Here is a 960,927-nt window from a genome sequence, read left to right as displayed (position 1 = left end):
ATTGGAAGGGACCTTGAGAGGTCATCAAGTCTAGTCCCCGGCCCACAGGACAGGACCAAGCACCATCTAGATCATCCCTGATAGATGACTATCCAAACTGCTCTTAAATATCTCCAGTGATAGAGATGCCACAACCTCCCTAGGTAATTTATTCCAGTGTTTAACCACCTTGACAGGTGGAAAATGTTTCCTAATGTCCAACCAGAACCTCCCGTGCTGCAATTTAAGCCCATTGCTTCTTGTCCTACCATGAGAAGCCAAGGAAAACAATTTTTCCCCTCCTCCTTGTAACACCCCTTTTAGATACTTGAAGGGTTGATACTTGCCATGCTGTATACCTTGTCTATATTCTCATTGTCCTAAGAGAAACTTTCAGAACGAGCCGCCTTCCAAATACCACCAGCTGAAGGCAAGATTAATTCCTGAGGAAGGGTGACACCATAACTACCCAAAAATATCTGATACAGACCCTTGTAACTTCATGACTGACAATTAGTTTCCATGTTTACAACAAGATGCCATTTCCCCCTGTTATTTACCTTTTCTATACAAGCTCAAGAAGACAGCTATAGAAACTAATAATAAATTTAAATCTAATACTGTAAAAGGAAATATTTTCCCATGCCTTCTGCCTGCAAAACTCACTGCCACAAGATATCACTGGAAAAGCTCAGCAGGGTTTTAAAAGGGTTCATACAGCTAATGAAAACATCCACAGGAGATATAAACATGTGAGACTGTATGAAATGCTTTAGTAAAGTCTAGGTATACCATATCCACTGCTTCTCCCTTATCCACAAGCTTTGTTACCCTATCAAAGAAAGCTATCAGATTGGTTTGACATGATTTGTTCTTTACAAATCCATGCTGGCTGTTACCTATCACCTTATTTTCTCCCAGATGTTTGCAGATTAATTCCTTAATTACTTGCTCTATTATCTTTCCTGGCACACAAGTTAAATTGACTGGTCTATAGTTTCCTGGGTTGTTCTTATTTCCCTTTTTTATAGATGGGCCCTATATTTGCCCTTTTCCAGTCTTCTGTAATCTCTACCGACTTCCATGACTTTTCAAAGATGATAGCTAAAGGCTCAGATACCTCCTCCATCAGATCCTTGAGTATTCTAGGATGCATTTCATCAGGCCCTGGTGACTTGAAGACATCCAACTTTTCTAAGTAATTTTAAGTTGTTCTTTTTTTAATTTTAACATCTAAACCTACCCCATTGCCACTTGCATTCATTATGTTAGGCATCCTGTCACCATCCATCTTCTTGTTGAAAACCAAAATAAAGAAGTAGTTAAGCACTGCTGCCATTTCTAGGTTTCCTGTTTTGTATTAATAAACTATATTTGTAAACCTACAAGAGGTCCTATCATGTGAGTGTTGCAACTGTGAACCTCAGGGTTCCCAGCTACAGAATAATTTAAATACTGAGCTTGATCGTGGGACAAGAACCCGTGAACCCACAAAGCAGTAACTGGGAATTCATAAGTAATGTATATAACTAATACACAATCTGAAGATCAGGCAGCACACTAGTTCAACCAGGAATTATTTGGGGGTAGTTCTCTGGTGTCTGTGAAAAAGAGATCAGACCAGATGATCATAGATCTTTCTGGCCTTGGAATCTATCGGCCATTTGAGCTGGGACTCCACTTCTCACAGATGTTCCACAAGCTCGATCAAAGGTAATGAACTAAAAATGGCACTGCCCAGGCTACCTTGGCCTCGTGACTCACTGCAGTGGGCAGCTAGTTAACCCTCCCAGCTCACATGTTAACTTGCCCTATGAACTGTTTCACGTGGGGACAGGGACAAGGAAAGCCAAGCCACAAGCACCACAAACCAACTCAAGATCCATTTCCAGAGAAGCTGCCATGTAGCTTAGAACCAAAATTAACATTCCATTGCAAATAACACAGGTAGCACTGGCAGCAGTGCCTAGCATTAAGTTTGCCCGAGACATTCCATTATATCATTGTTGTCAGGGGCTTTCAGCTTTGCCAAACTTGACAAAACTGTGATGTGATTGTGTGGTTAAAGCCTGTGCTGTTGTGCACGTGCACAAGGGGGTATGGGCCACCTTAATTCTGGCATTTCTAACTTTTGAATGTTGGACTGCCACCTTAGAGTCCTTTTAATGACTCTTTTTTTTTTTGCATATTATGCATATGTAAAATCTAGGATAAATAAATGTTCGTGGTCAGAGAGAAAAGATTGAAAATGTGACTCAAGGGCACTCTAGTGGCTCAAAAAGCAGAAAACAAGGGTAAAGAAACCAAAATGTATCCTTTTAAAAAAATCTCAAGCTTCGTAAGCCCCCCTTATGCTGCAGGGAAGTGGTGGGGGGGCTGAGTCGTGATCTCTGATCCCTTGGGATGGCATACTGCATGGGACACTGTGAAGGAAAGCCATGAAAGTCAAACTGACCTGATGATTTCCACTGTTCCAACCAGATGAGAGGGGGGAAATAGCTACCCTGTTAAAGTAATATTGATTTTAAAACCCTGTCAGTCTGAGTCATTTAATTTGTTACTAAGGCATGCAAAGGGGTTTTTTAATTCATTTTCTACATATGATTTTTAACCAGAGAGTTTCCCTCAGAATTTCTCTCAATGTTTTTCAGTTTCAAATTCAGGTTCAGATGAGATGAAATGTGATGCTGAAAACAGACTTTTGAAAATATCCCAGGCTTGGTTCTTTTCCCAGTGATGCCCCAGAGGATGGGAGAAGCGAGGAGGAGCATGGGTTTGGGTGCGTGTGCTCAAACATGGTGAAGACGGAGAAAAATGGAAAACTCGACAGCATGGTTAGGTGGGATTTTTCTACCTAAAGACAACATTTTGCAAGCTGATGTCTCTTCGTTCTCATGCCGATGCACATGGACAGTATCCTGCTGGGCCACACACAGCTGCAAAAGTAAAGTGATGCTGTTTCTTGTAGAGCACCAAAGCCACGGGGATCTGGCTTGTCTGATTTGTTTTGATTTCTAATGACAAGAGAAAGGTAAAGGGAAGCAACTTCACAGCAGTTCTGCCGAAATGGAGCCATGGAAGGCACAGAGTGGAACAGCTTTCTCCCAGCATCCCTGTATCAAGCCCCCAGCAACAGTCCTTGGATCCAAATCCCTCCGTGACTGAAGGAGGTGCCAGACTGTGAGGGACTCCAAGAAGATCTCACCAAACTGAGTGATTGGGCAACAAAATGGCAAATGAAATGTAATGTGGATAAGTGTAAAGTAATGCACATCGGCAAAAATAACCCCAACTATACGTACAGTATGATGGGGGCTAATTTGGCTACGACAAATCAGGAAAGAGATCTTGGAGTTATCGTGGACAGTTCTCTGAAAACTTCCTCACAGTGTGCAGCGGCGGTCAAAAAGGCAAATAGGATGCTAGGAATTATTAGGAAAGGGATAGAAAATAAGACCCAGAATATCTTACTGCCCCTGTATAAAACTATGGTACATCCACATCTTGAATACTGTGTACAGATGTGGTCTCCTCACCTCAAAAAAGATATTTTGGCCTTGGAAAGGGTTCAGAAAAGGGCAACTAAAATGATTAGGGGTTTGGAACGGGTCCCATATGAGGAGAGGCTAAAGAGACTGGGACTTTTCAGTTTAGAAAAGAGGAGACTGAGGGGGGATATGATAGAGGTCTATAAAATCATGAGTGGTGTGGAGAGGGCTGATAAAGAAAAGTTATTTATTAGTTCCCATAATAGAAGAACTAGAGGACACCAAATGAAATTAATGGGTAGCAGGTTTAAAACTAATAAAAGGAAGTTCTTCTTCACACAGCGTGTTGTCAACCTGTGGAACTCCTTGCCAGAGGAGGCGGTGAAGGCTAGGACTATAATAGAGTTTAAAGAGAAGCTGGATAAATTCATGGAGGTTAGGTCCATAAAAGGCTATTAGCCAGGGGATAAAATGGTGTCCTTGGCCTCTGTTTGTCAGAGGGTGGAGAGGGATGGCAGGAGACAAATCGCTTGATCATTGTCTTCGGTCCACCCTCTCTGGGGCACCTGGTGCTGGCCACTGTCAGCAGACAGGATACTGGGCTAGATGGACCTTTGGTCTGACCCAGTACGGCCGTTCTTATGTTCTTATGTTCAGAGGGTGCTCTATGGGACTTGCTGCGGAGCCAGAATAGTGTAGCTATCAAGCTAGCTATCCCACGTTTGCACAGAGCAGTAGGTGCCCTGCATAGCTCCACAGGGCTGGGGGTGGGCAGTCACTGGAACTGTTCAGGCACCTTCTGGTTGGAAGCTACACTTGCTACTCACCCCTCTCAGCAGGGAGAGGGCAGGACAGTTGCCATATATTCAGCCCGGAGAGGCTTTAGCAGGAGGTTGGATGTGGAAGGAGGGGTTCTGTGGAAGGGGAGGGATGGACCTGAAGGACAGCTGAAACTCCCCCCAGGACCAAGGGTTGACACAAAGCTTTTTGCATTATTTAATTTCTACCTCTCTTAGGGCTCGGGGCACAGGGAGAAGGATTGCAAGGAAAGGTAGAGTATCCAAGGGGGGTCATGGAACAGGTAAGAAGTTGAAAGCACAGGGTGGGTCCAGGCCGAATTTGATTACTTGGAATTACACATAGAGCATGTCTTCACTACCAAGGAGATTGACGCTTCACAGGTCCATCTTCCAGTGTTTGATTTAGTGGGTCTAGCACCTCTGTTGACCATGGTACTCCTCGCTGTCATGAGGAGTAAGGAAGTCGGTGGAGTGTTTCTCCCATTGACCTCCCACCGTGGGGACAGCTCTGAAACTTGGCTTAAGGTATGTCAACTCTAGTTACGTCATTTATGTAGTTGGAATTGCGGACCTTAAGCCACCTTTCGACTGTAGCATAGACCTGCCTTTAAAACCCTGCATAGAGGATGAGAACCTGTAACACTGACAGGTGGAATCAAACCTGGGTCCTCTGAAGTTAGTGCATGAGCTTCTACCGCATGAGCTAAAAGCCAGCTACGTGTTAGCTAAGGGTGTAGAGCAGACTCATTATTCTCTCTGTAAGTGGTCTCAGTGCCACTAGATGGGACAGGAGAGCACCCCCAGACGATATGCGGGTTACACACACACATGGATTAGAATAGCAGTCCGTCTGCAGCCTAAGCATAATGGCAGGGAGCAAATCGTCTGCCCCAAGAAACCCCTGAGGATAGGCCGGCATAGAATCTTTTCCTAATACAAAATCTGCTCTCTGCACAGACAATGGGAGGTGAGTTTACCACCTTGAGGGAGCAGTTGCTAGGATATTCAGAAGGACTGCTGGAGCAAAGGCCAGAAAATTAAAAATCCCTTCAGTGGTTTTCACTTTGGGGAAAATATATATTTATACATAATGTGATGGAGAGGAGTTAGGGAAAGTTTTGGGTCACAAAAACATTGCAGAGCTTTGCAAGGTGTGCCCAAAAGCAGTTAGGGTAGATTCTGCTTCAGAGAGATCAATCACAGAAAGAAGCAACCTACATATAAAATGATAGCTAAAGATGGCTAGAAAAATTTTCAACAGAACAATTTTCAGTTGAAAATGCAGTTCAACTGAAATCTAAACATTTTGCAGAAATATGTCAATTTTGACAAAAAAAATTATGGAGAAAAAATATCAAAGTGATTCGTTTTTATGTTCTCATTTTCTTTTGATAATATTAAAATGTTTAATTTCAATAATGGAAAAAATCTTTCATTTTGACACATTGATATGATAATTTAATACAACATTCAAGTTAATACTTCATCATTAATATTGTCTCATAATATAAAAGTCTAAATAAAATCTTTCAATGTTACTGAACCAAAAATGATTCGATGGTTTCAAAATGAAATTTTTCAGAATTTTCATTCTTTGGGAAGTTTCAAAATTTCTGCTTTTTTGTTCCAATTGGGAACTTTTTTGTTTGTTTTGTTTTGAAATTTCAGAAGTTCCCAGAGAACAGAAAGTCCAGTCAGTTCTATTCATCAGTGCATGTTTGGCTGCTGGAATTTTCAAAACATTTACCAGATAAACACACTATGATTTGCAGCAACTCCTATAAAACATGCTGCAATAATAGTTCCAAGATGTATATCTTACTGTAGAGCTAGCATTGTGTGGGGGAGTGCTTAACCATCCTGATAATTAGGAAGTTTTTCCTAATGTCCAATCTAAATCACCCTTGTTGCAATTTAAGTCCATTGCTTCTTGGCCTGTCCTCAGAGGCTAACAAAAACAATTATTCTCTCTCCTTCCTTTTATGCATTTGAAAACTGTTATGTCCCTCTCAATTCTTCTTCTTCAGACTACACAAACTCATTTTTAAAATCTTCCTTCATTGATCATGTTTTCTCAACCTTGTATTATTTTGTTGTTCTTTTCTGGACCTTCTGCGATTTCTCCACGTTTTTCCTGAAATGTGGGAGCCAGAACTGGACACAGTACTCCAACTGCAGCCTAATCAGTGCAGAGTAGAGCAGAAGAATGACTTCTTGTATCTTGCTTACAACACTCCTGCTAAGATATCCCAGGATGATGTTTGCTCTTTTTGCAGCAGTGTTAAACTGCTGATTCCTATTTAGCTTGTGGTCCCCTATGATCCCTAGATCCCTTTCCACAGTGCTCCTTACTAGACAGTCCCTTCCCAGTCTGTATGTGTGAAATGGATTTTCCTTCCTAAGTGGAACACTTTGCATTTGTCCATATTGAAGTTTATCCTATTTACCTCATTCCATTTTTTCAGTCATTTTTAATTGTAACCCTCTCCTCCAAAGCACTTGCAACCCCTCTGAGCTTGGTATCCTCTGCAGACTTTATAAGTGTAATTGCTATGCCATTATCTAAATAATTGATGAAGGCATTGAATAGGACCAGACCCAGGGCTATGCGGCCATTTTGTGAGAGGAAGATAGGTGTGAGCAAGAAATGTACATCATATCAATGGAACAGCTGGAAATTCCAGTGCAGACAGATCTTCTGTTTCTTGAACTTCCGCTGGGGATGATTTTCAAGGAGGAAAACACATATAAACTATGAGAACAGAGGACATATCTCTACTCACTTGAAAGACAAAGGAACCCTCTTTGGACTGGGAAGTGATCCTAACAGGAAGGGTCAGTCAGTAGGTGTGACACAACATGTGGTGAGAGAGACCCAGAGCTGAGGACAGAGGGGAGGGACTAACTCCAGGGCCCCAGAAGGGAGGCGGTCTCAACAGGAAGTGGTAGGGTGAGGCTAGCCTCCTGCTTCAGCACCAACAGGCGCACATGCCTGGGACTCCAGTGGCAATTTAATGGACTTGGATGTTTGGCTGCTGCTGAGGTAGTGGCTGTGGCCAGGAGCCCTGCGTACTTTCAAATCACCGGGCTGCTGCCCATTTTGCCTGCTTTCCCACCCACCCCCTCATCAATGGCCCTGTTGAGATTCCTTGCTTTGAATTCCCTAAAGCTTGTTAAGTTAGGAAGCAGTTGCATTTTTTACCTTTTATTTCTTTATAATCAATTCTGGCTTTTAAGTTTGCAGATGATACCAAGCTGGGTGGGGTTGCGACTTCTTTGGAGGATAGGGACATAATTCAAAATGACCTTAGCAAGTTAGAGAAATGGTCAGAGGTAAACAGGATGAGGTTTAATAAAGAGAAATGCAAAGTGCTCCACTTAGGAAGGAACAATCAGTTCCATACATACAAGATGGGAAGCGACAGGCATTCCCCTATATGCCACTCAGCCCCACTTGCACTTGTGGGTGAAATGCTGGATTTAATGAAGTGAGTGGGAGTTTTGCTTTTTTCTTCAATGGGAAGAGAGAGCAAACAATGAGTGTTCCTGAAAACCGCCCCTTCTTCAAGTGACTGCACAAGTCTATGCCACTGTAGGGGTGTGTGTATGTGCCTCATACAGCCCTGTTTAGAAGTCCCAGCCTACAGCATCTCTAGGTGAAAGGAAAGGCAGAGGCAACTGCATAGAAAGGGGGCTTTACAAAAGTATATCAAGGGAAGACAAGCATTAGGGGGATTGGCTAGGACCTGACAGCATAGCTCAGCCCTACATCCTCTGGACTGACAGACCGTGGAAGGTTCTTCTCCCGCTACCGATGGCCACAAGCATCTCTGGCAACACATGCCATAGGAGCTTCCTTAGCTGCTCTTCTCCAGCAGAGGTTTCTCCCACACAGGAGAAAGCCTCCACTGATTGTATGGCCACTTTTCATCCTCCAGAGCAGCAGACATCACTAGGAGGAGAACACATGAATCCTTTCTCCTAATCTCATGCTGGTACTGATAGACCAAACGTCTTCCCTTCTCCCCAATGCTACAGGTGTCTGCTGAGCACAAACCCTCGCTCCTCAAACAGCAGAAAGCACAGCACTGAAATATGTACAGTTTTCATTACTTGTAGTTACCAATGTGGATGCTGCAAATGAAGGGCTCCTTTTCAGATGCCTTGCTTGGGCCCACAGGCATTGTATCTACACAGAGGAGCAGCCTGTTCCATTCTACAAGCCAGAGAGTCTATAGAAAGTTGACTTTTGCATGAGCTATTGAGGTACTTAATTTTTAAGTGTGTACACTTGCCTAATGGTGGCTAACCTCTAATGGACCGAAAAATACGTAAACCTGACATATCCAATAAAATCAGGGTAATTACACCTTCTGTACCAGGCCTTTGAGAACATGAACAATGTGCATTCAGGAAGAATAATGCTTCATTGAAACTGCAGGGGACATAATGGGACTTAGTATTCATGGGGTTATAACAAAATATTGTTTACAGATCTCCACTGATTGTGAAATTATCTATACCAAAGGAACTGGAGAAATTGTATGCACTCTAAACCAAAGACTAAAGGAGCATAAAACATGCACTATTGCAGTTACAAGGCACATAAAATCTTATTGTATCTGTGATAAATATTTGTGCTCGAGCAATTTTACAAACCACTTTCTGTGGGAAATGGTTAAGGAAGAGAAGGGTGCCTTATTTATCAGTTTTAAAGTGTAGCAACTCCCAGGACCAGTGACAAGCAGGACATAATGTAGCTGCTCTCCAAAATATTTAATTAATGATTTAATTTGGCATTCAAAAAGCTCTTTATTTCTTGTTAAGCTGTTATCAGTAGATAGATGCATCGTCTCATGGGCTGCATAAATGAAGTCGGAAGAGAACCCTAAAGGGATGCGGTTAAGATTAAAATAATATATTAAAAGAAAATTCCCCCATGAAGAATGGAGGTTGGAGAGCCCACAGCTCAGAGTCTGATGGAGAAGCTAAGACAGCATTAAGCTACATTGAAATGGTTTGAATGCTCTCTGTGGAACTTGGAGGGGCTATGGTCAGGAATTAGGCCTTCCAATGGGAGTTAGGCAATGAATCTGCTTTGAAAATCCCACAGGCATTTACCTGCCTCTTCAGGTGCATGAATACTTTTGAATATCTTACCCCATGTCACCAACCAGGAGGTGGGCAATCAAGGCCTAGAGGTCAGACCAGAAGTCAGGAGCCAAAGTCAAGGATCAGAGCTAGAAGGGGGTAGCAACACTGGAGCAAACTGGGACAGGGCGGAAGCAGGACTGGAAAGGTGCTGTGAACAAGGCTAGAGCAGGACCGGAGCACCTGGCAAGGAGCAATCACAGCTGCAGACAGAAGCACTGAGCCACTAGGAACCAGGTGTTGCTATCAGGCCTAAGAGCAGGCTTGCTGACTTCCTTAAGAATCGGTGGAACGGTCAGTCGGGTGGCCCTGGTGTGGCTAAGATATGCCCGTCGGCTGCCCCGAGACTGAGCAAGCACAGCTACAAGACCTCATTCCTGAGACCCCACACGCACCATGCTGCCCCGGTCATCAGCCTCTCCTCCTTGGCCTGGCCTCCACAGAGGGAGGGCTGCTTACAAGAGAGCTGCATTTCTCAGAACTCACGGCTGTTGTTCACTCTTTGCTCTGTGTGTGTGCATGTGCATGCTCTACACAGACAGCTGAGCTCCAGCGAGCTGCCCAGTGACCACAGACTCGGTTCCGAGCAAAGGCACTTGGTCAGGTCAATGAGGCACGGTCCTACTGCCCCTGGCTCAGTGGTTCCAGCTACATGAACACATGCATGTACATAGCTACAGACTATCCCAGTGGATGGAGGGACTTCCCATCATCCCCAGGTCAGCCAAACACACTCCCTCTGAGACTTCATTTTACATCTTGATAAAACAAGTTAGTACTGCCTCTCCGACAGAGTTATTATTGCCCCCGATGCAAGTGGCTATCCATTAGCTTGAATTGGTTAGTTCAATCAAAACATCCCTAACCATCACACTGCCATGCTGGCCTTAGCTTTAGGAGGGGCCAGGCTGTTCTCCTTGTCTTTGGGGGGAGGTGTTTGTACCATACTTGGTTTGGAGGGTGTTGGTCCCATCCTGCCAGAATGTGTTTGCCAGAGTCTCCCGTGCCAAGCCTCTCGTAGGAATGTGTGTGTTTGCCATAGCAGCCCTGTTCTCACCGCCTTCTGTGATCTCACAGCCAGGCTCTTGCTGAATGCTAGTACGACTTGATTACTACTTTAGTTCAGGCCTCAGATCAGGCCTTTGAGATCAGGGCTTATGTCTCAGAGTCTCTTCCTACTTCAGCAGCCACCTTGTTCCCTTAACCCCCATGAGATGAATAGGAATAAATTGTCCTTGTTTAAGCGAATAGAACAAAAAGAGCTGCAGGCTGCCATGTCACTGACTGGGATAGGTAAAGTTAAAGGACAGACTGAAGGGGGTGTGGAAAACTGACCTGGATTCTGGTTGTCTCTATAAGTTTGTTGCTGAAGCTGCTTTACTGAGAAGCAGAATAATAAATGACGATTGGCTGCCTGTATGAGGTGCATGCCACCCCATGGAAAGATTGATTGCAGGCATATCATCCAGAGAAGGGAAGCTCTCATGAGAGATGGGTGCAAGCACATTTATTCTTAAGGTAAAACATTGCAGAGAAACCATATTAAAACAAGGACCTAGACACACAAGATAATGAGCTTACCAGAGACCATTCCTGACACCAACAAGAGCTCTGGTAAGTGACAAGTCCTTCAAACTCCACCAAGGAGTTTTCCCCTAGCCACAAATCCATACCAGCTCTTGATCAGAACAAGCACTCCAAATCCAAAAGATACTTTATTCCATGGGGACCTCTGATCTTAGACCCTGGAGGAGAGATAAACAGCAGGCAATTGTCCTGCAGGCACAGCTTCAAAGAACTAGATTATTGCAAAACCATAAGTGAGAGATAGCTGTGGTGTGCAAATTTCCATTCACCTCTACCTTTATATTGCCCCAAAAATCTACTTCACGTATTGTCCTTGAAGCTCTCTCTGCCACATTGCCCAGTGGCATTCTTTGATTGTCCGGGCCCACAATAATACATATACTTTGCATTTAATACACTAGAGTCCAAAGATACATACAAATATTAAATTAAGCTTTATTTAGGGTATTGCAGGAAATTATCATATCTGTCACAACGGGTGTTGTGGATGGAGACCCCAGCTCTATTAATTATTATTATTATTATGTATTATTTTTTATTTACATCACAGCACTGCTTAACCGCACAAGCTGACATCAGGACCCCACTTTTCAGGGCTCTGCATCAATGTAATGAGAGACTGGCCTGGCCCTGCAGAGCTAACAATCTAAAGAGACAGAATCAAAGGAGAAGGTGACTCCCCAAGGTCATCAGCAGAGCCAGGCGTAGACCCCATCTCTCTCCAATTCCAATGCAGAGCAATTGGCCCCACAGTCTCTTGGCAATGGCTACGGAGCTCTCCATCAGGCTGAGGTTTATAGTTGTCCAGACCTGCTGAGATTTTTGTCATACAGTTTTGCAGTTTCATTTTGGGCAATTTCCCAGGCACGGTATTTTTACACGGAGATCAGCATTGCACAGCAACCGCAAGATACAAAGCAGGCCAAGTTTAGATAAAGTACACCCTCATTTGCAAACACAGAAGGGGCCACTAAAGCAGAGACAGCAGTCACAATCAATTCCAGACTGAGATCTCAAGCCAATTCAAAGCAATATGGACTCCCCCAGAGCTGCACTCAAGCACATGAACTGCCGGGCTCTGTAAAACAGAACATTAAATAATAAACTCAAGCAGGAGCAGGGGCAGTAGCAGAGCTGGGCCAACCTCCCTGCCTGGTTCTCCACTGCAACCCCATCTCACCGCTGTGACTGTGTAGCCAAGACATTCAGCTATACACTCCATCAGACAGTGCATGGAACATAGGCACCAAATATGTATTAGTAGGCAAAGATCCCTCTCTGTCCATACAGCCTTTTGCATTAGTGGTTTCCATGCTGTCTCCTTCATCTCAAACTGTAATAACCTCCTCCCCCGTGCCTGGCCTCCCCATCTCAAGTACAACGGGAGGATTTTTTTAATAACCAGCCCACATGCGAGACCTCCTCGTAAAGCATCTCATTGCAACAAGAAGGCAGGAAAGCCTCCTCCTGCTGGCCATAGGACATCACAATGAGGCAGGCACCCAAATCACAATGGATTTTGCAGCCTCACCCGCCTGGTGATGAGGTTGAAATCAGAGGGGTTGTTCAGTCACCCGTACAGACAGGTGATGTTGCAAAGTACTTAGTGGGGTGTGAATGGCTTGACGTTGATTGCTTCTCCCCTTTGGCAGCTGCCGTCAGAGTTCCACTGAAGTTCTCGCAGAAGTCAAAGCTGCTGCCACTACAGCAGGAATCTTGAGGCAAGGCTGCAGAACTATACTGTCTGTATCTCCCCCGAGCCTCACCTGCACCCTCACTCCTCCAGCACAGTGAATCTGGCCCATCGTCTGAAAACCCTCTACAAGAGTCCTCTGAAAGAACGTGGAGTCAGTAATGTCTGACAGGCGTGGAAGAAGCACCAGGAGGAATGGAGAGATGCCAAGTCAGAGTTACAGAAGGCCATTAACAATGAGCTGAAGTGATGTATCCAAGATTAGCCCTTTGGAAATTCCTTGTATTCCTTGTGAGAGCAGCGTTGTAGGGAACAAAGAAATCCTGCCCCTCCATTAGCCACAGCTTCTTTGGTTTTCTCAGGACAGCCCAAACATTAGGGCTCAGATCTGTGTTTCTCAGAGCCCAGTATAGAAGGTGCTGACTTCCCTCTATTCCCAGTTATGTCCAAGTGTCAGCCCTGGGCAGTATGCCAAATTCCAGCATTAGCTCCACTTTTTGGCTAATCTTCATATCAAAAAGGTTTCCCAAGCTGTCAAAATTATTAAAACCTCCTAAATGAAAGCAATCACCAACTAGAAGATCAATTTAATTATCCCGGCTTTGGCCACAAGCCTTTTGCTCTGGTTTCCTGCTATAATTCACCCATCAAAGTGGCACTTCTCGTGGCTATCAATTCGCTGCAGAGGAGTTCTGCTCTGGGAGCCAATACTGTGTTTTCCCCCAACACAAGCTAGTACATTGAACATTCCTACCGATTTTATCAGGATGATAAACACAAAGGACCAAATTCCAGAGTGCAACTGATCTTCATAGAGATAGCAGAGGCCAACAGCTGCTTGAATTTTTACTAGCTGCACTGCAGACAAGGATGGGAGTACAGCATCCCTGCCAGACCTCTGCTAGTAATGCCCCTTTACCCCAGCAGCCAGGAGAGAGAATTGTATCAGAGTCTCTGAAGGCTCTTAAAAATCTGCATTACCTTTGGCCTGTCCACACCGCACTGACAAAAATGGCATAACTGGAGTTTCAGTTGAGCCCAGGACAATTAGGTCCATTATTGTGTTGTTCCATTCCAGCAAGAAGTACACTGTGTATTCTGGGCAATGTTATGTAGGCAATAACCTGAGAGATCTTGTGTTAAAAGTTCTTCAGGTTTCTGTCACAGCACATCCAAAGTAGCAACCAATTTTGATCTTGAGCTATAATTTCCACTGTAATGTATCTGAGTCCCAGATGGTTCAAAACGATTTCAAGATATTCAGAAAATGTACTGAAATAATCAGTGGAAACATTGTGCTTGGTACACAGGTGAAAATGTTTAAAATGCTCAGAAATGTATTTTGTTTTGAATTAGGCATGAAATTGTTTATAAAGCCCAGAAATGTGGTTTGTTGACTATGTATAATACACTAAAATCTTTCCTCATTGATCATGCAAAACAGACAATGAATGACAATCAGCCATATCTCTATTTAGGTACAATTATTCAGGCAAAATATTACTCCATCTCCTTATTTATCTGTCATCAGCAATGCTTACGGTTCAGTATAACTATTAATGTGCTCCTTTTTAACTCCAGGCAAAGTATTTGGATGAATAAAATGCATGATACTTTAAATTAATTTTGTTCTAAATATTCATAAAAGCATGTGTTTTCATGGAAAATGGCATCTTTTCCTCAGTGGCAGCATTGCAGAAAAATAGCGCAATTTACATTTCATAGGGAGGTTCTGATGTCTCAAATGATCAGAAATGGAATATGAAATCAGAAGATGGCAGGGCAGGAACACCATAAAGAGTGCTTGTACCTAGCACCACCACATTTTTGTAGCAACAACACTTAGTGTGTATGCTTTTATGAATATTTAGAACAAACATTGCAATGAACATTGTCCACCTCGTACATCTTCAGGAAGTGACTTCATCGTTTTCTCTGAGACTTTTTTTAATAGAAACTTTTCAGCATCCAGTGCATAAGTATTGGATAGATGATCAGTCTAGTCACTTGCACCACAGAAAGAGACGATCGTAAAGCTAGGAGGCTTTGGATTTGGTGAGTTAGCATGTGTATCCCTGCAAAAACCAATACAGTCATGCACAAGGAGATGGTGATGACCAGGAAATCCCTTGTGAACCATCTTAGATTCAGCTTTGCATTGTCATAAGCCTCTAACTTCTGTCAATAAGGAGTCCTTTCAACCATTTACACGTCAGGTTGGATAAATACTGTGAATATGCTTAGGCATGGTTGGACTTGCATGGTGATCAATAAAACGGTGCTGAGTCACGTCAATGGCACCCATCAAAAGAATTGTGACTCCTGGTTCCATGCCACCTGCTGTAGGCATCTTCTAGACTTTCAGTACATTAAGGGCAGGAAGACACTTTGCTCAGCCCTTGATATCACAGAGGAAACAAAACTGTACAATCTACCACTTCCACACCTTTACCCCCTGCAAGAAAGAGACTTCTGTCAAAATCTGACCTCAGTGTTCTTGCGCCTAGATTAATCTTTCCTGCCTTGTGCAGAATATGCAAGGAAAGGGTGCAATATATCACCATAGACCATAAATACAAGAAAGATCAGCTAGTCCAAGCAGGAGTCGTAGACACAAGGCCATTAAAAAAGAGCTACAGAGTTGAAAGAGGACCAGAGAATTGTCAATCAAATTTAAGGATAACATGGCGTCAACTGAAGTGTGTTAGAGAGACTACACAAGATTTTTGGCAATGCCAGCAGATAAGAATAAGCCTAGCCACACTGAGCAGATGTACAGCAAAGCCTAAATATTTTTCTGTGTCACTGTGGCAAGGAAGCCGCTCCCCGCTGGGATGGGGAAGCCGATCCCCGCACTCCACAGACTGATCTACCAGTCCATTCATCAACAACAGTAAATACACCATCTCCAGCTGTGCGGTCAACTAGGATTCCACACAATGTTGCACTAATCCCCAACAGTATGTCTAGACTACATGGCTCCATCGATAGAGCCATGTAGATGAGTTTACTAGACATAGGAAAATGAAGCGGCGATTTAAATAATCACCACTTCATTTACATCAAAATGGCCACCACGCTGTGCCGATCAGCTGTTTGACTGCACAGCGGGGCAGTCTGGATGCTCCACGGTTGACAAGGGAAGCCTTTGTCAACCACTCCGGTAAACCTCATTTCACGAGGCATACCAGAGTGGTCGACAAAGGCTTCCCTTGTCGACCACAGCATGTCCAGACTGCCCCGCTGTGCTGCCAAACAGCTGATCGGCACAGCGTGGTGGTCATTTTAATGTAAACGAAGTGGCCATTATTTAAATCGCCGCTTTATTTTCCTGTCTAGTAAACTCATCTACATGGCTTCGTCGATGGAGCCATGTAGTCTAGATATACTCCAAGAGTACTTTGGATGATCATTCAGGAATATGCAGTCTTCAGCCACCAACATCGGTTTGTTTAACCGGTGACGAGGCAAAGTTCATTGTGCCACTGACATTTGACACTTACTGGCTATGTTGATCAAATAATACATTTCAAGCTGCACATCAGACCGAGGGGGTTCCTGTCTTGCGGCTGGGTTTCCTACCCAGATTTGTGTCAGAGTCAGAAGTGCAAGAACATTGACAAAAAAGCCGCTGATCCCATCACTTACAATGACAACACGTTTGACAAAAGTGACTTTGATGGGTAGGATGCCAGGATTGTCAAACTGGGAAGTAAAAATGTATTCTCCTCCAGGAGTAAGCACACCGGTGCCACCAGCAATATACATAATTCAAAGCCAACTGTGGATTTGACTACGAAAATACAATTTTATTTATCTCAATGATTAAATCAATTCATACCAATCCCAAAAACCTGTCACTTAGAAATATTTGAGACATAAATGTCGTATACAAGGGGATTCCGGTAAACAGGCTTGTGTTTTACTTTTTTCAGTGCTGTTGCTGAGGAAAATATGCTGGTTGTCAAGGAAAATAGTAGGCATTTACATAGAAAAATGCATCTGATATATGAAATGTATCATTTCATGCTGGTAGGTTGGCGTGCAAACACTTCTCTAAAGGATAAATTGTAACTTGGTCCAGCCTATGGTGAAAGGCAAGTATTGCTAAGAAAAACAAATTAGGAAGATGGGGAGATACTCTGAAAAATACTTACTATCTAAAGACAGACATAGTCATTGATTGCTCATTATCTGTTAGAATGATGATTGTGGATTATGTTGAGGTTTAAAATGCCCCATATGTTATGCATTTTTAGTCCTTTAGTACATTTTGTTGTCCATAAATACTTAAAAAAAATCTCACCCAAACTGGCTATTTGCAATTTTTGTCTTGTGTAAGACTTCTAAGTTTCTCAGTCTACACACTCTTGCTCTTAACATACTCCCTTACACATGCTAATCATTTTCAGCCAATCTGGTGCTTTAGAGGACAAGAAATTACAGACAAGAACCCTTCATCAGCATGGTGTCAAAATTGGTCATTTCGGATGTGCCGTGACCAAAAACTGCAGGGTTTCCTGTGGAAAACTTTGAACACAAGGTTACTGGTGATCTAAATCTGTAGAAAGCATGTAATGCCCCCATTGTTACCACGCTTCCCCATATGTGAACCAGAGAAAGGTGCTCAAAACTCACCCTGCCTCTATTTCTCACGTTATACCTCAGGTATAGAGGGAAGAAGGGCCGTGAAGAATCCCCTCTGCCAAACATGTTGGCAGCTGCATTTTAGAGTTCCTTGATGAGAAAAGGACCGTAACTCCCCCAGGCTCAGTGATCTGTCCAGAAGCAGCATTTTGGGCCAAAGGAGCTGGGCCTTGAGAGATCTGCTGTTCCAATGCCAATGTAAGAGCCCCGGGTCTCCACTAAGCTCTACTGCCCCGGCCCTTGCCCTCTCTACAGATGTAGAATTCTGTGACTCCTTCATGCTGCACTGAAGGAATAAGTTAAAAATGCATTAAAAAATTAAATATTCACTCTGTAAAGGTGATCACTGATTTCCCAATCCGAGCCCACCCATCCCCAGTTCTAACTGATACTCATTCATAACCAGTTCCATGCTATAAGATCTTGCAATTAGAAGGGAAAGTTTCTTACTTGCTCATTTTCTTTTCTGGCACATATTGTGATCCGCCCCTTTTTATTCTTGCAATCATGTGTCTCAATTTCTCTTCAAAGACATTCGCTGACCAAATGCTTTAATGGTTTGGTGTATTATTCTTTAGCACTGTGAGTCATTAGCCATGTCTGATGAGATTCATCTGGAGGAGAAAGAGAACACAGCTCTGACTGCCTCCATAGGCGCTGGAGAGTACACAAAGTAACTCTCACATAAGGACAGCCAGATATGGGGCCAAACCCTCAGCTGGTGCAAGCCAGCATCATTCCAGCTATAGAGCTGGGCCATAGTGTACAAGGAAAAAATGAATGCGTAGACAAAAGTGTTGTCTTTCACTGTGTGTGTGTTATGCCAGGGTGTGACGTCAGAATGTTCTGAAACCAGAGCCATAACGTGGTTACCGGCCAGCCTCTCCAAGGCAACAGAAAGAAACATTCTAGGCACTTTTCCCTCCAGGTAGCTAATGATCACCTACTCAGTTTTGTTGGGCAGTGAGGGAAAGGAGTCCCTGATTCATGAGCAAATAGCCCATGGCTGAGAAGATCCCCAGAACATCCTCTCTGACTTGATGTCACCCACTGTGGTAGGAGAATACAAAGAGGAATCAAGAGTTTTGCTACAGGAGACACCCCTTTGCTAACAGTGGGGAAGGGACTTATTCCCATAGATGGCAGTCAGGTCTCACCTTACTTTTGCAAACCTCTGCCTGTCTTCAGTCTTCTTTCCCAAGCTCGGTGTCGTATGTGAGCACCATACACCAAAAGACCAAGAACTCTCATCAGAGAACTGCCTGACCTTTCCCCGGTACCCCAACCTCAGGAACCAAAGACTCTCACCAGCCACATTCCAGCATCCTCCCTGTCGATATCAACACCAAAGTTGGAGAAATGGACTTGGTCCACCCGGTACAAAACTGGAGACTAAATTTACACTAGTGGCCTGTGTTATGGCATTTGGCTTCTAAGGGAGGTGAATAAGCTGTCCATCCCCCAGTTCACCCACTCCCTCGGAGGAACATCAGAGCCCAGTGATCTCAAAGCAGCCTTCCAAATCCTGCAAGGAACAAATATCTGGCCAAACAAGAGCCATCTCTGGGAAACTATTTTAGCCTAGATATTTTGCAGGTCTATATTCAGTACATTCATCAGAATGTACTTTAAAACCCTGAGGCCCTGAAGAGCTAAATCCCCTCTAAGCTACATGGCTGTAGCCCATTATGTGCTGCACAGGTGCTCAGGGCTGCAGCGGAGATACATTCCTCTCCTCCAACCCTAGACCTGCCGCAAGAGGCACCTCAGCTCCAACCCAGCCCTGGCCCAAACCTGCCATGGCCATGGGAGGGGCACCTCTCCCACAGCCCCAACCCAGCTCCAGGACTGGCCTCTGGGCATTCTGCTTGTGAGTTACAGAGTACAAGGTCACTAGGGACTCATTAGATTATCTAATGTCTGTCCTCCTGGCCACCACCCACACACTAAATCCAGCAGCTACAGCTAGAGCCAAGTAGGACAGCCCTCAGGAGACTAGACTATTGCGTGCCGTGGGCAGAGCAACAGAGGAACCAAGTCCCCCAGGTGCCCTGATTAACTGAGATGCACCCAGATAATCCTAACAAGTGACCTGCATCCACATACCACAGGGGAAGGTAAACCTTCCCCTCCCCAAGGCACTACCAATCTGTCTGGGGAAAAAATGCATTCCAAACCCCACACTGGTGAGTCCCGGAGCATGTACCAGCCAGCCCCACAGCTGAGAGAGGATACTGAGTGCCACCTTAGCTCAGCAGCCTCTCCAGCCAGCATCCCAGCCATCACCAAGCCTTGGGCATCATGATTGCTGAGTTTCTCACAAGCTGTGAGCTCATGTCTCCTTGCAGACTGATTTGTTCCTAGCCAATCTGAGGTTACTGCAGAGTTGCATTAGAATATTTGCAGTAACCGGTATTCTTTGCATAGACCACATTTCAGAATTTTTAATCAGATCACTTGCAAGTGGATTGAAGTTTGCATAAAAAGCCCCGTCCTTTTGTATATATGCATCTTTGAACCCATAAAGGGGTTGAGCCTTGTCAAGGCAGATCTAAATTCTTCCTTTCGCATTTAACACTTTGTGGGCCACATTTACATTCTCCGTACCTGCAGTAAGAAGGGTCTGAGTGCCTCATAGCTGTAAATAACCTCATCCTTTTGCCTTAAGTAAAAGATCTCTAACTTGCTAATCACTTTCTATTAGTTATCTGTTAGCACTGAGATTAAATTACAGGCATGCAGCCCACCTAAAGGACACTTCCAAAAGACAGGCGCACACAAGCAGTTTGGCCACAGGGCTAAAAGGAGCAGTTATAGACTTCTAGGCAGTTTACAGACGCAGCAAGGTAAATTCAATTACTAACCCTCTCACCCACTGCATTTCTAGAACAGTGACTTAAATTGACAAACAAGGAAAATCACAGGTAAAGCTGGAAATCTGGATGGATGTTCCACCTCACTGCAGATCATACCGGTTGGCTGGTTGGTTTCTATTTTTGTGATGCGCATTATAAATCTACAAGTGAATGCTGAATATTTATTTATTATGTATTTATTTCTATTGCTACATAATCATAAAGAGCCCTTCTCAGTGCCTACAGGCAGTCTTGACAGATATTAAAATACAACCCTTATTAAAAATGAATCTAGTGATTTCACTTCAGTGCTCACTGCCAGAAATAACAAACCAAGACAGATAAACAAGGAAATGCCTCATTTCATTGAGCAATAGCCCTCACCATCCCCCTTACTCTTGCAAGGCTCAGGGGAATAGACAGTGCTTTGCGTCATACTCTCCAAGTATGTTATGGAGCCCAGGAAAGGAATACGTTCCAAAACTCCTTGCGGACAATACCCTGCCTCCCAGTTTAGCCAAGAGGGACCCAGCTTTGGTGCTTCTACAGGGTGCAATGAGGAGAAGAGATACTGCGTCAAGTGAACAGCCTCTCACCCCCCTGGATACTTGTATGTCAAAATCCAAGCCTCTTTCTCCACTTAGAAACGAATAGGCAGCCAGCGCACACCCCAGACCTCTTGTGCCATGCTGCAGGTGCTATTCCCCACTTTGCAAGCCAGCAACTGCTTTCTACTCCAACCTTGTTCCCTGGGTGGCCTTAAGGCACAGCCACAGTTAAAAGATAGTGTCCCTTCCAAGCTAGATTTCTGTAAAGACATGGATAGTCCTCACCTGAAAGAAATGCTCCCTGTCTCCTGGCCAGAACACAGGAGGGAGAAAAGGTGGGGCAAGTACTGTCCTCGTGTTGTCTTTGTACAGCACCTAATACAAAGGCCTATGAATCTGTGATTAGGACTCTTAAGTACTATGGTAATACACATTCATGAGAAGACTTATTATTTATTATTTGTGTTACAGTAACAACAGCAGTTCCCGGTCAGAAGTAGGTGCCCTCATGCTGGGGGGGCTATACGTCGTCCCAGAGCTTGCAGTACAAATAGAATCTATTCGTCGCCTGGATGTTGGACCCAAGATGTAAATGCACTCTCTGACTTCAAATGGACACAGCAACTCGTTGCCTTGTCAGCCAGCCTTGTCTGAGAAAGCCAACACTGTCTCTCCAATGTCCTTTCCAAAGGATTTTAACACGGTTCGAAAAGATTTAGATAAATCAAGGAAGTTAGGTCTATCAATGGCTATTAGCCAGGGTGGGTAGGAATGTGTCCCTAGCCTCTGTTTGTCAGAGGCTGGAAATGGATGACAAGAGAGGAATCATGTGATGATTCCCAGCTCTGCTTTCACCCTCTGGGGTACCTGGCATTGGCCACTGTTGGCAGACAGGATTCTGGGCTAGAAGGCCCTTTGGTCTGAGCTAGTAGGGCCGTTCTTATGAACTCACAGAGGAAAAGGATAAAGGAAAAAACGCCATATCACAGATGGGTGAACACTTTTCACAAAGCCATCACTCTATGCCTGACCTCTCTGTTCTCACCCTCAAAGGAACATTGTACACCACTTTCCAAAGCTGAGACTGAGAACTTAAACTCAAAACTTTACTACACACACAAAAATACAATCTCATATAAATAATGGATTTATGGCTTATTACAACAAGCTGTAGCCTACTAACCCGCCTTTATATCCTATGACTACAGGTATGTTAACTGGCCACTTTGTTTCGAATGGTCCCTTAGAATGTGTGCTAACTGCTTATGTTAACCTATCTGTTCCTATCTATGACACTTTGGGTACCTTTCCAGACCTGGAAGAGCTCTATTCAGCAAAAAATGTCTCTCTCACCAACAGAAGTTGGTCCAATAAAAGATGTTACCCCGTCCACCTTATTTCTTCATGTATCCTGGGACCAACATGGCTACAATGCTGCACACAACATCCTGCCTAAGGCCTGGTCCATGGGAGACGGTTAGGTCCATGTAAGTCAGTTTACATTGACCTAAACATGTCTGTGTCCAACTGACCTAATCATGTCTGCGTACCCCTACAAAAGGAGCTGTGAAAATGAAAAAAAGGTGCCTCCCAGCTGGGCTGCTACTGGATCTTTTCCTTTTGCCAGGCTACCACCAAGGTCCTGGCTTGTGCTGCTGCCTGGGCTCCCTGCTTCCCAGGAAAGTGAGCCTATTCACCCATGTCTCAGGTCCATGCTCCTCATCTAGAGCCCGTCTACCTCCCCGAATCTCTACTCCCCACTGCCAGCGGGGAGCACAGTAGCATAACGGACTCCAAGCACCAGGAACCCAGCTGCCATTCCCTAGTGGGAGCCTTGCACCAGCAGACTAGACTGCAAGTGTGGAGCTTGCTCCGCTCTCCCAGCTCAGAGTGTGTGTATGTGTGTGGGGGGGGGGAGAAGTCCTGTAGGGCAGCCAGGAGGGTGGGGGGAAGCTGCCCTGGGCTTCTTGCCTCCAGAAGGAAGCGCCACACACTGCCTTTTTCAGACAGTGGTAGTGCTTCAGGTGAGGATGCACACCCCCAACAGGAGGGCAGCAGGGACATCCGCCACCAGGATAATTGTAACTGCCTTGTCTTATTCCCAGCCCTGTTGTGTTCCCCCAAAGCCCAGCCTCTCCAGGATACAGGGTTAATTGCCTGTACAGTCAGATTGGCTCTCAGCCTGCATATGCCTAGATCGGATGCTGGAGGAAGCTGGAATAACAAAAGCTGGACTCCCATATGCCAGCAATGACTAATTCCCTTCAGTTATTGACTTTATAGCACATTTTAATGTGGCTAAATATAAAAAATATTACAAAGTCATTAACTGGGGAAAACAGCCCTTTACTTAAATTGCACCCTTTGAATAAACATCTGAGTCAAAATGCTAGTTCAGCTTTTTTCCCCGCCACACAAAACATATGGCGCCAACGTAGGCTGAATACATTGGTTGCAGAATTTTCTGTCCATCTTCAGAGGGATGCAACCAGCCTTTTCCAAGGTGAGAAAAGTGTTTCTTTTAGCCCCTTCAGTAACTAAGAGCATGGAGGTTACCCATCTCCCAGGCAGCTTTACAGAGATGTTTATTGTGGGAGTCACTTCTGCAATGAGCAGAAGGCCTTTGCAAAGGTGCAATGGGCCAAACAATTCAGCACCCACCATGGGACAGCTCCCACCGTAGCTAATGATAGAAAGTCACCTTGATTCCAGGGGAAGCAGGACTGCTGCCAAAGAGTTAAGCAGGGAGTGAGCTGAGCCCTTCCTCTCCAAAGACGAGCACGCTACAACTGACCTCCTGACTGAAGTAAATCAGCATAGCTCTATCGTCTGTAGCTGCCAATCGGAGCCAAGGCCAAGTGGAGCATGGCCCATCTGTTAATAGTGCAGTACATGCTCCTCTGCCCGGCATTCTCCCTTCCCATGCTGAAGTCTAGAGCCACGACTTGTGGTTCAACACTCTACACACCAAGGGCACCGCTGCATGTACCCTCCCCTTCTCTGCCCACCTGCCCAGGGCTGGGAGCAATCTCCCAAGTAACGAGGAAAACAAGGTGGGTGGAAAGGCTTGGTAACAAGTCCATCAATGGGTCTGTGACAGAAGGCTGGAGAAAAAAGGCTTTGGCCATGTGAACATAAGAGAACATGCCACGGCAGGGCCATACCGATGCAGCTGTGCCCCGGACAGATTGCATGCATGGCTGCTCTTTGCTGGCAGGAGAGGGGGCTTCCATCAACGCTATCAAGCCAGCTCAGCCAGTGGCAGTAGCCCTGGTGGCAAGAACTTTCCCCCACCATTGGGCTGTGCGCACTGCCTCTTCTGCAGTCAAAACTTACATTGCTCAGGGCCTAGGCACTGACTCCACAGGTACTCCAGGGCTGCATCACCTAGGGGGCACCCGCCAGCAACCAAGCTCCCCCCTGCCTCTGCCTTCCACATCTGCACCTCTCATGCTCCAGCAGCTCCACTGACCAACTCCTCCCCCATCCTCCCAGCTCTTCCAGAGCACTGGGAAAAGCTAATGTGTGGCATTCAGGAAGCTGCAGGAGGCACTCAAGGGAGGAGCCGGGGAAGAGGCAAGGCAGGGGAAGCAGAGGTAGGATTGGGGGGAGAGATGTAATGGTGGTGAGGCCTGCAGCAGAGAGGGTCCAGCACACCCTGACTGGAGGGGAAGTCAGAGCCTACAGCTCAGGAAGGGTTTTCCACACTCCTGAGTGACGTACCATTAGCTAACACAAGCGGTAGTATAGACATGGCCTTTGTGATAGGCCAGTGGGGGAATCACTCTCCCTCCTCATATTCCAGCTCCTTTCTAGCACTCCCTTGCCTTCTGGTCCCACACACCTTTGAGTGCGTGATTCCTATGCCCATGGTCTCCTAAAGCTCCCTCTTCAGAGAGGCACAAATGAGATGAAGTCATGTAACACAAGTGCCTTGGCTGTGGTGCTCGTTCTCACAAGGCTTCCTGTGGCCACCTTTCTGTTCAGTTAGCACACCTCTGCTCAGTGGCTTCGGTGACTGAGACAAGCCCCCAGAACGCAGGTACTCTGACAGTGCTGCACAACTGAACAAGAGCCACGGCAGTGCAGTGCACAGCCCAGAGAAGCTTTTATTCAGCCACCTGCCCTGCCCAGCCCAAACACTCAACACTAAGGAAACCAGTGCCCTAGATTTATCACATGCTACTCCTAGCTCTTCTTGGCACGTTTGTTCCAGTGCCCGGCATTGAGTCATCACAAGAACAGAGAGCACCCTTCCACAACACTTCTGACATGATTGGTGTACTGCCATGAATGTAACACACAAGCTGTTTTATGTGCAACAGTTACATCCTGGTACTTGACTATTACACCAGGGACTCTCATGATGCCTTTGGAAATCCTGTTCCCCTGGCTAAGGAACATCAGATATTTTCAGGAGATGACAGCTGTAGTGTAGACAAGACAGCAGAATGTTTGTGCTGTAGAACTGACACACCAGGAAGCACTAACAGGAGCCCTTGTATTGAGCGTTCCACCTTCATGGGTGGGATCAAAAAGCCAGAGTGGGAATACGGCAGGAAGAGATGTCAGAGGCAATTCCTTTCCAAACAAATGAGGGATGGCTGAAATTCATTAGCCATCAGATGCCTTAAGTGGTTTTCATCAGTAAACCCCAAGCAGAACACATCTGATCATTACCAAGTTGCCTCAGTGTCTCTTTCTTTAACAGCTTGGAAAAACACAGAGGAGGAGAAAGAAGGGATTTCTATCCATTTTACCAAGAGTAAAAGGAAGAGACAGTCAGATTCACCAGTTTCTCAGAGGAGATCCATAATGAGCACACTGGAAAGACAAAAGCTGCCACAAAGTCTCTAGTAACAGACATAGGGCATGCTTAATCAAAGCTGACACAATAGCAAGGCTTTTCAAGGCACTACCTGCATTAAAAGATAAGTATTCAGACGTTGTCACATTCTGCAAATATCGTCTGGTGCCACCAGGTACAGAAGAAAAAAAATCCCCCATCAGCAAAATGTGATTTTGATGTTGCTGTGCATGATGTCCAACAACCCTGTCTCTGCATTCTACTGCTGGCGGTCTCCAGGGAAAGGAAGTTATCCAATACCTGAGTTCCAACCTACAGCCTGTCCAGGGCCGGGCCATGGTTCCCAGTCCTGGCCTCTCCTCGGGGAAGGGGGCCGCTCCTGCATGGGTGCCGGGCTGTGCTTTCCGGCCCCCAGATAGGTCCTGCAGGCCTGAGGAAGTACGGGCCAGTGGATGCGGGGCTCCCCGGCACTGTTTGGAGCAGGTAGCCATTTACCCAGTCCAGTGGCCAGCGACATGCAGAACCCCATACCCAGCTGGCCAGTCTCCTGCTGGGGCAGCTGCTCCTAGTGGTCACACTGCAGTATAGCTGTGCCCTGTGCTCACTGCCCCTAGTGGTCACTCTGCAGTATAACATCCTTCCCAACTGCCTCATCCCTTTCCATGTTCTGTAAAACATTCCCATTCCAGGCACTTCACATTTTCCTGGCACAACCAAACCCTGCCCTTGCTTTAAGTTGGCATAAGAGGAAGCTGCAAACCAAGTCTTACCATTTAGGAGGAGTTCTTGAACAAACGAACTTGCAGACAGACAGATGCACGAACTCTCTAAAACAGAGAGAGAGAGATGACATTGAAAGAAGAGATTGTCATTCCCACAGGTTTGACTTTTGCCATCCAAAGAGAATCGGATGGTAGTGGTTTGTGAGAAGCACCTGATGATCTTTATATTCCATCTCCCTTTCCCCATGAAGCAGTACTTTCAGAAGCCTACTGTTTATTGCTCAAAACAAGATTAGCAATTGTAGAATGTAATTCATGTACTTCATAAACATTTGCATTTTCTAATTATTTCCACAAAAGGCTGAAATGTTGGATTCACACACTTGCTGGGGAGTATTCAGCAGCCTTTAAATTAGCCTCATTGCTGTTATTCAGATGTTAGATTTCCTACATTGTCTCTCATTGAATAGAAAGAAGGTACTTGTGTGGCCCAAACCATGCTCTGAGTTTCTTTCCTGCTCATGGATTTGGAGAACTGATCACTTCTTTGCATGCAGCAGGATCACCCTAAATAAATTAGGAAGAAGCTCACATATACTTTAAAAAATATAATTTAAAAAATATTCTTTGTCTCTTCCATATTTCCTGTATCTATTAAAAAATGTGACATGAGCTTGAAACCTTTAAGAAAAAAACATCAATTCACTTGACGTTGTTTATAAAATGCCGAAGAACTGTAAAGTATTGTCTCAGACTCTCTGTGTGCCATCTTCCCACTAGGGAGCTGTTTACAATTCCCTGATTCTCAGCACAGGCCTGTCGTGGCCCTCGTCTCTCTGCAATTACAATCATTACAAATACAAATTTGCAAATGAAACAAAAAAATAAAAAAAAGCGATTATGGTTTAAAAAATAATATTCTAAAGTATAAAGAAAATGATGTTTGCCTGTATACATAACACATGCTATTAGTCTATGGGAGCTTTAAACCGCAATAATAAGATGAGATTTCTTGACTCAGATCCACACAATAGCTGTGCGCACGGCACGTCCTGTGTTTTGCTCAGTTGGTTTAGTCTATCTGCCTTATATATGTATGCCCTGTAGTCAAGGGCCATGTGGCTGCTAATCCTTCACAGCCCGGGCATATTGCTGATCTCTTCAGGGTCTGCAGAAAGAATGTGCAGAAGCGTGCATGCTGATTACGTCAGAGGACTGATGACATTGTCTTGATGTTCTTCCCACTGACACAAGAGTGCTCAGGAGGTCATCTCGTGTCACGAGCCTGCCCAAAGCATGTTGAGTGAGGGACATTTTTTACCCAAGCCTTACAAAACCCACAGAAGCCAGAGCCTATGGTCAGCGGCAGCCTACCATTGTCTGCTCTTCCCTCTGCAGTCTGGCGCCCCGCTTTCCAAAATGGAGATGGGCCATTGGACTCTGCAGACATGCCCACGGTCTTAGCAAGAAGAGCTGCTCCCCACAGCTGCAGGCTGAGGAAAAGCATTGCCAGGCCTGTGTGGAAGGAGAGGCTCCACCTTGAAGTGGTGATGGCTGTTATGCCAGGAGGGGCCTGTGGGCAGGTTTCGCCGCACTGTCTTGAAAGCCAGGAAATCGCCTCAGCCTGCCTATTTCCAAAGCCCATTACTTAGGGTGTATTTTCACTGGTGATTCACATCAGAGGAGCATACAACTGGATGGAACCTCCTGAGTCACTAGTCCCGCTGTCTGCTGTCTCAAGCAACTCAGTCAGGCAATCCTGGTCATAAACTCACCAAGCCCCATGTTAACACTAGGTCTGTTGGTTGTCCCCTCTCTTCCTAGAGGAAGGCTCTCCCAGAAACTCACCCCTCTGATGATGTAGAAGACTGGTCTCACCAGCTGGGTATCTATAGCACAGGAAACCCAGGCTCCTCCCTGGACTTTTCCTACCTTGGCCTTTCTTCAGGCCCTTTCCGGCAGCCCCTCCATGGGGTCTCTGCACGTGTGCCTGGCTCCAGGCCTTTCCCCCACACTCAGGCAGAGAAGGGCTGCAGAGTCCTTCTCCTCTCTCCCTGCAGCCCCCACTGTCTTCTAGGCTTCTGCCCTTTATGCTCCCAGGCCGAGGTGCCTCATCTTCCCTTGGGAAAGGCCCATTCTCCCAGTGCAGCCAGGTGGATTCATTGTTCCCTTTTTCCAGGTAACTCTCCCAGGACCTGTGCAGAGGTCATACCCCATCCCAGGTCATTAGAACCTTTCCTCCAGTTCCAGCCTAAACTCATGCCTGTCCCGTTTATACCCATCTGTTCTTGTGCCAGCACCGCTATCCTCCAAGAGATGTGTATAATCCCAGAGGGAGGCCTGACTCTCCTCTCTGTCTAAGAACGCATGCTTGGCCTTCTTTATTCGTGGTGGCATGAACATATCAACATGTAATTGCAGGTTATGCTAAAAAAGAGTGATTTAATATGCTGCTTCTTACCTTTGCTTCTCCAGTGCGCCTTTCAATGAGAGGATGAACTACCATCCATGGTTGGTCCTTCCACTTGCTTCTAGGCATTTTTCCTTACTCCTTTTCCCACAGCTTGTTAAAGCCGTGAACTGTCAGACCCAATTATTCACAATGCGTCTTAATAGGCTTTGTAGTTTTTCTTAAAAGAGAAAAGAAACAACAATACTAAATTGCCACTGGGGTTAATTGTCCTTCCTTGAAAATTGGTTTTGTGGGATTCATCTCTCCCCAGGAGACTTGAGGCACTCCTGGAGATGCTGAATAATTGACGAATGTTTTATCTTGGGACGGCCCTAAAATGAAATAAAATAATTTAATAATTCCTGCACAAAAACAAACTTCAGTCCCCTCCTTTGATCTGAGAGGTGCATGTGTCCCTTTAAGAGCTATTTTGCTATCCTTCACTATCACATTGCCATTTGTGTTTGTGCTGAGGATGAGAAGTGGTCTCTCCCGGGCTCATGGAGTAAGCAGGGATGGATAAACCTTTGGCTGAGAAGCCTCCAACAAAGGTCCTGGGTGATACAGAAAACGGCGCTGCTATTTCCTCTTTAAAGGTATGTCCACATGCACATCACTTGCCATGGCATGCAGAGTACATAGACTTCAGGACCCCCGGCACAGCTGTAAAAAGGAGTATGGACAGCAATGCACTTGGAAAATGAGGAGCACTGAAATAAAGATCGATGATAGTTGCTTCCATGCCCCCCTTCAATGCAACACAAAATAGGGAACATGCCTTTAATGCCTCCATGTGGGAACTGGTCTGTGCTATTGCTGGTCTGTGCTATTGCTAAGCAGTAAGCAAAAGCAGCATTCTGAAAGTGTGCCTTTATTCATCAGAATGCAGTGCACTGAAATGCAATGAAGCTCCCCCACCGCATGGTAAGGGAAGTACCAGCAATGGGGCACAACTCATTGTTGTAAGCCCAGGCATCACCATCACAGTTCGGAGGGGGCATGGAGTGCATGGGAGAGTTTGGACTCCCTGAGAAGGAGAAAGAAGGTGAGGGGGTTTCTGGTTGTGGAATTTTTACTTTGCCGCAGGTGCTGGGAGTGGTGACCCATGTTCGCTCGCTGTGCTGCTTCACCAAGCTCTTTCGGATCTCAGTCCGTGTCTCCGTGACCCTGATCATGCGTTGTGTGGTCTGCCTAGTGGAGGCCTGGTTGTCCTTAAGGGTCCTCAGTTCCTTTTCCCAGTGCTGTTCCCCACGTCGGTACTCACTTGATGACTAATTTAGCACCTCGCAAACCAAATCCTCCCTGTTTCTGCAAGGGCCACTTCCTGGAGGTCAGACTCAGCAACAAAACGCCGTGAGGTGTCCACACTGCACGTTTGTTCACAACACAGGGAGGGCAAAAGACAAAATTCCCTAGTGGAGCTGGAAGTTTTTTGTCAATGAAAACAGCCATTTCTCATGACAAAAGTCGTGTTGCAGCGTGCATGCTCACACTTTTGTCGCCAAATGGCACGTTTCCGCAACAAAACTTGCCAGTGTTGGCAAGCCCTAAGATTCTACGGGATGAATGCACAGCATGGTACTAGGTACCACTGTGCTGATAGTCAAGCCCAGTTAGTACCGAGATCCTGACTCCTGGAGGGTAGGAATGATATGGTAATTTGAGTTGAGCTTTTTAAACAAGACTGAGGTAGGGTTGATTAACCTTACTTTAAAGGAAATCTTTTGTCACTAAAATATGGCTTTTCGAACAAAAATATACCTTTTTAATCTTTGAAATATTTGACACAACAAAACCAAAAAATGTTTGGTACCATGCTGGGGGCATGGCCATGTTATTCTGCTATCAGTTTTGCTTTGGAATTGAATTTTTTTTTAAATCCCTCATTTTTCGACCATCTCTCAATCCTGCAACTGGATCTTTTAACCCAGGCCAGCAGGGCTCTTCTAGGACATGGGAAGTCAAAGGCAGTTTGGGCTCACGGTGTCTATAGCCAGCAAGTCTGACAAGATTAAGGTCTGTCTAAGCAGCAAGATGACTACTATCATAGTGAGGAACGGAAGCATAGGTGCAGGAATGAGGGCTGCGGTAGCACCCCCAGATTTGAAGGAGTTTACAGTGTGGTTCAATGGCTCTCAGCACCCTCCCTCTACAAAATGTTCCAGCCTCCCTGAACTGAAGTCCTAGTTTCCGAAATGGCATGGCTGACTTTTTAAGCTATTAGCCACGTGCTTCTGTATAAGGGCACCACAACACTTGTTCTTACCATTTTAAGCAGATGCTACAAAGATGACATTTATATTATCGGCATAAAAATGTCTCATTCTAAAAGTATTAGATTCCGAGAACAGGAATAATCCACTGTTTTCTTGTGTTATAGTTCTCAGTGGAGTAAGAGAAATGCTTATTTTTCATATCTACCAATTTATACTTTATAGTAATTTCATCAGGCTGTATTCATCATGCTTTCCATTAAAAGCATTTGCGGAAAATCATGCCGGTCTAGACGTAACTGTTGGCTGTGTCTAGACTGGCCACTTTTTCCGGAAAAGCAGCCGCTTTTGCGGAAAAACTTGCCAGCTGTCTACACTGGCCACTTGAATTTCCGCAAGAACACTAATGATCTCATGTAAGATTCATAGAATCATAGAATAATAGGACTGGAAGGGACCTCGAGAGGTCATCCAGCCCCCCGCCCTCAAGGCAGGATCAAGCTCCGTCTACACCATCCCTGACAGATGTCTATCTAACCTGTTCTTAAATATCTCCAGAGAGGGAGATTCCACCACCTCCCTTGGCAATTTATTCCAATATTTGACCACCCTGACAGTTAGGATTTTTTCCTAATGTCCAACCTCCCCTGCTGCACTTTAAGCCCATTACTCCTTGTCCTGTCCTCAGAAACCAAGAGGAACAAATTTTCGCCTTCCTCCTTGACACCCTTTTAGATATTTGAAAACCGCTATCATGTCCCCCCTTAATCTTCTTTTTTCCAAACTAAACAAGCCCAGTTCATGAAGATTGTCAGTGTTCTTGCGGAAATACTATGCTGCTCTCATTCAGGCAAAAGCCCTCTTGCGCAAATGACTTGCTCAAGAGGGCCAGTGTAGGCAGCACAGTACTGTTTTGCGCAAAAAAGCCCCGATGGCTAAAATGGCGATCGGGGCTTTTTAGCGCAAATGCGCGTCTAGATTGGCACGGACGCTTTTCTGCAAAAAGTGCTTTTGCGGAAAAGCATCCGTGCCAATCTAGACGCTCTGTTCCGAAAATGCTTTTAACGGAAAACTTTTCCGTTAAAAGCATCTCTGGAAAATCATGCCAGTCTAGACGTAGCCACTATGTTTAATGCTCTGGCCATGCTGCGTGCTTGCCAAGGGAAAGTGAAAAGAGGTGCAGGTAACTGTTATGATTCAGAACTGTGAGGGCACACTCAGCACTGATTCTGCATTGCTTGTTTTGCTTCTACAGGTGTGCCCTTGAGGGCTAGCTCCTACCCACTGGCTCAGTACCTCCAGTACATAAGGAGGGACCTGTTTCGGGAAGTGCTGTAAATCATGAGATCACTGTGCTATAGTGAGCACAGAGCAAGGAGTGAGAGAGAAACGAGAAACTACAAACAGAAAGCCAGGACAGGAGACAGGCTCGGGCGTGGATAATAAAACTCAGGGAGGACCAGAGACTGGGCTGCAGTTGGAACACCACTTTTACAGTTGTATGTACCAGAAATGCTTTCATCTTAGCAGTCAGGCAACAGAAACAGCACCATGTGATTCAACTAACCAATTAAAATCAAGCCAGTGGATTATCCTGAACATGCCCATGTCTGCATGCTGTCCATTTGGCGCCAAAGAGAGGGCATGTGGCAGGGTGTTTGCAGGCTCAGCCCCACCATAATTTAAACAGCAAGTATGAAACACTCAAAATCGCGTGATCAAGCTATAGAACTTTAAAAGCCATCAGCGATTTCATCAGAGACATGCTCATGATGAATACAGTTGAGAAAAAATCATCCTTGTAGATCTTGCACAAGTATAAAGAAACTAAATACATCTATTAATTTATTGGTTGTGAATGATTTGCTTTGTTCTAGCGATTATTTTCACTATATAATCTCTTATTCTCTTTCCTCTTATCTTTCATTTAATGTTACTTGGTGTCTCTCATTTGTGCGCCTTTCTCACTGCTTTATGTTCATGATAAATCAATACAAATATTCAGACGTTTAAACACCTCATTAAAATCTGGTAGTAGGTGTCTCTACCCAGGCTCAAAAGCACCAATCTTTTCACTAGATCACAATAGGAAAGCTTCATCCGGCTTCTAACTGTTGTTAACTCGTTGTTGGGCACTGTCAGAGGTCGGGAAGAAGAAGTGGGTCTCCTAACAATGTAAATGGGCACCTATGTGCTGGAATATGTTCTCATGCTCATGGCAGCAGACACCTGTTATTGGCACAATTTAGAAACACTAACAAGTGGAGGGAAAAAAACCCCACCAAATCCCAAGCCCCCGTGCTCCTACTGTGGTTTCAGACCAGTCCTAAAGCACCGCAGAGCACAGACATCTCAAAAAGAGCCAGAGGATCCAAATGGTAGTAAAGCCCTTGCAGAAGCATTTCATAAGGATAATCAATTCAGGAAGCCTATGCTTTCAGCATTGAAAACAAAATGAAATTGCAAAGCCACAAAGCAAGCTAGGGAGAAACAGAAGGAGGGAGGCTCTGGAAAAGGAAATGGCAAGCAATGGAATCCAGGTTCAATTTGTGGTGGGCTATGTGGGTATGAACGCCTTGTTTCGGGCAAAGAGAGTAACGGAAATGGAGGAAGAGCCAAGCAATCTACAAACAGATTTCCCCATGCCCGGCCTTGGGGGTGAGCACGGGGCCAGATTGTTCCACTGCCCGCCATGCCCAGCTCTGCTCGTTCTACCGCACTGCTTTCCCCGAGTGGGTAGGGGAGAGGAACAGCAAGACATGAGAACAGGGCTCAGAAGAAGAGCACGCTGCCCCCTGCCCGTTCCTTGACATCCTGATTTGCTGCCAGAAGCTGCAGTCACTTTTCTACACAGTCCCTCAGGGCTTGGGCTAGTATCCAGGGGGTGTCCTTTCCTGGATGCAGGGATCCAGTGGGCTAATCTATATACATATTTTAGAAACAAAATGTCTGTCTGTCTCTGTGCAAGAACTCCTCCTGAACAGCAAGAGCTTAGGGCCACCAAATTTGGTAGGCAGCTTCCTCTTATCCTATGTTAGAGCAAGGTTGGGGTTTGGTTGTGCTGGGAACATGGGAAGTGGCAGGAATGGGGCTCCCCCCCCCAGACATGGGAAGGGAGGAGCAGAGAGAGGAGGGCCGCGATCCTCACACTCACCACTGGCGGCAGTGAGCAGGGACGGGATACTGGGGACAACCACACCATTATGAAACTGACTGGCTAGGCTATCTATTGGTAAGGTTCCCCTTCCTCCCCTCTACCCCCCCAGCAGCTACAGGGCCTGGGCATTACCTCCTCCACCCTGCTACCAGGTCTGGGGGGGATTTCCCCCACCCCACCTATGGGGATTTACACACTACCCCTCCTCCACTGTTCCATTCAGGCTTGTGGAGATTCCCCTGCCCTGCTGTGAGGCTTCTACGGGGCCTAATGATTTCCCCCTCCTCCCCCGCCACTTCACCCGGAGTGTGGGGATTCCCTCCCTCCCCTTCCAAGCCTCCTCATGAGGCCTGAGAAGTCTCTCCCCTTCCCCCCCCCACGCCGATTCACCTGGGGATCCCCCCCCCCCCCCCCACAGCTCCTCAGGGGACCCGGCCATGCCTTCCTTCCCCCCACCTCACGCCGCTCCTCCGTGTAGTTCCTAACAAAACTCAAGCAGCCATGTCTTGAGTTACACACACAAGCAACACCAAGTAAATCTGCTAATAATGCTCTCTTATGGCACATGCGCACACACACACACACACACACACACACATCTCCCTCGTGGGGATAACATGGCCCCAGCTTGCTGAGCGCAGTAGATTTTTAAAGCCCAGTTCTCACATTTGACAGAGACCCTTTAAGAAGGCAAGAAGACAGGTCACTGAAAATATTCCCTTCTTCCTCCCTGCATTATAAATGTTTTTGTGACTGAACTGAAAGATTAGCTATCTGCACACAGGTTTGCGATGCATTGTGTCATCGACACAGTGAATCCTTCGTTTCCCTCTCTTCCACTTCTGTCAAGCTCTATCAAATGCCCGCGAGCCATTACTATAATAGCGTGATGACAGTTTAATTAGATCAAGACTTTGCAAGAGGAAGAGCACTGGAAGCAGAGACAGTTATAGATTACTGGCTGCACCTTCCCTACCAACCCCTTTTCCAGCCCACCTAGATCAAGCGCGACCTCAGGAATACCAGGAGAGAGGCATTCTTTCCCCCTCACCCACTTGAGGGCTATCGGTTAATCTGAATGACAGGAGATACAGTGTCAGCCATTCCTGCTCTCCCCACTTCTGACAACCAGAATACTGCCTTTTGCATTCCACAAAGGCATTCTCCGTATGAGCGGTTATGAAGGATAATGCAGCAGAGACACCTAGGGTATGTCTAAACTACATGGCTCCGTGGATGGAGCCATGTAGATTAGTTTACTCGACAAAGGGAAATGAAGCAGCGATTTAAATAATCACCATCTAAATCAAAATGGCCGCCACGCTGTGCCGATCAGCTGTTTAGACTGCCGCGCTGTGCCGACAAACAGCTGATCAGCACAACACGGCTGCCATTTTGATTTAAATGAAGTGGCGATTATTTAAATCGCCACTTCATTTCCCTTTGTCGTCCTGCCTCATCTACATGGCTCCATCCACGGAGCCATGTAGTCTAGACACACCCCTAGGGTGAAATGCTGGCCCCAGGGGAGTCAATGCAAAAATTCTAGTTACTTCAGAGGGATTGGGATTCCAGCCCTGTGCTGTGTTCTCTCCCTCTCTCTCTGCATGTGGGTTACACTGACAGCATCAGAGAGCTGACACACGGTTACCAGTGGAGATAGGCCTAAGATTTAGTAGAGGCGGAAACACTATCTCCTCCTCTGGCTATTCTGCAACATGGGATTAGATATTCTCTAAGCACATCAGCCAGGCTGGGCCCCAAACAAAAGCCGAGTGGTGGGACAAATGCCTCATTTGAAACTCCTGCTGTGGCTTAGGGGCTCAGCTCCTGAGTGGTGTCAGACCTGAGAGGGCTGTGTGTGTGCCCAGTCACGGCCATTAAGTCTCTGAGGCACATCGGTGCTAAGCTAGGGGGAGGAGGGCATAGTGAACCCCAGCAGTGCCTAAATGTTGGACTTAAGAGCCTAGCTTACGGCACTTAGGAAAACCTCACCCATGGAGGGAGTAGTATGCTGGAGTTAGCAGCAAAGAACTGAGCTTGGGAATTTTACCCAGTCATCCATAGATCTCAGTGCCAAAAAACAAACAGCCAGAAAGAAATGTTACCTTTCGTACTAGTTTCTGTGCAGCAGCCCTTTATTCAGTCAGTTGAGAAACCCAGAGCTAACCCATTTTGCAGCTCATGTGCCAGTATCTTATTGCCGAGGGCCATTGCCGAGAGCCATTCTACAGTCTAACAGGGTCATTATCTAACTGCTTCTTATGTGAATATTTCTCCAGCATTGCTCCTTCCCACCCGTGATTGTTTGGTGTCCTTAATGCCATACATTTTCTGCAGCGTTCCCCAGTTCCTGTACATCCCATGTCTGCTGACTCACAGGGCGCCACATTGGCAGGGCTCAGTGGCTGCGTCTACACTGGCCCCTTTTCCGAAAGGGGCATGCTAATTTAAATATCCTACTTCAAAGTAGGAATAAGAGATCCTCCGGAAAAGGGCTTTTTTCCGGAGGATCGGGGCCAGTGTAGACGCTCTTTTCCGGCTTTTCTAAAAGCCGGAAAAAAGCGGCGGACATTTTTATTTAAATGCCGCGGGGGATATTTAAATCCCCCGCGGATTTCCCTATTACGACCTGTCAAATTAGCATGCCCCTTTCGGAAAAGGGGCCAGTGTAGACGTAGCCAGTGTGTTTACATGCAGGGCTGTGAGTCAGGAGTTCCAGAAGAGACTAGCCTAGCCTCACGGATCCCAAAGAGCCTTACATCCATGAAGGAGTTATGCCTCCCCAGGTTCCCAGGCAGCTAGCAGGTATTACTATCTCATTTTATCACCCCCAGGACAGGAAAGCAACGGGGCCATCGGGCGGGAACTAGAGATACAGGGAGTGCTGAAGCACCCCCAAGCTTCTGGCCTGGTGCTTGGCATCCCATCCCAGCTGCCGCCTTGCAAGCTGGGGGGACTCTGCTGCTAGCTCCGTGCCTGGGGTCACAGCTACTGGCCTCATGTGCTAGGGCTTTGCTCTCAGCCTCAGCTGTGGTGGGTGGGAGGTGAGCAGAGGAAAGGGAGGAAAGTGCAAATAAAGAGCTTAAGTGCAGGTAGGCTAAGTGACTTACCTAAGGTCATGCCTTGAAGTCTTTGGCGGAGCAAGGAATTCAATGCTGGTTCCCCAAATCCTAGGCCAATAGCCTCACCACTGGGCCATCCTTTCCCTGTTCTCTGAGCAGCTCTACTCGATATTTTTCTGGATCACATCATGGACACAGCTGAGGGCCCGAGATACCTGTGTGTCCACAAGCCGGATATAAGCCTTGTTAGTGATAAAGCCCTCCAGTGGCCTGAGGCAGCACTCCCCGTGGGAGCAGCGAGAGGCAGGGAGCGTGCCCCTTTCACTGCTTGCCAGCACAGTTTCCATTAATGGCAGAATTTAGTTGGCCCCCCAGGCACTGACATCAAAAGGGTGTGGTTGTTACCCGAGGGGGCCTAGCAGAGGTCCCTCGGCACGCAGGGATGGGGGAAGCGGATCCAGAACCGTCTCCATGGCAGACAATGGTCCCAGTTAGGTCACTGGGTAGGGCAGCATTGAAGAGACCAGGCACGTGAATGTCCCCAGTCATGTCCTCCGAGGGCCCGTCACCTCTGCTGCCTTCAGTGTGTGTGTGTGGGGGGGGGGTGCAGTGGTTTGCCCCACTGCTGCGGTTGCCTTATCTCCTTGTGCCTCGGGGCATTGGGTGTCACTCCCTCAAACAGGCCCTTCTAGGGGCCACAGCGGGCACCCCGCCCCCCCCCCCCACGGGCTCTTGCGCGCAGCCCAGGGGAGGGGCAGCGGAGAAGCCATCTGGCTTGCTGAGGAAAGAGCAAAGATTCCCCCCCCCCACACACACACACTGTTGCTAGGATACCCACCGCTGGGAGGGGCCCCCTAGTAACCACGAGGGAGGAGGGATTATAAGGCCTCTCCTCCCCGGGAGACGGTTGCTAGGGAACCATCTGCAGTGTTCTCCTGACCCGGCCTGCTGTAGTCCCAGGTCAGCCAAACCAACGCACACCCCCCTCTCCATCACACAGCTCCCCCGTCCAGCCTTTGTCCCCTCCTGTGACGGGCTGTACCAACCCCTCACGGGGGTGGCGAGGGCTCACCTAGCTGAGGAGGCCCCGCCCCCACAGCCCGCTATAAAAGCCCATGGAGCGGCTCAGTCTGGGCTGGAGGGCCTGCAGAGGAACTGCCCGTGGACCACGCTACGGTGGCCAGCCAGAGGGAGGCTGCAAGGGGGCCCCCCAGTGCGAAGGGAAGCGCTGGAGAGAACTAGCTGGAAGAGACTGATAGGAAGTAGCCCAGGGCGGGGAATTGTACCCCTAGCGCTCAGCGTGGTGTGTGGGATTCTCTGCTGAGTGATTGCTGCTGACAGGGCTCTGGGCTGGGACCCAGTGGAGAAGGCGGGCCCGGGTCTCCCCTATGCCGTCCTCTCCAACCCCATGAGGGGACCTTTACCCATCGTTACTGACTCTGGCTGCTAGGCCACACTGCCCTGGGAGAGAGGGGCATGGTTGCAGACTCTGGCTGCTAGGCCATACTGCCTGGAGAGAAAGAAGTGTGGTTATAGACCCTTGCCACTAGGCCTTGCTGTCCTGAGATAGAAGGACGTAGTTGCAGACTCTGGCCACTAGATGACACTGCACAGGGAGAGAAGGGCATGGTTACAAACTCTGGCTGCTAGGCCTCGCTACCCCAAGGAAAGAGGAGCATGGTTACAGACTATGGTGCTAGACCACACTGCCCTGGGAGAGAGAGGGCATGATTACAGACTCTGGCCACTAGGCCATGCTGCCTTGACAGAGAGAAGTATAGATACGGACTCTGGCTGCTAGGCCACACTGCCCCAAGAGAGATGGGCATTAGCATTAGCATGGACTGATAGTCCAGGTGGTTGGAAAAGACCGTGGGTGGAACCACCACACCCAGGTTTTAATGCCATTTGAGAGGTGCAGAGGCACACTGCCTTCCCCCCTGTGGGAGAGGGGAAAAACAGGACATCCCACGCCACCTCTCACTGCATCAATTATCACACAAACACCAAACCCACTAGTGTCCCAAGACCTAGACAAACCAAGGCCTCCACGCAGACAGCCCTGTGCTTCTGAACTGTCTCCTGAAAGGCACGCCGACGGCAATACAACTGCTGCAGGAGCCATGCTCCCATGAACCCACCTCAGGAATGGAAGACACCAAGTCGTGTCCACGCTGCACACGGTAATGTTATCACTGTTTGCCCCACTGTATGATGTAGCCCTAGGGGAGTTTATGTGGGGCTAGGTGAAAGGGGACAAACCCAGAGTCATGCCCCCCTTCTTCTATGATGAACCTATCCTGCCCTAGAATCCCTGCCTCTCAAAGTGAAAGGGACAATCCAGCTGCCGATGTTCCACACCAAAGCTAACATGGCCTCACTGTACAGATGTTTGTTCAGCTACAATTCAATGTCTGCTTCGGTGGGTACTATCTGAGCAGCTGGATGATTTAACATTGCTATGGGAATCTCAGCATTCAGTTTGTGACTTACATGCATTTAAATTCTGAGCCTCACTACAACATTAATGTTTTTCATTCATTCATCCTGCTAAGCTGAACAGGCAGGCCAGTGTCTAAACTCTTAGAAGTTTCGCTTAAACATCAAGAAAAGCCAACAGGTTGCCTGCCTTTGAAAGCACAGGTTTAAATCTTAAAATGAGTAGCAGTAAACCACTGAAAAACTGTGCATCTTTTTATCCCTCATCATATATTGCGCTGCTATTATCCAGAGGCTATGACAAAAATAGCCAATTAAATGTTTAAAATTCACATTGGAGCACAAGTGTGCACAAGAATTAGTACTAGAGGCATCAGGAACATCCCAGATGTTCAAGTGAAATAATTTTTACTTTTTTTTCTTTTAAATATCAAGGGAAAATACTGTTAGGAATTGAAATATTATTGATATAACATGAGAATTCAAATGATTCTAGACGTGAAGAATGATTCTGATGCCCTTAATTGAGCTGAATGGCACCTTACCTCCACAACAGTCTTACTGATTTCAACAGGTCTACTCAGTCCTGCTGATGGCGGAGGGAGTGGGGGGGGGAGGGGGGGCGGGGTAGGGCAGGTGATACAAAAGGCTCCAGATCACAGCTGCTACTGCAGCTGTGGCAGCAGCTGAAGTCCTGAGCTCTTTACATCGCTGCCGGAGCCCCAAGTGGCACATTCTGGACAGTGTTAAGGGCTGGATGTGGAGGAGCGGGAATGACGTGGTCCAGGTGGTGCTGAGGGCTGGCTGACGCAGCCCCACCCCATCCAGGAGCAATTCTGTCAGTCCCCCTGGGTCTATTCACATGCTTAAAGGTTAAGCATGTGCTTAAGTGTTGATCTGCAGCTTGCATTGTCAACCCTACAGTGTTTAGTTATGCAACACTTACTATATGGTGAGTCATCACAGTAGCTTCAGTGCAATTGCTTGTGTCAGTGAGGCTATGTCTAGACTTCTGAGTTATATCAGAAAAAGATATGCAAATCATGAACTGCAATTTGCGTATCTTTTTCCACTTTTTTTTAAAAGAGGTTTTTCCAAATTTGGCCCATCTACCCAGTACCAAATTGCAGAAAATCCTCCTCTTGTGGAACATCGCTTATTCCTCATACAATGAGGAATACAGGGATGCTGAAAGAACGTGTCCACTTTTTCGAAAACTGTTCCGAAAAAGTGGACACATTCCTTGGATGCGGCATTGCTTTTCCGAGATATCTCAGTATCCTGGAAAAGCTCTGCAGTGTAGACATAGCCTAAGAGGCCACCAACATCAGTAATAACTGCACAATCAGGATCAAAGGAAAAAATACTAACAGTAGAATCCTTTCGTTTTAGCATATAGCAGTAGCTGCTGCTAGCCAGAAAATTGCTAAGCAAAAATTTTTAAATGAAAAATAGACATTTTTTAAGTCCATAAAATAGGGCTGAGTGACATTTTTTCCTGAACTATTTTTAGGATTTCTGCAAATAAAAATAATATTGTTGAATTGCTGGTTTTGTGAAATGCCTAGTTTTCATAAAACTTTTTGGTAACTGTTTTCAAGAGTATTTTGTCCATAACATTGTTTTTTCAATCAAAAACAAAATCCAAATACCTAGAGTTATGTGTATTTCACACACACACACACAAAATCACATTTTTGAAATTTTCATGAAATTTGTTTTGTTTTTACTTTTAAGGCTTTTCATTTGTTATTGAAATAGTTATCAAACCAAGAGAGACATTTTTTTAATTTACCAAAACACAGCTTGGGTAAATTAAAATTCGATTGTTTTAAATCATTTGATTTTAAAATTTACCTTATTCGGGCAGTGGGGAGGGAAAGAAAATTAGGTCTATTCTTTATTAAAACAACCTCAAAGATTCAAAATTGGTCATGGAACTAGTTTTGCATATGACTAGTTTTAATGATAAGCTATTTTAATACATGCAAGCAAAAATGAGTTACTTTTTTACATAATTATTCTTCTTGAAACTTCTAAAACTTCCTGAGCAAAGGGAATGACACAGAGGTATAAAATGAAGATGAAAGATGTACCAGAATGGAATTTCAAACCTGATAGCCTGAGGGTTAAACATGGACCGTTGAAAAAGAATGCAATTAAACTTTAAAACAAGAATGTACAGAATTGCCCAACTGTAATAAATTCATTATGTAGGAATAAATAAAAACAGCAATCGATAAGAAATACATGTGCTTCTTAACTACATATTGCTCATCACATTAATTGAAGTTGATTGTGTTAGTTAGAGTTTAACAATAGTCCTCCCATTTGGACATTTTTCTAACAACTTGAGGAACATCCACACGGCAATTGAGTTCTTCCGCAAGAAAATCAAAAGAACAGAGGGTTTTTTCTGGCATTGGTAATCCTCATTCTACAAGGAAGAAGCCTTTTTGCGAAAGCTCTTTTGCAAAAAGGCATGTGGACGGGGAAGAGGGAGTTCTTTCGGAAGAAGAGGAAAGAGGAAAAGCACAGGTGCCCTGATGGCTACTCCATCCATAGTAATCACAGCTTACATGCGCGAGAGCGTCCTTTCAGTCTGGATGCTCTCCTTCAAAAAAGCAGATCACTTTTTCTATGCACTTTTGCAGTGTGGATGCTTTCTTTCAGAAGAAGTTTTTGCAGAAGATCTCTTCTGAAAAAAGCTTCTTCCGAAAGAAGCCTGTAGTGTAGATGTAGCCTGAGTCTGCAGGCTGGGGCCAACAATAGTTGGAGTTCTGAATCTCTAGGCAGGACAGAACAATGGTCAGCCTGTAGCCCCCGGACAGGCTGGGTAAACAAATAGCTTACGGCTCCGAAGCCTCTTGCCTGGGGCAGGTAGAAATAATTGACCACAAGATCTGTTAAGGGACAAAGGCATCCAGCCAGGTTTATTGTTGATGAATCATGGTCTATGGGATACCAGTACTTTACCTTCAACTCTAGCGGCATTCATTAACTCCCCAAATTAAGAAAATAAAATGTTAATAGCTCTTCAGAAAGCTACTCTGTGCTATCCAGTGCTCTTTAGAAATAAGAAGTGTTCAAAGCAAACCCTTAAAGGGACACAGCAGGCTTTTCCAAAGTAGCTATAGGACTTAGGATCAAACTGGACCTGGAAATCCTTGGGGTTTGTGCTCCTTAATCACCTACATGCATCTGAAAATTCTGCTCAGCATGTTCATTCAGAACATCAGTGTCTCAGAAAGGTCTTCATCTACTAATATTAACACTCTTTTAAGAGAGCCAACTCTAAAAGGGAAGAGCAAGCAAACCTTGTCAGTTTCCCCAGGAGCAAACACACTTTGTGCATCTGAGTGTCACCATAGATACCGCTAGCTGGGGGACACTGGAATATCTGGTCCTAATCCCAGGTAGGGCCCTACCAAATGTGTCACGGACCATGACATCAGCTCTTCCCCATGAAATCTGATCTTCCCGTTTCTGCTGGAAGTGCCCCAGCCAGCTGCAGGATGGGGAGGACAGGACATGTGATCTGCTGCAGGCCTGCCAAGGGAGGGATCAGACAACCAGAGAGGTCTTTCCCATCATGAGACTCATACAGACCATATCCCTGAGGAGGCAGGACAAGGCAGCGGGTTAGAATGACCCTCACAATGGGGTGGCAGCAGAGAGGTAGTACAGGACCCATCCACTAGATCAGCAAAGCAGTGGAGGATATTGTTGCATCTATACAACATTAAGAATACAAGGAAACAACAGGCAGACAGCTGAGTTTCAAATAGCTATTTTTTTCTAACTATATAGAAACAAACAAGGCCTGGCTACTAGAGGTGGTTGGAAAAATGTCAAGATATTGTGATAAACAATACCTTTTACATTAAAATCCAAGCATGCCAATTTCAATCAGCTTTTGTTTTGAAAAACTCCAAAATGAAGCAGCTTTATACTGTCAAAATGTTCCATATTGTCAATTTTGTTCTTTTTAAAATGACTGTTCAAATGGATTGGTTTTTTTAATTTTTTTTTGAAGAATTTCAGTGTGGGGAAAGTCTGCTCAATTTACTTTTATTCTTGTTTGGAGTTTAAAAAAAAAAAAGCAACCTTGAAATGGCAGAATTTCTCACAAAACAGAAAATCTGGTTCCACTCCAACTCTAATAGATAACAGAGTAACCACTTGGCTCAATCAGCTTCAGGTGAAATTGTAGTTGCTGATCTACATCAGTCATATGAAAGAAGAAGTTGGGAGGGCCCCAATGTATGGGGTGGGGAGCAGATTCTATAGTGAGGTCCAGGCAGCATCTGTGGTAGAAGACAGGTGGGCTATTAGGGGGCTATCAAACTATTTTCATAGAATCATAGAACACTAGGACTGGAAGGGACCTCGAGAGGTCATCAAGTCCAGTCCCCTGCCCTCATGGCAGGACCAAGCAACTTCTAGCTCATCTCTGAGAGATGTCTGTGTAACTTGCTCTTAAATATCTCCAGAGATGGGGATTCCACAACCTCCCTGGGCAATTTATTCCAGTGTTTAACCACCGTGGCAGTTAAGAAGTTTTTCCTAATGTCCAACCTAAACCTCCCTTGCTGCAGTTTAAGCCCATTGCTTCTGGTCCTATCAACAGAGGCCAAGAAGAACAATTTTTCTCTCTGTAACACCCTTTTAGATATTTGAAAACTGCTATTATGTCCCCTCTCAGTCTTCTCTTTTCCAGTCTAAGCAAACCCAGTTCTTTCAGTCTTCCCTCACAGGTCATGTTTTCTAGACCTTCAATCATTTTTATTGCTCTTCTCTGTACCCTGTCCAATTTCCTCACATCTTTCGTGAAATGTGGTGCCCAGAACTGGACACAATACTCCAGTTGAGGCCTAGTCAGTGCAGAGTAGATCCAAAGAATGACTTCTCGTGTCTTGCTCACAACACTCACTAATCCATCCCAGAATCATGTTTGCTTTTTTTGCAGCAGTGTCACACTGACTCATATTTAGCTTGTGGTCCACTATGACCCCTAGATCCCTTTTTACAGTACTTCTTCCCAGACAGTCCCTTTCCATTCTGTATTTTAAGAGATGCTACCCAATACACGACAAAAATAAATAGCAGAGGTGCTTCAAAGATTCTTCTACTGAAGGAACAGCACTTAGACATGATTTGTATAGGAACTGCAGAGCTAGCAGGGTGCCTACTTCTGGGAAAGTCCATTTATTGTAAGTTGGGGAAGGAATAGTTCTCAGCAGAGAGGATTTCATCAGTACCACTCCCTCAGGGTTAAGAGAGACTCTGCAGAAAGGCTGGAGGTTCTAATTCTTGCAAATATTCAAAAATACTTTGTATACTTTTCTCTCTTTTTCCTCCAGTGTGGCCCCCTCTAGCTATTCCCCCTGAATCCAAGGAAGCCGCTAATTATTACAATATTTAAAGATTATTAATTCAAGCTAACTTACATCCTAACTCCAGGGCCCCGCTAGCCAGCCTGATATTCTTTAATGCAGCTAATGTGCTGCACACATTGAAATGTCTCCCTTGTTACTTGCCTGTGTATTTAAGCAAATAAGATAGCATAGGAAAATAATGTCTGTGAATGTCTTATGCAGAGCAGAAATGCAAAAAGGCTTCTTTCTTCTGCTGCTTTTGTTTCTCACTAGACATGCAACAAAGCCTTTTGTTTGCTTTCCATCTCCTCCTCTTAGCATGAGACAGGACGAGCCCTGGAACTGGTAGGATTCAAAACCCCATTGACTTCCCTTACTCTTCTCATTCCCACAGAGTACCAGAGTCGACAAGAGTGACCAGCAATAGATTTAGCTGGTCTTTACTAGGCCCACTAAATCAACCCCTAGAAGCTCGATGGCTGGATTGCCAAACTTCTGATCAGTGTAGACCTGCCCTCTTACTCCAGAATAAGGCAAATAGGGAAGATCCTATTTGGATACAGAATGGCTAACCTAGTGAGGAGGGCTTTAAACTAGGTTTGAAAGGGACAGGTGAGCAAAACCCACAGGTAAGTGGAGAACATGGAGACCTGGGAGATGGGTCAGAAATGGGAGGGAGCGTGGGCTACAATGGCAAAGAGAAAGGAGAGTCAGGGCAAAACTGGGAGGCAAGGTCAAATCAGGATCTTAGATGGTAGAAGTATGGGAAATAAGCAGGAAGAACTGGAAGTGCTAATAAATAAGTACAATTATGACATTGTTGGCGTCACAGAAACTTGGTGGGATAATACACATGATTGTAATGTTTGTATGGAAGGGTACAGCTTGCTCAGGAAGGATAGACTGGGAAAAAGGGGAGGAGGTATTGCCTTATACATTAAAAATGAACACACTTGGAGTGAGGTGGAGATGGACATAGGAGACAGAAGTGTTGAGAGTCTCTGGGTTAGGGTAAAAGGGATTAAAAACAAAGGTGATGTCATGCTAGGAGTCTACTAGAGGCCACCTAGCCAGGTGGAAGAAGTGGATGAGGCTTTTTTTAAACAACTAACAAAATCATCCAAAGTCCAAGATTTGGTGGTGATGGGGGACTTCAACTATCCAGACATATGTTGGGAAAATAACACTGCAGGGCACAGACTATCCAATAAGTTCTTGGACTGCATTGGAGACAACTTTTTATTTCAGAAGGTTGAAAAAGCTATCGGGGGGAAGCTGTTCTAGATTTGATCCTAACAAATAGGGAGGAACTGGTTGAGAATTTGAAAGTGGAAGGCAGCTTGGGTGAAAGTGATCATGAAATCATAGAGTTCACAATTCTAAGGAAGGGTAGAAGGGAGAACACGAAAATAGAGACAATGGATTTCAGGAAGGTGGATTTTGGTAAGCTCAGAGAGCTGCTAGGTAAGGTCCCATGGGAATTGAGACTGAGGGGAAAAACAACTGAAGAGAGTTGGCAATTTTTCAAAGGGACATTGTTAAGGACCCAAAAGCAAGCTATTCCGATGTGTCAGAAAGATAGAAAATATGGCAAAAGACCGCCTTGGGTTAACCACAAGATCTTGAATGATCTAAAAATTTAAAAAAGGAGCCATATAAAAAATGGAAAGTAGGACAAATTACAAAGGATGAATATAGGCAAATAGCACACGAATGCAGGGGCAAGATTAGAAAGGCAAAGGCACAGAATGAGCTCAAACTAGCTATAGGAATAAAGGGAAATAAGAAGTCTTTTTATAAATACATTAGAGGCAAGAGGCAGACCAAGGAGAGGGTAGGCCCACTGGTCAGTGAGGAGGGAGAAACAGTTACAGGAAACGGCAAAGATGCTCAATGACTTCTTTGTTTCGGTCTTCACCGAGAAATCTGTAGGAATGCCTAACATAGTGAATGCCAGTGGGAACGGGGTAGTTTTAGAAGGTAAAATAAAAAAAGAACAAGTCAAAAATCACCTATAAAAGTTAGATGCCTGCAAGTTACCAGGGCCTGATGAAATGCATCCTAGAATACTCAAGGAGCTGATAGAGGAGGTATCTGAGCCTGTAGCTATCATCTTTGGAAAATCATGGGAGACAGGAGAGATTCCAGAGGACTGAAAAAAGGCAAATATAGTGCCCATCTATAAAAAGGGAAACAAGAACAACCCAGGAAACTACAGACCAGTTAGTTTAACTTCTGTGCCAGGGAAGATAACGGAGCAAGTAATTAAAGAAATCATCTGTAAACACTTGGAAAGTGGCAAGATGATAGGGAACAGCCAGCATGGATTTGTAAAGAACAAATCCTGTCAAACCAATCTGATAGCTTTCTTTGATAGGATAATGAGCCTTGTGGATAAGGGAGAAGCGGTGGATGTGGTATACCTAGACTTTAATAAGGCGTTTGATATGGTCTCGCATGATATTCTTATCAATAAACTAGGTAAATACAACTTAGATGGGGCTACTATAAGGTGACTGCATAACTGGCTGGATAACTGTACTCAGAGAGTAGTTATTAATGGTTCACAATCCTGCTGGAAAGGCATAACTAGTGGGGTTCCGCAGGGGTCTGTTTTGGGACTGGCTCTGTTCAATATCTTCATCAACAATTTAGATATTGGTATAGAAAGTATGCTTATTACGTTTGCAGATGATACCAAGCTGGGAGGGGTTGCAACTGCTCTAGAGAATAGGGTCATAATTCAAAATGACCTTGACAATTGCAGAAATGGTCTGAGGTAAACAGGATGAAGTTTAATAAAGACAAAAGCAAAGTGTTCCACTTAGGAAGGAACAATCTGTTTCATACATACAGAATGGGAAGCGACTGTCTGGGAAGGAGCATGGCAGAAAGGGATCTAAGGGTTATAGTGGACCACAAGTTGAATATGAGTCAGCAGTGTGATGTCATTGCAAAGAAAGCAAACATGATTCTGGGATGCATTAATAGGTGTGTTGTGAGCAAGACACAAGAAGTCATTCTTCTGCTCTACTCTGCGCTGGTTAGGCCTCAATTGGAGTATTGTGTTCAGTTCTGGGCACCGCATTTCAAGAAAGATGTGGAGAAATTGGAGATGGTCCAAAGAAGAACAACGAGAATGATTAAAGGTCTAGAGAACATGACCTATGAGGGAAGGCTGAAAGAATTGGGTTTGTTTAGTTTAGAAAAGAAGATTGAGGGGGGACATGAGAGCTGTTTTCAGATATCTAAAAGGGTGTCATAAGGAGGAGGGAGAAAACTTGTTCATCTTGGCCTCTGTGGGTAAGAACAAGAAGCAATGGGCTTAAATTGCAGCCAGGGAGGTTTAGGTTGGACATTAGGAAAAAGTTCCTACCTGTCAGGGTGGTCAAACACTGGAATAAATTGCCCAGGGAGGTTGTGGAATCTCTATCTGTGGAGATATTTAAGAGTAGGTTAGATAAATGTCTATCAGGGATGGTCTAGACAGTATTTGGTCCTGCCATGAGGGCAGGGGACTGGACTCGATAACCTCTCGAGGTCCCTTCCAGTCCTAGTATTCTATGATTCTAAAATCACTGTCCACACAGGGAGTTAGGTGAGAATAGTTAATGGGCTTCACATTCTGCCCTATTTTATTCTGGATTAACTGTCACGAATACACAAACCCTAAGAATCTGATCCTCTGAGTTAGTCGGAGCTTTCACATGGAGGCTTGGGTAATAGGAGAGCATATAAGTACATAACCCCAAAAGCAGATCCTGAAATCTGGAGGCATGCTGTGTGGAGATGTGACCTAAACTTAAGATTCACCAGTGTTTGTGTCAGTTATGAGTGGTCCACTACCAACATGCCAATGGACTGGTGATAGCAATATTGCCTGTCTCGGTTGGGGGAATGCTAAGCATGCCTATACTACTATAACTGTGTCTCCATGAGAGGGCTTGCTGATATAACTATCTTATAAGACCCTCCTAGCTCTGACACTGGCTAAGGAACAATCCCCCTGGAGTTCCTTGCTTCCCCATTCTCTGATGCAGCGGGCTTCCCGCTAGCTAGAGTGTTATATGGGACAACTGCTTTTTCCTCTTCCTTAGCCCATCTGCTTATGGCAGTGGGGCATCTAGTGAGGAGCTCCCGGTCCCCCAGCACCCAGATCCAAGAAATGGCAGCTCCTAAACAACGGGGACAAGCCAGAAACCAGCCACCATCTTGCTCACGGCAAGAAACCTGTGTTAATCATTTGCTGCCTATCCCGACCTCAAATGGAGTCCCAGCAGGGTCGGCTGTAGGGCTTGGTTGAGCCACTTCCAACATCTCTGCAAACATTTTCCTTTGCCAGTGCCCCAGCAGGCCACTGACTTCTATTTGCATTTCTGTACAAATACTTCCTGTTGAGAACAATGTCAGAAATCATTGCCTAGTGAGCCTGAGCGCCCGTAGCCTTTCCTTGAAAGAGAACCAACGCTGACCTCGTGAAACATTGTGCAGGAAACATTCTGCAGCTCTGTGCTTGTCTTTTGTTTCCTCCCTGAGTGAGCTGGTGTCTCAGTGTAACTGACTCTGTAGGGTGACCTCCAGTGCCCAAATTGTCCAAAATGGAACTTCCTCGCTTTAATGCCGCACTGGGAACGCTGTAATACGCTGAGTGGAAAGTAGTAGAGAATCTCTTAGACAGCCACTGGTTCCAGCAACAGGCAATAAACCCCTCACAATCATTTGAATGAAAATGATATCAGGAAAGCACCTTGCTCACACAGTACCCAGGCATTCATGTGGCCATGCGGATCCCAGACAATCATGCATCTTTTTGCAAAGGTCATTCTCTTCACCTTCCATTGACATGCAGCTGCTGCTGGGGTGACACAGAGCAACTCCATAACAGCACACAGCAACACTATGCACAGGGCCATAAGGAGCCCCTTTGTCAGACTAAAAATAGAGGGGGAATCTAGACACTTGAAACATAAAGAAATTGGAACTTAAGCCTGATGTAAACATGATCTTTGTAGCAGTGCAACTATTTTGGTCAGGGAGTTGGGAATTAAAGGCAAGAATAAGTCCTTAAGGAAAGATGGCACCCAACTCAGTGATGTTAGGTGTCAAATTCCCTTCAATGCCTGAAAATCCCAGCATAAAAATAGCCAACCCATGGAGGAGAGGATGAAAGGCTATAGTGCAAGGGGCATGCCCATTTGTGCCTCATTTTAATCCTGTCCAGACCTTTACATATTCTCCCTGGCTGTGCCTAGACTGCATCCCTTTGCCAACAGAGGGATGCAAATCAAGAACTTTGGAAGTGCAAATGAGCCCTCATTTTTTGAGGAGAACAGGATCTGCCAAAAGAGCCTCCGCTGTTGGCAGAAACGCAGCAGAGCCACAGCTACACTTTACTTTCACTTTCGACACTGAGCCTGATCGGCACAGCGTCGGAACATGAGTATGCAAATGAAGCCCGGGATATTTAAATCCCGGGCTCATTTGCACTTCTGAAGTGCTTGATTTGCATCCCTCTGTCGGCAGAGGGATGTAGTCTAGACGTAGCCCCCTTGTCATTAACCTTCTAGAACTATATTCCTGTCTTCCTTTTCTGACCCATGTACCCCTGCTTTAGCTCCTATTCAGAGTCAGTTTTTGAAGTACACATTCTCCATTGCTACCCTCTCTCCATTCATAGCTCACAGCAGTTTTCAGAATGATAAACCAGCTAATGTCCTAGAATCGTAGGTCTGGAAGGGTCCTTGGGAGGTTATCTAGTCCAGTCCCTTGCAAACAGGGTCTAATTTGCATATGAAGGTCAATTCTTATGTGATCTCTGCCTTCAAGTGTCAGCAATGCACCTCTGCCATGGATAGTGACCAAACTGGACAGGCTGTAAGGCTATGTCTACACTAGCAGGCTATTTCAAAAGAAGTAATTTAGAAATAAGACCCAAAATAACCATTTTGAAAAAAGCTATTCCTCTTCACAAGCAGGAATTATTATTTTGAAATAACAAGCACTTTATTTTGAAAGCATAGGCATTCCCTAGGACAAAGGATAAATGGACACAAATCAGACATCAGGAATGGTAATACACAGAAACCCGTGTAGGAATATTTTACATTGCCTGGGCACCCATTAATGGATTTAAAAGTAGCCATTTCTTCTTCAAAGGAATTTCACAAGCCAATTGCAGAGAGAGAGAGAGAAATTGACCTTCATATGCAAATTTGACACAGTTTCTCTGGGCTTGAACAAGACATTAAGTGGATGTTGCATTATAAAGCCAGCTTTCTGTGCATTTAATACCTCATTTACATCAAAAGCTAAGTATAGGACATTTCCAGCTCACTCAATTAGCCTCATTAGTACCAGTACTACTATTGACAGGTAATGTTTTTTCTTCCCTTCCTTTTCTGTTATAAATTCTGTTTTCCTATTATTTCCAGTCCTGCTTCCAGATCATCTGAGGAAGTGGGTTTTGCCCATAAAAGCTCATGATACTATCTATATATTTTTGTTAGTTTATAAGGTGCCACAGGACTTCTCCTTACTTTTAAAGTTACAGACTAACACAGCTACCCCCATGACAAACATGAAAAGAATTCTTGAACATTGAGAGAGAAATATGTGAGCTCTATGCCACATGGTTTATACAAAAAAAAATCTTAATTCTCTTTTTTTAAACAGAATTACAATAACCAGTGGGGGAAAATGTAGGTGTAATATATACACACATTTTACTATAACAGTAGCTCTTTTGTCTTATTATATCTCTTTAAGAAAAAGGGGAAACTAACCCATAAAGTACAACGTAAATATGAGCAGTGTAAAACCTGCAGGAAGGTGGGTGAAATCATGCACTCGTGCAAATGTAAATCCAGCTAAATGGTCATGCCAAAGTGATCATGTGGCCATTTTTAAACTTCTTTGAGTTCCCTCTTTCTGATTTGAAAATTTCACTCCTCCTATCAGCAAGTAGAAACAATGCCATGTAACTGGCCACTTAAATAACATACCAGAAATAATAGGCAGAGAATGATCATAGACATAATCAAAGCCAGCAATTTGCCAGTAACCCTTATGCTTACACAGTATTCTTTGATTTTACTGGTTTGTTGGTTTTAATTTTTTTAAAAGACTTTGTAATTAATTAATGAAAAGAATGAATTTGGCCCATTTTTATAAGTTAGTCACCAGCTCTACCCAAGTGGATTAAAAACTGATTAAAAAGCCAGATAAAGGGGTAATGCTGAACAACAATACGTAAAATTGAAAAGAGTTACTTGATGACATAACAGACATTAGTACAATTTCCAAACTTAACATCCTCATTAGTGATCTGGAATATTCAGAAAATGAATGAAACTTGCAGATGATTCTAAATGAGGAGGACTTGTGAACAGCCACCACAAAGAATGCAGAATAATACAAAGGAAATGAATCACATGGACAGAAAATAACAGTGATACTGAACTTGATAAAACCAAAGTTGATATAGTATGGAAGAACTATTATATTTAACAAAGGAGAAATATAAGAAGCGATAATGTGGAAAAGGCCACAAGTTGAGAATGGACAGAAAATTAGACAATGTTGGCTGATCCTCAGTTCCAGTGTGATAAGGTAGCGCCAAAAAAAAAAAAAAAAAAAAGCCAGTTTAGTTTTCATACACAGATGAACCACATCACAATGCAGGGAAGTGAAAGTTTTTCCAGATTTGACTACAGTAAATGTTAATGTACTTTAGGATGCCTAACCCAAATAAAGGTGCATAAATTATAATGTGCACACCTTTTAATCCCACATAAATCCATGAAATTACTTTTTTTAATACCTCAGGAACAGAGCTAATACCAAAGGATTCCTTACACCTTTTGAAAACTATGTTTATTCTAAGTCAAATTTAGAGATTGATTCACTTATCTTTATTTACCAGATTGCATGTTGACACCTGCATACAGAGAAATTTTGCTGCTGAGAGCTCCAATATTACTTTGGCAGTTTTCACCAGGTAACGTTCACATCTTTTGGTGGTTTACTTAACTAACACGATCAGTACATGTACCTTGTTTTATCTGTCTTTTTTAATTGCAGCCATAGAACTAACTGAGTCTGCAGGTTGTTCTCCTTTTTCAATAAGTCTTATTGGCATCATCACATTTGACTATACCAGAGAGACAATGAGAATTTGTCTTTTTTTGCTGGATGAATAACCAGAATTTCAGACATGTTTATCTGGAATTCTTCCAGATATCATAGGCCTTAGAAGGTATTGAGAAATCTTTCACTGAGCCAGCTGTCTGAGTTCTCTGCATGAGCTTCGGTGGCATTTACGGCAAACATCTTTTAACTAACTTTAGGTCTAGGAGCTATTTAGTCATAACACAGGTGATACATCAATATTTACTATTTGTGAAGGCCTTGATTCAGGAAAACATCCCTCATCAGGAGAGCACTTAATCAGGTGTCTTTCTGCACTCCTGAATAGCAATGGGCTTAAGTATTTTCTGAATTGGGACCAAAGTGAGTATGAAATACTGTTTGTTTGTTTGTTTGTTTGTTTGTTTAAATTCATGTTGTTATTTACCCTTTTACTGTTTATCTCTCTCAAATTTAAATTTGGTCAATTGCAAAGACACACACACACAATAAAAAGGGGGTGAAAACACCTGATAAAAAAGAATTGAAATGAAAAACACAAAATATTATCATTTTAGTTGATGGAAATGTTTTAATCAGCTCAAAATAAATTGAAAAAACAAAACAGAGCCATTTTGCATCAATCTGAAATGTTTCCGTCAATTCCATACAATTTTTTTTTAAGTTTTGGATTTGACAAAACAAATTGCTTTGTGGTTCAAATCCAGACAGGTTTTTTATAACTGAATGTTCCATTATTTATTCAGTTCTACTTGGCACCATTCAGGATCAAGCCCCATGTCTGCGGCCACTTTCATCACATCCTCCTGATGATAATTAGCACAGACCTGTGAGTTAATGGTGAATGGGACTTCAGGGCCCTCTCCCTCCACTAGGGTATTCTGGATACCCCCACTGTTAGTTATTCCTTAAAACTATCATTAAACTTTGGACTTCATTGGGTGTTTGCTTGAGCTGAAACCTTTCACAAGAACCGCTATCAGATTTTCAGCCCTGGAGATTGCAAGGAATTGTTATCTGCGATTATTATTAATGCATAGTTATACACATTATATAAATGCTAAGTATTACTATATATGCCCTAAATGTTAAAGCACTGAGTAGTGTCTAACTAAATTCCAGGTACAGTTTGGGCAGCAGCAGTGTAAGCATCTGTCTTACCTTCTACCCCCCACCTTCTCTCAACAGTATTCTGGCAGGACGATCTCCAGGGCTACGTCTACACTGAAAGGTTTTTGCGCAAAACCCTATGGAGCGTCCATACCTGAAATGCGCTTTTGCACAAGTAAATCAACAATAAAACAGCAGAACAGAGGGTTTTTGCTGGTGCAGGTAAACCTCCTTTTACCAGGCATAACTCTTTCTTGCGCTATAGCTGTTGCACAAAAAGGCAAGTGTGGACACTCCACAGGGGTTTCTTATGCTAATAGAACCTATCCAAAAAAACACAGGTGCTCTGATGGCCATTCTGCAAATGCCATCAGAGCTTTCTTGCACAAGAGCATCCATGCAGTGTGGATACTGTCTTGCACCAAAGCTCATCGCAGAAGCGATGCGCTTTGAGGTGTGGATGCGCTTTTGCGCAAGTAGTTTTTGCACAAGAACTCCTCCACAAAAAACTTCTTGTGCAAAAACTCTGCAGTGTAGACATAGCTTAGATCTGAGAAGACAATTCAGTTTCCATGGTCATTTAATCCAAGACCAGGTGCTCTCTGCTAACCTACCAGTAAAGGTAGCCATTGTGCTTGTAACATTATGAGGTGAGCGTCTGTTCACTTCAAATTAGACTGAGAGCTTTCTTCCTACCTGCATGGATATTTTGTTCTATGCCAAATATAAGAAATAAACACGTTCTGCTTTTGGACTGAGAAAGAGCCACATGGTCTAGGTGGCTGTGGATACTCCAAGACATGACAAGATAAGACAACACCCTACTGGTGTTGATCCATTGACCTTACTTGCAACAACTGCCACATGCATGTCAATGTCAGTGGAAAGGCAACAAACATCTGGTGGTACAAGGTCTTTGAAATCTCTTAACAAAAGACGTCCACTCTTTTGGAAAAAGGCAAAAACCCACCCTTGGGTGGCTAAGAGATTAAGGCCATTACTGGGTCACCAGTTCTGTGACAGAGGCTGGGAATGGGCAACAGGGGAGGGATCAGCTGAGGATTCCCTGTTCTGTTCATTCCCTCTGGGGCACCTGGCATTGGCCACAGTCACAAAACACAATCCCAGGCTACCTGGACCTTTGGTCTGACCCAGTGTGGCCATTCTTATGTTCCTATATGTGCTTAGTGCTAGTACAATCCCAACAAAAGTATTTTCTAATAGACAAAAGAGCCAATGGGCTTATTGCAACTTGCAACACCAGTGTGAATGGCTATATGCAGCACAGCCGACAACGCAGGAGAAGGTGGCCATAAAAAGAACATGTTGGAATTCAGTCATATTTACAGTCCTGGAATAGAAACATTACAGCGATCAGTGGAATGATGCTGCCATCCAATTGTCCATAAATCTCAGCTGCATCACACATACATGTGGCACCCAGAGGCGCATATGCATCCTCACAGATACACATGCACATTTCTCTATTTTTTCTCAGAAGGCTGGTCCACAGCACTAGGAAGCCTTACACAGAAGAGTAGGGCATGATGTAAAGGAAGCTTATGGGGGGTGGCTGGCAAGATACTTGGACGAGTGATTCAAAAGGTAGAATTTGTGCCAATCGCAGCATATTTGACAAAGTTTGCCTGCCAACTCAGTGGTATCCAGCTCCTTTCAAATGTCATTAGTAAATATGTAGCGCTGTGTGGTAAACATTGTAGGTAAATGGCCATACTGCACTTCATGCACAACTTGCTGTAGAACTGTGGCATGCTTTGAAGTCAAATGGTACATTTAAAATCACAAATGGCCACATTCTCATCTGGTATGATCCAGCATATCCCAGCTGATGTCAGTAGAGCTATGCCAATATACACCAGCTGGAGATCTGGCCCATCGATTGTTTCTGGGGGGAAATGTTGGCTGTCTACCAGTTTTCCCATTTTTTTCCCCATCCATGTGTGGAATAAATTTTGTTGTGTGTGCTGAGGCATGTGTAGATGTGCACCACCGATAGCAACACATGCTGCCAGCTATGGGAGCAGTGAATGCTCTGCCAATCATCTGGGTGGCACTGGAATCTCTTCTGGGCGATTGCCCAAGTTCACAGCTTACAAGGAACGCTGCTGCCTACCTGTCTCTGAACCCTAAGCTGGCTTTCAATGGAATTTTGGCTTCAAAAATCCCATAGGGGCTTCTGAAAATCTTTCCCAGACATAGATCAACATCAGTAGCTCATTTGGCTGTCAGTCGGGGATAAGCTAGTATTCTAAGTGGTTAATATGTGACCTTTTCTTTGTGTTGATTGGTAATATCTTATATATCGTCCTGTTTTCATTTATGTAACATTTTAACTGCATCCCGCCTATTTTTCTTCACCTTACAGAATAGTATTACTATTGTATGCTGGAGATCTCCTCTTAACCCCCCTTTCTTCTGAGTACAAAACTGTGTTAACCTATAGCCTTCTTTATAAACATTTAACAGTATCCCACATTCCAGCTGCCATCTTCACACATTTGTCAGCTTGTCAGTAGCCTTGTGATATGGCATCCAGCATTTTCCACACTCCTAGGTGTGATGGCTGCTGGAGTCCTTTGTATATTTCTATAATCTCTTCTGATTTGTTCTGTGCCTCTGATACATCTTAGGGTTTTGTTCACTTTTCTTATTGCTGCCAGCCCCAGAGCTGACTGTTTTAAGATTACATCTCCCATCAATCTCAGATCCTTTTCCCAAGAACCTTTCAGAGGGGGCTTGAAAAGATTTACAAAACGAATGTGAGATAAGAGTGTGCAGGACCATTTTACAGAAAGGGGTACACTATTCCCTGGAGGAAGGATGTAATATGAGGGGCACAAGGAAAACAAAAGCTAATATATTTTAAATAATATCACTGATTTCTAAAATAAAGCCCTGGAGGTAAAAAGAGCCCACAACGGGTTGAGAAGATAGACTACCTGTCTGTATACAACAATCCATTGTTTAAAGCCTGGTTTTCAGCATTATCCCTTTGGCTATGTTTTGACCCAGTCTTATTTGATTTATGTTTCTTCAAGTTAAATTGCAAGCACCACTTATCTGGCTGAGATCTCCCTTTATCTGTGTTTCTTTGAATGGCGCCTCCTCATTGGGTCCAAACAAATCTATTCAATTTTGTTATTTGCAAACCTGTATGCCTTACAGCATGTTCTTTACTGGAGGTGAATGTGTGCAATCTACAAAGGACGGGGCAAAAGCAGAATGTCATAGAGATTGGTGTTATTGGTTTATTCTTTACATCCATCCATCCATCCATCCATCCCAATTCACTCATATAGCATTTAGTCCTTAAAATGAATTAAATCACTTTAACATTACTATGTGACCTTCAGAAAGGAAGTTAATTTCCTATTAAGTTTAGAATTTCACTGTTAATACTGAGCATACTAAATTCGTATCATCATGGTTAAAATCCTTAGGGAGTATAGTTTATAACATTGCCTTCTTTCCCATAATAGTTTGTGGCTCTTGTTTCACAAATGGCTTCAAACCTCCTAATGGTCTCAATGTAAGACTACCACACTCCCTAATTTTCTGGTCTTACTGCTGCTGGCAGGGAGATAGGTAAGATAAGTGGTTACAGCTGATGCTAGGATTATGCTCGCTACAGATACTGCAAAAGCAATGTGTCCACGTTCCCTAAAGGGTACTGCAATATTTCTCCCATGAGCTCAGCTTTCACTCCAGCTGAACAGGCAATCTGAACTGGAACCTGTGTCCAGCATCAGCATAATGCATATTCTATATTAATTCTGCAACATGTGCCTGGGAGATTTCCTCTCTTCTTCAGCTGATATTTTGGAGTTTATCATGGTGTATAACGGTTCCAGCCCACTGAAAGTGGCTATTCTTTGCTGGGATGGTTCACTCGGCCATAGGCAGCTTGAAGGCCAAGGCCTATACGCTGATTTTATGTGTATTGGGAATGTGGAGCAGCTCCTCATATATTCATAGGGCTGCCCAGTCCATGCTCTCCATGCATATTTCTGTTGTTGCCCCTTCTGATCGCAGCAGCTGGGCAATAGACAGATCCTCCCAGGGTTGTTCCTGCTGTTAGGAGGAGAAAGTGATGCTATCAAGTCAGGTGTATTCATTGGTACAGCCTGTCTACTTCTTAAAATGCACAGGCCATCTTGATCGAGAGATGCGCAGTCGTGAGTTGGGCTCCAAAATCATGAGTTTACTTAAACAAAATTACAGTGTGAGGTTTTTTTTTATTTTTTTTTTGGTCTTTGGCCGCCCCCTGCCCAATGTCTGTCTGTGGGTGGCAGTATTACCAGCTCTCCTTTACTGGCTCAGGGGATTTTGGCCTCCACTTTAGAATCTCACCCTCCACATCTACCCAACAATTAATTTGGCCCCCACACCTTAACTCCTATCCAACTCCCCTGTCTAACCTCTGCTTCTCCTAGGGCTCTTCGCCACCCCCCCCCCCCCGGCAGGCCTGGGGGTGATTATAGTAGGGAGCGGATTCTCCCTAAACAGTCACCACCTTGTTTTTATAAAAAGAGATCCAACCGTGAGACTTGACAGATAAATCCATGATTTGGTTCATAGCAGGACACCCTTTCTAATCCTTTTCGAGATGTGCAGCAAAGAGTCAGTCTCTTTCATCCCACATGCTCTGCAGAGGGGAACAACACGGACGCTTGTTTATTCCATACAGTCAACAATGACTTGGCATCTCATGGATGGCCAATACTGGAAGGGAATAGGTTGCAATGAATGAAAGTTATGAATGATTGTTGACTCTAATTACTGTGGGTAGGGAGACAACAGACAGACCATGAGCTAACTGCTCCAGCTAATTCTAAAGTGGGGCCGTTGTGAGATCAGTGGTAATTTAACCAGCCACCTTGCGTCCCCAGCTGACACTTCTACTGGTTGTAATGGCTCAAGAGCTCTGACTGTTCAATTGCTTGGTCCTGCTGACCCTGTTTTTCAAGCATGGTCGTCCGTGCCTGAAAGGCTCCCTGGGATGCTGCTGACTAAGTTCCACTGTGCACTGATGCCACACAACCTCCCGCTGAGGCAGGAGTGCACTTGGAAGACCTTAACTACAGAGACACTGGACTTGGGGGCTGGGCTCTCCCTGCCCCTCACCCCATATGACATGAGCCCCTTTGAACAAATACTGTAAGTCAGTTGCAGAATGAAGGGGCAGTACTATTTGTCCACTCTGTGCTGATCTAGCAATGAAAGGCAGGTTACTGGCTCGTGCTCTGGCTGAATCTGTCTGAAAAATCCCAAGATTGAACGTCTATAAACTGTATTCCGATACTTAGAAATAGTGCATGGTAGTGTCTTCTTTGGGTTTCTTTATAGTACATTTTTTTAAACCTAAGGAAATTCTCAGACTAACCCTCCACCCCACCTCACTCTCCACTTCTCTTAATGTGGAGTTATAGTGAGGCTATGTATTACTGGTTGAACCTCTCTAGTCTAGCACCCTCAGGACCTGACTGGTGCTAAATCAGAGAATTTGCCAAACCACGAAAGGTCAATATTGTTTAACAGCATTACCTACACTGCTCCTGCTTACTGGGTCCTTAGGAGACAACTGGGGGTAAATCAGAGCTAAATAACAGCACAGAACACTGGGGCTATGTCTACACTGGCGGGTTCTTGCGCAAGTACAGCCGTTCTTGCGTAAGAACCCGCAGCGTGTCCACACTGCCCACCCACTCTTGCGCAAGAAGATTTACAGTACAGCGTGGTAAGAGAGGGCTTCTTGAGCAAGAGCTATGCTCTTTTTTTTACAAGTGTAAACCTTCTTGCGCAACACCTCTTGCGCAAGAGGGCAGTGTGGACGTGCGGCAGGCGTTTCTTGCGCAAGAAAGCCCTATGGCTAAAATGGCCATCAGAGCTTTCTTGTGCAAGAAAGCGTCCACACTGCCATGGATGCTCTTGCACAAAAGCACCTCGCACATGGCAGTGTGGACATGTTCTTGTGCAAGACTTCTTGCACAAGAACCCTTGCGCAAGACTTCTTGCACAAGAACCCTTGCGCAAGATGTTCTTGTGCAAGAACCTGCCAGTGTAGACATAGCCTGAGAGCCAGGACTGGTGGCTGTAAATAAACTTTATAGGACTGCGGGAAACTTGGCCACACCCATGAGAAATGGACATCCAGATAATTAAAATCATACTGAATGATGGATGGTGCCAGACCAAAGAGTGCTAGACTAGAGAGATTCAACCTTTAATTATATACAGGTAAAAATAATTAAAGGGATGTCCTTGTTATCCTCAAAACAAGTAACATCGAATAGCTCCTCAAACTGATTGCAAGGGGAGTTAGGTATCTAAAACCACTTTTCAGGATTGGAGCCTATTAAACCCAAATTCAGAGTAGCTATTTTAGTCTGTAACATTAAAAATAACAAGTATCCTTTCTGTTTGTCTTAGTCTGTAAGGTGCCAAAGGACTACGCATTTTTAAAAAAATTCAGAGTTAGGATTACACTTGAAGGAAATCCAAACCAGGCGTACACAGAGAAGATACCCAAACAGACCTACCTGTGGTCTGTAGTGGTGCTGTGATAAGGGAAAAAAAGAGAAAAATCTAACATCTTTTAAAAATAGCTTAGTCTGAACTGGGAGGACAAAGAGTGTGCCTGAATCATAATGGCATCATCTCAGCGGGGTTGCCGTGTTAGTCTGCCTCTGGAAAAACAACAGGGAGTCCTGGGACACCTTAAAGGCTAACAGATTTATTGGAGCATCAGTTTTTGTGGGTAACAAATGCTTCCCATGCATCTGACAAAGTGGGTTTTACCCTCTAAAGCTGATGCCCCCAAAAAACTGTCAGCCTTTAAGGTGCCACAGGACCCTTCCTTATTTTTGAATAATTGTATACCGTAAAATCTCGGGTATAATGCGCACCTATGTATAATGCGCACCGGCCTTTTAAACGTCAGAATTCTGGAATAAACTAAACTCTTATCTATAATGCACACCCCCATTATACTCACGATTTTACGATATATATATATAGGAAGAAAGGGGCTCGTGCCTGCCACAGGCCCCTCTGCCCAACTGAGCTCATGCCTGCTGTGGGGCCCCTTGCCCAGCTGCTCACGCCGAGACCAGGCAGGCAGCGAGCCAGGGCGATGCAGCCTAGCAGCACCACTGGCTCCTTGCTTCACCTGCCACGGGGTCACCTGCCCAGCTGAGCTCGCTCACACCTGCCGCAGGGGCCCCTGCCCAGCTGAGCTAACGTCACACTGAGCTCGCACCGGCCGCAGAGGCTCCCGAGTGCAGTCTGAAGGAGCATCAGGCAGGCAGCGAACCAGGGCACTGCAGCCTGGCGGCGCAGCTGGCTCCTTGCCTTGTCCGGGAGCCTGGCGGGGCTGCGGCCCTGCGCCGCGCTGCAGTGGGAAAGTTTCTGTGCCGAGGGGAGGGGGAGATTAAAACTTTAAAAAAATAGCTCTTATGCATAATGCGCACCCCAGCTTTGACCCTAAAAAACCGGGGGGGAAAGTGCGCATTATACTCGAGATTTTACGGTAGTTATTGTGCAGCATCATTAGAGGGCAGCTGAAAATGGATTGAAATTTTGTAGACATTAGAGAGTTACTATGTATTAGCTAGTATTTCTTTCATTTAAGTGCTTACCACATGCACGGCTCTGTACAAGCCACGCACATCAAAGCAGGAGTTTCAAAAGTGCTAAGGGTCAACCTAATTCTGCTCCCATTGAAGTCCATTGTAGACCTCCCCGCCCCCCACATGCAGGGGGAGTGATGGGGAGCTCTTTTTTAAAATGCCACCAAAAATATTCCCTGCCCTGAAGAGCTTACAAGAGCAATGGGCAAGCCAGGCTAGTGAGTGGTCTCCATCTCAGTGGGCCGCGTATTGCCAGCGGTGGGCAACCAGTGGCCCACTGGGGTTCTATCTGTGGCCTGCGCACTCCCTGTCTTTTGCCTTCCCCTGCACCTCTTGTGTACAGAGCCCTGCCCTCGCCTCCCAGCACTTCCGGAGCACCGTGAACCAGTTGTTCAAACTCAGGGAGGAGCAGGGACGGAGCATGGATCAGGTGATTCGTGGTGCTCCAAAAGTGCTGGGAGGGAGGGTGAGGAGTAGGAAGTGTGGGGCCTGGGAGCCCTAGTGCACAGGAGACAGGTGAGAAAAGGGGGGCAGAAAGGGGGTGCGCAGACCACAGGTCTGCAGGTGGCCCACCACTGGCTTACAATGTGAAGCAGTGACGGAAGGGGACAGAGTGAACTAGACGAGTCAGAGCAGATGGCTGAATCCGAATCGTATTGTTTGTCCCCAGTGAACTGGGGAAAGACGGGCAATGTGTCTGGTGTGGGCTAGTTTTGTGGGTGTCCAGGGAAAATCAGTCTTTAACAAAGACAGTAAAATAGGAAGGGGGTGAAGAGCTGGGATGAGCGCCTCACCCTCCCCTTTGGCCCATGCACAGTGAATCAAGTGGCACAAAGGGGCTCCAGAAATGAACAGATACAGCTGTGGGAGAATTGCCCCCACGCAGGGCTGAGGGAGACAGCTCCACGGACTGCCACTGAGGGCTGTGCATAGGAGATGAGCAGAGGGGCCGGAAAGGGCGTGCAAGGAGTGCAGTTGCCACATGCGGGGCTTGAGACGTCAGGTCGTGCTGCAGCTGCTGTCATGTGGACAGGCCCCCAGGACGGGCTAAATTATGGCTGGGCAGGCCTGGATCAGGAGGAGAGTGCCAAAGGGACTTGCAGACACAGGACAGACTCTCCGCGCGGTGTACTGGGACTGACTGATGGCTCCGTGCATAGAGGCAGCAGGTGAGAAGACACACGGGCCTTGATTCAGCAAAGCACTTCATGTTTTAAACCCATCTTTAAGTCCCACTTAAGGAAATAGGACCTAGGCCTGCATTTAGAGCTAAAATTGTGCTTAGTGCTCTCTTGAATAAGGATGGATTTAGTCATAGTTATAGGCTTCAAGGACAAAAGAGACCATTGTGATTATCTTGTCTGATGACTAACTAGCTGGCAGTGGCCAGAGAGGTCCTCCAAAATAATTCCTAGAGCGGAGCTTTTAGAAACATCAGCTCATCTTGGTTTTAAAATTGCCAGTGACGGAGAATCCACTATAAACTTTGATAGGCTCTTCCAATGGTTACTCTGACTGTTAAAAACGAAGGTCTAATTTCCAGCCTGGATCTGTCTAGCTTCAACTTCCAGCCATTGGATCATTACCTCTGCTCGATTGAAGAGTCCATTATTAAATATTCACTCCCCTTGTGGGTACTTAGGCTGTAAACCCACCCGCCTTAACTTTCCCTTTGTTTGGCTAAATAGACTGAGCTTCTTGAGTCAGTCACTCTTAGGCGTGTTTTTAATCCTTTGTGCATGTTTTCTGCATCCTCTCCAGTTCATCAATATCCTTCTGGAATTGTGGGCACCAGAACAGGACACAAGATTCTAGCAGCGGGCACACTAGTGCAAAGATTCCTTGCTTTATGCAACCAAGGAGTGTACTCACCCTTTTCACCACAACGCTGCACCGTGCTCTACTGACTACCCACCCCAAGCTCCCGACTTAAAGGTAAGAGTGTGCTGAAGTGCTCTGATGAATCTGGCCACAGACAAGAGTGGGAGAAAGCAACAAAGATGATGCCAAAGCTGAAATGATGAAAGGGCTTTGGATCAGGCCCCCAAACTCAACAAGAGTCTTTTCATGTGCTTCGGATTGGGCTCTGGTATAATGAAGCTAATATGGAGACAAGTGATGGGAAACGTGAGCCAGATAGGCTTGGGTCAAGTTGTGCAGGATCTGGAAGGAAATGTATATTACATATTTCTAAAATCTTTTGACAGAATTGACATTTTTATAGATTATTTTTATAAAGAAAAATAGAGGCAATTATGAAGTAATGAAAACTTTGTGAAAAATAGCGCTTCATAAAGAGTAGGGCAGGCTATACTTGGCAAATGCAAAACTATGCAAATCAGCTGATCCAGATGACATGTGGCACGGTGTTAGGGAAACTGGTTGCCAGTCCTTATGGCCACAAATATGTCTAAACCATCGTAACAATTTCAGGAAGTACCAGCAATCTGGATATTAGTAAAGTATGTGATAGCCTCTTAGGGAATGAACCCCGACTCTTACAATTCGCTCAGGTTGACTTGGATATGAGAACTGTCATGTGGATCAGGAACAGGTCTCTATCCATGTGACTGCATAAATAGCTAAGGATATCTTCTTGTGGAATACTGCAGTGGTGTGCATCTTATTTAAGATCTCCATTAATTATCTTGAAAGAATGGGTAAAAGGAACATTAATCACATTTGTAGGGGATACTAAAATGGGTGGGTGTTGCAAGCACTCAGATGGAGAGAGAAATAACACACACACACACACACACACACAAAACCCTAGTAAAATTAGAAATATGGGCAGAAAAGAGCAAAATCAGATTCAAATAAAGCATTTGGGGAACACAATCAGAAGCCCCAATTTACTGTGGGAAAGAGTTCTGGCAAGCAATCCTGCTGAAAAAGCACTTGGACTGACACGCCTATATAGTTTGTTCAGCAAAGTACTGAAATTTTTAAACTAATGGCCCAAGATTCATGCGCCTGTGTAAGCAAAAACATCTGGATGCTAGGATAATGGGTGTGGTAAAAGAATGTGAATAAATTATCAGATTAGAGATCTGTTTTGGTGTCCGGCCATTTTTACAACACATCATGGGACCATCACCTCATTTAGCACCAAAGAACGGTATCCCTTTATATGGCTCAAGTACAGCCACTGCTGAGAAATTGCATTCATTTGTGGGCTGCTCGTTACCCACTTCAGTAAGATGTTGACAAATGGGAATGAGTCCTGAGAAAAGCGACAAAAATCATCAGGGGTCTGAAGAGGAAAAACTTGAAAGAGTGAAGTCAAACTTGTCTAAGCAATAACGACATGGGGGAAGGATAATCCTTTCTAATATTTAAAAGAAGGATAATTATTTAGTGTAAAACCTGCAGATAGAGCCCCAGTTCATCAAAGTGCTTCAGCACAGTGCTTAGTTTTAAGCACCTAGTTCCATCTATCAGTGTTGAGCAAAATACTCCAGACTGTAATTTCAGTGGGACGTATGCACATATGCTTAAAGCCAAGCACGTGCTGAGGTCTGAGCATTACCACAAGCAAGGAGATGAACGGAAGAAAATGTAAACATAGGCTCAACAGCAGGAAAATTGTCCTGACAATCTGATGTTAGGCCGTGGCAAAAAGGGGATTCGTAAAAGCCTCCTCCCTTGGTATGTTTTGAGTATACTGGACAAAGCACTGGAAAAATATTTCCTAGGGAATAACCTTGCACTGGCACCTGAGAATGAGTCTAATTCTTACAGTGCTAGGGAGTTAACTCTGACTGACACTTGTAATTAAACTGAAGTTAGGCTTATAGCTAATGACTTTTTGAAATTATCCCTTAGCCCCCCCTCAATCTATCCCTTCTTTTTAAATTTTTCATTATACACAATGCTAAAAAAAAAAAGTCACACTTTTTGCTATTCCTAGTCTGTCTTTTTCCGCTTGCTGGCTATATATTGATTTGTGTGTCTTCCCCCTCCCTTGAATTTAAATGGAGCTCAAAGTCACATGGCAAAAGCAATTTCAGCTTGTTTAGCGCCATTTTATCACCACAGCATCTGCTGTGAAGCATTATCAGGGAGGTGATCCTAGGTCTAAGAATCAGGTGTTCATGCTTGCAAGCAGGGAGTAAGATACCGTGTTTCTGAGGGCTCCACAAAGAATAGTGGTTGGAAGGGAAGGATTTCTTGACAAGGAAGTGATAGAGTTATTTTAATTGAGTCTGGAGAACTTTTCCAATCATATTAGCATATTTTGGGAAGCCATTTTGAGACCTAAAACTCAGTGGTCTTTACATTCTTTTTTCCCTTCCAATACAAACATTCATAGGATGCTGGGAACCATTAGTTTGAATCCTTTTAGTTAACTTTGCAGTGTAATGTAAATGCTGCAATGTTCCTTAATATTGCAGTTTCCTTTTTGAATCCAACTCTGCTATCAGGCTAGATCTTTTATAACTCTTAATCTAGTTTTGCTTCCCTACTACGATGTATGTCGTTCCTTATGTTTTGCTCTGGAAGGTGCTAGAATATTGACACTGATAATATTACCAAGAAAACAAAGCATTAACTTGTTCTTTCTTGTGTGTTCCCATCTCTTTCCTCCACCCTAAGAATACCTTGAGGAGCCTGATTTACCAAAGTAACTAAAATGAACCTTAAGTACAAGAAAACCTCTGTACTTGGGATAACAGACAGGCTTGTGCTTTAACTTGAAGCAAAAGCTTAAGTGCTGGCCTGAGAAGCAATGGAGTTAAGTGTATGCTTAAGTGCTTTCCTGAACCAGGGTACGTCTAGACTGCAGCATTTTTCCGGGATGGAAAAGCTCTGCCGTGTCCAAGGAATGCATCTGCTTTTGCAAAAAAAAATGTGGAAAAGCAGACGCATTTTTTTCGGCATCCCTGTACACCTTATTCTACGAGGAAGGAGGGATGTTCCAAAAGAGGCTTTTTTCCCAACATTTTGCCCAATTGAGCCAATTGTTGGAAAAGCCTCTTTTGGAAGAAAAGCGGAAAAAGATACGCAGATTGACTCCTGTAACACCCATGTTTCCCTGCCCAGCCTTCTGGCCTGCAAGCAGCACCAGGAAACCCCACTCTTGAAGTGATAGCTTGCACTCTTAACACAGTCCTCACTATACCACACTCACTATACCCAAATAGGTAGGGGCACTGCAGGTGCTATGCAGCTAATATTCATGATTTGGCTCTCGAGAGGGGAATCTGCTGACTATAAGGAATGCTTGCTCTGCAGTCCGTGAAGTCACTGGGGATCTTGGGTGAGGAAAGACTGCAAAGATGTAGACCTGGGGGCTCTTTGGAATCAAGCTTTCTACTATTTAAAACCACCTTGGAAGCATTTGCCTTCTGTCCTTGTCTGCCTTTATATATTTCTTCTGCCTTTTTCTATGAAAAGCATTTCAGTTTTACATCAGCCGCCTAAAACAAACAAACAAACCCTCAAGAAAAGTATGAATATTTCTAGCAAGCACTTTCCAGCCCAAAGGCCCTTTGCAGACATCTAAAATGTAATAAAGTATAAAATAACAATCACAAGGTGATACTATCATCACTTACAGCTGCGTACTTATAATTACTAGAAGGGCAGGGCACACAGGGACCCAGACCATCAGCCTGGAGAGGAGACAGCTGTGGTTTTGTCCTTTTCCCAACTTGAAGCTAGTTATTGCTGGGGGGTGCAGGGCAGGTAGCTGAATGGGGAGTAAGGCTCGTCTGAGGCTTCTTTGCATGGAGGCATTCAGTCGATGCTCCTCTAATCCACACCCCCTTCTCGCCTGCACTGCCAGTGTGCTGTTGAAACTGCTTCCTCTCTTGCAAGGACTGCAGGGGGAGCTCCTGGAAGGCAGATCTTGGAAGGGACAGATGCCAGGGATGGGATGGAGAAGCAGAAAGCGTGGGCGTGGAAGAGGGACGTATATTGGGAGGATGAAACTTGATGAGGGGGTGTGGAGTAAGAGACTGGGGGAAGGGATGGGAAATGGGATTAGGCAGGGCCTGAAAAGGATGTCAGTGGACCCTGAAGCTGATGGGGAGTGCAGGTGACGATGACCCAGGGAGGAGCCCATGTGATAAGGTGGAGAGGAGGGGGACTCTGGCAAAGAGGGTGTTTGGGTGTAAAGCCGTAGGGAGGCAGCTAGGCAGGAAGAGGAGAGCAATTGGGATGAAGAGGCAATGGGAAGGGACAAAGCTGGAGGAGGTAGGAGATGTTACTGGAGATTTTGTTGTTGTTTTAATATCAGTGAATAGCTGTGTGTAGGTGAGTTATGCAGAGAGTTAACAGAAAGTGCATCAATTTATGGGGGTATAAAGATATGCTACATTGTTAATGAATTTGTCACATCAGCGAAGTTACTGTTGTTGCACAGTGCAAACAGCTCCCGGATTACAAAGCTCTTAAAATCCTGTGAGCCGTGGGAATGGTTTGAAAGTGATTTCTTGCTGGGTGTCCTGCTGCCATCCAATATCTTTCCACTATTGCTAACCCTCAAATTCAAAACCCCGGGGTGTCAAACCCTGAAAAGTCACGAGACTGGCCCCCAGGACAGGAGGCTGGATAATGCCCCTTCAGTCATACAGTGGGGTTTTTTGTCTGTCTTGCTTTGGGAGCTGCCCTTGTCCACCCCAATAGGTGTGTTTGTGTGTATATGTATGAGAGAGTTTCCAGTGCTCTGATGTGCACAGAGTGGTGTTGGCCCCCACTACTGGCTGTCTGATGGTAGGGCATTCCCAGTGCCTCCCTCAACACCTTATGGTGGCCTGGTGCCATCCCCACATCCATCCACCCCCTAACCCCGCTCCCCAAGTCCCGCTCAGTGCTGTCCTCTTCCATTCCTCCAGCAGATGCAGAACTTCTTCATCCTCCTCTCCCAACCCAGTTCCAGCATTGCAGGAACGTAAGAACGGCCACACTGGGTCAGACCAAAGGCCCATCTACCCCAGTGTCCTGTCTGCCGACAGTGGCCAATGCCAGGTGCCCCAGAGTGGATGAACAGAACAGGGAATCATCCAGTGATCCATCCGGTCACCTAGTCCAGCTTCAGGAAGTCAGAGGTTTAGGGACACGCAGAATATGGGGTTGCCTCCCTGCGCATCCTGGCTAATTCTCATCAATGAACCTATCCTCCATGAACTTATTTAATTCTTTTTGGAACCTCATTGTAGTTTTGGCCTTTGCATCCCCTGGCAACAAGATCTTCTGGCTGGCTGGATGTGGCGTAAAGAAGCGCTTTATCATTTGATTGGGTAGCCGGTGGTTGGTTATGTGAAAGAGTAAATAACACTTCCTTATTTACTTTCTGCACATCATGCATGATTGTATAGATCTCTATCTCGGTTGTCTCTTTTCCCAGCTGAAAAGTCCCAGTCTTTTCAATCTCTCCTCTGTTCCACACTCCTAATCGTTTGTGTTGCTCTTTGCTGTACGGGGTGACCATATGTCCCATTCTGGCTGGGACAGTCCCTTTGGAAAGCTCTGTCCTAGCTGTCCCGACTTTTGCCAAAACAAAAAGTGAGCATTTGTCCTGTTTATTTTTGCCAACTTGGTCAGTTGGCAAAAGCAAACAGAACAACTAAAGTGAGGAGAAACATGGGGGTGGAGGGAGTGAGTGGGGATGCCATGCCAAGGCAGGGGGAGAGGCAGGGATAATGTGAGGGGCAATGGCAGTCCCAGCCTTGGATGAGGGGGAGGCAGGTAGAGCTTAGGCAAGCAGCTCAGGGTCTGCATGGGCTAGCCCACAAAGGTGTGTCATTTTCCCTTTGGGAAATATGGTCATCCTATGGTTACCTTTGCCAACTCCAACGCATCTTTATGGAGGTGGAGTGGCCAGAACTACATGAGGCAAATGAGCCATGGATTTATCCAGTGACATTATGATGTTTTCCATCTTCTCCTTTCCTACTGGTTCGTAGCTATTTTGATTGCTGCTGCACATTGAGCAGATGTTGTCAGAAAACAATTAAGAAGATCTCCTTCTTGAACGGTAACTGCTTTTTCAGACCTGCTTGTTGTGGATGCATCTCGGGGATTAGGGTCTCTGAAATGCATCACTTTTGCATTTATCAATCCTGACTTTCACCTGCTAGTTGGTTGCCCAATCACCCAGTTTTGTGCGATCCTTTTGCAACTCTTCACGGTAAGCAAATTTGCATGGGGAAGTGATAGCAGAGAACTGACTGACTCATGGTATAATCTGATGGGCTCTTCCTGCTCCGTCGCTTTGTTTTCCTGCAGGAGCCCAAGCTTTTTGAGACAGGGGAGAGCTTTGCCTGTCATCTGCATCAACCCAGATTGGCTGCTATTCCTTAGGAGGCATGGCAGTGGGAGGCAGCCAATGAGAGGGATGTTTTGCTGTTTAGCATGACGGAACATCCTGCCATAGTGGCAGATTCTAAGACTGGCTCCCTCAGGGGCTAAGATCTGGTTACTTGCAGGCAGTGTAATCACCCTCCTGTAAAAGGAGTTGGCTGGATGGGAGGGAAAGTCCAAGGAGAATCAGGGGGCGTGTCTCATTCTCAGAGGGGGGCATGTCTCAGAGAGAATGGAGGGGAGAGCTCTGGTGGAGATATGAACATAACATCAGAATGGTCGCACTGGGTCAGACCAAGGTCCATCTAGCCCAGTACCCTGTCTGCGGACAGTGGCCAATGCCAGGTTCCCCAGAGCTAGAGAACTGAACAGGGAACCATCAAGTCATCCCTCCCCTGTCACCCATTTCCCAGCTTCTGGCAAACAGAGGCCAGGACATCATTGCTACCCAATGGCTAGTAGCCACTGATGGACCTATCCTCCATGAATTTATCCAGCTCTTTTTTGAACCCTGTTGAATTTCTGGCCTTCAGAACATCCTCTGGCAAGGAGTTCCACAGGTTGATTGTGCATTGCATGAAGAAAAACTTCCTTTTGTTTGTTTTAAATCTGCTGCCTATTCATTTCATTGGGTGAAACCTAATTCTTGTGTAACAGGAACATGTAAATATGTTTTTCTTATTCATTTTGTCCACACCTGTCATGAGATGGTAAGCCCTGGGAAACGGGGGGGGGGGGGGGGGGGGGAGAGACTGGATGGAGGCCCGGTGAACGGAGCTGTGGCCAAGGACTAGGAGGTTTTGGACAACGCAGCCAGGAGAAGGGGATGGAGAGGGTTGGGGGCAGGTGCAGAGCATGGGCATGGGGTGCAGATTGCGGGGGAGGAAACGTGGGGGGGGGGCAGCGCTGAAGTGCAGGAGTACGTGGGGGGAGAGGGAGGAAGCCGGGCAGCGCTGCTCCTGGGGAGGGGGACATTGTGGGGCGCTGAGGGGGTCCCTTCCCCTCACTTCAACACTAATCCATATCCAGTGAGACTCGCATTAGAGCCCCCCCCGAGCAGGCTGCAGCGCTGCAGGCAGGGCCAGGCACAGGCACCTGCCGGCCGCCCCGTGCCTCAGTTTCCCCCCGCTCGCCTGGCGGGGGCAGGCCCGGGCAGGTGCCGCCCCGCCCCGCTCAGTGCGCCAGCCGCGCGGTAGGTGGAGCCCGCGTCCGCGCAGCCCGCGAGCGGCGGTGGCGGCGGCGGCGGCGGTGCGGGGCTGCGGAGCCGGCGGGGCGTGCGGCGCGGGGGCTCCCGGCTGGAAGCAGCGGCCGCGGCCATGAGGAGGCTGCCGCCCGCCGGCCGCCGCTGCCCGGCGCGCTAAGCCGAGCCCGGGGTGGGGGCGCGGGCCGGGCATGGCTCTGCCGCAGCCCTGAGCAGCAGCCGCCACTCGGGGGGCTCCCCGCCCAGCCGGCCCAGCCCCGCTGCGCTCCGCGCCCATGGCCGCTGGCTGGCGCAGGCGGCTGCAGGTTGCCGAGGACGGGCGCGGGCGAGCAGGCACGGTAAGCGGCGGGGGGCCCCGCTTCCTCCCCTCCCCGGCCGGGCTGCAGCAGGGGGGCGCATCCCCGGCTCGCTCGGCTGCTCGCGGCCGGAGCGAGCCCCCCAAATCCGCGCCGCGGCCCCGGGATGGGGGCTGGCGGGGCTGGCGCTCCCTCGCAGCCGGAATGTCGCCACTAGCAACGGTGCAGCCCGGCGCGGCTGTGCGCTGCACCCCGCCCCCGGAGCGGCACCGGGCGGGCTGGCTGGCTGGCTGGGTGGGGGGCTTTGCCGGGGCGCTAGCTCTGCACCGAACCGCTCGCGACTCGGCTTGGCGGGCGCCCCCAGCCTCCGCTAGTTCAACCCATTTGGAAACGGCCGGAAAAAAGGCATCGCCGCGCGCGTGTCGCCGGGCAATGGTAGCGACAGCCCCGGCAGCCCCTGGCCCTTGTCTCCGCGGTCCCCGTCCCTGGGCTCCGTAGGAGGAGGCAGAATCCCTGCGCTCCCGCTTCGGATTCCATGCAGCCGGCTGCTCGGGAATGGTGGGCATGGCTGGGGACAAGGGAAGAGGGGAAAATGCCTTCTGCGGCGGAGAGGCAGCCTGCTAGTTCGCATTGCTCTCGGGCTTGGACTGATTGCTCCAAAGCATTAGATCAAGATTTTCACAACCAAGCCACGGAGAGGGAGGAAAATCATCCTTCAGCCAAGTCTTTTGAAGGCTTCTCCATTATCGTTCCAAAATGCTGCCTAGCAGGACTGCTTAGCCAGTGCTAGCTGTTAGAGATTGAGACCTCCTGTGTGTGTTGTGGAGCCAATATAGCCTCATTTCCGGGGCTTGGGGTACGCGAATGTTTCTGCTATTCATTTTGGAAATAAAAAATACTTCTTGAGTTGTATGGGCTAGATAAAGTGTACAAGTTAAAGGGACCGTTGGGCAGAAAAGAAATCGTACCCTGTCCTTATTTAACAGCAAGACAAGAGGAAAAGCCGTGTAGCTGTACTAATGTTTGAAGGTTAGTGCTCTATTAAGACTTGTTTTTCTTAAGGTAGCAAAATTCACCTCAAATTTCAGGAGCCACCACCTTCATCGTGGTGATCCAGCTCCCTTTGTTGTGATTCAAACTGCTGCTCTTTTGGTGTTTGCTACAAGCCTTCTTTGGTTATTTAGCTGAAAGCACTAATGGTAACTGCATTGTCTCCTGTTACTACACCAAACCAAAACAACAACAAAATGAGCAGAGATGCAAATCCTTTGCCTATCCATTTCCAAATGGTCTGAGGTTCTTACAAGGAAAATACTGACGTTCGGCTCATTTAGATGAAGTAATATGTAGTCTATCTTGAGGGATGCATGGGGGAATTGGAAACCTTTAATATTAGCTTTAAAAAAAGTGTGTTTAATTGCAATGCAAGTTAGCCAGAGAAAAAACAGTGAGCTGTAATTTTTGAATGTACAAGCAATTTAATACTCTTGAGCAAGTGTAAGATTGCAAAGTCTTCCTTTGGCTGGCTTGCTCCCTCAGGCAGGAGTTGGTTGTTGAAGGAACATGGAATGATTTGTTTCTCAGTCTAGACAATTTATCCCACATGTCTCCAGCGCTGTACATTTAAAGTTGTGGCATGACCTGTGTCCTTTGTTTCCTAGCAGCATGTGTGTCATAGTATTCATACATTCCACAGGTTGTGATGTCATCAGGGTTGTGTCCATCTCTATTCTAGAGTGGAGCAGAAGGTGATGCTGTAGGAGTGTTGGACTTTTATTTCCCCACTGCTCTTGTTAATTAAATTATACAGCACACATCCTGTTGCTTCCCTGAGATACAGTGGGTTGTGTTGTCTGCAGGCGATAAAAGAAGTGATTGCTTTGTTAGGTGCATGTTAAATACCAGCAGGTTTTTGTTGAAGAGGTAAGACCACCCATTGAATCTACTGACTGGACAGTGGTACATTTTGCATCTGTTACAACATAGTAAATTACAAAGCTATGTTCCTCAAGGCATTTCACAGTCTTGCTAGAGAAACCAGATTACCCTTCCCATGAAACAAAAATTGTAAGATCTTAAAAATTGTTAATTGTTAGCCTGTTAAATGTAATGGTGTTTTTTGGGGGGGGGTTGGGAAGTGTGTGTTGTTTTATGTGATTTTTTTTTTATTTATAAAGGTGTGGCATGTGCACCTCCTTAGCCAGCACTGTTGATTTATGAAACATAATTTCTAGTGATTTGAGAGGGTTGAAGAACATTAACGTAGATTTGTTTCCATTGTTTCCTGATTTCTTGAGGATTTATGGGCTTGGATGCCCTATAGAACAAGAGTAAAGCATCAAGAATGGCAAAATGTATTAGTATTTGGTGTTTCTGTAGCACTGTAAGCATGCATGACCTAAGCAATTGGTCACTGTGTCCAACCCAGAACGTTTTCCCGGCCTTCTGGATTTTTCACCTTGGGAGCACGACTAGGTATGGTACCAATAAAAACAACTGTGAGAGACAGAGAAGAGTGTGGTTATTGGAAGAGGGAGTGCTCTCTAAAGACTAGCACTGGGGTCATTTAGCAACTTGTGAGCTAAGTGAATATGGGAGGGTTGGTGTGCATTTACTAGTGGATTATTTTACACTGCACTTGAAATAAGGTGCAAAGACAAGTGAAGGAGGTGTGAAGGAGAGCCGGAAAGGGCTATAGAAAGCATCAGAATATGTAAATTAGCATGGCATTTTGACTGTAAATGTTAGCTGGACTGCAGCCTGCCCCTTTAAGTTTCCCATGGGTGCTGGCTCAGGTTTTCCCAAGAGAAATCCAAAGTTGCATGGTAGATGTGAATGTGTCTGTCCTTCTAGGGTGATTCTGGTGAGAGAACTCATTTTCTTGGCATGTCTCAATCTAGGCAAAATCCAGAAATGAAACTCATCAGCTTAATATGAGCTATGCTTAGGTCATGCTGGGTGTTGGGCCTCATAATCTTGATAGATTAATGGGGCAAGTTCTCAGGCTGTTAGATAGCATAGAAGTGGACACAGAGACCTGCCGCTCGTTTGCAGTAGTCATCGGTTGGGCTGCTTGCTGTAGTGGGATTAAAAGGCATTTACTACACATGCAAGAATTCATTGACCTCACTCCAGTTCCTTCAGCTTCTAGCTGGTCTGTGCTGATGTCCTTTCCCTCCCATAGCTGCCCAGTTGTGATAGTAAGAATACTGAAAATGCAGCCTAACCATACCTAGACATAGTAGTTTAAGTATTTATAGCATGATGAACCATGTCATGGCTCCGTTTGGAGCCATTTACTTTCCTATGGGATACTTATAGAACATTGGAACAAATAATTGATCATTCTTAAGTATGACCGAGCCAGCTGGTGATGCAAAGTTTTCACATCAGCTGTTGGGCAAGATTTTTCAAACTGTTGCATCCCCTAAGTCCTTATGTAGACACCTAGGCAAGTTTTCTAGTCTTCACAAGTGCTGAGCAACCGGCAGTAACCACCGAGTTGATAAGATCTCCAGTGCTGCTGTGGGCTCAGTAGATATGACAATCAAGCCACCTACTTTAGGTGCCAAACCAGAGATATAGGAGCCTTATCTTAGGCGCCCACTTTGAAACTCTTGGCTATTGATTTATAGAGAGCCTGGCTCTTGCTCCAATCTTTGATGTGATTCCTCACATCCTAACACGGTCTTTTTATTGCCCGTACTGTGGCTCTGAGTTAGTTGTAGTTAGAGTAATGCACAAGATACGCATTTAAAAACACTTGTTATTTGTCATATTCCAGTGTGTTGGCCACAGTGTGTTGAAGTTGGTTTGTGCAAGGACAACTTGGGTCTTTGGTTTGGTTGTCCCTAATGAATACTGGCTTTTAGCTACAAATTCTTCACATGTCACCAATAAACAATTTCATTCCAGACTAGGCTTTTTTGTAGCATGTGCATGTCGATGTGTTTTTCTTCCCCTAACACCACCAGTGGCAAAACTTCCATTGACTTTAATGGGAGAAGGCTAGACTCTGTAATTAAGTTTCTGTCAGTCTGGAGCCAATGGGGTGAGGTGAGGCAGAAAAGAAATGTGATAAATTGATGGGCCCATTGGACCGGTCGTGAGTTCTTCAGTTCAGTGGTGTATATGAGGCGCTTGAAGCATGAAGGTTCAGCTTCAGGGCATACGTGTCGATTAATCGGTGCACCAAAGGTTTGTTTATGGCAGGTATTGTCTGGCAGTCAGTAAAAAGTCAAATTTCTCGTCTCTGAACTACTTTTTTGATTGTCCAACTGAACGTGCTCCGTTCATTTCCTCTAGCTGTGATTAGGATGACTTGGTGTATATAGACTGCAACAAAACACATTTGTAAACGTCTTTGTTGTGGACTGTGGTATGGTACAAATGAATACGGTACAATATTGCAAGTCTGCCACCAGTTAATCACAATTTCATTACCATATTTTTTCATGTATACCTCAAACAATTGGCATACCCTTCTCAGGGAACACTAGTGAGTTCAGCAAGACTTGGATTGCAACTTGGAGGTTGGAAGGTGGAACATGTGTAAAAATGTATATATATAAAAATGTGCATGAATATATATTTGACCATATAAGCCAATAGATCATTTTGTTGAGCTGTTGGAAAATATTGTGAGTTGTGCCACATCATCTGTACTTAAACACTTCAGTACAGAAATGCACAACATCTGAGAGTGGAGTCTGTAGAATATATTGTGTGCCATTGAAATAAATTCAGCTAGAAAACCTAACACAGATCAGGTCTTCAATTTCTGGGGTTTTGGAACCACTTAGAATGAACAGGCAAGAAAGAGAAAAGAATAACTGTTGATCAAAATTGAAAAGGACTGGCACTCAAAAGAGACTTAGCTAGAGTACTATTTCAGATGTATTTCTATATATTTTCAGCATCACTGTTCTAGGAGTTTTGATGTAATATCTTTGTAAGAAGCAGTATTTCAGTCCTAATGAACCAGTGTAAATAACTGAGAACTTGTAGTCTGCTATATGTATTTGAAAACAATATTTTATTTTTGAGACTAGTGAGAACTTAGAAATGAAAATCAATATAGATTCCTTTCATGACCCATGAAATCCAAACTTGCTTGGAGGAGAGTAAAGAAGTATTTAGAAGCTGACACATTCTGATCATATTAAAATATGCGTATGATTTAAATGACTACTTGTCATTAAGTTTACGTAGCATCTGCTACGTTATAGCATAACATTGTCAATTTTATGAAATGATATCTTTCGTTTGGTAAATAATACAGTCAACATTTCAGCATTCAAGCAGAAGGAATTCTACTAATTATAAATTGGATACTTCAAATCTAACTCCAGCAAAACTTTGACTTCAGTGGAGACAAGGCTGGGTCCTTGGTTTAATTTTTCACGCTATTTTTGCTTTGAGAAGATTAAGCCAGATCCCCAACTGGATAAATTGGTATATACTGATTACACCATCTGAGAATCTGACTCATTGTGTCTGACTTCAGCTATGGGAATTGAATGTTTTCGAAACTGAAGTCAAACATTAAGACTTAAATACAGTAACCTGATTCTATAGAAGAATCTCCAAGATTGAGACTTTATGACCATGCAGAGTTACACTGAAGTCACTGGGACATCAGTGTATGGGCATAAGGGTTTTTGGGTGATTCCTGCCTTACAAAGTATACATGGAAGTGGTTCTGTTGTAAATAGGTCCCTCATAAGGAGTTGAAATGTTTGATTCTGTTGCCCCAAAGTTGATTTCTCCTGTTCTGAAAAATGACCTAAAGGAGGTCTCCCAGAAAGTACTGTAAATCTCCCAGAAAGTACTTATGTTTTAATTATGATATATACATACCACAGAGCATGTTTTTAAAAAAGTATCAGTCTTCTTCCTAATGACCCTTTAACCCATACCCCCCCAAACAACCACGTAGCTAGTAAGACGTAAATCTGTTGTTTGGCCTTTGGAAGAGGACTCTCTTCAAAATGAAAGCCATCAGAAAGTTTGGCTAATCCGGTGACTTCTGTTAGACATGAGGTAACCTAATTTTTCATTCTAACAATTGAAAATGGAAACACAATGCTGTTAGTTGAGAAGCTCTAGCTAGATCCAGTCCTGCTTTCTGTTTTAAAATGCTTTGACTGCTTCATGGACACTTTTGGAATTCTGCGGAGAGAGAAAATGTGGTTTGGCATTTTATTTTTCCCTTTGTTCCTTCCCTTATGTGTTAAAGATGCAGGTATGAAGTAAAGAAAAATCTTTGGACAAAATGCTCCCACATGGCTGCCTAAACTTAAGCACTAACTACCAAATATAGGCGCCTACAGAAAAGTGGCCCAACTTTTCGAAGCAACTGGCGAGCCACAGTTTTAGTTGAAGTCTGTATGGGCCCTTCTTTATGTACCCCGGCAGCCTCATCCCAGTCCGAAATGATTGGAGCCAAACCGTCTTCCATTGTGGTCAATGGGAATGTTTCAGTTAGCTGCAGCTGGAAGGGGATTGGAACTGTCATCTCATCGTGAATGTACATTTCAGAACTGCTATTGATGACATCCAAGGATGGACTTCAATGGAGGGATGCACTGCAAAGAGCCATTAATCTCTTGGAACATTTTGGAAAACAAAAAAAGACCATTAAAATGGACGACATTTTGCCAGCAGCAGGATTTTTGTGTATGTACCAATCATGTTTTGTTTTCAAGTTTATCACCAGCTTTTTAAGCTTTATATTGTTGGAGTTAACTGGAAATGGACAAAACCACACCATTTAAGGGATTCCTTCAGTGGATGGCACTCATACCCCCCCAAAAGTTTTCTTATGTTGTTGTAAGACAAGATGAGACTGTGAATCTCAGATGCCCAAGCTGATTTAAATTAGAATGGTGCTGGAGGAGTTCAGAATTAAACTTGTGCTGCTCTGGAAATAAGCAAATAGCTCATTTTGTGCGGAGAAATGAATAACATATTTTGAAAAGCTGGGAGTAAGACATTTATATCGACATACGCATGGCCCTGCTTTCCACTGGAACGAGGGAAAGGCTGTACGTTGAAGGACATAACACATGCAGCTTTGGAGCAGTTGACCTTTCTGAATGTACCATTTTTGTTGTGTTAGCGTACGCCACGAGGAAAGGGAAACATTAAGTACGACCGACACCCCCGTTCTGTTTGATCGGCTTGTGTTGCTGTTTACAAGACCTGCAGAGGCAGTGTATGTTGCTATTCAGTGCAACTCCAGAAACTGAGCATTAGCTTAAGCCTGTGAGAATAGGGGAGGGACCAGAGCCCAGTTTTTGATGATCTGCATGGGTGAGTATCCTGAATACTAAAATGCATTCCATTGACAACTGACCCCGCAAGGAGATTTTTTTTTTTCAATGGCTTCCTTCCCCCCCCCCCACCTTTCTTCCCAAGAAACTATTCCAAAAGCTTGGGGGGAGGGGTGGAGAGGCCTCCTAGCCATCTTTGTGAGTTGATTTCACTGCTGAGTAGAACTGAAGAAGGTTTCAAAGATTGCATTTACTTCTTAGCTTTCACAGCATTTTTTGCCAGTATTTGGATTGCAGGCTGATGTTTTGTCATTTCAAAATCATGCAAATTCCTGTCAATTACTTCAGGGAGGGTGGCGCTCTCTCTCTCTCTTTTTTTTTTTTTTTTTTTAATTTAGACTTAAATAATATGCTACTTGTATCAAAAATGGCTGCTATGTAAATTAACCCCCTTGGGTGTTGCTATTTATTTATTCAGTTAGGGTATGTCTACACTGCAGAGTGTTTTTGGAAAAACATCCATTTTTTTGAAAAAAACCCTTCACTTTATGTTCACACTGCAATCTCATTCTTTTGAAAAAAAAATTGAAAGAACGGAGGGGTTTTTCCAACATTGGTAAACCTCTTTCAGAAAAAGGCTTCTTCCTTGTAGAAAGAGCTCTTTTGGAAAAAGGCATGTGTGGACAGGAAAGAGGAAGTTTTTTCGGAAGAAGAGGAAAGACAGTGTTGTCGTGTCTTTGATGGAGCATTAGAAATGGACTTGCTCATAGATAGCTTATTTGTAGACAAGCGCTGTGTGGAAGAGGCCTTCTTTGTGGAACAGCGTTTATTTTGGAGTCTTGGCCTTCCCATGCACACAACTAAGGTGGTATTCCAGCAGTCCTAATTCGCCAAGAAATGCAGGTGGACAGCCCCTGGCCGTCAAGGGCTTGATCCTGCTGTTTGTTCTTCAGTGTTAAAACCTGCTCCCCTTAAGATGAATAGAGCTCCTTGCTCCATGAGCAGTTCCATTGATCTCAGAGGCTACGTCTACATGACAAGTTTTCTTGGCAAAAAATATGCAAATGAGGGACTGATTTGCATGACTCACAATCTCATTTGCATGTTTTCTGTCAATCCGTTTTTGCGCTGGGTTTTTGCACAAAAACAAGCAATGTGGACATTTTCTTTTGGCACAAAACCCCCTTTTTCCGCAAGATCCTTATGCCCCAAAAAAGGAGGTATACCGATCTTGCGGAAAAAGGGATTTTTGTGCAAAAGGCAGACGTCCACACTGCTTGTTTTTGCGCAAAAACCCCTAGCACAAAAATGGATCTGCAGAAAATATGCAAATGAGATCACAACTCATGCAAATGAGGCCCTCATTTGCATATTTTTCCAAGAAAACTCGTCGTGTAGACGTTGCCAGAGGGCGTACCCTTGAGAAGTAAGATAATGCTTGGTGTGAGACAGGATCTGGCCCTCCATTTTTACTCAGGCCTTATTAGGCTTGGCCCTAATGCCTTCTTCAGACGCTTCCCTGAGTCAGACGGGAGGGGAAAGCCTGGGTCTCCATTGAGTGCCCTGTTGCGATGGAGAATGTGGAACAGGGCTTCTGTAGCAGACTGGGAATGGTCTTGAGTATAGTGTTAAAGGGAGGGGATCCCTGTTGCAGGGGAGATAGTACAGTCTAGCTCTGTATTGTCCTTCCATCCTGAGCTTTCGAATGAGGGGCAAACTTGTCTCACCCAGTAAACCCGGCCCTGTGGGGCCTTCCATAGACCATCATTTGGAGAAATCTGCATGGGGGGTAGAGCTGTGGGTGTGGAGAATCCCACAGCTCTTGGGACTGCAGAGTACAGATCTCCAGGGTTGCCCCAAGTTCGTGTAGTTTTGAGGCAAAGCTGAGCTGTGTCTGTCTCTGTAGCATTGTTGGAAATGTGAAAAATTCGATCGTAGATCTAGTCTGAATATCACACCAACTTCTGTCGGTAACTGCTTTGTCTCCATCATGCCTCATGGTGGACGTCTGGCCAGCCGGTGCAGATCAGACAGTCCAGATTGCTTGGGCTGATTCCTACTGTGCTTAGGGGCTCCTCTTGCTGTGGTCAAAATAAGTGGCAAAGCTCCCATTGTGTGATCTGGTCACGATGCCTTACTCAGCCAAACTCCAGCTTACTGCAGTAGCTCCTTAACCAGTCATGAGTGAGCGATGGAGGCACGAAAGCTCTTTTGTGTCACTTACCTAGGGGGTTATAACATCTATGAAGACCTTGGTGGGAGTGGTTCCTTATGATCTGCTAAGGATATTCATTCTCTCACCCGTCTACATACAGTGTTGTCAATGAATAATATCACATGGCCTAAGAGTCTCGGTCGTGGGCTAGGAACCTATTGTATTGTGCCTGCATGTCTGTCCTACTCGGGGAGAAAGTATGCAGCTGTTTGATTTCAAATGAAGAGGACTGCCATGGTATGGGGCAAAACTATGATTAAGGGGCTTGAGTAGGCAGGTCCAGAGAGTAGCCAGCACTTACTAGAAACCCTAATTAGTAGAAATCCCATGTACGCTTGACCTTGGCTATTGAGTCAACCCTCAAAGAAGAAAGAACACTAAAAATTAGTATGCCGTCAACGCTGCACTTTTATTATTTGACGTTATTAAGCAAACTTGGTGTGTATTTCTTTTTTGAAGCGTTTGATTAAATGTGTGATCTTATCTTGCTGAAATAGCCCGCTGGGTTGCAGACAGTGGTGTTCAGAAATGAAATTTGTTTAGAGCCTCTGAACAGACATTTATTCAATGAGACCTTTCTTGAATAATAGATGACAGTGAGATAGCTGTGCAATGGTGGGTTTTTTCCCTGTGTAGAGGGGTGGTGTGTGAGAGAGAGTGAACAGATCACACAAGTGCACAAGAGAGAATGGGCTGCATACAGGGGAATACTTCGTAGCAGAAACGTGAAACCTTGCAGTGGTGGTTGGTTGTCTCTTAGGACCTGCTCCTGCAAGATGACATGTGTGCTTACCTTGCAGTGTACGTAGTGCTGTGTATGGATATCTGTAGGTGGATCTAAAAAAAACTATTGGTTTAATGAACATTGATAGCCTGGGGCGAGATTCAGCCACTATTGCTCACAGGAAGGATGTAAACGCTGCCCAGAAGAGCTACATGGTTCAATGATTTGTTTAACTGGTTACCCGCTGGCCACAAGCAGTCGGGGGCTGCTCCGGTTAACTGGTTAGCCGATAAGCTTTAACCATTGGAATTGCCAGACGGGGTCAGACCCAAAGGTGCATGTAGCCTAGTGTCCTGTCTCCCGACAGTGGCCAACACCAGATGCCCCAGAGGGAATGAACAGAACAGGGAATCATCAAGTGATCCCTCTCCTGTCACCCATTTCCAGCCTCTGACACGCACAGGCTAGGGACTCCATGCCCGCCCATCCCGGCTAATAAGCAATGAAGGACCTAACCTCCATGAATTCATCTAATTCTTTTTTGAACCCTGTTAAAGTCCTGGTCTTCACAACATCTTCTGGCAGGGAGTTCCACAGGTTGACTGTGCTGTGTGAAGAAAAAAACTCTTTTTGTTTGTTTTAAGCCTGCTACTTATTAATTTCATTTGGTGACCCCCTGGCTCTTATGTTATGGGAACAAGTAAATAACGTATTAACTTTCTCCATACCTGTTATGATTTTATTCCTAGTTCACACCCAGTAATACTTCATGTGTGGTTCTGATGGGTCTACTCATAGAGTATTAGTACAGGTGACGGAATCTGGCCCTAAGTATTTACATGCTACGTTAGATCTAATGGTGCTTAAATATGGACTCTAGAGAAATGTTCTTTTTTCAGCTTCTCCATGATAGTGTAGAGTCCAATAATACACAATCACAGGGCTTCTTTATGAAATCATGTTGCCATGGCATTCTCAACGGGGTATGTACTCATTCCTATGAAGTGGTCCATGGTATGTTCTGTGATGTATGCCATGTACGCACCCCCCCAATACAGTGTCCCATGTAACTACTAGGTTTGCAGAGCGTGGAGTGCTTAGGGTTTCCAGTGCTGATACATGGCTATGTGCCTTCCAAAGAACATGGAAGGAAAGTGAGCGGGGCTGAGAGTGACCATTAAACACCTGCTGAGCTCTGGAGGTGAGAAATGAGACTTTTCGAGCCACTTACGCTTTCCCTGTAAAAAGGACGTTTTTGAAAGAGAGTTTGCTCATGAGGAAGGAATCTTGGGAGCACCACTGCTGTAAAACTGTGTCCTGTTCCCCCGGCTTCCCCCTGCACGGAGCAGCTGTCTGTGCTTTTCCTTCAGGGCAGAGTGGTGATTAAGTGGTTTTTCCTGCTAGAGAGAAAACCAAAAGGCACTTTGTGTATGAGTCAGTCGAGGGTGTGAGTTCCCTGCCTTAACGATAGGCCAAGGTGTGGGCTTTCCAATCCACTAGCATCGGCTGCTCCAGCTGCTGGCATCCTGCACTCTCCGGTTCGTTTGTCTGTTTCCTGTAAAGCTATATTAAGTTGGGTGGCCCAGACCCACGGAGTTACGCAGGCGTCACTGCAGCCCTTAAAACGCCTGCTCAGCTGCCACCTCACCTGAGGGACACCGAAACCACTCACTGCTGATCCATGTCCTATAAATAATGGCCTGGCGATGGAAGTGAGTGTGGGGGGGTGGGAGGGCGGGGGAGTAGCTCCTGAGTTCACCAGGTGGTCGCCTTTACCACCAGATGATCCAGCTGTTCTTTTCTTACCAGTTATTCACTCTGAAATGGAGCGGGAGAGGCTGGGGCAGCCCCACACTGACTAGCCCGTAGCCCTGGGGTGAGAGTGCTCTCCTGAGGGGGCGGGAGACCCTGTTCAAACCCTTTCTGCTGCTTTGGCTGGGCGGGAGCATTGCCTTCTCCAGCGGCTGGGCTGAAGGTGGGCTGCTCCTCCTGCCGTTGGGTGTGGAGTGAGGCAGGCACCTCTCCCATTCACACAAGGAGCAGCCTCATTAGGTGCCCAAACTGCCTGATGCCAGCAGAGATGATTCCGGGCTGTGCCTCACCAGTGGAGACGGGTGCGTCTTACAGCTCAGCTTGAGGCACTTGTCCCCGAAGGAGCTTAGCAGATGGGATTTGGGGTGTCTCATTCTAAGGCACCCGGCTTACCCCGTGCATTGGATCGGGAGCCCAGGTGCCTATCTCGGACGTGGGGCACGACATTATTCCTGTCGCCTTGTAAAGTTGTGTGAGCATCACAGCACCTAAGTCCCTGGGTGGATCTGGGCCTTTGTCACTTCCAGTCACAAAGACATTTCTTCTTTTCTCCATATAACTCATCTCCAGGGGCGTGCTATATTTTCCTGGGGACTCGGCAGTAAGATTTGTGAGTCTGGGAACCTTGTGACTTTTGGCCTACCTGGGAGATGATTTCTCAGTCAGCCTCCTGGGAGAGTGAGTGGTGGTATCTCCGAGTGTATGGGACAGCGAGTCCTCTGCTCGTAGGGGACATAGAGGAACCCTTCCCCAAGCCTGGTTTTGAGGTGCCCACAAATCCACAGCTTGATATCCTCGGAGCCGTTCCTCCTCTCTAGGGAGCGTGGGAGTTAGAGATGGGGAGCCCCAGGGCATACCCTCGACATGTATGACCTCCAGTGGCTCATTGTACTGACGTTACTAACAAGGGCCTGCCAGAAACCACCCTGGATGGTGGTGGTAGGGGCAGGCCGGTGTTGACACCTGGGTGGAGCTGTGCCATGCCAATGGAGCTCAGGAAAGGAGCCCTGCCTTGTTACGCTGCAGGAACGTGATCACAGATACAGCCCTTCCTGGGGCACTGCTGTCTCTCCCTGTCACAGGTGCTGACACCATGGGTGCTCAGCACCCACCAGTGGGTCCCACCCATCAGCTGTGTAAGGGGCAAGGGAAAGGAATCTTTCCTCCTTGTCATTCACCTGTGTCAGGGGTAGGCCCTAAGGAGAAACCCTGCCTCTGGACACAGCCCTGCAAAGCCACGGATATCTGACTTACGTCTACAGCTCATTTTTATGCGTACAGGTATCCACGCAGCTACATATTCTGTGTCGAGAGCCCTGCACACGTATGTAAATCCACTTTATATCTGCAGGGCTCTGCAGAGCATTTTTGCTGCTGCAGATCCCCGTATTGTATCTAGGCAGGGCTCTGCCTATGGCTGAATTTTTACCTTAGAACCATTCTGTTAGCTTCACAGGAGATGTTTATGGTTCGGTTCCCTTCTGTCCTATTGAAATTGGAAGTCAGCAGATAAAATGAAGTGGGAAACATGGCTGCACTAAACCCTATTTGCCATTTAATTTTCTCTAGAAATACATGGCTTAATTAGGTTCTCCGATGGCCACCTTATAGGAAAATAGCTAAGCTGAGCTTCTGTACAAATTCTGGTAATGGGTTGCTGAAATTTTAATGCTCATTTGAAATAAAATGCACATCTTCATTTCTCCTCTTTAGGTGAGACGCTGGAGACCAGCAACGTTAAAAAGAAGTATTCACCTTTCCTGTTGTAGCTACTAACAGGGCTGTGGCATTACACGGGTCGCTGCCGAAAAAGGCAAAGGTGGCTTTAAACAGAGGAGTGAATTTCCTCTGGCCTCCAGTGAAGTTTAAAGGGAGTTAGGCTTTAATTAAAAAGAGGGAGTGCGGCAGTGTGGCGATTGGGTTTCGTGCCGTTAGTAGAAGTATGTGAGCATGGGCAAGTCCTGGCTAGCAGCCGGAGACTGCGGCTCCATCTGCAGCTGCCCCTTCCCCTTCTCCAGGGCTGTCATGGCCTGAGGCAGAAGAATTGCTTCCCCTGGCTGCTCCCTGCTCTGTCTTCCTTAGAGAGGCAGATACCTCGCCAGCCTCTCTTACCTTCCTTGTGGGGGCGGGCTGGGGGAGGGGTGGCTGCTTCTCCTTCCGGGCAGGGCCGGGGGAGCAGACAAGGGCACCCGGATTTAAGACAGGGACTGTGGTTGTGGTGGAACTGGGAGGCCCCCCACGCAGGGACACCACGGTTATGCAATGAGAAGAAAATGAACCGGGAGGGACGGTTTTTGACATCCGTCCTGGGAGCTGCCCCCTTTCCCCTATGTGGATCCATTGGCTTCACGGGGGTGTGAGTATTCTCCCGCTCTAGCCCTTAGTGAGTGCTCGCAGAGCAGAATAGTTGCACAAGGCCAGGTTCTGCCCCCTTCCCTGAGGCTGCGGTGCACGTGAGGACGACTCCTACTGATTCTCCTGAGGCTGCTCCCAGAGGAAGCTGCCTCCGCATAAGGGCAGCGAAATCCGGCCCAAGTTTGTGGACTGTCATTTGCTTTGGAAGGCTGCGGAGGGGAGTCCCTTCTGTGACAAGCTGACAGCAGAAGTGATGCTTCTGCAGCTGTGTGTGCAGGAGGCCCCTGGGCTGCGGTGTGCTAACAAAGCACGTTAAGGATCAGGTAATTGACTCGTCGGATAGTCGATGCATTTTTGCATCGACTGTTCGATTAGTCGATAGGGCGTTGCCACTTGGAAATGCTGCCAGGAGCCTGACGTCGGGCTCCCTGAGGAGTCCGGGGTCAGCAGGAGTCCTCCGCTGACCCGGGGCTCCACGCGGCATTTCAAAGCGGCAGTGCCGCGCCGAGTCCAGGCTCAGCCACTTGGAAATGCTGTGAGGAGCCAGAGGCCGGGCTTCCCGTGGCGTTCAAAGCGGCAGCACTGCCCGGAGCATTGCCCCAGGCTCGGTGTGGCACTGCCGCTTTGAAGTACCCCCTGCTTCTCCCCCCTCTTGCTGCCTCTGTCAGATAGAGGCAGCAAGGGGGGGTGGAGCAACTAGTCGACTAGTCCTTCACATCCCTAGTGCTAGCGGTCCCTGAATGGTCTGCCAGTCCATTTTCACAGGTGTGGGCCAAAACCCAAGAAAGCCCCAAACTACTGAATAATTGGTGACAGCCTGTTTGAACAAATGCCCATGGGCTGGATCTTGGGCCAAGGAGCCATCGGTGGCAGTGCCTTTTTAAAGGGTTTGCTTCGTCAGCCAGCTCCAACGCAAGGCAAGCGCGTGGCCATAAAATCCGGTGCAGAATGCAGCCGCACGCTGGCAGGTGGCGTATTTTGTGGCGAGCTTGTTTACGCCATGCTGTGTGATTGGCTTGTGGGGCTCTGAGTGGAGAGCGGAGGGTTGGCATTGATGTAGAAAGCCCGAATGCCCAAATCCCCAACGGTCATTGGGCTCCTTATAGCCTGTGAAATCAATGAAACCTAGTAGCCTGAATACCTTTGGGCTGAATGGCTCAACAGCCTGCCTGCCTGAGAGATGCTGCCTCTCTCCTGGTGCTATAGTGAGTGCCTGGGCAGGTCTTGACACGCATCCTCCCTGCTTGGCAAAGGCTGCCGTCGGGAACTTCTTTGTGGGAGCCTTCCCCCCCCCCCCCCCCCATGCGCTCCATTTCCTCCTCCCCTGGCCATCTTGTGCACAGTAGCTCGGGCCTGTGGCCTTTCTGTGGGGGCTCTGCAAAGCTCTCCTCCTGGAAGAACTGTGGAAGGAGCGAGCGCTGCAGAGAGAGCGAGGTGCAGGCAGGATGTGGAACGGGTTGCTCTTTATTCCCAGTGTTGTGGCTCCAGTCCAGTTGCCCCTGGACAGAACATGAGAGATGAAGTCAGAGCAAGCCGGGGATGGATTCAGCTTGGCCATGTGTTTTGTGAGGGAGCTGCTTGATTTATGCCCATATTGGTTACACTGAATTATTGCTGCTGAAGTTGAGTGTGGCTGCCTTGGGTGCAAATTAGACACCTGTTGTCATTTATTAAATATGTCCTCAATAGGCTCCTATCTATGCTTGGCAGGAGAGGCTGTCTGGTCTCTGCTTAATCAAGTACTTCGAAGGCATCTATCACCTTGGTATTTATGGCCCCAGTCCTGAGTGTTTCTCACTTTGTCTTGGGATGGAATGGGAGCAGTTAAAAATGTACGTGGTCCAAGGCAGAGCTGCTGCCATATTGTGCCCTGTACCCTCCTCGCCAGTGTCCTGTTAGTGATTGGCGAGGGAAGATCCCCTTGGTCTCAGGATCTTCATGTCCTTCTGGCCAGTGTTCCCCTGTCAGTAAAACAGGCTGGGATGTCCCAAGGGGCTTGGCCTCTCTCCAAACTGCTCTGTCGGCTTACAGTCCCTGCACCCCGTTCTCCAGTGCATTTCCCCAAGGGCAGGTGATCTAGACAGACTGATCCTCCTGTCACCTGGTGAAATTATTTAAAGTAAGGAAGAGGAAATGTTTCCTCAATGGAGCCCCATAGAATAACAATCAGCATGAGTCCTGCATTGTGTAACATAGACCAGTGCTCTCTGTAGTCAGCCTTCAGCAGCTGGAGAGGCACTCCATCATCTGATGGAGATGCTGGGAGCCATACATTAATCACATCACGATGTCCTAATGTTTCGTGGCATTATTTGCATTGTGCTCTTCAGCAATATGCGGCGATGTTGCATAGTAGCAACAAGACATCAGCATGGATTGATGCAAACAGAGAAATGAATTCCCTTGCACTTCTCTACATTTTTTGCAAGGATGGGAAGAAGGGAGCCCTTGGGTTTGTTTTTAACCTATTCCCCTGAATATACATCGGTTTCACATGAATTTTGGAATAAGTCATCATTAGGAAATGGATCTGGTTATCTTTTCTATTGCTAGGGCTGTTTGCTTGGTGCTTTTAGCTCTGGTATTATGGAGACAGATTTCTTTTGCTAATTAAGATGAAACCTGCTTTCCCTTCTAAACCTGATTGTGGCTACATCTCTAAAATCCTCTAAAAGGTCCTTTTCCACTTCATATTTTGCATGTTTGGTCTCTAGCCAGCAGAATATTTTTTTGCCAAAATTGTGCAGTGATACAGATGAGTCATGTTTGATGGAGTTTGGACTTGGGAAAATAGGTCTTAATTGAGTTTAGAAAATTCTAGTCCCCCTACGCACATCTTATCTCAAAACTGGGTTTGCCTAGAAACTTCAAATAAAGTTGATCTAGCACATTCAATTTTGAGATGACTGGGCATAGTTGAGTAATAATTCATCAGTGCATCCGGAATGTTAGAATAGTCTGGAATGCAAGGCTTGTGTGCTTTCACTTTTCAGAATGTGTACTTCAGCCGTTTTCCTAAGAAAGAGACAACTTTCAGATATAAATGTGGGATATTTGCAGCATGATGAAGTCAGCAAAGTTAAACTGGAAATAAGCATAGTTTTTTGAAAGAGGGTAATTAACCATTGAAACTGATTACCAAGGGAAACTGTAAATACTCTATCTGTTGTAACCTTTAAACCAACAATTTGAAAACCAATGGGCTTAATTAAGTAGTTGAGTTTGATACAAGTATCACAGGGTGAAATTTGTGTCCAGTGCTGGATTTGAAATTTGGTGATCATAATGGTCCCTTGTGGCCTTACAAATCTCTGACTTTGTAAAGAAAATTGAAACAAAACCCTAGAGACAGCTGATCCTAATCCCTTGTCATTATTTGTGCTCTTGCTAGTGAACAGTGCAAGTTCTGTGTCTAGTCAGTGGAACTTTTACATGAATGTGGTTCTGCCGTGTTCGCATTCCTGTTTTGCTTGTCTTTTATGAATGATCCCATTTTTATGATGTGAATTGTTTATGGAAAGCAAATGTCAACATTGCACTGTGAGTATGTGTGTGGGAATTGTTTGCCTGTTTGTTTGCTTAGAGACCAAAAATGGGATCATGGGAGTTCCCAGTTGAAGAGCAAGCACATTCTCAGGGAAAAGACTTTAAAACATTGGCAGAAGGATCTGTTGAGTGGTAGTGGATTGCAGATCCCGATCTGCTTCCTGATCATCCGTGAACTTTAAAAGAGGCAAACGTATGCCGATGAGTTATGAATTCGTAACTAATAATTCATCTCAACAAGCAGCGAGAGTGCCTTGCTCAGGAGCCTGTTTCTGGCCCACTGTGCCCTCCCAAAAGGGACTGTATTATAAGGAGAATATATACAGGTAACTGATCCAGCACAAGTTTCCCTTAGTCCTTTCCAGGGAAATGAAGTTCCAATGAGTTGAATATCTTGAGAAATCGTTTCTGATCTCTAAGGAGTTAATTAAAATTCCAAATGGCATTGGGTATACAAGAGCCATTTGATCACAACGGTTCAATAGGCCCAATCTGCATACAACAGATTATGAAACTAATCTACGTACATTGTCTGGATGCTAACCAGGGTGGATAAAAATTGGATTTATAAAAATAAAAAGCATTGGGTTTTTATCAGATTTCTTAAAAATTAAATCAGGTTACTTAAATTTGAAATTCAATGCAAGTTGTTTTTTTTAATTAAGCTTATTAAAATTAAATTGGAAATTGACACCCTACGTTAAGGCCTAAACTTAATATAAAATAAATGAAAAACGAAAGACAGTATTAAGCAGTGAATATTTGCTGTCAAATTTTAAAGGAAGTTAATTCACTGAACTGGGGGAAATAACTTGTAACCAGATTGTTGGCCTTTTAGAAGAGCTCTTGACAGCGGTAGCCTCCTGTAAGCAGAGAGAAAGTATTTTCTGTGTTTCAAATTAGTCCAGTTCAATAAGTAGTTTATTAAAATGAATAAACCAAGTAGGAGATGAAAGCAGGAAAGTTGGTTTTCTTCTGTCACGTCATGAGTACAGGCAGTCCCTGAGTTACGCGGATCCGACTTATGTTGAATCCGCAGTTACAAACGGGGATTTTCTTGCCCCGGACGACAGGAGCGGCGGGACGCCCGGTCCCGCCGCCCGCGTCCTCTGAGGCGAGAAAAGCTGCTCTGCTTCTCCCTGGTCTGCTGGGCTTCCAGATCAGAGCCGCGGTCCCGCCCGGGTCCTCCGCGGCTTTGCTCAACGTCTCCCTTGGCGCTACTGGACCGCTCCTTGGCGCTACTGGACCAACCCGGCAGCACCCCAGCTGCTCTGCCCCAGGAGTCCTGATTCAGCCGCTGCTGATCAGTTTCAGCAGCGGCTGAATCAGGACACCTGGGGCAGAGCAGCTTGGGTGCTGCTGGGTTGGTCCAGTAGCGCCGCTGCTCCTTGGCGCTAATGGACCAACCCAGAAGCACCCCAGCTGCCCTGACCCAGGCGTCCCCAAGTCAGCCGCTGCTGAAACTGACCAGGGGCTGACTACAGGAAGCCCCTGCCCCGGGCTTCCTGGAATCAGCCGCTGATCAGTTTCAGCAGCAGCTGACTTGGGGATGCCTGGGGTTCTTAAGTTGAATCTGTATGTAAGTCGGAACTGGCGTCCAGATTCAGCTGCTGTTGAAACTGATCACTTTCAACAGCGGCTGAATCTGGACGCCAGTTCCGACTTACATACAGATTCAACTTAAGAACAAACCTACAGTCCCTATCTTGTACGTAACCCGGGGACTGCCTGTAAACACTAGGTGTGAAGATATCAGATCTTCTAGTTCTAAAATGTTGAAGATATGGTGACCAGAAACAACCAGTTTAATTCACTACCCACAACACATTAAGGGTATGTCTACACTAGCCCCCTAGTTCGAACCAGGGAGGCTAATGTAGGCATTCCAAGTTTCAAATGAAGCCCGGGATTTAAATATCCCGGGCTTCATTTGCATCTTCCCGGGCGCCGCCATTTTTAAAGCCCCCTTAGTCCGAACTCTGTGCCCGTGGCTACATGCGGCACGGAGTAGGTAGTTCAATCCTGGGCTTCATTTGCAATTTCGAATGCCTACATTAGCCTCCCCAGTTCGAACTAGGTGGCTAGTATAGACATACCCCGAGTGTTCAAAAATCATTAGGATTTAAAACCAAAATATGGATTGATAAACTTGTGTCCAGCGCATCTAAGGTAGTTTTATTTAATTAAAAATACAGTTTGTGTGAATTTTAATTGAATTTTAATTTCCATGCAAATAGAGCTTGACACACATCACCAGTAAAAAAAATTAATCATCTTGTAAATAATAAGCTCATCCTCTTGCTATTTGCTAACATAATACAAATGTAAAAACTAAGAATCTGAATAAATGCTAAGCTATGTAATTGCTTACATAAATATGTATAGCTATAGTGTGTCCTCCTGGGTAGTACAAAGCAACACCAAATTTAGTGTATAGGCTGTATTTAGTTGCAAATCAACATGTTTTAAGGGCTGCCAACTAATGAGAATCAACTTCTCTTTAGGAAAATAGATAAAAAGTACAAATGCAAAACACAATTAAAATTGATTATTTAAATCAAGGTTTTCTGCTTGCTGATTTAAATTGCTTTGATTGAAATCAACCCACCTCGACAATAACCTTTTGTTCTTTTGTGAATTGTACTTGCTTTTGGGAAGGCTTGTGCATGAAACCAATTATTTAATTACAGTTCTCTTCTCCACCTAAGAGGTGGGTATATAAATGGCTTCCCCAGTCATATGTTGTGCACAGTGGGCCAATGGCTGCAGATTTCTGAAAGACCTTAGAAGATTTCCTGGATCTAAAAATTTCTTACTCATTGGACAAGACAGGAAGAAGGAAGGGAAGTTGGGAGGAGGATGTTAATGCATGGGACAGAGTGATGTTATTTGGGTGCCTTATCCGTGTATTTCTGTATTTCCAAGTGCTGCTTGGGTTTCTTTTACATTTATCCTGGGCTCTGAATTTCCTGGCTGTCCAAAGGTTGCTTTTATGCAGAGGTCTTGAAAATTCGTTTGTTTTTTGCTTACCCCTTAAATGACTGAACAAGTTCTTTGTTTGAAACGATCAAGGAACTTGGGAAGCTTTTCCGGAAGCAGTGGTCTCTGTATTTTGCCTGGTATGCAGGCTGAGGAATTGGAGTGCCGATTGGTAAGAGCATCTTCTGCTCTCACTACACCCTATCAAACTCAAGCACTAACTGCAGTGCCAGTGAAACTCCTGGAGCCCCGAAGTGCCATGTCTAGGGCCATGAAGAGCCGCCTCCAGATAATGAGCCATGGGATAAGAGTCATGGGTGTAGACTGACGCACTGCAGTACACAGAACTGGTTAACACACACTGATTTTTAAAAGGCTTTTGTGGCAATGCTGTAATTTTGATGCTCAGGATTGTACCCTTCAGCCTTGTATATGTATGCCGCAGGTATTTACTTACTCATGTATTTCTGTTGTACTACCGCATCTTCTGTGGTTGGATTTTTAAAAGCAAAAGAAATAGAAAACTGATCTCAAGGGCCTAGAAATGAATTTCCAATCTTAAATTTAATGCATGGCAAACTTGTACCAAATGCCACAGTGTTGAGCCCATCAATGGCTGAAAGTTTATTCAAATCCATTGAAATAATGTAGGGTCCTTATGGGCCCTTGGTAAAAGCTTCTTATTACTCCCAAGGGCAGGTGGCGGATGGCGAATTGGCAGAAGGCGCACACCTTGAATTCTGTCCTTTATAAACAAATTCCTCTCTGCTCTGCATATCATGAAGACATAGCTTGTGACATTCCATTGTGTGCGTTTTGTTTTTGTGTTTTGCTGCTGTCGCCTTCTCTTGGTTGCAATAATCTTTCCACACAGGGCTGCGGTACCGCCAGTCAGGGAGACAGGCAATGGAATGGAACGCAATTCTAAAGAGGTGTCAGAAAGGCAAAGTGCTACTTGACACCTCATGGGAGGTAGATCTGCGCTCCTGTATGCATTGACTTCAGTGGGGGTGATCATTGTTGGTGTAACACTAGTTCTAGCTGAGGTCAGGCTTCCCGTTGTGCTCCAACTGTGCTGACACACAGTGGGGATGTGTACGCTGCAGCCTGGAGGCCTTGTAACATCTTTTGCTTTATAAAGGTTGTAAACATAGGGCAGAACCAGGGATGTAAAATCCCATTTAATTGGTTCACCAGCTAAACATGACGTTTCACCGTGGTGTTTGGCCGGTTAGCCGATTAAAGGGGCAGCAGGGGGCCGCTCCAGTCTGGCCAGAGATTCCCCTGCCTGTGACATGCCTGGTCTGCTGCAGACGCGCTGCTCGGGGTAGCTGGACCTGTGGGGCTGGAGCAGTCTCCTGCCCGTGGCCGATGGGGAGCTGCTCCAGCCCCCACCAGTCAACCTTTCACGTCACTAGGCAGAACTAGGTCTTGGGGATGGGTGAGCGAGGCGAGGGAAGAGGCAGGTGAACAACAGTGGTTCCTTGAGTCAGGCAGCCTGTAGGAATGATTGATAGGTTCTCATGTTAGAAAGGACCTTTGTGAGCATCTAGCCCAAGGATTCTCAAACTTCCTTGTGCTGTGACCCCATTTTGACCAACACAATTATTATACAACCCCAGGAGAGGGACCCTCAGCTCCTTGGCCCGGGAAGAGGAGAAAAGCATGAGGGCCGCCCCATTTGTGGGCCGGGACCAAAACTGAAGATCCAGAGCTTCAGCCCCAGGAGACTGGGGCTCGGGCTTTCCAGCAAATCGAAGGCAGCTCAGGCAACCCCATTGATGTTGACTTGTGACCCACTTGGGGATCCCGACCTTCACGTTGAGAACCACTGATCTAGTCTGACCTCCTGTCTAACGCAGCCCAGAGAACATGCCCAAAATAATTCCTAGAGCATCTCTAACAAAGCATCCCAACTCCACTTAGAAATTATCCGCGATGGAATCTCTCTCATGATTGCTGGTAAATTGTTTCAGGTGTTAAAAAAGACAAGATAACATTTTCCGCCTTTACTTTGTGTAGGGTCATTTTGAAACTCATTCAGAACTACAGAAATCTGAGAATTAGCATGAGGGAAAACTGTACTTTCCAGTTCTTAGGGTCCTTCATATACCCAAATCACATCAGAAGCCTATGAGTTTTGCATCTGTGATGTGCTAAACGTACCGCCCCAGTTTCTGACTATTTAAGGCTAGTTTTCTGCCTGGCTTTATTTTTTAAGCAGGTGACTAAATTCTCACACTGCTGTTTCTGTGGAATTAGCCGTAGTAGTATGCTTATATGGGAGAAGTTATTTGGACTAGCATAAAAATACTTGTTGCATCAGAATAAGCAAACAGAGGAAGATATTCTGCTCCTTATATTTGACTTGTGAGATACTGGTGCTTCTAAGGTGCTTGCTTAATGTGATGATAGTATTTGTGGACTCTCTGGTAAATGTGGCTTTCAATTAAGAGCTAGTGACCTCAGTATTTTAAACTACAGTATGTAAAGCAGAAAAGGTTGTAAGTCACCTTCTCCTGCTGAAAAGCTGCATTTCTTTTTAGGCTTTGCCAAGAAAAGAAAATCATATGCAAACTGACCATATATTTTATGTAGTACTATTGTTTGGGTATTTTGCTTTCATGTAACTTATACAAGCTTCTTTTCTGTAAATGTGACTTTGTCTTTTTGGCTGGCGAAAAAGAAACTAAGCAGCAGCAGTTAGATACAGCATATTAGATCATTATGATGGAGTGTTTAAAACTTCTTTTTGTTCCAGATAATTTTTCACTGAAAATGTCACTGAGTTTTCACTTAATTGTAGATTGAAAATTCAGTTTTTCATTTTACTTGTCATTGTAAATGTACGCTCAGAACAAATCATATGTAACCAATGTAGTTTTCTAAGAAAAAATAGTGGGTTTTTTTTTTAGCTCTGTTGTTGAAAATAGTGCAAACATGTTGCAATATTCTATTATTACTGAGTAGGTCTTTGGCATCCTCAGTTTGCCAACCGCGTTTCAAAATAATATATTTTGCTCATATGCCCCAGCATATAATTACACAATGTATACATTCCATTACAATTCTTTATATGGTTCTTATCAACATGGGTTAAATGTGATATCCTGACGCTTAGGTGTTTTGGTTATAATGTTGTGGCTATTACAACAAAGTTGTCATTAACCCCAGTCCTTCATGGCCACACACAATGCTATGCACAGATCCGTCCGCTTGGATTAAACAAAAACCCATAGAGAAAAGTGTGCAATTTGAATAAAGTTTACTTATATTTGCATAATTATGCATCATGTAGGCCCTGATTTAGGAAGGCACTTACGCATGAGTTTACTGTCCATTCTTTTTTAGTACAGAATCTATACACAGCCAAGTTCCATGTCATTTAAATGTGTACATTTAAGTTTCAGTCTTTATTATGTCTTCTGTAGAATATGGTTTGTTACTTTTTCACATTTTTAAGATTTTGAAAGAACAAAATCAATATAATGTAAACATTTTCTTGTAATAAAGAAATACTTGCAATTGGATGTTCAAGATAAATCAGGATCTATGGTAACAGTGTCTTCAATATTTTCATCTAAAATAACTAATTAGTTGAATTTGGAGCAGCACGTCCACACCCACATTTTAAGTTAATTTGAATAGTGTCAGCAAAAAGCTGATCTGTTTTACAGTTGTAATGTAGGGAGCATTTTCTGCCCAGATTCTAAACCTCAATCTTCATTTTTGTGTATTTGCTACTCTCTTTGTGAGGAACTTAAATATTAATTATTTTAATGTGTGCTTGCGTTCCCTCTCGTTTTGCAGCAGCTGTTAACACAAACTGTTCCTAGAACTATGGTGATTTCTGTGAGGTTGAGTTTTAAAGGGTTTTTTATGTTAATTTCAAGCTCCATTAGAAAAATGGGGATTTGGGGAATGCTTGATGTACATATGTAAAAGGACAACAGTTGCAAGGAAAAAAAATTGAAAATAAGTTTCTGAGCAATGCGAAGTTAAAAGCAACACGTAATAATTTGGGTTTTTTTAATCAGAATGCTTACTGAGTGTAGATTCCTTTCTGTTGGTTAATGACACTCCACTGCTCCTTAGATTTCACTGCTCCTTAGGTATGTATGTGAAAAGTGGAGAGACAAGTGACAACAGTAACTTTGAGCTGTCCGTGTAAAAGACAGTCGAGGCGGCAAGTAGAACATGCAGCGCCTCTGGAGGAAATTCTAAAGAAAGCAGAATGATGTTACTGGGGAACAGGGTAGCAGTTAACCACGCTGTCATGTTTCACTTGAGAGTGAGGTTTGCCCATCTGAGTGATAAATTCAATAAAGTGCATCCCCATAAATCAGTGGTCTCCAACCTTTTTACACCCAAGATCACTTTTTAAGTCTCAGAACAGGCAAAGATCTACTGCCCCGCCCCTTCCTTGAAGCCCTGCCTACATTACATGAGGAAATCTAATGTAAATGTACTGCACAGGTGCGCAGTTCAGAGAGGGCTCAAGAGCTACTCTTAGAGCCCCTGAGATCTACCAGTAGATCGCGATCTACTGGTTGGTGACCACGGCCATAGATAGTATTTTCCATGTCTCTCTCCCATCAGACTGCCCTTAACATTGATGAGACCTGTTCCTTGGAGATAAGTCAAGACCAGGAATCTTGACCAACCTTTATTTGGCGTTCAGACACTCTTTGTTTCAGTTCCTTTCACCTCTGTCTCAGGAGGCTAGCAGACTCGCTGTAGTATAAAAGCGGTAGGTGGGGTGCCTGTGACATAGCCGTTTACCATTAAGCTTTCTGATACCATGTTTTTCCTGATTACTTGACATTTTTGACAGAGCTAGAGTGCAAGACCTGTGAGTCCATTTCAGTCCAATCTCAGCTGACAGAAGTCTTTATGGCATTGCAGCTTTGATGAGTCACTTGTAAGTGGCTAAGACTATGTCTACACTAGCAAGGTTTGGCAGTGAAAATGGTGTCAATAGGCAGGAGTTGCCAGAATTGGAAACCCGTCAAATTGACTTCTTTGGGACCCACTGTTGACAATTCATAGTCACATATTCAGCTCCCTTGTCGGCAGAAAGAGCAAAACATGCCCACAGAAGAAAACAAATGGCTGACAGACTTTTTTCACATTCCCATCATGCCTAGCACTGCGTTGCACATTCCCATAGTGCTTAGTGTATGAAGGTGATGCAAGGCACTGTGAGATGTCTGTCAGCCATTTGTTTTCTTCTGAGATACTCAGAATGTTCTTGAGGCAACGATTATCCAAGGAACATGTCCTATAGCTTTGAAGAGGGAGACTAGTGGTGGGGCAGAGTTGTGGAGCATGGGAAATAGCCCATTTACATGGCAACTTCTGAAAGTTGTTTAGCAACTGTCCTTCATGAAGGATCTTTCTTAAAATGTAGGACCCTTCTCAGCAGGCTGAATGAATTAGCTTTGCACAGTGTGTGTATTTTTTAGACTTCTGGAAGGCAAGGGATGCATGCTTCTGGATTGTTTGTTTGTTTTGTGGCCCTTTTAGATGTTGGAGACAAAGTATGCGTCTCAGTATTCATAAGGGGTAACATTTGTCATGCAGCTTTCTGCATTAGTCGTCACTAGGGGAAAACCGATTTCTTCAGAGGATAACTTTTTTTTCCTGGTAGGTTTTTTCTGAAAGTAGCTTTTTTTTTTCATGTGAGATGTTTGGTACATCTGATCTGTAGGTGTTTATGTTGTTAGCATAATTTGAAAGACTGTTTGTCATTTTAGCTCTATTCCTGATGTTGCAGCTTGCATTCTTTGTACATAATAAAATAAGCATGTGTTGACATTTAGTGAATGACATTTAGTTATCATCTTCATGTAATCACCCTTGTATGTTTAAAAGAAAACCTGAGGTTAATAAGCTGTAATTGTTACATTCAATCAACATTAATGGTGTTTGAAAGCCAGAAGTATAAAATGCAGTAGGATTTGTTCTTTACATTGGTCACTGGGCACTGTATAATCCCTACTTATAAGTTGAGACAGCTCAGCACCGCACAGGAAGTGCTTGGCACATTGCAACAAGAGGTCTAAACACAGCAGGAAGAACTGGTGAATGTAAGATGTTGAGCAAAGTAGGAGGTAAATACAGTCAGCAATTAACCATCTCTCTTTGCTTGCAGTTAGTAAAGAAAGATAGCCTGGCTTTGCTTTAAGGTTGCTTAAACTCAAACATAATTTCCTGAAGGTATTTCTCCTGTTTTGAAACTATCCGATCTAACATAAAAGTTAAAGATTAGTACGTTCTGTTTCCGGATGAAACAGATGCCAAGTACTTGAATTGTTCTGTCCTAATCAGTTGCACACATACAAAATGGGAAGTGACCATCTAGGAAGGAGTCCTGCAGAAAGGGATCTGGGGATCATCGTGGACCACAAGCTGAATGAGTCAACTGCATAGCACATTTGCAAAAAAACCAAACATCTTTCTGGAATTTATTAGCAGAAGTATTGTAAGCAAGACATAAGAAGTAATTCTTCCAGTCTTCTCCTTGCCAGAATTCCCTCTAAGATGTTCCAATTGTGAGCAGAGTGAGTTTTGTCTTGTGCACAGATTATAGAGGTCACTTGGGGTTGTTTGGATGTGCGCCACCCTGATAGCCATCAGTTGCTAACAAAGATGTTTTATATATTTTGTAAATTGTTTTTATTGCGTCCAGAAGCAAGAAGTAAATATAGCAATGCCTAGCTCTTGTACTGTGCTTTTCCTCAGTAGATCACACAATGCTTTACAAAGGAGAGCACAGTCATCACTGTTTTATAGATGTGCAAACCGAGGTATAAACCAGTGACTCGTCTAAGGTCAGTGACACATCCAGGAATAGAACCCAGCTCTCCTAAGTCACAATCCTATGCACTAGCTATTGGGCCGCAATGTTATAGATGGATGGGTTATGGTCAAAATTTTCGAGGTCAGGTAACAATAAATTATCCCATAAACAGAAATGTTCAGAACCTGTATCCCCCACAGATTTCAGTTCCTGTATTTCTTAGTGTCTCACTTTCCCTGTCTGATACATGCCAAATTCCTGTGACAAAAGAGCAGATTGATTTGAAATATGCATAAAGCGTTATCTGCTTTCACTAGGGTTTCCAGCTCTTTTTCCTGGGTGTGGTGGGTGGTTTCAAAAAACACAGATGCCAATTAATTAATCCTGTGTGCCTCCCAATTCTGCTCTACATCAATTTATTCTATACTTCCCACGCCAGCCCCTGCATTTTCCTCTTGCAGCATTTTTTAACTTACCACTCCCCCCATTCATGACTGTTAGCATTGCTGCACTCCTGTGCTGTTCAACTAGCATCAAGAGTAACCATTCATACTTGCATCTGCAACTTGGCCAACTGCACATGCGAATGCCATTTCCAAGTACCCAAATGTTAGAGAAGAAAAAGTCAGTTACCTGTTTGCACACCCAGCTCTCACATAGGCCGCATGGCTTCCGCCATAGCTGGAATCAGGGCCACGATTCCAGTCATAGAGAAGCCTTCAAGGTTGCTGCATTTAACCTGTCCAGCACTTTGCAAGGATCAAGTTTTTCTTCACACAGTGCACAATTGGCCTGTGGAACTCCTCGCCAGAGGAGGTTGTGAAGACCACGACTTTAACAAGGTTCAAGAAAGAACTAAATCAAGTCATGGAGGTTAGGTCCATCGATGGCTGTTAGCCAGGATGGGCAGGACTGGTGTCCCTAGCCTCTGTCAGATGCTGGGCATGGGTGTCGGGAGAAGGATTTCTTGAGGATCCTCTGTTGTGTTCACTCCCTTTGGGGCACCTGGCATTGGCCACTCTTGTCAGACAGGACACTGGGCTGATGGATGTTTGGTCTGACCCAATCTGGCCGTTGTTATGAGCTAGATAATATGTAGTCCTGCTCTGAGTGAAGAGAACTGGACTAGGTAACCTCTTGAGGTCACTCTCTGTCCTACAGTTGGACGATTTGATGGGCTATAAAGTGAGATGTTTGGAATCTCTTGCACTGCACTGATCTTTGATACTTGAGTTGTGGCGATTTTTACGTAGTCTCTGTTGAGGCTACCTACTGGTGTCCTGGGGTGACACAATTGTTTCTGGGTGAACAGGGGATTCTGGGTCTGCTTTTTCTAAGGGGGTCCATTGCCTATTTGGATTTTCATTCCAAAATCTCAGTAGAGGAGACATCTGAGGTAACATATGAGCACTGATCAGTGCTCATGTGAGTCTGAATAAGTCCAAAAAGGCGTTAATCTCCTGTTTATAGCTCAGCTTGATATTTTTTGTTCCAACAGAAATGTCACTAACATATTTAATCAAATTTAATTTGCTCCTATTATTGTTGGGAAAAGTATAGCTAATGCAGCAAGTTATTGATGAAAACTAATCCGAGATTAGTTTTTTACAAACTAAGGTCAAAACGATACATGCAAACATAGCTTCCAATATCTTCCCCAGAGCCATAGCCTATTTATGCCTCCTGGAGACCTAACCTTCTCTGATAGATTTTGTATCTTTCACAGAGTGTCAGTTATATAAACTCTTCAGAATTTCTACTTTGAAAAGTGATAGACCACAGTGCATCTACAGCTGCTAATCCAATGAAACTAGTGATGGATGAGTCATGCTGATACAAGATCTAACAAAGTTACCAGTATAACTTCACAATCACAAGCACAGAATCAAAGCCTGTTTTAAATAGACTATCAGGAAAAATGTCAGAGGCTTCCAGCTGCAAACCTCTCTCCCGCCCGCACCCCCCCCCCCAAAAAAAGAAGAAAAATCCTTAAATTATTGATTTTAAGTTTTTTTAATGCATGCAGTGTTCATAGTTTACTCGGGAACTGATGTTGTGATGAGACAAGGAAGTAATGGTCACAACTTAGTATTCTTTGTATTACTTTGGATCATAGAAAGCGTGTATGATGACAGCCGCTTTAAAAGAGTGTCCAGGTATATCCCTATAGAGTTTAGGGAGATATATGGTAGATGAAGGTAAGAAATACACCACATGTGAAAAGAACCTTTTAATATTATCAGGGAGAAAAATGCAGTATGCCTGGATTGTGAGTTCCTTAGAAATACCAAGATAAACTAGCACGCCCAAGGCAAGTTGCTGTTTGTTGCATTTTGTAGTAAAGCAACATGCGGAAGACATTTTAAACTAGCTCAGTGCTAAATAATTTAGGGACCTTGTTTTATTACTGTCCTAACATGAATTTTAAATGTTGCTATTTTCATTGTGGGTTCCTTATTCTTCTGGAGGAGAAGGGAGGGGAGAGAATGGGACTTTGATACGTGACTCCTTCCAGCATCCCATATTCCGTCAGTAGCTGTCCTTCTTGGGATCGTCTCCTCTCCAACCATCCTTGTGCTGCCTCCTAGCCCGTCTGCATTTTGCATTCAAGGCCTTTCATCCAAATCCTCCAAAGGGTTTGGGCTTTAGCCTCAAGGATCAAGGCTGCCGGTAGCGTAGAAACAGTGACCTCGGCAACTGCATCTTCTCCTCAGCCTGCCAAGACAGCTTGGCTCCTCAAGGGCAGTGCACATCACAGTCCCAGGGCCAAGTGCAGGAGAACTGGAAACAAATTGTGTGGAGAGGTGTGACAGTGACACTGGCAGCATGCTGCGGGAACTCCGTCTGTAACCAGGCATTCCCGCCATAGCTAAAGTAATGATGGAGAGCAGGGGAGAGCCACAGAGAGAGATGTGCCTGCAGAACTCTGTCCTCCTTGGGCAGGTACAGTAGATGGCGGAAGTCTGTACGTCTCGCACTGATCCATTTGAAACACCCACTTCTACAGTATCGCAATGTGCCGGGAAACCCAAAGCAGTGTGGAAATGACCAATTGGCTTAGCCTGCATGGGCTTCATTCACCCACCCTGCAGGTGCAGGGGTTGCCAGTTGCAGTCCTGCTGGTCCTGGTTGCTGCTATTGTATCCAACACCAGGCTGTGGTGTGTGTATGCGGTGTCCACATGTGCTGAGCTGTGTGTGTGTGTGGAGGGACCAGCGCAAGGTGTTTAATGCCTCTCTGCCTCTAGGGTTTGTCGCCTCGCACAATGGAGCTTCTGTGGGTCAGGCCGTGTAGGGCTAGTGCAGGAGAAGTTGAGGCATCAAGGGGTTAAGGGACTTGCCGAGGGAGGTCTGTGGCCTCACAGATTGTGGCCCGGGGAGTGGGAATCATTATTTAAAATGTGTACAGTTATCATGGTGACCGATCTGGTGGTATTCCTTGAGCCCAAAGGGGCAGGAGGGGGATTGGAGGGTTGGAGATGCCAGCAGGAGCAGTGTGTCCAGAGCAGAACAGCAGGGAGCTCAGGCAAGAGGTGACAGGGCCCAACAGCAGGAAATGAGGTGCTAAGACAAGGAACCAGGAAGGGATGACGGTGCTGCTGTGGAGGGGACAGGATGCTGGAGGTGGGAGGGCAAAGGGATGAAGATGGATTCCTGGTGTCCCAAAAATCTCAATGGTACGCTCTTCCCCCTGCTCACCCACTTCCCCGGGCGAATCTGGAAAGGGGATGTTGCGTAGCTGTGGAGGCACCCGGGAGACAGTCTTGCATTTAAGAAGTGGCCACTCTCCGGAAGAGCTCGAGCAGCCCTGCTCCGTCGAACAGTTTTCTCCTCCTCAGCAACTTTCTTTAAATCATCCTTCACGTTCTCCGCCAGCGCGCTCGTCTCTGTGCAGCACTTCTGAGGCGCCGCGTACTGCGCGCAGCTAGGTGAGAGAATGTAAACCGAGTTGTTAGTTACCACGCAGGCTCTGTGCTCTGCACACAGTTGGGCCCGTGCTTTCCTTTTTAGCAGGTGAACAGTCTTTGACTTAATTGAGGTTACTTAGGAGCACAAAATTAAGCACTTTCCCAAGGCACTTGCAGGGTTGGGTCCTGGTTTTGGAATACCCTGATGTATTTTAGCTTTAGTTTCTTTTTGCATATCAATAGTGTTGCCATTCCAAACATAGAGGGAGGGTAAAGAAGAAACAACTTTTTCTTTTCACCCCACTGAATGCAGATTGTTGAGGACAGACAAAATAATGCACCAGTGAAAAATATTTTGTTTTTCTGAAATGATCACTTATTTGCAATAACGTCCAAATGCTGACACTTGTTCTTAAGCACCCTCAGTTTTGTGCTTTGGTATTAATTGAGCCAAAGGCTAAAATTCTTACTACTTCAGTGGATTCAGTTTGGGTTTTGAATTTTGAAAACTGATTAATGTTTTCATTTGAAAAGTGGTACTGACTTCAGTGGAAGATTAAATCTTCTAATTAGCACATGTCAGGATTAGCATTAGGGTTGAGTAGTAATTAGCATTTGTACACATAGCAAAAGATCCCAGCTAAGCTTGGCAGCAAGTAGAGTAAAATAATAGGTGGTGCTCGAACTTGGCTCTTCCCAGTTGTGTGTCTGTAAATTTTGGGAGAAAAGCACAGGGCATACATGTTCTGGTGGACCAAACATGAACTCTAGTGGATTAATTTCCAAAAGGAAAATTACATACATATTATTGGCATGTGTCAAGCATGTTGATTAATCACGTTCCTGGGCTTGGTGGAAATTAATATTGCCAATTGTCACAAAGGGACACGTTTCGGTTTAACCCATTTCACTGGCAATAGATTCTAGGCTAGATCTGTTCGGAGCTGTGCACAGATTGATGTTTGTGAAGGTTTTTGAAATAGGTGCAACTCTAGGCTGTGGCTATCCTTTTTGAATTGACCAAAATCCTTTTTCAAAGTTCTTTTCATCAAAAGCATGTCTTACACTGCACACTTCTCATCTTTGCAGTGAACGTTCATTGCATGGATGCAATTGAGTCTCCAAAACACTTCATTATGTACTGGCATCTAGGATCCAGTTGAGTACGATATTCCCCCACCCCAAAAAAAACGTTGTAACACACCTACGCACACTTTCAAGCTCAATGCATAACTTACAAATGATCTCCAGTTGTAGGTAACGGAGAATAATACCCAAACTCTTGTATAGTATTTTTCATGAGTAAGTGTCTAAGCACTTGGCAATTTGTAATGTATTTATGCTCACAACAGCCCTGTGTGATACAGGTTGAAGCTCTGTAGTTCAGCACCCTCGGGACTTGACCGGTGCCCACCTAGAGAATTTGCCAAACCGCGGGAGGTCAATATTGGCTAGCAGCATGACCAACACTTCCACTGATTGCTGGGCTCTTACAAGGCATTTGGGGTAAATTAGAGCTAAACAATAGTGCAGAACCCTGAGAGCCAGGACTGGTGGCTGGAAACAAACTTTATGGGACCTGAGGAAACTTGGCCGCACCCATGAAAAATGGACAGCTGGCTAACTACAATCATTATCTCCCCCCTCTCTCCCTTTACACAGTTTTTTCTCAGCTGATGATGCCAGTTAGTTCTACTCAAGCAAGTAAGAAAAAGCAAGACGTTTGGAATAGGACTGAACACTTATCCATTCTTCTGAGATCCTCTGAGAGTTTTAAAGGGATTCCAGTGTCGAACGTAATGGAATCTGTATGTGAATGGAAAACAGACTTTTCCTTCAATGGTGGTGATAAAACCAGCTTAATTCAGAGTAGATGGAAAGTTAAACATCAATGCGTATGGTTAGAAGTAAGAGCTGTTTGTCATTAAGACAGGGGGTGGGGGAAGTATATCAAATAGCATTTTATCCATGTAATGAGGGCAGTGGTGACTTTAGGGAACATTTGTCTGGCAAGTTTAATCCACTTCAAAGCATCGAAGTTTAAAATGTTGGGGGGAGGAGCGAAGTACTGTAACTCGAGGGTTTTTTTTTTAAAACTGTGTGTGTGTGTGTGTGTGTGTGTGTGTGTGTGTGTGTGTGTTTGGAAGAGTTCTAGTTTCAGATCTGCCACTGGTTTGAGGGGTGACCTGAAGCAAGTCACATTGCTGCTCTGTGCCTCAGTTTCCCCACTTGCAAAATGGGGCTAGTGCTACTGGCTGCCTTAGTAAAGTGCTTTGTGATCTGCTGATGAAAAACACTATGGAAGACCTAGGGATTATTGTAGTTCTGAACTAGAACACTTGAGCAATTCATTCCCCTTCAATTTTGCCTCCTGCTCATCCCTAAAAGTAGCAACACTCCATGTTGTTGTGAAGCCAGCAACTTTTTTTGAATGAAACCAATAGCAAGAACGGGAGCAGAGTGGACCTGGTTTACAAATGCTTTCTTGTGTGCTTATTTGCAAGGAAACTGGCCTGTGGCTTCAGATAAGCAATAAAAAACCCAGCCCTTTAGTTGAGCTGCTAGCACGGTCTGAAAGTGAGGTCCAGGCCCTGACAACTCTGACTCTGTTCCCTGCTCTCTGTAGACGTGGAGGTTATAAGCAAAGCTTCACATCTCTCTGCCACAGTTCACTGGCCTGGAGAATGGGATGCATCAAAACACATAAGCACACGCTTCACTTGAAATATGTGCGCGGTGGCCGGTGTGCATGAAGCGACGCCTATTACTGGATGGGGGCCATTGATATTTACCAACCTGGCCCGTGTGTGCGTGTGTCTTTACTACACACGTTTCCACTTTTATTTTAGTGCCCTAATGCCTGGCCCAAAGCCCACTGAAGTTAATGGGCGTCTTTCCATTGACTCTTGCATGCCTTGCCCAGTTTTTAGTTCATGTCTGTAAACCCTTCCCGTCACTGCCCCACTTTAATAACACGCTGTTTGCTCTGTGGGATCAAAGGTCAGTCAAAGTCACCTTTCTGGAATTCAACCCAGGGGAAGTGGGGGTGGACTGCACTTTAAAGCCTGCATAACATGAGCTCTTTGTAGATCAGTGATTTTTTTTTTTTGCATTGGGCATACATTTTTCATGAATAGCACTGCCAGTAATGCAGAATATGCATAGAAATTCCCAGTGCACGAGTTATTACTGCCTCAAGGCTATGTATATAGTTTGTCCAAAATTGTTTAGGAAGGTTTTCCTATCTGTTGTGTAAATAGTATAATGTACATATGATTTTTGCCTTCCGAGGAGAACGTTTGCTGTCTTAGCCACTTAGAAATATATATGCATTGAAGAAATGTTTACAGCGAGAGGTGTCTGTCAACTGGCCTGTTCAGAACAGGTGAATTTCAAGATATGCCAAGTTAAAAGTAGTATAAATTGTCTGACATAGAAGGGAAAGAAAATGAATCTATTTTTACATTGTTTAATTTCTCCAACAAGACCCATTTTAAAATATACTTTTGACTCCCCTATTTGGCAGGTTTTGAAAGGTGGGGAAAAAAAAGATTTCAAAGGCCAAATCCTTTCAAGTTGTTGACCTTTCAAGAAAAGAGCAAGTTCCATTTTATAGTAGTGTAAACCCTAAGAGATCATTCAGTAAGGTAACATTAAAAGCTGTCATCTATCTGACTTGTTCAAATGAAGACATAGTATATCTTACCTCCCAGCTGAACAAATAAAACCTATAGTAAAGTTTCATACTGTGATCATAACATAATTGAAATGATATTATTTCAACGTGCAATTCAATAAAAGTAACCACAGTAGAGGAGTTATCGATTTAAATTCAGTTAAAGCAGTTCAGATATTCAGTTCAGAATATTCTGATGAATATCGGCTCTGGTAATATGATTTTCTGCATTCAAGAGCAGAAATGATCAGTCCTGAAATATCTGATACAACCTTGGTGAAAGGCTTGCTTTTGTACACATGTCCTGGTTGGACTAAACTTATAACCTGTGGGAGCATTCTCTCCTACGGTACCCCTGTTTCAGTTGAATACTTGTCATTGCATGTTAACAATTGACAACTTAATTACACTCGGCCAGATTCCACAAATACTTCTTGTTTGCCCCAGTTGCTTGTGGTAGGCATGATATTTCATCATGTAAACATGAATCAAAGGGAAGATTCTCTGGTAATTAATTGGGTATTTCCAAGTATCATTAGTAGACTATCTGCACTGACATCTAAGGACAATATATGCGGTCAGCATGCAAGTGAAAAAAATCTTGCATGGTGTTTTGTGAATTGTGAAATACAGGCAGTCCCCGGGTTACGTACAAGATAGGGACTGTAGGTTTGTTCTTAAGTTGAATTTGTATGTAAGTCGGAACTGGTACATATTGTAGGGGAAACTCTAGCCGAACATTTCTCCAGAGCTCAGTTTTATTCTCCCACACCTCACTTCCCTCAGTCCTTTATTCTCAAGCTGAGGTGTCTGCTGAGAGAAGCTGCTCTGCGTCTCCCTGGTCTACTGGGAGGAAGAGGGGGGCGCTAGCTTCGCGTCTCCCTGGTTTGCTGGGGGGAAGTAGCTAGTGCGGGGTTGCCTCACCCCGTTTGTAAGTAGGGATGTAAGTCGGATCCATGTAACCCGGGGACTGCCTGTAATGTCCTTTAAAAATGCTAATTTGTAGTACAACTGGATAGGCTTACACAGTTGCACTAACTTTCCAGCCTAGTTCCTAAAGGTCATTTAAGCTCTGGGAAGTTATGGAATAGAACGTTTCAGATGGGGAGAGAGGAAAAATACATATGCTGCCTGTCTTTATATAGTCTCTATTATCTCTTACTCTGGGACCACTTTCACGGACCCTCTCTTCCCCCACACACCCTTCTATCTAGGAAGGAGTACTGCAGAAAGGGATCTAAGGGTCATAGTGGGTCACAAGCTAAATAGGAGTCAACAGTGTGATGCTCTTGCAAGAAAAGCAAACATGATTCTGGGATGCAGTATCAGGAGTGTTGAGTAAGACACAAGAAATCATTCTTCTGCTATACTCTGTGCTGATTAGGCCTCTGTTGGAGTATTGTGTCCAGTTCTGGGCACCACATTTCAAGAAAGTTGTGGAGAAACTGGAGAAGGTTCCAAGAAGAGCAACAAAAATAATTAAAGGTCTAGAGAACATGACCGATGAGGGAAGACTGAAAGAATTGGGCTTGTTTAGTTTGGAAAAGAGAAGACTGAGAGGGGACATGATAGTGGTTTTCAGGTATCAAAAAGGGTGTTACAAGGAGGAGGGGCAAAACTGTTCTCCTTGGCCTTTGAGGATAGGACAGGAAACTATGGGCTTAAACTGCAGCAAGGAAGGTTCAGGTTGGACATCAGGAAAAACTTCCTACTGTCTGGGTGGTTAAACACTGGAATAAATTGCCTAGGGCGGTTGTGGAATCTCCATCTCTGGAGATATTTAAGAGCAGGTTAGACAGACATCTATCAGGGATGGTCTTGATGGTGCTTGGTCCTGCCATGAGGGCAGGAGACTGAACTCAATGACCTCTCAAGGACCCTCCCAGTTGTTGTATTCTATGATTCTGGAACTTAAATAGAAGAGGTTTTTATGTGTTTTGGGGTGTTTTTTTTTTTGCATATCAAAATCCAGTTTTTGCTGGAATCCAGTGTAACTTTTGGGAGATGGAACACTCTTGTTAGTGATGTAGGCAAACATTCCTAATAAAACAAATTACAGAAAAAATGGGAAAGGAAAAAAAGAGAAGAAAATATTGATGATGTTGACATGTTCCCACAGTATTTTGAGATGTTGGTTTTTTGGGGTAGCATGGGGTGGTGAGTGTGCTTCGACGCACTCGATCACACAGACAAATCTTGGGCCTGTTCTTCTCCTTGCCGGAGAGTCATGGCTCCAGAGAGATCCTCTCCCTTCCTTCATTGATGTGAACCCATTTTTCTGCCATGCAAGCAGTGCACGGAGGGTGTGTTTCTTGCATCTGCTGTCCTCCCCATACCTCCATGAAGCTGCAGTGGCTATGCTGCCTTTCAAGCCTTGCCCTCTTAAGCCTAGGGGTGCAGTTTTTGCCCGTCAGGCCATTTTTCTATAGAGGTCTAGATTTCAAAGCCAGGGCTCCTCTCTGCGTTCCTGGTGCGGTGCTTAATTTGCAGTGTTCCATGTAACTATGGTTATTTTCAATTAGATGGGTGAAGTCATAATGGCTGTTTATCTAATGCTCTCCTCAAAGTGCTGGAGCTCAGGTTGGGTTTTTGAAAGCACTCAGCATTGTACGACTTTGGCTCCCACGGACATCACTGGCAGAGTGAGACCACTCTGAGTGCTTAAAAACTCTCACCCTTGATTTCCGTAGCTTTTCCCAATGCGCAATATAAAACGTGCAGATTTTTTTTATTCCCTATTTTAGCAGATCTATTGTATACACTCCAGCCCCTTTTCCTTTTGTATAACTTGATTGCAACCGGCATTTTGCTGAGCCATGGTCCTGGGGATAAACGAGCTGCATTAAACATACAAAGCTGGTTTTAAATCTTGGACTTGGTCTATTAAGTTTTACTTCTTCCCAATGAACCTGTATGCCAAGATTTGTTTCAGAACATAAGGAATATGGCAGCGTTGAAATAGTTAATAACCAACAGCATGTGGACAAAATCTTTAATGAATTTAAAATTAGATTCTTTGCGTTTTTCTGAAATGCCTTTTATATTCTCAGAGACACAAGCCAATTTTTCTTTCAGCAGCACATCTAATCAATTTCAAAGTGAGGGAAAAAAATAAAGCCAGAGCCAGCGGTAAAAATTATTCCTCCTTGAAATGTTCTGAGCCCTGGAATTTATTTTATCATTCCAGCTAAGGAGGACTGTGCCATAAAAAGCAGAGCATGACGAGTGGCTAACTTTGCTTTAGGAGGCAGACTCTTCCTCACTTTCCTTTATCTGTCAATGCTTAAGCAGCACTGGTTGAAACTCTGTAATCCGGAGTTCCCTGGTCCAGCATCCTCGGGTGACCCCGTGAGAATCACTGGAGATTGAGCAGTTCATAAAATGGAATATCGGAGAGAAACAGCCAGTAGGCACATCAGTGGTGACGTGGAGCACTCAGCCACTTGCTTCTTGTCCTTCAAACCCTTGCAGAAGGATTTCAGGGGCAAGGGAGGCATTTGACCGTCAAGAGTTGTCAACCTTTTCTACGCTTACATCACTTCTCTTACAGGATGATACTTTGCCTGGGGAAAATGGCTCATAGCATTGGCCATTTGTAAAACTGGTGTCGAGACTGGCTATGCTGGAACTTGTTTGCTCCCTGTGTGGCAACTTGCTTTATAAAAGACCCTGTTCTGCATCCTTAACCAGGGGACATTGCTATTCACTTCAACAGAAGATGGAGAGTTGAGCCCAGGTTTGGACTTTGGATTCCAACATGCGGCTTGAGTTGTAGGTCTCAGAGTTCCGAGGACATTCTCATTGAAGAGGTGGGTGGAAAAGAAAGAGTCGAGGTTCTAAGCTTCTCACTAGGTTCATGAGATCAGCAGGGGGCTTCTGCGTAGCTCTCCGCCCTCGGCATGCTGCTGGAGAAAGAACATTTCTTTAATCAGATCCGGCATTTCCCGGAAACATTGGGCAGCTCAGTAATCCTGAGGCATGGTCAGTGTGTGGCTGTTAGTCATGTGTGTAAATGCATCATAGTCGACCTCCTCTCCCAATGTGGCTGAGGAATCATACGAGACATGCACAAAATATGGATTATTCCACCTCCTGCCCCGCACAATTGAGTTGAATTAAACCGGTTTTCAGTGGAGAACCCAGACACTTCTTAGTGAGGGATGTGTCTAGATCAGATTTCAGCTCTCCATGGCTAGTCTTTGCCACACAAGCCTAGCTTGTCACATGCAAAAAGTCACAAGCATATTTTGTGTAATGGCAGAAGTGGGTCCTCCCCTTGAGTGCTGGAACTAGGGCCATGGGGGAAAAGGGGGAAGAGCTGCAGCACCCCCTGACTTGAAGTGATTTCCTTTATATGTGGGGTTTATGGTTTGGTCCAAGGGCTCTCAGCACTCCACCCCCATAACAACTGTTCCAGCACCCCCAATCCTCCCCCTTCGCATACTCTTCCTAGTGCTAGTGACTTTACAGTGTTGGCCAACACACTGCTAAAAAGTGACTCTTGGGAAGGAGGCCAGCCTAGAGAATTTCACCCTGAGAAGTCGACATTCTGCCGAGTTAGTCGTGACTGAAAATGGGTGCAGAGCAGAGAGGCCTACGCAAACCATCCCCCGCTTCCAAGAGAAGTGCAAACCTGAGCCGAGCTGTTAATTACATTTCTGACGAGGCTGTTTTGAAACAGAAATGATTTCACATTCTGCCACTGGAAGCCTAGGGCTGTCATCACCAATTCATATTTGCTCCGTATAGGTCCTAATTCTCTGTGTTAAAGTTAGAGAACGGCCCTGGGAGATGATGACGATGGTGCGCGCTGCAGGGACACCACTGACATTAGTGGGAGCGATGCTAGTTTACATCGTCGGGGGATCTGGCAGGAAATGTCAGTTGGTTGTAAATGAGAGAATGTGTGACTCTCTGATCAGTTCACGAGAACACAAGATCTGTGTGTTACTTTAAAGAACGCCAGTCAAGGAGCTTTTGACATCTGGTGTAAAGGGGTTAAGTTGTTTTCTCTAAGGAGCAAAGGTGGCTTCTGTGCCAAGGGACCTTATGAAATACAGTAGCAGAAATACACTGTACAGAATGGGTGATGTGCTAGGAGAAACTACGGGTTAAAACTACCTCAACAGATGGAAGGGGAGGCTGTGACGGGTTCCCTGCCTGCCTGGCTCCTGTTCAGATGTTCCTACCAGAGACCACTGAACCCTGGAGCTCATACAAATACTTCAGGACAAGGGGCTAGATCTTCAGCAGCTCCATTCAGAGCTCTGCAATTCTGCACCTCGCAAGGACAGGGCCCAGTAGTTTTGCAATGGAAATACACTTGACCCTCCTTGATCCAGCAACCTGGGAAACAGGGTATGCCAGGATCAGGATGATTCTGTATGTTGTTTCAGAAATGGGTCGTAAATGTTTCCAGTGAAAATACTGGTTGGCGTTGCCTATTTCCTAGCTTGTGGTGTGAAGAAACTGGGCTTGTTTGAAAGGGAGGAGAAATAGATTCCTTCCCCTCTCTCCTCTATCATCACATGCCCTCCTAAGACCCAGACGAACTTTTGCAGGAGCTGTTTGTGGAACTCCTGGTAGTGGGTCACTTTGCAGAGTCCTACAAAGTGAATTCACTACAAAGTTACAGCTGATTGTCACACAGATTCAGTGCTAGAGATTGGCCGAGTTTCCTGGAGCATGAGTTACTTGCTGTCATGCTGCTCAAAGTTTTAGAAGGACTTGTACTTTTATTATTAGGTTGAGCTTTTAATAGGCTGTGTTGATTTGATCACGTCTGCTGGACCTTGACAGGAACCCAAGTTGCGGAATAAGCAAGATGACAGGACAGTCTGTCTTGAAGAGCTCCCCTAGAGTTTCCTCGTGCAGTCTTGCCGTAGGGTGGCCTGTGAAGGTGGCAGAAAACTGAGTCTCATTAATAAAAATGCAAGCTGGCGCTTTTGTAATCGCTCCCGTTTTCGGCTTTGGTTCATATCACACAGTACCATGCCCATCAGAGAACAAGCTGTTCGCAGTCGGCATGGTTCTGAGGGGTCTGTGGCAAACCCCCATGCTCAAGGGCCTGCTGATTGGCCAAGGGAATTGGGATGTTTTTTTGGTTGGAGATGGACAGGTCCCACAGTTGGCCCAATCATTTCATGCTGGTCAACAGGGCTGGATTAGGTCCCTCCTCCTTTATTGTTATAAGCAACCGGGTATTGGAAAATATTGGAAAACCAGCTTCCCTAGAGGTTGGCTTCTTCCATGTCTAGCAAGGCTGGAGGCAGGGAGCAGGGAAAGATGCAAAGCAGACCAGGTGCTGTGTCTTTAGGAGGATGAGGGGTGGAACTGGATCAAGGTGCAGTGGTGGTGGTGGCTGGGCGGGGCAGAGAGAGGGAATGGACCTTTTGTAGACCCAGGCAGGGAGCAGAAAGAAGTCCTGGGCAGAGTCGATGATCCGAGTGAGGAATGATTTATTTGGGACCGTGATCAAAGTGTGTGTGAGGGGGAGCAGGAGAATTAATTTATTGGCTGGGAGCGCAGGAAGGGCTGGAATTGGATCTTAAAGGGGTAGACGTGAAACTGTGCTAATACAAATTTGCAAAGGATGGATGCATGCAGGACTGGGAGTTAGATCTTTTTGCCTGGAGTAAAGGCTAATGCTTGAGAATGTGTCCAGGTAGATTTTCAAGCCCAGAGTATTGTATCTAAGGATAATTCAGAATGTCAGGGTATATTCCTACCCTGAGCCTCTTGCTGCAGTAAGTTCAGGGTAACTGCTTTGGTATTTAGCCCCGGAGCCTTTTGTAACCTGTTGCTCTGTGAAGGAGAAACCATCCAAATAGAGAGTTTCCTGCCCGGGAAGGAAACACCACACTTTTTTTGTCTTGTTTAGTCTACCTCGACTACAGAGCTCATCCGTTCGCACCACGTATGACTTTTTAACAGCTTGGTATTTCTTTTTTCCCGGGTAGCGCCAAACTATTACTGATAATGCTGTACAAAATTAACTGACACACAGTGTTAAAGCATGTCACTGAGATGCCTTAAAATAGACCCCAGCAGAAAGCGCTGGAATTTCTCGGCAGAAAAGCTCGGCAAATTTCCTGTGCCGGTCCTCAGCGGCACTTTGATTTGCCATTGACGTGCATTCAGGTTTGCCGTGTTCTCGCGCAAAACGCCTGCCGTGCATGGGGAAGGAAAAACATCCTTGGTGGCATGTTCATAGCTGCCAATGTGGTGTCCTCCCCTGTGCACATGATTGGGGTCAGAGACTCTGCACCTCACCTCCCTCAGGTGCCAGTTCCCTCCCAGCTCCTTCACCCCTCCTTTGCCTCTCCCCCTGGTCAGAATTCACTCCTCCACCCCACCTTCTCCTGCCCTGGTTCACCACCCCTCCTTCACCTAAACTCCCTCTCCAACCTCACTCCGTCTCCTGCACCTCTCTCCGACCCGGAGTGCTCTTCTGCACCCAATCTCTGTCCCAGACCCTGTACCCTCTCCAGAGAAAAGGGCAGCCCTTGACCACTTGCCAAAGCCTTGGAGTGTCCCCCACCTCAAAAATTATTGCCCACCCCTGCGTTAGAGGGTGCGCATGCACACACACCAGTTTTAGTAACAGACTTTCTGGGCAGTCCTTGCTGTTTTCAGTCCCAGTGGCTGTGCCCATCAGTTATCAGGACATCATGTATTTTTATTTCTGCTGCCTGTGGTCTTTTAAAGAAAAGCAGGTAATTTGGGGTTGAAGTCAGATCGAAATATTCTCTGGTAACATGAGGCTCATTTTGGAGAGTTGGGTGTTAATGTTCATCCTTCACGGCACAAGAAAGTTGCATTGGTTTCACACAAATAGAGTTTTTTTTAAGTAGTTTAGCTAACCACTGTCACCCCGCATGTGGGCACTTGTATTCTGGGTAAATACTGGGTTGTTTTGATTTAGCTTAAAGCTCTTCCTACACCACTGAAGCAAAACCCAGATAAGCCATCCTTAAACCAAAGGAAGTGTCTGCACAGAGTTTGTTTTTGTTTGCTAAATTGGTTTAAAATCACAGGGTTGTCTAGACCAGTGAAACTTTTTCATGTCAACAAGGTCTTAGGCACCTGTGTGCACTTAGGCAGTTTCAACTGATGATCTAGAGCAGTGTTTCTCAACCCTTTTTTTTTATAAATTCCCCTTCCCTCGCCCCTCCAAAAAAAGTACCTTCAGTACCGCCAGTTTTCAGACACATGATTTATTTTCTGACCATTGCAACGCATTTGTTTAAACAACTTAATCATAGCTGGGCGGGCAATGAAATGTTTGGGTGTAAAAAGTATAAAAATAATTAAGTACTGTAACATTTAAAAGAAAAATTCAGTTTTCTTCGGGTTTCTGTTGTGTTGACATACCCCCCAGACTTCTCTCGTGTACCCCTTAGGGTACACTGATGTAGATGCCTGGCTTTATGCAGCCAAGTTCAAAAACTGGGTTCTAGGCTAATGATATTGAGTAAATGTAGGGGTGGACAGACCCGTCTTCCATTTTTATGAGCATGTTGGGCCATGTTTGAAAGTTACAATGTGTGTTGTAGTGACTTCAGGCCCAAGCAAGCGAGTATCTTCTGGATGGGAACACTTGCCATGTGGATTGAGTCTAATTTTTTTTAAGTGACGTCTACCACGTTTAAAAGAAAATTGCTGCCTGGAACGTTGAAAGGGCCTCTTGCCCAGAGAGTAGAACAAAGCAAGTGTCAGGCCTACCACAGTGACCCTTTTCAAGCTCTGCGTTCTATTTCAACATTGTGAAGTCCTTTTCTCTGACGGCAGATAAATGGCCTTCCAAACGAGCAGTCCTAAGATGGAGAAAGAGACCAGAGCTTCAGATGGCTGAGATCACATCACAAGTAGAAGAGCATCTGTGTTGCCCTGATGCTATGGGTATTCTGCTCCTTCTGCTCCCATTGGAACAGTTTTCCCCATTTGCCAAAAGGGGGGCTTGGGAATAGGATTCTCCAAGAGGGCGAGATCTCTTGAAGATTTTGGAGAGGTAGCCGTGTTAGTCTGAGTCAGCAAAAGCAAAGAGAAGTCCTGTGGCACCTTAAAGCCTATCAGATGTATTAGGGCATAAGCTTTCAAGAGCCTCCTTAGGCTACCAAAACTGGGTGGAAAATGACACACTCTTCATGGCAGGATATACTGTAAAGAGCTGAGACCTGCTTTTAAAGCAGTGTCTGTTCCCCGGGGGGTGGGGAGAGGAGAGGTTGATGGGACGTGCGTTTCCCGTGCTGAGGACCCAGGGAGTAAAGGCAGGATTCCCTTTTTGTGAAAAGTCGACAGAGGTGTCGACAAAACTCGTTGCTTCATGTTGAGGTTACTTACTGCTGCCACCCAGCGGTGGTTGTGTCTTCGCTGCGAGGAGAGGTATGCTTCTGCGCACATCGCCTGCTCGGTAACCGAGACTTGGGCCTCATCTGCCTGCCATTCTACAATGCCATGAAATCAAGTCTCTTGTGTCTCACCTTCGTGCCTGGCAAGGACAGGGCCTCAGCTGAAAGAGCAAACTCTTGTGTCACTGGATTTCTAAGACGCTGCCCAGCTTTTGCATGTTAAGGCACAGATGACCTCTGCTTTTCAAGGCGGGTGCTATGACATGGGCACAAAGCGGTGGCACCCAGAATTGGCCTGCCAGTGTGGAAGTGTGGGGAAGAGCTTCAGTGACCCCACCTAAATCGGGGGGACTTTCTCCATTGGCAGTGAATGTTTGGGGTACGGAGAGGGGCAGTGTGATGGGATGGTTCCTTCTTTAAGGGACAAGTTAAAAGCTTGAAGAGGCTCAGGAGTGCATGGCAGTAAAGTCTCCCTTAACTAACCAGTCTGGGACATGCCTGTTGGGAACATGCCATATTTTGGGATGGAGGGTGGTAGGTACAGCAGCAGGGCATGGCTGTTCTACACGGCATCGTTCCCCAGGGAGGGCGTGGTGGAATTTTCCATAGGCATTGATGCTGAAGCTGCCATCGTTAACTTATGGAACAGCCTGCTGCATACGTGCTACCCTCACAAGGGGCTTGCGTCGCACCAGAGTGGGTGAAAGCCCCGCTCTGAACAAATGCCGCCATGCAGGGAGCAGGCTGACACGCAGACACCTTCCATTCACCCACTGGGAAATTCCAGTGGTTCTTGCAGCGTTTGTGCGACCGGAGGGCTGTCCCCCCTGGGGCATGAGAAGGCCGAGGCTGCTTGTGACATGGTGCCTTAGCGGCTTCACCATTGCCCGAGTCATGGGGTTTTCCTGCTCCAGGGGCTGAGGTGTAAAAATCCAACAGCTTGCATCATCAGGACCTTCCTGTGTAGTAAGGAAAGACTTCCACGTGTGTAGGGACCCCAAGAGAGATGTGGCGGGCAGCATACCTGCTCCGTTTTCTTGGCGAGAGTGGCCAGGCTCCATGTCACCCCTTGTCAATTGCATCCTTCTGCAGAGGTGGTGAATGGCCTCTAAATGCCTGCAGTGCTAATGAATAATGAATCCCAGGCCTCGCTTTGCACAGAGCGGGGGTGTGTGTTAATAGGAGGAGTTAATGCTTTTGTACAGGCTGAGCAGGCGATGGTAAATGTATTTCTGCGAGAGTCTGGCGTGCCGCTAGCATCTAATGAAAGTTGTCGTTAAATGGGGCGAGAGTACAACGCGGTGTGCTGGTGTCAGTTCCAGCTGTGGCTGCTCTAACAATGGCCAGTCAGTTTCTAAAATAAAACCGGCCAGGGGTGGGGGTGGCAGTGAACAGGAAGTGGTGGACTCCCAAGGTGTTAAGAGTGAAGTGGTACATGCTAAATTATGAATGGACAGCAAAGCTATTGTACTTGCAAACAGGCTTGGTGTTTCTTTATTTATAACCAAATTAGAGCAGCGTTGCTCAGTATTACTTGCTTGGTTTTCATCTCTGTGAAAAACCAAACCCAGTGGATTAGGCTCGATGATGGTTTCTTGGGCGGGGGGTACAGTGAGGAGTGGGGGCATGAAGAGAGAAGCCGGCGAGTGTTGCAGAGTACTGCCGCAGAAGCAGTCGGAGCTGGTTGCTACCTCTGAATTTATTCTGTGTAGTGACAAGTCCTGCCCTGGAGAGTTGTTAATGGCTGCAGACTCCGATTTCATTCGGTTAAGCTGGTAACCTTTTTAAAGAACTGCTTGGGACAGTGCCAGTAATTCTAGTCGACTGGGTTTGAGAGGAGCGAGGGAGCAATTGCTGTCGCCCGGAGGACCTGCCGGCTTGCTTTGGATTCGCGTTTTCTTTCCCTCCAGCTAGACTTCTGCTTCTCCTCTCCCTTGTGCCTGTGGGGAGGCAGCGAGGTCCCTCAGCCACGGCAGAATGTGCTGTCTGGACGCGACTACAGCTCTGCATTCTGCTTGGCCCCAGGGTGAATGGCTGCCCAGGGCCCGACCCTTACCTGTTCCCAATAAGGGCTGAGTGGGACTGTAGAGGGGTGGCTCCAGGAGCTGCCTCAGAGGCTGGTTTCCTCCTGGGCCACTGGAGCATGAATGACGGGGTGGAGAGGTGTGATGCCCTTTAAGGGTCTTCAGCGTGCACTTCCCACTATGGCCATCCGACTCAGCAGGCTGTGGGAGGGCGGAGCCAAAGCCTTAAGACTTTGGCTCCTCCCCCTCCCCCTCCTTATGAAGGAGCTGATGGACTAGAATCTGGAGCCCCGTCCACGTGGCCATTGGACACGCAGGCTGGGAGGACTCTGTGGAGCTGGACACCATCGTGAGTACAGCTCAGTGGGGCCGGAGTGATGACCCACGCCACCCCCTGGACTGGCTCGTGTTGGTGCCTGAACCAGGAAGCAATCCTGCAGAGCCGTGGGAGCGGCAATGTGAACTGCTTCCTTCTATTGCAAGCACGGCCGTTTTGTGCACCTCAGACTCCAGTCTCGGGCCTTGGTTCGGGCCCAACTCGGCTACTTGCCTTGTGTCTGGAAATACCGACCCAGTAGGCCCCTGACTCCGCTGTGTGTCTCCAGACAGCAACTCGGTAACTGGCTGGTGCACACGGGCCACTCCACTTGGCCACAGTGCCCTCTCTGTCCTCGAATTCCCAGGGGTGCAAAGCGCATAGCCATTGCCAGGCGTGGGCCGGGGGGGGGCAGCTTCTCATGGGAGTGGCACTTTTGCTGTGGTCGCAGTGGTGCCAACACCAAGCCTTCCAAAGTCATGAGTCTGGCCCCCTAAAGTTGTCAGATTGGGTTGAGGTGCGTAGGGAACCCTATTCTCCTAAGTGTGTGCACAGCATCCGTCTTCTACACGGATTTGCAATTGTAGATGTACCTTCTATTTGTAATTCACTCAGAGATGGTGAGGAAAATGTGAGCCCCCCTTAACTCAGAGTCCATCTGTTGGGTTGGTCAAGAGAGTCTTTTTCAACAGTGGGTGTCGTACAAACTGAGGGCCAAGATGGGCCCCGTGACTTGTGCTACACCCAGTGAGGGAGCATGAGGCAAGACACAACAAGCAGAGCCTTCAAGGGTCTCACGCCAGGATTGAGGCCAGATCCTCAAAGACAAGTAGGCTCGAAGTTGGGTACCTGCCTCCCTTTGGAGCCCTGGGCCCGAGAACGGGGGTGGTCAATATTCACACATGCGGCACATCCTCCTGCAAAGCTGGCAGCAAACCAGGCTCAGTTGGGAGAGCGGAATAGAGAGAAAGCTAGTGGAGCACGGGGTGCTCGCTGGGAAACCATTGGCAATGAACACTTGGCAGGTTAAAGGCGCCAGAGGTTACTGTTGCCAGAGGTTCCAGCTGTGGTGTGCTGGCAAGCTAGACAGCCGGTTTATGTGAGCAGATACCCTCTAGCTCCTGACAGTTGATCAGGAAAGGCCATTTGCTGCCCAAGGAGCTGTTGAGGGGCTTTTTTCCTGGCTTCGACACCTTCCACGTGCTGGTGTCTGTCTGTGGAGGGGTGGGCGGGGGGGGGGGGGGGAGGTGTCTGTCTCATGGTGTCTGTCTCAGGGTTCCTCTACCCTGCTGCTCCTTGTATGGTCAAGGGTGGGTGGACGGGTTTTCTCCAGTGGTTGTCCTCCCTCCTGACACGTATACTTGTGCATGGACCTTGGCTTGATGCATTTCAAGGGGCCCTCCTGGTTTCTGGTCATGCCGCTCATGCCATCTCACTCCTTCTAGAGGAGGCTTCTCCACCCCATTGGTACGTGCGGTAATTGCAGAACTAGGGAGCTAACTAGTGTTACGGGAAGCAGAGTCCCATCTGGCTCCAAAGGCGAATGGTAACATCTCTCATGGGCAACGGGGCCTTTCGCATCACTGACCAGAGTATCCGATGGCCCTTTGGACACCTCAGCGCTGCAGAGGAAACGACTCTGCTAGATTGACTGCAAGTGCAATCCACCCTGGGACCTCTGGAACTTAGTGCATGAGTCTTCGGCGCATGAGCGAAAAGGCAGCTGGCTCTCTGCTGAGGCTGTAGAGGAGGCTCATTCTCCTCTCTGGGCGTGGTCAGTGCCGCTAACTGGGACAGTGCACCGCCACCACTAGGAGTGTGGGTTTCACACACGTCCCGCTAAACAATTCCTTTACAAAATGCCCCCTCCTAAAGCGAATGAGGTTCAGAGGCCTTGGTTCTAAACCCATTAAAGTCATCAGGAAACTCTCTCCTGACTTCCATTAGCTTTGAATAAGTCTCTTAGTGTTTTGTTGAAATTGTGTTATGACACCACGTTCTATGTAAATATTGGGTTTAAAACCATTGGCTGCAGGTTGAGGCTTTGGGGCAGAGTCTTTTCTTCTGCAGCTTTTATCACTGACCACATGGCTGTGAAGCACTGACATTCCTCTCTGGTAGCTTTTTATACCTGCTTCTCACAGGTGTGTTATCTACCCGGTAACTGAGACTCCGCCCTCTAAGCCCTCAGTTTCTGTGCGAGCTGAAAAATGCTATACAGTGGGATCTGTGTTGTTGTTTGCTTAGGATTTATATAAAAGTAAGAGACACAGTGACACTAAATGCTAGGCGCCTGCGACACAAGTTACAAGCATAATAAAAATTAAAGAGCAGTTTGGTTCCCTGCCTTCTGACAACCAGCAGAGCTTGGCTTTATCAAAGGCAATGCTAATCCTTAAAGATAGGATTGTGAATGGCGCTCATTATAGTTATTGACTTAGCAACCCTTCCATGCACCAGTATACCACAAGCATCTCTTTCACCTACAGTATGATTATTCATTTGTACTGCCCATCCTTCCCAGAGCTTCCAGCCTGAATCGGGGCTCTCTGCTGATACCGAGTGAAAGCTTACACACATCTACTGTGTAGCCACATGGTTTTTATCCCGTGTGCCTGGGATGGAGTGCGTGAGGGATGCTACAAGCTACAAATAAAGCTTCACCCTGTACTCCTGATACAAGTCACATTTCCTCTGAATTTCCATTGTAGGTCTTGTAATGTTTGGTGCTTTTCTTAAAGCCCCAGTTTCTGGATTCATGTGTATTGCAGGAGAATCTCCGCTTTCGTTTCACATGTACGTTTTTTTAGCTCTCGTAGTTGCAGAGAACAGTTTGAAAATGAGAACCACATGGACTCTGACATCAATAAATGGATCCCCCAAGTTGTTGATTTAAAAAAACACCTTGCGACTTTAAAGCCACAAGACTTGTTGGGGGCATGACTCATGAGTCTGAGTATATCAGGGCTGGTAATACAGAATTCCCTATGAGCTGCTTCCAGTGACGAGTGCAGGGACAGACTGCAATGTTAGTTTTTCTTTCATCTTCATTTTTGCTCTCTTCCTATGGCCACCGACAATGAACTGTACAAGAAGGGTAATTGTGGAAGTGGTCGCATTGTACTTCTGAATACTTTCTTAGGGTCTGGACAGCGGCGGGGGCTTTCGCTTCTCACGAGTGCCCCTTGGCTGGGCACATGTCCTTGCATTCTGTCTTTGTGGTGGCTCTTCAGGGACTCAGCCCTCGGAGCAAGCCACACGCAGTCTGTAAAGCAAACCCCTTCTGGGGTACAAGTCCAGTGGGGCCTCTCTTAGTGCCCTCTACTGTCTTTCAGTGTATCCCCCCGCTGGAATAGCGCGGTGCCCAAAGGCTCTCTCTGGAAGCAATGTCTTTGACACCTTAGGGCCTTTCTGGCCACAGCTTTACTGCTGAGTCGCTACAGTTCACTTCTCCTTCTGGGGTGCCTCAAAGTCCGGGCCTCTTCTCCTCCAGTGGCTAAATGGGGAGAGGTGGGTACCCAGGCCTGCCCTCTCCAGGTCCTAGTCAAGGGACACTGTTGATAGCAGCTATCTATAAATAATTAAGTTGCTGCTATAATTCCCCGGGGCACTTCCCCATGGCTCCAGCACATTCATAGACTCATAGACTCATAGACTTTAAGGTCAGAAGGGACCATTATGATCATCTAGTCTGACCCCCTGCACAGTGCAGGCCACAGAATCTCGCCCACCCCTCTTAGAATAATCCTCTCACCTATGTCTCAGATATTGAAGCCTTCAAATACTTTGAAGGCCCCAACATGCAGAGAGTCCTTCAGCTGTGATCTGTGCCCAATGCTACAGAGGAAGGCGAAAAACCTCCAGGGCCTCTGCCAATCTACCCTGGAGGAAAATTCCTTCCTGACCCCAAATATGGCGATCAGCTAAACCCTGAGCATGGGGGCAAGACTCACCAGCCAGACACCCAGAAAGTTCCCTATAGCAACTCCTATCATCCCTCCATTGACCTATTTCCAACTGGTAATGAATGGTCAATTAGTTACCAAGATCATGTTATTTCATCCAACCATCCCCTTATCATAGAATCAGAACTGGAAGAGACCTCAGAAGGTCGTCAAGTCCAGCCCTCCGCTCTAGGCAGGACCAATCCCATCTAAATCAACCCGGCCAGGGCTTTGTCAAGCCGAGACTTAAACACCTCTAGGGATGGAGACTCCACTACTTCCCTAGGTAACCCATTCCAATGCTTCACTACCCTCCTAGTAAAATAGTTTTTCCTAATATCCAATCTGGACCTCTCCCACCACAACTTGAGACCATTGCTCCTTGTTCTGCCATCTGTCACTACTGAGAACAGCCTCTCTCCATCCTCTTTGGAACCTCCCTTCAGGAAGTTGAAGGCTGCTATCAAGTCCCCCCTCACTCTTCGCTTCTGCAGACTAAACAGACCCAAGTCCCTCAGCCTCTCCTCGTAGGTCATATGCTCCAGACCCCTAATCATTTTGGTTGCCCTCCGCTGGACCCTCTCCAATGCGTCCGCATCCTTTTTGTAGTGGGGGGCCCAGAACTGGACACAGTACTCCAGATGTGGCCTCACCAAAGCCGAATAAAGGGGAATAATGACATCTCTGGATCTGCTGGCAATGCTCCTCTTAATGCAGCCTAATATGCCATTAGCCTTCTTGGCTACAAGGGCACACTGTTCACTCATATCCAGCTTCTCATCCACTGTAACCCCCAGGTCCTTTTCTGCAGAACTACTACTTAACAGGTTGGTCCCCATTCTTTACATGTCCCTCAAGGCCTTGTTCTGGTTAAGTCCCAGCAGCCAGCCCGGAGCACCATTTACTCGACTCCAGCTCTAGCAGGAACTGTACTTGCTCTGGCCTTGCAGCTGCTCTTATACTGAACTGCTGGCTCCTGATTGGCTGCATCCCACACAGCCACTCTAGGCAGCTCGGAGGGCCTCTCTACTGCTCTTCTCTGGGCCAGCATGTGGCAGGACCACAAGGCCTCTAGCAGGAGGTTTCAGGGCCTAGTCCACCTCATCAGTGGAACTTCGTCTGTTGGGCAAAATGGGAGTTCAAATTAAATGCTCCAGTTTGTGAACTATCTGCAACTCCAGCGATGATAAATTGCTACATAGGTTGGATACTGTGGGCTTTTGAACAAGGAAATACAGCTAAGCTCAGAGCAGAGGCAGTTTCCAGTAAATGGAGGAAAGTGACAGTGAATAAGAAGTCATGAGAAACTACTTTCGCTCTCAGATATTTGGCCTTTCTCACTTTGTTACAAAAGATAAATGAGATTTATTTATTTTTTTATATTTATTATCTCTTAAAGCGTCCCTCCCCTAATGGATTCTCTGGTGCTGTATTCCTGATATTTACAATACGGTTGTGAGGCCAGCACAGACACAATGGACCTACAGAAGTGGGCAAGGCAGAGGAGGTAGGTGGTGGGGCAGGGACATTTTTAAGAGTGGGCCTGCTGAAATCCAGCCCCCTTACCACTGCCCATTGTACCCCACCAGTTTAGGTTGGGAGAAAAGCTCCAGCTGGCAGCAGAGCCCCCTGGTATGTGGGGCTGGCAGCTGATGCAGTGCGTAGTTCCCGTGCCTAAGGTGGTAGGAGTCCAAAATGGAGAGCTGGAGACAAAGGGACAGTCAATGAGATATAGACTCCCGTGGCTCCCTTCCCTGCCAAAATGGGGGTGGAGGGGAGTTATACAGGGGATAGCTAAGGCATGCTATAGCTGTGTCTTGCTGTAAAAACCTAGTGGAGGCAATGAACCTGCAGTTTTTATTGCCAAGTAGCTCAGCTAAGTCATCTCCCCTCTCTCCCCCACCAGGGTGACCTCTCTTAGCTACATCACAGCAAGAACTACAAGGTCTTGTCTGCACTAGGGTTTTGACAGCAAGCTACGGATAGCGTGCGTTACACAACTGTTGGCCTGATGGCGGTGGAAGTCCAACTGGCCATTAGTCTTCCTCCTGCTTTCAGCAAATCTATGACTTCAGCAAGAGGATGATTCTGATCTGCTTGCAAGACAATTTTGGTGGCACGGGTGAATATGGCTCCTTGCTTTAACAAGAACAACAATTCGAGGTGATAAAAGTGTGGAGAAAATAATGAATTGAGTAATTTTTTATTAGAATTTACACTTCCTGCCATGCCCACATCACATGTAGGCAAATACATTTTTGTAGTCCTTTTTTAATATTCTCTTCTGTAAAGCCACAGATTAGGTGTGAGCTGATGGCTGACATTTCAGCTCTGTTTCCATATTCTATTTTTTAATCAGGAGATAGTGCTCGACTTTCAATAAACACAGATGAGTCAATGCAGCTGACTCCAATAAGTAATAATGATTGTGGGTTTCATTCTTTTCAGTGTAATTAATAGCATCGCATACAAAGGACCTTTGTGAGGTAACTTTTCTGAACCTCACAATGGTGCACTTTTTTATATACAGTGATAGGTAGAATATAGCTCACTACAGCCAGGATCTTGCACAATCAACTTTAGCCATGTTTACATTGTCAGGAATCTTACCTTTTCCTGGACAGACTCTGGGTGAGTCCTGGTCTTGTTGGAGTCATTTGGAGTGTTGCCATTGACTCCCATGGAGCCAAAATTTCACCCTCTTCAGTTCTACAGTGATTTCTGTCTTTTTCCCAAAAAGTAAGATTGTTAGGCAAGGCAAAGCAAAGCTTCAAAAGGTGGTTGATATCTCCGAATACATTGGGCATGTCTAAACTACATTCTTCTTTTGAAAGAGGGATGTAAATTAGACATATCAAAATTGCAAATGAAGCCAGGATTTGAATTTCCCATGCTTCATTTGCATAATGGTAGCCATGTGTTTTCAAAAACGGGTTTTCGAAAGTGAAACCGCTGTCTAGATGCGGTTCTTTCGAAAGAAAACCCCTTTTTCGAAAGATACTGAAATGTAAACCTCATTTTTTTTTTTAGTACAGGAGCTAGACGGTGGTTTCATTTTTGAAATACTCATTTTCAAAAGAACGCATGGCTGCCATTATGCGAATGAAGCATGGGAAATTTAAATCCCAGCTTCATTTGCCATTTTGAAGTGTCTAATTTACATCCTTCTTTTGAAAGCGTAGTATAGTCTAGACATAATGTAAGACATAACTTATTCCTGTTTTTCCTACTCTATTTCCCTGCTAGTTTGTAACCCACCTTTTAACAGGCTGCAAAATATGCAGGCCAATTGCAGAAATGTGTTTTTAGTTTCATTTTATAGTATTTCTTCAACACAGTGGCAAAAGAAACATCCCACGTAGCCGATTACAAATACGCAGTGCAAACAAACATGCAAAGCAGTATATAAACAATGCTTTTATAAATTGAGAGCTGTGAGGTCCGCAGCTATAAATAGCCTGGGTAGAAGGAATTGAGATTACATATACACCATCTACATAACCTATATGCTAGATATTGTATGTCACCGTATCATGTTCATGCAACTGCTGACTGCAGTATTTCTCTGGTCTTAATTATATACTTGGGAATTTTCAGACCACAGCATGGTAAGCATTCTATTAAAGTAGGAAACTTGGGAATGATATTAACTATGATCAGGAAAGCTAATTATTAGAACTTAAGTAAAAATAAGTGGTTGCTTAGCTCACCCTCTGAAAATCCATCAACCCTTTGTTTCATTCCCAAGCTACCATTTCTATAGGCAAAAATATGTATGGCTCAGCAGAATAGAAATGGCTATTTAATCCCTTCTAAATTACTTGAAGTTGATCTGGAGAAGCAATTCACATACGGGGGAAAGTAAGACTTTGAAGACTAGTTCTACAAAGTATGGACCTGCTATTGGACGCTGGACTCATTCTCCACTCCGTCCCTCTCCACCCACAGTTCAGAGGCTGGAATTGGCTACCAGTGGTGATGGTGCCCTTGTGGGGAAATCCCAAACCCCAGCTGGGTAGCTCTTACCGCCATGGGTGACTTGTCAAATGCTGCAAACACAGAGGTGCATCGGAGCCGCGCAGAGCAAGCGTGCGATGAGCTGCAGCCTTCGCCAGCCTCTGCTGCGCTGGAGCAGTACTTGGGAGTTGGACCACTGCAGCACCACCAGTGCTTTTAGTGGATAGTCCTGTGACTTCAGCTGCTGGCTGGAACGTTTCATCGCTCTGCTAGGGTTCATGCATAGCTCTGTGGACCTGTGCAGTGTGCTGAGTCACTGCCCTGAAAGCCTGATACCCCCCGAATATACCCATTGTTAACCCTGTCCGGGAATAGACTCTTCCATTGTTTTAGCCCAGCAAGGTGCAAACCACCTGCATGTTGGAAATCCCGGGCACGTTGCCTGCTGCTGGGATGCAGAAGTTGTAGGGCCGTCAATGCCCATACAGACGTTGCCCTGAAAGATACCGTTTTTGAAGTCAGGCTTGTGTTTCTTAGGTTACATTTGGAACTGTGTGGCTGCATTGGCTCCCAAGGCCTTCTCTCCCCCTCCACCCTCATCCGGTTTCATATAAAACAATAATCTCTCTGTCTGCAGGAAATAGAAGCCACATGAATGAAGCTATGCTTCCCTTCTCGGATCAGATGTAATTAAGTTTTGGGTTTTTCCCCGTGCTGCCTTATGAACATCCAGGTGCAGGCTGGGAGTCAGGTACAGCTTATACGCTGCTTTCAGCACCAGGAGGTTTTACTGACAGGTAGACTGCTGGCCGTGTTCTCTAGCATACTTTCCTGCAGTAGTCATGGGAGCTTTCATGCCGAGAGACGCCACCTTGGTGTAACTTGTCTGAAGAGCAGAGGCTTTGCTGGCTTACTCCTCCCTGAAGTGTGCTCATAGTCCGTGGGGACAGCCAGGTCAGGCGTTCGGGGGAGGCCCAGCAATCAACAACTGGGCCAAAGGCAACAGTTGCTGCCATCTGAGCCATCCTGCCACCTGTCCCGCTGGGGTCGGTCATTGATCAAGAGGTGGCATTTGCAGGCCCAATGTGACATCTGGTGCCTTAGGTGTGTGTCTGTACTGGACAAAGAAGCTGTATCCCATCCTGTGCAGAGAGTAACTATTCAGTCTAAATGTCTTGTTCCTTCGGGGGAAACGGATCTTTATTGATACTCTGGTGCACATGCTTAATGCCATCGATCTATTGCTCAGACTCCACTGGCTTCCTCTGACAGTCAGCCCTGCCCTATGTCTGTGGTTTGTGTTTTGAGTCCAGGGCTGCATCCATGAGCCTGTTTGTTTTCAAACAAAATCTAAGGGGCGGGGGGGACTGCCTAATGCAGTGCTCTTCCGTCCCAATGGTTCTTCTGGTTTGCCAAACTAGTAGTTGGTAACTAACTCTGATTTTAGAGAGGATGAATGTCTTGCATGTTGTTGTGTTGGGCTGTTCTTCAGTATTGTGCAAATTACCTTTTAGCATGGTGATATAGTATCAGTCCTGGGCAGGTGATAGTCTTCTTAATTGGAATAGGGTTACTTTTTTTGCCAAGTTCTTCCTCAATTTATAGCTTGAATGTAACCTTTATTTTGTGTGTGTGTTTCCTTAAATCGTACAAAAGTACAAAACAGCGTGTGTGTGCATGCACGGGGGGGGCCTCCAGCCCTGTCCAGTCTTTTCATAATGTCATCAAGCAATAACGTGTTTATTTTTTCGAGTATGTTGATCATTTGAAACACTGTATCTAGAAGCATGGCTGGATTTCTCTTTCCTGCAATCAGCAGCCATGCTACAGACCACCTTTCTCCTCCCTGGGTCTGAGGCTAAACCAATATTAATAGGTTTAAAGATTATTTCAGAGTTAATAAGGAAAATGTTCAGTTGTTCATATCGCCCCGGACAGTTTATGCAAATATTGCCTTTATTGTAACATCTTGCACACTTCAGATACTAGATGTCCTTTGATAATTTTACAAGCTGTGTTTTGCCTAATTATTTGGTTCCTAATTAATTCAGGTTCCATTTCACATCGGGACAATATTGTGTGCAGTTTGAGCTGGTGTGCCAGAGATTCTGAGGAAGGGATATCCATTAGCCATGGATTCCTAGGCTTGTAGGGGCTAGCAGGCTGCTTGTGGCCATAGATTTCTCTCACACCAATTAACATAGCTCAGCAGGTAGAAGGCCAATAGAAAGACTCCAAAACATCTGTGATTTTTTTAAACAAGACTTATTTTCGGGGCACAGCTGATTCCTGAAGGTCATGCAGGACTTCTGTGGTGGAACAGAGACCTGGTCCTGGTTTGCTGAGCCCCATAAGTGTGGCCCATTCTTCTGTGGGTCCTAAACAGCTTGTGCTATAGCAGCCCATGGCCTCTTCTGCGTAGCTATGGTGATTGCTGTTCATGCAAGTTACACCCACTTGTTGTATCTTGTCCTAACACTAGATTGTAAGCTCCTGGGGTAGGGGGACCAATCCCGTTGAAGGCCATGGTGCTTGCTGTTGGGTGTTACTGGCTGCAAATCTCTGCAGGGTGAGCGGTGACATTGGGATATTGCTTATTAACAGCAGAGGTGCTATGCGGAGTGGGGCGTGAGAGTGCCACTGGAATTGTGGTCCTAGTAACAGCAGGGTTTTTATTAACTGTACCCCGTAGAGATGTTAGCATGTAGCCATTCCCACGATGAACCGACAGGCCTGGGCTCATGGATTAATCCTAACAGTTACATTGCCCCCCCCCCCCCCTGCTTCTGATACAGAGGCAGCAAGAGAGGGGAAGCAGGAGCCGGTGCCCATGGATAGCCAGCGTCCCACAGAGGCAGCAGTGGGGGGGGGGGGGGCAGGTGGGAGCTGGTGTTTGGGGGGACAGAGAGGTAGCAGTGCAGGGAAGGGGGAAGGCAGGCAGGAGCCGATACACATGGGAAGTGGCTTTTAAGCCAGCTCTTTGCGCATACTGGCTTCCTTGGAGCCACCTATTCCCTCATACTGCTGCCTCTGTATCAGAAGCGGCGGGGGTAGGAGTGGCGGGGGGCAGGTGTGATCTGGTGCTCACAGGAAGCTGGCTTTCCAGCTGGCTCCCAACAAGCACTGACTCCCTCTGCATGTAAACATGTAACTGCTGAAAAATCCAGCGGTTACACATTTAACCTCCCTAGTATCCCGCTGACTTAGCCGAACAGCCTTTTGCAAGAAGGTCCCAGGAGCTCTTTTGAAACCCCTGCGTGGGTGCCGGGCAGGAATCTGCACATTGCCAAACATCTGTGTATAAAAGTGGCTTTTCTAGTGGCTGCTCCAGCTTCCAGGAGTGTCAGTGCCTGGCGAAGGTGAGCCCTTCCAAAGCCCCTTCCTAGAATCACTGTCTGCATGTCTTTATGAGCGGGAGCAGAGCCAGCTCTGAAAATCAGTTCTGCCTTTTGTTAGAATCAAAGCACCTCTCTCCTCATTTTCTCTTCAACCATGTCATCCCAAAGAGGCCCTTGATGTCAAGCAGGTAATTCAGTATTACTGGAGCAGGACCGAGCGTTTCAGGAAATTAGATGGCTTATTTTTACTGTGCAGAAATCATACAAGGGAACTTAAAGCAACTGTTTCCAGGTTGGGGGAACCTATCGCTGATGGAACCATGTACATTGTAATAGGACTCTCTGGGAATCAACGTGACCCCTGGGATAGCGAGAGCCCAAAGCGGTGCTACGTGACTTTTGGACATATGGGACATGTTACTGCAAAATGTGGACAAATTGGAAAAAGTCCAGAGAAGAGCAGGAAATAAGAGCAAAGGTCTAGAAAACATGAGCTATGAGGGACTATTGAAAGAACTGGGTTTGTTTAGTCTGGAAAAGAGAAGTCTGAGATGGGGACAAAACAGCTTTCAAGTACGTAAAAGGGTGCTTCAAGGAGGAAGGAGAAAACTTGTTCTTAAGCTCCGAGGCTAGGACAAGAAGCAACGGGCATAAATTGCAGCAAGGGAGGTTTAGGTTGGCCATTAGGAAAAACTTCCTACCTGTCAGGGTGCTGAAACGCTGGAATAAATTGCCGAGGAGGTTTGTGGAATCTCCATCACTGGAGATTTGTCAGAGCAGGTAAGACACACACTTATCAGGGATGGTCTTGATGGTGCTTGGTCCTGGCCAGAGTGCAGCAGACTGGGCCAGATGACCTTTTGAAGTCCCCTTTCAGTCCTTTGATTCGATGTATTGATGCTGTTGCCAGTTTTTGCATTCTACATGGGATATTTAATAACTTCTCATATGGGTTTGCTCAATTTTTTAAATTTCTCTTCCTTGTGTGGGAGTGTATCATTATTTATTAATTGTATTTTGGGATCCCATGGCAGTCCGTTATGGACCTGACTGCCAGGGTGCAAGGCGCTGTACAAACACAGAACTGAAAGATAGCCCCTGCTCCAGTGAGACTTTTGCATTTGGTGGGTGCTTCTTGGCAGCTAAGAAAGGGGGCTTGTTTTCCCAGACTGGGCGTGGAGGTTCTCTATATTCAGAGCTTTTGACAGGACTAGTTGTGTTTTCCCGTTTTTGTTTTTTCTCTCTCGAGCTCCTGCAGGGCTGGATTGAGTGTTTTAAAACTGGAGAAGTCCGTGTGTTGAGGCTGGAAGATTCATATGGCATGGCAGCAAATAAAGCTTTTGCTCTCGGCTTGTGGGTGTGCTGAGCTTGAAGTGCGCCGCTCAAATTGCTGGGTATCAAAGCCATTGTGTGTGAATGTTATTTTACAAGTAGGGAAAATTGTCCTGATCACTTACCAGCCTTGTTATGTTTCTTCAATCTTGAGTAGTTCGTATCTTTTTTAAAAGGCCCAAATGACTCCAAATCACTGGATTTGCAGTAGCGAATGTCTGCTGTGAAGTAATTTTGCAATCGTTTTGTTAACGGAGATGGCTGCATGCATGTTCCGGCTGTCTCCTCAGACTTTCCCGAAAAGAGATGATCTACCTCATGAGTTGGTCAAAGTGAGTGCATTTTAATCCAGGTGAAGAAACTAGTCACTATATCTTTGGGGTGCAGTGCATTCCTCGTGGCTTCGACAGAGCATACCGCTAACAGCAGGATTGCTTGATGATCTGTGCTGACTAAATTCACGTGGGCTGGTCAGATTTTTCTCTTTGAATAGTTTTGCTGGATGTGACTGTTTTTCCATTCTGGGCCCTGGGGAAGGTTCCATTCTCTGTGCTCGGTCCTTTCGCTAGAGATGCAAGGCAGATGTGGGCAGAGACAGCCACACATCAACCGTCTGCCCTGACTACAGTTTCTTCCCTATGGGCCGCATTCTTACCTCCATTACACACGCTCTATCCCCAGTGGTTCGGGAGTGTTCAAGGTCAGAATTTTGCTCACCAAACCAATGCCCACATGCCCTAAGAATCAGTGGGTGCCCTGCAACAGATCCCTTTTAATAGACCTGGTTTGGGGAGGGGGATTAGAAAATCACTGGAGCCTACTCCATGCTATGGAGGTTCAGAGGAATGCTTTCTGCAGGAGCCTGCCCAGCTCTCAATTTAGAATGAGGCATGCTGTTTTTCTCGCACCTAAATGTTGCATGTGAGACTGTAACTTGTTACCCATCAGTTCACGTGTTGCCTGCCCTACAGGCAAAGAAGCATTGCTTTTTTGCAAACCAGCTGTGGTTTATGTAAAACAGAGGTGAAATTAAAGCAGTAGTTCTAGCCAATACATTCTCCTTTCCAAGAAAAAACGATTTTCAACTGATATTTCTGAGTTGTTTAAGCAACAGTAATATATGGGTGAATGAATGAACGAAGTTAGGATTTTTGCAGAAGCTGATATTTGCGCGTTGTTAACTTGGGAGAAAGCATAGCAGGCACTTAGGCCCTGTCTATACTTACGCAGTGATCACCACTCTGGAGATCAATTTCCTGGGGTTTGATGTAGGGGGTCTAGTAAGGACCTGTTAAATCTAACACTGATGGTGTCCCCATTTGCCTTGGGTACTCCATGAGGTCGCAAAGTGTAAGAGAAGATGACAGGAGAGTTTCTCCTCTTGACCTCCCGCAGCGAGGACGCTGGAGAAATTCGACTGCAGCACTTCTTGTAGCTGGAGTTGCATCTCTTAAATTGAATTTCTCGCTGAGTGTAGAGCTGGCTGTAGATTGTATCGGTAAGAAGGAATGGCTAGAACATGAATAAGAAAGATGTGAACGTGTTACAGCCTTAAAAGGCACTGAGCAAAGTTGTAGTGCAAGATACTCAACAAGGCTTAAAAATCTTGACCAAACTTGAAGAGCTGTTTGGTGTTTCCATTTAGGAACTGGTTAAAGCTGAAGAGAGATTAGAAAAGTCTACCCTTGATAGAAGGTCAGTGGAACTACAAAGAATAGCAGCTCCTCATCTAAAAGTAAAACGTGAGTGGAAAGTAAAAAATGTTAGTAAAGCAACAACATTTGATCTTCAGCAACAGGGGTTGAGTGGTAAATATTTTACAAGAGAAAATCTTTCTCCCTCTTCATTTTAACAGGGCAAAATGTGCTCAATTTCTGTCTCCATTCTAAATCTGCCAAAGGGATTACTCTGTTTGATGCATGCAGAACGTAGATAAGTTTGCATTAAGCTACTAAGGCCTGGTCCAAACTAAATATTAGGTCAGCCCAATTGCATTGCTCAGGGCTGTGAAGAATTTTGCACCTAAGTCAACCTTATCCTCGTGAGTGATGTTGTAAGGGTGAAGTAACAATTTTTCCATCAACTTAGTTATTACCTCTTAGAGAGTTGAGTTTATGGGAGGGGGAGAGACTCGGGATTGTCAAATTTGGTTGGATGTTTTCCAGGAGGTTTCATCAGGGCTTTAATTTTCTGGAGACTCCAGGATGACCCTGAAGGATTGGCCATCTCCCTGCCCCTATCTGCTGTTGATGTAGGAAGCTTCTAAACTATAGCTTTATAATGGTACAATTGTGATGGAGAGTTGAGAGCCTCTAATAAGTGTAGATATGGCCTTAAATACACCAAAAAATAAGCTGCGGCTACAAGCAAAGGCCAGGTCTACACTATGCAAGAAGGTCGTCCTAAGATATGCAACTCCAGCTACGCGCATCTGGAGTTGACAGACCTTAAGTTGAAATTTCACAGGTCCCCACTGCCGGAGGTTGACAGGAGAAACTCTTCTGTCGACTTCCCTTACTCCTCATGACTCAGTAGCTGGAACCTTCGAAGATCGATCTCTGGAGAGTCAATCTGGGGGTAAATGTAGACCTGGCCAAAGTGGCGTTTTCAGAGCAAATTAGATTTTTGGGCTGTGGGTCAAATCCGTCTGACCTGTGACGACTGTACTACTGTATGCTGTGTTCTAAAAGCAGCGATTTTCAACCTTGTGTTGCATAGCTTATTTTAAAAATGATTGATTAGTCAACATTAAAGGAACTAATGAGAAACACAGGGTAAGTGCTTAGCCTGTATTTCCAGTAGAGCTTTTTGGAATAAAATGGTGTTTGTTGTAAAATGCCCTCCTTTACAAAATCAAAACATTTCCATAAAACTTGCTGACATTGCAAACTAAAATTAGTTTTATGCGCAGACTGTAGTGCCTATTTTTATTATTTTTCAATTTTTGTCTGAAAATGTTAAACATTTTCATTTACTGAAAACACAGCTTTCAATAAATGAAAAATTATGATGCTGTTATTAATAATGCCAGTAAAATATTAAAACTCCCCAAATTGGGGGGAAAAGATACAACTGTGAACACTTCAAAATGAAAATAATTTTGAAAATTTTCTCAAAAATGTTTTCATTTTCAGACAAGCACTTTTTTTCTGGAGACCTCTGAACTGTTAGGGAGAACTCATCAAATGCCCTGCAGACCCTTGGTTTTCATTTCAAATGTTTTTTTGCAAAGAGAAATAAAAGGATGTTGACCTGAGAAGGAATGCTTCCATGTGTGCTAAATCTGGACTACTACAAGTTTGGTATTGGAAAGAGCAATAATACATTCAAACACACATGTCCCACTCAGAATCTAGAAACAGGCAAGATATTTGCAGTTGTAGCATTTTCTACTGCCATTATAAAATACTGAGTGTTTATTCTTCAGGGATCAATTTTGAGTCTCTTTAAGAACAACCACTAAACTGGGTTTTGGGGAATTAAAAAGCTTTTGTGTAATTTGTTAGCTGCTGAACTATTAACTTATTAATGTGTAATACAGTCATAAGCCAGGATTGTCAAAGAAACTAAGATAGCTAACCAAAACAAACTTGGGGTAGCAGTGGTGAAGGGGGGTAATAGAGCTGATTGTGTTTCAAGGCAGAGAAGAGAACCTGTCCCTCACCTCTTAATCTCCCTGCCCTCCACAAAAAGATGTTTAGTTCAGCTTGTACTGAAATTGATTTTTGTTTCACACTGAGGTGATAATGCTTGTTCAACCCACTATAAAACTTTTTTGAATCATTTCCCCTAAAACAGTATTTTTCCTTTTTGTTTCCTTTGAGGTTAGTTGGGGGTCTCTTCCAACATTTTAATTTTTAAGCTAACTTTTTTTGGGAAACACATCATGTTAAAACAGAGCCAAAATGTTTGGTTTCAAAAGAATAAACCTTTGAAAATGGTTCAAGTGAAATAGTCAATTAGAACTGTCCAAAATGAACCATTCTGACTATTTTTTAGATGTTTTTTCTCTGTTTTTCAACTGAAATAATTTGCTCAATTTTGATATGAGCTATTTACTAATCACTGAAAAAAATATACCCAGCTCTACATATTAATTTCCACAGCGCTTGGAACCCCAACCCTAAAGCATCTATTGCACAAACTGCAGGTGGAAAGTAGCTTAACTGTGACACTCTGGTCCAGCTGGACCACGAATGTTCCAGGACGAGAATGTCCCAGTGGAGGGCTAGTGCCTGGGAGCCCTGCAAGCTGGCAGGGCAACAGGACTTCCTGGCAGGGCAGTGGGAGCCCCATGAGTGGCTACAGGAGCCCGGCACGGAGGCTGCGAGGCCTCCTGGAGCAGCAGTGGGAGCCTGGTGAGCAGAGGCAGCGTGACTGCCCAGCATGACAGCAAGAGCCCGGTGTGCAGAGGTGGTGGGGCTGCCCGGTAGGGCAGTGGGGATAGCGAGAACGGGGAGCCAGCTGGGAGGGCAGTGGTCGGGCCAGGGCTGGAAGGGGCTGGTGGCAAGGGAGCCAGAAATGACCACCACTGGTCTGGCAAAATTCCTCGTCTGGGGACCGGTTAGGTCCAGGTGGTGCTGGACCAGGGAGGTCCAACCTGTAAGGGCTTACAGATACTTTGATCAAGGATATTGTAGTCTAAAATGTTAGTACCCATCCCTGTCTCTCTTTTTTAACTTGTAATATAATCTTAAAGTTGAAACCCCCTTTAGCAAGAGAACGTAGACTTTGTTTCATTCATGGTAATGAAGCAGGATGTTTCAGCAGAACTCTTTTCCCAACTGCTCTCTCTTAACTCGGTGTCTTGCCTCTGAGTGGGAAACCGCCAAGAACCTGTAAGCAAAACCTGAGACAGAAAACAATAAATTAGATATTTGATATGACAGTCATAATGAGCTGCTTTCATTATTATGACAATCCTTATTTCATTTGTCATCCTGTTGTTTTCAGTGTGGTTATGACAATCAGTGTCCCAAAGGAAATTGGTTCTAGAGACATGGAAGAATGTTCCCAGCACTATTAAGTGAAAGGTGGTAAAGTATCAATATTTGCAGGTGGGAGAAGGGCATTTTGCAAACCACTTCAGAGATTTAGGCACCCAAGTGCACACCTCCTTCAGAGCTTTGAAGGAATTTAGGCGCACAAACCCCATTGATGTCAGTGGGCGTTAGATCCACAGAAGTCTTTAGGTACCTGGGCTGTACGAGTCTAAAGGCTTCACTATGCGTTAGTCCATAATGGAGACCTATATGTTCCAGTGCTCACTAGAATGTGTTTCACACTAACTGGGCACTGTGCACGTTAATGTAATACTCTTGGAAATGGACTCTATGAACCTTCTCTAGGGAACGGCTAGTGAATGCCCGGAGGATATCCATGGGGGCCATTCAGTGCGTAACACTGTGTGTGTTAAAATTTCCACCCCTTTTGTGTAGATTAATGTACATCGTAGATAATCCTGAAGGCTCATTGGGAGTCTGTTTAGTTTAGGCTCAAAAGTCACTACAATGGTTGTGAAAAAAAGTTATGCTAATCCCACTGAAAGGAATGGGGAGTTTTGCATCTACCACTAAAGGGTTGTGAGCTTATTTCAGTGACTGAAACCAGACTGACTTCTCTGTGGCCAAAGATCATTCTTCACCACATCAGCCCATTGTCTTTCACTCCAAGTGGAACCTGCCCAGTATGTGTTTGTGAGCATTAGAATCTACTTTAAAATGTTGACATGACAATAAGGAAATTGTAGAGATTTAGGAAAAGAGAATCATTTTTTCCTCTTAATGTTGACTGCATTATCACTTCTTAGGCAAACTGGGAAATCAATTTGTATGTTTTTGCAAAATAAACTTGAGGGCAAATGGGTCTCAGATTGAGCTGCTCTTAGGGAAATACTGAAGGGAAATTGAGCTGCACAGAGGGAAAAATGTGAACTTGCGTCTGTCCGCACTGAGCTTGTGCAAGTGAGCCCATGGAGCGTCTAGAGGGCTTTCGCAACTTGTCTGCTGCAAAGGCTAATTCTGCAATTACAACATGCAGCTGATCTTGCTAGACCTGTGAGGCTATGATGGGGTCTGTAGAAACCCCCATGTGTGTTAAGAAATGTCTGGCTTCTGAAGAGTTGGGAATTTAATGCAGACTTTCTCTTGATTTTTTTTTGTTTTTGTTTTTGTTTTGGTTAACTTTTCCAACCAGGCTGGTTCTCAAGAACCAGGTAGTGGGATAAAATGAAACAGAAGACTCTAGAGAAAAGGTGAATCAATTTCCTCCATGAATCACATCTATAGGACACAATCAAGTGAGATGCAAACTTTAGGTTTTATCAAGAGCTCATCACTAAACACAATGGGGTAAGATTGTCAAAGCACTCCCTTCTCAGAGGTTCTGTTTTACAGGAGCTGAGCGGTTTTGAAAGTCTAGCCCTGATGGTGAGCAGCTTTTGAAAATACAAATGAAGCATTAGCTGTCTGTGTGTGAGAAGGGAACAGTTCTCAACTTTCTGCTCTCACTTTCAACTCTAATCATCTTAGGCCCAGTTTCAACCAGCCACTAAAGCCCATGGCTCGCTTTAAAGTCAGGTTAAACACCTTTCAGAATCGGATCTCTTAATGATAACATTAAGAGTTAGGACTATTCATATGCAAATATTTTATAGCATTTCACTGAAGACAGGCATACCAGTGAGATTCAGCCCCTGGGTTTACTCTTTGTGCGCAAAAATGCATCTTTGCAACTTCCTGATGCTTTGCATTTAAAAAAAAAGTTACATAGTAAATTCCAGAGGTTCTTTGATTATTAGGATAATTAAGGCACTTGCTAATGTCCTTAAGTTTAGAGTAAAGAAAAAAAAAAGGTGTTTTCTGTGTGTTGCTGTTGGCCAGAAAGTTTAGGGCCACCATTAGTTCTTTATCCATCAAATTTAACCCTGCCTCTATAAAATTGTTTCATTTTAATCATCTCTCTCCTGCTGCTGAATGACACTTTTATGGCAAGTGTTAATCATAACATAGAAGGACAGGACCACAGAGAATAGATAATATAACCCCATTTCCCATTCACCAATACAGCTTACCAAAATTTTAAGGTCTCTGTTGCTCCTACCTCAGACTTTTTCAAAGAGTTACTTCTGTAAAGTTTCTAAGTACTTTCTTTTAAAATATTATAGAGCCCGACAAATCCATGGGAGTGTGTGCAGATATCCATAGCTCATTTTTGCAAATGTAGATACAAATTTTGTATCTAGAACCCTGTAGATACCTTTGTTTTATATCCATGGGTATCCATGCTTGTGGATGTCCGTGCGTCATTTTAACAGACGTGGATACAAATTTTATATCCGTGCATTGCTCTGTTTAGAAAGAAAGAAACTTTCTAAAGTGGGACAAAATGGCAAGGGAGTCTGTGGACCAGGATGCTTACTGGTTCCAGTTAACCAGTAATGGGTGGGGGCAGGAGCAGGGGCTGCTCGTTTCCTATGCCCCTGCATGTGTATTTCCCTGAATAAGTGATGTGTTGCTGCTCTTCCATTCTCTAGGCTCTGAGTGGTGGCTGTTTGGTCCTAGCCCACTGGTTTCTGTTCAGAGTTTAGGTTCTTTGCCTCTTTGCTAGCACTTTATTCGTTATGGGTACTGTCGTCCTCTCTTATTACCTAGTTAGCTGCTTTAAATAAACGTTCCATGAGCAATTTTCATGGCACTTTTCTCTTCCAAACTCTCTCTCCCATTCGATTTGATTGCAGAGAATTCACGAGTGACATTACAAGTGTATTTCAGAGCTGCACAAGGCCATTGACTTGAACAGCACTGTATCTGTATTGTGGAATGCTAAATGACATCCTGGGTTCTGAAAACGGGGCGGATAGCTACTCACACAGGAGCTGATGCTTGGCTGTAATACATCTTCAAAACTGGCTCCATTTCACGTTACCCTGGATGGCACGTTCATGGATCGTTCTTCTCTCAATAGGACCAGAGTGAACTTTTTTCAGTGCGTGGTGCGTTGAATTCAGGTAAACAAGGGTACAAAACAAGGATCTCATGTAACGATGTGTGGGACGGTTGGCTTATTTTAATGCAGAATTTTGAGTTGTTAAGCTATAAATGTCTCATGGGTTCTAGTGCTTTAGTGCAACACACCACAATTACATTTTCACAACCTTATGATTTAAAAATCTCTCTCTACAGTCTAGTTCCTTCCTGAATAGAATTCTGCTTAAAAATCAGACGTTCATGGTTTGACAATCTGTAGCTCACTTTTGTGCTGCAATTTTTGGGATAATTGTTTTGCTAAACATGCACACAAAGCCCTTTTAAGTACCTTGGGTAAAATCCTGCCTCTGCGGACCTTAATGTGAAGACTTCCACTGACATCAGCAAGGCCAGGCTTTCGCCCCTGGCATGTAACTAATTTTGAAATGGGCACAGTGCTTTCCGGACTCTTGGGGACCCTGCTCCCCCACACGCTGTGAAATACCTCTCTGCAATGTGGAGGTTTTACCAAGGAGCTGGGTCGTTGCAGAAGTGACTCACATTCTGATGAGATTTTCATTAAATCTCGATTTCTTTTAAATCCGTTAACTGGCTCAAAGTTAGGGTTGCGCGGACGAGTTCTGATTCAATCAGAACTGCCCGGAACTGTTAAAATTTCTGAAGGGCTAGAGGCTTTGCTAAGCTATTAAAACAAAATTCCTTTCCTTGGCCACTCTGCAGTGTCCAGAGTTAGCCAGGAGCCAAAGCGAAGCACTAAGATAATGTCAAGGAAGCTGTTGCCAGGATATTCCTCCCAATCCAGCAGATACACACAAGTAGCCTTACACAAGCCTCTGCACTGAAGTCAATGAACTACTCACGTGCTGGCGTGTTTGGTTTGTGTATGCAGAGTGAGGGACCTTTCACAGGTGCTGCATTGGAGCAAGCGAGTCTGTGGAAATCTCTCTTCCCTCTCCTTCGTCCCTTGCTGTGCTCTCCCATTCCCAGTCTCTGCTGTTCTCTCCCCTTGGCTACACCTGTCTTGGTCATGTTCTCCTCTCGTTACCCCTCTCTCTGCTGGTGATGGGGAGATGACGGCTGCAGGGAAGATGGCTCCACTGAGTAATGGCTGCCAGCAGGGAGCACATTTTCAAGGAGGGGAAAGTCGTTATGCTCCCTCCCGAGCCCAAGTGTTCCTCTATCACCAGGAGTTGAAGGCAGGGAGGGGAGAATACGGCAGCTGAGCGGGCAGCCCTGGAGAGCTAAGAGTGTAAGGCGCACTCTCAACACTGGGTCTCTTCCTCCAGCTCCACCTGTCGTGGATTCATACGCCAAGCCTCCTCCCGTCTCCAAACAGCGCTCGTCCAAGAGCTGAGTAGGCACTGGAGCAAACTGCCCCACTCAGTCGGGATCCAGCTGACCTGCCCCGCGAGCAGGAGTCTCCCACTCAGGGTGGCCTCAGAACAGTGGGGAATGGCACACAAGCATGTGCTTCCTGCTGCTGTAGGCTGAGCAGAAAGCCTTGCCTCCCACATCTCCCCCGGCGACCGCAGTCCCTGACTCGCCATCCAGTGTGGAGTATTGTGAATTGCTGTGGCCCACTGGCCAGGCAGCCAGTTGGAGTTGTCTCCCAGCACTTGGGCGAGTTCTTCAAAAGAGCTACAAGGAGCTCTTGTAGTTCCAGGGAGGAGGTAGACACATAACAGCTCTGTCAGCACAGCATCCTCTGTGTTTCAGTGGGGAGCTTGTCACCGCTCTCCCCTTCGGCGCTTTCTGCTTCTCCTGGAGAACCTGCGAGATGTAAAATCGCAACCAGCTATTGGCCAGCCCCTTAGCTGGTGGCGGTTGAAAAGAAACGATTCCCGGAGAACAAATGGAACATGGTCTTAGAGAGAAAGTGTCTTCTCTGGAGAGATGAAGATGGAGACTTCGAAATGGATGCTAGGCTGTAGCCAACACTATTACTCAGTAGCAACAAAACGTCCATTAAAGAGTCTTGCAAGAGGTCTTTCTTCTGACCTTGGTGTAAAAAAGGAAAGGAGGAAAATGACTTGCGCCAGAAGGCGTAGTATTTAATTGGGATGTTAAATGTCACTCACAAGTAACTCTATCCAGATGTATCGCATGAAAACTTCGCAGGGGCCAATGTTCCCTCTAATCTTTTTCATCCATGTGCAGAATGAATTTTTCTCTGGGTACCAAGGCACGTGGAAAGGTGCATCACTAGTCCAAACAAAGACCTAGCTGTAGGCACTTTGCTAATCAGCTGGGTGGCATTTGAATCTCTCCCGAATGGCTGCACAAGAGCACAGCTTACAGGGAACACTAGCTCAGACTATTATTAGCAGAGCTTTCTTGGGAAACTAGCTAGGTCATTAACAGGTGTAGGGAAGAGGCCAGGAACTGTAAGTATTCTGTTGATCCCTCTAGACCTTCCCCCTTTGATTTCCTCTCTAGGACTGTAATTCCCCAGGGGGACGTTTGACGAGAACATTTTTTCAGGATCTGTACAGTTACATTTTAGCCCCAGTTACATTTGCTGACCTTGTCCGGTGTTGGCGGCTGCTTATGTCAGATTCCACCTACAGCGGGATCTCTCCCCGTCAGTTGGCTGTGCTGTGAGAATTGTTTGGAGATCTTTTAGCTGATGTATTAGCCATGAACAGCTTAGCTGAGGGAATTTTTCATGTACAGCAAAGTTGTCAGCAAAATTGCAAGACAAACTACCATCCGCTATCTCACTTATCTACTCTGGGTTGCTTAATTTCGGTTTTACTTTCCTAAGCTAACTACATCGCAGTCTGCATATAGCTGCATTGTATAATTCTGTAACCATGTTCTCCAGCGTAATTATTATTGCGTTAGCTGATTCCGAAATGTCATTATCTGCCTGTAGCACTATATTGGGTGCACATGCATAGACAAGAAGAGTGATGCTACTTCCCTGCTATGGTCTCCCTGGGGTAGATCACTTCGTCTCTCTGTCCCGTGGTTCACGATCTGTAAAAATGAAGCCAATAGCACTGCCCCAGCTCATAGGGGTGTAGTGCGGATAAATGTCATATATCTATATTGTCAGGGGCTCAAATAAAATGGCAGTGGGGCTGGAAAAATACCATTGGTAGGTAAAAGTAGCACCTCTTCAGTTAGGGATGGATTTCAGCTTCTGCTTTATAGTAATGACTTTTATTGCTGATAATATACTTTAAATGCCTGATGTATTTATGATGTGTGATCTCTGCCAAGAAGAAACTAAGAAGAGAAAAGGTGAGAACAAAAATCTAATGCAAGGGTGATAAGTCCCATAGAAATGCCCATAACTAAATATTTATCCTGATGAAGGATTCTGGATACTTCAATTTTCTGAGTAACTTGAAGTACTTGAAAGGGGCCTGGTTTTTAGAGAATGCTGATACTCACATGCCAAAAAGCAGCCATCTTTGAAAAGTGTCCACTGGGCACGCAAGAATGAAGGCATTCAAGAACATAACGTGTCCATTTCTTGTAGAAGTCAAACAGCATTTGATAATAAAACACAGCCAACTTGGTCACTTTTAGCTAATGACTCAATTTGAACCAAAGTGCTATAATAATTCATGATGACAAATAATTGTATAAACCATTGAGTTATTTGACCATTAAGAGGGTTAGCCTCAATGCAAAACATATGAAAATACTACACTGTATTTTATGGTTCAGATTAATAAGCAATACTTACACAGTAAGCAGTCTTTTATAGATTACTCAAACACAAGCTCGATGATGCATTGTACACAAGTTTTAGAAAACTGTACACCTAAGCAAAGATTTACTGTATCAGCATATGAGTGAGGGGAGCTGTGCAGAGTGCAAACCAAGTAGGAAGGTGGAATTGAAAAGGCGGCATGGGCAAATATCGGATCGTGTCCATATGGAGAGTGGTTGGGGAATGAGGGGGGCCATGATTTCCTCATGCCACTAGGACAAGGTAATGGCCACCAGGAAAGTTGTTTGGCAGGCCAGATGCACTCACTGGGTAGTGCAGGAATCACTGATGGCAGATCCCTGCATTTCAGACTGAAGAGCTAAAGTCTTCCCATCTGCAGAAACGAATAGCTAGAAATGTCCTCAGCCAGGTAGCAAAACGTTTCAGTGCAGGCTTATGTGCACCCCTAATCAGGGAAGGGCGTGGGCATGTACGTACTTTTTAGGAATGATGCTGGTCCAGTGATGAGGGTGCTCAAGTGACAGGTGGGAAATGCCTGCTCAGCTTCCTTTTCCTCACTGGATGTGTGTAGGGGGGGCTTAGCCTGGGTCTGCCTTATCCTGGTGAACTTCCTGAAAGGTTACAAGGTGGCCAAGGGAGTTGAGAGGCGGAGGTTGCCCCTTTTGTGTGGAGTCAGGTGTCCCGTGCTCCCGGCTTGATAGCAATGGTGGAAGCACCTGGCTCCTGAGTAGAGTAAATGGGAAGCCGAGATAAGCACCTCCCTCCAGCCTGGCCTGAAATGGTCACTTTCCAGATGAGGTGGGGCTTAGCACCCCCACCCCTCACTAGCACCTGCTGTTGGTTACCTTCCGGGCTCTCCACCTGGCATAGTGACCTTGTGGAGTCTGCTCACAGACACCTGTCTCTTCCCATGCACTGTGTAGGGAGGACAGTGCTTACCCCGCTCTGGGCATTGTATTGCCGAATCCCTCTGGGGGGCTGGAGTCTTCCCCTCAGGGCACCTTAACTACCGCTGCAGTTACTCTTCACCGAGTCACACCTCCAGCTTCTCAGAGCCTCGTGCTGCTTCAGGCTGCTAGAGCTTTGAATGTAGCTGCAAATTCGAATGAAAAAAGTTTCAAGCTGTTGGCTTGAACCATTGTTAACTATAATGTATGGACTCGTTCTGTCTCAAGCATGGCTTGTTTCTTTCTCTGGCTCTGAATGAGATCTGTGAATGAAACCCAAAGCGGAGAAACAGTGGTTTCGTAGTTGTGAAGCTATGATGCTTTACGTTCAGCAAATGCGCCCTTCACTGAGACATCCTTAATAAACGAAGAGTTTTAATAAACGAAGAGTTTTTAAGAAAACTGGACCAAAGAATGGTCAACCTCCGACATTACCATATCAGCTGCCCCAGACTACTGAGACACATTCCTTTTAAGGCTATTGGATTTTCTAAAGTCTTCTGACCTTCCCTACACAAGTTTGTCTTTAACTTCTACCTCTGGTTTTGAGCTATGCAAGTGGAAAGTTTGGGGCAGATCATGTACCCAAAACCTGCGTGCTTTTCCTAAGTGAGCAACTCCAACATTAGTGAACCAACCACCTCCCAACAGGCGAAATGCATCACAGTTCCTATGAAAGGTAGAACTTTGTTTCCCCTAGTCGCCTGGCTGCTTAGAATGACGTTGATTTGATCCCTTTTGCATAGGATGTCACTTCGACATAGGGGTTCGTGAATAAGTGTGTTTGAACAGGTGGATCTAGCAGACCGCTCTGCAGGAGATGAGCTCCCTCTCCAGTGTAGGGATATAAGCATTTAACCAATAGGCTGATGCGTATTGGTTTCAGTTAGTGGTTAAACTCTTGCAGAGCCCACAGGGCCGGGTGCTGGTTGGCCTGGCAGCTGCTAGGAGGCTGCAGCATGGGGCGAGCAGCACCAGGAACCCAGGCCTCCAGGTCCTGTAGGATTTCTCTGGGGTGGGCTCCCCAGTGGCCTTTTCCACCTCCCCAGACATCGTAGGGGCCTCTGCTGTCTAGGTAGTGATTTGGGTCCCACGGTGGCCCTGAAGGCAGGTGAGGTGGGAGCAGGCAGTAGGTTCACCTGACTTGATGTCATGTTTCATCGTGTTTTGAGACCTCTCCTTCTTGCTTCCTTCAGAAGTCACTTCCTGTCAGCCTGCGATGAGCTCTAAATGCCTACTGAGCTGTTAAGCTGTGTCCTACAAGTTATGCTATGCCACTTACCGCAACTAGCCACTAGCACTTAGAGACACACGTACTTATTTGATCCCCATCACCACAGTACCTGGGCCCCTGAGCCTGGAGTGCATTTCTCCTTGAAGCACCCTGTGAGGTTGGCCAATGCTATTATCCCTCTTGTGCAAGTGAGGAAATTGAGGCACAAGTGACTTCCCTTCGGCAGAGCAGGGACCTGAAGCCAAGTCTCTCCAGTCAGAAGCTGCTGCCCTTACCCCCCCCCCCCCTTCTGCCCTGCCTTCTTTCTAGCCTATGCTGGTGTTTGGAACGCAAAGGGGGTGCAGAAATTGTTTTATGCCTGTGCTCACGCTGAAGCCCAATTGGGGTTTGTGTGAAATATAATCTCTGGGTGTTCTGCAAATAATAAAGTCAAGCTGCCGTTCCGTTACAACAGACATCTCTGTTTCCCCCAGTGCCTGCTCCCAGAGAGCACTGTCTGTGCAGGGTGTATGCAGATCAAAGTGCCCCTCGTCCAGCGGGATCCTGACCAATAGAATTGACAGCTTTTGTATATGAAAAAATAGGCTGAGCAGGAAGCAGCTGTTGCAGCGTATTAGGAGTAAATACGAATTGACATGGTAGACAGGAAATGCTGTGAATCAGCAGTTCTGTGCCATTGTGTCTTGGGGCTGCTTAAAGGTCGTTTAGAGGGCATAGGGACATGCTGGTTGGGCCTTTTGTGTGGGTCTGCACATGAATGACCACTGAGGTCAAAGGCAGCTGAAAAAGCATCAGGCTGGATTCTGTTCTCAGAGCCACCTGGGTAAATGCAGAACGACTCGACTAACGTCAATAGAACTGCCCTGGGTAACCCAATAGCTCTCTCTCCTCCCCTCCCCTCCCCCAGGGAATGATGGCTGGATTCACTCCGGCTGGCATTTCCATTGCCCGTCTCTGAACCCAGAGTGACCATGTGGAGGGATTTGTCCTGGATGGACTGCGGGCCCGGCTGGGAGGGAGGCCTTATGTGACAATAGGGCTTCCAACTTTCTCCACTCACCCAAAACCCAACACCGTGCCCTGCCCCTCTGAATCCCCGCCCCTGCTTACTCCACCCACGCAGCCCCACCCAGTCTCACTTGCTCGGTTTCGCTGGGTTGGTTGGGGGAGGGAGGCCAGAATGAGGAGGGGGCCCTCATGAACTTCAATCCCCTGCGGCTGCTGCCACCCTGTGCTGCTGCCTTTGTATCAGAGCTAGCAGTGTGGGATGACGGGCAGCTGGCCCGCCAGGGGAGCTGGTTTTCATGCTGGCTCCCCTCACGGACCAGCTCCTGCTTGGCACCCTGCACTGCTGCCCCACCTCCGGGGACTATAGACTAGTCGAGTAACTGGTCAGAATCCAGTAGGTGAATCGATGGTCCAGCGGAGTGATAGTTCACATCCCTAGCTTGGTCTTGCTGCGAAGGCAGGGGATTGAAGTGGATGACCTCTCGAGATCCCTTCCGGTTCTGAGTCTGTGTTTCTGCTTTCCAGTTTTACACCCGAAATACAACCAAATATAGCAAGAATCACGCTGCCCCAATACATGTAAACACCTTTGGGTTTCATGCAAATATATGAGCTCTTCTTCAGCTCTGGGAGGCTGCATGTGAGTGGTAGTAGCAAAGCTTAGCAGTGTGGTGGAACGCAATGATGACAAACCAGAAGCAGATCGCTGCTAGCTGGGAGGCACAGGAAATGAAACAGGCAGAACGACCCCTGTGCAGAGGAACAGGTCTTCCAGGTTGATGGAATGTCAGGAGAGAGGAACAAAAGCAAATGCTTTACTTGTGCTGAGTAAATACCCTGCAAAGGTAGGAGTAAAGGGAGTCTTTCAGATGCCTTTCAGCATAGCTGCTGATTCAATACACACGAGGAATGGAAATCAACAGCTAGACCACAGACACTGCCAGGCCTTCTATTTTGAAAAATAAACTACCTTTGCTGTAGCTGAAAGGATAAAATGGGGTTGACAGTGGGGATAATAGGTCTTGGGCTGGAATTAAGAGTTTTCTTTTAAACGGTAAACTAAGATTACGGCATGTCAAAACACAAAAGTGCTGCGCAAAAGTAAATAACAGAAGGCTTTCCTTTGAAACCGTAGGGCTGGTGAACTACGACTTTGGTGTTTCCTTAGTTTAATATCAGGATCAGGCATGATACCCTGTGACTACAGCTGAGGCTGGGAAAGTACGCCTTCAACCAGACATGCCATCCAGCAGGATTGAGAACAGGTGTCAAACTGCAGTTCTAAGTCCTTACAACTGGAAAGTGAGGTTTTTCTAAATTGTCCACACTTTTGTGTTGCATGCTTTTCACTCCATGTTCTGTATGGCAATTTGATACCCAACTTCTGAACCCTTTGTCTCAGTGTTGTTCAGACTTGTGATTTTTGTCTTTAGTGGCATCATTTGTTAGCATTTTTCTTAAAGTCCCAGCCACTGGAGTCATGGTCTTGCAATGAGAAATATCCGCTTTCATTTAAAAACAACAACCAAAAGAATAAGTTTCTTGTCCTCATAATTTCAGAGAAACACTTTGTAAATGTGAATTGAGTGTAACCTAAGTCTCAAAAGCTGGGAGATGGATTAAAAAAAATCCAATCCAGAACACACATCCCCTTCTGCACACAACCCCCGAGCCAAGAGCTCTTGTACCCAACACTCTGCCCCAGTCCACAGCCTCCTCCCACACTTTGAACCCCAGCCCCACTCCTGCCACCTAAGAAAATTCAGTCCTCTCAGGAGCAGAAAAAATTGGGGGGGACCGCTGACGGGGGGTGCTTTGTCTTGTGGCATAGACACGCTGTATGAGTCTGTGAGCTCATGGAAAAACTATAATCATGTTTGGGTTCCTCCCCACCCCCTTTTTAATTGGCTTGTTCTGATTTGCAATGTCCATTTTTGGTTTTGGCTGGTATTTAATTTCTCATGCTTGGCAGCCTTCACCATGAGAAGCCTTTCCCATCTCTTGTGCTCCAGCATGTCTTGGTTTACTGCTCACACGCCAGTCTCCAATTGGAGTTCGTTTACTGGGGTTGCTGTCGCCATTGCTGCATGTGTCTTCTGCAGGTTCCAACTCCTGCTGAGTGAATGTGTATTCCTGGCAACCGCCTCCCAGAAACAAAAGTGCTTGTTGTTTGTCATGGTCAAAGGCAGGCTCCTTGGGGCAGGAGCCGTCTATTTGGTGTGTGTACGTCGCCTAGTGCAGTGGGCAGTGGTCCTTGACTTGGGCTGCTAGATGCTATCGCAATAAAAACAATACATGTTAATAACATGTTCAAAGTATGTTTAATGTTAAATCTCAGTTTTAAAGGTGAGAGAGAACTGCATTTTAATAATGTTCCAGAAGAATCAAAGCAACTCTATGTCCTTACCTGTGGGAAGATGTTTAAATGTTCACTCGTGTGTGTGTGTGTGGGTTCTGTAATTTTTTTTTCCATGAGGGGCCAAATTCACCCTTGAATGTAAGCGGGCATGACACCTCTGGTAGTCAATGGGAATTGTGCCCTCTTTTACACCATGGCTGAATTTTATCAGACACACCTCTGGACCTTGAGGATTACTTACATGGGAAATCCTGTAAGAGGCTCAGAATTGGAATAAAAGCAACAGAAGCCCAGTAATTCTGCTTACAATATGCTAACCAGAATACATTCCCAGCCCTTTCTGCTGAGGGACACAGTTTGCTTGCTGTATTATGCCCGGAGAGATAACCCTTCATTCCTCTGCTATCCTGGTTTTGAATCATTTTGTTAAACAAAGGGCTTTGAGTCTTCCTTTGTTGCTGAGAACAAATGGGGAGATTTTCGGAACTGTAGCCACTTTTGTTGTTCACAAATTCCAGAGCCTTTCAAAAATCATCATCATTCACATTCTGGGCTCCACCACACAATCCGTCATTATGTCAGCAGCTGCCCAGGGAGTCTCACTTCGGCTCATTCAGCCAAAGAAGTATCAGGGAAACGGCTTTGGCACGTAAAAATAATTAATAAATAATAAAATACGGCCTGTACAAACACAGAGCCCCGTTGCTGCCTTTTGCTTTTTTGAGAGGTCTTTGCCCAAAACGTCAGTGTTATCCTCGCTTGGTTTGATGCGCACGTTAAGGTCATTCTGTGCAATTCAGGAAATGAGCTCGGTTGGCCTGAACCATGTGTCAGCCATGCAAAAGCTTCTAACACGTCTAACGTGTCCCCAGGAGTTGGAGTCCGACCCAGTTTCGCGGTGTATTGGAAAGGTGTTTTACACCTGCCTAACTTCATGGAAGTTCTTATGTGTTTTAGATTGCCCTCGTGTTAGACTGTGCACGCTGCATTGTGCATTTACTGCTATGTTAGTGTATGTTTGGGGCATGTATTTAAAGCAGCCCATCAAGTAATACGATGAGGCTTGATTTATCCCCAAGGGTTATAAACGGGTAAAAAGTGGCTTTGCATGATGTGTGGGTTTTTTACATTTCTTAAGCATGTGCAGGAAGGAGAACAGCACTAACACGCACAACGTCATGCTGCTATGGTGCATCCCTGCTCCTCCTCCTCCATCATGAGAGGAATGGACATTTCAAAGTGAAGCAGGATTATTCTGCCCAGCTCCTCAGCGAACAGTTTGTAGAGGCCTCCTAGAGGCCAGATGTACGTAAATGTGCAACAGAAGCTGAGTCCAAGTTATGGCTGCAGTTCTATGCCTGGTTCTTGAGTAATCACAACTACATTGATCCAGATGTCTTGCTCTCCAAAAGTCTTAAGTGATAGCCAGTGTCAGATCAGGCCTGTGCCAGCACGTCATTCATGAAAATAAAACTGGCATTTAAACACAGATGCAAATGCACAAGGTAAAGCTGCAGCTGAGGGGAGCTGATTTTTACACTGGCTCCCCTTGCCGACCAGCAGCCTATGCTGCTGCCTGTGATACAGAGGCAGCAGCGCGGAGTGGCAGGGGACTCCTCGGGGGTGGGGCCACAGTGCACTGGCTGCCAGCCCCGCCCACTGGGACTATAGAATAGTCGAAACGATAAGAATTCATGAGGTTACCCCACTATTCAGATAACTGATATTTAACACCCCTACTGTGCACACTGTTGCCATCTTCTGCTGACTATTTTACTTTCTTAGCAAAGTGTGTGTGACTAACTCATATCTGTGTAAAGAGAGTAGGAGAAGAGAGACTTCTGTGTGTGTGTTTGGCGGGGCGAGGGGGGGGGGGGAATCTGCATTGGTTGTGTGAGACTGCATTTGTCCATTCAAAGGAAGTGATTTTGATGAGACGCACAGAAGAAAACTATCATTTTGTGTGTGTTGGTCGTGTGTGCGTCCGTTAGCGAACAGACGACCCACAGGCCTGTATTAGAGAATTGCTTACAGTTGTCAATGCTGTAAGTATGCAGGTAATCGCTATGATTTTAAAAGGTCTTTTTGTTTCTCCTTCGTTTCTTGAGACAGCAGGGGAGAGTCTTCCATTCTAGAGGGCGAAGCTGTTACCATCTGCACTCTGTATTTTAGTACAAGAGCAAGCCAGTTCTGAACAGTTTTGATCAGACTCCTCTGTTTAAACCTGGGCATGCACGTCCTATGGCGCTTTCTAATCAAACCCACTCTTCATCTCATTAGCACTTCCAGTAAACTTACTGGGGGGAAAAAGAAAATGTGACTTGATTATGTTTTTGGTGAGGTTATTTGTTTGATTAAGGCGCAGCGAGCATGCACCTAACAATGCCACCATTTTATTTACACATTGGACAGTGTAGCAACCACAGCTGTAAACAGCTGCTTGCTACAGTCTGTCCTGCTCCCTGCGGGCAGGAGCTCTGCTTTCCAAAATACAGGGTGACCTTTGGGCTTTGCAGCCACACCTGCATCATTACATCCTAATCACACAGTGGCTGCTGCTGTGAATTTTTACTGTCAGACGTGAGAACTTCGCTTTTTTCCAGCTTGCGTCTGGCAGTGAGAACACATTTCTCTTAAATCGCACTGAAAAAGTGATTTGCTCCCCGACTGCACCCTTTTGTGTGTGCGCATTCAGGCGTCTACATGTGAGATTGTAAATTGTTTGTAGAGGTGCCCCATCTTTCTTTGTTCTGCTTAGACAGCCAGTTATCCACTGGGGTCCTTGCACTGAGGGGAGAGCCTACTGCAACAGATATAACACAGGTTGAACCTCTCTAGTCCAGCACCCTCGGAACCTGACTGGTGCCGAACCAGAGGTTTTGCCAGACCACAGGAGGTCAATATTGTCTAGCAGCATTACCAGCACAGAACTCTGAGAGCCAGGACTGGTGTCTGTAAGCAAACTTTATGGGACCGTGGGAAACTTGGCCACACTCATGATGAGTGAACATCTGGCTAGCTACAATCATGCTGAGCCCAGATGTTGCCAGACCAGAGAGTGCCGGACAAGAGAGGTTCAGCCTGTAGTTGTCTTTCCACATGCCAGGGATGTGGCACACAGCATGAATCTAAGGCCCTGATCTTATAAGGCTCATGTATGGCTTTAACAGGACAGTTGCTGTGCATAAAGTTGCACATATATCTAAGCATAGTGCTAACTTTGGGCCAGAATGCCGTAAATAATCAAGACCCATATTTTGGACCAAACTAATAGTGTGTTTACCAGTGTGTTTATAAGCCGGTTACACAGTGCACATTTTCCGGGTTCCTTATCTGTATAAACGACATGTTGTATAGGTCAGTACATTCCTACCTCTGCCTGAGATGTAAGGAAGAGGCCGTGCATACGTAATCTGAAATATCACAGAGAATGAAGAAGATGGAGGCAGAATGGGAGCTATGCTGAGAGTACAGAGCTCGGCTGTCAGACACCCTTATCTGTGAATGCATTGCAAGGCTAGGTACCTGAGGATGAAATGGTTGTTCTTGGCAGGGAAAAATGGTCTAACCCATGAGGCAGAGGAATGATTTTTCTCTAAGTGCAGACATATGTGCTGACCCATTATAATTCTGTAATTTTGGATGGCTGTGTTCATTGAGGCTGTTGTGGAGCACAGTTGGTAGGTAAATCATTTCCCAGTGATCCTGAGCAGTGGGGAGAAGAAAAAGGAAAGGGGAAGAATTTCCCATCACAGAAGGCTTTATTCCCTCCCACCGATTATTAGTGACCTATCTCCCCAGGGAAACACTGATTCAGTCAGCAGCAGGAATTGAACATGGCGCTTCTGGATCTTAATGCAGGTACCTCCAAAACAAGAGCATAAAGACCTAGCTCGTTAACCAACATGTAGCTGGCTCATCAATATCTTGCTGGCCTAGCAATTACCAGGAGCGGATGGAGTGGCATGGTGTACACTAGTTATCTCACTTTTCTGTGCCTGCCCGGAATCCCACTCCCCATGTGTTTTCCCCCATTGCCTGAAAAACGTCGGGCTGTGGTATAAGGCTCATCTTTTCCACTGCATATTTGAAAATGAAGAAGGGAAAACTGTGCGTGAGAGAAGGTTTTTGGAAAGGAGGGCCGATGATGAGTTCTACATTGAATGGTATTGTTGCATTTTAATTTCACAGGAGTGTTCTTGAGTTATGTCAAGGGCTCCTTGGCTGTATGGCTAGTTGGTCTTTCTTGGAATTTGTATAAATCTGAATACGTCCTCTCCTCTTCCCTCCTGTCCAGAAAGTGACCTCAAGAAAAGAGACGGGGGCAGGGCAGAAACGTCTTATTTGTGCTGTTTGAAAAGTACCAAATCTTTTTCTCAATCATTTTTTCAATTTTTTTGATGGAAAAACTGATTTTTTTTCCTTTTTAGGTTAAAACAATTGAAAACTGGACAAAAAATGTTTAATGGAAAGTAAAACTGTTCATGGGCAGGGGACTCATTTGGTCAAAAAATCTTTGTGTGTGGGGGTCAGACTATAGTCTGGCATAGGCACAGTTGCAAACCTGTGGGTATGGAAGGCCAGCGTGTTACTGTCGCCCGACATTAGGTAATGCCCCCTCCACCTGTTGGGAGTTACTTTCCCACTGGCCTGCACTCCTCCCGAGCCCATGGAGTTCTCCCACAATGTCTTTGGAGACATCCGCCGGAAGCTAGTCCTTCCATGCCCACCAGGTAATGGCTGTTATCTTTATGGGAAGCCCAACTCCTGCCCAGCCTGAGTAGCACTGTGGCTTTTGGGGGTGATAATATTATTCACTTTTCCTAAAGAAACCCCACACATAAATGATGGACAGCTCATGTCACTGAACACTGCACAGTTAACAGGGTAGCTGACAAAATTACGTAATTATGCAGCTTGTCAACTTGTTGACGTTACAAGACTAGATAATACAAAATTCGGAAATAGTACGCAGTCATGACAGGTTGGGGGGTAACCAGAAAAGAAATTACATACCTAAGTAGGCAAAAAAGGGCAGGGTGGAGAGGAGAGAGACTGAAGCGGTGAGAGAGAATGGAAATCTGACATGATCTAAGCTGTCTTTCAACATCTGACGAAGTGGGTCTTTGCCCACGAAAGCTTATGCTCCTGCACTTCAGTTAGTCTATAAGGTGCCACAGGACTCCTCGCCACTTTCAACATTTTTGTATTCAAATATATCAAAAAACAGAGTCCAATTTTTTCGCTTTGCTAGCATTGCTCTCTCGTCACTGAGCTGCGTTCTTTCTTTTGCTGCTAACTCACATGCAAACACCTCTCTCTTCTGGGCAGAAGGCTCTTCCTTTTTGAAAGGTCATGCGCGTGTTGATCATTGCTACTGTCGAGAGACAAAGTCTTTGTGGTGGAGATAAACCCACTGTAGAAAGTAGCTAACCTATGGTGTAATTTTCAGCTGATGTTTGGTTGCTGAAGCTAAGCCCCCTTTTCGCTCTTGTGTCCTCAGCCTCGTCCCGTAGCTGCATGATTGGGGGACAATCCCAGAGCATAGACACCAGGTTTCCTTTGACTTTGTTTCAGCTCCTACAAGTATCAGGACAAAGCCCTTGCCTTGCACAACCTCTGTGGTGGCCAGCACATTTCGATTACAATCTCTGGCAGTGTCCTGCGTAGCGTGAGCTCCCCAGAGAAGCGTTTTCATGTAGTCTGTGGATTAGCTAAACACTGATGGTTTAGAAGAAGGGGGTGGGAGAGGAGCCGACCAGAGTGGTCAAGGTTCTGATTCCCATCTCCCACCCACAGATTCTGGGGAGGGGAACTTGCTTGGCTTCCTATCAAGATGCTTTTCCTGGGCCCTGCTCTGCTTTCCGTGTTTCATAGTTGACTCTAGGGTTTAAGTCTCTGATTCATATCAAGTTCCCTTTAGCCTGCTCTGCACCTAGGGAGGAAAACCCTTCTCCTTACGCTTTCCAGTGAGTGTGCAAACAGGTCCACAGATCTCCCCTGCTCTGGTGACTTGGCTGCTGTAGGTGGGAGGTTCTCTGCAATTTTACCCCGCTTCCAGCCTGTAGAGGGTTTTTCCTGGGAATGGCACCAGCCGGATCTGCATCCTCTGCATCTCCTCTTAAGCACTAGCAGACTGAAACTGAGCCTTGTGAGGAGCATGGGGTACTCGCCTTCTGCTCCCCTCGCTAGCTGCTTGGCCGAGTTGTGTGCTCCAGTGGAGGTGAGGAGAACTGTCTACTGCCGAGTGGGAAATGCAGGACTGTATCCCTTCCCATTTTCATTGCTGCATTTGCAAGTACAGGGCCTGAAAACTTGAGGCCTGTTTCCCTTCTCATGTGCAGCAGGTTCAGGCTTGTTGCTCAGTTGACCTCTCCCTTGAGAATTCTGGCTCTCTGCAATTTTGTGATGGGTGTCAGTTGACAGCGGACCTCACCTTGGGACTCTGCACTGTAATTTATTCCTCCTGGGACCCCCCAATAGCTGTCTTTGAGTTGGGGAACTGAAGTTCTGTCTGTGGGCCAGATCCTGCAGTCCTGACTCCAGTGCGAGTGTCACCTGGAGGATTTAGCCAGAGATTGATACCTGGCAGAGGCTCAGTTAATTAACCCCAGAGCATGGCGCGTCCATGTTGCTCTCCGGTCTCTGTAAGTAAAGATGCCTCCCATTCGACACCAATACTTATCTCTTCCCCCACTGCTGCAAACCGACCTTTTTATTGCTGTGATTTACTGACAAAAAATGTCATATCCTGAAACCGTGATGAGGGAATTCTTTGTAACAGATCTGAACCTTATAAGGCAGAAAGCTGCCCTTGGTTTTTGTCTATTAGCTTGAGTCCCTGTCTCCCATTTGGAAGGCAGGTGTTGCACTGTTAGGCGTGGAGGATTGAAATCTCTGGCAATGCTATTGGCAGATGATGTGAAGCTTTATAGGCATCAGATGTGCGTGTATCAGAAGAATTAGAACAGGCCTATAGAGCTGGGTTGCAATAGCTTTTCCATGCAGCAACAGGCGGTTAACTAGCTTTATGAATGGCTTTAAAAGCATGTATCTTAAAGTATTAGAAACCCTACTTGGTCCTTTGAAACGTACTGTGAGTAGAGCAAACCAACTAGCATATCTGCTGTTATTACAATGAACAGGCCACGGGAATGCATAAAATATACTTTAAAAAGGTATTAAAGTATTGAACTCTGTGTGGGTACCACGCTCTAATGAACGAAACATTGGCAATTGGCTACATTACAGCACATTGGAAGCCGCTGTACATATGGCTGAATTTTGCGTAGGAGTTGTTTGTAATGTGTATCATATTTTTCAAGGGTGAGAGCATCTTTTCCTGACTAAGGGAGCAGCTGCAAATGCTGTGCACAGATGTGGGGAAAAAACCCCACTCCAGGTAAATGAGAGATGCAGGGTTGTTTGCTGAACAGCTGCTGTGAATTGTAGAATATTTGTGCAGGGTCCTCCCTGCTTTATTTTGTAGAAAATCTGGTGGTGAAGGTTGTTTCCCCAGTCGGAAGAGTGTCGTCTTTTAAGTGATTGTTTCCTTGTTGATTGCTGGGATTTTGGGGGGTTGTGATGTGCAGTGATGTGTATTTTATTTTAATCCTATAGAGGGGTAGCTCCAGGGAAATGCTTCTGGCCCTTTGTGAAGTATTTGCTCTGACGGGCCTAGGTACCGTGCAGTCCCGTTGTTTGTTGTTGTTGCTAATTCTGATGGAGTGATTAATGCCACCCACACCCAACAGTGCAGGTTGTGCTGCAGGAAAAATAATCACTATCTGAGGTAATGATGTAAGCCAGCACTTCACCTGCCACCGGAGGGTGCTTTAAGAGAAGCCATTAAATGCTCCAGGAGCATTTCCAGCCATGGACGGTTCAGCGGGTTTTGTGCATTTGTCTCCTCCCAGAATTAAATCTTTTTCAGTTCTAAGTAATTTTTGGGAGGGTGGGGAAAATGTTTTGGTCAAGGTTCGCAAAGGAGGGTTTTGCTCACCTCGCGTGGGATGGGCGTTTTTGCATCGGGATGCGTGGCCTTTCTCTCTCGCTCTCTAGATGTCTACATGCCAAATTCTCCGGTGCGTCGCTGCTGCTAGGAGAGTAGAGCGCGTTAGCGTGGGGCCCCGGGCAAGCTGGTGGATGAATCAAGTCACGTGGTGAGAAGCAGGGATGCCTCTTCTCACTTCTCTGTCACTGGGTACTAGTGCTCGGGGCCTCGTCAAAGAAAGCAGAGCCCCAGGCCTCAGCCACAATGAATTAAAGTGGAAGGCAGGACTGGGTATGCTTTCTTTGGCAGTACCAAAGGGGACGTTGTGTTCGCTGTCAGTCATAATTTGCTCTTTTAACAGGCTATTTTTGTACTTCTGTATCTGGAAAGGTGGATGCAGCATAGCAGGAAGGCGGACCTTGATTAGTTGCCCTTTCCACTTGGCTTCAGAGTTGCCCTTTTTCTGTGACTCTTAAAGCATCCTAAAAGTGTAAGTTATTCCAGGAACAAAGTGAAAGTGTGTGGCCTGCAAACCATGCCAGGGTTGTGATACCATATCGTCTCTTTGCACCTCCCCCAACCCCAGCTGACCTTTGCTGTGCAACGTACTGGATGTTTCTGTTACTTTCCTTCTTGAATTAAACATCTTCCTGTTGAAGCTTTGCCAGGCATTTCTGGTCATTCTTTTCGTCAGTTTCTGGATCTCTTCTAGTTCTGAGGAAGCTTTTTTTCAGACAGTACTAGCAGAACTGAAGACTGTTCTCTGCACTGTCCTTATCTTTAATTGCTCCTTTAGGAAACTGGTAGTCAGTTGATCCCCAATTCTCTCTGATTCCTTGCTTTGGATACACTGTTTTGTGGCGCATATTTTTATGCCTTCAGCTGTTGGTTCTGCAGGTTCACTCTTACCTCCTAATTATCTTACATGTTCTCTGCCGTAGTTTATGGTCCTTTCTGCTGTCTTCATTTGAGATGCATTCCATTGGCTGCCTATCTGTTAACTTCTTAACTGATAAAAGAACAACTTGACTCCCCTTGCCTTCCTGATTGTGTTTTTAGAACAGAGTATCTTCTGAGAGTCAGTTGTGCCTTAAGGAGCCTCGTGCTTGTGTAACCCACACACCTGCTGGCTGCAGTTCACTGTCCCACTTACTGGCACTTAAACCACTTACAGATAGAGAATGAGTTTGCTCTACAGCCTTGGATACCTCTCAGCTGACTTTTAGCTCAAGCGGTACAGGGTCATGCACTAAGCTACAGCGGTCGGTCCCAGGTTCAGTTCCACCTGTCGGCGCTACACTGGGTCTGTGGACTCCAGCTTCCTCCATTTTTTACTTCCACATTGTTTGGAACTTGAGTGTAACTGTTTTTGGTAACTTTCCTCCCTCAAAGGTATTGCAGATAAAGATAATGTGGTCACTGATTAGAAGTGTCTCAATTATAGTTACTTTGGGTTACACGGAGAATAGCCTCGTGTATGTATAATGGAGCTAGCTCATAACAAAAAACAATCCTTTAAGCTATCAGTAAATGTCTTTAAATCACATTTCAGGATAGCATTTAGATACAGGTATTTTAAATGATACACTATTCTTGGTTTTCACCATTTCTGTTTTTCCACATTGTGCATTTTACTCTCTTTCCTGTTTAGAGGGCAAACAGGTAGAGAAGGTAGAAATTTTGCAAAGGGGTGTTTTCATTGGAAAATGGACTGATTTTGAAATAAAAAGTTTTGTAAGAAATCCTCAGCATTACAGGTATTTTTTTCATTAGGCACAAACAGTTTAAAAAATTGTACAATATTAAATTGATGGGGTACAGAAAATGTTTAGTTAGTAACAGTTTTGCTAAGTTACAAGTTTGACCTCTTTGATTAAAAAAATAAAATAAAATCTTGTAAGTATCATGGGAAATTGCTAGTCTACTTCATACTGTGGTGTAAACAAAGCAGCTTTGATTGTGTAGGAGACTTTTCCCCTCCCATTTTCCAGCCAACCCTAATTATGTCTTCTCTTACAACTTGGGTTGCGTGTTCATACAGAGTGTGTGGTTCTCTCCATTTGGTAAATCTCTGTTGTTCAAGTATGTAGAATCCTTTTAGATGGTGCGCTCCTGTCTCATACCTGCAACCTGTCCTGTCCATCCTGTAAGTGTAATAGCTCTGGATTTTGGCCTGTAGTTCTCTTGTGATTCCATTATCTTTCAGAAGTACCTGTCACGTCTAGGCCCTCTTCCACTGCCTGCCATTCAAGTCCAACTCCCTGTGTTTTTAAGCTTCTCACAACTGGTCTTTGATCATTTGCAGGTTTTATTTTTGGCTCGGTGCCTACTTTTATTGAACTTTTTTGTCTGGCACCCTGCTGTTTGTAGAATGCAAACCTCCGTTCAGCCGAGGGATGTAAAATCCCATTTAATCAGTTAAACAATATGTTTAACCGATTAACCCCTTCAGTAGCGGTGGGGAGGGGCACTGCAGGTTGTCTGGGTTAGAGCGGTCCCCCCCACCTGCTGCGGCCAGGCTGAAGTGCCCCTGCGCATGGTGCACCGGGCTGGGCAGTTAACTACTTAGCCACTCCTATCCCTAGTTGAACCAGCTGCTGCTATCCCTAGCAGATGGCCTTCTCTGAACTGAGAGCTCCTCAAATCTCTTGATTTTTCCTGTTCCTTAGTTCAAATAAACCCCTAAACCGTCTCACTGTTCTCTTCCAGCATTCCGCTTCCACTTTGGTTACAATGGATTTTATCCCTTCTCTAGAGGCTCTTCCTTCCCTGAAAAGTTGTTCATCTGCTTGTCCTGGATTGTGCCTCTCCAGTACTCTCCCTGCCTGGTCCCACACGTACAAGTGGTAGCAGAATCATATCTTAGAAATAGATAAATGTACTGTTTCGCCTTTTTCTTTTTCCTTTAAAGGATTTGGGGGGGGGGGGCATTTTTAGCAGCTCCAAAGGGGCTTAACTTTAGTCTTGCAACCTAGGATTTAACTCACTTCTCTTCACTGCAGATTTGATTGGCAACACTTTGGCTAATCAGGGTTCATCTGCATTAATTACCACCATAATGTACTAAAGTAGGGAGTGAACATGAGCAACCACCCAGGCTCTTACAGTTACTCAGAGAGCTTCTTTTCACTTAGGTTTTTCAGTGGTGCATCGGGGCTGAAACCGTGTGGTGGTGTCGAGCCAGGTGGTGGCTGTCTGCTAAACGTGCCCCATGAACAAAATGGGACGTGCAGGATGGAGGAAGTAACGTGCCAGAGCCACAGCTTCTGTGTTCTTTGACTTTTGAATACTGAAAATGGCAGGTTGGGGTTTTCTAAAGCCCTGGCTGTTGGCCTAACTATGCTCCCATTGAAGTCGGTGGGGAAAATCACTACTGAAGTCAGTGCCAAAACTTCCTTGGACTTCAGAGGAGCCAGAATTTCATCCAGTGATGGGAGTTCTGCTGGTGGCTGTAGCGGGGCAGAATCAGGCCAGCAGTAGCTGTTGTTGCTAATCTGACCCCTGTCCTATAGTATTAACATAAGTCTTTTGTGTTTGATACTGCAGGGGTCATTTCCTTTGAAAGTAAGTGTATTAGGTAGATAATTATTTCTTGGGCTTGTTCGGTGTTTTGTAAACAGTTGATGCAGCACTGTTCTCATAGAACTCTTGCATTTGTGAGTCGGTATCCGGGTGAGAGAGTCCTTGTTTTACCTATGCTGTTTATGGCATGAAAGAGGATACACAGGCTATTTGCATCCAAATATCTGAAACGACTTTTAACTATTTGGTTAAACCACAAAGAAGTCAGTCATAGCACACTAAGATTTTAATAATTTAAACTACCCTTCCACTTAGGGGGAAAGACCTATTAACAATATATATTGAAAGAGAATGAACTTTTGTGTAGGGCAACATTTCAAAACATAGCTACTCTTCACCGATTTTTCTTACAATCTTTGGGCTTCACTAGGATCAGATTTCCTTCATGTAGCTATCTTTTTTCCTGTGGTTTCAATAGAAGTGCAGTTTTTCTGATCTGAGTGACATGCAAATGTTTGTGTATGAATAAATTCATCTTTTTAAGACTTCCCTTTGGGACTCTTAACTATGCTTAGTCTGTTTATCCACTCAAATCGGCTGTTACAGTGTTTTAAAACTTCAAATCATAACAGCGTCTAAATTTCACCATGAAATAAAATATAAGTGAGGACACATGTGAGTAATCAAAACAAGTTATTTAAAATAAGTACTTGCGTTGCAGACACATCTTTGGCAGAGAAGTATTGACAAGCTTTGTTTGGTAAAATCTTCGGCCATCCTTTTCAAATGGGGGTACCTAAATCTGCATTTAAGCATATAACTCATTTGCCCTGGCTTTCAGAGGCGTCCTGCAAGCTGAAAATCAAATCAGATTATTTAGGTACTGAAATGTGGCTTTAGATACATGACCGGAGACAGTCAGATTTGATCATTTTGGCATAATGCATGTAGTGGTGTGGTTGGAACTTGGGAGCTGTTTGTGAGTCTGCTAGAATGTTATATCCAACGTTATCTGAGGTCCTCCGCATGATTGGGAAATGTGTGAACTCATGCCACTGCCTACCGAATCCTTTCTTTCCATCAAAGGAAGAAGGCACCAAAAATAAATCTCTTTCCTGAGTCGCTCGTCCTTGCCTGTCCGTTTCACCTGTAGGTGCAGTTGGTGGGGCTGCAGAAATGAGAATTCTCACCTCTTAATTTAATTCCTCAATTTTGCAAAACCAGCTCAGGATGACCCTTCCTGAAGCTGAGACAGTTCAGTAAAGTTAGGAGGTCTGGCCAAGACTTGTGAGGGACGAGTGATTTTGGGTGCCTGCCCAACTGGAAATACCTTTTAAGAGAGACCTGATCCTCTCAGGGTGTATGTTCAGATCCCCCTGGCCATGAAGTCCCGGTGCAGAGAGTCATGAGTTACACAACAAAATCCATGAAAATATTTTGAAAATCTTTCCCCTACTTCCTAATTCTTCTTCTGCCTTGATTCCCCTCTAGTTATGGGGCTTAAATAAGCAGGTGTTCGTTAGAAGAACTGTATGTGACTGTATATGGCAATACTGTGGTGGCCATAGGAAACATACGGGAATGTGTTGTCGGGCTTTGCGAGTGGAGGAGCTAGAAACAAAGACTGTTGCTATCATCTGAGAGAGGAGAAGCAGCTCATCTGTTCTGCTTTGATGTGCAGGAAGCTCACAATAGGCATTTAATACTTTCAGTGCTAAACGGGGGTTTTGTGCTTCTCAAGCCTCAGGCTAGTTTTAAAATTAAAATTATTTCTACTTCTGAGCTGCTCTGAAGTTAGTTAATTCATTGGGTGTACCTTTCCCATCTGCATGTGTTAGCACCGTAATAAAAAGGAACCCTCTGATCCTGTTGAATGCAAGCACACAATGATGCTGTCTGGTAGCCAGCATTTTGTGGTGACTTTTACTTGTTTTCGTCAGTGCATTGAAAGTTTACAGGCTCTGCCACCCACCAGTAATTTCTGTCAATTGGTTCTTACTGCAGGAACCACCCTTGTTTTAAACCCAGATGAATTTTAGCCTTACTGAGTCTGGTTAATATCTCACTTGAGTGTTTGCAGGTGTGTGTATAGGGGGGCTTGAGAAATGTCAGCAAACATTGTTTAGACTGAAGAATTCATCCTCCCGTTCTAAGATCTCAGGGCCACTTTTACCTCCATGGTTTTATTTTGTGACTTGGTTGGTCCCTGTATTTGCTTTTTAGCAGGTTGAAAGAAAAGCAGCAGCATACAAATGGCATGTGGTGACAACTTGCATTTTTAAATGCAGTTAGCAGTTCTCATGCTTGCTGTCAGGTTTGTGCAGGGTCATTTTGCCAAGTTGAGTTTCCTGGGATACAAACCTTCGCTGCTTTCCTTTTACCTTCCAACTGACTTCCCTGTGATTTTTTTTAAATGTTTGGGGGTGCAGAAAATCAGAGGGGAGCACAGTTGCGTTTGGAAGATGAGGTTATACGTCATAAATGTGATTTGGGAAAACCATTGTATGCCCCTGCAGTATTTTTCTTTATTGTATTGAACCCCCACACATCTTTGTTGAACATGTTATTCTGGTTCTTAAATTGGGCCAGTCAGAAGTCCCCATTGGAAGGGCTGCTGCTAACTGCTTAGCTGAGCCAGGCTGTCCTGAGTAGTTACTGTAAAGCAAATACTGAAGTTGCTCTCAAACTTAGCAGGTTCTGAGAGGCAGGATAGTGACTTAGAAACCGAAATGAGGGGCTTCTTGGGTAAAATGGGATAAGTCACCAAGTTTTTCTGTGCGTCAGTTGCCCATATTTTTAAAATGAGGACATCCTCATCTCTCTGCTTCGCAGGGATGTTCTCAGGATTAAAGATGGTGAAGTGCTTGAACGCCAGCATAGTACAAGGCCATTTACGTCCCAGAGACAGAGCCAGTGCTTTCTGTGGGTAAGAACTTCTGCCGCACACTTGGTTGACGAGCTTATTTCGATGTGCTTCGTCAGCAGTCGAGAGGGTCAGGAAGGCTCATGGGAATTCAGTTGGCCTCTCTTTATTTTTTTTCTTTTAATGATCAGGATTTGTACAGAGCTGGTTCTAGGGATGGGCAGGCAGGGTGGTTGCTCTGGGCATGAACTTCCAGCGGGAGCCACACTGGCTCCGCTGATTGGCTTGGTCAGGGTTCTTCTTTTTGGTGCTTGGCCACTCCAGGGAGCACTGCAAACTCTGTCTGTGTTGCTGGCAAAATGCCCGGGGAGAGCCCTGGATTTCTCCGTTAAAATAAATTGGCTCTCTTGTGGCGTTCTCTCCCTGAGCATCAGGGAGACTGCCAAGGCAGCTAAAATCCAAAGGGCGTTTCTAGCTATGGGAACCAGTGTCAGAGTGCAGGGTGTGCACTGGATCTCCTTGCAAGTCAGCCCGAGAAGGAGGTTTTCTCCCTGTAAGACACGTTAGAAATGTCTCTGTTACATTGGTCAGAATGAGTGATGCTTAAAACAAGTGGCTGGATGACACCTGGAAGCCAGAAGTAACGTCTGGGGGAGCCAACTCCCAGGCTTAGGGACAGCTTGGGAACCATCCGGAACGGTTGATGTGGAAGTGCTGGCAGAATGCCAGGCCTGTGGGTGGGGTGTCAGAATTGTGGAGTGAACCGGGGGGAGATGAAACCCAGAGCGCGGAGGGCGGGTCTGGAAGGCCCGTCTCTCAGCAAGGCTTTAGCGAGCACCTCAGCTTGTGTGCCGGGGCGGAGCACGGCTGCGGTGTGCGAGAGGAAACTGCGTGAAGAGTACTTGGTGAGTGGGTTCGCATCCCTGCAGGAGGCCTGGGTGCCAGGCGGCTTTGCCAGTTGGAGGCTTAAACCAAGCGTGCGCCTGCAGGAGTGGTACGAAGCAGAGTCCCTGCGAGCCCCACCTGCGACTAAACCGCCGTTGTCCCATGGGCTTCAGTGGAGGGCGCTGACGGGCAGCCGCCGGGTGGCTGGCTGGCTCCCTGGACCACCGGGGGGCTGTGGTTGCACTTGGAAATAAAACAGTAAAGGGTGCACTTCATGTACCTGTAGTGGTGCCGACACCTGCCTGCCTTAGTGCATTAGCTGGCTGCTGAAAGCCTGGCCGGTGGCAGGCTCTGGGGTCATTTTGTGTGGAGCTGGCTGCCCTATGCCTGGTGAGATGGGCCGGCCCACTGCCCTGGGGCACAGGGAGCAGCCTTTGGCCTGGCATCTGACTCAAGGATCGGGTGTCCCCCCTGTGCCCGCACTGCCCTTCACTTGCTTGGGGGCAGAATCCGGCTCTGCCCTTGCCCCATTGCGGAGGCCGGGGGCACTTGCACGGTGGCATAGAAGACAGCCCAGCTCTCAGGACCGTGTTGTTCTGCATGTGGCAGGGTAGCGCCTGGCCGGATCTGACAGTGGGTGAGGCTGTGGCCTCTCCAGGTCCCTTCCAGGTGTAGCGTTCTGTGCTTCTAGGCCTGCTCCATCCCTAGCCTCCTCTAACCAGTTCCCATTCCTCATCTCTGCTGAGGCCCTGGAGGTTTCTCGCCTTCCTCTGGAGCATGGGGCACGGATCACTGCTGGAGGATTCTCTGCATCGTGGGTCTTCAAACCATCATTTGAGGACATCAATATCTGAGATCTAGGTGAGAGGGTTATTCTAGGAGGGGGTGGGTGAGATTCTGTGGCCTGCACTGTGCAGGGGGTTGGACTAAGGTCAGAAGGGACCATTATGATCATCTAAAGTCTATGAGTCTCACTCAGTGCTGGGCAGTTCCACCCAGCAAGGGGGACTGCCCGACACCTGTTCCCAAGCCCGAAGCTGGGCAAGTGGCCGATGCCCTTCGAGGCAGCATGCTGGCTCTGATCCCACCACCTCTGCTGGCCCAGGCTGGTGGTGGAAGTGCTTTTGCTCGAGAGATGCTGCCTCATCTACTTCCCCACTGGCACTGACATTCAGTGACAGCCCCTCTCAAGAAAGCTGCAGGCCACTGGCTCACAAGTCCGGCCACTGCGCTAAGAGCCTCTCTGGTAACATAGTGCCAGCAGTTAGAACTAGTTCCACGCTTGGTGCAGGCATCGTAGGGAGTCTCTGAGCAAGAGGCCCCCAATACAGTATATACGGTAATATTTAGCCCCATTGGGGATGAGATGAGAATTGGAATAACTTTGCTCGTATTTCCCTGCTTTTAGAGGGTTCACTTAGTCCCTGGGCTTACATTTTCAGCACAGTGTGTGTTGCTATTGAGCCATGCAACTCTTCTTGGGCTTAATGGGAATTTCTTGGCTAGCTCCCCACACCCTGTGTTGAAAACGGATCCCCCTCCCGCATCCAGAGTTTTTAGACGATGCGAGACACTAAACCAGAACTTGCATGGCCTTGGCACAAAACCACGGGGAGACACATTTGAAAATGCGTACTCGGCAACCAGAGAAAGTAGCAGCTCTGTAGGTCTCCAAATGAGTGCTTTGCCATGCAAGAGCTGTAGTTTGTGTGGCGGCTCTTACTCCGTATCGGGGGAAAGAGCTGATTGGTTCACGTTGCTGTCCCTCTGCTTTCCTCTATGTGCTCAATAGACACTGCTCTGGTGGTAACAGGGTCCTGTGCACATGTTAAAACTGGGTTGTGTAGTTCACACAGTGCTTGGAGCGTGTCAGTGCAAAAACTTTGGCTTTTGGATGGGTGACTCCAAATCTGCACCAGCTTCCCAAACTTGGTGCTCAACTCTCCCGTAGCTCTCAGCCGAACAGAGGACATCCGAAGAGGGCCATCTATGAGTAGCAGGACATGAGCACCTGGTCTCCACACACGGCACCCCTCGTCCTGTAGTGCAATGTGCTGATCAACACCTCCCTCCTGGGCAGATCGAGGGGCGTTGGCAGTCGTGTGGAGGGTCACCGCTGGTCCAAGTGGCTGGGTTTCTGATCGGAATTGTGCTAGACCGGAGAGAAGCAGGCCAGGCAGAGAGGCAGTTCCGCCTGTGACTCTTTTATCCACCGTCCTAGAACCCACCTTGCCATGGTGTCCAGGGGGGACAAGGGAGCATGTCCTTGTTCTCAAGTCATGTTCTCTTCCCTCCGCTTCTCCTGCAGGCAGGGGTGCTTCTAGCAGAGGGCAGCACGCAGGACTGGAGCCAAGAGCCTTCTATTAGGTGCCCTGGTCTGGCAACCGGATGTAGCGATTTGTCTTTTGTTTACCTGATCATTGTTTTCAGAAACGCCAGAGTCTGACCCTACCCAAAACAGGTTTTATTCCAGGGGGTCCCGCCTTCATTGTACCATGACCCCCATTCTGACAACAAAATTATGACTCCACCCCAAGACGGGTGACTGAAGACTGAGCCCTCCAAGGGGGGCTTTGGTTCTGGGCGGGGGCTGGAACCTGAGTTGCGCCACTCAGGGCTGAAGCCCTTGGACTTCTGCCTCAGACCCCAGCAAGTCCACGTCGTCCCTGGAGACTCCATTGGAATGGGATCGTGACTCACTTTGGGTCCCGACCCGCAGTCCGAGAACTGCTCTTTTACTCCGTTATCATAACGCTGTTTCCTCCAAAGCCCCCGAATGGCTAGAAGTAAATAAACCTCTAGTGGCTGGTCAACAAAGAACATGCCATCGCTTGTCATTTTCCTTTTACAAAGGTCGCCCCAACGTGGGCTCTTATTGTGTTGAGAGTTGGAAGCTGTGAAGTTCTTGGGATGAGGGGGCAGGAAGGGGCGAGAAATCTTATGTATAAAGAGCAATAATAATTACTTTAATCAGCGAATATTTGTTCTTGCAAGATGGGAGCACGGAATCAGCAATTTCTGCAAACTCTCTCTTTAATAGCAAGCTCTTGCCCTGAAACACATAGTGAGAGCAGGGAAATCGAACGTCAGTTTGATAGCTGGCATGATACAGCAAAAATGGTGAGTTAGTACATGCTTTAACAGGCTGGGGATATTTTCATTATAGAACCCAACTTTAAAAAATGTGTTCTGGGATTAAGAAAAAATAGTGGCCTCTTTCTGAGCAGGCTTTTATTTGACATGGTTGGGTAGGCTATTGACTCCTGCGCCCACCTCGGCCTCGCTGTGTACAAGATGTTCTCCACAGTACCTCAAGCTGAAAATTGATCGCCAGTCAATACTGTGCAGTGATTTGACCTGCTCCATCATTAGTCCCTCTGTGAATGAAACTCATCAGGGAGGCCTGATTGTGGCCTCTGCTAAGGTTGGCCTGGTTCATAGGGCTGTCGGGCTCTGAAATTTGGACACTTGGACGTTTGACATCAGGAATTATCGGTGCTAGCACAAGGGGCTAAGTGGAGCTGAGATGGAGGGCTGGTGCTTTTTTTCCCCCCCATCTCCGTGACTGGATAGATCAGAAGGCGCATGTGTTAGCTCTCTCCTGTGCCCTGAGCATTTGAGTCACACTGCTCTAGGAGGTTTCAGAGAGGGAGCCGTGTTAGGCTGGTTCAGCAAAAACAGCAAGGAGTCTGGTGGCACCTAAAAGACTAACACATTCGTTAGGGCCTAAGAAGGGAGTTGTAGGTCACAAAAGTTTATGCCCTAATAAATGTTTTGTGCTTAAGGTGCCACTGGTCTCCTCCTTGTTACTGCTCTAGTACACATGCTCTTTTCTCCGGTCTTGGTTCAAGTGAATTGCAGCACGCACTGGAGGGTTTCTATATGCATGTTTTATTTTATTTTTTAAGAAAGTCCATTTCAGATGTTGCTAAGTCCACAGAGGAGTGTTAGCTCTTTAGGGCAAGGCTGTTCCTTTAAGGCCATATTTAGATGCAGAAGTTGTACCTTTTTAATCTAAAATCACTTTCAGAACCAATAGAGTTAAACCGGCTTGAACCCTCTTTTGTATTGGTATCAAACTTGGTCAACCATGTTTGCTCCCATCTGGACATTAATGCTCTGTATCACAACTGCTCTGTATCCGGTTCCTTGGACTCTCCCTTTGGGAAATGGGAGCTAAAGCCAAGGCATCACCTATGCCTTACCCCTACTTATGGCTCGGAGAAGGTAGGGGTGCGTGCATGTGTGCATGTGTGTTTCTCTCTCTGTTCCCACGTGGAACTGTTACATTGATCCCTAATGACTGGCCTTTAATAAATATATATTAGCCCTCAGCTGCCACCATGGCAGCAGGGATGATTAGCAACAGTTTTCAGTCTTTGGACAGTGCAAAACACAAGCGAAATCCCTCCATTCCCCAAAACCAAGAGCCCAAGAGCATCTGATCCCCATATAAAGTGCACAGCCCAGGGAGAGGGGCAGGTCCTGTGTTATGGAATGGATGTACGTTTTACGGTATGGATGTGAGTAGTTAACCTGGGAACTGGTTACCCAGTTACCTTACCCGGTGATGCTTACCAGAAACGAGTTAACCAGCAGTGAGGAGCAGTCCCCTGCCTGTGGCGCACAATGGACGGGGGGCTGTTCCAGCCCAGTGGAGCCGCTACACCGTGGGCCATGCCCGGAGCTAGCCTTGCAGGCTTTAAAATTCAGAAGTAGTGTGGTGATGTGGGTGTCTCGAGGAGCAGCAGGGGTGCTGTGAGCCGTGATGTGGTGGACATAGAATTTATGGCCTTATGGAAGATGCCAGGGTTGGGTGCTGGCATCTACGTATGTGTAGGCCCTAGACTAATACATGTATAGCATGAATGGGGGAGCTCTTTAATCGGTGTGATGAATATTCTGATGGCCAAAGATGTGAAATGACAGGATTTATTCCCTCCACTGCGACGCTAGGAAACTAGCCGCATCTTTGCAGCCTTGGTTAAAAAATCCATTTGGCTGAACAAAATACCCTAAAATATTGCCCGGCAAACTTGACACATGGCTATACAAATGCCAGTTGGACGTCACGTTTGAGGTAAATGATGCTCAGAACAACTGTAGAACTTAGCTAACTGTTATGGAAACTTCCAGAGAAAATGCAAGGAGTAACCTCTTCCCAGTGCTCGGTTCCATTGACGTGTAATTTGCTACGTGGGTGCAGAAATGTGGTCCTGTTAAGTGAATGTGAACACCCCCCTCACAGTAGCTGAGCATGTAAGAAGAGGTGCACTAGGGGTTTGTCCCCTTATGCATACAAGCCTTCCAAGTCGGTTCTGTGAGAGAGCCTGTTTCCAGTTGATTTTACCAGGCTGTTGACTTTTGCATCCTTTTGCCACCTTATATATCCTGCCGTGTTGGCACAGGGATCCACACCGACTTACCTGAATTTGGTTGGTGGTGAAAACATTAAGCTAGGTACAGGATATTTCTTTCTAGAAGGGTACATAAAATGTCTTTACACGAAAACCTTTGGTTTAATATCACTCATTTTGGATTCAGAGCAGAAGGGCGGTCTTATGGCTAAGTTGGGATAGAGGAAATGGGTTTTCATTTCTTGGCTCTGTTAAAGGTTTTGTTCATGAACTTGGGCGAGTCAGGCCCACGTTTTCAGAGATGACTATTGACATTGGGTGTTTCCGTTTATGGGTGCCCATTGGAAGCTTCTCCGCAGGCCTTGTTTTTGAGGGGGTTGCTTTTCAACACCTTCCAAAAATGAGGCCACTTCTAGACGTGTCTCATTGGACAAGCAGAGATAAAATCTTTAGTCCCTTTGGAAAATATAGGCCAGAAATTCATTGTCTCGTATCCCCATCTTCTAAAACAGTGGTAATGATAATGCCTTGAACGATCTAACTGTAACGTCTTGGTGCCTAAAAAGCTACGATATTAATAGCAAACGTGGGTCTCAAGCACTCCTGGGTTAGTGCAGCAATTAATAGGTGGTATGTAGAGTGGTCAGACAACCAGCCTTTCACAGTTTTCTTTTAGTGCCAGTTCTGGGTATCCCAATCTGCATAATCTTATTACCTGCTGAAGCTGTTCATATTTTCATTTAATCAATTTAGTGGTGCAGCAGAATTCCGGTGAGGCAGGCTGAAGAGAATAAACCTGACATACAAAAGCCTTTGAGGTGTTCAAGGTGCAATACTAGAATCAAGAATTGCTGCTGAAATTTTTGTGAAGTTGTTCCCATCATTGCTTGAGGGACTGAATCAAAACCTTGAGTGCTTATTCTCAGATCTGTATTTAGTCTTACTGGAGCTCAGCCTTAATTATGTTTTCTGACTTTGTTTTGTTCTTACAGGTGTGTACTTAAAAACCCACATCCAGACTTACAAAATATATTAGCTAAGTGACTTTAGACCCATTTTAAAGCAAATGGATCAATTCAGAACATTCTTTTTTGAAGAAGAATCTTTATTAGTCAACAGAATGGGCTAGAATTATTCCCCAACAATGATCACTTTAAAAGTTAGAAGTGCATTCAGCAGAATGTTTTTTCATGGGCTAAATACACATCTATGGTAAAATAGTGTGACAATGAAGTGTGTGTGTGGTCTAGACTCACTGGGGATTCTCATTGTGCTGTAAAATTTAGCACACTAGTATTTGTGGACTGTGCTCTTCAACCACTATTATTTCACTTGACAAGTCCAGTGGAAGGGCAGGAACACTGAGCCGCATCCTTAGCAAACCTTCTTTTTAGCACATAATGGTGAAATTCTTCCACGCCGAACAGTGGAAGAAGACATATTGCAGTTGTAGCAGGCAATTGAAAAGTTTCTGTGCCATCCCCTTGGTTTTACTACCCTAAAAAGGGGAGCTTGGATCCTGCAATTTAAGTGAATGAAGAGCCCCTAACTTCAGGTTTGGGATCAAGGTCTCCTTTCCTGCATGAATAGGAATGGGATTCTTTTCTTCTGGCTGCATTTGACTTTCACTTACAACTCTTTCTGGCCTATATTAAGTCCCCGGTACCTTTTGCTTACATCTGAAAGGGATTGTCCTGAGTTTGTGTTGTAATACATACACAGTAGGCTTCAAAGCTGAGCAGGGGCTGACATCGGTCCTTTCTGTTCCCATATTTGAGCCCTATTTAACTCCTTGAACTTCTCAGAAATGAATGGCAGACCTCATTTTCTAAGAGGTTAATTTCTTTGTGGTGTTGGGCGAAACTGGCTGAAAGGACCCATTAGATAGCTAGTGCCGGTTGAGCACAGGCATTTGATCCCGGGCGCTTGCTTGACTTGTGCTTTTAGGCTCATATGGAAGAATCTGAAAAATAGTGTTTTTAAAGCACAACAGCCCCTTTTAGTTTTCTGAGGAGCTATTCCCACTCCTCTTTCATCTGGAATTAGGCAGAGCTTTGTCACTACTGGTTAAGTTTATTCCAGTAATGAAGACTCACATGAATTTTTAAAATGGTTCCACTTCATGCTTTATTTATTTCCCAGGCTGGTTACTCAGGATGAAGGTATCATTCAGCAAAGATTTTATGTTCCACCATTTCCTTATAAATCTCCATGCCAAAATGTCAAAGGATGTACATTTTAGACTGGTATGTCCCTTCCCTTTTTGGCTGCAGGGAACAGTTGCAAACTATATAAGGGACAGAAGCAGAGATGGCTTATAAGACAACTTGACTGATGAAGAAGGCAACCAATGGACGTCTTTCTATTTCATGCTGTACTGATTGAATTTAGCCTCCAAATTTAGCCTAGTAACTCTTCAGGGCACAATTGGATTTTCTGCAGTGTGTGATTGTTAGACTATTTACTGGCTTTCACAGAGAAAACCTTGAAATATCCATTTTTAAAAATGTTCCCCAAGAGTCTGATTCATTTTGTATCCTTATAGCAATCCCCAAACCTCTCTTGCACGCAGACAATTTTTCCCATTAGAACTGGACTTTGCTGATAGATCTAGGGATTTCTTTTGGTGTTTCTGTGCAGAGCAATCTATCCAGGAGATAGCATCTTACTAAAAGAGAGGAAGAATAGTCCATGGTTAGGTGACTAGCTTGGGACTCTAGGAACTAGAGTTGTGTTCCCTGTTTGGCTGTGTGCTTCCTGTCAGACCTGCAGCCAGTTGCTTTGGCCTAGGTGCACAAAGCTATTTAGGCTCATTGACTCCAAATGACGGGATCTGAATTCAGTGGGCATTAGGACCTACACAGTGTTGGGGATGTGGGCCACAGCATCTTTGCTCCCTGTTTGTGCAATGTGGTAAAAGCACTTCAGTGCCTCCGTAGGGGGTTGGGAGGAGAACATGTTAAAAGTGGCGTCGTGCTCAGGTCCTGCTGTAGACACACTTCTACAAAGCAGCCTGAAGACGCCTCTCTAGCAGCCACAGAAAGGTCAGTCACCAGGCTGGCGAGTTTCCTTCCAAGTAGAGCTGCAAACTTGGTTCCTGCAGCCACTTTGGGTTCAACTTTATCTTGCTCCATGTGCCCCCCTACCATGCCCTAGCCCATGTTATCAGCAAGTGACTGGAAAGGGAGGACAGTCCAGCCAGCTCCTCCACCACAGAGGATCCACAGCACAAATTATAAATTAAATTAAATACATTTATAAATAAATTACTGGAGATTGCCTATCTCCTAGAACTGGAAGGGACCTTGAAAGGTCATCGAGTCCAGTCCCCTGCCTTCACAGCAGGACCAAGTACCATCCCTGATGAAACACCATCCTGTTCCTCTCGAGCCACATTCAGAAGCCCAATTCAGAGTCCATTGAAGTCAGTGGCCGGCTTCTCATTGGCCTCCGTGGACTTTGGGTAAGGCCCCAAATGCACAATTGTAGCTCCGGTGCAATACTTATGTACAAACAGCCATAATGCATTGGGATTAGGGCTTCACATTTGTGAACGTCGGCCCATATTGGTGCTCATGTGGGTGAGTAAACACTAGAATGCAATGGAAGTTGTTGAGGGAAACTGAGGCATCTGTGGCAATGATCCCTGTAAGATTTCCATCTATGGGCAGAATAAATGTTTGTGCTCTGAAGCCTAGGTGAATGTGCACCACTGATGGAAACAAAAGCTTGCCGTGGGCACTCTGCTAATCAGCGGGGCAGCATTTGACTCTCTCCTGAGCAGCGGCATAATCTCACACCGCACAGAGAACACTGATCTGTGCATGCTTTGTATTGACACTGAAGTATTGTATTGACAGGGAAGATAATGGAGCAGGTAATTAAGGAAATCATATGCAAACACTTGGAAGGTAATAAAGTGATAGGGAATAGCCAGCATGGGTTTGTGAAGAACAAGTCATGCCAAACTAATCTGATAGCTTTCTTTGATAAGATAACGAGCCTTGTGGATAAGGGAGAAGCGGTGGATGTCATATACCTAGACTTTAGTAAGGCATTTGATACGGTCTCGCATGATATTCTTATTGATAAACTAGGCAAATATAACTTAGATAGGGCCACGATAAGGTGGGTGCATAATTGGCTGGATAACCGTAGTCAGAGAGTGGTTGTTAACGGTTCTAAATCCTGCTGGAAAGGGATAACAAGTGGAGTTCCTCAAGGGTCTGTTTTGGGACCCATACTGTTCAATATCTTCATCAATGATGTAGATATTGGGATAGAGAGTACGCTTATTAAGTTTGCAGATGATACCAAACTGGGTGGGGTTGCGACTTCTTTGGAGGATAGGGACATAATTCAGAATGACCTTAGCAAGTTAGAGAAATGGTTGGAGGTAAACAGGATGAGGTTTAATAGAGAGAAATGCAAAGTGCTCCACTTAGGAAGGAACAATCAGTTCCATACATACAAGATGGGAAGCGACTGTCTAGGAAGGAGCATGGCAGAAAGGGATCTAGGGGTCATAGTGGACCACAAGTTGAATATGAGTCAACAGTGTGATGCTGTTGCAAAAAAAGCAAATATGATTCTAGGTTGTATTAACAGGTGTGTTGTAAGCAAAACTCGTGAAGTCATTCTGCCGCTCTACTCTGCACTAGTTAGGCCTCAGCTGGAGTACTGTGTCCAGTTCTGGGTGCCACATTTCAAGAAAGATGTGGAGAAATTGGAAAGGGTACAGAGAAGAGCGACAAGAATGATTAAAGGTTTAGAGAACATGACCTATGAAGCCAGGCTTCATGAACTGGGCTTGTTTAGTTTGGAAAAAAGAAGATTAAGGGGGGACATGATAGCGGCTTTCAAATATCTAAAAGGGTGTCACAAGGAGGAAGGAGAAAATTTGTTCCTCTTGGTTTCTGAGGACAGGACAAGGAGTAATGGGCTTAAAGTGCAGCAGGGGAGGTTTAGATTGGACATTAGGAAAAAATTCCTAACTGTCAGGGTGGTCAAATATTGGAATAAATTGCCAAGGGAGGTGGTGGAATCTCCCTCTCTGGAGATATTTAAGAACAGGTTAGATAGACATCTGTCAGGGATGGTGTAGACGGAGCTTGATCCTGCCTTGAGGGCAGGGGGCTGGACTCGATGACCTCTCGAGGTCCCTTCCAGTCCTATGATTCTATGATTCTATGTTGGATGGTGATTTTCAAAAGGGCCCTAGAGATTTAGTGCCACAAGTTGTCTGGGTTTCACTGGGTGCTTTTGAAAACTTTCCTTCTTGAGCTATCTTAACTCTAAGTTGCCTAAGTATTGTATGGGTGTGTATGTGTATGAATCCATCTCTTATGTGCATCGACTCACATTCAGACCCCAGAGCACTTTATGGCGGAGTGACTAATTTAGTCCCAATACCCCCCCACCAAATTCTACTTTCTCCTTTGTCAGCTTTCTGTACCGTTCTGACTCACTGTGGCACTCTAATTCGCGTTCCATTTAGTACTGTTGTGTAATGTTGCTGTTCAAACTTTGATTCAGCAAAATAGTTAAACCTACCTGCCTTCAATGATCTGTTTCTGTGCCACGTTGAATTAGGGCCTGCATGCTGAGGTGGCTGCTTCTCACAGTTGGGCAAAATGCTTTTCTAATCTCTAAAGCACTGTAGGGAATCCTTGGCCAAAAGCTGCAATACAGGTATCGAGCGTCATTCCTATTATTGTTTCATTAGTCTCTGGATGTTCCTCCTACACTAGAACAGGATGGACCACGCTAATCTCAGCTCCTATCTGGTGTTCTTTTCATTAAGAGCAAGAGAGCGAGTTCGACTCTATGAAATGGTTGGTTAGCTAGGAGAGGATAAGTCGGAGTTTATATTTTCATCGCATGCTAAGCATATCCCTGCCTTAGGCGGTACAAGTCATTGCCACGCTGTCAGAGTACAGAGGTACCAAATAAAAAAAAAAGTTGCATGTTCTGGCCTTAAATACAGAGAGATGGCGAATGAATCTGGTGGAAACCTTTAGGCATTTTACACCTTTGTCAATAGTTCAGGAAAACGTAACTGAGAGAATCCCTCACTGCTGTTCCGTTAGCCATGCCCTCCACCGTACCAAATCACCGGTTGGAAAGAGGCTTTGTAGGCGTTCAACAGAACACCATCAACTTGAAAATCATTCATCTCCCTAACTTCTTTCCCCTGCTGTTACACGTAACACCTCAAGGACTGACGGAAGGAGGAAAAAGGCTGGGGTTTTTTCATTGTCTTCACAGTCTTGTGGCACTTGACAAAGACTCAGTTTCCCTGATTGGCCTTTCTAGTGTATTAGTTTCCACCTTTGTTTTTGTGTGTGTTTTTTCATACAGGAATGAAGGAGGGGGGCACTTTTAGAACTAGGAAAATGACAGTAAAATGACAAAACTGGGGGATGGAGCACCCAAAGCTATCTGTAACTCCATTTTTATTTTCTTATAAATTAGAATAGGTTTCAAGATGGCCATGCCCCTTTAAGCATACATTATGTATCCAGGTCCTAAGGAAATGGGATGCCAGGTGAACTATTTATATATGCAGCCACTACAAAATTTAAATAAACTATTTACAAGTTCCTTAACTTGTGATCACATCACAGAGCTAAGGTGCTCTGCACTTCTTTGCTCATTTCTTGCTCTCTGGTAAACAAGCCAGGCACCTTTGTGGCGCTATTTGATCTTTGTAAAATGATCTGCTGGCTTTCGTGACAGCTGCATGCTGTGTAGTCACTTAGCTGTCATTCGTGAAGATGGAACACCAGCGTCTTCCACAGTCGGCACAGGAAAAGGGAGAATGAGAAGTGGAAAATAAACACCTCAGGGTACTTTTTTCAAATTCCTTTTTCGGGGGCATGGTGTTCCCCTTTTCTCTTTTTCCTTTTTTTTCCCCCTTTCCCTTTTCCTTTTATGGCCCCGTTAAGCTAAGGATTGAGAAGCAGCCTGGTCCTTTTCCTTACGGCATACTTGGGAAGGGTGTGGCTCCAATGGCTGGTTGTCCCAGCAGATAGACTTCCTGAATTGTTCTTAGGTGGCACTGTGATGTGGGTGCCTGGGGGGGGGTCAATTGTGACCCTGCATTTCCCCCAGCCGTGTTGTGCAAGGAGGAGGAACAAGCTAATCTGGTCACTCAGGCAAAGTTCATAGTCCATAATCCCCCCAATAGAGACAGGGGGGAATTTCCTGCAGCAGTCTGAGAGGAAGGCGGCTGCAGTGGTGAGTGCAGGAGACGCCAGTTGAGCATCCTGGTTTCCCAAAGAGGAGGGTGGGGGTCGCCCTTGGCTAGGTAGGCTGCAGGTCTGAGGTAAGCCACGGTGGGATGGCTGATGTGCATGCCACTGCCAGGGTGTGTGCGCACTTATGCTGGCTTCAGCGCTGTAAAACAGCGAGAGAGAGGAACAAAGGGCCAGTGTCCCCCCTTGCAGAGTGTGGAGTTTAGCAAAGAGGTTGCCCCTGGCAGACCAGACTATCCAGTCCATTGGTCAGGGCAGGGCACCAACGAATCGCTGGTTCAGGCCTGTGTCCAGGGCCGAGCATCCAACAGCCAGTTCTGGGACCCAGGCCCTCAGTCAGGGTGGGCAGTGAAGTGTCTAGGGCTCAGGGCTGTTGCCAGAGTTGACCTGTGAACAGTTATTAGTACCAAGGCCTTGGTCAGGGGAAGGTCTGTAGCCAAGGCCTCTAGTCAGAGCTGAATCTGACATTACAAGCCCCAGGCTTTAGTCAGGATGGGCAGTAAAGGGCTGAGATGTGAGGCTGTTGGGCATCCTAGCTCCAGTGGATGTCTAACAGTCATAGCCTGCTTGGGCTAGAGATCTGGGACAGCTTGACCATTGTTAGGGTGATGGGGTAAAAGTGCATGGTCCTTCTCAATTGCACCACACCAGTTTTGTTGGAATCTGACATGGAGCAGAGGAGGTAGAACGATGTCTCCTGCATGTGGCTGTCACAAAGCGAAACTATTGTTTGCTGCACCTTGGTCATTTCCTGCCCTACTCTTCGTGGGTTCCTGGATTCATAGGGGGTCCTCTGCTTCCATTGGGTGGATATCCACTGCAGTGTCCACTGGTATTTTTCATGGTATTTAGTTATTTTAAATCATCATGGTCAATGATCAATTTGAAAGTGGCCGGAGAAGACAGGGTCTAATGGCACACATAGCCCATTTAAGAGAGATAAACGCAACAGGAACAAGTCCCTGGGACCAGATGTCATTCACCCAAGAGTTCTTAAAGAACTCAACTGTGAAGCTGAGGAACTAGTCACTGTCGTTTGTAACCTATCCTTTACATTCGTTTCTGTACCTAATGATGAGAAGATAGCTAACGAGACGCCAATAATTAAAAAGGGCTGTGGAGGTGAACCTGGCAAAGCGAAGAGTGAGGGGGAATTGATAGCAGCCTTAAACTTCCTGAAGGGATGTTCCAAAGAGGATGGAGAAAGGCTGCTCTCAGTAGTGACAGATGGCAGAACAAGGAGCAATGGTCTCAAGTTGTGGTGGGAGAAGTCCAGGTTGGATATTAAGAAAAACTATTTCCCTAGGAGGGTGGTGAAGCACTGGGCTGGGTTCCCTAGGGAGGTGGTGGAGTCTCCATCTCTAGAGGTGTTTAAGTCTCAGCTTGACAAAGCCCTGGCTGGGTTGATTAAGTTGGGATTGGTCCTGCCTAGAGCAGTGGGCTGGATTGATGACCTTCTGAGGTCTCTTCCAGTTCTCTGGTTCTATGATTCTATGATTACAGACTGGTGAGTCCAATGTCAGTACTGGACATTAGGGAAAAGTTCCTAATTGTCAGGGTGGTTAAATACTGGAACAAATTTCCCAAGGAGGTTGTGAAATCTCCATCTCTGGAGATATTTAAGAGTAGGTTAGATAAATATCTGTCAGGGATGGTCTAGACAGTATTTGGTCCTGCCATGAGAGCAGGGGACTGGACTCGATGACCTCTCAAGGTCCCTTCCAGTCCTAGTATTCTATGATTCTATGATTCTATGATTACATGAGCAGTGAGCCAGCCCTCAGTTCCTGAGGGAAGCTAGATGAGCTGCACCTGGAGGGGAGCCAGGGCTCCCAGGACTTAACGAAGGCTGCAGCTCACCTGGGCAGGAGCGGGAGGGCTTCTCTAGAGCCAGGAGGGCTGCAGGGGAAAGGGGCCACAGTCTCTCCCTGACATGAGGGAGGGCTGGTGGAAATTACAGGGCCTGGCAGGAGCCCAACGGGGGAAGCAGCCCCAGGAAGAGGAGGGGCCGGGGCAGATGGCAGTCCTTGAGGTGTCAGTCAGAGGGCAGGGGGAGGCAGTGGAACAAGGCTGTGGAGCGCAGCGTCCCTGAGGCGGGAGCCAGAGCACAGGGTGGGCCTGGATTCCCCCACCAGCCACTGGACAAGCAGCACTGCCTCCTGAAGAGGGCTGAAGGGCAGTTTCTCCAGAGACCCAGCCTGGAAGGGAGAACTGTAGCTAGCTGACCAGCGACGAAGCGGGAAAGCCGAGCCGCAGAGCCCACGACTGTCCCGAGCCCTGGAGAGTGAGCTGGAGGCACAGGCTGGGGGAAGCGGGGAGGAGTGTCTGAGGGCGGCACGCTACGCCCCAGAGGAGCCATGCGGAGGCGTGAGCCTGTAACAAGCGGGACGAGGTGGGTGTGTGCGCGGGGGTGGTTTCAAAGCAGATGTCTGCCCTGCCTAGTGGGGAAAATGCCTTTTATCCCCACCCCGCCCCTCAGGGGCCTGGGCAGCCGGGCATTGAGCTTCGGGCCACACTGGTCTAGGGGCTTCTGAGGCACAGCTCTGGCAATGCTAAGCAAGTGCAACCACTGCTAGGGATGCACCTGGTACCAGACAGCTGCCTGTGGGCACAGAGCTGACACAGGCCTCTCCTGCAAACCCCTGCAGGGACTGCCTCTGTATACATCCTCTCTGGTCTAGCAAAGGCAGGGGCTCTAGGCTGTCAGCTCACCTGGGTGGGCACCAGAGCTCTTTCCCTTTGGACTGGTGCATTTTGGGGCTATACGGTCCCCTGGCTATGCAGTGATAGCCCCCAACAAAGACAAGCCTGCTCCAGCTCTCTTCTCAGGGGCTATCCACAGTGTGACGGTGGGGAATGGATATTAGAAGTTCCCTGATGCTCAGGAAGTTGGACAGTGTTAAAATGGATCCAGAAAGCCTTATTTGAAAGACTTTTCCTCCTTGACTTTTCTGTCTTTTACTTGGTTACAGTATTGCTTTGCGAACTGCATTCAGCACATCCAGCCTGCTGGATGACTCACTCGTGGGATTTTGCATGGAGTTGACCCTTCTAAAGTCTCAGGCTTCCAGAACTCAGATACTGGTTAGGTAGCTGGCTGAACTGTTGAGGTCACAACTTGTGTTGAAACATCAGGCCTGGAGGAGAAGGTGGCGGTGGTGATAATGATAATTAATAAGAAAAAATATGCAAATGCAAATTATGTAGATTGCCATGTATGCAGCATCACAGGTAGTTCTTTCGTTATATATATATATATATATATATATATATATATATATATATATATATATATGCATTTGAAGATAAAGAGCGCTACACAGATGGGAAGTGTTACATTCCTATTTGGTAGAGCTAGTGGAAATACCTTTTGGTTGAGACGTTTTCGTTTTGGCAAAAAAGGCTTTACATTGAGAGCAAACCTTTTAAATTTTGGATGCAATTTTTACTGGGTTTTCACTTAAAAAGATCATAGAAAACTTAGGGAGGAAATTAAAAAGTGTTTGCCAGCAAGGCACAGTTGGCATTTTTGACCGGTTATGATATTTATCACAGTTGGATCACAGCTCTGTGTTGTGGGTCTTGTTGTTTCCATTAGGGATGTAATAGTGTAGTCAATTAACTGATAAGCAAAAGCTTATAGGTTAATGCTATAGACTCCATGCATCACTCTCTCCCCCCCCCCCCCAGTACATTTTTTAGCAGGCTGGCCAGCAGCCTGGCTCAGTGCTGGCTCACTCTGGGTCCGGGACCTACCCCTGCTGTAACTGTACATGTCAAGTATAGAGCCAGGTGGGCAGGCAGCCCGGCTCAGTTTCAGCTCATGCTGGATAGGGGCGCTCAGACGTTCCCCCCCCGACAGGGGCTCCTGCCATCCCACACTGCTGCTGCTTTATCAGAGCAGTAGCACAGGGCAGCAGGCAGCCAGTCGGCAAGGGGAGCTGGTTTGAAACTGGCTCCCTTCATGGGCCAGCATCTGCTTGGTGTACCCTGTGCTACTGATACTCCGATAGAGACACAGCAGTGTGGAGTGCCAGGGGGCTCCTCGGGAGGGAGACTGGAGTTCACTAGCTGCTGGCCCCGCCCTTGGGAACTCTAGAATAGTTGACTAACCAGTAAGAATTCAGGAGGTTACACGACTATTCAATTAACCGATATGTAACATCCCTAGTTTCCGCCGCTGGGGCCACCTCGCTTGTCACCCTGCCATGTGCACGTCTGCAGGACAGCTAGGGACAGTCTTCCGAGCAGGCGGGTGTCCTCTGCCTTCCTGAATGTGAGGTACTTGTGCTGGAGCTGGAGGCCTCTGATCACCCAGGAGCTGAGTGTGTTTTCTGGGTTCGGTGGGCCCCACCCACACAATAAATGCACAACTCCCGGGATGGCCGTGAGGATGCCACATGGGCTGCGGCTGGGTGTTCACTGGCTGCAGGTTGAGAATCACTGAGCTTCTCTGTTTGTTCGGGTCTTTTTCGCCCCCAGAAATCAGCGTCTTGGATAGGCATGGTGTCAATGGGATGATATGCCGAACAGGGCACTATTGCAGGGTAGACAGGCAGAATCTGGCCTTTATTGACCACTTTCCTGGTGCTTTCATGTCTGTCGGGATCTGTGTCACAGTGCCTCCATTTTCCTTTCTCCTGGAACATCTTTGGCCCTGGCGCTGCAACGCTCATGGGATTGTGCCTTGTTAGACAGGCAGCCGGCTTGCTTTCGCTGCGTATAGCCTGCTCATCTGAGCCAGGGTTGTGAGCCCAGGGCCTTTTTGAGCATCCAGTACTGAGAAGCTAAGCAGGCAGGGCTTCATTCCTCTACAGCTGTGATGCCTGCTCCTGCCCGTGTGCATGGCTTGTAGAAGCCCTGTAGGGTGTTAACGTTGTAGGGGGGGCAGGAAGAACGGTGTCAGGTGTGGTCAGGACTAGGGATGTTTTAGGCTGTTCTGCTGCTGAGTGATAACCCAGCCCTGCAGGGCATCCTAACTTATACAGGAGCCTTTCCAGCTTCTGGGGTAGCCAGGAACTGGAAGAGTGGAAATGTGGCTTGCAACAACCTGCGGCTCCCACCCCATCCCGGGCTGCAGTCACAGTGCGTTCTCTCCAGGCAATGCAGCACAGCACTGAATATCAGTTCTTAATGGCTTTCACCTTTTCCATTTCAAGCATATATTGAAACAGAGGAGATGAGTCATCTGGTCTATTTAAGAACAAACCTTCAGAGAAGAGATCTCTTAAATTGTCTTTTCCACTGGAAGTTGATAAGCTTGTTAAATATGCAAAAGCGAATGTGTATATCTGGCAAAGATGATGTGTGACCAAGCAGAGAAGACCAGTCTGAAATATAAAATATATGTAACAATGAATTTAAATACCATCCTAAATCATCGCTGTGCCGTTTTATTGGACATTGTTTCATAAACTGTGAAAGCTTTAGCTATCCTATAAATCTGTCTCTTAATAGGTAGCAGTTACATTTCTTTGTAATTTATTTCTCTGATATGGCTCAGCAAAAATGTGCCTTCCATGCAACTTCATTTCATGTTTTGTTGATTACTGCAGCTCAGTTTTTTTTTTGCCATTCCCTGCATGCTGGTTCCAGGGGAGGAATATTATCGTGGTGGTGATGGCAGAGGAGACGACCTATGGGGATGCATGGGAGGGTCCTAGCATGGTTGATTGCGGGCAGGGCAGCGGTAGACTTTTTACAGTAGACTATGGGGAGTGCTAAAGTTTTGTAATTAAAATGGGCTTCCAGGGACCTATGTGCTTTCAAAGTGGCTCCTGTACGAACACCGGTGTAACTGAGACCAGAATTTGGCTTGTGTTCCATTAACATGTGTTCTAACGGTGGAGTTGAAATGCAGTTGATGTGTTTAAACAGGAAACTTAGGGACATTAAGAGCTGGGTTTTCATTTCAATGCAGCCCAATTTTAAGCCCTCTAATGTAAATTGAATGTCCCATTTTGCTATTGAGAGTAACTATAACCAGGCCGTGTTTTTAAATGTACATAAGTAGAGAGAGATCTGACCACTCCATGCACTGTCATAACTTAGCTCAATACTACTACGTTTTTGAATGCTTAGCAAAGTCACTTGGCATGAACATGGAAAGAGAACCATAGACCTGGAAGGGACCTCAAAGTCATCAAGTGCAGTCTCTTGCCCTCATAGCAGGACCAAGGACCTCCCTGACAAGTGTCTGTCTAACCTGCTCCTCAATATTTCGAGGGATGGAGATTCCACAACCCCCCCTAGGCAATTTATTCCGGTGTTTTGCCACCCTGACAAGGAGGAAGTTTTTCCTATTATCCAACCTAAACCTCTCGTGTTGTAATTTAAGCCCTTTGCGTCTTATCCTATCCTCAGTGGTTAAAGGAGAATACTTTTTTCTTCCTCTTTGTAACAACCTTTTAGGTAATAGAAAGCTGTTATGTTCCCTCTGTCTTCTTTTTCCTAAAAGAGAAGAACTAACCAAACCCAATTCTTTCAGTTTTCCTTCATAGCTCATGGTTAGACCTTAAATCGTTTCTGTTGCTCTTCTCTGGACCTTCTCCAATTTCCCCACATGATTCCTGAAACGGTGGTGCCCAGAACTGGACACAGTACTGCAACTGAAGTCTATTCAGTACAGAGCAGAGTAGAAGAAATACTTCTCGTGTCTTGCTTATAACTCCTGTTAATATAGGCTGCGATTTACTTGAGTCCAGTTGGTCAAAGTTGAGTGGTATTGTACGTTACTAGTGTTGGACAATACTGGCAAACTTTGTACTCCAGGTGGCTTTAAAGATGCTTCACAGCTGTTTGGTCTGTAGAGGCTGGTAGCATTCTAAGGTTGGGAATGCTCTCACTGAAATCCATTGGTGTTTTACTGTTAATTGCAGTAGGGCGTACGGGCTTTGGGCATGAGAGGTTTGAGGGGTGCTTAGCTGACTCCCTGCCACTCTCAGGAACCGTCCCCCACTGCTCGCATTGGCTGTGACTCCAGGCGAGCAGTTTCCTATGCTGCCGTTCCCCCAGCCAGGGGAGGTGGGTAGCAGCAGTGCACGGAGTCGCTTCCTTCCTCTGCAAGCCAGATCTGGCCTGTGAAGCCCCCTCTGCCCCCATCAAAGCGGAAGCCGGCTCTGGCACTTCACCCTCCTGAAGGGGTGGGGGGCGAAGGGGTGGAGCAGCAATGCAAGTTCCCCGCTGCGGGGGGAGGGCACTCCCTGAGCTGCGGCCTACTTGCAAGACTGTCACGGACCATACTTTGAGAACCACTGCCTTAGACAATTCGCTGGGCCTTTCTGTGCCTCAGTTCCCCAGCGGTTAGAGGGGGGGTGTTAGCTCTGCCTCCCTCACTAGGATATTGCCAGGGTAAACTCACCAACGATTTAAAGTGCTCAGAGATTGACTGGCTACACGTATAATGGGGGAATTCTTTATAACTAAAGGCTATTTCACCCCGCCCATCCAGAGTGTGTGTAGAATGCCAATAAGTGTATAATTTAGCATTTACATTTAGAAGGGAGTGAAGAGGAGCAAAATCATTACTTGCAGCCAGCATGTATTTTTACTTGCTTAGACTTGTATTCTTACAAGTATGCCAGCCTACTAATAACATTACATAATTAAATGACTATTAGATTAAAGGCTTTGTAACAAATGCAAATCTAACTGGTTAATTCAGTTACACGTGCGCAACTAAAGGAACTAGCATTTTGTTGGAAAAATACCGTTAGTTCCCATTTTAGCAAAGTGCGTGCTTAACTTTACGCACATCACTAGTGTTACTGAAGGCGATGAGACTGTTCACATGCTCAAGGTTAAATGTGTGCTGAAGAGCTTCTCTAACGGGGACTTCGTGCTGCGTTTTAAGCCCCTGTTCAGGATGGCACTTGAGCATAAGCTTATGTCTCACTGAACTCAGTAGGTTTTAAGCACATGCTTAAAGTTAAGCATGTGTTTCAGTGCTTTCCTGAATTGCCTTAAGTGGCAAATATATCTGCAAATTCAATGGAAGATGAGTGTTAGCCATTGGCTTGAAATGAGAACCCATTGTATTTGAAATGCAAAGAGAAAAGGAAAACAGCATTTTTGTTATTTGGTCAGATGTGTCTAATGAAAACTGCAGTTCCCTACTGCAGAGCTATTCTGTCACGGATATTTAAGTGAGTTGTTATAACACTTGTCCTTTGTGAGAAAAAGTACGATAAAGATTTACAAGAGGCTTTGTTTATGCTGATGGACTGCAAGCAAGACTTTTGTTTGTTTGTTTCTTTTTTTGATTTAAACGTAGGATGAAACCAAGCAAAGAAACTTAGAGGCAGACAGACCCTTTGGTTATTTAGAAGCAATGATCTTGTCAAATACACAGAAAATGTGTAGTAGCTGGAATAGTTTATGTCCCTCTTCTGTGTACCACTAAAGGTGGCAATTAGAATATGTTGTTAATTTCTCAGGAATGAGAAATGTCCTGGCTTCTTGGTGGCTTTTTAGATTTCACAACTCTTCTATTTTACCTCTTTATTTTTTCTTCCTCCAGAAGATGCAGCAGCTTCCCTCTGATTATTGAAATATTCATTGTGTTTAGCTGTCTAAGTGCATTAATGCCACCCTGATAAGTTGTCTATTTTCCTAGTGGCTTATACCAATCACAGTAGACCAGGGTATATGGGATTCCACACGTCAATAGGATGATACAGTTCAAGGACAAAACTTTGACCCTTAGATGTCCAAATCCACACTGAGGCATATTAAATTATTATGTATAATGTGATGATGTATTTCTACTATCCTAGCACCTAGGAGACGTTGTTGACTGTATGATATGCTAATTGTGTTGAACACTGGTAGTTGCCATTGGTTTTAATGGGAATTGTGGGCATTTGGTCGCTATGAAAATCAGGCAGCTTTTATGTAGATGCTTCATTGTGAATTTAGGTGCCTACTTTGGTGAGACACCCGCATTCGAAAAGGTTGGCCAAGCGCTTTTAAGAGTGCTTGCTCCCTTGTGGCTAGAGATGCTTCATTGTGGTGCTACCAGCAGTCATGGCAGTTGCTTCAGTCATTCTCCTGTAAGTCAGCCTGTTTGCAGGCTTAAGGTGTAACACCTCATCAAGCACAAGGGCCGTGTCGCGTCCAAATGTTGTATGAGGAGCTGGAAGGGATGCAGCCTCAGATAAATCGCTGTCAGCCCTTCATGATGCTCCCTAGCTTGCAGTTGTGTTCCTGGACTTTGGATTTTCATCTCTGCTGTCACTTTTGGCACTGGAGAAAATATTTGTGTTGCAGGAGGAGAGATCAAGAAGCCTCAGCTGTTTCAAAGTTACTGAGAGGTGGGGTATATTAGAAGGAGTGCCAGCTGAGATGGATTAGCAGGCCGAGTTCAAGTGAAGAGGTCAAATATGCAAACTGAATGCGGTTTATCTTGTGGTACTGCAGTTCATCACCTAGTGGTAGAAATAAAGCAGTAACGTACACCATAATCTTAACAGTAACTGGAATAAAGGTGAAGATTAAAAAAGCATCTGATATCACATCACATCACAGAAGAGATCAGATGTGGATTGCTTTAAGTAACTTTCCTGACACCTGTACCCAGAGATGTCTTTATGTACATATAATGTAAGCCTGAGTCCTTTTATAATTCTTAGGTCAGAATAAAACCACTGCTCATTCTTCCTATGTATTAGTTTTCTGCTCCCACTAGGGAAGCTTTTCCAGTAGTTTTTACGACTAAAATGACTTGAATGGTTTTTTACACAGCTTTTAAAGCTTGTGGGCTTGCCTACTCCCCTCCTCCCCTCCCCCCCTCCGGGGAAGTGATGAGTGTTAGGAGAACACTCTGAAAGTTCCCTTACATGGTTTCTGTTCATTCCGTCAAGCCAGGGGTCTCCCACCATGGAAGAACAGCATGTCAGGGGTCCTGTGAAGACACAGGGATTTGTGCCTGCCCCCTACTCTGGAGCCCTGAGTCGCTTTCTAGCTACCATGTAAACAGGGAATGTTGACCATTGTTCTGTCACCTGGAGGTTCCAGAGTTCCCATTCTGTGCAGATGAATGGAGACATGGGTATCTTTCCCAGAGTTTTCAAATTCAGGACTATAGCATTTTTGTGGGTTATGATTGTCAGAGTATCTTCACCAAAACCACAGAAAATTTAATTGAAATTCCTCAGGCACGTGCTATGCTGTAGGGCAGGATTTCTGATGCATGTGCTGTCAGTGATCATACTTCTCCACTTGATGTTCCCTCTAATTTTTCCCATCGGTGTGCAGAATAAATTTTGTTATGCACATTGAGGCATGTGTGGATGTACACCACCCTTAGAAGCACATGTTGCTGGTTGTGAGCAGCTGTGGGCACTTTGCTAATCAGTTGGGCGGCACCTGAATCTTTCCTGGGTGGCCATGCAAGTGCTGACCTTACAGGGAACACTGCCCTCCCTCCTATCAGGATAGCATCATTTTTTAATTGCATTGCAAGGTTTGGAGTATCCCCCATTTTAAAAAAATGGTGCTGGTCATGACACACATTAAAATATGGACCTTCTGGTAGATCCAGGTCAGGCTACATTGCTTGGAGATGCAACAGCTTTTTTTCTTTTGTTAGCTGACAGTCGGATTTGGGCACATCTGTTTAGTACAAGTGATTACATCAGTTGCTTGCAAAAGAAAAATCTGTCCTTCAATAGGATATTTATGCATCCCTGGCTCAGCGCTGGCTGAGTGTGCTAATGTCACAAAAATGGAACAGGAGACGGCCACTCACGTGAAGGAAGAATTGTGACTGTGAGAACACAGGGAATTAAAGGTCAAGATAATTTTACATTTCAGTCACATTTGATGCTAATTTTTAATGATAAACTACATTTTCAGACGTCTGCTCAGAGCGCATAAATTTCAGTTAAGGATCTTGGTGTCACATTAATAATAAAAAGGTATGGCAGACTTATTCTGAGTTGTATGCCAGGTAGAGAATCGGCGCTCCATATACATCAGAAATGAGTTTTCTGTATAGTACAACCTTGTCACCCAGTGGAGACTCATTCGCCAAGTGTAGTTAGCCACTTTCCGATCTCCTCCGCTGGAGCCATTGTGGTGAAATGGACCATGGCGGCACTCTAAGTGAACACCAGTGCTTCTAGCCCTGATGAAATACCCATTGAAATCAATGGAAAGACTGTTACTGACATCAATGGGTGGACTCTGAAACAGGATTGCAAGAGAGTTACGGGGCAACACAGGAGATACATTTGGGCCCCATCTTGCTGAGCTGTCAGCCCTGAGGATGAGGTGTTGTGAACAAACCCGCTTTTCTTTCTTACTGTGATTTCACTGTACCTGGTTTGGTGAGATGTACTGGCAGCAATGCTCCCTCTAATCTTTTCTGTCCATGTGCAGAATAATTTTTTGGGTGCACCCAGGCATGTGCGGGTGTGCACTGCCAGTAGAAACAAAAAACCTAGCTGTGGGCACTCACCTAATCAAGTGGGCAGCCTTTCAGTCTCTTCCAAGTGACAACCCAGGTGCACAGCTTGGAAGGAATGCTGAGAATCAGAGAATTGTTTATTTCAAAGTTACTTTGAGACCCTGTCCCTGCCTGATCCCCTTGAGTTTGCACGTCATGATCTTTCCTTTCCCCAGCTAGGAAATATTAACTAGAAAAGGTGACCCTCCCATGTTGCACACTTCTCAATGCCTATCTGGATGCCTGTTATAACTCAAACGAGTTTATTGCCTGTGAAAGGTGCTGCGGTGGCAGTCTCTAGAGCAGTGGATTCTTTGGTCCTTACACCCGGGGGGCAGCCCTCAGGACCGTTCTACACATCGCTTCTGCTTTCGGGGCCGTGCGTGCTCGCTCTTCCGAGAAGGATGGTTGTAATATCAGTTTGTGATTTGAATTCTTGCATAACCGAATTGAGATTTTCCAAGAGACCAATCAGAGTTAGGCACTGAGGCTCATCACCTCAAAGGTATTTTGGCACCTTATTCCTAATAAAATCAATGGCAGAGAGGTGCCTAAACACTTTTAGGGGCCTGGCCTTGAAACCTTGTTGCAATTCAGCATTTGCAGTTGACATTAGTGATCTCAGCCCATCATGTGACTGAACAGCTGTCAGACTACAATTTCTGGTCATGGCTAACGAAGGTTAAATTAGAACCATCAATTAAAGACAGCTCACTTGCACGGTTCATTCTTTGTTAATACACAGTGGGGCTCAAAGATGTTGGAAAAGCTTGAGATCTAAATCAGAGAGATGTCCATGGTGTGTGAAAAGCCAAATAGCTAAATAAATACCGCATTAAAAAACAAACATACGGCAGGCATGAAGACATGGAAAGAGTAATTTTAGCTCAGGGTAACGATGCCCTGGGATGTGTGGGGTGGTAGGTGCTCTGTTTTTTTGGGGGGGGGGGAGGGGATGAGGTTGGTAGGAATTGTGAGGGTTCTAGATTTTAAACATGCTGCATGGATTTTATGACCCATTCAGACATCTATAATATAAATAGCTTTACCATCAACAAGCATAAATGTCAGGCTATTGACACGTTATAAAGGCACAAATGGAATGTAGTCTGGCATGCTGGTTCTGATGTTGAGACTTAATAGTCCATCTGTATCATTTATCCCAGTGGGAAATAACACCGGATGTTGCCTTGTAATTTTTTACTACTATATAATAAAATGTAACCATAATAAATGGTGTCTAAGCAAATAACATAGCAGATTCTGGCTTGCATCCAGCTTGTCTTCACCACTGAACTTAGTTCAAGGTTTTCCTTTAAGCAGCCCTGTATTCTCAAGGTTCTGACCAGATACGGGTTGCATTCAGGTTTCTTTTAAATGAGGTCAGTAGCAGAGAAGGAGGTTGATCCAGAGCCAAGCCTATCACTTGTGTACCTAGAGTCTCTGGAGTGAGACAGTTGTTAGATTCGTCCCTCTGTGTTTCATTTGCAAACTACAGCCAGGGTCAGTGCTTTGCATTGCTTTCATGATGCCTGTTTTAGAACATTACCTCCCGAGCCACAGGCACGTACACTGACCCTTGGATAGTCTTGTTACAAGAAATGGGTTAAGGGCTTTCTTCTGCGGGGAGAAGACATTGCATATGTCCCTCCATTGACGTGGAATGGACAATGCCATGCACATGCATACAGAGACTGGGCTTGGGTGACACCTTGGTTACATTTCACTTCTGGAATAGTGCTGTTCCAATGACGCCGCTAGGAATAGGGACTGGTTTGCTTACTGTCCAGACTTTAATAACGTATTACGTCGTCAGTTTAAAATGCCTGTCTCCTTTTTCCTTTGATACTTGCGCTGCCTCCCCTGGGCTTGGGGCAAGGTTGGACTAGTTGGGTCACCAGCCAGCAATCAGGGCTGCCCTCAGCCCTCATATCCAATCTGCCTGTGTACCTCTGTACACCTTGTTCTTCTTCCCTGTCCTGCGCTGATCTAGAGATGGCTCCCCATCTCTCATTGGGAGAATTCCTCCCCTCCCAGCCTTCACTGCACCTCCAAGTCACCCTACCTTGCTTGGGCCCACTTGGCCTTCCTTTCTACGTCGCTGAGAGAGAGCCGGTCCCAGCTTTGGTTTGCTTCTCCCTTCTGCCTCTCTCCTGCACCTGGCTGGCTTGCAGGGCTGAGGCTTTTCACGGGACCTGTTGCTCTGAGGATGTGTGGTGCTGCTGATTCTCCTGGCCGTTTGTGGCTTTTGTTTCATGGGTGAAGGACAGTGAGATGGCAGGTCACTGCTCTGGTTGGGTGGCCCCATTGCTGGAATCCTTGTCTGTCCTGGAGTCACTGGAACGGCCTGCCTTTGAGATGCAGTCACATGCTCTCAAACCTGTGGGCTTTGGTGCATTCCTTTTGCAGAGATTCAAAATGGAGGCTGCCTCTAGGGAAAGGGCTTTTTCAGACAATTACTAGCTGTCAGGCAGCGTTGTCTGAGGGGAACAGCCCAAGGACTCCCGCTGCCGAACATGAAGACAGCGACCCCTTTGAAAGCAGTGTTCTTGGGTAAGGCACAGTGCCAAAAGCAGCGGTCTCTGGGATGTTGTGTGCCATCTCTGCCCTCCGCTGTGCTCTTAAGATACCCAATAAGCCCTTGGCACCAGATGTTAGACAGTGATCAGCGCCCAGTTTGGCATCTAAGCAAATCTGGCCCTTGTTTAGGAGCCTAGATGAATGCTGAGCCCTTTCTAACATCTGGCCCTTAATATTGGAAGAACAACAAGGAGTCCTGTGGCACCTTATAGACTAACAGATGTATTGGAGCATAAGCTTTCGTGGGCAAAGACCCACTTTGTCAGATGCATGCCGTGGATCTTTGCCCACAAATGCTTATGCTCCAGTACATCTGTTAGTCTATAAAATGCCACAGGACTTCTTGTCGCTTTTGCAGATCCAGACTAACACAGCTATCCCTCTGAATATTGGAAGAGAAGATCCAAAACCCATTATTCTGTGTGTATTAGGGTATTGCACATTTGTATAAAGAGACCATTAACATTGAAATGAGAGAGGCTTTTGAGTCATCAAGTAGATGCAACAGACTGTATCATTTTCTTGATTTTCATTTTAATTAGGATTAATCAGTTTTATCTTCTACACACTTTGCCAGGAATTTACATGAAGCAGAAGAGTTTGGAGAGTGTTGTGCCAACATAATACCCAGTGCTTGAAGAAGAAGAGCTGTTAAAATATATTGCTAGGAAATCACTGTTAACTCAGCTGTCAATATTCCAGAGTTCCAAACTGTGGGTCAAATTCTCCTCTCCTATATGTATGAGCAATTCCCAGGGGCTTCTGTAGGTGTTAGTCTTGGGGGCAGTCCTGGCTCCATTGTAGTCAGTTTGTACAGCATATATTTTTCAGAGGTCACGGATTCCCTTGGAATCTCTGCTGTTTGTAGTGACGGTGTCTCTCTCATGCGGCTTGGCTTTCTTGGCTTTATCGTATACAACAAAGAGTCTTGCCCTGGAAAGAAAAACCGCCTGGGTGGACCATGGGTGTAAATCTGCCCTGCAATGTGATCTTTTAAAAAAATGTGCAATTTTCTTACACAGTAGCAATTGTGACTATTTCCTGCTACCCTGAGCTGAAGAGAATGTGGTGTACGACAGGCCCAGAGGCATCAGTGTGATGGGTTGTTTCTGAACTTGCGGGACAGTCACATTGTGAGTTTGTTAATCATTAGGCATTAGAGGAAGTGGGGAGAGAGGCAAAAACTGCAGAAGAGGAAATTGTTTGGGAACCGTACCAAGTGACCCTAGGGTTAGGGGAATGAGCTACTCCATTCTCTACCTCCAAAGTGTTGAAAGGAGAGCCAGCAAAGCCCTCTGCTTCAGGTCACTACTCTGTTATGTCTGTGCTGTATTTATGGCTAGGCTGAACCCTCATCCGGCCACTCTGGACCTGGGAAGCGAATGGGAGTTTGCCATTCATTTCATGGAGAGCAGGACTGTAAGACACCATGTTACAGAGGACAGTGTATAGCGCGATGATACGCAGCCATGGCGAGAGGCTGGAGCGTTTTTTAAATGGTAAACCACAGTAATCCATAATGGCAACTGGAGCCAGTTGCCTCTCAATCTTGACAAAGATGAATTGAGCATGGCTTTTAATATTTTACCTGCAAAAATTGTTGTGCTAAAAGCTTTATTTGTTTTGCCCACTTTTATCCATTCATTCTTCGTGAAACACCTAATGCTCTCTCTTTCAGATTAATTGTACAGAAGGAAGTTTTAATAAAATTCCAACTATGCTGTGCTTGAAAGACTTTGCTAGTAATCTGAGGAAAATATATCACATTATTTATTTCAATGTTAGAGTCTTTGTTTGGAAATCTAACTTTTTGGTAATATTACTGGTTACATTTAATATTTAAGTGTCTAAATGCTTAGCTATGAGGGACTCGAGTTTCTGACTTGCAAATGTTACTGCAGTTTTACAGGACATAATCCTATTACAATTTAAAGAGCATGAGCTAAAATGGCCCATTTACCTTGATATTTGTGCATCTTGAGTTGGACTGTTTCTTAAAAGTTGTAAACATGAGGTTGAGAAGTATGCACGAGCAATCAGCCTCTCTGTTGCAAGTGGCAATGGAAGAAGAAAGAGCTAATGAGATGGACGTATCTCTAATGCACCCAACGAGTGTGAAGCCATGCCTTTGGAAGACCAACGCAAAGGGCAGGGGTAGCGCTGTCCATGTGGAGAGAGGGAGCCATTGTTTCTTTACAGGAGCATTGCGCAAACTCATGCATAGGAAGTGTGAAAAGCAGACCTGCTGATACCAGCACAGCATCGTGTCTTAGCACATGACCGAGCTAGTATTTGTCTCTGTTCAGCCATGGCCCTATGCCTACCCTGCATAGGAACTCATGCTGGTCCCACGTACCTAGGAGCTGAGCTCTGGTGCCAGTCGAGCCTCACGTATGAGAGCTGAGCACTCTTGGCGTAACTATGCCAACCATGTTTCGTTCAGGTTGCTGCATAGAGCTAGGCACAGTATCCGTAGTTGGAACTGCACTTGGAATTTGATAAATCAAGATTGTGAGTAATTGCCTGGCATATAACTGGAGAGATAACAAGACCTAGTGGCTAGGGAACTACACAGGGAGATGCCAGACCTGAGTCTGCCACAGGCCTGCTGTGTGAACTTTAGCATGTGCCACCTCTTCTTCATGCATCTTTTGCACATCTTGTCTATTTAGATTGTTAACTCCTTGCATTTTTGCATTTTTTTCCCGAGGCCAGTAGGGCTCTGATCTCACTTGAGGCTTTTAGGGACTACTATAATGCTTGTAATTGAGTATGTGAATGGTTTAACCAGTAAGCATTACTCTTACAGGGTGATGCTTACCAGTTATGGTTAACCAGTGGGGCCCCTGCCCATCCCTGTTTAATCAGTTAACTGGTGAAATATAATGTTTAAGCGGCGAGGAGTCCTGTGGCACCTTATAGACTAACCGAAGCATTGGAGCATAAGCTTTCGTGGGCAAAGACCCACTTCGTCAGATGACGTGCACGAAAGCTTATGCTCCAATGCTTCGGTTAATCTATAAGGTGCCACAGGACTCCTCACCGCTTCTGCAGATTCAGACTAACACAGCTCCCCCTCTGATACTCGATATAATGTTTAACTGGCTTACTGACCAAACGGGATTTTACATCCCTACTAGTAATGAGGAACTGTAATGGCTGTCACTGCAGTAGTTTCTCCATAGTGGAGGACGGCAATATTTGTAGTTTGAAAAGCATGCTGCATGTTTCTGAGTGCGGTTTTAGTCAGCTGAAATCCATATGGAGATCGACAGAATTGACACAGCTAGGGCAGTGACAGTGGAAACTTCCCTGCATTACCCCATGATTGGCTTTCACCATGACCTGGATCAAGGAGTTTGTTGGTCTCCACGAGCATTCTGTTCTCTGTGCTGAGACTTTGATGCCAGCGATAGTTACCATATGTTGGGCCGATGCTAAATATCTGTAACATCTCGCTAGTAAACACTAACCTGCACACACCAAACAGCTGGCCGGAATGCACCCAGTAGCCTCATACTCCTCATTCGCTGAGTTGACTTACTAATGTACAATACTCACATCCTCAATTGTGAGAACTGATTTCTGGGTGTTTAATTTGGGGTACTTTAAAGGCCCTGATGATTGGAGATTAGTGTCTGAAGATGGCCTCACAAAACGGAGTAGTTTTTGGAAGGTTAGGCCAGTGGGTCTCCCAGAGATAGGTGTGAAGGTTCAGGACTTTTGCAGTGTTGGTTGAGTAAAATAACGTATGCTTGAATTGTTTAAATCTTGTAGGACCAATAGAGTAGATGGCATTTGCCATTGCTCCTTCCAATAGTATCATCTGCGTGGCCTTGGAAGTGAGGGAGCCGTAACAGTGGTAGATGAATTGTCGTCTTGGCACATGGCTGGGGTAGGTGGTGCCCATGCACCGTTCACGCACGTGCATCAAATAGAGGATATGGAGCTGACTGCCGTGAGGAGCATTAGCAGGAGCTGACTGTGGATGTAGCTGTACTGTCCATTTGGGGTTAGTCTCTGCAGTGGGGAGAGGCCTGTTTCAGTGGGATGGGAGGAGAGGGAGCTTCCAGTGGGAGTGAGGAATTAGCCATAACTCTTAATGTTAACGAGATGGCACTTGCTGTATTGGAACTGCATCCTAGGGAGAACAGAGGCTGGGATACCTCAGACTTTCCATGACTCAGGACGGCTGATGAGACTGAGTCCAAGCAGAATATTTTGCAGTGTCAGTCCAGCGCACACTTCCACGGCTTGGTGCCTTACATGATGAAAATAACAAAAACAATCCTCATACTCCATCTGAAATGAGTTAATTAATCAGATAATCAGTTAAATGTTAGGTTAATCTAATATTTAACTGGCTAACTGACTAGCAGGCTCTCAAGGCTCTCGAGTCTGCGGGGCTCCCGCTTTCAGCCCTGTACTCATAGAATGCTAGGACTGGAAGGGACCTCGAGAGGTCATCGAGTCCAGTCCCCTGCCCCCATCTGGGGCTGGCTCTCCCCAGGGAACCCATTAACCATTATCTAGTATGTAGCACCTGGTAAGTGTGGTGCTTACCAGGTAACTGGTTTCCTGTTCCCATCTCTAATGTGAGTACTGAGCAGAGCCCAGCTCATGGTTATGCATTTGGAATTTGCGGGGGAGAATAGCCTGTAGCCAGCACGCCAGTCTTATAAAAAAGAGGTGGGGGGGGGGGGGCAGGGAAAACATGCACTGAATGGAAAACTGACACAACAGAGCCATAAACCACTGTGTCTTGCGCTACCTGTGCAGTTTTATATCCAGGGAAACGTGAAATCCAGGGGGTTGTAAACGAAATTAAGAGCCTGTTGTTTGAATTTTATTTGAAAAATTGTTGCAAGGTAATTGGGAAGCAAACTAATATTAACTTCTTGAGACTATTATGGCAAGCCATTGTTTCTGCCCAACAGCGCTGCCGTCAGAGCAAAGTTATTCTCCAGTGGTTTGTTGAAGCATAGTGTAGTGGCTGCTGCAATATATAACTGCCGTAGTCTAAGCAAATCACACTTTTTTCTAGAAATAAAGTGTATTGGATGCTCCTCTGGAGGTGTGTGTGTGTGTGTGTGTGTGTGTGTGTGTGTGGTTTTTTTATCGTTGTTTCTGCACTCGTAAGACTATTTCCCTTCTCAAAACCATTCACTTGGAATCCAATTCCGAGACTGGAAGCAGCTAAGTCTCTGGTTCTTTCATGGGCAGGGCAACATGGCAGCTACCCCTGCCTTCTGCCGGAGCCCACCGTTCTTCCATGGCTACGTGTCTCATGTTGGCCCCTCGCTGGATGAACACAGCAAGGCCAGGCCTCGTGCAAAGTTCTGCTCTCATTGTTCCTAGTCACACAGGCTGTGGACAAATTTTTTCAAAAATGGCAGCTTGATGGTTAATGTCAAGCTGCCCTGGATGGGGAGTGAGGGCTCAGTCTGCCCGTGATGGCCTTTGGAAGGCCCCATATGGTGACAACTGACTCACCTAGGTGGTTGATTAGTAAATGATCATCTGGCCTTAATAAAGGTTCCCTAAGCTCAGCTAGCTTATGGTCCTCTGTGGACAGATAACGTGATTCAGAATCAGGCTCATTGGCCCTCGCTTCAAAGGAAAAGAGCCTCTAATTTCTGGACATGCCTCACTTCAGGAGTGAAATCTTGACTCAGGGGAGTCTGTGGGGCTAGGTTTCCACCAGAGGTTGATAGCTCTGACCCCATTGTCCTTGGACCCACTAATGGATTAGCCATCGGGCCCAGGGAAAAGCCCCGAACCAATTCCTGCTCACCAGTTCTGGGCGGGGCAGGTTGGCAGTGGCTAAAACACCCCCTGTGCCCTAGCAGCTGTGTAGGGGGAAATCCCCGTGCTCCCCAACCATGCTTCTGGGCGACGAGATGGGGGAAACGCTCCCCAGCAGCACTGGGCAGGGGAAATCCCCCATACACCCTCTAACCCTGGCAGAAGCAGGCTGGCCACAAGAGAAGCTTCCAGCATGTCTCCCTCCCCCCGATCCTGTCTCCAGGGGCAGCAGGGAAGCCACAGGGCTGGAGGAGCTATTGCTATCTGTCATGGTCTCAGGGCTGGGGCACCCTCACTCCCCACTGTGGCCTGGGGCTGTGGCGGAGAGAGAGACTTCTCTGGCCTTGGGACTGCAGTGGGGATACATAATGGGGGGGAGACCCTGGGTGGGACCAGAGCAAGGCCCCAAGAAGGGGGCAGAAAGGGGTGGGGCCATTGGTGGAGTTACACGGGAATGGGCAGAGCCACAGGTGGAAGAGGGTAGCTCCACTTGCTCAGGCCTAGGCCTCAGGAAACCCTATTCCATATCTACTTGGACCACCTCTAGTTTGCAAACCCCACTTTGTAGAACGAAATTTCTTGAGATGCATCTGCTGACTCAGACGAAATCTCCTCCCAGTGAAACAGTCCATATGATGAAAGAGTTAGAGAACTGCTGGTTTTGCGGTTTCCTTGGTAATGGCTGGACTTATTTAGTAGGGGTGTTGAATTTCAATTAGTTGATAAGGGGGAGGTGGCATGCTTGCTATCCCGGCTGCGCCTCTGCCTTTTAAACGTAGTAAGAGCCGCTCGTGGCTCCTACTAGTTTCCAAAGGCAGACCCGCAGCGGGGAACACGGGGCGAGCGGGGACTCAAGCTAGTCATTAGTTGCTTACGTCCCTGTTACTTAGCATTGAACTCCACCTTCCTGGCACTAACAGCTTTTAATTTCTTTTTGACCTGCACTACATAAATAAGTCATTGTCCCCTCCTCTGCACATTAGAGAAATGAACTATCAGTGCAAGTGGACTAGCTGTGAACTAGCGAAAGAAAACTGAGGCATAAGGACTTGTTACTGCACTTTTTGAATGAAATATTTGAGTCAAAGCGGAAGCAGGCTTGCCCCCTAGAATTATATAAACACAAAATGTTTCTGGTGTGTAACAGGTACATAGCCCTTTGTTTGCCGGCGTTCTTTTCTGGTTGTTTCTTTCTAATTGTCACTGAGAGGTGTCAGTATTTGCTTTAATTTGGAGGAGGTGTGCCCCATTTTTGGTTTTTTGTTTAAAAAAAAAAAAAAAAAAGCTATGCTCTATAAATATTCACATTGAAAATTCTTATAGTCATGAATAATCCTGATCTATATATCCCAGAAACATGTGTTCATTGCTGTAAGTTGTGAACATGTCTCAGAAAAACATTTTCATGTTTGTGTAATAAGTCCTCAGAGGTAAGTGTAAATGAGCCTAATTTTTTTTTCCTCTTTTTTTTCTTCTAGAAATGCTGAATTCAGTAATTTGTAAAACACAGCGTATGGATTTTTAGCAACCGAAGAACAAGATAAGGTAATTAGTAGATCATAGAGTCTAGTTTTGTTTGTTAGCTGCTACAAAATACTTGAAGCCCCAGTATAGATAACTGTTAAGCGTGTCACTCTGTGCAAATCTACAGCAATAACTTATAGTATTAGATGATTACATAGGCACCGTCATACTGCTTTACAGTGCTCCTTTCCGGGAGAGCAATATGGGAATAAAAGCGACAAAACCAGATGGAGATGCCATAAAAAGATGCAGACTGTCACATCACGCCTGCATGCAGGTGAAAGAGAAAAATGGGTGCTAATATGATACAGGGAGGCTGCACAATGATCTACATTTTGCTTTGCTCACCTGGTAGAGCTATTTACTATACTTGTCTAGCCCATTGGGCAAGAGGGGTGGGGCTGTGGAGATCCCTGGCATCGAACAAAATGGTGGTTATTGTGCTTGCATGAGCCGTGTTGCTTGGGGTGGCTCCCAATGGAGGGGAGTGTAAAGAGCAGAAGGGGAAGCCGTGCCCATTACTACAGCCTCTAGTTCCTTGGGCCATGCTGCTCTGCAAGGTTGGGCAGGGTTTCCTCATCTGATTGGCTTCCTCAACCTTGCCTGTGACTACTCTGCCAAGTCCAAGTCCACATCTCCACTTGCTGCACCGGAGATCAATGTTCTGGCATTTGATTTAGTGGGTCTAGTTAAGACCCACTAGATCAAATGCTCTGGGTGCTTCTGGTCGGCACTGGTACTCCTGGCAGTTGCGAGAAGTAAGGGAAGCTGATGAGAACGTTGGCTCCCATCAGCCTCCCTCTGTGAAGATGGCACCAAGCTTGGCTTAAGGGAAGATGACTCCAGCTATGTATTTTACGTAGCTGGAGTTCTGTACCTTAACCCGACCTTTGGGTCTAGTGTAGACTTGGGCCAAGACAGGCCTGGGATGCAGGAGAGGGAACTGGTGCCAGAGATTGGAAGCATGAATTCTGCGCCAGGGTGCATAGCCCGTTCTGAGAGCCTCTGTGTCTGAGGGGGACGATGCGTTCGCACATGTTGGCAATCTGATTGAGCCCAGTCTTTCACTTGGGCTGCTAAACATACTCGTCAAATGACAGTTTCCAAGTGGGGGGCAATCAGAGATGCCGCAGGGTTTTCAATGTAAGAAATACATAGGTTGTGCGTGTGAGCTGTTTTTTAATAGAAACAGGCAAACTTAATAATTAACTTGCAGGAAAATGTAACCAGAACCTAAGGAGGGAGAATTGTGTGAAGATCAGCAAAGAGTCTGCAGAAACATTGAAGATTTGTATGAGACGTTATTTCACTGCACTCATTTGAAAAGTGCAATGGAGTGATGTCTTAAATTCTCTGTCTACTTTGCTGCATCCTTAATAATTAGCACGCTGTACCGCAGTAGTGAGGAAAAAACAAAGACAGCAAAAATAAATAGCTACAGGATTACAAGGATCTCTGTTTTTTTGTATGCATTTGTAAACTTGTTGAGCAGCAGATCCGGCTCCTCTTTCATCAGGAAAGGCTGGCAGAGTCTTTGTTCACCTCAGAGGCATGATTAAGGGTGGGAATTCCTTGTTGAGGGGCCTAAAAAGCCGCCCGCCAGCCAGCCAGCAGGGCTGGAAACGGGAGTTTGAGAGGAAAGTGTATGGGAAGTTTGGAGAGGAGGGTGCGTATGTTGTGCATGGGTTGGTTTTGCTCTTAACAGGAGCTTGGGAGAAGGCTGTGACTGATACGCAGATAGTAGTGGTTGTGGGACCTGCAGAATGGAAGAAACAATGAAGATAACTGGATGTGGAAGCTGCATGATGGGCGTGACCCTGGAACAGGGACCTGAGAAGAGCTTTGTGTGTGTGAAATGCTGCCCTATGGAGCTGATGGAAGAGAAGTTAAGTTACAGGGGCTGGAGTTGCCTCTGGAGACTGTGGAGTGAGAGCTGCGAGGGGAGATGGCTGGATGGGGAACGTGGATAGTGGAAGCATGTGACTGGAAAAACCAGTCAGAGGACAAGAGTGGCCAGCGAAGGAGTAAGGGAGCTCAGGAACAGGCTTGCTGAGTTGGGAGATGAAGAAGGGGCCCAGCAGGCAGCAACAGAAGGTGCAGCATAAGGAAGAAGAGAAGAGCAGCCAGTCCTAGAAGATGGGAGAAGACCATGGGGAGAGCCAGAGTTCGGCACCCAGGAGGTTCTAGGCTCACTCTAAAAGGTTCCAAGGAAGAACAAAGAGAGCAGAGGACTTGTAGCCTGAAGGAACAGGAGGAGGATGGCCAGAGATTCACACCAAGCCCCCGAAGAGGCAAGTCTCTGTAAGGGGGGCTGCCTGCTAAGAAGAACGGAGAGGCCTAGGGCAAGAGCTGATGTGGAGAACAGAAGGCTGTGCTGTCCACTGGGAGCGGAGATAAGGGTTGTGGATGTGGGTGTGAGGGATCCTGACGGCTGTAGGAAGGAATCCATGGACTCTCCTTCCCGTAAGAACCAAAGTCAGATTCCTGCTGGAACGCATCGGGGAGACTGTGCCAGACTGGGCAAGATGTTAAGGAAATGGAGGCCTTGGTGCTCTTCAGTGAAATGTTACCTGTCCCTGGAGGAGGAGACTGGAGGCAAGAGAAGTCGGTGCTGATCAACAGGCAGCTCAGGTGGTGAAGCTGCCAGGAGGGCTTTGGCATGCTTGACCACGGGGAGGACCGCTTGTTCACGGACAGAGGACTGTTCTCCTAGATTTCTGGATGGCGGTTGATACAACTGATTACAAACTTTCAAATAGGAGTTCAGGGAAGGCAAAGGGGAAATGGAAGAGAGGACATAGCACTGGAGAAAAGAGCAGCAGAGGGTTGGAGGAAAGAATGGGCCAGCATGGATGATATTGACAACCTTGGTTCATGTGATGACGAGCCAGTTCAGTTTCAATAAAAGGAAGGGTTATCCAGTCTGCAACAAGGGTCTTTGGTTTGATACGGGCAGACTTAATGCAGGGAGTCAGGGGAGTGGATTGGCCTGAAGAACTCAAAGATCTGAAGGCAGAGGAGGCTGGGAATGACTTTGGCAGAGCTGCTGAAGCTTCCTGAAGTCAGCGTCTCAAGCAAGGGGGAAAAACTCATAGGGTAGGACGTAGAGGGGAATGGTCATTTGCCATTGAGAAGTGATTTTTTTCAGACAATGGAAATGCAGTAGATGAATGTTTCTCAAACTGGGGTTCTCGGACCCCTGTGGGTCCACTGGCCTCACTGAGGGAGTCCTCCCCATCCCTGGAACAGGAGCCAATGGGAGGAGCCAATGGGTGGTGTGAGGGCTATGTGCAGAGCCTCCCTGGCCACCCATGTGCCTGGAGCCGCAGGGTCATGGCAGGTGCCTCCTTTTTAGCTTCCAAATGTTTAGCCTCCGAGGGGTGTTGGAATGTAGCTGCATTGGTCTTTTTACAGACACGTCTCCCTCGGTAGGGTCTGCTCTTCAGATTTCAGTTGCCTTGCTAATGATGATGAGTGAAATTCTTTTAGCAAGTAATTGCATTAGGAATTATAAATGCTGTTCTAAAGCTCTATGAGAACTTCTGTCTTTGAGATCTTTGTCATGCAACTCAGCTTGCTTTTTCCTGGAATGAGACTTCTGAGCCAAGCTATCTGTGAATGGTAATTGGGGATAGTTGTCTGTTAGGATTTGAGCACTCATTGTTCTGAGCGCAGTCTGTATTATGCATGTCAAAAAGGGAGAATCAAAATCTGATTCTTCTAAAGTCAAGTAAGTCCCTGAATTTTAAAAAAGGGAACAATAGAGAGGTATTAATGGCTCCTGTAGAACTGTATTCTAGATCTCCCGCAGGTTACAATAACATGGTTTATGTTGGCAAAGAGAGAGATTATGCTGCACTATTGTATTTTACTTGGCATTTTGATTACTCGGTGCTCATTTATAGGAAAGTGAAATATTAGTCTCTCACTTAGCTGAGAAATTTAAAATAATTTCAGTGAAACCATTCATTTTTATGTATGTTGTTTTTGGAATACTTACCGTTGTTGTAAATCAGACTTTAAACTCTGTTGCTGTTACCAGTTAAATAAGAAACGAAAAATGCCCCCGAAATACAGCATGGCTAAATGCTTTCCAAGGCCTTGGAAAGAAACCGCGTGTAGGCTACTGGGATGTGATTGAATAGCCTCAAACATCTGAATTATTCCCATTGGTTTACTGCAAAGCTATAGAATCTATTGATTTATTGGGTCCTGCCGTGAGGGCAGGGGACTGGACTCGATGACCTCTTGAGGTCCCTTCCAGTCCTAGTATTCTGTGATTGAGAATATAAGCAGGAGCTGTACAGTGCTGTATGTCAGGAAGTGTATGCATGGTGCAACAAGTAGGAATTGGCATTGGTAATCATAGTTGTCTGTTTGAATATGGAATATTTATTGGCCTCTCTCATTCTCTCTGAGATGAGGTAGTAAGTAGTGAGCAGTTGAGTGTAGGGTTTCTGGGAAGTTATTTGGGTGGATGAACTATAGGCGTAGGTCAGCTGTGCATAGAATAACTAGTGAGTTCAAGGGGATTTTTGCATTTTGGGCAACGTGGCACTTGGTTATGGCAGGGCTGCTTGAAATATGGCCTGTATATTTATGCTGTGCTGGATATCACATTGAGCAGCCCCAGCTGCTGTGTCTGAATTCTTCCAGGGTAGTGCTTTCTCCAGCTGTCATGGTGGAGCATTTGGGCCAAATCCACACCCATGTATAATAGGAGTCTTGGAGCTTCATACTGTTGGCATAAAAGTCTCTGATAAGCTCAGTTCTGTTGTTAGTATCAGAAACCAGGACGGCTCAGTGACCCTGAATTCTAGAATCCAGGCTGTTTTATTCTCTGCATGACCAGGCCAAAGGAAGAGTTTCCAGGATTCAAGGGCATTAATACCACTCCCTACTCGTTTTGTATTCTGGGCCTTTTTTTAACTGGTTGGCCATGACATTAAGATTTCTAATTAATTTAGAAACCACAGGCAGTTGAAGAGAGTGAACAATGTAATAACTGGGCCATCGGGCAGAGTAAAAGCACATCAATTATTCAGGCAGTCTTTCCTGCTCATTCCTTTCCTGAAGATGCGCTTGCTGTCAGTGTGTGTCAGCCATCCCGCAAATGCCCTTCAGAATCTACGTGCATAAACACTGGCCTTTTAAAATCTGCATGAAGGTAGCATTAGCATTTGGAAGGATAGCTGCCAGGGCATTGTGGAAAATGTGAACGGTGTGACTGCTACTTCGTGTCCTACACAACATTTGAGTTTCCAATCAACACTGACTGTATGGCAGGAATAAATAACTCCTCAGAGAGGTGGGCCATGTCCTAATCATTGGAAAGTAATGACACCCTATTACTCCAAAACACTATGCATGTTTGAATGTATAGTACTCTGAAAAGATGAAGACTAATATCTTTTTTAGCAAGTGTCAGCCTCTCTTGTTTCTCTGATATTCCTGAAGTGCATGGTACATGGATTCTACCGATAGTTCCCTGGAAAAGTACCTTGCCTGAAGGAGACAAAACAATTATATTCAGCTGCCCGTTAATAAGTAGAGCAGTTTGCCCATCAGATGTTGTCATTTCTGCTTTTCCCCAGTCACTACCACCCCTTTAAGCTGAACGTGATTCAGCTTAGGAGTGTGAAGGTTTGAAAATGAAGATGTTTTTCTTCCTGTGATTTAATAGATTTTAAGGAAGAATTACGATCACTGATTTTCTCTGTCTTTGCACAAGCTAGAGATTTCTACCAGAGATTCCTTCATCTAGCTAGATAACGTCTAGCTGGGCTTTTAGAACGTTAATTTTAAAAACATGCACATTCTCGATGTAAAGAGTTTGTCTAATGGGGAATCCACCCGAGTGGTGAACTGGACCTGCAAATAAAGAGGCTCTTGCCTTTGATGTGAAGTTTTAACACGGACTGCAATGGCAGTGCGAGATTCTGTTGTGAACTACAACTGGCATTGACCTGTCTAGGCTAGCTGTCGGAGCAGCATATTGTGTTTAAAAAAATGAGGTGTTCCATGATGGCAAAAGCACCATATTGATCTTACTAATGATATAACTTGCTGGCAAAATGACCACTTTCAGCTGCAGGGTTGGATGTGCTAGTTGTAACTGCCAGTGAAAATGTAATTCTCTGACCCACATGACTGTTTAGGAATCAGTTGTTCCTATGGAAACTCTTTCAAACCTGTCTCATAGTTCACCTGAGCAAGCAGGTAAAATAGTTCGTACCTTAACAGATTTGGTTGTAACTTAACCATTTGAATTAATAGATATCCTTTCTCCATTAGCATTGCCTGTTGCTCCTGACTTTATACTAGTTGAGCCTTACACAGGCTCCATGTTCATTAAAGTAAAAGACCTTAAACTCTTTCGACAAATGCTTTGGCTAAATAGTGCCTTCAGTGTACTGAGAACAAGAATGCAATTAGCTCAAATGTTTGTTTATAAAGTTTTAATTCCTGGGGAGTGTTTTCTAAAATTGCTTGTTGGAGGAGTTTGGCTGGTGTGCTTTCTAAGGATTGTAATTTGACAGATTTTGTTACGCATGGTTGTAACCATATATAATAGATCAGTTTAACACTCCATTAGAATAAAACTAAAGCATATCAACTCCGCCGAAAGACTATGCAGCTACATGCCCCTTCACTGTTTCCAAAAGCAAATGCATTTTAATGGCTCTACTTGCCATAAAGAGACTGTATTTTGCAGATGGTGGGTGCTTTGATTTCTAAAAATCAGGCTCCTCTGAGGTATCTCTAATGAGGCTGCCAAAATGAGGCATCCAAAATCACTGGCCACTTTGGAAGTGTAGACCTTGATTCCTCCTTCTCATGGCTCAATGTTTTAAAGCCCAATATGCTGTGGTTATACGTGCCACTTACAGTAACTAGAATGGCTTCCCCACACCCCCTCCGTCTGTTGACTGAGGTCGTTTGGCAGAGCTCTGTAGAACGTCTGTTTTACTGCGGTGCGGCTGGACAATTCCACAAGCGCAGTAATGAGATTGCACTCCTGCATTACGCTGGCTGGGGTGGCAGAGTTTTCAGAGCTGGGCTGAATGTAACTCTCGGGAAATGAGATTAATAATCCATACATTTACTTCTCAGTAGTAAGTTGCTAAGTTGCAAAGTGACTGCTACTGGTGGGGAATTCCCTTTTCCAGAGCCCTGCGTCCGTGACTCTAGCTGGAATCTGGGAGCGGAGGAGCAAAGAGGTTGAAAAGGTATCTGTCCTTCTTAAAAGCAGAGTACAGAATTGGGGGGGCAGGGGTGGTAGGTCTCATTCATCACAGGGACCAGCAAGATCCAAGAATCTTATTGCTTTTCATGGTCCTGAATATTGATTTTGATTTGCCACCCTGGCCTGTGTAAAGTTTGTGGTGTGGAAAGAATAAGGCATTTTGAATGTGCATAGAGAACAATAAAATGGCACATATTAACTTACAGCGTTACTAAAATGTTCCTTTGTGCGCTAAGATGCATGGTGTCAGTATTTATTAGCTCATTTTCTTCTTACTGCATGCTAGAGCACAGATTTCTTTGCAGCTATTTTTTTGTGGCTTCCATTCAAATGAATAGTATGTTTTGGACTTACTGGGCAAGTAAGCATTTCACGGGCTTGAATGTCTGATGGCAAACATTAAACAGTTACTAGAATAATATAATTTGCTTCCTACTTACAGATTGCAGGATATAAATGGAACACTCTGTATAGTCTGTTTGGCAACAGCTTATAGACATGTTGAATGACGGAGAATGGACTTAATAAAGACCAAGCTTTTGATGAAGTTTGGGCTACAATTTATCACCCCCACAGCAGTTGCAATAACACATGGCTTTGGCTGTCTAATTCAGTGTTTCTCGGTTGGTTGCATACCAAGAACTGGTTTGCTTCCTTCCTCAACTGTGCCGGGGAGATCTCAGGGACTGCCATGTAACGTTGAAGTGCAAAGTTCATGGCATGTGGTAGGGTTGAGAATACAGTCCAATTAGAAGCCACATGTGTAGGACTACATCCAGGTGTTGGAGCTGCATCTTTGAATTACTGATGCCAGTGTGGGTTAGTTGGCAGGGCTCTCGACTGGAATGCAGGAGAGCTGGGTTCTGTTCCTGACTCTGTCACTGACGTGCTCTGTGAACCCGGTCACGCTGTTTTGCTCCTCTGTGGCAGTTTCTCCTCTTGCCTTTTGTCTGCCTTCGAGCAGGGACTGTCTCCTACAACGTGTTTCTGCAGCACCTCCCACAGACAATACCCGAGCATATCTCCTATGACGGGTGATGGTATTGTTGGGAAGATGACTCTATATGGTGTGTGACAGTCATTAGGAAAGCACCTGGCTGACAGTCACCTTGGTAGGAAGGACGTCTGGGTGAGCGGACATGTAACGTTCTCCTCTGTTGCCATCTCCCCTCCCCCCACTAAGGGATCCGTTGTGGCATTACCACAAGTGAGGGTTAGCTGGGGGGATGTATTGTGACTCGGTCTGGCTCCTGGTTCCCTGCCTTATTCCTGGAGTGAGGTGGTAGAGGGAGATTTATCTTTTCTAGCCCAGTTGACTTCCCTTGGTATGCCAGCTCAGCTGCCCGACTCTGCTGGCCTACCCCCCACCCACATGCAGATGTTAAATCTGATGCAGGTCGTCTGTGCAAGGGAGGAGGGGTGCTTTATCCCTCCAGAGTCCCATTTGTGGGCACATAACACCTTTTGCGGATAAGCCCTAAAGTCTCAGAATGTAGCTACTTGATTCAAGTCTAAATTAAAAAAAAAGTCTTAATGTTGTGTGTTATTCTGTGCAAAGGACATCGGAGAGTTTAAATCAGTGTTTCTTAAACATTTTAAGACTGAAGAACACCAAACAATATTTTTTTAATGAGGAACACCAAGGATTTTGAGCCAAAAAAAAAAAAAGGTTGGAGGGGGGAAAAGTGTTGGGGGGGGAGTTATTGATTAAAAAAAAAAAAAAAAGGTTGCCTGCCCCATGGCCATTTTGAATTCTTTTATTCTCCGTGGCACAGCACAGGTGTGCCATGGAACACAGTTTAAGAAGCAGTGGTTTAAATACTCAGTTTGGCTTAGTCATTTCTCTACAGCTCATGACTGTACTGTTCTAATTAGGCTGCGTACCCTGTGAAACACGCTGTATTGGCCTGGTGGTCTGTTTCACACCAGTTGCACGGTCCGAGGATGAAGTTGGAAGAGTTTAGTCCCATGTGGTGCCTACAGAACAGGGAGGGCCTGAGACTCCTCCCATGGAAGCCAGTAGAAAGACAGACTTGATGAAAGGCGCATGTATGCTGCACCGGCAATGAATAGCAGTGCTACAGTAACGCCCCCATGGGGACGTGAACAGAAAGGTTCCCGCTTTGCGTTAATGTCGGCCTGTTTGAAGAGAACTGCATGAATGCAACCGCTATCTTCTCTTGCGTGCCACAGTGCCCGTGCTATAGAGGTGCACGGCAGCACGGCGGGCGCTTCAGCGCTCACCCAGGCACCAGGACACACAGTGTAGGCATGGCCCAAGTTAAACCCAGGAAAACTTGGTCTGTGCAGTGGCATGCCTTACGCAGAAGCAGGATGACCCTGCAGAAGAGAGAGGATAGGCTCACCGTTGCGAATGCTGCCTGTACTTGTGGGTGCCCAGTGAAAGCCAAGCCAGAATGAAGGACCCTTCTGAACATGTAGGCTCCTCATTAACCAGCTGCATTTCTAGATCCCTGAAGAGGTCAGAGAAAAGATTCAATCTGATGATATTAATATGCAGATATTTTAAATGGAATAGCTTTGGGTACGTTACTCTTTACTATAAATATACCCCAAAGGAATAATTCTGTCTTTAAGAGGAGTTGAGTATGAGGAGGATATGAAAGTGTATAATTGATTATTAAAATTGGAGGGGAAGGAACTGACCATGTCAGATTCTCTACTCGTTACTCCAGCAGTCGGGACTAACAGGCTGTTGCTTTACATATGCTGTCAATCATTTAGTTAGACCAAGCACAGATTGAGGTTGGTTTTTTTTTTTTAAGGGTTTAAAGAGCAAATTGCAGTAGAATAAAATACAGTGAGTGATTGGAGAGGGGGTGGGGGGAGTAAACCTGAGGCAGGAAGAGTCACCGCCCTTTGCTAAGCTTCTGGCCATAATTCTAATGTTGCGCTGAGTCTCATCCCTATAGACTGTCTGAGAAGCTCCACATGGCTTGATGTCAGAGATGAGTCTCAGTGGCTTCCTCGACGGCAATGCAAAGGGATAGTATGGTGCTTACACCTCACCCAGAATTCACCCCCAAGGGGGTCAGAGTTTTATCCATCGGTAGACCTGTGGTGTTCACACTCCGCGCTGGAAGAAATCGCACACCCTATGTAGCTGAGACTGCTACATAATTACAGCAATAAGCCTAAACCCTCACCCTGTGTGTTTCTGGCCATGACGGGTTGTTGCAAACTGGAGCCACCTCAAAGGATGTTGCAGCTCAGCGCACTGTGCATCGCTGTGTGTTAGTACTTGGATGGGTCAGGGCGGTGACGTGGCGTGACCCACTGAGGTATGTCAAGAGCTAGGCCCAGGGCTTGGCCACTAAACTGGATGCTTAGTTACCTGGGCTATCACTTGGCATAACTCCACCGACTTGGATGCCTTAGTCCCACCTTTATCCTAACAGGGAGAGCCAATCAGGGCTGTTATCGAGACACAGTTTGTTAGGCAATCATTGCACTTGTTACCAAGGAATGAATGCACTAGGAAGCTACAGTGGGCTTGCAGCTTAGCATGACAATGGGCTTCCCTTTATCATAAGCATGCACAAACGCAGCCCCATGGTCTCTGACTCACCTTCTTTCTCTGCATGCCAGGCTTATCCAAGAGGGGAAAAAATAATCTAATTGGAAGGCACTTTATGCGGTAGAAGAACCTCCCTTTGGCATGTGTTCAGAGGATGAAGGTGCTTCTCCTTCTGGAAGCCAGGGCTTCCTGGTGTGAGATGTATGCAAGCTGCCTGCGTCTCTTCTCCTTCCAGGAGCAGCTGTGTTATTGTAAGCCCCCTGAGGAAGGCACGTCTGCCAGTCTCTATACTATTTAAAGAGTCACTTTGTCTCTCCTTATAACTACTGCAGCTTAGGCAAGTGAGAGACCAAGTTGCCGAGGAAACTTGCTTTCCAGCCACATATTTGCAATTTTAAGGTTTGAAAAAAAATCTGGCGGGATCATTAAGTGTATTCTTTTAAAACAATCTGCAAAAGCCCAGTCTCTTTTGCAAGTGCACATGGCTGTGTATCGCATTAGAGTGTACATGTTAAACCTCTTCCCTGGCTTTTTACGCGTACGGGTTTTAAATACACCTCCACACCCCCCAAGTGAGTCGAGTGGATGCATCCAGCTGGCAAGTGTCTTCAGAATATTTCACCCAAAATCCAATTCCAAGAGTGTTGTAGCTGGGAGCTTACATAGACTCTGCCAAAGGACAAAGGGCATTATTTCCGTCGTGTGCACTTGTGTGCTTGTGGCTGTGCATGCATACAATGAAAGAGACAGCCCATCTCTCCAAGCCCTGCAGCCTAGTTGTTGGTGCATATCTCCATGAGACTCTAACACTTAGCACTGGGTTGGCATCTCCCCTGTCCTAGCTTAGGCCAGGAGCCGCCTAGCATGCTGGCGTTTGTGAATCCCATTCGCAGGTGCCCATCTCTCCCCATCCATGGCAGAAGAGCAATGAACAGGTTTGGGAATCCCAGTAAATTCCCAGGTGCCTAACGGTTAGGCTCATTGTGCCCAAGTCTCTTTGCTCGTGTGACTAGTGTCTGAGTCCATTTATGCCAGTGTGTCAGGGCTGGCCGGATGTGGCCTTATACTATTGCAGTATTGTGGCACTACAGGACGCGTGTTGAGTGAGAGTCCAGAAGTAAACGTAGTGGTGATTGTTTCATGGATTTCTTTATCTGCATTGTGCTACAACACCAAACAACATGCCCAGCACAACCTATTGCATGTGAACGCACAGGCCTTGTGAAGGATGCCCATGGACATTGCTGCTTATTTGAGAGAGGTGTTCAGCTCCTAAACACGGAGGATGTCTACAGCATGCCAGCAGCATCCGTGATCGTATTCTTAGCGAGCCTCTGGAAGACCTGTCATCACCTGAAATAATGATTAGGTAGCTCTGAAACCTGGGTGTCATGTGCCTGAAGTTGTATCTGTCAGCGAGAGGTGGGGTGGACTCTGCTCGCCAAATGCCCCCTTTCACACTGTCTGTCAGGAAGTGATGCGGTGCGGTGCTGCTGAATCCTGAACACTAGGAATATGTTCTTGGCCCTCCTCCTGCTCCCGGTGGAGTTACTGGGAGTTTTGCAGTTGGCTCCAGCAGGAGCAAAGTTGGACCCACTGTCAGATCCTCAGCTGTGTCAGATCCATTTGGTCCCCTTCATGTGTCCCCCAGCTCTGGGGCTGCTTTGCCCCATCGTCCCTCTTGTGACAGTGGTTGGCAGTGTTCTGCCAAAGGCATGACTGTAGCACTGGGGAGATGCCTTGCTAGGGACCTAGCGAATGCCAGATAAGATCAGATCCATAGTCCGTTCTGCCCCTGTATCCTGTAATTGGAAGTGGCCAACACCGGCTGTTTCAGAGGAAGGCGTGGGCAGCCCTTCAGCACACAGCCGTGGGAATGGGATAACTTGTCCCAGGCAGGATTTGTCTTGAGCCTGAAGCACCTGGATTCATATCCCGTCCAGAACTCATGTTTGTTAATGGTCACTGGCCACGCCTCCTGTGGGACCGCAGGAGGTGCTCCCCAAGAATAGCTGTGTGTTCCTGTCACCAGGGCTGTGGGTTCTGCTGCTGTGTTTTGTTACGGCCATGCTGTCCTGGGCGGCATTTATAGACCCTGGCCAGCTTCACTGCAAAGGTTTCCTTTGCTTGGGTTGTGCAAACACAAAGCCAGCTGCTCGTGGCATTCCCCTTTCCTCATGCCGCCTTTTGGGGTTGCAAATCCTCGGTTTGGAAGACAGATGTGAGTGAAAAGACATGGCAGAGCTTTGCTTCAGAGAGCAGCGGGACTGGAAAGAGATTCCTCTCGCTGGAAATCTGCAGTGGATTGAATTCTAATCCCTGCTTTGGCCTGCAAACGCTCTTCAAGATGCTTTATAAAATTGGATTTTAATCTATCCTCTCCCACCCGCCCCCTGACCTACTCAATGGGGATTACTCTGATGTGGCAGATAAAACCAGTGTATCAACAGTTATGTTAATGCAATTTGGTTGGAGAAACACCTTAGGACTTGGGAGTTGGCTTGAAAGGGGAAGAGCAGACATTCGGCACCACAGAGGATCAAGTCCGCAGTCTGTTCAATGGATCTGAGCCTGACTGTGCAGACTCTGTTCAGATAGGTAATCCCATGCAAGCTAATGAGACTCGTTGCATGTGTCAGGTTGAGCAGTAGTTCGTCTCGAGACGTCGTAGGTGGGAAGATCCTGGCTCTGGTTCAGTGTATTGAAATGTTTTATGTACAGATTTAAAATGGCTGTCTTCTGAATTCTATTTCTAAAGTGCACAATAATGACATTATTTCGTAGGAGTTTCCATAACACTCTTTATATTGTGCTGTCCATATAAAACCCCCAAGGCTGCTGTTTTCCCCTGCTTTTCGTTTCCCACCCTTTATAAGACTTCAGCACATTTCTGAGTGCCAGAGTCTCTCTTTCTAGCCTCAAGATAGTGCCACTGCTAGCTTTTCAAAAGGGCGACGTGAGGGTCTCCTGAGACTGCTATCAGATATGCTTATATTACAATTCAGTGTCCCATCGCTCCTTGCCATCTCAGGAGTGAAAAAATAAACGTCATGGGCTTAGATCCAGCGGATTTGTGAGGCAGGGTTTGTTGAACTCTGAGTTAGCTGCATGTTTCTAATTTCTTGCTGCCTTGAAATACCCTGCCTCCCCCCACCCCGCCCTAAAGCTGCCTATAGTGTCCCTTCAGAAATTACCAAGGTTGAAAGCACCGCAACGCTTGTGAAAAAATCCACCAGAATTCAGAAAAGGAGGAAGGGCCCTTCATTTCACTCTGCCAGTGATGATTGGTTTCTATTGTCTGGTCATGATGCATTCCCACTGAATACCGAAAACTGTGCCTACATGCAGCCTCCAGCTGGCTGCGCGTTTGAATCTGAAAAGTCTCCCATAGTTCCTTGCCCCAGTAGTGATTGTGTGTTGCCTTGCGGTGCAAAAGCCAGTGGCCTGCTGGCTATGCAAATGATTCTGAGAGCTTTGTTTGTGAGCTTTATGCAGATTAACTTATTTGACAGTAAAACATTATCTGAGCTAAACATGGAAATTGTGCTTCTGGCCTGTGAAAAGTCACTTTATTTAAATAAGAAATTTGCATAATTTGTTGTTGAATGAATTACTGGAGAAGCAACTCCAGGAGTCTACATTTTGGCTCAGTGTCATCTCAAGTGTGAGCTGTTGCAGATTTTGGTCACTTCTGTCTTGGGTAGGTGGGGGCTGTGATTATCCATGCTACGCCTCATCTAGGCCAAATTGCACCTCTGACCGCATGGAGCCCACACAGCCTAGGGGGAGGTGGAGGAAGCAGCGACTGTGATGCAGCACAGCTCCCATAGATCGCTCCATTGTTGGATGCCTTGCTGAAAGTTCGGCATGTGCATAAATACCTCGCTGGATCGGGGCCAAAGAATGAACAGGGACAAGACTTGTATCTGGCACCTGCCACTGGTGAAAGACAGGGTACCGGACTAGATCTGTCATTGGTCTGACCTGCTGTTGCCACACTTATCTCTCTGGGCAGGGAGGGCAAAGGTAGAAAGTAAAGTGGTGAGAACAAGGAACAAGGAGTAGCCACAATGGGACTGAAAATAAGGGAGTGGGGTAAGAGAGATGCGGGAATCCATTCAGACTCAGACTCTCCCCTGGAGAAAGCTTAAAATCAGAAGTATGTGCACAGACCTGATTAACTGGGCGATGGAGGGGGGAGGAATCCAAGGTCTAATTTTTAAAATTATTTAATCTACTTAAGTGGCGTTAAAACATGCAATTAGTGAAGTATGCAAATGATTACGCAAGCAGAAGTTTAGCATCTAATTGTAAATTATATAGACAGCTGCAGGATATCAGTAGACATATGGCAGAAATGTAAATAGTTTGCTCACACTTTAGTGACATCCTAGGAAGCTGTATGTAAACTTTCCTAAGTGAAGATGGAAAAGATGATTTACTAGGGGAAAGGATTTCTAAGAACAGTAATCCCTAATATAATAATCTGGATTTCGTGCAGTATAAAAAATGCTTCTCTTTGCAACATTTTAAAATGTAATCATACTCCCTTTTCACAGTCAATGCGTACCAAGCAGAGAATCTGACCTGTTTAGAAGGTATTGATTATCCTATTGCTGAGACAGCTGTAGATTACACATAGCCAATTTTCCATGGGATTTGTATGCTTGCTTCAGTGTAAATGTATGACAATGGTCACGTTTAAGGTTTGCCATAAATTATGAGGAGGAGGCTAAAGTGAGAGTCACTCAACAGTGAGTGCCAAATTCCCGAGAGTAAATTCATACGCCGTTGGCCAGATCCTATATTTCATAGTTTGGCAGAACTCCCATCCAAATGAAAGGGGGAGATGACTGCAGCCCTGCTGAAGGGGTTGGTGGTGCTTACATCAAAATGTAAGGCTCTCAGGCCAGATCCTAGAACATATTTAGGAGCCCAGTGGGAGTTGGGTGCTTGAATTCCCGTGAGACCTGGGGCCTCAGTATTCATGTGGAGTGCAGTGCTATTAGTATTCTTTGTATATTACACTCAAAATGAACCCCTGTGTCAAAATGCTTGGCACTGTTTTGCTAGGGGCTGCTCTCCATGTGCTTTTTGATTCATCTAGGGCAATAAGCAATTTACCACTCTACAGCTAAGGAACAGAAGGTTTCCGTCTTACAGATTTTGAGCAGTTGCCATGCAAGAGTCAATGATAAATGGTAGGTACACTTCTTAACTTGAGTTCTGCAGCTCCTTTTGTAGTAAGTACCAACATTTTCAAGGTTCAGGAAACTCATCATTCCTGCTTTGCTGGTAAAGTTGGGTGGCTTAATTCTTGTAAATGATGAGATTTCTTATCATGTTACTTTTTTAAGGATACAGAGCTTTTTTTCCCCCCCTATACTAAAAACTGAAGAGAGGAAAATCAAAGAAATCCAGACCTCAAGTATTTGTTTTAAAAATACATTTCACTGGGGAGTTTTCCTTAATGATCTTTCAAAAAAAATTACAGATTGGAAAAATTGGGTCATTAATCACCAGTGTTATCTCTTTGTTGGTCTCGAACATTTATTTTAATGAAGACTAGCACCTGGTTCAGGCTACATAGTATTTCTGGAATTGTAAAACTTTAAGTAACCATGAATTACTTAACAAAGTATGTGCAGGATTAATATTAAAAAGAAAAAGGGAAAAACACTGCTAGCATTGTTCTTTAATAGGTGAGCTTATCTGCTATAATTGCTAAATTATGTCACTGGTATTTCCGTAGGCTAATAACTGCAAAACATGACGCACAAATCATTCCTTGAAATCAGCAGTCCTGGAAATATGGTCTGAGGTTTTATATTACAACTGAGATTGAAAGCCACAAAACTGATCTGGAACAGAAGAATTACTTGAGTAGGACCTGGGAGCCCTCTGGCCCAGGCTCAATCTATCTGTGAAACAAATCAACATACAATATGATGGGGGCTAATTTAGCTACAACTAATCAGGAGAGAGATCTTGGCGTTATCGTGGATAGTTCTCTGAAAACGTCCACACAGTGTGCAGCAGCGGTCAAAAAGGAAAATAGGATGTTGGGAATTATTACAAAAGAGAGAGAAAATAAGACGAAGAATATCTTACTGCCCCGATATAAAATTATGGTACGCCCACATCTTGAATTCTGCGTACAGATGTGGTCTCCTTACCTCAAAATAGATATTTTGGCATTAGAAAAAGTTCAGAGAAGGGCAACTAAAATGATTAGGGGTTTGGAACTGGTCCCATGTGAGGAGAGGCTAAAGAGACTGGGTCTTTTCAGTTTAGAAAAGAGGAGACTGGGGGCGGGGGGAATGATAGAGGTCTATAAAATCATGAGTGGTGTGGAGAGGGTAAATAAAGATAAGTTATTTACTTGTTCCCATAATATAAGAACTAGAGGACACCAAGTGAAATTAATGGGTAGCAGGTTTAAAACTAATAAAGGAAAGTTCTTCACATAGCGCACAGTCAACCTGTGGAACTCCTTGCCAGAGGAGGCTGTGAAGGCTAGGACTATAACAGAGTTTTAAAAAGAGCTAGATAAATTGATGGAGATTAGATCCATAAAGGGCTATTAGCCAGGGGATAGAAATGGTGTCCCTGGCCTCTGTTTGTCAAAGGCTGGAGATGGATGGCAGGAGACAAATCGCTTGATCATTGTCTTCGATCCATCCCCTCTGGGGCACCTGGTGCTGGCCACTGTGGGCAGACAGGCTTCTGGGCTAGAAGGCCCTTTGGTCTGACCCTGAACGGCCGTTCTTATGTTCAACCAACCCCTACCAGGGTAAACAGTCCAATGGGGTTTATCCCAATGCCGCTCCAGTGGTATCAATGTAGCCACCCACCTTTAGGCTTGTACTGGAAATAGTCCCAGCCATGGTATGGGGCTGTATCCCTAGGGCTTCCTTCCTAGAGATAGTGTTTTTGCCTGCTCTGGGCCTTCCTGGTCCCAGGTGGGCTGCTAACCCACCCCATTCCTTTCTAGAGAGATCACCAAAGGCTGGCCCTTTTCTTGGACTTCGCCCGTTGCCTTCGTTTGTGTAAAATCCCCCTTCCTCCCGGCTTATGCCACTTCCCTAATGGCTAAGGGAGAGAGCCAGGCCTGCTCACTACTCTGGAGTCCCAGCCCAGGGACTAGCCACGTGCTGCTGTGCCCCCTTTAATTAGTCCCTGTGCTGCTATAGCTCACTAGGCTGCTTCCCCACGGCCCCAGCACCTTCACAAATGCTTCATGCTTACCCTAGGGCCAAGTCTTTCACTCAGTCCCACCAGCCAGCCAAGAGCTGCTGCTTGGTCTCCTGGCCCCTCCCAGCAACTCCTTTTTGTTCCCCCAGACCTAGACAACAACTGAGCTGTAGGTAATCGTGCTGGTCCCTTAGCCAGCCAGGGGCATGGTTCTCACTCTTTCTCACTCTAGGCATCATCTGAGAGGCTGCAGTGCCTTGCTTTTATGTGGTCCTTCTGGACCCTGATTGGCTGCTTCTTGCAGTCCCTCTCATTGGCTGCTTCTCCCACAGCCACTCTAGGAAGCTTGGAGAACTTTTCTACTGCTCCTTTCTTGGACAGGGTGTGGTAGGCTTTCACTAAGTGTACAGGGCAAGATGGGATGAATTAACTGGGAGCATTCTTGTGTTTTTCCCCGTCCTTACTAACCAGAACTACTACTTCGAGGAGTGTCCCTGTGGGTGCTCCACCTTAGGTGTTTGGGTGCCGCTGCGCACCTAGTTGGGAACCTCCTTGTTCATCCTGATCCCTTGAAATGCCAGTTCACCCTTGTCTGATTTCCATACCCCAAGAAAAAAGTGAACTGAGTCACAAACATTTTAAATGATTTACTATCCAAAAATCATCTGGCAATACTAGATAACTTGGCAAGCTGTGATAGTTACTAGAGCAGATCCTTCTGCTACCTGTGTGATACGGGTAAGAAATGCTTTTCTGTGGGAACACTGAATAGTTTTGAGATTGCTTAGGAAAAAGATTAAAAAATATCTGCCTCTCCTTATTTGCCAGGATTTTGGCTGTCTCAGGGGACCTCCAAAGGGAAGGCTTTAGAGTCAGAGAATCGTAAAGGACTTTGTGTACGTGTGTGAAGGAAAAGTTTTCTTTGAAATGATTTTTCCTAAATAAAAACACAAATAAACCAGGAGGTATTGCAGTTACCACTCCTGCAAGAATTATCACGTCCATTTTTAGACACTATAACTAAGCTACTGAAATTACACCCCCCCCCAAAAAGCCCAACCCCTTGAACCTGTTACTTGTTCATTATCTTTGATTGCCAATGAAATACAGAGACTACATAAGATGCCAAAATATGTGCATGGCATTAGTGGGTGCTGCAAAATAAAGATATTTTACTGTTTGCTGAGAAAATTGTGATGAGCTACAGACATAGGTCAGCAGAAAGCAGAAGACGGTGGGTTTTTTTCATAGTGAATAACCCCCATGTTCCTGGCTTTTGTTCTTCTGATGTGACCGTTCCTTCCACCTAAAGTCTGTCTGCTCATTCGGAACAACGGTGCCTCTTTGTAGCATATGGCAGTAGTGTTCTTTGCCAGGGGCCGGGGAGCATCCTGCTGCTTTGTTCCCCCCTTAGCCTGTCGTGTCTTGTAATCAAAGTTCCAAGGTACGTATTTCTCAAGTGCATGTCGCATGCAGTGCGGGCTGTGCGTTTTGCCAGGAGGCCACCTTTGCAGGTGGGAGCAAATCCCTTTGGGAAATGTCAGGTTCCAGTTCAAGGTAGAAAAGTGTGGCTGTGTGAAATACTAACTTTTCCTATTGACCGTTGGGGCTTTTTGCTGGCTCGTTCTGCACGCTCTATGCCTCTGACTGCCAAGACGTTAAACTTTCCTCCAACTTCTGTCTCTGCAGACGCAGGTCATTGTTTTAGTTGCAACAGTGCTCATTGTTCACTCCCACTGGTGTGTCTGTTTGCCTAGGCAAGCCAGTGAAAGTGCTTTGTGGCAGCAGGTCTCCGTCGGACCAGTAAACTAAATAGAATTGTTTTGAAGACTCTTAAGGGCCCTTAGCAGGAGTCAGACTTATGCCACTCTGAAGACCTGATTCCTGAAATGCTGTGGAAATATGCTTTGTGAGAACACTCCTCAGGCGCCACTTGTGAGTGTCTTTGGGACGGCAAGCTAAAAGGTGGCCTGGGTAAAAGGAACTTGATGCCATCATGCTAAGAAAATGATAGTGAATGTTTTTATTCATCTTGTGCGTGATCCAGCACTGATTGGATTGGAGCCAGCATAGGTTGAGGCTCTGTTAACTATTAAAATGTACTTGTCTCCCTCCCTTCCTTCCTACCTTCCTTCCTCTGGTGGTGACCGTAGCAATGCAAAACGACCTGCCTCAGGGCTGCCCCTACCATGAGGCAAACTGAGGAGGTTGCCTCAGGTGCCAGACTGGGGGGGGCACCACTAGGACCCAGAGTGTAGAAAATTGTGTCTGCGCTGTTGGTACATATGTAGGTAGCAGAGCAGTCTCAGGAGAGGAGCAGAACAGGAAGGAGGCAGAATTGAGACCTTTCAGAGTTTTGGCCCAAGCGAGGGGGTATGGGGGCATCATGTGAACTCCCCGCCTCAGGTGCCAAAATGTTGTGGGCTGGTCCTAACCTGCCTTGACACATTTTGGGCACTCAGCTGGGGGGAGCTGTGTGGATTCAGGGCCATGTGTACGCACTTACCAGCAGCAGTCTGCACCAGCCAGGCTGGTCAATGGAAGGAAAGAAGCTACGAGCATCTCCGGGGATTGCGAAGGAGCTGCTACCATGCTCTCCCTCTCAGGTTCACAGGTGTGATTGAAAAAAGAAGGTACAGTGGCTGTTTCTGCCCACCCTTCCTGGGCAAGTGAGGTTTTGTCCTAGAGCCAGCACTGGCCTTCTGGCATTTGTGCTCTCTGGAGGGATGATTTGTGCTTTGAAGAGTCAGGCCTGATTATCGAAGTCTATAAGTCCCCAGGGACTCCCATTGGTCTGAGTGGTGGTCTCAGTGATTGTTGCTATGTGCTGAGAACTTGCCCTGTTGTGGGTCATTAAACCCCTTTGAAAATCTACCCCCAACCCAAGTAAAGCCGTGCTCTGCTCTGCTCTGCTGCAAAGAAATAGTACAGTGTCCTGAAACATACTTATTGATGGAAATGGCCAGTTCCTGCAGTATCCTGAGCAAACCTGAAAAGAATGAAGTGTAACCCACATAATGTCTGCGTGTGGTTCAGTGTCCCAGGGAGTGGCACTTACACTGCCAGAGGAGAATGAGTCTGCTCTACAGCCTTATCTGAGAGCCAGCTGGCTTTTAGCTCAAGTGGGTTGGATCTCCTGCACTAAGCTCCAGAGGTCCCAGGCTCAAACCTACCTGTCAGCACTACCTGCATGTCCTAGGAGCTCATGGTGTTATAAACACACATATTTGTGCACTGGTGTGGGGTTGAATGCGGCTTTCCTCGGGTAACGTAATGAATAATGTGAACCACACAAAGCGTGACAACCTTCACAAGTCTCTTTGAAGTCTCTTTGCTAGGCCAAGTTAAGTGGGATTCCTCGGAAATATATGCAGGGAAGGTAAGGCAGCTTGCCACCTCCAGCACTTATTTTGGGAGCTGGGCCCTGAGGAGAAACCCATTGTCCATTGATCACCTGTTGCATGAAGACCAGACCAGAGGCCCAAACTGGATAAAATCAAGTGTCATTCATGAGTGTGCTTATTTTTAGCTAACGGCTGCTATGAAGTTGTAACCATAGAAACACCCTGGGTGGGGCTTGAAAACACCTTTGTTGGAATCAGGAGGGGGAGTTCTGGTGAGCTTATTAACCTGTGTTCAGAGTCTCTTATTTCGAATATTTTCTCTGCGGTGCTTTTACCTTAAGAATAAATGCGCTTGCTCAGAAAGGTCATGATGCTGTTTATAGCTTCTGAGGAGACGGCAAAGCAGGTCTGCTAAGGCAGGCTGGTTTGTTAGGGGATTTGTAGTGAAGGCAGGGAACTGGGCAGCTTTAAAATCCCAGTGTGGAAAGTGAGATGGCAGGGGAGCTGGGAGGATGGGTGTTCTGGCTGGACCAAAAGAGGGGAAATACAGGTGCAAATGACCCTGAATTGTAACATTTGTTTACAAAAACAGCCAAAAACAAAACCTCAGTTTATTTCCAGTTTCTACTTGTTGATGGTCTTGATAACTTATCATCTAGGCCACTATCTATGAAATTTGCATATAAATTACACTGTTTACTAATGCATTTTTTTCCCCATTGTTTTGGCTGACCTTTCACTGTGTGTAGAATTTGTGAATGTTGTCATCTGAGAAAGCTCAAAAGAGCTTTTTCATACTCACAAGGAATTTTAAAATGCTTTTATCATGTCTCTGTTCAGAAAAGTTTGGCAACAGGGTAGTCTGTCATCCAATATACACTTCGCACTATGTTGGCTTGTTGTGCTTATGCATAACTTATATGCAAAACAAATTATGTTAAGGTTTTCAGCAACTTAATATAGATTGCTTACAGCTACGTCTAATTACGTAATGAACTCTTCAATGGAAAAGTTACAGCTCAGAGCTTTCAAAGTGGAGTGTTCATAAAAGATTTCTAAAAAAAATTGTTGCTGAGCCCACTTATAAAAATAAATCTTTCTCCATTTTTGGCATGAAAGAACCATTTGATCCAAACCATAAAATATATAAAACTCCTCAGAACTATTTTCATTCCTGTTTACATAACTGCTCATAGATCAAGGCAATGAAACCAATGGAAGCTTTTTCATTTTGATAAAGAATGGCAATATACATGTTAAAACCATTGTTCTCTGCACCAGGTGGTACGTGCTCACCCTAAGCTTGACTTCTGTGAATAGTCTGCTGAACTCTGGCTTACCTTTATAAACTGTGACTAGCCACTGAACTTCTGTAATGGCAAGCCAAACAGCTTCCGACTCTCCCTAATGTACAGATAGCTTCAGCTATGTTTGTGACATCGATTTCTTTTAATAGATTTTTTTGGTTTGCTTTTCCCAGGTGTTTCCTATGCTTGCTTGACCTGTTCTTTCTCTTTTGGTTCTGATATTAAAGAATGTCAGGACAGTGACAGCAGTTTTGCACCATATATACATCGATATCTGAGTGTAACAAGGTTTAATTCAGGGCGGACTTTCATTTTTTGGTCCGAATTTCCTGTCTTTCACTGCTCCAAGAATATTGTACTATTTTTTACGCCATAAAGTAACTGTTTTCCTTTTGGACATGAAGCCTTTTACAATAATTGAAAGCTCGGAATTCTTCTCTAGCATTAGCTAATGGGCTTTTGAATCAATGGCTCTATTTTCCGATATGTTTGTGAAGTTCCAGAGACAATAAAACAAACGATTAAGTCATTTTAACTCCATCTGATGTTCATAGCCAAGACTTTTCAAAACAGAAGTCTAAAATTTAAAAAAGTGTTACTTTAAAAGGACTGGGCACCCAGAAAGTCCCATTGGCGTCTGTCTGAGCTACTGGGCTTTCAGCAATTTCAGAAATCACATCACTTATGTAAAAAAACAAAAATCAGGAGTACCTAAATGACATAGGAGTCTATGGCCCTATTAGCATTTAGTAGGGATTAGACCCAGATCTTTGAAGGATTTAGGCAGTTAGCACCACCGATTTCAATAGGCGTTAGGTACCTAAGTGCCTTTTGAGGATCTGGACATGAGTCTGCTTGGTTATCTGGTTGCTTTTGAAAACTTTGCCTTAGGATTCAAACTTGAGACTTCTGTTGTTGAAGGTCTTGGCTATGGAGAATAAACCAAAAAAAGTAAGAAGTGACTTTTGTAAACTAAAGAACACAGGAGCCCAAATCCCACTGAAAGTCAATTTTGAACATATCCCGCTAGTGATTATAATGCTGTCTGGTCCTCGGAGGGGAAAATCTTAGGCCTGTTGATGCCATTGGGAGTCTTTGCCATTGACTTAAATCACCAAGGATCTGACTGAATGGGGTTAAAGGGGCCGGGTGCCCTGATACAGCTTAAGGTCACAGAGTGAATAAAACATTCTACAAAGGCAGCCTCAAAAGTCTGAGCCAAAGCCTCCTACGTGGTATGAAGTCATCCTTCCTGGCGATTCTGAACGGGTCCCACAGAAGAGACCCCGGAAAGGCCAACAGAATGCATAAGCAGGGGCAATAAGCTATGAAACGTGCGTGTAGCCAGGGAAATGTCACACTGCTCTGGGTTGCCTTCTCTCTTCCTAGGCTAATGCACTGCAGAAAAGACAAAGCAAGCTGCTGCTCTGTCCAGCAGGAACTTGCTGTTGGCAGAAAGCCACACCTTGGCATAGGTTGAAAGTGTACAGGGCCATCTGTAAACCGGGAGTGTGTACTGGCTGCACCTTTGGCTGCAAAGGACTCCGATACTGCTGATTACACACGTCCCGAGCTCCTCATCTGAATGCTGCCATATGGGGTTTTTCTTCAAGGACGTGATCTATGGCTTTGGCTATCTTTAGGGGCTGGGTGGATGGTTCTGGGCAGCATGCTTACCATAAAGGCACTAATTCTGCAAACACCTTGCACATGCACACTTCACTTGTGTGAGTAGTAAGATATCGGTAAAGTCAGACGTGAGTGTATTTGTAGCATCAGGGACGTAATTTGCACAGCCCCATTCCACAAAGAGGTTTGTAGCAATTGCTGCCCCAGTGTAATAGTTACTAGGATTGCCAGATGGTTTCAACAAAAATACCGGACACACTTGACATAACATCACAATCTATATTATATCTTATTTAGAAAATACCGGACATTTATATTTTCTTAATTTGTTTCCCGAACAGAAAGCTCAAATACCGGACTGTCCGGTTCAAAACTGGACACCTGGCAACCCTACTAGTGACACTTTCCAACACGTCGCATGTGAGACTGGGTTAGTCTCCACTGCGTAGATGTGGCCTTGAAACTGACAGGATTCTTCTGCATTGGGAGGATGATGGCTTCCAGGTTTGCTAAGGAAGTGCTTCAGAGTGTTAGGGAATCCCAGATTCAGGAGGTAATGAGCTGTGATTGGCCTAGGAGTGTTGTTCTTATATACTTCTTTAAAAAAATCTGGAGGGGAGGGTTTCATTAACTTTATTGAGCTCATTTCTTTTTTTTTTTCCTTTTGTGTTGACAGAAGTCCAGTTTTATTGTACACGATCAAAGGTAACTTGGATAAGGCTGCTGTTCCATAAGCCTATGAACTCATTCATATTAAATTTGATACCAAGTGATGTCCAAATAAGCATGTGAGAATAGGGATCACAGCTGTTTGATGTTCACATTAGCAGTGTTGCTTAAACCATATAACTGGACAAAGGGATCTTTGAATAAACGCTTGCTTGACATCAAAAGCAAAATGGTATAGTTTCTATAGGTTCCCTGCATTCTCCTCTCCCTCCCCCTCCCCTGGCAGAATTTGATGTGTCTTCATATGCAAATTGAAGAGGAGACAACAATTAGCCTGGTATTGGGAGAGGTCAAGTGTAGTCTGCATGAGAACTATTTTTGCATTGCTTTTCTCCCTTGTATTTAACGAGCATTTTCCATGCATTGTTGGCGGGGAGGGGAATAAGAGATGGTATTTTGAATGAGGAAGTCAGAGCTGGTTTGAATAACTGATTGTAAGGCTTTTCCCTACCTTCAGAACGTACTGTGTATATCGGTTAGCAGGTTTACTCTGTCTCCTTACTCCTCTTCTGACTCAGACGTTTTTGTAACTTGCCCAGAAAGGTAAGGTATTTGAGAACGTTACTACTCCTTAACATACAGAAATATGTAGTTGTTACCAGTTGTGATAAGTGTGGGGCTTACTCAGTAATTGAAAAATAATGATGGCACAGTATAATAAGAGTCCTGTAAATTAGAGGAGATACCCAAAATCAGAAGTCTTGCAGCTTCCAGATTGTTCTGCAGGGTTGCTTGTACATATGTACATAAGCAGTTCTTTTAAATTGATGGATTATTCCTCAGTTTGTTCTGGTAACATTCTTATTTTGTTTGTCCACATTGTTCAGCCATTTTATCCAATTGAAAAGTTATTACATTTTCTCTTTCTGTCACTCCACCATCTCAGGGATATGTGAATTGAGTCCTATGACAGGGTCAGGCCAGGAAGCTACTTTGTAACAGTGATCTATTTCCAGGTGTAGATAGATGTGTGTCCTTAATGCTGCTGCTGGAATCCAGCAGAAGAACTTCAAAAACACACAATTCGCCCCTATTTTACATGAAGCTAAATTGGCTGAATCCCAAGCATTTGATGTATGCCCACTGGTCCATTTATCCTCCCCTTAAAGCAGTGTATCACTATAGTTTTAATACCTGTACCTGGCTGCTTTCTCATGTCCTAGGAATTGCTTCTATGTTGAGTAACAAGGATCTGCAATGGTGGAGTCTTAACTATCCATATGCCTTGTAGGAATAGAGCATAGTTTTATTTTTTTACAGGAACTCTGTGATGGTCAATGGAATTGAACCCAAAGGGCAAGGGTTACTTTGCAGGAGTGTTGGAACTTAAAGGCTCTGGCCAGGAACATTATGACAGTTCTTTTAAGAAGCCATACTGTTGGGTAATTCAAGATGGCATTTGAACAGTCTAAGGTAAGCCACTACCAAATCAAAATGCAAAATGAGGCTTTGTTGGCTACATGGTACAATAAACATTTATCTGTCCCGTTCATTACACACATTTTCTAACTGCTCCGTGGTGACATAACATTCGCTTTTAAGCAACTATGCATTTTTTATGAGCGATCGTTATGTGCAGCTGGTAGGGCAAGCAATGCATTGGATTATTTAGTTCCAAAGTACAATTTACACATCTGCATTTGCGAGTGAGTACACATGTCTAATGCGTGCATAATATAGCGTAACGAAGTGCATTTAACTAACTTGCTGGTAACACAAGAGCTTTAAATTGGTATATTAATTAACCTATTGGGCTCTGAACTATTGTCCAGACTTGACAAATTATGGGGAAGAGCGAGCCCTCTGCTATGGACGTTTGCCCAAGGGGGATGGGGAGCAGCCCCGGGATGTGATGCTAAATCCTTCATCCATTAAACCAAAGACAAAATTCTCAGCAACTTCATCATCCACTGCCCATTAACCAATAGACTTGGGAATACGCAGCTCCTGCAGCTCTGTGCTTAGAGTGCTGCTTTGTCTGCAGGCCTGGCCAGCTGGAGCTCACTGTCAGTATGCTGTAGCAACGGCATGCGGTGGAGGGGAGCGACTGGCTTTATTTTTGGAGCTGTGCTATCTGGTGCATCCTCCAGTACGCTCACAAAATAAACTATCCTACTCTGAGCTGACCTGCTCAAACCAAAGTGAAGCTGTTTCCACTGCATTTACCCACACCTGTAGGTGGATATGGAAGGTGAGGGCAAGAATTGTGTTGGCAGTGTAACCATGTGGTGCTGCAAAACTAAAGAGCCAGGGTCACTTGGCATGTGCATACATACTTTAAAAGTGAAATTCAAGTGAAAATATGCCAGCTCTGCTATGTTGCTAGGTATTTTAAGCCTTGCATTTAAAGTACATATTTAAAAGAAAAGAACAGAACAACCTAATATATTGGCAATTTCACTGTGCTGTGAGATCTATGATCTCACAGAAGTTTCCATCCTCTCCTGAGGTTTTTATGTTGGGGGCAAGACAAAATTTGAAAGGCTTCTGCAGCCTTTATTTTAGCCAATAATGCAAGGCTCTAAGAGGATTGCCCAACGTGAAAATATTAATATTTAAAGTGTAGTGAATTTTGAGTTACATGTGAACGAAAACATCAACTTAAAAATTTCCCGCTGAAAGGTAAAAATACATTTTTCATTTCCACATACTCTAAAACTCCTGAAGAGATTTTGCTCACATTTTCCAGAACAGTTCACCTCCGGGCTAAGACTAAACATGGAAACTTTCAGCCCACAAAGGGAGTTTTTTCAGAAGGTTCTGAGCATGTGAAAACAGGCAGATATAATGAAAGCCCCAGTGGAACCTAAGCAGAGCAAGTTCTCCCAGTCTCTTGCTATAATTACTATCCTGTCTTAGCAAAATCTAATGTACAGTTTAGGATCTGGGCTGTGACTGACTGTTGAGGAATTGGAGATAGAGGCACAGATTTTCAAGAGATCAGCATGCGGCCACTTCCATTTATTTTAACCTAGGCTTCTTGGTGGTCAGCCTTTTTTGAAAATCTGGGCTGTTGCGTGCTTAAATGACAGCGGAATTCTTCTGAAAGATCTAGGTCTGCACGCAATTCTGCAAAGAGTGTTTGTGACCATGCAAAATTAATTGGCACATTCCCAAAAGTTTTTCCGGGAGAAATGCAAAAGTACTTAATGTCAAAAAATTAAGGCATGCGACCAAGGTATTCTACCACTGAAAATGGTTCGTGTCTGTTGGAAATGAAAGAGGAATGCAGAATTAGGATCAGACCCAGAAAAAGGGTTTTGGAAATCCCGCCCCTTCACCCAGACTGGGCATGCTCCAAGTGCTGGAGCAGTATAAAAGGCAGCAGAGCAGCTCAGTCTGAGCTGACCAGCAAAGGAGAAGAACTTCCTGCCAGAGCTCCTGAATTGCTGCAGCCAGCCACCTTGGTGGTGAGAATTGGAGACCTGGGAGATGGCCACAACGCAACCTCCAGGGAATTCTAGGGAGAAGCGGCTGCCGGAGAGCCGGAAGACCCAGCTATCATGTGGGACATTGATCCAAACAAAGCGGTAGGAAGTAATCCAGGAAGGATGCAGGTGCAGCCTCTCCCGCCCAAGTATCCTCGGCATGTTTTGGCTGGATTCCCTGCCAAGGAGTGGCAGACAGCGCTGCTGCTCACAGGGCCCTGGATTGGGATCCGGTGGAGCAGGGTGGGTCCAGGTCTCCCTACCAGGGTGTTAGCCCCAACTGCACTGACTCTGACTAGTGGGCCATACTGCCCTGCACTGGTGGCCATTTACTGACTCTGGCTAATAAGCCATACTACCCTGAACTGAGGGATATATACTGACTCTGGCCATTAGGCCATGCTGCCCGGCAAGCAGGACCGCTCATGGACTCAGGGTTAGCAGGAGACTGGCAAAGTTTCATGGATTATGGAGACAGCCAACTCCACACCCCGGAATGAGGTCACCCCGGTGACAGGGCGTGCATACGCTGCCCCACTGATTAACATGTCTGTATTTATGCCACGTGTGTCATTCCAGTAACAATTCAAGAGTCAATATTGTATTCAAATGTTATACCTTTGAGGATGGGAATTCCTGTTGTTTCTCTGCAGAGCGGCTCCAGCTGCGCTCAGGTGATTCTTTCACAGGAGTGGAGTGAGCGGTTCATAACCTCATGTAAACCAGCTCAACCCTGCAAATTGGGCCATCTGTGTTGGTCAGGTGTGGCAAGAGCCGATTTGCAGTAGGCTATGCAGACAAAGATGCTGTTTTGTGGTACGCGCTGTGTCCGCCGTAGGAGTGCTTTGCTACCATCGCTGTACCGGCTATGCCTTGCCTGAGTCAACACGTTTAGCCTACTTGCTGCTTTTGCATTTGCTATTCAGCAACTTCGATGTAACCTTATAGGTGATTGATCATGGACAATTTTCAGCAGGTGTTTGCTTTTGAGGTTGCCTGGGTTAGTAGCAATTGCTCAGGGCAGTGACATAGTAGATGCACAAGCACATCTGGCACAAATCAGTGATACTGGTTCCACTGATATTTGCATACATAACTTTGAATTTCCTTCTCTGTTAAGGTTTTTGCTAGTTAAACACAGTCTCGTGGATGTAGATCAAAAGCAAATGCAAACAGGTCCATGGAGATGGCGGAAGTGGATTTGTTTAACATTTCAAAGAAATGTTCATGGATAATACTTGTCCACTGTTTACCCAGTGTTAGTTGTTTACCTAATGGTCTTGAAGCCTTTATTACAGTTTTATTACTGCTTAAGGAACTTTAATAATAAATTTTCACAAATCTCTTAGAGAAAATGCTACCCAATTGCTATTCAAGTTGACCTGTTTGACCTGGGCTCATATAAAATAATCTGTCTGGTTAGCAATAATTTTAAATTCATTATTTAAGTTTTTTCTGGGGAACTGGAGGGGATGTTACATGGGGTAATAAACAGTGATGAGCTGGATTACAAATTTCATCAGAATTGCTCATATGCTTGGTAACACCTGTGTTAATCTCTAGAATAACATATTAGCTCATATCACCCGCAATTGTGCGGGTGTCGATCATACAGTTGATTCTGTTACCTTTACATTCCTTCGCCATCTTTGTAAAGGGGTTGTCTTTGGGTTGGTCTTTCTGCCACTGCTGTGTGGCCTGTAAGAGACAGTCAGTCCCACTTATTTTCCTTTTTTGACTCAGTGTCTCGGCTTCTCTTGTAGTTGGGAGAACTTTGAGTTTTCTTTGTGTCTCCTATTCTGCTCCAGGTGATATTCCTGGGCCTCATCTCTGATCAGTGCTGCTGTTGATACACCCAATGGTATTCTCCTGACAAACAAAACGGCTTAAGAAATGAGTAATCCTGTGGCACCAAAGAGACTAACAAAAATGTATGGATCGTGTGCTGTTGTGGGCAAAACTCAGTTCATCAGATCAATACAAGAGGCTTTCTCTGGGTTACATGGACTCATTTAGTTTGTTCAGAAGTAAATACTCATTTGACAAAGTGGGCTTTGCCCACAAAAGCTCGTGCCCCTTTCTATTTTTGTTAGTCTCTAGGATGCCACAGGACTCCTCATTGTTCTCAGAGTTACAGACTGACACAGCTGCCCCTCTAAAACTGTTTTAGTTACTCAGCAGAAAGTTTTCATAGTCAGCTGGCAGTTGCATAGTGCTTTCAGCCTCCAGACGCTTGGTCAGTGTTCACAATACCCATATTAGAGAGGAATAGATACTGTGGCTGAATTGCTGGGGGAAATTCCCTTTTACTAACACAGAGGTCTTCTCTCAGCGGGTGGACACCAGATTATTAATGCCTCCATCTTCAAGGCATTCTCACTCCTTACTATTTAAATGGCTTACAAAGGCCAACTCGCCCTTTCCACAATTCATACAAAGTGTTTTTTAAAATCAACTCCGCCCCCCTTACAGTTTGTACAGTATGGTTGGAAGCTCTTTGTCACTTTGTGTGCACAGCACTTACAGTAGTGAGAGCCTGCTCCGGGCTAGGACTGCTAGGTGCTGCTATAATAAAAACAGTACTAACAATGGCCATTTCCTGGGGACAGTTACAACTGATGCAGATAGCTTAAGGACATTCCTGTTTCTGATGAATACAGTAGGCATCCTCTGGGTTACATGTATTGCTTTAGTTTGTTTGGGAGTAAAGCTTGCATATTTACCAGAGCTACTCTGCATCACACGAGACATAAAGCAAGCTGCGATTTAGGACGTGCCTTGTCAAAACAGATTTCCTCTACCTGCGACACGTCCATTGGTTCCTTTTCTATTTTAAGTAAACCTGATGTTCTGTTCGTTGTAAGCAAACTTTAATTTAAAGTAGTTTCGTGGCACCATGGAGACGGACAAAGTATCATGAGCTTTTGTGGGCAAAACCCGCTCCTTCAGGTGAACTGGAGAGGAGTAGCAGAAACCCAGAATTTTCTGACAGAAAAAGAAGGGGGTGGAGGGGAGAAAAAAGATACCTGTCCATTGTAGGACTGGTGCTAAACGGTGTTAAATGCAGACATTAATTGGATGCTCCATTATAAAGCCAGCCTTCCCTCATTTAACACCTCATTTTTACATCAAAAGCTAAGTATGGGTCACTTAATTAGCCTCATTAGTACCAGTCCTACAGTTGACAGGTTTCTTCCCCCCTTTTTTCCCTTCTTTTTCTGCTATCAAATTCTGGGCTTTCGTTGTTCCTCTCCAGTTCCTCTGAAGAAGTGGATTGTGCCTACTAAAGCTCATGAGACCATCTATGTATTTTCATTGGCCTCTAAGGTGTCTCCGGACTACTCATTGATTCTAACATTCCAGACTAACACGGCTGCCCCTCTGAGACGTTTGAATTTTAAGGCACGTTATGGTGAGTTTTCTGTTTCTGAGCTAAAACGTGAGAGCAGCGCGTGAGGGGTTGCGGTGTATTAACGGCGTTGGTCAGAGCGCCTTGGCACTAATGGGAAATCTGGGCGGAGAGTGTGTCCCAATCTTCCTTAGAAGCTAGCCATGGGCTCTCATTGATTTTTGTTTTACGGCTGTCCTCAGGATGGTGATTAGTTCAGTTCATTTTCCATGTTCATTTCGGTCAGTTGAAAATGTGCAAATTAATAGGACAGACTGCAGGCAGGAATCTGAGGCAGTATATCATTGAAAGTACAGCTGTAATTCACTGCTGATTTATTAAATAAACCCCACCCCAGCACTAGAGGCTGTATTATGTGCTGTTGATTGCCAACTCCCTGCAGTATAAATGCCGTCAGACGCATAAAGTTACAAATTGCTTTCATAACTTTCACAACTAATTGGTAATCACCCTGCAGTTAATGGAACAGGGAAAACACCTCTTGCTAAATGCATTGTCTTCATTTCCTCCAGCATAATTTCCAGTATGTACTGAGCATATTCTACCTGGGCCAATAATAGCAACAGTACAAGAAGGGGCAGATGGTAAATTTCAGCCATATTCGTGCCTGTGCTTCTCTCTCTTCGAGTTCAAACATAAATACACTAGTCAGTTCTCTAATGTCCTTTGTCTGGTGTTGCTTTGTGCGTAGCTTTAGCGCTTTACTGCTGGTTAGCTTCCAGTAAACCTTCGCAGCTAAATCCAAGTGATGTTGCAGACAAGTTTGCCAGAGGCAGTCCTGCGAAAGAGGGGTCTCTGTGCATTCAGACAGATGGATTATTTTCTAAACTCTAGTTACCTGTGACTTGTAATTGAATAATGCTCTCCTAAACGTGCAAGTAACCCAAACATTCAGTGCACCTCTGTCAAACTGGTTGAGTTGGAGGATTATAGCTTGTGATATAATAATTATAAAAGGCTTTCCCACCAAACTGGAAAAGCTACTAGAATTTGCCTCGGGAAAAATTCCAGAAAAGTGTACCATCATTTAAGAATGAAATGAGAGGCCAGCCGTTGATGACGAGAATGAATCTATGGACTGGAATGAGTGACACACTTTACCTCTATCTATTGATAGATTTCATAGGCAGTAATGATCCCTAATAAGCATCTGAAGGTAATTTCAAAGAGTGGGAGAGGTTAGCGGCGGGAGCAGAACAGAGTTTGATAGTTAAGATTGCCCATATATTAGATAGCTCTGACAGAGCGTGTAATTAACTTTTTAAGGGTTGATACTGAAGAATAAATAACTAGTAATACATAAGGCTTGTTATAAATATTTCAAATAAACTCTGCTCATGAAGGATTTAAAATAGCAACCTCAGATTTTTAAAATGATCATTTTAAAAAAAAGAAGAAATGTAGGCCCAACTGGCAGCTTTAGTTTGTCAGTCTAAGGAGAAATTTTTAAAAATGATTTAACACCCGTTTAGGCACCTAAATGCATTGGCCAGATTTCCAGATGGTCGCGGCACAGAGGTTCCCATGGAGCATGTGTTTTAGGTAGCTTGTGGAACTGTGGCTTCAGCAGTTCCTATTTCCAATGGGAGCTGTTGGGTGCTGGGCCTTCTGAAAATATGGGCATTGAGATCTCCTGAAGTAATGATCCTCATGCATAATCTTAGGCAGTCAGAGTTAATATATAGTATCAGAATAATGGATAAGATTCATACACATAAACACAAAGTAACAGTAAATGTCTCTCATAAACATTGGCACTATATGTTATGTTCAGAAATTTTATTACATAGCCAATTCCAATATTTGTAGCCGGTATTTCAGCCAGCACAGGGCTTGCAGCAGCTGTCTTCTTTCAAGCCTTCATTGCGTCATTTTTTTTCTTCTACCCTGAGTGTTTCTTTGTGTTTGTGTAATTCTTCTAGTACAACAAAAGGCAAGCGAGTAGGCGGGTGTTTGGGATGTGCTGGAAAACAAGGAGCCAGATCCCTACTGAGGGTAAACTGAAGTCAGTGGAGTTGCTGTAGCAGCAGGGAATTTAGCCTTATTTTATGACTGGGGCAGTGAATTAAGATGCAAAAGGCTATAAGGCCCAGTGCACCAGTGGAAAGCGCTGCTGGGGACGAAGCGGGAGGGAGGGTAGAGTAGAGGTGGAGGAGGAAATCTGATGATCTATAGATTCTCTGTGAAGGATGTACAATCCCATTTAAAATGTTATCTGGTTAAACTAATGTACTGGTTAACCAGCCCACGGTTTTGCACCACTGACGGGGGGGTTGCTCCAGCCATGCTGGTTAACCGCTTACCCCACTAAGCATGCCGGTAGGGCAATGCTTATTGGGTAATCGGATAACCCTTTACATGCCTATTCTCTGCACTCTTTCCCATGGGACACGTACCCTCCATTGGGCTTGCTAAGGTTGAGAAGATGGCTCCGGGGTTGGCCACAGTCAGCAAATGTGTTTTTAAATACCCCGGCCTTTGTCTACACTAGATGCTGACTGGTGTTTAAAAATGTTTTAATCACATCTCGGACCAAACACAGCTCCTGGGAGAGATGTTTATTTTCTTTGTCTACACAGGGCACAAGTTGGAATAGTCTTTCAAAACAGCTTCGTTGCCTCTGAATGGCCATGTGGAAAGCAGTCTGCTCACATACCCTGCTGTGGCGGAATCTGTGAGTTGGGTAACGGAGTTTGGGTTCACCTTTCACTGCAGGACTTAAATGTAGAACCACGTGCTCCTCCTCTGTAGGAACTGAACTGAACATGTTGTCTTATGCTCAGTGGCATTGTAGCTGTGTTGGTACCGGGGTATTAGAGAGACCAGGTTGGTGAATCAACTTGTCGCTTTATCTTCAAGCTTGACTTGCTCACCAACACTAGCTGGTCCAATAAAAGAGATTCCCTCCCCTGCCTTGCCTTTTTTTAACTCCGCATTTAAATTCCTTGGGACCATGTGGAGAGATCAAGAAGCGATAACATAGTCAACATTGAGGATCGTGGTGTCCATTGAAATGCTATTGGTTCCATTGATTCTCAAAGGTGCCAAAGGACCCGTTGTTGTTTTTATAGTTTCCAGTGAGCAGTCAGAAGATGATGGCAAGAAGTTATTGTAATGATTATGATGAGAGCTGTGCTTTCAAAGACTCTTCAATTATTGCAAACTGCACTTCTGGGATATGTATGGGAAACAGTCATTTTAATTAGGAAGATATGCTTGGAAAGGAAAAGTCATTTTTTCATGGTAATTTGCTTTGTGAATGTTTTACTGACCACTGGCATTTATTTACCACACAGTCTTAGTGATAAAATAGGCATTTATAGGTCAGTTTTCAATTAGAAATCATGACTTGCAGAGCTGACGTGATTAATTGTTTTCTCTGTACTGTATAATGGCTGGAGCAGTCCTAGAGAATGGTAGCCTATGACTACTTCTCTTGGGGTCTGACTGAATCTTTAGTTTTTTTAATCACCATCATCATCATATTAAAATACCAACCGTGCTCTTCTGTAGAAAAGGAAAATTAAGAGACATGTTTTCTACAGTACTCTAGAAAATCTGAATATGTTTTAACAAATTGAGATTTAAAGACCCAAGTAATTTTATGCCTATCAAATGCCATTGAAGTTCTTTAAAAATAATAATCAATTTGGGAAAAAAATCCCATGATGTGACTCAATAATTCTGAATGGAATTTGGAAGGAGTCAATCAGCGATGACAGATGTATGATATAAGTACATGTGACACTAGACTGATTGTTAAGAGGGCATAAGGAACATCATTCCGCAAGGGAACACTGATTTACAAGAAGCTAATTTTAGAAGAGCGGTGCGGGATGAAGATTAAAAGAATCTACATTGCTAGCTTCAGTTATTGCAGTAGACATTGGTTGGGAATTTGGGGAATATATTCTTATTCTGTAGCCCAGAGATTTGTGCATGTAACTCGGATTATCTTTATTAAGTTCCTTATTGAGTTTTTTGTTCCCATCTGCCTGGAGAGTTTTTAACCCTATTAGCATTTGAAAATGCACTGCAATGTACATTTTTAACATTTTCCAAGACACTGCCTGACTTCTAATCCAGAACATTTTTACACTGTGAAAGAATGGGACTTCAACATCTGTCTGGATGTGAAATCAGAAGAGCTAGGAGCTACTGTTGTCTGGGAAAGCTGTAAAATGCCACACTGTGTGCACATATAGAAGTAGTTTTGATGCAGCGTTTCAAGAAGCTAGTGTTGTGATAAGATTCTTCTCTTTATTGAACTGTTTTGCCAGAAATACTTATGCAGAGACCATATGGGGGAGCGGATCCAGAAGAAAGTGTGTGCTATCAGGCAACCTGTATGACTAACAAATACCAGGCTCACTGACAGGGGTGGGGAGTAGCAGCCAGAGTGTCAGGCCCAGTAAATCGCCGCCGGAGTGTCGTGTGGCATGCTCCAGGCAGCGCTACGGGCTGGCTGCCCCAGCCCCGCCTTTTTTTGCCCAAGACCCCGCCCCTTCCGGGAGAATGGAAACCCTTCCTCCCGCCCCCCCCCCCCCCCCCCCGCCTGGCAAATACAAACCACATGCAGGGTAATCAGGGCTTTGGGAGTTGGTAGCATACCCACTGGGGCCCTGGTGTAGCTGTTCTTTCCTTTGAGGAAAGGGAGAGAGAAGGCCTGTTAAACCCACTCCCCTAGACTGAGTCAGGACAGAGAACAAATATTTTGTCAATCTCCCCATAGCTTATTTTCTTGTGATTAGTTGTATTCAGGGAGAGCACAGCTCTCTCGGTCATTATTGTGTGCCACCAGCACGCCTCTCACTCCACGGGCCGTGGCTTTACACGTGTGTCACTTTAGTAACACTGTTGGGGGGGGGGGGAATACGCAGAAGGAAAGCCACGGAATCTGGCAGCGCGGTACATGGGGAACAGTAAACAAAATGTCTCGCAGGCCACGTCTAGAACCTTGATGGACCGCATGTGGCCGAGGGGCCACAGGTTGCTCACCAATGATCTACAGGTTTGTCATTCTGAAAAATATTTAATGATCCCGAAAAGAACCTTTTCTCCCTAACATTTCCAAGGCCATAGCAACCACCAAAGACGAGAGGGGCTGACATTCTCCTTCCTAGGCTTTGTTCTGTAGTAGCGAATCCGGGATAATGGACACATACAGAGCAGTTTCTTTCAATCTTCTCATCATGCCAAGCTTTATTATTACTCTGAATCCCACTGGCTTTTATTAAATTGTGCTACTGTTTGAGTTCGTAATATCAGTACTTCAAGAACAGCCCTCTGAAGCCCAGTTTTTAATAGTCTATATTTTCTTACATGTTCATTGTTCAGCAAGTGATCTTGAAAATGAGCCAAACTTTCCACTGATCCAGCAAAGTTGCTAAGTTTGCTACTAAGCCTGATATTACATATATCAAATCACACAGATTTGAGCTCATTCTAGGTAATGTACAGAGGGATGAAACAAAGTGCCTATAACATCACTTTGGGATTTTCTTAACAAAATGGACTTTGCAAATGCGGCTTCCTTTCGATTTGCATTTGTAAAATAAAAGTGTTGTTCTGTACGGTCCAGTGGGAAATTTCCATAGCAGGCAGGTTCTTTCAGAAGTGTTCATCAAATATTCAGTGGGCGTGCACATGTAATTTCCAGCCGTAAGTGGATAGCACTTCTGTTCAGTTTGGTATGGAAATAAAGCGCTGTTGTTACTGGTATCTCAAAGAAATACAGTGACAGGACAATGGAAGTATTACCTGGTTTGGAACTGATGTTTAATGACGTGCAAAGTAATTGTAAATTTGGTTCCCCTCTGTCCTGGAAAGCTTGACTTGTCTCCCTGCAAATGTTTCCTAGGCAGACTTGTCTTGGCCTGTTTGTGGGTCTGTGCAGGAGAGGTGGCCTTTTTGGAACTTCCTAAGGGATCATAACACCATTAAGTGTAATGGAAACTGGGCACCTTAAACCTGCAAGTGGTCATGAAAATTTCAGCCTCTTTGTACTCTACATGTTCTTCCCGTTTTAAAGCAGACAATGTGTAAGGGTCAGATCCAGGGACTCAGTGTGCAGCTCGAAGAGCGGGCTTTTCACTGTATCTCCACAGGGAACCAGACTTCCTCTTTCACAGTGCTGTGGTGCGGCTCCAGGTGCTGCTTTGACTTGGTGTCCACGTAGCGTTGGGTCTCCAAAACATGACCCTGATATTAGGGAGTCCTGGCGATGGATCCCCTCTTCCTGTCCTCCGTGCCTCTTCCCCAGACCCACTGTCCCCCACCAAGCACTAAGAGCCATCTCTTGACGGCCTCTCAGACTCAAGTGCCATGTGTCTTCTGCCAGAAGGAGCCTAGGAGTTTCTGTACCTATAATGCCGCTTTATTGATGTTAATACGGAAACCACAACTCAACTCCAACTGCCTTCTGTGATGTGTCTTCCAGTTCTTCCTTTCAATAAAGAAACATCTCATTTACACAAGCGTTATAAATACCCCCTCCCCCCACACACACATGCGCGCGCACACACAGAGTTAGGTTATGTCTGCACTAGCCCTTCTGTCGGCCAGGAGCGGTGGGAGACCCTCTCACCAATTGTTGGGGGGTGGTTCACTAGTGTCGAAGGGAGAGAGCTCTCTCCGGCTCATGTAGAGCAGCTGGGTTTGAGTTGGCTACGGTTTGACTGGCTTTGAGGCAGGTTTTAAATTGGACCCTTGAATTTTCACCATCAGAGACAGGATACTGGCCAGACTATTTCAAGAATATTGCATCATCAGCAAGCCAAGGACAAGGGATTTCATTGCTAATTTAAGGGAAAAAAATGGCCTTTTGGAGCACATGAAGTCATCTGCTGTTTAAAATCACATGTGGCTTGTGCGCCATCCTGAATGAGGGCTGGTCACAGGAGGAAGAGAAGGACCGTTTGACAGTCCATTTCAGATTGCTTACTGAACATACCAGTTTAAAGGCCAGATCCGCAGCCCTTGCCTTGACTTCAGTGGGGTTTGGATCAGGTCCTAGGTTCTTTTCCTTGATTTCTTTGTGACTCCACACAGTTTTAATTGTGAAGCTGTTTGGGGAAAAGGGATGGTGTATTCCTTATTCATCAGGCGGATCTGGTATTTTACAGCCAGCGTGTGTGCAGTGAGTATGGTGTTCTCTGCAATGGAAGCATTGGCCTTATCACATTGATAACAGCTTAGGAATAGCAACATATTGGCACTTAGGGCAATGAAATCCAATATTGGGCTAAGGTCGTCCTTTGGAACGTAAATCCTGGCATTGGGGTTTCTAAAGTGCTTCGGGTTTTAGGGTTGGGTTGGTCTGAGCTCAGTATAGTGCACCCCCACCCCCATGTTATAACCATTATCTTGTCAAGTATATAGCGGCTTATGCAATTTTAAAGCTAATAGGCTGCTCTGTAGATACTGCAGCAATAGAGTAGATGTTTGAGTGCCTCCTAAGATAAATAAGTCATGAAGTCATGGAAAGTTGCAATTAAAGGAGCAAAATCTGTAATGTATTTGAAATATTGCACCTGGTCTCATCTGGATTTAACAGATAATCAGGGCTAGATGGTGTCCATACGTAACCAAAGGAAAAAGGAGTCTGGTACACATCTCTTTTTGAGCACTGGAGTGATATTTACAGATCTCAAATAGGATTATTGTTGATAGAGAGAGTACATTCTCCTTCAGCTCACTAGATAGACACATTGCTTTTGGATAGCAAGTCCCTGATTCAATTTCTTGCTGGAAAGGATTCCTCATAAATAAGGATAATCCTTCATTTGATGTTTACTCAGTTGGTGACCTTCTTGTATTCTGCAGAAGTCATGTAAGGCATTGCAGGTTATATTTATTTCCAGAATGCACTTTTGCATTAGCTCTTTATGATTCACGTGGAACTTTCATTCCCACACTCTATTTTCAAGGATTTATAACTTTCTCAAATGGGTAGTTTTTGGGACAAAAATGTATTGTCTCTGGTCTCAGCTGTGAATTTGTTTTCTTGAAGAGTGAGCACAAATTCTAGCCTGCCATTTGTGAGGATTGGCTAGTCCTCCAAAGAGCTTGATTCTGAGCTTATGAAGTCATTGGGAACTTTGTCACTAACATCTTTGAGATGACCACCGGACGCTGAGACTTAACTTTACGTACCTGAGTAGCCCTATTGACTTCAGCAGGATGGGTTAGGTGTTGAACGTAAGAATGTGTGGAAATGTTGTCAGGAATGGGATCCCCTTAGATATGTGGTTCAGTGCTTGTTGTTGTATGTTATTTCTCATTTCCCTTTAATTGCACCTTTTCTGGCTTAAAAAAATCAATACAAATGCAAAACAATTCAATGTTAAAGCAGAGGATTAATCACAGACAAGTCAGGAAATTTTATGATCATTGTTTCTGCAACTGCATTCTGCTGCCGTTGAATGTGCACACTATAATACGTTTTTTTAACTTGCACTTACATAACACACTCACGCACATGAGCTACAAATGTCCGAACATGGGCAGTTTAAACTGAACACAGATGTATAGAATTATGTTTGTTTAATTTGTTTGGGTGAGGCGGGGGCTGGGCTTTTGAGTGTGACTTCTCTTTGGCTTCCAGACTTACACATCACTTTAGTGTAGTCTAAGTTCCTCTCAGTCATGGCATAATGTGACTAATGGCCACCCATGCTGTTCCATCATCCCCCCTCACTGGGGAGAAATAGTGCTATGCACAGACCAGCATCACCCTCCCTTGAGCAAGTTTCACTGTGCCAGAGAACAGAGTTACCACAGAACACTAGAACTGGAAGGGACCTTGAGAGGTCATTGAGTCCAGTCCCGTGACCAAGCACCATCTAGACCATCCCTGAGTTGTCAAAACTTGATGCTCTGGTTAGTGACCTAGTACCAGGCTATTGAGGGCTTTGATGAGATGGTCCAAGAATTTGCTTCAGTCTTCTGTGAAAAGCCTTTCTAGTTGTGGACAATACGTCTGATGGGTTTCTGAGGAGATGTGCTGCAACTGCATTTGTGAGGCACAAACTGTGATTATGTTCCAGTGGGCCATATCCAGCTGCTTTGATGGACACGCAGAGGAAACATTTTAGGTAGAGATCACGACCCTTCTTCACGGAGGCATAGCTCAGCCAGATCTCTGGCTCCTATTTGCTACTTTTGTGGAGTCGAGGACTTGACACCTGAACCTTTAAGGACTCTGTTTCTGACCCAATGCTTCTTTAAAAGCCAATCAAACACAACAGTCAACTCCACTCCCATTTTGTTTGGATGGAACTAGGCTGTTCTTAGTAGTGGCAGATGACAAAACAAGGAGCAATTGTCTTAAGTTGCAGTGTGGGTGGTTAGGTTGGATATTAGGATAATGGTGTCCCCAGCTGCTACTTGTCTGGAAATGGATGACCAGGGAAGGAGCACGTGAGGATTACCTGTTGTGTTCCCTCCCTCTGGGGCATCTGGCATTGAGCACTGTTGGCAGACAGGATACTGGGTTAGACGAACCTGTAGTCTGACCCAGTATGGCCATTCTTAGGATAGGCTATTTCCCTAGGGGGGTAGTGAAGCACTGGGTTGGTTTATCTAAGGAGTGGGGTGGAATCTCCATCCCTAGAAGTGTTTAAGTCCCAGCTTGACAAAGCCCTGGCTAGGATGATTGAGTTGGGATTGGTCCTCATCAAGCAGAGAGTTGGGCCAGATAACCTCCAGAGGTCTCTTCAAACCCTAATCTTCTATGGTTCTGTGTTGAAACTGCTTTCTAAGGATTTGGGGATGCTAGTGAAATAAAGCAAGGCATGCTTTGGCATAAATCTCTTCCAAGAAAGAAGGGGTGCGTGAAGTGACTTACTGTTCTCAATTCACTTCAGATGTATAATGAAGTGGCGTGCAAGGATGAGATTCTTGCTGGAGCACTACAGTTATCCCCAGTGGAAGCAGTAACTACTTGGTCTATTTCCATGTCTGCTCCTCAACAACCTTTTTTTCAGTAGGTCAGTTCATTGTGCTGCAATCAATAGTGTGCTTGCTTTAACCAACTTCCCTAAAGATTGATGTTCGGCCGTGCTAATTGGTGGAGCTTAGAGATGAGTGACTTGGCAAAGGTGCGAAAGAATTAGAAGGGATTTCCCTTGAATCTTTATAAACAAAGAGCCCTAATATATACGAGCGTGTTTTTTGTTATTGATAATACTTACCCCTAAACTTTTATTAGAGGCAAAGCCATCTGACCTGATGTTCACAGGCCATACTTCAGAAAATTATAGCTCAGACATCTCTGTGTTAAATAGGAGACTTTTCATTCTCCTATTTAACATAATATGCATACACATTCATAAAGTGGATGTCTGTGGAGTTGCAGGTCCCTACATATTTTTTTCTCTTTGCTGTTTTTGCTTTTAATTCAAACCTTAATTTATTCTCTGAGTGTTTTTTTTTCACCCCCTCAAAAGTCTGCTAAGCAGTTAGATGGCCAGCACCACTGAAAGTCAATAGGAGATGGGTGATTTTTCTAAAAGGGCTGAGGGAACATCTGTTAAGCCTTAACTCCAAGGTACATATTGCTTGGGTGGCTGTTGTGGGTGCGATTTTATAGTTTTTTGTTTTTTTAAGGCTGGAAGGAACCATTCAGATCGATGAGTCTGAATGCCCTCATAGTACAGGTCACAGAATTTTGTGATGGAGTTTCTAGTGTCTTCACCAACATGCAGTAAATTGCAATTTCTCTCATTCTTTTCAGGAATATTTAGATCCATTTTGTGCTATGTGAAGCATGAACCTTCCTTAGGGGCATAAGCAATAAGACGAAAGGGGATGTGAAAATCAGACCTGAATGTAAAGCATCTGACAATGCAGAGAGTTGCGAGTGGAAAGTCTTTTTTTAAGAATTCCTAATTGGTTTTATGGAATAAATTAGTATGTAAACGTTTGTGGTTCTAGGCTGCTAGGGGAAGTTTCGTTAATAGGACTACGACAATGAGAATTAATTTTACTTACATATAATCAACACTGAGAGCTGACAGGCACCGAATAAGGAGTGTGAATCACCACTAGCACTTCCATTGCTGTTTTATACGGTATGGCACCTCATCTGCATTGCTGTCCTGTTCTGGTTTTTATGCATAGAATATCTGTGAATATATTTCATGAGACTTAAGCTCCTCTCACTTATCATGAATTCCTATGTAATTGTGCCCATGAGGTGGCCACGTGTAGTGATGCATTGGTACATTGAGTTATAGGTGGGCCTTCATCTGTGCCAGTAATGACCAATTAATGACCACTGAGGAAGGCTAATGAGAAGCCAGGAGTGCTAATTGCTTTCACTAGACTGACAAAGAAATACAGACAAGAGGGGTCATTATTTCTGTAAGGTTTTGTAATGGATATTTCAGATGAGTACAAAAGGGGCCGCATGGGGTGGTGGATTGTCACCACATTGTACATCCAGTCTGTGTTTTCTCTTTGTCACAACACCAAAAAGCGTATAAAAACCCAGCTCCTGATGGGAAATGGGGAGGGATTGTTAAGCCATGATTCAGCAAGGTGCACGGTTACCCTAAGGACAGTGGGTGGGAGTTTTTGAAAGTGCTTACAACTGGTCTGACTTGGCTTCCATTGAAATGGGAGCTGCTTGGTGATTAGGAAAGTCAGGACACTTTGGGAGCCTAACTATGGAGCTAGGGATCGGATTTTCCATTTTCAGAATTTTGGCCTATTGGGCTATTCATGGTTCCCTGATCTGTTAAAATACATGTCAGTTATAATTTGTATTTTGAGGGCATGATAATCCTATGACGTTGAATGATCTAAACCAGGCATAGATGCAATAAGGAAATTGCTTTGAGGATATAAACAGGCCCTGTAATAGTTAACATACAATTTCATAAACTGCTGCCTGAGAAATTAAGGAGAGCACATCCCAGTCTTTGGGGCCAACAGAGAATCCAATTCTGCCCCAGTGACATTGCTGCTGTTGCACTGAGGACAGAATTTGTATAGCCATCTTGCCGACTACTTAAATAGGTGCTTAACTGGTCTCTGCCTGTGGCCCATAATAGTCTGGTCTCCTGAGGGCTGGACTACTTGGGTTCAGTTTTGGTTCTTGGGTTTAGCCTACGGTGGTGTTGGTGGCCTGTTGAGCACAGCAGGTCAGAATGCAAAAACCAGGTGCGTCCTTTTGGCCTTAGTTTATGATGCTCTGAGGTGAGTTGTACCATTAAAGTAAACGGGTCTTTTCACACACTCTGTGGGCATGGCGCCATCACTCGGGCATGGCGTTGAAGCAAAAGAGGAAGAATGGGTGAAAAGATGTAATGTTACCCTAAATGTAGGAAGCCAGAGACCTGCTCTTGCTCCCATTGACTTCAGTGTGAACAAGCTCCAGCTTTAGTTGACACAGATTAGTGGTACTCAACCTGTATGTGGCTTTGTAGTGGGGCGGAGTGGCCGCCCACTGACCCCGAGGGGGAGGCGTCCCTCCAGAGCCTTGGCGGGCAGCTCCTGGCCTTAACGACCCACCTGGATGGAAACCAAAGGCAGGGCCAGAGATACAAAAGGCCTGCCTGAGCGGCCAGTGAAGCTCCAGCGGCTGAAGAAGCCAGAAGCCTCCTCTGCACACCCACTGGAGGAGCAGGAGCTGGAGCCAGAAGAAGCTGAGAACTGGCCTGGGCTGCTGGGCGCACAGCTCCCAGACTGCCTGGACAGACTGCTTACTGCACGTTGCGGAGCAGATCCCTGCTGACCCGGCAGCAGACTGCTCTGCTGCTACCAGGGCCCTGGGCTGGGACACAGTGTTGTGGGGGGTGACCTGCATCCCCTCCGCCACCCCATGCCCAAGTGGCAGTCTCCCCCCTTGTCTGTGCCCCAATTGCAGCCTCTATCCACTGGACTCCAGCCTGAGCAAGGGGATCCAGCTGGGCACTCACCTTAAGACTATTTGTTTGCTGGCTGCCCCGCCCTGAATCAAGGCTGGGCTTTAGAACTGTCTATTTTGCTGCCCGCGCTGAGCAAGGGCCTGGGCTCTAGACCAAAACCACCGGGAATTCCCCGAAAGTCTAAACCGGGTGTAGTGGGTGGGAGTGGCTGCCCACTGACCTGAGGGAGGTGCCCCTCCTGGAGCTCAGCTCACAGGCTTTCACAGAGTTTGTGGCTCTGACAGTGCCTCATACGCTCTGATCTGTGGGGTACACACAGAATGGTTCTGTTATGATCATACTCACCATGGTGTGGGAATTGTGTGGACTATCTCTCTCTCACAGCAGCGAGGTAAAGTTAGACGTTAAGGAGGGAATGCTCTTTCTTCATACCTGCTAATATACAGCGAGAGAAGTGGTGGGGTGAGGAGGGATACAGGGGAAGAGGGATACTCCATGTTTGCAGCAGCCAAGCTAAAGGGATGCGAAAATGAAAGAATAATGGGAGATCCCTTATAGTAGCTAGTGGAGGGCATAAAGAGGAAAGACTTTCTGCTTTTCCAGAAGTTAGGATATCAAAGGCTTAATCAGAGAAGGGAAACAACTTATTCCAAGCACATTTACAGCAGAGCTCCTTATTGGTCCACTGTTGGCCCTTTGTTACCTCTCCTCAGCTAATCAGAAGCACAGGAGGATCTTGCAGCTTCCATTGCAATACCACAGCAAATTGAAATGAGTTCACCGCTGTTGTTGTTGAGGAGACACTGTTTAAAAAAAAAAAAAAAAAAGCTGCAGAAATAAACCCATGTGGCCAAACTCCCAATGTTGCTGATGTGTTCTGTGCATAGTCCATGGAACCCAAACCCTGGTAGAGTTAATGATAGCACTTCACAGATTACCCTAGGGATTTCACAACTATAAACAGAATATTTACCTCTCAGTACAATTCTCCTTTGAACATTGCTTAGTTTTTTTTTGTATGATTGGCACCCTTGCAGATCAATGGTGAAATCTTGGCCCTGTTGTAGTCAATAGCTAACTCTCCCCCCATATTGACTTAAGTAGGGCCAAGATTTCACTCTGTACTTACACAATCGTATGACTAGTACAACTGAGTTTTCGCAAGAGCCTAGTGACAAACTCCCAGTGACTTTCAATGGGAGTTGGGTGCTAAATTGCTTTTGGTCCCTCTGGAAATGTCTGCCTATGTATTGCTGAAGATACACTCTCAAATGAGGTATAAGTGCTTGTGGCTGAAATGTACAATACCAATACACGGGACTCTTTAGAGGGGGAATTGAGCTAGAGAAACAAGGGGACTTAGACTATTGAAAGAATTTGGGCATTGGGAAACAGAAGGCCATGACACTTATCACAGCGGAGAAAACAGGTGATTCAGAGAGTCTAATTGGGAAGCATCATCTGCTGACTCCAGATGCTACTCTGACATGAGAGGTAGTAGTGGACTCAGTTTTGTTTGGAGAGAAGATATTGTTGCACTTGACTGACACACTTGTTCCAAAATTAAGAAGTGCAAGTAGCAGGAGATGACATATTAATGAATAAGGGGATGGTCAAGGCAGATTTTGCTTACCACAAACTTACACTACTGTGTTGTCCTTTTCTGAAATGGGAAGAGTTAGCCGTAGCAGTTCAAAAGTTGTGGTTGTGTTTATTTTAGCAGTTTGTAACCTGTAATCTTCATCGCCTCATCCTGCTTTCAGTTTGTCAGCATCAGGAGATCCTGGTTTTAATTGATAATTCCCCTCCTCCCCCAATATATCCCAGAAATATAATGAAACAATCATGTTTTTCCATGTTTAATATGCAACTCTGAACTTTAGCCACTGTGTGTGTACACACACACACACACACACATACCAGTTGAATACAATATTCTATTGGTGCAATAGAACTCTGTTAATCCAATCAGCATGAGACTGGGGCCAAATTGGATAATCAAAAATGTGATTAATCAAAAGAGCTTCAGGCTCAGGCTTCAGTATTTTACAAATTGTAAAAACTCAAGATTTTGGGTATAAATATAAATTTAGCATTTTTCAACGGCAAATGGATTTCCAGGGTCCCTGTTTAGTGGCAATTCCTACTGATCTAATCAAGTCTTTGAAACATTTGAGAAGTGTCTGTGGGTCTGAGCCTCCTAGGTGCTGATGACAGGAGGGTGCTGATGTGACTCAGGGTCTCTGTAAGAGTCAGGGAATCTGATCAGGATTCGTGCTAATGTAAATGAGAGCAGAACTTGGCACAGTCCCTGTATGTTCAGTGCAGTCATTTCTTGGCATCCACTGAGGTTTTCTTTAGGTTTCCAGGGTGTTTGACATTGGGAACGTGTCACACAATATCAGTAAAACTTCAGATACACACCTGCTTAGTCTGATTAACTGTACAAACTCAGGAACAGCTCCCTCACCTTGATTCTTGTGACTAGTGCCTTACTATCCAAATAGACTGGCTGATCTCCGTGGGCTCAGACAGGGGAAGGTACTAGTGAACTGAATTATGGTGGCAGAATCTGCCCCTTTGAGACATGTAGTTGAAATGCATTATGTGTAACATGATCTCCACTGAAGATCTTATTTTCAGACTAAAGAACAGCGGGAGAAATGGTCAGCTAAAAGCTCCCATCGGTTTTCTATGAAGGGACCCTGACTCTGTGCACTCTCAGGTTTAAATCTGAGTTTGGAGTAATTGCACCTGTATAAACTCATGTGGGTGTGAGCACAATAACCTAATGCAAGGTTGTTTAGTTTCAATTAGCTGCAGCTGGGTTGAGATTTCATTTAAACTAAGATTGTAGAGCCTTCACCAGTGGCAGAGCTCCAGCTGTATCACTAAGGATGGTGAGTTTGGATAAATATAAGGGGAACATATTTGGAAATGTAACAATTTCTGTTTGTCACATTCACTTTCAAATCTAAATCTTTCTTAAATGTAGCCAGGGGCAACTTCTGAGGTCTGTGAGGATACTCTTCCCACTGTTTGTATTTTTTCTTCATAATTTTGCATTCTGCAGTGTTTGGCGCTAACGATAAAGCCCTAAAAAGGAAAGTCGCTGGATGCTGAACTGCATAAACAAAGACGTTGGGTGAAATCAGAGTGCCAGTGAAGTGGATTGAAGTTTTGCTGTCTGCTTCAGTGCACCCAGGGTTTCACCTCTTCCGTTGAGCATTTCTTGATCCTTGGTCACAGAGCCATGTGACTAAGGCTAAATCCTTCACAGTCCACGCTCAGAGAAACTTTAGGAATGAGAGAGTGAAAACAAAAAGCTGGTGTTAGTCAGAGGATGCTGTTTAAGCCATCTAGGGTGCTGGCCATTCTACTGGTTGACGCATTTTAAAAGCTTGTCCAAAGGATTTATTTGATCTAGACATAGGCGTCCATTTCCTAGCTTTGTCTTTAAATGGTGAGTGGAATTGGCTGGCGTGGTCGGCGGGCACGTTCCATTGCTCTGTGGGAGACGCCAAGGTTCTGTTTCCAATGCAAATCATCCAGGGTGCCGTCTCCTCAGTTACAAGGAGAGGAGCTGCGTTTTGGCCTGTGATAGCCATTTTGGCAGCAGAGTAGTAACTCCTGGGGCAGCCCACGCGCCCAGAAAGAAGCGGCAGCCATGCTTCGTGGATGTTGGGGGGTGGTCCAGGGAACAAGATACTAGCCTAGAAATCAGGAGGAATCGGTTTCGATTCACAGCTCTGTCACTGACCTTGGGCAATTTTCTTTTCCTTCCCATGCTTTGTGTGCCTTGACTAGCTATGTGTCTGCCTGGTGCCTGGCAGCATGGGGCCTTACTCACGGTTGGATACTCCAGGCACGACTGCCAAAGAAATGAATGAGTACATCAGGCAGCAGGAATAAAGCGCAGACTCTTTAGCAACAAAAGCACAAGCCAAAGAAAATCTCTGGGTAGCTGTGACTGTTCGGATAGTTCATATCTTCTTTGTAGGCCAGCTGGTTCTTACAGCTCTCCAAGAATAACAACACACACCCAGCTCTTTTCACCCAGAAGGTATCCAGTTTCCTCACAGAGACGAGTAACTAACCGGATGGGAATACTGAGTGGTCTGACGGATGGGAATACTGAGTGGAGGAGAGATTAGTGAGACAGTGAGTGGAAGAGCTGGGGATGAAAGCATTCTCATCGCCAATCCCATGTTCTAGTCACTAGACGCTACTGTCTCCACAGACAGTTATAGATACTAGAACCTATTGCTTTGACAGGGTTTGTGTTAATGGGAGTCAGCCACGTGCACGGACTAGTACAACGGGGTGGTGATTCTAGCCTTTGTAGTATTAGCTGCTTTGCCTGGTTTTTTTTTCTGATTTTTATTAATGAAATTTTACATGTAGCTGGGACTGTACCCAGTATGAGGTAACATAGACAAGTGATTTTTTTTTTTGGCTTGCCAGACAGCAAATAAGAACACGTTGTAATAACAAAGTGAGAAATGAGAGAACTCTTGTAAATACATGATTTGAAAGCAAACGTATTTATATCTAAGCTAAAGAAGAAAACAATCATTTTCCCTCAGACCCCTTCCTGTTGCTGCTGCTGTGGAATGCTGGTCATGGACAGTTGCCTGAAAATATAGAGATTTGGGGAATGTTTAGCAGCTTCTAAGAGAGGTGCTTAAATGGTTGACGTGTCTCCCAGTAGCCTAGGCAAGATGAGCTCCAGTACCTTATAACTGTTCAAGAGGGGCAGCCATGCTAGTCTGTGACTTTAAAAACTAGGAGTTGTCCCATAGTACCTTAGAGACTAACAAAACTATCATATAGAGCGTATCATGAGCTTTGGTGGGCAAAACCCGCTTTCTCAGATGGGTGCCAACTGTTGAGTACTGACTTAGAGCTGTCGTTAGCCAGCACTCTGCAGTGCTGTCTACGTGAGATCCTTTGAGATCTTTGGTGCAACTGGAGTGTGTTTGCTGGTGACCGAAAGCCAGTTTGTGCTTCCACCACAAGCCCTGAATAAGGAGCAAAGCAGCAGTATTGCCCTGCAGGGTATGGTGACCGAGTCGCAATATGGCTGCTGGTTCCATTTGCACCAGGTGGATAGCTACATCCTCCGTATCTGCCCATCTGAGCCGATTGGCATGAATGGAGGGGAGGGCAGTTGGATGAAAGCTGCTGGACCCCGTCCTGCTTGTTGGGATGTAGGTAACATTATGCCCCGCGGCGCAGGTGTGCCATGCAGCTCGCAGTTGTGCCCCAAATATGTGGTGCATGTTCAAAATTAACGATCCCAGGTGGCCTCAGGAATGTCATTGAGCTTGGGTGGGGAACCAGAGACTGAAGGTGACGGTAGGACGGTGCAGCAGAAAATTGTGTGGCTCTTTGAAATGGTTTGTACTGCTTTGGGAGAAGCAGAGGCAAGAACCAAGAGGTTTCAGATACTTTACCTACCCAGGCCGCTTTCTTGATTACGCTGCAGTGCAAGTGCCTGTTGGCACAAGGACAAATTCCCCTGTAAATTATGCGTGATTTACATGAGAAGCTCGTTAATTCTCTCAGACCCGATTTAGGTAGCTCCATTTGCAAAGGGTGTCATTTTAAACACTGCCCAACTACATTTCCCTTTCTCTGCTGACTCGGTGACATAGCAGTGAGGCTGGTGTACTTTTTCAATAGCTATACCTTTCAGTTTGGAGGTCATGCTTGCTACACGCACTTGTATGCAGTGGTGTTGTGGCCATGTTGGTCCCAGGATAATAGACAAAATGAGGGAGGTTGTTCTCTTCAGACCTGAAGAAGAGCTTGTAAGCTTATCTCCCACCAGCGGATATTGATCCAATAAAAGATATTCCCTCTCCCCCTCAGTCTCTCTCTCAAACTGAGTCAGTTTATGTTAATTTTGACTGGCTCTGTATGTACTCACTGAGCTGCAGTGATTCATGCAGGGTTTATAGTGCACGTGTGTGAGCAGCTGTCTTATTTTCCTTGAATTCTATTCCAGGGATATGCCTGGGTCATATGAATTTTTGTGGCCCCGATGTTGCTTGTTAGCACCATCTCCGATTTTTTTCTTCTCCGACCTGACACGAACATGTCTGATGACTCAAGCCAAAGGTCACACACTGGAAAAACAAGCAAGCGATGGCCGGCAGAGAAACACCGCAAGTGCAATTTAAGCAATGAGATGTGGCTGAGATATCTGTAGTGCCTAAATGACCAATGGCAGTCCCGTTGCATTGACGTGTGTGTCTGTTTTCTGCAGGTATGTGGTCAGCTGAAATTAACACATGCTCTCTCTCATACCGTCACAACATTTGTAGATTTAGAATCACTTTGTGCAAAGGCAAAATCCCTTACTACCACCTGGGTTCATCTCCAGTGTTGTTGCTCTGTGCAGGCCAGCATCTGCTTTCACTAACACCTGTGGGAAGGTGAAGTAACAAAGAGCCTGAATACGGGGTATTTTCAAAAGCACTCAGCATGCAGTTCCTGCTGAAAATGCCATTGACTTCTATAGGATTAGAGAGAGGCCGGTGTGCAGTGCTTTTCACAACCCCACTTGTGTTTGTGCTGCATAACTAACATTTGCATGCCACAACTCCTACTTAGAATGGTTGTTGCCATCAATGGTTGTCATGCGCATTTGTCACACAAACAGGCATTGTTCTCAGGGCGTTCGCGATCCGCGTGTCCTTTCCACTTAGAGCCTCAGTCTGTTACAATGCTAATGTTGAGCTCAAAACCAGCAAGAGCAGGCCTGAAATTAGCATTGTGGGTCTATGGGTATGTAAGTTTCCGCACACTGAGAGCAGAGGGTGTTACTGAGGTGTGGGGAGCTACCGCCCCCATCCACAGCCAGAGAGGACTCTCCGGTGGCAGGTAGAACAGAAGGGTTCTTGGTTCCCAAGGCCACAGCGTAGAACAGACTTGTCAGCCCAGTGACCAGCAGCCGCCAGTACAACCCATCTTGAGGAGAAGGAGCCCAGACCCAAAGGCCCCGGCCCTCCCCTCTCTGTACCCTAAGCCCAAGAGACTCGCGTGCTCTGAACCTCCACCTGCTCTGCAGCCATTCCTGCCTCCGGCCTTTGTCCATCTTCCCGGGGAAAAGGTGTCACCCTGTTACGCTCACCTCCAAGGCTCAGGTTACAGAAAGCATGAGCCATCATGTACGGGAGGGAGACTATCAAACTGAAATTCCCACCACCATCTTGGTATTGGTGCAGTACCCAGGGAAACTGAGACATGCACACAAAGGGTTAGTGCAGGACAGTAGAAAGCATATGCAGCATAGCAAAGTGAACAGAGTGAATGCAATCCCCACTTTGTCCCGGAGGGGAATAAGGAAATGAGACCCTTCTTCTCTCCCCCCCAAAATAGCTCTTTTGCTTCTTGTCGATACTGAAGAGTATAAATTTGACTGCATGGGGTGTGTGTGTGAGAGAGCGAGAGCGAGCGAGCATAGCAGTTAAGGGGGGGAAAAAACCCTGCATGGCCAACTGGCATACAAAAGTAGTCTGCAATGGAATCTCTACCTGCCCTTGATATTTCTCCAGGACACACGATTTACAGCCCTGACAATCAAAGGAAATGCACGAGACTTCAACAAGAGTGAGTTACAACAGTCCATAATTCTCGTTTAACCAAACCGCAGCATTGAACAGCATGAGCATTTCACATATGCTGGAAGAACTATAAGCTCATTTGCAGTTTTTATTTATTGTTTTAATCCAGCATCTGGATTTAGTTGTTTTCTGACATGGAGCTGGCAGTGAAAATGAGATGATGGCATAAGTGCTCTATCCTAGATTCACATGCTGCACGGTTTCAAATTGCTAAGGATAATTATTTAAAACGGGCAGTTACTCTTAAAAATTGTAAGGCTGATTCAAGCAAGAAGAGCAGGACAAGCTGCCAGACTCACCTTTGAAGTCTCTGGCCTAAGGAAACTGTTCCTTGATGTCTCGTTACTTTGTGCCTGTTATTAGAAACAAATGTAGACCACCTGTGTGTAAATTAAGTACGGCACATACTGAAAACAACTGAGTTACAGCAGTTTGGAAGAATAGGTCCTGCATTGTTGTGAAGCTTTGTTTTCCAGGATCTCATTCTGAATCTTTCGTTTTCTAATGTAGCAGCAAAGGCCTAAGAATTATTTTTTCTGTACTGTAAATCCACTGTGATTTATAAATAGACTGAAATAGTTTTACCAGGGGAGAAAACAACACCCACTATCCCTTTCTAGCCCAAACATCTGCAGGTGGTGATCTTCATACTCCTGTAGTGAATGGGTTTGGCTGAAGAGCAAAGTGGAGGTTTCCTATGGGTGTGTCAGGGTGTTGGGAATTCATTAATCCCTACTTTATAAGTAGTCCACAACAGATCTTCTGTGACCTCTTATCTGCCCCAGAGCTGGAAGAGATGTCATGATACCCATGCATCATTAATACTGGTTTTATGGTCCATGTACTCGCAAACTCAGCTGGTCTTTTTTTCAACAGAAAATAGTTTTTTCTAAAAGAAAATTTCCATGGGAAAACGTTTTTTTTAAACCCTCAAAATAAAACATAAATACTTGTAAAACCAAACTGAACATTTTTATTTTTATAGAAAAATATTTGGGTTTGGAGTTTTAAAATATATTTTTTCATTGAGAGATTGCAAGATTTCCTTGAGAAATTTACAACTTAGAAAAAAATCCTCACAAAAATATAGACCACCTATATCTCAAACCCAGCTGGGCACTTCACTTCCATTTCCTTGGACTATCTTCTGCTTGCCTTCCACCAGAGCCCAAGGAGAGTGGAAAGGGTAGGAGAGTGGGGTTATGTGGTCGAGTAAAAACCTCACAGATTGCTATCCATAAGGTCAATATAACCAGCAATAGGGCAGTGAAATTGAGGCCTCTTGAGAGAGCCTGTGAAAGAATGAGACTGCACAGTGATTAATGATCTGGAAATGGAAGCAAAAGGTGAAGTAGCAAAGTTTACAGACGATTAGAAATTATTCAAGACCATCCAAAGCTGACTGCCAGAAGTTACAGAGGGAATCTCACAAAACTGGGTCACTGCTCAACCAAATGGCAGATGAAATTCAAGGTAGGAAAACGTAATCTCAACCACACATGCATAAGGAGGGCGTCTAAATTAGCTGTCGCCTCTCATGAAGGAGATCTTGGCATCGCTGTGGATAGTTGTCTGAAAACTCTTCAGTTTGCAGCAGTGGTCAAAAAGGCTAACGGAATATTAGGAACTCTTAGGAAATAGCAAACAAAGCAGAAAAATATAATTTCTCTCTCTCTCTCTTCCCCCCACTCCGTCCCCCCCAAGTATACCCACACCTTGAATGTTGTCCAGTTCTGGTTGTCTCGTCTCAAAAAGAATATAGTGGAACTGGAAGAAGTACAAAAATGGGCAACAGAAGTATAACTGGGTTCAAAACACAACTAGGTTTAGTTCATGGAGGATAAGCCCATTGATTTCATTGGGGTTCTTCCTGCTTGGAGCAGGGGACTATACTAGATGACTTCCTGCGGTTCTGTCCCACCCGGCTTTTAATCAAGATGGTCAGGGCTCTGTTTTACGATAGGAACTGAAGTATATTTTCTACAGAACCTCCTTTTCACACCATGGCACTCCCACACCTATAGCATGCAGTAATTTATATTTATTAGTGTGTATTGGCTCTACGCTACATTTGGCCAAGTGTTTTACAATTCTTTGATGTGCTTCCTCAGAGAACTCTGCATTCTGATCTGAGTTTTTAAAATGGTTTTGGAAACTCTCCCAAATTATTACAGGAGGGCTACCCTCTGAGAATGGATAGATACTAAGGGCAACCATGATTTTAAACACAACGTTCCCTTGAACAGGCTTAGGGCCAGATCCTCCTCCCATGCAACTCAGTGCTGCTCCATCAAAGTCAATGGAGCTAGGTCAATTTATACCAGCCGCGGATCTGTCTTGGGTGCATAAGATCATGTGAGTTACCATGGCTCCTCATAAGGTTCCTCCTTAGGATTTATGGGGCCCTATACAATACCATTAAGCTGTTGTCCTTGTGCCCAACAGCAGCCCGGGGGTGGGGAGAGGGAGAAGAGGGACATCTTTACATATATGATTTTATCATCTTTGGCAGCACAGTAATATTTTTTAAAGCAAGTTTTAAACCAGGGCCCTGTACCCTGTAGACTAACACAGTAAATTCAGAAACTAGCAGTGTATACGTGTTAATTGGCTTCATTACCACTGGAATGGCTCTTTCACAGGTTCAGTGTTCTGCTAACAGGCCTGCTAAGAGGCTGTTTCCCTTTTCAGTGAACTAGCTCATCCCCTGAGGAAGATTCACCAGGCTGCTGCAGCCACAGAACCGGGTATAGGAAGAGGTGGGTGGTGGACATTAAGACCTGTTGGTGCCCCAAATGTCCAGGTACCCAACATAGTTGAATATTCTGCATAGAGGTAAGAACAGTCCTGCTCCTCAGGGTCATGTTGCAACAAAGTATAATTTCCTAAAGAAGACAAACCCCTTATAAGTCCGCCCCTTCATTTAATATACAATCATTAGTGAATTGGGGGTAGAGAATCATTTTAATTGGGGGTAGAGATATATTTGATTCTCATTTTTCATCTGATGTCACTGTGTATGATTTCTATTAGCGTAGTCCCTGTTATGAGGCCAATAGTTAGTCCATGACCTGAAAAATATACACTCAATATAGACAAGCCGGGCAAAGAGTGGGAAAAGGCAAGGGTTATTTTCCTTAGTGTACAAATGAGCAACTGAGGCAGCCTTGAGATTTTTAGGGCCCCTATTCAGCAAAGATTTATATCCCTATAGAACTTTATACACACAGGCAGTCCCACGTGGAGGAATAAAATGGAAAACCTGTCACAGTTTGTTCTTAAGTTTATGTGTGACTTGTTCTGTGCAATAGTTGAGGCAAAGCATTTGGCAAAAGTAAAATAAATAAAACCTATAATGTGTTTCTTGAGAAATACCGTCCTGTTCTGAGACCATATTAAACAAAGGTATCTGTTAATATGAAAATACTCCCACTTGAGAGGAGGTGAGACCCTAAAACATGTCTGTCTTGTGACTGTGCAGCTGAGAGAGAGATGAGAAAAGAAACCTCCGTAGGTGTATAAATGTTGCATTCCTGCATAGTGAGTTGGGCATTTTTATTTCTTTGTTTTACTGTGTAATGTACATTGGCAATGTATGTAGGCCACTTCATCACAAGCAAATCACCGAAGATTATCTGTGGTTAATATTGTGTAAAATCAGAGGGGGAAAGGGTATGATGTGTAATATGACAAGGTATTACATTTTTAAGTCAAAGAAATGATCTGGACTGCTGTCCAGCTCTGGATTGTTTTGGCAAACAGATTTTGGCTAAGTGAGGCAAATGTTTATAACAAAAAATTAACTTTGAAGGCACTTCCTTCGTTAGTATGTTAAGAGTCAGTGTCCTGTTTTAGGCATTGATTCAAGAAAGCACTTCAGCACCTGTTTAGATTTAAGCCCATGCTTGTAAATCCCTTGGGTTTCAGAACTTTAAACACGTGCTTAAAGTTCCCTTTTTGCACTGGGCTGACCTCAAGACCCCTTGGAGATTCTGATAAAGAAATGATAGTGATTATACCCATCCCAGACTAGCCAAAAGCCTGGTGGTCAGATCAGACAAGGCATGTGAGAAACTTGGATTCAAAGTTCTGCTCTGGAATTTGGAATACGGGCATGAATTTAAGTCTTCTCCATGGTGGGTGAGTGCCCTAATTCCAGTCCATTGTCTAGTCTGGGATGACCAGAAATTGAACCTTGGATTAGCAAACCGAGTTTTGTCAAATCCAAGCTTTTCCCTTGAAAAGTTTTGGTTTGGAAGAACTGGCATTGTCCAATGAAAAGACATTTTGTTGCAAAAAAATATGTCTATCTTCCGTGCTTTCATTGAGAAGGATATTTTCTGAACCGGGGCTGTAATGCTGAAGTGCAGTCTTGGGGGGAAAAGATTAAAAGAAAAATGAAACCTTGTAGGTCTGTTTCTCACCTGTTATGCTGATTTTCTGCCAGTGTAACTCCAGTGTAGCAGAGTGACACCAGTTTAATGAAGTGGAGATCAGGCTGTTTGTCTCGATGCCATTTTTTACATTTTCTTTGCTAGCTGTTAAAAACATCACTGTGAAGTCCCTGGAATATGAGACGGTCCTTTCTCCAGCATGATGATCATTTAATGGAGTAATTGCAGCATCATGTGTCTCAAGTATCATTAGCCCAATTTACTGGAGGAGCCCTGGGCCACTGAGTTTTGTGTAGTCCACTTTTGTAACTGTGTGGTGATTTACAAGGCAGAACATCAGACGACTGCACAGCAGAGCTGGGGTTCCAGATAATGGAGGTAATAATAAATTAAGCAACTGTTTCTTATTCACTTTAAGCATCTGAACCTGTAACTACATACAGATGAGAGGAGACTCAAAGCAGTGAGACTAAGATCTTTGTGACAATGCCTGCAGTAAATTTGGATTGTAAGTTTTTAGGGCAGTAACATAGATGGGAAGCGTCCCAGTCCTGGTCTGATAAGCCGTCCCCCACCTTCTCAAGTCTCATGTCATGTTCACAAGAAGTGACTCTCTGTATTTTTTTAAGTTAATGGATTTCTCCAAGCTTGCTTCCCTTGTGAGGTTTTTCTAGTGGGTTATGTCTAATCAGAATTTGTCTTTAAAACCATAGTCCTGAAAGCCCTAGGGCTAGTCTTAACTTACATGCCATGAGTAGTCCTGTGGAAGTCAAGACTAGGCTAAAAATTATTCGGGAGAAGCATACTAGTTCCAAAAATGGCTAGACAGGTTGCATTTTGTAACTAGCTGTATTTTGTAATTAGCAAATAAGTCGAATGTCATGTCTCTGGTTAACGGGAGTTTCTTAATCGAAGTATTAAGAAAAAACAGTGAGGTACGCATCACTGGGTAAGTTTATTCACAGTTACACGGGTGCCATTTTTTCCTAATAGCCGAATACATTTTTAAATACAGCTTCCAAAAGAGGCAGTGGGGCTGGGCACTAGCTGAGATTAATCCCTACTAAATACCGTGAGATTGAGGTGGAGCAGATCTATAAACCAAGCTTGAGATGTTCATAAAAACCTATTACATAAACTGTAAAATTTGGGTGTCTCCCGGTATCGTAAAGGGCTTGTACCTGCAGAATCCCTTACTCAAAGGAGTATAAATTTGGTGCACAAACACTGCTTCTAACCTGAATGATGAAAAGCAATTTCCGACACTGTTTGGTGCAGCATATGCATGTCAGAACATTTAAAAAAAAATTAGATGATAAACAGTAAACTGGCCTCAGCCTTACATGTTGCTACGGCCCTACTTGTAATCTCTGGTCCTGTTGCGGCTTACTTCCATGTCAGAGGTCATACATTAAATTAGAATTGAAGATGTGCAATGGAGAGCACAAGTTGGCCCCAGGTGCTTTAATCGTGAAGTGCAGAGATGATAAATATTCAGACTACACTGACTAAATAAACCCTCAGCATCTTGTCTCTGTTCACTGAGGTCGGGGAAAAAAATGACGAGGATTTTGCTGAGGACAGCCTCTCCTTTGGCTTTTTTGAAGTTTTAAGAACATAAGAATGGCCAGACTGTGTCAGACCAAAGGTCCATCTAACCCAGTATCCTGTCCTGTGACAGTGGCCAATGCCAGGTGCCCCAGAGGGAATGAACAGAACAGGGAATCAAGTGATCCATCTCCTGTCGTCCATTCCTAGCCTCTGACAAACAGAGGCTAGGGACACCATTCTACCCATCCGGGCTAATAGCTATTGATAGATCGAACTTCATGTTTTTTTTCTAGTTATTTTATGAACCCTGTTAAAGTCCTGGTCTTCACAACTTCCTCTGGCAAGGAGTTCCATAGGTTGACTGTTGCGCTGGGTGAAGAAAAACCTTCTCCCTATTAATTTCATTTGGTTCCTCCCCCCCCCCCCGGTTTTATTTATATACTTTCTCCACACCCATCATGATTTTAGAGACTTCAATCATGTAGTCCCCCCCCCGTTAGTCTCCTGTCTTCTAAGATGAAAAGTCCCATTCTCACTAATCTCTCTTCATATAGCAGCTGTTTCATAACCTTAATCTTTTTGTTGCTCTTTTCTGAACTCTTTCCAATGCCAAAATAGAATTTTTTTGAGATGAGGCAACCACATCTGTACACAGTATTCAAGATGTGGGCATACCATGGTTTTATATAGAGGCAATAAGATATTCTGCATCCCCTTTTTAATGATTCCTAACATCCTGTTTGCTTTTTTGACTGCTGCTGCACATTGAGTGGGTGTTTTCAGAGATCTATCCATAATGACTTCAAGAGCACTCTTAAGTAGTTATAGCTAAATTAGTCCCTGTCATTTTATACATATAGTTGAGATTGTTTTCTAATGTGCATTACTTTGCATTGATCAGCATTAAAATTCATCTGCCATTTTGTTGCTCAGTCATCTAGTTTTGTGAGATCCTTTTGAAGCACTTTACAGTTTGCTTTGGACTTAACTATCTTTGAGCAGTTGGCTAACATCTGCAAGTTTTGCCATCTCACTGGCTACCTGTCTATCCAGATAATTTATGAATATGCAAATAGGATTGGTCCCTGTACAGACCCTTTAGGGGGTCACCACTAGTTACCTCTCTCCGTTCTGAAAACTGACCATTTATTTCTACCTTTTGTTTCCTGTCTTTTAGCCAGTTATGAGTCCATAAGTACATGAGGACTTCTCATGTTTATCTATGCATTTGACAATTCTGTTCTTTACTATAGTTTCATCCAGTTTGTGTGGTACTGGGGTTAGACTTTACCGGTCTGTAATTGTCAGGGTCACCTCTAGATCCCTGTTTGGAAAAAAAAAAAAAAAAAAAAAGGAATCACATTAGCTATCCTCCAGTCATTTGGTACAGAAGCTGATATAAAGGATAGGTTACAAACTACAGTTAGCAATTAGGCAGTTTCACATTTGAGCTTTTTCAAAATTCTTGGTTGAATGCCATGTGGTCCTGGTGACTTATTAGTGTTTAGTTGATCAGTTTGTTCCAAAACCTTCTCTAGTGATACCTTAATCTGGATCAATTCCTCAGATTTGTCACCTACAAATAATGGCTCAGATTTGGTAATATCCCTCATGTCCTCAGGCGTGAAGACCGATATAAAGAATTCATTTAAATTCTCTGCAATGATTTTATCCTCCTTCAGTGCTCCTTTAGAATCTCGATTTTTTTTAGTGGCCCCACTGGTGGGTTAGAAGGCTTTCTGCCTCCAATGTACTTAAAAAAATGCTGTTACTTTTTGAGTTTTTGGCTAACTGTTTTTCAAATTCCTTTTTAGCCTTCCTTGTAATATTTTTACAATTCATTTGGCAGACTTTATGCTCCTTTCTATTTTCCTCACTAGGATTTAATTACCACTTTTTAAACGATGACTTTTTATCTCTCACTGTTTCTTTTACTTGGTTGTTAAGCCACAATGGCGCTTTTGCTTCTCTTATTATTTTTTTTTAATTTAGGTATACATTGAAGTTGAGCCTCCGTTATGGTGCCTTTGAAAAGTTTCCATGCAGCTTGCAGGGATTTTACTGTTGGCACTCTGCCTTTTAATTTAGGTTTAACTAACCTCCTTATTTTTGTATAATTCCCCTTTTCTGAAATTAAATGCCATAGTGTTGGGCTGCTGAGCTGTTTTTCCCACCACAGGGATGTTAATTTTAATTACATTATGGTCACTATTTCCATGTGGTCCAGCTATATTCACCTCTTCGACGAGTTCTTGCACTCCACTTAGGACTAAATCAAGACTAGTCTCTCCTTTTGTGGGTTCCAGAACCAGCTGCTCCAAGAAGCAGCCATTTAAAGAGTCAAGAAACTTTTTCTCTGCACCCCGTCCTGAGGTGACATTTACCCAGTCAATACGGGGATAGTTGAAATTCCCCACTATTATTGAGTTTTGTATTTTGATGGCCTCTTTAGTCTCCCTTAGCATTTCATAGTCACTGTCGCTGTCCTGATTAGGTGGTCGATAATGGATCCCTACTACTATATTCTTATTATTGGAGCATGGAATTACTATCCATAGAGATTCTATGGAACATTTTGCTCATTTAAGATATGTACTTCATTTGATTCTACATTTTCTTTCACGTATAGTGCCACTCCCCCACCAGCATGTCCTGTTCTGTCCTTCCGATATATTTGTACCCTGGTATGACTGTGTCCTATTGATTGTCCTCATTCCACGAAGCTTCTGTGATTCCTATTATATCAGTATCCTTATTTAATACTATTTATTCTAGTGCACCCATCTTATTATTTAGACTTCTAGCATTAGTGTATAAGCACTTTAAAAACATGTCACTATTTAGCTGTCTGCCATTATCTGAAGTTTGAGTGAGACTATTTTGTTTGACTGTTTCTCATCAGATCTTATCCATATTTTATAATCTTCCATCCTTTCCTTTTTAAAATAGAGAATTTCTATTAGTAGACCACCCCCTAAGGGATGTCTCTGATCTATGTGTTCCTCTGCATCTGTCGGCTTTTCCCCAGCCCTTAGTTTAAAACTTGTTCTATGCCCTTTTTAATGTTAAGTGCCAGCAGTCTGGTTCCATTTTGGCTTAAGTGGGGCCCATCCTTCCTGTATAGGCTCCCCCTTTCCCAAGAGTTTCTTCAGTTCCTAATAAATCTAAACTTCTTCTCCCTGCAACATTGTCTCATCCATGCATTGAGACCTGGCAGTTCTGCCAGCCTACCTGGCCCTGCGTGGATTTGAGCATGAGTCTGGCCGAGGTAGTTCTGGAGAGGGCATTTTGCAACAGGGACACAAGCGAGTGTGTTCCGTCCACTACAGCAATGGTTTCTAATATTAAATAAGAGAAGCTATTAAGGGAGAGCCTCGCATGTCGTGGAAGCTAGGCACTCTTACATGAGTACATTCTCCCTGCTTAGTCTGCCTGCTGAATTCATTACACGCTCTCACAATGGATAAAGATTAGAACCTTGTTTATATTTCCAGGAACATTTTTGCTGACAGACGGAGATAAGAAGTAGGGAAAATAGTTATATTGCACTTGTTTGGTTTCTGGGCCTCAGACAGACAATGAAGGCAGTAATTTCAAAGTCATGCAGTGCAGAAAGGATGTACTGTCACTTTCAATACTATTCTGTCTAGCATTCAGGAAACATTGAGCACACAGCTTAGATAGCTCATGATAACTTATTTGTGTTTGAAAATGGCATACTGAATAGGTGTAGAAGAAAACTAGTTCTAAGGCATAGAATTTCCCTCTTCTCTAGGATGAGAGATGTGTTTATAACACGTCAGCTAGTCAGCGTTGTGATCTCAGCATAGTCAGGGAAGTGTGTATGGAAAGTGTGAACATGAACTGCTGTGTCTGCACTCATTTTACTAATCATATTATTGGAAACCCATCGTTTATCCTTGTGAAGAGAAACCTTCCTGGAGTGGGAACCCTGATAAATAAGGACAGATTCCGAGCCTGGGTCTCTGCTACAATTAGCAGTCCTTGGCATGTTTGCAAAATGTGTCGATGTAAAATGCAAACAAATCAGAACAGTAGCATCGTACATCAATGTTCCCTCTATTCTTTTACATGTGCGGGTTTTTTTTCCATCCATGTGCGGAATACATTTTTTTTACCTGCAGAATGGTATGTGTGACTGATTTACCCCTCAGTGTCTTCTAAGAGCCCAGCAAGTTGTGGCAGTGTTGGCAATGCTGCTAGACAATATCGACCTCCCATAGTCTGGCAAATTCTCTGGTTTGGCACCGATCAGGTCCCGAGGGTGCTGGACTAAAGAGGTTCAACCTGTGCAACTCCAAGACAGAGTACAGGCCAGGAATTTTGTTTATCGCCTGTGCCTTTTCCGTGACTTGTGCTACAAATACCCGACTAAATCGTAGCGCCGCTTACGACAAAGTTGATAAAATAAGAGATCTTTCCTGCTGGGTATTGTACAAAGATGTCAACCTCAATTATTTCATCTTCTGAGAAGTCCTGTGTTTGTCTCTTCCCCAAACAAGGGCCCTTTCTCTTCGACCAGCCCTGCCACTCCACTTGGCAAGATTCACATTTGGACCGTCCTTGGTAATGCTCTGGGTTTAATTTTCCAATCGAAGGTTCAAATGCTGTGGGAACCAAAGTTTGATTAAATGTCCTAATTCACGCTTCACCCTCCACTCCCCAGGAATGTCCCCAATTAGCTACTAAGGCCTGAGTGCACAGAAAGAGGGAGGGGGTGTGACCGTCACAGTGCCTGGTTTGTAGGGGCCTAGGAAATCCATGCAATTCCCAAAGCCTGCGTCCAGGCCCCAGGTTAGCCAGGCAATGAACAGTGCGAGAGATGGGCTTAAGAAGAGGGTTCACAATAGCCAGCTTGCTAGGCGGCTGCCCACCTAGGCTAGCCAATAGGAGATGCCAACTGGAGAGTTGGTGCTAACACATCTCTGTACTTGTGGGTCTCAGCTGGGAACCCTCTCCTGACTTAAGTGCCTGTGCTCTTGCAGCAGGAGGAGAAAGACTCTTGAGTGTTAACTCCGTAAACCCCAGTAGAAGAGTTGCGAGGGCAGAGACAGTATGTTGATATGCTACTAGCTGACAGGTTGGGGTGCACACCCGAGAGGTTGGGAGACCCTGGGTCCTGTTGTCAGGGCTCTGGTGTAGTGTTGTCCTGGCAACGTGGTTAAGCCTGCTTCAGGCTGCTGTTCTTGGGGTGTGGAGGCCCACGCTGCTAGGCCTCCATTCAGCTGGCCTCCCTGTTACGTTTGAATGTTCATTGGAACATTCTACCTCGAAGACGGGTTCTTCTAGACGTTTCCATGGAAGTCCTCATTCATTCTCCAGGTGCTCTAGTGTACAGCAGGATTTTTTGAAAATTAGGGGGCAGATTTTGCCAAGAATGCAACAGCTCCTACTCAGAATAAAGGGAGCTGAGGTGTTTCAGAAATCTCTCCAAGATGGTCTTTGGGTATTCACCATGAAGATTGCGACATGTTTGAGGGCAGTTTGTTCTGTTCCTGGATCCGAGGGCACCACACAAGAAATTGAGAGAGTGGATGTAGGATCACAGAAGTGTAGGACTGGAGGGATCTCAGTAGATAATCTCCTCCAGTTCCCTTCACTTAAAGGCAGGACTAACACACACATGTGAAGCCACACTCTCTAGCGAATACTTCTAAGGTGCTTGCAAGTTTCACAAGCATTGCCTACCAAGCTTACAGACTTTTATTTTTATTTATATATATATTCCTAACTGTCAGGGTGGTCAAATATTGGAATCAATTGCCAAGGGAGGTGGTGGAATCTCCCTCTCTGGAGATATTTAAGAACAGGTTGGATAGACATCTGTCAGGGATGGTGTAGACGGAGCTTGGTCCTGCCTTGAGGGCGGGGGGCTGGACTCGTTGACCTCTTGAGGTCCCTTCCAGTCCTATGATTCTGTGATTCTATGATCTATAATTTCCTGCTGCTCATATAAGGTCTGCAAAGGCTTTAAATTCTGCTCTGGTTTCTGCAAACCCCCTGCAACATTTTCAAGGCAAGGACTTCAGAGATTGTGATGGACCGATAACACCTGTGCACTTCAGAATCTCTGCAGGCATCACCTCTAGTGCAAATTAACATACTCCGTGTGCCCTTCCTTTGAGGTTTGATGGTGCTGACGAACGCCACTGCTGCAGTGATAGGTTATGTAATCTCTGTGAGTTAGTCATTCATTTCAGGGCTCATGAAATTTCAAATCCCGTTGGGCCGAGCAGAAGTACTCGTAAAGCCTGAATCTTTCCTTTCTGGGCCGGAGATTTTACAAACTTCACCAGCGAGCTGATGGCCGCTATAACTGCAAGAGGTCCTTCCAGAAAGCGTTTCCAGAGTGGACACATCTTCTGGTAAACAAATGGGCCAACATCACTTCTCACCCAGTTTTTTTTGGGACTCTATTGAGATTGGTAAGAGCCGTGGCACCACCCTCATAGCACACATGAAGTGTCGCAGGTCCATGGAGATATTTACTGTGGTTTAGAATTCTCCTCCACTTCGCATTGCTGTGCATTTTCTGTCGGCCAGTGGCATCTGTCTCCTCCACCTGAGACCAGCCCATTTCTACCTGCAGACAGAAAATGTTGAAAACATTGAATACAAGTGAAAATGCAATGCAGAGGCACAGGACTTGCCTTTCTCCTCCCAGGTTAGATAAGTGACTGGAGTGAATTGGATAAAGGTGTATCCATGCTCTTTGGCTGGTGGACAGAGTTTAAGAAGACTCAGGATTTATCCCTCAGCATTAAGTGCTTTTTAAAGTCATAGGTCCAGATCCTTATGTGGTATAAATGGGTGTAGCCATGTTGCATTCAATGGAACTAAATTGATTTATACCAACGGGGTACAGCACCCGTAATTCCGACAGCTATTGCCTGACTTCCTGCTTATTTGATTTCCCATAAACTCTCTTTGTAGGACATTGCTCAGATAATGCACCACACAGGAGAAATATTTTTCAGTTTAAATTTACTTTGAGGGAGAGATTTATTGGGCTTGGGGGGGGGGGGGGCAATGCAGCTAGGATGCTATTGTTTGAATGCTGTGATGTAGTGGTACTGGGTATTCGAGTGTGGAGTGCTTGATTTATAATGCTGAATAGCTAATGTGAATGTCATAAATTACAACATTAAGCTTGCCGCAGGTTTGATTTTCGCTGTATTTTGTGCAAGACCGTGGAAAGCGGACTAAGTAAGGGGTCTGTTTTTCTTTGTTCACCTCCCTGCTGCTTATACACAGAGCTAACCTCATTTTGCCCAATTGAAGAGGCAAAAAAGCAAACTTTTGTTTCAAAATGACTGATTTTGAGAAGAACAGACATTTTATTGGCCTGCCCAGCTCCCCAGGTATGCATGACCACTGCACTGTGGCTCCAAGTTGGAATCGTTAATCAATGCCACCGGGAGTAGAGAGATAAGGTTAGGAAGCAGTAGGAGTGAGCAGCAGGATAAATTGCCTGCTGACAAACGTGAACACAGAGAAGCTCTTGTGTTACAGCTCTGCAGGACTGGGCTCGCAGTGCCTTCACTATTCTACACTCAAGAACCGTCAGACCCGGATGTCCACAGGTACTTAAGTGCCTCCCGTCCACTGAAGCCAGTAAACATCAGGTGCATAAATACTTTGAGAATTTGGGTCTCAGCCCCCTACAATGCATTGGCCTATCTCCAGTGAGCACCATTCAAATCCTACACATGGGGAAGATGGTCGTTTGTCACTGTAGCTTCAGATCTTTCAAACTGTCTCCATCTCCTCATAGAAACACTGATGCAGAACCCCCGTGGGGAAGTGAGACTCTCTGCAGAGGTGTGCTAGGTAAAGGCATTGCTGGCTGAAGGAGCGACACACCCTGCCACAGAACCGTTTGCAGGCAGTCTTGCCTGCCCGCCTGCCAGCCATTGCTGGGGATTGCTTCTCCTTCAACTGCATTGAAAGTGTCCATACGAAATAGACAAAGGCAATCGTCTATGGGACTCCTCAGACGCCTGAAAAGTAGCATGTGCACAAATTAGTGGCGGGACAGAACGAAAGTTAAGAATGCCCAGGTGGGAGAGGAAATACCGTTTAGCTTGGACCTGGAGGCTTCCTTCAAGCAGGGGCAGGGTTTACAAGGCTCGGAAGAGTATAAAGGCAGTGGGAGTCTTTAAAGCGAGTGAGAAATAAAGGCACAGCTAGCACGGATAACGTGCTTGATCTTCCAGCCAAAAGTAGGAAGGTTGGTCTATGATCAAGCACCATAAGAGTGCTCCAGAGACTAGCGTTTATTCCTGGCTTAATCTTAATTCCCTCTCTGCAAACAGGGGGAGAACTTGCCTGCCTCTGAGCTTGGGGTGGCGATACAGTGCATTAATGATCAAGGGTAGGAAGGAAATGAGAGCCATATACTGAGAGCAAAAACTGCACTCATTGGTTGAAGGATACATGAGTAACGTGCCATAAGGATGTCACAAACCATCTACCCATCCTCCCATGGCAAAGTGTAGCAATTACAGATTTAGGGCACAGTCCATACTGGTTGGGATTACTGGAATGCTAACAATTGCTCCACTGATTTAGTTAGCTCATTTTCTCTCCTCCTAAATTTGGTCAAAGAAAGCAGCCACCCCTCTGAAAACAATCACTGAGAGAGGTTTTTGTAACACCTCATTGGCGATAATTTACTACCTCACCTGGCTTCTGAGGCAGTTGTCTCCCAGTCCAGGAAAGTGATGGCTGTTAAGTGCTGCTAGGATGCTAAGTTAATTGTCTGAAAATAAGTGCCTGAGAGTGGATCAAGTATTGTCTCACCAGGATTCAGTGCCAGAACACAACAAGGGGGAAAGAAATGCCTGGAACGTCAGAAGACAAGTGGAAGAGTAGGACGAAATATGATTCTGTGGTGCACCTCTCCCGTAACCCAGTCTGAGTATAACCAGTCAGCAACATGTCCCCCACGCCCTCCTCCTTTTTCACCCATGCAGTGTGGGACATTTGTCACGAGGTTGCTTCTCTTCATTGCAATGCAGCCGGATTTATCTATCGTTCCCTTGAACGAATCTGGAGTGAAATCTTGAATCTATTTATTGTTCCTGTTCTCAGATATGGCAGTAGCTTAAAATACTACTGTTGCTGTGGTTTCCTTTCCTGGTTTATTTGACTTATGGGGATGCTAGCCAAGTGATTCTGGGTTTCCCTTTAGCGATTCACTAGCATCCTTCGACTACTAAACAGGATGACTTTTAATTTTTAGACAGGCCTAGTTGTAGAAGCTTCATAAACTGTTGATGGAAACATTTTAATTTAAAGAAAGGGACCTTACAAACCCGAGAAAAGGAAAACCAGCTAGATCATAAGCATCTACCTACCTGCAAATATGTAATGAGAGGAGTCATATTTGAAAGCAATGCATTTTTATATCTCCTCTTTTTGCTTTCTCACATGAAAAGCAAACCTAGATGTATAGCCAGTGCTTTTTTTTGAGCTGGTACTGCCCAGTACGCAGTACTGGCACCTCCAGTCAGAGCTTACCTGGAAAGAACAGAGTGTACCGGCACATCTGTAACGAAAATGGCCGACAGTTGGATGGATCTTAGAGTACTGGCATATTTTATTTTTTTTACCAAAAAAAAAAAAAAAAAAAAAAAGCACTGCATATAGCCCTGTACTGTAATGACAGCCAGAAAGTCAGGGCTCAATTTTCAGAGAGCTCAAAACCCAACAGCTCCCAATGAAGTAGGGAAATGACATGGGCCAATTTTTCAAAGGGGCTCAGAGAAGAACGGGAGCTGCTGAGCCCATGGACCCATTTGTGGAAGGTTGCTTTGTTAGGGCTGAAATGCTAGGTGCGGTTCCTGGGAATCAGCCTGGGCCCTTTTTGTTAGTGGATTTGTTCCCTGTGTGTAAATGGACCCATTCCTGCTTGTGGCACTGACTAAATTTGTAAATTCGTACTCCTTTCTTTGGCTCTGCTATCATAATAGAAGCAAAAACAAAATACAGGACTATGTAGCACTTTAAAGACTAACAAGATGGTTTATTAGATGATAGTCCTGTATTTTGTTTCAGCTACACCAGAGTAACATGGCTACATTTCTATCACTATAATAGAAGCAATGCAGCTTCATCTATAAAGCCTTTATCACTTCTGATGTCAGCACTAGCAGTTACCTGACTTCCCTATCCCATTGGCAGGAGTGGCAGGTAGAAGTACAATCCATGTAATGATAACTTGAGAAAATTTGAAAATAAAAGGTTGAACCTCTCTTGTCCGGCACCCTCGGGACCTGACCAGAGCCGAACTAGAGAATTTGCTGAACCATGGGCCGTCAATATTGGCTAGCAGCATTGCCAACACTGTCTCTGCTTGCCAGGCTCTTTGCAGGCATTTAAGGGTGAATTAGAGCTAAAGAACAGCACAGAACCCAGAGAGCCAGGACTAGTTGCTGTAAACAAACTTCATGGGACTGCAGGAAACTCAGCCACATCCATGCTAAGTGGACATCCAGCTAACTACAATCGGGCCACAGATGTTGCCAGACCAGAGAGTGCTGGATTAGAGAGGTTCAGCCTTCATAAACATGAAAATGTGCACAGTGATTTTTATTCACTTTGGAGAATAGCCCTTTCTGATTTTCAACACTGATCACTAAGCCAGCAAAGTTGGCTACTTAGCGGTGAACATACATAGAATATGGTTGAAAATCATGACTGTTTCTTTAATAAACGCGCCCAATCTACATTTAATGTCTGATGCACAATCCTTGATTTATGGCAAACCTCCACATTTCTTTGCTATCCGCCTCTGAATGTTTCCATTGCACTCACTTAGTGCATGCCTCTCAAAGGTTCTAATAGCTGTGCATCAGCTGTTACTCATTCATCAGGCAATGGCAGGATTATAATGGATAGAAGAGACTGAACAGCCAGCACCGTACACCAAGCGTAAAAGGTATAAGGTGGTACATTTGGACTCCAGTGTTCACCAATATGCAGACAGTAAGCTTTCATTTATGCCAATGCCAGTACCCATACAATAACACTCATTTCAGAACATCCCCGAAGAAAAGTAAATCCATTTAAAATTGGTAATCATTTGACTATTGCTGGCAGCGAAGAATGAGTTTGAGGCAGCCCTGTTGTCATATCCCGTGAGGAACAGTGATGATGAAAGAAACATTGCAGCATTCTCCAGCACACATTTGATCCATCAATCATCCAGACAACGTGTGAACTCCTAAACCGCTAAAGTGTGAAATCCTCTCCTTTACTTAGACCTCTGAGTTTACTGGCTTTAAAGAAAACAAGCAAGTCAATTAAGAGCAAAACTGAAAGTGGAGGGAGGAAAAAAAACTATTAAAAAATATAAACTTGACATTTCCAGGTTTGTTTGATAAGGTAACAGACTGCTAATATTTAACCTTCAAAGCCTGGCCACTCTTCAAAGCAAGCTTATGAATAACAGAAGTCATATTAAAGCAAAGTTTCATTAGGAAACTGCTTACTCGTAATTAGTTTCAGCAGAAGAATATGCTCTTAAAGAAATTACGGTATTACTCTACTTCGGTAGTGAAACTTTTTGCTAAAGATGCTTTTCACGTAGTTACTCCATTTCGTGGTTGAATAAGTGGAAGTTATACATGCTAGGTAAAATCCAGACCAGCATTCCAGCTCTGTGTTCATTGACATCACATGAGATTTCATGGATTTAAATGTTGGGATAGAATTTGGGCTCCTCATACAATGAGCAGGTGAGGTTCCTGGGCAAGTCACGTTCTTTGGTGATGGAAATGCAGGTGTGTGTTGCCCGTTAAATGACTTGTTGGAAAACAAATGAACAGGTGCATGTGTGATGGAGCAACTTTGATTTGGAATTCATTACCTGTGCGTAATGAGCGTAACTTCCATGTTTGGGGCCAGCCTGGGGAACAGTAGGAACATCCGCTAGGAAGAGGATGAGGATGTCACGGTCATTGCACACCTAGAGTGGTGCAAGTTGCACTACTGTACTCGTACAAATTGTCTGACCAATTGCAACCCAATGCGTGATGTACAACACACTTTACTTTTCCAGAGAGTTGAACTGTTTGTTTGCTTCTCCCTTGGTCTTTCCTTTGATGATGTTTTCTTTCCTAAATTTCATTAAGAAAATGATTGCTGGCTGTTGGAAAAAGACAAGGCTATAAAGATAGGATTTCCAAAAGAGGCTAATGGATGTAGGTGCCCAAATCCTATTATACTTCAATAGGATTTAGGCAGCAAACTCCTTTGTAACTAGAGTTAGAAAGTTCTATTTAAGCAAGTTATTGTTTCTAAGCCTGTGCGTTCTAACATGTTGAGTATTTGACGTGGAGGGAGTAATTACTGTATCCCAGTTCTCTGAAATGATGGAAGAGTAGTGCATGTTTTTGTATTCTTTGGAACCAATGTAAGCGTTGGCATGCTGGAATTTGTAACAGCTGTATTTTACCAGACTTTGTATATCCTGGACGAAAAGAGTAAAGTGTGGAAAGAAAGAGGGTCGGGGTGGTATTGGAAAGCTGCATTAAAGACATACCATATCAAAAGCTCCACGTCCATTTCCAGCAGGCAAGAGCGTGCGCCTTCTTGACAGCTTCCCCTTCAAGGTCTTTAGTCCAGCTATTAATTGGCAAGCTCATTAACAGATCCACTAAGAGGAAGGGGAGCCAAATTTATATTCTGTCAGCACTTCGCAGGAGGAGCACACTAATCAAATAGCTTTTTCACTATCTCTCCCTGCTTCCTTGTGATGGCTCAGGTTTGCAGGCCTGCTATAAACCCCAATAAATATAACAGCCATTAATAACTGATTGCCCCCAAGGGATTTATGTAATCTCAGGATTAGGAATGCTAATTCCTCTCTCCAGTCATGTTTCTGGATTTATTGATTGGTGAACTGGCTATAAAACTGATTTAAGCGGATGGCCGACTGCACAACTGCTGGGTGGAATGGCTGTCGGATGCCAAAACACTGGTTGGGCAGAATAATGCGAAGTCAGTTGTTAAAACATTTGGAAGGAATCGGAAGTAGTGTCTTCAGCACAATTTCTCTAGCCACTAGGTATGTGTTTTTTATTGTGCTGCTTCTGCAGTAAAAGCTTGCTAGTAGCACATCTCTGTTCCTCTTATCTACACTTGCTGGAGACATGCACCCCATTGTACATTTTATTTTTCTTGACTATTAATCTAGTTCTACAGCATAGCCTTCCTGACAGGGCAGTTACACCACTGGGACTCTCATCCTCTCGTAGGGCTGAAAGTGGGGTTTGAGTATGCCGCAGTCAGTGAAACCAAGTGGCGCCTTTCTCCTGGAAGGGCTTGTGTTCTGCATGCAGATGGATCTTTACTATTCAGGTGGGCTGCCCTCCGGGTCAATGGGTTGGATGGGGAAAAAAGCTCATCTGGAGAGTCCTTGAAAGATGACAACCACCATCCTAGACGGCCGAAATAACAGCCTTGTTTCGCCTGCCTTCCGACCTGAAAAGGTGGAGAGGGGAAGTTAGAGCAGCTACTGCCGGGTTGCATGGAGGTTAGGAAAGGAGGGGGAGCTATTGCATTCCCCAGATGGAGACTTGTGATGGAGCTGAGAAGGATGGCACCTTTTGATGCCAGCCCCTCGCAGCCTGTGGCTTGTGGGTGGCCCAGCACCCTGGTATCCTGCAGAAGAGCTACCTGCAGAAGGCTGGCCCTAGGACAAGTGTGTCCTCTGCCCTTTGCAAAATTGTGTCTCAGTGGCTTCCCCGGGGACTGTTGGGGTCCTGCTGCCTGCCTTGTGCTACTGGACATCGTGCCTCCAATCGGTGCTGGTTAGTATCCTCCGCTTTAAGGCAACCGTGGCTGGATACAATCACATGTCCTGCAAACACTCGTGTGTTGTAAGATTCTAGGGCTGTTGCTCTGTGTGTCTCGCGGAAGCCTAGAATGTCTCTCGAGTCAGCATGGAGGAATGGGGTCGGCTATGGACATGGCTTAGAGCTCTTTTTGGTCATAAAATCATGGGTTCATGGTCTGCCACCACCCAGTTTTTAATTACACCCACCTATTGTTCAGCTCAGGAGAGCTTGTGTCTGTGCCATACCATGATTCTTGGACCACTGGGATTTCAGAGGTAATTCAACCAATCAGCATCCTCAGCTACTTGGCATGCAGCACTTCCATTGGTTGCATGAGGGAGACCATATTTATGGTGAATTGCTTGGCCCAACTGCCAGAGGTCCTGAAAACCACCCACACAACACAACCAGTGCACACAACTGCAGAACACGTAAGCGCCCCATGCAGATCGCAAACATCAGTTGCCGTCGACACAGATCAACATACACCTTCCAGGATTGTCCGTGTCATTCGGAAGCTTTCCATCTGCCCCTTGCTGCCACACAATAGAGCCTTTTGCCCACGAGGCTCAGGGCTACATGGTCTCCGGACCCTGACTGAATCCCAGAGTGTTACATAGCAGGGCACTTTATTCCCTGAAGAGAACAGAATAGAGCGTGTGGATGAGTTTCAGCTTTAAATGATTCTTTTAAGTGTTGGAGGGGCAAATCTTATTTATGCTGGGCTTAAGTTTCAGATGAACTCAGCCTCCTGTGAGAGCATTGAATGAGCTGAGGACTTCTGAAAATCTGCCCTGCCATGTCTTAGTGTGTTATAAACTCAAAGGCACATCATCAAGTATTTTCATTCCCCTGGTCAGTGTCCTGCCATCAAATATAAAGATTTGGTTGCTTTAAAACAAGAGCATCATTTCAACAGTGAGAAGAGTTGCAAATACACGTAAGGGACGTGGGAGCACGGAGTTCCTCAACTGGTAATAGGCCTTGTGCTCCTAAATCCCTTAAGCGATTTTCCCCGTGTCTCTGTGCGAAGTTCCTACCTGGCCGAGGGCTTGATCACTTGGCCAGTGTGGCGGGGTATAGAGCACTCTTTAAAGACTTCATTTCCAGCTGCAGTAGTGAAGCAACTCCTGATGTGTGGCTTATATTGTGGGTATTTTAGTATTAGCAATTTAGAATTAATGAACATGGTGGAAGTGCTGTAAATGGTGATTGATACTTTACTGCATGGTATGGCTTACTTTTTGTTACTGTCTGCTAACACAATATAACTGAAGTTACCGCCATAAGATGTAGACAGATGAAAATGTATGGGGGCTAGACTATATTTAAAGCAGTCTGTGAAGAGCACATCTAATGAGCCATCTTTTCTTCTATCTTAAAATAAATTGAATAACTGCAGAATAGAAAACATGAGCCATCAATGAGCTACAGTCAGTGTTCATAATGAGAAGTATGCACTTAATTCCCAGAGCAGATAATGCAGGTGGTAGAGTTTGTGGAGTGCCTTTGAAAGTGCTGCATGCCAGCTACATCTGAATGATATCAAAACCTAATCTCCTCTGCCACGCTGAAACTCCCATCAGCTCTGCCGGAGAAAATCCTCTCCCCGCAGCTGTCGGGGGATGGCATGCAGGACGCAGAGTCGAAATGTGTTTCCTCCTAATTCCAGAGCGGAGCTTCCCCCAAAGCTTTATTTGAGAACCAGCCATTACAGTTTAGCCCTCGTGATTTAAACACTGAGCCTCCCAGACCCGGAGCTTCCCCTTTCTACATACCGACCTGCAGAAGGCGGCATCTTGGAAAGGCTGCGGATGTCGACAAGCAACTGCATCTGCTCCCCTGGAAATTCCCCTGCCAGCGAAGCAGAACCATCAAGGGCATGCGGCTTGATGGTTCTCAGACCCAGCGGAGGGCTGTACCTCGGGCATATCAGGCTCTACGGGCCATTGGCTTGTCTACCACACGTGTGGTCTCCCTTCTGTGGAGCCTCCATGCCAGAGTCCCAGCTGTAGCTTAGTGTGGAGCATTTTCACCAGAGACAATGTTGTCCTGAAAGAGAGACCAGGCGGGTTCTTTGCATTCATTCCCCCAGGGTTGGGGGTCTGTCATACTTCATCCAAGCTCAGTGTATGCTCTGCAGCCACGGAAGGGCCGCAAAGGGCCATGTTTCTCCAGAGGATCCCGTCCTGTTTCCACAGTATTCCTTGACTTATCAGCCCCTGGTCTGGTGCTCAACTCCAAGAGTCAGGGAAGGAATAGAGGCCTTCATTGTTATTCCCTAATTAATATCTGCTGATTTCTCTGTGCATTTTGGGTTTCTTAGTAGCACCTCAGAGCTTCTGGATTTGGAACCACTAAAAATGGCTCTTCCTTTCAGGACCTCAGGCGTGGGCAGCAGAACCCCAGAGAAAGGCGTTGTCCTTGTCTGCTTTTATTGCAGCTTAGGGATGTGAGGTCTCATTTAAGTGGCTAACCAGTTAAACATATTGTGGGGTGCACAGGCCTTTGGCAGGGCCCCTCTGAGACTGGAGCAGCCCCTGCCCGCAGCAGGCGTGAAGCCCCTCCAGCCCCACCAATTAACCTTAACCTGAATGTCTCACCTATTGGGTTAAAAGCCTTTAAGGATGAGGTATATTGGTTAACCTGTTAGCTGGTTAAACCTTCACTTCCCTACTGCAGATGGAGCTGAATGCCCCCATGCGCGTACGGGCTGGACGTTGCTGAGGTCCTGAGGCCAGTCACTGCCACAGTTGGTGGGGTCCCAAGCCCAGCGTTCATGTTCCCATCTGATTTAAGGCTGAGCATTGCATGTGCGAGTCCCTGCATTGAGCTGGGCAAGCTTTGCCAGGGTCACCGACCGGTTCTGAACTTGGTCGTGAGCCGAGGGCCCTGCTCTCGGCCTGGCCGGTGCTCTCCGAGCTTCTCTAGTGCTACGGACAGTATCTCGCCCTCCGGCCTGAGAGCCAGCTCAGCAGAGGGGCCAGGTTGGGTGTGATGGGTGGCGGGGAGGGAGGAGCAATAAGTATACATTAAAAGATCCTGATTATCTGCAGATAATGAATCGTGACAGTTAAGATTATCCCATGAATCTTTGCTGCCTGACTGAATCTCACGAGCTGCCAACATTAAAATGTCTGGGGCAGGGGAGCGCAGCAGAGAGGCAAGCAGGCGTGAGCCAAGATCAAGGGCTGGGTTCCTAGCCCTGTGTGTCGGCCTGGCTCTGTGCCCCTGGGTGTTCTCCTGCGGGCCTGCAGGGGGGAAATGAGGACGTGCTCCCGGAGCGGTTTGGCGGGACAGCCCGTGGCTCCAAGCCGTCACTTCTGTAAGTGTCTCGGGGCTTGTCCCCATGAAGCGGCGGCAGGCGGGGTTGTGGCTCCGCCTCTCACAGGCATGCAGGAATGGTCCGGGGGGGCTGGGCGGTTGCTCAAACACTTTGTCAGTTTCAAAGGCCACATGAAAGCACGTTGATGGGCAGTTCATGCCTGCCAGCAGGCTGCATGCAGACAGTGTGAGGCAGAGCAGTGCGGGATAGAGCCACTCCCATGTCATGTACACGTCACATTCCTGTGCTTCTCCTGCTCGCCTGCCTCTTCTCCCTGCCCCCCGACTCCGACTTTCCTCCTCCCTCTGCTGTGGAGCGTGTCGCTCCACGCGGCACAGCTCATTGGGGATACAGTTTGAGGGGGATATGGTACGAAGTAGAGATGTATTGGATCGCGACCCTTTGGCTGGCCGCGTGCTGCAACTGAGTGCACAGTGTGTGCTGCTGGGTTCGGGCGAGGCGGCTATCAGCACACAGTGTGCCATGTATTCTCCACGGACGTAGCTTTTGACAACTCAGAGTGGCCATGATGGATGTCCCAGGCACACACCACCCACCCTTTTGTGCGGCCATGGCTCCTTGTCCACTCACTGCACTCTGATCTGTCATGCCTGCTTGGCGCGAAACCGCCGGCTGCCCTTGTGCCTCCCCAAGGGAGAAGCCATTTTGCACTGTGAGGCAGGCTGCTCCGTTCAGTCTGGATAACGGGCCGCTTGGCCAGGCTGGTGCGGCCTTCGCCTGCTGGAGCAGCCCCCATACGTGGCAGGTTAGTTGGTATTATGGCAGGGCCCCGATTCAGCAAAACGTTAGTCAGGGTGACATAAGCACCATCTTAAAATTAAGCACACACTGAAGTGCTTTCTGTATTGGGATCAAAGCCCCTCTGTAAGCAGTCCAGGGGTTTTCTTATTAAAAATAAACAGATAAGCACCACAGAGATGAACACCTGTAACTGCTACGGGAGCATGTTGGGCCAGATTCCGCAACCCCTCCTTGTCTTACGAAACACTGACTCCTTCAGCAGCCCTGTGGATTTCAATGGAAACTAATCAGTGATGGGCACCTTTCAGTCTGGCCTCGTTAGCCTGTGTGCTGCATGAAACCCTTGTAATTAAAATAAAACAATTGTTTCAAAGCTTCATTTTTTCATATTCTCTGTCTCAACAAATGTATCTTTGTGAAAGGAGGCAACGGCACCGAGTCTCTCTCTGTGCCGAAGGAGAAACAAAACAGTGGGTTTGACATCAACTTCTTTCTTTTTCGAGGCTTGGGAGATAATATAAAACATGACATTTCACATCAGGCTTTTCTAAAGGCTTCCTGATCATTGTGAAGGATCCCTTTGTTCAAAGCCGTCAGTTTCACAGCTCTTCTGCAGAAACGTTGACGGGGGAAGATCGAGAGAGACGACCCCTCTCGCCCAGTTTGGAAAAGTGCACAATGGGGTCAGTTCAGCCATGAAGGTGACATGGTGCTGGAGTTGGTCAGCAGGAGGAATGGCTTATTCTGGACTAGTCCTTGGGTTTCTTCCCGCCCCCCTCCCCGCCCCCCTATTAGAGCCAGAGATGAGCAGGTTCGTTATTGCAAAAGCTCCTGCCAAGCATTATGGTTGCGTCACTCTCAGCGGGTGTTCCTGCATGCTTACCATGCGGAGGAGTGTGGTCTTGCACCGAGGAGTTCAGAAGCTCTGAAAATCAGGCTCTCGTTAAAATGTCGTTTATGATTCAAAGTGCTTTCCTTTATTCCATATGAAATTAATGTCGGAATGTACAGATCTTGGGATTGCTGCCACACCCATCGATTGCAGTTGGATATTTTTATTCTGTGATTCAAATAGCTCTGCCTCTGTATATTATTTTGGCATAATGAAATATTTAGGTATCCTGCACAGCAGTTGGTAATTCATCCTGTGACTTCAGCTTCCTTTTATATTAGGGCCAGAACCAGCTTGCCATCAGGTGGAACTAGGGGAGGGATCTGCCAACTCTTGCCATTGTATCACAGGTATGGTGATATTTGGTGTTTTCCTTAAAGCCCCAGTTTGTGGAATGAAGCGATTGCATGATGATCTCTACTTCAAAGTAGGGATGTAAAATCCCGTCTACAATGTTACCTGGTTAAAATATGTTGAACTGGTTAATTGGCTGTCTGTGGCATGGTGGGCCCGGCTGCACAGGCTGGACACCAGTGAACCAGTTATCCTGGTAAAAGTGCCGGTAAGGCAAAGCTTACCCATCAACCGATGAACCCTTTACTTCCCTACTTAAAATATAAAATACACAAACTCACACGTTAAAGACAAACATCCCAGTATAAATATTTCTTTTTAAAATCCAGAGATTTGTGAGGCCAGACTAGTAGTTTTTGAATACTTGGGGCTGAGAATACTGAGGGAAGCTTTCAGGTTGTTCTGTGTTATATGGCGTGGGACATGGCTCAAAGACCAAGGACCGGAAGGGAATGAAGTTGGCTTAAATGCACTTTTGATCTGTATCTGGTGCAGAGTACTGAAACTGAGCATTGGATCCTTAATTATTTCAACCTTCGTGTGTGTTTGACTGGTGTGCATCTGCCACGCTGTTCTGAGACGCGGAGACCAGAGAAATGATGACGTAGGCATCCTGTGGAATAGAACACCTTTCCAAATCATCGGGGAAACTAGTTATTTGATTCATCCCTGTACGTGTTTTATCGTAATTCTGGCAAGAGAGGGGTGCTTCAGTCCATATCAATGAAATATGTTGCTGGCTTGGTGATGTTCCCTTGGAAGTTACATAACTTTTTTTTTAAATTCCCCAACAACGCTGTTTACTGTTGGTCAGTCCACCCAGGGGTTATAAGTTTCATCATTATCTGCAGGCATAGAATTTAGAACCAGCAGATCTATTCCTTGTGGGGATAAAGCTCTTGCGAGCAGCTCATTACCAACTCGTCTGTTTTGCTGTTACCAGCTCTTCACCTCTGAGAAGCGACTATTTTAAAACACTCTTGTGTCAAGAACTTGGGACTGTCCCTGTGCTTGTTTACTGGCTTGGCAGGCTTGCAGTCGGGGTAAGATGGAAAGGTGCAGGCGTTGTACAAAGTTAGCACATGTTTCAGCGGATCTGTTTCTTTCACTATTTATAGAGTTAGGTTTCCACATTAAAGGAAGATTGCCTCCTGGTATATAAACACAGTTCACCTAGGCCAGTCTTTGCCTCTTAGAGTTTCATGTTAGTGGCAGGGAAATGAGAGAGGAGTATTTACTCTCTTACTATACCTCCCTTCCACCTCTGCTACCGCGTTCTGCCTAGCCGTGGGAACCAGCAGCGGTTCTGTGCTGCAAGAAGGTTTGCGTGGCAGTGGGGTTTGACAGTTGGCCCATGATGCGGGCTCCTCTCTGCATGGCCAGTGCTGCTGTGACATTGCGAAAGAGACGCAGAGATGCGAGTGTTGGTGGAACGCTGTTGTATCAGACACCAAACAATCAGATGGCATAGGCAGGTAATCAGGGTTATATTCTGAGAGCTACACAGTCGCTCCTCCTCCTAGCCCTATACACAGTTGGCAAGTGGCACTGCCCTTCGTACTTACGCTTGCGGATGCTAAACTCTGCAGAGTAAGGCCTCTGCTGCCTTCTAGGACTTGCTCAGTTCCAGATACACTAGTGCTCCTCCTGAGTGGATAAAGACTGTCTCCTGTGAAAAAGGTTCTGGGGGGTCACATCCTCACCCTCCCAGGCTACCTGGCCTGCAGCGAGATCTCTGGCTTTCAAAACCTGAATGGATGGAAGTGTTGATAGGTGTGTTCCCAGTGGAGCAATGATGCATGATGCTCCCTTTCTGCTGAAAATGTCACCAGCAGTGGCACCTCCTCTGTCAGTGGGCCAGTAGCTAAGATCTCACAGTTGCAAAGGGCATTGAGATCTTCCCTCCAAACCCAGCCAGGAATAGCTACTGGCCATGGGGAAAAAGTATGTGAGAGCTCCTTCCAGCTCTCACTAAGTCCTCTTCTGCTCAGTTCATGAAGTGTTCACCTCCCTCAGGATCCAGGGACAGCTGGATGGCTGGTGGGCTGCAGATTAAGTGGAGCTGGGTGAGGCCAGTGCATTTCCAAGGGCTTGTTGGGCTGCATGGCCAGCTGAAAGCTGCATTCCCGCTTGGACTCTCTTTCCAGCCCTGGGCACAATTCTGAGGCTGCAGCTCCACATGCTAGTGTCTGCCTGGCTCCTGTGGAGGGAATGGGAATGCCGAGGCAAAACCAGACACGTGGCAAAAAACAGTGTGACCAAGGAACTCCTCAAGAAGCACAGCACCACCACCACTGCCCTTCGTAGCACCCACGTTTCCTCAGCACTTTGCACCCATCACCTGAATGCCATGGGGGTGGCGGGGGGGTGGGGGGGGGGGGCAGGGCGGTCCACACAGGTCAGGGGGAATGAAAAGGAAATTACAGGTGTATGAAACCCCATGGAAACATGATACCTTGTGCTGAGCCATTCTTCCTCTTTCTACAGAGCAATGCCTGACATCTGAGGGTGTGTGTATAAATCAAGGGCTACCCAGCCTGACGTCTCTAGTCACTAGGTTCCACAGGTGGCAGAATCACCATCCCTAGAGGTTTTTAAGTCCTGGCTTGACAAAGCCCTGGCTGGGATGATTGAGTTGGGGTTGGTCCTGCTTTGGGCAGGGGGCTGGACTCGATGACTCCTGAGGTCTCTTTCAACCCTATGATTCTGAAAACTAAAGGGGTAGGTTCACTTGTATCTTTGTCATTACACTTTATCCAACCATGTCCTTGTGCTAGAGCAGCCCCAGGTACTTGCTGTGTAAATGTCAACTTGTCTTCCGCTGTCCTGACATCATCTTGTTCTCTTCCTCCTGTCCTGTCTAGTTGTCTTTATTTCCGGCCAAGGACCTTTTCTCTTGTAGCTTGCATGTTTTGAGAGCTAGAATAAAGAATTATTAGCTGTGTCCCTCCTACTCAAAAAGCTGCAAAGAAAGTAAAAAATAAACATTAAATGGAACAAAAGATAATCAAATCTTGATGAACAAACCCACAAGCGGTTAGCAGAGGAACTATAATGTCTCCAGACATCTGTCCTCTCTCCTCTGCCAACTCTCCATATGGCTTATAGTTTGTCTGCTGAAAGCAAGGAGGAAATCCCCCATGGATTGTATTGCTTTGTTTGATGGGTCTATGCACTGCCTAATCATTGTCAGGATAAAACCCCGAAATAGGCCTCCTTGTGCTTAGAGTGATGGAATACTTCATCATACCAAAAGCCTCCACAGGCCAAAAGCCCAGAAGGTATCCAGTAACGCAGCAGGGTCCAAGTCTGTACAGGGGATGGAGCAGTCAGAGAACAACTTTGTTTGTAAGGAAATTTACCACCCATAGCAAAACCCAGATGGTTGAAATCAACTGGGGGTGCAGGTAACAGCCGGAAGGTAGCTTTGGTATTGCAGAGATCCATCAATGTCTTTTCCCTGTGTGTCTGGGCTTAGACAGCCTGAGTCCAAAGACTGACGTGCTATGCTGCTCCTGCAGCCTACCCAACCTACAGAGGCAGGACACACTGTGGTGCTGGTTTTGTGTTCATGCTATCAATTCTACTGCACAGAACTAGTAGCAGCAGCAAAACTAGAGCCGACTACGAAGAGACACATTTTTTAGTTAAAAGTTTCTCAAAAAAAGTGAGTGTTCTGATCAGAAGACCAAGAAGTTGGAATGTTTTCAACTAGTTCTGCTGCAAATCTTTGGTGAGCCGGTGAAAAATGGTGACTGTGTGGTTGGCTTATGCTGTCAGCGAGGTGGTGTCACAGATATGCGTGTCCTTCTGATTGTCTTGCACCGTAGTATAGCCTGTTCAGACAGAGCTTTAAAAACAGGAATTGCACAGCTGGGTCAGGCCATGTTTCCATTCGGTCCAAAAGCTTCCCTCCAAAAGTTAACCGGTTAACTGTTAACTTTAATCGTTAACCGGGATCCTGTGAGTGGCTGGGCCACCAGTTAGCCGCTTACCCAGTAAGCATCCCCCAGCAAAGATGATGCTTACCAGGTTAGTGGTTAACCCTTTACGCCCCTACCTCCAAGAGCCACCAGCAGTTCCCCCCTGCATCAGAGAAGGAAGCCCATCACTTGGCAGATGAGCTGTGCGCAGGGGACATGCCTCTCAATATCTCAGTGTGTTACACATCTCTGATGTATTTTAATATTCATTTTTATTTCACTTCTCAAATACTGTGAGGCTCTTGGTCTTGTGACACTGAGTTCTACAGTCTAACGGTGACTGGTCGGAGAAAAGCAATCCCCTTGAAGAGTTCTGAATTTAGTGACTTTAAAATTCATAGCCTGCCCCCTGGGCCTTTAGGATGATGAAGGGTTCCACTTTTCCCTTCTCTGTACCATTCACTGCTTCATACAGGTGTACGGCCCTTTTTCACATTGTTTTCAATGCCCTGTTGGTCCCATGCATCTATCTTGAGCTGTGCGCTGCAGCAGTACATGTTGCTTATTAGATAAAGGCATCTAGAACGCAGTCGTGCTATGGCGGGGATTAACTATTGACTCCCGTTTTGGGCTTAGGGGATACATAGATTCCACTCTTCCGTTTTCTAGAAGCAGTGATGGTCTAGAAAGATGTTACAAGGATGAAGGAGAAAAGTTATTCTCCTTAACCTCTGAGGATAGGACAAGAAGCAATGGGCTTCAATTGCAGCAAGTTTAGGTTGGACATTAGGAAAAACTTCCTACCTGTCAGGGTGGTTAAACACTGGATAAATTGCCTAGGGAGGTTGTGGAGTCTCCATCACTGGAGATATTTAAGAGCAGGTTGGATAGACATCTCTCAGGGATGATCTAGATGGTGCTTGTTCCTGCCTTGAGGGCAGGGGACTGGACTTGTTGACCTCTCAAGGTCCCTTCCAGTTCTAGAGGTTTATGATTCTAAGATTAATTTATATCACGCCGTCCAAAAATATAAAATTTCTTATTAAATTAGCAAACTACTATCTTATATGCCCATTAAATCGTAACTAACCAATCAGGTCATGCCACATTTGCAGCTTTAGCAATTTTTTTTAACAATTCTTACAGTAAGAAAAGGGAATATTTACATCCTGTCAAGGAAATTAAAACCATCTAGAAAACAGAAAAAAATTGAAGTAACTGTCCTTTGGCTATGCGCTAATTGTAAATTCTGAGCAAAGCTGCCATACACCAAGAAATATCTGACATTCCTTCATGTGTCATTGAGTAAGGCTGAAGCATTTATTATGGGTCGTGGTCCAAAAGATTGCTGCATTCTGTTCGTGAAGAAATGTATGTGAATCATGGGATTTTAAGCACATATCATTAGCGCAGAAAGGGGATAAAATAAATTGGGGGAGCCATTAACAACAATGATTAAAATGTGTCACAGAAGTACTGTAATGGGTACATCAACTCGGAGAGACGTGAAGTACAGTACTCCGAGCTAGTTGTACTCAGTGTTCATTTTTAAGAGTCTGACAAAGATTTATAGTTTCTTTTCTATTTAGTCCTTGTGGCACTACATCTTCCTGGATGCAGATAAAAACAGTGAGTGTTAATGGTAAGGCACTTTTTGTAAAGGATACCTTTAGCATCTGAATTTTTCTGGGGGAAAAGGTTAGCGAGTGTTAGACCAGTGTGTCTTTAAAAGTGATGCGCAATGCCTGCCAGAGTGCTGTAGGTGTCCTCTAACATTCCTAAATGCCACAATGACATTGTCTTCATTTGGTGAAAAATATCGTCCTGATTACAGACTCTTCTCAGGAGGCAGCTGTCTTTGGACTCTTCAGGAATTTAAGGGACTAACAACTCTAAGATATTAAATTTGGAGCAATGAGGCTTTGTGTACTCATGTGTTAGTCTTCCTGCACATGCAGGACTTCCTGTGCCTAAAGCCATAAGGGTGATGTCATCATCTTTTGAGGTGTTCAATATCTCTTGTAACTAGATATAAAAGAACACAGAGTGGCTGTTTCTCCTCTTACTCACTCCAGTGAAAAACAGGAGCATCTCCATTCATTTAAATGCAGAAACCAAGATGGTCTCCTGGACTAGGGACGTTTTGCTAACTGCTCCTGTGTACCTAGAATGTGTGGGCAGTGCCGATTGAACCGTAGCAGCATTTTGTTTGGCTGCTGAGGGAGCACACGGCTCTCACGGTCAATGTTGTGTGCTACCAGCACCCACCTCACTTCACCTGCCCTTGTTTTGTGTGTGTGTCGTTTTAGTAACACCGGTATGAAAAAAACAACATGGATGGAAACCGGCAGAATCTTGCAACCCTACGCCTGAGCATTGGTGAACTAAATGTCTTGAGGGCCGCACATAGAACTTGCAATGGGCCCATGGGAAGTAGGTTGTGCACCAGTGCAGCACATGAAAAGCACTGCATAGCAGTAACAGGAGTGCTAGATCAATTGCTAAGAGCCAGCTATCTGTCACAATGGACTCTGAACAAAACGTTGGTCCCACCAAATTTTTTTTCTTCTGGAAAAGAAAGAGGGAGGGAGGGAATAGGAGAAATGAAGCAAAAATTGTGTTCCAATTCTGTCTGATAGGAACTGGAAAAAAAATCATTTTAAAAAATTGAAAATTTTGAGCAATATTTTGGGGGCAATATTTGCATAGTTGAAAAAAAAAACATTGTAAAAAAACAAAAAACAAAAAAGCAAAAAGAAAGCCTTTTGCCTGTCCTTGGTGTGACACTGCTGGATCATAATGGTGGCATTGTAGGTGGTGGGGCATCGGGATATTACTCTGTACAATCAGGACACAATTACAACTCACCTTTCACCTTCTCATCCTTTCTCTTAGCCTCCTGGAACTCAGGTCTGTAGTTCAAAAGCATCTGACACTGCTGACAGCAGTCGTCAAATCCTGCAGTTCTGTGCTGGTCTTTTTGTTCAGTCTTCTCTGACCGTGGTAATTATGTAGCTAGTATTTATTATTTTAGCAACAGCTTCTAGCCTAGCTCTTTCCTTGCCACCAGCCTGGTTTCAGAGCATGCATCCACCAGAGGCCCAGGAGAGGGATAATAGGGGTTAGCATAACTTCAAACATGGCTGAGCTCAGAGGAGACGAGAAGACCAAAATGGCAGAGAAGTAAACAGGTTGACTTCTGTGGTCAACTAATGCTCATTTGTAGCTCCTTGTGTGGTTCTAAAATCTATAAACATGAGTTCTGAGGCACCTTAGAGACCAGCAGATTTATTAGGGCATAAACTTTCGTGGGTAAAAGCCACTTGATCAGATAAGTGGTTTTTACCCACAAAAGTCTCTAAGGTGCCACAGGGTTCCTTGTTTTTTTTTTGCAGCTAGACTTGCATGGCTCCCCATCTGATATTTCTAAAATATCTAATAATCTCACCTGTCAATTTCATGTAGTAAGCTAGCCATTGTGCACAGTTGCAGCTAATAGGGCCTGAATGTGTATGGTAATTTACAGATAAGGGTAATCTCCAGTAGCTTTTAGGACTAACTTATTTGGTCCTTTGGGGTTAAACACCTGTTCCAAAATAAGCTGGTGATGCAGTTTTCTGTTGGCTGGGTATTCAGGGGTTGCATTAGTAAATTGGAGAAGAATGCAGCAGAGGTCAACAATCAGACCTTACTTAATATCTGAGGAATGTATTGATGCCTTCATTTAATGATCATTTAAGACACTTTTTGCTGTTTTATTTTGTATACACACTCATGTTTTCAGGAAGAACAATTGTCTGTCAATCAAAGTACGGGTACACCGGTACACTGCTGAACATCACCTTGTGCAGTTATCTCAAGTTGTCATAATTAAGTTTTCATCCTGATAACGCTTCAGAAGAATAAATTAAATCCTTTTTTATTCTTAGCATATAGTATTTTGACACACATGACAAGCAGCAATGTTCAGGTGAGGTTTCTGTGCAGTTTCCTAAGTAATACATGATTTTAGAGGTATTAAAAGTATTTTCTATTAGTGGTGTTCATCTCAATTTCAATTTGATTTTTTTTAAGGGGGAACAAAACCTCTCTCAGAAGCTGGAGAGAATAAGGTGGAAAGGCAATACATGCTAGACATAAGAACAGGTTAGAACTGCTGAAGAATGAGTAGATTTTTATATCACAGGTCCCTTGGTTAGAGGTTTATCAATATTGGTGGTGAATAATATTGATTTTGCTTCTCTCTATTGCTATAACATAGATCTGCTTTATACCACGGAGATAGAATTCAGGTATGTGCAATCCACAGTGATTTTCAGATGGATTCCCCTTGGAATTGCCAAGACCTGTGTACAGAATTGCTGGATTTGTACAGATGAGCTCTCGCTACACTGGTCATCCTAAAAGACTTTTCGATTTTGCTTCTGATAACTAGAGAACGTGATCATGGTATTTATGATGATCCCTGTTTGTCCCTAGGCCATGTTAACATTAGTTGCAATGACAGTAGACTGTCTTTAAGGGTGACCGCTGTATTTTATAAAAACAACAGCAATTTAAATCACACCTAGGAGCTGTACCAGGATGTGGTGCATCATTGGCTTTGCGTCGCTACAGTTTTCTGAGCCTCGTCTCAAACTGACAGGCTGCTCCTGGGGCTTGAGTCCACGTTCAAAAAGCTTGCTGCTGCTCTTGTGCAATTAGGAGACACTCTTTGGCGGGGCGTTTGCCCCCTTGATTCATGCACGGTATAATCATGAATTTGAATAACCAAAAGTGAATTCCAGTTGCACTGTACGCTCAGCTGGGGGAGAGGGAGCACTGAGTATGGAAGGTAGTCATTGACAGCTGGGTCGGGGGAGAGATGGAATGACAAAACATAGCCCTGGGAGTGACTCTGACCAGAAGCAGAGCTGAACAGGCTGATCTGGAGAATGTTCCTCAACAGAAAATGAATGTTGGAAATCTTCCGTTCTTTTGTTGCTGTTGCTGTTTTGTGGCAAACGTAGATCGGCTAGAGATCTCAACCTTCCTTGAATTGAAATGGGCTTCTCCTCTTCAATTTATTTATCACGTGCTTGGGGTCTCTTCATGCATCGGCATGCGACAGAGAGAGATTGCTGTAAATGTAAGCTAAGTGGTGGGTGCAAGGGTCTTGATGTCAGATTTTGAGCCAACAGTTGGCCCTGTTACATCAGATTTTGCTCACTTCCTGGCTGGAGCCATGCTCTAAACAATGACATGATAGATCGGGCTGCACAATTTGCCAGTTGTGGTTACTTGTGAAGCCTAGTGTTCTACGCAAATCTCCCTCCTGGAGAGCGGGCAAAGGAGTGATCTTAATATTTACAGCAATTACCTTTTATTGCCTGTCCTGAATTGATTTGTGTTTCAAATGACGGGGTGAAATGTTACTTTTCTAATCGTTCCTTTTGCAGCTCCGATCCTACAGCCAGAGCTTTAGCTTCATGCCCACTCTGTTTAGGGTTTAGTTTTCAAAAGAGTGTTGCTCTAACTCTGTTCATTGATCATTGGTTGTGGTGCCTTCGACATCAGTGGGAGCAGAGGTAGGCTAGTACTGAATGCTTTTGAAATTCTCACCCGTGCGGTGTCTGAAAAATGAATTTAGTGTCCCTCCGTATAAGGGGACTTCTCTGCCTACCCACTCATCTTACAAAACAGTGTTATATGCAGACCACCATTTGGTGAGCTATCTTACAGAACACAGCAGCAGAACATCCATACATCAAACACATGATTCTACTGTAAAGGGGACACAGGTCGGGGATGTAAATAGGCAGGAAAGAACTTAACTGGTTCAACAATTTAACCGCAATCATTTAACCAGTTAACCAGCTGGAGTTTGGCCAGCCTGCCTGGCAGATGGCTTCTGCACCCTGGCTCTCTGTGGGTGGACGGGATGACTGCTCCGGCCAGCTGGCCAAGGTCCTGCTGGCTGTACTGCATTGGGTAGGTGGGTTGTCCTTGCTGCCCTGCTGGTTAACTAGTTAGCTGGTAAGCATGCTGGTAAGGCAGTGCTTGCCAGTTAACCAGTTACCCTTTAACACCCCAATACAGATGCTGATTCACTTCCCTAGAATCAAACATAGTATCCAGAAGTGACCTTCTCCCCCTCCTCCCCCCAAGCTGTGGGATATGTTATTTCTGCTTGATTATGTTACTGGATGGTGGATAAAATCAGGAACTTCGTTTTCCTTGTAAGATTAGACATAGTTTAGTAATTCCATGAATGTATTAAGGCAGAAGATAAACAAGTCCTGTTAGCGGGAGGACAAAATAGCCAAACCACCTTCTAAAGAGCCATTCTAACTTTGCACTCCATTTCATTCTCATGCACAGTGTTGTTACCAGCACCTAACTGAATGATCTCTCTCCATTAGATGCCTGCTTGGAGTTTGGCTTTTTAGATCTAGAACATTGGTTTATTTTCACAGATACTGGCATATTAATTGCCAAATGCCCCTGAAATTTTCAAACTTTTGTAAAATTCCTTCAGTTTTATACACTGCAGTTGAGTGTGTAAATGTGAGTATAGTCACTCACAGTGGCCCCCATCAGAGAATTTCGTGCCGTGCGAATTTCAGTGGGAGATCGATGGCTCAAGTCCACCAGGTCCCTTGGAAATCGGAGTTTGATTCATCCCACTGATTTCACTGGGGCAACTCATAGTGCACAAATGTGTGAGCACACTTAATTTTTTGGAGGACCACTGTACAGAATGCTCTTCAAGGAGGGAGAGAAAAGCATAGTACAATAAATGTGTTCGATAAAGATATACAGTGTTTCTGTAAATGCAACACTGGAAAAGTGTCTGCTGAAAACATTCCAACTTTGCTTAAATATAGAGAGAGCGGGAGAGAGAAACATACGCATAAAATGTGATTGTGCTCTCCGGGCAATTCAGCTTTCTTCACATACGTAGTTAGAAGAATGATCCAAAATACATATAGAAGCTTAATAAATAGAAGCTAAATAAATAAAAAATATGGAAGAAAAATATACTTGTTTTGTCTTCTGTGAAGTCTCTTTTTTAAAATGTTAGTGCAGAAATATTGCATCACCTGCTTGTAACCTTAGATATCCTCCCTTGGTAGGGACAGCCTTCAATTCCCCTTGGATCTTTTAGTGACTGATACTCTATAATGGGCCATTAAGGAATGTGTTTAATTTGAGGCTTATCCAGGCAAGCACATCTTAGATTGGCTAATTTCAAAATCGGTGTTTTTTTCCCTCTTTTGGCTGCTTAGTACCCATATTCTGGCTATGAGGCATGAAAAATAGAGAAAGTATATCACATTCCTTATTCAGCCACCCAAGACCAGTTCTCTTCTTTAAAAGTATGCTTGTCCTGATTGTCCTAGCAATTAATTTCTGCAAGAAAGCACTCAGGGAATTAATTATATTTTAGCCTTTTGCCCACCCAAACGTTTTATTGTTTAGGAAGTTAGTGTCCTTTGAAATGGACACTTGCTTGAAATGGTTAGTTGTTTTGCATTAAAAGCAAAGGTGCTTTATCTTTTAAAATCATTCACTTAAAGCCCCAGTGTATGTTTGTTAAAAATACTGCATTGTGTTTTGCAGGGGTAGGGTTTAAAGCCTAGAGCTTCTAGTGCAATTCCAGTTGGTTAATGAGTTCTGTGTCCCTAAATTCTCCTTGTACTTTCCGTTGGAAATCCTGGACTTGGCTTACTACTTTCCTTTTTTTAGTGCACTATTTCTGTTACCTGATGTCTGCCTTGTGAGACCCAGAAAAAGGTGGCTCTGTCCTTTTAGGGCAGTGGCTGCTGTGGCTGTCAAGCACTTTGTGATTGTTCCAAATGAAAGGCACTGGAGAATTGTGTGGCACAACAGCAAAGAAGGTACAGTCCGTGAGGTTACAGTCTGATTTGGAGACCAACGGATCAGGCTGGATTTGATTTAAATCCAGGTCTGAATCACTAGTCAGGAAGACTTGATTTAATCATGCTTTTCTACAGTGCATTCTTGGTGGTGGTGATGACCTTGCTACGTTTTCTTGGCGACTCAGAGATAGCTGTAGGTTTCATTTTTAGAAGGTACATGCTATACATTTTTAAACAGTGATTTATTTTTAAATCTTTTCAGATTAGTTTTACAGCGATATCAGAAAATGAACGATTGCTTGGTTATTTCATTTACCAATGGTAAGCTATTTATGAAGTCGTTGGGAGGTGAGCCATCTCCAATTCAACCAGTTAATCATTAATATTTGGAACAGTTTCTTGCCATGCTGTATTAGGAGAACATCCCCAGAAAGACATTGAAATTGTTTTACTTAACCAAAACAATAACATTGTGTTCTCAATTTGTTTTCTTCAACAGCAAACATATAATATGTTAACAAAACAAGCAGTATTGTTGTTGTTAACAAGCATGTTAGCTCTGGAGACACAAACCCACAGTTTGAAAACTACAAAACTAAGTATATTTGATGGTACCTTGTAGACTGAGCACAGAGTCCTATCAGGTAGATAGAAAAATGAACCTAAATAATCTAGACAGAAGCCTCTGGATTCCCATCAGACTGAGTCCCTAATCACGAACTACTGGAACTTGTTTATGAAACTTTTCTTAAACATGACAGGAATTAGAATTAGAATTCATAACTCCTATTTCATTATGAGATATCTGTAAGCTGTGATAGTTTTAATTAAAATACATCTTTACATACGTTTTTTTTCCCCGCAAAAAGCATTTTAACAGAAACATCTGAATTAAATTTAAAAAAAATCATTGATGTTTGTCCATCCTGCCGGAGGATTTATCCTGGATTATCCCAGGATACCTGAACAACTTGGTTGTTTGGGCAGATTCCTTAAAAGGTGGTTGTGTAGCATGAGCCAAATTCTCCAGTGGTCTCTGACCTTGAAGGAGTAAGGACTGAAGGGTCCGTCTTGCGGGCACTGCTGATGGGTTTTATGGCATCCAGGATGGCCTATGGGATTGAGCCCTGTGGTGGTAGTCCTAGCAGTGTTTTGGGTATATGACGACTGCTGGTTGCAGCTCTTGGGTCTTTGTGACAGACTGTGAGTAGCTAAGACTGACTCATCACTCTGTGCCCTTAGGAAGTGAGGGTAGATTGATGGGGCAATAGCTTAAGCACCAGCTAGAAGAGAGACAAGTGGCGGAGAAGCCTGGAGCTGGGAATGTGAGATGTCTGCTCCTTTATGTCCTGTGTCTTGATAGCAGGGAAAGCCTAGTGGAACAGCTTTATGTTGGGGTGGGGAGAAGAAACATTTCTGAAGCACCTTGTGAACAAAGCATCGGGTGTTGTCTGTGTCTGTAGTGTGCGTTACGGACTGCACTGTTTGTAAAAGAACCCTGCCCTCTCATAGTCACTTAAAATATAGCCATGGTTTCTTTCCATACTTGGAACATAAGCAGGCCAGACCTTGAAAGCAGTGGCTGAAGTTGGACTTCTCAGCCCATAGGCTGTGTCCAGACTCAGGGTTTTTTTCGGGAAAAGTAGCCTTTTCCCGAAAAAACTTCCCCTGCGTCCAGACTCAAGCCGCGTTCTTTCGAAATTATTTCGAAAGAACGCGGCTTTTCTTTCGATGGTGGTAAACCTCGTTTCACGAGGAAGAACGCCTTCTTTCGAAAGTTCTTCTTTCGAAAGAAGGCGTTCTTCAATGTAAATAGGGCTTCCTCGAAAGAGAGCATCCAGACTCGCTGGGTGCTCTCTTTCAAAAAAGCGGATTGCTCTTTCAAAGATCCGCCTGCAGTCTAGACGCGATCTTTCGAAAGAGGCTCTTTCGAAAGATGCTTTCGAAAGAGCCTCTTTCGAAAGAAGCCTGCAGTCTAGACATAGCCATATGGAGTTACTGGAATAGATGGGCGGATTTTCCAGAGGGCTGAACCCCCAGCAGCTGAACGCAATGCTCTTGAGGTGCCTGCATTTCAAGGTTAACATTAGACACCCAAGTTTGAGAATCATAGCCTCACTGGCAAGGGACTTTGGTGCCCCTTTGCAAAAGAGGGATAACGGGCTCTTCCGCCACCTTTGCCTGTCTTGTCCAATGATATTGTAAGCATTTTGGGATAGGAATCCTCTCTTGTTGTGGATACAGACAGCGCCTAGCACCACGGAGCCTTGGGGTGGGCGATGGCCTCTGGACACCTCTGGGATGCAAATAATCAATGTGCCTACACAACGAAAAAAATAATAGAGAAATATTTGTTGTTTCCAGTACCGGAGGGACCATGCTTCATGTCAGTTATAACTTGGGGAAACCCGGGTGTGTAATGTAGCAAATAGCCTGTTTGTTCGTGTCTCACTAGCTTTTGCGTTAGGGGAGCTGTGTGTGTGGTAGCCACCTTCGCCCTATTTCTTATTCCTGCTTATTTAATTGCCTGGAACTGTCCTATGCAATAGTTATGGGTCTCCATATTTGTGTGGTTTTTTTTTTTTTCCCTCTGACCCAGAAATTTCTTTCTGTATTCCCGCCCTTATTTCTTTATTTAACACTGCAGCGATGTTGCTTTATTCAGCTGCTCCTCCCAGTCTGGCTGCATTGAAACGCCGCTTTGTTTTTTCTCACTAGTTCTCTTCTTTCCCACACATGCCCTCCTCTCCGGCTGGTCCGCTGACTTTGGGTATTCAGTGTCAAGAACCGGAGACCAGGCATCTTTCTAATGCGGAGACCCTTCACCCTGGCCACTTGCATTAAGAAGGGAACGTAAATGTCTAGGTCTCCGTTTTTCCCACTCATAAATTCCTGGTTTGTAGGAACGTCCACAGAAGAGCTAATAAGATACCCTCAACTAGGCAAGGTCAGGAATGTTTTGGTTTTATTCCTATCAATGCTACTTCTTAATTTGTGTCATTTGGCTGACTAATATAACCCTCCTAATGTTTTTCAAGCCAGATACACTTAAGTAATCACTTATACTTATCTTCAGCACAGACCTCATTGATTTTATTTCTCACTGAAAACATCAGGGTGGCAAATATGGTGCTATTGGCTTGCAGTCTATTAGAAATAAAATTATATTAAATGTCTTGTGGGGTGTGAAGAGGTTAACTCAAGGAGAGTTTGCAAGAAAATCATCCTGGTGTAAAACATAAATCTGTTTTAGACTGAAACTACATGTCACCTTCCAGCCCAAAATAGCAATGGTCATTAAAACCCAATTTGCTACTAAACAGTAATAGACATTTATTACATCACAACAGATTGGAAAGACTATCAAACTTACCTTTTCCTTTAAAACTTTCTCCTTACAAATTGTTACCCACATGCAATTTGTAAGATCTCATTTACCTATAAAGTTTATGCACAGATAGTAGTGCACACACACACACATGCCCTTTTTCACAGGTTCACAATTGTTTTAGCATTGATCTGTCAGTATATTTTTAAAGTAAAACCAATTAATTGTGGGTAAACTCTTTCTTCATGATAAAGCAGCAGTATAAAGAGTGAGACAATTACATTCTCTTGGCTCAGAGAAAGCAGTATCTGAGTTATTTATTATCCCTTTGGGAAGGATCATGATTGGAGCTCAAAAATGCGTTGATGTGGCCAGGGTCCTGCATGTACACAAAAGGTCAGTGCAACCGATCAGCCTCTGTAAAACAAACTGAGAACTATTAATGAGGGGAATGAATGGAGAGGCAAGTCTGAACTGAGGTCACAGCAGGGTGAGGACATGCAGAGCTGCAGCTAACCTTCTAGTGATGGCGGATGCCGTGAGAGCTGAAGTCTCCTAATACTCCGGTCGCTGCCTGGCTGGGGCTTGAGCCATTGACCCCTGCGCGTAACAATCACACAGATGCAGTGGCTGACATGCACACTGAGGGAGGTTCACACTGCCGGCCTCCTCAGAGATTCATTGATGTGTTTGGTTTCTTGGCTGGATGTGACTAGAGTCAGCGCACTCTGTGTCTGGCCCAGGCCAGGGGGGGCGGATGGGTAAGAGCACCTGTTCTGCCCCGCCTCCCCGCATTAGACATGGAAAGGTTGATCGTAGTGTTCTCCGTGGAGCAGGTCTGCTTGGCACTTCCTCCCTTTGGGGATGAAATGCTCAGAAAGGGGGTGGGGAGGAGCCCGTGCCCCTCCTGGCACCTGGCTGGCAGACCTGGCACAACCCGTGCCATCCTGAGGAGTGGCGCAGTGTTCATATAACTCACACACCCATGAAGGGCACTTGGGCCTTTAACAGAGTGAAGGAACAAGTTTGCTCTACAGCCTTAGCTCTCAGCCAGCCGGCTTTTGGCTCAAGTGGGAGAGGCTCAGGCTCTGAGCTCCAGAAGTCCCAGGTTTGGTTCCGCCTGCCGGCATCACCCTGGGGTGAGCAGAGCTTGTGTGTGTGTCTACCCAAGCTGGGAGTTACACTTCCCTACTGCGGCATAGACAGACGCTTAGAACCAAACCAATTTCTGATGCACACAGCATTCTGGTTTTATATGAAACCACCACCCTGCTTTGAGCCACAAACCTGGATTCAGGGAATAAGTAAACTTGTAGATTGCTTAAATTCCCCTTTTGATGTTAAGAAACCCAACCCTTAAATGTAGCCTACAGGGAGAAAACCCAGTGGAGTTGGCTGGCCTGTCTTTGTGTTTGCTTGTCAAGAGCTTGCTAAATCCGAAACAAATTCACTCTGTTCACATTTGATTGTGACCTTGTGTGTTGTTTTGCTGTAAAACAATTACTAGGTCGAAAGGGTTTGTTGTTTAAAATAATGGGTTCAACAGGTGGTTTGCGGGACTGTGTTTGATGCTACAACAGTTCCAGGCTCTTTGGGCTACTCATCACAAGGGAATGTAAACAGATTTGTAGAGATATTTGAGCTTCCTTGATCACCTGGTATTTTAGATGTTTCACCATTTTTGCCTACTGCACATCTTTAAAAATATGTATTGAGAGATGCTGCACCATGCCTAGAGGAGGAGCACAGGGATGGATGTAGTGTATTTAAATAACAGACTGTATAACAAGTGAATGGCACCCAAGCTTTCTGAGCAAGTGTGCTGCTTTATTGGTGGAAGACCTGGGATATGCCAGTCAACGTTTCCTGCCTCCCATTTAGGGATGTAGGTTTGAACTGGGGCTGGAGAATTAGTTTGTCTACATCCAGCATGAGTGTGCTAGAAGCCGGGGGGTGAATGTACACCAGACCAGCCTCTCATGCAGTAGCATCCCACGTAGTTACAGCGCCAGGCCAGTAAGAGTCTGGTAGTGCACTTTGATGTTCTGCTGTTGAAATGCCAGGGCACGAACAATATGCTCCAGCCGTGCGAGTGTGCTGTGGGGGTGTCCATGTGGGACACTCTGCTTGTGGTGCACTAGTGTGCTGTGCAGGGAAGCACCCGGCTTTTTCAAACCTCGTTCCTGTTGCACCGAGGCTGGGATTCGGGGCAGTCCAGGCTCTCTTGCGGGGCTAATATGTGCAAAATGAGAGAAGCCAGCAGGCAACTGTGCTTAGAGGCCTGAGGCAGCCGAATTGGGATCCACATGAGAAAAGAGGAGCTGTCTAGCTGAGCAGGTGGAAATATTTCAATTTTTTTTTCCTGTTTGAAAAATGGAGGCAGTGCTGTGAAAAGTCTGCATTTCCTTGTTTGTGTGGTTTGGAGAGAAACCTGGCGAGAGACAATGGCAGGTCAAACTCGCCGCCAGATGTAAGTTTTCAGACCAATCTCCTGTAACAAAACCTCAGAAATTATTAAAAATTCCAGTGGAAAGAGTTTTTTTTTTTAAGAAATAACCATCTCCCTGCAATATTTACAACCTACACATTGCAGTGTGGTGTTAGTGTAGGAACCCCGGAGAGTGAAAACGACTTGAAACTGATTGGTGAGGGAAAGAGAAACACACTGTTGGAGAGGAAAGAAATGTACAAAACAGGTAGGGTGTGCGTGGGAGACCCCTACAGTAGATGTTTACAATTCTTTTGGTTTTTAACAATCTATAACAGGTAACAGCTTCAATATTGTGGGTAATTTAGGTATTTTCTAAGAGGTATATTTTCCGTTTTACTGCATTATCCATTCTATCTCTCCTCTATGCTGACTGAAATTATGAAAATATTTCCTGAAGTAGCTTCTTGTTAAATGACAGATGTTGAGAAGGGAGACCTGCATGCCTCATAGTTCTAGATAGTCCTGTAATCACTAGTATCAACGGGTTAATTACTTGCAGGCATTTTTTCTTGCAAACGGTAAATTTAATCAATATCTGCATAAAGCATTGAGGTTATTTCTTACTAAGTAAGCAACTTTTACAAAAGACAGAGATAAAAGATGCAGGGCAGTTTTCCTATTAAAGAATACAAAGCTGTGCTGCTTTGTTTGTTTAAAACTATTAGGCAGGTAGTATCTTACTATCTGGCTGGCTGACTAGCGTTAGTGCCAGTGAAGAACTTAGAAAAAAGCCCCTAACAAATCAAGTTACTGCTGAGCCCTTCCAAAGACGTTTGCTTGTGCTTAATTTGAGTGTGTTTCTCCCATAACTATGAAATGATAGCCATGCGCATCTGCAGGCATAACAACCACCTCTACATTAAACTGCACATAAAATTTCCTTTTTTAAATTTTAGTGATTGATAATAGGCCCTCATTCTTGCTCTTTGTGTGTTCTTTTACCCCGTACACACCTGACTGGTTGTGCAGCGTCGCCAAACTAGCGTGCTCGTGTTTTACACTCAGTTTGCACCAGTGTTAACCATCGCTCGTGGTCCAAGACATTGGCACATTTAGTGACTCAGTGCACTAGAGTGAACATGTATTATTTGTGCTTCTGTACTTCTGCTTTGAATTCAGCTCCTCTAGGCATTGACTGGATCTTGTCAATTTCCTTATTTTTTTCCCCTCTCTTAGACTAATGTCATTAAACTAGCACAAGGGCTGCTTTGTGTTCTGGCTGACATAAAGCACTGAAGAATGGACTTGTTAGGTGTTGCATGCGTCATTGTCTCCATAAAGTCTTTTAAAGAACAATCATCTTGACAAGTATCTTACAGTACAATTCTAATGCTTAACGTCTTCCTTTCCTCTGGGTCTCTGCTTTTCCCTCAGCTCTGTTTTGATGAGGTGTACTTTAGTAGCTGCTGGTGAGTAAATCACTTCAGCACGATCCTTGACAGCAGCTCAGGATGTGGTGCTGATGACAGTATCCCTGTAGCCAGAAAGGTCAGTGTTCAGCACAGCCACCCTGTAAATGAATGAGGCATACCTTAGCTTGAAGGTTCAAATCTAGTTCCCTGTAGGCCAAATGTAGCTTTTCCTTTGTTTGCATTGGAGGCATGGCCCTTGCTTGCCATCAGGAAATGAAATGTTCTAAGCTGGACCATTCATAGTGGCTCTCGTTGTCTTTGGCCCGATATTACCTCCAGAGAATCCAGCAGAGGGAATTTTTTAGATTGCGAGCCTCTTTCTGAGTCTTATAATGCTTTTATGGAGTGATTTCTTCTAAACACCCTCTCCTTGCCACCAAAAGCCTTGACCAGTAACAGTTTCCTTTTTCCTCGACAGATGTTCATTGTATTCAGGCTATATAATTTAACACACTCAGTCATTTTGTTCCATTTTGGAAACCAGGCTTAGCACACTCTAAGTGGGCATGCTGACTAGTGGTTAGAAGAGCAAAGCCTTGCATGATGCTGAGGTTTGATGTGAACACAGATGATCACTAGAAATGTGATCCTAAACAAGTCACTTGACTGCCTTGGGCTTCCAGTTATCCCAGCTGCAAGGTTGGGTGAAAGCTTTGAAAAACAAATGCTACCATTCAGCTGAGTGAGCAAATGGCAACTGAGGGAGGGGCATCGGTAATTGCTCAGACTGAACTGTGATACCAGAACATATTTTTTTGTCGGAAGCAGTGATCCTCGGTTATGCAGAGCATAAACCCAAACAATGCGCGGTTTGATTTAGCAAGGACTGAAGGGCAACACAAAGGGAACATTGTTATGTCCAAGGTTCAGAACTATACCCAGATAGCAGTGGCATGCAACAAGCTTTTTCATATGTTTTTGGCTCACACTGGGTTTTGTGTAAGAACCAGAATTGGCAAGAACAGCAAGCATTGCTCAGAGAAGACTAGTCTGGGCTGATTACAGATTTTGAAGAGATTTTTAATTAAACCAGTGCTGTGAAGGCTACAGAGTTTTGGGACTGGAGAACAAAGTGGTCAATATATTTTACAAGATGTACTTAAACAACAACAAATAGTATGGTAGCACTTTAAAGACTAACAAAACATGTAGATGGATTTTACAGTGGATCATATTTTTACAAATTGGTTTTAAGCAGAAATCGCCACTGAAGTCGTACCATCCATTTTAAGCTTAAACTTTCCTGTGGGTTTCATTCCATAGTGGTTGTTTTCTTCAAGGTTTGTTTCACCATGTTCTCTCTCTCTTTACGGGGACAGAATATGGTGGTTAGTTGACCTCTTTCTTGTGAGTAAGGGGTCTTTTTCCATGCAAACACAGATTGCGGTTTTCCTACACTTTCCTATGCAGGTTGAACCTCTAAAATCCAGGACTTTCTAGTCCAGCAACATCCTGCTGGACCAGATCACCCCAACAGGCCAGGTTCTGGAGTGCAGGTCGGGCTGGCTGGTGCCGGGGAAAGCAGTCCTGGCAGGGCTGGAGGAACTGGGGCTGGGAGCAGAGCCCAGTGATCAGGGATGGAACCTGGGATCAGGGCCAACAGCCGGGAGGGGAACCTTGACTTCTGCTGGTCCAGCAAACTCCATGATTTGGGATCACTCGGGTCCCAGAGATGCTGAACCTGGGAGGTCCTACCCGTATAAGAGAACAGCGCAGACCAGACTATTTCAGTAGGTCCCCAAGGGTGCATCTACATAGCAGGGTTTAACTTGAAATAAGCCACGCAAATTGAGCTATGTCACTTGTGTAATGTATTTCAAAATTGGGAGCGTCTACACAGCACTTATTTCTAAATACAGAATTCTTCCTCCGACATCCCTTACTCCTCGCACAATGAGGGTTACAGGAGTTGGGGTAAGAAGTCCTCCAGCTTCACAGTATTTCGACATTATTTCAAAATAACTGCCTGCTGTGTAGACATCCCCACAACTACTCATTTGGGGTATGGATTAAAATTGGTGGAAGGAGTTGCTGGAACTCACTGCAACAGGAGTTTGGAAGGCTCCATATCTCCTTCCCATCCCATAGCTGCTGGGTCAAATCTCGGCCTGGTTTGGCAATGGGGACCCAACGCTGATTCCAACTGCTGTGTGCTCTGGAGCAGAGAGGGCATGGTGCCTCAGATGAGCAGCTGAGTCCCAGCGCCTTGTGGCGCTACTTGGGGGATGGGGCAGGTATGTGCTGAAAGGCTCGGTCGAGCCCAGGCCCTGACTGGTGTCGCATGTGCAGTCACTTGAGAATGCATCGGTGCTTGTGTTTTGACCTGTGCGGCAGGTGTTGGAGTGGAGAAGTGGGGCCTTGTGGTTAACGATCACAGTGCAGAAGGCCCCTGTGAGTGCTGGCCACCCCCTACCTCCTCTGAAGCCCTGCTTGGAAGAGCAAGTGGGCCATAAGTCATGCCCAGGCTTGTGTGCTGCCCTCTGCAAAGGGTACGTTGTGTGTTCCCGCCACACAGCTAAGAAAGGCCTGCGAGGGGAGTGGTTCTCAACACGTTTCATTTGTGGGACCCCAAAATATCTCAAATGGAGGCGCAGACTCCTTTGGGAATCTGTTGCCTGTGTATATTTGAATTCTGTTCAGTCAGTTTTCAGGCTAAGTCTCTTGGAAACCCTTTAGATGTGGTCTGCAGGCCCAGAGGGGTCTGGGCATCACAGGCTGAAAACAACTGTGTTAAGGGAGTCCCTATTTGTATTTAAACCTGCTGTCTTGATTGCCATGCACTATTTCTGTCATCACCTGTTTTTGTCACTGACCTCCGTTTTTTTTCCCCCCCTTTTGTCTGTAGGTGTCGATTCTGGATATTGGTTGTAGGACTTTTATATTTTTATGACTATTATTTTTGGTTGGCTTTTTCCCCATTCCTTTTGGATGTGAATTGAAGATCTACCGGAGGAGCGCTGGACGAGGCAACAGGAGGACGCTTACTTCGTTTTACTTGGAAACGCTCATTGCCGCGGTACCTTCAAGTTATATTCCACAGTCATGTGGTCATCACAGCTGCTGCTCTTCACAATGCTCTTAGCACCAGCAGTGCATGGTAAGAGGGACGTGGAGGGGGCTGGCGGGGCTCTCGGGTGTTTGGCCTATACGCTCTGTGTGAGACTGTTTGCTCTAGGATCAAGGGGAGGGGGTTTCTAAGGGAAGAAGGAAGAAAAAGCCCATTGAAACTCAGTAGCGTTGGGCACCAAACTCCTTTACATCTCATTGAAAAGCCCAGCGTACACTAGTGCTAAGCAGCCCTGCAGTAAAGAAAAGCATTATGTGCTTTTAAGGCATTATGTGGCCTTAAATAAAAAGTGTTTACAAACTCACCTGCTGAGTGCTTGCGAGATCCCCTTAGAGATGTATAGAGCACTGTGTCTGCTACAGTAGAGCAAACCGTCAGCCCTGTGCTCCGGCCTAGAAGAGGTGAGGCAGACGCCGTACTGGGCCTGTGCAGAGTGGTTGGCTTTCAACCTCTGTGAACAGATATCCAGGAGATGCTGCACTGTGTAACCTTCACATATTAGGACGTCACAGTGGCCATCGTATTTTGTATTATCTTAAGCAACTAATTGTAGGCTCCTTCTCCTCATGTGGGCAGCGCTTATAGGGCAATATTTTTAACAATAGGAACCCAAAGTTAAGTTCCGAAAATAACTGGCCTGATTGCTAAGTGGCTGACTAGCTAGAGGAACCTGCTGGTGGGGTGGGGAGCAGTGTTTTTCAAAATCTGACAGCTCCATTTGGGTGCCTTAAGAGGAACTGAGCTCTTTTGAAATTCTAGCCTTAGCGTTAGGTCGTTCGGAGCACTCTTCGAAATCCAGGAAGGCGCAGGGTTTACGTTCCTGTTTTTTGGGGGAATCTTGGCGAGAATTCCCCATCCACTCTGTGCATTGGGTAGTTTCCCAAAGCAAAGACTTTAGAGTTAAACTTTTCACTGTGGAAGGAATGATCCCAACAAAAATACATGCTGCATGAACCGTACTGGCATCGCATTTAACCGCTTCATGCCCTAGAGTGCGCTCTGTTAGTTTTAAAGCAACATTCTCCACTGATTTCACAAACGTATTTTGTAAAGCAATGGTGTCAACCAATGGGGACGAGGGGGAGGCTATTCTGGAGGGAGCGTTTGGTTCTTCGCAGAGGAAGTGGAATGATAAATGTTGCCTCGCAAGTCTTAATAATTTAACAATGTGAATAGTTAAAGTAATTAACAATTGCACTGCCCCCTGGCAGTTCTGGAGTTAGTCATGAGCGCTCGCTTGCTAGTGTTGTGGAATGAAAATGCCAGAATACCAGGAGCCAAGTTGCCCCACAAACGAGCAGATGCCGAAGATGCAAACCCGAGGGCTTGGTGTTTCCCAGAGATCTGCTCCTTGGAGAGTCCTGTACTCCTGTGCAAACAGAGGGGAAAGCATGGCAGATGTCATCAGTGAGAAATGAGGCCTCCCAGGTTAGCTCTGACCCTGTGTAATCCTCTAGCCAGGGTGTGTTACACATCCTCCTGTGTGCCTGGTCCCCAGTGGTCAACAGTTGGTTACTACCACGGCTACAGCACCTGGCTTTTGGGTTCCAGTGCTCAGACCTGTGGAGATGATCTAGATGGCGGTTGGTCCTGCCGTGATGGCAGGGGACTGGACTTGATGACCTTTTGAGGTCCCTTCCAGTTCTAGTTTTCTATGGTTCTATAAGAACTCCCGTTGAAACCTTGCTGGTGGCCAAGAGAGCAACCACCCCAACAGAGCCTGGCCGCAGAGCAGTACTTGGTGTTTCTGGTAAGTGCTAGGAATGCTTTCAGCCCATCCAGTTAGCCTAACAAAGAGGGAAAGATGAACCCACGAACATGAGAGTTACCTAGAAGGTCAGACTAGATGATCTCATGGTCCCTTTGGGTCTCCAAATGGACACAGCTCAATACCCACTACCCTTTCCAGCACTGTTGGCACAAGAGAGTTGGGAGGGGGGGCAGCAGATTCAGTGGTGGAATTTCTGCTCTCCATTCTGGAGGGTTGTGTGCATGTAGCAGCTTGAATTCAGCTGCCAGTTAAATGTGAAAAATGTACCCGGTTAAGAGCTTCACATTCTTGTCTCCTTAGAGATCCCCTTGTGTGCAGAAGCTTTGCTGGGAAGTTGTTTTCTAACACAGCATCAAGCTTTGGTTTCAGTTGTTACAACTTCTGAAAGTATCTGGTGATCAGCAGAGAATTGCAGGGATGTGTAGTAACTGGTGCGGGTTTATTTGAGGGGGTTTTTTAGTCTTTGTTTTTAGGGTGCTCTGGTTGGCCCATCTTCCCTCTGAAACTTGCCAATTACAATTGAGATTCTGTGCTGGAAGCAGAAAAGTGGAAGGATCACCTTTTCCTTTTCCTTTTTTAAATCTGCACATAGCCAGCGCTCCCAGACATTTGCTTTTGTGACGGGTTTCCCACCTCGGATAACTGCAAGGTTGAGATGCTGTGTCCTGTGGTGCTTCATGCCGCATGCAGCAATGTAAGCTTTCGTGGGCAAAGACCATGGACATGCATCTGACGAAGTGGGTCTTTGCCCACGAAAGCTTATGCTCCTACACTTCAGTTAGTCTATAAGGTGCCACAGGACTCCTCGTCGCTTTTGCAGATTCAGACTAACACGGCTACCCCTCTGATACATGCAGCAATGGCGATCTTCCTGTGCACCGAGCCACATTGCAGCCCAAAGCCATTGGCTCCGCACTGCATTTCGGGGCGGGGACAACAGGGAGCTGCTACAGTTCCTCTCAGGGGCGGTATGGCCCACAAGAGCAGCTGGGCCGTCGAAAGGCGGCGAGTGGGGAAGGGTGTGTAAAACTATGGCCCTCCGACCAACACCGTTGGCCCCTCATTGCTCAGGGAGCACAAAGACCAGACTTGTGTCTGGCCTTTGAACAGGACTTCCAGGGGATCGTCGGCTGCCCTCATGTGCCCCAGTGTACACCTGATCAAGCCACCTGCCTTCTGTCCCTTTGCCTGGGCTGGAAACAACGCGTTTACCTGAGACAGAGAAGAACCTTCTTGCATGTGCCAGCCCCTCCTCTCCTACCTCCACCAAGTGACCTGCCTCCTCTCCCCTCCCCTCCCTCTGCAGATTCCTTTGTCCAAACGCAGGTGAGCAGACGCACACTCCATGAAGCCTGCTTGCTCTAATGCCGGTGTCATGGGGAAAGCACTCAGGCGCTGGGATGGGTAGCAAGCCCCTATGCTGTCCTGACGTCTTATTTAAGCACCAGTTTATCACGGAAGTTGTGTTTTGATGGGAAGCTTGGCAGAATATTGTGTAAAACCAAAATTCAGTCTTCTATGTCAGTAACCGGCAGGCCAGGAAACATGCCGTGTGTGTGTGTGTGTGTGTGTGACACAGACACACACACACACACACACACACACACACACACACCTGCAGCCCTGAGAGAGATTTTCAAGAGGCCTCTGCGTATCGAGGCCACCAGCAATCTTGGCTTTCTGTTTGAGAGACTTGGCCGGAGCTGGGGCTGAAACCCTGCACCTGTTGTTTGCCAAGCAGAACAGCCATTTGCAATCCTGTCCAGTCACACATTGCGCCCCTTCACTATTCTCTTCCCGTCTTCCCTCAGATGCTGTGCCATTGTACTGCTATTCCTGGTGTATGGCTCTGGCGGTGGTCTCTTCCTTGCAAAGGACTGGCGGTCACAAGCCATACTTCTCACTTCTTGCTGCTTTCATGAGCCAAGGTGCTCAGCCAGGCTCCATGGTGTTGTTTTGTGAGAGCCTCTCCCTTGGAAATAGGTACTCCTCAGCCACGCTGGAAGTTGCCTGGTGACAATGCCTTAGCTGAAGCAATCAGTATGATCTTCCTGGGGGGAATATAGGATGCGAGCAAGCTGGCCCTTGGTGACAGAGAGCTGCTTAATGGAAGGTGAATGTTTGCCGCCTTAGCGTTGGAAGACAGTGGAAGCACTGTCACCTTTTAAAATACATAGCGTGTTTCTTTTGTACTTCTACAAGTGTTCTGTTAGCTTGTGAACGGTGGGTAATTGCCCTTTTCTATGTTACTCTTTATACAGTCCAAATGAAATGCAAGAGACGTGTTTTATTGGTTGTGAAATAGCCAAGTTGACAACTAGGCTTCTGCCTAACTTCATTGTTTTAAAAGATTAATCATCCTTGAAATATTTATAATATTTGCTAAGCTAAGCAATAGGTATGACTGCGGTGTAGCCACCATTTTTATAGGAGGAGAGGTGAGGAAACAAAAGCTTTTCCTGGTAAAAGGGCTGACGGCAGATGTATGCCACGGTGTTTTTATTAGCGGCACAGTACTAAATTCAGGAGTATTAAATTCTCCAGCTGATGGCGGTCTGGTTCGTAAGCCGGCAGAGGATGAAATTCAACCCTGCAAAGGTCCTGTGCACCACTTAATTCTCACTTAAGCCATTAAGTGGTGCAAAGGGCAGTGTGCAGGGCCCCCTCTACACGGGTGAATTTCACACCGAGTAAATGGGGGGATTGCTGGGCTTTTTTTCTTTCCTTCTTCAGTGTTCTGCAAACGTGCTGCTCAGAATGTTCCCCCCCGCAAATGGGTGAGGGAGGCTAAAAGCCAGCAAAATATTCTTACGCTTGCAGCCCACAATGCAGGGTAGGCACACGAACATCTTTCATGAGATTCCCAGAGTGCTCACACTCAGACAACTAGCTAGCAGCTGTGAGTTGGCAAAGCATTCTGGGTATGAGCATGCAAATAAACATATCAAGGGATTGCCACCTCCGTTTGCTTTTCAAGTATACATGTTACATAGATTCAGAACACATGGGGTTTTGTTCTGGCACAAAGCATTGTCCCGCACTGATTTCGGTTAGCCCACTTGCTCTCACTGTTACAGAAGGAAAGCAGGATGCTTCGCGAATAATCTGTGTGTCACTACCCATGGTATTGGACCAGCTTGTAACTGTTTCATAGCAAGTCTGTTGTCTGAGCCTTGGCAATCAGCTAAGTGTGAGTTTACAGTGTTAATTGAGCCATGCAGCATGTGAATTACAGTGCAGTAATTCACCCCGAACGCATTTAGGCACAACGCATGAAGGCCAAATGGCCATTGTGTCCCTACGTGGGAATTATTATACCCTAGTTTGCTCCCTATCGTATATGACTATAATTCTAAAATGGCTTTGTTTTAATTTTCTTCTTGAATAAGCTACAAAGTGCCCCAAGATTTAGTATTGGAAAGTCTAATGCACTTCCAGGAGGAGACCAGCAGGAAAGAAAGGCAGGAATTTGGCTGGGTCCGAAGGTCTCCATGCTTGTACACACATTTATTCACCCTCGCCACTAAATGAGTTTTGTGATGCGGGTGCTTGTCTGCCAAAACTGCTCTGGATCAGCCGCTAATTTCACATAGGCTACCAAACCGCCATTCTGGAGGGTCATTTATTTTTAGTTGATCTGGAGACCTTAGCCCAGGGGCAGTCGTCTGAACCATTCGGTCTCTGTCTCAGCGAAGTTTGAATGATGCTAGTGACTATACTGTCTGGAGTCAATTGGCACCAGCTGCGGCTGGTAAGTTCAATCTGCCACAGTTTCTCATGTGCCATAAAACCAGACTTTGTGGCACAAAACACTGGGAGAAGATGCTGTGGAAATGCTTTAAAAGCTTAGCTCTAAAATGAGTTCTTGTCTGCAGGAAAGGGTCATCGTAACAAGAAGAATGCAGGCTTGTTGCTTGGAATTCATTCCGTGGGACAGTAAACCCTTTCTGGTGCAGGTAGCCGTGGCTTGGTAACATCACAGCTTTGCGTGCCCCTAGCCGTGTAGAGAAGTTCTTTAAAAGCCAAACACACCGAGGAGAGACCGTGTGTCTAAGGAGGTGAGCTAGAGGCCCGAAACGCCGTGGAAACACAGCACTGTAGGGTAATTCATGTGCCATTCAACAGCATCAACATTTATGCTTGTTGTGGAGTTAGCCCCTGTAGCTAACATTGCCAAAGTCTTCCTGTTACAACCCTCTTGTCTCAGGGTCTTTTTGAATAAATAAGCAAGAGGCCATTGTGTGTTTGGTATTTTATACACTCTGCCTACAGGTGGTGAGCTTTCAGGGTGCATAACTCTTTGCTTTGCTTCTTGTCTGAATTCAGCAGGCACACTGAGACTTTGATCCTCAGTTAGGTTCCTAGGCGCTACAAGAATAGAAGCAGTGAACAATAACTGCAGATATTTTCCTTTATTAAAGAGGGTATCTTGGTTAGTTCTTTTCTTTACCTCCCCTCTATGGCCACATCTGTGCTTACCCAGAAGTTCAAATTAAGATACATGATCCAGCTATGTTAACTGCATAGCTGGAGTTGACATACTTTAATTCCATTTTTTGGACTGAATTCACAGCAGGAGGTTGACAGGAGCAAATGCTCTTAGCCACTTCCCTTACTCCTCATGGATCGAGGAGTACTGGTGTCGACTGAGTGCCCTCTGCATTCCATTTACCAGGTCTTTATTAGACATGCTAAATTGAATGTAGAAGGTCAGCTGCCGCAGTGTCATTCTTCTTGCTGGTATAGACTAGGAATGTTAAAATGTGTTTAATTGTGTAACCGCTAAAAAAAATTCACAATGCCATGTGGTAAGAAGTCCTGTTGTTTCCCTGGCTGAGACGCAGTTTTGCTTTGTGAGTCAGAAGTCGGCCATTAAAATAACAAGATGGATTTATGGCCAAACCCTGTTTATCTCTGAAATAATGTTTTGCCAACTTATTTGCCCACATCGCAGTGTGTAATTAGCAGCATGTTTCATGTGAGAATGCTCTCTTAATAGCTGAAGCCCATCTTCCCTCCAAATCCAGGCCACTGAATATTAAGAACCAAGCGAAAATCTAAACCTTTATACAGGTGAGTCATCTAAAACGTGAATAATGGAAAGATTCTATTTTTAACACTTCCATTTCACTGGCACGAATTGAAATCTATCCTGTCATTGCCGTCTGGGATCTTACAGACATGTTTAATTAACAATCTTTACTCTTCGTTATCATTCTGAGGGATTCTGGGACGCAGAATTAATAATGTTTGGTTGTTTTACTTCATTTGATTGAAAAAATAAATTGGCCTGTTGGTCAGAAGCCAAATAGAGAATGAATTCATATCATCAGTAGACACCTTACAGCACGCAAGCCCTGCTGACAGAAGTGCTTGGAAACCATATATTATAACATCGGACAGCCATAATAATAAACTTAGTTGCTTGTTTCGGTGCACAGCAGAGAGTACGCTGAGCCGGCATGGCACAGATACTGCCTTAGCGAGCTGATAAATGCTCCTGGCTAAGGGAATATTCTGACAGGGGATCTTCGCTCTATAATCCTTTCTACGGATACCAGGCAAGGAATGGTCACCTTGATAGACTCCAGCTCTCCCTTGTCTTAAGGCTGGATCATTCAACAGAGCGTAGGGGAGCTGAGCACACAGCTTGTGTTGGAATTCAATAGGATTTGGGCACCAGACCAAATCAATTAGGAATTCAGCTGTCCAAAAGGTACTGTGGGTAGGATTTCCCATCAAAAGTGCCAATCCAATGGAATAAGACCTCTTATAACAAATAGAACGACGGTCACTTTTTAAGGTGCATTGCATTCACCTATATTTTGACCAATCTGCCCTGTTTGGTTGAATAAGCATGATGCCCCCATTAACGTGCAGTAGGTGCAAATTGAGCAAACATTTCATGGAGCTCTTCTTGCCTTAGTGTCTTACAATCTGTTTACATATATATGCTCACAACACGCATATGGGCCAGAGAAGTGTTGTGGTCCCCCATTGTATGGATAGGGAGCTGAGAGACAGGATAGAAGGAGTGGCATGACAGTTCTGAGGGGAGAACTGAAATGAAGTCCCGCTCCTGTCTCCCGTACTCAGAATGGTCTTTGTGTATCTAGACAGCTGGACCCAAGGTGGAGATAGAAAGCCTATTGGGAAGACCCCACGTTCTGGGGATTAATCCTGTGTGCCCCATGAGTCAAAGGAAGGAATTTGCTGACAGATTGCAAACCTTGTGGGAAAAGCTGATGCCCTATGGATCAGACCTGTTGTTAAAAGTTGGAGCATGGGGGGAAAAGGAAGGGCAGAGCGGCAAATGATCAGACCACCTGATAATGTTGTAATGATATGAAATGGTTCCTGATGAAAACAAGCTATTCAAATAAGTAGGCGAATAAGAAAAAAAATTGTTACCACTTTGCAAACTTTAAGAGATTTTTTGCCTCCTTTTTTGTGCTACAATTATTGCAGATTTATTCAGGTATATTTTATAGATAGTCATATGGCTATTTTATTCCTGGCTCTTTTTTTTAATCCTGAAGGCATCTTAGGCTGAAGGAAAAGAGCGATTTACCTGATACCCCTAATCTGGGTTATTCTTTTCATCTGCAAGCAGATAGTAATGCAATCAAAAATTAGTGTTTGCAAGTCAATTTCCAAAGAGCTACGTCCCCAAAACCCCCACCTGTAGCCCTTCAGTATGGAGCATGGGCAGCATTAACCAGGGTGGTAGGGTTGCTGTCTGGAATCCATGCTTGGCTGTCTGACCATGTGGTGGAGATAGTCTGGGCACTCTTGAGCCTGTTGCAGTGCAGGGCACGCACGGCCCATTGGGATTCTGCGTGTGGCCTGGGAGACATCTTGTTGACTGTGGGCCATGTGCAGAGTTGCCAGGTTATGCTGGTTTCCCTTCATGTAATCGTTTTCCTACCAGTCTGACCAAAGCAACACACATACAAAGCCAGGGCACGTGATGTGAGGGGCATGCTGGTTGCACACAACACTGACTGTGAGGGCCGTGCGCTCCCCAGGCACCCACTCAAAGCACTGCTACGGTTCAACCGGCACATCCTGCAACTTCTAGGGGATCCAGGGAGACCGTCTTGCTCATGACAACTTGCAGCCCCCTGAGAAGGAGAGCCACTCATGAGGCCCACCCACTAGCCTCGGTGGCCCATCGCCGGTGTAAGGAGTGGACTGGATGCCCTTTTGAGGTCCTTTATGACCCCCTCTTTCCCTGATCTTTTCTGTTTTCCTTAAGAGTTTAAAATCTCCAGGGGCTGCTTCATCATCTCACGGTCAAGCATTCTTGCATGCACTGAAACTCAGCATTGCGGGGCCAGAGGAGGTATCTTTGTTCTAATGCCATTGCCCTGTTTTTGTGCATCGAATACGTGATCGCTGGGGAGGTACTGACATGTTGCCCTTCCTCATCCTTCCTTGGCCAGTTGATAGAATGGAGCTGAGAATAACATGTAAGCAGGGTTCTGTGTTTCCATTAGTGCTCTGGGATGCCATTGGGATGAGAAATTTCAAATAGGATAATCTCCGGGGTATAAAACAGCTGCTACAATGGGATGGGCTGGGGCAGCATTCATCCAAACATGGCAGAGCTGTTTTTCTTAAATGCCTTGTTAATTGTTTAGACGCTATAGGGTGTGTGCATCTAGGAAAACGAGGCTTCTCAGTAGAAGTGGCCTGAGCGTTTTGGCTTCTCCTCCACTCCCACTTGTACCTACATATCCAGCTCCAATTAGAAATTGCGAGATTTACATTCCCCGTTAATCTGCATATCTTGGTGTGGTTTTCACATAGAGCTGCCATTATTTTCTTGCTTATTTCATTCATATATGTATATATAGTTGCTGATTAATAGTGCTTATGCCAGCATAATATTACTTGTACATGATAATATTAATTTAAAATAATAGTAACCAATCAGATAATCTGAAAATGTTTTGAAAGCTAGTTAGAGCTGGGTAGAAGCTTTGTAACAAATTACATGCTTTCTTTGGGACTTGATTTTCTCATTATAAAAATGAAAGCCCCAAAGCGGAACTATTTCAGCTATGCATTTAAATATTTTTATATGGAAATGTTTCTGTGGTGATTCATGGCACTTGCAGCTCAATTGTCACATGTCCCCAGGCTCTTGTGTGGGCTGGGTTCCCCATCCAAACCACATCTTCCCTGAGCCAGCTCCCTTTCCCAAAAGGTGAAATTGTGGTGCATTCTGGGAGATGTTGTCCTACTAGGTCTATCTATAGAGAAAATTGGACCATAAGCACCTGAACTACAGCACAAACTGAGAGAACATTTCCAAATCAAACATTAATTTTTGGCTGAAATTTTCAGTATATCAATTTCTGCTGAAAATAATTACATATTTTGGTTGACACCCTCCCATCCCATGTTTTGACCAGCACTACGAACCCTGCATTTCAACAAAAGCTTATTGACATGTGCTAGTAAGCATCCGTATACAACTGTAGTTTTAAACTATCTCCAACTCCGTGAGATGTCTTTTTTTGCATGTGTGAGCAGTGTGAATCCTATAGCACATTGTGCATAAAGAACAGCAGCATACAGGAAACAGCTTTCTCTCATCTGTGCAGAGAAAATGGCAGGTCACTTGGGTAGCCTCTGGAATGAAAACTGTCTTGGCTCAAGCAATGGGTTTGTGTGTGAGAAATCCCTTAGCTTTTCCTTACATTTTTTAACCCCTGTGCTAATGGCAATGGGAGTCAATACCGCTTGGACAGTGCAGACAGGCAAAATGCGAATAAATATTCCCATATGGCTTTCCTAAGGCACCCCTCAGTGCTGACTTGGTGTATTGTGGGTAGATGAAATGGAGAGGACAGCAGAGTGTGCGGTAGTTTAGCTCATCGTTGAAAGTGTAGCATTGTGTCTCCTCCCTAGTCTCCGGAAGCTCAGCGGATGTTTTGTGACAGCGCAATATGAGGAAAAAAAAAAGCTTGGCCATTGTGTTTTTGCAATCTTTGTGTGCTTCCCATTGGAGGAGATGGAACTCATCGTGTTGTCTTGCAGGTCTCACGCTAAGCTGATCCAGTGTCTTTTGTCAGCCAAGAAGGCTCTTGGTGGTTTTGTGGCATGAACTAAAACAGAGTAGCCGGACCTCACATTGATTTTTCTGATCTCAGTGTGCAAGATCTCGGGTGTGTATGTTCTTCCATTACATGGCATCACTCCATTCATTATTGCTTTGCTTTAGTTGGGTCAAATGTGTATTGTTTAGCAGCCGCAGACTTGTAAGTTAAAGAGTAGCTGGAAGCCAACAAGAATGGAGAGGTACAAGTCTCAAGATAAGTTTCTTCTTTGTATTCTTCTTTGTACTCAAATGTATTCAATGTGTATCACACTAGAAAGTCTGTTGTTGATGCTGTTTAAATGTATGGTTGGCTAGGAATGCAAAATTGTATAATTACCAGAAGATTTACCTGGTGTTGGTCAAGTCCTTAACCCGAATATATTCTCTTTTTCTTTGTTGAAATCATTGTTTGGGAGTGGGGCTGGGGATGAGGGCTCAGTGTGCAGGCTGCCCCAGGAAGAGAGGACTGCCCCAGCCCCCTCTCACTGCAGCAGTTTGGGTCTTGAGAAGTACCTTTCCATGGTTGCTGCAGCTGTAGCAGGCACAGCTGAAAATTGGATGCTTGTCCCCTGGTTTGGGGACAGACAGACAAAGACACACAGACAGAGAAACCCCTGCCCTCTGCTCGCTCAATGGGGTTATAGCTGTCCTGGTCCCCATTTCTGGCCCCTTGCTGCCCGCTGTGGTCATTCTACAGTGTAATTCTCTCCTACCAGACTCCCTCCCTTTCCATTTTATAAGAAGCAATCAAATTCCAGGCACATCCCGTTATCCTGGCACAATCACACCTTGACCCCAACCAATCACACCTTGACCCCAACCAATCACACCTTGACCCCAACCAATCACACCTTGACCTTGCTTTAAGTTTATGATTAGAGGAAGCTACCTATCGAATTTGGTGGTCCTGGCTTTTACCAATTAGGAGGAATTCTTGCACAAATGGACTCTCGGATGATGGAGAAAGAGACAAATGCACATTTCTAAAACACATAGTAAGAACAAACACGCATGAAGATGTAGTGGAATAAGTAGTTTAACACATATCTGGTGTCATCTCACTTGGGCAAGAAAGGGGAGATGCATACCCCTTTGAAGTGCATCAGTAATAAATGGAGGGACCAAAATGCAAAGTAAAAGTTACAGATTTTTGTCAGCATAGCTGTCTGCAGAAGTCTATCATTAATTAGAAAAAATATTCAACTACAAATTATGAAAATTAACAGGAGACTGATTTCAGTTACTCTCGTTTGCTCTCATTAACACTTTAGCATAATGCACACTTTAGTCAAATAAAAAAAATTGAACCTTTATTTGTGTCTTTTGAGAGTGCCTCAGAAAAGTGCCTTGATTTATACTCTCCTTTTTAGCCTAATTAAAACTGATGATTAAAACATGCAAATCCCATAAGATGACTGTGCTAAAGTGATTTTTTTAAATACATCAAATAATGTTAAATGTTCAGGGTTATGCAGTCTAAAGACTGGTCTCACTGTATCTCATTTCATTGTAGTCAAACGCCAGTAACGAGCGCCAACGCCTCAGCTGGTGGTGAATATTGGAGAACATGGCACAAACTTGCTAAAAAGACCCAAACAAGTATTGATGTTGAGCAAGTCATGCCCTTAGGCCTTTATCCTGCAGTAATGGGAAATTGATTGGCTTATATTTTCCCAGATGTGTCCTGTGGGGTGAAATAATTGAATAGAAATGTTGTAGTGGTATTTCTCCTGCCTCTCCCATGTCGTGCATATTCATGATTTTGCTGGGGCTGTTTTCAAATGTACCCTGGCTTATGTTGCGTTTTGCTGTAGCTGGTATTTCCACGTGCAGGCCAACTTAAGGGGTGGTACAGGGCGCAATTGCCCGGGGCTCCCGACCATTGCCTCTGCTCTTGTGATGGCAGCGTTGGCTACACCCCTGGGCTCTTTAAATCACCGCTGGAGCCCTGGGCAGCATGGTACGGGCTGCGCGGAGGGTTGGCTGTCCTCAGTCCCGCCCCTTCTGCCGAAGCCCTCCCTTGCAGGAGCATGGAGCCACCCCCTTCCGGTGCCCAGAGGCCTGGAAATTCTGTACCCCCCCATCCGTGTGTGCGCTGTTCAGTAGTGCTGTTAGGGTTTAACCGGTTAACCGATACGCTGATAATGATCGGTTCTTGCTAGTGGTTAAACTCTGCTGGGATGCACAAAGCCAGCAGCTGGGGGCTCGTGGGACCAGGAGCCAGTGGGGCTGGGGCCCTCCACCCCCTTCTGTCTGTCCCTATGTCCCCAGGGAAAACCGATGGGGTGACACGGTTCCTGGTTTTATATCACTTTTACATCCCTACAGTTCCGAGCTTCTCCCAAAGGCACTGAGCTGTTAATACCAGCACAGTCAGGGCCGGATTACGAAAGGGGCTGGAGCCTAGGGCCCCGCAGAAAGATCTCTGGCTTCCGAAAGTGCAGATCGGCGCGCAGGGCCCCCTGGGCCTGAGGCCCTGGGCTGCAGCCACTAAAGCGCCTGCGTTCTGGCGCTGCCTGGTGGGGGGAGGGATGTAACTCCGCGTGCTGCTGTCCCGCCCCCTCCCCACCCCACCAGGACGCTGAGCGCTGAACGGTTCCATCCACGCGCTTCCCTTGCCTGCAGGCTCCGCCCCTGCAGCTCCCATGCTCGGGGATCATGGCCCATGGGAGCCGTGGGGGCAGTGCCTGCAGGCAAGTTCAGGGCAGTGTGTAAAGCCTCCTGCCCCCTCTCCTGCCCCAGGTGAGCACCCCGTACCTTAACCCCCTCTTCCATCCCTGAGCCCCCTCCCATATGCTGACTCCCACCCAGATGCCACACCCCAAACTCCTGCCCTGAGCCCCCTCCGACACCCTAGCTCAAACCCTGCCCCCTACGTCCTGCCCTGAGTCCCCTCCCTCACCCTCATTCCTGCCCAGACCCTGCCCCCCACCTCCTCCCCGAGCCCTCTTCAGCACCCTAGCCCAGACCATGCCCCTGCCCCCACCACCTCTCCTGAACTTCCTCCAGCATCCTAATTCCTGCTCAGACTCTGCACCCCGCCCTCACCTCTTGCCCTGAGCCCCCTCCTGGACTCCACCCCTCTTGGCCCCAAACTGGAGCCCCCTTCTGTACCCCAAATGCCTCATCCCCATCCCTATCCCCAGAGCTCGTACTCCTAGACAGAGCCCTCAGCCTTCCTGCACCCAATCTCCTGCCTCAAGCCACAGCCCCCTCCCACGCTCTGAACCCCTCCACTTTGGGTGCCCCACAGATTCCAATAGGCCCCAGAAGAGTGTAGGCCCTGGTCCCAGTGTAGGGTCAGATGCATCCGTTGCTTTGCTGCCTCAGGAAGGCCCCATCTTGCAGGGCGCCCCCTACTGAGCTGAAATGCTGGCAGGCATGAGGGGGAGTGTGCACAGCCTGGGAGCGTGCTGCTTGTGGCTTGTGCCCCTTTTCCAGAGGACTGCATGCCGAGCTCTCCAGGGAGCTAAGAGTCCAACGGGCTGAACTTTCGGGACCTAACACTTTTTTTAATGCAGATTCAGTGACCCTGAAACATTTTGCAAATTTATGTTGGTTTTGCCAGACTGCTCTTGTCACAAAGTGAACAAAATACGGTACATTTGAAAAATGAGATGTTTGGCTTTTTAAGAGGTTTCCTTCAGTCATACAGGATGGGAAACACTCAGATCTAAACTACACACCTTCATCCCGAAATGTGTTTGAATGTTTCAGTTTGCCAGGCATTTAAAAAACACTTCTGGCTTTTGGTCAACCCGAAACAAATTGGTTTTCTAATTTTTCAGAATTGCCAGTCATTTGAAAAATCTGAGGAGCAACCAAAATGATTCGGGGGCTGGAGCACATGACTTGTGAGGAGAGGCTGAGGGATTTGGGCTTGCTTAATCAGCAGAAGAGAAGAGTGAGGGGGGATTTGGTTGCAGCCTTCAACTACCTGAAGGGGGGTTCCAAAGAGAATGGAGAGAGGCTGTTCTCAGTAGTGGCAGATGGCAGAACGAGGAGCAATGGTCTCAAGTTGCGGTGGGGAGAGGTCCAGGTTGGATATTAGGAAAAACCATTTCCGTAGGAGGGTGGGGAAGCCCTGGGCTGGGTTCCCTAGGGAGGTAGTAGAATCTCCATCCCTAGAGGTTTTTAAGTCCTGGCTTGACAAAGCCCTGGCTGGACTGATTGAGTTGGGGTTGGTTCTGCTTTGGGCAGGTGCTGGACTTGATGACTCCTGAGGTCTCTTCCAGCCGTATGCTGCTATGATTGATTTGCACAGGTCTTGTGCTAAGTCTGCATGGAGACATCGCCATGAGAAGAAGGAATGGATGCATGTTCCTCCCCACTGGTCCCATAAAGCTTGAGGCAAAAATGTATTACATCCTGCTCCTTTCCCATAACTCACTCTTTCTCTGTGGTTCAGAGCCCGTTTTCTCACAGGGGACCAGGGGCACTGGAGTTAGTCTGCTAGAGGATGGAATAGGGGGAAACTCAGAGTCAGTGCGTTCAGATAACCCAAGCACCCTGCGGGCCCCCAGGGCTTTGAGTGTCAGAGGGCTGGTTCTTGACAGAATGATTCAAGAGGAGATTCTGCACAGAGAGTAAAGCCTGCGGAGATTTCCTGCCTCATCCTCCGCTTGTGTTCCGCCTCGTGGCACCTCGCGGGAGGCGGCAAGACAGAGCCTTCAATCACACGGCGGCGCACTGCCTTGCTGAGGAATAGTACGGTATGCCCTTTAAAATGCTGTATGAGTGCTCTGCCATGGATGTGGCATCCCGCATCGCTCAGATAAAAGGGTCTGTTCGGCCGACGCCTTAATGGAGCACAAGTTGGGTTAGATTTAGTATTCTGTTTGCTGAGCCATTTGGGCAAGCCACGCAATGTGGTTTATGTTCAAAATACATCATCCAGTGAGATGCCGGGGAAGGCCTCTTCCTCTTGCCATGGGCTGTGTATCATCCAGGCTTGGTGGCTTAGATGGGAGCCAAGGCTGTGTCATTTCAAAGTGTGAAAACCATCTCAGTTTAGCATTTACAATCCAAATGAAAGCTCTGCCTTGCTCTCTGTGTTTCACTAGGGTATTTGAGGGATAAATAATGAGGCTGAAGAAGTTTCTTGAGTGGTGTAAACCAGTGGCTCCCGGTCTCTCCAGACTACTGTGTCCTGTTCAGGAATCTGATTTGTCTTGCACTCCAACCTCTCTGTCCTCTGGCCCTAGCCTGGACTTCCCTTCTGCTGCCCAAGCCCCTCATGCATGCGCCTCGGTCCAGAGCCTGAGCCCTCTCCCACCCTCTTCCACACCCCAACATGCCTGTTACAGGCTGGTGAAAATGAGTGAGTGAGCAAGGATGGGGGAGAGTGAGCGATGTAGGGATGGGGAGTGTGTAGTGAATGGGGTGGGACGTCAGAGAAGGGGCGAGGATTGGGGGAAGGAGTGGGCCAACGGTGTTCAGTTTTCTGCAGTTAGAAAGTTGGCCACCCAAGTTTCACCTGGCTTAAAAATGACGTGTTCACCAAACCCGACATAAGAACACAAAGGTGGCCTAGGTGTTCTTACCAAAAAGCGGCTTCCCGCCTCATTTTGACCTATCCAGTACATCCACTAGAGTACAGAGTCTGCATTTGCATTTCAGCGTAGAGCCGTACGAACAAATCGTCATGTCGCAGGACTGTTAGTGTGTACGGATTTCACTAGCATGTTGGATGTACCCTGCCGTAAAACCAGGCGGAAGCTAGATGAGTGGATGTCTCCTTGGTGAATATTTGCATGCCCCTAGGGCATGTGGAATCATAGTTGAGAACCATTGGTGTAAACAAAATGTTCTGTGCGGAGAGGGCATGGAACACATGCTAGGTATGCTCGTATGTCTCAGGAGCACTTTCTAGGCACAAGAGAGTGCTGCTTGTAGCTCATTGCCCACCAGGGCCCATTCGCTCGGTCTGTGCGCTCTGAGGTAGAGATCAAGTCATGGAGACAGCTCTGGGAAGTGCCCAGAAAGAGAGTGCTCAGCTGGGTTCTAGTACCTCACCCGTTGAGTGGGAGCGGAGTCCTTTCAGACCGAGCATTCAGTGATGTGGCCAATGTCCCCTCACATGCTGGTCAATCCCTGTCTTACCCTCTCCTGGGAGAGAGCAGGATTGTGTGTGTGGGGCGGTGGTCTCACATTGCCCTTTGTGCATATTAGCAGAGACAGGTTGAAGGAGGGCGTTTTTCACTTGGAGAGAACGGTGTTGAGCTTCCTCCAGAGAGAGGATTGCGAGTAGTTTTGAAGAGCTCTTTTAGAACCAATGTTTTTCTGTGTGAATCACTTCGCAGTTATCAACACTGAATTCCATCTGCCCTTGTGTTTCCCAGTCATCCAGCTTTGTGAGATTCCTTGGTAGCTCTTGGCACTTAACTATTTTGAGTAATTTTGCATCATTTGTAAACTTTGCCACTTCACTCTTTACCCCTTTTCAGGAACGTTTGAGAAGTTTAACAGCAGTGGTCCAAATACAGATCTTCCCCCCCCCCCCACTGTCTTCTAAGTGGAGTCCAGGGCAGTGATTTCATGGTGATCTAAGGATCCTTCAATTACTGGACTGCCCAACCTTTTGTTACCTTAATCACCTGCCTCCCTCTGTTCATTAACAAACTTCCTGCCCCAAAGGCAAAGCTGGGAGCAACACAAACTCTGTTGCAGTAAGAGCCGCCTCTGGAGCTAGGGCATGTGCTGTAAGCAGACCTCACGTATGAAATCCAGAGGTTCAGCTTTATGGGGGCTATTGATTGCCTGAGTCCTCCTAAAGGGCACCCTTGTGCTCAGGGGCAGCCATCTTGGTTGCTCAGTGACGTCTGCATGAAGCAGAAGCTGACAACAGAAGCTAGAAAGAATGTTCGGAGCCCCTGAGCCTTGTCCCCTCAGACACCACACCGGTAGTTTTCCCAGGCAGGACCATGAGATTGATTCTCCCTCTGAGGGGCGCTCACAGGATTTGAGTCTGTCCCTTCTGGAGGATGCCTGTCTGGCAGCCCAGGCCTGCCCTCATGTAGGTGGTACAGCTCCCCCACACTTCAAAATGTGCACCTGTGGAGAGGGAGGTGTGCCGACGCACTGGTTTTTAAAGCTTGTGATGTCACTCTTACATATCAGGGGCTAGTATTTGATGTGGCTGAATAAGAATATTGGGCAGGTAGTAAAATACTAGTGGCAAAACATTTTCACGGTGACATCAGCTGCCTCCCCCCGCCCCGTGTCCCACCTTGAAAAGTAGAGGGTTTTAATCCAGGGTGTTTAAGAAATATTCAAGAACTTACAGAAACAGATCTCAAGATACACTGAATGATTAATTTTTCTGGTTTTGAAACCAGCATCCTTGAAATGAATTTTGTGTGCACTCTGTTTTACGTCTGAAAGCAAATAATACCTCCCTCCCCACCTCCAATGTATCGACGGTGTATGTCTCCATTTGTCTGAACGACTTGCTGTGGTCAGAGAAAACCCTACTGATTCTGCATAGATTTGCACTGCTAGTTTGTAGCTTAGCTCTGCTTTCTGCATGAGGTATGCGATTGGCTCGTGGGTCTAGACTGAAACGTTCTGTGAGCTCACGTATTGAGGTGCACGTTGAACAGGGGTAAATAAGGACTGAGACAAGCTGCGCATCTGGCCCATGACTTAGCCCTCAATACTGTTGAGAATGGAGGTGAAGTCTCTTTGAAGGCTTCACACAGGGTATGATGTTTTTTCAAAGCCCTAAGAGATGTAGCTAGGTTGACCTGAATTTTAGGTGCTGACCAGGCCTTAGTCCAGGAGTGTGTTTGCACTGTACTGGTGCAGTTCCTAGATAAGGGAGCAACAAATGACATATCACCATTTTTTTACATAAAAACGGCCATACTGGGTCAGATGAAAGGCCCATCTAGCCCAGTGTCCCGTCTGCCAACAGTGACCAATCTCAGATGCCTCAGAGGGAGTGAACGGAACAGGGAATCTTCAAACGATCCCTCTCCCGGCACCCATTCCCAGCCTCTGACAAAGGTTAAATACACCATTGCTACCCATCCTGGATAATAGACATTGATGGACCTAACCTTCATGAACTTATCTAGTTCTTTCTTGAACCCTGTTAAATTCCTGGTCTTCACAGCCTCCTCTGGCAAGGAGTTCCACAGGCTGACTGTGCGCTGAGTGAAGAAAAACTTCCTTATGTTTGTTTTAAACCTGCTGCCTATTCATTTAGTTTGGTGAGCCCTAATTCTTATGAGAACAAGTAAATAACTTTTCCTTATTCACTTTTTTCACACCAGTCATGATTTTATAAACCTCTATCATATCCTGCCTTAGTCTCTTCTTTTCTAAGATGAAAAGTCCCAGTCTTTTTAATCTCTCTTCATATGGGACCCATTCCAAACCCCTCATCATTTTTGTTACCCTTTTCTGAACCGTTTCCAATGCCAATATTTTTTTTTTTAGATGAGGCGACCACATCTGTATGCAGTATTCTAGATGTGGGTGTCCCATGGATTTAGATAGAGGCAGTAAGATATTCTCTGTCTTATTCTCTATTCTTTGTTAATGACTCCTAACGTTCTATTTGTTTTTTTGACTGCCGCTGCACACTGAGTGGATGTTTTCAGAGAACTATCCACAGTGACTCCAAGATCTCTCTCTTGAGTAGTTGTAGCCATCATATTGTGTATATATAGTTGGGATTATTTTTTCTAATGTGCATTATTTTACATGTACCAACATTAAATTTCATTTGCCATTTTGTTGCCCAGTCACTCAGTTTGGTGAGATCTTTTTGAAGCTCTTCTGTCTGCTTTGGTTTTAACTATCCTGAGTAATTTAGTATCATCTGCAAATTTTGCCACCTCACTGCTTACCCCTTTCTCCAGATCGTTTATAAATAGGTTGAATAAGATTGGACAGGACAGACCCTTGGGGGAGGGACCCCACTAGTTACCTCTCTCCACTCTGAAAAATGACCATTTATTTCTACCCTTTGAGTCCTGTCTTTTAACTAGTTATTGATCCATGAGAGGACCTTCCTTCTTATCCCATGACAACTGACTTTAATGAAGAGCCTTTGGCGAGGGACCTTGCCAAAGTCTTTCTGGAAATCTAAGTACAGTATATCTACTGGATCCCCCTTGTCCACGTGTTTGTTGACCCCCTTTCCTGGGGAAGGCTAATGATTTCCATATGCATTTTTATTTTTTCTTTCCCTTTTACTGAACTTGGCAGGCAGATAGTTTAGTAGTATTGCTTCCTTACTGGAGGAAGTCTCTAGTTTAGAAAAAAAATAGGTCTGTTTTTATCTCATTCTCATAATAAAAGTTCAATTGAGTTCATAAAATAAGATTTTTATTATAATAGCCACTAAAGGTGAATTTTAAAATTTAATGATGGCGTGAGCAATATTAACTGTGTGCTTAGATCTCCTTTTTAAATGAAAAATACATCTGCTAGTGTCATTTGTGTTAATGCATTTAGTAAATAATTTGAAAAAGGAGCTTCAGGAAGGGGATGCGGAATTAATAACCGGACAGACAGAGCAGTAGAGTTTTTAATTTGCATGGTTCCAGTGAAAGGTTACAATTGCCTTTTAAATGCATGGAGTTAATGATGGAGTTGGGGTTGGTGCTGCTTTGGCCAGGAGGGTGGACTAGATGACCTCCTGAGGTCTCTGCCAGCCCTAATTTATGATTCTATGATTCTGTGAGACCCTCCAGCAAGTGTTTAATCTTCCAAGCTGTCACAGATCTGCTGTGGTGGGAGCTGCGGATGAAATGTGCTGTCCAGAAATGGCAAGTGGTTTGGGGCAGTGCCACAAATGTGCATTCAAGGCATTTCCTTCGTGTCCACTTTATTGTGGTCTAAATCTGTGTTCGTGCTTTATGCCTCGCTTTGCCTGGGCTAGTCTAGTCTTCTGTCCACCCATTACAGCGCAGACCCATCGATCGCTGCATTTTCCCCCCTTTGCTGACTTTCCTCTCTTGTTCTGCACCTTCCCAGCTCTTAGAGGGACAAGGTGGGGGAGCGAGTATCTTTTGCTGGACCCACTTCTCTTGGTAGGAGAGACAAGCTTTTGTGCTAAATAGGTCTGGGAAATCTGGTCCAACACAGCCACTTCAGTAAAATTACTACCTCGCCCAACTTGTGTCTCTAATATCCTGGGTCCAGCACAGTGACAACAGCCCAGCAAACTTGTGGGGCTGTGCCATCTCCCTGACTGATAGCTCCGTCTTTCCTCCATTCATGGCATCACACCTTTCCGCATGCTGCCTTCTGCACTTGGAGGCTCTTGCTTAAAATAATTTACTTCTCAACTCCTTGTGTTCCTTCTCCAGCCCTAGCTGTGGGCACGCAGCCTCTTACACCGGGCAGTGGCTCCCGGTTTGGGTCAGTGTCTGCTAGTAAGAGCTCCGGGCTGCGGAGACTGTGTTCTCTTCTTTGCTTGTTAAGGTGCCATGTACATTTGTGACCTTCCAGACATCCATGGTAACAACCCGGAGAGCAAACTAGCAGCCTTGATCTAGGAGGAAAATTGGTGCTTGGAGGCTTGAGAGTTCATGGCTGTTGCTTAGGAGACGTTGTCCTTTGTTACTGTTTGAACAAATCTTGTCACTTTGGGAAGGGAAATGTGAGGACCTGAAACAATTCATAAATCACTTCTCCCCACTACTCCCTGCTTCACGTGAGCTCTTCCTGTTGGCACGTAGAGACCGGCAGGACGCTGTAGTACCACATGAATGTCAAAAGCATTGAGGGAAATGACTGCAACACTAACAGAGTAGGCATTTGGGCTCCCTTTGAGAGTCTAACATTTTTCTAGGTGCGCTGAGGGGTAGCAGTGAGAAGTGTGTTGAAACGTATGGGCAGTTGGTATTAGCTGCGAGGAATGTGATCGTAAACACAGATGTTGTATCTGTAAGTCATGAAACAAGGGTGATGATGTTTTGAGTTGCAGCACACCCATCTTCAAAGGCTACACACCGGCGGTGCACATCCCGCTCTTCAGCTACTGGGAAGCTGAACGAGAGCCAGGGAATACGAGGTGATGGGAGTGCCTAGCACTTAGGAAGAGATTTTCCTCGGGATGTCTTGAAACCCGGCACAAAGGAGATCATTCTCTTCAGCCCTGTTTTACAGACGGGAGACTAAGGCATGGAGTGGGAGGTGACTTGGATAATGTCACTTTGCGCAGGGTCTCGTTGCTGCAGGGGGATCAGGTGAGCAGTGGGGGTGCTAAGGCAGCTCCCTGCCTGGCCTGGCACTGCAGACTGCGCTGCACCCCAGAAGTGGCCGGCAGCAGGCCCGGCTCCTGAGTAGTGGTGGGAGAGCGCACAGGGTTCCATGCACTGCCTCTGCCCCGAGCACTAGCTCCGCACTCCCATTGGCTGGGAACCCGCTGCTGGCTGCCTCTGGGGCAGCACGGTCTGCGGGGCCAGGAGAGCATGGAAGCTGCCTTAGCCCCCCTCCACTGCACTGCACTGCTGACTGAGTGCTGTTCAAGGTCAGCCCCTCCTGCCCCAGCCCTGCCTCCCCCCAAAGCCAGTGCCCCCTCCTATACTCCAAAGCTCCCATCCTCAGCCCCGCCCCGGAGCCACATTCCAGTCACAGTATGTTGGGTTGTGAGTATCAACAATTTTCTTTATCTGGGTCACGAGGAAAAAAAAAAAGTTTGAAAGCCCCTGACCTAGGCCTCTCCTCCAATAATTCTGTATCCCAGGGAGCTTTTGAATGAACCATGAAACCTGTTTCTTAGCATCTGTGGGTGCTTGGAACGTTACAATTAGCAAACGCAAGTGGGGTTTTTTCCTACTCTTTTCCTCTACTCACAACTCATGTAATGCATTACAATTTTGGTCCTCCCCATTTCAAACCAAGGTGGGGTCTTTCCAGTACACAGCAATCCCCGAGTGGATTGCTGCCTTGTCTTTTTTCCCCCACCATGGATAGGAGAGTCTCTAGTTCAGAGAAGTTAGCAAGCCAAGAAACCCCGCAAATTCTTGCCACCGCTGTTGGCCTTTTTCATGGTAGATTCTCAGAGTCAGAGAGAATTCATGTGGAGGTCACTAGCAGAGATGATAAACCAGGCATCCGTTACAAAAACAACTTGGTTATGATACTGGTAGTGTGAGTGACACTAACTATGCTTTCAAGATATGGCGAAAGCGATTATCACTGTGTGTGCAGGGAGTTTATCATCAGGATCGTTAATAACCTGGGACTCAGGTTTTCAAATTACAATTAGCTGCTCAACAGCTGTGACCTTCGTGAGTTGCTCATTATTGTTGATCTCACTAGTTCATTCCCTCATCATACCTCTCTTCAGAAATAGTTCCTCTGACAGCATTGACCCCAAGGGTCATGGTGGGAAATTAGTCTTAGAACAGTCATTGTTACTTCTTTTGCCTGTGAAGGGTAGCACTCTCTTGTGTTAAAAGTGAAGTAAATTTTTAATATGACCATTGTAATTCCAGCTCCCAATTAGCAGGATGGCTGTAAGATTTCACCATGTTCCTGGGAGCAGCTGATAACTGACAAAGCTTCTTAACAGTTTGCAGAATTGTTCATAATACTGAACTACAGTCTGCCTTTGGTGTTCCTCTAAAATCCCTCAACCACAACAACATAAGTCACCACAGGAGTGTCAGAAGTATAACCCCCTTCCCTTCTCATGCCATTTTGTTGGGAAAAGGCTTTTGGGCTGGAGCAGCCTCCTGCCATGGGATTCCAGTTAACCTTTCCACTGGGATTTTACATCTGTCCTGCATAGATGTGGAGATGGTGCTATTTTCAATTGTCGGTATCTTGCACTTGGTCAAACACATTGTGAAATGGCGTGGTATAAAGCCATTGGCGTAAGTTACTTTTCTATAATAAATGAGAAAAATATCTTGTCTTAATCTGGACATGGGGAAGTGTCCCTGAGAAGTGAGCAGGTTGAACATGCTTTGGTATGCTCCCCCCGCTCACAGTGCTAGTTTTAAGAATCCGTGGAACAAACGTCTGGCCAACTGGCCCAGCTGACTAGTTTGAAGCCTTTAGAGCCAGAATGCTCTTCATGGAATGCTGCTCCCATTGAAATCAACATCAAAACTTCCATGATCTTCAGTGGGGCAAAGATTTCACGTGCTGGGTGGGATTCATACAATATATATCTGATTCCTTGGATTCCAGTGAGGTTTCTCCAGGAGTCAGGTGTGTAGCGGGCTAAAGATCTATTCTCTGAACTATCACATTGTTTGATGAAAGTAGCCATTACAGAAATTCAGCCCCTGACACCAATCTCACAAGTTTCTTAAGGACATTCCAAAGGTAAGTATGCAAGATATCCCACTGAATCCAGTGACACTATCAGCGAGTGTGAAGTGAGGCACATGCGCAAGTGCCTGGAAAAAAAATGGGGCATCTCTGGGAATAGATTTGTCAAATGCAATGGCATAGCAATTAAATTCACCATAGTCACATTTTGCTTCTCCATGCCAGACTCTGTAAATGCTTGCACCATTCCATGCCTCGGTTTGCATTCATTTTCGAGTGCTCTTCTGTCCTGTGGGGTGTTTTACTTGGGTTTGTTTCTTTCCTTTGCCTAACTAACATTAGCCATAGGTATTACAGTTAATAAAGCATGTATTACTCAAATTCTTAAAATATAATGATTTAGAAATGTCCCAAAAACACTAACATCTCATTGTCATTATAGCACTCAGTATAATTTGCAGGGGAGCCGGGAGAAAGGAAGATAGAAGCAATTCATGGGGCAGTTATTATTCAGCTACACAAACAGCCTTTTAGCCGGAGAGCTACTTATATCATGCAAAGTATGTAAATACCCCTAAACAAAAAAACAGTAGTATCCTTTTGGCTTGATTGGTTTGCTGCTGAGAAGTCCCTGTCAGCCTGCAGTGGGTCTTTGCCAGGAACTTGCTTCCAATGCTGCATGGTTCATAATTGATTGTAATAATTAAAGACTTCTCTAGGCCTCTTTCTGAAATGACACTCTACCTGTATTTATAGTCCCTGATTGCTCTCATCTCCTAGCACTCACATGCGCGTTCCCACGTCGCAGTAAGAAATATAGAGTACAGGGGGCTAACACGAATTGCCGTGCTCTGTGGACAGAGGTCGTACCGTGTTCATTTTACACAGTCTATACGTTTCATTAAAACGTGGCAGTAAGTGCTTTTCCTAAGCATGGGGCAAAAAGGGAATCCATCCTGAATTATTGTGTGAATTCTGTATGAAACTTGCTGGAAGAAGCCACAAAAGCAGAGTGATTTGTATTAATAAAACCCACGCTAGCGATCACTGGGAAGTGTTTTATTATAGTCTAGAACTACTGTATCTTTGTTATGGTGATTTAAAATGGCAAGAACAAAATGAAGCCTTGAAATCAATTTGACTGTTAAAATGTAAGAGAGTCGGGCTGCGGTGCCCAGTTAATTCTTTTTACACATAGAGATAACGGTTTGACAACTGCACCTTCCAGTTGGTTATAGGATACCTCCCGTTTGATGAATAGTTGTTGTATAATTAACCCTCCAGGACACTGGCCAAGCCCCAGGAAGAGCACTAGAACCTTGCGGCTTTAAGGCTTGGGAGCTGGGTTTAGTCCACGGTGTGAATCCATGGGCAGAAGTGGTGTGTGATAGTGTAGGAAAAGTGAGTGGGGTGAGACTTGTCTAGAGTGAGTCTTGCTCCCAAAAGGCACTTGAGTGTAGGTCAGATCCCCTCCCTGATCCTGGCACGTAGGCTTCTAGCCGACCCTACTGCCAACAGTTGGCTTCCCTGCCACCTGACAGAGTGAGGAGCAGAAAGGGAGTGAGGTTAGATAGTGAACCCAGCAGGTTGTGTGAGGGCTGTAGAGTGGAAGGGTCAAGGAAGAAACCAGCTCTATGGGCACAGGTTACACACTGCGGTGCTTGACTTGAGGAAACATTCAGCGGAGGTTGGCCATGTTGTCAGATGACTAGAACTGCCACATATTCCTTTCATGCTGTGTTCATGATGACAAGGCTGAGAAGAGCATTATCAGCCCTGCTTCACAGGAGCGTTGTGAGTCTGAACCAGTCAGTCATTATGTGGCGTCCCGAGTTCCCTGGAAGGAAGACAAGAAGCACGACAAACACATTTCTCCCCAGTAATTGTGTCTGTCAGGGTATGCTCTTCACCCATTCTGCTGCGTGTGTATGTGATAGCTCCTTTCTTTACAGAAGGAGAAGGGAGTCTGATCACGTGCAACCACCCAGAATCAGGGCTGCTTTTGCTTCCTGGCTCTCTGGTCGGTGATGGTACACCTCACTGTGCAAAAGTGGTAGGGGCACCTACCAATGCTCAGCGCATCTAAGCCACTGGTTGGTGGTTGATTTGAGTCCCTAATTTTGGACATCCAAATTTGAAGAAAAAGAAACAGCGGTCAAAGTCTGTAATGTAAGCATGGTTCTCCATGTGGCTTCTCTTTTTGCCGTTACTTTGCAAGTTACTATGCTGTTACTCTTGTCGGGCTATGCCTTCGTCTTGGTCTTAGTATTTGCGGTACCGGGACCAATATTCAAGGAGTAGTTGGGAACAAAAGCAAGAGATTACCTGAGAAACAGGAGGTAGGGGTGTGTAATCACTGGCAGTTGTTCACTGGTTTTCTTTAGGGCCTGAGCTATGTTAGCGTGAGAGGCGATTGTGCTTGTATCAAAGAGGTTAGCCATTCTGGACACTGCTGAGAACTATGCTGCTGGTCTGACTCTGCTCTGATTCACTTCTGTATTTGTGTGTGCTTCCTTTCTCCCTCATCCTGTCATTGTATATGAATTGGAAGATCAATTGAGACCTCTTGGGGAAAATATAGAAAGCCAGTACCTGTGGGTCGGCTGCTTTTGCTGTGCAACGACAGCATTCACAGTCCCTCTGACAAGACAAGCTATTTCAACCTTCATTGTCTCTCTGTTACACCCATTCTGTATTGTGAATATGACGCGTGTGGTGGCAAGATTTGGCAAATTGCATTAGCTCTGAGATGTTTTCCCTGGGGTGCAGTACAGGTAGCACACTGATATGGGGCAGTGGGGAAAAGATGGGAAGTTAAAGTCATTCCCTTCTTTCTGTCCCTCATCCTAAAGGGCAAACAGACAAAAGATGGAGCTGCTAACCATTCGGGCCGTGTCTTGGGGAAAGGGAGTACAAGAGCGGCTTTCTGAGACCACGTCTATAGTTACCTTGAAGTTCAAATCAAGATACACATCTCCAGTTACATTAATTGCGTAGCTGGATTTGATGTACATTGAGTCGAACTTTAGCGCTGTTGCTGCTGCAGGAGGTTGATGGCAGAAATGCTCCCGTTGACTTCCCCACCTCCTTGTGAGGGATAGGAGTACTGGCACTGAAGGGGGTGACCTCAGTGTTCAATTAAGTAGATCTTTACTAGACCCACTAAATCAAATGCCAGAAGATCGATCTCCGGACCGTCGATTGGCAGATAAGTTTAGACGTGACCTGCATGGTCATCTGTTTGCTGTGCTTGAGGATTCTATATGTGGAATTGCAAGTTTTTCATACAGCTCAATTGGTGCTAGGTTCTCTCTGTTGTCCTGAAGTTGGGATTTATCATAAAACTAAAGGAATAAAATGCATAATCTTTCCCACTTCTCCTCATGAGTTCCCAGCAGGTGACTAACCAGCTGAGACTGACTGACTTCTCCTCAGCCGTGCCAATCACCTTTCCTGCAGCAGTGTGGTCTGTCACACATGTGCACGCTGCTCCCTCTTTACCGGCTTCACTCTCAGCTGGTGTGCTATTGCTGCAGGTTGATGAGTGTCCTGAGAAGCCCCTGACGTGCTGAAGGGAATAGGAGAGCACCCTAGAACATGCATTTCAATGGGCAACTCACTCCAAAGTGGCAGGAAATCTGGGCTGCAGACAGGCCCCAGCTCCCGCCCCCTTTAATCTGTTAACCAGTTAAACATTTTACATCCCTACTTTCCATCACTCGGGGGGCTGGGGCCCATGGGGCAGCTGTGCCCATCTCCAAAGTAAAGACTTCTCTGCCGTTGGCCACGGTGAGTGTCACTCCCCAGGAGCTCTGAGCAGGTTTCTCGTGGCTGCGGAGCCGGAGGCCAGGCAGCAGTGAACATTGTTTAAAAATCAGCTGACGTGAGAGGGGTGTAAAAGATCTGAGAAGCCGTAGTGTGGGTCAGAAAATGGGGATGTGGGGGCGAGAACTTGGCAGTGTTTCCAAAGTGGGAAGGAGGGGGCAAAAGGAATATTCACTCTAGAGTCCGTATGAAGCGGAGTCCTGTGCGGGGTCCAAAGCTATTCAACATGTGCATTAATGGCGGGGATGATAGACAGGAGCATGTGCTTGTAAATTGTTCAGATGGCAGTAAGCTGGGGTGTGTCTGTGTGTGTGCAAGAGCGCGAGCGAGCTTTGGAGGACAGGATTCGATTTCCAAGTGATTTAGATAAATTGGACAATTGGTCTGATATGAAAAATGAAAGTCAATAAAGACAAGTGCAAAGCATTGTGCTTAGGAAGGAACAATCAAATGCATAAATACAAAATGCAGACTAATAGCTAGGCAGTAGTACTGCAGGAAGCAGCTGTGGGGTATAATGGGTCTCAAATTGAGTCAGAAATGTGCTGCAGTTCTGAGAGAGGCAAATGTCATTTTGGGCTGTATTAGCAGGAGTGCCCTGGGTAAGAAATGGAAGGTATTTGTCCCACTCTAATTGGCCTCCACTGGAATGCTGGGTTCTGTTACAGGAGCCATTCTATTAGAAAGATGTGAACAAAATGGAGAGTCCAGAGGAGATCAGTAAAAATGGTATATAGAAAGCCTGCCATAGGAGAAAAGTTTGAAAGAATTGAGCGTGTTTAGTCTAGAGGAGAGAGGGCTGAGGGGGACGTGTTAACAGTCTTCAAATACGCTAAAGGCGGTTACAAAGCAAACGGTGATCAATTGTTCTCCGTGTCCACTGAAGGGAGGACAAGAAGTAATTGGCTTAGTTCACAGCCAGGGAAATTTAGGTTAGATATTAGGGAAAAAATCTAACTCTCAGGGCAGTTCTGTGCTGGAACAGCATCCCAAGGAAGGTTGTGAAATCCCCATTAATGGAGATTTTTGATGGCAGGTTAAATAATTCCGTCAGGTGATCTAGGCCAGCTTGATCTTGTCTCGAAGAAGGGAGCCGGACTAGACAGCCTGTTGAAATCCCACCCTGCCCTACAGTTCCGGGAGTCAGAGGTTTTGGTGAGGAAAAGTGCTTGGGTTTGAAACAGGTTCTTTCATTTTAGGTCAGTTTTTAAAACTTAACTTTCTTTTTACCCTGATCGAGCTCCTTTTCAGGGTTGCTAAGTGTCTGGTTTCTGACGAGAGTGCTGGGCTGCAAAGGGACCCTGGCAGTTCTGCTTATCGGATCTCGCTGAAAGTCCGGTTGGTGGTGCAGCAGGACTAAGACAGGCTGCCTGCCCGTCTCTGTTTCCTCCCGGAATTGGCCACTGTCTCCGGCTCCTAGCTACAGGGACAGCTACGCACGTGCCCTGGTTGTAACTCTGCCTACGGACGGGAAGTGCCAGCCGCTTCCACGCTGCTGGTGGGAGCCCACACCCCAATCCCCTCTTGCACCCTGAGCCCTGCCCCTTCCCTAGGTCAGAAACCCCTCCCGCACCCAACTCCCTGAACCCCAACCCGCATCTCCCTCTCCCCCCCCCCCCGGCCTGGTGAAAGTGAATGAGGGTGGGGGAGAGCAAGTGCTGGAGGGAGGGGGGATGGAGTGAGTGGGGGGAGGGCCTCAGAGGGGGCGAAGCTGGGGCAGGGCAGAGCAAGGGGATGTGATTAGAAACTTGGGACCCATACTCCTTTAGCATGCCAAGGGACATAGGAAATGGATACAATTCTCGCATTGCTGTGAGATTTGCACTGGGACATTTTTCCAAATAGAACGATTTCTGGAACGTCACAGGAGCACTTGGCGCCTCAACAGGGCCTGACTCGCCATTGCCAGGCGCCTTGTGCAGTGCTCTGCACAGTGGGTGTACAACGCGCCCATTCCCGTGAGTTGCACCCGTTTTCCCTCCTGCCAAGGACTATGTCAGTTGCATAGTCTCGCCCAGAGCTCATCCTCAGAGAGTCACATTCCGATCTCTTGCACAATGCCAAACGGAGCAGCCCATCCCTGCGGATTTACGCCGGGGCAGTCGCGTTCAGCTGCTCTAGGTATGAGGTGGTTGGGATATCACATTGCGGTGCTCGGCCTCTGGCGTAATGCCGAACTTGCCCAGGGCATGGCGATATCCCAGCAATGCACAGATCTGCTGCAGTGTCTTTATATATAATCTGTCTAATAGCATTTATCCAGAGTCACTGGAACCCTGAACACTTGCAGGATCTGCTACGCTAAGTAAACATTTTAGAGTTGATCGTGTAACAACACTGTGACCCATACATCTTTGAACAGATTTGTCCTCCTTCTGAAGTCTTCGTTCACTGCAGTGATACGTTCTGGGTTCTTTTTAGCCGTTTGTCTTTTATAGCACAGGAATCAGATCATCTTCTCCCTGCCTAGCATTACTAGAAGCAAGCTGTTTGGTTTTCTTTCTTGCGGGCAACTGCAGAAATCAATCACAGCTCCCTGATGCGCAGAGTAACAAAGGCCAGGAGGCCCTGTTCATTGATGCAAAGCAAAAGCGCCAACGTGTACACTTCGGTTTCAGAGCCACCACACCCTAGGAGAGATTTACCTTATTTATTGTGACTCCCCAGATCTGGAGCACTTGGACATTAGAGTAGAGTGAAAGAAAGGTTGTCAGGGCCGGTGGTTTAACTGTACATGCATAATGAGTTACATAATGATTTGTAAGGCAGCTGTACCCACTAGAACGTTTGCAGTGTTGTAGCTGTGTCGGTTCTAGGATATTAGACAAAGGGAGCAAGATTTTATCATTTACTGGATGTGCTGGTGAGAGAAACAAGCTTCTGAGCTACATAAAGCCCTTGGGTATTGGTAAAACTTGTCTCTTTCAGCTACACAAGTTGGTCCAGCAACAGATATAACCTCACTTTGCCTGTCTTTCCTCTAGAATGGAGAGTCTCTCATTAAAAAGCACTAACAGTGTCTAGGGTCGAACTTAAACAACAAATTTTCTAGCGGCACCTTAGAGAATAACAAAACATGTAGATGGTATGTTGAGCTTTCATGGGCACAGCCCACTTCTTCAGATGAATGGCGTTTAAGGGGTCGGTCCAGTTTTCAAATGAATAGCACAAATAGGGGTGGGGGGAGAGAAGAGGAGGAAAAAGATAAAAAAAAAGGGGGAAGGAAATTGTCTATTAGAGTGTCCATGCTAAGTGTGTAGGGTGCACATTGGTAGTAATGGGTTCTCAAGCTTGACTGCTTTTTTTTTTTTTTTTGTGACTAAAGCTGTATACTGCATCTAAGGACTGTAACAGATCTTGGTGCCAGAGGTGGTCACATGTTGTGAGAGTCAGTAACGTATTAGTAATGAAAAGAACCACATCATGCATCCATTAAGGAATCACAATGGAAACTTGGTTTAGGTTGCATGCTCTGTATATGGGTTCATGCTAATGAAAGAGGAAGTGTGTCTTTCAAGCAGCGTGTGTCTGTGGGAGTGCGTACACAACCTATATTTTCAAAAACATGTATTTTTTAACTTAGTGGTGAATTGAAATAGAAATAGAAACAACTCCTTTCAAGTCTAAATGTTAACAGAGCATGAGTCTGCTGCAAAGCCACAGATATGCACCTAGTGAAGGTGAAACTTCTCTCTGCAGACTAATCACAATGACAAGCAATCCCTATGGCAGTCCAGGGCCTAGCTGTCTGTCACTTGGCCCCATGTTCCTGGGCGTGAGCCTGGCTTTGTATTCATTCGGATGATGTAGTCTAGAGGAAATGAAGAGACAGGTCAGAAATGGCAGGAAAAGGGATTTGTAGAGGAATAGAGGACATACGTGGTGGTCTGTAAACCGTTTCCCTTTTATTTAATTTTGCACGAGACGTACATAAAAAGGTTAAGTATCCTACCACAATTCAGCGGTTAGCTAACAGACTTTGCATTCCTATTAAATAACCATATGAGAGAGCAAACCTATTGATAAAAAGCTGTGCATAAACTGGGCTTCCTTTAATCAGCTGCCCTCCATATTGGTGCCTATTGCTTAGAATTCAGCACATCTCCAGTAATAAACTGCTAGCGTATGTGATAAACAACGGGTGAGAAACCAGTTCACTTGCCAAAGCCATTTTCTCTATCACACAACTGCAAATTGAAAGTCTTCTGAATTATGCAGAGTGTTGTTCATCAGTAAAACTCAATTCTGAATCCAGAATTCTCCCTCCCTTTGCACTTAACAGTTTCTTCCCTCTTCCCAAGTTGTCTGTGTTAGGTCCACATAGATTTTTTTTTTTTTTTTTAAAAAAGCGTCTCCTGTACATCTTTGCCAACTCAGAAAAAAATACATAAAGCCTACCTAGAGACCTTCATTGCTTTGAAAGTGCTCTCTGGAGACATCTCCTGGGTACCTTTCCAGATTCTGAGAAATTGTCAATGTTCCACCGTAGAGATGTCTGAGCGTTTTAGGAAAGAGATGTCTGATTCAAGAGTCATTGCCTCATTCAGAATTGACCGTACTGCAACTTTTTCCTATTCACTCCTTCCACCACCAAGTGAGCAGAGAGCGTCAGACACTTTTTCATTGAAGTTGGGAGTGTGAAACCCTCCGCACTGCATAGTTATCTGCATCTGGGTGGCCACCTTTTCAGATACTACAGAGCACCAGGCGGGAACATATGTGCATCACAAGGACCTATCAATCTCCTGACATTTGTAGATACATGTTCACATACCTTGCTGAACTGGGACCTAAAAAGCAGAATCTAAAGTTTATGTTGGGGCTTCAATCCAAAGTCTCTCTGGTTTGTGATCTAACTATTAAGCTGGATCTGAAGTTAATGTTTTAACTAGACCCACTAAATCTAATGCCAGAAAATCGATCTCTAACGAGAAAGTATAGACGTGACTTGAATGCTGATATCTCAGCTTGTCAGCAGACTGACTGGCTAACTCAAGATGGATCCTCATATATGTAGATTTTCCCTGACGGAGTCATTTCTTTACACACCTCCATAAATCATCCATAGTTCAGGCATGGAACAGAGAACACCTCCGGTCAGTCTTGCTGGCCTTCGCTATCTCATTGTTTCCTCGTGTTCTTGTTCTTATATTGTCAGTTGCAGGCGCGTGTGCGTGTGCAATCCCAGCACAATGGGGCCCTGGCCCATGGTTGGGATTCTACTTTGATACATTAATATAAATACATGCTGGTGATTGTAGGGAGTTTTATCAAACATTATGTTCTTTTTACCGCGTTAGTCTTGTGTTGAGCAAGACACTTCCCTGATTTCCCTCCCCATCTGGCTCTTGATGTTTTTGTTGATCTTTGTATATTCTTGTAAACTGCTATGCACAGCTTTTGTCACAGAAAAAGTGAAAATATTGAAAGTTGTGATGTTTCCTGTTGATTTTAAACTCAAATTATGCCTTTTGGGGTTGCTGGGGGTTTCTATCACGATGAAGACACTATGGCTTTTCCCACTTTTTTGACATGACAGCCAGCCGTAATGACATTGCACTGAGATGGTGTCACACCTGCCCGGTACAATCTATGCTCCTGAGGTTGAAAATAACTAGCAAGAGCCAATGGAGATATGGGATTTTGGGGGTGCATCGTGACAAGACCGTGTTCCACAAATGCCATCATGTTTGCATGCGTGTTTGCAATCTGCCGCAGGTGAGCCGGTAAGGACACTAGGCAGCAGTGAAGACATGGAATTCGGAAACATTCTTACCGTGTGTGGAACTGCTCACCTGTCCCCAGTGGGATGCTACTCTGTGAAGAGTCTCTTTTCTGAAGTCCACTGGTCAGAATGATCTGCCCATGCTTTCTGCTGCCATCTAACGTCTGCTGACCATCTAACGTCTGGTTCTTCTGTGCCCATCCTGGGTCGGGTTACTGAACTGCGAACCAGGGAAAGGATTTCATCCAGACAGCAGGGTGGGAAATGCATACAAATTGAAACACGAAAAAGGGAGGGGAGGATCCAGCCATTTCCTGATAGCGAATTATGCCGCATCTTGCCCTCACAGGCTTTACCGTGTTCTACTAAGGTGGGTGATGTCTGCGAGCAGAGGACTGTCATTTCCATAAAGATCTGTCTGCTGTTTCTGTGCTGGTGGGGATTTTATTTCTAACCTAGGGCAAACGTGTGACATTGTCAGTTTAGTCCTAGGGTTCAACTCCCCCTTTTCCCCCCCAATCCGCATTAGTCCTGTTGGTGGAAATGGAGACATGTTCACTGGCCAGATTCACAAATTGTCGGTCTGTCTTTGCTCCTTCCTAGTTTAATGTTTGGGATGAAATCCCAATCCCACTGAAGTTAGTAGGAGTTTTGCCATTGGCTTTGGTTCCTCCAGGAATTTGGCTGGGGTGGATTGCCTAAGCCAGATCACAGGATGACTAGTAGAGCCTTGGCATTGTCAAGTCAATTTTGTGTAGAGACACTTTTTATTTACCTACTTCTGAGTGTCTGACAACAGAGTAGCAGATTAGGACTGTGGAGGCTAGTTAGCAAGTTCAGGCATCACCTCCCTGCATAGAGACAGAAGGATCTACTAATAAGCACCCGACTTGAGAAAATCAGGTGCCTTTAAGGGCCTCGAGTTGGCATCCCAGATCTCTGAGACCTGTTGGGCATTTAGATCTTTGTGTTTTGTCTCTGAGATCTCCTCTAAGCCAGGCGAATCTCAACCACTTTCCGGTTTCTTAATTAAAGGTTCACGCAGTTACACGTAGCAAAATGGAAAAAAAAATCTCTCTAGTTATTTATGGCAGAGACTCAGAGAAACTGTGATGTCTAAAGCACCAAAAAGAAAATCATTTGTTATTTTAATGATCTGCAGTTCAGCCATACGATTAACTGAATATGGCTGGGTTTCAACATCTGGGTAATTTTCAGTAAAATGAAATAATGACTAAATCTTGAGCTCCTGACTCCCGCGAGTGGAGTTTTTGGTTTGGGCCCCCACATACCATTAAGGGTTTTGGAAGTACAACAAGCATCTGATATGTGTGGCTGGATTCTTCTTTTTCTTCCGTCTCTGGACAATTGTTCAAGTTTCATACAGCTCTCCATTCTGGGCATTGGTAGTTTAAAATAGATTTAATGCAACAGTAAACAAGTCCATAAAGAGTACAAAGCAATCCTTATCTCCCCATTCATCACTTCTTTAATAATGCAAATATTTTTACAGGAGCTTTAAAGTTCCCCTTCAGGGGCCTCCCAAAGGACCACATATCCAGATTAAACTTTAACTTTGAAAAGAATTTAGGAATCCATTATTTGGGGTCATTTTATACTTCAGTAAACTCCAGGTGCAGTCAGCTTATCTGTTTACAGCGATTTCTATTCCTTTGTGGCTGTGTTGATTTAATTGGACCTATTACTGATTTGCACCATAATGAGGGAAGATTCTGACCTGGCTCTGCTACATTGTACTATTTCCTATACAGACTTATTCTAACACAGATCACTGTAGGATCCTAGTCTCCTCGCTCTTGCACCGTTTCTGCACTAGTATAACTCCACTGATTTCATTGGGGCTGCTCCTCACTCACACGTAAGAGGAGAATTGTATCCTTAACATCTTTCTTGCTCAGAACCTTTGAATTTGCTCTGTGCACCCACCTAGCAAGCCAGATTTCAATGTCCGTTCCAAATCCTTGTCTCCGTCGCACCAATGTGTGTAAAAAAATCTCCATCAACATTAGTGCAGTTAACTCCAGAATTACACCGGTTTAACAAAGCTCAGAATTTGGTTCATCATTGTAAAGTTGAAATAATCCTATAGCAATCTCAATTATCAAGAGAATATTATATTATTCAATATAAAATATAATTGTGGCTTCCAAATAAGTTTTTTTTCTTCTTTCAAAGCTCATTGTTTTCCTTTTAAACCATGTGTGCCAGTCTCTGTATAAATGCTTTTAGGACCATGATTACTGTGATGCTATAGAAAAGTTATCTAAGCACAAAAAACCCCAAACCAAAGCTCTAGTATTGACTCCTATGAAAAACTCCAGTAGAGACCTTTACATTGTGTGTGTGTTTTGTTACTGCGGAATTCCACTCGCTTCACCGCATGCATTTGATGCTTCAAGGTGATGCAGCCACGTCAAAGCCCTAGGCGTGTTACTTTTAGAAGAGGCAGTTGTGGGTCTATCCAGATCTTCTGGAGTTAGGGCCAAGTCAGTTCGCCATGGGCACATTACAGCTGTTCATGTTAGAGTAGTGCCTGGAAGCCCTAGCAAAGGGCAGGGCCCGTGTCTGGTAGGCCTCCTACGCACACATGCAAAGAGGCAGTCCCTGCTGCAATGAATTTACAGTCTAGAGCAGTGTTTCCCGGGGTTCCGCAAAGTGAAAATAAGGGTTCTGTGAGAAAATTCCATCACCATCACATTTTATGATTAAAAAAATTTAAGAATTTATCAATTTTATTGAAAACAATTTTCATTTGTTTGCCACGATAAGTGTCCCTGTGTAATGCCAGCTTAGCCCGAGAGTGGGGATGATGATGTCACCACCGTAAATCCCCATACTCACTCTCACGGACCATGGACTACGTGGGTGACTGAATACAAATATACTAGCGCTGCGTCAGACGAAGTCGAAGCTTCAACTATCAAATAGTTGCTTATCTGGGAGTGCACAGGCAGTGCTCTCATACTTTACTTCAGTATAGTTGCGTGATTTCTTGTATTTAAAAATTTAATCGTGACCGATATAAATTGACTGTGATAGATTAATCTGCATATCATGACCTTGTTCAGCATTTGTTTATTATTATCCTTACTTATTTGTGGTCTCCTTTTTCAGCTCCATATATAAGACTGTTATTTGGGGTTCTGCAAAATTTTGTTGAGTTTAAAAGGGTCCCGTGGCCAAATAAAATTGGGAAACACTGGTCCAGATATTTGAAGGTGGCGTCAGTGCTTTATGGACGGGGAACTGAGGCCCAGGGAGTTTGAGATGCACAGGGTCACGCAGCAAATAGTGTTGCAGCTCAGGATTACACCCAGGTCTCCTGAGTGGAAGGATCCAGGGACTAGAGCAGTCATCGAGGGGCACCAGGGTGGAGCTGCTGATGGGGAGTGTTATGCCCTGGGACCCTGTGTGAGCCCTGAGCCTGAGAGAGGAGCAGGGAGAGTTCTCGGTGAAGGAAGTGCAGCCGGGAAGGAAGTGAACCCGCCAGGTTTCATGCGTGTTGGGGAGGGGCTTGTACTGGAGCTGGCAATGCATTCCACAACTGCTCAGCTCCGGCCAGGACCCTGCTGAGCAGGGGAGCCAGGGGGCTCCCACAGCAGCGTTTGCAGGACTTTCGTATGCCCCTTCTCCATCACACGGGGCCTGCGTACCACAAACGCTCCTGCCTAGCCACGGAGGGACATTCCTTCTTTCCCACTCAGTCTGGGAGCAACGCCCCAGTGAGGGTCACTGGCAGGCTGGATTATCAAAGGAGCCTGGATGGCATTTGCTGTTAGAACTAAGGCTCTTGTAGTTGTTTCTTGGTCGGCGTGTATCAGGCAGGGCCGAGTGGCCGGTTAGGGTAGGTTTCTCAGCACTGGGGTTTAGCGTTCTTGGGGTTGGGTTAGAGTCGTCAGCCAGACTCTGAGAGGTCTTCCTGTAACTCAGCTGCTGCTTCTGGGTCCCTCTGTTAAAGATGCAGGAAAGCCAAAGTCCCCTCACACCACTGCGCCTCAGCCACGGAGAACAGAACGTGGCTGTTTGACATGAACGAGGATGCAGCCCTAGCCTGTTTCAGCCGGGCACAGACACACGAGTTGAGGTTCCCGTGATTTACATGCCAGGTAATAGCAGAGGTTGGTGATTGCACGGTTCCCAAGGCCAGGCCCTGGGACCATGGCACACACGTGCTCCTGTACAAATTTCTGCTGGGCTGAAGAGCCCATGAGCACTCGAAGATCTGTTGTTTCATGGACAGACTTTGAAACTGGTGGTGCCATTATTTATATTACTGTCGCATCTGCCAGATCTAACCAAGATCGGGGCCCCATGGTGCTAGGTGCTTTATATACTTACCGTTAGAAGAAGTTACAACTGAAGGGCCCTAATTCCGGGAAGCTCTGAGCACATTTAACTTTATTCTCCTGCTTATGTCCCACTGAAGTAATTTTCTGCACAGGGGTGGACCTAACGCATGCACTTAAGAGCTTTCCTGGGACAGGACCAAAAGACGCAAGGCAGGCAAAGGAGAGGAAAAAAGAATTATTACCATCTCCACTTCACAGAAAGGGAACTGAGGCACAGAGCAATGCAGTGACTTGTCCAAGAATGTCCAGGAAACCTGAGGTAGAATGAACCTAGATCTGCTTGCCAAATCCTGTCATTTTTTTTGTCCTACATTTTCTGCTGTTAGGTGTGTTACTTAAATCACCAGCTCTTGGAGGCAAGCGATTAGGTGACAATCTGAGTGTTGATTAAAAAAAATCTAACCTTTAAAAGCCTGAAAGCATCACCTGAGTGAAACAAAGAGGTTCAGAATTCAGATAGCTACTAAAACCTTTGTGGTTTTCTAATCTTCTGATTTTAAATCCAAACGCATTATTTTTGTGGGGACCTGACTTACTGGCAATGCTGAAGTCAAGTGCCTTTACCACAAGACCGTCCAACCTCCCGTCTATGCACTGCTTCCCAGTGGTATCCAGCCTTCATTTCTAGCCCTCCTGGCTGCTGGGGACAGCAGACTTAGGAATACATCATCCTGATCGCTATCTCATTGCAGACTCTTGCTTGAATATCTACCTGTTTCTATCAGCCGCTATCTCACAAGCTACTAGAGTTAAAGATGAATGCAGAGGGCCTGATTTACTACTCTGCTACTCTGGTTTTAGGCCAGAGCAGCTCCATCAGTGCAACCCTATCAGTGTTAAATTAGACTAACGCTGCGGTGAATCACGGCTTTTCTACAGAAATCCCACATTGCCCAGGATCCTGATAATGATATTGCTGGCAGGTATGGCAGAGGTTGACCAGTATCAGCTGCTGTCTCCAGGGTAAATCTTTATCTTTCCCCAGCCTTGTGCAAGTTGGGTTTTCCCATCTGACTCCACAACAGAAACGTAAGCAGAAAAGGCCACACAATTCGTAATTGTTGTATATATGTTCGGTCTATGTAGTGGTTAGAAAGAGAGGGAGATATTTCTGTTCTCATATTCCAGTCATGAGTTAGTTTTTCAGCCACTTTGAAGTAACATGCATTTCAGAGAGAGGAGTTTGGCAGACCAGAATTAATATGTATGAGTAATTAAAGGGGATTTGGGAAAGGGTGAATCCTTTTCAGTTAAATAAACATTTCCAGTAATAGTCTTTAAGAGAATTTTCACTTTCCACTGACATTCTTCTTGAGGACAAAGGCCAGAAGGGGGAAAGAAGCATTTAGAGGTATGTCTACATCCTGCAAATGAGGTCACTAATAATAACTTTGTTTTAAATAGTGACAAATATTCTAAACAGGGTCTCAATTTAGTAAAGCACTGAAGCCTGCACTTAACTTTAAGTATGTGCTTAAGGCCCAATGACTTCAGTGACTTAAAGTTAAGCACACACTTACACAGTCTTCTTGAATAGGATTTTTTTTTCTAACTCAAGGCCTACTATGGGAAAGTTGGGTAATGAGACATTGCAAACACAAAAATGTCTCTCTCAATTTGTAGGAGGAAAAGGATGCACTGCACTTGAATGTGGGAGTTTTAAGGCATTTAACTAGGCAGGTCCCATGTTTTTACCTGCATAGAACTACTGACAATAATTATTTTTGCACATGCATTTTTCTGCACATTGTTCCAACGTGTGCACTTAGAACGCACTCTGAAAATCTATCCTGCAGTGTTTTTCAAGGGAATTCTAATTAAAAACACGGAGCCCACAATTTCTTTAAAAGTACATCTGCTACCATCATGCTTCTGACTGTAATGAAGTTCAACAAGTCTGTAGCGACCAAGAGTGCATGTAATTTAAAGGATATTTTAGCATTTGATTAAGAGTAGCAGTAATAAGTACAAGCTGATGCCCTGCAGGCATGACAAGAGGCAATTATGTTTTGGGGTCAAAAGAGAAGGGGTTAAGGAGGAAAGCAAGAGATTTTGATGACGTGTTTCATTTTCCAACTCTAGAAATTAAGACAGAAGAAGGAATTCTGAATTGCCTAGATACAGCCTGTCATTACCTGGCACTACCTCACCCTCTGTTACTGCTTTGCCCTGTGTAATTTCAGCAGCATGAGGTTCCATCCTACATTCTCACGGATGCAGTTACAAAAGCACAATTGTCCCCGCATCTCTCTGGAGCAGTTTTGAGTAAAATGCCATACAACTGTTCTTGCTGTGCGCTACCTAAAAAGCTAGGGAACAGCTCAAACAAAGGAAGCGCAATATGGCAGCTGTAGCATTGAGACACTAGTGTCTTGATTGTTGCACCTCATAGCTTTTAGGTTAAGACTTGAAAAAAATAAGTGAGTCCCTCTGTGATGATGTACTCCATATGAAAATATGCTTTTGCTATGAATGTTGCGTGGCTGAAATAATTCAAAATAATTCATGTGGCATATCATTGGAAGGTTTCAAATCTGCTGGACTTGTTTATCCTATTAGCATGCATGTATCCTTCCTGTATTTGAAGATAGAAATATGAAATATAAACCTGTGTTACTAAGGGAGCCATGCTAAGTGAGGGTTATTAGTAGTACTCAAAGAACTTAATGGCCTAACACTCAGGACAATGATCTACAAATAGACTTGTATCTCCTGTAAGCCTGGGAGGAAGGGCTTTGGTGGGTCCTACCAAGACATGTGGCCATGTCACCTGATGCTGGAATCCATCTTGGGTGCTTTGTTTTTCCCACAAGAGCGGAGGGAAAGTTTAGACTGAACAGAAAGTATTTCTCCCTTTTGCAGAGCCTATTTAAGGGTGGGGAGTGAGGTAATTTTGGTTATTAGTTTTCCCTGGCTACCTCACTCAAGATGACTGGTGGAAACATCTCAGGCTGAAGAGGGGGAAGGACTGCACCCAGACTAAATGACTAAAAGGCATCCTGTCTGTGCAGAGGTTATTAGAATCACATCAAGGGTGAAAACGAATGTGTAACCAGTTTCCTTAGACTACGTCTGCACTACAGAGAAGATTGAAGCTGCCACAGTAGATTTTTCGGGGTTCGAAATAGTGGGTCTAGTGAAGACAAGGTAATTGGAACTGAGAGGGCGTTCCTGTCGATGCCGGTATTCCTGCTCCTATGAGGAGTCAGGGAAGTCGAAGGGAGAGTGTATTCCCCTCGACCTCCTGTTGTGTGAATGGCACCTAAGTGCAATTTAAGATACTTCCACTCCAGCTATATAATTAACGTAGCTGGAGTTGTGTATCTTAATTCAAATTTATCCCCTAGGGTAGACCTGGCCTTAGTGTATTAAGCTTAGTTTGTGTGTTCTGTTTTAGTTTGCTTAGTAACCTGCACTGTTCTGTGTGCTGTCTCTTATGGCCACTTAGATCCTACCTTTTGTACCTTTGTTTATTAAGCATGTCTTATACTTCTGTGTATTGATAAACTCAGTGGTAATTGTTACCAGGGGCATGGCAAGGCGCCTGTGCACCTCTCTTTACATGGAGAAGGAGGGTGACTTTCATGAGCATACATTGTACAGATCGCTGTGCAGTGAGAGACGGATTCATCTACGGTTCAGCTCCCAGAGTGGCTGTGTTCTTGAGTACTGAGAAGGGGTCCCACACGCCTCTTCTTTCAGTGTGTCTCTCATAGACTCATAGACTTTATGGTCAGAAGGGACGGTTATGATCATCTAGTCTGACCCCCTGCACAGTGCAGGCCACAGAATCTCACCCACCCCCTCCTGGGATAATCCTCTCACCTGTATCTCAGATATTGAAGCCCTCAAATGGTTTAAGGACCCCAAGATGCAGAGAATCCTCCAGCAGTGATCCGTGCCCCATGCTACAGAGGAAGGCGAAAAACATCCAGGGCCTCTGCCAATCTGTCTGCTGCCTTTGGGGTGTGGCCCTATCCCGGTGTCTTGTGGGAAGCAGCCTGGAGAGCTGGGCTCAACAGAACAGGACAACAGATTGTCTAGGCAGCCAGGGGAAGCAGACTCAGCAGATCAGGAAACACTCCCCAGGAGGGCCTGACCCATCACGCTGGCACTTGCATTTAGGCTCCCAAATAAGACACCTGATCTGAACACCTGAATAAGGTGCTTGATTTCAATAGGTGCGATTGAGCACTGAGCTGAGGCGAAAATCAGTGTGGCGGGAAGCACCGCGGTGTCCCTGGAAGTTCTTCCAACGTCCAGGGGTCCTATCGATTCTGCATCGGCTTCCTGCTGGGGAAGGGAATGGGGGGGCATTGTTTTAAAATTGCTTGCTCGCTGGTGCTAGCTTCTAATACCTGTATTGCTGCACGATGAAAGTGTATTTGTAAGTGATATTGAAGGAGTCTCTAATATTGATAAGCAGCTTTTTTTCAGAAAAAAAATAAGCATTTCTAAAAAACAGACTTCATGTTTGGACTTGGTCATGTGTGATTTCATAGCAGAAGTCTTTGCAATTCGAGGGGAAATCAATCAAAATTGCTTGTGAGGTTATTATGCAGGACTACAATGGGAAATAATACTATTAGATGTGCTTGAAAGGACCTCAAAATATCAAACGCTTGAAATATGTGCTGTCGCCAGCATGAAAAATGAACGTGACATGGGCTACGCTAATATTCGGAGGAGGTCTGATCTGGCAGTCTACAGTGGCTTCCATAAAACCTAGACAGCAGCCTGTGCTTATTACACAATGGTATATGGGCTACTTCTGTATTCCTTTTCTCGGTTGGAAAGAAAAGTTATCCATGGTGCCTTAGGCATTTCCTCATGCTCGACCTAGAACCTACCTGTTGTCACCAGCACATGGGGTGTATCTGTACCATGTTTGTCTTTTGGATGACCAGCCGTCATGGCCCTGGGAAGCTATTGTTCGAGTACCCTCTGTCAGAATACATGTAAAATAATGTCTGGTTGTGTTCAAGTCTGGCACAACATGCGCTAGGGCAGCGTGCGCTCTGTTTTCCCTGAACGGGAAGTAGATCGTAAACATTGCATTGGAAGCTGTATATTTTTTGGGGCTACCTGCTCAACAGATCAGTGCCATCAGATTCCATCTTCCTCGTGTATCGTGCAGTAGAGGTAAGAAACAGACAGGTAGTCTCGCACCAGATGAAAAAACATGCACGCTGCTTTTATTAATCCTCTGTACAGTCACAGTACTTGCAAAACCAAATTCTGCCTCATGACACCCAACCACTGACCCGTTGGGGTGTGTGGAGTCAACGTCACGTTAGAAAAACAGGGTGAGACGGAAATTCCTCCATTAAACATATATTCTAACAAAAGCATCTGAATCGTAATAGTGCCCTGTCTTCAGTTTACACCCATGGTGATGTGAGGAAGGTTCAACAACATATGCTTATGTTTGCCACTCACCAAATGCGTCAGGTTTCTGAATGGTTAATTTGTGTTTAAATTTGAGTAGCTTCGTTTTGAAAACCAATGTTGTTTGCCAACGTGGGTTTGTTTAAATAAATAAAGGAACCCAACATCACAGATCAAGTCTAGAAATGAAAAAGCAGAAATCTACGTTGGCAGATCTAGAATAGTGAGGTGGCTACAGGGGTGTAAAATAACCCCCCAATAACCTAGGCCATGTGTCTCAAACTGCTGTCATCCATGTATGTGCCAAAGACCACCCCAAAGTTGGACCAACAGTGGCTGAGAAGTCCCTCCTCATTGTAAATTTCCTCTTTGTTGTGTATAAAACACAGATGGGTCCTGTCTGTCCTAAGAAGAGAACATCCAGATTGCCAGAGGAGCCAGCCAACAAAGCTCCCAAACCCAGCCAAAAACAGCAGACGTTGGTTGGACTTTTCATCTTGCCACTCTCTGGCATCTAATAAGAGTTCTCTGAGGACTTGGCAATTGGAGGGGATGAAGTCAGCTCCATCTCTCAGCTCAAAGCTGTCAGTCTGCTCAACAGCTCAGTAACAGGTAGAAAAACTGCTTCTGTGAGAACTCTCTCAGCTCTTCTCCGCAAACTGGCTGCTTATGAAAGTGCAAAAAGATGTGCAAAAAAAGATACTTCCCGTCTCCACTTAGCCCAGCATCCCACAAAGCAGGGTGAATTTTCAGACTTCATACCTTTGCATTTGGCCTTGTGCAAACCCTGCCTAACACACTTTAAAACAGAGTTGCAAGTTTGGCATTCACCTGGCTTCGCAGGCACTAATATTCCAACACATTCACAGTTGAACAAACATGGTTCCCATCCCCCAGCCCTCTTATGGTTGAATCTTAATGCAAAAGCCAGGGCAATGTTTCAGTGTCAAGCTTCATGGGTTTGTGCCTATTTGTCTGTGTTTCTTCTAACTGTAATAGCAGACTGTTTATGCCACAACAGAGTTCAGTAAGCAGTTGGACTCTCCAGTGACTAGAGTTGCCAGTTTTGGTCAGATGTGTCCCCGAAGATTTCATCATATGACAGAATCTCTACTCCAAAAATAACTTTTAATTCCTGGAGGCTACAGGACAGTCATGTATGGTTGACAGCTGTGAGTAGAACGGAGCAATAGAATTCTGATCTCCAGGACAGAAGGTTGCTTCTGTAAACCTAGAAATACAGGTTGAACCTCTCTAATCCAGAACTCTCTGGTCCGGCATGACTTGGGTTAGCGGATGTCCACTTATCATGTGTGTGGCCAAGTTTCCTGAGGTTGTGTAAAGTTTGTTTACAGCCACGAGTCCTGGCTCTGTGTTTTGTGCTGTTATTTAGCTCTAATTTACCCCTCAATGTCCTCTAAGAGCCTACTAAGAAGTGGCATTGTTGGTAATGCTGCTAGACAATATTGGCAAATTCTCTGGTTTGGCACCGGTCAGATCCAGAGGGTACCCGACTAAAGAGGTTCAACCTGTACCTTTATTTTATGAGCTGCAACATGAACCAACACTAAGTGGGGGAATTACAGAAAGAGCGCACAACCCGTGTTCAGGAGTGCACAAGGATTAGTCCACAGCTGGGTTTCAACAGCAGACCTCAGATTGTAGGGTAACTCTTACTGACATCAAAATGCTGATATATTCACTGGAGCCAAAGTACAAATTAATGATAAGGCTTTGTACAATGACTGAGCACTACATAGAAATAATATCCTGGGCTGGTACATGCCAGTTGGTCATGCCGACACAGGAGTGAGGACATGGAAAAAATATATTTTCCCTTGCTAGATCGGAGAACCCTTTTCTTATTGATAAAACTGGAGAACATGGCTTTTGCTGATCATCTGGGAGAAAGTTGGATCAAGAACACAAGAGGAATTCAGTGTGACTTGAAACACAGGCTTTGTTTTATATCCTAATATAGCAGGGTCAAAGCTGAAGTATACTACCAATTGCATTCCTATACATGTCATAGCTATCCATATCTAGTCAAACTATTCATGTTTCTAGGAGCATTTGTAGGACTCGTTCAAAATTCAGGTGGGCACAAACGCAGTTCACAAGGTGGTTCTAAGGGCTGTTGGAGTGGGATTTTGAAAAGCACTGCCTGGTGGCCTAACACTGCTTCCACTGGAGCTTCAGGGAGAATTGTTGTGGTCATTAGGGAACTGTTATCATACGGTCCTAGGGCTAGAGGAGACCTCCAGAGGTCATGGAATCCAGCCCCCCCGCCCACAGCAGGACTAACCCCGCGGACACTGGCAAAGCCCCGTGTCCTCACAAAGAGGCCCTGCGAGACTGACAGAGCACCCAGAGCTGCAGCATTTAAAATCTCACTCAAAAGTTTCCCCACTTAAGCAAGAGCAGTGAAGAGATGTGGATGCTGGTAACTAAACACAGCAATACGACCGTTTGAAGTTTAAAGTTGCTGTCAATTGGGAAGGCTATTTGTGTGATAACTAAACCACCCCATGCAGGTCCACCATGGGGTATTGCGGGGCCAAGAGGGGCGGTTGTCCTAGAGCCTGGCGATTGTTCCCAGGACTCCCAGCTGCTGCCACTGCTACTGTGGATGCAGCAGTGCCCAAATTCCTGGGCCCCTTAAAGCACCACAGGAGTGCCATACAGCATGCTTGGGGTGATTGTGAGGGGTTGGGGGAAGGTGCATCGTGGTCTGGACGGCACTGAGGGCTTTGGGGGGAGGCTGGTGTGGCATGCCTCTTGCCCCCCAGGCCTGCACCTTCTGCCCGAAGCCCAGCCCCTCCTGGGACTGTGCAGCCTCCCGCCTCACCTTGCCTAGGGGCCTGGTGTGCCTGTTGTCTCTCGATGGTGTAATACCAGAGGAAATACCATACCATCTAGCTCCACTGGAGCACTTTCCTGTCAGCAGGCTTCAAAGCACTTACAAAGGAGGTCAGTATCGTGATCCCTCTTTAACAGGTGGGGAAACTGAGGTACAGAGGGATGAAAGTACTTGTCCATGATCATCCAGCCGGTAAGGGATAAGTTCAGGGGTAACACCAAGGTCTCCTTCCTGTCCATACGGCAGAGTAGTTGAAGGGAAGTGTTGCCCAGTGCCAAACTCTTAGAAAGGGTCTTAATGCACTATACCCAAACAATACAAATAACCGTGTTCCTGCTTTTACTCCTCTTCTCCATGCTAAAGATAAATGCATTTTTTGTACCCTTTCTAGCTTTCAGTCGTGCCCCAGTTCCTATGGCGGTGGTCCGGCGGGAACTGTCCTGCGAGAGCTATCCAATCGAACTTCGCTGCCCGGGAACAGATGTCATCATGATTGAAAGCGCCAACTACGGCAGGACGGATGATAAAATCTGTGACTCTGATCCTGCTCAGATGGAGAATATCCGCTGTTATCTGCCAGATGCCTATAAGATTATGACTCAAAGGTAGGGCACTGGAGCATCTTTGCTTGTTGGATGTTTGATTTAATCTAGGACGTGGCTATGCCGTCCTGTGTGTTTGCATGAGATTATACGGGTACTTGGAGCTTATGTGCGCGGGTATGGTGTAACAGTCGGGTACGGTGCAACGGTTGGAGGTTGTGAAATGCTTACATTCCATAGTATGCCGGGATAAAAGGAAGCGTGGGCTGGCTAATATTTGTGGCTGTTGATAGGTGACAATCTCTTCCTGTGCCTTGATTTTTGGGTCTAAAATGCCTGCATGTTCACGCATTTATAATGGCACACAAGTCCTTTTCTCCTGTGTGTGTTTGCTTTCTCTGGTGCTGGAGTCATACTGAAGGTTGTTAAGCTGATTTAATCAATATATCCTGTTGATTACTTGCAGTTTGCCATGCTCATTACATTGATACAGAAGCTGAAATCCCATGCTAGAGCTTTGATTGATGCTTTTATGGAAACCTTACTAAGAGAGGAGCCATGTGTACTGTCTTAGCTAAGCTTTAAGTGCCAGTCCTGAGCATGTCCGCCTACATGGAATTGATTACTGGCGTTTATTTGCAGGACCCGGGTCCAAAAACATAATCCAACATGGCTGTGGAAAGCAATTGTGAACTGCTAATTATTTCAGGGTATTTTCTGGCACTCAAAATGTGTGATTCCCATTCAGTTAGTCACATGCAGTGTATTTCCCTTAATAACTGCACACACTGAATGAGTACATGCAGTTGATTATTGATTAAGAAGTAACAGAACTAGCATTGTGTGGTATTAACAATATCCACATAGGCAAAGTATGTCACTGAAGTCATAACACCATTTATGTAGCACTTAATGCTAAAGGTAATGTTACGTTTTGGGGGAGTATCTTCTAGTTGTGTGTAACACACTTCTGCTTTTCTCTTCCAGTGAAAGAAGAAGCCATGTATATAAAAAAGTAGTTTTCATTTATATTTGACTGATTAATGTGGGTTTTTTTAGCTGTACATAAAATAGGTCAGCTTTGGGCATATACACTTTAAAATACCAACCGAACTGTCTCTCTTAACAATAGGCATCATTGTTGCATGTGGAAAGTAAGCCCTTTGGACACAGCATGTCTTCGTGTTTCAATGCAGTCTTCCAGTGCTGCTTTTTTGGGGCTGTCTGGGAGGATTTGTTCGTAGCATTTCTTTACATCAACCTGTTGATGGGATTGTGGTGGAATTAGGCTGATTTTCTTGTTGGCTTCCAGCAGATATTGTGTGTGTATCTGGAGGTGTCCATCATGTGCCAGCCTTTCCCCAAACACATCTGAAGAAGGCTTAGGGGCTGTTCAGCATGCTGCCAATCCGAAAGAACATCGTGAGACAATGATGCATCTGTGGGCCTTTGTTGCCTCCCCCAGATCCAGGTTGCTTACCAAAACCAGATTGGGCTAGTCAAAGAGTTGTGTTTATTGTCTGTCCTTCTCAGCAGGACGGGTATTGATCTGGTCGTCATGAATGGGGAAGGCAAAATGGGAAAGTCCTCAAAGTGGATACAGTGTCCCTGGGATTCATCTTCACTTTATGTTGCTTCGGATAGCTGCCACTCATCAATAGGGGAATAGGTTCTGATTTATGTTGCAACTGATCCACATATCTGTCATTTGCATGGATCAAGACCAATATGAATTGGAACACATTCCCCTATTGTACAGTAAATTATTGTATTTGTGTCCACTGGCCATGCTCAAGGCTTATTGCCTACCGAAAGTATTCTCCATGCTGATTCAGAAGGAGAGCCCAGTGTAAAATAGTTGTAGAAGTATTACAAAATCTTAAAACAGCATGGAAAACATTGATGTGTCCTGGGAAGAGGTCACCTTGCAATGCATGAGCCGTGTTAGCTGCTGTGCATGGCCATATGCTGTTGACAGCTTTCTGGGGTTTTATTCTGTTCTTGAGCAAGAAATGGTCAAGTTGGTGAAGGATGTTGGTTTTGAGGAGATGATGGAAGGGGATATACAGGAGTCTTGAGCAACTGACAAATGAGAAACTGATTGAGCTGGACCAAAATCAGATAGCTGAGGAAAGCTAAGACAGGGATGCTGATGTCAGGTAGGAAGCTAAGAGTCTGACAACAAAGACTCTCCCCCGTTTCTTTGGATTGCTGGATGAGATGATGGAAATCATCCAGAGCAAAGAGCCTTTTCGTGGACCATCTCCCAAACTCTCCAGGGTGCTTGATGCAGTGGCTCGCTACAGGGAGATTTACTTCTCGGAGATCTATGCAGGAGAGCAAACACTAATGAAATCCTCTTTTAAAGACCTCTGTGACCAAAAAGCCAGCCCAAGGAAACCCAGCTGCCGCCAATACTGTTTTATGCTATATTACTGCACTGTAGTTACTATATTAAAATGTTCTGCGTGTTGGAACAATGTTGGTAGGGTTCTGCGTGATTGTATTTCCTGTTCAGTGTGTATAATATGTACTGGATATCCTGTCCTTGTAAAAAGGCACACTGTTGAGATGAAGAAAACACTGCGATTGGTAAGCATGAATGCATCCCCCTCTCCCTTATTCCATTATTTCTTATGCGGAAAAATGAATCCGTATGTGTCATGTCAGCATCTGTCGTCATTGTCAAGAACCCAGCCGCAATGTATACAGGGCTCCCCTGTATAGGGAAACCTACTAAATAAACCATTGCTCCCCATGACACCTTGTCAGATCAATGGGGAGATTCAGCCAGACAGAGCAATGTGTGAAATGGGTTGTGAGCGATTAGATTAGTGGTAGATATTGAAAATTACGGCCACCCCATCCAAGCGAGTCCATTCCCTTCTTCTCTGTTTATTTAAATTAATTTTGTAGCTGGAAACATGGGGTTGTTTTGGAAAGGGAGAAAACCATAAATCTGGGGGCAGGTTTGTTGGATCTCTTAGGCAGTGAGAACAGAAGCAGTGCTTATTGTAAGTGTTGCACTGCAAATCTCCAAAACCTTCAGAGTATTGGTCTAACTATGGAAAGTTTGAACAGCTTGTGGGAAGTTATTCGGTAGGAAATTAAATCTCTGTGGCCTCCCCATTCCGTTTCTACACTTGCCAGCTTTTCCTTCTAGCACTGAAGCAGCAGATGCCCATAAAAGCTCAAAAAGTCCATTTTGGATTGAAGTTTGTCTGGTGTAATTAGAGAAAATTGTATTTCATAGAATGTTTGCTTTGGAGAAATGACTTTCTGAGGACTATAACAAACGATTGAATCCAAACCGTGTCCATTATAAATGGAGTGCACTGTAGCATGGGAGATTGTACTGTTCTCCCTCGAGCAACAGTGCCACAAAATTAACATATCATTCATCCCAGCGGTTGGGGAGAGTTAGGCTGAAGTGGAAAAAGCTGTGTCACATTTTCATTAAAAATAAAAAGTCTTTGACTTTATGGTGTTAACATTGCGAAGGTTTTTATGTAAAAATATAAAAAAGGCAGAAAACTCCTTGGATTCATTTCTCTCGAGTTTCCCTTTTGGTTCTTTATCCCTAGAAAGGCCCAGATCCAGCACTGCATTTTAGCATGTGCTTCATTTTAAGGCTGTGACCTGCGCCATTGAAATCAACGAGGCAGTCTGGACACTTGAAGTCATACACATACTTAAGGCAGCAATTCTGCAAAGCACTTACGCGCATGTTTAGTGATGAGCATGTTCCTAAGTGACAGGCTGAATAGGAAGGGGCTATTGAACCAGCGACAATGGAAAGAAGGCAATACCAAGGAAAGCTTTGGATCATGATGATATTAATGAGGGGTTTTCCTCCCTGTGTTTTAATGCCAAACTTGAAACAAACCGTTTTTTCTACGCTCATTGTAGCCTTTCTTGTGGACTTTAATCTTGTGTGTGTTTGGTCAGAAGGCAGGGGAGGGAGAGCAGTAAAGTTGAGCAAATACGGAGACATGTTGATTTTTTTTAAACATGAAAGGTAAGTTCAATATTGTCCTCTTTTCTCAGGACAATATTGTCCTCTTTTCTCAGAATATCAGGGCCACTGGGAGCCTTCTCCGTTCCAGCCACCATGTGCTGTGGGGGGTTGGGGCGAGTTGGATGCTAACCAGAATCGGTGTGAACAGCTGTTCGTTGGCCTACTGTAGGCAGAGCTGTGGTATGGCCGCACTGTGGTATGGACTTCATTGCAGAGTCCTATTTTCAAAGGGCCAAACTTGCCCCAGATCCTGTCGTGGGACTTCTCCACCGGGTCATGCCATCATGTGCTGATTCAGGACGTTTGCCAGCGGCAGCATTGAGGAAACGAACATAACTGGGAACGGCTAGAGGGTATTTTGTGAGTGCAGCCCTACTGAGGGACCCAGCCCCCATGGGAATGCGATGGTCATTCCGTTCTTTACAGGCACGGGCCTCCCAGAACAGCCTGCTCCACCGGAGAGTACAGACACTGTTGTGCCCATAAGAGATGCCAGCCATCTATTCTCTGCCCCTCCACCCCTGTTTGGGGTGCTCCCCAGGCAGTATTTTGGGTTGTGAAGAGCCTGCCGCCTGAGTACAGTTCTCTTTCCTCCACGGGCTGTGCCAAGCAGGATGGACAGCTGTCAGAACTATTTCTAAGGGGCTCCCCATGGGCATGGTTGGGAGCTACCAGATGTCCAGCAGGGGAATGCTTTGTTAGTGTAGCTAGGTTATTTCTGGTTTCTTGACTAACTTTGGAAGTTGGTGCTGCTGCTGTTCCCTCTTGTTCTAATGCTGGTAGTGCCCCCAAGGACAGCAGGTCAGGCCTGGAGTAAGTCAGCATGAATGGGAGTGTCTGTGTTGTCTCCTTCCGTTGACTTCCATGGCATAACATTTGGCTGCAGCATAGGGTCTGGTTCTACAATATGTCGAGTGTCCTCAACTCACCCTGTTGCCTGAAGGACTCGAGGACGCTCATTGCCACATACCAGGGGTAGATAGCAAGGAACCCGTCTGTCGCAGCCAGAAGGCAGAGGCAGAGATTTACTGCCTCGTGAACACGCAGTTGTTAATATGATTTGTTCGTTTCGGGGGGGGGGGGATCAGTCTCAAAACGATGTGGTGGTGATGATGCGGTGACAATGTGTGTGTTGTGGCACATTTTGCTTGTGAATTTCAAAATACTTTTCCAGCTCTGGGTCCAGCTCACCAAGAATCGTCGTGAATTCTCCATCGATGGCTACTTATGGAAGATCTGCTTGAATAGGAATTACTTTGGGGAAGTTTTGCATCCTGTGTTCTGACAGGTTGTCAGACCAGATAGTATAATGGTCCCTGCTGGCCTTGGAATCTGTGAAAATGATAATGAACTTAGCTTCCCTTATGACATAGAAGAGCATTGTTACCTTATCATATGGGGGAACTGATGTGCAGTGAGGTGAAGGCCTACAGTTTGTACAAATGGCTATTGCTTTGGAATGCCTCTGTTTTGTGATGCCCCGCTTGACACCTTGGAGTCCAGTGATGCGCTCTTGGTGCCACGGGAAGTGTATGAAAGGGGGCACATCTAGACTTGCTTTCACTTTTGAAAGAAGATATGCAAATTCGATGCAAATGTGAATATCTTCTTCCGATTGCTTTTTCAAAAGAGGTTCTTTCAAAAAAGAAAGTAGTCTAGACAGTTCTTTTGAGAACAAAACCCTTTTTCGAAAGAACTGTGTAAACCTCATTTTTTAAGGAAGAATGGTTCTTTTGAAAAAGGGGTTTTTCCTCGAAAGAACCATGTCTAGACTGCTTTCTTTTTCAAAAGAACCTCTTTCGAAAAAGCCAAATTTACATATCTTCTTTTGAAAGTGAAAGCAAGTCTAGATGTGCCCAGAGACAGGAATAGGACACAGATTGCCACATGCCTTGTCTGAAGTAATGGTCATGCTTCTGCTAGGATTGAATAAGAAGACTTCAGCTTAGTTGTTACACAGTTGTGTTGTGCTCTACACAATGAATGGCAGGTTTCTCAGAACACAGCTGTCCTTCTTAGAGATTGTCTTCACCTCAGACGCAGACCCTGCATACCCCATTTGATGGAGACACTCCAATCACATGTCCTGAACAGAGTTATTCATTTCCTAAAATAAACCAACAAGGAGTCCCTGTGGCACCTTAGAGACTAATGGATTTATTAGGTAAAACCCACTTTGTCTAATGAACGGGCGTGGAAGTGACAGAAGCAGGGGTCTATATAATGAAGTTGCTTGTGTTCACAAAGCTAATCAAGTCCAGGTGGAAGTGGGTCATTTATAGCATGTGGTCTCCAGACCATGAATGCAAGCAACTTCTTCGCTATATAGACCCCTGCTTCTGTCACTTCCATTTCTGTTCCCTGATGAGGTGGGTTTTACCCACGGAAGCTCATGCCTAATACATCTGTTTGTCTCTAAGGTGCCACAGGACTCTCCTTGTTTTTGCAGATACAAATTCACACAGCTCCCGCTCTAAGACTTTTCATGTTTTAAAGACTGCCAAGGTGCTCGCCGTGCATTTTTCTACAACATTCTCTTACAAGGGAGTGCAGAATTTGCTTTTGGAGAACCGAGACTTGGCAATTAAAAATGTTGTTGCTGATTTCTGTCATAGGAGTGTCATGAGATTTAATGTGCTGGTGCGTATACTGTCCTAGGTGATCTACAGACATAAGGCTGTATCGATAGGCAAACTATTATTATTGATCACTGCAGCATTTCCAGTAACTGATAGGAATTGCAGATTTTACATGGGAGAATGGAGAATATTGAGATTCACAGTGCCCTGATTCTAATCTTCGACCCTCACACAAAAGCTTAACAGAATTGTATCTAGTCTGTTTATTTGTGCCTTTCTGGAAGACCCATTAAAATGAGGCACAAAGTATTTATTTCAGGAGCCTCTAGTCATCTGTATATTGGAATTAAAAAAATTAATACATCCCTCGACAGTTCTAATAGAGCAATATGCACCAAACTTCCACATCATCCTGCCTAATCCAGCCCTCTAGCACATGAGAAACACACTGTCGGAGCAAGGAAGAGAGCAAGTGCCAAGCTGTTCCTGGTCTGTGCACCTCCGCTGTTTGCAGCTGCTATAGAAACAGATATGTAGAAGGGGTGGTTTTTAAAGTAGTGCAGTTCGGTTCCCAACCACGTGAAGCTTTACCGATGGAAAAAAATTATACACAAGTACCCAGCTTAATGAGCAGGCCAGCCACATGCTCTGTACTACCAGGCACTCCTGCCTGCCTGTAATGCGTTCCCTTCCCCTGCCCCCATGTACAACTCTTTGCCATGATCCGGTTTTAACATGCCAAAGGCACAAACCGCTGGCGCCATCCAGTCCTTGAGAGGCACAGATGGAAAAGATCCTGGCTACTGCTCTTGCTTGACCGTCTAGGAACGGACTGGTCTCAGAGAGGTCGCCGTGTTAGTCTGCCTCAGCAAAAGCACTTTAAAGACTAAAAAAAAGTTTAGGGCAGTAAGGCAAATACCAAGATGGGTAAGTGACATCACAGTAGGGATGGGAACAGGTAACAGGTTAACTGGTTATGCGGTTAGCATCACCCTTCCTGGATAATGCTTAACTTGTGCCTGGGAGGAGCATTTCCACACCGTGCTGCAGAATCAGCGGCCCAGCAGGGCCAGTGGAAATGGGAGTCCTGGAGAGGCAGCATCCTTGCTGCAGGTCACCTTCACCCAGCTGCAAAATGGGTCCCTTCTCCATCAGCATGGGGCTGTCGGAGGCAGCTGGATGTGAAGTTGGCCACCCTGCTCCTTTGTGAACCATTGACTGTGAAACTGGTGGGTCTTTACTGTGTGAATGTAATGAGCCATTGGCATGCTGGGACTTCGAGTTCCTTGGCAAGGTGCTCTGCAAATGGATGAGTCTTATACTTGAAAAGTGGTGTGTGGGAGACCAAGGGCGCACGGTGATGGGAAGATGCTCCTGTTACCGTTTTCGCCTGAGCATTTGAGACTTCTCTTGGGCATCAGCTACTAATGAGTGCCCACGAAGGCCGAGCTTGGCAGAGGGGGCAGCCTTGTTGACAGTGTAGCTCGCCTGCTGACAAAGTAGTGCTGCATTTTGTGTTATCTTGTGTGCAATAGAACGGAATGCCTGCTCCATGACGTGCAAATGAGACCTGGAAAAAGCTTAAATCTGAAGAGCTGGGAGCTCCATCCCCCATACGCAATAGGACTTACCAACCATTACCTGTTGCAGAAAATGCCCCAGTGCAGTCCATGTAACTGAGAGGTGCACCAAGTGCTAGCTTAATAAGGATGATAGGGGGTGTTTGTCCACATTGGGACATCCAGGAAAATCAATCAAAATTAAGTAACAGTACAAATTTAATGTGGGTTAGTTAAACCACATTAAACCCCCATGTGAAAAATTCTCATTCAGAATTCAAGTAGCCTTAACTGGGTTTAGTTTAATTAACTTTCCAATTGAATTAAGCTAAAAAAAGGGCACTTTAATTTTGAATAATAGCATCCGCACAGGGATTTAATGTGATTTAATTAATCCACTTCAAATCCACACCTTTTGTTAATTCAAATTAATTTTCCTGAGTGTCTCCATGTAGCCAAGCCCTGGCCAACCTTTCCCGCATGCTGACAAGTATGCTGGGCAATCCTACTGAAATGGGTGGGTGAGGTAGTATTCAACATGAGGTTTGCATTCCAGCCAGGAAGATCTTCCCCACAGTTTCTGAAATATCTGCTGTATCGTCCAGTGCATAGGCTACATTTTTCAAACAACAGAGCATGAAGTTGGGTGTTCATAGCCATATTAAGTGGGGAAGCACTGGGATGGGTTCCCTAGGGAGGGGGTGAAATCTCCATCCCTAGAGGTGTTTAAGTCCCAGCTTGACAAAGCCCTGGCTGGGATGATTGAGTTGGGGTTGGTTCTGCTTTGGGCAGGGGGCTGGACTCGATGCCTCCTGAGATCTCTGCCAGCCCTAGGATTCTGTATATGTGATCTGCTTTTTCAGAACTTCTGAGCATCCATCTTCCATTGGCTCTGCCTGCTCTTGTCCCAATCCACTCACTGAGGGGCAGCCACCATCAATGGATGCCTCACAGCGTATATCACATACATCTCTGGTGACCCAGCAGTTAAGGCTTGACTCTCCGATTGTCAGTAATACATTGATCTAAGCATCGTGTGCTAGGCACACGTGAATCATAGCTAAAAATAATAGAGTCCAGTGTGTGTATCTTTCTAAGGACGAGTACAAAATAATAGGAAGGTAAATTGGAACAGACTTGGGCTGAGGCACAAAATGATTTACACCTAGCAAGAGTATAAAAGGAAATAAGAGGTTCTATAAAAACATTGGGAGCTACAGAAAGTGCAGGTCATCTGAATCAGAAGGAAAGCTAGCCACATTGTTCTTCAGTCTCCACTAAAATCCATTCATGTTGACCAGCTACTGAGCGCTGTTGATCTTAACAACAAGGGGGAAGATATGCAAGCCGAGATAGGAAAGGGCACAGGCTAAAGAATGTTTAATTAAGTTAGATGTGTTCAGGTCAGCAAGCAGGGACCAATGGGATTCATCCTGGGCTATTTGAGGAAGTAGAATAGGGGTCCCTGGCTTCTGTTTGTCAGAGGCAGGAGAAGGATGGCAGGAGACAAATCGCTTGATCATTGTCTTTGATCCACCCTCTCTGGGGCACCTGGTGCTGGCCACTGTCGGCAGACAGGATACTGGGCTAGATGGACCTTTGGTCTGACCCAGTACGGCTGTTCTTATGTAAGTAGCTGAAGCAATCTCGGAACCATTAACCATTATTTTTGAAAACTCATGGAGGATGGGTAAAGTCAAGAGGACTGCAGAAGGGTGAGTACCTATTTTTTTTTTAAGAGGAAAGTGGAGCTGGGGAATTAAAGATGAGTTAGCTGCACTTTGGTACCTGCTGGCAAGGTATTGGAACGATTGATGAAATAATATGCTTGAAAGTGCCTAGAGGATAATAGGGCTCTAAGCAATAGCCAGCATGGATTTGTCAAGAACAAGTTATGCCAAACCAACTTAATTTTGTTGTTTGACAGGGTTACTTGGCCTTGGCAATGGGCAGGGGGAAGCAGTAGCCATAATTTATCCTGGCTTTACAAAGGCTTTTAACAGTCTCAGAATTGGTCTGAAATTTACAAGATGTAAATCAATAAAGACAGGCAGAAACTACTACATTTAGGAAGGGCGAATCAAATATACCACTATAAAATGGGGAATAAGCGGGTAGTGCCAGAAAGGATCTGGGTGTAACAGTGCATCACAAATTGAATGAGAGTCAAAAGTGTAGTCTAGGTGCTAAAAAGTGTTGTATGTCTGATTCTGGCAGTAGCGGTCCCATTCTGGTAAGCACTGTGTGACGCTTCACCTAGGCTTCTCTGTCCAGTTCTGTGTGCTGGATGGTAAGAAAGATGTGGACAAGTGGAATACCGTCCAGAAGAGGGCAGCAACAACAATAAGAAGAGAGTTAGAAAACTTGACCTATGAAGAATGGTTAAAGAAATTAGGAATTTTTAGTCTTGAGACGAGAAGACTGCGGTGGTGGTGGTGCTGTCTTCAAATAAGGGATGTTGCAAGGCAGACTGTGGTCAGTTATGTGCCATGTCTGCTGGAGGTAGGACAAGAAGTAATGAGTTTGATCTGCAGTTAGGGAGATTTAGGTTAGATATGAGGGAAAATCTTTCTAAGAAGAGTTTAAAACATTGGAATAGGCTTCCAAAGGATATTATGGAATGCACGTCACTGGAGGTTTTTAAGCATAGGCTGGACAAACAGCTGTGAGGGATGCTTTAGGAGGTGTATGTGGCCCTGTAGTCCTACATTTCTCTGTGTGTGGGAGTGTGAGCAGAGGTTGGTGTGTGGTGCGTTACCCCTCTACCTACATTGTGTGCCTTGAAATAATTACTACAGTGCCAGGAGACAGGGTGGGTGAGGCAACATCTTTTATTGGACCAACTTCTGTGGGTGAAAGGAACAAGCTTTCAAGCTACACAGAGTTCTTGCACAGGTCTGTGAAAGGTACTCTGCATTGCAGGTAAATACGAGGGGGCAGATGGTTCAGCATAAGTAGTTAACAATATTCTAACTGACAGTAGGAGTTTTGTCCCTCTCTCTCTCTCTCTCTCTCTCTCTCTCTCTCTCTCTCTCTCTCTCTTTCTGTGTACATATGAGTTTGGTTGGTTTGTGTCTGAGGTCACACAAGGATTTTTACACAGAGCATCATGTATTCAGGGTATTTCAGAGCTTTCATGCAGAGGATTTTTATGACATCATTGGGATTTTACTGTCTGTCCTTTTGTAAAGCTCCCACTACACATACCTGTATGGGGGCCAGTGAGGGGGGAGAGCGGGATGTCTATTTGTGCGGGAGAGAGAGAGAGAGAGAGATCCATAAATCCATATAATAGAGGCCCAGAAATAGATCTCTAGCTATTATGAGCATTAACACAGCTATACTCACGTGCAGCTCAACAGCCATTTCTGGCCTGGTGTTTTTGCAACCACACAGCTAGTTTTAGATGGTTTCTTTTTTCAACTTTAACATTATTGCCAATATAGCTACATGCCATGTGTTGGCAAAGCTGAAGAAGAGAAAATGCACTTTAGTATCTGTGGGTCTAGGACAGCAAATCATTTGCAAGCAATATGAATGATGTTTTATTTCAGTACCTTGGGAAAACAGGGAGGCAGAGGGAGGCCCGAAAAGATTTTTACCTTGTCAGTGACCCAGGAAAAGGTTTATCCTTGTTCTGATTTGGGAGGAGTATTTTATTCATTGGTAAGTGGTGAGATTTCTGTGCGCATGAGGTGCCTGCCAGAATCTATGATCTGCAGAGAGGCAGATTACGGGATTTATGATCAGAACCAGGCTCTGTGCATTATCCACACAATAATACATTGGGGTTAGTGATAGGCAGTGGCAGGTGTAATTCAGTTTTGGAAGCCTGCTGACATCATAAACTGGGAGACAGCCAGTGGTTTATGGGCGGCAGTAGACCCGTAGGACTGAATTATGGTTGTGGTATTCAGCCTGCGCTGGATAGTGCAATTTGTATTACACAGGATATTATACAATTTTATTTGGTGTAGACCCACTGACAAAGCAGAGAAAAGTTTATTACCCAGAGAGTGCAAGGGGTGGATTATGCTAATATAAAATGTCCAACACTGCAAATCTAACATGAAGGCAGGGCCGCCTACGGGGGGAGGTCATTTAAAGCTGTTTGGTAGCCGGAGCCCTGGGCCCTGTAAATCTATCAGAGCTCCAGGGGCTGGGGAGAAGCTTGCCCCAGTTGCCCCCACCCCCTGCCTGAAGCTCTGCCCCTTCCGGCCCTATCTTGCCCAGGGAATGGAATGTAGTTGAAATAAGTAGTGTTGACCTGGAGCTACGCTGCTGGAAAAGGAGATGCTTGGCCTCCCTCTAATGACCTGTGACAGAAGACTGAAAAAACTGGGCTTGTTCAGTTTTGGAAAAGAGAAGACTGAGGGGACATGACAGTGGTTTTCAAGTACCAGAAAGGTTTTTAAAGGAGGAGAGTGACAAATGATTATCTTTTATCTCTAATGATAGAAACACAAGCAATGAGTATAAAATTCAGCAAGGGAGGTTTAGGTTGGACATCAATGGGGAAGGGGAACCCCTTCCTGTCAGGGTGGTTAAACACTGGAATAAATTGCCTAGGGAGGATGTGGAATCTTCATCACTGGTAATTTTTAAGAGTAGGTAAGATGGACACGTGTCATGGATGGCCTTGATGGTGCTTGGTCCTGCCATGAGGGCGGGGGACTGGACTTGATGACCTCTTGAGGTCCTTTTGAGTTCTAGCGTTCTGTGTCCCCACCTACTAATTTCCTTTATAAATTACTCAATCCCAGTATCTCCTGCTGTGAGATTTCTTTGCAGACTTTCATCTTCTTAGTATTCTTCTCTGAACCGCCTCTGGTTTGAGAGTGTCTTTTAGAGATGGGTTGTTCAGAACTGTATACAGTATTCCAGATGACGCCACCTCATTTATTTATCACTCATATAACTTAGGGGATAAGTCCTTTTTGTAATCCTCATAGGACTCTCTGACTTTCATTGAGATCCAGGCTGCTAATTGCTCTAAATCCCTGTTGAAAATGAGACTTTGACTTTTCAGTCACGTAGATATTTTAGACCACATTACTTGTGATTTAATTTGGATCTTAAATAAAACATTTTGGAGCAGCCTGCCTGAGATCTAGGCTTGTACCCTGAGTTTTTAACTCGTGCTTTCAATAAGAGTGGTTTACTGCAGTTTTGAAGCAACCTTCACTCAAAGCTAATCCATGTGTATGAAATTAATAAGCATTGTAAGGAAGAAGTAGCAGCAAGAATGAAGTTGAATAGAGGAAGTGCCAGAAACCATGCCAGTCATTGGCTCCATTATCCATCAGCCTTCAGTGGGAAGAAAAAACTATGGTTGCTGAATTAATATACAAAAGGTAAATAAATATAATTAAGAAATAAAAAAAAATTCCACACTGTCAGTTGTTTTACTTACACTCCCATTCATTATCTGTTTGTGCATGTGTGCATAAACACACACAGATATATTGACTGCTGTTATTTAATTTTCATTATTCTGAAAAAGTCATACGCTGGGTCAGAATACCCTTTGCATGTCTGCTTGAATTATCAGGAGTAATTTACAAAGTGGAGCATGACCACTAAAAGGAATGAATAAATAAGTGATTTTAGGGAAAATTCCTACTAAGTCTGTTTGGAGGCTCTTCCTCATAAAAGAATTAATTCATGGTTTTAATCATGTTAGTTCTTTCAGTGTTACTTTGCATTTGAGTGTCTAAATATCTTTACTGTGCATTTCATTTCCTCGGTGTCGATATGGGAAATCCTGATTGTGTAACTTGTTTTGTCCTGAGGTTGCATCTTAATCCTTTCACCCCAGGGGAACACCCAGGGATTTAGCAAGTACTGTGAGATTTTTAAATGTGTAACATATTGATAACATGTATATGCAGTCAGGGCCCTATTTAAATTCTGAGCATGAAGGACACTTTCGTTCTTTCAGGAGAACAACTTCTCCACCAAGTTTTAATGCATAATTTCATTCAAGTGTTTCATCAAGTATAATGCAACCCTGGCATAGAAATTTGGGCTAAGAATCTATCATTTACGTTATGCTCACCAATGTTCTTAAAGTTTTATAGAAAAAAAATAGGACATATATCAGAACAGCCAAGTGTGAACTGGAACCGAAATAACTTCACATTAAATAACTTAAATCTGCACTTGGTATGATGGCAGGAGGGAGCTGCTTTAAGAAAAAGAAAATGTGTTGGCGTGTGAGCGGTTGCTTTTGACTAAAGCCGCCAACCCCTTCCTTGGAATTATGGTCATTGGCAAAAATAAGCCACCCTGAATTGATCAAGGAAATAGCTGTGAACTGCTGGTGAAGAATGAGTTAAACCATTTTCAGCCCACTCCAGAAAATGTGATCTGAAACATCCTGAAGGTTAAGTGTCAAGAATGACCTGTCTAATGCTGATGAAAATAGGTCAGCCCAAGCTAGGCAAACAGTTAAATGCTTTTTTTCAGAAATAGTTCAGGTGCAGTCTTTGATGACAAGAGTAGTCAGTGAAAAGCCGTTTTCCTAATGTGTCCTCCTGCACCTTCTGTGGTAACATTTACCGTGCAGTATTTACAGAACAATAGGAAATAAATTACAGGTTAGTTAGATGGAGAATTTGAGTTGTCTGGACAAAAGCTTTTTGCCTCCTAATTCCTATTGCATAAGCAAACTCTTCACATCGATTCTGTAAGTGAATATGTATATGTAAAATATAAGGTGTGTATATCTGTCAGAGAGAAATGCATAACAAAGAATCAAAATGCATACTCAACAGTTTTCTTAGAGAGAGAGAGAGAGACTTCTCAGATAACTCCTACTGCATGCTTAGAGAGTTTTCCACTAAGCGGAATAAATCTAAAGTCAAGAGGAAAAAGAGTGTATTAAGTAGGAAGCTACAGCTCTACATCAAAACATAGCAAGAAGATAATGAAATCACTATAATCTACTAGCTGTGCCATGAAACACAGACAAGTGTGTTTATTTTACATTATGAATATTATTCATCGCTTAATAGGTGTCCACATTTTACTATGCTGATTCTAATTTTTTTCATACTGTGAAAGGAAGAAAACACCACCACTCCAAATCATTAGAACTGTCCTGCTTCAAAAGTTACTTGTAAGCGTTTGCATTCTGCTGTTATATTTCATTTTTCATTTTTATTTGGAAATAAATAAGTGTCGTGGACACTTGAGCTCAGTACCTCCAACTCATTCTGAGTGTTCATCATCTGTTACTCGCAGTGAGATTGTATTCTAATGAGCCATGTCGATTTGCTAATGACAGCCTCTCTTTGGCCAACAGGATCAACAGAGCTCCCCCAGTGTCCCACAGGAGAATTTAGCCATTGGATTAGATCAGCCAAAATCCCTCCAGTACCCTCAGAGATTATTCTCTCCATTTGAATATCCACTCGCTGTTAAGCGGCGATGAATGCTTCAGGTTTTGCTTCAACAATGTTCTATTTCCTCTACTTTGCAGAGAACTCGCTGGCCATGCAGTAGGTATTAATCTCCAAGTCCTTCTTGGAGATTAATACCTCCAAGGCTTTGTTTACCTTCTGTGTAAATGCAAGGTACCTCGGAAGTGGCAGAGCCTTTGCCTAAGGTGGGGATAGCTTCAGCCCTGCTCAGCAGGCACACTTTAGGAATATAATTCCCAATATTTTTGCCGTTTTGCATTTATCCTCCATATAAGCAACACACAGTAATACTGATAAGCAGCATGTTGTTACCTTTCTACTGATACCGTACATGATACCTAGATATAGGCTATGGCATGGGAGAGCTGGCATAGGCTGAACTGCCTGGGCAAGCTAAAACACCGCCAGATACCGGTAAGTCACAGAATCCCAGAATCCCAGGGCTGGAAGAGGCCTCAGGAGTCATCGAATCCAGCCTCTTGCCCAAAGCAGGACCAATCCCAACTCAATCATCCCAGCCAGGGCTTTGTCCGTCCGGGACTTAAACACCACAAGGGATGGAGATTCCATCCGCTCCTTAAATCCTTCACCCTCTCACATTAAGCTGCTGTTGGGTTCATAGGGAGCTGAATGGCAGATGCCACTAGTTTCCCATGAAGAGGAGGCATGCTAATAGAATGCAGCTGGTGTAGCCATCCGCTCAGAGGAAAATGTGCCAAGTGGAAGAAGCTAGGGACCATTGATAAGAGGAAGGGAGGGGAGCAGGCGGACAACAGAAAAGCCAGCTCATGTTTTTTAGGAAGGTAAGAATCCAGACTCCAGGATGTTGGTCTCAAACCAACTAGACCTACAAACCTTCCGCAATTAACTCATTACTGCTTCCATCAGATCTTCCCTGTCTTGGACGTTCAATTCTCTCCCTCCATCTCTCAAAGCATACTGCTGGCAGGGCCTTAATGCCAGATTTGGCCATCAGACACGGACACGGAAGTGCTGCCGACTTCAAAGAGATGCCCATGTGTGTGCATCTGCTCACAACATGCAGCAGTTATTGCTTAATTAACGAATCAGAGAAATCCACTGGAAAAAGAATCTGTACCAATTATGCCGAACAGTGGCAATCTCTCTGAGGCCTTTGAGAAGCATAGGACACCCACAATAGCTGCACGAATCTCACATTATAGAGGGTGCTTTATAGTTATTGAGAATCTGGGCATCCTTTTTTTGTGTTTTTTTTTAAACGTATACTCCCGAGAAGAAAATCTCTGCCACTCAACAGCTAGAAGGATGTTCAGCTATTTGGAATTGCACAATTTTCTTGGTTCCACAGTGAGATGTGGTGGTTGCCTGGAGTTTTTCTAAAAGAAAAGGACTTGGAGATTAATACCTACTGCATGGCCAGCGAGTTTTCTGCGAAGTAAAGGAAACAGAACATTATTGAAGCAAAATCTGAAGCATTCATCGCCGCTTAACAGCGAGTGGATATTCAAATGGAGAGAATAATCTCTGAGGGTACTAGAGGGATTTTGGCTGATCTAATCCAATGGCTAAATTCTCCTGTGGGACACTGGGGGAGCTCTGTTGATCCTGTTGGCCAAAGCCAAAGAGAGGCTGTCATTAGCAAATCAACATGGCTCATTAGAATACAATCTCACTGCGAGTAAAAGACGATGAACACTCAGAATGAGTTGGAGGTACTGAGCTCAAGTGTCCACGACACTTATTTATTTCCAAATAAAAATGAAAAATGAAATATAACAGCAGTATGCAAACTCTTACAAGTAACTTTTGAAGCAGGACAGTTCTAATGATTTGGAGTGGTGGTGTTTTCTACCTTTCACAGTTTGAAAAAAAATTAGAATCAGCATAGTAAAATGTGGATACCTATTAAGCGATGAATAATATTCATAATGTAAAATAAACACACTTGTCTGTGTTTCATGGCACAGCTAGTAGATTATAGTGATTTCATTATCTTCTTGCTATGTTTTGATGTAGAGCTGTAGCTTCCTACTTAATACACTCTTTTTCCTCTTGACTTCAGATTTTCAGATTTATTCTGCTTGGTGGAAAACTCTCTAAGCATGCAGTAGGAGTTATCCGAGAAGTCTCTTTCTCTTTTTTTTTCTTTCTTTTTTTTTTTTTTAAAGAAAACTGTTGAGTATGCTTTTTGTTTCTGTGGTTCTACAGCTCCCTAGTGTAGATTCTGTGTGTGCCAACACAAGGTTTTCTGCCGGCCTAGGACACCATTTTCCTAAATACATGAGCTATATTGCCAGAAGCTTTCTGTTCGCATAGCTGTCTCACTCTGGGGTTTTTGTGAGCACAGCTGTACCACTAGAGGGTGTGAATTTTCATACAATGCATAGCTATGCCGGATGTGTGTGCAAGTCTTCAGATAGTCCATGCCTGGAAAGGTTTACACATGAATGTCCCTACTGAACTCAGAGACTATTCATGTGAAAATAGTTATTTTTGTATGAAAGCATTTGCAGTCTCTGGCCTGTTGGTTTCTAGTGTCTCATGCTGCTGATCTCATGAGACCATGAAGGGAAGAAAGAAAGAAGGAAGATAAAAGTCCATGGAAACAATGAGAGGCACTTTTAAAGTGAAACCTTAGCTTAAAAATGGTTCCTTTTCATCATGTAGTAAATTCATTAGTTCTGCACAGTGTAGAAGGAAGCTGATTTATGACTGTAACCATATTGAATTGACAAACAAAGCTTCTTGGAATGTAGTAGTCAAAATTACGGCCTCTATAAGCATCAGCAGACCAGACCACATAAAGCAATGGAATCATTTATTTGTTACAAATATTTATTCAAACATAGTTTAATAAATAAATGATTGCACTTGTGTGGGTGATTGTAACAGCTGACTGCTGATAAATAACCAGGATAAATAGTGAAGGGTGACAGATAAAATCAGCGGCACATGAAACAGATGTGGGAGCTGCCTTAATCCAATTAGATTTGTAGAAAGTCCAGCAATTCAATCCAGATTGGAAGAATGGCGAGCTAGTATTCCTCCTGTGCGCCCCATCTGTCTCTGCTGTAACACATACTTAAAGAACAGAAAGGGAAGTTGTTGAGTAGCGTTCTATAAACTGGGCTTTGATATATTCTAGTTATATAATATATATGAAACGTGCATGTTGTTGTTTAGTATTTATATTGCTGTAGCACCCAAATCAAGTAAGGCCCTTTTACACAAGGCTCTGGAGAAACACCCCAAAGAGCTTACAGTTTAATATTTGTTACAAGCTCTCCTATCACATAGTTGAGATATTGGCTTCTTAAATGGGCGTGGCTTTGGGTTAGATCCTTCTCCTAAGTAGCGTGCTGTCCAGAAAGGCCAGGAAATATGAAGACAGTGTCATTTGTTTCCTTTTTATCATGTGTTTGATAAAAAGAGGAGGGAAGGGAGATTTGATCACGGGGGTGTTAACTGAAAGTTGATTGTGTTCTCGATGGATTGTCTGCTTTAATCTCGTTACAATTTATTTTGATTTAGTTGGGGAACTAAAAGGAAAGGAGACAGTTATGAGGGGAAGAATTTCAATAGTAAGTTGTGTGCACGTACAGAATCATTGTAAAAACATTGCATTGCTTATTTTGTGCTATGTTTATAAATGCATTTCAAGATTCCTCCCTTGTGCCCGGAGAGATGGGGCACGTTTGAGCCATGAGGCTTTCCCTGTGTATCTCACTGGATCATTAACTATAGTGAACAAATGGCTTGAATTCTGTGACTTGAGTCTGTAGGTACAATAAAGTTCTTATGCATTCCTAAAGAAAGGAAAGCCAATCTTGCATGGGCATATCTCAGACTATATTAATTACACACATCTTTGAGGGGCCAACTCTGATGAATGTATGGGAGAGTTCTTTCCCTTAGTTTAAGCAGCCTCAAGAGCTTTAGCAGTATTAGCTGAGGTGTCTATAAAGGAAGATTCAAGTTGCATTATCGTGAGGGAACAAAGGATCCTTTTATTTAAAACAAAAAAACAAAAAAAAACCACCCTGATGGTGGACCAGGCATGATCAAGCCTATTATGAAGATCTACCCAACACATTGTGAGTTGAGTCTGTATTGTAAAGGGAGCCTGGGGAGAGAAGGCACTTCCGAACATTTTGCCTGCCTGACTTCTGCCGGAGTGAATTCACTATTTGTGCTGCCGCTCTGACACCCACAGTACGTGCCAACACACTGTGATGCAGCATGATTTTTAATAACTGTGGGTAGCAGCCAAGATTTTCAAAAGTGCCAAGTATCCAGTAGCTAGCTCCCTTTGATTTCCCAAGCACAGTGTTTCTCAGCCGGTGGTACGCGTACCCTTAGGGAGCAAGAGAAGTCCGGGGGGGTACATCAATACAAGTGAGATTTGGCACCAAATGTCCGGGATTTTGCCCTGCAAAGCAGATTGGGGAGTGGGCGGCAGCGCACGCCTGTTAAATTGAATGTTTGGAGCCATGTGCCCAGACGTTAACAGCTGCTCTGTGCACACGCCCCAGCCCTGGCGGGAAAAGCACACGGCTGCGGCGGCGGCAGCTCTGGTGAGGCCCAGGGCAGTTCTGAGTGGGGGGGCGGATTTGGGTGGGGAGGAAAAAAAAAAACTTCTCCGTCTGCCTCTTTTCCGGCAGCCTCCCCGGGGTGCTCCAGCGGGGAGGGAGGCTGAACCTGGAGTCGCACGTTACTCCTACCCCTGCCAGCAGCTCAGGACAACCATCCCCATCGCTCCTTCCCCGTGGCGCTGCAGAGAGGAGCGAAGAGGCAGTGAAGCGGCACAATAAGCTTTGCACCAAAGGACCCCCCCGGGCACCACGCTAGGGGGGCGCCAGGCTGAGATGGGAGCGCACAGCCCCACGTGGCGGGCCACTTGCTCCCTGCAGACAAGCTGCTGAGGCAGGGCCGGTTGGCAGGAGCGGGCACTTCAAGGGCAGGGTTACCATATGTCCAGTGCCTGGCTCTGGGGGAGGCGGAGGGCATTGGGTTAGAGTGTGGGGCCTGCGGGCGCCTGGCTCGGGGTGGGGGAAGGGTGGTTGTATTGGGTTAGAGCAGGGAGTTTAGGGGGCTTGACTCTGGGGGTACTTATAATTTTTTTTAAAGGGGTACTATATAAAATAAGGTTGAGAAACACTGCACTGACACATAGAAATGTAGAGTTTGCCATACTAGATCAAGTCACTGGTCCATGTAGGTTGGTTTTGCTCCTGAGGAAACTGTGCACCCCTGTGCATGTGCAGAATTTATATCCCCTGCAGATTTCTTTTGATTCCCCACAGAAAAACAAAACAAAATAAACTTTCTGACGGGGAAGCCACAAGAGGGCTCACGTGACCTCCCCAGCAGTATGTTTGGGGTGCCCCAAATGAGAGATGCCAATGAGAGTGAAGAAAATGTCGTATTAAGTCATTCCAAGAAAGTAAAACTAAAACACTGCAAATGAGTGTGCCCTGTTGGACTCCGTCATGTCCACCTTCTGATAGTTTCCGTGGCAATGTCCTGTGGGAGTGTGAGAGGAGAAGTCTCTGATCGGGGAGAGAACTCGCATGCTGTTCACGAGCACCTAGCAGACAGTTAATCTATAACGGGGCCTGGTGGTGAAACAACGGGTCAGCAAAGAAACCTGCTTAGGGCGGGAGCTTGTCATGAAAGGCATCTGCTGAAAACATACGTGAGTTGGTCTGACACATGCCAATGCCTTGGTCAATCAGCTTTCTTTCTCTGTAATTTAAGGTCACCAGATTTTTGACCCTACACAGGGGAAGCTTTTGAGCAGTCCAATGAGCAAAATAAGGAGTGATTTGTGAGGCAATACATGTGTGCTTTGGATTAACAAAGAACAAGAAAAGTGGCACCACAAAAATTCTGGAAGGAAATCACAAGACACTGAAATGAAACTTAAATGTCGGGTGTATGTTTGTCAATTGACTCCCCATCAGCCATGTTGATACTGGAAGATCATTTTTCACCTCCTGGCAAAGTTGTGCTAACAGTCCCCATTCATGTTACTACCCAAAACTCATTTTGGTCTGTCTTTAACAGGCCATTTTGAAATCTGCTTCCTGCTTAGAGGCAGTTGGAAGTAATTAGCAGGGGAGATATGTGTATTTTAACATTTATTTATGTAGGCGGGATGACTTGGGAACGTTACCTAGAACACCATGACCAAGGACAATGAGGCAAATGAAGTAGGACGACATCTCTTTGGAAGATAGACGAGCCACTCGAGATGTGGAAATGCTCGTGGTCTGTTTTGTGACACTTCGGCCATGAGGCTGGCATTCTGGAGGAGGTTTGGGTCTTTCTGTTGCCAGCTTTTTTGTCTAAGCCCAAGGCTTGACTTTTCTGTCTACTGCTCGGTAAAAGTTACTTTACCCTTGAAATCTGGCAAAGGCTTTGGCCAGAGAAAATCGTTTTAACCCGGTCTGAGATGCCTGCTGCACGTCACCTCTCGGGGGCTGTCGCCACCTGTGAAATTAAGGATAAGGGTGTTTCAGCAGATGGACTGTTAGGGTTGCATCACAGCACTTGACTATGCAAAGTACTTGATGGTTGCCATAGTTATGAATTGATCCTGACTGACTCACATTTCCCTTGGGAAACATCGGTGCATAGCTCTTGTACAAGCATGATCGTCGACCTCTTGGTCCATGCCTGTGCTCTTGAAATGCCCCTGGTCCGATCAGGATGGGCTGTGAGGTTCGATGTGCTTGGTGAGCCTAACATGGAGAAAGTGGACTCAGCAGACACATTTGTGAACCCCTCTGTGTTTCCTTTCCTTCACCCTGGGCTTGTCTCCTGGGCAAGGTGGGGGACTGTAAAGTGCCCTTGCTTCTCCACACTTCCAGCATGCACTCCACGAATGTGCACAGTGGCATCACACGCGGTGATAGTGCGAAGGAGCTGGGGCACACTGCTACTGCAGGCCATTTCCCCGGGCAGAGCAGCCCTAAGCCAACCAGTCAGCTGCCTCCCTCCCCCCTCACAGGGGACTCTTTCTCTCCCAGCTGCTGTCTTTGGGGAAGGGCAGTATAAGCTAGATCCTGCTCCTTCTGCCAATTTCTCCAGCTCATGTCGTGCTGTGGCTGAGAGGCTGAAGGTCTCTTCACCCTCCTTCAGCAAGTTCCCAGGGCTGACGGGAAGCACCTTGAAACCCATCCCATGGGGTTGCTGGTGAGCGAAACTCCTACGGCACGTATGGCAGGGGGGGAAGTAGCATTTCAGAAGTGCTCATGCGGTAGTAAGGAATCCTCTGGGGTTGCCTACAAATCACATTCAAACATTTCCTGGGTTTTGCTTCCTGGAGGGGACTGCACAACCTCCCTAGGCCAGCCCTTCCCGTGTTGAGCCATTTTTGGGTTAGAAAAGTGCTTACCTAATATCTAACCTAACTCCCCCTGCCACAAACTAAGCTGATGACTACTACTAGTCATTCCCTCAGCGAACCTGGAGATCCTTGGTCACCGTTGTCTTTGCAACAACCGAAAGGTCTGTCCTTCCCCCTCTCAGCCTTCTCTATGCTAACCATGCTCAATTCTTTCAACCTTTCATCATAGATCAGGTTTTCTAACCCGGTTATCATTTTTGTCCCTCTCCTGTGGACCCTCTGCAATTGGTACCCATCTTTTCTTACAGTGCAGTGTCCAAAATGGGGAACAGGACTCAGCCGAGGCCACAACAGAGCTGAGTAAATAGGACCAGTTGCATCCCGTATCCTAGAGTGGTCCTGCTAATGCATCCCGAAATGAGACTTCCTTCCCCCCTACTCCTTATTGCTGACTTGTGTTCAACCTCCCCCTCCCCGTCAGCAGTACTGCTGAGCCAGGGACTTAACGCTGGTTACACAGTGCAGCCGCAACCTGAATGGTGGCCATGGTAGGCCCAGAACTGAGACAGACGGGTATGAGCAAGATTAAGCTTATTCTGATCTATGACTTCTACCAGCACAGGGGGTTAAGGGCAGCAAGAAGAATGGTTGCCTGTCTGAGGGTGCTGAGGTGCTGGGGACGAAGGCTTGTTGGGAAGAGGAGCCGCTGAGGAAGAGGAAGGCATGTGGCATTACAGAAGGGAGGAATGTCTGTTGGAGTTAAGCCGAGAGGCACTCTCTCTTTGAGAGAGGTCACACCTGCTGAAGGATTTATACCTCAGTCAAGCTTCCCTGGCTAGGGGAGAGGATGAAAGGCTTTTGTGTTAGCAACTTTACCGTTCAAAATGAGATTGCACCCATGAGGTGAGATGTGATTTAATTCTCCCCGAGCCCCTCGATTCAGGCAGGGCTGTGACATTAGAGCTGCTTCACAAACAGTCCAATGACTTCACTCTGTATTCATTATGCCTGCCCATCCTCTTGTCACTCCTTCCATTTTCCAGTTGATAAGAGCCTTCTACCTTTCCATTTGGCCAATTAGATGCTGTAAATTCAGTGACAAGGGCAGCATTAAATTTCTAGGACGTGCCTGTGGCTCTTATCATGGCGCTGCTTCCATGTTGTTAACAGTATTTGATTCATACTGAAGGAAAATTGATGAGCTGAATCCTCCTCACATAACGGCTTCATTGTTAACATCTCTTGTTCTCCCTCACCCCTTTTTCCCCCTCCCATTCCATTTGTCAAGCACACTTTAGGCAATCAAAGACCAGAAAATCACTTTCATTCTTGAGGAGGAGATTCGGTGTCATTTTATCTTGATCCAGAACTGCTAATTCTCCGAAGAAAAGCTAATAGAGATGGGGACTTAACTGCAAGAGTTGCAGTTTCACGGTGCCTCACAAGTCACATTAATGTGGAACTGCAGAGATGATAACCCTCCATTCAAGGTTAAAGAAAACTCCCTTGCATGCTTGTGAAGCTGTCAGTACAGTTACCTTTCCCTTTGTGTTAGTGTTGAATGCCAAAAGGCCTCCCGCCAGCTCTGACATGTAGTAGGCTGGTGGAAAAGCACCTGTGAACGTGGGTAGTTTACATGCTACAGAATGTGCACGTGTGGAGGTAAAAGAAAAGAGAAATGTAATGCATCAACATGAGCTTTAAGCCAATTTCAGATTGGCGGTAGCATCAGAATGAACTAAAATGTGCTTTCTCTCACAGGGAAGGCAGAATTCCAAAAGTGTTTAATTCTTATGTATGTATTTCCATACTGTGCTTGTGGATTGGAAGGCAGGCCCAGATCCTGAAAGCTCAAGTCTAACTGACATAAATGGAAGGTAGAAGCCTAAAAACCTTTAAGGATCTGGATCACAGACCCCGTTATGAAATGATCTGTTAGTAACTCGTTCTATAGCACTGATATTAATAGTACAGATTGAACTTCTCTAGTCTGGCACCCTCCGTGGTTCGACATGATTTTAGTTAGCCGGATGTACGCTTATAGATGTGGCCAAGTTTTCTGCAGTCCCATACAGTTCGTTTACTGCTACCTGTCCTGGCTCTCAGTGCTCTGTGCTGCTATTTAACTCTAATTTACTCCTTAATGTCTTCTAAGAGCCCAATAAGCAGTGGAAGTGTTGGTACCTCTGCTAGCCAATATTGCCCTCTGATGGTCTGGCAAATTCTCTGGTTCGGCACTGGTCAGGTCACAAGGGTGCTGGGCTAGAGAGGTTCAACCTTTACTCGTTTTAACTGTCTCAGCGCAAAATGTAAAACTACTAATAATTGTCCGTTGTGCAGCCTAGATCAAAAAGAGCATTGAAACTCGTAAGGGCGCAGAAAACTTCTGAACACCTGCTTAATCTCTTTGGTGTCAATGGGACTTATGCATGTGCTTAAAGCTCAGTGAGTGTGCAAGCACTTTTCTGAATTGGGGCCCCGAGCACATGAGGAATACCACTGCTGGTAATTGGTGTGTTGACAAGCTTAAAGTTGATGGTGTTGATCCGTGCTGTGGGGAATTGGGACCACAGAGTATGTACTGAGTGCATTGCTAGCCAAATACTGTTGGACAGTTCTCTCTTCCATTTTTGACACTTACAATATAAGGGGAAGTTCTTTGAAAGTGTCACGGCATTTGGGGAGGCAAGAGAGCTCCTGGGAGCTGACCCTCTTTAGAAAATGACCATTTAGGTGCCTCAGTGGGAGCAGCCATTTTAGAAAATCTGGCCTCCCCTGAGTAGTATGTCAGAGCTAAGCCATCGTATTTTGCCCTCTCTTGACAGAAGGACAGGACACGGAGCACTGAACAGCGCCAACTGTGTCGGCTATTGAATGTTCTTCAGCATCGCCTGTAGGGTGGTGGCTGTTTAACAGTTCGAGTCTATATGTAAGAATGGGTGGGGCTATTAGTAATTATAATATTACACGGTTATGTTAATGACCCAGGGCCATTTGATGGCATTAGTGGTTTTGCAAATGGTAATTTTTGTAACTGTTTTGTGAATGGTCAAGGGTGTAGCCACTGGGCCATATGGATACCTCTTTATAGACGTACTTTATGGACATACACTTGACATTCCCAATAGACTCTCTTTGCACAGGCACATATGACTTCATGGCAACATGCCTAATACATGCATGGAACACCACTTGAATAATATTGCAGAATACATACCATGCCATGAGACATGATGGAAAGTCTAAATACCCCTGTTTCTGCTCCCGATGATCTGACAGTTTTGCTCTTGCCTACAGTGCGAGCAGGAACAGACTCCCCTGCCAATATTTAGGATAAATCTTTAGCTGGTATAAATGCTCCTAGCCCTGCTGATTTATATTAGCTGAGGATCAGTCCTTTAGAGTGTGGATATGCCCATTTTCTTGGGATTTCTTCAAGTTCCACATTGCAGCACTATCTGTCCACCTATGTATTTCTAATGTGTCAATGTAGCAGGCATAAATGCTAGTAGGAACAGTCCCATTTGTGTTCTCAGTTTCTAAGCTATCTTCAGTGGAGTTACTAAGATAAATATCAGCCCCCTGATGTACATTAAATTAAATTCTCCCATACACATAGTAATCTGTTCCACTTTTTCCTGCCCTGCCCACCATCTGCTGAGCAGCGTTAGAAAAGAAGACAGTGGAAGAAAAGGAATTCTGCTGCTCTAATTGAAATCAGCGGAGTGGGTCGATGTGTTTTACTTACTACTTAATCTGTCTCTTGTTTTTAACTGGTGTAACTGGTCAAGACTCTCTGTGGAAGGGGGTTGTCAGTAAGCCTGGCAATAGTCCGGATTGCATTTGGATTTCTTTTTCTGTAGTCCAGACCTGTCAGTCATATCCCCACAAAGCAATTGCTTACTGTCAGAAGAATGTTGTTGTTAAGTTTGTATTCCACTGGTTTTGTTTATGGTCTGCTGCGGAGACCTGTGTTGCGGCTTGGCGTTCTCATTCTCATGCGTGCATACACTTTCCGTCAAACTCCAGTAGAATCTCAAGACTAACAAATATCTCAGGAACAGAGATTTTCCTAACTCTGAACAAAACCCCACACATCTGTTCTTTTTAAGCTTTCCCCTTTTATAGTAGTTTGCATGTCACAAAGGTCTATATGTGGAATTCTGTACTGCCAGTCCCGAACGACTGGTCAGTTCACTCCACTTTTCGCAACACTGAGGTTCTAGTGTGCTTGATTCGTAATCTGGGCAGTGGTAACAAATTGAGTTTTCACATGTGACTAATGTGAGATCTTAGGGCTTTTAGGTCTTTTTTTTTTTTTTGACTGTTTGGGCTATCAGAAATGTGTTACTGCAGTCACTCTGAAATGCTAATTCTGTTCAAGTTTAAAAAACCCCTTAGAAGTTAAAATTGTCATTCAGGAGCACTTGCTCTGGCTGTCTTAGCCTGCAGAGTTGAAGATTCTGTTGAGTTTTTAATTTAGATAATCAGGATTCAGTGTTTCTGGTGTGTTGGTGTTTTCACCCTGGCTGTCTTGTGGTACTCTTAGCACATTTGTGTTCTCCATCAGGATCTTATCTTTTCTTTATGCCTTTTCTCTAATATTCTTTGTTACTGTCGAACTCTCTGCAGAATAGTCTTGGCTGCGGGCACCAATCTAGCCCCGGTGTGTGTTAGTGGAGAGGTGCTGATTTGCTTTAATCCCTTCACACAGCTAATTTATTTTTTTTCTTTACTGTCTTCAGGAGGTCAGAGCTAATTATTTCAACTGCAGCTCTGTGTGTGCATGTGTTTGTGCAAGAGAGACAAAGAACGATTAAATTGCTGCGTAAAAAGTTGTCTTTGCTCGTATTTACTGCTTGCAGTTCCACAGATCCGCGGGCTCCTTTACTTTGAAGGCTCTGTCTGGATTTATATTTGGAGCAAAGATATTTCCATGCATCCTATAGGTGCAGCGTTTTCTGTTATGCAAGTCCTGTAATCAAGCTGCTGGGTATGTTTTCTTATAAAGGAGCCACCTACTGTACTTCTCAACTGGCCTTGGCGACTTCATCTTCGCCGCAGTGTAGCTTTCACCGAGCCCTTTCCTGAAAGTTTACAGATATTACAGCTCAGGCAGGCAGCCAACACAGAGCGGATTTGTGTTGGTGGTTCTTTGTTTCGGTGCCAAAGCAGGATTAGCTCGCCCTGAAAAGAGGAAAGGGGTGAGCTAGAAACGCTTGACCTGGTCTTTACCAGCTAGTTGCTCTTTATTTTCTTTTGAGCATTCCATAAGCCTTTCTTTGCTCATATGGATGAGAATAGGTTAAACTCCGTGAAGACCTGCGAAAGCCATGCAAATCTCCTTTCCAGTTACCTTAAACCAAGCCCGTCACCTCCAGAAAAGGAAGAGGCCATGACATTTCCTCCATCGGGTTTTAAGATTGGCTTTAGAGCTTGTTTGGAGATAATTTATGGTAGGCAACATGTAGGAAGAGACAAATTACTGTCCTTCGCTAGCCCACTTTTCCAACTGCATCCTGGCGGTTTCCCGTGACTTTGCGCTGTGCTCAAAGACCTCCTTGTTTGCTTGTGACTGTGTCCGGGTGGGAGCTGTAAATTCTCCATTACATATCTGTGATTTGCTCCACCATGGCAGGAGCATGGAAAGTGGGGGCAACTCTTTGATCTCCAACATTGTGATATCAGCAGGGGAGAAAATAAAAAAGCACTTTAGATTCAAGTTGGATTAAATTAGTTGGAATGTAAATTGACAGCAATTTGGCAGTAGATGTACGGTATAAAATCACTAACCCTTTGAATCAAGCATGAGTGTTTTCCAGCGATGGAAACAAATTTGCCCTAAAGCTTTTGTCTAAGAAAACTGGTTACACTTCTGAACAGAGAACATAACATTGGAATGCCAAGCCTAAGGATTTCTGGCACCATGAATGCATAAAAAATAATCATCATAAATGATTATAAAGTGTCTTAATGCAGTTTGTGAGAAGCACTTTTTCATTTGTCACTCATGATATTTATTTTAGCTGCATGACCATTTGGTTTATTTGTTGATTTCTTCCCTAGATTGCTTGCTAAACAAGAACCACCACATTAGAGGCAGCGGTGCAGTGACAACGGTTCCCTGAGACCCGGTGTGTCCCAGGGTGCACCAGCTTCTTCCTGCAGCCCAACTTGCGGGGAGCCAGCTGCTGCTGCCTCTGATACAGTTCTCCAGAAGCAGGGCCAGCGCATGCATGTAACCATGAACGTTAACCAATAAGCCCAGGTTTTTTGGTTAACCGTTTACATGGTTCTACATTCACATCCCTGATGTACGTTTTGAATCAAGGGGCCTTTAACCTTTTGAGTCACCTGCTATGAAACTTCCTAGAGAGATGTGTCTGCAAGAATTTCCCACCTGGTAGAGATGACACACATTCTAAATTGTTTGTGTGAGGATCGTTTGAAATCGCGATTCCAACAGCAAGGATTTTTAAAGAATCTGTAAACTTGGCGCTTGTATTCTTTGATCGGAGAATTGCTAATACTCATTACTATTATAAATAGGTGATCTGGGGAGTTACAGGCCAGTTAGTTTGACCTCCAGTGTGTGCAAAGTCTTTGAACAAATTCTGAAAGAGAAAGTAGTTACAGACATAGAGTTGAAGGGTAATGGAGTAAAATACAACATGCTTTTACAAAAGGCAGATCATGCCAAACCAACTTGATTTTTTTTCTTTGAACAGATAGCTGATTTTTAGGTAAAGGAAGTACATTAGATATGATCTACCTAGATTTCACTAAGGCATTTGAGACCGTGGTACCCAGGAAATTCTTAATTACATTGAAAAAGTTGGGGATTCGTATGAAAACTGTAAGGTGGATAAGGAACTGGGTAAAGGGGAACCTATCAGGCTGCTTTTGGGGAGGAATAGTAGAGTTCCTCAGGGATTAGTTTTAGGACCAATCTTCTTTGATATTTTTATTAATGACCTTGGCACACAAAATGGGAACATGCTGATAAAATGTGCAGGTGACTCAAAGTTAGGAGTGTTGCCAATAAAGAGAAGGACCAGAAGATCTGCAACATTTTGAAAACTGGAGTAAATAGAAATAATATGAAATGTAATAGTGGAAACCATTGGCTGAGGGACTGGTAACAAGAATGTTTGATATAAGCTGTGGGTGTATCATTTGGAAGCGACAGAGGAGGAGGGAAACGGGCATGACTTGCTTTATCAAGGGATGACTCTGAGCCATCAATGTCCTGTGACTGGGAAGGAGGCGAATGCAATCCTTGGATGCCCTATGTGATGTATCTCCTGTAGAAACAGGGAAGTGTTACTGCCATTATATGTGGCGGTGGTGAGAACTGATCTGGAAGACATGTGCAGTTCCCGTCTGCTGTGTTTAAGAACGATGAACTCAAACTGCAACAAGTGTAGAGAAGGGCTGCTAGGATTATCTGAGGGATGGAAAATTTACCTTCTCAGAAGGGACTCTCAGAGCTTGGCTTGTGTAGCCTCACCAAAGGAAGTCTGATTGTTCCCTGTGAATACATCAGAGGAATAAATACCAGGGAGGGAAAGGAGTTATTTAAGGTAGGGACCAATGCAGACACTCGCACAAATGGATCCTAACTTGCTATCCACAAGTTCAGTCTTGAAATGAGGCCAAGGTTTCTAACTATCCGAGGAGCATTCTTGGGGTGTGACCATCTCCAGGAGATGCACCAGAGCTAGCTTCAACCTAGCAAGCTCACATACTGCAGCAAGGAAGCTGTGGTCCTGCAGGCTAAGCTCCTAAGTAACTACCCCGGGCTCCAGAGAATGTGCGAGTTGGCTCAGATGCCTCTGCGTTTTCTAGATTCAAGCAAGCTGGGACATGTGTGTCTGCTCAGGCTGCAGTCGCACCTTGTGATTGCGGTGTAGCCAGGCCCTTCGTCTGGACTGAGGTGTCGGAATAAATAACCTGGTTTTCCAAAGCACTGTGCACCCAGCTGCTTTCGCTGAGCCTGGAACTCTTTCAGGGCAGGGGTGTGAAGTGTTCACGTCACAGTGGAGGGCAATGGTGTAAATCAGTGCTGATGGAGTCAATATCAGTCTAAGTCAGGAATTCCTTTGGGGTCGAGGGTGCTGCAAATATAGGACCTCGCATTATACATTCAATCCCATCTTGCCCTTTCCCATACTAGGAAGCCTGATTCCTACTTGGGTACTTCCCTGGGGCGGAGAGAACTACAGCATACTGCAGAATTAAGGCTGCTCTGTCACCTCATTCCTTTCCTCTTCTGTACCCAACCCTGCCTCTAGATCGCCAGCCTCTGCTTCACTTGGCCTGTGAAGTTTCCCTGTGCATCCTTACTCCAATCCATGCATGTATGCCATTTCCAAGGATGTTTCTACTTTAAATAATGCTTACCTGAATTGTTGAACTGCAAACCATCCCTGCGTTTCCAGATAGTTTGATTTAGAGCCCAAGCATCTGTATAATTCAAATCCGTGATCGTTTGAAACAGAAATGATCCCAACTGCTCGTAATAAGTGACAGGCCCGACTTGCAGAGCATAAGACCAACCAGCTCGTGTGAATATCTGCCGATGGCTCCTTTTGCACCCATGCACATGGAAGCTGGGATGAGCCAGCTCGTTCAGCCAAGAGAACAGGAAGAGAAACATGATTCACTTCAGCTGGAACACCCTGGGCCTGCAGACACGTGGAAGGTATTTTGAGCCATTTTTGCTGGACAGGGACTGTAGTTGGCTTTTGTGAAGCTTTAAGGATGAAACTTTAGCCCCAGTGAAATCAATGGCAGCTTCACCACGGACGTTATTGGTTCCCGGATTCCACGCTCAGTGCTGAGAAGCGGCAACGCTGGTTTTCTTATGCTGTAGTTGCAGCTTTTGTAGACAAGACTCTCCACTTGCATTAAAAGCAAGTAAGTTTTTTGCCTCCGTTGCAGAACAAAGCTTGAAAACGTGATCCCTGAAAGCTCAAAAATCTGAAGGCCAATAAAAAGAACACCAAGTGTAGCATAAAAATAATTCCTATGACTGGTGGGCTGGCTTATGATTTTTTATTGCTTGGGATTGGTGCTATGACAGACAAAATTGTCAGTCACAGCAAATTTTTGATCAATCTAATTCTCTTTCTGCCTTGGCCCTGTTGGTTAGTGAACATTTGAGTGTGGACATTTTTACGCAATTGGGTGGACTATTATCAATGGACTGTAAATCAACACACTGAAAACAAAAAGCAAAATTATTCATTGAGTAATTATGAAATGCATGTGTCTTGCGCCATAGTAAATCACTGGTTAAAACAAGCACGGATGCTACACTGTGAAAACAGCTATTATAAGTAGTGCATCTTTATCCAGCTAATAATCTCACATAGCTTTGGTGGGTTTTATTGTTGTATTAGCCATGAAAATAGGGCAAAACTCAGTAGCCATAAATAAAATCTAGATTTTTCAATGAGACATCTCCACTTAGAGATGAAAGTTTTAAAAAATGAATTTGAATGCAGCCATTTATTTTGTTTTCTTACAAGGTATTATGTTAAGGTATGGGCTTGGAGGGTAAAATCCCATTGACAGTTTGTATTGACTAATTAATCATTCTTTGTCCTCCAGACATGGTTTAATAATCTCAACAAGTACAGTCCTATTTCTGTGTTCCATCATCATCTCTCTTTTGCCTTGCAACTGTATCCAGTGCTCTCAGACAGCTCCACGCTCTTACTTCCATTACACAGTACCTGAGCAAGGTGGCAAATGGTATTTTTTTCAAACTCTGTCAAAGTATTTCCTTTCAAGTATTCATTTAAAGGAACGGACTCTTCTTCTATCTGATCCCGGGGGCTGATAGATATATATTGCCTTCTAGGGCCCTTGGAAAAATGCATCAATTTTCCTCTCTGGGGAAATCTACAAAAAATAACAAAATAGCACATAATCAGTTTCATATGTAAAGATGGTGATGACATCAGTGTTGTTAAATGTGCTACTCCATATGGAAAGCAATTCTCACATATACAAGCGTTTAAACAACTTCAGATCACATGAGTTCATTATGATAAACTTGGAGTATTAAAGTCTTCTGTCTCAGGTGTTTTTAGGCTATAATTGTAACCTTTATCATAAAGCCCAGCACTAGCTTACGTTCCTGATGGTTGTAAGCCTGTCCTATCCCTCCAGCTAAGCCGGCTCAGTGTTCTTTACTAGCTGGAAAGGGAAGTCAAAGTGGAGGTGTGGTTACATTTTGGGGGGGAAGAGACAAGGAGTCCTGTATCACCTTATAGACTAGCAGATGTATTGGAGCTGTTTAGCACCCACCATCTTCCTCCCTTGCATCAGATGCACCTAACTGATGAGTGGAGTCATTCCCATAGGTAGAAGTGGCAGAATTCAATTATTTGAGAGAATTCAATGGATAATATAGAATTTTTTCAATGTTTATGTAACATTTCAGAGTTATGAAAAACTAAACGATAGGGGGTTGAGATTGAAGAGGTTGAAACTTTACAACCATTAAAATAGAAATTGTCAACAACCCATGTCTGAATAGACAAGGTAAATATCCTTACGTCATCCCCTGAGCTCTCAAATGGCATCTTTCTTTTTTTCTGACTCTCTGTAAAGGCTGATTAGTATGGATGGAAATAATCTGTTCATTGATATCTGTGTGTGCAACGAAAACTGACATTTACTGACACTCACTGACAAAAGTCGAGTCCTTTGAAGCATGAGCATTCCAGCTGAAAAGCATTATAGAATGTTATGCCGTTAGTACGATCTACTTTTTGTTGGTTTAATTTGGTGGTGTGTGAAGGGGAGGGGCTTAACTGGATTCTCGTTTGTATCATCTTGTTGGTTACTTATGAACAGTGACTCCTATTACTTGCCTCACCTCTCTGACTAGCTCCTGGAATAAATATAGGTTCTGTATTGGGGATGCAATTGATTTGTTCACATCCAAACAAACATGGCTCAAGCTGCCAGAAGTTGGATCGCTTGCATTGGACGCGTGTCCGAATTGTACCAGTGTTTTGGCAGGGTAGTCTGTAGAGACTAATTTCAAATTAGTCACATTTCAAATGCTGTCGAAACAACCTAGATTTCCCATCAATTACTATGATAAATCTTTGACAGCATCTCTGCCAATCTGTGGGTAAATGCTACCCGATTCTTCCATTTGAACAGCCAAATGGAGAAGAGCAAAATGAGAGCTGTATTAACTTCCCAGGGGGTATGGAATGTGAAGCATGTGTAATTTCCCAGTACATCTACGTTTGAGGTCTCTAAGCTTTGTTGGCATTTGCAAACTTTTACAGAATTTACAATAGAACAGCCTTTGATTGTGAAAAAAAATCCTTTAGCTGCTTTGCAATCAGTTCTTACCCTTCCAGGGGATTGTCCTAGCACTCACTTGATGGTGAAGTTTCCATAATGAATGCAGACGTAAGGGCATTTGAATTGGAGCGTTCTTACAGAAGATACATTTTTGTCACAAAAGGAAGAACCACAAACCTGGGTTTTGCAAAGTCATCGTTTACCTCTGGACACTCCTTGAATGAACACTGTTGGTTGCATCTGTGCCCAGCTTGAAGAGTGACAAGCACAACTAAACTCTTTCTTTCTTTCATTTTTTCGGTCCTGTGTGATACTGGATTTTTTTTCTTTAAATTGGTTTTGAAAATAATGAACTATTAGTGAAAATGGGCTTAAATCCTACTAGCTTAACATTTAATGGTTTTCCCTTTAAGGCCTAGTTAGCACACAGTTTTTCTACTACTTTGGTATGGCCTTGGGGTATGAACTTGGGCGGATATAGTTAAAACAGTACAAAAAGTTTGTGGGGAGATGTTTCAAGTCAGCATATGATAGTTACTGTTGAAATCCCAGCACTATTGAAGTCAATAGGAGTTTTTAATGGAGCCAGGATTTCACCCCCACATACTTAGATAGGAATCAAGGTAATAAGGGGGAAAAATGTCTGTTTACTGGGGATGTGATAAGGCAATTGCAATAGGCAAAGCATAACTCGTTAAAGGAATGGGAAAATTAATTAGGAAAAGAGAAACTGTGACTTATTGTTCCGGGTTTTGTATTTCTTTGTTCCTTAAAACTAATGTTCTTTTCAGTGGTTGCATTTAGAGTAAGCAGAAATTAGAGTGGACTCACTGTTGATTTACCACAATTGGTTCATAATGACTAGTGGAGACAATTTGTCATTTGCTTCTATTTGGATACAATAGGGTAAGAGTAAGTGAATTAATGTAAGTGCAACTGTTTTTCGATAGTTTATCTCAGGATAAAAAAAATCAGATTTCTTTTCTAAATTAGTCTGAATGGAAGGGGATTTCCCCTTGGGGTAAAAAATGTGGTGCCTAAGTCATTTTTAAAGACATGTATTTTCTATTCTTAATGAGTTCTCAGTGCTCAGTGAGAATTTGGATTCTATATCAACGGGTGCAGGTTGAACCTCTCCAGTTCAGCACTCTGGTCTATTCACATCTGTGGTCCAGCATGATTGTAGTTAGCTGGATGTCCACTTAGCATGGATGTGGCCAGTTTCCTGCAGTCCCTTAAAGTTTGTTTATAGCCCCCCCCCAGTCCTGGCTCTGTGTTCTGTGCTGTTCTTTAGCTCTAATTTACCCCTAAATGTCTTCTAACAGCCCACTAAGCAGTGGCAGTGGTGGTGATTCTGCTAGACAATATTGACCTCCCATGGTCTGACAAATTCTCTGGGTCGGTACCAGTCAGGTGCTGAGAGTGCTGGACCAGAGAGGGTCAACCTGTGCTATAAAAACCATTTGGCCTTGTCTATGCCCCATTCCCCCAAAGAAGTTTGTGAGCTAAACTGACATAATTCAAATGAAACCAGTGTCAGTACGTCTCATCTAAGAGCTTGCATTAATTTAACTAGATCCGTTTTTTAATTGCTTTAATTAAGCTGGTGGAGTCTTCTAGTATAGATAAGGCCTTACACTTTCAAAAAAGTGCCAAATGGTATGTTTACATGGTACAGTGAACAGGTGTTTCTCTTGATTTTATCCCAGATTCCCCTACTGTTCACACACACAAACCTTTGACCTGGGTTTGGATGTGCTTTAAGGCCAGGCTAATTTACATGACTTGGATAACAGATAAGAACCAAGTCTCCCCTTTTTAATTTGGCCTAGTGCACATCCACTTTGCAGTGAGGACATGGGATGGAATAACCAAGCATTCATAGTCCTCCAATGCTTTCCCGCAGTTCCTCCCAAAGGCAAGGCCAGACAATTACACAGTTGACTGGGAAAGAGCCCTGGTGCATCCCAGAACAAAGAGCCATGGAATACGCCCCTAAACACACCCAAGCAATTGCAGAGACGGGGAGGACACAGCAATGAGCTTAGGGCTTTGCAGTATTGCTGTTCACCCGTAGGCTAGTCCAAGCAGGGTACTCGGAGCTGAGTTGATTACGCAGGGAGGAACAGACTGTTAGTGACTTAGCCACATCATTCCCAAGACTTCCATTGCACTTGAGACAGTGCCACTGATTTGCTTTGACTTTAGGAGCTGGGGAGGGGGGGAAGAAAGAGACTTCTGTAAATGGGAAGGGACTATTTTACTCTATCTCCAGCCATTGAAATGGCCTTTTTCTCTTTAGCATGACTTTTTCAATAGAGACCTCCCTTTCCTCCCCTCCTGCACTCTCTATGCCATGAGAAGTTTTTACTAGGTTCACATGCCGATAGCGTTGTCACATCCGATGTGACAGTCGCATACGAGAGAGTTGCTTTGAGTCTCTCAAACAGCCCTGGATGGCAAGGGTGCTTGTCGATTCAGGATAACGCAGGGACACCGCAGTGACAGCAGACGGCTGCGTTGTGTAAGAAGGGCTGCAGTCTGCGTTACTCGTTACCCACGTTTGCGGGCTGGCCCTCGTTTTGGCAGTCGGGTTAACAAATGACACGCATGGAGCTATAGTTCTTCCAAAGTAAGTAATGTATCAAGCATCTATGCCATCCATCAAAGAGGATTGGTCACAATAAAGGGTCAGGAGATTAACTTGAATGCACACCATATGCTGAAAACTGGATCTCCGACGCTGCCACCAGTCTCAGCTATATAAGCAGATCCCTTTGGGCTCTGTCAGAGCCCGGGGGTGTGCCCATGTGGAGCCTTGGGGAAGACTGGAGCCCAATTTATCCTCGTGTCATGTAGATAGAGTGTTCTCAGAACTTCAAGAGAACATCCATCCCCAGAATAGTGATACTAGGCCATCAGTTCTCATGTCACGTGTACTGGGCAATAGAGTAAAGGGTTATATGGACATTAAAATTCACCTGGAAAGGGTTTCTATCATCCCATATGGATCTGGAGTCCGTGAGGGATTTTATGAAGGGATTTTATCGTACACCACGTAGCATCGGGGATGTTAACATGGCTGAGTCAAGGCTGGACTATTTTGTTTTGGGCTAAGCAGTGTCTGAGCGTGGCATTTGCACATTCTTCATTGGAGCTAGCTGCTTGGGGCCGCACTGGCTCTGTTTTCCAGGTTCAGAAAATGCATCTCCCATTCGTTCCGGATCCGTTTGCCCCCGTTTCTCACTCGTGAGTTATAATCTTAGCAATTTCTGTTAAAGCAGCTATTCCTTTTGTGATTTGTGCCTCCATGCATTGCAATCCAGCGATTCCACCAGTGTCGTGCCATTAGGGCTTGATTCATCTGAAAGGCTCCAGGGCTCCCTATGCTGGCTGGGACATTTCTTTGACTCAGCCCTTGCTGGACTTAATCATGATGCATGGTCCCCGTTGCAGCAGGAGAGCAAGTTACTGTCTGTCTGTCTGTTGATCTGAGGAACTGGGTCTGGCCCACGAAAGCTCATCACTTAATAAACTATCTTGTTAGTCTTTAAAGTGCTGCATAGTCTTAAAAAGAGACTTTCCTCCCTTACTAGCCTAATACAGGCAGACCTTTGGCACTCTATTTGAGAGCAGCATTAACATGTACTGAGATTTATAACTGGAAGTTTTATTCATCATCTTGATAACCAATACCCACCCTTCCATCTCTTTTGGTCAGTTCCTAAGTCACTGCTGGTCCTCCCTGTGTCTGCTGTTATCAGCCTCTCCTGTCTCTCACACATGGCCCTGTCTGCCTCCAGATTGCTCTCTCTGCCTCTTCACAACCTGAATGTGGACGCTGGCTCACTCTGTACTCATCAGCTTTCACTTCCTTAGCCCGTAACCAGGAAGCTATTTTATATTTTAACATGTGACGCTAACAGTTTGTATTATAAATCTTTAACATTTTACATCTCCGGGACTATTGTCATCAAATATTTGTCTTTCACTTGCTGTTGTCTAACCTCCCCAATAATTCTCCACAAATGAGAAAATGTAAATCAATAATAATTGGAAAAAAATTAAAATAATCATTGATATTGTCAGTCAAAATTATAAGTAAATCAAAATTGAATTCTGCATGCCTAGTTATTTTTAAGCAAAATGCATTGGAAATGTTAGTGCATTTAACAATGAAGACAGGCAGTGTGGTCTACCGAGTAGCAATGCACCCTCTCATTTTTCTTCCCATCCGTGTACAGAATAAATGTTGTTAATTGCACTGAGGCATGTGCAGATGAGCACCGCCAATAGGGATGCATGCTACTGGTTGTGGGCTCTGGTCACTTTGCTAATCAGCTGGGCAGCATTTGAAACTCTCCTGGGTGGCGACCCAAGCTCTCCGCTTACAGGAGACACTGGTGGGTAGGACGTGGGATTTGGGAGGTTTGTGCTCAAACCTCCTCTTTGCCACTAGTTTTGATGGTTGACCTTGTCTTCAAATCTCTCTGCCACAGTTTTTTCCATCTGTGAAATGGGTTTACTGATCTCCTTTGTAAAGCACTTTCAGATCAACTGAGGAAAACGCACAATGTAAGAATTAGATTTTGTTGTTCTCTCTGTGTTATGTATCTTTTTTTTAAACAAAATAACGTTTACAACATGGAAGATGTTTGAGCCTTAAAAAGAGGAACAGGACTGTTTAAAATGTATCCCAGATAAATCTCCAATAATTTATCACCAATAAATCCTGACCATGAACTAGCTCTGCACCTTTGGGTAATCCGAAGTTGTGTTTAAACCTTCTGTAGAATTCCTGCATGTTAGATATCCAAATGTTTTTTACTTCCCTTAAAATTCCTCTGGTGCCCAAGAGTGCTGTATGCTGGAGATGACTAGCATGTCCTTGAGCTGCTAATTCAGGCCTGTAGGGATCGCTCGGTTGCTCCAACAATGGCTGAGCTTTTCCTTGTTTCAGTTTTCCATTTCCCTTCTACTTTGTGGCAGAGTTCTTCATTCTTGTCCCTTGTCTCTTGTTTCTCTTTGATGTGTCTATCTGCTGCTCAAGAAATATCAATTCACATGGGCTTGCTTATCATCTTCCCTACAATACCGGTGTCTGACTTCTCTGCCTGCATGATTTGGCTTGTGACAATTGCAAGACCCTACATGTAATTGTAGCCTTTTCTGGCTTGAGCGATCTTTCATTCCCGTGGGTGTAATGTTGCATGGTGCTTTTACATCCCTGCTTCCGACAGAGGCTCCAGGGCAAACACTTGATGTGACCTCATTGTGTCTGTTCCTATGTCCCTAACTAGCGAGGCTCCTGCAGGCATATGCTCCGTTCTCCTCCCTTTTGGGGGACATCCCTGAGGGCAATATTTTTTTCTGAGGAACACGAAGCCAAAAAAAATTGGAGGCTGGGGGAAAGTTATTGACCCCTCCCCCCCCCCAAAAAAAAAGGTCGGGGAAGGGGGGAAGTTATTGAAAGAAAAAAGGTCACCTGCCCCTTTAAGGGCAGCCATTTTGAAGTCTGTTGTTCTCCGCGGCACACCTCAGATTGCCTTGCGGCACAGCGGTGTGCCGCAGAACAGTTTAAGAAACACTGCTGTAAAGGCTGCTCCTGTGGCTCCCTGTCCTGTCCTTCTGCAAGCCGTACATTGGTTAATCTTCCATCACTAATGGGTTCGGTCTGTGTCCACTGCCATCTGTGCATTCATTTCTGGGTGGTACTTTGGAGTCATGGGGGATTTGCTTCCTCCTTTCGTTTCTGCTTTCTTGGCTGAGCATGCATCCCCGCGCATTCCTTCTTGTGGCAGCTCAGTGATCTTTTACTCTGGGTGACTCATACATTTTGATGTTCTATATTTCATTGCAAATTGTTTCCTTCACAGATAGTCGACTCTTCCCCCAGCACATCATTGGATGCATGTCCTCTCCGTGCCTTGATGGATATTCATTGTTCTATACACCATTAGGCGTTCGAGCTGTCAATTTTTTTTCTTTTCTTGCTGATTCCACTTGATCACTCCAACAGTGTATCGCCCACACAATTCTTTGAGTTGTCTTGTCCTCAGTGGATTTACTGTTTGTTGGTAGTAGTATTTCCCTGTTTCTTCTTTGACGTCCTTATGTTGTAACTCTGACAGTTCTCGGGTTCCATGTCATTTGTAGGGGACGTGCTGAGCAGTATCGTGAATAGTATCTTCATTAACTTTGGTACCATCTGATGGCACCTGTGTGCCTCTCTTTACTGATGTAAATGCACATTGAAGCAAGACAACCTATGACTTCAGAGCTTCAACTGACTTTTCGGTGTGTGTTGTCAGTCTCTGTGTTGTCTTTTGTAGGTGTCCATGTAGTTTCAGATAAGCCATGTGTAACACATGATGCAAGCCCAAGGTCTCGCATACCAAAACAAAAACAAACAATGAAGAGCTTTTTGCCTCTTTACTGAGGAATTAATGCCAGTAGTCTTCCAGTATTTTTTACTTACCCAGGGCCTGTGTCCTGCTTACTTGAATCTCCTGAGGGCTGGATTAACTAATAAACTCTGCATCACGATTTATCATTATCTAATTAGTATTACCTTTTGTGGCCAATGGTTCTTCTATGAGTGTTAATTAACCCTCAAGGCCTCTCTTATTTGGAAAGAAAGGGACTGCATTGGTGAGATAAGATCTTGGGATGACTTCCCCAGCTCTGCCACAGTCTTCAGCTCTCTTCCTCCCACGAACCAGTCAGTTGTGCGAAAGTTGGCAAATCTCCCTTTGGGTGAGAACCTGAGCAAGCTGTTTCACAGTTTGTGTGTGTGTGTGGGGGGGGGAATCTGCCCACTTACCTCCCTTTCCCCCTGACATTTGATTCTGTCTTCTCCTGGAGGGGGCTCTCCTGGTTTGAGTCCAGATACAGTCCCTTGTGCTCTATTGACAGAGTATTTACTGTCCACTCTGGTGGTTTTGAGGAATGTGCCCAGGACTGCCATTCAGGAGACGATGAGTTCTCATGTTTTCATCCTGCACCAGTTGCTGCCACACTCTTTGGTTTCCAGCCTGTCATCTAAAAATAAAACTGGGGCTAACAATCCTTACCCCGTAGCTGAGCTAGGCTGTGAAATGGTCTGAGTCAGTGTCCGCACACGCAGGTATTATGAACGCTGCTCTCCTGGAGTTCTCTCCCCCAGTCTGAGCGCTACTTGCAAGGGATGTCCAAGGAGCAATGGTATTTGGAAGCTATTGGCTACACTCCTGATAACACTTGAAAAGTAAAAATAAATAAGAGGATGTTTGCTACTTATTGGGCCACTCACCCTCTTCGGGAGGATTTAACAACAGTCCTTTTTTCTCCTGACAGTCATTAGCAGAGCTGATGCGGGGCTGTTGTTATGTCCCCCAAGCAGGTATCTTGGGATGCTGTTTGGCAGCATGTTTCTCTTCAGCTGAAAGGGCTGTGCTGTTTGCCCTGTGGATCTTCCCCTACTTTGAATTGAGCCAGGAGCTAGCAACTTCGTGTTTTCCCTGGGAATTTATTTTCCTTGCTGGCGATCACACTCACTTGGCTTTAAGACACACCGGTGTTTAATAGTGAAACCAAAGTATTTAAATTTGGAGGGATGAAAATATAAACTGTTCACACGTGCTTCATTATTTAATTTCCGTACAGAATCAGGGAAGTGAACAGGTAACCTTAGTGGGTGATGCCTGCCAGGAAATGGTTAATCGGTACCCAGGAGCAGTCCCCTACCCATGGCCAGCTATGGGCAGAGGGGCTGTTCCAGCTCTGGTGGGTTCCGGGCTGGGGGCTGGCAGTCCCACTCGAGGTCGGCAGAGCCCTCCTGACCCCTCCCCCTTTATTCAGTTAACGGGGTAAAGACTATGTTTAAAACGTTAACCCATTAAACAGGATTTTACATCCCTAATAGAAGCTGATAACAGCCACCTTGGCCTCCCTTTAGAACTAGAACACGTTTACAGTCTATACATCGCATGGAAAGCATGAGGGGACACCTGAATTAATGCTCTTGGCCGTTACTAATGAAGGCCGCCTCCAGCACATACTTCCCATTGAAAACACAAGCAAGTCCCATTGCTTGGGCCGGCGGCAGTCTTAGCACGCGCCCCGGCCAGCACCTCTTCTTGGCCTGCTAGGATGGATGCTGCCTAGCACGCACGCCCTGGTCTGTTTCTCCCCATTCGTTGAATAGGGAGCCTTGGCTCCTGGCTCAGGCTTGGCGAATCTGCGATTTGCTAGGCGCTAAGACGTTCGCTTCTTTTCTGCATCCAGCTCTTGGTGCCTGACCACCTAGAGTAACATCACTGTTCTGGGGTGGTCTAGGCGTCCTTTCTCGGCACCCAGCAATCCCAGCTGGAGCTGCATGAGACCTGTCCTAAGAAACTTCCCATCGTATCAGCTGGGCTTGGTTATTTTGTCAATTCCAGAGCTCTGTGCTGCTTGTTGCTGGCATATGTAGCCTAGCAAGCATTTGTAGGATGGCTTCCATCTCTTTTGGGCCCTGACTTAGCATGGCAGGTTAACATCTGCAGCAGCAAGGATAATTCCCAAGACCAAAATTCAAAGTTATTGCTAAGATAATCTTCGTTTTTCCAGCTTTCTTACATTCCTCTCGGTCTCTGGCTGCGATTCATGTTTCCTGACATCCTGTGCCCTCTTTGTCAGAAATAACGCTTCTGGACCCACCTGTTTTGCTCCCCTACATTGGGCTTCCTTAGGTTTCTCCTGCTTTAAGAATCCCTCTGTCTTTTCTCCTTTCCTGCGCTGGGGAGTAAAACAAAGCTTCCCTTAGCTGGACAGTCAGAGCCTAAACGTGGATTAGCTTAAAGGCAACTTTTCTAAGTACAGGTTGAGCCTCTCCAGTCCGGCACCCTCTAGACCTGATGGTGCCAAAACAGAGAATTTGCCGGACCACAGAAGATCAATATTGTCTGGCAGTATTACCGACACTGCCACTGCTTGCTGGGCTCTGAGAAGACACTGAGGGGTGAATTAGAGCTAAGTATCAGCACAGAACACTGAGAGCCAGGACTGGGGGCTGTAAACAAACTTTATGGGACCATAGGAAATCTGGCCACACCCGTGCTAAGTGAACACCTGGCCAACTAAAATCAAGCTGGACCACTGATGTTGCCGGACCACAGTGTGCCGCACTAGATAGGTTCAACCTGTATCTCACTCTCAGTCAAGAATATTCTCACATGTGTTATCTGGGCATTTAAAATCTCACTCAAGTTCAGACTGTCACAGCTTGACGTTCGGCTTCGAGACACGTCTGTTTTTCCCAGTACGAACTTCACCTCCACTCGCTCTTTTCTACGAGAGTGAGCCTTAAAAAATTGCGTAATACTGGGAACTATGTTCAGGGCACTAGCAAAAGGTGACTCTTTGCACCACTCACACGTAAGCATGCTCTTCGGTAAGCTGGAGTCAAAGGATAAGAAGCAATTGTGTAGATGTGACTGTTGACCTTTGTAAAACATGGATGTGTGGACAGGCATGAATTCATATATTGTGTGTGCATACTCAGATACAAAAGAGTTAAATTCTTATGCTGCCTATAAAAATTTGCCAGGGAGGGGAAGAAAACATCAAAGAGAATGAAGTTCAATTGAAATAATCTTTCTTACTGTATGTGGTTTAAGTCCAGCTGAATCCTCTGAAAAGCCAACGCAGGGGGTGAGAGGGAGAGAGAGAAGCTCCCTTATTTAGATGAAGTCTGTACCTCTGTTTGACTTTCTGCTGCCAGAAATGGAAAGAAAGGCTTCCATAGTGTGTCCAAGTTTCTGGTGAATAGCTTCTCTGGGTGCGGAAGTGAGACCCACAGGCCCTTTCAGAGGCCTAGGACACGTAATGAGGGTTTCTCTGTTCTGCACTGCTGGAACGGGACACATCCCTCTTTCTAGGTCACTAAGTTAATCAAGTCAAGGATTTCGGCCCATTGTGCCCCCTTATCAGTCACAGCTGCATTTGCATTAGGGAGCTTTCTGTTTCTTTAAGCTTTATTCATGTACTGATTAAATCCTCTTTCATGTCTGCAAAAATAAATGCCTAATGCACTTATAGCCATCTCCCAACTCAAATAAACACACAGAGTAGAATCTATTTTGAGCTGAATTGGGGGGCAGGGCGGGCGAGGAGTGGATTTATGTGTCGATTTGTCTGAGGCTGAAGATTCTCAGTGCTTGGACATAGGAGGAGAGTAAGTTTCATCTTGAGTGTTTAACATGTTGTGATTTCAGCTAGATTGTGTGGTTGCGATGTCACACAACATGCAAGGCAGGTTGCAAGAACTGCAGGTTTGGATGTCTGCAAAAATAATTGGTTGCTTGGCTTAGTTAATGTATAACGTTTCACTGGTTTTTGCAATTAAGTGTAAAAAAAAAAAAAAAAGTCTTCGCAGCAAGGTTCTGCTTCCCTGTAGTAATGAAAGGAAAAGGTAGGTGGAAGAAAGGTCTCATAGGCTACGTCTAGACTACAAGCCTCTTTCGAAAGAGATCGTCTAGACAGCAACCAGTATTTTCAAAAAAGACAGCTGCTTTTTTTGAAAGAGCGCACCAAGGATGCTCTTTTTTGAAAAACCACAGTTTGCATTACATATAGCGCCTTTTTTACATCTGTTAGTCTGTAAGGTGCCACAGGACTTGTCGTTTTTGCAGATCCAGACTAACACGGCTACTCCTCTGATACTTTACTCCTTCCCTGGTTCTCATCTGCAACCCGGCCTTTTCCACACTCCCCCAGCTTCTGCAGGCCCTCAGCTCTCCTTTACAGGGCAAAAGGGACCCCTCTTTCCCATTGTGCATCACTGCCAAGTCTGCATCTCTCTGGGAATGGTGGGCAGTTTGTTTTGCGCCTATAGGGAAAGCACCCCCTGTTGCTGGGACCTTAGTGCGCAGTGATGTGTAAGGCCCTCCCAAATTCATATTACGAAAAACACATCATGAACCATGCCATTCGACCTCTCCTGTGAAGTCTAGCTGGTGGAGCAGGGGAGAAGACTCCGTGGCCACTGCCTCCAGAGCACAGAAGTGACCATGGTAACCCTGCAACCCCCCTACATCAGCTTTGTGACTACCCCTGCAACCCCGCTTTGGGGTGGGAACCCCCCAATTGCACCACCATGAAATTGCAGGTGGAAACATCTGAAAACGTGAAACTGGCCAGTTTGATAACCCTCAGGCTGTGAAATTAGGCAAATGGACCGTGACTTTGATCAGGCCCTGGTGATGTGGTACTGACCAATGTCACTACCAGCCCCCATAAGGCCTGCATAGAAATTGTGTTCTTGACTGACAGACAGTGGTCATACCTCCTTGGGACTGGGTGCCCAGCAATACGGCTGCAGGCTTTGAGAGAAAAAACAATAATTTGTAAAAGGCTAATCAGCTCCTTTTTAAAGCGAGTGTGAAATGATCAGAGCTGAGTGTAAGTACATATTACCAGTCCCCAAATCAGACAGGTTATCATTGTGTTTCCCTACACTTGGATCAGATTTGTACTTTCCACTTTCTCACAGCCGCCTCACCCTAATTTCAGGGTCTCCCCACCTTCCTGCCATTCCTTGGCCAAGTGTCTTCAGTTTACCTCATTTAGTCTCTGAAACATGCATATTCCCCCAGATACTTCCTCACCCCGTGAAATCTTGTAACCAGACAGGTTTGGAGGGTGGGGAGGGAAGTGTCTCATTAAGACCAAGGCAGGGAGGGGCATTGCGAGGCGAATGAACTGGGAAATGCCAAGGAAGCTAGAAACGTAGAACTGGACAAACCATACCGGGAAAGACTAGGACATTGAAACAAAAAGCCGGGGCAGGGGGAGATGATTATTAAAGCTGTGTGGGAACTGCCATTTTGTGACCTCTTCCATAGTTTTCACATTTGTTTTCATTCTCAATCAAAAGAAATCTAAATACAGCCGCTCCCCGAGTTACGACCACCTTCACTTATGACCATCCACACTTACGACCAAAGCGGTCGTAAATGCAGATCTGAGTTACGAATGGCGATCCGCGCTTACGAACAGCACAGTTGCGGTGTAACTCTATGGGATCCAAGCTACAAACACTTCGAGTTACGGACCAAGTGTTGGTCTGTAACTTGTTCGTAACTCGGGGAGTGGCTGTAATTTTGAAATTTCCTGAGCAATGGAATTTTTTTATTTTTTGGGTGATAAATAAAAAGGTGTTGACTTTAAAAACACATATTCTAATATAGTCTCAGAGGGGGAGCTGTGTTAGTCTGTAACTTTCAAAACAACAAGCCATCCTGTGGCACCTTAGAGACCAAGAAATATATTATCATCGGCTTTTGCTGATGAAGTGGGTTTTACCCATGAGCGCTCATGGTATAATGTATTTGTTAGTCTCTAAGGTGCCACAGGACTGCTTGTTATATTCTAATATATTCTGTAAGACATACTATAAATATAATATGAAATCGAATGCATTTCAAAGAGCCACTTCACCAAGAAAAATGGAAACACTGTATATCTAAATAAAAACACAAACACACACACCTACCTATAGAACGTTTCAATTTCTACAAATCAGCATTTTCTGACAGAAAAATGTTCAGTTGGAAAATTGTTGACTACCTCTAGTAAGTATGTGTATTAAACTACAAAGCTCTATTGATGGGAAACAGATGCATGCACGGATTTATGTTAACTGCCACCCAAACAAGGAGACTTGTGTTGGTTTTGAATGTCGGCCCAGCCAATAGATGATGGGTTGGATCCTCAGCTGGTGTCGCTTGTAAATCATTGGCGTTTCCATAATTTACACCATCTGAGGGTCAGACCTCAGTAAATATAGCAGATGAAATCGTCTCAAACTTCCGTAATGTATGCACTGGTGGATGACAGCTAAGCTAGTAATTTGAATTGCTTAATCATTTTTATCATTTCCCGATGTTAGCATTTGGTTTCAGGAACTGCACTGTGATTAAACTTCTTTAATTACAAATATTTATTGACATAGAGAATGCTCCTTGTACTCTCTTAAAGTGCAATATAAAATTTGCTTCCATTTTCTGGTGAGCATGATCTGCTGATTCCTTTCCCACCCAAACTATAGTTGAGCTAGTTAGCTGCCGGATAATTGAGAGGATTCAGTGCTGATCTACATGTTTTCGGTCTCAGTATTTTTTTCTCATTAAAAGTGTAGCAGATATAAGTGAAGGAGGAGGGGAAAATGGAATGTCTTGGTTGCTTCAGTAGTCAACAGGAATTTCTAAGTGGAGAAACGGTGATGAATGTTACATTAAACCCTTCAGAATGGTGCTTAACAACACTAGCAATAGAAGTTAGCCATGGGTCCAGCCTTCCCAGACAAAATATTCGGTGTCTGAATGATCAGCTTCTACTTATAGAATATAAATCTCATGGAATTAGTCGTCATTTAGGTAAAGGTCTGTACACCTTTGTGTGCACCTTTTAGACTAACCAAAATATTTAGAATCATGAGATTTCGTGGCTAGAACCCACCTCATCAGATGAATTGGAGTGGAAATAATAAACCATGATATATATAACAGCAGCAGAAGTCCCTGTCAATTGTATGACCAGTGCTAATGAGGCTAATTAAATGGGCTGGATGTGTCCCATACAGAGCTTTTGATGTGGAAATGCAAATGTGGGACACATCCAGCCCACTTAATTAGCCTCATTAACATGGGTCCTAAACTCACCATTGGGGGGACTCGCAATCTGATCCTGAAGAAGTTTATTCTAATGCTGGTCCATGCATGAAAGAGATGCTGGCAGAGCGTTCCCATTTTGCAGCAGAACTTGCCTGTTCATAAATCATCTTATGTCAGGATAGCTCGCTACTTAAATGACAGGAGTGAAACTGGGTGGAGCCCACCCTGTGGGGTTCTCTTGTTTGTTTGTTCTTTTCCCAGCATTGTTGAAAAACGGGCTTATTCTTTACTTTTACGTGGATGACAATATTTTATCATAGAATCACAGAACCCTAAGGCTGGAAGAGACCTCAGGAGTCATCGAGTCCAACCCCCTGCTAAAAGCAGGACTGATCCCAACTCAATCATCCCAGGCAGGGCTTTGTCAAGCCTGGACTCACAGACCTCTAGGGATGGAGATTCCACCCCCTCCCTAGAGAACCCATCCCAGGGCTTCACCACCCTCCCAGGGAAATTGTTTTTCCTGATATCCCACCTCGACCTCCAGGGCTGTAACTTTACCTCCTTGTTTGGAATAATAGGTGAGAGATCAGCATAATTAGCTGGAGAAAGAGAGAGACAACTAAAGGCGTGGGGCTTTGTTTAGGTGTAAGTAGAGGCTGGATTTCTCTGATCCAGCTGCAATTCTGAAAGTGGATAAAAGAGAAATATAGGGATTGGTTGGGGGGGGGGGAGATACAAATAAAAAGGATGGGGGAAGGAGTGGTGTTGAAAGCATGAAGAATTACAGCTGGCAGGCAGCTTTGTTGGCAGGGGTAAAGAACCGAAGAGCTAGGGGAGACTTGATTCATTGCCCACCTAAAGTATGTCTACACTGCAATTAAACACCTTGTCTTGGGTCCAGGCTGCAGGGCTGTACATCTGCAAGGCATACGTTTAGGCGAGTCTGGAGCCAGGGCTGGGACACTTCCCCCTCTCGGGGTCTCAGAGCCCTAAGTCCCCATGAGCCCAATTCCTGTGCCACAAGTAAGCAGCATCGTGCGATGGAGCCGAGTGCTGGAGGGGATTCTTTTCTTCCCCCAGTGACATCGAGTTGTGGCAGAACAACGGGTGCTTAGGCCCCACCCTCCCGCCCGTATCCAGGTTGCTGCGGGCTGTGCTAGTCACTGCTCTAGGGATGGGAAGGGGATTCACCAAGGCTGGCAGGGTTTTTTGTCTCCTTGCAGCACAAGCGAGGGGCTGGGTTTGGGGCAGCTGGAGGGCTGGATGTCTCTCCCTTCTCGGGGGGCCACAGTTTGGACTTCTGAGAGAGTTGGTGAGTTGTCTCAACTTTGGGCATGTGTCTGGTTCATGAGCTCGGAGATTTATGATTCCAGTCCAACAAGTAACATAGTGGGCATCTCCTTGAGCTGGAGCAACCCTCTCCTCCTCCCCGCAGAATCCCAGTTAACCGGTTAAACACACTGGTTAACTTTTAAAATGAGATTTTATATCCGTGTCATGCACTTGATGGAGGTGCAGGCTGGGATGCAAGGTCCCCTCTTGCCTCCACCCCCAAAAGGGGAAAGGGTACCGGTGGACAAGGAAGGCACGAAGAAACCCTCCTTGTGTTTTGTTTGTCTTCCCCTTCTGTAGGAACCCCAGGTTATGGCCTGTTTAAAATCCGTGTGGCCTGTTCTTGCCTTCCTCTCTGTGGTGAGCATGACAAGAAAGGTCTTGGTCTCCAACTCTTTGGGGCGCAAGAGCAGTGTTTCCCAACCTTTTTTAAATAAAGTACCCCTTTTTCAAAAAAAATAAGTATCCCCTTTAAAAAAAAATATAAGTACCCCCAGTATCTACTGTTTTCAGACACACCATTTTTTTCTACCATTGCAACACATTTTTTTAAACAACTTAATCATAGCCGGTTGGGCAGTGAAATTTTTGGGTGTAAAAAGTACAAAAATAATAAAGCGCTGTAAAACTTAAAACAGAAATTAAGTTTTCTCCCAATTTCAGTTGTGTTGACGTACCCCAGACTTCTTTCGAGTACTCTGAAGGGTACACGTACCACTGGTGTACAAACACTGCATTGGATGGTCCAGCCACGCAGAAGGGCTGGTCCCGCCGTTGAATAGCCATGGTCCGTCCCATTGAGGAGTGGCAGCTGTAGGCTCTGAAGTGCTTTCTGTCTCGTTCGGTGGGCACCGGATCGATCGTATGGAAACGGTGATTTTGTGGCTTGGAGGGAGAAGGTCTGGAGTGAGCTACAATGCCAGGACCCTAACAGCTATGCCAAGGATGGAGTGGTCTCCTGGATGGGGAGAAAGACCGTAGCTTGGCCCTTTTTCATGTTCTGACCAATCCTGTCAAAGAAACTAAAGATGTGGTTTCAAACCCATGGAGTTTGCAGAGGTTTGCAGCAACTTAACAAGCACCGCTTAATTAAATCAGTGTGCGGATGAAGCCTAAGATTTTGCCATGTTGCCTTTACTTAATAGCCATTTTCCAGGAAGGGACTCCGGAAAGTGTTTCGGGGTGGGTGCCTGCAAGCAAGCAGGATTCTGGTTAGCTCCACCCATAGTTAGCTAAGATTACGTTTACACTTACGCCATTACTGTGGTTAGACCAGACTTGAGCATTTATAAGGTGCCAGTGACCTTGGTTACATGCTAATGTGGAGTCCAACCAGTTCAGTACATTACCTTTGCATCCCTGCTGACGGACCAGTAAACAGAGTCTGTGCAGAATGTGATTTTTCTAGCTTAGGAACAGAGCTATTCAGATGAGAACTGAGCGTTTTAGTGAGAACTGTCTAAAACGTTTATATAGCCTATTTACATATGAATGCAAACATTACAGGCTTTATATTAACAGCCCTTGTTGTTGCTCATTACTATGCATAGAAAAAGACATCACAATTTCCAGTAGTGTCTACAAAATTATAAATATGTGATAGAGTAATTACTGATTTGGAAATCCAAATTATATTAAAATGATTGTAGCATCTGTGTCTCCAAAAACCCTCTCCATTTGTCAATTCCAATCCTTTATTGCTTGGGCAATAAACATGATTCTCATGTCTGTTTACATAGTTCTTGATTAATCCCCTCTTTTTAAATATTTCATGGAGGGGTGTTAGATATCGGGTAATTGAATAATTTCGTAACTATATCAAAACTTAGCGGTTACACGATTATTTGATGGTCTGGCAGCCAGTGTGCCCCCGGCACCACTCCCAGGGAGCCCCCTGCTACTCTGTGCTGCTGCCTGTCTATCAGAGGCAGCAGTGTGGGGTGGCAGGTGGGAGATGGTCTACACAGGGAGCTGGTTTAAAAACTGGCTCCCCACGCAGACCGGCTCCCGCCTGCCATCTCATGCTGCTGCCTCTGAATCAGAGGCAGCAGTATGGTGCAGCAGCAGCCCCTCTCTGCAGGGGGGTCTGAGCTCCCTGTGGACAGACACTACTCTGCAAGAGCCTCCACTGTCCCCCTCGCCTGATAGAAGCAGCAGGGTGGTGGGTAGAGCAGGCAGCTCCCACCTGCCCCCTCCCCGCCTCTGTGGGCAGCAGCAAGGGGAGACAGGCAGCTCCATGGCATGGAGAGCGGACTTAACAGCTGAATCCAGGGACTTAACCACACCAACATGTTGCAGTGTGGCAGTGTGATTCCAGGGCTACATGGACTTGTAATAGATTCTGGTGGAAAGATTGGCTGCAGCTGAGTTGAAATGTTGTTTTCCTTGACTACTTTGCACAAGCAACATTGTAATTCACTTTCTGCAAAGACTTGCATGCTTACCACTTAAGTCCTCAGGAGATGGCAGAAAGCAAACACAATGAACCACACTGTCCTAGGAAAAACAAAGCAAACATTCCAAATAGGGTTGCCAGATGGTTTAACAAAAAAACAAAAAAACCTTCCCCCTCAAAAAAGGGAAAAATTCTTGTGAGGGGAAAAAAAAAGGGAGGGGCGGAGATCAAAGTTGTTGAGCAAAAATAAAAATGGCCTCATGCGCCTCACTCTCCCGCCAGCTGCGAGGGGAAAATTGTCCAAGGGAAACAGGAAATACCGGATATTTCACATAACCAGTATTTTCTGTTTTTTTGTTTTTCTGGACAGAGGCCCTGAATAACGGACAGTCCGGGCGAAAACGGGACACCTGGCAACCCTAATTCCAAACTGTTAGTGGAATTTTCTTTTGCTTTATTCCCCCGAGGCTGCATCATCCCATTCAAGTTTACATGACTTCAAATATTGCATTTGAGACTTAAAAACAGAGATGAGTAAGCAAAAGTGCGATGATAGATTATTTCCCTCCCTCCCCCCAACTACACATAAGTATGAGAGATCATGTACCACTCAGACTTGGCATTCTCTTTCCTCTATCAGTGCAAATGCTGCTTGTGCCAAAAGTCAAAGGGGACTTTCAGACACATGTTGCTCCCAATTAACTCGTGTCCATTTTTCAGCAGTTCCCAGGAAGTTCAACGTTTTTCAGTTGTCGGGGAGATTAAACGTATTTGTACGCGGTAAATGCTCCTTGTATCATTGCTCCTGTTCCCAAACACGCTGTACTTTTCCAGCTGCTGTGCATACAGTCAGTGCCTTTCACTGTTACGCTCATACAGACGCGGCTCAGAAAGAGCGTCATGCAAAAAGATTCACAGAGAGGCTAAAAGTGTGACCAGTAAAAATATCCCCTGGCATGCAAATGGAAGGACATCTCTGTAGGTCACTTGAGCAGGTTGGCAAAATGACCATACTATTTCCAACCAAAGACTGCGGACCCAGCAGGGAGCAGCAGAAAATGCTGATGCTCTGGCTAAAATCCTGCCAGCGCATTGCCAGCCTTTCTAAATATTGTGCCATGTCTCTCAAAAGACAATGCGAGCCTTATTCCAACCGTGCTGAGTAAATCACTAGTGGTCTTTGTCGGTGGCCCCCAGCATGTGCCAGTTCCGATCTTTCATCACTCAAGCAGTAAAATGGATTCTGAGTGGTATTCAAGTGGCTCTGCAGGTGTGCTCCTCTCATGACATCACGTTTGGCTTCCAGACCTGGTCCTATGCTAATGTAGGGCTGTGCGCTCTGGCTGCCTTGTGGGGAGGGATGGAATCGGGGGGCGGGACCAGAACGGGAGCCAAGGGAGGGATTCTGGCTGGCTTAGCCACAGCTGCCTCTGGGTGGGTTTGTCAGAGTAGCAGCGAGGACCTCTACGGAAAAGGCGCCTATGCGGGATCTCGCACAGCTCCACTGGCCTTCCCAGTGGAAGTGGACACATGGCTCTGCTCTCGCACAGGCCTATGAGAAGGACAGTGTGTGAGAGTCCCATACAAGCCATGGCTGGCCATTCTTGGGGACAGAACGATGGCGGGGGGTTTGCAGGCTCATTGTATATGTTAATTGCCCTCACCTTGGACATCCAGGAAGCCTTGAATCTGAAGAAAAGAAGCCATGGAGTCAACTTTTAAGTTTCCCACAGTCCCATAAAGTTTATTTCCAGCCACCAGTCCTGGCTCCCAGTGTTCTGTGCTGTGACTTAGCTCTAATTTACCCCTCAGTGTCTTCTAAGAGCCACGCAAGCAGTGGCAGTGTTGGCAATACTGCTAGACAATATTGACCGCCCGTGGACCGGCAATTCTCTGGTTTGGCACTCGTCAGGTCCTGGGGTTGTCAGACTAGAGAGGCTCAACCTGTATTGGAACAAACGCTTTATGGAGAAAATCTGTGAAGAAATAATCAGGCCAGACACCGTTAGCTGGGTCTGCTTTGGGTATCTTTGATCAGTCCATTAAAAATTGAAAAGCTCTCAAACTGGGGAGAAAAATCACGCCCCTTTGAACTTGGTTTGAGTCTCACTGATGCAAGTCACATTTAACATGGGCACATCCCGCATGCGCTAGGAGTTTACACAAATACAGTGCCATTGGTGTAGCTACACCAGAGCACAAAAACAAAAAACCCAAATGAAACCCAATATAGACAGGTCCTCAGTAATAAACAAGAGCGAGAAGGCCAGTGGGGGCTTTGCTGAATCTTCTTGGACTTCATTTCTTGTTCCCTGGGCTTAGGCTCCACCTGTTTAATTTTAATTGTTTCGGCAGCATGGCCCTGGCTGGGCTGGTGAGAGAGTGGTATCCCTCAATCTGACGCAAGTGCACCTCTATAATTAGACCTCAGGGGATGCTCCAGAAGGAAATAGTCAGCCCTCGGCTTGCCCCAGGAGGCTGTCTGTCACCTCTGCACCGCAGCCTTCCTCTGCCGGAGGGAGCAAGGGACTGATAAATATAAAAGTAAACATGCGCACATGGAATTGGATACGGTAAAAAGCACAGTGACCACTCTCATGGGGTGGTGGCTTCCGAGGGTTGCAGTGCCATCTGAAGCAAAATATTTCACTGGAGCCAAAAACAAAGCCCTCATGTCCACGCCGCCAGGAAACGTAGCATTTAAAGGCACCGTTTCCTAACTTGGTTCTCCTGTTCCAATGCTGCAGAGCATTGGCTCCTCACGCTCTAGGACGGCCATCTTGGACTTGCTTGTCATTGGGTAGGAATCCCCAGTGTCATCACAACCTACCTGACTCCCTTCACTCCTATGTTTCTGAGCTGGTTGCCTAGCTTTGGTTTTCTGCACTATGGCCAGTGCTTGTTTTCATTCCATCTCCTCATTCGGTTCACTGGTGTTCAATACCAACAAGTGTAGCCTAACTTGGGATGCGAAAGGCTAACTGGTTAACTGGTAACTGGTGGGGACTTGAACAGCTCTCTGCCTGCCGTGGGGAGAGGACTGCTCCTGCCCGCAGGGGCCCACCGCAGACGGGCTGCTCCAGTGGGGGCTGGGAGCCGGGAGCCCCTCAGGTTGGGGCGGCTCACACAAGTGATCGCAGCACAAGCTTATACTAAGTTTCCAGCCCAGAAGTTCCCTTTAATATTTTCCTGTCCTTTCTCAGTCTTTGCTGATTGGAAGGTGGGCACACTTGACTGGTGACCAACTACGGTGTGATAACAAATGGCAACAGAGTTGACAGTAACTAATTGGAGCTGGGCTATTTTTTAAACCGTAAGTCCTCAAAGTGACACATGAATCCACAGAAATGCAGTGGAAGGACTGTCCGTCTTTCTCCCTTTTGTTGACTAACAATGCAACCGGGGGAACATTGCCTTTTTTTTATGAACAATGCTCTCAAATTCTCATGTTCACTGTTACTTTTAATTAAATTAAAGTATCGTTAAATGTCACTGATGAAAGAGGAGAAGAAACGAAAACCCAGGAGTCTTCCCTTGAGAGTGACAACAGAGGAAAATTAAGTCCTTTATTTATCCCTCGCTCCGGATGGATCAGAATCATTAACATAACTAGCCCTCTGTCTACACAAGCACCCTTAAGAAATGGATGGAAAACCAGGAATGAGCAAACTGGACATAAAAGATTTGTGTTGCCATGAAAGGGACCTGCTGAACAGGGTGCAAAGTTCACGTGTACTCCCAACAGGATGCTGCCCCATCCTCCCAGGGTGCTTGCTCAGAGTTAGATTCATGACCAGAAGACTAGGTCGGCTCCCATTGGGAAATGCTTTTGCTGTCATGGACTCAATATAAGATAGATCACCTAGTGGAGTCGTTTGGTTCTTAAATACTCAGCTGCAGAAGCTGGGTCTGCCCAGCATTGAGTGCACGAGATGTGTCTCAAGATATCGGGGGAGGGGGCGGGTGGTACAACTGCTGTTGTATCTCTCTGTGAAGCGGCCATTTTGAACTCTGTTCTGCTCACCGGTGTGCGGCGGCCCACAGTTTAAGAAACACTGCTCTAGGCCTCCTCATAGACCATTAAACCGGTCCGTTAAAAAAGACCACACCAACAGCACGCAGCAGGCAGGGTGGCTCTGTTGTGCTAGCAGTTCACATCCCCGATGGTTGGACCTCCGGAAAGCTTAGGAAGTCAGCTTTTGTGTGTTCAGAAAAATCAATAGCAAGGGAAGAAAATGCTAGAGAATTTCCTCTGCCTGTCATCACCCCCTTCCCTTTCCTCTTTTGGAGGGGGAAAAATATCTACTGAGGCATTCTTTGTTTCTGAGAGCTAAACGCAAACAGAGACATACATTTGCTTTTGTGCCACACAAAACTGGAAGCAAGTGTGGTGAGCCAAAGACTTTTCTCCTGACTTGTGCCCTCCCCCGTCCCTCCGCACCTACCTTTCTCCAATTTGCAGGTCATAATTATAACTCGCTTTTTCTCCCCTATTATGAGTGATTTTTTTTTATTTGCTTCCTGTCTCTGAGCTATGTCTGCCTCCCTCTCCTGTGATCCATCCCAAAGGGTTGATTTGGAAATTTCCCATATTGACAGGGAAGAACGCAGTCCGAGCTGAATGTATTTACTGTGACAGCTTCTTTGATAGGGCGACCAACCAGGGAGGAGGTTTTGCATTTCAGAGGGGGAAAAGGATACCTTGCAGCCTTGCCATGAAGGATAATGAATGAAGTCTGTCTCTTACTGTAAAATCATTAGGAAAGTACAACAGACCTTGAGAAACTCACTTGAATATTGATGTCTCAGCTATATTTGTTGTGCCTGGTTATGTAGGGCCTGTCTTGCCTTTGCAGAAATATGAAGTCAGTGGAAAATACATTTTAGAGTTTCAGTTTTCTTTGATTTGCAGTAATGAATGCAGGCATGCTGTCTTGGTAAGCACACACAGAAATTAAAGAGGTCTCCTGTTATATGTGTAAATAGCGGGGAGCCAAAATCAGAAGTGGAGCGGGTAGTGACACCTATCATTAGAGTCACCAAACACTTTCCAGTATAAACTGCTGTTTTCAGTCACTTTTACAACTTCTCTGGATTTTAACTGTTTGACTGAAATTCTCCATCCTACGTCTGTCTCCCAGTAAAAATTGTTGAGCTGCTCGTGAGAACAAAGTGGAGAGAAATGTATGTTTTTGTGCATGTGTTTTTTTTTTTAAACCTGTTTTTGAGGAGCTTTAAAATCTGCAGGATTTGGGATAGGAGCTTGAAATTTGGCAGGGAGTGATAGTGGGGACATGCATTTTTTTTTTGTCCGTCCCACCCAAACATTCCCCTAGTGGGTAAGTGAAATTAGAACACTCGGAAATTGCTCTGCTCAGTGCTGTTTGCTAGAGAATTGCTACTAAAACCTCTGAACTGTTACCAACTTTCATGCTGTAAATAGGCACCCTGGCTTTCACAATAAAAGCTAATCCCATTTCAAAATTATAACCCCAACGCTCTCTGTGACTGGATCCCCAGCATGCCGTGTGGGACCCCTTAATCTTTGACCTGGCCAAAACAAACCAAAAAAAGCAACATGCTAAACTTGAAAAGCCCTGACAAGCAAAACAGTAGCCAACACGATCCACCCAGTTAGCCTGAAACAAGTCACCTTTCCGGTTTTTTTTCTGCAGGTATGGGTGCTTGCTGCAGGGATTCTCTGTGGCTCAGACCTGAGGTGGAGGCACTGGGATTCTCTCCCTTCCCCCTAGTCCATCCCAGAGTGAAGGGGCTTCTAGGGGCTCCCTCCCTTCCCCCCTCTGGGGGGGGGGGAACATCAGGGATGTCTCCCAGGCAGGAAATCCCCATTTACCCAGTAGGGTGGCAGGCAAAATGGGAAGTCCCGTCCCCAGCTGGCCACTGTCTTGGTGGCCTGGTTGTCCCTAGAGGTCTCTCTGCTCTTACCGGTTGGGAGGAGTTCTTGGACAAACAGACTCAGGCAGACAGATGCACATTTCTAAAATATACAGATAGAGCAGGGGTGGCCAACCCATTTAACAGAGAGAGCCAAAACAGCGGCAGAAAAAATGTGAAGATCCGCACCAGAATTGTCCAGCAAAAAAAAAAAAAAATTTTTTTAATAGGAGGCTGCCCCTTTAAGATGGCCACCATCTTGGTCACCATTTTTAAAACCCTGCTGCTCCGACCCGCTAAGCACAGAGAAGCTGGGGGATGAGGGTCGTTAGAGGGAGGGGGGCGCAGGACCGGCTTCGTGAGCCACACTTTCGGGGGGCAAGAGCTGCATGTGCCTCACGAGCCACGTGTTTGCCATGGCTGAGCGAATATGAGTGATTCCTGTTTTGGGTGATGAACTGAAGGCCTGATTTTTAGAAGAGCTTTGAGGACACTTCTCCCTTGACAGTCAGCTTTCTCAAGTTGGGTTGCCACGTTGGCAAATGTAGACCTCTCAGTTACTTTGTACTTTCTCAGTTCTCGGTTGAAATCCAGACAACTAACTACTAGAGCCCAATGAAGGGACCCTTTGTAGTAGAATGTGGACACTAGGTTCTCACTGCTCCATGTCTCACCTTGTGTAGGCATTGGTTCCTGGGCAAAGTGCCTTTGCCCTGGTATAAATGATCACACACGGGCAAGGCGCTAGAGAGTCAGGCATCAGATTTCTTGTGGTGTCTAGATGTTCCCTGCCCTTTGAACATGTGTACATATGGAGATACTCCTGATTAACTATCTCTGAGTAACTCCACGTGGAGACACTTTTATTCCAGTGTAAGTGCGTCCCATATGGAATTACTCAGGGGTCGTTTTTCCTATTATTAGGAATAGATCCTGGTAGAGACAAGCCCTAAATCACAGCCGTGGTTAAGTTCCCAGTGAAGGGATGAGATGGACATTCTCTTGCTGAGTGAGTCTCACCTCCCCCTTTTCATTCTAGAGAGTTAAAGTGGGAGAAAAGCAATTGCCGGTAGAAATGATATTTTGAGGGGGGGAAAAAGGAAAGATAACAGCTCCCCATTAATCTCATAGCAAATGGAAATGCAGAAAACTAAAAGCACTTTAAGTACTCCTTTGATGCTCACAAGTCTTCCAACTCGGTTTATAAAATGCTTTGTCTCAGCAGTTCAGAAAATGGGTGTTGTTTATCTAGACTAGTGAAATGGTCTATCCTAGCTTCACAAATCCATGGTGATCCCCTTCCTTTCTCATTCTCGGCTCGCATGGTGTTAGAATTGTTGAAGAAGAAGAAAAAAAATCAAAGATCCCCCCCCCTCCACTGTGCAAATGTTTCTTTGGCAGACACAGGAGAGGTTATTTAGTCTGGAAGAGCTACCGTGTTTGGAAACGAATTCTGCTGACTAGTTTCCCATCTTCTTGGCCAGTGTTTTCTTGGAGAGGCTCCTTTGCGATCTGTCCTCCAGATGATAAATTGCCAAAACCCCAGACGAACCAGATAGCTAGTTGCTGTGGTGTCAGGGCCTTGTGCTCAAGTTCAGCTGGAGCAAGGAGAAGATCCCATGACCAGACATATAGTGCTGAACAGCAAGGGATCCCCGATTTTTCCCGTTCAGGGTCAGGTGGGCACTTTGGGGAAGATCATTCACACTGAGACTGGCTCTTTAAGTTTGTTTTCTAGAGCAGCTAGTCCTGGGACCCACAAGAGGAGTGGCAATGCTTGATTTATTTGTAAGTGTACCACACAACATGGTCCAAGAGATGAATATAGCTCAACAGCTTGGAAATAGCGATAGAAATGTAGCCATGTTAGTCTGGTATAGCTGAAGCAAAATACAGGATTATGTAGCACTTTAAAGACTAACAAGATGGTTTATTAAACTATCTTGTTAGTCTTTAAAGTGCTACATAGTCCTGTATTTTGTTTTAGCTTGGAAATAGTGACTGTAATGTGAAACACTCCACCGGTGTCGTCTTTAATTTCAGAAAGGGGGACTACACAAAAATGAGGAAGTTAGCTAAACAGAAATTGAAAGGTGCAGTTCCAAAAGTGCATGGAAGTTGTTTAAAGACCCCATAATAGAAGCTCTGTTTAAATGCCTATACTACATTTAGGAACGTTAAGAACTAAGTGCTGCCGTGGCTCCACAACAAAGTAAAAAAGCAGTTAGAGGTAAAAATCCTATTGGAGAAAAATAGAAAAAGAGCATAAACTCTGAGAAGCGAAGTGTAAAATATAAATAGGAAGGCCAAACAAGAATTTGAAGGTCAGCTAGCCAAAGACTCAAAAAGTAACAGTCCTCCCCCCAAAAATTAGAAGCACAAGAAGGAATAAATAATATAAGAACTAGAGGTCATAAAATGAAATTAATAGGCAGTAGATTTAAAGCAAATGGAAATATTTCTTCACACAGGACACAATCAATCTGTGGAACTCCCTGCCAGAGGATGTTGGGAAGCTCAAGATTATAACAAGGTTCAAAAAAGAACTAGATAATGTTCTGGCAGTTAGGTCCATCAATGGATGTTAGCTGGGATGGTTACCCTAGCCTGTGTTGCCAGAGGCTGGGAATAGGAGACAGGGGAGGGGTCACTTGCAGATTCCCTGCGAGCCTTATGTAGTTTCCATTATGTAGAGTTTCCAGTTTGGTACAACAGCTGTCAGTGCCCCCCTCCCCCCACTATAAATACTGGTCCACCAGCCCTGGCTGGCAGGGTTGCAAAACAAAACTGGAAAATTCAAGGTGATTCTATAGCCTTGTAGGAGTCAAAGAGAAGGCAATAAAAATAATTAATTTGGTTGGTTGGTTGGTTTTCCTTTAGTTGTTTGGTTTTTCTTTGTTTTTCCTTTCTGTATTTTTTTCTTTCTTCTTTTTTTTCCCCGTATTTCTTTCTCTCTCTTTCTTTTTCTTTCCCATGTAGTTTGGAAGCCAACCACAGGGTTCTTGTGGAGCCTGGTTCATGATGTTGAAGAATACCTTTAGGACTCATTATTGTTGTTCTGTGTAACATGGCGGGGACTGTCCGGGAAGCCATAGACACTATTGATTTATCCAACTCTCTTGCATTTTGAAAGGCACATTGAGCTCAATGAAAGGTTTTTGTTAGATGTGTAATTTTGGATTATGTTCAAAGAGGCTGCTTGGAAGGCTGCCTACACACACTGTCCTAACTCTCAGTGCATCTTGCCAAGCCACCTGTCTGACAGCAGCAAGGGTGAGGACAACAAAATTAGCCCTCCAGTTAATGCTGTTATTCTTCCATTGATATGATAAAAGTAGTCTCTTGTCTGTGACAACCATCAGCTGGCATAAATCTCAGTAGAAAACCGTCTGAACATTTTAGCCCTCTGGATTATCTGTCATCCTGCTAAATTGCCTGGTGAGTAGGGGATCAGGTTTTATTTGTCTTTTTGTAAAATTTTAAAAAAAATATTGAGCTTACGGCACTCACTAATGAATCGGTTCTAATTGATGGGCTAAAATAAAATCCTCATTAGGGCTGACAAACTGTAGCCTCGGGTAAACACACAATATTTCCAAATGAGTTCAATGCTGGTGCTTCTGCCAGAGGAGCAGTGGGGTCAGGGGTCCCATGTCATATTTGAGGAAGAAGCCTTGTACTGAAATAACTGCAGTGATCCAACCCCAAGGAATTCTGTCTCCACCATGGAAAGGGGTGAAAATAAGGAGCATATTGTTTTTTTCCTCACCTGAAAAAAACATTTCTGGGATTTTCTGTTTAGAATCACTCTTCGCTAAATGAATCTATATCCCGAACACATTAATAAAATATTCCAGGGGCTCCTTTAGAAATGCACAAATGTGCAGTGCATGCTTTGAACTTTGGATTCACTTGCACATTTTTAGTAATACTTACAGGAGCCAAGGATGTGGGTCAAATGGAGGGTATATCTCCAGATCCAATACCAAAACCATTTATACATGCTGTGACAGATAGGAGGCGTGCTCGCCAGCACCGGTGACTAAAGGGTTAAACTCAGGTATCTAGGAAGTGTTGGCAGAAAGCCAATGGGAAAGACTTTTGAAATTTATATTGACGGTTTTTCCTTTGTGTGAGTTCTAAGTCGAGGGCGGGAGGAAGCAAGGTGGAGTAATCAAACGGAATTATCATGCCTACAAGAAATATTGGGCATGGGAATAGGGATCAGTATGGATCGTGAGTAGAGAAGGGAATGTATGTTTAGTTGCGATTAGGGTATTTTTCTTAGTTTTGTGTTTGGTTAAATGTCTCTGTGTGAAATGCATGTGCCTCTCTCCCCCTGCTCACCATACCTAAGCTGTGCCAGAGATACTATTTTTCTCTGTTTTAATCTGTTCTTTTCTTAGATGCTCTGTAACACCTAGCAACCAAGTGTGCTTTATCAAGTGTACTTTTTTGTGTTGTCAATAAGTTCACCTTTTTTAAGGCGATGGTTTGATTCTTGTGTTCTGGAAGGAAACTGGAGGTCTGTGTGTGTGCCTGCCCAGTCTAAGAGGTCAGCTGTCTGAGATGCAGTTTATTTTCTGTGTTTTTTGTTTCTTTTTTCAAGCTCTCTTGAGGCAAAAGAGCTTGGGGTACCCCTGGGAAAGAAGTTCAAGTATTTCTTCCTGGTTTTCAGGTTTTATTTAATTCACTCGATGGTGGCAGCCAGTCTCCCAGGGGCGCAGTGAATTTGTGACTCCGGGGAGTTTTTGTAAGCCGAGCCTATAGAGGCAAGGTATTTGAGGTCTTTTGCCGGCCCCCACCTTCTCCACTTGCAGTGCCAGAGTGGGGAACAGTCCTGGCGCATGCAAATACCTTTACTTAGATGATTAACCCTGCTAACATCAGAGGGACTATTTCTCTGAGCATGGTGGTTCTTGCCTGGATACGTTTGTAGAATCGGCTCTTAAGCGAGAAGAAGCTTTGGGAATGTGTAATATCTGAGGAGTTGCATGTATGACAAATGTAAAAGTACTGTGCAGAGTCTATCTTTAGATAGATTACAGGATGGCTGTTTCTTTACAGTTTGTCACTCTTTCCAGTCACCTCTGAATTATACATCATTGTTCTATATGACACTATGTAAAGGGACACTGTTGATATGAAAATCATATTCTTGTTCATTTGAAATAATTCTGTGTAGTTACAGCTGCTGTTGATATACCTCCTACACTGAATGGATACACTTCAGACATATCCCTGTAAAACCACCATACAAAAAACAAACAGAAAAGTCAACGTTTTTCTTTAAAGAAAGAAAGAAATCCCAAACAACTCCAAACTATCAGTAGCTTAGATGCAACTAAAATGATAAATCATGGGTGTAACCGCCCTTGAGTGACATGAGGGCCTGTGCCCCATGTTCAGAGAGGGGTGAACGTGCCTAGACTCCAACGCTTTATGGGAAGTCAGTGAGACTGAGGTAGAGAAATGGCTTGTGACCAAGGACTTTGATGCTTAAGTGCCATGGACACTTATGAAAATTGTACCCAATAGCAAATCCATCCATGAAATTCTCGCCGTGTTTTGATTGTTGTTGTCTTTGCCTTTCAGATGCAGCAATCGCACACAGTGCGCAGTCGTCGCGGGCCCTGATGTGTTTCCAGACCCTTGCCCGGGAACCTACAAGTACCTGGAAGTGCAGTATGAATGTGTCCCTTACAGTATGTAGCTATTATTAGATTTTCACTGCTCGCTGATAGCTCATTTTGCTTGAAGATTGGGCCTTGGTCCCAGGGTGGGGCAGGGGAGATAACACTCAATAACAAAGTTGTGTTCCCCACACCAGATTCAGTTGCTAAAGGTTTGAAAATCTCACTCACTGTGATGTATGCCACTGATAAATAAAACACTGCTATTAACTGTTTCGGGGGGGAGGAGGGGAGAGCCAAGTTACTGCTGACGATACAGGTTTTGATTATAATTTGTATATCAAAGGGTTTTTTGGACCCATCTATGTTATTTTACTTAGTGCCATTTCATCGCTCCCTTTTAAATCCCGTATTACATCTCCTTGCAGGGACAAGCAAATAGGAAGCTAATTGATTAGACTATAATGTTGGTGGTAGGAATTATTAAATTGTAAGTTTCTGACCTGACGAAGGGAAGTTACAGGCAGGCCCTGAAAGACTTAGTTTTCTTTTTTCTAGGTTTAGCAAAAAAAAAAAAAAATCCTCTCTGGTTGTAGTATTGTATTTTTAACAGAGTAAAATCAGCAGTACCAGAAAGTAAAGAACTTACTTTTCATAGCAGCAAGAATGACTTTATATAAAAGAATATAGATATTTGGTCAGCAGTAGTAAAGAATCAAGTCATGCAAAACTGAAGTATTTCTGGGTTACTTACTCTAGATTTTTAAAACTGTCCAATGGTGCACCTCAGGGAACAAACAAGGCAATGTTAAAATCACCCCAGTCTTCCCTTATTAGTGTAATTGATTAGTGAGAGCCAGCCAGAAAACATTTCATTCTTCTGAAGCCTGACTGTTGACCCATAGAAGAAGAGAGCCGAGATCATAACAAACGGGCTCGTGCTTGGATTTCAAGCTGCAGGAGAAGGAATGTGTCTTGGAAGTGACACGCCTGGTCTCCTCGGGGGAAGTTCTGAGTTTCCTTGTTCATGCTTCCAGTCCCTCAGACTGTGTTGCACCTGTCACCCAGGAGCTGTCTGTCTGTCTGCCCGGGGGACTGGAAGGGCTGTGCGATGCTACGGCTATTGAGAGATGGCTGGAACTGAAAAGTGAGGGATGCCATTAAAACAAAAAACTCACTGCCCATGGCCCTGAGCAGAAGTGACTTACTCCGCCAAGAGACCATTTGTCTGTCTCAGCCGATTGGGCAGCGTTAGGACTCTGTCCATCTCTGAGTATTAAAAACAAAAGCCGTGAAGCATCTAGATGCAGCAACTGATGTCTTACATTGGCGGGGGGAAGGGAGGGGACTGTTTGGAAACCCATTGAAGACAATGGAAAGATTAACATCAATGTGCTTTGAATGTGACCCATAAAGCTTGATACAGAATCACTAGCGGGCAGGTGACCTACTAGCAGGGCAGTGTTTCATTACTTAAAAAAAAAAAAAAAAAAAAGGTGGTGGGGGAGCTTTGCTTCCCCTAAGTCATATTTCTTACGACTTGCAATTCACATGGCATGTGTTATTTCCTCCTGAGATCACTCGGGTAAAGAACTAGTCATTACCATTAGCCTTTGTTGCATAGAAAACAAAGAAGAATAGCAGTGCATTGTTAGACAAGTAATATGTGAATATTATGCCCGGAGGTGCTAATCGGTCTTCTGTGCAAGATGTAAAATAACTCTTGTCGTAGGCTGTTCAGTACCAAATGTACAGTAGGGATTGAATGGTTTTAATGATCCAAATGTGAAAAATGATGCCTTTCAAATCAGGTTAGGGTGTTGTATGGCTGTGGGTTTTTTGGAAACGCTTGCTGTAGTAACCGTGGCAGGCTGTAAGAGGCAGTTCCCACAACTTTGCCTGCTTTTGATTAGCATTATTGCAGCATTCATGCTTAACATTTGAGGCCAGCTCCTCAACTGGTTCTCCAGTCGTTGCAGAGAGCTACCCCACCGGCGACCTGGGAAGAAGCTGGCATGTTGTGAGGGTGCGCCCCTATGCCCTCCAAGGGATGGCGGATGTAGCGAACTGAGCACAGGGCATGGAAACCAGACTTCCTCGCTCTATTCTTGTCCGTGCCTGGCATTGCCAACGTGTTGCGATTCTGTAGCAATTGGCGAGCACTATGTGGTTATGCCCAACTGCATGAGACTGTGGATGCAACATACTCCCATTTTTTCCAAGGGAACATGGTCCGCACCGCAAGAGAGCATCCAAAGCAACATTACAATCCTACCCCACTCGTGTCAATGACAAAACTCCCTTTAACGGGGCCAGGACTTGTGCTTTACCCACGGTTCTGCACTGTCCCTAGGGAAGTCAATGTGAGTTTCTGAGCGTCTGGTTCCTCTGAAATAAGGATATGCATGAATATGATTACCTAGCATACAGCGATCATGGCTCATGCAGTTCACAGTACCCGTTGGCTGGCACAAGTGATAAATGAATGACTGAACAGAACTTCCCTCTTTGCATCAGGGACTTCAGACCACCTTAGTGCCAACACGCAGTGTAAAATGAAGGCTGCCATCTCTTGGCCAGGCAACCGGAGAAATTTTCTGTACCCATGGCTATGCTCCACTTTCTTCACTCAAGACCCACCTAGCCATTTCTGCTTTGGCTTCGGTCTAGTCCTGTTGTGGGCCACATGCAGCCCCTCGGGGTTATGTGTGGCCCACAAGATGTTTTCCTTACCATTGCCCATGTGCAAGGTTGCCAGATTCTGCTGGTTTTTACCCACATAGGGTTCCCCCCCAGCGGTGTTACTAAGGTGACATGCACGCAAAGCCAGGTGCAGTTGCCCAAACCCTTAAATTCTAGGTACACAAGTATAGGTAGCAACTCTGTCCTCTCACGGGAGACTGTCTTGGTTTTGACAATCTTGTAGCCCACTGAGATGAAGGCCACTCATGCAGCCCACTCTAGCCTACGTTGCCTCTCACTGGTCTAGTCAGTGATGTTTAAGGTGTCTTTTGAGTGCCTTCTACTTTAAAGGCAGCTTGCCCAGCACCACTCCATAAACCTGAATTCCTGCCCGGCTCTTTGCCGAGGTAAAACGGACTATGGATTGTAGCCAGTTTCCTGCCTCCATTACAGATTTCTGGTGCATGGTGGGGCACTTGGATTCAGACTCTTACTAATGTTGCAAACCTAGAGCCCTGCTGCCTTTTGGAGCTAAGCATCGCAATGTGGTACTCACCTATGGGAGTGCATCTGTGTTTGCAATTCAAGCATGAATGATTCATCACGTGTCCCATTAGAACGTCCTCTCAGCCCACGATGTGGGAGCTGTTGGTTTATGTTGTAAGGTTCTAAATCACCATCACAGTCTTGAGTATGCCTTCCAGCCGCCCAGCCTTTGGGAATTGTCTGGAGCGGTGATGTAGCTGGCCTTGGACACCGATGCTCAGTAGGACAGTGTTGTGGCCACTCCTGCACAGGAACAATATGGAATGTGTTAAACGCTCTGTTGGTTCCCCCCCTCCTGGCTTGCACTGTGTTGTTTTTCTCCTGTTTCTCGAAATCCCCATAACTTCCATCCGCCACAGGGAGAGGGGGGCTTGCTAGCAGCAGTGCATTGTCCACTGAAAGTGTGTAGCCTTTCACAGCTAGAGCCTGCATGGATACACAATTGGAATCCTCCTCCAGAAACGATCCGTGGATATCCACATCTGCGGAGGCTGGTACCTGCAGATATCAAGCTGGATATTGATGGATTTTCAGGATTCTAGATGGAAATTTTGTATCCACATGTGCATCCGTCTCCACAACAAGGAGCTGTGGATATCCACGGATTTGCAGGGCTCTACTTACAACACTCCCAGGCCAGGTTCTCTTTCGGAAATGTCTGTTGTATTATCTGTCCTTAGTCCTGCCTCCTGTCAACCCCACTCACACTGGGACTTCCTTGTTGTAAGAAAAAAACAGAACTGGCTTGTGAAGGGGCCTGGCTGCTTTCCTCTCCCTTCCGACAGGGCTAGTCAGTATCAACAGGTGACTGACTCTCTCTGCTTGAATACTTGCTGGTATTTTTAAACACTGACAATGGTGGGGGGTGGGGAGTCATACTTAACTGTCATTCCTTCCTCCTTTAAAGACTGGTTTTAAAAACCCACATAGATGTTGAATTCACATTTCCCCACTGTGGTATTGATGGGGAAAAAAAGGGTAATTCCTTTGCTAGAAATGCTCCTTTTATTGCTGAGAGAAGAGTGGGTTGGCTTACATATCAATAAAAGTGAAGGCTGTTAAGTGCGATGTGGGAACAGAATTCAATAAAGTTTTATTGTATCACAAGTGGACAGAAGTGCGTTTAAAAACATTAAATGAAAGCTCACAATATCTGCTGCGCTGGACCTTAGGGCCGGTGAATAGACAGGTAATTGAATAATGACAGTTTTAAGAGAATCCAAGCGCTGGAAAGCAAACTGATACTTTTATTGCTTTAGGATTGCTGTGGGGAGGGGGAGTACATAAGAGAAAATTGCAACCCGAAAACAATGTAATGAGACCCCTTCTCCAGGAATACTGTTCTTAATTATTTTTGAGTGCCATGAGATTTTTGATTCTCGTATTTTCACCTCTATTGCCTTTCCTTAGAGAGGATTCCCTTCTGCAGTTCTTAACCACTGACAGCTGGGGGAAAATGTTTTCAACCTCTCACAGCAATGCATTGCTGGATGCTTAAATGGCTCCAAGATTGATTCAACTTCTATGGCTGAGGATTATTTCCTTTCCAGGGGCCAGACCGTCCCTGCATGCCCTCCCTATGTTCCCTTAGTGTGCCTGACGGGTTAAATATGGCGGTGCACGCTCTCCTTTGGTAATGAACGCATCCCTGCTAAATCAAAGCTTCCTGGGTTCTAATTAGTCCAATGAATGAGTTTGCGTTTGTGGGCTGGGGAGCATAAATAATACTCACTGCTCATTATGATTATTTCTGATTCTGAGCAAAGAATCCTTACTTCGTATCCTGCTGCCAAACGGCCTTTCTGCCAAGGCATACAATGTCATGGGCATTACAGCCAGACAAACACATACACACACACACTCAAACTTAAAATATCCGTTTTGGACCCATTGGAATTCCCAGCTTCCCTTGTTAGATCTTTGTCTTCCTCAGAGTTGGAAACAACAGATGCATTCGTTATCCTGCTAGTCACCTTTTACTAAATTATGGTTGGAGAGGGTGCACTGTTACAAGAGTCAACAGAAACATGCCCTGAATCGAAAAAAATCTAATACTACATGGGTTTTGCAAATCAGCTGTGTCGTAGCCTGCAGGGTTAGACACCAGCATGGGCATACATAGTTTGCATGAATGAAAAACAACCTGGCGCTGGTATTCAGGAAGAATAAATATTTTTAGATGACTCGAGCAACTTAGGAGACTGACATTTAAAACAAAATATTGCTAGGCACACAGGGAAACACATTCACAAATAAGGGGAGGATATTTTTCATGGCAAGGTTTGCTTTTAAGCTTCCAAGCCCGATTGAAAAGAGCGAAGTCGCTTTAACAGTTGTTAGAGGGCATAATTTAGACTCCCACATGCAAAGGCCTGTGGAAAGCAATGGGTGTGTGAGAGTCACTCAGAAGTGAAAGGTTGCAGAAATCTGTTGCTATGGGCTGATAGTTATGCAGCCTAAACGTTAGGGCTGCTACCAGCTCCCACTGTCATTTTTATTGGGCTCCTAACAAAGTCTTAAAGCAGCTCATTTTTGGTGCTGTGTATCAACCTGTACTAAGCAGTGCCCAACCGAGGAGGCCAGTAGGGTTTTCAGAGAAGAGAGGAAGGTAAATCTGTGTTCTCTGTCTATGGTACTCGCTTGGTGCCCATTATCATAGTGTCTGAGCACCTCACAGCCATTCACGTCTTTATCCCCCGAACAGACCTCTCAGGTAGTAGGGGCTATTACCTCCCGCTCACAAATGGGGCAAAGAGGGGTGAGCTGATTTGCTGGAAGTCGTACAGAAAGTGAGTGGTAGGTGTGGAATTTGAGTCCCCTCTCCCAAATCCCGGACTAGTGCCCTAGATGCTGGAGCATCCTTCCTCCCTGCGTGTTGCCCCTAACTGCACCTCTTGGTTAGCTGCAGGAATGGCCACGCCATCTCAGGAGAGCCGCATAGGCCTCTTTACAGCAAAGACATGGCAGTATTGTCTCGGCGTGGGGACAACGGTTCTTAGGGAGCGTGTGCTAAGCACACATCGCCACCCCTCGCCACTTTCTGGTTGCAAATGGCAGAAAAGCAATATGGGGGAGACAGCTCGCATCTCCACAAGCCCGTTGGCTGATTTCCGACTGGAGAGCTTTTCTTGGTCAGTGGTGATGTATAAAGGGCAGTAAGAACACAGCTTGCCGCACATGTAGGCTACTGTGTAAGGTCCCCATTCAGCAAAGCACACAAGCCCATGCCTGTCAACCCCTGCTCAGTACCGCACTTACACACACGGCTAAAACCTGTCAACTTCAGTGGGGCTTAGCGTCTTCCCAAGTGCTCTTCGATACAGGGATGCTCCCTTGAGACGGGACCGAAAAGTAGGTTCCATGTGTCTGCAATAAAACTTTCAAACAAATTACAATATTTCTGCCAGTTGTGGGTGTAGATTTGACAATCTGTCCCTCAGGGAGAGGAGGTGATAGAAATTCTGCCCAGAAAAATATGGACAGATGATGTTGAAGTGTATGTTCACTGAATGTGTCCGAGAATGTTCAAACCGGAGATAAATAGCGTCAACATCCTAACCTCTCTTGAGGGAAAGAAAACTGCGCGGTTGGGTTGTTCTCTAACTGTAAAACTGTATTTCGGCTGGGAAGGATTACTTTTTTTTATCAGTAAATGAGAGTAAACATTGATTTAACTGAACACACAGAAATCGATAAAAAATATGTCCATTGGTGGTAATCAAAATGCACAGCTAGGTAAAGGAAGGAACAAGCTGCCTGAGAACTTACGAGAGTTTGTGTGTGTTTTTAATTGTTATGAAGGTTTCACGTTTTAGAATAGCTACCTCTACCATCATTGCATTATTATTTTCTGGCTTCCCAAAGTATCCCACAACTGTGAATGTGTAAATTTATTTAAAAAATGCTTAAAGCCCATAAGTATGCACAATTTTCAGAACTTAAATACTTCTACAACTACAAAGATTACTTGAAAATAAGCATGGATACTATATATTGAAACTTAAAACAAAAACACTCCCAGGCTTAAATATATGGCATGCTTATTGCCAGGGCTTTTAAAAACCATACACAGGGATAGTTCTTGCTGTAAATATGCAAACCATTCAGATTCTGTTGCTGCTTGGCTTGCTCTCAGGTGAGCTATTTCCAGTCAGTAAAGAACATGCTTGAGTTAGGGTTCAAAATATAGTGCCATCTATTTTCCCTGTAGACTTTGGTGAGAATGATCCTATGACAAAGCTGGGACTGTGCAGGATCAGAACCTATTTTTTTCCCCCTTTTGATACATGCTACAAGCCAATGAGTCAAGCAATCAGAGTTTAGTGTGTGTTTATTAGGCAGTATTGTCTTGTTGTGAGGAAGCGCACAATCTTTGTTTTCTTATGGACTTGATCACGAGATGATTTTGTCCAGGTTGATATTGCGCTAAGTTGAGCATGTTGTGTATAATGACTCAATAAACTTGGCTTGTGGAACTGTGTGTTCACGAGAGAAGACAGCCGGTTGTCATGATATAATGTATGGAAGGAAAAGCTCCCAGGAATTGCTTACAACACTTCATCAGACGCACACTGTTACTCATGTTAAATGGTTTTTCACAGTCACACTCAGCCCAAATGCCATCCATTACGAAGGGCTGTTGGGAGACAGATGGTCTGTATGACTGTTTTTGAAGAATGAGTGATAAGTGTAAAATGAGAAACACATGTTGTTCAGCAGCTCTAGCTACCATGTATAGGAAGGGAACCTACTCACCCCTCTGTTGGACAGCATCCTGTTTTCATAACCTCAAGATGGAGAGCATGAAATATACCGGGGTAGGAAAGGCTGGACAAACATCAGAACTGCTGTAAGAGAATGCAACTCTTGTTGAGCTCACCTGGATTGGCACCTGTTTGTGCCAGGGTTACTGTTGGCCTTTGTTGGATGAATATTAATCGGGCACATGTTTTTTACTAAGAGGCCTTACCCTGTGGAGATGGAAAAGCTTAAACAATGTGGCTCGAAAGGAATGAATAGCTTCAGTTAAGTGTTTTAACCAGCAACTGGCATACACAACATTGATGGTATCCCTTAAATAGTATTCCTTAAATGTTCTTCTAAACACGTTTCCATAGTGTTACTTTGTTATGAAATACATTAATAAGTTTATGTAACTACTCTACATGCACAGTGCTGGGGAGGAGGGCTAGTACAACCAGTACTTGGAATTAGATGTAGATATAGAATAGTGATTTTTAAAAATTTTATTTTGCTGATCTGCAGCCAGGTAATTGTCACAATCAAGCCTGATTATTTCTTGCAGGATGAGGGCCTAACAGAGTAGCAAAAGCACAGTCTTTATTAATTTTACAAATCCTACTGCATGAGCTTAACTACAGGTACAGCAATGTGAAACATTGCAACGTTAAGCTGCATGTGGTCAGAATAAATGTACCAAATATATTGTCATACTGTAGTAGCCTTTAAAAAGTAATCATGTCCATTTGCTTACTTACTGACTTGCAAAGTGAGTTTGCAATATGTAATAAGTATAAATTAGTAACATTTCTATGGCATATCCATTTGTCCTTTGGCTGACATAAAGATAGGGTTGTCAGAAACATTCACAAAAAACCAAACATGGCAGGGAAAAGATTGGTTGAGAAAAAACAGACAAACAAATGAAAAAATGTGGGGGCCTAAGGGACACCTGGCAACCCTACATAAAGACTGAACGCACGCATATACTTCATTTTGCTTTTTTGTATGCATGCTTAATAGTCAGAATACAGCAAAATATTAATTTTGCTTCTTAAAATTCAATTGCATTAGTTATTCCCTTGTTGAATTTGGTTCTTACTCAAATAGACAAACTGCTGTCCTTGAAAAGAAATTCTGGCTCAGTCTCTTTAGAACGGAGCCCTTCTTTAGTGCCTTGATAACAGTGTTATCTTATTCCATAATGCTTCACCATACAGAGTAATTTAAAACCCAGGGAAGCAGGCCAAAAGATGCAGGAAGAAAGGCCTTTACAAAAGTCTGAACTTTCCCTCTAACATTGCAGGGTTTACCCTGCTCTCTGGAACTCAGAGAGAATAACTAATTCAAAATGATTTGTGAAAATAAAGGAAGTGGTGTTTTTAGAAGAGTGCCTTACTTGGGAGAAGTGATTGTAGGGGGGGAAAGTTCATTCCTTTTCAGTTTTGCAGATAAGAGCAAAGGCGGATTGCACTGCTCTACTAGCTGGGGAAATTCACGCACCTTGTCCTTAGTCCCGTTGGAATGACTATACAACAGGGTCCTGAGGACTTGCCCTGCTACTTATTCTGGCTGGTTTCACCAGTCTGGGATGCCCCCTATGAGCCATGGTCGCTGAGCGTGGTGCAGGGGGCTCCTCCATACACTTCAAAGTGACAGCAGTCTTGGTGACAGGCACACAGCCCTGGAGGCTGGCATTATCCCTACCACTCAGCACTCCCCTGCTTCTCCCACAGTCCCCCCCACTGCACCCCAAAATCCAGCTACATAGGGATACACGTTTCCTGTGTCTGAGGTAGCATCGTTAACAATACAGTAAGCTCTCACCATTTGCGGTGAGTGCATTCCACATCCACGACGAATGGCAAAAGTCGTGAATATTTGGAGCCGCAGCTCCTGGCCCCCACTGCCTGCGACTCCTGAACTCACTGTGGACCCGGGAGCCACAGGGAGCTCTCCGGGGCTTCTGGCAGGTGTGGGGAACTCAGTGGGGGCCAGGAGCTGTGGTGAGTTCCCCATGGATCCTGCCTGCTCCCCCCACGCCAGGGCAGGAGTCCCATGAATATGCAGAACCATTCCTTGACCATGTTGACTAGTGGCCGTTGATGGACCTATCCTCCAAGAACTTCTGCCTTTTGGAACCCGTCCAAGCCTGGTGACTTTTATTACTGTTAATTAAAGTGTCAGTTTGGTCCAAAATTTCCTCCCTTGACACCTCAATCTGGGATGGCTCCTCAGATGTGTCCCCTAAAGAGAGTGGCTCAGGTGTGGGAATCTCACTCACTTCCTCTGTAGTAAACCCTGATGCCAAGAATTCATTTAGCTTCTTTGCAATGGCCTTGTCTTCCTTGAGTGCTCTGGTAGACCCTCAATTGTCCAGAGCCCCACTGGTTGTTTGGCATGTTTCCCGCTTCTGATGTAATTAAAACAATACAGTTGGTTTTTGTGGTGGTAGCTAGTTGCTATTCAAATTCATTTATTCCCCTTGCCTAATTATACTTTTACACTTGACTTGTCAGAGTTTATGTTCCTTTCTATTTTACTCATTAGGATTTCACTTCCAATTTGCAAAAACGATGCCTTTTTTGCCTCCAGCTACGTCTTTTATTCTGCTGTATATGTGTTTTTTGAAATTCTCTTACTGTCTTAACTTCTTTAGGGCATATATATTTCGACTGAGCCTCTCTGATGTTTTTAAATAGCTTCCATGCAGCTTGCCAGCATTTCACCTTTTTGACTCCTATTAGTTTCCATTAAGTTTCTTCATTCTTTGTGCACTTCTCCTTTTTGAGGTTCAGTGCTACAGGCGTGGGGTTCTTTGCTAATTTCTCCCCCAAAAGGACGCCCAGCTTGTGTTATGGTTGCTGTTACTGAGTAGTGCCGCGATAGCCTACGCTTGGATCAGATCCATTGCACCACTGAGGATTAAACCAAGAATTAGCTCTCCCCTTGTGGGTTCCAGAACCAACTGCTCCAAAAAGCAATAGTGTCTGGAAATGTTTTATCCCCCACCCACCCTGAGGTGATGCGTGTCCAGTCAATAGGAGGATAGTTGAACTCCCTTATAATTGCCGAGTTTTCTGGTTTTCTAACCTCTGTTGTCTCTGTGAACTGTCACAGTCTGTTCCTTTCTTGGTCAAATGGTCAGTAGTGTACTCCTGCTACACCGTTACTCAAGCACAGGATGTTTCTGCAGAGAGCGATGAGCGCACAGTTTGAGTCGTGTAACATTGTTACTATATTTACTCTGTTTTCTTTCCCATCTAGTGCTGCTCCTCCAACATCCCAACCTACTCTGCCATTCCCGTATATTCGGTACCCTCGTATTCCTGTGTCCCACTGAGTATCATTCTTCTGCCAAGTTTCCATGATTCCTGTTATGTCAGGATGTTAATTTAATACCAGGCACTGAAGTTTCCCCATTTTAGTACTTAGCTTGCTTGCATTTGTATCCAAACACTTCTAGCGTGCGTCACTCCGTAGTTCTGTGCGATCCTTCGGAGGATGTAATCGGATGGGCCTCTGTTGTTGGACTGTTTCTCTTCAGTTCCCATCTGTATGTTACCATCGTCTCTCTCCTGCTCTGTACTAGGGTATGGAGTGTCCCCTTTTCTGAATCCTCCCTTAGGCATGTTTCTGCCCAGGCTTTATGAGCCTCGGCACCTGTCAGCTTGCTCAGCCCTTCATTTTCATGCCAGCAGTCTGGGTCTGTGTTAGACAGAACTTAGTCGGTCTAGTATGAGCTGTCCCCCAGATCTTAATAAACCTAAATTCTTTCTCCCAATCAGGGCTGTCCTATGTGGCTCCATGCAATACTATTAATCCCATGACCTCATGCCTGACAAGAGGCGGGGGAGGGGGGCTGTTTCTTTAGAGATGTGATTTCATAATCTTCAGCAACATGCTCATGAAACAGTTTAACACAACTTTGAAACCACGAACACAGTACATTCTGTATCTGGGGTTGGCACATGCCTGTTCAATAGCCTCTTCACCACGTCCACAGGCGCAGCGGGCTTCTCACAGCTCTGTGTCACTTTTCAGTGAACTAGCTCCTCTCTGGAGGAAGCAGGGCCATAGAACAGGGATGGGAGGAGGCGGGTAGGTGGACATTAAGACCCAGTGGTGCCCCGGATTTTCAGGTGCTCTACACAGCCGCGCTGGCTGTGTGTGGGTGAGGACAGCCCTGCTCCCAATACCACCGTTTTATCAGCACAGTGAGATCGTGCAGGTCTGACTAGCCCAGCATACGGAATTGGAAGCCTTTCTGAGGACACTACCATGGCTGGCTGGGACTTTAATCTCTTACCTTGCAGCCCAATTTGGTCTCCAGGACCTCTCTTGCCTTTTCCTCTGTCATTGGCACCTACATGTCCCAAGGCCTCCGGCTCCTCCCCAGCACTACACCTCAGTCTAGCTGGCTGTCTCACGACGTCTGCATCCTTTATTCCTAGCAGGCAACTCACCGGACGGTTCTCCTAGTCCCCACAAGTCCAACTCTCGATATTTCTAATCCCACCCCCATACCGTTATCTGTCTCTGACTCCTACAAGGGTCCCTCCTGCAGAGAGCGAGATCCTCATGGCCGGCGGATACCACAACATCTTCTGAAGGGAGGGTCCTTGTTAGGGGATCCTTTCCCTCTGCTTGAGCTTGTTCTCTCTGCTGTGTCCCGGGAAGGCTCCTCTCTGTGATGGTATATCTGCTGGTGGCGGCTCCTGTTTACTCGCTCCTCTGCTTGCTAAGAGTTCTCTTTTAAAACCCCCCTTCTCCCTGCGATTTCCCTGCCCCCTTTGTCACGGGGTCCAGAGGAGCTTACAGATGAGGAACGAACCTGTACAGCAGGGCTACTCAACTTCAGAAGCCCTGGGGACCAAAATGATACTCACAGCATGTGCCGAGGGCCACAAATTATGTGTGGTTGCATATACATGCAAATAGCTTCTTTCCCACTGCCGGGCATGAATACAAGGATTAAGGCAGGACTACACAACACGCAGGCCCCATTTAAGTCAGTGCTGCTGATATTAATAAAATGCAACATTTACCCCATTTCTAGCCATGTCTCAGCACTTTTAATGAGCAATGACAGTCCAGGAATTTAACTACTAAAATGTATCTCAACAGAAGACCATTATACTGACGACTGTTTTGTTTTGGCTCCCACCTGCAGGAGCCCCGCGTAAACCTAAACTGCACCGCGGGCTGCAAGCACATGGGCCGCGGGCCACGTGTTGAGTAGCCTCGTTAGGAAGGTCTCACCCCAGTCTTGCAAGCCCCCTAGCTCAGCACATAGTCCCCAAAAGAGACCACGGTACAACCTTCGAGCAATCAGCCAGCAGAGGAGAAACAGCCTCACTGACACTCACCCCACTGCTCACCAGCTGAGCTCCCTGTTCGCTGCTCCGGGTTGCTGCTCGCTTGTTCCCCTCCCCCCGCCGTGCCTCCTCTTCAGACAATGCTTCTGCAAGCGCTTTGTTCGCTCCTGATGACGGTCTCTGCTCTTCTCACGATCACAGAGTCGGGTATCTTGTCCTGAAACCTGCAGCCCCTGTGGCCGAAACCCCATAGGCACACGCATTCTGAAATGATGTTCATGGGGAGGAGACCCGGCTGTCCAAGGCGGGCTCACTCACTGGCTGTCTACTTAAGCTTTAGGTCCAAGGGCACCGGCACAGAAGGGCCTGGGGGGCCGTGGTGCTCCCAGTTTTCACCACTGATCTCCCTGCCCTGCCAGTTCTGTTCCCTGAGGCCCTCTCCTTCTCCCCCTCCCCCATCCTGGCCGGCAGCTGGAGCCCAGCCACAGAGCCTGCCTCCACCTACCTGGGGTTGGGGAGCCCAAGAGAAGTCCCCAGCTCATGTTTCTGCTCTCCAGGCCCTTATCCAGCACAGCATCTCCAAGGCCCCATCCCACAACTGTTGCAGGGTCAGGGAGAGTCATGGAGGGACACAGACTCCTTTGGCCTGGGGGGTTGGGCTGCAAGGCGGGGACACAGGCTGGGGGCTGCTCTTCGCCTCCCCACTCCGGCTTTGTTTGGCCATTTGGAAAGATTCCACCACTCCGGTGTAGTCACACCCACCTGGTCTCTGAGCACCTGCCCGCACCGGAGTCATTCCTGTCAGAGATTGACACTAAAGCCGGATGTTCCACTTTTCTCTCTCTGTCGAGCTGTAGGAAGGGAGAGTCCACGAAGACCTCCTCTCTCTCTTTTGGCCCTTCAGTTCTTGCCCTGCTTTGCTCCTCAGCTTCGCCTCTCCTGACACACACAAGCAGATCCCACTGGTGGTGGCTTAAATATCTTGAAAAGTCTAACTCCAAATGTCGTTTTAAATCCTCCTTTCCCCAAAAGTAGCAAAGCCTCGCATGGAGAATCAGACTCTGGAAACATTGGCTTTGCCGCTGGTAGGATGCTAGCTCTCCAGTGTGTCAGTCAGCTCAGAAGTTCTTCAACTTGCTTCTTGCTACTCACCCTGCGAACAGTCCTGCAAAGCTTTGCAGGCTCCGAGATGTGGCGTTAACCTGGCTTGATGCCTGTGTGGCTTCTGGGGTATCGATCTTCTCTTTCAGTTTGGTCAGTCAATAAGGTGAAGGAGGTTAAAGTTGATCTGGTTTTCACTGGAGTTTGCCTGGAGTGAAATAGTTATCCAATTAAATTTTCCAATATTGAATGAGAACGGAGTGATAGCGTCAGCTCTTTTACAAATGGTTATTAAATTACATCCTGTAAAGGTGGCTGAAGACAATACGCAGCAATAATATGACCTAGTTATGTGTTTATTGAATTTACAAGACAATGAGGATATCCAGTTTCTTTGCCAGTTGCACGGGCAGGAAGACTTCCTCCAAATGAGAAAAATGTATCTTCTGCAGAGTGGACCAAAAGCGGAGTTTCAAACCTTCCCCACCTGAACTGGGGTCCAATGGGAGAAAGAAACCATGCTTTGTCTAAGAGTAACTGCACGTTGGTGTGTGTCACTTGATTCCATTTTCTTAAGGAGAAATGTGGTTTAATGAGGAGCCTGTTTCTATCCTGATGGGGCCTCTTGGACCTCAGTGTTGTCAGTCCCGATGGACAGCAGTGGGAGTGAGTGGAGAATGCATCCTAATGCAGTTAGGAAATCCAGGGAAGGAAAGGCAGGGAAGCATAATGGTACTTCCTCTTTATTTGTATTGTAATCACCAACCTTAACCGCATCATGCTAGCTCTGGTGCAAAGTGGTCTCTCCAATTGGGTATTCTAAGAACTCAATGGGCTAAGCAGCAGGATGGAAATCCCTTGTATTATATTCAGGGACACATTATTTCGGAAAACAAAGAAGCCAATTGGATCTTTCTTTTGGAGAGGGCTTTCTTTCAAAGGCAACAGTACTGATTTGTTTTCAATCAATACTAAAGTAGGCCCTGATGTTTCAAAGAGTGATATTTACAAGTAAATTTAAATATTGGAGGCATAATATGAACATTAATGTTTTATAATAATTTTTTATTTGAATGCCATTTTCACAGTGAGTGGGCTGAGAATGTAGCCCTGTTTATTTTAAACATGACACTGTGCTTTCTGCAGCACACTTCATTGGAGGATCCCTAATTTCTTTTGCACATGTTAATTGGTTAAGCCTAATAGCATTCCCCTGGGGGAAAGATGCATAAGCCGGATTTTACCTGTGACTGAAATGAAGACGTTGCAGACTGGCATCTATATAAGTGCGCCCAGCAAGTAGTGTAACTGTTCAGTAGTGCAATAAGGGCATGTCTCCGGAGGTCGATCATCTAGCGTTTGATTTAGTGGGTCTAGTGTAGACCCCCCACATCGAACGCTGACCATATGTTTGTGTATTTGCATATTGCATTAGCTCTGTGCTAGAACTTGCAGGGGAATCCTCAGAGGGCCACCTTACACCTGTCAACTGTAGTGGCTGCCCTAGGGAAATTCCCAGCTGGCTGCAAAAGGGCCTCTTTACACCTGTCCAGACCTTTTCCATGGCCTAAAAAGGGGTAGAGTGGGGGAAAGGACTCCTTTTCCCCCCGGTAAGTGAACCGCTCCCCCTTTCCCTTCATCTTAGTTCAGACCAAAGCTTTTCCTTTCTAGATAAGACAAATACCAACTGGTGTGAGCCTTCAGTCCTTTACACAGGCCAAACTCCCAGCATGGTCAGTAGCTAGACTATGTCTACACTCGTGGCTTCTTGTGCGAGTAATATGCAAATGAGGCTAAGCGTGGAATATTGCCGAGCCTCATTTGCATACTTAATGAGCCACCATTTTTTTCAGAAGAGGCTCTTGCTCAATGCCGTTATACCTATTACATTTTAGGAAGAACGGCATTGCGCAAGAGGGTTTTTCTTGTGCAAGAAGGGGCAGTGTAGACTCTCCTTGTGCAAGAGCCTCTTCTGAAAAAAAAGGTGGCTCATTAGTGTTGCATAAATTGCTAGTTTCGTCCCCTTGGAGGCTAGTCTGATTTACCCCAAGAAGAGAGTCACACTTTCAGGCTGGGTCCAACTCAAGTTTATTGGTTGCAACCAAGGTACGGCTAAGGAACTCAATGTTCAAAGCAGAGCCGACCCCCAACATCTCATAGGCAGGGGTTTTTATAGGGTTCACATCCTTCCTGGTTTAAGTGCCTTAACATGATAGGTTACTTCATCTTTGACATTTAGCATTCCTATAGGTCAGGTTAATTTTCCAAATGAGGTTAAATACAGTGCCTACTTGCTGACTTTGCGGTTACAGCTGTATTACATTCATTCACTTTTGCTGAACAATGGGCGAGCCATACTTCCCTTTTTCCTTTCCTGCTTGAGCCGGTCACAAGTTTAAAGGATGTGGAATCTATCCATATCTCCACTTAACAGAAGACTGGTTTCGCTTCCCCTCGTCTCCTTATTATAAGTTATTACCTGTGACAGGCCTTGACCTTTGTCATGTCTTACTCCTATACAAATAGCAAATATATCTAAGCATTAGCAATGTATGTATATTGTACGTGCCCCTCATAGGGGAATCAATGGCTCCGGGGGATTTGACTTCCCTTTTACACATCATTAGGTATGCAAATGAGGCTGGGCAATATTCCATGCTTAGCCTCATTTGCATATTACTCGCGCAAGAAGCCGCGAATGTAGACATAGCCCAGGTGTTTTCGTTACTTTCTGTAGTGTCCAGGAAAGGTCCCCATTGACTTCCATGGATTTGGAGTCAAGTTCAGTATCTGCCAGTCCAAGCCCATGATTTCCACAGATACTCTACGAATGACCTTCACAGAGCTAGATAGTTATATCTAGGATATTTAAAGAAGGCTCTGGTGAGCTACTGGTTACCACTCCTTCCTCTACTAGAGTACAGTCTGTCACAAAGGGCTATAGGCAGGCAGATTCCATTTTGATGAACCCCTGGTGTATGGCTGAATCCAGACGTTTAGAACATTTTGAGTCTGGCGTGCAGGGTAAACCAAGGCATTTGTCAAATGTGCTCATGTTTGTGAGGTTTAAGCTAAAAGGGATGATTGATGCATCTTTGTCTGATGCTGCTAATGGTGCTTTCTGTGGACACCTCGTACTATCTGCTCTGTTCCTGGCTGCTCCGGGAGTGCACGTGAAAAAACCCGTGAGCATGGCAGAAGAACTTTACAAGTGAAATTGCAGATAAAGTGTCGTCTTTCATAAAGTGAAACATCAGCGTTATTTAAAATTCTTGGATTCCTTTCCTGCTTGGCCCAAAGCACTGATCATTGACAGTGACTCTGCTAGAAGAGTGACATTTACAAATGTCATTTCTGTTTACTTGAGATGGAGTTTTACCAGCCATATTGATGTAAGGATTTAGTTGTCTTTAAGAAAATGGAATAATAATAACAATAATAGCAATATTAATCATCTATTGACTATGATTTATCTTTTATCATAAGCCTATAAACTTGTAGGCAGATTTCCAGCCTCTCCTGCAAATGCCTTTTTGAGAACTGCAGCATTAGTAAGAGAAACCAAAAGTGTCTCGTTACTGTTGTTCCCTGTTGAACTGTATATTTCACCATTGATGTGGGTTTTTTGTTGCTTTGCACAAGCTGGCAGTTACCACTGGTGGCAGGAAGATGCCCATGTAACTTGCATCCCCTCCGTGGAAAAGCTGGGATCAGCCTTTCTGGAAATTGGACTTTTGCACTAATACAGGGATGCTACTGTCAAGCTGCTGGGATGAGTTCTTGTCCCGGGTTCCACCTGCTTTTGGAGGCAGGCCCCAAGCTATGGAGCATGTGCCCGGAGCAATGCCACAGGAGTACCAGTGGGTTCCTCTGTCAGGAGGCTTAGAACCGCCAGATGCGGCCCAGAAAGTGGACAGGGTGCTACGAGGGCATGTGCGACTTGCCATTGTTTGGAGCATCTCTTGAGGCTCCCTTGCAGGTGTCTTCTATGAGAGGTGGACACAGTCAGGGTTCCAATCAGCCCTTCGTTGAGTCCCTGGTAGGACAACAGGCAGCAGCGTGTATGATGGAGGAAGAGCTGGAGTCTGTGTTTAGAGAGGTGAATCAAGCCTGATAGCCCCACATAGTTTTATACCTAAGTTAGCAGTGAGTAAGGTGGTAGGCAACACAGAGCTGGGAGAGGTCCACTTACTGGTCTAGTGTGGTCCTACCTATAGGTGGGAGCTTTCTGCCAAGATGTGCTAATCCCTAGCTTAATAAGATTAGCAGATGTTGGCTTTCAGTGGGGCATAGGGACACCATCCCATGGCTGAGGTGGGGGAAAACCCACTTCTACTCTTCTGTCTCTTCTGGGCATTCCTCCATGCAGTGAGGATTCCCAAGGGGGCTTTCCAGCCTTCCTAGGGCCTGGAGCTGATCCATAAAATCCTGGTTTGGAGCTCCATGTATCTTTCCTTGTTTAGGCCAAACAACTCCACCTCTCCCCTTTGGCGCATATCCATAGTTAGGAAGGCTGGCGTATGCTCTCTGGTGTACCATTTGACTATGGCCTCACTTTGTCAGAATTCCTTTTCTAAGAATGCATTCCAGATCACTCTTTGCATCTGAAACAGAAGGTAACAAAACGGGCAATGCTGGATTTCTTCCCAATGTGTAGAATTGCTTATGGGCCAAGGGAGTAGATTATCTACGCATTCACTTTAATTCTAAAGTGTGAGTCATGTCCATAAAGCAGCCAATTCCCCAAGATGGGAACAGCAGACAACCCTGGCACCAGCAGGCCATGCTTCCTGCAGCCCTCACTGCTGCTTGGCCAGTCTCCCTTCTCCCATCTGCAGTTGGCTCCGACTTGATGGTCTCTAATTGTTCCTATAAGATTTCAGGCTTAGGCCTGGAGGGGTTCCTCGGAGAACTATGGTCCATAGACAAGGGCCAGTTCTCAGCCATGCTCTTCCGCCATGGTAGCGGCTGCTCAGGCGGGGCCTGAAACCAAGGCTGCTGTGATAATAAGGTGCAGAGGAGAGACTTACTCTGAATCCACCTCCAAGGGTTTGGATGGTGACCGGTGACTTGACTTGTACTAGGAAGTGAATTGGATGGGCAAGCTTGTAGGTCCCCTCTTTCTTGAGCTACTCAGTCGAAGTGGTGGTCAGCCAGACTGTGCTGCACTGGGCTATTATAGCAGACTAGTCTTGCTGTGAGAAAAGCAAAACTAAGGCTGGGGGAGCCCGCCTCGGCAGGGAAAGGACGAGGTGTCTTGACGCGCTGAGGCAGAGAGGAGGAGTTTTTAACCCTGGCACCTAGCAGCAGCAAATCCCAACAGACCACGAGATCACAAACCAGTTGTCAGTAGGTGAACTTTGTAGTGGAGACCGAGATGATAACCCTGAAGTTTCTCAGAATGCTTTCCCTTGCCAGCAAGAATCACCACAGAGCACGCCCAGGGCAGCAGGCTCTCAGCCAAAGGCTGTCTTGGCCAGACACTGGAGAATTGCCAGAAGCAAGCCCGGTGGGACTCCAGGGAGATGCAATGTTACCCCACCTACGTAGCCGGGATCTCTGGAGGGAAACTACCATGAAGTGACTCCATCCACTCTCACAATGCCCAGCTGGAGAGGCCCTCCATTAGGAGCATGAACTGTCTCTAGGAAGGACGATGGCTAGTTGTTGGGCAGAGAGATGGTGAGCCTGAGTCTACAGCCTTGTCCTTAGAGAGGGGTGCGGGAGAACCAGCCTCAAATCCCTGCCCCGACCACGCTTGGTTTTTAACAAGAGTAAGGCAGTGTCCGGGGGTGAGATTGAGAGCCCTGCGCCAGCTTCCCCCAGGGTCAGTGCTTGGGGCACTGCCTTGTAACATGAGAGACCCACGTGCAGATCTCTCCCAGCTCAGGCAGGGGCGGAATTCAATAGCCCAGAGGAGCACCTTACCCACTCGAATAAACCCTCCTCTTCTGGAGCTTCTGTGAATCCTTTAGATTTGTCAAAAATGCTCGGGAGACTGATTGGTTTGTAGGTTCAACATTCTCAGACTCTTTGGGCTCCCATTTTTTGTCTCTGAAATGTGGAAGCACTTTGATGTGTTTCAACTGGAAATTGTTTGTTTCCAGGTCACTGAAGTTTAAGTGCCGTTTTTGATTCTGCCCAAATCTTTATTGTTAATGTAATTGTATTTTGCGACCAGCCAACGAATTGAAAATAGCCATGGTGGACCCCGCGTTACTCTGCCATTCCAATCCCAGGTACACGTTGGCCTCCTGCTAGAACTTGGGTTAAGTTTCAGTATCGTGGATTTCAGTTTCCTTGGCTGTAAAGTGGAGGGATTGTTTAGGCAATGTCTGGTCAGCGCAAAGTGCTACGGAGTGTTGTGACAGTGCAAAATTGTCCCTTACGAGAGTATTTTGCCAAGAGATGGGTGATAACAGGCACCAGTGATTAGATACTAGGGAAGCAGTCAGTTTCCAGTTTTTAGCACTCCTCCATTTGCCATGACAGAGGTGACCCCGCCACCTGCCCCTGAGGTTCCCAGAGGCTTAGAAACCGAGGCATCTGCTGGGGTTATGAACTGGTTAGTGCCTCAGCTCGGCAGCATGGAATCTTGCAAACCGATCAGATCTGTCTTTGCCATCGATTTCACAGCTGCCACAGGCAATGCTGCCTTTGCTGTGCAGGGGCGATAGATTTGACTCTCTATGGATGAGATGGATTTTGTGCCATGGGACTGGAGCAAGAAATGCTCAAGCCAGGGCTTGTGTGGTGCTTTTTTTCAGTTGCAGTAAGTTAGATTTTGGACCTGAGAAGAGAAGAGAAGAGAAGAGTTCTTTGTTTCCTCCATTGAATGTATTGCCCAGTGGCTCTAGAGACATAGCTAAGAGGCATGTGCCACATTTTGCATTCCAGTCCGCTGGCAGTCTGACAGCAAATGTTCCCCCAATTACACCCATGTGTTTGGTTTTGAATTTGATCTCTCTTAGGACATATATATTTTTAAATCTCTCACAAACAAACCTGTTCCCAGCCTCTTTCTGTGCCTCCCCTGACATCTTGGGGGGTGCTCATGGGATCAGTGACACGGTACAAAGCCATTCCTGTCCAGCCACGCCTCACTCACCGTACTCACCCATGGCTGCTCCATGTTGCTACGAGTTAGGGAGTTGCAGAATTTGCAGTCGTTTCTGGGCTCCATTGGCTTGCGGCCAGGGACTGAGCTCTGCACGTGTTTTTCTCAGCAGCTAGGTCACTGGTGTGCCTAGAATCATAGAATACTATGACCGGAAGGGACCTCGAGAGGTCATCGAGTCCAGTCCCCTGCCCTCATGGCTGGACCCAGTATTTTAAGTGCCTGATAGATCCCTTGCCATTGTGATGGTGAGGCGCTCTTGTGCTGCGTTGCTGGAAGTCCTTTTCCTCCTCAGAGAAGGAGAGCAGATTTGGATGCTGAAAAGAGGCGGGATTTGGGCTTTTTTTCAGTATGTCCTTGTGTGTGGCGGGGCAGAGGGAAGGTCCCTTCCACTGCTAGTACTCTGTGTCTCAGGTCCACTGTGTCCATTAGCTGGCGGGCTCAGGCCCAAATTGCCTCAGGAAAGAGAGTAACATGAATGTTAGGAATTGTGTATTGGACTGTCAGGAACTCACTCCACAGCTGACCTTACACAATTCACCGTACGATGGAGCATCCAAAGCAACAGCCGGGGCCACAGGCATTACATTGTTGAAAGGGACTCAAATGAAAAGTTCCCCCATGTCAGCTGTATCTCCTATCCATGAGCAAAACCATTTATTATTCTTTCCCTTCCTCCATTGCAGAGTTTGATTCAAGACTCGGCAGCACCAGCTGTGAGGAGTCTTTTCTTTGCGGGGAGTTCCTGCTGCTGCTGTCAAATAAGTCAGGATGCTGCCTTTCTATGCAGGTCTCCACTTCAGCTCGCTCTCCTACCTTTCTTCTTCTTGAACCATTCCCTTACCCTGGGGTGGTTTGGGCGTGTATTGGAGTTGCAGCCTGCTGGACTCCTGAGGTCTCTTCCAGCCCTATGATTCTACGATACTACTTTGTGCAAAAGGCTCAGATGCCAAAGTAGACTTGCTGGACCTAATTCTCTGCACCGTTATACTGGCAGGTGAAACGTCACTGATGCTGACAGAGCTACACCAGTGCCCACCTGGTGGCAATTGGGCCCAATGAGTTTCTAATACGAGTCTGCACGTTTTGGTAATAATGCAAAATGTGATTATTATATGGACAAGTATGAGGCTGAGAAAATTGTGTGGTTTTGGTGCTGCCTTATCTTTCAAGGGATGCATTTTCCAGTATGAACTGTGGAGTATATATTTAATGCAAGTGGTCTAGGTATTTATTGTGAATTGGCTGCACAGCAGACTGAATATTGACAGTGTGGTTAAATACAGGGAACTTGAATGCCGTCTCTTTACTCTCATGAGTAATCCTTACTCCTGAAAACAGGCCTAACAAATCACATGACAAGGGGATCTGCAGGATCATTCTCCTGCACATGGGATTTTAAGGACAGGAGTAGAAGGACAGTATATGTATTTCTCCAACATTGGTCGTGTTCAGGAACAGGTTAGACAAACACCTTCAGGGTCTACTTGGTTCTGCCTCAGTACTGGAGTCTGGACTTGATGACTTCTCAAGGTCCTTCCCACCTTGATGTTTCTGTGATTCTCCCAGTTTTTTATTCTATTGTTTGCTATTTTGTTACTCCACATAAATCATTTTCTACCACAGAGATGCGTATGGGGAAAGAGCAGGCTGGATTAGCCATAAGCATCAAATTTGACAGTTGCCCGCTGAGCCAAGTGGCTTCCAATGGCCACAAACGTGTGAATTTTGCAAACTCTGACAGTTCGTCTTCACTTCAGACTAGAAAAAATGATATATTTGTCTTCACAAATATAGCATGTGCCAGCCCTCCCCCGACCACACCCACCAGCAATACAATTTCCTCCCGTTCTCCTCGCTGTGTTTTTGTTTGACTGCTGTCAATAGTACCACCTTTTTTCCACGCAATCATACAGCTGGTTTGATTTAGGGGATACATTCAGGCATACTCGTTAAGCTTCAAAGGTAATTTAAAAACAAAAGAACCCAGGTGACGCCGAGGCCTGATCGTGAAACAATATCATACTGGAATGCCAAACATACAGGAGTATAGTTTTACAGAAGAGACAAAATAAAAACTACCCCATTCAGTGTCTCCAGGGCCCCATCTGCTCGTCTTTGGGCAGGTCTATACTTACTGGGAGATTGGCTCTGTGGTAATCGATTCCCCCGTGGGTAGACTTAGTGGGTCTAGTAAAGACTCATTAAATCAACCGCTGATCGCGCTATGTGAACTCCGGTACTCCACTGCATTGAGAAGGGTATGGGAAGTCAATGGGAGTGGAGACCTTGTAGCAACTTGACCTCTAGTATGGCGACTCCACTTGTGCTATTCTCCTAGTTGGAGTTGCATGCCTTCGGTAGATGTTGCCCCATAATGGAGACCATTCCTTTTTTAAGACACATTTCAATTTGCATAAAAAAGTGTTGGGCCATGTCTCCCTTGCTGTAGTTCCATAGAGTGCAGTGGGCCAAATCATCAGTGCCATGGAAGACAATACAGCTATGCCTATTTGCTCCTCTTAAAATATGGTCTTAAGATTCTGCACACATCCCTCTTCCTTTTGTGTTGCTGACGCAGCTGCGAGGCTGGACCAAAATAAAACCTGAAGTGAAGCTTTAATTCTTTTCCCTATTTAAATTTTGCAAGATAAATATGTTCTGCTTTGAGATCAAAGTGAGTATCACTAACCTGGACAGATTTATTGAATTACCTCATAGTGTTTACTCCATCTTCATACACTGCCTGCCTTCCTCTCCCTCCATCTCTAAAAAAGAAATGTTTTAAGCTGTTGATGAGAGGGAGAAAATGTTGCATGAGCTCTACCCCAGAGAGAAGGCACTATTCACTGGTTGGGCTGATAAAATGTATGATTGGGACAGAACTATACATCTACAGAAACTACTTTGCAAGAGCTCAGTTGCTGTGATTTCAAATACTTAGCCTATGGTAGGTTAAGCCATTGTAGAGAACAGAAGGACAGCCATTGTGGGTCAAACCATGTGGGTCCATCTAGCCCAGTGTCCTGTCTTCCAACAGAAGCCAATGCCAGATGCTTTGGGGGAGGAAGGACAGAGCAGGGAATCAAGTGATCCACTCCCAGCTGTTGCATCCCTGATCATCTTGGCCCATAGCCACTGAAGGACCTATTCCCCCCTGAACTTTCCTCATTCTGTTTTGCACCCCATTATAGTTTTGGCCTTCACAACATAACCTGTGGGACAAATTACCAGCAAGCCTGTGTTGTGTGAAGACGTACTTCCTTTTGCTTGTGTTAAACTGGCTGGTTGTTAATGTCATTGATTGATCCCTGGTTTTTGTGTTCCCTGAAGGAGTACATGACACTTCCCTATTCACTTTGACCATGCCATTCCTGGTTTTGAAGGCAGGTACACACAAAGGGCTGTCTGAATGTACGTTTTACATTTCAAATGCAATTAGTCTTTTTTCATGAATGGTGAAGATGGTAGCTCTTAATATGCACAACATAAGTCATTGCAGATCACACAATATCGCTACGTAGTAACAACATGTATACTATTTATAATTGTTGGTGTGGCAAGCAGAATATTCTTGTTTCACAGTGTATACCAGTGGAAGCTAAGGTGTTCCGCTGTGTTTCCTTAAAGTGTCAGTGCCTAGTTCACTGCAAAGAGCTTCTTCCCGTATGTCACTTGGACAAATTGTGCCAGTTCCATTTAAAAAAAAATAAACCAATGTAATGCATAATTTAATCCTCCTCTCCCCTCCATGCCACCAGATAAAGCAAAATCAAGGAGACAAATCCTGAAATTGGTTGCATTTTTAATTCAGTCGCTACACAAGCATATTCCCCTTGAAGTCAGGAAAAGGCGTGCATCGCTTTTGAGAGCATCAAGATAGTCTTTTGTGAGTAACTTTGCCCACAGTCACATGACTGGTTGTCAGGTGCACTGTATCAGCCACACTGGCCGTGGTGCACAACAGGCCACCCAAATCCCCATGAGACTCACGTGCGTGGCCACTGCAAACCCTGTTAGAACAGTGCATCATGTGCTCCCACCAGGGCCTGCCCTTAGGGAAGGCGTTAAGGTTGAGGTAGATAATGCTGACCTCAGAGAATGGAAGTAGTTACATTTTGGCTGCCCCCTGATCAGGAGTGTCAGTATGGGAGGACTTGTATCCTACACACGTGTGCCCCACTTCACAGTCAGCCCTTTGTGTAGAAGTGTGACAGAAACTGCCATGCAATTGTTCCTTTAACCATCCCCACCATTTGTATCCTTCTATAAAATATCTCTCAGACGTAACCACGTGTCTTTCTCCTGGCTGACTCAGTCATGGAGCATTGTTTGTAATGAAATTGTAATAGGTTTTGTCCTGGCCGTTCCCATCTCCTCTCTAGACCTCTTTATGTAGCTGGGAAACTGAGGCACAGAGAGGTTAAAAGACTGCCTTGGCTTAACCACGAGATCTTGCATGATCTAAAAATAAAAAAGGAGTCTCATAAAAAATGGAAAGTAGGATAAATTGCAAATGATGAATATAGGCAAATAGCACAGGAATGCAGGGGCAAGATTAGGAAGACAAAGGCACAAAATGAGCTCAAACTAGCTACCAGAATAAAGGGAAACAAGAAGACTTTTTATAAATACATTAGAAGCAAGAGGAAGACCAAGGAGAGGGTAGGCCCAGTGGTCAGTGAGGAGGGAGAAACAGTAACAGGAAACTTGGAAATGGCACAGATGCTCAATGACTTCTTTGTTTCGGTCTTCACCGAGAAGTCTGAAGGAACGCCTAACAGTGAATGCTAGTGGGAAGGGGGTAGTTTTAGAAGATAAAATAAAAAAAGAACAAGTTAAAAATCACCTAGAAAAGTTAAAAATCACCAGGGCCTGATGAAATGCATCCTAGAATACTCAAGGAGCTGATAGAGGAGGTATCTGAGCTTCTAGCTATCATCTTTGGAAAATCATGGGAGACAGGAGAGATTCCGGAGGACTGGAAAAGTGCAAATATAGTGCCCATCTATAAAAAGGGAAATAAAAACAACCCAGGAAACTACAGACCAGTTAGTTTAACTTCTGTGCCAGGGAAGATAATGGAGCCAGTAATTAAGGAAATCATCTGTAAACACTTGGAAAGTGGTAAGGTGATAGGGAACAGCCAGCATGGATTTGTAAAGAATAAATAATGTCAAACCAATCTGATAGCTTTCTTTGATAGGATAACGAGTCTTGTGGATAAGGGAGAAGCGGTGGATGTGGTATACCTAGACTTTAGTAAGGCGATTGACACGGTCTCGCATGATATTCTTATCAATAAACTAGGTAAATACAACTTAGATGGGGCTACTATAAGGTGGGTGCATAACTGGCTGGATAACCGTACTCAGAGAGTAGTTATTAATGGTTCACAATCCTGCTGGAAAGGCATAACGAGTGGGGTTCCGCAAGCGTCTGTTTTGGGACCGGCTCTGTTCAATATCTTCATCAATGATTTAGATATTGGTATAGAAAGTACGCTTATTACGTTTGCAGATGATACCAAGCTGGGAGGGGTTGCGACTAATCTAGAGGATAGGGTCATAATTCAAAATGACCTGGACAAATTGGAGAAATGGTCTGAGGAAAATAGGATGAAGTTTAATAAAGACAAATGCAAAGTGCTCCACTTAGGAAGGAACAATCTGTTTCATACATACAGAATGGGAAGCGACTGTCTGGGAAGAAAGGGATCTAGAGTTTATAGTGGACCACAAGTCAAATATGAGTCAGCATGTGATGCCGTTTCAAAGAAAGCAAACATGATTCTGGGATGCATTAACAGGTGTGTTGTGAACAAGACACGAGAAGTCATTCTTCCGCTCTACTCTGCGCTGGTTAGGCCTTAGTTGTAGTATTGTGTTCAGTTCTGGGCACCACATTTCAAGAAAGATGTGGAGAAATTGGAGAGGGTCCAGAGAAGAGCAACGAGAATGATTAAAGGTCTAGAGAACATGACCTATGAGGGAAGGCTGAAGGAATTTGGTTTGTTTAGTTTAGAAAAGAGAAGATTGAGGGGGGACATGATAGCAGTTTTCAGATATCTAAAAGGGTGTCATAAGGAGGAGGGAGAAAACTTGTTCATCTTGGCCTCTGGGGATAGAACAAGAAGCAATGGGCTTAAACTGCAGCAAGGGATGTTTAGGTTGGACATTAGCAAAAAATTCCTAACTGTCAGAGTGGTCAAACACTGAATAATAAATTGCCCAGGGAGGTTGTAGAATCTCCATCTGTGGAGATACTTAAGAGCAGGTTAGATAAATGTCTATCAGGGATGGTCTAGACAGTATTTGGTCCTGCCATGAAGGCAGGGGAGTGGACTCAATGACCTCTCGAGGTCTCTTCCAGTCCTAGTATTCTATGATTCTGTGACTTACCAGAGGTCTCTCTCAAAGTCTGTAGCAAGGCAAAGAAGTAATCCTAGGTTTCCAAGGATTTAAACCAGTGCCTTGGCCACTGGAATGCGCTTCTTCTCTGACTTAGTGACCATGAGTTTCAAATGCTAAAGCTAGCTCATGTACACTCTAAGATACAGTGACATTTCTTAAATGAATTTCTGGAACAGTTACCTTGGTACATGGTGGTTGAGGTGCACACATTTCAGTACGCCATCCCTCAGGATCTCATGTAGTGCTTACTGAATAGGGCCACGGGACAAGTTCCATCAGTGCCGCTACCTTTATGTTGCACGTTGCTTAAATATATTACTTTCCAGTTAATTATCGTAATTAAAACCGCTGAAGATCACACTTTTGCTTTGGTGGTAACTGTGCTGGTAACAGTCACCTTTTATGGCCTCCTTAGAAAATAATGTGTATCGTTACACTTTGTTAGACTGACTGTTAAATCTGGTCCCAAAAGCCCAATCCTTTGAAGAGCAATGTGTCTAATTACACCATTCCTTGCCCTTTGTTTTCTCTCCAAAATGCGTCGTGACCAAAAATCCCTCACGTCCAACTGCTGACTCTCTATTAGTCTGCGGCCCCAAATAATGAGGGGGAAGGAGAGGAGGAGAAAAGCGAAGTTTACTACAGATATTTTTTTCCTTTGGTGTTCACCTTTTGTAGAGCATGAAAAAAAATCCTTTCACTACCGTGTCATATTATGGCTGAGGCCACTGAGAAGGACACTCCATGGTACTCCCCGCTTTTTGGACTATTTTAAGGTGACATTAGACCTACTTAGAAAAGGCAGTCATAGACACTGATGTCAGCACCATGTCATGTGATCACACAAGACATATGGTAGATACTTTAACTCACCAAGACATAGGAGACTAGCCAAGGCTTCCATTATTGCAGAGCTGAACACTTTTCAAAACTCTTTTCTCTGAGGAGACTCCGATTTCACTCATATGTCTCTCAGCACAGCCATGCCTGGGCAATCATTATTAGCTTCTTTTTGGCCCCATGCAATTCTCTATTATACAGCTAGTCTTTTGCCTGGCAATATGACAAGCAGTTCATTCTTCTTCTTGATAGAAATATTATCAAAGCATATGGAGCCTGGATGTAGCAAACCCCCTCCTCCCCCCAGGCAACACTATAGACTGTTATTTGGCAGACTTTTTTTCCCTCCTTATTCTTTAGTATTAGGTACTTCCTGAGGGCTCCAGAAGTCCATTGACATCCCCAAATTCCCCCCAGGACTGGATGATGGCAAATTTGAATGAATGTCGGGATTGTATCTTGTTTGAACTTAAACAATAAGCATTTTCCATCAATCTAGTAAGGAAGATACAAGCAACTAAGCAATTTACTTGTAAGTAAGTACAGTCCTTGGGATCCTGCCATGTTGCCAGCTAGGTCCTCAATGCCATAGATGTTGGGTGTTTCTAAGTTAGGATGTATTCTGGATGTGTGGTTATTAGGATGAAAGTATTTGCTATACAGTCACAGATCATGGTCAGAACTTTGCGAACAAGTAAGAATGGTTGAGATGACAGCTTTCCACTGTGTTATATTTCAGCAGTTTTAAGGTTTAGCTTACTTTCATTTTGATGGAGGAGCCATGTTTAATCATGGTGCAGTATAATGAATCTCTACTCGTCAGCTGCCATATTGGGAACAATAGCAGTTGAGTTGCCAATAAAGTTTTGCAGAATAAATTGTGAGCATAATTCAGTTTCACACAGCATTGAACAGTCTACCCAGAGCTGCCGTACACTAACTCATCTTGCTGCTTATTTATAAGTTACAGATAAAAAGAAAAACACCATCTCATGATGAGTTGCATATAGTCGCTACAGATAAAGAAGTTTCTGCTATTTGTCTTATTATGAGTTAATAGCATTGCAGACTATTTTACATAATGAGATCATATGTGCAAATTATGCGTTTTTTTCAGTAAAAATTATTCATCTCTGATGAGCCAATCAGGGAGCACATGCAAATCTTTTTTTCTCTTTTCCCTGTGTAGCTTATCACTGATGAATAGGTTTTTAGACTCCATCTGGTGTTCAGTAAGTTCTGTTAGAGTTAGGAAGTACCTGCCTCAGTTTAGAGATTTTTGATCATAGGAAAATAATTCTGAATAATTCTAGTAGATCTCTGCTAAGTATATAACACTACTTGTTTTGTTTTGTCCACTGCGGTAGATATTGACACTTATTGCCCTTTTTAGTGAAATATCTTGCTGGGGGGGCGGGTGAAGGGTAGAATTGCCTCTTGGATAAAGTGCATATAACTTCTCATCTCAACAGACTTCAATAACTGCTTTGTGAAATGTTCACCAGGAAAGTTGCTCAAAATAATTAGGAAGAGAGGTATAAACTATTAGGAATCCACAACATGAGTTACTGGATGAATGAGTTGGGGAAATCTGAACTTAGAGTTTTCCTGCAACTTGTTTGGTGCTATTGGAGTTGGTCAACAATTTTTTAGAGGAATAGTTTATTCACCCCAAAATGCACTTTGGGGTGACTTGAAACTGTTCATGAATTTGACATACCTGGTTTCAGTTGTTCACAAAATGGCTGGAGAAGATGCTGATGGTGGGACCCCTGTTGTTCTCACACCCCAAACAAACACATGAAAAGCCCTCACAACTTGAGCTAAGTAACTAGGGCATTCCCCTGTAAGGGTGTAAAATTTGGTTCCATACATAATGGATTTTGAATTGGCCACAAAATGGTAATATCAGGATTTGCCTGGCTCTAGAGTGGCCATGTGAATGGGGTTGTATGTTCATTGACGTTGGTAGTGAAGCTTCAGCACTACCCGAGCTGGGCGTGTAACAAGGGTGGGTTTGTTTGTTTGTAACAAGGGTTTGTTTGTTTGTTTTGTTGTTGATGGTTTTGATGTAGACCTTCGGAATCATAAGCTTGAATTAACATTCAAAATAACAGGCTTTTCCCCTTTTTAAAACATGAGAGCCCATTTAAAAGCTTCTGTATGCCTACCTAGTGGCAATTCACTACATATTTAGGTATTTTAAATGGTCCTGAATGGAATGGCCGATCGCCATGGGAAATGAGTACTTATTCATGTTGAGGTATTAGCTAGAGGTGTCTGAAGCAACTCATTATGCTGGGTGCTATACATATGACAAAAAGATGGCTCCTTCTCCAGAGAACTTGTCATTAAATCAGATCTACGCTAAAAAGTTAGGTGGACCCAGATATGTTGGTCAGAAATTTAAAAAAAATCCACACTGCTGTGCCGTTCATTTAAGCTGACCAAAACGGTGTTAGATCAATGGAGCAATTCTTCCATCAGTTTAATGCAGCATGTCTAGTGGAGTCACAGGCATGAGAATAATAAGCATCTTCCTCGTGCTAGGTAACTTGTGAGGAGAATGTAACAGTTGTTATCACACAAGTGCAGTCATAAAGAATCTCTCGTGCACAGCAGATAGTGTTCACCGATGGGTATTCTAGCTCCTGATTCATTATATGTTATACTGAGTTTACTTTTGAAATTACTAATTTAAAACATATACTCTTTTGTGTGTTGTGTTTTAAAGAGCGCAGAGCGCTGTTTGTACATGAAGGAGCATGTTAATACCATGGAAGGTTTTACACATCAATCAGGTGAACCGAAAGCTAATAAAAAACACCCGTGGAAAAAGACACATTGGTTTCCACACCATCGTTAGGCACCACATTGAAGAGTTTAATTTAGAATGTAGCTGGTGAAAGCATGTCTGGATTACTGACATTTTCAGTCTGCCCACTTCGCAGGGAAATTCGTTAGGAGGTGATCATTTTGGAAGCCCGTTCTAGGAAGCCGTTGTAATACAAGGTTCTTGAGTGGCACTTTCATTCATTGATGCATGGGTATTATTTGAAAAACATAATTTAAAAACTGAGCTACCGAGATTACTCCTGCCTCAAATGAAGGATTAACGGCACTTCATTTGCCCAGAGACACAGATGACTGTCAGGCCTTTTGGCTGAATAATATATAAAGATTTGAATGAAGACCATATTGAGGGTGGAGATAGATACAGTGCTTGTTCTGTTTTCCTGGCAAGAGACACATGTCAAGTGAGATGGCCACGCAGGCCTTGCCCTGTTGCATTCTTTTAATTGAAGTTGAGGGAAGCATGCCTGTGAAAAGATCACGAGCCAGGGAGTTGAGGGCTGTGGGGAAGAAGTTTCTGGCCCTTACATCCACAGGCAGAACACAACCAGTATCTGTGTCCAAAACAAATAATATCAGCCTTCTGGGCAGACCCCCTGCCTCTTTGTGCTGTGGTGTGACGTGCACATTTGATATTCACTTGAGGATATTGCGTTGTGTATTTCCCGTACATGGGGGGTGGGAGGGACGCAGAAGGAGGCAAAATCATTTAGGAAGAGTAAGATTCATCTCCTGCCTCCCTCCTCCTCCTCTGAGATGTGGGGTTGGCTGTGCTTTCTAGCTGCTGAGTAATGGAGCAAGAGGAACACGTGGGGCCTGGAGACTTCAGGAAAATGAAAAGTCTGTGGGTCTCTGTCCTTCCCTGTGCAGCAGTTTTGGCTCTATATTCCTTCCAGCATCCTTACCCAAGCTGATTGGGTTCTGCTGGATGGACCAAGTCTACAACCTGTTAGCAGGTATAACCTTGTCGTGATGGTACAGCCTCAGTGGTGGTCAGAAGGACCATATGGCTCTATGCAGCAGCCTCGTCTGTGGCTGAGTCCAGTGTAATTTACTCAACTCCCCACAGAGAGCAAGTCATAAAGATCAACATGCTCTCCAGCACTCAGCCCTTTCTGTCCAGTGGAAGAAAGCTGCCCTTTTCCCAGGGTGCATCATGGAACATACGTTGTTGGCATTAGTTCCTGATCAGCTTATGCACTAAGAGCCATTCACGACATCGTAGTGTTTTTAGTTCTGTGTGATACTGGATCAACTGGATGGGCAAGCTTGAAAATGTTTCTCTCTCCCTAACACAAGGTTGTCCAATACAAGAGATTGTCTCCCTCTCTCTTTAATTGTTCTCACTTAGGCACGTTTTGTCTGTACCAGTTTTCCTCTATGTCAAATAACCCTAACAATGCTTCCTCTATAAACACTCTGAGGTAACTCTGACAGCCAGCTAGCATCTGGCTGTAGTAGAGATCCTGCCTGACCACCATCGATGAACTTTTGCCCACAGAAGTCATATCCCTGCCAGGGCATGTCTGCACCCCAGCCTCTAGTTCCTTTACCCGGGATGCAGTTGCTTGCATTAGAATATTTGAAAGACAAAATGTGACCTCACTGAAGATCTTGTTGCTGTTTTGGCCTCTCAAACACTCAACTTTCCCAATTTCCTTACACGATTTGTGTATTTATTTAGATTTATAACAATATATATAGGTCCCTGCCCTATGCTTATGGGCACCCCATTGATTAAAATAAACAATACAAAGACCAGTGTAAAAGGTTGCTTATATATAAATAAATATACAATACTGTCCTTCATCTCTGAGACCAGCCTCTTCCTTGAGGCTCCGTCCCCACTCCATGGGTTTGGCAGATCAAGGTTGGGAGCTGAGGATGCTCACCACCCCCTTGTTTATACCCACAGTTCAAGCACTTCATCTGATCTCAATGGTGGCTGTTCAGGATGGATAGACGGATAGAACGTAAACCAAAAATAAGGTGCAGTCCTTCACTCCCACCTCCAAATGGCCTTACAGGAAATCATAGAATAGCAAGACTAGAAGAGACCTCAGCTGGTCATCCATGTTCCTGCAGGACCAAGTATTATCTAGACAGTTCCTAACTGGTGTATGTCTAACCTGTTGTTAAATATCTCCAATGATGGTGATTCTATAGCCTCCCTAGGCAATTTATTCCAGTGCTTAACTACTCTGACGGAGGGCATTTCCTTATGTCCAACCTAATCTCCCTTGCTGCAATTTAAGCCCAATGCTTCTTGTCCTAACCTTAGAGATTAACAAGAACAATTTACCTCCTTCCTTCCTGTAATAACTTATGTACTTGAAAATGATTATCATTGTCCTCTCTGTCTTCCCTTTTTTCTAAGCAAAACCCAATATTTTCAGTCTTCCAACAGGACATGTTTTCTAGACCATTTAAATGCATAAAAAATACTTTTCCCTGTTTCATGATGGAATCACTCCAGACCAGATGATCTGTTCTTGAGGTTTTTTTCGCTATATAACATCCTTAATTGAGTTAAATAAAGGGATGGATGGATGAAAATGTTTAATTCTTCTTGGCACGGGAGGAATATAGAGCCATCCTCTCTCAATATACTATATGATTTGAAATAATTTATAAAAGCTGGAAAAGTGCTGGACACAATTTTTATTTTTAAATGTTTCCTCACTCGGTCAATTCCCCTGAAACAGTTCATCCTTGAGTTGTTTGTTCCTCTTTTAGGTGTGACCTTGTAGCAAAGTATTACTTTTCCAGTCCAAGGGCAGTTATAAAAGTGGCATGTTATTAAATACTCAAACCCACATGAGTGTAGCTGGCACTAGCTTCATTGCCGCTCTGTCCTTTTGGAGCATGTCAAACGCCGCGGCATCCTCACCCTGCTCCCCAAGACTATCCTTATCTTCAGCAGAGCTCAAATGAAGGAAGAAGAGGGTCCTAAGAACCCGGGCTAAGATTTAAATTGATGACATGGAAAAGCAAGGGACCAATCAGCTCCTCCACCTACCCTGGCTGACCAATTGGTGGATAGAGCTTCAAGAGGAGGAGGGGCTATCTATGCATCCCCTTCCCCCCGAGTATGTGCTCTTCTCTCTCTTCTCTGGGGCTGTCTGTCATTTCAAGACCCATCACATTTCCCTCCCATTCAGGCAAGTAACTGTTGTCTTGGTATTACCCTGTGCATGCTACAAAAGAAGAATCCCATGCAGGACTGCACATGTGACACTCTGGGGCTGTCCCCTAAGTGTGCTTTATGAATGGCTGAGCCACAACTAGACTTGGTTGTAATTATATATTGGGAAGAAAACAGTTAATGTTGCTTTCTGTTCAAGTGCGTTATTTGTGCTGGAGACTGTTAAGAAGCCATTTTCAGAGAGATGCCCATGGGACCATAAAAATGGTCAAACTGGGTCAGGCCGAAGGTCCATCTAGCCCAGAATCCTGTCTTCCAACAGTGGCCAATGCCAGTGCCCCCGAGGGAGTGAACAGAACAGGGAATCAAGTGATTCCCCACCCCTGTCACCCACTCCCAGCTTCTGACAAACAGAGGCCAGGGACACCATTCCTGACTAATAAGTATTGAAGGAGCTATCCTCAAGGAATTTATCTAGCTCTTTTTTTGAACACTGTTATAGTGCTGGGCTTCACAACATCCCCTGGCAAGGAGTTCCACAGGTTAGCTATGCATTGCGTGAAGAAACACTGTCCTTCTACCTGTTAATTTCATTAACCTGCTACCTGTTAATTTCATTTTGTGACCCTCTAGTTCTTCTGTTATGGCAGTGCTGTCACAGTACTTTTGTTCACAGGGACCACGGATGCCATCCTGGAATCTTTGTATTTTTTGTGGCATCTGTCCTTGTGAGCAGTGCTGCGAATTATCCTAGTGAAAAGACACATCAGAAGAAATTGGGGGTTTGGAGACAGTCTTATTTGTAACATGTCCCAGACTTGTACAGTGGTTCCTTGAATTGCTTCTATGCTAGCCTAGTGATGTATTGTAGACTACAGTATTGTAGCCACTGCAGTGGTTAATTACTTCTCTGTAATCAATACTTTCTGGCCAAATGGTTAACTTCTGTTAATGACAGTGCTGATAGCTTTGAAATGTTCATTCCATAGTGCATTCTGAGGGAAGCCGAGAAACAGTGAAAACTGCTCAGTCCAATTTCCGTTTTTCCCTGCTTGTTATATGATATACAAGCCAAGGGGCACTCAATGGGTTAAATTCCCAGGGCTTCCAAGACTCCTCAGTGCAACTTTGAAGTAATGTGAAGTTGCACCAGTGTACTCTAGAAGAGAATTTGGCCCATTGGAATTGAAGAGCAGTAAATTTAGAACTCACAGAAGGACTTACTTATTTGTCTGATCTATAGAAAACACTGGGGAGGGGGTGGTCATCTGCTGTGGCTGGTTGGATACCGTCATAACCACTAACAATGTGTCCTTCTGCAAGATAAAGGAGATGAATTCTTCACAAAGCTCAGTTGGTCATGAGTAAATTCTCTCCTTCGGCCCGCTTCCTTCCCGCGGGATTGTACAATTGTTTCCATGTGCTACAGAGGATTTTGCCATCCTTGGAAGCATAAATTCCAAGCAATACCGTAGGAGCAATCAATCTGAGCTCTGATCCAGTAGAACAACTTCTGGGTGACGAGGAGCTTTGAGACACATCACCAGTGCCTCCTCTTCCACCACACACCCGACCAACCCACACTCATTGCTCAAGAAAATAAATGATGGCCACCTCATGCCAGATGTAGTGTTGGCAGGGGCTATGCAAGTTGATTTTAATCATGACTGGCTGCATCACTGCTTTTGCAGTGCTAGTGCCACTCTTCCCTGCTGTCGAAGCAGTCATGTAGCTTAGTCTACTCAGCCCTTGACTGCCACCAGCTAGAGTCATTTCACTTTTAACCTCAGTCGGCTTTGAGCTAGAGAGGAGTCTGAACCTAGATCCCACATTTAGAGACCACTGAGCTCGGGATCTGACCCGTACAGGTGGCTCACACTTCTTTTCGCATCACGTGCTATGGACTGAAATGCCTGATGTGTAAGGATGATTGATGGACAATATCCAAAGCCTGTTCCTCAAATGTTTCTTTGAACTTGGAGGGCTGGCAGGGTCAGCCTCACTGGGGACCTGCAGCGTGGCAGTGCCTGTGGTGAATTCTTGGCAGGAAAAACAACACACATGCACCTTCCTCTGTGGTATTGTCCCTCACCCTGCTACTAGTAAATGTTTGCTTCTTCTGGAAACAAGTGATGGCCCTCAGTGCTGTTCTGTGGGTGTTACTGTCCCTCCCATCTCCAGTGGATGAGGCAAGAGTTGAGAAGAACGGAATGCGGATGGCATGTGACCCATTTCTAGCTGATGGCCCAAGATAGATGTGTTCTAATATTTCTTTTCAGTGAAACATCATGTACGCGGCTATGTAAAATAGGATTGCTGACAGTGTGCCAGGTTGCCCGGGGTGCCAACTGATGAGCTGAGATGCCACCGAATCAGCCTATTTCGCCATCCTTAATCCCTTTTACCTGGTCTTTCTGGATGCGTTTAAACTACAAAGAACTGTTGAAAGAAGCTATGCAAATTCAGCAGGACTTTGCATATCTTCTTCCAGTCGCATTTTTGAAAGAAATTCTTTGGAAAATGAAAGTAGTCTGGACGTGGTTCTTTCGGGGGTGGATGGGACCTTTTCCAAAAGAACCGCATAAACCTCATTTTTTTAGATAGAACGGTTCTTTCGAAAAAGGGTTTTTTTTTCCAAAAGAACTCTAGATATTATTTCGGGTAGAGTCCTCCACAGGCCAGTTACCTTTGCAGCCTGGGTCTAGCAGTTCTCTTCCCTCCTCCCTTGGTTCAAGTCCTTTTGTTTCTGGGTATTTTCAGATATCTCTTTGAGGTGGGGAAGCAAAGGTGAAGCAAACTGAAGACCATTATTTTCTCCTCCCCCAAATACAATTTTCATAAGGTGGGAACCCTTTGTTCGATTTCCCCACCTCCTAGTAGAACAGTTTATCAGGTGAGTACCAGGTCATCTTACTCTGTGGCAGTAAAAATGCAGGAGTCAGTGGCAGTGGTGTGTAGCCTCCCCAGGAAGACCAAGCCTATTCACAGCCCCTTCTCCTTGCTGATGGGCCATCAGCCCTGTCTGGTTTTTCCATTGTAGTCCCTGACATGCTGGCAGTGGGAATGACTCAAAGCAGCAGAGTGAAATACTGATACGCAGGTGCCTCTCTTCAGGTACAAAAAAGAATGCATGTGTATACATAGAGTAATCATATTTAAAAAAATTCACATTTCCAAATGATACTTCATATGAATTATTGTACAGGAAGCATATTTCAGTTATGGCATGTTCATATCATAAGCACAAAATGCAACATCACAAACAATAACGATAGTATTCGGGTGCAGTTTGCTTCTGATCATGAATGTGGAAATCCAAGATCAAGGCTGGTTTATCTTTACCTATGAATACACAAATCACATTGTCTACAACAGAATCATTAATGGGTCATAAGTTGCTAACTCTTCTCATATAGTTATCAGAGGTATCTCCCACTTCTAAGCACAGAGAGTAACAATTAATTTCCAGTGAGTCTGACGCTTTCAGTGGTGCTCTGCAAAATGCTGGATTTTTAATGCGGAGCCATTCGTTGTGTCTTCTCCTGACTGGACTGTGGCCTACTATGCCCTGCACAATTAGCCATGCAAAATGTCCTGGTTGCCTCTCCTCTTGTCATCAGTTTTACGATGTGTTGTCTGCTTTGTTGCTGTTGTGTTGGATGGGTTGCAGATTCTTTCTTAAATGTTGATACTGCAGCAGCTGACTTAGTGTTGGCTCTTTACTGTTTGTTGTCTTCAGTGTGCTTTCCTTCCCATGAAGAAGTGGTTTTCAACAGATACAACCATGCTAGCTGCCTTACATAGGCTACACAATTAAAGCCTGTGTTACCACACATCCATGACTAGAGATGTAAAATCCTGTTTAATCAGCTAACCACTTAATAATAAAGTTGAATCAATTAATCGATTAAGCGGGATTCCATAGGGGGGAGCTATAAGGCTGCCGCTCCTGGCCCTGCCTGCTCCACTGGGGTGCCACTCCTGGGTACTGATTAACCAGCTACCGGTAATTGCTTATTCTGTAATCGGTTAACTGGTTACCCGTTCACATTCCCTACCCATGACATAGTTCATACCGGTTGGACACTCATGAGCGGATACCGAGGGTAGACTGAAAATAGGTCAGTGCCTCCAGTACTGTAGGAACATCGCCTGTGCCCTGTGTGAGAGCTGACTGGTAAACGCCCTACCCGTGATGGGGGATTAAGAAGAGGGAAGTGGCCTGCAGCCTGTTGGTTCCGTGCAAGGCTGAGTCACTCCCCTTTGGAATGGCGCCTGCCAAGTGCAGATGCATCGTGCAGGGGAAGGCAGGGTGTGGGGCACCATCCCTTCTGCGCCCCTACGCAAGGTGAAAAGTCTAGGTCTCCTCTGCAAGGGCCTGATCAGAGCAGGTGGATGTTGCTGGGCATCTTTCCATTGACTTCAGTGCGATCAGGCCCTAAATGCTTCTTGGGCGAGGCTGGCACCACACTCTTTCCGCACTGCACACATGGGCTGGATAGGTGTGTTCTGGCAGTGAGGGGATCGGGGCTGCTAAAAAAAGGAGTCCATCTCATGGACAGCACTGTAGTGCCTGATGGACATGATCAATGTAAGTGACAGTTTATGGGCTTTGGGGGAGTGCGTTCATAGTAGGAACAGGTGAATATTTTAACAGCAAGAAATATTTTTACATTTTACAAATTAGGGACGTGAAATCCCATTTAATTAGTTAACCAGTTAAATGTAACGTTTAAAGGGGGGGTAAGTGGAAGGAGTACCCCCCGCAGCTGGGCTGAAACGCCTTCCCGTCCGCCTCTCCCTCTCCCCCCCCCCCCACCGCGTACAAGGCTGCTCTGTGGGGCTGGCTTAGTCCCTTCCCTACTCCAGCCCCCACTGGATGACTGGAACCAGGAAACCTGACCCATTCAGGGTTAGGCTGACCGGCTAACTGGTTTACCATTCCCATCCCTGTTACCAATAGTGGAGTATTTACATTCTTTCCATTGGTTGGCTGTTAAATGGGGGAGATCTTGATAATGCTAATCATTTTGTAAGTTCTGACTGCAAGATTGATTGTGTACAAGACCCAGATCTGTGCGATTTTACTTCCCGGCCCAGTAGAAATACTTCTAGATAGAGCTGTGCAGGTTCTCTTGATTTTGAAGCAGTTGGGCCATATGTATCCAGGCATTCCTTGCCCTGTAGAGGTTATTTTATCTAGACATCTGGATCAACATGATTTCAGTTAATAAAAATCTCATTTTATGCATGGTCTGAAAGCAATGGAATGATGTCTGATTGAGTTCAGTAGACTTTCGATCGTGGCCTGGTTTCTTTGACGATTGTAGTACAGCTATGTCATGTGCCTGTATTTTATCCAGTGTATGTGAGAGAAAGCAATGTTTTACATATTTATACATTTATATATAATATATATCAGTCACAAAATAGAGCAATAACTGAAGTAAATTAATAATACTTCCTTTCATTTGGAAGAGGTATAGAAAAGCACCAGGCCAATACAGTACCATTAATCTATTCTCTTTTCTCCTTTCTCTCTTTACTTCTCTCTCTCCAATAGAAGTGGAACAAAAAGGTAATTAAATACCTTTCAAATTATATATATATATTACTTATTTATAGGCTAAGTTATATAACAGTTTAACGTTTTAGCTGAAATACCTTTGTCATTAATTCTCATTTTTTTGTTAAAGTTTTAGTTTCTCTGCTGCTCAACTTCACAAGATGATACAGTTTTTTCTGCTGAAAAGACGGATACAGTTTTCTTTCTTAATTTTCTAGTCCAAAGTGTAAATTAGTTTCCTCCTCCCACATCCAACAGAATCTGAAAAACATGAGTCCCATACATCTGAATCTGAAAAACAAAGTCTCATACATTACCTATTGTAAAATGGTGCCATGGCTACATTGGCTCCAATGCAGTTCCTTCAGTTTACAGTAACTGAGAATGTGGCATCAAATTTCTTACGTCAGTTGAATTTGTGATTTTTCCTATGCTCTTCCCCCCCCCCCCCCCCAGGCCTTAATGAACTTTTTTGCTGTTGAAAATAATGGGTTGACTTCTAAGCAAGTTGTAATTCAACTGCCTTGTATACTAGTCCCACGCTAACAGAAAAGTCTAATGGGACACTTTTGCCTGGCAAGTCACGTTTTAGGTCATCTTCATACTGCAAACGTACACACAAACATTGGCTGAATTGTGATACAGGAACTCCTCACTTAACATTGTTTCATTGTCACCTATTGCTTATCGATTCGAATGCATGCTCATGTAAATTGGTGTAATGCTTCCTTATAACGTCCTTTGGCTGCCTGCTTTTGTCCACCATTGGTGGGATTTTCTGGTAAAGCAGGCAGGTCTTACGGGGTTTGAAAGCACTATGGGCTGGCAGCTCCCATCAGCTCCCCTCAATTCCCTGGGAGGGATGCAGCTGGGCAGCTGAAGTTCAGCTGCTCCTCCCCGTACTGCCCTGCTGCTCCTGCCTCTGCCTTGGAATTGCTCCCAGGAGTCTCCTGCTTAATGCTGATGTCAGGAAGTCCCTCTTCCTTCCCCTCATCCAGCCCCCCACTCCACACCCCATTTCTGCGGGGAAGTGGTTGCAGCCACTCTAGTGCATCTATTGGGTTTTTTCCTTCCCTCCTGCCTCCCTCCATGCTGCCTCTACGGTGTGAGGTTACATGAGCAATAGAGCCCCACCATTGCTACTTCATCATTTAGTAGCAAGGCATTCCCAGGAAATGGTCCACTCCTCCGCCTCAGCCAAGCTGTACGATCAGCGCTGCTGGGTACTGTGGTAAATTGTTTGAAACGTATTCCGTCCAAGAGAATTTGCTCAGATCCTTCACTCAAATCATTTTGTTTTTCTTCGTTTAAATCATTGCTCTGTGGGGAATGGGTGAGGAGGTTGGAGAGAGGGCAACCTCGTCTCTCTTTCACTGCTGCAGCGTGGGGCCAGGCGAGGCACGGCTCTTCATGGCTTCTGCAGCAGCAGCGGGTAAAGCTGGGAGACGGGTGCATGTCCCTCAGCTGGGGACAGACAGACAGACTCCCCAAATATACAGAAGTTAGTTGAACCTTTCTCTACCCTTTCCCTCAGCCGCCCCAATCGGGTTATAGCTGCCCTGGCCCACGACTGTGGCCCCTTGCTGCCCCCTGTGGTCATTCTACAGTATAACCGTCCCTACTAGCAGACCCTTCTTTCTGTTTTATGAGAAATGTGCACGTTTCAGGCACATCCCATTACCCGGACACAATCACAGCCTGACCTTGCTTTAAGTTATGCATGAAGCTGCACACCACATTTGGTGTCCTAGCTCTTACTGTTTAGGAGGAGTCCTTGAACAAACAAGGACATGGATGGACAGACAAACAGACACTCAAATGCTCTCAAATATGTAATAGATATGAATATACTGTCTTTTGTCTGCTGGAAAAAAAATTCCTGGAATCTAATCCTGCGCGCGCGCACACACACACACACACACACACACACATCCTATACATTAATTCTTACAGATAAACTGGATCCACTTAACATCATTTTGCCTAAAATAATACTTTCCAGGAACATAATCCCAATGTTAAGTGAGGAGTTACTTTATGGGATGAGTCCTCTCCTACTCACACCGAGGTCAATGACAAAGCTGCAGTTGACCTTTCTGTGAGTTAGGCCGGCCCCTTGGTATTGTTTCCAAACGCATACTTCCAGCTCAGTCTGCATCAGCATATGGATCCCCCATGCCTGCCTCAGTTGCAGAATTAGGGCCTTTGGGTACACATGAAATTTACTTTCTCTCCCTCCATCGGTTTTTGATACTGTCATATCCTTTCACACTCCTGGCACGCCAACACGTGTATTTGCAGTATATTCTTTCCTTAATACGCATGCATGCCTTTAGTGCATGAGAATTGATCTGGGTGTCCAAGGGAGAATATAAACTAGATTACACCTTTGTTTGTGTCACATGTTGCAATCATTTTATTGTTCACCATATCGTGCTCTGGGCGACACTGCATGTACCGCGCCATTGCAAATAGTTCTCCTTCAGTTGGAGATAAGATTTCAGTTTTTTTTTTAGTTGTCTTCTCCCAACCTCCATCCATGCAACATATCACTCTAAAAACCAGCTGATTCCTGTCCCATTTCCATTCTGAAGTCTGAGCAGCAAAGCATAGCTAGCCACGCCATTCCTGTGTGCTCCTCTCATATAACCGTAGAAGGTATATGTTTTTAAGTTTGAATACTACTGTGTTTAACAGGACATTTTTTAACTGATTAAAATCTAGACCTTGGGTTCCTCTCCAGCGAACTTTATTCTTTTCTTTCCTTTCTTCCTTCCTTGCTTCCTGTCTTTTCTTTCTCCTCTCAGTATTCATCCATTGTTCATTTTTAATTGTGTGGACTGCATGTTCTGTGTGTTGTGTAGTGGCTTCAAAAATCTTATTGCTAGTTATGGCCAACAGCAGGATATTTTTGTCTTCCTATTTGCTTTCAATGTTCCTTTCTGTTGCCGAGGGATTTGCCTCTGCTTTGCCATGGTACCTTTTAAATATTTCATTCCACCTGGGCTGTAAGGTTGGGATTTTTTTAAAAAATTCCATTTCCAGGGCAATCTTCAGTGGACTGTTCAAACTAAAGATGTGGAACAATCCCCCAGATATCTACCCCTTCACCTAGTAGGTATAGATGTAGTGTAGAATATAATCTGAAAATACAAACCTATATACCCGTAGGGAATACATATTCATTTCAGAGTTTACAAAGATGAATAGCCCAAGTAAGCACACCAGTAAAAAATAGTTTCCAAAGGTGGTTTAAAAAAATGAACTGATGTTGATTGAAAAGGCAGCAAAAATCAACATGGAGGAACATGTCCTCTTCTAGACACGCACACTGCCCGAGGTGCAGGAAATCTGCAGATAGACTACTTTTGTTGTGGGCTGATGCTATTCTGCTGCAGAACTGTAAACTATTAGGAGTTAATGCCAAGTCCATGGGGCGCTCATTAACTTTCTTTTTTGTGTTTAACTCTTTTCCCCTCCAACAGTTTTTCTTTGTCCTGGCCTCCTAAAAGGTGTGTACCAGAGTGAACATTTATTTGAATCAGACCATCAGTCTGGGGCCTGGTGCAAGGATCCTCTGCAGGCTTCAGACAAGATTTACTACATGCCCTGGACCCCGTACAGAACTGACACACTGACGGAGTATTCTTCCAAGGATGATTTCATAGCTGGGAGACCAACAACCACCTATAAACTTCCTCACCGGGTAGATGGCACCGGATTTGTTGTGTATGACGGGGCTTTGTTCTTCAACAAGGAGCGAACCAGGAATATAGTCAAGTTTGACCTGAGGACAAGAATCAAAAGTGGGGAGGCTATTATCGCTAATGCCAACTACCATGACACCTCTCCATATCGGTGGGGAGGCAAATCTGACATAGACCTGGCGGTGGATGAGAATGGGCTATGGGTAATCTATGCAACAGAACAAAACAATGGCAAAATTGTCATTAGCCAGTTAAACCCTTACACCTTAAGGATTGAAGGGACGTGGGATACGGCCTATGACAAAAGGTCAGCATCCAACGCTTTCATGATCTGTGGGATTTTATACGTGGTGAAGTCTGTGTACGAAGATGACGACAATGAAGCCACAGGAAATAAGATAGACTATATTTACAACACTGACCAAAGCAAGGATAGTCTGGTGGATGTTCCCTTTCCAAACTCGTACCAGTACATCGCTGCTGTGGATTATAACCCCCGGGACAACCTCCTTTACGTATGGAACAACTATCACGTGGTGAAGTATTCTTTGGATTTCGGACCACTGGACAGCAGATCAGGTAAGTTTCAGTGTTAAGGTTTGCTTTTGGCTTTCTGTTATCTAGAACACAAAGCTGGTTGGTTGGTTTTTGCAAACAGGCTGTGAAGTGCAAATATATTTCTCTTTGATCGTGTGTGTGTGCATGACTTAAGGCCCTATACTTGTCACCGTTAATGCTTAGTTGCTTCAGGGACACGCTTTACCGTTTAAAGAACATTTTCTGTTAGCTTACTTTGAATATAAATGGAAATGGGAAAGAAATTTTACTGCTAAGCCTGAGCCAACCTCCACAAGTCCACATTCTTATTCAGATCATCAGAATCACCAGCGGAAATGCCTCTTCCATTGAATTTATTCTATCAATTGAATCCCCTCAGCTTTTTAGGACAGAACATTACTTATGTGAAACATGTTGCTCTCACTGTGTAAATACCAAGGGGTGGAGTCTTAGCTGATTCCAATCAGTGTAGCTTCAATAAAGTTGATGAGATGTTGCAGAATTACACGAGGAGAGAATCTGACCCCTAATACATTCCTGCATATGCATGCGCACTCACACATTTTGTCTGTTGTCCTGTGTATTCATGATTAATTTCAGTGCAGGTAACATGATCCAGATTGTTTTTCGTGTGTTTTCCCCCCTTTGATCATTTGTGTTGCTGTTATATTAAAAATCAGTTTGAGCTGGTCATTTTTAAAAATCTTAATAGAAGGAAATTGTAATCCATTTCTAGGTAAAGACTCAACCCGAAAAGAAATCCATTTTCCAGTGGATTTCCATCAGACATCTTTACAGGAATTATATTTGCCTGATTTTTCATTAACTTAAATCAAGTGCTTCCTTGTTACATAAGGGTAAATCCAGAGTTACTCCATGATCAATGAACTTGGATCTAATTCACTAAATTGGGCAGGTGTCTTGATGATTTTCTTTTAGGGTTTGAAGTGTTTGTTTCTATACAGACGGTATGCAATAATGATATAAATTCAGTTTATCTGTGCTAGAGGCATCTGTCCTGAATGCTGAGCAGGTAAAAGGAAAGACATGGTTCATATAATTTTCAAAGTAAAATATTTATTAATGTGTTGTTTTTTTCTCCTAAAATCTCCCCACTTTGTGAAATATGATAACAAAAGAGAATAAGGGCCTATCTACATGAACATGTTAGTTGGAAGAAAGCTGGTACATGAATCAGTTTTGCACTAGACTGAGGCACACTCACTGTCTCTGTGGAGCCTGATAGCACACCTTGCACGTCAAAGCTTGGTAGACCAAAGGGCACTACAGAACTTTTAGTGCACCACACCAAGGTGCACATGTATGCTCAGGACTTGTCTCTGTAGCTTTGCAGTTCAGTACAGGCAGGTGAATAGCAGTGTGTACCAGTGCGCTATATTGCAATTCCCTGTTTATTGCAGGCCCACAATAAAAGGTTCCCAGTTCACATTAATGTAGTTCCCTTCCAAGAGATCTAAATGTACAATAAGAACTTAACAGTAGGAGAGTGTAAGATGTGCACTAGGACACGGAAGAGTTAGTGTTAGCCTGACCCATCCTTTACTCCATAGGCTGTGATTAGTGAACACAAAATCACATTTAGATAAAGAGCTTTTAAAGGAAATTGTCACTTTGAACATCTGGGAATAAGCAGAAGGGAAAATAAGTTCTGTCTGTACAGCAACATGCAGGGAAGAGAGGAGACACATGGGACAAAGGACCCCTGGTTGCCATTGTGGAAAAGAAGAGGGGAGAATTTGAGGGTATCAATCTAGGAAAGATTTCAGATGAGGAGAAAAAAATGAAAAATATTACTTCACACCACAAGTTAATGACGAACGCATACTTTTGGAGCAGTGGAGTGAAACGGAACAATATGTGAGTTGACAGTCATCCAAAAGGAGCAAAAATCAATTGCATTCTTTTCTTAGTGTAGTATATTTTATCCTATTTTTGACAAATCTTTTCAGTATACTTCAGCAGAGTCTCTGCTGTCCCTTTTCACACATTGGTCGTGGACAATAGTTGAATCTCTTACAAATAATAAATCTCACCTCAGTGAGAAATCAGGTGGTTGCAGGTTTGTCAACAAGTGATTTTTTTGTTCTTTTTTGAGTGCCAAAGTTAAAATTGAGAGCTGAGCAGTGGTTTGGGGCTTCTCCAACGGTGTGCTTAAAGTAGCCTTAATATAGAGGCTTTAGCCCTTCCCCCGCCCCAGCCAAAATAATCCTGTTCACAGTTGTTACAAAGCTTGGAATTTAACCCTCTTTGAATTACCTTTGTGAACAGGTAAAGCTGAGCACTGATGCATATCCCCACCTCCTGCCCCTCACCAGGACATATAAGTAGGTGTGTGTGTGTGTGTGTGTGTGTGTGTGTGTGTGTGTGTGTGTGTGTGACTTCCCATTTTACAGAAAACATCTCACAAGACATCATCCTGGGATGTCACCGGTCACCAGGGCTGCATGGGTCTTTCACAGTCACTGATCCTACAAATGATGCATTCTCAAATGCAGCATCACAAAGATAAATAAGTATTTTTTTTAAAGAGTAAACTTGCAAAATTCCCCATGCAGCCTCATTTGGGGGCGAGGGCATTGTTGTACCTCCCAATCCAACAGAATCACTCATTTCTGAGCTGGTAGGAGAACTGACATTTGTAAAATGACACAACGCACAATATATTTGGAAGTGGTGATGGATAAGGGAGAGAGAATCTTCACGCTGTAGACCAAGACTGTGATTGTTTCTTTCTCCCATGATTTAAGGCCCAATATACTGCACATTGACATCAATGGGAGTTTGTGACATTGACGTCTGTGGGTGTTGAATCAGTCCCTGAAAAGCATCACCTTTAACAGGGAACAGCACAATAGCTCAGGAAGTGGAGGACAATAATAGCTATAGCACTCTTCTGAGCAAAGAAGGAATATGCTCTCTTTTTAAGAAAAATACATGGATATCTTAATTTCCCACCCATTTTACAGGTGCCTGAGTTGTGCAGAGCATTTACAATTAATTGACGTCTTTAGTTCAAGAATACAATAGTTCAGTAGCCCATTCCTGTAGCGTTACAGTGTCAGATTCACAATATGTAAACAGCATGGGTTTAATTGGAAAATAAAGATTGTAAAATTGATGCGGACATCAAATTTTCTCTTAAAAATAGATCAGGAAGACGTGTAGAAACAAGGTGTTTGACAAACAGAAGTTGAGTGTAATAAGAACAGTGATTTGTGTCTCAAACTAAATAGCTAGTGGCATATTAGAAATCTAGTAAAAACAAAACTAACCACAAAAGCAGGCGGTTAAATCTTTGCTTTTTAAAGACAAGCATTCTTTCTACCTTCTCTCAAAACAATCTAGAAGAATAAGGCTTCTAATCACTTCAGTTTCTTCCCTTCGCCCCATTAATACTTCTGTGTGGATTTTAATTGAAAAGTGCATCTCCAAATGTAGCTTTTGTACACTCTGGAGAGCACTGCTGTAAAAAAAATGTTGTGTAAATGCAATTGCTGAAATTAAACAAAAGACCTTAGTTCTTTGCAGGGGATCAGAAGCTAGGGATCATGGGAAGTTACCGGCTTGGCCTCTGCAGTAGTTTAAAGAAGTAGACAAGGGGGCATGTTGAAATCTTAGATCTGTAACACAGTCAAGTGAAATCAATTGAACTGGAGACAGCTTTTTACAGAGTGAAACCGAATATTGATTTTTCTCAAAAACTGCTAATTAAATGCTGATTTTTAAGGCGTTGCCTTCTTTGTTATTTTACTGGGAGCTGGATTCAATTACTGTAAAGGAATTTGTTGAGGGAAGGTCTCCTTAGCATCCACAAAACTTGTGAAGCTGACTGTTAACCCATTTCTCCAGGAGGTGGTATTGGATAGAAGGCAGTAGTCTAGACCTCCTGCTCTTCAGTCTGTTGGGATCTTTGTCTTCACGGATGCCTGTGGGTGAATTGGTTCCGTCTTACATCTTCCGCTGGTTGGTTTTCATGCCTCTTGGCTGGAAGTAACATTGAGAAGGACTCTGTACTTCCACCAGCATTCTCCACAGCAGGTGCTCCAAGAGGTTCCAGTGCAGTAGCAGTGTGCCTCCTCTGCTGTATTGCTTATAACTCTCTGCATCTGAATCAAGTGGAGGAAGAAACAGGTGAGTTGTGCCCAAGATGTGAAAATCCTTTCCTATACCTTTTTATGATTCTAACTTTAATCCGAGCTGTTCGCTCTAATCACCCCATCCGGTGACCCTGCTGACATGTGTCATCTGAAGAAACCCACCTTGGTCTCCTGCTACACTTCTGGATTAAAAGCAGGGTGGTGTTTGGACAGTGATACCTGCTGATGGGGTGCTGCTTATCCTCCACAATAGCAGTCCTGTCCCTACCTCCCCACCTGGGGAGCGCAGAGAGGAGCAAAGGACCCCCTGCTTATTACATGGGGCCCTTTCCCCACTCTGGACCCCTTTAAGAGAGAGGTGCAGTCTGGCCTGTTAACGTTGGGGGCTGCAGATGTAAGTCAATGGTACTCAACCTGCCGGAGAGCCACAGAATTGATCTGTAAAGCCCTAACCCTTCCCAGAACAAAATGCTTGAATTATGAATAATTATCAGGATTCAAGGCCTTGCATCAGATTCCACTCTGATATTGCCATGGGAATCCAAAGCCGTCTCATTGGCTTTAGCAGAGTTATTCTGGATTTACACCAGTTTCACTGGGAGCAGCATTATTTCACCAGAGCAATCTGTTTATGAACATGTGCTCACCCTCTGGAGAGCAGTTTTCTTTTTGTATTTTTCACTGTAATTCATGCTAGGAGACACACATGCATGGCTCAGGGTCTAGTCTAAGGCTGTCCTCTTGGCACCGATGGATTTATGCCACTGGTGAAAGTGTGGAAAGTTGTTTCTCCTGTGTAGACCCTTGCAGGGAGAAATGTTAGGCTCTCAAGTGTTGAATCTGTGACAGAATCAATCACAGAAGACCACTTGGGATTGTTCTCTGGGTTGCTCGTCATGCCACTGACACCTGCCTTCTTCCTCTTTGGGGCTCCCCACCACCACGTCCTGCTGGGTCGGATCCTCTGGTTTTCCCCAGACGAGGCACAGAATTGGTGTAGCCATTTCCCTGAGGAACAATGCAGACGCTGAATCATTTCAGCAATTCTAGGTCATAGCATCAGGAAACCAACCCCCAAAGGGGATCAAAACCCAAATAAATTCGTCTTTCTCTGCATAGAAGTTTTACACAGTAAAAGCTCGTGATGATGTTTGCCTTTTTTATTCATGAAAAGAGAGAAATGCACACTGGTTATTCCATCCAGGTAACAATTATTTACACTGGACCTGCTAGAAAACAAAAATGTTTTTATTAAGTACAAACAGTAGAATTTAGGTGTTGCATGTGAAAACAGATCAAAGTAAGTTTCTAAGTTAAAATGAAAAGTAAACTCAGAGCTAATGCTAATTCACTTCAAAAAATGTGTTGCAAACCGAATCCTTTCTAGGTATAATCTTCAGGTCAGAGACTCTTTTTCGCCTGACCTGGGTACCCAGCTCTTTGTATCTTTTCAGGGTTTATTAGACCAGCTGAAGACAAAGGGCTGATAGCTTCCCATTGCTTAAATAGCCTTTCCTATGGGGTGGGAACCTTTTTTTTTTCTACATCCCCCCGCCTTACATGGAAAGCTACCAAGGTCAAAATGGAATCACATGTCTTGGCTAGTTCAATCACCTTTGAACTTATAGGACAAACCAAGCTGTTTACAAGTTGTTAAGTTGATCACCAAGTTGTTAAGGCTTCCAGGGGGCACCAGTAATGATTCTCATTAGCACATTTTAAACTATAAACAGTCTCACACTTCATATTTCTGACTTTACTTTGCACACCAAAATAGGACATACCGCTCCATCAGATTGTAACACTAAAATCAGAGGTGTTTCGTTTAAAGCATCTTTGAGTTATGCATATTTATACTCATAAGCCAAACTTAAGAAAGCATGGTGGGGGGGGGGGGGAGCGGGAAATGGTCACAGTATCTTTAAGTATTAGAGAGTAAGTTACCTGTGGCTCTGTGCAGGACAGGGTGTCCATTTAGAACAGCTACAGTCAAAGCAGGTAGATCTTTGATCCGTTTCTCAAGACGTGTACAGTTTCCAGGGCTGGCCTTACCATGAGGCAAACTGAGGCAGCTGCCTCAGGTGCCAGACTGTGGTGGCGGGGGTTGCGCCACTAGGACCCAGAGTGTAGAAAATTGTGTCTGCTGCTGGTGCAGATGTATTCTCTCTGCCCTGAAAGTTAAGCGTTACTTACAATTTTTGAACAAGAAATTTTAAGTTGTTAGTTCTCCTTTATCGGGGTAGGTAGCTGAGCACTGCCATGAGTGGAGTAGAACAGGAAGAACGGAGACCTTTCAAAGTTTTGGCCCAAGCGAGGAGTCATGTGGGTGTCATTTGAGCTCCCTCCTCAGGGGCCAAAATGTTGTGTTCCGGCCCTGCCAGTTTCTGTTTTCTAGGCAAGTGAAACAATATAGTGTGCATCTGGCCCCAGCACTCATTATGAACTCGGCGGTAAATGAGAACAAATAATTTCATACCTCCTTGCTCTCGTCTACAGTTATGTGATCCTGACGTAGCTTTGAATGGGAGCGTTCTGTGTCCATAAAGGCCCTTACCTATGGATTTGTGGCTTATACTTACTGTCAGGCAACAAGGCCAGGTCAGTGACTTAGTCTGTTACTTTCAGACTGAAAGGCAGAGATCTATACTCTGCTTTCCTCTTGAGCAGAGCAGAAAGCTAGCTGATTTCAGCTATGCCTTCACTGCAGCTAACTTGAGCTATCTTGATACACTTCACTTAACCTAGCTTGAGTGAGAACAGCCACGCTGATTGGATTTGCAGTTGCTAATGCAAGCTGTCGCCTAGACCCCCGATGGGCCAGCAGGCTGGAGTTTAAAATTCCATCCCACTCAAGCTAAATATTCTTACGTGCGTGTGGAATTTGTGGCAGGAGCAGCACTTGAGTTAACTCTGCAAAGAAGACAAGTCCTTAAGCTCCCCCTGGATACAACAGTGGTGACATTTGTTGGCCGGGGGGGGGGAAGCCTTTTGAATAAGTGCCAGTCGTCATGGGTGCACCCTCACTTGTGAGGACATTCACTCATTGGGTGTTAAAATCCTTGGCTTTCTCAAGCTCATACGGGGCTCATCTGCTCCTAGCACTTGAAGAGACAGAGAATAGAGTCAGGTTGCCAGTTCCGGTTGGATGTATTCCTGGAGATTTCAGTGCATGACATACTCTTTCGTTAAAGATTCCTCTTGAATTCCTAGAGACTCCAGGCCAATCCTGGAAGGTTGGCAGTCCTAGACTGAAAATGCTCAGTGCTGGTGGGAAATCGTATCCTGTCCTCATGGCAGTGGTCCATACTTTTGTCAGCCCACAGGCAGGCTACTGGTGAGGTGCTGTAGCCAGCCTATCTCTGACAGCCTTTTAGCAGCTTTAGCTATTATTGAATGAGGCTGCCTGGCCTTTTTAGGTGGGGCAGGCCAAGGAGAGCATGGTACAACAATGCAGTCCAATGCACACTGGATTCAGAGCCGTTCTCTGAGGCTAATTGCTGTCTGCAAACTCCAAATGGTTTAGCTCCAAGATACCTTGGAGACCAACCATGAGCCCTGATGTGGCACCTGAAACAAGCCCCTAGCTGTTCTCCTGAGGGTGAAACCTCTCAAAGCAAGATTGGCTGGTGTGTGGAATTAGTTCCTGTTGGAATTCTCGTTGGAGTCTAAGCACATCTATTTTTAGAACATGATGCAAGCTTTTCATTTTCATCCAGCCTTTTTTTAGTAACTGTGAGCAGTGGAGTTCCCTTGGCAGGCAGTTTCCTAGCTGGAAAGCCTCCACCCTGATTCTGGTCTGTTCGAGACAGCTGATTCGCTTCAACAGGATTAGCAATATATGCTTCCTGTTTCGGAGGAAATGTTTCATTCTCTTGATCTAAGTTATGTCTAGAAGCCCATCCATTACCGTGCTGTGTGCCTGACACGTGTGTGAAATTAATAAATAGCAATGCCCGTAAGCAGTGAATAAACTGGCAAGATGCAGCATTTATATCAGTCCATGTGTGTTGGAAACTTCTGTATATTGTATATTTGCACTGTGTGTTACCAGGCATGCAATAAAATGTGGTACTAAACTACTGTACGTAACTTTGACATTTAGAACCACACAGGGTGCATGTTAAATGTTACACCCTCAGGTTTGGGTTTAATAAGAGAGGGTGCTCTCTTGACACGTGCTGGCAATCATGTAATTCCATAAATCCTCCTGCTTCTTTGTTGTTGTCTTTTTAAAGCAGTTTTACAATGCAGATAAGGTGAACCCTCTGTCCTTAAAATATGCTAATTAACTGCATGTGCGTCTCGGTTAAAAGAGGTGGCAGTGTAGTGATGAATAAGAACTTTAAACACATATGACACCTCGTTAAAATGTAATTTTCACATCATAAATCTGAGCCCTTTCCTCTGACAGCTAAGTAATGTGAATTGTGGGCAGAGAATCTTGAACATTTCAAAGCCATCACGTGTGGATAGATAGCTGAGAGCATCTTTAATACTGTACATCCAGGGAGATGCATCGGGAGGTGTGGAATCGTTATTAACCCACGCATGTGCACAGGTTATGAATGGCTACTGTGTCAAGATCCCAGCATGAGAGGATGCATTTTCTGTCTCTGAAATTTCATCCTGGCTACATTTCAAAACCTACACTGAACCTTGGTGCCGGGTGAGGTACATTTTCACGTGGCTTCTGGCTCTCCATTGCAGATGAGTCTGTATTTTTTTTCCCATGGCCTTTCTTCTCCAACCATTCCTAGCTTGCCTCTCTAGCCTTTTGTCCCTGCTTACAGCAGAGGCTGTTGGCTTACGCATTTTGTGGCTGGAGTCGTTACAGGAAGCGCAGCGATTGCTGACAGTATCTACTCCTGGGGGAGTTCTGCACCACTGGCCCGTGCAGAATTGTGCAGAACTGAAGGTTGTGTGCGCAGAATTTCCTTTCCTCCACAGACAGGGGCTGCAGTGCTGCTGGCCACCACTAGGGACCGATGGACCCACCAGAGCCACGTTGCACACAGAAGACAGTGCCGGGGAGAAAGAGAGGGAGATAGGGTTCCTGGCAGCTGCAGTTCCCAGCATTCCCTGAGGGACCCAGCATTAGGCTGTTTGTCCTTTGGCCTGGGGGTAAGGGGGAAGGAGTGCTGATATTTGGGCACGGGGGACCCTGCTGCTGGGATCTGTGGGGAGGGGACACGGGCTGGGTTCTGGGGGAAGGAGGTGAAGGTATCTGGGCAGGGGGGGATGGTGGGGGCTCCGCGACTGGCCTCTAGGGGAGAGGGTTTGAGTGTATTGGCAGAGGGGCACTATAGATGGACTTGGTGTGGGGTGGGGGAGAGGGGGAGTTGTGGGTGTCTGATCCCCCAGCTGGTCTGGGGCAGTGGGAGGAGAAGAAAGGGGCAGAGAATCGGGAACTGGGTCATCATGGGCTTCTTAAACTCTCTTCCTGTTTTTGCTTGCATCTGTGTTGTTAGACATCTTGCTGACAGGTCTTTTGAAATAAATTACCAAAAGAATTGAAACCGGTGAGACGGTGCAGTGCTATTTTGACAAAAAAAAAATTGCATATGTGTCACGTGCTGGTGCCGAATGCCGCCAGGAGTTGGTTGCCATCACGTAAACTCTTGATGGATTGGCTTTAATATCCCTCCCCGTGTCCCTATAATCGGACATGACTGCTCCTTAAAGAAATCATGTCCCTTTTTGTTGTGTGTAGCCACAAGGGTACGGCCATCTGGGGAAGGCCAAGAATCCAGTTCAACCGATTCACTGTGTCTGGAGGGACACTGGCACCTTCGTGTTTAATTTGCAGGTCTAGCTTCCTATTGAAAAATATCAAGTGAAAGAGACAATGTCCAAAGACCTGTTGTTAAAGTTGTTCAGCGATATATACAAATAAATACATGTTGACCTGCCATTGTCTCCTGCTTTTGCTGATGCTTAAAAATGGTGCTTGTTAAAAATAACTTAGCACCATGTGTTCCTCTTCTTACAGTGAGTCCCCACCCCCCATTTAATATGGTTTAAATCAACAAGCAGGAAACCTTAATTTAAGTAATCACTAGTTTTCTATGTATATATTTTAGTTATTTTCCTAAAAAGGAGTTGATTCTCATTAGCTAGTAACCTTTTGAATGGTGATTTGCATCTGAATGCAGCCTTTACTTTAAATCTCTTTCTTTTGTTTCTCTAACCAGTAAGCTATTCTGTGTCTGTCCATTTACTGAAGCAATTACATAGTTTAACATACTTTTTCCTGTATTTATTTTTACACTTCCGATAGTTAGAAAGTGGTGAATGATGCATTTCTTATTCGCTAGATAACAATTAATTGTTGATTTATAATTTGTGTGAATCTGCAATTAGGTTTAAAATTGGAATTAAATTAAAATGCAGAAAAACAGATTTCAAAAAGTATTTGGTGGTATTTTTATTATTACTGCAAGCTACCTTTAGTGTGCTGAATATATCAAGAAAATAAATACATGTTTCAAAACATGTTTTGTATATAAATCTAACAAATGTATTATGCAAAAGAATTATTATCTGCAGTTAGTGAATTGAACTTATTGGCTACGTCTACACTGGCAGCTTCTTGCACAAGAACTCTTCCAGAAGAGAGCATCTACATTGGCATGTGCTTTTGCGCAAGAGCATCCATGCCAGTGTAGATGCTCTCTTGCACAAGAAAGCTCTGATTGCCATTTTAACCATAGGGCTTTCTTGCACAAGAAATTCATGTTGCCTGTCTACACTGGCCTCTTGTGCAAGAACAGTTGTGCAAAAGGGCTTATTCCTGAGCGGGAGCGTCAGAGTTCTGGCACAAGAAGCCCTGATTTCATGCATTAGAACGTCAGTTTACTTGCGCAAGAACACACGGCCAGTGTAGACAGGCAGCAAGTTTTTGCGCAAGAGCGGTTGCTTTTGCACAAGATAACGCCAGTGTAGACACAGCCATCGTGTCTGGTCGTCGTCATCCATCAAGATTTTAGAAGCATGAGATCTCATCTTCCTGCTTTTATCTACTCAATTTCTCAGCTCTGAATGGATTAATCATTGAATTGAATTAGGCCAGGTCTACACTGGACCTGGAAGATAGGGTTAAGGTATTCAACTCCAACGATGTGAAATATGTAGCTAGAGTTGGCTTACCTTAAACCTACCTTGGTGAGGTCTTCACATCAGCTTCCCTTATTCCTTGTGACTGTCAGGAGTACTGGTGCCAACCAGAGCAGCTCTCAGCATTCGATTAAGCGGGTCTTAACTAGACCTGCTAAACTGGATGCTAGAAGATCAATTTTTGGTGCAGCAAGTAAAGACGTGGCCTTAGTTAAATTGATGGAAATGAAGAAAATATTCTTTCTGCACCTGAAGAACAGCCCACTGCTTTCTTAAGACGATTTAGCACAGACTCCTGCTCCAGGGGCATAGACAGTGACTTCCATCTGTTCAGTAGTCTGACTTTTTGACACTTTTACAGCAAATGTGTCCTGCTGGTTTTTTTTTAATATTATTTAATGTACATTGTTTTGATAAATCATAGTAAGTTTTGGCATTAGTATAGATTGTCAACATTTCACATTTAGTTTTGAATGGGTTTAGCTTTAAGGAAGAAAATATGTTTTATTTAAATAAAGAAAAGTCTGATTTATTTTTAAAACAGCGTTTTTTATCCATCCTGATATTATCCTAGATTTACACCTGGATTTCCCAAGGATAAGGGATTTCAAATACTTTTGGCAGTGGCACTGTGTTCTAGTGGATAAATCCCCATGTGTTCCCAGTTCCATTACTAACTTCTTGTGCTAACTTTGTGAAGTCACTTAACTCTGTTACTCACTTACTGATCCAGAAGTTGGAGCTTGGCTAAGGTGACCAGAGAGCAGGTGTGGAAAAACTGAGATGGGAGTTGTGCGGTGAGGTAATAGGTACCTATACAGAAAAAGCCCTGAATATTGGGACTGTGCCTATCGAATTAGGACATTTTGGTCACCCTTATCTTGGCCCATTACCTCTTGGGCTGAGCTGGCATTTTGGGGAAAATTCAGGAAGTGAAGCAATACCTTGACTGGTAATGCTCTAGCTCTCAGAAACAAACATTTGAAATCCAATACTCATACCTTCAAATACAAAAATGTACAACCACACAAAGCAGCATAATTATAACTAGCAAATCACAAGCACTTCATTTGGCACATTGTGTACATGATAGGATGCAAATATATAACAGTGCTTGCAACAGTGATCTGTATGGTCATTTTAATTCGATAACTTTACAGGCGAGGACATCCACAACAGATTGAACTTCTCTCGTCTGGCACCCTTAGGACTTGACCGGTGCTAAATCGAGAATTTTCTGGACCACGGGAGGTCAATATTGTCTAGCAGCATTGCTGACGCGGCCACTGCTTCCTGAGTTGTTAGAGGACATTTAGGGGGAAATTAGAGCTAAATAATAGCACAGAATATTGAGGGTGTGTCTAGACTACAGGATTTTTTTGGAAAAAAAAAACAACTTCCCCTGCATCTAGACTAGCGCCGCGTTGTTTTGAAAGTAAATCGAAAGAACGCAGCAGTTTTTTCGATGGCGGAAAACCTCATTTTACGAGGAATAACACCTTTTTTTCAAAAGTGCTCTTTCAAGAGGTGCTATTGAACTGGAACTGTGTTTTCAAAAGAGAGCATCCAGACTGCCTGGGTGCTCTCTTTCAAAAAAGCGACTCGGTTTTTCGAATGTACTGGCTGTAGTCTAGATGCTGTCTTTCGAAAGAGGCTTGAAGTCTAGACGTACCCAGAACAGTGGCTGTTAAACTTTATAGGCCTGCAGAAACTTGGCCACATCCGTGATAAGTGACCATCTGGCCATTCAGACCACAGATGGTGCTGGACCAGCGAGTGCTGGACTAGAGAAGTTCAGCCTGTATATATAATAAAACAATACCACACACCTGGGAGGCTCAGAGATATGAAATTAAGGTCTTTACGTCCAAAAACACAGGTGTCTGACCTGAGCCTAATTTTTGATGTGTGAGAGTTGTAGAAATAAACTGTGGTCATTTCTCCTCCCCGCCCCAAGATTCAAGCAACCAACAGATGGCAGCACTTGTGCGCAGATATAGTCCAAGATTCAGCAATGCAATTGAGCACTTCATTAAGTGCCTTGTGGAACAGTGTGGTGATGTCCAAACTTGCTTCTTCTGAAGTCATGGTAGAACACTCGTATTGCCATCAAGGGGAGCAGATTTGTGCCCCAAAACTATCCACTAAAAACTTAACAAAAAGCCGTGCTAATTTAGATCTGTTTCTGTTCACATGTAGCTGACACACTAGCTGTCAAAGAGCTTCAGTTTTCACAGGCACCTAAGAGTTAGGTGCCCAAATCTCATTGTAAGTCAATGGGGTTTAGGCCCCTAATTCCCTTAGGTACCTGTAAAAGTGCCAAAATCTGAAAATGTTTTAAAGGGAAGCACCGAGGTTGTTTTCTACTAGGAGAAAAGGAAACATGACATCTTTCTGCTGCTGTGGCATTGTAAAGGGGACTGAAAACATGCCTAAATCCACATTAGGGATCTGACACCTTCACGGTGTCAGAGAGGTGGAAAAGGGCTTCAGTGTAAACAATGTTATGGTTCTCTGTTTGTGAAGTGCCTAGCACAATGAAGCCCCAATTTGGCTGAGGCCTCTAGATGTCACTAATAATGGAAGATGTGGGAAATAAAATACCTCAAAAGTGTTATGAAATGTGTTATGTTAGAGGGAAAAAATGTACATCTTTCACTTAATATTTCTTCACATAGCACACAGACAACCTGTGGAACTCCTTGCCAGAGGATGTTGTGATGACCAGGACTTGAACAGGGCTCAAAAAGAACTACATACATTCATGCTTATTATCCAGGATGGTAGGAATGGTGTCCCTAGTCTGTTTGTGAGAAGCTGGGAATGGGTGACAGGGGAGGGATCACTTGATGGTTACCTGTTCTTGTCATTCCCTCTGGAGCACTTGGCATAGGCCACTGTCAGAAGACAGGACACTGGGCTAGATGGACCTTTGGTCTGACTCAGTATGGCCGTTCTTATGAAGAACAAAGGTGTGTGTGTTCATTTTCAGTGCTCCTTTCCACCAGAAAGTAGATTGTCGTCTTGGGCTTTAGAATCCTCATGCAGTGAGTTCCTTGATACTGTAGTGGTCACACCTCGAAGTTCTTTTTATGTCCACGGTGGTTTTATCTCCTCAGTCCACCTTGCTGTGCCTAACTTAATCATAGGAGTCAAAATAAATAAAAGAAAATTGCATCTGTGATGACTCAACCTTGTGTCACCTGACAGAGTCTGTTTGAGTGGACTCAGGCCTTTTGCTTTGGAATGGCATTCTCATCATCAGCATGAAAATTGGAACTAGAATGTGAAGGGTAACATGATGTTCTCTGTCACTCCAGCGTATACAAATGGAACTGCCAATCAGGGAACAGCAATATGTAAACTTTCCAGAGTGCACGCTTCTTTTAAGTAAGAAACGTAGGGTAGGGAATCTATTGAAAAATGTTTAGCATACATTAAATGCTTTCCCCCTATCAGTAGAGTGATATTCTATCATTATTTTTTAATTACACGTCCTGTTTTTGTACTCTGAAATTTCCCTTTCAAAGTAGCAAGCTTCTGATTTTTTTTTTCAAAACAGAGCAAAAAATGTAGACTAATAAAAGGTTCCTGCAGAAGATAACCTTCAAACCATTGTGAGGCTCAAAGAAGCCAAATCAAGCATTATGTTTATGCTTTTCTCCTTTCCTTCATTCCCTGAATGTTCTCAAAATCTGCTACAATTGTGATGCCTTGAACTAACAGTCACATTGTCTCTTTTTAGTGAAAGAAAGCACTGTCTCTGAAAACCTGTATTTAATTACATTTAACCCTCACCCCTCAAACTGCTACAATAAGGAAATGCTAAAGATGCAATGTTAAGCGCTTTGAAGGCCGAGTGTGCCAAATTTAAGGTTGCACACTCACTTTTAGCTTTGACCCATTATAATACCGTCTTTTCTGTGCACAATTGTATGCCTCTTTTCCAGACATACTGTGATACGACTGTCTTAGACATTCAGGGAGAAAATAACAGGCATTAAAGGGCTCTTTAATCTAGCTAAGAAAGGCATAACAAGAATCAAGAGCTGAAAGTTAGAGCCAAACCAATTCAGATTAGGAATATGGCATATGTTTTTAACGAGGGTGTGACTAATCACCAGAACAAACTAACCACAGGAGTGGGGTGCTCTAAACCTCTCGGTGTCTCCAGAGGAAGACTTGCTGCCTTTCTGGACATCATGCTTTAGTCAAACACACGGGATCAGGCTGAATACAGGAATAAAGGTTTGAAATGTATGGCCTATGCTATGCAGGAGATCAGATGACCTGTTCTAATGGTCCCGTCTGGGCTGAGAATGTAGGATCACCGCGCTGTGTGCTATACCTTCTGCCACAATGCGCATATTTTCCAGGCCAGATGAAGAGCTGTGTGTAGCTCAAAATCTTGTTTCTTCCATTGGCAGACAGTAGTCCAGGAAAAGAGATGCCTCACCTCAACTTGTCTCTCTAGAAGTAATTAGTCATTTATATGAGAACACATTCAACCTTTTTCACTCAACATAATTGAATGAAGTGCCAGAGGGGTAGCCGTGTTAGTCTGGAACTTCCAAACGAGTCATTCTGTGGCACCTGAGAGACTAACAAAAATACATCTAGGATCATGAGCTTTCGTGGGCAAAACCCACTTCCTCAGACAAGCTGGAGTGGGGAAAAAGGGAATCCAGAGTTTATAACAGAAAAAAGAAGGCAGAAAACAAAAAGACCTGTCAATTGTAGTGCCGGTGCTAACGAGGCTACTGAGTGGGCTGGAGGTTTTCCATATTTAGCTCTTGATGTCAATGAGGTGTTAAATGCACAGAAGCTGGCTTTATAATGGGGCGTCCACGTAATGTCTTTGTTCAAGCCCAGAGAAACTGTGTCAAATTGACATATGAGGGTCAATTCCTCACTCTCTCTCTGCAATAGACTTGTGAAAATCCTTTGAAGAGGAAATTGCTATTTTTAAATCCATTAATGAGTGTTCAGGCAGGTTAAAATGTTCCCCAACGGGTTTCTGTGTGTTACCTTTCCTGATGTCTGATTTGTGTCCATTTATCCTTTGTGGCAGAGACTGTCCAGTTTGGCCAATATCCATGGCAGGGGGGCATTGTTGGCACTTGATGGCATAGATCGCGTCCGTGGATGTGCAGTTGTATGAGCCCTGATGTCGTGGCTGGTATGGTTAGGCCCTCTGATGGTATTGCTTAGATAGATGTGTGGACAGAGTAGACCACTGATTGCACAACACAGAGTGGAAGTGACAATGTGCTGGCATTTCTAGGCTAGTGAAGGGCCTGATTCATTTCAGATTGAAGTCGGAGAGAGTATTTTTTTCATTGCCTTCAGAGGGAGGCGACCAACAAGCAGATGCAGGTGGTAGAGTGAGCAGGTTCAGATCCTCAGACATGCCAAGGAGGCACAGCAGTGGCAGGAATCTTGCTAAGAGTGGTGGTGGCAGTGAAACTGACTTATAGGAGGGAGAGGATGAATGTGTCCTCGGTAAAATGAATAAATAATCACATTCTGGGATATCACTAAAGGGAGGCAGGGGATGAGTTATTTTTCATTCGGGCTATAAGTCTATGTGGGTGTCGAGTACGGATGTAATAGTGTAGCTGATTAACCAATTAACCAATAAACAATAGCTTATAGGTTAATGATATTGACTACATGCATTGTCCTCTCCCTCCCATGCCAGTATATTTTTAGCAGGCTGGCCTGCAGTCTGACTCAGTCCTGGCTCGTGCCAGGTCTGGGACCTACCCCCTCTGCATTTAAAGTGTATTAGGAGCTGGGTGGGCAGGCAGCCTGGTTCAGTTCCAGCTTGTAACCGGTCCTGGAGCTCAGATCCTCTCTAGACAGGGGCTGCTGCCACCCCACACTGCTGCCTCTTTATTAGAGGCAGCAGCACAGGGAGACAAGCCCCTCCCCTGGGGACAATAGGACAGTCGACTAACCGATAAGAATTAATGAGGTTACTCAACTAATCAATTAACTGATATTTAACATTCCTAGTGTGGAGGATGTATTTCACTCCCTGAAATCCCTTTTCAGGCTTTGAATTGTAAACAAACAGTCAGCCCCTTCCTAGCACCTGCCTCTCAGCCCCTTGCTTGGTTTATGGGTACCTGACTGCTACTCACACCTGGAAGAGTCCATGACTTTCACCATGGGGCTTTAATCCTGTTGCTTTGACATGTGGCTGGTCAAAGTTAGGTAACGAGTCAGTGAGGTCTATTGCATGTAACTGATGCTCTTGTAACAAGCAAATATTTTTGGCAGTTATTAGTATTATTTAATTGGGGAAAGATAAGTGAAAGGGGAGAAACCAAGTATGTCCCTTTTTCAAATAGCCATTCTGCACTTTTTATCCTGAGTTTATGCATCCTCCAGCTGGCTAAACATGTTGTGTATTCTTTTCCTTGCAAGCCAAACCCCTACTTTTTTTCCTCTCCTGAAATTGCAAGGCCCTTTGTTCTCACCAAAATATGAGCTACTTGCTTGACATTGATGTACAGAGTGAGCATGTGACCTGCTTTCAGTCTGATTGGCTCTGGCAAACGGGTGCCATTCATGCATGCCTTGATTGGCTGGAGTGGACTGACATAATTAGATGGACATTTGATTTGTAGTCAGCTTGGCAGTGCTTTGAAACAGCTCATCCTCGCTTGATATTTCGGAAAGGCACCCAGAACAGACTTTTATAACTTCGCAGGGGGTGGAACGCTAATAGAGGAGTTGATCAACTTTTAGCATATCTGTGATATTTGCCCCTTTTAATTTCTGTCATTGTATCTTATGCAAAATGTTAATTTAAATAAAGAATAGATTCTCACCTCCTGATTAGGGGGAAATCCTGTTTGTTGCTCTAAGGTTTCATTGTTCCTTTTTTTGGCTAAATCTTTGGTAGCTGCTTAGTCATGAGCAAAGGAAAACGTCATTCCTTGCTCAATTCCCAGTGTCTTTCCAACAGACAAACAGAAGGAAAGCTCTTGTTCAGTCCTGCATCGCTGCTGACAGCCCAGTCGCTCCACTGACTGATCATTTATTCCGCCTATTCAAGGCAACCATGAATGGCAGGCATCCTGCTATGCCAACGCCAATGGGCATGAATGCAGGAGACCTGCCCATCTTGTGTCAAGGCCTCTGTATACAGAAGATGATAAAACCATAGATTATAGTATCCTTTGATTCTGTGACCTTGTGTCAAGGCCTTTGTACAACTTCTGTGGTTTTCCTTCCTCCTCCTCTCCCCGTTTTTGAGTCATTTTAGGTGACTTCCTAACATGAAATACCCAGTTTGCTTCTACAGTGCAAGTCTGTTTAAAATGAATCCCATGTTATTGTGAAATTTTCCTTCGGTTTCATTTCCGTTTAATGTACTTTCATCAAGCAAAAATCCTGTTACAGTGAAGAAATCCTGTTACAATGAACAATCACTGCATTGTTTTAATGGATATGATCCTTTTAACTAAGCCTCTGTCATCTCTTTTGCCCCTTTATCACAAATACACGAGTCATTTAAAAATAAAAAACAAAGTTAGATACTGCAAGTGATTTGAATTGGTATGGAGATTTTCTAGCAAGTAGCAGCATGTTTTGCTTTTGTGATGTCTACGAGCATCCTCCGATGAAATTAAATTTGCTTTGTAGCAAATAGAATTTTACCATGAACCTGATTCTGAAGTGCTCAGGCAAAATTGCCTCTGACTTTGGAAGGTTTGTCTGAGTAAGCACTGAATAGAAACTGCGCAAGGACTTCAGGGTTTGGCTCTGTGAGAGTGTTTCACTTGACTGCCTGGCATCCATGCATAGCTCTCACCCCAACCGTCCAGTGTGCATGAAAATGTTATACTAGTGTTTTAACAGTGGTATTGCACGTTACAGACTTTGTTTTCACCCAGCAGTCATGCCAAATGGAAGATTGGAGAGGTGTGTTTTGGTTGCCTTCTGGACAGGAAGGACAATCTTTCTGTGTCAAAGAGCGTGGGGGGAGGGGGGTCTTTGGCCGGCATTTCAAGATGCTTTGGTAGATGGTCCCATCTGTTCTGGAAGACTTGAAAGTTGTCATTAGAGGAGGAATGAGCAGGCATGGGCACTTGGGGAGGCAGTTTTGATATGAATCAGAGATTTTCTACACCTCCTTACACCTTCCTGTTTGTCTGTCACTTGAGAGGTCATTATTTAGGCTGACCAATGGCGAGGTGCATCCCTAGGATAAGGAGATGGAACTAACTCTCTCGCCTGGTTTGTATAAATAGGACGTGTGTCAGATCACTTGCTGTTGTTGGTAACCTCTTGACCATACATCATGAAATCCTAATCCGATTCCGAATGCTATTTAGGTCAATCCTGGTGCTTGGCTCAAAGTCAGGTGTCCTTAGGGGATAGTGAGTAGAAACCTGGGATGGCTTGTTCTTTGAAAGCAGAATCTCAGAACTCTCTGTTCTAGTGAGAAACAAGCGAAATAGACGATTATGTTCTTGAGGAAGATCAAGAAAGTCTTGCTATCAATTTTCCCTTTCCCGTGGCCCCTACAGAATTGCTTGGGCAAAGCCTCTGTAGGTTCAGACATGAAAACCCTATTCATTTCTGTCTCCTTTTTTTCCTTGAGTACCTAGAACAGCAGCTCTGGGAGCAATCAACACAGGGCTTTGAGAGTGGTTTGTCTCCAAAGCTTCCCTACCTTAGAGCGTTACCTTTCACCTGGGGATTTGAGAGTGTTTTGCAAATGTGAATGAAGTTCTGCAGCAGACCCACAAAGTAAGCAAAGCAATATTCCCATTTTACAGATGTGATAAATGAGGGGTAAAGATGTTAACCTGCCTAAGCTCAGACTGTACACTGACAGAACCAGGAATGGTTTGCAGGAGGCCTGAGTTCTTTGCCCTGCCTTCCCAACGTAATTATTTACACTCCTTGTGTTTCATTCCTGGGAAAGAGCTCTGCTTGGTGACTCAGCCTGAAGGGTTTGCTCATCCACTCTGTGTTTAACCAACAACCAGCTGCGTCAAATGTTTACACTTCTTGACTTGGTTCATTAGGTTTTTTGGGGGAAGGGGGTAGGGTTTGGAGGCTTTCCTTTAAAGCTTCCAAACAGTGCTGTGGAATGCCAGTGATCACGAAGATGTTAATTAACAATATTGCCCAAGATTTCGAGAGATGGGTTTTAATAAGTAGTGCTAAAAATATTAATTCATTCACAAGCTTTCATCTCCAGAACAAACACAGTGAGCAGCAGACAAAGGAGAAGAAAGCTCCAGGCCCACAAGCTGCTACATTGGAGGCATTTCATTTCTGAGTCACCCAGGAAGCAGGAATTTCAGACCGGCTCATTTTAAAAGATGTTTTGTAAAAGAGAAAGTGGAGAATCGGCATATCGACCCGGTGGCCTGGTCCAGGCGTATCTCTGGCTAGTTCTGTTTTGCCCTATCTGACTGCAAAACCTGTGGCTGGGGAATGTAGACAATGTATGTTGTCATAGAACAACTTTCTGCCACTAGCACTTACAGCTTTGGGTCATTCAACAGAACCCCTGCAGTAAACAGTCCTCCTCTTGTTGTGCCACACCGTGTGTGTGTGTGTGTGCGCGCGCTGTCCTCCTCACCAGCTCCTACCACGCTTCTGTCACTGATGGCAAATAGGACAAATCTCCCAGCAGGAGACCTACTCAATGTTGTGCCAACCGGCGTTTTCTCTCCGGCAGTGTACTGACACCTCATGTTCTACCTGGGTCACGGGAAACAAACGAGAATTGTTCACACCCATGTTACTGAAGCCTCCCGCCCCTGGCAATTGGCACCCCCTCTGATCAGCATTAACTCATTCGGCAAGCGCACCCTCAGAGAGCTTCCTGGAACTGCAGGGGGGCGAGAACAGATGGAACCTTTTGCAAAGCAAGCTGCTTCCTGGTTAACTTGCAAGGGACTCTGGGAAATGGCTACTTTGACATGGGGTGCACATTGCAGAGTGGAAGCCACAGTCCTAGGTTTGAGCCCGGGTTAGAAAAGTCTTAATGTAGGGTTTAAACACAATGTAGATGTTCAGGTCAATTTACCCCAGTCCCATTTATCCTGGGCGTACATTGCGTTGTCGACAGACCACCAGTCTTACATGTATCTTTAGTGATCTGTATCTTTTTGTAACAACTTCCCCAGACTTTCAAGCTCTTTCTTCCCAACAGGCTTTCATCCTGCGGTGTTTGAGAGGAAATATAAAGTGTAAGGGTCACAATCCTCCTTTTCCTAGAGCTCCCGTCTTGAACGCAAGCCCTAGCCCAGCAGGCAGCCAGTTGCTGCCCCTCTGCCCAGCCCAGCTTCTGTTCTAGAACTCTCCCCTCCCCATGGTTACCACAATGTAACCTAGCCATTTCCATGGTAACTTCTGAGAGCAAGTCTAGAATGTGCTAATCTGCCCGCTACCACATGCTCCAGAGACCTCTGCCAGAGTGGAATATCGATGAGCAGTTGTCGACAGTCACCCTCTCCTAGTTCAGTATTTCTTCATGGGGCATTGCTGCTGTGGGCAGAGAGGAGTGGAGAAGAGAGGTAATTTGTGTCTTCTACTCTATATCTTTGTCCCCTCCTTGTGGGTCATCTTTAGCTGGGGTTCAGGTGACACCTGGTCTGTTTCTATGTGAGTTCCCAACTGTTCTATTACTAATGTCTCTTCTACCTTTTACTTTTTCCTGAAACTATGATCACTTAACTAGGTGAAATTTCAGATGACTTTGTAGATACCTGGATGAGGTGTTGGCTAACTCTTTGTCTCTGGGGGATTGGTCTCTCCCCATTTTTCTAAATTTAGTGATGGCATACAGTAGAATCTTATAACTTTACATGTAATATTACCCACACAGATTTTACCAGGACAGTAATGTTCAGCAGGCTGAGTTTTCAAGTAACTCACAAGACTTACTTAGTACAGCATTTATTATAAATTTGTAGAAAAGGTGAAAATAAGAATACAGTTTGTCACAATATAATCTTTGATATATATGTATGTAATAAAATTATCTTGTTAAATGATAGTTAGAAATGTAGACAGTGCTTCACAAAGTGTCAAGATACATTAGGCAATATAACAGGTTGGGTTTTTTTCCATTCCCTTGAAACACTTTAACACTGTTCATTATGGCAGAGCCTGTGGACAAAATAAAAATGGAGTTTCATTGTGCTAGGCACTGTAAGGACACAGGGATCTCTGCTGTGGGCAAATTGCAATGTAAATAGACCGGACAGGCACAGCATGGGGGAAGAAATAGAATGCATTGGCAAAATTACCCTTGGGATGGCAGCAAACAGCATGTTAGTTCCACATTTTTTTTTGGAGGGGGACAAAATAATTGGAAAGAGAGAGGGTGAGTGGCTCAGGGTCAGGAGAAGAGTGTCAGGGGGAGATGTGGGGTGAAGATGAGCCTGTGAGCAGGGAGGATTGGAATAATCAACTAGTTAGCACCGAGCAGAGACAGAGCTGTCAAAACTGTAGAAGGTGTGTCTCTGGACAGGGGACGGGAAGTGCTCTAGCTGCTTGGGCCCCTGCTGCCTGGACTCTGGCCGGCTCCTCTCTGGAGTTTTCTCTCAAGCTTGCATGGTGGCTGGCCCCCATTCTGCCCCTTTCCCATTTTATAACGGCACTTGCCTTGGATGTTTTTACTCCAGCTGCTGGAGTCTAAGCATATTTGTACACAAGAAAATAAACCAAAACTTGTGATTGCCATGTGGGTTTTGTGTGAGAAGAAGGGGCAGGGTGGGGCTTTTAACACACCTGACGCAGATCTCCAGAGACCTAACTCATCATTCAGTGTGCCATGAAGAGCAACTGTCTTGTGTCTTGTTGAAGGGAGAGCTCCGCTCCCTCAGAGCCTTTGCCTAGATCACTCGCCAGTGTGTGCTTCTCCATGGAAGAGAGGCCCATGCACATGTCCACTAGGGATGCAAAATCCCTTTTTATTAGCTGGTTGGCCTGTTGGGGCTGGAGCAGTCCTTTGCCTGCAGCAGGCCAAGGGTGAGGAGATGCTCTATGGGTACTGGTTAACCATTGCCTCGTAAGCATCACCTGGAATGGGCGATGCTCACTAGGTAACCAGTTTCCCGTTAACATCCCTAATGTCCACACAAGGTAACTGATGTACCATTGCCCAGTGCGCGTCATTCTCTGCTGTCTATACATTTTACCTACTGTGTTTTGGGCATCGGTCACTCTGCTGAAGGAAGAGTTGTATCATGGATTCTGTTATTGCATACTGAACAATAGAAACGAGTGGTGTTCCTCTCCGAGGAATGCAACAGCCTTTCATTATAAGGGGAGAGAGTGTAATTAATTTTTAATTATTTCCCTTTTCCCCAAATATCTTCTCACAGTGCAAATTAAGTTATTTAACCTTGATTGTGTACGTCTAAATACACACACACACACACACACACACACACACACACACACGGAAGTCGCAGCCGGGGGTGGGGCTAGTGCCCATAGAAGAGTCCTGACCTTCCCTGGTCCTGCAAAGTCCCTTGTCCAGGGCTGGTCAGGTTCTGAGGGTGTCAGACCAGAGTGGTCCAACCTGTAGTAAACATTTCCTAGCTGTCCTTGTGGTACTCTGAAGGATCTGTGTGCTTCCATCTGAAGAGTTAAAGATTAACTGAATCTCAATTATTGAGTATTTCTGGTGGCCCTTATGTTGAAATTTAAGATCAGCAATTTAACACTGAATGGATTTTTCTTTAATTTGAGCTTCGTAGTAGCTAAGCATTTATCTCCGTTGTGCTCCCATTTCCTGAGTTATAGACAAGAGTACAAAGAAACATTCATTAGACAAACACTTGTTTATTAAGCAACAGCATCAAGAGTGGAAGAGCTTTATATTGATTTTAATGAATGAAAAATTGAGTTGAGCAAAAAATTATTTAAGACACTTCCAAAACACTCAGCAAATCTGGTCTCCTCCCCCCCCTTAATCATCACTTGCTCTTTATTCATGAGGATTTCAGTGCCCATTGAAGTCTATTGAACATTTTTTCCTTCTACAGCAGATCAGGATGTAAGGTCCCCATCCATTAGAGTCCACATGCATATGCTCTTTAAATATCTGAATGGTGCACTTGAAATTACTGGCCCTGATTCAGGAAAATACTTGTGCTCTGGATTGCTGCTTTGAGTCCCTCTGTCTGATCGGGAAGGTCAAGAACACTTAACCTTTGACTTGAGCTCATTGTTGTGGACTGGTTTCTTTCTTCAATAATTATTTCATCTCATAAATGGTGTTAAATAAAACTAATAGTATTGTAAATAGATTCTTAGGTCAGAAGGGACCATTCTGATTGTCTGCATAGCATAGGCTGTAGGCTTTCCTTTGTGAATCTTTTGTGAAGAAATATTCCATCTTGATTCATTATTAAAAATTGGTAGCTTATTTCTCGTTTCAATTTGACTAGTTCAGTTTCCAGCCACTTGATTAGGTTAGCCATTTGTCTTCTCAATTGAAAATCATTCTGTTCCCCATGTAGATACTTACAGACACATTAGATTTTTATTGGTAAATGTCAGTTAGCATTGATTTAACCATACACGCACAAACCAAAAAGTAAGTAAGTAAAAATCCATCAGTGATAACTGAAATTTACAGACAGGGAAAGTAAGGAAAATACTACTTGAGAACTTAAGAGTTTGACGTAAGGATATTTATTTTGAATATTTTCGCATATGATATTGACAGATCATATTTTTTTCGGTTACTAATATTTAACTTCTTGGATCTGTCTACTCTAATCAGATACATGTTTCACCCCGTCCCCATAATTTTCCTTAATTATGAACATTTAAATTGATAAATATTCAAAAAAAACCTTAAAATAACCATTGATATAAAATTTCTGTGGATTATATTTTTAGTTTTATCACAGTCTGTTAGGCTTGGCACAAACCAATTTGTGCCAAGCCAAATAGCACGTGATGAAATCACCGCTTAGTGTCGTCTTCAACAGTTTTCAGGAAAGCTCATGGGAGGATTGCTTGCTAGGAAAAGGGTATAATTGCATCTCTAAAAAGTTTAATAGCAGACCCATTCAGCACTGGTAACTCATCTTTTAGTGGGTTTAATCAGACACTGAAGCATAAGACCACTGTGCAATTCATAAAATCCATTACTAACAAGTTGTAGGAATTAATGTATAAATATACATTTGGAAAAATGCATTTTGCAAGCTAGGTCTGTCTCCATGGTGGTCCGACTTAATATATTGTAATGGGAGATTAGTATCTACTTGGCAGCTTTACAGATGCAGTGTTTTCTTTTTCCATGTATGCAACTTTCATGCACAGTATATTTATTATAAGGAGATTTACCCAGTGTTGCTTGGGTACTTAATTCAATTAATTTTTTTTTAAATAAAAGGAAATGGCAGATGGTTTCTTTGAAATGCCTATTTTAAAAAAAGACAGTGTTATTTTTATAAAGTTAATTTTGATTTCAGATGTCTTAAAGGGAAATTGTTAAAATTTGTTCATTGATTTTTTTTCTATTTTTTAAAAGGAAATTCCATCAAATGTATTTTTTCTTCATCCCTATAAATTCTTATCATTTGCTGTGTTTCAGTAAAAAAGAGCTATAGTCAATTTGGTTTCCAATAACACTGGCTTTTACTTTTCAAAACTTAAGTATTGATTTAGCTGTGCCAAAACAGAGCACTCCTAATTTCTCTGTTTTATTTCTCTTCTTTATGGTTTATTGAGAAGCAAACCTGTTCCAAGGTCATCATGTTTTTCTGGCTCATCTCGGATCAATCTCTTTCAACAATTGCCCACTTACATCAATTTTATCGACTGTACTTGATTTGGGCATTCTGTGTCTCTTCTGTATGGTTTTATGAGTAGCAATGCCATTCCAGGCACATCCCATTTTCCTGGCACAAGCAAGCCCTTATGTTACTTTAAGTTCTGATCAGAGGAATCAGTCTACTGAATTTAGTGGTCCTAGCCTTCACCATTTAGGAGGAGTTCTTGAACAGACAGACACACAGAGTCTCTAACGTATCTATAGATAGTGATACAAACGCCATTAATTCCTGGTATTTCCTGCCACCTCTGTGTTTACATTGAGGTATGTCAGATGCAATTTTTTCTGTTTCCCAGCATCCTTCCAGCCGTATTAGGGACACGTGCATTTCTACCATTTGTTCCACATTTTCTTTGTCTTGCATGGTCCCTCCACAGGTTTAATGTGCATTTGAGCTGTGTTAGTGAACCAAAGCTCACTGTGGCATTGGGCTGCTGCTTCTGAGCTCATCCCCATTTGGAAAGCGTCCCCTGACCTGCCCCAGAAGGTGTATAGAAAATCCAGAGCGGCATGTTGGGATCACTTCTGCTGGGTGCAGGGCTTCTCAAACTGTGAATTGCGACCACAAAAGGGGATTTTAATGGGGCCACCAGAGCTGGTATTACACTTGCTGGCACGAGGGACTGAACGGCCTCAGGGCCAAAGCCTGTGCCCTACCACCCATGGCTGAAGCCTTAAACCCAAGGGCTTCCACTTTGGGCAGTGAGGGTGGCAAAGTGTACAGCCACCCTTCTTCCATCCAGGGTGGAAGGGCTCTGTCATTGGCTTTGGCCTCGCTGCCTGGGGCAGCTGGGCTCAGGCTTTGGTCCCCTCTCCTGGGGCCATCTATGGATTTTGGGAGCCAGAAGATGTCGTGGTGCAGTGAAGTTGAGAACGACACTCCAGCAGCAGTTTCAAGGCCCTGGGGGCAGCTGATCCTTTTGCCCTCACCGCCGACACGCAAGAATCTCAAAATTGCCCGTGGGGCGGCAATTCCTTTTTTTCCAACCAGCTCTAATGGAGCCTTTGCTGTCAAAGAGAGATCAAATGGTCTAGATGCAGATGAGACTCAAGCCCTGTGTCCTAAAACAAGCCGTAGAGGGGTAGCTGTGTTAGTCTGTAACTTGAAAAATGAGTCGTCTAGTAGCACCTTAGACACTAACAAAAAAGTATATATAGTAGCATGAGCCTTTGTGGGCAAAACCCACTTCCTCAGTTGGGTGGAGAAATAAGGTAAACCCTCCCAATTCAAAGAAGGGAGAGGTGGAGAAAAAAATTGTCAATACTAGTGCCAGAGTTAAATGAGGTAATTGAGTGGACTATAAGTATCCCATACTTAGCTTTTGATGTCATTTGGGTGTTGAATAGAATGGCATGTCCAGCTAATGTCTTTTTTCAGTCCCTGAGAGATGGTGTCAAATTTGCATATGAAGGCCAGTTCTGCAGTTTCTCTCTCTAGTTTGTCCTGAAAGTCCTTTGTAGAAGAATGGGTACTTTTAAATCCATTAATGAGTGTCTATGTAGTTTAAAATGTGCTTCTACAGTCTTTTGTATGTTACCATTCTGATATCCGACTTGTCCATTTATCCTTTGGCGCAGAAACGGCCCAGTTTGGCCAATATCCATGGGAGGGGGGCATTGCTGGCACTTGATGGTTTAGATCACATTAGAGGATGTGCAGTTGCATGAGCCCCTGATGTGGGGGCTTATGTGGTTAGGGCCTGGGTGGTATCGCTTGTATAGATGCGCGGACAGACTTGACAACGGGATTTGTTGCAGGGACAGGTTCCTGGGTGAGTGTGTTTGAGGTGTGAAGTGTGGTTGCTGGAAAGAATTGTTCAGGTTGGGGGTTGTCTGTAGGCGAGGGCTGCTTGTCTCCCAAGGCCTGTGAGAGTGAGGGATTGTTTTCCAGGATAGGGTAGTAAATGGTTAATGAAGCACTGGAGGGGTTGAAGTTGGGGATTCTAGTGGTGTTCTGGTGTTTTCCTTGCTGGGAAACCAGTGTACACTTAGCCTGAATGGATAGCTGGCTTTCCTACTCCTCCCTCACCCAGACAGGCTACAGAGCCATTGTCTGGTTTCTATCCTAGACTTGAGGTTTGAGTCCCTCCCTTAGCTCCTGAATTAGTGTGTGAGTGGCTTGAGTGGGGGGGAAGCAGTGACTGGTGGATTTCCTGTACCCAACTGAAGCAGTATTTTGCTGTAGTGCAAGATCCCTCCTGCTTCTTTGGCTCTGACTTGCAAGGGGAAGTGGGCAGGCGGGATGCACTCTGGTGGGCCTTCACCCTCCCTCTTCCACCTGCCGTTCTGGAAGGCACGGCACGGTACGGCACGGCAGGACTCTCTGCTCGTGTAACTCATGTGGCAAACTTGTGCCCAGAGATGGCCTCGCTGATGTGAAAACAAACCGGCTAGCGGTGCAGTGGGGACAGGTCCTTTGTGTTTCACTGTGGCTGAACTCAGGGCTGCCAATGCAGGGGTGTAGGGGGTGGGGGGGAGTTTTGAGAGGCAACTGCACTGGGACCTGGTGGTTTACAAGGGCCCTGGGGCTCCCAGCTGTTGCTGCCGCAGCTGGAATTTCAGGCCCTTTAAATAGCTAGTAACTCCTAGAAAGCTGTGCTCCATACGAGGCTGGCGTTTTACGTCACGCTCCTCTAGAGAGATTGGCACTGAACAGTCGCTGCGGCTTGTACCAGGTTGTGTGATGGCTGGATGCGTCGCACTAGCAATTAACCAGCAAGGGGAGCGGACACACGCCCAATCAGGGAAGCTGCAGCTGAATATATCAAATGCTGGGAAAGGAAGCATGAACCACTGGTAGTCAGCAGAGCGAAATATACATCATATGCTGAGCAGATTGCGACCTAGTCAATGTTTGGCGCAAAGACGTCCAAGGAGCAGCCAAGGTGCTGCAAGACGTCAGCCTCACGAGCTGGAGTAGGTACACTAATGGGGATGCACTCAAAAGGCCGTGGTCGTGTCCCACATCTTGGTCCCAGGCCATTGAGTTCCTGGACGCTGTAGTGTCCTGCCTTTAACCCAATGCCTGCTGAAACCTGGTGGGCTGAGAAACTAGTAGGACTTCATCCACAGTGAATGGAACACCTGCCCCCCGGAGCCCTTATAGATGATAACCCGGCTCTCCCAGTTGGTCCAACCATGCTGTTTACTGAGCATGTGTGAGCTGGGATTTTTAAAGGCGTATAATGTTACCAAGTTTGGGCAGATGTTTCACAGCAGCAGCAAAAGTCACATCTCAGAGACAATGGCCCCTCCTCCCACCAACTGTCAAGTTCCTGCTGCAAAGTAAAATGGTGCCTGAGCTTCTCAATTAAACAAGTGTAAGAATGATTTTAACACGGCAAAACAGTGAGGGGTTTTTCCTAGTCTCATTTGCAGGAAGGACTGAAACTTTCCAAACAAACTGAGCCTCAGGCAGACCTCGAGCATGGAAAATTTCAGCCTACGTGGTCACATTTTGGCAAAGTCATAAGCAAATGCAAACAAGGTCTGATAATGGGATGTGCCAAGAAACCTTAATAACAGGCAGTGCGGCCAAGTCCACTTATAATAAAGCAGTTTTGATTACAAGATGGAGAGACCATCAGAGCAGATAAAGGGGAATTAGCATAAAAGCCAATCTAATGAAGTGTCTGAGTAAGGATCCCACTAGACTAGGCCCTACCGTTGTTATGTCTGTGGCCTTCTAGCATCTCTTTCTGAGTCTGGTTCTGCCTCTTTTGCTCTGAGATGAAATCGGCGCCCATTGGAGGGCACTCAGCCACAAAGTCACTATCTCTCTGTTCTGCTGCTGCCTCACCCCCCATGTTTGTCCAGATGTGAACCATTCACATTATCGCGCTAACCAAGCTCTTTTGCAGCCTTATGGGGCAATGATATTTTTTCACATTTCACTCTACCTTGAAGTAAGCTTATTACCTGCCCCTTTCGGACCACGTTATTACAAGTTGAACCTCTCTGGTCCAGCAACATCCATACCCCGGCATGATTGTAGTTAGCTAGATGGTCACTTATCATGGGCATGGCCGAGTTTCCAGAGGGGTCTCAAAGGTTGTTTACAGCCCCCAGTTCTGGCTCTCAGTGTTCTGTGCTGTTCTTTAGCTCTAATTTACCCCTGTCTTTTAAGACCCAAGTACGCAGTGGAAGCGTTGGTAATGCTAGACAATATTGACCTCCCATGGTCTGGCAAATTCTCTGGTTCAGCACCGGTCAGATCTCAAGGGTGCTGGCCTGGAGAGGTTCAACCTGTGCTGTATCGATCATATTTGAAATTGAATTCCAGACCTCTAGTGTGCAAGTGGGAGACCAGGGCTAGATGATGAAAAAGGAGTCTACCGGCATCCAAACGTGCCTGTACAATTGGTACTAGACAGCCGCTTCCCCTTCGGTCAGATGCACACATCCGCACTTGTGCTGTCAGTGTCTTCACTCACGAACAACAGTTTTCTTGGCTAAAATGTGATTAGTAGGACTACTGACCTCAGAAGTCCTATTACTCTGTCAGAGACCTCCTATTGAGTCAGGCCCCATCCTGGAATACATACATCTATTTTTTTTAAATAAATGTTTCAACTCGTTACCTTTTTGGTGCCATGGACAGAATTATCTAATTTATTATCCCCTCTCTAATGTGTGATTCATAATGAACAAATTTAAATAATTATATTATTTTATCCCAGAAAAGCATTTAAATGGGACTTCAGATGGAAAGCTCACATTTGGATTTCCTCCCCTATGCTTTATTACCTCCCCTTCCCCGGTACCCCCATTATTACCGAGTGTAGCAGCAGGCAAGATTCTAGGTCAGTGGCAACACAGAAGTGAATTGTTACAGTCAGTCAGTCGCTGTGTTCCAAGGCTCGGTATTGTATTAGAAATCGCTGTAATGTGTCAATTTGTGCATTCTGTACACAATGGTTTCCTCCCCGCTGAATACAGTTCATTACCATTTATATAGCTGTTCTTGTCCCAGCCTGGCATGAGAAGGGCAGATCCTCAGCTAGTGTAAATGGTTCCATCTTAGCCAAAGCCAGTGAAGTTGCTCCCGTTTACACCAGCAGAGTACCTGGCCCTTTGTCTTTCAGATTGGGCTACATCATCCCCTCTGTGTGAGGGTAACTTGCGTGTCACTCGTCTAATTGTCAGATAAATCAAACGGTGGTATGCCCACGTGTTTTCAGTTCCACTTGCTATTTATTTGTATCCTCCATAATCTCTGTTGCTGAGTAACTCGCTATCACAATATTAATATATCTGCAATCTCTACCATTAATAACTCATGTATTAATGACATCTAGTGTGTATGTGTGTGTTTAATACATTTCAACTCATTTCATTTTTGATGACAAAGACAGAATTGTTTTAATTTCTTTCCTCCTATTTCATCTGTGATTCATAATGAACATGTTTAAACAATTTTATTATTTTAGCCCAGAAAAACCATTTAAATGGGACTTCGTGTGGAAAGATCACAAGTCTACATTTGGATTTCATCTGCTGTGCTTTATCACCTCCCCTTCCCTAGTTCCCCACCAAAAATGAGTGTAGCAACACTTTTTTTATACAAAGTTTATTCCATTAATATGTACTCATTTAAATCCGTCACAGTGACATGGGATGGAACCCTCACCTCATTTTGTGCAAGATAGCAAGATCAATTTTGCTATCCTATGTTTGTGTGCGTATGTATATATATCAAAATTGATCTTGCATGCACACAATTAGTATAATTTCATTATGTTCTGGATATTTGATGCATTATAAAAGGGTCGGGTATTACAGTATTTGTAATACAGTATCACATTTGAAAATACATTAATTGTATTTCCTGACACACTGATACGTACACATGTGTCTATTGTCTGTGTTGGTCATTTTTTTAATCTGTGCCTCTCTCTTCAAGTTTCTGTTGAAAGGAAGTTTGAGTAACTGCGAGGTTGCACCTTTCATCTCTTTCTGTCTTCATTCCTTTGGCTTTAACTACATGTCTGTGGAGCCACTGAATAACCCTTCTGCTGATCTCTAGTAGCTGAACTGCACAATATTTCTCACCATTGTTTTGGCCTGCCCAGCTGTTGTGCAAGGGAGTTAGATCTGACTTAGAGTTTTAGCCTGTGTGGGGCTACCTCGCTTCCACTCACTGGCAGTGAGTTTGCAAAACACACTAAAGGATAACCCCCCAGAGATGCATACCCTTGAAAAGAAGGCTGTGCTGTTGAGAAAAACTGATTTAGACAGAAGCGAAGGCAGCCGTTATATATTTACTCCCCCTACAAAGTGTTCATGGCCTTAAAGCCTTAGTTCCTGGAATCCTGTGATCGTGAGACCCTGAGGTTTGTTTGTATTTTTTTTTAAGTTTCTAAACTACATGGTTCCATGGAAAACCTTGACATGTGACCTCCAAAACTATTATACACCAATCAGCAGATAAAAAGAAACCAACAGTTATTAGTACTATTTTTAAATTTTCAGGATGTTTAAGTCAGTTTCATAATTTTTACAGGTCTAGGTCATGATTTTTAAATGCTTGGTATTAACGACAGTGAAGCTTACTTTGGACTGTCTATGCAAGTGCCATCATTCAAGGTGCTCATGAAACCCTTCATTTAAACCACCTTTTGTGGTGGTTTTATGATACAAAGTTTATTCCATTAATATGTATTCATTTTAATCAGTGACAGTGATGCGGAATGGAACTCTCGCTTTTATATCCATCAAACTTATCAATAGAAATCAGTCTCATAGATTCAGGGACTGAGCCATTTATCCCCAGCGCAGGTTGACTGTAACTTTCCACACACTGCCCTTGCTGGGCTGGTCTACGCTACCATGAGAGATTGGTCTACATTAATGCAAATTCAGCGACATGAATAACAGAAGTAAAGTGGACGTACTTAAATATTTTTCTCAGAGTCTTCATTGTAGTGTGTCACCTGGAGATCCTTTCCGATAGACTCCTCTTGTGCTTCTCATTGAAGTGGAGTATTGGGAGTCCACAGGAAAGCAATCGGTGGTCGATTTATCATGTCTAATCTAGACACGATAAATCGATCCTCCAAACCATTGCTGGATTGATCATTGTCCTATCAGTCCAGTCCATAGAGCAGACATTCCTTCTTAGACTTCTCCAGTTTTCTGGTCTCTTTCACTATTAGAGTTTTGTGCTCATTGAAACCTCTGGTTACTGTGATCAGAAAGTGCCAATTGTTCCAAAAACCCTACCCGGTGGTTTCCATTTTGACCCTTTCTAGAGACGGGAGTAAGCTGAGGCTGTACCTGCTGTTTTGAAGATAAAAAGCTTTTCCTTCAACCCTACATGAAAGCCAAACCCCAGAACGTCTTCTGTGGTTTTATTTTCCTTTCTCATGTCTATTCGATTTACCTGATGGTAATAATTTAATGGTTGCTCAAAGATGGCAATTTAAAAAGCAAAATCAATTTCTCATTAAGGTGCGCCTGAAAGGAAACAAATGATATGTGGTGTATACACAAAGACAGCCTTGGTGAAGAGTCTTTCACACACACTTGGAAGAGATTGACTGCCTGCGAGAATAGTGTAACCTTGCTGCATAAGTGGCACTTTCAGGCATCTCGAGCAGTGGAGTATAAACGAGAGAGACCTTTGGCTTGCTGCTCACTGTGTGCTTGTCATGTTTGCCCAAGGACTAATGACCATTCTTAGCAAGGCCTATTTTCTGCAGATCTTAACTGTGTGTTATTCTAAAGAACGCCACTTATTGCCACAGTGTGTTCACAACTAATTACTTCCACATGAATGGCTTTTTATCTCTTACCTCTGTTTTTTTTCCCCTTAAGCTGCTTATGCAGCTGAAAGAATTCCTTCACAGGAAGTGCATTGTACATTAATCATTTTAATGTAGGTGCCTGAACACAAAACAGCATGGTCTTCTGGGCCCCTCTCTATGCAAATCCTGTAGGAAAGATGGCTGCCATGGCCTGCTTCATCTAAATAGAAGGTTTGTAGCCTTGAAAGCCAGAAGGAAGTTAGGGATTAGCTCGTGCTGTGATGCGGGATTGTAATGGTCAGTACTACTAATAAGAATCTCGGGATGGGGTACATTACCTTTCCACCATCGGCTACTACGTATCATTGAAACCCACTAGCTCTACAGGAGAGCTGGAAAGGTGTCCATAGGACCTAAGCAGATCATGGATCTGAGTAGTATTTCTCAGTCCGAAGGAGGTTCTCTCCATCGGAAGAGTCCTCTGCTGTCTACACCTCTCTTGTCAAAGGAAAACCCCCTTTCTGCTTAGGTCTCCCTCCTGGAAGGCTGGGTCAGCCATGTAGACACATTCCTCCCCAGCAATCTATCTGCATAGGAGGACTCCCAATCCTCCATTTTAGTGCATGTCATAGGAAGCCGGCTGCCAAGTTTGTGGTACACTTTGGCACAGAACGTGGGAGTCATGGGTCAGCTCACACACAGCTAGCTTTCTGTGGACTCGCTAGCCTTTGCTGTCAAATTTTTGCCATGTAATCCATCTGAAAAGATGACTGTGCTTGGTTAAGTGACTTGGGTTACTGACTGAACAGTGTTTCCCCCCCCCCCCCCCCCCCGCAATACATCTGAATTGCTTGTCTTTGTTCTTAACACTAAGCATGAATGTCTGTCCCTGTGCTTTTATTCCTGGTCATGAAACACAAGGTGATGGGGTTCAGCTTAATTTTACGTGTTCGTGTCTCTGTGTCCCTGGCGGTGATATTAATGGGGCTCTGGAAAACTTGTCTGGTGGACTTAGATCCCCCCCCCAAAGAATCCTCCTTACAAATGTGTATTTTGTATGAGGAGGACTTTAATAGTAACACTTAAAAGAGCCTTGAAAACTGGGTGTGACAGTGCCCCCGGGGTGGGTGGGCCCGAGGCTCCGAGTCCGGCACTGTCTCTTTAAGTCCAGCCGAACAGCTCCTCCTTAGCTGGCGGCGTAACTCGCTCGACAGGCGTCTCACTATGGTTTGCCTCCACCAGAGACTGGGGGAGAGAGGGGGCCTGTGCTCGACCTCACTCGCGGGCCACAGCCCAGGGCCCTAAGGACTTAGATCACGCAGCGGTCTTAGTCCAGCTAACGGAGTCGTGACCCTAAACGCGTTAGCCCACGGTCTTGGTTCACCGCCCTGCCCTGGGCCACTTCCTCTCTCCCCCTCGCCGTCCTTCCCTCTTCCTCCAGCTCCTTGTCAGTTTGGTCCCTCCAGCCTTACCGCCTGCTTCCTACTCTGCCTCCACCGGCATTTTCCGCTGCTCTCGCGGGCCCTTTTCTCCCGCATCCCGCCTTCCTCTGCTCCGTCCGGGTAGCTTTTAAATCTCCCGCCGCCCCGGACGTCAGACCGGACATGGTTTTGATGTCATCGGCCTATCGCCGCCCTCCATGCCATCCTGCTGCGGGCTCGGCGCCTCCCCCTTTCCGCCACTGTGCTGGTGCTCTCCCAGCCGTGCCGCGGCGTGGGAACAGCTGGCGCACCGCTGATAAACGTGCCCCAGCAGCGCCAATGGGGCACTTACCTCCCGGGGTCCACTGTGGGGTCTCGGTAGCCCGTCACACTGGGACTGGAGTATTTTCCTTCTCTTGCTTGTTATTAGTGTTGGATAGGTGAGGTTATGGGGATATTTTCCAAGAACAGCCCATTGGAAAGAGGAAATAAGGAGGCAATAGGGCTACCATACAGGGGCATTGCCTTTACAGGGGACTACTGACGCCTATCTAGCTGTACCAGGACGTTTTGGTGGAGATTGCGCCGTGACTCAGCAAGAACCATCCCTCTTCATCTCCCCTAAGGCAGAGGGATCACTGCCAGGCCTTGGGAGAGCAACGGCAAAGCTGCAGTTGGTGAGGTCCAGCAGGTCTGGGTGCCCCTCCTTTTCCTTATGCTGTCTAGAGAAGACTGGCTTTCCAGCCCTTCATTTTGGCCTAGTCTGACAGTTTCTTATTCCACACAAGACAAGCCTGGATCTGTACTTGGACAGCCATTAACTGCCCATGAGGCTGGTTTTTGATCCTGAAGGTGTTAACTCTTTGATTAAGAATATAATCAAGAGATCTGAAGCAAGATCAGTAGTCACCCTACTGGAGAAAATGGCTTACAATATGGCGGTGCTATACCGATGTGTAAATATATACGTTAATTAAAATTACCGAGAAATTTTACTTTAAAAAAAATCCCTTTAGTCCTGCGTGGAATTACTGGTTGCTTCTGTTTCAGAGGTCATGTAACATGTAACTGAGGCTAAGTTAAATATTAAGTCTACTACGAAGGGAAATATTCAGAACCAAAGCTTGCTCGCTCTCTGTTAATTTTGTTGTGACATCTTTCTCTTGGAAGGGCCAGGAGCCTGAGGCAAAGTGAGCTGAAAGAATTATAAATTGGGTTGAAATGTACCATCATTTGGAGCATACTCTGTAGATCCAATGACCTTAATTTCATCATTCTCGGGGCTCATCAGCCTGAATGTATCCTCCTGCGTTAGAAGGGTCAGGAATTCGGACATTACTTCGGACTCTTGTGTCTGCTTTTGGCTGCACAGAACAGTGGTGTTGAACTAGCATCAGCACTTCAACAAGGAGATCACAGACTGATAGAATGCATAGGAAATCAACATAGTATTATTGAAATCAACATAGTATTATATGAGTGATAGAATGCATAGGAAATCAACATAGTATTATTATTTTAATGATTATTTCTATTATGCTAGTCCCTGGAGGCGCAAGTTAGAGACACAAATTATGTGAGACACACTATGACAAGAAAAATCTCCCCCCAAACAGAGTACAGTAAAATCAAGGCTAATTTCTATTTATAACTATGCAGCTTGCAAGCAGTTTGGGTCCCAAATTCAGAATTTCTGCTTTTGTCAATGTGATCTTTCTTTGCATTGTTGTGGTGGCTGTGTTGGTCCCTGGAGACGAGAGATGCAAGGTGGGGGAGGTGGTAACGGACCAGGATCTCTTGGTGGAAGAGACAAGCTTTCAAGGGGCAACAGAGCTCTACTTCAGGCCCTCTGAAAAGATCTTCGATATTTCATTTCTTAGTGCACAGAGTCCTGTGTGGGATGAGGTTAAATATGCAGGGCTAAACTCTGCCCTCAGTTACAGATGTGTAAATCCTTTGGCTCCATTGTGGCTGCACAGGTGTAATCGGGAGCAGAATTGACCCGTTGTATACTTGTCAGGCGCATACCACATGGAAATGGAGTGCAGAACTGAAGCAAAAAGGAACAGATCATAAAACCTCCTGTATTATTCAATGATGAATGGAGTACTGAGGGAGAACCTTGTGAAGTTTCTAAAGCCTACAACTCTGCCGAATCCCCAGTTGTTACACTCGGGGTATTAAAGTTCTTTGGAGTTTTCAAATCCACCGCTAAGCCTTGCTGATCCTTGTTCTTAAAAATGTTGGGCATCCTGGCACGGAGAGTGTGAGCGCCCCCTGCTGGCCTTGCAGCCTTCAACAAGACAAAGACAAGTCACAGAGCTTCAGCAGCAGTGTCGCCAGGTGCCACACACAAAGCACAAACAAGCTAGCTCCCATCCGGTTAGAAAAACTCTGGCGAAATCGCCATTTTTTTTGGCAAATGGCAAATGAAAAGATAAGAGCTGTTTTTTCCAGGGGTACTGCAAACCACCGGTGAAAAAGCACTGGAAAGGCTTGGCAGTACTTGGCTTTGAAAGTGGTGTTCAGGCTCTTTGGTACCTGCTCACCTTATTGGGCCTGGGAGAAAACTTACTGCTGCATGTTACTGGTTGGTTCAAGGAGGGCTACAGATGCTCTCTGAAAGGTGGAGACACGGACATGCCTAACATTCCCAGTAAGCCTGTATGGTAGTCCAGCATTTGAACAACAAACAGTTCAACATTACACTAAACATTGTCATGGATACAGCCAGTTCACCCTTGTCTTAATAATCATTCATGGATATGTTAGCTTTTCGATGGTAATAATTATTGACATGCTAGGTTTTATGGCTGAAATAATTAAGAACTGTCCTTCCTGGTGCTTTAATTGCGATTTCTTTATCATGGGAGGAGAAATTGATTTTTCAGCTTTTGAGAGGAGGACCACAGAGTTTTCTTCGAGCCAGTCAATGAACATTGTTATTGGCATTCCAAGTAATGTGGGAGTAAAGTCTCCCCGTCCCCAGGGTGTGTTTAATATCTCCCCAAAAATGTGGATTTCCCCCTTTAATAAACATATGTTTGATATAACCTTTATTTCTCTTTACTAGTCAAATAATCTGGGTTTTTTTCAAAGCCTCACTCTGTGTGTTGGACATTGACCATGAAGTAGCCTGGGATCTTTGAGACCTTGTTCTTTATGTCTTGAAAAAGCACATGGATGTATAATATGATAAACTGTGTCTTAGAGCCTAATTAGTCCATGTTTTCCTTCTCTTCCCCCTGCTCCCACACCCCCCAAAAATTAGCCGTAAATCCTGGCTCTTTAGAAGGCTTTTGATCATAAGAGAAAATATGAAAGTGGTGTGCATGTCTGCCAGAGTCTGATCAATTTGCTCAAACAGGGCAGTTTTTCATCTGACAGCATTTTAGCACTCAGAGGGGAGTTGTAAAAAAATCTCTATAGGCAGCCACATCCTTCAAGCAAAAGCAAACTTTATAGTGTCTTTAAAAAGATCAGGTGGCTTGAATTGCCTTTCTTTTTAGTTCATGGAGAAAGTGTTTATCCCCACGCCTGGCCCCATGTGACTTCTCTACTGCATAAATGTGGTGCTCATATCTTCTCTCTCTTGACTGCATTCGTTATGCTTAAGTATATCTCCCTTCATGCTGGGGCTCTGAACCACAGTAAAGTTCAACCAGCTAAAAGACTGAAAATACTGTCAGGCAAGCTATATAGCGTGCTTCAAGACTCTGAAGAAGATCAAAAGAATTGATTAAAAGAAGGAAGGGTGCTGTGACCCAATTAGAAAAGAAATTGCACATTTCTAGTTGCATTTTCTTAATGAGAAATGTTCGTAGAAATACCCATAATTAAAAAAAAGTCTCCTTTGACTTCTCATTATCTGGCAGTCCCATTTGTATTGCATCATCTCAACAATCATCTTGATGCGAGACCAGTCATGGAAAGTATATCCACAACACATCCCCGCCTTGCCAACTGTTCCCAGATAAACAGCGTGCTGCAGAGATGTTTGCTCTGCTTTCTCAGGGTGAACGCTGACATGCTTTTGAGCAGAGATGCGTTGCAAAACGGGATGTGGCTTCTGGCTCTCGTGATTTGTTGTGTGACTGTTTTGCCTCGCTGATCCCCTTTTACTGTTCACATGCTAACATGCATGTACACATGTGCCCAGAGCCTGGGAAACAGGAGCGAAGCATTGCGTGTTACATGAAGGATGACAATTAGGAGTCCGCTGGTAAAAGGATTCTCCTACATGGAATGCTAATGCAGATGGCTTCAGTCTTCCTCCAGGGACAGGGAAAAAAAAGAAGGCGGAGAGGGGTACTGAACATCACAAGTGTATTCAGTGGCACTCAGGTACAATTTGTAAGTCAAGCCTGCTTGTTCAGAGGCAAAGAAAGGAAAATAAAAGTGAAATTAGAGTGGACACCGGATACAGGCCGTCAGGTTGGGAAAAGAGTTAAAGTTATAAAGTCCTGGATCAGATCTCAGGGTTTGAACCTACAGGACCTTTCAGTAGCCATTTCTATGCAAATGATTTAAAATCCACCTGGCCACATGTGGTCTGTCTCTAGCTATCCAATTCAGCATCTCAGCCTGCCTCTCGGAGAACCCCTTCTCACTGGTTTGCCATTGCAATGGTCAAAACTGACATCCTGATCTTTTCCTCCCAAAACCCGTCCATCACTCCATCTGTATTAACAGTGACATTGGAAACAATAAAGGGACTGTGGCCAGCAGGAGGTATAAACAGGGTTGGATTTTTAATGCAGAGAAGAGAAGGGGGTGGAGATACTGCTTTTACTAAAGCTTGTGACTTGGTGTTATAAAAACAAAGGCCGGATATACAGTACAGATTTATTTTGGTGTATGTTGCTTGTGTGTGGAAAATCCACGCTCCATAGTGACACAGCGATGATGACCAAAACCCCAGTGGTGATGGTGCTATACCAGTTGAACCTCTCTAGTCCGGCACTTGCGTGATCTGACAGGTGCCAAACCAGAGAATTTTTCGCACCATGGCAGGTCAATATTGTCTAGCAACGTTGCCAACACTTCCACTGCTTGCTGGGCTCTTAGAAGACATTGCGGGGTAAATTAGAGCTAAATAACAGTACAGAACACAGAGCCAGGACTAGTGGCTGTAAACAAACTTTTTGGGACCATGGAAAACCTGGCCACACTCATGCTAAGTGGACAGTGGGCTAACTAAAAGCTTGCCAGACCATGGATGGTGCTGGACCAGAGTGTGCCAGACTAGAGAGATTCAACCTGTATTGTCAGGAGGGCCTCTCCTATCGACCTAGCTAACCCCTCTTTGGAGGTGGATTAACTACCCTGGAGGTTTTTCGCCTTCCTCTGTAGCATGGGGTACAGATCACAGCTGGAGGATTCTCTGCATCTTGGGGTCTTCAAAGTATTTGAAGGCTTCACTATCTGAGATATAGGTGAGAGGATTATTCTAGGAGGGGTGGGTGAGATTCTGTGGCCTGCACTGTGCAGGGGGTCAGACTAGATGATCATAATGGTCTCTTCTGACTTTAAAGTCTATGGCTGTGTCTAGACTGGCAAGTTTTTCCGCAAAAGCAGGTGCTTTTACGGAAAAACTTGCCAGCTGTCTACACTGGCCGCTTGAATTTCCGGAAAAGCACTGAGGATCTCCTGTAAGATTGTCAGTGCTTTTCCGGAAATACTATGCTGCTCCCATTCGGGCAAAAGTCTTTTTCCGAAAGACTTTTGTGCAAAAGGGCCAGTGTAGACAGCATAGTATTGTTTTCCGCAAAAAAGCCCCGATCACGAAAATGACGATCGGGGATTTTTTGTGGAAAACTGCGTCTAGATTGGCCACGGATGCTTTTCCGCAAAAAGTGCTTTTGCGGAAAAGCATCCTGCCAATCTAGACGTGCTTTTCCAAAAATGCTTTTAACGGAAAACTTTTGCGTTAAAAGCATTTTCGGAAAATCATGCCAGTGTAGATGTAGCCTATGAGTCTGAGTAAGTACTCCGACAGAGGAGGCTCTCCTGGTGCCATAAGGATGTCTTCACTTGAGACCTACAGTGATATAGCTGTACTGATACAGCATTTTACATGTGGGCGTGTCCATAGTCTCTAAATTAATTCAACTGTCTTGGAGATGAGCACTAGCTTGGTTCTACCATAAGGGCACTGGGCTTGGTCACATCTAGAGGTTCCTTCCAATCCTATGCCGCTACGGTTAAAGAGATCTTTCTGCCAATGATCTATCTGTTCTGTGGCATCCCAGGGATGCAGGAGATGAACCATCATCTTGGACAGTTTAGCTTAGTTTAGACAAGTCATTAACATGCACCAAAGGCAGGAGCCTTGCCCTGGGAGAGAGGTACTGGATGGCATTGCACAGCACTGGGTTCTTTGGTTCTCTCTAACCTGCACTGTCCCAAGCGTGCAGTCCTGTCGGAAGCAAAAGGCTCAGCGGAGCCTGGCCTACAGCCTACCGTGCTTTTCGATCCAGACCATTATGTTGCGAAGGGGCTGGAGGCCACGGTGTTTGAGGCGAGACAAGAAAACATCTGCAAGGCACCAGGCGGCCCAGGACCAGCGGCTGGCCTGAGTCCTCACATCCATCGCTTGCCCCGGAGCCCAGTTGCCTTAGAGCTGACAGAGAGGCTGCTGCCCCGGTGGACTTCTCCCTGCTCTGGCTTCATATTCCTGGTCCCAGCCTCTGCTCCACGCCAGCATCAGACTTCTGGCATGGATCACAGGGTCTGCCTCTGGCTTATGACTCCAGTGTACACCCCTTTCTCCCTGGTTCTGCCATTCATCCTCTGGTACGGACTCTCAGCTGGCCAAACTCTAGCTCTCATCACTCCATCAGTCCACCCATAGCCTTGCAGCTACCAGACCTTACAGCAAGATGGTCTCAGTTATATTGGCCACTGCTGACCTTGCTCTGTGCCATTCTCATACACGAGTTCTCCTCTCCTGAGTTCAGATGGTTTTGTTACTCTCCAGAATCCCACTCTGCCTTCATCTCCTCCGCTCAGGCCTCCTTTTCCTTGGTTGGTTTTCCTTAGCGGCAGTGATTGGGGAGTGTCATTTCCTAGCCTAGCAAGCACTTTGGGGAGGGAGCATAATTCAGTGTGTCATGTTTCCTTTAGCATGCTGGGCACGCTCGGGAAGCAGCACTCTGAAAACAGCAAGCCCTGCTGGTCAGTTCTCTGGCTCAGCGCTCTGCAGAAAGGCTCAAGTGATGGGACTGCTTTGTTCCACCAGCTGCAGCGTATTCCTTGGTGCCAGGTCAGAGGACAATACTGAAATAGTCCGGCGCAGCAAGACCCAGAGGGATAATTTTCACCTGAGATTTGATTGCTGAAATAATGGGGCAGGAGATTTCTAATAGGAGGCATTGCATATTAAGTTGTCATCATTAAACTGCTGCCGATATAAACTAGGGCATAGTAGAGTGCGATCCTGGTGACTTTCGGTAGGACTTGTGCCCCTAAAACCCAGAAGCACCTTGAGAAATCCCTAGTTCCCGCTAAAGTCGGGTGGGGCTGATGACTCAGGAATGCTGCAGATGGGGTCTCGTGTGTCAGTGACATAGGCTCCAGTCAATCAGCACAACCGACCTACAGCACCCTCATGGACCTCCTGCTGTTCTGCATGGGTGCCAAGGGCCTCCCGTGCAAATCAGATTGCACGGCCAAGGCCTAAAGGCGGAGTGGAAATTGAAGATAGGCGTGATGCATTCCGGGAGCCGGTAATCATGTTTTATCAGGCTTGCTGTTCACGCAGCCCCGGCTAGATACTGGGTAGAGATTTCCACTTTTACATGCCGAGGGCTTAGCTAATTATTTCCCTCTCCCACCTCTCTTCCTTGGTTGTGCTTCCTTTCTCTGACCCAGCCCCTCCTTAGCGCCCAGCAATGCTCCATACCCAATATCCTAGGAACTCTGCATCTGCCTGGCAGGCCGCAGCTTGAAACCAGTCTTCGTTCTCTACTAGATCATCAGAGTGACTTTCTAAAGGAACAAGGAACCTGGCTCCCATGACCAAGGGAATTCACATTACTTCTATAAATACAGACACCTTGTGTTTCAAATGTGTTTACTTACACAGGATGAACCTCAGAAATCCAGCACGCTCTGGTCTGGCACCATTGCTGGACCGACTCGGAGTGGGGGGTGGTCAGGGTCACGGGGTGGTCAGGGACCAGTGGGGAATGTAGGCTGGGCCAGGGCTGGTGGCGGGCCAGGGCCAGAGCCCCAGAGCGCTGGGAGGGTAACCTTGACCTCCCCTGTTCTGGCAAACTCCCTAGTTCAGGACCACTCAGGTTCTGGGGGTGCCAGATCAGGGAGGTGCATCCAGTACTCCCCTCTCTGCAATAGGCATACTATCCACCGATAAGAAATGTTTACTTCCTATGGCTGTCTAAGCCTGGGACATTTTGGCCTCCCTGTGTGAGACAAACTAGGGGAGCCCTGTATTATTTCTTGTGACTAAGGTGCATGGCTCTGTGGGTCGATTTGTGATAGGCTACCTTCTAAGCACAGAGAGCCAAAGGGCTTGCCAAGGGATCCAAGGCGGGAAGATAAAACAATGGCTCAGATCGGAGTCCTCGAGGGAATAATGGGGAGACTGTTCATTGGAGAATACCCCTAAGAGCAGTTCACTCCTCCCAATACAGCTTACCAGCAAAAGGCTCATTCTAAATGTTAGAGGAACCCAGGAGTAGTAAAGGGGGTGAGATGTTGAATGTGAGGCCCCAGGCAGGCTAGGGGGAGAAAACCACTCATGTTTCAAAACTGCAGCAGCGGTCCTGCGCTTTTCAGTGCGTAGATGGAGGGGAGTGGGGTTGGCTGACGTGTAGAAAAGCGTGCCAGGAAAGTCGAGCGTTGAGAAAGGGAAATGTGCCGGTAGAGCTTCATTGCTCTACCCTTTGCTTTGCGTGCTTCCTACCTGTGGGTGAATGAATGAATGCTGCATTGTTTTGGAGAAGCTGCTTTTAAGTCTTGCTAGCCACCTCTGGTCCCGTGTCCTCTGTTCCTTTGAGGCAACCATTTTCTGTAATCCCTATTCTTACAAGTCCAGAATTACTAGCCGTCTGTAGAAGGGCAGGTATCGGCATAAAAACGAACGTGACTACTCACAGGTGTGGTCACTGGACTATCCTGGAAGAGGCCAGTGGACATATTCTCCTCTCAAACCCGGCTGTACCACTGACAGAATGCAGATGCGCTCTGGAGCCTCGAGGTGGCTTTTGTTGCAGTGTGCCTTTCCAGCCATTCTAGTGTGCATTTGAAACTTGCTGTCATTCTATAATTGTATTAGTCTCTAAGGTGCCACAAATCTCGGAATTGTTTTTTAAAGTTGCAGACTAACATGGCTACTCCTCTGAGACTTTCCCTATAGGAGTCATTCAAGACTTACAGGAGGAAAAATAAGCTCCAGGGGAGAAAATCTGAGAGTTCGTGCTAACCATTGGAGTTAAGGGGACAGAAGAAAAAGATAAACTAGATAATACTTGCATTAATAAATAAGGAGGTGGACAAAATCAATGCAAGCTATAAAATGATTTAACTAACTGCTCTGTAAAGTCTAGCTGTCAAAAGAAAACTAAAGAAAGCAGGTTCTGCACATGGGAAAGTGAAGGGAGGGTTTTAAAAATAGTGATTAAAAATTGAGATACATAAAAGAATCTGAACATAGGCAGATCACCAGGCTTGGACAAAATCCATCCTATGACGCACTAGTTATCAAACTTACCATCCTATTGATAATAACCCTTTTCTTGAAAACTCATGGGGAACTAGGTGGTTCCCCAGAGAATGGTTAAAAAAAAATACGGTGTTTACTTTCAGAGGAAAAAACGTAATGATCCTGGTTAAATAACAAATCAATATTAACATAAAGTTTGGCTAACATCTAAATGATTGCAAAACTATGAGTGAAACCCAACAGTGGTTTATAAAGAACAAGCAATACCAGACAAAAGCAGAAGCATTAAATCAGAGGCTGAAGCAGACATGGTAAATATAGTGCAGTAATAGATAAAAAGTATTTAATATATCGTGTCTCAGGAAATCTTTCAAACAATGGATTCACATTGGCTTGTCCAGGAGCATGTCACGCAGACTGAAAGCTAGTCACACAGGAAGAAAACAAAACCACAGGGACCAGTGTAAAATTCAGTGCTATTTAACTTCTATTGAATGATTTGGGAGAGATGGCAAACAGTCTTCATTAAGTTCACAAATGATGTTAAACTGGGAGGTGTGGGAAACATTGGTGGGGAGTGCAGCAGTACAAAGGGACCCAGAGTGGCTAAGGAATATGAGTATGAAATGAAATTCCATTTTCAGAAATGCAAGCTAGCATGTTGCAAAAAGTGATATAAATATCATTGGTGATCTGTGGGAGGATAAATATGATGCCAAAAAAGAGACCTAGGTTCAACTGAACAAGAGTTTGCAAGCTGATAGCATGTCAGAGTTTGGTGCAATGTTCACCTAATATGTAAGGCAACTTATGACAGAAGAAGAAATAAAATCTCTCAGTCCATTGGACAGAGCACAGGAGTTGGACTCAAAACCAGACATTGGGTTGTGGTTCCACCACAGGCATCTTGTGAGACCTGGCCTAAGTTAGGCCACATCTGGACTTATGGGAAGATCAAGGCTGTAGTTGGTCTATCTTCTGGCAGTCGATTTAGCAGGTCTAGTAAAGACCCATGAAATCAAATGCAGAGGGAACCCATTGGCACTGGTACGCCTCGCTGTTGTGAGAAGTAAGGGAAGTCAATGGGAGCATTTCGCCCATTGACCTCCCACTTTGGGAAGATCATCAAAGTTTGGCTTAAAGTATGTTGACTCTAGCTACATTATTTACGTAGCTGGAATTGTATGCCTTAAGCCGACCTTACAATCATAGAATCCTAAGGTTGGAAGAGAGCTCCGGAGGTCAAGTACAATCTGCTGCCCAAAGCAGAACCAACCCCAACTAACTCATCCCTGCCAGGGCTTTGTTAAGCCGGGACTTAAAAACCTCTAGGGTGGAGATTCCACCTCTTCCTAGGTAACCCATTCCGCTGCTCACCACCCTACTAGGGAAATAGTTTCTCCCCCTCCCCCTCAGTATCCAACTTACACCTCCCCCACTGCAACTTGAGACCATTGTTCCTTGTTCTGTCATCTGCCACCACAGAGAACAGCCTCTCTCCATCCTCTTTGGGAACCCCCCTTGGGGTAGTTGCAGGCTGCTACCAAATCCCCCCTCACTCTTCTCTTCTGCAGACTAAATAAGTTCAAATCCTTCAGCCTCTCCTTGTAAGTCCTCCAGCTCCCTAATCATTTTGGTTTCCCTCCACTGGACCCTCTTGAATGCATCCACACCCTTGCTGTAAAGGGGACGGCGCCCAAAATTGGACGCAATGCTCCAGATGTGGCCTCACCAATGCTGAATAAAGAGGAATAATCACTTCTCTAGATCTGCTGGCAATGCTCCTCTTAATGCACGCAGATATGCTGTTAGCCGCCTTGGCTACAAGGGCGCACAGTTGACTCATATCCAGCTTCTCATCCACTGTAACCCCCGGGTCCCTTTCTGCTGAATGACTACATAGCCAGTCAGTCCCCAGCCTGTAGCAGAGCTTGGGATTCTTCTGTCCCAAGTGCAGGACTCTGCACCTGTCCTTGTTAAACCTCATCAGATTTCTTTTGGCCCAAACTTCCAATTTGTCTAGGTCACTCTGGACCCTGTCCCTGCCCTGTCTCCCCCAGCTTAGTGTCATCTGCGAACTTGCTGAGGGTGCAATCCGTCCCCTCATCCAAAGTCATCAATAAAGATGTTGAACAAAACCAACTCCATAACTGACCCGTGGGGCACTCTGCTTGAACATCAGCCAGACATTGAGCCATTGATCATTCCCATTGAGCCAGACAATCTAGCCACCTTATAGTCCATTTATCTAATCCATACTTCCTTCCTCCACAATACAGATCTAGCCTTAGTTAATCTACTCTGTTCCACGTGAAATTGAATACAGTGCTTCCCTACTGTCATGGGTGTTGTGTGGATAGAATCCGTTTGACGATTGGTGGAACTTAGGTACCACAGTGGTGAAGGATGAATAAATAGCTTAGATGAAATAGCTTAGTTCCGGCCTTCTTTTTGGTTGAAATTGGATGGAGTTCAGAGAAAAGAAATATTGCAGCCAGTCTTCCTGACTGAAAACTGATAGACTGGGAAACAGCCTACCAAGGGAATGTCTACTATTTCAAACATTTAAAGGGCCACTACCAACTTGAAATTTTGTGTGTGTGCGGGGGGGGGGGGTGCTGTTGGGTTTGTTTTGTTTTGTTTAACAGTTAAGTTGTCTCTAGTAATGGCAGCTGCTCCTGAATTCAACTGCCCTTTGAATATTTGTTTTTCAATAACATTTGTTTATGTTGCTCTGTGAAAGTTTCACATTCAGGGATAACAGTGAAATTGCTGGGATCAAGAATGATGCCACGTACCCAGAGAGAATGAAGATGACGCAATACAGTTTTTTTCCTCTTTTCTCTTTCCCCTCTACTAACAGTAATATAAACTCATTGAAAAATCATGATACGGGCCCTCCCAAATGAACAGGTCAGCATAAAAAAATGAGATTTTTTTTAAATCTTTTTATTTGCTGCCTTTGTTCTTTTCATCCTTAAGTCTTTGTTTCCTCCCTGCTTTTGCAATCCTGCAGCCTAAAGTTTAATAAAAAAATCCCGAGTTTCTGACCTATTCCCATAACTCCAGAAACTGAGACTTTCCAAAACTATGCCAAATATTCCAAGCCCTTTGAGAGCGTCACGGGAGTTGGCTACACCAGCAGGTGGAATGCCGAACAGTGGCGATGAGCTTTGTCCGATTGTATCATTTTTAGGGAGATGGTTTTTAACTCGATAGACTAGACGAATTAATGTTTGTTCTATCGATAGTTTGTGATTGGTCCCTAAAATTGTCAATCGCTTTTTATACCTTATGACTCAGTCCACGAAGGGGAGTCTGGAGAGGTCTGTTGCAACAGTGAATCCGATGTTTTTGCACAGCGCTATCTCTAAATTCACTACACAGCCACTGAGTTTGTTTTTCCTGTATCAGATCTGAAAAAAAAACACAAATTGCACATGCTGGTTTCTGTGTGTGCGAGCACACACCCTGCCTGTGCTCCTGCCCAACCACAATCTGTCAGGGTTCTGAAGCCGTCCACTCATTCAGTATTTGTCAACATCCCAGAGTCCAATGGGGCTTACTGAGTTACAATTTGCCAGGCTTCTTTCAATGACCATCGCTTTTAACGCTACCCTTCAGCAAAAGACCCTCCCTCCTTTTAATCTGTCCCCCTTTTCCTGTTTCCGTCAATGGGGAGAAGCCCCTGGCTGACTGTTGATCCGCAATCACTGACTTCATTTCCTGAGCAAGTGAAGCATGCCGCCGCTTTGATGCTCCTTCAGACATTGCTAATGTGGCGGAGGAGAACAATGACAAACGAGACGAGAAGCAGGGAGAGGGAAAAAGAAACCCGAAGGAAGAGATTAGATATGAAATTGGCAAGTTTATCTCTCAGTTCCTCTGATGATTACATTTGATTGCTGCTTACATTTTTACCTAAGAGTCAGCTTCAGGAACACCAGATGGTTATAGACAGAATGGGATTTGAAGAGGGCAATGCAAGCTGTTATCATTCTAGGCATGCCCAACTTTTCCTCAGAAAAGAGCCTTCTTGACCTCTGGTATTCTTTCAGTAGTGGAGACTTACTTTTTTTTTTATTATTAGAAAATGGACCATTTGTTTAAAGCAGTTTTTGTAATTTCCTAAAAACGTTGGCATGGATCTGCCTTACTTCTCAAGCAGTGTTTTGCCTCATACAGCCATGGGTCCCATGGGTTAGAGCAGTGTGTCTTAAACTTTTTAAGACCAAGGAACACCAAACAATGTATTTTTTTAATGTGGAACAACCAAGGAGATTTTGGTTGGTGGGGAGGTTGCTTGCTCCTTTAAGGGTGGCCATTTTGAACTCTGTTCTCTGCGGCACACCTCTGACTGCACTCGCGACACACCGGTGTGCCACAGAACACAGTTTAAGAAACAGTGGGTTAGAGCATGCAACACTCACATTTTGAAGCATTCACTCAAATAATCCCATTGACTTCAGTATTACTACTAGTGTGAGCAAGTGCCCACCAGTAGGAGCTCTAGGTGGACAATCTAGACAGAGCTTAGCCAACAGGCATTCAAGCTTGGCAGGGTTCTTAGACAGGATGGCTAGTCCTGGACATTTCCACATCAGAAGTTATCTCAAAGCATCATGAGACTGGCTCTAAAAACACAAGATTGTGTGTGTGTGTGTGTGTGTGTGTGTGTGTGTGTGTGCGCGCGCGTGCGCGCGCTACCGATGGGGTTCCACGGGAAGGCCATAGGCTTGCTTGAAGTAAACGTCAAATACTGCATACGTTCCAGGACTAGCAATAAAATTGCAAGAGTTGGCAATGCTGCATGAGACTGAATTAACAAAACAATGCCATTAGTTATAACTCCATGCAAAGAAAATGAAGTTTTTTTTCTCACAGAGACTTGATAGTTCTGAAGGTAGAAAGCAGCTGAGTACAGGAATTAACTTTTTATCCTATATACCCAGAGAGAGGGAGAGGACTGTTTTACTCATTTACACAACGTTTGAATCAGATCGTTAGGTGGTGCAAATCAGCAGGATTCTGATTAGCTCCATGAAGTGACATCAATTTGCATCAGATTAGGATCTGGCCTAGTCTATGGAAGATGAAGAGAAATCCACAAGATACGAAAATTCAGAGTGGACTCCTTGCCCAGTACAGGAGTTTCCCCACTGACTTCAGCTGGGCCAGGCTATCACCCGTCAAGTCTAACATAGCTCCATAGGGTGAAATCCTGGTTATAACGAAGCCACTGTTTACTCAACAGGGCCAGAGAGAACCATAGCGGTTGTTCAGTTGGCTGTTGTACATAACACAGCGCGTATGACTTCCCGGAGCTAATTACTGTCTGAACTAGAGCATAGCCAATCTTGATTTAAAAATTGCTAGTGATATTGAATCCACCACATGCCTTGATAAGTTGTTCCAGTGATTAATTACCCTCACAGCTTTTAAAAAGTGCCCTTATTTTCAATCTGAATTTGTCTGGCCTCAAATTTCAGCCATTGGATCTCATCAAAGCTCCTTTCATTTTCACGACCTCCTCTGATACTTCCCCAGGATTCAGGACCGTTACCTGTGGCACCTTAAGTGAAAGCCATGCCTTTAGGCCATTAAAGCTTTGATCCTGCAATGGATCTACCCCCGAGCTGGAGAGAGACCAACCAATTAACTCCTATCTCATGACTGAACAGTTATCCGATGGTGACTTCTATTTGCTGTTGACATTAAATGGGATATAAGCATGCAACTGAGAAGTGAAAGGCCCCTTAAAGTGCTATCAGACATGGGTTTGCATGACACAGATTTCCTGTGAGAAAGCACTTAAAAGCAAATATAGAGTTTATGACATATCGACCGATTTAAACACGAATAACATACAATTATTGCAGTGGCTAATAATGCAAATTATCTGAGTCAGTCTCAGTGCAAAGCAGTAAATATAGCCCATTCCATGCAGACGTTCTTTTTTCCATTTAATGTTTTACACCCCTGACGAGATGTTTTCAGTATATTGCTTTATACCAGCATGGGGCACTCCCAGTGTTCTTGGATGTCATTATGAAGAACCCTAGACGTTACCAATTCTCTACTGTCTATCAGGGTAGCTTGAAAACTGCTTGGAGCAACAACAGCAAATGGCAACAGGGAGCCATATTAATTATTTGGAATGTGCCTCATAAGAGGAATCGACTGTTTTTATTACAGCATGAATATTACTTGAAACGGGAAGGTTATTCTAGCTGTTATCATAATCTATGTACCATTAACTTTCCTTGTTTAGAAAAAGAGATTAACAGCCCAGAAAATTGTTACAATAAATAGATGAATTATAACATGTTTTTATTATAAATAAAAGTTTCACAAAATAAGCAGTTACCTAGTGATCCATTGGAGAAAAATGAAGTCTTTAGCAACTAAAGAACATTGTAAGATGCCTGTTGGCTATTAAAGAGCTTTAATTCAGGTAACAGTGACTGTAATTTCTGCATGCTCAACTTTACATGTACTGTAGACAAATGTCAAGCCACTGTTTGTTGTATTTTATGCCATACTTTCACTGAGACCATGTCTACCCTACGTGGAAGATCGACTCTGCCATGGTTGATCTTCTGGGGTTTGATTTAGCATGTCTAGTGAAGAACCGCTAAATCAAACTCAGAGGGTGCGCCTGCTCCTCATGAGGAGTAAGGGAAGCAGATGGGAGCATTTGCTCTTGTCGACCTCCTGTTGCGTGGATGGTGATTTAAGATACATCGACTCCAGCTATTCAATTAATGTAGCTGGAGTTGTGTATCTTAAGTCAACCTTCCACTCTATTGTATACCAGGCCTAAAAGCTCTTGTAGGCAACAAATGTAAATATTGCTGGAAGCTAGAACTGCTGGAGTCAGATTAACAAGAGTGAACGATCTCCCTCCCCCTCAAGTTTGAAGCACAGAGAATCCGCAACGGAAACTGGATAAGAGGCCCCATAACCAAGCGCAATGCAAAATTCATTATGAACCTGCAATTAGGCTTTTCTAAACCAGTTCATATTGGATCCCAGGAGAAATGTGATGATGAGCAAGCATGTGGAACCATTCACTAAGCATGGCAATGGGAGATATTGTTAGATTTAAACATGCAATAATGTCTGTTTGGAGGAAGCAAAAACATTTTGATATGCATATTGACAGGACAAAAGTCCTCCGAAAGGTTCATCATCTTCATTCATTTCTATGTGCAAGAAAAATACATGATGAAGTAGAATGTGTTTGAACCTGTTGTTAGTCCTGTTTTGAGCGTGTGATGTGCGTGTCTAACAAAACCCCTTACAGATCTGAATGTGAAACAGGAAACACTGAAAGCCTTGATTTCTCCACAGGGCAGGCACACCACGGGCAGGTTTCCTACATCGCTCCACCAATCCATCTGGATTCGGACCCAGAGAGACCGCCTTCGAAGGGTGAGTCGGTGACATAGTCTGTGTCCCTGTGCACGGTCCCGTAGCCATAGGCATGAATGTGTCTTATTTGTATATGCAGAAGAGTCTCCAAGAAGAGAGTTATGGTATGCCAGCAAAGGGCACAGGGGCAAATTAATTCCATTGACTTAAATAGTGTTACACCTGCAATAGATTCGGCTTAGACCCTCCATGCCATTCATAGATTTGAGCTTTATCCCAAGGCCATTATTTCTCCTAAATAGCATATCGGTTGGAGTACCTCCCTCTCTGATCCTGCTGCACCGTTGATTTTGGTGGTGACTCTCTTCACTCTGATGCAGGCAGCGGTGGGAAAGGAATGGGAGGAGCTTGTGGAACTCCAACTATTCAAGGGTGGTGAGGCTGCACCATTAGTAAGAGTGGTTCCATTGCACAGCTTGCTTCGGAGAGTTCGCTCCCTATCCCCTTCTGTCCTGCAGAGTACAGTGTGGGTTTGGCTTTGACTTTGGGAAGCAGATTAGCCACTACAAGAGGTACTCTGATTGCTTACAGCGTTCTTAGATCTTTTCCATGCTTGTTTTACTCGGGCCTCGTGTCCTCAGTTATGACAGCTCGAAGATACCGAGTCAACCGTTTGTGGCTGCATTGTAGGAAGATCTACACATTAAAACCAAAGATGGACATGGAGCCATCTCTTGCTCTGCCCTGGGGATATTTATTTTAAAAGTAGGGTGGTACATTTGGGGTTGGAGGAGAGGAACATTTGGCCAGGGACTGGGAGCGAGTGATGGTGATCAATTTTTCAGAACTGTTGTAGGTGAAAGAAGAAACCAAGGACTCAGTAATTGCCACCTAGAAAATTGTTTAGGGACCCCTTTAAATAAATACATTTGAGCAGCTAAGAAATATATGGGAATGAATTCCCTTTTGGGCAGCTTATTCCACAGCTACCAACTGCGGTATGCCCAGCAGCTTTTTGGATTGATCAGTGCTTGAGACCAGGCATGGCCCGGGATGGACCTGGGGGTCTGATCCAGCATGGGAATGCCTGCCCTCCTCCTGCTCCATACCTATACGACGTGTGGCATTCCCCATGCGTGTTTCTCAGTGCACCATGTCATTATGCGGTCAAGTACACTGCCACGTGACAGCATGTGGCTAGGGCCTGTTCAGTTGCCTTAGCCCCTGCACTCATTAGCGTCCAGGGGTCTGCTAGGCATGTGAAGGGCAGGCTCAGCAGAAAGACACGATTGGCGGGGGAATGCTGTGACTCTGCAGCGTTCCTGCTATCCCGCTGGGCGTCTCGTTCGCACAGCAGATGGTTCTTGTGTGTTGGTGTGCAGCAGTGTTTTCTGTCCCCAGAACCTCACACTCTAAGACTGTGATTCTGCAACTAACGTTGCATGGAGGGGACCCCTGGGCCTGTGAGGAGCCCTGTAGTTAAGGGTGCCTGAGGGAGCTCTGTAAAGTCAGGGGGCAGATTCTGGTCTGGGTACGCCAGTGGATTGGTGTCTTAGTGTGAGTAGACCCATCAGTGCTCCTGGCGTGAGGAAGTAGATCTGAATTGACTTTCTATGGCTTCTATCACTTTACCCATCAATTGCCGCCCCCTCACCCATGTATCCGGAACTTGAGGAGTCTCTTTGTGCATGGGCACCGAAGCCTTCTCTGCTCCCCAAAGTTACCCTGACCTATGCAGCCTGAATCCATGCATACTGTGTGTGCAGCGCTGGCCCTATTGATGTCCATGGGATTTTTGCCATTCATATCATTGGGTGCTGATCGCCCCCGCTCCAAATGGAAAGCGTGCGCTGCCTTTCACTGTCAATGTGAGTGCCTGCTAATGCCGTGCAGCAGGAAAGGTCACGGCCAAGGGGCTGAGTCTGTATGGAAGCAGGTTCATCATTTTCACTGCCCGGCAAATGCAGTTGCATTCCCAACAACTGGGACAGGAGAGTCCGTGGCCCGATCTCCGTCTCTCGCCAAAGCTGATCTTTCTCATGAAAGAAAGTGGAGTGTGCTTCCAAAAAGGGGGGGCTGAGAATCCCAAGCCCCGAAAGCTTCATACCCCTGTCACCTCCCCAGCAGCATTGTCCTTTTGTCTGCAGTGTCTTTTCAGCTGTTTCCCCATTGCCTCCGAACAGTGGCTGTAGCCTTTCAGTGCTCTGAGTCTTTTTGGCAGCTGTGTGACCTGTCTGAAGAGGGGACTCCAGCTAGGCAGATGATGTCTCAGGTTGGGTGACTCTCGCTCCCAGCCTCTCAGAGCTGTGTCTGATGTTACCTAGCACCACACCACTTCAATAGGCACCATAGCTCTCTGCAGATCAAGGGGGACTCGGTTAGCAGCAGCCAGAGTTGGTGTTGTCGTGGGCTGAGGCATTGATCCAACTGCCCCAGGCTTATCAGCCCACTGCAACGGGCTTTCTGGCGGACATAGCTCATCCACAGGCTGGGTGCAGAGTGACACATCCATGTCTTGACGTGACGAAAGGGGGAAGTGGCCCGTACCCATCACATGGCGCCATCGTGTCTACCTGGCGTGGCCTGTTCTCAGCCCCAGCAAAACCAGTTTTCCAACCATCTTTGCCCAAAGGGCAATAGTACATTATTTACTTGTGTGACACTCCTTCTGTAACTGCCCAGTAACTCTGGCTGCAGAGGTGATTAATGTTGCTGGGATTTGTTGGGGGGCGGGTTATCCCTCATGGTGGGCCCCCCCTGTTATCGGGAGGGAGCTCAGAAATCCAGGGGACATGCGCACACTAGGAAACGAGGCAGAGGAGAGAGTCTCATCCCCCCCAAGCAGAAGAGGCTAGTATTCTAGTGTTCTGCCCCCAATCACGCCCGTTGGAATTCTCCTGAGTCCTCTTCTGCACACTTCCCCAGGAATTCGGTCTGACTCCAGTCTTGTCACTCCAGTTCCTTTATTTGTCAGAGACCAAAGCTACAGTGAGTTGGGCAGATTCAACCATAGGGGGAGCGGATACAGAGCATAACACTCAGCCAAAAGTGCACAGCAAATCTCTTCCTTTATGCACAGCAAGGGAAGCTTAGGTTGGACGTTAGGGAAAATGTCCTGTCAGGGCGGTTAAACTCTGGAATAAATTGCCTAGGGAGGCTGTGGAATCGCCAGCACTGGAGATGTTTAAGAGCAGGGTGGATAGACATCTGTCGAGGTGATCCAGACGGTGCTTGGTCCTGCCGGGAGGGCAGGGGATGGACTTGATGACCTCCTGAGGTCCCTTCCAGGTCTAGTGTTCTATGAGTCCATGTACACATCACATTGTATGCACTGTACATTGCATCACATGCTTTGGGGTTGGCTTGGAGCCTATGTAGGAACCAGTGTGCACGCAGCATGCTCTGTCCGCACACTGTCCATGGACGGCTTATTCTTTACCCCATCTTATAGTCTAGGGAAGTTAAAATTCCTTTATTCAAGTAAACATGTAACTGCTAAACATTTCAGTGGTTACACGTTTTCACGCAGGATGGTGGGGGATGGGGGGGGCGCATGTAACCATGCGCATTAACTGATGAGCCAAGGCTGGCACTTTCACATCCCTACTATATTCCAGGCTTATCTTATTCCCTGTTTTCTTATTCCTGGTTCTCTGGGGCTTCTCCCTTCTCTTCCCTAGTGCAGACGTTCTCTTCCCAGCCTGCTCATCCATTTACCTCAGGACTTCATTAACCCCAAGGTAGAGGTAGCCATTGTGTTGAACTGCAGCAGAAAGCGCATGGCAGTCCACCTCGCAGTTTGAAATGGAATCACACTAAAACTGAGCAAAGCTGGGTAGCAACAGTCAAAGCCTCCCGGTTTTGCATCTGTGTGCAAACATAAATGGTACATTTTGAATGCTGTTGCTGCCAAGGTTATAGTCACGTTCAGCTGGCAGATTCATAGGTAACTGTCTTCTTTTGTATTTTGTTTTTTATTTTATCACTGGTGATATTTACCCATGTCATTGATGTTGCAATGCATTTTTCCAACCCTTCACACTACTGAATAGAGTGTAAACTCCCGTAGTTTACTAGCACATTAGTGTCACCATACATTACAAGGAAATTGCTGAGAGTCGCCACTCGGTATACTATAGAAACATAGTAATGGTGCCGTAAATCATTTAATACAAATGAAGCCCTAGATCAGCATCCACTTTACAACTACTTCTCCTTCCTCACCCTCCATTAATTAAAAAAATATGGTTTTAAATTTGTATAATCAATGAAGCACCCATAACCATTATTTTTACACCTACCTTTAGTACAGCAATCAGGACTATGTTAATATGGTCGTTTATATTTATTCATATGCAAATTAATTCCTGAGACCTAGGATGGCTGGAAATAAGTCCACTGCTCTATTGGTTCAGATGTAGTGTCCCAGCAATCATAGCTTTGTCTTATTCTTTATGCATGGTTGGGAACACTTTATCTATTTGGATTGAAGACTCACACATACGGCTAAGGGGAGCTCCCTTTACCCTTTGGAGTTTTAGTTCTCGATCGACGGTTATTAGCCTTTTCTAGTTAAGATGCCTCATTCATTCGCTCAGCTAGTTCTTTCTTCCTGAGCATTAAGTCTTAATCGCTAATTTGTGACATGAAACCTTTTCTGCATCCCCTGGCGGGGCTCTCGTGAGCTAAGGATTATAGCCTGCCTTACCAAAAGGGGTTGCTTGTTTCAGGTGATGGTAAACAAGTTCAGAGATAAGTGGGACTCTAATGTCTAATATTAGGGAAGTTTTTCAGAATAAATGTCTAAAGCAATAACTGAAATGTAGCGTTTGGACTAAAAATCCACCAGCTATTTATAAAGCTTTATGGGAGCAAATTTCACTTCCTCTTTGGAATCATCTTAAGCATAAAATGCACCTCTGGCTTTAGAGCTAGGCAGACAAAGGCAACCTATGTTGCTGTGTTGCACTCTGCAAAATGTTCCTTCGGGTAGAGCCTCTGAGGGGATGGGTGACTCAGGGGATGGGTGAAGCTGAGCTGAAATGGTTTCAAAACATATTAATGCACATGACACGGATTGAAGAGCCCCGGTTTTACAAAGAATAATAGGTGAGTTAAACAGAGGGGACGTCAGATTTCTCCAGGCAGCTGTCCGGTTTACACCTCCAATCAGATTCTTCGTCTCTTTTTTTAGCTTTAATCTGTTTCTCCAGCAGTGGAAGATATACTGGAGCATATAGCTCTGTGGAGCATGGGGGGAGGACGAACCAAGGTTCAAATGATGACCTTGAATGCAGGCTCTGTGAGCTGTTCTTTTTGTTTCTCTCTGGGTCCCTTCCTTTACCTTTCCTCCTGCCTCCTTTTAGTTAGCTATGGCCACAGACTGCTGACTGCCTCCTCTTCCCTATGTTATTTTCCTGGGCATAGGGGTCAGGTGAAGGCCTAACCATTCCTATTCCACTATATCATCATCTCCTAGCAATTCGGCAGGGTCCTTGGCGACAGCTTGCAAGGCCGCATGGAATCCAGTGAGGTTCAGTAACTCGGGGGGTTTCAAACTTCTTTTTCTCATGACCCAGTTGAAGAAAATCGTTGCTGCCGCGACCCAACATAATGTGATTAGAGCATGGGATGTGGGGGGGCGGGGACTGAGTGTGAGAGCTTTGGAGTGCAGGAGGGGGCTCGGGCTTTGGGCGGGGTCAGGGCTGGGGCAGGAGGAGTTTACCTCGAGAGGCTCCCGTTCAGTGGTGCAGCAAGGGGGCTAAAACAGCTTCCTGCCTCTACTGGCAACACAGACCATGCTGTGCCCCAGAAGCAGCCAGCAGCCGGTTCCCAGCCAGTGGGAGTGCAGAGCTAGTGATCGGGACGGAGCAGTGCGTGGGACCTTGTATGCTCTGCCACCCCCCCCCCCCCCCCCACCTAGGAACAGGGCCTGCTGCCGGCCGCTTCTGGGGCACAGCACAGACTACACTGCTAGGACAAGCAGGGAGCTGCCTTAGCACCCCCACTGCTCACCTGATCCCCTTGCAGCAAGAGACCCAGCGCCCAACATCCCAGCGCTGGGTTGCAACCGGCAGTTTGAAAGCCACTGCACTAAGGTGTATGCAGGGAGGCTGAGTTGGGCCCGTACCGGGACGTTTTGTTTTATTTTAAAAAATAAGCCTTGCAAATGAATATTACTAGTGACTTGGACTTGATAAACAAATATCTAGGAAGCTTTTCAGGAGGCCTGCAGTGTTGCTGTGTGTTTTAATGAGTGCAGTCCAGTAACTACCCATCATCACAAACGGTTAGCTGCGTGCCTTTCTCGCTCTCGTTTTTAATGTTGTTGAACTGTTGCACTCACTTCCTTCGAATGTGTGTTTCCGTTTGAGAGGGGCACCGCAGGGCATTGCTGTTTATTTAGAAGATAACAGCGTTCTCTCCAGCAGAAAGCATGAGCATTTTTTTCGAGCAGGCACGCTGAATCCTGCATGCAGATGTGGAAAGAGGTGTAACCCTCTATTTACACTGGACCATTTTGATGGAACTAAGAAAAAAAATCATTTTGTTTTGTGATTTTTTTTTCTGCGTTTAAACAGAAGCTTTTTCCTGGTGTCTTCTCTGCTTAAAAAGAGGCTTTTGTATTTATGTATACCAATTCATCTTCTCATTGTAAGGGAGTTCTCCCTCGGAGATTAGCACGTGGTCTAATTTTAAGCGCCCTCAAAATTGTATTCTTTGCCTTGAGCTATAATATTATGTGATAAGCTTAAAGCACACATGGGCTTCTACCCCAGAGGTTTTCTTCAACAGAGCGCTTCGTGTTACACTTTATTGAGCTCTGACATCATCGGTGGAACTTTGCATTCTCCCACCTGACACGGGCAACAGCTGGACGGCACACACTCAAGCAGCACTAATCCGAAGTGAATGTCCTATTAAAAACTCATACAAACAAAAATCTCTTCGTGGATCCACTGTGGAAGAAGTCTGCCTGACAATAGGAGCCTCTTCTCAAACAACCCTATCACCACCACTGCCCCCTTCCCCCGACTAATTATTTTTGGCCAAACTTACTTCTGAAATAGGGATAGGGCAAATAACTGTTTTAAATGAGCAGATGGGGGAGGCAGAAGACAAGCTGTTAAATTAATAAACATGTGTGGTACTTCATTAGGAAAGGAGCCCGTTTTGGCTTTTTTTCCAAATGATTTGTATGGCCTATCATCACTGCACCTGGTGCTGGGACAGTAAATGGGCACTTAATAACCCAACATTGTGCAAACTCCTTCAATTATAACTTCATTATGTCAAAGATAATCGTCTATAACTAGATGTCAAATCCATAATTTATGTCCCGCTCCCTTGTGGAATAGTGGCCATTGGAATGAATGGCCCTATTAATGGAAAGGAGCTTTTACCGTAACTTTCCCCTCCTGGTACCTGGTCCACTTTGACATCTGGTATTAATTCTGAACTGAGTCCATGCTGCAGAAAGGGCCTGCTGTATTCATATTTGTGCAATCAAAGAAGAGGACACATAAATCATACATGAGATCAAATTTCAGGCTTGACGATTTCCACGGTACACATCTGTTCTCAAAGGATCAGCACAGGTCTGTGGTAGTTTCATGGAGAGGCATACATGGCTCTCCTTTGTACCCCCTTTGGAGACCTTGAAAAGGTTCCCGGCTTAGACTATTAGCCACCACTTCATTGGGGAGGGTTCTGCTGTGATGCAAGCAGAACTTAAGCTACTGGAAAGACTGGCTCTGTCATCGGACACGTTTTACTTCGGTTATGTTAGATGACACCTATTGGTAGAGGTGCCCAGTGACACGGGTGTTGACGTACGTTGTCAACACTGGAACAAAGAAGGGCTTTTTGTTGTTTGTTTAAAAGATCCCCTTGAATGTCTGCACAAGCACAGTTGGTAGGCGTGTAAGGGCCTGCTTTGGGCAGCCTGGCTTGTGTTCAGTATTAGGTATGCTCGTGAGGGGGTAGCGCCATTGGGTTCCTTCCTGACCGCTCTCACAAGGGCCTGCATTCCTGCAGCACTGTTAGCGCCCTCATGGCCAAGATGGAGTCTGCTTGGCAGGCAGCTCCGGCCAAGAGAAGGCGTGCGCAGGACTGCAGCAGGGAAAGGCCCTGCCACCCCCAGGGCCCCTGTTCTACCCTGTCACCCCGGGTGAACACACACATCTGACTAGTACAGGGAATGCAGGAGTCCTGGGTGCTCCTGGTCATCTTTGGCACCAGTAAATATTCCCCAACAAACCCCTGTGGTGTCATTTTCTGCCCCACAGAGCCTCACAATCCCTCCGGCTTGTCCTTCCCGGGAGATCCCTCTCTGGCCCAGTGCTCTTCCTGTTCCGGGCTGCCCTCCCAGGCTTAGGGCAGGCTCTCTGCTGCTTCCCTCTGGGAGCCCCAGACGCACACCCCGTCTTCCTCTCGCTCGGGAAAAGGGCTGGGCTTCACCCCGCTGGCTTTGCTCAAGACTTCCTTTGGCAACGTGCTCTTGGCAGCGAAAGGGAGTCTTGCCCGAGGGTGTCTGGAGCAAAGGCGGCAGGATTAGGGCCTTTGGGGAGCACCGCCTATGGGAGGAGAAAGGAGCTCAGAGATGAGAGTAGAGAAAAGAAAGGGCAGAGTCACTCATTCCTCGCTTCGATCCTCATCCCTCCTCTGCTGCTGCTCTTTCCACGGCGCCAGCCTCTGTTCAGTCCTTCCGTCACCGAACTCACTCACCCATGTGGAAAGCAAGGGGCTGGGTCCATGCAGAGCAAAGCTGGCTGCTTTTTGGTATCTTCGGAGAAAAGGGAAAGAACCCATTTCCATGCGCTATCTCTTTGTATTGTTCTTTGTATGCCATCGACGCCCCGTAAACATTTCGCCGTGACACGGAACCTCATTAACAGACCCTTTGGGCCAGTACCTAGCAGTCACAAATATGTTAACAACGCATTGGCCAGTATTTCTTGGGCTAGCCATTGATTCCGGCTGGCTTTCGTTAATGTAGGATCCTCCTCTGTTGACTGCTTTATACAGCTGCTTTATCCTCAGTCGCAGTGAAGGCCATGTGCTGTCTTGGGCATGGACAAACGGAGCGATCATAGTGTGTGTGTGTGTGTGTGTGAAAGTGTAGATTTTTTTTAAAGCAGAATCTAGACAGTTTGGGGGTTAGAACGTCAGTGGCAGAGTGGAGCCAGATGTGCATTTCTGGGCAGAAGAGTGCGACAATGGAACCTCAGGGTTGTGGGCACCTCGGGGACGCAGATTGTCCATGACTCTGAACAAAGTGCAGTTGGAGCTCCAGATCCAGCAGCTGACGCTCCAGGCCACGCTTCAGCCACAGCTGACCTCGGGTGTCACTAATTGCAATCTCGCCTCCCCCCCCCCCGCCCAAGGCAGGGATGTGTGCGACTGTATGTCTGGGGAAGGAGGGGAGTGGGCCGTAGGGGTGAAAGCTGGGCAGGCCCTAGTCCTGTCCCAATGGCTCTGGCTGCTTTGGGTTGGCAGCCCCAGCATCTTCACCTCCTGCAGAATTGTAAGTGACGGCAACACAGGCAGCAGCTCAGATGCGCCTCCCCTTAAAACGCAACACAGGCACGGTACAATGTTTACTTAGGCGGAGGTGGAGGGGCCTCGCCTGCTGCATGATCGGTTGCTTCTAGTTTCACAAGGAGTCTGGTTGACCAGTTAGTCGGTAATGCTGGCGTTCATTTCTTTAAGGTTCTGCTGTGCGGAGAACAGCAACTCTTCTTGTTCAAGGCTCGTTTAATATCTAGCAGTTGTTTGAAATGAATGGAGATGCCTATCTCCTAGAGCTGGAAGGGACCTTGAAAAGTCATTGAGTCTGGTCCCCTGCCTTCACAGCAGGACCAAGCACCGTCCCTGACAGATTTAACCCCAGATCCCTAAATGGCATCGTCAGAGATTGAACTCTCAACCCTAGGTTTAGCAGGCCAATGCTCAAAGCACTGACTATCCCTCCCCTTGTAGCTTAACTTATAAGAGAGAAGAAATCCGGGTTTACTTTTATTTATATATATTAAGATGACTAAAATTACTCTTGCCCTTATACCATTACGGCATAAAGAAGTATAAACAGATTTCTTATTCCGTTCTTGCACCTGGATGAGATTTGATGGATGAAAGACATGTAGCGTGAACAAGGATTGCAATGTATGCTAACTGTTAACATGCCTTGCAACGTCAGCTAACTTTTTTCAAGAGTTAATGAACATGTTTCCCACGGTCTCTGTGAAAGGATTGAGATGAATGATGTATTTAATGCCTCCTGGATCTTTGATTAATCATTCAGAATCCATCATGTGCATCTTCGGTTAGGAGAACGACTGTGGGTCTTTCTGTTTTGGGTGTCTCCTCCAGGGTGGAGGGGAGGGGGATCGTTTGTACCTTTCCTCAGTCGCAGCAGTAATGGTGTGACTTAGGCAACAAGAAAAACCTGCTGGGAAGTTCATTTTGGAAACTACAGGTTGAAGCTCTATTAGCTGGGACTCTCTGGTACAGTAACATGCATGGTCTGGCACGGGTGTTGCAGGACCAGAGAGTCCCAGTGGAGAATGGGGAATCAACCACAGTGGGGAGCTAGCCTCCACCTGGTAGCAAAGCCAGGGCTGGGAGGGACTGGTGGCAGTGAGGGTGGCAGTGAAGACCTCCCCTGGTCCAGGAAAATCCTCATCAGGGACCAGTCAGGCCCCAAGAGTGCCAGACCAGAGAGAGCCAACCGGTAACACAGGCCACTTGCTAGTGAATAGATCTTCCCCTAAAAACGGGTTTTATGTTGTGTTTGTGCAGTGCCTAGCACAGGGGAAGCCTGTCCATACCTCAGCTAATTGCATTGGAGTCCAAGATACATTTGGCCCAGTAGCCTTAATGAACTAATGACTCCCTAGTATAAATAGTAGCAAAATCAGTGAATAAAGACTCAGAATTGTCATGTGCCGAGGTCAGGCCAGCGGGGCCACCGGTTAGTGAGTATCAAGCCTCATTGACAAGATGTCAAAGATGTTAATAAAGTACAGTGGCCCTCATTAACCCAGTCCATCTGTCTTTCCGTGCTCCGTCCCATTTCGATGTCTCTTAATGGCTGATCATCTGGTTTAATGTGTTCTAATTGGAGCTCATCAGCTTTAGCCATGATGTGATCACACACCGAAGAGTTATGCAAATCAACTTCCCAGGTGCCTTTGCAAGAAAACGTCTTAAGCGCAAGTGTCTGGTGCCTGCTGTCATCTGCTGCTCTGCTGCATCGAGACAGAAAACGCGCTCGTTAGGTGGCTTCTCCAGGAGCCTTCCCATGTGATTTCACTTTTCAACTGTGAGCAAACAGAGCTTTAAAGCCAGGCAGCTGGTGTTTGTCTTGAATCAAATCAAAATGTGATTTCAGAGGAGAGATTCACTTGGGCACCGGGTAGGCTGCTGCCTCTGAAATGTTCCCTCTTCGAGCTGAGGCTGTTGGGGTTTTCACTCCTCTCTTCATCTCTTGTTGAGCAGAGGGAAATGCGAGTAGTTTGGAAGAATAGGTGCAGGGGCAGAGTGCCTTGTGGGAGGAGGGGGCCTAACGGCCGTAGGCTCTTTGAAAACCTGCACCCATATTAAATGTGTATTCAGTGAGGACAAACAGGTTGATCGTCATAATGAAATCTTGGTCATGGCTCCATAGTTAAAACAGCTACCTGCTTCCTGCCACAAACCAAGATGTGGGGTGTCATGCCTAATGGTTGGAGCAGTGGAGGCCAGAGTAACGGTCAGAGCAGTGGGCAGGTAGGCCTACAGGTCCGATCCAGAGCCAGGAACCCAGAGTTAGCACCAAGGGCCAAAACTGGAGTCAGGAACCGATACAGGGATCGGGATTGACAAGACGGGCACAGGAGCAATGCCAGCTATAGGCGTAAGTGATGAACATCAATGGGGGTAATGTTCTGCTGAACGCAGTATGTAGGTAGGTTCTTCCATCCAGTAGGTGGCCTGGCCCATCAGGCAATTCTTCTGCAAGCCAGCTGTGAGTCTGGGAGGTGGCGCTAATTAGTCACGGGCTTGGCTGCCAAGGCTGATTCCTGATAGTTCCAGTCTATGTGCCTCTTGTCATTTTGGCCAGGGCCATTGATTTGGCTTGATAAGGATTATATTTACTCAGAAGACACTGGAGATTCTCTAGCTCAGAGATGTCTTATGAGACCTTCAGAGTAGCCATGTAGTTGTATGGCCTGGAAAACCAGTGGGAAGGCTGTATTTGAAGAAGCAGGGATGTTGCTTGACATGGCTGCTGGCTGTTGAAGGTAAGGGTGATGATTCTGTGTGTGTAGTTGTGTCGGAGTGCGCGTTTTAGTTGCGGAGTTCCTGGGGGTACGACGAAATAATGGGAGGAAGTTCTGCACGGAGAACTCATTGGAGTAACCCAACGTACGAGGCTCTGTGGGGTAAGGAGTGTGGAGAACTGAGGGGGCAGTTCTGTCTACGGGCTCTGTGCAGTGTTGCTACAGCTGCAGAATGAACCAAAATCCCGAACTGGGGGGGGGGGGGGGGTGAGTTTTGGTCAGACTCTACTGTGTGATCATTGGCAGTTGAGTGGGGTTGGGATTCTTCTGCTTTATAGAGAGCATTCTGCTGTCTGGTGCATAGTTGTGGCAGAGGGAGAACATAAGGGTCTCTCTACAGCTGGCTGCTAATGGAGACCCCGATCTTTCTCCAGGGGTACAGCCATGGGTAACAGAGTTTATACACGGATACAGGCAAACATAGCCTATGAACGGAACAGACTGGTTCCCCTAGAGGAGGGGAGAACGAGAAAATAGTGAGTGTTTCTCTTATCAAAATATGCTTGAGAGATTTATAGACTAAGGGTACCGGAGTCTCAAAAATACATGATCCCAGACTGATTGTGGTGTTTGCTTCTTTGTACCAAGGGATCCCTGGTAGGGTGGCACCCAGTTTTTATGGAGAAAAATGGTCAAACTGTGTCCTTATGGAGAGTAGCAGGTTCATACCTGGGGTTTGCAATCAGAATTCCATCGTGTGTATGTGTGTGTGTGTGGTATCAATGTGCATTATAGACATGCTTATAAATCAAATAAATAAGGAAGGATGTTGGCATTCTCCCTGATGGAATATTCATACGTGTGTGTGTGTGTGTGTATGTGTATGCACATGTATGTACACACACACACACACACACACACAGCAACAGACATGTGGCAGAACACTAGCATAACTGAGTAAATAATACGGTGGCATTTTAGGAATACCTGAGAATGAGCATTATCAGGTCATTTGAAAATACGTATGTTTTGATTTGAGAATAAAACACACATGTAGTTTCTAAGTTCATGAGAGCCTCTTGCAGCAATTCCTACCTATCACTGAAGTGTAGCAAGTGCATTTATATTTTATGGTTCTTTTCTAACAACCTCTATGATTATGGATTTCCAGACTCCATGACAGTTGCTAAGGAAAAGGGATATTTTGCTAATATGGTGTCACAATGACTGTGTAATCTGGATTCTGTTGCACAGGACAAGTTTAAGGGGAAAAAGGGGGTTAAGTTAATGCACCTTTTTGATGGGTGACTTGATCACTTGCAGTTTACTTTTTAAGTGAGGAAGCAAACTTGAAATCAAGGAGCCATACCAAAAATGAAAGTGAGAAAACAGAACTATTTAAAGACTGTGTTGACACCACTTTAAATGTACTGAACAGTAGGAATCTAGGATTGGCTTTGCAAAGAAGAAATCTGGCAGTAGCAAACAACAAGCACTTAGCAAAGATTGTAGGTAAAGAATTTGTCTCTCATTAAGCATTGTCTTAAATAGCTGTTTTGAGCATATAAACAACACGTTGGTCTTCAGTGGTGCTGTTTCTTGACCATTTCAAATGATACCCACAAAGTGTTTCTAAGTGTTCACGGAATCATTTAACATTACGGTGAGAACAGTTAACAAGTTACAACAAAATAATCTGCTAACAGAGTAAAATTCCAATGCATTCATGTAATTACACAGAAAAAAAAGAACACGCAACATAATGGTTTCCACGGCAGATGATGTAAGTAAGATACACATGCGGTGTCAATGCGCATTATAGGCATGTTTATAAATCAAATAAATAAGGAAGGATGTTGGCATTCTCCCTGAAGGAATATTCTAAAATGTGTCTTCAGTTTCAGAACTGTCTTTGCATCAAACAGCTAGGAGAAAGGGTTCAGCTGTTAGAAAGGCTGGACTGCAGTTTCACTTTAAAACTTAGTGTATCCCTTATTGCTGTGTGTTTGCTGTAGAGCTGACTGGGTTGTGATCCTATCGGTGTCCCGGGTAAACTAGCAGGGGCTGTCATGACATGGCATCTGGAATGTCCCAGAATCACCGGGCTTGGGCAGATATTAAAATCTGTCGTACTGAAACAAGGCTTTTTTCTCCCAAGAGTAAACTTCGCAGCGCCTTAGTGCGCTGCCCTAACAGTAATGGGTAAGGAGACAGTTCTCGGTAGCCTGCCGTGCACGTGTGGCCTCTGCCCTGAGTGTGCCCCCTCTCATGTGGACAAAAACCATTCAGCATGAGATGGAAGAAAAGCGGCAGTTGGCAACTGGATGGGGGCGTACGCACTGGGAGGCCAAGTGAAAGAAAGGGCCAGAGCCCTGCACAAATACGAACTCGATACCCACAGCTTCAGCTGCATCAGCAGCCAATGGGCAGATGTCCACATCTACGTGTGGGGGTGCCCATGGATGTAAATCTGCAGGGTTCTAGATCCAAAGCTTGTACACCCGTCCCTCCAGAAGGCGCCGGGGATAGCCCCACTTGCGGATGCAGACCCCGCCCTGCCGGAAATGCAGTGCACAGCCGGGGGTTTGCAGGGTGCTGGAAATGGGTGCGAAGGAGGGGTTGAGAAAGGGAGAAGGGAATTTCGTGATGCACAGGAAAGGGGCTGAGCTGGGGGGGAAATAGAGGTGTGACTGGAACAGTGTAGAGAAGAGCAAGGAAGCCCCTGAGCAGGGTTCTCAGCTGCCTTTTTTCTGAGCCTGGCTGGCTGAGCCAGTCTCTTGTTAGATGGAGAAAAAGGTGGAGAATAAAAATGAGGAGAGAAATGTTTGGTGGAAACGAACATGCAAAGAAACCTCGGTCTCCCATCTCAGGAGCAGTGGTAGATACTGCTAGAGGAACGTCAATGTCTTCTGGTTTCTGTTCCCTGTCTGAACCCATCAGGAGAGAGGTCCGGTGGTTGTATTGGTAAATCCCCATCTACCAGTATGTACTGGTGCGGTCGGGGTGATGACAGTTGTGATAGTGGAACTATCGGTCCTGTTTGCTAGGGAATGTTTCACAGAAGAGAAATGTCCGATCTGTGTAGCAGAGGTGGCTTCCCCCAAGTTCCTCACTCTCAGCCAGTCTCCACGGGGCTATAAACGGCACCTTCCCTTCCCTTTTCAGCAGATTTTATTTTTTGCGTTAATAATTTGGCAACCTCCAACCCAGCAGATTTTTGCAGACTCCTAGCCCCAGCAGCCCTGGTTTCCCAGACAGACTCGGTGGTCGCACAGATGTGTTCTGATTTGACTTAGTTTAAACCTGCTCCTAATCCATTCACGTTAAAACTGAAATCAAATCTGGTTTAAACTGACATAAAATGCTCCACGGCAATGGAGCAACACCTTCATGGTTTAAGTCACACCTTAAGTTAAACGGGCACAACTCTTTCTGGAGGCAAGTTTACCTCACCCCTCAAGTCCGTTGTCTGGGTGGGTTTGTAAATATAATCGATCAAATCGAAATGCCTCTCTTCTCTCCATTAACCCACCTTTCATCAGTGTTCCCTCTATTGTTGTCCATCTATGTGTGGAATAAATTATGTGCACCGAGGCATGTGTGGATGTGCACCACCAATATAAACACATGTGGATGGCTGTGGGCACTCTGCTAATCATCTGGGTAGCACCCGAATCTCTACTAAGTGGCTACCCAATGCACAGCTTACAGGGAACACTGCTTTGCATGATGGAGGGTTTCAATCCAGGGAAGATGTCAACACTACACTCAACAACTAATAAGGATCCCCAAAGCAGAACAGAATACTCATTGTCCTCCTGAGCAAAATCCATTGATCTATAATGGGCCGATTTAACCTCCTTCCCACCCTTCTTTGGCAAGGCAGACCTGGGTGACTCAAAAGACCAGTTCTACTGTGATGTGCCAAGTACAGACTCATGTTTGGGGCACTCATTGGCAGTCATCTACTGACAGTTTTACAAAGCATATCTCTATGGGGCTAAGTTCCATTCTTATCTTCAGAACACATCACTGCTCTTCATGTGGCTGGAGACCTGCAGTCTGGTGTGGATGCCCCAGCGACTAGTGTCAGGGCCTATCCCAGAGAGAGTCTGCAATCATTTGGTAATTAACGCCGTCTCCCTGGGGAGAAATCTATGAAATGGCATACCCCCCAAATCCCATTTACATCTGCTTTGCTTTGTGCAATGGAGGGCTCCAAATTCGAAAAGTTTAAAATGGACAAGTGAGTGAAACACAACAAAATATCCCTGTTTGGGTTAGAAGATATAACTTCTCCCAAGTATATGAAAACAAATAATGTGGATTTAAATAGTCTATAAGCAGGACATTTAGAGGTGATTCAATGCAGGTGTCTTGCACATTCATTTACTTGATTTTATTCCTTTTTATTTTATTTGTCCTGTTTTTAATGAGATTTTTAATCAAACTTCTGTTTTGTTCGTACATTAATTCCTTTTCTGGTTTACATATTTTGCGTGTTTTTTGAATAAATGGGCACATGGCTGAAGGGCAGTAGGTGTTGAGCATAATTTTGTAGGTGAATTCTTGATTTTGAATTAAGGTTCAAATGTTAATACAGTTTGACCTCAGACTTCTACTTCACTTGCTTTTACATATGGAACAACACATTTGCTGATAGGGAGACATTTCCTCTGGGAAATCATGCTGTGCTAGTTGTAATATGCAGTACTAATGACACATTTAATATTTGAAGTCATTCATCATTTTTATTTGATGTTTTATTTTACTTTTGAAGTCATTAAGGACAGCTGCTACTCACTACTCGATGAGACATTATCTTGTTTTCTAGATCCAGTGTCTGCTCTTAAACAACTTGACACTTTGCTACAGATAATATTAAGAAATAATGAAAAAAAAATAATGAAAAAATGCCATAAAGTGAAACTTGAAAAGAAAATTTTGGAATTTCAAAAATGAAAATGTTCTCCAATGAGGGTTTTTTTTTTCATTTTGATATATTTTTCTCCACCAGAAAATCCATTGTAATTTACACTCTTTAAAAAAAATGCTTTTATTTCAACAGAGATGACATTGTTTTGGGGGGAAATAAAAGTAGTGAAAAATTTCCAGCTTGCTCCAGTACACAGTTATCTCTAGGTCGCTCATCAGTATCCAATGCCGGACGGTATTAGGTGACTGAAAGTCATGATGCTCTTCAGAGGCACATGTGAAATACGTTGGTTACAGGCCTCTAGTGACATGGAAGTGTTTGCATCACAAAACTGTTCTCACAGTCAATGTTGAGTGTCATCATTCAGTATCTACATTTCAATTGTATGGCCTCCCATTCTCAGTCTGGTTAGACTGAGTCAATAGACATGGTGTTTTACTGCAGTGTAGATACTTCCCGTGGGTCCTAAAATTTGAATGGCTCCTAGTTAAAACAAGTCGCTTTAAAGTGGGTTTGAGAGACGGCAGTTTAAAGGTGTGAACGCAAACTTTCTCCATTCATGCAGTACTTGTGCTGGGAATGAAAAGCCTCATGGCTCAATCATGCAAATCCATCCCCTTTCAGAAACACTTAATGATCAAAACTATGAAAATGCAAGTAAAATGCCAGCTCTAGGGAATGTGCAAAAACCAGTTTAGTTTTCCTCTTGATTGGAAACTGAGTTATTGTTATAGTTAAATACATGGTTATGCCCACTTCATCTTCAATTATGTCTTGGAAAATATGTTGGCTCCCTATGCTAAACTATCTCTTTCGTCTGGTATTTAGTTGTGAGACTGAATATTTTTCCTACCCTGAAGAAGAATATCTTTGTTTCAAAAGCTTGGCTCTGTCAGCACCAGAAGTTAGACCAGTAAAAGATATTACTTCCCCCAATTTCTCGTTCGAAATCCTGGGGCAAACACACCTGCACCAACGCTGCAAACAGGAATACAAGAATAGTCATCACTAATGTCAATTTCCTTGTGAACTAGTCAGCAGTTTATTAAAGAGGGGACATTTCTCTACAGTGTTGTCAAGAGAACTCTCTTGGATGTGCAGTTTGCCCTTACGACTAGGTGAGAGTGGACATAATTAGCGGTGAGTGGGAGCATATAGCTTGTCAGTCAGCCAACGGCATGACAGAATGCCAAAGAAATTATAAGTAACATCACACACCCTCATTTGTAGTGCTGGTATGAATTAAGACTGTTCAGGTTTCTCAACACCACCCATCAAACCATTTGCAGATACTTTTGTGTTAGGTCTCGTGTTGAAAACAAAAGAAAAAATGGCACAAGCTAAAGGCTGTTCTTTGTCATGTTGAGACTAGATTTTATTATTTTGTTTTGTTGGTCTGGGTATATGATTAGTCATTTCATGCTGTCATGAGTACATCCAAGTTCCTTGGTAAGTGATTTTCAATTATGGCACCCTATAACCTTCTGGTTATTTATTTGGCATACTTACTCTAGGTAATGGGAAATGTTCTTATTGAAACTTTACAAGCTCCGGGAATGGGGGGGATCTAATCATCTTGCCTGGCCTCTTGTTGCTGACACAGCACAATCAGTTGAGTAGGCGGCCGTTTCTAAAACAGAGACGATTTGTAGAAAGGCATGCTCTGTTTTGCACACATTACAGTGAAATAGGACCTGTAATGCCTTTGTTGTATTTATTGGGCAGCGTCGCCATTTCTCCACACACAGGAATGAGATTGGGGTTTTTGCACCACCTGTTGGGGTGTATTCTCACAGAAAAATGGCAGTTTGGTCCATCCGGAATGGAGAAGAGTGACTCGGTGCTCACGCCCCCACACGCGTCTTACATGGAGTCCCCTCTTACGTGCTGGGGAGCACCCCTTCAGGGGTGAAGTCAATGGGAGCTGACCCTGAGTTTGAGAGAAGTCATTGTGCAGGGTGAGGCAGATGCATAAGCCATTCCCTGTCTGATCTTTATTGTTCTAGGGTTAGTGGCCCTATTGTGATCAGGGCCCCGTTGTGCTAGACACGCACGTGCACACACAAGCTCATGCTCTCACTCTGAAGAACCTACTGTCTGTATCCAGCTCTTCTTTCTTGTCTAGATTGCAAGCTCCCTGGGGCAGACTTCATCTTTTTTGGTGTGTGTTTGCATGGTGCCTAGCAAAATAGGTTCTGGGCCCAGGGCTAAGGCTCGTCAGCACTACGTTAATAGAATGAGCCATAATAGTCATAGAATACTAGGACAGGAAGAGAACTCGAGAGGTCATCGAGTCCAGTCCCCTGCCTTCATGGTAGGTCCCAGTACTGTCTAGACCATCCCTAATAGACATTTATCTAACCTGCTCTTAAATATCTCCAGAGATGGAGATTCCACCACCTCCCTGGGCAATGTATTCCAGTGTTTGACCACCCTGACAGGTAGGAACTTTTTCCTAATGTCCGACCTAAACCTCCCTTGCTGCAGTTTAAGCCCATTGCTTCTTGTTCTATCCTCAGAGGCCAGGAAGAACAATTTTCCTCCCTCCTCCTTGTGATACGCTTTTATATACCTGAAAATCACTATGATGTCCCCTCTCAGTCTTTTCCAAACTAAAAAAGCCCAATTCTTTCAGCCTTCCTTCATAGGGTATGTTCTCTAGACCTTTCATCATTCTTGTTGCTCTTTTCTGGACCTTCTCCAATTTCTCCACATCTTTCTTGGACACAATATTCCAGGTGAGGCCTAATCAGCGCAGAGTAGAGCGGAAGAATGACTTCTCGTGTCTTGCTCACAACACACCTGTTAATGCATCCTGTTAATGGATCGATTAGTCGATAAGGGGGAGATGTGGCGCTCACTATTCCCTCTGCGCCTTTGAAATGCAGTAAGAGCTGTCCACGGCTCTTAGGACATTTAAAAGGCAGAGGAGCAGCAGGGTCTCAAGCAGTCCCCGCTCACCCCGGGTTCTGCCTCGCACTCTGAAATGTAGTGAGCCCCCTGCGCAGCTCTTGCTGCGTTTCAAACGGGAAGGCACAGCGCTCAGACCGGCACTAGCAGGGCCGGCTTCAGTCCCTGTTCGTGCTGCTTCCCCACTACGCCTCTATCTCCCCTGTGCCCTGCGGAGATGGTGCTGGGGGAAGCTGGCTTTTAAGCTGGCTCCCCCAGCCCCGGCTCCCGCTCCCCCGTTGCTGCCTCTCTCTAGCGGGTAGTTAACTAGTTGCTTACATCCCTGTTCCCACAGCTCTTTGCACAGGCTGAACTGACTCCGTGTCAAAGCAAATCATTCACATTCATTTGAATGCTCCTTATGTAGCCAGAGCCCTGCAAACAAGTCTTTCTGTAAATAAACATCTGGCTCTTGGATCTGTATTGAAATCAGGCGTGAGCAATGTGAAACACAAATGGTGTACCAGGAAGAAAGGCTACATACGTTACTAGTACGGTGGGTGGTTTTCATGGGAAACACTGCCTCGGAATCTGTTGCTTTTCTTCCTTTCTTCCCCTTGATTGTTGGGGGGTGGGGGGTGAGTATATGTTAGCGACTTAGAAGCTAGAGACAGCCTACAATGCCAGAAAGTGAACTTAGTTCTGATTAAATTTTAATTGCTCCCAAACTTCCACTAGTTATGCACTTTTAAGTTTCACACCGTCAGACCGTACTCATCAGCCGGTGGTGCGTGCAAGAGAAATTTGGCTGATGCTAGCAAAATGCTGCAGATGAGCTAGGCCACAAGAGCTGCAATGTATAATAAGTCTGAATATTTGTAGGTGTCTGAAAGAAAAATTAAAGACCTGGAAATAGCAATAAACTGGATGCAATCCTCTTCGAACTGAGAACAAGTCACCACCTTGAGGAATTGCAACCAACACCTGGAAAACAAGTTCAGGTTAAGAAATGCAAAGTCTCTCTCGGGTTCCTGGAAGTGTTACAACAGGAGACCACTGTAATTAGTTTTTTCAGCGCATTTGATTTAAGGGATGTGTGTACCTCCATGGAAACCTTAGAGAAACATTCTATTCCAAGGCAATTCGGCATTTACCTTGTATCTCAGAAGTTCTAGGTTTTCCATTGCCTGAAAGCAGAATCGTTGTTCTCTTTTAGAAGATCATTTGTTCCTGCTGCTTATTCCCTCCGTGTTGTCTGTGACATGATTCCAGCCATCAGCTGGCTCTTACATCATCAAGAGAGGGTCATAGCCGAAACTAAGGGATAAACAACAGGAGCAGATACTTTAAGTAGAAAAGATTCGGGATTGTTTTTTGTTGTTTTTTTGTCCCTGAAGGAATGAAAAAAGATGATGAAAGTTGGCATATCAGTAGCAGTATTTGTCAATAAGATTAGTTTGGGTGGGTTTTTGTTTGTTTTTGTTTACATTATGTCAAAATTAGCTTGCATAGATGCATGATTTGATAGATGCAAGTCTGTGTTGAATCTTTCCTGCCTAAAGTCAGAACGTTGCGAGAGAACACCCTTAGATTCCTATTTAAGATTTTTCCCTCTGTGCTCTCCTGTCCTGCCCTTATCTAGGGTCCCTCTCTAAGCTCTGAGGCCTCTCTGAATTGAAATGGGAGGTGTATCCTAGGCCTAGGTACTTGGATTGGTCCCCCTCCCCTCCAATAGCAATTGGCCAGCTGAGCTCCTAGCAGAGTTACGTTTGAGGATTCTTTGGTGGATCTCCCAAACTTCTTACAATGGGGCATGTGAGTCTCTTCCTGAGCCTGGCACCATCTACCCAGCAAAGCTGAGGCTGCTCCTTTAGCCCCCTCTCCCTCCCTTTTTTCATGTTGTTAGAAATACTCAGTTGAGGGAGGGATAGCTCAGGGGTTTGAGCACTGGCCTGCTAAACCCAGAGTTGTGAGTTCAATCCTTGAGGGGGCCATTTAGGGATCTGGGGCAAATCTGTCAGGGCTGGTACTTGGTCCTGCCGTGAGGGCAGGGGACTGGACTCAATGACCTCTCAAGGTAATTTCCAGCTTTAGGAGACAGGTATATCAGTGAACTGAAAAATCTTTTGTGAGCCCAACTCTAATGGTCAGTGTCAGAACTGGGGTGGAGAACGAAAGGAAGCTGCTGGCAGTAGCTTTGAGGTACTCCGTGGTGGGGTGTGAGTGGGCTCAGAAAGACACGAAACAAAAGTATCTGTCTATGGAGAAACCTGCAGATACCCAGAAGGACTTGGGATTATCTGTCACACCACAGTTGTGAAATGTGCCTCAAAGGAAGGGAGAAATTTGTGCAAACATGAAAATGGAGGATTTTGGAGCACCAGACTGAGAGGCGAGGGCATGGTTGGAGATGACTTAGTTTCTCATTCTCTGAGGCTGAGTTGCTAGAATGCAGAGTGTTTGTCCTTACTGAATTTCATCATGTTTACTTCAGCCCTTTTCTCCAGTTTGTCCAGATCATTTTGAATTTTAATCCTGTCCTCCGTAGCACTTGCAACCCCTCCCAGCTTGGTACCATTTGCAAACTTTATAAGTGTACCCTCTATGCAATTATCTAAATAATTGATGGCAGATGGGGTGAGCATCTCTCTGGCAAATATTTACAACACAAATTAATTTCACTAGATTAGAAAATGAAAGGGAAAATATCAAAGTACAGCTTGCTATTATTTCCTTGTTTTGTTTTAATTGCAAGAGATATAAAATGAGTCTTGGGCTGTGTGTTAGAAACAGAGTGCATCTTTAGCAGTGTATTGAACCAGTAATTTTATCCTGCACTTATGCTAATAGCGGAACAAAAAGTCTCTGGTGTCCTTTTTTGTTGCTGATCCAGATTGCATGTGTCTCTAGCTTCTTTTCTTCTGGCTTTCTGGTGTATGTCCATATCTGGCGTCATGAATAAAATCATGCAAAATGTGTGCACCTTTAGCCAAGTAATACATTTTTTTTTAAAATGATGAATTGGGTATGTAGCAGCTTACTGTGTGTGTTTTGGAGACATGCCTTTTTGGATCAGACTGTCACTTTTGTTCCATACGGATGGCAGCTATTTGTTCTTATTAGAGTTCCTCTCAAGGAGAATAAGATTAAACATTTAAAAATGACTCTGGAGGACTTTATTAACCTGATTACGTTACTTCAGCAGCTTACGTTTTCTTCTTATTGTTTGACATTTGGTTTCTTCTTGTTGTGTTGATGTTAGTTTCCCCATTACAAATATGGATCTCTCTCCTTTCTGTGGGCCTGTTTCAACAGCTCGCAAAGTTAACAGTGCATTTTTTCCATTGATAACAAGATGATTTTCAGGTTTTATCTCCATGTTCAGGTGTTAGCCTCAACTAACTTTTGACAACATACGACTAAAAAAAATCTGATTCTGTGTTGGGTTTTAAGGTTAGAAATTGGTACTAGAGGTATTTTGCAATGTTCTTATTGACATTTGTGGGTTTTTTAATCTATATTTTGGGTAACACTTTCAAAAGTGCTTATGTGACCTAACAGCTGCTCAAGGAAAAGGAACATAACTTAAAACGCCAAAGTGGCATGGAACATTGGTTCCTAAACCACTTAGGCGCAGAGTCTCAAAGGTATTTAGGTGCCTACTTCCAAGAGAGGGCTGAGGAGAGTTTACCCCAGTTTATGGGTTACATAGCAGGACACCTTATCGGTCTTGCCCTGGAAAAAATCCAGTACCTGGTATATGAGCGTGCAGGTGATGGGTGGGAGCGTACAACCCCTCCATAGGTCTATTTGAATTTCACTGCTGTGTCCATGTCAAATGCCACCTCTGCTTCATTGAGTGGAGAAACTCGATGGGGATGGTGGTAAAGATGGTGGACTCAACAGCAAGTGGAGGAGCCATTCACAAAAGGATACCAGGTAACTTCTCCCTGTTGGAGTGTCTGTCACTCATTGGCCTACTGCGGCCGGGGTACTGATTGGCCAACATTCCCCAGTTCCCAAGATTTCACTTTGGCCAAAAGAGCCAAATGGAGCCTCTTTCATCTCCACTCGAGTAGGGCATCTAAACACCTTAGAGGATGTGGATGGAAGTTAGGTGCACAGTGCCTTTGAGTATCTAGGACATGAGCACTTTTGAAATAATTGCCTCCCTCCCTCTCTCTGTGCACATTCAAAATCTGCTACGCTGCTGCAGGATCTGTTCACAATGTTAATTCCTCATTTGGTGTTAAAGCCCTTTTATACAATGTGGGTGTCTAGACTACAGGGTTTTGTCGACAAAAGTGGCCTTTTGTCGATAAAACTATACCTGTGTCTACACTACCGCCGAGTTCTGTCGACATAACGTTGACAGAACTCGGCAGTTTTGTTGACAGTGGTAAACCTCATTCTACGAAGAACAATGCCTTTTGTCGATAGAGTTCTGTCGACAGACGGCGTTATTGCATCTACACTCTCATGTCGACAAAGCGGCTTGCTTTGTCAACAGAACAGGGTGAAGTCTAAATGCTCTTTGTCGACAGAAGCTTTGTCGACAGTATCTGTCGTCAAAGCCTCTGTCAACAAAAACCTGTAGTCTAGACATACCCTGCCAGTGCTCCATAAAATCAATGTAGGCCTCAATCCTGCAGTCACAGGCAGGCAAGCTGATCCCTGAACCTGAGTAACAACAACACTGGCTAGAGCTATAAACAATATTTAAATACCTCTGCAAAATAATTAAGCATACAGGAAGGGATCTATCAGCATCTTATTGTCTTCAAAGGAAAACAATTTCTTTTCAGACGGATCTGAACTTTGATGTTCTCATAATATATTTGTGTCTGTTTTTTGTGTTCACATGAAAAATTTGGTTTGTTTCATGCAAACGTATTCTCTGCCCTTCCCTCTGCTTTCCCCCATCTACAAAGGAGTAAATTAAATCACAGGTGGGTTTGATGAAGGAAGGTAAAGGGTCCATGCAATGACCATCGGAATCAAAAGTGAATCAGAGTCTGAAACCTTGTCCGCTTTTCGTTCTGTAGAGCAGAGTGATTAGGGTTGCCCGGTGTCTGGTATTGGCAGCCTCTGTCCAGTAAAAAACCCATGTAAAATGTCCAGTATTTTCTGTTTTTCTTGGGACATTCCTCCCCCGCTGCATATGGTGGGGGCAGGAGAAGTGGAGATTTAAAACCGCAGTGGCTCTTTTTTTTTCTTCCTCAACAGCTTTGATCCTTTTTTTTTTTCTTGTGCTCCACCAATTTCCCCACCATGTTTGGTATTTTTTTGTGAAAGTATCTGGCAACCCTATGAGTGATAGGAGAGGTCTCAGGATGATGACAGCATGGCATCAAGGCTACGTCTAGACTGCAAGCCTCTTTCGAAAAAGAACGTCTAGACTGCAACCAGTACTTTTGAAAAAGCAAGCCGCTTTTTCGAAAGAGAGCACCCGGGCAGTCTGGATGCTCTCTTTCGAAAATGCACAGTTTGCATTACATAGCGCCTTTTTTTGAAAGAGCACTTTCAAAAAAAGGAATTATTCCTCGTGAATTCAGGAGTACCGCCGTTGAAAGAAAAGCCATGTTCTTTCGATTTAATTTCGAGAGAACGCGGCTGTAGTCTAGATGCAGGAGACGTTTTTTCGAAAAAAGGCTACTTTTTTCGAAAAAGCCCTGCAGTCTAGACACAGCCCCTACTTGCCATAGCTAGGTACCGGGGAAGGAGCCGTGGGGATGGGGAAAGGCTGCCTTTTCTCTGCATTTCCTGCTTCTGGAGTTTTGAATCCGCTTTTAATCTATGCACAACTCATGAAGGAGCACAGAATCAAACAAATAAATAAATTAAAGGCACCACAAGCAAAGACTTGGCAAAGCATAGTGCCCTCTAGAGAAAAGCTCTCAGCAGCATTCCGATTGGCCTTAGCAGTGGGGATTTTTTATCTGTGTTGGAACACCAGTGGCTCTGTAACACTAGGGAAAATGCGTGGTGTTGGTGAAGGACGGAGAACAAACTTTTATGTGTGGGGGAGGTTATCATTCATGTTGCTGTTTGACTAGGCAAAATCATTCTTAGGGGATAATAAAAGAACAGGATCCATTCAACAGCTAATATGTAAACAAGAAGGCCTGCGTTCAGTGCTTTGTTTAATGCACTGTAGTGCGGTCTGATTTGCATCTGAATGTAGTTAATCCACACTTGGGTTAAAGGGGGGGAGAAGAAGTATCAGCAGCCTCCCTGTGACAGTTTTGCTTTTCCTGACATTTTTCTCACCCTCTCCCCTTGTTGATTTCAACTTGCTGACACATCGACAAAGCGTGTCTACATTTAAAGTTCACTGCCCTGATGGTGGCTTGTGAGCGTGGTCTGGAACTATGGAATGAAGACTCTCAGCGGGGGAATCGTGTTCGTCTGTAACTTTAAAAACAATGAGAATTCCTGTGGCACCTTAGAGACTAACAAAGAGCACCTGAGAATCGAGGGAATCTGAAAATATTGTCATGCCAGATATGGAGGAAACAATTGGTCTCCGAAAAGCATTCTTTATACTATTAATCTCTGAAATCAGCAGGCACAACGTAGAAAGCCTCCGAAGCCTGCTTCCATCCCACCCACTCAGACAAGCTGTACATGGATGTACAGCAAAGATTCAGCGTTACCTACATCTCTGTAGTTCCAGTGGTATTTTTTTTGTTTTGTTGTGTTGTGCATGCTCTCTTTCTCAAGTGTAACAGCACAACACAATCAGTTTTTAAATATTAATGCGAGATTTGCTGGAGTGCATCTTGGAAGCATTGAGTCACTGAGAATTGAAAAACATAATCTGTGCTTTTGAAAGCCATCCAATTCTGTTTTATTTACCAACTTTGAGCCATTTCACAAATTGAAAAGCAACCATCCAGCCATTCCATGTTTAAATTATTATATGTTTAAGGGATCCCATGACATTTCTCAGTGGTCAATCGCCCATCTCACTGAATAAATCCTGATCAAAGATTTTACGCACAAGAATAAGCAGAGCAATTCACAAAATAGTTATATTTGAGTAAAGTTATTTGTATAGTCTGTACTGAAAAAAAAGCAAATGTAGTAGCCAGTAGTCAAAGTGCAAGGGGACATTCTGTATACGAAATCTTTGGCTAACTGAAGGACTCGTGAGCTTCAGCTGTGTTGATTAGGTCAGTTGCGGTCATCCCCTAAAGCCACTTGGTCATAACCCTTCAGTTTTCTGGCTCTCAGTCATGTTTCCATTTGCTGAAAGGGAGCATCTATTATACAAACATGGATAACTGCTGTTGAATGGGAAAGAAAAGGATTTTATCGTGCTGACTGGATATCAAGTATGCAATTCAAAATACGGAGGAAAATACAAACAAAAATAGATAATATGCAATAACATTTGTTACTCAATGACATTACATTGATCTCTCTGAAAATGCCAAGAAAAAATAATTTTCTTCATTCAGTATTTTGTACATTTTGCTTTCTCTCTCAAGACACTCAATGTGTGTAATAGATACTGTCCGTGTAACTAGAAAACAACCCACCCCTGATCATTTTGACCTGCAGCAAACTTTATGCAAGCTGTTTGTATGTACATGCATGTGCTAAAGTGGCTAGAATGGAAAACTGACACTGACTGTTGTTGAAACCAAAAGCAATTTCTGCAGTGAGAGTATGGGGGTCTTCCTGCTGGTCTTCTCCTGACTGGAGTTTGAGGTATGCATGTTGGAAGACAACCTATCCAACCAGCACCCAGAACTGTGACCGATGTAAATCACAGAGGGCAAAATAGATTGTTTAGGAGGTTAGAAGTTCCCTGCGTACTTTCAGTTGTACCCAGGAAAGATAACGATGGGGGATATGACTTAAAATATCAACTCTGCTTTTTTTATTTCAAAATAGATTGATTAAAACCAATGCAGCCGCATACAACAGCGTTCGCACCTAAATGGAGCGATGGAACGCTACGTCGCCTTAAGATAGCTCTTTGACTGAACTCTCCGATCTATTCATTGAGTCCATTTCTAATAGCTCCTGATGCACTGTTGATTAGATCAGCTCCTCTATGATGTTCCTGTTTACCAGGGCTCCCATGGGCCTAGTTAATCTCCATTTCCAAAAGCATTGCCAGAGGCTAGTGAAGAGACACAGCCCTTCCCCTGTACTTCAGATGATGGTCCAGTTTTAATTTCTGTCCAAATCTTCAGGACCCATTGCAAATGCGAGAGTGAATGCTTGGGGTGAGTCTTCCCAGTAGAAGGTGAGAGATTCACAGACGTACCCTGGGCATCGAATAAGAGAGAGCAGCTAAGACTCTGGGTAAGATCTTTGTCTAAGCACGGCCTGACAGAAGCTGACAACGGGGATGATAAGAACAAACACAGATTTGATATAGCACTTTCCTAACTACCTACTGCGAAAGCTGGGCAAATTTTGAACATTTCCCTTTGTGAAATGTAATGTGCAGTAGTTAAATACTTACATCTGTCTGCTGGAGCCCCTAAATTGGTCCAGGAAACACATTCTTTCCCCTCCTAATGGCTCTCTACAGGCTTACATTTTAAACTGAGGCGTCGCATCGTGCAACGTTTTGGAAAACATCAAAGTTGTCGGGTATGTTGGAATAACCGTGAACATCAATTTCTCATAAAAAATGCAATGGGCCCAATAAGTGAGCTGCTGGGCACTGAATAGAGCAGACTAAAAAATGGGTATTTTTTTTCCGCAGAAAATGTTCCCCTTTTGATCAGGAAAAAAATTTGTGTCGGCCCAAGCCAAAAAGTTTTGAGGCAATGTGGTTTCGTGTTAGAGAAGGCTCCTAGTATCCTGTAGTAGAATACAGCTTTTTTTTTTTTTGGCTTTACATCCTTGAATTGTATGTTCGTTCCATTTTTCAAATTAATGTAGAAAGCTCAAAGTGAATTTCAGATAGCGCGCAGTGTTTTAATTGGCTTCAGGCTGAAACCAGATGAAGCTATTAAGTTTGCATCAAATTTTGGGCCACAGCAATAAATCTTAGCCTCCCCTTCAGAGTCTACCTAAATGTGGTCTGGATCCATATTGAACCTCTTTCTGTGTTTGTCAAAATGCCTGGAGTGTTTGGCCCAGCCTCACAATCAGCTCATCCCAGCGTTTGTCCACTCACCTTAGATTTTATGGCCGAGATGAAAGAGCTGCTTCTCTTAAAGAATGTCTTTCAAGTTGACTTGGTTTGCTTTGGGCCCTTATTTCCAACCAGTTCAGTTGGAGAAAATCTTGGGAAGATTCTTGAGATGCATTGGGCCTTTATCCATCAAATCACATCTCCCAGCCAGACCCAGCTGTCAAAAGCAGCCCAAAGAATCATATTTTACTCTTGTGTCCTTACATGTCTCTGGTTCAGATTTATCCACGATTGGCAAGAAAGTCCTTGTATAGTGAATGAAGGGCAATCCAGATGTTTGCTATGAGACACACTTGGCCTTCCTCTTTAGGAAACAAAAAGTAAGGTATCCTTTTTATAAAGTCTTAATTCTGTTTCTATGAAATGGAGGATAACCTGTTATTTTTTTTCTGCTTTCTTTTGTTATCACTATCTTGCTGTAGTAAAATACAGGAACCAATATTTCAGTGGGTACAGACGTATAGTGTTTGCTTGATAGACACACATGCACATTACATGGTACAACACAGGAAGTTTCACATAAGAGGTTCATGAACAAGTCATTTGCTCTTTTCATTGTTAATTATGCTGGTGCATATGTAAGGTTTAACCCAAAGCTTGTTGAAATTAGTGAGTATGTTGCTCTTGACATCAGTGGATTTTGGATCAAACCCATAAAGAAATGGAAACAGGATTTTGTTTTTAATTTTAAAATAGTTTTTCTACTAAGCGTCAAAAAAAACTTGCAGTAACAAGTATTGGACAATGCTAGAAGGAAATTAATTAACTTATGGTATGACATCTTATAGGGGTAGCCGTGTTAGTCTGTAATTTTAAAAATAATGAGTCACCCTGTGACACCGTAGAGACTAACAAATGAACTATCATGAACTTTCATGGGTAACACCCACTTCATCATTTTTACAAAGACAGTGGACAAGAGAAAAACAGCTGGTTGTTTTTTTTAATTCTTTTAATCAGAATGTGTTTTTTTTCTTTCAAAAGGTGTTTAAACCTTCCTATTAAGTGTGTAACTGTATCTTGTTTGATTGCTTGATAGAAAAAGAAAGGTAAGGAATGAAATGTGGTAAGCAAAATAACTATTTACCTTATAGAATAAGGGCAAAAATCTGCTAAGACCTTTAGGTTTTGAGCTTCTAACAACCTTTCAGAAATCAGGAATGCTGTGTTTTCTTACCGTGTAAATAACTGAGAATGCAGACACAGAAGATTTGTGTGAGCAAATAACATAACTGTTCTGCGTTTCAGTGGAAATTGAACTGTTCCACTTCAATCTAAATAGCTGTTCCAGTATTTTCAGTGGGTCTGGGAGAGCGGGTCGCAGCACCCTGACTGCTGAACATGTGTGGTTTCTTGGCCATTGACATCAGTTAGAATATCAGGCTCTCTCCACACTGGCTGTAGAGCTGTATAGACTCAGTGAAGCTGGACATCTCTTTGTGAATCTGCAAGCCATGCCTGACCTGCCTCTGACCTGGGGAAGCCCCATGCTCTCTGCATGCAATTCTACTAGAACCAACGTTTTAATGCACAGATTCCTAGGTTGTAAGGCCAGGAGGGATCTTGGCGATCATCCTGTCAAACACCCCCCTAACATAAGGCATAGAACTTCACCCTCCAACTTCTACATCACTTTTTTTTTCCAGAAAGATACCCAGCTTTGATTTAAAAGCAGAGGTTCTCGAACCTTTATTGCCGGGAATCCCTATGAAAATATTTCAGGCTCTGGCAATCCCCTCTCTCTCTTTCCCCCTCCCCCAAATGATAGCACATTAGTGTACATACTCATATAGATATGGCCACCCTTGTTTCTGCGCTGCTCCTAGAGGCGATGCTGCCTTCTGAACAACATGGCCGAGAGGCAGCTACCTCGTCCTCCTCAGAGATCTCTTACTCCTCTCCCATTGTAGCCCTGTGAGATGCTTTTGGGTAGCCTCCCCTCCCCCACTTCAAGAAAAAGCTTGAAGTGATGGAAAATTCACCACGTATCTTTGTTCAAAGATAAATTTCCCGAGGTAACTTTCCTGATGCTTAGATACCCTACAAGAATACTTGAGCAAAGGGAGATCTGGTGATGAAAAGCACTCTTGCCTAGATACAAAACAGTTTATATTGTAATCCAAAAAGATTGGTCTTGCCATTTTGAAATTAGGAGGTGATTCGATGGAGCACTCTTCTGGTGCTGACTGTAACTGGAAAAGCCAGTCACTCAACCAGAGGTTGTGGGTCTGTTACAGGAGTGCGTGGGTGAGGTTCTGAGACCTGCAATGTGCAAGGAGCTAGACTAGGTGATCATGATGCCCCCTACTGGTCTTAACATCTATGAGACTTGTGTGTGGCCCCGTGTGAGCACAGTCCGATGTCTACCAGTGCCACAAAGGAGAGACTGTAGCTGAGTATAAGATGACAAGTGGGTTTTGCCCTGTGACAGGAACCCAATCTGTGACCGTCTTAGCCCAGGTGAATACAGCCTATCATTTTAGGTCAAGAGATCAGAAATGAAGGACATGCGTATCCCCAATGCTTGAAAACACTGCTTGTTTTGAGCAGTCTTTAGTCTGGTAAAATTCCCACTGAGCCCAAAGGAAGTGTGGCTGGGCAGGCCCCCTGAAGGCTCAATCTCTGTGTGAAATGTGAGGCATGGAAAGAGCAAGGAAGATGGGTCTTATTTTTTCCCAAGTATAATCAGCCCATCAGGTTGGGCTGTGTATTTCCTGGTGAGTTACAGCTCTTGCTGGGGACCTCAGAAATGCCCTTTCGTAGCCATCCCTCCAGCCTGGGCATGACTGGAAAAGCAAGTCTTCTATTACTCATGCGGACGTTCTGTGCATGCATAGGACACGGGGAGAAAAAATACCGTATTGCTTTGGGATAGCTAAGAGAAGAGAGGGTTGCAGAAACCAGAGTACAGCCGTTCCCAGTAGAGCTCTGGGTTACGCTCAGCACCAGAATGGTGCTCCATTGAATCCAAGTGTAGAGACTTACAGGTGTTCTGTGTCTAAAGCCAGTCATGGAATCTGTTTACTCTAAATCTAACCTTAAACTCTCAATACGGCGAAACACAGTCAAACAAGCCGTAAAATAAAATAACCATACATATGCATTGCTGGTTGTAATAAGGTTAATGATTTTAGAAGGTTACTGCTCCTTAGTAAGAAAACATTGTATTAGGAAGTAATGTCTTCTATTAAAATGGCCCCATGCAACACTGGTTTTCTTCAAGTCTAAAATTTACCATTCCTTGGCGGTGTGGATAAATCTGGGTAGCTCATCTGTATTCTGTCCTGTAGAACATCAAGTAATTTTGCACAAGTTGCAGTCTATCCAAGGTTTTACTTGGATTTAAGAGTTATTTATATGTAAATCATTCCGATCTCTTATTCTTTTCCAACTAACCAATTAAGTTGGTTTTAAAGGACATGGATGTGTGAGTGCCATACCAAGAGCAGTGAGTTTTACAGAGCACAGAAGGCACTCACTGTAGATTTCAATCTCGTCTTTTGGTACTCATTACCAAGTTGACTTGTTGAATAATGAGACTGTAGAACTGAACTGAGCAGTGTCCCACGTTGAATACTGTTAGGTGACTTCAGGCCAGTTGTTTTATCCTTTCTTGTCATTTGTCCTTCATATGATGTGAAGCTGAATTCAGTGCTGAGTGTGTTTTTATTTATTTATTAGTAAGCGTAACACACGCACGCACACAGAGAAAAAACAAAAACCCCCTTGAAACTGGTTCTTGCATCAATGCCCAGGGGTCTAGGCAGATAAAATAACTGCTATTTTATGACTCAGAGAAGATATTTGTAAATTCCCCATGCATCGCTGATACAATAAACCCTTCCAGAGCTACAACCTGAAAACAATATAGTCCAAGATTTACAATAACTGTTTCTAAAAGGCAGGCTCAAAATTTCAAACACCCTCTGATTACTATTCAAGTCCATGGAAACTGCATAGTGCTCACCATTTTGAAAATCAGATCTCTTACTGAAATGCCTGAATATGGACCTCCTCCCCTCCACCCGAATATTTGACATCCATAAATGAAAATGTTGGTCATGTTACTTAGGCTTTAATTCCGGCATTGCTCTCTGACTGCTGGGAAAGCCGTTTGTCTTTTCCACTTGCATTTGGAAATGATTGAGTGGTCATCCACAACGACTGGTTCAACCTCTCTAGTCTAGCGACATCCGTGATCTGATATGATTGTAGTTAGCCATATGTCCACTTATGGACAAGTTTGTTTACAGCTGACAGTCCTGGCTCTCTGTATTCTGTGCTGTTATTTAGCTCTAATGTACCCCTCAATGTCTCTTAGGAGCCCAGTGATCAGTGGCAGTGCTGGTTATGCTGCTAGACAACATTGACCACCTGTGGACTGACAAATTCTCAGGTCCTGAGGGTGCCAGACTAGAGAGCTTCAACCTGTACAGGCCAGTTTTGTCTTAGGTGGCTTAACTCATATAGACATAACCATCTCTGCAATTATCTCTGGCAATGTCTTGTGGCCAGTTGTCAAATTATAAGAGAAAAGCTGGTGAAATTTAACTGTACTATTTTTGCTGAAGTCTTTTAGGCATGTGGTAACTTCAAACGGGAAACACATGCAACTTGGTGGTTTAGCACAGCTTTGAACAGACACAGAGGGAGACCTGGTGCTTTTGGTGGATTTTTGCTTTGTGTTTATTTTTGCGGGGAAGGGAGGGGGGGAGAATTCATTCAAACTCAGAACACAGAGTGACAGCAAGTCAGTGTGAACATGCTGGGAAATATGATCAGCAGCCCGCAGATGAAACTTCCCTGGTTTTCAAATCCGCTTCCTGGCAAACCCCATTCTTGGGTACACAGGTAGAGACCACAGCTGTGAGTGCTAGCCAATCAGGGTCAGGAGGTTAATAAGAAAGAGCCTGTTCCTGAAAGGTGTGGAATACATGTGAGTAAACAGCTCTTCGGGCTGGGCCCAATAGGTGTGTCTTTGAGGCAAGTTGTAAAGAAAATGCTTTGAACTGATCATGTGATCGCAAACCCTACAAGCCTAGGATTTAGCCAAGAAAGTTCAGCTCGTCCTCTTGCACCATATGGAAGAGATTGGCTAGTGCAGAGGGCACTGGCCTCAGTTGCTGGAAGATCTGGACTTGAGTCCATGGGTTGGATTCTCCATGTCACTTTCCCTCTGTTTTCCACCCTTGTAATGGGCCCTGTAGCCTTTCTCTACCAAACTGGGTGCTAGGAGGATCAACACCCTGCCAGTTGTGAGGTGCACAGACACTACTTTCATGGAGTCCTAGATATGCAGGAGAAGGGACATCTAGTCTGGTGTCCTGCACTCCAGGCAGGATCAAATAAAGTGTTTGTCTGAAGGACCTCAAGGAGCGTAGGAACTTTTAAAGAACTAAAGCCCGTGTGTCTGGACCTGGTGTTATGTAGTGTATGGGCAGCGATGGCTCTCTTGCTGTGAAATGGGGCTTGCGGGATTCTTCTTCCTCCCCAAACTGGTCACTTCAGCAAGACCCAGAGAGGGGCAAATGGTTACTCCAAGCAAAAAGTAGAAGGCCTCAGTCTCCCAGCAGAAGTGTCTGATAGACTGTCCTAGGGGAGGGAGGAGGAAATGGTGGCGGGAAAAGCATCCCTTCCTCCAAGGGTGGGGCGAAGAGAAAGCCAGCACTCTGCTGGGCGGGTGCACGATGTACTCCTTTCCCCTGTGCAGAATGGGGGCACCTCCAATGAACGCACAAGAGACAAGGCAATAGGGAGCCAGGACCCACCGCTCCGTCTCAGACTGGAGTGTGAATTATAATGAAGAGCCGAATCCGAGCGCTCCCCTTGGTGCTTTTCAGAAGTCCGAATCAGTGCCAACGCGTGGGTCTACATAGCAGGCAAAACAGCGTCATTGCAAGGTGGCTGCCTCTCCATATTTTCACTTACAGCACTTAGCAGAGCAATTATGCAGTGGAAGGCAGGTTAATGGGGGTTTAAATGAGTTTAACCTCTCCTTGCTGCCGGTTTGAATGGAAGAGCCTTAGAATGAGTCATCCCTCGATGAATGTGCCTTCTTGGAGGCGTTCCGTTCAGGCCACCACAACCGCTACATCGCGAGGACCCTGCTGTTACTGGTAGGATCGGGCATGTGGCCGTAATGACTCCCCACAAGACAGCACTGTTGTGAGGCCCTACAGGAAGGGTGCTGGCAATTCCATGGAGCAGCAGTTCCTGGGGAGGGCTTTTCCAGTACATCCATGAGTTAAGACCATGGAGTGACATCAGCCTGCTTGCAAAGATCGCCACCTCTTCTCTTGCCATTTTCTAGCTTATCCGTGGGCGTGGCAGAATTCACTTGTTATTTCTTGATCACTGTGACACATCGTGGTGATGTTTATTTGTACGGGTTTTTTTTTTTAGCTTTCTGTCAATTTCAGTTTTCAGTTGTGCGAAATTATAGGTCTTAAACCTTTCCCACCATTTTTATCTATTTAAATGTTCATTTTTGGGGGGAGGGGAGAGAATCATGACAGTTATTTAATGACAATAGAGTTGAGATTCAAAAACTCAAAGCTTTGTGAACCATTAAAGTAGCAATTGTCAACATTGCGTGTCACAATATGAAAAGTAAATCTCCGCACATCAATCTATCGTGCCTGTTTTTTTACTATTTATTTGCTAGTCTATTTGTAATGAACCTTGTTCAAAAGTCTAAATCTCTGGATTTTCACACTAAGAAGTTCTCAAGTGGCACTTCTTTTGGTTTGCCTACCTATACATCCTAACTATTAATGGAAACATTTTTTCAGTGGTTTGTGTGCATAGGTGAGGTCAAAACTGGCTGATATGGAGCAATAAAAATCTAATTCTTCTAAGCCTGTTTGTATTGCAGTCCCCTACAGCGGGCAGTCACAGAGGGCTTACTAAGGTGTTAATCTGTGATTGGCAGAAACCAAACTCCTACTCTTTGTTGCACCATGTAGCTGCTCTCTGTGAGGAGAGCGTTTCTCTTATGCTTTGGGAAGGACTATGAAAGCTGCCATTAATGAGGTTGGTACTCGGATGCAGCTTTGATGCAGTTACTTCCTAGGCTCCTTGCTCATTCTGGAGAGAAAACGGTGTGCCGTGAAATATTTACGCGCCCTTGTGGGCTAAAGCATTGAAAGCCAAGGCGATCCGCAGTTGCGCTTTGGTTTTAATGTACTTTTGCTTTGTTCCAGAAGTATCGACATCTCGGGCGCACGGCCAAGGAAGCACCACCACCAGCATCACCTTGCTCCTCCCCGCCACGAGCACCGGCCGCACCACCACCGCCTCTGCCGTGGGCAGAAGGAACAGGAGCACGAGCACGCCCTCCCCGGTGGTGGATGTCCCCGACGACATGACCACCCCCCTCCCTCCCGCCTCCTCCCAGCTGCCCGCGGTGGGGGCAGAGAGCTGCGAGGCCGTGGAAGCCCGTGAGATCATGTGGTTTAGAACTCGACAAGGACAGCTGGCAAAGCAGCCGTGCCCTATGGGGACAGTAGGTGAGCCCCGTCTATGTAACCCTAGCCAGCCGCGTGCCAGTGCCAGATGGTGGCGTTGGCCTGTGAAGTCCAAGGAGTCAGACTTAGTGACCTGCTGGTCCTTTTTGGCCTTCAACTCTGTGGCACTCTGACCCTTGGCTGGTTCTTTCAGTGACTCGGTCAGAGATCTGCTTGCAGCTCCCAGTGATAGGTCGCTCCCTGTCTCCTCCCAGGCAGGCCCACGAGGCACGGCGCCTGTGGAACAAGTTAATGAAGTGTGGCAGGTAGCTGAGGAGCGCCTCGCTGGGCGGAGGACTAGCGCCTGAATGCACTGAGCCCTCCCTGCAAGGTCCTGAGCACCTTCAACTCCCAGCGAACACCAGGGCGCGGGGGCTCATCCAGTGGGATTCAACCCTGGTGTTGTCAAGGGAAACGCCCTGTCGAGAACAGGGTGCAGTTTGTCCTGGAGATGGATGAGCAGAGCTGGCGGGGAGGGGTTGTTGAGGTTTTGATTGTTTGGGGTTTATCTTCAGTCTCATCATTAGCCAGGGTGTGACCCTGAGTGTTTCAGTTGATGGCATCTTAAAGCGTGTGGCCAAGAGTCTCCAGTTTTGGTGGGTGAACTAGGCCTCCCTGCTCCATAGCACGGCACGTAAAAGTGAGATTTTTTTTTTTTTAAAGCAAAAATTCAAACTTATTTTTTCTCTGACCAGCTCTACTTCAGTGGATGGTTTGGTTTTGTCTAAATGCTTAAGAAAAATGTGTCATTTGCAGAGGGGGGGAGGTTAACCAGTTCTAGTCAGGGTGCCCCAACTCTTCACCCCATGACCTCACTTGGGATCCACCTCAAGGCCTCGCCCCTGCTTGCATGGCAACAGTGGGGGAGGGACCAAGAGGAGCAAGCAGCAGGTGGGGCCTTATGGGGAAAGAGGCTGAGTAAAGGCACAGGGTGGATGAAGCGAACTGGCAGGCCCCTTCTGAGTGTGCACCTGGCGTCACAGTATCACGGGCATCATTGTAAACCTGGAACTTGTTCTAGCATCCAGCTCTGAGAACCTGCATTCCAGAGGTGGGGAACCTCAGGCCCAGAGGTCGGATGCAGCCCCCAGCTTGCCTAGATAAAGCCCTGGACTCTCAGGGCCCCTCCCCCCAGGATGGGGACCCCATGCTGGTGCTCCAGCCCCTCTGCTGCCCCACCACAGGTCTGGAGCACACAGAATCTACTAGGCTGGGTCCCCCTGGCTCTGGTGTGTGAGGGGTTTGTGGGGAGTGTCTTTCTCCTTCTCAGTCAGGGGCCGTGTCAGCGAAGGTTTTTAGTTGGTTTGTTTTTTGTTTTGCTTCTCACTTTTGTGCGCCTCCTCCCAATTGATTTTTCTGTGGGTCAGTGGCCCCTGACTTTAAAAAGGTTCCCCGCCCCTGCAGTATACCAATAAATTAGGAGGGAGGTGGAGGGAATTTGCTAAAGAGCAGCAAAAAAATCAATAAAGAGCTGGAAGAAGTGGAGAAAAGTTTAAAAGAGCAAAATAAGTTAGGTCTCCATTTTCCACTGCCGTGCTCCCGGTGTCGTCCTTCACACCTGTGTGCGCTGCTCCTGAGCCGCCTTTCAAACCCGGTGAAGTCAAGCGAGTGAAATCGATACGTGAGGGGAGAGTTGGCCCTAGTAAGTGCAGAGTGGGCATAAAATTGTCTTTTGGGGGCCTTTTCCAGCCACTTCACATAGCTGTAAATAATGATACCGAGTTTAGGCCATTGGAGGATTGGGCCCATAGCTCAGCTGCATGACGACGGAGGGGGAATAAAATAGTCACCTATAAAATCTAGGTCATAAAATTGAGGGCAGAAAGAAAGACATTCTTTTGCTCTACTCTGCGCTGGTTAGGCCTCAATTGGAGTATTGTGTCCAGTTCTGGGCACCACATTTCAAGAAAGATGTGGAGAAATTGGAGAAGGTCCAGAGAAGAGCAACAAAAATGATTAATGGTCTAGAGAACATGGCCTATGAGGCAAGGCTGAAAGAATTGGGTTTGCTTAATTTAGAAAAGAGAAGACTGAGATGGGACATGGTAACAGCTTTCAAGTATCTAAAAGGTTATTACAAGGAGGAGGGAGAAAAGTTGTTCTCCTTGGCCTCTGAGGTTAGGACGAGAAGCACTGGGCTTAAAATGCAGCAAGGGAGGTGGTCACTCCCTGTCAGGGTGGTGAAACACTGGAATAAATTGCCCAGGGAGGTTGTGGAATCTCCATCACTGGAGATATTTAAGAGCAGGTTGGACAGACACCTGTCAGGGATGGTCTAGACAGTGCTTGTTCCTTCCATGAGGGCAGGAGACTGTACTTGATGACCTCTCGAGGTCCCTTCCAGTTCTAGTGTTCTATGATTCTATGAAGTGAAAGCCAAGTTAGGGTGACTATCAGGAGCCATTTCCTTACTGCGAGGTCTTGGTAGAAAATCTGTATGCTCCACTACCTGAGTTATTGAAAACTAGATTGGATGATGTATTTTGGAATATGGAAAAGTTCCCACCAGGTTTGGGGATGGTCCAGCACAGCCAATGGGCCTTTCTGCTCCTAATTCCTGAGATTCGCCCGATTCACGAGCGCTGCCGTGTGTTGTCAGTGCGTCTGTTCCTGCCCCCTTTGAAGACATCGGCAAAACACTCGTTGACTTTAGTGGGAGTCACCTCAGGCCCTGCATCTCATTTACTTCCCTCTTGAAAAGTTTGGCTCTGCAGGGCAGAATGCAGGCTCGTTACAGCTCTGCTTCCTGGCCTTGTACGGCTGTGTGGCTGAGACGGGAGTCGCTGTGTATGGCAGTGAGGGTGAGGGAAGTGGGAGTTAAAGGGACTATATTGCCTCCTCCTTGTCACTCATAAACGTGGTGTGTTTCTAACCAGGTGGCTTCAGGGCTTTGCAGCTCAGCACAATCTGCACAAAATGGCAGGGGAGGTGCCTGAGGGACTGATCCTGGACTCATTAGTGGGCAAAACAAAGACCATGGCTGGTCCATTGGTTAGGGCAGAAGCTTAGGACTCATGGTTTCCTGGTTCAATTTTCTGCTCTGCCACAGGCTCCCTGTGAGATCCAGGACGAATCTCCCTGTGCCTTGGCTCCGTATCTGTGTCCTGGGGCCTTGTCAGGATAAACACATTAATGAGTGGGAGGCGCCTGAATACTTCAGTACTGAGGGCCAGGCATGGCTCCTCACTGAAGTCCTCACAACAGAGCTTCACCAGGCTGCATGTGTGGGGTGCAGTTTCCATCCTTATGAAATGATTAAAGTCTGGAGCAAGGCTTATTAATACATTTGCCAGCTGATAACAGAGTCCTTCCTGTGTTGTCTTTGTAGGTGTTTCGACTTTCCTGTGTCTCGCTCCTGATGGGATCTGGGACCCACAAGGGCCTGACCTCAGCAACTGCTCTTCTCCCTGGGTCAACCACATCACACAGAAGGTAAAGTTCCACCTCCAAATAACCTTCTTTGAGCCTGTGTTTGGATTTACCGGGCACCAGAGGGAACGAAGGAGACATGGCTTAAGTGAAAACATGCAATGATAACAAAAAGAGAGGACTGCCACATCAGAGACTAGTGATGCCCTGGCACAAAAAGCAAGCCACGGTTGGACCGTGGAATGGGGGGGGAGACCGGAGTTTTCAAGACCCGGTGCCGGTAGCACTTGGAGGATGGGGAGAGACAGAAAGTTGGGGACAAAATGTAAACTAATGCAGCCAGTTGGGAAAGGGGAAAGAGAGAGAGGCGAAACCTTGAATTTAGGTGGGGGAAAGTGATGCAAGAATGTTAGAACTACAAGATTATCAAGGAAGGGATCTTTCCCCTCACATGTCCATAAGTCTTTTCTTGGTTTTTTTGGAACCACGGGATCATCCTGTCATGAAATCTTTCCCGATGATACAATTGCACAGAACAAGTGGTTTCCATCTTGCCAACTGGCTTGCAATTTTAGTATCTCTTAAGGCATGGAAAGGTCAGTCCCTGTGAAAGTTGCTAGTGCTTACAGTTCAGGGAGACAATGGCTTTTGTTACTTTTGTTCACACTTTCCACAGCATGGAAAACTACAGAGAGAATAGTTAAAGGCATTGTAAAACCCACGAGTGCACCAGAGAAAAAGGACTGAGGAAGTGGAGTATCTGGGATGAGCCAACAGCAATAAAAATAACCTAAAACCTATTGTTTGATGGATGTCTTGCAGCTCTTCATCCTCTCTGGGGTTAAAAGTACATTAACACCTGACAGCAAAAGCTCTCAGACTCAGATATGAACAGGGCCAGATTGGCTGCACTGAACATTTTTGTTATCGGCGCTCCGTGGCGCTTTCGGCTGATGGCATTACACATGGAGACCAGATGTGCGTTTACACTACGGAGTCTGTGGGCTGGATCCTTCTTATAGAGCAACTGATGAGAATCTAGGACTTAGGACTAAGTAAACGTGTGCTGGAATGGCGAACTAGCTGGGCAGCTGCGTGTCTGAAAGATAGCTCTTGTAGGTCGGCCTTGTGAAGGAACACCGTGGGGAGACCCTGCAGGGAACAGCATTGCGTGTGTGTGTCTCTGTGTCTGTGTGTGAGTGGAGAATTCTTTTCCCAAATTTGGTTGTAAATTGTCCAGGAGATTCCCACTTGCTGCTTTGACTGATCACCAGCCACCGCGCTGGAACAGCTTCAACTGGCTCTGAGGCTGACCAGGACTCCCTCATCCCCCTGCTTCCCTGGCGCCCTCTTCCAAGGTGGTCCCATGGGAGTGGGGAGCAGTCAGTGAATGCCAGGGGTAGCACCCTGGGGGGCAGTTGCTAGGAGTGAGGGGCAGTCCCTAGGAGTGGGGGCGGTCCGTAGGGGTGAGGTGTGAGAGGCAGTTGCTAGGGCTGAGGGGCGGTCCCTGGGGGTGAGGAGTGGGCAGAGAGGAGCTGCTGACAGCTTAATCCCACACATCTCGAAAGCCTTTCACCTCCAGAGGACACTGAGCTCCATCCTGGGCCCTTGCTTCACCCTCAGCCCCTTCCTACTAGGCCAGGGATGTGCGCGAGGGGAGGAGCAGGCCATGGGAACTGAAGCAAACCCACTGTCGTGACAGGGAGATGTTCGTGCTACGCAGCCGCTCACTCCCTGCCTTCACCAGTGGAGCTCCATGACTGTTCTGCCCTCTGCCTCTCACACCAGCACCCCGGGGGAGCTGCACGGCTTGGAGGTGGTGGCACCCTTGGCAGCGTGGGGCTCTGTCTGCCCCCATGCTCCTACCCCATCAGAGTTACTCCTCGTGTTGTCTCCAGGATCCAGGCTATAAAGGCAGAGAGTGGGAGTCCCCCACAGCCCATGAAGGGGCTTCAGTCAGTGGAGCCTCTTGAATTGGTGTCCCTAAAACAGGCTGGTACCCACACAATACAAAGCATCCCCGTTTTCTTATCCTGCTTTTTGGGAATTGCAATTGCTGTGCACCAGCTAGTCACCCATGGTATTAAAAGTTTGTCAGTCCTGTATTAGTTTTTTTTTTTTTTTTTTTTTTAACAATCATTATGCTTGATGGGGATTCACAATGGATATCCGCCTCGGCAAGTCACTGGCCTCCTGACATTTACTGTGACGCTGTTGTTGGTGCCTATAATTCCCTCGTAAGACGGCAGGAGGATAAACTTGCCAAGCGTGTTGAGTTATGCACAATTCCACCTAGTAAAAGGCAGCGGAAAGGTCATCTGTGGCTTCCATTGCATTGTCCTGATTTGCAGGTCATGTTCTCAGCTTTACACTGTTTGTTTTGTTGCTTTTGCCTTTCTGCCCAGTGTGTGATTTCTCTGAAGATGCCCCCACGGCCCTTTTTAGTTGTGGGTGCTGCCTGGGAGAACAACTGTCTGCTTATCTTATCTTCTACATTTGTGGAAAAAAACCAGGCTCCTTTGCATCAGGCGATGGTGGGCTGTTTCATTTAGGCCATGTTTTTGCAGCTCTGACTGATTCTAATTTCACTAGAGTCCTAGCACAATTTGAAGACCTGTGGTGTGCTCTGGAAGAAAGAAAGTGAAAAACGACTCCTCTTCCACATGAGAACAATGGCACCAGGATGTAGCTGAGAAGTATTTTCTTTACTTGAAGCTCAGGAGATATTGTTGGCCCCACTGACACATTTCCCCTTTAGGAACAGGGCTGTAGTGAGCTTTGGGAAAGGACATTTCCTGAGAGATGGTGAGCTAGCCCTAAATCAGCCATACACTTCTGTGAAGCAGTGGAATACGCCAAATGACAGTCTTAGGCTTTTCATGGAGAGGAGAGGAGAGGAATTACACAGGAGGGTATCTCTCAGCCCTGGTCTACACTAGGGAGTTATTTTGAAATAACCCCCCTTATTTCAGTGTCCACACTACTGGCTATTTCGAAATCTGTACTCCTGCTTTCCTCAGGCAATAACGCTAATTCCAAAATAGCTATTTCGAAATAGGGGTAGTGTGGCTGCTCTGGTGCCGCTATTCCAAAATAACTACTCCCCAGAGTAATTTGAAGTAATTACTCCCCAGTGCTTACTGGGGCACTAAGTTGAGGTAGCGCGTCCACATTAAAGAAGCCTACCTCAGACTCATTTAGAGTCTCCCCTGTAGTGGGACGTGCTATTTTGATTTTGTTATTCAGGAGTTATTAAATCGATGTTAGTTACTTTGAAATAATTTCCTGGTGTAGACATGCCCTCCAAGGGGCACAAAGGATGGGCATGAGAAGCAAACCCACGGGGGACGCAGTCAGCAGAAGGAAGAGCATGAAAGCAGAGGACAGGCTGATGGCTGTGTATGAATTCTGGAAGTGAACCTACAGGCTCTCTCTCATCTAGCCAAAAGTGCAGCATTTGCAATGAATGCAGCCAGTTTGCAGACCCACGCCGGCAGAAGGAACGTGTAAATACTTGGAAGGGATACATGGATAACCTGAGTGATGAAAAGCTGTGCAGTGGTTCCATATCATAGTTGCCAGTGACAAAGAATGGCCTATTACCCTTTATATACAATTTCCAGTCCCTGGGCATCGAGTAGGCACACATCCTGAAATAAAGGCATTATCGGTCTGACTGGCCCATTTGGACTGACAGATGCTAGCTCATGCAGCAAGCAGAGATCCTGCAGTCACGCAGTGCCCTGTTTCTGCAGCAGGAAGGAGCTGTCTCCCTTTCATATATGATAAACAGAGAGGTACACATAGAAATCATTCCAAGGGACGAAAGGTGCTTCTTAGGCCTGGAATCAAGCTAGCGGTGGGGACTGATGTTGAGTGTATAACAAGACATGACTCAGAACTTCGCCCTTTTAGTCATCTAGGGTGTGTCTAGACTACAGGGTTTTGTCGACAAAAGTGGACTTTTGTCGACAAAACTATACCTGCGTCTACACTACCGCCAAGTTCTGTTGTCAGAATGCAGCAGTTTTGTCAATGGCGGTAAACCTCATTCTACGAGGAATAATGCCTTTTTTCAACAGCTATGTCAAAAAAGGCGCTATTGCAGCCACGCTGTGCTTTTTCAAAAGAGGACGTCTAGACTCTGTCAAAAAAGCGGCTTGCTTTGTCTACAGAACTGGCTGTAGTCTAGACGTCCGTTTTCAACAGAGGCTTTGTTGACAGTTGATAAAAGCCTGTATTCTAGACGTATATCCTTAAGGTTTCGAGAAGCTAACAGTAGCATGTCAAGTTGTTGCACCTTTCTCCCCCTACACGCAGCCAGCACCATCCCTGTGGCTCTGAGGAGCATAGAGCGAAGGAACTTCCAGACCATGCGTGCATTCTGCTGAAAGTAGTTGGAGAACAGTTTTGGGACTGAATATGGAAGGAGTTTTATCTGAAACCCAGGGGGAAATGACAGGGGTTAGAGTCTTCACCCTTGTGGATAAATCAGATGAGTTTTGGCAAATGTTCATGACTCAGGAGAGTTCGTGGTGACATTTTAATGTCTTTCGACAGGCACCGTGTCCAACACCACCTTTTTGGTGTTCGTTTAGCCTCCACAGTATTCTGTAGAACTGTGGAAGAGTGCCTGGTCTCCATAGTTATTTTTTATTTTTAAATCATTGGGAGAACACAGAAGAAGACTCCAGTGAAAAGGCCTGTTGAAAATCCTGTAGGTTGCTAGGAACAATGGACTGAAACTGAATAAAGCAAAGTGTTGACTGCAAAGGAAGAGGCCTCTTGTGTGTGGCGGCTTCACCTGGAGTCCAACCTGGAGACCTACTTTAAACACAGTGACCTGCAATACTAGAAAAGATACAAAGAGACATGGCCTAGAGCCACTGGGCTCACTCCTAAAACACATGGTGGGCCTATTAACACAACTGCAAGAATCAGTTGCATTTCTGAGGTCATCTACTGGCTTAACACTCTCGCTACCTCTGGAATAAAAACAAACACACACAAAAAAACAGAGACCAGCAGAATCACTTTAGAGGCCCAGTGACTCACTGCAGGTCGCCAGTTATTTTAGGACTGAGAGGAAATGGAAGAGGAAAGTTTAAAATACTAGGATCCAGGGCTCCATGACTGCCTTGTCAGAGAAGAAAGTGACAGGCACCTGTTAACAGTAGAATCTGATCTCGATGGCATGAGACACATGAGCAGTAGCGTTAAAATAATTCAGTCCTTGGATACAAGTTGTCATAGATATAATGGAAAGAACACCACCTTGTATTGCTCTGTAATTCTCTGAAGATGCATATACGAGCATCTTCTGTCTGATTGCATTACCTCAGACAATTGTTGCTGTTGAATTGATGGTAGTAAGTTCATTTCTACGCCACTTCATTGATTGACATGGAGAGAAAAGCGCTGCCTGTTGTTTCCACCATCCAGCATTCAAATGGGCACCCCAAATGGGTGAAGAAGGGAAATGTCTGCTTTTATCTATTGGAGGAAAGCTTGCTAGGACCCTTGAACTCGGGAGCGAATTTGTACCTTCATGCAGACCTGCACCTGTACAATTGCCCTTGATGCTGTGCAGAGCAGGGAAGTACAAAGCCAGCAACGTAAACCAGCTTAAGTTACAGATGAAATCCCCAAAAGGGGGAAAAATGTACCAGGGTAATGCCAGGTTCAGATTTTGTTTGTGATACTGAGAGGCAGGAGTCTGCGAATGATGCAGATGCAAAAATCTCTAAACTCTGATGAAGTCCAGATAGCCTTTTAACCAGTCCCTACTGGAGGATCCTCTGTGACAGCACAGGAAATCTTGGTCCCTTGTTTGATGCTGATACACTTCCCCCTTGGTCCAGGCGTGTTTTCACACTGCCAGTCATAGGATGCTTTAAGCCACTGTCAAGCTTTCAGATTAGACAGTAGTGTTTGAGGAGGAGCACTCCTGCTGTTTAATATGGCTTCCAAATGGCAGCAGTGGCCAATGTATTAAACAGCAAAGGGCTTGGAATGGCTGAATATGCTTCTACTTATTCAATCAAACTTAGGAAAATTGCAGTCTGTTTCCTTAGTTACTGTGGGTTATCGCAGTCTCATATTGTTCCTGTTGAGGAGAAGTCAGTTTGGCATTGGGACCAGTAGCTGAAACGAAACTTCTTTGTTCTCCATCAATTCAGCTGCTGAGTTTGAGGCTGCTATTAGTTTCCTAACAACCCCATGCATATTTACACATTGATTGTGCTAAGGTAGGGCTTGAGATGTTACCGTCTAGCTGAAGAACAGGGGAATTCCACTATGTACTTCCATTTAAGGTAGCTGCACCTGCTTTTCCACCTCCACATCTTTATTTTTTGTTACAGCAATTGCTGGCTGTTTACAGTACGAAGGAATATTGAGCCTATAGATTCTAGTGCTGTGCAGTATTAGGGACGGATTCTGACCTCGGCATGCTGGTGGGAACCAATTCTACTGAGGTCAATGCAGCGCCGTGTGGCAAAAAAGCAGTATGTGTGTAGTCAGAGTTGGCTCCCCTGATTTGAAATCATGAAATCTCTTCTGTGGTCCTTGCTTGAACCGTTGTTTCCCAAGCCAGTTTGCTGTTTTACCAGCCGCTGTGTAAGCGGGACGGCAGAATGGTAAAAATAAAACACAAAATTGCTGCACTGCTGCAGGGAAAAATGCATTGCATAATTAAACAGTTTTGCATCCCATTTTAAATCATCTGCCCGCTATGACACGCAGCAGTCTTTAAGAATAAAGTGTGTAATCCTTGCCGTCTGAGGCTGATTAAGACATAGGGGTAATTGAAGATTTTGCGGTCACAGTAAAGATCCAGTCCGATTGTACAGTGATACTTACCTACACATCTGAAAGGAGAAAACGGGATCCTTTTCCTTCCAAACGATTTCTCGTTTAGCAAGGAAGAATGAAGCATCTTTCCATTTTCTCCTGTGCTTTAAATCCTAGCTGAAGTCCGGGGAGACAGCTGCCAACATTGCCAGAGAGCTTGCAGAGCAGACGAAAACCCACTTGAACGCTGGAGACATCACGTATTCCGTGCGCGCCATGGACCAGCTGGTCGGCTTGCTGGATGTGCAGCTCCGAAACCTGACTCCAGGTGGGAAAGACAGTGCTGCGCGCAGTTTAAACAAGGTAAGGAACGAAGGCGCTGGGGAGGGCCCGGAGGGTAAGCAACAATTGTGTGTCCTCCAGAGAGCTGGGAGAAGGCCTGGCGATGTTGGGATGGGTTTCTTTCTCAGCAGTAGGTGTGCGTGACTGTTTCGATTACAATTTATATTTTTAGTCTGTCGCATTGTGGAACAGTTATTAATGTCAAGTGTGGTGCTAGTACTGGAAAATGTCCATCCTCACATGCCTCACTGAATGAACTCCATGAGGTTTAATTTTGTTCCCAGGAGCTGGAGAGAAACAATTGGAATGATTCTGGATTCACACCAAGGTGACTGGGAGTGGTACTTTCCCCAGTGAGCCTATTGCTGAATCCTTATGAAATAACCCTCATATTCTAAACCACAAAATGAGGGATCTGGGTTTATAAAAGTCATGGCCAAGAAATTTACATTGATGGGAGGAGGCACATGTATTTGAAGCAGCAAAGTGAATGTTAATGAGAAAAACACTTTAAAAAAATAGCTCAGCCTGGGAAGGCAATGTAACATTGGACAGTTCTTTATAGGTATCATTTTTTCTAGGCCTACCTTTTGTATCAAGATTACAGCGTGGTTCCTGTGATGGAAAATGATTATTATCTCCAGACATGGGCATTGATGGCCATTTAAACGTTAAAAGTTGGGAAGTGGATGATAGTTGGATTCTTAGCTGTGGAGTTCATAAAAATCCTTTAAGGTGAAATCCACTCCTGTGTAAAAAGTTAGCCCGGGGCTTACACATCATTTAAATATCAGTTAAGTTCTGAAAATAGGGCCTATATGAATATAAAGTGGTGATTCATGTAGACCTTGCATTGGTCCTTAAGAAAAAGAACTCTCAGTTATGTAGACTGTATTATTAAAACAAGGTACCACATTCTGCACTGAGTTATGCCATAGGCTGTAATGGCAGAGGCATCTGTGTAGCTAAAAGTAGAATTGGGTTCCCAGGTTAGCTGGGGAGTGGTGGTTGTCACTGATACACCTGATATTTTCTGTGTTTACCATATTTTGGGGCGGGGTAACCAAATAATTCTCTGCAAAGCAAAGTTATCTCTTTGATGCACTCTGTTGCTGTCGGTTTATGTGTTTTAAGCACAAAGGATCATTTGGATTGTTACGTTTAAAAAAACCAAACAACTCTAGGAGTTGGAGTTCTGTGCTTTGCATGTGCTGTCAGCTGGATTACCGTGATGTTATTAATTAATATTGCTTCAAGCTATCCTATAATGGTGTAGGTATTAACTGTTACAGCAATGTAACAATTCATTACAGACCTACTGCAAATCTTTTAGCCATGTTGGTATCTGACAACCTCGGGTAAAAACTGACAATTACTGTCACATGCTAACTGGTTACATGGTTCTAATTTGCTTGCTACTCGGAATGCTGCCTAGCTGCATACAGCCGCCCGTCACCTTTGCTTTGCCAAACATGTTTTTAATCCTTGTCTCTTTCACCTTCTGACATTTTTCCATTTCTGTGACAATTTGGTTGTAGCAAGAGGAATGTCACAACACTGTTTCTCATTCTGCTCAGACTTTCTGTGGCCCCCTCAAATAGTTTTGACCTCCCCCCCACCCAGGTTTCCACCATCAACTAGAACAAATCAATTGTGCTGCACATTAAAATTCTGGAGTGTGTGGAGGCCGGCAAATCAGTGATACGAGTCAGTGATCCAAATGACAGGCTCAGTAATTTACTTGCTCTCATTCCCCACTTAATTCTTTATAGGAGCAAGGGCTCCGTGTTCATTTAAGAATGCACGGATTAAAGTTGGAAGTAACATTGGGCAAATACTCCTTTATCCCCTTCACTCATCCACGGTAGTGCACCTCCCCCCAAAACAGTAATTAGCAAAAAGTTTTTGTTTTGTCTTGTTTAGATAGAGGGGGGAAGAAGGCAAGCACCAGCCATCAAATATTTGTTTAAACGTGGAGGGGTGTATATAGCCACAGAAAGGACTTGCTCAGTACGTGGCCTGAAAATAGCAACCTGGGCTCTTGGGGTATGTCTACCCAGCAAGGTTATTTCAGGATACCAGAGCTATCCCCAAATAGCTACCCCGCGTCTTTTGAGCATGTCTGCTATTTCGAAATATAGTGGATGCGCTATTTCGCCAGCCCTGTAAACCTCCTTCTACGAGGGGCAAGAGATGGCTCAAAACAGCGTTTTATTTCAGAATTTGGCGCGCTGTAACTATTTCGAAATAGACTAGAAATAAGCTACACAATTTGCGTAGCGCAAATGGCCTATCTTATTTCAAGTTTTGGGTGCTGTGTAGACGCACCCTTGGTGTTTTTTGTTTGTTTTGTTGTTGTTGTTGTTGTTCTTTTTTGTTTGTTCATTTGTTTGTTTTAATGCAAGTCAATGTGAAATGAACTGGGCTGGTGGTTAAGCATCATATTCTTTTGCTAAAAACTTTCACTATGTTAACATGCACTAGGGGAGTTTTATCATGTGCCAGCAGCAGCCACGTGGCCCATTTAACTCCCAACATGCTGGCGGGGACTGGAATTGACACCCCCAGCACAAAGATCAAGTCACCCAGCCTGCAGCGAGTCAGCCTGATTCTCATTTAACTATAATTTATACCCCTTGACACCATCCGAGGAATGTAAAGGAGCCTTGCGCAAGTGAAGAATAAGGCCCGTCCTCTCTGGCATCATTACATCATTACCAGTTGCCTCAAGGTCTGCTGCCATAACTAACAGCTGCTGTCGTAGTGTTTCCTGTCTGTGCTTTCCTAAAAAGAACTAACCTGCTGTTTCCAGAGCCGGCCCTCACGACATTCCACTGCGTGCACCTTCTCCTGGAAACTCATTAACAGAGGAACAGTCGGTTTGGGGTAGATGTTTTCTTTATATTTTCCCTTGTTTTCTTCTGTCACTAACTTGGTTTTTTTTTCTATTCTGTCTTTAATCCGCTGTCTTTATGGATTCAGCTTCAGAAAAGGGAGCGCTCTTGCAGGGCCTATGTCCAGGTATTTCTAGTGTGTTTTTTTTAAATCAATCTGTCACCGCTATTTGACTTGAATGTCTGGTGCTATCCGTGTGTCCGCTTTTCTAATCCCTCTAGCCTTTGTGGCAGCCAATTCTCTAGTGACCGTTACAGGATAACGTTAGCACTCCCTGCTGCCTTGCTTGACACTTGCAGGAACGGTGGGGCAGAAAATCACTGGAAAACGGGTGGCGGGGGGAAGAGACAGATGGAAGAAAATCCTTTCAGCCATTTTTTGAGGTCTCCAAATGAGGAAAGGAGTTTGTTCTGTCTTGTGAGTAGTGTTTCTGTTATCATTTATTGCAGTAGTACCTAAGAGCCAACCAAGACCGGAGCCCCGTTTTGGGAGGTGCTGTACAAACTCGGGTAGGGGATACACATAGATGAAACCGACCCAAGGTGGTGTAAGGGTGGAGCACGCCAGTAACGTGCAGAATGAGATCATGGCAAATCACTTGTTGGTTCCACTCTGGGGGTGGGTTTAATTCAGCAGAGATCAGTGAAATGGAAGGGCAAGAGGCACAGAGCAGAGAAGAGGGGTGCGAGGGGGAGGCCTGAAGAGACTCTGCGGTGAATATTGTGAGGGCACGGCAGGGTTGCAGCAAACAGCCAGTCAGCACAGGGCAGAGAAAGTCCTATCAGAACTGTAGGGAGTTCTCGGTCTCTGCATTGGCTGCACTTGCCCCTCCCATCTAGAATTTCCAGTCAACTCCTCTTGGATGTTCTCCTCCCAAGGCCACGCGGAGGGTGGTGGGGAGCTGTTCCTGGTGCCCCAAGAGTGTAGGGGAGAGGTCCACGTTGCACAGATCTGTGTCTGAAGGGATTTGGGTGAGAGGTGGCCCAAGCTGGGCCCCATTTCAGTGGAGCGTCCTCACTTAGTCTGTGCTGCTTGCACGCACATTTTCACTTGAAACAAGTAAGGTAAATTCTCCATGTAGACCAGTCAGCGGGGTGGGGAGGGGGGAGAGAGAGAGAGAAAAGGGAGCCCTGCCTACTCATGTGGCTTCAACCCCGCCCCTTTTCCTCTTCTGGGCATTTGCTCTCACCAGCAATTAGAGTCGCTTTCTCTCATCTCATTGGTTAAGACTTGTGTTCTTTTCTGGCACCTGGTGCCTCCACTCAGGGGACTCCTTGCTGGGCCAGCTGCCCAGGGGTGTGCTGTCCCTTGAGAAAAATCTGTGCTAATACTACAAGCTGGCAAGGCAGGACCGTAAAGGTAAATGAAGCACCCAAAGTACCACCAGGAAAGATAAGGAAACGTTTCTGTCACTCAGACTGCGTACTCTTAAGATTTTGGAGAGAGTAGCCACAAACAACCAGCACCTCTTCCTCCTCCTCCTTCTTTCTTCCTCTTTTTCTGCCGTGTTCTTCTTCTCTGTCTCTTAGATTTTGCTAAGTCGGAGAAAAAAAAGACACAGCAAACTCTCATCTATTTTTTATTTTTTTTCCCTTTGGCCAATAATGTATTTAACATATCTTATAAGAAGTTTAGAGGTTCTCATCCTGCAAAAACTTTACCTTATGCTTAAGTTTAAGCATGCAAAGTTTTCCCCTTTAACTCAGTGGGCTACTCACGTGTTCAAAACTTAGGGATTACCTTCCAAGGTGAATTAAGCTAAATTACATTACAGGTATTTTAATTCTGAATGCGAGCCTCCTCAGTGTCTGAGTGTGGTTTAACTAATCCACTTAAGCTTTGCACATTGAGTTAATTTGCATTAACTCTCCCAACTGTCCCCGTGTGGACAAGCCCTTACACTGTACAGAGCTCTTCTGAGGAGAACAACCATGTGAGGGAGACGGCAATCGATGACCTTATTCTTCTTTTCCATGTCTGATATGTTCTGTCCTTTGAATACATTAAGAAAAAAGAAGGTACCATAGCACACTTTTAAGTGCTGCATTGCAGAGTGTTTTGCATCAATTCAGTCTTCAAAGAATACATTTTCCTTTTAGAAGTTTGTGTAATTATAGTCCCCAAGAAGTGTGGGTGTCCTGCACCGGGAAGAGACTATGTTCAGTAGAAATTAAAGCATTTCCTCTTCCAGCCAATAATTTCCTTTCAATTCAGTGAAATTTGCAGGCTGGCCATAGCAGTTGATTAGACACTTTGCAGCTTTGATTGAGCTACCCTGGGCAGGCATGGTGTCTTGGGCTGGCACAACAGGCTAGCCACCTCAAGTATTCATCTACACTCGGACAAGATTGTGCTTGGAGGGGCTAGCTGTCTAGCCACCAGGACTACACTGCTATTTTTAGCACACCAACTTAGTCAAAGCTAACTCGGCCACGTCTACCAAAGTTGGGGACTCTACCTGCAGCTACAGTGTAAATGCACCGTGCGAGTCAAGGGATGGCATTCTGGTCTCACTGAAATCACTGAGAGTCTGCCATTGACTACAGCACAATTGTGATTCCACTCTTCTCCCAGGGTTTCATGACAGAGGAGTGCTACCATAAAGTGGAACCTTGTAGTTAGCACATGCTTTTTTTTAATGTACATGTGACTAATAAGTGCTCTAAACAAGGGACCAATGCAGCAGGAAGTTGATATAAAGGATGTCCAGCAAATGCAAAGCCAGAAATGAAAATAACTGGTATTTTAGGAGGTTTAATTTCAGAGAGATGGATGGGTAGATTGCTTAGAGATTTGATGGTTTCCTCTTTGTGGCAGACGTACATAATCTTTATAGACTTTGAGTGATGGGTAATTCTCTGTAGCCAATACATGAAGCTGAAGGGAGTCTTGAGCAAAGAGATATGTATAATAAAAAATAAACCATGTCAAATATTGATTCAAATGTATTGCAGAGTTCTTCAAATATACGTTTCTGCAAATGGGATTGTGAGACTATCAGCCTATTGCTTGAGCTAGATGCACAGTTAAAACTAATGTTGATCCGATGATTTGTTTGAAAAATGTCCAACCCAATGATCTTTTCCGGAGGCAGAGTGCACCGCTTCTCCAGCTTTCAGAAGTTGGTGTGGTAACTGGTCTTTTTTCATCTTTCAAAGAGACCAGCACAAAAATCACAACCCAGCCAAATCCTCCAGTTTGCGGTAAGTGGCGACTCAGGAAGTCAATCAGTGATACAACAAATACGAGTCGGCCTAGGTGAGAGACAGCCGATCTGCCCCAGGATTTGCAAGTCAGAACTTAAATAAGAAAAACTGTCACTCAGAATTGAACTGCCTAATGATTACAGGCTGAGAGAGACTCCTAATCCACCAAAGGAGACTTATTTGATGGGGATCACTTTTCTTCCGGGGATCAGTTTCATGCAGAAGATAACCATGTGCCAGCTGACCAAGAGAGGAAGGTTCTGTGTTTTTATCACTCAGGCTTGTAAGATGGTTTGGAATCATATTGCGAATACAGAGAACTTCCAGTATGCAATTCATTCTTCATTAGCTGGTGTTGAACTGTATGGCCACACCCATTCTTCATCCTCTTCATTATTATCATCGTTGCTATGAGTAATCTGTATTTTTGTAGTCCACAGACCAGCTCCCCCGAGCTGAACAGAACAGAAAAGTAGTCCTTGCCCCCCCCCCCCCCAAAGGTTACAATGTAAGAAAATACCCCAAACCAGCCTCTTGATTATTCACTGATCTTGCCAGCCTACTTCAGGTGTGCCGCAGAATGCGTCATGGTAACGGAGCCTTGAGCAGGGAGTAGGATGCGCAATGAATAATGCATTTGTCACCTTTGCCTCTTTTCCCTCGCTCACATTCTGCGAGCAGCTGGACAAGTTCAAAATTCAGTGACTCCGTTTTATGGAGGGTTGTTTCTTCTTTCACTCCCTGAATTGTGGGCAGCTGCTTCCAATATTTGCTAGTCAATATTCGGCAAGGGAACTGAGTTCATTCGGTGCGAGGGGCCTGTTTAGCTGGCGGAGGGCATGGTGTCCGCTGCCTGGCTGGCTGAGTGTAACTCCTGACGTCAGGAGACTAGACGGGGAGATCACTGAGGCTTTGGAATTCATCAGGGAGATGAAGCAGAATAAGCAGGTCTAGGAAAGCTTAGACAATATTAAACCTTTGCGTTTCTCATCCACAAAATGTATGCTCAGGCATGAGGGATGGCCCAGCGGCTTAGTGAGGCTAGAGCTTGAAAGAACTGCATTTAGTTCTTTTTTCCCCCTCAGGCATCCTATTGGATCTTCTGCCAGTCAGTTAAACTGGGCTCCTGAAAGGGTTTTTGGCTTCTGTCTTCCATGGAGGTCAGTGGAGAGTACGCGTCTTGGTACCTCCGAGAATCTGGGCCTTCTCCTGTGTATGCCCCAATTTCCCCGCTGTAAAGTAGGGAATGATGGTCATGTCACCCCATCTCTCCTGGGCAGGGGGAGCATACATACACCAAATGTTACAAGGCACGGGGGCCACCTAAGCACCTCCAATCCGTTCAACAAACCGTTTGTTTCCTGTAAGCTTTATTGGCTGGGTGCAGTTTCAGGTCAGGTCTCACGGGTAGCAAGTAAGAGATGCTGTAGCGGCACTGCCCCACAAACAGAGCAGGAAGAGGACTGTAACTCTGAGAGTGGCAGTGGGGGCTCTGTGTTCTCCCTCCTTTGCTCCAGGGTGGACGTGGCCTTACTCAGCCCTGTCCCTGGGGCAAATTACTTCTCAGGGCTGCCAGCCAATGCCCTGCCCAGCCATCTTGTGCAGAAGGCAGGTTCCCGGGCCTGCTTAGGCACTTTGCCCCACCCCACACACCTGCTGGCAATATGAGAAGTCTCCCAAGGAACCCAGGGGGCACCTGACACCATTTGCTCCAGACTGAGAGTATGTGTTCAGCGTTTCAAAGCCATGTGTGTGCCTCATTACGTGGGGTGAGAACAGAAACCCGTCTTGCTTGTGCCTTTTGGGCCAGGGCTCTGGTGCCCCTCGTGCCTAGCCCCGACTCCCTGGTGTGGCAAGCAGGGATCCCTTCACATATACACGTAACCACTAGGAAGGCAAATGCGGAAACGAGAGCGCATCACCATAGTCTCCTGCAAGTGTCTTTGCCAGTCAATCGTACTTGAGTTAACGTTTCTAGAAAAGCAACACAATGGCCAGCACCAACTCTTTTACTCTGGATGGGAAACACCAGTCTTTGCAGTGTGTGTCTCGTTCTAGCTGAGCGCTTCCCTTCTGCTGAGCACTGCAGTGTGGCCGGCCCTCCGTCCTTACAGAGGCTCCATCGGCACAACGACCGGGACGTGGAATTCCCAGGTCCAGTAGATGAACGTGTGGACTCTGCTCAGCCTAGCAGCGTGGGTAGTGGCTCCAGCTATCCACCCAAACCCAGCGGTTGGCCGGGATTGAACTCTGCCCACAGTCCTGTGTATTTAGGCACAAACTTGAGCGGAGTTAATGTGTTTGTCTACCTGAGATGGGGACCAATGCCACCTCCTTGCTGCTGGGACGTACCGTCCACTTTTCAGGAAGAGCCCCTTCTTGTTATTCTGAACCATGTTGTTGCCACATCCCAAAACAAACTACTTTTTGCTCCAGCAAGTGCCATTTTCTCACTCATTAGAAGCTGGATGTGACTTTTATCTCCCCCTCATCAGCAGCTGTCGTGGACGTGTTCTGAAGGTACTACCAAGGCTGTAAGGAACACAGGATCTTCCACGAAGCGAGCAATTTCCCCACCAAGAGTCTGGCTTTCTCTCCTTCAGTTCTTGTCCTCTCCAGTCTGTGAAGTTTTCTGTTGTGTTGATCAAAGTGTTCCCTTTAGTTCTGATCCTCGGGTATCACGTCTTCAATGTTTCTCCCGGAAGATGTTTGAAAGCTGTCCGCCTCTGCTCACATGGGCAGTCTGAATCATTATCGTAAGCAAAAATGGTTGACTCTTCTCAGTGTCATTAAGTTCACAACGGAATAAAGGACGAGGCCTTTTTTAGAAAAGTTAATATCTCTTGGCAGATAACAGAGATGTTGGTGATATCGAAAATGGCTGAGTCCTGCCTATCCCGCATCATATTGATGCCCGCTTGTGTCGAAATGGAAGAAAAATCTTGCACCTTCATGACAGAGTGTAAATTGAATTATGCCACATTCACTTGTGTACTTGCAGTGCAACCCTATTGCTTCCCTTTATAGAGCGACAAACAAATTAATGAGGATTTTTCAAGTTCTGTATTTGGTCACTTAATTGGCTGTCTGACAAAGTGCTCCGTGGTGCGTGTCAAACAACTTTTGGAGCCTTCTAATGATTTGTGCTTTGCTTGACTCTTGATGCTGTTCTGTGTGGCCTGTCAGGCTGGCTATCCTTGTTAAAGTGGCTGGAATAAATTGGCTAGCAGTGTGCATACAATGTAGTATATTAACTATAGCAACAGGGAGTACTTTTAGCAGCTTTTCAACAGAGCTAGATGTTTGCCCATAAGCATCAAAGCAGCCCAAACTTTCATTTAATATAATTAAAAGGACATCTTAAAGTAGTTTGATTCGCAGCAGGATTTTGTGGTTTGGTAACCTTTGTTAAAACTCTGTGAACTTAATATATTTCACAGCGTGAGCAACCTGCGCTTGCTTTGTGTCAGGCAGGGAGGAAATGCGAGGCTATACCCTGTGTGTTTCTGCTGTGCAGAGCCCATTGTTAGGAGTGAGCAGGATCAAAGAAACTGGCTTTCGTTTCTCTTTGGCGTCTCACCTTCTCTCCATCCATATTGACAAGGCACACGAGTGCCTACTTCTGTGACTCGGGCAATGTCTACACACAGGAGAGAGGCATGAGCTCCAACTCCTGTAGACGCTCTCGTGCTGGGTCTCATGAGGAAACGCGCTAAAAAGAGCAGTATAGGCACAGAAGATAGCAGTAGCAGTAGCTGGGGCTACCCCCTAGAGTAGGAACCCACAGGATTCAGGCACATTAGAGTAGGAACCCACAGGACTGAGGCACATTTGTACTATTCAAGCTCTTGCTACTGCTGCTCCATTACTAATTTTAGTGCGCTACCTCAGTTCACAGCTAACGCGGGAGCTGGGATTCCCTCACCTTGCTCATAGTGTTAGCCGTAGTCTGCCGATTAAAGTTAATGCCATCAATCATCAGTCATGTATTATAGCACTCAATGAAGACCAGTGCTTCCTTCACAGATGCACGGCTCCAAAAGCTGTGGTGGGAGAGATTAGTTCCTACATTTGAAGGGTTTTTTAAAAATCCCCAATCATTCTTCAACCAAACGAGCACGTGCGCCACTTTACCACGTATTACAGGCCGTTGACGGCCTTGGAGATGCGCTGGCCTCCGTTTGTGAAATTGTCTCTAGCGTAGTACTTATGCTTAGACTAAAGAACAGCTTTAATCTGGGTTTAACAGAGTAATTTACCAGGAAAGGGGCTGTGTGACAGCGAAGAGCCTTATCAGACAGATTCAAAGGTAGCTCCCCGCCGAGAACCAGAATTTAATGACATCATTTAATGAAAAATGACATTTTCTTGTTTCAAAGGCGCTCAGAGAATAATATGCTTGTCTATTTCAGATCTACTGTCTCAGCATAGGCTGATGATTCTTTCAGTTTGACTTGTGACCCTTTTATACAGATGACGATGTTCTCTTTAGCTGGGATTCCTAAAAGGCCAGACCTTTCGTGAGCTGGTCTAATTCGGTGCATTAACCTTTTCAGTGCCATGTCTCCCTGTGCCCCCAGATCCATGCTTTCAATCTGCCCCCCCCCGTCTCAGTGAAGACTGTTCAAGCAGCACAGCACACAGGCACAGTTCCTGGGAGAGTGTCTCCACTGTTGTCCAGGGGCATTGATCACACCCCTTCCCGCAGTTCGTTGGTAGTTTCCTTGATCATGGCTATGGCTTGTGGTAGTTGGGAGGCTTGCAAATACTGGCATGGTTTGGCTTTGCTTGTAGAAAAGATTTGTTTTATGATTGAGTTCTTCAGAGCAGCATAAATGGTGCTTGGCAATAACTCATAGTAGGAAATTCATAAGCAAGAGATGGAATTCAGTGAAGACAAATGCCAAGTGCTCCCCTTAGGAAGGAAAAAGCAAATGCACAACTACACAATGGGGTTTAACTGGCTATGCAGTAAAAGCTTCAGGGGGTAGCCGAGTTAGTCTGTAAGTGGGAAAACTTAAAAAACAATAATCTAGAGCACTGTTAGGATCATGAGCTTTCGTTGGCACAACCCACTTCTTCAGGCTATGCAGCAGTATGGCTGGGAAGGGTCTAGTGGGTCCCAACATTAATGTAGGTCAGCAATGGGATGCAGTTGTTAAAAAGGCTAATATCATTCTGTGTGTGTGGGGGCGGGGGGAGTTATTCACGGAGGTGCTGTATGTAAGAGATAAGTGCTAATTGTTCCTCCATATTCAGCACTGTGGAGGCCTCTTCTGCATAACTGTCCTGTTTAGGGAACCACATTTAGGAAAGCAGTGACCACTTAGAGCGAGTGCAGAGCAGCGCTACAAAACAGAGGAAAGGTTTGGAACATTATGACCAATGAGGGAAGTTAAAAACCTTGGCTTGGCTAGTCTTGGGAAAAGAAGACAGCCAGGGAATCTGAGAACAGTTTCCCAACACATCAATCATTATGAAATTGCATTGTATGGCTGTAGAGAAATCACACCCTTGAAAGTGAATGGGGAACTGGGGGACAAATTCCTTTCAGTGTTTTTGAAAGTCCCACCTGGCTAGTTATCCTTAATCAACAAACCCGACAAAAACATAATGTTGTGGGTTTGACTCCCAGAGCATTGTGCTTCGCTCTGAGTTCCTTGAAGCATTCCCGCTTGTTGAGATGTTTCTTTGAAGAAGAGAGTTTTTCCATTACCAGAGTTTGCCAGATGTTTTTAAATGGGGGTGAGGGAGAGAGAATTCTTCCAGCAGATTGCAACAGAACATCAAGCTGCAAATAAAAAATGTTAAAATTTGTATGCAAATTCATCATCATCATCACAATAACAACAACAATAACCAGTATTTCTTACAGTAGTGTTGAGTGGTGCCAATCAGATCAGGGCCCCATGGTAGGCCCTGGACAAACGTGATGGAAGAGAATTCCAGGCCGGAAGCGTGTATCATTGAAACATACAAGGCCAACACAAAGTGGAAGGGAAACCACAAGAGGTGATGTTCTGCAAGTCACCCATCAAGTCCACAGCATGGCCCGGAATAAAATTCAGGCTCCCTGATATCCCGGCCAGTGGGCTGTGCTGCCTCCCACGGGGCAGAGAAACTCACCAGGATGCCACCTCAGTTCCCGGTGATCCCTGGGGGAAGCGAGAACGTTGGTTGCTGATTATTCGCCGCATTACTGCGGTGTATCTTCCTCCTTGAGCTCCCAGGCACAAAACAGCTGAGAGATTCATTCTCCTTCCTTATCTGGCCCTTGACTGACACTCAGCATTGCTGTAGGTTAAAACCTCCGGTTTGCTTTTACCCAGAGCAGCCCTGCATGCTGCTGATTCTGTGTCTGGTGGCCAAGGAACCTGGACCTGGTTTTGAGCAGCTTAAAACAAACCAACCCTTCTCTTTTTAGAGCACAGTCGTTTCTTCAGAGAGGACTGTGTCTCTTCCAACAAGGGCAGGACCCTTCTGGCGGATCGAGTCGGCAGTTGGATTGCATGCGACAGGAGGGCAGGGTAGGTTTAGTTGTGTGTTGTGCAGTGCCCTGGATGCCCCCTGTAGGGCCAGCTTGCACAAAACTTTTCTAAAGCCGAACACAGCGAGGTTACTGTGACGCTAATCACCAGGCCTCGACGGTGGCGTAAAGTGGTGGTGATGAGTATAGGAGCAGATGGCAAGATGTTGGAGGCTAGTTTGTGGTGCGCAGCCACAGCCCTGCATAGGCTCTCCAGAGCGTCACAGGGAGCCCTGGGAATGGCCCTCACTCTACACACGCTGCGTCCAAGAAGTATAGAAGATTATAAACGCTGCACCCGCACCCGGGATGGGGCAGTGCACTCCCCGGGCTGCATCCGGAAAGTTCTGCATGAGAGTAAGGCAACCCCATCCCGCCGCCTCACCTACATTGAGGTGGTGTGTGCCTTTGGGGTGCCCTCCCTTACCTCCCTAAGCCCAGGACAGCAGCTGTCCCCAGGAGCTGGGGAAGGCACTTGGGCTTCTGGAATAACATCACAAGAACAACCAAGAAAGCAAGTAAACAATGTGTGGGCATATTCCTTTCCATTGGCTTGTGTGGGATGTGGAGATGGCCCTGCCCATGGGGACTGGTGGAATCGTCTTTCATTGAAAGGGCAGCGGGAGCAGCCGTTGAAACCTTCCTAGGTCGAGTTGGCTTTGTTGCTCCTGTTGTGCCCTGTGCTGCTGCTAGCTCCTGACTGGTTAATACGGTAACGGGAGCTTTGTGCTGCAATCCACATTCGGCCAAAGAATGTGAATACTAACAATATGAAAGAGCGATAGATAATGCAAAGTTCGGAGCTTATGTTTTCTAACCAGCAGGGTCATAACAAGAGCCATATATGAAAGCCCCAGTTCCACCATCTGCACTCATGCAAAACTCCCAGGAAAGTTAGGGCTACAAGACAGCTGTTGCTGCGTGTATACAATAGGAAGCTCTCTGCAGGGTGGATTCACGTCTCTCACACGTGTTCTCTTTTGCAAAAGAGACCAGCTTGTCCTGTAGAATTGGAAGGGCAAAAGAGGAATTCTGACAATGGTTTTATCATTCACAAGTGGGAAGGTTGTATCCTTTGCAAGTTTTTGTTTTGTCCTGTTTTTACACTACTGGCCCGCTCTCAGGAGGCGAACCCACATGTTTAAAGAGCTGAGACCGATAGGATAGCCCCTGATTTTGCTGAGGTCAAGGTTGAAATGCAGTGATACCGGGAGGCACGCAGTCTGCGCTGTAAGAGAACTGGGATGAGTGGATTTTACACCCATCAAGGTTTCCCAATGTCAATTCCCAGTGCAAGGCAGTGATTTTGACTGTAACAAACTATTTTGTTTTCAAAATGCAAACTTTAAAGCTTTGGCAAAGATATTGCAAGGCTTATGCGGCACCAGTATGTATGCAGATGCCTAGATTTAAAACTGAATAATTGTGACTTCGCCAGAAACTCTCACTAGACATTTCTAAAAGGCGAGAAGATAAAAACAAACACACAAGCAAAATGCAATTTTACTGAACAAAGCAACTATCACAAAGGAAATCAACAGGATATGTAAAATCATTCTTTCAGTAATGTATAATTACTATAAAGCTCCTAATTAGTTGCCTGTTGACGATATGCATGTTAATATCAATTTGTAGTTTGTGCAAAAGAAGAATTACAGTTGGATGTATTGTTTGATTGTAATCCCAGGACAAGGCCAAGTTTGTCCTTGTTTGGGAAGATTTCTTCTCTCTTGTTTGTGATTCATTATTCCTTATTACTCTGAGTATTCCGGCCAGGCCGTGGAGTCAGAGGTGTTCGGAGCTGTACAAATTCAGAGCAAAGAGATGGTTCCTGCTCTAAGGAACTTACAATCTAAGCATAGGACAAGAGACAAGTGACTACAGAGCAGGAAGCACAAGGAACTGAGACCTTTTCCTTGGCCTCTGCTTCACTTGCTGTCTCCGGTGATTGCAAGGTCACTGATGTTTTCCAAAGCACCTGGGACACAGGGCCTTTCAGTGGCAGTTGTGCATCTGTCTCTCCTGGGCACGTCCACGTGTCAGGGGACTTGACTGACACGACCGAAGGCAAAGGGCTCTGCATTAACGTCTGCGGGTGCAGGAGTGGGACCGATGTATTGTCGCGCTTGGTCTCACGTACACCGTGTCCCTTGGCCTGCACCCGTGGGGCCCTTTCTACTCTGATGTTTCTCTCTGGCTAAGTCTGAACTGGCACCAGAGGAGCTGACAGCCCGCGCAGGCCCCTGGGCAAGGTGAGGGGCAGCTCTGTGCTCCCAGAAGGCGCAGGGCCAGGCCAGAGGCATCCAGTCCTCTGTGCCACTGGGAGCACGGTGCACTCCCCCCTCAGAGCTGCCCTAAGTTTGTGGGGTGCTCCGGAGGCTGGGAACCCTGGGTCCCTTGGAAACGCCGGGTCCCAGGGCAACGGTCACTTTTGCTCCCCGGCAGCGGGCCTGACTAGCGCTTTACTCCGCAGACATTTTCTGGTTCAGGGATGTAACAAAACCCACAAATCCCCACCCGAGCACAGCACGTTCCAGCGCTGTGAAGCACCAGTGATCATAGCTGTGGGAGGAACTGGGGGAGAAACGCACCTCCCCACCTTCTATTCTGCAGGAGGCCTCCCAACAGCCTTTTAGGCCAGCCCTGCTCATGTGTGCGCAGTTCTTCTCAGAGAGGCTGTATTTGTACAGGGCTGAAGAGAAGATCGGGGGGGTGGGGGGGGCAAAATGTTGAACTCACCAAATAATAGTGGGATTTGGGGGTTGTTTATTCATGTAAAGGTGCCTATGGGATTTAGGAACCCATAGCTTTTAGAGGATCGTCACTGTCTCTTGGGTTGCCTATCCCCCTCCTCTCCCCTCCCAACACTCTCATCTTACACCTGCTCTTCGGGCCTCATGCTGCAGCTCTCTGGCTGAGGAGGGCTGGGAGTTGAGCATCCGGCTCTAGCCTGGCAATGTGGCCTCCCAGCTGTAAGGCACTCGGTCCCTGTGTCCAGAGGAGCAGTCTGCCCCTGCAGCGTTCCCTGCCCCTCAGGTCTGGGTGTTTGGATTGGGAGACGCCTCTCAGCCGCTGTGCAGACATACCCTGAGAAACCAGCGGGTAAGAGGGAGCGGGGCAGGAGTCCGACCTGTAGAGCCCATGCACGGGCTGGAGCTCTTCTGGTAAGTGAAGAGCAGCTTCCCTGTGTTTTGTCTGTTCTCCTCCAGCTCGTTGCAGTCTCTCTTTCCTGAGAAGCTGAGCCGGCAACCGCTGGTTTGTTTCAGCCGAACACCTACCTCAGCCCTCAGTCCAAATCCAAACATTTTATTAACACTTCATCTCCACGGCTTTGCCTGCAATGCTACGCCGTAATGAAGTGCTGGACTCAGAAACGTTGTGCTAGGAAAACTGGTTCAGTGCCTGACCCTGGGGGAAGAGAGTGCTGCTTTGGGGGAAGTTAAAAGAGCCAGAGTCAACCCTGGGGTAACTTTGGTCCAGGGCGTGTTCAAATCAGGCCATCAATGGGAATGGGAAGTCAATGGGAATCGCTGTTGATTGTAATAAGTTTTTAATCAGATCCTAATTGATCAGGGACGAACAGGGGCTGGCCTCAGTGAAGCTACTCTGAGTAAATGTTTCCCAAAACAGCCATCCTGTTTGCCATGCGATTTGATGGAAGAGGGCCCACAAAAGAGTTTGTCTGGTGTGTGGTTAATGCCTGTCTTTCACAACTGTGCACATGTAAACAGTCCCACAAAAATTGAAATACACGTGAGAAAAAAATTGGTTTTCTAGGCAGCAGAATCTTTGCAGCAGATGTTGCGCTACTACCAATGCAAGTATTTCAGCATGTTTCACATTGAGTCAGATCTGCGTTCCCAGCTCACCTTCACCCAAGAGCTAGATCTGCGCTTAAGACTAATTCTTTCTACCATTCAAATAATTCGACAAATAAAATCCACTCTGTTGTTTTAGCAAAGATTTAAAGGGCCCACTCCTCCTGAGCTAGATGAAAGGGATGCAAATTGTGTCCTGCATAACAATGCGGAGGGTGGGTGCAGGGAATCATCTTTTTGTGGCGTGGGTGCCTAATTGCTTTTCTTGACTATGGGATGTTTCCATGCCTATGCAAGGTGCCTGTGGGTTTCACGCCAAGCAGAACAGGCTTGGCTTTGATCACTCATAATAACAGCTCTTCATTCTGCTCTTTCTGGAGATAAAGGTGCCGAAGGAAGCAACCAAACTGTATGAAACATTATTTAGATTGCATTTAAGGTTTTAAAATACTTCACCAAAAAAACCTGTTGCTGTGGAGCTTCTTTGTTGGCTAAATTGATCATTTTACTTTAGATGCCGTTGCCAGCTTTCAAAGGGTTGGGGTCTTTTGTGTGTGTGTTTTATTATTCTGATCATTTTACAAATTAGTTGAAATATCTAGAAGCTACATTTCTTATTTATAAAGGCCAGACTGCGGTTGGTAGTCCATCGCTGGCAACAATGGTGTTATTGTCTCAGCTCTCAACTACATCCGTGTATATGACTCTGAAGTCACAGAACCACAGAACACTAGAACTGGAAGGGACCTCAAGAGGTCACTGAGTCCTGTCCCCTGATGCGCAGAGTCGGCTGCACGGAAGGCATGGAAAGTCTGTATCGATGATGATAGAGGACACAGGTCTGTGGGGCTTTCACACGCAGCATGGAGACAGTTTCGTTGATCCCTCTCAAAACTGGGACAAGCTGCTCGTTCTTGTCAGAGACTGTCTGTAGGGCTGGGTCTGAGTCAGTGCCTTGAGTTCTTGGAGAACTCAAGCGGCGATTAGCAACTAAGCTGCTCTTTTGAACTCTTCACAATCAGGAGATTCTCCAGCCCCCTGGAAGCTCTCGTCAGGTTGTCTTTGAAGCATGTAGACAGATGACCCTTTTCTTTGCTCTGACTCAAGTTCCGTATAAGATCTACGTTGGGAGACAATGGTCTTCTTTTCTAGTGCCATGTCCCATCCTGCCACGTTGTGCTCTCAGTAGTGTTTCCTCAGTGCTGGCTGTGTTTGCTCACTCTCTCAAGGACCTAACTATTGGTTGCGCTGTCCTACCCGGGAGTGCCCATAAGTGAGCAGAGGGGGTACACGTTCTGAGTCGTCCAAGATGGTGCCGCCCAGATGCATGCACTGATTCACATTTCTCAGCTGTGTGCCTTGGAGGGAGGTGGTTGGCATTCATGCTTGGGAATGGGGTGCCAGTTGGAACAAGACCTCTGTCTTATTGAGGCTGTTGGTGAAGCCAAGAGCCCGGATGCTTCAGAAAGATGGTTGGTAATGATCTTAAGGTTATTGTGTCTGTGCCACCAAGGCACAGTCCTCTGCTAAAAATGCCTATGTGAGATGTCTCCCCAGTGTCTTAGCACTGAGTCTTTGAAGATCAAAGAGGAAGCCATAGACTCAGGTGTGGATATATATCCCCTGGTCTAAGTCTCTGGGGGTATGGCTGAGCACACAGGCAAAGACCTAACATCCATGAATTTATCTAGCTCTTTTTTGAACCCTGTTGTAGTCTTGGGCTTCACAACATCCTCTGGCAAGGAGTTCCACAGGTTGACTATGTCTTGTGTGTAGAAATGCTTCCTTTTATTTGTTTTAAAATGGCTACCTATTAGGTTCATTTAAGGACCTCAAGTTTTCGTGTTACGGGAAGGAATAAACAACTCATCTTTATTCACTTTTTCCATGCCAGTCATGATTTTATAGACCTCTCTCATATCCCCCTTAGTCATCTCTTTTCCAAGCTGAAAAGTTCCAGTCATGTTACTCTCTCCTCCTGTGATAGCCATTCCATACCCCTGATCACTTTTGTAGCCCTTTTCTGAACTTTTTCCACTGCCAAGAAATCTTTTTTGTAAGTGAAGTGATCACATCGAGATGCATTCAAGATGTGGGTGTACCGGGGATTTATAGAGAGGCATTAAGATAAATCCATGGTACGCCCACATCTTGAACAGATGGATGATTTATATGAACCTTCTTGGGCAGCCCAGTTTATGCAGAATAGCCCGTTGACCCGCTCTTACCTGATGTTCAAAAGCTTCAATCAGCAAGAACCGGGGTGCTGGATGCACAGCGGTTTTGAAACCCAAGCCCTCACTCTCAGGGGGAAAGGAGAAATGTAGATTTCTGTGACAGACTTTCTAAATGGTGGGGTAGGATGAGGACATTTCATGACAGGACAGTTCTGAAGTGTAGCCAGTCCTTTGCTGATGACCTGAACCAGTGACACCGGAATGCATGGTGTCCCTGGATCGGCTCTTACTGTCATTTGCATGATCTCATTGAAAGTGTCATTAAAAGGATGCACCCTCTTTAAAACTCTCCTGCGTCACAAACACCACTGACAACAGCTAGGCAGCTGGGGTGTAGAGATCACAGCCTATCCTGCAGTAGTGTCTCATTGTTCCCTTGTATTCCTCTTTTGCCTGTGTCTGTTTGTGGTCTCGTGTGATTGTCCGCTCCTTGGGACAGCAGCTGTTGTCTTGTTCGGTCTGTATAGCCCCCAGCCCACTGGTGCCCTGGGCTGTGATGGGGTCTCCTGGGATTACTTCGGTAATAATCATAGAAGTGGCTTGGTCCCCAGGGCTGGAATATCTTGAAGTCTTTGCATCTCCCTGGGCCTTACTGCAAGGGAGGCCTGCACGGAGGAATTCCCCACAGACTTGCATTGTCTGGGGAATTGACAATTGCAGTCTCTAGCCTGCCTCTTATATGGAGGAAAGCGACTCCCGTTCTCATCAGGTAGCAGGTTGTTCTCCCTCTGCACATGACATGACTGCAGAAAAGACAGGGCATTGGTGAATCGGGCCTGTAAGTCTTGTGCCCCATCTCACTGGCCATGTCCTTTTAGCACCGGGGCTGTTGATGACTTGCTAGGAAACGGGCCATGCGGTATCTCTCTGATACGCCCTGTTGCAGATCTGGAGGCAGGGAGACCCAGCAGTGAATCTGAGTAAGCCGCGGTGAGCTCTGTGGGGCGGCAAATGGGCGAAGTCATGCAGGGTTGAATTTGCCGCACAGAACTGCGGTAGAGGGGGGTTTGATGCCAGGGCTTTCCACATATGGAAAAACATCAAGAAAAGCAACTGTACCTCAAAAGACCAGTTAGCGGCTGAAGCTGGTATTAATTGGCAGTGGAGGTGTTTCATTATGAAGCAGGATTTTGTAGCAGCTAGTAACCATGAAAACACGAACCGACAGAAGAAAACATGAGCTGGTTTTATTGTCCCCACATGCAGTAAGTTTTGCTAGCCAGGGCACTGCTGGTCTCATTTAAAATCATGCGAGCTGCATGCATCTTGGGCTAGCAGTGATTAGCAACTGAGTTGCCTTTCCTGAAATCTTCACAGTCAGGAGACGCTCCGGACTGCAGCTTACAAACCGGGGACGTATTCCAGTTCACTTGGCCCAGACCAACCCCTGGGACGTTCCCAATGGGAGAGCGCCTTGTCCCTTTGCAACGTGGGGCACCCTGTCCGCGGCAGCCGGGCGATCAGTGGTTACTACGGCAAAGAAATTTGAAATGTGATGCCTTATGTAAGCAGTCGCCCCGGTGTGGCTTGGACACGGCTCACGCTGGCGAAGCAATGCAGTCTGGGGAGCTCGCTCTCACCTGCTCAGGGATAGATCGGTTTGCCGCTCTGGCTCGAATTCTTAATGGTGCATTCAGTCGACGCCGTAACTACCGGCATCCTCCCATCCCTGTGAGGCTCCAAATGTAATTTCCTTTCGGAGCATTCAAAGAAAAAGACCCCTCACTTGCTCTGACGTCCGAGCAATTCATGACAAGAACCATTTTTGCAGTCACTCCCCAGCCAAAGGGAAAGCTAACGGGTGGATGTGCTGTAGATTGCCCCTAGTGGCAAGGCAGTGGGGCAGTCTTACACTCCCCTTGCTGGGCAGGATGAATTTGTAGATGCCTAGGCAGCTCCTGACGACTCACTAGCTCCCGTTCTCACTCTGCTTTTCCTCTTTGCAGGCCATGGTGGAGACGGTTAATAACCTCCTGCAGCCGCAGGCTCTGAATGCCTGGAGAGACCTGACGGCCAGCGACCAGCTGCGGGCAGCCACCATGCTGCTGGATACGGTGGAGGAAAGTGCCTTTGTGCTGGCCGATAACCTCCTGAAGTCGGACATTGTCAGGGAGAACACTGACAATATCCGTAAGTGGCTGTGGCCAGGGAGAGAGCCAGAGGCAGAAACTGGCTTGAAATGCTGGGTGAGGTCCTGGTCCCATTCATGCCAGGGGAGGGACAGGGCTTCACCTTCTAGTGCCAAGGTCCAGATCACGGTGTCGGGATGAAATCCAACTGCTCCGTCTCCAGATGCGTTACAGCGATGGCTCGTCCTCTCCTCGTTGAGCGTCCCTCTGTCACAGCGCTGGAATAGAGCCTGGGGGTTGAATGGGGCTTGGCTCGCCCCTCCCCGGGTGCAACTTTCAGACCTTTCCCTTGGATACACATGAGGGATGGAAAATCCCATTTAATTAATTAACCCATTGATCTTTGTTTAACATGTTAACCGATTAAGGGGGTGAGCTGCCTGGAGTGGCCTCCCTGCTGTCGGTGGCAGCTGCTCAGGCTGGGCTGTGGCCCTCCTGTTCAGGGCTGCCCAGCCCCCACCGGTTAACCATTAACATCCCTAATACGCATAGGTCTCTGCTGATCCACGGGCTCTACTCCTAAGTGCCACTGCAGCCAACAGAGAGGAGCATGGTGCTGCCTCTCCCACGAGCCAGCAGCCCTTGCTGGCAGCTCCTCCCGGCAGAGCAACGGTACCGCCTCCAGCAGAGCGGCTGTCTGACCCCAGAAAGGAGACCCCACAGCCGGTGGTGGGGTTGGTGGAAGTACAGCTGCTCTGCCAGGGGGAGCTGCCCATGCAGAACACTGGCTCCCTAGAGTGATGGGTGGTGCACAGGGGAGGTCTAGGTTGGATATTAGGAAAAATGACGTTCCTAGGAGGGTGGGGAAGCGCTGGGCTGGGTTCCCTAGGGAGGGGGTGGAATCTCCATCCCTAGAGGGTTTTAAGTCCCAGCTTGACACAGCCCTGGCTGGGATGATTGAGTTGGGGTTGGTCCTGCTTTGGGCCGGGGGCTGGACTTGATGACTCCTGATGTCTCAGCCAGCCCTGGGAGTCTCGAATCCTCTGACAGGAGGAGAGCCCTGAGAATCTGTAGCTACCAATGTCTATCCACAGATATCCACATCAGCAGGTAGACAGTTGTAGCCACACAGGGCTCTATTGCTAGTGAATCTAGTGATTTATAACGAAGCAGAGCAAAAATCGCTAGTGGATTCATCCCATTGCCCTGGAGAAATTATATTTCAGCAAGTAGGGAACCCTACTTGAACAGACAAAATCTTGAGTGCTTCCCAGGCAAAACATGCATTGTTAGGGGTCATTATTTGCTAGGCGCCTGTAATGGGTGCATAAGGCTAAGGCCAGGTCCACACTACAACACGAAAACTGTAGCTGGAGTCAGCTTAGCTTATGCCAAACTTCTGCACCATTCGTTCCCCCAGTGGGATGTTGATGGGAGAAACTCTCCCATTGACCTCCCTTACTCCTCACAAGGAGTAGGAGTACCAGTGCTGACAGATGCTCTTGGCGCTCAATTTAGCAGGTCTTTACTAGACCTGCTAAATGGAATGGCAGAAGATTGACTGCCGCAGCACTGATCTGGGAAGTGGAGATGTGGCCTAAGGCCAGTCCCTCATGTCTTAGAGATTTGGCTGACTAAGATCTGAGTAGAAATCACAGGTTGATGCCAAACTCTTTTATGGGGTATACTGTTTTATAAGTGCTTTTGCCGACTCCACGTGTGTGGTGAGGGATCCTGTGATTTGGATTTCAGTAGTGCCTACAGGATGGTGCCTACTCTGTGCTAGACATGCAAAGACACATGCCCTAAAGATCAAAAGAGCCTAAGGGAGTGAGGCTCCCAACTCCTGCTGCATTTCATTGGCACCTGGATGCTGACATCCATCTCTTTGGGAAATCCCAGCCATAGGACACATCTGTTGTATCAGTGGGTGCACCAGCTTGATGTGACTTCATACTAATATAGTCAATTGACGTCAAGTGTGTCTCTTTTTGTAGCTGACGGTTGTAATTAAAAACAAGTGAAATGGAAAGTGGGCCTCCTGCAGGGACCATGTAAAAGGAGAACAGCCCTTCTCTTCGTTTCTTTGAGTGCAGATAAAAATCCACACAATGTACCAAGAGCCAGTGGCAAATGGCCAACGTGTTCCGATTTTCAAGTGTTAATTGTTGTCTTTAATATCTTTGATTACGTGAACTGGTTGCTTTTATCTACTACAGAGAGTGCATTGTATTTGCTCTTATTGAATTATGCTTAAATTTTCTTCAGGGCAAAAAGAAAATGAAAGTCAAAATTGGGGATGTTAAAGGCTAACCAGGTAATCAGTAAGCACTGGAATAAATTGCCTAGGGAGGTTGTGGAATCTCCATCACTGGAGATATTTAAGAGCAGGTTAGACTGACATCTATCAGGGAAGGTCTAGACGGAAGTTGATCCTGCCGTGAAGGCAGAGGACTAGACTTGATGACCTCTCGAGGTCCCTTCCAGTTCTAGTGTTCTATGATTTTGTGATATGTCTTACTAGCATGCTTATTGGCTAACCGGTTAACCAGACCCCTCCTCTACCCCATGGTGATCCAGCCAGCAGGGCCACAACAGGTGGTGGGCCTGGACCTGAGGCAGGGCAGGGGCAGCCCCCACCAGCTACAGGTGGGGAAGGAGCCCAAGCAAGCCCTGATGCCCGCAGGCAGTGTTTAACTGGTTAAACAAACATTTAACCAGATAACTATTCTAGGTGGTTTTTAAATCCCTTGTCCAAACAGAGTCTAGCCTGAAACACTCTACATGGTGCCTAGAGTTTGCATTTTATTTCAAAACCAGCGTTGTAGCTTAGATGTATACCAGTGCACTGACGTAGTGGATTTTCTCTGTTACCGTGCCATAACTCACCTCTCTCTTGCTGACAGAATTGGAAGTTGCAAGACTAAGTACCGATGGGAATTTAGAAGACCTGAAATTTCCACAGAACATGGGCCACGGGAGTGCCATCCAGCTATCAGCAAATACACTGAAACAAAACGGGCGAAATGGTGGGTGCTGACCATTAGTGCCTTTCCCGCTGTTTGATTTGGGTCGCCGACTGGGTTACCTTTAAAAATTGCTTATAAAGGTTGAATACATCATTAGTAGCTGTTGCAGACATGAGCGGTGTCGGTTGTAGGTACAGGTTGAACCTCTGTAGTTCAGAACTCTCTGGACCGAAAACATTCATAGTCCAGCATGATTTTTGTTAGCTGGATGTCCACTTACCATGGGTGTGGCTGAGTTTCCCGTGGTCCCATGAAGTTTATTCACAGCCACCAGACCTGACTCTCCTTGTTCTGGGCTGTTATTTCACTCTAATTTACCTCTCAATGTCTTCTAAGAGCCCAGCAAGCAGTGGAAGTGTTGGTAATGCTGCTAGACAATATTGACCTTCTGTGGTTGGGCACATTCTCTGGTTCAGAACTGGTCGGGTCCCAAGCGTGTTGGACTAGAGAGCTTCAACCTGGAGTTATAAGCACGTCAATTAAAAAGATGTTATTGATGGTGGTGAGTGCAGTTGCATGTAGGAGCCCCATTTGTGGATCAGGGCCCTGTGGTGTTAGGTGCTGTACAAACCCAGGACACACAGACAATCCTTGCCCTAAAGAGCTTATAGTGTAACTAGAGCTGTAGCAAACTCTTTGGCCGCAGGGGCTCTTTTTCGTTCTGCCTTTTTACTGTCCCTGATCCAGGAGTAGGACTTTGGACACTGTGATAATACAAATAAACAAGGAGTGTTTGTAACCGTAATAAGTAACCTAGCGACCCATTGGATTCTATAACAAGTGCAATAGCAAGTGAAGGTTTGCTAACTCTGTATAAACTGTTAGTGACTATACCTTGGTGTGACCTTAACTTACTCAACTGAGATGCACTTTTTTTTCTCTCTCTTCTCTCCTGACTCTTGTTAGTAGCTGAGAGAGGCAAAAAAGTCTACATGCCCAGATCCAGTTCTTCTTAGGGTACATTCACACGGCAAGGGGCAGCAAGTCTCAGAGCCTGGGTCTACAATCTCATGCTTGTGAGACTCGTGCTCTGTGGCCCTAAAAATAACCGAGGTAGGAACTCAGAGGCTTCAAGCCAAGCCCCTGCCCTCATCTTCAGACCCTTAGCCAAAACATACATTTGGAGTTATTTAATAAGGTGCCTCGTAAATTTCGCTTTAGTGCTTATGAATGAGTGCCATCAAAGTAACTATGTCTTCTTCCTGTCTCTGTGATATCCTAATACTTTACAGATCTTTTCCGTGACTTGATTGGAGCATCTCACCTAGTCCATTTGATTGATTGATTTTTTACTTAGGAGCCTCCATAAAAGCTGTTGTGCACCTGGTGTTTCATATGATTTCACTGCCCCATGACCTTGGCTGCATGCTAAGTTGGCTGATTGGAACCTTCTCTTCCTGCCAAGTGACTGTCGGTCTTTGGAAGGGTTGAGGGTCTCTAAATGCACATGGGTTTGTTAAATCATGGTGCAGTGGGAGATAACGCTGAGTCTCGGTTAGTAGTTAGCATCCGGGGTCTATGGTGAGAACCATACCTGGGAAAAAAGACGTACCTAAAAACCTCGTTCTGAAGTGCTGCAGTGTACAGACATGGGGAGGGGGGAGCCCAGTGAAGAATAATGACACCAAAAGCCAACACACCAAAGAGAGATGATTAAAAGTTATGAATCTAAATCCTCAGTGTCTTTATCTCTAAAGCTTATGAGCCTCTTGGTATGCTGTAAATTAAAGATTACGTTAGACGGGAACGGTCTCTAAGCCACCAAGTTGTGCATTTCTAGTTCAGTAATTTGAGCAGACACATGTGTTGATCTGTCTGTATAGATCCACTCTAGCCCAAACCGTGAAGTGCCAGGCTCTGTGTGTGTACTACAAGGCTTGACAAATTTCTCTTTATGAGATCCATTAAAGTAAATACTCTGCTCATTTATTTTATTGTTCTGTAATGAGTGTGTATTGCTTTTGAACATTAGACCGTGTGTGTGCTTGTAAATGCTACAGTGCTCGGATCGTTGCAAAATAGGCAAAATATAAAGGCGTAGGAGAGTATAATGCTAGGGAAACGAGGTTAAACTGTTAAAAATCCTGAAGGCGCAGCCTCGGTCGTGCAGAGATCAATGGGTATTTTGCCACTTAGTTCAGTGTCATCTAGATTTAGCCCTGAAATTGTAGGATTAAAAGAGAATATGTAATTGGGTGAAATCCCGGGCCTATTGAGGTCAATGGCAGAACTTCTATGGTCTTCAATTGGACTCGTATTTCACCATATGTGGGTGGACTTCAGAAATCTATGGGGAAAAAGAAACTCTGTAAACAAACTTTGAAAGACAGGGAAGCAATCCGCATAGCATGCTGCGAAGCCTGTGACCAGAATAGGCTTGGACTCAGCTGCACAAGCCAGAACGGTGATAACATTTTACCAGACTTGCTCTTCAAACTCCTTGGCAATGTCTCCTCCCTGGACAGACGGGAGTAACTCCAAATGGGCAAAATGGCACTGGGTTGTGCTATTGTGAAGATAGCAATGGCTGTGGAGACCAGCTGGTTGCGCTGTGTGGCAATTAGATCTGAGTTTTGTTAGCTCCACTTCGGAAGTGGATTTGCCAAAAGGCTGGTGCTGGCCATGAGCACCAGCAAGTCTGAAGTCCAAGCCCGAACCCTGCCACTTAGGGTTAGATGTCCCCACTCAGGATAGAAACCCTTGGCCTTCAGCTTTGCCCCCTCCCACCTAGGACACCGGGGTTCAGGCACGCTGGGTCTCCATTCCCCCCTCCTGGGGTTATGTAGCCATTTTAGTTGTCAGAAGGGGATCACGGCGCAGTGAAGTTAGAAAGCTACGGGGCTAGATGAACCTTTGGTCTGACTCAGTATGACCATTCTCATGACCTACTTTGCGTGCCGCTGTGTGAGTGCTGGGGAATTTTGTCCCACTGGGGAATTTTCCCTCAAGTCTTCAACCAGAGTTTGTACCTCATGACAATTGTCATCCAACAGTGACAGTCTGTCTTGAAATCACACAAGCTGGGGACTGTACCGGCACAGCGGCCTGATCCAGGAGTGGAGAGATTTAAAAAAAAATACTAATCCTTACAAAGGAAAACTAACTTGCTGCCTTTCTTCAGGCTTTGCAATGATGGGCCAAAAAAGTAATAGCTTCAGTTAGGAATCGTTTTGTTGGGATTGTGAGGTTTAGGTACCATCCCTAACCATGGATTTATGGAAAGGGAGAAAACCTGGTTGGAAATGTATTGAGTTAAAACAATTCTTTTTTCTTTCAGATTTTTGTTTTTTCCTTTGTTGCTGATTGTTTGTGGATGTTTTCCGACCTACTCCCAGCCCCTCTTCTCCTTCATCCCACAGTTTTGATTGGAAATAGTGTTAGGTTGTTCGAGTTACTCCCTGTGTCTAGACTGTTACGTTAGAGTGTGTCCGAAGGATGAACAAACACCAGAGGGTCATGGGTAGACACCACTCTCCTTGCTCCTCCTGGCTAGGAGAGGAATCAGCTACTTCCCCTCTTTTCCATGGAGCAGGTTATTCCTACGTTTGCCAGAAGCCCCGTCTCCCTTCATTTCTTCTTGCCCACCTGCTCTCAGAGAGAAGTATCAGATAACCAACTCTCCCCACCCATGGACAGTGTGATGGGCCACATGGAGTTCTGGTATTGGCAGTCACAGTGGAAACTGTGTGCGCTTTCAACTCCTGATGTTTTGTTACGCTCCCAGCAAGGGCCGGTGGTACGTTACCCCGTTAGCCACGTTCCCAGCATGCACACAGCTCTGTGTTCCAGCAGAGCAGGGAAGAGGGAGGAAGTCCTAACTCACAGAACGTGTTGCTTGGAAGGATCAGTAGTTATCTCTAACAAAACCGTCTGGGCTGGCCTGGGCTGATCTCTAACTCCTCTCTGCACTTTGTAGGTGAAATCAGAGTGGCTTTTGTGCTGTACAACAACTTGGGTCATTATCTGTCCACGGAGAACGCCAGCATGAAGTTGGGAACAGAGGCCATGTCAACCAATCACTCCGTCATAGTCAACTCCCCCGTCATTACAGCAGCAATAAACAAAGAATTCAGCAATAAGGTTTATCTAGCTGATCCGGTGGTGTTTACCGTCAAGCACATCAAGGTACGGGAGGATGGGGGCATGGGGAAACCACATGGCAAAGGAGATTTTAATTTAGTTTCTAAAGCTCATGCAGCAAATTTCTCCAGTTCAGCCACATGAAGCACTTAATATCCTTGGATTAAATTTTGAGTTACGTGTTTGTCACTGTGTGCCTAATGTGTTATAGGCAATGTCTCATTCACATGGTACTAATCAGGGTCTCCACTGTGTAGAAGCCCCATCATTCAAAAGCTACCCCACATCACTGTATAATTAAAAGCTTCCAATGTATTGAAATGGTCCAAATTATTGTTTTATCGTGGTGGCCTGGGATGAGAGAGGGAACAGGATTGCATTAAAAGAGGACAGTTAGCCCTCCGGTAGCCAGCTACAGTAATTGCAAACGTTGATTGCTTAAAGCAATTAATTTCTCTGCTCTGCAATGCAAATGAAGCAGCCTGGTTCTGAAGCGTTGAATTTAGTCTGTGGTTGAAATTAATCAAGAACAAAGAACTAATTTGGCAGTCACAAAGAGAGCCGCAACAATCGAATGTTCTCTGGCATGCGGAATACTTGACACGCAAACCGTTGCTAAGTGTGCACACGAAATTGCAGGGTAAGAGTTACAAAGTGACTTTGGGGGAAGCGAGTGCATTTAGGAATCTCAGAAGCCATGAGCATTTGTATTGCATTTATTCATTTCTCTCTGCAGCAGTCGGAAGAAATTTTCAACCCAAACTGTTCATTCTGGAACTATTCAAAACACACGATGACGGGCTATTGGTCGAAGCAAGGGTGTCGTCTCCTGACCACAAACAAGACACACACCACGTGTTCCTGTAATCACCTCACCAACTTTGCGGTCTTGATGGCCCATGTGGAAGTGAAGGTAGGCACTGCGAAGCCCGGGGCGGCAGGGTTAATACAGTATTGCTTTGATGCGAGGAAGAGAGAGAGATTTGCTGAGGTTGATGTCTGAAGGCAATTCCAAGCACAGAACTTGTAATTCTGGCCTGGCTGGTTTGTGTTTCACTCCTATTAACTTCAGCAGAAGCTGAGCATGGGGGTCCCAGGGCCAGGGCTGTGACTGGCCCATAGTGTGACCAGCTGCCAAACGAGACACAGAACAGTGAGCGGCGAACTTCAGAGTGAGGGAGGGCTGTGGGTATTGCATCTACGGAATCCTAGGGTTAGCAGAGATCTCGGGAGTCATCGAGTTCAGCCCCTGCCCAAAGCAGGACCAACCCCAACTCAATCAGCCCAGCCAGGGCTTTGTCAAGCTGGGACTTAAACACCTCTAGGGATGGAGATTCCACCCCTCCCTAGGAAACCCATTCCAGTGCTTCCCACCCGCCTGGGGAAATAGTTTTTCCTAATCTCCAACCTAGACCTCCCCCACTGCCACTTGAGCCCATTGCTCCTCATTCTGCCCCCACTGAGAACAGCCTCTCTCCATCCTTTTTGGATCCCCCTGCAGGAAGTTGCAGGCTGCTCTCAAATCCCCCCTCACTCTTCTCTTCTGCAGACTAAACAAACCCAAATCCTTCCACCTCTCCTCATAAGTCATGTGCTCCAGCCCCTGAATCTTTTTCATTGCCCTCCGCTGGCCCCTCTCCAACGTGTCCACATCCTTTCTGAAACCCAGACCCACAATGGCAGAGCGCTCGATGCTGCAGTCGTTGTCCTGTGGAATCTAGCTGTGCCGTGAAGGCCCAGCGTGGTGGTGTGGCTGGTGGGGCATAGCAGGAGGGAGCTGTCTTGCCAGGGCTTGCTGCCTCCTGGAGAGCCCTGTGATGCAGACAGCTCTTTGGGGCGTGCAGCCAGTCAGTGCCTCTGGCCGGTGCCTCTCTCCCTTGCCTGAGGGGAGCCAGGGTGCTCCTGTCGCTGGCTGCAGTTCTGCCCGGCTCTGTGTCAGTCTGTTCCAGGAAGGGAGGATCCCTTTGCACCTCCCACGCTCCTGTTAGAGCCAAGTGGCCCGGGGTTAGCCCCCTGACTTCAGAGGGCTCACTTGCTCTGAGCTGGTCGGGGTGACCCTCACGTGAGTTGCTGATGGAATAGGACTACCTGTGCCAGTAACTGCTCCTCAGTGTTCCCGCGGGTCGTCAGGTTGGATGCACAGACACGTGAAAGGTTGGGTTGGTTCCTTTCTGATCAGGTTTGTGGTGTTCTTTCAAAGGGTGTGCTTCACTTCAGTCTCTCTCTGGCGGGGTGGGCAATAACATGGCAGCGGTTCACCAGGGTTAGTCGCTGGCAGGCCGCTGCCGCTAGATTTACCTGCATGGCTGCAGGGGCCAGCGATCGCAACTCCTGCTGGCTGCGGCTCGCTGTTCCCAGCCAACAGAAGTGGCAGGAAGCAGCACGGAGTGGCACACCACTTCCCACAGCTCCCATGGCCAACGGGAGCTGTGATTACTGGTGCCTGCGGCCGTGCAGGAAAATACAATGACAGGGGCCCCCCAGGAGGTCGGTAGCATTAATCATGTGTTAGTCAGGGAAACTGAGGCACGAAGAGCCAAAGTCAGTGTCCAAACTGGGACGTTTTCTGAACACCAGTCCTGGTGCCCTGTCCTCAGGCAATGCTGCTTAGTCTGATTCACATTTCAGAGTTGTGTGTCTCTCGTTTGCGTGGCTGTAGAGTCGTATGCAGTTTTTGTTCAACTGTTGCCAAAACACCACGGGTGCCATAGTCAAGGCAGCTCTGCGTTGCCGACCGTAGCCTAGAAGGGCAGCTTGCGGGCCTCTCTCTGCTTCCGAGGTCAGTGGAATCTCAGCCTAGCCAACAGCGTGGCGGGGAGCTGGTCTGATGGCTTCACATGATTGCTGTGTGCTAACTGGGACGCAGGATCAAATACAGGGGAGCGCTGGGCCCAGAGTAATTCTGGGGGCCATAAATAACCTTTCCGAGCATGACCTCTCAGCACCGAGGGGCAAAGGGGACCAGGCAGGAGAGCAGCTCTTGTGTCTCTCCAAGAGGCCCGGTCCTAAGGCCTCCAAATGCCACTCCGGTGACAAAGATCTCTGTTTTCAACACAGCATTTGTGGAACTCCTTGCCTGAGGAGGCTGTGAAGGCTAGGACTATAACAGAGTTTAAAGAGAAGCTAGGTAATTTCATGGAGGTTAGGTCCATAAAAGGCTATTAGCCAGGGGATAGAAATTGTGTCCCTGGCCTCTGTTTGTCAGAGGCTGGAGAGAGATGGCAGGAGACAAATTGCTTGATCATTGTCTTCAGTCCACCCTCTCTGGGGCACCTGGTGCTGGCCACTGTCGGCAGACAGGATACTGGGCTAGATGGACCTTTGGTCTGACCCAGTACGGCCGTTCTTATGTTCTCAGCTCAAGTCGGCGGCCCCGCGATTTGGCGAGTGTCACTCGTGGCCGTGAATTAGCATCCTCCCTAGGAAGATGGTACTGCCGAGGGTTCTTGTGAAGGAGGATTCTGCAGACAGCCCCGAGTTCTGGGCTGTGCTTTAACAATTAGTATACCCGGAGGGAGGGAAGGAGGTTCGTTCTGCGAATGATTGATAACCACCTGCTTCTCTACGCAGTTGTAGCGCTACGTCTGTGTCTTAAGGAAAGGCAGATATCAATGGCTGACCATTAGCGCTGTGATCTATCCCAGTGCCGTAAGCCTGGCAGTGCATGGGATCAGTTCCAGGCTGAACAGAACTCTGCTCAATTAAGAGGCAGGATTTTTTTTTTTTAAAGATGCTATTTGCCCATTAGAACTGGGTGAGCCTGGAGATGGCTCATCAAATTCAGCTGGCTCCCTGCTTAAGCATACCTGATTTTTCAAGATCCTAGGACTCTGGGAAGAGCAATGTCTCCCCAAATACCCCCTCAGTGTAAAAGGCCCTGGAAGGGTTTTCTTTCTCCCCCACAAAATGCTGAGGAATAACCCCATGGTAGGCCATCTTTCCTCCAGGCCTTTGGAACACAATAGTCTACGTGGAGTAAGCATAGTCACGCAAGTCGATTCATTCCCAGCACTGTATCTTTTGACGGGCCTGTCAAGCCGCCCCCGCCGCCCCTAGCATTTGCACTTCGAAGTCCTGGTGTGAATGGAAATTCACAGGCTTCTTCAAAGACGCAAGCTGCATTTTAAAGAAAACCCAAGCCACATAAGAGTTGGAATTATTGCACTATGTCTCTGCCTAGCAGGACGAAACAATGATGTGCTAGTCAGGAATGATCATGCATATGGTCGCCTCACTGAGCAATCAGGGCTTTATTTAAGCTGTATACTGCAGAGCTCGCAGTGTGTCATGGCTATGATTCTTAGCAGCTACACAGTTACATTTTTAAATGCATTTGTACATCCCTACTTAGATGCAGCAAGACCACAGCAGTTTTCATGCTCTGGAACAAAGCACATGGTTTAAGGACACAAGCCATTCTACCTATGTAATAGCGACGGAATTATCCTTTAACATTTACAAGATGATTTTCATGAAAGCTAATATTTGCATCATAATAACCATAGCAGGGAAATATATGCAACTAGAAAACTAGTTCAGTGACAGAATCCAACTATGAGTAAGAGTAGACAAATATTGCTCTGCTATGTGTACTGCATGCTAGAAGTTGCTATTCCAGTAAGGTGCTTTAAATGCAGACAAATAAATTGTCTAAAGTTGTAAAATGTTATACTCTGCTATGTACAAATTATATTGTCATCAATCATTTTGAAAGCTGACGAGTGAGGCGCTTGGAGGAGAGAAAAGCACAAGCATTTATAAAGTCCAAATGGACCATCTGGGTCTACCACCTGAACCAATCTCTGAATTTCAGATCTAAAGAACAGGCCCTGCTCACCCCTCAGCTAGACATACATTCACCAGAGGGGGGTTGAAAACAGCATATTGAAAAGCAGAATTAGGGTCCAGGTGTAGAATGTGTTTATAATTTCCAAGTTAAATGACTATAGCTGCTGCATTGTAAACTGAATAAGGGATTTTGCACCTGTTAAAGGGTTAAGTCTCTGCAGAAGAGTTTTATTATGCTGACATTCAAAAATGTGTTAAACAAGGAGTGTTTCAATTAAGCAGAAAAGTTATTAAATCAGCTTGTCTTCACTGGGTTCTTTAAATGAAAAATAAAAGACTATTTGAGCGTGTGTCAAGAACAGGAACCAGAGAACTTAATGGAATCAGCAAATTAAGAGATGTAAAAGACATATTCAGTAATCCATTACATCCCTTTGCCAGTGAAGAATTGTCACTTACAGAATATGGTGGAGTGATTTGTCTTGCTTCCCTTGGGAAAATTACCCAACCCTTATTGTAAAGAAAATACAGCCTACTCGCCTGGCTACATTTTCATGAAAGCACAGAAATTGTGGCTGCAAAGACCAAAATTGTCACGTAATCTATCCCTACAGTGCCAAGGCATAATTGTATGCAATAGCATAGCCTCGAGGCCTTTGTCTAGGTGAGCATTAAATCACTCCAAATATAGTGCTTAGAACAGTTCTCGTGGGCACCGATGTTCAATCTGAAAGATCATACAGTTTCCAGAGAGTCAACATTTTTCTCTGTTGCTATTACATCTACTTCTACCTCATTGGACAGCTCTAAACATCGCCTCTTTCTTCCTCCTGGGTATTGCACCACTTAGACACCTTATCCCCACCCGTCACCACCTTCTGAGTGTCCAGCTGGCGACGCTTTGGGCCACATTCAGAAGCTCCGAATCTGAGTCCTTTCCATGCCACCAATGATGCCTAAGGGCATGAACGGGTGTAACCCACACTACCTTCGGGGTGTGCTGTGCTGTCTCATCTAGTGGCACTGAGACCACTTACAGAGAGAATGAGTCTTCTCTACAGCCTGAGCTGAACGCCAGCAAAGCTTATGCAGTAGAAGCTTATGCATTAAGCTCCAGAGGTCCCAGGTTCGATTCCACCCGACGACGACCGGGGTCTGACAGCGTTATACAAGCAATGTCTTTCTATCCCAGGACACTGTTTGCATGCTCTCTCCACTCCTACGAGCCATATGCTATTGAGTGCTTCTTTTCTTGATAAATTCCAAGATGAGGTGGCGATGGACTCTGACAAGTATCAGCACTTGGGCATGAAACTGAATGAATATGTAACTGGAGCAGCAGTAGCTGTCGAAGTTATTTCGATATTGGCTGTACCTTTGCTGGATCTCCAGCTTCTGTAGCTACACACTAAGATGGAAATAACATTTGAGTTGAAGAGTTGTAGTTTGTTCTGCAAATTTTAGGTTTCTGGTGACCATCAGCTTACACAGGAATTGAATTCAAGTGCCACTTTGCAAATATGTGCCATTATTTCCTTCTAGACAGCTCCATCGTGTCTTACTGCCAAGTTGTGTCACCTCTTCTGTTGCTTTGCCTTCTAAAGTAATGCTTGTGTTGGGCACTGTGAGGCTTCTCCTTGGATTAATTTTTTTTTAATAGCTGATTATTAATTCCATCTGTTTTGCAGTCCTGGGCAGCCTTTTGGTCTTTCTTTGAAAGTTGGTTGTGCTGCCACTGAGAAAAGCGATGTCATCAGCAAAATGTAGATCTTCTAGTGTGTTGTGAGCGATGCGATGGCAGTGTTGTATCCTCCTACACTTGTCTCAACGGCAATGCCAAACAGTGGAGGTTTGGACACCAGTCTCTGTCATTGGCCACCGGTGTCTGTATTGAACCACTCACTCCCGCCTGCCTTTACTTTCATGTGTGGCACCTAGATGGACTTTCTACATGCTGTTTTTGTTGGCATCCCACAATGCTGCAAGATCATCCGGAACGCAGTGCACCGGTGCTAAGCTCCCACATTTCTCTGGATTCCTTCACTCTTGAATACCAGGGTGGCCCAAAAAGCTAGAGGCAGTTTGTCAGTTTTTTTGTTACACTCTTCCCTGTATTCTAGAAACAGTTGTTGTCGCTTATTTATAATTGTAGGATTATTATGTGTTCCAGCTTAGCTGCGCAAGGGCAAGCAGGACGTCTTGTCTATCCCCAACCTGTGACGTGATACGGACCAGTAGCACAATGGTTTTCTCTGCTATTCTATCACGTGGCAAGCTGATAGGTGTTTATGTACTGTGGACTCGCTGTCCTGTGTGCTTTTCAGCATAGCTGTTTTGCATGTCTATCTCTCTCACCAGCATCCCTGTTTCTGTGTTGTTTCTCCAGATGCTGTGGCTTGCCAGGGAGAGAGAGCTCTGTAATTTCCTTTCCATATTTCTAACCTCTCCGTCCCTTTGTATTATTTATGTGTACTCTTCGATATTGGAAACATGAGTCCAAGTCCTTCTCATGCATGGATGGCCTCAGCAGAATTAAGCTTTTATTTTTTATAATTACAATGGATAAAATCAATGTTTATTTTAAGACTTTTTTTTTATCTCTTTACATTGTCACTGTTGCATAACATTATTGTTTAGAAACATTGTTCTATTTGGATCCAGAGAAATGTTCAGTTTGGGGTAATCATACACAAGAACAATAATTATTTAATGACAGAAGACCCTGTGATCAGAAAGTTAAAGCTAGATAGCCATTAAAACACAATTTGTCAATACCACATGTCCACAGATGCAAAATAAATATCCATAACTCAAACTCGAATAAGGTCTCAAGCAGCACTTTTCACACTTTGCCTAACTGTACATTTTGATGAATATCAATGGAAATATTTCTTCATACATTTGGGCATACAGTGCAATCAATGTTTGCTGACATTTTCTATTAAAAATGTAACCCTCCCAAGCCCGAGCATGGATGTAAATGTTAAATAAAAACATCAGAATGGCCAAACTGGGTCAGGCCAAAGGTCCCTCTAGCCCTGTATCTTGTCTATTGAGAGTGGCCAGTGCCAGGTGCCCTAGAGGGAATGAATAGAACAGGGAATCATCAAGTGATGTCACCCCTGTCACTCATTCCCCAGCCTCTGGCTAATAAATATGGATGGACCTGTCCTCCATGAATTTCTCTAGCTTTTTTTGAACCCTATTAAAGTCCTGGCCTTCACAACGTCCTCTAGCAAGGAGTTCCATAGATTGACTGTGTGCTGCATGAAGAAAAAGCTTCCTTTGATTTGTTTTAAACCTGCTACCTTTTGATTTGGTGATCCCTAGTTCTTATGGGAACAAGTAAATAACTTCATTTTTCACTTTCTCCACACAGTCATTATTTTATAGACCTCTATCATATCCCCCCTTCATCTCCTCTTTTCAAATATGAAAAGTCCCAATCTTTTTAATCTTTCTTCATATGGCAGCCATTCCACACCCCTAATCATTTTTGTTGCCCTTTTCTGAACCTTTTCCCATGCCAAGAGATCTTTTTTGAGATGAGGTGACCACATCTGTATGCAGTAGTCAAGTATGGGCGTACCGTGGATTTCTACAGAGGCAGTAAGATATTCTCTGTCTTATTCTCTGTCCCCTTCTTAATGATTTCCAACATTCTGGTTGCTTTTTGACAGCTGCTACACATGGCGTGGATGTTTTCGGAGACCTATCCACAAAGACTCCCAAGTTCTCTCTCTCTCAAGTGGTTATAGCTAAATTAGTCCCCATCGTTTTATAAATGTAGTTGGGATTATACCTTTCAAGATGCATTACTTTGCATTTGTCAACATTCAAATTAATTTGCCATTTTGTTGCGCAGTCACCCGATTTTGCTGGTCATGGCAGTATTTTGTTTGCAGCTACTTCCTTTACCCTGAACCCTATAAACAGTTTTCATTCCCAGCACTTGTGGAGAGCCAGAGGATGGGGCGAGAGGGGCAGGAAGACTTCGCAGTCATGCGTTCTATGAAATCTTCCTTCTTACGTGGAATCCAAGCAACTCGTTGTTTGCAAGCACCAAGTTTCCCCCCTGTTTGTTACCTCCATAGACCCTATCAATGCCATCCTCATGAAGAGAGCGCACTTCAGGGTGACTTCCTATCTGATTAGATTCTGCACTCACTGGACCATGCAGTTCCTCTGTGTGTAACTGAGGAACGTCTTTGATCCGTGTGCCCGAGATCAGTTTCATCCTGTTCTTGCCACTAAATACAGACACTAAACTCGGGAGATTGTTCTCCCCGGGAAGAATGGAGGCTGCATTTCTCAGTCATAACGTATTTTGACCTCTCGCAGTGGCAATGAGATGTTCTTTGTAGAGATTCCATTTTGGTAAGAGTTGGATTCATACATGCCCAGGCCAGAAGGGACCACAGCAATTATCCAGCCTGACTTCTAGCACAGGGGAGCCAACAGCCTCCACAGGCCCTTGGGCAAGGTGTGTGTCAGGAGGCAGCTCCGTACTCCTGGAAGGGGCAGGACCAGAGGCAGCGTTTTAAAGGTACTCCCTTTGAATTCCTGGGCCCCAGCAGCGACTGCTCCCTTTGCCTTACCCACACCCCGTCAGCAAGCATGCTCCTGTGTAACACAGGCCTGGGAGCTTCCCCAGCAGAGGAGTGCCTTGAAGGAGATGCTAGGGCATAAAGGTATAGTGCTAGGTGTCCTGCCATCTTGCCTAGCTGCCCAAGGGTTGAGCCCATGATGTGGCAGCATGGGCCCTGACTTCCCCTCTAACCAACCCCTGCTTCACCGCTTCCCTCAACCCTCTGCTCCTGCCCCTTTCTCCCTCTCAGGCACCCCCCCACACTCCTCCCTCCTCCTCTCCCCCGGAGCTGCCTGGACACCACGCATCAGCTCTTGGCGGCTCTCCAGAAGTGCTGGGAGGGGATTGGGTTGGCGGGGTTCCCACAGGCCAGAGGGGCGGGCGGGAGGTTGCATGTGACTTTTCCCCGTGGTGCTCAAGCCCCCGACCACCCATGGACTCAGCGTCTGTGGCTGGCAGACTGTGTCCTGAGCACAAGGACCGGGAGAGGCTCGCTCAGCTGTGGGAGCTGGTCTTCCCAAATAAAACAGACAGGGCACTTGGCCAAAAGCTGGTCACGGTGGGTTAGCAGAGCTGCCCCACGGGGGGGGGGGAAGAAGAGCCAGCAGGAAGGAGGGAGCAAAACGCAATCCCTGGTCCGGAATGGCCTCTCCCTCATGCCTGGGGAGCACTCGTTCTACAGCAGCAAAGTGACACCTGTGTTCATGGAACCAGAAGGGGACCTCGGTGTTCACCACACACGGTATCCATGGTAACCTGCAGTTCAGCTTTCGACTTAGTAACACAGAGGAAGGTGACAACTTCATCCCCTCTTTACAGTCAGCGTTTTAGCTAGTTATAATCAGGGACAGGACGGGCTGATTTCAGGGCAATTCTACGCCAGCAGATTCCCCTCCACATCTCTCGTTACTCCTCCGACGCTGATTCCGCTAATGGCGAGTGCTTTTCAGCCCTGTATCCCAACTGGCCACCCCGTCCGGCAAGTTGCTGATTGCCCTCAGCTCCCATTGACTTCAGTGAGAAGTGAGGATGCCCGTTGCGTCGCCGCATGGAGCTCTTTCTCATGAGCTTTCCCATCATTCCCTCTGCACCCAGCCTGCAACCTCGGGTTACAAATGAGTGTAGCTGCTTAGGCGCTGGTGGACAAACTCAACTTGAGTTCCACCAGCCCTGGTCTTACGCTGCAGCGTAGTTGTTCTCTTAGCAACTAACCGGTTCCCCCACCAAGTCCCAGAGATGGTCGTTGAAAAACACAGGAAGGGTGTGCAAAGGGTGTCAGTTCTGGCTCCTATAGTGCAAACTCCTCTCCCCCACTCCTCGTCTTAGCAGGTGGCAGACTCCCTCTGACTCTCCCTTTTCACTCCTGCACGGTGCTGGGATGCTGGCGCACCTTTGCTCACCACATGAAGTTGGGGCGTTCTGCTGCTCCGGAAAACTCCCCACGTGCCAGGCTGGCTTTTTGTTTCACTGGATTGGTGCTGTTAGCCCGGGGCGATTGATTCCTGCTTTCCAAAGTTCACCTGGTTGTCTCGCCTGTGCCGGCTCTGTAGTTCCCATGTCTGTGGCTCGTAGTTCTCTGAAGCTCTGCTTAGCACTGCCTTGGGAAGATGTTACCCACCCCTTCCCAGCAGTGTCACACTAAGCAGAGGGTTGGGGATTGTAGTAATTTTTTTTGCACCAAGTTAAGAGGAAAGTCGTGAGTATGAAATCGCACAGAGATAAATTAATGCACCTCTGTCAGGAGCAGAATGTGCCCTTTCTTCCCTTCCACTTTGTGGGTGCGGTTGGGATGGAATAGACATTTTTGTTCCTGTCACAATAGAGGTATGTTCAGTCTGTGCTGTTGGGGCACATCTGCAATCGGAAAGTCTCTGAAACCCTGCAGATTTCCCCCCAAAAGTGGCTAGAGTGCAGTGGGAATAAACTGTCCCATAATCTCAGACCAGACCCTTATCAACAGCCTCTGGGGGGGAAGAAGAAAGTCACTCATCCTCTTTCATTCGCATTTGATGCCCATCAATCGTGCGGCTAATGCCCGAGTGCTGAAAGGGCTTGAGTTGTTTGTGATGGGTGTTGACATAGCGGGAGTGTATATCAGTAAGAGCCTGACAATGCTACAGCTTTATCATTGGCAGGCAGGCAACCAAAGGGCAAATTAATCACCTTTTGACTCCATCTGTCATAGACATTTCCCCCCAGCAAAACACTGGCCCTTCTCTTCCAAGATGAGCGTTGCAAGCGTCCGTGCCCTGCTTGGGAAGCAAATGCCCAGGCAAACACGGGAACGGGGCCAGAAATGTTTAAATGGCAGCCCACCGCATCCTGCTCTCCACCACAAGAGCACATGGCCTACCCCCTCCCTCCAGTTTGGCTGCTCATGCTCTTGGGGCTTATGATAGGGAAAGGGAAACACCTCTGCTTTAGCGACCATGGGGGCATTGCTTTGGGCAGGCAAGAACGAGAGCACATCGCACGCGCAATTTCTGAGCCACCTTACAATCCTGAGTCGACGTGGATTTAAAACACAAGATCTCTGGTTTCCCAGGATATTGTACCAATATTCATTTTCAGTTCCCAGCACTAGGCATCGATACATCAGTTTTGCCCCCTTGTGAATAAACGAAAATAATATATAACCCCCGTTTTTGCCCTTAACACCTATATATCCTTAATGGCCCCTGGAAGTCAATCAAGGGATTTGAGTCTGGCCCCCTCTGCCTTACTACTGTATTGATGGACAAAGCACAGCAAAGGGAGAGAGAGCGAACAGAGCATGGCTGTTGAGTTGTGGATACATTAACACAGAGCTCCATTCTCATGTTTTAGTCCCAATACCCTTCAGTAGCTCTCCGTCCCTTGTGCCAGTGCTTGGGAAGTGGACACAGGCGTCTGTCCAAGGGTCTCCGACCGCTTAGCTTTGCTCAGTATCGATTAGCTGGTGTGCCGCGTGTGACTGATTCTTTTCCTGTTGTGTCTTCTCCAGCACAGCGACACGGTCCACGACCTGCTCCTGGACGTGATCACGTGGGTCGGCATCCTGCTGTCACTCGTCTGCCTCCTGATCTGCATCTTCACCTTTTGCTTCTTCCGCGGGCTCCAGAGTGACAGGAACACGATTCACAAGAACTTGTGCATCAGCCTGTTTGTGGCGGAACTCCTCTTCCTCATCGGGATCAACCGAACAGATCAGCCAGTAAGATACTTGGTGGAGAAATGGGGAGGCATCTCCTCCTCGCTTCCATTCATCAGTGGAGGTAGCGGGGCCCGGTCCGGGAGCATGATGGATGCTCACGCTCCTCTTGTTGCAGGATCGGGGCCAATGTTCCCTCTCATGTTTTCCGTCTGCATGCAGAATAAATGTTGTTCTGTGCACCAACCTGTGTGTGGATGTGCACCACCCATAGAAATCTGTGCTGCTGGCTGTGGGCTAATCAGCTGGGTGGCATTTGAATCTCTCCTGGGTGGCCGTACAGGGCACACTGATTGGAGCCCTGTTTGGTAACCAAGGGTAAAATCCTAGTCCATTATGCTCAGTGGCAAAATCCACATTGACATTAGTGGGGCCATGATGTCACGCTGAATGCCCGTTTAAAATGTATCCACTAAAAGCATGTGGTGTCTCGCGTTTCCCCAGCAACAGCACAGAAATTCTTGAAAAGATGCTTTCTATTTGATGTCCTCCTCTCTGATCCAAAGTGCATTGGAATCAATAGGCAACTTTCCATTTACTTCGATAGGTTTCCAATCAAGTCCATATGATTTCCTGAACAAATTTCTGCTGTTTGTTCTCCACTTGAGTAACTTCCTGAGTAGCAAGTTAAACTCCATCTGGCTGGTTTTGAGAGGCTCAATTTGAGCAAAAAAAAAGTGGGGAGGGGGGAGAAGGATGTTTTGCACAACTCTTAAAACCTATTTCAGCTGCTCTGTTTGTGCTCACACAAATCAAAAATGTTCCTTTTGAAGAAAAAGAAGTTGGCAAAGACTACGGCTGAGCCCCGCTGACACCTGCAGACACTTGGTGGGCAAATCTCAGGTTTCTGAGCTTTGGGAGGAACAAATTCTGCATGTTCTGTTTGCCATGTTCCACCGACTCTACAGATGCACGTGAATATCACAACGGCCACACTGGCTCAGACCAAAGCTCCATCCAGCCCCATCTGCCGCCAGTGGCCAATGCCAGGTGCCCCCGAGGAAGGGAACCAAACAGGGAATCACCAAGCGATTCAAACCCTGGATAGCAGGGAAACATGCGCCGTGTACAAGCTCTGCAGGCAGCCAGAAATAATATTGCAATGATGCACCCTCACCCTGGGGCCTTTTCATCCCCTCAGCCTCACGAGGGCTGGCACCTCGTGGCTGGATCTCTAGGGCTTGATCCTGCAAGTTCTCAGCACCTCGCCGGAGGGCTCAGCTGCTGGCGAGATGACTGAGTTCTGAGAGCATCTGCTGGCATCTCAGCTGCCTCGCAGAATGGGCCTGTTCAAAGAACTACGTCTATTCTCCCACACGTATAGGCTTCAGTAGAAACTATATTCAAAGTGATTGTCCTTTTTGTGCTTATCCGATGCCTGTTTATGAAACCAAGGCCTCGCAATATTTCCAGGTGTTAATCCCGGTTTATACGCTCGTGAGAAGCAGGGAACAATTGCTTGGTCGATGGGAATTGGAAAAGGTCCCCTCCTAAGAATCTAGTTTCTGTTGTGGGAGGGCAGGAGGTGGGCACAGGGGTTTCAGCCAATGCTGTGCTTAGGGTAATGTACATAGACAGGCACAACGGGGGTTGGGGGGAGGGAAAGGGACAGTTACCCCGGGGCCCTTTAAATCTCCGTTGGAGTCTCACGTGCTGAGCTCCAGGCAGTGCTGAGGTTGGCTGCCCTAGCCCCGCCCTTTCTGCCCATGGCCCCGCCCCTTCTGGGAGGAGGGAGCCATTCTCCTCATCTTTCCTAGGAGTCTGACAAGCCTGTCAGCCCCTCAGGGATAGAACATAACTTTCTTTGGATAAGCTACAACCACATATGTTTATATACAGGCAGTCCCCGGGTTACGTACAAGATAGGGACTGTAGGTTTGTTCTTAAGTTGAATTTGTATGTAAGTCGGAACTGGTACATATTGTAGGGGAAACTCTAGCCAAACATTTCTCCAGAGCTCAGTTTTATTCTCCCACACCTCACTTCCCTCAGTCCTTTATTCTCAAGCTGAGGTGTCTGCTGAGAAAAACCGCTCCGCATCTCCCTGGTCTGCTGGGGGGTGGGGGGCGCTAGCTGCGCGTCTCCCTGGTCTGCTGGGGGGACCCAGCTAGTGCGGGGTTGCCTCACCCCGTTTGTAAGTAGGGATCCGATGTAACCCGGGGACTGCCTGTACATACACCCTCCACCAGAGAGAGATTCTGGGCTTAATGGCACGTGCAATAAGCAAGGACATCTGTGTTTCTGTGGGGATGATGATGCCAGTCATTTTGGCTGGGCATAAACCTCGCCCTCTGCTTTGTTTTTTGGACTCTCCCAGATCGCCTGTGCTGTGTTTGCCGCCCTGCTGCACTTCTTTTTCCTGGCTGCGTTCACCTGGATGTTCCTGGAGGGGGTGCAGCTGTACATCATGCTGGTGGAGGTGTTTGAGAGCGAGCACTCACGCAGGAAGTACTTCTACCTGGTCGGCTATGGAATGCCTGCCCTCATCGTGGCCGTCTCCGCCGCCGTCGACTACCGGAGCTATGGCACGGATAAAGTGTGAGTTGAACCCTGCCCCCCGGGGCCCTGCGGAGGGGAAGCGATGGGCGCTGGGGCGACGTTTCTGGAGAGGGATCTGCTCTGTTCCGGTGGGCTTTAAAAGAGCCAGGCTGGGGAATCCAGGCCCCGATGCTAGGATCCTTGGAGCCAAGGATCGTGGGCTGTTGATTTCAGTGAGGGTTGGGCCAGGCCCTCACTGTGTTCTTTAGGGAAGGTGTGGGGAGGACTTTTAGGAGCTCAGCCCATAGAGCGGGGGAGTCTCCCAACAACTAGCTGTGTCTCAGGAGTGTTGTCCTCCCTGCACACCCCTGTGTCTCCACACTGGCTCTAGGGCCCTTGGACCCCTCTGTTTCTCCATGGAGCTGTATCCCAGTGACCACTGGCCACCGTCCAAAGCTCCGAGAGGCAAGCCAGCAGCATGTAGCCTCCAGCTGCTGCCTGGGAGAGGGAGATTCGACAGGTCCTCTTCCCCCAGCCTGCCATGTGTCTGAAGGGCAGGGAGTTTTCCCAAAGGCAGGAGGAAGAGGGCAGAATGCTGCAGAGGCAGCCTCCCCCTCCTCCTCCCCCACCTCTGTTTCTGATGGTGCTGGCTCCCCTCCGCGTTCAGACAAGGAAAAGATGGTGGTGCCCAAGTCTCAGGGCTACAGTTTAGGGCTGAATGACCAGCTTTCCTACCTCTTCAGAAAAGGAATGCATCAGGCCGGATACATTGATGGAGCCTCGTTGCCATGGGGTAGCTGGCGCATTGGCCCCCTGGATCAGAGTAGAGGGACCCAATTAAAAGGAGCCAGGCTATCCTGGGCTCTAAGGCCCTGTCAGAGGGTAGCACAGGGGAAGTGATGGGGCGGGGGGAGAAGCCACAGGAGAACTGGAAGGTCCCTGGAACAAGGAACTGGGGGCTGAGAGAGAAAGCCATGTTCCCTGAAAGATAAGGGAACTGCTGGGACTGGGACGCTGTAAGAAGGGGGAACACTAGAGTTCCCTCGGAGAGGAGGCCATGATGCACTAGGACACAGGGTGAGCCGAGGAACTGTTTTGTTTGTTTTTATTTGGATGATAAACCTGTGTAAAGGAGACTGGACCTGGCAGTCTCTGCCCCAAAGAGCTTACAGTTTGCAAACATCCCGACAGACAAACGGTGGGGGAGAAAGGATTGCTACCCTCCTGGTGCAAATGAGGAATGGCGGCAGAGAGACACAGAGTGACTCACTGTCCTGAATCTCAGCCCAGTATCTTAGCCACAAGACTGTCCCTCTTCTCGAAGGAGAGAGCATTTCTCATTGAAATGAGGAGCCACTGTGTTTCTAAAACACCATACAATTACCAGGGCCGACAAGCAATGCAGGCAGTGACTGGAGAGCATATTCGGCTCTTTGCAAGTTGGGCTAGTAACATCATTTGTAATTATGAACATTTTAAAATGTTTTCATCAGCGCTGAAATGGGTATCAAAGCACCATTTAGATTATCATGCAACACTATCTAATGGCAAACAAAAGAAAATCTCAGCCTTTGATTTTCTCGGCTGGCTCTCTTACAATGACAGTAGCTATGTATTTTATTATTATTTCCATTTCTTTTGTGAGGCTTGTGTTTTCCCATTCTCTGTGTCTATGATTCAAGCACAAAGGGAGACAAAACAACAACCTAGGGGTCTCTGTGACGGAGCCTCGTGCAACAGCAACTGCTAGTTCTGCATTAGTCCCATTTGCAAAATCTCTACCCCAAACCAACATCATCTTCTGTATGCTGCTTGTTCTTTGCTGCCGCATGTCTGTCCTAGTAAAGTTGCATGTCACGGTACAATATCGGGAGGCAGATTTAGATGGGAGCTGAGCATTTGCTTTGTGCTGTCAGAGTGTGTGTTTGGTTCGGAGAAAATATTCTTCTTTGAACTTCCGAAAATCTTTTCTAGGGTAGTTCTAGCAGAAGGGCTTGTGGAAGGCTTTGCATTGGTTAGTGCCCAGAACATCACATGGGGAAAGTGTTTTCTAGAATTTGTACCAACGTCCCTATCAGCCCAATCAAAGGAGTTTCACCAAAACCTACTTCAGGTCTAAACAATTAGGGTTGCCAGATGGTTTAACCAAAAATACCGAACACCTCCCCCCCCCCAAAAAAAAGCGGGAAAAAATTGTGTTGAGGGGGAAAAAAGGGAAGAGACCAAAGTTGTTGAACAAAAGAAAAAAGGACCCCGACAGCAGTTAAGCAAAAGAAAAAAAAAAGCATGGCCCCTTTAAGAAGAGGCTTTTTTGCCAGTGGCCATCTTGTTTTTCTACTCCAGACACAAGACAGCTCCCCTGCTGAACCAGGTAAGGAGGGGGGTGTTCGAGGCTGGGCATGGTTGCTGGGTGTGTCATAAGGTTGCCAGGTGTCTGGTATTTTTGCCGCCTGGCAAGGGAAAAAAATCAGAAAATACCAGACATTTTAGGTGTCCAGTATTTTCTGCTTTTTTTACCGGACAGGAGGCAAAAATACTGGATTGTCTGGGTCAATACCAGACACCTGGCAACCCTATAGACAGTAGAAGACTATAAGTGTCACAGGCTTGTCGTTCCAGTAAACCATAGGCTTGACCTACCAAAATGCATCAGCACGAGGGTCTCTCCTGTATGCCTCACAATGAATAGACCAGCCCTCGGGGTGTTTTTGCACCTTGCCGGTTTGGCAACCCTTCCTTAGCTGTGCACAGACCTACCAAAAGTCCCTGCACCAAAATGTGCAGCACACGGCTAGCAGGCAGTTCTCAAAGGCTCGTCAGTTGGAGGGAATGGAAAGGAAGCAGAATGCTGCGATTCCCTCTTCAGTGAGAATTATTTGCCCCCCACCCTCCAATTTAACTTTCCACCCATTTAGATTATCACCCGGACTTTGTTAGGAATGGGAATCATTAACAAGAAGTCGTCATGCTTGTCCCCTGGTGCTCTGAGAACAACTGGCCCATTTTTCTCCAACTTCAAACAAATAAAAAGGCACCTCTGTGTAGAGACTGCGATGGGAACATTTCAGAGCTGTGAGCTGCAGAAACAATGGATATGAATGGGAAACTGGCAAGGGAGACTTTTAAAGCAACATGCGCCAGCACAGCCACAGGCCAATGGTAGCAGTGCAGCTGCTCTTTCCCAAAGAACAGAAAGAAAAATGTGTTCCTGGTGTGTTTTGTCAATCATCCCTACGGGAATTGCTGCTTTTAATACACCATTAGCATCCCAGTGAACTCATAAACTGAAGGGTGATTGTGGATTGTAACCCGGTTATGGGAATGGCCTGGAGCTGTCTTCTGGTTCCTTTAGGCCACCATATCGTGGTGGTGATGTTTCTGCCCAGAAACCTTATTCCTGGGCTGGAGCTACATTGTGTTAGGCACTCTACAAACACAGGACAAAAACATGCCCTGCCCCAAAAGGTTTCCAATTTAAATGTAACGCCATTGGCTGCAGCTATAATGTTCTGTCCCAATACTACAATTATTTAGGTAAGCAGAATGGTGAGAGAAGTCTATTGTCTCTCCTCTGTTCATGGGAAACCTAGCCAGTGCTGCCCCATCCAGCCAATCACTTAGGCCAACACTTAACTGTAAGACAATTTTTAACTGTTGTGATTAACTGAGGCCTTGGTATGAAACCTAACAAATCTACACCAAAAAATCTGTGCCTTCAAAACTGTAGGGTTAGTAAGATTCCTAAAAGATACAGTGCTCCTAGTGTTACCATACTACAATTCAGTGACAAACATGAAACTCAAGGGGTGAGGAAACTTGTAACAAATAGGGGTTCATCTCGGTTACATTATTAGAAATGTGAAAAAACTTTATTGGCTTCCGTAGGTGTACTTCAGGTTACACTGATTCATACCTTGAGAATTTAGCTTCTAAAATCCAGTAAACTGTCATCCAAATTCATGTCACCCATCCAAGATCACAGCTAGATTGACTTCCATCTGAGGTTGAATCCTTAATGGGGAAAAATTGTTGCTGATTTACACCTTCAAATTTAGTACTTGCTTATTACCTTGACATTTCTGAAATATCAGACCTTATAAATATAACATTTTTAGATATTTCTCAAATGTGTTGTTATTTTGATTTTCCCCCACACAAACTAAGAATGTGTGCCTTTCCAGCTGAGTTGATGTGAAAAATAGCAGCAATCACATTAATGAAAACACCCTTTTATGAGGATTGATTGAAACTATTCTACCCAAATTGCTTTTCACTAGAAAATTGGGTTTTTGACAAAATAAATGTTTTCACAAAAATGGTCAGCATTCCACAGAAAACTTATCTTTTTCAAGACCACAGTACCCCAAACATGAAATATTTTGGATGTGCTGCCATAATGCCTCATGGGAATTATAGTTCCATTGCCCCCACCTCCCATTTCCTTTATGGATTAGGTTCATCATCCTAACTACATCTCCCAAGATGCAACTGCCTCCTCCTCATTATGAGATGATCTCACAGTGCATTGAGAGAAATGCTGGCACTGTGTCTTGACAAAGGAGTTCGGACTATAGTGGAGAAATGGGGGCATGATTCACCCGCACTACAACCCCAATAAACACCATCACGGCATTTAAAAATTGATATATAGTATTTGAGTTTGGGGACAAAATAGTTAGATATTCAAATTTTACTGAAAAATAGAAATTTGTTCACAAGAAATACATTTTCCAACCAGCTTTACCTCCAGTAATTTCTCTGTATCATATAAAGCACATAGAGAAAGTTTCCTTGTTGGATAAGCCACATAAAGTTTCCACCTGTGAGTAATACTGCCAGTGTATATTCAAGTAAGTAAAAACTCCTTTCCTTGCTACCCCTTAATTTATTCTCTCTATTTCATATACTCACATAAAATAGTATGCAGACACTTATAAAGCCTAAAGTATTTGTTTATAATTTGTAATTTCAGAGTGGGCAATTTTTATCACATTCTAACATTGGAAAATAAAAGCATACTAGATGTTTTGTATAAGTAACATGCTCCATCTGGTTGATGGATGATGATGCATTTTTTTGTATAATGTTATTAGAAGGGTAGAACTGATTAGAATTTGTAGTGAACTCTATGCCAGGCATGCATAATTGAATTGTGAGAAGTTGCTTGGTTATTTGTAAGACAATCTGCAGAGTATATTACTTGCATCCCTCTCCTTGGCGTTTGCTCTGAACAGAGCTTATAGAGTTTCTTGCATTATTTGGAAAATTGTGTTTTTCTGTGTAGTGTTTGGTCGTGGTAATCATATGTTTCTGAATGATCGGCTTAGCTGCCTAATGTTGGATTTGGGGGGTTGTTTGTTTAATCTGCTGCTAATGTAATACTTGTCCAGATGATCCTGTCAGAAATGGTCATTTGTTCCCCTTTCATTCCCTTATTCATCGTGTTGTTTATGGCTTTCTGTAGGTTCCCAGGCTCTGATATTTGTATTGACACGATACAGTAGATATTCAATAGTGATACTATTCTCAGCTTAATTACTCCGGGGGCTGGCATTGACTTTTTAGGAGTAGTTCAAACCAGCTAGATTACGAGACTTCGGGCTAATTACTTTGGTTTTATGATCCGCAACTAGGCAGCTGCATGGTGATTTCCTTAAAATATTTCTCCATTTGGGGGTTGTCCATGCCATTCTGTTGAGCAGGATTAAGCCCTGGTCTTACCCATCGTCCCTAAGAAGTGATATTTTACTGTTTGCCCCTTTCCCCTGGCTCTGTGTGGTGATCTGTATGTAAAGGCAAAATGGGTACAACCTCATTCCAGACAGTTGGGATGTGTCCACACTGCAGCAAGCAGCAGACTTCCCAGCCTGGGTAGGCAGACTCACCCTAGCATGCTAAAAATAGTGGTGTGGAAGTCGTGGCTCAGGTAGGGACTCAGACCAGCCACCCAAGATCAAGCCAATAGGGTTGCAACATCTCCACGGTCCTTTTTAGTGCTCTAGCTAACAGATATGTTAAGTCAGGAGCATTTCATGCCATCTAAGTCTCCCCCTGACCAGTGTGAGAAAATTCGAGCTCTTACAGATAATTGAAAGCAAATGTCAGGAACTACTGGCCAGAAGAAATCACTGCCTGGAACTGGTCACTAGCTTAGTTGCAGAATAAGCTTGAGTTAGAAGATGCTCTCTACATAAATAGTTTATATAGGTTTGGCCAGTCACATGTCCAAGTCCTTCCCTTTATTCCCCAGACCAAGTGCCAAACTGTGTACTGGACAGATCAGCAAAAAGATGGGGGGGGGGGGATGGTAAAACTGTTTCTTTACAACCACTTTGAAAATAACTTTTCTCTAAAATGTAATGTGGTGTGCAGTCTGGCATAAAGGTCTGATTGTCTCTCATTTGAGACGATGGCTCCCATCCAGCAAAATATTCATGTTTGTGCTTACCTTTGAGCATACCGAGTTGTTTTATAATTCAATGGAGTTCCTGATAGGATTACAGTGAGGCAGATACTTTAACGTTTTGCTGGATCAGGGCCTTAATTGACTCGCTTCTGGGATGACCTGCAGAACTCGCCTAAGTAACATGGCCAGCCAAACCCAATGGCAACAAACTGCCCTACCGCCTTCACGTATTTGATGCTGATGCCCGTTACAGAGCTCACAGAAGGGGAATGAGGCATTGAGTATTTTTTTTTTATGCAACATGATCATAGGAAAACTCATCCTGGGGTGAGTCAAGTCCTTTCTGCACCATGACAGGAATATATTTACCGTTTGGTTTGGTCTTGGATTGCGATCAAGCTGGAGATGTGCTGACAGTGATAAATCTGTCATGAAGTCACAGCCTCTGACTTCAGCATCCATCTTCCTGTATTTTGTGAATCATCGTATTTAACTCCTCACTACTGGGTCTGCCTTTGATAAGAGCGTGCACTTGTTTTGTCTTCTGTTTTTACATGGCCTGCTCCCTTCTTGCTCAGGTCTGTGGGGCCAACGTGGATACTGAAAGGTAGTAAAAGAGAATGCACATTCCACCCTTCAAAGGCACATGTTACACATCCATAGCCAATTACTGTTCTCACAGTAGGAGGCACTTCGCTATATGAAGCATGTCACCCCAAAAATATTCGCACTGGAGACCACCCAGGGTTACACTAGTATGGCTTTATTTCCGCTAGGTAAAACTAAAGAGACGAAAGCAGCCACCAAAGGTTTAAGCTAAAGAAGACAGAACTCTCTCTCTCTCTCTCTCTCTCTCACTCTCACACACACACACACACACACACACACACACACACACACACACACACCCACCCCCCTCCATTCATTCGCTCATTCACACCCATTCATTCCTGCCCTCAGGCAATCACACACTTACACAGACATATGGGTTGCAGAAGGAGCCAAGACATGTGAATCCTGGAGGGTCTGTCTGCTCATCATGACTGGGGAAGCTGGTCTATGAGAGAGACACTGGAGAGGAGCTTCTCAGGAGCAGGGGAAAGAAAAAGAGAGGGTCTCACATGTGCTCCTTTTCTTTATATAGTGTCTGAATGGCTCCTGTGACTCACTCACCTTGTCATCAGGGAGCATGCCCAGACTTCCCTTTATCCAGCAGGGAGCATGCCCATACTGTGATGACTCATTGCCATGTGGTCCATTGTTCCAAGCCTTCTTCAAACACACTCACACTCTCTCTCCATTCACTCAGGGGAGAAGGCAGCTTAGGAAAAGTTACAAGCAAGGTGGCTGCATGTTACAAAGATTACGAAGTTGCAGTTTATAGTAAGTTTGAGAATTACACAGATTACAAAGATTGACAAGGTTCACAATAAGTTGCAGTTTAAAACCTTAGACCTTACAGTTTGGTGTAGCTTTAGAAAATCCATTTATATAAATCTAGTGAGCTCAGGCGGAGGCTTTTTTATGCAACAAAGCAAACACCCCAACAGCCATGAAGGGTATGATCACTTAGATGGTCCAACATTGGCTAATGGTGGTTTATTAGTTACATTTAATGCACACTAAAGATCCTTTAGCATTTGATTTCTCTTCATGCAGGAAACAGAGCAAACCCTTGCAGCCTTTATTGCTTGCAAAAAAGTGTTGGCTGAATCTAGGTAACTTGTCACTGTGCAAGGGAGGAAATTAAAAAGGGAAGAAAATGCCCCACAGCTCCCAACGGAGCCATTCATCTCTTTGGAGAAGAAGGGACTGGGTTGGTGGGGTTTGGGACAATGCATAGCACATAGAGCAAACCTGGAACGTCAGATCCTCTGGTCTGCAGAAGCATCTCATTTATTTAATGGCTCTTGGAATATGAACATGCCGGCTGACAAGTTAGCGTTCACCTTGCAGCTGGGTGCCGGGGTCAGAAGTAGTTCCTCAGCCAGAGATTAGGAACTTTGGGAGCCAAGTTGCCTGATTGCTTCCTTGTTTCAAGAAGCTCATTTATTCAGCTCATTGGGTGGGTGCTTTTGTTTTTAAGGCAAGAAAAGCTCCGGGTGGTACTTGTCTGATTAGCTATTTACAGCTCTGTTACCGCACTGGCAGGATGCCCAAGTTTTGATGTTTTGTTCTTCATTTGCATTTGGTACGAAGCCTGCCTAGAGCGGGTTCAAAGTTAGTTCCCTAGAAGACATCCATAAAATACTGACCATTCCCTGCCCCTCCCCCTTTGTGGGTTAACCGTATTACTACTGAGTTCCATCAGAGCCATTCAAGAGAGCGGTATTTCATTTCTTAGTGACCTTCCCATTAGAACAACAGCAGTGTTTCAGTGCAACCTTTCCTGCTTGCAAGGCAAGAGGAGCCCTTGCTAGTCTTTGCCAGTCCTGTCTGTGTGGAGTGAAAGCTCGTTCGGGAGAAGGAGTGTATGTGCTGTCTCCTACCTATGTCTAGCACCATGGGGCCCTGACTTGGCCAAGTGTTATCACAGTGTATAGTAAAACAAGAATATACTTGGATCTTGGCTATTTCACAGCCACTGAAGTTGCCACAGAATCCACCCCATGTGCAAGATTTGCACTCCGGGGTTTGTGGGCCAGACTTCCCAAGCTACACCGTGCCCCACACTTGCCACGGAGTATCTGAGCTGCTAACCACTTGGCTGCTTATATAAGAAGTCGCTTTGTTCTCCCCCTGAGTTCACTATCAACCTTTTCCTTCTTTTGCCTGGAAGTCTTTTTCCTTCTAATGACAGAGTGGGAAAGGCAAGCAGCTGTCGCCTTCTAGTTGAGGAGGAGAAATGCTTGCTTCCGCGTACTTTCCTCGATTGTGCAGAATCCAATCCAAGTCCCCATTTTCATTGCCTGATGGCGGTGCTGATAAATGCCACTCCGAGAATACAGCAAAGCTCCACTCTTCAGCATTCTGTCAGGTTCCAATCAGCCGTCTCCATGCCCCTCACTGTTCGAGATCCGTGATTAGTCATAGTCCATTGAAGTCAATTGAGCTGGGCTGTGAATCTGGCTCTGGGATTGTATTGCGGATTTGCAAGCCCTTTGGATGCACAGTTTGCCCAGCGGCCAGCGAATGGGAAGGGCACAAGGCCAGCCTCCAGGAACTGTGCATGGGTCAGAGACGTATAACGAGAGAGACTATGGCCAAAAATAGCACCAGCCGCTGTGGCCATATGGCCATCAAGCTGAAGGGAGTTTTGCCGTCCTGCTCGCCAGGAGCCAGTAAAACTCTAAGTGCTCAAGGAGGAGCAATGTGCCATGCTCCCTCCACCTGCTCAGCGGGCTTTACAGAAACAGCGAGATGTCCTTGTGTTGCCTGTTGGCAGATGCTTTTGCTGTAAAATTTATGATACAGTTTGAAGCACGCTGAGAATTTTTATTTAAAAATCACCAAAAAATACCCTGACGATATTGCTGTAAGGTGCTTGGCAGCGTGGCTTCTGGAGTGGATTTAGTGTTGCTCCAGCCTTCCCCAAACGACAACCTGCCAACCAACAAATGATCAAGTGAAATGAGCAAAGAGCCAGACCCTTGGCTGGGGTAACTCCTTCGACTTCCGTGGAACTCCAAGGTCTTCCCCCGCCCCCGAACTTTGTGTAGAGGTTTGCTGTTGCAGGGCCCTTTCCTGCCTGAGTAAAATGGGCTTTGAAAGAAAGGATGCTCTTGTGGCTAAGATACCAGACAAGGACTCAGGAATGCAGTTCTTGCTGTGGCCAACACCCTTCCTCTGCGATCTCGAGCAAATCAATGTGTTTCTGCCTCAGCTCCCCATCTATAAAATACGGGAAATAATACTTAGTCTGCCTCGTCAGTTTCAACTGTAAGAACTTCAGAGTTAGGACGCACTGCATGTTTATATGGGACCTGATCTGAGCTGCAGCCCCCAGAATTGGGGTGGACAAATAGCAGCCCTCGGGCTGGATCTGTTTCGCCACGGTTAGCCCCTGGCAGGCCGCCGCTTTATTTATCTGTGTTTATGCAGGTATGGGAAATCACATCTCCCATTGGCCGTGGATCACTCTGTCTGGCCAATGGGGGCTGCGGGAAGTGGTGTCCCACTCTGTGTCACTTCCTGTAGCTCCCATTGGCTGGGAATGGTGATCTGCAGCCACCCAGATCTGTGGAGGCACAGGTAAATCAAGCGTCGGCAGCGAACTGCTGCCCTTTTATTGTCCACCCCTTCTCTAGAAGCTACTGCACTACAAGCTTTAAAATCAGCGAGGGCAGAAGAAACCCACAACTCCTGTCTTCACATTAGGCAACCTGTTTCAGTGCATCTCACGTGAGAATTTTGATGGATGGCTTCAGTGCCAATGCAGGAGTTAGGTCCATAGTAGCAATTGTGGTTTTGTTTGTTTTTTAATCTGTGTCCTCCAGTTTCTGTTTTGGCACCATGTAAATATCTCAATAGTGGAGTAGATTGTATAATTGATTTTAGATACATATAGATTAGTATACACTGCTGGTGGCGGTATTCGTATACCTTGCTGGTGGCAAACAAGGTACGTGAGTGGAGCCATGTAAAGTGTGTACTCAGAGACACGCCCTCTTTCTTTGGGCATGTCTCTACTCATCTAAGCCATGCCTCAATGTCTGTGCTGCTGTTTATACCCATGTGAACAAAGCTACCCACTTATGTACCCTCCCTGCCGAAGGAAGCCAGCAGTGTAGGTGTACCGTGTGTTGGCAAAGTTGGGAACAAACTCCTTGTTTCCAGGGTTTTGCAATTTGAAGGTTTAATTTTTGATTTTGCAAAGCCTGAAATGCCTCAGTATAGAAAGAGAAGGTTGTTTTCACAGGCGCCTTTCATTTCTAGGCTCTGATCCCAACTTTAAAGCTGCTTTGACCATCTCCCGTGCTCATCAGCTTAATCAGCAAAAGGGAGATTGGGGTTAGATAGAAGAAATAACTTTCCAACTACAGAAACTAGTGAAGTATTGGAATAGGTTGCCAAGGGAAGTTGTGGAACATGTTTTTAAGACCAGGTTAGACAAACACCTGTGAGGTATGGTCCAGGGTTACTTGGCCCTGCCTCGTTGCAAGGTGAAGGACAAAATGACTTCTTGAGGTCCCTTGAAGCCCTGTCTTTCTCGGATTCTTTGTGGAATTCAGTTGAGTTTACAAGAACTCAACCAAGATACTGAGGTCAGAACTATCAGAACTGCTATCTTGATATAGTCTCAGGGTAAATGGATATGTATGATTGTTGACATTTTATTTAATTAGGAAATCCGTGTAATTTCTAGGATACACTTTTTTAACAATTTAGTAATATTCTCCTTATAAACACATCTGTAAGGGGTAACATGATAAACACGCCAATACATTATTATTTTAAACATCATATGTAGCTTCCTTGGAATTCACATTCATCTGTCTTGTAACTTGTCATTTCCATTTTATCTTCCTGTCAGCTTGAATGAACTAGGAATGGAAATATAATTTCCCAGGGGCCTTCAAAATTGGGGGAGTGTTAAGTGCAGCTGAAATTAAGTGATTAATAATTTAGTTTTAGGCCATGAATCAGCTTTATGTGATACTGAAGATCATTTGCCACCTTAGAAACACTAGTGGCAACGTTGCTTGGGAGATTTGGTGGGGTGTGGGGGGGCCCCTCTAAGATGAGGATACTGAATGTAATTAATCTATTCCTCAGTCCTCCAGTACCAAAATTTATTTCCTTTTTGCACCAAATTTGCTCAAATCTTTTAGACGGAAAAATGTCAGCTCACTTGACAGTTGACTGGCAGGTTGTGTTGCGTCATAATTGGAGAGCTGCTGAAAGATTTAATGGCTGCTCATCTTTCCTTTCCCCGCCTCTTTGTTTTTTAATAAGGTTTTCTATGACAGATGCAAAAGGCCTTAGCAGCTAGGCCCTGTGCCTTATTTCCCCCTGCTTCCTCCAGAGGTAATTATCTTCCTCCATCAATAGCACTGTCAGAAATTGGGCACATAATTCAGCATTTAAATGAACAAGCAATGTAATATTTCCTGTCTCCCAGCGGAATGTTTTGCAGCTCACATCATTCTCTGTCACTCGCTCACTCATGATGTATGTCCTGCGCTCAGTCCTTGAATGCCTTCTATCCCCTGTGTTTCATTACAGATGTTGGCTCAGACTTGACACCTACTTCATTTGGAGCTTTATAGGACCAGCGACCTTGATAATTATGGTAAGAACTCCTAATTAACTACTCCATCTCCCAGGTCAAGGAAGAAAACTTTCACTCTGTATCTTGAATTTACATAGATTAATTTGGGGAAAGCATGTTCTTATCTAACCCCACCTAACACTAGCAATTAGACACTCATTATAAGGGGCTCCTTGCATTCAGAAACACTTGATCAAAATCCATTGGGGGAAAGGAAAGTATGCTTTGCTATGAGCTTGGGATATGGACACTTGCTCATAATAGTTTCTTGCAGCGCTTATTTGATGTTGCCAGACGTTTAGAAGCGCTGGTCTCTATTTTGACACCCTGCGCTCCTCCCTTTGAATTCCAGAGTGAAGCTGTACATTGTTTATGCACAAAGGGAAATCTCAAGTACGAGCAAAGTCAAAAATGAAGACAAAAAAATATTTTTTCCCCTCTAGCTTTAGAAGTTGAAATAAAATAAGCACAACTTCACAGTTAGCACACGTTGTCACCATATCAGATAGCTTAACAACAAGGTAAAGAACCAAAGTTTAGAGACGGCTGGAGTTGGCTTGGATTGAAATCGGTACAATATGGTTTCCATAAATCCTGCTTTGTTTTAAATAGAAAGTACTTCAGCCAGCACAGCAAGGCATGAGCGTAAGCACCTCAGTGCCGATGTGTAGTTGGGTCTCGTTCCATTCCAGAGTGTTTCATTTGCCAGCCTTGAGTCACTTGCTAAACCTATAGCAATTATCCTATGTCGCACACAAACACGGCCGAATGGTGCGCCAGTCAGGGGGTCCTGCTGTCTGAAGGATGCAGTGGCTTACATGTTTCATGCATTTCTGTACAGCGCCATTAGTCTATGCTTTTATTAAATACATTTATAAAAGGCCTCTCCCTCTGTCATTGCTGCCTCTTGTCTAGTGAACCATAGTCTGTCTTTTCCAGCATAGGCCAAGCTCTCTCTTTCAACCACTGACGTGTCGTGTGTTTCTTTAACACTATATTTGAAAATGTATACTCAGCCCCACTGCCAGGAAGGGCAGGCCTTGCGTTCCTTCCCAGGGGAGGAAAGGTTTGCCATCGGTATGCACCACACAGCCGCAGAAGGGCCGTTCCAGCAAACGTTTTTAATTTTCCGTAACACCACTGCTGGTGTCGGGCCTAGCTACATCCAGCTTTGAGGAACTCTATTGTATTGCTGCTCCCTCGTTCGGCAAGCTGCCCTGCCTTTGTAGAATACTAGGCAATCATCTATGATTTAGTCCCTATAAAACTGTAGCGAGAATTAATTTCCCGGAGCAAGTCATCTGTTACAAAGAAAAGACTTGTTCCCCCCCTCAAATTCTGCCATGTAACACAATCTTTTCTTTCTTTCCTTCTCTTTTTTTTTCTTCATTCCAGCTTAATGTAATCTTCCTGGGGATTGCTCTCTATAAAATGTTCCATCATACTGCCATCCTGAAACCTGAATCCGGCTGTCTCGACAATATCAAGTAAGTGGCTTCCCTACCCTCACCCCCCTGTCTTTTGCTGTTTACAGCTCCCTTACTCTTTGAACGGAATATAATGTAACAAACCAACCTGACAGAAATGACAAGAAAGGGCGATGCATTGTCTTTATCTCACGTGATCCAGTGTGTGACTGCAGAAGAGGTTTATTGTGAGCCGGAACAGGTGGCTGAGGGTGAAGGCCTGTCTGTAAAGGGCCTGCGTGTTAGAGTATATTTAAGATGAGCGGTGGCAGTTTTCGTTCAACTTGTACATGTCTTCACTGAAAAAGACAATGACCAGATGGAACTGACTTATGAGGAGAGGCTGAGGGATTGGGGCTTGTTCAGTCTGCAGAAGAGAAGAGTGAGGGGGGATTTGAGAGCAGCCTTCAGCTCCCTGAAGGGAGGTTCCAAAGAGGCTGGAGAGAGGCTGTTCTTAGTGGTGGCAGATGGCAGGACGAGGAGCAATGGGCTCAAGTTGCAGTGGGGGAGGTCTAGCCTGGATATTAGGAGAAGCTATTTCCCTAAGAGGGTGGGGAAGCACTGGGATGGGTTCCCTAGGGAGGGAGTGGAATCTCCATCCTGAGAGATTTTAAAATCCCAGCTTGACAAAGCCCTGGCTGGGATGATTGAGTTGGGGTTGGTCCTGCTTTTGGCAAAGGGCTGGATTCGATGCCTCCTGAGGTCTCTGCCAGCCCTGGGATTCTTTGATTCTATCTGCAGCTAACATAGGGTAGAATTACAGCCCGGCAGTTACTTCAGTGCTCTGCAGAAAAGGAGTGGCAGCATGGCTGGTTATTGCCTCTCTCTACTCAGAGCACCACTGCCTACCTCTGAGTTGTTTCCCTCTGCAGTAGATTTATTGGCTCAGACTCTGCCCTCGGTCCAAACCTAACGTAACCCATAGGGAGTGGCTCCAGATTAGCACTGGATTTCTTACGAACAAAATGTTGTCCTCTGGATATAGCACATGAAATGCCCTTTCCTTTGGTGAACATCCAGGGCACGGCCATGTACTGTCTAGCTATTGCTTGAACAGAATATTAGTGCCTGCCGATGGCTGTACCTGCGTGCTTTACAAATGCAAGGGAGATTTCAGGTGGCCGTGTGAGAGAGGATGAGACAGCAGCTAAATAATAATAAGCCCCTCTAATGAACTTTGCAGGCAGGAAACAGTCAGCGTCAGCACTTTATTGTGTGTGTAGCAAGGCAGGACAATATCTGACTCCGCTAAAGGCCTCTCACGTCTCCCCTTTGACAGGTGGGAGGAGGGGCGGGCTGGGAAGGGAACTCAATCTAGCGCCTTTCTCCCAGGAGGTGCTGCTTGCTGTGGCTGTATCTGCTCTCACCGGTGGCTTTCATTTCGACTAAGTCAGGCCTCTCAGTCGAACTCTCAAGCTGGACATGGGGTGGAAGGGCACCAGCTTTCCAAGCCAACGACCAGCCGCATAGCCACAGAGGGATCACTGGGCGGGGGGGAGCTGAGATGGACATGCCAGGAGGATATTCCGCAGAGTTGCTCTGAGCTCCACAGGAGTGAATCTAAGGGCTTGTCTGAACTCTGCTTTGCCGGCATCGCTATCCTGGCTATAGGAGACCTGCTATGCCTGGAGAAGGATTTTGTTTTCATGTAATTGTGTCTACACGCGGTCTTTGCCATGGTGTGATTTCTTTTCACGCTCCTAGCCATGCCAGCAAAACGTATTGCAGATTAAGCCAATGATGCCCTGTGTTTTGTCTGGCTCCGTGCAGTGGGTAAGTGCCCATGCCTGGCCCCTTTTCTCCTCCACTAACTCTTCCCCAAGCAATACCAGGTTGGCTCTTGTAACCCTTCAACCGCACACTGTATTTTTCCTTGCATTTTTTCCCATCTCTCTGGTCTATCACCTACCGATGCGGAGCTTTAATTTCAGGGTCAGCAGTTCATGTCTCTCTGCTGGGTTTATTTCATTCCCTTTTCACGGCATTGATGCTTCCTTTGATGTCTTAGGCAATTAGTTATCTCTTTGAGCAAAGCCCATGTTTTCCCTCCACTTTCCAACTCAAGTAGAATAAGAGAAGAGTTTATTTGGAGAGGGAACTTCTTTTGAGAAACTGTGGCAGCCACTTGTCCATGGAAGAGGCCGGGAGCATGGGGACTTGGCTGAATTCTCCCAGATCCTCCCTGCTCGCGAGCTGCTCAGTGTGGGACATCTCTTAATGTCTAGGGGAAGATGGGAACAGACTGGGGGAGCTGCCAACCCTGGAGTATTGGCTCCTCTTTGTTTGTGGATGGGGATATCCGCAGTTCGGTTTTGCAAATGTTTCTGCATAGGGCTCCAGCTACAGGTCTTTATATAAAGCCTCTCCTGCTCCCTGTCCATTTGCTTGTCCTGCAGCTGTGTTCTCATTGGAGTGTGTCCTTCTTGAGGGTGAGCGCAGAGACCAGCACATGGTGTGTGCTGCCAGTAGTAACTCCAGCGTTCTGTCATGTAGCTCAGTCGGGGAGGTAGCAGCCTTCTCGTGGCCCAGGCCAGATTTGATTGGCTTTCTCATTCCAAATAAAAAGTTCTTGTCCTGCCTGGGAAAATGTAAGATCTTCTGGGGAAACCAGTAAGCCCCTTACGGCGAGGCCACTGTCTCTGTGGGTGAAATCCTGACTTGGTTGCGAATCCTGTTGACTTTGATGGAGCCAGGGTTCACCTGTATTTGTCATACCTAGCATCACAGGACACAGGCCTTCCCTGAGCCTCTGCGCACCCCCACGGTGTCAGTACTAAGTAATTATAACTAACAAGAGGTTTGTTGCTGGGGTTTTTCGATAAAGCCACTTTTAGCTCCCTCTTCCCTTCCTCAGTAAGTTTAGTTTTTAAACCCCTTTTGCTGATTTCAAATGCTCCGGCTCAGGCTCAGAGGAAACTGGGATTGCTTGGGCCAGATTTAAGTGAATGGAATGTAGCAAGTAAATGAAATGGCTCCATCTTGGAATCCTGTCACCTCTGTGTCCCTGACATCCCAGCTCTGAGCAGCCCCACTCTTGAATTTATTCCAGTCACGTGCCATGTTGACAGTGAAAACTGCCATAATGAGCATTCATTAGGTGCTGGTCCCTCTGCCGTTAGGGGGAGCAGTGGGTAGATTGGGTAGTTGTGGCAATAAAGTCTTGCCCATGAAACTGCTGCGAGTGAAAAGTATGCAGGAGTCTTGGTGAGCCCGGTGAGACAGTCTCGACTAGTTCTCTCCGAGTGAAATTTACCTCCATGCAACAGGCCAGCTTAGGGGTGGCAGTGCAAATGGGGCGGCGCATTGACACTGTGCACGAGAATGAAATAAACAGTCAGGGACCATCGCAAAGGACCTAGAATTCAGAATGCTTTATGGATCAAAGGCGCACTTATCTTTGGGCAGTTAGGCAATGATGCAGCAAGGTACTTTCGCACCTGGGTATCCTCCTGATTTCATTGGAACCACACAGAGTTAGGCATTAGGGTTGGTTTTGGACTGGTCAGGGAACTTGACGCGTTCTCTTCTCCGTGGGCTTTGGCACTCATTGCAACCTGCCAAGCCGTGTCCATGTTTTCAGACTTGTTACTCTTTGGCTATGTCTAGACTATGCTTTATTTTCAAAAGAGGATATGCAAATTCTGCAGGAATCTTCTTCCGATCTCACTTTTGAAAGTGGGTCTTTCAAAAGTGAAAGTAGTCTAGATGCATTATTTGGGGGGGGGGGGGGGGAACCTTTTTCAAAAAACCACTCTTCCTTAAAAAAATGAGGTTTACGCAGTTTTTCGAAAAAGTTTTTTTTTTTCCTGAACAAACCTGCATCCAGACTACTTTCACTTTCGAAAGATGCGCTTTCAAAAGTGAGATTGGAAGAAGATATGAAAATTCCGCAGGAATTTGCATATCCTCTTTGGAAAATAAAGCGTCTTTTAGACATCCCCTGAGTTTCACATCTCTGCTCTTTGGGGGAAAATGATACTGCAGAATTATTCCTTGTGTCCCCCCAAACGGTTGTTTCATAATTACAGGAGGTCGGCAAGACTCAGGCTCCTTCATCGGAAACTATTTCAATAATGGTTTTGCAGATCACAGTACTGTGAGAAGTGGAGGGTGCTTAGGTTCTCCCCTGGGACGGCTTTCCTCATTCTGCTGCTGTCTGAATTCCTTTGTTTGCAGTCTGGTGTCATTGGGAATTAGGCATGACCTCATTTGGGGTCCGTTACCATAACCCGAACTGATCCTATTATGAAAGATTTGGCTCCAGGGATGGAATGGTTATTTGATTAATAAAAGGCAGATTCTATAATTAGTTTGAAAGAATTCCTCAATGGGATTGGACACCTGCCATAACTAAAGTTATGCAGGAATCTTAATGTGCTGCCGAGTGGCTAGAGGGGAGGGAATGAAGCATGCTTCATCGCACCAGAACAGGAGAGCCCATAAGTCATCCTTTCTCTTCCTTAAACATAGCAGCCTTTTCCTTGAAGTCTTCATGTGTGTTCCTTAGCCCCTCGCCCCCTCACACATACTTTTAATTGTCTTGCTCTCTATCTGGGGTTAGGTTTGCTAGCATTCTGTGTAGCCAAATCGCTGTCACTGACATTTTTCCATGGTGCAGCATGTGGCTGTAAGCTTTTATTCTGTTTATTTTGGAAAAGTGAAATAGATGTTTTTTTTAGCCAAGCACAGTTACCAACTCATGAAAAATGAAGCCATGTGTGGTGAGTTTTCAATTTAACTTCTTTCTCCTTTTCTGGGCCTATTATGACACTGTCATTTTACAGCCATAGTATACAAGACCTGTCTGAACGTTTGCTTTAAAGTCAGTCGGATGCCTTTTAAAACACAATTAGAGTGGGCTGTCCCAAAGAATAATAAGGACTGGAGAGTTGTGTTCAATGAAAATGTCCATCAAAGGGAATCTATGCACATACCAAAAGTATCCTCCTAAGGATTTATTTTCCATTCCGTTGTTTCTTTGTACCCAAACTTTCCCCTTGTTGGTTACTTCGGTTTTTAAAAAGAGAAGATTAATTGGGTATCTCAAGATAGTTTTATCCCAGCATTAAATACTTTCATCTGCATATAATTTTTGTTGCATCTTGCTTGCTCAGTGCCCACCTGCTTTCATCCCTCTTTCTTTAGCAAGACAACAAACACTGAATTAACAAACTGAGAGTCCAGCAGAGCATTATTTAGCCTATTTGTGCTGTTTCCGAAGGTTGAAAGAAGGGTGCTAGTGAAGGAAAAGGCTATGCTCAAATCCCTTCGAAATCAACACTTAAGTGTGTCCCTGAATCTAGAACCTAAGGACTTAATCCTAGCCAATAGTGAGTCTTGTTATAATAACTGAGCCTACAAGATTGTGAAAACTGAAAAAAAAGATAAAGGAATCATAATTGGTGAGTCAAATATGATGCCTAATTGGTGGATAAAATAATGGAGTATTCTGTTTCTCCCACAAGGCCCTTTGTGGGTTCTTAAAGAAAGAGCCTTTTTGGAGAGACAAATAAATAACAACAACAAAAAAACCTAGGGGGGGAAATGGATGCTACTGGTGAAGCAAGTTTCACCTTAACAGCTGCTACCTTGATCATTTGCTGTGATCTCGGGCCCTCATCATCCTAACCCTAAAAACTGTCCAAACCAAGCCAGATCAAAGAGCGGTACCTAAATAACATCACCCCCTCACCTGTTCCAGCCAAATCCCAAATGCTACCTCATGTTAAATCAAATCAAATCAAATCAGATATCAACAATGGCTCCTGCCCAGCTCAAATAACTTATCTTTTGCCCCAAACAACAGTTGTTTCTACCTTTGATAACGTCACAGAGATGCTCAAACCAGTGGGCTTCTCCTTCCAAAACACTCTCCAGCTGAAGAGAAAAGAGAAAAAGGTTGTTAAAACGATGTCCTTCTTTAATACTTTAAGTTCAAATGTTTTAACTGATTTTTTTCTTCTCTTTGTATCTTTCATACAAAACCCCCAAAGATGTTTGCCTTAATACTAAGCAAGCTGAAGTCTCTATCTACCAAACCCTGCCCCTTGATGAATACTGTTTAATGTTAAACAGTAACTGAGCTTTGGCCCATTTATCCCCTTTAAATTAATACCACAGTGTATCCAATGGGATGATGAACATCCTTAGCTCCTATTGAATTCCATGACAACTGAGGATGAATCAAGCTCTAACTTTTTGCAGACAAAAAAAAAAAAATAGTCCCTTCAGTATATAATTTAAGGGAAACCAGTTTCTCTCAGCTGATTGCAATAATTATTTTTACAATCCTGGATCGTTTATCACACAACGAAGCACCATATTTCTCATCTTGGAGTTGTTTGAGGAGACATGCAGCCTCACGGGCTTTCATAGATTCTGTAACATAAAGCAAGGCAGAAAATGAGTTTTTTGTTTCCATAGTGGGGTACCAACAGCAATGCTAAACTCAGCCAACTTCCCAGGCGGTGGCTTTCATTGCTTGGGAAGGAAAACCTGGCCCCTGTATTCTCCCATTTTCTCTCATTTTGGGCTGTGTTGAGTTCTTGTGGTTTAATTATGTCTCACAATAGTGAAGCTTTTTCTTAAAACCCCAGCTCCTGAGATTGCACACTTATGTGGAAATTGCAATAGTCATGAAAAAACTAAGTTTCTAGTCACCTGTATTTGCAGGAAAAGCTCTTTGGAATGTGGGTCCTCAAGGCTCAAATAAGAGGCAAAGAAAAGAACGACCACTGATTATTGTTTAAAGCAATGCCTGGATTTTTTCAAGGCCACTCTTATGCCTTTTGCAGGGTCTGAGTCATGATTTTTGAACATTAGGGAGAATCCAGATTGTACTTCTGAAAATCAGATTCTGGTGCATCAATTTCGGCACCTAGAAAGAAACCCACTAAAAATGAGAAGCCACTTTGGAAGTGTCCCTCCAAGTTTGCGACTCGTGTTCGTGTCCTGTTCTCCATTGATTGCCAAGGCAGATGCAGCTTGTGATTATGAGTCTGTAAATGGCACATCCGTTCATATTATTACAAGCAGAGGAAACAACTTACTTTGAAATTGACCGATCCAACCAAAATACAGTTACCCAAGTCTTGGAATGTGTTGAGCACCTGTAATGGCGGTTGAAGTCAGTGCATTTCATCCAGGATGTATTAGACATGGTGTAGATTAGGGGTGTAAAATTCAGTTTAATTAGTGAAACATCAGGTTTAATCAGTTAACTGATTAAAAAGGGGCAGGTAGGGGTGTTACTCCAGCCTGCCTGCTTCTGACCACGCACGGGGCTGCTGGCTCCCAGCCTGTGCAGGGCCAGAAACAGAATTGGGGGAGGGGAGCTGTCGACCAACCTCTCCACCCCACTGCTGCCGGCCAGGCCCCCAGCTTGGGGTCAGAAGTAAGCAGGCTGGAGCAGCCTCCCCGTCTGCCCCTTTTAAGCTCACGTGGCATAAGCTAATTGTCATAGTTTAGTTATGTGTCGTATTTAAAGAGACACTTGTGAGAAGTTCGGTTCCCAAAATTAGGGTTTTTTTTAAAGTACTTTCAAAACCTTTCATAAATAGAAATGATATTGGAAAGGAAATGAATAACATCTTAAAAGAAAAATATTCATCTGCAAAAAAGTTTAACAACATCTGTGCTCTGACACCACGTCATGCAACACAGAAAGTGAAAATGACTGATCTAGTTTCATATATCAGTCTGATTGAAATGCGAAAAAGTAACCCAACTGCTTTCAGTGCAGTGAAAAGTAAGTTAAATTTTAATGTTTTAAACTTCCCTTCATTTTAAAAATCAGAGATTACGTCAGTAACGTTGGAAGGATTTTTTGTAATGGGGTTGGGTTTTTTTTAATAAAGAGGGTCTCTTTACCAAAGCAAGATTAATTTTTCAGTGTGTTGCCGCATTCTTCAAATGAAATGAAAATACAAAGATGATATAAGATCGCTGCATGCCGTCATATGAAATCTTGGTTAATTTCTGTAGTGATTTGTATTATTCACTTGAAGACACAATTCCTTGGAAATAGGTAGTGAGGCTGCAGGCTCTGGAAGTACATATTATACTAGCTTCAGATGGGGACTCATCTTACAGAAGAGAAACATTTTCATCCTTCATTACTTCTGTACTGACAGTTGCCTAGAAACATGCAGTGATCATGCTGTATTCCTTTCTGCCTGAGGGCTTCATCTTGCAGGGTGCTGAAGACTGGGAAGAAAGGTGCAAAGAACCAAAGTCCCCATGCTCGGAGTCCACTCAGCCCTGCATCCAAGTCCAATGGACTTGGGCATGAGGCCGAATCCAGCAAGATATTCGGCACCCCTCAGTTCCAGTCAGCAGGGAGGTGAGGATGCTCTGTAAGGTCTGGGCCCATTATCTTGAGAGGCATGCACAGTGCTAAACAAGGGGAGCTGTTGTGTGCCCACACTGAGCCGTGGTGTGTATTCGGGAAGTGGTTGCAATGGCAATGAGCCAGGACATTGCTCAGGAATGTGCGTTGCTGTACAAGCCAATGAATGCAAATGATGATTTGCCGTAGGAGTGAAGGTAGATACAGAGCCATGGGAACTTGTGCCAGGGCAAAATCTCTCGTACTAAGGAACAAAGACATAATGAGAACCAATGGCTGGCCAATTCAGACCTGAAATGAAGTGACAAGGCATAACAGTGAGGGCAGTTAGCCAATGGATGAGCTTCGCAAGGGACATGGTGGATTCTCTGTCACTCGGAAACTTTATGGAACGTTCCATCTACGCTTAGAAAACTTTCTCGTGTGTCTAGAGGGACGTCCACATGGCAAAAAGCAGCCACGGCAGTGAGTCTCAGCACCAGGATCAACAGACTTGGGCTCAGTCGCTAGCTAGGTGGCTGTAGATGGTCCAGCTCATGCTGGCGCTTGGGCTCTGAAATGTGGGGAGGAGGGTGGTGTTTCACAGCTTGAGCTCCAGCCCAAGACTGAATGTCTACATGGCTGTTTTGGGCACCATAGCACAGGCCCGAGTCTGTACGCTCACCTACCACAAGCGCATGTCGGTGGGTGGGTTGTGCTTTGCCATGTAGACTTGACCTCGGTGATGAAGATGCTTCTGGAAATGGGTCTTAGCTTCTCGGTCGCTTACCCCATATTTGGGTTGCTATTATTTGCCTCATTTAACCACAGACCCTCTGCTAGATGGATGTAGTTACTGGGCTGAGGGTGTCCAGGCCATGTTGTGCAGGTCAGACTGGGTGAGCATGTTTCCTAAAATGTAAAATGCATTTTGGCATAGTGCTCTCACAAGTTTCACCAACAGCATGTTATACCTTTTTGCTTTTAAGAGTATGGCTAGACTGCGGGGATTTTTTGGGAGACCTCTGGTATCCTGAAAAAACTCCACCATGTCCAGGGAACATGTTTGCTCTTCCACTTTTTTTTTACAGAAGAGCAAACACACTCTTTCTGAAGCCCCCGTATTCCTCATTCCAGTCTACACGGGCCAAATCTCGGAAAACCCTCTTCCGACAAAAGTATCGGAAAAAGATACGCAAAATGTGGAGCGCATTTTGTGTATCTTTTTCCGATAGAGCCTTGCAGTCTAGCCGTACCCTGACATAGCAAAGCACTATGCTGAGCAGCCCTGTAGACCCATGCCACTCTCATGTGCATCCCTGCATGATCAAATCACGAATAGGCAAAACCAGAAGAAATACACTCTCCACTGCTGCATATGTGCAAACTGAAGTGCAAACTCTGCATACTCTTAACAACCAAATATGTCGTGTGTTGGCTTGGAAGCAAACACCTGAAAGGAAAAGTGTTAATATTTGATGTCATTGAAATTAAAAAAACCCACCTAGGATTGCATTTATGTTTGTGTATTTTTCTCCAGATGGTAACATTGATTGCAACATCATGTTTGTCCATTCTTGGTGGGCACAGTTTAAAGTTTTTTATGGAATGTTTGTTATTAATAGTCGATTATCAGATTCTTTTTTTTGCTTGATTAGCTATCATTTTCATGATGGCTCCATTATTATTGAATGGCTAGAAGAAACACTATTTTTTCCACTGACAGGTGTCTTCCTTCCAAAATAAAAAAAAAATCAATAATTATCGATTGAGAGAGTGTCCTGTAAGATATTCAATACCCAAGGCCTTGGTATGAAACTGTTTGTCAAGATTATTGTTCTAAAAATTCACAGATTTAGTATTTTATCTGCAAAGCTCTGCTTCAAAAATGCAGATGTGGCCAGAGTCTTTATTGGATCTGTATCATGCGGAAACAGATACCTCGTTATATTTTACTGTGTTTTGAATAATTACAGTACAACTTTGCAACATTAGAAGGAAGGAAATAAACAGGGTAAGCAATTTTGAGGGCAATTAATTACTTACAGAAAATTAGATGAGCTTAACAAAATTGCTCTTTTCAATTACAATAATTAAGAACAAATCTCAGAAAACAGGCCAGATATTTCCCATCAACCTTCTGTTGAAACAAAAGGGAATATTGGGTCTGATGTTATAAGATATAACCTGGCAAACAATGCAATTGATTGAAATTCTGTGCATGACTGAGCTAAGGAAGTGGCCAAGAGTGATGGATATTATCTAGGTGAGATTTGCAAGACTGTGTAAGGGATTGAAAGCCAATGGGAATTGAGTGTATGATAACAATAGGCACTTTTGGGGATCCCATCCTCTAGCGGGGCTGCAAAGACATTACAGGTAGACGAGGCTAAAATGGTCCTGACCACCACTCAGCAACTCATAGCTGTGTTTCCCCGTTGCCGTCCCTTTGTGTTCCCATTGAGACCGCTGTGACATGGGGTGCTCCCAGTGTGACGTGGTCACGACATGCAACCCACTGGGCAATTGGTTTGCCCGGCTATGGAGTAGTGAGGAACTGGGTCCCAGATCTTACCTGAATTATCCACAGCTTATTTTGCTCCTCCTCTGTAGCTACTCATTCCTCGCAGGCTCCTTGACCTGCTTTCCCCCAACAAAAGTACCCATCCCTCCTACCTGAGAGAAGGCCTTCATGGTACGAGGACCAGCAGCCTGCTACCCTATTTAAACATCTTCAGAGACTGGGTAGATTCCCCACTCACCTGCACCACTGGCTAGCCTGCTGTAGCCTCTGGGCACAAGGCTGATGGGTGTATTACCCCACAATATGTCCAGTGGGCTCTCCGAAGAGCAGACAATCTACCTTTTCTCTCTGTCTTTTATGTATGGTAGGATCTCGCCCTTCCTGTTGACTCTGGCCATGTTAATCCAGTAACAGCTATTCCAGAGAGGTGGTGCTTAATTTGTGCTAGGGCTGAGGCCTGGCACCTCTTAGCTTCCTGCATCCATTATGCATGTAAAAAAAATGGTGTGAGCCCCTGTATCTCTTGCATTACAAAGGAAGCACTGAATATAAGTGCAATGGGGCTAGGCCAAAAGGGCCATAGAGAAGTCCTCCAGAAGGCTAGGGCGGCTATGGAAGAACCAGCCAATCACAAGCCAGGAGGGACTATTAAAGAAGCTGCAGGACTAGAGGTAGCTCATTTGCCGCCCAGAACTAAAAGAGAGAAGGTCAGGTGTGGCTGGCTGGCAGAACCAAGGACAGTTCATGTGAGGTGAGTGCTGACCCTGTTACAATATGTTACCCCATGAGGCAGTGCCTGAGGGCATGGATTTTGGCCTCCCCTTTGTGCTTCAGTGAGAGCTACTGAGAGTTATTTTTAATCATCAGAATGGGGAAGCCAAGGAAGCATTGAGGGGCTGGCAGAAAACTGAAAAGGGCATCTTTTCTTGTTGCTGACTGTGGCACTATCGTAGCTGAAAAATAAGAGTGGAGGAAATTGTTCTGTGAAAATCCAGTTGACATACATTAGTGGTCTAAGGAATTAAATTAGAAAATTTGGCTCGAGGCCAGCCATTCATGTTGGATCTTTGTCACAATATGTGGAGCCAAATTCTTTAAGTAGTCCCTTACTGCTGGCTATTGATTTTTCAGAATGAACACACTCCTTCACTAATTAGCAGAGAACACATTTGTTTTGTGCGAGGAGCTTCTCTGGCCTTCAAGTCACTTGCTGTAGATTTTCAGAAGTTGGCTCAATCAATTAAACACATGTACCATATCCCACAGCAGACACGAATGGAAAATAACCTCATGTTTTCTTCTAGTTCCTTCTAGTATTTGAGGACAGGAATTCCCGTCGCAGGGAAGCTGCAGTTTAATCACTTGCTGTGAAAATGAATTATACACATCATTTCAAATCATTTTTGAGGAGCGTGCACAACCTCTGTGCTTTGTGCAACATTGACCGCACTATAGAAGCCAAGTTAGGTTCTACTCACTGAGGCCTCATTTCTGCCATCTTTGCTCACCAGACTGCTTCTGTGCATAGCAACTACCCATATGAGTCAGGAATGTGGTATCAGGACCCTTTGTCCACGTTTTACAAACCTGTCATTGGTCTGAGGAATAGAGGAAAATGCTTTGAAACATCAGAGGTATTTTTAATTAGAGGTACCTATGATTAAACCATGACGCGTACAGCTGCAAGAATGCTAGCATCTGTTGTTAGTTATTTGTCTTACTTTAATGGGATGCTTTTAGATCAAAGTTGGCTGAAAAACGCGATTTTATGTTAGAAAGAACCCTGGCCTTTTATCAAATAAGGTCAGTAGAAATTTATACCATTAAAATATATTTCATTTGTTTTTGTTCCAGGAAAAAAAAGCAAGCACACGGTATAAATAGTTAAAATAACTGAATACTTACAAAAGTTTGTTCAAGATTTAATAATCTTGCTAGTGGCACATGCACACAGAAGTTTGTCTCTACTTCCTGTATTACTTTGAGGTTGTCAGTGTTGCTTTAACAGGCTGGAATCTGCTGTCCATGTGCCCTCTTACATTTCGGGCCAAAAAAGATTTGGGGATTTGAAGAGGAGCGTAAGGCTACATCTAGAATGCAGGCTTTTTTCAGAAGAAGCTTTTCCAGAAGAGATCTTCCGGAAAAACTTCTTTGAAAGAGAGCGTCCACACAGCAAAAGCACAATGAAAAAACGATCTGCTTTTTTTGAAAGAGCATCCACAGTAATTGGATGCTCTCTCACATTTAAATTGTGATTACTGTGGACAGAATGGCCACCTGTGCTTTTTCCTGAGGGTCTCCTCTTTTGAAAAAACACTCTCTTCCGCGTTCACACACAGCTTTTTCTGAAAAAGCTTTTTTGGAAAAATTCTTCCCTGTAGAATGAGGATTACCGCTACCGGAAACACCCCTCCGTTCTTTCTACTTTCTGTTGAAAGAACGCGATAGCAGTATGGGCATAGGTAGAGTTTTTCCAGAAAAACGCTGCAGTGTAGACATACTCTAAGTCAATACAGTTTATGCTTTATGTAAGTACTTTTGGGACATCCTACATAGAGCAGAAATAGAGGTGGTCAGGAGACTGGAGATGAAAATGAGTAGAAGCGTAAACTGGTTTCTGAGTGAACCACAGACCAGAAAGGTGTTGGCACTGTTTGTTTAGATGAGAGGATGAATAAGAGTGTCCTTATCCACGGAGGGTCCTAGGCACTATGGTCTCTGTGTGTGGGATAAAAATCTATAATTAACAACAGGGAAGATGTTAGAAGTTCTGATGCTTTTCAGGATACCCATGACTCAGTCTCCTTTGTAACCCCACCTTCTGTGAGTGGCAGAAGTACTTGTGCTTCACTGGGTGTCAATTTCTTGACACCATCAGCCAGACACCCACCTAAGCAATCTCCTCTGGACTAGGCCAGTCTTTACTATATCTGAGAGGTGAGCACTAGATGCACCCTGGTCCCCATTCCCCTTTGAAATGTTGCTCTGTGCCTGTCCATTCTCTGTTGAACACTCGAGAGAGATAGCAAATCTGCTATCCCCAAGAGAAGTTTGTAGGCACCAGCTCCTGTGATTCGACTCCGGATGAGCAGCTAGCTTAATCCCACGGCTGTGAGATACCTTTATAGTGAACTCAACAATAAATGTGTTAGTAAAGGTTCAAGGTGCACAAAATGTTGAGAAACAAAAGGTCACATACAAAACAATAACTTAGCATCATTTCTGAAGGCTAAACCTTTAACAATAATGTGCCAGCCCCATTACAGGTACCCAGCGAAACTGAAAGACATACAACTTAAATCTGATTTTGAGAGTGGCTTTCCTGGAGTTACTCCCAATGGACACCAGGGAAAGATCGGGAAAGGGCAGGAATCCTGCCTGTCAACGAGATCCCCCTCAGATCACCCGCTGTTCTGGTGGGAATTCAAAACTGCTGGACGTTCCGGAGTGGTTCTCGGCCTTGCATGGCCAGCGCTGCTAACACGTGTCCATCCTTCACCCTCCACCCACCAACTTCTGACAGCCACACTGGTGCACTCAGCTTACCGCCCAGCAGGGGGTAGAGCTGCTATTAGCCAGCTGTGGCGTGGCAGAGAGGAGGCCACACCTCTGCATACATGACACAAACTCAGCCACATATTATGTGTGAGAGAAACAAAGCAGCACAGTTTGCATGACATGTGGGGCTAAAATCCCACACAAAGGGTCAAATTCTGCCCCCACGGGTGCCCAGAGCGATTTATGGGTATAAATGAGAGCAAGAATGGACCTCACAAGGCTGCACAGAATGCCCATTTTGGGAAGGGAGGTTCCATGCCCCACGGTTACAGAAAGGTCTTGCTGAGCGGAATTTCTCCTCCATCAAAGAGTTCTTGGACAATCAACAGTGCTGGCATCACTCCAGCAGGTCAACTGTGGGGTATTTCTTTTTGTGCTCTGGTAATGCGGAATCAGATTTCTGATACCAACATTGACCGAGGCAGGCCTTAACCGGACAGACATACCCATATACACCAGCACAGCTCTCATCGGGAAGGACACGACCCTCTCTGGTACTAGTGACAGCTGCAGCAAGAGGTCATGGCACCAAAGGGGAAGGCACCAACAGGAGAAGAGGGACATTCCAGTGTACTCAGCTGGCAGCATTACAGGAAGGAAAGAGTCCAGTGGAAGGCAACAAAAATGATTAGAGGGCTGGAGCATGTGACTTATGAGGAGAGGCTGAGAGATTTGGGCTTCTTTCTGTGAACTATGAACAGAGTTGGTCCTAGGGGTTGAAGCGCGTCCACTAGAAAACTGGCTGCTAACAATCTCGTACTCCAAGGGCAGCAGAACTTTTATTTCAAAGGGGCAGTTTTAGACCATTTGTGTTTGACTACCATGAGGTTGCGTCTCCATCTTGTTTGGCTGGACAACGTTTCCCCCTCCCTGCATACAATGAAAGTAAATAGGTCAACACTTTCCTGTCTCCTTGCAATCAGCAGAGAGGGCTTTAAACAATTCTAATGCCATTATCTTTAAAAGAGGATAATGGCACAGTCTGACTCATAAGTAGGGAACCTGGGAGTTACAATTATGGAAAAAACAAATAATAAAAAAGATAAGGCGGCCATAGTACATCCTAATATATTGGACAAAGAATGCCTAAGGTGCAGTGAAGTTTACCATCTAAACATATCAAAGCTTTCCAGAATGACTACATTAGATTTCCTATATTAATGCCCTCCATAGACAGCAATGATTTTTTTAAATAGATTTCTAAGTCAGTTGAAATGTTATAAGCAACAGAAACTGCTGTAGATGGGGAGCTGCAAAACTCAGGGAGTGAGGGCTGCTTTCCGTAAGTGATTTCACAGTTATTGTTGCTTAGATCCTCTGATGAGTAAAACTGTCTGGTCGGTGTCTGGTGGACACACCTGAGCAGGAAGCTGTGACGTTAGTTTTGGTAGGCTGGTAATAAGCTTTGGTTATTTCTTACAACATATTCTTTCTGGCCTTATATATTCTAATGTTGGTGTTCTTGTCTTTGTCTATGCATTCTTTAGCTATGAGGATAACAGACCCTTCATCAAGTAAGAATGACCTGAATGGCTGATAAATCCCTTTTAGCAGTGTGGTCTCATGAGCCAGCTGTCAGATCAATATTGAAAAATCATTAAAGCTTCTGTCATTCACGTTTTGAGGCAGAAGAGCAAACTGTGCAGTAAAATGGCCAGGCATACAGCTTCGATGCAGAGTAAACACGCTGCATATGTATTGCCAAACAATTGTTACTTTATCTGCTTCAAAATTCTTGATTGGACATCACCCTTATTTGCTGCAAATGTTCAAGCAATCTCTTGCAGTACAGACTTGTTATACAAATTATAGCTTTTTTCTTTCATTATGCCGTGTCTCTCTGGGCATCACGTGCGCTGGGTTGGTAAGGATGGCTTTGCCTTGGAATTCTTAATGCAATTTAGGGGTACATTTTAAAAGTGATGCATGGGTATTAATCCACATAAGTCCTATTGAAGCTAATGGAGGTTCAATCTCTGGGCAAGCCTGGAAAAAATGTCTCCTTAAAGATGAGAAGGCTCAGTTGTCACAAATTGCCAATTTCAGGCTTTCGTTCGGGCCAATATTTGATGTTTTGTTTTTCCATTTTTTTTAGAATTGAATTGGAAAAAAAGACTATGAAAATCTTGTCACAGAAATACAAGTCTATACAAAGAGCTAAAACAAAAGGAAGCAAGAAGCATACAAATTATACACTTTATAGCAACATTTCTTGTCCTGCAAACAAAAAAGAGAAAAACTAGTGTAATGGAAGCGTAACAACTTTGCAATAGACTTTCAGTTTGTTCTTCTGGTGAAGAGTCCTTTGTGTTCATTTTTCCAGTACCATTCTCATATTCTCATCATTTTCAGTTATCTTTTCAAGGATACGGGGTGGAGCAATTGTATGATATTTTCACCCCCTTTACTCGCAGAGCTGTTTTCTACATCAGAAATTCGTATATTATACCGTTTGTGCTGTGTGTCTCCTCTAACCCAAAGATTCCTTTCAGATGATAAGATTACATCTTTCTGTTGCTATTCTAGAAATTGTTTCACTCTTTCCTACTCCCCTTTGTAGTCTGTGGCACTCAGACTAAAAAACTGGCTGCACCTGGAGATAAGACAATTTTTAATTACAATGTGGGTCATTTTTAAGTCCCCAAAATATATAAGAACTGGAGACAAATCTTTGCTTCTCTGTTATTTTTAGTAAATATGACTTGATTTTGCAATTAAGATCATAATGTGGCCTTCTTGCTGGTGGGAGAAAATATTTAAAAGAGCCAAGCTCTTAAATTTTATCAATGGGCTACCTTTCAGAAGGATTTTGAGACGGCATTTTTAATGAGCATAGTGCTAAATATTTATTCACAGAATTGACTGGAAATACTTCAAAAGGAGCTGGTTCTAGCTTGCTAGATACATAATAGGGGTATTTTTATTTAAAAAAAAAATCTGTCTAAGTAGTTTCCTTAGGGAGCTGCTCTTGGATAAATAGCACGTTTTATGAACTTCAGTGGGAAAATAATACTATATTTTCTTTCTAATATTTAAAGGAAAACAACAAGAAACATTAACGCAACAAGAACATGCTACTGTTTAGGACAAACCCTAATAAAAGCACAGGGGTTCAAAGTGAAGGCTGGTGCATTCCCAGCTGCAAAGGACTTGGCTTTCTCACAGGATATTTCACCAGCTCCTTTGCAACACACGCCCAGATGCTCGTTCTCTCTTCCTCTCCTCTTCCCCTCCCCATAGCACCGTGGTTCTCAAAGTGTGGTCCACGGCCCACTCACCTGTCTTGCAGGTTGGGGCTGCAGGCTTGGTGATTTCCCCCACACCCAACAGGGAGCCCTCACTGGCGCTTCAGCCTCTGTGAAATTGGCTTCCTGCTGCGTGGGGAGCCCTGAGCCTTGCGAGCCGGATCCAGCTCATAAGGGAAGGAATTGGCTCCGCACACTGCCACTCCCCCTCCCGGTGGTGGGGGGCAACGGTAGCGCAGGAAACTGCTCACCTGGAGACTTTCCCCACTGCTCCCCTAGGCTGGAAACCTGGCCAGACCCCGACCCCCAGGCCGCTCCTGCACCCAACTGCCCAGCCAGACCCTTTCGCCCCCAGCCCCCTCCAGCACCCAACCTCCTCCTGCCCCCATTTGGTCATCACGAGTGGTTGGCTGGTGGTCTGCTGAAAGGTTGGTGTTGTATAGGATGGGCCACAGGACAAAATTGAGACCCACTGCTTTAGGACAATGTAAACCTAAGTCCATTCTAAGTCTAGCCGAGTTTTTGCAAGCTCGCAGTCGCTCAGCAGGTTGAAAATTAGGCAGACTGCAAGCTCACGCCCCACTCTCCGGACCTCGATCCTTGAAGTCTTTCCTCTGTGTGTAGCAGAGAGCCCAAAGCTATCGCATGCCAGGACCGATGTAAAGAGTGGGCCCAGAGGAGATGAAGCATGATGGTGTAGGGCTCTGTACTTCATGGAAATCGATCCAAAGCCTCTCTCCAAGAGGAGTTAAAAAGAGGAGAGATGTGAGTGGCGCGTGAGCAGGTCTGGGCAGGCTTTCAGCTCGGAGTCCGCTCATACCAAAACCAGGTTTACATGCTGAATCCCACTCACTTCAGTGGAGTTACACCAGCATAAGCTACAGAGAAACATGGCCTCTGGGCTTAAGAATGATCATCAAATGAGGCTGCTACTTCTGTACTCCCCACTTTGGCCACTAGGCGGAAGGTCAGACGATGCCTACACAGTAGCATGCTTGTAAAGGTCCAATCTGGCATCCAGGGAAGTTGATGTGATGACTCAGTGGGTGCTGGAGCAGAGCACCAGACTGGACTGGGTCCCCTTCTGCTCCCTACCCTGCTCTTCACTCATTGTCTTTTGGGTACCCCTCTGGAGAAGGGTATCGACCGACCCTCCATGAGACTTAGCATTTAAAGTTTCAGTGTCTCATGAGAGAACCTTGACCTTCCTGCTTGGCGGTCCTAGCCCGCCTTACACTGAGTTAATAGAAGTCACACATGCCCGCTAGCCTCGATATCCAATGGTTAGGGCCCTTACCTTAAGCAGTTGTTTTAACCGTCAATGGCAAAGTTTGCCGACAAATTGGAAACAAGGGAAAATACAGGAATAAAGGTGCCTTCATTTTAAATTGGGAGCATAGAAAGAAGCTAATCCAACTTCACCAGCGAGACCAGTGGGGGCTAAGAATCACATTTTTACTGGGGTTTGTTTTAGCGGGGTGGTTGTTTTTTTTTTTTTTTTTCAGCCATTTGCAGAAACTGCATCTACATATCATTTACATATTCACTGCTGCTGCATTAAAAAGAGTTTATGGTGCAGAGCCGCTTTGGATCAGAGACATGTCTGTCCCCATAACATTTTCATTTTCGTATCTCTCCTCAAGCTCAAGGATTAATAAAGTGCATGGAATTTGAGAAGTGCTTTTGTCAAAATAAAAAAAAAAATCTCCTTGTGGCGCTCTCGGATGTTTTGTTTCTCTTCTGCTAAAACGATAGCAGATTATTAGTGTGATTAGTAGGTGTGCTAATTCCTCTATGGATCAAAGACTAATGCCTTTCTATATTTGTTTTCTCTCTCTCCGTAGGTCATGGGTTATAGGTGCAATAGCCTTACTCTGCCTCTTAGGACTGACTTGGGCCTTTGGACTTATGTATATTAATGAAAGCACAGTCGTCATGGCGTATCTCTTCACCATTTTCAATTCTCTGCAGGGAATGTTTATATTCATTTTCCATTGTGTGCTCCAGAAAAAGGTAAGGCCAATTATTCTGTGCTTCATAGGAGAGATACAGGGTATTTCGTTGCCTAACAACCACGCTATATGGATACTGATGTGCCTTGCATTTTTATTGAACAGACTTGTTTCTGTTTGCATAATGAGGCCGTATTTAGATTGGACATTGGAGAGATGCTGAATGAGAGGCATGGCTCTGGCCTATCAGCAGTCAGGAAGTTGGCGAGCCCATTAGCAAATGCAATACAGCATGTCGTTTGGGAGGAGAATGTAATATCCCTGAGAATTGTTTACATTTTAGAGGCTTGATTCTCTGGTGTTACACAGACAACTTCATTGGCATCACTGGAGAGAGCCATCAGTGAAATTCCTTCCGATTTACATGGGCATAAATGAGAGAAGAATGAGGTTGTGTCTCTTGGCTTAACGCAAGAAAACACTTGGGAACTGTGTGCGTATGGATAACATCTATTAGGTGTTTGTTTTAACTGGAACAGCCTTGTTTATTATTTAAGGGGAAGATTTTCAAATTCTGCAGCCGGACATTTGCTATGGCACTGCAAGATACATGAACTATTTGTTCCAAAAAGTCATGGGCCATTTATTTAGGTCCATTTTGTACACCAAGGAAAGTAAGGGACACGAAAGCTCTTAACAATACATTTCTACTACCACTGTTAAATGTACTTCTTGTCTAATGAGGCCAGGTTCTCTTTCCACTGACAATAGAGAAGAATGTGCAAGCACTTGTAAATTCGGGCCCACCCCTGCTTTGTGACCAGTATGGCTGGACAATAACAATGGAGGACTGGGGTCTTACTAAAGTTTGATCATGTTCTCCTATGGGCCACCCCCAAAGCCTATTAAAGTCACTGGAAAGACTCCCATTGACTTAAATGCACCAGGATTTGGGGCTTGACCGTGCACCATTCAGGTGAATGAGTATTCTCACCACGGGCGTGGTGCAGGAACACGCCCTCAGTTTATTGCATTGCAATTGGTAGGTAGCCCAAGTAAAGCTTTGGCCAGCAAGCTGTTTGGAAGCAGTTTGAGGACCAGCTGCACTAAATCATCATGCTTCCCAAGTGGAGAAAGAAACGTGGGAGTCAGATTTTTGTTCCGTGTCATTTTATAGACTCATAGAACACTAGAACTGGAAGGGACTTCAAAAGGTCATCAAGTCCACTCCCCTCCCCTCATGGCAGGACCAAACACCATATAGATCATCCCTGACAGGTGTCTGTCTAACCTGCTCTTAAATATCTCCATTAATGGAGATTCCACAATCTCCCTTAGCAATTTATTCAAGTGCTGAACCACCTTGACAGTTAGGAAGTTTTTCCTAATGGCCAACCTAGACCTCCCTTGCTGCTATTTAAGCCCATTGCTTCTTGTCCTCCTTCTCCATCTCGAGCACTCATCGTAACCGACTTGAATGCTTTAGTGACATTCCAGATTTGTGTCTGAAACTTTTCAACATTCATGCATAATAATAAAACACAGGAAGATGCTGACTATCTTAGAGACAAGTCAGCTGAACAGAGCACAGATCTTAGAAACATCTCTAGGCACTGACAGTATCTGCAGTGGCCAAAGGAACATTAAATGTTCTGGGGATTGCTAACTTTAGCCTACTAGTTTTGAAAATCTTGATCTAAAAGTTTAGAGCTGCTATTTAATATCTCCTGTAGCATACTGCAGCATTACTGCACAGTATAGATTGGTTTCAAGCATTTCATGAAAGTAAAAAACTAAGTAGACCTGTAAATATATATTCATACACCAAACATTTATTGATGTTTGGCCTTTGTCACATGATATGTTGTTACTGTTTTATTGATAATGACCGAATTCAGCAAAACATGTCAGCACATACCTTATTTTAAATAGGATCTGAAGAACTCATGGGAGTTACTCATGTGCTTAAAGTTAAGCACATGCCTCAATGCTTTGCCAGCACAGACTCAGAGTAGTGTAGTTACTTAGTGACTTTTAAACAGCTATATGGCCTCAGATGAAGTTTTAAAGAAACATAACTGGCATCGACCAAATCCCGTGGCGTTTAGAGGAGAAAAAAATTTGGGAATTAGCTGAAATGAACCAATGGCATTTTCACTGAAAAGTGGAGAACATAACAGAACTTCTAGGACTTAGAGCCCAACCTTTGTTATTACAGTGTGTACGTGGAAATGTTCAATTGACTATTTAGTAAATGACTCTCTGTGATCCCGTAACCTTAACCCTTAGTCCACAGGCAGTCGTATTGACTTGGGCCTCAAGCCATACGTACTCAGCGGGAGTAAGAGGAATCAATCTGTCCCATGTTAGGCTTTGTACAGTCTACCATCTGTGGATGTTACACATAAAATGGAGAGGACTCCTGCTTATTGCAGTCCAAAAGAGCAAACAGGGATGACAGGATCATGCCCTTGTAACAATTCTCTGCATTTGCATTGGATTTCTGCATGAGTTTCAGTGTTAGAATCACAGAACACTAGAGCTGGAAGGGATCTCGAGAGGTCATCAAGTGCAGTCCCCTGTCCTCACACCAGGACAAAGCACTATCTAGATCACCCTGACAGATGTCTGTCCAACCTGCTCTTAAATATCTCCAGTGTTGGAGATTCCACAACCCCCTAAGGCAATTTATTCCAGTGTTTAACCCCCCGACAGGAAGTTTTTCCTAATGTCCAACCTAAACCTCACTTGCTGCAATTTAAGCCTATTGCTTCTTATATCCTGTCTTCAGAGGTCAAGGAGAACAATATTTCTCCCTCCTCGTTGTAACTCCCTTTTAGATACTTGAACACCGCTGTCTTGTCCCCTTTCAGTCTTTTCTTTTCTAAACTAAACAAGCCCAGTTCTTTCAGTCTTCTTCCCTCATAGTTCATGCTTTCTAGGCCTTTAATCATTATTGTTGCTCTTCTTTGGACCTTCTCGAAGTTTTCCACATCTTTCTTGAAATGTGGTGCCCAGAACTGGACACAAGACTCCAACTGAGGCCTAATCAGCGCAGAGTAGAGTGGAAGAATGACTTATCGTGTCTTGCTCACAACACTCCTGCTAATGCATTCCAGAATCATGTTTGCTTTTTTTTGCAACAGTGTCACACAGTTGACTCATATTTAGCTTGTGGTTCACTTTGACCCCTAGATCCTTTTCTGCAGGACTCCTTCCTAGACAGTCGCTTCCCTTTCTGTATGTGTGAAATGGATTGTTCCTTCCTAAGTGGAGTACTTTGTATTTGTCCTTATTAAACTTAATCCTATTTACCTCAGATCATTTCTCTAGTTTGTACCGATCATTTTGAATTTTGACGTAGCCTCCAAAGCAGTTGCAATCCCTCCCAGTTTGGTATCATCTGCAAACTTAATAATCATATTCTCTATGCCATCATCTAAATCATTCATGAAGATATTGAACAGAACCGGTCCCAAAACAGACCCCTGTGGAATCCATTTGTTATGCCCTTCCAGCATGATTGTGAACCATTAATAACTACTGTCTGAGAATGGTTATCCTGCCAGTTATGCACCCACCTTATAATAGCCCTATCTAAGTTGTATTTCCCTATTTTATTGATAAGAATATCATGCGAGACTGTATCAAATGCCTTACTAAATACTAGGTATACCACATCTACCACTTCTCCCTTGTCCACAACACTTGATATCCTATCAAAGAAAGCTATCAGATTGGTTTGGCATGATTTGTTCCTTACAAATCCATGCTGGATGGCACCTATCACCTTATTTTCTTCCAGATGTTTGCAGATGAATTCCTTAATTACTTGCTCCATTACTGTACATAGGACCCTCTGAGCTGGCTAACAGTGACAAACAATGCAACTACATTCCAAGCACAGTACGTCTCCAAAGTCTCCCAAGACCAAAAGGCCTGCATCCACACTTCAAAATGGCAGGACTTGGACCCGAGTCTCAGCAGGACTTGGCCTTGGAGCCATTCCCCAAACCAGGCTTGGTGTGCAGTGTAGACCTGCCCCGGAACAGCTTTCCATGCAGTTCTCTCTAGGGATGTTTTCTGAGCCTTGGCGCTCCATTGCTTATTTTGGAGCGTCTTTCCCCCATTCAGTAGCACTTACTCCATGCATAGCGCCCCGTGGATCTGCCTCTGTGGGTGCAGCCAAAGGCCAATTTTCAGATCTGTCCCATTAGGTGTTAATTTCACTGAGATGTGGGTTGTGCTCTTTTGGTGTTTTGTTGTGTTCTTTTTGTATGTTCTGGGGAGACAGGGACCTTATTTCCCCATTAAACCCATTTATGCTCTCAGTACTTTGAGTCTCCTGTGCTGTCTGACTCCCTAAGGACTCCAGTCAGACTTACAGTGGTTCCTTGTGTGACGGAGTTGAGTTTCTTTTTCCTCTGTGTTTCCTGTGCACCCAGTCGCTGTAACTCCCAGATCTCTTGCTTTTCTAGCCCAGTGCCGCTTCATGGCCTTGCAGCCATTCCAGCCCAAGAGGCCTCTTTCACACCCTTTGGCCAGAATCTCTCCTCTTGCATGTTGTTTCACAACAGTGTGCTGCTGTTGATCTCTGCAGAGTTACTACCAATTTGCACCAATGTAGGAGAGAGGAGAATCCACTCCCTTGGTGTTGGGAATCTGTTTGCCCAATCCAAGAGGTTAGGAGAGGGATTGTTTAGAGGGGGAAAAACATTTCTTGTCTGTCAGAGACTAGAAAATCAGTGCATAGCTGCAGTGGGAAGCGGTTGGTGGCTAATTAAAGCAATTGAATTATTTTCTCTCAGCAAAGGACTGATTAGGCACTTGAGAGCACATTGGGCACTCATGGTATTGTGTTTGTCTCCAGGTCTTATGGAAGGGCCTAATTAAAAAAAAACACCCTGTAATCTGCTATTTAAACAATCGTTTTGCAGATAGGTTTCTGAAATGCCCATAGAAAGACCAGCGCGAGAGATTTAATCAGATAGCAGTGAACAGAGTGCTCACAGAGTAACCTCTGCTGGTTTCCTACTGCATTTACATTTCCTGTGGAGAAGTAAAGTGGCCTTTCTTCACATTTGTGGCACAGCCAGAGATCAACCGGCTCAGCGGATGACCCATTTTCACTCTGGCCTCTCCCTGGTCTCTATGCACGTGCAGGCTAAATTATACTTACGATCCAGACTTCTGCAGTGCATAGTGGGGAGATGTCAGTTTCGTTCCATTGAAGTCAGGGTAGCAATATTCATTTCTGCCAACAGGGGGCCTCGCTCATGCAGTGTGCTGGAGAAATTACCCCATTAACTCCTTCTCAGTGTTTTCTGTCATATGATGGGGCTTTAGGGTGACGCTTGCACCATTCCCACTTGGTCTGCACACAGAAGACTTCATTTCAAAGACTGTCAGTTTCACAATTTTCTAGCATTTGAAATTTTTATATATATTTATATGGAATCGATTCCTCTTATATGTTTCATTTTTTTGTAATTTTCTTCCTAGTCCCCTGCCAGAAGCAATAACTTGTAGCGCTGTGATGAGCCAATATGCCCGTTCATATCAAATCTACAAAGATATTAATTTTCGGTCATAAATAGAATGTCTTTAGTTTCTCTCTTGCTTCTTTGATGTGCCTCAGAGGTAGCTAAATTCTACTGATATCAGTGAATTGCTTTCTCAGAAAAAAAGCAGTCCCTTATGACATCATAAATGTACAGCTGATGTGTTAGGAGAACACGGTGGGAAGGTGTAATGGAATGCTTCTAAAAGCACAGAAACAGCTGCATTTTAATGAATCACCCGGGGAGCGGGGAACTGTTCAAAATCTTAAGTCTCAGGCTGGAGAGGGAGCTACCCACTAATGGAAATTACTGTTTAATTGGCTAGGTACGTAAAGAATATGGAAAATGCCTGCGTACACATTGCTGTAGTGGGAAAAGTACAGAGAGCTCCATTGGCTCAGGAAAAACATCTGGATCGCGGACACCTGGACGCTACTCCACAGGCTCGCAGGTAAACCGAATGGAATGGAATCTTTCTTACCTTCCTGCTAACGTAGTCCCATACACGGGGCGGGGGGCGGAGGGAAGGGGGGTGTAGACATGAGTAATCCTCTTAGATGGGAACCTCACTTTGTGCTGCAACAATCCGCCAGTTGAGGAGGCTTGGGTTGCTCTTAGAAGTGGTGGGGGCAATCAGTTGATTTTGAAACAGATTTGATAATTGAGGAGCACAAAGATTTTCAGTTTTGTCTCATTCTTTGCCTTCTGAATGTCGTGGGCCACACCCTGATGGGAGGGTAAATTGCAGCAGTTTGACCAGAAGCCAAAGGTGCTGCTTCAGACGAGGGATATAAAGTCCTGTTTAATCAGTTGAACAGTTAAACGTTCTGTTTGGACGGTTAACCACTTGAAAGGGGGGTGCTCCAGCTGGTCTGGACACCACAGGTGTGGACTGCCCCTGCAGGGCTGGCGTGCCCCATCTGTAGTGCGTTGGGCCAAGCCCGCAGAGGGCCCATGCCGATTAACACTAACTAGCAAGCATCACCTGGTAAGAGTGATGCTTACTAGTTAACCACTTAACCATTCACATCGCTACTTCAGACTTATGCCAATGTCAGGAGGAAAAGGATTGAGCCCCATGCCTTCAGATAGGACAGCTTTGAACTGCGCATAGTTTGGTGACCTTAGGTTGTAATTGCTATTTACAGCCCTTACGCAGGTCTTAAATGAACTGAAGTGAAAACAAAGATTGTCTCCTTCCCCAAGACTAAGGAATGTGAGTTTTATATGATGAGGTTACTGTGCTAGCCCAACAAAGCATTCTTGCTGATTAATAAAACCAGAGCCGCTAGTAATCTCATATAGGCTTGGCGCTGAGCTCTAACACTTTCTGCCACTAGTTGTCTTAATCATTCTGTTGGTTTATTCAGTTTCCCTGGTTTATGCAGCTCTGCAAAGAATCAGCTGAGATTCAAATACTGTTATTTATTTTCTAAACTTCGTTATGCTCCGTTCCATCTAAAATTCAGTTATTTTGTTTGAGTGTTTGGCATGTTACTCCCTAAATTGTGTAAAGAGGTTGATTTATGAAGAACAGTTCATATAAAATGAAGTAGCTGACTGTAATCGAGAGAAACCGAACACACACTTATGCTGTATTACCGAAGGATCTAATTATATTTGCCAGTTCACCTATTAAATTATGAAAGAAACCTGTAGTGAATAACAGTTTATAACCTGTCAGAAAAATATTATTAGTGATGTATGTTGCATTGGAAGCAAATTGTTATTTATTTTAAGTTTTCCAAGGTGTCATTCAAGAGTTGTAGTCCGACATTTGCGAGGGACTGCACACACTCAGCATGGATGGTGATGGAATAGGAAGGTTTTTACTGCTTGGTCGCAAGTGTCTGGTGGTCCAGATGGGTGTGTGGCCTGCCTGCTGACTACCCCTATCCTAGTATGTCTTACATGTACAACACTCCCAATACTACATCCCAGAATGATTGCTTGCCGTTTCCTCAACTGCATCCCATTGCTGACTCACATTCAGTTTGTGATGCAATATCATTAGCAGAGCTTTTCCAGCATTACTGACTTAGCTAGTTTATCCTATGTTGCAGTTGTCTATTGGATTTTTCCTTCTGAAGTGTTATCCTAACTATCATCAGGTTGATTTTAGACTATTTTTCCAGTTTATCAAGGTTGGTTTGAATTCTGATGATGTCCTCCAAAGTGCTAGCAACCTCTCCCAATTTAATCTCATCCACAGATTCCTTATGTCTGTTCTCCACTCCATTAGGCAAGTCAACACCTCTGCTCAATACACCCTCTCAGTTTGATGGCAAATCACTGGTAACGGCCTTGGAGTATGGTCTTTCAACCAGCTGTGCACCCACCTTATGTTAATTGCATCTAACCTTCATAAAATCACGCTCTATTATTACTCCTGGGAACTTTCTGTGCCCCTGCCCATCAGCAGAATTTATGTCCCCTCCAGATTTCTTTGCTTCCCCGCAGAAAAATGAAAATCCTGCAGCTTCCTCTCCCTTCTCTCCAGCAGTATCTTATATGTGTGAGTTGGGCTCTGCTGGGTCCATCAATGCCTAGTGGTGGCCAGCAACGCTGCAGCCCATGTCTGTGGGGGAAGGGAAATACTATGGGCACTATATTAATTTCTGCGCAATTCTGCATGACCCAGTGGTGCAGAATTCCCCCAGGAGTTCTTTTTCCTGCCCTTTTTAAAGATCAATACTATGTTTGCCCTTCTCTGGTCCTCTGAGACCTCGCCCATTCTCCAGCAGTTCTCAAAGATCATTGCTATTGGTTCTGATGGACCTTGGGCTCTTTCCTTAAAAGCGCTCTAATGAATTCCATTCCTGCACCCAGGCTAGGCTAACTCAGACCTAAGTGCCAGACACCCAGGTGAATTGTGCAGTCTGGACATAACCCTCTAGCAGTCCCTCCACACTAAGGCTGAGACACTTGAGCAGGTTGGTGCTTGGAAGATTCCACTACACCAGGGGGTCTCAAAATCCTGGCCTGCAGGCCATCTCGGGGGCGGGGTGCAATCTGTCCCAGCACTCCTGGTGGGCCAGGGAGAAGCTGTCAATTACTGGCCCCCAATCCCTGCCCCTTCCTGCCATCACCCCTGCCTGTCCTCCAAAAACGTGGCTTTGGAGATCGCTGGGGAGAGCCTGGAGCGTGAGTAGTGGCCACGCTCCCCTTGGTGTCAGGAGCGGCAGGGAAGCAGAGTGCAGATGTCTACCCAGTGTACTCCATTTCCCCATGCTCCTGCCACCACTGCCACTGTGCCATGCCACTTAGTGATCCCCGAAACCACATCCTCAGGGGGACGAGGTGCCATGGGAGAGAGAGGGCAGGGCAACGGCAGGAAGGGGTCGGGTTGGGGGGCCAGTAATGGACAGATCCTTTCCTGGCCTGCCGGGATTCCCAGGCCAGATTACGTAATATCTGTGGTCAGGGATGGCCCGCTTTGTAGACTATGCTTGTTTTCGGTATCAGCAGAAGGCCCTGGTCTCTGAGGCTGGCAATGCTGCACTTCAGAGAAACATTGCAACACTCATCACTAAAATTACTGCAGAAAGTGGATAATGAGCCTCCTGGGTTAGAGAAAGTATCAAAAGTCATATATTTAACATTCGTGTCCCATTGTCTCCGAGTGTTTTACAGAGAAATGACATGGGCTTGTTTAGGAACCTTCAATATTTGTATAGCAAAATACCAGCTGCAGGGGAAGATAAACCACATAAACTATCTTCCCTACAAAGATACTCCAAAACATCATCATTAATGATCAGGCACAGCTACGCCCAAGAAATTCAGCAAGCTTCTTCAACAGGAATAATTGAATATTAATAGGGTCACTCTTGACATGAAATTTCCATTCATAAAAGTATTTATAATATAAAGGATTGGTAAGTGATGACTAGATGATTTAATACAGGGTAAATCCAGGGACATAGACTCCAACGGATACTTATTCTGTGACTCATAAGTTGGGCTGAGTGGGAGATTTTGCATTTTCTTCTGTCTGAAGTCTCACACGTTTTTCAAAATCCAAAAATGAACTTGTTAAAAAAAATCAGTTCCAGTCAATCAAATAGTTTCATTTTGATAACTCCAAAATGATGTTTTCTTTCCATTGCAAGGGTTGTTCTTTTATCCTTTTGTTAGTGTGCATGTAGGGACAAGAAGTCTGATTCAAAATATTGACATTTTCCTGCTCAACAACCTCTCACAGCTTGATTAACCAAAGATATTGTGAGTCAGTTGTTTCAGAAAAACCTGACGCTGTTTCGCAAACCATTTCTGGCTTCCCCACAAATTGGCATTTTCCAGTGAAAAAACGTTTAGTTGGACAGTCCCTGACCAGCTCTCCTCGTAGCCATCCATTGCACCTTATACTGAAATATTTATAACTATAATACACTCTGCTCATAGACTCATAGACTTTAAGGTCAGAAGGGGACCATTATGATCATCTAGTCTGACCCCCTTCACAGTGCAGGCCACAGAATCTCACCCACCCCCTCCTAGAATAATCCTCTCACCTATATCTCAGATATTGAAGCCTTCAAATACTTTGAAAACCCCAAGATGCAGAAAATCCTCCAGCTGTGATCTGTGCCCCATGCTACAGAGGAAGGCGAAAAACCTCCAGGGTCTCTGCCAATCTATCCTGGAGGAAAATTCCTTCCCGACCCCAAATATGGCGATCAGCTAAACCCTGAGCATGTGGGCAAGACTCACCAGCCAGACACCCAGAAAGTTCTCTATAGTAACTCCTATCATCCCTCCATTGACCTATTTCCAACTGATAATGAATGGTCAATTAGTTACCAAGATCATGTTATCTCATCAAACCATCCCCTTCATAAACCCATCTAGTTTAATCTTGAAGCCAGATAGATCTTTAGCCCCCACAACTTCCCTTGGAAGGCCGTTCCAGAACCTCACTCCTCTAATGGTTAGAAACCTTCATCTAATCTCAAGTCTGTGTCCTGCTTAGGGCCCCATTAACCCTTGATAAACTGTTTATGAACAGAGCCTTAATATAAAGTGTGACTAAAATGGGTTATTTGTGGCGTTTTCAGCAGGGCTTTTCAAGGAACCTGAGGGTGGCGGATACAAGCCTAACTCCTTTAAAATTCCTTAGAAGTCAAAGGCTTCACATTTCCATAGTGCAGAACAAGTTCCATCTAGCCTGTGTCAGAGCTAAGGGCAGAGCGGGTCTCTTCCTTATGCTCGTCCCTTGCTTCAGGGGGTAGCCGAGTTAGTCTGTACAGGATAGACTTAAAAAACAACAAATGGTCTGCTAGCACTTTATAGACTAACAAAACATGTAGATAGTATCATGAGCTTTCGTGGGCACAGCCCACTTCTTCAGATGACCAGAGCGTTGGATGTCCAGAACTAAAATAAATAGGGGAGAAGGAAAAAAATGGGAGGGAGGAAACAAGAAGAGGCAGTGAGTATAAAAATATCCATGGGAAAGCTGAGCTGGAATGAAACAGGAAAAACACATAGTCTATAAGCACCTAAAGCCTGGATAGTCAAAAGAGGCAGATAAGAACCATTAGTAGGCAATTAGACAGGCTGAGTACTGACAGTATTTTAGTATTTTAGTTCTGGCCATCCAACACTCCGGTCATCTGAAGAAGTGGGCTGTGCCCATGAAAGCTCATGATACCAGCTACATGTTTTGTTCGTCTTTAAAGTGCTACCAGACCATTGGTTGTTTTTTAAGCTCGTCCCTAGGTTCCTCGCTGTCCTTGGAGGTATGTGGATGATGTCCCCCATGCGGTGGAGTTGTTGACCTGCAGTGTCACACCTGGGATGTTAGGCGGACTTCAGCGGTCTGTGGTCCCCATGGGCACAGTTCTGCCTTGGGAAAGGGGGGTGTTGCCTTTCATCCGTTGCACCGGAGCAAGACCTTTGATTGTGTAGGATTGTGTTTGAGATTGAGGTTGGTAATGGAAGCATCTGCTTTCCATTCACTGCCGGTCTAGGGGCTAATGCATATTACTCAGGGAGCTCTCCAGGCGTGCTCAGAGTCCATGATGCAGCGGTATCGTCTCATGCGCTGAGGAGCACTGACGCTTTGACACACACAACAGATGAGGTCACACTGCAGAGTGCATCTCGGACCTCATTCGCTCACTGCCAGCTACCCCAGGGTGACACTGGCGTAACGCCCCCAAAACGAGTGGAATAACACTGTCCTCTTTGGGCAAGGCTTATCATCTACCAAACTGCCCAGGTGGGGCTATTCTCTGAACCTGCTCTGCTGCCGCTGTCCACGTTTACCAGACTGCAATGGGCAGTATTGGGGTTGTGGCTGCTCCCAGGCACCGGTTAACCAGTACCCAGTAAGGATCACTTGGTAAGGGTGATACTTACCGGTTAACTGGCTACCTGTTCCCATCCTACTGTGCACGGTCGTCCCAGGTGTACAGCCCTGCAGCGAGTTCACTTGGCCACCTGGTCTCCTCCTGACTTGCAGAAATGCAGTTGAGGAATGTCTCTCCTCCAGCCTCTTCCTCCAGAGGAATGAGGAGAAAAGCAGCCAGCAATCAGGAGCCAGATTTTCAAAACACCTCGGCACCTAATGCCTCCCATTTAGTGACTGGGTTTTCCAAAGGCAACCAGCGTCCATCTTTAGGCACCTAAAAGAAAAGGCCAAATGTTCAAGGGAAAACAGGCTTCACGAGGAGATGAGTTGCTCTGAAAAACTGGGTCTGGTTGTAGCTGTGTAGTGCATTAGAAATGTGTCAGTAGATTTTCCGAAGCACAAGTTTCAGGGGGAGGTGTGACGAAGGTAAAAAAATGCCCCATGACCCATCTGGAAGACTAAAGAGAAGCCACTAAATCTTGGCTATCACAACAAGACCTCTTTAATAAAATGCTGTGTCGTAAATGTCAAAATTGTCACATGCTTTTCATTGGGGGAATATAACCTCCCTTGTTTGTGGTTGTATTTTTTGTTGCATTCCCCACAGTGGATAATAAGTCTCTAGAAAACTTGAGCACATCCACAGATGCCAAAACATAAAACAATGATTCCAGTATATTTAAAAAAAAAGATATAAATCAATATACAACAAGGGATTTTTAGATGCATTCATGCTATTTTCTGTGAGTTAGTTTCCATCATTCAGCACAGCTAGAACAATATCTTGTGGGGAGGTTATTTTGTGCATGGTCTGTTTTGCTTGTTTATTAATTAATTTAGAAACGACATGGTATCCTGTGATGCACTTTCTTATTGGAGATACAAATTCATGTTCTCAAGCCAGGCAGGAAGTGTGTGTTATGCAGTAGACAGGTTCTAACCAATCAGAAATTGTTTACGTACAACTGGATAGGAAGAAGTCTCATCTTCTAGGTGTGCAAGTGAGGCATCTTTAGTGAGGCTGAAAGAAATCTATCTGCAGCTGCTAAAAATTCATTACTTGCTGTGGTTCACTCCCTCTTCAGAGCCGGATCCGGAGAATGTGGAATGACACCGTTCGAAAGCAGTCCGAGTCTTCCTTTATTACCGGAGATATAAACAGCTCAGCCTCACTCAACAGAGGTAATTATAAACTGTTTTTCTTATCTAGAACTTTTAGGGTTACTTGTAATTAGTCTGAAATGTATTCCCCCTTCTTTTTCCCCAAGCCTCGGGTTGTGCCAGACCTTATTCCCTGGGATAAGAACATTATGTGGCAGAATGAGATGCCTTTGGAGCGCAGTGTATTCCAGTGTTCATTACCTGGGAAGGGTTGTTTGCTTGGTTTTTATTGTTGGAGGGGTGTTACTTGTTTAGGGTTGGTTTTTTTTTACACTTGCATTAATTATCAAGAATATAGTTTCTGAAAAAGTTAGGAAATTAAAAAAAAACCTTTTTCCTGCAGTTAACCGCTAGCGCCGTCAGCTGGTGAGTGATCAGGCCTCATGCTAGCAGGAAAAGTGGGCAGTGATGTAGCCGTGTAGTCTGTTAAACCACATTAACCTAGGTAAAAGCAATGTCATAGTTGTTGTGGAATACAGAATACTACTACAGAATACACACTTAAGACACACCTGGATGCTTCGAATAGTACAAGCATGAGTGAACTTGTTACCTAGAATGAGTGCCTGACACTTTGCCTGACATCACCTGAGCTGTCCAGGGCTCTGGGAAGGAAAGATGATGAGACTTGGGTAGCAATGGAGTCATGCTAACCCAAATGCAGCACCCATAGCTGGGCGAAATCTTAGCACATTTCTTGTTGAGCTTTCTCCAGGAAAAATGATCGTTGGCTCTAGCAAGCCTCACAAGCTGGTCTCTTTCTCCTCTAGGTAAGTTATTGTGATAGCTTGCCTTCAGTAACAAACTGTGGGCCAAATCCCAAGGGCTGTCTTTGGTGCCAGGTTCTTCTGCTCCTGATTTTGCAGACACAAATCCACCACATACAAATAGTGGTATAAACGAAGGACAGAACTCGCCCTGAGTGTCTGATTCACCTCTCATGTACACCAGTGGGAGCCAGAAGGAATTGCACCAAAGTCCAGAGTTGTTTCCATGTAAAGCTGACGTGAAAGAAGAAACAAACCATTGCTTCTCATTCAGTCTTTCTTCAGGCAAAACTCCCATGGACTTCACTTTGTGTTGCCTAAGACAGACCCTGTGGAGAGGGCGTAAAAGATTTTGAATCTCTAATGAGAGATGGGTAACTACAGTGCTCTGGGTAATCAAGAAGGTTGGGTTGAGTCCCTTGGTTTGCATACACATGTTTATATATCTTACATTTAGAAAAAGAAAATGGGGAGTGTGGGTTTCTGTCCCATCACACCCACTCTTCATTATTTTCACTTAATATAATTGTTTGCTGTTAATCCATTGGATTAAAGAGTAGATGCGGTCTTGTAACGGGCACTCCCACCCCAGAAACATCCTTTTAATTTGCTTTCTCCTGTTGCCATTTACACAACTTTCCATCCCTTGCTGATTTTGGGAGGGTTTGATTTTGCCGTGGAAGGGAGTTTGCGGCCAGAAATGACCTGTCTCTCGCCCCTACCTCCCACTACACAGTCTGAGCTTTTCCCTCCATCCAGTGCAGGAGTGGTGAATCCCTTCAAAGAGTATAGAGGTTGACTTGTTCTGACATCCAGATAGCTTGCAAAAGCGTTTTCCCTTGCATGCTAAGTCTCTCGGGTTCCTGAAGGCAGGAAGAGCTTCCTACCTTGGACAGCTCCGTCGGTTTTGCTCCAGGATGAAAATGGCTTTGTAAAATGAGACGATCAGAAAAGGGCTCCGGCGTGGTCACCACCTGTAGCATCCTCCCAAGTCTGGCAGGACAACACGGAGAGATTCCCATCCCCGCAATATTAAGTCCTGATTGTGCAACCCTAATTGTGCTACCTACCTGTGGCGGTGGATATTCCGCCATTTCTCTTCTGTTGTTTAAAGTATCTGTACAAATGGGGACTGCAAAACCACCTTGGGAGTTAACACCTCTGGAGAAGGATGTGACCTCTTGTTACAAATGGTGCCAATATACAACACCATGCCTGAAATGAACATGATTCCAGCTGGGCAGAACCCTCCGAAGTGTCACGCTTAACTTTTGATGCCTGGATTTTACTGGGAAGAAAGCAGTAATGGCACTAGGGTTTTTGTAGCCTCGGGCATAAGCTGTTTCCTCAGGCCCTCACAGATTGTGCCGGTCCTGTTAGATCAATCCTACATTACTGGTTTCCTGATTCTTTTCTTCCTCTGAATATTTCATTGTACATCAAGCATTAAGGCGGCAGCAGCAGCAGCATCAATATTTTATTTGCAAGGGTGAAATAAAAGCATAGAGGAGTAATGCACAAGCCAGTAATTGTATATTTGGTATCCTTCCTTGCCTGAGGTTTCCACTGTACAGACATGGACCTTTTCAGAAGGGTCTCTTCCTTCCTGTCCATAAGTTCATTATTAGACAGTCTGCTTATAAAAGATGCGCATTGACTGCAGCTTCATTTCTGTGCATTTGGAAGTGATATCCCCCTTCTGCCCTTTTTGAACAAGACTTAGCAATGTGGTTTAACTTTATTTGTGTAAATTGTGTTTCCTCTCTAAGCCGTGCCCTTCCCCGTAACTCCCAAGTGGCTGCTGCATTCACCACTTTTCATGAAAAGAAAGTGGGGAAAAATGACTCCACACAGCAGAATCTCTCTCCCTCATTGGCTCTGCTGGTCTCTTTTTACGCATCTTTTTTTAAAGGGTTTATCTATCTCAGCCAAAACAGCCCCTTGACAGTCAGCAGTCTGGGATTGGCTGTTGTCCTACTACTGATCTGTTGTCCGATGATCACCTCTCCCCTTTGATAGGCTTGGAGGGATTGGATTTTTATCAGGAAGTAGGAGAATTTCACCCCCCACACAACCTGAAGAAAAATGTTTCCATCAATAATAATCGACATTTTCAAATAGGCAAAGTAAGCAAAGTCTTCTTGAGAACTTATTAGAGTTGGAGGTAAGAATATTTACATATTACATTTTGACACATGAAATTGACAGTCAGTGTATTAATGGTTATACAATTTTAATTGTTTGAGTCTGAGCACCTACTGTCGTAACCCTCTGCTTGACCCTAACAATTTTCTGCAACAGTAAAAATTCAGTTGGATTCATATTAAAAAAATGCTTAAAACCCATAATTTTCCACAAAAGTGAAAATGCAAATAGATGAAATCAGGGAAAATGCTTTAAAATAAACATCAGTATTATCCGCTTGCATTATTAACATTTAGTAATTGAATTCCGCCAAGGCTAATTGTAGTGCACGTGCTCTCTTTAACCTCAGTTCTGCTGTATCCGTCTCAGATCAGGCACCTTGCTCACTCAGCTTTAGTCCTGTCTCCCTTTATTGTCCCTTTATTTTGATTGGCAGTGGCTATCGGTCCACCACTGCCATGGTCCACTTGCCCGTCTTTCTAGTCTCCTTCTTTTCCGTGGGTGTGTCTTATTCAGGAGCCTCCTGCCAGATCCATTCTGCGCAAATGCATATCCCTGTGCATATCTCTTCATTTTCTGCTGTGAAAACGTGCTCGGTCATTACTTCCTTCAGCTCTGTAGATCCAGATTGATATTCCATTCGCTGGTTTAAGAGCCCTGTCAACGCTATATGTCACCTTCACCTCCTTCGTCATTCCCGTCTCCTTCTCCTGTCAAGAGCTTGAGGCTTGGCCCTAATCTCCCTGTCTTAGTGCCACGTTTTCTGAAACAGGGTTGGCACTAAGAATCGTCCTGATCGTTTCTTGGTGGCAACTGTTTGTTATGCATTAGTGCAAAACACACCAGACCTGGCTCTCCTGCCACTGATGCCTACTTTATTCCAGTGGTGGTTACGGTGGCATTGTACTCTTGTAACTGAGGAAAAAGTGAGTGGAGAACCTGACATTTTTCTTGCCAGTCCCCAAAAGTAAGACACACAAATGTCATGAGAAATCACTATAGATCCCCGGCTTGTTTCAGGATCTAAGTTCACGATCTCAGTCCCTGGTATCGCCACACCTTTGTCCCCTTTTTCTACCACAAGTCTAGCTTCTCTTTCTGTCCCTCATTCTTCCCTCTCCACTCTGAGATTCTCTGTCCAACAGTCCAATCAAACGGACTTGACTATTTCCAGGTTGCAGTTTCAAAATTCCAATGCTCTGTGCAGCAAGACTGGAGATTCTAAATTCCCCCTAAAGATGCCTCCTCTTTAGCCTTGTCCCCTCTTCCTTGTGCATCTCTGCTCTCTTGTGTGACATGGTGTTACCTGGAAACAGTGCTGTACCTCTGTCAGCCATGTGGGAGCTTCCATCTGCTGGGCCCCGCTCGATGCGCCCTTTCGCACAATCTTGAACTCGTCCCCTTCGGTGGATTGGTGGTCTCATGAGGTAGATGCCTTGGCTGCACCATCGCAGGCCTGAGACAATGGTGAGAGTCAGGCTGAAAGAATGCCCTTAGTAAGAGCGTGAGTTGAGGAACAAGTCTCTATCTGTGTGACATTCGTGGGGCCAGAGATTCTAATGTTCCCGATTTACGGGACTCACACGTTGTGCCTGTTTTTAGTGATAACTGGGCCAAGAGCCTACACATGCTAGGTAGAGTGTCACAACATATACTACAGTGCCGGGTGTGTTACGTGGGCTGTGAAATCACTGTGTAATTTCCTGCTTGTGTCCCTTCCCCATAGCCATCCCTTTGGAAGATCAGTCTTGTGTGTTCCTTCTCTATCATCCCACTGCCACGGCTGGATTTCCCTCCTCCTAGACTGCAGCTGAACTTCGGTAATGGGGCTTAGGAAGAGTAGTAGTCTCCTGCATGGGGACTGCAGAGCGGGTAACCGGTTAGGAGCTGCTCTCTTGTGATGGCATGTCACATGGTGCGGGAGTAGGGAAGAGTTATTTGTCTTGGGGCCACAGGGAAGGCCCAGCACCACTCCGGGCTAGGTACTATGCAACCAGTTATTGATTTCTGCTTTGCAGAGGACCCGTCTGGCTGAGAGCTCATTTGGTGGATGGTTCAACAGAAAGCTCTTGAGAAGATGCACAGCAATGGTGCAGAAAAACAGGGGGCTTGCTTAGAGAAATGTGAACCTTCCCTGTGCCACAGTCACAGAGCAGACTCCGTTGCCTTTCCCAGTTTATTCCCACCAAGTAGTGACTAATCCCTGCCCTTTGGATCTGGCTGGCGCCCTACGCAGCCTTTGAGAGAGCGCCATAAGAATTCAGATGCAGTTCAAACTCCCCAAATAATCAGGCATGCGGCAAAGCAGCAATGTGACTCCAATCCATTTTTCACTCACGTCTTGTCAGAGCCATTATGGTCTCTCTCAGGGCATCTGACTGTCAGAGTGGGAGAACTTTCAACATAAATCGTACGGCACATTATTTGCATTCAGGTGGCGTTCTTTAGGGTTGGGTAGTTTTGGAGGAAAATGCAAGTGGAAGAAAAATGTAAATGGGATTTGTCTGCTGTTGATGTGTTATACAAATGAATGTTCCTTCCTTTGGAAAGGCAGTTGAGTCATTAAGAAAAAGTCTTGTGTGGTATAGTTTGTTATTGTCACCACATGCTATTTTGTTGATATGAAGTGCGTCGAAGGCTGTGCAGATCCATAAGAGTTGTCACATTAGGGAAAATATAAATTGACAGATTGCAAATGTTAATCGGGTTTCAATATGTTTTATCCTTTTGGAAAATAATGGGCTAGAGATGATACCTAGAGAGATCTATAGAAATTAAACAGGGGTGAAAGGAAATGAACCCTAGAAGCCTGTAACATTGAATAGAGAACTATATCCCAGCTATAGAATTCTATGGATGGCTTGAGAATGCTACAGAAAGGTTGTTATTCCAATTCGGTAGGGATTCCCTTCTTGCCTAACTCCCTATATGGGAGCTGACTTACAAATTGGCAGAAGGCTCTAATCCTGCCATTGGATTCAGGCAGGTATGGGCCCTTATAACAGTCGGAGACCATTGGCACTTCATAGTCTATGGCCAGGTCTACACTAGACCCCGCAGCTTGGCTTAAGGTATGCAATCCAGCTATGTAAAATACATAACTAGAGTCTGCTGAGCTTGGGAACATCCCCACAGTGGGAGACCAATGGGAGAAAATGGTCTTGTTGGGTTCCCTTACTCTTCGTAAGAGCAGAAGTACCAGACACCGGCAAGGGGTGCCCTCTGAGTTTGATTTAGCAAGTCTTAACTAGACTAGCTAAATCAAACTCCAGAAGATCGATTGCAGCAGCATCCATCTTCTGTGTAGTGAAAACAAGACTGTTAAGGATAGAAGGGACTGCTATGATAATCTAGTCTGACCTGCTTAACACTGGCCAGAGAATGTCATTCACTAATGCTGGCATCATAACTTCCAGTTGAACAAGAACACATTTCTGGAAGAACATAAAGGGATCGCATTCACATTGACAAAGAGGACTTGGGCAGGAGGACTTTGATACACAAGTGTCTGGCATGGGCATCCAGCCACACAGATTCAGTTGCATGACCGGGACATGGGGCGAGGGGGCAAATGCGGGGATTGGTAGGTACATACTCCTGGTATGAAGGCAGGAATGTTTAAATATGGATGGGAAAGGGTGCGTGGGGGTGCGAGAGACTGCACAGCTGTGTTTGCGTGGTCAGGTAGACGCAGGACCACTCAGAAGCTAGGGTCAGCATGGTCACCTATTAAACCATGATCATGGTGAAATCTAGAGGCCACATGATTCCAGGTAGTTGGTGATTGTGATTGGAAAGAAAAGACTTCCTGATTCAGAAACCACAGAGCCACATTAAATCCCCATTCACCCACATGCCTAGCTACTGAACTATGGTTTATACACGTGTAAATGTGAGCAGAATCCCCCGTTTCTTAAGAACCCATCCAGAATGCTTGAAGTAACTATTTGGTTTCCCTGTGCCTTATCAGTCCTGCTCTGTATTTTTGTGTCAGCCACAAAGATGATATCTCAAGGGGGGACAGGCAAAAAGCCTTTTTCAAAAAAGAGTGTCTAGGCTACAACCAGTACTTTCAAAAAAGCAAGCTGCTTTTTCGAAAGAGAGCACCCAGGCAGTCTGGATGCTCTCTTTCGAAAAAGCACAGTTTGCATTACATAGCGCCTTTTTTTGAAAGAGCACTTTTGAAAAAAGGAGTTATTCCTCATAAAATGAGGTTTTCTGCAGTCGAAAAAACTGCCGCGTTCTTTCAATTTACTTTTGAAAGAACGCAGCAGCAGTCTAGATGCAGGGGAATTTTTTTTTCCGAAAAAAGGTCACTCTTTTCAAAAAGACCCTGTAGTCTAGACACAGCTGGGGAGTGATTGCCACTGGTTTCTGAGATTATCAGTTTTATGTCAAATTCATGCGGATTCCATCATAATGCATAGAATTAACTGAGCTTGAATTTGAACAGTGGGAATCTGAGTCGGAGAGAAAATTAAAATGAGTAACATTAATATCCTGATATCTAACCCCAGTGAGACCTGCTTGTTTTCAGAATGAAATCTCCTGTCAAATCCCTCCATTTCCTCCCTGGAATATAACTAAGTTGTGATTTCCATTCTGAAACACTATCTCCACGGTGAACTCAGCAGGGACTGTTGTCTGTGTATGTCGAGGCGGGTGGGTGAAATTTTACATTCTCTCCCAGAGGCTATGTTATGCTGAATGTTTGGGTAGCCGGCGCTCAGAAAATACATTAAAACTTTAAGTTCTCCCTGCAGCAGAAGCTTGACGGGGACTTTGCCCGTGTCAGTGCTTGCATCCATGCCTGGGTGTCACAATGAGGCGGCGCTGTGAAATTGCTGGTACTTCAAATCCTGCTAATCTCAGTTCTTGCCATAAGCAGGATTCCCAAACATGCACAGAAAATATTCTGCATATTCTAAAGACCCACCAGACCCGGCACTTAGCAAGGACAGACACAAGTTCTGTTCGGATTTCTGGCAAAGTTTCAGGCTGCTCCTTCATTTCACCTGAATTCAGCGTGCACACCCACACGCACATGCTAAGGGTGTTCAGTATCGTCCAATTGACTAATCAAACAGTCGATGCATTTTTGCAGCTACTATTTGATTAGTCAATAGGGTGGCGCTGCCCCTTTTTAATGCTGCTGCGGCGTTTCAAAGCAGCAGCGCCGCACCAAGCCCAAGGTCCCCAACTGAACCCGGACTCCAAGCGATGCTGATGCTTTGAAGTACCTCCCTGTCTCCCTCCCCCCTCCCCTTGTTGCCTGTATCAGATAGAGGCAGCAAGGGAGGGGTAAGTGACTAGTTGACTACCATGTCAACTAGTCCTTCACATCCCTAACGCATGCTCCAACGTGTCACAGGGGCAGTTGCAAAATGTCCCAGGAAGGCATCTCAGTACTCCAACTTGAAATGCTTTCTGCAGGGCTTGGTGTGGTGGGACCCTGATCCGTGATGCTGTTGTAAGACAAGTAAAAAATAGCCGAAAAATAGCCCTGATCCTTCTTGTGAGATACAGGCAGCTCCAAGAAATCCCTGAGCATCTATTCCTGCACCCCGACATAAGCAGAGCGCTTAGGGGCAGCCATGTTGTCTGACAATGTAAGCAGGGTGGGCTCTGCCCATTTTTACCTGCTGTTTATGTATACCAGGTGGAGACACAGATATCACTTTTGAAGCCCCTATCACGTAGCAGTGCTGGTGCACAAGGGACAGTGCAGGAACACATCTTTACTGAATCAGAACGCCTCAAAAGGAATATGGCATCCTGCACTCCAGCAACTGCCCTATGAGCCCAAAGAGGACGAGAACTGCCACAGTGGGTCAGAACTGTGATCCATCTAGCTCAGTATCCTGGCTCTGGGACCAGTACCAGAGCATCTGGGGGAGTGTAGAGAATAACAGCCATTGATGGACCCATCTTCCCTGAGTGTAGCCAGTTCTTTTTCGGACCAAGTTATACTTTTGACCATCCCATCGCAGAGCAATGAGTTCTACTGGTTCATGGTGTGTTGTAGGAACAATACTTCTTTGTGTTCGGAGGAGAGCGGCTGACTGTACATGTAAGTGGGTCTCTCTTGACTTTCTGTATCTCGCCACGGCAAAATAACATTTCTCTGTTCCATCCAATGTCATTTGTAAATTTATAGATCTGTCTAACATGCTCCTTTAATTTCTCTTTTCTAAACTGGACCAGCCCTTGTCTCTTAAATTTTCCCCTCATATGGAAACTGTTTCACATGCTGGTTGATCTTCCTTGTATTTCTTTGAAACTTTCCAGTTCCATGATTTCTTTTTTTGAGATAGGTGACCAAAACAGGACGCAGTTTCAACATGTCAGCACGCCAGTGATTAATATTACCTTATTTTCTATCCCTTTTCTGTTTGTTCTTGACAATCTCTCAGCCTTTTTGACCACTGCTATGTCTTAAGCTGACGTTTTTGGTGAACTATCCATGGTCACTCCATGATCTCTTTCCTGAGAGAATCTGTCACTATACAGTTTTAGCTGACATTTTTTCCAACGTGCATTACTTTTCATTCATCGATGTTGAATTTCATCTGCCATTTTATTGCCCCATCGCTCAGTTTTGTGAGATCCCCTTGAAACTCTTTGCACTTTGCTTTGGACTTGATTATTTTGAATTATTTTGTGTCCTCTGAAAACTTGGTCGATTCCTCTTTCTGATCTTTAACGAACGTTTGGAACAGCACAAGTCCCAGTGCAGATCCTTAGACGACCTTGCTCTCTCCATTGTGAAAACTGACTATTTATTCTGACCCCATTTTCAGCCTTGGGAAATTGGCCCTGTTAATGGAAATGTAACACTAATGCTCACTCGTTAACATACTTTGGTCAAATAAAAGAGCAGCCTTGGCTGACTCCACAAGGCATTTCAGTCATTCTTTCTTGCCCAGAGGCATGGCAGTAGGAATTTCCACTGCTCATCTGAAATGCAGGGATTAGCCAACATTGTAGTGTTCAGCTCTGTATTTGGTTTAGGCTAGGTCTAGATGCACATTTGAGGCAGAAGGAAGTCTAGGGTTTAGATTCAGCACCACTGAAAGATTTTCTGCTCTCTTGAGCAGATTCTCATGAGGCATCCAAACCACAACATCGACCCACACCCACCACATGCATCTTTTGGATGTGACCTGAACCCAAGTATGAATGTGGATCAAGTATTCAAATCCAGCCACCACTCCCTACATTTCAAAGAAGTTTAAATTCAAGGTTTCTGCTTTGAGGCATTTCTGCTTAAGAGCTACCCAAATAACTACACAAATTCTAGCCATTATACTCAGTAATATAGTCAGAATGAAAAACTGAAACTGATGATTAACTGACTGGGATAATCCATAGACAGACTAGTTGCACACAAGCTATAAGCAGCCAATCACACTGTTGATATGCTGTGTAACTTACAGTAATTTATTGAGCATTCTGGGATAGAATTATATAGCTTTCTCACCAGCTTATTAAACAAGAAACTATGCATCTGAATCTACAGAAAGCAGAGTTGCTACTCAAAAGTGTAAAGCAAAGTCATGTAAACAGACCAACACAACTGAGCTCCGTGAGTTTGTCATTCATTTCCCACAGCCCTTAAAAAGCATTGTGCTGGCAGTGCAGTGAGTAGACATGTTTGGAATCACTATGAGATCGTGTAAGATTTCTCTTGGCATCACGCGATAATTTTGCATCCCTCCCTCCAAGCAAAGAGGTGTTATCACAGTCTGTCAGGATTCATGATAAGCCTAGAAAGATCTTATGTATTAAAAGGAAGGTTCTAGTCTGCATTTTAAAATGTGGTGGTCTGCATTTACTTCTGGAGGAGCTGGCAACCCTGCCATCAGACTGACCCTCCTTGGAGTTGTGTGGTAGTAGCATCTTGGCTCTCTCCTGCCAACCGTTCAGCAGGCCTTGACGTGGTATCACACAGGGCTTGATTCTTCAGTAAAGTGTTCCGCCTCCAAATTACCCCTCTGTCTTGGGGGAGTTTGTGGTGTGGCCTAGCAACTACCGTTAGCAGTGGCTGCTGGCAGAGGAGAGGACGTTGAGCCTCTTGGGTGGGAAAGAAGAACCCATGATCTGTTGCAGAGCCACAAAGAAATAAAGGGTTGTGGCCACGAGGGGAGTAAAAGGGCAGGGAGATCTCAACCATCTTAAACGTTTTGCATCTGGAGAAAGGCTTGAGTTCCATGCCGGAGCTGTGGGTTGATTGGCTTGGCTCTGTTCCTACTGCACAGCTTCCTCCATCTCTAGTAGGGTCTGACGTGACTCCCTGTCATTGTCGTATCAAAGGCCAAGGCGGAGAGCTCCAGAAATGCCTCCATCTGGTGCATGACGTTTTAAGTGTGTGTCACTTCCAGCTGACACAATTCTGGCTCTCCGCTCTAATTAGGGTTCCACTCTGCATCCAATAACTTAAATGGGGGCTAGCAGAGACTCAGTACAGCCTAAGGGAATGTTCCGCCTTTCAGAACTGGGCCGTTTGTAAGCTGTAAAAAAGCATCCTCCTAAAAGGGGCTGCAAGCTTAATACCCATCTCAAATAGAAGTGACACACCTTCATTTGTGATCTCCCTGCGGTGACTCACAGGCAGAACAGAATATAGCTTCCATCTGTCTCTACCAGACCTTTCAGAAGCCACAAGTCAACTGTTGTTGCTACGTAGGTGGCACCAACTTCTGGCTCTCTGCTTCCTTGTTATTAACAGCATTGTGTTTTCAAATGCATTAAAACCCAAAGAGCGTGCCAAAGGAGAGGCATGTAAACAAGAAAGACAATTGCAAATGCTGAGAATTAAAGCTCCCCTAGATAGCAAAGCGCATGAGCAAGGGGGGATGGGTCAGTTTTCAACAGGTGTCAATCACCATCAGCCTTCAAATCAAGGAGCTTTGCTGATTGGCACCAGCTGGCACAGTCGGGGTACTCGTGCGTGAAGTGTTTTGCTGGTTCAGGGGTTGTCTGGAATATTTATAAGTTGAACCTCTCTAGTCCAGGACCCGATGGGTTCTGAACCAGAGAATTTGCCGAACCATAGGAGGTCCAGCAGCATTACCAACACTGCCACTGCTTGCTGAGTCCTTAGAAGACATTTAGGGGTAAATTAGAGCTGAATAACAGCACAGAACATTGCAAGCCAGGACTGGTGGCTGGAAACAAACTTCATGGGACCTCAGGAAACTTGGTCACACCCATGGTAAGTGGACATCCGGCTAACGACAATCACTCCGGATCACAGATGTTGCTGGACCAGAGAGTTCTGGACTAGAGAGGTTCAACCTGCAGTAATAATAGGATTGGCATACCCAAGTCCTAATGCACAGCATTACAAATGCTCATTTTTCTTGTGGCACATGTTATGCCTCAGTTTCCCACATGTAAAATGAAGAGAATAGCATTTCCCTCTCTCCTGGGAAGGGGTGAGATCGTCACACTGAGTTGGGAAATGCTACAGTTTGAGAGCCATGTGAGCAAACAGCACCAAAGCCATTCAGACACATATTAGCACAAGAAATAGGCCCAAAGCATGTGACCAAAAAAAGAAAGTTCATGAAACAGAGGAAATGTTTGTTAAAATTGCAGCAGCCCTTGAAGTACCAGTGTTACTTCTTGTAAGGTTTCCTTAGGAACGGCCATAAAGGGCCAGTCCAAAGGTCCATCCAGCCCAGTGTCCTGTCTGCCGCAAGGGGCCAATGCCAGATGCCCCAAAGGGAATGAACAGAGCAGGGAATCCTCAAATGATTCCTCCCGTCACCCATTTACAGCCCCTGACAAACAGAGGCGAGGGACACCATTCCCACCCATCCTAGCTAATATGTATTGATGGACCTATCCTTCATAAATTTATCTAGCTCATTTTTGAACGGTGTTAAAGTCCTGGCCTTCACCACATCCTCTGGTTTGCGCTAAATAGCAGAAATGGAGAAAACCTAGGTACCAGGTGAAGTGAATTCTGAGATATGTAAGTCGTTCAGAAAGGAGTGTTTAGATCAATAGCTAGGAAAATATACAGTAAGAGGAGAAGAAAACTTTGAAGAGCCATAAACTTTTTGTCAGGCTTTAGCTAAGGTCTAATAACCAGCCATGTTTGTTATAGTGTATTCGAGGGGTTCTTTGTCAGAGTTTTTCTTTACCCCTCTGGAGCCATGGCATGATGGGAAGGTGTCTCCTGGACCTGATTCAGCTGTAAGTATTTTGGCCAATGCTTATATCTGTATTGTTGCCAGGGCACCGCATATAGGTGTATAGGTTTATATTTGTATTTTGGATGTACCCTTCCCCAAGTGGCCTTTGAGACTAATAAAAGAATGCTGGTGGGGAAACTCGTACGACCTTATGGCGTGGCTTGAAGAGGGGGAAAGGATGGAGGTGCCCACTGCCAACATGTGTTAACCTGAAACATTCGGCAAGTCCTATGCATTCATCCTAGTGGACCAGATCGGTTGTCATTGCAGAGCGTCACAATTGCACACAACCCCCTTGAGTTTCCAGAAACGGAAAGTCAGACCTAAGCACAGTTAGCTGGAGTTTGTATCTTGTTGTGTAATGCACTAAACGTTCACAGCAATGAATCCGGGTTCTGTACCTTCAGCAAAGCGCTGCCGAGACAAACTCCGAATCAACAGGAATGGAGGAGGAGGGCTGCCGTTTTCATAGCCGGTCCAGCCCCAGAAACGAGAAATAGCACTTGCAAGCCAGTCTGCTGGTACCTCTCTCAGGAGCATCATTGAAGTGCTACAAGAGTCAGAGGGGACGGACCAGCTCGCCCAGAGTCTTTTAGTGGCATTTTGTGGTGGAAGCTCCAGGAGCAGGCTGGCGGTTCTGGAGCATTTGTGCAGTGCCATGGGGTTAAGGACCGTGACTTTGGCTCCTGGGCACTGCTGCAATATGAATAATACATCATAAGAACAAGGCGAAAGTGAGGGCAGAAAATGGAGAGTTGAAAAGCAAATCATTTTGATACTCATCAAGTTTAAGAGATGATGGGATCTCATGGGATTCCAGATCAAAAGCAACATCGCCTTTTACAAACAGATGGGACAGATTTTCCAGTGGTTCTTAATTCTTAATGGAAATCAGTGAGCGCTACCTAAATAGAGCTGGGTTCAATTGCAGTTCTGGTCCTTTTAAGTCAGCTGTGGGCAATAATTTTTGCAGGGGGACCACTTAATGAATTTTCTTATTGCTCACGGGCCAGCTCACCCCCCTCTTCCAGAGAGGGGGGGGCCTGGTCTGGAAGGGGCAGGGCTGGGAACTAGCCTCTCTCTAGAGTTGTCTGGGGCCAGAAGCTTTGAATTAAAAACACAGCAAAGGGCACGCGGCTCCCAGCCCTGCCATTACCGCGTTGCCTGGCAGCTGCCCGGGGGTAGCTGCGGCTGTTTAAAAGGCTCGCATCTCTGCACCACAACAGTGAGCCATGAACCATTTAAAAAGGATCCAGTTGCCTGAGCCACTGCCTGGAAATTCGGTGGTACTGGCAGCAGGATATAAATAGAAAGCGGCCAAATGCTGTCTGCGGGCCAAATCCAGCCGCATCTTGCCCAGCCCTGTTTCAAGTGCTACTATATGGATGTATCGAGCTTGTACACTGTATTCTATTGGATCTGTTTATCCGACCACCATGCCCGCTTGAGAGTGCGCTGAAATCACCTGGTGGGAGATTTTTTAATAACAGTGCAGTTCTGAAAGAGGTGTGAGCCGATTCACTCATACCAATAGAACATTAAAAGGACACCATCACCTTAAATATCACAAGTCTGTCTGAACGTGTTTTACCTGCTTTACAAGTGACACCCAAGGGTGTTATTGTGGCTGAAAATATCAGGGACAAATATTTTCACAGGGTTTTTTTCCCCAATATTTTTCCTGTGTGCAATTGTCAGGAAACAATATAGTCTCTGTTTCTCCTGGAATAGCCAGTTAGGACATTAGAGTCCTCCATTGTTTGCCTTCCATGCAGCAAGCAATGGTTGAGAACAAAATTTTAATAGGGAATATGATTGTAAGACAAAAAAAAAAAACAGACCCACTTATTGGCACTTGTAATCTTGAGTTCCCTTCTAATTATTTTTTTTAAACTGACCATATTTCAGGCTTACAATGCCCCTTTGACTCTGAAACCTAATGATGACATTTGAAAGGCTAGCTTTCCTAAATTACTGTGAAACCTTTATTATCCGGCACTCTGTTAACCTGAAAACTTTAACTGGTATTGCCTCCAGCCACAATACTATCACATTTTCAGGCACACAGGCCTGGCTTGGTTTACCATGATTGGCTTAACAATGTTTTATTTAAGAAGTGCTAATCATTTTTAACTCAAAAGAGAAATGTGAGACCAACTGCCTCACACTACAAAACTACCAATATTGAAACCTTGAGTTTTACTATTATTGTCCGTTGGTTTTTCCTAGGTTGATAGGACCCTCAGATAACCGGAATTTCTAGATAACCGAGTGTGCTGGATAACACAGGTTTTACCGTAGATTTCCAGAATCACATGTTAAAGAACACATAGTTACACGTCAAGTTTGTGTGCAACTGCTCACACAAATAGCCAAAGAGAAGTAGCTTTGCCATTTTTCTTTTTGTTTAGCAATGATGAGTCCAAGAATAAGTATACTAACAGAGTAATTACACTGAAAGACTGGGGAGTTTCCAGCCAAATTTTCAGGTGTTTTCAATGAATGTTGGGCTTCCTACTTGCGATCCCTTGTACCCAATTTTCAGAGGTGGTGAGGCCTTCTGGTAGGAGAGCTACAGAGGCTCAGCACCTTTGCAACTTGAGCACAAGGGCCCTGATCTGGAATGATATGTATACATGTCACTAACACTCGTGGAATATTGATTTCAGTGGGAGATGCCTAAATGCCTCGTACCTTTGAGGCTGTGGGCCAAGGCGTGTCAAATGGCACACAGAATTAGTGTGACGATTGGCCTCGTTATTACACAAAGGTTTCTAGGCTTCCCTCAGGCCGGGTACAAAGCTCCCATGGTTAGGAGTGTTTCAAGCTGCTGTGTTCTGTCCCTCCGGTGCATCCTGAGGTGTACAAAACCAGAGGAAGACATGGACCTTGTCTTGAAGAGCTTGTGTTTTAAAGAGACTCGAGCTCGGTTACTAACGCCGGTGTTGTAGAAGTGTAACAACTGGGAACGGAGCGCTTCAGTTTGGCCACAGACAAGGGAAAAAGTGGGCTATTGCAGCAGTACCAGCTTCCCCCTTGCTCCCCTGCCAGCCGGTCTGCCCTGAAGGGACAGCCCCTGTGAGAGGTTCGTTTGGCCCAGACGAAGAGGATGAACTCAACGGAGGGGTATTCTGAGGCAGACACCTGTCCCTTGGTACTAGGTGTGACCTATAGAACCACAGAGTTGGCGATGACTTTGTGGGTCACCCATGCCTTCTGTCTGCTCATGCAGGATTAAGAGCTATGGTTTGATTTCTAGCAATTTGTTCAGCATAGGGTTACACGTCGCAAACAATGGGACTTCCAGCCCTTCCTTGGGGGACTGCTTCTCAGCCTCGTTTGTCACGCTGCCAGTCACTGTTTCCTGGGAAAGCAGACTGGCTTTTTAATTTCTCAGTTGCATTCCCAGAACTCCAAGTAAGATCCTACTAATCCACCGCCTTGTTCTGTTACCGCTCAGCTAACGTGTGTATCTCTAGCTGGCTTTTTCCCGCTGCATAAATGCCTCCAGTACCCTAGTCTTTTAGTAGTTCTTCTGCAAACCCTCTCCACTTCCTCTACACCTGTCTAGTAACTCCTCACTTGGCATGGCACGGACAATGTTTCAGATGAAGTCGCAGCCGATTCCCCTAAGAAGGGGTTGTCGTCCCCACGCACTGTGATATGAAGCCCACGCCTCTGCAAACCATAACCATGATGTAACAGCCAGCGGGTGGTGCTGTCAGCATGGGCTGAATTTTAGCTGCTGGCCTAACAGTGACGGAGGTATGTTTTAACTAGGGATGTAAAATCCTGCTTAGTTAACCAGTTCAACATTACATTTGGTTAACTGATTAAAGCAGGGGGCTGCTCCAACTTTGCTGCCTCAGGCCCCACCTGGGGCTACTCCCTGGGTACTGGTTAACCATTACCTTAACAGGTAATACTTACCGGGTAACCAGTTAACCGGTTACCCATTACCATCCCTAATTTAACCATTTCTGGTTTACAGCATTACTGAAAGATGTGCTAGAAAAGACTCCTGGTGTCTGGGATAAATAAGTTGCTCCCCACTTATTTTCACTTGTGAAGGCATCTGTAAAACACAGATCCCCTTTGCACTGCCGATTGCCTCTGCGCTTTTTAGCAGCCAGGAGCAACATGATGTCCAGCATCACGGACAAAGACTTGGGGAATTTCCAGTTACTCATTTTTCCAGTGATGTGCAAAATGAATCCCTGGGCCGATTGTCTTCTAGTGTATTTGCCCTCTCTGCTGCCAGGAACTGTTAGCCAAGATTTGTTGCTGAGATTTCAGTGACTGATGTAGCGGCCTACCTTTGGGAGAACTGCTGTGATTTTCGGATTGACAGCCGAATCATTGGAAGTCAGTCATCAGGTGGCTCACATTTAGAGAAGAAAATGGAGGGCAGGGCGGTTTCTGAAAGCAAAGCAGGCTTTGGGGAGTAGGGGATCTAGGGCGGAATGACTGCCGAGCAATGGGAGTGTGCAGACGTTGCAGGAGGAATGAAAGAACGGAGTAATCTGTCTGTGCATGAGGCAGAGCTGCGGGTGTCAGGAGGATGGAATCTTTGCGCCAAGCCTACAAGAGCGGCAGAACTGCTCCGCGGTGACTCCTGCAGACACGGGAGCTGATGAGAACGAGAACAGATTGGAAATAAGGCATGTGAGAGTCATTAACCACGGGGACAATTTACACAGGGCCAGGGTGGATTCTCTGTCACTGACCATTTTTAAATCAAGATTGAGCTAGATAGATTCGTGAAGGTTTGGTCCAGCAATGGCTCTTAGCCAGGCTGGGTAGGAATGGAGTCCCTGCCCTCTGTTTGTCTGGGAATGGGTGACTGGAGAGGGATCAGGTGAGGATTCCCTGTTGTGTTCCCTCCCTCTGGGGCATCTGGTATTGGCCACTACCAGCAGATAGGACGCTGGGCTGGATGGATCTTTGGTCTGACCCAGTCTGGCCATTCTTATGTTCTTATTGGAGGTTTTTTCCAAGAGGTCTGATCTAGGAATTATTTTGCAAGGAGCTCTCTGGCCTGCATTAGGCAGGGAGTCAGATGAAATATTCATAATTGTCCTTTTTAGCCTTGGAATCTCTTAGCCTCCCAGCCTAGCCCAGTGCAGTAGGATGTGACCTGCTCCAAAAAGGCCTCCCAAGCAGAGTGCAGGCCCCCTTCCCCTATAACTGCTTAGAAAGACACAGAGGGTGCATGGCAGAACAGTTCCAGCTGTTCTGTACACAGAGCCCCAGGGCTGCGTCCCTAAGAACTAAATGCAACTAGAAAAGATCTGGGGTGCCAGGAAAGCACACGATACCAGTCTTTGAAGGGTGTACACCTCCCAGAGGTCTAGGACACTGCTGTATCTGGGAACACACCCAGCCTCTTGCAGGCTCCCAGCCAGAGCTGTGGAAGAAGCAAAGAGAAGGTTTGGCAGAGTCTAGTGCATGCTGGGTCAGAGACTGGGGCACACCGGGTGAATAGCGTCACATGCTGTAGCTGGACTTTCTGAGGCAGGCTTTCCAAAGCGGTCGGGGCTCATTTTTCAAGGGCTCAGCGCCCATTTTGGCAAGATTTCCGAAGGGCTTCCTCAGTCGACGTACTGAGCCCTTTTGAAAATTGGGCTGCTCACATGGCTGCCTGAATGGCAGGCTCCAGATTTGAAAATCGGATTCTGCATGTGTGTCTTACTGCAGCGAAAGGGAGTCCCAGACCCTGGGATCACAGTGGGGATAAGGGACAGGAAATGTCAACAAGAAAGAGGTAGGCTGAATAGCAGAGGAAAAGCCAGATTGCAATGGTGGAAGCGCCAATACTTGCCAGTTAACCCCGAATGGCCCTGAAAGCTGAACTGCTAGTCACAGTCCTACACAGGACCATGGGCTCAGAATATCAAATGTAAAAGGAAGTTTTTCTTCAGTCAACCTGTGGAACTCCTAGCCAGAGGATGTGGTGAAGGCTAGAACTTTAACAGAGTTCAAGGAAGAGCTAGATAGATTCATGGAGGTTAGGTCCATCAATGGCTATTACCCAGGATGGGTAGGAATGGTGTCCCTAGCCTCTGTTTCTCTGGAGGTGGGTGACAAGGGAGGGATCACATGAGGATTACCCTCCTTCAGGGGCACCTGGCATTGGCCACTGTCGGCAGACAGGATACTGGGCTGGATGGACCTTTGGTCTGACCCAGTATGGCCGTTCGTATGTTCTTATGAAATGCGTGTGCGTGCATGCGACTCTCTCCGGGAATGTCTTCACTAGGAAACTATTTTGAAATTAGTGTTACCTCAAGGAAACAGGAGTACAGTTTTCAAAATAAGCGGCTCGTTATTTCGAAATCACGGGCTCAGTCGTGTGGACCTGCCGCTTATTTATTCGACGTAAGGGGGATTATTTTGAAATAAAGGCCTAGTGTGGACCAGGGTTCGGATTCCTTTCAGACCAAGCCGGGCCAGAGCATTAGAACCTCATTGGATGCAGTCAGTACGAACAGCTTTTCAACACATAGATTGGACGCTGCGAGTGACAACAACCCTATTTGAAGGAAATTTAATAGGCAGGGTTTATTGAAGCTGATTAGCTCCACTTTGTTGGCTCTTAGAAGAACAGAGCCTGATCAATCTAAAGGTCAGCGCATTTGTTTGTGGGCACCAGCGAAATGGGTCTCATTTGACTTTTCCTCAAGGCACTAGCGGGTCGATGAAGTTGAATGAGAAGGTGAATAACAGAACCCTTTACAAACGGAGAAGTCCCGCCTGTAAAGGGTAACACTGAACACTGGTAAAGAAAGCGCCAGTCAGAGCATTGGAGGTGGCTCAGAAAGGCTTTCTTTCCTGCTTTGTGTGCGTCATCAGAGAATGCAAATAAACACATTCATGCCAACATTAATAAAAACCAGCTAGAATTCACATGCTTCCGTCAGCATCTCCCAGCTAGCTGTGCCCCAGCCAAACTGGAGAGCTCAGTTCTCTTTGAGAGTTTAGCCATAGGGATTTGGAATGATAAATCCTCGCGAGTCAGCCATTTGCATTGGCAGCCTGAATTTCTCAACTCATTCACCAGTCTGCAGAATGAACGAGCGTTTCCTGCCTCGCGGTCAGGCTCCAGTCACGAGTGAGGGAAATCTCTCAAAGAGGGCCCCCCACTGTGGTCTGTCTAGTTCAGTTTCCATTACGAGTGGCTGAAGAAGGGGGTCCCCATGGTTAGGGTACCAGCTGTATTCCCTGCAGTGTTGCATATTTCCTGTGACCTCATGCAGGCCGCGTGGGGTTACATCCACAAAGGCTTTGGCCCAAATCTGAAATTTAGATTCTAAAACTCCAGGGGAGCCAACAACCACACCAAGCCCTTGGTGGGGAGAGGGGTGGCTTCACGCTCCCGGAAGGGACAGAGCCTGAGGCAGAAAGGGTGTGGCCAAGGACAGCTGGACCATGGTGGGTCATGCAGGGGATTTAAAGGGCTCTGGGTCCCTTTGAATCACTAGCCCCAAGGTAGTTATCCTCTTTGCCCCCACCTACGGGTGAGCCTGCACACCCCCCACTCAGATGTAGGCATCTGAAGTCCCTGGGCACCTTCATGCCTGCCAGCCACGTCCTCGAGTTGCCTGACTTGAGGCAGGAACCTGAACCCAGTCTTCCAGCAGTGTGTGCTAACCAGTAGGATGCATAGCCAGTCTCTCTCTCTTGCTCTGTGGCCCAATGACTATTAAAGTATTTCATGTCAATCAGAACAGCTTCATCAGGAGAGATGGCGACTCACCCCAGAATCCCCCATAGTGCAGTGGTCAGGATACCAAAGTTCGGAGAGCTGGGTCTCCCGCAACTCAGTGAGGGCTCTAACCTCTGGACTGTTGGCACCAGGAAGGGGGAGGCGCTGCCACTTGCTCACTCCAGCAAAGGCTTCACAGCTGAGAATCCCACTGGGTAAACGGCAGGTGCATAAGTCCCTTTGAACCCTACCCGGACGTTAGGTGCCTAGGCCTCCCCTTGGCATTTCCTGTTGGCTCGTGTAGGCAGCTCCTTGCTCAGCACACTGGCTGCTTTGGGTCGCAGGCTTAGTCCCTAAATCTCCCCATGCCCTGCAACGGGGAACCTGCATGCTCAGTGTGGGGGCTGTGCATTTTACTGGGCAGCCCATTGAGGGTGGCAACTCTAAGCCGAAGTCCCCTTTGTAGAGCTTGTCTTTAGTGTGTGTGTTAGTGCCGCAGCTGTACTCATATCTCACAGGAGCGTTGGGCAGACACATATGTTTAGGACTGCAAGGTGCAGAGATACTGCTGTAGTGTAGGCCATATAAATATAGTGGCAAGACACATTAGCCAGTGCCAGGTGCGTCAGGTAGTGTGTTCTTACTTGAACAATATTATGCCATTCTGGTGTGGGAAGAGGGTTGCGTTTTCTTCCTTTCGAAGGGCGTGCTGGCTGAGGCCTGGAAAATTGTGAACTGGGACTGAGAAGAACTGAAGGCAAGCATAACAGATGTGGGTCCGTTTCCCTCAAACCAGCTAGGGGAGGATGTTAGTAATTGCCCAGGCATGTGATCCGAGAGAACGGTGCATCTCTCAAGGAGCTCCGATAAGAGTTGCTTTGGGAAGAGAAGGCTTTGTCACCAAAGACGAAGAAGCACGTGAATGCATTGCCTTTCTGGTGCCCACTTGGCCGACCGGACAGATGATTCAAGTTAATTTAAAGGCCTGCAGCACAGCTTTGTCAGCCAGTTGACAGCCAGAAGTTATTTGAATTATGGTCCTGAATGCTATAGTCTAGACTCGAGCGACATCCGCCTGTCATCTTCCCTTTCATTCTTTGCTTTCATTGAATGTTGAAAAGTATACCTGTACCTAATGGATGTGCACTTCTCTACCAACTGCATCATACTGAACTCTTCCAAAATTATTTCTTCATTCAGTATCCTCCTGCCTCAAGGAGATGTATTTCTCGCTAACAGAAGAAAGAGAAACAAGATCCAATTCATGTTGCATGCTATAGTTAAAATGGTATCGCCTTTCATTAGCACATAGACCAGATAAACTTAATTTAAAGCCTTGATGGGCAACTGTAGTCAGAAGAGTGTCTGTAAAAACTGGTATTGTGAGGGTTGCCATGTATCTCTCTTGGTGGTTACTGTATGAGATTTGCTGAGTGTACAGTTCAGACGATGATTTTTCAAACTGGCAGCCTGGCTGCATGGGATCTAAAAATCAAGAGGCGTGTAACTCTTAAACCTTCACCAATCCTAGAGTTTCTGTGTTCAGAACTTTGCTTTCCTAACCGTGCATGAAGAACAGGACTTAGCCATGTGGAACCAACGTAGCTACTGAAAAGTAAGCCAACAGTCCAACTTGGCTTTGTCGGTAAAATAAGCAGCCGTGAGTCATAGATGCCCAGGGAGTTGGTATGTTGAGTTCAGCCAAGTAAGTATTGCAGCCAAAATAAGGGGGAAAGGCGAGGAAGGGACAACTCTTTGAATTATAGAAGAATTCATTTCAACTGTTTGCACCTCTTTTTTTCTTTGCTATCGGTGCATAGTCTAGCAGCCGACTTTTCAAATAGGCATTTTTTGGCCAAGAAGCAAATAGAAGGATAATGACTGTGAGCTGCAGATTTCAGATTCATTGGGTTGACGTTTCATTGAGGAAACCTGACTCTAAGGACCAGATGCAGATGACTGTCAGTCCCATTAAATAATATACTTGCCTCTGAAGTGATCCCGCTGACCTCGTGGGACTATTCCCCACTCAAAGGACTGCTCCTGGTGAGCAAGGGTTTCCAAATCTACCTCTACAAGTGAAGCTCATCCGATAAAGCAACAAAAACAAATCTCATGATGAACCCAAAAAGCTCAACTTTCAAATATCAAACTCTCTCGCAGACCCAGAGTAAGTCACTGGATGTGTCCAACAAAGTAATTCTGAATAACAAATCTGAGACAACTGTGATCTGTTTGCTGACAATGCATGAACAGAAAAAGTGGCTTAATTAGGGTAAGTCTACACTACCACCCTAGTTTGAACTAGGGTGGTTAATGTAGTCATACGAACTTGCAAATGAAGCCCGGGATTTGAATTTCTCGGGTTTCATTTGCATGTTGCCGGGCGCCGCCATTTTTAAATGTCCACTAGTGCGGACTCCATGCCCGTGGCTACATGCGGCACGAACTAGATAGTTCGGATTAGGCTTCCTAACTCTGAACGAGGCGTACAGATAGTTCAGATTAGGCTTCCTATTCCGAACTATCTAGTTCGTGCCGCGTGTAGCTGCGGGCACGGAGTCCGCATTAGTGGACATTTAAAAATGGCAGCGCCCGGCAACATGCAAATGAAGCCTGGGAAATTCAAATCCCGGGCTTCATTTGCAAGTTCGTATGACTACATTAACCACCCTAGTTCGAACTAGGGTGGTAGTGTAGACATACCCTTATTTTACTACAAATTACTCTCCCAACCCCGGTGTTGAGTAGGAGAGTGCCATTCTCACAGAGGAAGTCCTTGTTCATAATCTCCATTGACATACACCTACTGAAGATAATCCCTCACCATAAACCTGGAACCGAGTATCTATGATCTTTGAAGATGGTTGGAATCTTGGCCTGGATCTAGATGTTATTGGCATAGCTGCCCATATAGTGTATTAAACCAAATCCTAGATCAGAACTTGTGTGTTGTTGAATTAAAAATCTGAGAGCTGTTGTTCTTTTGTGTGTGGGTGTTTTAATTTTGACCTACAATTTCTGATCTTTGTATGTTTTGGTTCCTAGTCTTTAGCTCCTGGCTCAGTATTTGATTGGCTCTCAATGTGCACACCCCAAAACATGTGAGAGGGATGACTCCATTCAACACTCTTGATTCTTTATGGCTACATGCTTACATGCACGTAGTATGCAACAATATTTTGGAAGGCAAAATTAAGATGCTAGCAATAGCATCTCTTCAACTAACAGAACCCTGGGAATTTCCACTCACAGGCGCTGACAGCCAGTGATGTGTAACTAAGCAAATAAACGATGTGTTTGCCGAATATGCACCATATACCAATGCTATGAGTAATGGAGTTGAGAGAAGTCTTATGCAAGGAAGGCTAGCACTAAATTCTAGTGACATGAAGAAGCTATTGGGGGCACATCCTCAGCGTGTGTAAATTGGCATTGCTCCATTGAAAGCAACAGAACTGAGGGGCTGGCTGTAAGTGAATAAATAAGAAAATACCGACTGTGAGCCGATGCATGTGGCTGAGGGTAGCGGGCAGCCAGCCAAGGAGAAGTCAGACAGCACATAGTAGGGAAGGCCAAATGGAATCCGAACAGCCAGTTCACATACATGGCTGGCTTCCTTCTACTTCGAAACTCGCACGCCCTGCCCTTCATTCACAACTTTCAAAGCACCTTTTCTTTCCAGCCCAGCACCCCGTTCCACACACTTCCTTCTCGTTGCGAGCCCCACTCTGTTGCTATCACATCTCACGCAGGCTCGGTTGCTAAGTGCTCCAGTTTGTCTGGGACGCTGTTTCTTTGGGGAAATAACACTCTCCTCTCTCTCTCATTTTTCTTCCCAGCCACTTGTTCCAGAGGAGCTGGAATCTTGTAGAAATCTTTGATATTTTTAGCAACCCTGCTGCGTGGCTCACATGTGTTCTATATTTGGCTTTGCTCGTTATTTATTACAAGGACGTTTTCATGCCAAACAGGAGGGTGGGGTGTGTGTTCACCAACCCCCCACTGCTCATACCTCCTCTGAAGTCCTAATCCAGTGTTCCTGCTGGTTGCCATGGAGATGTTTAAGTGGCACAAGGCAGGATAATAACTTAAAAGAGTGTCTAGTGTCCCAGGGCGGGGGTTCTTATGATGACTGACCCCCCCCATTTGGAAAAGACAGCTCAGGTGTTTATTATTATTATTATTATTATTATTATTATTTATTATTATTATTTTAATTAAAGCTTTAATTATCAATCACATGGCGCCCCACCCTGAAGTCATTGGAGATGGGGAGAGTGATTAATAATAATTCCTGTCTCTTATTTAGCACTTTTCACCCACAGGCCTAAAAGCACTTCACAAGAAAATAATAGATAATGATATGATTACATAGTTTAAAATTCTGAGGCCACTTTCTGCCCCTCTCTCACTGAGTGGCCTCTTTTATTTTATTGAGGTTTACTGCTAGAGGGAGAAGTTTTCCCTTACAAGTGAGACTGGAAGAGTCTGACCCATCTATAGAGTTTTTCAAGTTTTCCGTCAGAGGCCAAGTGTCCGTTTCAGTGAAACACAGTCAGCCAAACCTCACGTATACCACCTATTTCTTTCGGAGTAGTTCACGTTGTGGTGCAGTGAGGTTGGTTTTTTCAGGAGATCCCCTTACATAGTAGCCTCCTGAGCTTGTTTCCAGCTGCTGTGCATCCTATGAGAAATGCGCAGGGTGGGGTTCAGTCCAGTCCAAGCATCATTACAGCTGGTGGTTCTTCTAGGCAATCTCAACAAAGAAACCAGTCCACAGAGAGTGATTGTCCTTGGTATCAGGGGATGATCCCTTCTGGGGAAGGAGAGGTGCATCTGAGGAAAAGCTAAACTGCCCCAAAAGTGCTCTGAGAGTCTCCGGGTCCCTCAAATTAGCCCCTGCCACTAGCATTAAACCCCCATGAAGGAAATATATATAGATGTGCCTAGCTGTCACTCTGATGCCTACGGAACATGCCCCACACTGATTACACCTCATAACTACATTCCCTACCCACGGGGACGTGCAGACGGCTGCCTCCTGGCAACACGCGCCCAAAGAGGCAAGGCTGGAGCCAGGGGCTTCCCTGCTTCCCTGCCAGCAAAGGAGATAATGCCACACCCCTGAAAGGCAGACTTCCTCTTCCTGTTTTGTGCTGTACAGACTGGACCATGGGAAAAGCCCCCGGGAAGTTGCAAGCAGGGGTGTCGGTAGATAACCATAGGCAGTGACATGCAGCCAACTCTCAGGGCACCTCAACAGCACCACATGACACACAGGCCCTCCTGTGCCGGGCCTGCAGGAGCTGGGGCCAAAATGGCCCCCATCCTCTCCCTCTCATGCACATTCTTTCTAACCCCTTGTATTCTGTCATTTTCCCCTTGTGGCATTTCCTCATGTTCTGCTTCCCCTCTCCTCCAAATGCCCCGCCCTCTTCCCTCTCACCTCATGCCTGCATGGTGTTGGGACTGGGGGTCCTTGGCGTTCCCACCCAGGAGCTAAGCCCCTCAGAACGGACCTGGCCTGCAGTGGAAGCAGTGACGGCGGGCTGTTGCCTTTTGAGGTGCCAGCTACACCCAGAGCAGCACGTCCACAGCAGGTTGTCACAGCAGAGGAATCGTTCCGCTCTTTTCACCCCTACATCTCTTCTCCACTGTCCTGTCATCCTTCTCTTGCCTGCTGGAGCACCTTTTCCCGCAGGGCTTGTTGACCTAGTGGGATCTGCAACAGGACGGCTCAGGACAAAAAGTGAAGAATATTGCATGCACTTGAGTCTTCCAGCCAGTGAGTGAGGGAATGCCCCTTCTCCCTGCTCCTAGTCTGTGGATTGTTCTTCGTTGCGATCATGTGAGATTTTCCACTGCCTCTTCCCACCAATGTGTATTTCTCCTGGGTCCACCCATTCTCCGTTCTCCACCTTGCCAGCGGGGCTCTCCACCTTCACAGACCTGCCAACCACTGCCATCAATCCAAACCTCTGCTTCAAAAGTGGCTTTCCACACTTCCGGCCTGCTGTGAATTGGCTAAGGTTGGGGAGAGAAGCTGTTGCCAACTTCCTGCTCTTATAAAACAAGGTAGGTGTCTCTGGTCACATGTCGAAAGGCACGAACCCAGCAGCTCAGCCTCCCAGAGTCTAGCCTAAAGAACAGGCTGAGTTATGACCTCTCCACTTCCCGTAGGTTGCATTTTCCAACATGACAGCTGAGGAGGGTGTGCATGACAAATTGTATTTACAAAGGAAACATTGAGCCCTGGAAGAGCAAGACCTCTACTGGCTGAACAAGTCCCATCTGCAGGAACTCTTGTAAGAATTACGATGTTCGTGCTTGCAAGGCCACACTGCTGCTGCACGTTAGGATGTTACCAGGCAGATTTCAAGCATAGTGGGTAGAAGTGTACATACCTTTTCAATAGATCGCTACTCCAGGATTAAGAGCTCTCTAATAAGTGCCCAGAATCTTAAGGAGGGCAACATTTTTGGTCCTTCCATTTTTACATATGTTCTGAGCCACCAAGAAATAAACCCTAGTTGGTATTGAGAGTTGAATGTATTTTGGTGTGAGTCACTGTTATTGTTTGGTTCATTTGGCGCATTCCAGAGAGGATCCCCTCCCCTTTGTGTAGACTATCACCTTTTGTTTGTTTGTAGCGCGTATCCTGGCTTATGTTCCCAGCAAGTAGGAAAACCGCCATAAATGTGGCTTATCAGCATTCTGATCCATTTTCTTTCACATCCACTTGGATTTTGTACATTGCCAGGAACATCTGTGCTGCTTTAGTGGCATATAGTTTTCAAGTCTAATTAGCTGGCTGCTTGTAATCAGGACTGTTTCAACTGTTGTCATTCTGAATGTTCTTTTTTCCTTTTTTTAATACCACATTTGCCTGATTGACCTTTTTTTTTTCTCTGTCTTTCTATCGGGCTGCTCCAGGAGCCATGGCTAATCATCTTATAACCAATGCTCTGCTTCGTCCTCATGGCACTAACAACCCTTATAATACATTGCTCGGGGAATCGGCGGTCTATAACAACCCTTCCGTCAGCATGTACAACACACAAGGTGTGCAGGCGTTTCTCTCTAATTTTTCTAGTGAGAGTCCCATGTTATGTGGCTTTTATAGGCCCATTTTTTTAATTTTTTTTTCCCCCCTTCTTTTTTTCCCCCCCTCCCTTTGTTTTTTGGAACCGGGTATAAAGAATATCTTCTCTCATCGCAGTACATCTTCTCCATTTTCCTTAGGCTTTTTCTCACTAGCCTTGCTGAACGGCTGACTTCAGTTTGATAGCTGTTCCTCAGATCCATTCAAATATGTGTGGTGGTTTTTGATTCCCTTTGGTTTTGTATTGTTTATGTTGTCCGTGTGTGTTTTGTCCGTTGTATCCATGTCCCTCTTGGTTGTCAGTTTGTTTCTTTGTTGAATCATTCATTTTAGAAAAAGGAGCACCTTTCAAGGTAAGTGAGGTCAAAATGGCCTTTGATCCCAAAGCTACTATTGCTTGTGGAATAGCATATCGAAAAATAAATGGTCAGTAGCTCATCAGTGGGTCTGTCATAGGTTATACATTTAAAAAAAAAAACATCCTTGAGCTATCAGACATAGGGAACCAAAAATCTGGACTGACTCCAAAGAGAGCCGATTTTAGAGTGGGGCAAGAAATGTATTCTCAAGTATGTAAGCTACATGTGCTCTAATGAGACCAAATAAAAGCTGCAGCAAACTAGAAACTCTTCTTGTAGCCTTGGTCTAGTAAATCGGAATCAAATAGCTGCAAAGAGTCAACGGAACCTAATGTATAAGATTCTACAGCCAAAATCACTCTCTTGTGACCTATATTTTAGTCTTCTGTATTTGCTCGGGTTGCATGAGTCAGCCATGTTTGTAAATAAATGTCAAAATGCTTTTCGTTATAGATAAATCTATTTACAAATCTTTTGTGGAATAAATCTGGTATTTGAATGCTTCATCAGGATCAGTTTTTTTATCCTATTTTTTTCCCCAGAGACGACAGAATTATTGGAGAGTAAAACTCTTTTTTCAAACATAAATACTTTCCAAAATGTCAGCTTTTTTTATTTGCTCCTCTTCTATTTAAGGTATCCCTTTACAGTAAGGGGTCACCCAAGAAAGTCAATAAATAATGGCAATAGCACAAGCAGTAAAGATATGTTGTAATATGCAGTAGTTTATGGTAGAATTATATACTGAATACCACTTGGGTCTTTTAATTCAAATCACAAACGGGAAAGCACATGCATTTGACCATTTCTGTTCATAAATATCTTGAACCGTACTAGCTTTGCACAATAAATTAGAATACTTAATTCTTGTTCAATTTAGAGTTTGCTGTATAACTGTTAAAACAAGTTTTGATAATCTGTATAATTTAGGTACATCAGTTTATTTTCTTGCTGGAGAGTGATAAAGTGTTAAAGATGTTACTGTTAAAAGATGTTATGCTTTTTAAGATTAACATCATTTTACCACTGCTTTCAAAATTAGCAAGGGGAAGTTTTAAATTGGCTTATAGAGGTACTGTCTAGATGGCTACAGGTAATGTTGTCAGCATTTGCCTTGATTGCAATCCCCAATTTTCATGGCTGTGTCTCTCATCTCTAGAAATGTGTGCAAGGCTAAAATAGAGCAAAACGTTTCTGCTCAAAAGTGCATTACATTTTTTTTAAATCATGTTCATTTCATTTGAAGGCCCAATTGCTGCTTCTATTATTTGCAATGATTCCACAAATTCCTCATTCCACAAATAGTCCCATGGATTTTAAGGTACTACTTGATATGAGGGAGGAAACCTGGAGCCAGAGAAGTTATAAGTGTGGGTTCAGTCACTAGAAATGAAAGAGAATTCAGCCAGTATTGATGTATTTTTGCCGTTAATGTCAGTGGGAGCAGAAGAGAAGTCACTATTTCTTGGAGGTGACCCGTTTATTGATAACAATCAGGGTATCATGGGAAGTAAGAAATGTTATAGATATTGCCTTCAAAACGATGTGCTTGTCTCTGGGCAGGAATTTCTTTGTAGTCTTTGATGAAATGTCTCTGTGAATTTTAGAGGAGTCTATATTGCAGCCTCAAGTTAGTAAATATAGATGTCCATGAAAGGCCTTCTGAGTACCTGGCATTCATGCATGCTGACCCAATAACCAAACTAACAGCATAGTGATAATCTATTGAGTCGATAGCACATTTGGTAAATATCCATTCAGTTCCACATCAACATGACTTCAGAGTGCTTTCCACGCACTACAGAGTGTCACCATATTTGAGTTTCTCGTGACTAGGATTAAATGCTTGCAGCATGGTAAACAGCATCTTCTAATTAACTCCGTCTCAAACTCTAATGTAGACAAGGCAGTGGTTACTTGCACCTCTCTCTAAAATGTTCAGTGTTGGCCAGCGTCAGAGACAGAGTATTGGGCTGAATGGACCCCCTGACCGATGCAGTGTAGCAAGTTCTATGTTCCAGTGTATGCTAGCATACTTCCAGTTGACACCACCTTCTCCGCACTAGACTTTTCTAATGCGTTAGCTTCCCCCCACAAAGGTAGAGTTGAGCCCTGATGGTGGGAATCCGCCTTCATGAGTTTTTGACTTCGAGGAAGCTGGGTATAGAGCATTTGTAGAGTACATGCTCTAAGGGTCCCAGTCTGCACTCTGCACTGTCTCAGAACAGATGTTTGCCATTAGGATCCAAAGCTCATTGAAACCAAGAGAAGGCCTTAGAAGTCAAAGGTGAAACTCTCTATTCCTTCCATGGGATGGATTCAGCCATAAGGTAGTAATTGAGAATCTGGGGAGGTGGGGGGGAGTTGCTGAAGCATACAGGTTGCCATAATTTGGCCCTGACACAGGCTTTCACTGGATAGGCTGAAGAATCAGTTTGAGTCTCGTATCAAAGATGGGTGTTTTACAAACACTTTTGTGAATGAGATAATGTAAGTGAGATGTGCCACAAACCAGGAAACTGGACGTTAATACTTCATCCTCATCTTTGGAGTGTTTGGTTCAAAAACAAACTCAATAAATAAATGCTTCATTGCAAAAGTTTGAAAATGCCAGTGCCCCTCGGTGAGCAAATTCCCATAGTAACAAAACGATGCGTGCAAAAGATGGAAGACACAACATTTGAGCAAGGAAATGGGTTTCAGTTTCAACTGCTGGGGTGATAATAACTAACAGTAAGTAAATACATGCATTCTAATGACATTAAAAGTGTCTATCTTTCTGAGTGGAGGGGTTGCCAATTTAAACTTTATATTTTAAAAGAGTGCAACAAAAATCAAGAATAAAACATTTGGAAATGTAAACTGGCATGGGAAAAGTTTTTAAATAAATCATTTTTAAAAGTAACATGTTTATTATTGTGCTTAAAACTTTGTTCCTGTCTGAAATGTCGATATTTTAACCTGAAATAAACCATGTAAGAGATTCATGTATTCTGGGCAGTGGAAATTATTTCTGTTAACTCTTTTTTCTGCATATCATCAATTTGCTTTTTACTCATGTTTCTCCTATTGTCACTGTAAGCTTACTTGTTGTTTTTTCTTTCCTTTTCTTCATGCTGTCGTTTAGAGCCCTACAGAGAGACAAGTATGGGAGTAAAGCTAAACATTGCATATCAAATGTAATTTTTTTTAGTTCACTTTTATTGCATCACATATAGATGATGTAGTTATTAAAAATAGTTCATCTCACAAAATTCTGAAAACCAAAGAATAAAAGCCATATGGATTAATATATATAGCTATATATATATATTGATACAGATTAGATTCTTTTTATTGTCTGTTTCTTTTTTTGTGTCTTTTATGCAACATAGGTTCTGAGTCTCATGTAATTGTGTGTGTGTGTGTGTGTGTGTGTTGCATTGTTTTTAAATTGAACATTTTGATTTGCAAAGTCATAAACCTTTTATCATTTTATATGGCGTATTTCATTATGAAACTTACTCTGTGTCAAATGCAATTGCATCGACTTTATTTTCCTACAGAATCTTCCCGTTTCCAATTCTATGCATTGTCAGCAGAAATAACAAGCAATGTCTCAATGCATAAATTACTCAGCCATGACCATTGAGCAGACACTGTAGTATCAATCACTCATTACATACAGTCCTTTACAAATACTTGCTTTTTATTTTCCTTAACGTTCTGAATCATTTACGGAGACCTTCGACCATGAAAATAAATGGCTTTGTTCTATGTCTGTGATGGGTAGTTTATTTTAGGCATAACTTTCCTTGTTGGTTTGAAATACATGATACCACAATCTACAATGGGCACCAGGAATCCAAAACAGGAGTGAGAGATTTGGGATATTTCACTCAAAGAAAGACCAAAGTCTTCAGTAGTGCTTTCTTGTCTTAGATAGATGTACTGATGGTAGTGCATCACAGACATAGACTGAATCCTGTATTTTCAGAAGGTACATTAGCAGTGTATTAAGGGTTTTCCTTGCTGATGTGAATGATCATTAATCCTTGTTTTTAACAAAGAACTGCTCTAATCCATCCCTGTTGGTTCAATGTTTTAGCAGAAACTGCATGCGCTGAGAAAAAATATGGAAAGCTTCTCATGTTGGGTGTTCATTCTAATGGTTACAGTTGACATTAGCATGATAGCTTAACATGCCAAGACCTGACTCTTCTCTCACTTACACTGGATTTACTGCCCTGGCTTCAAAACAGTTTATTCTTCATCAGCCCTGGTATAAGTGAGTGAAGATTCAAGCCCCAGATGTGATTCACATTGCCAGTCGGTTTATGGAAAACGTATACAGTTAATTAAATAGTTTCAATAAAACCTACTCATTCCCAGAAGCACCGGCGCCGTGTCTGCCATTATGTCAGTGTTTCTTCCTGAGGTAGGTCAGAAGTGCTACCATTAGGATATGATTTCAAAATGGCAGGCCACGTTATAACTGGCTGACTCGTGCACATGGGTGTTATGTGACTAACTACCCAAGCGGCCATGATGAAAATGCATCCCATCAAATCTGGAGAGCCCACAACCTTTACAACAGGTACTGTCCCAGTTATCGAACGTAGCTATCTAATGGAAAATTAGTAATAAAAACTCTTATCCCTGGTATATGAGTACAATACAAAGTTCATAGGACAGCGTCATGAAAACAATTTTGGGCATGCCCCTTCTAACAGAAGGGGTGAGATATCTATATTTTTTCTAAATATGTCTCCAACACAGAAAATGATTTTAAAAATCACAGATTCACAAGCTAGAGAGGGCTGGGGACTAGACTTGATGACCTCTCAAGGTCCCTTCCCGTTCTATGATTCTAGTCACCATGGATCAAAAATTATATCCATCCAACTATCCCACTGAGTCAAGGAGAGCCACATAGGTGAAAGGGAAATAAGAATTCTCCCCCCCCCCCCCCATGATCTCACGTATGTAATCAGTTTACTAAACCATGCTTTGGGAATGGGATAGCTACATTGCAAATACAGGTTCTCCACTTATATAAATTGTCATCTTTCCATTGAAATCAGTGGTGCTAGGACAGTTTATATCAGCTGAACATCTCCCCTGTAGACTTCACAGTTCTAAGAAACATACAAAACAAGCTGAGAGAGCAGTTGGGAACAGTTATGTGTGGTATAAACAGGAGCTATTTGGAGAGGGTCTGGACCTTCTTATTAGCTACTGTCAAATCAAGTGCAAACCCTGATACCATCATTTTCAGTGGAAAAACCTTAATCAGATAAGCTAGAGCTCTTGTTCCCATGTAAAATACGATTGAGCCTTTTGGTTTATTTCATGATGCTACTGTTATCAAACCCAATCTATTTTTTTTTTCATTTTTTAAAATTTTGTTTGAGCTCTATTTTTACTCAGCTGCTGTGTTAGCATAGCCACACAGTGCAGCACTGCTAAAGAAAGTGTGATGATTGCGCAAGTCCTGTGGGAATGTCCTGTTTTGCCCAAGTCACCCTCTCTTATGTGATGTTTTTCAGAGGGGCTTCTGAACAATGCCAGGGATACAAGTGTCATGGATACTCTACCACTGAATGGTAACCACGGCAACAGCTACAGCATCGCCAGCGGCGAGTACCTGAGCAACTGTGTGCAAATCATTGACCGTGGGTATAATAACCACAATGAGACTGCCCTAGAGAAAAAGATCCTGAAGGAACTCACGTCCAACTACATCCCTTCCTATCTGAATAACCATGAGCGCGCCAGTGAACAGAACAGGAACCTGGTGAACAAACTCGTCAACAACATCGGCAGCGCAACTGAAGACGACGCCATCGTGCTTGACGATGCCACCTCCTTCAACCACGAGGAGAGCCTGGGCCTGGAACTCATCCACGAAGAGTCCGACGCCCCCTTGCTGCCGCCGAGGGTTTATTCTGCCGAGAACCACCAGCCGCACCACTACACCAGGAGACGGATCCCGCAAGACAACAGTGAGAGCTTTTTCCCCTTGCTAACCAACGAGCACACAGAAGACCACCAGTCACCCAACAGGGATTCTCTGTATACCAGTATGCCTGTGCTCGCGGGCATGCCTGTCACAGAAAGCGTTACCACCAGCACCCAGACCGACCCACCCGCAGCCAAAAGTGGTGATGCCGACGATGTGTACTACAAAAGCATGCCAAATCTAGGCTCCAGAAATCACGTTCATCAGCTACACACTTACTACCAGCTAGGACGAGGCAGCAGTGATGGTTTTATAGTCCCACCGAGCAAAGATGGGACTTCCCCTGAGGAGAGTTCCAAAGGACCTGCTCATTTGGTTACGAGTCTATAGAAGATTAAGCAAAAAATTAAAACAATGTCCCCTCCCTTTCCTCCCTAACACTTGGTTTACTGTTCTGAGTTAATACAAGCAGTGGTAATATTGTGCGTACTCCTAAATCTTCGTGCTGTTCTAAAAACACAAACGGTCAGACTTTTTTTTTTAACTGGAATTTTTAGGCCGCTGGGGGGAGCATAATAAATGATGAAATTCCACCCCTTTCCTCTCCTCCCTCACTCAGACAGACTTCATTATGTTAATGAAAGAGATACACTAGATAATGGCACACTTCGTGGCCTTCTCGAATTATGCTGTGTTTGTTTAAACATCCTTGATGCTCTGTTGCTATTATTACTGAGGACCTGATTTAAAAACACAAACAAAAAAAAAAAAAAGGCCAACACGTGCATTTGAAACTAGTAGCGATGATGCATCTCGGTGGGAGTGCTGCACAAAGAACAAACAACAACAAAAAATAGCAAAACTGTTTATTATGAATCTGTATCACATAATGGTTTTTGGTCACTCACAACTTGATTTAACTGCAGCGCACATTGCTGCGGGAGCAAACAAAACAAAATAATGAAATGGAAGGGAATTCTAGAATTATATATGCTACGCGCATATTTTATGTTTTGCTGTATTAACTGATGATAAAACAAACTAATGGCAGAGAAAAATTGAACAATTTCTATGTAATGTACAGATACTAGCATTGCACATATAGTCTGCTTTTTGTTCCTCCAGAACTTGCGTCCCTGTTAATGTAGTGGAAAAAAAAAAGAACTTTTTTTGTTGTGCTGGTCTTGCAAATTTGTCTACCAGTAGGAGCAAGATTTTTCATAAATCTTTTTTTGCCATTATTTTCTTTTTAAACAAATCACCGGGCATAAAAACAAACAGAAAGCAAACACAAAAAAAGTAACTTTCTAAAGCTCATTTTCTAATAATGTGACCGCAAATTCTTTTTGACCAACGGAATTTTCTTTTTTTCACTCTCTCTTTCTTCAGTCGGTGTATTGCCAACAGAAATTTTGCAGATTAGAGCAGGACAAACTTTGTGTTTACAGTGCACAACTGATATTATTCATACTAATTTGAAGCATATTTGGCAAGCCGTCCCTCACCCAGGTAATAGGCACGGTACTAGAAGCCAAGAGATCTCTTATAGTTATAGTTGGGCTTCTGCATGTGAAAACAATATCCCTGTAGGAGTTAAGAGTCTTCAGGCCTCAGTCTGGTTCCCAATCTAGGCACTTGTACTGCAGTGGTTTAAAAAGAAATTTGACTGTCTTATAGCAAGAATTGAAAACCAACTCTTGAAGTGATTGAAAAAAGTCCTCTGTTCATTATTTTCCTGACAGGAAATTTATTTATTTGACAGGATTTGAAGTAGTAATATAGGCTTTCCGGAGGTAAATTAGCAGCACAGATTATAATTTTTTTTTAATTTATGATCCATTTTGTATGGTCTCAAAGTTGAATGACCTCATTACTAATATTTGTTGTAAAAGTGAAACTTGTTTGCCAACCAATAAACAACTGATTAAGATTTAGAAGATACTGTATGTACTGTACAATTCATCTTGCTCTTCATTTTTCTCTCCCGTGCTTTCTTCAGTACAAGTGCAGGGCCAAGGAAACGAACCCTAGATGAATAACTTAAGCACAAAATTATGTAGCTATGGCTGACTGGGAGGGTCTGGGAAACCAAGCTTAGGTGTACATTGTCTTGGGGCAGGGATGAGATGAATCAAACCTGCTTTTCAGCAGGTTACTATAGAGGTGTAGTGGGTTTCTACTGCATAAATTAGCTATGACATGAAGATTATATGAGTACAGTATTTCATATGTTGTACCTTTTTATCACTGTGATATCCATCTTTTTTTTTGTTTTGTTTATTTGGTTCTTTTGATGTTAAAATCTGTTGGTATATGGCAAAGAGTAAAACAAGTCCACCTTGGGTTTCCCTAGCAGCTGTTTGTGGACCAGTGAGAATCAAGATATCTAAAAAAGAATCTTTAGATACTCTGAACTCTTCCTCAGTTGTCATTTGAGACCTCCAGTTTCCAATAGGCACTGAATGGTCCCTCAGAATATTTAACTGGGAAGACACATTTACATTACTTTCCCAATCTGAGGGTCCTTCTTTATTTGTGTGGCTTGCTAGTGTATAGCCATACCAAACTCCTCCAACTCACCTTGAGATTCTTTGTATTCTTTAAATAGAGAGGAAGAGTCTTAATTATCCCAGAGACAGAATATGTAATTGAGAAAAATCAACAAAATAGAACAGAAAGATCGACAACAAAAATAAGTGCCTCGGGGCACACGGATACTGAACATGAAGCAACTCGGAGGCTAATTTTCACAGAGCCTCTGTCTATTGATCTATCGAGGCCTGCTCCTGCTTCCATGCAAATTTGTGGTAAAACTCCTAGGCTGTGTCCAGACTCCATGCCTCCGTCGACGGAGGCATGTAGATTAGCCAGATCGGAAGAGGGAAATGAAGCCGCGATTAAAATAATCGCGGCTTCATTTAAATTTAAATGGCTGCCCCGATCTGCCGATCAGCTGTTTGTCGGCAGATCGGGAGAGTCTGGACGCGATGCCCCGACAAAGAAGCCTTTCTTCATCGACACAGGTAAACCTGGTTTCACGAGGCTTACCTGTGTCGATGAAGAAAGGCTTCTTTGTCGGGGCATCGCGTCCAGACTCTCCCGATCTGCCGACAAACAGCTGATCGGCAGATCGGGGCAGCCATTTAAATTTAAATGAAGCCGCGATTATTTTAATCGCGGCTTCATTTCCCTCTTCCGATCTGGCTAATCTACATGCCTCCGTCGACGGAGGCATGGAGTCTGGACACAGCCCTAGTAACTTCAGTGAGGGAAAGTGGCCCTGGAGTGGATAGGTGACATCTCCATTGTTCTGTGCTTGCCTTGTTTGAAGACCAAAAAGTGTTGGCCGCACAATTATTGATGATGGGCCACATTCTAGTATGCTTTACTCACAGCGAGTAGTGCTTTATTTTAGGAATAATGCCGCTGAAGCCAGGATAGAATCTGGCCCTGAGAAATCACAAATAATACCACACCGCAAAGTACTAGTTAATTTGGTGGCTTCTCCTGACCACCAATTCAGACAAGCAAATACGTGCTGAAGGGAGCCTCATGTTTTGACTGCAGGAGGTAACCACTGGGTGCTGTAAGATGGGGAACACCTTCAACCTGTCTTCTCTCTTGGTCATGATGCTTCCAGGCTGATGTCCCACAACCTGCTGCCATTTTTATTCTTATGGCACCCGTGTGAGGAAACAGATGGCCTGCTCTCGATTCATGCATGCAAAGACCATTCCAGATTCTCCAAGGGCATAACTGCCGGTGCAGTGAATCAAGATTCCCAAACTGCTTGTCGAGGGACACAGCAGAATTAAGTGTATGCAGACGGTGAGATCTTTCATGGTCAATGTTGTCATAAGAAAAGGTCAGTGCTTCATAAAGGTGGCAATTATTGGTGTGCCTGATGTTGAACAAGACCTCACTTACAGTTGATGCATTGTTGAATCAATGTATCCTAGTGAAAATGTTACCCTTGAGATGTTGGTACGGTCTCTTCCACTTCCCATTTACTGAGGAGTCAGTAGTCTTCCTTCCCATCCATTTTCCCTCCCACCCACCCAAGCCAAGTGCTCTCTCAACAGTCTGGGTGCAGGAGACACCTTTCATTTCACACCCGTCTTTTTTTGTCCCATGCAAATCTTGTGCCATGGGATCCTTTCTTCTTGTGCCATACAGACACTGATACGGTTGAATCACAACATTGAAGGGATGAAGATTCCTTGTTCTGTTCACTCCCTCTGGGGCATCTGGCATTGGCCGCTGTCAGCAGACAGGACACTGGGCTAGATAGGCCTTTGGTCTGAGCCAGTCTGGCCATTCTTATATTAGGGATAAAAATGCCATTTATGTTAATTCAGTGAATCCAACATAGTTTTAAAGGAATTACACAAAGATAGGGCTGGAAGGGACTTTCCTTCCCTGAGCACAGAGGCAGAACTAAGTTAATCTAGACAATCCCTGGCGGGTGTTTGTCCAAAGTGTTGTTAAAAACCTCCAGAAATGGGGATTCCACAACCTAGTCCGGTGCTTAACCATCCAGTTAGCAAGCTTTTTCTAATATCTATCTCACCTGTACCTTTCATACTGCAGATTAAGCCTGTTAGACTAGACCTACCCCTAGTGGACAGGGAACACGACTGATCACCATCCTCCTTAAGACAGCCTTTAATATAGTTGAAGACTTACCAGGTTTTCTCCCCCATTTTTAAGCCTCTGTTCCTTAGTTTTGTTTCTAGCCCTTCCATTTAAGGCACAGTCCCATGTTTTGTCAACCACTTGGACAATGTGCTGACCTCTAGCCTCAGCAGAGTGGTTCTCACGATGACACAGGGCAATCCAATTTTAACTGAGGTGCAACGTGGCGACGGCATCCACCTAATCTGCAGTATGTGAAATGGAAGTCGGAAGTTCACAAATGTAGCCCGTGGTGTCTGAAATTTGGGGCACGTAGCTGTGAGAAATTCAAAGCTTCTAAGTGTTTTCAAATTATCAGAATATTTCTAATGCAAAAAAGCATTTTGGAGGCACAGCAGATAAGATAACTGAAGTGTGTGCATGTAGCAGTGTGCACGCGCATGCATGCCGATGAGAAAGATGGAGCAGTTAGCCTCTGTAAAGGCTCTAAAATCATGGCTAAAGATTAGTTTATATTGTAACGTGCTCAGAACATTCCAGACCAGAAAGCTTCAGGGATGAAATGTTCATGCTTCTCCTAGACTGAAAGGAATTTTATTTTCCCAGGGTCTGAAAAATGTCATCTGCCTTTTTGCTGTACCAGTGTTTCTTAAACTTTTTAAGACTGAGGAACACCAAACAATAATCTTTTTTTATGAGAAACACCAAGGGGGAAGTTATTGAGGAAAAAAATTGTCGCCTGCCCCTTTAAGGGTGGCCATTTTTAATTCTGTTGTTCTCCGCAGCACACCTCTGACTGCCTTGCGACACACCGGTGTGCCACGGAACACAGTTTAAGAAACACTGCTGTACAGGGAAATGAAATAATAAATGTATCTTTCCAGCCCAAAAATCTTAATCACACTTAAAGAAAAGGAGGGGGTGAGTCTTCAACAAAACAAATTGAAATGTGAAAGGTGGTAAATGGACGGATGCACCCACTTTTTGAAACTTTTCCTCTAAAGTTTGGTTCCTAAATCCACTAGGTTCCGGAATATGTAGCCTGATTTTCAACAGTGGCGGAATTTAGTGGGTGCTGCTGACTGCTCCATGCCTTTGAAAACAAGGCCACTTATTTAGGCACCTAACTTCAGCCATCCTCTTTGGAAAATCTGGTCTGCAATCCACACCTGGGGTATGTACTTTGCCAGGAATAGGGGTAGAATATAGATAATTATATGATGTTTATGTTGGTTAGGGATGCATCTAAAATCACAGCCGATGGTGGGTAAGCTGAATTCCCCAGGCATGGGCCTGGGAGGTACTGTGACTCAGAGACCCAGTTTTCCCACTTGCTCCTTGTAACTTTCTGCTGGGCTGCATGTTAATGATCATTTCTCTCCCTGGCCCACCCACCTTTGCTGAGGGGGAAGCAATTCATAGATAGCACTTTCTTCTGCGTGCTTTATGTGGACATGTTGCAGACGTAAGCGATGGGTAATTGAAGTGACAGTTCGCTGGACACTCACCAAGGTTTCAGCAGTTTAATGAAGCCCTACTGTCTATAGGCTGACTGCAGATTTTCTCTGCCTGCCCTGATCGCCATCAAGGCTGTGCAGGGACAAATTGTGTTAGAGTGATTGTGAATATCTTGTTGCAAGGCACAAAGCAAAATCTTTCCCCAAGAAAACTACAGGGATAGCAGGGAGAGAATAAAATTGGAGTCGGTGTGAGAAGAATCACAGCTCAGGCAATTTTAGCTGCATTCTGGAACATGCCATAACTGCGAGACCCTTAACAAGCGAAAGCAAACCAGCAGCTCTCAGTTAGCTGATGTGCTGCTATTACCCTGTCAATCCAGCCAAACCGCGGGACTAAACAATCACAAACAAGCCACCGGCTACAAAGGCCGAGCTCCTCAAGGTATTTAATGATCTAACTCCTGTTAATTGCAATGAGAGTCGCGCATGCCTTTGAGGAGCTGAGCCAAAATGCACAACGTCCTCATGGGTCTGCTGGTGGGTTAGACGATGCCACAGAGAGGCCTGGTGTGATAGAGGCTAGTAGGGTATGGTGTGTTCTGAGCAGGATGGGGCAGGTAAGTGAACCTACCCATCCATCCAAGAATGTATTGAGCACATCCGGTCTCACAAGGCGAGGTCCTTGACTGGATGGGCGTCCATCTCGTGGCTGCAGAGCCTAGCCAGGGCCAGCTAAACAAATGCAAACATTGTTAATCCGGGAAAGTCCCTGCCCTTCTTGTTCCTTTCACAAAAGGGGGGGAAAGAGACAGCTAAATGCAAAAAGGCTTGTGCTTCACAAGTAAACAGCAGCCATCTCAACTACAAGTGGAAGGTTAGTTGAGGCCAGCTTCCTGGTGTAGCTCTGACAAACCCTCACACTTCCATTGTCATGTAGCCATACTTGGTTTCCTGCTAACAGGCCAGAATTCTGTGAGGGAAGGGGGAAAGAGGTAAGAGAGATGGTTTTAAGGGGCCAACACAGGCCACAGCAAAGCTTAGAGCAGCCTTGGGGTGTCTCTAAATGATATGCCTCACTGTGGAAGAGCCACTTAGAAGCCAGAGCTGCTGGATCAGTAGTATTCAGCAGGGCTATGGTCACACCCCCTCGTCCTGCAGCCAGGAAGGGGCAGAGGTATATTCTTGTCTACACCGGACCTATGCCGCTGGGCAAAGATAGCTGTCCACAGATAGCTGTATTAACTGGCTTTCAGCACTCCAAAGCCGGGGGGGCTGGGCACCAGGATCTGTCCCTAAATAATGTATCTTGCAGCTGCTTAAGTAAGAATTGTGCGGCTACATAACGTTACTGGGAAGTGAACTGCACCTCCAGTTTGAATGGGGCACCTTAACAGAGCAGCCACACCGAGTTTTGTGCCTCGTGAGCAGAACAGCAAACACAACACAGAATGGCTTGCAGTCTTCCACAAGCAACCAGAACAAAAAGATCCCTTACTTTCCTAAAGACCTGGCTTCGGAGACCCTCAGAGCACACCAGGCTGAACAGCGATCCTCCATGACAACGGGGGCAATCTCCTATTTATTTTTAGCCATTTAACCTTGGTTAATGACCCTCGTAGGGTTCCTTCTATGTTTTGTTGGTCTCCAAGGTGCCACAGGACGCCTCATTCTTGTAGGGTTGAAATGTTCTATTCATACACACAGAAGAGTCGGGCAGTCTCTAATTTGAACCCCTCGTGGCAAAGAAATTGGAATCAGATAAAAATCGGTGCTCAACAAAACAAGAGAAGACGATTTCCTCTGCATTATGGTTTTAAGTCTTTGAAGTGGAGATTAGCGGGGGCGTAATTTACGATAGTTCTGTGAAAACTGCAAGCTGTTGACCATTCATGATGGGGAACCACACTCAGGTCAATGTACTGTGAGAGCAGTTGGTCTGGGATCAAAAGATCTAGCGCGTTGCATACTCCAGCGGTAGGCAGGGAGCAGGCGCCCGAGCTGGTGTGACAGCCTCATGCCACTGAAGTCAGTGGAAGTCACATTTGCTCACACTAGCTGGTTGTGTATTTCAAAACTGCTCCATTGCAAATATTTGGTGCAAATGTGAAGCTTTCTGCGTGCACGGCGGGCCTTCTGATACAGTAAGGACTATGCCTGTGGCTATCCCTGTGACTTAGCCCAGAGATTGGAATCAGAGAAGTGCTGTAAAATGGCTCTGTGTAATCGTGAGTCGTACGGAAAAGGGTAAAAAAAAAGTCACAAAGCAACTGCTAACATGCTCAGGAAAGGTGCTCTTTAATGCTATGTCTAGACTATGTTCTATTTTCAAAAGAGGATATGCATATTCCGTGGGAATCTGCAAATCTTCTTCTGATCTCACTTTCGAAAGCAGATCTTTTGAAAGTGAAAGCAGTCTTGGGGGTGGGGGAGTTGGGGAAAAAAACCTTCTCTTCCTTAAAAAATGAGGTTTACACGGTTTTTCGAAAAAGGGTTTTTTCCTGGAAAAACCATGTCCAGACTACTTTCACTTTCAAAGATCCGTTTTCAAAAGTGAGATCGGAAGAAGATATTCAAATTCCCACGGAATTTGCATATCCTCTTTCAAAAATAGAACATAGTTTAGACATACCCTAAGCTGTCAGACACAGGCATCACACCATGGTTATGACTTTTTATTTGTAAGCTAAGGAAAATCTGGAAGGACAGGAAAAAAATAAAAGAGAAGGCTGGCAAAGGCCTCTCCCTTGGCCCTCCTCTTTTCTTACCTCTCACCAACACCAGCTACGGAGCTGAAAACAGTGTTTGTTTCCCTGCATGGTTTGTCATCGTTCATTTGGTTCTTCTTTCCAGTAGAGCCAGATGGAGCAGCACACTTTTATAGCCTCTCTTGCCTTCACCCTCATTGTACACCAGGGAGTAGACAGCCAGCTAGAAGCCAAACCCAAGCAAGAATAGGACCGAAGTGTGGAATAATGCATGCAAGGCGCACAACTCAGAAGATGTTACACAGAGTATAGGGAGAAAGCAGCTTATTGTGATTTTGGTGATGGTTGGCTATCAGGGCAGGTTCAAACACATCTGGGACCTCTTCCAAAACCATTCACTTGTTCCCAGAGCTCCCTCCTCTCTGCCCTGGATTGCTCTGCCGTGCCAGCTCGGGGGTGACGGGGAGAGAATAGTGAAGGGTGTGTGTTTCTGGGGAGTAGACATTGGGTGACACTGACCTGTTAGAAAGAGAATGACAGCTGGTGCCGCAGACACGTGATCCCCAGAGGGTTTGAGTTACAAACCCAGAAGCCTTACAATGCAGCATTAACTGTTATGCTAGCATTTCAGCCTCTTCCAGCTGTGCCAAGGCCACCCAATGTGGCACCCCGAATCGTACCGGTGTCTGAAAAGAGCCAGGCGCCCTCTGCGGTTTCTTCCCCCCCAGGAGGAGCAATAAGCAGTCTGATGTGCATTCAACACAACACGAAGCCGGTGTCTGCGTTGTTATGAACATTCTGAGAAGTCGCAGGAATTCTGAGGTTGGAAAATGCTGCATAGTAGCCATGGAGTAATAAAGAGGAATACGCACTGCACAGGACACAATGACTGAAGTTCAGAAAAAAGAAACCAGCAAGCTACCACTGAGGATGAAGAAATTGGAAGGAATTTTGCTTCTACCTTCTGGTTGGTTCATCAGACACAACTAATAATCATTTTCAGTAGTCAGTAGGCCACATAGAATAATTTACATATATAATCTGATTGGTTCACATTACTCCCATTATCGCTGGTCTTTGGTCAAGCAAACAATTGGCTCTTACTCACTTGCCAAACAAAGGTTCTTTAATCGAGAATCACAATTTCCTGCTTAACTGTAACAAAAGTATATCTTGGGACTCTCCACAACTGGAAAAAACTGGAAGGAAAAAGCAGCTATAAAGTTTGTTTGGCAAGTTGTAAGAACATATGGATGAGCAACAAAACAGCATGTATCGTATATGATGTTTATGTTCTATTTAACATGGCAACAGTGTGACAAGCCAAGTTAGTTTTAATTTGGAAATCTTCTGTTTCCAACTGGAATAGCTATCACAGGTGCTGGCTATGTAGCAATTATATGATTCATGTACACGTGTCAGCTGGTGACATGCTGACCCCCACAACAGGCCAACAAAATTGCAGTTTGCTTGGGTTTCTTTTCCTCTGTGTATATTCTTTTTCCGTCTCTCTTCCTTAAATGCTCTGTACAATCACATGTAAAACATCCAAGCGCAAACCTCAATTAAAAACATTCCATAAAGATGAAGCAGCAGGACAGTGACGTTACTATCAGCTAGAAGCCAAGGATTGCTATTTTGATGATTTTTTTTTTAAAGAAAGCTCACGCATCCCCCATTGTGTTCAATTGATATGCACACTAACTCGTAGGGAAATGTAAATCTGAATAGGCCCATTCAAATTGCTGAGGTGCAGATCTGGCTGTCAACATACTTGTTGAGAGCCGAATCAGTAGTTAAAAAGGATGTTATCCCCACAAGAAGATCATCTCCCTTTGCTTTGATGGGTTGGCCCTCCTACAAATAAGCTGGCCCTGGGAAACAATGGAAGAGATGGGATTTTTGTCCTTGTGCTGTCCGGTATTTGTGCCGTCTCTGTGTGGTAACACTAGCTTTCTCCCTGGCTGTGTGCAGCAGGGGTAACGTAGTATTATATGGAGGTCTGTGACTGTGAGGAAAGCTACGGAATGCCAAGAAAGTAACATTATTTTGACCTTCACATCTCTAGATGACCAGTTGTCATAGCATGCCAGCTGTAATCAACCGCATGTTACTGTACAACTCTGGAAAGGTTATTACCAACAGCAGGATATGTCATGGGTAAACTATGGCTGTAATAACGCTGTCTCCAGTCACCTACCTCCGAGGCATCTACTTCAGCGTTTAATTTGGATCCCAATAGCAGAAAATCTAAATGGCTGCTTCCAAATGCAGCAAGACGGTAACACGCTCTGAAGGCCTCGTATAATAGTTACAATTAAGATCTCACCTACTTCGATGGCTCTGAAACATCTTTGCCTTCGCCAACCTTGTGGGGAGAGTATCAAGAGAGAACCACCCGAGTGTTAATCAATCCAACAAAAGACTGATGGAAGTTTTGACCAAATCATCTACACAACAACAACAAGAAGCCTGGTACATCAATTAAAATCCACCCCCTTTCTAGTAGTGGGGGAGGGGGGAAGGGATGAGTCCTTTGGCTATAGCTGATTCCTGCTGTGCTTATTTTTGTCTGGCTTGAATGTGCCAAGAACATTGATGCCGGTACCTTCAGTTTCGCATCCATTTCAGTCACCTGCCAGAGCCAGCTCTAAAGAAGCACACATACGCTCAGGGGCTGGTCTGAGAAAACTAACAAGATTAAATAAAACAGGGTGGAATGAATACTCCAACACCCGACAATCCACAACCTCTGCTGCAGAAGAACAGAGGCCCAGCCGTTTCTGTTGAACTCCATGCACGTGAGTTCTTTGCGAGGGAAGAAAGTCAATGACCAGGGCTCGGTGAATTATTTTCAGCAAATAGTGCGTTGGCTGGAAAATGCATTTTCCTGGCTACTGAAACTCCTCATGAATTGTGTGAATTAAGTTAAGTGAATACTTTCAGCCAAAAACATGATGCTTGTAAGTCAATGTCATTCATTTTGACCATACGTCAAGATACCAGATTGCCTTTGATTAAAAAAAGCTAGCTAAATTTCCAGACAAACACAGATGGTTTTATAAGTCCAAATGTGAAGCAACCCGCCCGGAAAAACATGTTTTGGGGTTCAAGATTTTTTGTTTGTTTCAGTACAAATAAAATGTTTTTATTTTTGTTTTTTCCATTTTAGTGAGAAACCCCCCCCCCAAAAAAAAACAAATTTCATTTAGAATTTTGAAATTTTTTCCAAATATTTTGGTCCTGCCCCACCCAAATCAAAATGCAATCGTCAGCTCAGCCCTGACCGTGCTATTTGTTCCACATGTTGGATGCTCTAACAGCAACAAAGTGGGCCATGAAATCTGAGATGCACTTGATACAACAAATGTTCATCTTCCCTCCTCCCCCACAGAAAAGGGTGCCCCGCTCTCGCAGGGAATGCAGCCCCAAAGGTCCATTTTGGGCAGTGATGTGCTTCTAAGAAAGCAGCAAAACAACCTGTTAGCTCTTTGCTTTCAGTTTCCAGCCTCCATTGTGAAAATTATTATGGGGCTGCCCCTGCCAACAGGTATTGCCACCCAGGGGGTTGAGAGAGACGGTATTCCCAGATGGGCGGACTGGAAAATAATTGCGCACATGCACCTCTGTGCTGTGGAAACTCTGTTAGCATTTTATGAAACATGCAACTCAAATGAAGCAGAGTGACCACAGTGAATTCGTAGTCGAATTGGCAGTTTTTTACCTAAGAATCCTCAGAAGAACACAAGAACAGCCAGACTGGGTCAGACCAAAGGTCCCTCCAGCCAGTGTCCTGTCTGTCGACAGTGGCCAATACCAGATGTCCCAGGAGGGAACACAACAGGGAATCCTCACGTGATCCCTCCTCTGTCACCCACTTCCAGACAAACAGAGGCTAGGGACACCATTCCTACCCATCCTGGCTAAGAGCCATTGATGGACCTAACCTCCAGGAATCTATCTAGCTCTTTTTTGAACCCTGTTAAAGTCCTAGCCTTCACCGCATCCTTTGGCAAGGAGTTCCACAGGTTGACTGTGCACTGAGTGAAGAAAACCTTCCATTTGTTAATCATTTTATACACGTGCTTAAAACCTTTCCCTCTGAGCACCAAACACTTTACATGAGGAATTCAGCATCCCCTCAGGAAACGGAGGCCCTGAAGGTTGTGACAAAGTGTGGCAACGGCACAACCAGGAGCTCTGTGCCCTCCTGGCCTAGATGGATGTAACCTCCTTGTTAGCTTTACTGATAATGAATCAGTTAGATCTGATGTTCAAGAGACCAGCACTATGGTTGAAAACAGTGAGAATTTTTCCCCGTGTCCAGACAGACCTATGATGTACTCTGCTTGCTCTAATGGGCCTCTCTTGGAGCCCAAGAACTAATCAGGAATACGTCTGTCCCATTGTGCTACAGACTGATGAAAAGTGTGTCCTTCACCAGCTCCCAGAAGACAGTGTTAACTTTCTCCAATTGTCTCTTTGTAGGTTGGTAATATCCACCCCTGAACATGGACAGAGATCCAGCCAATACTCAGCAGGGCTGTACACGACAAGACTAGTTGAGTGGTTTAACCATGTGGCATTAATTCCCTAGACAGTTTATTGGGGTTCAGCTGCCTGACCTCTCTTCTCCCCTCTGTATCTGTGCATTTCATCACTCCATCATCTTTGGCCTTACTGCCTCTTCTTTTCTGCAGGACAGACTAGTCCCTGGCTATGCAAACCCACGGCAACTTCCTGTATTCCTAATATGCAGTACAAGTGTGCCTACGGAACTGGTCTGAAGCTTACCAAATGAAATTCTTATAAGGACAATGGTAGAGCGGTTCCACGTAAGTTAATTAGCGAAGCCTGCATGCCGAATAGCTTTAGATTCACATACTGAATATCTAATCTCCAAGCTTTTTTGTATCCGTATTGAAAGCTAGCTACCTAATCTGTGTCCCTGAGAGAATGCCTTGAGGAACTATATCAAATGTCACAGAATGATGTATTATGCCCACTGCATTTCCTTTATCCTTTCATCTGGCTAGCCAAGCTCAGAAGAATAATTCAGGTTAATTCACACTGGCTAGTTATTAGCAAGCCCGTTCCATCAGTTATGTCACCTTCTGTTTCTGTAGATGCTGACGACGAGATGTCTGTAGTAAGCATCCAATGAAACAGCACAGAATTCAATAGACTCACTTGCATCTGTGGGTGTTGGAGAAGACTCTGGAAATGTTCCAAGTATGGGTGCTAACCAGACATCAGGGCAGTTCATTCGTTCTATGCATCCGCTCAAAAAATCTCCAGGCTTTCCCTTTTCGAGCCTTTTGGGGGCCTCATCTCTCCCCAGGGAAAGTCACTGTTTCTGCTTTCCTTCTGCTGGGCCTCTGGCATGCTGTGCTGAATTGCACTGGGTGCCTGAGGAGTGGAACATCTTCCAGTAGTTCATCTTGAGCCTATTTACTGCCTCGTAACCTCGGCTTCCTCATTAACTATGATTGCATTAAGCTGTGAGTTACTCTTATGCATACGTGAAGTCTGCAGCAAAGTAGCTATGAGCCATTTCATCTGTCACCCTGACATCTGTTGTTTGCTCTTCGTGCCTGGGAAATCCACAACCTAAATTTTGTTTAGTCATCTCCACTGCCTCTGCTGTGCCCGCAGGCTTCCTCCTTCTCTTTCTCTGCCTTTGCTCTTACCTCCTCCTGTCTCCTTGCACATCCTCTTCTTTCCCCTGGTCACTTCCCTTTTGTCCCACGGCACCGAGTCTTTCTTTTTGCTCTAAATACAGTAGACTTCTGATAATCCGGAACCTATGGGACCTAGGTGGTGCCGGATTATCAGATATGCCGGACTATCAGGAGGTACTATAAGCTGGTTATATATATACTGTATACATTATATACTGTATATAAAGTGTTCTTAACCCTTTTTATTGTACATACTGTAGACAGTATACTGTAATGTTTTAGTTTTTTTAAGTCTTTTTTACCATTTTTGCTCAGTTCAGCTGCTGCCGCTGTTACCTTGTGACTCATTTTTTGCCAAAGCTCACTCACTAGGCTCTTGCCATTTTGATGCCGGACTATCAGGAGTGCCGGACTATTGGATGCCGGACTATTGGAGTTTTACTGTCATTTGAAACTGTCTGCTTTGCTAATTGCTCTTGCAATTGGCTGGGTGTGGAAATGAAACAGCCTGGCCTATAAATTCCCTCACATCCCCCACAGATGGCTAAGTCCAGTTAATACATCAGTTCAGTATGGCTAAAGATGACTCAGTGGCCTGTTAGAACCCTTCTGTCTGACTTTCTGAGAGCAGGCTTCTAATTAAAACAGGCTAAAAATAACTCTCTGTATTGATCTCCTATCAAATGGAGAATCACTAGATCAATTCTTACCCTGATGCTTGCAGGTGGAAGGAATTATGGATTCTCTAAAGCAGTGTTTCCAACCTCTCCTCAGTGCTAGAGATGTTTTGTTTAGTGCACATCAGCGAAAGGGCCGCAGCATTTTAGGAATAAGGTTCTCTGCCCAGCCACTCAGTCAGCTGTACTTTGGGAATTTGCCTTTGATGTTTTCATCCGACCTCTCTGTGTGTAGATCACAATCTCGACAAATACTTTTTTCTGAAAGGTTGCTCCAGAACGCTGCTTGTAAGCCTTCCCCCCAGAATTATAGTACTCCGCCTCTAAAAACCAGAGAAAGCAAAGCCGGCCGCTGCCTCAGGCAAAGAGCACAAATCAGTCCACCTTGGTTTTGCCTGGTTCTATTCCAGACTGCCTCTGAACGTACCGACCAGGAAACCTTGTTCCTAAAGCGATAACTTGCAATTCCAACACAACCCTCCACACACCCTGGTGGGTTACAAGTCTTCCTGACATTCAGCTTCTCAGGGTTCCAATTGCCTCCGTCAGGTTTTAGACAATACCTCTATTCTCTTTAAAAACAAACTCGTTTATTTTCACCCTTTCTGGGTCTCAGCTGATATATTACAGGGTTGTCCATTTTACTTGCTTGAGTTATCAAAGAATTGTGGCGCTTCCTTTCTCATGTTCCTTCCCTCTCCTGTATTTAATCGTAGGTCTAGCTTATTCTTTTAGCATCAATGCTGCCTTTACTGCCATTGCTCTTCCTTTCTGCCTCTGTAGACTCAGAGATTGATGGCAAAAAGGCACTGCTGCCCTACACGGGATCTTAACCTAAGCCCTTTGAAATGCTGGCCATGGAGACTGCGTATCTATGGCGAGGGTCATGTGTGCACAGTCCCAAGAATTAAAAATGAATAAATGAAATCAGGCAGGAAAAACAGTCGCCTGTCAGTGAAACGCATGTAAATCTAGAATGACTCCACTAAGCTCATGGGCGTTCCTTTGGATTTGTGTGATTAAAAACCCCACGGACACTAGAAAAACAAACAAACCGGGAAGTCAAGTCAGCACTAGCTGAACGTTCATCTGTTGAAGTGACAAGAGACTCCAGGTAAGTGGTATTTTGGTTTGATCCTATGGGCTAAGGAGGCCACGCCCCTTTAGCCCGACTGGGCATGCTCCAGCTGGAAACCAGGTATAAAAGGGAACAGCTCAGCTCAGCTGGGGGCTGACCACCAAGGAGACAGGGTGTATGTTGCAGACTCTAGCCCAGGAGCTGCTGAAGACCTAGGCTGAGACCTGGGCAGATATCCTGGTACCTGCAGACCTCCAAAAGAAGTTGGCGCCCTGGTAGCGGCACAGGCCAAAGCACAAGGAGGTGCCTGCATCTCTACGTTGGGAGACACGGTAGGAAGCGGCCCAGAGGCACTTGACAGTGGACCCGTTGTAGAACCAGGTATCAATCCCCACGGACTCAGTGGGAAGCATACTTGCCCCTGACAGGGCCATGGGCTAGGACCCAGTGAAATAGGGCCCCCCCACTGTGGCTGTCACTAGCTATGGGGGGAGGCCTGCCCCCCAAACCAGCCAGTAGGACAGACACCACCCCAGAAAGAGGGCAGCCACCGGGCCACACAACCTTGAGGAAAAGAGCAGCCATTTTTGACTTGCCATTGAGCCACACAGCCCCGTTGACTCCGGCCCCTAGGCTACACCATCCTGAGACAAAAGGGTGATTGCTCAGACTTAGTTGTGGACCTAGAGAAACCCTGCCTCCCTCCCCCCCCCCCATACACACACAAAGGGACAGGGCACGCTTGCCATGCAACAGACCTCAACAAGTCTTCGCTTTTACTACACAGTGTAATGTGTAGGTCATAGGACGGGCCTGCCGAGCACAAGGATTTCAAGTCTGCCTGCGTGCTTATATTTAATCGTCGCAAGCTTGGACATCAACATCAGCATCCCCAAAGGGTTGACCCACCTGGTCTTGTGAGGGACCAGTTCGGCAGCAAAAAAAAAAAGCCACTTAATAATCGCTGATTTCACGACCAACCCAGCATTTCAACACGAAGACATGGATCAATCTCATTAGCTGGAACAGCCAGGATATTTTTATTCGATTTCACTCAGAAGGGGGTAAAAGTAAAGCCCTAGTACAGATTCAGCCTCTTAGGTCTTGGACTCCCTTCTCTGGCAACGTCTGTGGTCTGGCAGGGCCGGAGATGGCCATGGATCCCCCAGGGCCAGGACAGAGACAGGGCCGGAGATGGCCATGGAAAATCTCTTATTCAGGACAGGTCAGGTCCCAAGGGTGCCGGACCAGGGAGGCTGAGCCTGTAGCTTACAATTAAAATAAGGTCCAGCCTATTCTAGCATTATCAGAAGCTTGTGACTTCCCACGCCACTTGATCATTCTGTTCCAGTCACAGCTGTGTTCAGTGAAAGGACAGAGTTCACCACCTAGGGTTTCATGCCAAGCATTCCCGGAGCTCAAATCAGCCCCGTTTCCAGGGTTGTAGCGCAAACGTCAGTCATTGAGCAGGACAGGGAGTCATTCTGATGCCACTGAAGGTCGTTAGCATTTCAAATTCTGAAGCAAGTATGTTTCCAAGGCTGCATAATAGCATGGAAAAAAAATAATTAAAGCCAGTGGGACTCCGAGTGGTCTTCAGCAAACCTCTCTTCCATGGAAGATGAGACGGTAGCAAACTCACACGGGTTCTTTGCCGAAATCCCTGCCTCGTTAGTGTGCCTCGTGATAATGTCAGCTGCCAGTGTGGTGATGCATCGCTGCGATTCCTATATTTACACAAAGGGTCACTCGATAAGCAGCTGTTGCTGCCAGCTGGAGACCATGTGGCATGCTAAACCACTGCCGCTTTTTGCACCCAGGCATTTTAGCTGATAACTGGCCTTGCCGAGCACGGCACAAAACAACCTGCAGTGTGAAGGGAAGGAGGAATAAATGAGAAAATGCCCCCCACTGTGGGAAAAAAAGACATCTCGGGAATGCCTGTGCATGCCATGCAGCTAAATGGGGAGCCTGCCTCCACACGCAGTCACGCAGGGACATCGACTTTCCAAAAAGTCAAGGGGATACCCTATCGTCTCCTAGAGCTCCGGGTTAGCCAGCACCTAGAGGCTGGGCAGTTTGCTTTTTGAAACACATCTCTTGCCTGGTTCTGTCCTTGTGCTCCAGAGGAGGTGAGATGAGCTACGGAGGTTTTCTGCCACGGAGATCTCTGAGGAGACTTCCGGGAAGGCTAAGAGAGGGGGGAAGGAAAGGGAAGTCCAGCCTTTCCCCAAAGCCTGGGGATGCTCCAAAATCTGGCTGGGTCTTGGGGGCTCTGGCAGACCCAGGGATATAGAGGGTCTTGTGCCTCTCACCTCAACATCAGCACCTTGCTAGTGAGGAAGTCATCTGAGACTCTCTCTCAAAGTACCACTAGCCCAGCCCGGGGTGACTGGTGAGGGCAGACGTGGGAGGGGGGCGGGTACTGACCATGTCATCTCCTCGCTTGACCCTCAGGATTGGTCCTCCATCCTGTAACTGCGGTCTGCATTTGTTGTAATTCAGGTCTAGATTTTATAATTAACCATAGGGAAACACTTGCTCTGAATCAGTGACCTGTTCTCATTATTTTCCACTCTCCAATTTGTGTCCCCCTGGGGAAGTTTTCCTCCAGGTTATTAAATGAAAAGCTAGCTAGTATGTGGTCAGGACCTGAGTCCTGCAGAAGATCATTGAAAATGCACCTGCTTGAGGACGATACCCCATAAACAATGTTACGTAGCCAGCTTTTAGTCCTTTGCCATGCATGCCATGTTGTTACTTTTATAGCTTTCTTGTTTTCTTAACGAAACATCAGGCAGTACCAAGTCAAATGTCTTATGGACATTTGTTGGGGTGACATTAGCACCTTTATCAACCAAACTTGTAATATTATCATTAATAAAACATGAAACTAACTTGATCTCTTTATCACATCCCATATAAGCCACTCCATTATCTTGTCCAGAACTGATGTCAAACAGGCCTATAATCATTTGGGTCAAGCCTTTTACCCAGTATAAGCTTTCTTCCAGGCTTATGGAAATCCAAGACTTGTTGAAAATCATCATTCGTGGTCCAGCAAACTCCCCAGCTAGCTCTTTTAAAACTCTTGGATGCAAGTTATCCACACTTGCTGATATAAAAATAACTGAGTCTAGTGGCTGCTTAATGAGCGAATATCTGCTATTGGGCCAACTTCTGCTAGTGAAAGAGACACACTTTTGAGTTACACAGAGCTCTTCTTTCAGTCTGCAAAGGTATTTAGTAAGTCACCGACTATGTGCTAGCCACTTACACTAAACAATCTCTTCCAGCTAAGAGACCAAAGTGAAGTAGCCCATTAACACCTCTGCAATCATAGGCCAAAAGAGGAATGGGGTTACTGGTTGAGAGACTGTTGTTTAAAAAAAAAAAACCACAACAACAACCCGTAAATCCAGTGCCATTATTAAGATCATGAAATTTCTACCTTTGCGAGACATTAAAAATTATCTCCCAGGCTTGCCCCGAGAAAGTGTTTGTGCAGGTTTCCTTTGAGGAGAGGGCCTGAGAGGTCAGATCTGAGGTAAGTGATTGTTTTTTGAAAACACAGAGGAGATGGGGTGTTTTTGTCTTCTATTAATCTCTGTGCACTCGAATGACATCATACAGAGAACTGTCTGGTTCATCCACGCAGGAGTGACTGTCACATGTAGTGTGCTGGGTAAGGCACACCAAATGTTGTTCTGGGCATGTGTACAATGCATGGCCCTTGAAAGCTGGGTTGTGGAGGGGAAAGGGTGCAGATCGTTATACCCGAGATACGTCCTCAGGCTTCATATCCATTGTTCTGGCGGAGTCTAGTGCTCCTTTTAGTTGATGTATCTGGGTTTGTAGGGGCCTGCTTCTGATATGTGTTTGGTGAGGCTGGGGGCTGGAAAAGATTTCTTTCAGGATGGTGTCCCCGTTGATGTTGGTTGTAATTGTTAAATGATCCCCTGTATGGGATGGTAAGGTGACAACCAGAGTTATGCAGTTGGAACTTGGTTTTCCCACGCCGCTCTTCCCCACGCCCCCGTATTGAGGTAGGTTCTCTCAGGGTATTTGGGTGGCCAAGTCCACGAGGCAATTATTTTTCTGGAGGAGTATCCTTGTTTGGTGAAGGGGGCATTTAAGGTTACACTCTGGATTTTCTCCTCAGAGCATTTTCTGTGCTAGCTGAGTGCCTGGCGGTAGAGACCAGATTTCCTAGTTTGTCTGGGGTGGTTACTGGATCTGTGAAGATAAATGGGGTGATCTGTGGGTTTCTTGTCTAGAACTGTCTGTGGGGTTCCATGGTTGTATCGGAATATGATGTCTAGGGAATTGATGCTGGCGTGGGAATGTTTTAGAGAGCGTTGGATGGATGGGTGGTGACTGTTGGAGTTGAGGTGGAAATCTGTACTGAAATGTAGATCATCTGTCCAGAGCACGACAATATCATCAGTGTACCTCTGGTACATTATTGGTGTTACGGTGCATTTGTCCAGAAATGCTTCCTTGAGATGGCCAACAAATGGATTGGTAGAGTGGGAAGCCATACTAGTACCCATGGCTATTTTGATGGTTTGGAAAAAAGTGTTCGTCGTTGAATACAGATCTGATGTGCTGAGGATAAAATGGATGAGTCTGGTGACATGTTTGGATTAGATATCTGAGTATTGTCCATCGTTTTGTTGATATTTGCCGTAGGCTGCAGTGCTGCCTTTGTGAGGGATGTTGATACGTAGGGAGGTGATATTCAAGATGGCAAGGATGGTGATCTGTGAGAGATTGCTAACATTGCGTAGTTTCTGGAAGAAGTTGGATGTCTCCTGGAGAAAACTGGCCCTTTAATTGGTGAGCAGTTTTTAAAGATGATTTCCACAAGCCCTGATATTCCTTCAGTTACAAGTCTTAAAGTCCTGGGTGAATTGTCGCGTGTGGTCGTCTTTGTACAGGTGGCATCAAAGAGTTGTTTGGCTTTTCCTGACATAGTCATCACAGTTGAAAGCTACCATGTCCCGCTCCTTTGTTTATTGCTTGGATCAGTCTCTGCAGTTTGATTTCAGGGAGCTGTCTTCCTGGTGGCAAGGAGATAGTGATGGATGTGACATTTGTTAACGATTTCACAGTAAATTATTTTCTTGAAATCATGCTTTGGGAACCTTACATTGATTGCTTCATCCACTGTGGGTTAGCCAGTCAGATGATTCTTTTTTTATTTTGTGACTTTCAGTAAGGACGTAGTAAGCGTGGATGGGGTTGTCACGGCCATGAAAGAATTCTTTGAGGCAGTGGAGAGAAGAATTCCTCAGCTCTCCACAACTCAGCACACCATCACCTTCTGTGGCAAGGGCGAAGTTCTATCCCTTGGAGAGTACAGACCATTCTGCTCCAGTTAGGGGCAGTCTTGATAAATTCATGATGTTGGTGTGTCAGGTAGTATCCATGAGGTGGGACCTGGTGCCATGGTTTTTCCTGATGGTGGCGTGTCATGGACTGTACAGTTGTTGTGGTTGGTTCAGCTTTTTATTTTACTCTGTCAGACAGCTGTCTTCAGGTTTTTAGAAGAGTTGTTTTGAATTTCTTGTACCATCACTGGGAAGGGTTCTTAATATTTTTCCTTCCAGCATGGGGGTTTGTGAAGATTTCTTGTTTCAGGTGATCCCTTCTGGACCTTCTGGTAGCTACTGCTTCATGTCCTCCTGAAATTCTTTGTGCTAACTTTCTTTCTATTCCCCAAGTAAGCTATTTGCATGCTTTTTCCCACCTGGCCAAAATGAGGAAGCCATGGAGTGATGTAGGTCATATTATGTGGTATTTCCTATTTGGTGATAGACAGCATAAGACAGGTCCTCTGGCCGTGTGAAGAACTTCAGTTAACCAATGTAAGCCTTAACAATGCCTCCATGACAATCTAATTCTACCTGCCCTGGCTTTGCCTTTCCTAATCTCTCCTTCAATGCCATGTTATTCATAACAAAACCTGCACCTATCACCTTGCCACTTAGACAACATGATTCCCTGGTTCCCAACCTGCATCTATTTTAAAAAAAAAGATGCTTTCCTCTCAAGGTTGCAGTTATTATAGAAACAGCTGTAAAATGCAGCACTTAGAGAAAAGTCTGTGAAGCACCCTTCAGTTAATATCCGATATCAACACACATCTGTTTATTTTGCAATGATTTATACGCAAGGCCTATTTATAATAAAACTTGCTTTAACCAACACCAGATTAGAAGTACGTGGTGTGTGATACCCTTGCTGGGAAGTGTCCGTAGTAAAATAAATAGAGGTTATAGTATAGCCTGTTTATCCCGTGAGACATTATAGGGGTTCCCCAATGGAGAAGAAAGCTAGAGCTCCAATGAATGTAGCCAAGGCACAAGTTATTGTGTCGATTCAAATCAACGTCTGGATGCTGGATGCTGACTCTGTGTGCCAGGGAAATGTCATGTATGCACAAGGCCAATGCCCCCTCTTTGCCTCCCTGGCTGTCTCACTTAATTTGAATTTCTCTGCATTACTGGGGCACCTGGGGCGCTCCTGTTCTCAGCTTGTTGGACGTAACAGTTTAGTTTCCTGCCAACGGCAATGCTTTGGTCTTATTGTAGTCATTGGGATTGGCATGGAGGTGGCCTGTGATGTACAGGTCAGCCTGGATCATCTGGTGATCCCCTCTGGCTTTAATCTCTATGACTGTGTGACATGAGGCTCCCCGGGCAAACTTCTTCGTACAGAGACCAATGTAACCCACGCGCCTGTCCTGGCTTTACAGCGGGTCGCTTTAGTAATACCGGGGGCGGGGGGGACAGAAAAGAGCAGAATCTGGCAGCCCTGTGCGTAGGCAACGGTAAGCAACATTTCTCATGGGCCTCATGCAGGCCGCAGGTTGCCCACCGCTGCCTTAGACGTTATCGGTGCTCCCAACCAGCCATTCTTTTGCTGGCCAAGGTTCACTGGAGCTGCCTTGCGGGCCATTATTTTTTAAAAAGGAGCTATTCCATTTCTGCAAAGGTTGAAAGTGCTGTTGGTTTCATTGAGTTTGGTTTACTTTCTCTGGTCTTGTTTTCTAGCAGAGAGTGGAAGAACCCCAAACCAGGAGTCACTCTTTAGAAGAGTCCCGATGGAGGACAGTGTCATCTAGCAACAGGAAGTACCCAAGGATCCCCAGGTTCTGTGCCTGGTATCAGGGCTTAACTGGTAATGGAGGAGGTACCGGGGCTCACGCAATTTTTATTTTTTACTTTCGTGACTGACACAGCAAGCCCAGAGGTGCCGGGACTATGAACGGCCAAGCCCTGGCAGAAAAAAAGCGCCGCTTGACTGGCTCTCTCAGCATGTACTTCTCTGTTCCTCAGTTTACCCATCTCGAAAGGAGCTAGTGAATCTCAGCTCACAAGAGGTGTGAAGCAAAGCAGTAGGGGACCTTGGACTCTCTACAGAGCTCTGCTGAGAAGGATTTTTAGAAAGGCTTTGTTGCGTGAGATACACAATATGGCACGCCGCTGGACAGCTATTGTTTTTAGTGGTGGCTAATGGATTTTCAAGTGTGGCCAGAGATTTTGTGAGGCCGGAGATTTGGGTGCCCAATTTGAGAGAGAGTCAAATGGGCTTCATGTGCAGAAACATTCACCTCTGAAAGTTATGGCTCGGTAAGGAGTCCTTCGCTGTGCACAATAAACCCTGGGGTATGCGCAGGGTCACTGGTCGCTCTTGTACATACTGGCCAGCATGTAACAGAGCTAATAAAGGGTGGAAAGAGAGATACCTTATCATGCCAAAATGAGCTAAGCTGTCAGCACAGTGCAGCAAAGTGTTATTGTCCCTTGTAAATAGAAAACATTTCACAGCAACTTCTCTGACAGCTCAGTAAACAAAGCACTTCTGAGTGAAAGCTGATTTGATTTCCTGTCCCTCTGTAAATACAGCTGGTTTCTTTCTTTGTTTGGTTTTTTAAAGTGAGCCTTATTCTCTGGAGGACAGTGATTACAGCCTTTTAGCAGAAACTTTTTTCCTTTGGTGGAAAAAAATGCAGATTCAGTCACGGAGCCAATCATTCTGTTACTTTTCAAAACTGCCAATGAACTGAAAAATCTGTTGGTTACCCTCTTCTAGCACTGATGTCTCATTCCATAGTGTTGTACAACACACCCAGGCCTCCAGTGATTATCCGTGACTCTGCAGCGGCATTATTTGGCAACAGGGGCTTTCTCGGACTCAAAGTCCAGAGAAGCACCAAGTAGCCGCACAGCGCGTATATGAACCTGCAGCAGTTACCATGAGGGAGCCTGATTAGACATACGGCCACTGGCAGTTAATTCTACTGACACTTCTCCATTGCTGGCTACGACTGGCTTTCTGGGGGCGGATTCTTAGGTGATGTGCTAGCTGTGCTAGTGACACTGGGGGTTGTCTGGGCGTAGCTACATCCCTCACGGGCGTGGGTGTATTTTTCACACCCTTCAGCGATGCAGAGTTACTGCTGAAAGTTTTCAGTGTAGAACCACTCTTAGCTAGTATAAATAGTTAGGCCAGTTGCTCAGAGGATGTAAATCGGCCTATTATGTTCCTACAGCCAAGGCAGAATGTAAAGTCTTAGAGCTGTCTAGTTTTGTGTGTGTGTGAGAGAGAGAGAGAGAGAGAGAGAGAGAGAGAACTCATGTTTGGAGGGGTTTTAGAACTTGAGAGCCCAATGCCCTGTGTGAGAGAGAGAGAAGGGAGTCTTGCGGGGGAGAAAATGGGACTATGCCTTACACTTACCCCTCTCTCTATGGGAATACAGAACAGAACACACAGGTGAGGCTGTGGAATCAGGTGTATAATCAGCATAAGTTTGGAATGATTTCCTCTTGAGTAATAGGGCAAAGTCATGAGCACAGGGAAGCCAAAAGTTCACTGGGCCAGGTAGGAGGGTGGCGCCATCCTGCCAGAAGGGGCAGGACTGGGCTAGCCACACCTCACCAGCCTTTGAGCACGGCCCAGCGCTGTTCCAGACTATGCTACCAGAGTCCTACGCAACATGCTCCAATTTAAAGGGCTCAGTAGTAGTGACGGCCGGGAGCCCTAGTTGCCTCCCCGGTGGGGCCTGCATGAGCGATTACTAACAAAGGAAATCTTTGCTTCACACCACAGCATCATATCTACAGAGCCATTTTGAATGATTTTGTTGTTGTTAAATATATGGCTTAAGGCCTCGGGCCTGCAAACATGGCACATTCTTAACGGAGTATAGGTTGCATTCAGGCATAAATGTTTGCAGGACTACGGCCACCCAGCATTAATTAACATTTTCTTTTGAATTATTCTTTCCTAATTAAAGTCAGGCTCATTGACTGCGAGTCCCACTGCACAGACGCCTGCAGAAGAAGAAAATTAAATTATCCAGAATAACTTTTCCTATACAATGAAAATTGCTCAGTCTGGAATCTCCGAATAAGCACCAAACATATGCTATGAGCCCCCTGGAAAATCAGAAGCTCCTCTTTCCAGGGGTATGGAGTTGCCACTTCTAGCGCTGATGAGCCATGAGATATGGCCCCTGATGAACGTTGGTTCTGTGTAACTTTTGGGGTGGCAACAGAGGGAAACCTTTCTCTGACAGCTTGATTAACTGGTCGTGGCCGCTGTCTAATGGTTCTCAGACATTTGGACCACTAGATGGCAATGCCCAAAGTGACAAAATGTGGAGCCATTTATCATTTCTCCAAGTGTCTGGCCTGTTTCCTAACCAATCTCAGCTGAAACTATTCTAACAGTCAAATTTCCACACATCCACTTAGAAAAATCAGACTCCTCTAGAAAAGGTTTCCTTTTACCCAAAAGGAAGTTTTTCTTCCTGCAGGACACAGTCAACCTGTGGAACTCCTTGCCAGAGGGTGTTGTGAAGACCAGGACTTTAACAGGGTTCAAAAAAGAGCTAGATACATTCCTGGAGGACAAGTCCATCAATGGCTATTAGAGGCTAGGGACACCTTCCCTGCCCATTGTGGCAGTTTGCCAGAGACTGGAAATGGGTAACAGGAGATGGATCACATGATGATTCCCTGTTCTGTTCACTCCCTCTGGGGCACCTGGCATTGGCCACTGTCGGCAGACAGGACACTGGGCTAGATCAGCGTTTCCCAAACTATGGGCCGTGGCCCGATACCGGGCCACAGGAAAAAAAAATGGGCCTCAGCATCCCTGCCAGGAGGAGAGCAGAGCAGAGCGGGGCGGGCTGGGAGGAGGTGGGGAGGAACCGGCCGCCGGGAAGCAGTCCTGGGGGTAGCAGGGCTGTCCCGGTGGAGATCCAGGCAGGCGAGCGGCCGGCCAAAGCAGGGCTGGGAGCGGCGGGGCTGTCCCACAGAGATCCGGGCGGGCAGCGAACGCAGGGCTGGGGGTGTGGGGCTGTCCTGTGGAGATCCAGGCATGTGGGTGGGTGGGCGGGCGGGTGGCAGAAGCAGGGTTGGGGGTAGTGGGGCTGTCCGGTGGCGGAGATTGGAAAGGGCAGGCGGTGGAGCCAGGGCTGCACGGGGGGAAGGGGAGCTGGCTCGGGGAGATCAGGAGGAGGAGGACGGGAGAACCAGCTGCTGGAAGTAGGGCTGGACAGGGGCAGCGGGGCTGACTGGGGGAGATTGGTGGGTGCTGGGGGGAACCGGCTGCTGGAAGCAGGGCTGGACGGGGGCAGCGGGGCTGGACTGGGGAGATCGGGAAGAGAAAGGGGGGGGAGTGGGACTGACCTGGGCACATGCAGACCCTGGCAGACGAGTGAGTCTGGGCAGGATTCCATTTTGCCCCCTCCCCCCCCATACCCTCCCTGGAGTGGTTGCGAACTGCCTGGCAGGTAGACACACTCAGCCAGCGTGAGCACATCTACTGGCCAGGCAGCTAAGGACGAATACACCTAATTATAATAAAAGGTACCTCATTAGAAAATACCAGGCATTTTATGTGTCTGGTAATTTCTCAGTTTCTGTCCCAGACAAAACCTTCAAATACGGGACTGTCCAGGACAAAACTGGACACCTGGCAACCCTCCCCTTCCTTGCACCCTCCCTCTTAGCCAGACACCCTACCCCCAGTCTGCTCCTGCTCCCGTCTCCTGGAGTACTCATGTGGCGCCGGGTGCCCCAAGCCCTGGCCCAGGTTGGGTAGAGGATGCAGCCGGGTGAAAAACTGAAAATTTATGCATTTTTCATTCTTTTGTGTGTGTGTGTTTATATTTTTGGGCTGCAAGAGACAGTACTGAAAAAAACCAGGTTCCAACTAAAGTAAAAAGTTTGGGAAACCCTGGTCTAGCCAGCTTTCTATCCATCTTACAGTCCATTTATCCAATCCATATTCCCTTAACGTGCTGGCAAGAATATTGTGGGTGACTGTATCAAAAGCTTTGCTAACGCTGGCACTGGGGGCTTTGGGAGGACCAGAAACAACGTATTTGAATATTCATCATTTGGTTATTGAATATGCAAATGAATGTTACCGGTCCTCCAAAAGCTCGTGAATGGATTTACTGGTCCCTGTGTCTAAAAGTTTGGGAACCCCTGGGCTAGATGGACCTTTGGTTTGACCCAGTATGGCTGTTCTGATGTTCTTAGGTACCAGCAGGACATCCCTGCCTCCCCCCTAAAATGACTTGGCAACACTGGCCCGCAGGTCAATTCTCAGGCCCAAGTTTTGCAATTTTTTCCCCATACATCTCACCGGGACGGGACGGCTCCTGGGGCTGTGTGATTACATGCACACCTCAGCTTTAATTAGGGGGAGGGGAAAGAGCGCCTAGTCCTCCTGGTTGTGCAGGACAGGTTTTTTAAAAGAATGCCTCCAATGGTACCCAAAAGGCTCAGAAATCAGGTGACCAATACAACAGCCCCAAACTGGTTATTTTTTGTAATCTCAGGAGTTTTGCTGGTCTGACTCATGATTTTGGATTGATGACGTTGGCAACAGTGAACACTGTACACAGGAATGAATCAGTCATGTGCCAGTGATAGGTTTAAGCTCCACTCTGATGAAATATCAGGATATAAATGGGAGGCCCTGTTTTTCATTGCAATGCACAGTATTTGTGCCTCTCCCTGCAATGTCCCATCACGTGGAACCTTGTACATGATTGAAACAAACTCTGATTGTTGTGTCCACAGGAGTTACTAAGTTATTCCCTATGATGCTCTTCTTTAGTCCTGAAGAATTGGCTGCATGGCAGCTGAGGGTGCCTGCTTTAAAGCAAAACTCCAAGGACTCCTGCCAAAATGTGTAAGTCCTCTCCAGCGCATGTGTATGTGTGTTGAATATGCGGCGCACACAGATTACATGACTGGGTGGCGGGTGATTTTGGCACTCATTTGGGGAGACCTGCATCATTCACGCAGGGCTTCTACTCTCACAAAGTATGGAAACATCGTGTGTGTAAGTAAGTAAGTAAAAGTTTCGCTCCCAGAAAGGCCTACAACAAACAGTGGGAATTATTGACGGAGTTAGGCTGCAGGACTTGCTTGTGTTCTTGGTTCCTGTGGGCACCAGAATCCGCTCATGTGGATCTGACTCTAAGGCTGAAGTCTCCACTTCAGATCTGTTCTCACCCCTCTTTGTTCCCCCTGCTTCCTGTGCCCAGTGTAGCGATAGTTTTACTCAAGCAGATATTATTCCACTTGAAAATGGACTGATGACTGCACCAAGGCCTCGGAACAGCCTTCAGCCCATCCAGACACCCCGCCAACACTGAACAGATCCAAAATTTTAATTGGCAAAAGGCTCTGGATCCCATTAGCAAATCCCTCAGCCATCCAGTCCCCCCAGGCAGAATTCTTATTTAATCCAGCTCAAAGTCAATAGTGATTTACGTTTCTCTTACTTAAAGCATTGCAACTGAACTTTCGTACTCCTTAGGCCTGGAGTGAATCGTGATACATTGTAATTACTGTACGCCGACTGATGCAATGCTCTGAAACGCGATCACCGAGACCATTAATAAAATGTAAATTATATAAAAACTTGGTATTGCCTGAAATTAATAAGGCACCAGCATTTCCCCTACATGCCTGCTCATTACAGACCTGCCTATGAGTTCTCTATTAAAGTGAGTTATTCAAACTATTTGTATCATTGTGTTCGGTGTCACGGTCTATGCTGTATGTTTATATCCCAGTTAGATGCGCTGCATGAGCATTTTCTTAATCCGTTATTTCTTTCAGGCATTGATTTTAGTGGCATTGTTGTAATGCTCACACGACAAAAGAGAACAGATTGACTGCACGGTATGGATTAGTTTACTTACTACTTTTAGGGTAGGTAGATTTATCGTGCTCTGTAACAATATAATTCATTGTTGGATTATTTACAAAAGACTGACTTGGCCAAATACCAATCACGCTATTTTATTTACATATACATGTTTTACTTAATCAGGCATCAGTTTTTGTCTAGACAGATTTGCCAGTGAACAGAAATGATAGTAAGTGGGAACATGTTTCTTCTCTTTAAAAACTTGTAAACTTTATAGCAAAATTCAAGATGTCCAAATTGTAGATGACTGGTATGCTATTATAATGGAGACAATAGCTGGTGGCAGAAATATATAATACTTAGCTAGAGATGAACAAGATAGGATAAGAAAACATAGCCTGGCTTCTGCAGCAGAGAATCCCAGTCATTATAATTCCCCATGACACTATCACAATACACAGGCTCATATACAGGTGGGGTTCCAGGTGTCCGGTTTTGAATCGGACAGTCCTGTATTTGAGGGTTCTGTCTGGGAAACAAATTGAGAAAATACCGGACATAGAAAATATCCAGTATTTTCTAATTAGGTGAGTTTTATTATTATTAGGAGTATCCGTACGTAGTTGCGAACTGCCTGGCTGGTCAACACGCTCACGCTGCAAGAGTGTGTCACCAGCCAGGCAGCACGCAACTGGGTGGGGCCGTGGGCAGGGCAGGATGGTATCCCCAGGGCCAGACTTGCTCATGCTTCGCCGGGACTGTGCGCAGGATGGGCAGCACCCAGGTCAGTCCTGCCCCCTGCTGGCCGATTCTCTCCCCCTGCTTCCGCATCCTGGCCAGCCCTGCTTCCCACTGGCTGGTTTCTATCCTTCCCCCTGCCCCTCCTCCCAGCCAGCCCTTCTCCCCTCCTGGCCGGTTTTCCACCCCCACGCCCCATCTGAGATCAAGTGTATCTGGTATTTTTTGAAGCCACCTGGGAACCCTAAGAGGGCAGACAGCACGTGGGAGCTAGATGGGTTTGTCCAGACAGCAAAGAAAAGTCATCTCGCGGAGTCCTAAGCCTGAGGACCAGCCTGATCCCAGACGTCTACACAGCAGTGACCTGGCCTGAGTCGGCTGGCATGGGCCGGGCCAGCCCCGGATGACACGCTGCTGCGTAGACACACCCCAAGAGGCCTGGCGAGAAGAGGAGGCCGAGGAGATGAGAGTTGTCCCAGAGAGGAGATGTGTCCTGGGAGAGGCCGGCTGACAGCAGGGCAGCAAGGGTTTTGCTAGAGGAGGAGCAGCCACGGAGGGAAATACCAGCTGGCTCTAAGCCAGAGCCAGGAAGAGTGGACGGAAGGGGCGGAACGGAGGGAGGGAGCTGCAGGCGAGCTGGGTCCCACCGGTGCCGTGGCAGGCTCCGAGCCGAGCGCGTGTACCCGCTGGGAAGGGTGGGGCCGTGCCACACGCTGAAGGGCTGGGGTGGCTGTCCCAGGGGGTAGCCAGCCCCTGACTCAAAAGGTGCAAGGCAGAAGCAACAAGGCTGCAGAGCAGGCCGGGCATGCTGCAAGAGTTCCTGTGGGAGAAGCACCCGGACCACGCTGAGGAGAAGGACCGACCGTGGAGGGTGAGCTGGAGGAGGAGCAGGAGCACCTGCCGGCCCAGCTCCGGTGGCAGAAGACATCTGTCCCCACAAGGGGGACGGTCTCATGGGGGGGGTGCTAGGCCCACACCAACCCCTTCAGCTCCTGTGGGTGCTGCACAGCCGAAGAGGCCACGTACCCCACTGGCAAGATGGGTGAGAGAGGGAGAACACCAGGCTTAGCTGGCGGGGAAGCCCCGCTGGGCAGGGGCTGTCTGGTGATTCTAAAGCGGCAGCAAGAAGCCGGTCAGGACGGAGTGGAGTGGAATGGCTGGGTTGTGGACGCTGAGCCTCGCTAAGGCCTATTAGGCTGCTGGCTGGCTGAGCCTTGGGCTGACAGGCTAGGCAGAACGAGGTGGGAAAGGTGCCAAATGAAATGGAAAGCAGGCTGCCCAAGGAGCCAAGGGAAAGACAGGAAGCGAAGACAAGAAAAGGGCGGATTCTTTGGAACGAGAAGGACTAGCACAGAGGAGGGCAGGAAATGGGCACAATTACATCACTGCCAAATCCCCAGGAAAGGGCAAGCCTAGGAGATCTCAGCCCCCTGAACACGGCAGCAGGGATCCCGCCAGATCTGGAGCTAGAGTAGGAGCAAAGTAACTACCTGGCAGCGACTTGTTAGTCAGGGATCTAGCAACAGAGAACAGAGAAGTGGCTTGGGACAACACTGCTAGGCAAGCTAAAGAGAAGGTGTGAGTAGCCCAAAGCCTCACAGAAATAAGAGGAGCCGGGTATATAGTGCACCCATGGGAAGGAAGCAGTAGTTATCACCTAATTTTCATCTATTCCCTAAGAGACTATTTAGCAACCCCCCACCAGCTGTGCTGGTCACATCTAAGGGAAGAATTGTACCAGACCCAGTAACTTCAGCGTATTAGATAGCCTGGACGAAGGCCAATATATATTCCTCCTCCTGAGAGATGATACAGGTGCCAAAGAGCTGGCTGTGAGGCAAATCATTGACAAGGGAAAACACGGTGCAATAAGGGTGGTGTTGGATAATTGTGAGGAAGGGACAAAACAAAAACGTGGCAATTGTGGAAGAAAACATTTCAAACACTAGTGCAGGCCCTGCCGATGCCCGCCGGAAGGTGTCATGTCAGAACAGGCAACCCATCCTCCTGAGAGGTGGCAGCTAGGGTGACAGAAGAATTCTGCTGTTGACCTAGGACTGTCTACACCAGCTGTTGGATTGGTGTAGAGCTACATCTCTGAGGGGCGTGAACTTTTTCACTCCCCTCAGAGACATAGTGCTACCAATGTAGGCTTCTAGTGTCGACCAGGCCTTAGGCAAAGCTAGGTAGGGAAACACAAATAAATAATTGGGATGATTTATTTATTTAAAATATTTTTACCCCGCCTCTCTATTTAAAATATTCGAGGCGGCTTACAAAAGTTATTTTTAATCATAATAAAAATGTATATATAAAAAATTAAAAGACGAGACCCCACAGAGGTTGTGTTACTAACAACATGTCCTATGTGCAGAAACTGGTAGGAGGGCTCTAAAAGGCAAGGGAGGAGGAGAGGAGAATAAAAACGGGAAACCTGACAGGGAAAAGGACTAGCCAGCAACAAATTAATGGGACGGAGATAGTAACTGACATCCGGAGAAAAGGAGCTGACCTATTACTTACAGAAATGGAGAGATTTGTTGCATTTATGAGTGACATAATCAATTGCACCTTTCAAAAGGCAAGAAAACAGGTTCTTTCATAATAATTCTCATTATCTCCGACTACCTATGGCCCAGCAGCCTGTCTGTGCAACAACTTCATATACTTTCCTAAGCGAAGGTGATGCTGAAGGTTAAAAGAATGGTGATCACCCTTCACATCTGAAATGCCTATGGCCCACTAAGCATGAGTGGGAGTGGAAAAAAAACATTTCTGCTATGGAAACAAAGGCCTGATATAATACGCCTACTGGAGATCAGGATAATGGAAAAAGTCAGCTCTAAAATCCCAGCATATGGCTTATATCAACATGACAGAGGCATAAGAATGTGTGGAGATGTTGACATCTTTATTAAGGAGAACTTGAACTGCCTTGAAATGGATGTTAAAAAGCTATCTATGACTACCATACTATTAAGGTACCAGTACAAAACAATTCTGAATCCCTAAGACATATAATGTCTAAAACTCAACTCGAGGTTATGGACCTGAAAGCATTGCCTGTGGCTGTCACATGCCCATTCGTTATCTGGGGTGATCTGAATCGCCACAACAGATGGTGGGGCAGTAAGAAAAAAACAATTACTGTGAAAAATGTTTAGAGCCATTCTCTGGGAAGAATAATTTAGTAATACTAAGTGATGGAGCACCTGCCAGGTTCAATATCGCTGACAGAAGATTCACATGTCTAGATCTGGAAGAGCATCATAGCAAGTAAATGCAGCTGGGAAATTTTCAGAGCACAGGGAATGGGTAGTGACCACTTCCTGGCATTGATTATATACCAAGAAAAAAGAAATACTGAAGATCAGTGTTTCTTAAACTTTTTAAAATCAAGGAACACCAAACAATAATTTTTTTTATGAGGAACATCAAGGATTTTTTGTTGAGCCCCAAAAAAAAAAAAAAAAAAAAAAAAAAAAAGGTCAGGGGGAAAGTTATTGAGGAAAAAAAAAAAACCTGCCGCGGAACAAAGTTTAAGAAACGCTGCTGAAGATGAAGAGAGAAGATTCCCGCTTGGAATCTTAAACAACAAAAACAAAAGCCAAACTGGAAATTGAGGATTACATGAATGAACATGTCAATGAAGTTGTTGTGATTCTGTGGAAATGTTACCAAGGGAATCAGAAAGGCACCCAGCTTAGCCAAGCCTAGGATACCAACCCCACTTAAAGATCGGAAAAGTGTTCTGTGGCAGAGCAAGGACTATGAAATGGTAGTTAGGGAACGGAATAAGGCCTAGCAGACAGCAAATGATTCCTTAAATAGCCAGGACATCATGCCACCTAAAAAAAGCAAGACAGATGCACAAAGGGTTACAAAAAGGGCAGGAGGAGAAAGCTGCAGAGCATGCTGCAGTGAAGTAGATAAAGCTAACAATGCAGCAGGCATATATGAACGAATTAGGACAGCGAATGACATTATGAGTAAGAGCCACCTTGTGCTGAGCCTTGAAGTTGCAGGGCATGGAATAATAAGCCCCTACAAAGAGAAAACAAAAATTTCTGCACGCTGTGGCTTGGAACCCCCCCCGCCCCGCCTCCGCCCGCCGCCTTCCCCCCAGTAATGACGCAAATCCGAGGCTAGAAATTAGGGAAAGGAAAAGAACATTTACTCAGGATAAGTATGAGACAATGAAGGGAGGGGAGGAAGATGTGAACATTATTTTCAGTGAAAACTTTCGTCTGTGAGAACTTCAGAAAGTGCTAATAGGAGCAAAAGCGCTGCACCAGGCAAGGATAAAATAAGCTTTGAACGACTTAAACACCGAAGGGAAGGAAGCAAGAAGGTGACAGCAAAATTGTATCATAACAGATGGCGAAAAGGTGAAATGCCTAAGGACTGGAAACATGTAATTATGGTCCCAGTGAGGAACCACAGAAAGTTGCATGCCTTGGGCCTTGAGTACTCAGCACCTTTCGGTAAAACCATGGAAAACACGGTAACCGATTAGCAGCACGCCTGGAAAGAAACAGGAGCATCGACGGAATGCATAGTGGATTCAGATGGGGTAGGAGAGTGATTAACAACAAAAAGCCATGAGAGCCAAAGAATACGTAAGAGTAACTTTGCTGGACACACACACGGCTTACAGTGTGTTATTGGAGGAAAGGTCGACTTCATAAGGTAGCATCCATATGTATTAGAGGGAAAATATCCAGCTGAGTAAGGGACTTCTTCAGCAAAAGAATTAGTCAAGTCCAAATAGGAAATGGGTTTTCTAATGTATATTCAGTTGCAAATGGACTTCCACAGTGGGTGTCATTAGCCCTACCCTCTTTAACATCTTGATTAATGACCTTGGCACACATAGGGCTCATCCTAGTTGCTGAAAAACCTGAGAAGCTCCAGTAAAAGAATCAATAACGCAATCCATTAAAAAAAAACCCTGGGGAAACAGGTGTGACTTCAGATTTTCTATAAGGAAAAAAAAATCTCAGGGAATGATCTTCACATCAAATACCTAAAAGGGTGTCACAAGGAGGAGGGAGAAAAATTGTTCTCCTTGGCCTCTGATGATAGGGCATGAAGCAATGGGCTCAAACTGCAGCAAGGGAGGTTTAGTTTGGACATTAGGAAAAACTTCCTACCTGTCAGAGTGGTGAAACACTGGAATAAATTGCCTAGGGAGGTTGTTGAATCTCCATCACTGGAGATATTTAAGAACAGGTTAGACAGACATCTATCAGGGATGATCTAGATGGTGCCATGAGGGCAGGGGACTGGACTTGATGACCTCTCGAGGTCCCTTCCAGTTCTATGTTTCTAGGAGTCTATGAAAGTTGAAAAAGATGTACAGTTAGATCTATCTAACCTACAGCCAAATGTACAGGAGAATTACAAATTCTTAGGGGTGATATTTGAGAACAAGCTCACTTGGAGGAGGATCATACTGAAAATATTAAAAATAAATGAACAGGCACAATTAACTCACTTCATAGTATCTCTGGAGCACCGTGGAGAGGAGAGGAAAAAAACAGTCATAATGCTACACAGCACACTACTTAGAAGCAGGCCTTTGGATCAGCACTGGACTCAGAGTGGAGAAAACTAAACTATAGGTTGAACCTCTCTAGTCCGGCACACTCTGGTCCAGGAACATCAGCAGTCCAGCATGATTTTAGTTACCTGGACCCAGAAAGTTTGTTTAGAGCCACTAGACCTGGCTCTCAGTGTTCTGGGCTGTTATTTAGCTCTAGTTGATCCCTAAATGTCTTCCAAGAGCCCAGCAAGCAGTGGCAGTGTTGGTCATGCTTCTAGACAATATTGACCTCCTGAGGTCTGGCAAATTCTCTGGTTCGGCACCGGTCAGGTCCTGAGGGTGCCAGGCTAGAGAGGTTTGACCTGGATAGCCAAGTACAGACATTGGCCCACACATTAAGGTCTAGGATCTTCATTCTAAGCGTGCTAGGCATTTTACCATTTTCTGTAGAGGTAGAGTAATGAATGTACCCCAGGAGAGGTGCAAAGTGCTAGGTATTAGCCAAGATGAAAACTCAAAGCCAAGGCTGAGGTCAGAAATGCTGGGCCCCTGGGAAAGGTGAATGGAGGCAATCTCTGGACTTTCCTGGAAAGAGCAGGCCCTCAGGCAGAAGGCAAGAATAATGCCAGATCTATTCCAACAGTGCCAAAGAGGAAGGAGCAGGAAGAATGGGACCGGTTTTCTCCCCTTCCTCAGACTCAAGACAGCTGTAAGGCTCACTAACTTCGTAGCTATCTTTACAGCAAGCTAACAGGGATTATGTTAGCACTAAACTGGGCTTTAGATATGCAGCCAGCTGCCATGCCCAGACGGCCTGATTCCTTATCAGGGTGGTAGGCAATTTACTGTGGTAAATCTGACAGCAGAAATGATGGTCTTAAAGAAATGTGACTGCTAACAACTGAACTGGTGCAATTGGTTGTTATCAGAGGAATAGCCTGGCATGTGTTGGAATTGCTGGCAAAAAGTGCTATTAATCATGCATGCGTTGACCTAGGCAAAGAAATTCCAAGACTTATGCCCGACATTGAAAATGTTGATGTAGTCCAAAGCCCTGAGAGGAAGTTGAAGCAGCTCTATTTAGAATTCTAATGGGACATTGTGGATTAAATCATAATTAATTTCTAATTAACATGCATCAAGATGGATTATGCATTAAATGTAAAGTCCAGGAAAAGATAGGTCATACCCTTTGGGACTGTAAAGCCTGTGCCAGTGATGGAAGGTGTTTCTAGAGGAAACGCAGGGGCCCTGAAGTAACAATTTTCCCTTGAAACATCTATTGGGGAGACAAGGAAAATAGAACGCAACAGAAAAAGCGCTTGGGCAATTCTTTAAGAGTCCTGGGAAAGGAGGACAGTGGAAGGATGCATTCCAGGGAGCCGACTTTGGTTGCCAGCCACAGGGTCCCTGGGCTGGAATCCAGACTAGAGGGAGAGTTTGGGTCCCTCCCTCAGCCACGGAGGAAGGTGGAGTGACTCCCCTCAGGTAATGGTCATAAGGAGCATGGAGTGCAGAGCCGCACAGAAGACTTGCAACCAGGTCTCTGGACTGTAGTTTGGTTGGATTGTTTCTCACCTTGGAAGGAGGGGACTACAGTGTGATGTGGCCAGAGGGCCACACTGCAGGAAGAGAGACCGTTGGCAGCAGGTGCTCTACAGAGACACAGCCGCTAAGCTGGGCCTGGCCAGGAGAAGGAGCTAGCCCCCGAGACTGGTCCTGTTCAAACAGAACCAAAAGGCAATCCCTACCCCCACGGGGCTTACAACGGAAGTATAAGACAAGAGGCAATTGTCACATCCTCTCTGGAGTGACTCACAACTGTGTCTTCCTCAGGGCAGACTGTCAGAAACGGGGGCAGACGTGCCCCATGGGTGGGTTGTTCTTGGATTAGATTTCTCCAAGCCAGAAACCAACGTCAACACCTGGATCACTGTAGCACTCTTACCACAGAGTCACAGACTCTCCAGCCTATCTTCCCAGCCTGCCGCTTCCTGCAGCAACCCTTGGCTGGAAACAGTGAACCGTAGCCAATGGGTACTGCGAGGCTCCGGGACTATGGACACTTGAATAAACAGAGCCTCACAGGCCTGCCGGCGGCTTACCTGGGCGGGCCCACGACCCGAGTGTGAAAGCCGGTGCATTAGCTACAGCAACGCAAGAAAGATCTGGACACCATTTTGAAAAGCTCCACAAAAACATCTGCTCTTTGTGCAGCAGACGTCAAAAAGCAAATGGGTGTTAGGATGTCTTAGGAGAGTAAGACTCAAAAAATTATCAAGTCATAATCGAAATTGATGATACAACGTTACTTAGAATGCTGTATTCAATGCTGGGCCTCCTGTCCTAAAAATGGCAGGGGAATGAAACGGGCAAAGGACAATATTAAATGGATGAAAAGACAGCCGTATGAAGAGAAGTTAAGGAATATTACATTTAACATGCAGACAAGGGGCAACGTGACAGAAGTATAAAAAACAACAAACGATATAGAAGAGGTGAACTGAATACTCTTCAATTGGATAATACAAGAGATGAGAGTACTCAGTGAAATGAAAATGCAGTATAGAAGCCATTAAAGAAAGCACATTTTTATGCAGCTCATAATTAATCCAGGGAATTCACCGCCACAAGACACCAATGAGGCAGTATTTAGTAAGATATAAAAGAAATAGCACATATTTATATGGGCAACTAGAGCATCCAGGAAAGTTAACTAGGATAAAATTGTGTGTTCATGTACACTCCCGCATTTCCTAGAATTAGAAAGAAACTTTCCCTGCTGATATCTTAGTGCGATTTTGTTCATTATGGGGTTCAATGCACCTTTCCTTGAATTAATCATTGGATATTGCATGAGACATTCAAATAGCTTGCTAATGATTTTTTTTTCTAGTTAAGTTTGGTTCAAATCTCTAGTCTCTATTTTATGTATATAGGCTTGCGCGCGCGCGCACACACACACACACACTACAATAATTCCCATACGATTTCCATACAAAAGCATTTAACAGTCAGGAAGAGCCAAAGATAAGACTGCAAACTCTGACGCCACCCTCTTGTTTGTATGCATCCTCTGGTTTCTTGATCATTCAGGGCACATCTATGCCATGCGGCAGCGTCGATCTTCCGGGGTTTGATTTAGCAGGTCTAGTAGAGATCCGCTAAATCAAACTTAGAGGACACCTCTGCCAGTGCCAGTATTCCTGCTCCTCACGAGCAAGGGAAGCCAACGGGAGCATGTGCTCCTGTCAGCCTCCCACTGTGCGGATGGTACGGAAATGTGATGCAAGATATGTCGACTCCAGCTATGTAATTTGATTTCAATGACACAACACACTGAGCAAGGTACTCCTTGGTGAGAGTAACAACGGCCAAACATGGCTCAAAGACGGCTAGATATGTGAGCATTCATTCAAAATACCATTATTGTCAATAAAAGTACTACACTCCCGTGACTCGCAGCAGCTCTACATTCAGTCAAATCCACGCCAGTTTTCACTATAACAGTCAACATCCCTTCTGACACAGGAGAGTTTTTTCTGTCATATATTTCGATATTCTACTACGAGTCTATTTGGTGCCTTCTTCTCTACCTCTTTCCCAATGGTTCCCAACATTCTGTTGGCTTATTTGCCTGCCGCTGCACACGGAGTGAATGTTTCCAGAGAACTATCCACAATGGCTCCAAGCTCTCTCTCTCGAGCGGTCCGAGTTAATTAGACCCCATCCATTTATATGTATACTTGGGATTATGTTTTCTAATGTGCATTACTCTGCATTTATCAGCATTGAATTTCATCTGCCGTTTTGTTGTCCATTACCCCGGTTTTGTGAGATCCTGTTCACAGTCTACTTTGCATTCAACTCTATTAAGTAATTTTGCCACCTCTCAATTTATCCCTGCAGCATCAGTAGCAGCCAGAACCCTGAGCCTTTGAAACTGCTGCCAGGCTGTGGCTCTGCATGATCCATACAGCTCTAAGGGTTTGGGGGTGGGGCCCAGCGCTGTGCTTCAGGTGGCTGCCCTAGACACGCCCCTTCTGCCTGAGGCCCCACCCCTTCCAGGGGCACAGAGCTGGCCCCCTCCTGTATACCTTGCTAGGGACCCACAGAAGCTCTCAGCCTCCCTGCCAAAGACTGTTTCAGTATAACAAAGCATGGGGACTTGTACACACTACCGCTTATGTGGAATAGCTTTGTCACTCAGAGGTGTGAATACACCATCCCTGAGCTGCCTAAGGCTATGTCTACACTGCACAGTTATTTCGGAATAAGCTATTCCAAAATAGTTATTCCAAAATAGCTTATTTCAAAATAGCACATCTAGACTGCAAGGAAGCCTCAAAATGAGTCCGAGGCAGGCTCCCCTAAGGTAGACATGCTATCTCGATTTAGAGCCCCAGGAGGAGTAACTTAGAATGGCCCTGGTGAGGGGCTATTTCGAAATAGCAGAAGTGGAGCATCTGCACACGCCTTATTTCAAAATAGCTGTTTCGGAATAGGCATTGTTCTTCATAGAATGAGGTTTACAGAAGTCTGAATAAGCCATTATTTAAAAAATTATTTCGAGATAATGAAATGGCTGTGTAGATGCTCCCATAGTTATTTCGGAATAACAGCTGTTATACGGAAATAACTTTGCTGTGTACACCAGTGTTTCTTAAACTCTGTTCCACGGCACACTGGTGTGCTGCGAGGCAGTCTGAGGTGTGCCATGGAGAACATGAGAATTCAAAATGGCCACCATTAAAGGGGCAGGTGACCTTGTTTTTTCTCGACACAAAATCCTTGGTGTTCCTCATAAATAAAAAAAATATTGTTTGGTGTTCCTCAGTCTTAAAAAGTTTAAGGAACACTGTGTAGACGCACTCTAAGTGACGCTGACCTAAGCACCACTGTGATCTGCGCTATGTTGGTACAGCTGCACTATAGCGCTTCTCGTGGAGACGGGCACTAAGGAATGGCCCTCTGCATCCAAGCACTAAGGAAAACACCTTGAGGAGTAGGATCTTTGATCAATTTTCAGATCATCATTCTCGTGAAACCAGCCAGTTCTGTAGCGGACTGCATTTTGGGTGGGAAACCCTACTTTATTATCTAGGAAAAGTAACAAGAACACGTGGATGTAAATTGGCCATGGATATGTTTTGGTTTACAAGTAGACAAAGGTGTCTAAACGGAGCCGTGAATTTCTGGAACAGCCTCCCAAGGGGTCCAGGGAGGGCAAAACACCGAACTTGTTTCAAGACTGAGTTTTGTAAGTTTAGGAGAGGATGGTACCATAATGCTGCAGTGTCAGATGGCCCACCTCTGAATAGGCATTTTTTCCCCAGGCGTCTGTCTGCTGGATCTTAACCACCTGCTCAAGGACTAATTGGCTGATTTCCATGTTTGGGGTTGGGAAGTTTGATGGGCTGGACTATAGCCAAATGCCCCCTGCTGCAGGTCTCAGAGCCCTGCTTCATCCCATCCCAGAATAGAGTTTCAGATAAGTCCTCCAGGCAACCTACAGTGGCTCACCTACTTTTTGGGTGCGTTGCTTATTCGCTTGTTGTTTGTTGTAATGTCTTTTTTTAAATGGACCCATTTCTCAGACATAAAGAAAGACTGGTTTTTTCGATACTTTACCCGGCATACAGAATTCAGAAAGATTTGGAGTTCTGTAAAATGAAGGGGCTGGATTCTGTGCTTTTTGAAGACTCACTCTATGTCATTAACACCCATATAAACATAGATGTGACTTACCCTAAATTTGTGCTGTTTCCATACCAGAAGCTTAGCTCATTGACTAACAAGCAGTAAATGTTTTCCACAATGTGTAATAAAAAATGTTTATGAACTCTAATTCTATTATTACTTGCCATGTATAAAAACTAAAGTTAAAGGCTACAATGACACCGTTGTATAAACACAGCTTTGCACTACAATTACTTTTCACATAAATGTAAAGCAACTCACAAAGCAAAAACTGCTTTTCAAGCCAGATTTTTTTCAACAGCGCTCCATTTAGTCCCTTAAAAGCCAGATTTTGAAAAAGCACTTAGCACCTGTTAAAAACAATGCAAAGGCTGCATGACAAACTACAACCAACAACATCTCAATATAGCTAAGGAATAAACTGTAGAGGAAACCTGCACAGACAATGGACAGTTTCTGATGGAGAAACTGCGATAGGCCATATTGGAAGTCCAAGTGTTGGAACTATTAAAGGGCTATTTTTGTAAAGTGTTAATGGTATTAAGCAATGCTATTTGCGTTATAAAAATTCTTATTAAATTAACCCTTTCCTGACTAAATTCTCAAAGGGAAGATACAGATGACAAATCCAGTTGAGATGCACGCTGCGGAGTTGATGAAATAACAGTGTGGGCATTTACACTGCAATGCAACTTTGGTCAGGAAAAACACCCAGTTTTGGTGACAAAAAGCTTCTGCCAGCCCTGACTCCTATTGAGTTACTAGCTTTCTATGCATTTCCTCCCTCTCCTTTCACTGGGATTAATTGCAGAGGCAGGTGTGAACTGGAGTCAAGGTTAAATGACTGTTAGTCCTGCATGGTCTTCCTCTGATACGCCCACATTGGTGAGTATCTCTTTGCAGCCACAGCCCCACCAAAGTCAATGGCTGGAGAAAACGCAGCCCCATCGCCCTGAGGAATCTTAGCTTCACAGCTGTTTCTCTGACCTTTGTCCTGAGCCACCTTCTTCGAGTGAGACCCCACAGCGAGAGGGATTTTCAAAAGCAGTCAGCATTGTCCTGGCTCTGCTCCCACCGACGCCAATCCATGTTCTTCCCGGCGCAGCAGTGGGAGCAGAGAGAGACCCCTGTTGAGTGCTTTTGAAAACTCACAGCACAGACTGTTACAGACACACAGGTATCCCTAGGGGTCCAGTCACTCGACAGACCATGGCTCATTCTAATAAAGGGTGTCATTCTCTGAGCTGAGGAACACAGTGCTCATTGGTCTCTGCAGCTGGGTTAGTCTCTACAAACAGTGAGTAGTCCTGTGCACCTTAGAGTTACAAACTAACAAAAATATATACAGGATCATGAGCGTTCACAGGTAAAACCCACTCCTTCACATGAGTTGGAGTGGAAATAACAGAAACCAAGAGATATAGAAGAGCAAAAAGCAGTTACCTGTCAATTGAAGGACCCATATTAATTAAATGAATTAAGTGGGCTGGATGTGTCCTGGTCATCACTTTTGATGTGGAAATGTGAATTTTAAAAGCAAGGGAACTTGGCTATAAAGTGAGTTAACCAGTTAATGTCTCTGTTCAAGCCCAGGGAAACGGTGTCAAATTTGCAAATGAATTCCAGTCCAGCACTTTCTCTCTGTAATTGGGTGGTGAAATTCCTTTTGTAGAAGAACAACTACTTTTAAATCCAGGGCTGAGTGCCCTGGCAGGTTAAAACATTCCCCTTCAGGTTTGTGTGCATTACCATTTCGGATGTGTGTCCATTTATCCTTTGTGGCAGAGACTGTCCGGTTTGGCCAATACGCGTGGCAGAGGGGGCATTGGACACCATTGCACCCATTAGTAACAGTGGTCTGGTGCGGAGGCCTGCAGGGTCAACGAGGATGCCCAGGGCTGGGGAGTGCAGAGTCCAGCTCAGGGGCTGAAATGTCGTGTAAGCAGAATGGGAAACGGTTACATTTAATTTTTTTAAAGTGGTTTTCTGTCTTACCTGGAAGGTGTGCCAGCGTTATTTGGGCAATGGATCCTTACGAAGGCGGCCACAAAACTTCCCGGAAACTTCCTCCGTGAGCCCCTTTGCCAGCCTGGAAAAGAATCACACCGAATAAATTCCCTCCAGTGGTCAGCACAGCAATCACCAAAACGAACTCAGATCTTCCCCCTCCGGTAACAAACGTAAAAGGGGCAGGGTGGGTGTGTATAATGTGCCAAAACCCACCTATCCCATGGACTACAGACTAAGCGGCATGTGAGTAAATGACTTTTTATGGGATGTTTTATTTTTTAAAAAAAATCATCTATTCTACTCTTCTACTCGCATAGTACTAGATTTAGGTCAGGATTGGCTCTACCTGAGAACCAAGGGAATGTGTTTCATTCGTCGACTGTACCCTCAGACTCAGGGGTTTGCTGCATAACAAAGTGAGTGGGGAAATCTCCATGGGGCTGGTTTACATTCCTTGGTTGCTGGATAAATTATAGCTCACTGATGTCATAACTATGCTGTGCTATCAGATGTAATTTTTTTGGTCTTCTGTGGATTATTTCCTGTTGTTGAATACTAATGGAGAATAATGTACCATTAGTGGAAACAGACTGCCATGAGAATGATGCAGCCTGCAGAGCAGGTTATGAAGACATCTGCCAGGGATGATCTAGGTGGTGCTTTGTCCTGCCGTGAGGGCAGAGGACTGGATTCGATGACCTCTCGAGGTCCCTTCCAGTTCTAGTGTTCTAGGAGTCTATGATTTCTATATCCAAAGCCTTGATAAGCGTTTGAACTCCCAGCCTATTCTGAAAGACAGGCCAAGCGGTGTGCTCTATAGCAAGGGAAACATGTACAATAGGGGAGATGACGACAAACCAAGTCGGTTAAACAACTGACAAAACCCTTCTGCTTGGAAGCTCCCAAGCACCCCCACAACTCCCATGCACACCATAAAGACAAGAGGCAGGCAGCATCTGGTGCCCTTTTTTAAATAAAAACTAGAACTGTGTTCCAGGCCTTGCTGCCTGCACACGAGGGTAATGGGCCTGCGAGGTGTCATTAGCTGACAAGTGACAGAAGAGGCCACCATCGTGAGGAGGTGGCCGGGTGCCAGGATCATTAGCAGGATTGGGTGGCAGCCATGAGAACTCGCAGATCTAGGCCTGAGGCATGAGGCGGGACGGTAGAGCGAGCGCCGTTCTGTCTGACATCCGGGGGAGCTGGGAAAGGGAAGCAGGGAACAACAGAAGCACATGAAGCAGGTTGGGCCACTTGGCAACATCTTGTCTTGCAGTTCCTTGGATTCTAAGGTTACACCCATTCTAAATAGTCACGCGGTACCGACGCCCCACTCGAGTATCGAAGAGTCCCTTTGAAATCAGCAGGACCGTGGGGGCCAATACAACGAGCCGGATTTCCCCTTGGATTTATGGAGGAGAATTTTTGGAGAGGCTCTAACTGTGACGGCGCGTTGGTATTTCCCCGTCTCCTGCACCCCCATAGTGGCACGAACAGATTCCTCCAGCCAGTGGGATTGAGGGAGTTTATTGCTTTTCCAAGATACAGCACAGATGGAATCTGGTTCCAGGAACTGGGGCTAGGAGGCCTCAACACCCTGCCCCCCTTGAGATGGGGGGTGGCTGGGCCCTGCAATCCCAGCCCCCACCCTAGCCCCTTCTCCCCTGCTTCCCAGACAGAAACTAAACTCTCTTCCAGCCCTGCCCCCAGCCAGGGGTTGGACCCCGCCTTCCTCCCTTTGTCTCTCTCTGGGAGGCAACTGGTCGGACAGGTTGTGAGACCTTTGCCTAGTGACTCATTCTCTGCCCTACTGGGCCGTGCTACAAACAGCAGCCAGTGGGGGTCACCCACAGCCCACTGCCCAAGCCCAGCAAGCAGCAAGGTACCCCCACCACACCCCACTGGGTTACAGAGCAGACAGCACCCTTCACTACACCACACTAACTCTTTCCCGTCAATGGTAAAGCTCACCCTGACTGCAACAGGAATGAGGGTGGGCTCGTGCTGTGTGCTTCTGAAACCCCCACCTATGCTGCGCGGTTCACCTGAGCATGTGGCCTGCAGGTGCTACCGAAAGCACGATTAGTTCCTGTCTGCGCTCTCTGGGTCTGCTCCAGCAAACCACTTAAGTGCTGGCTTAACTCTAAGCCGGTGAGGGCGCCCCTGTGCTTTCAGCAAGCGCACTCCCAGGCTCAAACATGGCGGTTGAGTTTTGTGGCTCGCTTACGCACGTTGCACAAGGAGATAATTTGCATATTTGTATAGTTGTGTAAACACACCTGCTTACAGCCAGCGTGCCCTAGCCCACACGGGATGGAGGAAGGGCATGGACCTGGGGGCAATGAAATACAGGGATTTATTGCTGGGATGGGGGCGGAGGGTTGACTTCCTAGGACTGTTTGCTGGAGAAGGCAGAGTGGGGAGAAGGTCTCTGGAAAGGCTCCATAGCCAGAGGTCAGCAAGGTGTGTTCATGACTGCAGCTTTGTACATTTCCCTGCTTCATCCTCCCAGCAGCTCCCACGAGTGCACCACTTCCACTAGGGTAAAGGGGAACCCCTCTACTCCAGCCAACGGCGTTACCCCTCACCCCCATGTAAAGCTGCTGAGAGAAGAGAATCGGGCCCTGTGTCCATTTATCCTGGCCAAGACACCATGGAAATGAACATGCTGGACTTAAAACACTGCGGAGCTTAAACCTGCAACTGATATTTTAAGAAGCAGATGCTTAAAGTTCAATCCCTAGGCTCATAGTTGGACATGTAACTTCATGATGAGATTCTTCCACTCTGCTCGGCGCTGATTAAGCTGCAGCTGGAGTATTGTGTCCAGTTCCAGGCACCACATTTCAGGAAAGATATGGAGAAATTGGAGAAGGTACGGAGGAGAGGGAAAACATGACCCCAGAGAAAAGACTGGAAAAAATGGATGTGCTCAGTCTGGAAAAGAGAAGACTGAGAGGGGACATGATACAACCTTCTATGCACTTGAAAACTGTCACAAGAAGGCAGGGGCACACTTGTTCTTGTTAACCTCTGAGGACAGGACAAGCAGCAATGGGCTCAAACTGCAGCAAGGGAGGTTTAGGTTGGACATTAGGAAAAACTTCCTACCTGTCAGGGTGGTGAAACACTGGAATAAATTGCCTGGGGAGGTTGTGGAATCTCCATCACTGGAGATAGTTAAGAGCAAGGTGGACAGACACCTGTCAGGGATGATGTAGCTGGTGCTTGGTCCTGCCTTGAGGGCAGGGGCTAGACTAGATGACCTCTCGAGGTCCCTTCTTGTCCTATGATTCTATGATTTCCAAAGTGTTGAGTTTCCAGCAGCTGTCACCAATTTCAATCAAGATCAGTTGGAACTGCTGCTGGATGCTCAGTGCTGTTGAAAATCAGGGCACATAATTAGGGATCCAGTCCAAAGCCATTAAATTCAATGGCAAGATCTCTCACCCAGCTTTGGTGACTAATGCAGGCTCCTGCCTTTGGCGTTCTGAGGGGAAAGCAGGCTGCTTGTCTCCGGAGAGAAACAGCGCTTGAGCCAAAGAGAATCTGAAATTATCTTTGGTCAGCAGGATTGGAAAAAGAAAGTGATTGAATCTCCACACTCACAGCTCCCAAATGTTCCTCCAAAATGTCTGCCAGTTCTTCCTTTGGAACAAAACAAAAGCTATTTGGTGACGCTCCCTTCACCGAAGTCACCACTGGGAAATAACACCGTCAGAAGTGAATTGGACCAAGGGCTGGGAGACTGAGGTTATGTCTACACTCCAGAGATCTTCCGCAAAAACTTCTTGCGCAAGAGAGCATCCACACTGCCAAAGCGCATCAAAAAAGCGATGCGCATTTGCAGAAGAGAGCGTCCAGACTGCATGGACGCTTTCTCGAAAGAAAGCGCTGATAGCTATTCACAGAATGGCCCCCAGGGCACCTGTGGTTTTTTCAATAGGGGTTTTTTGAACAAAACAAAACAGTTCCACATCCACACACACCTTTTTGCTCAAGAACTCTTCTGCAAAAAGGAGCTATTCCTCCTAGAAAGAAGAAAACCTACACTGCAAAACCCCCACCATCTGTCGATTTTCTTGTGCAAAGACGTGCTTGAGGTGAGGACGCTCTGCGAGTCATTGCACAAAAATGATAGTTTTTGCACAAAAACTCTGCTGTCTAGACATCGCCTGAGTGAGGTGGAGGGAATGGAATACAAGGATATCTTTACAGAAAGAAAAAGTTTTACTTTGCTTTTTAAAAGCAAAACTTTCCATGGTGCTTGACTCCCTTGAATCCTCTGTTCCTTTGCTTCCTCAAGAAAACACAGTGCTTATTTTTGTTTGCATTTCACATTACATAAAACTCAAGTGCAGAGCACTTTACTTTTGTTTTTAAAATCACAAGGAAAGAAGTCCCATCATCTTTTATAGTTCCTACACCAGCTCGGCTTTAAATGAAATGCCTAGATTGTGATTATTACTTTAAAATAAAAACTCTGCCATAAATAAAGGGGAAAAATTATTCTAGCACTGCCTGTGTGTATACAGGAAAACCAATTACTGAATACAAATAAGAATGGTAAGAAATATTTTCCCCAAAAGCAGTTATATAGTCCCTAACCAACTCATGAAAAGTGTTGTCTCGCCAATCCCAGGTTTATATTGCTTCTTTAAGCAAAACAAAGCGAAGAGAGATGAAAAGAGGGAGGAGGAAATGGTACATTATTCTGGAAGGTAATTCTATCATGACTTAAAACATCACTGGCAGGGTGACAAGAACTATCTGGGTGCATTAGTTATGCTCTGCCTGACATTTGGTGCCTAAAAGCTGAACAGTATTGGTGCTATAATAATAGCGGCATTAATGATCATTGAATGCCCTGTGCCTAATTGCAGGAGATCACACAATTCATTACAACAAATGGTAGAGACAGGTTCTGACGCCTTTATACTGAATAGCCCCAGCCTCTGAGAACAGCCCCACAGGGACGACTGATGCAACAAGGGGCCACTTAGATTGAGGACCGGGGTCAGAATCTGAATGTAAGGAAACTGGAGCCTTGCTGAGTCCAAAGATGGCCACAGATATGCCAATGGAACATCTATTGAAGTGAATGGGAGCCAGACATAGGCGTATGCTATGAGGGAAGACTGAAGGAATTGGGTTTGTTTAGTTTGGAAAGGAGAAGACTGAGAGGGGACATGAGTGGTTTTCAAGTATTTAAAAGGGTGTCAAAAGGAGAAGGGAGAAAAATTGTTCCCCTTGCCCTTTGATACTAGGACAAGCAGCAATGGGCTTAAACTGCAGCAAGGGAGGTTTAAGTTGGACATTAGGAAAAAACTTCCTGCCTGCCAGGATGGTTAAACATTGGAATAAATTGCCTGGGGAGGTTGTGGACTCTCTATCACTGGAGCAGGTTGGAAAGACACCTGTCAGGGACGGTCTAGATGGTGCTTGGTCCTGCCGTGAGGGCAGGGGACTGGACTTAACATCTCGAGGTCCCTTCCAGTTCTAGTGTTCTGTGATATCTGTGGACAGAATCAATCCCTTGTGTGTGTTTTTTTTTTTAAGTAGTCCTGTGGCACCTTAGAGACCAACACAAATAGGGTGTGTCTAGACTACAGGGATTTTCTTTAAAAGTGGCCTTTTTTTGAAATTTTTTTTTACCTGTGTCTAGACTGCCGCCGCGTTCTGTTGACAGTAAATTGAAAGAACGCGGCAGTTTTGTCAACTGCGGAAAACCTCATTTTACAAGGAAAAATGCCTTTTTTCGAAAGTGCTCTTTTGAAAAAAGGCGCTATGTAATGCAAACTGTGCTTTTTCGAAAGAGAGCATCCAGACTGCCTGGGTGGTCTCTTTTGACAAAGCAGCTTGCTTTTTTGAAAGTACTGGTTGTCGTCTAGACGCTCTTTTTCGAAAGAGGCTTTTTCAAAAAAAAAAAAAAAGCCTCTTTCGAAAGAGGCTTACAGTCTAGATGTAGCCTTAGATAGTATCATGTGCTTTTGTGGGCACAACCCACTTCATCAGTCCAGCTCATCCGATGAAGTGGGTTTTATCCACAAAAGCTCATGATACTATCTATATATTTTTGTTGGTCTCTAAGGTGCCACAGAACTACTCCTTGTTTTTAAAGTTCCTATGAACATGGCTGCAACTCCGAGACTTTTTGTTTTTTTCAGTACTGAAAATGAACATGGTCCTTAATGTCCCAAGACCTATTTGCAGGGAACTCCATGAAGTCTGGTTTGCACCCTGCATGCACATTTCATGAGCATATCTTAGCTCTGAAAAGTTTGTCTTAATCTTTTTTTACTCTCACGCTAAGTTTTGCTGCTATGAACACTGGACTTGTCACATTATAGGAAAAAAATGGTTCTGCACAAACCTGTTTACATGCAAGATGTTATTTTCACATCTTCCTAATCTGTTTTGCTCCCTCTCAATAAAATTGTCTAGCACAGACTGTAACCCTTGTCGGCATTTATTTAAGGAATGATATTACAGGAGCATAGGGACGCTTTTGCTACAGGGGCCAAAATTGATAGTCACGCTGTCCACTATTCTTTGGCCCCAAATTTTCCAAGTGCATACATGCTACTGCATATGTGTGATTTGCATATATGCAAACAATGGCCCTTATACAGGACTGCATTTAAGACTTTCCCATTGAAACCAAAGGACTTAAGCACATAATAAAAGTTAACCACGTGCTGCAATGTTTTCCTGAACTAGGTTAATTGATTTCTGCAGTGTGCATAATAGTGTGTGTGTGTGTGTGAGAATCCAGATTTGCTCTTTGGACTACAGACATGTCGTTTCAGACACGTGCATTGGCTGCTTTCTGGATTGACATGCAGGCGACTGGACCGGACACCTCCAAATCTCAAACCCGAGAAGCATGCAGCGACGTGAGCCCATCTTTACCAGAGACTCGGATATTTCCTTTAGTTTCATCTACTCATGCGGTAGGGGGCTGGAGCTGGGCTTCTGAATTATGTGCGGCAGGGTCAGGCCAGGAAGCTGCTGCAGAGAGGGGAAAAGGCAGCCCCAAAAGGGTAAAAAACCCTGTAAGTAGAAGCAGAGAACTGCAGGCCAATTAGATGCAGCTGGGAGGGAGCTGGCTCAGGTGGATTGAGACCAGCTGACTCCCCTGCCTTTAAAAGCCTCAGCAGGTGGAAGCCGGCGGGGGGGGGGGGGGGGGGAGCAGATGGAAGGGAGGTGGTGGAAACACAGAGAAGAAATAGTTTGAGAGAACAATGTGTAACAGGGTTAGGTGGAGGGAGCCTGAGGAGGCACGGCCGGGCTCCCTACCACAGGGTGTGTCTAGACTACAGAGTTTTGTCGACAAAAGTGGACTTTTGTCGACAAAACTATACCTGCGTCTACACTGCCGCTGAGTTCTGTCGACATAACGTCGACAGAACTCAGCAGTTTTGTTGACGCTGGTAAACCTCATTTTACGAGGCATAACGCCTTTTGTTGACAGAGTTCTGTCGACAGAAGGTGTTATTGCATGTAGGGTTGTGTCTAGACTACAGGGTTTTGTCGACAGAACTGAATGTAGTCTAGACGCTCTTTGTCGACAGAAGTTTTGTCGACAGATACTGTCGACAAAACTTCTGTCGACAAAAGCCTGTAGTCTAGACGTACCCCCAGAGACCTGCTGCAAAAACGCAAACTCTGGGGTGAGGAGTGAGAGGCCTGCCCAGTGGTGGCTTGGGTAAGAGGGGCCCTTGCTACATATGGAAATGTACAGTGACCATGGAAGTGCACAGTGCACACCGGAGCCACCGTTAATTGTCTCCTTGCTGGGAGAGTTCACTGTCTGGACCTTTGTCCGACTACAGCGGTTCTAACAGCTTGGGATTTGTATAGCTGCCAGCCAGTGGGTGAAGCTTTGTGCTCTACACTGGCAGAGACTTCACTGCATGATTAAAGGTGCTGCGATTGCTTTTCCATTGTTGTCCTACGATCTGTGCTTACAGCTTTGTATTATGCACAAATTCGTGTAGTACACATCCGGTGTGGTTAGGCTGGCTGGAATAGAAGGGGATGCCCAAACTCTCAATTAAGAACACCATGGTTCATTCAATGGTGTCTGGATTCTGTCCGGGGGAGATGTGTGCTCTCTCTAGTTGGGTTTGAATGCCACGCCCTTCAGCCCTGCTCACATGTCATGTGCCTGATACTCTTGTGCTCGAGATCTGAGCAGAACAGTAGCACATGTAAGACGACAATGTCATCTGAGAAGGGGAAGGACCAATGGACTGGAGCTCGTTTCCTGTGATTGGGTACAAAACCGAGAGCAGCATTTGCCTGTGTGCATGTAACCTACATAGAAGGGAGGGAATTCGATCTATTCCTGAATTCTGTGTTACAGAACTCCTCTCGCTCACTCAAAACAAATGCACCGACCAAGCATTCATATCCTTGTAAGCAACTATAGCTATAGAAATAATTCCCCCTGTTCGTGTGGAGAGGCTAACAGGAATCACGTTGTTTCTCTCCTTAGGAATGCAGATTCATCTTTACCATAAGACAGATAGGTATGTATGTGTGTATGCACATATGTGCACACGCATACTCAAAATTAGCCATTTTTCCACTTAATAGCACCGTCATTTGCCCCTGTCCTTTCGAAGTAACGAACGGGACGGAGTCCTGCTTAATATCTGACTCAGGATATCTCCAGCTGCTTCCTTGGGAAGGAGGACCCGGGAGTTCTGGGCCATGTCTGTAGGTGCAGTCTCTCTTATAGCGTTCGGCCCTGGTGTTCAGGATTAGAGCGAGCCGTTATTTAAGCCTGCTGGTGGGTGACAAAAGCGGCTTTGGAAAGAGACTGTGGAACAGCTGTTGAATATCGCCTTCCTGGTGTGAGGGAGGCCAATGTCTGCCGTGCTGGATGGAAAAAGCAGCTCCTAGAGGTGCTTTGCCATGGAAACGCAGCCTCGAGTCACTCTGTACAAGGCCATTGATGGATCCCCAGCAGAAGCCAGAGAAGGAGGATCTGCTCTGTCTGACAGGTGTCAGTGTGAGGACGAGAATCCCTGGGGAATGCCAACGATTCACAGCAAGATGATCCAATTGGAGAAAAGGAAGCCAATGTGTACCAGTATCCCTCTGTGTGTCTGCCGCCTCCCTTGCTGACAGGCTGATCCCGACGGGTGGGGTGACAAATGTTGACATTTGCACTAGTGGTTACAGTGAGAGACACTTACCTATTGCCATTAAAAATGTGCATTTTTTGGGGGGGGTTAAGTTGGAGGAGGGTTTGTATGAACAGCTGGCAAGGAATGCTGTCTAACTGAGCTACAGATCCTGCTTGAAACCGATTCTAGAGTGTGGTATTTAATACTTCCTGCCACAATAAAAAAAAAAAGAAAATTAATAGACTCAGTGGGAAATCTCGATGGCATTTAGCTCTGAGTCAGACTATTATTTTACACTTGGCGTTGGTAGGAGTCAAAATGAGGTCTCAAGCGTGAGACATTCGCTGCCCCTTCCAAGTGCCAATCCCTGTTTTATTCCCATGATCCTTGCTCAGGGGCTTCCATTACTCCAACACTCAATCACAGAAGCAGCAGACTGAGGTAATAAATTGTGAATCCACTTCAGGCCAAACGTGGGTAAAAAATTCATGCCGCTCCTCTCTATTTAAATGCCCGTCTATTGCTCACATAGGGAAAGTGTAGTTGTCAGGTTATAAAACTTAAAAAATGGGCCAGTTATTAAAGGTGTTTGTAGGCCAAACCTGCTGCTTAGCACAGAGGGGTCTAGCCTATGGAATCTAGAGGATGGCCAATATTGCATTAGTTTGAGCGTTGCCACATACAGCCCAGTAAAGGAGGTTTCAGAGCTGAGAGAAAATAAGAACAGCCTGTGTCATGTTGTGGGGCAAAAATGATCACATTCCGTAGAAAGGAAGAGAAATGATAATCTTAATAGAACAAAAATGTATTCATAATAAACAATGAAAGTGGGGGAGGATATGAACAGAAGATGGTGAGGGGGAAAAAATACAGGACAGGAGCTAAATTAACCAGGGTCACGTGGTCACAATTTTGTTGATTTCAGTGCCAGTGGTGAATGCTGTCTGTGGGTTAGAACCAAGGGGGAAATGCAGTAGAATGCTCCAGTCCATGTGCCTTGGATTCTGGGAAGATCTTTAAGTGTGAAAGTAGCATGAAGGAAGGTACCCTCATGAAGCCGAGGCTCACATTCATCACTGGATGCCTACATGTGGTCCAGCTGACTTTGATTATGCTGGTGGCTGACGCGTTCTGATTGTGATGGGTTCGGTTGTTGAGATCCCCTTGGTACCGTCACTTGATATGCTGGAAATACCTTACTGAACCTCCCCCACCACTCTCCTGCTGAGCCAGAGTTGGGCTCCCAGCGTGCAGCGGAGCAACACAGATACTGACAGCAGCTCCACTTTGGGAAGGTTCAGACAAAGGGACTTGTAGCAGCATCCAGGTGCACAGGCTGGGTAGAAATGGTGTCCCTAGCCTCTGTTTCTATGGAGGTGGGTGACATGGGATGGATCACATGAGAATTCCCTGTTCTGTCCCCTCCCTCTGGGGTGCCTGGCACTAGCCATGGTCGGCAGACAAGATACGGGGCTGGATAGACCGTTGGTCTGACCCAGTGTGGCTGTTCTTATGTTCAGAGCCCCAGTGGGAGCAGAACACCAGATAAATCTGCTTACTCTGTCTAAAGTTTATACAGAGCAAGCTCACAACTTGATCGCTCCTTTATCAATGAGAGAAATGCCCTCAGGTAACAATTATTTTCACTGGGTTTATCAATAAGCAAAAGTGATTTTATTACATGTAAAAAGCAGGATGTAAGCGGTTACTAGCGACAGTAGACAGATCAAAGTAAGCTACTCAGCGGAATAAAACAAAAAACTCACCAGCTAAGCTGAATACTCAAAGAAACTTGTTACTTGCAATTTCTTACCCTCACGGTAGTTCTAATAGTCTTGTCTCAAACTGAGACGCCTCCCAACTTGAATGTTCCCAGCTGATATTTGGGGTAGTGAGCAAGGGGTGCCTTGGCATCTGACAGCCATGTTTATTATGTGGTTTCCTGCCTATATACAGATTTTGCCTAAGGTGGGAATCCTTTGTGTTTGCTAAACTTGCCTTGGAAAAGCACAGCCCCCAAAATGATTTCCAGCATCAGGTACCTGGGCACATGTCTAGGCAGGACCCATCATAGTGGTTGGAAATGGATATTGGAAGCTGTTCAATGCTTACTAACCTGCACTGTGAAACAGCCACGCTTTTATTTCCATGTAAAATGTTTTGAACTTCACCTTCCAGCCACAGGGTCTAGTTATGCCTTTTGCAGCTGACGAAGAAAGCATTGCAAAAGATGAAGGGGATTGTGTTTGGTTTAGGGCTGTGGCAGGAAAGAGAGAATTCCTGTAGTGGATTGTGTGTGGGTCTGTGTCTGTGTGTATTTTAACCCTTGACAGAGATTCACCGCAGAGAATATTTCACAGGAGCTTTTTCAGCCGACTTGGCATTTTCAGACTGTGGAAACTTCATCTGCATTCCAGGAGGAACATCTCAGTGATGGGGTTCATGTAACACCTGGCATGTGTCACTCGGCTTAGAGGAACGGTCTCCTATTTCAGAACTAAGTTGCATTTAGCAGAGGCTTCAGCTGCCTTTCGCCAAAGAAGAGCGCTTTTGTCCCTGCAGTCTTCTCCCTGTGGTGACCTTTAGCTTTATCATCTGATAGTCTCTGAGGTTTGCTACTCTGGTGGTTTCATCAGTGGTAGCTATCATGTGTCAGCAATCCTAGATTGGTGAAGTCTCAATTGAACATAATTGTGCTGAAGCAAAGATAAGCCATTGTCTCTTACTGTCGGGTTTTAATAAAACTGGGGTATGATAGGGCAAGTATCCAAACCAATTACCACCTAATTGACCCTCTTAAGAGTTCCTTCTTATCGCAAAGCTCATTCTTCCGCAGTCAGGCTCTTGATACCTTGTGGTTTGGAAAGCAGAGTTCTTAATGGCCCATTATCTACAGCGCTCCTGATCCAGATAAATAAACGCAAGCCCACACTTCTTGGTGGATGATTGATTTAAGTTTCATTGGGCAAATCTGGCAGGCTAGGTGGATTCAAGTTCTTAAAGCTTAGTGAAATGGGTACATTAGAGAAAAGTGGAGTATAGAATGTACCTTGAGATGGGAAACAATTTAAAGAGGAGTAATCCATTGTTACCAATTTAATTCTCCTTGGAGTATGAAAAAACTTTAAAAAATAATTTTTCTATTCTGAAGTAACAAGGAACAATTAAGTCACTGGCAAGCTAAAGTTGCTGTTTTCTATTAATTATGGATGGTTCCATCAGTGTTAATGGCTGCAAGACATTGTGAGAGTAATAGGTGTTCTGTGGTTACTCAATCATGGAGTTAAAAGTAGCTATTCTTCTACAATGGAATTTCACTAACCAGTTACAAGAGAGAATCTGCAGAACTGGAATTTGTCTTCAGATGTAAAGTAACAGAGAGGTAGCCATGTTAGTCAGATGGTGGTAAAACAAAAAAAGCAGTCATGTAGCACTTTAATCATATTAGTCTTTAAAGTGTTACATGACTGCTTTTTTTTAATCTTCAGATGTGATACCATTATCTGGGGCTAAACAAACACATTAATTGGTTGGCACATTACAAAGCCAATTTTTCCTGCCATTATCATCTGCATTTCCACCTCAAAAGCTCTGTCTGGTTCACATCAGCCCACTTAATTAGCCACTTTAACACGGGTCCTACCATTGACAAGTACTTCTGCTGTTATCTCTCTCTCTCTTGGTTTCTGTTATTTCTACTCCAATTCATCTGATGAAGTGGGTTTTGCCCAAGAAAGTGCATGCTTCTGTCTATGTATTTTGGTTAGTATCTAAGGGTATCTCTAGACTACAGGGTTTTTAAAAAAAGTGGCCTTTTTTCAAAAAATCTTTACCTGCGTCTAGACTGCCACCGCCTTCTGTCGACAGTAAATCGAAAGAGTGCAGCAGTATTGTCGACTGCGGAAAACCTCTTTTTACGAGGAAGAACGCCTTTTTTCAAAAGTGCTCTTTCAAAAAAAGGCGCTATGTAATGCAAACTGCTTTTTCGAAAGAGAGCATCCAGACTGCTTTGGTGCTCTCTTTTGAAAAACCGGCTTACTTTTTCAAAAGTTCTGAAGGTTGTCTAGATGCTCTTTTTTGAAAGAAGCATGCAGTCCAGATGTAGCCTAAGGTGCCACAGGACTACAGTGAGTATTGGAAAGAGTTAGATTAATCCATCCACACTGCATGCAGTAATTTAGCTGGAAATGTGGTTTGAATTCAGAAGAGATTTACCTTCTGCTCCTGGATGGAAAAGAAAACAATCTCTTTTTCTACAGGTAATGACTCCTAACAGCTCAGAGGCAATCCAGCATATCATAGCATCCAAACCAGAATGGATGGGCTCATCAAAGTTTCGGGGTTCATGGAGCATTTCTGAAGACCTTCTCATTACATGCATTTGCAAGGTTTTGATCATGATCGAGAGGTGGGTGTTGCCCCTCTTTGATCGTTTTCACAGATTCCACAGGAGAGGGGAAAACGAGTTTTTCTTTGGAGCCAGCCATACCACCAGTAAACAGAATCCCATTCCGTCTGGAGAAGGGGCTGTGAAATTATTTTTAGGTTCAGGATTGATTCACTTGGGAAGCCATCTTCCTCTGGCACGGTGCTATGGTTTGCAGAGATATGGAGATCCTGCAGCTAACAATTACATCATTTTTATTAACGAATTATGTAACACAGCAGCAAGATTCTGCTCAACGGTTCAGCTGGCCTGCAGTCCAGAACCCTGTCTTCCAAAGAAGAAGCTGACATCTGGTTTCTGCAACCCCATACCCTTACATAGCAGCAGCAGCGCCCACATATCCCCCTGCTTTTCTTTTCATGATCTTTCCTCTAACTAGCTGAAACTTGTCTCTCTCCTCAGCTTTCTCCACAATCCTGAGATTGCCCTGTCTCAGACGTCTAGGTTTTTGCTTCTTCCGACAGTGACTCTGGCAGGGATCTGCCCTCTCCCCTTCCCTTTGGAAGCTCTTTTGACCCATGTGGCAAATGATTTCCCCATTTTGCACATATTTTTGGGAGTTCAAAAGATCTTCCTGTCTCGAATTGGGACTGCATTTGATGCTCAGATAATTCTAATAATCTGGACCGCAGCCCTCCTCTGAACTCCCCATTGGCACGATATCTCAGGACTTTCCATTCAGGCCTGTGGCTAAGTGTCTCCTGTTGGCCCTGTATTTCTCACCCAGTTGGCTCTTGCCTATGATGAAACACACAGTCTCTCAAACACATTAAGCCTTGTGCCTTTTCAATATTGTTTCCAGTTCAGTAACAGTCTCAAATACGTAGTCTCTTTGTGAGCCAGAATATAATGCCCCAGTGGATAATGCAGCCACACCAAAACATTAGCATTCACGATGGATATGGAGGAAGAAAACATGTATTACTTCAGCAGTGGCCAGAGGCCCTCCCACCCCAACTGTGATCATAAGTCCCATCACGCTGGGTGCTGGACCAACACAGTGCCAGAGGTAGCCACCTCCCCCAAAAACGTACTGTTTAAATGGACAGGCCAGACAAAAGATGGGAGAAAGGAAGAGCCATGATCTCCTTGTTGCAGATAGGAGCCAAGGCGGTGGAGAGAGATTAAGGGCCAGTTTTTCAAAAGGCTCCTTTGGATCCACACTGGGAAAGCCTGGCCTTCATTCACCAGAGGGATTCCCAGAAATGGAACCCAGACTGCTGCCGAATGCTGGGCCTACCCTGTCTTGAAAGGGCTAGAGGTCTGCAAAGCACTCCTCCAAACTGGTGCTGTGCGCCTGGAGTAAACAAGCCAGTTCTCCAGCCTTCCTGCGCTGCCGAATTTACTTTCTTACTAAAGCTCTGCTTTACCTCTGGGATCACTAATCACTGGTCCCGTACACAGTGAATTCTGCTTTGCCTTTCCAGCCAAGACTTAGACCAGGGCGGTCCGTGGCTGTAGGCCGACTTGATCATCGCCTAGGGCGCCGCCTTCGATGGCACCTGATGATGACGTCACGGGGCGCCCGATGATGACATCACCCCATTGACTGCCATGCAGGTGGGGGCGCCAATCACGCGTTCCGCCTGGGGCACCAGCTGCCACAGCCCACCTCAGGCCGCTCCTGCGGTAGACTACCCCCGTTCTTTCCTTTGGTGGCTTCCAACTGGATTAGCCTGGCGGCATGGCAATAAAGAGAATAGAAAGCACCGCTGCACAGGAAGTCACTGGAGCAGCAGACTTTGGCTCCTCCTGTGTTCCTTAATATCTTTGGCTTGGCCATGGTGGCTCCTTATTTCCTTGGAGGGTTCTGAACACTGGCATTGCCACCTGCCCATTCACCTCTGTGTGTTCTAATCTACATCCCAACACCCACCGGTGGGAACTACTGCAGAACCACAAGCAGCGATGGACGCCGGTGCTGGTCATCAAGTAGCAAAGGAAAATAATTGGTCAAACAATGTTGGGCATCCGTGTTGAACGAGACACAGTTGCGCATTCTGTCTGGCCAGCTCTTGAACTCCGTGGGGACCCTTAAAGAGTTAACATAACATCTACGCTTCCTCTCTCTGATCGACAGACAATTTTCAAAAGGTGCAGTTTGTCAAGAAGTCATTCCTTTCTTCTTCTGTCTTTGCAACCAGCCCAGGCAATTTCCTGCCGGTGATGGCATTCGAGACAGGAGATACCCTTGTCTCTGACAGTAAAGGACATTTGTTTCTTCCAAGCTTTTCCCTTATCACTGACAACAATAAAATTGTCAAGAGTGTGATTTGAAACATCAAATTCAGTATGAACTTTTGTGTAAGCAAGGGACATTCGACATAATAACTTTTTCTCCACTCTGCACTGACACACAGGACATATGGGTAGACAAATGGCTAGATAGACTGATACTTGTCTCTATTAACTTAGGCACAGGCTACAAGTGCATTGCCAGATGTGCGCGTGAGGAACCAAGAAGGTTATAATGCAGAGATCTTCTGAATCTAATAACAAATTTCTGTCAGCAAAGATTTGAGATTCTTGGAAGGGATAAAAAATGAAGACAAAGGAACAGACCGCAAAGCTGTGGCACAAACACAATCCTCTTTTTTTTCTTTGCAAACCTTGATGTATTAGCCAGCAGTACTATTAACAGTTTTTTTTTAAAAAGGAGAAGTTGTGAATCTGTTTGAACACAAATCAAAGCAAGATCTCTAAATGGATCATGGACTGGTGATGTAGGGTGCCTTAATTTTGGGCTGTCCAACCTGAGAAACCTTAAAACGGCCGGGTTTTTTTTCAGAGGGTGCATGCCTAATGCCTTTGGAAAGTTGGCCGCCTTTACAGTGTCCCAGTTTGTAGCCAGCCATCCAAAATTATTGGCCATTTTTAAAGATGTTGGCCTCAAACTTCCCAAGACAAATTGCTCAAAGGAATGGTTTTAGCAAGCTGCTGGGTGGAAAATGGATCTCTCTCGTGAATCATGATATAAGCTTAGAAGATACCAGTCTATCTGTTGTGATGCTAACTATTGGGGTTCTTACAAAGAATCGTGTCATTTTAGAGCAGGTCAAATCTCTCTAGTCTGGCACACTCTGGTCTGGCAACATCTGTGAACTGGGAGTTAAGTTAGCCAGATGTCCACTTAGTGTGGGTGTGGCCAAGTTTCCCACGGTCCCATAAAGTTTGTTTCCAGCCACCAGTCCTGGCTCATAGTGTTCTGTGCTGTTAACTCTAATTGACCACTTAACGTCTCGAAGGTCACCTCTAAACTACATTTTTTTTCCGAAAGAGGATATGCAAATTCTTTCAAAAGTGAAAGTAGTCTGGATGCATTTTTTTCAGGAAAAAACCCTTTTTCGAAAAAACCACGTAAACCTCAATTTTTAAGGAAGAGAGATTAGAAGAAGAAATGCAAATTTGAAAATAGAACGTTGTCTAGATGTAGCCGAAGAGCCCAGCAAGCACTGGAAGTGCTGGTAATGCTGCTATATGATTTTGACCTCCTGTGGTTTGGCAAATTCCCTGGTTCAGCACCAGTCAGGTCCACAGGTGCTGGACAAGAGAGGTTCAACCTGTACTAGACTAAGTCATTGTGGCCAAGAAAAAGCTGACAGTAACTGTGGTGAAGTGCCAAAGCCACTATTTCCAGGTTTGCCTCAGGCAATCAGATAAGAAATTGCAATAGCAGAAAAGGGAAATATAAATGGTGAAGAAAGTGAGTCTATGACAACACCCCTAATGAAAACATCCACTGGAAGTTTTCAGGGCGTCCTGTGAAGTTACTGCAGTTCACTCCCTGGCTGTGCTAATGACACACACTGCTGCTGAGAGCAAAGTGGGTCTGTAGCACACATGCTACTCTGCAGGGTTATCAAACTGTGTGGTTTTATCATCAGGCCGGTGCCCGTCTGAGATTGAGATTAAAAAGCCACATTTGTTTTGGTGTGTTCTGATTTACTTTTTTGGCACTGAATATTGGCGGGGTCCCATTTTCCAGGCTCTCTCCACTACCACGGGCGCTGGACACTTATCTTGTGGCATTGAACTGAAAGCTGGCCTCCTCATCAAATCACATGACTGGCTCTGAAATTGAGGGCATGAAGGAGTGTATGAGGGACAGGATAGAGAAGGAAGTTTTACGCGCATCTAGCAGATCTTGCATAGAGGGTTCGACCACCTCTGCAGCTCATAGGTCAGAATAATGGCTTTGCTGCATGCATCCTGTGACGGGCTCGATTCCTTCTATAACATGGCCACATATAAAGACCAAGCATTTGGGCATTGTGCTGCAGCAGCAGATTTCACCCATAAGGTCTTGATCATAGCATCATGAAGAGCACTTGTTATCATCTGCACAATGGTTGGTCTAGAGCTCCCTGCACTGAGGACCTCTCAATCCAACGGGATAAGCTAGACAAACACCACGGGAGGGAAAGAAAGAGGAAGAGGCTTCCCCAAGGTCACAGAACGGAGCCAGGAATAGGGCCCCCATTTGGGCTACCCACCGTAAATAGACCGTACGGTCATAACATACACAGCCAGACCCCACTTGGCACTCTCAGGCTCCTCAGTAGGGGCCAGTAGACAGCACCTCCTCCAAAAGGAATGTTTGGGCTAGCTTCCCAAACTCCCTGCCTCTGTCACACCACGACTGCCAGAGGAAAGGGGTGGGGGAGGAGAGGAGAAACACATAGGCCATGTGATGCTCCTGTTGCAGGAAGGTTTGAAAATTTGGACTGCCGTGCCCACCAATTGTGACTTTGTGATGGTCTCAGTTGAATTGCAGAAAAAACTAAAATTTGGATAATTTTGTGGAATGAAAAACCATCTAACAGTAAAATTATAGTTTCTGTGATGAGAACAGTGGCAGTTAGAATAAAAGTTTCAACACTCCTGTATGGTCTGTGGATTTAAAACTGCAGTAAATGTCAGGAAACCGGCTCGTAGTATAAGAGCTATAATAGCATTGTTGTAAAACATATTGCAATACTTTTTCTTTACACCATTGGTAGGAGAGCTATATTTCTCTTCTGCAATCTCAATCTGGCTGGTTTTATTTATTTTATACAAGCAGAGATTTACCATGCCACTCCTCTTACTTTGCATGATTCCCTAAATGCAGTATACGGCTGGTGTGTGTGGGGGGGGGAGGGGGGGATGTTTTCAGGAAGAAAATAAGCGATGAAAATGCCTGATTAGATTTTTCTCTTCTGAAAATTTAGATCTATATTTCAGGAGTGGAGCTAGATTAAGTATTAGTGAATAATTTATCTGCCAATTCATTGCTTGACCCAATGCCCTTTGAAATTAATGGGTGTCTTTCTATATATTTCAGAGGGCATCAGACGGAGCCTTTACAAGCAAATGTTTAACGGCACTTAGGTGACTAAAGATGAAAATAGGCATCTACTGGAATTTACAGAAGTTCCTACACATTATGGGCTAGATCCTCAAAGGTATTTAAGCATCTAAGTCAGTTCAGAGCAAATCTTTCCTGCTTCCGCACAAACACTCTTTCCTTTCTCAGTTCTCAGCAATGCACTTCCTCCTCTCAGTCCTTCACTCTTCTCCTCCCCTTTCTCTCACCTGAGGGGAAACCTTTTAAAGTAGCCCAGCAGGCCTTAATTGGCTGCACATGCTTGATTAGCCTGCTGCTTCAGGCAAGCTCTTAATTAGCTTCAGGCGCCTGCCTGCTTGAACCCAAACATCTACACAGCTACTTTTGGCACCGTCACATGAATCTGAGCTTCTAGGCCTGGGCTCTGAGTCTCAATGCTGGGGCTTTCCCTAAATAGCTGCAACTTCTAGTGGATGATTAGGCTATTTAGGGTAAAACCATTGTTGTTTTTTTAGGCTGTTTACTAGAAGGTGGCAGGAAGCTGGAACATGGACCAGCACTCCAAGGAATGCAGTACAAACACTGCCCGAGATTTAAAGTGATATGGGGTGTCTAGGTTTCCAGTGTGATTCTTCTGAACCGAGCCTGATTTTTCAGAGGATAAGTGCTTGGCACTTCTGGAAAATCACGTCCCTTGAAGGAATCTAAAATTAGACCCCCCCAAATTGATAAGCACTTTTTAAAAGGTGTAGCTATTGCCTATTAATAGTACGATAGACGTCCTGAACATTGCATCAGAGGATGTTCTCGGTTGCCTTTTAAAGCAAGCGCATTGGCTTGGGGGAAATATCCCATTTGCGAGGCAGACTGTCAGGCCCAGGGAAGAGTGCCCAATCGGTGTGTGGCAGTTGCTGTAACAAAGCCCTGTGGGGACTGAGCACCCACAACAGTAGCTGAACTGCTAACACTTCCTGCTGTCGGGGCATTTTACCGAATCAAAATAATTGTATTTTTCCTTGCTGCAAAGGCACACAATGCTAACAGGACCAGGCTGTTGAATGGAAGCTGCTTAACCCATTGTGCAAACCTCTGAGGAAATGGAAGTAACACAAGTGTCAGTTGTGATGTCTCAGATGTGTTGCTCGTGGCAGGTGTACATATAACACAGGAGTCCCACACACACTAGAGAGAAACTGGAACCACACTGTGACTTAGACTTTGGGTGATACACATACTGTTACAGGCGCTGAAACAAGTGTAAACGCTGCAAATTAGCACCCGCTTTGTTTGCTGCCAAGACACACATTAGCTGGTAGAAGAATTAAGTAGCATTGTAGCATTATCACTCAAAGCCAATGCAAGACAACAGCTATAAATAACACCGCTGCCTAGGAATGTTATTGCAGTCCTTTAGGCTATATCTAAATATGGGGCTATCCCCCTGAAATGCACTCAGTATCTCCGGTAGATGCATGCATATTATGATCATGGGTGTGGTAGAAAGGAGCTTCATAAAGTACAACGTAGAACTGAGGATGGCTAACCATGGTAAGAAGTGTCTGTCACACAGTAACCAGATGATTATTTTGCTTGTACGTGTGGGATGCATATTCCTTGCCTTGTTCTTATTGGGGGCTAATCTGTAGGTTAATTGGTATGCCTCTTGGAAGGCTTGTCGGATTAATTTTTGGGAGCACCACTCGGCTGCATTTGGCATGTGCTGAGCCATGCCTATCCAAACAGAATTGATGGTTCAAATCTGGCCCAGTTCTACCAGGGGGTAATGCCGTCTCCTGACTCTTTGATGGCTTACTCTGTTTGATGGGTACTTTCAGCAGAGATCAAAGGTCTAAGGGCCGGTGGTTTTGTGACACGACTCCTAGCAAGTGATCCAAGGCTACATCTTATTTCAAAGACCAGCTGGACACAATAAATGAATCATGTCTTGTGGGTGATGCTGCAGATCAAGGGGGAAGTACCTCTGACCCACCTGCTGTTAGCACAAGGAAGAACTCTGTCTAAAGGGGCTAAGTTAATTGTACTGAGTAACTACAAGAAGAGTATGAGAGAGGGTAGCACGTCCCTGTGAATGGAGGAAATTGGGGGGGAAGGGGATGGGTAGAGACAGGGAACTCCGACATGGATCCCTAGGAACAACCAGACTGAAGTAGTCCTGTGATTACTGTAGGATTTACCAGTCAAGCCAAACCCAAGGAGAAGCATTGATAAACACTGTTAGGAGCAAGGTGGGAATGTCACCTGCTAACCAGCTGATTAAGTGACACGGAGGGCTGCCTATGGGACAGCACGATCGTGAATAGGCTCCTGCTACATACATGATTGCTAGATCAGCTGTCCTTTCAACAGGCTAGAGAAATTCAGTCTTCCCTGTGATCTGATACCACAACCATGGATGGCAACAGGAGTCTTTCCATTGACTTCAGGTGGCATCGGAGCAAATACTAGATGCTAAGTCACTAGCACAGCAGCAAGGGAAGGTTTTGCAAGCTCTCAGCGGTAATCCTCGCTATCACTATCCTCTGTTCACCAAGGGCAGGTGTGCAGGGTAGCATTATATTCCTGCTGTGGATTCTGGGGTATGTTTAAGCATGTCTGGGCACCCAAGTCCTATTGACATTCAGTGCAAATCCATCCTTGAATCTTAGCCTGCTATGATAAAAATCTCAAAACTGCACATGCAAGTTGATTCAAAAACTAACATCTCAGAAGTGCCAAATATCTGCCACTCCACGTAAAGAAAGCAGGAGAAATATATTTTACCTACCACTTCACTTCCCCCCCATGCACAAAGCTTGTTATCCTGTCAAAGAAGATACAAGTTACTTGAATATCCAGAAGAACATCATAAGAACAGCCATACTGGATCAGACCAAGGATCCATCTAGCCCAGTGTCTTGTCTTCTGACAGTGGCCAATACCAGATGCCCTAGAGGGAGTGAACAGAACAGGGAATCATCAAGTGATCCCTCTCCTGTCATCCATTTCCAGCTTCTGACAGCCAGGATGGGTAGGAATGGTGTCCCTAGCCTGTAATAGCCATTGATGGACCTATCCTCCACGAATTTATCTGGTTTTATGAACCCTATTAAAGTCCTGGTCTTCACAACCTCCTCTGGCAAGGAGTTCCACAGGTTGACTGTGCACTGCATGAAGAAAAACTTCCTTTTGTTTGTTTTAAACCTTCTACCTATTAATTTCGTATGGTTTTTTGGGACTGTCTCAAAAAAAGAAGAAGAAGAAATACAGCCTAGAAGGAGTTATTGTATAAGGTGAGCGCAAACTGGTTGGAAAACCATTCACAGATAGTTGTCATCAATGGTTCGGCTGGAAGGGCATATTGAGTACGGTCCTGTGGGGTTGATCCTGTGTGTGGTTCAGGATGATCTTTGTCCCTGATTTGGATAAAGGCATAGAAAGTAAATGTAAAGTTTGCAGGTGCCACCAAATTGGGAGGGGTTGCAAGTGCTTTGGAGGATACAATTATAATTCAAAACAAGCTGGAAAAGTTGGAGACTAGGATCTAGGAAGTAAATAGGATGAAACCCAATAAGGATACATGCAAAGTGCTCCACTTAGGGAGGAACAATCAGTTGCGTGACACAAAATGAAATGACAGCCTAGGAAGGAGTATTGCGGGGAGGGATTTGGGCCTTACGAACACAAGCTAAATATGGGTGAACAGTGAAACAATGCTACAAAAAGAGCGATCATTCTGCGAGGTATGGGAAGGTATTAGCAGGTAAGCAAGATACAACTCATTCTTCTGCTCTACTCTGCACTGATGTGGCCTCAGACAGGGCAGTGTGTCCAGTTCTGGGTGCCACATTTTGGGAAGAAGTGGACAAACTGGGGAATGTCCAGAGGAGAGCAACAAAAATGATGAAAGGTAAGGAAAACATGACCTATGAGGTAAGGTGGAAAAAAGTTGGGTTTGTTTAGTCTGGAAAAGAGAAGACTGAGGGGACATGATAGCAGCTTCCAAGTACCTAAAAGGGCGTTACAGAGAGGAAGAAGAAAAATTCTCCTTGACCTCTGAGGATAGGACAAGAAGCAATGAATGGGCTTAAATTGCAGCAAGGGAGGGTTAAGCTGGACATTAGGAAAAATTTCCTGTCAGGGTGATTAAACACTGGAATAAATTGCCTAGGGAGGTTGTGGAATCCCCATCTCTGGAGATATTTAAGAGCAGGGTTGGCAGACATCTATCAGGGATGGTTTACTTATTACTTAGTTATGCCAGGAGTCAGACTAGATGACCTCTCAAGATCCCTTAAAGTCCACTACCTCTGTGATTCTATGCCTATAGTTCTAGAAATGCTGCATATTGGTTAGTATATCATTAGCACCTGGAATTAGTCAGTTTCTTAGTTTGAACAACACTTGGCATAATTCATTGTGAATCATCCCTCTGCCCAATAAGAGTGCATTGGTGCTACTGTCTGTGTCTTCATTAGACTCATTGTTTTAGATTTGTTAGGCTTTGTCTCCAGTTTGTATCAGTTTTGCCAATTGGTTCCTGAAGAGGGCACTTGTCCGAAGGTATTGGGCCTCCCCTTTACTGCTTGTAATAATCTCACTGATGATTTTTTTTAAAGCTTGTCATTAAAAAGAAAAAAAAATGTTGCCTATGGATTTTGACCAAGATGCCATCTGAGTCCACTGTATCTCTTGCTGGTAGTTCTCTGGTTTGACTTGCACCCGTGACAGAGAGTGGTTAAGAATAAGACATTGCACTTGTTCTGTTTTGGGACTGAGGAGAATAGTAATAAAGAGCCTCGAGTCCGAGGACCCAGATAACTGGAGGCAGAGCAGCTCTGCCGACTCTGTGTACTATCACTTTCATGCTTTGTGCAGGCAATTAACTTAGATACTAAAACAATTAGCGACGAAAAAACTTCAAAGGGCTCGGTTCAGACGAGCATCCAAAGGAGCTCAGCTCCTTATCCAAGCATGACAAATTGTCTGACTCGACATTAAGAACAGCCTCTTTGGCTCTAGTTAGGCCTCTCTGCCCTTGTCTTGAATTTGGAAGCATAAAGGCACCTGGCATGAAATGACCTACCACCCCAAATTGAACTCCCCAAAAGCTTGGGAGACTTTGTTGTCCCTCCTCACCTTAAAGATAAACAAAGGGTTTATCATTCTGTTTTGATCCGAATTATTTTACCCATATCTAGCTAAGAAATTTTGCTGCGTGGTTTAGAGATGTGGTAGAGACAAAATTGCATACCGTAGAGCATCTAAACCCTTTCGGATTCTTGGGGCCCTCTGGGGTATGAGAGCCCTGCAGAAGAGACGTGCTAGTATTGAGAACATGCGGGTGAGTTCCTAGCTGAGTTGAGCTTTTCACTTAAGCAGGATTAAAATTCTTCTATTTCACACCTCAGTGAATTTAGTCTAGAAACTTAACAAAATTACGGCCCAGAGGATAATTGAATTGCCCTTAGCACACTGGGGATAAACTCATAACTCAGGTTTCCCGAGAAAATAATTACAAATCATTCACTTTTGAAAATGGAGTGTTGATTCATCTCATTTTTTGTTTGCATCCCTCGAGTTGAAACAGAGTCACTGCTGACTCTACGTCACCTTGCCCTCGGCAGGGACAGAGGCCATATCTCCCCACCGCAGGCTCTGCGTAGACTTGGAAAAAATGATGCTTTTGAAAGTGGAGGAAGTGAGCATGACCTGAGGACCCCCCTTCACACCATGGCTGTGTCTAGACTGGCAAGTTTTTCCGCAAAATCATCTGATTTTGTGGAAAAACTTGCCAGCTGTCTACACTGGCCGCTTGAATTTCCGGAAAAGCACTGACGATTTCATGTAAAATCATCAGTGTTTTTCCGGAAATACTATGCTGCTCCCGTTCGGGCAAAAGTCTTTTTCCGAAAGACTTTTGTGCAAAAGGGCCAGTGTAGACAGCACAGTGCTGTTTTCCGCCATTTTCACGATCGGGGCTTTTTTGCGGAAAACCGCGTCTAGATTGGCCATGGACGCTTTTTTGCAAAAAGTGCTTTTGCGGAAAAGCATTCTGCCAATCTAGACCCGATTTTTCCGAAAATGCTTTTAACGGAAAAGTTTTCCGTTAAAAGCATTTTTGGAAAATCATGCCAGTGTAGACGTAGCCCATGTGTAGACACAGCGTGGCCCTGTTACCATTAACTCCATGGTCATGTTGCTGAGGTACCAGAGAGAGAGCGGATGTCGCAACATCAAAGCAGGCAGCTGAGGTGAACAACTCCGTAGGCAGTAATGGCATATCCTTCCTGTAGCGAGGGCCTCTCATCACGAACCGACCTAGGCCCATGGGACTGATTTGCCTTCTTTGCTGGGAGAGGATGTTTCTTCACTGTGCCCACGAAAACTCATGATACCATCTACATGTTTTGTTAGTCTATAAAGTGCTACCAGAGCATTATTTGTTGTTTTTTCTGCATTATTCCCAGCCTGGCAATTGGGGCAGAGACCCAGCAGGGTCTCGGTGGAGGGGGAGCAGAAGGGACCAGAAGCCCTTGGGAGAGGAGGAATGTGCCAAAACTGGGAGCAAAAATGAAGCTCCTTCTGAAATCCCTGTGAACCCTTCTGCCAATTCCTCCTGCTCGCCTGGGTGAGACTCTGGCCCTGTTTTGAATTCACTGACCTTATCCGCACTTCAGTAGATGGGATACACTCGCTTGGGGTTTTCCATTAGAAGGACATTTGGGGTATGTCCACACTAGGAGACAAGGTCGAATTAAGCTACGCAACTTCAGCTACATTAAATGAGTAGCTGAAGTCCTAGTACCTTAACTCAACTTTTGGCGCTGTCCACACTGCAGGAAGTTGAAGAGTGAACATTCGCCTTTCGGCTTTCCTTACTCCTCGTGGAAGCAGCTGCTTCGATCTTCTCTGTAGTGTAGACATACCCTCAGATCCCTCATTGTTTATAAAAGAACCGAAGGGGGTTGATAGGAGGAGGAGAATAAGGGGTGAAGCAGAAACTCGTATGCTGCAAAAGTGACCAAGGCCAAAAAAGGGATTGGTTGCACACTGTACGGACTTTGAATGTTTTCTTCAAACGTGTGGGCGGGAGGATGTGAATTGAGGTAGATGGACATGTACATTTTGGCCTAACTGGCCATTCTCATGCTTGACAATGATTGGACGACAGTGACCTTAATTGTAAGCTACTAAGTCCCTTGTGTGGGATGCATCCCACAGCTCTGATTGATGAGTTCACTGCAGGTAACAAGCTATGATTGACATCAGCATGCAGTTAGAGGTACACCTGTTGTAACCAGAAGAGGGAAATGAAGTCAAAATCTGCAGGCACTTCCACCAAAGAAGCGCTTAATCTTGCTGGAGTGTCCCTATAAACGTACACGGATCTAGAGCGAAACGCCGAAGTGTGTTGCTCTGCCTATATTTAGCCTGAGTGTCTTGTGTAGCTGCTTCGTATCAGAGTGATCTGAAATAGCAAAGTAGGTTGCCCAATATACCTCTCATACACTGCTTCATTGCATTTCCCTTAATTGGATTAGATAGGATTGTATGCAGAGCAGTAATTTAGATCCTATCCTACCATCCTGAATGCTTACCCTGATGACTGCTATTCCATTATAAAATGACTCAACTGTCTATCAAGGATAAGAAGGGGTGAAATAAATAAGTGGTGTAAGAATCACTTAAAATAATGTACTTTGCACAACTCTGAACGATGCCTCGAAATGCTGCTGACGCGACACAATGCACTATTTCTTCCCACAAACCCGCACTGCGTGCCTAATTAGCCATGAGCTTTTGTGAGTGTTCTGCTAAGGAACAGTAAAAGCCATTTACGAGGTGAAAAAAGAAACCTAGGGAAAAGGCAGGCAATCCCGCTGAAACTTTAAAGGCAATTTAGCTACAGCAAAACCTGCACTGGATCCAAAATGATGTATTAATTTGCTCCTGCAAAATCTCTCAAACTCACTTTCTTCCAAGGATGCTAGGAAAGCTTTTAGCATGGAAAGCTGTAAAAGTTGTTCTGTGTTTTTTTTAAAAGCATGAATTATTTTCTTTTAAGGTTGATGCAGAACCCATTGCCCCTTTGGCAGGGAGCAAACATCTGGCTTTACTTTCAGTGATGCTTGGACAGTGATCAAACAAAAAACGCTGCCAATTAACCCCTTGTGATCTCCGCCATGTGCATTTGATTCTTTTGTTTTTCCATCTGATTTATTTCATTCAAGCTTGATATCAAATCCCTCATCAAATTCAGATCTGGCCATGGCTCTGCCAGTGTTCTGACAACCTTCAAACTGCCAGAGGACCGAGAGAGCTGAATTACTCACTGTTTGAGTCTGCAGCGAACAGATCTGAGAGATGCATATCGGGAGTTTGGAATAAAGGACTAGACAAGAGTGGTACTGTGCACAGGGACTTTGTGAACAATAAAATAGGGAATAAGCTCAGATTAGAGCAAAAGCTCTGCAAGAAATACTGTATAGTAAGTAAGTCTGAGTTACTTACAGCAATGAGTTATTCCCTTGTTTATTGCGAGGACGCAAACAGCAGTAAACCCAGGGTAGCAGAATACTAAAGTACCACCAAGGATACACTGATGTTAGTGTGCATATACTGGGTATTAGAAGTACTAATATGTTTCCAAACCTTTTGGCTAATATAATGTTTACACATTAAGTCTGACTTGTTACAGCTATTTATTTGGCAAGCACCAGCAAACATTTCTCCCAAGCTCAAATATTACCAAAGGTAGGCATGGCTCTAGGAAATGTGTGTGTGTGTGTGGGGGGGGGGATTTTGGGTTTTTGCTAAAAAGAGATGTGAACGAAGCCTTTGTGGAATGAGCAGGGGGAGGCTGACACAATTGCCAAAATCCTGGGAAACATGGGGGGAGCCAATTCTCTGCTCCTGCAAGGGGCAGGGCTGGGGCTAGCCTCCCGCTGCCAGTCCTTAGGTGCCGTCCGGGTCTCCAGCAGGGATTCAATGGGCCCAGGGTTCTGGCCACTGTCGCAGTGACTCTATTTTCTCAGTGTCTGATATGAATTGGGGATGGAGTAAGGACAGAGTAGCTAGTGTTTTAGTCCAAATCCTTCATGGGTCTAAACACAAACTGAACTTGGTCCTATAAATAACTTAAGTGATAGGAATCAACACTTCAAAGGATGTAGGGGAAGATGTGTTACGTGTCTGGAATGTCAGTAGGTTAGCTTAACAGAGAAAAAGGTGTTTTGTTTTTAAATCAAGCAGCTTGAAGAGCACAGGGATTGAAGGACAATATTCAAACCTGGATGCCTAAAATTAGGTCCTTAACTCTAAACGAGCATGTAAGTGCTTAATTACAAAGTCTGAGCAAGTATTTGAGTCCCTAAGTTGTTCAATAGATACTTAATACAAATTTGGCTAACTATGAGTCTTTAGGTGCCTGAACATAAGTGTTCCAGCCTGAAAACTGGTCCCCAGTGGCTGTGGGTTGGTCTAAGACCGTTGGATGCTTTTCTGAGCGGATGCTGGGGAATCAGCCTTACTACTCGTTTCTTTCCAGGTTATGTTGAGCTGGGAGGGCATATTTATATGAGGAAATTATTTTGAAATAACTCCCGAAATAACTATTTTGAAATAAGCTTATTTCTCGAGGAAAGCAGGAGTACAGATTTTGAAATAACCGGTAGTGTGGATGCTCCGCTTGTTATTTCAATATATCCCCCCTCTTATTTTGAAATAACTCCCTAGTGTAGACCAGACGAATGGGGCTATGGAGCCTATAATGGATGGCAGACGGAGGCACGTGTTTGCGAAGTGAGAAGACAGGAGGCATAGCTCCACATTTTTAGTCATCTCCATGTAAGAAGCAAGCCCATCACTTCACAGGAACAATGGCACAATTCTTTGGGCCAGGCGTGTGGAAGATTCTATTGCTTGTCTCCTAGGGCGTGGGCCACTGGTTAAAAGGCCCAATGGACTGTGTACGCTCACTACAAGAGAGATTCAAAAGCCCCCCCTGCAGCTGTTCACTGAACACAGGCAGAGCGAGAGAGAGAGAGAGAAAAGCCACGCTGCTGGAGGATGAGACAGTGGAAGCTTCCGGGCAAATGGGAGTTGTCATCAGGTTTCCCCTCCTAACAGAACGGGTGCCTAGTGCTTCGAGCTTGCTGTTCAAGATTCCTGAGGAGATGGGCTTGATTTTCTGTCTGGCTGAGGCAGGAATATCGTAGGCTGTACAGAGTGCAGAAGCAGGGTATTCCACCGAACGCCAACGTGAAAGGCTTGCGGCTTGCCAGAGGGTGGTGCTCTGCCTCGGAACAGGCCTCAGACAGCCAGGGCATACCAAGAATCTGCTCCAAGCAGCTAGGAGAGGTCAAATTCTTGCAGAAATGCAGGCACGGACTGCGAGAGCAAACCCTGTGTTTCTAATGCTCCCTTCCATAAAGCTTTGGGCACATGAGCCAAATGGTACAAGCGTGCACCCACGCAGGCAACTTGCGTTTCAGAGCTGGCCAGCAGGGCCCGTGCCCTACGCCTAGCCAAATCCCTCCTAGCTCTCAAACAAATGCCTGAGAATGGCACAAACTCTGGCTGCCGGGGAGTGTCTGAACTGACCCCCAAGATTGGCTCTGTCATCAGCCCCCTCGCGTGTAAATCCGTTTCTCTGCTGACCTCAGTGGTGGCATCAAAGGGAGAGACGTGGCCTTCTAAACAGCCGGGGGCCATGTCGTGCAGAGCTGTGTGGCTCAAGTCAACCATTTGCATTGCAACTGGAATGGACTAGACACCCAGGGCGGTGACTCAGGAATTGCTTTGCCTTCCCCTTCACCAAGGCCATAGAACAAGGAGACAGCTGCACCAGACGCCCCTCCTAGCTCTCTGAACTCTTCAGTGGAGTCCCATGTAAGGGAGCGCCTCATGGCAAGACTTGGCCTGCTCTGGCAGTGGCAGTTATGTGGCTAGTAGGCCAAAGGCCATCAGAGTTGCCATTGGTGGTGTAGTGAGTCAGCATGGCCTCCTGCTGACCCGGAAGGGGAGGCCCTATGTAAGACCCCTTAGTGGGCGGTGCCAGAGCCACCCAGCCCCTCCTACAGGAGGTGGGAGGGTGGGGCTGGGACTATAAGAGCAGGGATTGAGAGCTCAGTTAGAGCCCAGCGGGCGAGTAGGTCAGACGCTCTCCCTGGCCTCCCCGGGAGGGAGGCACGACGGCGCTGACGTATGAGGGATGACAGGATAGGGCCCCCAGGACCGCTGCCCCACCCTGGAGATGGGCCAAGACCACTTCGAACCCCGCCAGGCGCCGAGGACGAGCCGAGAGGGCTCATGCTACAGAACTAATCCTGACACCGCTCACGCAGAAGGCCGGGGTGCTCAGACCCCAGCTAATTCTGTTATAAAGCCAAAAACCAAAACCAAACAGAAATCAAGGCCGCTTCTAGCGCGATCTGTCAGCGTTTCCATGCAGCGAATTGGGACTGCTTTTTCACCGTGGGCGGCTACCTTAATGATATTTTTCCAGCAGGGTACGGAGCATGATGATGCAAAGTATGTCAGAGGCAATCACTCTTACCAGGAGACCACACCGGCAAGCAGACGGGCTCCCAGCTGTTGTGAGCAATGCGCTATACTGCCGGCCTCCTGAAGGGACCCCATTGACTCTTTGTGGAGTGCACGCAAGGCCCGTTCGAAGCCTGTTCTAATGGCCCGAGATGCAGACACAGGAGCGACTGCGAGCCCCGCTGGTGGGTGCTTTGTGCCACTTTGCCAGCATGGTTCCTGCAGAAAGGGCATTCCTGGAGTAAAAGGGCAGCGCCCAGTGTGGATGGGCCACCCCCTCACAGCCACGGGCAGCTGGGTGTCACTGAGAGCAGCCCTGAAGCTGGGCTGGAGGCCAAGCAAGCCCCAAATCAGAGCTGCCTTTGCTACCCTTTCATGCCGTTTTGAGCCTGTCTTGGGCACAGCTGAGCTCCTAGGCCATGCTGAGGAGAACGACTCTTCCATTGCCCCAGGGGTCTCTTGTGAAGTTCTCACGCGCCTCCAGTCACAAGTACGGTCAGGGCATGATGTGCTCAAGTGACCTTCTTCCTGCAGCCCAGAGATACACCGCCCTAAGAGCTGCGGGCCCCCCAGCGTCATTCGGTTAGCAAGTGTGAATTCTCTTGCACCGCTTCGGCAAAGAGCTGGCTGGCTGGGGCAGTAAGAGGCTGTGCAGAGCCAAAGGAAGGCTAATGACCCAGCCGGGCGTGTGCTTCAAAGGTCAGTGAATGCCCCAGTCCTGAGTGGCCGCAGGTTGTCGTTTGGGGAGGCCAGGAGGGTCTGAAATCCCCCGCCCCCTGTGCATCCTTCTCCCACCTGGCTGCAGCGAGTGGCCTAAGCTGTGTGTTTTCTCTCGCTCCCTGAGAGTGAAAGGGGAAGAGCGAGCAGCCTACTTGTATGAATATTTGAGGGGGGAGGGACTTCAGCCCCCTGCCCTCCCTAAATAATACCCTTGCCCACTTGCATTCCCTCATCCGCACATACCTCAGCCCCCTGCCGTGAGCCCTTCCCCACACACCAACCCTGACTCCTGCACCCCCAAACTTCTGCCCTGAGTCCTGCACGCCCCACGTCTCCACCCCTTGGCCTAAGCCCCTACCTACCACAGCCCCCCGCCCTGCCCCACATTTACATTTCTTACAGGCACTGTCAATCACGGTTAGAGAAGAAACAGGTGACCCGGGGCGGATGGGGTAAGTGGGACTGCTTTATTGCCCACCCACTCACGTTCACCTCCGACCCCCACCACAACGTTCTGAGTGGCCATGATTCGCCCCTACCCCTGCCCTGAGGCCCCACCACTGGGGGGGGGGGGGGTGTGTGGCAATAGAACAGCACCTGTAAGAAATTCGTGTTACTTTCACCTCTGGCAGTGGATAAGTAAGGAGACTAGGGCCCCGCTGTGCGAGCTGTTGTACAAACTCCGTGTTTGCTGATCCCCCACCTAGAGAGCTTACGGAAGGAATCTCCTAAAGATGTTTAAGCCCACTGCTGAAATACAGCCGCAACTTTTTGCTTTAAGGTGTGTTACTGGTAGAGCAGGTAGGAACCTTTTTTCTTTTTTCCTCTCTCCACTCAAGGTCATCCGAGAAAGTGGGTTTTGCCTCTGGAATCTCATGATACTAGATATTTGGTAGTCTCAGACATGCCACAGGACCACTCGTTTTTAAAGCTACGGACTAACACGACTCGCCCTCTGAGACTTTCCCTTTATAGAAAATGTTGTTGAAAACATGCCCTGATAAGTGTAGATGTATGCATGGGGGAACCCAGCCATAGGAGAGAATGAGGCACTTGCACTACAATTCACGTGAAGTATTGCAGTGGCATTCCTGAGCTAAAACTTTTCAAATTTGCAGTGTTTGTTTGTGGTGATTTAGGCTTGTTTGATTAAGAGACTCAGACTCTCTTGCCTCTGTAATTGCAGGGATCGCCTCTAGAGCTCTTTTAAAATATTGGCATTACATTAGCGATCTTCCAGTCCTTGGGTACAGAAGCTGATTTAAAGGCTAGGTTACAAACCACAGTTAATAGTTCCACAATTTCACATCTGAGCTCTTTCAGAACTCTCGGGTGAATGCCATCTGGTCCGGTGACTTGTTACTGTTAAGTTTATCAATTAATTCCAAAACCTCCTCTAACAACACTTCAATCTGTGACAATTCCTCAGATTTGTCACCTACAAAGGATGGGTCAGGTTTGGGAATCTCCCTAACATCCTTAGCTGTGAAGACTGAAGCGAAGAATTCATTTAGTTCTCCTTTTGTATTTCGATCGTCCAGGGGCCCCACTGGTTGTTTAGCAGGGCTTCTTTCTTCTGATGCACTTAAAAACATTTTGTTATTACCTTTTGAGTTTTTGGCTAGGAAAAAAAAAGGAAGTTCTTCTTCAGACAGCGCACAGTCAACCTGTGGAACTCCTTGCCTGAGGAGGTTGTGAAGCCTAGGATTATAACAGGGTTTAAAAGAGAACTAGATAAATTCATGGAGGTTAAGTCCATTAATGGCTATTAGCCAGGCTGGGTAAGGAATGGTGTCCCTAGCCTGTTTGTCAGAGGGTGGAGATGGATGGCAGGAGAGAGATCACTTGATCATTACCTGTTCAGTTCACTCACTCTGGAGCACCTGGCATTGTCTGCTGTCGGCAGACGGGGTACTGGGCTGGATGGGTCTTTGGTCTGACCCAGTAGGGCCGTTATGTTCTCTCCCCCTCCCCCCAAAAAAATAATTGTTCATTCAAAACCTTAGTTTTCCAGCAAAAAGTGACTATGATGGACAATTTTTGAGTAGTCTGTGGTACTGACTTCAGGGGGGCTTTGGGTCTCAATCCCTTAAATGACAAACAACTAACTTAGTGGGAAATGCCTAGAAACCCACTTTCCTACACTGGTAAATCATATCTTTGGACTGCCAGGGGTAGCAACATAGATAATCAGGCATATGCAGCATGGCCTGAGGACTTTGAAATCTTGCACATGCTGAATGTAAGCTTGCAAGCTTAGTAACTTTGTATTTGTGCAACCCCTTAAACATTTTTGATAAATCAAGGAAATCTGTCTGAAATCCATCTAACGTCTGAGGCCAAGTGGATCTTTAAAACAGTTACTGGGGTAATTATTCCAGTGTTGCGCCATTCAGAAGATTTTTTTTCTAATCCTAACTTATGTATTGATTTATTTTGTTGCCTGTTCTCTGTATAATGGGGAATTATGTCATCTTTCCAGCAAGATATATTTCCTATTGAATTAGAACTTGGCAGACGCGGATTCAGAACAGACATTTACGATAAGCTTGAGCACCGTAGGGTATGTACGGTGTGCAGGCAAAACATCTTGATGAAACTTTTATGTATTATATCTAGCCTCGGGAGCATGGCGAAGAGTCCCCAAAATGGGAAGCAAACAGTTTGCCCTGTCCAATTAGAGAGAGGATGAAAGAGCTGGGTTTGAGATACATCTTTGTTGTTGTTTTAAAATTAAAGGCTGGATTGATATAAACATATTGATTTAGGAGGAGCTTTTCCTTAACACAGGTTGAACCCCTTTAATCCAGCACCATCCATGGTCCGGCATGATTTGAGTTAGCCGGACGTCTGCTTATTGTGGATGTGGCCAAATTTCCTGCCGTCCCATAAAGTGTGTTTACGGCCACCAGTCCTGGCTCTGTGTGCTGTTATTTAGCTCTAATTTACACTTAAATGTCTTCCAAGAGCTCAGCAAGCAGTAGAAGTGCTGGTAACACAGATAGACAATACTGATCTCCCCTGGTTTGGCACATGTTCTGGTTCGGCAGCAGTTAGGTTCGTAATGTGCCAGATTAGAGAGGTTCAACCTGTATTAGGGCTGGAAGGGACGATTACAATCTAGTCTGACCTCTGGCATAAAACAGGCCAGAAAACTCCTCAATTAAAAACACAGGCCTAAAATTGCTGTACAGCATCAAAATGGCATAGCATTTGTACACCCATCCCTCTCCGCTATGCACACAACCACCAAGAAGCAAACACATTACAAACCAAATCAAAAAGTCCCTATCTACCAGCTATTTCTCCAAATATCCCCCACTAGCAAACACTTCAACCTTCCCCAAACTTTTGCTGAAAAATTTCCCAAGCAAACATTGCTGTTTTTACCTATCCACAAAGAGCAACTTTGTACTTCCAAATCCCTTGACCTTTAATTCAGATTCCAGGAATGAAACAAAGTAAGAAAGAACAAAAGTAAAGTCTGTTCAGGAGAAACCCCGTTTTTCCTCTGTACCAAGCTGTATCATTCAGCTCCACATAACAGCAAGTCCTCCAGCAAACACTTAAAGGTTCGGTACAACAAAACCAAAACCTTTCCATATATCGTTATGCAGCACCAATATAGAACATTGACAACGCAAAGCAGAAACATCCTCTTTTAGGCTAATGAACTCCCAATAGCCCTAATCGGACATGTTTTTCTAGTATGCATGCCCAGGATTTCTGGGTTAAATTGGCTGACTGACTTTGAAAAATGTTCTAAATGAAAGGCTTTTATTTAGCAGCTGCTCTGAGCTCTGGATTGACTTTGAAGTGCATTTTATCTGCTCTTGCTATGACAAACTTTTAATTATGCTTAATTTAAATGGGAAGAAACATAGTGGAGTGCAAGCAAGTAAAGCAAGTGCACCCAGACTGACTTGTGCCGGTCTCAGAGAAAATGATGGCTGGAGAATTTGTAATCTGAAGTATTAAGTGAAGTGATTAATAATTATGATTACTAATGAAATGTACTATAAAATTGGGGGTTTATTGTATCATAAATCTCTAGTCTGACTTTGCTATGTAAATATTAAAGTTCTCTCAGAGGTGGCCAGCTGCACTCTGTCGCGAGGCCCATTCTATTAAACAGATGAATGACTCTGCTCTCAGCTCCCTCCTCGGGGTCTGATTCACCCCCTGCCTAACCTCAGGGCTGAGTCAAAATGGGTGAAAGATACCTCTGATTCGGGAACAGCAGCACTTTCCACTAGTGTATGGACCGAAGCTCAGTGGCAAGTCTCCTCTTGGCCTCAGCAGGCTTTGGACCGGGCCCTAAATGGCTACTCCGGAGTGAAAATCAGTCTCATCGACTGCAGTGGTAACTGAAAGTGACCAGCAACCAGCAGAAAGGGCTCCGATCGGTGCTGGATCTGACACAGGAACACACGGCCCCTGTAGAGAGAACCTCTCTGTTCTTAGGGCTGATTCCAGGCCTGGTGAAACCAATGGGACTTTTTCCAATAACTTCAAGGAGCGGAGCCTCTGTGCCTCAGTTTCCCTTTCTGTGAAACAGGCACAGAATCATTCTTCCTTTCCCCTACCTGTTGTCTGTCTTGTCTATCTCTCTTGGAAGCTCTTTGGGGCAGGGGGCATCTCTGTATGTACAGGGCCTAGCACGCAGTCAGGCCCTTGCCTTGTTGGGGCCCCTGGTTATTATAAGTCCTAACGCTGGGCCTGAGGCAACTCAAAATGAATGGAATCAACCCTTTGTGAATGATGGCCGGGTGCAGTGAGTGAGGGATTTCAGAGTCTCTCTTCTCTACTCTTTCCTCCTCATCCCGATAGTGTTTCCAAACGGTGTCCTATAGAGATAGCCAGGGTTAGGAACTCTGCTCCTGGTATTTTCCCAGGTTAATGCCATGTGACCTCTCTCTCTTTCATTAAATGTTTCTTTTCCATGCTCAAATTCTGTGCTTGCGAGTGGGGAAGCATCGCCTCTCAGAGGCGCCCGGGTGTGTGTGAATTTCCCAGGCTACTGGGTGGGGGCTCGAACCGGTTCTGTGTGCGAGGGACCCCTAGATATTGAACCAGGCCCTGGCTGCTGCTGGCCCTACCCGGCGGAAGGGTTACATATGGAAATAGGTTTGGAGGCCACTGTTCTTGCAGCAATGAAGTGTGTACACAGGATTGCTGTCCTTTCTGACTGCACAGGCGAGGGGGAAAAATACATACCCGCCCCCCCCATTCAGTCAGGGAGGGAGAGAGACAGATCCTGCAGCCGGGATTAATCAAACTACCCTGCAGTTCATTTGGGAAACAACTTTTCCCGCAAAGACTTTGACTCTGCATTCATCCCTGTGGCTTAGGAATCTTCATCTTCTCCTAGACTGTCCAAGAAAATAAGAGCATGTAGGCCAGCCCCTAGCAATGGATGATTGCTCATTAGAAAAGGAGCAGCTTGGAATGAAATGAACCAACGTTTCCCCCTTTACTCGCTGTTTTCAGTTGTTCTTTCTTTTAGATCTCCAGCTGGGCTTAGAGGTCCTCCGGCCCCCTTCTCCCTGCATTGCCCCATTAAAAGACGATATGTCAGAGAACCTCGAAAGACACCATCAACCATTTTGAAATGACTCTCTTAAAATAACAGCTAGAAGGAGATGGATGCCAATGGAAGACTTTTTTAAGAGCCCCTGGAGATAACAAATTAACAGGAATCAGTTTATTCGCATAGAGAAGCCAGCAGCGAGAGAGACTGATGTGCAGAAGAGCTTTGATTTACTAGGTAACTTCAAGGATCACTTGTGATGAAAGGAACCTTTCCCCGCCTTCCCTGAGAATATATTTTCCACCAAAGACTACTGATGTCCATCACAATCTGAGGTTGCTGCTGGTTTGCAGACTGTGACCTGGCTCTTTGGAGTTGGAACTGAGACTTGGAAGATCAATGCAAGGAAAAGGGAGATGATACAAAAGGCTGTACCGCAGAACTCCAAAGTTGTTACCAAGTTTTCTCCTCTTCAAATATGCCCGGAGAGAAACTTTCAGTGGTAATTTTTCAGGATAGTACTAACAGTCTATGCCGCCAACCCAACATAAGGCAAGTGCATATTTTAATCACAATGTCTTACGAAACCACATCTAGGCAGTGAAATAATTCGTGGAACCTCAGACACTGGGTCACTGTGGTTTCGCCTATTCTCTGCCTGTCACACATAAGAAGTCTAGACTCCTATGGGCTGTGATACTTGGGTCTCATTCCAGTGGTTGGGTTTAGAGTGAGGAGGCTGGGGAGAATGGCTGGCTTGTGAGGTCCAGGAGCTCAGAGTAGATGCTAGCGTGATCCCACAAGGGCCAAGCTCTGACGAATTACTGGCAGAAAACCAGATGGGCCAGAGCTATCTCAGAATCAGGTTTGGATCTACCCAAGTACATGACACCGTGAAAGGCTTAGGAAGGAATGTGAAATGCACGGCCCTTCAAAGCAAGAAACACTTTGGGTACGTCTAGACTACAGGGTTTTGTCGACAGAAGTTTTGTCGACAGATACTGTCGACAAAACTTCTGTCGACATAGAGCGTCTAGACACATTCAGTTCTGTCGACAAAGCAAGCTGCTTTGTCGACAAAACCCTGTAGTCTAGACGCAACCCTACAGGAAATAACACCTTCTGTCGACAGAACTCTGTCGACAAAAGGCGTTATGCCTCGTAAAATGAGGTTTACCAGTGTCGACAAAACTGCTGAGTTCTGTCGACGTTATGTCGACAGAACTCAGCGGTAGTGTAGACGCAGGTATAGTTTTGTCGACAAAAGTCCACTTTTGTCGACTAAACTCAGTAGTCTAGACACACCCTTTAACACCCACCCTGGAGATGCAGGAAGAGAAGCGGGAGTGACTACAAGCAGCAGAGGCGGTGAATTACTCAGAGGTCACTGCTGCGCTGCATGTGTTCCTACTGCCCAGGAAAGATGGATATTTTGTATGCAGTACTCCTAGTAGGGGTTCACTTGGTGAGTAGTCTGAGGGCTAGACTGGAATTCAGCCGTCACAGGTTGAATTCCATAGATTTCTTGTGGAAGTTTGGGCAAGTCACCAAGAACTAGGGGTCACCAAATGAAATGAATAGGCAGCAGGTTTAAAACAAACAAAAGGAAGTTTTTCTTCACTCCATGCACAGTCAACCTGTGGAACTCCTTGCCAGATGATGTGGTGAAAATTAGGACTTTAACAGGATTCAAAAAAAATCTAGATAGCCATTGAGGAACCTAACCTCCATGAATCTATTAGTCAGGATGGGTCGGAATGGTGTCCCTAGCCTCTGTTTGTCTGGAGGTGGGTGACAGCGCAGGGATCACATGAGGGTTTCCTGTTGTGTTCCCTCCCTCTGGGGCATCTGGTATTGGACACTGTTGGCAGACAGGATACTGGGCTGGATGGACCTTTGGTCTGGCCGTTCTGATGTTCTTAGGTCAAAAAGTGAAACTGCTGTCTAGACGTGGTTCTTTTTGGGGGGAAAAGCCCTTTTTCGAAAGATCCTGTGCGCCTCAAAAAATGAGACATGATCCTCAAAAAATGAGTACAGGATCTTTTGACAAAGGGGTTTTTCTTTTCAAAAGAACTGCATCTACACGGCAGTTTCACTTTCAAAAAGCCCTTTTTCGAAAAAACATGTGGCCGCCATTATGCAAATGAAGCACGGGAAATTCAAATCCTGGCTTCATTTGCAAGTTCGATCTGTCTAATTTACATTCCATTTTCAAAAGAGGGATGTAGTCTAGCCATGCCCTAACTCATCTTGCTAGGAGTTTCAATTACACCGTTGAATGTAGCTCTTAATGAACAAATATTATTATGGTTTTACTTGTACTTTGATTTACTTATGATTTGGGAAATGTGCTCAAGGAGTTAAACTAAGGGCAAAAGACCTCTGCAGGGATGTCCAACCTCTTCCCTCCAAATCAGTCCTAAAGCAGAGATGATGCTTTCTCATTTTCTATGCTATTTGCCTTTATTTCCGATTTAATACTAGGTACTGCCAGATGGGATAAGCAGGATAATTGAAAAATATCCATTGGCTTAGACAAGTGAATCACCTTAGCAGCTGACAAGTTTGAGAGAAACTTATACAAACATTCCTATTGGCTCCACTCAAAGCCCCCTGCGTTTGTAGGAAAGACTCCCAATCACGTTGATTGGCTTTGGCTCAGGGAGGAAAAGAACATTGTGTGTGTGTGGTTCTTTTTAAAGCTGGCATCCCAGTAATCCTCCATTTTATTCTGTTTTTCAAAATTGAAGCAAACTCCTCATCCATCACCCTAACCCAAGTGCTATTTTCTTAGCCCGGTTGTATGGGGAGAATTGTAAAGGGCCATCCTTTAATCTGAGGATTTGGAGCCAATCATGCTAACCCATGTAGTACTGGATCTTCAGGTACAGTGGTTGGTACTCAAAAGGTTAAGAAAGTTGCCCCTTAAATGTTCATAATTAGGACCGAAAATCTTGCAGGCCACTCTGGGGTGGAGGGGAGGTTTTTCTTCTCTCATGGTGTGATTATTTCAGCCTCCCTGCAGACTCAGAAAGTCAGCCGTTTACATTACGATAGTTATCTTCACAGCCAGAAAGTATTTTCTTAAGTGAAAGCTTAGAGGCTGTAGAAAACAGGAAATCCCTGGGGAGACCCTAATTTCTCAGAATTTGCAGACTTTTCGCAGCTGCAGATTTCTGTTGTGCCTGGGCATGACCTCTGGAAATATCTGTAAAGCTGCAATAGTCTAACCATAACAATAATGACTAATGCTTTGCTTATACGGTATAATTGGTTTATATCTTACATCTGGGCTCTTGAAGGACTTGACAAGACCTTCGTTAATTAACTCCTCCAGCCCCTAGTGAGGTGTGTGAGGGCTATAATACCAGTTTTACAGATGGGCAAACAGAGGTTAATGGACTCCTGAAATCACTGAGTAACTTCACCTTTAACCCTCTCCCACCTGCATAGTAACTGGTAGAGAGCATCAGGAAAGGACAACCTAGCCCTATCCATTGTTTCCCTGCTACCATCTCTCTCTTACCTCATCCCTTGATTGAGGGAGAAAATAACCCTGGAGGTTTTTCGCCTTCCTCTGTAGCATGGGGTACAGATCACAGCTGGAGGATTCTCTGCATCTTGGGGTCTTCAAAGTATTTGAAGGCTTCAATATCTGAGACATAGGTGAGAGGATTATTCTAGAAGGGGGTGGGTGAGATTCTGTGGCCTGCACTGTGCAGGGGGTCAGACTAGATGATCATAATGGTCCCTTCTGACCTTAAAGTCTATGAGTCTAACTTCCTGAAGCCTTTGAAAGAATGTAGCTTACTCACTCGCCTCAGACCTGGTTAGCAACTGTGGCAGGTGGGTTGTAGGGAGAGAGATAAAACTGATGGGGTGGAGAGGGTATCGAGAGAAGAAAGGCCACACCAGACCCAGATGGAAGATCAAACAGTGGATACAGGATTTCATGGCCCTTCGCCACCTGGCTTGGCTAAGTGAGGCAAAGACAAAGGGTATGTCTACACTGCATCCCTCTGTCGGCAGAGGGATGCTTATTAGGCAGGTCGACATTGCAAATGAGGCAGGGATTTAAATATCCTGTGTCTAATTTGCATAAAAATGGCCACCGCGTTTTGCCATCTCAGCCCTTTGCTGGCAAAAGGTGGCAGTCTAGAGGGGGATCTGTAGAGAAAGAAAGCCTCTTTCAACAGATCCCTTATGCCTCCTGCAAGGAGGTTTACAGTGCCATAACTTAAGTGCGGTTGCAATACACATGCAAACAGCTTTCCCACTGATGGGCAAGAATACAAAGACGAAGGCAAGACTACACAACACACAGGCCCATTTAAGTCAGAGCTGATGCTAACAAAATGCAATAGTTATCCGATTTCTACCCCTATGACAGCACTTTTAATGAGCAATGACAGGCCAAGAATTGAACTACTAAAATGCAGATCAACCAAAGAGCATTCTATTGACTAATTTTTTGGTTTGGCTCGCGGCCATGGGCCGTGTGTTGAGCCCCGTGTAAATCCAAACTGCAGCATGAGCCTCAAACAAACGGGTGGCCTGCAGGCTGCATGTTGAGTAACCTGCTTTAGATCATTCTGTGGCCATAGGCAGAATCATTTCTACAGCTGGTCACAACTATTCCTTAGGAATTAGGGATTTAAAAAAAAATTTAAAATAACCTTTTTCTAAGAGAATTTATCACAGAAAACATGCCTTGCTTAGACGTGTTGCCTTTTTTATTGAAAAAAAGTAAAACCTGAACAGTTTTCAAAACTCTAGAGCAACCCATCAACAGTTTCTCCAGTCTCCTCCTGGAGAATCCCAAGAAAGATTTTGAAAAAATTGGAAAAACGGCTTTTTTCCCCACAGAGTTTGACAGAAACAACTTTCTGCTTTTTAACATGCTGAACATAACCAGCAAGCATCTGCTCAAATCTATTATTCATCATCCCATGCGCCCTAAAAGCATAGACCAGGTCTCTGTCATGCTAGGTACTGCACAAAACACAGAACAAAATGTGCTCTCTGCTCCAAAGAGTTTACCATCAAAATGTCTAGTCCTCGTCTTGTTTACTATCTTGAACAGCGTGGCATCTTTCACAATGCTGTGACGTGATTACATTCCCATCGTCAAGACATTTCTACAGCTATCAAGATTCCTTTCAAAAGACTGTATTAATTGCTACTGTTTTTTCTTGCCCACCGCAGAATGTCTGTACTGTGCCTTCTTACAGATGACTGCTCCCTGGAGGGAAAGTAAATCATACATATATATTTTGGAACCACTGTTGACTCAAGACGTAGGAGAATTATAGTCAATATTACCGTCACTGAATCTTCTGAGAGAGATTAAATATGTAGAGAGGAAATCAGCTATCTGTTCTTGCTGTGACATTGAACAAAGACTACCAAAGCGCAGGGAAGGGTGGCTTGAATCAAAACCAAGGCACCGAACGCTTCCAGAGGCTAGATGGTACACAGAACAGTACTCTGAACCCATTGTTGCCACAAGACAGGGGTAAGACATTAAAGCATTGTGTTCCAGGGCCGGACAGACCAGCCATTTCCATCCATCATGACACACTATAAATGCTGCATCATAACTAAGAATAGCATCGCCCACACCTAAGGAGGCAACACAGGTTCTTATATATCAGCAGGAGACAACACACGGGGTGGGGGACAAGTGGGGTCATGTGACCCCCCCATTCCCGATCGTTTTACTTGGGTTGGACTGAGCATGCTCAATAAAACCACTGAAGCTGATTCCCCTCTTTCTGACTCGTGTTTTCAGGGTTCCCTTAACTTTCAGTAGAAAGATCGATTAACTAACCAATCGTAACATATTGTAGCATGATTATCTAGCCAATGATCTCCCACCACCGTAATTGGTTTACACCCAGCAAAATTAGACAGACAGGAGACAGAGACAATCAAAGAACCAGACAGATAAAGCAACAGAGAGAGGGGGAGCCGGTCCCTGCCAGACAGAAAGCAGCCAACCTAAGTGTCAATGGCTGGTTTGGAATGTACCCTCCTTACTGGTTTGGCTTACGATGTTGCTCTTATACAGGCCTTTACTGGCAGGCCTGAATATCTATTGGTGACCCGGTTTGCCTCATGATCCTTGGGTATGGACCCCCCACAAATGGAGTCACAGAGAGTCATGGGCTTCTTCAGAGGGGATTGGAGCTAGGGCAAACCTTTCCTGCAACAGAGAAGAAGCATGCACGTGCACACGATCTTCAGTTTGGGGGATAACAGAGTCAACAAGCATCCTAAATAGAGTCACTGTGTCCTGGGCATATGAGTGGGGAGCTGGACTTGTGCAGCACATTTTTCCCCCTTTGATTTTATCTGTCTCTAGCACCTCCTGGCTCACCTGCCTCTTCCACCCCCCCCCTTTTGTCTCCTCCCCATTTTAAACCATTGTCATTGAAGGGCTGAGTTCTGCTCTGACTCCAGTGGAATCGTGCGAAGCGCAATTCAGCCTGTGAAATGAATACAGCTCTCCTGCTTAGTGCCAAGGCGCTGGTCTTTGTTTTCAGCAAGAAACATGCTCACATGACTTTGGAGGTGGAAATGCCACATTTTGAGAGGGAAGAACGTAGTGTGGATCTGGTGTATTGTTGCCGGCTTTCCTTTCTTAATGTCGGCTGCCCCCGCTCAGAGGTTTGAAATATTAGAAATAGTCCCACATGAACCAAATTAAGGGACTGAATTCAGATGAGGTAGTTAAAGGTGCACAAGCCAGGCAGTTTATCATGTAATTTCACTCCACTCATTTAGTAATAAAAACAAGGAGTCTGCGGCACCTTAGAGACTAACAGATTTGTTAGGGCATCAGCTCTCGTGGGTAAAACCCACTGCATCCGATGATCCAATGAACTGGAGTGGAAATTATAGAAGTATCCATCTATCCATCCATCCATCCCCACATACCGTATTATCTATCTATTGATCCATGTATCTGAATAAAAGAAAGAAATTACTAACACTGGTCCTACACTTGACAAGTAACTTCTTTCTTCTGTTGTTCATCAATAGATAGATAGATAGATAGATAGATCCTTGCCTCTGTAATTTCTATGCCAATTCAACATAAGAAGTGTGTTTTACTTACCCACGAAAGCTTATGCCCTAATAAATCTGTTAGTCTCCAAGGTACCACAAGACTCCTCATTGTTTTTGCAGATTAATACAGCTACCCCTCTGAGACTTTTCATCTGGCAATGTCCCTTAACTCTGTTTGGGGGTGTTCAATCATTACTGCCTCGGAAGGGGAGAAGATCAATTAGTGCATGACAAGCATGAAATCGGAGGACATGGATGGGTTAACCAGCACTTCTTGCTGCAGAGAAAGAGAACAGTTACTGAAGCTGGCTAACCACATCAGAGAGGCATCTGTGGAGCTGCCGGGCACCACAGGAGTCTGTCCAGAAGGAGACATTCTCTTTAATATTGAAGATCTGATTAAATCATTGGAAAGACTCCAAGATTCAAGCAGCACAAACTTTCTGCTGTGTTGTTTATTAGGCGCAATCAGTCGGGTGGGGATATCAGTCTTACCCCAATTTACTGCCAGCCAGCCTCTGAGGATGCCATTTGGTATTTGAGGAATGAATTTCACTCATGAAAGAGCCCGATCCAAAGACTATTGAAACCAATGGGAAAAGCGCGTGTTGATTTCAGTGGGCTTTGGATCAGGCCCGAGAGCCCCGAAGAAAATGGTATTGGGCCAAAACCGAATCATAGGTTTTGTTTTTTGTGTTTTAATGTTGAGTTTCTAAAAATGTCTGTAATTTCTCTAAGCTGTTTTCTCTCCAATTTGGGATGGTTTTTAACTGGTTTGAAAACCTGTTAGAAGGCCAGGCACATTTTGTATGTGCTCTGTGGTTATTTCGAAGCTTTATCTTTTTTCTGCTTCTCTCCTGTTCACCTCCCCATTTACTAAATCTAGGTCCAGGTTGAACCTCTCTAGTCTGGGGTGCTCAGGTCCGGCAGCTCTGTGGATGTTGCCACACCAGAGCGCCTCTGGACCAGAGATCCCCAGCCAGAGAGATTGCTAGCAGCTGGGAGGGGAGCCGGTGTGGTGGCTGGCAGCCCGCAGGTCAGTGGCCTTGGGACAGGATGCCCTGCCAGATAGAACAGGGCTGGCAGCCATAGCCCTGGCAGCCGGAGCCTAAGCAATGGAGTCCCAGTCAGCCGCCGGGAGCAGCGGAGCCCCAACAAGCAGGCCGAGGTAGCATGCTAGCTAGGGCTGGGGTCCAGAACGGGAGCTCCGGAGAGCCCAGAGGCCTGACCTCCCCTGGTCTGGCGAACTCCCCTGTTGAGTGCCGGAGGAGGGCCTATATTTTAACTATGTAAGGGTATGTCTACACTACCAGCCTAGTTCAAACTAGAGTGGTTAATGTAGGCAACCGAAGTTGCAAATGAAGCCCGGGATTTGAATTTTCCGGGCTTCATTTGCATCTTGCCGGGTGCCACGATTTTTAAATCCCCGCTAGTTCGGGCTCCGTGCCCGTGGCTACACGCGGCACGGAGTAGGTAGTTCAGATTAGGCTTCCTATTCCGAACTACCGTTACTTCTCGTGGAATGAGGTGTACCGGTAGTTCGGAATAGGAAACCTAATCTGAACTACCTACTTCGTGCCACGTGTAGCCACGGGCACGGAGTCCGAACTAGCGGGGATTTAAAAATGGCGGCGCCCGGCAAGATGCAAATGAAGCCCAGGAAATTCAAATCCCGGGCTTCATTTGCAACTTCGGTTGCCTACATTAACCACCCTAGTTCAAACTAGGCTGGTAGTGTAGACATACCCTCAGAGAAAGAAAGGCTGTTAAAAAGAGGCAAAGAACACTGAAATCAAGCTGCTGTGATGGCTCGGAAGTATTGCAAGTTTGAAGAGACTCCAGCCGAAGCTTGCCAAGACTCGCAACATCACCAAGTAATCCCACTGAGATAAACCCTCTGATTCCCACTTGGTGTTCCTGCATTGCTCTCCCGTAGAGCACGGTCGGACGGAAAAGGCATCATCTCAGCGAGGGTGACAGAGAGCAATTTCTCATTCCTCCGGTGAATCCTGAGTCGAGGTGTGTAAATCGTCTCTGAGCTAAGTTCTTGGTCTGAAATTGCTTGAGGATGGCATGGAAGTTGCGGGCTGTTGCTTTGGAAGATTCACCTCTTGCTAGAGTTGAATGTGAGCTTGCCATGGTGATGTGTGTTTTCTTGTCAAAGGCCAGTAACAGAGCCGGTCTTAGGAGTGGGCGAGCTGGGTGGTGTGCCCGGGGCCGCCATCTTCAGCTTGATTCCAGTTATGAGTCTAAACTGATTTCCTTCTGATTCATCCACAGAATCACTCGCCGACTCTGACTGCCCTCAGTCACAAAGCACAGATCCAACAACATCCCATCGAGCAATTAATCTGTTGCCTTGGTTCACCTCGTGAGGAACAGAAGGCTGCGTTCTGCCAGCAACCCTTGCATTGCTATAACCCACGCTAGTTGCTAAGAGGCATCGGTGAGTGTAATGCGGAGATACGAGTGCACATGGGGACTGGAGAATGCCAGGGAACCAGAGATGGTTCAGAGGGGTCCATTAGTATTAGCTGTGCATTCCCACAAGTCCATTCCCCATGAATATTTGATAAAGCCGAGAAGGTTGCTACAGCTTGTTTAGTCTACATAGGGCATTTCTGCATTTCCCGGCTCGCTGACTGCAAGTGTGGTTTTCACGTGCTAACCACGGTGCTTATCCAGTTCCTCGTCTCCCTCTCCCCTACCTCCTTGTGAATTCTCAAAACAGGAAAGCCAGAAGATTTTGTTATTCATTAAATGGGGGAGAGATACATGTACTATGAGGGAATCTGACGCTTAACCCATCTCCGGTTTTGTGGGAGGGTGTTTGGATCATTATGGAAACAAATTAGGCAGTAAGAGTTATTGTTAACAACTTAGCCTCGGTCTACACTAGAGCTGTATTTTTAAATACCCCCCCCTCTTATTTTGAAATAATAGGTGGAGCGTCCGCACTTTCAAGCCTGTTATTTCGAAATAACGGGCTGCTTATCTAAAAATCTGCACTTCTGCTTTCCTCAGGGAATAATGCTAATTCCAAAATAATTATTTTGAAATAGCAGCAGTGTGGATGCTCCAGTGCTGCTATTTCAAAATAACCACTCCTCAGAGTCATTCCAACTAATTTCTCCCCAGCGTTTCCTGGGGCTCTAAGTCAAGGTAGCACGTCTACATTAACGGAGCCTGTCTCAGACTAATTTCAAGGCTTCCCCATAGTGCCTAACACAGGGGGAACACATGGGGACAGGCTATTTTGATTTTGTAAAATTGGGAGTTAAGTCAAATTTAGATATTTTGAAATAATGTCCTAGTGTAGACAAGCCCTTGGATGGGGTTACCCAGGGATAGGAGACTTAGAATTCTTTTAGACTGAGACAAATAGTTTGCAGTTGGGTTTTACCTTTCATCCAAGGATCCAAGGGCTTTACACAGAACCAAAAGTCCAGCGAGCTCGTGCAGTGGGAGCTACAAGTTCTGGACCACAAATGGCTACACATTGGGAGAATTTCCTGGGGTCCTGCTGGCAATTTCCCTTTGTCCTTCCAGCACCGACTGGCGCCAGGAGCAGGAGGCAGGCAAACTGAGAGGAGGCAGCCGGACTGGTTCTGCTCTGTGTTTCCTTCCCAGGCACTTAGCAATCTGGGGTTCTACTCCTTGTGGATTCCCAAAGGAGACTCCCAATTATGAGTGACAGGATCTAGACCAAGAGGAAGAACTCATTCCATGTGGCCAATGGAACAAGGTGCTGGCAGTCAGTTACAGTTACTACTGAACTGGTCTGGGCAGGGCCTACTAATCTAATGTGGTTTGCCAAAGTAGGGGAGGGCGGAAGAAAGGGCAAGTGTACTGAGTGTTTGAGAGTTGATTGTCAAAGGCACAAATAGCAATGATGTGCCCAACAGCTGTTCAAAATCACCTTCCTGCCAACTCAGCGAGGCCAGGTCTGCACTAGAGAAGATCAAAGCTACTACAGTCAATCTTCTGGGGTTCGAATGAGCGGGTCTAGTGAATACAAGCTAATTGGAACTGAGAGGGCGCACCCATCAATGCGGGTATTCCTGCTCCTACGAAGAGTCAGGGAAGTCGAAGGGAGTGTGTGTTCCCCTCGATCTCCCGCTGTGTGGATGGTGCCAAAATGCAATTTAAGATACTTCCACTCCAGCTATGTAATTAACGTAGCTGGAGTAGCGTATCTTAATTCAAACTTATCCCCTAGGGTAGACCTGGCTGAAGGTGTCAAGCCTGCGACATGAATAGTCTCCATGCAACTTGTGTGCTTAAAATTACGCATAGAATCGTAGAACTGGAAGGGTCCGCAAGACGTCATCAAGTCCAGTCCCCTGCCCTCACGGCAGGACCAAGCACCACTTAGATCATCCTGGACAGGTGTCTGTCCAACTTGCTCTTCAATATCTCCAGTGATGGAGATTCCACAACCTCCCCAGGCAATTTTATTCCAGTGTTTCACCAACCTGACATGTAGGAAGTTTTTCCTAATGTCCAACCTAAACCTCCCTTGCTATCCTTAGAAGCCAAGGAAAACAATTTTCTTCCTTGTAACACCCTTTTAGACACTTGAAAGGCATGTGGTCGTGTATCTCACTATCAGGTTTTTAGATCGCACCTGTCTAACTGGTAACTATCACGCTGTCCAATATGCACTACTCCTTCCCTTGTGCTCATGTTCAGCTGCATCCACATTTATTTCTAATCAGTTTGTCGTAGCAGCAGGGCAAAATTCTCTAGTGTGGCTCAGTGGAAGAGCACTAGGCTGGGTTTGAGGAGTTCTGAGTTTATTCTCTGCTCAGGCAGAGTCCTGCTGTGTGAATGAGGGCTAATCATCTCCTGTAAATGGGAATAATGAAACTGACCTGCTTCGTAAAATGCTCTGCTCTCTATAAGGTATTGCCGTTATTTGTTCTCTGCTCATGCAGCACCTTGCGGCGTGGGCTCCGAGTCTCTGGCCGGCGTTCCTTGTCCCAGCTGCAATTCAAATAATAAATAATAAGATGGATGAAAAAGACCAAATGTTGGTTGCAAACTTTCATTTTTTTAAAATAAATAAAACAACGCCATGATTGGTCGTTTCCTAAGGGAATGATCAAAAATAGCAAACCTATTTAATATCTGAATTTAGCAGTATAGCACAGATGGTACGGCAAAGAACCTGCAAGTGTTTTGTGTACTGAGAGAGAAAGCAAAACAGCTTTTATTTAGTGATAATTAAGAGACGGAATTACAGGCAATGGGTGATCAAAACTCAGCATCCACTGAGTGATTTTCTTTCCATGACTCTCCTTTCCCTTGTTTTCACCATGGAAAAAATTGTATTCTGGCTGCGTGAAACTGAGTTTTCAGTAAGCCCTGCCGAATCCAGAGACATGTCTTCAGAAAGTAGGTCCAACTGGCCACCAGATATATGAGGTTCTGCATGCTATAGGCCATCGTCAATATGCACCACACTCACATTAGTTCATCTCGCTTACTCCCCTACTCCCTCACTTTCCCCTTCCTTCTAAATGCTTCTGTTTTCCTGTGTACATCTTCCTTTGCAATCAGGTGTATATGGGCCTGATCTACTTCCTGTTGAAATCAGCAGGAGGAGAGTTGAGTGAATTTGTTTTGATGAAGAGTAAATTTACCGATAAACACGTTTTAGAGGTCACCATAATTATTTGGGATTTTGGGTTGAATCTGGCAAACATTTTTGCCTGGGAGGAAAAATGTGATTTGTTCCCACCCTTGACCAGTTTTATACTGAAAATGTCTACATCAGGGGTAGACATTTTTGCTTTGCTGTGCCAGATGGTGAGCACAGGGAACCATTTTTAGGGGTGCAGAGGTGGCTTCATGAGCCACGGGGGAGGCTTTGCGAGCTGCAATTTAAGGGGGAAGAGCTGCCGCATGCGGCTCGTGAGCTGTGGGTTTGCCAGCCCTGGCCTACATGAAACATCTCAGCTTTTTTATTTAGACCGTCAAAACTGAGCAAATGTTACAAATAGAACTCCCACCGCCCAATACCCCTACCCAAACAAAATGAAAAACAAAACAAATCGCTTTGTCAAATTTATTTCATTCAAATGCCAAGTGAGTCTCATCCCTCCTTGGTTTTTCATTTTGGCAAGGAAAAACATTCAGCTTAGTTGAACCCAAATGGATTTTCCCCCCTGATTTTTCTGAAAAATCCATTATTTGCTCAGATCTATATCAGAGTCTCCTCTTTGCCTTGAAATGGGTTTAAGGTTGACTCTAATATGCTGCATAAAAGAACGAAAGCGAGGATGTTATTGAACTCCGTCTTCCCATATCCATATCTTTGTACTGTTTGTCAGTAAAATACAAAGTGGCTGCTTATTGACTGACCATAGAAGATTCAAAGGGAGCAAAGTTAGACCAATGCTAAACAAGTCTGAAGTTGGTGAAAGTTTGTCATTGATTTTAAGTGGGAGCAAAACTTGACATACACTAAATGCTTTTGAAAATCCCCCCTTGATGCTGTCATGTGAAAAAGCACCTCCCAACTTGGTTTGATGAAGGAGATGGCTTGGGGAGTAGATATGCATTACAAGGACTTGTGGAGGTTGGGGTTTTACTTTGGTAACATACCACACAATTATGCATTCTAAATTGTCCAGTGAATTAATTCCCTTTTTTTTTTATCAAAAGTTCATGCTTTAAATATTGAATTAAATGGAAAAAAATCAATTGAATGCTAGATCACTGAGACAAAGCTACATTTCTCTTGCCAATATTTGAACACAGGGAAGGATTGTTTAAGGAAAGAATGATTCATTTCCAAAGGGTCCTCATTTCCATGAGAGCTCACTTCTAGTATTTAATTAAGTGATGTTGTGAATAATATCATATCCTTATGGCAGAATGAAAAACCCTCCACCCACCCCCACTCATTTTGTTTTGAATTTTTCAGCTAATTAGAGAAACAGCACTTTGATGTCGGAAGTATTATCTAACGTTGAAGAACCTAATTCCGGCTTTATTTGGGCGAGAGGAGAAGAAGAGAAGCCAATAGAGGAAGAATGTTTAAATAAACAGCATAGAATAAGTACAGATGCGTCTTTTATTCATGAAGCAGAGGTTCATCCCACGAGGGAGCTTGGATTATCTCTCTCTCACAAGATTGTTGGAGCAGAGCAGAGGTATGACTGAACACACTTTCTAGCATAGGAGTGGCATCTTACACACAGGCTGCAGAATAGCACAGGTGGAACCTCTCTAGTGCAGAACACTCTGGTCTGGCAACCTCCGTGATCCAGAATGATTTTAGTCAGTCAGATTTCCACTTAGCATGGGTATGGCCAAATTTCCCATGATCCCATAAAGTTTGTTTATAGTCCCCAGTCCTGGCTCTCAGGGTTCTGTGCTGTCATTTAGCTCTAATTCACCCCTAAATGTCCTCTAAGAGCCCAGGAATGCCAGACTAGAGAAGTTCAACCTGTACAGGACAATCTAATGGGCACATAATTGGCTGGACAATGCTAGTGATACACTTCCAAGAGAGCCAAGATCATGCAAAAAAAGGGCAGTCAAGGAACAAGATGGCACCCAGCACCCTTTGGGGTCTGAGTTGCCCTATGAAGCCCTGTAATAGGGCACATGGGGGACCAGCCACCTGGTGGTTCATGCACCCTGGCTTCTGGTCCCTTCCTTCTCTGTCTGAGGAACATGGACCCTTCATTATTTACCCTAAGCCAGGAATGTTCTGGCCTTCAACCCTCTGGCAGCCTGCCCACCACTCTTCCCTGGACTTCTGAGCCCATCCTAACTTGCACCCCTCGAGGCAGTGCATGCTCACCAGGCCTGGAGGTGTGGGCACCGGGGCTCACTCAATATGGCCTCCCAACATCATCAGGCCCGAATTAGGGATCCTCTACCCTGACAAGCACTTTGTGCACAAGCTGTGCAGCTGCGAAGGTGAGCTGTGCCTACTGCCCCCCGGTGAGACTTGCTGTGGCGGGGGGAGGTAGTCTTAGAAAGAAAAAGGCTGAGAACCCCCAAACTATAACCCCAAGATGCTCAGGGCATCTTACAGACTTGAGAACTATCAGCCCTGCATTCCCCCATTACAACCCAAATCTTCACGCAAAGCCTGACCCGAGTCCGTATGCCGGCAGGGCAGAATAACTGAAGGCCGCAAAAAGGAGAGGCTTTTAAAATAACGACTCAGGATCCATGTGCTAAAGGAGCACTAATGAGAGACGCTGTCAGAAGGCCGGGAAAGCTGCCAGGGCAGAATTCAACAGATAAGGGGACAGGGCCGAAGCCGGCAAGCGAGGAGAGAGAGCGAGACAGAGGCACACGGAGCTGGGATTGGGTGTTGATGTGGGGGATGCTTTCTTAAATGCCATATGGGGGTGGAGGAGAATTAGCAGCAGAATGATGATGAGATCCTCCCAGGGAGCCAGCGAGGCTGGTTGTGGGGGGTGCCCGAGCCCTTGGCGATGGATGTGACAGAGCTGTTTACGGCCGCTCAGCGCCATCACCCCAGCCAGCCTCGGAAATCTCATTTGACCTGCTTCCGGCTGAGAGCGGTTCTAGCCCAGACTGGCTAGCCAGTGGGAGGGCGTTGGGCCTTGCTGGCCCCCCTCACGTGCTCCCCATCTCCTCTCCCTCAATCTTCCTTTTTCTCTTTCGCCAGCAAAACCTTTTCCTGTAAATGTCCCCTGAGCAATTCATGAGAGCTGTAACTGTTTGGGCTCAACTAAGCAGGGGCCAGAGTGGCCCTAGAGGGGAGGCAGAGGGAAAGGACCAGGTGCCTCCCGCCACCCCATGGTAGAAGCGGGATGGGTGGCCTGTTCCAGTCAGAGTGGCGGGAAAGGGAGGAAAATGTGTCTGTCCTGCATATTCAGAGGCAGAGACAAATGCCTGGCGTTCCCTTTCCTTCCTTTGTCAGGGGCTCAGCCCCACCTCGTCCTGGAGAGCCGTGGGTCCTCCAGGCTCTGGGGAAGGGTGAAGTGATCGGTGTCAAAGGTGGGGGGATAGTGTGAGGGGAGGACAGCAAGCGAGGCTCTCTCTTTTGGGTAGCAGGGATCAAGAGCAGCAGCAGGGAGTTGTTAGAGGGCAACGGTGAGGTACCAGGGGTGCGAGGCCCAGAAAGCTTCCACTACTTTAGCTCAGCTGTGCCACAGAATCACGATTTGGGCTGGCTGAGGTGACTGAAAGCGCTGGGTCAAAATCCTCCTCTTCAGATTGGACCATTCCCAAATCCCACAGAAGCTCCACCTTTGAGGGGGATATTGAGGCCCAATGCTCTGAACCTCACAGGGTCCAGGCAGAACAATGTGCTGCTAACATCCCACAAAACCTCTTCCCATTTACGCTCAGTGCCATGCACAGACCTTGCCCTGCACAGGGCTGAATTTTACCCCATCAGCGTGAGGGGGAATTGTTGGCAGAAGGTCTTCCCTTTGTGGATTTCTGGCTAGTGGGAAAGAGCCGTGGAGATTTTTAACTGGCATTGCTCCCAGGACTGGGGGTTGAATGATGTGGAGAAAGGCTGATGCATAGGTTGATTCCCCTTCCCCTTTGAGTCTATCGTCTTCTCTTTTAAAATGTATATGAAGGGCCCACATTGCTTCATAGGGAGATTTTGGGCTGTGGAGACTGCATCAGACCCACTCCTGAATAAACAACAATGAATACATTATGCAAACACTAAAGTTCTGCAGCCAAACTCTCAGAAACTTTCCTCCTCAATATAGGATTAGGATTATATTGTCAATTGATTTTTTTTTAAATTGCTAAGCAGATGCTACACTATAATGAGAGGAAACAGAAGCGGAAAACGAAGAAAATGTTACTTAAACAAATGAGCAGATGCAGAGAGTAGAAACAGAGCAAAGCAAACAAATGAACACTGAGTAAATAACCTGAAAGCAAATGGGGGAAAAAACAAAAAACCAAAAAACCCCAAGTAGGCTCTTAACAGTCTACAGTTGGTGTAAAATAATTTTTCAAACATTCACATATTTTTACCCCCATGCTCAAAATGTTAACCGTCTCATGAGGGACTGAAAGAGGAATGGATTCCCCCAAGCATCATAGTTCTTGAGAGATTAGTTAATTTTGCTTCATATGGCCCGTGTGACCAGTTTTAGCCCAATTTCACATCCGAGGAAACTGAGGCACGGAAAAGCAAAATGACTCGCTTGGGGTGACTCAGTGGATCAGTAGCAGAAGTAGGATTTCAAGTCCCAAACCATTTCCTAGCAGTCCTTGTCCACATAGGAAACCTGCCCATCACCTTCCAAAGACAAGCTTGGGAAATTCAATCACTGGACACTAAAAATCACGATGCTAGCAGACACCATGTTAGTATGGATCATTAGGGCTCCACCGGCAACCTATGGACCCTTGGTCCTATGACTGCGGAAGCGCTAATTGCTCACTTCATCTGAAGTGATTTCGTGCCACCTGCGTTAAGCCCTTTGGCATAACAATCCGCCTCCCCTTATATTTAGCTGTGCCGCTCTGGTGACCTTTCCCAGAGCTGAAGAGCAGCTCAGTGAAGCCAGTTTCTTCCACCCACAGAATCTCTTTCCTCAGCCACCGTGTCTCTTCCGCAGCCTTTCTCCCCTCACCCTGTGCTGCAGACGCGTAAGGCTGGGTGTGTTTTGCTCAGCTGCCTTTGGTTAGGCGCGCCAACCTCGCAGGTCCATCCAACCTCAACACACACGCCATGAATTTAACAATTCACCCATCACTAATAAACTACCTAGGATTGAGACCCCCTGTTTTGGATAGCTCCCCTCCATGCCATGCAGGATCGCCAACCTCCTCCTGGTTTTATTCACTAAGCCCCACGGCAGGGCCGCTCTTTTGCTGCCTAGACTAAGGCTACATTGGCGCTTTACTGCACTGTCATTTTCTGGCTCTGGGGCACGAACCATTGCCCCCTGCTCCGAGTGCTGAAAAGCGCCCCTGTGAACCAGGCTGCGGTGCACGGGGCTCCTGGAGGAGGCTGATCTAGAGAGCAGGGAGGGCATTCTCCACGCTTGTGCCATGGCCATGCTGGCAGGTTTAAATGCTGCCCCGGCGGCTCGTTAACCAGGTAAGTGCAGATGGTGCTGCTTGACTCTCAGGCTCTGAGACCCCTCAGCAGGGCTGGCCTTACCATGAGGCGAACTGAGGCGACCGCCTCAGGTGCCAGACTGTGGGGGGGGGATGCCAACAGGACCCAGAGTGTGTCTGCTGCTGGTGCAGGTGTATTCTCTCTGCTCTAGATGTACAGAGATGGGGGAGAGCCAAGAGAGGAGTAGAACAGGAAGGAGGCAGACTTGAGACCTTTCAGAGTTTTGGCCCAAGCGAGGGGCATGGGGGCGTCATTTGAGCTCCCCGCCTCAGGTGCCAAAATGTTGTGGGCCGGCCCTGGCCCTCAGCCAAAGCGTGGTCCCTCTTGGCCTTGGGGCTGCACACACTGGAACGGGATAGCTCTCGGGGCACTCAGGACTGTGCGTCGCCCTGCCTCTTGCTTGTACCTGGCTGAGCGTTAACCTCCCTGGCCCCAGGCTCAATGGGCCCTCTATTCCACTCCCTCGGCCAGGGATACAATCCTCCCAGAGAAGCCCTAAGCATCTCCTTCGCCCCCGCCCCACCAAAGGGACCCTGGCCTGGCCCATTCTCACCCCCTATGTGCTTGGAAGAGCCCCTGGGCAGCTGCCCGATGCCTCCCGTCCCTTCCCTGAACCCAACCTGCCTGCCCCAGGCAAAAGGCTTTCAAAGCCGCAGCAGTGTCTCTGGATTCAAAGATTCTTTGGCTCTGCCCCATACAGGCTCCAGGGCCCAGCTCCCCACCCCAGAACCTGCCTGGGGCAATCAAAAGCATCTTAGAGACGAACACGGCTCTCCCTCCCAGTCTTGACTGAAAGGTGCCACAGGACTCAGTCTGTATCTGCAAGAACAACAAACAGATTGGTTGGGGCCTAAGCTTTCGTGGGCAAAGACCCACCTCGTCAGATGCATGCTGTCGGCTGCCCAGTGCTTCTGAAGCTCTCTGGTGCCATGGGGCCCCTGCCACTCGCTCCTCACAGAAATCCCAGACCCTCTGCACCCCGTTGCTCTGGCAGACCATGAAGACACGGAGTAAGACAGCAGTCACTTTATTTCAGAAAGAATGTTGATTAAACTAGAGGGATGGGAATAACTTCTTACAACACAGTCAGAAAGGGGGGCCCTGGGTCTACGCTGCCCACACATCACCTTTCCTGTCCTTATTAGGGTTCCCCTCAAAGTCTGGTCTATTGCAGAGCTGGCTGGTGAACAAGAACTAGGGATGCAAATGTTCACTAGAGCCCCCTTCCCAAGATGTCCCCACAGCGAATGGATCGACAGGGGTTCTCCCTCCGTGGTGTTCTACTCCAATGAGTTCATTTCCGTGCACGGACAGGGCAAACGTCTGTTTCTTTTTTTAACTCTAAGTGGCTTGGGACTGTTTCCAGTTGCCTCTGACGGTTTCCCGTGAGGGTTTTAACATAGCGCACGGTGGAGCACTAGAGCCTGGCACTGCATCGCTTGCCAAACAGAGCCAGGAGACAACTTCCCCTGGCCTGAATGGGCCACCCAAGAACCTCTATGTGAAATGCAAATCTCTTGCCAATGTTTCTATATACAGAGAGCGAGCAGGGAGGCAGTTCAGGTTGGGCTGGAAGAGAGAATCCAGTCTTTCCTGGGAAGGCTGGTGAAAAAGCAAAACCAAGGGCTTTGGCCGTTTTCTTTAGCACCATAAATACAGAAGCATCCCCCTCCCACCTTCGCTTGTCTCTTCTCCTTTTCTTTTGCACTCTCCGGGAGCGTCCCTGCCTTTCCTGCCAAATCTGCCTCACTGTTTGTCAGAGATACAATGAGCCAGATCCAATTCTCCTGGGTAAGTGCTCGCAGAGCAGCCCCCATTCCGGATGACAGTCCGTGCCGTTTCCCCCGTCAGTGGACTTTGCATAATACATGTGTAGTATTTCGGGAAAAGGAGCCACAAACACAGCTGCTAGAACATCTGAAGTGACTGAAAGGAGAAAGTTGTTTGATCTACACGCAGTGTCATGCCATAGAACTGCCTTCTCCACAGTCACCCACCGGGGAAGCTGCTGGCGGTATCAGTTCTCTGTCTTCAGGAAGCTGACACGGTCCGGGTCCTATCTGAGCAGATGAAACTCTAGCATTGCTCTGTGTCGCATCTTCCCTGGGCTGGTACCACAGGGTCAGTGTAAGAGAGGGGGGAAAGGAGATGGAAAACCGTAATCCCCAATGAGGCACCCAGCTCCCTAGGAGGTGCCTGGCTTTTTCTGATGGAGGCACTAGAAAATTCCTGAGTAAAGAACCAAATGTGAGTCACTGATGAATTCTATTCCTTGGCATTTTAGCGATAAGAGAAGAGGGGCACTATTCGACTTTTGCAATACAGTTGGTATGTCTACACTACAGAGTTGAGGAACATCCACACTGCAATTGCATTCTTCCACAAGAAATTTGAAAGAACAGAGGGGGTTTTCCGGCATTTGTAATCCCCATTCTACGAGGAAAGAGCTCTTCTGGAAAAAGGCGTGGGTGGATGGGGAAGAGGGATTTCTCTCGGAAGACGAGGAAAGAGGAGAAAGCACAGGTGCCCTGGTGGCCACTCCATCCATAGTAATCATAGCTTACATGTGAGAGAGCATCCATTCAATCTGGACTCTCTTTCACAAAAGCAGATCGTTTTTTCAAAGTGCTTTCGCAGTGTGGGTGCTGTCTTCCAGAAAAACTTCTTCCGAAAGAAGCCTGTAGTCTAGACTTAGCCTTGGATAACTTCATGTGGTGTTTTCTCTGGTTAACTCCATGTCTCTCCTTACTTACTTTTAACAACTTTATTTGTGAAGTCCCTTTTCCTTACTTTGGCATCACTTACCCCTTTGAATTAAACAAACAGCACAATATTAAAATATCACCTCTTCCACGCAAAATCTGTCTAAAGCAATGTGAATGGCTTCAGTGAAATTGGGGCATCTAACCTGTGGCTTAATGGAGACTGGAACAGAAAATGGCATTTACAAATGTCATTTAAAAGTGGGGTGTGATTGTAAACTTCTGAGGGCAGGAACGATGTTTTTTTTTTTTGTTATATGCGTGTACATAACACAATGAGGTCTCTAAGCCTTGAACGGCGGCCTTGTTGCGATGCTCCAATTTAAATACCCCGCTCAGTTATTTATTTTTGTGGAGGAAAACCCTGGAGAATTCAGACCTGATGGTAGAACTCCAAAAAGGTGAGTGGTATGTTAACTTCAGCTCCACTGTAGGAGCCAAATTATGCTCTCAGATGTGGCCACGTGGACACAGAGAAGGGGCGTTTCTAAAGTTTTGTTTCTGGAATCCAGGATTGCTGGGTCTCTCTTTTGCTCATCTGTGTTCTGGTCATGCCCACAAGTGCCAGCCATGGTCAGGGCCCTATGGGGCTAGGTGCTATGAATGACTTGCCAAGCTCTCTGAAGGAATTGAAAGGCCTCGCGTCTGTCTGTAATCTCAGGTCAGTGGCAGCTGAAGATGCATCAAAGAACTGAATTTTGCCTGACGTGTGGCTCCCTGCTGGTAAACAAAGCTCCATTTTCTCACTTGTTTACACTGTGCCTCTCACCGCAGTATCTTGGTGCCTATTCTCAACTATCTGGGAGAGTCCCGGTTTCAAGCGGGCTATTTTTGTTTTCAAGTTATGGGCAATAGAAGTGAGGGATAAGAGGAGAGCCTTTACCCAAGCAGGCTGCATGAGGTCCTGTTCAGCTGCTCTGACTTCTCCCAGCAAACGGCGGCAGGCATAACTGTGGGGCTGCATTCCTTGTTTAATGCCAACTTATCAGTGGAAATCTCAAGCTATATAATTACTTTTTAAAACTGCAAGTGCATTTAATCTGATGCACACACCTCCAAGGGCTCCGGGAGTGTGAAGCCAAGGTCAGGGGGAGCTTTTCAATAGAGTGGCTGAGATGCTATCTCAACTCTAGTTTGTTAACAGCAATTTGTGCAGCTGATGGCCTCCTGCCGTTGCCTTTATTATCACCGTAGGTCTCCCCATGGTCCGCGGATTTCTTGATTAGCGAGCAGCGTTATTGCTTCTTGCAAAATGGAGGGAGAAGAATGAGTCAGGCGGCTTGCACGCAAGAGTAGTCAAAAAGCCGCTGTTAAAAAATTGTACAGTACAGGTTGGACCTCCCTGGTCCAGCATCCTGTCCCGAACCAGGGAGTTTGCCAGACCAAGGGAGATCAATGGCAGCCTCTCTGTTGCTCGGCTCTGGGTTTTCCCCCCATCCACCGGACTCCTAGCCACTGGTCCTGCTGCCTGACTCCCGGCCACCTGGGTTCTCTGGTCCAGGAACATCCTATCAGACCACGGAGGCTGCCAGACCAGAGACTCCCGGATTAGAGAGGTCTGACCTATAGTTGATGTCAGTGTTGTGTTCCTTTTCTAAAGCACTCACAACCGCGAGCGCGTAGCAATTTCAAACGTGAGGTTCATTAGGCAGGTTGCCATGGTGTTGTCTGAGAAACGCTCAAGACAGCACCACCGTTCGCAAAAGCATTTTGTGTGCTCAACGTTAAGCAGATGCTGAAGCCTTACTGAAATCAATGGGACATTAGCATATGCGCTTTTGTGTTTTGCTGGACAGGGATGGATTGCCGCAAAGCTTCAGTGATTCCTGGCACTGAAACCTGAATGGGTACTGGAGACAGGCCACAGCGGATGTCTACGCTGCAGAGAGAGACTGTGGCACCACATCTCGGAGCCTGGGTCAGATGGCTTAGGCTTATCAGGCTTGTCAGGCTCCAGCGGTGGAGCTAAAACTAACAATGAACGTGTTTGGACCGGAGTCTGGGCTCTGAAACCCAGCAATGGAGAAGGCCTCGGAGCCTGGACTCCAGCTTGACTCGGTGCTGCGGGTTTTTCTTCAGAGCACAGACACAGCAGAGAAACTTCCAGCTCAGACACCTGGCAAGTGTGGGCTGGCCAAAGGAATGTCGCAGCTGGGACAGACTCCATTATATGCATATGGGTGGTTTCTGTCGGATGTCAGCTGTGGAGCTATCGTACATTTAGGAGCGACCTGCTGCAGCTGCACTAAGACTCTCATCCCAACATGCTGAGAGAGTGTTTCACCAGTGGTTTGGGGGACCAAGGGACCTGAGGCGCTGCACTCAAATACATGTGCTAAGAGTGCCTAGAGAGACAGCGCATTAGCCTGCACTGTGGCTGGTCTAGGCAGCTGGTTGAGGGGCAGTGTGGACTGGTAGCTTATTGCTGGGTGGATCCAGGAAGGGGCCAGTGAAGATACAGTACTCCTACATTAAAATGGGTGATGTAATTCGTGCCAGTCAACATGGGTTTATGGCAAATAGATCCTGTCCAACTAGTTTGATACCTTTTTGGAGGGAGATTATAAGTTGTGTTGAGGTACTGTATGTAAGTGTCTCTAAAGCATTTGACTTCTTCACGCAACACACAGTTGACCTGTGGAACTCCTTGCCGGAGGATGTCATGAAGGGAATTGGGAGAGTGGTAAATAATGAAGAGGCCCAGAGTTTGATACAGAGGGATCTGGATCCGTAAGTAAGCTGGGTGCAAGCAAACAATGTGTGTTCTAACGTGGCTAAATGCAAACATCCAGGAACAAAGAATGTAGACTGTACTCACAGGAGCAGGAGGACCCCAAGAAAGAAACAGGAGCTCTGAAAAAGATTTGGGAGTTGTGGGACAGGCCCAGCTGGACATCTGCTTCCAGTGCAATGCCGGTCCCGGAAGATGCTTTTCGGATGCCTATATTCAGGAATCTTGAGTAGGAGTGGAGAGGTTCATTTACCCCTCTATTTGGCATGGGTGCAACCACTGCTGGCCCATGGCATTCAGTTCTGGTGTCTACAATTCAAGGAGGATGTCACTACATTGGAGCGGGTTCGGAGAAGAGCTACAGGCATGATGAAAGGTTCAGAAAACAGATTTAGCTCCTTGAGCCTCACAGAGAGGCATGACCGGACTGCAGTCTTTAAGAATCATAGTCCTTGGATTTATAGAACTGGAAGGACCCTCGAGAGACCAGCAAGTCTAGTCCCCTGTCCCCACGGCAGGACCAACAGAGGTCCTACATGGGGAATAAATATTTAATAATGGCTCTGTGGTCTAGCAGAGAGAGGTGTAACACGACCCACTGGTGGGAAATTCAAACTGGAAATCAGATGTACGTTTTAATAAGTGGCAGCTGAAAGAAAAGTCAACTCAAGCCTGGCTTTGGGACAACACCGCTATCAGTTCTTCTTACACTTTGGTCATCAGGTGTCTTCAGCACCCATTCCAGCGATCCAGCTCTTCTTTTGCATCCTCCCTCCCACAGCCATCTCTACTGTATAAATGCTTCTCCCAGACAAAACTCTGCACAAAACGTACGGCGTTCGCTAATTAGAATAGCAGTTACCACTTACGTTTAGATTCCAATGTACCAATCAAATTTTATTTCCTAATTGTGCTACATTATCACTAATTAGAATAGCAGTTTTTACTTAATGGATTATATTTAAATTAAGACGCTTCCATCCAATGTTTTTTTTCCCTACTTACATTTTAACTAATTGGCTCAGCAATTATTAAGTTAGGTTTAAATTGAAATATATCAGGCTGTTAGCGACTCCTATGATAACACGCCTATAGTCTGTGTAAGACTAACAGGAATGATTAAGATACAGTCCAGTTAATTAGATTTGGAATCAAAATAATTTCCTAAGTGTTTGAATAAAAATGGAGCGTATACCACTCTCTTGGCATGTCACAGAGAAGGAACATGTGGGCTCAGTTTGGATGCAAGGTAGATATTATTACTAATCCACATAGAGGCCAGGTTTGCAAGCCAGAACACTTAGCTCTGAGTCAGGAAAGCCTTTAAGACTCATTGAATTAAGGAACTGGATGCGAGCACTTTCAACTCTCACATGTACCTTTGGAAATCTCCCCCATGGACCTCAATGGGACAGATGCTTAAGTGCTTGCCTGAATCAAGTTCTGGTAAAAAAGCCTGTGTCTTGCCCATCTATACTTGTGTTTCTTCTTCATTTCTTTACTACAGCCTTTCACCTCTCAGGCCCAAAGGGGAAGGTTGAATCAAGGTACACAGCTCCAGCTATAACAACGAGAAGTCCTGTGGCTCCTCCAGCTATGTTAATTACGAAGCTAGGGTCGACATACATTGATTTGAGTTTCCCTGCTGTCCTCATATCAGGAGGCAAACGCTCCCATTGGCTTCCCTTACTCCTCACAGGAGCAGGACTACTAGTGCCAATGGGAGTGCCTCTGAGTTCGATTTAGCGGGTCTTCACTAGACCTATTCAATCAAACTCTGAGAAGATCAATCACAGCAGCATCAAACTTCTATTTAGTAAATACATGATGTGAGTTATATTTCAATTGGTGTCAGATGTGACCTTGTCGCCTGAAATGCTGTTGCCATCGAGTTACACTGAGAGCTCTTGTATCACTCAACCACCACCAGCCTTGCAAATCGAGAATCCTCATTCTACAGCTGCGGCTAGCAGAGTTAATCTTGGGGAATGGAGGGGGGGTAAGTGGAGCTGCCCCCCCCCAGGAGATCTTTGGGATGTGCTACCCATAGCACAGCAAGAGCAGTGATGCTGCTGCACTTAAAGGGTTAATTGTGCCCTGTTCCCCATAAGGACCCACCAGGATGAGGGGAAACTTCCCAAAATTGCTGTGGCCCAGTTCTGTCATTCTTACTAGGAATTGCGGAGAAATAACTTCCACTCCTGCACACTTTCAGCCAATCAGCAAGCAGGAAGTTGCATTGCTGAGAAGTAAGCATTGCTATGGGTCAGCCAGGTAGTGCATCCCTGCTCTCTGACTGGCGGAGGGTCTCTTTCCGTAGACCCAGGACTGTGTATTCCTGGTGCTCGTGCAGGAGCACAGGTATAGATTAGTGACCCTTGCACTTTTGTGTAATCAGCTTTGTATCTACACCGCTGCACGCTAACATCTTCCCTGCAATCCAGACCAAGCTGGATCACGTTCTCAGGAGCTGTGGGAGGTTCCTATGGAAACGACGGCTTTTGTTTACCATGAGCCAATATGTCTGTATAAATTAAAAGGGGATGGGAGGCATGAGTGAGAATTCCACCACCTCTCCGGAGGGAGCAAATGCCTGACACCAGGGAAAAGGAAGCCCGTGGACACTTACTCTCCAACGATATTACCAAGCAACTCAGGTGAGATTGAATGATCTACGCTAGGACTGTACCATGTTAGCTGCCCTCCCTGGGGTTGTTTAAAAGAAACCGACAACCAATACGCTGCCCAAATGGGTCTCAAAACATAAAGTGGAAAAAACAACAAAACACTTCACAGAATCCGATCCCACTGGCAAGCCTGGGAAGGGAGAGGGAGAAGGTCGACTTCCTAAAGCAGAGGTAAGAACTCAGCACCCCCCAGTTTCTCTTTAGGCACCTCCATGAGTGGGCAGGATGTCAAAGGAGCTCAGAACCCAGCCGCTCCTGCCGGTCACGCGCTGTTGGGTTCTGAAGCTTTTTGAAAGCCTGGCCACTTCGAAAGGACAGCGTCCAGCTGGAGGGGTCTAGTGCACCTGCTGCCCGGCTGGGTTTTAGGGACGGCAGCTGGGCCTTATAAAGGGGAGGCTATTCACCGACCCCTCTCAATCTGGGGAGGGCCGGGGGCTGCTCAGAGTAGCGGTGGCCAAGGCTGCAGAGAGCAGGAGGCCCTCTTTAGCCAGAGTGGGTTCGGCAGGCCGGCTCCCCAATCAGAGGGTATGTCTACACTTGCACCCTCTTTTGAGACAGGGATGCAAATGAAGACATTTGAAATGGCAAATGAAGCCGGGATTGAAAAATCCCACGCTTCATTTGCATATTCCCGTTATGGCGCTATTTCGAAATAACAGCCGATGTTAAGACGCGGTTATTTCGAGAGCGAACCCTTCTCTCAAAATAATCGGTAAACCTCATTGTCTGCGGAATTAAGGTTATTTCGAGAGAAGCTGCATCTTAACAGCAGCTGTTATTTCGCAATAGCGCCATCACGCGAATATGCAAATGAAGCGTGGGATATTTTAATCCTGGCTTCATTTGCAATTTCGAATCTCTTCATTTGCATCCCTCTCTCGAAAGGGGGTGCAAGTGTCGACATACCCAGAGGGATGGCGAATGTCGAGCTCCATCTAGGAAAGACGGGGCGGGGAAGCTTATTGACGAGCAGAGTGGGGCACTTAAGGTCCAAGACGGCTCTGTAGACCAGAGCCCTGTATGAGATTTATTTTGCGGTGATTTCCTTTGAGGACTGTTTGAGTCGGATATGAAACCCGACCCAGGCAGGGGTGGTGTTATCCAGGAGAAAGCAGCTGTGGAGTTTATCAAGGAACCCGGAAGGAAGGGGAAACTGAAACAGGGCTCTGCAGAGACACCCCAGGTAATGAGGGGGAACTCACCAGGGAACGCACTCCACAACATGGGAGCTGAGCCCTCCAGTTGCGGGTAGTGCTCAAAACTGAGCCTTCTGTGCAGTGTTTAATAATACACATCACAGCAAAGAGATCTTGAAAATGTGTTTCTCTTTTTCATTCAGACCAAGATCTTAATGTCAAGGTAACCACAAAAGTGGATGTAATCAAACGCTCCTCTGGGGAGAGGAAAGCCAGGGAGAAGTCAAAGGCAAAGCTCAGTGGATGGATGAGATGGATCAACTTGAGAGGTAGGAGGTTATAAGCCACTCCTGAAATGAGCGATTTGAAAGATTGAGCATGTCTTTCATTGTAACGCTGCCATAGACGCGGAGGCAGATTGCTGGATGATTATTTGTAACGTGGAGCGATGAGAAGATTTTATCTATTTTCATTCCAATTTACTCTGACTTTGCAAAACAGCTTTCCCCTAAAGCGTGTGTTCCCTTTTGCAGCACGATAAGAATTCGGAGTTTTAGAAGTATACAGTTAAAAGCCCAAATGGGGGTATTTTCCTCCTCTTATATAACTTCTAAGGAGTCAAATAAATCCTGAAAGATTTGCTTTATTTTTGTTGTTAAGAACTGTTGGCTAGAATTCCCAGCCCAAGCTATATTTGTTGCACAGGCAAAATTTCCAGAGTTGGGATTCCAAATGCATAGCCTTAAAAAAAGAAATAACACACAAAACCAAGGGTCATGAGTGTGTGTTTGTATGCCAAGATAGCTGCACCTAAAAGGGTGTTACAAGGAGGAGGGAGAAAATTGTTCTCCTTGACCTCTGATGTTAGGAAGTTTTTCCTAATGTCCAACCTGCTGCAATTTAAGCTTCTTGTCCTACATGTCAGGGTGGTTAAACACGAATAAATTGCGTTGGGAGGTTGTGGAATCTCTATCATTAGAGATATTTAAGAGCAAGTTGGACAGACATCTATCAAGGATGATGATGATCTAGATCAGGGGTTCCCAAACTTTTTGACATGGCAGTAAATCCATTCACTAGCTTTTGGAAGACCGGCAACATTCATTTGCATATTTACATATTCATTAAGCAAATGATGAATATTCAAATACATTGTTTCTGGTCCTCCCAAAGCCCCCAGGGCCAGCTTTAGCAAAGTTTTCAATATGGTCACCCACAATATTCTTGCCAGCAAGTTAAGGGAATGTGGATTGGATAAATGGACTGTAAGATGAGATGGCTAGACCAGGGTTTCCCAAACTTTTAACTTTAGTTGGAACCCATTTTTTTTTTCAATACTGTTTTTTGCAGCCCAAAAATATAAACGCATATAAAAAAAGATTGAAAAATGCATACATTTTCAGTGTTTCACCCGGCTGCATCCTCCACCCAGCCTGGGCCAGGGCTTGGGGGACCCAGTGCCGAATGGGAACTTCAGGAGGCAGGAGTGGGAGCAGGAGCAGACTGGGGGTAGGGTATCTGGCTAGGAGGGAGGATGCAAGGATGGGTAGGGTGGCCAGGCGTCCGGTTTTGTCCTGGACAGTCCTGTATTTGAGAGTTCTGTCCTGGAAACAAATTGAGAAAATACCGGACGTAGAAAATACCAGACATTTTCTAATTAGGTGAGTTTTATTATTATTAGGTGTATCAGTCCTTAGCTGTGAACTGCCTGGCTGGTAGATGTGCTCAGGCTGCGTGAGTGTGTCTGCGAGCCAGACAGTTTGCAACTACTCGAGGGAGGGTATGCGCGGGGGGAGCAAAATGGAATCCCTGGGGCTGGACTCACTCATGTGCCCGGGTCTGCATATGCCCGGGTAAGTTCCGCTTCCTGCTGGCTGATTCGCTCCCCTCCCCTGTCCAGCCCTGCTTCCGGCGGCCGGTTCCTCCCCCCCCCCCCCCCGCTTCCCACCGATCTCCCCCGGCCAGCTCTACGCCCCCCGACAATCCCCACGACAAGCCCCGCTCCGCCCACCCCCTCCCAGCCAGCTGATTCTCCCCCACTTCTTCTCTTGATCTCCCCTAGCCAGCCCTGCTGCCCCCGTCCAGCCCTGCTTCTGAAGGCTGGTTCTCCTGTCCTCCTCCTCCCAATCTCCCCCGGCCATGTCCCCCCCCCCCTCGTCCAGCCCTGCTTCCACTGGTCACTTGCCCGGCCCCCCCACCATCTCTGCCGGACAGTCCCACTGCCCCCAACCCTCCTTCCCGGCAGCCGGTTCCCCCCTCACACACACCTCCTCCCAGCCCGTCCTGCTCCCCTCCCAGCAGCCATGCTAAGGTCCGGTATTTTTTTCCCACGGCCCATAGTTTGGGAAACGCTGATCTAGATGGTGCTTGGTCCTGCCATGAGGGACTTGAGGACCTCCCAAGATCCCTTCCAGTTCTAGAATTCTATGATAAAATCAGAAGCATATTCCCTCTCAATGTTTCATCTTCTGGCTTAGAAAGCAATAACAAGACATGGACATTTCAAGGTGGACTCAACCGATGTAAATCCCTGCAGTTACAGTGATTTGAAGCACCTGAGTCTTTGGATGCCTCACTCTACCCCGGAGGTGACTGCATTGTGTTGTACGTGCATAAGCGAAGTCTAGTCTGCAATTCGGTAACGTACCCTGATGCTTGCAAGAAATACTTCTGATGAAATGCTGTAACAAGACTACAGCCAGCTGGAACGTTTCTAACTGACTGAAATGTCATCACACTAGGAACTTTGACCAGAACTGAAATGTTTCATGGAGGCGTGTTGGGTTTGAAGATGTTTGCTTGGGCATGCTTTTGAAGAGGAAGAAGTCATCCACTATCGACTGGTGCTTAGGGCGCTGCTCTGGGCAGTGGGGGAGGCAGAGTCAAGTCTGTGCTCTCTCTCATCCAGAGCATGATTGAAAAACCTCTGCTCTTAATCAGGAAGAGTAAGGGCTCCTCCGGGCAGTGTCTGGGCCAGCAGGTATCACATTCAAAGCTCTGGTCTCCATCCAGACTTTCTGACATGATTCCGTTTTCATAAAAAATGCTTGGAAGGTTTGGGTTTCTTTTGAGCGTAGAACAAAACCCAAGTCTGAAACTTTGAAAGCTGCAGGGGAACTGAACTGTGATTATCTTGTTATCTCCAAGACATAGACTGTACATAAATGGACTGCAAAAAGAGACATATACAAAGCACCATAAAGAGTGGGGCAGTACAGCGAGGTAGAGCTATGCATTGGTATCCAATCAATAACTTTCCTCATGGGCTGAACTGCTCCCTGGCATGAGTGGAATGGGAACACCTGTCCTTTAAAGTATTATTTCTGTTCCCTGAAGACTCAATAGTAAAGCCAATACACAAGGGGTTGTTCGTAGTGTTTGTTGAGAGCAGTTTGAATGAAGCTGATATGTGTTAGGATAAACACCATGAACTTGGGAAGAGTTTTTGTTCAAACTGGATTCGGATGGAGAAATATCCATTTGCCTTTCGGAAACTTCCACAGTGGAAATCACGCGCCCCCTTGACTGAGTGGAGATTGAGACTAGAACTCATGGGGTAACCTCTCATTTGAAGGCAGTATAATGCAGCCACTTCCTCAGGAATAGGCGAGGTAGCTGGACAATCTCCCAGGTGAAGTGGCAGGTGCTCAGGGTAAGAGTTAGCGTAGCATTGCTAGACAGTGACGCTGCAGTATTCACATGTAAATAGCAGCGCAGCAATTTGAAATTTTTCTTACCATAGTGCGAATGTGTTACCATTACAAATGGGTTTTATTCTCTCATTGCCCTGCGGTACAAAAACCTCTACCCACGTTTTGCAGGTAGATCATTGTGGTGTGGCAGTGGTCCACTCCGGAAAGGGAGGGACCAAAGCAGCCTACGAGAGGCTATGCTAGTGTTTCTTAAACTTTTTAAGACCAAGGAACAGCAAACAAAAACAAGTTTTATGAAGAACACCAAGGATTTTTTGTTGAGGGGGGGAAAAAAAAGAAAGAAAGAGTCAGGGGGAAGGTTATTGAGAAAAAAAAGTCACCTGCCCCTTTAAGGATGGACATTTTGAATGATCTTGTTCTCTGCGGCACAGCTCCAACTGCCTCACACCGCGGAACACAGTTTAAGAAACACTGGGCTATGCAGATCCCAGCCAATGCGGAGAGGGCTTATAGGAAGCCAGTCCAGTGAAGGCTTAGATTTTTGCCCTGGTTAGCCACCTGGGGCTGAGGGGCCTCTCTCCACACAGCAGCTGCTGGAGGTGGGAGCTGTGGCCATAGAGAGAGGCAGCGGCAAACAGCTGTTTGCTGCATAAGGAGCAGCTGCTTTTACTGTTGCCTCTTCCCAGAGCGTTAAAGCAGAGGCCTGTCCTCCAAGGTCACAGAGCTGACCTGCTGAGAGCAAGAGGGCAGCATGCTTGGTGGGCCATGACTCAAGCTATTGGGGGGGAGCAAACCTTTACATGGTGCCCCCCACTCTCAGCAGGCTTCACGCACCTCTGGAGCACCACAACCCTGCTGCCGGGCAGAAGCCCCGAGAACCCTGCTCTGAGAATGGAGCCGTCTCTGAGTGGGAAAAGAGCTGCCGTTTGGCCGTTCCTACTCTCCACACTGCAGGTTCTCAGTTCCTCCTGTCCGGCCCTGGTGATCTCTTACTGCAGAAGCCCCTTGCGCAGTGGAAAGAAACCAATTCATCCTACGGGGAGAACAAAAAGCGAGGAGCTCTGTGTCTCCCAGTGACTTGCTGTGGCTGCAGCAAGGTCTGGATGATGCAGCGTTGGGGCCTCATTCCAGCAACGCAGGTATTCGATGAGTTAACATGCATGGCAGGTTTTTTAAAAAAATTAGCTACATGCAAAACGGCCAATTATTCCTATTCCGACATCTCGGTGATCCACACAGCTGAGACTTTCAAATCCATTTCCTTCTTTGGAAAGATTTACAGGTGGGCTAGTCTCCGGAGCCAAAGGGAGTTAGGAGCCAAAATTCAACAGCATTAGGCACCTACCTTTAAACTCATTTGAAAATTCTAGCCTAAAGTACAATTTAATTCCCAAGCACCTTCAGTAGAAGGGCTGGGATGGAGGAGAGGCTGTTATTCTGGCCTGTGTTGAAGTCAGAAAATGGAAGTGTCTATACAGTAATTATATTATTCTAATTACTCTGTTATGCAGGATAGGTTTTGTTCTTTTTTTCATGGTTTCTGCCTGGTCTGGTTTTTAAAGACAGATTTCCAAGTGGCATCTCCAACCACAAAAGCTATTCAAAACCATGTGCAAGCTGTGATTACTTAAAACACAAAAACCCCAACCCAATCGCAATTTTGCTGAAGCTAAGAGAGCTAGAACTTTTCTGTGTGAGAAAGCAGCCCAAGGCAAACATCAGCCAACTCCCCATCTGAGCAGCAGGTCATAAAGTAAACCCAGAATCTGCACAACTGCAGAAAAACTGAGGGGAATACAAGGTTTGAATGAGAGGTGGGGGGGAAATAACTTTCATACATGCATAACGAGGAAATCGCTGAATAAAACAAATTCAACATCACTGCCAGCCTGGCTTGCTGCCCAGCAAAATACAAAACAGTGCAACGTAGAATGAAAGCAAATAAAAGGACTGGTTTCCAGAACTGGAAGAGAAATGCAAGCTACAGAACAGGTGCAGAAGAGAGTCTGGGGGATTCTGCCAAGCAGCGCTCCGAAAAGGCAAGAAAGTCAGAACTTGTGTGAAAATGATCAAGCAGAATCAAATCTGAAAAGAAAAGTAACAACTGTACAATCCCTTCCACTGATAAAACCCTGGGGTCCGCAGACATACAGCAAGTTATTTTTTTCTGTACACTCTGCAAATAGAGGTTGCATGGTATTAAAACAAGAAACCATTCTTCGAGTCTGTGTCCGCTTTGAAAACAGGCTCGTGCGCTAATTGCTCTGTCCCGCTTGGCTACTCTTATGTATAGCATTTGATGGTGTCCATTTTAAATCACTACACACTTACAAAAATGCACCTGGGTAACGTTACTGGATTCTAAAAGCCAGTGCTGCACCCATGGGGGCGGGGGAGTTACCCCAAAAGTCTGTACAAAGGGGGTCATGTGAGATGTCAAATGAAAGCTTATGTTCTACAGTTCTGTATATGCTATTCATGTACTTGTATATCATCTGTACATGGAGGTATAAATAGGTACTTGGTGTTGATGCTGGAAAATTCTCTGTCTGAGGCAGAGCAATGTGCCAAGAATGTTGGTTCAGTGGCTATGCTAATTAACAGGGCTTCAGGGACAATGAATCTCCAGGTGCCAATATACACCTGAGGAATGTCTCTGGAACTTGCAGACCAGCCAGAATAGTGACTGCTGACTTGGGACACAAGGACAGGTCACTCGGTCAGCTTGGAAGAGACCAGGGATGGATATAAAATGCCATGTGGTAGACTCCATCTTCTCTTCAATTCTACTCCTGATTCCACATGCAGCCTTGCGAGGTACAATGAGCCGGGAAGAACTGTGGATCCATCCTGACATAGGATGTACACCAGAGACTTTTAAGCCAGCAGTTTCTAACATCTCTGCTGAGAGCTAGTATCAAGAACATGGTGATTCGATGCATGTAATGTAATCTCCTTAACAACCTTGCTCTCCACCTTTTCTTTCCTTTAGTAATAAACCTTTTGATTTTAGATTCTAAAGGATTGGCCCAGTGTGATCTTGTGGGTAAGATCCAGCGTGCAAATTGACTGGGAACCGTGGCTGGTTTCTTGGGACCGGAAGAACCCGTTCAGGGTAGGTGAGATTGGGTTCTATAGCCCCTCACCTGTGTGTTAGGCCCGGGGCTGATTGATACACAGAGGGAGTTGGGGTATCAGAGTGGTTTTGCTTGTGAGGCTTCAGGCTGGCCAGATCAAGCACTCCAGCCGCCTGTGTGACTGGTTTGTGGCCTATTTGGGAAGGTCTCCAGTCTGGGGCTGTAAGGAGCCCTGAGTCTGAGCAATTTGCCCTGAGCGGATGCCTTCAGCTGTGCCCAGACCTGGCCCGGTCCATCACAACCCCCCTAGAGGTAACAGAAAATGGGTTATAAGTTGAACCTCTCTAGTCCAGAACTCTCTGGTCCAGAAACATCCATAGTCCAGCATGATTTTTAGTTAGCCAGATGTCAACTTTTCATGGGTGTGGCCAAGTTTCCTGCAGGCCCATAAGGTTTGTTTACAGCCATCAGTCCTGGCTCTCAGAAGACATTTTGGGGTAAATTAGAGCTAAATAACAATACAGAACACTAACAGCCCAGCAAGCAGTGGCAGTGTTGTCAATGCTGCTAGACATTATTGACCTTCCATGGTCCGGCAAATTCTCTCATTTGGAACCACTCAGGCCCCGAGGGTGCCAGACTAGAGAGGTTCAACCTGTATTTATATTTTGTATATCAGCCATGGCTTCTGCAGAGCTTTCTTTGCAGGGTATTAAGAACCACCCAGCGCCCCCAAGCCTGCAAATATTAACACACATGCATAACTCAATGCACTGGGGATACGTCCATGCGTTAGGAGCAGTAGCAGCCGTTTGCAGGATCAGAGCTGAGCGCCGACGCTGCAATGCTACAGAGTAACGTCTTTGGGAATCCTCCCTAATTTAAATGAGATCCTCTAAACTGAGGAATGGTGGCACGCTGTGGACTGACAGAGCTGACAGGGAAAGTCTGTGCAGTTCTCATCATTAAATCCCAGGTGCTATTTTGGAGAAGCAGCCAAGCGTAACTAAAAGGATTGGGGGGATTTCAAATGAACGAGTATATGATAATTGATTGCAGGGTGCAGTATCTAATTTCTATAGGAATGACTGGAGCTGGTCCAAGGTTTTTTTAAATGTCAAAATCATTTCCATTCCCCGCATTTTAGAGGAGAAGGATTTGTCAGTTGATTGCATTCTTCCTTTGCAAACATTTGAATTGAAAATGGTCATCGTGGGGTTGGCTGAGTCAGGCCCTACCTACCTTTTCATCCTGTCTCCTGTCTCCTTAGTTTTGCCCTATTTGGTCCAGTGCAGCCCAGGGGCAGATTTAGAATTAGTGGGGCCCTGAAAAACATGGAGATCTGGGAGATGGGTCAGAAGTGGGGGGGGGGAGGGGAACCTGGGCTGTAACAAAGCAAAATGGTTGGGCAAGATAAATTCGGTGTCTTAGCTGTCAGTGTACAAATGTGAGAAGTACAGGGAATAAACAGGAAGAACCGGAGATGCTGGCAATTAAACACCACTATGACATCGTTGGTATCAGACACTTGGTGGGATAATACGCACGATAGGAATACTGGTATAGAAGGGCACAGCTTGCTCTGGAAGGATAGGCAGGGGGAAAAGGGAGATGTTGCCTTATTTATTGACAATGTACACACTTGGTTTGAGGTTCAGCTAGACATAGAATCATAGAATCATAGGACTGGAAGGGACCTCGAGAGGTCATCGAGTCCAGCCCCCCGCCCTCAAGGCAGGACCACGCTCCGTCTACACCATCCCTGACAGATGTCTATCCAACCTGTTCTTAAATATCTCCAGAGAGGGAGATTCCACCACCTCTCTTGGCAATTTATTCCAATATTTGACCACCCTGACAGTTAGGAATTTTTTCCTAATGTCCAATCTAAACCTCCCCTGCTGCACTTTAAGCCCATTACTCCTTGTCCTGTCCTCAGAAACCAAGAGGAACAAATTTTCTCCTTCCTCCTTGTGACACCCTTTCAGATATTTGAAAACCGCTATCATGTCCCCCCTTAATCTTCTTTTTTCCAAACTAAACAAGCCCAGTTCATGAAGCCTGGCTTCATAGGTCATGTTCTCTAAACCTTTAATCATTCTTGTCGCTCTTCTCTGTACCCTTTCCAATTTCTCCACATCTTTCTTGAAATGTGGCGCCCAGAACTGGACACAGTACTCCAGCTGAGGCCTAACTAGTGCAGAGTAGAGCGGAGACAGATTTGTTGAGAGTTTCTGGGTTAGGTTAAAAGGGGTAAAAAACAAGGGTGATGTCATGGTGGGGGTCTACTACAGACCACCTACCCAGGTAGAAGAGGCAGATGAGGCATTTTCTTAAGCAACTAACTGGGGTTTTACTCAAACTTCATCCCATTCTTTTTTCTCAGCACTTGTCTGGCTCATATAACAGCTACTCAAGATTAAGCCGGCTTTTTAAAAATAATTAAAAGTTTCTGCTGTTGCATGACTTTTATTGACTCCCTGTCTGCCTGCGCATGGTGAAAAGCAGCGCCCAGCCAATTACGAAAAGAGGAATAGTGCACAAACCCCTTCTCTCATTGTGAACTTGTGTCCCAGAAGGCACGGTATTGATGAAATTCATTTCTCCCTAATCTGCTCATAGGCAGCCTGATAGCTCCATGTTCAGATGCAGGCTTCTTCAGCACACTGACCCTGCTCTGGGGGGCTGCCAGTTCAGATCACGGCTGAAGAATCCAGCTTATTAGACGGTGTCGAACGAAGAGATGTCTTCTCAGCTTTCTGTAGCACAGTGCCACGGAGCCCTCTTCTTAAGTGAGAGGGAAACAGCAAAGCATTATAGTCCACAAATTAAGGCAGATGCAAACAGCCAGCTGGTGAGAACTTAATTATAAGGACAACGGGGGAGTCTGTGCCCATGCTTCTAAGGGTAGGCGGAACATATCAAGTTGGAGCAGGGCTGGGGGAAGGGAAGCTATTCTTCCCAGCTCTATTCATGAATTTGTGTTGATATTCATGGGAGGTGTGCATTCCCTGAGCTTCGGTTTCCTATTTTTATAACCTCTTTAACATCCCTGAGCATGTCACAGTCACCATCGCTATCCTGGTCAGGCGGCTGGTACTTTATTCCTACTGCAATAGATTGCAATACTGACAGGATTCCTACACATCATCAGATTATCGACAGTAGTAAATTATAGATCTGAGAGTCGGACTAGCCAGGTGAGTAGGGACTGGGTCTCCCTGCATTCTATTCCAATGCCACCGACTTGTTTTGTGACCTTGGCAAATTCACCTGCATTTTTTTTAAAAGTCAGCACAGCTAGAAAACTGGATTGTGCTTTCCTGTGTATATAAACTGTAAATCAACCAGCGAAATGAGACAAATAAACTGGCATGCCACTTGAAGAGATTTATGTTGTAGGAGGGAACATGGTTGAAGTAACTTCACAGACCAAGATCCCTTTACCGGAGTGATTTTCTATGTTGGTACTGCCTCGTAGTTTAATGGAACTACTCAAGTCCATAAAGTTACTCTCCTGTTTGGAAAAACGGGACCCTAGTTTTGATGATGTTCAAGACCTTGTATGGATTCTAAATCACTCTATTTGTTAGTATCTCTGCTCATTCTATATTCACTTGTCTTGAGCAAAACGAATGGCCCAGCTATGCGATGGACCTCCGCGTGTGTGAACAAACCAGGATCTATGAAATCAACTAGCTAAAATCCATTCACTTCGGAGTTCATGTTATCAAGCAATGATTCATTTGGGGAGGGAGGGAATGGAGGGTTGTGTGGACAGTGTTTGATTCAAATTAGCTTCCCTAAGTTAAAAGATGGCTCCCCCTGTTCCTGCCATTTTTGTATCCTGAACGACAGCCTGTCAGTTAAAATACACAACTAGATGTAAGAACTCCAACTTCTATGATAGGAAGACAATGCTGACCCTCCAAGTCTTCCGATATCTACTTCCTAGCTGCAGCTATCCACCGCCATGGACCATTTTTGCAGCTCACGGATGGATGCAGATCCAGATTTTATATCTAAAGCCCCGCAAATCTGTGGATATCCTTGTATGATTATTGCAGATCACAGATGCAAGTTTTTATACCCACACGGGGCTCTACCGACCACAGGGGAGGGAAAGGCAGTTTGAGGAAATATTTAAAAAAAAAAAACATGCAACAAACCAAACAACAAAAAACTAGTGCCACAAAAATTGATCTGTTCATCAAAAACTGCAGGGGAGCTTCCAATACCTATATAATCCAATTAGAAACTGCCCAAGTGAATGACAAGAGAGTATAAATTCTGTTTCTAAGTGACTGATAGAAGTGAAGTTCTCAAATAACTCTGTAGCTATTAATATTTCCTAAGAACCGAAACGCCAATGCAAAATGATTTAAGTTTTAAATGCTATAATGGTGACAAAGCACTAAGGATTTGGTTTCCTTAATAATAAAGAAAGATATTTTGCCATCTCTTTGTAAGCAAAGTCCCTTGTACCACACACATTTTGATAACACCTTCTCCAATTCACTTTAGCTACTTACGCCCCCATGTAACTCTTTGGAACTTGACGAGAAGACGTTTCTTTCTTCAGGTCAGCTCTGCATGACTCAGGCTCTGTGTAACTCAAAAGTTTTTCTCTATCGCCCCAAAACAAGTTGGTCCAATACAAGAGATTACCTCAGCAACCTTGTTCCTCTAATTTCATGAGACCAACACACCGACACTTAAGTTGCGTGCATCTTTGGAAATCTTTGCGGCAGGGCTGTAAAGTAAGCAATTCCTAAAGTGTACATTTGTACAATAACAATAATTGGTAAGTGTAGATGAAATGTATACATGGGTATTTACGTGACATTTCAAAGACTAACACCAGCCAGATCTTTTTATCAGGCCTGTGCCATTCAAAGTTAATTGGAAGGATGGAACGATAGCACGGAATCTCATCCAAAGGACTTAGAGATGTCAGTCTGAGTTTCTAAACTTACAGTGAATTTGGCACCTCATTTTTTCACTTAGTCATCTGGAGATGCCGGCTAATAGAAAGGGAATAATGGAATGGATAGGATAATTTAGGAAGAAATAGGGTTTGATGCCATGTTATCAAATAGATCATCCCTTTACAGGAGAAACAACAGAGAGGGAGCGTGACTTTAACAACTGGACAAAGATAAGTTTTCAGAATGAGGCAAATAGGGCCGAAGAAGATAATTGCTTGTCCATCGGGGCAGTGCTGCTAATTAACGTGAATAGAACCATTCAGAATGTCTCTGTATCGTCATTGGACAGGCTGAGTCTAATGCCCAGCCATTAATAAAGAGTTGGAGGGGGAAATGGAGGGAAAAAGAGTGCAAGAGAACCAGGACTGATGGCTTCTTGAAAATGACAAAGCTTTTACTTTTTAATTAAGCAGCGTTTTTTCAGAAGACGGCAGCCCGGCAACTGAACAAATGTTGTTTACGTTTGTTTATCAAGTGCTTTCTCAACAGGGTGCCGGCACATTTAAAGCCCTTCATTTCTCTCCCAGGGAAGTGACACCAGCCGCACTATGATTTTTTTGCCGTGGTTGTTCATTTTACAACCCCATGTCCTTCACAAGCGTCTGCAGATGTCGAATCAAAAACGGAATCCTGAGCTTACTCAGGTTGTTCTTTTAAATCTCAGATAAGAACAGTCATTTGCAGCATAGAGGTTCTGAGAGAGAGAAAAGTCACCATTAACTCAAGGCCAAACATCATATGGCCCATTCTAGGTACAGGAGTGCTTGGTATAGGCTAGATGGTATGGCAAAACCAGGGTTATTTATAAAATGTTCTCAAAACAGTTTGCCCCGGTAGAATATTCTGGGAGGTTAAAGGCATGCCTATAATGGGCCAGAGCAGCAGCTGGGAAAGCCAATATACGGCTTTAGACTTAGTCCAATGTTTCAGTAGTTGTAGTGGGTGATGGTAGGGGAGCAATTAGCTGGAGATGAATGTATCCGATTATTAAAGGCTTTTTACTTTTCTGCAAGACCCATCGTTTTGTCTTCGTGTGACAGGTTTGCCGCTCCTCTTACGTACAGAAAATTGCTGCCCGGGGAGAGAATTTGCCTGCCTGAGAGAGAAAATTACTTTCCCCTTAATAGAAATTAAGTGAAAAAAGAAGAAAATGTTTCAAAACAAATTGCTTTGTTTTCACAAGAGCTCTTGGGCGGAGTGAAATTCGCCCCGCCACACTGCCTGCCTGTTACTGAACTTTAGAGCGAGGTGAAACGGCTCGCCTGTAACTCTGTGTGCGGAGAGGGGCAGGCCGGGCACATCTGGATTGCTTAGTGGACTTGCGTGCAGAGGTAAAGGGAAGGTGGTGCATCCTGTGGAAGATACGCAGCATGAGGTGCGCTCCCAGCTGGGCTCCCGGGGCTTTGCAAGAGGGCAGCCCTGCCCACTTGGCGCTGGCAGTAGCAGCCAGGCAGGTTAAAGGGACAGGCTGGGGGCATGCTGTAGGAGGTGTGTGCACTCCCAGGAGGGAGTCACTTTTGCAGGAAGAGGCCGTGTATGCATGCCATGATGGGGAGGGCAGAGTAAGGGCAGGGAAGGGGCGGAGGGGCAAAGTGAAGCTAGCAGCTTAGCAGAGTTACTGAGCATGCTTGGTACACACCAAGCAGCAAATTGCCGGGGGGGGGGGGAAGGGGGGAAAAGAGGTGGGAGAGAGGAACCAATCTGTCCATCTAGCCCAGTGTCCTGTCTGCCAACAGTGGCCAATGCCAGGTGCCCCAGAGAGAGGAAACACAGCAGGGAATCACCAAGTGATCCATCCCGTGTTGCCCGTTCTCAGCTTCTGACAGAGGCTACAGAAACCATTCCTGCCCATCCTGGCTAATAGCCATTCATAATCCTACCCCTCTTGAACTTAGGGTTCCAATCAGAACAAAACATCATCATTTGGGCCTGTCCACAGTCCCCTGGCAAAGAGTTCCACAGGTTGGCCATGAAGAAATAATTCATTCGGTTTGTTTTAACTCTACGGCCTATACATTTCATTGGGTGAGCTTCTTGTGTTATGTTAGCGAAGGAGTAAATGACATGGCCTTATTCAATTTTTCCACATTGTTCATGAATCCATCTGCATTTGCGCAACCAAACCTAGCCCTGTTGTAACTCCACCGAAGTAAACGGAGTCCCACCAGAGCTAAATTTAGCTCACTCTCCATATTCTCCTTCATGCTCTCCTGTGGCAAGTCCACAAACCCAGTTGCTTTCCTCCTCTCAGCACCAACTGAGCCAAACAAATAAGGTTTTGTTAGATCTTTTTTTGTAAAGCAAGACGTGATCTAAGTGGAGAGCTGGGTGCGTCAGTAAGGGTGTTTTCTCTCTTTTGTGGGTTCTTTCCATGCGGAATACTGTATGTGACTCTGAAGAGGGATTGAGGATGGATTTGCTTATTTTACAAGAGTAATGTCTGGACTCTCCATTATGCTAGTGTTATAATCAGGTAATAAGTATATTGCTGCGAGTTTGGAGAGGCTATTTTTATTGTCCTTTACATGGTAACTGAGCTACGTGGCATGAAAGGTCATTTTTCAAGGAACTTAACAGCACAAACCTTACTGAAAGTCAGTGGAGTTTTCAAAAACACTTAAGTGGCTCAAAGCACAGAGCCCATCTCTGTCCTCTGTGGAACTTGTGCTTCTGAATCTCCTATGTGCTTTGAAAAAAATCTACTGAATTAAGAGAGAATTTCAGACCAAAACGCAGGAAAGGTATAAAATAAAATGTTGAAAAAAAATTTAGATTCCCCAAAGTTATGGGGGAAACTTGTGAATAATTTGCACAGCTTGCTGCAGATAAATATGCCAAAGACACATTAGATATAAACAAGGTTTTCAGAAACGCCTAAATTCCAGGATGCAAAGGACACTCTAAGTGCTACTCCTGTATGTAAATTAACCTTATCAATTACTGGACTAGGCGATCGTTTAAAAACCTTGCTGCTCAGTCATTTTTGTGGCTTATTTATTTTTAATTTGTACAGATATTTGAGGGGATTGATTGCTATTAAACAGCTCCATTGCATTATTTTAGGGGTAGCTTCATTAGCTTCAGAAGTGAGCATAATTCAAAATCTGCACACGGAGGAGAAAGGTGACCTTCCTGAATGACAAAGAACTTGTGAAGGAACTAAATCTCAGGGTATCAACAATTCAAAATAATTTGAGGACAAGGGTCTCTGCTTTTTTTTTTTTTTTTTTTTTTTTTTAAAGGACCTTGTAACATAATCTGTATGGCCACTGGGTACCATAGATTTTCAGATGAACCTGTATTAAATTCAATTACGTTTTCATTGAATGAAGGACACATTGGTTTTCACTGGCATTTTCTTTGCATTGGTGAGAACTACAGAAGTAGGAGATGGACCATAAGGCTGAAGTGACTGAGAGGTTTCTTCATACAGAGTAAGAGCCTGATTCATGTGAATGCTCTAGGAATAGACTAGAAAACATGAAGGCCAGAAAGCACCACGATGGTCATTCATGGAACTGCTCTGCTACCTAAGCAGAAGAAAGTAGAAACAACAGGGCTTGAGTCTGGAAATGGAAAAGTGGCCAACTCCTCATGAGGCAATAATCTGTCTCTGCCTCCATCTCACTGGGGCTGCCTCTCTCTGGCTCCACCTCTGTTCTAGCTGGCTCTGGCTTTGTCTGGTCTGTGGATGCTACACCAACATACCTGTGTTGTCATAACTCAGACCGCAAAACCCTATAGGTTTTTTGCACAGGCTAATGGTGCAGCAGAGGTTTTTCTGTTGCTGTAGGAACACCCCCAGAGCAATGGTAGCTAGGTCAGCAGAAGCATGCTTCCATTGACCTACATGTGCCCATGCTTGCGGTTAGGTCGATATAGCTACCGGGCTTAAGGGTGGTGGATTTTTCAAACAGTGCAGCCCTGTTGACCTGAGTTTTCAGTGTAGATGAGACTTTTGTCTCCATCCCTTCTTCAGGCTTGCAGTCGGCATCTGGCTGAGCTAAGGGAGTGAAGAAAGCTCTGTTGATTGTAGCAGAGCTGTGGGCTGCTGGTCGCATCCTTCATTCTTTTCTAGGATTCATCAGGAGGCACGAACGACCTGCATAGCAGGAAACTCCTGGGGGAGTGTTGTGATTTTTGGGACTCTGTCCGTTCCCAGAGAGTAGTTATCAGCAGTTCACATGTTGGAAGGGCATGACAAGTCGGGGCCCACAGGGATCAGTTCTGGGTCTGGTTCTGTTCAGTCTCTTCATTGGTCATTTAGATAATGGCATGGAGAGCACACTTTAAAAGTTTGCAGATGATACCAAGCTGGGAGGGGTTGCGAGTATAATGCAAAATGATCTGGACAAACTGGAGGCCTGGTCTGAGGTAATTAGGATGGAATGATAAGGACAAATGCAAAGTATTCAGCTTAGGAAGCAACAATCAGCTGCACACGTACAAAATGGGAAGGGATGGACAAGGAAGGAATACTGTAGAAGTGGATCTGGGGATCATAGTGAATCACAAGCTAAACGTGAGTCAACAGTGTGACACTGTTGCATGAAAAGCAAACATGATTCTGGTATGTATCATCAGGAGTGTTGTGAGCCAGCCACGAGGAGTAATTCTTCCGCTCTACTCTGTGCTGTTTAGGCCTCACCTGGAGTGTTGTGTCCACTTGTGGACATGACATTTCAGGAATGGTGCGGAGAAATTGGAGAAAGTCCATAGAAAAACAATACAAATGTTTTAAGATCTAGAAAACATGACCTGTGGGGGTCATGACTGAAATAACTGGGTTTGCTTAGTCTGGACAAGTGAAAACTGAGAGGGAACATGATAGCAGTTTTCAAGTGCATAATAGTTGTAACAAGGAGGGGGGGAAATTATTCTCCTTGGCCTTTGAGGATAGGACAAGAAGCAATGGACTTAAACTGCAGCAAGGGAGGTTTAGGTTGCAAAAACTTCCTGCCTGTCAGGGTGGTTCAACACTGGAATAAATTGCCTAGGGAGGTTGTGGAATCTCCATGCGATATTTAAAGCAGATTAAACCAACTGCTGTCAGGGACGATCCAGACGGTGCTTGGTCCTGCCACGAGGGCAAGGTACTGGACTAAATGATTCACCAAGTCCCTTCCAGTTCTATGATTCTATGAGATGCAGATGTTTTGTGCTGACTACAACCCAGGACTAAAATACACCACAGAGGTCTGGGCTGCATAGGGCTCTTGAGTCCATCCCCACACACCAGAGCCTTCCAGTCCTCCAAATAACCCATTTGTTAAAATAGCGTGAGAGCAGCTAACCAATTAAAAGGCCCATTTGTATGCAGTGTTGTTGTAGCTGTGAGAGTCCTCAGGGTATTAGAGACATAAGGTGGGTGAGGTAATATCTTTTGGCCCAATAAAAAATGTTGCCTCAGCTACCTTCTCTAGCTAAAAGTTCCACTGCCATCGACGTGATAAAATAATTAGGTAGTCGTTGCGTTAAGTAATCATTTTTTAAAGATGTGGTTTCCTATCAGCTGGAAAGGGTTAAAGAATTTTTGTTTGCCAGTCGGGAACTGTGTTGGGAATTAACCTCCAAGGAAAGGAAAAATCCATTAGGAATGTAACCAGATGGAAAGAAATTAGTGCCAGTCAAATTTACGAGGATTACATTACCGGAACCAGGTCTGAGACTACCAAAATGTCAGGTTTCTTTTTCCTATTTGAGGCTGAACTAAAAGTTCTCACTTCTCTGCCACTGGGCTTGTAAAATCTCAGATCCCTGCCCAGTAAATGTTTAGGTTTATGGCCTTCCCAACATTGCTGTGTAAAAGAACTGGGGCAGAGATGCAGGCGAATGTGAAAACTTGTAAAAAAGAAAGAGGCTAATTAGAGAAAATAGACTTAATTTAGAAGCCGCAGGTGCCTTTTATGAGCTTTTGCCCACTGTAAATTTATACAGGCACTGAATAAACTGTGGATCTGTTCACTGTGGCCTGCCCTGAATGGGGAACTTTGAACGCTATTCTGTTTATAGCAAGAAGCCCATATGATGTCATGTAACTAACAAACCCTACGGAATTCCATTTCGGCTGTGCAAAAGTGTGGCATCGAAATCATTTTTTTCATTGATCTATATAAAATTGTACTTACTGGTCTGCTAAGAGACTTTATGGATCCATCACTTTTGTTTTAAGGCAGCATGTTAGGAGTATCTTCCTTTCTTTTCCCTTCCCTTCCCTTTGCTGCATAAAACTAAATTATGACTTTGTTGGCACTACAGAGATTTGGTGGTGTAAGTCTCGTGAATGGGATACTAGTGCAATGTTCAGCAAGGATTGGTAGGAAAGAGATGTTGCACTGAACACGCACGCTGGTTCTGAGGTCCAAAAGGAGGTGAGGGACAGATTGGTTGAAAGTCTGTTGTGCAGAAGAAAGATGGAAACATCATGGCTGGTTCTTTAGACCACCAGATCGGGATGAAGGGGAGATGAGATGTGTTTTGCATATATTTTTATTTCTAGGCACAAGGCCTTGTAATGATGAGAGACTTTAACGATCCAGACATCTGTTGGAAAAGACAGACAGCAAAACACACTATTTCTAATGAGGTCTTGGAATGTTTTGGGGACAGCTTTCCATTTCCAAAAGTGGAGGTAGTAACCCAAGGGGCAGCCATTTTAGGTTTGATTCTGATTAACAGGGAGGAATTTGCAATCAATTTGGATGTGGAAGGCAGTTTGGATGAAAAAGAGCACTCAATGGTCGCTGTCGTGATTCCTAATGAAAAGTAGGAACAAGAGCATCAGAATAAAACAATGGACTTGTGTAGGTAAGGACCCATGATAGAATCTAAGGGGAAAAAATAGTTTGGGAGAACTGGCAGTTTCCTAGGGAGACAGTATTTAAGGCACAGCTGCCAACATCCCCATGTGAAAGAAGGACGGATCTCTTGCTATTATTCCTAGACGGCATTGAATAACCTGAAAATCAATCCAAAAGGAACCCTACAAAACATGGAAACAGCCAAATTGGTAAAGATGAGTAAAAAGCAGTAGCACAAGCATGGGACAAAATGAGGAAGGCTAAGGCACAAAATGCATGGCACCTAGCAAGGGTAATAAGAAGAAAGCCTTTAAATATATTAACAGCAGGAGAAAGATGAATCGCTTAGGTCTGCTTTGTGGGAAGTTGAGCAGATAACTGATGACATCAAGAACGCAGAGGTGTTTAACCATTTGCTTTTGTCTTCACTAAAGGTGACCAGCTACCTAACACAATTAATACGAGCAACACAGGGGAAAGAATGCAAACCAAAATAAGGAAAGAGCAGCTTAAAGAATATTAAAGTTAGGATGAATATCATCAGGCCCTGCTGACTTTGCTTGAGCTAAGTATCTTAGATGTATTCATCTTGCAATAGCTAGCCATTATCTTTGAGAACTGCTGGAGGATGGCTGAGCTTCCAGAGGACCAGGGAAAGGCAAACAGTCTTTATCTGTGAAAAGGGGAGCGAAAAGGAAATTAAATCCTAACTTTGATCTCTGGAAAGAGGCAGGAGCATACAATCCATTGGTAAGAACAGTGATGAATAAGGAATAGCCAGTAGTGATTTACCAAAAACAAGTCATGTCTAACCAGTCTCATTTCCTTCTTTGGCAGGGTTACTGGTCTCGTGAACAGAGAGGAAGCAGTAATGATGATATATCTGGAATTTCGAAAGATATTTGACATGGTCCCACATAAGCAAACGAGGGAAAACAACAAAAATGATAACGTTTAGAAAACTGGCTGTATAAGGAAAGGTTAACAAATCTGGACGTGTACTCTAGATAAAATTATGACAAGGTGAGTGTTCAGCTGGTTTAAAGACCGTACTCCGGGTAGTGATCAATGATTTACTGTCAGACTGGGAGGATCTGTCGAGCCGGTTCCTACGGGATCAGTCCTGGGTCCGTACTATTCAATATTTTCATTAATGACTTCGGCAATGGAGCAGAGAGTGTGTTTAAAAGTTTGCGGATGACACTAAGGTGTGAGGGACTGGAAGAGCCGTAGAGGGCAGGACTAGAATTCAAAAAGACCATGACAATTGGTCTGAAATCCGCAAGAGGAAATTCAGTACAGACAAAGGCGATTTACTTCACCGAAGGAGGACAAAGCAAATGCAAAACTACAAATGGCAAGGAGCAGCATGGCTGGAAGGGACTGGGGGTTGTTAGTGGACCACAAGCTGAAGATGAGCCAACCATGTGATGCATTTGTGAGGATGGCGTACATGATTCTGAGGTGTTTTAACAGGAGGGCTGCATGTGGCGTATGGGAGTTGACAGTTCCAATCTATTTGGTACTGGAGAGGTCTCTCCTGGAGAAAAGTGTCCAATTCCAGGTAAAACACTCTGGGAAAGATGTGGACAAACTGGAGAAGGCTCAGGGGAGATCAACAAAAATGGGGGGGGGGGGGGAAAGGTTTAGAAAAGCATCTGCATGAGGAAAGGTTAATAAACCCGGACGTGTTTAGTCTGGAGGAAGGTAGCAGAGTCTGTGACACTGTCAGCCCAGAACATGCAAAACTCATGAGTCAAACCTCAAAACCCGCCACCAGACTGCTTTAAAATAATCAATGGTGGGTTCTTTTTAGTTGCATTCGGATGTCTAAACCTTCTAGAGTGTGCACCGGGGTCATGTTTCCAGCTTTTCTTTGCAACCATGAGGACTTGGAGCTTACTGTTTCAAAAAATGAAAGGGGTGATTGTTTATCTCTTCCCCTGATTCCAGGTGCTGGGACTTTAAGCGAAACACCAAATAGCAAAAGGCTCACAATAAAATCAAGAGAATAAATAAATTCCAGGCAACACTGTGTCTAGAAGTGTCCAGCTGTCTGGACTCAACAGCAACAAGAGACTTATCAATTGAAACTTCATTTTTCATGGAACAGCTCAACCAGAGAAAAGGAGACTCTGGCATTCAAATCTGTTTGATCAGTGCTGGCAGAGTTGGTTCTTCTGCCTATCTGGCAGCTCCGGAGAAAATTTATCTCCACTTTCTGGGGAACAGTTTCCCTAGGTTGCAAGTGTTCTTATATTTTGTAGCTGGGAAGGAATCAAGAATAAGGAGGTTACAGAAATTGGTCTGTGCATGTTTAAGGACAAGGGACTGACATCAGGGCTGTGTAATCAGCATCCCTTCCTGTGCATGAGGATGGCAAAATGTGGAACTCCGTAAGAGAGCAAGTACAGGTGAAGCGGAATGCTAGGGGGGCTATGAACTTGAATTGAGACTTTAGGCCAGACTCCCTCACTAGTGGGAGATTCTGTGCTAGGGCCTGGACATCAAAGTATCTCCCCCCTCATTTGCCATCTTCACCTTTTTTTTTGTCCAAGACTACTTTGGCCTTTCAGCCACTTGCTGGTCTTGACTGGGCTGAGCTAGTTGGCTCTGCCACATTCAGCCCTGCAAGAGAGACACACACACACAGCTGGGCACTGCCTACATAGTGGCATTTGTGACCAGGAAGTCATGTTCCTTCCCCACTGTCCTGCCCCATTGTCCTCAGATGGATGCCGAACAGCACTGAACACTGGATAAAGATCAACCCATCCTAAAAACCCATGTAAGAACCTAAATCGAATAGAGAGAGCTAGTAATAGGAGTACAGACGTCCTTCTCCAATCTGTAGAGAAGAGTAGGACATCTGTGAATAGGAGCACCAAACCCATTCCATATACTGGCATGAAACCTGACTTCCAGGGGTCATCTCTCTTCTCTCTTCGTATTCTAGGACCAACTGCCTTGGTTCTATTTTCTGGCCCAGGAAACACATCCTTTACTTCTCACTTTTTTCAGCAGCGTGGCCATGAGTAAGGTGGAGAAAACAGAAATTGTGGGACCCTGGCTACTGCTTAATTAAAAGGGTGACTGGGAGCAGAGGTTTCCAACAAGGAATTTCAAAACTTAATTGACAAATCAAATGTACTGGCTGAGAGCAGCTCCCCCCCCCCCCCTTTAATCACAACCTTAATAGCGGCTCACTAACTTTACATGACATCTCTCTTCTACCTTCGAAGATAATTGTGCTGTTTTGCAAAGATGTGCAGGAAGGATTACGCTGCTTAGCAAAAAAGGCATAGAGTGCCATGTGGCATCGCTAAGTATTCTGCACTACGAAAGAGCAGAAGCAGAATCCTATTGATCATATACAGTGAATCAATTATTTCTCCTCCAACCAAGAGTGGAAAATAATTACTCAGAGAGGTTACACTGTGACCTCAGAGAGCATGGTAATATTGCAGCTTTTGGCACTAGGTTCTCTGTTTCATTTATTGTCAAACTGCTCCCCCTGAGGTCACAGTCATTCACTCTTGATTTACGAGACACCATTATTTGCTCACTTTGGCTGTTTAACACATCATCATTCCACTAGCGGTGCAGTGAGATAGGCCTCAAGCATAAGGTTCAGCATTACATGACCTTTAAACATTACGGGCTGGAGTCTAACAAACCAAAGTCATTTTCTAGTTTGGTGTTTCCCATAGGCAACGTCTACATTGCAGCAGACGGTTGAATGAAGACATGTAACTCCAGCTGCGTTAATTACGGAGCCGGAGTAGACTTATTATAGTCAAGTTAGACTGTCCACAAAGTGGGAGGCCGATGGGAACAAAAGCTCCCATTGGCTTCCTTTACTCCTCATGAGGAGCAGGAGTACCACCTAAGGATGCTAAATATCGGTTAATTGACAGTCGAGAAGTCGATGGACTTTCCGTCAGCTACTCGACTAGTCGATAGGCACTTCCGCATTCCTCCTTTGAAATGTATGAGAGGCCCTGCTGGGGCTCTTGTGCATTTCAAAGCCGCAGCGCAGCATGGATCCCGGGGTCAGCAGGGGACTCCATGTTGTGCTGCAGATTTGAAATGCCATGCAGAGCCGGGGACAGCTGGGGATTCGCAGCTGATCCCGGGCTCCCCATGGCATTTCAGAGGAACTTGGGATGACCCTGGGTTCTGCATAGCATTTCCCCAGTCCCCAGCTGACCCCAGGCTCCACAATGCCATTTGAAACGCCACCTTGGTGTTTCAAAGGGGCAGCGCCACACAGCTGAGTCTGGACTAAGATGTGCAGGGCTGCCCCTTTAGACGTGGATCAGCTGTGCAGCGGTGCCCTTTGAACGCCGCCTCCGCCTTTTAACAGGGCAGCCCCTCATAGCTGAACCAGGGCTCAGCTGTGTGGCGCTACCCCTTTGAAGTACTCCTCCCTCCCCTTCACTGCCTCTAATAGAGGCAGCAAGGGCCGGGGGAATTCACTAGCTGACTGACTACTCGACTAGTCCTTAACATCCTTAGTAACAGGGACACCCTCTGAGTTCAATTTAGCAGGTCTTCAGCAGACCCGCTAAACTGAACCCCAGAAGATCAACCACGGCAGTGTTGATCTTCTGTGTAGTGATGATGTGGCCATAGAGATTGGCTTGGATTTCACTATAGCTGGGTTGGATACTATCAAAGCTTCCTAAAGAGCTGGCATGTTTAAATCGTGGCTTCGAGAAAGTTCAGTTTGAACTTTATAGGCAGACTTCAGATCTGAATCCAGGAGAAGGTTTTAGGGCTGGCTTTCCACTCCCAACCAAGAGCTTCGATGAAATCTAATGTTTTCTTGGTCATCTTGAGGGTTTGAATCAGGTTGCTGCTGAGTTCCACACCCCAGTCTCGTCAGTTTAAGCTAAAGGGATGGGATTTCAGGCTGGCATGTGTAATAGCCGGGCTTTTGCTTAGCATCCCCTTCATAGTGGGTTATACCAACATTTCAGAACTCCCCAGAATGCATAGTGCCAAGGAGATACCAGGCTCCTGAGGGACTGGAGGCCCGTCTCTAGTTTTAATCTGTCTAGCTGGCTCTGTGCCTGTGGCCAAAGCAGGGATGGAACACATTCTGCGGTGGAGTTTGTGTGGCTAGCAGCAATGCCCGACACTTGGGTTTTAGGTCACAGAGATTGAGGCAGGCCCTCACCCCCTGTATCTGGTTTTGAGTGTCAGAGCCATTGTGAATTCTAGAATGTGAAATGCTCCTTTTCCCAAGTCTGACATCCATTCAGGTAGCTTTAGAGAAAACCTTGACACTGTCAATAGCCGGAATAAGAACATAAGAATGGCCACACTGGGTCAGACCAAAGGTCCATCTAGCCCAGTAGCCTGTCTGCCGACAGTGGCCAGTACCAGGTGTCCAAGAGGGGGTGGACCGAAGACAATGATCAAGCAATTTGTCTCCTGCCATCTCTCTCCAGCCTTTGACCAAACAGAGGCCACGGGCACCATTCCTTACCCCCTGGCTAATAGCCCTTTATGGACCTAATCTCCATGAATTTATCTAGCTCTTTTTTAAACTCTGTTATAGTCCTAGCCTTCACAGCCTCCTCTGGCAAGGAGTTCCACAAGTTGGCTATGCGCTGTGTGAAGAAGAACTTTCTTTTATTAGTTTTAAACCTGTTACCCATTAATTTCATTTGGTGTCCTCTAGTTCTTATATTATGGGAACAAGTAAATAACTTTTTCTTTATTCACCCTCTCCACACCACTCATGATTTTATAGACCTCTATCATAGCTCCCCTTGGTCTCCTCTTTTCTAAACTGAAAAGTCCCAGTCTCTTTAGTCTCTTCTCATATGGGACCCGTTCCAAACCCCTAATCACTTTGTTTGCTCTTTTCTAATGCCAAAGTATCTTTTTTGAGGTGAAGAGACCACATCTGTACGCAGGACTCAAGATGTGGGCGTACCATAGTTTTATACAGGGGCAGTAAGATATTCTTCGATTTATTTTCTATCCCTTTTTAAATAATTCGTAGCATCCTGTTTGCTTTTTTGACTGCCGCTATCCACTACGTGGACATTTTCAGAGAACTACCCACAATAACTCCACGATCTCTTTCCTGATTAGTTGTAGCTAAATTAGCCCCCATCATAAATTAGCCCCCCCTTAGTAAAACAAAGACACACAGATAAAATAAACCAAGCCACGAATAATGTAAAATAAACAATGTAAACAAAACTAAAATCATTAAACAAAAGGGGGGAAATGAACCCTCCCTTCCACTCCACATCTGTTGCATGTTTGGGGGCTCCAGATATTACTGTTATTACAGCAGCAATGGCTTTAATTTGCATGTTCCCCTCTTCACATCTTTAAAGCAGAGATTTGACCATTTGGTTGTAAGTGGAAAATAGAGTCTCTTTCCCAAACTGACAATTCTGTGTCCCCGCACAGGTAGCTAGAGTCCCTGTGCGCACGGAGATACAGGGAGGGTATTTTTGTCGTTAGGGAGGATGTGTTTGTATAGCCACTTTGTGATCTATGTCTACCACCTGAGTCAGATTTCAGTTTCATTCCTTGGCAGGAAAGTATGTCTCTGCTGCTCTTTGTTATTAAATTTTAATCTGTCAGTGAAATGCTGTTTTTAACGTGATTTCTGAATCCTGGTGTATTTCCTTTATCTGTCTATTGTAATGCCTGCTCCCTATTTTTTAGTCTTATTAGACTTTTTACTGGATTCAGCTAAACCCATCCCTTTGATTTCGCAAAATAACAATTTGCAGACCTCAAAGTACTTTAGAATTGTTTACTAAGTCTCGTAGTATCACTGTATAGTAGGTAAATCTTGTCACATCATTTTACTGGGGAAAACCTGAGGCACAGAGAAGTCCATGATTTACCAAGGGAGATCTCTAGCAAAGGAAGAAACTAAACTAAGCTGATCTCTGGCTCCCACCTAACTCTCTAACTAGAGCTGGATGAGACTTATGATCTGAAACTCGTTTGGCAAAAATGTGCAAACTTGGTAACATCCAAACAATGTGTGTCAGTTTCCTCACACCACGCAGTTAAGAGCATGGTAAACGTTGACGGATGCCACTTGGTTTGTTTTGCATTTTTAAAGTGAAATAATTTGATTGGTGGGGCATTTTTTTAGTTCCAAATGACTTTGTTTCAAAATGTATGCTACGTTTGCTTTGAGATGCAAACATTCTACATGGTAGCAATCAAAAGGGAATGGTCTGATTTTGTCAAAGATATGCTTTGTTTGATCAGCAATGAATTATGTTTAACTTCAAAATTGCCAGCACAGTGAAAAATCAGTAGCTCCCCAGCCTCAATCATATTAACGTACTTGTTAAAGGTAAAATGTAGGACTATGTAGCACTTTAAAGACTAACAAGATGGTTTATTAGGTGATGAGCTTTCGTGGGCCAGACCCACTTCCTCAGATCAAATAGTGGAAGAAAATAGTCACAACCATAGATACCAAACACGGCTACATTTCTATTGTTAAAGGTAGTACAGCAGATCAGTGGCAGAAGCCAGAAGCTATAATATCCATTTGCGCATACTGCTTTCCAAAAACCCTTCTTTGCTGCCTTTCGCGGTCTGCTTGGTGAGCGTCCCACATCTATCCATGGGTTTACTAAGGAAGTGCTTTCAGCTGATACATGGGCAGGTAGCTTTCTGGTCCACAGCACAGCTAATCTTTGTTATTCTCTGCTCTTACAGACAGTCAAAATCTCATCTTTGCTTAGGTCATTTCTCCTAACACATGCTGCTGGGTAGTTTAATAGCTTTGGCCATTAACATTAGGAACTTCACCTCTACTCCCTTTGTGAGGAGAGAGGTACAGAACGCCTCTGGGGTCTCTCTGCTGCAGTTTAACTAAAAGGATCAGAATGTACAGTGACTGTTACGACAGAACCTTGTAACGATTGCAAGTTAACCGTCTTAAAGTCTTCAAGCAGCCCTCCGATGGGGAGGTCCAAACAGTATCCCCGTGCAGTCAACCCAACCTGCTTAACCAATGTTGACCTTTGACAGGAGGTGGCTTTGAGGACTTGCTGGGTAGGAAAAGATGTCGTGCGGAATCTGCCGATTGCACTGTTAATTTCTGCAGCTTAACTGCTGTCTAACGGGAACGCAGGCAATCTTCCGGCACTTACCGTTCCGGAACATTTGCCCTGGGCACTTTAATTTTTGGTTTTATAAGTGATTGGGACAGTAAAGTTGATTTTTAGACAAGCAAGTCAAAAATAAAAGGAGACCAATTTTGTCTGCATCTCCCGCTGGCAGAAAGCCGCATGTTCCGTTCCAGGGACTGCAAGATTTCACTAACAGGAGCAGATATTTAGAAGGGCTTTCTCGGGGATGTGCCATGCCAAGCAGATTATGTGAATTGGAACCGGGGTGACGTTTGTTACTTGTGTTAGAATAGTGTCCAAAAATTCCAGCCCAATGGTGCAAGGCCCTGTACAAACACTCTGAAATGATCAGTCAGAAGGGAGATAGCAGAGGGCAATGTTCCCTCTAATCTTTTCCATCTACGTGCGACTTCTTTCATCCATGTGCAGAATAATTGTGTGTGCACACAAAAAAATCTACTCTGCTAATCAGCTGGGCAGCACTGGTATCTCCCCTGAGCTGACACACGAGTGCCCAGCTTACAGGGAGCGCTGGTGGAAGAGGAAGGTGCATTTGGGGTGCAGCAAGCGTGTGGTTGCACCAGGAACAGATTGCATGTCACTTGAGTTCCGATGTGCTGGCCTGTCCCCTGGATTACACCTCCTCCCAGGTAATTAGCAGTGTGGCTGCTCGGCGCCTGCTACACAAGTCCCGGCACAGACTTGGCTGCCTCCACCTCGCTCTTGTCGAATGTGGCTTAGAAGGGTGGGCCCTTCAGAATTAACCCCTTGGCTGCCACCTCCCAGGCCTCCAGTGTGATCTTCACATACTGAGAGATGCCGTTTGTGCCCATCCGCTTTCCAATGACACCAGCCTTGTGTTTCCTGCCCCGGCCCTGGGCTCGCCAGCATCTTCCTCCTCGCTCTAGGCCGTCCTGTCTCTGTTGCCATGGTAACCTTGGCCCCCCTAGTCATCCAACAGGCCCCCCATGGCTCTTCCTCCTGCCCCCACCATGAAATGTGGCATCCTACACCCTCTGCCCACTCTATGCCTGTCTCTGACTAACCGACGCTGCCAGTTCTTTCAATGAGCTCTAAATACACCCCCGCATGGGCCTGCTCCTGAAAAGAAGTGAGATCCAGTTGTGGGGGATCAGTCCTGAGTCTTGGCTTTCACTATAGGAGCTATCCCTAGCCTTTCTTCTAGGGCCTTCAGCTTGGTGCAAAGTGCGCACTGGGATGCTAACGGAGATGTTAATACATCTGCCGCTAGGCTGAATTCCAACCTTCCTATCAGAACGTGGCTTCTGCTACTGCGTCCACTCCTCTCTCAAGCCAAATAAGACTCTTGTGTTATCACCCCCTCCTCCTTTCACCCCCCTTTCAATGGCTACTAGTAACTTATCAGGAACCTGCCTTGACATTTAAAGTGATCTGTGTTTCTAGCTGCATTTCTGATTTTGTTGACTCATTTTTCTTTACAAGGTTTATGATCTAGTGATTAAGGGGAACTAGCTGCCATAGCTTTTATCTGCCAGGGGTTAGGTTTTTCTTGCAGCAGGAGGGGGCATCTCTCTGCTGTGCAGAAGGACTGGCACACAGAGCTTCTGCTCCATTTACTTTTGCTTTTATCGTGATTCACTTTCACTCAGCTGAATAATTTTTCAGAGTGGGGCTGTGCTGCTGTTGGCTTCCTGAGCCTCTCTGCAGGGTCAAAAGGGAAAGGAAGTGTCCACACCTGGAAAACGTTGCAGTCAAAGCGCCCTCTCCCCGTTGGGGATGCCACACCATTGCCTGGCAAAGCTCTGATAGCTGGGAATGCATGGGGCATAGTGGGTTAACATGACGACAAAGAACAGGGAGGACAGGACAAGAAGCAATGGGCTTGAATTGCAGCAAGGGAGGTTTAGGTTGGACATTAGGAAAAACTTCCTACCTGTCAGGGTGATTAAACACTGGAATAAATTGCCTAGGGCGGTTGTGGAATCTCCATCACTGGAGATAATTAAGAGCAGGTTAGACAGACACCTGTCAGGGATGGTCTAGATGGTGCTTGGTCCTGCCATGAGGGCAGGGGATTGGACTAGATGACCTCTCGAGGTCCTTTCCAGTTCTATGACTCAATGATCTATCCAAAGCCAGGGAACTTTTTATTGCAGAAATGTAGGAGTCTATGGAAGTTCTGGGCATCACAGTGGTCCCAAAACAGGGAGTCAGCTGTCCCATTTGTTTTGTTTAAGGAGGGTTGTTGGCTCAGTGAGCCAAGCAGGTCCTAAGCCCAGAGCCATGCATCCATAGTCCAGTAGAGATACCCTGACTACAAATTGAAATGACCAACAATTGCATAAGGAGAGGAGAATGAGAAGGAAGTTGAAGCTTCTATCATGCTACAAACGATGGTGCTGCCAAAGCAGCCGGCTGGGTTGGTATTGCAGCATCTTAAAAAATCAGCTGTGAAAAGAAAATGAAGTGAGTTATGGAGGTTGGGGGAGCTTTGCTGTGTGGAAACAGCTTTCCTTCCTCCTACCCAGGCAGCATCACGGTGTCTTGTCAATAGAAAGGAGAATAGAGTTGGACTCGGAGGTATTAATTTCACAGGCTGTGAGCGCTTCAGGGCCCTGAACCCAGCAGGGTTTCTAAATTGATTTAGAATCAAATGCAATAAGAGGGGAGGAGGAGAAGGCATAAATAGCTCTCCTTGCTAATTCATTTTTCTCTCTCATGGATGAAGTAATATGATATAAACTGATGCGTCTGATCTACTGAGCTGTGCTACTTAGAGACTTCGCTGAGAATGCTGATTAACCAATCAGCTTCCTTAATTCTTCTAATTTGTTATCTGAGTGAGATAAAAGGAACATGGGTTCTGGAATGTCCCCTAGCTGGGTCTAAGGAACATTTGAGACACATTTCATAGATGAGGACCTAACAAATTATCATATAAAGCAAGAGCCAAGCTCTCCTCCCGCACACACCGGCGAACTGATGTTGCTCTAGTCTAGTGGGGGAATAAACGAAAAGGAAATTTGCTGTGAATAGGTTTCAGGCACAAATGGGGAAGGAGAAAATGGCGAAAAAGGACGGACTTGTGCTGAAGTTAGTTGATCTGTGCTTCAACATGAAGTGAGGTTAATAATGCTACTGGCCCATTATACAGGGCATTAAAAGGTCTATAAAATCATGAGTGGTGTGGAGAGGGTGAATAAAGAAAAGTTATTTATTCATTCCCATAATAGAAGAACTAGAGGACACCAAATGAAATTAATGGGTAGCCGGTTTAAAACTAATAAAAGAAAGTTCTTCTTCACACAGTGCATAGTTAACCTGTGGAACTCCTTGCCAGAGGAGGCTGTGAAGGCTAGGACTATAACAGAGTTTAACGAGAAGCCAGATAATTTCATGGAGGTTAGGTCCATAAAAGGCTATTAGCCAGGGGATAGAAATGGTGTCCCTGGCCTCTGTTTGTCAGAGGCTGGAGAAGGATGGCAAGAGACAAATCGCTTGATCATTGTCTTCAGTCCACCCTCTCTGGGGCACCTGGCACTGGCCACTGTTGGCAGACAGGCTACTGGGCTAGATGGACCTTTGGTCTGACCCAGCACGGCCGTTCTTATGTTCTTATTATACAAACACCTCAGGAGAGAGAATCTCTGCCCTGAAAAGTTCTCATTGTGAATAGTCCAGGGGGCTAACGTGCAGAAGGCAAACAAGCAGAGCGGGAAAAAGCCTGGCCCAAACATCACACCTGTGACTTTTTCCAGCCAGATACTCGCTTGCACAATAGGATCTTGAATTTTGCTGGAGCCTGTAGCCCAACATAGATGGACAACCCAGTAACCAAATTCAGTGCATTTTTACGGAAAAGAGGCTGCCTTGTTGTCTACATGTGGTAGGTGCGTACAAATTTATCTGTGTGTGAAGTTGGAATAATAATCCCTGCACTAGGAAGGGATGATGATACAGCAGAAGGAAGGAGTAGGGACCGGTTTAGAAGTTGGAGGTGCTATCAGGCCTGGCTGTGGGAGAGATCGTTGTGACATTCTGTGCTCCGACCTAACCTCAGACATACTGGTTTGGGACTCGAGGGGCAAATACCTGACGTAGGCATCCCTGAGACTGACTTAGTGAATCTGCACCACTTGTGTGGTGAGACCTTCCAGACTAACCCATCCGTGCCCACCAGCATAGTGCCTGCTTTGAATCCAGCCCACGATGCTACTGAACAGAAGTCATGGCCTTCTGATGTCTAGTCTATATACCATGAGGCAATATATTTGCTCAGTTCCCAGGGGGCAGGTATTTCCAACATGTAAGCTACCATACTCTGTGACAGTAGGGCTGATGGGAAAATCATCAGACATGTCATGGCTGCGCATGGGAAACTAACTCCCTTCTGACTCAGTGTTAGCCCAGATCTGCTGCTAGGAAGGTCAAGGAGTGTGAGAGCAGCACTATGTGCTTTTGACAACCCACCTTCGGTTTCCAGGGCTCAGACTTCACAATCTCTCTTGCCTTTTAAGAGGAACTTAATTTGTTTCCTTTTAAATGCACAAAGACATTCAAAACATTTGTTTAGACATAGGAGAATGGCTGTTCTGCCTGCTCTTCGACTTTCCCTTCACGTGCCATACCTTCAGAGCTCCCTAAGCTTGGGAATGAAACCGTTATCTTGCCCCACTTTCGAGCTGATTACGTTGCCTGAAAATATCAACCTAACACAAAATTGCCTTCTGACCAGAGATTGTTTGTGTGTCACTATTACTTCTTTCTACAAAGTTGCAACAATGCATAGGACAGATGTACTGGAACAACAATGCTTGGGAAGAAGACCAAATCCAACAGGGATCTGAAATAATAGTTTGGGTTTTGATCTATTTACTTCTATAAAATGTCTCCTTTCCTTGACTGCTTTGTGTCTCACCATGGGGCATCCATTAAGCTTTGCCCTGTCTTTGGGCCAGTCCGTCTGACAAGCTGAGAGCTCCCATTTAGGCCCGTATGCTAGAAACGCCCAGATTGTCAGCTGGCCACCAGCTAAAAGATCCCACTGTGTTGTGGAAGTTAAAGCTGGATAAATTCAAGCTGAACACAAAGTGCACACTTCTCCCAGTTGTGGTTAGCCCTTGGAACAAAGTCACAAGGGGAGGAATGTACAGAGAGATGATGTGGAAGAATTCTGCAAGACTGGGTAGCCATTAATTTAAAAAACTTCCATGAGTGGGTGTTAAATATATCAGGCCCTGCCCCACAGCTTCCATTGGCCAGGAACTGCAGCCAATGGCAGCTGCAGGGGTGGAGCCTGTGGGCAATGTACATCATGCAGAGCTGCCTGGCCAAGTCTCAATGTAGGGACCAGACATGGTGTCGCTTCTAGGAGCAGTGTGGAGCCAAGACAGGCAGCCGTGCATTACTATGCTAGAACCACAAGGAAAAAAAATCATAACACCAAAGAAATCTACCTGGAATTAATTCTAATCACTTTTCACTGCCAGTAATTGGTAACAAGGCTCTGTCCAAGAATCAATGAGAACAAGTTTCTCTTATTTGCTTTTATCTGTCATGATTGGAGTGCATAGGGCACCAAATGGCTTGAACAGAGCATTGATCTTAGCTAAATTTGGACTGCCTGGTTTTTTCAAAGGTGTCCCCACTTTAAATGTCTACTTTCTTTGACTGGGAATCTCAGCCCTTTGTAAAACACCTGCAAGAGCAAGATAGAAATTTAAGTCACTGTATAACCACCCATTTTCTGACTTGTCCCTTTTAAAGTGATGGTTACAGTGCTATATACAGGAGATGTCTCTCTAAGCATGTTAAAAAATCCCTGAAGGGTAGCTATGTTAGTCTGGTAACAAACAAAGGAATTTCACTACCCAGTTACAGAGAGCATCTGCACAACTGGAATTTATCTACGATATGACACCGTTACCCTGGGCCTAAACAAAGCCATTAACTGCTTGGTGCATTACATAGCCCACTGCTCCTGCCTTTAACATCTGCATTTCCACATCAAAAGCTTTGTATGGGACACATCCAGCCCACTTAATTAGCCTCATTAACATGGGCCCTACCATTGACAGGTACTACTTCTGCTGTTATACATCTTGGTTTCTGTCATTTCCACTCCAATTCATCTGAGGAAGTGGGATTTGGCCATGAAAGCTCATGAGTCTATGCATTTTGGTTTGTCTCTATGGGGCCCAGGACTACTCATCGTGTCTATAAGTATGTGTCCGTAGACAGCTGGCTGAAAGGCTGCCATTTACTGTACACAGGACTACAGTCACAAAACCATAGGTGTGGACACACCCAACTTTTAAGCCCCTAGAACAAGCTCTGGGCTTCACAAAGCCAGCTTCTCGCCCCTTGTCCAAGGAACGGGAGAGGCACCTTAGAACAGGATTCATACAAACCGGCGTGCGGGGCAGCAATGAGGTCACCCAGGACTAGGGATATGTGCTAACCCTGCCCCCTGCCTAAATCTAGGTTGCAAACTCTCTGTGGAGATCGGGGGCCTGAACTGTCTCAGCACGTTGGTTATATATGGAAAAAATTATTGGCCAGAGAAAGCGACCTGAGACTGGCTCTCATCAGGGAGTTAGAGCCCAGCAGAGTGGCCTAACGGCCGGGCTAAGAGGAAGCTCCTCCGGTCCTGGCCATTTTGTGTAAGCTCCTTGAGAAGGGGGCCCTGACCAAGTAGGCAAACTCTGGTCACGCTGACTGGCTTGGGCCCTGTCGCTGAGGTAGAAGAAGGCCTGTCTTTCCCCAGTTGATGTATTGATCCGGAGCTTGGCTGGATGCCTGGCGGGACGACTATAGGGGACACATGGGCACAGGCAGAAACATCCACTCCCAGGGCCCTTTCATTGCAAACATTTCGGTACCGAACAAGTTGAGGTGGTAGGTGAGTGGGTGCTTCGTGTAACCCTGTGGGGCCTGATTCTGGGACTTGGGGGCCAACCCGCCACCAGTCCTCTGGCGAGCTAGCCTCCAGTGTGTAGTGTTCATTAATCCATGGGTTCATCACGTTGTTGTGGTTGTCGTCATGTTGGTCCCAGGATATTAGACACCAGGCGGGTGAGGTCATCTCTCTAATTGGACCAACGTCTTGGGCGAGACACACTTTGGAGTGACACAGACCTGAAAAGCATCATGTGGGTCGAAAGCTCGTCTCTCTCTCGCCACCCGAAGTTGGTCCAATAAAAGATATTAGGAAGAGGAGACTGGCATTAGGAAGAGGAGCTCCTTGCCAGAGGATGCGGTGAAGGCCAGGACTTTAACAGGGATCAGAAAAGAGCTAGACAGATTAATGGAGGTTAGGTCCATCAGTGGCTCTTAGCCAGGATGGGTAGGAATGGTGTCCCTAGCCTCTGTTTGTCTGGAAATGGGTGACGGGAGAGGGATCACGGGAGGATTACCTGTTGTGTTCCCTCCCTCTGGGGCACCTGGTATTGGCAGATGGGACACTGGGCTGACCCAGTCTGGCTGTTCTTTTGTAAGGAAGTTGTTATTTACTTCAACTGGCTTCTGTTTGTGCAGCTCTTAACACCCATCCTTTACCAACTTCCCATCCTTTACCAACTTTATCTGGAGCCGCGGCCCAGCAGCTCAGCAGTGGCAGGAGGGAGCTCTCATTTAGCCGTGCTTCTTCAGGTTTTAATGCTGAGGGGTTTAGGGCGGAACGGCCCCGCGGAGAACCCGGAGCTAAATACTGACCCTGCGCTACTTAAGTGTCAGCAGAACTGGTGCCTTAAGCTGCTCCTGGAACTCCTGCAATCTCTGGAGTCTAGCCAGGCCGTGAGACTGTTTTTAGCCTGGACTCATTAGCAGATTCCCTCTGGATCAGGAAAGGACTCAAGCAGCGCTCTTTGGGAGGAGGACGTGAAGAGCTCAGAGCTCTCTCTTGCAAGGGCTGGATGTTATACCCCAGGATCCTTGCTAACAAGACTGTAATAAGGCGGCAGTCCCTCGCCCGTTTCTTGTGCTTTTCTCCAACAGCTGTCTGCGTGCTTTACAAAGGAGTTCAGTAGCACTGTCCCAACCTCACATGGGGAATACGCTCAGGCAACGGGAGTGACATGGCAAAGGTCACTCCGCAGGCCGGTGGCAAAGGTAGGAATGAAGAGCTGTGTGCCAGTAAGTATCACTGTAAAATTGATTTCCTGTGTTTGGCAGGACCAATCCATCTTGCTGTTGTGGCCTGCAAGGGGCTGTCTTTGTGCAAAGAGCTTTTGCTACAAGTGCAGCACAATCGATAAAGACATGCCTGGCACTGCGTGCACCGTCATGATCCACCGCCATCTGAACAGAGCTGTCCAGGAACCCTCTGGATTTGCTGATGTCAACGAGGTAGGGGGTTGAGATGGGCAATGTCTAAGCTGACTGTAAACAAAGACGATCCCGCAATGGGAGCAGGGTTCAGGAGAGGGAAATGAAGGCTTTAGAGCTTGTGGAAAGCCATTGTCTCCTGCCACTTAAGAAATGGCGTTGGAAGCGACATTACAATTCACGCCTGAGAGAGAACTGTGATCTTCTTGCTCGGGCATTGCCGTGTTTCCTTTTGCACGTATGGGCTACGACATTGTCACATATTTGAAGACGGGTTAACATTTTTCTAGAATTAGGTGCTGACAGAATAATTCCCTGGTTATGCGGAGGTAGCTTGTCAGGTCACTTAGGCCCCAAATTTCTGTTTGTAATAAAAAAACCACAACTGCATGCAATTTAATACGAACACAGAAATATTGTTATGAAATTGGAAATCACTACAAGGAAAAGCTCCCCTACAATAGCCAAATGCAGCACAGAGAGTAGTGCGTGAGCGCCTGAAATTTAGACTGAGCTGCCTAATGTCACTGACCTAGCTGAGGGAAGGAGAGAAAGAAACGGTTACAAATGAACGTTATCTGCTTACAAAGGAATGTTATCTTCATCAGAAAAAAAATGTTTGAAAACCACTAATGTAAAGTTACCGGTGACTAGACCAACACCAGACAGACAGTTGCTTCTAGCAACGTGGTATGATGCTGCGGGTCTGGGCACCCACTGCAAAGCCAATTTACAAGACAGGTGACTTCACACTTTGATCCTGGAAGAAACCTCCTTTCTGGCAAAGCTGCCCCTCAGATGGTACGTCAGGCACAACCTTTCTAAGGAGCTGCTGCAAGAGGCAGCATGGGGACAGATCTTGGACCGACGATGTGTTTGTTAGCAGATAGGGCCATCAGTGGGTTTCAAGCTTTTTTTTTCTGGTGACCCAATTAAAGAAAGTTGTTGTCTGAGACCCAACCATTAGGGCTAGGGCAGAGGGCTGGGATACAGGGTGAAGGGTTGTGGGGCTGGGGAGGAGAGTTCATGGTGTAGGAGGGTCTCTGGGCTTGGGTTGGGGGTGCAGAACAGGGTTAGGGCTGGTGATGCAGGCTATGAGATGGAGCTGTGGATGAGGGATTTGGGGTGCAGAAGGCTCTGGGATTAGGGGGTTCAGGGCTAGGGCAGATTGAGACACAGAGTTGGGGCACTAGCTTTCCTCCCATGACCTCTGGTGAGCCGGGGTGCGAAGGCAGCTTCCTGCCTCTCTTGGCATCATGGACCATGCTGTGCCCCAGAGGTGGCCAGCAACAGGTCTGGCTCCTAGGCGGAGGCATACAAGCAGCTACACGGCTCTCCCTTGCAGACGCTGACCTTCCCTGGCTCTGAATTAAGGCAAAATAATTATGAGCAGGATCACTAGGTAGTGTGGCCATAAACCAGGATATATATGGCTCCTAGATTCTTCCTTGCCTACAGAGGAACATGAAAACTTGGAGCTGTTTAAAGTCTGTTGGTTTTCAATCAAGTATTATTGATGCATGAGATCCTTCAATATTTTCAAGGGACTTCCATGGGAAAATGCTACTATTGTTAGGGGCTAGCGCTTATGCTGGGGGTGGAAGTAGAGGCTAATTGTTGGCCAATTAAAGTTTATGGAGCAGTGCAGGACCCACTCGGAGGGGTATTAAGGAAGAAAGACAAAGCAAATCCATTTCTCCAACTATGGCTTTTGTGGCACTACTGATGTTGAATGAGTTACTGTGGGTTTTTAAAAGCGCCGATTGCTTAAGGAGAATAACTGGATCATAAGACAAACTCAATGGATGTCTAGTCTAGCAGTCCCCAGGGAGAGTGGGGCGGGAGAATGGGGGGGGAAGAGGGAGGGAAATATACGCATGCAGCATGTATTAGTACAAACACCGAATTTGAGTCAAAACTTTTTTCTAGTCCAGTCAGTCTCTCTCAAGAGAGTACCAGAAATCTTAGATTTCAAGCATTGTTAAACTTGACGTAAAAAAATAAAAAAAATCAAGATCAGTCTTAATAGCATGAAAGAATCAGCAGAAACTACTTAATTATAGGTCTCACCAAGTCACGCTCCCATCCTACAAAACATTACTGTTCTCGCTTGGTCCACCCCTACTCAGCAAAGCTTTCAAGCATACACTTAACTTTGCTGGAATTTAAATGCTGTGCAGACCAGGGAGGGCCCGGAGATGGCCAGATGAAATATACCTCTCCTTTCTAGCTAGGGAGCAGCTGGTTGTTTGCAATCCTAGGTAAACTTAATGAGCGACAAGCAAAAATATCAAGCGATTGTCTGCAACTGAATTTGTGGCCGGTGACTGTTAGTTCTCAGACAGGGATGGCTAGAGGCCTCACAGCTGATTCTAAATGTAAACCAAATCCCTTCTTGTTTTTACAGGTGGCTTAGCTAAGCTGGGCCCTGAAGCAATAGCTGGTCATTTGTTATCTGTTTCAGTGAATGTCCTAGAGAAGCAAAGATTCATTTGGATCCTTTGCTTTCTCGTCCTTTGGAGGTTTGTTTTTTCATCAGATTGAGCAAAGTATTAGTGCCAAAGGTGGGCTTGCCCGGGTCTGAGTTTCATCCATTCAAATGCATAGCACAATGCAACGCAAACAGAGATAACAGCCAACCTTGCAGCTCCACAGAGGAGAGTTTGTACCCTCCTGAAACTTTAGTTTTAATCCGCGCAGATGTAAACGAGTCACTTCTTTTCCAGAGTGTTCATTGTTTGTCCTAGTCCCTGACCTTAGCCACTTTGGAGCACACGCCATAAAGGAAAGTCAGCTGTGGAACTCAAGCGGAATTGCTTGTACATCATGTAAGATTACGGGACTAACTGGTTTAGTAAAAAGAAGGAACTGAAGGGCAGAGGGGAGAGACAAATCAGGAAAGGGGATTTGTGCTTCCCCCACTAGCCCACCCTGGGTGAAGGAGGCTGAGAAACCATTGGGCAGTCTTTTAGATAAGGCGGCCCTCACCCATCCTGTATTATGATGTTTTAGATGATTGTCAGTGGCTGCAGAACGCTAGCGACTGTTTTATTGTGACGATGAGTCACTCAATTGTTGAGCACTAAAGACGTGAAGAGCTTTAAGAGCTATTAATGAAAACTGTTATACAAGAGCCAGATTTTTGTTCACATTGTGCATGTCTGCATCACTCTAATGAAGAGAATCAATAAAGTTCCCCTGTTTTACACCTGCCAGGGATTTGGCTGGATACCTTCCTTTTGCTCAGCGGCCGCATCTGAGCGCCCAGCTGCCCCCACGGAGAGTTTACCCCCACCCCCGTAATCTCCCCCCACTCCCAAATGAAAGGAGACTATCAAATGGCATGTGTCACCAAATTCTATCATAGGGGTAGGAGGGTGGGTGGGCCTTGTAACAAGGAACACCACTGTTCCCTTCAGGAGGGGGACAGGCAGAGTCTGGGTACATGCAACGCAGCCTGCAGTTTGACAGGAAAAAGACCTGCCCGGGTGAGGGATGGAGGATGAAGCGGTTTGGGATTCTGCCCCTGCATCTAGGAGCAGCATCTGGAATGGAAGACCCAGGGGTCTGGTCCTCCGTTGAGCATTAGTCTCCAGCAATGACAGGGTGTTGGTTTGGGAAATCTGTAAAGGTTTTCTGTGTGTTCATCATGGGTGGGAAGTTCTTCCCGTGGGGAAACCATTTCCCATGTGGAAACATAAAGCTTGTGGCAAAGTACTCTGCTGGAATGGGACCAGTAAGCTGAGCACCTTTCCAGATTTAGCTCCCCAAGGCCAGGTCTACACAAGGAAACTATTTCAGAAGTGCTCAATTCAGCTTAACTCCTGATTTCACAAAAACGAACTAGTATGTCCTCACTATGGGGAAGCCTCAAAATGAGTTTGAGGCAGGCTCTGTTAACGGGGACGTGCTACCTCAGACAGAGCTCCAGAAAGCACCGGGGAGTAATTAGTTGGAATGGCTAATTAGTAATTAGTTCTTCTTTACACAGCGCACCATCAACCCTTGGAACTCCTTGCCCAAGGAGGTTGTGAAGGCTAGGACTATAACAGGGTTTAAAAGATGACTAGACAAATTCATGGAGGTGAAGTCCATTAATGGCTATTAGCCAGAATGGGTAAGGAATGGTGTCCCTAGCTTCTGTTTGTTAGGGTACGTCTGGACTACAGGGTTTTGTCGACAGAAGTTTTGTCGACAGATACTGTCGACAAAGCTTCTGTTGACAAAGAGCGTCTACACTACATTCAGTTCTGTCGACATGGCAGTGTAGACGCAAGGACAGTTTACATGCAATAACGCTTTCTGTCGACAGAACTCTGTCGACAGAAGGCGTTATGCCTCGTGAAATGAGGTTTACCAGCGTCGACAAAACTGCTGAGTTCTGTCGACGTTATGTTGACAGAACTCAGCGGTAGTGTAGACGCAGGTATAGTTTTGTCGACAAAAGTCCACTTTTGTCGACAAAACTCTGTAGTCTAGACACACCCTAAGAGGGTGGAGACGGATGGCAGGAGAGAGATCGCTTGATCATTGCCTGTTCAGTTCACTCCCTCTGGGGCACATGGCATTGGCCATTATGGGCAGATTGGCCAGACTGGGTCAGACCAAAGGTCCATCCAGCCCAGTATCCTTTCTGATGTTCTTATGACTCTGCGGAGTAGTTATTTCAAAATAGCGGCACTGGAGCATCCACACTAATGGTATTTTAAAATAACTATTTCAGAATTAGTACGATTCCTCATGAAAAGCAGGAGTACCGATTCTGAATTAAGCGGCCCATTATTTCAAAATAACGGGCTTGGCAGTGAAGAGACTCCGCTTATAAATTCGACCTAAGGGGGGAGGGGGAAGAGGGGTTATTTTGAAATAAAGTCCTAGTGTAGACCAGGGCTAAAGAAGCAATAATGAATAGTGCATGGCTGTTGAATGGAAAAGCAATATAATTAACCTGATACTGTGAGGCTATTGCAGTGAGAGACATTGACGCAGTCTACGTTGGAACATTACCCATTCTATTTATTTATGTTAATGCCATTAGAATTGCTTTAACTCTGTGAAAACATGCTGGGTATTAGAACGTGGATATTTCAAACAGTAAAACCTCAGGTCAAGGCCCTCAAAGGAACTACATCGTGCTACATGCAACGAAACAGTAAGGAACCAAATTGTATTCATACAAAGAATGCTTTGGTTGGTTGGATAGGCTGCTTCTGTGCAAAACCCAAGATTGAAAAGCACAGTTTGCGCACAGTACAAGTTACACGGACCTGACACTGTAAAATATTAATGCAGCAACATATGGCTTCATCGTTTCAAGCCGCAAAAGAAAAAATGTGGATTTTGAAGAGTGAAAATGCATTTGCAAATCAGCCGGCCACAGAGTCGCAATCCCCAACCTCCAGTAAAAGGACTGAACCATCTGCGTGCTGCGTGCAAACCGATGACTCTGGCTCCGTGCCTATGACGTTACGACCCATTAAGCTAGTGGGAAGAACATTGTTCAGGAATTACAGGTCACTTTGGAAACACTACAAAAATGCATCCTGGATTCGTCTTGAGAAATACTCCAAAGTGCCCATTACCGCATAGACTGATGTGAGTTAAAAGGCAACGTAGGGTGAGATCTTGGCCCTGTTGAAGTCAGTGGCCAAACTCACATCCGTTTCAGTGCATTTGAGATTTTTCTCTTCTTTCTCCCCCTCTCTCCCCGCCAAGTCCCACTAATGGCTCCCATACACAGAAATGCGGAGAAAATGACAGAGCTGGCACTCTGGCTGTGTGGATGCAGGCAACCCAAAGTGCTTTTGCTCAGAGCTGCAGCTTTAAGTCTCCAGCACTTACGGAGGCCTGTCTTCCTTAGCAGTACTCCCCAGCGTATCACTTACCCGGGGGCTAGGGGAGGTCCCCAGGGGCCTGTTGAGGTGTTTGCCAAGCTCCGATGTCTTCCCCTTCTGAGCTCCAATCTGTCAGATTACGTAGCGTCGCTTCTGCTCAGCAGCCTTTTGCAGAGTGGAGTTTTCCGCCAGTGACCCTCTGTGAAATGCCACAGCAATAGTGAACTAGTGCCAGCCTCAAGCAAAATGCACACTGCGGCCAAAGGCGCAAGTCAAGAGGGTACAGGGCCCTACCCGGAGCCCTGCCTGGCCTGGCAGCGGGGCTAAGGCTTCGGGGTTGGCCTTGCTCGCTGCTGGCAATGAGGAGCCTAACAACTGGCCTTCCAGCTTTGAGCTGGGCACGCTCCTGGGCTACCAGAAATCTGCCCCTCTTTGAGCAGCAGCGGTGCTTGCAGGTCCTACGGCAATACAAAGCAACGGCACCGACCTTTCAGTGATATAGGTTGGACCTCCCTGGTCCAGCAGCCTCGAGATCGGACCAGTCTCAGATGGGGGATTTTGCAGGACCAGGGGAGGTCATATCTGGCCCCCCTGACACCAGCCCCTAGCCCTGACCTGGCAACTAACCTCCCGGCGGGCTCCCCCTCACTCCATCCTGCCAGCCCCAGGCTTGGCACATCTGTCGGGCTCTCCCCACTGCCCTGACTAAGGTACTTCGCTGGTGCTGGTGGAGCACCTCCGTCAGCACTGTACTTGCCACCACCAACCACCCACGTGCCTTGACTCTGGTGGGACCTGAGGCGCGCTGACACGACACGACTGGCCCGAGGCCCCTCAATCCGTCTGTGGCATGACGGGGAATTGAACCTGGATCTCTGGCCACTGCGCTACCTCTCAGCAGGGCCTCTGGCTGTAAGAGCAGGGGCACGCATGTCCCTGGTACCGCTGCCGCGCAGTCAGGCCACCCAAGGGGGGTGCCACTCAGAGGCGGTGTGCCAGTGCTTGCGAGACACACGGAGACTACACGCATTTATAGCCGCCACCATCTAGGGCGGGACAGGTGGCACCTCTCTAAACCGGGTCTCTCTGGCCTGCCACCATTGCAGCACAGATGTTCCCGGACCTGAGAGTCCCGGTGGAGGGCTGGCGGCTGGGAGCCCTGAGGGCGGGCAGGGCAGCATAGCTGCCCAGCGGGGCTGAGAAGCCTGGTAGAACTGGGGCAGGGAGCGCTCAGCGCCACCCAGAACTCGCCGTGCCAGGCCTCAAAGCTGCCCGGGGAGCGCAGCACCGTACTCCGGCAGCGATTTGAAGGGTTTGGGGCTTTCGCTGCTGCCGCTCCTGTGGTAGCAGCAGTGGCAGCTAGGAGCCCTGGGCACTGCAGAATTGCCAGGACCGGGGGCAACGGTCCCCTTTGTTCTCCTTGCACTGGCGGGCCTGGCCTCAGGAAGCCCTGGATTAGAGGGGTGTATCCAGCGAACAGGGTAGCAGCCCCTTGGTAATACTGCAACGTGCTTATTGTCCAATTCTTGCTCCAGGAGTAGTCTCTCTTAGCTACCGACTGCACCCGTTCTGCCCGGGCTCAGCATCTGGATTTAGGCCGCGGTGGGGAAACTAAGTCCCGGGGGCTGGATCCAGCCTCTGAGGCTTGGGGCACCCCCGCAACATTGGGGAGTTTGCTCTGGTGCTCCCGCCCACCCTCCTGCAGGGCTGGAGCACAGAACATCTACTAGGCAGGGCCCTCCCAGGCTCAGGTGTGCGAGGAGGATGTGGGGAGGGTCTTCTCACCTCAGTGAGGGGTGTTTTTGCGTCTCAATTGTGCGCGCCCGACCCAGGATTGGTGGCTCCCGACCCAGGACAGGTTCCCCACCCCTGCCTTAGGAGAACAGACCCACTGTACAGATCAACCCAGTATGGTGCATGCTGAAAACCCTGGTCTCTAGACAAGTGAATCTGAGTCGTCTTTGACTCAGAAAAATCCGCCCCCGTAGCCTGGGGGCCTACGCAGCATTGCTCCCTGCCAGGCCCACAGGAGAGGGAATGCTCCACACGTGGGTTTTATTTTTCCGGCTGTGTTACAGCGTGTCAGGGACGGGCACTCACCGCCACGGCGCCTCCCGCTGGTCCCTCGGGGAATCAGCTCCTTGCCTCAGCATGCCCGCTGCCAGTCAGCGTCCCAGCCCCTGGCGCAGGCGTGGGGCTGGTCCAGCTCCTGCCCTAGGTCAGTGCCCCAACATTTTGGGGCTCACCTCCCAACAAACAACACCTCCTGTCTCCCTCACTGACCCACTCTCAGGCATCTGCTAGCTCACAGGGCCACACTACAGCCTGAAATGGCCACGCACCATGGGCAAGGGGTGTGGGCCTGCTGCCTTTGTCTGCCCTGGCTGCCTCCCCACAACCTGAGAGTGGGGTCAGGCCAGAACACCCCAGCTCCGCCTGCTTTTCCCCAGCACTGCCCTGCCTCAGGAAGCCTCCAGCTTCCCTGGCAGCCAGGTCCCTGCTGAGCCAGAAGCAGAGCCAAAGAGTGTGTGCTCCCCTCAGGCCAGCCTCATTTGCACAGCCCCCAGCTGGGCCCTAATTAGCTGTATCAGCCTCAGCTGCAGGCTCCTCTCAGCCCTCTTCCAGGGCTGGGTTTAACCCTTACAGAGCCAGTGCAGGCAGCCGCCCTGTCACAGTGCAATAGCCCAGGCTTGCAAACCCGCCTCCGGTAAGTGCTTGAGAGACTCCAGGGAGTTTAAAGAGAAGGCTTCCAGCCAGTGCTCTGTGGAGCAGGCAGCCCCCAGGATCAGTCTCTAGCTCCCCCAAGAGCCAGTTCCTCCTTCCCACCAGCCCCGGCGCGGGAACGCTGACAGCCGGGGGAGATTTTGGCAGGCAAAGCCAAATGCCAGCCCACCCCTAGAGAGAACTTCTTTGCTCCTGGCTTTCCACCAGGGCGACTGTTTCAAAAGAGCTGAACAGCCTGTGGGGAGGGAACCATTAAGTTGGCAAACCCCAAAGGGGAAAACTTGTGCACCACATGGGATGGCCCCAGCCTTCAAGGAACCTAAGGACCATTAAGGGCCATCCCCTCCCAAATCCAGACACATCACCAGTGCTCCCTGTAAACTGAGCGCGTAGGTACCCGCTCAGGAGAGATTCAGGCACTGCCTGGCTGATTAGGAGAGCGCTCACAGCTACCCACGGCCCACTTCTTTCCCTCTTGCCGGGGATGCTGGGGAAGAGCTGGAAAATGTAGGCGTGTGTCTCTGGTGGTGCACATCCGTACATGCCTTGGCGCGCAGAACAAAATTTATTCCACTCATGGATGGCAAAATTAGAGGGAGCACTGCACATGGCTAACTGTCTTGCTCTAAGACAACTCCAGGTGCAGTTAAACAGCCCAAACAACCCCCTGCAGAGAGTGGGTGAGCGGACACACACTGCACACAGCAGACGCTTGCCTTCCAGCCCTGCACGGAGGATGTGGCTTCCCGTTGGTATGGTAACCGGACAGAGTCGAGACGACCAGAACCAGGCCGTTGTGCGAGCGGCCCGGGAGCACCAAATGCCAGTGCCCCGTCTCCTAGAGCAGTGGGAACGTTTTAGTTCCGTCCCTGGCTCACACAGCCGTGGCTCAGGATTCGATAATAATCCTGGCCGGTGTGAATTGTGGCCTAGATTATTTCCCGTTGGGGTTGCTGTCAGCTGGGAGGTGCTTCACTCTGTTCTCCAAGCCGCCTGGCACTCCAGGTCTTGGCTCCTCCGTGCCGCCTTGGCTGCCCAGCCCAGAAACTCCTTCAAAGAAGGAGAAACTGTAGCCTCTTCCAGGGGCTTGTATCTCTAGGTCCCTGGGCTTTGGCTCCTGGGCTATTCTCCGCCTGAATTTCTAGCTTCCCTGGGGGCAAACTGGATTTTGTCTCTGGCTCCCCACCCTTTGTTGCCTGGTCCCACCAGACACTGCAGGGACCAGGCGCTCTAAGCCCATTCATTCCCTCTTGCCAGAGATACAGGGAAAGAGTCGGTAAATGCAGCCAGGGTCTGATAAGGCGGGGAGCCGGAAAGCAAAGTGGCTGAAGCGAACCAGCAGAGAGCGTGGCAAAGATCCTGCATTTTGTGGTGGTTTGAAAGGCTGAGTGCTGTGAGTGGAACTGCGCAGCGCATGACCCCTTCGAGGATAAACAGGGCAGCTGAAATGGCGTACGTTCCCTGGCAAATTCAGGACCGTATAAACCAGTATCGCCCAGGGTGGGTTTCCGCAGTGCGGGTGACTAGTGAGCATCGGGAGGAGGAAGGGAACGAGGCTAGGTTGTTTCAGACAGGAGTGGCACCCGTTCATGAAGCCAGGAACACATCCTGGCCCAAGTCTCCTGCTGGCCAAGACTGGCCCGTCTTGAGGAGGGAGTGTACTGAACTCTGGGGATGCAAGCCGGGGGCTGGGCAGAGTGCGTGTGCACATCTCAGCTTTGAGGAGTCTTCCCGACTGCGTGGGCTCAGCTCGGCTGAACAGGGCCGCAGCTCTTCGCGGCGCTCGGCTCCGAGGCAGGCTGTCGGCCTTCAGGGCTGATGTCGTGGGTCACAGCCCAGGATAGCTCTCTGGGGCAGGATCTGGTGACCTCGCGGAAGGGGTGGATCTTCTGGGCCAGGCCTCAGCAGAGGCCGTGAGACGTTTGACACATTTGGTCCTCTTTGAATCAGGTGCATTTCCCACCGTCGGCTCTTGCATCTCCACCTGTCTTTATGGAGTGCAGTGAACCAAAAAACCATCCAGAAGATGCAGAAGAAAGGGGCATTCAAGACCTGGGACTTCAGAAAGAATGGTTCACGCGATCCTGGACTCATCATCCCGTGAGTGGCGGGCTGCTGTCTGGCAGCAGGTTGGGAATCTGGTGCAATCTGTCCACCTGAAAAGAAAATGCCGTTCTTCCTGAAAAGTACTAGGTGTAACGGCATTGCGCAAGAGGGTTTTTCTTGTGCAAGAAGGGGCAGTGTAGACAGCTCCTTCTTGCGCAAGAGCCTCTTCTGAAAAAAATGGTGGCTCATTAGGTATGCAAATGAGGCTCAGTAATATTCCACGCTTAGCCTCATTTGCATATTACTCGTGCAAGAAGCCGCGAGTGTAGACATAGCCTTAGTATTTGCGTGGCTGCTGTTCTTGCATTGATCAGCATCCTCCAGGAGCCAGAAGCCCTGCTTCTTCTCCTAAATCCACCCACTCCTGTCTCTTCCCCTCCCCAGCGCATGCCATTACCCGTTTCTTCTCCAGCATTTTTGGTCATCCTCTCAACGTCTCTTGTAGCCCATCTAACCCTGCCAAATTCTCTGGGCGATGGAATCCAGGCCCAAGAAGCGTCATACTCAAATGTAACTTGAAAAATATGTGCCCAGATAATAGTCTGGAACAATGTTCCCTCTCATCTTTTTCATCCACATGCATATTTTTCCCCATCCACATGCGGAATAAAATTATGTGCACGTAGGCATGTGTGAATGTGCACCACCACAAAAAACAAACAAACAGCTCGCCGAGGTGCCACCCAGCTGAGGAGCACAGCGCCCACAGTCTCTCCCGAGTGGCTGCAGAAACACACAGCTTACAGGGGACACTGGTGTGGAGTGGGCCTCTCTGAGTATGGCAGAGAAAAAGCCAGCAAACAGATTCAGGAGTTTGTGTTTTGATCCCAGCAGGTTGTCTTTTCCTCCGAATGTTTCCTGACTGTGGCAGAAAGCAACAGGACTAAACCTCACTCCAAGCACGGAATCCTTCTCCGGAATCTACAACTCGTACATCATTTAATCAGCAGCTGATGCCCGTGAGGAAGGACTCATGCACCTTTCCCGTTGAAATAACTTTTATCGGTAACTGCTACTCGGAGTGGAGGTGGGAGCTGGAACATTGGTCCCTGCAGTGCAATATTGGTATGAAAATGCTTTGATCCATCTAGCTTTAAAGGTCTGTTGGGACAAACCTTCCACCATGTCCGCTGAGAGACTTTTCCAGTGGAGCTCGCTGCTGGGAATTTGCTCAGAACTAATCACTCTGGCTGCAGCTCTTCTCCTTGCGCAGTCTGAATCTTTCGTATTAAAAGCAGATGCTTTGTAACTTGCCTCCGGGGCCTTTAATGGCAATAGTCTAAACATTACCCGGTCCCTGCTCCTTCCATGTGGTACAGTAGTGTAAACATCTGCTGGGCCGTATAGCGTAAGTGTTCAGCGCTAATGTCGCCTGCAGCGTGTGTGCATTAGCGTTCGGTTGATAGCGCTGTGCAAGCTGTTTGTGACAGACCATAGTCATCATGTGGTCCCCAGTCTAGTCCTATCACTACTGGATCCAGACCAGCTGCCATTTACGTTCTCCTACAAGTTCCTTCTATTAATCCTGAAGTTTTTTAAGGGAGTCACTCCCAATAATCATAGAATCCTAGAACACTAGAACCAGAAGGGAGCTCGAGAGGTCATCGAGTCCAGTCCCCTGCCCTCATGGCAGGACCAAGCACTATCTGGATCCATCCCTGACAGGTGTCTGTCCAACCTGCTCTTAAATATCTCCAGTGATGGGGATTCCACAACCGCCCTGGGCAATTTATTCCAGTGTATCACCACTGTGACAGTTAGGAACTTTTTCCTAATGTCCAACCTAAACCTCCCTTGCTGAAGTTTAAGTCTATTGCTTCTTGTCCTGTCACCAGAGGCCAAGAAGAACAGTTTTTCTCCCTCCTCCTTGTGACACCCTTTTAGATACTTGAACACATCTATCATGTCCCCCCTCAGTCTTCTCTTTTCCAAACTAAACAAGCCCAATTCTTTCAGTCTTCCCTCACAAGTTTTCTAGATCCTTAATCATTTGTGTTGCTCTTCTCCGGACCTTCTCCAGTTTCTCCACACCTTTCTTGAAATGTGCCCAGCACTGGACACACATACTCCAACTGGGGCTTAATCCGTGCAGAGCAAAGTAGAAGAAAGAAGAATTAATGCCCAGTCTAATATTCTGAATGGGAGAACATTACTGTCCATTGATTCCCACTGCAAAGTCAGACCTAAGAGGAATAAGTGGGCACTGGAGAGCAGCAGAGCAAAGGAACCCTCCCAAAGATCGGTGGGATTGTTAATATCCAAGCCGAACAAAGAAGCTTAAGTGCTTTCCCTGGTGCCAGCCACTAGAAGACACAAAGATCCATTCTCTCCTAGCATGGATTCCATATTGCTCCCCCCTGGGGTAAAACATCTGAACTGTGCCAGATTATAACCCTAACTGGGGCTCTCCCTGCAGTGCTTGGGCCATTGGCACGATTTGAACGTGGGACCCGCAGCACCCGAGGGGTGCAGAAAGATCTTACTCCAACCAGAAACTGACTTTATAAACAGTCACAGCTGGATGTTGTCAGCCACCATGCAGCATTCCCATTCTGCTCTTTCTAAAATCAGGTTGTTACAGCTGTGAAACCTGGTCAGAGAATCAACCGTTGATTGCAATTCACGTGAGGCCTGTACCCGTGTCGGGACCTGGATGGTACATTGCCATCAACTGTTTGGAAAGTCCACTGCTCGACCTGCATCGGCGAGTCAGCGGGGAACTCCACTCTCACTTGGTGTGAGCTGAGAAATCAGCCAGGCCCGCGTGGGGAGGGACGAGAAAAGGGATCCGTTCAGACTTTTATTCCCTGCTATTGACCATTCCTGACGTGCCGTATTTGTACTACATTTAACACAAGAATTGTAGCTATGAGCCGAGCCACAAAATGAAAATTTGCCCAGGATTCCATTTGCTGCATGCCCCAAACATCTGGTCATTGGATTAAATGTGTGGGCTTCTGTATGTTGACTTTGTGACCTCTTTCTGGCAAGGATATAAAAATAAATTTGTTACCCGATATGCTTGGTGATAGGTCACTGGGGAACAATTAAGGATCTGAAATGACAGAGGTTATAAATGACTACACTTACACACTTGTTGAAGTCCACAGATTCCTTTTGTTTTCTTTTTCTTATGCCCGGCTGTTTGCCTACAAACCTTTTTGAGTCTCCACATGTGAGAAAATTATTAAGGGCTGTTCCTTTCAGTCAATGGGATGTTGCAATCCAGTCTGCTGGGGTCATGCTAATCAGAACAAGACCTGTTTGGACTCAGGAGACAGATTGTGCGCGTGTACACACACACACACACACACTCTCTCTCTCTCTCTCTCTCTCTCTCTCTTCCTTCCTATTAGAGGTATTGTGCAGGAAATTAACTTCCTGCATTTTTTGTGAGCTAAAGAATTCATGCACTGAAAATGTTAACAAGTCTTAGCTTTTTTTCTTCCCACGTTCACTTCCTTGTCCTCAGAATAGCCTCAGCTCCTGGCTGCAGACAGATTGAGGCATGCCTCTGCTTGGGAGCTGTGCATCAGCTGTAATTATTACTATTAGCTGCTGTGACCCTATTATCCCGTGGTCACGCCTAAGCGGCACCTTGTGCTGGATTTGCGGTGAAGCTGCTGCTTGCATGTCTCAAGGATGCAGGGGAATGTCTCTCCTGCATCTCAGCGACGTCAGGTGGTGGGTTTGGGTCTGAGCTATTCCCTGCCGTAGAGGTTTATTTTAATTAAAACACCCCAGCCCAGGGCTGCAGAGCTCTAATATCATTCCCAGACAGAGGCTGTGTGGAAGCTAATGGGAGTCTGATGAGCTGGGCCCCTCCATCCCAGGCCAACCGAGTAACTGTGGGACATGCAAACGCCCCCATGGCAGTCAGCACTAGCTGGCAGCCTCTGCAGAGGCTGAGCAGTGGCCCATGGGGCGGTCCTCCGCCCTTGAGAATGCCGAGGTTGGAGGCCCAAAGGGTGAGGCTGTGGCTGGCCTGCGCAAGGAGTGGTGGATGAGCTGTGTCCTCACACTCTGCCCCTACCCCCAGGCACACTGCCTCCCTGCCTCTCCCTGGCTCTGGGGGACCGGAACCGACCACTGGCAGGAAGTGACACTGCTCCCTGAGCTGTGTTCTGATCCCCTCCGGCCCCACCCACCTCCTGCTTGGGTTCCCAAACCAGAGGGCTTCTTGGCCTGCACGGAGGTGACTTCCCGGGGATCCCGTGGCATAGACCCATAGTCTCTAGGTGGGACAGCCCACGGAAGCCAGCCACACTGTATTCTGTGGGTAAACAGAAAAGGGCTTCAGCTTCCAGGCTTGTTCAAAGTTGGAGGCTTGGACAGCTAAATCCCCAGCTGTCACCTTGTCGCTAACTCAGCTGAACCGTCAGTCAAGAGGAAGGATGTTCCGGGGTTAGGGTGTGCGCCCAAATAGTCAGGAAATCCAGCTTTACTTCCTCGCTCTGCCAGGGTTTCCTGCATGGTCTCTGGCAAATGACTTAGGGCAACGTGCCCAAAGGGATTTAGCTGCCTGCATCAGAAGCGATGGTAATTGTTGGGTTTTTTTGTCTCTCAAAAACTCAGTCAAAGGTTGGGGGAAAATACGTGCACGCACGTTTGTAGCAAAAACACTGGGGTGTGTTGAACTCTGCAACACGGAAACAACCTCAGAAATGTCAGTTTCTTCATTTGACTCGAGTTTTGCTTCTTTTCCTTTTGGTGGGACGCACCAGGGTAGTTCCTCCCCAACAGACAGACTGTTTAGATCCCCTTCTGCCGCTTGGGTGCTGTTGCCCGGGAGGCTAAGAAGTGAGTGAAGGCCAGGAGAACGAGGTGAGGTTGAAAGCCATCTCCCCATGATGTGCTTGAATACAGTCATCCTAGCAGAGTTTTTCCCTGCATGAAAGGTTGTTGCGTTTCCCCCCTAACCTTCTCAAACGTCTTTCACTCTACTAATATGAATTTACCGCTCCTAAGACCCAGTCCCCTGTTTTCCTCCAAGGTGTCTCCCTTCTTTTCTGCAGCACATGGGGAAGATGGGATAACAGGAGATCACAGGAGATGGTGCGCTTGAAAATTGTCCTGTTCTTTTCCATCGGTCCTGAAGCATCTGACAAGATATGGGGCTAGCTGGGCCATTGATCTAATCCAGCATGTCTCTTCTGTTTGAACAGTGGGTCTTCCCTAGGAAGTGGGGAATGGTGATGTGTGAGCCCAAAAAGGTCCTCATTTAGCTTTCAGTCCAGAGAAATTTCTGATCTACGCAAACCATGTGCAGCTAAAAAAAAGAGTTGGAAACTAGCAAGAACAGCCTAGCTGGTCCAGTTCTGGGTAGGCGAACATGGGCCTGGAATGGTTTTATTTTCTGGAACTGCTTTGTTCACTGTGAGTGCAGCATAAGGTGCATGAGACATGCCCGTACTGGAACTGGAAATGCCAGTAAAATCAGGACAACCAGTCTCTGCCGGGATGAAGGCAGGAGGACCCTGCTCCTGGACTTTGAGTGTGAGTCATGGGCGTGTGCTATTTTTATCTGTTTGAATAGCCACACGGTTCATCTGCTTATCAATACCTCATCTGTCAAAATGATTCTTGTTCAATAATAGATAAGCACATTTTACAGAGCACAGTTGAATCAATGGGTTATATAGCTGAACGGTTTTACGTGCCATAGCTTGTGGTAAGCACCGATAGAAACTTAGAGAGATGCACCAACCGATGACCATAATATGGATAGTGAACAATCCCATTTTCACCTGTTCATGGGCTGTGTCATCTGTGGCTTGTAGGAAGTGCCTTTGCAGGAGGTTAACACTAACCTTATATCTTGGTCACCTCACCACATTTTCTCTAAGACTTTACATTGCACCTGGGAGCTCTCAAACCTCTTTCAATGGCAAGCTTGTAATTTGCCCCTAATTTTAATGTGCCAATTATATATAAGAATTTGGGGAGGAGAACAGGACAGGCTTAATACAGCAGTAGAGTTCCAGGAGGGAAAATAACTCATCCATCATTGACGCTGGCTGTTTTGAACTGCAAATCAATACTCTACTGCTTGTCAATTTCAACCACAGGGGAAATTGACAAGCCTTGTGTTTCTTGTAATTGTGATACACAGAGAAAAAAAAATCAGAAGATTCTCTTCCCTCATGTCAGGATACAAGTCTGAATCAATAGCTGTTTTTTATTTAAAGACGGGGTCCCGGAGATTTCAGAGAGCAATGTTGTTCTAACAAAGGGAATATAAAATATTCCCATAAAGGACTCTGTTGCTGATCCTCGCACTCATTCTGATTATCTGGATAATGCCAACCAATCTATACACTTAAATCCATGTGCTGACTAAAATCCAGTCTATGAACCACTGTGACTGCAGCGGATTGCTAAGATCCAGACGAAGTGAGAGTATGAATGAAGTGTTCGTGGCCAGAGTCTATGCTATAGCCTGTTAGACTCTGGTCATTAAGCCATGCTGCCCTGAGACCTATGAGAGAGCTCCTCTCCAGTGTCCAGCGCAGACAGAGCTGAGCCACTCCCTTTTATAGTCTCCCACCACTTGGAGCATGCCCAGTATGGCTGAAGGGGCGGGACTTCCTATGCCCACAAGATATTAACCCCTTCCGGCCCAGTCTGGGGTACGCACACCCCATCGCAGGAAGAAAGCGTCCCATTAGAAATACCAAACGACTCTGAGATGGAACCAATATGTTGTGGCATTGAGCCCCATTGTACTGCGATCGTTTCTTCTTAGTATAACTCACCATTGTGCAATTTATCAACCTGCCTGTGAAACTGGGAATTGGGTTAGTTTCTCAGGCAGACGAACGTCCAAGTGACTTAAGCAGCAGCTCCTAGCATTATTTGTCACTTTCCATGAGCGGAAAATCCATCACAAAAAGAGTAGGCAATTTCTGATGCTTTTTTAATGAACTGTCTCAGGGAGAGAGGGGGAAAAAAAAGCCTGTTCCTAAGTTACGTAGTAAAATGTCTGCTACAGAGAGCTCTGGATTTCTTTTATGTTTGCTTCATAGTATGTAATAGCGTCGGGATTCCACTTTGAGGCTCTGTAGCTAATCTCACAGCCTCTTAACCACAAACACTGAATTTAGAAGCATTTTTATTGGAAACCCTCTGAAAAAGAGAGCCAGGAGATAAACACAGAGAATTGTTTCAATATTTTGACAATCCAGTTTGCGCGTTATTACACATCGACTCTGACAGCTTGCAATCAAATGCAACCAGGAAAGAAAAGGAAAGACAGAATCAAATGGGAAAACCAGGAGCAGGCAATAATCATCTTATTGTCCAAGAAACTGGAAGGAAATATAGAATTCTGTCTGGGTGATCTGAATTCAGAGGGTTTTATAGAAAGACATTTATGAATGCGCCTATTAACGAACCAATGATGCGTCCAATGCAACACAACATCAGCTGTTGAAAATCATCACAAGAGCTATAAAAGCATAACACTAATTTCCCTACATCTGTCTTTACCGCTTTGCATATTATCCCAGATCATGGTCTTTATCCTTTGCGGTCACCTTTAGTTAGGTCAGGGTTAATTTGCTCACAGGAATGGCAGGGATGATTACTAAAGGCTAGAGATTGCAGTTCCTCAAAAATTACAGCCATGGAGCCACTAGATTAAATGTTATAGCTGTAACCACAGACAACACGAGGAAAACAGCAGCTTCTTTAGCTCCCATTCAAAAATGCAACCGTGATTTACTGCAGGCATGAGATTTAGGGAGACTGATGAGCTCAGGGGACCAGAGACATACCACAGAGCCTCATGCAATAGTCTATTTTTAATTCAGTCCAGGTGAGTAGTATCCAAAAGTTGTTGCTGTCTCATGCTGATTGACATGAATGAGTCCCTCCCGGGTGGTATGGTTAGGGAAGAGAGAAGTTCTCGTGTTCAATACATTCTTTTATTTCTAAGTTTCAGTCCTGGCGCAGAAACGGGGATACCAGCGTCTGCTATGGCGTTTCTGCCTCTGTAGGAGAGTGAATGCCTTTGCAAGGGCTTGATTTGTGACTTTGGTGGCCAGTTTCTACAGGCATGTGACATCCGCCCCCACTGAGCATGGTTCTCTGGTCCCTGCTAGTGGTGGCTGGGCCATTCCTAGAGGTTCAAAAATCAAAGGCTGCAGTAGACTAAAGCAGGAACCTCTTCTACCTCAGCTGAAAGTCCCAGCTCCAGCAGTAGAGGCCCACATTTGACCAGTGCAGTGGACAATCTATGCAGGGTGGTGGTGTCCTCGTAAAGAAATCATAGAATCACAGAACACTAGAACCAGAAGAGACCTTGAGAAGACATCAAGACCTGTCCCCTGCCCTCATGACAGGACCAAGCACCAACTAGAACATTCCTGACAGGTGTTTGTGCAGCCAGCTCTTAAATATCTCCAGAGATGGAGATTCCACAACCTCCCTGGGCAATTGATTCCAGTGTTTAACCAACCTGACAGCCAGGAAGTTTTCCCCAATGTCCAAGCTAAACCTCCCTTGCTGCAGTTTAAGCCCATTGCTTCTTGTTCTGTCCTCAGAGGCCAGGGAGAACAATTTTTCTCTCTAACACCCTTTTAGGTGCCTGGAAACTGCTCTCATGTCCCCTCTCAGTGCCTCTGCTGTGCTGAGAAGAGAAGACTAAGTGCCGGATGGGCGTGTTGGCTAAGCTCATGGAAGTGGTCCTATACAGGTCAGCAAGGAGACCTGCTGGAAAGGTAACCAACATGGTGCCTCAGCGTGCATCTGGACCTCCGGAAGAACTCTGTCCAGAACCATGAAACCAGCCTTCACTTCACTCAGAAAACACTTGATTTTGGAGGGCAGAGTTGAGCAGATGGGCATAGAGGGGCGATAGGGGCAGGTAGGCAGCTTGCTTCCAAATCTAGATTCCTTTCTTCAAGTAGTCTGCTTTGCGGCACCTTGCCAGTAAGAACATGACCCAGCCTACTGCCACCTTTGGGAGTCATTCCACTGATTTCAATGGAATTTGGATCAGAGGTGGGCAGTTCCCCTACTCAACCATATCTTTTCCTCCATCTTGCCTCTCTCTCTCATGCTACGGAAGTATCCTTTGACAGGAAGTTCCTTTATTTAAGGTCAGGCCTGTCACTGACAATGAGTCACGTTCCCTTAAGCCCGGGGAATGCTGTCAAAAGTAGAGGTTCTCACATAAGTAATTGAGGGCAGCAGCCAGCTGCTGTTCACACAACTGAGTGATGGGGAAGGCGCGACTGAGAGTGATGTCTCTGGTTTGAATGCAGGCCCGATGAGTTGTGGCAGCAGTTTATTTGCCATCGGACAGCAGCTTTGTGGCCTTTGTGCGAGGTGCGGGTGGGCGCAGTCCGTCGCCTGGTAGAAGGTGTGTCCTGAGTAGTGTGCAGTGGCTTGCACAGCCAGGCCAGCAGGCCAGGACAAAAGGAGGTTGCATTGGCTTGTGGGAAGGAACAGGCTTCTTGTGTTGTAAACACAAGCACGCCAACACCTGCATTGCCTCTGTGTATATAGTATGAATAGGACCCGACAAAGTTCATGGCCATGGAAAAATGCATCACAGACTATGAAATGTGATACCCACCCACGAAATCTGGTCTTCTGTGTGATCTTACCCTTTACTGCACACATTTTACAGGGAGACAAGCGTTTCTCAAACGGGGCGGTCTGAGCCAAAAAGGAGTTGCAGGAGGGTTGTGGTGTTGCGATCCTTACTTCTGTGCTACCTCCAGAGCTGGCTGTACAATCCTACACTGACCTTTTGCCTTCCCCCGTCCCCGAACACAACTCCTTTTTTGGGTCAGGACCATGACATTTCATGCATGTCATTATTTCAGCTATTGAAATGGGATTTTTAAAATCCCTACGACTGTAACATTGATCCAAATGGACTGTGAATTTGGGTGGGCCCAGGTATGAATGTGTCTTTGTTACCTAATAGACACACTAGGGGCTAAATCCTGCCTCAAGGACAGCCCTGAGGAACAGATGATAGATGAGCGACACCATCTTACCCACTCTGGAGGGTCTGGGACACCCCACAGCAGCCTGGGCAACCTGGGTGGCTCTGGCAGCCTAGTTCTGGCTTCTTGTCTGGCCAGGGAATGGGGCTCCAAGGGGAAGAAGATGACCAGGGGAAGGCCCACAGCCCTACCGTTGGTGCCTCTCACAGGTGTGCTCACATTCCAGCACTCTTGTGGGGAGGGGGCCCATATTGGCTGGGATAAGAACATAAGAACGGCCAGACTGGGTCGGACCAAAGGTCCATCTAGCCCAGTATCCTGTCTGCCGATATCAGATGTCCCAGAGGGAGGGATCACAACAGGGAATCCTCACATTATCCCTCCCCTGTCACCCACTTCCAGAGAAACAGAGGCTAGGGACACCATTCCTACCCAGCCTGGCTAATAACTATTGATGGACCTAACCTCCCTGAATCTATCTAGCTCTTTTTTGAACTCTGTTAAAGTTCTAGCCTTCACCGCATCCTCTGGCGAGGAGTTCCACAGGTTGACTATGAGCTGAGTGAAGAAAAACTTATGAACCCCACGTATTAATCCACCCCAGAAGAGGATGTATATTTAGGGGTGCATCCATCCATTCCCTGCCATTGTAAAGGCCTTGCGCATTTGTGCCCCTGCATCTCTCTTGTTTTCTGCCCGCAGGTTAGTCTTTTAAAGGCTGTCGCGTTTTGTCTCGCTCTAGTTGCTGCCTTGGGGTGGCAGTGATTGGATGAGGGTGAAAGGTCTGTGCTGTCCAGGTTTCACACTAGATGATTTGCTTGCCCCACCTGGCCTTAACCTCTCCAAGGAAGGGAATCTAAGCAGGTCAGAGTAACTGTAGGGAAGTAGCTAGAGGCATAAAAGCATCCAAATTGATGATTTTCTGTTATTCTTGGATTAATGGCCAGCCACACATCCAACCTCCTCCTCCCAATAATAGTCAATGAAAAATCGCTGTGCCTGTGCCTTCAATAAGGAAAGCTAGCACCAGTTTAATACTCTCCCTGGAGTCATTCCAGGTGGACTGGCGGGGAGGGAGCGGGTGTAAATATAAATCTGAGAACTGTTAATGCAATCATGATAGCCCTGTTGGGTTTGGCTAATCTAGCGAATGGAATTAAAATATAAGGTTAACGTCACAGCAGAGAAAATCAGGTCCATTGAGGAGCCTGCGGAAGAGGAAGATAAAGTGTGCCTGGGTGAAGGGCTAAGTATTCATTAAAAAATTGTCAAATGGGAGAATCTCGACGAGGCAGGAGGGAGAACTTTTATGGAAAATCATTCGTACATTTGCATAATCTGTTACCTGTGCATTGAAATATCTAGTCTGGGAGCCCGAGGAAGAATTATTGGCTGAATTAGAGAGAGCACAGAAAGGCACTTTGGATCTATAACAGTTCTCACTTGAATGCAATGAACCTCTGTAAAGGCTTTACATCTTGAAAGATTTTTTTTTTTGGCAAGGATTTCATTTATTCATTTTTCCTCAGTGAGAGCTTGGTTTTAGGCATTTCAGGCTGTGGAGAGATGCATAATGGGATTTTCTGGGTCTAGCTGCATCTTTAGGTCCCTAAATATCAGCTGACCTGAAGAGCCTGATCCAAAGGACACAGGATACTGAGACCCGTCATCTCACAGGGAAGGCACTAGGAATTGTAGGTGCTGGGCACCACTTATGAGTTTTTTTGCATCCTCACAGGACTCAGCACTAAAACGGTATTACTGGGCCTTGAAACGGATTACGTCCTAGAGCCATTTTTCCTCGCAGGCATGCAGTAGTTATGATCCTTGGCACTTCTGTCATGTTCTTATTCCAAAATGCTTTCAACATCTTGGCAACCTTCTCACAGAGGATTTGGTTGGGTCTATATTTTCTAAAGTGATTTTGTGACGTTGGGCGGCTGTGTTTTTGGGGTGATGACCTGCAGCTCGCTCATGAAGCTAGATTTTCAGACATGGAGAACCTGCCTTTGGAAAATGGGTCCCACTCAAGGCATCTCCAATTGGGCCACCAAAAACTGAGGCACCCCAAAAAAACACCAATAGTTTCCATGAACGCCCCCCTACCCAAGGGAAGAGAGGTGCTTTATAATAGCTGTGCAGTTATCTCCCATTTCCAGCCTATAGACTAGTCCCTTTTTGGTGGCTGCTGCTTCCTTTGGTCAGAGCCCAGCTTATCTTGAGTCACCTTGTTCCCACTCTCAAGCTAACTGCCTTCCTCAGCTAACTCCTAGGGGTTGTCTACATAGCAGCTGGGAGGGGAACTCCATGCGTGGATAGCTCTGCTTGAGCTGGTGAGTGTCTGTCTACCTGTGTAACTGCCTTCAGCCTGGTCCTCACATGCTGGACCCCTTTCTCCATAAAATCCATTAGCCATATCTCTAGGGTCAGGACTGTCATGAATTTAGCAAGGTTTTGCAATACTGAGTGCTTTGCTTAACCCCCCAGCTCCTGGGGTCATGTGCTTCTCAGCTTTCATTGAAAAAGAAGTCTTCAGTCCTCAGGGGTACAGAAGAAACACGATATGACTCCTAAAGGCTGAGAAACCAGAACACATGAAAAGAACCTTCATGTGATTCATTTTTTAAATCTACTTTTCTAAGATGCATGTGATCAGCAATGCTGTAGTGGTCCAAGGGACCCTGTAAATAGCAGATGTCTGTTGAGTGCCAATCCTGGAGGTTTCATGACTAGCTTCCCTGGGCCACCTCCCCATGGGTCTGCATCATCCTTGCCCTCACCTCAGAGTTTTGTTTCAAAGTCCCAGCAGCACCCTCTCCAGGGTTCTGCAAGTCTTCCTACCCGCCATGCCCAGTCTTCAGTTGCCAATCCTGGTCCCCCAAAAGCTCTCTACACTGAGCTGTCCAAGGTACTGCTGCCTCCTCACTCAGCCAATCCATCTGTCTACAAAGCTTCAGCTCCAAAGAGGAACGGCCTGGCTCTGGCCCAGCAGAGTCTTTATACTGACTCGCTCGGTCCTGATTGGCTGTGTCTGCTGCAGCCACTCTAGCCTGCCTGGAGGACTTCTCTCCTGCTCTTTTCCTGGAGTGAGGTGTGGCAAGGTCAACAGCCTCCAGCAGGGGGCTTTGAAACCTAGTTCATCCTGTAACACCAAGGACCAGCAAGTTCATTACACTCTGTTTTTAAGGGAATATTTCCCAACTAGAATTCAAACAAGCTCTGTCTTGAAACCTGATTAAGACTCAGTTGCTTCTGGTAATAACTGAGTGAGATAATTTGTTTTCTGATTGGAAGGCAGCAAATTATTTACAGTATTTGGTTTCAAATTGTGTTTCTTCCCCCTTAAATTGAATTAGTCATATCTAATTATAGGCACAGTTAGTGATAATCAATTTAAAACATAATCGTGGGAGTTCCTTCTATATGGAAAGAATGTATCCTAACGGATAACTTTCAGGGTATTTTGAAAGCTGCGTGATTTTCATTTATAAGTTGATTACATAGGTAATTGACATGAGACTGGTTCTGTTTTGGTTTGAACAACTTGGTGAGTCTCCTTGTTTGCTTTCACAAAGGCAGTGAAAATGGTTTGCTTATCTTCCTATGAAAAGTGACAATGATGCATTTAATCCTTTTGTGCAGGGGCTTGGATGTATTTTTTCCCCCACTGTGATGTCCGCTGGAACATCTTTGCAGCTTCTGCCATTGAACTATTCAGTGGCAACACAGAATTATAATAAAATAATTTAGACTCCAAAATGTGTTGTGAAATATTACTATTGAATGGTATTTTTACTGCTTAATTGAATGATTTACAGTTTGAATCCAGTAAATTACTAAACTCTTCAGTTCGGGTACACCTACACAGCACCCTAAACTTGATATAAGATACACAATTTGCACTACACACACTGCGTATCTTATTTTGACTGTATTTCGAAATAGAGTTCTTTGAAATTTGGCGTGTCTACACAGCTCCAAATTATGAAATAACGCGCTGTTTCGACACATCTCTTAACCCTCATGGGGAGTTACACCCATTAGCACACCCATTATTTTGAAAAAGATTTCAAAATAATGGGCGGCTTGTTAAGACGCAGGGTCGCTATTTCGGGATACTTCCAGTATCCCGAAATAGCCGGGCTGTGTAGACATACCCTCACTTACTAAATATCATCTTTTTCTTTAAGACTCAATCAACATTACAAATGATTTTTTTCCTAGGAAATCAAATGCCTTAACGTTTCCATCATGGCTGAGATTAAAGGCCTGTTGTAGCACATCTGGAAAAATGAACAAGAATCAAGATAAATAACCCAAAACATCACCTCCCAACATAAACCACAACCACCCCTATGCTAGTCACTTTCTCCCCACTCAATTCCTGATTGTTTGGAGACTAGGCAAAGTCTTGCTCGGCTCATTTTGATAAGCTTCTTGTCCCAGGCCTTAAAAGAAACAGTGCCTGTCTTTCTCCATACCTCTCCTTATTCCTTTCTGTGCCTAGGCCTCTATAGGCATCTTTATTAGGCCCTTGTGAAATCCCGCAGAACCATGCCAGGTGGTAGAACGGGCTGACCACTTAGCAGTACAACCAGGGAGAGCAGGCCACCCCATAACAAAGAATCAGTAAATTAGATGTGCATCGGTGTGGAAAAATAGAAGAGAAAAATGCTATTTAAAAGCCAGCCTGTATCAATGAAATCCAGCTCGTAACAATGTTTCCTAAGGATAACTAGGAAGGCAAAAACACCCTATCAACTGTACCTGCTGACGTGGGAACAAAGAGGTGAAAGGCTTTCATTATGTCAGTGCAGAAGGTGAAGGGGAACACTGAAGCTTAATTCCAGCCTTTCAAGTTTACTTCCAGGAAAATTGTGGCTTCTGGAAGCCAACAATAGAAACCTGAGCGGCTGCTGCCAATCTCCATGAGGGTTATTCTTTATGCATTTCAGCAGCAGTCAACTAATATATGTGAATCACTTTTTGATGTTTTTTTAAAAATGTATTTTAAAGATCTTCATAATTTTGAAAGTGGTCCGCTGCATAAGCAATCAGTGCTATGAACGGCTGCCGTATGAGGCGAGATTAATAAGACTGGGGCTTTTCAGCGTGGACAAGAAACGACTAAGAGGGGCTGTGATAGAGGGCTATAAAATAATGGATGGTGTAGAGCAAGTAAATAAGGAAAATGTATTTACTTGTTCCCATAACATAAGTACTAGTGGTCACCAAATTAAATTAATAAGTAACAGGTTTAAAACAAACCAGAAGGTAATATTTCACAAAATGAACAGTTAACAAGTGGAACTCCTTGCCAGAAGATGTTGTGAAGACCAGGATTTTAACTGGATTCCAAAAGAACTAGATAAATTCATTGAGGTTAGGTCCATCAATGACTATTAGCCAGGCTGGTTGGAAGGGTGTCTAAACTCAGCATCCAGCTGTGAAAACTGGGCTTCTTATTTTGCTTAAACAGGCTAATTTTAATAGGACTTACAGGTAATAAGAGAAAATACCTAGAATATGAGAACAGTCAGACTGCGTCAGACTAAAAGTCCATCTGCTGACATTGGCCAGTCCTCAGAGGGAAAGAACAGCGCAGGGAATCCTCAGGTGATCCCTCCACTGTTGCCCTGTTTTGATGGTTTGGATTTTCCCCCTCAAGCATCTTCCCCCTCCCCCCAAATACATTGCCTGCAGCCCCTAGGCTGAGAAACTAAACCAACATTGTGATTGGCTGGTTGGATCTTCTTGCCGAGGTCTCTTTCATGAGCGAGTTCCCAACAATGGACAGCTGAGGCCTCCCCGCTCAGGCTTATGTGAGCACCCTACACTCGTGTTGACCGAGAAGAGGGGAAATGTGACAGGAAAGGGAGGGACAACTGAACACCCTGAGGAAGTGGGGAGGGTGTAAGCCTTAGACCCATGTGGTAGGATCTGGTCATATGCTGGTGCGTGTCAGTGGTAGAACCCCATAGTCTCCAGGGTGACATCAGCATTCAGCCCTCTTTCCCAATTCGAGTTGTTCTGTAAGTCGACTGTTCCACAGGGTTGTACCTCATCCCAGTCCCCACGCTACCTGCCAAAAGGCACCGACTGCTGCTGCACATTTTGTGCAGTTTTTACTTCGTGTCTCATTTACAGCTCCCAAAAGGAGATACAAAAATCTATGTGCTGCAAATAAAACTGGCAAATGTCATTTTCTATCTCATGTTTACTGATAGAGCCCTTGTTCTCCCCCTAGGCATCTGCGCCTCCCATGTGCCTTCTATAACGAGAGAGATGTTTGCACCCCCTCCCACCTCCTCCGCTGCATAACTATTGGAGAGCCTCCAAACCAGACGGCTGGAACGGGGGGTGATGTGGTGATTCTTCCTTCACACTCCAGACAGAGTAGAAGTAACGAGCCCCATGTGGCTCCATCATGCTCCATCCTCTGCTGGGAGCAACTGTGAGTGACATATCCTGTGGGTTTTGTCATGGGGAGAAGTCTTCACTAAGTCTTCTCAGCCAGGCTGCGAGTAGTGACCGGATTTAGTGGGAAAAAATAAGGGAGAAGCTCAGTCCACATGGGCATCGCTCAGCCACGACATTTTGCAACCTGATTCATTTCATATGACGCTATGGAAAGACGTCCATAGTCACGGTGCATGCGTAGCTACTCCTGTCCCATCGCTTGTGCTTCAGAGCTGCCCTTCTATGGCCCAGGACTAACTTTTGGAGAACCACCTCAACACAAAGTTAGGCAGAAGAGGCAGAGCTTGCATGACCCACCTCTGCTGGATGGAGTCTTCTCCTTGGCCTCTCACAACGTCCCAATTTCTGAGAGTGCTCTCTTTAGCGACAAGCACACTGAAGTTCGTAGTGAGCTCAGGTACAATTTTCAAGGGCCTACTCCTATTTTAGGTGCCTGTAACAGGGCAGCTGCCCTGTACTGGCCCTTTAAGAGCCAAACCCCAGCCTGGAGCCGGGCGGGGAGTTCAGCCCAGCTGGGCGGCGTTGGCCAATTAAGGCCCAGCTGGGAGCTATAAAAGAGAAGGGATGCTTCAGCAAAGGGAGTGTGAGCCTGGCTGCCGAAGGAGCAGGACGCTCCCTGGAGCTAGGGCAGGGCTAGAGAGCCAGGCTGGGCCAGGGCGCTTGGACAGCCAGCCAACCGGCCAGCCTGCTAGGCCTGCAGCAAGGCCTGCTGGAGAGACACCGACCCCCGGAAGGGGAGCTCAGAGCGAGTGACTTGGGCACTGCCGGAGGGCAGTGTGGAGAAGAGAACGACGTGATCGGAGGATTCCAGAGGGGAAACGCCACGTGAGCGGAGGAGAGGGGAAACGTCACGTGAGCGGAGGCCCGTGCGGGTGGAATGGACTGATTCCGGGGACAGACGACGGACCCCCGCTACGGTGGTGAGTGACCCCCTCACAGTGCCTAACTCCTATTTTCAAAAGTCACTTTGGCCCACAGTTGCAAAGATACTTAGGCCTCTAACTCCAATAGAAGAAAGTGGGAGTTAAGTTCCTAAGCAATGCCCAGATCCTCAGAGGTGTTTAGGAACCAAAGTCCCATTGACTGTTGTGCTGGGAGCGGGTTGCGTGGCATCCTGGGATACTGCCCCTCCACCCAGTGCACCACATTTTGTGCATAGTCAGCTGCTTGCATTGACTCACCTGTTGTAAACAAGGCCTGACTTTTGAAAGCGGGGCTTGGCTCTTCTGGAATTTTTCTCTCTCCTGTACAACTCAGTTAAGATCCCCCAAATAAACAGCAGCCAGCTGCTTTTTGCATGAATCCCCACCAGATGTGTAAGCACCTCCAAGGCAAATGTTCATCTCAGCAGCTGCGAAGGGGAATGGGTGAATCCAATGGTATGTAAGTGAATAATACATTGGTTTGCTCTCACACCAGTGTGTTCACTTTTCCTGTCCTTTTGATGCTTTTCCATAATGGTTGCCCTGAGAATGCGGCAATATTTACAATTTTCTCCATGCTGAATTAGTACATTGGCTCATTTATTCCAAGTGGAACTGTCAGTGCTTTGGTATCACAGGTGAAGAAATCTCAATAAATTAAGCTCATAGGCACACAGAGCGGCAGCAGCATTTCAAATGGGGAGAAAAATAGATAAACAGCATGAAAATGTTCTCAGCTCACTGCTGTGTCAACGTGTCAAATCTTGCCAGGATTAACTTCAGCCGCTGGGTATCTGTTTATCTTTCTTCACAAACATTTATGATTTCCTGGCACTGGCTCCTTGGCTCAGACCAACTTTTATGCTAAGATAAGTTGCACAGATTGAACAGGAAGGTTTGCATCAATCCTTCAGAATGACAGTGCTCACAGCACCTCGTCCAGAAAGCCGGTTTATTTGGATACTGTTTGACAAGGCAATTTAGTATATAAAATTGCTGATAGTGGTCAGCGTAGATTACCACCGTTTTGTCCAAAGAGGATGGGACTTTCAGCAGCACCTAAATTATTGAAGACCACAAGTCTTGCTGGAAGTTAATGTGGCTGTGTTCTTAAATCACATAGGAGGCACTTGTTGATCTGATTTCTCATTGATCACAAGATCAATCGCCTTCTAGTTCCAGCCTGCATTTCTTCTGATGTTAGAGTTACTACATTTGCATTAAAGCATAAAAAAGAGAGTAGCCCCAATGTTTGGCTTTACTCTTAGGCCATGTCTACACAACACGGAAGATCAGTGCTACCGCGGCCAATCTTTCAGGGTTTGATTTATTGGGTCTAGTGAAGACCCACTAAAACAAACTCAGAGGGCATCCCAAATGGCAGATGATACTCCTGATCCTCATGAGAAGTAAGGGAAACCAATGGGAACATTAGTTCCTGTCAACCTCCTGCTGTGTGGACAGCGATTTAAGATATGTTGACTCCTGCTTTGTAATTAATGTAAATAATGTCAATAACAATAGTAGTGCTTGATACTCTGTGGCTTTAGGTCACTATCATCATCATCTATTAATAGACAGAATCATAGAATACTAGGGACCTGGAGAGGTCCTCAAGTCCATGATTCTTGCACATCTTAGAAGTCATGCTGTCTCTCCTGTATCACTGTATGACTTGTAAATCCCTTTCGTGTGAAGCCACTTCTGTGCCCCGGAGTTCTGCCTGTATCATCGCAGGGGTCCCCTTGGGACATGGCACTAGGGAAAGGTGCACCTTGTCGATTGCCGCCCTGGTGTTATAACTCAATGCCAATAAAGAGCCACCATTTCTAAGACTTGTTGAAGCCTAGCCAGTTGTCTGCAAATGATCTGCCATTAAAAAGTCATCTCCAGCCAGGTATAGATAGGAGAGGGTCTAGATAAATGCAGATAACTAATACTACCTGTTGGTTTAGAGAGCCGCATGCATAAAGGATGGGGTATGCATATGTGTTCAACATTGGCCTACCTCTGCTCCTGTTGATGTCAATAGGCATTCCAGGAGAAGAAGTAGGCCAACACTGAGCTCTCAGCTGATTTAAAAAATGCGTTAAGAGTGGGGCTGCAAAGTGCATTAAGAGAGCTGTCTTTCCTTCCTCTCAGGTGTCAGCTATCACTATGCAAAGCAGAATGGTCTAGGACATTGAATTTTTACAGACCTAGTTATGGGGGTTGTAAATCTTAATGTCCTTAAAATCATAACTCCTTGCCTCTTATCTTGTTATGAGACTCATGTGCGCACCTTTCACCGTTTATTATTTTGCTGGCTGATAACAAAAAGTGAGAGGTTGAGAAGAGGTGTTACATAATTTAAAAATAAAGTTTTTGAAATATTAAAGTCTTTCCATAACTCTCTGTGAATGACCTAACTCGTTGAATTTTTCAGGTAGGAGTATTTAGTTTCACATGCCTTTTTTTTTGTTTCTCCCCACGTTTTGCTTTTTTTTTTTTTTTCAAGTTGGAGATTGATGCCTGATTAAAACATCTTTCCTGTGTTGGAGACATTTCCAATTAAAGCCCCCCGTGCGCAAATAGAGCGATGCCAAATTAGAGGAATCTCAGTTGCATGCATTGTAGACTTTCACTCATGCTCTGACATTTGAGTTCTTTGAGGGTTACAGGACTGATTACCGTTCATTTGTACGGGCAGATACTGAGTTCTGGGCAAAAGGATTAGCATTCTCATTTACAAAGGAATCCTGCTTATTAGCTACTAGATTCGTGCAATAATTGTGTTTGGGTCTTTTTAGCTTGGGACTTATGCTTATGCGGTGTTTCCCAGTGTGGAACTCTTTTCTGATAGGTTTATTTTAATTGCACACTTAATCTTTTTGCAATTTTCTAATTTATTAAGCCAATAGTGGGCATATTTGCATTCTTTTTAAATACTTGGGAACACATGTACTGTACATTATAGTTCAGACTGCATTTTCCCCTGAGTGGAAAGAGGCCAAAATCAATAGTGTAAGTAGCTGATATTTAGCGGTGCCAAACACAATCAATCTATGATCTCTCGCAGTAATGGGTAGAAATCCCACAGTGCTCCGAGCCCATTGTACCCACGCACAAGTAGAGAGATGCATTTCCCAAAGAGCATAAGAGACCACAGGCAAGACAGATAAAGAGGGGACGCAGCGGACTTATTGCAAAAAAGTCCAAGCATAGAATAAGAGAGGTGACGGAGAGAGGTCACTCACTCCAATAGCTTCATGCAAGTTCAAGATTGTTTTGTGTGCTTTTTAGTGCTCGGTCCAGTCCCATTTTGTGTGTCTTAACCAATGGAGTTTCCCTGCTTGTCCTGAGAGATTTTTCCATGCAATGCCCTCTGCAGATACAACTACACAGCAGCCTTATTTCGGAGTAACTTTTGTTATTTCAAAACAGCAAAGAGTGCGTCTACATAGCAAGCTGTTATTTTGAAATAATGTTAACGTCTTACCCTGACTCTTGTAACCCTCATTTCACGAGGAGCAAGGGAAGTCGAAGGAAGAGTGTTCTTCCTTTGACTTCCTGCTGTGTAGACAGCGTCAAAATCTGAATTAAACTACAGTAAAACCTGTGCTATCCAGAACGTAAGCATCCAGAAAACTGTAAAAACTGGCAAATTTCTGACACTGGAAAAAGCAAAAAAAAAAAAAAAAAAAAAAAAAAAACTGGCCCTTTAAGTGCCGGGCTGCTCCTCAGAGGAGCATGCAGCATGTACCTGGGGGGGAGGCAAACAGCAGCTGGAAGCAAGCAGCAAGCATCTCAGCTCCCCCCGCAGCTCCTGGCACTTCTGGCAGGCTAGCCCCCATGTGGCTCCCACCCCCCGCCCTGGCAGGCCGCCCTTGCCATCTCCATCCCCCACCCGCAGCTCGTGGCCCCCCCAGCAGCCTACATCCCAACTCCCGCACAGCTCCCATGTCCCCCTCCCCAGTAGGCCCCACACGGCTCCTGCCCGCCCCCTCAGATAACCAACATTTTTAGGTTACCGGCACGCCCTAATCCCTAGGCATGCCGGATAACACAGGTTTGACTGTATTTCTACTTCAGCTATGCAATTACATAGCTTCGTTTGACTTTTGCCCTGCTCTGTAGATATACCCTGAAGGAGTTGTTTTTGCCAGTCAGCCGCTTTCCTTTTTTATTTAACTATGACAACATCTCTCTTAGTTATTCCGCTTTCTACCAAATGTTTCCTCTCCATCACTGGTGCTACCAGTGCTGCTGCCTTGGCCCGCTGCTCCTACTCATTTGTAAGCTCTGGCTCTCTGGCTAGTCCCAGCAACCATGGGAAGCTGTTTCTCTTTCTTGTTTTCTTGGGGTCACGAAGCCCCACACTGAGAGCATAACGGCTCGTGCTAGAGCCTGTGCCTTGGTGGGGCTGCAGGGATGGGAGCCGGCAGGTGTCTGATGATCTGTTTTTGAAAATCTCTGGCATTTCGCTTGGACTTTTGGAGGGCTGGTTTGAGCAGACCCTGAAGCTATGGTCTGGAAGGGTGGTGCTGTGCTCACCCCAGAGGGTGTGGTACTTCAGGAGTGTCTGGGTAATTTGCACAATGCACAGTCGTTTCGAAAGAACTGAAAGATCATTCTGGGTGATGGGCTATTGGTAGCTGGGATACTGAGTTAAACAAAGTGTCAATAACTGTGCCAGTCTGTATGAGAAAGCTGCCTCTTCCACAGGAAAAACCTCAATGGATTTGCCTCCCATGAAATCAATTCTATCCCTCAGTACCAAAAAGAGAACATTTTTCTCCACCTCACCATGGTCCTGAAGCCCCAAAAGGCTGTCTTGCCTGGTGGATGGAGTACTGAGAGTCAAAGGGCAGAGGTTCTAACCTGGCTTCAGCCACTAATCAGCTGCTGACCTTCAGCAAGTCACTGCACCTCTTGGCCTCAGTTTCCCCTGGTGTAAAATGAGGCCAATGACAAGGACTTTGTGGGAGAGCACAATGAGAGCCTCTCCTGGTGAGAAGTGCTGCCTTAGAGCTGGGGCTTGCTCCCCACTCCAATGGATGAAAAGGCAGGTTAGGTGGCTCACATAGCACTTGGAGGCGTATTGCTTCCTTCGAGAGACATGTGAACTCTGTAAGTTACTTAAACAGCTTGGACGGGAGCAATCCTCCTTTCCCCACGGCAGGCTGAAACCGCGGACGTTATCTTTGATCCTACAGGCTGCCGGGCTTTTCAGCTCCTGGGCAGGTTTTCAAAAGTGCGGTGAGCAGCTGTCACTGGGAACAATGGAAGGGCTTTCCCACTGAGAGCAGCGGGGGAGGTTTGAAATTCCATCTGTGTCGCTCTAAACTGCGTCCTACCAGCCACTTCTCTGAAGGCTCAGGCAGAACGGGCACATCCACCACCCCGAGGCAGGGCTCTGCCGACAGGAGAGAGACAGGTAATGGTTATCCTGTGCCGGCGATGGGGCCAAAGTTCAGGAGAACCAGACACAGGTTGGGTTTCTCCTCTCACTATGACCAGTGTGGCTTTTCTTCCAGACACAGAGCTCAGGTGTGGGGTTGTGTGAATTCATCCCAACTCCACAGCCTTAGTAGGAAGCCAGCTCGAGCTACGGAGGCTCATGCACTCAGCTCCAGAGGTTCCAGCTTTGGGGTTCCACCTCTCGGCATTACAAGCGGGGGCTCAACTGGGATTTCAGCTGGGATGTCTCTGAAGCTCAGGACATCCTTCCTCCGCTAAGAGACGTGTGTAACCCACGCACCCGCCGGCTGTGGTTCACTGTCGCGTCTGGTGGCACCTAGGCCACTGACAGAGAGAAAACGAGTTTGCTCTTCAGCCATGACTATCCCTCAGCTGGCTTTTAGCTCAGGCTGCAGAGGCTCATGCAGGAAGCTTCAGCATCCCGAGTCTGGTTCTGCCTGTGGCTGTGGATATTTTTACCTAATGTAGGAAGTAGCTCTGCCTCTCACTGAAATACCAAGTTGCTAGTTCTTGGCTTTCCCTAAGTAAAACCTCAGAGTCTTTTTACTTCCCACCAGAAAATTACACCAGAGATGTCTGTTGCTAGGTTTCACTGTGCTGCTCTTACGCCAGTGACTGTCAGCCTCCCCCCTCTTATTTCTCATCAGCTTGCCTTCTCGTTTTTCTCCTTGACACAGCCGGGGCTTTGCTGTCTCTCCGACAGGGAGCCTGGATTTCTGTTTCGTTTGCTCTCTGCTTGCTTCTAAGAACTTTCCCCTCCTCACAGAGCTGCCTTTGGAGCTGCCTTTTCAAACGGTAGCGCTCCTCCGCATTCCCTCACATGCCGCCTTGCACTGCAGCGACCGGGCCTTTTCAACAATTTCCGTGTCAGTAACTGTAACGGTCTTTGGCTGAGGTACTGTCGACGTTATCCCCAGTGCCATGGGATCCGAGCACCTCCTGGGTCGCTCTCGCCCAGGGCTGTCCAACTTTTCTTTCTCATGACCCAGCTGAAGAGAATTGTAGCTGTTGTGACCCAATGTAATTGACTGGAGTGTGGGCTGTGGTGTGGGGCTGAGGAGAGGAGCTTTGGGGTGTTGGAGGGGGCCAGGGCTTACCTTGAGCAGCTCTTGGTCAGCAGTGCAGCAGGGGGGCTAAGGCAGCTTCCTGCCTCTCCTGGCACGGCAGACCATGCTGTGCCCCAGAAGCAGCCAACGGCCGGTTCCCAGCCCATGGGAGTGCAGAGCTAGTGCTCGGGACAGGGGCAGTGCATGGGGCCCTGTGCACTCTCTGACCCCACATCTAGGAGCTGGGCCTGCTGCTGGCCGCTTCTAGGGCACAGCCCAGTCTGCAGTGTCAGGCCAGGCAGGGAGCTGCCTTAGGCCCCCCCCCACTGGTCACCTGATCCCCCTGCAGCAATGAGACCCGACATTCCATTTGAAAACCACTGAGCAACACTACCCCGTGAGGCTGGGAAGCTCCGTTTTGTGGAAGGGGAGCAGCAGGACAGAGCCTAAGGGCTAGTCCCTCGGGTCGTTAGGTACCGAACTCGCAGTGAATTCAGTCAGAATAAGGCACTTAAACTCCTTTTGAGGGTCTGGGCCACATTGACTTGCCCAGCAGCACAGAGGCAGCCTCTGACACAGGCAATTTAGCACAAGGCGCATGAGTGGTCAATTAGGACTTTAACCATTACACCACCCTGCCATTCTGCTCGGTGGTTTTCAAATGGAATGTCGGTCGTTCTATCCCCGTTCCAGTACAATGAAAAAAACCTTGCTCCCACCGAGACCCAGGTTTGAATCCCTGCCAGTGAGCAACGTACACCTCTCTTTTCACTGCTGTTGGGCTAGTTTCCCCAGAGATTTTCATAGCACTTGTGCAGAGCTCTAAGCAGCTCTCTGGCCTGTTCAAAATTACAGCATAGTTGAAAAGTTAGATGCAGATTCCAAAGACTATGAATGTCCTCAATTGCTTTGGTTAAGAATGATCTGGTATTGCTTTGATGTGTTACATTCGTGGCAGTGCCCTCTTCCCGTAAAAATCATCAGATTAGTTATTAGATCACAAATCAATACAGATTGAACCATCCTGGTTCCGCTCTCTAGCCTGGCAACATCCAGGGTCTGGCGTGATTTCAGTTAGCTGGATGTCCACATATCACGGACGTGGCAAGTTACCTGCCATCCCATAAATTTGTTTACAGCCACCTCTCTGCGCTGTTGTTTAGCTCTGACTTACCCCTAAATGTCTCCTAAGAGCCCAGCAAGCAGTGGCCGTGTTGTCAATGCTGCTAGACAATATTGACCTTCCATGGTCCGGCAAATTCTCTGGTGGAGCACCGGTCAGGTCCCGAAAGAGCCCGACTAGAGAGGCTCAACCTGTAGTCCTATAAGAACCGTGGATCTTCTATTATTTTTTTTCCAAGTTAAGCAGCCTGGGAAATTCTCATCTGTGTAAAATTGTACATTCTGGATTGCTCTTTGTCTTGCTTCCTTCCGGAACTTTCTCCCTCACAAGCCCACTGTGGGGGAGGGGGCCGTTTTCCAACCCCGTGAAGGCACATCTGGCCTGGGCCAGCTGCTGGGTTGAAATGCGCACTGCAGCTGTGGCAACCGGGCCCGGTCGCATGCACATTGATGAGAAAACTGCAGAGCAAACAGAAGAACAGACGCCTCTTGTATTTAGGATTCAGCTGGCGCACACAACTGACGGCACCCCTTCTGCTGTGACATTATCTACCGGTTCAATCTACAATATGCTGATTCTATCATAATGCAGGAAATTGGTTAATTCCCTCTGGAAATTTACAATAAATATAATTCTCCCCTTGAACTGCTCTTGCTGCTGCTGTTGATTGGATGATGCTATCGCCTTTATTCTTAAGCGAGAGACATGGAGAACATTTAATAATACATGTGCATGTTTATATGAAGCTGCCCATTTTACGAGCAAACTTCAGTAAATATTGACATGTGAAAATAATTAGAGCAGGGTGCCATTGCAAAGCTACTGCCTGGGCAGAATGTTCTCTGTTGAAAACGTCTGGTAAAGCATTTTGGACTTCCCCTGGCAAAATTTGTGGCCTTCTTACAGCCTTTGTGATTTCTCTTAGTGACGCCTCGAATCATAGAATCAGACTCATGCGATCCTAGAACTGGAAGGCACCTCGAGAGGTCATTGAATCCAGTCCCCTGCCCTCACAGCAGGACCAAGCACCATCTAGATCATCCCTGACAGGTGCTAGAGTGTAAATCCAGGAAGGAGGTCATAATATTGGCCATTGATGTGAAATCGCTCATGCTGCCGGCTACTTTGTCAATTAAAGCGATGTATGTACGTGTATGGGGAGGAGATTTCTGATCATAAGGGCTTCACTAGTTCAGCAGTGAAGGTAGAACAAGATAGACATAATCTGAGAATAAAGCACCATTTTTCAAGTGAGGGTTGTTTGCCATTCGAGCAAGTTACCTTGGGATCCCATGGATTCGCCATTTCTCGGAGTGTCGAAATCAAAACGGAATGTCTTTCATAAAAATATGCTATAGCTCGAACAGATATTCCTGCATCAAGCCCATAAGATCTGGGTGTTGACTGTGATCATCCAATCTGACCCAGATACTGCAGGCTTTGAAATGGTTGAACTTCCTACAGTTCAGCACATTTATTGGTAACGTGCCTCTGAGAAGAAGGCAGATGAGTTGTCATCCGTCAGTAGTGTTGCCAAAAGTCTACTGAATGATAGGATACAGTTATAATCTATTTCACTCCCCATAATTGTATAGAAGACAGAGTTTCTATGTTGCACGTCCAGGAAGTGAAGGTACAGATATAGCATTCAGACGGCTTTGCTCCCTTCCTGTTCTGCACTGTGGTAGGGCAGATGTATTCTCTGGCGTAGCCTTTGTGCTGTACCAGACATCTGGAAGTTGCCTATGGCACAAGCCAGCCTGTCTGCAGCAGCATGCGTGATTGGGATTTAGGTCAGGTCTACACGTAGGGAGAAAATCGACTTAAGGTACGTTGAACCCAGCCACGCTACTCACATACCTGGAGTCGCGTACGTTAAGTCAAATTTTTGTGGTGACCCCGCTGTGGAAAGTTGACAGGAGAAACTCTCTTCTCTTACTCCTCGTGACGCTGTAAAATACTGGGGTTAGATGGGGGGGGGTGCCATTAGTGGTCGATTTAGCTGGTCTTTGCTAGACTCACTAAATCAAACTCAGAAAGATCAATCTTCAGAGTGTCGTTCTGTGTAAGTCTAAACAAGCCCTTAGAGGTTGTGTGCATGGGGCGAGTCCGGGAATGAATTAGCAGGTGCTGCTTTTGAAAGGATATTCCTGAAAATGGCAGACCAACTTGGGCTGGGCTGTGGTGGGTTACACTAGCTGACAAGTCAGTAGAGCTGTGCTGATTGGGATCTGTCCCTTGTCATCACTGCATCTCACAATGCTAGCGCTTGATTTACATCCTTGCAAAGTGAAGAGAAATCTTCTGGATTTCAGTAGCACAGTGGCTTTCATAAACACTTTCTACAGTAGAAAACATCAGTAGGGTCTGGGAACCACATTTTCTCTACTGTAGTGTTGAACTTAATGTTGTGCAGAGTGTAGGTGTTGTGTAGGGCCCCATATGTCATTTTTTGCGCTCACTTCAATTCTAGCCACTGTGTTGTGCTTGCGAGTTTCTCGCTGCACAAGGATGTTTCTGTTACAATTGTAACAAATGTGATTTCTGGACCATTGATTTTGGCTAAGAGTTTGAAACACTTTCTGGCCATCTTCTGCCTATTATTTTATCTATTTGTTAGGGTCCTGTGAAACAGATCTTTCAAAGGAAGAAGAATCAGTGGGTGGGGTGAGGGAAGGGGTTTCCAGCATGCCATTTAATAGGTAGCAGGTTTAAAACAAACAAAAGGAAGTATTTCTTTACACAGCGCACAGTCAACCTGTGGAACTCCTTGCCAGAGGATGTTGTGAAGACCTGGACTTAAACAAGGCTCCAAAAAGAACTAGATAAATTCATGGAGGTTGGGTCCAGCAATGGCTATTTGCCAAACAGAGACTAGGGACACCATCCCTGCCTATCCTAGCTAAGGCTGGTAATGGGTGACAGGAGAGGGATCACTTGATGATTCCCTGTTCTGTTCACTCCCTCTGGGGCACCTGGCATTGGCCGCTGTCAGCAGACAGGACACTGGCTAGATGGACCTTTGGTCTGCCCAGTCTGGCCGTTCTGATATTCGTTTGATCAACAATTACTTTTCTTTGCTCCCAGAGTCACGCTGATGATGCTGTTTGAGCTCAGTATTAATGAGATTAAATAATAAAATGCTTCGTTGCCATTGGAAGAAAGACAAGTTGCATGCCAGCCAAAGTCACTGGCTGCCAGATCTGGGCAGACACATTAGGCTCGATGTCAATTTCTGTGCAAATTTCACTGGTGTGCAGGGAAATGCTGTGCACATGCGTTTATATGCCTTAACTCGAGCAACCGGGATAATGAGGTTTGGGACACTTCTCTTACTTCCATGATTCTTCACTGTAATCAGGACCCTCGGATTCTTGCAGCCTGTCACACGACGCCCACACAACAGCACGGTTCTGACACATTGTTGTACATTCGGAACCATGTCATTGATGCTGGCAGTACAAGCCTGGAAGAGTTTCAGCATAGCAAGTTGGTGTGTGCTGCTATTCACACCCTGTAGTTCAAACTGGGAGGCAGGGTGGCCAGACCCTTATAAAGGCAGGGTGTATGGCATTATGTCTGACTGCTGCTCTGAGTTCCTCCACAGACCTGCCTGACTGTGAATGAGGTCCTTAAATTGAGATCCTCAAAGGTATTTAAGTGCCTCTCCTCCACTTTTTTCAGCTCTCCATGGAGGCTCCAATCCTTGCTCGGCAGGAAGTTCCCTTTGGCCCCCTGAGGCACTGAGAGACTGATGGGTGACCTCTGGGAAGCCTTTAGCAAGTATACAGTTTCTGCTCCAGTGCTTTCCCTTTCAGAATAAATGTGCTTGCTTATAAACTGCAAGCCAGTATGTTGCTCTTAGCCTTTGCACAGAAAGCAGCGCTCAGAGGCTGGGTTGCTTTAGACACTTTAGGAGTTTCATTGTGCAAGCCAGGAATTGTACAGCCTGGAAAACTCTACACTGGAGCAGAAGGTCGACCTAAGACATGCACCTCCAGCTAAGTTCATTGCGTAGCTGGAATCAATGCATCTTAAATCGGCATCCACACAGCGGGTGGTCAAGAGGAGCCAACGCTCTCATCAGCTTTCCTTGTCCCCTTGACAGCAGCAGGAGTACCAGCACTGATGGGGGCACATCTGGGTTTGATTTAGCAGGTCTTCACTAAACCCACTAAATCAAACTCCAGAAGATCAACTGTGGTTGTATCGATCTTCTCCAGAGACGTGCCCTTTGTGACGTACACTGGAAAAGCACAGTACAAGAAAGAGAGGTATTATTGACCATGCAATGCTTTAGCATTAGAGTGTCTGTTTTTCAGGCTTCATTATTTTTCACTTATAGGTTTATTTCTAGCCTTTTTTAGTTGTACGTAGACGTCCAAAATCAGGTTTTTTTATGGGGAGGGGTGCTCTTTCTTTGAATATGTGGTAATGAGTAGCATGCACTATATAAGTTACTCACTACAATGGTACATACTGTAATGAGTAATTCCCTAGTGCATTTTAATGTAGGACTGTTTCAAACCACATTCTGTTAAAGCACACAAGGGAACCTTTAGTATGCACCAGAAGGGTCTATGTGGACCAATTAACAAACAGCACACTGTAGAAATCACACCCTTATTGTCCGCATTGCTACTTTATCCAAGAAACACTAGAGAGACACCATCAATGTTTACTTGCATCTCGGGTCTTGTCTGCATAAACACCTATTTCATTTTTATCAGTGTCGATGAGTGAAAGCAGAGCATCAGAAGACCACTTGCTTACATTGCAGTAGGGGAAGTTTAGGTTGGACATTTGGAAAAACCTCTTAGCTGTCAAGGCAGTGAAACACTGGAATAAATTGCCCAGGGAGGTTGTGGAATCTCCATCAGTGGAGATATTCAAGAGCAGGTTAGACAGACATCTGTCAGGGATGATCTAGATGGTGCTTGGTCCTGCCGTGAGGGCAGAGGACTGGATTAGATGACCTCTCGAGGTCCCTTCCAGTTCTCGAATGCTGCGATTCTATGATTTATGATTGCAAGGTACTGCAGACCTACATAGGATATTGCAGACCTAGCTGGGCTAAGGAAGAACAGAATGGGATTTCAGCTCATTCATTCATACAACTATGTCTACATAGCATACAGCTGGTCAGCTTCTCATATGGATGTCAGTGTTTATAATGAGATACATTTCAACAATAGCTTTGTCCTTAATTTTTCATCGCTATTCTTTTGTGATTTTATATATATATAAATGAACTTTTCATATTGAAATTATAACATGAAGAATTGGTTGGGGATGTGTATGTTTTAACATCCTCTTCCCTTTCCACACTCAACCAGATTCTTCTGCCAGGTGTAAATAAGAGTAACTTGGAGTGTAGCTACAAAGCAGGTCTTAACTCAAAATAAGCTATGCAAATTGAGCTATGTCAATTGTGTAGCTAATGCTGAAACAGCTTATTTCGAAATTGGGAGTATCTGCACAGCTCTTATTTCAAAATAGAGCACTCTTCCTCCAACTTCTCTTACTTCTCGTACAATGAAGTAAGAAGTCCTCCACCTTGACAGTATTTTGAAATTATTTCAAAGTAACTGCCTGCTGTTTAGATGCGGGCTACGTTATTTTGAAATAATGTTGCTGTGTAGACGTACCAGAAGTCAACAGAGTTACATAGAGGGGAGTGAGATTACTTTCAATAGCATTACTTTGTGCAGGGCTGCCAACAGGGGCTCAGGAGCCCTGGCTGCTGCTGTGGTAACTGCTCTGGAGAAATAAAAGCATCTCTTGAGTCAAAGGCACGTTTGATATGCCCCATGCAGTTCCAAGTGGGGGTTGGGGGCTGGGAACCCGCATAGGGAGGCAGGGGGCATTGACTGGTCTGCCCTGGGCCCAGAATTGCTGTGGATGGGCCCGAGTGTACAGCAAATATTCCTTAGCCCCCTCCCAGGCGCTGCGCTCCAGACCCTGGGAACAGTGCACAAGCCACATTGAGTTCGTTAGATCAAGTCCAGATGATGGTGCAATGACCATGTGGGGTCGTTTGTTTGTTTGTCTGTTTAAATTGGTAACGCTTACTCGGCCTGGCCGGGCGCTAGCTTCTGTCAGGCTGGCTCTGCCTGACGGCAGTACTGCCCTGTGGGTTGTTGAGTTTGGAGTTTTTCCGGGACATCGGAGGTATCCTGAAAAAACTCCGCTGTGTCCAGGGAACGCGTCTGCTCGTCCGACATTTTTAGTGGAAGAGCAGACGCACTCTTTTGGAAGCCCTGTCTTCCTCTTGCCACAAGGAAGGAGGGATCTTCTGAAAGGGGAGGTTTTTCTGAAATTTGGCCCAGTCTAGGTGGGCCAAATTTCGGAAAAGCCTCTTCTGACAAAAATACCAGAAAACTGTCCGCAAATTGTGGAGTGCAATTTGAGTACCTTTTGCTGAAAAAAAATTGGCAAGCTAGACATAGCCTAAGTTACTTTCCACTCCATTGATCTTGGAGCTGGTGGGAGCAGAAAATATCTCCTGATCACAGCAGGGGCTAGCTGCAGCAGTCCCGTAATACCAACTGGCACTGGCATGTGATGCGTGAAGGAGAAAGAAGAGACCCTCGATAGAGGAGATGTTTCAGATGCCTGAATTATGGCGCACACTGCTGAGTAAATGACTTCACAATGGCTTTACGCAGCCTGTGCTGCTCACGGAACTGTGGGACCCATCAAAGCTTCCAAACAATGGAGCAGTGTTTGAAGAATCAAGACAGTAGCCACAGATGGCACAAAAAAAACCAAAGGGCCCCCTTAACTGGGTAGATCTCTCTTTTGCTGACTGAGCCAGATCTGGACACTCACTGGGTATGGCTACGGCTTTGTCAGCCAGTCCCAGGTAGCAGAATGAAACCTCGAATCTCGGAAGTGCTTTCCTCAAATGCCCTGCTGGTAGGATACATTGGCCCTGTGCCTCTCTCCAGCCCTACCTCACTGTGAAAGGGAGACTGGACTGTGCTGCTAGAATGAATCTAAAAGGCAGAAAGGGAAGTCGAATGGGGCCTGGACTCCAGAGACACAATGGAAGAGGTGAAGCAGGAGGAGGGAAAAAGCCAGTAGCTATTGTACTGCTACCAGTGGGGAGACAAGGAAAGAAATGGGATTGACTTAGTGTGACATGGACTAATTCAGGCAGTTTATGTAGGCCAAGTATGAATCCACCGTTTGCTCTGATGGAAAGTTAGTTTCACATGGTAACTACGGCTTTGCCAGGTGGTCCCGAAGTGTCATCATTTTACTTTTAAAAGGCTTTGACTGTGATCCCCAGTCTGAACTTGTGAGCTACACAGGTGCGCTGAGCATAGGTTTTGTGCCTGACCTGGAGAAAGCACCCAGTCTTGATTTCAAGGCCTGGAGTGATGGTGAATCCCCCAGAGTCTTGGCAAAACTGCTGTAGCGGCTAATACGATGTGAAACCGGTCGGTATGGCTTGAGTTTCACCATGCACTCATAAATCTATCAAGCCCAGAGTCAGAATTCTGGCAGACCCAGGCAGAATTCTGAGTCATTTGCATGTTCAAGCCCTGAGCCCAAATCCACTGAGTGTTTTTAGGTTTGGATGCGTGTTGATTTGTGATTTCCAAATACTCGCCAGTAAAAATAAAATAAAAAGGAAAAAAACCCAAATACAGAATTAAAAAAATGGTAACCATGATGTTAATGAGTCCTGAGACACAGAGCTGGTAATTTGGTACCCTATGTCACCAGTAATAATGCTCTAGGAGCATGTTAATGATTAAATATCCTCCTTAACATCAGTAATAATTACTGTGTACTCTTAAGCAATAAATTAATCCCTGTCTCCAATCGTTTACCATTAACCTTAATGAACTGAGTTGTCATTAGTGTCAGATACACCCAAATACTACAAGGAAAAGGAGACTTCATAGAAAGCTCTTTTACATACCTCTCTTACAGTTCTTTATTTCAATACATTGACATTTTGCTCCATTACAAATATTTGTTTTCTATAATCTGGAAGCAGAAATCCTGTAGTTCTATGTTAATGCTCCTTCCTACTGGAAGAAAGTGTAGCATTCCAAAATCGTGTATCTGCTTTTTTTGTCATGAAATATTTTCAATTTATTTTTGACAAGTTCTGCATGATGGTTGATGAAAGTAGTCTGGTGAGACTTGGCTACCGGTGCTGGCATGGGCTGAGGTAATGAAGTCAACAGAAGAGTTCTCTCCCTTCAGCGTAGAGCGTCTTGCTAGCAGGGGTACTGCAGTGCAGCTGGGAGCTCTGTAACGTAGCCATAGCCTAAGTTTCTACCATAGAGCAGCGGGGACTGATGCCCCTCCGGCAATGCGACCGGGCATTTGAATGATCTGAGGTGGAGTTTCTAGAGCTTTACATTGAACTGTCAGTCAGGAGATTTGGCCTTTTATGAGAGCTGCAAAGCCTTAAAAATTGCCTTTTTCCTGTTCCCCTTCTTACAGCTTCCTGTCTTTCAGGCCTGTACAAAGATGGTTCTAGACCATGGCAGAGAAAGCTTAATTCCACCAAAGTATGGTCCCCACTCACCCTTCACCTTATGGTGGTCAGTATTACAAAGAATCACTTGAAATGACTTGGTAGATCCTAAATATTAAATAACAGGTCATCACTGGAATGTGATTGAGTCCCAGAGGGATAGCTTTGATAGTCTGTAGCTTTAAAAAAAAAATCAAGTAGCCCTGTAGCACCTTAGAGACTAAACAAAACTATATAGATAGTATCATGAGCTTTCGTGGGCACAGCTCGCTTCTTCAGATGAATGGAACATGAGTGAGTGAAGGGGAAAGATTTTGGTCCTTGTTGTTTCTTCTTGCACTAGCAATAGCTGCTGTAAGGGGAGAGAAAAATAGAAGACTGTTGCAGTGATTTTTTTTACCTACATGTGTTTGATCTTTTGGCTTCTTTTTTTCAAACAAATGTGGGCACAGTCTTGCTTACTCTCCATTTTTTCCCTCCATTTCTATATCTCAACTGTAGAGTGCAAAACCCTTCCAATATTGCTTTAAAACCTAGTGAGCAAGATACTCAGCTTGAGTAACTCTGTGTTTCCTGGACACATGTTTGATATTCTCTCCAAACGGGCCAGATTTTAAGGATATTTAGAGGTCCAAAAATGCAGCCAAGGGTCTAGTGATATTTTCAGAAGTGCCTAACCATCTGGGAGTCAGTTGACTCTGCAATTTAAAAAGTCCTTATTCAGTCCTGACTAGGTAAAAACTTTCAAGGAAGTCAATGGGAGATTTTGCTCAAATCAGGATTGGGTAAAACCACGTTGAAACCAAAAGCGTCAGCACTCTTGATATTGGCAGCATTGGCTGTGCTTGTATTCGTTGTGAGAGGCGTGTGTTTGGAATGCCAGCTACACAGGTGACCAGGACTTGTGCCAGCATGCAAAGCACGTTAAAAGAATTTGCATCAGCTTGATTCAATGCTCCTAAAAAGGAGGGCGAATGGTTGTGATTTGCGGCGAACTATACATGCTCTGACCTAACGCTGCTCTTTTAGTACAAAGGGGCATGTAAAGGTCTGGCAAATAAGACCTTCAGGTGAGCAATGTCTTTCTGATTTTCCTGCCTCTGATCCACTTGAAAGTTTCACACTTTTAGTTTACCTGACTCAGGCAGAATGAGATTAGCTCAACAGAAATTCACCAGGGAGAGACTGTAATGGGCTGTATGGCTTTCAAGCCCTTTTAAAGAGACTCCCTTTTGCTATCCTTCCTGCTCTCTTTTCCTCTCTGAAGAGCTGGCTGCTCTATCAACATTCCTGTCAGTCTCTCTCTCTCTCTCTCTCTCGTTTTTCTTTTCTTTTTTAAGAACATTCTCCAAAAAATCATCGCAGTGGGGTTTTCGCTGCTTTCGGAGTTTGACATTCAGAATCCTCAAAATCTAAAAATGTCAGTGCCGCGCCTGTGTTGAAAATGGGTATACTGCATGTTAATGAAGACTTCAAAAGAGGGAAGAGGGTTTTATTAGTTTAGTTTAAAAATGACAGAGATCTCTTTTTCTGAGTTAACCTAGAAAGCATATTTCAGATGGATCAACTCCCCGAGAAGACGGAAGTTAATATTCATTCCCAAGCCTGACGGTTTCTAGTCATCCGCTTTCTGTAATCTTTTGACCACCGCAGCTTTGGCTGGCCATCTTTTGGATTGGACTCCAGACCCTGGTGTTGGGTAGTTTTAGTATTCAGCTCCAAACAACCGTACTTTTCTCTTCAACTTTCACGGAGCTCATTTTGAGGCTGCTGGCTTTGTAAACAGCACTTGAGTTCCATATAAAATATAAATATGAAAGTTTAAAATTAGACAACAGTGTAATGAAAGCTCTAATAATGTGGGTCAAGATAAATCTAGTTACAGACAGTTCCTGTCAGAATTACAGGTGTGATATTGGAGGAACTGTAGATATATCCAGTTTCTGTTTCCCCTGATATCTGTCACCCTTTTGCTTTATCGTTTGGAAGAGTTCTCTCTCCTTTTTTCTAGATTTCATCACCAGAGCTGGTTTTTGGTTGTGCTGCTTTACACACAGACTTTCCCAATGTTTACCAAGTAGCCCCACTGACACCTTCTCTGTGGCAGATGGAAGTAGGCAGGCAGGGGGTTGCCATGCAGAAGAACAGGCTCGGGGCCTACAGCATAGACCACAATGCAGCCCAAATAAGAGTGAGTGCATAGTGGTGCCACCTCCGAAACAAGGCAGCAACCTAGTTGGACCCTGGATCTGTGAGGAACGTGAGCCTTTCAATTCACTCTGCCAGCCCCTGTGCCCGGAGAAAGCAACCGCCAGCCAGTTTCCCATGGACATGGGGAGTTGATGGAAGCTTCCCTTTTTCTTCCTAGACCCTGCACTACCCCGACTGGCTCTCTTCTGTTTTGTGCTGTCTGCTAATCCAGGCTCTCTTGGGATTCAGAGCTGCTGAACTGTCACCTGTGACTATTTTAGTATAAAGATGATGGTAGCACCTGTGGGCCCAGTGGTATGAGAAATGGTCTCATTTGGATTTTAGGCTCTCGAAAGCAGGCAGACATACCAGAAACAGAGGCAGTGGCTTGCTCCAGGTTGCAGGACAAGTCACGAATAGAAAACCAGGAAGAGACCTTGGGTCTCCTGACTTGAGGTGTGGTTCCCTACCCACTAGGCCATGTTGCCTCTGCAGCACGCCTTGGCTGTGTACTGCAGGTGCAAGTGGCTTGTGATCAGTCACGTGCTTGGCATTACTAACCCCTTCAGAATCTCACAATTGTCTGGGTGCTTCCACTCTTTGGTGCAGCTAATTTCCTGACCCTTCTACTTTTTAAACATATAAAGAAACAATTACCGCCCTTCTTTTATGGTGCTTTTCATCCATTGATCTCAAAGAGCTTTACAAAGGAGAGCTGTATCATTTCCTCCCCATTTGCAGAGATAGGGAAACTGAGGCACTGAGCAGGGAAGAGACTTTTGCAACCAGGCCAGGGATTCTGTCAGGAACAGAACCCTCATCACCTGATTTCCAGTCCAGTGTACTGCCCACTAGGTCCCACTGCCTGTCCTGTCAAAACCCATCGTGGGAGCTTCGGCTGAGAAGAGGCACCCAAACTGGACGAGGGCCACCGATTGTGAGAACTCTGAGGTAATATGTAGAACAGCCTTCGCCTCTGAAAATGATGGTGGCAGAACAGGGTTACATTTCACATCAAATGTGTCTCAACGCTTCAAATGGAATTTTGACGTCCGTACCGTATCATGCAGTATTTATAGTTATTGTGCCTGGAAATGTAGCCAACAATTCTCAGAAATCCAGTGATTGAGAATAAGAGGAACCTGAATGAATGAATAATTAGAGACTCTCTCGGTGCATTCACTCAGAGGAGGGTGTGAAAAGGTCGCTGGCGAGCGCTGACGGAGGTTTCCTCTTGGGCTCCCACGGCTGAAAGGAAAGTGCTGAGGCGAAAGGAGAGAATAGGTGAGTGTGAGGAGCTCGCATGCCATCAGCAGGTGCTTTGCGGGTGGCTTAATGCCACTGTGCCTCTGCACTTAGTCCAGCTCCCTGTTATGTCCCGCTCCAGACACTTAGGTACCTCAATACCTTTGAGGGTCTGATTTGAATTCCCATTTTAGCTAGGGCAGCTGGACACAAAATATGAGACAATCATTGACTCCCACCAAGGCAAGTATGGGAGGTGGTGAGGACAAGGACTTTAACAGGGTTCAAAAAAGAGCTAGACAAATTCACGGAGGGTAGGTCCATAGGTGGCTATTAGCCAGGCTGTGTAGGAATAGTGTCCCTGGCCTCTGTTTCTATGGAACTAGGTGACAGAAGAGAGCTCATGTGAGGATTCCCTCTTGTGTTCCCTCCCTCTGGGGCATCTGGCATTGGCCACTATGGGCAGACAGGATACTGGGTAGATGGGCTTTGACCCAGTATGGCCATTCTTATGTTCTTCAGGATGCTGGCCCCTTCAGCCAAGAAGCAGCGTGATGTTTCCTCAACTAGGCTGGCTGTTGTAGGGAGCTTGTGCTTGGCTTTGCCCCAGTGGGTATTTCTGTCCGAGAGGCACCCAAAGGAAAGGCTCCATCTTGAGATGACACGAGCAAGAACTCTGAAGGCACCAACGCAATGGGACTTGGATCAGGCTTCAGTTTCCCTTCAGGCCGCTGGCAGCTGAAGGAAATGAACATACTGCAGGATTTGAGAAGCAACACGGACGAGATTTTTTTCAAAACTGGCTCGTGATTTTGGATGCTCAGCCTGAAAGAAGTTGAGAGCCTATTTCCAACAAGTGGGTGCTCAGAACGTCGTGAAAATCTGGCGTTTTTCAAGTGTCTCAAACCGGCGATCTAAAAATGGAGCCAAGTCCAGAGGAAATTCCCTAAGGCCGTCAAAGGGAACAAGTGAGGTCCCTTAATCTCCTCCCCGCTCCTGCTTCATTGACTGGTTCTCGGTTTTGAGAATACGCGAACAAACAGGGTGATTTTACTAGCCACGGCAGAACTGAACGAATCTCTGCCATAGTTAAATACTGCATGATTTAGTGTGTCATCAAAACCTGCATAAACGACCTATTAGAAATGTATTAAAGTTTCAGCAGGAAATTGACTGCTCATAGCGTCTCGTCGAGAGAAAACATAAATAATTGATGCAGTCCTTCCCAAACTATCCAAACAGATTTAATTGCACCACAAAGCCCTTATTGATGGCTGGGAGGGCCTAATGAGAAAGGGCGGCTAACATTTTTCAGTACATGTGGTTGACGTAGGTGCTGGGTTTGTGTAAGGTTTGGTGGTGCCCTTAAAAAAATAGGAGGGAAAAGCACCAGGCCTGGCACTTTCAAGGGCCCTGCAATTAAGGGGGGCATGGGTCATTCATTCCTGCTGGCCCTAGGCCCCCCGCTAACCCCAACTCCAGCCTGCCCTGCTGTGCCCTGCCCACCCTGCTGGGTTCTGGCACTGCTCAGGGAAAGTGGCAGAAGCCAGAAAGAGGTTGGGGGGGGGGGGAATAGGGACAGGGAGAGTGGGAATAGGATAGGCAATGGGGAGGTGCAGCAGGGATGAAAAGAGGCAGGGAGGGGCAAGCTGGGGCTGGGTTACTCACTGCTACTGCTATGAGTCCCACTGCTAGCCCCCAAGGCCCCCACTGACCCCTCTTGCCCCTGAAGCACAGGCCCCCCACAAAAATTGGGGCCCAGAGCAATTGCCCCGGTCTTTCCTATGGATCAGATTGTTAGAAACCCACACACTGGTGGAGCTGGGTCTGTATTCCTACATATTTCTTCATGCAGCACCCAGTCAACCTGTGGAACTCCTTGCCAGAGGATGTTGTGAAGATCAAGACTTTAATAGGATTCAAAAAAGAGTTAGATAAATTCACGGAAGTTAGGGTCCCTCAATGGCTATTAGCCAGGATGGGCAGGGATGGAGTCCATGGTTGCTGTTTGTCAGAAGTTAAGAATGGGCAACAAGGGAGGGATCACTTGGTGATTCCCTGTTCTGTTCATTCCCTCTGGGGCATCTGGTATTGGCCACTGTGGGCAGACAGGACACTGCGCTGGATGGACCTTTGGTCTGACCCAGTCTGGCCATTCTTCTGTTCTTATATTGGTGGAACTAGGTTGCCATGGGCCCTTATAATTCACCGCCTATGGGGGGTAAGCCGCCACATGAAAATAAACAGAAAATGACACAGTATTCCATGGGCCTGCTTACCTCTTCACACTCACACTTCCACCTCCACTCTGTGATTGCAGGAGTGATCCCATTGACTTCAACGAGCCAAATGTTCACCGCTCCGCACAAGGGCATGGGGCTAATTTTTACAGTGGGGTGCTGAGAGTTCTTGAACCCAGCTGGGAACCCTGTATTGCATGGAAACCCCATTAAGCTGGGGAGCACGGCAGGAGCCCCAGCGCTCCTAATTCCAGCACCCACGATGCAGCATAAAGAGGTGGTCTCTGAATCTGGCCCTTAGTTACTTTCATTGCCAGATTTATGACAGGGAAACAGAGTTTTAAGCTTCAAATTTCACCCCCCGCCCCCAAAAGAAATAAGTTGAGCAGATAGGAAAGAACCTCTGAATTATGCGGCCGTAATGCATCTCCTGACAGTGTTTCAATCTGCTTGATTTATTAAATCTATTTTACAGTTGATTAAAGTTTTAAATAATGGTGGGGAAAATCATTATGGCATAATCAGCCCGCTCCTGGAATACTGTTTGCTCACTGTGATGTTTTAATAGGAAAGGAGTCCATTGGAAGCCATTTATTAAACCACTTCAACATGTCGTATGTTCTTATGTATGCAGAGGAGTGCCAAATATGAGAGTAAAGAGCGAGAGGCTGCCCTCTTGGCCATTGCAATAGGAAAATTGTTTCCAAGAGCCGTTGTGGGAGAAATGTCCCTGAGAACCTGTCAAATAAAAGGGCTTTTATTGACAGGAGTCATCGATTTGATAGCCAGAAGACCCCACTGTGGTCCTGCCGTACAAAACAGGCCAGAGACAAGGACCAGGCAACTCGCTGCAGAAAGGCATTCACAGCGTCAGTGTTCTTGTTCTGAAATGGGAGCAAGTCTGGGGAATAGCGGAGAAGTGACATATTTAGCGTTAGAGAAGTGGGGGAGACCACTAAATACCAAGGAGGCGGAAGGGCTGAGCCGGCTGTGGCTGAAGCCGAGAAGAGGTTGGCGAGTGCAGTCAGCACGGACGTGTGCTGCTCACCAAGGCAGAAGGAGTTTATTTATTATTCACTGGTCTGCAGGGTTTTAGTGCCATTTGGACTCAGCCTACATCCCATCTGAAATATTTAGGGAGGCAGGAACACATACCATTTAGGGAATGCAGGCACGAGGGTGCGTACGGTGGCGACTGCCTGTCTCTGCAGGAGAGCCCGTCGTTGCTAGAAGAGGGGAATGCAAGAGTCATGGACTACTGCTCTCCTGTTCCTATTTGCAGGCCGGAGTCCGCGGACCTGGGCTTCGAGCCTGGCCCCTGGGCGTTCGAAACCACAGCGCCGATGTACGGCCAGGCTCCGGTGGAATGTTTGATTGACCCCTTGACCACAGGATGGTCCCCAGGGAAGCTCACAGGTGAAGTGTGACCTAGACTGGGATTCTGGAGCTGCTATTAGCTCTACCTTCGGAGTGACCTCGCACAACCTCTGAAGTTTCTGCTTCTTTCCCAACACCACACGCTCTTCATGGTGATCACCTGGTATGGTTGGCGTCTCCTGTCTCTGCCATCAAAAGCACAGGGGATTTGTGGTGCTGCTTTGGGGAGTACAAATGGGTAACTCAAGGCTATGTCTACACTACAGAGTTTTTGCAGAAAAACAGCGGTTTTTCCACAACAACTCGCAGAGTGTCCACTCCTCAAGCGCATAGTTGCACAAGAGAATTGAAAGAACAGAGGGGTTTTTGCACAATTCGTATTCCACTTTCTATGAGGAATAACACCTTTTTGCACAAGAGTTCTTGCACAAAAAGGTATGTGTGGACCCGGGAAGAGGGTGTTTTTGTGCAAGAAGAGGGAAGAGGAAAAAGCACAGGGGCCCTGGTGGCCATTCTGTGCATAGCAACCAGGGCTTACTTTTGAGAGAGCATTCATGCAGTCTAGACGCTCTTTTGCAAAAGTGCATCCCTTTTTTGATGTGCTTTTGCAGCGTGGTCAAGCTCTTGTGCAAGAAGTTCTTGCGCAAGAAGCTTTTATTGGAAGAGGTCTTCCGCAAAAAGCCTGCAGTCTAGATGTAGCCTTAAGAGATGTGTGATAATCATAGAATTACAGAATCCCAAGGGTAGAGTTATCGAGTCCAACCCCCAGCCCAAAGCAGGACCAACCCCAATTCAACCATCCCAGCCAGGGCTTTGTCAAGCCGGGACTTAAGGATGGAGATTCCACCACCTCTCTAGGGAACCTATTCCAGTGCTTCCCCACCCCCTTAGGGAAATGCATAATAATAATGTGCAGTGAAGCATTGGCACTTTTCGTTCTGCCTGCCTTTCCTTTGCAGTAACTAGGCATGATACGGTAAATGACCATCATTTGTTTTTTGTATATTGTGGTGGCATCTAGAGGCCCATGGTCCATTCTGTTAGGCACGGTAAAACCATATGCTATCCAGTGGGCCCCCAAAGAACAGACCTTCTAAGTAGACAATGAAAGACTATCTGTTGGAAGGCGGCCAGTGACATTAGAGGAAGTCTTAGGGAATTATATTTCTTTTCAAAAGAAGACCTTCCAATAGCATCTGAATGGCTCATAAAATCATTAAACTCTCCTAGATCATTGTGGGAACCCTTTTGAGTAAGACACTGTCGGCTGAATTTAATTATTTTTGACCAGAGGAGTCATTTTTCTTTATCCTGCCAGTTATTTGGTGATGCTCCTATTTTGCTGTTGGGTTGGTTTGCTTGGAGACACTAACACGACCTGAAAGGTAAGGTCGCTGCTTCATCTAGACCGAGGGTGGGCAATAATTTTTGATGAGGAGTCCATGCCAAGATTTTGGTAAGTGGTCAAGGGTTGCACATTTCTATGGAGGAAGTGTGGGGACTGGGCTGGGGGTTGGGTGAAGGAGGCGGCTGTAATTTGGGGCAGGGGATTGTGGTGCAGGGTCTGTGAGAGGGTAGGGGTGCAGGAGAGGATTTTGGCCTGGGGCAGGAGTGTAGGAGGGGGCAGAAGGTCTGGGGGGACGTATTGTGACCTGGGGCAGGAGGGAGGAGGATATAGAGGGTTTGGTTTGGGCAGGAGATTGGGGTGCAGGATCCAGGAGGGGATATGAGTGCAGGAGAGGATTCTGGCCCGGGGGAGGGTTTAGGAGGGTGCAGAGGCAGGGCGGGCGGGGAGGAGAAGGAGGGAAGAGCTGGGGTGCCAGAGGCAGGCTCTGGCTGGGGGGTGCTTACCTAAGTAGCTCCCAGTCACCAGCACTTTCAAGCAGGTCCCCCCTCCCCACCCCCGCCAAAAGTCCCAGATCACCCTAACATTTTGAGGGTAGAACAAGTAGCAATAGGCTCAAATTGCAGCAGGGGAGGTTTAGGTTGGACTTAGAAAGTTTTTCCCATTCTTGTTGCTTTTCTCTGGACCTTCTCCAGTTTCTCCACCTCTTTCCTGAAATGTAGTGCCCAGAACTGGACCCAATTCTCCAGCGGAACCAATGATGCTTAATCCTGATCCGTGGGACCCGAATGCTTGCCCATGTCCTGAACAGAGTTTGCTAGGGACTGCAGACATCTGCTTGGCCTCGCGCTCGCTCTCTCTCTGACCTAAGATTGCAATGCCATCTGAGCCATGTAATGAATAGTATGGACAGCCCTTCCACAAGAGGCTAGTGGGACCCTCAGTCCCACCACAATGGGAAACGCAAGTGGTCCGTATGCATTCATACAGCGTATTTTGTTGCTTTGTCTTGTTTGTGCAGTGCCTTAGGTGGAATCCTTTCAAAGAGAAAGAAGGGAGAAACCAGTCCGGAAGTAACGTCACAACAACCTTTAAAGCATCCGTTCCAGCAGAACAGGCCCCTCTGAGAAACACTCCCGACAGGCTGAGTGAATCATTTTCTGTGTGCGAGATTTCCAAGGATGTGCAGCAAGTGGTGACAGCAGAACTGGCAAGTATGAAACAGGGCACCAGAAGACAATTAGTATCTGTAATAACAACCTTTAGGTTCAAAGAGATCAATAGGCTCATTCATCTTCTGGTGAAACTAATGGCCGGGACTCACATGTACTAACTTGCTTTTATAATGAAGCTGCCTGCGGTGCTTTTAACAAGCACCAACTCACTTCCAAAGTCTGAGGACAGACTTTCAAGCTTCAACCCCCAAGTACTTTTATTTGGGGGAACAGAATAAAAAGGTTTTCGTAATAGTTTACCAGTCTTATTTTGCTCCCACAATTTGACTGGATGGCATTTCTAGTTGGTGAAAAAACATCAGTTATCCTTTTGTGATGCTATTTAATCATTGGTTACTGACAGAATAATGACACTTTTAACCCACCGAGTGTAGCTTCACTTGGTCACATATGGCAGCAGTGGGACGTGTCAAAAAAATCAATCGGTATTGTTATTAACAAGAATAATGAAAACATTGGAATGGAGTTAACAGATAAATATCCCGGTAATTGGACACAATTTTTCATGATATAAACTTAAACTCCCAAATTCATCTTTCTAAAGATTTGAACTGGTACTGAAGTTAAGCGACATCAATTTGTTTGACTTTCCAGATGAGAATTAGAAATATTCAAGACTTGCTGCATTGGAAGAGTACAGTACAAAAGCAACATTTGCAGGACCAACATCAATAGACCATGATGAGTTGTGAAGGAAACAACTGGGTGGGGAACGATTTTTTGCAGTTTGATTTTTCTCATCTTTCTAGCGTGAATGGGTAAGTGAATGAGCAGCCTGTAATGACAAAAGGATCTAGGCTAGAAACCGAGTCACCTTGACCTTATGGGGAATTCTGTTCTGACTCCTGACCCTGCTCCTAGTCTTCTCTTCCGGAACTGGTCCAAAAATGGAATTTCCATCCCTGGGAAAGTCACCTCTCAAACACTGAAATGACCTCATTGAAATGGTCAGCTGAGAGAATGCTTTGACATTATATTATACATTGGACATCGCTGTTAAACCAAATGTTAACATTCATTAAACCTTTTTTGAAAAGGAAAAGTTGGAACAAAAGGAAAGGAGAAAGTAGGAACACAATGCTCCCGTCTGGTCTGGATTTTTTGAGAATTTTCCCTATCAACATTTAGATTTTGAGGAAACAGCCATTTTCTGGTGGCCAGCTCTTCCATCCAAAATAGCTCCACCTCTGTTCTCTCCTCTCAGTGTCAGTAAAGTTGTATCTAGGGGGGTGTATTTGAATGATACATGGGACAAATTTGGCTCACAAGCTTGGAAGACCAATGGGGCCATAGTCAGCAAGATCTCTTTATTTTCTCCCCGTTTCCTATGTCCAGTGCTGAAGGACACACATATATCTGTGGATTTACATGGCCCTCATCACTGGAGCAATGAAGTACATCAGGGTATGTCTACACTACCCTCCTAGTTCGAACTAGCGGGGTAATGTAGGCATACCACACTTGCAAATGAAGCCCGGGATTTGAATTTCCCGGGCTTCATTTGCATAAGCGGGGAGCCGCCATTTTTAAAACCCCGGTGGTTCGATCCCCGTGCAGCGTGGCTACACGGGGCTCGAACTAGGTAGTTTGAACTAGGATTCCTATTCTACCTCGTGGTACACCTCTGTTTTAATCTGCTCTTTCTTTAGTTGCTCTGTAATACCTAGCAACCAAGCATGCTTTATCAAGTGTGCCTTTTTGTTTTGTCAATACAATCAAATTTTTTAGGCCACGGTTGATTTCTAGTGTCCTGGTAGGTAACTGGAGGTCTGCGTGTGTGTGTGTCTGCCTCACCTGGGAGGTCAGCTCTCAGAGACAGTTTGTTTTCTGTGTTTTTTGTTTCTTTTTTTTTTTAAGATCTCTTGTGGCAAAAGAGCGTGGGGTACCCCCGGGGAAGAAAGTAGAGTGTTCCTGGTTATCAGGAATGAAATAGCTTGATGGTGGCAGCTACCTCCTAAGGCCCGGGAATCTGTGATCCTGGGGAGCTTTTAAGTAGAAGTTTATAGACACAGGGTATTTTTAAGGTCTCTTGTGGGCCCCCAGTTTCTGCACTGCAGTGCCAGAGTGGGGAACAGCCCTGATAAGGTTGGATATTAGGAAAATCAATTTCCTTGGGAGGGCGGTGAAGCTCTGGGCTGGGTTCCCTAGGGAGGGGGTGGAATCTCCATCCCTAGAGGTGTTTAAGTCCCAGTTTGAGAAAGCCCTGGCTGGGCTGATTGGGCTGGGGTTGGTCCTGCTTTGGACAGGGAGATGGACTCAACTCCTGAGGTCTCTTCCAGCCGTATGAATTTGTGATTCTATGATTCTATATAGCAAGTTAATGGCAGAACTGAGAACCGAGTTCAAGCCCTCTTCCTTAACCACAAAACCATCCTTCTTCTCTCTCTTATTCTCTGTACAGCTTAGGTTTTTTTTTAACAGAGCAATATTTTCTCCAGTGTTCCAACACTCCATATTCTAATCCTGACGCGAGCCCTACACCAGCTTTTCCTGCCTTCTGTTCTTGGCACTCTGACATCATAACCCCTGCATATCCTGTCACTGAAACAAATGTCTGAGAAATTCCACCGCTTCCCTTTAATTGGAACTAGCTTGTTCCAAGGAGCTGAAGAGGCAAACTGTTCAGAGGTTAGTGTGCAGAAATATATCATTGTCTTGCAGGATGCTCTAAGTAGGTCTCTTGAGTATTAAGGTCAGAGTTTATTTTGCAGTAGATTCTATTGGTATGAATCATCAATAGGGCTTCTTACACAATTTATCAGTGCCTGACAATTACACATTTCTCTGTTTCTCTAAACAAATCCTAGAGATGGTCCTGGGAACATTTGGAGACTTTTTCAGTTCAAAACTTAATTCGTCTGAGTTTCTTTAGCATGCAGACCTCGTCTGGACTGCTTTGCAGATTTGCTGAGCCCTTGCAGCTAGAGCCGATGGAAGTTTTCAGAATGCCCCCCGCCTTTTTTTTTTTTTGCACTGGAAAATGATCTTTCTTCAAAGACAATTTTTTGTGTGACGAGAATTTGTCTTTCATTCAAGAATAGTGATAGAAATGTAGCCGTGTTAGTCTGGGGTAGCTGAAGCAAAATGCAGGACAATGTAGCACTTTAAAGACTAACAAGATGGTTTATTAGATGATGAGCTTTCGTGGGCCAGACCCACTTCCTCAGACCAAAGGAAGTGGGTCTGGCCCACGAAAGCTCATCATCTAATAAACCATCTTGTTAGTCTTTAAAGTGCTACATTGTCCTGCATTTTTCTTTCATTCAAATACTTTGTACCGAAAATAAGTTCATGTTTGATGGAAGCCAAGCACCAAGTGTGTGTGATTTCCTAACTAGTTCTACCTACAGTATCCAGAGACTTCCACGAGGGAACTAGGAAAGCTCAGCGCTTCTGAAAAATCAAGCCATTATCTGTGCATTACTTTGGAATACCGAGGCCCTGTTAGCTCTCAAGGAAGCAGCGGTGTGGATGAAGTGGTCTCCGCAGCTCTTCCAGGAGGTCTCATCCTAGCTACGGTAAGCACTGTACTGCTCTCACTATCTCCAGCAATGAGCAAAAGCTCCAGGTCTGAAGAAAGAGCCCAACCATTGCCAAACGTGACTGGACAATGGCTCATGGAAACCAGTTCCCAGAACAAACCTCAGAGGACTGAAAAGCAGAAATAGAAATAGAATGATGAGCAAAATATTTGTGAAGGGAATTGTGTACCTGAATCCCTCCACCGTGCCAATGACTCACACCACAGGCAACGTCTTTCAAATGTGCTGGGGGTTGCCCAAGTCCTCACCTCGCCTCAGGTCCTGAGCTGACTCCACCCCTTTCTCCAAACCCCACCCTCACCCTGCCTCATTCTGCCCCCTCCCCTAAGTGTACTGTGTTGTTACTCCTTCCCCCTTCAGAGCTTCCTGAATGCTGCAAAACAGCGGGAGGCCTGGAGAGGGAAGGGGAGGTGCTGATCCATGGGTCTTGTGGGTGGGAGGTCCCTCGGGAAGAGGGGTGCTGATATGGGGGGGCCTACCATGCATGCTCAATTTTTCCCCATGGGTGCTCCAGTCCTGGGGCACCCACGGAGTCCATGCCTATGACTCAATTATACACCCTTGATCCAAAATCAAATATCCTTCCACTTGAATTGTGCTGTGTTGGATTCATGAGGTCCATGACCGGGACCCTAAGTGTTATGATAAAACTGATAATTATGACAGGTTTTCAAAATATGAACAAATAGATAAGGGCAAGACTTTCCCTTACGGGAGCTGGGCCCAAGGAGCTCTGGTCCCAGAACTTAGTGCTGTATATATGAAGTGGTCTTCATGAGGCGGGGGTTCTTCTGTGTCCTAGCATGATGGGGCCCTGGTCCATGCATAGATGCCTTGGATGACACTGCAGTATAAATAAACATGTCACAGTAATGGGAAGGCCGTATCATGGGGCCAGTGTTCCTCTGCTCTATGCATGTCATCTTAGATGTCTCTAATCCCATCCATGCAGACTGGTGGAAGCATGACCAGGCCCTTGATTTGCAATTCATACAACAAAGCAATGAGGAGCCATAGGAATAAAATGTTTCTTAATGTTAACTAGCCCCCGCTCTTGCTTTACAGTTTCGTTTGCATGAGGATTGTACGACTGGCTTCTAAGATCCTGTTCCTCTGAGCTGACCCTCCCAAGCAGAACTCGGTGCTTGTGTGGAGCCATGTGACCTTTGGGAGACTCACCCCAGGCTACGTTTGGAATGCCAGAAGGTAGCCCATGCTTCTGATGCAGCAGTTCCGTGGTGATTGAAATCGTAAGCTGGCATGTCAGCATGCAAAGGTTTTGTTCCTCGTCCGGCTTGCACCCGGGAGTGCAATTTGGGTTTAAAGGCACTCAGCTCAACAGCCAGGAGGCCTAGATAAATTGGAGTGAATTGTTCCTTTCTGTTTTATGGAGCAGCCTGCTTTTCCTTCGGCTGTTTTGGGGTTCCTGTATGTTAGGATTCTGAATTCTTAAAACAAGGGAGGGAGGCATCCCCATTGTCAATTGGACTGATTTAGCCCCATCAATGTAAAGTCACTCTCTAAGTCAATACTGGCACAACCCTGTGTGTACATAAACATTGAGTCATTGCCTCTCCCGTGGCGCAAAGGTCACCCACCATCCCTCGCCCAGGGCTGGCCTACGCGAACTTGCTAGAATGAATGAGGATGTATTAGAACACACTGTGTTAGCAGCTCCTCACATGGAAAGCCGCCATCTCCACTTTGCCCAAGGGAGTTCACTTCCAGTCAGGCTACGACAGGCTGAGACTGAATAGTCCCACGTGGAATAGCTGAGAGAGTCAATAAGAATAATCATTAATTGTAGCTGTAGCATCGAGGAGACCTTATCAAGCACCACGGCCCGTTGTGCTCGGTGCTGTACAGACACAGAACCAAGACAGACCCTTCCTCTCATACTGCCCCCTTTGAGCATCCCCCCAGTATATCAGGTGCTGTAGCATTTTTTATATGATCCAAGCTACAATACACTGGTATATGGGGTTATTAGAGCAAGCCAAGAATTGTCTGTCAAAAAATCACTCAATAAAATGTGTCACTTTGATTTTCCACAATGCTTTTGGGACATGATGTCTTTTGGGGAAAAAAATCTAATATTTTCTCATGGAAAAAAAGCAGCTTCCCCAATACTCAAAATTTTCTGAGTCAGTTCAACATGAAACTGCATTTCCTGCTGGTGCCACTTTGCCTCCTGGGAATTGTAGTTCAGCTGCTTCATTCCTGCTTTCTCAGCAATGAGCCAGGCTCTTTGGCCAAACTGCAATTCCCATGATGCACACTGGCATCACCTCTGACCGAGCCATGTGGTGCAACATGGGAATCATCTCAAAAGGGCATCACAAGAGATCAAATCTGAACTTTTTCATTTTGCCAAAAAATGATATTGGGACTTTTTGAGCCTACTCAGGATGGGGAGGGGAAAAGGGGACTTTTTCTTAGCTCTAGAGATTACTTAATCATAGAATCATAGAACACTAGAACTGGAAGTCTCCTCAAGAGGACCTCAAGTCCAATCCCCTGCCCTTACGACAGCACCAAGAACCATTTGGATCATCCCTGATAGACATATGACAAAGGATGATACTAGACCTCTATCTGGACATCTATCCATTGACTTCAATGGGCTTTAGATCAGGTCCTCAATCTGGAACACTGAACAGTTCCCTATTTAAGTTGAATTCATTGAACAGTAGAGGACATTTTGGGAAAGGAGAAATTTCCTTTTAAAAAAGGAAAAGAGACCTCCAGAGGTCGATCTTCTAACGTTTGATTTAGCAGGTCTAGTGTAGACCCCTACCTTGAATGCTGAGGACATGGCCAGCATCTGGTACTCCTCATTCTGTGTGGAATAAAGGAAGCCAATAGGAGTGTGTGCTCCCGTCAGCTTCCAACAGTGTAGATGCCACGTTAGCTCGGCTTATGGTAAGCTGAATCTACCTACACATTTTGCGTAGCTGGATGGCATACCTTCAGCTCACCTGCCTGGTCTATTATAGACCAGGCTTCAGGAAAGCATTCCCTCTAAGGTCATGATGTTCAACTACCTCTAAAATTAAGGAGATGGGGGAGTTCTCAGAGCTGAGGTACTAGTCTGAATACCCGTCTTCATATAATTTAAAAATGTTAAACCAAAAACTACTCTACAACAGGATATTCGGATTTGGTTTAAGGTGGAGGCTTAGGAAGCTTAGGGCTTCCTGCATGGAACAAACAATTGATGATCTCTTGTGTGGCCTAATATCAAAGCAGTCCCGTTGCTATGCAACAGTCCTTACACATGCATGACGCACACCATACTATCTATACCCAGGAAGCATACATGTTCTTTCTCCATGTCTTATTCAAACACACTTACCCATGCCGACTTTTTAGTGTGAATGGAACTTGTGCAATTTTGCGTAAAGTTTTCACATTGGATTTTCACAGTCTTCTAGATTTTTTTTTTCAAATTCATCAATTGTGAAAAAGAGTAAAGAGTCATTAAGTGCTTCATTAGAGTGTTTTCTTCTTAGAGAGTTTGGTGTGATTAGAACTGAGTTGTGGCTATTTTTATTACCCTTTTCCTCCTCCATCTAAGTGCACATTGGTTGGTCTGTTTTTTTGTGGTTTAAATTCAGTTCAACAGAATGCTGTTGAGTTCCTGAATTAATTCAGTCATTTTCTTTTAATGACCATGAAGAGTGGTGTTCAGCTAGAGAGCTATTACATTGTAGTGCGGCAGTGTTTGGAGCCTGCTAATCAGAGGGGGGAAAACGTACGGGCATGAAATAAAGATTTGAAACGTAAGACAATGTAATAAGGGGTGCAAATCCAGTGATAATTGCCTAGAGATTTTGTGCCTCAAAATGGCCTATAACAGGCATTTTGACTCTCAGTGCGACAGCACTTTCTGCACTGATAATTTTCAGATACTTGCACTTCATTACTAATCTGGGGTCAAATCCTGCTCACTTGTAATGTACTCCAGGGGTTGGCCCAGTCTCTGTGATGTCAAAGAAAAATGCTGCACACACAAAAAGTCTTTGTTCAATGAATATAGTGACTGCAGTTTTATAATACCCTGGCAGTTGACTAAACACAGTTCATACGGCTATGCCAGGTTTATGTACTGTGATTATAGGGCCTGTTTTCTCAGGGTGTGTCTACACTGCAACTGAGAGCATCCTTCTGAGTGCAGGTACCCAGACCCATGCTAGCTCTGCTGCGGTTAGCCCTGGTCTATGTTAGGAAATGATTTCAAAATAACTCCCCTTATTTCCAAATAACAACTCCTGCTTTCCACAAGGAATAATGCTTATTTCAAAATAACAGCAATGTGGATGCGTGGCGGCTGCTATTTTGAAATAATGACCCCCCCCCCGAGTCATTCACAGTTATTGCTCCCCAGTTGTTCCTGGGGCTCTAAGTCAAGGTAGCGTGTCCACATTAAGGGAGCATATCTCAGCATGTCCACACGACAGGGAAGCCCTGAAATTGGTCTATTTCAAAATACATGTATGTCAATACACTACAATTTCCTAGTGTAGACATGCCCGTAGTGCACTGTGATGGGGTGGACCAGGCCCTGAGGCCCCTGATGGAGCCCTTGTGGTCCTGCCACAACCTGCACCAGAAAAAGGCCATTGACAAGTCCTCTGGGTGGCTAGAGTGGCTAGGAAGAAACCAGCCAATCAGGGCCCAGGAGGGACTACAAAAGAAGCTGCAGGACTAGAAGCAGCTCAGTTGCAGCTCAGACCTGGAAGGGAGAAGATCAGGGGTGGTTGGCTGACAGAACCAAGGACAGCACAGGGTGGGGGGTGTTAGAACATTGTTTGAAGGAGGAGAAACCCTGGAGGTATCACTCTCCTACTGAGGTGGCATTTTAAAGGAGCAGCCACCCCACAGCTCAGAACCCGGCTGTCCCCAGGTTGTGGGGAAAGGCTGTGCAGAGCCCACCATGTCCTTATGTTTCAAAGGGGCAGTGGAGCCCGGGGTCAGTTGGGGAGTGCTCCACAAGGCACTTCCCCAGAACCCAGGACTGTACATGGAGTTCCGAATTCCTCCTTTGAAATGTACAAGAGCCCCCACTGGGCTCTTGTACATTTTAAAGGAGGAATGCAGAAGTTCCTGTCGACTAGTCGATGGAAATTCCATCAACTAGTTGACTAGTCAATTAACCACATTTTAACATCCTTAGTTGAAACACGAAAGGTTGCCGACTGATTAGGTGTGTCTAAGTGCCGGGTATGTGTCTAAGATCCCAGATTAAGGGTGGTTTTTTTAAAAATTGCTCAGCCATGGCTTTGCTTGGCTTCAATTGCAATTGCCTGACCCTGTTCATCCCAGGAACATCAGAGTGCTTCTGAAAAGCCCATTGCATGAGTTGTCTCAAAAGAGAACAGCTTCCACGTAGGCCTTGTCTTCCCTGCAAAAACGCGTGTCTTTACACGACTGACTCAGAGACTAACAAACAAATTAGATTAGATGACCTAATATCTTTGTTAGTCTGTAACTTGAAAAGCAATGAGCAGCCCTGTGGCACCTTAGGGGGTAGCTGTGTTAGTCTCCTAGCTCTGGTCTACACTAGGCTTTATTTTGAAATAACCCCTGTTGGGTCAAATTCATAAGCAGAGCGTCCACACTACCAAGTCCGTTATTTCAAAATAACAGTCCACTTATATTAAAATCGGTACCCCTGCTTTCCTCGAGGAATAAAACTAATTTTGAAAAAGTTATTTCGAAATAGCAGTAGTGTGGACGCTTTGGTGCCTCTATTTCAAAAGAACTACTCCCCAGAGTAATTCAGACAAATTATTCCCCAGTGCTTCCTGGGGCTCTAAGTCTTGGTAGCGTGTCCCCAGTAAGGGAGCCTGTCTTGGACTAATTTTGAGACTTCCCTGTAATGAGGGCATGATAGTTCCATTTTGTTATTTTTGGGAGTTATTAAATCAATTTTAGTTATTTCAGAATAGTTTCCAGGTGTAGACAAGCCCTAAAGTGCCACAGGACTGCTTGTTGTTTTTTCTTGAACGAGCTCTAATTAAAACCCTAGTTCCCACAAGGCAGTTTGTAATGTTCATGTAAGTTTGTAGTTTTCACATGAGTTAGATCATAGTAAACCTTCAGGTTCCTTGGATTCTTTAGCTCGGCCTGCAAACTGTCTTGTCTTTGTTACCAAAATAAGGGGAAAAAAGCATGTTCTTAATCAAGACTAGGTCTTTGGCACCTAAATGAAGTGAGCCAAGTAGGCGGTATTGCATGATCACTCTATGGTCCGTTGGCAAGACGCGGACCATAAAATGAGGTCTGAAGCTCCTGATTTCAGACTCAGATTGCCCGTTCACACCAAGGATCTACTATTGAAAGGCAAGCTGAATTTGTGCTGGGGTATAATTATTAGTACTCCCCCTATGAGTGGAAAAAATAAGGCCTTAATCATGTATGCTTCCTGTGCTGGGGGTGGCAAATCTATTTGATTAAAATATAGCCTCAGAGAGCCACCTCAACCAGAGACGATTGTTTTGAATAAGTCAGTGGGCTCTTCACAGAGATGCATCAGCTCCCATGGAGAGCTCTAAGGATAACGAGTAGCGGCGAGGTAGACAGCTTTTAGATCACTGCAGCTTGTTGGTGAAGAATGAGTGCACGGTGCTCCAAATTAACCCTACATTTGGAGAGCAAAGTCAGCAAAGGTTTAGCGCTGTCATTCAGGGCATGTCTACACTAGGAAACTATTTTGAAATAACTAAACTCGATTTAACTCCTGAAATGACAAAATCGAAATAGTGTGTTCCCACTACAGGGAAGCCTCGAAATTAGTCTGAGGTAGGCTCCAATAATGTGGATACGCACCTCAACTTAGAGGCCCAGGAAGCACTGCGGAGTAATTAGTTTGAATTAACTACTCTCCAAAGTATTTTGAAGTAGCTGCTCAAGAGCATCCCCATGGCTGCTATTTTGAAATAACTGTTCTGAAATTAGCATTATTCCCCGAGGAAAGCAGGAGTACAGATTTTGAAATAACCAGCCCGTTATTTCAAAATAACAGGCTTGGTAGTGTGGGTGCTCCGCTTATAAATGCGATCTAAGGGGGGTTATTTCAAAATAATGTTCTAGTGTAGACCAGGGCTGAGTGGGAATCTGTCGACTACTTCCAATGAATCGAGCCCTAATTCCTCATGAGGAAGGAGGAGCCTATGTGGGCTGATGGATAGAGCAAAGCCGGAGTGCCCCTCCCCCAAACAGAGTGGGCTTGGGAAAGAAAGGGATAAGTGGGAGGAGCCAACCCAGAAGGCCGGAGAAATTCAAGTGGTCAGGAGCAAAGACAAAGACATCGGGAAAGGTAATACACACAACAAGGAATCTTGGGTTTGTCTTAAACTATGGGCATTCACTTATTTCAATGGCTAGACAGCAGCTGGCCTGAGACGCTGCCGATCACGTGGCTTAACACTGTCTCATTGTTTCTAGGCTTAGGGTTAGATCCACTTGTTTCTTGTCTTGTGCTTAGACTGAAAGGTCTTTGGGGTAAGCATGCTTCCTGGCCCATGACGAGGGCTCCTTAGCGCTACTGCAATACCTGTTACAAAAATATAAAATCATTTCCCACGCTTTTCACTATGTCTTCCTCTGGAAATCACTCAAAAGAAATGGAGCAACACAATTTATTGGCGCATAGAATTATGACTGTCTACTCCACACCTCCCAAATCTCATCTTGAGCTCAGGCCAAACCCGAGAAAGACCATCTTTGTGGTGTGAAGAAGTTGGTTTCCTCCACCACCTCTGTCATTACTTTTGTCCTGCTCCATGCTATGGGGGAACTTGAAGGAGAAGTGCTGAAATAACACAAGGAAGGATGATGCATCTGTCATCTAACCAGGAGCAGGATGCACTAATACTCTCACGAGAGAGACTCTTCTCTACAGATGCCATCTGGACAGGTCTGGTTTTTTTTAAAGCAAATGACCCCCCTTCCCCAAAGCTTTTATGTTTTTCTGGTCCCTAAAAGCAGAGAGAGGGAGAGAGAGTCACCTGTGAGCCTTAGAATCAAGACTCACCTGGGACCTCCAGGGCCCAGCTCCAACATGAGGCTCTGCCCCTGATTGGCAGAGTTCCAGAGCAGCTGGTTGGCTTCTTGCCGTCGGGACAGGAAGCTGTCTGAATCCCTGTGTTTCCTTTTACTCTGGACTGTGGGCCTAGTGCACCCTGCTCCAGCTCCCCTGGCTTGGGTGCCTGGATTGCTCCCTGCCATCTGACTTTCTTCCTCCCCTCCAGTTGGGCTCCTGCCTTTGACCTTGTGCTCTCCTGCCCTGCCCTGCCTCTGATCTCTGTGGGTCTGACTGGTCATGGCTGGAGTACTTATCCCTGTGGTTGGTTGTGCTCCTGGAGGTGGCTGACATGTCCCTGCAGCCCGCTGAGGAAGTCAGAGCAGGGGGTCTCCACATGCTGTCCTTGCCAGCAGACACCACTCCTGCAGCTCCCATTGATCAATGATGGAGAACCATGGCCAGTGGTTATGTCTTGTGCAGCCAGCCACCTCGTCTCTCCTCCCAAAGTGGCTGGCTGCACAAGACACAGCCATGATGTCACCCGACGTAGCTGAAAAGCACCAGCTGGGCTGCACAGGGCCCTCTGCTTTGTTAGCTCCTGAATTCCAACTCCGGATCCCCGTGTCCAAAAGGCCTTCTTGCCTCAGGCTCCTTGCTTTGTCAGAGACGGCTTTTCAGGGCTCTTTGCGTGCCCTGCAAAACGGGGTTGGGTGAAATCGGGGCTATTTCAAGGTTTCAGCCATCACTTACGGCAGAGTTTGCTTATGGATTATTGTGCTTCAGTCCTCTCTTCCGATGCTCCGGAGCATAGCAAGATACACAGGTTGCTGAGCCGGTAGCTTTCTCTAAAGCTCTGCAGTCGGTAATTAAATCAACTTCTGTTACAGTGTCCAGCAACCTCAAAATCCTGGAAACATTTCGACCTATTGCCCAGTGCCTCTACTGAGTTCATTTGTAGGAAGGTCTGTGCTGCTTTGGCTCCCCACATAGAAGACACAGCAGCATTCCCAGAGCCTTCAGAAAAGGTCCCGGCTGAAGGGAACTTCGCCATCTTTTTTTATAAACTTGTTGCTAATGTATAATTGATAAAGTAGTGAGAGCGCTGTATTTTTTTCATTACTGATCTTACTAAATGTAATCTGAATAGACAGGCATAATGTTAACTCAGAGGACTTAATCTGGGTTGAGATCATCATGGTTTGAACATTGCCTGTTGCCTTAATTCAAGGCACTAATATATTCAGGGCTCTCGTTAGGGTCTTGGACGTACTGTTTAGCCAGCATATATGCGGCAGATTGAGTTGGAAACAATTTAAGGGTAGCAGAAAGTCTCTTTTTTTATTGCAATTTATAATAGGTGGAGAGTTTTTAATTTAAAAATATATTAGGCTGAGTGGCTACCTTCAAATGTTTGCAGTTCTCAGGCAGTTAACACCCGTTTTCATTAATGGGAAATGATGATGATTTACATTATGCTAATATGCAGTCATTATTTAAATCCTTAATTACGCGTGCAGCCATGTGGCACGGCGAAATAATAAAAGGATAATAAATGCAGAAAGCAATGGCTCTTTCAAGCCCATTGGAAATGAGGTGGCCACTATATTTCAAGGGAAGAAGAAGCAGGCATCAAAGCATATGGTCCTTGCATGATTGTTATTGGAAACAAGAGGCCCTTTGGTCTAGTGTCTCCGACACTGACCTGCTGTGTGACCTTGGACTGTCATTTCACCTTTCTTTTGTTTCCCTCCACACCCTTTGCCTTTCTTGCCTGTGAGCATTTTGAGACAGCCTGCCACTTGGAGACCCTTCCTGTTTGATCTGCTTCTCTGCTGAGGTCTATATTAAATGCATGGGTGTTCTGGCTCGCCGGTGCCTTTTCCTGTGCTCAGATCAGCTGACACCTGGCATGCTGCAACCCTTCATGTTCACCACCTTGGAGCCTCCTCGGGTCCCACTCAGAGTCTGGTGGCATTTCCTGGGCCCTTTCCCAGTTCGCTCTCTCCATCTCTATGGGGCTTCAGGACCACCTGCTGGTTTTTCACTTTGTTGGGGGCTTTGTCTTGGTATTCCAGCCTTTGCTCAGTAGTTCAGTGCAACACTGCCCTAGACCGGTTTGGGTTTTACAAAAAGCCATGAGGCCCACATCTGGGAGGCTGCTAACTTCCTGGCTGACTTATTCTGCCTGCAGCTCTTCGTACCTCCCCATGGTTGGCAGAGCAGCCCTGGTGGCAGGGCAGTTATACCTCACGTCACAGATCCATTTTCAGCCTGCGGTCTCCACGGGAGAGGTCCTCTAACAAAGCAGAGATGGCTTGTCAGATCTCTTGACTTCTCTAGAGGCTTTTCCTAGCTCAGCTCTTATCTTTCTCCACCTCTCCGCAGCCCATACCCCCCAGTGCCCATCCAGGCCAATTCTAGTCCACCCCCCTCCTGAGCCCTGGATCCCAACATCGCTCCGTGCATACCCATTTCTTGACAGGTCCCCTTCCCTGGTCCACCGTGGCCCCGCTAACCCTCGTTCCTCAGCCCACTCCTATGCCGCTACCTCGTGCCACCCGTCACCCTTCCACATCCCACTTCGAAAGGTCCTTCCCGGGCGCTCTCAGCCTGCCTCTGGTCTCCCTCTCGGCAGCTCAGAGCCAGCGTGGGCCACTGCAACACAGAGAGATTTCGGAGGCTCTCTCTGGGCCTGCCCTGTCCCCGGTGTAGACATGGGGCTTTCCTATTGTTCATGAATGTGAACTAGGGTCCTTTATGTTTGCACCTCCGGCATCCAGACAGGAGTGCTAGCATGCAGCATTAGTCTGGACTTAGTCTGGCCTGCTGGGCAGTGTAAACAAACCCTTTAATTCAAATGATCAAGAGGCGTGAATTGGAAGTGGATTCGTTGAACCGCCTTGAACCCTGCTGTGAACCCAGCCATTGAGAATTCATTTTCCATAGGGTCCCTGGATAGCTACGCTCTGAGTAGGGGTAGCCATTCAGCAACTCCAGTACAGCAGATATGGGCTCCTCTCCACAAGGAAGCAAAAACATAACCCCAAGGCCCACAGGGGTGTGCAGTGAGCCATACTTGCTTTGTAGCAGGGGTGGGGTGGCACTGACCTATAGAAAAATCAGGCATGGGGGGCCACACACAAGTGAGAGGAAACAAACCAACCCCTCACTGACACAGCCCCTGACTGAGAAGCAGAAAGACTCTCCCCACAAACCCTTCATACACCAGAGCTTAGCGGGGGGGCAGCCTAGTAGACTTTGTGTGCTCCAGCCTCGTGGTGGAATAGCAGGGTAGGCTGGAGCACCAGTGGGGCTCTCCAATGCTGGGGGTGGGCATGAGCCTCGGGGGCCGGATCCAGGTAAGCCGGGGGCCGCATTCGGCCCCCAGCCCTGAGATTCCCCACACCTGCTTTATAGGGACACAAAACAGCTCCTCTTGCCACATAGACTCAGCCCTATTCTACACCCAATTCATTAGGCGAAATCTGCTTGTTAACCTTGTCTGTAATGATGGATGGGGTCTTTTAAACGCCAGTGCATCATTGTGCACCTTCTTTGTGCTACAGGTTAAATAAAGCATCTCCCATGTAAATAAACACAGCATTGAGCAAGCTGCGGGAAAGATAAATAGTCAATTCAGCTCTTACCTTGCCCGGAATATCTACTAGGACACACGTTAACAAAGAATAAAGAGATTACACAGCACAGGGAAAAGGTGCAGCATTCTATGAGGGGCCAAGACCTTCTCTGCCAGGAAGCAATCCATTAATAAACAATACATTAACAACAATAAATAACCATACATTAAAATGGATTCAGCCTATTTCTCTTCCTCCAGGAAGAACCTTTTTCCCCTGACTCTTCCTAATGGGCCTGCTGCATTTGCGATCATACTGCGAATTCCTTTTATTGTCCTTAACTTAGGAAAAGATGGCCCTGAGGGGAAACTTTTTATTAGCGTTATCACACAGGAAAGGAACTTTCAGCCCTCTGCACGTGCCTGTTCCTCCTAGGAGCACCACGATATATTGGATTATTAAAACGCAGCCTCTCCGCGCTAACCTTGGAGCTGTAATATTCCGCTTCTGGGATTCCTCAACTGGTGGAAATGGACAGGCCTTGTTGTAATTGGTGGAGCTTGACTAATTTCTGCCAACCGTGGCTCTGACTCGAAATGTTTCTACTTGGAAATGTCAGAAGAGGCAAATAGAGATGCCCATTGAATTACTGAGAGGTTTGTGTGCCTGCCTCCAAATCTCACCTCAAATCTAGTTAACTTCCTACCACACTGCCATTCTTTGCCATTTCTCCCTAGCTCTGTGCTACTGGGCAGAGCTCAAATCCATGCCTGGCACTGGTAATAACAAATTTGTAAAGAAAAGCTCTCCAAATCCTCTGCTCGGTTACCGGTGCTGTGGAAGATTGTGCTTGTTGACTCTGGACTGGTTTTTTTTTTGGGGGGGGGGAAATCTGACATTTTTCAGGGTGCACTTAGGAGTCTGGTGACAATCACTTGACTGCGATAACATTGGTAGAGCACCTTTGTGTCAGTTATATCAGCGAGTTCAGAACATTGCGAGGATTCAAGGGCATAGGGCCAGATATCCACCGGGGGCTCTCTCAGTGCCCTTTCTACTGTCTCTCTCTGTTTGCCTCCAGGGAAGGAGCCATGGGTTACTGCTGTATTCCACAGTGGGGACAATGACCTCATCTCTTAGCACCTTTTTGGCCACAACTCTCCAGCTGGGCTTCCAGTTTCCATTCTGGGGTGCCTCAAAATCCAGGTGCCTTCCCCCAGAGGCTAATGGAGGGGATTGCAGGAGACCCAGCCCTGCCTTCTATTCTGGGTCCCAGCCCAGGGACCCCTCAGATACCAGCTTTCTCCATTGTCCCTTTAAATAATTAGTTCTTGCTATAATTCCCCAGGGTCACTTCCCCATGGTTCCAGCACATTCTTCACCCTTCCCCAGGACCTTGTCCCGGTGGAGTCCCTGTAGCTAGCCTGGAGCAGCACCATCCACTTTCCTCCAGCTCTAGCAATGACCTTTTGGCTCCAGATTGGCTGCTTCCTACACAACCACTCTAGGCTTGGAGGACCTCTCTACTGCCCTTTTCCGGGGGCAGGGTGTGGCAGTTCCATAAGGCTTCCAGCAGGGGACCTCATGGCCTGGTCCACCTGTTACAGTTAGTATTTAAATGATCTCAACTTATTAGCATATACAAAAGCTCATTGACATGGCTCTCTTGTGTTCAGACATCTGCAGATGTTCCTACCTTAAACTATCCAAAAGCTCACGGTCCTGGTGTAGTTATGATCAATCTTCCCCCTTAAACCTTCTATTCTCAGTTCCCCAAAACTTTGGCACAAAGAAATGGCTTGACCTTCACCCCGAGTTCATAGGCCTCGAGCCCTTTGCTAACTGCTGAAGCCAGGGGTCGGGCTGTGGGCTCCTTACGTTATTAGTGAATTAAGAAAAAATGCAAAAGTTCGTTCTCGGGGCGACAGAAGTAAGAATTGGTTTGTCGATACAACACTCCAAGAGCTTGGCCTTTTCATCTGGGGGAGGGCTTGAGAGCAGCATCCCTGAAATGGTCCTGAGAATCTGTCCAGGTTTCACACTGTGCCCAAAGAAGCTCAGATACCTCAGTGGTGGGGGTTGTTGTTAGAACCTGGACAGAACAGAACGACTCCGCCTTTTGGCTGTCACGGTTGCAATCCCTGGCTGGAGACCAAGCTTTCTTACTCCTCCCACCTTCGCCTGGAGCTGGAGACATTGAACTCTTGCTCCATCCTTTGGGTAGCCCTACAACGAGCATCTCCCGCTTCTCTCCTCCTCCTAGGGAACCTCATTTGCGGCAGCCATTTTCCTGGGTGCCACATGCAACACACCTTGTGCCAGTTCAGCTAAGGCTGCAAAGCCAAAAGTCTGCCTACTCCTCACCCCTGCTGTGCATGCCTCTCCCACCTGGTAGGGGGCTGGGTGGGATAGACTGGACACATGAGCAGCAGCCTTCTCACCCACCCATGTCGAAAGGCACAGAGGTCATGTATTTTCCTGCACAGATGCATTAAGACTAGTTGAGATCTAGGTCTAAACAATTCGCTCAGCGAGGAAAAGGAAAAGCCATCGGAGTCACTCCAATCAAACCACTAGGAATGGAGCGCCGTTGGGGCAAAACCACACACACAACTTTTGCTCCCTCATTTTTAACGAGCCAGATTGCTGCCTCTCACACGTTTCCAATTCCTGAACATTTGATTTATACCTTGCCGGAGCTCTCCGCTCCTGCACATCAGTCACGCTGGTTTTTAATGAATCTCATGTCATACTTACGCATAAGTGATGGTATAAAATGTGCCTCTTTATTATAAGAGCTCAAGCTTTTCTCCGATCACTTGCGTGACCCGCAGAATGGACAGCATCCATTATTTTTATGAGATGCTTTGGTGTCATAAACATTACCTTTTCCCGAAGAGAGCTACTCGGTCTTTCTCTCACGGCGCTATATCGAGTCTGATATCATACGGGAACAGAAGGTATGTACTGAAGCAGAAGGAATGTGGCAAGGGCAAAAGGTGAGATGAACTGGAGAGAAAGTTGCTAATGAAGAGATAATGGCATTCAGGGGCAGGTTGAGAAATGAAAGCTTTTTTCACCTCGTCTAGTAACTTCTAAATATTCCCCAGATTTTTTTAAAGACTGGCATGGTCTCTTCTGCAGCTCTCGCTCTCGTAACGACCACGTTGTGGATGCTTCGTTCATGATAGTTATCCTTTACTTAAGAGAGTCTTCCTAGAGTATGTCATATGGGGATGAGCACTGCTTGAGCAGATGTACCTGAGCTAACTTTAATTGAACTCTTTTGGGTATTGGGACAGTGAAGCCATGGCAACATGAGCTTGAGTGCAGCCAACCTGGAACCCTGGGTAATTACTTGTTGGGCTGCCCCATGCTGCCATGGCTTTGCTGCTGTTGGTATCTGCACTAGCTAGATGAAAGCTAATCCATTTTCCCCATAGCTGCTCCAGGGCGGGAGCACCCATGGAGTTGATGTCCATGGGCAATAGCATTGGTCACATTGGTGGAAAAGGGTGGAGAGCTGAGGGTCCCCTATGTCTTGTGGGCAGTGTAGCGCATCTCCTGTCCCAGTGGCTTCCCAGAGACACAGAAGAGGATGGCCAGGATGGATGCCCATGAGATCCCGGCAGGGGAAGGCTTTTAGAGAAGAGGAGCAGTTGACCATCATGTCCGTAGATGTAGTTGGAGAGCCACGATCAGAGTCACCGCAGTGCTGCTTGTTCCACCCCAGTTACATCCCATAATACCTTGGTCTGCTGTGTCACATGCTGCTGCTAGGTCAAGTAGGTTGAGCAGTTAGATGGGATCTCTATCGATTGTTGGTAGGAGCTCATCCTTCCGAGGAATTCATCCTGGCCATTTCCTGGTTGGAAGCCCAATCGGAAGGTGCATGAAATATCAGCTGATGCCATGTGTGGTTGGACAGGGCTGTCCTTACACACACGCAGAATACTCAGCTGTGTAGGTCAGCCAGAAATTTGGGGCACCCTGTATCTTAATGACCACTCGCCGCCTTCTTCCTGTCTGTGGTAAGGTGTCTAGCCCCGCACGGCTCGGACCTGGGGTCGAGTCCCTTTAAACACAGGCCCTGCAGCCTAGTCCTTTAAATACAGGCCCTGTGGCCTAGTCCTTTATAGTATCTGTGCTTAATCCGGGGTCTGCGAAGGAGGGGTAGAGGGGCCCAGGCCTGCCCTCTCCACCGGGCCCCAACCCAGGGCCCTATCAGTGGTGAGTGGTTCCCACTACTGGCTCGGTGGGGAATTTCCCCTAAAACCCACTGGGGCTTTTCCTGCTCCCCGCCCTGCGTTGTTTCCTACCTCCTCCCCTTGACCAGCGGAGGTCCCACCTGGAGATGAGGGTCTGACTGCGACAGTGGTGTTGGCAGGCACGGCGTCCGGTGCATCCACAGCTGGTGCGGAGACAGTGGATAGGTGGGCTGTACGGCGTGGCCGGCATTACGGATGTGCCCGGCCCGGGAATGGTAGTGGTGGGGGCAGCTGACCCAGTGGCTCTTGCTCCGGCTGCAGCGGCTGCGGCTGTGGCTCCGGAGTCCATGCAGCAGCTCCTTCCACTCCGGAGGTCGGCCCATACTGAGCTGCCTTGTGGGCTTTTATACCTAGGCTTTCCTGGGAGCATGCCCAGCAGGGCGGTGCGGGAGGGGCATACTCCATCCAATAGGTGTGCTTGCTCCCCTTCTGTGCAGCCTGGGGTAGGCAGACCCCGTCACACTGTCCCTATAATGTTGAACCTGTGAAAGAGCAATTAAGTAAATAGTAAATATGTCAATGGAGGGATGATAGGAGTTACTATAGAGAACTTTCTGGGTGTCTGGCTGGTGAGTCTTGCCCACATGCTCAGGGTTTAGCTGATTGCCATATTTGGGGTTGGGAAGGAATTTTCCTCCAGGGTAGTTTGGCAGAGGCCCTGGAGGTTTTTCGCCTTCCTCTGTAGCATGGGGCACAGATCACAGCAGGAGGATTCTCTGCATCTTGGGGTCTTCAAAGTATTTGAAGGCTTCAATATCTGAGAACTAGGTGAGAGGATTATTCTAGGAGGGGGTAAGTGAGATTCTGTGGCCTGCACTGTGCAGGGGGTCAGACTAGATGATCATAATGGTCCCTTCTGACCTTAAAGTCTATGAGTCTAAGTGGTAATGAGGTCATTTAACAAGAACTTGCCAACCTGGAGGTATATACAATTAGTTTCTGAATTTACTGACGAAAGTAGTGAGCATTCCTGTAATATTGCTCAGAACCTGCTGGTCGAAAGGACCTTCGTTGAAAATTTGCTTTAAATATTTCATTAGTGTGTTGCTGAAGATTACAAAATCCCAGCTCTAAAATAAACCTTTGCATAGATTGAGTATTCATTATATAAAATGGATATGTCTGAGGATTCAAGCCTTTAAGGCGACATTCTTCTAAAGACCAGCCTTGTCTAATATACGCATTCTAATTTTAATTACTATACTACAAAAAAAATTAACTGGATCCTCTGTAGCAGGTAGACTTTGGAAGCGGAGTGACAGGTGTTAGCAGAACCTGCGAAGGAACCATTGAAGCAGTAATGAAGCCATTTAACAGACATTTGCCAGCCTTTGTCAGGTTCTGAATGTACTGTGTTCGTCGTTGGGAGCTTAGTTTACTGTTTGTTTTGAAAATATTTTGTTAGTGAGTTGCTGAAATGACAGCCCTGTGGTTGGAGCTTGGTTCTCAATGATCATGAGCTTGAGTGCAGCCAATTCCCACTGTTGGAGGTTTTAAAGAGCAGATTAGACAAATCTCGGGGATAGATGATCCTGCCTTATTGCTGGGAGATGGGCTACAAGGCCTCTTAAGATAACTTCCAGCCCTAGCTTTCCATGTCTTTTCCTAGGAATTAAAATCTTGCCATCTTTCACCTAGCACCCAACTTCTGATATCCAGTGTGGACTTTTCTTAAAGACTCTCTCTGAGGATCTTTTTGAGGCTCGCTTCTCTGAAGCATGGAGAATCTCTCCAAGGAAAGGGCACCGTTACGAGTCACTGGCTGTCACCAGCTGTGAGAGCCATGGGCCTGTTTAACTGGGCATGCCTCATGTTTTTGTGGGCACCTGCAGCTTCCCCACGTGGGATGAGGGTAAATCGCACCATCAGCTAGGTGAACGGGGGCGAGTTACGCAGCGTCGTCTGGCACAACGTTTTCTGCCTTGGCGAGCTTATTGTGTATTCACTTGATCTTGTTCTGCACAGTAGGACGGAGGAGTTTGCAGAGCTGAGTACGAGTGCCAGATGTCTGGCGTGTGCAATCCATGTTGATTAGCTGGTTGGTGTTTGGGAGAACTGTCAGCTGCAGTTCAGTGGCTAGATTAACAAAGGAGAAGGCAGCTTTGTGCACCTTCCTTCCTCCGGCAGGGAATGTTTGTGCTGTGCAGAGGAGGACGTGAGATGAGCTTTGTGCTCGTAGTTTTGTGTCTCTGAGCGTCGTCTCACGAAGCTCACAGATGAACCATGGTGAGCTTCAGACTCCAACAGAGGGTGTCAGGGGACCTAGCTGATTCTTGCTGTGATAGCTCATTGGCACACCCAAATTCTAGTTGAGTGATGGTCCCTGTCCACGCCCATCCTCTTGAGCCATCCCTTCTCTCAGTGCTTGATCTCTGTGACAGCGGGCAGGATGGTGGCGACCTCATCCCTTGCTGGTTCCCACCAGAACACTTGCCAACAGACACTCTGGAAAGTGGTTGACTATCAGTATTGGTAGTAGTAGCACCTTGGAAGTAGATTAGAGGGACATAGCATACTAATGGTTTTCATTATGATTGCCCACCGGGATAGATGGGAAGGGAAGGTAGGGCAAGGGGAGGCAAGTCCCCCATCTGTGTCCTCAAGCCCTGCCCCTTCTGCCCAGGCCCTGCCCCATGGGAGCTAGGCCTTCTCCTCCCCCACAGCACCACGAGGAGAGTGGAGTAACATGTTTCTGTTAATGAAGAGAATAGAACATTTCCACCCATGGGCTGTGCCATAAGAACACCCATCTGCCATTTTCTATGTGTTGGGAGCAGTGAGTTTGTTAGCACTGCTGGGATTTATCGTTAGGTAACTGACATAAAGGGCCTTTTAGGGTCACAGCCAGGTTCCTATGCGCTTTGCGATTGCCCCCAATGAAGGGTCTGGACGCAGGAATTGCTACTTCGGGAGGCCCTTGCGTGGCTGGATGAGGGAGCTGGGGTTTTTGCATAGCCCCGGGCAAAGTGTCTTATTTTCAGGAATAATGGCATGCGCAAGAGGGTTTTTCTTGCGCAAGAAGGGGCAGTGTAGACACTCCTTCTAGGGCAAGAGCCTCTTCCGCAAAATGGCGGCTCATTAGGTATGCAAATGAGGCTCGGCAATATTCCACGCCTAGCCTCATTTGCATACTTCTGGTGCAACAACCCGCCAGTGTAGACATAGCCCTCATGTTTTAAACTAACATTCCCAGGCCTTCACAATAGCAAGGAAGTACATGGAGTTCTCGGTGATTTTGAAGATTGCTGTGTACCATAAATTAAAGGGAGGATGGAAAAAAGCCGGTTGGTGCTTGTGTGACTGTAATACTAACACGCAATGCTTAGTTTACAAACCTAGCCTGCGAAAGCTGTAAATGAACCTCTGTTGCTGGTGCTAATTGCAATGCTCTTAAAGCAGGTGGCTGTGATTCTGGGAGGGGAGAGATTAGCAAGGCCCCTCAGCTGTGTTGGTGTCAGAAAGGGACAATTTTAGAAGTGTTCCTCGCTATGCTGCAGTGTTTTCTAGTTGTTTGCAGTGGTTGTGTATCCATGTTGGTCTCAAGACGTGAGAAAAAACAAAGCAGGTAAAATCATATCTTTTCTTGGCCCGACTTCTGTCGAGAGCAGCATTTTATGGTTACACAGAGTTCTTCTGATCTGAAGAAGGAAGCAAAATGAGCTAAATGGTTGGGAGAGATTAAGCAGAAGGCATCACACATGTGGGAGGTGGTTACTTGAAATGAAGTGGCCAGTTGGGGGTGAGACTGTGATGTATGAAGGGTTTGAAGTGGGCAGTTAATTGTTGCGGGTGGATGGTGTGTGACAAATCGTCGAGATGAGCTATCAAACCAGTGTCCCTATTGAGACCACGGTTTTTGGTGTCTATCATAGTAATGAATTTAATCTCTCAGACTTGCCTTTTGAAGGTGGTGTGGGGGTTTTATTGAACCAGTCAGATATGGAGTAATTAATTGATTTATGAAAACAGTTCATCCATGGCTGATACGGGATGTTTGTCTTTGTATCATTTTCCTGGGTGAGTTCATTTGAGAGTGGAGAGACTGGTTTCATACCTAGCTTGTTAGGGTGTATTTCACTCAGTCCTTCAAAAGCCCCATCTTGTGATACGCACCGATAGGACCCATGGATCTTGCATTTGTTGTTCAGGTAGAGTCTGGTGTCATTCTGATAAAAAGACAAAGACTAAAACATCACACATGGTGAACGTTTTTCATAAAGCAAACGCTCCATAACTGGCCTTTCAATGCTTGCCCATAAGGGAAACCAGCACAACAGTTTCAAAGATGAGTCTGGAAACTTAAATTCATAAGACTTTGTCTACACTGGCATGTTTTGTTGCCAAAAATTGCCTTTTGGTAATAAGAGAGCAAGAGTGTTTACACTGCAATGTGCCTTTTGTGGAGAAAAACACCCAGTTTTGTTAACAAACCAAGCAGCAGAGTCCACACTGGCTCTTTTTTCTTTCCCCGTCCCTTTTAGTGTTAACAAAGTCTCTAACAGGGCTGGAAGATTTTGTGGAGAGAACTAGCTTCTGCTGGTATCCCACAATGCTCTGCTCAGTGTTTTGTGATCTCTGCTGCCCTGAAGGCATGGGCCCCTCCCCTTTCAAAACTCTGGGTAGTATCTGACAGCAGAGTGAGCTGCTCTGTTTGAGGAACAAACAAAGAGCAAATCATTGGCCTGCTCCTATTCTGCCCTGCTAGGAGCACAGTGGTAGGCAGGCTGCTGCTGCAAGGGCTGGGCTGGAGAGATGGCGGTGCTGCTTTGACATTCCTCAGCATGGAGAGCTCCCAGACCTATGAGGGAATCCCAAGAAGCTCAGGGATCAGCTTTGTCTTCCCACCACACTGCCCATGGGGTGTTTACCCACGATGCTTTGCTCTATCTCTTGACAAGGTGGCCATGAAATGTCGACAGTGGAAAGCAGAAAAATAAGGTTGGCGGTTTTCATTTTTGAGGACTATTGCCTGTTGACAGCACTTTTATCACCAAACTTTCCCAGTGTAGACATAGGCCAAGTCTGCTAGAGACAAAAAACCAGAGACATAATAGGGACACTGGTTTAATGGTTCATTCCAACAATATATAGCACACCATGCTGCTTGCTGCCCTCAACTGCTCACTTCAAATCCTTTATGCATAACAATCTAGCCTTCAGTTGCCCCTTTGATTTCAACTGACCACCTCCAACATGTGTTATCCCTTGTGTTTAACAAAGGCTCCAACCTATATTTAGTGCCAACATACCACTTCCTCCCCCAGACCTAAAGAAAACCTCTGTGTAGCTCAAAAGCCTGTACCTTCCACCAACAGAAGTTAATCCAATAAAAGGTATTACCCCACCTACCTTGTGTTGCTCATTTTTTTCTAGTGATTATTAGCTTCTAAATCAGCCATATACTTAATGAATCAGGTGCAGCCTTGCACCATTGATCAAGGTCTACACTTGCTGGCGTACATTTTCCAAAGCGAGTAGAGTTTGTGAATGCCCAGCTGGAGATGCCTTAAAAACAGTGGTCCCAAAGATCTGAAAACTGAGTGGCCCTCTTTGAAAAATTAATGCTATGGCATCTTTTCTCCTGCAGCACTGCTGTGTTTGAGTGTGTCTCTCTGGCTAGTCCTTCATACCTCATGCTACTAGTATTGATCTCCATAAGTGTCTCCTTCCTCTCTTTTCAAACCGATTTTGATTAACAACGCAATAGTTTAACTTTTGTGTAACCGGGGAGAGGGAGGCAAAGTACTGTGGGTTGAAGACTTTCCAAGACCTTTTCTTTTTAACAAAACAAAACAAAATTTAAAAATGGAGCAGGAGGAAGTCCATTTCTCATAAAATCGTAGAACACTGGAACTGGAAGGGTGTGTCGACGCTGCAAGGCTTAACTCGAAATAAGCTACACAAATTGAGCTATGTCCCTTGCATATCTTATTTTGAAATAGCTTGTTTTAAAATAGGGAGCATCTGGACAGCACTTATTTCGAAATAGAGCTCTCTTCTTCCAATTTCCCTTATTCCTTGTATAATGAGGGTTACCAGAGTTGGAGTAAGAAGTCTTCTAACTTGACAGTATTTTGATACTAATTTGAAATAACTGCCTGCTTTATAGACATGGACTTAAGTTATTTTGGAATAGTGCTAGTTATTTCAAAATAGCGTTCCAGTGTAGAAGTACCTGAAGGGACCTCAAGAGGTCATTGAGTCCAGTCCCCTGCCCTCAAGGCAGGACCAAGCACTATATAGATCATCCCTGATAGATGCCTATCCAACCTGCTCCAAGTCCTCCCATCTGTGAGAGGGACATGGATGTGCAGCCTCTGCAGTACCATTCATGGAGCTGTTAGATGGACATTGCAAAGACTTGGCAAAAGGTCCTTTTTCCTATCCTCTAAGAGAACTCTCCCCCCCCCTCCCCGCAGAAAGCCCATTTAAACTCCACTCCTTCTCCGATCAAAGTCAATGCCAACTCTGCAACTGACATGAGTGGGGGGACACTCAAGCATATTATTTGGGTTTTGCTGGGGCTGAGAACTTCAGACCTGCCTGATCAAACAAGAATTTTAGATGTGAACTCCCCAAATGCAGATGATGTGAGGTGAAAGAGTTAGAAGCCTGGGTGCCAGTAAAATTCAACATTGTAAATTTTACCCTTATGGATTCTAAGTGACCTGGGCACTTATGAAAATTCTAAGTGAGTTAGGACCCTCAGTCCCATTTTCAAAAACACCTAAATCAAAGAGGAATTTAAAAAATGTAACCTCTATCCTATACAAAGTTTAAGTATCTTGACCTATCCCTCTATCATGGCTCACAGCCTGCGTCACTTGATTTGATTTGTTTCTTCAAGCCCATTGCAGGGGATAAGCAAAACTCTGTCAGCTGCTCCCTCCTCCCTGAAAAGTTCTGCAAGATGAAAGGAACAGCCTGTATTTGACTTCTTGCATTACAAAGCTGAGGAACCGGGCTGCAGGCCAAAGCAAGATCTTCTGGCCTAGAAATGAAGGCGGCCGTTGTTGGAGTAGAATAAAAGAAATGATGGATGAGGCCTTCTTATCAATAGCCCCACTGGCAGTGCCTTAGTTGAAAAGATGTAGAACAGTGAGTGGAGAAATAAAGGGACCATCGGAACAAGAAGAAAGAAGTAGGAAGTTTGAATAATCTAAAGCCGGGAGAGAAGTCACCAAAGAATATTAACGTCTTGGTACCAAAATGCGTTATCTACAAGAAGTGCCGCACAAATGACATCATTTATATGGAGACCAGGAACATAGGTAGCTCAGTATTTATGTTTACTGTTAAATAATTTCCTGTTGGTAGACTTTGTGGCATGACTGTATGCAGACGGTTCTATAGAAGCTAACAGTGAGATAACAAGGAGCTGTACTGCCCATGCGATTGACAGTTCTATCACTAGTCTGTGTGGCAGTTGGTTAAAGCAGAGCATAGCTTTCCATTATGAGCAAACAGGAAAACACCATATGGGTGTTATAAAAGCAAATTGAAATAGGATCACGTGGCTATTGCATTACCAGAAAACACCATTGCAGATCTGTCCGGGGTGAAAATGAGCACCCATGGCAGTGCCAGGCTGCCTGCAGTAACACGACTCTGTTCTTTGCTGCACGTACCACAGCATTTCCTATGAGTGGATATTTGCGCCTCAGGTATTGGCCTCTTGAGGCATCACATGACTGTTCAGAGAATTGATCTTCAGGGAGTTAGGTGACAGCGGAGTGAAATGATTTCTGATTAGTTATACAAATGCTTATTTTGAGACTGATGCTTTGGGCTTTATTGGAAACACAGAGGATGCGTCGGCCACCAGTCTATTTTCTTTACTTTTAACTCCCAACCCTATGCATTAGAAAGCCTGATTTATATTTCGGCTTTTATCCATCAGTTGGTTAGTATAAGGGCTTGTCTTCACTTTCCCTGAGATTGATGCTCCACAGGTTGATCTCCCAGGGTTCGATTAGGCGGGTCTAGTAAGGACTTGCTACATCGATCACTGATGGAGCCTCTGTCAACCCAGGTACTCCGGCGGGTCTCATGGAGTATGGGAAGTTGACAGGAGAGGTTCTCCTGTCCACTTCTCATTGTGGGGAAGCCACAGAAATTCGACTGAAGGTACGTTGACTCCACCTATGCTATTCCCATAGCTGGAAATGGGTATCTTAGGGTGACTTTCTCTGGTAGCGTAGACCAGGCCAAAGTACATCCAGCTGGACTCAATTAGCTTCATTAACACTGGTCCTACAATTGACAGGTGACTGCTTTTGCTGTTATATTTTCCCTGGATTCTGTAATTTCCACTCCAACTCATCTGATGAAGTGGGTTTTACCCATGAAAGCTCACCATCCAATATATTTGTTAGTCTTGACGGAGCTACAGGACTGCTAATTGTTTTTCAAGTAAGAGAAAACACTTCCTCCGAACTGTGTCTAACTGATCTTTCCATTGGCATAAATGCAAACAGGATAAGGGCTCAGATATAATTGAGCATTGTTTGATTTTGACAGCAGATAACATCTGCTCGACCCCTTTCGGGAAACTGCATTCTTGGACATTTTAGGGTATTTTACAGAACAAAAGCACAATAGTCATTCCCAGGGGAAGTGTTTGTCTTTCTCAGGAAGAAGTAACTCTTCTTGATTCTTAGACAGGAGTTGGTTAAATCCTTTGGTAGCACTATTGTTTGCACGTAGCGTGCATGTGTGTGTGAAGGGACAATTCACATTTGGGGAAAATATATATGTGGCAGCTGAAACCAAAATTCAGGCCAGGTTCTGTGCCAGATTCTCCATGAATATGTTGATAGACATCAGCTTGTCCAAGATTGGAATCAAAATCAGTCTGGGTCTTTCTGATAGAGGAAAAAGGACCCAGGCAATTTTTAATCGCTGGTATTTTATGCAGTGCTTTTCATTCTTCTTTGCCCATTCCATATGATGGTTCCTGCCTTTGTACAACACACCTTACACTGTATGCTGCATTCTGACTCACCTGATGTTTGAGAGAAATGAGAGACTCTGTTCCAAATGCCAAGCAGGGCTTTGCAAATCTATAATAATTAAGCATTCAGCCCTTCGCAAATGAAAGTAATTAACATCTCCCTTGGTAAAAGCTTAACAGCTGCAAACTTCTCTAGCTGTGACTTCTGAACGGGATAAGGATGGGGAGGGGAGTGGGGAGACAGATTAATGCCTGCCATAAATAAGGGGTCCTGCTTGAAAAATAAATGCAATTGCATTCTGCTCGAATAGCCTGAAAATATAGATGCTCAATATTTCCATGTCCTGCTTTGGCTCATCACCGATGGCTGTATTTTTTTTAAGAAGAAAAACACAGCTGTCATCAAAATTCTGTCTTTTGTGTCTTTTAGGATCATAGATGTGGATTCCAGCCCATTTGAACTCCATGGCTTCAGTGAAGTGAGGATTTTGCCCATGTTTTTTATTGTTGTTCTTTATGCCAAGGTAGATGTCAAGGCTCTTAGAATATGCCTGAGACCTGTATTTTCTTCCCCCCTCCCCTCCCAAAAAAGGAGAAGGGGGCGGATTTCAGACACAGGTGCTTCAGATTAGTCCCCTAAGGCCATAAGTAGGCTCCTAAATACATTGGCTCTGATTTTTCAGAGGCATTGTGCACCTGCAGCTATTACTAAAATCAGTACGAATAATGGTTGGAGAAGAAATCTGGCTCACTCAACAGAACGACATTCTGCCCAACTGTTCCCTGACACGGTGAGTGCAGCTGGGTGAAGGTTTGTATTGTAGCAGGACATCAAGTGCCCTCATGTGCCCGGCTTCTCCCCACCAAGTATTATGAAATCTGACAGCAGCACTACTCCTTTCATTGGAGTACATACTTAGTCTCATGTGCTCTTAACATGTGTTCCTATCTATTGCCCCTTTATAGGAACACCATTCATATGATCCTAACTGCTGGGTTGGATATTGTGTTGATGGTATGTTGCTAGTGGACTCTCTGTGCCCGTCAGAAGACAAGATCACTACATGAAATATGTCTGCTTCTATCTTATTCTATTTACACAGAAAATTGGTTAAACTACACACTGGTCTTCTAAAATATTCAATACCTGGAAAAATGTAACATTGGCAATACTCACTTCTCAGTTGTATTGCTTTTCTGGTTGTATGACTGGTACTGCCCAAAGCTATACTCTGACATCTGGGCTCGGAGCTGTACCATTGGAACAACGGTCATGGTGGATTCTCCAATCACAACGGACAATTTTCAGATCTCGGTTGGCTGTTTCTCTAAAAGCTCTGCTCTAGGAATTATTTTGGAGAAGTGCTCTGGCCTGTGTTATCCAGGAGATCAGACTCACATGCTCACAAGGCTGCCTTCTGGCTTTAGAATCTATAAAATCTACAGGTGCCATCAAGCTGAAAAGTACAGCGGATCTGGGATACGTGACCAGAATTCGTAACCTGGGCTCTTCAAAGCTTTCTGCTTTTTTGCATATGCCTGTGCTAGTCATCTGCAAATGGTAGGATCACGGGATTGCATTCACAGTATCGCAAGAGGTCAGGGAGTGCAGCATGCTAGACAAACACCAGCACCACGTAGTCAGATGTATCAATCTTGCTGCTGAAGCTCCTTTTGGTGCATGGTTGGTTTTGGAAAGTGTAGAGCATTGAGATAAGAGTGTTGCCTCCTATATTAGAGGAAAGCGCAAGGAAGAAATACAACTTCATCTCTGTTTACAGAGATACATGGGTTTTCTCTGGAAGCATTGTGTACATCATAGGCAAAGTAGTGCAGTCCTCAGATACATGCACTTAGGAATAAGAAAGGGTGAACGAGAGAGCAGTGAAAAATCGCAAAGGCCATGCTTCGTAGCAAAATGAAGTAGTACTGAAATGCTACCAGTTTGCACCCAAAGTAATTGGGAAATAATGAGCAACCTGACGAGGCAATTAAAACAGAACAAACGGGACTGAACAATCATTGAGTAGACTTTCCGTCCCGGCTGAGTGTTCACAAAGCCACTTCTTTCCAAATTAATCAGTCTTGCCCAATGAGCCTGGGAAATGTAAGAGTCCACCCAATGTAAAATAAGTCAAAGAACACCGGAGATTGAATATAAACCATACACTGTTACTTTCATGTATTGTTCTGGGCTGAGGTTACTGGAATAAGGTCTAAAAACAAACACATTAATTAGACATAGGCATGACTGGTTTCTTTTGGATACAAAAGGGCTAATTCTTGCTTGACTGACTTGGTCAGTAAATAAAGACAAGTGCTAGTATATAAATTAAACTGAAGACAAAAGCACATTCAAGGGAGGAGTGAAGAAAAATGGAATTCTCATCACTCTTTGGAGACTTCTTGGAGTGGCTGGTTTCAGGACTCTCTCAGATGGTGCTGCTCTGTAAATCTGGTTATTTGGAGTGGTAACTAGCCGTGTAGTCTGCAGGTGCCACTCATTCATTCATGTCAGGTGTGTGTGTGTGTGTGTTCTCCTCCTTTCCAGAGCAAAACCAGAGTTCTTGCACTGAGATCATTGGTGAATGGGATTGCCCTTTGCAGCTTCTCTCTGGTTTTGAGTTCTCTGTCCCTTAGGAATACAGGCAGTCCCCGGGTTACGTACAAGATAGGGACTGTAGGTTTGTTCTCAAGTTGAATTTGTATGTAAGTCGGAACTGGTACATATTGTAGGGGAAACTCTAGCCAAACATTTCTCCAGAGCTCAGTTTTATTCTCCCACACCTCACTTCCCTCAGTCCTTTATTCTCAAGCTGAGGTGTCTGCTGAGAAAAGCCGCTCTGCGTCTCCCTGGTCTGCTGGGGGGGGGGGGGGGGGGCGCTAGCTTCGCGTCTCCCTGGTCTGCTGGGGGGAAGCAGCTAGTGCAGGGTTGCCTCACCCCGTTTGTAAGTAGGGATCCGATGTAAGTCGGATCCATGTAACCCGGGGACTGTCTGCACAGCAAACTGGAAGCCAGGCACACAGATCACCTGCATGCACAGATCATGTGCGTAGTAATTGACCAAATAAATTTCAGTGTGCAGTGGATGGGGCACTCCAATGAACAAGTTCTATAGATGAATCTCCTCCTACGGAACATGTTCTTTCTCATCTGCATGATTGATTTTTAAAAGAAAAAAAATTGTGCATAACCCATGCAAGGAGAGAATCATAGAATCATACATTAGAACTGGAAGGGACCTTGAGAAGGCATCAAGTCTAGTCCCCTGCCCTCACAGCAGGACCAAACACCATCTGGATTATCCCTGATAGATGTCTATCCAACCTGCTCTTAAATATCTTCAGGGATGGAGATTCTACACCTCCCTAGGCAATTTGTTCCTGTGTTTCACCACTCTGACAGTTAGGAAGTTTTTCCTAATGTCCAACCTAAACCTCCCTTGCTGGAATTTAAGCCTATTGCTGTTTGTCCTGTCATCAGAGGCCAAGGAGAACAATTTTTCTCCCTCCTTCTTGTAACACCCTTTTAGGTACTTGAAATCTGCTATCATGTCCCTTCTCAGTCTTCTCTTTTCCAAACTAAACAAACCCAGTTCTTTCTGTCTTCCCTCATGGCTCATGTTTTTTAGACCCTTAATCATTTTTGATGCTCTTCTCTGGACCCTCTGCAATTTCTGCACATCTTTCATGAAATCTGGTGCCCAGAAGTGGACACAAGACTGCTCAGTGCTGATTAGGCCTCAGTTGGAGAGTGGAAGAATGACTTCTCATGTTTTGCTCAGAACACTCCTGTTAATGCATGGAGGCAGGGCTACATGGCACAGCATGGACACCAAGATGTAAGGTATGTGTAGCTACTCACTGCAGCAAATAGCAGGTTGCGTCTATTCGGTGTCGTCTAAATAGCAGTAAAAGGCTCTGTTGGGGGAGGCAGTCTGATGGAGCATTTTCCGCACTGCCTCTTTACCAGAGCCTTCCCTTGTGGCTGGAGCTTTTCACTGTGGTGGGGAAAGACCCCGACAGCTGGATATTACATAGCTCAAAGTAGGAGAATAGCAGGAATCAGTGCAGCTCCTTCATTCACTTATGATTTTTGGAAGTTTGTTTCTGTGGCAAACTTGCCCTTCAATGAAGAGTACAGGTGGGTGGAAAATGGTGGTTTGTCTTGTGTGAAAAAAATGACTTTTCATTGAAACCCGCCCCCCCAAACCTGGAACCCTGTCGTGTTTTCTGATGGACCAATCACACTATTTTGAAGAGAGGAGGCTCTTTCCACAACACACTTTGGTGGTGGTGGTGGTGGTGGTGGGGGGTGGGGGTCAATTGTAATTTTCCATTAAAAAAAACTTTTGATAGAAAGTTTTTGACCAGCCCCCACAAAGACATGAGATGGAGTCTTTTATCTAACAACAAAGTGAAAAGAATGCTAGGCGGAGTGAATATTGCTATCCAGTCACAACATGGGGAGACAATCCTTTTAACTAACCATACAATTTCAGCGCCTACTCTATGAATCTGTAATCCACTTCTGGCAAAGGAACATTGAAAATCTCCCTGGTGTGTGTCGCTCCATATAATTAAGGCAGTAAAAGTCCCAATGAGGTGTTAAGTCTCAGTATCTTTCCCATCTGAAGTTCTAAAAATACTGAAAATTATTCATACAACATTTTGATAACACATCCCTTACCAATGCCTTCCTTCTAAAGAGAAAATAAATTATTTTCACACTGAATAAAACAGTTCAGTCCACTCAATAAATAATACATTAGGATACTGTGACTCATGCAAACATTTTTTGTTCCCTCGTTATATTTTTATAAGTTCTTACCTTAAACTGGCTTCCATCCTGAGCACCATTTTTCATGTCGTACCAATGAAGTGGATTTTCTTGCCACGTTCTCAATTGCTCTTTCATTGTTTAAAGTATTTTTTTTGAAGTCAGACAAAACTTTTTGATTAAAATTTATTTTTGATCAAAAATGGCATTCCCCTCCCCCAAAATATGATCCGTTTGGGAAAAAAAATCGGAAGTGTAGTTGAGATTTTCTGGGGTGTGCGTGTGGAAAAATGTATGTCATATATAAAATCCAGCTGGGTTCTAGAAATATTTGGTGTGGTAGAATGGTTTTGGCCATATCAGAGCAGTATGCTCTGCTTTTAGTCACAAGGAAGATGAAAGGAGAGGAAACTTCTTTGTGAGACAGAGGGTATGTCTACACTACAGAGGGTTTTTTTCAGCAAAATGGCTGTTTTTCTGAAAAAACTTCAATGACATCCACACTGCAATTGCGTTCTTCCGAAATAAAATTGAAAGAACAGAGGGGTTTTCTGACATTGGTAACCTCATTTTATGAGGAAGAAGACTTTTTGCGAAAGAGCTCTTTCGGAAAAAGGCGTGTGTTGATGGGGAAGAGGGAGTTCTTTTGAAAGAAGAGGAAAGAGGAAAAAGCACAGGCGCTCTGATGACCACTTAATCCATAATAATCGCAGCTTGCATGCAAGAAAGCGTCCATTCAGTATGGATGCTCTCATTTGAAAAAGCCTATTGCTTTTTTGATGCACTTTTGCTGTGTGGATGCTCTTTTTCAGAAGAAGATCTTTTCCGGAAAAGATTCTTCCAAAAGAAGCCTGTCTAGACATAGCCAGAGTCAATACAGTGTCACCCCTGTCTTTGTGGTCCCACAGAAGTCTCAACAGATGCATTTTTGGGACCACGGGGCTTGTAAGAGCTGATCAGAGATCATGCAAAGTCAGGAGATGGCCTAGCTCAGGAACATCATCCCTGCACTAGCTCACCAAGGTTTCACCCTGGAAGAGGAAGCTGCCCCTACTAACATTGATTTTGATGGACATTGCCAAACGGGGACTCAAACTCCGAGGAGAAGAGGCTGTCCATAATGCATCCAGGAAACGCTTGGCTGTAGAAGAAGTCTTAGAACTCCCCACACCTTCTTTCCCAGAGGTATCAAAATGCATGGGATTCCCCCTGAGATCTTGAGAAACCTACAGAGATGGAGGATCTCTCAGAAAAAAAAATCAGAATCAAGGAATCCGATAACTTGGCTTCAGGGTTTCCTATAAAATGTGAATGTGTGCAGCCACTCAGAAGACATTCAAATGCCACCCAGCTGATTACCAGAGCACCCACAGCTTGTTTTTTTGTTTCAGTGGGTGGTGCACATTCACACATGCCTCAGTGCACATAAAATTTTATTCTGCACATGGATGGAAAAAACTCTGCACATGGACAGAAAAGAGTAGAGGGGACATTGCCTGCAAGTGAATGTTGTCGTTGTTGTCGTTTTATGTCATTTTGTCTTTTGTGGTTTTGAGTTCTGTCTGTATTTTAATAAAATCAGGGCTGGATTGAACTGCGTTTTCCAGTGCTGGTCAGTGTGTGGGGTTTGTGAGAGTCAATTCCTTTGGCTGGAAAATAAAAGTAAATATAAGTGTTCCAATGGGAGCACAAATAGATTGCTACAAGGTTTTGTGCTTTCTGTTTTTTTAATTCTGTAATCTTAGAAAGTGGGAATAACGTTTGGGTAGTACAAGTGAAGGCACATATATTAATGAATATGGAATCTGTGGTAGATTCATCTTAAATCAGACACGGTGGCCACTCTGGCAGAAGAGAATAAAAGCCACAGGGGTGCTAAAATTAAAGGAATTTACACTGCAGCAGTACATTAATCCAGGCAGATGGTATTTCTTGGGACCAGGTAATTTGAAAGCCGCCTTAGATGTAGTTTTCACTGCCAAGATGTGAATCAGGAATAAAAGGCACAAGGCAAGGGGATGCAAAAGAAGAAAACTCAGGTACGAAGACACGGCTAAGAATCACGGGCATGGGTGTTTGACTGGTGTAAATCAGTGATGTTTTGTTTATACCAGTGGATCTATGCCTTCTCCCACCGGCTGACCATCTGCCCATTGACTAGAAACATTCAGGGCTCAGAAGCCTGTGACGTTAAGGTCTGAGATTGTTTTTCAGGTTCTGTTCCTTCATGAGTAACACCAGGCCTCGTTGACACAGGACTAGGGTACGGCTACACTGTGTGTGTGGGGGATGGGGAGAGGTGTTCCGAAGAAGGTATGCAAATTGCACTCGCATTTGCATATCTTCTTTGAGTCTTTTATCGGAAGAAGATTTTCCGATATTTGGCCTATCTACATGGGGCCAAATATCAGAAAAAATGCCTCTTTTGGAAGCCCTCTTAGTCTTCGTAAAACGAGGTATACAGGAGGCATCCGAAAGAGGGTTTTTTTCTGACATTTAGTTCTGTGTAGTTGGGCCAAATATCAGAAAAACCTCTTCCGGGAAAAGAATGGGAAGAAAATATGCAAATGTGAGCTCAATTTGCATACCTTCTTCGAACACCCTCCTCGCTCCCTCCCCCAGTGTAGCTGTACCCTAGGAGTTGGAGCAGGATCATCTTCTCAAGTGGCTAAACCTACACGAGTGAGTTTCTTTTCCCCTCTGATTTCTTTGGCTGGGACCTTGTCTGCCAGTTCTCTGAGTTTGTTAAAGATGGGCTTTTTCACAGTCTGTTGTCCTGATTCTGCATCTCGTCCTTTCCTTTCCCAATAATCATAAATTCTCTCTTTTCATGGCAACTTTCAGCCAAATTTCCTTTTGCCATCTGATGTGCTACCACTTTCTCTTTGTTGGTCAAGAATCCCGTCTACAATGGCTATTCCCCCAAGATACCTCCTCCACCTTCTGAAACAAACCTCCCCCCCCCCCCCCCCGCATGTATCGTCAGAATTCATTGGGAAATTTTGCTGTATTATTTTGTGTACATCACTAAAGGTCCTATTTACTCCCAGGCCTTGTGTTTTGGGTATTTCTTTCGTTCTACAAATGCCTCATCCCATTTTCTCTTCCTGATTTGGGGGTCTAGACTTCACTTTTACCATGATGTCACCTCTATTTTTAACCCCTTTTATCTTTACCCAGAATCTTTCAAGGGCCTGCCTCTCACATCCTCATGTACCTCAGAACAAACATGTACAAAGCAAACTTCTTCACTTTTTACCCTGCCTGCTTTTCCTGAGCAAACTGTACTCCTCTAGACCAATATTCTAGCCATGACAACTATCCCACCAAGCCTGTGTGATGCCCGTTAAGTCATAGCTTAAACATAGTAATACATAAGCTAGTTCTTTGTATTCCCTATGGGCCTTGCATTTGTTTATAGGCATCTACATTGAGCACATTCCCCTCCACCAATATTCTCTCCATTTTCTTCCATTCATGTGTGGAATAATTTTTGTTCTGTATGGATGTGCACCACCAATAGAAACACATGCTGTTGGCTGTCAGAGCTCTGCTAACCAACTGGGCACCACCTGAATCTCTTGTTGGTGGCCACCCAAGTGCTCCGCTTACAAAGAATACTGCTGTCCACTGATTTCCCTCGCATCTATGAAAAATGACTTTTTTCACATAAGCAAAAAGTGATCAATTCAAATGTTTCCATCCTAGATGCATCCAAGACCCGATGCCGATAATTTTACATTCCAAATTGTAATGTTAGGCTCTTTTGGTCAAGAATAATTCAAACCGGACTCTCAAAAGACTCTGTCAGGACAACCTTTTAAAAGCATAATTACTCTCTGAACTCATTGTTCACTTCTCCTTTGCCCACTGAAAAAAAACAATCAGTTTCAAGAGCCAAAGAGGAAGTGGACGAATAACTGAAATGTGAATGTTTTCCCATTTTTATTCCACATTTGTGCACAGTCTAAGCCCCGCGTGTGCAAGCAAATCAGTCAGAGTCTCAGTGAAATCAATAGCTTTCTGGACTGTCCATATGATCTGTCTGCAGAGATCTAAATATGAGATCGGGGCCGTAATCCAAGCAGTATTTATCTGTATTTATCGGGTTCCACATTTCATGCCATGCTCAGGGTAACTACAGATAGAACCTCTCTAGTCCAGAACTCTGATCTGGAAACATCTGTGGTCTGGCATGATTTTACTTGGCAGGATGTCCACTTATGGGTGTGGACAAGTTTCCCGTGATCCCATAAAGTTTGTTTGCAGCCACCAGTCCTGGTTCTCAGTGTTCTGTGCTGTTATTTAGCTCTAATTCACCCCCCAAATGTTTTCTAAGAATGCAGCAAGCAGTGGCAGTGTTGCTAACACAGCTAGACAATATTGACCTCCCGTGGTCCAGCAAATTCTCTGGTTTGGCACCACTCAGCTCCCGAGGGTGCCGGACTAGAGCGATTCAACTTGTATTCCTAATCTAGATAGTGGGTCTGATGGAGAGATGGGGAGAAGGAAAGAAACCCTGCAAAATGGCTGAAATTCACCTTACCGTCCTTCCTGTATTGTTCACTAGTTGGCAAGTTCCAACCAAGATGACGCTGAAACGTTCCTTGACGACGCTGAGGATTTTCAACTCTTGCTAATGGTTAAGGCAGAGGCTTTGAGTGGAGTTCACAGAGTAAGTCATTTGCACTTTAGAGCTGCCTGTCTTTCTCTCCTCCTCACCAGGCAGGACGTGTATTCATCTCAGGTGATGGCTGTGAAGTCAGCAGCCTCTCGAGAGTGCTCACTGAAGTCAGAACCAAAGAAGACAGGAGGACGGCTTCAAAGATGATCTTCAGCAGCGTGGTCTCTGGGGAAGAAAGAGGAAGGAAGGAATAAGGTTCTGTTTTTCTGGCTCAGGTCTGCACTTAGGTTCTGAACAGCAACAAATAAACCTGCCCTTGTTTCATACACTTAAACCCGGCGAGAGGAGGTGAAAGGGACAGAAAAAAGGGTGGTGAAGTAATAAAAAGAAAATCAGATTAACACTGATCATTAGTTATCCGGTACATACGAACTGCTGGAGTGGATCAGCCCCATGGTCCATCTATCCCAGGAGTGGGGAAACTTTGGGGAGAAGGCATAAGACCCCCACAGCGAGCAGACCTCAGGCAATCTGCCCTCCCTTTAGTCCTACGTTGCTCAGAGAGTGGTTTAGCATGATGTCTAAATGCCCTTCTCAAGTTATCGAGGAAATTTTACCTTTTCTGCGGGCTTTGACCTTGTGTATGTTCTTATACCAGACTGAAAGCCTTCCACAGCCCATATGAACATTAAGGGCATCTGAATTTCTCCTCCACCACTGGGCCTGCCCTGGGATTGATTAATTTTCATACAGCGGGGCCGACAGCCTGGCCAGGCCACTGGGCAAGGCCGAGGTGGGGGGGAGGTCTGTTCTGTGGCCCTAGAAGGGGCGGGGCCTCAGATGGAAGGGGCGGAGCTGTTGATAGACAGCCCTCAGCGCGGCCTGGAGTGCATGGTGCGGCGCTCCAGCAGCCATTTCAAGGGCCCAGTGCTCCGAATGCCGCCGTTGCCATAGTAACCACAGTGGCGGCCGGAGTTCTGGGCTCTTTTGTATCACCAGGCCTGGGGCCGTTGTTCCCGTTGTCCCCCCGTGGGGAGACCTGATGACATATTAGTTATTCATTAGGCTCATGAAACTTAGTGTGTCCCAGGTACTTTTGCGGTCCTAGAGACGGCACATTTCCTGCCCTGGCTTTCCAATGATTTAACATGTCTGAGGCCTTAGTGACCACTCTGTCATGTCCAGGCATGATATAGCATGAAGTGGCATGACCCAACTGGGTGATGGTGGAGGAGCAGAGCAGGCTGTCTCTGCCCCGGGCCCCTCAGGTAATCCTGGCAGCCCTGGGCCCCATGGGGACCATTCCATCCATAGAAGGGTTGAGGCAGCCACCACAGGACCACTCCAAAGTGGGGGGCGTAGGGTGGCTGCCCCCAACCATCCTATGGAGAGGATTATTATTACTGCAGGGTTGATTGGCTGGCATCAGATCCTTCAGTGACCCAGGCTTAGATAGATGGCTTGTGCATCTGATCTGGGTTTCACAACACAGGCCAGCAAAGCAGCTGCCCCTGAGTTCGTATCGCCCTCTGCTTTATTTGCCTTGTAGAGAAAGTCACACACGTGCCGATACCAGGACAGAGAGAGTGACTCTACACACACTGAGTACACAGTCTCCTGCTCCGCCGGCCCTTGGCTGGAGAATGGTCACCTTTGCAGGTGACCAGGCTAATTCAGCTGGCCATGAACCTTTGGCTAGCTTTGAAACGGCCCCCGTTCTAATTACTGCAGGCATTCTACACCCAGCTGTTGTGGAGAGTGGCTCGTATTTCCTGGCTGCCATGCTGTCTTGAAAAAGCCCTGCCAGCTGGAACCAGTGACAACGGGAGTTGTAAGCACAGGCCCTCATTAATGTCCTCTTGCCTGCCATCAATTCTGAGACAGCAGGGTCCTATCACATTGGACCACTTCTATTCGCTGCAAATTCAATTGCTTCTTGCAGCCTAAAAACAGGAGACTCCTGGTAACAGGACAGGTTTGTTAAAGGAAGAAGAACATAAGAACAGCCAGACTGGGTCAGACCAAAGGTCCATACAGCCCAGTGTCCTGTCTGACCAGAGTGGCCAATGCCAGGTGCCCCAGAGGGAGTGAACAAAACAGGGAACCATCACGTGATCCCCTCTGCTCTCCCCCATTCCCAGCTTCTGACAGAGGCTAGGGACACCATTCCTACCCATTCTGGCTAACCACCATTGATGGACCTAACCTCCGTGAATTTAACAGGGTTCAAAAAAGATAGATAAAGTCCTGACCTTCACCACATCCTCTGGCAATGAGTTCCACAGGTTGACTGTGCGCTGTGTGAAGAAAAACTTCCTTTTCTTTGTTTTACACCTGCTGCCTATTCATTTCATCTGGTGACCCCTAATTAGTCCCCATCATTTTGCATGCATGTGACGGGGCAGCCTCGCCCCGCACTCAAGCCCAGGGAAACCACCTGGGGCCAGGGGCGGAGTAGGCCCCACCCACACAGCCCTACTGGGCATGCTCCAAAGGGAGCAAGGGTACAAAAGGCTGCTGGCCTGCTCAGAAAGGGCAGACTGTGACCCAAGCTGGAGCTAGCCACCCCGGGCCAGAGAGGGAGTCGCCAAGGGAGCTGGGCATGCTGCTGCCAGGCCTCAGCTGGGCTTGGCCCCAACGCCGGAGCCGCTGACCGACCCCCCGTGACCCGAGCACCGGACCGGACCCCGCCAACTCTGCGGCTGCCAGGGGAAGCACCACTACAGCCAGTCGACCGACGCCAACAGGTAGGGCCGCGCCGGGCTGCAAGCGGGGGGGGAAACGACCCAGGGCAGGGAGCTGCAGAAGCCCCTGAGGGCTCGGGGCGTTGCGGGGAGGAGCCCCCGCCGAGCCAGTGGTGGGAACCACCCGCCACTACTAGGGCCCTGGGTCGGGGCCCGGTGGAGAGGGAGGACCCGGGCCCCCCTACCCCTGCTGCCCGAGACCCTGGCAAGTGGGGACCGGGGTAACAAACACTGAACTGTGGACTAGGCCCGTGGGCCGTATTTCCCCCACTTGTACTTTGAGGGCTAGGCCCAGGCGGGCCGAACTAGGCCCCGGATGGGGGTGGCAACCCCACGTCGGGGGGAGCCCCCCGATAATGCACCATTGGGATTTTTCCCCAATATGCCTTACTTTGCATTTATCACCATTGAAACTCATTTGCCACTGGAAGGGGCGAGGCCTCAAATGAAAGGGGCGGGGCCAGGATACTTCCCTGCTTCCCCACCCACAGACCATGATTGGCCTGGGGGTAGAGGAGTGCCTTTGCCTCCCCGCAGGTTCCTCCTGGGTGCCCATGCCCCTGGCAGTGGGAGGAGACTTCACGCTCTCTGCCTTCTGCCCCCAGGACAATCAGGGCTTGGGGGGGAGGGGCTCATGTGAAGCCTCCTCCCGCCCTGCCAGGAGCATGTGGCTCTTAGAAGAACCACATGCTCCTTGCAGGGCGGGGCCAGGGTGGCCAAAACTTCATGCATTTCTCTCTAATTAGCCTGGAGGCAGGGGTGCGGCAGGGCTCCCACTTGGTGGTCCGGATCCAGCCCGCAGAGGCCCTTTTGCCCACCCCTGCTCTAGACCCACGAGTGATCACTGATAGCACCAGTGGAAAATCTTCTCATTCTGAGAACAGACAGAACGCTCTGCAACCGGACAGAATACACGACAGCAAAGATTTGGTTCCAGAGCACAGAGACCGGGCCTTCTGATGCAGACGGTGATAAGGAAAATGAAGCAGGGTAAGGCAAAGATCATTTGAAACACCCTGGCAGGGCCAAGACAACAATGCTTCTCAGATCTAGCAAGGCACCGAGTGTCTGCTGGAATTTACTAACTCAACCAGGCAGTCAAATCTATCACCCTGCCCTAATCTCTCCACATCGAGGGATAGTTTAACGGACTTGGAATGGTCTTGTTCCACTGCAGGTCACAATGTGTCAGAGCCGTGTCTGCCCACAATGCGTAACCTCTTCTGGAAGATTTTTTGTGGCAGCCACGATCACCAGTGATGGAACCCCAGTCTGAATCATGTTTCACTACTTCCACCACTTCTGAATCTCAGCCCCAGGGTTCTCTTTCATTAAGACCCACTTATCATTCATTCTCTCACTGATGATAAATCAATGTTTGCTTGGGCAGCATTTAAAAACCAATTCTAAGTCCCTTTACAACAATTTCCCTCGTATTAAAACTCCGTAACTCTCATGGTACCTTAATTGAGTTCCCACACATTTAATAAAACATCCATTCAAGCCAATGGGAGATGTCCTTTACTGCATCTATCCGTCCAAACTGCATTTGGTGTTGCAATTACATCCACACAGCAAGTAAGTAAGTAACAGCATTTCTGGCCAAATGATATATAACATTTTTCATAAGGAAATAGATTAATGTGAAAACCTGTACTTAGATTTTTACATCTACATTTCAAATATCTTCTTAATGTAAGTACAGGTTTTCACATTAATCTATCTATTAATTTGCCTTTTTTCCCCTCTAAGGGTCATATGTTTAAAGGTGAAGCTAAATGGACTATTTTAGCAGTTAAATGAACTAGAGCGTACTATTGGGTAGGACTAAAATATTCAGACAGTCACACTTAAGACACAAGGGCTAGGTCTCGAAAAATCCTCTATCTTTCGACTCCAAGCCTCTTTTGAAACTTTTGAAAAAGCCTAAAAAAGTGGCTTGCTTTTTCTAAAGTACTGGCTGTAGTCTAGATGCTCTTTTTCAAAAGAGAGCACTCAGGCAGTTTGGATGCTCTCTTTCGAAAAAACACAGTTTGCATTACACAGTGCCTTTTTTCGACAGAGCACTTTCGAAAAAAGGCGTTCTCCCTCATAAAACGAGGTTTTACGTGGTCGAAAAAACTGCTGTGTCCTTTTGATTTACTTTCGAAAGACCGTGGTAGCAGTCTAGATGCAGGGGAAGTTTTTTCAAAAAAAGGCCACTTTTTTCGAAAAAAACCCCGTGTAGTCTAGACACACCCTAGGATTGCAAGCGACCTCCTGGGCAATCAAGCCCAGTCACTGCCTACTGCAGGCAAGCGTGTCATTTAATTCTGATCATTAATGTATCAAGCTCTATTATATAGCCAGTTAGTTTGCCCCACTGCTCCCATTGGAAAACTGTTCCTCTCCGTACCAGAGATCAGGTTATAAGTGGGGTTGGGGTATGCCTCCCACTTCAGGGCTTGTCTTTACTTACCCAAGATCTACGCTCGGAGATTCATCTGCCAGGGTTTGATTTAGTGGGTCTAGTAAGGACCTTCTCAATTGACCATTGATGGCACCTCTGTTGCCCTGAGAACTCCACTGGGTCATGAGGAGTAAGGGAAATTGATGGGAGAGATTCTCCCATTGACCTCCTGCAGTGGGGATGCCCTAGCCTAGGGAGACAGTGCCCCTCACTATGAGCAGGTGCAAGTGGTCTCTGGCCCTACTCCATCAATACCCCCTCGTGATGACAAAACAGGGAGTATGATGGTCCTGGCTGACTGAGGAAGGGCTGTGACAATCAGCTGAGAGGCAAACTAGCCCACAGCACTTCTCCACTTCTCCCTCAGAAACCCTGGCCACGTTTTAGTAAGGTGTACATTCCTGTGTTGCTTTGCCTGGACAAACCTGCTTTGTTTGTGTTTGACTAGTATGTGCTACTAACCAATCACTGTGTCCCACACCAGAGCTGGCTGCATTTCAGTAGGGCTTGTGTGCCTGGAGTAAACCATCCTGATGGTCCTGAAAAGGTCTCCAAGTGGGTGACAGCTGCTATGTAAATCAAATAAAAACGGACGTAAAAAAACCGACGTGCCCGGCACACTTCGACAATAATAATAAAAAAAGATAAGAACTCCCTGTAATAACTCAGTGAAAATAACTCTTCTATTCCCCATAATGACCAGTGCTGACCTATATTGGATGGCATACTCCCGGACTGTGTGTGAGGCTCTCAATCTACTCTCCAAAAGGTCAACATTTATAAATGTAGCACTACAGCTTAAATACAAGGCTATCCTTCCCTTGTTGGGCACAGAAAACACACCTGTTGCAACACTATGTAGCTGCATTGCAGAAATCTGACTTTTCCAGCCCAAAGCATTGCAATGATGGGATTCCCCCCCCCCCCCCCGTACTTCAATATTTTTTTACCATTTACATGAAAATACCAGTGTTTAAGAAAAAGTTAGAAAATTACCAGTTGTAAAGATGTTATTCCCTGGGGGACAAACACAGTACATATAATTTGGAATTTCCTTTCTAAATCATCTCTCTTGTAGGATTAGTTCAATATGGTGGTGATTAGCATCTGATTGTAACAAATCCCTGTTAATGCCTTGTTAACCAGCTGGCTTCTGAATGCTGCTAAAAGAGTGCTCTGGGTATCAAAGGCCCCATTACCATAACATCTGAGGGCCTGGATCCGGAAAGGGAATGGGCAATTCTGTGGATTGCACTGGGTGATGCAGGCCCCCAAAACACTGAGTTGGGTGCCAGGCTCTTGACACAATGCATGGGACGAGGTGGGTGTCTAAGAACGCACTACCCAAAACCGGAACGCCAGGGGGAGCGGCCTAAGCTCATTAATAAAGACTGCAAAGAGAGAGCTACATGCTAATTCCTGCCCCTCACGGGGTCTCCGTCACGTGTCTCTGCTTAGGCCCCTGGCTCCGGGAAAGGGTTCAGAGTTGTGGCTAAGTCATTACCTGACAGAACAGCCCAACCTTCCCACATGACAACGGCCAGAGGCAGCAGCCGTGACAGCAACCTGAGGTAAAGAGGTTTCCGTGGAGGCTTCTCGCTGTTCAGGGAATTCCCTGAGCCCTGGGGTAGGCGGTATTCGGACTCAGGGCTGTCCCAGTCTCTCCTGCTGAAGCTCTTCCGCGTAATGGGCCCAAGACAGTGAAAATAACGAACAAGTCGTGTGTCAAAGGTGCTCCTGGGAGTGGCGCGAAATCACTGCTCAAATCCCTCTCCTCAGTGAACTGAACTTGGGTCTCCCAGAGCCCTGGTGCACTCCATAGGCACCCAGCTCAAGCTGTGAGGGAGGCGGCTGTCAATCCCTGCTTCCTGCCATTTTGTGTGGAATTGGGCATGTCAAAGCCGCCCAATGGTGCCTTCAGCTGGTTTTACAAGCCAACTGGCCCAGAGGCGTCTAGGCTGCTGTCTGAGGCAGCAGTGGAGTGCATGTGCCCAGAGGTAGAAAACATGGGTGCTGAGGGCATGTTTACAGGGCAGATGTAGGTGCTGAGTGAGGTGGTAGCTGAGAGCGGGGGTTGTGGATCACCCTAGCACCTAAATCGGGGCCAAGTCTATTTGTGGAGCTGGGTCTGCGTGACTCACAACCTTGAACTCTTCTGAGAGGCAGGGAGATGCTGCTGTCGCCACAGGCCCAGGAAGTGTCCCTTGGATGAGAAATGAGACCTAGGCCTGGTTTACACTGGAAACTTTTCCCCGTGAAGCAATAACTATTAGAGAGGTGGGTTTTGCAACATTTCCCTACCAGCCAAAGCCTGAGAGTCGATGCAAACCCCTTGTGTTGGTATAACTTATTTCCTTCAGCAAGCCAGCCTAAGCTGTACCAGCAACATCACTCTCCAGCTGTGAATTCGGCATAGGTGATGCTAGAAAAGTAAACCCTCTTACTATGCATACAGCTTGTACCAGCCAAACGGGCTAATGCTAGGGATGGTTAGTCCTTCCCCTCGGGGTCACAGAGCCAACCTGAGAGCTTGAGCGGGCATGAGTGGCTTTCCACTAGCTTACATCAGCTCTGAAATGGGCCCCGTGTTTACCCCTCGGCCTCCACTTGGAGTCTGTTACCTTAGCATAGTTTGCAGCAAGGTCTCCATGACTTCCAGCCTTGTGGAGCCAGCCCGTCCTTTGTATTGCGTTGGGAGTCAGACGTTGTCTTTGTGACCACATGGAGCCATCCTGCCTGCTGGCTTCCTCCTCTTAAAAGTTCAGCGTGTTAATTAAACTCGTAATCCATGGATCTACATGGAGCATTTCAAAGGGCCCCTTGCCACCTGAGACAGCGCCTTTGAGCCTGGCTATATTTCAAGCCCTTGTTCCCTTTTGAGAGAACAGTTGCTCCCTGCTGGGCCCTGGTTAAGCATCCCTTCTTTGGACGGATGCTTTTGAATCTTGAGAGGCATGAGGAACCTTCGCACAGAGAAGCCCACGAGCGTTATACATTCAGAACAAGATTCCTCCCCGCGGAAGGCCCAGGGAGATGACCTAAGACGTAGAACTGCTGGAACAGGTGCACCTATCTGGCACTTCACGTCAGAGCTGCACTTTGGACAAGGAGCCGGGGTAGGAAGCCAGACATAGCTCTCTGATCTCTGCATCGCTGGTGTTGGGCTGCTTCGAGTGGCGGCCTCCGAATGGAGCCTGGAGCAGTGGAAGATGGATACGGAGCAGTTCAAAGGGCCTGACCGGCTCACTTGTGCTAGCAGGAACTCCCCGCTGGGCGTGGGGCTCTCTGCTTGCTGTTATGGGTCACATGCCCTGCTCAGCACCATGATGCATCCAAGATCTGGCCCCACTCAGTCTGTGAGGTGACTGCCTTCCTGGCAACGCTCAGGGGCTATGGGACACAATGAGCACGGCCAGACGGCCTAGCGCCTGAAGGAGGGCAGATGTATAGCTCAGGCGAAAGGCGGGACACGCTCTGAGGAGAGACCTTCATAGGAGAGGCACAAGACACTGCAAGCAAGGCCAGGCCAGGCAGGGTGGTGCAGGCAACTGGAACCTAGAGGACAGGCTGCAGTCCTTAGCTCAGCCACTGGCTTCTTCGGTGGCCTAAGGAGAGGCACGAACCCCACCGTATTCCTGTCTGAAAACTCAGGCTAGGCCTTCCTCACTCTGCAGGGCCTGGGAGACAAACTCCACTGAGTGAGAGCTGCTCCAATGCACTGGCAATAAACGCCAGGGGAGCACCTACAGGGCACCTTTGCTTTGTGATGTTTCTAGCCGCGGTGCTTAGGACCCCTGGCCGGTGTCTACACTGCAGATCTGTTAGGCCCTGCCGCTCCAGTCCTTCCATTCGCAGAAGCCACATGATGCATGTCTCGGGCCCCAGCCATCCGTCAGCTTCCTTGCAGAGCACCTGCTGAGGTAACCGTAGCTGTGCCCGTTGCCGAGGCAACTCGTGAGGGGCAGGGAGGGACTATCCATGTGAACCCCAAAGCCTTCTGCTCAGTATGTCTCGGATTTGGGTTTCTATTGGTGGTTCACATCCGCACATGCCTCGGTACGCATCATTTATTCCACACGCGGATGGGAAAAAAACAACCTCGCGTGGAGAGGAATTTGCAGTGGGCGTTCTAGCACAAGTCCTGATGTTGCATGAGGCCTGTATGTCGACTCAATGGGGCTTTTGCTGAAATGGGGGGGAAACACTTATACCGGTGGGAAATTCAGTCCTTTTTGTTAGCCGAAAGCCAGCGAACAGGGCACAAACTTCTCCCTAAAGACTGTGGTTAACGGAGGGGAGTTAGAATTTTCCCAAATCCAGGAAAACTGCTCATTCACACAGTTTGTTAAATGGTTTTGGGCAGAGTGTAACCAATGGGAAGTGGCGGGCGGAAATCAAAGCAAAAAAAATTGCCAACATTTTCAATGAAAATCCTGGGATTGTAATGAAATAGATAAGTGTAGTGATCCCAGCCTTATCCTAGTGGCTACATCGAAGGTTGCCAAACTAAGTGGAGTTACCCTCAGCATGAAGCTGGCCCCGTCCGCTTTATATTTCTTTTACTCCCCAATATTTCTGAATGCCTGATCTAGCTGTTTTGAATTCTTTCTCCTAGCTGGGTGACAGCCTAATATTGATCCTGCAATCTGATGGTGAAATCTTTGTTGTCCCATCATGTCTAATGCGCTTCCAAGAGGAAGGGACAAGTGTTCCCTGTAAGCTGAGTGCTTGTCGGCCACTCAGGAGAAATTGAAATGCCACCCAGCTGATTAGCAGATCATGGGTAGATGTTATGTTTCTGTTGGTGGTTCACATTCACATCTGCTTTGGTGGAGATAAAATTTATTCCACACATGGATGGAATAAATCCCCAGATGGATGGAAAAGATGAGCGGGAACATCGGCAGTGACCAAGGCAAAACAGAATAACGAAGAGAAAAGTCAAATGATTAGACTGAGCATGGTGTCAAAAAGAGGGGATTGTGTGGGGTGCAGTAAAGTTTTCTAGAAGGGTTTTCAAAAAGGGCTCAGATTTAGCTGTGCCTTGTGCTGAAATCCACGATCAGACAATATCAACTGTTTGGGAACAGAATTAGACTGGGGCTGAGTGCTTCTAATAATCCCATGTATTGCTCCTGGGGAGCAAATCAGTCCTCTCAGACCAAAGCAAAAGTAAACACAGAGGAGCGAATACCCCAGATGATTAATGCCTGCGTTTTCTGTGTCTTTCTCTTGGAGACGGAGAGAACAGCCACATGCTGAGGAATGAATAACACTCATCCCAATTGCTTGCAATGTCAAAGATTCCTCATGGCACGCCGCTGGTTGTAGGGTTGGAACTTTGCATTCTCTTAGAAATCGACATCTTGTAACCTTCATGGGACAGAAGACATAGTGCAGCATAATCAGGGATCCATAAAAAATTCATACGGTAAAAGGTCCACAGTCCCTTGTCTCATCAAAAAGTGGTTTAAACTTTTATCATCTTTGGAGAGGTTCTATTACTACCTGCGAATGAAAGTGGGATCCCTTTCCTGTGAATTCAACGAGTCTCCCACAGACTTTAGCTGACACTGGCCCTAGACCCAGATGGGATTTGGGTATGCAGAATACGGCCAAAAACAAATAATGATCCTTCTTAACTTAAAATGCTGAGATTCTGCTTTGTGTGGTTCCTGCTCTGCTGCATCATTTTGAGCAAGTCACTTCCTCTTCTGTGCATCTGTTTACACTGTCACCTTTTGATGGGATCAAAAGCTCTTCTGGATTTTTCTTACTGTATCTCCGTGCCTACCGCTGATCGTAATTGGAGGAAAGGGGTCTATGTTACTGTAATAATTAATAGTAATCATACTAGGGCTAATAAAAGATCACTTTTTAATGAACAGGGTCACTTTAAATCTTGTCTGATTTATTCCCTCTATCTGCAGCATTTATCTGCGCAGGGATGTGGGATGCAGCATTGCCTGATGGTTAGAACTGGGACTCCGGAGCATGTAGTTTCACTTTCTAGCTTTGCCACTGGCCTGCTGGGGTGAACTTAGGCAAGCCACAGCACCAGCCCGTGCCTCAGTTTCCCCATTTGTAACACTGCATATTGACTCTGCATGCCTTCGTAAAGTGCTACGAGAGGCAAAGTGCTAAATAAGACATGAAGGACGTTGCGCCTTAAATGACAGTCACATCGCTTGAGTTCTGGCAGTCTTTGCAGACTGTGGGTCGCGTCCATAGAGATGCTTTCAAGAGTATCCTGTGTGCACGTGCGCACAGAAAGGAGAAATAAATTACAATCAAGAAGCTCTGAAACAGCAAGCCATTCGAAAGGCAGAACTCCTGCCTGAATCAATTCCCAAGCGCTACACCATGGCCGAATACTGGGTACAATTCTTTGCAGAGCTAAAATGCTGCCTCTGACATTTTGCAGGACAGTTTCATTAGTACAGTTCCTGGTTACACGGAGGATACATACTAATTAACAGCTTGTTTGGGGAAAGCGGGTGGCATCTGCCACTTTCTATTTAGTTGAGTCTCTCTCCTCCGATTGCTACTGTTTCTCTACCTTTGTGATTCCAAAACCTGTTCCTCCAATTACTCCGTTTCTAATGGATTTCAGCTACTACCCAAGTTTTCTGGTTATTCAGGGTTATGTTGATGGTGGCCCTGTCAATCACATGGATAATTAAACAGAGGTGACCTTGGCGAGATTTTTGTCTGTCGGATTGCAATTAAAAAAAAAGGCACAGTGGGAACCATTGAAATTCACAGCATTGCTTTTGAACGCACTGTGTGCTCTGTGTAATGAATGGACGTGCCCTACCCAACAAAAACAAGCATAGATTTCAGCACAGGGCAACTTTGGAGGACTTTTTAGAACAAAGTAGGACTGGAGCGGCGGTGAGGAACTCCCCAAATCTGCATGGCGAATGTTTGGGACTTGGGCACACAAGTTTGAGAGACGCATTCATAAGTGTTAGTTATCACAGATGGGGTGTAAAAATGCATTCCCGAGTGTTATGTATCTCCATAGGGTGTGGGGGCAGCTGCCTGCATTTTGTGGGGGAATTTTCAGAGATTTCTAGAGTTTTAGGGCCAGAAGGGACAACTATGCCTAGTCTAGTCTAACCACCAGCAGAACACAGCCAAGAGACCCTCACCCAGGGAATTCTGCATCAAGCCTATAACTTCTTCCCATGTGAGAAGACTATACACGACTGACATAAAGACCAGCAGTGACGGAAAATTCAGTCCTTCCCTTGGTAAGTTGTTGCAATGGAAACTACCCTTTCTTTGTGAAGAGCACTCCACCTGAAGATGCAATTAGCCTCTGACTTGATTAACTCTCCAGGACATTCCTCATGGAGCTTGTCCCTGCCATGTACCCTCTCTGTGAGGATGGAGTCCAGAGTTTGCCAAGGGCTCCTCAAAACCCTTGAACATAAGAAATGTGCAACAACTGAGCAGGGGTCCCATGAGCATCCTTTTCCAGGAACTTCCCTTTCCTGCCTTTGAAATTCTGGGAATAGGTCATAGAATCATAAATCCACAGGATACGAGAACTGGAAGGGACCTCGAGAGGTCATCAAGTCCAGTCCCCTGCCATCACAGCAGGACCAAGCATTGTCTAGACCATCCCTGATAGATGTCTGTCTAACCTGCTCTTAAATATCTCCAGTGATGGAGATTCCACAACCTCCCTGGGCAATTTATCCCAGTGTTTAGCCACCCTGACAGGCAGGAAGTTTTTCCTAATGTCCAACCTAAACCTCCCTTGCTGCTTCTTGTTCTATCCTCAGAGGCCAAGGAGAACAATTTTTCTCCTGCCTCCTTGTAACACCCTTTTAGGTACTTGAAAGCTGCTATCATGTCTCCTCTCAGCCTTCTATTTTCCTAACTAAACACGACCTAGGAAGGAAGACTAAAGGTCCAGGAAACAAACCCAATTCATTCAATCATTTTTGTTGCTCTTCTCTTGACTTTCTCCTATTTCTCCACATCTTTCTTGAAATGTGGTGCCCGGGACTGGTCACAAGACTCCAGCTGAGGCCCAGTCAGTGAAGAGTAGAGTGAATCTGTTCATGTAGATTGGAACACCAGAAGAATTTGAAAACTTTCATGTCTAAGTCTGAGGTTTTCAGAGGAACCTTAGGAAATCAGATTTCCCATTGAATGTCTTTGAGTGTTAAGAGCCTAACTTCCTTGGATGTATTTTTTTTTTTAGGGGGAAAGGAGAATCCCAGCATTGACATTTGGAAATTAGACCAATGAAACAAACATGCAACATTTAAGTAGAGGGGCGAAAGGCACTAAATTGCATGGACATGTCTTATTAAAGTACCAACTATCCTTAGTCACTGACTAAAAAAATGGCATGTATTGTAAAGGAAATAGCGTGTATACTCTCAAGCTAGGCTCTGTTGGCAAAACAAGACTCTGAACACATGCATTCCAGTTCTTTACCCTCAAGGCCCATCTGTGGATTTGCATAATAGCAATTCCCTGGCTATTTAAAGTTGATTCATAATAACCAGAGGATTTTAATACATATTTTTTATTCAAGTTACATTGTTTGTTTGCCTTGCCTGTGAAACGAAAATAACAGACAGCAATGAGGCAAAATAAGAGCTAATTAGAAGCAAGCATCCCAGCCTTAGTGAACCCTTAGCAATTGAATTTTTTGTCCACAAATTGTCAGCAATAAATCAAATAGTAAACAAATGTACAGTCTCGGGAAAGGAGCGTTTAAATTATTATGATCTAATTAATATTCACTCTGTCATTTGGGAAATTCAGAATCCATCCAAGTTACCTGTGCCATGTCACACTTTCACAGATGCAAAAGAAGAGAGAGAACCAGACAGAGGGTCCGGGTGTGGCTTGGGGATTGGACATTGGTGTAGCTTTGTACTGCCCCTTCAGCATCACAATGAGGCGTATCGCCTTGGTGACACAAAAAGCAATTGTGCAGATACAGGTGTAACAAGATCCCAGCTTAGAAGCGGAAGCTAGAAAAAGTCAGACTAGAAGCCAGGCGCAAATTTTGAAGCACGACAGAGGTTAGCCATTGGAATGCTCCATCCATAGATGTGATGACTCCTTCGTCACTAGGAGACCTTACATCGAGACAAGGTATCTTTCTAAAGCAATATGGTCCTGCCCAGCTACAAGATATGGGTGTGGTGCAAGAGTCAGTAGGTGAAATCTGATGGACCGTGTTCTGCAGGAGGTCAGCTTAGGTATTGTGATATTCAAAGACACTAAGGCCATATTGGACTATCTGCTGGATCTCCCAGGCTTGCTGGGGGGATGCACTTGCTGCTACACCCCCCCCCAACCCATTTGGCTGGCTGGTGTTCAGACCTGCACACAGGAGGACTTTGACTGTGCATAGTAGGTCAATATAGTTATTGCTAACTTATGAACGTCCAAACATGAACATAGAGGGCCTGTTGCAAGACTCACCCAGCATTGCCCAGATTAGATCTTTCAGGGCAAGATACCTACATGAAGGGGTAAAATACACGTCCCTATTCACTTTCTCCACTTCATTCGTGACTCTGCAGTCCTCTATCAGCTCTCCCCTTAGTTATTTAAAAGATTAGCACCATTCAGTTTAGAAAATAAACGTCTTCTCATGTGGAAGCTGCTCCATACCCTCCTCATATTTTGTTGCCATTCTCTGTATGTTTTACAGTTCTAATACAACTTTATTTGAGCTGGGCTGAAACTGCATGAAGCATTCAAGAGCTGGTTGTGCTGCCTATTGCTATTCTGCCATTATGGTATTTTCTGTCTAACTGTCTATGCCTTTCCTAATGGTTCCTAATATTTGCTTTGTTTTGTTTGCTTGCCATTATACCTTGAGTAGATGGTTTTTAGAGAACTATTTGAGATGACTCCGGGATCTTTTCTGAGTGGTAACAGCTAATGTAGACCAGTGTTTCTCAAACAGTGGCACAAGTACCCTTAGGGGTACACGGGAGAAATCTGGAGGTCCATCAACACAACTGAAATTTGGAGAAAATTGAATTTTTGTTTTAAGTTTTACAGCGCTTTATTATTTTTGTACTTTTTACACCCAAAAATGTCATTGTCCGCCTGGCTACAATTAAATTGTTTAAGCAAATGTGTTGCAATGATAGAAAAAAATGGTGTGTCTGAAAACTGTAGGTATGGGGGCGTACTTTTATTTATTTACTTTTAAAGGGGTACTTTATAAAAAAAGGTTGAGAAACACTGATGTAGACCCCCTCCCCTCATTTTGTCGGCATGGTTGGGATTATGTTTTCAGTGATCATTACTTGGCATTCATACACACAATGTGTAATTTGCCATTTTGTTGCCCAGTTTTAAGAGATCCCTTTGTAACTCTTTCCTCACTGCATTGGTCGTAATTATCTTGAGTAATTTGGTGTCTGCTGCAAACTTTGCCATCTCCCTGTTTGTCCCCTTTTCTAGATCATGTATGAACATGTTGAACGGGACTGGTCCCAGGACAGACCCTCAGGGGACCCTGCTAGTTTCTCCACTCTGAAAATGGACAATGCATTCTGGCCCTGTCTTTAATGTCTTGTAATCAGTTTTTGATGCATGAGAAGACCTTCCCTCTTAGGCAAACGTAAGCGGTCATGGGATAAGGGTCATTGGTGAGGGACCTTCTCAAAGATGCTTGGAAAGCCCTGAGGCCACTACATCAACATGGTCACACTTGTTCACATGCTTGTCGCCCATTTAAAGACTTCTAATACATGGGCGAGGCATGATGGCTCCTCATGCATGCTGTGTTGACTCATGTTCACCTGTCCGTTAATTCTGGTCTTTACTATAGTTATAGCCAATTTGCCTGGTACTGAAGTTAGGTTTTCTGGCCTGTAACTGCTAAGATCAGCTTTGGAGTTTTTTTTTTTTTTTTTTTTTTTTAAAGGACGATATATTAGCTACCCTCCAGTCATCTGGTCCAGGGTATGATTTAAGGGACAGGTGACACGCCACAGTTCCTAGTTCTGCAATTTCATATCTGAGTTCCTTCAGACCTCTTAATGAATGCCCTCTAGTGATTTATTACTGTACTGCTCAATTTTTCAATTTGTTCCCAAATCATCTCTATTGTGCCTCAATCCAGGACACTTCCTTGGATTTATCACCTGAAAAGAACAGCTCAGGTGTGGGTATCCTCAGAAGTGAAGAATGATGCGAAGCATCCAGTTAGCTTTTCCTGCAGAGGCCTTGTGTGTCTTGAGTACTCCTTTAGGACTTCAGTTGCCCAATGGCCCGACTGATCATTTAGCAGGGTTCCTGATTCTGAAGAATTTTTTTAAAAAAATGCTGTTTGAAGAGCTACCAGCAAAAGACACAAAAACGAATTCTTTTTCAGCCTGCCTAATTATCCTTTTCCTCTTGACTTGCCAGAGTTTATGATCCTTTCTGTTTACCTCAGGAGCAAAGTCACTATGACTTCAAAGGCTATGTCTAGACTGCAAACCTCTTTCGAAAAACAGCGTCTAGACTACAACCAGTACTTTGGATGCTCTCTTTCGAAAAAGCACAGTTTGCATTACATACGGCCTTTTTTTGAAAGAGCGCTTTTGAAATAAGGCTTTCTTCCTCGTAAAACAATGTTTACCGTGGTCGAAAAAACTGCCACGTTCTTTCGATTTACTTTTGAAAGAACGCAGCAACAGTCTAGATGCAGGGGAAGTTGTTTAGGAAAAAAAGGCCCCTTTTTTCGAAAAAAGCCTACAGTCTAGACACACCCTAATTTTTAAAAAAAATTCTTTTTGTTCCCAACTGCCTCCTTTACTGGTTTTACTCGAGGTGGCCCTTTTTTTGTTTTCTGACTGTTATTTTACAATATTTCCTTCTTTTTTAGTTGTTTGTCTTCCGCCAAGTTGGGCAGGAAATCACGTTAAGCAGGAGCTGCTATCTCTAAATGTGGGAGAGGAATATGCAGTGCCACAGGCACTGGCCTCTGAGGATAAGACAAGAAGCAATTGGCTTAAACTGCAGCAAGGGAGGTTTAGGTTGGACATTAGGAAAAAGTTCCTAACTGTCGGGGTAGTCAAACGCCAGAATAAATTGCCCAGGGAGATTGTGGAATCTCCATCTGTGGAGATATTTAAGAGTAGGTTAGATAAATGTCTATCAGGGATGGTCTAGACAGTATTTGGTCCTACCATGAGGGCAGGGGACTGGACTCGATGACCTCTCGAGGTCCCTTCCAATCCTAGTATTCTATGAACCTATGCATGCAGTAAGCAGGCTCGTAGAAGGTCTAATGTGATGCACAGAACCCAGATAAATCAATCATGAAAGGCTAGTGCCAACCTCATGCACCCAAAAAAGGCAGCATGGAATTGGAGATAGGAAGGGACAGAGCACAAATCAATGGCCCACTGCCTCTTTCCAGATGCCAGTGGGAAAAAAATCAAAGAGGTTGTTTGCTGGCAAAAGGAGGAATTGTCTCGGGATTAAGGTGCTGGTGTGGGAAAGTACTACACTATACAAGTCCCAAGTCAGAGTGTTTTACACCATTGGTGCAGGTACAATGGCAGCACAAACTCTAATGTAGAGAAGGCTTTGGACACCACATGCTTCAATTCCCAAAAGACAAAGGAAAACTACTAGGAACAATAATTCTGTCCCATCTTTTTGGATTGAAAGCTCTTCAAGGCAGAATCTGCCTCTTATTTTGTGTTTAGACACCACTAAGAACATAAGAATGGCCATACTGGGTCAGACCAAAGGTCCATCTAGCCCAGTATCCTGTCTGACGACAAGGGCCAATACCAGATGCCCCAGAGGGAGGGCACATAACAGGGAATCCTCATGTGATCTCTCCCCTGTCACCCACCTCCAGAGAAACAGAGAATAGGGACACCATTCCTACCCATCCTGGCTAATAGATTCATGGAGGTTAAGTCAATCACTGGCTATCTAGCTCTTTTTTGAACCCTGTTAAAGTTCTAGCCTTCACCGCATCCTCTGGCAGGGAGTTCCACAGGTTGACTGCTCTGGGTGAAGAAAAACTTCCTTTTGTTTGCTTTGAACCTGCTGCCACTCTTGGTTGGGTCCCTACATGTAGCTGAATTACTGTCTAGAGCTGGCTGGAAAATGGAATTCCCATTCCATGGGAAATTGTGGAGTTTAGAAGACAATGTTCTGAGACGGACGAAAACAAAAATCAAAATTGCCTGCATAATTGGTATTCCAAAATATGGCATTTCCTTTCGACTTTGAAATGTTTCCATGGTCCCCGGAGCTGCTCAGGGCTCCAGCAGCCTGCTCGGTGGAGAACCGGGTAGCTTCAGGAACTGGGGTATCCTGGAACCATGAACCACTAGTTCTAAAGCCATGTGTGTCCTGTGGTTTAGAACCTCATGCAGCTAATGAGGCAGCCTCATTTGCCTGAAATGGGCCATACAATCAGGTGGTTTTGAAACTATTGGTGGAGTTAACCAAATAATTGTCTTTGGTCAGCTGTCCACTGAAGAGTAAAAATATCACGCTGGCTGTCCATGACCTTGTGCAAATGTGGTGTGAATGATCAGTGCTGGATGTGTGGACCTACTGAAAAGGGCAGGGTTTCTGTTTGTTCTACAAGGAGACGTTTCTAGCCTCTTAGTCATGTACTTGCCAGGCTATTACACATTGGTGCATGCACCGGATAGTGGGTTTGAAAGGCCAGTACCTGGAAGGCAGATATTGCTATGAAGACTAGACTCATCAAAACCAAAACGAGAAATATGCTGGAAGCGTAGGTGATATCATCTGTTTAATCAAATAACTCGTCAGTGCCTCAAGTCACTAAACTCATTAGCGAGATGGAATCTTCACATACGCACCCTCCTTCCTTCCTTCCTTCCTTTTTTTTTTTTTTTTTTTTGCAATAAATTGAGTCCGCCAGCTAAATACCTTTAAGATTCCATTTGTAGAAGTAAAGCTTCTGACATCCAGCGCCGATTGAAATGGTCGTGCCTGACAGCTCCATCCTTCGAGCCTATTGTTTTATGATGTGTCTATATTTAATAATGGTTCTTTGGAGACTCATAACCCTTTGAGTGATTTACTGTGGTTATCCCGTGTACCACCTGTGCATGGTATTAATTAAGGACAGGGGAAACGGTACTGCAAAGATGAAAAATTCTCCTTGCGTTGCAACCCCTCCCCCCAAATTATAAATATGTCTTAGTTCATCGAAAAGCGTGGTGGCGTTCAAATTTGGGTCCCCAGGCTAACATTTCCTGTCTGAAGTGCTTGAAGTAATAATACATCTCAAATCTAAAACTCATAGGTTCAATAGACTACTTAGATGTACAGCCATGCATTTCAGTCCACTTGAATTAAATGCGCCTAAGGGACGGAGTGTATTTTGTGCATCCTTTCAAGCATAGGGTTGAAATAAACAGCATAGCCCTTGCAAAATAGCAGGCTCGTCGTTAATCCAGTAAGTATTCCATTAGTACCTGTCACTTTGGATTAGCTATGAGGGTTTTATGTTCATCAGGTATTTAAGTATACTGACTTTGGGATGGATTAAATCTCTCTTATTCAACTAATTCCCCAAAAGCATCCATCTGGAGAACTTTATGCCTTAAAAGTCTATTTCTCAGCAATAAGTCCAAATAAGATGGGTTTTATCATCCCAGAGAGTCACTCAGGATGAGGCAATGGGAATAAAACTTGGTTTACAAGGCTCTAAATATTCGCTTTTAGAAACCAGCTCACACACCAAAACAGGCCGTTGTCTGGTAAGCATTTGCATTGTTCAGCCATTGATTACATGTCAGCTCACTGAATAATTAGCGTATTGTGGTGTTAGACTGTAAGCCCCTGGAGACGGGGGATTGTTTCTGGTTTTTTGTTCTGTGTTTGTACAGCACCTAGCGGAACAAAATCTTGCACTGTGACTGGGGGTCCTATTTGCTACTGCAGTACCAAGAATAACAATTAATAGAGCCATCATCAAAATCAGTCCAGCTTCCAGGGAGACAGTCCAGCTTGGTCCTGGGTTTGGCTCCAGGGCCTCTCCCAAGACGGACATGCCTAGCTGTGTTCCAACAGAAGCCTCCCAGAGGTGGAGTGACTGATATGGGACCCGATGAATAAAGAATTTTAAGAGGGTAATAATAGAATTAGTGCCAATCAACATGGGCTTATGGGAAACAGATCGTGTCTAATCTGATATCATTTTTTAATGAGATTTCAAGTTTGCTTGATGAATGAAGAGTAGTTTAGACTTTGGTGAGTAAGTTGACTGGGACACCTCTGCCTTTTCCTCCAGCTGTGTTTTAAATGGGTCAATTCAGTAAGCACACTCTGGAAAATGCTTTCAGAGCAGGCAAAGTTAGTGGGCAAAATTCTATCTGGTCTGAGGCTCACCCTGGCTTTAAGGTGTCTGGACACCGTGCAATGAAGTTCATATGCCCTGAGTCAGAAATGGGAAGTGCCTAGAACAAATATTTAGGTGCCGAGGGATTTACATTCCTGCAGCATTTGGTGGCCACTGAGCCGACATTGGGCTAATTGCAGTGGCACTTGAATTTAGGCCTTAGATGCCAAAAGTGGCACGTCTGATCCGTAAAGCTTTTATGACTGTGGGTTGTGATTCCCATCTCTCTGAATCTCCGGCAGCAATCACTTGGACAACCTGGATCTCAGCCAGTTCATCTTCCCTGAGTGGGGATTTTCAGATTTTGCGTTCCCCTTAACCTGCTAAAAGGGTATTAATCTACATGATCCCTTCCGGAGTCCCCAAAGAGCTTGGTAAAATGGTGTCTCTCAGTATTTGTTTATATTACCGTGGTTGTGGGTTGTTTTGGAGCTTAAGAGCGAATTCCGCGGGGGGAAACTATCTTGCTGGAATACAAGAATCAGTGAGATATTGGAGTAGTTAAAGGATTCTGCGACAAATACAGAAGGGACGGCCCAATCAGCTGTTTTAATCAAATTAAAAGAATGATGAAGCTCAGAAGATAAATCAGAATGAGGGAATTTGTGAGATTTTTGTTGCATGTCCATTATTTTATGAGCTGTCTCTTCCTGTAGTAAAGCTGGAGTTAGTGTATGTCTTGTTACCAGCACTGCATTTCTTAATGCCAGCAGAGCAGGCTGGTTTTAATGGATGAACTTTGAAGAGGAGGCATAGAACTGAGGGGACAATGCATTTATAATTGAGCATAACAGTGCCAGACACCCTATTGAAATTTTGTCACGAATGACAAAAGAAAAAGACACCATCACAAGGGGTCTGTCTAGACTACATGCCTCTGCCGACAGAGGCAGGTAAACTAGGCTACCTGACATAGTCAGCGAAGCGGGGATTTAAATATCCTCAGCTTTATTAAAATAAACATGGCCGCCGTGCTGTGCCAGCTCAGCTGATCGTCGGCACAGCGCACGAGTCAAGACGCAGATCAGTCGACAGCGGAAGCCTTTGTCGACCGCTTCTGTAAACCTCATTTCACGAGGCATAAGGGAGTGGTTGACAAAGGCTTTTTCTGACAGCCCTCTGGCTGAATCAGACACAGAGTCACCAAAGAGCCACTACAAACAGAGAGAGAGTGAGTGAGTGCAGGAACCCACACTCGGCTTGCAAGAGATGAGTACACACCGTTACACACACACACTGATTTTCAAAGAGACTTCGGCTCCAACGTGCCAGAGCCATGTTGCAAATAGTAGCTGTGCTCCTTAAGGCCTTCCGTGTGTTTGAAAACAGTGTTCCTTGTTTGCACTGTGATGGCACCGGAAAGTTCTAGTCCTGCGGAGAAGGCGTGGTAGAAAAAACATGCCACAAAGATCGTCTCAGCTCCACAGAGACGCTAAATCAATCTTTGACGGATTCATGCTGCCCTGCCAAGGATATGAAACCTCAGCAGGAGAGCAGAAAGTTTTGAAGAATGGAAGAAGGATAGAGAACAAAAATGGCTCTTTAAAAGACTGTTCTGTCAGGTGTCTATTATTTCTTGTGAGATTAGTTCATTTTTAAAAGATGAAGTGTGGTCTTTTAAAATTATTATTGTTACTTATATTACCAAAGCAGCTAGGGGATCCTGGTCATGGTGCTGGAAAAATGCAAATAGCTCTTACCCCAAAGAATTTACCATCCTAGTATAAGGAAGACAGAAATTTGGCTCTGCCACGACCCTGCTGTTAGCCTGTTTACACATTGCTGCATCTCTTTTTGCCTCCCATCTTTTGTACAATGTATTTCATTAGGTGGTAAGGTTTTGGGGTTAGGGGCTGTGTCTCATCATATATCTTTATAGTGCATAATATAATGGGTTCCTGGTTTAGACTGTAGTCTCTAAGGGTACGTCTAAACTACATGCCTCCGTCGACGGAGGCATGTAGATTAGACAGATCGGCAGAGGGAAATGAAGCCGCGATTAAAATAATCGCGGCTTCATTTAAATTTAAATGGCTGCCCCGCTCTGCCGATCAGCTGTTTGTCGGCAGATCGGGGAAGTCTGGACGCGCCGCGTCGACAAAGAAGCCTTTCTTGATTGGCACAGGTATGCCTCGTGAAACTAGGTTTACCTGTGCCGATCAAGAAAGGCTTCTTTGTCGACGCGGCGCGTCCAGACTGCCCCGATCTGCCGAAAAACAGCTGATCAGCAGAGAGGGGCAGCCATTTAAATTTAAATGAAGTCGCAATTATTTTAATCGCGGCTTCATTTCCCTCTGCCGATCTATCTAATCTACATGCCTCCGTCGACGGAGGCATGTAGTCTAGACACAGCCTAAGGGTGTGTCTACACAGTACCCTTAATCCTAATGGAATGAGATTTACAGTTTGCATAATGCAAATTGTGTAGCTTATTTTGAACTAAGGGACATTTTGCAATAGTGGTTTATTTCAAAATGTGGCTTTGTGTAGACAGAGACATTGAAATAAAGCACCCATTATTTCAAAAGATATTTCAAAATAACGGGCATGCTGTCAAGACGTGGATAGCTATTTCGGGATCCTGGAAGGATCCCGAAATAGTGCTGCAGTGTAGATGTACCCAAAGGTACTCCTTCAGTCAAAATAACAATTTTCAAAAATCAAGTCGATATAGTCACTGTAAATCTGGTCTGTGCTGCTGTATCTGTCTCAAAAATGTTCTGCTTCCATCTTTTTGTACAGTTATTAAAATTTTCCAGGATCCTTACTCCAAAATGTAACAATAGCCATGAAAATCTTGTGTCAGCTATGATGGATCTTTCCTAGCAGTGACAAGTGATCAATTTGTTATCATCGTTACAAATGGGATGGCTGCAAGAATCACATTGGGGGAATTGACTGGACAAATAATGTTTCATTTTTTTAGCTCAATTTTTCAGAACTACAGAAAATTAGGCTGTTAGTTTCTAAAAAGTGCACAAAGCAAAAATCAGCAGTTTGGGCTTAAACCCACTTATATTTTTATTCATACTTATCTCAGAATATAAAGGTTAGATAGTACTGAACTTCCACCAAGTATATCTTCTTTCCTTCTCTTACCCTCCCAACCCTCCTCTTCTTCTTTATTGGGATTCATGATTCGTTGGCCATTAGCGTTGTTAAACTGTGATTTCTGGTTGACTGGGTTTGTGGTATCAAGGTTCATGGTTGGTTGGCTAGTGGGACTGTGACACTGTGGATCCTGGTTGTAATTGTGACATCAGAGTTAATTCAGCCAATCATCATCCATCTTATCTTTGACTGTGGGACCAACGTAGGAGATAACTTACCAGCTAGTCATTCTCTCCGAATGACCAAAAGGAGAGACAATCCATAGTCTACTTCCGCTTCTTTTGGGTACATCTAGACTGGCGTGTTTTTCCAGGATATCGAAGGTATCCCAGAAAAACTCCACCGCATCCAGAGAACGCATTTTCTCTTCCGCTTTTTTTTTTTTTTTTTGGAAGAGCAAACACGCTTTTTTGGGGAGCCCTGTATACCTCATTCTATGGGGAATGAGGGCTCCTCTGAAAGATGAAGCTTTTCTGCCCTTTGGCCCCGTCTAGACTGTCCATTCTTTATATCTTAGGATGTCTAGACGGGGCCAAATGGCGGAAAAGGCTCTTCCAGAAAAGCCATCAGAATTTGCATAGCTTTTTCCGACAAAGGACTGTAGTCTAGACCTAGCTTTTGTTACATGTGGCCCTATTCTCCTTTGGCTTGAAAAATCATTAGCTGGCACAGGGAGAGATGTTCCTGTTACCATGCAGTCCAGTACATTTTGTTGCAGATAAAGGGGATATATTAAGTTAAAAGGAGACACAAATCCACCCTCCTCCTTGAAGGAGGAATCATTAAAAAACTAGTTTTCCAACTCATCCAAAATTGCAGACCACATCACTCCTCGACCACAACTTGGTTGAGGACCATAGAATGCCAGCCGAGACATAGAACGTAGGCCCTGGGCCAAATCCCATGGAAGTCAATGAAAATGTTACCAACCCTAGAGAATCTCAGAGATAGGCAGAGACAGAGCTGAGCAGGATACAGCTATCTAATGGATTAACGTATGGAGAAGGTTGTGTGACATCATGATAGGATGAGTTACCTCTGAAGTCATAGTAAAACCTACCAGCTGTGAGCTGTTTACAGGGCAGTACGTGATGATCAAGGAAAAAAGAGGAGAAATGGTGAGGGGGTTTTGGTAATGAGCAGAGATTGGGGAAAAGCAAAGGCATGATGAAGCCGATTGCTCCCCCTGGGTCCGGGACTTGGATGGTGAACTGTGCTTTTTTAATGGCTCCAAGGAAGATTCCAACACACAGTCTGGGCCAGCATAGAAAGGGGTGGAAATCAACACAAGATGTAGACACTCTTCACCGCTGATAATCAGGCCATTTATTTAGGCAGGTTAGCTCCTAGCTCTAGACTTCTGTGGAAAACTTAGGCCACGTTTCTATGCACTTGATTACCTGCCTAAAAAAATCTCTTGTCTTCCATAGCAAGGTGGATCACCTGGTGTATACAGATAGTACAGGGCAAAGAACTTTCTTTCTCCTTCTGCACTTATGCCCTAAGGGATTACATGAATACGTTGCAGAGAGTTTCGACATCTCCTAGTAAAAAGAAGAGCTGTTGCAAAAAGAGGTCAACATCATGAGCTCCATTTTGCAGATGGAAAAATGGAGAGACAAGCAGTGAAATGGCTTTCCAAGAGAAGCCATGGATGGGGAGAGAAACTCCCTTATAAGAAACCTCCAGGTGTCGGCAGAGAAAATGTGAAAACCTCATCTAACAGGCTGTGTCTAGACTGGCCAGTTTTTCTGGAAAATCAGCCGCTTTTCCAGAAAAACTTGCCAGCTGTCTACACTGGCCGCTTGAATTTCCGCAAAAGCACTGACTTCCTACTATAAGAAATCAGTGCTTCTTGCGGAAATACTATTCTGCTCCCATTCAGGCAAAAGTCCCTTTTACGCAAAGCTTTTGCGCAAAAGGGCCAGTGTAGACAGCTCAGATTTGTTTTCTGAAAAAAGCCCCGATCGTGAAAATGGCGATCGGGGCTTTTTTGCGGAAAAGCACGTCTAGATTGGCACGGTCGCTTTTCTGCAATAAGTGCTTTTGCGGAAAAGCGTCCCATGCCAATCTAGATGCTCTGTTCTGAAAATGCTTTTAACGGAAAACTTTTCCGTTACAAGCATTTCTGGAAAATCATGCCAATCTAGACGCAGCCACACAGTTTTTAGGAGGAACACATTATACAATGGAGCAGCCCAGGTAAGCAGAAAACAGCCTTTAGAAAAATATCTTTAGATATATTGATTCCAAGTTACATATTACATCAGGAATGAACAGTTAGGATCATCTGACATCTGAACTTCTTTCTATATTGAACAATTAGGGTACATCAACACGGCAGCATTATTTCAGAATAACATAATACACATCTACGCTACAAGACTTTATTTTGAAATAATGTTGACCTGGAGAACTTCTTACTCCTCATGAAATGAGGGCTACAGTAGTCAGAGTAAGGGAAGTCAAAGGAAGAGTGTTCTTCCTTCGACCTCCTGCTGCGTAGACAGCGCCAAAAGCCAAGTTAAGCTATTTCAAAGTAAGCTACGCAATTGACGTAGCTGAAGTTGTGTAGCTTAATTCGACTTTTGCCCTGCTGTATAGGTGTACCCTTTGAAAAAGTATTGTAACTCTTTGTGATGATGACTAGTGTCTACTTTGTGTGTGTGCAGAACCTAGCACAATGGGCTGATCCAGACTGGGACTTCTGTGAGCTATTGTAATCAAAATACACAATGAATGCAAAATAGAACGATGCCGAGCAATGCAACCTGGACAAAAAACCATTTCTTTCTTTGAGTAGCAAGGCTTCTTGATCTGATAATGCTGGTTAAGAGAAAAAAAACATTTTGATATCAAGGTGAACAACTGGTTGAAATTTTCGGAGCAATTTTTTTTTCCCAACAAAATATGGGGTTTCATTGAAAAATATCGCTTTTGATGTCATTTTTTATTTTTCTATCAGAAAATTCTAATTGACATTTCAAAATGCCAAACGTGCCTTCAGTTTGAAATGTCAAACAGATCAACCTTTCCAAATTAATTTTGAGATCCACATTTCAAAACAATACAGTTTATTTTGATCAAAGCTCAATGGTTTTTGTTTTGACGTTTCCAAATTGAAATTTGTCAGAACTTTGTGGTTTGCCAACTTTGTTGATATGGCAGCTTTTTGTCCCATTCACAAACAACAACAAATGCCAAAATAGTGGAATTTTTCACAGGATGGACATACTGGTTTCTAATTAGTTCTCATTCTCACACTCTTCACTAAACAGCTTTCTAGTTAAAATTATTAATAATTTTAATGTACAGGCTAATCTACTTTATTATAAAATGACACTTTTCATTATGGGTGTGGCAGTCTTGGCTGCTAAGAGATTGGGGTGGAGCTCAGATTTGCCAGTTATTGATGCAGAAATATGTCTCTCCTGCTCAAAGTCGCTAACGTCCTAGTAAGTTCTTGGATAGGAATATGGATCTTACTGCTTGAAGAAAGGAATTGTTTTAGGTAGGCACCTACAGAAATGTTCCTGTTACCACTGAAAAGCCATACCTGGCACCTCTTATAGCTCATTTGTTTTTGTTTAAAGTGACAGTAAGTAGCACCTTAATGCTTTATGCAGAGAATGAAAATGATGATCCGATAGCTGATGAGTTGCTTAGTCCTGACAAATTGGAAGGAAAAGTCTAAGACAAGTACACAACAAAACCAGAAGACACACACGTAATTGAAGGCTAGTGTGGGAAAATTAGACATTGCAGTTAGAGCTGCCAATGGTGAATCTTTGAATGGGCTACAAAGAAACTCCCATCCAGTCTCTTAGGCTATGTCTACACAGCAGCGTTAATTCGGAATAACTGACATTATTCCGAAGTAACATAATCCACGTCTACACTACAACCAGTTATTTCAACATAATGTCAAAATAATGTTGAGCTGGAGGACTTCTTACTCTGACTCTTATAATCCTCATTTCATGAGGCATAAAGGAAGATGGAGGAAGAGAGCTTTTTCTCTGACTTCCTGCTGTGTAGATAATGCCAAAAGCCAAAAGAAATTATTTTGACTTCAGCTACACAATTGACGTAGCTAAAGTTGCATAGCTTATTTCGGCTTCAGCCCTGCTGTGTAGACATGCCCATAGGGACTATAGTCTTAGTGCTAGCATTATTGTATCATTGAACTTGGAGCTATGAATTTATATGGGCATTATTGGCCTTTGCACACACATTCAAAGCAATCAGTGTCCAAATGAGAGATAAGCCAATATTATGAACAGGTGGCACTGAAAATTCAAGCTGACTGTGTATTTGCATGAATAAATGAACATAGTTGGCAGACAGACCTATTTTTTTTATCTATAGTTACATTTGACTATTTGACAGGTGACCAATCAGAGCAGGGAAAGACTCAATAGGTGGGACTTGCCCCGTGCTGACTGGAAGTGTCACTTTTCAGGTGGAGCAGAATTAGGCCAACATTAAGCACATGTGCAATTCTCATTCGTTAATAGTGCCTCGGATGAAGGGCTGGGGAATGTAAGTGCTCAGTACTGAATTGCATCCATCAACTATTAATTACATATCATTTATGGACTCAATCCCTGCTTCACTTCTGCATTGTGGCTATCACTCTCTCTATGTAATGTGTGGGGAAACTGAGGCAGAGAAGTGATCTTAGAGTTTTCAGGCCAGAAGGCACCACTATAATCAGATAGCCTAACCTCATATATAGTATAATATAGGCCAGAGAATTCCACCCTGTGATTTATGGATGAGGCACTTCCCTCACCTAAAGCCACACAATAATTTCAGAGTAGATTTCAGTGACCGATGTTCACTCTATTAGACCATCTTGTCTTTCTCATTAGAGTCATATCTCTGTTATTCAGACACACCCTCTCTTGTTCATCAGCTCCACATCAGAGCTGCTATGCAATTGCTTCACACATATGCATTACAGGCAGCAAATATTACGCTACCAAAATTACATCTGAAAAGTTGTATTCCCCAAACCTGTGCCTGGCATGATACCTCTCAGCCTCCTGTTCTGGAAGCTTAGCTCTCCGAGTTATTGGATTGCCTTGATTCGTTGTTTATCTTGAGGATTGGGATGCACAAATGTCATTGATAGGACAAAATCTAGTCGGCGGGGAGAAATAACTTGTGTTTGTTAAATTGCAGCTTCTCCGTGATGAGCAGTATCGCACTGTGAAATTAAATCTCTCTCTCTTTCTGGTTTCCCAGTCATTAAATAATTCCCCCAAACTCCCTTTATTTCTTTTCATCTCCAACTCAGAGTCATAGCCCTGTGCCACTTAAATCATCGATTCCTAATGATGCAGCTGAATTGTGATGTGCAACCTGTTCCCCAGGCAGCTTTTATATACGCTGCATTGATGCCGTTTGGTTGGTCACTAGCAGTAGGTGTTCTCATTGAATGGCCTTTGATATACTTCAGAGAAAAACCAGAGCTCAGGCTAGGTCTGAAAGTCAGGGTTCCCAGTGCCTCAGAGCCGGCGCTAGCATCTCTCTTCACCCAGCATGGAACCCGTGCAATTCATTCTGCTCAACGCTCCTCTCCGCGAAGCAGGCCTCAGTGAAACAGAGGCTCCAACTCCTCACCACTCCAGTGGGACTTGGCCTAGTCAGCGCTCCCCACATCAGATCTTTGGACTCTCTCTCACAAGGTGGGTCTCGGTTTGCTCCCGGCCCTCTGCTCACCACGGGGAGGTTTGAGACAACTACTTCCAAGGGACCCAGCCAAGCAGTCTGCACGATCCCTGTTGCCATGGTATCTGGTGGTGGTTACCAAGAGCCTTGAATTGTTTCGCCCTTGTTGCTGGATCTTCTCGGTGGTGGTCGAGCAAGCTCCAAGGGCAGGCATGTGAACTAAGCTATCAGTTGGGGGTTCTCTTCACATTTCATGGCTGGCCACCCACCAATTTGTAAGACCTCGAGGGCTACTAATAGATGATAATTATGACTGTGGTCTCCTCCAAAATCTGTGGCTGTTCCCAGGGGCCAAGGCTGGAACCCTGCACCTCTTGCTCTGAAGGCAGATACCTCATCTGCTGCACCACTGGAGGAGCCCCCCAACTGCCCTACATTCTGGGCCCAGCCAACCCTACTTTCTAAATAAACCAGAGAAAGGCCTGATCCTGTATCTTACTCCCTGTGGACAGACATGACGCCAGCGTAGAAACCTGCCCATCCATTTTACTTTGGTGGGGATTGGTGTCTAACCTCTTCTAGTTTTTGAATGCTTCACATCAAGCACGAATGGAAGCCCAGGAAATAACAGCTTCTGTGCCTTGTCTTTTTTTTGCTTTTTACTAAAATCGTCAAACCACTTGAGTGACAAATGAGTCTAACTCCCGTGGCCTACAGCAGGGGAACCTTTTTTTGGGTTGGGGGCCATTGACCCACAGAAAAATCAGTTGGGGGCTGCATACAAGTGAGAAGCAAGCAGAAAACAAAACAAAAAGAAACCCTCACTGACATGGGCCCTGACTGTGGAAAAAGACACTCCTCACGTTCTCCTCACACACCAGAGCATGGCGGGGGAGGGGGCAGGTTGGTAGATTTCATGTGCTTCAGCCTGGCAGTGGAGAGGCCTGGGGGCTGGAGCACCATGGGAAGGAGCACTGAGCCTTGGGGGCCAAATCCGGCCCCCGGACCTTAACTTCCCCACTGCTTCCCCACCCCTAGCCTACACCTTTGAAGAACTGGACCAGGCTGCCTAAGCCATTCAGGGTGTGTCTACACTACAGTTAAAACTCACAAGTGAGCCATGGCAGTTGACTGGGGCTAAGGGGCTGTTTAATTGCAGTGTAGGTGCTCAGGCTCAGGCTAGGTAACACTGCGGGGACTTTGCTGGATAACCCCACCAGCCAGGAGTGTAGTCTGATAACATGTAGACCCCCGTGAGTTGGGAGGGTCCCAGAGCCTGGACCACAACCCAACTGATTGTCTACACCGCAGCTAAACAGCCCCTTAGTCCAAGTCAGCTGTCGGTGCCTAACTGCAGTGTAGACACACACTTACGTGCTCCAGAAAACATTGTTCTTTGTCTCTTTCCACGTTTTCCTGAGGCTCCCACGTGGTGTCTTCCCCCACAGCTCAGGGATAGACAGGTCTCCCAGTGACATGGATCACCACACCGATCTCTTGCCTGGCCGTACGCCTTTTGCTTGTGCTCAGTCCAATTACAACTCTTGAATGACTTGGAAATGCTGGAAAATGGTATTTGCTTGGCCTCCTTTTCCCCCTCTGAGGATTCATGGCTTTTGTGGCTCGTTCCGAGCAGTTCCTATCTCTCCGGGGCCCATTTATTGCCTTTGCGTTGAACAGATCCCTGGCGCTTTCAATTGTATTATCACCAGGTGACAGCCCGCTGTGATTCCATTTCAGGGGGAATGTAAATAAGCCTCCATATCTTAATAGAATAAAAATTATAATATGACTTTTAATGACCCGACTAGAGGAAAAGCTTCCTTATTTATCGCCATGCGGAGTTGCTTGCGTCTGTTCTCTGCCGCTCCTCCGTGTGGAGGCCTGGCGTTGGTGAAGTTAATTATTTTCATCCACTTCCATCAACTCAACCTGTGACTGCTGCTGTCTCTTCGGATCCCTGCTACACTTAACCCATTCACAACCAGAGAAAGGTACTTTCCTCCAAAAATGGCTTTTCCATTGCCCTACTCATCCTGCAGCCATTTACACCTGTGCCCAGGGCCGGCTTTAGGATGTGTGGGGCCCGATTCGCAGGGTGGGGCCGTGTATGTGCCGTGCGCCTGGGGTGGCACCGCGAATGTGCCGCGTGTCTGGGAGTGGGACCCTGTTAGGCATGGGGCCCAATTCGGGGGAATCGGCCCTGCCTGTGCCGACTGAATGTAGATCAAACATTAGTCAGATGTAGAAGGAGTGACACTCATTTTGCATTGATATAAAATTATCCCAAGAATTGGCCAAGCCATTGTGTAATTGTGAAACTCAGGGCATGTCTACACTAGCGAGAAGATGGACCCTCCAGAGGTCGATCTTCTAGCATTTGATTTAGTGGGTCTAGTGTAGACCCGTTAATCGAACGCCGAGGGCAGACCCTGCCGGTGTCCTGTTCTCCTTATGCTGCAATGGCAGCCCCAAACTGGGTTTAATCTGTCCAGCGGCCCTTTCATAAAAAAATATAAACTGTTTAGCTTGAGCCCCTACCCAGAGCTCTCCTCTGAGTCCTGAATTTAGAAAAAGAAGAGATAACGTACACGCCTAGGGCAAGGCTCCTAGGTTTGAGATAGAGCGAGCGTAGGCCTCTACACACTTTACCCAGCACTGTCTCTTAAATAGATGCCCAGATGAAACTTGTATGAGGTCACACCCTTGAGGAGTTTCCGGTGGGCCAAAACTGCATTTTTCAATGAATAAAACAATTCATCCAAAAAATGAGCCGCACTGTCACAGCCCTAGCCTGCTACTGCTGCCGACTTTCCATGCCGTCCAGCATATTGCAACCTGGCAGTGAACCTCAGCTGGCTTGAAAGCTTCAGACTTGTGACTAGATCCGGGGAGATGCTATTTGGTTTTCTTGGGAAGCAGGACAAAAAAATCTTTTGAAAACTTCTCCAGTTTATTGATGGGGAAAAAAAGAACCGAAGCTGAAACTGCAGTGCTTCCTGGGACCCTAAGACGAGATATCGCATCCATATTAATGGAGCCTGCCTCGCACTAATTTAGAGACTCCCCTGTATTATGATTGTGTTATTTTGAAATACCTAACTTCAAAATAATAACTCCCGAAATAACTTCCTACTCTAGACATGCCCAAAATTTCAATTTGCTGGTGTTTTGACAAACCCAAAGTATTTCAGCCACAACAAACATTTTGGTTAAAATATGGGTTTGGGGTTTTGTTTTTTGGTAGGAGGGGGAGAGGAGTTTCAATGAAATAACTCTACTTTCACGATGAAGTTAGGCTCTGACTGTTTCACAGGGGTATGAGCAAACAGCTAAATGAGACACAAGAGGCTGGCACATGCAGTTGGGTCTAAATAGATCTAAGCTGTTCTAATGCCTAAAATAGAGTGTCGAGGAAATATTGTCTAACAAAAAGTACCGTGGACTTGGTTTCAAAAATCTTTTTTCCTCTTGCTCTCATGACAGTTCTCAGTGTAGCTTTGCATTGAGCTGGTTTTCCGAAATATATTTTTAAAATATCTTCTAGCAGTGGAGGTGGAAGAAAATAGATATGTATGTGCAGAATAGCATTAGCTGAATTGCCACCAGTTAGATTAATGACAGGATATATGAGTGCATGGCCTAAATAGAAAAAAAAAAAGTATTAAATTAAGTTTCTTCACCATCAAGGTTTTTCCCTGAATGACCTTAGTTCCCAATGAATACATATTTGTTTAAGCTATAAGACTCTAATGCCCTTGAGTTCTGACATACATTTTCTATTACCCGGCTGAATACTGTCACGGTGCAGCTTTTATTGTGAAGCAAAGCAAACTAGTTATCGCTGGGATCATTCATAATCATTTATCTTTTGATTACCAATATGTTTTTCAGGCTACAGCACAGTTTTTCATCTTCTCTGCTGCAGCTGTTCTTCTTTCACATGGCACTTTCTAAATAATTCACCTGTTTGCCCCACCAATAGATGCTGTGAAAAAGCGAGGGAGGGGTACGATCAACATTTTTAAAAGGAATGTAATGAAAAATCATCTTGTCTCTTTTTAAACTGTGATAAACACTAATCTCTAGCACCCTATTAACCTGAAAGTCCTGTACTCTTATTGGGTTTTTTTTACATTTCAATTTGTCTTTAGATCATGGGTTTTATAGATTCCCCCTCTCTCTCTTTGCCAGGGTATTTTTTTCTAAATAGGAGTCCAGTGAGCTGGATTGCTATCTCAGCTCTCTGAGATGGATTTGCTGTGCATTGTTAGACAAATCACCTTGGACTTGTCTACATGGAGAAACTTTGCAGCAGAATTGGATTATTCTAATGATAGTGTTTATTTATGGCCACATCGACACTGTTATTTCGAATGTATTATGTTCAAATTTGTAAAATCAGGTGCCCAGAAGTCTAAGTTCTGTATTCTCACTAGAGGGAAGAATCAAATGTAGTTCAAGGCAGGCTCTGTTAATGTGGACACACTACCTCAGACTTAGAGCTCCTGGAAGCACTCCGGGAGACTTCCCTCAGCTCTCCAGAGGCCAATGAATTTGAATTAGTGGCACCGGAGCATCCACACTAACGTCATTTTGGATTTATGCGTTCGGGAATAGCGTTATTCCAGAATAAGGGACCATGGAATTCAAACTCTGTAGTCTTGCTTTTCATGAGGAATAATGGGCTTGGTAGTGTGGATGCATCATTTACAAAGTCGACCTTGGGGGGCTAATTTCAGACCGAGGTCTTAGGCTGTGTCTACACTGGCGCGTTCTTGTGCGAAAACAGCCACTCTTGCGCAAAAACATGCCGCCTGTCTACACTGGCCGTGCATTCTTGCACAAGTAAATTGACGCTGTACTGTAGAAAATCAGGGCTTCTTGCGTGAGAACTCTGATGCTCCCGCTCAGGAAGAAGCCCTCTTCCAGAAGAGGGCAGTGTAGACAGGCAACATGAATTTCTTGCACAAGAAGCCCCTATGGTTAAAATGGCCATCAGAGCTTCCTTGCGGAAGAGAGGGTCTACACTGCCATGGATGCTCTTGTGCAAGAGCACATCTCTTGCGCAGAAGCACATACCAGTGTAGACGCGCTCTTGTGGAAGAGTTTTTGCACAAGAACTCTTCCGCAAAAGAGTTCTTGTGCAAGAAGCTGTCAGTGCAGACGTAGCCCTAGTGTAGACCAGGCCTAATATACCTAATTATAGTCTCATTATAATGCTACGTGTGGTATAATTATATACTGGCATAGCATGTTGTGTGGACACACTTCTGTAAAGAGCTCTTTTTTATATATACATCTTGTAAAGTGACAGGAACTAGACCGGAAAAAGCGTGATCACATTAGGACGTCCACTGGGGTAACGACAGTGCTATAATATCAGTATAGTTCTGCTGATAAATGTCCTTAGAGAAACCAGCCCTTCCCACACACACAAAAGTCCCGAGCCCAATGAGTAAGATTCTGCCCATCTTACAGTGAGGTGAAGAGGTTGTTTGAAATTTTGCTAAGGACAATTTTGAGAAGAAATTCATTTGGGGTTTGGCTGGAATATTTCTTTATATGGTTTCAATTTGGAAATATTGTTGCAGTACCTAAAGGAAGTTTTATGCACCTGACTTACAACTCCAATTTTTCTCTGTAGGCTTCCTGCTGAGACTACATATCCCATGATGCATCAAGGTCACCCCTATTAGAAAGACTAGGTGGGGGCATCCTGAAATCCTTGGCAAGAGAAGAGAAGACTGGAGACATGAAGCAACTTAACTACTCCTTCCCTGGGGAACCATGGCTGCTGTTCTTAATTTAAATATTTCATATAAAGAATGAAATAGTTTGGTTTTGCCTTCCCAATGAAAAGAATCCTCATTTTCCATGGAATGCAGATATCTTGTAAAAATGGTTTACTCTAAAACCCGCATTTCCATGGAAAAAACTGGACCTCAAAGCAAGAGTCAGTTGGAAATTCTCCAATTCTTATCACTGGAAGAGACATTTAAGTCAGGAGTTCATATTAACTATAAATAATAAAACCCTTTTTACCCAATTGTTTGACACCAAGTGTGCATTGGGATAGATAATATTAGAAATAATCCAGATTGTGGGGTTTTTCTATTTTATTTGCTTTTTTCAAATGAGAAGTTTTGCGGTACTTTGAGATAATAAAAATGAAATGCTAACCAGAGAAGCAGTTATCTTAGAGAGAGTTTTATTTAACAGATGACAAAGGAAGGCATTACCAGAGAGATTTGCAGAGGTTTACATTGCTTAAACAGTACCAAAATGGAGACTATAACTTCTAGATGGAAAAAGGAGCTAGATATCCCATTAGAATTGGAAGAATGACAAGAAGCTGTGAAACAAGAAGCTGAGCAGTGCCTTGCAGCTTAACAGATACAACATAAAATACTTTGGAGACTATGTTATATCCTTGATTAACATGAAAATTCATGTTTATTCTAGTCTGCCATTCCCAACAGGGTCCCTCCACAATCAGGCCTCCACTTTAGAGTTTGATTTAATCTCCTCTAGTCCCCCTACGCCCTTCAAAAAAGCAGATTCGGTTTCTCCACTACATTTCATGAAGTTGTGTCTGTCCATGTGTCACTATGACATAATAATAATGGAAAGAGAAGTTGGGAAGAATCAAAACCCAGGTTTGAAACCCTGCTCAGGAGCAGGAATGTGAATCTAGAACTTCTTCCACCAGATGAGTACTCCAAGGACCAGCATTGAGTGGCTCTCAACCTTTCCAGAGTACCAAACATAGCAACCTAACTCCTAGGCCAGGTCTACACTAGACCTGGAAGGTTGGCTTAAGGTACACAACTCCAGCTATGCAAAATGTAAATGCTCCTCATCAGCTTCCCTTACTGTTCGCAACTGTGAAGTGTACAGGTGCCTGCTGGAGCTGCCCTCAGCGCTTGATTTACGGGTCTATACTAGCTAAATCAAATGCCAGAACGTTGATCTCCAGCACGGTGGATGCAGAAAGCTCTATGTCAACGATAGGGCCTTTCCTGTCAACATAGCTGCAGCTCTCGCAAAGATGGATTAATTAAGCCGACGGAAACGGCTCTCCGGTCGGTGGAGTATCCCCTTCACGGAAGTGGTACAGCGGCAAAGCTTCACCGCTGCAGCTTTTTAAGTGTAGACATGCCCTGAGTTAGCTGAAGTAAATCAACTCACTGTTGAGTCACTGTTGTAGTCACAAGATGGCCTAAGGCTGTGCATATTTTGGGATAAAAATCACAAGTGTTGCAAACTCCTGGTAGGCAACAAAAGAAGGCAGTTGGTAGCAGTTTAGAGCAGTTTATACATGGTTACAGTCTCCACCTACCCTGTCTCTTTCTGTTCTGGAACCTCAGAGGTCCGGTGGGGAATCTCTTCCATTTCCCCTTTTCTGTGGATGCTGTCTGGGTACTAACCCTAAACAGAGGTTTGGGGGTTAGCTGCCAGGAAAAGGCCACTGCCCTGCAAACCTGAGGGAGTGGGAAACAAGCTGATCTGTTCCTCCCTCACTGCTTGATTCCACTGCTTAGATACACTCTCGTGGTGAGGATTATAAGATATGTATGACTCTAGCAGCTATCGACTAGGGAGTATGAGGTATTTCAGACAGGGAAATGAGTATGAGGTATTTCAGACAGGCTGGTAAGGTCAGGGTTCCTTGGTAAGCAGTGCTGGCAGAAACAGGGAAGGAAATTCCTCAGGGAATTTTCAGGTTGCTTCCTGTATTCCTCTTGCATGCGCCTACACAGCAGCATTATTTTGGAATAACGGCCGTTATTCCAAAATAACAGTGTGAGCGTCAACACAGCAATTCCGTTCGTTATTTCAAATTTATTTCAAAATAACGGACGGCTAATTCCAACTTCTGTAAATGTCATGCCACGAGGAATAACGCCTCTTCCAAAATAGCTATTTCGGAATAGCCGTCATGTGGATGTTCCACTGCTGCTATTTCGAAATAGCTCCTCACCAGGGCATTCAAAGTAATTCCTCCTCAGGGCCTCCTGGGGCTCTGCATTGAGGTAGTAATGAGGGGAGCCTGCCTCAGACTAAAATAGCTTATTTCAAAATAGCCCGTCTACACTACAGGAAAGCTTCAAAATTAGAGTTCTGGGTGCCACATTTCAGCAAAGATGTTCATATATTGGAAAAAGGTCAAAGACCGGCAACAAAAATGATTAAAGGTCTAGAAAACATGAGCTGTATGAGGAAGATTGACAAAACTGGGTGTGTTTAGTCTGGATAAGACTGAGGGGGGACACGAGAGCAGCTTTCAAGTATGTAAAAGGTTGCTACAAGGAAGAGGGAGAAGAATTATTCTTAATCTCAGCGAATAGGACAAGCAGCAATGAGTTTAAATTGCAGCAAGGGAGGTTTAGGTTGGACATCAGGAAAAACTTCCTACTTGTCTGGGTGGTTAAACACTGGAATAAATTGCCCTGGGAGGTTGTGGAATCTCCATCTCTGGAGATATTTATGAGCAGGTTGGATAGACATTCGTCAGGGATGGTCTAGTTATTACTTAGTTCTGCCAGGAGTACAGACTGGACTAGATACCACTCTATGTTCTCTTCCAGTCCTATGATTCTGGGAAATACACCCCCTCCTCACTTTTTGCATGTCTGCGATATGCTAGTGGACTTTGAAGCCAGCACAGAAATGGTAATATAGGAGATAAGATCAAGAGACCGGAGATGCTGCACACTCTTCAATTCCTTTCACCTTCCAGATTGCCCCACAATTTCCCATATGGGTTGGGAGTATGAGGAAATCTATAAAACGCTGGGGTACAGGCTGCGAAAGCCGCCCTTGGACTGGAACTTAGATTAAAATCCCTTTTAGTCAGTTTTATTCCATGCCTGTAACTTCCAGCCAAATGTATGCCAGCAAAGTGAAATGCAATTTACACATTCCACAGGTCCTTCCCCACTGATTAGGAGTTATAGTTATTGAAAGCCTCGGGGTGCTGCTCAGAAGCACAGCAAAGTAATTCACCCAGCTAAAAGCTCACCTTTATGCAGGCAAAACGTATTACCATCTGGAGAAGAGAGGCTGTTATGTGTAATGCATGGCTTACACCTTATTCATCAGGGCCTAGCTCTGTCTGCGTGATACCTAGGGGGGAGTTCGCTACATGGCATCATATATCACGAGGTACCTTTCTCTGCATTCTTATTCGCAAATTGGCACCATCCCCGTCTCCTGCGTCGAGGGTCCTGCCCTCGCTCCTTTGCACACGGCCTTGTCTGAATTCCACAACTGTCTCCCCAGATTGCCAGGGTCAGATTTGAGTGCCGTGTGCTTTATACTGTGGGTTTGAATGGCTGCCTAGTATTTTTGGGGAGATTTCAAGGTGCTTTTTGGGGTCACCTTGGTCTCGTGCCAAGAACTGCCAACCGGTGGCTATTTTCCTTCAATCACATACAAGGGTTAGGAGGCAGATTTTCCATCTAGTTGACCTTCCACCTGGAGTGTCCCCTTTGAGACTCTCTGGGGTAAGTCTTCCAACCCAGGCAGGTTTCTTCCAGGTGAATTGATGTCTCCTGATGTCTGCAGCTGCCTGTCACCAGATGTCAACAGCTCCAGAATCAAGCTCTGTTCTTGTTGGGACTCCCTGGATCAAAGATGTAATTTAGACGGCTTTTCTGACTGTAGCTCAGGGGTGGGCAATAATTTTGGCAGGGGGGCCACTTAATTAATTTGGGTACATGGTCATGGGCTGACTCCATACCCGGAAGGGGAGGGGCCGTTGGTGGAAGGGGCAGGACTGGGAACTAGCCTGCCCCCAGAGCTGTGTTAAAAACACAGCAAAGGGCGCGCAGCTCTTGGCTCTGCCACTGCCACGTTGCCAGGCAGCGCTCGGGACTGCTCCCGCTATTTAAAAGGCTCATGGTTCCAGTTCCTGCGGGGTAGTGAGCTGCGAGCCATTTAAATAGGATCCTGCTGCCTGAGCCACCGCTTGGAAATTCGATGGCACGCGCAACTGGATACAAATAGAAAGTGGCTAGATGCCGTCCGTGGGCCAGATTGAAGTGTTAGGTGGCCGGATTCTAGTCCCACACTATGAATTCCCCACTTCGAGTCACTTACACCCAGTCTTCATAGGTGTCTTTGCACAGTTACTCAGTGTGGCTGGTCATGGAGGTGTGCAACAGATCTCGGAGAGGGGTGCTCCCCTTGGCCCCGTGATCACCTGGCATGCCTGGCAACCCTTCTCAGAGGAGATACATGGGTCACCTCAGCCACACAGACATTCCTCTTATTCCTCTGCTTTTCTTGTCTTCCCGAGGCAGGCGGTGAATGTCTTGGCTCACACTCAGTTCCAGAGATTTCTTCTCTGAAGTCTCCACTGCTGCAGCCTTCTCGAACATACATGAAGATACACCCAGGAACATCTTCCGGACCGGGTCATTGGGTAAGCTGGATTAAAACTGGTCACACAGGGCGTCGCTTAATATTTGTCCTCTCTGATAGTGGTTCCACCAGGGAAGCGGAGAGCCTGAAGCACAGTCTGCTGCTGCTGTAAGGAGGCTGTTGGAGCATTGCCATTCTGTCATCATTGGTGAGGTAGGAAAGAAAGGCTCCTGCTCTCAATGTACATGGGAGTTCCAGGCACAGTTCATAGACTTATGGGATTGGAAGAGACCTCAAGAGGTCATCTAGTCCAGTCCCCTGCCCTCGTGACAGGACTAAGTTGTATGGCCTGTTGTCTTCAGCAGACTATCCCTCTGGAAAGGTGTTGTGGGTAACAAATTGGTGCAAACTGTGAATCCTCAGTAGTGTGCCCCATAAGTTTGGAGCAAACTCCAGCAGTGGGGGTAGCACCAGGCGTGATGTGTTCTCTTGCTCCTGGCTCCTTGCAATGTGGGTTTTCTCAAGATTTGAAGATTCTTCTGGCCAGTGAATGTTGCCCCCAGCGGTAGGGGCTGTACAGGCCAGACATTAGACAAGAGAGGAATGCTGGTGTACATTGCAAGCAGCATGTCTACCCTCTCTGCATTGAATTTCCTGACTCTTTCCCAGGATGCCTCTTAATCTGCCTCTGATTTAAGTGCACAGATTTGAAGCTTCTCCCATTTTTAATCTCTCATGGAAGGCTGGGCGAGGTATATTTCTATGCGATAGAGTCGAGCATCTTTTCTGGGAGCCAACTGATTCCTTGGGCACATTGTAGCATATATATTTTTACAGTGAGGGTGGGTAAATTAGGCAGGCAGTGAATGGAGAAGCTGTTCCATCTGCTGGTAAAGACACGTTTAAGGAGGTTGGAGCAATAAGGCTTGGATGGAATAATTGACGGACAATGTTGGGTCATTGGAGCTCTTGTAGGGGGGATTCTGATGGCTTCAGATATTAAGAGGGCAAACAATGTTCCCCCTTCCAAGAATGAATTGTGTAAGAAACTCTATACAAATCTGATTAACTTCAATAGCAGCACATATATGTAATGTGGCAAAGATGTCAACAGCTGTCATAGAGCACTAGAACTGGAAGGGATCTCAAGAGGCCATCAAGTCCAGCCCCCTGCCCACACGGCAGGACCAAGCACCCTCTAGTGCAGTGTTTCTCAACCAGCGGTACAAGTACCCTTGGGGTACTCGAGTGAAGTCCCAGGGGTGCGTCTATACACCTGAAATTGGGAGAACTGAATTTTTGTGTTAAGTTTTACAGCGCTTTATTATTTTTGTACTTTTTACACCCCAAAATTTTCATCACCTGCCCAGCTACAATTAAGTTGTTTAAACAAATGTGTTGCAATGGTAGAAAAACATTTTGTGTGTGTGAAAACTGTAGGTATTGGGGGTACTTAGCCTTTTTTTTAAAAATGTGAGAAACTCTGGTTTAGACCATCCCTGAGAGATGTCTATCCAACCTGCTCTTAAATATCTCCAGTGATGGAGATTCCACAACCTCCCCAGGCAATTTATTCCAGTGTTTAACCACCCTGACAGGTAGCAAGTTTTTCCTAATGTCCAACCTAAACCTCCCTCGCTGCAGTTTAAGCTGCTTCTCCTGTCCTCAGAGACCAAGGAGAACAATTTCTCCCCCTCCTCCTTGTAACATCCTTTTAGGTACTTGAAAGAGATTTCAACCAGCAGCTCCCTGCTTCTGGGGCAAGTGCCAACCCACAGGGAAACCAAGGAGTTGTCTGTGTTGGAGAAGCAAAGCTCGGTAGGGTATAGGCGCAGAGCTGCATTGCGTCAGCGGTAGCTGGCGGTGGGACAGTCAGCTAGACGGAGCACATCTCACACAGTTAGGGAGGGATTCTCTTCAGATGCCTTCCCAATCCACCTGTGTCTCAGCACAGACCCACATGCCTGGTCGCTTCTGCACCTCCTCAGAGAGGGGACCAAGGGCGAGACCCCCTCCTTAGCAGTGGTCTCAGCCCAGCAGTTGCTTGACCACCGTTAAGATGTTTCAGTGCATCACAGCAATCAGATATTGCCTGCTTCCTTTTCCTCCCAGCTGTCTCTTTCCCCCTGTTGGTCTCACGGCTCAGAGTGCAACCTGCATAGGGTGGGAACCGTCCTCCTCTGTGTCTGTACAGCGCTGAGCACTGTGGGCTCCTAGCACGGCTGGGCTCCTAGGAACCACTGAAACGCACACAGGGTGGGCTGGCCGGCCTGGTCCTCAGGAAGGGGTCTCCTAGAATGTCTCCCATCCCTCTGGGGCACTTCCAAGTGAAGCTCGCAACGGGGGAAGTGTCTATGAAGCAGAGCAGCGTGCATCCCCTGCAGCTGCAAGAGAACAAGCTGGCGTCAGCTCACCAGCCCGTGGGTGGGCCACAGAGCAGGAACAAAGGCCTAGGTGCAGCATCTCCATTGCACATACAGGCACATGAGGTGGAACGCGGCTTTCCTTAGCAGGGCTGCGGGGGATGCTGCAGCACCCCTGGGACCCAGGACTGCCCCCCGGGGACCCAGCTGCCCCCCAACACACTGAAGGCTTTGCTGCTGGCTCTGCTCTGGGGTCCCAGCTGTTGGATCTGCATGCTACGGCTGGCTCTGGGCCTAGGGTCCCAGCGCACCGGGGCTCCTCTGCTGGGTCGGGGGTCCCAGCTGCCGGCCCCACACACCAGAACGCTCTGCTTCAGCACCATGTGTTGGGGGCTCTGGTGGCAGCCCCGGGCTCTGAGTCCTGGCAGCTGGCCCCCCCATGCCAGGGTTTAACTCCTGAATTCAGCTGCTGCGGGCAGGGAAGAATAAGGGGGGAGGAGGTGTGAGCACCCCCACTCTTAAAAATATCCCTTGCAGGCTCCAAGGCCAAATCAACCATTACTGCTAAAATGGCAAGCTGCTATTTGTTAGAAACAAAAGCAAAGTCGGAAGACGTCAGAAATATGGAAATCCATGGTGGCATTTCATTTAGAGTACAGGTTGAACCTCTCCAGTCCGGCACTCTCCGGCAAGCAACGTATGTGGCCCGGCATGACTGTAGTTAGCTGGATGACCACTTATCATGGGTGTGGCCAAGTTTCCTGAGGTCCCATAAAGTTTGTTGACCGCCACTAGGCCTGGCTCTCAGTGTTCTGTGCTGTTATTTAGCTCTAAGTTACCCCCAGATGTCTCCTAAGAGCCCACTCTACAGTGGAAGTGCTGGCAATGCTGCTAGACAATATCGACCTCTCGTGGTCTGGCAAATTCTCTGGTTCAGAGCCAGTCAGGTCTTGAGGGTGCCGGACTAGAGAGGTTCAACCTGTACTAATGCATTTTATGGAGGAACCAGTGACATTTATTCTCCTAGATATTCAGGCACTTCAAAAAATCATCTGGATTTCCCAAGATGAAAGGGAGATAAAAGAGCTATAAAGTTGCGGTTTCAGCTGATGACAGGGCAGCGGTAAATGATCCGAGCAAGCTGCCATAAGGGCACAACGGTCAGGACCTTTTTTTAGCTTTCGGGAGCGGGGGGGATTGGGAGAGTGCAGAGGCTGAAGTCTGGGGGAGGGACAGCAAGAGAAGCCAGGTTTGTTTTTAAACAGAAACACTCGTTATGTAGCCAAGTGCTTCGATGCTACCTCAGTCACTGGCGTCCAGATACCCACTGGCACTGCTACATCACCGCAAACAAAGCATCTGATGGACACACGTCACTACTGACGGATCTTCCAAGAGCAGCTTTGCCAGCCCCGCTCTGGGACCCTTCCTGAGCCAAAGGGTGATGCTGAATTTGACAGTCATGTCAATTTCAGGCAGCAGCGGCCGGAGGCCTGGCGAGCATTTTTTCGGTTTTGGAAAACGCTGCATTTCTGGAGCCCCCTCTCTGCCTGCCATCATCGCCCCCTCTCTGCCTGCCATCATCACGTTCCTAATCTCCCGATTCCTTGTTCCAGCTGTACATCTGGCCTCTTTGTCGGCTGATCCGCAAATGTTTTCAATCGATCCAGTCAGGTGAAACTCAGCCACAAAATGCTGTGCTTTGAAATGCTCACTTTCTGGTGAGTCAGTCACAACAAACAGCTCTCCAGATGTTCCTGGCTTGGGGCAGGAGGGTCTTCGTACATTGCGAATCGATGTGAAAATGTTACACTTCCAGCACCGTGCATAATTCCTCACCTGTTGAGATGAAAATCATCTACCATGTGTTGTTTGTAACAGGTTTTGGCAGACGGCCCTGTGGGAAATGAGCTCATTTCTTAAAATTAAAATACAGACCCAGCATCCTGAAAGTCTTCCGTTTGCTAGGGCGGCTTCACTTGTTCTTCCCCCGCCTGTACCCCCACCCCTGCCAAACAAAGGGCCTCAGAGGGCATGGCTATGCCTCATTAAAGTATCCGTGGCAGGCATGCATTTGCTGACTCCGGCTCAGGCTGCAGGGCTATCAGACTGCAGTCTAGGCATTTTGGTTCAGTTGGGAGTCTGGCCTCTGGGAACCTACCCCTTGCCTATAGCCCGGCAGTCTGAGCCCCATGAATCCGGGTCACTTGGCGTGTGCGCCAGCCAGGAGTGATTTACTGCCGTGTAGACGTACCCTAAGTGTGGCTTAGATTCAGGTTTGAACTTAGTTTCAGAAATGATCCAGTGCCCAAGCTGAAATTCCACCCGGGTTTTCTGACCCATGCTTGGGCTTGCGGAAAGCAGGGTCAAATTTGGGGTGACCCTGAGCAGATGCCGGTGTGTGGATGCGAAGCCGGTGAAAGCTAGCGGTGGCTTGCACACGTGAGCTCCATAAGGCTTTCTTTCTAGCATAAATTTATACACAGCAGCTGTGCTCCATCTTTGCCACCCCACCGCAAACTGACAATGCCTGACAACACAAGAAAAACAATTGGCAAGCCCCTTTACCATACCCTGGCGTGCCGGAAATGGATTTTTATGCCTTTGCTCCCTAGATAAGTCCTCTTGTTTTATTCAGTGTGTAGGACGTCACGCACATCACCCTAGGTTCATAGCCTCCCTGGAAGGGGTGTGTTATGCACAAAAGTTCTTAAAATGCCCATGGATTTGATCTTTACAAGTATCAGGTTTTGGGGGGAGATCTGGTGTATTGTAGGCCCTATAAAAATTACTGGGAATCTTCCTCATTCCTTATTCATGGGTGGGAAACATTTTTTAGGCCAGGGGCTTCTGAGCCACAGAAAAATCCGTCAGAGATCAATCAAAAGTGAGAAAAAAAAGCCATTCCCCTCTCACACCAGACCCTGGATGGGCCCAGGTGTGGGGTTTTTTGGGAACCCCGAGGCTTGGGGGGGGGGCAAAAATGAGGAGTTCAGCGTGTGAGGGGGCTGTTGGGAAGCAGGCTGGGGGTCTGGGCGAGAAGGAGGGAGTAGGAGGGAGTTGAGGGTCGGTGGGGCTGGGAGGGTGCAGGCTGGGAGTGGCAGGGATGGGTGCAGGAGCAGAGTGGGGGTGTGGAGTCTGGCCAGGAAGCGGGCTGCCGGGCTGGATTATCAGCTCCCCAATGCTGGGGTGGAGGGGCTGAAGTGTGGGGGCTGAGTCCTGGCAAGCTGAAGGCCGGATCTGCCCCTGAGACGTAGATTCCCCACCCCTTCCTTATGTGACCCTCTAGCGACGCTCTCTACATACTACAACACCAGCGCATTATGGTGACAAAGGGTGGCTTTGTATTGCGAGTACGATTGAGCACAAGTGGTAGTGAATTATTCCCTTTAAAAGATGGTGATCATTCAAGGAGATCCCATTAGCAGAGATGAGCCCAAAGCTGTGTACCGTCATGGACCCGGGCCTGGACTGAACCCTCTATTAGGAGGCCTTTTGTCTGTATAATGGGAATAAACTATACTCCTAAATCCGTGTGTCTCTCACAAACCCGATTTGGATCAGAGCTGTAGCTAAGGGCGATCTCTAATGGCAAGTTTTCTCTCAATCCATTGACGCTATTACCGCATGTTTCCCATCCTATTTTCTCTGGGATTGCATGAAAATTAACCTTCTGATAAAGTACGCTATACACTTTAATTGGATTTCGCCAAGCTTGCCCTTCTTCCGCAAACAGGATGAGAATGTAATGGCTTTTGATAGGTAATGACATTACCTGCTCTTATTTTGTAAATTAATGTACAAAAGTTTGAGCACAACCAAAGAGAGGACTGTGGAAAACCAGAACTCACAAGTCTACTGTGAATGTCATAAGTGCCTCTGACCCAAGACAACTGACTCTAGAAAACCCACAGTTTGCATAAGAACATAAGAACAGACACACTGGGTCAGACCAAAGGTCCATCCAGCCCAGTACGCTGTCTGTCGACAGTGGCCAATGCCAGGTGCCCCAGAGGGAGTGAACAGACCAGGAAGTCATCAAGTGATCCCTCCCCGTCACCCATTCCCAGCCTGTGACAAACAGAGGCGAGGGACACCATTCTTACGTATCCTGGCTAATAAGTATTGCTGGACCTAACTTCCATGAATTTATCTAGGTCTTTTTTAAAGCCTGTTAAAGTCCTGCTCTTCTTGACATCCTCTGGCAAGGAGTTCCACAGGTTGACTGTGTGCTGCGTGAAGAAAAACTAGCTTTTGTTTGCAATGAAATGAATAGGTAGCAGGCTTAAAACAATGAACTTTAATGGATGTTGACAGTGTGTTGACAGTGTGCTGACTGTTAGATGAAGATCCAGTGGCAAATGGAAGGCAAATCCAATTGATGCATTGGTGTCTCTGGGGAATGAGGAATGAAAAGATTAAAACTGGACTCTACTCAGTGGCTCATCTGAACAGGTTGAAGTAGTTCAGAGAATCTAGATTCATGGACAATTCAAGTCTCAGGTGGTCAAAAACATCTTACATTCCTCTTGGCTTGAACAAATTGCCAGACTGGGTTAGATGGGCCATGTCTCCAACCCTGAGTCCTCTCTCAGAAAGTAGCCAGGACGTGCAAGAAGAGCATGCAAGAAAGTCCGTAGCGGCCAATATTGGAGTAACCTTCCTGAGGGAGAAGTTCTTTCTATTGCCCCTGCTGGTTGGGGTTGTTGGCTCATTCCCTGAAGCATAAGGATACATGTTAATACCTTGTCCACATGCATGTCTAGGTACTAGTAACTGGGACTGTTCCAGCCACTTTTGTTTCTGCTTGACCCTTGGGCCAACTGGGAGCTTCTGCCATGAGGGCAGGGGACTGGACTTGACCTCATGAGGTCCCTTCCAGTTCTAGTGTTCTGTGACTCTGGGCTAACTGGCCCTACAGATGGAATACTTGTGGGGCCCAGGGCACCTCCACCACCAGGCAGTGCCAAGGTGTAACAACATTCCCGGCATGTCCGCTTTTGCTCAAGACGGGCCAGCTGCCTTTTCCGATCACGTAGGCTGCTGGGTTTTGTTACCACCGACCCGGTGGGCTCAGCGTCAATGGATGTTTGAGGTCCAGGGTGATGCTGCTGCTCGGAGGTGCCCTCCTAACGGTCCTGTAGCAAGCGGAGGACAGCCACGGTTGCCACACACTGTCGTGTTCAGAGGAATTACTGATGCTTTCTTACCAGTCGAAATTCCTCTGCTGCTTAGTGGTTTGGCTTCCTGAGGAAGCCCTGCCAGGAACCAAGAGCCCAATCGCGTGGCCTTGTCTCAGACAATCACCTCAGTCAGAAAACCTCGGTCCGCCTCATCCGGGCGGGACGGCAGGGTCCTCGCTCCCTGTTTTCTGTGTTTCATCCCCCACCTCCGTGTCCCTCCTCTGGAGGCAACAGCCCTGCTGATTATGGGCAGGCTCCTGACAGAAAGCTGCTCCGTGGCTGCGGTTTAAGTCCTTCCCCGTGCCTGCTGGAAAGGATTACTGTAGCATTGCACAGTGGTGGGGAGTAAACACTCAGTCACCCCACAGCAGTGGTCCTCCGCTGGCGGGGGGTAGTTTGAGTTGTTCCTGTTTATTTGTTCTGTTGTCCCAGCGCTTCCAGCGGGCGGCAGTGGCGTGTGTACCTGAACACCCAGGAGGGCGCCAAGGGAAGCACGGAGACGCTAGTCACCGCCTCGCTGCCTGGCTCGGCTAACCTCTCAGTTGCTCTCAGGTCAAGTCAGCACATCCCTTCCCATCGGCGCCTTGCAACTCTTTCTCAGAAGCCGTCTTTGGGATCAGAGGGCCGGCAGGGGTTTTCACGAGGGCACTGCACGCACAGAGGAGGGCCTAATTATAAGCACTCTCCTGCCATTTACAACACGGGGCGCATAGGCAGATAGGCCGAGCCGTCCCGCTCGCAGTCTCTCTCTTCTGAATGGAATGAGCTAATGGTCCTGCCACGACAAGGGCTGAGGCTGGCAGGGTTTTAACCTCAGGCAGGGAGAATATTTTCTCTTCTACCTGCCGAAAGGGGAGGACAAAGGGGTCAGCTTCTCTGGGCTCCTGAGGATTCACAGGGGCCTGGGGGGTCTGGCTGCCACTGTTGCTGCAGTGCTGGGTGGCTTTTGGGGCAATTAGTGGGGGCACCGTGGTCTGGGTGGCACTGAGGCCTGACTGCCCGTGGCCCCGCCCCTTTTTTCTGAGTCCCCGCCTCTTCCAGGAACCTGGAGCCGCCCCCTTCCTACGGGCCCGGTGTGGCAGTCGGCCCACTGTACATGCATTTCTTAGTAGATGTGAGAGACGAGATCCGGAAGCCCCACTTTCCGATGAGTGCTGCTGGACAGTAGGAAGAAATTCCCTTCAGATCTCCAAGCAATTAAGAAGAAACCTGCTGAGGGAAAATTAACCATGACTGCATCCCCGGAGCAGCCCACAGCTAACCTGGCCTACAGAGCATGGCTACACAGAGGTTTTCAAAGACTTGGGCCCATCTCTTAAAAAAATATATAAGCACCGGAATGAGGCATTATCATAGCACATTCCTGCCTTGTAGCACCCCCTGCTGTGTCAGGATGGCACTGCATGTCCTCCCTGCCTCAGTGGGGATCGTGGATTCCTGAAGTAGAATTACTGGCTCCCTGAGAATGGAAACTAAGCAAAATCCCGTGTCTCAGGGGTCCTCTGAAGCAGCTGTTCCCAAACTGGGTCAGGACCCCAAAGTGGGTAGCGATCCCATTTGAACAGAGTCCTCAGGACTGGCTTAGACTTGCTGGGGCCTGTGGTCCAGGGCCAGAGCCAGGCCTCCTGATGAGGGGTGACAAAGGAGGCACACACACACACACACACACACACACACACACACACACACGGCTCCGTTGCTCAATAAAACTTCAGCTGCAATCTTTGTCTCCTTTCATGTATTTTTGTAAGTCAATCTTAGCCAAACATTTCCAGAGTCATTTTCTTCCCCATTTATTCAGGATTCTTCCTTTCCTGAAAGCACACAAGTGTCCCTAATGGCTGATATGACATTATTGTGACTGCTAGTCAGTCAAGCAGTCGTCCATCTGGGGCCACAAACCCATGACATTCTAAGTGCTTTGTTTAATAAAACAGAGTAATATTAGAGATCTTGCTCCTCAGGGCTGAGCTTTCTCCTGGTTGCAACAATTTGACACGACATTGACTTTCATTTTCTCACCGTTTCATTTTTACCTCGCAAGCAGAATGCACCTGTCCCATTAATTCAGTGAAAGCTTAGTGCAGAAATTAGGTAAGATCTCTCATCACACTGGTTAAATACAGTGTATGTTGCCTGGGTAGCTCTTGCTTATTAATGCACAGATCAGCTTTTGCAATAATTATTTGTTTTGTGGTAGTCATTGGACACTACCCCTGCCGTCGGGGCTCCATCTGGGTAGACACTATACAGGCCAGAGAGTGTATGCAGAAAGATTAACAAAATGTCTCGGCTTGACAAAGCCCTGGGTTGATTTAGTTGGGATTGGTCCTGCCTTAGGCAGGATGCTGGACCTGATGACCTCCTGAGGTCTCTTCCAACTCTATGAGTCTATGGCTGTGTCTAGACTGGCCAGTTTTTCCAGAAAATCAGCCGCTTTGCCAGAAAAACTTGCCAGCTGTCTACACTGGCCGCTTGAATTTCCACAAAAGCACTGACTTCCTACTGTAAGAAATCAGTGCTTCTTGCGGAAATACTATTCTGCTCCCGTTCGGGCAAAAGTCACTTTTGCACAAAACTTTTGCGCAAAAGGGCCAGTGTAGACAGCTCAGATTTGTTTTCCACAAAAAAGCCCTGATTGCGAAAATGGTGATCGGGGCTTTTTTGCGGAAAAGCGCATCTAGATTGGCCATGGACGCTTTTCCGCAAAAAGTGCTTTTGCGGAAAAGCGTCCGTGCCAATCTAGACACTCTGTTCCGAAAATGTGTTTAATGGAAAACTTTTCCATTAAAAGCATTTCCGGAAAATCATGCCAATCTAGACGCAGCCTATGATTCTATGAAGCAGGATCTATGGAATTTTCTAATCTTCATGGAGAAGATTAAAGATTCTCTTCCTTTTTTCCCCCCTTGCTCTGATACCTCCCAGAGAGGCCTTGGTGTTCAGACTGACTTTTCCTGGATGCTGTGGTAGTGTCTAAGTGCTCTGCCATGGCATGCAACTGCTTGAATAAATGTATGCAGCTACTAGCGCAAATGAGCCCTGAAAGGTTCCTTCAGAATGGAGGAAGGATGTGCAATTAAGCACTGAAGTCAGATGCAAAGATCCGCTCTACAGATAAAGCCCAGGCACCTTTTAGCAAGGTTTAATGATGTATCGCCTTTGCTCTGTGGAAGACCACGATCCTTTGCTTCATGCTTGGCTGGAGATGTTGGAGCTGGTCCTGCTTTGAGCAGGGGGTTAGATTGATGACTTCCTGAGGTCTCTTCCAACTCTAACCTTCTTTGTTTCTATGGGCTCACGATTTAACACAACGGTAAGGCCTATCATTTCTGTCACCAGAATTTGATTTCTTTTTCACTGCAGGAAAAAACACAACAGAGTCTAAATTGTGAGCTCATACTTTCTCTTTCATTTGGAAAGTCTCCATCAAAACATTGACTTGTACAGATGGTGAATTTCCCATCCTGCAGAAGAAATTATATTGTTAAAACAGTGTCTAGAAGGTATTAGAATGCAGGCGTCTTTCCTTTATTTCTTCTCCAGTTTGATAATATATTCAGCAGGTGAGGAAAGGGGACAGTTTTAGTGTCATATCCATAAAGAGAAATGAGTAAACTGATTATTCGGGTGCCAAGGAGTTTTGATCTGTGAGGTGCAGATTGCAAGATACATCAAAAAATAAATATCTTCGGGAAGATCAGGAATAAATAGTGTGTGGGGGACTTTACAATGGAAACTTCATTCTAATTTAGTTTCTTAGGGAAGAAGGGACTGCAAGAACATCTGGTCTGACTTCCTGTATGTCAAAGGCCATTAATGCAGGTGTATTTGGGTGGATTTTGAGACCAACTACCTCATCTGGGCCAAAGCATTTAGCTCCTGTTTTTTTATCTAGACTGTAGTAATTTTCCGAGATACCAAGGAAGAAGGGATGTGTTGAAAGAGGACTTTTTTCCTAAATTTGGTACCGTGTAGATGTGCCAAATATTGGAAAAGCCTCTTTTTTACAGTAAAGCAGGAAAAGATGCGCAATTTGCGTACTGCAAATTGGCTAGGTCTACACACAGAGGAAAGCCAGAGAAAGAAAAGCAAAGAGTGTACATGGGGAGAGAAAAGGAGACATGGGAGGGGGGAGGTTTCTAGAGGCCTTTCGATAGAAGGGAAGCGATTATGTGGAATATATCCAGACAATCCCAACAGGTGACCCATGCCACATAGAGCGGAAGAAGGCAACCCCACCCACTCCAAGGTCCACTCCATCTTTTGGCCGTACAACACACA

General features: G+C 45.6%; 1 protein-coding gene and 2 long non-coding RNA genes across 19 annotated transcripts; 2 read left to right on the top strand and 1 right to left on the bottom strand.

The window, feature by feature from the left end:
- Window positions 1-71,424: 71,424 nt before the first annotated feature.
- Window positions 71,425-701,685, top strand: ADGRL3 (adhesion G protein-coupled receptor L3). 17 transcript variants are annotated; one of them, XM_089778191.1, is made up of 24 exons: window positions 71,425-71,731; window positions 197,647-197,713; window positions 297,024-297,275; window positions 343,927-344,140; window positions 407,179-407,288; window positions 451,023-451,823; window positions 504,074-504,154; window positions 540,548-540,853; window positions 544,179-544,282; window positions 551,189-551,374; window positions 554,336-554,374; window positions 571,982-572,165; window positions 575,011-575,133; window positions 579,050-579,258; window positions 579,950-580,126; window positions 591,573-591,782; window positions 594,097-594,317; window positions 606,829-606,895; window positions 608,270-608,361; window positions 627,838-628,006; window positions 633,832-633,957; window positions 640,947-641,043; window positions 668,778-668,906; window positions 674,834-677,187. In XM_089778191.1, the coding sequence occupies exons 3-24, from the start codon at window positions 297,221-297,223 to the stop codon at window positions 675,634-675,636; spliced, it is 4,503 nt and encodes a 1,500-aa protein (XP_089634317.1). In that variant the 5' UTR covers window positions 71,425-71,731; window positions 197,647-197,713; window positions 297,024-297,220; the 3' UTR covers window positions 675,637-677,187. The 17 variants fall into 17 exon arrangements, with proteins under 17 accessions (XP_089634317.1, XP_089634314.1, XP_089634316.1 ...); XM_089778188.1 differs by lacking the exon at window positions 668,778-668,906 and adding an exon at window positions 672,433-672,484 and having other exon boundaries at window positions 674,834-675,031; XM_089778181.1 differs by lacking the exon at window positions 668,778-668,906 and adding an exon at window positions 248,399-248,659 and having other exon boundaries at window positions 71,426-71,731.
- On the bottom strand, window positions 639,674-826,453 carry LOC112546581 (uncharacterized). Its single transcript, XR_016349540.1, has 5 exons — window positions 825,738-826,453; window positions 823,689-823,836; window positions 767,313-767,424; window positions 718,649-718,742; window positions 639,674-640,135 (listed from the first exon to the last, which is right to left on the bottom strand). It is a non-coding gene; the product is annotated as an uncharacterized LOC112546581 (long non-coding RNA).
- An 84,649-nt stretch (window positions 826,454-911,102) lies between these two features.
- LOC142829390 (uncharacterized) lies at window positions 911,103-944,886 on the top strand. The gene is made up of 3 exons (XR_012903780.2): window positions 911,103-912,111; window positions 912,855-913,098; window positions 944,377-944,886. It is a non-coding gene; the product is annotated as an uncharacterized LOC142829390 (long non-coding RNA).
- Window positions 944,887-960,927: the final 16,041 nt, after the last annotated feature.

Source organism: Pelodiscus sinensis, chromosome 4, assembly GCF_052426305.1.
Source record: "Pelodiscus sinensis isolate ZL-2025 chromosome 4, ASM5242630v1, whole genome shotgun sequence".
Lineage (NCBI taxonomy): Eukaryota > Metazoa > Chordata > Testudines > Trionychidae > Pelodiscus > Pelodiscus sinensis.
This window is presented reverse-complemented; position numbering and strand designations above follow the sequence as displayed.

Coding starts and splice junctions, on each gene's coding strand:
- ADGRL3 (XM_089778191.1), top strand. CDS start 297,221: ATGTGGTCATCACAGCTGCTGCTCTTCACAATGCTCTTAGCACCAGCA. Junction 608,362..627,837: donor GGCTGTCTCGACAATATCAA/GTAAGTGGCTTC, acceptor CTCTCTCCGTAG/GTCATGGGTTATAGGTGCAA. Junction 633,958..640,946: donor GCTACTCCACAGGCTCGCAG/GTAAACCGAATG, acceptor CTCCCTCTTCAG/AGCCGGATCCGGAGAATGTG.